The 926,658-nt window shown below is 41.7% G+C and overlaps 2 protein-coding genes and 2 long non-coding RNA genes across 18 annotated transcripts; 2 read left to right on the top strand and 2 right to left on the bottom strand.

Moving 5' to 3' along the window:
* The first annotated feature begins 36,042 nt into the window (after nucleotides 1–36,042).
* On the top strand, nucleotides 36,043–68,219 carry PACRGL (parkin coregulated like). 3 transcript variants are annotated; one of them, XM_039540965.1, is made up of 11 exons: nucleotides 36,043–36,198; nucleotides 38,613–38,758; nucleotides 42,169–42,329; nucleotides 47,125–47,192; nucleotides 51,737–51,827; nucleotides 56,172–56,306; nucleotides 60,180–60,287; nucleotides 65,154–65,234; nucleotides 66,724–66,867; nucleotides 67,243–67,293; nucleotides 68,104–68,217. In XM_039540965.1, the coding sequence occupies exons 3-9, from the start codon at nucleotides 42,186–42,188 to the stop codon at nucleotides 66,778–66,780; spliced, it is 684 nt and encodes a 227-aa protein (XP_039396899.1). In that variant the 5' UTR covers nucleotides 36,043–36,198; nucleotides 38,613–38,758; nucleotides 42,169–42,185; the 3' UTR covers nucleotides 66,781–66,867; nucleotides 67,243–67,293; nucleotides 68,104–68,217. The 3 variants fall into 3 exon arrangements, with proteins under 3 accessions (XP_039396899.1, XP_039396901.1, XP_039396902.1); XM_039540967.1 differs by lacking the exon at nucleotides 67,243–67,293 and having other exon boundaries at nucleotides 68,104–68,219; XM_039540968.1 differs by lacking the exon at nucleotides 38,613–38,758.
* Nucleotides 68,201–887,964, bottom strand: KCNIP4 (potassium voltage-gated channel interacting protein 4). Of its 13 annotated transcripts, none has more exons than XM_039540956.1 (8): nucleotides 461,244–461,403; nucleotides 163,531–163,655; nucleotides 102,643–102,712; nucleotides 92,089–92,159; nucleotides 75,684–75,791; nucleotides 74,445–74,549; nucleotides 74,120–74,182; nucleotides 68,201–69,089 (listed from the first exon to the last, which is right to left on the bottom strand). In XM_039540956.1, exons 1-8 carry the CDS (start codon nucleotides 461,341–461,343, stop codon nucleotides 69,042–69,044), a joined length of 690 nt encoding a protein of 229 aa, XP_039396890.1. In that variant the 5' UTR covers nucleotides 461,344–461,403; the 3' UTR covers nucleotides 68,201–69,041. The 13 variants fall into 13 exon arrangements, with proteins under 13 accessions (XP_039396890.1, XP_039396889.1, XP_039396898.1 ...); XM_039540955.1 differs by lacking the exon at nucleotides 461,244–461,403 and adding an exon at nucleotides 254,739–255,151; XM_039540964.1 differs by lacking the exons at nucleotides 74,445–74,549; nucleotides 461,244–461,403 and adding an exon at nucleotides 254,739–255,151.
* LOC120406315 lies at nucleotides 155,640–181,103 on the top strand. The gene is made up of 3 exons (XR_005599219.1): nucleotides 155,640–155,725; nucleotides 171,149–171,282; nucleotides 180,969–181,103. It is a non-coding gene; the product is annotated as an uncharacterized LOC120406315 (long non-coding RNA).
* On the bottom strand, nucleotides 470,531–475,455 carry LOC120406316. Its single transcript, XR_005599220.1, has 3 exons — nucleotides 475,280–475,455; nucleotides 472,231–472,376; nucleotides 470,531–470,654 (listed from the first exon to the last, which is right to left on the bottom strand). It is a non-coding gene; the product is annotated as an uncharacterized LOC120406316 (long non-coding RNA).
* Nucleotides 887,965–926,658: the final 38,694 nt, after the last annotated feature.

The raw sequence follows: 926,658 nt of genomic DNA, 5'->3' as shown, positions 1-926,658 counted from the left end.
AGGAAGAAATTGGAGCAGAGATGTACATAGATTGAAGTTTGTCCTCAGCTACAAGGCTCCACGCAAAACGCTTGAAAATGATGTACAGGAAGGAAGCCAGAGAAAGGATTTGAGAGAGGAGGCATTATTCTGAGCAACAAGAGAATTAAAAGGTATTGGTTTTATAACTTACTAGGAAAATATCATAGGTTCATCGATTCCAAGGCCAGAAGGGACCACTGTGATTTTCTAGTCTGACCTCTTAAAAAAAGGACATAAAACTTCCCCAAAGTAATTTCTAGAGAAAATAATTTATTTAAAGAAAATCAAATCTTGATTTAAAAATTAAATGATGGAGAAATTGCTCCAATAATTAATTGCTCTCTCTATTAAAAATGCATGCCTTATTTCTGATCTGAATTTGTCTAAGTTCAACTTCCAGTCATTGAATCATGTTATACCTTTCTCTGCCAGATCGAAGTGCCCATTTTAAAATATTTGTGCTCTCTGTGGATACTTAGAGACTGTAATCAAGTCACCCCTTAACCTTTTCTTTGTTAAGCTAAATAGATTGAGCTCTTTAAGTCTATCACTTAGGCATGTTTTCTAAGTCTTTTAATCATTCTCATGGCTCTTCTCTGAACCTTCTTAAATTTATCAACATCCTTCTTCAATTGTGGGCAACAGAAATGGACACAATTCCAGCAGCGGTCACTGTAGTGCAAAGTATAGAGGTAAAATAACCCCTCTATTCCTATATGAGATTCCCCTGTTTATGCATTCCAGGATTGCATTAGCCCTTTTTTGCCACTGTGTCACACTCAGAGTTCGTGGTCAGCTGATTATCCACCATGACCCCCAAATCTTTTTCAGAGTCACTGTTTCCCAGGATAGAGTTATCCATCCTGAAAGTATGGCCTACATTCTTTGTTTCCTAGATTATATGGGGGTTTTAGCCATATTAAAATGCATGTTGTTTTCTGGGTCCCAGTTTACCAAGAGATTCAGATCACGCTGAATCAGTGACCTGCCTTCTTCCTTATTTACTACTCCCTCCATTTCTGTCATCTGCAAACTTTATCAGTGATGATTTTGTTTTCTTCTGAGTCATTAATAAAAATGTTAAACAGCACGGGGCCAAGAACTGATCCCTGAGGAACCCCCCCCCAAAACATACCCACTTGATAATTCCCCATTTACAATTATATTTTGAGACCTATCTGTTAGCCAACTTTTAATCCATTTAATGTGTTCCATCTTACTTTTATATTGTTCTAGTTCAGGGGTCGGCAAGCTGTGGCACATGTGCCAAAGACGGCATGCAAGCCAATTTTTAATGGCACGCTGCTGCCTGCTGGGGTCCTGGCCCCACTCAACCCCCCTGCCCACTGCTCTCTCCTGCGGGGGCAGGAGGAAGAAGCTTGGTCCTGCCAGCAGCCAAGCTCCCCCCTCCCCTACTTCTTCCCCCAGCGTGCTCCTTTCCTGCCCCTTCTCCTCTCCTTCCCTGCACCGATCAGCTGATCGCCCTTGCCAGGGGGAGGGGGAACAGAACCGCGGCGTGCTCACTGCTCCGGGGAGGAGGCAAAGAAGAGGTGGGGACGGGGCCCTGGGGAAAGGGGTGGAATCGGGGCATATCCCCTCCACCCCCTGTCATAAGCACCCCCATGAGCCGAGCACCCCAGCCCTCTGCCCTGACCCCTGCACCCCCTCACACACCCCCAGCCCCCATTCTGACTCCTGCACCCCCACACATACCTAGGCCCCCCAACACCCCATGCCCTAACTCTTGCACCCCCCCCCCCACACATCCCCACCCTCACCCTGAGCACCAAACAGGAGTTCCTGCACCCCCCCACACACATTCCCACCTGCACCCCTGGTCTGGGGTTCCAGCCCTGCTCAGCCCGCTGCCAGCCTTTTGCCAGCCAGGGTCCCACAGGCACCACTCAGCCTGCTGCCGAACTAGGTGAAGGGAACCCCAGGCTGGCAGCGGGCTGAGTGGGCTGGTGGCGTAAAATCAGCATTTTAATTTAATTTTAAATGACGCTTCTTAAACATTTTGAAAACCTTATTTACTTTACATACAACAATAGTTAAATTATATAATATAGATTTATAGAGAGAGACCTTCTAAAAAATGTTAAAATGTATTACCGGCATGCGAAACCTAAAGTTAAAGTGAATAAGTGAAGATTCTGCACACCACTTCTGAAAGCTTGCCGACCCCTGTTCTAGTTTTTAGACAGTGTCATGCTGTACCAAGTCAAATACTTTACAGAATTCTAAGTATATTACATCAGCACTACTCCCGTTATCAGCCAAACTTGTAATCTGATTAAAAAAAAATAAACAGATATTAAGTTAGTTTGACAGGCTCTGTTGCCCATAAACCTGTGTTGATTTGCATTAATTACATTATCCCTCTTTAATTCTTTATTAATCAAGTCCCATATCAACTGCTCTATTATCTTACCTGAGATTAATGTCAGGCTGACAGTCCTAGAATTACCTGGGTCATCCCATTTACCCTTTTAAAAAATTGGCACGAGATTAGCTTTCTTCCAGTCTTCTAGATCTTCTCTGATACTCCAAGACTTATTGAAAATCAACATCAACAGTCTAGCGAGCTCCTTAGCCAGCTCTGTTAAAACTCTTGAATGCAAGTTACTTGGACCTGCTGATTTACAAATATCATAAGAACAAAAGAACTGCCCTACTGAGTCAGAGCAATGGTCCATCTAACCCAGTACCCCTGCTCTGGCAGTGGCCAGTAACAAAGCTTCCAGGGGAATGTACAGAACAGGGCAATTTTGGAGAGATCCATTCATCTTCCCCTCCTGGCTTCTGGCAGTCAAAGATTAGGGTAGCCCTGAGCATAGGGTTATATCCCTGATCATCTTGGCTAATAGGCATTGATGTACCTATCCTCCATGAACTTACCTAGTTCTTTTTTTGAATCCAGTTATACTTCTGGTCATCGCAACATTCCATGACAATGAGTTTCTCAGGTGAATTGTGCATTGTATGAAAAAGAATTTCCTCTTGTATGTATTTACTTTGGATGTACTTTCCTACTAATTTCATCATATGTCATCTGTCTTTTGTATTGTGGGAAAGGGTAAATAACACTTCTCTATTTACTTTTTCCACACTATTCATGGTTTTATAGATCTCCCTGTGTATATCCCCACTTGATCATCTCTTTCCTAAGATGAACTGCCCTAAACTTTTTAGTGTCTCCTCATATGGAAGCCATTCCATATCCATGATCATCTTTATTGCTGTTTTCTGAACCTTATCCAGTTCCACTATATCTTTTTTAGAGATGGGGTGACCAGAACTGGACACAGTATTCAAGGTGTGGGTGCACCATGGATTTATATAGTGACTTCGATATTTTCTCTTATTTTCTAGCCCTTTCTAATAGTACCTAACATTGTTAGCCTTTTTGACTGCGGCTGTGCATTGAGCTGAAGTTTTCAGAGAACTATTCATGACTCCAAGATCTCTTTCTTGAGTGGTAACAACTAGTTTAGAACCCATCATTATATACATATGTACTTGGGATTATTTTTTCCAATGTGCATTACTTTGCATTTGTCCAGGTTGAATTTAATCTGCCTTTTGTTGCTCTGTCACCCAGTTTTGTGAGATCCCTCTGAAACTTCATAGTCAGCTTTGGACTTAACTGTTTTGAATAATTACAAAAAGTAATTTTCCCTCTGCTGATACTCCCACCTTCTTGTCAACTGTTGGAAATGGGGCACCTTCATTGTGTTGGCCTCATTAGCACTACAAAAGTAATTTTCCTTCCCTTGGTATTCACTCCTTCTTGTCAACTGTTGAGAATAGGCCACTTCCACCTTAATTGAATTTGCTCGTTAGCACTGACCCCCCACTTGGTAAGGCAATTCCCATCTTTTCATGTGCTATAATACATATTCTGCTTACTGTATTTTTCACTCTCTGCATCTGATGAAGTGTGTTTTAGCCCACGAAAGCTTATGCCAAATAAATTTATTAGTCTCTAAGGTGCCACAAGGACTCCTCGTTTTTTTTTTAATAGTTTTGTATCATCTGCAAACTTTGCCACTTCACTGTTCACTCCCTTTTCCAGATCAGTAATGAATATATTGAACAGGACAGGTCCAAGTACATCCTTGGGGGATCCTGTTTTTTTTCTGCTCTCCATTTTGAAAACAGACCATTTATTCCTACCCTTTGTTTCCGATCTCTTAACCAGCTACTGATCCATGAGAGGATCTTCTCTATTATCCCATGACTACTTTGTTTGGAGCTTTTCATTAGGGACCTTGGCAAAGATTTTTCTAAAAATTCAAGTACACTATATTGACTGGATCACCCTAATCCACATTTTTGTTGACACTTCAAAGAATTCTAATAGATTGGTGTGAGCCACGACTTCCCTTTACCAAAGTGCTAAAAGGAAAGCTATTCTAACCAGTGTCAACAGCCAAACATTCTCAGAGATGAACAACCCAAGCATACTTACAAATCCTGGGAGGATCTTGGAGGAGGATTGGCTGCTGAAAAGGTAATAATTTATAGTTGATTTCATAGCCTTCTTATCATGGAAGAACTGATTATGTGAAGTGTTCAGTATTTTGCAGGATCAGTCCTTCAGACTTTTGTCTTCTGAGATGCCAAGGCAAAGACAGATGTTCCAGGCTCCAAAAAAGCACAATAATTATTCACAAAAGAATAACTTTCCCAAACTGCAAAATGAGAGAGTCTTTTATACAGAATGTCTTCATCTGGGATACTTCCATATGCTTGATAGAATCATAGAAATGTAGAACTGGAAGAGACCTCGAGACATCATTAAGTCTAGCCCCCTGAGTTGAGGCAGAACCAAGTAAACCTGGACCATCCCTTTGAGGCGTATGTGCAACCTGTTCTTAAAAGCCTCCAATGATGGTGATTCCACAACCTCCCTTGGAAGCCTATTCCAGAGCTTAATTACCCTTAAAGTTAGATTTTCCTAATATCTAACCTAAAACTGCAAACATGGAGAGTAATTGATCACCAACCTCCTTATAACAGCCGTTAACATATTTGAAGACTGGTATCAGGTCATCCCTCGGTCTTCAATACATAAGAAATTATTGGTTTCTTGAAATAAAATATGATATACTGCAAGATACATTTCAGAAAGTTAATCTTTAAAAACACAGAGCTTTACTGGTTAGTTTATTTGCATGATTTATTTTAAAGTTTCATTTAGCATTATGCTGCTAAAAAAGTGTTGAAGAATGACATAGCATAATGCAGAAGAAGTCATTTCCTGTGGTGGGGTGTGTTGTTTAATATAACAAGTTACTTTTCTTCTTACTGCTCTGTGTAAGTGCACAGGTGTTGCTACCTATCTTTCAGCAATGGTGCTTAGTTGCAGCCAATCTTATTGGAGACATTTCCTCTGTACAATATTTCCTCTATATTATTAACTGTATGATCAGGAGTTAGAAATCCAGTAGCAAGGTCCATTTCAATCTGGTATAGTTATCATGGAGATTAAACAATTAGCAATTTCATCAAGCACTTACATTTCTGTCCACAAGCATGGATTAACACAAGATTAACACACACATTTTCTGATTCTTTTCATTAGGATGCCAGAAAAAATGAAATTTTAAATGAATGTTAATTAAAGGGTTTTTTGTAATTTCTTCTTAAAAGTTGTAAAAGAAAAAACAAATAGATACCACTTAATTGGTTTTAATTTGTATTGGCCTATGCACACCAGCTGGCTTTATCTCACATGTGATGGCAAGGTCAGTGTGCATCGAACAAGGGATCATTGTCATTATTAAACGTTTTATTGACATGACAGAAGTAATCTTGAATTCTCTATTAAAAGCCTATTCTAGACATTGCCTATCATATGTTTAGTAGCTTGTGGAAAGGGTAAGTTAAATACATATAACTACTTGCCAATGGTGGGAGTTCAACCAGCCATGAAGGAATTGAGTTCCTGTTCCCACTACGCCTTTCTAATCTCTGCTAAAGGAACAATGCTGCCTTGCCTTCAAAGCTACTCCTCATGGCCTTCTAGGAGTGCTGCCATTACCATAATCATCCCATTTGTAGTGGCCTGATCCTGTGTCCTCCAAGTACTTTCTGCGGAATGTTCTATAGGTCCTACAATTAATATGAGGGTCCTTAATGTACAGCCCTGTATCGTGGTGGTGGTTTTATGCAACAGCTTCATGGAAAAGTCATGATACCATGAAGGCTGTTTATTTTTCTGGAAAGACCCAGAACACACAGGGTTTTTTACACAGCAGCAGAGACAACCTGAAACTCTACAATGGACCTGACAGGATATCAGCAAAGGTAAGAAGTCAGAGAAGCATTAAAGGGAAAGATTGGAAATCACCATATCAGTCTCGAGGAATCATTTAAAGAAAGGAGCAGGATTTGGGATCAGGTCAAATGACTAGCAGAGGAAGTGGAGTGTTTGGGGAAGGAACTGGTTGTGGAGAAAGAGCTAAAAAGTTTTGTATAAGTATGTGTTAATGGCTTTTCATACTGCACTTTCATCCATCATTAATAGAAATAGATGTATTTGTAAAAAGTCTCTCTGGCTACAAGGGTTCACACTTGACTTTCCTATCTCGTGTTAACATAATTGTTTAAAGAAAAGCTTTTTCTTTTAAGAGCCATTCACAGCCACATAATTTGTTGCCTTTACTTCTTTCTTTTCCTCTCTTTGGGTACTCTTATTCCTCTAACTGGTACTCATATTCTTTCTGTAGTCATTAGGAATGTGAGAGTCAATGCCTGAACATGACCTTCTTATAAGGAAGAGCCTGGAATGTGTTTGCAGTTCTCATAAAATAAAATTCCTCAGTTGATCCAGGCCAAGACTCTTGGCTCTTAAAAGAAATTTATTTGCCAAGTTTGTACCTCCAATCTGTTTAAGACTCCTGGAGTGGGAATAAGAAATGTCCTTGGTAGTTGTGACTGTGCAGAGGCTGTCAGGAGTAAAGTAAAATTGAAAGCCCACTCCTTTACTATAGACAAAATTACTATCAGGTGGGTGCACGACTGGTTGAAAAGCTGTACTAAAGAACAGTTACCAATGGTTCGCTGTCATTGGGTTCGGTCCTGGAGTGGTCAGTCCTGGGTCCAGTACTATTCAATGTTTTTATTAATTACATGGATAATGCAGTGGAGATTATGTTTTTAAAGTTTGCAGATGACACCAAGCTAGCACTTTGGAAGACAAAATTAGAATTCAAAGTCAGCTTGACAAATTTGAGAACTAGACTGAAATCAGCAAGATGAAATTCAGTAAGAACAAGTGCAAAGTACTGTACTCCACTTAGGAAGAAAAAGTTAAATGCTCAACTACAAAGTGGGGAATAACTGGATAGGTAGTAGTAATGCTGAAAAAGGACCTGGGGATTATAGTGGTTCACAAATTGAATGAGTCAGTAATGAGATGCAGCTGTGAAAAAGACTAATATCATTCTGGGGCACATTAACAGGAGTGTCATCTGTAAGACAAAGGAGATAATTGTCCTGCTGTAGTCGTCACTGATGAGGCCTTAGCAGGAGTAGTGTGTCAACATGTGGCACCGAGAATTGAAGAAACGTGGACAAATTGCTGAAGAGTCTTAAACTTCACTGTCAAAGCCAGCATAGCAATCTATTGGTTGCTACCAACACTAGGGTAGGGACTATTAACTGGCAGAGGAAAAAAATCTAGAGCAGAAGCTGCCAAGGAAGCCTAAATAAATTTTCTTCCCAACCAACAACATCCTCAGCATGACAAAGACAAAAAGAGCATGTGTGTGCCTGGGAGGTCACAATTCTTGTGCAAGACTCTTCCTTCTTATCCACCCTCTCCACCCAGAGCCTTAAGTAGCTGATGGTAGTCACAGCATGAGGTAGGCTGTCCATTGTGCACCTATATCCTTGCATAGACAACATGCCAATAAGTATGCTGTCCATAGAAACATACCCATTCAGAAATGAACAGCTGCTGGAAAGCATTCATAGCCACCAGTTCTTCAACATTAAAAGCTTTTGATCCTAGTGCAGAAAATGGCTCTCCAGGGGTTAAGAAAGTCATTGCTCTGTCTGTAATTTTACCATAATGGTAAAGACTTGCAAAAATCAAAAACTTCATTGCATCAATCATTTCCTGAGGGATCATGAGTAGCCAATTATTTTCAATAGCTAGATTTGGTGGTGCTATGCATCAGCTTCATCCCTGGAGTGTCAGGGACCAGGATGCAGGTGGCTGGCCTAGTGGTCGGAGTAGCCATTGGGAGCAGGGAAACAGACCTGAGGTCAGAATAATGGAAAAACAATGGAATCAGAGTCAGAGGCCAGATGACAAAACCAAGAGTTAATCCAGAGTCAGATCCAGGAATTTGAGCTAAGGGTCAGAATTGGATTATCTGGAGCCAGAGAAGGCAGGAACAGGGCTGGATCCGAGGCAGGAGTGAGGCTGGGACAGGGCTGTGTAGCCTATAGGTATAGGTATTTGCTAGGTAAGGTATAGGAATAAGTTAAGGCAGTAAAGCAATGAGCCTACAGACCTGTATATTGTAATTTATTGTCTTAAGCAGTTAGCATAAGGTCTTGAGGCCTGTGAACCATGGCATAGTTAAATGGCCTGATAGCCACCTTGAGTTTTGGGGAATTGGGAAAGGTATGTTTAAGGGGAAGTTTATACTAGGCAACCACAAGAACATTGAACTAATACCAGCTTATGGATAGAAACATCCGCAGATGTCTGACTACAAGTAAACCATGTCAACAAATTGATGTACATGATAATAAAGTCAGATCGTTACTACAGTAACATATAGGATGCAGGCACCCCACCATTAGTAGGGTGAGAAAATACAAATAAAGTAGAGGGGAGAAACCCTAAATATGCATTAGACATAATGGCACCAGCGTAACCCATTATAAAAGTTGTATCCCAGCCTGTGTTTTTGGGGCAGGGAGAGATGTAGCCCTTGGGAGGCGCCAGGATGGCGGCCACTGATGATGGTGATGAGGAAGATAATGGCTAACATTTCAATTGTTCTGCAAAGGATGGTATGAATATATGAATGTTCAAATGTACTTCTGTATTATCTCTATCTACCTTGCTGGGTTACAGTGTTGGTGACTTTGCTAACTGTACTAATAAACTATTACAAATACAGAAGGATTTTCCTAAGTGTGAGTTGTTGCAATCGTGCACATCAGGGTTCCCAACTGAACAGTAATTTTAATAATACTGGGCCTAATCTTGGGACAAGAACCTATCAAACCTCAGAGTGTTAACTGGGAATTCATAAGTAATATAATTAATACATAATCCATAGATCAGACAATAGCTGGACCAAGGCAGGAATGGGACTGGAACAAGGCATGAGCAGAAGCTAACACAGCTGTGGACAAATGCTTTGAGCAGCCAGCACACTACTACTACTACTTGTTGTATTTAATGGCGTAACAGACTCCGTTCTGAGTCCATGACCACCAGGTGCTGGATTTCATGATATACAGTTACATTATCTCTCTCCCCACTATTTTTAAAAAAATGTAATATTACTCTTAATGGTGCCCCATTCTCCTAATGCTCTTACCAGGTATTTTAGTGTAAACTTTGTTGCTTTTAAGTGTCGGAGTTTCTCATACAAAATCCCCCTATCAGTTTCACATCTTTCCACTTCCAAAGGATGTGATCAACCATTTATTTTATTTTGTATGGCTCACACAGACCATCTTTGTGTTTGTTAATTAAGACAAAGTTACTATTTAAGCCACAGAGTCTGGTAAGTAGTCAGAGTAGAGCTCAGCTACCTCACTCTTTGATTCTAGGACATTCATCATGAAATCTTTTCCCCCTTGTTTTGTTTATCCATATGTCCTGCCACTCCTTTCTTAGCTTATTTTTAATTAGAGTTTTAAATTCCTGTTTACTTAGAGGGATCTGTAAGTCTGTTTTCATTTTGTAACAGCATTTTTCCTACTTTGTCAGCCACCTCATTTCCTGCTACCCCAACATGCACTGGGAGCCATGCTATTTCAATGTTTACTCCCATCTGTGCCAGTTCTGTAGTTAGTAACCATATATCACTAATTATATCATTTCTGCTCTCTGAATTCCCATTTTTGATAACCAGTATTCCTGATAGTGAATCCGACAAGATGACACTGGAGGTAGGTCACATATCCAGTATAACACCAATGTTATTCCTGTTAGTTTGGCCATCATAATGGCTAAAACATTGATAAGTTTATGGATTTCTTTATTCCAAGTGTTGGGATGCAGAATGCTGTCTCCACTCTCCTGGGTTGTTTTTTTCCCCCCACCTTTAGACCCATCTGTAAATATTTGGCAATGTTTTCCCCATTTATCACACATAGATCAATTTGCTAAATAATACATTTAGCTCTCCTTTTCCCCTTTTAATTTCATTATATAGCAGTGGTGGCCAAACCATGGCTCGTGAGCTGCATGAGGCTCTTTTACCGTTAAAGAGCAGCTCATGGAGCCCACCCCTGCCATTCTCCACTTAGCAGATTGGGATGTGGGAGAGCTTGGGACCTCTGTCTTGCAGCAGGGTGGTGAGGTAGGGTCTTCTGCCCAGCAGGGATGGGGTCTCAGGACTTCAGCCCTGTGGGGTGCATCTGCCAGGTTCCAGCAGGAGTGGGGCTGAAGCCACGAGCCCTGGCAGGTGTGCCCTGGTTCTTGAACTTCTGAAAATTGTTGTATGCAGCTCGGCGGGTCTGTAAGTTTGGCCACCCCGGTTATATAGTTCCACATTTACATGAGGGGGTGTGATTTTTTCCACCCATAATGCAATTTCCCACGGTGATATATGCTCATTTCTTTTAGGTCTTTCTTTTCTCTTAGCTCCTTTGTCCACAGTTTAATCCTATTGATATGAAGCATTTTGGGGGGTTTTCTCCACAAGTTGTCCACTGAATTCCCAGCATTCTTTGTATATTTGTTTAATGTTTCCACCTTCCCTGTTTCCTATAACTTTTGCCCAACACGTTAAGTCCAATAACTTCATTCTTAACACTACAGGCATTTCACCAGCAGCTATCTGCATTGCACAGGTGTTGTGGTGCAGGTACCACATACACTGTGTAATGCCAGGGCTTGGGTTGAGTCTTCCTTAGGTTTATTTTTGATGCTGAACTAAACTCTTGGCATCCATACTCAATATTGGGTATTATTAATGCTCTATAAAGCATTACCATTGCTTTCTTTTTCATGGCCCAGGTAGTTCTGGAAATACTTTTAAGTAGATTTAGTTTACCATTACATTTATCTCCAATATTTTCAATGTGATCCTTACATGTTAGTTGCTATCAGATGCCACACCCAGGAATTTGTAGATTTTAACTATACCTCTTTGCTCTATTTTTTCCTCTGTTTGTCCATAGAGAGACAGTTTACAATATTTTTTTAATTTTCCTTTTAGTGAATATCATTCCTTTAGTTTTGAGAATTGAAAAGTCCCACATGTTTCCCCATTCTGCACTTTTCTAAGTGCTTAATTAATTTGCTTCTCAGCTGTTTCTGGTTTTAGCCCATAAGGCACAATCATCTGCAAAATAAGGATGCACCTATTCCAGCACTCATCCATTTTGGAAGATCATTGAATAAAATAGGGAGTGCCATTTGTGATTGTATATATGCTGGAGTAGACTTTCCCTTCTCTTATCTGCATAGTTCTTTTACTTAAGAAACCCTTTATCCATCTATACATTTATCCTTTTATGCCCAGGGAAGCTATTTTATGCAATAATCCCACTCTCCATAACTTGTCATATGCTTTTTCAATATCAAGGAAAGCTATCATCATATATTTTTTATTCCTCATACTTCTCTGTGCCTTGGTTTCTAGTCTTACTATATGATCAACTGTACTCCTTTCCCTCCTGAATCGACTTTGCCCATTTTGTCTATAAGTCCCTTTCTCTCTAGATATGTTGTTAATCTTTCAGTCACCATTCTTTCCATGGCTTTACTCATGATGTAAGGGTAATTGGCCTGTATGCCTCAGGGCTTGTTCAGAGGTTCCCTGGTTTCCATACTGGGACTACAACCACATGTCTCCACACCATTGGTAGCTCACCGAGTCCCCATAGACTGTTTCATTGCATATGCCATCCTTGACAGTGCAGCATTTTTCTTTTTATCTGTTGCTTTTGGAAGTTCCCTCATCCAGAAGTTTTTGTTTAATATTGTAGCCTCATCTTCCTCCCACCTCTTCCAGGTCTCATGATTCTCTTTAATATTTTTTCACCTAAGATGGATTTCTATATTCTCACTTTCATCATTAATAATGTGGTGGGATATTTCTGCTAGGCCTTCCACTTTTCCTTCATTTCAGCTTTTTTAATCTCTTGACCTTCTGTAATGAAGCCTGGTATAGAACTGCTCTTACTTGGTATTCCATTCATTTTCAGAATCTGCAATTTCCCTTGATGTTTTAGTAGGTTTTTTTTCCACAGTACTTTCTCCAGTTTTCTTTCCTTCTTTTCTTTTTTTTTTTTTAATACCCTTTGCACAATTGCCTTGTTTCTTTTATATTTCATTAAGTCCTGACTATTGAGGACTCATCCCATATGCCTTCCTTTACTTCATTTTCATTCCTTTTGTGTGGCACCCCATATACAGCTTGTCTTGTCGCCATAAACTACTTAAGCAGTTGGCAGCTTAATTTCAGTTTTCCTAACAACTTAATCTTTGAGTTTCCCCATTTGTTCTTTGCTTTTACATTTGATTAAATGATCTCCTTCATATAGCTTTCTAGATCTTTCTGTTTATCCAGCACTTTTTTTAACCCTCTGCCACTTTCAGACGGTTTATATCCCCTCTAGTCACATCCTTGATGAGTGCTTTTATTATTATTACAGTTAGATTTTTCTCTACTCTTTCCTGTCTTTCTGCCTATTGTTTCTTTGTTTAGCTTTGGAATGTCCACCCTTTGCTTTTTCCTAACCTGTGACCAGTCTTCTCCTCTGCTGTCTCTTCCATCATTTTCTAGACTGGTTTCAGTATTTTTCATTATATCTTCCATCTCATCCAGCCTGAGCCAAGCCCAGCCAGCACACTGATGCTGCTGTTGGTTTTAAGAGCAGGTCTGCTGATCCCCTCAGCCAGTGAGGTGTGTTGGCTAATCAGGCAGCTCAACTGAGGCCTCGCTGAACTCATAAGACTGCCTGGGGGGGGTTAAGTTAGCAGGTAAGCATGCTAGCTGAAAGTCCTTACTTCTAACATTTGAGTTGGATTTTCAAAATGCACTTGCTGAAAGTCCTTTTGAGGACCTAGAACTATGCACTTGGTGCAATGCAAAATTAGGCATCATTCTCATATAACACATAAATGCTTTTTTGTGGGCTAGTAAGTTTAAACAACATGGTGGAAGCCAACCAAATTTCCACTCTAGAGCCATGCATACTCTCTATGGAAGCAAGCATACTTGGAAAACTAATATCCAAAATTTCACAATACACATCCTTTCATTTCATGTCAACACACCTCTATCAGGGCATGTCTTAAGAAAAACAAAACCCTGCAAACATGCACATAAGGTATCAGACTAATTGGCCATCTAGTCCAGTATCCTGTCTATGACAGTGACCACTACCAGTAAAAGGTGCATGACACCAAGTAGTGGGCAATTATGTTGTTTTCAGATAATTTTCCTTCTGCTTCCCATTAGGGGTTGGCTAATCATTGAGGCCTGAGTGTTTATATTTCTTCCAAAGCCTGGGAGTAACCAGAGGTCAAACCTTCGTCATGGCAATGGAAATAATGTCCTCGGTAGAAAAGAATCTGCTGCCTTTTAAGACAGTTCATATATAGCACCCATGGCCAAAACGCAGCTTGTGAGCCACATTCGGCTCTTTAAGGGATCAACTGCGGCTTGCAGAGCTTGGGGGTTTGTCCTGTGGAGGAGGCGGGGAGATGAGCTGGCACTCGCGCCTCCAGCTCCAGTGTGGTGGGGGGTGAGGCTTGGGGCTTCCCCCTGCAGCGGGGCAAGCCACTGCTCGTGGCTTCAGCCCCTAAGTGGGCTGGCAAGATTTGGGGCTTCACCCCTGTAACGGGGCACCGAGACTAGTGTGTGATTCATTTCAATTGTTGGTACAACATACTGCTGTGAATTGCTGTACTCCGTGATGAAGTTCGTAAAATCGAAACATTGTGCAGTCCTTACAAATCAACATCTGACTGAGCACCTCCATAACACCTTGATAACATATCAACCAGATTTCCAAAGATTTTCGACCAGGATGGAGACCCACAAGGCCTCTAGCTCTAGCAGTAATTAGCCGGGATACAGTAAGTAGGATGTTAATATTTTTTAAAATGCATGTGTAAAGGTTGTTCATGTCTTGCAGCTCTCAAACTTCTGGAGATTATCATATGAGGCTCAGAGGGTTGATAAATTTGGCTACCCCTGATATATAGGATACAGAAAAGAGGAAAAGGGAGAGTTGTAGTCCTCTTTTTAGTCCTTCACTGGTCCAGAAGGCACTTTGGACTTGCTAGACAGCCAAGGATCCCAGATTATATCTGAAGAGAACACCATACCTCTTGAAGAAGGGACTCTGTCATCCAGACTGGGAAAACCTACAATTAACAGCCTGGGCATTGGAATAGAAGTGTAGTTCAGCATGGAGTCTCCATTAGCCTGTAATATAGTTTGGTATCCAGGCAGAACTCAAACAGGATTTCATTCATTGATCTGGTAAAATTTACATTTCAGGTGTGAAAAGAAACAAAAAACTCATTGCAGTGCCCAGTAAAATGGGGGCCTGATCATGTTTAATCACAACGACAAATTAGACAATAAGATGTGGCTGGCCTTTCTGGTTGTCATTACCTCCAAAAGGCAAATTTTGGAATTAGTTCCCATATTCATACAAGAATCTCACTGCCTTTGTATACAGAAAAGGTTATTCATATAGCTTCAGAAACCTTTCTGTTCAAGATAAATTCCTCCTTCCACAGTTCCTGGAAAACAGTTCTCCATCATTTTGGTCTAACTCTTGGAAGGTTGTGGTATAAGTGGACATTCTTAGAGCTCTAAAGACGCATCTCAAGCATATGGAATACATATGCCAGTTGTATCCTATTCATCTCATTCTATTCAAAATTCCAAGGCCTTATAGCAAGATGTAAAAATCATGCACCAGTTGGCATGCTAGGCATCTGAGAAACTATTCACAGCAGTCCCTAGAGGCACTGGGAGAAAAAGTATATGAGCCTCATCAGACAAAATTTTGTAAAGTTACCATTGTTCTGCAAAGGCATCATTTGATAGGAAGGTTCTTCCAGGTTGGTTCCCACATAACTCCTTAATTTACAAAGTTCTTGCTTTATTGGGGAAGGAGGAGGAGGACTTCCATTCCTGCCTATTATTGTAGTATAATAATTAAACTCTGATTGTCCTTTCCCTCCCTACTTCCAGGATTCACTGCTTGCTTCTTCCCATGGGTAATGAAAGAGGAGTAAAACTGCAACAGAATGAGAAATATCTTGCTTGATTATTTTTTTCCTGTTAGCACTTCTCTCTGAATTCAACCCACCCTGGTAGTCTAGTAAATGACCAGAATGGAAAATTTCTTGAAAGGGAGAATTATATCAAGTTGTTGCATAGTGTTTCTTCAGCTATAATAGAGCTCTTCTGGTAGCCTGAGCTGAAGGGAGGAGCTTAGTACACTCCTGGAGCCTCCAGTAACAATGGACTGCCTCCGAATTCCACAGTTGGGGGCTTTAGTCCATGAGTAATGAATTCGGGAAGAAGCTGCTAACAAAGAAAATTATTAGGTAAAAATTCCTCATTCTAGTGTAATAAAACACAGATGGGAAAAAGCAACCCAAATAGAGAGTTAATAGCTATATTCACTATTCTCATGAGATTAACTCAGGGTTGAAGGGTACGTTCCTGCTGCTTCTGTTCTGGCCAGTGTCCATGGGGTGATAGCCAGCAAAAGAACATGTCCTGAGGAAACGTATTTGGTCAGTGCTGAAAGCCATTTGTCAGTCTGAGAAAAAACAGTCATCCCTTTAACGGCACCCCGACCTTTGGCTTTCTAGCATTCCCACAAAATTGCTCCAGGTCTGCAGAGTGATACCCATGCTGCAGGAATTCTCACCCCTGGGAACAGGCTTCAGAATTGCTTCCCAGGCCCATTGCTTCATTTCAGCATGCTGATCTTTTCAGTGTTTTCTGCCCTCTAAATTTTGCAATGTCTTTACATTTCATTTTGCCTCAGAGGTAAATCAGCCTGTACTTAAAAGAGCCTGCTGTATTGAGCCTCCCTGTTTAATCTCATTAGCTGGCTTACACTAAATGCAGGACGTCCAGCAAAAGCAGTAGAGACTTTTCTTTATGCTCTTTTTCCAGGATGCACTACCGTTTAAGGAACAGAGGACTTACCTTGGGACGGAGGCAAGAGAAGGAGTGCATAGCTCGGTTGACCCTCAGTTCCATCTATGCACAGTAGCAGATAACATGTATAATACACTAGAATTCTTTTTCTCCTTACAACTAGGAAAGCATTATATTAACTCTTTCCCGAGCATTTTATTTGTGTCTATCAGTGCATATTCATATATTTTAAAAAGCAAAAAAAACAAAATATAAAGTCCTACAGCTCACCAAGATGCTACCTCTCATTATTTTTTCTCACGATTCATGAGGTCTCTCCCTCAGAGTCTCTCCTTCAAAGTGCTTACTAAGTCTACTATTCTTTTCCTGAATTTTATTAAGAAGGCAAAGCACTGATCTAGATTCCCCAAAAGATTTTTTCCATTATGCAGCACATGTAGTTTAGCAGTGGAAAAATAAGGAGACTTCCAGAACTACTACTCAAAATTGCCTTTTTTTGCAGCATCTAGTTTGTATCTCCTGCCTGTGGACTTGGATCAGTGAAAATTTTGTTTTGTCCCAAAATATTAAATCTCTTTTTTGTTTTTAGCTTTGTTAGGTGTTTTCCATATCTCATAAGTCAGGTAAAGATATAATTAATGTGCCATGATTCCTTACTCTCTCATTAAGGTCAAACACAGTCAAAGGAATTCTTTATATATGGGCATAAGGAATAAAAACAAAAAGTGAAACAAATTATGGGTACCCACTACAGATCACCAGGAGAAAAGGAAAACAAGAATGGGGGAAAGAGGTACACGCTCTAAAGATACTTCAGGCTACAGCATACTGTACTCATGAGGGAATTAACCACCAGGCTAGCCGTTGGGTAAAAAATACAGCCAAAGACTTCCAAGTTATGCAGAAGGCAATTTTGTTATGTTTCAGAAAATAGTGACACCACCCTGAGGAGAAGCCATCCCAGATCAACTTTATATTGATTGATCAAGAATAGAGAAATTAAAGGACCACAAGTTATTTGAATTCCACAAGGTAATTAATAGGCTCATTAAATACAGAAGAACTAGGGTATTAAGAACAAAGAAATAAGAAATCTAGGGTCAGATTCACTAGCCATACTCAAGCTGCTTTGAGCTGCTCCAGTGATGCAAAGCAGCTATGAACCCAACCTAACTTGCCAGATGCCACTGTGTGATAGAAATTGAGTTAAAGTAAAGATTTCAGTGTCTGCAACTGTGTGCTGCTCCCCCTGTTAGAGTTGCCAACCCTCCAGGATAGTCCTGGAGTCTCCAGACATTAAAGATTTAATCTTTAAAGATTATGTCATGTGATGAAACCTCCAGGAATATGTCCAACCCAAACTGGCAACCCTACCCCCTGGGGATCCTCAACTGAAGATCTTTTTATTGCTCCACTTTCAGGAGACTAAAGAGGAGGGTCATGCTGTCCCCCGGTTCTGGGGTTGCCTAAGATCCCAAGAAATGAAAAAGAGAACATGCTTCAACTTTGTTGGTCCTTTCTAAAGGAGTGAAGAGGTTTTTTTTGGTGTTCCCCTCCAGGAACAGGGGTCAAAACTACAGTAAATACTAGAGCAACTTTAAGGGGAAGTGAGGGAGGGTAAGCAGACTCTACTACAGTGAAATAGCTTATAGTGAGGTCATTTTTTGAAAATTAAATGAAAAACGGACTCCACTGTGATTCAGTAATAAATGGTTATAGAAAACAGATTGTCCTTGTAATATCATAACTCTCTCTAGTTATATTCATATCAGGATGGAACATGCACATTTATTTTTCCGGAAGTGAACTTTCATGCTTTTAGATTTCCCTGAGTAGCTCTGAACAACAGCAAGTCTGATTAGAGATTCAAGATAACTAGGAGTCTGGAAGTTTAACCTAATCCATCTTGACTGTGCAACATTTCTGTGTAGAACACACTGTAGTTCACACTGGGTGACAGCATATCTATTTTAGTTATACACACTGAAATGGCTGTACACATATGGAAATCACTATTTTTTGTTTTTAGCCACTTTAAGGGATCTAAACTGTGTAAAATCTTCTGTAATGAAACCTGAAGACTTGTGTAATGAAACTTGAAACTAATCTAAATTCTTTCCTGATTTCAGGCTTTGCTATAAATCTGAAACTTGTGTCAAGTTTGTCTAGATTTGCAAACCATTTGATGAACCTGAGATGATTTATGTTTTCTGGTGAAAAACAAAAAACAAAACAAGAAAGGTTTTGTATGGTTTAGACTCAAAAGCAGGTATAACTGTTATTTCGATTTAGTTTCACTTTGGCTTTTTAAGTTTGTTCAAATCCAAAACTCTAACCAAACTTCAGCACACATGAATTAAAACAAAATATGTCTAGCACCAGTAACTCTACAATGTAAAATAGTCTTGCAGAAAACTTCCCCATCTTACATTTTCTGGAGAAATTTGAATTTAAATTACAGAAATATGAGGCATTTGAAGAGAGGGGAAATGAAGAATAAATATAGTAAAATTTTAAATTAATCGAACTGTACCATAAAATCCCTATGGATAAAAGTTCCATGCTTCAATAATAAGAGTATAGAAGTAGGAATATACTACCAGCCACCAGGATGGTGACAATGACTGTGAAATGATCAGGGAAATTATATAGGCTGAAAAAACAGTAATGGGGGATTTCAGCTACCCCCCTATTGACAGGGTACATGTCACCGCAGGACAGGATGCAGAGATTAAAATGTCTAGATACTATCAAAAATATGTTTTGTAGCAGCTAGTCCGTAAACCCATAAGGGAGAGGCAAGTCTTAGTTTAGTCCTAAGTGGAGCACGGGATCTGGTCCAAGAGGTAAAAATAGCTGAACTGCTCAGTAATAGCTACCATAATGTAATTAAATTTAACATCCTTTGAGGTGGAGGGGAAATACCAAAGAAACCCACCACAGTAGCATTTAACTTCAAAAAGAGGAACTACACAAAAATGAGGAAGCTAGTTAAATGGAAATTAAAAGGAAGAGTCACAAGAGTGAAATGCCTGCAAAGTGCATGGACATTATTTTAAAATACTATAATAGAGGCTCAGACGAAATATGTATACCCCTGATTTTAAAAAAAAAGTAATAAGACCAAAAAAAAAGTCATAATGTCTAAACAGCAAAGTAAAAGAGGTGGCTATAGGCAAAAAAGGCACCCTTTAAAAGTTGGAAATCAAATCCTGCTAAGGAAAATAGAAAGGATCATAAACTCTGGCAAGTCAACAGTAAAAGTATAATTCAGCAGGTCAAAAAAGAATGTGAAGAGCAACTAGCAAAAGACACAAAAACTAACTGCAAAAAATGGTTTAAGTGCATCAGAAGCATGAAGCCTGCCAAACAGTCAGTTGGGCTAGTGGACTATCAGGGATTAAAGGAGAACTCTGGGAAGATAAGGCCATTGCAGGGAAGGTAAATGAATTCTTTGCATCAGTCTTCACTGCAGAGGATGTGAGGGAGATTTCCACACCCGAGCCATTATTTTTTGATGGCAAACTGAGGAACTAGCCTGGATTGAGGTGTCAATAGAGGAAGTTTTGGAACAAATTGATAACAGTCCCAAGGATAACAGTCAACAGGACCAAGGTTATTCTGAAGAACCCAAATATGAAATTGCAGAACTACTAACTGTAGAATGTAACCTATCGCTTAAATCAGACTTTATAGCAGATGACTGGAAGGTAGCTAACATAATGCCAATTTTTAAATAAGGCTCCAGAGGTGATCTCGGCAATTACAGGCCAGTAAGCCTAACTTCAGTACCAGGCAAATTGGTTGAAACTATAGTAAAGACAGAATTATCAGACACATAGATGAACACAGTATGTTGGTGAAGAGTCAATATGGCTTTTGTAAAGGGAAATCATGCCTCACCAATCTCTTTGAATACTTTGAGGATGTCAACAAGCATGTGGACAAGGATGATCCAGTTGATGTAGTATACTTGGACTTTTGGAATACCTTTGACAAGGTCCCACATCAAAGGCTCTTAAGCAAAATAAGCAGTCATGGAATAAGAGGAAAGGTCCTCTCGTGGACAGGTAACTGGTTAAAAGATAGGAAACAAAGGGTAGGAATAAATGGTCAGTTTTCACAATGGAAAATGGTAAATAGCAGCGTTTCCAAAAGATCTGTACTGGGACCTATGCTGTTCAACATATTCTTAAATGACCTGGAAGTGGAGGTAAACAGTGAGGTAGCGAAGTTTGTAGCCAATAATAAATAATTCAAGATATTTAAGTACAAAGCAGACTGTGAAGAGTTGCAAAGAGATCTCACAAAACTGGGTGGCCTGGCAACAAAATAGCAGATAAAATTCAATGCTGATAAGTGCAAAACAATGCATATTAGAAAATGTAATATTAACTATACACACAAAGTGATGGGTTCTAAATTAGCTGTTACCACTCAAGAAAGAGATCCTGGCATCATTGTGGATAGGTCTCTGAAAACATCTGCTCAAGGTACAGTGGCAGTCAAAAAAGCTATAGAATGTTAGGAAAGGGATAGGTTATAAGAAAATATCATAATGTCACTATCTATATCCATGGTATGTGCACACCTTGAATACTGCATGCAGCTCTGGTTGCCCCATCTGAAAAGAAGAGAAGGATAATAAAAATGATTAGGGGTATGGAACAGCTCCTGTATGAGGAGAGATCAAAAAGACGGGGACTGTTTATCTTAGAAAAGAGATGACTAAGGGGGGATATGATAGAGTTCTATAAAATCATGAATGGTGTGGAGAAAGTGAATGAGGAAGTGTTATTTACACCTTCATGTAACACAAGAACCAGGGATCACCCAATGAAGTTAATAGGCAGCAGAATTTAAACCAAACATAAGGAAGTACTTCAATGTGCAGTGAACCTGTGGAACTCATTGTCAGGGGATGCTGAGAAGCCTAAAAATATAGCTGTGTTCAAAAAAGAATTAGATACGTTTATGAAGGGTAGATCCATCAATGGATATTAGCCAAGATGGTCAGAGATGCAACCCAATTGTCTGGGTGTCACTAAACCTCTGACTGCCAGAAGCTGGGACAGGATGACAGGGGATGGATCACTCAATGACTTGACCTCTTCTGTTCGTTCTCTCTGAAGCCTCTGGCAATGGGCACAATTGGAAGACAGGATTCTTGGCTGGATAGACTATTCATCTGACCCAGTATGGCCATTCTTATGTACTTATTAACAACATTCTCCCCCATGTTCTGAGAACTGAGAACATTGTTCTTTGTTAAGAAGATAGAGAAATAAAATCTATCACCTAGCATTTTATTATTCACAAACCTGTTAAATCTCATTTATCAATTCTTAAAATGGTGATGACAAGCATTAGTAGACAGCCAGTTTTGTCAAAGGAGGAGTAATGTTCAGAGAAATCAATATAGAGTTGTAACTGAAGATAAGCGAGAGTGGCTGAAAGTACTGCATGAAAATGTCAGCTATTGATTACAGTAGCAAGGTTTCCTACCTTCCCATTTTCCAGCCACATTTTTTGGAATCAGTTTTAAAATCTGGAGATCATGGACATTGGGTGTCATCTCCCACAGAGTAATAGTGATTGCAAAGAGCTCTCTACATCATGATTCTGTACACTTGGCTGTTTCAAGGAATGCCTTTTGATTAGTTATAAGAAAACGCAGGGCCAGGTTTTCCCCCCACCTCACTCCCTCAGACTTCTTGATAGTTCTAGATGTAAAGACCATATTCTAATGCAGATGCACAAGGGAGCAAAAATACTGTTGTGTCAGCAACCTTAATTTTGCACCTCAGCAGGCAGGAAGATGGGGGTGCAGGACAGAAGTGGGGGCAGGGCTGATGAATCTATAGTTACACTGGTCCATTCACCATTCCCCAATCCCACAAGAAAGAGTAGAGTAGTGGCTGTTGAGCAGCTTCAAATGTGAGGAGGGTTCCCCCACAGAGACCTTTGGTGAGCGGCTCGGACAGTCCACTGATTCCAGGACTTGGCCATAAAGAATGATGTAAACATTCTAAACCAGATTATTTTTAATGTAGGATTTGGTTTTTTACTCTCCAGTCTGTGAGAATATACACTGAGACTGCAGTAATTCTTCTGTAGATGAAAGTCTTCCGTATACACAAGTGTGGCCTTCGAAATTTCAGCCTAAAAGCCTGAAAACAAAGTCACGTGATTACTTTATCAAATTGTAATTAATGGACTAATGCAGGGGTTCTCAAACAGGGGGTTGTGAGGTTATTACAGGGGGGTTGTGAGCTGTTAGCCTCAACCCTAAACCCCACTTTGCCTCCAGCATTTATAATGGTGTTAAATATATTAAAAAAAATTGTAATTTATAAGGGGGAGTTGCACTCAGAGGCTTGCTATGTGAAAGGGGTCATCAGTACAAAAGTTTGAGAACCACTGGACTAATGGGACTATCAGTACATGATTATTCAAACACTGTTTCTTGTATAGGGGTATCTTAAACAAGATATAGGTGCTCATATGCACTAGGAAATGTTTTCTATTTTTATCCACTATATATATTGTCAGTGTTTAAAATAGATTGTGTTCAGGCTAAGCTAGCTAGTCCTGAACCCCAACCACAGCCAATAACAGCTAGATCATGCATAAATCAGTTTGGGCTACCTATTTAAATACTCATGAAGCTTTTCATTTCACTCTAGATCAAAATGCTGTTCTCCTCCATCCCTAGGATAAAAGTGTATCTAAGAGGTTCTGAAAAGTGGCTCATAATTATCCTGGTTGGATGTAGAGTTTCTTACTATCTTTGATCTATAATGTAGTAACGTGTCAGCCCAGACCAAAGTAGTTTTATGTGTAGTAAATAAGACAAGCTGAGTAGCTTTATGGTTAATTGATTAAAATGTTCTAAAGAAGGTGCGAGATCAAAGAGCAACTTAATGGTTTTATGTTACTCTAGAGAACTGTCAGTCCACTCGTCTGACAAGGGTGACCTTGTGCAATGAGGTAAACAGGCAATTTTTTAAAAAGCCCCAAACCTTATATTGTGCTTATTTAGCTTTGGCACCCTTATTTCCTTTAGAGGAATATGTGTGTTTTGTTGTATTGCACCAATGCTGTGTGACAGGTTACATTTTGTTATCATCTTAGGTGATGCAGTACAAAAATACAATGAACAAAACTGGCCACTTTCCATATGCTTTCCCTGATGAACTCAGATTCACAAGCTGCCACATCATTAGTGGAAAACAGTTTTAAAAAACACAACTGAGGGGCAATTCATCCTACGGGGCCTGATCCTGTGAGTTGTTGAGCCTTCTCAACCAACCCCATTAGAATCAGGCCCATAATGAAGAGTACTTTGGGGAGAGAGAGATGCCCAAGGTCATTTACTTGCTGAGCATTAAAATTCAACATACTTTAATGGCATCATTCTTTGGCTCACAGATCTGAATATTTTAGGAAAGAAATTGTTAAAATCACTCAAAAAAAAAAAAGAAAGAAAGAAAAGACCTACAAATGTGTCTGCTTAGGTACTTATATGACTCCCATCATTATAGAACATGAGCACTTCACAATCATTATTGGATGTTGTCCTCAACACTGTGTGGTAGGGAAGTACTATCCCCATTATACAGATGGGAAACTGAAGCACAGGATAGCTTAAGTGACTTGCCCATGGTCACAAAGGAAGTCTGGGGGTGAGACAGGAATATAATATATGATCCCAGACCAGTTCCCATCCATTTGACTATCCTACCCTCTGCCAGTTCATACTTTACCATCAACATTAAGGTAAGTAGATGTATTGTTAAGGCGTAAGATGGCTTTAGATACCAAAACAATATAGGACCCCACTCCTACTTAGTGTTTCCCATGCTTGGGTTTCTCAAAAACTGCACTTCCCTGCTTTCAAGTCAAACACACATACCCTTCTTAGCATCTGTGTTACTACAATAACACACTTCAAGTATCAACTTAAATGAGAAAATGTCTTGTTCTGACTCTACAGTTTCTCCAGCCCCTTGTTGTGGTCAGACTTTCTTTTCCAAAATCCAGGTCCTGCTGCTAGGCATTTCCTCAAGCCTCTTTCTCTTAAGGCTCCTGCCCCTCACTGCAGGTTCTCCAGCTAGGCCTTTCCCTTTTGCTGGTGTGGAGAGAGTTTCCCAGTCCTCTCTAACCCTGGATTCCCATCAGGTCTCTCTCCTCCTCAGTGATGAAATAGACTCTTCACAGGAAATCCAGCCACCATGGCTCTTATCAGGAGATTATGGTCACCTGAAAGCCTAAATTCATCAGTTGGGGCTGGAAAATGAGGCACAGGTGAGACTGATCCCAATTCCTTAAAAGGGTGAGTCCTCATTGGTACAGGCACCTGCGAACCTCTCCAGCACTCAGATCCATAGTAATTAGAGAGATCTCCCAACTCAGGGAAAATTGTGCAGTCTTCCTAATCACACATATAGTCTCAGAATCATACTTTGACTAGACTCTTCTATTTATGTGAAGATATCCATCTCAGTTCAACAACTAGCCAGATCTTCCCGTCACTCCACACTTAAAAAAAATGGCTAACTAACATTCATTGCTGCTCCTCCCACTGAGACCTTCATGCTGTAGCACAGTGGTTCTCAAACTTTTGTGCTGGTGACCCCTTTCACATAGCAAGCCTCTGAGTGCAACCCCCTTATAAATTAAAAACACTTTTAAATATATTTAACACCATTATAAATGCTGAAGGCAAAGCCAGGTTTGGGGTGGAGGCTGACAGCTTGTGACCCCCTATGTAATAACCTGGCGACACCCTGAGGGGTACCGACACCCAGTTTGACAACCCCTGCTGTAGCATGAATAAGGGCCTAATGCTTTCCAAGGTAAGAGAAAAAAGCCTATTTGAGCTGACCCACTGGAAGCTTTCCTATGTAACTGATCATCTCTCTTTCCTGGGGTCACTATGAACTAAGAACCTTTGAGCAAGGGGAACTGCTATGTTCGAGGATTATGCCTTCTAAGACACTGCCAGGTGGGCCTTTGTTTGGAAAGGAAGAGTTTTATTCATAGTCCCAAGTCAAATAAAAACTCTTGCAAAGTCAAATCAGAAAAAAAATACTTTCCCTTGATTTTGTCAAGTCACTTGGGATTTGTCTTACTAGAAAGGGTTATTGTACAGTGACTGAGAAGTTGATTCTTCTGGAGGGAATGTGATTTACACTACATGCAGAAAAATGGAGCTAAAATCTTTGCTATTCAAATAAGGACTTTGTCTTAGAAAATCTCTTTACAGAGCAAAATGAGGACTTGACACCTCCAAAAGACATATTTATGATTTGTATGAAGTAGTTAGACTTTGGGACTTCATATTAGTGATTTTATGGTTTTGTAAATACAAATAGCAAAGAATTATGGTGATTTAATATTCACTGCACACACTCACTTTATTCAAGTACAAATGGTGCCTAAAGGGTCCATAAAATCACTGAATTAGGCCCCATAGAATCTGTTTTATTGCATTCTACCTTGAAGATACAATTACTTGCTTTAATATAAAATGGTCATACTCCATTCTTCAAGGTGATCAAGTGTAGTTTTGTGGACTGCAGGTTCCTTTGTTGCTAAGAATTGTATCAAAGCCTCTGGGTATATCACCTTCCACTTTTTCTTTAATCACATTTTTTTTTTTACTGAATGCTTTTCTCCAACCACTCTCCCCTATATAGATACCTCAATCGCAATCCCATTCTGAGTGTTGGGTCCAATTCTCCTACTGCTTGAAATGGACTTATATTTGGCTCATTATGTGTAGTTCTCATATTCTAAAGTATTTTTAAAATAACCCACTAGACTTTGTATTTAATTGTTTATCTTTCCAAGTTAGGAGTAGTTCCCAGTGTATGTCCCATGTTCACCTATCAGAATGCACTTACTAATTATTTGATCTCCATCTATATTAATTGGCATTGAGTCTTTCTACATTTTGTAATGAATCTATGGCTCTATATTTATCACCAAGCTGCAGATACTGCATCTAACCCTGGCAAATAGAACTGAGGCCTTTATCACGTTAGTTACAGGAGATTGCAGTGTCTCTCTATTTACATTTTTCTATAGATCACTTTCCAAATTATGCCTATCACCTTAGCAACAAGGTGCCTCATTACATAAACAAACAAAAAATAGGTCTAACAAAAAGGTCTATGTAACAATGTTCCCTTAAAATGATCAGGTGAACTAGAACTTTCCTGAACACAGGTACCTTATGTTGTGTCCTGAAACTCTCCAAACAAGGGCTCTGGTGGACAGCCATTGAAAGCAGATTGAAAGAGCAAATAGCTAAAGATATGAAAGCAAACTTCAAGAATTTCTTAGGTATAATCACAAAACAAACAAATCAAGAAGCTTGCACAAGAATTGGTCCACTAAATCACCAGGAACTAAAAGGAAAAGTTAAGGACATTGGTGGGAAGACCAAATGATTTCTTTGCATCATTTGCACCATCGAGGATGCTGGGGAGATACCTGTTCTTTCCTGGTAATAAAGATGAGGTACTATTAGAAAATGATGGTTTGTAAGAAGAGGTGCTAGAGTAAACTGATAAATTAAAAAAAACAGTAAATCACCAAACATAGATGAGATTATAGTAAAGAGTCCGCAGAAGTTTAAGTATGAATTAGCTGAACTGCTAGCTAAAATGAGCAATCTCATTAAAAACAGTTACTATACTGGTGGATTGATGAGTAATACAAGTTTCACCTATGTTTTAAAAATGCTCCAGGGGTAATCCAGGGAATTAAAGACTAGTAAACCTTACATATGTACCTGGTAAATTGGTTGAAACAATAATGTAAAGAGAATAATAAAACATCTGGAAGATCATAATATGATAGGGTTTAACCAGCAGTTCCTTCAAAAGAAAATTCAATCGGACTAATCTGTTAGAACTCTTTGAATGTGTCAAGGTAATGGACAATGGGGAACCATTCCCACTTATTTAGACTTTCAAAAGGCCTTTGACAATGTGCCTCACAACAGGCTGCTAAAGAAACAGAGTAGAAAGACACAGTATTGTTGTGCATCAAAAACTGAGTAAGAGATAGAAAACAAAGAATAAAAAAAATAGTCATTGCCTTTTTAACTTAAATCAATTATTACATAGATTTCTAACTGGTAATGTGATGTCTCCTCTAACAGTTGCAAGCCATCATACAATCAATTACATAAAAACTTTCATTCTGTTTGACAGTGATGCTGTAAATTACTTTCCTATTCATTTATTTAGATTTGAATAATAAAAAGACACCTATACGAGTCCATGGATGTTCTAATATATAAATCAGTAGTAAACAAAATCACACCAGTCTTAAAATAATCATTCAACAGGAATTCAGCCATGCATCTACAAAAAAAAACTGCTTTCTACTCCTTTACCGTTCTTGGAAGTATACTCTTATCCCTATTAAACAGGTATCTTGTGCAGAGTGCCTGGAAAATCACCTATGTGTTTCACATTTCATATTTCATATTTAATTTACTACTTAGTTCAATAGTCATCAATTGCATCACTTTACATATTTTAATTATTAATTATTTGCTGAATTCCAACTATTTAGGGTACAGGACAGTATACCATTTGCAAGAATGATTTTACCTGATGGCTTACATGATGAGTTCAGAATTACATCCATTATTTTAAAATTGCTCCAGAATACTAAAAATTGTGTTTCTGTGTTTTATCTGCTAAGCACCTACTTCATTGTAATTAATGTTAAATTAAATGGAGAAGTATTCGAAGGATCACTCCGTATTGCTTCCGAAACAATATGCTGTTAGTAGTACACATTGCTTAACTAACTGCACTTGTAATTACTATACTATTCTCATTTATAGGAGTAGGGGATTGGGATGCAGTAGATGGTATCAGTGTAGGCTCAGGGCAGGAGTTTGGGTGCAGCAGTGGGCTCAGGGCTGCGGGTTGGGGTGTGGGAGGGTGTGAGGGGTGCGGGCTCTGGTCAGGAGATGCTTACCTTGTGCGGCTTCTGCTTGGCAGCACAGCCCAGAAGCGGACAGCATGTCCCTGTGGGAGGTGGAACAGGGGGCCCTGCGTGCTGCCCCCACCCGCAAGCACTTCCCCCGCAGCTCCCATTGGCTGCAGTTCCTGGCCAATGGGAACTGCAGAGTTGGCGCTCGGGCTTGGGGCAGTGCACAGAGACCCCCTTGTCCCTGCCCAGGGTTCTGCAGGGATATGCTGGCTGCTTACTGGAGAGGCATGGGGCCAGGGCAGGTACGAAGCCTGCCTTAGCCCTGCTGTGCCACCAGACTTTTAGCACCTAAAATCTCCCAGTCTGGTTTTAGTAGTCTCCGGGAGATAGGGCCTGATTCCGGGAGACTCCCAGCAAAACTGGGAGACTTGGCAACCCTAGTTAGGTGGGGAAGCATGCCACACAAAGCAACAACTTCCCTGCCCTGCTCACTTCCTGCCCCCAACATGTTGTCTTCAGAGCCAAGAGCCCTGGCTACATGGATTACTCCTAGCACTGGGGAGGGGATGGGCTTTCATGGTCTCCTATGCATGGACAAAGTATTTATTTCCCTGTTTATTATTACTTGCATGCAGGGGCCATAAAGTTCAATGAACTGCCCTTAATCAGCATTTTATATGGCATATATGCTCTGTTTCCTGGTCTGGGATAAAATTAGAAAAAGATTTCTCAGTAAATAAAACAGTTTCTCTGGCAATTGAGCTAAGAAATGTGTCTCCTTCCTATTCAGCAATCTCTTCTATTTTGGCACCTTTAATATGTGAATTAATAGAAGATTTTATTTTTTTCCATGTTCAATTCCCCAAACTGACAGCAGCAGCAATAGAACAATGAGCAATGGGTAATATTGCACACAGCTAGCACAAGCAAAGTAATGAACAAAAGACAGGGAATCATCACCACCAAGTGGACAAAACACAAAACTGAAAAAGAAGTATCTCTGTGGATTACTTCTTTTTCTGGCGCTCTGTTAGAGAAACTGTATCAGACAAACTGTACTCACACTATCAGTCTAATTATCAACTGTAAAGAGATTTCTATATCAGTTTGCCTAAGTAGTGTATAAACTACATTCTCTCTGACTTCAGCTTATCCAGTTTAGAAGAATATAAGGGTGAATATGACAACTAAAACAACCAGTCTGCAGTAATTTGCTAGTTAGAGCAGACCAGCTCAATCTTCAGTAACTGTAGGAAAGTAATTTTACCCAACTAATAAGTATATCAGATGTGAATACCTGCCTCTAAAGCATACAGCCAGCATCAAAATCTGTTTGTGCTGCGAATACCAAATTTTGTACTATAGAAATCTGTGGGAGCAGGATCAAGGGTAAAGTAAATAGGTTTTTCCCCCATAGTATATTAAGGTATGTTATAAAGTAACAAACCTCAAATATGAAATAGCAATCAAGCATTTCTGAATGATCCAATTAGAAAAATGTGTGAGAAAATCCAAGCATCTCTGAATGTGCTGACAATATCTCAGATAGTTTGATAAAACTAGAGAATTTGGAGTTGAGAACACTGGTTTCCTGTTCTTAGAGCTGTCACTAATTTGTACGACTGGGTGCCACAAACCTTTCTGTATCTGATTTACTATGATCAGAGGCATACTCTAATCCCCCTGTTTACAAGGATTCTAATACTATTTGTGAACCTTCACAGATTTGGTATAAGGATGAATTAATGAATGTTTATGAAGTGCCTTGCGGTCTCTGGCTAAAAGACACTATAAAAGTTAAAATATCATTAAAGTATTACTATGGGTTTCTAACTTATTTGTCATCAGGTAGCCACTATGTTACATGGGACGATACTAACACCTAAAATGGTAGGGTATTAGGAGTGCTTGATAATAGCATACCTAAGGCTCACACATCTAAAGTACGCCACATGAAATGAATACATCTTGAGGGGGGAAGGTCCCAGAGCCCAGGCTCCAAACTGACCCTCGATGCCTACGCTGCAGCTGAAGCCCCTTGAGCCTGAGTTTGCTGCAGTGTAGCCATAGGAATTGTACGGTGTTTTTGGTACATGATTATATTTTGTTTAGAATGTTGCTGCAATTCAAAATGGAGATTAGAAATTCAAGATGGCACATATGTTAGGGAGGGTTTGAACTCCATCTTGGTGCCCTTCTTCGTGGCATTTTCCCGCCAAAACTCTGTTTCCAGGCAGAACTTGAGGGACTGAGAACTGGCTGGAACCGGTTGGGGGCAGGGCCTGTCAGTGTGTGTCTCAGAAAGGCGCACCACAGAGAGCATATAAGGGAGAGTCAGCAGTGACACAGGGGCTGTCCACCATCGAGGCAGCCATGTCCAGGTTCTTTGCGTGGCATCGGATCAAGACTTTGGCTACTAACATCTGTCAAGGACTCTGATACTTACCTGATTCCTGTAATCCACCAAAGGATCCAGTGAAGGCTTGCCGGCAGCTCAGATCTGTTGATCTCCTGCTTCGACAGTAAGAGAGACAGATCTGCTGATGTTCCAGAGATCCTAAGATGGACCATCCATTGCCGGTGTCCTCCATCTGCAATTAGAAGAGAGACAGTAATTATTTTGGGGCATTTATTAGTTTAGCCAAGGGAGAGTTTAAGGCCTGGTCTACACTATGACTTTAGGTCGAATTTAGCAGTGTTACCTTGATTTAAGCCTGGCCCCGTCCACCCAACGAAGCCCTTTTTTTCGACTTAAAGGGCTCTTTCAATCGATTTCTTTACGCCACTTCCGACGAGGGGATTAGTGCTGAAATCGGCCTTGCCGGGTCGAATTTGGGATAGTGTGGACACAATTCAACGGTATTGCAAACACGCTGGCCAAACAGGAAATGAAATTCAAAAGTTCACAGGCCTTTTCCTGTCTACCTGGCCAGTGCATCTGAGTTGAGAGCGCTGTCCAGAGCGGTCACAATGGAGCACTCATAATAGACAATCAGGTCATACCAGCGATATTATTGAATGTTTTAGACAATCTATTAATACCCAGGGACTTTAGTCATCTAGCATTGCTCAGCTAGAATGGCACTTTTTCCACACCAATTTTCCTTGAAAATTTATATTCATATTCACAGCTCCACCAATTTTGAACAGGTGCTGAACTGCCTGATACTCTGTTTGAAGATGAATGTGTCTTGCGCATCTAAACCTTTGCACAATTATATGCCTATATTCTATTTTTTTTTTAGTCTCAAACTACTCTGTGTGGTTAGTCCAGGATAACCATGCTGAGATGAAATTTGAATGTTACCTAAATAAAAGTAGTGTTATATTTAAATCAGTGCATGTCTCCTGAAGCTAGAGAAAATTTCTAACTAGTTAAAAATTAGTTTTCTCCATAAGAACTGGGGAAAAGGAGAATCAGGGAATGATGGAGAGTGGGGGGAGTTGGCAAAACATATTTGGCTCTGTTGTACCAGTGCCTTGAGAGCCCAATTAGGGACTAAGGCCAAATTATGCTAGGTGCTGTCCAAGCAGTCTCTCCTCCCCCGATGAAAAAAAAAAGTTAACAAAATTAAATTCATATAAAAATGTTGTAAGCATATTTTAATTGGTGAGAAAATTATAAATTGTTATAATTGGAGATATACCTATGTCCTAGCCTTGAAAGGTCATTGAGTCCAGCCCCCTGCCTTCACTAGCAGAACCAAGTACTGATTTTTGCCCTAGATCCCTAAGTGGCCTCCTCAAGGATTGAACTCACAACCTTGGATTCAGCAGGTCAATGCTCAAACCACTGAGCTATCTCTTCCTCTCCCCCCCCACCCCAATGCCTTCATTCTTGATTGTAAATGGCAGATGGGCTGATAAATTTTCATGACAGTTTTCCAAGGCTGTACTGAAATTGTATTGTATTACTTTTTCCCATTGTGTATGTGTGTTGGGGAGGAGAAGCTTGCAGGATATGTAACCAATAATTTTTGGAAGAAAAGTTGTTTAAAGCTCTTTAAAATAATGTGTAAAAATATAGTTTTAAATGGAGTACTACAAAATACTGTAAGGCTTGACTCTTGCTAGTGAAATGCACGCTGTGCTGTGCCTCCATCCCCACTAGTGGTGAAATGGCCAAGCTTCCTGTACTCTCTTCTCCGATGAGTGAACTGAAGCTGAGCCAGCTTGGAAAGGAACATGGCCAGCGCACCACAAGGATGCACTGATTCAGTACATCTATCGGGTAATCTCCATTAGTAGGACTTTTATGGGTCCCTGGCTGTAAATTAATGGTGTTTTTCCTTTGCAGAAGGTAGTTGTGGTAGTGCTTTCCCCAGTTGAAGGCAGTGTAATGAATCCCCATGCCAGTGCAGTTGCCCTCATGGGTATACAGGTTAAATGAAGACCACATTTATTATTGATATTTGCAAGTTGTGTCCTTATTGACACAGTTTATTTCTACTAAAGTGAATGTCTACAATTGTACTGTATAGGCAGTTATCAGTCACTTTAAGTCTGTCCAGATATCTTACTCATTATGAGACAGCAAGTAAAGCATTAGCCTGCACAAAGTAAAGAGTTGTGTACATAAGAAGTGGCTCCAATGCTGGGTTGCATTTGCATGACTTTCTGTGTGCATGCATACACATAAACATACACATTCCCCCGCCCCTCCCCTCCAGGAGAAGATTACTTGCAATTAGTCATATTCTCATCTTTTTTCCCCCTAACTCTTTCTCTTCGACTTTGCAGAGATATCTACAAACCTCAGTTAAATGTAATATTACCCACAGTGCATTCACTTATCCAAATTAGAGGTTTTTTTAGTTTGTATACTTTTCAATCAGAGAGACAAATTGCAGTTCCTGTGTCAATTGCCATATTTTGTAAGCTCTCCAAGAGAAAGATATTGTCTTTGGAGGCCATCCTGCCATTTCCCCCACAGCTGCACTCTTAAAGCAATGGCTTACAGTTCCAACACAGTCCTCAATATACCACAGTAAAGATCATATGCGAAGAAACAAAATTGTCTGAAGGCATCCATGTGTGTTCTCCAAACATTTTTCTGATTCATGAAAAATAAAATAGATTAGAAAAATATCCATAAAATATAATGGCTTTGAAATGCAAACGTTAAAGAATGCAGGCAATTTTATAAATGATTATAACCTATACTAAAATGATTGCAATAAGAATTCCGACATGACCAGAAAATAGTCATAGCACAATAGTTATCTCATCTCTAGCATTGTTGATGAGGAAAGCTATATTGTGCTTTAGGCTCAGTGATGCTTTGGTTTTCCTAAACAGGATGTTTAATTGAAGTTTCCCTTACCTTGTAATAAGCAATTTTCCCTTTGCAAGAGAGATTGTATACCTATAGATGGTGGTGTCACCCCACGCAGCTGTTACAGAAATAATGCTGTTCAGTACAAAAATATATCACCAACACCAAGCAAAAAAGGATCATGGCTCAGAAAGGCAGCACTGGTGACTCTTAATGAGGATAAACACTTAAGCCTACATTTTCTAGTAGTGATTCCGGGTGTTCAAGTTGAGGCATTTAAAAGAAATCTAGTTTTCAGAGGGCAGTTACTTACTATTTTTGAAAATTTAGGTCTCAACTTAAAATTTCCCTAAATAATGTGGAACCATGAAGTAGTTACCTGAAGTTACTAGACTTTCTGATTAGTTTCAGCTAAAAATTTAGGAAATGGAACTTTGGGGTGGACCATTTTCTTTTTATTTAGAATTTTTATCGTCTTCCTCTTCTGTATAAAAACCTCTTCTCAGCCAGTGTGTTTCAAATGAGTTCAAATGTGTCACTATGTTTTTCTCTCCAGCTTTCAGTCATTGGAAGATATAAATCATTTTTGCTGGATAAAGCTTATTCCAAAATGCCAGCGCTGACCAAAATCTGGTCAGACAGACCATAACTATGTTTCAGCATTGCTATTGCCTTTTCCCATCTATTACTGAAGAAAACCAAATGACTAGGTTGTCTAATCCAATTTCTTTTTAAGTCTTATAAAGTCTCTCATTGTGTATTACTGAGTTTCAAGGAATAACACACACCTTTCACAATTTAAGCAATAACAAAAGAAAAGTGTCCTGCTTGGGGAATTCACTGGCATATGTTCAAGATCAAATGTATCTCTTAAAGAGCAGTGAACATGCCATATCTAATTCGGTCTGTTGGGAAAGAAAAACTGTAGTCTTCACTGGAAAGGTTACTCACTACACAGGCTTACCAGCAAATATTGTAAGAAACTTATAACTGTCAAATGTTGATACACTGAGAACTGTTAGCTGGAAGATAAAACTGGTGGCTCAGATAATATCTTTCTTGGAATGTTTTTATCCAAAAGTACTTGCAAATAGAATTTATATCCTGGTCTGCAAATTGCTACTCTGTAGCTAAAAAATAAAATTAAACTAAAAATACTTCCCAGCCACTGGTGTTATCTTGTCTTCCTACTGGAGAAAAATGGGAGCTTGGCTTCACCAGCCTAATTCAAGTCACAACTACATAGCACAGCATATGTTGAAAGTCTTCCTTTTTCTTTCCTTTAACCTTTCTTCCCATAGATGTGCATCTACAAGCTGGAAACCAAGTATTTAAGTTTTGATTTGTTCAAGATGCATCCTCTGTTTCTTGATACTTTATTTTTCTTTATGAACAGTTAAAGTAGCTTGACAGACAACACAAAGTTTCTAGCACTGCAGGATGACTTCTAAGGAGTCATTCAGCTTTGGACACGGAACCAATGCACACAGCAATGGCTAGTTGGTTCAACTAGCACCCTATCTTCGTCCCATTTAAAATTGTCATCTGGTCTGGTGGAACAAATTTGTGGGAATAAAATGAGAAACCCAGGCCCTGCGTTCATCCATTTTGACTTCCCCGTGGTTCTTGTTAGCGGCAGCCTGGGCATGTGTGGGGGTAACATGGGCACAGGGGCTCTTGCCCAGATCCTTGCAAGGTTAGGACTTCGGGGAGAATATCCTACAGCCAGTGATTACACCTAGGAGCCCAAAAGGGAGCTGCCAGGCTGGTGGGGACAGGCCTGAGCAAGTGCCATTAGCTGCCCAGAGCAATAACTCTTTAGCGGGGATCAGGACCAACTCTACAGTTTCACTGCCCCAAGCAGCGCGCCAAAGTGCCTCTGCAGATGGCCGGGGAAGTCCCTGTGCCCTTAGGGAGGCAGGCGCGTTACCGCGGCTTCGGCAATTCGGCGGCAGCTTCTATGTTTAGCTGAAGCCGCCGCGGACAAGTCTGTCCCCAGAAGCTGCCCCCGAATTGCCGCCACCGTGGAAACGCGCCTGCCTCCCTAAGGGCACACGGACTGCCCTGCCCTCCGTGGCGGCAATTCGGCACGCTGCTTGGGGGCAAAAGAACAGGGACTGCCGCCCCTTGCAGATTGCCGCCCCAAGCACCAGCTTGGAATGCTGGTGCCAGGAGCCGGCCCTGGCGGGCACAATGATTGCAATGCAACAGTCAGAGCTGAGGAAAGGACACGGGCGCCCTAGTCCCAGAACCTGGCTAACGCTTTGCTGAGCTGGTGGGGAACCTGCCCCGTGTAGAGGGCAGCCAGGCTGAGGCACGGAGAGCTCCCCGCCCCGGCAGGGTGAATGTGGGCGACCAGCCCAACCCCGCCCCGCGGCTAGGACGGACGGGACTATAACACATAACTGTAGGGGGGAGATTCGTGACTGAACATCCCCCACCCCGCCCACATCCACGCACGCTCCCCAGCCCCGCCTGCAGTAGCTTCGCAGGAAGTTTGGCCTTTCCGCAGCCCGTAGACATAGCAGAGCTTCCTTAGCAACCGGCGGGACGGGAGGTGTCGCTGCGCAACCCCGGCGTCTGGCGAAGCTGGTGAGGGTGGCGGCGCGCAGCCGGGAGCGGGCTTGGCAGGGCGCTACTGTGGCGGGCTGGGGGCTTCGTCCGAGAGTTCCTCCCCCGACAGACTGTAACCGCCGGAGTTACGGACCGAGCCTCGCTCCTCCACGGACCTGGGGCCCCGCAAACGCCCCCGTAGACTGGAGCAGGGGCCGCAAGCTCTGGCACGCGGCTCGCTAGGGAAAGCCCCCGGCGGGCCGGGCCGGTTTGTTTATCTGCCCCCAATGGGGGCTGCTGGAAGCCGCGTCCAGCACATCCCTGGGCCCGCACCGCTTTCCGCGGCACCCATTGGCCTGGGACGGCGAACCGCGGCCGGTGGGAGCCGCGATCTGCCGACGCGGCAGGTAAACGCACCAGCCCGGCCTGCCGGGGGCTTTCCCTGGCGAGCCTGCCAGAGGTTGCCGACCACTGGACTAAAGCCCCAGCAACACCTCAGAGCCCTGCCGACACCCCCAGGGACTTCAACCCTGCATCCCCCAAGCCCTGTAAACACCCCCATAGACGGGAATCCCGCCACTACCCCAGAGCCCTGCAGACACCCCCCTCGCGGCCTGGAATCTGCATCCCACCCGGAGCTCTGCAGACACCCCCATGGACCCACATCCTGCAGAGCTCCTTAAAATCTCCTAGAAACCCGAACCCTGCGTCCTCCCCACCCTGAGCCCTGCAAACACCCTCCATGGACTTGACCCACACACTCCCTGCAGAACCCTGCAAACACCCGGCCACATAGACCCACATCTAGCATGATCCTATTTCCCAAAGGGAAAATGGGACACCACGTGAGGCTAGGCCTCCTCCCCCCACCCAGCATGGGCCCAGCCCAAGTGTCCTCCCTCTCCCCCCCCGTGAGCCTGTCCCAAGCTGTTTGCCTGAGCCCCTACTGCACGGGTCTGGCCTTGCTGCTCACCCAAGCCCTGCCTGGTCTCCTCCCAAGCCCTGACTCCCTCCCTGCATGGAGCTGGTATCGCAACTTGTCCCCCAGCACATTCGTCCACACCCCACTTTTTTGACAAAAATGGGCATTTGTTTTGTTTGCTCAGTTGGCAGGAGCAAATGGGACAAATACCCATTTTTGCCGAAAAAGTCGGGATGTCTGGGACAGGGCTTAAAAAAAGGGACTGTCCTGGCCAAAACAGGACTTTTGGTCACCTTACTCACATCCTACAGAGCCCTGAAAACATCCTCACAATCCCAAATCCTGAGTCCTGCATACACCCCCATTGGTCTATATCCCACAGAGCCCTGAAAATGCTCCCTATAGTTCTGTAACCCTGCATACCCCTCCAGATCCCCACACATAGCCTATAGACTCATACCACACATTCTCCCCTGTACCGTGCATACCCCCTCAGCTGCCTACATTTCCTATGCAACCCTGTACATACATAGAACCATGCAAAAATTTCATAGATCTATATGACATATACGCCCCCAAAGTTCTGCTTACATTCCCGTAGATGCCCTTGCTGATTTCGTCATATAACCCTGCATATACCTCCCATAAATCTAACACTCAAATATGCTGTATAGAGAATGTGTACTCATTACATAATCCCCTGCACTCCATAGACCTTAACTTCCTCATATGTTCCATATACCAATAGTCCCCTCTCTATGTCTCCATAGAATTATAATTCTCCACCTGACCTTATAGTTTCACTCCTCTGCATATACCACTCCTAGACATAAAACCCCATCTGAAACATCCCCTTTCCATCTGATGAATCTTCTGTGGCCAATCAGATGGGAGTCCTGCTTTGCGAACCACAGAAGATTCTTCAGGTAGAGAAGGGCAGAAAGCAATATTGCTTCCCCCTCTGCCTCCACCTTATTTCCCCAAACTCCTGAAATGCTCCTTAACTTTTCCCACTTCCCAGATTATTAGGTTATTATTTATGAATGGGGATGAGGGTGCTGTGTGACATGTTAGATAGCCCCTATGCTAATGTTCCTCCTTCATATTTCCACAGTGTCCAGAGTGTGCCTGAGAGTAGATTCCAACAATTTTGTGGTAGCTCACTAGAGCCTCACTACTACAATTCTGCTCAATATTTCCTTTGGGTGTTTTAAAGAAGCCAGTGTTGCTTGGGCCACTCTGCTCCTTTCTTTCTATAGCCTGGCCAATGGCTTCCTGTTCCCACTCTGCAGGGAGAATTCCTACTTGCCCTAGGTAAAGGTGCAAGTTAGTATTTGAAGCACCAGATACTGTGATTCTACCTTTCCTGAATGACTCACTTAAGTCTGTGACTCTAAGGCCTGGTCTACACTGGGGGGTGGGGGGGGGAGGGGAAAGAATCGATCTAAGTTACACAACTTCAGCTATGTGAATAACATAGCTGAAGTCAACATACTCAGATCTACTTACTGCGATGTTTTCACTGCGGTAGGTCGACTGCTGACGCTCCCGTCAACTCCACCTATGCTTCTCGCTCTGGTGGAGTACCGGAGTCGACGGGAGAGCGCTCGGCGGTCGATTTATTGCGTCTTCACTAGACGCGATAAATTGACCTCCACTGGATTGATCGCTCTGGAGGTATGTATAGTTGTGCCTTAACTCTCTCCTCTTCTGCTTTGAAACTTTTCCTCATGCTTGCTTGTTTTATTTCTGTTTAAGGATTTTTAACTTAGGCCTGTTATCTACCATTGGGATGCTTTTATTTCTAGTTTAATCTTGGACATCACTTCCATGCATCTCACTGTACCTCTCCTCTCTGATCTTTCCTAAATGTGCGTCATTTATACATTTCTGTTGTGCAGTCAACTCCTAACTTCAAATTCAAAAGTCTTCTTGGGTAAAGTATTATTTTCCTCCCGCCCTTCTTGTAATTCTAACTCTGTTACTATCTTCCTTAACTCCAACCTTGATTTGTCCCCAGGTGCTGAAATTTTTCTGTTACCCATAGCCACATATTTTATTTTAATTCTTATTCTTCTTTGCTGGTAAGGTCACTACATCTGGAATATTAGAATTTGCTGTTGCCTACTTTCTTCTCTGCTGAAATCTTTATCATGTGGCTTAACTAATTCTCAGAAGAGAAACTGATTTAGAGTGTCTTACTATGGATGACCATGCTAGTTATTACATTATAATATTTTTCTTCTAAAATGTGCTCTTCCAACAATCTGCAAGCATGTTCAAATGTTAAGCTAATTAACAATATTAAACTAAATGATTGGTGCACTATATTAAAATAGATTGCAAATACTGTATTTTCCCTATGCTTGCTACCTGGTGGAACATGCTTCTAATTATGTGAACTTCCTGAATGCTTTGCTGAGGTAAATAAATTCCACATTTCTCGTATTAAATATGGTTTCTTGTTTTATTGCTAATGTTACTTTTTAGCAAGACCATCATTATGGCTGAATGTAGATTTTGAAGTTTGGCACCAAGAGCAATATTGAATTGGTTGCCTGACATATTAACATAATGTTAATCTTAAATTTTGTTGTTTTACTATTTGGAGCTTTTATAATATGGAAACCATTCAGAGAACAATTATTCTGGCATTTGGAGAAATACATTAAGTATGATGTGGTAATAAGAAGTTTGGTGGTAATAAATTTGCACTAGCAAGTTACAGTAGAATCTCAGAGATACGAACATCTCTGGAATGGAGGTTGTTCATAACTCTGAAATGTTCGTAACTCTGAAGAAAACATTATGGTTATTCTTTCAAAAGTTTACAACTGAATATTGACTTAATACAGCTTTGGAACTTTACTATGCAGAAAAAAAATGCTGCTTTTAACCGTCATAAGTTAAATGAAACAGGCACAGAAACAGTTTCCATACCTTGCCAAATATTTTTTTAAACTTTCCCTTTATTATTTTAGTAGTTTACGTTTAACACAGTACTGTACAGTATTTGCTTTTTGTGGGGGAGGGGGGCAGGGATGTCTCTGCTGCCTGATTGTGTACTTCGGCTCCAAATGAGGTGTGTGGTTGACCGGTCAATTTATAACTCTAATTTTTTGTAACTCTGAGTATGTACAAAATCAAATAATTCTGTTACATGGGAATGTCACTTTTATCTGTGGAATCATTGCTAGCTTTAATACAGTGGATGCATTCATATTTTTTAAAGTCATGGACAGGTCACAGGCAGTAAACAAAAATTAACGGGCCCGTGACCTGTCCATGACTTTTACTAAAAATACCCCTGACTAAAACTAGAGCGGGGGGGAGATGCTCGAGGGGGCCCTCATGGGGGCTGGGGAGGGGGCATGGCCCAGAGGGGTGCTGGGGAGGAGGACATGGGTGCTCGGGGGGTGAGTCGTGGCCTGGGGGGGCGCTGCGGGTGCTGAGGAGGGGCACAGGTGCTGGGGGCGGAGTGGTGGTGTTGGTGGGGCTGGGGCAGGCTCCCTACTCAGCTCCTGGGAAGCAGTGGCCCTAGCTCCCTAGTTCCATGTGCTGCCTCCGCTCCGCCCCAAGCCCCGGTTCTGCAGCTCCCATTGGCTGGGAACTGCAGCCAATGGGAGCTGTGGGGGCAGTGCCTGGCTGCCAGCAGAGGCAGTACATGGAGCTAGGGGAGTTGAGAGAGGGGACCCCCTCCTCCAGGTAAGCACTGGCCTGCACCCCAAGCCCTGAGCTTCCCACACCCAAACTCATGCTGCTGGAGTGCAGGGGGGGCCCTTGACTGCCCAAACAGCAGCCAGTGCAACTGGCCCAGGGGCTGCCTGAGCTGCTCAGGCGGCTCCCAGGCCAGCTGCATGGGTCTGCTGCAGAAGTCACAGAAAGTCATGGAATTCGTAACTTCCGTGACCTCTGTGACAAACACGGAGCCTTAGTCATGGAATGCCAGAATTCTGAGGGGAAAAAAAAAAGAAAAACCGTGAAGGAGAATCCAAGGTGTAAATCAAAACTAGAATTGATTTGGTAAATGTTTTCTCAGTAGACAGTGACTCAATTATTGAGTCGTTTAACAATGTATACTATGAGCAAGGGAACTTGGACTATCCCAGCAGGACCAACACAATTAATTTTGAATTAAATCATTGTATACGTCACCAAATCACTTTAAATGTTTTTGTAAAAAAACAAAACAAAACCCTGTATCTCTGAAGAACTTATAACTCTGAAAATGTTAATTCTTGTATCTTTCTTTAAGTATGAAGTGATATCAGAGACTGTATATCTTTCCTCAGTAGTAATCTGGGTTCTTCATTAAAGTTTCACACTGAAGATTTGATATGTTAAATTACAAATACAATTTCCCCTGTTAAAAAGATACTAGAGTAGTGTTTTCTGCATTATAACTAATTTTTGAAACTTTGAGTATTTTGTTTATTTAATACACTATATGTACATGTTTTCTAATTGTTAGTTTTTAAAGTGTTCTATATTCTGAAAGTTACTTTTTGAAATCTCTTTTGAAATCTTGTCTTCATTTTCTGTTCTTTTCCCATTTTGTCTATCTTCTCTTCTTCATGTCTATCTTTCTCCCTATTTATTGTTCTCTGATTTTGCTCTATTTCAGAATATTTTTTAATCACTCCTTGCACTTAAATTCTCTTTTTTTCCCCATCTTTCCCATCCCTTCCAATATTTTTGCTTCCTCTTCTGTTGTATTTGTACCTGCCCTCCCTTCCTCCCTCCAGAGAACAGCTTTGTGCTTTAAGTGGGGCACTGGCAGCAGAGTGAAACTTACTAAACTTTGCTACAGGTGTCACTCTAGCAGAGTGGTTAAGGACAACAATGCAGGAAACAAAGAGATGTGGAGGTGTTTGTTTGAAAAATGGAGTGATTGGTATGCACCCTGCACTGTTTTGGGTGTTCAGCAATACATGATTTATATGCATTGGTTCATATTTCCTGCATTCCTTGCACACCCAAGAATGTGAGATTTGGACACAACAAAAATCAGGATTGAAGTTCTTAATTTGCTGTCAAGTGTGAATGAGAACTCTGTTTTTTAGGTTTGTTTCCTTTTTTCATTCTAGGAATTTATGATAAAAGAATGTCATCAGGTTTCCAAATAAAACCAAAAACTGCAATACAGAAAAGCAAGACATCTTCGTCTCCTTCATCTAGTTCTCCAGACCTTGCGGTTAAGCCACAACCAAGGCCTAGTGATAAACTTAACCCCAAAACTATTGATCCGGTATGTAGAGATGGTATTTCTAAACAAATTAATTTTTCCTGGAAACAGCCAACCTTCTGTACCAGCATAAATGAGTAGGGCCAAACAGAGAGTGAGAGAGTCACAAAAAATATAGCATTCAGTTGGGACAGCAGAAATCTTTGAGCACAGAAGGTCTATTGTTTTCTAGGGCTTAGATCTTCTTTTATATTGTCCTATATTTTCCAGAATGTAAACTGTTTCAAAAATAAGTTACAAGCCCTTTCAATTGCAGAAACGACAGTGGATCTATTTATGATATGAAGGTTACCATGTCTTGTTCACCCAGCCTGAAAAACTTAACAATAGCACCAAGATATGTTATAAATTCCACTATTTTTTACTGGGGCGTTGATTTTGAACATCACTACCAACATTGAGTACTAGTTTGGTGCTGACCTACTGCAAATGTCTACTAAATGTGTTTGTCAAAACTTGTTGGACATAATTATCAAATTTTGACACTGCATTATTTCCAGTTATTGTTCCTGAAGAAAGAGGATGCCAATTCTGAACTTACAAATAGTTGAAGTAATTGAATTTTAATACAGCTAAATATAAATGTGTACATCTAGACACAAAGACCACAGGCCATACTTGCAGGTTAGGGGACTCTAACCTGGGAATCAGTGACTCCAAGAAAGATTTGGGGGTCGTGGTAGATAATCAACTGAACATGAACTCCCATAGCTGTGGCCAAAGTATGCAATCTTTGGATGCATACAAACAGGAATCTCAAGTAGGAGTAGAGAGGTTATTTTGGCTCTGTATTAGGAACTGATATGACCACTGCAGGAATACTTTGTCCATGATTCAGTAAGAAGGTTGATAAATTGGAGAGGGGCAGGAAGAGCCATAAGAATGATTAAAGGCTTAGAAAACATGTTTTACACTGATAGACTAAAGGAGCTCAATCTGTTCAGCTTAACCAAGAGAAGGTTAAGAGGTGACTTGATCACAGTCTATAAGTACCTTCATGGGGAACAAATATTTAATAATGGGCTCTTCAGTCTAGTAGAGAAAGGTATAACACAGTTCAATATCTGAAAGTTGAAGCTAGACAAATACATACTGGAAATAAGTGGACATTAATAGTTAGATTAATTAACCATTGGACAGTTTGCCAAGATTCATGGTGAATTCTCCATCGCTGGCATTTTTTTAAATCAAGATTGGACTTTTTTCTGAAAAATATGCTGTAGGAATTACTTTGGGGAAGTTCTATTTTTCTTGAAGGTAGATTAGAGATTACTTTTTCGTTTTAAGGCAGAAAAAATGTAGTGCCAATATACTTAAGATTCTTGTCTTCACTGAACTGTCAGCATTAGACTGACAGAATAAGTGGATAGGATACCTATGATTGTTTCTGTTAAAACCTTCATCCCTGACTGTTCTGAGGTAACATGATCTAGAAAGAGTGGGCAAAGCTATTGTGAGTATCAGCATCATTTTCAAGACTATCTTCTTCCTTACTTGAGAATTGCTGTAGAAAGCACTTTTTTCCATAATAGGAATATGTTTTCTATGCTTGGAGACACTTCATCTGATTTGTGAGTTTAGATTCTTAACGTTTGTTATTAATCATTCACTCTCTGAGGTCTGCAAGCCCTAATGCCTGAGGTAAACAGTATCTGATTCCTTATCCTTTTCACAAGGGTATTTGACAGCAAACTCTACATTTCTAGGATTGGTTTTTCTGTATAGAAATACTTCAGTTTTTTCTCTTATGTTTTTTCCTTTTAAAAAATAAGCGCGCACACACACGCACACACACACAGAAAAAAGTCTAAAGGGTTTTCAGTACAAGGTAGTTGTCACTCTTTTTAAGAGGAGATGGGTCTAGCCTCACCTGTGACTGATCAGCTGCCTCCCAGCTGAGGTAGACATTGGGTGATAGCTGGAAGATCATCTAGTATTCATAAAAGCCAGCAAATAGATCAGTTGCTGGTGACAGTTGTCAGGAGTAGGAAGGAGCAGGAGTCCCTGGCTCAAGGGGGAGAGTCTAGTTCATGTGAAATTTCCAGGTAATAGTCCTGTAGAGAGTAATCCTGCAAGGAGCAGCCTATAAATTAGATGGGAGAGGCTTGCTATGACTTGGTCATGGAGTAGTTAGTCCCCTGCAGAAGACTCTGGGTTAGTGAAGAGGGAAGTATTCAATATACTGAACTTGTGTTGTTTTGAAGAAATAAAGCCGAAACCCTGAGGAAAAGGAGACTGAAATCTTATGGCTGGAGACTGTTCTGTGGTGCACGCGCTGATGAGTTAGCTTACCAGTTTACAGTAGGTAACACCATAGGCTGAATGGAAAGCCAGTGAGAGACTACAAGCGTAATGCTTATGAAAGGTGCCAACTTGCCAGTACCAAAAATTGAAAGCTTATGTCTAGAAGGAACAATTTTATTAAAATAGCATCTCTTTTTGTGAAAAATATCGTGGTTTCATCAATTCACTGTTATCCAAGCCAACATACAATGAAATTAAACACAAAATTATGTTAAAATTGAGTTAACATTGCAAAATCAAGCACTCAAGAGGTAGGAAATGGCAGACTGCAACCTTAATCAGACTCCTCATGGGTGTGCTTTATGATACAATCTTTAATTACATGATTGCATACTATTTTTTTTCCACAAGGCTCCTGGTTCATTCAGTGCACAGAATTTACAGCGTCACTGAGTGAGCAGGTATTTGTTGTTACTTTTTAGTCTTGTTGTTAAACATGTGACACTAGACTTTCCTCACTATTCAAAACCCTGCTCTGAAGTAAAATTTATTAACTTTCTCAGATACTTTTCTGTGGTGCTCATCACTATAATATCTGAGAGATTCACAAGCAATAATTTATTTCACAACACTCTGTGAGGTGAGGTGGTATTCTCCCCATTTTGCAGGTGGTGAATTAAGGCACAAAGAACTTAAAGTAAAAAGTATCTACTAATTTTGTATGTCCAATATGAGACACCTAGGATTGGATTTTTCAGAGCACTTAGCTTATATAGCACTCTATATCAGAGGTTCTCAACCTTTCCAGACTACTGAACCCCTTTCAGGAGTCTGATTTGTCTTGTGTACCCCCAGATTTCACCCTACTTAAATACTACTTGCTTACAAAATCAGACATAAAATACAAAAGTGTCACACCACATTATTACTGAAAAATTGCTTACTTTCTCATTTTTACCATATAATTATAAAATAAATCAATTGGAATATAAATATTGTACTTACATTTCCGTGAATAATATATAGAGTAATATAAACAAGTCATTGTCTGTATGAAATTTTAGTTTGTACTGACTTCACTAGTGCTTTTTACGTAGCCTGTTGTAAAATGAGACAAATATCTAGATGAGTTGATGTACCCCGTGGAAGATCTCTGAGTACTCCCAGGGAGAGCCACTGCTCTATATGATCAAAAACACAGCTCCCATTGACTTTAGTTCCAGCTGTGAGTGTATAGTATTCCAGAGTCTCAGGTTGTGCACACACAATCAGTGAACACACTGTCAGTGAACATCTAGGAAAAGTTTTGGCTTAAGTGATCAGTTAGCATCCTCATATAGGAGCTCTCAGGAAGAGGCAGGGATAGAATCCAGTTCTCCATGTTAGCATTCAACTGCCTTAATTATGAGACAATCTTTTATCTTCTTCCAATCTTCTGTATCCTTCATTACATTTCTGAAAAAATTAGGCAGGTGTCCTACCTCCAGCCTCCTTCATTGCACAATACTGCTTCATCTCCACTGCAGGTCCATCGTGTGCACTGAATGAGGCAGGGGGTCATGTAGGGAAGAATTGTATCATAGTATATATCAGGGGTCAGCAACCTCTGGCACGCAGCTCACCAGGCGGGCTGGGCCAGTTTGTTTATCCGCCACGTTGGCAGGTTCGGCAGACTGCAGCTCCCACTGGCTGTGGTTCGCTGTCCCGGGCCAATGGGGGCTGCGGGAAGCGCCGTGGCCAGCACATCCCTCGCCCATGGCACTTCCCGCCGCCCCCATTGGCCTGGGACAGCGAACTGCAGCCAGTGAGAGCCGCGGTCTGCCGAACCTGCCAACGCAGCAGGTAAACAAACTGGCCTGGTCCGCCAGGGTGCTTACCCTAGCGAGCCGCGTGCCAGAGGTTGCTGACCCCTGGCATATATGCACAAGGAGGCCAAATTATGGTTGCACAGCAACTCCTCCTCAATGGCGCCAAGGTCTCCTTGCCCAGCCAGTCCCAGTCTCTTCCCTGGCTCCTCATCCAGTCTCTCTTCCCACCCTCACTGGCTCACAGTCTCCTTGTCCCAATATCCTCCTCCTCCTCCACTTCTCCCCACCCAGTCCAACTCATATCCCCTCTTCGGTCAAGTCAGGCTTTGTGATGTCTGTGTGCCATCTGGGGGAGCATGGAGAGCCCAGAAGCCATGCTCCGTCCCCACTTATGTGAAGAGACCCCTCCGCCTCTATGGGGCCATTATTGACTTTAGTGGGACTGCTTGCATGAGAAAGTAGAAAAATGGGATGGGAAATGAAAAGTTCAAGGATGAGCATATTTATTATTTTTTCTTAACAAAACAGTAGTAACATACTGCTGTGAGGCTACTTTTTTATTTAGTTAAATGTTAGAATTATTTTTCCATCTAGTCTCTGCAATATCCTTTACAATTGTTTTCTGATCACAAGGTGGTTTGTCACATTTCTCTCTAAACTGCAATACTGAAGTACATTTATAATGGTTATAACTGAAATATTATGCTAGTGAGTAAATAATGTATTTTACTTTTTTGTCCACCCAGTTTGGGGATCATTCAAAAGCTCCTTCTGCGTTTTCTGCCATTTATTCTAAAGGTGGTATACCTTGCAGGTAATGAATTTTTAAAACCAATTGAACTGAATCTGTTCTGACAGTAGTCTTAGGTGCAGTTAAATAGATCAAGACTCATTTAGTGTAGGATGAAAACTATACACTGACGTGTATGTTCTCTGGCTACTTGATTTTACTGATCTCTGAAGGTGCCTCTGATATTTAATTCTTCTCAAAAGGAAGCAAAAACAATGAGGAGTCCGGTGGCATCTTAAAAACTAACAGATTTACTTGGGCATAAGCTTTCATGGGAAAAACCCCACTTCTTCAGATGTAGAAGTGGGTTTTTTACCCACAAAAGCTTATGCCCAAATAAATCTGTTAGTCTATAAGGTGCCACCAGATTCTTCATAGTCTGTATCCACAAAAACAAACTACCCCTCTGATAAAAGGAAGTAATCACTCAACATTTGTTTAGTTATTTATTATCATACATAGATGTAGAGGCTGTACCACTCCAAAAATGGTGAAGTACTTACAGAATTAATTTGAGTCTACTTTGTGAAAGCTGTTGATTTCTTCATACAGAGATGTTTTCTTCCTCACAGTAGCAGAACAGAATTACATTTGGTGTCATTTTAGTGAGTAGGCAATTGCCAGTCCTTTTGCCTGCAGTAAAGGTGCAGGGAATGGAACATTTCTTACATGATCAGTTTCTTTACTGCTAGCAGCATCTTCCACAACTCTGTTATGTTTGGGCTGCTCTCTTCCACTTTGCAGTTTCCAGAGGCAGTTTAGGTTGCAGCGCTACTCATGCTGGCCACGCCCCCTTTTCCTGCTTGCCTCCAGATAAGTCATTCCAAAACTTGTAGAAAGAAACTAGTAACAATAACCTCAATGCCAACTCAATAACTATGTACTTCAATGCTCTTCTGACATCTAAGATGTGCAACAGCTTCTCAGTAGGATGCTGTGGCCTTGGACAGAATGAGGGAAGAATAATCTCCTGTGAAGCGTGGAAAGGAGAGTTTGCTTTGGTGAAAAATGATTCTGGAGTTCTCAGCACCACCTTTGTCATTGTGGAACATGCAGTAAGGTTTCTGTACAGATAATGCTGCCAACTCAGACTTATCTAGCAGATGCAATAGTGACCAGAAAACAGGTTTTGATAGAGTCTAGAATGCTGATTATTAAAACCAAAAGTTCAGATCGGTGAATTGTTATGGCTTTTATTACCAGAGGTAGTCCCATTTTGAGAACATTGGTCTGACAACTAGTCCAGCCAGTCTGACTGCTCTGAGAAACCTGGATACCTGAGAGTTGCCTGTCATGGATCCTGAGGATCCTGTGAATAGAATGCTATTAACGGCTGATACTTGGCATGCTATAATATTGAGTCAAAGACCTCTATCCATGCCCTTGGTCCAGATGGAGGAGTGGGCCTTTAATGGAGAGACTCTCCTAGATGAGAGCCAGGTCTTAATGATTTTGAGGACAGACCAAGGGTTGCTAATGCTTCTCTTGCAATAGGCAGGCTGTTAGTTGAAGCCAGTCTCAGTCTTGATGGGGAAAAGGCCTGGAAAATGATATCTGGTCTTCTCAGTAGCTCTAATGATGGTTCCAGTTTCAGCTGTATCAGAACGGAAAACTATGGCCTCCTAGGCTAGTAGGGAGTTGGCATTATTATCTTGGTTTGTTCCCTCTTTATCTTTTGGATCACTTTCCCCAGGAGTGGAAATATTTATGGCAGGCCTTGCAGCCATCTGTATGACAGGGCATCTGTTTCGATGGAGTTGGGGTGTACTTCACTGGTAAAATATTTGTCATTTTGCAGTGTTGCGGTTTGCGACCCAATCAGCTGAGCGGAGATTGGCTGCTGGTTCACAATCCACATTTGCAGGGAAGTCCGTCCTTTTAAAGATCTTGTCCTTAGGAGTGAACTTAAATCTGCCCAGCCAGGCTCTGTTGTTCACCGCAGTTACAACCAGGGAATTTGGGGCTGGATGGGAAAAAAAGCCCTTAGCTCCCTGCACTGGGAAAAAGTAGTGTTTCTCCAAGCGCTTTGTGGTAGGTAGTATTGAAGTTGGCGTGCTCCAAAGAACCTTTGCAGGCTGTAAGAGTGCATCATTAATAGGGAGGGCCACTTTCCTGTGGCAGATGGCTGCAGGATATTGAACAACTTATGGATATTTTAGGAACTCTGCCTGAATGCCCAGGGAAGCCACCACGAGCTGCAAAAGGTCCTGGTATGTCTTGAAGTCCCCAGGCACTGAAGGAAAGAACGAGCCAGGTACTGCCAAATCATCCAGGGACGAAGAGGAGCCAAGAAGAGCCAAGGCCAGGTCCTTCCCCTTGTGGACCCAGATGGGATGATTCCAGAGGCTCCACAATGGGAAGGTTCACTGGTGCCTGAATCTGTGGTGGATGGCGATCCCCGCCACCGACCTGCCCAGTGATCTCATCTTAGAACAAGATTGAGGTGTGCAACCCTTGGGACCGAGGAGCATCCCACGGATTCCATGGAGGCCACTGGGCATAAGGATAGGACATTGGTGACCAACAGGTGCAGGGCCAACTGTGAGACAAGTGCCAATCCTGGTACTTCTGGTGCTCCATGAACAGCCCCCCTGTGAGCCAGGCAATAGAGAGCGGGAGGAAAAAGATCCCGACCTTGATGCTTAGGAGTCTCAGTTTTCTGGGGACTGGTACCAACAGTGGAAACAGTACCACCAGCACTGAGTATGCCTCTGTTGTGCCCAGTGCCAGGAGCACTGTTGAACCCGAAGTCAGCATTGGTACCGAAGTAGCTGATGGTGCAGAAGTGGAAGGTGCTGAGACCACCACTGTAAAATGGGTGGCGCAGGATGCAGTGGTGCCGAGGAGGTCCCTTGCCCCGAGCCCAGCACCGACCCCACTTCCACAGAGTGCGGAAGGGAAACATTGGGGTGTGGTGCCAACACAAAGGTTCAGCAGTCTGCCCAGCCAATGGGGCTATAAACGATGTAGCCCTGGTAAAGTCTTAGACCAAGGGAGATGTCGGAACGGAAAGGCAGAGGTGGTCCTTTGGCAAAATATCAGGAACCAATGTGGAAACAGTCCATGCTGGCATTACTCTCATCGGTGCCAGACTCAACAGTTACGCTGGGGCGAGAACTGGTGTTGACAGTACAGGGTCTCTAATCTTCCTGTGCAGTCCTGGGGAGTGGTTAGAGGCACCTGTGCCATCCTGCATGCCAGTGCATGCTCTTTCTGTAGGCGGCAGAAGAATCTCCACAAGACCTGAAGTGGTCTCAGTTGGTCTTATGTGACCTTTTCCTCTGTGCACTTGATGGGGAATGGCTCCTCCATCTCTTTAGAGAGGCTCTGGCTCCAGAGCACAAATAGCAGCACTCTGAGAACCTAAGGATGACCTCTGATCCAGCATAGGCCACATAGCCTGTTTGAGCAGATGCTGCTTTGGGCAAAGGTTTCTAGCCACCGGAGTCCATTTTGTGAATGATTTACAAATAACACCACTCCTTGACATGGGCATCGCCCAAGCACAGGTATGGGGATCATTCTTGGAGATCACTCCCATGCACAACAGACAATGTTTAAACCGTGGTGAGGCCATCACCAGGAAAATAATTAGCTAAATTAACTAACATTAAATTTAACTAATACTAAGGTTACTAACTATATACAACTAGAAAAAAGTCTGAGAGAGAGAGATTGTGAAGTTAAGAACCACTTAGAGGGCTCCAACTCTAGCCACAGGCAGCCTCATAGCCCCTCCTCTGGTGCTGTCTCATGTAGCCAGAGGAGGGGCTATGAGCAAGAGCTATCAGCGCCGCCTCCTGTGGGTATTGCTAGGCAAAATTCTCTACTTAAAGAAGAACCAATTAGCTCTAGCATAAATACAGATAAACTTAGTTAAAAAAAAAGTTTGATCTTGTAACTATCCATATAAATACAAAATCTTTGTTTTGATAAATATCAGCACATTAAGTATCAGAGGGGTAGCCATGTTAGTATGTATCCACAAAAACAATGAGGAGTCTGGTGGCACCTTAAAGACTAACAGATTTATTTGGGCATAAACTTTCGTGGGTAAAAAACCCCACTTCTTCAGAGGCATGGAGTGAAAATTACAGATACAGGCATAAATATACTGGCACATGAAGAGAAGGGAGTTACCTATACAGGTCTGTCACATCTTACGCACATTTAACATGTGCAAATTCAGCTTTACGCGGTTGGCAAAAAAAACCACAACAAAAAACAAAACAAAAAGAAAAATAACAATGTAAATACTGTTCCTGTAGTGTGGGCAATTCCGCCCGCCATTACTCAATGTAATTTTGACTATACGTGGTTTTCACTTTATGCGCTGACTGCGGAACGTAACCCCAGCATAAGATGAGACAGACCTGTAGTGTTCTGCCCAAATAGGGCTGTGCATTTCACTGGGAAGGCAGTGCCTATTAGAAGTGTCTATATACCTTTACAGTGATTTTTGCAAAACAATTGCAGATCTTTTGGTATGAATAGCATGTTAAAGAAATTTACTGTTATATGCTGTTTATTTTTCTCTACCATTTACTAACTTTTGTTTTACCTGATAGGTTGGTTCATGGCTCAGTAAAACACAAATTACAGTGGGAATGTCTTCCTGAAACTCTTCCATTTGATCCTCTTCTTATTACTTTAGCTGAGGTAAACTTGCTTTTCTTGAATAATAGAATAATACAATGCTTTTTTGCCATGCAAATCTCAAAAATGAAATTGGCATGCATTATTCAAAGAGGTGGGTAATTGAATGTTGATAACTACTATAACTAAAACAGTTGTTTACGTATTACTTCACGTCAAGTGCCAACTCACTCTGATATCTAGATACTGTTGTGATTGGTGGTTTTCTGGAGACCCAAACTAAAATCTTACACAAATTACAAGAATAAATAATATTCAGATGTTGAGCATTTAGAGGCAAATCCAGTTCCCAGTGTCCAGACCAGCTATTTCAGTTGGATAGTGGGAACCTTCACGGGAAGGAACATGGGGAGGAACAGTGGACCTGCATAGAAGCAGATACTTTGTACTCCTCCAAACATCTCCAAGGAACTCGAACACATATTTTACCCCTCTTAGTTTTATTCCTAACTGTTACACCTCATTTTTATCTCAGTGTGGAATCCAAAAAGTTATATTCCTTAGGGGTTGTAACTAGTGGATCTTTCTGGATTACTGGATGAGCTGTGTCTGGTGGACACTCACTAGTCTCCTTTATCTGGATCCAACCATTGGATCCCATGTGCTCTTAGGCTGGCAGAGACTGGAGAGAGTCTGGGTGTTGTCTTTAGGCCTCTATGCGCACTCTCAAGATGTACTTCCTCTCTCTGGTATTTCTTCCTGAGAGAGAGCATTCTACAGTCCTATTGGCTAGGCCCTGAATCTAGTGCCAGCTCTTCCAAGCCTCCCCCATAGCTCTTGCATGCTTCTAGAGTTGTACTGAAGTTATGGATCCACTGGATTACTGTTCCCCTCTTCAGGGAATAGAGAACAGTGAAAGCAAGAGGCACACAAACTTTGCAACAGAATTACTAAATCAGTTGTACTTTACTTACAAACAAAGCACGAGATATACCTCTATAGAAAATAACAAAAACCTTTATGCAAAACTCTCCTTCCAGTGCCCTCACCACTCCAGGAGTGCTTTGGTCAGTCCTTTCAGGATCCCAAGACTCTCCTTGCCACCACCATTATTGTCTTCTCCTCCTCCCTCCTTCCCCACCCCCAAAAATTAGTGAGAGCCTTCGCATTATAAGGTTGCTGTCCCCCCTTTCAAGTGACTTTCCTCAGTGGCTTTGAGTTCCTCATCAGGTGATTTGATGGTTGGGTACATACTCACCTAGGAGAACTAGTTCCACTGGGTAGCAGCTAGCTTATTGTTTTAGGATGTTTCCATTTGAATGGGAGACCATCCAGATTAATGACTCTTGCTTTGTCTGCATTATTAGCCCTTTGCTAACACTTCTGGGATCCTCACTCTGAGGTGGAGTTTTGATATAGATATGTACAGACATACCCTAATCCATCACACCTTCCCTAGTGAAGGCCTAAGGGATAGGTTTTAGTGGCATCAGGAGATGCCTTTTTCTCTCTGTCCTTGGGCTTTGGATCAGCTCTCTCCTTTTGCATACTCTTTGCTACACTAACTAGAAAAGGCAGAGGGGAAGGAAGATGAAGCACCTAATGGCTGCTGATTAGCAATTGCAACCAAAAATGCTAGTGGCTAGAAGGAAAACTTCAAGTAAAACCATCTTCCTAATCCAATATGAAAAGAGAAGTGAAGAGGAACAGCTGTTCATTCTTTCTTCCTTTCTACCCTTTGCAAACATCACATGAGTAGGATTCAGTCAGAGGGTGAATCGGGAACAGAAAGGACTGTTAGATTACAGTGTTTTTTCTTGCCTATAGAGTTGTAGCTTTCCTTCCCATCAATCTAAGAACAAAAAATAAGCATGTTAGCTAAATGTTTCAGTGAAAAAGAACAGTAGTTAATAATAGTGGGGTTCAATTGTCTTTATGCTTCAGAGGCAACTTCCCCTTGAATCCATTTGTCTTTGTTTTATCTGTATACAAACTTGGGAAGACAGGGATTTACAAGTCCTTATTTGGAAGATTTTGTTCACAATTATAAGAGCTAGAAATCTTAAATTGTGTACAATCTTAATCTATCATGGGAGTTAAATGAATACATAAAATAGGCCAGATGTGGCCTATATGCTGGGAGTTTGAGTATGATTTAGAGATTAGATTCTGTATTTTATGCATTGTACATCAACTGACAATAATGCTGTTCTGTAATCCTTTTAAAATCTCCTTTTGACCTTATATAGGCCCAATAAATACTTGTCCTAATAATGCTTTCTGAAGAACTGGAACATTTCAGTATAGCTCTTTATGTAGCTTGTGATAACGTATTGCTCTATTTTAATAGTTTTGTGTCTTAATATTATTTTAAATTGTTCTTGGAGACATTTCTCCCAGGAAATGAGAACTCTGTGATGGATTTCCAGCAATATTTTAAGAGAATTAATATTTTGAAAGCGAGTAAGCTTTTAATAAACCCATAGAGATATTGTAAAATGTCATTGTCAAAAGATACTATATCTCTAGTGTTAAACAGACTTTCAACTGAGGGGTAATGTTCAACCAAAACAGTTATTTTATTACGATTAGTCACTGTCAGTTTCTATAGATATAGTTTCTATAGACCTGTTAGCTGCAATATATTTGTTTTTGAGCCTTCAGTAAGATGTAGCTCTCAAATTGGAGCAAGAGGGTGGGTGGGAATTACAGCTCCCAAGAAGCTAATCTAACCAAGTTACATCCCACAGTGATTAACCATCTTCAAATATTATCTTTGTTTTTAGTATGTTTATCAGTTTGAGCAGTAAGATTATTTTTAAAAAATATTCTTCTCCATAATTTGGGTTATGGAAGAGTAATGGAAAGTTGCAGAACAAACAAGAACCCAAAAGATCTGTGGATTTTGCTGTTCTTTATAATAATACTTATTTTATTGGGAGTGACCACTATAATTAAAGTTGTATAAGGATTTCCATTCAAATCCTGTTTTCAATTCCTTTACAATCTTACAGCACTTTCATTCTAAGGCCTGAAATATTTCACACTAGGGCTCTGCCTAGTGGTAAATTTTCTAAAATCCTGAGCAAAACCATCCTGAAATTTCAGATGTTTACATCTGAAACCATGAAATTGACTATTTTTTAAAATCCTATGACACTGAAATTAAGCAAAATGGACTGTGAATTTGGTAGGGCCCTAGATAGATCATTGTGGTGTGAAAAGGAAGGCCTTTGGCAGAGCTGAGTTTGGATCTCAAAGCTTCAGCTCCTGTAGGGAATCCTTTGATTCTTTTGTGGTTTCAGAGATTCTCCTGTCAGTCACCAGTTTCCTGGGTGTAAATAAATTTAGGTCCAACCCAACTGTGCAAAGAGAACCTTCTCTTCAGTGAGTTAATCTTGCTCAGTGGAAGTGGGGCCTTGTAAACCAAAATGAATCAGTAAGCAGCCAGGAAACCTAGTAGAAAATATGCTCAAATTTATCCTTACCTTCTGCTCTTTGTACTGCTCACTACAAATTACTTTGTATCCAGTATTATTTCCTGTTTTTCCAACATTTGGCAGAGAGTTTGCCTTAAAAGACATTCTAGGAATCTCAACAAACTTAAATTTAGGGCGTGTCCACATTTGAAATTCTACAGCAGCACAGCTCCAGTGCTTCAGTGCAAGCACTACCTATGCTGACAGGAGGGGACCTCCCATCAGTGTAGGTAATCCACCTCCCCAAGATGCAGTAGCTGGGTCAACGGACGAATCAGGTCAATCAGTGGTGTGGATTTTTCACACCCTTGAGTGATGAACTTTTTAGTGTAGATCAGGCCTTAGAATCCTGTATCAGACATGCGAGGCTGAACCTGAACTATGTTTAGATGCTTTTGAAAGAAAAACAATCTCTTAATATTTGAAGTGGCTGAGGGACCTTCTCTCACAGAACAAATCAAGGATTTCTGCCATATCGATTGTGAGTTCCTGTAACTCCTGTGATTCAGGATATCACAAGCCTGCACATTTGTACTGCTTTAAAGTGTCAGCCTTGTACCATTTTCTGTTTTCATTAAGGGTAGAGAAATCCCTTAGAAAGATCATCTATTTTCTATTCATGGGGCTGTGGATAAATTAGTTTGGGAAGATGGAATGAAAATAAGGAAGTACATCTGTTGATGAAAATGACCATATTAAAAGGGTAAAAGTATTCTTTCACATACCAAGGAAAAAACCTGAATATTTAGTGAGCAGAGATATACTCAATAAATCCACATGGTGGAGTAAGTGTATTTTATGTTTTTGAATGGCTGCAATAAAACATAAGCAATATATTGCTGCTAGAGGGAACCTTTTGATGTTTTAATGTAATGTTGTGTTAAAAGTTACATATTAAGAAAAGATATTTTCTATATATATATAACAGGGTCTAAGAGAGACAAAACACCCATATACATTTGTATCAAAGGAGGGCTTTAAGGAATTACTCTTGGTTGAAGATGCTACTGAAAAAGCAATTCCCTTGTTGCCTCGTCTGATTCCAGTGTTAAAGGCTGCTCTGGTATGTTTCTCTTATTTTTCATTTATTGTACTCTTGGATTTTTTTTTCTTACAGAGATGAAGTCTAAAGAAAAAGGTCAGTTTGATACAAGTGTTGCAGATGGGAAACTGTCTGAATCCTGGGATGACAGTAGCAACCCGTGAGAAGTGGGGCAGCTCTCAAATGACTCTTTAAGCTCAGAGAGTATGTCTACACTGCAGTGTAAGCCTGTGCTTGAGCCTGGGCTCAAGGCTACACCCCCCAGCCCATCTACACTGCAGTTGTGTTAGCCCAGGGCTCGGTCCCAGGACCTTGCAGGGCTGGAGGGTCTGAGCTCAAGTCAAGCAGGGTCTGAGCCCTATTACTGTGCAGTGTAGTTGCAACCCCACTTGACTCAGGTCCCGGGAGTCATCTGGAAGTATCCCACATCTTCCTTAATCCTCTCTATCCCAAGAATCTGCACTCTATTGAAAACAGAAGTCCCTTCCCTCCTTCCCCATTTGCAAACAGAGGCAGCTCAGGTGAGTGTTAACCCATTCTATTCTGAGCACCAATCTGCAAGCACGTTATCAGAGAGCCTCCTGGGTGTGCAATGGAGAGCAAACCAATCAAGCCTTTTGCAAAGCAGGGTGCTTCCTGGTAATGTGCAGGGTGGGCAGTAAAGTTTTCCCACAGTATATCATGTTCCTAAGGCTAGAGTGACCACACTTCAGGGGGAGGGGAAGGAGGACTGCTCTAGGGACTCTGAGATATAATTATTTTGATATGGCTCTGCACACTGCAGTGTGGACACCAGAGCACTAGGTTCGAGCACAGGTCAGAAAATTCTTAACTACGGTTAAAATATAATGTAGATGCTCAAGCCTATGGTTCCCTAACACAGGTCAGCTAACTGAATTCCCATTAACCTTGGTCTTACGTTGCAGTGTAGACATACTCAGAGTGTGGGAAATAGGCACCAATAGAACTTCAACATCATTGTGCTTTATGTATAATATGCATATAATCAGAGGTAAAATGAACAGACCCCAAAGCAAATAGATAAGAGTGTTTTATGTAAAGATTGAAATAAAATTAAAGGAGTTCAAAGGATGAAATGGAATAGATCAATGGGGAAAGAGGAATAACATTAGAAAATGGGATTAAGCATGCTTTTTAAAAATATGTATTACAGTAATGCGTCTGAAGGAATTGAAAGGTTATGGCAAGCCAAAAGTCTTAGGTTGGAATGGACCTGTATGAGGACTCTTAATACAATGGCCCAGATCTGCAAAGATACTTAGGTGCCTAAACCCCAAATTTAGGCTCCTTTGCAATCCCGAAAACCCCATACTTGGCTGCCATCCAGCCCTGTAGGAACTTGAACTCAGTGTTAAATTTCCACTAAAAGTTCCCTAGTCATGTAAGTATCTGCCTCTGAGCATGCACACTGCTGCCTCATTCTAGGCATCTGGATTTGTCTCTCCCACCTAAGCCTTATTGTTGTCCATAGCCGGGAGAGATAGGCGGAGAAGAGCTGTTTTGTCTGTGGGGCCCGATCTGATCGGCATGCTCAGAGGATCAGCATTGCAACGCCTAGCTCCCTTTGTGGATCTGGGCCCAAGTCTCTTTTCAGGGTTATACTCCTAGTTTTCCCACTGACTTGCTGTGTGAATTGAACCAAGTCATTTAATTTTGCTGTGCTTCCGTTTGTTCACCTATAGAAGTATCGTAATTGTTATTTACCCCATGGGTTTTACTGGGATGGATTAATATTTGGAAATTCTTTGATTCTTATGTTACGGGCACTACAGCTGAATCAAGTAATATTCATGGGCACCGACTGTGGGTGCTGCAGGGCTGGAGCACCCACAGGGAAAAATTATTGGTTGCTCTGTACCCACTGGCAGCCAAGATCCCCTCATCCCCCACCCCACCTCCTCCTCTCCTGAGTGCACCTCATCCCCGCTCCTCTGCCTGCCTCCCAGCGCTTCCCGCCTGGCCACTGTCGAACAGCTGTTTGGTGGCGTTAGCACGCTCTGGGAGGGAGGAGGAGGAGTGGGAATGTGGCATGCTCAGGGGAGGAGGTGGGGAAGAGGCAGGGTGGGAATTTGGGGAAGGAGTTGGAATATGGACAGGGAGGGGGTGGAGTTGCGGTGGGGACTTTGGGGAAGGAGTTGGAATGGGGGTGGGGCGGGGCCTCATAGAAGGAGCGGAGTGGGGGGCGGGGCTGGGGGCAGAGGGGGGTTGAGCACCCACCAGCAGGAGCCAAAGTCGGTGCCTATGGTAATATTTATATTCTTTATCAGTCCCCTAGGCCTATTCTGGCAGTTCTAGTTATTCAAACTTTTTCAGTGTTTATCCTTTTTCTTTGAACTTTTTCCCAGTTGTTTTCTTACAATGTAATGCTGAAAATAAATGCATTTCTCTAACTGAGGCCTAAGAAGTACTTTATGTACATCTAATCCTTCCATTACCACTGCAGTTCAGTATAACACATAGTTGATCATTACACAAAACAGTCATTAGTGTTCTGTAATGTTAATGATCCACAATAGATCCTTCCAGGAACCTCATTCAATATCTTTTTCCAACCTAACACTACAATAGTTACTCTGGGTTTACTGATTTATTAGCTAAAATATTACTTACTATACTATAATTCCAGCTAATCCACATTTCTTGAATGCTTTTTAAAAATGCTAAGGGGTAATGTAGCAAAAACCTGACTAAAACTGAGATTCTGTAGATGGACTTGTCACAGTTTCAGAGTAACTGCCCCTGTATTCTATCCTTCATATTTCACTTCAGGCGTGTCCAGTCAAGTCTCAGGTCTGCAGCCATCACCAGTCTTTGTGTGGGGACCCTTGCCCCACTCCTATCTGACATCGGGTTTTAATCCTGCACCTAGCCCTGCCTTACACTGGGATAACCCCAGAAAGCCAGTCTGCCTAATGGCCAGCACCTGTAACATTGATTTATCTCTCCAAGGGCTATGAGCAGTGTATTGCCAGCAGTTACAAGTTACCACACAGCTCTTTCTAAGCAAGCACCTTTAGTTTTAAGGTGAAAGCATTACAGAGAAGACATAATAAAAGCAATAAACTGATTTAAACACACACTAGACATACCAGGAGCCACCCATCAGTCTTATGGGGCCCTAGTAGGCCAAAGTAGTTCGCATGGTTGGGGCTCCTCTGTAGGGAAGTTCCTGTCCTTTTGCAGGGTCAAAAAGAAGACCCTGAGTCAGTTCACACACGGCCTTTTAAAGCCAAAAATGCTTTATTATCCTAGTCCCAGGAACCCAGTTTGAATCAGTATATGTGAACCTCCCCAAGGAGGTGATTTCTCTCTGGAGATCTTCAGTGAGTAATTCACCTTAATCACCCCCACATACACAGTTTTAATTCCTGAAGGAGCTCTGGTAACCCTCCCCCAGGGAGTAGAACATAATCACATTCCCTGTCCCACAGTGTTACATAAACGTAATAAAATATGTTCCCCCAAAGATACTGCATGCTGTTTAACTACCTAGCTGGCTCTCCTATCAAATAAATAAATGATTAGTTGTCACACTACAGAATAAATGAAAAAGTCTGTTTCATTCTGAAACTTGCCATCAGCATCCAATATTGGATGCTGTAGTGTGTTTTGTGTGTGTGTGTGTGTGTTTCCTTTTTTCCCCCTGAAAATACATTGGCATTTAAATGTTACATGCTTGATATTAACATATTCAATAATGCTGTACTTGTGTTTCTAAACCTCTTCAAACATTAGTGTCAGTGCTTTGAAAAAATAAAGCACCGTGTAAGTGCTAATTATTGTACTCCAGAGATTGCTGTTTTAGTGAGCTTGCACATTTGATTGTGGATTACTGTTTAATAGCAGTTTATTAATTTTTCTCCCCCTTGCAAGGCCCATTCAAATGGTGAAGTATTTGAAAGAGGATTGAATGCTTTGATACAGCTGAGTGCCATTGTTGGTCCTGCTCTTAATGATCATCTGAAACACTTACTCACAAGTGTAAGTACAAAAAATAGACCCAGTAACTGTACCTCTTCATTTCTTATGTTACTTTTGTTTAGAGACTTCCTGTCATTTCACACAAAGATGATGGAACTTTCAGCTATTCCATGAAAGGCATTTCTTGATAAGCTTTAGCAGAGATTCATAGTTTTATTTTATTATATGGTGAATTATAGCACTGTAACATTCAGTATAGCTACTAGACCAAAAGAACAATTTCTACAATAAACCTCCCTAAAGACTGAGACAAATTAGTTACTGTGTTTTGACGGGACATTGTTTATTATAAAATTACCTCTGAATTTTAAATATTAATATTTAGTAACAAAACCCATTAAAGTTGCTGTGATGGGGAGGACTAGGTCCTGAGGCCCCCTGCTGAAGGCCTTATGGCCCTGCCACACCCCACCCGAGAAAAGGGCCGTAGAGAGGTCCTCCGAGCTGCCTAGAGCGGCTGTGTGGGAAGCAGCCAATCAGGGCCCAGCAGGCTAGTATAAAAAGAGCTGCAGGGCCAGACTGAGCGCAGTTCCTTGCAAGAGCTGGAGGAGAGTGGATGGTGCTCCAGGCTGGTTGCTGGGACTCCATGAAGTCAAGACCCTGAGATCAGGGTGTAGAATGTGCAGGAGCCACAGGGAAGTGGCCCAAGGAATTACAGCAGCAATACAGTTTATTTAAAGGGACATTGCGGAAGGCTGCTATCTATAGGGTCCCTGGGCTGTCACCCGGAGTAGAGGGCAGGCCCGGATCCCCCCCAACAGCTACTGGGAAAGTGGCCTGGACTTTGAGGCACCACAGAAGGGGAACTGAACTGTAATGGGTCAGCTGAAGAGCTGGGACCAGAAAGGCCTGAGAGGATGAAGACATTGCCTCCAGGGAAAGAGACCTGGGGCACTGCTGTATTCCAGAACAGGGACAAACAAAGAGAGATGTTATGGAGGGCACTGAGAGAGTACCCCAAAAGGGATTTGTGTTGCTTTTATCTCACAGACATACTGTGTTTGACTTGGCTGGAGGGCTGAGTCAGCGAAGACCCACCACAAACAGAAAGAGAGTGCAAGCACACACAGTTGGCCAGGGGGCACTCGCGAGAGGTGAGTGCAACCCCATTACACTGGTAACAGAAGTGGGATTGTTTGGACCAGCCCCTGCAAACAAGAGGACCATGGAAGAGCTGATAAGAGCTCTAGGCCAGCAGCAGCAGGCTGTGGCAGCTTCAAAGCCTCAGCAAGCCACCCAGCAACAGCACGGCAAAACCCTTCAGGGGCTTCAACAGCAGCAATTCCAGGATCACCAGTCTCAGGCTTGGCAGGGAGCCTGGCGGCTAAAACAGCATCTACCCTCGCCCGGCCGCTGCAGGTGCCACAGAGGAAAGACTCAGAAGACCACCACCGCGGAGCTGTAGGTACTATGGGCAAGGAGGTGAGGTGAGATGGATTCACCTTGATACAAGCCATGGTTGTAAGTCCAGCCTGGTTGCCATGAGGGTTGCTGGGACCAGTAAAGGCCAGGTGAATAAAGACACCTAGCCATGAATGGCTGGGGCCCAGGTTATAGATAAGGCAGAACAGAGGACCATTGGGACTCCATTTAGGGCTTGGAAGGCTGCCCTGGGGACAGTTGTTTTGTTTTTTTTTCCATTGTGGGGAAATGGGCCACATAAAAAGCTATTTCCCCCCCCCCCCAAAAAAAAACAAAAAAACAAAAAAACTCTTAACTCAGGAAGGCAGTACTGGTACTATCATAGTCCCAGGACTCCCTGTAATTGGCAAACCTTGTAGACAAGGAAGAAGGACTGAGGCCCATGTGATAGAAATGGGAAAGCAGTTTAAACAACCCTTTTGCTGATGGGAAGACCCAGCCTCCAGTGTCTGTCCTGAGGGAAGAGAACATGGGGAATGTACCTAATGTCGCAGGAACTGAAGCAGGGCCGGGGCCCTGAAATGACTCCTGTGGAGAAGAGCCCAATAAGAAGCTCTGAGGGACAGCAGAGTTCCCTGACAGGTGGTGTTGGAGATAGAGGGAAACCTGTTTCACAGAGCCTGGGAGCTCAGAGAATGACTGAAAGTCAGGACTCTTTGTTGGGCAACAGGCACCCCTACCTGCAGAACAAGATGAATGCTTTCTGATATGAACTAAATAACAGGTTAAAGGCTTATGAGACCGAGACTCAGGTCCCGGGAATAGAACAGACACATTTTCAAATAGTGAAAGAGCTGGCCAAGCATCTGGGACAGACGAAGCAGGAGACAGCCAACCTTGAGAAGGTGAAGCTGGCGCTGGCGGCCAAATGTAAAGAGGTATCAAAGGAAACCAAAACGTGTCTGCCTAGTGAGCGAGACACTGTGTACACAAAAGATGATAGGCAGGTGAAGGAGGTGAGCTGAACTAAAACCTGGAGGAGGAGGTCTCCAATCTAAAAGATAGACAGAAGGAGTTGGAGCATCTGCTTGTTTTGGAGAGGGAATGCTCTGCCTATTATAGAAACCAGTGGGCCCATACAGAAATAGAGGTACAGGAGAGAGAAACTCTCTCCTTGAGCAGAATTCTGAAAGAGCCAGCAACAGAAGCTGAATCTAGACAGGACCCAGCAAGCCTTAGAGCAGCAGCTTACCATACTGGGAAAAGAGCCAGAGACTAAGACCAGAGAGTACCACGAGGCTTGTGTGGATACCAGTGTGTTGGTTGATGGGCTAGGCATCCAGAAAGGCCTCCCGAAAGGAGTGGGTAGCAGTCTATTAAAGAAGCAGGTGTCCTGTGGCACAAACACTAAGTTCCCATGTACAGCAATGCTGCAATAATGGCAGTAGCCCCCTCAGCCACACAGCAGGCCTCTACTGTAAAGGACTGAGGTAAGTTAGAAGAGAAGGCTGCTACGGCTGATTGGAATCAGGCTGAAATCCTGGACTATGGATACAGGTAGCTCAATACTGGCAGGAGCTGGAAGAGATCTCCTCTTCATGGGAAAGGACTGTAGGGCAAGCAGTAAAACAGGAGCAAGAGCTGACTCATCTCAAAGTTGAAAAGGAGACAGCGGACCAACAGTGCTTAGTGCTGCAAAAGGAGCTGACCAAGCTCCAAAACCTGATCAAGGTCCAGCCAGGGTCAAAGTCCAACTCGGCTAAGGAGAAAGCTGGGTTTTTTTGGACTGAAGCCAGTACAGAAGGAAGATGGCTTGGATAGGGACATACTCACCTGCTGAAGCAGAGAGCTGCCTGACCATGGGTCTAAAAACCCAAGATCATGATATAGTGGCAAAGCAGGGCAACAACTGGACCTCTGCTAAACAGAAGAGCTCTTCTCAGAGGGAAAAAGGAAGCTAAAAATGGTCCTAACCTGTTGAATGTCATCCACACAATAGTGGGGGTACAGAAAGAACAAAAGTAGGTGTTGCTAAGCCAGGTATTGAAAGCAGTGGGAAAAACAGTACAGAACCTGGTCTTTGGAAGTCCTGGAAGGGATCTTAACCTGGATAGAGAGCTCCTTAACTCTGAAGACTATACGTGCAGATGAATCCAGAAGGACTCCTCTCCAGATCAGGAGGCCACAGTAAAAGAGTTTATTTCTGGGGAAATCCCAGCTCTGTTAACCAGCCTACAGGCAGTAAAAGGCTTTTACTATCTGAACGCGCCACATGTGGTAAATTATGACATGCCACTGACTATGGAGGGCTACGTGCACTGTATGGGCTACCTACAAAAAGGGGAACCCCGGGCTGTGGTCATTTCATATTTCTCTGAGGAAGGTAAGAGTATTGCCAAGGACCTGGTGGACTTCCTAGTGTAAGCCAAACGGGAAGTCGTCCCCCCCGCCCCCTCCCGCGCCTTTGCTGAGAAACATGGCTAAAGGGTACCTTTGGTCAAGCCCACCTTTGAGATAGGTTTACACTGAATAGAAGGAGCTCCTAGAGAGCCTGAACAATGAAAACCTCTCCAGACAAAGAATTCTGAGAGGAACCCTGATTAACTGGGGCAGTGAGATGTTAAAAGCTCGCCAGGTAGAAAGGCCTGAGAGGGAACCCTGCTAAAAAGGGGACAAGGATTATAAAAACTCTCCAGGTAGAAAGGCCTGGGAGAAAAGTATTCTGAGGAAGCAGGGCAAAATTAATAGGTGTGTTGCAGAGCTACTTAAGGAAGGAGTCTGAATTGGAAAATTTCTCCAGGTAAGAGAGGCCTGGGAGGGAACCCTGACCAAAAGAGGCAAAGATTATAAAAGCTCTCCAGGTAGATAGGCCTGGGGGAGAAGATCTTGAGCAATCAGGGCAGAAAGTGAATTTCTCTCCAGGTAGAAAGGCCTGAGAGAGAAGACACAGCTCCATTGGGGTGAGAAACTGCCAAATCTCTCCAGGCAGAGAGGCCTGACAGGGAAACCCTGAGAAACCTAAGCAAGGACTACTAAATTTCCCTGTTTTTCCCACTGTGTAAGAGGCCAGGGAGGGAGAGACCTAACAAGCAGGGGCACAGACAAGCACAGACAAAGGAACTCCCCAGACTATTCCCAGCAACAGTTTCGTATTTCTTTGGTACCCTTGTTTTGCATCAAAAATAGTTGCAAACAGATATAAAAGCTGACTGTATATGGATTTTATACTGCTACCCATCATTGCAATAACTGAGCATTTTCTGCGAAGCTGTTTTTCATGACAAAAAACTTTGTTTTCCCCTTTTGCTTTTGACCATGTGTCTTACTTTGGAATTACTTACTATGCGTAAAGTAAAATCCTTTTACTGCCTGTAGGCTGCTTTCATTTTCCTGAACTAAGGTGAAGCAATAATCTAAAGCAAAGTAAATGTGGTTGGTTTTCATGCATTGTACTTCAATCGTTTTCTTTCCAAGTTATATTTATATTTTTATTTTTTCCAATAGATTTCAAAGAGGTTAATGGACAAGAAATTCAAAGAGCAGATCACTGTTGCGTTACAAAAGCTAGAGCAGTATGGTGGAAAGGTGAGTTGAACAGATTATTCTCTGCATTTTACATTTTGTTAAAAAATATAAAAACATACTTGAATTTAAGTCATGTCAAGAAAACGTCTGATTTCAAGTCTCTGAATCCTTCAAATTAGAGCTTTGATCCTGCCAACACTTATACACCTCTACCCTGATATAACACGAATTCAGATATAACATGGTAAAGCAGCGCTCGGGGGCGGGGGGGAGGGAGGACTGCGCACTCCAGCAGATCAAAGCAAGTTCAATATTACACGGTTTCACCTACAACGCGGTAAGATTTTTGGCTCCTGAGGACAGCGTTATATCAGGGTAGAGGTGTATATGTGCTTAACTCTACAAACTGTGACTACTCTATGTGTAAAATTAAGCATATGTGTAGGTTTTGCAGGTTTGGGGCCTAGTGGTGTTGTGTACTGATTCATAATGTGCAAATAGTTTTATTTTCCTGTATATGAATGGTGACCTAGAAAATAAATAGACTCTACTTCATGTAATACATAGTCACTTGTAGCCTTTTATTTTACATTTCTATAGAGAATACTTTCTGATTTTAAATGATTGTCATACATCGCCACACTAATTTCTTGTGCTCCTTCATAAGAAACACAGGTGCACACCTTAACATGACATTCCAAGGATCCACACCTACATAGGGATCCACACAGCAGGCCTCTTACTGCCACACTGAATTCCATTCTATGGGACTCCATTGGGAAGTAGGTGCCTGTCCACACAGATGCCCTTTGCAAGTTAAGTGTCTCAAACATTAAACTTTCTGCTAGGAGGTGTGTGCATACTTACTGGTGAGATGGAACATTTGCTATTTTTTCCTCCCTAGACACCAGAAGAGCTCTATAGTTCTACTTCCAGGGCTTGAAATTTGTGAGGAAAAAAGTTTATCTACTGCAGTGACATTTAATGTTTTTAAAATACTGGCTTTGTTAGTTAATCTAAAGTATTTAAATGTCCAACAGTAAGCATCAGTTTGATCCAAGTTCCATTTGTATTAACATTTTGTCTTCCCAAACAAACAGGATTTTTTCTAAAGCAACAATAAAACAATTACTAAGAAATACTAAAATTTTGTATATAAAACATAAGAGATATTGCATATATCTGATACATTTTTGTACTCTACTTTCCGATTTCCACTTCTTCTTTTGTCCTGTTTTCTACCCTCTCTTCCTGTCCCCTTTTCTTAAGAGAAATTCTCTTACCAACCATTATTACACCCTTCTTTAAGTTCTCTCACTCCTCCCTTGTTGTCTTTAAATTATCTCCTAACTCTTATTGAGGATTAATTCTGCCTTTGTCAAACACACAGCTTCTATTGATTTAATTGAGAATTCTTTTGATAGTTTAGTTTGTATGATGGGTGTTTAGATATGTATAATTTTAAGGAAATGTTATAACTCAGATACTTCCCTTAGTTGCCTTCAGAACTAAGTTCTTCATACTGTGTAAACTTCATTTTTATCAACAGGAGAGTGTAGCTATCATCAAATCTAAAATTCCAACCTATTGTTCCATCTCCTCTTGAATGAGAGACCCAGCTAGTCATTTACACTGCATGGTGTGGTTGTGGGCGTCAGAAGCTGACTGTGGATGCTGTTGGAATTTCCTTATGGTACAATTTATTCTAATAAAACTAACCACAAACATTCTGTAATCTGGTTTGGGAGAAAAATGAAGGTTAAGTGAATTGTGTCCATAATATCTTGTAATTATGGCAAACAGTTATATCATTTTTATTATATAAATCTGTTTGTGTATCCAGTCTTATGTTACAGTCAACAATTGGTTATCTACCATTAATTGTTTCAGCTGTAAACAAAGTTAAATATTAATTCATTTTTGCTGTACATTCCTATTTCCTTAAATAATTCTGTCACACTTATTGTGTTTATCAGATGTTACATAAAAGGTAGAATTTGATTGTAATTATTAATTAAGCAGTAACTAACTCCCTGCTAAAGTGCATATACATATTTATTTTACATAGGTAAAACTTGCAATGATTTCTTTCCATGATGAGTGTTACAGAGATGAAAATGTGAGTTTTCTGTTACAAAAGAACTGATTTAAAACTAGTTGTACGGTGTTGCTCCAGTAGTGTAAATAGTGTAAAATAATCAGGTGTTGATATTGGAATACTGTTTTTCATATTCCATCCCAGTAACCCTTTATTTTGAAAACTGTCACATTGGGAACTTAAATCTTAGCACAGTACTGAATTAACAGTTTAATACTTAATTCAGATGCGTGTATTGAAACAGTAAATCCATTTGGTTGAAGAAATGCCTGTAGTCTAGTATTTTTTCAAAAAACAAAAACATTCTGCTTGTTTTTCTTTCTTGTATTTTATTTTTATATATAGAATTTTTTTATTTTTTTTTTGTACAAAATGTGCACATTTAGTTTACGCAAACACACTACAGCAAATTTCAGGTGTACATGTATTGTACTACTCTTATTCCTACACTGGTGATAGCAGAGCAGCCTTCAGCATTCCATCTCTACACCAGAATAGATACCTGATTTATTTTTGCAAAATAATGGTTGCAGCATTCTTTCTACTCCAGTAGCCTCTTCACATCTTTTGTGCAGAAATGTCACAATAAAGATTGGCATATCTTCAGTAGCATTTCAAAATATTGGCCTGGAATCACTGAAAACAATAGTATAGTAATTTTTATTTCTTAATTGTAATGGCGGAAAGATAATCCATTTTAATCTTTCAGAATTAAAGCTGTTCCTACTTTGGTAGAATGAATGTTCCTCAAAAATGTAATAGTAGTACTGCTTATAAACAACACTGGTGAATAGCTAAAGTTTCTGCTTCTTTTTCACTCCCTTTTCATAGTAAACAGACCACTGAAACAGATATTAGACTGTCTAGATATTACTGCATTCTGAGCACTGAAGTGAGATGGAAGCTTCAAAAGACCATTATCTCCTTTTTTCCTCATTAAAACCGGTAAGACACGTACTTCTGGAAATGATGGTAAACTTAGATTTTCTTCACAAAGAAATTTGAACTCAAAATCTTTTCAGGTCCTTAATTTTGAGCAGAAAACTTTACTGACAGTCCAACTCGAATTGCACATACAATATATAGGACTTCAGGTACTCATTTCATGAAAAATTCATAAATGCAGATTTATTAGGTAAGGATGATCTGTTTAATACCTATCAGTGGTACATGTCATTACATTTTTTATTATAAAAAATATTTCTTCCTCTTATGTAAATTAGGTGGGCTTCAGTAAAAGAGGAAAGAAAGCCAAATAAAATTTCGATGTTGTTGCAGGAGATATGTATTGCTCATCAACTGTACCGATCTTTACTCAAAGTATTATGTAAAAATGAGTATTACACAATACAGGGTGATTTCTCTGTAAAACAGAGGTTGACACTTAAAATCCTGGGGCTGAATCCAATACAAACAAGTATCAAAAACAGCTATTTCTGACCTCTTTGTGTTAAAGCCTCTTTTATCTAGGGGTTGGAATGGTAATAAAGCTGTATAATGGCAGATGCTATGCTATTTTTGGGAGTTGTGGGGTAAAACCTAATATTTTTAGAATATCCCATTGGATAAAGGACAAATTATTACATCCTAACCTTTGGGAAATCATTTTTGAGAGGAATGCTTTATAATAAAACAAAACTTATTAGCAGAATACGTGTCTCAGTGTAAAGCTGAGCAATCCTACATATGATAAATGTGGCAAATCCAGCTTTAAGTCATGTTGCAGAATAGTTCACATTTGTCCATTAATTGCAGAGTAAACCACATTGTTAAATCACATTTTCAAAGAGCTGCATGGAACGCATTATGTTTTCATCCTGTAAAGAAGAAAAAAAAATACATGTCAGATTATCTTAAGAGTATAAAGGGAAAAAGTGGGTAGAAGTCACTAATGTTAGTTACTGACAGCAGCAACTTGTTCGGAAAAGTGATGATAAAACTTAACACTGAGACTGGTACTGATTTTAGAAAAAAATATCAAAACTATTAATAGTTACTGTAAATTAAATAAAACTGAAAAGAGCATATTAATTTCATTTGTGTTTTTGTTAATCATTCTATAAAATAGTCTACACTGTTTTGGAGGTAATCAATTAATCTTTTGACACTCTCTCTAAAAATGTCGTAACTTCATATGTGCAGTTTGAGTACAGACAATAACTTCCATATACAGTCGAACCCATTTATCTCGACCCTCTCTTAAAACTGCCAATCCTATTAAGTGTTTTAGTTTTAGAAGTGGAACTCCCTCTCTTCTTTTTTGGTGGGTTTTTCATCCCCGTTATGTCTTCTTAATCTCGCCGAACCCTAATATCTCGAGCCCGGCCCCCCTCCCCCGACCCCCCGTGTCCCCCCCCGCGCCCGGCTCCCCCCCCCCACCGCCCCCCCCCCCCCCGCCCGCCGCCCCCCCCCCCCCCCGGCTCCCGTCCCGACCCACCCCACCCACACACCCCCCGCTCCCCGCTCCCCCCAGCCCCGTTCGCGCCCGCCAGCCGCCCGCATCATCAAATCAAAAAACAAAAATCGCTAAAAAAAAAAAAAAAAAACATGCATGTCTCATATAATTTATTATCATGTTCATATAAAGAAATTAATTATTGTATTTAATGTTAATGTATTGTTATTGTATTTTTTTTTATTTATCTCTCGTTTATCTCGATCTCGATCTTTTTTGCCAGCGCACCCACAACAGATATTTGAAATTGTTGCCTGGCACAGTATATTCTCCCCCAAAAACCCTTTGGCATTATAGGGGACTATTTTGTAGATTGAAGAACAATTTAAAACTGAGTCAGCACGTGCATGCATCACTGTGTGAGCTAAACATCTTGATAATTTTCTCAAATGTATTGTTAAAATTGTTGGCTCCTCAGCTCAGATTTTTCCCCATTGGCAGTATGACATAGCAAGTGTTCTCTGATTCTACTTCTGTTTGTCGATATATTAAATAGGGAACTAATTTAATACATTTTTATTTAAACTTTTAGAGGTGTCCTTACACAGTTATCTTGCTCAGAATCATCAAAATGTACTTGTCATCCTCCACTAAATAAATATACATAATAATGGTGAAGACTCTCAGCAGTCACACTAAAACTACCCCTTATTGTCCACCTCTCAATACCTAAGAAAATAATTTGGTCTTGCATTTGCCTAAGTTTTGGACCAAAGGAAGAGTGAATTTAAGAGTAGAGAGTATTTTATGAAGAGTGCTATCTCCTAGATTGAGGTAGCTCCAGCTCCTTTTCAACTGTGATCTCTCACGTAATTAAGGCCTAAATTATTCTGGGCTTTCTTAATGGGTTAAAATCCTTGCCTTGAATTCCACCCAGAAGCTTATTGACAATAAACTCTCAGCACGAAACTCCACTTAATAAACTAGCCTATGTTCTTCTCTAGCTCTAGTTTCCAAGTGGTCTCGTCATGTAGCTAATTACCATAAACTAATCTCAAGGTGAGGGTAACTGTAGCAAGGGACATATTGGAGTGAAAATGGTGAACTTGTCTCAGCAAATGCAGCTAGAAGAAAGTGTACTTGTCCATGTCCATAACTTGGGCATCTAGGCGCAATCAAGTATCTTCCTAAAACCGCATGGATTCTGCAGCTGTATTTAACAAATGGCATTTGTACTCTCTCACTGAAGTATATTATATCTGCATAATCATATGGCTCCTTCCCCCAACCAACCAACATTATCTGTCTTATATGGATTGAATTGCAGCCAATAGATCCTCCCTCCACTCGATTATTCATTCTACTCAATGAGATCAGATGTGATAAACAGTAGTAAAATACTTCATAACAAATCCAACAACAAAACCTGTCTTCATATGATGTTCTAAACAGAATCAATAAATACCAATTATCTACCAGCAAAAAATGTCTCTACTACTAGAGTTGTGATGTTGTGTGGAAAGCTGTCCAAATTTCCTCTTTAATAATAGGATAGAACACCAGTCTTCATAATGGTAGCAAGCCCACTTTTTACCCACTGCACTGTACAGCTGTCCTACTTCTTATGGTCTTTTCTGGAAAACTTTGGGCCTGACAGCTAAATGTAGGTCTAGCCTGTGTTTTAAAAGCTTCTTTCAACACTCTTTCTCAGTTCCGAAATAGGAAATGAACAAGTGAATCTGTTCTTAGTCTTCCTATTCCATCAACATTGTGATGTTGCTTTGTACTTCAACTATAAATCAGTGGCTGTTCGAAATAATTTATTCATTCTAAGCTAACAACAATCAGATATCTTGTTAGACAACTGACGATAGTGCTAGTATAGGGTTTTAGGCCAATGCCATTAAATCTAGTGGTACTCTTGGGATCTCTTTATTATCCGTTATGCAAGACCGCTGATATATTGAAATTGTAATCAGTGCTATTGGCTTGAGAAGTTACAGGGTTTTTTAAAGTTAATAACTAGTGTAGAAGACTACTAACTACATTAGTTTCATCTATGTACAATTATCCAACTATGGCTAGTTGGCAAGTGTAGCAAACACAATTACAGTATCAACTCCTAAATTATAGAAAAGTATCAGAAAAACTGCATTTCACACTGTATGCATATTAACTAACACATTAATCTTGGTGATATGGGCTAATACACACACAAAAAACCATTTTTAAATAAAACAAGGACCTGGCACTGGCATTGGCAGTTGAAGGCTGATTTTGATCCTGCTATTCTGAAATAATTGTATTTCAGAAACACACTGTGGAAATGCAGTTACACAGAATAATTTTGCAGAAGAGAATTTCTCTCAGTTTTTGGTTCATATATGTATTGTTTTATCTCTAAAATTGATGAATAAAAGATAACAGAGTGAACCTATTATAAGAAGTAGAATGAGCAGTGAGAAATTCCATTGTTTAATAATAAAAATAGAATCTATGAAATTAAGTCTGGCTACAATACCGAAGCTAGATGTTGTACACAGTTGGAAATAAAAAAAAAAGATTGTTTGGCCAAGAGTGGTTAGATGCTTGACGTGTCATCTTCCATGTCGCCACTTGTAATTTTTAGTGTTAGCCTAAACAAAGTGTCCATATCTAACCCAAACATGCTTATCATTAAGCTCTCTTTTGAGTGATCTGAAGCTCATCAAATGTGGGTTTTAAGGAGTATGGGGAAGAACAAAACACTGAGAATATCTGCTGATAGTCTTGAAAAGCTAAATTCCAGGCATTGATGCCCAACACCCTAACAGCCGTGGCAAGATGTAGGAGATGAGTTCCCAAATTACTGGGTCCCAAAGTATGTAGGGATTTAAAGGTGGTCACTCATGCTATGAATCAGAGATGGACTATAGCTGCCCAGTGCCAACATATCTGATTACTCAGAAACAGCAATGGCTATAACAGCCTGCTTAAGCCATGAATCATTCTGGAAAAGAACCACATTGTAGTCCTTACTGCACAATCCTCCTCTATTCCTATAGATGAATTTTCCTACCTATCCACATCATTCCATCTTGTCCAGACTCCATCTGTAATTTTATACCCAGCCTTATCCAAATCTGTTAGGCACTGAGGAAATAGCAGAATTGGCATTTAATGAGAGGGAGACCATATGCCATCTGCCTACTGGTGATCAGTCTGCCTGAGCAGCCTTCCAGACATACTGAACAAGAGAAGTGACAAGATAAAACCCTACAGCACCCTATATCAGATCTCTCCAGGAAATAAAACTTACTCAGCAACACTGCAATCTTAGAAAGGAGTAGATCCACTGCAAAGAACACCATCGACACTATGGTCAGTGGTATCCAAAGCTTATCAGCCACCATGAGAAGTGCTATTAAGAATAGTACATCATTGACTAGGTCTCTATACCCTTTCACTATCTCCTTGTCTTTGATCCAACAGGAATTTCCCGTGGAATACCTAGAGATGCAAGTAAAAAAAAACAAACTGACAAAAGTCCATACCATCTTTTATATTTCCTGTGCAGCTTTTGAGATATAAGGTGTTGCTCATGGATAGACATGCTTTTCCTAGTCTTGTTTACCCATTCTATATTGCTGGCCCCCTTCTCTCATATACCAAGAGGGCAATACATTGACTCTTGTTGTTGTTTTTCCTAATCTCCTTTCCCGTATCCAAGAAAACCCAAATAGAGCTGGTATGTCCACTGAAATATACTGTACTTTACTGTATTTATTGTTAGACAGAATTGATGGTTTTAGTTTGTTATAGCCATTGACCGTTCTTTTCTCAAGAAAATCAATCTGTGAGATCTAATCAATTGTTGCTAGCCCTTTTCCCAGTTTGGATCTCAACACTTGATCTAATGTAGTTTATGACACCCTCTGTACGTACCATGCTCCTCTAATAGCTTGTAACCTTGTACCATGTACAAATAACAAGTAGCTTTGGTGTTTTCTGCAATTTTATTATGAAAAAAATAATACTTATTTTTATAAGGCTGTCTTGTCTAACTGTAGATAAATTCTTAAATAATAGCACATTCAGTTATCCTACAGTGAATAAATGTGAGTTCTGGCAGATATTTACCCATCACAAGACTCAGATAAATATTCACATAACAAACAGTTTATTGTCTACTACATGGTAGCTTTGCACAGGAAGAGAGGATGCAAACACACTAGTAGAATAGGTGAACATTAGCTTTTAAAAAACTATCACCTCTATGAATACAAATATTGTATATGTTTGCATATGTAACTGATTGTTTTGTAGAACAGTTTGCCAGACCCATTTTTTTGTAAAGGTGCCTAGAAGTGTAAGCTATATCTTTACACTCAAATCCTAATTGGTAGTACCATGTGACAACCATTTAGCCAGCTGATAGAAGTAACTAAATAGCTCACATTTATCATTACTTACTTTTTGGCAGCTTTCAATGAATTCATCTATGGTAACTACCCCATCTTTATTCTTGTCCATTTTCTGTCCAGAAAGAATAAGAACATTTGCTTAAATCATGGAAAAAATCCTACGTAAAAACACTTACTTTATTTATTACTTATTTCAGAGTTATACTGCAGGCTGGTGGCCACCCAGGTCAGGATATCATTTTGCTAGACACTACAAGTACATTCCAGTCCCTGCACAGGGAAGATAGAGTAACAAAAATAATGCGCAAAATTGTTTGCCAATCAAAACATGGGATTTTTCTTGTAGAACATCCTTTTTTGTTGTCTTGCCCTACCTGGAAAAATGTTTCCACATGTTGTCTAGGGGCGTCCTCTTTGAGAACAGGATAAGTGCATTTTCCCATCATATCATATATAGCTTTCATAATATCAAGCATTTCCTGAAGAGAAAAACATGTTTATGTAAATGTTTCTTTTGAGCATTTATACTTTAGAAGAAATATTTAAGACTGTGCCACAGTCAAATTGTGATTGAACAACTTCAGGAATGTAATGCACATGGATCACTTTGAAATTTAAATTAGCTACTGCAGCTTCCATATGTTCTACAATAGAGAGAAACAGATAAAACATCTTAAGTTACTGAAAACCCTTAAGTAGATGCAGATTTATGCTTCTGAATTTAAATGCTTTATGATATCTAAAAGTCCAATGATATTGTGGAAAGAAAGCTCCTGTGGACCAATAAGTGGAAACAAACCAAAAAAATATATATATAGCAGATGGCAATTGGGCAAAAATCACATCGCCTCCCTGTGTGTTTCCCTAGCTTTTGTAAGGTGCTTTGAGATATGTCGCTGGAAAGTGTTCTATAAGAATGATTACAAACATGTAATTCATCTGCCAGTATGCTGAATAAAATACTATATTTAAAAAAAAAAAGTTGTAATCTTTATGCAGTGTCTTGCTGAAACTGTTAGTACCAGTATAATTTACAGTAAACAGATTAGGAGCCTGATCTTGCAAAAACTTATGTTCGTGCTCACTTCACATGTGCGTTGTCCCATTGACTTTGATGAGTAAAGTTCAGCATGTACCTAGGCTTTGCAGAATAAGGCCCTTATAATAAGGAAATAATAGCATTTTAATACATTCTGTGTTAACAAAAAATTATCAGGGATAGATTTTTTTTTTAAAGTGTTCACTTGCATTTCTGGATACACATTTTTATGTACAAATACCCTACCTAGTTCTTGCAATTCTGTGGGCAAATGTAGGTACTCAAAGGCATACGCATTGTGCCTCTTCCTTAAGAAATTTGGCCAGCTATGTCATCTATGACTACTAATAAAATCTAAATTTGTGCTAGTTCTTAACTATCTTTTTTTAAAAAGTTTCTATAAAATGCATTTATTTTAACCATTTTCAGTTGGAAAGAAAATAAGTTATCTAGTTTGCTACCAAACTCAGTTTTGACAACAGTTTCTCTAAAGCTGCGTTCCTTTCAAACCAAACTCTAAGGGATACATACATGCTCTGGTTTCAGTTATTGTGGCTACAAAATGAATTCTTACCTCTTTAGTTATGTATCCATCCTTATTTATATCATACAAATTAAAAGCCCAGTTGAGTTTTTCTTCTACTGTCCCTCGGAGTAAAATTGAGAGACCCATAATGAAGTCCTAGAAAGAAAACAAAAAAAATCTAGGTAGTTTGAAGCTGAGCTGTATCTTTCTAAATATGCAACTTTTAAATCTTATACTCCAATGTGATAAATTCTCCAGTGTAATACCAGGCTGGAAAGAAGGACTGTTGCTTCGTCTTGTTTTGGGAACTAGTAGTAAAGACTGGTTTTAAAAAAAGTCCTTCCAGACTTTTTATGTAGTACTGCTAATTCATGGTGGATTGCTCTATTAATATAATACAAGCAATAATCAGTTTTGTAGCCTCCTTCTGTTAATGCATTGAATATACTCTTGTGTATGACTTAACCTTATAAAATGCTGCATGCAAGCAACTCCTTTTGACGTCAATGTGGGGAAAAAACACATCACTGTTGTGCACAGGTCCAGAACAAAATCTATGTACGTCTTAAACCCTCAATTTAGGGCTTAACTGGGACTTAAATGGCATATATGACTTACTGTGGAATGTTACATGGGTGTAACTTTCACACACAATAATAAAGATAATATTCTTAGCTCTTACACCTCTGCAGAGGTTTTCGTCAGAGGCTGGCTGCTCTATATATTGGAGCGCAAACAAAAAAAGGCAATTTTGAGAAAACTGTTCATTAGAGAAACTTAACTTTATTTGTACCCCCTCTATACAGAGATAATTGTACATTAAAATATTGTAGCGCGAGTCTACAGAAGTAAAACAACAAAATCTGACTCCATGTCTTTGATATTTGGTGGTAGATAACTCTGAGATTAACGTAGTCAGCTTTCAAAGAATAAAATTAGTCATGCTACGTTACTTCCCTAGAGGCCAAGAAGTCTAATGATTAATAGACTCGTGTTACACCAGTGCTAGAACTAGATTTGTGTTTCATAATTAATACGGTTTTATAGTAGCATGTCAACAGAGACTGGACAAAGAAGTCAAACAAACTTATTAATTGGTTGTATTTCTTTCATATTTTTATTTAATTTTCAAAGAGACTTGGTGAAACCAGGGCTTTATCTTTCCCAGGCCCTTGTCTCCTAGTTACTCCTGACCTGATTTTGTGACATCATAGTCATTGCCATAGAAATTATAACCAAACATTGTAAAGGCTCAAATTGAAATGGGAATATATCCAACAGCAGTAAAGTCCTAGAGTAGCACCAAGCCCATTGACTACAAAGGTTAAATAATTCTGTACTGACACTCGTCAGGTTTACATGTTTGTTCAAGAAAGCAGAGTTGGAAAAAAGCCAACATTTTGAGGGACACAGCCAATGGCCTTACAAAGAGGGGCTGATGCATCATGTTTTAGTGTTTTGTTTTTTTCTTCTGTATGGCCAGCACAGTTACCCTTCCAAGTACATATTGAGGACAAGATCATCTAAGGCCGCAAAGCTTTATTGAAGTCCTGTTTTTCCTGACTAGTTGGTATAGTGTGCCCTGGGGCTTGCTGATTTCCTCATCATTTCCAGTATTAGTACACTCGCCTCATGATGCATTTTAAAGTTATGAATCCTGAAAAACATTTTACTGAACTTACTTATAGCTTCAGTGACTCAGGGCTAAATCTCTGCATGGCTCTTTGAAGGCATACTGCCAACTATTAAACCATTATGCTTCAGGAAATTCAGAACAGATTTGCTCAGATAATGTTAACAATCATCATTCCCATTTCTCTGTGTGCTAAATCTTGATGGATCTTTTCCTGAACTCTGCTACGCCTAATGCTGTATTGTCAGCTTTCATGCTAGCATTTAATTCATTGCTCTGCTCCACTGAGCTTTCTCTCCTGTTTACTCCCATTTCTGGTGCTCCACCATTCCCTTGTTTGCTCCCCTTCACCGTATTCTGTCTGTACTCAAGGTACACTTCCTCGGAGGCCAAGCAGAAGCATGGATGATGACCAAATTAGCTAGCCATTTTGGGAGAGGCAGAAAAATGTTCCTCTTGCTTTATCTTCCCATCTTAAAAGTTGAGCATTCAAGGCTTAAGGGCATATTTTGGAGCACCTCCTGCATGGAGCTGAGTGCACATTGAGCCTCACGGGTGTTGAAAAGACTCAGCTCTCAGGATGTGTGTACATCTTGCAAGATCAGCCCCTGGCTTGGCCTCATATTTTCAGATCTAATACCAATGGGAATAGTAGACACTATTGTGAAAGTAAACTGGTTTTTTGGTTGGGATGTTCGCCTTTCCCTAAGGTCTAAGTCCATCTCTGAAGTGCTAATACAAACTAACCCTGATAGAAAGTTGTGACGTGTTGAATAAGAACCCCTATGCTGCGTTCTTTGCTATGTATATGCTTTCATTTCAGACAGACACAACACAGCAATCAAAGGCTAGAGGGATGAAAAAGCTGATTAATCTTTTCCATTAAAAAAAAGTACAACTTATGTTTAATATTGTACATTTTTTAGCCTGCTCTTGCCAATCTTCACTGTATATATTATTTGTTTATGTAGATTTCAGTCTAAAAACTTACAAATGTGAGGATGCCTATCCAAACTCTGGGTGCCCCTGACATTCATAATATATGTGTTCAAAATATGTCACCCAAAACGCAGCATTTCTTCTGCTTGACCTTTCATCCATCATTTGTTCATGGGAACCAATCCAGTTTAAAATTTCTTATTATTTTTATTTAAATTCTGTGTGTGCAATTTAGTGCTTTGGGAAGCAACCACGTTATGAGTGCTGGAACCTGAAATCCGTTATTTATCCACATAAGGCGGAATACAGGCACCCTGTGCCCTTGAGAAACTATTTTGGTAAGAAGAAAATATCTCTCTCTGCCTTCTTGGGTTTTCAATTAATGCCCACCCCATTTGCAGATAGTTTTAGCATGGTGACAGAGCCAAAGTGCCAGCTGCCACTGTGGGCTTTGTGAGGTGAACCACTGGGAAATGGATGAATACAATCTATAGGCCACCAAACAAGTTCCTTTTGTGTATGATCCACAGACAGACCCTTGGAGCCAATTCTGAAGCCATTCCATGCACTTACTTTTTTGAATACAATGGCTTTTTATTAGTAATATTAAGTGCCAGTGTTGCATTTGGCCCTGAACAAGACACAGAGAACACATGATTAGGCGCTTTACTTTTCAGTTCCCTAATTTTGAGTTTTATGTTAGTACTCTATTAAGGTTGTTAATTAATTAGTTCTCCTCAAGGACTAACTGAGACAAAAGCAATCAGAAAGTCATTGACAACTTTGTTAAGAGATACTTAATCATCCTTGAACAAACAAATAAAAGTCACGTTACTCACAGATCACAACCAAAGGCTTTAAACAGCTCTTTTGCAGAAGTTAGATGTATGCAGGTAGGGTTAGCTCCACAAAGGAACTAACTTTTAAGTACCCTATACAGTATATGGGGAGCGATAGGTTCATAAGCATGGGAGCCATAAAAGCCAGCATGCTGCGCTACCTAAGTTTTGACAAGAGAGGTGTGGTCTAAGCCCGCCACTCTCAGGGTGATAGGCCCCTAACTCCAGAGCTTCTCATCCATAATCACTCTCCTGGAGTTTGGCCTGTTACCAGTGTTTAATTTATGCCAGGGCTTCGGGGCTGAGCCCCGGCACCTCTAAGCTTGGCAGTTCATAGCCCCGGCACCTCTGGGCTTATCGCAGCAGTTATGGAAGTTTAAAAAAAATTGCTTTACCCTGGCACCTAATTGCTTGAGCCCAGCACCTCTTGCCATACAAATAGAGCACTGCGCATGAGCTGTTTTTTTGTTTGATTGATTTGGGGGGGGGGGGTTTGCAAGAAATGGAGGCGGCAGCAGCTCCCATACAGATTTTAACCCAGTGGTTAGGGCATTCACTCAGGATGTGGGAAATTCAGGTTCAAGACCTCCCACCCCGCCCCACAATGTAGAGAAGGGATTTGAATTTGGGTGTCTCATCTCTTAGATAAGCGCCCTAACCCATGGGTTATGAGGTATGCTGGGATAGCACACACTCAGTCTCACTTAATTTCTGGTGTGGGGGTGTCTTCTGTTGACACAGTTCCATGGTAATTAACTATGCAAGAAGCCAAAGAGAGAGTCAGAATCATTCTATAGGCCAATGGTTTGTGCATTTGCCTCAGAGATGAGAAACCCAAATTCAGAGCCTTTTTCTACAGCTGGCAAAGATAGGATTAGAATCTGGCTCTCCCACATTCTGGGTAAGTGTCCCAAGTACTAGGCTAAGGTTCTGTGAGGGCTGCCTCTTTCTTCCCATCACCTCCAGCAATTTTGTGAGCATTTAGCCCTGCTCTGAGCACACATAACAGATCAGCCCCTGCATATGAGATAGGCAATGGAAGCCTACTTTGAGGAGCCCACTGGGGCTAAAATGTGAGGGAGGCACCTAGATTGAGGCAGCAGTGCCCATGCTCTCCGGCAAAAATGTATGCACCTACAGGATTAGGCAGCAGATGAGTGGATGCTTGGAGAATCTCACTTAAGGCTATGTCTGCACTTAGAGTACAAACACTGCACACACACCCTAGCATGGGTATAAATAGCAATGTAAATGGTGACACACTGCTTAGAGGAGCAGAGTAAAGATACACCAGCACCTACAGGTATGTACCCTACACAGCTCTCTACTCATCCAAGCTGTGCCTCCAATGTCTACGCTGCTATTTTTAGCAGTGTAATGCCCCACTGCCTCCTCAGTGCCAGAGCTTTTTCTGCTGCCTCCCCCTGCCCTGCCTCACCAGAGCCTTTCACTGCAGTGTCCAGCTACACATACCCTACCAACCGCCACCAGTGTAGACCAGGCCTCTGGGCATCCAAAATTACCTAACCTAAATCTTTTTGTTTTTTTGGCTTTTCGATACTTACCGGCAGTGAGCCAGTGATGAGTATTTTGAGGAGTCTGAGTAGTCACCACAGTTCACTGGCCCAGAGCCTGCTCAGCAGCAGCAACATCAATTGCCCATGAGGATGCTAGACATCAGTCTAGATCAGGACCACTGACTTCAATAAGCATTGACGGCAGGTCCAGATATTTGTGAGTTACAAGGGCTAAGGCACAGATTCTCCCATTGTCACATGGAATTTCTGGAATTATGGAATTAGAATTAGAAAGCCCATTTTTCAAGACCATTAGGGCAATTAGAGGCAAAACAGTCCAGAATAGAACAATCCAAACAATCAGGGCTCTTTAGGCACAGATTCACACAGAGTACTTAGGCACCTAAGTACAACATTTAGACATCACTGCTCAGAACAAACCACACAAACACTTCCACTCACCTAATCCCATAGGGTCACTAGGTGGGTAGGTGCCAAGCTTTCTTGCTGTGGGCATGGTGCACTGCTGGTGCACCACAGCTGTTGAGAGCGGCTCAAGCCAGGGTCTGTGGCCCTCTGTGCCAGGCAAACCAGTGGTGTGTCAAGTTCAGGATTCTCATGTGTCTATCCCCATCATCATCAGGCATGGGCATCATCAAAGCAAACTCAAAAAGCACACTAAAACTCAGGCGCTGCACAAAAAAACAAATGGAGGAGGTGTACCCAGTAGTTAAGACTCTATAGCCCAGTAGTTAAGTCTCTCTACTCTAAGCTGCTCCAGAGCAGGAACTTCTTGACAACTTGTCTTCAGGTCTACTTCTCAGGCTGATCCCAGGCCAGTGACTGTCCTAACCATCAGGCTCTCTGCTGATGGCTGTATTCTGCTTTGTAAAAAATTGTTAAATCATCTTTGTATAAATAAAGAAGCTGATAAGCATAGATAAAAGATTCCAGGTTCCAGTACTGCTCCAATAAATACTTTATTATTTATACAAAGTGGAACAGCTTCAACGAGAACATTAAAAGATACCCCCCCCCGCAGTTATGTGGGAAGTAGTAGACCTGGATTCAAGTCTTGCACTATAGGAGGCAAAGTAGGGATTGGAACCTAGCTGTCCCACATCCTGAGTAAGTGCTCTAACCACTAGGATACTGGAGCAGGAGGAGCACTTCCTCCAGCTGTGTTTTCTGCAGGGCCCAATCTGGTAAGTGGCCTCTGAGCACTCCTACCAGATTGGGGTCTATGGGCAAGATAGGTGGGAGCAATGCATAGTTAGTGAATCCCACCTAGGCTTAGGTATGAGGCACTGAGATGCTCAGAGGTATCAGGACTTAGATGGCTGTGCACAATCCCAGCAGCAGAAATTCAGATGCCTAGGGGAATTTTAGGTGACTAGGGCCTGAATGCCAGTGAAGCCTAAATGTTGGACTCAGACATCTAAAGGTTAATTAGGCATCTAAGTAACCCTTGTGAATCTAGTCCAAAGAGACTAATCTCAAGGAAACAGAAAGGTTAGTAAGAGGTGGTTACTTACCTGTAACTGGAGGTTCTTTGTGATGTGTGGGCCCTATTTGTATGCCAAATGTGGGTTCGCATGCATGCCATGCGCCAGAGAAGGAAGTTTTTCAGCAGCAGTGTCCTTTGACTCTTGTGGCTGCCTTATGTCACCACATGCTCCCTGCGAGGTTATAAAAGGCCATGCAGGGCGACATGCCTTTAGTCTCCCTCTTACCACATGTCATAAACAGTTAGTTAAGGTTTTTTCCTACCTGTAAAGGGTTAACAAGCAGTACCTGTGAACACCTGACCAGAGGACCAAGCAGGGACAAGAGATTTTCAAATCTCTGTGGAGGGAAGTTTTTTTTTTCCTGTTCTTTGTGTTAGAGAGTCTCTCTTGGGAGTTAAGGGAGTCCAGACATCTTAATCAAGGCCTCCCAGGTTTCTGCAATAAATTCTTCTATTCAAGCTAGTGAGTATTAGCAAGGAACAAGTATTCTTATACTTTTATTTCTGTATTTGCAATTCTGTGTTTTGCTATAGAATTTCTTTAATTCTGTACTGTTATTGCTTTTACTGAGAAAGAAGGGAGGGGGAATTCTCTCCAGAGATTAATAAGTTTAGACCCTGTGTATTGTTCCATCTTGGTATTACAGAGATAATTTATTTTTTTATATTTTATTCTTTAATAAATCTTTTCTGTTAAGGACTTGGTTGATCTTTCCTTGGGTGAATTCTCAGGGAAAGGGGAGGAGGAAGGAGGAAGGCGTCCCTCTGTAGTTGGATCCCGGTATCTCTCCTAGGAAAAGGGAGGGGGGAGGAAGCAGGGGAGAATGGTTTATTTCTCCTGGGACTAAGAACTCCATGGATTTGGGGTTCTTGGGATCCCCAAGGATTTTGGGGAAGGACTGTGTCCCAATACACGTACATTATTGGGTGGTGGCAGCTTTTACCAGATCTAAACTAGGATTTTAGTTTAAGGGAGTCCATGCAGGTCCCCATATTGGAACCCAACAGCTCTAAGTGGGGGTAAGACCTATGACACCACAGCATAGAGCATCCACAGCAGAGTGGAAGGTAGGCGGGCATTGAAATACAAATAGGGACCACACATTTTGAAGAACCTGCAGTTAGTGTCGCAATGGAGTGTGCATAGCATTCTGTAATGCAGTTAGAGATCCAACTGATGTGTGCTGCAAGGAGAGGGCCTGCCTGCTTGATCATTCTGTGATGGCAAATGACGCATAGGGAGGCATGAAAGGCACAAGTTCTGTCCATATAGAAGGCCAGTGCCCTGCAGATGTCCAGGGAGTGCACTGTGCAGTCCATGGGAGTGGCGTGGGGTTTAGGATGGAAGACCAGGAGATGGATGAACTGGTTGAGATGAAACTCAAGACCCCCTTTGGGAAGAACTTAGGGTGAAGGTGCAGGGAGACCTTGTTTCTATGGGAAATGGGGTCAGCCATCATGGCCGTCAGTTCACTGACCCACCAGGCAGAGGACCTTCATGGATAAGTGGGCCAGGGAGCATGCGGCCAGGGGTTTGAATGGAGACCGGGTGAGGGTAGACAGCACGAGGTTGAGGTCCTGGGGCAGGGGCCTGTTAGCACTGGCAGGAAGAAGTTCATCAGGCCCCTCAGAAACTGGGTAGTGGTAAGGTAAGGTAAGGCTGTCCATGGGAGGGAGGAAGGTGCTGAGTGTCACAAGATGGACATGGATCAAGCCGAATGCAAGGCCTGAGTTTTTGAGCGCCAGGAGGTAGTCTAGGATGATGGGCACAGAGACAGCATGGAGGGGGAGGTGTCATCATTGTGCCCAGGAGGTGAAATGCTTCCATTTTTTGGCATAGCATGCCCTCATAGCCTCCCATCTACTCTGTGTAAGAATACAGTGGATGGTGCTGAACAGGCATTGCCTACGGCCAAGCCCCATCCAAAAACAAGCCGTCCACTGGAGCAATCCCAGGTTGGGGTGGCAAACCCTGCCATGGTCTTGGGTGAGATGGTCTGGCCAGTTGAGGAGGTTGATCGGTGGGCAGGCCAACAGTCTGAGTAGGTCAGGAAACCAGATCTGTCGGGGCCAGCACAGGGCTAGCAAGATGACTGTGGCCCAATCTCGGTGGATCTTGCAGAGGACCTGATGGAAGAGTGAGACGGGGGAAAGCATACCAAAGACCGCCATTCACCTCTGGGGTCCTGACCCCTGGCTGCCCGGAGAAGCAGAGGGGGAACTTGTGGTTTGCATGGGTGGCAAAGAGGTCCCAGAGGTGGGGTGCCGGAGGTCCAACAGATGGCGTGGAGCATGGGGCCATGGAGTTCCCACTCATAGTTGATGTACCAGGTTCTGCTGTGTTCGTCAGAGAGTTCTGCGTCCCTGGGAGGTATGCTGTGTGGGGCATGATGTTGTGGCAGAGACACCAGTTCCAGAGGTGGATAGCCTCTGTGCAAAGTGACCGGGATCTGGTGACACCCTGTCTATGTACGCCGTAGTGATGGTGTTGTCTAAGAGGATCTGAATGTGCTGGCCATGGAGAAGAAGCAAGCATATGTGGCAGGCCCGTTGGACCGCATGCAGCTCCAGTGCATTGATGTGCATGTGAACTTCCCTGGGAGTCCACCTTCCCTGCGTGGTGTGGCCTGCCAAGTATGCACCCTACCCTACCAGGCGTCTCTGGTGAGGGTGGTCATGGGGATGGAGGTGGCGAATGGGGTGCTTTGGAGCACTTTGGTAGGATTGGTCTACTAGTTGAGCGATGCGCGGCCTCAGCTAGGAATAGTCAAGGCTGAGCCCAAGTGAGTGATATGGGGCCTGCAGACCAAGAAAAGCCACAGCTGTGGGCAGCACATATGGAGGCACGCGCATGGCGTGTGACCGAGGAGGCAGAGACAACAGTACACCGTTATGCGTGGGTTTTGGTGAAGTGGTCTGCTGGGCAAAAGGCTCGTGCTGCGATTGAGTCTATGTGCACTCTGATAAAAGTACTGAGTAAGTGGAGATCGAGGCTAAGGCAGAGGCCCCTATCCTCCTTCTAGATACAAAAGTACAGGGAGTTAAAGCCCCTGCCGACGAAGCGGGTGAGCAGAGCTCCCTGGGGTGGTGGTGTTGGTGAGGTGGGAAGGTAAGGAATTCTATCGAGTAGCCATCTCATAGTATCTCCAGTGCCCATCGATTAGTGGTGATCTTCCACCATTAGTGGGCAAATAGAGCAAGATGGCCCCCAAAGATGGCACAGGGGGCTGCAGGCAGTGACGGGGGGTTCGCAGCTCTTGACGCATAAAAATTGGGCCTTCTGCTGCTGTCAAGGTGTGGCAGCGGAAGCCAATGGCCATGAGTGCTGGGAGTGAGGGCACTAGCAGGCTGGCTCTTGGTACCTAGTGTATGTGGGTTGGTACGGCAGGTGTGTGGGGGGAACTATAGCTTAGATTGTTGGTGGCAGGGCTGGGGGGGGTGTAGATCCCAAAGGACTGGAAGGTCACCCACGAGTCCTTTAGTGAATGCAGGGCCCTGTCTGTTTTTGTGGAGAACAGCTAGTCCTTGTCGAAAGGGAGGTCCTTGGTGGTGGATTGGTCCTCCCTGGGAAAACCAGACCACTGGAGCCACGCGTCACATCTCTTTGCCACCCCTGTGGCCAAGGACTGGGAAGATGTTTTTGCCGCATCCACTGTGGCCTAGAGGCTGACTTTGGCCATCACATGGCACTAGTCCAGCAGGGCCTGGAACCGCTGGTGCTTGTCTTGCGGGATGTCCTCTAAGAACTCTGCCAGCTTGGTATAATTGTTAAAAATATACTTCACCAGCAGAGCTTGATAGTTAGAATTGAAGGGCCTCAGAAGCATAGTCTTTGTGACCCAGGAGCTCCAGCCGTTTCGCTGCCTCATACATGGGTGTGAAAGTGGTAGAGTGCTGACTCAATGACCACGTGTGTGACCAGTGAGGCTGGAGGAGGGTGGGAAAGCAGAAAGTCAGCCCCCTTAGCTGGCACAAAGTACCTGCATTCTTACCTCTTGAGTGTCGGAGCACAAGATGCCAGTGTGTGCCACACAACTCGGGTGGGTTGTAGCTTGGCACTGTGAATGGGCACAGCTACACTCATCAGACCCCGGAGCTGGAGAATGTCCAATAAATGGTCTGGTTGGTCCTGGACCTCCTCCAAGGGGATGCCCAAATCGAGGGTTATCCTCTGTAGCAGCTCCTGTTACTGATGGTGATTGTCAAGAGGGAGGGATAGTTCAGTGGTTTGAGCATTGGCCTGCTAAACCCAGTGTTGTGAGGTCAATCCTTGAAGGGGCCACTTAGGGATCTGAAACAAAATCAGTACTTGGTCCTGCTAGTGAAGGCAGGGGGCTGGACTCAGTGACCCTTCCGTTCTAGGAGATAGGTATATCTCCATTATTATTTATTTTATCAGGAGGTGAGAGGATCGATGGGATCAAGGCCTCATCTGGAGAGGAGGGTGCTGCAGTTGGGACCGGTGGTGCCAGATCGAGCTCCGGATCCTCCTTTGGGTCTGAGATGATCAGAATCAGCAGAGGAGCTAGGGTGGGGATCTGCTGTGGGGTTTGTAAGCGCACTCGCAACTGTCCTTGTGCACCTTCTCACGTCTTGGTGGTGCCGATGGATCCGGGAGTGAAACCAAGGGCAAAGCACTCATTGCCGGTGATGGGCAGTGCATCACTGGCACCAGCGGTCTGGGATCAGACTCCACACAAGCCTGGAGTGACTCTGCCATGAGGAACTTGCAGAGGCACAAAAGTTTAGTGTCACAGATCCTTGATGGGAAGGACTTGCGGATATCTCAGTGGGTGACATGGTGTGTCTCGCCTGGGCAGTAGAGGAAACGTGTGTGCTCATCACTTATGTAGAATGAGTGAGGGCATAATGTTCAGTTCTTGCACCCTGGAATGCGAGGCATAATCCTCCAAAGGGGTTGGGAGAGACCCCAGAAGGGGCTACTATATACACTAACTAATGTATTACAGAAGTACGAATTAAAAAGGAAACAGAACTATCTACCGTCGTACTTGTAGAGTGTACGAGTGCGAAGGGAGGATTCCAACTCCAACCATGCGGTAAAAAGGAACTGATGGTGCATCGTCCTTCATGGCCTTTTATAACCTCGCACGGAGTATATGGTGACATAAGGCGGCCACGCAGGTCAATGGACACAGCTGCTGAAAAGCTTCCAGCTCCGGTGCATGGTGCACATATGCACCCACCTTTGGAATTCATATAGGGACCATCACTCGAAGAAGAACCAATGTTTTAGATTCTCGGTTTTGACTCCCGCACTTTTTATAAGCCCTACACTCATTTAAAGCTTTGTGGGGGGAGGGGTCCAAATAAACTCGACTTGAACCTTGGGCAGAGCTGCAGAAATCCAAATTGAAAGAATTCTAAAGGTTTACCACATGCACATTTTTTCTGGACACTTCAGACTTGTGTACAGATGCATTGTTCAGGAGATGAAGGCAGGCGCACACTTCTTTTGCCAGATTGGGTTTGAGGCTTTGGGAAAGGAAGGCTATAGTTTGGTGCCTTGCCTTTGGGAGATAAGCTATGAGGAAAACCCAAAGTCAGATCAGGGCTGCCCACTCAGCTGTGACTCAGACAAAATGGGCCCTAATGCCGCACAAAATTATGCATGTATTTAATTTCAAGCATACAGGTAGTCCCACTGAGTTCAAAGTGACAACTCAAGGGCTTAAAATTTAAGTATCTACATAAACCTTTGCAAGCCTGGGGCTCAAATGGGGTGTAATACATAGGTCTGCCATATCCTCACTCCTCACTACAGCTGCTGGTTGAAAAATTGAGTGAAAATGCCTAGAAAAAGTTGGAGCATAGGATTGCTTTCTCCCTTCTCCACAATTCCAGCAAATCCATGTTTTTTTAATTATATTCCTACAAATTAGGTTGGTACAGGAAGGGCCGGCTCCAGGCACCAGCCTACCAAGCACGTGCTTGGGGCGGCACCTTGGGAGGGGGCGGCGATCGAGGTTTGTTTTTGTTGTTTTTGGTTTTGGGTGGGGACTTGGGCGGCACGACGCGGTGCTAGGAGGCGGGGACTTGGGTGGTGTGACGGGGAGCTGGGGGGGGACTTGGGTGGCGAGGCGCAACGCGATGCTCGGGGGGGCAGGGACTTGGGTGGTGTGACGCAATGCTCAGGGAGCTGTCAGGCGGCGCTCACGGGGGCAGGGCAGCGCTCTTTTTTTTTTTTTTTTTTTTTTTTGCTCAGGACGGCAAAAATGTTAGAGCCGGCCCTGGGTACAGGAGAACATAGCGGAAAGGAAATTACACTTCTTCTGACTCTTCCTGTACCAATCCAGACAGCCTATTTACATAAAAGCCCATGTGATTTGTTCTTGATATAATGAGGTTATAGATAGAGAGCATTTTAGCAGTAAATAAAATTTACCACAACTACTACGGAAACAGCTGGTGACAAACCAGTATTTATGCCCCAGCTTTCTAGAGCTTTTCCTCTCTGTTTTCTTTTACTGGCTGGAGGACAGAAATACCTACAATATGGTATAGAAAAAAACTTTATGAGTAAGAAAAATTATTCCTTCTAGAATAATTTCTTCACATTGCCTAATGAATCTACATGCTGTCTATAATATATATATATTATATAATATATATATATATATAGTTAACTACTGGGTAATATGTTTAGAAATTTTTACACTACCTTAAAGAATAAAAAGAAGTACTTAGGTATTCATATTCTGCAGTTAGTTTGTAGGTATTATGCTGCTATATATTAAAAGAATGTTGGGCCAGTTTCCATTAACCACAATAAAGCTACTCTGGATTTAACACCAGGATAAATGAGATCTGGATCACTCTACCTAGGTTAATACTGTACAAAATTGAACCTGAAAACCTATGCTTGAAATGAACAAACCAGAACATCATTTTTGTTTTTCTGTTTTCTTTTTTCAAAGCTCTTAGTATACATAGGGCTTCCCTTAGGTGTGTTCAAATCCCCTAGAACAGAGGTTTTCAAACTTTGGTCTGGTCCGCAAGCTCCATTCAGGTGGTCTGCAGCTAGCTTCCTCTAAGGTGCGCACCTGGGCAGCTGCACACAAGAAAATGAAGGGCCACCCACCTAATTATTGGAGCCGTGCAGGCATGGCTCCCGAAGGCCAGCACCTCACCTTACACGTGCGTCTTCTCCAGGGTCCAGGCACCTAATTAATTTGGGACGTGCAGGGCTGCAGCAGCCAGAGAAACAGGCAACTTTCCCCAGGTCCAAGGCTGCGGCAGCTGGGGAGAGATGGCCCTTCTTCCCAGCCTCAGCTCTGTGGCTGCTGTGGCAGGGGAGAGACCACCCTCCTTTCCAGCCTCAGCTCAGGGGCTGCTGCAGCAGGGGAGAGATAGTACATCCATCACATTAGAAAGGTCAGACTACTGATATTAAAATATGAGTTGTGTGCTTTTATTTGTAGAACAAAAAAATGTTAATTATTATAATTTTTTTTATATAGCACTTTTATCCAATGTAATTTACAATAGTTAGCTAACGGTACAAACAACATTTGGAAAGATCATTAAGTGGTCTGCCGCGACACTCAGCAATTTTCAAGTGGTCCGCGAAAAAAAAAGGTTTGAGAACCACTGCCCTAGAAACTATAACAGAATAAGGCCAAACATGCCCTCCCTTTTTTAGGGCTTATTTCACACATGATGAAAAAACAACACAATAACATGGGAAAGATGCAGGAGGTCCTTTTACTGTGACTTTTTTCAGTAACAGACAATAACAGCAGAAATGTGGCTAGAAAATTGATGCAAACAATTCTTTGCCAGGGTTGCCTCTGTTGAATAATATATGCTAATATTATATGTATTATCCACACCATATTAGTATACATTAAGCACAAATAGCATTAAGCACAAATATTATAGCAGTTATATTGCCTAAATTGGCTATGTTTTCTTTAACCCTGCTCACTTATGATAAGTTTTGCGTAACCCAACACATAGTCAACCTGTGGAACTCATTGCCAGGGGATGTTGTGAAGACCAAAAATACAGCTGGTTTCAAAAGTGAATTAGGTAAGTTCCTGGGGGATAGGTCGATCAATGGCTATTGGCCAAGATGGTCAGGGACAAAATCTCTTTCTCTGGGTGTCCCTAGACCTCTGATTGCCAGAAACCGGGAGTGGATGACAGGAGACAGATCACTCGATAACAGCCCTGTTCTGTTCATTCCTTCTGAAGCATATGGCATTAGCTACTGTTGGGAGACAAGTTACTGGGCTAGACAGACCATTGGTCGGACCCAGCATAGCCATTTTTATATTCTTCCCTTGCATTCACTGAAGTAAGTTTTGTTTTCAGCAATAGGTAAACTGTCAAGATCAGGACAGATGAGTGCTTTACCATAGCAACAGAAAGGGAGTTGCTCTCACAAGTCTGTACAGGAATGTCCCAAAGGAAGAGGACAAGACATCTGATTGTTCTACCCTAGTACAAACCTAGGAGGTGCCTTCACGTCCTTTGGTACCTAAAATACATGTGTTCAGAACAAAGATAAGTGGTACACCATTGTACCAGAAAAACAAGTTAGAAAGCTGATCAGTTCAATCTAGTTTCATATGATGTACATAGTACTTTTTACTTGTGAACAGGTAGGGTATAAAAAGATGGCTGGGGTGTAACTTGGGGAATTTGCCTTTTGTGATGTAAATGTAACAATGCAGCATGAGAAAGCTTCCCAGAGACTGGTATCATATAGAACTTGTGTCCTGTACTATATTATTATTATTGGCTTATAGCAATAATAGGATGACTGACATGGGTTATTTGGTCTCGAGTATATTTCGTAACGAACCAAAGTGTGATCAAGCAAATGACTATGCTCTATCAAAAATCTCTTCTGTTGTCAGTTTGAGGAGAAAGGAGGAGCAACCCATCAGTCCATCGATCGAAGATATGGATTAGGGCCCTCATTCTGCTATTGGCACCGCACAGAGCCTCCTTGACTTCAGTTTGCAGAGGTCCAGCTCATGGATCCAGATGCAGAATAAGGGCCCAGGTGTTTTCAAATAAACCTAAAGCCTAAACAAAATCTTGTTGCTGTTTTCTTTTTAAATATAGCAAAACCCCAATGAATTTGGTTTTTTACACACAGTAGTCACAGAACTTGTGCTTGGCAAAGGCACCTGCTTCCATGTTGTTCAGATTACAAGTACGCATCAATAATAAAAGAGTGAAAATACTTGTGAAATTGTCCTGTGTAATCACACATCATTGCCAGACTCTGAAAGAAATTATTCTCTTACAAACTACACATGTGAGAAATTTCAGACAAATTTAAAATTGGGATTATTTTAGCTAGTCATGACCTTAACGGTAAAGAGAATAGCAGCTCTCCATGATGGACATGACATAAAATAAACATATTCTTTAGAGGTGAATTGAAAGGCTTTTTGAATTCTATGACCTAAGATCATGGTTCTCGTTCAATATTTGATGACACACATCACTACTGCAAAAAACACACCAGGGAGTTGTGCTCTTTACCATGCTATTGATGATGTCATCTGCTGGGGCAGGCAAAGTGCAAGAACCCTGAAATCATGTCTCGGCATTCAAATGGAGAAAGAGCTTATTTTAAATGCTTATGTCATACAGTACATTTGCCATGAAGCCACATTTTCTAAATGTAAAGCTTGCTCCTGGAAACTACTTGTGCATGTGACTAATCCTTATTTATTTGAGTAGTCCCATTAACTTCAATTGGAGTTGAGAGCACTTGTCATCTCACAGGAGGCACTCAGCAAGATCATATGTTCTTATATGTCATTTGCATCTAATTCAGGTTGCCTTTTAAACGAACATTACATCAGCAGCACAGTTTGAGTTACAATGCTGAGAGATGCAGCTCTAAAATAATAATGGCTATTGCCAATGCATTGGAAAAACTTGAAATCTGGACCACAGCTAAAAAAGCTAAGTTGGTGAGCAACAGAGGCACATACATTCAGTCCTACAGTTAAAAACTGATAAAAGCACTTACCTCAAAACTCACAGATCCATTGTGATCAGTGTCAAATGCATTAAAGAGAAAATGTGCATAGGTTGTAGAATCTAAAATTTAAAAACAGAAAGTTTGTTCCTTAGTAAGTGCATTTTAAAAAATTACCTGGTACCCTAACACATATTTTCTTTAATTTTCTTCAATGAAAATTTTTAGCCAGGGCTAAATTTGAACTCCAACTTTAATCAGGTTTCTCTTTTTGCAGGAACAAAATTGTAATTAATTACACAAATAATTACATCCTCAAAAATAGCCTCAAAAATAGAGGCTATGTTCTAAAAAAATCTATCCTTATGTGTGCTCACCATCATTACTACATGGAAGGGATCATTCACTGTCGTATGACTTTATTGTGACTATTATAATACGCTCAGTATTTACAAAATGGTCTGAATTTTCTCAGGACCCTGCTCATCAGATAAGGGACCATAACTGGAGTTCTGTATCCTGAGCTGCAGAAGATGATGTTAATTTGTTCACTTTTAAGGTAGAAACGAAGCACAACTATCAATGCATTTGGTGGATTATTTTTATTTTGAAGGGAACCATGTTACCCAATTTGTAAATGAACTTGCCAGCAGGCTTCTACATGAACGAGCACTGGAGATGGCCACTGATTGTCTGGTGTGATCAGTAAGTTAAAAATATGACTGAACATTCAAACAAGTGATCCATTTATTAAACAACTATTTTATTCTCCCTGAGTATAGTGGATACTGCTATATTGACGTACTTTGAAAAATAAATGTAGAACATAATAAAAAGGTGCCAAACCTCTAAATCAGGGATCTCAAATCACCACGAGGGCCACATGAGGACTAGTACATTGGCCCAAGGGCCGCATCACTGACAACTTTTCATATAAAGGTACAAAGCTCCCCCCCATGCCCCTGGTCTCACCCCCACCCCCTCCTTCCATGAGGCCCCACCCCTTCCCCAAATCCCCGCCCTTGCCCTGCCTCCTCCGCCTCCTCCCCTGAGCGCATGGCTCCCTGCTCCTCCCCCCTCTCTCCTGCACTTGTTTGAACATATGTTACTAAGCGCTGCCAAACAGCTGTTTGGCAGTGGGAAGCACTTGGAGGTCGACAGAGGAGCTGGGACGCGGTGTGCTGGGGGGAAAGAGGGAGCGGCAGGTGAGGGGAGCTTGGCGGCCGCAGCAAATAACTCTGAGGGCCACTGTGTGTTTGAGACCCCTGCTCTAAATATCTACATATGGCTGTCTCCCGTTAGGGACTGCATAAGCTAAAAAGTGGAGATTGGTTTTTTTGGAGGATTTTCTGTGGTATTTGTCATCATAGCACCTGAGCACAAACACTAAGGAATTTGTCCTGACAACTCCCTTGTAACATAGGGTAATATCTTCTTCTTTTTATCAATGCAGAACTGAGGCACAAAGAGCTATGGGTATGTCTACACTATGAAATTAGGTCAAATTTATAGAAATCAAGTTTTTTAGAAATCGTTTTTATACAGTCAATTGTGTGTGTCCCCACACAATATGCTCTAAGTGCATTAAGTTGGCAGACTGCGTCCACAGTACCAACGCTAGCATTGACTTCCAGAGTGTTGCACTGTAGCTATCCCACAGTTCCCGCAGTCTCCGCTACCCTTTGGAATTCTAGGTTGAGATCCCAATGCCTGATGGGGCAAAAATAGTGTCGCGGGTGGTTCTGGGTACATGTCGTCAGGCCCCCCTCTCCCTCCCTCCCTCCCTCCCTGCCTCCGTGAAAGCAACGGCAGACAATCGTTTCGCACCTTTTTTCCTCGGTTACCTGAGCAGACTCTATACCATGGCAAGCATGGAGCCCGTACAGCTCACTGTACATCTCCTGGGTGCTGGCAGACGTGGGACTGCATTGCTACACAGCAGCAGCTCATTGCCTTTTGGCAGCAGATGGTGCATTACAATTGGTAGCCATTATCGTACTCCTGAGTGCTCTTTTAGCCAACCTCGGTGAGGTCGGTCAGGGGCACCTGGGCAGACATGGGAGTGACTCAGCCAGGTCATTCCCATCTTCTGCCAAGCACCCAGGAGATGACGATGGTTAGCAGTCGTACTGCACCGTCTGCTACCAGCCTAAGATGTAAAAGATAGATGGAGTGGATCAAAACAAGAAATTGACCCGATTTGTTTTGTGAAATCAACGGCCTGCTAAACCCAGGGTTTTGAGTTCAATCCTTGAGGGGGCCATTCTGTGTGACAGTTGTTTGTGTTTCTCCTTGATCCAAAGCCACCTCTTTTGTTGATTTTAATTCCCTGTAAGCCATGTCATCAGTCACCCCTCCCTCCATCAGAGCAACGGTAGACAATTGTGTCGCTCCTTTTTTCAGTGCAGATGCCATAGCACTAGGATCATGGAGCCCACTCAGATCACCGCGGCAATTATGAGCACTGTAAACACCACACGCATTATCCTGGAGTATATGCAGAACTAGAAGCTGCAAAAGCAAAACCAGGTGAGGATGTGACGGCAGTGCGGTGACGAGAGTGATTAGGACATTGACACGGACACTTCTCACAAAGTACAGGCCGGGCAATGTGCCCTGGCAATGTGCACATCATGCTGATGAGTTCTGCATGAGCCCTGCATGGTCACCTGTGCTGATCAGCTGGCCAAACAGGAAATGAAATTAAAAAGTTCGCGGGCCTTTTCCTGTATACCTGGCAAGTGCATCTGAGTTGAGAGCGCTGTCCAGAGCAGTCACAATAGAGCACCCTGGGATAGCTCCCGGAGCCCAATACCATCGAATTGTGTCCACACTACCCTAAATTTGACCCAGCAAGGCCGATTTCAGCGCTAATCCCCTTGTCGGAGGTGGAGTAAAGAAATCGATTTAAAGAGCCCTTTAAGTCGAAAAAAAGGGCTTTGTAGTGTGGACAGGTCCAGGGTTAAATTGAGGTAACACTGCTAAATTTGACCTATAATTGTAGTGTACATCAGGCTTAAGAAGTCTCATTTTAAGAAGTGAGAGCTCCTGCAGCAAAAAAACCCCAAAAAACAGATGACGTGACCCGGCTTATCAGACTCCTAGTCTAATGCCTTAACCACAACACCAGCCTTCCTCTCTCTGAGCTCCCAAGAGTTCTCCTCTGGATTTCCGTTCCCACCCTAACACACCCAAAACCTGTGGTAGAACACCATGCAACTTAATACTGCCTGAGGTATTATTTACTTGTCCTACTTTCCTCTCCACACTTTATGTATGTAATCCCTCCCTGCTTTATGTATTTGTATTGGCTTGTCTATAGTGCTCATTACCTTAATAACTAACTACCTCACAAACTTGAATTAATTTTAGTCTCAGAAGATCCTTGTGAGGCAAGAAAATGTTATTTTATAGATGAGGAACTGAGGCAAAGAGAGATTCAAGCTAATTGCCCAAGGTCATGCAGGGAAAACCAAAGATGAACTTAGCCTAGGTGTTCCTCTGGGAGAAGGGATGATCCTACCTGAAGGTGATAAATTTCTGCAGCCTCATTGTGGCAGGTGCAGCTCATTAACTCTAGCCTGGATGAGCTAATACTTAGTCCTGCCTTACGTGCAGGGTCATGGATTAGAAGACCTCTTGAGGTCCCTTCCAGTCCTCCAGTTCTATGAAAGTTACCCTCTACACTGTTCTGTTACCCTCCTGTTTCATCACCTTCCACATCGTATCACATTAGAATTTGTACTCCATGTCACATCTTCTGGCATTAGTGGCAGCGCTCCTGAGTGGCATGCTTACAGAACAACACAAGGTCTTATCGGGGAGTAACCTTGTTACTGCCTGAGAAGTCCTTTTCTGTCTAGCAGGATCTACAGGGGACTAAACCATTGGCTCCTGTGTACCCTATTTGCATTTCTGTTTTATCAAAATCATATTAACCTTGAAAAACTGGTCACACTGTGCAGGGCCAAAACAATCTTCTTGCATTGGCTCTATCAAAGGCATTTTCTCTAGGCCAGGGGTTCTCACACTTCATTGTACCACGACCCCCTTCTGACAACAAAAATTACTTCACGACCCCAGGAAGTCTGAGCTCGCCTGAGCCCCACTACCCTGAGTGGGGGGTGGGACAAAGCCCAAGCCTCACCGCTCTGGGCAGGGGGGGCCAAAGCTGAAGCACAAGGGCTTCAGCCCCAGGCAGGGGGCCTGCAACCTGAGCCCTGCCACCCAGGGCTGAAGCCCTTGGGCTTTGGCTTCAGCCCTGGGCAATGGGGCTCGGGTTTCAGCCCTGGGCCACAACAAGTCTAAGCCAGCCCTAGTGACCTGATTCAAAGGAGGTCATGACCCACTTTGGCATCCCGACCCACAGTTTCAGAACCGCTGCTCTAGGCTGTATCATGCACTCCTAGTGGAGGCAAAATTCCCATTTTGAACTTAAAAAAACCCAAACCAAAACTCATGACTTTTATCTGAATAAGGACTGCAAATAGTCTTAGTCCTTATTATAGTATGTTAATTAGATATTATATAAATTAATTATTGTAGGAACAAACCCTGCACTGTTTGAACATATGTTACTAATGCATCTTCATTGAATTCAAAAAGAAAATACTGTTGAGACATAGACAATCACAACACTGGATGGATGGCTAAGTACCAACCACCAGTCAAATCCCCATTTTAATTTATTATTTCTTTATTATTTCTGGTATTGGAAGTTTGAAGACTCCAATATAGATCTGAAATTTTAATACACAAAATTTCTGGATTGTACTGAGAGAAGATTTGTTGTGTTGTGGAGGGTGGTATGGGAACTGTCTACAGTAACTTATGTTTATTACAAAATTATAATTCAATGAACACTGATTATTTAATACATTTTCTCACTATCATGGTAAAGTGTTCCTGTTTATTTACTGTCTGTTGAGAGTGAATATAAATGTGTTAAGACACAATTTTCTATTGTTTACTGCCTTGTCCAGCCCATGCATAGCTGAAGGGATACAATTCAATTTTTAATTCTCATTTGTATCATGATGTATGAATAAAAATAATCCATGTTTTCACAATCTTTTCTTTAGAGTGATCTGTTTGTATATTTAAAAATATTCTTTAGGTCACTGTTCCTGCAGTCTTTGTGCAGGTAAAACACCCATTGAGGATGACTGTAATTTTGCCTGAAAAAAAGACTGCAGAGTGAGGTACTTTAGTGTTTTAAGTAGAGCTACTTAATGTGATCTCTTTCCCACTAAATCGTGAATGTTATTCACTGCAGACAGAGCTTGACTTTTTAATGAAATACAGTTTCTCTTCAATGCCCAGGAATCATAACTAGTAGGATACATTAACATTTTGGCAGGCTGCAGCAGGGACAGATATAAAGTCATAATTTGTTTGAGATTCATATCATGTACCTTAAAGCATCTTAAATATATGTTTTATTGAAGAAAAACAGAAGTGGTAGCTACTATGCACCCACCAGCATCCCACTGAACATCAAGGGTAAACAATTTAATAATGGTCCAGTGAGTCCACTGTTATCTGTGACCTGAAAGGTTAGCGATCAAGTCCTAAATTATATTTTTGGTGGTATGTAAACACATCAGTTGAATTGAACATTGAATGCTGGGAGGCAGTGTGCCCCTTCCTTCACAGATACTGCAATGGTTTTCCTATATGCTAGAGAATTTAATGCAGCTACCTTAATTGGGTGCTTTTATAATGTAAAAAGCTTTTCTGAAAGCTATTTTTGCCTTATAAAACATGTTCATTTTACTGTAGTTCTTCATCATCCCTTTGTTATTTGGAACCCAAATCACTCTCTTGTCCCCTTTCTACCCCTCCTTCCCACTTCTCCTGTACTTTAATGAAATGACTTGCCTGGGAACATGTGAAACTAATGTCCTGAGGGCTGGTGGAAGTCGCTTGATTACCATACAGAGGAAATGTTACACCACAGTTGGCTTCCTCAAATGGAATGGGCAGATCCAACAAGAAGTTGTCTCATTTTTTGTATTGTTTACACTATATGAGCTGCTGATGCACATAGCTACATACAGTACAGGAATGATGATTCTAGGTGTATACCACACCTGTTTCTTTCTAGTTAGCTAATCTACAGTAACTCCTCACCTAAAGTCATCCCAGTTAATCTTGTTTCCTTGTTACGCTGCTGATCAATTAGGGAACATGCTCATTTAAAGTTGTGCATTGCTCCCTTCTAACGTCATTTGGCAGCTGCCTGTTTGTCACTGATTGCAGGAAGAGCAGCCCGCTGCAGCTAGCTGGTGGGGTCTTGTAACGAGGGTGGACCGGCAGCCCCACTATCAGATCCTCACTCCCCTAAGTTCCCTGTGCTGCAGCCGCCCAGCAGGCTATCAATTGCAGGCTATCAATTGCCAGCAGTTCAGCTGTCCCTCCCCACACTGCCATGTGTTGCTCCTGCCCTCTGCCTTGGAGCAGCTCCCAGAGATTCTTGCTTGCTGTGCAGGAGGGTGGGGGGGGGCTAATGTCAAGGTGTCCCCCTCCCCACTGCTCCTGCACCCCGCTTACCCCTTCTCCATATAGAGCAAGGAGGTGACATGAAAGGAGAGAGACATAGAGAGCTTGAAGCAGCAGCTGCTGTCTCAACTTCCTGATCCATTTAAAAAGGCAATGCACTTAAGAGTGGGTGTGGGTCAGCTTACTTAAAGGGGCAGCGTGCATCTCTCTCTCTCTCCCACACCCAAGGTGTGTGTCTGTCTCTGTCTGCTATACTGTCTCCTCTCCCTCGTGTTCATGCTGCCTTGTGTGAGAGGCTACATTAACAACAATGTGTTAACCCTTGAGGGCTCAGCCGAGTGCTAGTTCATCATTTAGCAGCAAGGTATTTCCTGGAAAATATCCCTCCCTCTTTCACCCTCTAACTTCACCACCTCAACCAAGCTTCACAATCATCATAGCTGTGAACAGTATTAAATTGTTTGTTTAAAATGTATACTGTGTGTATATCTATATAATATATAGACATGAATACTGTGTGTATATCTATATAATATATAGTTTTTTGTCTGGTGAAAAAAAAAATTCCTGGAACCTAACCCCCCCTCTGCAGCGTGGGATGCAGGTCACTTGCTGGGATCATCGAGGTATAGCTCACTCAATCAATTCCCTGCCACTGCAGGGACCTCTGGTGTTGATGCACCTCAGTCCCTCCCATGCTCTGCCTGTGGCACATAACAGTTTAGTCTCCTGTGAGCCTTAACACTTGGTCTAATTTTGGTTGTTAGGTTTAGTGTGCTGGTGCTGGGTGGTGTTGGTGGCCTGTGATATGCAGGAAGTCAGACTAGATAACCTGGTGGCCTCTTCTTGCCTTAACCTCTCTGACTCTAAATACATAGACTGTTTTGGCAAGACTTTCAAAAGAGCTCAGCACCCAATCTCGTCCTTTGTTTAGGAGTTTACATCTGATAATCTGGATCGGTTTAAATGTATGCATGGTGTCTGTAAATTATTGCACTAACAAGGCATCTTGAATACCCGAGGAGCAAAGAACTGACTTTAGTGTCAGACCCACACAGAGAACTGCACAGGTCAACCCGTGCACCTGCACAGAGTCCAATGAAGCTCCATGCAGCCGTCTGCCCTTGTGGCTCTCTGTGTAGGATCAAAGTCTTTATTCTAAACTACTGGAAATTCCTAACACAGATGAATATTATAATCCTTACCCAAGCAAATCTCTGTGTGGTTTTCTGCCTGAGTAAGGATTACACTATCAACTCACTATTTTTTCCTTTGTATATTGATATAATTTAAATAGAATGAAAATATCCTTTCACAACAAAAACTGAAAGGGAGACATGAATTTGTGTTGTACTTGCACTTCCGACAGTGCATAAATATTTTATCTCTGACTAGAAGAATAAAGTTTCAGTAGACAGTCACAGACGAATAGTTCACTTTTTTAATACCAAACTACTTTTTAAAATAATAATTAGGACATTGAGTCTTCTGAATATGCAAAATGTGAGTGTAAAGGAAAGCAAAATGACATTCTTTAGTATGTGCTTCTTGCAATGAAAATTTGGCTACGTAACTGGCCTGACTTTTGTAAATGAGTGAAGTTTCTGTATGGGATTTTAAAAAGCAGCTCTGTATTGGGCTAACTTGGCTCCCATTGAAATCAATGCCGGTTTTATCACTGGCTTTAATTGGAACAGAGTTAGGTCAATGCTGGACACTTTTAAAAATTCTACCTGCCATGCACTGAAATAGGAACCTATATCCCCAAATATGACTGACATATCAATCACTATCCTTCCTATATACTTCATAAGGATTTCTTGAATTTTACACATGTTAACAATATGGTAGCTCTAATGAAGAATACAATCAAGCATATTAGAACTGGGAACAGTGAGTTTAAGGAAACTGTGGGTGTGGATGTGGTTTATAGCTGAGCCACTATTAACATGTCCTCAAAGAATCTTGTGGTCTCATTCATACATTTGTACCTCTGTTCAATGTTAAGTACTCTAAGAAAACAGAAACATTAAGGGACAGATTCTGAGCTTATTGACATTAGTAAAAATCATAAATAATTCCATAGGAGTCAATAGAGTTACACTGATGTAAAACTGGTCTAACCAAAAGAAAAAGCAGGCCTTATACGCTATCTTCTCTCACAATCCCAACAGACCATATACTAAATTTATGGTGATAGCTGTTTACATGTTTGAATTTTTTTTAAATTAATGTAATTTATATTCCTCCTGGTTCAAGGAGAATTATGAGCAGAGATATGAGAGGTGGAAAGTGGAGTTACAATCATAACATTCTGAATAACTTTTATAAAAACCTCTGCAAGCATCTTTTTCAGAAGGATAAACACATTATTAGCTCTCCATAACACCTCCTATTATTGATGAATGAATTCCCTGGATTTGATACCTCTTAATGTGGACAAATATCAAGATGATATTAGTATGTGTGGAGCCCCTTTGAGAAATATGTAGAAAATAAGTTTCTCAATTCAGGAAAGCCTACATGCCATGGGTGAGAGCTTTGCCACTGACTTCAGTGGGGTCAGGACAGGGGCGGCTCCAGGCCCCAGCACGCCAAGCGTGTGCTTGGGGCAGCATGCCGTGGGGGGCGCTCTGCCGGTCACCGGGAGGGCGGCAGGCAGCTCTGGTGGACCTCCCGCAGGCGTGCCTGCGGAGGGTCCGCTGGTCCCGCGGCTTCAGTGGAGCATCCGCAGGCAAGCCTGCGGGAGGTCCACTGGAGCCGCGGGACCAGCGGACCCTCCGCAGGCACGTCTGTGGGAGGTTCACCGGAGCCGCGGGACCAGCGACCAGCAGAGCGCCCCCCGCTGCGTGCCACCGCGCTTGAGGCGGCGAAATGGCTAGAGCTGCCCCTGGGTCACGATTTCACTCTCTGTTCTTAAAATCATTTGGAACTGAGAATGCACAGTGCTTTGCAGTAACAAGCTCTATATAGCTGTGACATTTGTTTCATGTATTTTACCAACATTATATGAAGCAGGAGTAAAAAAGAGTGAGTTCTGTTATACTGGTCTATATTGGAGAATGCCTATTGGTGAAAATGTGGAAGATTGGAAGTTCATAGTTTCTTTCTTCTTTCTTCTGTTGCTTTAACTTGCTGAAGCATGGTGGATTACAGTGGGAAAAGTTGCTTTTTACAAACCAGGGTAACTTATAAATGATACTACAGTTTTATACTGATTGGTATAAAAAACTAGACAGATAGATAGCAGTTCTACCCTTCCCTTTTGAATGTTCCTGGTTGTTGTGGGTTTCAACAGTGGTAACCCACAATGATTACTACCCCTTTACCTTCTAGTTTTTTATTTAAAATAAAACTAATGAGTTTTTGTTGCTACTAATTAAGGTTTTACATAAAAATGAAAAGCAACAGCCATTGCCAGTTAGCTCCATGGAAACCTTCCACTCTCAGTGTTATAGGAAGAGATGAACAGGGACAACTGAATAGAAAAGAAGTGGGGAGGGAACAGTAGAAGGGAAAAGGGGTGTGTGGAGAATAAACACTGAAGGAAAATCTGAGGTTCAAGAAGGAAACTTTAGTCATAAGTGATTATGTACTTTCATTTCACTGAAATATGAAGAAGATTGAGAAATTACTGAACATCACAGGAAACCACATAAAAAGGATGAAAAAAGACCTGGAGTAGGGAAAGAAATCCCACTGAAGTTACTGGGATTTCACCCACTTACACTAGATTTGAATTTGGCCCATTTAAACTACCTCCAACACAAATTCCTACTGGGGGGAAGAGAGGCGAAGAGTAGCAAAGACATAGCTATATTAAAGTTTACAAGGAGATGAGCTGCTGAGAGAATCTTGATTTTCAAAAAGACTCAGATTGTGTATTCATAACTATATCCTGACACCTTGTAAATACCTCCTCTTTTTTATTAGTCATACATGCCTATAAACACGTCTATCCATTAAGATACTTACAATTTTCTACAGAACTTTATACAACCAGTTTATTGATATGAACAATGGGCTGATAATCCAATTTAGAAATTCACAAGCGCAGTTCTCTGTAAATGCTAGCAATGCTAATTATGTCTGCAGAGTACTCACCTCCCTGTGGAAAGAACTGAGAATAAATCTCTTTGAAGGTCTCTTCATTAACAATCCCACTGGGACACTCCTAAGGAAAGTCACAGACAAGACATATGAGTAAACTATCCATTTACTGCAGTGCAAACAAATCAGTTGTTCATGAGATCATACAACCAAGTGATAAAGCTGATATAGGTAAATCTGAGATATTAAAATACCGAAAAAACAAAATCTGATTCTTGCATTTTAAAACAAATATTAATAATTTATCACTTTAAAGCCACTTTTTAATGAACTTCCTCTTCTATGCCACACCTAAACGTCAGTATCTTCACAGAGCTGGGTGACTGACACAAGCAGCACTAAGCTCTGTTGCAGTCCTTCCTCTATGGAAATGTCAATGTAGCCTTTGGCCATAGGCTACCTCACAGCTGTAGACAGCACTCATGCTGAATGGAAGCCAGCTACACAGCACTGAGGTAGTATTCCCTTCAGACTTCACCTCAAGGGTAAAGGATGTGGACATTGAACTATGAAGAACCCAGCACAGAAGAAGAAAATCAAGCCCTGAAGATCCTCCTGTCCCATTATTCCTTGTGTGCGGACCAAGTTAGTTAGAGAGGGAAACAAGATGACTGGAAGGTAGGCTAAAGGGCAGGCAGATTAGGAGGAAGGCAAAGTGAAAAGGATATCAAGAGAGAAAAAGAAAAATAGAATGGTGATTTTATAAAAATGATCTTTGGAGACAGAAGAAATAGAAGAGAGATGGTGTTATCTACTGGCTAGTGCAGGCAACTTGGATCTGAGAGATCTGTGTTCAATTTCTCATTTTGCCAGTGACTCAGTGATTGACCTTGGCAATTCACTTAACTTCTCAGTGCCTTAGTTTCCTCATCTATAAAATGGGGATAAGAAAACTGACCCACATTGCTAAGATCTTTAAGATCCTTGGATGGAAAGCACTATACAAAGTATTTTTATTAAACAGAAAGGAAAGGAAAGAAAAACTTTGACATTAGTACATTTAATTTTTATTTATTCGTGTGCTTACAATTTGGAGTGATGGGAAATTAGGAATTCATGGACCTAGCTTCAGGAAAGGGGACATGTGAGGTATTGGAGGATGAGATGAAGGTCATAAACAATGTGATTTTTCATGTGGGCTCATAAAAATCAAAACTGGGAACACTGAATGCATTCATAGTTCTAACAATCTATTCTAGATAGCAAATAGGAGTCTGTACGCTGATTTCTCTCCCTTTTCTTTAGTTTATAGAGAAAGACATCCAGAGTAAGCTCTTTTCATTCAGTGTGCAATCTGCTCTCTTTTTGGTAGGTCACAAGAGGCATAGTAAATATTAGCAACTCCAATTACATCAGTCCTTAGGTTAGGCTAGACAGTAGTGTCAGGAAGAAAATTGCCATTTCCTGACAGCATACAACTGTACATGTTAACTGTTACAAATAATGCTGTCACAGAGGAGATGATTTAAATGTACCCTGGAACAACTTGCCTGAATTATATTTTATGTTAGCTCAGTTATAAGTTAGCAACTGCCATGCAGCTTGGTTTTTCTAATGACTGTAACGGGAGCTGGATAAAATCTTTAATCTGATACTTATAGGATGAGAGTTTAACAACAAACTTTCTTCTAATATCACAGTTCAGGCAAAACTGGATCTGTCATTCCAGATAAAGGGTTAGTGGTCAGCTTTCCAGCACACATTAGCCCAGAGATACTCGCTGAAGCTCAATCTAGGACCTTATAAGCCACATATGGCTCTTAGAGACTTGTAGAGTGCACAGATCTGAATGTGGCTCCTCTCAGGTGGAACACACTCTCTGTGTTGCACTGAAATAGATGGGGAACGCTGATCAAATTCACCAGAGGCACCATTTCCCCTCCCATTCACCTAAGCAGCTGGATGGAAAATGTGCAATTGAAAGTAGTAAAGTGAGGAGGAAAAAATCCTTCCTTCTCAGAAGGCAGCAGAAGTGAGGAACAGGAGAAGAGAGAGGAGGAACAGTCCCTCTCGCTCATCAACCAGGTAGGTGTGAGAGGAAAGGAAGAGTGGGAGAGGGTGATGGTGTTAAATGGAGTATATGAGAGTCACAGATAGACACATGCTGACATTCTGACATTGGTTTGTGCGATTTGTGAGCAAGCATCGTCATGTACTGATGCAGAGCTGCAGTGTCATGACTGAAACATTGCAGCACCATATGGACACTGCACGTCAATTATTTTCCAGTTCTCTTTGTATCTGTTGGGCTTTATAAATTCTGTAGGTGTTGGTATAAGTTATGAGGAGGAGAAGAGATGAGAATAGGGGGGGAAAACTAGTGCAAAAATGATGATTAAGCTGCTTTTCAGCCAAGTGAAAGAAATTGATTTAGTTGATTAATTCAGAACTATGTGGAAGAGTGCCACTAGAACTAATCTCCATAAAGTACTGAAAGAGCCCAAACGAAACTTAAATTGAAAGGGCAAACTATTTTTAACAAAAGTTCACATTGCTCTGTGAATTATACTCTGTGGATCTTTGTTCGGATTATCCTTGTAAGAAAGTCCATTCAACACACTATCTGACACTTTACAGCAATGATGGAGGAATGGAACTTTACCATTTGCAAAAGCTGTTCCTTTCACATCAGCTTTCTTATTCATACTTGTCCTGTGTGGGGTATAAATCTCAAACAGTTGAAATAAAATAAAAGGAACTATGAAAGGATGTGGCAAAAGAAAAAAAAATTCCAATATTTTATTACTTCATCAAAATATTTTATGTCGATTAGAAAATGTCTCACTGAATAGTCAGCTGAGAATCCAGGATGAGAAGAAAGGAGAATGTTGTTATAAAGGACATGAGAGGCTATAAGAAAGAACCAAAAGATAGAAATAAAACCTGTACCTTTTGCGAGAGTTTTTTCCACAATTCAAGAGTGAAAACCATCTCTAGAATATAGTATTTAGAGCCTGATCCTGATCCCATTGAAATGAATCAGAGCATTACCACTTACTTCAGTGCAAGCAGGACTGGACTCTAAGCAGGTTACCAAAGAATGCTTAACTCTTGTGTCTTAACACAGAGCAAAAAGCCAAACATGTCTGTCTCTATTTCTTTATTAGTCTTTCTCCCGTCACCTGCTACCCATCCCTGAACTGCAATGCCTCCCTTCTTTTGTATCGACTTGAAAGTCTGCTCCAATTCCCCCATACCTTATGTGCATTACTTTTTGGAACCGCATAGTTCCCTCCAGCTCCCTGAAAACTGCTCACACAGTACTTGCCCACTACTTCCTTTCCATGCTATCATTCATCCGCAGGCTGAAGAAAATTAAAGAAAAACTTTGTACTTTTAAAGACCTTTCCATTTGAGGACTTCAATGTGCTTTACAAATTAAATCCCACAGCACCCCAGTACAGTAGATATATTGAACATGGTTTATCAGTGAGGCAACAGAAGTTAGCATCTCACCCTTAGGTGACACAGGAAGTCTGAGACTGCACTGTGAACAGAACACACATTCCCTGGCCTTAACATAAAACTATCCTTCCAGCTGTGTGAGTTGAAAGAAACTGAAAATAACTGGGTATTGTCACAAAGAATAGTAATGTTGAGTGTAGGAGAAAAGGGAAAATCTTTATGATCTTAGGACCACTGCCTTTAACTATATCACTGGTTCATCTATAGGAGTAAGGTTTGTAGAACTGGCCCCTTAATTAACTGACTTCTGTTAATTGGGTTCAGTGGGACTACTCACATGCATAAGTCGTCATAATATCTGATCCTTACTTTGTTCAATATTTTGAAACAGTTTGTAGGAATGATGCTATATGTAATAAAATAGGATTAGATATAATTTATATTCAAGATAAAATATAATCTCAAATAGTAAATTTTGTAAATTGCAATTTAAAAATTATCAAGAATTTGGGTCCTGATCCTGACTGATGCAGCACATCTATCATTTAGCTCCCATTGTAGTCACTTATTAAGATCAGGCACTTAAGAGTTTTCTACAAAGATGTGATACCCTCTGATTGTATAGATACAACCAGATGAAAGCATGCGAGCATGATTTAATTAGAGACAGAATTAGATGGATATTTTTGCATACTCAAACTTCATTTGTGGACAGATGTGTTCATGTAACACTTTGTCCGTCTTGTCTATTTAGCTTAGAACAGGGGTAGGCAACCTATGGCACGTGTGCCAAAGGTGGCGTGCGAGCTGATTTTCAGTGGCACTCACACTGCCTGGGTCCCGGCCACCAGTCCGGGAGGCTCTGCATTTTAATTTAATTTTAAATGAAGCTTCTTAAACATTTTAAAAACCTTATTTACTTTACATACAACAATAGTTTAGTTATGTATTATAGACTTATAGAAAGAGACCTTCTAAAAATGTTAAAATGTATTACTGGCACGCGAAACCTTAAATTAGAGTGAATAAATGAAGACTCGGCACCCCACTTCTGAAAGGTTGCCAATCCCTGGCTTAGAAGCTCTTTGGGGCAAGGTACTATATAACACTTAGCCCTGATATTAGTTGGAGTCTCTGGTTCTTACTCTAATAACAATACACAGCATCTTTCATTTAAGAGTGAGGGATTTTTTGTTTGCTTGTTTGAAACTCTAATCTCCTCTGGTACGCAATGTCACAAAACTAACAGCTTTTTTAACATCTTTAGTAATGTTAATTGCATATAATTATTCAGAACTAGATTTTATTAGTTTATATTTCTGTCTGATGTGTATTGCTATTACCTGGGGAGCCTGCATTTAGCTGAAACTGATACTGAAAATATATCACCATCAAGGTTAAAGATCCAGTGGTTTACATGAAAAGATAATTAGCGTCAACTTGATTATTATATTGTACACTCTGAGTGGTGATGAAGTGTGAGGTCTGCAATATCCCCAGACAGCATTTTTGCTGTACCTTTAATGGTTTTATTGTACACACATCCTTCTAGGAGCTGGCATTAACATAAAACATTACGTTCTATAACTGTGTGCAAATACCATAATGGAGTCCAAAATGCTGTTTGAATACAAACTTCAGATTTGAGAATAGTGAGCTGGGGTTTAGTTGCAGTACAAGTGAAGTTACAGTCACACAGGCTGAAGTGATCAAGATGACTAAAGGAATAGCATTATAATTTATCACTGTGACAGACTGGATTCAAACACCTTGTTCAACTAATTGTATATGGAATATCATTCTATCTCATATTGGCAGGGAAATCTCATTCTAGCATCCACTTAAATGAGAAGGCAGGGTAACACCTTTTAAATGTGCTCTATATGAAACATTGATGAAGACGAATCAGAAATGGCATTGCTAAAGGTTGCCTCTTGCTGGAATGCTCTTTTTCTATAATAGTGACAAGTGACAATCAAAAATGTGCAAGTGACAATACTCAAGCAGTCAATGGGACTATGCAATCCATCCGCCATGTAAAGGCCAGTTTCTGTCCTTGTGCATGCAGGCATATCATATAAGTCAACTGGAACCCTGTGGGAGCATACTCAAGGGCAGAATTTGGCCTTCTTTTGTTGTATACTTGGATATCCAAGGTACTTTAACTTATTCTTAAATAGATCTGATACAAGTCTAATTCTTCAACTCTCCTAAAACTTGGTTCACATGGATAGAATCTGTTTTAGAAACTTGCACTAGATAAGCAATACAGATTTACTGTAGGTAAGTACAAATAATGGTGGGGCAGATCCTACCTCTGTTTTCTCCTCAGTGTAATCTTTAAATAATAATTCTGAGAGACAAGACAGAAGTAATGTGTTCAATAATGGACTTTTTTCAAGAGTGTCTGGTTCTAATTTCCATTAGTGTAACAATTTATTACTGCCACATATACTCTGTAAGGCAATCATGACCTAGCAACCCCATCTTAGGACAAGTAGTTCCAATATGAACTTTTGTACACTAACTACTCATGATAAGATACTATCTCACTTAAATAACTATTTTCTACTCCCTCCTTATCCCTTGGCAGTGTAACTTTAAAACTCTCAATTCTAAATGCTAATGAAAAGCTACAGGAAGGACTGGTCCTGCAAAGTGCTGAGTGCCACTTTTAATATGCTGAATACCATTACATTCTTGTAGGAGGTATTCAGTGCACCATAGAATCACAGAAATGTAGGGCTGGAAAGGATCTTGGGAGGTCATCTTGTCCAGTCCCCTGCACTGAGGGATCACCAAGTACACCTAGACCATCCCTGACAGATGTTTATATAACCTGTTCTTAAAAACCTCCAGTGATGGGGATTCCACAACCTCCCTTGGAAGCTTGTTGCAGTGCTTAACTATCCTTATAGTTAGAAATTTTTTCCTAATATCTAACCTAAATTTCTCCTGTTGCAGAGCAAGCTGATTACTTCTTGTCCTACCTTCAGTAGACGTGGAGAAGAATTTATAACAGCACCTAATACATTGGAAGACTATAATCAGCCCCCACAATCTTCTCTTCTCAAGAAATGCCCTTTTTTAACCTTTTAATATCACATGATAAGGCTCTTAGGGCCAGATTTTTAAAAGTATTTAGGCTCCTCCCATTAAAATCAATGGGAGTTAGGTGCCTAAAATACCTCAAAAATGTGGCTCTCAGTGTTCAGCAGTAAGGAATGACAGATTCATCAACACCACAGGCACACAGATACTACAGTGATGGGATATTATTTTTTCCCCCAACAAATAACTAGGGACAATAGCATGGTCTCCACAGAAGTCTGCAGACTACATTCTACAAGCTGAACTCTGGACATTCTCTTGTCTCTGGTGACTGGCCCTTTACTCTGGCCTCATCCCACCCCCTTCTTTCTCTCATGGCTCTCCACTGACAGCTTCATTCTCCTTGCCCTACATGATCCTTTCCAGCTTCCTTCCTTCCTTCCCTCCCTCCTCTCCTCCTTTTTCCTTCTGTCCCCTTTCCTCCTTTTCACTTAATTTCTTCCTTCCCATTTCCTCCCTTTTTTCCTACTCCCATGCTGTTCTCACCTGATTATGTAAACATATCACATTACTGCTATGTTTGCCCTCCCTTTCCCCTTCCTTCCTTCCTAACATTTGTCACACTTATTGCTGTGTAGTTTCTTCAATTAGGTTGTAAGCTCTTTGGGATAGGGATAGTGAATACCTATGTGATTGAATAGCGCCTAGCAGTACGAGACCCCAATTTCGATTGTGGCCTTTGGTTGCAATTGAAATATAAATAATAATAGCTATAAAGCTAAACTTTAGCTAGCTTTACTGCTGTGGATTTTGATGACTATAAGTACTTGGTCTTCAAGATCAAGTCCTTATTAGAACCTGCCCTTCAATGCTGATATTCTATACCAATGGCTAATAAGTTAATATAGGGAACCAATTTAATTTTCAGTGACCATAGGAGCATAAGTATTGCTATATCAGAATGGATTAATGATCTGTCAAGTCCAATATCTCAGTTCATCTGGACAATATGGCAAATGGCACAGGAAATTATAACCCTCATCCCAGTTGTTCAAATGACTCAGAAATACTTTTGTCAAAAAATTTCAACCAAAACATTGAAAAATAAACTTTCTTTGGAAACTAATTTCTGTGGTAAAATATTTTTTACTAAAATTTTAAATGGGAGATTTCTGAATAAAAAAAATTATTTTGAGTTAAAATCTTTTTGTTTCTTTTTTAAATAAACCTTTTTTGAAACATGGTTATTTCAAAACTTTAGATTTTTGTTTTTTTAAACTTTTCCTAACTGGACAAAAAAATGACATCTATGGAATACTTTTTTCTTCTTTTTTTCTCTTTTATTTTAATTTTTCCTGTTTCTATTCTGTAAGATTTAAATTTTTTTCCATCTTTGGAGTTACAAAAGGGCAAAAGGAAAAATTAAAAACGCTGTAACTTTGCCACTTTAACTTTTCAAAAGTTAAGAAAATTAAGAAGAGTTTGATAATCTCTAATTATATTATTATACTTGCAGTGAAATTTTTGTCTTCGCTTCTCCCAAGGACTGGTTTATCTCATAAGAACATAAAAATGGCCATACGGGGTCAGACCAAATGTCCATTTAGCCCAGTATCCTGTCTTCCAACAGTGGCCAATGCCAGGTGTCCCAGAGGGAATGAACAGAAGAGGTAATCATCAAGTGATCCAGCCCCTGTCACCCATTCCCAGCTTCTGGCAAACAGAGGCTAGAGACACCATCCCTGCCCATCCTGGCTAATAGCCATTGATGGATCTATCCTACATGAATTTGTCTAGTTCTTTTTGGAACCCTGTTATAGTCTTGGCCTTCACAACATTCTCTGGCAAGGAGTTCCACAGATTGACTGTGTGTTATGTGAAAAAATACTTCCATTTGTAAGGGTAGAGGTCAGGGTAGAGATCAACTAAACAGTCCACTAAGTAAAGACTCTAACTCAGTTGGGAAAGGTGATCATCTTGTCCCTTGAATTAATAATGTTGATTTTGTTATAACTGGTGCACGTAAAGGCTATAAAGAAACAGTGGGTCTGAGGCTTGAGACAGAGGAAGCTGTGGTCTGTTACTGAGAGGGATCTTGTTCTTGGTTATAGTCTTTTAACCTTTTTCATGTTAACTGGACTCAGCTTTGAATCATGTGTTTCTATACTTCCAAATCTGCACGGTTCAAGTACTTGCTATATCTGCAATGCTGCAAGACATTAGAGTAATGATAATTCATATAATTTACCTTCCACCTCTGACTAATGTGAATGAAATACAGATGTCCTCATGATTTTTACATTTGCAATATACTGAGCCAAGTGATAATGTTTCTACTCACAGAGCTTTCTTACACCACCAAATTCATCGCCCTAGCTAAGAGTTACACTATGAATTTTTATTTTCTGATTAAGCATCCAACTCTAATTTTGCTCAGAAATAGAGTGTTCTGAGTTTAACTGGAGTACATTTGCATCATAGTAAATTTGTGTTCAGATTCCATGGTGAAGAATCAGTGGCTGTTTAGGAGAATAACTATCCTCAGCGAACCACTGGTCAAAAGTTTCTCAAACTTTTCTCCCTCTGCCAATATCTGATTCTGGTAGCCAAACTATTGTCAAACTACATCACTTCAGAGATTTAAAAAAACAGAACTGTGTGAAAATGGGAGCAAACCAAAGCCAAACTAGCACATTTTATCTTTTAACTGATTTAATGAAAAGGCAAAAAATTTGTCTTTTTGCTGGGAAGAATTTTTTGTCAATTCACTTCAGATAATAATGTCCCTTCTTCCCACTGTCTCTAATAGAGGTCATGGCTTTGCAGAACCAGTCATGTTTCAATTTTGGAAATATAGAAAGATGAGATCCTGACAGCAGAAGGCAAGTAGTGAGAGAGGAAGAAGAAGGATGGGGAAGAGGGAGGAATTAACCTGATATCAGATTTAAAAATAAAGTGGGGTTTGCTTTGAGTTTTAGCCATCATTTTATTAGATCTAAATATTATTATTGAGGGATGGGTGTAAGATGACTCTGAGTCTTCTTGTTTCTAAGGCAGTCTGACCTTCAAAACTGTGCATTCTCTGTATCCAGATGAAACGGTTAACTACCTGACCTAGTGAGTGAAGTTATAATGCATGAAGTTAAAGTTTAAGTAGGAAAAATGGATACTGAAAAGTTCAAATACACAGAACTAGAGCACACATTAAAAGATTGTTTGTGACTGCAGCAATTTGTCAAGGTTTCTGGAGTGTTCAGTTCTCCTTCTTTCATCATGGACATAGCAGAGTCTTGACTCACCTGGCGTCAGATTCTGCAGCAGCCTCAATTTCCTTCCTTCCTTCCTTCCTTCATCAAACAAAATTACTCTCCCTTCTAGGGCCTGGTTTATTAACATAAAACAACAGTGCCACTCAAAGCTAGACTATCCCAGCCTTCTTTTTCCATGCACACTATTCCATTATGCCCCTCTTGGGCTCCTAATTCCCTCTGAAGCATTTTGCTCTTGACCCTGGCTACAGGCAGCTCCAGCCACATCTTTCCTTCTGCCTGGGAAGGAGAGCTTCACTCTTGGTCCTCTCTGACCCTCATTCCCCTCTGGATGCCTTCTTGCTCCCTGAAGGTCTCTCTCCTTTGTACATTTGTATCAGAACCCCAGATCTCAGTTCCCCAGGTCCCTTTGAGCAGGGGTACTCTGCCTGGACCACTCTAGGTGTCTCCAGAGAGGCCTCTCCCTGGGCTTTCCTAGAAACAAATCTCCCCCTTGCTGACAGAGCAGGCTTCTTCTTTTAGGACTCCCCATCCACAGGCTACCATCACATGATGAGAGGTCACCTGAACCAATCACAAGCCCATGCCAAAACCCATGCCATCATATGATGCCAGATCACTTGACCCAATCACAGGCCCATGCCAAAACCCATCACCTAGGAGGCAGATAACTAGGAATAAGAGGGGTTGAACCCATCTGCCCCTAAAGGGCCAGCCCACCCTGTAGCATTGTAAGAATCCTCTTTTGTATCCTCATTTGAGTCAGATCCTGCTGCCTGGGTGTAGAAAGCAGGAGGAACGTTGCATAGAGAGCCTCTTCCCTATCCACAGTAGCAGAGCAGGATGCAGCATGTAAGGGAGCGTTAGTGATACAGACTCACACTAGTGATGCTCCACAGTCCCACAGTGGGCAGCAGGTCAGTCTGTACAGCAGGGCCGGCTCTACCTTTTTTGCCTCCCCAAGCAGCGAAGCAAAGAAAGAAAAAAAAATGGGTGCAGCAGTGCCGCCGAAGAAGGAAAAATGAAAGAGCTGCCACTGAACTGCTGCCAAAGAAGAAGAAATGAAAAAGCTGCCGCCGAACTGCCGCTGAAGAAGGGGGGGAGGGGAAAGTCGGAGTGCCGCCCCTTCAGATTTGCTGCCCCAGACTTTAACTATGACCACTTAGTTATACTAGCTTCTCTTTGTCCCTCCCAAAGAAGCATCACGTGCATTCCATCTTTTGTCGGCTTATTCATCAACAATTTTTTTCTCATGTATTTTCTTCAAAAGCACTAAAACATATAATCTGTGAAAATTAATTCTCCATTGTGAAAGGGATGAACACAAAATCACAAATCCAAACTTATATACCCTGACTTACTGAGTTTGTGTGATGGAAAGGGCGGCGGGTGAGATTTGGGGACCTGGAGAATGCTGAACTCTGGTTATAGTCTAAGGGCATGTCTACACTTACTGGGGATTGATGCTGCGGCAACCGATGCACTGGGGATCAATTTAGCGGGTCTAGTGAAGTTCACTCTCCCGTCGACTCCAGTACTCCACCGGAACGAGAAGTGTAAGGTAAGTCGATGGGAGAGTGTCTCCTGACAACCCAGCATGGTGTAGACACCGCAGTAAGTCAACCTAAGCTACGTTATTCATGTTGCTGGAGTTGTGTAACTTAGGTCGACTTACCCCCATAGTGTAGACAAGGCCTAACACAAGGCACATTGAGGTATTACAAGAAGCTCATACTTTTCTTAGACTCCCATTTTTTGGCCAAGCTCCAAGACCCTAGAGGGTCAGATCCTTAATTACTGTAAATCAGCATTGCTCCATTGACTTCATAAGGCTATGTAAATTTACACCAGTTGGGGATATAGCACAAACACTTCTTTATCTCCCAGAGAAATAGGATAGGTAAAATATGTAATGTCATATGGTTTTTTTTGTATCTGAAAACAGACAGAAGGCTTGCAGTATAAATATGTATGTTAGTCGCTTCTCCAAGATTGCTCAGCAATGTTTATGTACAGAAAATACATGCTGTAGGAACAAGGATAATTATACATAACAAAAAAAAAGATTGAATGTACAATTACCATACTTAGATTTCCATTTCCATTCCCTGCTCTAATTCTAGAAAATATATTAAGAGAAGACAACATGGTTTTACTGTTATAAACATATAGCTCCACTGAAATCTGTGGAGTTGCACCTGTGTAACTGTGAGAAATTAATAAAGTTAATAAAACTTAAAGAAGTTATTTCTCATCAGCATCAGAAGTATCTACCCTTTTTCTTCCCTACAGACAGGATTTTCTCTGAACTCTCTTTTTAAACACACCTTTCCATGTAGCTGAACTGCTAACAATTGGTCCTTGATTTTTCACATCTCTTTTTGAAGTTAAATGCACAATAGAAATATTTAATTTTTTTCTTGACAAATCTTTCAACTCTTCCATGTCAAATGGGAGTATTGAGGATGATCTGGGAAAACTGGTACATGTGTGCGGTGGTTGCAATGACTGTAAAAGAGATTTCTGCTTTTGCTTGTCTCATAAGACAATTATATATTATTTCCCCATTCCGCTGTTTTTATTGAACTTTTCTAATTGCACACTATGGGCCTGATTCCTAGTGGTTCCCAAACTGCACTAAGTGTGTAAGTAATGTCGTTATGCCATCTTTACATCTCCCTAGAGCAGCCTCAGGTCTTCCCTTATGTGCATCTATCTACCTGTGACTATAAGGAGCCATTGAGGCAACTGGAGATGACTGGTGCAGAGAAGTACCCACTCCTTACTCCAGTCATGTCCATACACTAGAGCAGAGGCCATGGCGCCCGCTGTGGCATCTATGTGTGCCTGACTACTGGCCGCCGGAAAAGCAGCTGCCAAAATGCCGCTGAGAAGTGGCAAAGTCAAGAAGCACAGCTGCTGAAATGCCGCTGATTTTCGGCGGCGACACCTCTTGATGATGCTACTTCTTGGCGGCATTTCGGCAGCTGCTTGTCTGGTGGCCACGCTCCTCAGTGGATAGTCGTCAGGCGCCCGCCACACTGAAAAGGTTGGGGGCCACTGCACTAGAGATTGGAGGCAGCTGAGACACAGAATAACTATGCTAGAGGAATTCCCTAATAGATATTTCTGCTTGATTTATGGCCCCCTTGCACTGGAAAATATAGTGTACAGAGGCAGAAATGTAATGGTGAATCAGACCCGAGTCTTGCCCCAAGTCTGTGAAAATAAACTCTGTAGAGGAAACAAAATAATTACACTATACATTATATTTTAATATAACACTAATAGGCTATACTAATATTTTATGAAAACCCTACAAATCCCAAATGCCTGTTCATTCAAAGCTAACAACAACTATTAGAGTTAATTAATGATTCCAGGCCTGGAGATTTTGGTCACTGTGCATCTCTTCAATGTAATTTTGATAAAAATGTTTAATATTTGTTTAACATAAGAGATAATTGCTTTCGCTAGACCAAACACAACTGTATATAACAGAGCAAGTATAAGTCACATGACTAGCTAAGAATTTGCACATCTTACTGTATTTATTTGTTACCCCATCTCCCCATCTTATCCTGGCTCATTTGTTCCATCCACTTGCATTTTGCCTCCTGGACTGTAAGCTATTCGGGATAGGGACTATCGTTTATTATATGTCTGTACAGTGCCAATCACAATGGGGCCCAACCTAGTTGTGGCTTTTAGGTGTTATCATCATACACATTTAATGATGATGGTAACTTCTCCAATAGAGCTTTCCTCTGTGTAACTCGGGCCACATTTGGGAAGAAAGACCTTTAGTAAATGTCCTAACTTACAATTTTTATAGAGCCAGAGGCAAGAGGCAGGGCTAAGAACAGGACTACACAGGACACACATTGCCCTACACTCCCCCAAGTCTCTGATAGCCTCAGAGCTCTAGAGGTCCCAGAAATTTGTTGACTGGGCAGGGGAAGATGAGGAACAGCCTGTAATAGAGGAAAGAGAAGCTCTCTTATTCTTCAGTATGATGGCTGAAAGTACAGTTTCATACGGGAAGCCCCTGCACCTCCTGGCTGACATTTCAGATATTCAGGGGACCCTGCTGGGAAGAAATCATCATGACTGTTGAGAAGTCACATCTACCAGCATATAAGATTAATGCAAAATTAAAGAATTGGAGTTAGGACTTGCCTACACTGGCAATTTACAGCACGGCAACTTTCATGCTCAGAAGTATGAAAAAACACCCCCCTGAGCACAGCAAGTTTCAGCGCTGTAAAGCACCAGTGTAAACAGTGCACCCAGTGCTGGTAGCTATGCCTCTCATTGAGGTGGTTTTTTAGAGCACTGGGAGATCTCTCTCCCAGCGCTGCACTGCAACCACACAAGGCACGTTAAAGCACTGCCACGCTTTAGCATTGCCAGTATAAACTAGCTCTCAGTTTAAGTTTGGTTAAGAAAATATATATGTGTTATAAAGGAAGGCCCTGACTAGCAAGTAAAAGGAAGCCCTTTGAAGATAATGAATTATATGGCCAGAAGGAATGAAGTAGGGAGGATGTCTGGTTCAAAGAATGAGATATGGGAAAGTTTCTAAAGGAACACTTCTGACTGATGGGGTGACTGCAGATGATTTTAAATAAAACAAAGAGAATCTGTCTTAAAATGAGACAACATGGCCCTTCCCAACCCACATACCCATGTTAAAGCCTATGTGAACCCAGGTGCAATGAAACAACTGTTGGTCAGCAAAGAGGAGGGGAAGCAAGGCCTTAGGCAGAGAGGAGGTTGTAAATCTTATCTGGAGTAAGACTGGAAATAAGGAAGAACTGTCTCAAATTGGTTTTTAGCTGAAGTCAGTAACTGGCAATGACATCACTTGTTTGTTGAAGGGTATAAAAATAATCTCTGAAAGGGTTCATTGCTAATACCTGCCTGACCACTTTGGAGCTGACCAATATGGGTCTGAGAAGCTCTGGGTTTAGCTCGTTTGTAATCATCTTGATCAAATGCTTATAAATGGTTTTTTTTACTGTATTGGATGTAGTGACTGCTTATTTGTAGGCTGTTAGACACATTTATAGCAATTGTAGAAATACTATTTAGCATTTGGATTTAATAAAGGAATTTATGGTTAAATTAATATTGTGGTAATACCCTGCATAAATATTAATAATTCTAACTCACCAGGACTGCTCAGACACCATTATCTGCTACCCAGATCCTCTCCTTCCTCAGCCCACTTCTCCCTCCCTTTCCTGACCTGCTTTCAACTTTGTGTTCCACCAGAAATGCCCTTCTCCACCCCAGGAGCTAATTATGGGGTTTCCTGCAGAGGTGGCAGGTAACTATATTGCTGAGGGTGTTGTGGGTAGGATAAGTAGCAATGCCATGGGGCACTTAAGATTTATTACTGAAGGGTAGGCAGTTTGAAATTGTGCTTTGGGCCAATACACGAATCAATAAATCATCTCAAGGTATGCAGCTGCACAGGGACCTCATCTTCCAGGCATTCCACATAGCCCGAATCTACCAGCCAGAGCACCTCACCCAGTGCCTTATCTGCAGTCCTATCGAACTCTGGAGAAAGCTTGCCCCACCTTCCCTTCTCAGCTCCCTATTTGTAAAATTATGCTTTGCATCCACTTCTGGCTTTCCATATGGGTCACCAGACATCACAGAGCTTCAAACAGTTCTGGGGTGGCAATATTGAACAGGTAACAGAATGAGAATTGTAGGTGCACAGGAGGTGGTATTGGTATATAGGAGAGGTGGAGAAGCACTCAATCAAAGGTGGGGAGAGAGCTAGATGTACCCAGCACAACATGCATCACTAACGGCTGCCATATCTCCTCCCACTTGCTGGACTCACCTACATCTAAACTGATCCTAACTCACTGTTGTCAAGCCCAATCACAAATGTCCAACGTCCAAAAATACTTTCCCCAACAGTGCCAGTCCCAACACTCAGCTGTTGAACTCACTCACAACCCACCTGCTTTTACATTTCACGGGTGATGCTGAAAAATGCAGTCCTATTGTCTATATGGTTTATGCCAGGGGTAGGCAGCCTATGGCACGCGTGCCGAAGGCAGCACGCAAGCTGATTTTCAATGGCACTCACACTGCCTGGGTCCTGGCCACCAGTCCAGGGGGCTCTGCATTTTAATTTAATTTTAAATGAAGCTTCTTAAACATTTTAAAAACCTTATTTACTTTACATACAGCCATAGTTTAGTTATATATTATAGACTTAGAGAAAGAGACCATCTAAAAACGTTAAAATGTATTACCGGCACATGAAACCTTAAATTAGAGTGAATAAATGAAGACTCAGCACACCACTTCTGAAAGGTTGCCGACCCCTGGTTTATAAACTTTTGCTGAATTTCAGCTTTGTACAAAACCACTCTCACCTCTTTCCTCCAACCCACCCAGAATCTCTCTCATTCCCCCTCCTCTTCCCAGTTGGAACTATGAAAGGTCTCAAGCCTCATTATGTCCCATTCTTGGAAAAGGTAGACATTGCAGTAACGCCTCACTTAAAGTTGTCCCGGTTAAAGTTGTTTCATTGTTATGATGCTGATCAATTACAAAACATGCTCGTTTAAAGTTATGCAATGCTCCCTTATAATGTTATTTGGCAGCCACCTGCTTTGTCCACTGCTTGCAGGAACAGCAGCCCGTTGGAGCTAGCTGGTGGAATCAGGGTGGATGGGCAGTCCCCCTATCAGCTCCCCGCTCCCCTAAGTTTCCTGTGCAGTAGCCGCCCAGCAGGCTATCAATTGCCAGCAGTTCAGCTGTCCCTCCCCCCACTGCCATTTGCTGCTCCTGCCCTCTGCCTTGGAGCTGCTCCCGGGAGCCTCTTGCTTGCTGTGCAGGGGTGGGGGGAGGAACTGGGGGGCTGTCAGGGTGTCCCCCTCCCCCCTGCTCCTGCCCCCTGCTTACCCCATCTCCATAGATTGGGGGGGGACACAACAGGGCTCAGGATGGAGGGAGCTTGCTCACAGCAGCTGCTGTCTCAACTTGCTGATCTGCTTAAAAAGACAGTGTACTTAGAGTGGAGTCAGTGTACTTAAAGGGCCAATGAGCACACACGCACAAGCTGTGCATCTCTGTCTCTCTCTGCCATGCTGTCTCCCCTCCCTCCATTTGTGCTGCCTTGTAGAGTGTGAAGCTACATTAACAACAATTTGTTGACCCTTGAAGGCTCAGCCGAGTGCTAGTTCATTATTTAGCAGTAAGGCATTCCCTGGGAAATATCCCACCCTCTTCCACCCTCTGACTTCACCACCTCAACCAAGCTTCACAATCATTATTGCTGTGTACAGTATTAAATTGTTTAAAACTTATACTGTGTGTGTGTGTATATATTATATATATATATATATAATATATACACACACAGTCTTTTTTCTGGTGAAAAAAATTTCCCTGGAACCTAACCCCCCTGTTTACATTAATTCTTATGGAGAAACTGGATTCGCTCTAACAGCGTTTCACTTAAAGTTGCATTTTTCAGGAACATAACTACAGCATTGAGCAAAGAGTTACTATACCATGACTGGCACTGATTTATTTGGAATGGCTGACCTATAATGTTCTTTCATATTTTATGCTGGTGTCCGATTGCCTATCATTGACCTCCTGAGAGCAGATACGAAATGAGACACTTTAAGGGGTATTGAATGCTCAGTGAATATTCACAGTAGATCAACGCAAAGCTCCTTGGCACAGATGCCTAATCATATCAAATACAGTCCTCTAATTGTGATTTATTTGAAAAATCCACTGTTCAATGGCCCTCCAACACTTAATTCCACCTCCTGCTATAGATTTATATGACGAATTATGAAGTTTTCAACTAGTAGAATTCTCACCGTAAGTGTTTTATGGTAAAATGCTCTTTCAAAGAAGTGAAAGTAGATCAAGATAGGAGAGGGAGTTTTTGTGTCAGTCATCACAGGTTTTGACATTATAATGTTATGCAGCATTGAAGAAAGTTACGGAGGTGGGATTCAGCAAAAGGGAAATACGGGGCTAAAAGGTAAAAAAAGTCAAGCACAAATCAGGTAAAAGTAGATGTATGTGCAGAAAAATCCCTGGTGATTCCCATCCCACTCCCCATTTCTACTAGGACTGAGAATTTGATGAGGATAAGGAATCTGTACTGATGCAAAAATAAATAAAATTGTGAGGTCTGTCTTTCCCCCTTCTCAAAGTTTTGAAATACCCCATAAAAAGTTATGCACATTAGAAGATTTTAAGCCAATACAAAAGAAATATTTCATAATTTAGCTTCTCATCCTCACATTTCGAAGAGAGAAGTGGGATACTGGGAAGAAGGGGTTGCTATTCTTCCCCTCTCCCCCCAGTGGGGATGGATTCCAATGTTAAAGGAAGATCTGACCTCATCCTCCAAAGAGAAGGTGAATAGGTTATTATCACCTGGGACACTCCTCCCATTAGATTCTGATGTGTTCCATCTACAAGTTGTCTGTTCCTGCTGCTGCGATTTATGATTCCCTTCTTATGGAGTCCTCATTGCACCAACTATAGATGAGTGGGAATTCTGGGGAACTGAGTTCTTCCAAGCGAAAATAGAGAGGGAGAGCAGCGCATTCTTTGCTTTTAGAAGAGAAGCAGTTGTGCTCCCCCATACGCCTCATTATTTTAACCTTTGCTCTTTTGAAAGTAGGGCCAGATTTACCCCCAACTGATACATCCCTAGGAGAGGGCAGGTGATTTTTCTATTACAGCTTTCCTTTAGAGTTTCATGCCAGGAGAACAGGTTTAGTTTCTCTCCACAGCCAGCACCACCAAGTTTTGAACCCTAGCAAGTAGGGAGATGTGGACACTAACATACTGCAGTCTCTCCTTTGGTGGACTCTCCACTTATTGGGCTCTGTACTGCATTTACACCTATAGAAGCAGACAATCTGGAGTGAATCTGGCCCATTGTCTTCAGACATATCTGACCTAACTTTTCAAATGTGAGCAGTGATTCTGGGAGCCTAAGTTTTTGGGTGCATAATGTGAGACACCTTAAAGGAGGCCTGATTTTCAGAGGACAGGTACTCAGCAATTTATGAAGATCAGGCCCCTTTCAGATATCTCCATGTGGGTACCCAAAAATCACCTGAAAATTCAGACCACTTATTCAGAGAGGAATGCTATATTTCCTAACTGATACAGAGATTAGTAAGCTACTATTCTGTGCTTCTAATTAAATATAAGAAGTACTATATTCAGGTAATAATTAATTTGGCAAGGGTGAGAAATTCCTACTAGTGCATACAACATTCCAATTTACCAACACAACTGTTAGAACAAAGCTTTCCAAAAACCTTTTCACTTGGTTGCAAGTTTGTGAAATTGGTTATTTCATCTACTGCTCAAGTAAATAAGCTTTCTTGATTATTTAAGATTTCTCTAAACTTGGTAAGGGTGTCTTGGGTGGTGGACTGTAAGTATATTAATTTAAGCCATCATGAAAACAATCCTACACCTTACTGCTTATCATCAGTGTAGAAAGTGCTCCTTTACAAAGATATGAGAGAGCACTGTAATATAAGTGGTATCTTCTTCACAAGAAAAATATAATCATCCACACAGTGGAATCCATCCTTGTAAAATGACTAAAAGTTCTGGAACTGCTGAACTGAGTACAGGGAATGCGTCAGTATTTTCTTTAAGAGGATTTAAAGTGCATGATTAAAATCACAATAGGACTTTTAACTCAAAATTGATGGGTTTTTGGGGAGAGGATGATAGAGAAGGGACTGCTGTAGCTTTTTCTTTTGGCAAATAGAAAAATATTACTTACCCTTACAGTAACCATGGTTTTTTGAGATGTCTTGTCTGTGCATGCAAGTTCAGAACTTTTTAGAAAGCCGCTTTCCTGCACATCCTCACCCTCCCTGTGACAAGGGCGTAAAGGACTCAGCCAATTTTCAATTCCCTTGCTAATTTGGAATCCCAAAATAAGGACTCCAAAGGAATAGGACTGGTGATGGAGGATGAGATGTTGGATCTATATGGACAAGATAGCTAGAAGAATCTCACTGTAAGATAAGTAATCATCCTTTCTACTTTGAGTCTTCATCTATGTTGATCCCACTATTGTATTACTGCGTGCTAGTCACCAAACTGGAGGGAGAACTGAGGAGTCTTATCTAAGACCGAAGACTAACTAGTCAACGGGAGAGTTGAAGAAAGCCCTTCTAAACTTGGCATCAGTTCTGGCAGCCAAGTCAAAGGCAGTGTTTAAAGGAAATGTATGTGGAGAGCACCACATAGCTACTTTACAAATCTCTGACATGGGAATGTTTCTTGAGAAAGCTAAGAATGGTTTCCTGAGCCCTAGTTGGACGAGCCCTAATTCCCAGAAGAGGAGGCATATCTGTCAGTTTGTAATAAACAGATATGCAGTGAGTAACCCACTTGGAGAGGAACTGAGTGCAGAGAGCCTGACATTAACTGCTTACTATCTCCCTCTCGGCCCTTTTTGAGGTTGTAGATTTAGGCCTGTGTCTACTATAAATTATTCCCTGGTTTTAAGAAGACTATATAGACTGGCAAGACCAGTCTTGTCTGGCATCTGGAAGTGGAGAATGTTGAAGAGCTTATGGGTCTTTTCTTGGAATGCTGAAATCTGTGTCTTGAGTGCCTCAGGTATTCTCCCAACCAGGTCCTGCAAAGTCCTACAAACACCTGAAGGTCCAAGTAGAATTGGCGAGACTATCTTATCAGGAGATGATGAAAAATGAACCACTGCTTGCTCTGTCACTTCATCTCCAGGATGGCTGGTAGAAGCCTCTTCTTCATATTCAGGCTCTCACTACAAGTCTTTCTGTGCTTGGGCGAGGCTGATCTTTGCAATGAAGGGGATCTTGATCTCTCTCTAATTGAAGGTGCAGGAAAATGAGACCTAGATGTGCACTTGGTAGGACCCTAGCATGCCCAGTAAGGCCAGGTAGGGTAGAAAAACTGAGAGGGTGGTGGAGGGACCAGGGGCGAGTGTTCCAAGCCTATCAACCCTATAAGTGGGGAGGGAAATACCTTTCCCTAGAGTAGGCTGGGGTGATAACCTTAGCTGAGCTTTTAAGGGCAGGGGAATGCTCTCTACTGGAAGCTGAGGAGAAGGAAGGGACTCAGGAGGGGGTGCTGATGAGATCAGTTCTGGGGAGATTGGTACCAAGGAGGAAGGGGGTCAGCACCAGGGTCCCACATGTGAGCTGTAAGCAGCACTGGGATGTTGTCCCCAAGACAGTGTCAATCTTGAAGAATTTTATTAGTACAGCAAATCAGAGCTCAAGGAGTGGAGTGGACTCTCCACTGATAGGAACACTGGGGTACGTTGGCTTGGGAACACTGTTTGGAATCCAAGGAAGGTCTCTTGGACTCTGAGATACCCCTCATGGACGGTTCTAACAGGAGCAGCTTTAGGTGAGATTCCCTTGACTTTCTGGGCCAAGTAGAAAAGGACCTGCAGATTGAACCATGATTGGAGATATGAGATTCCTTCAAGCAGAAAAAGCATCTTTTATGGCCATCAATTAAAGAGATCAGCCTGTCACAGCAAGGCAGGGCTTAAAGTCTACCTTAGGGGGGGTGAGATGCAAATACCTGAGGAGATTCTCCTGCAAAAAATTCCCCAGTGACAGGACAAGCTGCCAAAGGGGCAGAAAAACTGCTAGCTCACTATAAAAACTACTAATCTAAAGCTATGTATAATCACTTATTTAAAAAAAACACCTGTGTGACTAGTCACAAGGGAGAAGCAGAGAGGACACTGCAGTTCCAACTCACTGCTGTGGGAGTGAAGAGGGAACTGAGGGTCGGTCAGGTCTGTGTCTCCCTCTTTGTCCTCAGCTGGGTGTGCAGGGCATGGGCATAGCCTGATTGGGCACAGCTGTTCATAAAAATGGGCTATACCTGGAACCAGCTAGAGCAAATGGCCCAGGATAGAGGACTCTGGAGATCTGTGGTTGGCGGCCCATACCCCGACTGGGGTGACGGGCATTAGTAGTAGTAGTAGTAGTATTAGAAAATGATGAAATTGGGGGTATTCACACAAAACGTGAGATCCTCATAGACAAGAACTCAAAGAACATTTGAGGCTACATTCTTGAGACCCAGGAGCTACTGTAAATTTTATGAAATCTCATTTTTAATGTCCGATATTTTGCAAAGCTTCCCCGCCCCCTTCATTAGAAAGACACAAAGCACACAGTGTAAATGGGGGTGAACCCAGCCTCCTCTCCTCTGCTAGAAGAAACAGAGAGCTCCCTGTCTCTACTCTGTCTTCAATATGCACTACAACTTCATCTCCTTCTTTACTATTGCAGTGAATGCTTCCCCTCCCATTTCAATCTACTTTAAACAATGGACACAGCTCTGTGTTTGCCACCACTGATCCATCCATAGAATGTGCCAGTTGGTTTTCTTAGAAAGGGAAGGAAGGGCAGAGAGAAACTCCACAGCCAATTTTAGAAACATGTTTTCTCTGTACTACCCATTTATCAGATTTCCGTATATAATTTTCTGTGCTTTTTCTAACTTCCCTAATCTATATATAAATTATTTTCAACATTTAATTATACACACTCTAAACTCATGAGGTTGGTAAACGGTCTTAAAAAATGCTCAGTGAGATTATTCTCCAGTGGGCTGATGCACACACAGAATTCTCTTTAAAGCTAATAGCTGGTAGTTTTTGGTGTGCAAGTTATGCAGTTTTGGACCCCAAGGGGACTTTTGCTCAGATGCAACAGTGCTAATTTCACAGTTCAGAATCCTCCTAAAGACCCTGAGCAGATCCCCACCTGATCTACACCATCTCATCTAATTTACAGCATCTTATGATTTGGCCCTTTATAGCCATGTATATTTTTATCCTGTAATATATATAAACTAGTCTTGCTTATTATGATACCATAATTCATGCCCCCTAATTATATTAATGAGTCTATTTAAAGGAAAATTTATCCACAGACTAGCAATTAAAATGTAGTTACAGCTGAAGGGATTTCATTGAATTTTGTATCGGTAGAGCAGCTTCATACTGTAAATATGAAGATTACCTAGAATATTAGCAAAGTACTTCCCTGCTTCACAGGAGTTTTATGAAGCCCAGTTCATTAATGTGTGTAAAATACACTGAGGTCCTGAGAAGGAAGCAATTGTATAAGTGCAAAATAACAATTTTTATTATGTTGCTTTAAATAACTCTCCTGAAGTTTGTAATTATAAGACCAGCATTCATATTCGTTCCATCAGTGTGATATTATCCCTGCTATGTATAAGCATGTACATTATATATGAGAGTGTGTTATAATGATCTAGCTCTATGCTGATGGATTTTCCCTAATTCTCTCTATTGAATAATCTGTGTTTGATTCAATTATGTTGCAAACCACTGGTGTTTTTTATTTCAATTATCAATTCTACTCAGAGTGTTATCAGGAGCGACAGAGCTATTAATTTAATCTCCTGTTTAAACTGAATTATTTCTTGTTTTCTTCTTTCATGTTATCTTTGCCAAGACTAGGATCTAAGGAAAGCTTTAACAGTACCTTTGCTTTGCCGAACAGTTCTTAATTCTTATTTTAATAAACTCTGTGCAATCATTTGGAAAGATGCTTTATTGCTAACCTATAAAGCAATGAAATCACAGAAACATGTTTGGTTGGTCAGAGATACACATGGTTTGAACCAACATCACTGTAGAGTATGGGCGAAATGCTAGCCCCACTGAAGCTAATGGCCAAATGCCCCTTGACTTCAATAGGCCAGGATTTCATTCTAAAAGAGCTTTGCCATTGTCTTCAGGAGATACAGGATCAAGACCGTAATTTAGAGAGTGCTTTTACATATTTTCCAACAGTCTAATTTCCATTTTAAAGTATTATGTGCTCATTACACTTTTTTCCCAGAGATGTCCCATATTTATTCAGAACCCAAAACCTCTGCTATCTCCCTAATGCCTAAACAATCATTTTTATCTGATACCAATGCTTATTTCCCATAATACTGTTGCTTGAATACATAGAAGCAAAGAATTTGCAAGTGAGGTGGCTTGAAACAACCTGAAATTAATGCAAGTCTATACCTTCTCATAACCTCACTGTCTGCTTAATCCTCAGAGGATGTAATCTGTTCTTCTTAAGTACATTGCCATCAAAAAGGGCCTCCAGCAGACCATCACTGAGCTGTCTGAGGACCACGAGCTCCACCATCCAGCAATGCCCCTCCCCCTGCAGGGCAGTATCTCTTTCAGGCCACCTTTTAAAAGTCCTCATTCTCCTTGAAGAGTTGTGAAGAGCCTGATCAACCTGGGGCCTGCTCTATTTACTTGGACTCACTCTCAATTAATCACCTATTTGGACTAATGAGCGCCCCCTGTCCCACCTCCACTGGTGTTTCCATTCTCCTTATTGCCCTTCTCTCTCCACTTCCCATGTCTGTACCCACCCAGCCATGCCTCACCTTCATCCCAGCTCTTGTACCCGCCATCCTCAATCCCTCCCCTCCTGCTCTCATATTCCTCCTTCCCCACAGAAGCCCCCCGCAAAGAACTCCCCACCCTATTTAACTAGAAAATACATAAATGTATTTAAAAACTTAAAGATAAAAAAGTGGAACCAACAATATGTCTATTCTAAAACCTAAGCATAGACATTTCACTGTTTTCACCTTAATCCTCTCTTCCTCTACCTCCTTATTTATGGCTTTCTCCTTTCATGTTATATACAATGTCTGAACTGATGCACGAACCCTGAAATTGGATCAGCTATTGTGCCTCTGCAGAGCTCTGCTGAAAGTCACAGGGGATATGTCCCAATATGTCTGCACGGATGTACTAGTGGACCCACCTGCAGGATTGGGGCCTTACACTATAAACTCTTCAGGACAGGGAATTAAATATATATCTTTGGACACTAAATTACTACTAATAAATAATAACGAGAGATGTCAGTCATGTATGTAAAGAGATAATAGGATGCTTTGATTTCTGTTTCACCCCATCTCTCGCTTCAGAGAATTGGTAGTATTCTTTTGTGAGGGCTCTTATGTTACTGTAATTGAACCTTTCTGCAACAGACTACTAGACTCTTCTTAAAGAGAAGCTTATTCTGTTGATTTATCAAAACAGGAATGTACAGAGAAACCAGAGGTGAAAGTAAACTGGTATGGTCCAGTACGGTGTACCGGCAAGAGCCGGTACGCTGTGCCAGACTGGACTGGCTTCTCCGGTGGTGATTTAAAGGGCCCAGGGATCCAGCTGCTGCGGGGAGACCCGGGCCGTTTAAATCACCACCGGAGCTCTGGCAGTCGGGCTTGGGCAGGAAATTAAAGAGCCTGACTGCCCAAGCCCGACTGCCTCTTCTGGTTGAGGTCATGCCCCCACTCAGGACTCTGGTGTACCGGTAGGTCCTTTAAGTTACTTTCACCCCTGAGAGAGAGACAGAAAAAAAATGACCAACAAAAGAAATATAAATCCAAAGGGAAAGTAGTAAAATGTCTACTTAGTCCAGGGATTAGTTGAACGGGGTCGGGGGTCTCCATTGATTTGCAGCTTTTACATATTCATTTTCATCAGTGGAAAATGAGTATTAAACATTACAAAATGTAAATAGTAGCATTTTATATACACTTTGCACTGCTGTAAGCGATCGTTCCAGGTGCAGGTCAATAGGGAAACAGGGCTGTTGAGTTCACAGCTCTACCACTTATAAATTGTATGATTCTGAGCTCACACAATTATACTACTCTGACAGCAGTATAAATCAGCAGTAACTTAACTGAAGTTAATGGAGTTACACTGGTGTAAATGAACCATGCTTTTAAAGAATTTTATTCAGGCCCTGTGTCTACCTGGCTAAGCCTCAAAACTTCTCTGTGCCTCATTTTATCCCTCTGTGTAACAGATATAATAATACATCCTGGAATATGGTAAAGATGCATTTAATATTAGGACAGGGTTTTGAACCTTCCTGTGCAAGGCATTATTATATATACAAACTTGTTCCCACCCGCTACTAATGACCACAACAGCCTTCTACAGTCTCAAACCAAAATAAATAGTAACAAAGGAACTGGTTCACATCCATCCTGTGTGACTTGATGAACTAAATAACAATTAACAAATTGGCTACTGGTGCCAGCAATGTTTTAAATCTGTGTTTCTCTTTATGTAGCAGTGCCAGCCAACTAATGTAATTTTAGTTACCTATTATTAGCGATGGCACTGACACAACTGTAATCAATTTGGCTTGCAATTTGAAATTATCCTGCACATAGTGAAGGGACTATTCACGTTAAATGGCCCATCAAGGAACACTTAACTCACAATGGACCATGGAAGATGACCATCTACACCTGATGGACTTTCCTGTGATGTTCTAACTAGAGTAGGGGTAATAGCCTCTGCTATGAAGCATGCATGGACACGTGACTTGCCCATGTGACTCCAAAAGCCATGTTCTTACCTGTAATTTTCCACAAACTAGAATAATGAGTGTCCCTTAACTTGGCAGAAGCTATAAATGGCCCTGGAAACATCTCCATTTTGCCTCTTTCCTGCTCAAACCTCTGGATTATGGCCTTATACTAATGGGAGCATTCTAACCAAAAGACTGAAGACCTTCCAATGATTTGGAAGCAAACAGAGACTTAACAAGCCAGCAGTTTATTCCATCACTGCTACAAGCCTGATCCAAGAACCATGCATCTATTGTACGTATTTGATTCCTTTAACCAATTTTACTCTCACCTTTCTTTCTTATAAATAAACCTTTATATATTAGATACCAAAGATTGACAACAGCATGATTATTGGATAAGATCTGAGTTATATATTGACCTGGGTATGTGGCCGGTCCTTTGGGGTCAGAAGAACCCTTTGATGAAATAGGTTTTAAATAACCATTCAGCATTAAGTCTATTGTCTGGGTGTTGAATCCAGCGGTACGTCTACACTACGGGACTATTCCGAATTTGCATAAACCGGTTTTGTAAAACAGATTTTATAAAATCGAGTGCGCGCGGCCACACTAAACACATTAAATCGGTGGTGTGCGTCCATGGTCCGTGGCTAGCGTCGATTTCTGGAGCGTTGCACTGTGGGTAGCTATTCCCTAGCTATCCCATAGTTCCCGCAGCCTCCCCCGCCCCTTGGAACTTCCGGGTTGAGATCCCAGTGCCTGATGGGGCAAAAATCATTGTCGCGGGTGGTTCTGGGTAAATGTCGTCAGTCACTCCTTCGTCTGGGAAAGCAACGGCAGACAAGCATTTCGCGACTTTTTCCCCTGGATTGCCCTGGCAGATGCCATAGCATGGCAATCATGGAGCTTGTTTTGCCGTTTGTGACTCTCACCGTATGTGTACTAGATGCCGCTCACAGAGGCGATTCAGCAGCGCTACACAGAAGCATGCTTTTGCTTTTGCATGACAGCAGAGATGGTTACTAGCCATATTGCACCATCCAAACCCTTCCATAAATTGGAACTGAGGATGATCATGGCTACCAGTCCTTTTGTACCATTTGCTGCTAGTGCCCTGGCCAATCAGCCAGGGCGCAAAAGCCAAGATTGGTTACTAGCCATATTGCACCTTCCATCGTTTTGTACCATTAGCTGCTGTCATAAGTGCCCCTGGCCGATCAGCCAGGGGCGCAAAAGCAAAAATTGGGAATGACTCCCTGAGTCAATCCCTCCTTTTTGGTATCTAAAAATAGAATCAGTGCTGCCTAATATAGGCAAGTGTGCTAGAGAACCACTGTATCATAGAACCAGAGAGCACAGCTGCTCTGTGTCAGAGCCTGCAGAAATTATTATCTGTATGCTATTCACAGGGGGTGCTCCTGTAACAACCCCATCTGTTGATTCCGTTCTTCCCCCAGCCTTTCTTGGCTACCGTAGCATTGTCCCCCCACTTGTGTGATGAATTAATAAAGAATGCAGGAATAAGACACACTGACTTGTTAGTGAGAAATGAGTGGAAGGCAGCCTCCAGCTGCTATGATAGTCCAGACAGGACATAAAGCAGTGTGTAGGAGAGAAGCCCAGCATCCCATTGCTAGTCCAGGGGCAACTGAATCTTTTCTTTACACATGAAGGGTGGGGGCTGATGGAGCTCAGCCCCCTGTTGCTATGATGAGGATGGTTACCAGCCATATTGCACCATCCATCCACCAGAAAAAATTAGGGCCAATAGGCTGATGACAAGGACGGTTACCAGTCCTTTTGTACCATCAGCTGAGGCTGATGATGAGGATGGATTTCCATCTTTTTGTACAATCAGCTGATGCTGATGACGAGGATGGATTGCCATCGTATTGTACCATCAGCCGCCCATGGCGGGGGGGGAGCAAGGATGTTGGTGTTGACGGCTGCAACATCGTGTCTATCTGCAGCATTCAGTAAAGATAGGGTGACATGTAAAAAAGTCAGAGGATTGTTTTACCTTTCGCTTCTGGGGGTGGGTGGGGGGTGGGTGAGTAAATTGCCAAGCTATGCCCTGACCCGCGGACACTGTGTTTGACCCTAGAAGCATTTGGAGCTCAGCCAAGAATGCAAATACTTTTCGGAGGCTGCAGGAACTGTGGGATAGCTTCAGTCCTCCAGTCCATGAGCGTCCATTTGATTCTTTGGCTTTCCGTTACGCTTGTCACGCTGCAGTGCGCTGAGTCCCTGCTATGGCGTCTGTCTGGAGATTTTAAAAAAAGGATTCTGAATTTCATCTTCTGTAACGGAGCGCTGATAGAACGGATTTGCCAGCCCTTACAGCGATCACATCCGCATGGTCCATGCGGGAGCTCTTTTTTTATTTTGATTTCGGACTGCATCGCCACCCGTGCTGATCGGAGCTCCACGCTGGGCAAACAGGAAATATTCAAAAGTTCGCGGGGCTTTTCCTGTTTACCTGACCACTGCAGCCGAGTTCAGATTGCGGTCCAGAGCGGTCACTGGTGCACTGTGGGATAGCTCCCGGAGGCCAATACCGTCGATCAGCGTCCACACTAACCCTAATCCGATATGTTAATACCGATACTAGCGTTACTCCTCTCGTTAGGGAGGAGTACAGAAACCGGTTTAAAGAGCCATTAAAATCGATATAAGGTGCCTCCTAGTGTGGACGGTTTTGGCGTTAAATCGGTTTTACGCTCCTAAAACCGATTTAAACGCCTAGTGTAGACCAGGCCCAGGACTGGAATACTTGAAGAGGCTACAATTCTGATTTCTTGTTAGCCAGTGTGGTGAGACAGAAGTTGACTTTTGTTGCTGGTTTGGTATATCTTATGTCAGAAATGGTCTAGATAATACTTAGTCCTGCAGTGAGTGCAGGGGACTGGACTAGATGACCTCTCAAGGTCCCTTCCACTCTTATGATTCTATGTTTCTGTGGCATTCTGTTCAAACATAGCCCTTAGCCTGAATGCTTCCCGTTGCTCTTTTATTAGAAAAGTGAGTTGCAGGTTGGGAGCTTAGTTGGTGTTTTTATTTTAGTTTGACTAGCTCTATCTCTTGCACAATTTAAAATGGGAGTGGACAATTCACTGGAGAAAATACTGTAGGAAACAACCCTGCATGGAACAGGTAGAGAAATTGTGGAGATACGGCTTCATTTTCTAGAGCTGTCAAACAGGCACTTTTCATTATGAACACAAATTCATACCCACCTTTTGAAAAGAGCTTCCCAGTTCAGCACAATGTATTTCCTAGAATGCCAACAATGATCCACTTAGTATCAATCACAATGGTGGCTTTTCTGATATAGACATCTGTGGACTGGGAACTAGACAGATGCAGATATTTTGTTTGTTTTTTAGGATTTAAAATGGAAATAAACTGAAAATGTTGTATACTGTCTAAAATGTCATTTAGGGCTTTTTGTATCTGGCAGACAAACATATGCTAGTAGCTGGCTTTGCAACACTGAATTCAAATTTTATCGTTTCAATCCTGAAATACAAAATACAATGAATTGGCAATTCAGGTTTAATGAACACATCTATATTTACAAAATGTTTGTTTTGAAATTGTGCCAATGACTGAGTCTGGTTGTTATCCTCCTCATGTTATTTCAGAACTTTTCAAAGAGCACTCATTCTTTGTTTCTCAAAGAAGTTCATTGGTAGAGGAGGAATAGTAAATATTTAGTTAAATACTAAACATGAACAAATACAATTAGGAAGTCCAGCTGTTAGAGAATATAGTCAACTTGCAGAAATGAAAAGAATAAAAACCAATCCCTTTGGGAGGAAAAGAGAAACAGAGTTAAAACTATGCCACAGGGCTTGCAGTTTCAATATTGTACCAATTATTTATGTCTGATATGCTATTTAAACCCATATAAATGTGCATGACTTTAAACATGTGAGTTATAGAACTGAGCTTGGAGTTAGCACTTATAGGTGTAAATGAGAAGTAACTGAAAAATATTGACGTGAGTGACATTACACTGGTATAAAACTTATGAGATGAATCAGGCCCACAGAAGCAAAACCCTTCTCTCTGTGCAACATGTAAGAGAAAAATTTTTTGTCCCTAGGTTGCTTGGCTGCAATAGACTCCTCTCTATTCACGAATCCATTGGCCATGCCCACACAGACCACATCCAAGCTTCCTCTGTTCTAACGCCCAGAGCATGCAAGTGCTGTGTAATTCTGCAACCTGGTTTCACCATCCACAATAGAACTACACTGATTCTGCTACCATTTTGACGCTATGCTATGTGCTCAAAGAAGGGTCATAGTGGACGTTAAGAACTAACGTGTTAGGTCATAAAATTCATCTCCTTTGGAAAGGAAGAATGACTTTAGAAGATTATGGAAGATCTGAAGATACATCCACTCACCCATAAGTATCAGGCATTGTTTCCAGGATTAAATGAAAGACATTAAAAAAAATCAGAATTAATTTTTAAGCTATGTCAAGGGTGTTTAGAGCAAAGAGATAGCATTAAAACATTTCTATACATCTAAATAAATATATCACATAAAACCAATCTTCCATATCCTATACATAGATACTTGGTGTATTAATTTTTGGAGTGCTTTTATACCTTATCACATCAGTAATAGTTATTGGACCTGAATAGTAAAACAGAACTAAGTATCTGGTGATACTGACTTTCATATATATATGTGGAAACATGAAGAGTGAAAGAGAAAAAAAACACACTGAAGGCTCTTTGTGAATAGAACAGATGACTAAGTGCATTAAAAAAATCCTGACACAAGGGAACTCTCACACATCCAAGGAAGAATCGCACCAAACCGGGTGGCACTGAAGTAAGCAGATTATTTCATTTCTCAGAACTGTGCCAGCCCTCGGGAGGTTCCTTATTCTTCAATCATCAGTAAATGTGCAATGAGATCAAAACTTAGCAAAAACTACAGAGCTTCTGTTCCTCAAGGCTTTTCATTGACCCACAAATAACTGCAGCTTAAAAAAGACTGATATTTGCTTAGACTTTTAAGATAGGATATTATCACATCACTCTGCTAAGTAGATGGTGGTGTTTGCAGTATGGGCTTTTCTTTTTGTTTATGGAGAAAAAGGAGGGGTTGCCCTACTAACTAGAGGTAAAATGAACTATTCCAGACCAACTTGAGTCTGGTTTATTTAATTGTGTCTCATTGGTGAGGCTGATAAATCTAGAGAATCTTGCCATTTAGGGGTAAGAAATAGAAAAAAATAATTAGTAGCTGAGCAAAACCTCCAAGCCCACTACTGGAGTGACCTTTAGTAGAGTGGGAATGCATACTTGAGACATGTAAATAAATTGCCTAACAAATTCAGAAAAAAGAGTTTTGTTTACATTTAGGACATAGGATTGGAAGGGATCTCTGGGGTCATTAAGCCAGTCCCCTGCTTTCACAAGCAGTACGTTTTTAAATGCCTCAAGCTCCACCTTGAACCCAATTAGTTTGTTTGCCCATCATTCCTATCTGGAAGGCTGTTGCAGAACCTCACTCTTCTTATGGTTAGAAACTTTGTTTTAATTTCCAGATTAATTTATTCATGGCTAGTTTATACCCCTTGATTTTTGTGACTTTAGCTTTAATAGCTCTTCACCCTCCCTAGTGTTTGTCATGTAGTTTGCTACTAGCAGATCCAGTTTCTGTACCAGATATGGACTGACTGCAGAGATTCCTTCTGAGAGAGCTACATCAGATGTGTTCACTAGAAGATCCTTTAATGCTCTCCCAGGTATGACTGAGATTATCTTAAATAAGGTATGTTCACAGAGCACCACCTAGTGGTTGCAGAGTATAATACAGTTTAGCATTCCATTCCATTCCATTCCTCCCTTTACATTCCTACCATTTACAAAGTTTGCACTTTCATATTAGCATTGAAGTTCAGTACAGATCAGTCTGTTAAGTGTCTCTGAATTGTACTGGTTTTCTAATTACACAATACAAATGCATTACATCTTAGTCATCTTGCTGTCCATTAGTTACAACTACTAGCTGTGGTCAGTTTGGAGTCCCTGAGTCATCGTTGTCTTGTTCTGCATCCACGTCTGTAGAGTTTCCTTTGTTGATTGTTTTTCTGGGGAACAAACTAGATGTCAACAGTTTCTGTTGGTCTTGATCATATATGATCTGGGTGATGAATTATTTTTCTTTATGACAGCTGGAGTTGTCCATTCTTTTTCTCCATCCAATTTAACACATACACGGTAATGAGGTTCTAAACACAGCAGTTCTCTGAACTTCATCTCTTGTAAGTGTTCATGAGCTTTTTTTGCCTTTTCATATGATTTGGATACACAAGGGGTGGATGTGGCCCGCGGGACCGTCCTGTCTGGCCCCCAAGCTCTTGGCTCACAGTCCCAGCCCATCCCCCGCTGTTCCCCCTCGCCTGCAGCCTCAGCTCTGGGCGGTGGGGCTGTGAGCTCCTGGGGCAGCGCAGCCACAGAGCCTGGCCTGGCCCGATGCTCTGTGCTGCATGGTGGCGGTGGCGACAGCAGCGTGGCCAGGGTCCAGTCGGGCAGCAAGGCTTTAGCGCCGCCAGCCACTGGTGCTCCAGGCAGCACAGTAAAGGGGCAGGGAGTGGGGGTGTTGGATAGAGGGCAGGGGAGTTCGGGGTGGTGATCAGGGGGTGGGGATGTGGATGGTGGGGGAAAAAGGGGGTTGAATGGGGGCAGGGGTCCCAGGGGGCAGTCAGGAAGGGGGGTTGGATGGGGCGGCAGGGGACAGTCAGGGGCAGTGGTTCCGAGGGCAGTCAGGGGACAGGGAGAAAGGGTGGTTGGATGGGGTAGGGATCCCAGGGGGGTCCGTCAGGAATGAGAGGAGGGGTTGGATGGTGCGGCAAGGGTCCAGGGGCAGTCAGGGGACCGGGGTATGTGGCTGGGGCAGGGGTCCCTGAGGAGCCATCAGGGAACGGGGGGGGGGGGGTTTGGATGGGGCAGGAGTCTGGGGGGGGGCAGATAGGAGGTAGGGCCAGGCCACGACCCCATCCCCTAACTGGCCCTCCATACAATTTACGAAACCCGATGCAGCCCTCAGGCCAAAAAGTTTGCCCACCCCCGGGCTACACTCTCTTCATTTGGCCACTTTGGAAATAGATCTACTGTTCTGAGTCTGAATCTGAATCTGAGTTTCCTTGCCATCAGGAGTTGTGCTGGACTAGTTGTGCTATTTGTGAGAAAAGCAAGGAATGGATCTTTCTGCTGTAGAATTTTCTTTGCTGTCTGTACACTCTCCATTTGCCTGCAGATCATTTGGGCTGCTAATAACCTGATCCAACTCATATTTTGTCCAGAATGATTTAAATTCTACTGCAGTGAATCGTGATCTGTTGTCCAACACTAGTTTCTCTGGACTACTTATGTGAGCAAAATCTTACCCTCAGTTTCTTGAGAACACTGCAACATGTTATGTCTTCAAGTACATTATTTCTATATACCTGGAAAAATAGTCTATGATGACCAGGTAATTGTGTCCTTTGAAATCACATACAATTGCAGCTAGTTTCTTCCAAGGTCTGTCTGGTAAAGGTGTTCGTATACTCTATGGTTCAGCACTGTCTCAAGTTTATTTGTACCGGATCTCCAGTACATCTTCCATGCACTATGAAAGCTTTTGTCTTCAACTTTGTAAGTTGATTCTTACCCACATTCTGGGCCATGCAGTTCAGAATACCTCCAGGACTAGTCAGAGCCATGTCAAATGACTTCAGCTCCTGGAGGGGCTGAAGGTTATTGTAAGTCCCTTCTGAGATGATTACGATGCCTGCTCCTGAGTCAATTTTCAAGTCTATCCATGAATGTTCAGTTTCATTCTCCAGGCAGACTCTCTGCCATCATATGCAACGGATCCCAGAAACAATGGCTCTTGATTGTCTGTAATATTTGTCAACTCCCTGACTGCTTTGGTGAGGCAAACATCTGCAAAATGTCCATATTTTGTGCATTTATTACATGTTGCAACTTTGGCAAAACATACATCTGTTGAGCTGTGAATTTTTCCACATCTTGTCAATTTAGACCGTAAGGCTTTGGTGTTTGACTGGAATTTGTCCCTCTTTGTCTGGGCGTTCTCTCTCATTGCTTCAGGGGTCTTATGGTAAAGCTAGTTTCTTATTTTTAAAGTTTGGCAAGTTGCTCTTGGTTTTGCTGTTTCACCAGCTCAGACTATTTGAATAGCTGTGTGTTAGGTTAAGTCTGTTTTTAATTGCAGCTGCTGTGAAATATTTTTATCTGTTAACCCAATAACCAGCCAGTCTGATATTTTCATGTTTTGCAGTTCCAAAAAAATCACAGAGCTCTTATAAAACTTTCAGCATTTTCCACCAGTTCTTGAATTCTCTGGTGGCAACTTGCTCTTTCATAAACAACATTTCTTTGAGATATAAAGCAAACATGGCCAGAACTCTTTTGTAGACATTTTTGTGACTGTCTTCAGTAAAGTTAAAGTCAACTTTGGCTGGTGTTGGGTACAAATGACCTTAGTACTGAATGCAGGGGTAGTGAAATATGGTTACCAATGTTGTAATTATTGTAGGAATACAGGAAAACGGGACTGTCAAAGGTCTCACCCCCACTTGGAACTGTTGGGCTCCAATGTGGGGACCTGACTTGGTTTCCCTCTAAACTAAAATTCTAGTTTAGATCTAGTAAGCTGCCACCACTCAATCATTAAATGTGGATTGAGACACAGTCCTTCCCCAAAATCCTAGGGGATTCCAAGAGCCCCAAATCCATGGAGTTCTTACACCCAGGAGAAACAAACCATTCCCCCTGCTTCCTCCCCTCCCTTTCCTAGGAGGGGCACGGGATCTAACTACAGAGGGATACCTCCCCCTTCTCTTTCCCTGAGAATCCACCCAAGGAAAGACCAACAAGTCCTTAATAGAAAAGAAAAGAATTTATTAAAGACTAAAAAGAAAATACAGAATCTCTATGAGCCCAAGCTGGACACTCATAGGGAATAACCTTATCAATCTCTGGAGAGAATCCCCCCTCCCCCTTTCTCAGTAAAAAGCAATATCAGCAAACAGGAATAAAGCATTTCCTTTAGCAAACACACAATTGCAAATGTAGAAAACAAATCATAAGACTAATTCACCTTTCTAATTAATACTCACTATTAATTAGTAGAAACTACTCCAGGAGAGCTTGGAGACATGACTGTCTCTCTTAGATTCAAAAAGAGTTCTAACAAAGAACACAGACAAAGGCTTCCCTCCACAGAGATTTGAAATTATCTCATCTCTGATTGGTCCTTTGGTCAGGTGGTCACCAGGTACTGCATGTTAACCCTTTACAGGTAAAACAGACTTTAACCCTTAGCTATCTGTTTATGACACGCCCCCCAAATCGCCAACAGTGGGAACTACTGGTGGTGATTTCCTCCTAGAACTGTAAAATAAACAGATAAACAAAACACATGCACTATTACATATACTACTAAGTATGTAAACAACAAAATATTTGACATTGAAGAACACTTTGCATGCATTTGACCGGACATACTTGGCAACGTCCTTGCCCATTCCCTCCCAGTGGAAGGAATGTTTTTAACCTGTTTTTGCTTTGTTGACCCCAGAATGCCCACTGGGATGTCAGGGCCCAAGCTTAAGAGCTTGTCCCAGTACTTAGTTGGAACTACCAACTGTCTTTGAGGATGCTGGCCTTCCTGGTGTCCACCAGAAAGAATGTCCTTATATAAAAGTCCTTGTTTTACAACAACCTGGAATTGGGTAGAAGAGCTGAGAGGCGGTGGGTTCCTGCGTGCCGCCGCCCAAGCTGTATTAAGGCTGTCATTGGCTTCCTGCTCAGTCTGGAACTGTTCCCTTGAGGCGGGAGACACCAGTTCCTCTGGAAGCGATGTAGGTGATGAGGTTGTTTCCATTGACTGTGGACCGCTCTCCGCTGGTGCACAAGGTGATATTTCAGGCTCTGGCTGAGCCTCTTGGGTAGAGTTGTCTGCTGCTTCTGCCAGTTTAGGCCCGTTGGCGCCCCCTGGCGGTGGAGTTGCAAGCACTGGCGTCAGTGCTGGCGCTGGTTCTGCCACTGGTTGCTTTTCCAGTTCCGGTCCTGGGACTGGATGTACTATGGCTGCTGTAATTGTTGGCATGAGATCCGGTTCCACCACCTCTGTCTGGGTCTTTGGTAACACAGACCGGGTTCTGGTGGATGGCTCAGGAACAGGGATGGGAGTGCCTGCTTGTTTGGCCTGGCTGCGGGTGACCACTCCCCCCCTCTTGGCCAGCTGCACATGGTTGGCCAAGTCTTCCCCCAGTAGCATGGGGATGGAATAATTGTTATAGACAGCAAAAGTCCTCTTTCCTGACCAGTCCTTGTACTGGTCTTCAGGGATGCTGTACCCATGGCAGGTCCTTTTAACCTTTTTGAAGAAGGCCTCAGTGTCCTCACCTGCCATGTAGGTGGGAAATTTCTTGGGATGGGGAACAGTGCCTTCTGGTGCTGGCCACACCCCTCTGCAGTCAGTGAATTTTATGTGTGGCTTGCTGGTGTTGCTTTTTGGTGCTGGCCACACCCCTCTGCAGTCAGTGAACTGGTTTCCCAATTCCTAACCCTTTCTATTCCCGAAGAGACTGAATAGAAAAGAAACAAAAACTTTGTATTTGCATTTGTGTAGCTGCTGTTTGCTGATATACTGAGAAGACCAAAAAAAAACTGGTTTGTCCTGTTTCTAGCACTTGGTAAGTACCTCACAGTGGGGGTCCTTTCTAACAAGCCTCCTAGAAAAACTTGCACCTCTTTCCTTAGCTGGTTTTTCAAGCAGACAGAAAGAAAAAAGAAAAGAAGAAGAAAAAAAATCCTTTTCTAACACAGCCTGTTAGAAAACCTTATTTTCCTCAGCTAAACCCAGCTGAAAATCTGTTTTAAAAAAAAAACAAAAAACAATCTTCCTCTCCTTCTGAGCTGTGGTACTAATAAGCCCAGCTGACCGGCTGGTCCTACTTAGTACCTGTGAGAAAAGTGTAGTAACTCCTTTCAGGGTTTTGTATTCCCTGGCTCCAGAGGATTTCAAAAGACACAGGGAAAAAAATTCTGGCTGGAGGGTTTCTGTCTCCCCCCCCTGCAAACCTGTTTTTCCCACTGGATGGGAATGTACTTTGTGGAGTACTTCCCCCCACCTAACCTGTTTTCCCTGCTGGATGGGGTGAGCTCCCAGGAGCACCTCCCCCCACCCAAGGAATCCTGATCACACAAAGGAGGGACACACCTCCTTGCAACCAGAGCTAAAAACCTCTGGCTTGAGAATCCTTATCTGCCCAGCAAACCTGTGAGGGCACTTCCCCCCACCTAAGGAATGCACACACTTTCTTTTCCTCCAAGGTGCTTTTCTATGCCACCCGAAAGAAAACTGCTTTTTCCTCAAGCTGCCTGTCCAAGCAACCCAAAAGAAAAACTGCTTCCAACAAAGCCTGCTGGAAACTCAATTCCCTCCAGCCAACCTGGCTGAAGATTTCTTCTAACAATGGGTTCGAAACTCCGCTGCCACCATGTCAAAGGTCTCACCCCCACTTGGAACTGTTGGGCTCCAATGTGGGGACCTGACTTGGTTTCCCTCTAAACTAAAATTCTAGTTTAGATCTAGTAAGCTGCCACCACTCAATCATTAAATGTGGATTGAGACACAGTCCTTCCCCAAAATCCTAGGGGATTCCAAGAGCCCCAAATCCATGGAGTTCTTACACCCAGGAGAAACAAACCATTCCCCCTGCTTCCTCCCCCCTCCCTTTTCCTAGGAGAGACACGGGATCTAACTACAGAGGGATACCTCCCCCTTCTCTTTCCCTGAGAATCCACCCAAGGAAAGACCAACAAGTCCTTAATAGAAAAGAAAAGAATTTATTAAAGACTAAAAAGAAAATACAGAATCTCTATGAGCCCAAGCTGGACACTCATAGGGAATAACCTTATCAATCTCTGGAGAGAATCCCCCCTCCCCCTTTCTCAGTAAAAAGCAATATCAGCAAACAGGAATAAAGCATTTCCTTTAGCAAACACACAATTGCAAATGTAGAAAACAAATCATAAGACTAATTCACCTTTCTAATTAATACTCACTATTAATTAGTAGAAACTACTCCAGGAGAGCTTGGAGACATGACTGTCTCTCTTAGATTCAAAAAGAGTTCTAACAAAGAACACAGACAAAGGCTTCCCTCCACAGAGATTTGAAATTATCTCATCTCTGATTGGTCCTTTGGTCAGGTGGTCACCAGGTACTGCATGTTAACCCTTTACAGGTAAAACAGACTTTAACCCTTAGCTATCTGTTTATGACAGGGACTGTGTTTAACCTGTCCCAAATGAGGGGGGCCATCCTCAGTTGCAAGAATCTCGTTAAGCAGGGACTCAAATGTCAGATCCCTGTGAAAGTAAGAGGGGTGTGGACAGGTATGCCCAGCCAGGAGGCTGCACACCCTAAAGGGTCCTCCCTAGACTGGTTTAACCTGTTCCTACCCACTGTTCAAAGAATAGAGCTAAATAGGCTTCATTAGGAGCCTCTTTGTTATGTTAAATGCCCAATCAGAGCTGAAATCACTTGAGATGGGGCAGTGTTTCTGCCCAGCATGCAAAGAGCTGAAAATTACTAAGAGACTGGTGTGCAAAGGTCACAGCAGAGGAGCAAGTGGCAGCAGAAGGCTACTGACAGTCAGCTGATGAATGAGTGGCTGGTGCAGCGGACAGGCGTGATGAGCAGCCAGCAGGGCAGCTGTTGGAGAGGTGCAGCAAGAGTGGTGAGCAGGTGGCCAGCAGGGCAGCTGGTAGAGAGGTGTGGTGAGAACGGTGAGCAGGCGGCCGCCAGAAGCAACAAGCAGGCGGTTGGTGAGTGGCCAGCAGGGTGGCTGGCAGAAAGGGGCAAGTGAGTTCCTGAGCAATGGAGCGAGTAAGGTACCTCTTTACCCCACTCGGGGAGGGAGGTGAACTCTGCAGATGAACCTCTGAACTCTGGGTCTGCACTGACCAAGGATAGCAACTGTGAGTGGGGTGCAGAGAAGGGTCAGGCATGTGAAATGGACTTTGGCGTTGCTGGACTTAAGAACCCGAGGGGAAAAGGATACTTCCCAACCTGCTTGGGGGTGGGTCTTTTACTCATGGTTTGTGTTTATAAACCCTGTTTGCAGTGTTTTCCCAAATTAATGTCGAGTTACGTCCATCTCTAAAATTAAATGTTCCTTTTCTACCTTTAAACTCTGTGCTTGCGAGTGGGGAAGTATTGCCTCTCAGAGGTGCCCAGGATGTGTGTGTAAATTTCCCAGGTTACTGTGTTGTATCAGTGGAAAGGAACCCCTAGATATTGAACCCGGCCCTGGTTGCTGCTGGCTCCACCTGGCAGACGAGTTACACTTGAATTACAGTGACACTTATTGAGACCCCAGTGGGCTTGGGACTGTAGCAATACTTACTAAGAGATAGTCCCTACCCTAAAAACTTTACAATCTAAATAGACAAGACAAGGTGTCGGGGGAGGGGAGGAGAGAGAGAGAGGCACAGAGCAATGAAATGGCTTGCGCCAGGTCACCCAGCAGGTCAGTGGCAGAGCCAATAATAGAACCCAGTTCTTCTGATGCCAAATCCACTGTCCCATGCACTACAGACCACACTTCCTGGTCAACTAGAGCTAATGCTTTCCTCTTCGCAGCAGCACTCCTCCCACCAAAATCTAACTGCCTAATCTTAGGCAAATCTAATGCACTCATCAACTTGGTATCTACATGCAATCAATAACAAATAAAATGCCAAATGCAGACACTGCTATAGCCAGTTGTTGGTGAAAATTATTCTTGATCACTTGTAGAAATGTTTACCTATACCTATTGGTATAATTTGCATAATAACACATAAGGGGATATGATTACAAAGAAAGACATCTTTTTCTCCTATTTGACAGATATGGAAACTGAGGTAAAGAAAGGTTAAATATCTTTCTTAAGGTCATACAGTCTGTTCATACTGGTACGTGTGGTACATACTCGTCACTATAGACTCTCCCAAATAGTTAAAGACAGAAATCATAATAATGAACCCTTTCTTCTTTCCCAGCCTGTATGAAAGTAGCTGAATTAGTTTATTGTTAATTTTTATTTTAGAAAAGATATAAAATTTAATATATATAGTGTGTGCATGTGTGTGAGAGACAAATTTATTGAGGGAAAACAAAGACAAATGCCTGAACTTTTATTTAGTTCCTAGCACAATGAAGTTACTGTTCATTCTTTTCTCTTGTATGTGTGAACTTACTGGCATAGCTCCTGCTGCAGAGAAAGTTCTGTTTCCCACACTCACAAGCTTCTCTCTGTTGCTCAACAGAGGAATGTAACCATCATGGGAGATTGGATCTCAGTTAGCTCAGGCCAATGTCAGGGAGGACTTTCAATATCAGGACAGAAACATTAAATTAGTCTCTGTTGTCAATGGAGAGTCAGTGCAGAAAGCAGAGAACCCGAGTAATGTGTTCATGGCCACTTGTGTTGCTAGACAGATGGTAGGCTTTGTTTTGCACCAGCTGGATCTTTTAAGGTGTGTGGCAGGCCATAAGTCAGTGGCAGAGTAAGTAACAGAACCCACGTCTTCTGACTCCTAGTCCTATGCTCTATTTACTTGATCATACTGTCTCCTGAGTTTATTTGTTACATTATTATAATCATCATGTTCAGATGTCTATACATTTATAGACATTAGTTTTGGATAAATGTGTTAACCTTAAAATTAGTCACATGCAAAGCAATGGAACACTGTGAGAATTCGAATGTAATAGAAGTTGAGCAAGGGAATGATGAATACTGGATCTGTGGGGTTTTCGATTTGCACTCAAGTGAATCCAAGTTGGCTCAATGCTCTTGAGTGATACAAGTGTAGATCCTGGGGCTTTGGAACGTATGGCTTTCCTGTTTATTTCACTATTTGTGTTTTTCAGTATTTATTTTTAACAGAAATGCAGAACAACAGACAGATCCTACCTGACATTGTTTCTGTGGAATTCAAGAAAAGATTCTGTGAGGAAGGCTTAAATGATTTATGAAAAAAATGGAGAGGTATTTGGCTTTGATTAAATGAGATCAGGCTTTGACAAAGACTCCAACGTTTCTTAGAATTTCCAGTAATACACAGGTGCTGATCCTTGGGTCTGGTGGAGCTGTGCTTAGTCCATAATCTCAGGAGGGGGAGAAGGTGGTGCTAAGCCACTTTTGCATTTTTCAATTGTTAGGGACAACTTAGGCCACATGCTCTAAGTTACACCAGCCAGGGATCACCACAATAGAGGCAGTGCCTTAGTGATGAGCAGACTAGTATCAAGATAAACCCTTTATTCTGAACAGAAACTATACACAGAATGAGGTAACAAAACTTTCTACAACTCTGTGTAGCTGCAGCCTCTGCCTGTCCTATCCTAGGCTTTCTTGTTCTGCCCCAGCAAACCAAAGACCTGCCTCTATGATATACAGGAAGTGTGTCATCTCTGCATTTCCTGGAGGACTTACTCTATAGCACACACAGTACACACCTGCCTAGGCTGTATTATCTTTCCCAAGTACCTTCTGTAAGTCTGGTGGGGGAAAATACACGTGTGCCCTAGCAGTATCATATCAGCCTATACTTCTCCACCTGCACAGATCACAGAACCACAGAGTACATTTTGCAGGGTTCTGAATATGGTGATGGTATCACAAAAGGAACTGACCACTTCTTTCCTGTGTGAGACTGGGGAGGCTCATGAATCTGAATGCAAGAATCTGGGAGGACTAATGCAAGTCAAGGTGTGTTTGCTCTGTTTTAGTGTATATAGTTGATCATCCCCTCCTTCTTTCTATGGATATAGCCCAAGGAGTAGACTAGTGGTTTTCAACCTGTGGTCTGTGGACCCCCAGGGATCTGCAGACTATGTCTAAGATTTTCAGAGGGGTCCACATCTCCATTCAAAAAATATTTAGGGGTCTGCTAATGAAAAAAGTTTGAAAACAACTAATGTAGACTAAACAATGTACTTGTGTGTGTGTAGATGGTGAGAGAACTCCTTCCCCTTCCTCCTCCTCCCTCCGCTACTCTGCACAAACCTGATTGATTGACAGCCTCCCCCAGTCAAACACATAGAATTAACTCTAACCTTGGGAGGGTTTGAGCAAATGAGCAGATAGGGTGGAGGTGGGAGTGAGACTGGGATTCCTGTTGGGCTATCTGGAGGGAGCCACCCTAGTGGAGGTGCAGACCTGGCCAGATGACCAGAATACTACCAAAAATATTTTTAAGTGGCTACTGAGATTTATGGACTCCTGCCCCACCCCCCACAGATGCAAGAATTCTTTGCTTGAACCCAAAAACCTACTGAGAGACTCAGAGACTTTGCCAATAGCCTTCAAATGATCATCTGCTCCATCAAAAGAAGAGACCTTTCCTGGTTAAGGACCTGGCACAACAATTGGCAGAAGGGGCCTGTGATCATGTTGCTCAGATGGCTTTGCACTCCCTGCAGGTCCAATACCCCAATATGGGCGTTGAGAACTTTAAAGAGAAGGCTGTGGATTCAGTTGGGTCACAAACACCTGAGAGCCAGGGCTGGAATGCCACCCACAGGCTGGGCTTGGGTTACCTGCACCTGACCCTTGGGGTCTGATTGGGGGTGGACTGAAGTTTCCCAGCCCGCATAGAGACCACATCACCATCTCACAAGACACAGAGGCAGCAGTGGTGCAGCTTTCCAGACTGGGACCAGATGCTCTCCCCTCCACCAAGGGACACATTGGCCAAGTTGTCTAGACACAAGAGGAGCTGAGCACACAGACAGACAGTTTCAGAGAATGTCCAGTGCCCTGAGACAAATTCAGTGGCAAGGGGGAAGGCCATGGTGGAGGGTCAATGAATAGCTCCATCAGGATGGCCATCCTGTCTGCTGGGAATGTGGGGAAGTCAGACACATTCTGAGGAGATGCTCCCAAGAGATGGTGGCTTTTAACCTGGGGTCCTCGGGGCATGGGACCAAACCCCAAAGGGACAACCAATAGGTCTAACACCTGACTGGAAATTATCCAGATTCAGCAGCCAGTGCCCGTTTGTTCCCATCATCCTCCAAGATGTGTAGATAGATGATTTGCTGGACACTGGTTCCCAAGTGACTACTATCCAGAAAAAGACATTTCTCTGGTAGCCACAGGACTTATCAAACCCTTCCAACAACTGAATCCAGCTAGATGCTGGGTACATGCTTGCTGACATACGGTTGGGCTCCAGGATGCTTTGACAACAAAGGATGCAAGCAACACTGAAAACTATGTTCTGCTCCCTGTTGTTCTAGGCATGAATCTGCTACAGCAGTGCTAAGATGAACTTCTAGAGGCACAGTGGGCACAAGCCTCAGCTACATCCTGGGGGGAGGACGGTATGCAGACCACCATTAGAGAAATATGCTGCCAGTGAAAGTCCTGAACCACACCCATCAGCCCATAAGGCTGTACTGCAATCAAGTCATTGCATGGCTCCTCTACTTTGAGTGGGAAGGTGTGGTGATCCCCACAGGGAGACCAGACACCGGGAGTGCCCCCCCATTGCCTTGCAGAGCAGCATTAGTGAAGGCTTGGGAGAGGCCTAGCTTCAGGAAATAGACATGGATACTGTGCAGATTACTACAGAACAGAGGGATCATCTGACCCAGCTGATTTGAAAACATTCTGCCACCTTCTTCCAGCACTGGGCTGTCTTCAAGTGTGCAACCCCCATCCAGCATCGGATTGCCACCAATCATGCCCCGATCCAAGAGAGGTTCTGGCTAGTCCCACCTGCCTTATCCCAACCAATGAAGATATGCTCAATGAAATGAAGGAAGCAGGTGTTATCAGAGAAAGCTAGAGTCCATGGGTAGCCCCCATTGCCCTGGTAAAGAAAAGAAAAGACGGGAAACTCCACTTCTTCGTGAACTATCAGAAACTCAACCAAGTTATGCATAAGGATTCATACCCACTCCCTTGCATGGAGGAGGCATTGACTGCCCTTAAATATGCCTCCTTATTTTCCGCCACTGACCTGGCTAGTGAGTATTAGCAGATACCAATGGGGCTGGAGGACCAGGAAAAAAGGGCTTCATCATATCCATGTATTTGCCTTTTGGCCTCTGCCATGCTCCAGTGAGAACTCTGAGATGGTTCTCCTGTATCTGGATGACATCACTGTATATCTGAAGACACATGAGGAACACTTGAAACACCTGGACTTGGTGTTCGCCCAACTAACTGAATAAGGTCTGAAGATCAAACCTTCCAGGTGCCCCTTGCTGAAAGAGAAAGTGGTTTATCTGGGTCAGAGAAGGTGCAGGTTGTTGAGACGTGTCTGATGCCAACCACAATACAAGATGTCAAAAACAACCTGGGGTTTGTTGGATATTGTAGATGTTTCATAAAATACTTGGCCAAGCTAGTTGCATCCCTACATGCCTTGTTATGAGGACTCTCCAAGGAAGGGGCTATACAGAAGGGTATTCTGAACTAGGATGAAGGCTGTCAGAGGGCCTTTGAATGCTTGAAATCTGCCTGGTAAAGGCACCAACAATGGCCTACCCAGACCACACCCTCCCTTTCAAACTATACAGAGGCCAGTAACCAGGGGTTGAGGGCTGCACTCTCTGAGGACCAGGACAGATGGAAGAGGATGATTGCGTATGCCTGCTGGGGACTGATAGAGTCAGAATGGAATGACGAGCATTACAGATCCTTCAGACTGGAATTCCTGGCCCCGGTCTGGGTGATCACCTAGAAGTTAAAGGCTACTTGGCAGCCATTTCCTTCATAGTGTCCATGGACAACCACCCCAGGAGCACACCAGCTCTGCCAAATGGAGAACACTAGAACAATGCTGGGCATCAAGACTGGCCAGCTACAACTTCTCAGTGGAATTCCAGTATGGCCAGAGCAACACCAAGCTGATGCCCTGTCCAGGCTGCCAACAACAACAGAACCAGGGAGATCACGGCCAGAGCAACCACAGAAGCAAAGTGTGCTCTCTCTATGGCAGCCACTAGCTAACTATGACAGCCTACAACCCAGCAGGCAATGGTCTCTGTGAGCGAGACAAATAGCTGCTGCTGGAGGAATGGAAGACTTCCTACCTGCTGGAGCTGACCTACATATATAAAACACAGTGTACGCCACCATGAAGTACATTCCCCTACTTTCTGATGTTCTGCAGGTATGGCCAGCTGCCAATAGACAAGACCCTGGTCATCTGACAGGGGACCTCAAGGAACCAGGGTCCTGGGACCCCAGAATGGCATAAGCATCACCAACGTTTTCATGAGGCAGGCCAGACTGTAGCCTCTAACATGGGCCAAGCCTGAGACAGACATAAATGGCGCTATGACAGACATGCTGGTGCCAAACCATTAGCACGGGGGAGGTTGGGAAATCAGGTCCTACTCAAGCAGCAGAAGAACTCTAAACTGGACACAACCTGGAACCCTGAACTGTACATCATCTTGGGCTCCTGTATGCCGAATAGCTGGTATATAAGATCCGAGCAGGGGTGCCATTTCACATTTGGTGGGGAGTGGGCAACTTTAACCATGATTCCAGGGGCTACATAAGCATCTGAAAACTGTAGGGTTTTTTTTTTTTCTTCAGATAATAATTTAGAAATTAGCTGATGGAGCACTGTATCTAATTACTATATATAAAAAAGAGAATTAAATAAATATTAGACCCACTCAGCTCTAATACTAACATGTTCTCACATCTTGTGTCAACTCACTTAAGGGATACTGGTTAGGTTTAAAATTTTAATGTATATTTTTAGTTTGTTACTAATTCTTGAACACAACAATTGAAACAATTGTAGAAAAATCTAGATTACATTCTATCACATTTTTGCAGTTCACCAAGCTTGGAATAGATCATTTAACTTTGAAAACATCCCACTAGGGTAAGGGCCCATGAGTTTATACTGCACATGCCTGGGCTTCTAGGGGTGTTACCTCACTACAAATAACAGACTAGAAACTAACTTTAAATAGGAGTGAAACTGATATTTTCAAGTCACTTTCACAGTATTGCCAATCCTAATGTTCAAAAATCATGAATCAGGCACACTAAAAATCATGAGATTGGCTTTAAAATCACGAGAGTATGTAAAAATAAGAGATTTGGTGTTCTTTTTATTTGCCGTCTGCTTTTTGAGCAGTGAGGTGCCCTGGAGTCACATGTTGAAGCTTCCTCCACAGCCACAAGGACTAGAAACGTCATTTTTCTTTAAGAATGAAGGCTGAAATTATCAGATATCCACTTGACTCCACGAGCTGAGGCTTTAAGGAAAACAATATTTATCATGCCAACTCTCATGATTTGTCATGAGTCTCAACACTGCTTTCACTTCTATTTAAAGGCTAGTTACTTTCCTGAAGGCTCTTAAACACCACACTACAGTGATTGAGTTGCGGTTCTCACAGCAGAATATTTAAAAGCAAACACTAAGAAAATTCCACATTTTAAAGTTGAGAAAAAAATTGAGACTTCTGTGGTATATCAGGGCCACTGCAGGCAGGAAAGGAAAATAAATAGGCACAGGAACTTTGGGCAGCTCTTCCACTTGAAAGAAAGTTGGAGGGTCAAATCTTCGAGTCCTTAATCCAGCAAAACCTCTATTGTTTAATAACTATACATTTCATACTTAAATATCTGAGCCATCTTATCCAGGGCTACGCATTCTAAACACATTGGCTCAAGGATGACATTTTCTGGCATATTCTGAACAGTGCTGAGCACACAGATGGTGCCCAGTGAATAATACAAATCATGACAATAATCATCGACTCTATGGACTCCGTGGATGCAATTTCTGTTCTTTTTTCTGGAATTGTCCTGGATACAGCTGAAACCCTAAGAATTTGAGGTATAAACACACCTGATACTTAAATGATACTTTCTGATTCCTTCCTTTTCACCAACTCAGAACAAAAAAAGACAAAACAAAATGGTTTTCAGTTAAAACATAAAATTGCACAGCAGCCATTGCTCTACACCCCAGCATGGGGCAGAACCTGCCACCTCTTGGGTGTTAAGTGATCCCTCCCATCTGACTCTCATTCTCCATCGTTCCTGACCTCTGTGCTGCTTTTCATGCTGTCAACTAAAACATCCATCCCAACCTCCTGAGACCATTTGCTGGAGTCTCAGAGAACTGGCCACCTTGATTTTGCTCCCATCTATCAGAGTTCTCTTTTTTTGAAGCATGCAGCAGAGAAATGGGCTGGTCTGCTGGATAGGGAACTAACCCTGAAAGATCTGGGTTCTACTCCCACCATGGACTTCCTGTATGACCACAAGCCAGTGCCTTAGTTTCAAAACATTTTAGGCCCCCAAAGATGCAGCTAGACATCTAGTGGGGTTTACAAAGTACCTAACATTCTAGGCACTTTTGAAAATTCCAATAGGTGCCCAAATACCTTTGAAAATCTGGCCTTTAGTCTGTGTGTGCCTTAGTGCCCCATCTGTACACACATGGATAACAGCACTGCTCTACCTCACTGAGGGGCTGTGAGGAGAAATAGGTTAATACCTTGTGAGGTGCTCAGATACTATGGTGAGGGGGCCACAAAAGTACCACAGATAAAATGGGACCTTATCTATACCACTGCTATCCCTTCCCTTGGTTTTGGCCCCTTCTTTTCACCAGTGCCCCACAAATCGCCCCCTTTTCTGAATGTAACCTTGGCTCAGAGGGCTTGCCTGTATCTTTTGAGTCTCCTGTGTTCTCACTAAAACAACCCCTCTTCCCTCCCCCACTCCACAGAGGGATTCCTGTTTTACAGAATAAACTTCCAGATCCTTAATTAAATCACAAGCCCTTTCTTATCTTGCCATTTTGAGCCTGAGCCACAAAACAGCATGTTTGTGTGTTGGGAGTCAGGGGGAGGGAGGAGATTCTAGTTCTAGTAGCAGGAGGCAGGGCTGGAAGGAGTCACTGGGCTCCCACTAGTGGGGTGGATCACACAGGGGGGAATCCCCACTGCAGGCACCCTACACTGGTCTTGTCCTCAAGGCAGGGGAAAAGCAGAGTGAGGGGCTCAGGGGACACATGGAGGAGGTACCCAAGTCTGGCCCTGAGGTGGGGGAGGAGCAGAGTAGGGAGGAGGCACACAAACCTGACCCTGGCGGGCAGAGGCAGACAACAAAGAGGCAGGAGCACCCCAATGTTCTCAAAGGCTGAAGGGGGAGTCCCCCCTATTGGACTGATACAGCAATGCTGACAGTGGCCAAGCCATGAGGTATGCCCGCTATCTAGGAACAGGTGTGTTTACATGATGGTGGACGTGGAGCTGGTGACGGAGCTCCTTCTCCTTCTCCCTTCATTATTTCTCCTTCTCCTCCTCCCTGTTATTCTGCACAATCCGGATTGGCTGGGTGGGACTGCCAGTCAAACACAGAGTTAACGCTGACCCTTGAGAGGGTATGAGCGAATGAGCAGATGGGTACTGGATAGAGGACCAGCCCAGGAAATTTGGAAACAAAAACACAAGAAAGAGCCCTGAGCAAGGAGAGAGGGGAAGCTGTTTGGAGGAGAGGGACTCTTGTAAACTCTCAACCTGGAGGTGACAGGACAGCTGAGACCACATAACTGACACACCGTTTTGAGCTCAGACCAGAACATACAGATAAGCTGGACTGACCCAAAGGATGGAGGGGATTGCACTGGTGTGGGGCAGAGTCTGCGTGTGCCTGGCCAGGCATGGAACAGGGAAGAGCTGTTTTGTTGTATGCCATCCCAAGAGTGAGAAAGTTTGTGTACCCCCTGCTAGAGATCTCGGCCTGGGTCAGCTCCTGGCTTTTCCTGGGTTAGATACAAGTGTTGCTCTATTATTAAGTGTGGTGCTTATTCCAGGGGTAAACTCTGACCCCACTAAGAGAGAGGGTTGGTATTTGTGCTGAGGTATGTGGCTGAGATCTAGGACTTCTTCCCCAACTATGGGAACCCCCACCTGACCATTGTCTTTTTCTTCTGATTTTGTGTAAGGTTTGTTGCTGTTTTTATAAATGTAACAAATATAATTTTTTTTATAACTGTAACAAATACTAATTTAAGAAGGCAGGATAGCAGACTCCTAAAAACCTGCACCTAGAACATCACAGAAGAATTCAATCTCTCTAGCATCATTCATTTTTATTTTTCCTTTAAGAGTCAAAAGCCATTTTCCCTTGTTATGATCAGCTTTTAGCATTTGACAAATATAATGCAAAGGGACACATTCTTTATTCGTACTACAATACATAAATTCTACTCAAGAAACGGATTGTCTTGGAGACCACATTTGAAAGGGAGAATGAAAATTATTGCCTATTAATCACTGGTCAGAGTGGTTATACAAACTGAAAATTGCTTTAAGGGTGAAAGTCACCTCTGTGCAGAGAAGAAGCATGAAACCTATGTAACACTGAAATCTCACTTATGTCATCAAAATGACACTCTGCCTTGGGGAGAATTTCACTCTAGAGATGTAGAAGAAGAATTAGTTGTTCCTAAAATGTAATGGACACAGATGAGATTTACCTTTTACCTAAAAAAAGTATGAAAGATAAGACAAACAAATGTGAAACTTAAACCTTAAAACTTCTGTAGGGAGGTTGAAGTATTTTTCTCCACAAAAAAGACACTGTATAGACTGCCACCCAGAAATCAAAAAGTTCACGCAAGATTCCAAATATTAGGCACACACCTCCACCCCCAAACCTCAAAAACCAAAACAACCCCCTCCCCCCCACACACACAAAGAAAAAGAGGCAGAACAGGAGAAAGACTTTATACCTGTTAAATCACAATAGACCAGTGGTCTAAGGATAAGGCACCAAAAAAAGACTTACACCAACATCGGCTATAAAAGGCAATAAGAAGAGGTTTTATAAATACATTAGAAGTGAGAGAAAGGCAAAGGAATGTGTAAGTCCACTATGTAGTGGGGAAGGATTGCTAACAACAGATGACATTAAGATTGCTGAGGTGTTTGATGCCTATTTTGCTTCCGTCTTCATTAAAAAGATTAATGGTGATCAGATAGTTAATAGTATCTTTATAGTAGCAAAAAAGGGAAAGAACACAAGCCAAATGGGGAAATAACAGTTTAATCAATATTTAGATAAGTTGACAGAGCCTGATGAAATTCATCTTAGGGTACTTGAGGAATTAGCTGAAGCAAACTCAGAACCATTAGCAATTATTTTTGAGGACTGGTGAAGTTCCAGAAGATTGGAGAAGGGCAGACATAGTACCCATCTTTTAAAAAGGGAATGAACAAGACCTTGGGAATTACATACTAGTCAGTCTAACTTTTGTTCCAGTACCTTTCCAGGTATCAATGATTAAACAATCTTTATTTTTTGGGGCAGAACTCACTTGTCCTTGTCTGCTCCTCTCGTTGGCGGCAAATACAACCAGTGACCCTGGGAGTGGGTGGGTATAAGGTATTTAAACCCTTTAGCAGGGATGAAATACTTCTTTTTGGACCTCTTGGAGGTGGGTGGGATGGAGGATGGGGTTTGCCAGAGGGCCTTAGCTATCTTTAGAATCCTGTCATGCACAGGCAATGCGACCCCTGAGGAGGCTGCCACCAACAGCATGTTGAATAAAGTATCAGACTGCTCTGCCATTTCTTCCACCTCCAGGCCCAATTTCAAAGCCACTCTTTTGAGCAAGGCTTGGTGCTCCTTAGAGTCATCAGGTGGACGGACATGTGGGGGCTGCCACTACTGCATCACCTAGTGACGAGGATGAGGACTGGACCTCCAGGAGAGTGCCTGGGACATTGTGCCCCATTGGGGAAGGATCTTTTGGAGTGGACACCTGCTCCTTTACTCCAGTATCTGATCCCGCTCCACGTCAATGCTGGGGATTGCTTCTTCGAGGCAGCAAAGGAGGAGTGGTGTGAAAAGAGCACTGGCATAAACAGCATGCCCTACATGTTCCAATATGGCTACTAAGCCAGCTACTGGCTCTACTGCCAGGTCGGCACCATGGAATCTGAGGCGGTCTTGGGCACTCACAAGGACCACTGCTGTCATAGTAAGGGGATGAAGTCCCACTCCAATCTGGACAAGTCCCCTTCCAGTGATTAGGGTGGGGCCGTAGATGTTTGTGTCTGGCGACTGACCGTAGATGTGGGAGAGCGATGCCTCAAATAGGAGGACTGGTGCCTCTCCAAAGACTGGTGCCGGAGTCTGGGAGATGGGTGCCATGCCGGTGACCAGTCCCATATTTGAGGGGAACGATGAACTGACGGAGATCTATGACAAGGGGTTGGCTGGAGGGAAGATGACTGGTGCCGGACGTATGGGGACCGACGTCTCACCATAGGCAATCTGTGCCACATCAATGATGACCACGAGCATGGTGCTGGAGACCTGGGCCATCTGACAGGAAATCTAGATTGTGGAATTGGGGATCTCGACTGTGGAGATGGTGAATACTGCCTCTGCTCTGGGGACTGACGGCATTCGGTTGCCCTCTAAGGAGATCTCATAGCTGGCTTTCCCCCATGGGAAGCCTTAGCCGGATCCAAAGCCATGCGTGGCACCGGCAGTGCCGGGAGAGGTCTCTGCTCCAGAGCCTCCAGGAGGGCCTCAGATGTCGATGGCCCTGCCAAGTGCCTGGGTTCCCTACTGCTCCAGGGAGTTGGATCTCTAGGAGAGCTGCGGGGGTCCAGCTGGAGAGGTACCCCCTTGTGGCTCCAGAGTGGGTGGGCAGCCTGAACAGGTCCTTTGCCCAATGCCCCTTAACTCTTCTTGCTCGGTGCCGGGGAGCCTTGTTTCTTTAGACACTTCTTGGGCACCGGCGAAGAGGAGCAGTGCCGGCAGTACACTCTGCACTGATACTGAGGTGCTGGGCATAGAGTTGGAGTGGGAAGGCTCCGATGCCAGGCAAAGTGCAGCCTGCATGAGGAGGGTCCTTATATGAGTGCCGCACTCCTTTTGAGTTCTATGACAAAAGTCCTTGCAAATGAGACACTTTTCCTTCACATGTGACTTTCCCAAGCACTTTAGACAGCTGCTATGAGGGTCAATAATGGGCATAGGCCTATTGCAGGCAGAACAAGGCTTAAAACCCAGGATGGGGCATGCCCCAGCCCAGGGCTAAGTCCTGCTAACTTACACTACTTAACACCTACTTACTGACTAACTACTGTAAACAAACTATATACAACACTAACAAGGAGCGTTAGAGAGAACTGCTGTCCACTTGCGAGGCGAGGGGAAAAGGTGCTCCAACCAACCATCATGGGCAGTAAGAGGGAACTGAGAGGGCATAGGGCAGGTGCTGCACTCCAGAGGGTACCACTGCTGACCTGATGGATACAGCTAAGGCAAAATCTCAGATGGCTGTGCACAGGGGCGCGCACACACATACAATAGAATTGACATGAGCAAACACTCGAAGAGGAACCTAATATACATTAAAATGAAGCACTAAACACTATCTAACTAATCAAACAAACATGGTTTGAGTAAGTAAGGCACCTTGTTCAACGCTATGGATCCATGAGATCTGTCTGACTGCTACGGTTGGAACGAACTGAGGTGGCAACACGACCCATTTTATAGCCACACCTTCAGCACATGCTCGAATACTGAGGGGAGGAATTGGTATTTATTATTTAGCATGTGCACAGTCGTTTAGTCAAGTGATGGCATCTTCAGTGGCGTGATGCAGTTCTTCTAGGCCACTGCTGAACCTAGTCAGCAGGCATTCATTGACAATGTGCATCATCATCTGTATTACACCGCAGGTGCACAAAGGGCTGTCACAAAGGCCCCAGCAATACTGGTTGGCTGCACAGAGACCTTGCCAGGTCTGGAACCTGTTCAGCAGACACAACTGGTGCCAGGGCAGGTCAAAACCAGGTGGGCAAATTGTGGGGTCAGCAACAAGGGACTGGTTGGGGATTATAACAGATCCATTCCTCTCGCCAGAGTGTTTCCGCCCTAACATCCTGGTGTGGCAAATGAGACCATAATGGGCGACATGACAGCAAATGTGCAACTCGTGGTTTAAAAAGGTCATTGTGCAGTGGCAGGCTTGGGTTGGTGTGTACTTTCTCCACTAACTTGCTACTGGCAACCTCTTGTCTGATATGAGGAGGAGCAATATTGCTCAGAACTGGAAGCCATGGGAATGGAGTCGGATGCAGGGTGCCGGAGATAATACGCATAGAGGCATATAACTGCCTATCCACCAGTTTGATGTGTGATTATCGACTCCAAACAGGTGCGCAGTACTCCGCCACAGAATATGAGGTGGCAAGAGCGGACGTCCGTAAAGTTGGAGCATGAACACCCCATGACAAACCTGCCAGTTTGCTTAGAAGATTGTTGCACATCTTAACTTTAGCTGCTGTCTTCTTCAGCATAGTAACTCAGTGTGCAGTCTAAGGTCACACCTAGATAGGTCGGTTCTACTTCATGCTTCACCTTCTGACCATTCAGATAAACATTCAGCTCTCGAGTTATGCTGGTGTGATGAAGATGGAACAAACTGGAGACTGTTTTTATAACACTTGGCTGGAGGCCCCAAGTCTTACAGTAGAGTTGTTGAGGAGAGGACTTACAGAGGAGTTGGTGGGGCGCAGGAGCACTCTAATGGGCACTGCTATCAGCAAGGCTGCACCAAGACAGGGGGCGCATCTACATGCTTTTGAATTTTTTGGGGGGGCGGGGGGGAAGTGTACAAGTTAAATATCTTTATCACAATAGAATTTACACTATGTTGAATTTCAACATATTGTCTGTATGTGCCTGATTTATATACTTATTAACAGCAATATGAGCACTTTGAATGAAAGGTGTCTTAGAAAAAAAAGTCTCAGAAAATATAAATACACAAGGTAACTATTTAAATGTCCCTCATTCATAAAAGTGTCTCTATTCAGTTTCAGAGACTAAGGAATCAATTCACATTTTCCATGGTACAAGGATGGGGTGGTGGTGGGGGGGTGTATGGGCCCCTAACCTGCATATGTTTCAATAGTCACACACATCTAAAATCTATCCACATTTCCCTGAACGCCTGTTAGTCTTCTGAGATATTTATTAGTACAATAGAATTTGTGATGAGAACAATAGACCAAATTAAAGGGTCATTAATGTTTAAGTTTTGCACAGGAACATCCTTTGTGTGACAAAGGCATCATCTAAGATTATATCTACACTTAAACTGCTACAGCAGCACAGCTGCAGCTGTACCACTGTAGTGCTTTGGTGTAGACATTCACTACAGCAATGGGAGGGGTAATCCGACCTCCCCAAGAGGCAGTAGCTAGGTTGATGGAAAAATTCTTCCATCAACGTAGCACTGTCTACACCAGGTTTGGTTGGTGTAGCTATCTCTCTCAGAGGTGTGGATTTGTCACACTGCTGAGACACATAGTTATGCAGATGCAAGTTTCCAGCGTAGTCCAGCTCTAAGTATTTTTAAAAGAGAAATGTGCAGTGGCTTAAAGCTGTGAGAGACTTATTAATAGACAAAAGAAAAAGCAAGTCCACATGCTGAGTGCATGCTTGATAGTCTAGGCAATTTACTGTGAAGTGCCATTTGTACTAGGCATGCCACAGAGCCATTGGTTTGAAAGGTTAATGATTGCAGCAATCACAATTTCAATTTACAACAAATGGGATGACAAGAAGCCAAATAGAAAATGGAGGAGCCCCACTGTGATGGTAGCTGACCAACAATCCATCAACAACACTCCAGGAAGATTGTGAAGCCAGAATGCTGGGAAAATCTTTGGAGCCTGGAGAAGTCTGAGACTTCCATTAAGCCCATTTTTTCAAATAACGTAAAAGCTTTAAAATTTCTAAATTACTGAACACAAGCCTACGCCCTCCCATAGTGCTTATCCTTTTCATAGCTCTTATCACATCGAAAGGATCATCTCCCACCCCTTCGCATCACATTTCCTTTCATCTCTCGCCTCTTGTCCTTTAAGTGTTGCCCTAGTGGCCATGGCCATGACCCAAACAACCCTTCCCCAGAAAGCTAAATGAGTGCTTCTGGCTGCTTTTCTACAATTGTCCTCTACTGCTCTCTCCTGAACATTGCAGCAGATGTGATGTTCTACCAGGGTAACCCTCTCTAAAGCATCCAAGCAGCCACATAAACTGAAAGACTCATTCCTTGACTTTCTGCTTCTACTGCATGAACTATTCTATGATAGGTGCTGTGATGGAGAGAATGTCAATTCGGCTGATCATTATATAGTTCAATGTAATTTGCTTGCATAAGGAAATCCAATTGATTAAAATGTCCTTGAAGGCTTACTTAGTTTTTAATTAAACAACAACAACAAAGTAATTGCCCAAACCTCTTAAATGTCATGCACATTACAAAAACACTTGATTCAGATATCATCTTTCTCGTCTACACTGAAGCAGAACTGTGCAGGCATACACTGCATACACTGGACATAATTATACAGAATATCACTTTTTATTTCTGTCATGACTGGGACCCAATGACTTATTCCCTCCTGGAGCATTTGGATAAACAGACATACAAAGAGAGAACTGTACTGTATAAAGTAAAAATGCAGTTGAAAATTCAGACAATTATACTTTTCATATGCAGTACATGATTTTTGATGCACAAAAGGCATTTAATATTATTACAAGTTCTAGTCAAATATGGATTTCAATAGGATTTAATTAAAACTTTTCATGTTATATTTATCATCATATTAGTCATAAATATATGGTGGCTGTTCGGAGTCTCATCCCCTTCTATTCCTTCCCAGCTTTGTTGTTATTATTACTATATTATCATCAGTTGTATTATGGTAGTGCCTAGAAGCCAACTGATGATGGGATCTGGTCATGTGAGGCACTGTACAAAGACTGAGGAAGGGACTATCTAGTACTCTAAGTGCTTACAATGCAAGGGCTTGTTTACACAGGAAACTTTCACCATTTATACTGGTTTAGTTAAATAGTTATAGTTCTACCAGTATAAACCTCAGCAGGAACACTTTTATTCTGGTATAAGAGTGGTTATTTTGGGTTTACCTTAAAATCGTTCCCAAATGTAATCCCTTTTTCTTTTTATTTCCTGAATTTCAGCCAAAAACACATATTGCTATAATTACAGCTGCTGCTTCTACTTGCTCTGAGTTGATATGGAAACATTCCCAGGAACCAAGTATAAAGCCTTGAGTGACTGCAAAGAAGTAGCTGCTAGGCTATTTCAGCACTCTAAAGGGAGTGCAGAAAGCTGTTAACCGTACCCAGCAGCTGTCTGGAAGCTAATGTGGAAGGCTGCACTAAGGGCCGACATTCCGCACGTACACACATACCCCTTAGTTAGAAGCTAGAAGGTCCTGGTCAATCAGTAGTGAGTTCTGGCAGGGTTACAAAATTAGCAAACACCAGTCAGATCCAGCCCAGCTGTGCATGCAGGGAGAAGACAGAGCTTCCCAGGGTAACCTAGACTGTTCCATTTTGGCCAGGACAGTCCCTTTATTAAGCCCTATCCTGGCCATCCCAACTTTTTTGACCATTGTTCTTGCCAACTGATTAAGTTGGCAGAAGAAAATGGAACAAATTCCCAAGTTTGTCAAAAGAGTGAGGTGCGGAAGAACGTGCAGGAGGGCCAGTGGTGATGCCAGCCATGTGTGGGGGGCAGGGGAGAGAGACAGGGCTTGGGCAGGGGAAGGTAGGACTCGAGTGAGCAGCAATGCCAGCCCCAGCCTTGCATGGGGCGGGGGAGACAGAGCTCGAGCAAGCAGCGATGCCAGCCTTGCGGGGGGGGGGGCAGGGGAAGGAGGAGGAGGACAGTCAGAGCTTGGGAGAGCAGCGACAGCAGCCCCGCATGGGGAAAGAGGGTGGGGGGGGGGAGGGCTCAGGCAAGCAGCTTAGGCCCTTTGGGAAATATGGTCATCCTAGGGTTGGATCTCAATACAGCGTCCTGTAATTTTTCAGAAGTCAGTGCGATTGAGACTGGAAAAACAGTATAAAGGAGGAACTGCAGATCGGAGGCCAAATGTCTTTGTGAGGTGTATTATTACATCATTGAAATAGAGAGAGTGTGTGAGCACACAGCTACAGTTATCACCAAGGTTTTTTCTTTCTTATTTGATGTTGTTTATGTGGATGCTGAAACAACTGGCTATGTGGTACAACTAAATGTTTTATTTAACTGTCACTATAATACCTAGGGTGGGCCGAGGTGGAAGCAGAAGATCTCAGATTGTCAGACGTCCCTATCCCTGTATTTATTTTGTAAGGGACTAGGCACTGTGGTATATTCTTCATGTTAAAGGAAAACAAGAAATCTCTAGTTAGTGATGTTAGTCTCACCAGGGTACATTGTAACTGCTGTGCTGTAATGGTTTATCTTTGGAATGTTACTCATAAAAAGGAATTTGAAATTATTAATTGTATGTGTGCATAACTGTCTTATGGCAAAGGCTGGTACTGGATTCCTAAGAAGAAAAAGAAAGTGAATCCTATTACAATTTCAACTTTTAGTATTTAGAGGGTTCCTATAGTAAATCAAGCTCTTGCAAGGATAAGAATTCATGGTCTCTGCAAATACTTTAAGTCAGGAAGAGGGATTCTATAGCATAGAATTGGTAAGTAAATTGACTTACCTTCTCTCTACGTAGGTTCCACAAGCAACATAAATTAAACTGAAAAAGGCACCATCTCCTTTTTATAAGAATAAGAGTCTCCACTGGGGTGGAGGGGTTTACATTGGTATAATTATGTTGATTTAAATTCACAGCTTAGCTTATACCAATATAACTTTCCCACTCAGGCAAACCCTGAGTATACACGACAGACAAGGGGTGGGGAAATGAAAAGAACCAGACTTATGGTTTGCAAATGTCATGCTGGTGCCACATTTTTGTTTGTGTGTATGGTTTTGTTAGGAGGAGATCTGGTAAAGGGGAAGAAAGGAAGGGAGTAGGGTCACTGAAGGGAGTTAGGTAAGGGGGATGGGGCAGGAGGGAAGAGGCAGACAAGGAAGAAGGAGAACATGGAGGGCAGGTGGAGTGAGACAAAGACTGTGTAGGATGTGGTTGGAACAAACAGCCAATCAGCACAAGGGCTAAAACATCCTGAGTCAAATTTGCAAAAGCATTCTGACGACAACATTGGTGTCCAGTACCTGCTAAGGCTGCTTGAACTCCACTTGATAAAATATGTAAGGATGATAGAATAGACAAATATTTGTGGCTCAGTACATGCAAGATATCTGTGTAGTAGAGGTGCACTTGATCCACTCATGCTATGAGGAAGTTGGGGATCTTTGGCCCCAACACCAAACTTTGCAGCTAGAATTTATTACTACAATGTATAAAAACGAAACCCCAGATTCAACTGTGAACTTTGGAAAGAATCCAGTTCTGAATTCTGTGGCTTGGCTAGCTTCTGTTGCTGTGGCAGATGTTACTTTCCTAACAGTCTGTAAGACCGAAATATCCATTGCAGCAGTTTTGGAGACAACTGATAAGTTCTTTATTCAGTTTATAAACTGAATAAAGAAAAACTGCAGCTCATGCTCATTAACTCCAGATATTCAAAACTTGCATCTCTTGGATTATCATGGACGATAATGGAATGAAATATCTGAGGAAGGATGTATTACCATGATAAAACCTAGCTGATGCATCTTGGAATGTAAAAGGGGAAAACAAGTAAGGGATGGAACGCCTGTTTTAGGCTTTATTGAAAATCCTCATAATATTTCCTTATAACCAACACTTTCTACATACATGTTTCTACATTCAAGAAAATATTCAGATACAAAAAGACTCAAAAAGCTAGAAACTGCTCTTTTGGAAACATATAGGGAGCCTCAATTTGCCTACCTTACAGCTCTTAAAACCTTTCCAATTATGCCTTAGATAATTAGAGAACATTACCTCAGGATTTGCAATAGCTAGAGAATACTATGAAGAACAAGGGAATGTTCTGTAGTTATCTAAAGAAGTTGGAAAGCTAACAGCAATCACTCTTAATCACTACAATACCAATGTCAGATACCCATTGGTGTCAGGAATGATATTCAGTCAGGATGCCCTAAGGGTCTGACTGTATTTTATTTGCATTTGGATTTTTCAGTGAAAACCTTTTGTTTAAGAAGAAATTTCAGCTAGACTTCTTTCATTATAGATTATCCGAAAGCTGAAATCTGTAAGGTTTACTGTTTCTTCCAAGTGCCTGCCATTAAAAAAATATTATTCTACTTCATTTTGTCATTGTGCTATCAGTATGCTATTAGTGGTACTGCATCTAACTTCTTATATTTCATTTTTATAGTAAATGTCAAGTGAAGGTCAAAAGAAAAACTAGATCAAAAGGGCCATAAAAGAAGGCTGCATATATTTTTGCATTCATCTGAACACAGGACTTGACTGGAAATTGCTCACTGATTACTGGTGTACAACTCCAGTTCATATTATTCAAGCTAATTTAAAATCAAGGATCTTGGCTCAATGTTAATTACATATAATGTCATATAAAAACATTCATAAAATAATCTAAAACAAAAAACAAAAACAAAAAACACACCTCTTGATACTTTCTGGTAAACACTCAAGGGTTTAGACTCAGAAATAACTTCATTCAGCTCTGTGGGCCAATAACTGCTTTCAGATGCACATGTAATTCCCTCTGATTCAGTTTGTGCAAAATACTACCATTTTGATCTGATGTTGTTTTATAACCACTTTGCACAGGTTTAAATGATAAAATAAGGTGCAAGACGACAGTGGAGAAACAAGCCTCATGTCTTTGGTTAAAAATGACTAATTTGTGCATGTTCAAATAGCTAGTAGTAGGACAGTTTATGTAATCCAGTGAATGTAAAAGAAACCTATTTGAAATTCACAAAGAAACACAAAAAATTGTACATCAGGGCTACAGCCACTACCTGTTTCATACTAAGGTTTACAACAATTGACCACTTAGGAACATTAATAAAAGTTTGAACTTACATAGTGACTCATGTAAGAATCTCAAAACGATTCATATACATTAATTAATTAAACCTCACATTACTTCTGTGAGGTAGATAGTATCATCCTGCTGAGTAAACCGATGCAAACAGAGGTTAAATAACTTGCTAAAAATAACACTGCAAATCAATGGGATAGTTAGGAGAACAAGAATATGAGTCTACGGTCTAACCACTCTTCTTTACATTTCTCCATTTCTGTCTCTAAAACTCTACATCTATTAAACTTTGAGATGGGCTTAAGCTGCACAGTTTACCTCCAAACCCATTTCCAAACTTTCACACAGTTTGAAGATGTTCAGATTTAGGTTTGTGATTTAGTCTATTGTAGAGATAAGGACCATAACTTGGTGCCTGAGCCAAATTTCTGATGTTTTTCTATCCAGAGTTTGACATGGACTTATTTCTCATTAAGCAAACTTTTGCATATCTAGAGAACATCTATCAGTACTTAACCACCAACAATAAAAACCTCCTACAAATTGAACAGTCAAGCTTATGCATACCTTGAACATCTTATCTTGTTTATGGCAAACACGGTATTTTTTGATTTTGCTAAATTGACCAGATACATAGTATCCTGTTATTTAAACCCACAAACACTTTTATTATGCATTCCATTCATATACCATTTCTGATTTTGTTGTGGGTTGCACGCTGCTTAAGGTGACAATAAAGTCAGAAAGAAAGTGCTTACATTCTTGAATCCTCTATACAGAATCTGAAGTTCCTTCTTTGTGAATTTGCTCTGTGCTTCCAGCAGTTCAAGAGCCTCAGGCCGATGCCGCACGGTGGCTATTTCCATTTCATCTTCTACACTGTCTACAGAACAGAAATAAAGCTCAACAAGAATATACGTGACACAGAAATACCTGCTCATTGCATAAACAGAAATATTAAATTAGAGTCTTTAGGAAAAAGGCATTTACAACATTGAAGAAAGAGGACATAGTGAATTCACTAGGGCAGGGATTGTGTCTACTTCTATGGTTGAACAGCACCTCATACAGTGAGGACCCAATCCTGATGAGCATGCCTGGACAGTGCCATAATATAAACATTAAATAATAATAATGCACAGCAAGGGAGAATCCTGAAGGTTATGCATGACCTCCCGGATAGGTCCTTTTCTGTCTCTAATGCTTATGATTTTATGATAGCAAAAATAACTCAAGTTTCACAAAGTAGCATTGTCACCAGGATCTAGCTACAGGAATCTTCTGTCTAACCCATTGATTAGTTAATGAATGGGGGTTTGCAGCTTTGGGCTGGAGCATGTATGTGTTGGCTTATTGTCCTAAAGACCAAGGTGGTATTTGGGGAATTCTGTAAGACATCACTGGGTTGGTGTTTCATAACTGAGGTAGACCTTACTGATGTATACAGGTACAAGGTAGCCTCCTGGATAGTCCTGTCTTTACATGGGTGGGAAGCTAGTTGGGGGATTTGCCAACTTGAGCACTTGTAGACCTTCAAGGCTTCCAGCAGAGCATCAGATTACAAGGAGTGAGAACTGGCAGATAACCATTTGATTCACTTGTTTGAGTTAAAGTTTTACAGTAAAAAGTTTAATAAAATTGCGGCAAAGGCCTTTACACGACAAATACTGTGCTGAGACTTGTATTGTTGCTTCATGCCGCTGATCCCAGCAAAAGACATGTTTAAAAAAAAAAAAAGTTTCACGGTATTTTGAAATCACAGCACAGTGCAATTTCTGTAGTGTTCTAGGGACAAATTTATTAAACTCACTACCTTGTTCTAGTGTAACAGTTGATCCCTCTATATATATGTAATCTGAGCCAAAAAACAAAAAACAAACATACATAACAATTCTTAGCTCATACAAAACACAAAATGCAGAGACATCGTTGGTTCAGAAGGCCCAATGCCCATACAGTATTATTGGGAAATGTTATTAAATCTATTTTTCCATGATCAAACATTCTTAAAACATATTACTTAAGTACAGTGGTGAGCTGCAGCCGGTTCGCACCGGTTCGCGAGAACCGGTTGTTAAATTTAGAAGCCCGTTTAGAACTGGTTGTTCCTGGAGGGACAACTAGTTCCAAAAGGGCTTTTAAATTTAACAAAAGCTCTAGCAGCTCCCTACCCTTCCTCCGGCCCCAGCTCACCTCACCTCACTCCGCCTCTGCCTCCTCTTCTGAAGCTCCTCCGGCTTCTCCTCCCCCTTCCCAGCTTCCCGCGAATCAGCTGTTCCCGTGGGAAGCCTGGGAGGGCTGAGAAGAAAGCAGAGGCTTCCTGCAGGTGAGCTTGACCTGGGGCCAGGGCTGGAGGGCGGGGGTGCCAGCGGGAGGAGGGCTCCAGGCGCCACGCCGCCCGGTGAGGTCGCGGCCAGACCCTGGGGCGGGGCAGCATGGCTCCTGCCTGGCCCCCAGCCTGGCCCGGCGGCATGGCTCCTGCCCGGCCCCCGGATCCGGCCCCGACCTCGGCCGGGTGGCGCAGCTCCTGCCCGGCCCCGACCTCGGCCGAGCAGTGCGGCTCCTGCCCGGCCCCCAGGTCCGGCCCCGGCGTCAGCTGGGTGGCTCCGGTCCCAGCCCCAGCCCAGCTGGGCCCCCACCTCCAGGCAGCATGGTAAGGGAGCAGGGAGGGTGTGTTGGATAGAGGGCAGGGGAATTGGGGGGGTGGATTAGTGTCGGAGCAGTCAGAGGGCAGGGAACAGGGGCATTGAACAGGGGCAAGGGTCCCGAGGGGGCAGTCAGAAAGGAGCAGGGGTTGGATGGGGCGGTGGGGGGCACTTAGGGGTAGGGATTCCAGGGACAGTCAGGGGACAGAGAGAAGGGGTGGTTGGATGGGGTAGGGGTCCCGGGGTGCCATCGGGAATGAGAGAAGGGGTTGGATGGGGTGGCAAGGGGCAGTCAGGGGACAGGGAAGGGGGGTGGATAGGGCACGGCTCCCGGGGGGGGCTGTCAAGGAACACGGGGGGGGTTGGATGGGGCAGGAGTCCCGGGGGGGGGCATGACCCCCTCATGGGTTGAGGAGGAGGGAACCGGTTGTTAGTATTTTGGCAGCTCATCACTGCTTAAGTAGTGTTACACTTTAGGAAGCTCTCACTGCCAGGCCATTTTTTGTTCTGACATTTGCTATAACAGTGACTTCCAGCTGCCAGGCTGAAATCTGGCATCAGGACGTTGATTTCAACCAAACAATAAAAATGAAACCCCAGTTTAAAAAACAGCACATCCCCTGTAATATATAAACACACACAAGACTACTATAAACTCAGCTGTACCACTTAATGTAATTGCATTGTTTTGCCAAGTCTTCTAGTGCTGCTGGCACTAGAACAGAAGATCTAACTTTTAAAGAAGAATTTGGGAGGAGGAAAGGAAGAAAAACATGCTTTAAAAATGCGAATAGCTTTGGAAATGTTTGGTGTCCACCAGATGGTCCAATGTGTAAGGCACTAGCTGAGATCTTGGGAGATGAGGGTTCAATTCTCTGCTTCACTGCAGACCTTTCTATGTGACCTCAGGCAAGTCCCTTTGTCTTCCTGTGCTTCAGAAACCCATATGCAAAATGTGAATACTTCACAGGGCTATTATACATTTAAGATTATGAGGTGCTCAGCTGCTATGGTAACCTTAGATAGAGCTGTAATAACAGTGTTCACAAACATTAGTTCACATTTCAAACAGCTGATCATTTCAGCTATGCTCATGCCCTCTTTTCGCCACTGTTCTGGAACATTTGCATGGAAAAAATTGCATTCACTGTACTTAGGGGAATGGCAGCTCTTTATATAAACACCAGCATTATCACGGAAATAAGGGTATTTGTGTGCAAACAAGAGTATTCATTATTCACTGTTCATAATTATTCCTCTGCTCAAACATTTCAGTCATCCAGTCGTGAAGTAAAAATAATATTATGTGATTTAGGTGCCAATGTCTGAAGTCTTTAGCGACTACCTATAGATAAAGAATTAATTCACAGAAATAAAAATCCTTTCAAGAATGACAATCCTGTTCAGAATGATTCACAACGGCGACCTTCATTAGATAATTTATTTGCAAGCAATTGTTTATCCAGCTCTAGTGCCCAAGATTCCTCTTTTTTTCCATCTGGTTTGTGCTGCCAGGCTTTTGGTGTCATTTCCAGAATCGCTGCCTCAAAGAGATATTTTAAAAAAAATATTTTGTAACATCAGACACAACTCATTTGGTGATGCCTTGGAGGTAAGACTTATGGCAAGGGTAGCTGAAAGGCAGGTTCCAAGCCCCAATCCAGCCAAAAGATACCATGTACTATGTGGCCACCAACATCTGAAATATTGAAATGAGGTACACACAGACTAAGGCTTTCAGGATACAATGATGCATCTCATTCTGAGCAGCCTCTGTTCAGACCAGAGATGGATTACTGTATGCCGGAATCTGTAGTGTCTCTGCAAGCCTCATCTCCCTATCAAAGATGAGGATGAGTGCAATTTGTTCTATTATAAGCAAATTAGTTGTTATGCTCAGACTCTTTGCAAGTTGTTGGGTATAGTTTGGATGCCAAATCAAGCTCTGCAGTTTCTGAGGACTACCTGCTCAGTAGCAGCTGGGCCTAGGATTTGGCTGATTGGTTCTGTTCCTTTACAGTCATTGGGCTTGCATAGAAATAAATGAAGGATGATTTTGGCCTTTTAAATTGTGTGATGCTAGGAGTACACACTTGTGCAAGATATCTAAGGTCCTAATACACCTAGAATAAAAAGTTACTACCTCAGTAGATTTTTTAGGAAAGGAATTGTATTCCAAAATATAACTCCAGTATTTTAGGATCCATTATCATCATGATGGTGACAAAGGCTTGTTCTAGAAATTGTGATTTGATTCAAATAGGATGTCAGTGATGCAGGACAGAAACAGTATGGGACATCAAAAGTTGATTCTCATCAGGCGTTTATATCTTCACTGTAGCCTGCTCCTTTGTCTAGATGTTCTGTCTGTATTCTCTACATATATTGACTTTATATATTGAAGATGCTCGTGTCAAAACTTTTCAGCTCTCATTGTATACAGAAAGATTTTTCTTGCTAAGAAGCAAAAAACTGTTCTACTTAGATCACTTATTTATAGATGCCATTATATCCAATTAGTGCAGTAACATGCTACCCTGGTTTATGACAATGATTATGCACGGCACACTGAAGATTAGAATATTTTCAATTAAAAATTAAAGGCTTTTTTTCTCCCCAATGCAATTCAAATCTTCCAATTTGCATTTGAAAATTAAATCTTGCATTCTTACAATACAAGAACCAGTAAGCTCCGCCATTCAGTATTCAGGAGTTTGTAAGCACTTGCATTACAAACCCTAATTTTCCTGATAAATGGCCTGTGAAAATTTGCTGGAACTTGTCATGCAAGGTCTAAGTCTAAGTGATACATTTTTACAAAAATCAAATTTTATTTACACTCGTTTGCAGTATAAAGATTGTGCACAGGAATTAATTCAGTAGAAGGACTTCTACAGCCTCATGCTGCTTACATGGAAATAAATGTCAGTTTGATCATTAAAGGTCTGACTGTCAAAGGTGCTGAGCAATCACTGACTTCAGTGGAAGTTAAGGGTGCAGAATATGGCTAAGGATCACATGATAAGTTCCTCAGAAGCAGGACTTTTGTATTCTTCCAGTGGCATAACAACACTTTACAGTATCAAACAGCAGATCCAGTCTTTTCCTTAAAAACTCCCACATTTTATAACAGGACCCTGAGAAGCATGTGTTTGGGTTTCAGGAATCTGCATTTTTGGTTTCTCCAAGCCATTACTTATCTGTGTCAGCACCATTACACAAGAGTGTCTATAAAGAGGAATGAACAGTGACATAGTCATTCAAACCTATAGAAGTAATTTTGTTACACAACAGATAAAAACATCGCCCTGTTTAAAATTTAGCCAACATACTCAGTAGAATACCACTAGTACCAAGGAATCTTCAGTGAACACAAGGGTATGCCTCAATTTTACTCTTCATCTGGAAGATGAAATTTTCAACAACATGGTTCCCAATAGTCCCATTCTGGGGCATTTTACTCACAGGGAAGACAAAAAAATTCTTCTTGCAGCACCCAAGGATTTCCTTAGAGGTTTATGCTGTTACTTATTACTCTTTTTTTTTTACTGTTTATAAAGTTCTTTAAGAAATTCCACTTTTCAGCCTATCATCGGTGTAGCTAACTCATAATTTTATCATAAATCTGATGATATGTGGTCATTTTCTTAAAGCCCAATTCTTGGAATCACGGGATTGAAAGAGAACTTCAGCTTCCTTTTTCAAACAAAGTAAGTTTCTAGTCCTCATGGTAGCACAGAAAAGCTTGACAAATGAACCCTAAAAGATGGGGCTGGCACATAGCTGGCCAAGAAATGGAGAACATAAAGGCTACTTTTGTGCCTCCCTACCCCCAAACTACAAGGACTTATTTTTGAACAAATATTATAATTTTGCATAAAAACAAATCTTTCCCTTATATGTAAAAATTAATCTATACTATACAGGAATGTTATATTTACTAATTATCTCAATGGAAGAAAAGGCCAGGCCTTAAAGGTCACCTGCATTCACACTATTGAAATCTTCCACTAATTACATGTCAAATTTAGTGTTTAGATTAAATGGAATAAGGAATCAACCTGAGAACAAGCGACTGTTGAAAAGTTACCAGTACTTTATGTCCTGATGACTATTTACACATTTAAATAGGCCATACCTTAGGCACTTACAGACTTTTGCCAGAAATGCACACTCTAAGCAGCCATTCGTGAACAATTTGACAGCCTAAAGAGACTTTACTAGCTTTAATACAAGATCAATTCATCTATACAGTAAATGGTAAGGCAAGAGGCAAACACAGACACTGAAATGTTGAACACTGTCTGGGTTTTTCTTTAACACTAAAAATGTATATTGCATTTTAATGATTCATCAAATTATATTAGACAATAGTGTGGTGATGATGGTTCCATATTAATAAGAAATTTAGTCTAATACACTTGTCACATTGTATTTCTGTATTCTTTTATACTAATAACTTCTCAGTAAACAAGACCATAGTGAGACTTCTTTACAAAGAACAAATTACACTGATTGAAAATGCTGTATTTCAGAAATATTATTTATCTGGCGTTACATTTAGTATACCGTACCTTTTTAATTTTTTTTCCAGATGTTGGCTACAGAATCACACAAATTGGTGTCTGAAGGCACTCAAACATTTAAAACGCTGCAGCGGTGCAGCAGCACTGGTGCACCCATGCTGCTTTAGCGCTTCAGTGAAGATGCTACTTAGCCCTCCTGTTGACAGAGTGCTGTCTACACTGGGCGTGAGGTCGATATAACTGCATCGCTCAAGGGTGTGGATTTTTTGCATCCCAAGCAATGTAGTTCTACTGATGTAAGTTTAGAATGTAGACCTGGCCTGAGGCAGAAAACCTACATTCTTAAATATGCAGTGAAACTGTGTGAAAGTACATGTATTTATATACAAAGGGCTCATAATTATAGCGGCATTAATGAAAAGTTAAAACCGCCCATATCAATTCTCTAGATTCTAGAGTGTAAGGACTTAAAGTATTTAATTGGTTTTTCTACAGGAAATGTCAGGATAGATATTAAATGACCTAAGAAAGAGAAACTGGCACACATTTACCCCTTAAAGTTTTATGTGAAGTATTCTTACAGTTGTAATGCTTTTCTATTTTTAAGTGGTTTTTTTACACTGGTTTCAGAAACTATTTGCCAGATGAGCTACGTTTTGAAAATTTTTCAGTTCACCAAATGAGGGAAAAGGTTAACAGCAATATAAAACACACAAACTTACTCTTTAAACAGTGGCATTTAGAGAAGTATTTCCAAAAGCTGGGCACTAAGTTGTGCGCCCCAAATTACGTATGCACACATTTGCGTACATAAAATCCAAATGTATATATTGCTATCAAGCATCTGCATGCACAAAAACTATTCATTTTTGGTACATTTTTGGCCCCAATTCAGTAAAGCATTCAAGCGCAGGTGTGATGCTGGCAGACCAGATGCCAGCTCATGCCAAGGCTCTGGGCCTCCCTGAACATTGACAAATACATAGCTGGAGACCAATCTGGCTCACCTGTATGTTAGTATAATTAAAACAGATATTATGTATGTATGTAATGTTTAGTTATTATGTAGGTATCTAATGTTTAGACTTTATGGAATGCTTGTAGGATGCTGCATGTATAAATCCTACTTATAATATCTGTATCCCATGGTATAGGGGAATATTGAAATATTTGCTCTGTAACTATATAAATATTTGCCCCCACAGTCACAGAAGAAGAATTACCAAGTGTGAAATACCAGTTCACCACAAGTGGTATTATCTTTGAGGTCTACAGACATCAGAGAGGCCATTGTGGACAAAAGACTTTGTTGACTGCTTCCTCCACAGCCCTGAAAAAGGTACCATCACAGCTTGAATGCTGGGGGAAGGAAATAAAAATGTTGTTTGAGGAAAGCTTATTATTCCTATACTGCTTGAATTCATAAGCATAAACAAGGATTCCCCAACTGTTTAGCTTGGGTTAGCCCTAAAAGACATATAAAGTTTGCTTATTATAGAAGTTCTATCATCATTTAGAATTTAAGACGTGTGTGTGTGTGTGTGTCCTGCTTTAACCTTGTAAATAACTCATTTATTTTTCCCTGTTAATAAACCTTTAGTTAGTTTGTTACAGGACTGGCTAAAGCACTATCTTTGGTGTGTGATCAAAGGTACCAATTGATCTTGGGTAAGTGACTGGTCCCTTGGGACTCAGAGTAACCTCAGAGTATTTTGTGATCTCTTGTGTCAAGTGACCATCTAAATCAGCTTCTGCACCAAATGACTGGAGGATAGCTAATGTGATGACAATTTTTAAAAATGACTCCAGAGGTGACCCTGGCAATTGCAGGCCGGTAAGCCTGACTTCAGTACTGGGCAAACTGGTTGAAATTATAGTAAAGAACTAAACTGTCAGACACATAGATGAACGTAATTTGTTGGGGAATAGTCAACATGGTTTTTGTAAAGGGAAATCATGCCTCACCAATCTGCTAGAATTCTTTGAGGGGGTCAACAAGCATGTGGACAAGGGAGATCCAGTGAATATAGTGTATTTAGATTTTCAGAAAGTCTTTGACAAGGTCCCTCACCAAAGGCTTTTAAGCAAAGTAAGCAGTCATGGGATAAGAGGGAAGGTTCTCTCAAGGATTGGCAACTGGTTAAAAGATAGGAAACAAAGACTAGGAATAAATGGTCAGTTTTCAGAATGGAGAGCAGTAAATAGTGGTGTCCCCCAGGGGTCTGTACTGGGCCCAGTCCCATTCAACATATTCATAAATTATCTGGAAAAAGGGATAAACAGTGAAGTGGCAAAATTTGCAGATGATACAAAACTACTCAAGATAGTTAAGTCCCAGTCAGACTGCAACGAGCTACAAAAGGATCTCTCAAAACCGGTTGACTAGGCAACAAAATGGCAGATGAAATTCAATGTTGATAAATGCAAAGTAATGCACATTGGAAAATATAATCCCAATTGTACATATAAAATGATGGTGTCTAAATTAGCTGTTACCACTCAAGAATGAGATCTTGGAGCCATTGTGGATAGTTCTCTGTAAATATGCACTCAATGTGCAGTGGCAGTCAAAAAAGTGAATAGAATGTTGGGAATCATTAAGAAAGGGATAGATAATAAGACAGAAAATATCATATTGCATGTATGTAAATCCATGATATGCCCACATCTTGAATACCGCATGCAGATGTGGTCGCCCCATCTCAAAAAAGGTATATTGGACTTGGAAAAGTTTCAGAAAAGGGCAACAAAAATTATTAGGGGTATGGAACGACTGCCATATGAGGAGAGATTAATAAGACTGGGACTTTTCATCTTGGAAAAGAAACAACTAAGGGGGGATATGATAGAGGTCTATAAAATCATAACTGGTGTGGAGAAAGTAAATAAGGAAGTGTTATATACTCCTTCTCATACCACAAGAACTAGGGGCCACAAAATGAAATTAATAGGCAGCAGGTTAAAACAAATACAAGGAAGTTTTTTTTCACACAACGCACAGTCAACCTGTGGAACTCCTTGCCAGAAGATATTGTGAAGGCCAAGACTATAGCAGGGTTCAAAAAGAGAACTAGATACATTCATGGAGGATAGGTCCATTAATGGCTATTAGCTAGGGTGGGCAGGGATAGTGTCCCTATCCTCTGTTTGCCAGAAGCTGGGAATGGGCGACAGGAGATGGATCACTTGATTATTACCTCTTCTGTTCATTCCCTCCGTGGCCCCTGGCATTGGACACTGTCAGAAGACAGGATACTGGGCTAGATGGACCTTTGTTCTGACCAGTATGGCTGTTCTTATGTTCTATCACAAAGTCAACCTTGCCTGAGTGGCAAGATAGCCCGAAATGCCAATGGGGACTGTCTGTGACTCCATGTATATTACCTGAGGAGTTTACACTTGTTACTTGGTTGATCAAATCGAAGTATAGAACTCATAACCAGTTTGGGGTTTGTGGCCTGCTTCTTCACAGACTGTCTGAGGTTGATATTCTTGCTTGTGAGCCTCTCCAGACAGCATGCACAATAACTACCTATTTTCTGTACATCATCCCTCAATTTTGTCCCAATTCAGCAACGCATTTAAGCACGTACTTAAGTCCAACTTCATTCAGCAAAGCATTTAAGTATTGCCAACCATGACCCCAAAAATTCGTAAGATTTTTTTAAAGAAAGACTATCTTGTGTTGGTTTTTTGGGGGAGTGGGAGTGAGGGAACAAAATCTGTCTTGATTTTGAACTTCCCTACCTATTCTCACTGTGTGACAATTCATGTGGCCCTCTCCCCCAAATGTACTGGGTCAGGTGATTTTGGCCCCTGCTGCACAAGCAATCACTCCCACATTTACTCGTCTCCTATCCGGCCTTCAGCCCATTACTTCGGCCCACCCATATTAGTTCTACTCCCAGCATCAATTCAACTTCCCCAGCCTCACTTCTGGTCCTCTCCCATGCCCAGGAGGGCAGTGCAGTGGGATCTCTTCTCCCTCTTCCAGGCTGTGGGGGCAGCTCCCCCAGCTCTTCACTTTACTCTACCCCTTCCCAGGCTGGGTGCTGCAGAGAAGGGTAGGGAGAGGGAGAGTGACAGAGTAGAAGGACCGGTTGGTCAAAGGAGGAAGGAGAGTCACCCTGAGCTGGCTGGGCTTTTTCTGCTCCCTCCCTGCTCATGTGAGAATACTTTGGGTGGGAGAGAGCTCTGTCTGCAGCATTTCTGACTTGTTACTCTGCCCTAAGAGGCCAACAACCCATCAGAGGGCTGGAGCTTCTTGGGTCATTGCAAGAATGGCTCCAGCTGCATCCAAAAGCATGTCACTAGTGTAAAAATTCAGAGACTTGGCAAGGATGTGTACTTAACTTTAAACCTGAGTTTAAGTTGCATTAAAGGTAATGGGAATTAAGCACATAGCTAAAATAAAGCAGATGTTTAAATGTTTTGCTGAACAGGGATAGAATGCTGAACTGGGGCCTTTATGCATGCAAGTATCTATCTATTTTCCATGCAATATTATCTGAGTTGATCAAAGAAATTAAGATTTCACGCACATAATTGTGTGCATGCCTGTGTTTATGGTAATCAAGTACTTGTTTTGAAATTATATCCCTTACAGTCACTTAAGAGTTCACAATGCACAAAACAAATTATGTTTTGGTAATGCTCACTTTCTTTCTAGTATTCTGGAATGCTGTCTGGCCAAACCAAATAGCAGTTATGTCAAAAGGTGATAATAAATAGTGATGATGGGTGTCTTCAGTTGCCTTGACACTTAAAATTAGTGCTATATTACTAACTAAAGTACAAAGCGATATACTGACTCCATGTTCCCTTTTTAATATTCCGTTCCCAAATACAGTGAACTTCTATGTAAGTTTTACTTCAACTTGCCTTACTTGGTGGACAACACCATTTATTAGCAAGCAAGTGCAAGTCTCATGCTAAAAAACTTGTTTGTAAATACTTTTTATTGTTTGTGCAACAATCTATTTTATTGCGGGGAGGGCAGATTACTATTACTTGCATGTAGGGCTTATAATTTTAGGTTTTAACTGATAAACATTGAAAGACATCCTGATACAAAAACTCCCACCAAAATCAATATTTATCCAATAAACACTGGAAATCATTACTTGTATCTAAGGGCTGGTCTCCATGGAGCAGTAATGTGAACTAGGGGAGTGTGATTTCTAAAGCACAGTAATATATTACTCATTAATTGGTCTATGTAGACCCTGCTAGACACTAAAGGTTCCCCAGTGCACTTTAACATACTGCTGTTTGAAATAGTACATGCTAAACCACACTAGGGAACATTACAAAGAGATTACTCATTACCATACATACAGAGAAAGCCCCCAAACTCCCTGATTTTTGGACATTTACAAAAAACCTCAAAAATTGCTAAAAATGACCCCTGAAAAATGAAATTAATAAACCCTGAAAAACAGAAGCTTTATTTATATAGCAGCAAAAAGCGTGCTAGGCTCTTCACAGGTATACAGAAAGGTTGCTTTCTAAACAACTTAAATTGCAAACCTATAGTCATGACTAATACCAATGTTCAGGTCTTTTCAGCTTTAGGTCGCAAAGCTTTTTGTAAAGATGGGCAAGTATCACAGTCTCCCACAGGCTTTTGTATGTTACCACATCAATCTCCCTGGACATTCAATAACAGATTTAAAACTAGCCATGTTTCAACAAAAAAAACTTACTTCAAAAAGAAACTGCAGAGATACAATTAATTTGCAAATTTAACACCATTAATTTGGGCTTGAATAGGGACTGGGAGTGGCTGGCTCACTACAAAAGCAATTTCCCCTCTCTTGGTATTGACACCTCATCAGTTATTGGAAGTGGACAACATCCACCCTGACTGAATTGGCCTTGTCATCACTGGTTCTCCATTTGTGAGGTGACTCCCTTCTCTTCATGTGCCATTATATATATGCCTGTATCTGTAATTTTCACTCCATGCATCTGAAGAAGTGGGTTTTTTACCCACAAAAGCTTATGCCCAAATAAATCTGTTAGTCTTCAGGGTGCCACCGGACTCGTCATTGTTTTTGAGCCAAGAATGAAACCCAAGTCTCCTGATACTCATATTAGGGCCCTATCCATTGGACCATATTATCTCCTGTTGACTTAAATGGGACTACTCAAGTGAGTAATACACTTCAGGATCAGTCTGTAGTGAGACAACTTATGAATGAATACAATGTAAAAGGTTTTCTATCAACTCCAAACCTAACTTCCACTTTTAATTGTTCTTAACCTCCACCTATTTCTCCTCCTCTTTGCATTAAACCTCTAACTATTTTCTCCTATCTTTTTGGGTTTTTTGACTGCCACTTTTTATTTATTTATTTTTTATCCCTAATCTGTTTTCCCTTTTTTCTTTCTTTTTTATGGTTTTTAATCTTTGCTTATTTTCACTTGATTTTATTTCTCTCTTTTCTGTTGTCTCTTGTCTGTTTCCTCCAGTTTGTTTATAAACTTTCTATCCTCTCCCATTATACTATGTAACCTCCAACTGAGTATCACACCATCTGCAATTGTTGGTTTTAACCTTTCCTTTCCATGCTGACCGTTAGATTTCTTACCCAAGCTCCATACAACAGTCACAGCCTCTGATTCTGTGCTGCATTCTGGAAACTTTGTTCTACAGGCAAGTCTTATCCTACGTGGGGGTTCCGTTCTGCGGTTATCGCGTAAAGCGAAAACCGTGTATACTGAAAATTATATCCCCAAGCCCTTTAAATCCCGCCCGCAGCTCCGGCGGCAGGGCCGGGGCGGCATTTAAAGGGCCCAGAGCTCCACGGTGGCTGGAGCCTCGGGCCCTTTAGTTCGCCCCAGGGGCTACCAGCCACCTCTGCAGCTGGGAGCCCCCTTGGTGGTTTAAAGGCCCTGGGACTCCCAGCCACAGCTGGTGCCCCAGAACCTTTAAATCTTGAGACCACGCCTCTTCCACTTGAGGCATGCCTCCCGGACTCCGGCCCTTCAGTGTAAAGCTGAAATTGCACATGTTAAATGCGCGTAAGTTGCAACAGACCTGTATTCCTATGACAAAGGGGCAAGAAAGCATTCCAGCACTCTCCAGCTGGGAATTCCACCCATCAGAAAGGGTTTTCCTAAGTGGCACAGGACTAGCATAATGGCCTTACAGCATGGGTGGGCAAACTATGGCCCAGGCGCCACATCTGGCCCTTCAGATGTTTTAATTCAGCCCTTAAGCTGCTGCTGAGGAGTGGGGTCCAGGGCTTGGCCCGCTCTGGCACTCCAGCCAGGGGATGGCTCAGCGCAGCTCCTGGAAGCAGTGGCATGTTCCCCTCTGGGTCCTATATGTAGGGGCAGCCAGGGGGCTCTGCACATTGCCTCCTCCCCCAGCACTGCCCCCGCAGCTCCCATTGGCCAATGAGAGCTGCAGGGGCGGTGCCTGCGGACAGGGCAGTGCGCCAAGCCTTCTGGCTGCACCTCCACGTAGGAGCCAGAGAGGGGACATGCCACTACTTCCAGGAGCTGCTTGAGGTAAGTGCCACCTGAAGCCTGCACCCCTGACCCCCTCCCACTCCCCAACCCTTTGCCCCAGCCCTGATCCCCCTTCCACCTCCAAACCCCTTGGTCCCAGCCCCGAGCACCCTTCTGCACCCCTAGCCCCTCATCTCCAGCCCCAACCCAGAGCCTGTACGCCCAGCCAGAGCCTTCACCGCTCCCCAGAACTCCTCATTTCTGGCCCCAACTCAGAGCCCACACCCGCAGCCAGAGCCTTCACCCCTTCCCACACCCCAACTCCCAATTTTGTGAGCATTCATGGCCCACCATACAATTTCCATACCCAGATGTGGCCCTCAGGTTAAAAAGTTTGCCCACCCCTGCCTTACAGTATCACTTCCTTCCCCAGTGTAGGGGCAAGCTCTCTGTGTGGGAGGAAGCACAGAGAGAGTGCTCAGTGCTCCAGCAATTTTGGGCTGCCAGAATAGCCCATTGGTAGGTGTGGAAATCTATTATAAATTGGAATAGCCCCTGAGGCTGCTTAAAGTTACACCAGGGCCAGCGTAGGTGCTCTGCAACTCTCAAATTATGGGCTTGGCAAAGGGGACTCCCAGGTCTACATTTCCTGACCAGCTCACAATTGGGCCAAAAAGTTACTCTTAAACCCATTATTATGTTAACCAATTTATAGAGGAAGATCCTATTGTTGTTAAAGTGGATTTACCTCTATTCAATTTAGCCCATATACAATACCAGGATGAGGTGGGGCTGAGCAATTATTCTTTCACAGAATTATTATTTCACAGATAATTCTTTCATTATCTCTTTCTCTCACACATACACTGTAAAGTGTTACCTCCAAAGCAGTTCACTGTTAAGTAGTTACAATTGCTTCCCCCCAGAACCAGTTATACTGGTATTGTTCTATGGGCTGGCCATAAATGGCAGTTTAAAAACCATTAACACCTTTGTCCCACACACAGACCAAGCATTTCCTTTATCCAGTGAATTAATTCTTAATTGTTTACAGGGTTAATGTAGCTATGTTAGTCCCAGGATATTAGAAAGACAAGGTGAGTGAGGTAATATCATCTATTGGACCAACTTATATTGGTGAAAGGATGATTTCAAACTTATAAGCGCAAAAGTTTGTCTTTCACCAACAGAAGTTGGTCCAATAAAAAGTTCTCACCCATCTTGTCTCCCTAATTCTTAATTAGCTTTCAGAGGAAAAATACACAGCAGCTGTTCATGGCAATGACACCTTGACATCAATTTGAGCAAGGATAAAAATGCTGAGAGTCGACATACTCGTCCAGAATTACCTCTGAAACATCAGTAGATCATTTGAGTCATTAGCAGATATCTTGTCTCCCAAATGAGCAGTTAATAACATAATTTTAAAATGTACAACTTGTGACACATGCAAACCTAAAAACAAAATCAAGTGAAAAATAAAACTTGCTTTGAATATCAGGAGATGGCGTTTTGGCAGCCGAGCAGGGCAAGAGCTTCATAAGCCGCTCTTTAATGCTGCGTTTGGTACTGTTCTGAGTGAAGAGGAAACCTAGAAGATACATTATCAGGACTGTTAACATAGCCTTAAGTACAGCTTATGTGCATGCTGCAAAACTCATCATGCCAAAATTCTGATAGCTAAAAGGGACAGGCAGCAGTGAGACAATTCCAGCTTGCAAAAGGCAATCAGAAATATTGAGGAGGACAACAAAATTGTTTGTCTTTGCATATTTTCTATCGGGGCATTTTCCTGTGTGCGCCCCTCTTTAAAAGTGCTTGTCTAGCATAATAAGGTGCAAAATGTAGACACTAACTCGTGTCTTTAAAAGAGAACAAGAACTGTGGGTGTTTTTAAAGACTTAAGTTACAAAATATTTACCAGCACTTCACTTTATTGTAATTATTTTAATTGCCATGTGATTCAAATATGAAAATAAAACTGTTTTGTTGTCCCACATGAAGGTTCTCCAGCTCCATAAATGAGCTTGCATCAAATGTTTGGACCATATCATTCATTTAGCAACTGTGATCACCAGCTGGCACTTTTGCCTTTCCTGAAAATTACAATGCTACTCGATACTAGCCATTCCTCCGTTCTCTGTCCTTTGACATATAAACAATTATAACTACCCATTATACATTGTTTATATATAAATGGCAAGAAATGAGGATATGGCTATTTAGTCAAAGTAAGTGTTAAGAAATGAGGAAGATTATTACTGGCACGAATGTTAGCCTGCATTAGTGGAAAAGGAGTGGCCATAGTAGATGCCTGTGACTTCAAACCCCTTGGGTACATGTTAAACAAAATATACAACACACACAGACAATCTCCTAGACTGATGTTTAAGGCAAGAGACAGAGTTAATCCCTGTAAAGCAGATAACTGATTTATCTTCCTGAGCAAGGTAGTGCTCAATCTGGGTATTATGCAATTCCCACACTTCTCATCTCTACCACATACAGCCCTACACAGTGCAGCACTTTTCCTGAGAGTTCCTGCTCTGGTAGCAGGGGTGAAGAATGAGTGGGGAAGGAATGAGGTGTGGTGGAGCCCACTGATGGTTCTGGCAGGACAGCTGCTACACCCTAGTGACCTGGATAATTTTGGGGTGTGCCAGCTGGGGTTCTGTGCTTGTGCTGAACGTTTGAGTGGAAAGTGTTATGAAGAAAAGCCATGCAACTTCCTCTCATCTCCTGAATGACTAGAACCCAGACTGTCCAGCCTACCACTGCCAGCAAGCAGAAACAGTCTGTGGAGCCTGCAGTGCTATCTGGGAAAATGAAAGTATTTTTAAAGGTTGATCTTTTAAAAAGTTTTTAAAAATTAAAAACAAAGAAAAAAGTTGCGAAAATGTTTTTAAAGTATTGAAAGAAGTGAGGAAAGAAGGAAAGGCTTTGGCGAGGGGGGGGGGAAGGAGGAGGAGGAAGGGAGGGAGAAGGCAGAAGATGCAAGAGTCAGTCCTGAAGGGAAAGCAGATAGAGGAAAAAATCTGAGGCAATGTCAGCTTTTGTGAGTGGCTGGGCGAGCCCAGTTTCAGCACAGGACCAAGGAAGTCAGAATTAACTCTTGGGGAATCTATTTTGAAAAACTGTTTAACAACAATAATGAATGCATTATTATTTGTATTACTGTAGTGCCCAGTGGCCCCACTTAGGATAGAGACCCCACTATGCTAGGCACTGCACAAACCCATCATAACAGACAGTCCCTGCCTCAAGGAATAGCTCAAACTTCAAAGACTACTTTGAATATAAAACTGATCCATGAAACTAGGTTGTCTTTTGACTGGCAGAGTAGCTAGGCTGTCTAACAACTGCGTTGTGAGCTAGATATAGATCTAGCTTGCTGAAGAGTCTTGTTTTATCTTTTTTATTTTGTTTTATGTTACTAATTCTTGAAACAACGCATACCAGTGAAACTTAATCCTAACTCATCAACTTTACTATTTACTACCTATATAGTTCTGCAGAGGTGCATTGTATTTTAAAAAACCAATAAAAGATGTATTCCTTCTCCTAAAGGGCTTGCAATCCAAGACCCTGGATTTGCTAACCTTGTGCCCATAGAATTCAATGGAGTCCATGTGGGCTTAAATGTAGCTCATCTACTTGCATCATCGAAGCCAAAAGTAAGCTGAGAAAAACGAAGCGATGACAACACAAGAAGGGGTAAACAAGAGGTAGGACAGCATAATTTTGTTCTCATGTTGAAGTCTACTGCATATATCTTGAAGGGTTTTGTTTATAAAGATTTTACACTACAAATGGGTATAAGGTAAAGGGGTTGGCCAATCTTCTCATAGCACAGTGAATCAGCAAGCAAGCTTATGCCTTCTGGTGGCTGCAATGAGTTCATCCTGGGACCATACAGGCATCTGTGATGTTACAGCCACCCAGTACAACCCTCACAACTTCCAAGGAGTCTCAGCTCACATTTTGTGACTGCTTAACCTGAAGGATTACTTCCCTGAAGCACTGAGATGACATATGGAACAGTTTTCATGAAGAAGCACAAGTCCATACCCTCAGAGTGGGGGATGGGGACTGTACATACAGGAAAATTTAGGTGTCAAGCTCCATAACTAGAGGTCAGTGAGGACGATGAATAAAAATGGGGATGAGGTGAGAAGTTATTTGTGACAGTAAAAGTTGTATATGTGTGAGCACTTACTCCTGCATATAATGATTGTAGAGTATATTATACCATCATAATCACAGCATTTGCATTATTATAATTAAATACTGCATCAGCACATTATAAATCTTATTTTCAACGAAAATGTTCAGCCATGTTAAATTTAAATGATTATTAAAAAACTAACTGCATTTATGCACTCAAATTCTGAAATTGCATCAATTTTATGATGAAGTTCAATACATCATTATAATGGACAACATGGTAACCATGTTTAGTATTGTAAAGGAAAATGTAAAGTGTCTAAGCTAGTACATTTTTAGAAGTAAATTTAGTGCTGATAAAAGTTGACAGAGTGGCAATTATTCATCCACAGAATACAGTACAAATTCCTCATACTACCCAGCCAATATGTCTCAAACATAACCTGTGGGGATCTAGAAGAGGACAGAGCAGGGTTGTTCACTGCCCGACCATGTGCCCTTTGAAAAGCACAGAAGAATCACTGTGGGTCGGCTTATAAAACTCACTCATTCACCTTACTTGATGAGTAGCTCCATTGATTTCAAAGGATCTGTTCATAGCGTAAAGTACTATTCAAACCAAAAAAGAATGTGACAATCTGGCCATATGTATGCTCAGTTGTTGTTGTTTTTCAATCTCTGCTGAAACTGTGGGGGGGAAAACAGTTAAGGCCAAATGTTGTATTTTGTTGCAAAATAGGCTCGGAAAACTGAAATGCTAGTAGATAACAACATTTGGTTATTACCAACATGAGACAGATTAAAACTGGAAATGGTGAAAGGCTCCATATCTCATTACAAGCTCTCATAGCCAATTCTCAAACTATTGTTTGTAGCATGCTGATAGTCCAGGAAGCACTATTAAGTAGATAAAGAAGCTGCTTCCCTCACAGTGCTAGAGCATAATAATAGTAATACTTAGCATATCTGTAATGATTTATAGGCCTGATTTTCTCAACTCTTCTTGGTTTGGTTTATTTAAGGGCTAATCTTCAATGCAAAGTTAACTTGGGTCTTACTCAGGTGTTGCCCCAACCTGGCTCCCATCTATACACAAACCCTCTGGCCTGACTGTGGTGCACATTTATACCCAGGCTAGTTAGCCTTTCCTAGGGCTAGGCTAAAGCTCAAGTGCTGCTTACACATGGGCTGGTAATTCACCCACTTTGCAATGAGGATGCAAGCTAAACCACTGGAGCGCTGATAGTCCTCCAATGCCTCTCCACAATTCCTTCCATGTGCCCAGGACAATTTCTTCCACAATTCACTGTGAAAGAATCAGCCTCCTGCAGCACTAGAGAACCATATGACTCCAGAAGTCCTAATACCTGACAGCAGTAAGTACAATACCAGTGTGGACTGATTAACTCAAATGGCTTTGCAGTGTGGCTGGTCAGACCCGAGCAAGGCTAACCTAGGTGCTGATCACCCAGCTTAATTTTACTATAAAGACATATCCTAAGAGTGGCTTTTGTTATTTACTATAAATCATATTCTGTTACAATGGCATAACTCCAGAGGTCAATGAGTTATTCCAGATTTACACTGTGTAAGAGCAGAATTTGGCCCTATGATTATAAGTAGGGCTGTCGATTAATCGCAGTTAACTCACGTGATTAACTCAAAAAAATTAATCACAATTAAAAAATTAATCGCAATTAATCACAGTTTTTAGCACACTGTTAAACAGTAGAAATTTATTAAATATTTTTGGAAGTTTTTCTAAATTTTCAAATATATTGATTTAAATTACAACAGTATACAAAGTAGACAGTTCTTACTTTATATATTTTTTTTATTACAAATATTTGCACTGTAAAAATGGCAAACAAAAGAAATAGTATTTTTTCAATTCACCTCATACAAGTACCATAGTGCAATCTCTTTATGGTGAAAGTGCAACCTACAAATGTAGATTTTTTGTTACAATAACTGCATTCAAAACAAAACAATGTAAAACTTAAGAGCCTACAAGTCCACTCAGTCTTACTTCTTGTTCAGCCAATCGCTAAGACAAACAAGATAATGCTGCCCGCTTATTTACAACGTCACTTGAAAGTGAGAATAGGCTTTCGCATGGCACTTTTGTAGCTGGCATTGCAAGGTATTTATGTGCCAGATATGCTAAACATTCATATGCTCCTTCATGCTTCAGCCACCATTCCAGACGATATGCTTCCAAGCTGATGATGCTCAGTAAAAAATAATCATTAATTAAATTTGTGGCTGAACTCCTTGGGGGGAGAACTGTATGTCTCTTATTCTGTTTTACCCGTATTCTGCCATATGTTTCATGTTATAGCAGCGTTGGATGATGATCCAGAACATGTTTGATTTCTAAAGATAGCTACAGCACTCGACCCAAGGTTTAAGAATCTGAAGTGCCTTCCAAAATCTGAGAGGGACAAGGTGTAGAGCATGCTTTCAGAAGTCTTAAAAGAGCAACACTCCAATGCAGAAACTACAGAACCTGAACCACCAAAAAATAAAATCAACCATCTGCTGGTGGCATCCAACTCAGATGATGAAAATGAACATGCATCAGTTCGCATTGCTTTGGATGGTTATTGAGCAGAACCCGTTATCAGCATGGACATATGTCCTCTGGAATGGTGGATGAAGCATGAAGGGACATATGAAACTTTAGTGCATCTGGCACATAAATATCTTGTGACGCCAGCTACAACAGTACCATGCGAATGCCTGTTCACACTTTCAGGTGATATTGTAAACAAGAAGCAGGCAGAATTATCTCCTGCAAATTTAAACAAACTTATTCGTCTGAGCGATTGGCTGAACAAGAAGTAGGACTGAGTGGACTTGTAGGCGCTAAAGTTTTACATTGATTTATTTTTGAATACAGAGTTCTTTGTACATAATTATACATTTGTAAGTTCAACTTTCACGATAAAGAGATTGCACTACTGTACGTACTTGTATTAGGTGAACTGAAAAAATACTATTTTTTGGTTTTTACAGTGCAAATATTTGTAATAAAAGTAATATACAGTGCTCACTTTATACTTTGTATTCTGTGTTATAAGTGAAATCAATATATTTGAAAATGTAGAAAATATCTAAAACAGTTTAAATAAGTGGTATCCTATTATTGTTTAACAGTGCAATGAGTCATGATTAATTATTTTAATTGTGCCATTAATCACGATTTTTTTTTAAATCGCTTGAGAACCCTATTTATAATCCATCTCAAAAACAACTCACCAGATGACATCAAGGCCGTAATGGAAGGAACAAAACCAAAAAACCTCAGGAGGTTCTCCCTTTAGTGGTTGTGGTACATTAATTACAGTACCTTGAAAATATACTCACATGGTTAGCCAATATCATATAAGGTAGAACCCCACTTATCTGACCCACCATGTTAACCACAACCAGTAGCACACTGGTCTAGAAGAGGGCAAACTCTCTTGCGGCCACTACATGGTGATGCAACATTGCACTTTTCCATTCTCCAGTTTATCTAGATTTTTATTTTCTGATCCGGTCCCAGTCCCAGTCAGATCGGATAAATGGAGTTCTGCTATACTTCTAAAAATTATACTATACTTATGCTGACTACATGCATACTCCCAAGTATACTTTGCAAATCATGCTAAGTATATAGTGGAAATATATTTGTAGTAAACTGTGCATGATCTCTGTTCCTTGTACACGTAGAAACTGGCAAAAACAAGATGTATGTTCTTTTAAGATTTGTAAATATGAGCAGTGCCAGTTAGGTATTTTAGGGATAACAGGTATAAGATGCCTTTGTGATGTGCAAAATAATTGGAAACTAGATAAGAACAGGTGTGTAAGGTCTTTAATTAATCAAGTAGAATTTTCTATCTGTTGTAAACAGCTGAGGTATAAAAAACGGATCGTAGTTGTAATAAATTTGGAATAATGAAGACTGGGTAAATTATTAATTCCTTTTGTATTGTGCTGATTTATATAATCTGATTGAACCAAGCTATCTGACAATTTATCAATAAAGAACTGAACCCATTGGTATCAGCATTTTCTACATTCTTTTTCCTTAAATTTCCTCACCTTTCCTCTCTTTTTGTAGGCTTCATTTACCATCTTAACATTGGCAAAGGCTGTAGATGAGCAGCTCCCAATTACACTCCTGTTCCATTTTTCACTTGGCAGTAGTTGCTGTCACCAGCTGGTGAGGGCAATGTTCTCAACTTTCTGTGACCAAATGCATAGCTAAGTTGCCCTCTATTTCTGTCCACGTCACAGGTTTCAAGTCATCTAACCAGCAAACAAGTTGCCATTGCCAATGCATTGCCAGCCTAGCTTAAAATATTAATTACAGGTTAGGTACATAAAGGAAAACAAATACAAAAGCAAATAATGAGAAAACTGTCACACAAAATAAGATGAAAGACAATAGTGGAAAGGCAGAAAGAAAACACATTGTTTCAAAGTATCAAGAATACATTTCATCTTTAAAAACCTTGAAATCAACCTTGAAACCTGAAAATAAATCATAGATTCCTACATCTGTGCTGCTCCATTTTAGACCCTCCAGAAGAGAACAGTGTTACAAGCATGTGGTCATTTTTCTCTTGTGACACACACTCTCTCATACACCAAGGATGCTATTACATATAAATGTCAGATAGCAACAGCAGAAGATTAGACATGAATTATGGGTGAAGTGAGTATTGATGGCGATAAATGTTTTTTTCACAGGAAAAATATTATCTAAATGATAATTATGGTCCCTTCCTGCCTTTGTTTCTCAGTTTCAGTCTGGAAAAGCTGTTTACAGAGTAATCTTTCTGACTGGTTTTCCGGGGCAGAGAAATGAAGCAGAGTACTGTTTCATAATTTACAGCCCTGTTTAGCTCACAAGTCACGCTTTTGAACTATAGTTACTGTTTTTCCTCCTGGCATGTAAATCTACAGATGGCAAGTGAATAAAATAGCAAATAATATTTTCCCTTAGACATTATGTCTCCTCCGTATCAATAAATATCACAAAGTCATGATGGATAGGGAGACAATGAGGCTCAGGGTATATCCCCTTTTGTACCAATGATTGGGTCATTTATCTTTGTAAGGAGGAGGAAAAGCCCCATGCTCTAATGCTCCCAAATGTGATTTTTTTGGAGGATGGTTAGTACAAGTCCCAAGCAGTTAATGGACCATGCCTAGTTGCATAGGTCACATTTCCAAATTAATATTTTACAAGCATGTGACAGTCTTGTACAATAATTAGATGAGTGGTGTCTCAGATAGGCATCTTATGGTGGGCTCATTTTCAGGTGTACAACTCATTTTTTCCCCCGAAGTCAAAACAGCTGGCAGCCTGGTGGTCAGGGGTTAGCTCAGATGGAGAGGAGATGGGGACAACAGAAAGTTTAGTTTCATGTTCACAGTTCATGACTTGTGCAGGTGTAGGGATATTAAAGAAGGTACTAACAGTGATTCCCTCAAGTGACAGTGACCCCCTCAGGTTCACCAAGTACAAAAATCCCCCCAGGTTCACCAAGTACAAAAATCTTTTAAGTTCTTATGTTAAAACTTGTAAGCTCCTGTCTGCAGAAAAAACTGATTGTATCTGTCCTGTGAAAGATACTCTATTACTATGTTCAACTTACAAACAAGTTAAGACTTTGTTCTTGAAGTAAACACTATGCTAGCCTTAAGCTGTAATTGATACAATGTAAACAAACAGACTCCCACCCTCTGTGATTACAGGGCCGGGAATCTCATCGGAATTAACACACACCCCAAAACTGGTGGAGACAGTAAATTAAAATATGGTTAAGATATGGAATGTATGTTGATGAATGTTTGATGTACGTGAATGGTTAGGGGGGTGCCAGCCTGGAAAGGATCCATCGGCCAAAGAATGTGTCAAGTGGACCACCAGACAACCCCCGGAGGGTAAACTGGGATCCACCCCAAACACCTGGAAGGAATGTGCCACTTTAGACAGTGTGGAGCCACCAGGAATGTGCCATCTGCCAATTGAGCCAACAACAGCAGGATGAAACGTTTCCCATAGACTAACATAGGAATTAATTCCTATAAAAATGGACTCTAAAAACGGAGGATTTTGAGTCTCTGGTTCTGCTGCCAGCCTCCAGGAGCATCAGGTGCATCTGACACAGACTCGGCTCCATCCTCATGGCCAAGATACCTGGCCAGTAACTTGGCATGAGCAACTTCTAGGCTGGTAACTATAACATCTATACAGAACCTGAATGAATGATTGTGTGAATGAATGTGTGTGTGTGTGTGTGTGTGTGTGTGTGTGTATAAGGAATAAGTAGTAATATGAATAAGTGGTCAAACAACGTTGTTTATTTTTATCTTTTGCCTTATTATTATATTTACAATAAATGTGGCATCTTTGCCTTATCCCTCTTAATAAGATCCTGCTGGTTTTTATTATATTGGTATAACACAGACAGCCAAGACATAATCCTCACAGGGACTACTTACGTAACCAAACTGGACACACAATATAATAGTTTACAACGTAATTGTCATGCCTGCCCAGCCAACTCTCTATGGTAGAGCCAAGAACAGAGCTCCTAGAGCTGTCAGCTGGCTGTTCTTTACAACTATGGCCAGCCTAAGCATTTTTTGCCAGGCCTGCAAGTTACCACCAGTTATATATCCCCTGTATTTTTTTTTAAATAATTCCTGTCCTCTCCTCCCCTGCCAAAAAACTAATCTAACTCCTGTTCACATGGTCACACACCAGTATGTCCCCATCAGCTTCATAGAATGCAGAGTTGTGTAAACCCCAGCAAATCTGTCACCTGAAGGAGCCACTAAGAAGCTGAATTGATTAAACTAATGGCAAGATGGGCAAACATAAGTATTTTAAGGACCATTGCAGAGACTGGTCATACTACAATCTTGTTGCTCTCCCATCCATGAAACCCATCTGTGTGCACCCACTTCAAATCAGCCCTCTATAAGAGAGACAGTCATGTGCAGTCTAAGACTCTGGGCATTGAAAGGCAAACCTACAGGCAGCACAGCTGTACAATGCTGCTACTAATCTAGATGAGGGACAGGCGTCCACTTTTCTGCTCACCTCCACTGAACTACAGGTGAGAATGAGATGGGGTAGTGGGGAGGTCTTGGAAACAAAGATTATGTGTGGGCTGAGAGAAAGGCCTGAGAATTACTAAATGTGCCAAACAGAGGAAGTGGGAGATATGAGAGTGGGAACTAGGGAGGCAAGAGGAAAAGGGACATGGTGGAAGGAGAGAGGATGAAGGAAGGCAGGATAAAGATGAAGAAATGGAAAAAAGACAAAGCACAAGAAGTTACTCACCTTCTGCAATAACGATGGTTCCTCAAGATGTGTCCCCCTATGGGTGCTCTACTGTAGGGGTGTCTGCATCCCTGCACTGCTGATTGGAGAATTTTGGTAACAGTGTCTGTTCGGCACCTCACTGGAGGTTGGGGCTTTGGAGTCAAGTCTGTTATGGATGATGGTACCGTGGTGCCAAATTTGGCATCTGAGTCCCCCAGGATGGCATAGTGCTCTGCAAAGGTATGTGCCAATGTCCAGGTAGCTGCTCTGCAGATTTCTGATATAGGGATACCTGACGGATGAGGAAACCGGTCTCGTAGAATGTGTGTGGACTGTAGATGGAGATGCTAAGTTGGAATCTGGTAACAGAGTATGATACAGTTCAAGAGCCATTTAGAGAGTCTTTGAGTTGAAATCACTGTGCCTTTGGGCCCATCTGGAATGGAGAGGAAGAGTCTCAATGCTCTCCTTACATCTAGCATATGGAGAGTGGCTTCCCTATTATCCTGGTTAGGCTTAGGATAAAAGGTTGGAATGTGAATGTGTTGGTTCACGTGAAATCCTTGGGGGTGAACTTTGGATGTGGTCTAAGCGTGACTTTGTCTGGAAAGAATTCTGTGAAGGGAGGATGTGCCATCAGGGCCACTATCTCCCCTACCCTTCTTGCCGAGGTAATGGCAATCAGGAATGCCATCTTCACGGAAAGGTGAGTTAAAGAACAAGGGGACATGGGTTCAAAGGTCGGTCTAGTCAGTCATTTTAATACTAGATTGAAGTCCCATTGTGGGGTAGGAAGCTTGGGTTGGGGAAAGAGGTCCAACTATGCCTTTGAGAAACCTCTTTGTAATCAGGTGGGAAAAAATTGAGCACCCTTATGGGTCCCAATTTCTTGAGATCCAACATATAGTCTAGGACTATGGGTAGAGTGGCCATATCCAGTGCGACCCTTTTGGACTGGCATCAGATCCGGAACCTAGTCCACTTGTGTAGATAAGTACGAGAGGTAGTCATTTTCCTACTGTGTAATAACACTTCCTGTACCTCTTCAGAATATGATGTCTCTATGAGCTAGAACCATGAAGGCTTTGAGGCTGTATTATCCGCAGGTTGGGATGGAGAGTGCATCTCTTGTTCTGCAAGAGGAGGTAAGGAATAATTGGAAGAGTCATTGGTGGACACAGCGCCATTTGTGACAGGTAAGGGTACCATGTCTGTCTGGACCAGGTAACAGAGATCAGTAGGATGTTTGCTTTTTCTCTTTTTTTATTTTCAACAAGACTTTCAGCAATAGAGGACATGAGGGAAAGGCATAAAGGAGGCCCTTGTCCCATGAGAAGAGGAGAGCATCTCTCATGGAATGCTGGACAAATGACCACTCTGGAGCAGGACCATGAGCTTTCTTGTTCCAGTAAGAAGCGAACAAGTCTATTATTGGTGGCCCCCATCACTGGAATATGTTGTGGAGTATCACTGAGTCTATCCCCCACTCATGGTCATGTAGGAATTTGTGTCTGAGACTGTTCACTATCATGTGATGTACTCCTGGTAAGTAAGCCACTGATATTGTAACGTTGTGGGAAATGCACCAACTCCATAGCTTTAGCGCTTCCATACAAAAGGAGGGTGATCTGGCACCTCCTTGATGGTTTATGTAGCATAGGCTATATTGTCTGTCATGACCTTTGTGTGTGTACCTCTGATCATTGGCAGGAAGTAAACACAGGTAAAATGTGCACTAGTTTGTAGTATGACTGCTCATCTCCTGCAGTGCCTCTGCCACTCACTGGGCCAGCTCCTGAAACAGCTTAAAGTCATCTGCCAAAGATGGTGGAGGTGGCATGACCATCTCACCTGGTGATGACAATGAGTAATTAGTCAGGAGAGTAATTAGTGAAGAGGACTTCAGCCTCTTGTTCCTCTCAATTGTTCAGGGGGTTTGCATGCCCTTGATGCAGCAGCCAAAGGAGGATGTCTCCATGGCTCTTTATAAGCCACGCTAGAGTCACGGGAGGCACGATGTGTGTATGCCTGCCAATGGTCTCAGTACGGCCACTGAGAGGGTGGGAAGGGGCCCAGTGCTTGGTACCATGTGATGTGATGGTACAGTTGAGGTCCATACAGGAATTGGAAGAGAAGAGGCAAGAGATCACGTCTTCTTACTCACTATCTGACTCAGTGGATAAAAAAGGGGGTATACAGCATGATGTTGCCAGCAAGTCTGGAGTTCTGGGTAGACTCGATATCGGGGCCCCGGTAAATCCGGTGCATCAGACACCAAAGATTTGTCACATACTGGAAGTCCAGCGGTGTCAAAGGTGTCGGTACTGATGGTGGCTGCCAGTGCAGAGATGTCTACATCAAAGGAGTCAGTCATTTGGACCTGATAGTGCAGTCCCCTGGTACCTGGCAAGCCAAAGACAGTACTGACATCAATGTCTGTACCGAAGGAACCTTCCCCAGGGTGGATTCTCTGGATTTCTCAAATCCAGTCACTATTGATGATTCCTTGCCCGTGCCCACTGGGTACTTTGGCAGGACTTAGACGGCTTCAGTGCTGTAGGTACCAATGAGACTGAGTGAGGCAGAGATCATTTTCAGCTCAGTCAGGGCTTGCTGGGGGATTCACGGCCCTTTTCTTGGAGGCCTTACGTGAGTGGCTCGTGGGCATCTTCTTGGGCTCACCTCCCTTAGAAGTAGAGGGTTGGGCAAGGCTTCCTGCCATCTGGGGTCTTGGCGTGGCTCAGAGGGTGATTCAAAGGCTGCCTCCATTAGGAGACGCTTGAGTCTCAGTTCTCTGTCCTTTCTGGATCTGGGCTTCAGTTGTTGGCACAAACCACACTTCTGCAGAATGTGGTTCTCTCTCAGGCAGCAGACACACTGAGAATATCCGTCAGTCACCAAGACAGAGGTCATTGCTTCTGAGACAGTCCTTGGAACCCAGTGAACAGGGCATACACTATCCAGAGGGGTCCCGCAGATGGGGTGTGTTTGTGTGTGTGTGTGCCAAAGAAAAACAAAGTCTAAAATAAAGGGAGATTCTTTTGGTAATAAAGATAAAAGAGTAAAGAAAAGAAAGGGAAGCTCCAAAAAGGTAGCTAAAATTAACAATTCTGAAGAAGTTAATGATCTGCACTAATGGACAGCTAATGCTCCAACTCTAGCCAGGAGCAGTTGAGAAGGAACTGAGGAGGGTTCGACTGCGCACCCTTGGTTAGCCTCATGGTAGAGCACAGGAGAGGGGGAGGGCAATGCATGCGTAAACAGACACTGCTACCAAAATTCTCTGATCAGCAGGGCAGGGACACAGAGACACACCTACAGGGGAACAGGGATACTACTCAAAGAAGAAGAGGGAGAAATGGCCATCCTTTTTGCCTTCCCTTCCCCTGTGCCAAACTCCCTAACCCCCCTCTAACTATACCACATAATCCCCTCCTAACATGGACAAACATCCAGTTTTTAAACAGGAAAATCTAGTCATCCTATAAACAAAGTATTAATATTTCTGAACATAAACCCCATCTCAAACTATTAGAGATGTTTCCAGTCACTTGAACTTAGGCAGCTAAGAGTTTAAGAGTGATCACTAAGCAAACAGTTGAGAAATGTACCAATGCCCTGATAATATGGGATTCATTTTATCTCACACACAGAGCATGTGCATAAAATTAGCTGGCTTATTATAGCAATGGCTACATTTAATCTAGTTCGCCAGCTTAACCTTGGAAGTCTAGTTTGAATTAAATGTAAAGTGGGTTAGCAGGTGGCGAGGTTCACATTGGACCAGACTGCATCCAGTTGTAGTTGTAGTAGCATCCAGTTTCATCACCTTCTGCTCCTGGTAGGTATTGGATGAATATAAAACAAGCTATTTAACCAATTGCAACAGATACAAATCATGACAGTCCTATAAAAAAACATCAAGAAAGTTCTCTTGGGGGAGCGGGGGAGAAATAGACTTAGGAAGAAAAAGAAGGCTCCATAGTAGAGGTGAAATTGCAATATGAGACAAAAGTAATCAGGAGAGCAAGGGGGTAGGCATGCAATTTTAAAAATTGTAAAAGTAACTTATGCCCCTATAATAGTTTCAGGGCAGGTTCCTTTTCTGAAGCTTCTCCTAAGCAAAGTAATCTCCACTTTTCATTTTCAGGCTGGGATGCTCAAAGGCATTCTGGGGAAAAAAACCTCAAGTACTGAACTAGAGAACTTAATAGCCAACAACCCTCTGAATATAATGCTCTTTCTCAATCGCTTGAGACAACTACATAGCCTACTTTTCAATTTCTGCTTTGACTGGGACATAATTGTACTCTATCTCTGAAAAGAAAATATTTACAAGTAGACGTCTTTTGAATGACAAACTAGTGAATACAAATGTCTGGTAGAAGCAGGACTCCCTTATACCAACAATATAGGATAGTTTTATTTCATATTCAAGAATGCCTGCCTTCCCAGAAGAGGACTGTGATAGCTTTATTCCACCACTCCAACAATTTACAGAAAGGATGCATAATACAGGTATAGATAAATATAGAGGGATAAGATGGGTCATTTTCCAAATCACATTCTGACTCATTAAAGATAACCAGAATATTGTAGTTCAATATACAGTATAACAGCTTTAAAAGCATTTTCATTGCTAGCCTCTAGCTAGAGAGTTCCTAAGCAACCAGTGGAGGTTATATTGTTAAGCATCAGTCCTTGTTTTTCAGAATGGGTAAGGATTACTTATGACCTCTTGGTTTTTAAACTTGCCATTAACTTTGTCCACCTTACTTCACAGAAATTCTTTCTATTTTATTCTCCACTTCTGATACTCACCTCCATCCCTTCCCACAATCTCATCACCAGTAGTGTGATACCTTTCTCCTATATAATGATGCTATCTGTAACAGCCTTTCTATGTTTTTCCTTATCATCAGCTTTCCATCTAATTTCTAAGATGATCTCAAAATAGCTTTTCTTCCTTGCTTTTGATTGTGCTCCCCCGTGTTATTATTTAACTCCTGAAAACATTTGGGGGATATTATATCACATCATCCCAGTACTTGAATTGAGGTAACTTTTTTGGGGGGGAAGAGGATATATTCACATAATGTGTAATTGTTTCTTTTTTAAAAAGCCCTAAAGAATTCAGCTTCAATGTGAATTTTGCTAAAACAGTGAGAACTGCAAATGGCCTAAATGATGACGCTAAAATTTAAAGCATTGTTAAAATTGACCATAAAAATGCAAACTACTCCTATTGGCAAAAAAGATTCCCAAATGGAAGCATAGAATATAATCAAAAAATTGGGAGTAGAGAAGAATTTACTGCTGAGAAAACTATTTCTTATACAGAGTATAGTAAAGACTTGAAATAGCTAATCTAGATGGAATAATAAAAGAAAAACAAACAGGCATAGAGAAGTATGTTCTGCAGAGAATTTGAAACATTTCTTCTGGTGGATGGTAAAGAAGTAGAGGCAAGAAAAATAAAATAAATAAAACAAAACAGGCACAATGATCCCTTTGGCTGTTTCACCTTGACTTGGTTTCTGATGTTATTTATTCTTTCATGCAAAAATACTTGGTCTGCTTTAATGAACTGATTCAATAAAAATGACCACTCCTTATTTTATTTAATTAGATAGTGAAGGCCTGATTTTTCAGAGACTTATACTGTCAGCTATACCTGTGCAAAGTGGATGCTGCACCATATCAGTGCAGAATTGGGCCCTTCAGGTATAGTCCAATTAAAAAAATACTTTAGCGGCTTCTGAATTGTATGGGATCCTCAGCCATAGACAAGGGCCAGATCTGCCACCATTTACACTGGCACAAAATGAATTAAGACTATTGAATCCATGAAGTAACTCTGGATTTACACCACTGTAAGTGATGACAGAATTTAGCCCTAAGTCTGATTGCTGAATTAGGCATTCTGGGCCCAATTCTGCAGTGATGAACAGTGCTTTAAGTTTAACAGCAGGAGTGAGTTGGTCTGAAAACAGAGGTATAAATTGCATACATTTTGCATTCAATGTGCAAACCATGAGTAATCGCATGCTGAAGGAGTTTAGCAGAAGAAGCAATTGGGCAGGAGAGTGAAAGATAGGGTATGGAAAAAGCACACATTCATAATGATTTATCAATATGATGATTGGTTATAATGATACTGGGGATGTCATGATTTTAGGAAAATTAGGTGTCACCATAGAAGAACTTCACTGAGTGAGGGTCTAGAAATCCCTCAATATCCTATCATAGGTTAACCCCTTTCCAAGTTGATGTAAACAATGCATGATGGTTATTTATGTCCACTGGGAAAATTTCAATATGAAAAAATAAAGTCTTAACAAAAGTAGGGAACTCCCAACTCTGCCAACAATTTTAAATAGTGTTGAAAATGTGTAAGCCAGAACTCAAAGCTAGTCTCCTACCTCCTGTCTTCCACTCCATAAAGGAGCCAGTCACCACAACTGACATCAACCTGAGGAGGAAAGTAAAAGGAACACAGCAGCAGGAGCAGACTGATCAGTTGGTTGCTCCCACCCCAAAGAGTGTTCAATAAATATTTCTGTTCTGCATCTGCGGGATATTATATAGTCTCATCATATGGTGATAACATTCTTTCCCTCCCACTAGTATTTCTGGAAAGTTAGACATTTTAAAATCTGAAGATCCAGCTAACTTGTATCCAAGAGTTTTAAGAGAGCTGGCTGAAAGCTGGACCATTATTGTTGATTTTCAGTAAGTCTGGGAGCACTGAGGAAGTTCCAGAAGACTGTAAAAAAAAATATCTAATGTTGTGCCAAATTTTTAAAAAGAGTAAACGAGATAACCTGGTTAATTTTAGGCTTATCAGCCTGATGTCAATCCAAGATAATGGAACAGTTTATACAGGGACAAGATTAACAAAGAACTAAAGGAGGATAATGTAATTAATGCAAATCAACATGGGTTTATGGAAAACAGATCATGTGAGACTATTTTAAGATTTTTTTGATGAGATTACAAGTTTGGCTGATAAAGATAATAATGTTGTTGTAACATCCTTAGACTTCTGTAAGGAATTTGACCTGGTACTGCACAATATTTTGATTAAAAAACTAGAATTATCTAAAAGTAACATCGCACACACTAAATCAATTAAATACTGGCTGAGTGATCAGTCTCAAAATGTAACTGTATATGTATATTTAACATTATTATTAAAGACCCTGAAGAAAACAAAATAATCACTGAAAGTTTTCAGATGACCAAAAAATCATGGGAAAGGTAATAATGAAGAGGACAGATTACTAATTCAGAGTAATCTGGATTTCTTGGTAAACTGGGCACAAGCAAACAATATGTATTTTAATACAGCTAAATGTAAACGTATACAGCTTGGAACAAATAATGTAGTCCAGGATGGGTGGGGGGGTAGGTCCTGGGAAGCAATGACTCTGAGAAAGATTGGAGGTCATAGTGGATAATCAACTAAACATGAACACACAGTGTGTGACACTGCGGCCAAAAGAGCTAGTGAGATCCTAGGATGCATGAACAGAGGAATCTCAAGTAGGAGTAGAGGGGTTATTTGACCTCTATCTAGCACTCTAGCACTGTGCAATCCACTGGAATATTGCTTCGAGTTCTGGTGCCCACAATTCAAGAAGGATGTTGTTAAATTGGAGAGGGTTCAGAGGAGAGCAACAAGAATAATTAAAGGGTTAGAAAACATGCCTTAGAGCAGGGGTCTCAACAAAATTTTGGTGGCCTCAGAGTGTGGCCACCAACTCTTGCTGGTGGCCGCTCTGACAATTTTTCCTAAAATACTTAATTAGCATTAGGAAAAACAAATAAACATGCAAATATACAGGTCCAAATCAATGTAATTTATTTATGTAGGGTTTTTGGCAGGCATAATAATAAACAATTTACAAACAGAATAAAAACGCTAATAAGTTGCTTTGCATGTTCTTGTCTTTTGTTGGTTTTTTGTGTGTGCACTTTTTTGGATTTTTTTTTATGACTTGCTAGCTAGTAAGTCTGCTTCTGTGAAAAGTGATGTTGAGTGGTCTCTGACTCACAGCTGGGAGGGAGAGGACCAGGGATGTTCATTATGGCTCGCTTCCCAGCATGGGAAGAGGGAGAAAGAGAAGCTGAGGATGGCGTAGCAGGCAGCTACCTCTACAAATCAGAGTTTAAGGAAAACCTGCAAGAATATGGGAATGACTAGATGTTAACCAATTTGATTTGGGGTCAAAAGAAGTGACTTGAGCTTATTTGAATTGGAAATACTGAATTTATTTATATATATTTTATGATGGGGACTAACTGATTAATGTCTTAATTGGAATGAAGGGCCAGTGATAATTAGAAGAATGAATTTGTGATGGAGAAAGTGTGTTAGGGGATAGGAAAAGAGGAGAAAAGAAAGCATTGTTGTAGAAAGACAAGAAAGAGTGGCTGAAAGGAAAAGTAGCACCAGAGTGAGTGGTGGTGACGGCACAAATGCGTCTGCACCTGGAGAGTGAGTGAAAGAGATGGAATGAAGTGAGACAAGTAAGACTAAATGGAGTGAGTGAATGAGAAGAGTGGGATAAAGAAAAGGTAGTGATTGATAAAAGAGAGGTTGGAGAAAAGGGGAGTAAGGTTAGAGAGGAGGAACAAATTAAGGTGAAAGAGTGAATATGGAGAATGGAAGTAGGAGTGAAGTGTGACCATATTTATTTCCTCCGCAGATAGCGTTTATTTCATCATATGTGTGGGGGCTGGGAGCAGATCCATTTCTGGACATGGAGATGTCCACTACTGGTTTTGCTCTTTGGCAAGAAAGCAGTGTCTCCTCAAGAATTTATCTTGCTTCCTCTGAAAACTGATAGCACTGTTTTTGATCTTAATGTCAAGTCTTAACAATTCTATTTGTGGGTACTAAGGTATTGTCTGATTAATCAAATGCAAAAGTTGTTAGGTGGAGGAGAGTTCATCCCAATGACCTTCCTTTGAGAATCAATGCACCTGTTTGTTGATCTCTCAGCTGCATGAGTCAGCCAGTCATGGAGTTAGGAGACTTGACCTTCCTAGGCTTTGGCAGTCATGTGTGACACAGACGGCTATGTATCATTTTTGTTGACCTGAGACAATGGTGAGTATTAATCAGCCATTTGACTAGTGAGGCTATCTACAGTACTCTTTTTAACTGAAAAACAGTATATACATTTAAAATAATCTAGCAGGTTAACTCCCATCATCATTATTGTACTTTAAAAATATATATCTTCATGATCATTAGAAAATTGAGATAAAACACAGAGTTCATGAATAATCTGTGGAGTTTTTCTCACGAGCTTTCAAATTATTATTCCATGACTTTAGATGGAAATAATTAAGCTGCAGTGCTCTAGGCTATTATTTAAAAATAACTGTGCGAATTTAGCTCTCATGAAAGAGCCTTAAGTGAGAGCCCTGAAGATTTTCACAGAAGAGATACAATGAAGGCAATGCCAGTGCACACTTGTCCACGTGGGATGTAAGTTGGGTACTGTGACTCAGCCCCACCTAAGAGTATCCATCGATGCTTACTTAGAGCCTGATCTTGCACTCAGTGAAGTCAATAGCAAACCTCACGCTAACTTGAGGGTGTGGGGTTAGAATAATAAAACCATGGAGTTAGAAGGGTCTTGTAGTCTAATCCCCTGCCAAGATGTAGGATTTGTGGTGTCTAAACCATCCAAGACAGATGGCTATCCAGCCTCTAATGGTCTTACTCTTCACCCTCCTGCTAGGGCAGCCAACAAGTTTATTTTTTTCCTGTGAATCTTGGTGATGATTTGTGTAATACTGACACTCGTCCTCGAGGTGGGAGAACGGCACTGATGGTAGTGGCTGCTCAGCGAGCAGTCTTGACTAGTGGACCCATGACAGCAAGGAGCCGGCGATCGATGCCCAGAGCTACGGTGCCTTGGTGGAGACTCTGAGTGGGATTCCGAGCAGGAACAGCATAGATGGTCATGCCGTGACCGACTGCGGTACCACCTTCGAGACGAGGACCATTGGCAACATCTGCCACAGTCCTGTCTGTGCTCACTCCGTGAAGACCAGCAGTGCCAGGAGTCCTGATCAGATGGCACCCATCCAGACAGTCTAGCCGGCATCAAGGGCAATCCACATGGACTGAGCCCTGAATGGTCACTGGGAGGTGAGCGGTGTTGGGAATGTTCCCTTGACCGAGATTGGTACCGGGCGGGCGGCGACTGCGGCGATCCCAGTGGTGGCTTCACTCTGGAATGTGGGGCCAACATCGGCAGCGCTCCTGGCACCGGCATGGACACGAAGTCCTTAGCCACCTGGAGGGCTTTGGGTGTAAATGGCATCCGGACATCCAGAGAGGCCTGCTCCGAAGGGGCCGGGCTACTTCGCTCTGCGTCAGTTGAAGGCCTAGGGCCTGATGGGGATTGAGGACTACCCGACATGGGCCTAGTCTCTGTCCCAGACTTCCCTTGGTGCCATTGCGAAGAGGGAGTCTTTCCGATCCTCTTGACATGCCCCGTGGAAGAGGAGCGGTGCCGACTAGTCGAAGGTACCGGAGGGTCTCCGCGTACTGACACCACAGTGCTAGGTACCGGATCGGAGCGGCGTGCCAGAGTCTAATGTCCCTTTCTTTTTTAGTCCGGGGCTTGAACGACTTGCAGATCTTGCACCTTTCGCTGATATGGGTTTCTCCCAAGCAGCGCAGACAGTCTGCGTGAGGGTCACTCCTTGGCACAGAATGCCGACAGGAGCCGCAGGACTTAAATCCAGGGCATGCCTGGCTCACTAACTAAACTTTACTGAAAACTAAACTGACTACAGGTACTACTGAACGAACAGTTCTGGGGACAAGCTGCAGCAAGGCTGGAGCTGAGCAGTTCCAACACACCTTCACTAGTGGCAAGAAGGGACTGAGGGTAGGGGAGCGCGCAGCTCCCCTTATACCGCGCCAGGCAGGTGTCACTCCAGGGGTCGCGGGGGGTGCTCCCCACTACGGGTACTGCTAGGGGAAAAACTTCCAGCACCGGTGTACATGGTGAGCATGCACACCTACTGTGGAATACACATGAGCAATCACTCGAAGAAAAAAGGTGGGTTTTTTTTTTTAACATTTAAAAAAATGAATAAAAAGATTTCCTGGTAATATAAAGCCAAGGAAAGAAGTTTAATTTATTCAAACCATTTCCTTGGACTTGGAAATTGCTTTTAAAGTTGGTATTGTTCACAAATGTTTTGAAAACCATCTAATTTATTTCAGCTGGTTGGTTGTGAATGCTTCACAGAAACATGAAAATATTCATTAATGATAATATACAACTGATCAAAAGAGCTCTGGAAAGCCTAAGAGTGCCCTGGATTGAGCTTCACTGCCTAGGATATGACAGAACTTCACCACTGTGACTGAAAGGACTCAGCACAAAACTTGGGAATCATTGACCCAACAGTTCTTTCCCTGCACTTATTTCTACAGGCCAAATCCTGAAGCTTTGGGACAGTCTTTACTCAGACAAATTCCTGATGATGGCAACAAGCCTGTTTCTCCTCTCATTTATGCACTGTAAATTTACATTAAGTTAATGGAGTTATATAGGTATAAAATAGATGTAAATGAATAGCAAACTAGCTCACAGGGAATACATATTTCTTTTTCATTCTTTTTTACATTAATTACTGAATTTTTAATATTTTTTTCATAGCACTTTTAAGGCCAAACCCCCCAAACCAAAATCAATCACCATCAACGAACAGGAGGGATAGCTCAGTGGTTTGAGCATTAGCCTGCTAAACCCAGGGTTATGAGTTCAATCCTTGAGGGAGCCACTTCAGGATCTAGGGCAAAATCAGTACTTGGTCCTGCTAGTGAAAGCAGGGGGCTGGACTTAATGACCTTTCAGGGTCCCTTCCAGCTCCATGAGATAGGTGTATCTCCCCATTCATTAACAATGTTTTCGCTACAAGATGTACAGTTCTAATATTTTCTTTTTAAACCATACCTGCTTGTTTAAAAAGGAGACACCAAAGGCCCAGCCAATTTAAAAGGATGTGTGGTTTGGGTTTTTTAGGGGGAAGTGAGGCATATTGAATACTGCTATCCTAAAATGTTAGCAGATAGACAGCAGCAACAAGAGCCTAAAAAATGAATAAATATTTTAATTACCTTACAGCCAAGTTCTATGCTGATTGATTTACATCCTGTGAAAATCTACTGACTTCAGTGACGTTTCTCAAGGAGTACGTCAGAACAGAATTTGGCCTTTTCACAGCACAGTATTGTGCCTTAGTGGTCATAGTTATACCAGCACACCAAAAACCATGCTAATCTGTTAGTTCCTTCATTTTCCAGAAGAATCATGTAGCTATCTCCTTTTTTTTTCCAAAGAGCTTGGACTTCATCATCATCTATCATTTTATCAAATGTACTTTTATGCATTTCCTATGCTGCTTGAGTGGTCTTCTGATAGCCCAATCACTCAGGAATACAAATGCTTTTAACCACATTTGGAACCCGTTCCCAAGTTAATTTTTTATTTACCCATGACTCTTTTTGAATCCTTTATTTTTAAATCAAATACAAAGAGACCATGCAATGAAGAAAGCAGTAACTTCACTTTGTTTCTTTAGAGTTCTGTGCAGCAGTCTTAACAGTGTTTCTGGTGTAAGAATAGTGAAATATCCAGACTTGGCAGTAACTCCAAGACAAGGGGAAGAAGGCAGCCACACTAAAAGTGAGAGTAGTTATCTGTCCATTACTGGTCCCTGGGTCTTACATAAAAAACACAGAGCAGATCTTACTACTCTTCAGATAGGGTACCTTACTATAAGTGCTGTATACAAACCTAAGTATCTTATGATCTCAAGTTGAGCAATCAGGTGAACAGATAGACATATAAAGAACAAAAACAGTCCTAAAAATATCTAGCTCATAATAAGGAATCTGTGTAAAGCTTCATCTTTTTTAATATTTTCAAACAATGCACTCAAGGTTTATATCAACATAAAATACTAACCAATAAATGTCAAAAAACTACAGGGTTTTTTTTTGGACTGTTATAGACTTCAGTAAATACAATCCCTGACTATTGGTGCCACTGAACTTCTCAAGCTTTTTTGGCCTATTGAAAAGTCAGACCAAAAAAAAAAAAAAAGTCTTTGCTTGTTAAATATGGAGATATACCTATCTCATAGAACTGGAAGGGACACCCCGAAAGGTCATCAAGTCCAGCCCCCTGGCTTCACTAGCAGGACAAAGCAGGGGCCTTGGGGGAAGGAGTGAAGTGGGGGCAGGGCCTCGGGCTGAGCCAGGAGGTTTGGGGGTCTGTGGAAAAAATGTAAATCAAAATGGAGGTCCTTGGGTTGCTAAAGTTTGATAACTGCTGAAATAGTGGGTTTCAGAGTAAATGTTGTAATATTCTCTTATAGATGTGTAGAAGTACTGCATGTTACATTATAGCCAATATAGTATTATACTGTGACAGTGTATTAAAGCTTCATACATATGTATGAAGGGTGTCTGCATACCCTAGATCAGTGTTTCTCAAATGTGGCCACAGTGGCTGCATGCAGCTACCAGGGCCTTTTCTTACAGCCACAGCCTCCTGGACTGCGATGGGACGGGGAGGGCAAAGTAGCTCTCCCTCCTCCTCCCTGTTGCTCCTGGATGCCACCAGCAGGGATTGGGCCCTGCCCCCTTCTGGAGTCACCTGGGGCACAACACAGTAGGAGCAGGCAGCCAGCGAGTTCCCCACTTTCCCTGGAGCAGCGGGGCTCAGGCTTTGGACTTCAGCCCTGGGGTGGCGGGGCAGCAGGCTCTGGCCACAGGGTTTCAGGTTCCGTCCCTGGCTCCTGTCCTCCAGCCACGAGGCTTTGGGCTCTGGCAGCAGGGCTTCAAGTTCCAACCCCCTGCTGCCGCCCCCAGCCTTCCACCCCCATCTCCCCAGACCACCACAGCCTCCTCTACCCTCCCTCCAGGGCTTAATTTGTCCCCAAGCTTGCCAGGGCTGAGTAAGTCTGCTGTGAAAAGTGATACTTGTATGTTTGTATATATCACTTTTCACAACAGACTTACTAGCTAGCAATAAAGAAATGACAATGATCTGGACATGCATATGTGCATATTTATTTGGTTTTCCTAAAGCTAATTAAGTATTTTAGGGAAAAGTGTGAGAGCAGCCACCAGCAAGAATTTGTGGCCACATTCTGAGGCCACCAAAAAATTTGTCCTGAGAACCCCTGCCCTAGATATTATAACTGTTATATGGTTCATGTATGCTGTGTGTTCTGTGTAGTCTGTCTTATTTTACTGTGCCACTTTAATTTATAATTTCTAAATAAGTGTTTTACTATGTTTTATGTATTGTACTGTATTCCTTGTTGCTTTATTGAATGTACTGTAACTCATTTTCTTTAAAACAAATGATCCTTTGTTTTCGAAGAATTACTGCTTGAATATCAATCCTTTGAGCGGAGGGCTGTATCCGTGTCCTTCCACGGGTTAGCAGAATTAATCTGCTCTAGGGAGTACCCTGTGGGTCAGAGATAAACCCCCTGGCAGTTCCTCTAGGGCAAGCCACTCCTTGTTATCCGTTTGGGTAGAGTAAATTGACAATCAATTTATGGTTATAGGCAAGCTAGTATTGTGGGTGCCTTGGGTCCAGATTTTTGGATTAACACATGGACAGAATGTATCTTTTCATTGGCCTAAAGTCACAGGAATGACATATAGGTAGTGGCAGAATTTCCCATTTCCAGTCTTTTCCTACATATAACTATTGACATTAAAAATGACCCATATATAATTAATAGTTCTCTGCATATCTTGTTTTACACATTATGATGCTAATTCAACTTAGTGAAGCAGTTGTTTAATTTTATGAAACAAAATAATCCACATTCTAGGTGATTTCTAATTTATAGCAAAATTACAGAACATTTTGCTATGGCGTGCTGTACTGATACATCATCAATCATCATCATCATCATTCATAGTCAACTCACTATCATAATTTCAGAGCACAGAATACATTAAAACCAGTCCCTGCCTGAAGCATCTTAGACAGTAAGATCTGACACCTGCAATTGGATACACGTGGGCAAATACTCGTATCTGTGCAACTGAAGTTTATTTGTAAAAGTGAAGATGTGGAGCCTACTCTAAATTAAACCATGCATTATCCAGCTCACCAACTAATCCAGACATCCTCAAGCTTTTCCATGTTGTGGACCAATGAAGAAAGTGAAGAGACAAGAAGAACATTAGCTCATCTGGTGTGGGCACAATGGGAAAAGGTGAGTTTTCAGAAGTGAATTAAAAAGAAGGAAATGGCTTGGCAAACCAGAGTAGGAAGGCTTTTTTAATGTGAAAAAGGCATCTTGCCCACTGGGACAAGTTTCAACAAAATAAAGACAACTCTAATGGATGATGAACCACCCATGAAGAAAAGGAAAGAACTGTTTAACTTCACTGTCCTTCCAGCAATGATATACGGAGAAGAAAGCTAGTCAACGACAAAAGCAGCAGAAGAAAAATTTGCTGTCACTCAGAGAGCAATGGAAAGGCAAATGTATAAGATATTGCTCTGTGATCACATACCGAATGAGGAGATCAGAAGGCGTACAGAGGTGACCGATGTAGTGCAGGAAATGTACGATGCAAAGCAAAGACGGGCGGGTCATGTAGTCCGCAGGTGGACAACCCGCATCAGTGACTGGATCCCAAAAGACCACAAGCGACTGCTGGGCAGATCGAAAACATGCTGGGCCAATCCCATGACAAAACTCTTTGAACAGAAATGGAAAGAACGTGCTCGCAACAAAATAGAATGGTGTAGAGTTGACTTGTGTTTGTGAAGGGATGGACGAGGACAAGCTGAACAAAAGTGAAAAAGGCATTGAGATGCTTGTGGAGGAAACTGATATGAGGTGCACAAATGCTCATGTCATTGACAGAGCAGAGAAGTGGGGGTAACATAAGAGATCAGATTGGCAAATTCCTTGCAGGTCAAAGAGCCTCTCATTTCCAGGCTGGCACAAGATCTGCCCCAATTACTGTTGCATATCTCACTACCAAGACACTTAGAAATGTCAATAATGCTCCCTTTATCTACTGGGAAGTGTGAAGGTATAAGGGATAGCATTCCTCTGGAGTCAGAGGCCTGCAGCTGCTGACTAGCTGATTAGTCCCCCTCTGCACCAAGAAAGACCCAGAACTTAATTCGCTGACCCTTACGAAACAGGGCAGCAGGCAGAGGAGGAGGGAATTGTAACACTCTTCAGAAAGCTGAGGGGCCAGGGCAGTGTTCTCAATCATAGAATCATAGAATATCAAGGTTGGAAGGGACCTCAGGAGGTCATCTAGTCCAACCCCCTGCTCAAAGCAGGACCAATCCCCAACTAAATCATCCCAGCCAGGGCTTCGTCAAGCCTGACCTTAAAAACCTCTAAGGAAGGAGATTCCACCACCTCCCTAGGTAACCCATTCCAGTGCTTCACCACCCTCCTAGTGAAAAAGTTTTTCCTAATATCCAACCTAACCCTCCCCCACTGCAACTTGAGACCATTAGTCTTTGTTCTGTTATCTGGTACCACTGAGGACAATGTAGATGGACTGCTACTGGAGCTACTGCAGAGAGGCATTGCTCCAGAAGCCAAATGGACAGAAGGAAGATTGTGTGGATCTTTTGTTGCTGAGGATCTGAGGTAAGAGTCAGGAAATTTTGGTTACTGGAGTTACTGGCATAAAGGATAGACTTGGGGAAGGGACTACTCAGCCAGCATGTACTTCGAAGAAAAAATCTGCAAGGTTTTGTTTGTTAAGAAGGCTTAAATAAAACAAGTAACCCTGCTGGAAACTGCTTCCCTGGATTCCTTGAGAAAGGTCAGACAGAATTAGCCCAGGGAGTGAGCTGACTCAGTAAGATCAAAGCCAGATCTGATGGGAGGAGGTTGCTATAAGATAAGCCCTTATCCTTTTGCAGGAAGTAAAAAAGAATAGGTGTGAAGGATGTACATGGAGACGCTGCAGCCAGGCAAGGGTCTGATTTCAAATCCATATTTTACTTGCAGCTCATCAAGTATTATTCACAGACAATACAAACTTGAAAGAGAAATACAGAATTAATTAGAATTTATCATCAGTAATATGGAGGAAAGTTCTTGACCTAATACTTAAATAATCTGCTTCTTATCCATGTCATTTATTGCAGCAGCGACAGATATCTATGACAGGTATTTGTAGCAGGTTACAAGAAAATGGGCTTCAATTTCAGGTGACTATTGTGACAGGTTTATAGTTTTCTATTCGCTGGATTATCAATTTTAATAAAAAGAACACTACTAGGAGGCTTTTTTAAAATTAAAAAATTCTTATTTAAACCAGACATAAAAGACTTCTGATTTTTCTATAGAATACTTAATTAAATAGGATTCAAAGGTCTACTACCAAATTCTTAATGAATATGCTGATGGTACATTAAAGGGACATCATTGTAATTATCATAGAGACTTTGGATTAGGAATCAAAATTACTCATGGTGGTGTAAAGAGGGAATCATTATGTAATAAGCCTCATCAGCAAAAGCACATTGATAGCACTTGGGGAGCCAGGCATGCAAGCCAGCAGCACCTGTCCGTACAATTCTTAGCAACAAGTGTTTACAGTTACTTTAAAAGCAGAGGTGAAAGTAAGCCAGTACGGAGGACCAGTAAGAAAAGGAGACTGGCTGAGGGAGGGAGAAGCCTGCCCCCTGCATAAGAATAGTTTAAACTCAGCTGTTCCCTGAGTGGGTCAGCCCCCAGGGTTAGAAGCCATTTCTGGCATCCTTGTTAATTTCACTCACAGTAGCTGGGGGGAGTGGGGAGAGTGTGTTTGACCATGGCAGGGGCAGTCCTTGTCTGCCCCCGGGATGAGGGGATCTTGTCTCCAATACTAATATACACAACAAATACAAGCACTTGGCTGCACAGCTTAAATCCAGAGCTAATAAAAGCAGATGGAAGGGGAAAATTCACTGTCACATTGGTTTCTTGTCTCCTCCCTCCCCCTCTTCCAGCCAGGCTGCAGACAAGGCTCTGCATTCCTCCCTCCTCCCCAGCAGGGGTTCTCCTCTTGGCTCTAGCTTGAAGTAGGGACACTGGCTGAGATGCCTGCTGCCGCAGCCTGCAAAAGAACAGTTTAAACTCAGCTGTTCCCTGCGCAGTTCAGCCCCCAGGGTTAGAAGCCGTTTCTGGCATCCTTGTTAATTTCACTCCCAGTTGTTGGGGGGGCGGGGAGGTGTGTGTGACCATGGCAGGGGCAGTTCTTTTCTGCCCCCGGGATGAGGGGATCTCCTATACACAAAAAACACAATAAAAAAATCAGAAACCATTTCCAAGTTCAAATCTATCCCATTCCCTCCCCAGTAGAGGATCATGGGGGGAGGGATAGCTCAGTGGTTTGAGCATTGGCCTGCTAAACCCAGGGTTGAGAGTTCAATCCTTGAGGGGGCCACTTAGGGATCTGTGGCAAAATCAGTACTTGGTCCTGCTAGTGAAGGCAGGGGGCTGGACTCAATGACCTTTCAGGGTCCCTTCCAGTTCTAGGAGATAAGATATCTCCATTATAAAAAAAAAAAATGGTTGTGATATCCAAACTGCTTGCAGATCCTCTTTGAAATGTTACTGAACCACACAGGGAACAGCTGAGTTTAAACCGATCTTATGCAGGAGGCAGGCTTCTCCCTCCCTCAGCCAGTCTCCCTGCTGCAAGCTAGAGGGAAGCCCCTGCAGCTGCTGCTCAGTGCCAAGTAGGGAGAAACCATAGAGCCTAGTGTCCACAGCCTGGCTGGAGAAGCAGGGAAGACACAGACTAAAATATGACAGTGAGGTTTTCACTTTTTCAGGCTTATTCCAATAGTAAAGTTTTATTACAGACAGTACTGGTAGTAGTAATAGTAGCTTTATTTTCTCTATCTATGTCATGCAATGGGAGGGATCCATGAAGTATGTAGGAGAGGTGGGTTGCTTGCAATTGGACTATATGGGTAAGAAAGGTAAATTACTTTCACTCCTGCCCAAACCCCAGGGCTCCCAGCCGCCTCTGCAGCGGGTAGCTCCGGGGGTGATTTAAAGGGCCCAGCTCTTAGCTTCAGCTGAATCCCCAAGCCCTTTAAATCCTGATTTAAAAGCCCCAGGATTTAAAGGCCCCACCTCTTCTGATAGAGGCTATGCCTCTTCCAGTTGAGGCTCCTCCCCCTCCACAGGACTCTGGAGTACCAGCAAGTCCTTTAAGTCACTTTCACTCCTGTTTAAAAGTCTCCGGTATTTTTTCATATGATGTAATAGCTGGTTGGCAACAGCTGTTGCGTGGTGTCAGAACAAAACTTGAAGAAAGAAAAGATGAGAATGAAGCAGGAAAAAATGGACCAACTCAAGCCTCCAGGAAAATTATTGTTTGAAGAACAAATGGAGAAAGTGGAAGCAAGGATTTTAGCTATATAGCAATGCATGTGGTGCAGGAAAAAAAAAAAAAAAGATGAACGGCTGCAAACAGCATTATTTCTTCATGTGGCTGGTGAACAAACAAGAGGTATTTAATACTTTTCAATTTGATGATGCACCAGATAAAGAAAAAAATACAGGTCTTAAAGAATAAGTTTGAGGCACACTGTCTACCATGAAGAAATATCATATATAAGAAGCACAAATTTTTCACCAGAATTCAAACAGATAGGGAGAGTACAAATCAATATGTAACTGATTTAAAACTGACAGCACAATTTTATGAATATGGAGAACTGTGTGAATCCCTCTTAAAAGGCCTCTTGTATGTGGTATTGTGTCAGACTCAGCGTAATCTAGGTTACTGAAGAAGACTAACCCTTGAACATGCTGTGGACATGTCAGGCAGATGAAATGACTGCAAAACAATGGAAAGTGCTGGTGTGACGTTATCTAATTAAAAAGTGACCATAATGTTCATTGTTGCACCCTCTGTTATATATTTGCAACAAGTATTGTAAAAAATGTGGCATGTAAGATATCTATGGCAAGGTTATAATTTGCTCAATATGATTATGTTCCTTGTTTGCATGTATCATTTTTGTAGTTAAAGTTATAAGTATTGGCTCTATACCTGTATTTCAAAATGTTTGCTCCGGGATAACGCCCATAAGGTAATTAGCCAGCACATCTTGAAGGGACTATTCAAATTAAGTGGCTCAAAGAACATTTAACCGACAACGTAAGATACCCACCTACCCTGCAGGGACTTTCCTGTAAATGTGCTGTTTGATAATGGCTTCCTACTATGTCTGAGTGGAATCATGCATGGACATGTGACTCACCCATGCGACTCCAAACACTATCTTGTCACCTGTAATTTTCCACTAGTTGTGTTGAGGGATTTGTTTCCCTCTACATGGCAGAAGATATAAAAGGCCCTGGAAACCCCTACATTTTGCCTCTTTCCTGCTCAAACCTCTGGACTATGGACTTATACTAATGGGAGCATTCTAACCAAGGGATTGACGTCCTTCCAATGATTTGGAAGCAGCTAGAGATTTGACTTAAGCCAGCAGTTTATTCCATCACTGCTACAAGTCTGAACCAAGAACTTTGTAATTACTGTATGTATTTGATTCCTTTAACCAATTTTAACTCTCACCTTTCTTTCTTTCTCTTCCTTTCTCTTTTTATAAATAAACCTTTAGATTTTAGATACTAAAGGATTGGCATCAGCATGATTTTTGGGTAAGAGCTGAGTTATAAATTCAATAATAAAAAAATAAATTAATGGAGATATCTTATCTCCTAGAACTGGAAGGGACCTTGAAAGGTGATTGAGTCCAGCCCCCTGCCTTCACTAGCAGGACCAAGTACTGATTTTTGCCCCAGATCTCTAAGTGGCCCCCTCAAGGACTGAACTCAACTCTGAGTTTAGCAGGCCACTGCTCAAACCACTGAGCTATCCCTCTCCTTGGTAAAGTTATATATTGACCTAGGTGAGTGGCTCGTCCTTTGGGATCAGAAGAACCTTTTATTTGATGAAACTGGTTGTAAAGAACCACTCATCTTTAAACCCAGTGTTTTTGGGGGTGATACAAGGACTAGAATACCTAAGGAAACTGCTTTTATGACTTTTTGTTAACTTCCGTTTCACCACATTGGTTTTCTTTTGTTGCTGGTTTGGTATATCTTATGGAAGAATAACCATTAGTTTTGGGGTTTGTTTGCCCTATTTCTCAGCAGTTTGTCCTGAATTTGGTATTCTCAGTTGTGACCCACAAAGGCACAGTTACAGCTGGGTGAACCAGAAAACCTCATGAACACATTGCAATAAAAGTCTGCCTTTAGTAAGCACCCAGACATGAAGTCATGGACTAGGGGGTGTCCTACTACTAATAAAAACCTGTGAGCAAAAGAAGTGAACAAGAGCAGTGTCAGAGGCAACTAAGGGTTGTTATAAACGTGGCCAAGAGCCATGCCGTAAGGAATTATCCTGAGCATGGGCAAGAATACCAACGATGTGGCAAACAATCACTTTGCCAAAATGTGGAACTTTGGAAAGGAAAAGTCCCAGGGCAAACGGATGTTTACCCTCACAGAAGGAGATGAGCACTTGCAAGATCTGTTCCTCAGTATGCTGAGTACGAAACCTCCTAAGGAAAAGCGTTATGTGGATTTGCTCATTAACCATGAGTTTTCAAATTGATAATGGAGCACAGGCCAATGTGATGCCTTTAAAGTTATACAACACTATAAAGGACCAAACCACTTCACAGCTCAAATATCCTGGTGATAACTTATTCAGGGGAAAGTTTGCAAGTGTGTGGTGAATGCAACTTGGACTGAGAATATCGGGGTCAGAAACCATTGCTGGGATTTTAGGTGGGCTTACAAGACTGTGACAAGCTTACACTTGGTGCAAAGTGTCAATATGTTAAAAGGAAGAACCAGAAGGTGACTGGGATATATTTAAAGAATACAACGATGGTTTAGGGTACTTGCTAGGTAAGCACACAATAAAAATGAACTCACAAGTACCACCTGTAATTCAAGCACCTCATAAATCTTCTGTGGTATTAAGGGACAAAGTTGAAAAAGAATTGTACTGAATGGAACAGTTTCAAGTAATGCGAGAACCTACAAAATGGGTCAATTCTATAGTAACTGTTGACAAACCAGGTCAAAATCTAAGAAGAATATAGTTCCAAGAGATATTAAGGAAGTCATACAAAGGGAACATTTTCAATTGCTTACAATATAAGAAATCACTAGCAAGTTAGTGAAAATTGTAGCCTTTGCTGTCTTTGCCAAAATCCATACTGGCAGCTAAGCTGGATGACAAAAATTCTAGATATTATATTCAACACACCATTTGGCAGGCGCAGGTTCATCTTTTGGCATCTGTTCAGCTCCGGAAGTGTACCAAAGAGTATTCCAACAAACTTTTGAAGATCTGAAAGGTGTTGAATGTTAACTAGATGACATACTGATGCGGGGGAATACCAGATGAGAACATGATGAAAGATTCAAGAGAGTTCTAGATTTGTTTCATGAAAGGAACCTTGAACAAGAGCAAATGTAAATTGTCTCTGACAGAGATAAAATATTTGGGGCCTCACTTGACAAAAAAAGGTCTAAAACCTGACCACTAAATAAACTGCTGCAATGGCACACACAAACCTGAAAGGCTTAATTGCAAAGATTTCTTGGAATGACTACTTAACTTGGGAAATTTATCCTGCACAGGTCAACATATCGACTCTATGAAGACACCTCATGGATGCCAATACATAAGGTAGCATAAGAACACCTGATAGAATTGCTTACTAGGGTACCCATGCTGAAGTACTTTAGTGTACTAAACTAAGCAGTTACTGTGTCAGTGGATTCAAGTTCTACCGGATTTAGGGCTGTATTGCTGCAAAAGTGAGTACTTGCTGTTCATGTCTCTAAAGCTGTGAAAATTACACAACAGAACTATGCCCAAATAGAAGAAATGTTGAGAATAGTATTTGGCTGTACTTGATTTCATCACTTTATCTACAGGAAAAGAGTAGCTGTAAAACAGACCAAAAGCCTTGAGGTCATTTTCAGAAAATCTGTGTACTGTGCTCCACCAAAGATTCAAAGATAGTTGCTAACACTGTAGAAATATCAACTGGAATTTGGGTACAGATATGGGAAAGAGTTGGCAATTGCTGATGCTTTATCCAGAGTATGCATGTTGCATGGTGAAGGAGTATGTTCAGAAGAAGCTGATGTTGCAATATATCTCAATGTCATATTTGCCTTTTTCAGAACAGATATTGAAGAAATTTCAAACAGCTTCAGAAAACAATGTTGTCCTGCAAACCTTAAGACAAACTATTTGGCAAACATGGCTAGACAAGAGACCTGAGGTATCAAAGGATATCCGTACTTATTGGTCATATAGAGAGGAACTGAATGTGTAAATTGGACTTGTTTTTAAAAGTGACAGAATCATAATACGGGAAAGTCTCAGAAAAAGAGATCTTGTCTGTTGTCCTCAACAACAATCCCTCGCTTTCACAGGCCTTGGGAGGCAGGCCAGTCCTTGTCCACAGACAACCTGCCAACCTTAAGCATATTCTCACCAGCAATCACACATGTACATAGCAGAGGGGCATTGCTGGCACATGATGGCATATGTTACATTGGTGGACGTGCAGATGAATGAACTGGTGATGATGTGGCTGATCTGGTTAGGTCCTGTGATGGTGTCGCTGGTGTAGATATGTGGGCAGAGTTGGCATCAAGGTTTGTTGCATGGATTGGTTCCTGAGTTAGAGTTACTATGGTGCAGTGTGTGATTGCAAATTATGAATGTTCACATTGTGTGTGAATCATGGCAGACTTTGACCGATAATTATTCAACCATTTGTGTGTCTTCCAGGTCCTACACATTTCTGCTTGGCCAACATATGTGATTTTGTCTCTTATGTCCATATCCCTGTTCTTCTCTGCTCCCACAATGATGCTACTTGACATGATCATCCTTCTTTCTCTTAGTCCTATTTACATGCCTTTTTTTATTCTTCTCCAGGCAGAGAATGACCTTCCAAATCATGTTTGCAAAGTCACCCACCTCATTATTCTCCTAAAATGTCACGTATTCAACAATGCCCTGAAATTCTGAGATCATAACAACCCATACATTATTCTCTCTTCAAGATTGTCTAGAGTCTGCCTTTTTTTTTTTAACTGTAAACTCTTTGCATCAGTGCCTTTCTTTAACTTTGTGTCTTGTAAGTGTGGAACACATTGCCACTAAGCAAATAAAATCCTAACAGTGATTTTGAGTTAAAATCGCCTTTGCTGGAAATTGTATGCAATAGTATAAAAGGTGTAATTGTTATCAGGGGACATGTTTCCTTGCAAAACTCCCCCCAAATGACCATACTCTGACTCTTAAAAAATGTAAGATTATTAAACAGTTCACTTTCCAGGCAGTAATATAAATGAGAGCATTCTAGCCTAGGGAACTGTGCATGGCCTCTGCCAGGAGCACATACTAATCTTGTGTGAAGTAACAAAAGAACTGAAATCTTCCTTGATATCCTCTTGCAAAGCTGTATGATGTTTTAGAAATCTCAAATAGTTACAGAGTTTGCAAGACAGTTCCTAGACATTAATGGCTGCAAGATTTCCTGAAGAGAGGACAACAAACATAGGCAAGCGTAAACCTTTGCCTGCACACACAAAGTTACTCGTTCTTTGATTTCCTTTCAGAGAACACTTGTAAAAAGACAAGAGTAATATAAAACAAACAACAACAACAACAAGCTAGCACTTCCCACTAACTGAGGGAATCAGAAAAATATAGAGTGCTAGGCTACTGCCTTTCAGAGTCTGAGACACAGACATAGAGGAGTTAATGTTTTTTTCTGACTTTTCTTTATAACTAAAATCTTAGACAGCAATCCAAATAGTTGGAAATTTTGGGTCCTGATATTGCTCTCACTTACACAAGGGTAAATCAGGAGTAACTCGACTAAGTTAAAAGACTTAAGACTCTATAAAACCCTGTAAGATCAGAATGAGGCCCATGATGTTCAATTTGGACAACAACTGCGCCAAAACAAGAACTTTTCTAATGACACCCTCACATGGAAGCAACTTGAGGTCATTTTGAAGGGCTTTTCATTTTTGGGTTGAAAATTTCACACAATGCTACCCACAATATAAATTGCTCCATAGAGTGGAGTGACTTACACAAGCAAGTCTGCAGCAGAGTGCATGAAATTAACAATCTAGAGATTTAAAATAGATGGAAATAATGAAGCCATGTAGGTCAAGAGCAATGTGGTATTATCAGGCTGATATTTCACATGCAACTTGCAAAAATGATTTACACTTGCAGAATGAGAGAACCAGGATCATACTTTCTCCGTTGGGTAAGTAAATAAGCCATTGCATTTGGTAAATTCAAGACTGCACACAGCAGAAGCAGAATCTAGAGTCATACAGTACTGCTCACATTCCATAACTGCTAACAGAAAGAAATAGCACCAGAGGCCCATCCCTGTATATGGGTTTCCTCCCAAACACATTAGCGGCAGCCACTAATAATACTCTGCTGTTTTTCTATATCAAATAATACATGGTATAATGTTCTTCCTTATTTGTTCAAAAATATTTCTTATATATCTATGCAACAGTTGTGATAACAGAGTTTGGTTCCAACCCATCTCTGTCCTTGTCTAGCACTCACCCTAAATATGCAGAACTTTGTTAAATGTGTGATATTTATTTTATTTTTTCTCCTTCCTCACATAATGGGCTGCTGTCATAACTGCCTGTTTCCGGCTGCGAGTATAACCAAGGGGATATGTTCAAAGCAGCTAACTGCAATGCAGCTTTTAGAGCTGTAAAGACTGTAGACTCCTCTGTGACATGCTTATCCCTCCATTGGCCAATTGCCTAAGAACTTGCTAATCTGCCTTACACTTTGTTTCCTATAGGTAGCAGCACTGATACCTTGGAAAAAGAATAAATCACCTCTGCAGTGATAAAGCCTTCATTGCAGACTGGGAAAAATATGATGCAATCAAATAATGATCTGAAACAGTGGTTTTCAACCTGTGGTCTGTGAACCTTTGAGGGTCCGCAGACTATGTCTAAGATTTCCCAGGGGGTCCACATCTCCATTTGAAAATTGTTAGGGGTCCACAAATGAAAAAGGTTGAAAACCACTGATCTAAAATATCAGATGCATATGATGCATTAAAAAGATGATTTCATCAAAAGAGAATGTATCACCACTTGGGATTCGATTTTGCCAGATACTGAGCACTCTGGCCTCAATCCACCAAAGAATTAAAGCGTGTGCTTAACTGAAGTCAATGGGGTTATTCATCTACTAAAACCTTTACAAGATCAAGTCCTTGAGCACAAATGCAATTTGATATGCCGGTTGCAGAATCAGGCCTTTAAACTTTTCTCCATTTATAATATTTGTCCCCCATCTGTAAAATGTGGATTATAATAATTCTCTCCATCACAGGGGTGTAAGGAAGCTTAAAGTTTAAGTGCTTTAAGACCAGAGAGGAAAGATGCTATGTGCATAGTGGCAATGTTACTAGAGGTATAATCTGGAAAACAATCTGGAGTTGGCAAATCAATGGACTTTCCATTTCTAGTTCCTATTATTCATGTTTAGATAAATTGCCATGCCAAGTAAATTTTTAACTTTTATCTTCCACAAACTGAACAGGGTTCTGGAATAATTTCGAGATACAGGGAGCACAGGCACTGACTTCTTTTTCCCAGGGGGTGCTCTACCCCCACTCCGCCCCGAGGACCCACTGCACTCCGCCCCTTCCCTGAGGCCACGCCCCTGTCCTACCTCTTCACCCCTCCCCCACCCCACTCCACCTCTTTCTGACCCCTCCCCCGAGTACCTTCTGCCAGCCGCTGAACAACTGATTGGCAGCCTGCCCGAAGGCCACCAAACAGCTGTGGCTGGTGGGTGCTGAGCACCCCCTATTTTTCTCCATGGGTGCTTGAGCCCTGGAGCACCCATGGAGTCAGCACCTATGATGGGGAGCATTTTGCCTAATTAATTTTATAACCCCTATTTAGAGCCCTGTACAGCTATGTAATGGGGTGCACTCACCTCTTGTGAGCACCCTCTTGGCTGAGTGTGTGCACCTGCTCTTGCTCTCTCTCTCTGGGGTGTCTTAGGTGACTCAGCCCTCTGGCTGAATCAAACACAGTCTCTGTGATGAAAGCAAAGGAAAACCTCTTCTGGGGTACAAGTCCAACAGGGGTCTTTTTCAGTGCCTCCTGTAATGTCTCACATCAGTGTCCTGGGGCTCCCTCCCTGGTGACAAAGTCTTTGCCCTCTTAGCATCTTTCTGGCCACAACTCTGCAGCTGGGCTGCTGCAGTTCAGTTCCCTTCCTCTGGGAGTGCCTCAAAGTCCAGCTTCCTTTCCCAGTGGCTGGTGGGCGGAGGGGAGGATCTGGACCCACCCAATACTCTGGGTCCCAGCCAAGGGACCCTATAGCTAGCAGCCATCCGCAATGTCCCTTTAAATAAACTGTGTTGCTGCTATAATTCCTTGAGCCACTTCCCCCGTGGCTCCCGCACATTCTTCATCCTGATCTCAGGGCCTTGTCCTCGTGGAGTCCCAGCAGCCAGCCTGGAGCACCATCCACCCTCCTCCAGCTCTTGCAAGAAACTGTTCTCAGTCTGGTCCTGCAGCTCTTCTTATACTAGCCTGCTGGGCCCTGATTGGCTGTTTCTCACACAGCCACTCTAGGCAGCTCGGAGGACCTCTCTACTTCCCTTTTCTGGGGTGGGGTGTGGCAGAGCCACAAGGCCTCCAGCAGGGGTCCTCAGGATCTATTCCACCCCATCACAGGACACAATATTTATATCCCTGGATGCAGATAGCTACTTTATATCAGTGGATATCTGCAGAACTGTAGGGCTCTACCAGGAACTGCAGTGGTGAAAGCAGGAGCATGTCAGACCACTGCTTGCAGGAGCCAGTGGCCAGCCGTGGCAGCTCCTCGGGTGGGGCTGTACTGCCCCCAGCCCTGCCCACTGGAGCAGGCACCAAGCTCACTGGCAGGACTCACTTCCATGCAGCGAGCCTGGTGCCCACGCCAGTGGGCAGGGCTGGGACCAGTACAGCCATGCCAAAGGAGCTGCCCAGGCTGGGCACTGGCTCCTGCGAGCGGTGGCCCAACATGCTGCTGCTTTTGCCACTTCGGTTCCTTGGAGAGCCCTGCAGCTCTGTGGATATAAATTTTGTATCCGCATAGGGCTCTACCCATATTTTACTAAAGCTCATCATTATTTCCAGAAAATTTACCATTAGAGATACGGGGACTTCAACAACAAAGAGAATGTCCTCTGCGCAAACAGGTTTTATGGGAATTTTCACCAGTTAATAAATCTGAATTCCAAAAGCTGTTCCCGAGCAATTTCAATACCAGTTGCAAGGATAAGCAAACAAAACATCCTTGCCTGTATACAAGTTTATAGACAAAGACTTCAAACCATTATTAAAGATTCTAGTTGTGGTTTATGTATTATACAATTTAAAGCAAAAAGCAATGGAGTGGATGTATAGTAAAAAAATCCCATTCTGTTCTATCAAAGGCACTGGAAACAGAAAATATTATAGTGGCTACTAGAATTATTGCATCTTTCAGTTCCAAACACATATGTAAAACCCTTCTTAAAAACTGTCTATATCTTTGGTCTTTAGAACAAAACCTACCTGGCCAAGGCAAATCACTAACTTTACTTAAACTGGTAGTGATCAATTTCGTAAATTCGTTATAAGCAATAACGAGTGATGAAATAAGCTTATAATTAATTGATTTTTGTAGGATTGTCTCTAGAGATCAGAAGTGCCCTATTACTTAATATCATTCCTTTGGACAGAAAGCATTTAACACCAGCAGAATTTTTTTTTTAAACTTTAGTTAAGTAAGAGAGTAATATGCTTTTGTACCGTCTCTGAAAGCTTCCCAGTTCACATCATTCACTGGGTTTTTTTTGCACAATTACCTCATCCTTTTTTGTATTTGGTACTTTAATAAGCATAACAGCATAATGTCTGGAATGAAAATGTGCCACTAGGAACATTTCATTAAAATGTTCTAATATTGGGAGAAATAACTTAGGAGTGGTGGTAAATTTACAATACTGATAAAAGCTGAAACCATCTCCATCATTATCCACCTAGTGAAATCATGACTCAGAACAGGTGAATTTTTATAAGCATATCAAACACTAAATCATACAGACAGAAACTACTGGGAGAGGCATAGGGAGCTGAGCGTTGAATCTTGATGATCTCATGAAAAAAGATTTTTAGTTTGCCAAGTTTTAAAAAATATAGATTCAAGTTCTTATACAGGAAGATACAGGCCCTGATTCCAGTTGCATTTGTATTGGTATATATCAGTAGTTATGTCCGTTTTATGCTGTTGTAGCTACACTGTCAGTAAAGTTGCTCATGATTAAGGCTATTTTTTAGTCACGGGTATTTTTAGTAAAAGTTGTAGGCAGTAAACAAAAATTCATAGCCCGTGACCTGTCCATAACTTTTACTAGAGACCTGGGTGCTGGGAGGGCGGGTGGAGTCATGTGGCCTGTGACCCCCTCTGGTTCTTGAGGGGGTGGTGGCAGGCGGTTGGCATGCAACCCAGAAACCCCACTGGTGCGGGGGGGGGGGGAGGTAGGGCCCCAGCAGGCTCCCTACCTGGCTCTGTGCCTCCTCCTCAACAACAGCAGAGTTTGGGTGTAGGAGGGGGTAGGAGGTTGGGATACGGGACAGGGTGAGGTGGGCTCTGGGTGGTGCTTACCTGGGGGGCTCCCCGGAAGCAGTGACATCCCCCTTGCTCAGCTGCTAGGCGGAGGCGTAGCCAGGCAGCTCTGTGCGTTGCCTCTGCCCAGAGCACCAGCTTTGCATCTCCCATTGGCCAGGAACTGTGGCCAATGAGAACTGTGGGGGCGGTGCCTGCAGGTGGGGGCAGTGCGCAAAACTGCCTGGAAACGCCTCCAACTAGCAGCTGAGCAAGGGGGATGTCGCCGCTTCCAGGGAGCTCCCAGGTAAGTGACACCCAGAGCCTCACCACATCCTGTGCCCCAAACCCCTGCCCCCTCCCACACCCAAACCCTGCTGCTGCTGGCAGGGAGTGTGGTGGCCCAAGACTGCTCCAGCAGCAGCCGGTGCGACTGGCGCAGGGGCTGCCTGAGCTGCCTCTGAGCCAGGTGCACTGGCCACTGCAAAAGTCACAGAGGTCACGGAAAGTCATAGAATCCATGACCTCTGTGACAAACTTGCAGCCTTACTCGTGATGTATACCTGTGTATGACAGACCAGGATCACAAACAATTTATATTTACATAAAAACAAAGGGTGAGGTCCTCAGGTGATATAAACCAATATAGTACCACTGAAATCAAACTATTCTGATTTATACCAGTTTAGGATCTGGTTCAAATTGTATTTTCCAAAGTTCAAAGCTTTGAAAAGTTAGACATTGTGCCACAGAGAGGTAAATGTCACATTGCAAGAGGATTTAACAATGTTATCTTTGTGCCCACTTCCCTTTAGCAACAGCAAGTTTTATATTTACTAAACAAACTGTTTTATAACATTTAATGTAACCTGAAAGATAACAAATTTTAAAATATAAGTAAATGATACAAGGCATTTTCCTGGGATTAATGGACCAGCTGAATGGAGTAGTTGATGGCCTAAAGAATCCAATTTAACCACTCAACCACTCAATAGCCAGGTGTCAACAGAAGCAGCTATTAAACACCTGTGATCTGACCTTGTACCCTTCTGCTTAGCTCTTTAGGGCTTGTTTACACCATGCGGCATAAGCACCAGAGGAGTGTAAACTGCAGAATGTCCTAAAGGGTTGCACTCTAACTGCCCCGTATAGACCCAGCTGACACACACTAAAAGGTTCCTAGCATGCATTAACATTGTACTGTTTGAAATGGCAGTACACCAGTGCATACCAGGTACCTTTTAGAGTGCATCAGCTAGATCTACAGATGTTGAATAGCTTCTTCTGACACCTGACTATTGAGTGGTTAAACTGGATTATTTAGAGTATTCAGTATTCCAATAAGTAAGACACTAAGACATTCAATGAGACAGCATTTTTTCAAGTTCAGGCATGAGTACCAAGTGATAGTCCTGAAGAGAGATGTTCCTAGGTAGCTTGACTTTCTCCACTGATGCATGTTTGACAGTAACATAAATATCCACAAGAAGATACATTTGGGCAGATTTGAAACTAATAAACAAACAAGGACACCCACTAACACCCACCACAATTCCCCTTAATATGTATTTCTGATAATAGAGAAAAATAGTGAAAACTTAGAATTCCCAACTATCTTCCAGACTAATTAAATCATAGCACATATACTTGTGTAAGACTGAGTGTATGATGTCAGTTATTAAAATGACATTCCTTTGTGACTGAGAAAAAATAAATGTTGGCTTCCTTCGGAGTAAAGGATGGAGAAAGCAGTTATTTACTATTGTGTCTGAGTTTAATGTTTCTCTTTAGCACTCTGAAAATCTAATTTCCTCTAAACAGGATCTGTGTTATCATCCATCACATCCCTTTTGTGCTGGCTCCTTAGTGATATTGCTCATAACAGCTTGGCCTGATAGGATAACTTTGGTGTGAGGCTACAGTATCTAACAGATGCTTGCACCCTAATCAGATACACACTAATCAAATAGTATGTGTTAAGATAGACGAGTAACATACAGCTCGTTTTCTTCTGAATCCTCATCTCTTACTTTCATGAAAGGCCTTCTTTATGTAACACTAAAAAAATCTTGGGGTGCAGCTCCAGCACAGCCACTGTATTATTCTCAGTGTGGGGCCAAATAGTTAAAGGGACTGTCACCAGATGTGTAAATCTGCACCATCAGTTCTGTATGCAGAGTCAGTGGAAGACAGACAAATATCAGCATTTCAATCTCTCATTACTCTATATGGAGTTGCAAGACCAAGTCAGCTGGTTAAACATTGAAATTCAAATATTTATGCCATCAAATCATTTTAATTGTACAAACAACATTTAGACATTTGAAAGCTGTAAAAGCACAAAATGCATGTGATCCAAACCAATTCAAGTTAGCATCAACAGGCTTGCAAGTTCCACAGCAAACTAAATCTATGAAAAGGATTTCCAGAAGAAGGAATTTATAATATCACTCTAAAAATGTATGGCACAAACTTGTGGTACAATACATTACACCAGTTTGCTTCCCACTAGCAATACATACTATTCAATGCTTTCTCGTTCTCATAGTAACCTTCTCCAAGAAGCTGCAAAAGCAATACAAAATGGTGTAGGGCTGACCTGCTGCAAATTCAAACTGGTATTTTTAAACGGTTTATTGGTATGAGCTGTGGGGTCCTTGTTAGTGCAGACACTGTCTGGAACCTAGGAGCAAACTCCAGTTTTCCCTCCTGAGTGAGCTTTTAACAGAACCACATGAAAAATATCACCCTGCTGCTGAATCCAGAGAAAAATGTGCATTTTTAAACAAACATGAATTTTAGTAGTTAAATAAAAGCTTGTGGAAACCAAAAGGTAGCCCTGGTAGCTATTGGGAACCATGCCCTCAGTCAGCCACTAGTCAGACAGACGCTATAGGATATTCCAGTAGCTTGCCAGCGGAGATAAGGGTCGTTGTGGATGGCACCCAGCTCTACATGTTCACTGCATTAACATTTCCCAGCAATCCCAGTGCCTCATTTACATCTGTGCAACCCTGATGGGCTGCACAAGTATTCAAAATATGACAATCAACAAAAGAGTTCAAGAATAGCACTGTGAAGTTTTAGGGGCACATTCTCAAAGTAGTGGAAGGAAAGCTATGGGGAAAGGAATGTGCTTTTGTATTAAATATTGTATAGATACATATTCTAAAAAGGAGCATTAAAATTGAAAAAGTGTTAAATATGAGTTAAAAATACCTAAGAAATATTCAAGATTTACTCTGTCTGGGTGAACCACTCTGACCTTAGAGCATAGAAACCACCCTTCTTTTCAGGGAGGGAAACTGGTGTTTCTCTCATCATCGTCTTGAGTACCTGGACTCTTCTGGCCGGGACCAAAATGCCTAGCATGTAACCATTTCACGGCTTCTTCTTTCCCATCACTAAACTTCATCCTTGAGGCATCCTAGCTACCCATCAGCCTGACCTCACCCATGGCATTCATCTATCGTAATGAGAGACACTGGTTAAGGACAAACAATCATCTTGCAAGAAGCTACATGGATCCCAGCAAATCTCCAAACTTGTACCATGGCTCCTCGAACCGAGCATCGAAGCTTTCCTTCAGAGGGTCTTTCATATCTCACTTTCTGTGGCTATTCTTGGCAAGTATCTAAGTTAGCTATCAGAGCAGCCTTGGATCCCCTTCTCCAGTCCTGCAAGCTTCCTTTTCTCTCCTCCTCTACAATGCCAGAATGGGTCTGGCTTTCGGGAGGGGATGAAGAAGAGATGTGTACTGGTGACACTTTGAAGGGAAAGTGTAGTGTGTTACATGCTGGGAATGTGGGGATGTGATTAGTCAAGGTTGTGAGGAAGAAGAGGAGAGAAAAGCATTTCCTATTGAAGAAAACGGCAGCTTTACCAATTTTGGGTTAACCAGTATTACTGTGAAGATGAAATCCAAGTCCATTGTTTTCATACTAGCAGAGATGACAAATTAAAAAAAAATTCTTCCTTTGATTTCAGAAGTAGCATTAAAAATGTCCAATTTAAAGCCAACAAAAAGATCAATTTTATCTCAGATGTGAAAGAGAAAAATAGTTTTCTTCCCATACCGCATATTTTTAGCTCAAATGGATGCAACTAAAAAGTCACCATTAAAAGTGCCTCAGTTCAATACTTCTGTAGTTTAGTCTTCTTTTTTACTCTATTAGAAAAATACACCAAGTTTGAGATTTTTATACATTTTTACCTACACCTCCTCCCACCCACCTGCACATACCTGTCCCTCCACACTCCCAGCTTAAAAATCACCAATATAATTGTTTATATGTATGATAACATTGGTGGGGTTTTATATTTTATAAAAATATAAATAAACCACCAATATCATTGTTTATGTATACCCCCCCTTCCCCACCCCCAATTATATTGGTACCCTTTAACCTAGACAGGCATTTGCTCTAGCAGTCACTGCCACAGTAAAACATAACGTGTAATATCACCCTAGATGAATGAATATTCTAGCACACAGCTGACATTAGAGAACACCCTAGTTATTTTCTTGTTACTGTTCAGTCCTCATCCTGCCCGCTGATCTATGTGGGTAGATTAGATCCTTACACTCATGCAACATCCCATTGAAGCCAATGGGATGCTGGGTAGGTATAAACTCCCATCTCACGGATCACTTTGCAAGATTATGTCCTTAATTAGCTGTTTTCTAAATGTCTTCTCTCCTTATAGCATATTTTAAAGAATCAATGTCCATTGAAATCTGCAAGCCATCTGATCAATAGCCACAGGAAATCAAGATTAGGAGGGGCAAGGTTCAGAATTTATGAAATCTGAATCAATAAAAATAATTAGCCTATATTCCACTAAAGAATCAAATAATTATCTGAGAACACTTTCAAAACCCTTAATTTATCATCACACCCAAAAGGCAAATAATTGCTTGCTGATACAGTAAATGAGAACTCTCAATTTCAAAACAAAATAAACATTTAATGAATACTAGAATACACTGGAATCTACTAGACTATTAATAAACTGTCAAAATCCACAACAATTTCCTAGCAAACAATTTGGGGAGAGGGGGTTGTGCCTTACTCACACCCCCTACTAGATTTAACTAACACCAATCATGAATTTCTGGCTTTTGTAAAAAAAAGTGCATTAAGAAATGTAGGGGGAGATTTTTAAAAGCACCTCAGGGATTTAGGAGCATAAATCATTGCAATTCAATAGCATTTGTGCTCTTAAAGCACTTCTGAAAATCTTTCCCCTATCCCTCACCACCTAGTAATTTGACAGATTCTTCTAGGGGTTCATGTGCTTTTCCTGAGGGTTTGAAGTGCAGATAGCTAAAGATACTTTTTCATTCCTGAACTAAATCCAAAATGTGAGTTAAGGTGGAGAATGGTGAGTGGGAATTAGGGAACAAAATTCTAGAACATTTCCAGGACATTAGACATAAAAAACCCTATATTACAACAACATTAAGGTTACAAAGTCAAGCACTCAAAAGTTAGAAAATGTCATAATTAAAGTTGCCTTGGCAATCTTAATTCTGCCTCTTTTGTGTATGCATTATGACCCAGTCTTTAATTACATTATCACATACTAATTTGCACAGTGTCCTGTCTCATCAGTGCTTAGGCTAGACCTACTCTGGCAGTAAAGATTTTGAGCAATGACAATAAGATTGCATTTCCCGATTACTTTAGCAGGAGCTATATTTGTTCAACAACTCTGAAGATCAGTCTCTTAGCATCTCTCTCAAATGGCTCACCCAAAATTAAAAGACACTGGAAATGTTTACTGTATCCTCATAGCCTCAGTTTACCTATATGTAAAATGGGGGAATTATATTTTCCAGATTAAATCTGAAAATACATAGTATTTAAGATTTCTTCAGGCAGAGGTACTTAGATAAATATTGTCATCTCTATTTTACAGATTTATAAACTGAGGCTCAGAAACCATTAATCTAGCTTGAAAAAACAGGCAAATTTAACTGAAAAGAAGACGACAAATAACAAATGTTTCACTTGGCTTGTGTGGTCTCAAAGAGTGAAATAACTAATAAACACATTGTTTGGGCATAATAGGCAGACTGACGTTCAGGCATGGGCAGTATCCAATTTATTTGCCTAAAATATCTGAACATCAACTGTCCATTTTCCCCCTTGGAACTTGGAAAATAGAAATTATTTAAATATAAATGAAACAGCTACAGGAGGCTGGGTTTGGTCAGCCCTGGGAAAGTTCTGTAGCAAGGACGCCTGCTGTAACATAGCTAGTGAGTGTAACTATGGAAACAAGAAAAAGGAACGAGAAAGGGAAACAAAACTTGGTGATAAAAAGATGAAAGCAGACCATGAAAACAGTACCTCAAGAGAGCTATCCCCTTGGTAGTTTGCAGTCAAAATCTAAGTAAAATAGCAGAACTTCCTGACAAATCTTTCTGTGATCTGTGCATGGAAGGGACCTTCTCCACCCAATCTGGTCCTTCCCATGCTGAAGGTTTGCATTTCAGGACAGCTGCCTTTCCATCATTATCCCCCCTTTCCAAAAAGAGCCCTCCAAGGGGAGAACAAAACTGCATGTGGAGTGGGGGGGTTGTATGGAGCTTTGAGGAATGCACATTATCCAGTGGGGCTGGGGGCCCTAATGCTGGCACAGAGGTATTAGGTCTCTCCACAGATGACCCAGGGACTTGCCAGGTTTGAGGGTAAAACCACATCCTGTTCCATTCTGAGGCAGTCATTTAGATGACCTCCTGCAAAGGAAACCTCCCCACAAGAGCTCATCCTTTGGTTATTTTTATGGGCTAATGCATGTTGTATTAAGGTGGTTTACCCATCTCCTGCCAGTACGCCATTTTTCCTCCACAGCATATTTATGAATATTTGTCCAATGTAGCTTTAATTTACAAAACTGATGTGGCTTCAACAACTTCCCCCCCTTGCAAGGCTACAACACAGGCCTTTTCTACACTACAGGGGAAATTCGATCTAAGCTATGCAATTTGATTTACATGAATAGTGTAACTCAAATAGAGATAGCTTAGATCTACTTATCACGGGGTCCACACTATGTGATGTTGATGGAAGATGCTCTCCCATTGACTCCCCCTACTCCTCTCAATCCAGTGGAGAACAGGAGTCAACAAGAGAGCAACCTGTGGTCGATTTAGCGGGTCTTCACTAGACCCACGAAATTGACTGCTGATGCATCGATGGCTGCTCATCAATCCCCCCGGGAAGCACAGATGAGCCCAGCAGTTTAATAGTCCATCCTGTTTACTAGCAACATTTATTGATGTTCAGAGTGTGTCTATTCATGAAAATTAATCCAAAATGGGGGTGAATGTGAATTTAAAGTGGATTAACTCCATGTGTGGATGCTCTTATTACAAAAAAAAACAAACAAAAAAACAAAAAAAAGTTGTGCTAGTTCTCCTTTCCTTATTTCCACACCACTACCTTTATTTATAAAAATCCTCCTCCCGTCATTCTTGTAGCACCCTAAATAATCCCCTTTATAGCCATTTACACCTTTCATATACTTGCACATGATTATGCAGCTGCCATTTAGCCAAACTGTATATTTTTAGTTCTCATATTCTTTCCTCATATGTCACTGCCCCTTTTCATCTCTGAATTGCATTCAGTTTGTCAACAAAATACCTTTTTTCTCCATTTCTTCTCTCCCAGATGTTATCATGAATACCATTAAAATTCTCTGGCAATTTACAGAATGAAACAGTTTCTGAAAGTGGAAGGAAGAAATGCCATGGAAAAATGGATTGATATCATGATATTCTGTCAGAGGACAACAGGGACTGTGGAATGAGAGAGGCATAGTCTCCACCTCTGCAGCTGAATATGCAACAAGAGGTGCTCAGACTTTATCATCAGACAAAGATTTAGGAACTGTCTTCTATTCTTCAAAGTCTTGCCTCCAGAATGGAAGTAAAAATTATTGCTGTTGTATTAGCTCATTGGCTCTTAGCACAACTTATTAAGGCTGCCCTGATTGAAGATAAAAGCCTCTGGCTGGCACCTAATCTTATAGTAATTGTTGTGAATATGGGAAAAGCACCCTGAAGGTTAGTTGTTTTCTAAAGCAGCCTTCCCAGGAGACTGCACTGGGAAGGGTTAGTTTCTTTGGTGACTATTAACATTATAAACATATTCCAAAACTCAACTTGATTTCATATTTCATTTTGTTGCTGTTTATATTTGATAATTATTGCAACCTAGAAAAAATATTTAAAATTAATTCAATTGTGAATGCTAATGAACAGTTCTACATTGTGTTCTAGTGGGAAATTGGAGCAAATACTCACCATATGCTTAGAATATAACTAACATTGGGTTTTCTGTCAAAAAGAGGCTCAGGAAGACATTGCAGATGCTGTCAAGAACATACCTTTTGATAGGACATTCTTTATGAGGGGTCTTTGTCTCTGAAATATTCCTTTCTTAGTCCATCAGGGTTTAGTAATCACCCAGACACTGCAACTCCCATCATTTCATGAGTAATGGTTCATAAGCAGAGGGGCTGGAGTTTGAAAGAGGGTTTATGATACAGCTGAGTAAAACGGTGTTAGCTTTTGTAAGAGGACTTACTAATCTGAAAAAAAATGTAACTAGGAACTTGATGGATCAAAATACTGTACTGAAATATTTAAATTTGCTAACGGTGTTTTAAATTTGATGAAGTACCTGGAACTCTGTAAAGATATGACAGAAATAAAAAACAACACACACAAATAAACTCAGAACTAGACAAGTTTTGTGACTTGTATGTGTGTAGCCTATGGTGTGAACATATATATTATATATAAAGCTACAGATGGCTTGAGGAAAGCTAACTATCATCATATATATAAACTTTCCTAAAGCCATCTAAATCTGGTTAGGAATCAGCTGAAGTGAGCCACATTCATGCCCGGTACAACTGCATTGATTTCACTGACTGATAGGGACAGTATCCTCATGTGCACACCATGGCTACTTTGTGCCCAACTGCACATGCATTATCTACAGAATCTTGAATCATATTCACTTGTACCTGGATTTGTGCTTTATGCTGAAAAACAAGAGAATTATCTGGCTATTTTGTACAGGGAAACTGCTTTGGAGCTTTAGGATACCAGCTATTGATACAGGGTTATCCAACCTCTGTTTCTCAGTGTCCACTTATCTATCACTTGCTGTTCTTAATAGCTAAGACTAGCACCTATAACAATAACCCTGTTGCAAACAGCAACAAGGAAGGATTCTAACTATTTCACACTATATTTAATGGCATCACAGTTTTTATTTTTTTCAGTTGTATTCAGTGCTGAAAAAATGACCGTCTCTTAAACAGCACACCAGATAAGTGAATTTACTTTTGGCCATTCAGAATGAGAACACTTTTGATTTACTCTGTAAACATATTGTTTTGCATATTGATAGGCGAATCTCTTAGAGAATGAGGCCCTCAAATTATTTTGAATTTGTAAGCGTTAAAAAAATATAATTTAAGTCCACAAACCTTTTTACCTTCAGTTCAAATCCATATTTTTGCAGGAACTGTACAAATAAAATTAAACAAACCAAAGGGAACCTGATTCTATGAGGGATACAAGAACTCCTTTACTCTACCCATCCCCACAAAGCTACGTTGATGCAGGTAAAGGCCTATACCAAATATGCTCTGTCTTAGGGCACGGCTACATTTGCGAGTTAGAGCGCATTAAAGCTGCCCCGGGCACCCTAACTCACGACTCGTCCACACTGGCAAGGCACCTAGAGTGCCTGGACTCTGCAGCTGGAGTGCTCCTGGTAATCCACCTCCACGAGAAGATTAATGCTTGGTGTGCCTTGGCTGAAACGCCTGAGCATCAGTGTGAACGAGGTGTTGCATTACTGTGCTCTGATCAGCTTCCGGAAACGTCCATAATCCCCTTAAGTCAAATGGCCAGGAATGCAGATATGCCCTTTCAAAGCTCCGTTTCTGACAGCTGGCATGCTTACCTGCTCCAAGACGAAGCAAGCCATTACTGTGGAATGCTGTGTGAGAGAGGGGGTCTGAACTTACAAGACAGCATGCTGACATGCTCTCAGACCCCCCAAAAACCCACTCTCTCTCCCCCCACATACACACAACACACTCCCTGTCACACTATACCCCATCCCCCCATTTGAAAAGCATGTTGCAGCCACTTGCATGCTGAGATAGCTACCACAATGCACTGCTCTCTGTGGTCATTGCAAGAGCTGCTAATGTGGTCATGCCAGTGCGCTTGCAGCTGTCAGTGTGGACAGACTGCAGCGCTTTCCCTACTGCGCTCTACAAAGGCAGGTTTAACTCAAAGCGCTCTACATCTGCAAGTGTAGCCATGCCCTTACACTCAAAGCACCACTATATATGTGGCAAATTACGCTTACATAATTACACCTATATAATGCATCAAATTATGCCTACATAATGATTACACATCAGTGACCCAAGAAATATGCAATCCTTCTCCCCAAATGCATTCCCCCTCATTGTTCCCTCCCAGTCTGATCAGTATAGTACTGCCAATGTCAGGGGCTAGATAGCGTAGGAGAATGATTTAAAGGGACTTAGGGACTGGAGTGCGCCTTTTGTTAATCTGCAAGGCAATGTTCAGGCTGACATAGGCCATAGTAGAATGCATGAGTGACTGAAAGGCTGGTAGTATCAGGGAGCTCACACCTTGCTGCCACAAGAAACCCAATGCCTGCAGCCCAGGGGAGTCTAACAGGGTGATCCACAGTCCTGGATGCTCTGAGTACTATTACACAAGGTGGGTAACTGGAACCTTGTCAGAAGGCAGAAGGCAGGATTGCTCTGCCCAGGGAGGCATCTGAGGCACCTACTTGCATCACAGCACAGTGTTTTGTGAAGATGCGAACTGAGTTCCTTTTGCTAACATCAGTGATTGGTACATCCCAAAGGCTGCCTGAGCGCTTGTCGAGTGCACTCTCACAGTGCCCTCAAGTGGGATCTTGTTCAGCTCATAGGAAAGTACTATTAAGCCCGAGACCCATTTTGACAGCATCTGAGCAGAAATGGCCTCCCCTTTCATCTGCTCCATAAATGACCCATACAGTTTTGGTGACTTCCAGAAAGGCTTTGTCCTTTGCAGGTTAAAAAAAGACAAGGGCCCTACATACATCCAATATCTGCAACCTTGCCTCCCCCAAGCCAGCGTGTGGCTTAGGGCAGAACACAGGTAAATGGATGCTTTAGTTGATGTGGGAGGCCAACGCCACCTTAGGGATGTAGCCTAGTGGAAACTTTGTCCTCGTAGAAGATTGTGTAGGGAGGGGTCTGTCATGAGCTCTCCAACCCTCCTGATTGCCACCAGAAACCCTACCTGCCTGGACAGATGCAGGAGAAAGCTCAATGCCAACAGTTCAAACAGTGCTCCCATCAGAGACAATAAGACCAAGATCAAGTCCCACGCGAGAGCTGGCCTCGCCATTGGTGGGAATGTCCTTCAGAAAGTTCACCGTAACTGAGCACCTTGTTAGCATTCACAAGGTTTGACGACAAATGCAGTTCAGGATTAAGTTTGTGTGCGATTTGCAACAAGTGTGTGTGTGTGTGTGTGTGTGTGTGTGTGTGTGTGTGTGTGTGTGTGTGAGAGAGAGAGAGTTATTGCATGTGTGGACCCCCATGCATGAATCTGATGGGAAGGGAGTAGTCAATAACTAAAATAAACAGAATATATCATTGCAACTCTTCATGGCAGTAGCTTCTTTATCAGATGATATCTGTATTTTTAAATGCATTTATAAACAAGAGATCATTACAATAGATACTGAGCTGAACTGAGATACACCCTCATCAGGTCTGTATATGACCCACTGTTTTAAAATTATGGGCCTTATCCTCTTTCTATATTGGGGAATTCACTGCTGCTATATGACCTCTTTGTGTTGGCTATACCTGCAGAAAGGGACTATTAAAACATGCACAAATCCACCCCCGCCCCTCAACCCACCGCTCCCACAGAATACTCTAGCACAAGAGGCGCACTTGTGGGGGCCATAGAGCTTGACCTAAGATCTAACCTCCTACCCTGGCAGGCCAGGGTAGCACTTCATATAGGTTCCCCAGCTGCCACAAGGCTTCTTTGTAGTGACTCCTCTTACACCTGAGAGCCGATAACATAAGGAAAACTGCTTTAAGGGAACAAGGTGTCATCCTGTCTCAGTAATACAAACACAATGAAAACAGAGTTGATTAACTGAAAAATTGCAGGTTTCCAGTACTACTGAAGTCTAAATAACAAGGAATTCTCATGTATCTATCCAGAGGGATGGATCCAAATACTGACAGTTATGGCTCAGCCCACTTACCTTTGATCAAAAAAGTTTAAGTAAATTAGGTTTTGGCCTTAGACACCTGGCAAGCTGTACCATTTGAGTGACCCTGAATGAGGGTAACTCATTTCTCTTTTGATGGATGAGTGTTCCCTGGCTCACTGACAACTACAACTGATAGAATCTTCTTTTTATATAGATGTGTACTTGACAGTCAAGATAGTTCTACTTTTGCAATCCTAACTAGGATCATCTCCAAGCCTGAAAAACATAGTTGTGGACTGCTACAGAAGAAGATTTAATGTGCTCTATGCACTTCTGTGAAGCTTAAGTAGCATTTTTAAAAAAACAAAGCAGGAATAGGTTCCATGAGAAAGTTGATTTCTTGCTGAATCAACCAAAAATTTGAATAGCCAGTTTTCTATGGGCTTCCTCACTATGAAGCTGGGAAATATTTGGAGAGTGTAGAGCATTACTTTGGAATGAGCTGCCCTATATCTTCAGTTAGTAAGCGGCTGCTCATCAGTTTGTAGCTCTTATGTAATTAATGAAAAGTATCACATATACTTCTGAAAATTATTACATTTACACCACATATTATAATCACATTAATTATTTTACAACCTTATTAGATCATATAGGCACATATTTGGTTTTCTTTCTGCAATGAACATTTGTAAAGGAATTATAGCATCTTAAAAATCAATCTGAAGAATTTAAAGATTCCTGCATAGTTCCTCTTGTCACACCACCAGTTGTTGCTATAACAGAAATTGGCTACTTGTGCTATGGACGGCAATTTTCCATATTCATGTTTCAAATGAGTAGAAAAACAACATGAACATAAAATACAAAATTTAGCAATTCTGAAAAACAAGTAAAATCTTATAATGAAAAAGGTTTCAGTTCATCAAACATCTACAGCTGGACACAGTATCTCCCTAAATGATAAATGATTCAATATGCCCTTGAAAAGCATATTCACAGAATTCTTCCACACAATCCACATACTTAACAGTCTTTGTGAGACATGAAGCACCACTCTGATATGTGACAGCTATTGCTTATCCACTTACTTTGGGATACACTGCAATCAATTCTGGGTGTCTGGAGCTGGTATTATAGCAAGCATTTTAAAATTCTCCATACATTATATAATATCTCTGTCACTACGTCAGATAAGAGGGGGGAAATGGAAAGTGCACTTTTTTCTGATATTGTCCTTGGGCCTTTATTTTAATTGCTGTGTTATATATAAAAATAGAACTTTTAGTAACATTTTCTTTTTTTAAGGTAGCTCTGGTAGCGTATTATTGATGTTGCCAGACACTTCTCAGTATAAGACCCTATTTTCAGTTGCTTATAACTTTGCCAAAGTTTAACCCTTTGAGCTTGATTTTTACATGCAGCCAAAATAGTTCAACTGTTTCAGAAAACAAGTTTAGGGAAAAACATTTTGCCCAGATTAAAAAATTCTGGGGAACATTAAAACCAAAATCAATTTGTTTAGAGACATATGGTTGTAAGGACTTTACCAGAAATTCATATAGTTCACCAATTTGAGAGGAATTCTCAGACTTAACAATTATGTCTCTGAGAAATCTAACATCAGAGTCCTCCAATCACCTGGATAATTTGTCATGAATGGCTGAGGTCTATTGTAGTCTTTTACAACCATGTTGTTCCAAAGGGGTAAATAAGGTGTTCTCATCCATTGGAAATGCCCGAAGAAGCCTGAAAAATGTAACGCCAATATTTAAAAAGGGTGATCCCAGTAATTACAGACCGATAAGTCTAACGTCAGTACTGGGCAAATTAGTTGAAACAATAGTAAAGAATAAAATTGTCACACACAGAAGAACATAACTTGTTGGGTAAAAGTCAACATGGTTTCTGTAAATGGAAATCACGTTTTACTAATCTATTAGAGTTCTCTGAAAGGGTTAATAAACATGTGGACAAGGGGGATCTAGTGGACCTAGTGTACTTGGATTTCCAGAAAGCCTTTGACAAGGACCCTCACCAAAGGCTCTTACGTAAATTAAGTTGCCATTGGATAAGAGGGAAGATCCTTTCATGGATTGAGAACTGGTTAAAAGACAGGGAACAAAGGGTAGGAATAAATGGTAAATTTTCAGAATGGAGAAGGGTAACTAGTGGTGTTCCCCAAGGGTCAGTCTTAGGACCAATCCAATTCAACTTATTCATAAATGATCTGGAGAAAAGGGTAAACAGTGAGGTGGCAAAGTTTGCAGATGATACTAAGCCGCTCAAGATAGTGAAGACCAAAACAGACTGTGAAGAACTTCAAAAAGATCTCACAAAACTAAGTGATTGGGCAACAAAATGGCAAATGAAATTTAATGTGGATAAATGTAAAGTAATGCACATTGGGAAAAATAACCCCAACTAACATACAATATGATGGGGGCTAATTTAGCTACAACTAAAGAGATCTTGGTGTCATCATGGATAGGTCTCTGAAGATGTCCACACAGTGTGCAGCGCAGTCAAAAAAGCCAACAGGATTTTAGGAATCATTAAAAAAGGGATAGAGAATAAGACGGAGAACAACTTATTGCCCTTATATAAATCCATGGTACGCCCACATCTTGAATACTACGTACAGATGTGGTCTCCTCATCTCAAAAAAGATATTCCGGCATTAGAAAAAGTTCACATAAGGGCAACTAAAATGATTAGGGGTTTGGAATGAGTCCCATATGAGGAGAGATTAAAGAGGCTAGGACTTTTCAGCTGGGAAAAGAGGAGACTAAGGGAGGATATGATAGAGGTATATAAAATCATAAGTGGTATGGAGAAAGTGAATAAGGAAAAGTTATTTACTTGTTCCCATAATATAAGAACTAGGGGCCACCAAATGAAATTAATGGGCAGCAGGTTTAAAACAACTAAAAGGAAGTTCTTCTTCACACAGTGCACAGTGAACCTGTGGAACTCCTTGCCTGAGGAGGCTGTAAAGGCTAGGATTATAACAGGGTTTGAAAGAGAACTAGATAAATTCATGGAGGTTAAGCCATTCATGGCTATTAGCCAGGATGGGTAAGGAATGGTGTCCCTAGCCTCTGTTTGTCAGAGGGTGGAGATGGATGGCAGGAGAGAGATCACTTGATCATTGCCTGTTAGGTTCACTCCCTCTGGGGCACCTGGCATTGGCCACTGTCGGTAGACAGGATACTGGGCTGATGAACCTTTGGTCTGACCCAATATGGCCGTTCTTATGTTCTAAGTCCTAAACAGCTGCCTCCTGGAAAATGTTTTGATAGGCTTTGATATAGCAAACATTTCCATAAACATTTCTGTAGTTGTGATACAGATCAGAAGTCCAGTTCTGTGAAATGGCATGTGCTATATTGTTTTGCCATGCTGCATTCAAGCAATTATGTCCCATCTTTAATCTTGATTTTTTAAAAAAGTTTAAGATAATGGTGAAAATGTTAATGCAAATTCAGTTGCATTTTCATAAGATGAGAAACAGAGGGCTGTTAAAACACAATCCTGCCAGTTTTATTCAAGATGACTGGCAGGCAATCAGGAAATGATTATAAGACATTAACAGGTCAATGGGGAGTAAAATCAATTGAACAGTTTAAATGTGTCGCAAAGTCTGATGGAAAAATGAGTTGTGTCTTCCACGGAACAGCAGAGACTAAAATTAGATTACTTATTATTTCTTGTTAGATTAACCTTCTGCTTTCAGGGAATGCATGAGCCAAATCCTGCCTCCTTCCATCTACTGGCCTAGAGGACCCAGGATGTAGAAGAACTATAGTTCCAGTTCAATTCCACTGTGGAAGGAAATAAACAAGTAAATAAGGAAGTCAAGGTAGGTGCACAACCCTTGTATGGCCCAATCCTGAAGAGGATCCCAATGTACTGAAGTGAAGAGGGTGGAACTGGTCTGGGGAAGAAACTATGTTGATCCAATGGCATTGCCCTTCGCAAAATGTGTGCTGTAAGTGCTGTAAGCCAAGCTGTGCTTTAGACCCCTTTTAGCCCCTCGAGTGTACTCTTTGAGAGAGGTCAAGTGTCACCCGAAGGGTGGAATCTTGTGGCCCAATCAATTTTGGCCTGGATCTCGGAGTGGCAGCCCCCTTAGTTCCCCAACAATGTTAATATGACAGGCCTAACTATATTTGGCACCTCTAAGCCCTTTTCCTCCAGGACTAGTGAGCTGCTTAAAGTGACTCAAATATAGCTTCTTAATAAAAAAAAAAGAGCAATACTTATTTTATACCCAATGTATATAACAATTAGAGACAAGTTCCTATGAGACTATTTTCCCTTATCTAAACTTTACCCAAGCTCTCAAAGAAAGTTCTCTTCAGTTAAGTTCCATTCAACCCAGTTACCTGCATCTCTAGGCTGGAAGAAGCAAACTGCACTGCTGCAGCATGCTCTGTGTGCCGTTCTGTCAGAGAATCACCTCTAATTGTTGCTGCTGACCACTCAATCCCCACTTCCTACCTCAGCTAGGATCCTTCAGTTTTGGTACGCCCTCTAATCCTACATTTGGCCTGGGATAAATAAACCTTGCCAGCCTAGCTGAAGCCAGAGCAGAAGCCCAATGAATAGCTTCCCAATGGTTCCCCAAGGCCCCTCGGTATTAGATATACCTTATCTTTTCATTGCTCTGTTTCCTCTTGGTTTCTCCCTTACAGCCTCATTTGATTTATGCAGGATAATATCAAATAGGTAAACTGAGGTGCACATGATAGTAATAAAAATAATATTGGTATTTCTCTCATTCTCTGCTGGTGCTTAAGAACCACAGGAACTATTGAAGTCTTTATCCAAAGGCAAGGTAGAGCTGCCCATCTATAGCTTAAAAGGGTATATTTTCTCTCCAACCATCACTCGACCTCCCTCCCACACTGGTCAGCCACAGCAGTTTAGTTGGAGAAAAATTTCCTCAAAATAACTATGATTTCATATTATTAGGTCTACTGGAAAAACAAGCCATTAATGTTTTACCATGATAAAAAATCTCATTTCCAAAACTTAATTTTGACAACTGGGAATTTTTCATGTCACTGGACACAACAAGAAAAATAAAATTGCCACTGACATTTCAGTGTCTCTCCCTCCTCCTAAGTTGTCTCATCAGAGATGGATCTTGGACCATTAAACTAATTCTTAGCAATAAGAGAGCGATTTTACCCTGAAAAAAAGGGCAGATAAAAGCGGACCTCTGCAAATGGGTAAAACTGCAATTTGTTCATATATATGAACCATATTATCTTTTTATCTTATATTGATATTAGATATAATCTGAAGGTCATTGTTTTGCCAACAATAACAAACTGATCTGATTCTTAATTTCTTGCACACCCAAAACTCTCACTGACTTTAAAAATGAAAAAGTTATTGTCAACAGTACTTCAGGGGAGCAATGTATAGAAGAGGAATACAGGTTGGGCCCCAAATAGCCCTACATAACGAATGTATATCACAACTATCCCAATTACTTTCCAGTTAAAAATAGCTTTCAAATGAAATAGCTATTCAGAAAAAATGGCATAAGGTTCACTGCACTCATTTAAATATGACAGGTAAAATGCCTCACTGTGTATTAACCTAATTTAAAATAATATTGCGGCAGAAATTGTATGAGGTAGATTTTTTAACCTAACATTCCTTCAGTTATAATGTAAATAGTATTCTTAACAGTATGTTGTCTGAAGTGTTTACGGGTGATGTTTGCCCCAGGGCTCAGGCTGATGCACAGCCCTATGCATCACAAAAGCTCTGCATCAGGACTGAATGGAGGCGAAGGTCCCATCTCAGGAGTAGTGCATCCTGTGCACACCATGGTCACTATGCCAAACCCACATAGACCATTGCAGATCACCACACTAGTTAGTGGCAGGCCAGGGGAGGGCGCCACCTGTAAATTTTTACATAGATTCAGTAGCCCCGTTATCATATGAAACCAATGAGAAGAGACTGTGGCCACTACTCAAATCCACCAGCTGGAAGAGTAGCCCTAGACAGCCTCACATCCTAACCCTGAGCTAGATGGTGGTGGAGTTCATCTCTTCAACAACCCTCAACTACAGGAGGGCTCAAATACTGGAGCTCTAGGTAGTTGGAATGAATTTCACCATAAGTAAGCTAAGATAGACAAAAAAAAGGAAAAAAAGAAAAGAGAGAGTAGACCAGACCTAAAACCTCTGGTTGTATGGATACTGTGTGATAAAATACTCTTATCTTTGGTTCTTAAATGAGTACAATGGCACCTTGTAGACAAACTAATGAGGAAGTGTAAGAAGTCAGTGCAACACTGTGCAATATATGAATCCTGAAGAACACAGACAAGTGTAATTCAATAAATATCGACAGAAGTTGTTCCTTTTCAATCAGCTTTGACAATGACCTTTATTCTTCATTTAAGTGAGTTTAGCCCTAGAGATAAATAATTAGTCATAGGTTTTGGCATCTTTGTTACACGATGCTTCTTAATTAAAGTCCCCAGTGGGGCTGTAAGAATTTATAAGCAAGTACTGTGCTTATGATGTTTCTTCCTTCAGGCAAACATTTTAAATATTTACAGCATACATGATCCGAAAGGCTTTTCAATTTTTTTCCCCCTTGTGTTATAGTGTGTTATAGTGTACAACAACAATCAGCATAGCTCACTCTGGAAAGCTAATAGGAATAATTCTGAATCAACCTACTGTCAATAAATGGTTAACCAGTGCAATTAACATACCTCTAAAATCATAGGTAATACCCAAGTTTTCTCTTGCTAATAGATTATGCTGCAGTCAGTGCTATGTAGTTGCACAGTGACTTTGATAGACATGCATTTGCTGAGTTTTTACTTCCTATATTGGTTGATTATACATCTCACCTACTGTTAATGTCTCTCTAAATGTTTCAGAGTGATTTAAATATATTCACCACCATTGGTTCAGGGAATTGGAAGGGTCCACCCTTCACTTGGATGCTTTCCTGGCATTTCACTGAGGGAGCACAGCTTTAAACTCCTGCAGGATCGCCACAGTGACCTTGCTGGCAGAGGTTGCAGTGGAGCTGAGCTCAATCAGAGTATTCCCTGTGGCTTCCCTTTTTGGAAAATCAGAAAGAAATACTTCAGAAAGTGGAAGCATGGGCAAATTGCTAAGGATGAGAACAGAAGAACAGCACAAGCATTTAGAGGAAAAAAATCAGAAAGGCTAAGACACAAAATGAGTTCTACCTAGCAAGGGACAAAAAAGGCAATCAGGAGTGAGCAGGCTGGACAAAGGAGCTCCTGCCAGCAAGCTAATGAAGAGCTGCCAGAGACAACAGTCCAGGAGGGGACGAACTGACCGATAGGCTAGAGAGCCTGCAGAGATCCAGGGGAAGGTAGGAAGCTCAGGGCACTGTCAGAGTCAAAGAACACTGATCTTGCCTATCCTGCTTGAGGATCCTGAACTGGAACCCAGTGGAGTAGTTTTTTGCCTGGGTTCCCCTACTAACTGCCCGATGGACTTGGGAATGAAGAAAGGGTTTTCAGATTCCCAGGCACCAGGAATAGATTGACAGCCCCGCTAGGCTATATGAGCCCAGGTGCTGCATGACACTTGGGCAGAGGGGGTGCCACTACCTCACAGTACCAATGTAGAACATAAACATTGAATTCATCTACAGCTTTTGCAGTGTTTTATTCTGTAATATCCTAATAATTTAGGAATGGAAGGAAACTGATCTCAGAATGTATTTGTGCATCAAAGCTGCTATTTTAATTTGTTAAACATAAAATCCTACCTGCTTCATGCCACCAAGAATCAGAGCTGACAAAAAAGGAACTTTTTTTAGTAATAGCTTGGCCTTAAACTTAATATGCTAATTTAAACAGTAGAGAACACTAATAAAAGCTAGTGCAATGGTGCTCCCCTCCCCATCTCTCGTGAGTCACAGATATTGCTTTTCTGAGAACTGTAAAAGAGTGGTTTTCACCCGTTGGTCCACAGACCTCTGAGGGTCCACAGACTATGTCTAAGATTTCCAATGTGAAATTTAAGGGTCCGCAAATTAAAAAAGTTTGAAAAGTATTGCTGCAGAATATTTGTGATTTTAAACCAGCAAGGATTATAACCTTTGAAACAGATTCCATAGTTATGAATTCAGTTATGTACTTTCTCTCCATGAATCTCACTGTTAAACAACACACAGTTGATCAGCACCAAACACATGCAGAATTGACAGACATGAGATGGAATAGTTATTGAGCATTTAGTAGTTATTTCCTCCCACAAAGTAATCCATAGCACCTCACTACTAGCTAAAATGGTTAAAGAATCTTGGAACCTTTTGAAGTTAAATAAATTTTACAAATAAAACAACTTTAAAATTGCCTGCACAAATAACTGTTTCACATTTTCCTCACAGATCCAAAGAGCATAATCATAGAATCACATAAATTCTTCACCACAGTATAAATATGTTCTCTCTAGTCTCTCAAAAATATAAAGTTGCATCATTCATATTATATACCTGATGGGAATTAATATTTAGAGACTTGCTGATAAGAGGAAGGTTAATGATTTCTCTAAATTGTACCCACCAGGAACTGTTTTTAATTGTCTTGAAACTACTTAACATGCAGTTATACAAATTATTGAAGTTGCTCTCTGCTGTCACCACATAATGATGTTTCAGGAGTGGAAGAACTTTCTTTTAAGGGTAGAAACAACTTTACAATGGAAGGAGTTGTGGGCACACCCTGCATTACGCAAGATCTAATTGGATGAAATTCAACTCTGCAAGGAAGGCCAGCACAAGGCCTATGCACCACTTAAGCCCTGTTATAAGGTCATAAGTGGGATTTAAATTGTGCATAAGTCATTTGCAGGGCTTCTGTAGAGAGGGCTGAATTTCACCCATTGTAAATTTAGAGGTCATGTTTTCAAAAGAGCTCATCACCCAGCAGCTTCCATTTAGGCAGCTAAATAAGTGGAAATTGTTTCAAAAGAGTGCCAGGTAGTAAATTCTTTTGAAAAAATCTAGTCCCACTTGGGAATGCTGAACACTTGAAAATCAAGTCAGACATGATAGGAGGTTCATAAGGATATAATTCAACTACCTTTCCCAATCTACTTAAGGCAAATGCTAATCATTTATGTGGGCTAACAACATTCATTTATGTTATAACAGTGAGACATACTAGGAGAAATGAATTTAATTCCCTCAGCTGCCCCATTTCTATATGAAAATACTATACTTAGCCACCTTTCATTGAGCTTTGAAATTCTCAGCTGGAAAGCACTATATACGTGCAAAGTATTTATTAATGAACAATTTAAAGATAGATGAAGTTTGTCCGTATATCTGAAACTCACCATTTTAGTTCTACAGATTGCTGAGTTCCATTATTCTGAAATATTTTCCCCCTATCATTTTGGAGTTTTTATATTTTATATATAATTATATATTCTGTGTTTTACACACACACTCCCCTAGCTACCTCTTCTGGCAAAAATGATGTTCACACTATATAAAGCACAAAAAGGTACAATATAGCCTATTTCACCCCACTGCAAAATGGATGTGACTTAAAAAAGAGCAGTAAATATTATTGCTATTACTTTTTGTTTAACCCTCCCCCCCCAAATTCTAAAAGGCAGAGACAGCACTTCATTTCTCATTCACTTGTAGAATTAGACTCTCTTAATCACCTTGAAATCATTTTTAAGCAGAAAGTGATGCCCTATTTTATGAATTTAATTATAATGGGAAGAAAGTAATAAAGCCATTATTGGGTTCATTTTTCCTCAGAAATGTACAACTTTCTAATCTAGTAATAGTACAGTATGAATCGTTTTGTGTCAAATACAGCCTCTAAGTACCTGCGGGGTAAAGCTTTGGTTTTATTGGAATCCGAGTGAGAAATTATTCAAGAGGCAAGACTATAAAAAGTTGTTCTCTCTGTATGTAGTGGCTTAAAACAGGGCCCTGGATACTTAAGTCCACTTTTCTACCTCTGAATATCATGGCAGCTGGGCTTATTTGAAGAGCTAGAGGCAACAGCTTCCTATGCTTTACCTGGAGGACCTAGTGGCTGGGCATTCTGTGATGAATGGTCTTTGGCTGTGGAGTTTACTTCCCCAACAGGTTTGCCAGTGCCTAGACCATAAAACTTTCAGAGCATGCTGAAAGGACTCACCTGCTATTCCTAGCTTTTTCTGCAATGGATGTCAAGGAGGGGATAGATTGATTTGTAATATTTTTTTAGGGCCTGGTAAAGTTTTGGGAGGTCTCTCTCTGTCTCTCTCTTTTTGTGTGTATAAAAGATGTTATGTATTTTATTAATTCTCACAATATGCCTAGAAAACATGACCAGCATAACCGGAATGAAATCTAAACAAACAACATTTAACAAATAGTGAAAGTTTCAATAAAAACGTTTTAAACTAATCAGAAGGATGATGAAGTTTGTTTTCTGGACAACAGTACATAGGATAGTGAATTTTGACAATTAGGAACAATGCTTGGTAGATATATGAACTGAATAACTAAAGAGAGGTCAAAAATATTTACCCCACTTGAGCTACATATTTTGAAATGGCAAGGCAAAGAGAAGGAACAAAGTTCTGTTGAGAACAGACATTGCACTCAGAACCATCACTATTTACACCAGTTTTAAACTAGGGTACCTAAATTTGGACATCTAAATCCATATTTAGTTACCTAAATCAAAGTGGCCTCATTTTCAGAAATTCTCCCTGTGAAAATCAGGCCACTTACTGTGTTCCTGTGTGATGCCAACTTCAACTACCCATTTGATCATTTTTCCTCACAAGCACCGCTTTACCTTCTTCCATGCACCATGGAACACCCTCCCCAAATTCATCCATCCTCTCAGTCAAATCTCTATTCAAGACACTCTCAAATAAACTGCAACAAACATAAGTGAATTAAACTGACTTTTATAGCATAAATAAAACAAAACCCACTGTTTAACAGTATTGACTCACATAAATGTTTATTTTGGAGTGTCACTGTCCACCATCTCTCACTGGAGTTGCATGTCTGCTACTGTGAATTCACAATGCAGTGACACAGTCACTGTTTGATTACAAACTTGTCCAGTATTCCCTAGATCATTACACGATCCACAACATTGTCAACCTCCTTTTCAAGGTGATATAGGAGGTTAAGATCATTGAAGCCCCTGTACTTTACATCACATCCTTTATTTGGGTCGAGGATGGGACAATTACTTCAGCATTAGAGTTCGTCTCCATCATTTTCGAGTTTCACTTCAAAGTGGTCTCTGATATCAGTCACAGTGTCCTCATCAGAGAGAAGTTTCCACAGCAGTAGCATTGTTGTTCTTATCAATGTGGTGCAACACCATGTAAGCCATTTGCTTGCGAAAGTACACCTTGACAGTGCTGATAATTCCCTGATCACATGACTGAAGGACAGAAGTTATGTTCTTTGGGAGGAATTCAAGTCAGATATTCCTCAGTGCTACATCTTTTGTCACGTGGGCTTTCCAATTGTCCACAAGTTGCAAAATCTTTCTCCTTTTCTGGCCCAACTTTCGATCCACATCCTTCAGCCATTAATCAAATAGATACCCGCTCATCTAGGCAGCTGCATTGGCAGTGTAGCAGACTAGAAGATGTCTCACATTTTAAAAACAATGTGGGTTTTGACTTTTCCTGATGATGAAAAGGTTCTTTTTCTTACCAGTTGTGGAACAGAGAAACAGACCAGTAATCCTTTCTTTGTACTTTTTTCCTCCTTTTTTATTGTGTGATTTGAAGGTGAGAGTGCCATCAGGTAGGACTTGAAAGTAAATTCCACTTTTATCTGTATTCCAAATGTCTTCTTCAGCGAAGTCATGTCTAATTTTGATCCACTCATTTTCTAGCCATTCTTCATCTGACCTAACATCCACATCTTGGGCTTCTCCATGCATTTTCTTAAAAAAAAATCCCCCCTTATTTTTTAAAGCACTCAAACCAGCCAGTGCTGGCCTTGAAGTCACTAACATCCAGGTAGTTCTTCCACTTTCTGCATCACCAATGGTCCTCTTAGGGCGGCATTTCTCTTTCTGGCATTTCTGATTCAGTTTATAAATACCACCTCGAACCTAGCTGCCTTTCCTGACCACATTCTTTTTCTTTATCCTTCATTTTTCATGTTGCTCTCCCTGTCTTTGAGAATATTATATACTGAAGGTTGTGGGATACCCAATTTCTGAGCTGCATTTCTTGGGCTGGTCTTGGAAAGACTATTGTAGGATTCCAGAAGGTGGCGTATTTCATCTGCAGAAAGTGTCTTTCTTTTCCTGATACATCGACTCACACATAAACAGCATAAATTGTTTTTTCTACACAGGGATTATAGTTTATACATGCTATATGCCTAATAACATGAGATATTATCAAATTCAAAACAGCTTTATTGGCTTATTACATGTCATTGCATTTGATTGAGTGTTGTATTATATGTAGTCGGTTTGCCCTGAAATGATTCTTATAAGCAGATTGCTTGATTCTTACAAGCAGAATATTTTAGCATGGTTAGTATAGGAATTATTTTGATCACTATAGACGGTCCCCATATCTTTTCTAGCGACACCATCGGATGATCCAACCACATGAGCCACACCATCAGGGGCTCATTTACCTGCATATGTACTAATGTGATATATGCCATCATGTGCCAGCAATGCCCCTCTGCCATGTACACTGGTCAAACCGGATAGTCTCTACATAAAAGAATAAATGGACACAAATCAGACATCAGGAATGGTAACATACAAAAACCAGTAGGATAACACTTCGATCTCCCTGAACGTTCAACAACAGATTTAAAAGTAGCCATCTTTCAACAAAAAAATCTTCAAAAACAGACTTCAAAGAGAAACTGCAGAGCTACAATTCATTTGCAAATTTAACACCATTAATTTGGGCTTGAATAGGGACTGGGAGTCACTGGCTCTCTACAAAAGCAATTTTCCCTCTCTTGGTATTGACACCGCCTCATCACAGAATTATAGAATATTAGGGATTGGAAGAGACCTCAGGAGGTCATCTAGTCCAATCCCCTGCTCAAAGCAGGACCAACACCAACGAAATCATCCCAGCCAGGGCTTTGTCAAGCCGGGCCTTAAAAACCTCTAAGGATGGAGACTCCTCCACTTCCCTAGGTAACCCATTCCAGTGCTTCACCAGCCTCCTACTGAAATAGTGTTTCCTAATATCCAACCTAGACCTCCCCCAATGCAACTTGAGTCCATTGCTTCTTGTTCTGTCATCTGCCAAAACTGAGAAGAGCCTAGCTCCATCCTCTTTGGAACTCCCCTTCAGGTAGTTGAAGGCTATCAAATTCCCCCCACCCCCCCACACTCTTCTCTTCTGCAGACTAAATAACCCCAGTTCCCCCAGCCTTTCCTGGTAAGTGATGTGTCCCAGCCCCCTAATCATTTTTGTTGCCTTCCATTGGACTCTCTCCAATTTATCTACATCCTTTCTGTAGTGGGGGGACCAAAACTGGATGCAATACTCCAGATGTGGTCTCACCAGTGCTGAATAGAGGGGAATAATCACTTCCCTCGATCTGCTGGTAATGCTCCTACTCATACAGCCCAATATGCCATTGGCCTTCTTGGCAACAAGGGCACACTGTTGACTCATATCCAGCTTCTTGTCCACTGTAATTCCCAGGTCCTTTTCTGCGGAACTCCTGCTTAGCCAGTTGGTCCCCAGCCTGTAGCGGTGCATGGGATTCTGCCTTCCTAAGTGCAGGACTCTGCACTTGTCCTTGTTGAACCTCATCAGTTTTCTTTTGGCCCAATCCTCCAATTTGTCTAGGTCACTCTGGACCCTATCCCTACCCTCCAATATATCTAACTCTTCCCCAGCTTTGTGTCATCTGCGAACTTGCTTCATCCCATCATCCAGATCATTAATAAAGATATTGAACAAAACTGGCCCCAAGACCAACCCTGTGGGCACTCTGCTTGATACCGGCTGCCAACTAGACATCGAGCTGTTGATCAATAGCTGTTCAGCCCAACAATTTAGCCAGCTTTCTATCCACCTTATAGTCTATTCATCCAATCCATACTTCTTTATCAATTATTGGGAGTGGACCATATCCATCCTGACTGAATTGGCCTTGTCAACACTAGTTCTCCACTTGTAAGGTAACTCCCTTCTCCCCACGTCAGTATATTTATGCCTGCATCTGTAATTTTCACTCCATGCATCTGAAGATGTGGGTTGTTTTTTTTTGCCCAGAAAGCTTATGTCCTAATAAATCTGTTAGTCTTTAAGGTGCCACCAGACTCCTCGTTGTTTTTGTATATTACGATTGTTCCCCTGCCCCTCCTTCATGGGGCCCATCCTGCACATAAGGTGCCCCCATGCTCCCCTGTGCTGGTATGCCACCTACTTCTTCCTAGGTGTAGGGGAAAGCCGGCTTTGTAGAACCTCTATACCCCTCTCCTCTTGCAGTTTAGTTTGCGCCCCTCACTCCAATGCTCCCAATTATGTAGTTATGCAGACATTGTCAAAGATCATATGCTGCTACCGATATTGTCCTGTTGCTGTTTACCCCTCCACAGCCACTAGGAGACCAAGAGGGCGATTGTGACTCTCTGAATAATAAACTCCATCATGGGCTGACCCTGGAGCAGTGCAACAACGCATTTAGTATTAACTAAAGGTAGTGTTTGGACTATACATTTTTTGAATCTGTCTTTCTGTATGTTTCTAAACCACCTAGTATATTGGGCCTGATTAGAAATTCTGGGTGCTACCGTTATATAAATATTACAAAGCAACAACAGTGGCACATAGGGTAATAACCTTGAAAGACCTAATTGTATCAAATGTATGTATTATTATGGGCTGGAATTATATGCAACTCTCTATGGGGGGAAATGTAACATAAGTGAGGCCTGGAAATTCAAAAGACTACACTGAAAATATGCCAGACAAGTATCAACTTTTGAGACAATAAGTGTTAAGTGGATTTCCTAGGGAATCCCTAGGGAGATGTTAATGCAAATTCCCTAGCTCCTATTATACAAAAAAATCAACCTTTTGAAGCAATGCCCTGAGGAGGGGGTATTGTTTGCAGATTACCTGTTACAGAAGGCCAAGATCAAAGGCCTGAGCTGTATAAAGAAACTGCTGATCAGCCCAGTCTTTTTTCTAGTTCTAAGAGGGATGAATTTATAACCCTGGGAAAACCCAATTCTGTTTTTTTAAGGACTGAAACCTGCCAGAGCTGGGAATGACCTCTGGTAAGCTTTATAGTATGTATGCAGGCTTTTATTGATTTAAATGTTATCTCTGTAATGCTTTTGCCTTAAGAATAAATGTGCTTGATTAGAAGGATGTAAGTGGTAATGTACAACTGTGGGCAATACACTGGTCTTAGCCTTCAGAGCGAAAGCAAAGCACAGGCATTGGTCTACTCAGGCAGTCTGGCTTGCTCAGGCTATCACAGTGTAAATTCAGGGAGCTGTGCTACATTAAAACCCCTGGTCAGGAGAGAGTGAGATGCAGTTCTCTGCCAAAGAGAGATAACAGCTGAGAGTAGGAATCCTTTAAGTGGGGACTCTTGAGGGACCATGGAGGAATACAGGTAAAGTTACCCTGAAACTGTGACAACAGCAATTGCATAAAGGCCATAAAAGCAAGGATTTTGGGCTATGGATTTGACTTGATCATGATTTTTCAGCCACTTTTATTTAAACATTTTTCCATAAGATATAAGTTTAACCAGGTGAAAACAATCTAACTGAAAGTCTTAGAATAGTATTTTTAATAATTTCACCCCCATTCAAACTTTAAACAGGATACATCTAAATGCAAAAAAGCTAGTAGCCTAACAGTATGAAATGATAATATAAGTGTATATGTAGAAATATCCATTTATCGTTAGTACTCTGGGGTGCTGCTGCTTTGATAGAAATAAATCTATACTTCTGTGTGGGTTGATTACTTTACTATGAATACTGCCATCTTGTACACAATATCCTGCTAAGGGATTAAAATGGTCAACACATATAACCTCTGAAGAAATTAGCTTTGCTTTTGTACAGTGTAGCTCATTGATCTTACTCATCTGAGAAGTTGAAATTCTATCACTGTACAATATGTGAGAATCAGGGTGGAACCCAAATCCCAAAATGATTACTGTGAATTAATTGGGTGCACTCCATTTAATGTCTTTAGTAAAGAGGATGAAAGATTGCCCAAGAAAGGGAGGAAAGGCTGGGAACAAAAAACTTCTGCTGCAACTTAAGTCAGATGACTATTATTCAAAGGACACACACACAAGTGTGCATAGGTAATCAACATACTGTATACAATATTTTCTTTTGAAATTATTTTTTGAAAATATTTACCAAATTAAAGGAAAAGTAGTGATTTTTTTCAAAATTTTGGAATCATATATTGTGTCTAAAATACACATATTTTGCAAATTTAGGCAAGTCCAGCCATTGCACTCTCATTTGAAAAATTGTTCTTAGTCTGTGTATATGTAAACTAGGTTTGTATATTAGCAAAAAAAGAAAATGAAAACAAAAACCCACACAAACAAGGAAAAAAACACCCAAGAACACACTCCATAGCCATGAAAAGGGCTAAGGCATACCAAACAATGAAAGAAACAAGGTTACCTTTGACACCAAAGCCCCAGTTCTATAGTTCCAATCAATTCAAGAGCATTACAAGCTGTTGGATTGCTCCCTTTGTGCCTTACATTGCAGTTATACGTATTTACAAGGGGAACAAGTATTTGATAATGGACTCTTCAATCTGGCCAAGAAAGGTAAAACACAACCAATGCCCCGGAAGTTGAAACTCCACAAATTCAGACTGGATATAAGACATACATTTTTAACCATGAGGGTAATTAATCATTGGAACAACTTATCAAGGTTTGTGGTAGATTCTCCATCACTTACATCTTTTCACTCTAAATTGGATCTTTTTCTAAAAGATATGTTCTAGGAAAAATGTTGGGAAAGATCTATGGCTTGTGTTATACAGAAGGCCAGACTAGATGATCACAAGAGTCCCTTTTGGCATTGCAATCTATGAATTCAACAACAAGAAAAAATTGTATAGTGGTTATCATTTTAAAGTCAGCTTTTTCCAATATCTGGGATATCACTAGCTTTCCCTATTCTTAAGGGAGGATATTTTTATGGTAACTGTGGAAAGAAATGGCAAATATTTATTTTTTAATGGCTTCTTCAGTATTCTTAAATACTGAGCAAGCAATAAAACACTCAAGGAAGAGCATGGCAATGGTGAACTTGTCCATATAATACAGGGTCAAACTGAGAGCAGAACCCATGTATGTATGCATGCAACAGAAAAAGAGCTCCTTTTCCAACTTGTACCTGCAGAAGGGCAAAGTATAATTAACAAGTCAAGTTACAGGAGTGTTTAAAAGGGTTGTGTTTTTCAGAGAAATTAATGCCCAAGGTTTTACAAATATGTACATGAATAACTTTATCTGCATGACAGACCCACTGAAATCAGTATGACTACTCACATGCAAAAAAGGTTTACAGGATTAGGGTCTAGGCTTTGAGGTGTTTAAAAAGGGAATACAGATTGCTTGTGAACTGGTATCTGCATTTGCAACATCTGTCTATGTGCTAAACACATTGTTCAGAAAGAAGAGAATGCTCTGTTCCACTATCACATTATTAAAAAAAATAGGAATGATAGGCAGATTGGTCATATCAGCCATGCAATGAAGAAAGTAGTGCATAGATCCAAGTCTAATGAAGGCTTAATGCAATGGTTAAATAGAGGGCATCTATGGCTGCAGGAAGTACAATGGAAAATGAAGGTTAGGTTAGAGAGACGACAAAACTATTAGTATATGATCTACTTCACAGCAGCTTTTTGTAACAACCTAAAATAAGGCCACACACATTTTCTCTGCAGCAGCAGAAATACTGCAGGTAAAAATTAAAAACCCTCTGAAGGTGATAATGGTAGTAGGTATAGTCCATGATACACCAACCATGAAAGATATGCAGAATCATAAATAAATTTTACTATTATCAGCTTTTGTTTTTGTATAGGTCACTACACCTGAACACACACACACCACAAGATACAATACTTTGGTATTATAACATACTTGTTATATGAATTTTTGAAGCGTGGTTAGAAGAACAGCTGACAGTATGTTATCCCCAATGCCAATTTATTTCTGGGTGAAATTTAAAGTGGTGTATATGTTTGTTTATCTGTAAAGCTCAAAGCAGGTCCTGGCTACAGGAGATACATCTTTCCCCCTGTTGAGATCAGCTGAAATTCTTGAGCTGGTAATCTCCTGGTTTTTGTGAAAGTTTAAATGGAACTCCATTTATCTTAGGTACTTATATGTGAGGTACTCAGGTAATAGTGCTTATATAAGGTGTTTATCCTTACAACACCTCTCTGAAGTGGAGAAATATTATCATTCCCATTGTACATATGAATGATTGAGACAAACAAAGACTTGCACAAGGTCACACCGGAAGGGAATCAAACCCAGGTCTCCCACCCCAAATACTGGACCATTTTGGTCATTCTTCCTCCTGCTAAATGGAGTTATTCCTAACTTATACTTGTGAAACTGAGGGCTTGTCTACACTTATCAGAGGATCGACACTGCGGCAATCAATGCATTGGTGATCCACTTAGCGGGTCTAGTGAAGACCCGCTAAATGGACCGCTGATCAGTCTCCTGTGAACTCCTGTACTCCCCCTGATCAAGAAGAGTAAAGGGAGTCGATGGGAGAGCATCTCCTGTCAATCTTACGTAGTGTGGATCCTGCGGTAAGTAGATCTAAGCTACATTGATTTGAGTTATGCTATTCACATAACTCAAATTGTGTAGCTTAGATCGACTTTTCACTTTAGTGTAGACAAGGCCTGAGAGGAGAATAAGGCCCACTATATCTAGGGCCATGCAAATCTTTGGATATCCGCTTCATATCCATGAATGAGTTTTGTAGATAGTGGATTGGATGCCAATACAACCACAGAGGGATTTAGTCACTGGCAGCGCCTGGCCTGCCGTGTCCGGCCTGGTGGGCACATGCACTTTGGGCTGGCAGCCAGTGGCTGGGACTGGGCAGCAGGCCAGAGTGAGGTCTTGCACGGGTTGGTCGGGGATCGGGTTCTGTTCAACATCTTCATTAATGATTTTTTCCACAGTTTGCACTCGGCCAGATTGTGACCATTCTTCAGAGGTACACCTTGCTACTGTGAGCTTTGTCCCCTCAACAATCGATTACTTAACATGGAGCTACACACTCAGAGCATCCTGAAACTGAAGCTGGTGCAGAATGCAGAAGCGCACTTGGCATGTGGAGTATTTTACCTGCAGCGCTTGACACCAATACTCTGGGATCTATACTGGCTGGATGTGGGTTTCCAGGTGGGACTTAAGATGCTTGTTTTGACTTAGGAAGTTCTCAATGGCTTGAGACCTGCCTTCTTGAAAGACTATTCTCTCCCAGTTCCAAGCTTCCACAATTGGAAGGCACTAGCTGGACAGTGTGTCATAATCTGAGAGATTTTCAAGAACCTGTTTAAGGGCTTTTTTCTGCAATAATAGATAGAGGGAAAGGCAGTGGAGAGGAATAGCTCCTAATTGATTGCAGAACTGGTAGACTTGATGTACACAGTGAGAAAACATTCAAAACCACACTCTATACTTCAAAAAAAAGACAGTTACCTTTTCATAACTGTTGTTCATGTCCATTCTATTCTAGGTGTGTGTGCTCGCCACATGCACGTGCACTTTCCCTTAGTAGTATCTGTAGGGGACTGGCTCCGGTGCCCTCTGGAGTGACGCACATATGCACCGGTATAAGGGGTACGACTGGCTCCCCCATCCCTCAGTTCCTTACTGCTGGAAACTCCGACAGTGGAGGAGGAGGGTAGGTCATGGAAGGGACATGAGCAACACATCTAGAAGAACAACAGTTATGAAAAGGTAACTGTCTTTTCTTCTTTCAGTACTTTTCTTCTTTCAGTACTTGCTCCATTCCATGTCCATTCCATGTGACTCACAAGCACTACCACTGTAGGTGAGTAGGAGTTTATGGACATATTGATTACAACACAGGTGTGATGACTCAATCATAGAATATCAGGGTTGGAAGGGACCTCAGGAGGTCATCTAGTCCAACCCCCTGCTCAAAGCAGGACCAATCCCCAGACAGATTTTTTACCCCAGTTCCCTGAATGGCCCCCTCAAGGGCTGAACTCACAACCCTGGGTTTAGCAGGCCAATGATCAAACCACTGAGCTATCCCTCCACCCCCCATCATTTCTGGCCTACTGAGTGACAGTGTAATGCATTGTGAACGTGGGTACCGAAGACCATGTCACGGTTCTACATATATCATGGATACCAGGGACATGCGCCAGGAAGGCAGATGAAGACACCTGCGCCCTAGTCGAATGGGCCTTCACTATTGGTAGAAGCACAACCTGCACCAACTCATAACAAGTACAGATGCGGGCGGTGATCCAATTTGAAATTCTTTGAGAGGACATCTGAAGGGTTCATCCTGTCAGCTATCGCGATAAAGAGCTGGGTCAATCTGCAGAAGGGCTTGATGTGCTCCAGGTAGAACCCCAGAGCGTGTCTGACATCCAGATTGTGCAGCCACCTCTCCTCATTGGTGGAGCAAGGCTTTGGACAGAACACAGAGAGGGAAATATCCTGTTGACATGGAAGTGTGACACCACCTTATGCAGAAAAGCCGGATGGGGCCGCAGCTGGACCTTGTCATTGTAGAATACCGTGAATGCGGGCTCCAAAGTGAGCAAGCAGTTGCCAGGGGATATTGTGAAAGGCAAAAGTATAACTGGGTTAAAAAAATAGATAAGTTCATGGAGTTCACTGTACAACAGTGGCTATTAGCAAAGATGGTCAGGGTACAATCCCAAGGTCTGGCTGTCTCTAAGCCTGTGACAGCCAGAAGGTGGGACTGGATAACAGGGGATGGATCACTCGATAATTGCCCTGTTCTGTTTATTCCTTCTGAAGCATCTGGAATTGGCCACAGGTCAGAAGACAGGATACTGGCCTAGATGAATCATTGGTCTGACCCATATGGTCAGTCTCATGTTTCTTCTTAGTGGAGTAGTTTTAGGGGTATACCGTGGCTTTGTTTTTGTTGTACAGTTACTTTAAATAATGTTCAATGTGCTTGGAATAGTAGAGGAGGGCCTTTTTATCTTATTATAAATGATAGTAATTAAATAATCAATAAAGTGCTACAGTTTCACAGTGTGGATAGATTAAGAAGCAGTGAGGCAGGTAAAGGGACAGCAAAGCCCTTTTCAGCAACATGCAGACAGGGGAAAGGAGAGCAAGCTTGGGGAATTGGCAAGAGTATGACTGACTGATCCAGGAACTGTGCAAATTCACTGATCTCAAACAGAAAGGAAGGATAATTTTGTGGGTAAACCACTGGGCTGAGACTCAGGAAATCTGATTTCTGTTCCCACCCTGCCACAGACTTCCTGAGTGAGCATAGCCATGTCTCTCTGGGGCAGATCATCAGCTGGTGTAAACTGTCATGCATCACTGCCATAATTTCATTGAGTTCAGTGGAGTTATGACAATTTACACCCGCTAAAGTTCTACCCTTTCACCCGTGTTTCAGGTTTCACAACTGTAAAATAGGGAAGCATTTTTATCCCTATCTTCCAGTGGTGTTGTCAAGACAAATTCATTAATGTAGGTGGGATGCTTATATCTTACATTGATGAATACCACCAGAAAGCCTATAAATATAATCAAACACAGGGCTGCTGCACTGGCCGGCTTGTGCAGGTGCCTCGTGCAGGATCTGGGGAGTAATCCTCTATCTTCCATTTTGAGCTAAATACACAATCCTTCTTTTGTGCAATGGATCAGTATTTGGCTATTAGGACCTGATCCTTGTCCCACTGAAGTCAGTGACAAAGCTGCAGTGAATGCTGTAAGTTATGAATGTCGTGCAAAGCACTCCTTATTAATTTCTTACATGGGCAAAATTCCTATTAACTTTAGGGGGAGTTTTGTCAGAGTAAGTGATAAGTGAAAGAGCATGAAACAGGCCGCACTGGGGTAAGAAATCCTGCTAACTACTGCTGCTAGTCAAACTAGTAATATTATAATGTTTTTGTTGTGTTTTATAATATTTTTTCTCCTGTACAGATCTGTCAGTTACATGTTACTGGGTGATTTTAAATACGATTATTATATTATGCGAGGAAACATCATGATACTATTGGCTGGAATTAATTACATAATTCTAGTCCTAACCCTGAATAGTTATGCTTCCTATTGTATATCACAGTGCACTTTTTATTTCTTACAAGGTTGGTTTGTTACTAGCAGATTTTTTTAGGGGCATGATTTACTGCATTTGCTGTAACATATAGAACACTTTCTCAGACTTAATCACAATATGATTTTGTGAAGAATTTAGAAAAGGGACAAATTCATAATTGCTAAACAGATGAATTCTGTATTTTATCCTTTTTCTATAAATACTTTATTGCCATCAATTATAAAGCTGGAGTTGTCATGCAATGAAGCAAGATGAAAGTTTAAAAACACTGAATGTTTATGTGCAAATCTACACAGCCAGAGTTTAAAAGAAAAAAATGTGAGTATTATGAGGGACAGATTAACCTGTAGTTTAGAACTTTGAAAAAGAATTTCACACTTCCATAACAAAAAGTATTTAGTAGAAAGTTTTGCTGTTGCCAGATGTTGTAAATTCTCACATGCGGTTTTAAGGATGAATTATTTAAATAGTTCAGTAACTGTAAAAATGCTAAGTTAAATATTTCACATTTCATCAGTACGTCGAACAGTTTTATGAGGTGATTTTTCAAATCTCCATCAGTCAAAGATCTTTTCCCACTATGAAGAAAAAAATTATGCTTCAGAAAATTAGTGTGTTCTCCTTAGCTATCTGACTATGACCAGAAAGTGCCGAAGTTACAGTGAATATCTGGTATTTACAGAACAAAATCAAGCTTTAGGATATAAATGTTTTTTGTTTACTACAGCATTCAGACATAAATTAGAGTAGATGACAGTATAATTTGATTTTTAGAACTAAATTTAATTAGCAAATGTGAAGTTAACATATTCAGTATCATGAAACAATGCTTAGTATCTGTATCAAGGTCTACACTGTGCCACTGAGTTTTAAACAGAATCAAGTATTGAAATTAATGGGAAGTTCTGTTTATTAACAGATGGCATGTTATGTCCCTATATACATAGAGAACAGACAGTCTAAGCAAATAAACAGGTTATACACACACACACCCCTCCCCCAGAATAATTATTTTTAGAACATATATCAAAGCAGAAGAGCACTCAGTTTTATAAAACAAACTATGACACATCTCGATGTATTAAGTTTTCTACTAGTGAGCAGCTTTCAAAGGTTATTGTAACTCATAGGTACATGTGTTTTCAACCTTTCCAACATACTTCAATGCAGACACACTGTAAAATGTAACACGCTGTATATAATAAACCCTATGTTAGATTCTACTTCTGTTTTAAAATATCAGATAAAGGAAACAAACCAAAACAAGATTTCACAGTCCACAGGTTATTCTCACTTTTTCAAGCATTTTCACGTTACAGGTTTTATATCAGACTAGCAGTCTGTTTTGCATAGACAGCTTTTAAGCAGACTAGATACTACAAACAGCACAAACAGTGATTGACCACTTTACCTTCTGAAAAATCAATCAGTCCCAGCAAATGAAGCAGCTTCAGAGACGCAAATATAATCACAACAATACCCACTGTTTGCAGTCCCTCCGACTCCCACTCTAACGTCAACATTCTTCAAACAAACAAATCATTCCAGTCTTCAAGCCAGTTCGTAATCAGAGGGAAATTAGAGGATTTTACCAATATTTTGTTTTGAAAAAAAGTTGCAATGGTGAAAAGCAACCTGGTGCTGTACTGTGGAAATTAACTGACCACCCTAGTTGAGGCAAAATACTAGCTAAAGCCCTGCATCTCATGCTTCTCTAAGCATTTGATTTCATTAGCAGTGAGTCCTCTTAGAACGGTGAGGTGGACCACTAACCCCTTGATATGACATTGTATCCAGCAAGTAACGTTACTTCAGAGCTGCTGGAAGAACATCTGTTTCAGAACTGGAGACTTTGCTGTGTCAGTTCAAAAAAAAAAGAAACACTCCCAGGAAACTTGCACTAGGGAGCACACTGCTACCAGTACTGTGCATTCTAATGCTCCTAGACTCATGCTTTAGGATTCTACCCAAGAGCCTATTTTTACAGTTTTTGTTTTTTGTGGATTTGGGTTTTTTTTTGGGGGGGGGGGAGGGAAGGGGGGTTAAATCTGACAAATGCCAGTTTACTGAAGACATTTGTTTTCACATGTCAAACTCTGCATATCAGAAAAATACTGTCTTTTGCATCTTACTGCATGATATTTACAAATGCTGTGTCTCTTCTTCCTGAGCACCACCAGAGCCTAGTTAGAATCTCTAATGAAAATGACAATGAAATTAAAGGATAACATTTTTAACATGATGATCTCGTGTCCCTGTTTAACAAAATGTAAAGTTGTAAAAGGGCCACGCCTTCCCAACCCCCAATTTTTGCAACATAGGTACAGTATGTCTTTTAGACATCAGAAGTGCTTCTTTTTTGACTAAGGGCTTGAGCCTGCACATTCATAGTTTTTAATTGAATTTAATGATGCTCAACTACCACGAGGAACACAGCAACTGCCAGAATTAAGCCCAAACTACACATCAAGAAAAAGGCTCTTCTTTACCATTGCTGATATATCAGTAGGCTTTTATAAAATTAATCTATTCTCTGTGTTCAAATGAATAGAAATAAGGTATATAATGTACAGTGCTTACTGTAAGAATTATTTATGAAGAACGAGCCTTCACGTTTAACTATAGAATCCAGTGTATTCAGCGATATTCAGGTAAATAAAATAACCATTCTTTCCATTCCCCCCCCCAACTTAGATATAGGATATCTGCAGAAGCAGCACAATAAAATAGTGGATCATAAATAAACTAAATTCACTAATATTTTGTGTGCATCTTCTTGCTTATTCTAATCTTCCTGGTATTTATCCCCTTTAGTTCTCATTGTCCATAAATGACCCATTTGATCCATCTCCATATTCATTTTCTATTCGCTCTCATTTCTGTGCACTGGTTTTATTCACAAGCTCTTTTTTCTTTGAAGAGTAGCATCTCATTCCCTCTCTCTCATTTTTCTATTCACCCCCCTTTGCTTTCTCCCATTTCACACAGTTTCCCTTTCTTTTGTCTCCATCACCTTTTTCACCTTATTTTCATCTCTCTGGCTCCTTTGCTCTCTCTTCTATCCCACTGTCTCTTTGGGCTTCTCCCCCTCTTCTTCTCTCTTTCAAATAATGTTAACATTTAGTTATGGTCAGATTTTCAAAACTGCTCAGCAACTAACATACTGAGAGTCCCAATGAAAGTTGAGCTTGTTTGAAAATATGACCCATAGTGTTCTAAAGACATTGACAAACTAATCCTAACATTCTGCAGCCCAAGAGATAAACATTATTTTCCACACTAACTAGTGTTAGACACACTATTAGAATAAAAGATTCTCCCACTCTAAGTTCTGGCTTAGTCTCCTAGATCAGGCCCTAAATGGGACCAGAAGCCCCACCAGTTGCTCAGCAGATGTGCCAGAAGAGGAAGTGCAGTTACCAGAAGCCCAGGGTTCCCACGTCATCAAACTGATCTGGGTTCCCATGTCATCAAACTGATCTGGAGTCCCTCTAAAAATTTGAGGGACCAAAAGCCATGTATTTCATGGGTCCCACTGATCAGCCCTGGCAGCCATGTGTCAGTGAAAGGAGACTCTAAGAAAACAATCACTAATACCTTGTCACAAAATCATCATGATTCTACAGAATGATAGACAGGAAACAGCAGAATAAAGACAATGGATTTCAAGAAGGCAGACTTCAGCAAACTCAGGGAGTTGGTAGGTAAGATCCCATGAGAAGCAAGTCCAAGGGGAAAAAAGCAGTTCAAGGGAGTTGGCAGTTTTTCAAAGAGACATTATTAAGGACACATCCCACTGCATAGGAAATATAGGAAGTATGGCAAGAAACCACCCCGACTTAACCAAAAGATCTTTAAATATCTGAAACTCTGAAAGAGTCCTACAAAAAGTGGAAAGTAGGTCAAATTAGGATGAATATAAACACACACCACAAACATTCAGGGACAAAATTAGAAAGGCCTAGGCTCAAAATGAACTTCATCTACTAGAGACAAAAAGGGTAACAACAAACATTCTACAAATACATTAGAAACAAGAGGAAGACCAAGCATAGGTTAGGCTCATTACTCAGTGAGGGGGGAAGACAACAACAGAAAATGTGGAAATGGTTGTTTCAGTTTTCACCAAAAAGGTTAGTTCCGATCAGACATCTAACATAGTGAATGCCAGTGAAAATGAGGTAGGATCTGAGGCTAAAATAGAGATAAAACAAATTAAGAATTAGACAAATCAGAGGTCTTCAAGTTGGCAGGGCCTGATGAAATACATCCTAGAATACTCAAGATGCTGACTGAGGACATATCTGAGCCATTAGCGATTATCTTCAAAAACTCATCGAAGACAGGAGAGATTCCAGAGGACTGGAAGAGAGCAAACGTAAGTGTCAATCTATAAAATGGGGAATAAGGACAATCTAGGCAATTACAGACAAGCCATCTTATTAACTTCAGTATCCAGAAAAATAATAGAGCAAATAATCAAGCAATCGATTTGCAAACACCTAGAAGATAATAAGGTAATAAGTAACAGTCAGCATGGATTTGACAAGAACAAATTGCATCAAGCCAATCTAACAGCTTTCTTTGACAGGATAACAAACCTTGTGGATAGAGGAGAAGCGGTAGATGTGGTCTATTTTGACTTTAGTAGGCTTTTGATGCTATCTCGCATGACCTTCTCAGAAACAAACTAGGGAAATACAACCTAGATGGAGTTCTATAAAGTGGGTGCACAACTGGTTGGAAAACCATTCCCAGAAAGTAATCATCAATGGTTCAAACTTAAACTGGAAGGGAATATTGAGTGAGGTCTTGCACAGGTCAGTCCTGGATCGGGTTCTGTTCAATATCTTCATTAATGCTTTAGATAATGGCATAGAAAGTATGCCTATAAAACTTGTGGATGACCAAAGCCTGAACCCCACTGCCCTGCGGTGGGGGCAAAGTCGGTGTCTCACCCCTCTGGGAAGGGAGGCCAAAGCTGAAGCTGAAGGGCTTCAGCCCCTAGTCAGGGGGCCTGCAACCTGAGCCTGGACGCTCAGGGCTGAAGACCTCGGGCTTTGGCTTCAGCCCTGAGGAGTGAGGCTCAGGCTTCAGACCTCAGCCCCAGCAAGTCTAAGCCAGCGCTGGCGACCCCATTCAAAGAGGGTCATGACCCACTTTGGGGTCCCAATCCACAGTTTGAGAACCACGGATGTAGACAAACTGGAGAATGTCCAGAGGAGAGCAATACAAATGATTAAATGTCTAGAAAACATGACCTATGAGGGAAGATTGAAAAAATTGGATGTGTTTAGTCTGGAGAAGAGAAGACTAGGGCGGGAAGGACATGATAGCAATTTTCAAAAGGTTGTTACAAGGAGGATGGTGAATAATTGTCCTTGTTAACCTCTGAGGATAGGACAAGAAGTAATGGGCTTAAATTGCAGTAACTGAGGGTTAAGTTGGACATTAGGAAAAACTTCCTAACTGTCAGGGTAATTAAGCACTGGAATAAATTGCCCAGGGAAATTGCAGAATCTCAATCATTGGAGGTTTTTAAGAACAGGTTAGACAAACACCTGTCAGGAATGGTCTAGTTATTGCTGGACAAGATGACCTGTGAGGTCCCTTCCAGTCCTACACTGATTTTTAGAACTGAATCATAGAAGTTTACATTCCCAAGGCAATCTCCATGGTAAAAAGGGCTAGACACATACTTTTTTGGTTATTTTTAAAGAAAGTTACACTTAGCATTGATATTCTCAAAGTCAGGGGGCACATAGCCATGGACTTGGTGAGCCCCAAAGTCTCTGCTCTGCAAATTAATGCAATATGGACATGACACAAAAGTGCATGCAGGTGAAAAGAACGCAGCATTATATTTAATGCACCATGCACCACTTTCAACAGTGGCATTAAAATATGCTGAATTCCTCCTGTAAACAATTCATTAAAAACAAATAAGAAGTGAAAATTTCCTGCTTCATAGCATTTGAAAGTAAAGTAGAATTTGGGCAAGGTTATCAATCAAGTACATCCACTGTTTGTATTTTGGGCACTCTTAGAATCCACAACCGAGTGTGATTTCTCTCTCTTATTTTACATCCTAAGAACCACTAAAGAAACATTACTATATGTCTTTATGGGAGTGTCTGTGCAAGCACTCTAAGACTTTTAAAATTTTGCTTATTTTCAAGAAAAGCAGACTTGTGGGCACCACCACAAAAACACTCAGTAAAATATCCAGTTAAAAAAAACCAGACATTTCTCTGCTAACACTTCTCTGCTGCCACTTCCAGAAGCTCTCATTGGCTGGGAATAGTCAACCACGGCCACTGGGAGCTGTGGGGGGGCCATGCCTGCGGATGGTCAACGTCAGCAAAATGTCTTGCAGTCCACAATCAGATTTACCCTGGTGGGCCGCATGAAGCCTGTGGGCCGCAGGTTGCCCACCACTAATCTAGTCTGACCTTCTGCCTAACACCTTAATAGAATTTCCCCCAAGTAATTCCTGTTTGAACTGGAGCACATCATTTAAAAAAACCTCCCCTCATGATTTAAAAAAATGTCAGTGATGGGGAATCCACCACAACATGTGGTTAAATTGTTCCAATAGTTAATTATTCTCTCCGTTAAACTTTATGCTTTATTTCCAGTCTGAATAGGACTAGCTTCAACCACTGGATTGTGTTATATACCTTTCTTTGCTAGATTGACTATAGGTACTTAAAAACTGTGATCAAGTTACTTCTTAACCTTCTCTTTGAAAAGCTAAATAGATTAAGCTCCTTGAGTATCACTGAAAGCCATGTCTTCTAATCCTTTAATCATTCTCATGGCTCTTCGCTGAATCCTCTCTCTGATTTATCAGCATCCTTCTTGAATTGTGGGCATCAGAACTGAGCATAGTATTCCAGCAGTGGTCGCACCAGTGCTGAACACAGAGGTAAAATAAGCACTTTACTCCTACATGAGAGTCTCCTGCTTATAAATTCAAGGATCGCTGTTTAAGCAATTAAAATTACTACTAAGCACTGCATATGCTGGTACCTAATACCAGCCTCATCTGGGTTTCACAAACTGGTGTGGGAGTCTTTAAAAGTCTACTCCGCCTGGAGAAACTCCTTTTAATATCCTTCCAGATTACTCTTAAAATAACTCATGTACATTAAAAAAAGCACAGGGCTAAATTGTTCTTTCCCCTCACAGGTGTGCAAGGAGGGAGGGTAGGAAGGCTGTATGTAATTGCCAAGCCCCAGGGCTCTGTGAACCTAGCATTACTAGCAGAGCCAGAAACCCCCAAGAGGAGGTGATTGAGGTCTTGGCCCTGCCCAACCCTCCTCCTTCCCTGTAGGCCAGAGCAGTTGGTTGGTCACACAGGAAACACAAGCTTTTCCCTCTTAATAGTACCATGGAGGCACCTAAGTGCCACAATACTAGATGCCTCAGCATCTCTCCTGAGGCACGGTGCCTCCTGGAGCTCCCATGTAGTGCTATGGATCTGTATTTTCCTCAGTAGAGACAGTGTCTGTTGGACCAATCCAACCCCCAAACTCCTACATGCAATTTTTTCCACAGGAAAAAAAAAGATTATTCTTTTTAAATGTCCTACTTATTCCTATACATATTAGAAGTAACATCATTTATGTCATGTGTAAAAAGGGTGTATTAAATATTAGACTGGACTGTGTAGAGTGCAAGCACTTAAATCTTTGTTGTGTGGACGCATGTATGATACCTATTGCAATGGAGCCCATACCCTTATCCGGTCTTCTAGGGTATGTTTACATGAAAAAAAAAAAACCTGGCAGCAAGTCTCTGAGCTTGTGGTATGGGGCTAAAGTCCCCTTTCTGGTTTCAGAGACCGGGCTCCAGTTCGAGCATCATCATCTACACTACTGATTTTAGCTCCATAGTATGAGCCCAAGACAGACTCTGAGACTCACTGCTGTGGATTTTGGTTTGATATGGGTTTTTTCCTTGCTTTGTAGAGGTGTCTCTAGTTTGTACTGCAGTAACATCAACAAATGTCAACACATTAATCAGGGTATTTTGCTCCCCAAGTGCATTGTCTGTACAGTTTGGAAGTAGAAAACTAATACTGAAAATGGTTTCAATAATTTCATACAACTGAAGTGGAGCAAGAAGACAGGAATTGCCATATTGGATCACAATAGTTCTCCAGGTAGTCTAACATCCCATCTGTAACTGGTACCAAATGCTCCAGAGGAAGGTATAAGGAACCCTGAAGCAGACAATTACCGAATAAACATCTGATAGGAAGTAACTTCTCCTGAGCCCAATCAGTTAGTGGATGATTTATTCCCTGAAGGTTTATAAGATCTTTGAAAATTGTATCTGATGCAACTGTGGACATTCTCATTACCCATATAAACATCTACATCTGTTTTTTAATCCTACTAAACTCGACTTCAATTTCAGCTTGCAGTAGTGAGTTACACACTAATTATATAATGTGTACATACATTTTCTTCAATCAGTTTTAAAATTTATTATTAGTTATTATAATTACCACCACCACAGCACTCAGGAACCGTAGGTAGACCAGGATCCCATTATGCTAGGCAGTGCTAGGCAACATAGGACAAAACAAAAGATGGTGTTTCCCCCAAAAACCTTATAATCCAAGTTATACAATTTTCGGCCTTTTAGTTACCCCTTGTTCTTGTGTAATAACTTATGAGAAAGGGTAAATAGGAATGCTCAACTGTTTTTCTCTATATCATTAAATATATCATATCTCTCTATCATATCTGCTTTTATCAATCTCTTTTCTAAACTGAACAGTTACAGTCTTTTCAATCTTTCCTAAAATATAAGTTTGCCTGTAATCATTTTCATTGTTCTTCGCTGGATACCTCCTATTTTTGCTATATCTTTTTTGAGATGGGGTGACCAAAACTGAATACATTTTTCAAGGTGAGAGCATCTATCAATTTACAGAAAGGCATTATAATTTTTCCTAAGTGATGGCATCTGCTTAGTGTTATAACTAATTTAAGGAAGAGACATAATTGACTAGTAAGGAACAGTACTTCATTAGAAACTGGCTATTTGATTTTTTTTCCCCAAACGTAGTTAAAAAAGGAAATTGCTGATGAGTTAGAAAGAGAGACAAAGTTTGGAGGGATTTAATTAGCTGCCCTTCTTTCTGCACTCCACTTTTCCACAGGGAAATGTCAGTCAGCCAGAAAAGAGTGAAGTTTTTAAGTAAATACAGAAAAAACCTAAGTATAATGCATACTGAACTGAACGGCTTCTTGTATTTGTTTTGAGTGCCAGATCAGAATTTATTACAGAAATTCTGGAGCTGGTAATGACCTTAGCCTTCCTGTTAAATATCTGGTAAAGATTCCATTCATCAGTAATAATCCACAGTTTTATGCACATGGAAAACTGACGAGAGATCTTAGATCTGCAGCAGAAAACTTGTTCAGTAGACAGTATGGCTGAAACCCAGGGAAGTAATTTTCTTAATTTATGCAGGTCCAGACAAGGATTATCCACAGAGGAAATGAATTCATGTTTCTGAATACTACATCCCCTGTGTACTCTGCTACTGATAATCGTATAATATCACACATTCATCCCAAAGTGATTAAAAAAAAAGAGACTGATACATAGGATCCTTTGTTCATCTCAGCAATATGGCAATGATTTTACAGCAGAATACCACGTTAGAAGAATAATTTTTTCAGTCAAAATTGCTGGCAGTCTTTAACTAGGTAAAAAGCGACAAAGAGTCCTGTGGCACCTTATACACTAACAGACGTATTGGAGCATAAGCTTTCGTGGGTGAATACCCACTTCGTCAGATGCATGCGAAAGCTTATGCTCCAATAATTCTGTTAGTCTATAAGGTGCCACAGGATTCTGTCGCTTTTTACAGATCCAGACTAACACGGCTACCCCTCTGATATTTAACTAGGTAGAATTCAATTACCTGAGCTGGAAACAAGAAAACATGGTTTGCTCCAATTTTCAAGTTGTGGTCTTGGGTTGTTTTTTGTTTGTTTGTTTGTTTTAAGTAAATTACATTGAAATATTGCTGTAGCTTTGACTGCCTAAAGATTTTTCTCTGCATTCTGCTTGTTCTGAGTTATTGTACCAGAGTTCTTATTTTTATTCTGTTTCTGATGTGTCTGACACTTACTTGGTCTTAAACATTTACTTTTGACCTTCCTTGAACATACATTAAAATGCCACAGCCACCACCGAACTGAGATGATTTAGAACTCTGACTGTATAATAATCTACTTCAAGTTCATGTAAAAATTCTAATGCATAAAAATATAAAGGGTAATCATTCATCTGGTTTGCAGTCTAGAACTGATCAATACACAGGCTGCCTGATATTGTTGAATGCTCATTGTGACTATGTCTCTGAATACATTTTGTGCATGGTCTCCCTTCAGGTCAGGCAAGAATAGCTTGATGGGGAAGAAACCACGTACTCTGGAGCCATTCACGTGCATTTGGATCCAGTATCTTTGGGGTATCAATTGTAAATGAGAGAGCGCGACATTTAGAAGGGAACTGCCTTCATAGAAAAGCTTCTCAAGGTTTCTGCAAGTTACAGAAACATTTCATTTTTTCTAAAATAAAACCGCTGGATAGTTGCACACTTTACAAAATTCTAGGAAAGGTATGTCCAAATTTCTCATATTCCTCAGCATATATGTATGTACTTTAACTTTCACTTGGCCCAAATCCTGATGTATTAGTCTGCCAATTAAGGCAGATTCAGGTTTTTTTTTTTTTTATTTATTTTTTTTTTTTTAAAACAACCACCCCCAAATGCTCCCTATGGGATAGTTTGAGGTCTTGCAGCCAATTTTTTTTTAAACAAACATAAATGTATAAAAACAATATACAAATTAACTTAGTGGATAAAACACAAAGTGGTTTGCAAATTAAACTGACTCACTCAGGAAGCAATAGTGAAGTTTGCACTTTATAAGGATAATACAAAGTATTAGAAAAAGGCCAGTTCCTTCCTAAAATCATATTAAATTATATTTTGCAGCAGCAGCAGCTAATAATCAAACTGTAGTTTATTTTACTATAAAACCCACTTGGTTGGCAAATTGTACTGCCACTTCTGGCAAAAATACTATGTTTCAACTATATGGCAGTAGGTTATAGCACACAAACCTTATCCTCCCTTTTGAAATCAAATAAAACTGGGTCTTGCAATAGCAAAAGCTGCTGTTGCTAAACTTGCAAGAGTAAAACTTGCCACACAACCTACTCTGGATTGGCTAGAAAATAAAACTGTTCTTTGCCTTTCTGGCAAAGGTATTGCCTTTCAACTACGTGAATGCAGAACAAAAAAATCCAGGCTCAATTTCTCCCTCTGAAGAGGTCTATTTAGAGCACTAAAAAAAACAACATAATCCTCCACCCGATTCTTCTGACTCTCTCCCCCACCGCAAAGTCCATTTAGCTGGTTTGCTTTGCCAACCCCTAGCCCTGATTCACCCACAATATCTGCTTCCTCCATTTCTACTCTTGTGCTGAGGAGAAAGACTGGCAGAAATCAGCTGCGAGCAGCGGCACAGGAGGCAGCAAACAGGGCTGCCAACAGGGGAGTTAGCGTGGGAGTTGCCATTGGAGGAGCAGGTGAGTGTCTTTGCGTCTGTTTGTGTAGTGTTTGTATCTCGCTGTAGAGGCCCAGAGGGGCAGGCTGCTGAAGGGGCAGCTGAGCCAGGATTGGCTGAGCCCTGAGTAGGGGGAGGAGCCAGGCTAGGAGGGGCCTATAAAAGCGGCCGCCCAGCCAGGCAGCGGCACAGCTGCGAGCAGCGGCACAGGGGAGTTAGCGTGGGAGTTAGGTGGAAGGGGAGGCCCTGCGCCCACCAGGGAAGAACACCAAGCGGAGCCAAGACAGCAGCAGCCATGAGCCCAGCAGCAGAGGACACACCGAGGATGAGAGCATGCAGCAGCTGTGGTATGTACCTGGTCCTAGCGGGGGACCCAGAACAGTACTATATATGCATGAAGTGTCGCCTAATAGAGCTGCTGGAGGAAAAGATCCAGGGCCTAGAGCTGCAGGTGGAAACCCTGATAGAGAATAGAAGGGGGTTTGAGAGGCTGATGGAGCAATGGCAAGCAGTAACTGAGGGGGAACGCCCAGGGGCCCAGGGGGGAGCAGGGGCTGGGGCCAAGGAAGGGGGACCACCAGAGGAGGAAGATGGGCGGTGGAAGCATGTGACCGTGAGAAGCAGGCCAAGGAAAAGGAGAGCCAGTGAGGGGGAAATTGAGCTAAGGAACAGGTTTGAAGGTTTGGAGAATGAGGAAGGGGTACAGCAAGTGGTAGCTGACGGTGAGAGGCCAAAGAAAAAGAGGCGAGCAGCCAGTCCCATAGAAAAAGGGGAGGAGTCGATGGAAGTAGCACCAAGTTTGGGCCCAGGGAGGATACAGGATGGCTTAAGGGGAACCACAAGGGATGATAGGAATGGAAGGAGCTTGCAACCAGGGGGAATGGGGGATAGGTTAGAGGACCGTGCTGTCCCCAGGCGAAGGCAGGTCTACGTGATTGGGGATTCCATACTGCGAAGGTTGGACAGGCCTGTGACCAGGGCCGATCCGGAGAACAGAAGGGTGTGCTGTCTACCGGGTGCTAAAATACGGGATGTGGACCTGAGGTTGAAAAGGATCCTAAGAGGAGCGGGTAAGAACCCTTTGATCATCCTTCATGTGGAACGAATGACACGGCTAGATTCTCGCTAGAGAGGATCAAGGAGACTATGCCAGGTTGGGTAAGACGCTCAAGGAAATTGAGGCTCAGGTGATCTTCAGTGGGATTCTACCTGTCCCTAGGAAGGGCGCCAAAGGGGTGAGAGGATCGTGATGATTAATAGTTGGCTGAGGGAGTGGTGTTACAAGGAGGGCTTTGGGATGTATGGGCACTGGGAGGCTTTTGGGGACAGACAACTGTTCTCAAGGGATGGGCTCCACCTAAGTAGGGAAGGAAGTAGACTTCTAGGAGGGAGGCTGGCTCATCTGATTAAAAGAGCTTTAAACTAGACACTGGGGGGAGACGGTCGGGAGAGGTCCTAGTGCTCTCCACGCCAAATTTTCACATTGGTAGAGAGGACAACAAGATAACAACAGATATAGCCAGAGGGGGGCGGTTACATGTAAGGAAGAGGGGGGGGACAGATTCTAGATCTACAAGTCATACTGGAAGTACTGTGTCCCTACCGAGTTGGGTGAAAAGAGTGAGAGGAGCCCAACAGGAAAAATTAGGATGTTTGTTCACCAATGCGAGAAGCTTAGGTAACAAAATGGAGGAACTGGAGCTCCTGGTCCGGGAATTGAACCCGGATATCATAGGAATAACAGAAACATGGTGGAACGGTAGCCATGACTGGAGTACAGGTATGGAAGGGTATGTGCTGTTTAGGAAAGACCGATGCAAAGGTAAAGGTGGGGGAGTAGCACTGTATATCAATAATGAGGTAAAATGTAATGAGATAACTAGCGCTGCAATGGACAATACAGAGTCTGTTTGGGCAATGGTCACATTGGGGAAGAAAACTACCAGAGCCTCATCCAGGATAGTGATTGGGGTGTGCTATAGACCGCCAGGATCTAGCTTAGAGATGGATAGAGAGCTCTTTAATGTTTTTAAGGAGGTAAACACTAATAGGAACTGCTTGATCATGGGGGACTTTAACTTCCCAGATATAGATTGGGAAACAAATGCTAGTAATAATAATAGGGCTCAGCTTTTCCTAGACGTGATAGCTAATGAATTCCTTCATCAAGTGGTTGCTGAATCGACGAGGGGAGATGCCATTTTAGATTTGATTTTGGTGAGTAACGAGGACCTTGTTGAGGACATTGTTGTAGGGGACAACCTTGGCTCGAGTGATCATGAGCTAATTCGTTTCCAAATAAATGGGAGGATAATCAATAGTGCATCTGAGACTAGGGTGTATGATTTCAAAAGGGCTAATTTTACTAAATTAAGGCGACTAGTTAGGGAAGTGGACTGGGCTAACATATTTAGGGATCTAAGGGCAGATGACGCCTGGGGTTACTTCAAGCTGAAGTTGCAGGAGTTGTCAGAGGCATGTATCCCGAGAAGGGGGAAATGGCTCGTAGGTAGCAGTTTTAGACCGAGCTGGATGACCAAGCGTCTTAGAGGGGTCATTAAGAAAAAGCAGAAAGCGTACCAGGAGTGGAAAATGGGAGGGATCAGCAAGGAAACCTACCTTATTGAGGTCAGAGGGTGCAGGGAAGCTGTGAGAAAGGCAAAGCGACGAGTGGAGATGGACCTAGCGAAGGGGATTAAAACCAATAGCAAATGGTTTTTTAGCCATATAAATAGGAAGAAAACCAAGAAAGAAGAAGTGGGACCGCTTAAAACTTTAAATGGAGTGGAGATTAGGGATAATCTTGGAATGGCACAATATCTGAACGAATATTTTGCCTCGGTCTTTAATGAGGCTAATGAAGGGCTAAGGAATAGTGATAGAGGGACCGATGGGAATGAAGATATGGGGGTAGACATTACGGTATCTGAGGTAGAAGCCAAACTTGAACAGCTTAACGGAAGTAAATCGGGGGGCCCGGATAATCTTCATCCTAGAATATTAAGGGAATTGGCGAGGGATATTGCTAGCCCGTTAGCGATAATCTTTAATAAATCCCTAAATTCGGGGATTGTACCGACTGACTGGAGATTAGCTAATGTAGTTCCTATATTCAAGAAGGGGAAAAAAAGTGACCCGGGGAATTATTGGCCTGTTAGTCTGACATCTGTAGTATGCAAAGTCATGGAAAAAATCTTAAGAGAGAGAATGGTTCCGGAGCATGCGGCCGATGGCAACTGGGATAGATTACAGCATGGATTTACGAAAGGTAGATCGTGCCAAACCAACTTGATCTCCTTCTTTGAGAGAGTAACAGATTTTTTAGACAAGGGAAATGCGGTGGATCTCATATCTGGATTTCAGTAAGGCGTTTGATACGGTACCGCATGAAGAATTACTGGTTAAATTGGAAAAGATGGGGATCGAAATGAAAATCCAGAGGTGGATAAGGAGCTGGTTAAAGGGGAGACTGCAGAGGGTAGTATTGAAGGGGGAACTGTCCGGTTGGAGGGGGGTTACCAGTGGAGTTCCTCAAGGCTCGGTTTTGGGTCCGATTTTATTCAATCTATTTATTGCTGACCTGGGAACCAAGAGTAGGAGTGGGCTGATAAAGTTTGCGGATGACACCAAGTTGGGGGGTATTGTCAATTCGGAAGAGGATCGGGATATTCTCCAGGGAGATTTAGATGACCTTGTAAACTGGAGTATTAGTAACAAGATGAAATTCAATAGTGAGAAGTGTAAGGTTATGCATTTAGGGATGTCTAACAAGAACTTTAGTTATAAGCTGGGGACGCACCAGTTGGAAATAACGGAGGAGGAGAAGGACCTAGGAGTCCTGGTTGATCGCAAGATGACTATGAGTAGGCAATGTGATGTGGCCGTTAAAAGCTAATGCGGTCTTGGGTTGCATTAGGCGAGGTATTTCTAGTAGGGATAAGGAGGTGCTAGTCCCGTTATATAAGGCGTTGGTGAGACCTCATTTGGAGTATTGTGTGCAGTTTTGGTCTCCCATGTTTAAGAAGGATGAATTCAAACTAGAACAGGTACAAAGAAGGGCCACTAGAATGATCCGAGGAATGGAAGGCCTTTCGTATGAAAGGAGACTTGAGGAGCTCGGTTTGTTTTCCTTAACCAAAAGAAGGATAAGAGGAGATATGATTACACTCTTTAAATATATCAGAGGGATAAATACCAGGGAAGGAGAAGAATTATTTCAGCTCAGTGCTAATGTGGACACGAGGACGAACGGATATAAACTGTCAGTCAGGAAATTCAGGCTTGAAATTAGACGAAGGTTTCTAACCATCAGGGGAGTGCAATACTGGAACAGTCTACCGAGGGAAACAGTGGGGGCAAAGGACCTCCATGACTTTAAGATTAAGCTAGATAAGTTTATGGAGGGGATGGTATGATAGGATAACGGGCTTAGTCAATAGGTCAATTATGTGCCTGGTATGATATAACCTTTTCCAGAGGGTTTGGCTGGAGAGTCTTGCCCGCATGCTCGGGGTTCAGCTGACCGCCATATTTGGGGTCGGGAAGGAATTTTCCTCCAGGGAAGATTGGCAATGGCCCTGGAGGTTTTTCGCCTTCCTCCGAAGCATGGGGCAGGGGTCACTTGCTAAGGAGTGGGTGGATCGGCTTATGTGGCCTGCATCTTGCAGGAGGTCAGACTAGATGATCATAATGGTCCCTTCTGATCTTGAATTCTATGATTCTATGATTCTATGGAAATCCTGTGATCAGGCTGACTTCCTCCACTACAAATTATTCTCTCCTCCTTCAGTTCTTTCTTGCTTAAACTACGCTACTTCTCCAACACATTTGAATCCCATGCCCACAATCTCAGCTGCCTTTTTACCACCACTGACGCACTCAAACTTTCCACTCTTTCTGCCTCCATTTCTTTTTCAGACCAGGATCTCACCAAATTCTTCCTACAGAAAATTGACAAAATATTACATAACCTTCCCTCTCCTCTCAGCTTTCCTTCCCTTCTCCCTTACCCCCAACAACTCTTGACTCCTACCCTGTCGCAGACCCTTCAATTGCTGCAGTGACCCCCCCATCCCATCTCCTGATTTCCCTTGCAATCATGCTCATAGCTTCCTTAGTCTTCTCTTCAACCTCTCCCACAGCTTTCCCCCCTCAAAATACAAAAAAATTTCATCCCAGACCCACTCCTATCCTGTTTGCATTTCTTGCACTCGATTGAAACTGCTCTTGCCGAAGTCTTGAATTACCTCTTCCTAGCTAATGTGCAGAAACCCAGTACTCTATTCTCATTTTCCTTGACCTCTCAAGCTGCTTTGCCACTATGGACCATGCTCCTCTTCTTGAAATCTTGACCTCCCTTGGATTCTGTCACTATATCCTCTCCTGGTTCTCCTTATACTTCTCTAATCACTCCTTCAGCATGTCCTCCAGAGGATCGTCCTCTTTTGCCCTCCAATTTTCTGTGGCAGGTTTCCACAGGTCTCTGTCCTTGGTCCCCTTCTCTTCTCCTCTACACCTTATCTCATATGCAAACATAATTTCAACTACTATTTCTATGCTGATGACTCTTAGATCTACTCCTCTGCGACAGAACGGTCTCCTTTTATCCAAACCAAGTTCTTAGCATGTCTCTCTGGCATTCCCTCATGGATGTATAGATGTTAGCTCAAGCTCAAGATGGCTAAACCAGATAGGGTGACCAGATGTCCCGATTTTATAGGGACAGTCCCGATTTTTGGGTCTTTTTCTTATATAGGCTCCTATTATCCCACACCCCCGTCCCGATTTTTCACACTTGCTGTCTGGTCACCCTAAAACTAGAGCTCCCAATGTTCCCTCACAAGCCCTCCCTGTTACTTTCTTTCTTCATCACTGTAGACAATATCACCATCCTGCTGGTCACTAAGGCCATAACCTGTGCATCATCTGCAACCTGAACCCCTCTCTAGGTCCTCAGATCCAGGCTATGTCTAAATCTTGCCAATTTTTTTTTGCATAATATCTCAAAGATGTGGTCTTTTCCATCTATCCACAAAGCTAACACTCATCTAGCATCTCGATTACTACAACATCCTTCTAGCCTTGACAAATGCAGATTTGCCCCACACAGGATGCTGTCATAAATAGAAGTCTCATAGCCCATCACTTTATCCATGTCACTTCTCTCTTTTTATCCCTCCATTGACTCCTCTTATCACCACATGAGCTGTTTGTATTCACATTCAAAGTCCTTGATGGTCAGTCCCCTCTCTACTTATCTCTCATTTGCTACTGAGCTGATGACACTTGCCTCCAGTCAGACCATGTCAGCTTCCCTTGCCCACTGGTTAAATATATGAACAAGTACCTTCATTCCTTTTCCCATGCTGCCCCTCATGCTTGGGAGGAACACCCCATAAACATCTGCAAAGCTACCTCATTATCATCCTCCTAATCCCTCCTCAAACACTCTCCTTTGTCTAGATCCCTACCAAAAAAAAACCTCACAAAACCAACAAAAACCAAACACCCACTGAAATACTCGGTGCTATTTTTGTTAATATCCTTTTGAGTTAGCTGACATTTATCATCAATTACATTCCTTACATATACAGGAGTTCAAGAGAGATCTACAGGAACAAGTTGGCAGAAGAGGTAGAACACAGAAGCAGAATATTTAACTCCACGTTCAACTGCAAAGCAGAATTAGGAATACATTAATAGATTCTCTACCACTCATCTTAATAGCTACCTTTTTGTGGACTGTGCAGGTGTCAAGGACCCCAAATGAGTTCCCAAAGGAAAAAAGACATGTACCTGAGCCCAAATTCTTTTGCTTAGGGAAATACAATCATTACTTTGAATATATTTAACAGTCATATTGATTTGACAACAGAATTGCATTATGCAGTAATAATACATAAGAACGTAATATTCAGAACTGCTCTGTAGCATCTCCTGTATGGGCTAATATTTATTTGATTTATTAACAGCTGCTAAAGCATACATCACTGTATTTCTCACCCTACAGTGACCAAACATCATTTATAATCTTTTTCAGTGAAACAGCATCTTCCAAACCTTCTTTCCTAAGTAGGACATTTTAAGGAATTCTAACTTACATGTTGTATAATCTGAAAACACGCTGCGGAAATGTTTATTTCTTTAGGACAATAATTTTAGATTTAAACCAGATTTCAGCCCTCCTTAATGTAAAAAAAAAAAATTACCTACCTTTTGTAACTGTAGTTCTTTTGAGAGGTGTTGCTCATATCCATTCCATTCTAGGTGTGTGCGGGCCCACGTACACAGTTGTCAGAGACCTTTGCCTTACCGGTATCTGTCGGGTCGGCTGTGGTGCCCCCTTGAGTGCCTTGCTCATGCATCAGTATATTAGATGCCGCTGACCCTATGCCCCCTCAGTTCCTTCTTGCTGGCAACTTCGACAGAGGGGTAGGAGGGGAGGTAATGGAGTGGACATGAGCAACACATCTCGAAGAACAACAGTTACAAAAGGTAGGTAACCCTTTTTTCTTGGGCCGCTTGCTCATGTCGATTTCATTCTAGGTGACCCATAAGCAGTATCCTCAGAAGTGGGCTCGGAGTTCACAGTTTAGCAGCTTGTAGTACAGCCCCATCGAAGCTAGCATCATCCCAGGCCTGCTGGGTAAGTATATAGTGGGACGTGAGCTTATGGACAGAAGATCAGGTGGCTACCCTACAGATATCTTGGATAAGCATTTGAGCCAGAAAAGCTGCGAAAGAGGCCTGCGCCTTGGTCTATTGGGGAGTTACAATCGTCAGGGGTGGCACCTTCGCCTGATCATAGCAGTAGCGAATGTAAACAGTGATCCAAGAAGAAATTCTCTGAGCAGACATTGGGTGACCTTTCATCCTGTCAGTCACCTTGATGAATAACTGTGTTGACTCGTGGAATGTCTTGGTCCTTTCAATGTCGAAGGCTAACACCCTCCTGATGTTTAAGGAATGCAGCCTATGCTCCTCCTCCAACTCATGCAGCTTTGGAAAAAAGACATGTAAGAAAAATGTCCTAGCTCTTATGAAACTGAGGGACTGCTTTGGGCAGGAAAGCTGGGTGTGGCCTCATCTTGCCCTTACATGTCATGGTTTTAGCAATCTGCCGCCTGGTGCAGCACCTGCAGTGCAGGTCAGCCTACTTGTTCTTTAGCCACTGGGGCTGCTTCAGGCAATGAGGGCCCTGAGAGAGAGCAGGGTCCCTTGCTACTCCCCAGAGGCGGATCCCTGGTTGGGCTCGGGGGGGAGGGGAGGGTCCAACCTCCATTGTACCCCCGTGAAGCCCCAAGGTGGGCATGTGGCCTGACATTGGTCCTTTGCCCAAAGCCCCTTTTCCTTCCAGTGCCAGGGAGCTCCTCTTCTTTTGCCGCTCCTTAGTCACCGGTGAGGGGGAACCGTGCCGGGTAGAGCCTGGTGCTGGCAGTGTGCTTTATGCCAAGCACTCAGCATGGGTCCAAGTGGGAGGGCTCCGATGCAGGAAAAAGAGCAGCCTCCACCAGGAGGACCCTCAAGTAGATAGCCCACTCCTTTGGGGCTCTACGTCAAAAGTTTTTACAGATTTGACACTTGTCCTTTCTATGGGATTCCCCCAAACACGTCGAGCATGGTTTGAAGCTGGGAGAGTGGGGCAGGTCCCACTCTGGGATGAAGTTCCAGCCAGGACTCTAACTACCAACTAACCTAACACTTAAGTTAATGGCTACAAAGAGGATAACAAAGACTGCAAAGAACCACTAATGCTTTTGTGATCTGCAAGAGAAGGTGCTCCAACCCTCATGGGCAGTAAGAAGGAACTGAGAGGCTGTAGGGTCGGTGGTGCCTAATATACTGACGCATGAGCGTGACACTCGAGGGGGTATCACAATTGACCCTAAGGATACCACTAAGGCAAAAGTCTCTTGACAACTGTGTATGTGGGCATGCACACACCTAGAATGGAACTGACATGAGCAAGCACTCAAAAAAGAACTTGTAGAGCCAGATCATGCTCTTAGCCTGCAGAGAAGACACTCTGCATTAAGGACTTTCTGTGGATCCATGGATTCATGAGTGGGGTGGGCACCAGGAGATTGTTGTAGGGACCAAATGGAGGCCAGGGAAGTAGCCAGAGGGATGTACATCTTCCACTTCACACACAACATCAAAGGGAACAGAGGCTGTATCCATTTTCATGTAGAGGTTCTTGTGCATTAGTCATCTCAGGGACTTCTTAAAGGGGATCTCAGGGAAAGTCACTGCTTGAAGATTCCCTGGCAATGTAGATGAGGCAGAGGAGAGAGGGTCCAGAGCTAATGCAGAGCTTAGGAACTCCATATGGATCTCAGGAGATTCACAGGTTTGTGGGTGGATGTTGTACTTGCCACCAGTTGTGTGTGAGGACTGTTTGCTGTAAGGACATCCCACTAGGGTGACCAGATGTCCTGATTTTATAAGGACAGTCCCAATTTTTGGGTCTTTTTCTTATAGGCTCCTATTATCCCCCACCCCCATCCCGATTTTTCACACTTGCTGTCTGGTCATCCTAAATCCCACCCTCCAAAAAAATATTTAATAATGAGCTCTTAAATCTAGCAGTGAAAGATGTAACACGATCCAATGGGTGGAAGTTAAAGATAAACAAATTCAAACTGGAAATAAAGTGTCAAATTTTAACAGTGAGAATAATTAACCATTGGAACAATTTAACAAGGGTTGTAGTGGATTCTCCGTCACTGAAAACTTTTAAATCAATATTGGAAACATAGGAATGAATAGTACAGAATTGTTCCTGACAGTCCATTTTCTTGTGCTTTGTCCAGTCAAGTAAAGTAAGCCAAATGATGGGTCTTTTGACACTTCCCATGGGAAATTACTGTAGAGTCTAATAGGCCAAATTCATCAGTATGTTCTCTTCTGATATACTGCCTGGGCTCAAGATACTTCATGGGAGATGTAGCCAGAACAGGCAAGTAAAACTTCCTGACAAGTCTCCAAAAAGGTACCAGATTTGCTTGGAATAGATACTATTTCAATAACCAGCCCCTCTTCCTCTTTCTCACCATATCTCTGAAGAAATTACTACAGCTCTAAGGCTATAGTTTCTGTGGATATAGTGGGCTGCTTATGTGGATGTGCAGCTCATTTTGATGTGCTCCTTTACATGCAAAAGACTCTGCACCCAACACTGGTTTAAGTGTCAGTAAAGGGATTACACAGCTATTTTACCATTTAATCAGGGTCCAGGATTTGGTCCTTTGTGCTTAATTTCAAATTCTCGGACAGTTATTTCCCCCATCTATCTCTTATCCAGACTGTGCATTTTAACTCCTCTAACCTTCTCATAAGTCATTCCCCCAGATTCCTAATCATTTTACTCTTCTCTGAACTCTTTCCAATTAGGCAATATATTATACAAAAATAAATCCCCCCCAAAATAATTCTATATAAATTTCACCTTAATATTATTAGTCAGTCTGATATTTTGAACAAATAAAAGCAAAAAACCACTGTATTTTTCTGATTTCTTTGCAGCATTAGAAACACTATACCAGGGGTCGGCAACTTTTCAAAAGTGCTGTGCCGAGTCTTCATTTATTCATTCTAATTTAAGGTTTCGCGTGCCAGTCATACATTTAAAATTTTTTAGAATATCTCTTTCTATAAGTCTATAATATATAACTAAACTATTGTTGTATGTAAAGTAAATAAGGTTTTTAAAATGTTTAAGATGCTTTATTTAAAATTAAATTAAAATGCAGAGCCCCCTGGACCGGTGGCCAGGACCCCGGCAGTGTGAGTGCCACTGAAAATCAGCTTGTGTGCCGCCTTCGGCACACATGCCATAGGTTGCCTACCCCTGCACTATATAGTAAGCTGAACGTCCACGGAGTTGGTGGACTATCTGAGCTTCACTCTTTTGAAAGTGCACTCCCCATCATCTGAACTGAGGAAAAACTTTGTTTAATCCGGTGATGTTTATTTGCAATCCTATTCTTCTCAGCCTCTCTTTGTTGATGACAGCAGCAAGGCCAGATTGCGATACTCTTAGACCAAGTAGTGCATATTCCTTGTGCCTGTATCAGGTCCTGTTTAGCTGACTGAGCTCTAACCCACCCTGCGAGTTAGATTATAAATACATTATCTTTTTTGTTGTTATACTAACAACGTTTAATACAACAACAACAAAAAAGATGGAGATGATACCTGTCATAACTATAAAGGGAAAGGTAACAGCCCTCCTGTGTACAATACTATAAAATCTCTCCTGGCCAGAAACACCAAAATCCTTTTACCTGTAAAGGGTTAAGAAGCTCAGGTAACCTGGCTGACACCTAACCCAAAGGACCAATAAGGGGACAAAGATATTTTCAAATCTTGTTGGGGGGAAGGCTTTGTTTGTGTGCTCTTTGTTTTGGGGGTTGTTCGCTCTTGGGACTAAGACGGACCAGACATCAATCCATGCTCTCCAAATCTTTCTGAACCAGTCTCTCATATTTCAAACTTGTAAGTAACAGCCAGGCAAGAAGTATTAGTTTTATCTTTGTTTTCTCAACTTGTAAATGTTCTTTTTGCTAAAGAGTTTACCTCTGTTTGCCATAACTTTGAACCTAAGGCTAGAGGGGGTCCCTCTGGGCTCTATGAATATGATTACCCTGTAAAGTTATTTTCCATCCTGATTTTACAGAGACGATTTTTACCTTTCTTTCTTTAATTAAAAGCCTTCTTTTTAAGAACCTGATTGATTTTTCCTTGTTTTAAGATCCAAGGGGGTTGGATCTGGACTCACAAGAAATTGGTGGAGGAGTCTCTCAAGGCTACCCAGGGAAGGGTTATAGTATTTGGGAGGGAGATATTCTGGGGTGAAGGTAGACAGAGTTTCCCAAATGACTCATTAACAATTTGAGTGGTGGCAGCAACCAGATCTAAGCTGGTAATTAAGCTTAGAGGTTCTCATGCAGGTCCCCACATCTGTACCTAGAGTTCAGAGTGGGGAAGGAACTTTGACAATACCTATTCTGAGTCTCAAGCTAACTAAGGAGATCTCTCTTCACCACCAGGACAGGGTTGTTTTATTTACTTTTAATTGTTTGGGGAAGGGGAGTGCCATTACAGTATAAACCAAGCTACACTTGCCATCTTCTTTATTCTTGTCAGCTGCATCAAGCCTCCCATTTAGCTGTATGTGGGAAATCTCAAAATTTCCAAAGAAGGCTGTTCAACGGTTTTCACAAATTACTTCTTTGTCTCCCTCTGTCTGCAGAGGAAAAACCAGTGCCCAATAGTTTTCTCCTCACTCCAAGCCTCCACACATAATATAGTATCTGGAAAGGTCTTCTGACTTATAGTTCAGTCATTCCTCATAACAAGTATCTATTTAGCTTGAGCTTTGGGGTCTTTGACATATTTCCTTTAAAAATATTCAAGACTTTCCGCTTTGCATGTAGCAGGTTTTATAGCCTCTCTATGAAGTGGGTTAGAAACAGATAAACATACTCTACTCTGGGAACCTCAGAAGAGTTGGTTTACTGGACAAATGAAAATGAGGCAGAGGCATTACACTGTTTAATGTTGGACTGAATTTGAGGATGATTCCATATAATCTTGGTGGGGTGTATGTGTAAGTGGGGTGGTATGATGGCTGCCATTAAAAAGCCAGCATTTGCTGGAGAGTTTCAACAGTTTCCACAGGCTCATTTAACTAGAGAGGGAAACTGTGCTGTCACATACTTTGTGTAACAATTGTTGCCAAATGCTGACTTTTTAACAGAGGCCACTGTAACCAATGCACCTCCACTACCAAGAAGAACATAGCAGAGTTGAAAAAGAAAAAGGTAAGCACTACCAAACCAACTATATTAACTGTCCTTCTTGATTGTACTGGTACAGACAGTGGGTTATGTCCTTCTGCTGCCAGCTAACTGTTATGTGGTTCAAGTGGTAGCAGTCTGTACTATAATGCCAAAGGTTCAGGCTTCAAAACACTGCTGATGAGGCATTATTGGAGACTTGTTACAGTTATATTGACTATAATTTGGTTTAGGTTTAATCACACTCCCCTCATTTGGAAATAATTCTTAGGTTGAAACGTGAAACACTCTAAAAGTTTAGAAATAATAAAATGTTTTTGCAACCTTAATTCTGCACCATGGTGTGTGTGTATTAAGATACAATTTTTGACTACACTTGAGATACTAAGGTAAGGTAAGAAAAGGTAATAATTGGAGATATTCCAATCTCCTAGAACTGGAAGGGACCTCAAAAGGTCATTGAGTCCAGCCCCCTGCCTTCTCGAGCAGGACCAATTTTTGCCCCAGATCCCTAAGTGGCCTCCTCAAGGATTGAACTCACAATCCTGGGTTTGGCAGGCCAATGCTCAAACCACTGAGCTATCCCTCCCCTGGCAAACCAGGTTCCAGATTATGCTGACATGCATTACTTGGATACTAACAAATACATAATTGGAATTAGTCTGACTCATCTGTGTGTTAGTATTGTTAAAATAGGTTTTAGAGTTATAAAATGTGCCTTTAAAAGTCTTTATTGAATGCTTGTAAGTTGCTGCCTTAATTGCTACATTAATTGCTACATTAATCTCACTTATAACATCTATATAAAGTAATATTTGAGCATTTGCAATTCCTGTCTGGTGATTTACACAGTTATAGAGAAGGAAACATGAATTCATGTGAAATGCTTGCTTCCAACAGAAGGTGTTTGCGCCTTTTCTGTTAGGCAGGACCTTCAACAGAAGAACAACTATTGTGGAACATCAGAGAACAAAAAGACTTTGTTGACTGCTCTCGGTTGCCTCTTCCGCCGCCGAAGAGGAAACATGCAAGTGAATTTCCCCCCATCAGCCTAGCTGGCAGCTCAGAGAAGGGCAGGGGAATGAATTAAAAAAGTCCAAAGAGGAACTGTATCTTTCTGCTGCTTGGACTCTCAAGAACAAGATTTTCTAGGCATAAGCAAGAGATTCACCTGGGTTAGCCTTCTGGAACATGTAGAGCTTGCTTGTTATATTACCTTTTAAAACTTAAGACTTTATTTCATTTGTGTGTGTATGTATACTTGCCTTAACCTTATAAATAACTCTCTAATTTCCTTTTACCAATAATAAATCTTTAGACTGTTTATTATAAGATTGGCTACAAACATGGTCTTTGATGTGATGTAAGATGCAATTGACTTGGGGCAACTGACTGGTCCTTTGGGACTGAGAGTAACCTGAATATTATTAGAGGGGGAGCCGTGTTAGTCTGGATCTGTAAAAGCAGCAAAGAGTCCTGTGGCACCTTATAGACTAACAGACATATTGGAGCATGAGCTTTCGTGGGTGAATATCCATTTCATCGGATGCAAGTGGGTATTCACCCACGAAAGCTCATGCTCCAATATGTCTGTTAGACTACAAGGTGCCACAGGACTCTTTGCTGCTTTTACTGAATATTATTGTGATTTTTTGATGTAAGGGATCATCTATCAAAAAGGCAAGCTTACCTGGGTAGCAAGATAGACCAGAGTGTCCAAGGGACTGTCTGTGACTCCACATTAAGGCTGTTAGAGTGCTGAAGAGTTTACACTTGATAATTGGTTGGTGAAATCTAAGTATAGAACTCACAGCTGATTTGGGGTTTGTGCCATGCTTTGTGTCAGTCTGCCTTGAGGTTGATACTCATAGCCTTCAGCCACTACAGGACAGCTTGGCATTATCACATACTTTTTCTCCCCGCAAACACCCCACCCTCATTCCGGATAGAAGCACAAGAGGACAGAATTCAGATGAGACAAGGAACCTTAGAATTGGCATTTCCTAACTTACAAGTGCTTGATTTTGTAATCTAACATTGTTCTAGATGCAATACTACATAAGACAAGCAAAATCAACTTCGATATTTATAATCAAGAGCTTACTCCATTTCAGGTATGATATGGTTCAGTGAGAGTATATAGTTCAACTGTCTTTGTCGAAAGTAGTTTCTTTTAACCCTGTGAAGATGTGACAAAGATATTGTCGAATATGTCATTCAGATTGCTGCAACCCTGGTAATAAATAATGCTCAAACATTTTTCTCCTACATAGTATTTATGGCATACATAAAAGTGGGCAATGTGAATCATGAATTAGAAATGACAAAAACATCTGTTATTAATATACAATACTCCAGGGAAATGACGTGTAAGTAGCACAGAAAACCTTTAGCCCGCTTGTGTATGCCTTGTGTGGTACACAAGGTGCTACACAGTTGAATCATTACTTCATTGGGAATTGCATGTACTCTGCAGCTCTGAAACTCAGGATATAGGGTCTCAAATGTTGGGCACTTAAAAACACGAGGCACACAAAATTAGTGATATGACCTGAGTCATTACTTCTTTTCTCTTTTTCCTCTTGTACGGTTGACACGCAATAACTTCATCATTTCTATAGGAACTATCATGTGATCTCAACAATAGTGTCACAGCAGAATATTTAATAGTTAAGATATTAAATCAAGATTACAACATAGATTACTACATCTTTAAGAATACTAAAGATTGCATGTTGAGTGCTGTTAAATATAGCTGGGCAAACAAAGGAAAAGTTTTCTACTGTATGATCATCCTTAATGAAGCAAAAAAATTAACTCTTACATTTACTGACAAACACCAGTGATCTAGTTTACAACAGAAAAATAATCCATATTAACCTATGCCTTTTTTTATCTGAGATGTAATCAAAGCATCTGTTAAACATCACTAAAGATCTGTTCGCATAGATTATAATGGACCGAACTGAATACATTTTCTAATTTCTGGAATATTGCCCAATTGGAGAACAAAAAGCCAAACAAGATTTATATTTAAATTATATTGAAACTGCTTAGGAATCTAGATACATAAGCAATTGGCAATACATAACCCTTTCATCAGTCTGTCATCTTTTATCTGACGTTTACATTTTCTTTTAGAAATAATAGCAAACTATCATCCAAGCTATAGTAGCTTTTACTGTGCCTGCAGATGCACTGTGTAACATCTTAAGTTTGCTATGTCTCTATAATGCCTTTTTGCCAATTTTCAAATCCACATATAATGAATACCACGTATGGCTCTTAACTTGTAAAGTCAGATGAAAAAACCTCCATTATATTGGCTGATCAGAAATTTTTCCCTCCATATTTCTGTTTGTTAGCCAGTTGTCATCAATCCAATTAAACCTTTCCAGCTAACTGATAAGAGCACACTTGTTTTCCATTCTGCACTGTTGCAGTATCACCAGACATGCCAGCTGCTGATGCAGTCAGCAGTTCCATTTATTCCTCACCATGTTTAATTCTATCATTTGCTTGTTCACCATAGTGAAGACAAACTGGTTGTACTGTCTCATGCTGACCATGAAGGGTCGGGGGGAGACTCATCTCCAGATAGTTCAGGTGTGCAAGATCTCTGACAGATTAACCCAAACCTACAAGCTATGACAAATGTGTCACATAATTTCTAATCATCTTTATCAGCTAGTAAGATTTCGATAGTGTTCATCACCTCCATATCTGAGCACCTTACAAACACTAGTGAATTAAGTTTCAGAAGAGTGTCTTTCTAAGAGCTGAGAATAAAATCCAAATCTCTTGACTCCAAAACCTGTGCCCGTACTCATTCCTCACCCCCCCAAAAGATATTGGTTTCCAAATGACAAGTAAATGTGCTACAAACATTCAGATTCATAGGAAAAAACAAAAACTAGAACTGCATTTTAAAAACATTTATATTGTTATATTAAGGATACCAAGGTTTTCAGTGAAAGAGTTAAAGATGTCATGCAATAACTGTCCAGAGAGTGTGTTAAGGGTCACATGAGACATTGCAAACCACCTACATCATATGCTGCAATTCCCACTGTCTCTCGCAGACAAAAGGATGCCAACAATCTAATGCATAACTGAACAGTGAGAACGCCTAAATGGCTACAAGCCCATGATTATGCTTTATTCAGATAATTTTTTTTTTATTTTTTCTAGGTAAAAGACTTGCTCTAAAAGTGTGAAATCAAAGAAAATTTCAAAATAAAGACAAGTGAAAACCTGCAAATGGCATGGAAGAAAGGCCTTGTCTACATGAACACAGTTTTTGGCAAGCTGGGATGTAAATCTACCTTGCATAGCCTGCTGCATGCTAAGGTTATGTCTATACTGCAATTAAACACCCACGGCCGAAGCATGAAGGGGCATACGAATATTTGGCATGTAAATATCTGGCACGTAAATACCTTGCAACACCAGCTACACAAGTGCCATGCAAATATGCCTGTTCTCACTTTCAGGTAACATTGTAAATAAGAAGCAAGCAGCATCATTTCCTGTAAATGTAAACAAACTTGTTTGTCTTAGTGATTCGCTAAACAAGAAGTAGGACTGAGTGGACTTGCAGGCTCTAAAGTTTTACATTGCTTTGTTTTTGAGTGCAGTTATGTAACAAAAAAAGCTACATTTGTAAGTTGCACTTTCCCAATAAAGAGATTTCACCCAGTACCTGTATGAGGTGAATTGAAAAATACTATTTCTTTCATCTTTTTTACAGTGCAAACATTTGTAATAAAAATATAAAATTAGCACTGTACACTTTGTATTCTATGTTGTAATGGAAAGCAACATTTGAAAATGTAGAAAAAAATGTATAATATATTTAAATTGGTATTCTATTATTGTTTAGCAGCACTTTTAAAACTGATTAATTGTGATTAATTTTTTAATTGAGTTAATTTTTTTTTGAGATACTCACTTGAGTTAACTGCAATTAATTGTGTAGTGCTTATACTGATACAGGTTATTTTGATTTGCTGAAAATATATGGGCATAATGCATCCTATACACGTATAACTGTATCTACACTAGGACTTTTATCAGCTTAATTATATCAGGATAAAAATCACACCTATAAATTTCAAAGATATGCCATTAAAACATTAAGCATAGACCAGGCCTCATCAGGATAGCTGCCCCTAATCAAGAAAAGTTACTTTTGTATACAGCAGACATTAGCACTGAATACTATACTGAGGTGTTTCTGCTCTAAAATCATCAATTTTTGTCAACCAGTTGGGAGAAACTTCACCCTCTTCTTTTTTCCCCTCCTTTATTCTTGTCTGAGAAGATCCTAAGGAAATTCTATCCAAAAATCTCAGCCGAAGAAATATTATTTACACAATTAAATCACACAGAAATTAGAAAATGCAAAGTTACAGTTTCACATTGTATCTTGTAATTTTCAGGGAGTAGTAAAAGAGATGAGCATCTGGTGGGCCAAGGAAAAAATGTTAAGAATAAGAGAGGAAGAACAGCAGTGCCAAGAGGAAGAAGCTGGAGTTGTGAGGGAGGCATGAATGGGAGAAGAGAAATAGTGGAGAGTATAGGAAGTAAGAGGAAAGTACCAGGAGAGGGAGATAGCCTGGAAGATACTATGATCAGACCACTGCAACCCTTTGTACATTATACATACTCCATGTATCCTCCATCATGACAACAGAACCATGTTCACTCTAGCTGGTACTTCTAGAACTCAGGATAATGACATTGAATATGAATGAACTGAACACAGTATAAAATTGGCAATTGTCCACTGTTAGTATCTGTAGAACACGCAAACAGAGGTAAAAGGCTATGCTTGTTGTGTGGGTGAATGAAAAGGACATCAATTAATGGACTAGTGGAATCACAATCATTCAGACTTATAAAAAACTAACCACCACCCCACCTGCCACTCTCGTTTATAGATGTACAGAGGAAACTGAAAACACCACATCTGTCCTTTAGAGACCTGGACCATCTATAGCCTGAAAATGTCTCTCTGGCAGCTTGATGAAGAATAATCTTCCAAGACACTTATTTACAGGAACATAGTTGTGCATTTGTGTTTTGGCTATCTGGGAGCAGCTGTCTTCTCTTAGCTGGCAGCAGCATGCATTGATTTAAATCAAAATGATTAAAATCACCAATTTTAATCATGATTTAAATCAGTAAGCAGAAAACCTTAATTTAAATAAATTTTAATCATGCTTTGCATTCATACTTTTTAGTTATTTTTCCTAAAGACAGATTGCTTGATTGATTTTCAATTAAATAGAGTCTTTACACCAAACTTAATACTTTATGCCTTGTTAGGTGTTTTTTTTTTAAGTGTATCTACACATAGTTATTCAGATTCCTAATTTTTACACTTCTATTAGGATAGAAAATGGTGAATAATGCATATCTTAATTACTACGATGAAGAGTTTTACTTGGGATTTCTGCCAAACTATTTGGATGAAAATTTGAATTCAATTAATGCACAAAAACATTTTAAAGTTGTTTTTATTAATTAATACTACCGTAAATACATTGGATATATAAAGGAAAAGGTTTATCAAAACATGTTTTGCACTTAAAATGGATTTACAAAACGAAGGAAGTACTATCTGGAGTAAGTGAATGGATCCGATTGTTTCTCACTAGCAGGTCCTTCAGGATTTTAGAACTAATAGCTCTCATCCTCATACTTAGTTTTTATTCATAGACTGGAAGAGGAAAACAAACTTTCCTAATCATTCAACTCCCAATGGTCTCTTGATTTTTTCTGTGTCTGCACTATCAAGACTATACCCGCATAGCTACACCAGCATAACCCCATAGCATACATGCAGCCTACACCAATGGAAGAGGTTTCTCCATCAGGAGAACACTATCTCCCTGAATCAAGTTAGCTACATGGACAAAAGCATTCTTCCATTGACATAACTGCATCTAGAATAGTGATTAGGTTGGCACAGTTATGTCAGTCAAGGGTGTGTTTTTTCACACCCCTTACTAATGTAGTTATGTCAGTCTAACACTTAAGTTTAGACCAAGCATTTGAATGAAGAGATGGTTATTCACCTTGTGCAGTAACTGAGGTTCTTTGAGATGCGAGTCCCTGTGGGTGCTCCACTTTCAGTATCTGTGCGCTCTGCACCTCTAGTTGGAGAATTTCAACAGCAGTACCTGGCTGGGCTGCACATGCGCTCTCCCTGTCCGGCACCTGCAGCAGCAGTTAATTAGTGGAAATGGTCCTGTTCCAGTACAAACCGAAGAAATTTCCTGTGCCTAGGGCATACAGAAATATGAAAAGATGAGTCTTGCAGATCGAGGGCTGCAAACCAATCCCCTCGTTCCAGTGCTGGAATGATTGTAGCTAATGCAACCATCCTGAATCGTTGTGTTCTGACAAATTTGTTTAGCTTCCTAAAATCAAGGATGGGTCTCCATCCTCCAAACTTCTTCCAGGTTAAAAAATAATGGGAATAGAAGCCCTTCCCTCTGTGATGTACTGGGACTGTTCTACAGCAGCCAGTTGTAGGAGATGTTCCACTCCACTGTCAGGAAGGGCTCGTGAGAGGGGTTCCTGAAGAGGGACAGAGAGGGATGGTGGGTAGGAGGAATGGGGAGTAACTGTATAGCATAGCCGGTCTTGATGATTTCCAGCACCCATCTGTTGGAAGTGATGGTCCGGCAGTTTGGATAGAATGGTATTAGATGATTGGTAAAGGGATGGCTGTTAGGAGGAAATGTTGGCAGCAAAAGTTGGGGGAGGTCCGGTAAGCCCTCGACCAAACCTTCAAATCTGCTGTTTACAGGTTGATTGTTGAGATATGGTGGGTTGGGATAATCTTGGTCTGCATCTAGGCGGTCTCTGTGTACGCCTCTGGTTATCATATTTTCTTGGCTGCTGCATGTACGGGGCCTGTCTGGGATGCTGAAATGTATAATACCTGCCTTGTTTTTATTTTGTTGCAGGTGTATAGATGCCAAGAGACCTGAGCATGGCCCTCAAATTTTTCAACGAATGGAGCAACTCGTCAGTCTTGGCGGCGAAGGATTTTGGACCTTTGAATGGAAGGTCCTCTACTGTGGCTTGTACCTCCCTAGGGAAGCCCGACAGGTGAAGCCAGAAGGCCCAGCACATAACTATGGCGATGGTGATGGTACTTGTTGCCATGTCAGCAGAGTCAAAAGAGGCTTGAAGGGCAGTTCTAGCCAAGAGGTGGCCCTCGGAAATGAGCAATGTAAACTGCTCTCTTTTGTCCTCTGATATATAGTCAATAAAATCAGGGGACAGAATATTTTTTGTCCACTCTTTCACACATGGGCGGGATGATTGCAGGGATCTGCCAGATGTTGTGGTGGGTTCCATGATTGCTGAGTTAATCGGAAGGGCAATCTTGGAGGAGGTGGATGTGTGACGTATGTCCAAGAGCTCGTGACATGACTCACAGACCTCCTCTACAGTTATCTAGAGCGTCTCTGCTATTCTTTTGAAGAGCTCCTGGAAATTCCTGAAATCATCTCCAGCAGTAGGCATAAGGGGCACAATAGTCATCTGGAGAAAATGAAGTGAAGGAGGCAGGAGCCATCTCCTGCTCTGTTCAGGAGGGGCAGCTGGTGGCACTGTGGGTCATGGTGAAGAGTGCTTATGTACCTCCATGGTGCCACTCGGGGGCCCTAGGATAAAACTATCTATCAGTTTCCCATGGGTCCCAGAATGCCCATTGAGGTGGGAAGAGCATAGTGGGGCGGGGGGCCCAGCAGTGACCATGACATCCTTGAAATCCGGAAGGAGGCTTAGAGCACTCCTGATGTGCTGACTGAACACTGCCTTGCATAGGTGAAGTGTTGGGAGAAGAATCCACCCCCCCTTCATCATCTTCATCCTCCTTGGTAGAGAAAGGAGGAGTGGCTGTAGTTGGTGGAGTGAGCAGTAGCAAAAGTACCGAGAAGAGGTGATTCTGCTTCCAGGGCAATTTTCAGGTCCTTCACAGCAAGAAACTGTTGAGGCTGTATCATCGATGGAAGTACCTGTGTGAAAGGCAGTATGGAAAATTGTGGCAGTAAGAGAGGACCTTGTGGTACCAGTAGGAAAGGAGCCGACAGAGAATATGCCAAGGACGATGTGGCAATCAGTGCTGCAGTGTCCATGCTATTCAGTATAGGGCCAAGCAGCTGGCACTGTTTCCTTTTGTACCACAGAGTCGCTCTGCTCAAAGCACTTTGTCTGTGTTGCCAGTGCAAAGGTGAAGGTGGTGGTCTTCTGCCTGCCTGCCTGGGGTCTTCGGCTGTGACAGTACCGCTGGTACCGGAGGTCCCTGCTGACTCAAAAGTACTAAGATGTGGCACCGTTGGTACTGAGGTGGTGAACGGAGTCCAGGAATGTTTCCTCTGACACAATCTTGGTAGGGGGGGAGTGTTAGCTCTCCTCTTGCCACGTCCTTTAGGAGACAGGTCCCTTTCTTTCAGGGTGAAGGTCTTGGTCATGAGGGGGATATTAAAGAAGGTTTATATTGAGCATGGTTTATATGAAAAATGAACATGGTTTATATGAAAAATGATTTATTGTTAGAAATAATTTATTGTTAATTGATACTTTATAACTTAAGATTTATGTTAGAAGTAAATTTGTGATTCCCAGCATTTAGCCTCTAACCTGCAAGCCACCAGCTGTGTCTGTGTAAAGCCTGCTCAAAGAGATACTTGGTATAAAACTTGTTAAGCTCAAAGAAATACTTTGTATAAAAAACTTGTTAAACATTAATTATCTCTAAGTAAGCCAAAACAGTAGCTGTTATAGTGTATAGATAGAGACCCCCACCCTCTGTAAGTTTTCATCTCACTTTATCTTTGCTTGTTAAAAGACAGGGAGTCTCACATAAATTGGTAACACCCCAAAAAGTAAAGAGACAGTGAAATAGATGTGATTAAGATAGAGAATGTATGTGACTGAATGGTTAGGGAGTCACCAGCCTGAAGAATTCAGTGTCGGCTGAAGAAGGTGTCAAGTGAGATCAACCAGATGACCCCCTCCATCCTCATGACCAAGATACCTGGCCAGTAACTTGGCATGAGCAACATCTAGGCTGGTAACTATAACATCTATACAGAACCTGAATGAATGATTGTGTGAATGAATGTGTGTGTGTGTATAAGGAATAAGTAGTAATAGAAACAAGTAGAAAAACATTGTTTTTTGTTTTGTTATGGTATTTACAATAAATGTGGAATCTTTGCCTTATCCCTCTTAATAAGATCCTGCTGGTTTTTATTATATTGGTATAACAAAGGAACGGGGTCTGTCGGAAGCCTCCTGCGGTGATACGGTGGCAGGAGAAATTTGCGAGCCTGGGTCTGAAGGAGGACAGAGGGACTTCTCCATTAGGATAAGTTTCAGTTGAAGGTCCCTTGCTTTTCTTGTGCAGGTCTTAAAATTGTGGCAATGGGTGCACTTTTGGGGCATGAGTTTCCCCCAGGCACCAGACTCATTGTGAGTGTCCATCAGAATGTGAAATCACCTTGTGACAGGAGAGGCAGCATATAAAGCCAGGCAAACCTTGCAATCTGAGGAAAAGTAATGTCCCTTAAGGGGATGAAAGGCAAAAAAATAAAAACCAAAACCTTTGTTTTTTTAAACGGGGAGAAAAAGAAATAAAGAGTTCTTAAATAATTAAGCTAAGTACACTAAATTACTTGACTATTCTAACTAAACTAAATCTGAGGTAAAGCGAGCAAGCATACTGCTAGAGCTCTGACTTGGACCAAGGGCAGTTGAGAAGGAACTGGGAGATAAGGGCGGGGCCACACAGCACTAGTTAATTGCCGCTGCAGGTGCAAGACAAGGAGAGCGCATGTGTGGCCCAGCTAAGTACTGCTGTATAAATACTCCAACTAGAGGTGCAGGGTGCACAATCACCTAAAGTGGAGCACTCACAGAGACCCGACTAGAAGAACTAGTCACTGAACTAAACTAGTTGAATAAATTTAAATAAAGAAAATGCTCTCTCTGTACCTGCAAAAGAGACTACTGCTATCAAAACCTGGTTTAGCACTTCAGCAAACTCCTGGAGCTCAGCCAATGACTTCCACTAGTTCAATGATTTGACTTTAACACTTCAGTAACAAGTACTGCATCTTTAATTTAAATTTAAAGTGATTTTAATACATTATAGTGAGTTTAGGCCTTAACATAGGTTGTCAAAATTTAATTTTAAATACAGGTCTGTTTTTAAAGTAAATCTATATTTAATTTAAACAAAAATCCAATTCAAATTTAAAAATCCATTTTATTATAATTAATTATAGATTTTTAATCCACCCTTGCTGGCAGCCAGAGGAACATCAGCCATTGACAGCACATCCTACTCTTATAATCACACTGCTGCAGAGAAGCGTGTGGATCGGACACAGACTTCTCTTAGGGGAGAGTCTGATGATAGAGAATCTCCAGGTTATAGTCAGGAGCAGAGGAATGAGAAATATAATGTCAGATGATGAACAGTCACATAAAAAAGAATCTGGCACATCAGAAAAAGGCAGGCTAATAAACAGGGACAAGTTTTTAAAGTGCTTGTACACAAATGCCAGAAGTCTAAATAATAAGATGGGTGAACTAGAGTGCCTTGTGATAAAGGAGGATATTGATATAATAGGCATCACAGAAACCTGGTGGACTGAGAGCAATCAATGGGACACAATCATTGTACAAAATATATCGGAAGGACAGAACAGGTGTAGATTCAAATGAAGTAAAAATCTTATCCACAGGTGCCATCTAGTCTCTATGGATAGAAATTTCATGCTCTAGTAAAAATATAACATTAGGGATCTATTATCGACCACCTGACCAGGACAGTAATAGTGATGATGAAATGCTAAGGGAAATTAGAGAGGCTATCAAAATTAAGAACCCAATAATAGTGGGGATTTCAATTATCCCCATATTGACTGGGAACACTTCACTTCAGGACGAAATGCAGAGATAAAATTAATGACTGCTTCATGGAGCAGTAGATTTAATCCTGAGTGGAAATAGTGACCATAATACAATAGCATTCAAAATCCCTGTGGTGGGAAGAACATCCCAACTGCCCACCACTGTGGCCTTTAATTTCAAAAGGGGAACTATACAAAAATGAGGGGTTAGTTAGACAAAAGTTAAAAGGTACATTGACTAAAGTGAAATTTTAAAGACACCATAATAGAGGCCCAACTTCAATGTATACCCCAAATTAAGAAAAACTGTAAAAGAACTAAAAGAGCCAAAAGAAGCAGTGAAAGATAAAAGACTTCCTTTAAAGTGGAAGTCAAATCCTAGTGACAACTTAAGTGCAAGAGTGTAATAAGAAAAGCCAAAGAGGAGTTTGAAACTCCAAAGGTAATAACAAAATGTTTTTAAGTACATCAGAAGCAGGAAGCCTGCTAAACAACCAGTAAAATACAAAAGGAGCACTTAAAGATGATAAAGTCATTGCGGAGAAACTAAATGGATTCTTTGCCTCAGTCTTCACGGCTGAGGATGTTAGGAGATTCCCAAACCTGAGCTGGCTTTTGTAGGTGACAAATCTGAGGAACTGTCACAGATAGAAGTATCAGTAGAGGAGGTTTTGGAATTAATTGATAAACTCAACATTAACAAGTCACGGGACCAGATGGCATTCACCCAAGAGTTCTGAAAGAACTCAAATGTGGAACTATTAACTAAGGTTTGTAACCTGTCCTTTAAATTAATGACTGGAAGTTAGCTAATGTAACGCCAATATTTAAATTAGTTGAAACAATAGTAAAGAATAAAATTGTCAGACACATAGAAAAACATAAACTCTTGAGCAATAGTCAACCTGGTTTCTGTAAAGGGAAATCGTGTCTTACTAATCTATTAGAGTTCTTTGAAGGGTCAACAAACATGTGGACAAGGGGATCCGGTGGACATAGTGTACTTAGATTTCCAGAAAGCCTTTGACAAGGTCCTCACCAAAGGCTCTTACGTAAATTAAGCTGTCATGGGATAAAAGGAAAGGTCCTTTCATGGATTGAGAACTGGTTAAAGGACAGGGAACAAAGGGTAGGAATTAATGGTAGATTTTCAGAATGGAGAGGGGTAACTAGTGGTGTTCCCTCCTAGGACCAATCTTATTCAATTTATTCATAAATGATCTGGAGAAAAGTTTGCAGATGATACTAAACTACTCAAGATAGTTAAGACTAAAGCAGATTGTGAAGAACTTCAAAAGATCTCACAAAACTAAGTGATTGGGCAACAAAATGGCAAATGAAATTTAATGTGGATAAATGTAAAGTAATGCACATTGGTCAGGAAAAAGATCTTGGAGTTATCGTGGATAGTTCTCTGAAGATGTAAAAGCAAACAGGATGTTAGGAATCATTAAAAGGGGATAGAGAATAAGACTGAGAATATATTATTGCCCTTATATAAATCCATGGTACGCCCACATCTCGAATACTGTGTACAGATGTGGTCTCCTCACCTCAAAAAGATATTCTAGCACTAGAAAAGGTTCAGAAAAGAGCAACTAAAATGATTAGGGGTTTAGAGAAGGTCCCATATGAGGAAAGATTAAAGAGGCTAGGACTCTTCAGTTTGGAAAAGAGAAGACTAAGGGGACATGATAGAGGTATATAAAATCATGAGTGATGTTGAGAAAGTGGATAAGGAAAAGTTATTTACTTATTCACATAATACAAATGAAATTAATAGGCAGCAGGTTTAAAACAAATGACTATAACAATGTTTAAAAGGGGACTGGATAAATTCATGGTGGCTAAGTCCATAAATGGCTATTAGCCAGGATGGGTAAGAATGGTGTCCCTAGCCTCTGAGGATGGAGATGGATGGCAGGAGAGAGATCATTTGATCATTGCCTGTTAGGTTCACTCCCTCAGGGGCACCTGGCATTGGCCACTGTCGGTAGACAGATACTGGGCTAGATGGACCTTTGGTTTGACCCGGTACGGCCTTTCTTATGTTCTTATGTTCTTATGTTATGTATAAGCAATTTTGGTATTCTCCACCAGGAAAAGTATGAGCACGCAAAGAACTCTAGCATGTGATTCACAAAATAAATGAGATGAAAGAAGAGTGATGTAGTTGTTAGTACACAAAGAAACACTACATCTATGACCATTTAACTTGTGGAGAGAAGCTTGAGAATCTAAGAAACACTCTTGGTTTTATTGTGAGCATTAATAAAAATTAACAGTGCATTACTGTTGGCCTTTCAGGTATACTGGAATGAATACTTTCTCATAGCCAGTTCAACACAGGCTCCCAGCAGTGGTTTAGTGAAAATAATGTAAAACTGGAGAAGACTGAATATAGGACAAGCTGTTCAAAAAGAATCTTCTTCCGGGGTAAATTTTATTTCTTAACAAGTAACTTCTCAGGACCCAAGAAATAAAAAATAGATTTAACAAATGTTAAAAAGAACGCCTACCCATAAGCTCTCACTTCCCTTGACATAACTTAAAATACAACTCAAATGATATAAGTGCAGCAGTACTTAGCTATTGTCCTGAATAGGTTAAAAGGGAATCAATTTTGTGTGCTCATAACTTACTCTTTGTAAGCAATTGGTGACACAGGAGTTAGGGAATAGGAATTAATGGGCATTGGTAGCTCTACTTGTGTATTGCAGACTGTCACATTCATTTCTACTTCTCTGGAACTAAATTTTGCATAGCAGGGCTATGCAGTTCAAAAGCAGAAATAATATCTACCCTCTTCATGTTACAAATGACCTTTTGAATATTTTTTAATCAAACTGGGTTTTAGAGAAAAATTAGAAGTGGAGGAGTTCCATTCCTACCAGCAAAAAAGTAATAAAGAATAATACCTAGTTCTCATATAGCACTTTTGATCTACAGATCTCAAAGCCCTTTACAAAAGAAGTCAGTGTTCTTATCCCAAATTTACAAAAAGAAAACTCAGGCACTGAGACATAAAATGACTTGCCCAAGGTCAGATAGCTGGCCAGTGGCAGAGCCAGGAAAAGAATATGTCTTCTGAGTCCCAATCCAGTGTTCTATCCAATAGGCCACCGTGCCTATCAAATAAGAAAAATTCTCACCAACCTTGGCAGAATCTCTCTGGCTCTATTTTGAATGTGCAACATCCATGTTGACATATCATAGGGTTTTTTCCTTTGTACGTAACCAGCCAGATATTGATCACACATATGCATAAAAGTTAGGTTTACAAATACTCATGCAGTTAAAAAAGATAGACCCTAGATATATTCCATAAAGTGTTTGTTTAAACTATATAATCTTTTCCTAATTTTTCAACTGCACATGATGAGATGTGAGGAGTATTGTTATGGTATTCCGAGGTCTACCAAAGACTTCCTGACCTTGGGGAAGTTGCCTGTTGTACTTTCCTCAGAGCACAAAGTGGAGGAAAATAATATTCACATATTTGACGAAGAATTGAAAGGCTTAATTCATTAATATTTGTAAAGTGATTTCAAATCCTTTGATGGAAGCTGCTGAAATATAAACTATTGCTATCTTGTCATCTATATCACCACTTACTAATGTTTATAAATTCCAATTCCAATGTGGTCTGAACAACAAACTTTTCTTTTTCTAAGCAAATGTTATGATGAGTTGTACTTGGGCTCTTTTCTTTTTTAACCTCATCCTGAATTTTCTCATTCTTTATTAAGTCTTACCTTATGCCTGTCTAAAGTGATTAATCAAAAGAGGGGAAGTCATGCTGATTTTAATACAAATGGTTTGGTTCTATAGGTTCTCTCATATTAAACACATGATCTAATTAACAACTGATTGAATTAAGTGGAAGGCAACTGTATATTACAGTGATTTTGTTCTTTTATGATGAAGTGTTTATTCATAGCATATTTTAGATCATTTTCTGTTAATTTTATAACTGATCTGTTCTAGTCTTCAAAAGAAATTTCTATTTTTCATTTGTATATTCATATTACAGTGGATGGATAAAAGTAATGTTTTTGTGAAACATTAAAGTACTATTGAATTTTTTAAACAATTAAAATGAGTTCCAAATTTAAATAAACTACATGAAATTAACAATCCTTTATCAGAATCCTGAATTTATTGCAACACATTTATCATATTCATGAATTCAACAGTGTTCTAGTGGATTCATTAAATTAGCAGCAAAAAGACTAATCAAAGATTAAGTAGACATCAGCTAGCACAAGGCACAAAATTAACATTAATTTACTGGATTAATTATTTTTCCCCCACGCCACGGTTTCATGAATCAAATAGGAGGCTGGTGATTTTAATGATAAGTGTTTGATATACAGTATTCATGACTCCCATATGATTTTCAATTTCATGCAGGCATGTAAATTGAAGTACTCTTGAAACAGTTTTTAAAAGATCAATAGGAATTCACTTATGTAATGAAGCCTTCATTTTTGCAAATTCTAGAAAGAGCAGTTTAAAAAAAATTCAGTTTAATTAACCTATTCAACCAAATCAAATCAGTGGACCATATCTATTATATATTCTAATATCCTGGTCCCATTCAAGTCAATGGCAAAACTCCTATTATAGTATTTCACCTATAATGTGTAGCATTTAGAATCCTGTAGATATTCCCTAGCAAAACTTTAATGAATTCAAGTGTTGATACACACAGTGCATCATAACAGTAGTATTCCTTTAGCGTTGAAAAAATTATGCTTTACGACAGTAAAGATTGTTAATACAAGAAATGTCTTGCACCTTCAATTATAATCACCGGGCCTTTATTTATTGTTTGTGGAAAATCTCAATGCTATCTTATCAGGTGGCAGGTACTGGATGTCAAGTTGCCAAATACGGCACTTGGTACCATGATTCCACCTATTGTATTCAGTACAATAGGGTTCTGTATTTAGACAAAGAGCCATTCACTGTTGTCTTCTTTTCATGACTTTTTTTAAACCCATAATAAATGATAAACTTAGAAACAATTGTATATAAAGTAAGGAAACTACTGAACTATTAAAATCTGTGGGTAGCCTTTTCACTTGACACTGATTAAATTATTTATTGTTTATAGTATTAATGGTTTAAGTTTTCTAAACAGTAGGATGTATCATCAGTACTCAATGCTTTTTTTGCCTTGGTCTTCACAGACAAGGTCAGCTCCCAGACTGCTGCATTAGGCAGTACAGTATGGGGAGGAAGTGAGCAGCCCACAGTGATGAAAGAATAGGTTAAGGACTATTTAGAAAAGCTTGACATGCACAAGTCCATGGGGCCACATGCAATGCATCAGAGGGTGCTGAGGAAGTTGGCTGATGTGATTGCAGAGCCATTGGCCATTATCTTTGAAAACTCGTGGTGATCAGAGGGAGGTCCCGGATGACTGGAAAAAGGCAAATATAGTGCCCATCTTTAAAAAGGGAAGGACAATCCAGGGAACTACAGACAGCCTCACCTCTGTCCCTGGAAAAATCATGAAGCAGGTCCTCAAGGAATCCATTTGGAAGCACTTGGAGAAGAGGAAGGTGATCAGGAACAGTCAACCTGGTTTCACCAAGGGCAAGTCATGACTGACTAACCTAATTGCCTTCTATGACGAGATAACTGGCTCTGTAATTATGGGGAAAGCAGTGGACATGATGTATCTTGACTTTAGCAAAGCTTTTGATACACTCTCCCACAGTATTCTTGCTAGCAAGCTAAAGTCGTATGGATTGGATGAATGGACTATAAAGGATGATAGAAATCTGGCTAGATAGTTGGTCTCAATGGGTAGCGATCACCGGCTCGATGTCTAGTTGGCAGCCAGTCTCAAGCGGAGTGCCCCAGGGGTCAGGCCTGGGGCCGATTTGGTTCTACATCTTCTTTAATGATCTGGATGATGGGATAGATTGCACTCTGAGCAAGTTTGTGGATGACACTAAGATGGAGGGGAGAGCTGGATATGCTGGAGGGTAGGGATAGGGTCCAGAGTGACCTAGACAAATTGGAGGCCAAAAGAAATCTGTACTTAGGACAGAATAATCCCATGCACTCCTACAGGCTGGGGATCAACTGGCTATACAGCACTTCTGCAAAAAAGGACCTGGGGATTACAGTGGATGAGAAGCTGGATATGAGTCAACAGTGTGCCCTTGTTGCCAAGAAGGCTAACAGCATATTGGGCTGCATTAGTAGTATTGCCAGCAGATCAAGGGACGTGATTATTCCCCTCTATTCAGAACTAGTGAGGCCACATCTGGAGTATTGAGTCAAGTTTTGGGCCCCCCCATGCAGAAAGGATGTGGACCAATTGGAGAGGGGCAACATTACCAAAAATCCTATGTCTTTTACCTCTGGGAATCATTCAATGAATTCTCTTAACTGCACTGGAACCTGGCCACCAGTTGTGATGAGTAAGCAACACCACCCCAGTATCTTGGTTAGGTACATGCACAGTCCTACTTAATCCACTGTGGCTTGCAGATGCTGCAAAGAAGGCAAAAAACTGACCCATCGGAAAAAATTTCCTTCCTGACCCCCTAGACAGCCAATCAGGTAGACCCCACAGCATGCATCAGGCTGGGTTCCATTCCCAATTTGGGTGAGCAGGATGAGCTGCTGGAACAGAGTAGAAAGAGCTCCACATGGCCCCTATGATGGGCTAAATCCTAGGATGCAATCAGCACTCCTCCCACTCCCTAGCTAATGGTTGCCAGAGACTCCCATGGGAAGAACTACCTATTGTCCCTTGGCAAGTGCGTCCTTCCCTTGCTACTAGGGCTGTCCCCCTTTCACCACTGGTCCCATCCATTTCCCTCAAATGTTGAGGTTGGTCAGTTGCATTTTGTTTTTGTCTATTATTGTGCATTCTAAAAAGGAAATCATATTCACAGTGCTCTTACTTTAGAGGGAAAAAATCAATCTTAATATGATCCATGAAGAAAGGATAGTTTCTCCCCACAGTACATTAAATACAGAAATGCATTTAGCATTCTGGCTAAACCATTGCAGTGCCAATAAACAAAAGAAAAAAAGTGGAGAAAGACTATGGTTGTATGAGGAATGTTTCCTTCTGGTGTATGTGTACATTGAGGTCTGGCATTTTAGGGTGTGAAGCAATTCCTGATCTCTGCAAACTTAACCAACTGTCCACATTACCAAGCCATTATGCAGAAAACCTATGATAGAATTTTGGAATAAACAACCAATGAGATGATTCTGTGCCCTCTACCCCACAACTTAAATTTATAATGATGGATAAATATATCCACGCACCACCCTCTGTTTCAGATTCACAGAAGTCCTGTAACAAGCTGTAACAAAATCCCCCCACACACACACATCCACTAGAGGATTTTGTGTACATCCGAGTGCATTTTATTCAGATATTATTCCTGTCTCTTCTCCGGTTATTTAGCATTGAATCCAGAGTGACCAATACAACAGAGCAGAACAGACTTAGAATGTACCACAGTATCTGTGAAGCTACAAGAATGCATTACTTGAATAAATGCTGTATTGAGGCATCTGGGGCAGGAATCCCATCCGAAACTTTATAGTGCAGTGAACAGAATTCTAACTGTACTGTTTCAAGTGCCCTACTCTGTATCCATATTGCTATTAATGTACACTAATCACCAATATCTAATGTAACAATCTGGTTATATAAAAGTCCAAATGCAGACCCCCTGCTGCAGCAATATGTTTAGGATTCTAATCAATAATACACTTTTCCAACAGTTTTCACCATTTCACCCTCAGAATCAAGACAAATCCAGTAAAATGTATAGACACATTTGTTAAAATACATTTGTCCTGAACATTCACACTGTATCTTATGTATCAAAGCCCATGTTTGCTAATAAATTGAACATGATTGACAATATTACATTCTTATTGACAGAAAAATCACATGAACTAAGAAATTTACTTTTTTGAGCCCTTCTGCAGTCCATTTGGCTACCATATATTACGAGTAGGTTTCAGAGTAGCAGCCATGTTAGTCTGTACCCGCAAAAAGAACAGGAGTACTTGTGGCACCTTAGAGACTAACAAATTTATTTCAGCATATGCATCCGAAGAAGTGAGCTGTAGCCCACGAAAGCTTATGCTGAAATACATTTGTTAGTCTCTAAGGTGCCACAAGTACTCCTGTTCTTTTTATGTATTACTAAATTCAGCAGTGCCAGGAGTGTTGATTTGTATCTCACAATTCACTGACATGTACACATTAATAAACTAAATAATTTCCAGCCCTATCTCACACACATCATATCTCTGTGGATCATGCTTGACAAGAGAAGTCCCATGCTGAGCTGTGGCATTGAAGAAGAAAAATCACTGTTGGCAGAGACGTTTTGAAAGCAAGTAGAACAAATAAATATTGCATGTCCGATGCACTGTTCTTTAGAACAATCAAACTTCCAAACATGGCTTTTTGCTAAAGGGCTAGTGGCAATTTCATGATAAACCCCCAATTTAGAGTTTTATGACTCGTCCATTTAGCTTCCTCTAGTCTGAAGAATGGAATACAAGATATAACCCGGGAGCAAAAACTTTCAGTGGAGAAAATTTAGTAAAAAAAAGTTTAAAAGGCTATTTTAACTTATAGGAGTACAAAATAAAACAGAAGTCATTTGCTCTGGACATTTCTATGCCTACAGGAAGCAAAAATATATATACATCTTTGATTTACAGAACAAAAAATATAAATACAATTTGATAAGTTATTAGTCTGTGATAGGATCTGTTCATTTGAGAGATTCTGAAAAAAATAATCTAAGAAAAATCTCTGGAGCTATTGGGTGAAATTCTGGACTCATTGAAATCAATGCATTGACTTTTAAATAGGACCAGGATTTTATCCATTGTAGTTTTGGATCTGACATACCAACCATTAAAAAAAAAAATCTAAAAACGTGTTCTTAATATTGCACCCATACACCCACTTCCCACTGTACTTCCCCTCTCCCCACTTCATTTCTTGGGTAGTCTTGTCATAGAACGTAGAATTTTGGAGCCCAATCCTGCAAATATTAACCAGTGGGTGTAGTGCTTACTACAGACCATAGCTGCATTTTCTCCAATGAGTGTACACACCGTTATACAATTTTGAAAGATTAAGCCTTTAGATTGTGAACTCTTCAAAGTAGAAAACATAACTTTTCAAATAGTTCTCTAAAATGCTAGCACACGTTGAGGTGCTGTGAAAGAAAATGCTAAGGGTAGGATTTTCAGATGTGCCTACATGAGTAGGTGTCTAATTCCCATTGACTTTCAATAGGAGTTGGGCTCATGAATCACTTAAATGGCATTCATTTGTTTCCTCAACCCCCAAATCTAACGTGTTCCATGAAGTTTTAAATCCAGGTTGAGGAACAGTACTAGAATAAGTTCTTTGCTTGGTTATTGTATGACTATATTGACTGAAGGCTAGATTTTACTGTATTCTGCTACATATCTGATGCACAGCTGCAATGCTATTTCATATCTTTGAAATTATCTTTTAATTATTACAATGCTGATCACTTGTTAATGGTTAAGTTAAAAATGTACCAACTATATAGTTTGTTAAAAAATCATCTGCAGTATATATGCAGTACTATTTCCCAATTAAAATATTTTTCATAAAGGTATATGCTGTACAAACTGTATCATGCATCCTAAATATGTAATTATATGAATGAACAGAATGCTTCCTTCTGGTCTGTTGTGTAATTTATATACTTTGACAATATTTGTAAATAGAAATTTAACTGCTTGACCAGAGGCTCTGAAGCAGATGGTATGATATACTAGCTATAGAAAATACAAGATTTAGTAAACACAAGGCTGAGGCTGTACTGGCAGCCCTATGAAGAAATGAAAGAAGCATTGCTTCCTCAAGAAGGAGAGGAAAATTCTAACAACACATCTTTACTTGGCCTTTGCTCCTGTCTAATGGAGATGCATTACATTTAAATTATATTCTGAGACAGTATCTTCAGTCAATATTTTTGTATAGATGCAGTGAGGATTGTAAAGTATACTGCTTTATTCACACAGAAATTTTGCCTTGGACAAAGGGTGGATTAAACCCTTAAATATAATGATATATTTATGATATAACCTCAAGATCATGCAACCTGTTAACATTTTTCTAATTCAGATAAGATGGAGATAATACTAACTCACTTCCCAGCGAATCCTTATTCCAGCTAACCATTGAGAAAACAAAGTATCACGTCATTTGTGTGATGATAGTAGGATAGTTATCCATATGTCATCTGGGCATAATTGTGTATTCTCTGCTAATTTTGTGAATTTATATACAAGTTGAACTTCTGTATTGTTTTGTATGTTTATTTGCATGGTCTCTGTCTGGTTCTGTGATTGTTTCTGTCTGCTGTATAATTAATTTTGCTGGGTGTAAACTAATTCAGGTGGTGAGATATAATTGGTTAGCTAATCATGTTACAATACGTTAGGATTGGTTAGGTAAATTTTTGTAGAATGATTGGTTAAGGTATAGCTGAGAATATTACTATATAAATTAGGGGCAAACAGGAAATAAGTTGGGATTCAAAAATAAGGAAAAGGAACTTGAATTTAAGCTTGCTGGAAGTTCACCCCAATAAACATACAAAACAATACAGAAGTGAGAATTTCACAACTATATCTATACAGACATAAGGGTTTTACAACTACATCTATAGAGACATAAGGGTTCTCCAGCTGTCTCTATTGATAAGTGAGTTCTTACCAGACAGAAAACTATCAAACTAAATTTCCTTTTACATCTTCTAGGCTCTTCCCTTTCTCTGGAGGTGATAGATCGAATTACCTTCCTAACAGCCCCAGATTGCCTTATTTTAATATGACTAGTTTGGAATGTGAGGATGTGACCATACATTTCCCAGTTTATGGCTGCTTAGCTGAAGAACCAGGCCTCAGACCATCACAGTAAGAGAAGGCCATTACACAGACAGTGATTTTTGATTCTCTCTTTTATCTCTCTATAACTAGCTAAGTGATAAGAATACACCTAAATTCTTAAAGTATAGGCCTTTGCAGACAGGCCTGAATATCTATATCCTAACTTACTTCACCTCTATTTCACCTTCCAATCCCATGCATGTCTTGTATATTGTAGTCAGTGGGAAAACTGCCTTGACTTTAAGGTCTGAGTTAAGCAATTTAGGACAGGTCCTGTCCCTTACCATGTGTTTGTACAGGGCCTAGCACAATGGGGCTTTGATCTTGGTGCTACTGGAACACAAATAAAAATACTACTAACAACAATGGCAAAACAAGAGAGTTTTAACTTTTTTTCTTAAGCCATCCAAAACACAGCATCCCCTAAGGTTTTGCTGGAAAAAAACATTTCAGATATCTCTGGCAGAAGCTGAATGATAGCAATAAGAGTGGAAATATTCTTGGAATGAAAATATCTAGAAAGGGAAGTAAATTACTAAAGATTTTATTTTCCCTTGTTTGTGCAACAATTTCTCAAGTATAACAGATAATACCTACAGCAGCTACAAGTAAAACTAATCTTGAATAGTGCTACATGGGCTGTTTCATGCTAGCTTTTTAAATAAAATGCTTGAACAGTAAGATGCAGAGTTCACTATGATACAGTATCCTGTAGATACAGACCTTTGGAAAAAGTAAATCAATAGAATTTTGTTTTACTGGATGTCATAGAAGTTAAAGGCTGGACTGGAAGTGATAAAAGTATAGTACAGAACATGTTCTACTAAGCCTTTGTGAAAGTATCCATTAACTCAAATTAATGAGCTACAAAACTAACAACTGGTGCAGTGTTTTAGATTTCAGTTGTCACAATCTCAATGATTAAGGAAGTTTGCTGTGTTTCTGTCACATTTTCCTTGAGACAAACCCAAAGAAAAACACCAATACTTTCTATAACTATAAAGTATTCTTTTAACAGAGGTCTGATTCAGTAATCCAAGCAGTTGATACACACCTGAAAATTTCGGGCCCTATTCTTCCTTTGCAGGAAATGAGTAACTTCTACTGAAACCAACAAGTGTTACTTGGCCTTGTGGTGGGAGAATCAGACTAATTTATTGGAGTATCTACAGAACTCATCCCTATGGTATTCAAGCACAACACAGGCATTAAGAGCCAATACTGTCTAAGCCTTACACATGCTGAGTATCATGCATTCACATGAGTATTCCCAATTAAATCAAAGATATTATTCAAGAGGAATGTGCTAGTCAGTGTATGGGGTGCAGAATCTGGTCCTAATGAATTAAGGACTGTCATAAAATCCCCTGAAGTTTATGGAACTGCACCCACTAAAAGAAGAGGATAAGTAAGAGGTCACATAGTAAGTTTGCAGAAAGTAGAAGCCAGATTTCCTGCCACCCAGGTATGTGCCTTAATCATAAGATAATATCTTTCTTTCCATATTAACCCTATTGGACTACTATAGTGAGCCCTCTCACTGTTCCCCGGGGCTCGGGGCTCCCACAAGGAGATATCAGCAGCCCCTCTGCTGCTGCTCCTTCCTTCAGCCCTCTCTGGAGCTCTAGCTCTCTGGCTCAGAGCCAGCATGCAACTCCCTCTGCTCCCTCCCATTAGTCCTGGCTCCGTAACACACCTCTTGCTGCTCTTCTGCCTTCAGCCCTCCTAGGAACCAGCTTTTGTCTCTAGCAGCTCTCATCTCCTGTCCTTCTCTTGACTAACTCAGTCTGCTCCGATTCCTGACTGACTTTTTATAACCCACCAGGTGCTGCCGAGCCCTCTTAATTGACCCAGCTGGGAGCAACAGGACTGGAACAGGAAAGCTGAGCCCAGTTTCATTTAATGGGCCCATCACTCTGTTACAGCCACATTCAAACACTCCCATTACCTTTAGTGGGTGTTCCACGTGCAAAATAATTACAGGACTTACCTAGAAAAGTAGTAACCATAAAACTAATGAAAAAATGTTGTTTTCATTTGAGAAAATATCGACTGAAACCCCAAATAATACACTTGTATTCTGACAGAGAAAAAGAGGCCATCTATTTGGGAATATGGGAAATAATGCTTTTAATAACATTAACTCATTAGTATTTTATAGGTTGGAATTTTGCATGTGCTAATGTGGGATCTCTTATGGACATCAAAAACACAGGCCTTGCACACTAGAGTCTGACCCATTTGCTATGGCCCAACAAACCTCTAACTTTTTCTCAGACCTCTAAAATAACAGAGATGTGACTCCAACTAACAGTAACAATTATTAGCTGAGCTTGTAGAGGCCTTACACTCAACCTTTCTGTCTGTAAATGCCATATTCAATAAATTCCAAAATTTCAGGGAATTTTCTAGGCATTAATGGCCAGAATCATGTTGATTTTAAGGGAAAACAGAAAACTGAAACAGGGAAAATGAAGGACGCACGGACCCACTACCAGCTGCTGTCAGCCTCAAGCGCCTCTGCAATTGTCTATAGATCAAACAACTGGTTGATGGCACCTATTAAGATAAATACATACATACATCCTAACGCCTAGCTATTATATGGCTGTTTTTCCTGAATAAATTTAAAAGCACAGGTCAGTATCTTTTATCCCTGTTTTACAGATGGGGGAAACTGAGGCAAAGTAGTAAAGTGATTTGCCCAAGGTCACCCAGCAAGGCTGTGTCATAGCCAGAAAGAGAAAAGATTGTTATCTTTCTGTAACTGATGTTCTTCGAGATGTGTTGCTCATGTCTATTCTACAATAGGTGTGCGTGCTCGCCACGTGCACCGGTGCCTGAAGTTTTTCCCCTAGCAGTACCCGTAGGGGAGCACCCCAGCAACGCCTGGAGTGGCACCTCCATGGCACGGTATAAGGGGTGCTGCGCACTCTCCTCACCCTCAGTTCCTTCTTGCCAGACACACTGACAAAGGGGAAGGAGGGCGGGATGTGGAATGGACATGAGCAACACATCTCGAAGAACACCAATTACGGAAAAGGTAACTGCCTTTTCTTCTTCAAGTGATTGCTCATGTGTATTCCACAGTAGATGATTCCAAGCTGTATCTGCTGGAGATGGGTAGGAGTTCACAAGTTCTTGGGATGGAGTACAGCCCTGCCAAACCCAGCGTACTCCCTGGTTTGGGAGATGACCGCATAATGCAAGGTGAAAGTGTGAACTGAAGACCACACAGCAGCCCTACAAATGTTCTGGATGGGGACATGGGCGAAAAAGGCAGCCGAGTCCTGCGCCCTAGTTGAGTGTGCCCTCACAATTGGTGGCGGAGGGATTCCCGCCAGGCCATAACAGGTACGGATGCACAAGGTGATCCAGTAGGAGAGCCGCTGAGTGTAGACTGGCCGACCTTTCATGCGCTCGGATGAAGCAAATGGTTGTGAGGATTTTCTGAACGGCTTAGTCAGCTCCAGGTAGAAAGCCAGAGCCCATCACATCCAGCGTGTAGAGGCAGCGCTCTTCACTGGACACATGGGGCTTGGGGCAAAGGACCGGAAAAATGTCCTGACCCATGTGATAGGTAGAGACCACCTTCGTGAGGAACGAAGGGCGTGGGCAGAGCTGGACCTTATCTTTTGAAACACCATGTATGGGGGCCTGGAGGTCAGGACCTTGAGTTCCAAGACCCGCCTAGCTGACGTGATCGCAACCAGGAAGGCCACCTTCCACAAGAGCTGTGGCCAGGAGCACGTGGCTAGCGGCTCAAACGGGGGCCCCATGAGACGGGCCAACAGCAGGTTTAGGTCCCACTGTGGCACAGGGGGCCTAACATATGGGAAGAGACGATTCAAACCCTTAAGGAATTGGCCAGTCATAGCATGGGAGAATACCGTATGGCCCTGCACCAGTGGATGGAAGGCCGATAGGGCCATCAGGTGCACCTTGACTCACGAGGGCACCAGGCCCTGGGCTCTAAGGGGAAAGGGGTAGTCCAGAATGAGCTGGATCGGGGCGGCTACTGGGGAAATGCCCCGCTCGTCTGCCCATCTGGAAAACTGAGACCACTTTGCCAAGTATGCTCGGCATGTGGAGGGCTGCCTGCTTTCTAGGAGGACGTGCTAACCCCCTTCCGAGCATGTCCTTTCCTCCCTACCTAACGATTTAACAGCCACGCAGCAAGGTGGAGTGCTGCTAGGTTGGGGTGGAGGCGGCAGCCCTGGTCCTGGGAGAGCAGGTCCGGCGGGATGGCAACAGCCATGGTGGGGCGACTGCCAGGCCCATGAATGCCCGTACCAATGCTGCCTGGGCCATGCCGGGGCAATCAGAAGGACCCGGGCCTTGTCCGACTTTATCTTTTCCAGGACCTTGCTGATCAGTGGGAACGGGGGAAAGGCACAGAGAAACTGGCTTAACCAGGACAGGAGGAAGGCATTGGCGATAACGCCCCATCCCAGCCCCCCTCGGAGCAGAACTGGGGACACCCGGGGAGTTCCCCACACTTGGAAAAGTCTGTGCACCACCTCTGGGTGGAGAGACCACTCATGCTGAGAGAAGTCCCTGCTCAAGTGTTCTGGGCGCCCGACAGGTGGAAGGCCTGTAGGCAGATGATGTGGGCTATACAAAAGTCCCACAGCCTGAGGGCTTTACGGCAGAGGATCAGGCCCCACCTTGCCTGCTGATATAGAACTTCAAAGCCATTTTATCTGTGAGAACCCTGACCACCCGGCCCTCCAGGTGCAAGCGGAAGGCCATGCATGCCACCCATACCTCCCTGAGCTCCTTGACGTTTATGTGGAGGGTCAAATCCTGAGCCGACCGCAAATCATGGGTCTGAACATTCCCCACATGGGCCCCCCATCCCAGGTCCGACACATCAGACAAGAGTTCCAGCGACGGGTCCCTGCCCCTGAATGGGACCCCTTGGAACATGTTCCTAGGGGAGGACCATCACCGTAGAGAGGTGATCATTGGCTCGGGCACCGTAAGGACTTTGTCCATACTGTCCCTGGCCTGGGAGAACTCTGAGGCCAACCAGAGCTGGAGGGCCTCATCCTGAGTCTGGCATGACGGACCACACATGTGCACGCCAACATGTGACCCAAGAACTGGAGGCACGCTCTGGCTGTTGTCACCGGAAACCTTGTGATTGTGTTGATGAGCCCCTTCAGAGTCTCAAACCTGTCCGGTGGCAGGGAGGCTTTGGCTGACAAGGCGTCCAGGACCACCCCGATAAACTCTATGCATTGTACTGGGACTAATGTAGACTTGGTGTTGTTTACCAACAGGCCCAAAGTGGTGTACGTGGACAGAAGGAGCACCACATGATCCCCCACCCGCGACCAGGAGCTGCCCTTGACCAACCAGTCGTTCAGATAGGGGAAGATCTGGACTCCCCGGCGGCTGAGGTAAGCCGCCCCCACCAACATACATTTTGTGAATACCCTGAGGGCAGTGGACAGGCCAGACAGGAGGACAATAAACTGGTAGTGTTCCTGCCCTACCGTGAAACGGAGGAAGCGTCTGTGCCCCTCAAATATATGAATGTGGAAGTATGTGTCCTGCAGATCAAGGGTGGCGTACCGGTCCCTGAGATCCAGGGAGGGGATGATGGAGGCCAGGGAGACCATGCGGAACTTGAGCTTCACCATGTACTGGTTCAGGCCTCGCAGGTCCAAGATGGGCCTGAGCCCCCATTGGCCTTTGGGATAAGGAAATGGCGGGAGTAGTACCCGTTGCCTTTAAACTCCCCTGGTACCGCTTCCACCGCTCCTAGACCCAGGAGCTGCCCCACCTCCTGCTCGAGCAGAGCCTCATGTGAGGGGTCCCCCTAGAGGAATGGAGGCTGGGGGTGATGGGGTGGGGAGGAAGTAAACTGGAGGATGTATCCCCAGGAGATGGTGTTGAGGACTCATTGGTCCGAGGTCAGCCGTGACCACTCCGGGAGGAAAGCACACAACCGATTGGAGAAGGTAAGCTTTATTGAGCATGGATCCTGGATGAGAACTGGGAGGGTGCCCCAGGCGTCCTGTCATAACCACCTTTTCCCCGCTTGCTTGCCTTTGGAGGACCCAGGCTGGGGGGCACACCAAGATTACCTCTGTGGGTGCCTCTTATAGTCCCACAACTTCTTATAAGCGGTCTCGTATTTTGACTGGGTGGCCTGATCGGGAGCCTGCTGCAGCTTGAACTTAGGTTTAGCTGGAGCTGGAACATAGAGAGACAGTCTGGAGAGTTGTGCGTGAGTCTTTCAGGCCATGCAGCTTTATATCCCTTTGTTCTGCAAATAGAGCTTTGCCGTCTAACGGGAGGTTCTGCAGGGAGGTCTGTGCCTCACTGGATAACCCAGAGAGCAGGAGCCATGACACCCTTCTCATGGACACCGCAGAGGCCATGGACCATGCGGCTGTGTCCGCTGCATCCGAAGCTGCCTTCGGGGTTGCCCTGGCAGCCACTGTGCCCTCTTCCACCAGCGCTTTGAACACCTTCCTGTTGCGCTCCTGGAGGGAGTCCTCGAACTTGGGCAGGGAGCCCCACAGATTGAACTCATATCGGCCCAGGAGAACCTTGTGGTTTCAAATGAGTCCAGACTCCTTGAATCTTTATTTTTCATGGTAGGCTCTAGTTGTCCCTGCCGTTCCCTGTGGCTGACCGACTCGACTACCAGGGAGTTAGGAGCAGGGTGGGTGTATAAGTATTCATGGCCCTTGGTGGGTACAAAATACTTGTGCTCTGCTCTCTTAGAGATGGGGGCCAGTGAGGCCATGGTTTGCCACAGGGTATTTGAAATTTTTGCCACTCCTTCGTGGAGAGGCAAGGCCACCCTGCCCGGTGCCAAGGAGGACAATACATTAAACAGGGAGTCTGAGGGCTCCTCCATCTCCTCTGCTTGGAGATGGAGCTTGATGCCACCCTTTTTAAGAGTTCTTGGTGAGCCCTAAAATCCTCCTGCGGGACGGAGGGAGAAGGGGCTGTAATTGCCTCATCCAGGGAGGGTGAGGACGTCAGCACAGTACTTTGGGTGTCCACCGGCACCAGAGGGTCCACCCCCTGGTCGGTCTCCTGGCATGGTGCCGAGGATGTGCGTCCCACCACCTCCTTCCTCGGAGGTCTGGAGAGGGAGGCCAATGGTCCTTCTGAGGCTCCGGCCACCGAGGGAGCCCCCACCGGGGGCTGCGTCAGGGGCCACGTTGCCCACTGGTAACTTTGGGCCAGCCAAGGGGCCCGGTGCCACTGTACCTGCTGTAGCACCGGCAGAGCCAGCTGTTCAGCCTGGCAGGCCTGGCCCATCAATGGACGACTAAGAAGGGAGGCCGGGCTGACATATGACCTGCTGTCCCTGGACCAGGAGGAGCAGTGGCGCTGGGAGCAATGCCGACCACAGGACCGCGATCCCGACGTGGAGGACCGGTACGGTCAGTAACAGCTGCTCCGCAATCAGCTCCGGAGGGCAGACCAGCGACAGCGAGATGCCAGCGACTGACACCTGGAGCTGCAGAGGCGGGACGTCAAACGGGAACGACATCGATGTTCGTGCTGTGATCGGATGCAATAGCCCCTCCGAGATAAGGACCTTTGGCGTCGTCTGCCTTGGTCCCATTGGTGTTTGCTCCTCAAGGCGTAGCAGTGCCAAGAGTCTCGGTCAGATGGAACCCAACCAGACAGCCTGGGGGGGGGGTCGAGGGCGATCCACGTGGACTTTGCCCTGAACAGTTGCAGGGCGGAAAACAGCATCAGGAATGTTCCCTCGACTGAGACTGGTACCAAGCTGGGGGTGACTGTGGAGATTCCCGCGGCGGCTTGACTCTGGAACGTGGGACCGACATCGGCAGTGCTCCTGGTACCGGTATGGACATAACATCCTGGGCCGCCTGCAGGGCCTCCGGTGTGGAGGACATCCAGACATCTGGGGAGGCCTGTTCCAAGTGGGCCGGGCTACTCCGCTCAACTTGAGTTGGAGGCCTAGATGCCGGTGGGGATCTAGGACTGCCCGACATGGGTAGTTTACTACAGGTTTACTACAGTGCCACGGCAAAGAAGGCCTCTTTCTAGCCTTCTTGGTGTGTCCCAAGGACGGGGAGCGGTGCTGACTAGTCGATGGCTCCGAAGGGTCACCGTGCACTGACACCGTAGTGTCAGCGCTGACTATCAGAACAGCCCGGAGCCTAATGTCCCTTTCTCTCTTTGACCAAGGCTTAAACGACTTGCAAATCTTGCAGCGATCGCTGAAACGGGTTTCCCCCAAACAGCGCAGACAGTCCGTGTGCAGATCACTCAGTGGCATACATCACCTACACGTGTCGCACGACTTACAACCTGGGGCACATGGCATGCCCCGGCCTGGATGCTCTAGCTAAACTAAAACCAAAACTAAACTAAACTAACTAAAGGTACCATGCACTGAACGAACAAGCAGTTTTGGGGACGAGCTACAGCAAAGCTGGAGCAGAGCAGTTCCGAAGCACCTTCACTGGCGGCAAGAAGGAACTGAGGGTGGGGGGAGCACCCAGTGCCCCTTATACCACACCATGGAGGCGCCACTCCAGGGTACTGCTAGGGGAAAAACTTCCGGTGCACGTGGCGAGCATACACACCTACTGTGGAATATACATGAGCAATCACTCAAAGAAGAACCTAGGTTTCCTGATGTACAGCTCAGTACTTTAGCCACAAAACCACACTTACACTTTCCAGCATAACTCTGACCTCAGCTCTGGCTACCTTCCCAATAGAATTTAACATGTTGGCACCTTGAATGCGTAATTTCCCAGACACAAAGAATAATGTGGGAAAGATTGCTCATATGCACAGCCCCTGGCATGGAGTGACACTGGTATGGAGAATGGGAGACACTAGTATGGGGGGGGGAGGAAATAGGGCAAAAAGGGAGAAATACAGGCACATGTAGAGCCCCTGCCAAGGAGAGGGGATTGAAGGGAATGGGGCACACACAGCTCCTGGCACTGGTGGTGGGGGGAAGGAGGAGACTGGGGTACACAGAGCCTCTGACATGCAGGTGAGGAAGAGGTACCTGGGAATCGGAGTACACAGAACCCTTGGGGCAGAGGGCAGAGGATTGGGGGACCCTGCTATAAGGAAAGGGGCTCACATAGATATGCCCCTGCCATGGAGACAGTGTGGACTGATTTAACTCAAACTGATTTAACTCACTGATTTTAATCATGAGTTAAACTGACAAGCAGGAAAACCTGACTTAAATCACCAATCTTGTTTTGCATTTGTACTTTTTAGGTGTTTTCCTTAAAAAAAACCTGTATTTGTGTACAGTTCTATTTGGATTGAAATTAAAATTCAATTAAAATGCACAAAATCAGCATTTAAAAATGTGCTGGACACACAAGCAAAAAGGTTAATCAGAAAGTTTATCAAAACACATTTTGCATTTAAAACTAATTGATTTATTAAACTAAAAAAACTATTATCTGTAGTTAGTGAACTGAACTGATTGTTTCAAGTTAACATGTCCTTCAAGATTTTAGAACTAGTAAATCGCATCCTCTAACAACTAGGCTTTTTTTCATCGATTGGAAGACAAAAACATGCTTTCCTTCTTTTTCTGAATGAAAAAGTCATTTAACTTCCTGAATAAACTAAAATGAAGATAATATTCTCTCTGCACATGTAGAAAAGGTTACTGCTGTCAGGTGCTTAGCCAGTGACTTCCATCAATTCAGTGGTTTGGCTTTCTTTAAAACTTGTCAAACATATACTACTTATTATTTTAAATTAATGTAAATGATTAATAGATTGCAGTAAATTTAGACTTTAAAAATAAATTTGAAATTTTGACAACCTATGTTAAACAGGTTTATTTTTAAAGAAATAAACCTTTAGCTGATTTAATTTTTAAAAATCACATTTAAGTAAAAAAATCTGATTTTTCTATTTTTGTAAAATATCATTGATTTTTAGCCATCCTGCATGGAGGGCTTGTGGGAGGGGAAATGTGGTGCACATAGAGCCAGTGGCATGGGAGGAGAGGGAATGGAGGACACACACAACCCTGGGAAGGAGAAGATTGCAGGGATTTGCAGGGAATCCCTGACAAAGCAGAGGAGAGGAGGGTCGTATATAGGGAGCTTGATGCGGGAGGAGTAATGGAAGGCTGCAAAAAACCTCTGGTGAGTGCTCTGAGCTTGGCCTACACACGCTACAAAGTGTGTGATGCCATATTAAGTTAAGAGGAGCACTTTCTTGAATCCATAGTACAGCTTAGGTGAAATTCTGCCCTTACTTACTTTCTATTCAGTCCCACTGACCGAGTGCAAGTCAGGGAAGATTGACCCAGTGGAATGATAGCTGAAATCAGACAAATATCATTTGTGTGAGAGAATGCAGAGAATTACAGCATAGTACATTAATTCTCTTTTAGCCTTTTCCCTCCAAATTAATACATTTTAGAGATCTGGTCATTGATAGTGTGGGTTGGGGGGGAAGTTGGGAAATTGAGTCACAAATCCCCCCAAGTTAGGCTTAATCAATTTTCACCTTTATTTGTACTATTTCAGACAGAATTATTGTCACTTATAGTGTATGGACATACATTTATGTCTGACAGATAATAACTGTCAAGACAGAATTGGTAAATGGGCTCAAATTACAATTCTAGGGCACTAGGAAGCTCTTCCACCTTCCATGATCCCTTGGTCTGTTCCTTCAGTCCCTTTCTTCAATTTCTGGCCTGATGTTTCTCCAATTTGGGCCTATGTTCACTTAGGTCTTGTATATATTATAGATTATTTAATCTTTATCCAATTGGCTTTTAGCACATCAACCCTAGAGATTTAAGGTAACTCATACATAATGCCTACACAAGCTTCAATTACCCAAGTTTGGTATTTTTTCCTGTGGTTTGAGTTTCTGGGTCATTTTGTTTTGTGTAACCTGTCTTGGGTCTTTCCAGAAAAAAGGTTGTGTTTTCTTAATCTATCATTACATGTTTGCGTATCTCTAATTTACATCTTCCAGCACAAAATGTTACCTTTGTTCTGTCAGCAACAAATTTTAAGCAGATTAGAAAGTCTATATAAAAGAAGAATCGGCAAAAAAACACTTATACCAGCAAAGACTTGGCTTAAGCGTTACCTCATCTGTATTCATTCACTATATAAATTACAAATTATTAAAATATAGCTAACAAAGCTCCTAATCTGACCATTAACAATTCTTCATTTTACATTTCAATGCTATAAATCAGTGTATGTTATTCCGTACTATCTTAATCTATTAGAAAAGGGGACGGATGTTATAAAAAAATGATTCTTTAATGGCCACATTTCTTATCTTCTTTAAACATAGCTTTTTCATTCAAAGTTCAGTTTTGCTTGTGATTCATTACAAAGAAACGTCATTAGAAAATTTCCTGTAAATGCATTTTGAGGGTGTGGGGGCTCGGCCCTCTCAGGTGCGGCTGGGAGCCAGGCCGCCTCACTACACGGCCTAAATCAGTCATTCAGTCTCCGAAGGTCCAAGCCCTAGGTCAGGGCGGGCAACAAACAATAGTCTAAGGGCTCAGACCCTCAGGTAGGGGCTGAGCAAAATACACAGTCAGTGAAGCCCAAGCCCTCAGTCAGGGCGGGGCAACCAACAGTAGTTCAGCCCCTGCCTGAGGGTCTGAGCTCCTTGAGCAAAATAAACAGTGATTTAAGCCCAAGCCCTCAGTCAGGGCGGGGCAACAAACAGTAGTTCAAGGGGCTCAGGTCCTGGAAGCAGGAGCTGAGCAGCAACAATAGTTCAGGGGCTCAGGTCCTGGAAGCAGGAGCTGAGCAGCAACAATAGGTGAGTCCAGACTTCTGGGTCTGAGCTCTGGTGTGAGGGGGAGACTGCCACCCGTGACGGGGGTGGCAGGGGGGACACAGGCCCACCCACTCCACTGTGTCCCAGCCCGGGGCCCTAACAGCAGCAGTTAGTCTGCTGCTGTGTCGGTGGGGTCCTGACCACAACACACCGACATCGGCTCGAAATCTGCAGTAGCCAGACTGGGGTCAGCTACCCCCGGGCTACTTCCCATCTCCCCCTCCATGGGTACCTGCTCATCGCTGGTGTTCGGTGCTGGGTCCCACACCATGGGTTCCTCGGCGTGCTGAGGGCTGGCTAGGTCGGGCTGCTCCTCAGGACACGGGTCGGGGGGACGCTCGGGCAGCTCCTCGGGGTACCGAGCTCGGGGAAGGCTCAGCCAGTCCACCTCAGGGTACCGGGCTCGGGGAAGGCTCGGCCAGTCATCCTCAGGGTACTGGGCTCGGGGAAGGCTCGGTCCAGCAGGAGCTCGGTCAGGAGCGTCTGTCCTTTCCGGCCGCCAGGATGCAACTGAGCGCTGGGGCCGGGCCTTTATACTTCCTGTCCCGCCCCTTGACTTCTGGGGGGCGGGGACAAGCGGCGGTGGCTCCGCCCACTGGGGCAGTTGTTCTGGCTCCTCCCTCTCCGGTGCGGCCGGGAGCCAGGCCGCCTCACTACAGAGGGGTATCTCAATTTCAGGGCCTTGATATTCGGTAGCTTTTAATGGTACCCCAACAGAGTTCTTAAACATGGGAACACCTTACTAATGGTTACTCATTGAATAATGTTTCTGTATATTAACAAAGATCACATTATATAGTGGTCACCATTAAAAGGTCAACATTTGCCAATACAGGGACCCATGTTGCGAGAATAGTTAGGTAAATTGGCAGGATGGGGGGAAAGCTCCTTCACTGGCCTGAGGAAATACTGTCCTCCTTCCTCTTTACCCCTCTGAAAATTAATTCTGCCCTAAACTGAACAATTTTTCCTTAGTTCCCACCATTGCATATAGGAACCCTGGGGACAGCCACTAGATGTTGCAGTCATCCTGCTAGGGAATAATGAGGATGCTGAGTTTTCATGGAGCCTTTGATACAACAATTGGGTACAAATCTCTAGATTATTTAGGTTTGTACACCATGACCATAACCATGGTATCTCCCCCTTAACCATTTCACAAGCAGTTGGGAGATAGTCAGTCAATCCAAGTTATTCTTTTTCTAGTTAAGCATTCAGTGCTTTCCAGACTGACATAATGCCAATATGGATACGAGAGTTTAATCCAAAGCATTCTTTACAGAGTTGTTGTGTCCTGTGCTATGAACTGAAAATATTCTAAGAATATTAATTCACCCTGAGAAAGTGTCCCAATAATCCAGGGAGTCACTGGATGGAAAGCACTACTGTCACTGAAAAAAATCATGGAAAGTTTTAAACTATTCTGTCTGATTTTAAAAGATTTTAATTTGTTTAAATCTAATAAGTAGAACTGGTCAAAACACTCTGAATTAGTCTTCCACAGCTTATTAATCGAATCAAAGACAACTCCACAGAATTCTGAAGAAGCATTACACTATAGCAAAACAATTATTTAAGCAACCTGAGCCAAAAGATAATAATGTAAGAGGTAAAATTCCATTGATTCGGAATGCACATGACTAAAATAAAATGGATTGACATTCTTTACTAAACATATATGCAGCTATTTCTGGAATCACAACTGCATCTTCTTCCACTACAACTGGAGTAAAGTATCTGTAACACATTTGTCATCTATTGGATAACATGAAGAATGCAATTCAGGAACCTATAATGTACTTTGTTACCTAAAAAGCAGGTAAGGATGGACAGCCCAATTAGAGAGATGTTTCCCACCTTTCTCCAAAACCCCTCAAAGTCTGAAAGAGCCCACCAGAGAGCAAGTGGATCTGGGAACCAACCAGAACTTTTCCCACCTCTTCTCCAGTTCAGACATCTATATTGTATTGTGGACCAGTAACCAGGGCCCAAAGATCAGAGTTGTGAACCAGAATTGCTGAAATTTTGTTTGTGTTTTATAACAGCTACATATAGAGCACTTTTAACATAAGGATCTTAAAGAACTTCCCAAATGTTTATTAAGACTTACTACCTGCTGTAAAGTAAGATATTCATCTTAAGGAGGAGTAGACAAAGATACCCAGATGTTAAGTGACTTGTCCAAGATCATATAAGAAATCACTGGCTGAGTAAAATATAGAAACCAGGCATGCTGACTCCTACTTTCATGTTCTAACCAATCGAAAACACCCCCACTTAACTAAGACGACGGTAGTATTTTACAGCAAATACTCTTACGTAATCTTTTATAGGAAGTGGCACTTGAATAACTGATTTCAGACAATCTCTCAAATTAGAGCAATTTATTATGAAGTTGCCTATTATGTTTAATCTGTACCTGGCCTCATTATCATATAGTTTCATATATAAGTATCAAACCTGTCAGTTAATTATTTCCTCACGGGACAGATTTATTTTTAAGTAACGTAACTAAACAGGCATATTTATCAAAGATGACTTGTAAAATGAACTTTTATGGAATGCCAAGTAATATTTCAGTCAGTACTTCTCACAGTGTTAAGATTTACTGAGCCCAGAATTTTCAGAAAATTCTTTTGACTAAACTTGGCAAACTAGTGTTTTGACTGCAGCAAGCAGTTCTGAGAATATAGTTTCAAAGAGATTAGAATGTAAGCCTCATTACCACAGCCTATGACCACTGACCAATTATTTAACGTCACATCACAATGTATATAAAATTAGACTATTTTGTAAGCTGGATAAAGTTCAATAAAATGTTTATATATAAATGGAATGAATTGGATTCTCCAAATTTCATGTCTGTCTAAAATAGACAGAGTAAGTGAAAAATAGTTATAAATATTGTACGTCTGTTTCTCTGACAACTCATACAACAGTAAAGGATTATTCCTAAAAGAAGAAAAAAACAGGTCCTGCATAGGCAAGTGATCATGCATTTTATTCATAGGTTCTGTATGCCTACAACTAACCAAAAGTTAATTGTAGCCAAATACAGAGGAGTAAGTCAGGATGCCCAGATCACATTTATTGAACAAAAAAAATGCAAGCCTACTGAATCACATGATCCTAAGTCCCTTTGAGCAGGGGATTGGACTAGATGACCTCCTGAAGTCTCTTCCACCCCAAGCTCTAAGGGACTAAACAGATCACATTCTATAAATATTTCTCAGATGACTACTATTTATCTTAATAAAGCATATTTCTGATTTGGCAACCAATAGATCATCTGACATCACTTTACCAAGGGTTCAACAAAATTTGACCCGGGGGGCAGAGGGAGGGAAAGAGTCCTCGAGCAGCCACCAGCTTTTGAAATCATAGAACAATTAACAATACCATACTCACATCAGCTTCGAAGGGAAATGCTTTTTATGGATTATCACTGCAATAAAAAATGCTGCCAGTGACCTTTTGCATAAAAATAGGATTATTTTGCATTTAAGATTCAACTCTAAATTCACCTACTGCTATCAGACAATCATATCACTTTAATATCTGGCATGTGTTTAAAGTAGATTAGATTATCTGGACAATATTCAATTTGTTTTAGCATTTTGATAACAATGTTGTTTTGTGGGAAGCCAGTTATTAAATTCACTGCTCCTACTCAGTGCTGGATTATGGTTGTGAATTATCAGAAAATATGGGTAATATATACTGCCCATAGCTATAATGTAATGGGAAAAAGGATCCTTATCAAATTCCTTTCTATACTCACAGTTCACTCAAATTTGCCATCTCCAAGAGTCCCTTGAATAACTTTCCACATTAGGACAGAATAAAATCTCCCAACATATATTCCATGGCATTTTATTTGCTAACTTTTTAAAGGACATTTTGTACCATCAGTCTGAAATTCAAAGCAAGAGAGATCAAAAAGCAACTCTATGCAGCTCTAAATAAAATGAGCAAAATACAGCTCGGTGACCCAGTGTTCACCCTACACTCAAGTGGAAGGGGTTAATGGAGGCCTACCTCACCCCGCCCCAGAAAGAAGCAGGGGAGGTGAGTCCTCCTAGCAGCCTATGGAGCAGGTGGAGGAAGCAGCCAATAGGAGGGAGGCTGCACGGAGCAGCCAATCAAGGCTCAGTGGGCTAGTACAGAAGGAACTAAAGAGCAGAGCAGGGTGAGTTGCTGCAGGTACATAAGAATATAAGAATGGCCATACTGAGTCAGACCAATGGTCCATCTAGCCAAGTATCCTGTTTTCTGACAGTGGCCAATGCCAGGTGCTTCACAGGGAATGAACACAACAGGTAACAGAATAATAGAATATTAGGGTTGGAAGAGACTTCAGGAGGTCATCTAGTCCAATCCCCTGCTCAAAGCAGGACCAACACCAACTAAATTATTCCAGCCAGGGCTTTGTCAATAACCTCTAAGGATGGAGATTCCAACATCTCCCTCAGTAACCCATTCCAGTGCTTCACCATCCTCCTGTGATCTGGAAGCATCAGTTAGTTGTCTACCTTATTCATCTGATCTGGTGGTCTATTGCACACACCCACCACATCATCACCCTTGTTGCTCTCGCCTCTAAACTTAACCCAAAGGCTCTCAACAGGCTTTGCTCCAGTTTCATACTGGAGCTCTGAGAAAGCATACCACTCTCTTACATACAATGCAACTCCTCTACCTTTCCTCCTGTACCTGTCCTTCCTGAACAGTTTATACCCATCCATGACAGTGCTCCAGTCATGTGAACTGCCCCACCAAGTTTCTGTTATTCCAATCACATCATAGTTCCTTGATTGTGCCAGGACTTCCAATTCTTCCTGCTTGTTTCCCAGGCTTCTTGCATTCGTGTACATGCACTTAAGATAACTAGCCAATTGCCTTAATTTCTCGGTATGAACCAGGAGGCTTCCCGTCTTGTACCCTCCTCCTTGTGTTTCCTCTCAGTATCCCAATTCCCCACTTACCTCTCGGCTTAGGTCACTATCCCCCAGCAAACCTAGTTTAAAGCCCTCCTCACTAGGTTAGCAAGCCTACCTGTGAAGATGCTCTTCCCTCTCTTCATTAGGTGGATCCCATCTCTTCCTAGCAATCCTTCTTCTTGGAACAACATCCCATGGTCGAAGAATCAAAAGCCCTCTCTCCAACACCACCTGCGTAACCATGCATTCACCTCCACAATCATCAAATGATCCATCCCCTGTTGCCCAGTCCTAGCTTTTGGCAAACAGAGGCTAGGGACACTTCAGAGCCCGGTTTTGCATCCCTGCCCATCCTGGCTAATAGCTAGTAGCCCAAGGATTGAGGACTGTTCTCCTAGCAGGCTGCAGCACGGGTAGCACCTTGGACAGGGCAGTTGCTGGCAGGGATGGTGGAGCAAGAGGGAGCTCCTAGCTGACTGCTGGGACTTGCTGGCTGAATGCCCTGAGAAGAGGGTGAAGAAGGTGTTGGGGCCATGGGGAAATGGCCCAGAGAACTGAAGCCACATGGAAGGAAGTTAAAGAGACATAGTAGAAGGCTGCTATCTATAGGGTCCCTGAGTCGGGACCTGGAGTAGTGGGGCAGGCCAGGTTTCCCTCCCATTCACCACGAAGGAAGTGGGTCGACCAGTAGACATTGATACCTAAGCCTGGAAGGGAGAAACGGGTGGCGACAGGGCTGGAGGGTCATGAAGAGGATGCTGTCTGCAGGCAGAAAAGACGACAGGAGAGGCGCCACCTGGAGAGGGCACAACGTCTGGCAGAGCCAATCCCCATGATGGCCAGCAGGAGGCACTGCTGTGGTGAGTGGACCCATCAAACAAATAATAAATCCTAGTATGAAAAATAAAATGGTTACTTACTGTAATTGTTTTTTGAGATGTGATGCAGATGTGTATTCCACTTAGATGAGTGCACGCCAGAGACTTTTGCTAGGCAGTAGGGGCTGGTGGCTAATTCATGGTGGCTAAGTCCATAAATGGTTATTAGCCAGGATGGGTAAGAATGGTGTCCCTAGCCTCTGTTCGTCAGAGGATGGAGATGGATGGCAGGAGAGAGATCACTTGATCATTGCCTGTTAGGTTCACTCCCTCAGGGGCACCTGGTATTGGCCACTGTCGGTAGACAGATACTGGGCTAGATGGACCTTTGGTCTGACCCGGTACGGCCTCTCTTATGTTCTTATGTTCTGGCTCTCTCCATGACTGTGGCCTCTCCTAGCTATATAAGGTGGCACAGCCCTGACCCCCCTCAGTTCCTTTGCATCACAAGCCCATGAGAAGAATACAGTGTAGAGGGAATGGAGGATGGGTTACAGAATACACGTCTGCATCACATCTCGAAGAACCACAATAACAGTAAGTAACCATTTCTTCTTAGAGTTGATGCAGATGTGTACTCCACTTAGATGACTCATGAGCAGTATCCCAGTCTGGAGGTGGGTCAGAGTCTACTGAAATAGGAATCACAGGACTGCTCTTCTGAGGCACTGCATCTACTCTGGAAGATGCAGTAATAGCATAATGGTCCGTAAATGGAACATGGATGACCACATGGCCACTCTGCAAATATCCAGTAAGGAAATATCACTCAGGAATACTATCAATGTCGTTCTCATGGAGTGAGCCCATATCTGCTGAGGCAGTGTAGCCGAAGCTATCTCATATGTAGGCTTGACACAGTATGTTATCCATCTAGAGATGGTCTGGCAGAGACTGTTTGTCCCTTCATGAGGTCTGCAAATGCCACTAAAAGGCGAGGCGAAAAATGAAACTGCTTAGTCCTTGGTAGATAAAAGGCTAGAGTGTGGCTTAAGGAAAAAACACAGGTAAGTACACTGCCCAATTCAGATGAAACTGACAATCCATCTTCGCTAAAAACTTTGGGTGTGGTCACAGTGTTATCTTGTTCTTGGACAACTCGGGAAGGTGGCTCAGCCATAAGGGCCTGTAACTTGCAGATAGGAATGCAGTTTTCTCAGACAGGAGGGGCAGCTCATGGATGCAAGGGGCTCAAATACTGCCAGAACCGGGGAAAGGCCAGAGGAGCGGGTGTTTGGGGCAGAGACAGTGCGCGTAGCACCATGCGCCCCCCGACGCCCCCGCCTAGGAGCCGGACCTGCTGCTGGCCGCTTCTGGGGCGCAGCACAGTGTTGGAACAGGTAGGAACTAGCTAGCCTTAGCCAGGCAGCACCGCTGACAGGACTTCTAACGGCCCAGCTGGTGGTGCTGACCAGAGCCATCGCAACCCAGTGCCTTCCATTCTGCGACCCAGTACTGGGTTGCGACCCACAGTTTGAAAACAACTGCTCTAGAGTTATACCAGTGTGCAAGTGAAATCAGAATGTAGCTGACAACATGTAGCAGGAGATAGAGAAGGAGCAGCTGAAAAAAAAAGTCCAATGCCAGTCCCATGTGAAATAAAACTGCAGTATTGGGGAAAAACAGGTTGCTTAAAAGTGCATGAGAGAAAGAGAGAGAGAAGTTCAGGAAACACTATGAAGTCCTGTGGGGCAGAAACCAGAGGGGGTGTTTCTCTGTCTGATGTGCACCTAGCTGTGAGAATTTTTTTTTTATTAAGCCTGCCCCTCCCCCACAGCACAAATCTCTCTGAAGCAGCTGAAAAAGTGACTCAGTGAAAACATCAGACCTGACCAAGTGGGAACCTCTGGGACAAGGGAACAACAATAACAGCAGAAGAACTGAGCCAACTTATTCTTCTCTATTTGTAAATGCTATCTTATCTATGCTTCCAGAACCAAGATTCAGTCACTGAAGAAAACAGTGGTTAAGCAAAAACAACTCTGCTTACTCAGAAAAACTAGGTGTGAACATTGACCAACATCTAGGAGGAGAATATATCTGAAGTATCAAAAGATTCATATGGACGTACATATGGGTGTAAAACACACAATAAATATCACTTTGCCATTCTATACAATGTCTTTTATCTAAGAATCTCAATGCAAATATGAATTAATTAAGGTCGAGAAAATCCCTGTGAAGTAGATTGTTATCCTCATTTTACAGATGAGGAAACTGAGGTGCAGAGAATAAAGATGAAATTCAGCCATGGTGTGAAAGGCCAGCACAAGGCCCCCTGCACTGAGGCAGTGGGGGGACTGTGAGAGGAACAGTTCCACATCTCCCATGCACTGTCAAAAGGAGGTCTCTGCAGCAGTTTTGTGAAGATCAGCAGAGAAAGAAGCGTGCTTATGGATGAGCCAGGATAGAGACCACAGAATCTTTATTTTAATGGAATCATTGGTCCTGATACAATAAGCAAGTGGTTAAGAGGTGCAGTAGCTACTACTCCATCCTATGCTAATGAAGTAGCCCTGCAAGAACTATGCTGCTGCCCTGGGCCTCGGCGCAAGGTGGATTTCATCTCCGCACTTTAAATTCCCACCTTAGGGCTTAGACATTAGTTAGAACGCATTAAACCCTGTGCAGGTGCACTCATTCAGACATAAAGCAAAGCTCACCCCACAGTTTAGCTTAATTCACTGAGCTAAGGCCACTTTACTTCTGAATGAAAGTGCTCACACAGCAGTTTAATGCACTTTAACTAATACATTTGAAAATTCACACATTTAGTTAATTCGGCTTAACTTTCTTGAGTGTATAGACAAGCTTTATGTGCTGGAGGGCAGTGACTACTTTACTATATGTCTGCACAGTGGGGCCCAACACTACTCTATTAATATTTACTGTTTGAGTTAGGACAACTAAAGTTTGCATTTCTCCTTGACAGGATCCTGAAGACATACCTACTGTGCAGGCCAATGTTACAGTGTTCTGGGGCTGAATACCACAGTAGCAATTTTCCATAGTTCATTTTATTTAATCATGCCCATGGCAGTAAATCAATTGAACAAGAATGCAAAGTGGTGATGAGTTATTTGTTTTATTAAAAGCTCACTTTCTCCCTTTAGGAATTACAGACCAAAGCCCTAGGAGTTTTAAGCCTGCATTGCATTTGACGAGCTCGGAATGCTTCCCCAGAACAACAAAAGTCTATCGTTGATCAGTTAAAAGTGGATTCAGTCAAAGGATAATATGAACTGAAGTATTACAAGACAAGTCATTTTCCCAGGAGCAGCAGGCAGGGCTAATCAGCCAGCCAGCTATAGGCTGACCTCAGAGGAATGGTATTCCTTACACCTTCACAGACCCTTGTAGTGCTAGGTGCTGCACAAGCACAGTAAGAGAAAGTCCTGCCGCAAAGAACTTACAGTCCAAGACAACAAAACAGACAACAGCAGACAAGGTACAATCTAAATATTTAAGGTGATATTAGGAACATGTCTTAACTTCTCTTTCCTCCCCCACCTCCAAAACTATCTCTTCTGCCTCTCCCACCATTAACTCTATCACAAGTTATCTGGGGCACTGGGCCATTGCTGCCCCAATGTGCCCTCCTTATCCCACTGCAAGGGGGAAAAATCCCCACAGTCACTTGAAGTGTTTGTCTCTCTAATGGCAGACATCTGGTGAGCGCTTGGGGTCAGGGAAGATCCCTGGGGTTTCAAGGATCCCCGAGTCTGTAGCAACTCCCTTAAGTATAAATGTAAGTACCTGATGGATTCAAAAAGGAATCCAGCTTTTCCTAAATAAAACCAGAAATAGAAGTACAGTAATGACATGAGTTACACAAGCTGCAAAGTCTGCAAAGCAGAACAGGATAATGATGAATGGATCAGATTTGGTAACAGTTACAGTGGTGTAAACCTGGAATAATTTCACTGAAGTTACACCACATTTACTCACCGAAGCAACTGAGATGAAAATCTAATTCAAATAAGTGGGTAGAAAAATGGAAAGAAAACTTCAGAAGGAAGTTAAATACATAGAGTACTCTTTTCTAACCATAGTAAATACTTATTTGGTCCTTTTGAAAAAAAATTGATAACGGAACTCACTGATGCAGAAGTTCAACCAAATTTAAAAGCAAAAATCAGACAGTGCTATTTTTCTACAAAATAAAAGCAGGCCTACATTCTGAATGTAAAGCATTGAAGTAAGGCAAAATTATTACTTTCATAATGATCTTTGCTATAATAGTTAAGGTTGTCAAAGGAATAGATGAGTGCACATTCCAGAATACTTTGTTCTGCCATGGCAAATTTATTTTTCTGTGACTGTTAGTGGGATGGGGATTTCATTATTTTGCACCTGATTCACTTGGTGGTAAGAAAGTCTATGCTAGCCACAGAACTCTCACAATGATAAAGCGTGTCTATAAAACACATTCTGACTTCTGTGGGGTTTTTTTTGAATAAGAGGTTCAAAAATAGCCTGCCTGATTAACTAATGATAGTAAAATTGAGGAGGTGTAGCTCATCTGCTTGTTACATTTCTTTCTTCATTACATTTTGCTCTGCCTTGACGATGGCTTGAGAAGACTAATGAAACAGCACTCTTTTCAGAGTACAGTATAAAATACACCACATTCAGCCGAAGCTTTGCCAGCATCTCAAAATAATATTTGCCTATGAAAAACAAGCATCAGTCCATGGGCTGCTTCTTCCCACTTATAATTTAAACCCAAGTATGGTTCAGATAAAAGCTACTGGGAAGGTTGACATGTGGATGCAGGGGTATAAGTGCTGCAACTACTGTCAAATCTTGCCATGCCCCATGCTGCTTTGTGACCAGCCTGTTAGGGCTGTGCTAAGCAGATGCAGAGCGCCAATAGCTCAACTGATGACTCCTGTTGCTGTCCTTTCTCCTTCCACTGCTGTCTCCTGCTAGATCAAGGCTTGCTCTCTCTGTGCTCTCAGTAAGCCATTGTCCAACAGCATCTATCCTGATGCTCTATCTTCTACATGCCCACACTTAGTAGCTGGAAGTTCACAGCGTAGAAAGACTGGCTCTGCAGCAGCAACATCCATCAGCCTTCTGCTTGGCTTACTATGCACACAGGAGCACAAGAATTCATATACTTCTTCAGGTGAGAGTATATGCATACAACTGCATGTGGAAACATATGAAAAAGCATGGATAGAAAAAGAAGCAGATGCAGCCTGAGCTGAGAAAGGGAGCAGAGGAAGCCCCCAAGAATTCCTAGGGAGCAGTATGTGTGTGTGTTTGGAGGCGGGGCGGGGGGAGGGGTAGGGAGAAATGGGGTTCTTTTTGGTTGGTGCTAATTCTTTTTTTCTTTTGCATTTATAAAAAAAATACGCCTAGAGTTGGTTAGTAAGCAAGGCCATGGAATAGGGTATAAGCTTTTGTACCCCTGACTCATGCCATATGACTTGGATCTAAAAATAAATGACTAATCCCATATTAGTAACCTCCCTAGGCAATTTATTCCAGTGCTTAACCACCCTGACAGTTAATGCAACCTAAACCTTCCTTGCTGCAATTTAAGCCCATTGCTTCTTGTCCTATTCTCAGAGGTTAAGAAGAACAATTTTTCTCCCGCCTCCTTGTAACAACCTTTTATGTACTCGACAACTGTTATGTCCCCTCTCAGCCTTCTCTCCTCCAGACTAAACAAATCCAATTTTTTCAATCTTCCCTCATAGGTCATTTTTTCTAGACCTTTAATAATTTCTGTTGCTCTTCTCTGGACTTTCTCCAATTTGTCCACATCTTTCCTGAAATGTGGCACCCAGAACAGGACAATACTCCAGTTGAGGCTTGTCCAGAGTAGTGCGAAAGAATTACTTCTCGTGTCTTGCTTACAATATCCTGCCAATATATCACAGAATGATGTTTGCTTTTTTTGCAACAGCATTACACTGTTGACTCATAGTTACTTTGTGATCCACTATGACCCCCTGATCCCTTTCCGCAGTACTCCTTCCTAGGCAGTCATTTCCCATTTTGTATGTGTGCAACTGATTGTTCCTTCCTAAGTGGACTACTTTGCATTTGTCCTTATTGAATTTCATCCTATTTACTTCAGACCATTTCTCCAGTTTGTCCAGATTATTTTGAATTTTAATCCTAACCTCCAAAGGACTTGCAACCCCTCCCAGCTTGGTATCGTCCGCATACCTTTCTGAGTGTACTCTCTATGCCATTATCTAAATCATTGATGAAGATATTGGACAGAACCGGACCCAGAACCAATCCCTGTGGGACTCCACTCATTATGCCCTTCCAGCATGACTGAACCACTGATAACTACTCTCTGGGAACAATTTTCCAACCAGCTGTGCACCCACCTTATAGTAGCTCCATCTAAGTTGCATTTCCCTAGTTTGTTTATGAGAAAATCATGTGAGACAGTATCAAAAGCCTTACTAAAGTCAAGATATACTACATCTACCACGTTCCCCCATCCACAAGGCTTGTTACCCTGTAATGAAAGCTACTAGGTTGGGTTGACACGATTTGTTCTTGACAAATCCATGCTGACTATTATTTATCACCTTATTATCTTCTAGGTGTTTGCAAATTGATTGCTTAATTATTTGCTCCATTATCTTTCCGGGTACAGAAGTTAAGCTGACTGGTCTATAATTCCCTGGGTTGTCCTTATTTCCCTTTTTATAGATGGGCACTATATTTTCCTTTTCCAGTCTTCTGGAATGTCTCCCATCTTCCATGACTTTTCAAAGATAATTGCTAATGGCTCAGATATCTCCCTCAGTCAGCTCCTTGAGTATTCTAGGATGCATTTCATCAGGCCCTGGTGATTTGAGGACATCTAACTTGTCTACGTAATTTTTGACTTGTTCTTTCCCTATTTTAGACTCTGATCCTACCTCTTTTTCACTGGCATTCACTATGTTAGACAATTGCCACCAACCTTCTTGGTGAAAACTGCAACAAAGAAGTCATTAAGCACCTCTGCCATTTCCACATTTTCTGTTATTGTCTCCCTCTCCTCATTGAGTAATGGGCCTACTCTGTTCTTGGCCTGCCTCTTGCTTCTAATGTACTTTTAGAAAGTTTTCTTGTTTCCTTTTACCTCCCTAGCTAGTTTGATCTCTGTGTAATTTGTTTATATTCATCCTTTGTAATTTGACCGAGTTTCTACTTTTTGTAGAACTCTTTTTGGAGTTTTAGATCATTGAAGATCTCCTGGTTAAGCCAGGGTGGTCTCTTCCCATGCTTCCTATCTTTCCTACGCAATGAGATAGTTTGCTCGTGCCCTTAATAATGTCTCTTTGAAAAACTGCTAACCATCTTCAATTGTTTTTCTCCTTAGAGACTTGCTTCCCATGGGATTTTACCTACCAACTCCCTGAGTTTGCTAAAGTCTGCCTTCTTGAAATCCATTGTCTTTATTGTCCTGTTCCCCCTCCTACCATTTCTTAGAATCATATCCATATTATTTACAATACAGTAACTTCTCACTTAACATTGTAGTTATGTTCCTGAAAAAAGCTACATTAAGTGAAACGATGTTAAGCAAATCCAATTTCCCAATAAGAATTAATGTAAATGGGGGGTTAGGTTCCAGAGAAAATTTTTGTTGCCAAAAGACTATATATATACATATATAAATACACATACACACACATGCGCACACATACAGTGTAAGTTTTAAACAATTTAATACTGTACACAGCAATTATAATTGTAAAGCTTGGTTGAGATGGTGGAGTCAGAGAGTGGAAGAGGGTGGGCTATTTCTCAGGGAATGCCTTACTGCTAAATGATGAACTAACACTCGGCTGAGCCTTCAAGGGTTAACACACTGTTGTTAATATAGCCTCACACTCTACAAGGCAGCACAAATAGAGGGAGGAGATACAGCATGCAAGAGAGAGAGACACGTACGTACGTACGTACGTGTGTGTGAGAGAGAGAGAGGTGCATTGCCCCTTTAAGTACGCTGACCCCACTCTAAGTACACTGCCTTTTTAAGTAAATCAGCAAGTTGCTCTGTGGAGATGGGGTACAGGAGCAAGGGGGGAGGAGCGGGGGAGGGGGTGGACACCCTGACATTAGCACCCTTCTTCCCCACCCCAAACCACAAATAGGAGGCTCCCAGGAGCAGCTCCAATGCAGAGGGCAGGAGTAGCACATGGCAGTGGGGGGAGGGACAACTGAACTGCCCAGCAATTGATAACCTGCTAGGCAGCAGCAGTACAGGGAACTTAGGGGAGCTGATAGGGGGCTACCGATCCACCCTGGTTTCATGCCCCCACCAGCTGGCTCCAACGGGCTGCTCTTTCTGCAAGCAGTGGACAAAGCAGGCGGCTGCCAAACAACGTTATAAGGGAGCATTGTGCAACTTTAAACGAGCATGTTCTCTAATTGATCAGCAACATAACAATGAAACAACGTTAACCAGTATGATGTTAAGTGAGGAGTTACTATACTGTACAGTAGAACCTCAGAGTTACAAACACCTAAGGAATGGTAACTCTGAACAAAATGTTATGGTTGTTCTTTCAAAATTTACAACTGAATATTGACTTAGAGTTTTGAAACTTTACTATGAACAAGAAAAATGCCGCTTTCAACCATCTTAATTCAAATAAAACAAGCAAAGAACCAGTTTGCTTACCTTGTCAATTTTTTTTTAATTTCCTTCATTTTTTAGTAGTTTCTGTTTAACACAGTAACGTACTGTTCAGTATTTGCTTTTTTGGATGGTGGTGGTGGGGGGCAACGTGTCTGCTGCCTGATTGCGTACTTCCGATTCCAAATGAGGTATATGGTTGAATGGTCAGTTCATAACTCTGGTGTTCATAACTCTGAGGTTCTACTATAGTAATAGTGAAGAAAATGGTGGTATGTGCACAGTTATATACCTGATCCTGTCTTTATATGGCCAGATCACTAGCTATTGCTTAAAATCCAGCAGGGCTCCTTTGGGGGCCAAAATCTGCCTGAGGTGACTCCATTGCAAGATTAGGAGCATAGTTTAATAATTAAACAGCATTCCTCAAAACACAGTGTGGTCTGGTAAAGTGTCTAACCTTTGCCTCAGCTTGCTTTATCCAAGTTTTTGTTACAGAAGTCTTGCTATCAATTTGGGTAATGAGTTTTGATCTGCATTTTTTTTTCATTTCATAGTTCATAAGACGCACTGTCCTTTAAAATAGTATCGTCTTTCAGTACCCAGAGAAGTTTCAAGGACACAGAGTCCTTATGCTATTTGTTGTTCCTATTACAATTCTAGTTCTTTTTCTCTTGCACATATGCAATCATCTGAAGTTAGCCAGAGTGCATTTCTAAATTATGGTATAGCTGTAGAAGGACTGCAGGATCAGGCCTGTGATTATATTACAGATACTTGTGTGCCACCATAGGAAAAAAAACATAATAAAATATAGGACTGATCTTCAGTTGGTATTAATTAGTGTAGATCCCTTACAATGAATGGTCTTACGAACATTGGTAACAGCTGAGGATCTAGCCCAGTGTTTTAAATTCAATTTAATCATAAATTGCCGTTTTCTAACTTGAATGTAACTCATTTAGAATGACGTATATTGTACTGTAAAGACGTACTCGAATGTTTTAAGATTTGTTTAATAAAATCTTAGGTACCTTAATATAATCTACCCAAAATATACTTGAGAAAAATAGGTTTTCCTTCGGTGTCTTCCTCTCTACATGACACTTATTTACTCTTTAAAACCTATGTTCATATTAAAATGGCAGAGTATTTAACAGACCATGTTTAGTTTTAGTTTTAAAAACTGCACTATAAAAATGTTTAATTTGAAAAATATCAGCAAATGTATGAAAAATAAGATGACAGTTTTTGACTAGTCTTTTTCCTTTTTATAGTGGCATCTTGAAGCAGATGGGCGCGCACACAATTTTTATTCCAGTAAATGGCAAATAATTTCCTACTTAATAAATTACGTCAGTGGCTGCTCAAGTATATGACAGAAGAAATGTGAGTTCCTTCTTCTCAAAGGCACCAAAAATCAGCAGAGATATCCCATGGGGTTCTATAAATGTAAATCGACATGGGGTACTGACCAGAAACAGATTGCAATCACAGGGAAATATCATGAAGCACAGCAATTGTATATTTTCATCAAGCTTTGAAGGGTACCACCAACTAGTCACATCCTAAAAAGGTGGCTCAAAAATGAAATACAGAAGGATGGAAGTTACTTTTCAGTCCATCTGGAGATGCAAGTACAAATAATTCCTACAGCAAGCATGTGTTAAGATAGTGATTTGTTTTTATCCAATCACAAGAGAACAAGCATTAGAAAACATCTATTCAAAATACTGCAAGTGTACCATTAATTGGGTATGAAACTTTTTTTTTCCTGTTGCTTGCCTTTTTTAAAAGTTAATTTCCTGTTCATATATGCTGATCTTCTCTGAGGTCTTTACACCAAATACTGCAATCATCTATATTATTTCTCACACACTATAAATGGACAACAACCAAAAATCTGATGCAAGAAATCGAATTGATATTAGTAGCATTAAACTAGGAATAAATCTGGGCCAAAGAGAAATAAGCCTTATTAAAAACTCATACAGAACTTAATAATCTTTCTGCAGAATTTTTAAACCAAGCTTTAGCAGGGTTAGAATTTGCTAAAAAAACTTCATAACTCATTATTTAGTTGTACAGTATTTTAGAGTAATTTATAAAGAACCTGATTTAATTTCTTCTAGTTTCAACTAAATTAAAATCTCTATACAATTTTTTCATAAGGGGGAAAAAGTTGATCTGATTGATCCATTTCAGTCACTTTGTTTGACCAAACTTAATTCTTCCTACTCCCCTCCCAGGAGCTATTAAACCCTACTATTAGTTTTGGTGATTTCCACTCACACATTTGGATCATTTTCTTCTCCCCTCAGAATCCTCAATACCATAATGCCTAATCAGTCATCACCTGGGTTAGATAGCTTTCTGTTCCACATATTCACTTATGTATAGTCTATATTTAACATGTTGCTTATATCGCTATCAAATATAATTTCAGTAATCGAAGATATGCACCGCATGCAATCCCTGACCACAATGACGCAAAAGTACTTGCTCCTGTCACTTCCAACAATGCCTTCTCTTGAAACAGTGAAAGTGCAGTTCTTGACAATTTACAAAGAACTAGATGCAGTCATTAGCTGCAAGGATGAAATTGGAAAACAAAATCTGTGTTCTTATAAATACTGTTGTCAGGGCCGGCTCCAGCTTTTCTGCTGCCCCAAGCGGTGAAGGAAAAAGAAAAACCCAATTGAGCTGCCGCCGAAGTGGAAGAGACGGAGTGAAGGACCCGGCGCCAAATTGCCGCCAAAGACTAAAGCGGAACACTTGAGCTGCTGCCGAAGTGCCGTGGAAGACCCGGACATGCTGCCCCAATAACGGACAGAGTGCCACCCCTTTCTATTGGCTGCCCCAGGCACCTGCTTCCTTCACTGGTGCCTGGAGCCGGCCCTGACTGCTGATATAGGAAACTGAGTTAAGTGCCTGGTCTACACAAATAATTCAGGAGAAGTTTATCTAAACAAGCCACATAAAACTTCTGTGGGGATGGAAGGCCACAAAAAATACTGACATCCCTTCTTTTTCAGAACAAATTGTGAACTTGACCATTTCTTCTTGTAAATTAGAAATAAAATCTAGAGACTATGTTTATTCACATGAATGTTGCGGTTCTTACTGATAACTGAGCAACTTCAATTTTCCTTTTCATTTGCAAACTGGAAGATCTCTCCAGCAACAGGATTATCCTCATCCTTTAAAAATCTATTCAAACATGACAAAAAGCTGTCATAAGTTTGTTAAAAACCTACTGGAAAAAATGTGTGCATATTTTCATAGTTTTATTTCAAGTAATTTTTAACTCAATATTTCTTTGTGAATTTTGGCAAAATGAAGTTTAATATTGATAGGTAGAAAAATTAAAGTATGTGTGTTTTGACAAAAAAATTAATCTTGTCTAAATAAAATTTCCAGTTTGGAAGTTTTTACTAAGAAATAGCTCCATTTTTTATTGAAAACAGGCCCATATTTCACATCTACAGTTCTTTCCTGTTTCAGTCTTTCCAGTGAGTCACTTCTCTTCCTCCGCTGCATGAAGTTCAAAATTCTGGTCCTTGCTTTCAAGGCCAGCAAACTTCTGATCCTCTCTACATCTCCGTCATTGTCTCTTTACATGTTGTTCCCCATCCCCTCCATTTCAACAACAATGCAAGCCTTGTCCTAGTATTTGTCTGCTTCTTCATCAAACATCTCCATATCTTCTTCAATATTATCCCCTTATGAATAGAGAGCTCTTTTTCCTCATTCAAATCTCTCCTAAAGAGCCATATTTATTCTCATATCTACAGGTAACTACTATAGTATGGTTGAAGGCTAATTTAGGATAGTTTATGCATTCACACATTATATATCTGTATCTTTTTATCAAATAATAATTGCATATTCAAATTTTGTTTGAGCAAGATATTGCCAATCACCTCTTGTCCATCTTGCTTGTTTGTTGCTCATTTTCCCTGATCCTTTGTGTTTTGTTTCCATTTTTTGTTGTTTTTTGCACGGTCTCAATGGGCCACGCTCTCCTTGCGAGGTCTATGTTCCCTTGAGGCGGAGCGGTGCCTGAAACCCCTGCCAGTCAGTACCCAGCTAGACAACCTGGTGTGGGTCAGCAGGGACCAGCACGAACTGACACGGGGTGGTCACAGAGTGGGGAACGGCATTGGGAACCTCCCTCAACCGTGAGCGGTACCATCCAGGTGGTGACTGCGGGGGGGTCCGAGCGGCGGCTTGCCTCTGGACCGGGGAACGGGATGGCGGTTCTATTGGTACCAGTAGAGACATAACATCTTGAGCCACCTGCAGGGCCTCCAGCATGGAGGGCACCTGAATGTGGCCACTGGCATCCAGAGAGGCTGGCTCGGAGTGGGACGGGCTACTCCACTCAACTTGAGTCAGAGGCCGCTAGGCCAATGGGGACCGAGAGCTGCCCAACGCGGGTCTACTGTCTCCCCCAGTCTTGCTCCGGTTTCTTGGCAAAGACCTCTTCTTCGCCTTTTTGGACAGGGACCGGTACCAAGAGGTGCCAACTGGTGAAGGGCACCATTGGGTCACCACGCACTGATGCCGCGGTGCTCGGTGCCGACTTGGAGCGGTGCACCGGTGTTGGGGTCAGGGCTGCCTCCATCAAAATGGCTCAGAGTCAAATGTCCTGCTCCTTCTTGGTCTGAGGTTTGAAGAATCTGCAAATCTTGCAGCGGTCACTGAGATGGGCCATTTGCAAGTGCAGCACGACTTAAAATCCGCGGCACGCTCCTACCCAGGTGCACTTAACTAATTGTAAATAAAACTACTATAACTACAAGGACTACTAACTATGAATTAAGAGTCCAAGAGGAAAAGCTACAGCAGAGCACCTTCACTGGCATCAAGAAGGAACTGAGGGTGAGGGGAGTGTGTAGCGCCCCTTATACCACACCATGGCAGCACCACTCCATGGGTTGCTGGGGCACTCCCCTATGGGTACTTCTAAGGAAAAAATTTCCGGCACTGGTGCACATGGCGAGCATGCACACCTATTGTGGAATGCACATGAGCAGCACACTTCAAAGAAGAATGATCATTAAACACCTAAGGTTTCTTGATGTCATCAATTATTAACTCTCCTTCACCATGGTATAGAGGGCCTACATTTTCTTTAGTCTTTTTCTTGCTTTTAGTGTATTTATGGACCCACTTCTAATTGTTTTTGATTGCCTTTGCTAGGTATAACTCATTTTGTGCTTTAGCCTTTCTGAATTTGTTCCTACATGCTTGTATGATTCTACTGTACTCATCCTTAGCAATTTTGTCCATATTTCCAATTTTTCTAAGATTCATTTTTGATATTTAGGTCATTGGAGAGATTCTGATGGAGCCATATTGATCTCTTACTCTTCTTCCCATCTTTAATTCACATGGGGATAGGCTGCCTTTTTTTTGGGGGGGAGGGGGGGGGGGAGTAAAAACTGCAAATTTTCATAGGCTTTTTATTCAAATTGGATTATTTTTGCATTTTTTGTGAAAATGGAAGAGAACCTCAAATTTCCCCCTTAGGGGCACAGGAAAGAAACAGGCCAAGAGTAACGCGAGCACAGAGCTGACAGTTGTGCTGTGCCAGAAGGGGTGACATGATGGCTCCTTTCTTTCTCCAAATCATCGCACACCCATGTAAGAGCAGCCTCTCCCCCGCCACACACCATGTTAACCAAGAGGTGTGACAGCTTGAATTGTCCATGAAATATTTTTTCTTCCAATGTCTACATACAATCCCACTCATTGTGAGAAGTATTGTCTCTAGTGTTTGTTTATGGAATGTTCATGACCATATGAGTTATATGTTGCAAATCCAAACAGGAGTTTGGCAGCATGCCTCTAGGTCGTTAGGAAATATAGAATTTTCACTTCACTATCATAGCTTGATATAAGAACTATTTCTAAAGCAGTAATTTTTGCTTATGGCTACGCATCAACCGTGTCAGACCCTGCTGCCAGCATCTCATTCGATAGGGCTTATAATTGCATTACCACTTCATAGATTTTTTGTTATGATGACAAAATTTAATTTCCAACACAAATGTTTTTTATGTTTTAAATTAAAACAAGTAAACACATAATGTACTAATTGTAATGTTACCTTTGCTACAATAACTTTTATTCTAATCTCTATAAAGATTATTATTGCAAGAATTCTTTAGAAAACTACATTTCAGTATCCCAATTTGGAGGATGTGCAAGATGATCTTCCTTTAGAATCTTAAGACTTTAAACTGAAATTCTGAAGTTATTCTCTGCTATTTTAAGGCCCAAATCTACATCATTCATTCATACATAACTTTAATTTCATTCACTGATGTGCACCAACACAGGATTGGATTTGCGATTGCAGTTTTGTCTAATATTTTTTGTTTAGGTTGCAAGTAACTTTCCATATGGTGACAATTGAAGGGAACCTTTCTCCTGTGTTACTTTTATTACCAACTTATGGTAGTAATCTAAGCTACAGCAATACATATCAGCAGGGCTGGCTCCAGGCACCAGCGAAGGAAGCAGGTGCTTGGGGTGGCCAATGGAAAGGGTGGCACATCTGGGTCTTCAGCGGCGGGTCCCTCAGTCCCTCTCTTCTTCTTTGAGCTGCCGCAGAAGTGCCGCCAAAGAGGAAGAGAAGGAGCTAAGGACCTGCTGCCGAATTGCCACCGAAGAATGAAGTGGCACGATTGAGCTGCCGCCAAAGTGCCACCGATTCGCTTTATCTTCCCCTCCCCGTTCGCCACTTGGGGCAGCAAAAAAGCTGGAGCTGGCCCTGCATATCAGTAACTAGAGTAGGTACTATGGCTAAAATTCATCAAGGTTCTTAAGCACAAGTCTAACTTTAAGCACTTTAAGTAGTCACATTTACTTCACTGAGAGTACATATATGCTTAATATTAAAATGATCTTAAGTACTTTGCTGAATCAGGACCTATATTACTAGTATCATGCAACTCAATTCATTGGGGGAGGGGATCAGTTTTCACACCCAGGTGAAAGGTTTAAGTAGGGCATTTATAGTGCATAGAGTTGTGTGTGGATCCTCTTTATTGGGAAGGAATTTCATATTGGATGAAAATAATTAATATTATAATTCAGCTTGGCAACATCTCCAGTCCCATGTCATTTTTATAATATTTGTTAAAATAAATTGTAAAATAAAAAGTTACAAACTCTTACTTGGATTATTCTTTTTTAATGTTTTGGGTCTAATCCAATAGCCCTACGAGTAAAACTAATTGAATTAATGAAATTTTGGGATTCAGGACAGGTCCTAAAATGCATAAATAATTAAAGATAAACGGGCCTCTTTTACAGATGCTAGTCTAATATTAGGCTCTCTCTAGATATCCAGATATCAACATATTAACAAATGACATCCCAAGTCAATGTAGAGATCACAAATCAAATCTGAAAGCTAACCTGCTTGCCACTAATATTTACTTAGATAGATAAAATCCATCTATCTATATATTATATACACACAAATGTACTTTTCCAAAATCTCAAACACACTTCTGACACCCACTTAAAACTATCTAAATAAAATCAAATGCAACAATTCTCTCAAACAGAGAGAGGAAAAAAGTCCTGACTCCAACCTCTAACCCCAGCCACACAAAGCACCCCCAAAGACACCTCCTCCCTGCTCTCTCCTGTGGGAAGAGAGATGAGCTGTGGAATATTCCCTAAAGGTCAATCTATTCAAGCTATTTCACACCAAAGAGTGAATTCACAAGCCTTTGTTCTTTAGTTCTCTGTGTAACCCCTATTAAGCTGTAGCACAATGCCATACAAGTAGAAAGAAGTGTTCATTGAGAATTAGAAAAGTTTGATGTGACATGAATTAGCCACATTCACATAGCCTATAACCAAGATGAAACAAAAATGGACTCAGTTTTTAAACCAAAACCAAGTACAGTGGGCCAAATTCCTTGCAGGTGTAGCTTTAGTGACTTAAAATTACCCAAAGAGGCTTTTAACCCAAAACATGTTCTCTATATACCAGCAGTTCTCAAACTGTGGGTCAGGACTCCAAAGTGGGTCGTGCCCCCATTTTAATGGGGTCACCAGGGCTGACAGACTTGCTGGGGCCCAGCGCTAAAGCCCAAGCCTGACTGCCCTGGGCTGAAGCAGAAGCCCAAGGGCTTAATCCCTGGGTGGTGGGGCTCAGGTTACAGGCCCCCTGTCTGGGACCGAAGCCCTTAGGCTTTGTCCCCCGACCCAGGGTGGAGAGGCTAGTGTGGACTCAGGCTTTGGTCCCCCGTCTCAGGTTGTGTAGTAATTTTTGTTGCCAGAAGGGGTTGTGGTACAATAAAGTTTGAGAATTTACTATGTGTATAAATGCACTTAATAAATACACTGAGTACATAGCCAAAGAAATTGCAAGTGGTGATTTGTCGTGTCCAGAGGCCTGATGGATCAATTATGTCGTTTACAGGCTGAAGCCAAAACTCAATTCCTCTCTTAAAAGAGATACATAGATCAAATCAATAAGGCGGCTGTTACTTACATGTGAGCACTGCTCATATGAAGAAACATTGTGACCTCAGCCTTATTTTCTGTCTGCAAGATATGATCTTACTGATGTGAAAGGTTATGATAAAGCTCCTCAAGAAATGCAGTCAATCTCTGTATACATACACTGTAACAATTCTGTTTGTAACAATGACTGATCCAAATTTTGATAGAATTAAAAAACCCTTTTAGAATTACTATAATACTTACAACAGTCAAAATGTTACCTGTGTAAACCCTGTAAATGAAAAAAAAAATTGTTTGCAGTGACCAAAATGTTAAAATAAAAACTACTAAGATTTGAGGTTTTGTTTACCTCCCCCCCCACCACCACCTTAGATTTGTTTTAGTCTCTCTCTTTGTGCTCTCATTTTTACAGATTTTTCAAAAGAATCTAATTTTCTCATGCAGAAAGTCAATGGAAGACAGATGACTAGTAATGAATAGAAATCAATGTTTTAGAACAGGGGTAGGCAACCTATGGCACGGGTGCCGAAGGCGACACGCGAGCTGATTTTCAGTGGCACTCACAGTGCCTGGGTCCTGGCCCCTGGTCCAGGGGGCTCTGCATTTTATTTAATTTTAAATGAAGCTTCTTAAACATTTAAAAAACCTTATTTACTTTACATACAACAATAGTTTAGTTATATATTATAGACTTATAGAAAGAGACCTTCTAAAAACATTAAAATGTATTACTGGCACACGAAACCTTAAATTAGAGTGAATGAATGAAGACTCGGCACACCACTTCTGAAAGGTTGCCGACCCCTGTTTTAGAACATATTGCAGCATATTTTATTGTGATCCACATGGGATTATCTATAGTACCTCCATTAGGAATTTGTAAAATGACAGTTCCCTATCACTCTAATATCAAAAAGTGTGAAATTCACCCCGATGCAAGAGCCATACTCTGCTTATGTTTCACATATTAGCCAAAACAGAACTTAAGTGGTGCACAGGCTTTCCCCTGGCCCCTCTGCCCATGGCTGCATTTCTCTCTCAGTGCTGAATTCACTTTGCATCTGTCAGAAGGCATTTAATAATAAGTAGGGTCCTATCAAAATCACGGTCCATTTTGGGCAATTTCATGGTCATAGGATTTTAAAAATCATACATTTTATGATTTCAGATATTTAAATATGAAATTCCATGGTCTTGTAACTGTAGGAGTCCTGACCCAAAAGGTGGTCGGGGTCGGGGTGTGTGCGTGCGCAATATTATTGTAGGGGGAGGATCATGGTATTGCCACCGTTACTTCTGCACTACTACTGGAGGTGATGCTGCCTTCAGAGCTGGGTAGCTGTTGGTTGGGAGCCCAGTTCTGAAGGCAGAGCCGCCTCCAGCAGCAGTGCAGAAAGAAGGATAGCATGGTATGGTATTGCCACCCTTACTTCTGCACTGCTGTCTTGAGGGCTGGGCCCTCTTTGGCCCAACAGCCACCACTCTCTGGTCACCTCACTCTGAAGGCAGCCGTGCAGAAGGGTGGAATGGTATAGTAGTGCTGCCCTTACTTCTGCATTGCTGCTGGCACGGCACTGCATCCAGAGCTGGATACCTGGCCAGCAACCACCACTTTCCAGCCACCAAGCTCTGAAAGAAGCACAGAAGTAAGGATGGCAATACTGTGACCCCCTTACAATAATCTTACTCCCCTCCCATGGCCCCCTCTTGTGTGGGGACCCCCAGTTTGAAAAACACTAGTGAAATCTGTATATGTAGGGTAAAAGTACACAAAAGACCAGATTTCACGAGTGAGACCAGGTTTCATGGTCCATGACATTTTTCACAGCCATGAATTTGGTACGGCCCTAATAAGAGATGTACATTAACCCATTATGTTAATAAAAAGTTGGTCCCAATTTGGCCTGCAAGATGCTAAGCACTCTGACCCTGATCCAGAAAAAAAAGAGGACATGCTTCCATGCTGATGAGGCTCGTTAAAAAAATGCATTAATTACATTTATGACTGAACTCCTTGTGGTAGAATTGTATGCCCCCTGCTCTGTTTTACCTGCATTCTTCTATATGTTTCATGTTCATAGCAATCTTGGATGATGACCCAGCACATGTCATTCCTTTTAAGAATACTTTCATTGCAGATTTCACAACACACAAAGAAAGTACCAATGTGAGATTTTTAAAGACAGCTACAGCACTCAACTCAAGGTTTATGAATCTGAAGTGCCTTCCAAAATCTGAGAGGAACAAGACGTGGAGCATGCTTTCAGAAGTCTTAAAAGAGCAACACTCCAATGCGGAAACTACAGAACCCAATCCACCAAAAAAGAAAATCAACCTTCTGCTGGTGGCATCTGACTCAGATAATGAAAATGAACATGTGTTGGTCCACACTGCTTTGGATTCTTATCGAGCAGAACCAGTCATTAGCATGGATGCACGAAGGGACATATGAATCTTTAGTGCATCTGGCATGTAAATATCTTGTGATGCCGGCTACAACAGTGCCATGAAAACACCTGTTCTCACATTCAGGTGACCTTGTAAACAAGAAGCAGGAAGCATTATCTCCTGCAAAACCGTAACCAAACTTGTTTGTCTGAGCGATTTGCTGAACAAGAAGTAGGACTGAGTGGACTTGTAGACTCTTAAATTGTTTTATTTTAATGCAGTTTTATTGTACATAATTCAACATTTGTAAATTCAACTTTCATGATAAAGAGATTGCACTACAGTACTTGTATTAGGTGAATTGAAAAATACTCTCTCTTTTGTGCAAATACGTATAATCAAAAATAAATATAAAGTGAGTACTGTACACTTTGTATTCTATGCTGTAATTGAAGTCAGTGCATTTGAAAATGTAGAAAACAAAAAATATTTAAATAAATGGTATTCTATTATTGTTTAACAGTGCAATTAATTGCACGATTAATTTTATCGCTTGACAGCCCTAGTAATTTTTTTAACTGTTAGTACAATTATCACATGAATATACTTTATGTTTATACTCAGTTTTGTCATTACAGAAAAAATGTTGCAAGGCTTATTTTAAACAGTAGGATTTAGGTTTTGAAGTCTTAGGAAATTTTGACACCTCTTCCATTTAAAATGGATGGAACATGTTCTTAAGTCCCTGTGGTGCAAGTAAAATTTATTTCTTACTGGTACGCTGCACATAGGTGACTCATGGGAGGGACACAAGGGGGGGCACCAGCTAAAGGGGGGGCACATGATCCCCCACGTGACTCCGCCCCACTCCCATCCCACCTTACCTGGGCGGGGGGCTCTGTCTTCCTGCTGAGCCGGATACAGACTTCTGAACCGCAGGGCTCTCTGGAACCACAGTGGCAAAAGGAGCAGAACGTGGGACTGTTGGACGGCCCCATGCCGGCAGCTCCTCTGGCACAGCTTTACTGCCCCCAGCCCTTCCACGCAGCTGCATTTCCTGTCTAGGGTCCATACAGCCCTGCCAGAGGGGGCAGTGGGCAGCCCTACATTCTGCTCCGGTCTCTTACCAGTACGGCATACCGGCAATAAATATCTTAATGGTACTGCGTATTGGACCAAACCACCCTGCTTGAACTACGGCTAAGTCTCCAGGACTGCTTTCAAAATATCAAACTAATTTGGGAGGAAACTGAAGAAAGAATGAATAGTCCAATTGCCAGCCACCTCCAAATTTATTTATTTGCCCATGTCCGGTCTCAAAGGAATTAATAATTGCACTTGTTCTAACTAACATTAAAGACAACCGCTGGTCACATAATCAGTCTGTATGATTTGGCAAACAAATCAGTATTATCAATTCACTGTTGAAGAACAGAAAATTTCCTTCAGTGCAAGTGTTAGTAGCCTGTTTTGGAGATGGAGACAATTATGTAAATCAGACATAACTATGAAAGTCAAAGTTTTTCCCTCTCTTTTCTTAATGTACCTTGATTTTTTATTGGATCATTTGTCTTACAGTATTTCGAGGGTCTGCCTTTCCTTAAAAGCTGTACTTCAGACCTCTTGGGAGAAGCAGACAAAAAAAAAGTACCTATCTTGGAGCACCTAGCTGAGGCAACCCTTCAGGTTACATTTACAAATGGAGAATGAGTCATTGCTCACTTAAGAAGAAAAAGAGGGTGTAACACAAATCATAGTTAAGCTTAGTGGTATGGCCTTAATAATAATACTTCACACTTGTGATGCTGGTGGACCACGCCACCTTTGCCAAAACTATAGTCATCATCTGAGCACTGACAAATTCAGAACTGGAAACCAGACCAGTTCACCTGCATGTTAGTGCTGTTCAAAATAGGTATTAGACTTATATGCATTCCATAGAGAGTAAACACATTTTTGTAAGTTGCTGCATGCTTAAATTTCACTTGTAATATCTTATAGCATGGGATAAAGCTGATATAAGTTTTGCTTTATAACTGTAAAAATGCTTGCTCTGAACATGTGAACACGGTCAGGAGGCATAGTCCACTGCCCATCAAGGAGAATTATCAAAACTAAATGGGCAATTGTGGAATATCCCAATACAAAGACTACATTAACCATAAAGGCCCTCTCAAATCCATGAAGGTGCTACGCGGAAGAAAGCTCATCCCATCAGCTTGAATTCTGAAAGAAGACAGATAGGTCTGCTCTGTGAGCTCACAGGGCTGAAGCTGGGAAATAGAAACAGAGATACCTATAGATTGTACCCATAGATTGTCACTCATTTGTGTATATATGTTGCCTGCTTTAACCTATAAATAACATTTTTCCAAGTCAATACATCCTTAGTTTAGTACAGGATTGGCTACAACAGTCTTTGGTGTGAGATTTGAGGTACAAATTGACCTGGGGTAAGTGACTGATCTCATGGGACTGGAAGGAACCTGAATCTTTTGTGATCTTTGATGTATGGCCACCAACTATCACTAAGTCCAACTTGTCTGGGTGGCAAGATAGACTGGAAGGCTGAAGGGATCTGTCTGTGACTCCACTGTAAGAATGTTATAGTGGCTTCAGGCATTCACATTTGTTACTGGACTGGTGAAATCTAATTACAGAACACACAACCAGTTCGGACTGTCTGCCCTGTTTTTTGACAGTCTTCCCTGAGGCAGGCACTCACAGTCATGAACCACTCTAGACAATGCAACAGCACTTACATAGCATCTTTCATCCTAGGAGCTAAAGAGACTTTAAATTCATATCCAAGTAAGGTTCTTCACCCCTCACTTATAGATAAGGAAGCTGAGGTACAAATTATGAGGCTTCTTTATTGTCAAATAGCATGGAAGTGCCAGAGATTGGGTGTAGAACCCACACCTGCTAACTCCCAGTCCTATATTCTAAACAAAAGACAGTGTTGTCTCTGATGGAAATACAATCTGCAATTAGATATTATCTGGTCTTTGTTCTTTAAAAACAATTTTTGAATTAAAGATTACAAACAAACCAAGGAATCCATTCCTCTACATGGCAATAGCTATGACCTGAATTTAAAAATTATAAAGCTAGCATGAAAGTCAAAACTCCAATTAAGATTTAGTTACTACTACCAAATCACTGGGCTATTTGTTAATATTAAAACATAAGGTTGCAGCGCCTTCCAGCATCATTCCTTTATTATATGAGCATTTTGAGAGGAACAAGCTTGCAGTATACAGCCTAGGTGGCATTGCATGTCTTTTGGGCAGTAGAGAGGATATTTATACACAATAAGAGATTTTAGTATCATTATCATCAGCATGCTCTGTGAACTCCCTCCCTCCTTTTGGCCTCAAGGAAGTAGCATGTGGCACCATTATAGTTATGGTTACAAATTCTTCCTGTAGTGTTATACTTTCTTTTCATCATCTTTGTTAGTTAATTCTGCAGAGAAAATTCATCTGTGAAGTCGTGTGTGAACACAGTATGACACTTACAAAGAAATAAAATTGGTTTCTAGCTGGTAATGTATGAGGGTTTTTTTCCCTTTAATTAGCACTTTTGGTACAGGCAAAGTTGTAATATTTTAAAGGGTGAAAAATGTCTAAGTAAAATGTAAAGTGTTGGGTTATCATCATCAAGTGTCCTCTGAAGCTTGGAAGAGCAGAGACAAGGAGATGAGAAATATCCCTCCCTGTATATTGTCTCTTCTGCCTTCCAGAGCTCAGCGGGTAGCTTGGAGAATTTCAGGCTATTTAGCAGAAGCATTTTCTGCATGTAGAAAAGTAAAATTAAAAAGAAAATGAAAAATTAACAAAAGAAAGTGTGTCCTGGATCCTCCATGAGTGGGAATGGCTCAGTAATCTAAATATCAGATTTTAAATTTATTCTCCCCAGAGCAACAGATAAAAATCTATGTACAGCTTGAAAGGCAGAACCAACCTCTAGGCTGAAAAACTGAGTCCCATGCCATTTACTGGGAGGATTTTTCAGAGCTCACCTTGGTAACTGAAGCCTAGGTCTGTTATTTGTGGACGTTAGAGTGATGATATGTTTTATAGAAGTAGAGCCTGAGCACAGGACCAGAGACCAGGACTGCTAGCTCACAGAATTTAAGGCCAAAAAGTCATCATAGTAATTTAGTCAGACAGCCTGCATAAAGTAGGCCACAGCACTTCACTGAGTAAATCCTGTGTTGACTCCAATAACTTTCATCCATTTGATCTTCCTATGCTTTTATTTGATAGGTTTAAGAATTATCTTGCGCCATACCTACTGTTTATAAAATTGTGATTCAAGTCAGCTATTAATCTTTCTTTGGTCAGCTAAGTAGACTAAGCTTGTTCATTTCTTATTTTAAGTATGTTTTCCAGTACTTGAATATTCTTGTAGCTCTTCTCTAAACCTTCGCCAATTTATTCAACATCCCTTTTCAAGTGTGGATGCCAGAAGTCAATACAGTGTGCCAGTAATGGTGTCAGCATTACAGAAGTAAAACCATCCTGCTTACCCTGGCGAGCTGAGAGCCAGAGGTTGCCGACCCCTGCTCTAGATTCATAGATGCTAAGGCCTGAAGCAACCAGTGCGATCATCTATGTGGACCTCCTGAATCGCACAGGCCATAGAACTTCCCCAAAATAATTCTTAGAGCATCTCTTTAAGATAAACATCCAATTTTGATTTAAAAATGGTCACTGGTGGACAATACACCATAACCCTTAGTAAATTGTTCCAACGGTTAATTACACTCTGTTAAGACGATAGACCTTATTTCCAGTCTGAATTCATCTAGTTTCAACTTCCAGCCATTGGATCATGTTATACCTTTCTCTGCTACATTGAAGAGTCCATTATTAAATATTTGTTCCCTATTAGATACTTATAGACTATAATCAAATCACCCATTAATCTTTTCTTTGTTAAGCTAAATATATTGAGCTCCTTGAGTCTATCACTCTAACGCATGTTTTCTAATCCTTTAATAATTCCTGTAGCTCTCAACCCTCCCAATATATCCACATCCTTCTTGAACTGTGGTCATCAGAACTGGACACAGTATTCCAGCAGCGGGCTCATCACTGCCAAATACAGAAGTAAAATAACCTCTCTACTCCTATTCAAGATTCCCCCATTTATGCATCCCAGGATTGCATTAACTCCTTTGGCCACAGTGTCACACTGGGAGCTCATGTTCAGCTGATTATCCACCATAACCCCCAAATCTTTTCAGATAATTTCTTCCAAAGATAGAGTCACCCTCCCCGCCCCCCCACCCCCACTATGTAAACATGGCCTACATTCTTTGTGTGTGTGTGTGTATATATATATATGTGTGTGTGTGTGTGTATATTATATATATAATATATATAATATATACACACACACACACACACACACAGAGCATATTAAAAGGCTTATTATTTGCATGCACCCGCTTTACTAAGGGAGCCAAATTGCTCTGTATCAGTGACCAGCCCTCTTCATGACTTGTGCGCTCCCCCAATTTTTGTCATCTGCAAATTTTATCAGTGTTTATTTTTTGTTTTCTTTCAGGGCATTGATAAAAAGTGTTAAATACCATAGGGCCAAGAACCGATCCCTGAGGGATCCCATTGGAGATGCAACCACTCTGTTTACAGTTAAATTTAGAGGCCTATCAGTTAGTCAGTTTTTAATTAATTTAATGTGTGTCATTTTAATTTTACATCATTCTAGTTTTTTAATCAAAATGTTGTGCAGCACCAAGTCAAAGCCTTACACAAGTCTATTATGCCAACAAAACCACCTTTATCAACCAAACTTGTCATCTCATTTAAAAAAAAAAAAAAAGATGTCAAGTTAGTGACAGGATTTATTTTCCATAAACCCATGTTGATTTGTATTAATTACATTACCCTCTCCCTTAGTTCATTATTAGTCGAGACCTGTAACAGCTGCTCCATCATCTTGCCCAGGATTGATATCAGGCTGACAGGCCTATAATTACCTGGTTCATTCTGATTACCCTTTTAAAAAAGCGTTGGCTTTCTTCCAGTCATCTGGAACTTCTCCAATTCCCCAAAACTTACTGAAAATCAACATTAATGGTCCAGCAAGCTCCTCAGATAGTTCTTTTAAAACTCGTGCATGCAGGTTATCTGGCCCTGCTGATTTAAAAATGCCTAATTTTAGTAGCTTTTCTTCAACAGCTTCCAGAGATACTAGTGGAATGGAGTGTTATTCTCTGTTCACTCTTATTCACTATTCCTATGCTCAGACATCCAGGGACGTTAGCCTTCTGATCTTGGGAGCTCATGTTTAAATGGTTATTTACCATGGCCCCAAGTTCTGTCAGAGTCACTGCTGCCAGGATATAGTCCCACATCCTGTAAGTGTGTTCATAGATGTGCAATTTTGCATTTGGCTGTTAGCATTTTGTTTGATTATGCTCAGCTTGCCAAGCAATAAAGATCCTTCTGTGTAAGTGTCCTGTCCTCTTCATTATTCACCGTTTGACCAATATTCATGTCATCTACAAACTAGATTTTACATTTTCTTCCAGATAAAAATACTGAATGTTATTGGGCTCAGAACTAACTTTTTGAGCATTCCTCTAGAACTAGATCCACTCTTGGAAGATTGCCCATTACCAATTAAATTTTGTGGTCTATCAGTTAGCCAGTTTTTTATGTATTTATTAGGTGCATTTTGATTTTTCATAGTTCTCATTTTTTAATGAGAATGTCACAAGGTCAAATGGCTTACAGAAGTCTAAGTCTGTTATGTCAGAGTTATATTGACCAACCAAATTTGTTATTTCAAAGGAAAGTATTTCTTCTAATGCAAACTCTGTCACAGATTCTTTGTGTGGCCTTGGGGAATTCATCAGAGGTGATTGGAGAATAAGTTTTCCATTTTGCAACAACTGTCAAGGTTTAAAGATCTGGTTTTGTTCCACAATGGAAAGAAAAGTTTTTATGGTTTTCAAAAAATTGAATTCTGTTAAAAAGGCTACTTTTTTTATCCAGCTTCCCTACACCCCCATATCCACCTGGACCTCAGAAACCCTCTCACCAAAACTTCATTGATATGGATAGATCTATGCAAAATGTTTTGACTTTATCAAAGTAAAAAGTTTCACTGAAAATGTTCCTAGCAGCTCCAGAAGTCACTTCACCTTTGCATCTTAGTGTGCCAATCTGTAAAATGCAGATAATATATATAAATGCCTACTTCACAGGGACATTGTGAGGATGAATTAATGTTTGTATAGTCCTTTGAGTAAAACCAGTGTAACAGACTGTCAATTTCCTACAATATCCTGAATGAAACTTATGTTAAAACTAATTAAATGAGGTTTAACTTCCTTAGCGTTTATTGTATTAAAAATGCTGTTGTGTGTTATTCTATGTATTTTCATGGAAAATACAAATAGGAGAATAGCAGGGGGTGATTAGGCAAATAGTTGTAACATGTCCAGAGAAGCCATCCTCCAGGAGCAGTACATATAGACTAGCTCATACTGGATTCTCCAGGGACCAACGGACAAAGAAAGGGGTTTTGGATAAATAAACTGGTTTCAAACTGGCTCATGGCCTTCATCCTGATTCAACAATCGGACAGGACCCCTGGTCCACAGAAGGACCCAATCCTTAGACTATGGCAGAAGGACGGGGCCTGCCAGAATCCATGTTACTGTTGGGGTTAATTCTAATAAGTTTATTAGCACGTGTGTAGGTTTTAATTGTTTTTAATGTGATTTCTCTGTAATGTTTTTTTACTTTGAGAATAAAATAGGCTTGCATTGGAAGAACTATGTGGTACACAGGGTAGATGCACCTCATCACAGGGTACTGGGTGATAAAGAGAAAGGCTGTACCTACAGCTAGTTAGGTGCTATGCTAGTGACCCTTACTATAAAATGTGGTAGTACGGCCTCGTAGCTGGAGTCAATAGAATGGCTCTTCCACCCAGGGCTCAGTGGCCCAATGGCCGGAATCCATACAACAGCCCTTTCATGCCGGGCTGTGTGTTCAAACGGCCAGGGTCAATAGAACAGCCCGTCTGGTCAGGACAGCGTGGCTCAACAGCCGGAGTCAATAAAGTTGCCCATCTCTGTGGGGGTTGTGAGGCCTATTGGCCAGAGTCAATAAAGCTGTGCACCTCTTAGTGGCTGTGTTGGCCTATTGGGCCATTGGGGAAATGGGGCACCAACTAGGGGTATGTGGCACCTGGGGTACGGAGACTCGGGCGCTGCCTGCTTCTCAGAGTCCCAGCCCAAAGCCCTGGCAGTGGCGAGGGTTTTAGCCACTGAGTCAGAATGGATCTTCCTGAAACAGGCTGACCTGTTCCTTGATTCCCTAACTGGAGCAATGTCTAAGGCCCCTAGGCTGCTTCCTACCCTGTCTCCCTGTCTTGCAGTTGGGGATTGATCCTGCTTTGAGCAGGAGGTTGGACTAGATGACCTCCTGAGGTCCCTTCCAACCCTGATATTCTATAATTCTATGATTCCTCAGTGATGGACCATGGTTCCCTGGGTCTCTGGGGCCCTCAGGTGCTGCAGCTCATGACGACTCAGTCCCTTCTCTGGATTCTGCAGGCAGCCTGCAATCGGTCTGGGGCTCAGCATGCCTTGGGTCTGCAGTCAGAGCCTACATCATCTCCTGGGAGAGAGCCTGCACTCTGCATCCTTCCCCTTCAGCAGCCTACCCATACTGAGCTGGGCTGCTTCCTTTTATATTTTTCCTCCAGGCTAAGCATGCACAGCTGAGGCAGAGGAGCATGGCTTCCTCAGCCTGCAATGCGCAGTTAACCCCACGTGACCAGTACATCCCATCACAGATACTTATAACTGGAGCAATTACAACTGTTAACCGTTTCTGAAGAGAAAGCAAGCAGATATCCTTAGGCAACCTTCTCTGTGCTGGGAATAACAGTGAATTGTACATCTTGGAAATACCCCAGTTGAGAATGAGAGACACACCTGTCTCTACCCAGAAAACCAACAACAAGGGAGCTGGAACCACTTGCTGAACAACTGAGTGGAACCACAGATGCAATTACCCTGAAATGACACTTGGCACTTACTGCGTCTCCTTTGCAAATTATGTGGCAAAACATTCATTTGAGGTCCCGTTTACCATGCTACAGAAACAGCGCTAGAACCCAGGTTATTGCTATAGTTTCCACCATGGTTTCCCTGATTAATGTAGGCAAGGCATAAGTCACACTAGCAAACAGCACGCCTATAAAGACCCATTAATTCTGAAATCTGCTATAAAGAAACGCAGTTTACCCAAGATTTTTTTTTTAAAGCCAACATTTCTAGAAATAAGAGGTGCCGCTTTCCCATTTTTCCTGGTTCTACTTGTTTCACAGTTATACACTATGGGGTTTCTTGCACCTCCTTCCGAAGCATCTGATACAGGTCACAATCAGCGACACGACACTGGACTAGCTGAACTACGGCAGTTCCTATAACAACTCTTTAGCCTACTGTTAAGCCAGTGGAAGGTAATTTGGAGATGCCTTCAGAAAGATTTTGATCCCTCAGACAAGCGTAAGCTATGCCTGCTTGTTGTGGAAGTCTGCCCCTCTCTAGTGGTGGCTAGAACAATTAGCGATTGAGGGATCTGCAACAGAACTTTGCTAACAGAGCTGGGTTTTTTCAGGCAGTAGAGGTTCCTCAGTTAACATCCAGAGATCCCGGTTTGATCCTCACTGCTCACGACCCACCCAGGAGTGTTAGCAAGTTATACAAGTACACAGAGCCCGGCAAACATAGGATGAAAAAGGCACTATTCATGACTAGAACAATGTTTTGCCTTTATCATCCAATTTGTCTTTACTTTTGAATGTGATTATAATACATGTATGCAGTGTGATATGTTTGCAGACTTGCATCTCCAGCATTTTCTATCTACAGTGATAACAGATGGAGCCTCTCAAGAGTCCAATAAGATGTGTTGAGGATTATGTCTCGTAAGAACCAAAAACGGACAACATTTCAGTGACAGAAAAATTTCAGTTATTGAGAGAAACAACAGGAGAAGCTATGACAAGATTTGGTCCTTCTCTGATAAGTTAATTGGCATTAGAAGAGCTTGTTCCTTATTTATTTGTAATGTTGCCTTTGGACTTGCAAATCGCTGATGACTAAAACTAAAACAGCTCTTTTAAAAATTGCTCACTCCTCACTCACATGAGGATGGAGCAGAGAATGGCAATTTAGGCAGCACAAAAGAGAAGGGAATAGGTGCTTCTGCCCCCAAGTCCTGTGTGTGGAAATCAGTTACAATATGACCCAGTGAAAGGGATGGATTTCCCAAGCAATAGAACCCCACCATCTGCAGTATGGTATGTAAACACAAAACTTAAGTAAATACATTAGCTTTCTGACAGGACATAATATCAAAACATCATGCTGGGCTTATTGACCATGTCTGATTACACATTCCTAAGTGCCTTGTTACAGTCAATAAAATGCATGTGAAGAGAGATGACAATTAAGACAACACCACCACTTATTTCCAGAGAGACAAATACGTAAACTGTAGGCAATGAAATTTCAACCTAACACTCAAGCTAATCTTTGAGTAATCAAGGACATAATTTTCCTATATATTCACTCAGTTACTGCTTTCTTTTTAGTATAAAGTATTTAAACAAATCCTGCTCATTTTACTTAATTTTACAAAAATGAAAGATTTTAAAAGGTAAGAGAAATTAAAAAAACGGAAAGTAAGAATGGTTTCAAGTTGCTTTTCTGGACCTCCTTCTGAAGACATCATTATAGTGTAACTGACAGACTTGGTATACCTATGGAAAAGAGGTCATTAAAGTGGCTATCACCTTATGAACTATGCACTACAACATTGATCCTGGAGAAGAGACATCATTGTTAGCTAGAGTAGCATCAGAGAGGAATTCTATTTGGTATATTGGACTGATTGGTATGTTCCAAGACTGTCCGAGCCTGTGTTCTTTTGAGTTCAGAATTGGAAGTTCAGAAAGGGCTGCCACAACAGCCTGGAGACTTTTCCTTGAACTGAAAAAACTAAATATGCAGAGACATTGAAGGAAGTTCTGTTTATTGGTTTTGTTCCCCCCTGCCCCACTGTCTTTCCTTTTCTTTATTTCCACTCCAAGTCTAATGATTTAAAGTCTACTGAGCATATGGACATGTTTCTTGAATCTAACAACATATCATACATGGTCCTTGTCTATTCACCTGACACTTGTAAAGAGAAATACTACATATCATCTGAGAATCAGGCCTTCTCTCATCATCCAGCCATCTAAAATTTAGGGGAAATCCAAAGGAGACATACTGCTTACTCAGGAAAGGAATTCTGTCTCTTTTTACCTGGAGGTAATAACAATAATCACCACGCAAGAACCATTAGACTATAAACAAACATTATTTTCTCCTAACGTCTCCTCCTAACATCTCCTTCGACTCTCCTATCTGTTCCTTTGTTTAACTGTGTTTGTTTGGTTTTTCAGAAACTGATTTGATAAAACAGGCAGTAGTTAAGTGTAGGATTTTTTGGTTATAACCCAATTAATACTTTTTATCACAGTATGAAAAGGGTTAAAACAGCTTTTCTCATTTGCAATTTTTCCTGCCTGTTTAAATAAATGTAAAGAGAAGTTTTTAGCACTAGCCGTGGGGTGCACTAAATAACATCTCATTAACCCATAAACCACGACAGTTCCCTGAAGACTTTGAACATTAACACAGTTTTTCTTCTGGGTGTTAAAGCAGCAGTAAAGTAGGATTGAAATTAGCTTATAGAAGAGAGATGCCTGAGCTTTAAAATTTGGTTTTGAGTTTAGATCCAAATCCAAACTTCCCAAGTTCACAGGTTACTTGATTTGGTGTTCCAATTTAACCCATTTTAGAGAAAGTGTGAGGAACAAAGTTTGGATCTGGATCTAAACTACCTCAAAGTTGAAGAAGGTTCAGAATTTGGCATCCAAAGTCAGGGCCATTTCAGTTTTTGGTCTGTAACACTGGGCTCTCCAAAGTAACACAAATGCAAAGTAACAGGCACAGAAATATCAGTTATAATTAAAATAGTATTTTCAAATATATTTAAATACATAAAAAAGTAATATTTGCTCCTACTACATGGATTTTGAAATAGCTTGGCTGGTCTAATAGAGTTAATCTTTATCAACAATTCTTATCACAACAGATCACTAAACAATACTAAAATTCAAAAAAAAATGTTTCTGTAGCAAGAACTTTTAGAAGTCTTAATCCAAATTTATGCTGATAAAACCACATGGCATTTTATTTTGCAGAGTACAAGCTTGTTTGATTGTAATAGGGTACCTGATATGTAATTTTGTGTTAACTTCAATATAACCCTAAGGTAACTAAAAACTGATTTCAATTTGCCATCATCATAATGCTATGACTGCAAATTTTAATATTCTATGGTAGTTAGCCCAGTTTGAGTAGTGATCAAAAATTATTACTGTCTGATGGCTGTTCAATGATTTATGTGAAGTTAATTGCAGATCTCAATCCAGATTCTAATGGACAGGCGTCTACATTCATAAGAAACACTTCAATTGACGATTCTTACTAGCAATCACAGAGGTCAAAGGGAATGGATATGAACACCAAACTACCTTCTCACTCTGGACCTGATCCAAGACCTAAGAATATCTTTCTAATGATCTCAATGGGCTTTGGATCAGGCAGTCTGAGTTATTCCTTCAAATCGGAGCCGTTCCTTCAAAATAAGCGCTGAAGAACCTTGGAGGGTTAGGGAAGGGAAGGAAAATGTCCCCCCTGTCTTTAACCATTCAGAAGATAGAGGATTTCATCTTCAAGGGTGCCTTTCTGGACCTTTTAGAGATATGAATTAATTTTCTTTAAAAAAAATTATACTGCAAAATTTGTGGAACCTCAGGGTATAAATTCAGTAAATCTGTTTAGAATATAGTTACTACATATATATTTCCCATGTAGCTCCAAATAGTTAAAAGTATTCTTCCTCGCTTGCCATCTACAGCAGTGTAAATGTTGCCGTGCACTGTTACACAGATGTCAAGTTTCACTTTTGGATAAAAAAATGCTACATAAATGTAAAATCATCACCATCATTATCACGTTAAAACTTTTACTGTTTAAATGCATAAATCTAACTTTAATACTGAAGTCTTCATGAGGAAAACAGAGGCGGGTGGAAATTAAGTTCCTCTAAAATATGAAACATTTGATATGCTATAAAAAAGTGAACCCTTTTCCTGCAATCCTCACCCACACCTCTCATACTTCCTTCATCTATTAATATTTGTTCAAAATCAATGGATATTAAGGTACACGAAACGATAATGGTGCTTTCTACCTTGATGCAATGGGTATATCCCACATTCAAGTGTTTAATGGGAGAAAGTTTACCAGGGTGCCAATTAAAAAAAAAACCAAACAATTAAAACAAAGCCTGTCATTCCCCCATTATACCAAACAGCACAGATCTGTGCATAATTACAGTTTTAAACACAGTTAGGCCAATACCCTGAACTTACATTCCTAAGACTAAATTTGTATAAGTGACCAATGAAACCACGGGCTTCCATTTTTTGGCTGCTCAAATTGAGGTACCTCAAAAGTACTGACACCCACTATGGATAGTCAGGCCCCCTTTAAAAGGTGTCTCAAGTTGAGTAGCCAAAAACTGATGCACCAAAAATCACTAGTCATTTTTAAAACTTTAGACTAAGTCCTGATTTTCAAATGCAAAGAGTACCCAGAAACTCTCACTGAAATTAAAGTTGGTCAAACTGATAGGTGCTAAGCACTTTTGAAAATCATGCCAATTATTCAGATGACTAAATATAGATTTAGGGCTGAGATTTTCCAATCCACTATGATATTTAGACATACAATCATCATCAATTTCAATGGGAGCCATATACTTTATCTGCCTTCAAATCCTTCCTCAAAGTTTTCTTTTGCCATGATGCCTACAAAAAAACGTTACCATGGTTTGCCTGTTGACATGTAAAGACCACATCTATCATACTGACCAGTATTGTCTCATTGTTTCCTTTCACTCCCCTGTATCCATCAGTTGTCTCATGTCCTATACATAGATCGTAAACTCCTTGGAGCAGGGATCATCTTTTTGTTGTGTTTGTATAGCACCTAGTACGATGGGTTCCTGGTCCATGACTAGGGCACCTAAGCACTATGGTAATATACATAATTAATAATAATAATGGCTATACCTCCCATCTCCTCTAAAAACATCTGACCCTAGCAGAGTTACTTTAGGTAACCATTTTTTAAATTTTGGCCTCAGCTAATTAGAGCTTTGATTTGTTTTGGACAAAGTATATATTCAAAAATAGTGTTGATAATTTTTTTTTGCAAAATATCTCATTTAACCAATAATTCAATTTTCCAAAAGTTTCAAAATTAAACATTCCTAGAAAAAAACCCACTAATTTCTAAAAAAATATTTTGAAATGAGGGAAATGCATATGTTTGCTCACTTTATTTTTTTCCCTTAGAGAAGCAGAAAAATAAGTTTTGTAAAAATGCTAACAAGTAACACTTCAATTTTAAAAAGTAACACTTAGTCTCACATTTTAAATGCTCTAAGTAGAAAAAACAACCTGGAGTTATTTTCCAGTTGGAAAGTGTGAGTAAGTGGGTGTGGAAAGCACTTCTCAAACTTTCTTATAATTTTCTAACTGTCAAAGTTTGGAAAACAGTAAGAAAGTAGAAAACTAGATTTTTTTTAAACACTTCCCTTGTGCTGGAAAATAGTTATTTCTTAACAGAAAAATGTGAACTGGGATTTTTCATATGAAAGTTCCTGCAGAAAGCAGTTCCCATTTGCTGGCCAGCTCTAGTGCTGACTACAATAGTCAGCAATTGATGAGTGAAATGAATGATAACCAGCAATATGCAGTTTCAAACACAAACACAGAAAAAGGCTTCTGCCAATCTTTCTATGTACACAATGAATAGGACTCATTCGGTGTTCCCTAATCAAACTGACATGGGATCAACTTTTTAATAAATTGCAATTAATATCCTCCTTGGAATGAACTTCTTATTACACTAATCTAAAATTTATTTGTAGACATCAGACATCTGTGATTGTTCCAAGTGTATATTATCTCCTTACTACTATAGAATGAATAAAACGCAATTAATCTTCATTGTTATAGTCAAATGCCATTAACCTAGACTAGAAGGCTGTGAAATTAGTGTTCAAAGCTGTCATGAATTTCAGTAGGATTGTTGGGGGATCAAGACAAGATTTTAGCAGCAGAACACAGGTTAATTGCTGAGAGAGTTAAGGATTTCATTTTTTCCAGATTAGTTAACTTTTTAATTTATTGGCTTTAAATAAGGGTGTTATTTAATCCAGTTATTCAACTTTTGCCAGCACTTCTACATTTTAGCATAACATTTGCAATTTAATTAAATGCTAATATGAAGTATCACTCATATCACCTTCAGACCAGAATGTGGGTGGCTCATTTACTTCAGAATTTTTCAGCTCACTGGACTAGTGAAGGGCAAATGGAAACTTTTCCACATTTCTAAATAGCAATTAACACAGAATTAACATCACAGGAAAATATGGAGCATTCTGTTTTACTCTGAAAACAGTGCATTTCATTAACTAAAGCAACAAAATTCCATTTGATGGAAAAACCAAAAACTGACTGCTGAATAGGGATTATCTTTTCAAAACTATGTATCACAGCAATTTATTACGGTTAAGAAAATGCACACAAAAAAAGTACAATTGATTTTTGTCACAATATTCCTCAGTCGGTATCTTAAAAGATCTTCTGCTCTGTTCTGATTTTTTCAGATTCATATTTTGAGCCACATTTCTTAGAGGGTATGTTAGAACGAGGAACTGTAATTATATTTTTCCTGGTGCTGATTAAGTATCTATATTAAACAAAAAAACCAACAAACGGGATAGCTCAAGCAATTGAAATGTGTACAGATCCCCTACATGTTTTCAGCTGAATTATGAGTAGGCATAAACAAAGTACTTCTAGTTTTATCATGAGAGCTTCATTATGGCACTTAAGCCAAGGAAGAAAGTAGGAAGGAAAAGGCCCCAAGGGAAGTTTTACATTTCTTTATTTCACTTTTCCTATCCCATTTTCAGACAGAGAATCTGTCATACAGTGTGATTACCTGTCAGAATTACACAAAAGGCTTCTAACCCAGTTTCTAATGAATTATGACCTACAGTGGTGACAGCCACCAACAAAGATTTTATGAAGCAACGATGCTGTATTACTAGTCATTTGTATTGTGGAAGTGCCCTGGTGTTTAAACCTGTAAACCAGATCTCGACTGTCATGGTGGTAAATACAGAGAAAGACAGTCTTTCATATAGCAGGACCCAAGCCAAATAGGGCTTGATGCCACAGCCAAACATATCCCTCTCCACTATTTTTGATCTAAGCTCTATTTTGCTAATTGACATACAGAGCCTTGCCAGAACAAACTAACATGAAAGGCAACACAACAGAATAGAGCTAGCACTATCTGTGCTCTCCACATTGCTGTTAGTAACAGCAGCCGACAGGACAGCTCACAGCCAATTGCAAAGCGTCCCCCATGTACATTTTATTAAAAACTACAATAAGCTTATTTCTTGTGAGTTGCCAAGGATCCCTCTAACACAGGTCAGCCCTGGAAATTATTTGCCATACCTTCCTCTCCTGTAGTCCTGCATTTTACCATAAGTCATTCTTTCTGTTATATACCAATAACCAGGATCATTGACCACTGACAGCTGGATTTGAGAATGCCCTGCTAAAGCAGAAAATCTATGAACTGATCCATAAGTCCACTTCCATGCTCTCTTACAAATCCCTCCTCAAGATCCATTCCTTCTGTTGTGCCTGAGGAAATATTTGTAAGAGAAGAGGGTAATGGCCTTAACAGATGAAACTGGCCAACTGGAATTGTCAGAGATGCATAACTCCAGAGAGGAGTCAAGTTATCACTATAGAGCTCAAACAACGTGAAGTAGTGCATATTCATGCAATGTGGCCGCAGAACATGCGCAGCAAATGTCACACTGGAATTTTGGTTTGTTTCTAATGCGGTGGTGCTGAGATATGGCAGCTCCGACTATGAAACCCTAAGCCACAAAAATGAAATGGTACAAGACACAGAACAGAACAATCACAACTCCTACACACACACACAGAAAATAACTGTTGGACTAGATGTCCTGATGTCTCTTCCAACTCTAATCTTCTATGATGCTATGATTCTAAACTGTAATCAATTCACCCCTTACACTTCTCTTTGTTAAACTAAATAGATTGAGCTCCTTGAGTCTAATCACCTTAAGGTAGCAGTTCTCAAACTATGGGAGGCACAGGAATGTGTAAAAGGAGGCAGGGGTTGTGTGCTCTTTGTAAGAGCTCCAGCTGTCGGCTGCATGGCTGGGCTGGGGCTCCTACAGAAGAGCCATGCACACCTGAGGGGATGAGGTAAAGGAAACAGCTGGAGCTGCAGCCCACCCCACTCTGCCAGGGAGCTGCAGGGCTCTTCACTAGTCCCAGGCAGGACTCTTTCAGAAACTGTGACCTCCCTCCTCCCCTCTACTTTAGAGTTTCCACTGGTTGATTCTGAGGTAGAGAAGGAACTGAGGGAGAAATGCCTGCACACACTGTCTGGAAGACGGGGGGCAGTGTGGGCAGACAGACTGCTATTGAAATTCTCCCATCCACAGCACAGGATGCACACACCTACAGTGGAGCAGCCATAGGGACACTACTCAAAGAAGAATCAGTTACCCGGCAGTCAGTGAGGATTCCCCCCTTTTGAGATCTGCCAGTTTTTAATTAATTTAATGTGTGCCATGTTAATTTTATATTGTTCCAGGTTTTTTAATCAAAATATCATGCTGTACCAAGCTAAATGCCTTATAGAAGTCTGATATATTATGTCAACACTCTTACCCTTATCAACCAAATTTATAATTTCATTTAAAAAAAGGAAGGTATCAAGTTAGTTTGACAGAACCCATTTTCCATAAACCCATGTTGATTTGTATTAATTACCTTCTCCTTTAGTTCATTACTAGTAAGGCCTGTCTCAGCTCACTGTTATCTTGCCCAGGATCCATATCAGGCTGACAGGCCTGGTTACCTGGTCCATCCTGTTTACCCTTATTAGAAATCGGCATTAGCTTTCTTCCAGTTTTCTGGAACTTCCTTAGTGCACCAACACTTACTGAAAATCAACATCAATGGTCCACCAAACTGTTCATCCAGCTCTTTTAAAACTCTTCTATGAAAGTCATCTACACCTTTTGATTTATGCACGTTATTTGGTGGCTTGTATCAGACAAAGCAACTAGTTAGGACACCGATCCATCAGCATTCAAGATATTTTCTGCTGAGTTATCAGTGACCCAAACAGATATTGTCATTTTTGACAGAGTGCCGTTCCCCCTCTCCTTTTGCTTACTTGATCTTTCCTAAATAAGTTATAACCATGGATTTTGACATGCCAGTTGTATGAATCATCCCATCAGTTTTCAGTAATACCAAACAGATCAAATGTATATGCTCATAAATGAGCAATTCCAATTCCTCATTTGTTACCCCAGCTCCTAAAATTGGTGTACAGGAAATTCAAGATTTTTTTCTGTGTTCTTTAGTTCCTTGTTTAATGTTGTTCTCAACATCTTGATTTTGTACTGAGTGCTAATATCTTTCATCTTCTTACCCTCCCCTTTTGCTACTAGTTTAACCCCCTCCTGACTATTCCAGCCAGCTTGTCACCAAAAAGATTGGCCCCCCTTCTAGTGAGGCGGAGGCCATCCAAACTATATAACTCTCTCTCCCCACAGAAAGTGGGTAAGCGATCCACAAAACCAAAGCCCTCCACCCCTACATCACATATGTAGACGGCGATTCACTTCCAAAATCTTATGCCTTCTGTCTTCCTTTGCTCATGAAACTGTAAGGATGTCAAATAAGATTGCCTGGATATTCTTCATCAGCACATTTTCAAGTTTTCTGAGGTCATCTATCATCTGCAAGATACTCTGTGACACAGCATCATTAGTAGTAATATGAACCATCATCAATGGATTCTTGCCCAGAGACTTCAGAAGCCCATCCAATCTTAGAGGGATGTCTTGTGTCTTGGATTTGGGAAGGCAGCACACTGTACTGTTGTCTACCTGTCCCTTGCAGAATGTTATTTTGATTCTTCTGAGTATTGAACCTCCAACAAGATCAGAACTCCCCTTCACCAGGTTTCAGAGCCCAAGCAGTAATGTCTACACTATTGTTTTTAGTCCCATAGTGTGAGCCCAAGTCAGCTGACCCCACCTCTAAGGCTAACTACCATGGTTGGTTTTTTTTCCCAGTGTAGATGTACTCTATGAGGCCCCATTGAGAGGCTGTTAATAAGGTCAAGGTGAGTTGGACCAGCTCCCTCCCAAAGGGCCCAGTCCAAAGGGTAAAAAGAGAACACAATGTGGCATTTGTACAGGGACAAAGAGGAAGGACAGAATCTATGTAATTTTCTGCATTTGCTCTGTGAGATGCTTACTGTGCTGACTCTGATCCTACCTAAAATATCTGCTCTTCACTTGCTTAGCCATTTTCTTCCTTGTTCCTTTTATTCACATGCGCACACACACAGACACACACCACAATTCTTTTCCACTTCTGTTAAAATTCAATCTTTCCTCCTTCCTCTGATCTTCCCCAATTCCAAATGAATTCTTCAGTGTCTCCTCACTCTCCTTCCCTGCTCCTTTCTTTCCCTCACATTCTCCCATTTCACTTCTCATTTTGACCAATCAACAGTGATTGGATTAGCAGAGAAATCAGATTAGTGTGGTTGATGATGAGTTGTAATTTGTGCTGCTACATCCACACTGTATCACTAGCTTCAGCACCGGCAGCACTTGAGTTTCAACCCAACCCCCCAACGAGTTAGTGAGTTTGAGTTTAAAGTACTATGTAATTGGAACTGAAGATTCATGGGAATGCATGGGATTTGGGTTAATGGCAAAACTCAAGTAACAGCTTGAGCTAACAATACTGTGAAGACAAGCCCTTACACACTGCCTTCTGACTCCTGTGTATTAACTTCACTAGAGTCAAATGTCCACACTTTAAAGGATTTTAGTTTGGCTCAAAGAGCGTCTTGAACTTTGCCATTTAGCTTTATTGATTTAATACTTGTCCTGCTGGTTCTCTTTTTGGGTACATCTACACTGCAGATGGCAGATGTAATTCCCAGTATGAGTTGAGGAACATGAGCTAGCTGTGACCGAGCTAAGCATACTAAAAATAGCAGTGTGGTCATAAAGGGTCAAAAAGGATTTTAAGGAGCAAAAAGCTGAAGCTGTAAAAAATAAAAAAAGATTCTTCAAATATATCAGAAGCAGGATGCCTGACAAAGAATCAGGGGTTAAAGAGGAGCAATTAAGGAAGATAAGGACTGCTAAATGATTTATTTGCATCAGTCTTCACTGCAGAGGATGTGGAAATGATATCTGCACTGGACCTGTTCATTTCTGGTAACAAAGATGAAGTATTATTAGAGACTGAGGTATAAGAAGAAGTGGTGTTACAACAAACTGATAATTTATAAAGCCCCCAGATGAGATAGATACAAGAGTTCTGAAGGCGCTTAAGTATAAAGTGACTGAGCTGCTTACAAAAATATGCCATCTCATTTTAAAAAGCTATTGTTCCAGAGCCATCAGGCTCTAGGGATGGTGTGGGGAATTACCGAGCAGTAAGCCTTATACCTGTACGCAGGAAATTAAGGAGAGGGCTGAAGCCAACGCCCGAGCCCCTCTGCTCATGGCTGAAGCATACACCAGAGGGCTTCAGTCCTGGACAAAGGGGCTCAGGTTCCAGACCACCAACCCCCCGCACTTCTCCTGCCTGGGACAGCGGAGCTCAGGTGGGCTCAGGCTTTGGTCCCCCATTCTGAGGTTGTGTAGTAATTTTTGTTGTCAGCAGGTGGCCGCAGTGCAATGAAGTTTGAGAACTGCTGAAGTAGTAGACAAAAAAGTGAACCAGTTGACATAATTTATTTAGACTTCCAAAAAGCCTTTGAGAAAGTCCTTCACAAGTGGTTACCAAAGAAGCTAAAAAATCCTGGGTGACAGAAAATATTGTCATGGACCAAAAAATGGCTAAAAGACAAAAAATGAATCTGATTAAAAAGTGTTAATTTTTCTGGCATAAGGGAAACAGTGGGGTGCCTCAAGATTCTGTACTATGTTCTGTGGTGTTTAATATATTTATAAATTGCCTTGTGTTGGTAGGGAGCTGTGAAAAGCATGATTTTCAGACCGGAGATCACTGTTTAGAACTCGAGAGAGAGCTCTAAAAAGGCTAGGTGAATGGGCAACGTGACGGCAAATGAAGTTCAGTGTTGATAAATGCAAAGTAATGCACATTAAAGAGAAAAGTGTGACCTTCGCACACCTTACAAGGTTTAAATTAATTGAACCAGCTCAGGGCAGGGACCCGGGAATCATTTTAATTTAGACAGTTCAGTGAAGACCTGTGCTCAATGTGCAGCTATGGTCAAATAATGCAAACAAAAAAATGTTCAGATGCGCAGAGAAGGGATGGAGAATAATATGGAGCATATTACAATGTTGTTCTATAAATCATGGTGCAGCCACTTCTGGAACACAGTGTGCAGTTCTAGTCACCCCATTTCAAAAAAGATACTGCAGAACTAGAGGGGGCTTAGAGAAGGGTAATGGGAATGAACAGGATAGAGAAAAAACTCAAAAATTGGGATTATCTTAGAAAGGAGATAAATAAGAGGAATATGGTAAAAGTATGTAAAGTAGTGAATAGTACATAAAAGGTAGATCAGGAGCTTCTGTATTCCCTCTCTCATAGCACATGAAGGGGGGTTCCAAAGAGGATGGAGCTAGGCTGTCCTCGGTGTCAGATGACAGAACAAGAAGCAATGTCTCAAGTTGCAGTGGGGGAGGCCTAGGTTGGATATTAGGAAACGTTATTTCACTAGCAGGGTGGTGAAGCACTGGAATGGGTTACCTAGGAAGATGGTAGAATCTCCATCCATAGAGGTTTTTAAGGCCCGGCTTGACAAAGCCCTGGCTGGGATGATTTAGTTGGGGTTGGTCCTGCTTTGAGCAGGGGATTGGACTAGATGACATCCTGAGGTCTCTTCCAACCCTAATATTCTTTGATTCTAAGAATCAAACAACATTAAGTTAAATTCAAAACTGACAATAGGAAATACATTTTCGGACAATGCATACTGAGACTGTGGAACTCACTGCCACAGGAAATCATTGAGGCCAATAACACATCAATATTCAAAAAAGATTGGACATTGATAGGGATAAAAACATGCTAAGTTATAACTGATGACAAATTTTGGAAGGTATATTAAATCTCAGACTTCGGAGCTTAAACCAGTTTCTTACTATTAGAGATCAGTGTGAGACAATGTGCCTTCTGCCAGATTTCTTCTGTCTTCTGCCACAGCTGCCTTCTGCCGGATTCTTGCACCTTCCTCTGAAGTACCTAGGACTAACCACTGTCTGAGATAACATACTGGTCTAGATGGACCTGAGTTCTTGTATGGCAATTCCTAATACTATTTAAACTAAAATTCCCTCTCTAGAAATACAGCTGGGCAAATAATTCGTATAAAAATGTATACAACAGATATAATCTCTGTTATTAAGCATCTTGGAATACATAACCTTCTACTATTTATTTTTATTTTAAATTATTCACTATTGTCTAGAAATAATTCTTTATTTGTGAGCATTTTGTTATTACATTCAACATTTGAGCAACGTTGACTGGATACAAAATATCTATTACCTAATTGGATTAATATAACTGTTACAATAAGGTTTCCATAAGATCACACATGGTTAAAAATCTATAACTCATCTTCTGCAAGTACTCTGCAATACACCTCTACCCCGATATAATGCGACCCAATATAACACGAATTTGGATATAATGCAGTAAAGCAGTGCTCGGGGGGGGGGGGGGGCGGGGCGGTGCACACCGGCGGATCAAACCAAGTTCGGTATAACGCAGTTTCACCTATAATGTGGTAAGATTTTTTGGCTCCCAAGGACAGCGTTATATCGGTGCAGAGGTATACATTTAAAGTTCATTATTCCATAAATATCCATAACAGTAAACTTATTTTCCATATTTGTTGAAAGTCACGAGCCATAAAAAAGCCATGAAAAAGATAGTAAAACCAGATTTTGAAACATCTTTGCAACCATATTTGTGGAAAGTTATTTGCAGTCTTTGTCCAAGATCTGTAACTTGTATATGGACCTGCTTGTACTAGCTACACAGAAAGATAAGTGCAGGTCAAGCAATAAAAGCTTTTGATCCCAGTATTACAGGTCTTATGCCAAGCATACTGCAAATAGGGGTTTGATGTTGAAAGATTCTGTATAAAAGAATCTTTACACCAGCTGTGCTTGATTTCTAAGCCCTGGGTTAACGTAAAAAAATTCAATTGTTCTTTCACCACTGCAACCATCTTTCCAGCGTTACTCAAATCTTTTCTCTGGTAGCAGGTCCCAGGGCACCTCTCTACAGATATCTGAATTTTGGCCCCTGTGAGACATGAAACTTTGCAAACTCAGCCTTGAGCATTAAGCCTCAGTCCATAATACTATGTACCAAATATGGGTTGATGCCAGTGATGATATCAATTCTATTATTTCACTCTTCTCCCTTACTCTATATCTGACCTCTTGAGTCCTCTTCCCCAAAGGAATCCTGCACAATACCTTCAAAAGACAAGCCTGGGAGCTTAAATTCGTATCTTTGCTAGATGCTAAAAGTCATGGACTTAGAGACAGTGGATTTATGACTTATAACAATCTATAACCCACTTACCAACCCCTCAGATTCTACCCTCCATCTAACCTACCACCCACATGGCTGGAGAGATGTTAACTGGCCACTTCACGTTGAATGATCCCTCGAAATGTATGTTAACTTACAGGGTGGATAAAAAAAAAAATCAAATTTTTTTGATAAAATGCTTTTTGAGAAAAAACCTAACTAAAAGATAGTTTTAATTAAGATACATTATAGCTCAAAGATCTCTCATCATGGAATAGGAATTATAAATTCTAATTCTATAGTATGACACAATATATTCATGTAATGGTTAAGAAAAGTTTTGTAAATGAGTTCCAATAGTTCATGGATTAGGGACCCAATCTTATGGGGTTCCACAGGCTCCTAAATAGGTCTTTTTAGGTTAATCTTTCTATCTACCCAACGAGACTCGGTGCTCAGTCTAGAAGATACCATCAGAGATGTTTAGTTTTGCAGTTCTCAAACTGTGGATTTCTCTCTCCAGAGGTAATATGTTTGTTAACAGCAAAAATGTTTTAAAATAATTAAATAATATATAGAGGTGAGAAATAACAGACCTCAACTCTATTGTCCCTCTTCAAATTTGTGTACACATTATCAATCCCTTAACTCTCTCTAAAAGTGCCAAGTTTCAAAAAGTTCAATGAATAGAAGACTGTTGGGGGCAGAATAGATCTGGAGAAGGAGAAGTAGTCCAGAAATAAATATGAGAAGCGAGGGACATTTTTTTGTTAAAATATTATATGTTTGCTGTTGAAGAAAAAAATCCAGAATACTTAACGTTGTTGTTTTAGTTAAATAAAACAATTTAAATGTCTGTCTGGTGTTCTCCTAATACAACATGGCAAGAAAATCCTCCAAATATTAATGATTAACCTGTTGAACTGGAGATAGTTCACCTCCCAATGACTTCATAAATATCTGCTTCAATTACCTTTGGTAAATGAAATAACCAATCATTCATTTTATGATATAGCTGTAAAACTAATCTGAAAAGTTTTCAAAATAAATCACTAAAATGTATAGTGTGTACCTTCTAAAAATGAAACCTACACCTATCTCTGAGTTGTGAAAAATATGTTTTAAGGTTATAACAACCAACAAGAATGCACTTTTATGTAGAAAACCATGATTAAATCGAGTTTTCCTGACTAGTGATTTAAATCGTGATTTCATCAATTTGATTTAAATCAAATCCATCCTGATTACTTGTGTTCAACAATCTGTTCCAACTTTTATTTAACTGTGACACTTGGAGTACATTTCCTAAATCTGAAGAAGAGCTGTGTGTAAGATCAAAAGCTTATCTCACTCACCAATAGAAGTTGGTCCAATAAAGATATTACTTCACCCATTTTGTCCCTTAATACCCTGGGACCAACATGGCTACAACAACAATCCATACATGTTTTATTTCATCTCTCTATGCTTCCAGCAGATGGTCTGAGATAATAGAGAATACTCTAACATTTATAAAAAAATAGTTTCCATCCCAAAGGATCCCCATAGCCGTTCATAAACTACAGCATAGTTACAGGACTAAGAGAAAGCAGCCAGTCATTAAATTACTGGACACAAGCAAGACACAGCTGAAATAAGCTAAGGATGGACTATCTACCTGGATTTCAACCTCTACGGGAAATCTCTTCTCTTTGCAATTTTAACTAATCCCTTGATCTTAAGGGCTGGTCTACACTGAGGGGGTATCGATATAAGATACGCAACTTCAGCTATGTGAACAGCGTAGCTGAAGTCGAAGTATCTTAGATCGATTTATCTCGGGTCCTCACGGCGCAGGATCGACGCTCGCGGCTCCCCGTGTCAACTCCGCTACCACCACTCGCTCCAGTGGAGTTCCGGAGTCGACCGGAATGCATTCTGGGATCGATATATCACGTCTAGATGAGACACGATATATCGATCCCCGAAAAAATCGATCGCTTAGTTGTAATTTTTGTGGTTTCCTTTATCTTTAGAGCAACATTTAAAAATAATGAATAGAAATACATCAATTCTGAAGCTAATAATGAGCACCATCTGTATTTAGCAATATCCTTGGGTGGGGCCCAACTGAAATCAGAGCCCCTATTAAAACATATAGTAAGAGAGTCTTTGCCAAGAAGAACTTATAGACTAAATAGGCAAGACAAAGGGTCAGGAAAACAGAATATAACAGAAGAGGAGAAATAGGATCCAACTGCTCTGAACAATATCAGATAGACTGTACATTTCTCAGGATAGAGATGTTGTGTCTGGCACAAAACAAAGCATGTCAGTGGCTTCTCATAAATAATAATCATGTAAATGTACCTGACTATAGGGGAATTATGTATTTGGCATGATTTTCCTCATCAAAATCATCATTTGTAAAGTAACAATGTCCAGAGAATCCCATTGCATCAGGCACTGTATTTACACAAAATGAAGAAATGATGGCTGGCCCAATAGCTTAAAAGCTAAGACAAGAGACAATGGTGGGAATGAAGTGGCTTTGAGAATTTGTGTGGAATTCCTGTCATGAATGAAATGTAGAATGCAAGAAAGTGTCAAGGTGCACAGAGTGAAGGAAAAGAGGGGAAAGACAGAAAATAGAAAAACATCAGCATTTCACACCCAGGGCAAATTTCTTTTAAAAAATTCATATTGCTTTGAAAGCACAAAAAGTATAAAGTAAGTAATTACAAATTAATCTGCTACTGTACAGTATACCTGTGTGTTTTGCAATACACAGTAGGTTGGCTGCATTTGCTAACAAGCAGAAAGAGAAGGCCCAGATGTGAATGTATTTTCATAGACAAAATAATGTGCTTTGGGTTGAGGTTCAGTTTGAAGTGCTAACACCAGAAACCAGAGTCTAAGAATTACAGTCATCCAACCACTAAGCAGCAACAATACCATGTAACCTCCATGTCCAATCAAAACTCACATTTAAATTCTGAATGCTCACAATTAACTGTTTGTGACCAAGCCACAGACCAAGAGGTTTTTTTATTGAAACCACTGGACAAACATGTTTGAAAATATCATAAGCTGCTCACAGACAATTCACAAAAAAAGAAAAGAGGACAGTTACCTGTTCCGTAACTGGCGTTCTTCAAGATGTGTTGCTCAGGTGCATTCCACATTAGGTGTGCATGCTCACCATGCGCACCGGTGCCGGAAGTTTTTCCCTTAGCAGTACCAATAGTGGGGGAGCCCCGCTGCGACCCCTGGAGTGGCGCCTCTATATTGTGCCATAAAGAGGGCTGAGCGCTCCCCCCCACCCTCGGTTCCTTCTTTCCAGACAACTCCGACAGAGGGGAAGGAGGGCGGGATGTGGAATACACCTGAGCAACACATCTCGAAGAACACCAGTTACGGAACAGGTAACTGTCCTTTCTTCGAGTGATTGCTCATGTATATGCCATAGTAGGTGACTGCAAGCTATACCTGATGGAGGCAGGTAGGAGTTTAAGGCTTACCAGGGCGGAGCACCACCCTACCAAACCTGTCGTCATCCTGCGTTTGGGAGACGATCACACAGTGCGATGAAAAGGTATGGACAGAGGACCATGTAGCAGCCCTGCAGATATCCTGAATAGGGACATGCGCCAGCTGGTGAGGGCTGGTGAGCGCCGGCCGGTGAGGGCTGGTGAGCGCCCAGCGGCGGCTTCCCTTGGGGCCCCAATTCGGGTGGCCTGCTCGGTACCAGCAGGACCAGGATGGCATGCACTGCCTGAGCTACCTCTGGCGTCGACAGAATCCTCACACGCTGATGGGGCTGGACTACTCCGCTCCACGCGAGTCAGAGGTCTGGGTTCCAAGGGGGATCGCGGGCTGCCCAGCTTGGGGCCAGCCTCACCCCTGTCCTTATCTCAGTGCCGCTGGGTCTTGGCTTGCTTCTTGGCCGGGGAGAGGTGCCAGCTGGTGGATGGGGCTTTGTTCCGCACCAAAGACGCGGTGCCCGGTGGGGTCAGCGTGGCGGTGCCGGGGCCAGAGCCAACTCCATAAGCAGAGCCCAGAGTCAGATCTCACGTTCGCGTTTAGTACGGGGCTTGAAGGACTTACAGATTTTGCAGCGCTCACTTATGTGAGTCTCGCACAGACAGCGAAGACACTCAGTGTGGATCGCTTCTGGGCATGAAATTGTGACAGGAGTCACATGACTTGAAGCCTGGGGTTCGGGGCATGCCCCGAGCCTGGCTACTAACTGGAGAAAACTAGTAACGGATGAAGATCGTACTACTAAGGAAGATACTCCAGTAAAGCTGGAGCACAAGTTCCGACTACCTTCACTGGCGGCAAGAAGGAACTGAGGGTGGAGGGGGAGCACGCAGCCCCCTTTATGGCACCAAATAGAGGCGCCACTCCAGGGGTCTCAGTGGGGCTCCCCCAATACGGGTACTGCTAAGGGAAAAACTTGCAGCACCAGTGCACGTGGCGAGCACGCGCACCTACTGTGAAATATACATGAGCAATCACTCGAAGAAAAACTAAATTTGTCAAGTTACTTGCTACAAGTTATTTTCTCAGCTCTACACAGTTATTACCTGCAATAAGTATATGGAAATCAGGAACTCATGGAAATACTATACTAAACCTATATAGTAATGGTGGGTAACTCAAGTGTTTTTATGGCAACCACTGTATTAAGTAAGCATCACCTACTACAGAAGGAACTGAACGTTTATTCATAGTATCCTTAGAACAAAAATTAAAGCCACAAGAAATATATTTTTTTAAAAATCCCTGGAGTCTGCCTCTTTCTTCTCAGGTATTATTACAAAAATGTCAGTGATACTTTAAAGCCTATTTTTGCAGAGTGAGAAAAAAATCATAGAATCACAGAATATTAGGGTTGGAAGAGACCTCAGGAGGTCATCAAGTCCAATCCCCTGCTCAAAGCAGGACCAACCCCAAGTAAATCATCCCAGACAGGACTTTGTCGAGCAGGCCTTAAAAACCTCTAAGGATGGAGATTCCACCACCTTCCTAGGTAACCCATTCTAGTGCTTTACCACCCTCCTAGTGAAATAGTGTTTCTTAATATCGAACCTAGACCTCCCCCACTGCAACTTGAGACCATAGCTTCTTGTTCTGTCATCTGCCACCACTGAGAATAGCCGAGCTCCATCCTCTTTGGAACCACCTTGCAGGTAGTTGAAGGCTACTATCAAATCCCCCCTCACTCTTCTCTTCTGCAGACTAAGTAACTCCAGTTCCCTCAGCCTCGCCTCGTAAGTCATGTGCCCCAGCCCCCTAATAATTTTCATTGCCCTCCACTAGACTCTCTCCAATTTGTTCACATTCCTTCTGTAGTGGAGGGACGCAATACTACAGGTGTGGCCTCACCAGTGCAGAATAGAGGGAATAATCACTTCCTTCAATCTGCTGGCAATGCTCCTACTAATACAGCCCAATATACATCAGGGGTGCACATAAGTCTCTTGGCAAAGTTGATATTCAGTTAAATAAAAATGAAAAATGCCAGAGAAAGATGTATAATATTCAGAGAAAGAGACTTTCATTAGATTACTAAAAAGATTTCTTGCACTTTTTATTTTTGTTTTCAACCACCTTGCCCATAATTACATGATCCTCTTTTCATGTCCTTCCAAACATCATAAGACGAAGCCTACTTTCACTGGTTGCTTTGCTGTATGTATTTTTGTTTTTCTCAACACATGATCTGAATGAATTTGTTTTTAGATATAGGATTCCCGATAGTGAAGTAATTAGCAAAGCAGTAATACCTCTGAGTTTATACTCTGAAGATCACCTACCTGAAATAAAATGAGATTAAGGGAGAGATGACAATTTACATCATCTGTGGATCTGACCCTTTATATAAAACAGAAATATAAATATACAACACACACAAACCTCAGACTTTTTTTTATAAAACTAAGAGGACTTATCTAACACTCAGCATCAACAGTCAAGAGAACATCTCAAATCTACAATATGAATAGAATTTATATAAAATGTCAGAATTGTGAGATTTTGCAGACTTTTATTGCTTGAATTCATACAGGAGGGCTCATGGGGATACGTGGCTCTCAGAGAGGAGAGTTTTGGTACATACAGTGAAAAACAAAATTCAATACAGATAATGAAAAATACAAGTAACACTAAGAAATTAAGTGCAACAATCCTCATACATAATGTATACTGTCTGTTGTCATAATATGTATAAACAGATACCAAGTTCTCTGCCTGCTTTCCATGCAAAACCATATCAGAATCACTACAAAAGCAAATGAGAATGAAACTTATCTATTTATCTCCGTAACCTAATACTCCTGGTGCTGCTGTTTATGGAGAAATGACAGTGAGCTCCTGAATAAATCATGGCAGAGATGTTTTTCAAGATATTTGATTATAGGGAAATGGTGATAGTTCTTTATTTTCTGATCTGTTTTACAGGTCTGATTTTTATGGTCTTTTCCTTATTTTGTCTGTTGACCCCCTAAGCCACAACATACTGAAACATTTCTGCAAAAGGTCTCTAAACACAATTAACTCTTTGGATGTGAAGCATTAGAGTAACCTTACCAAAGAAGGGCAGTGTATGGAATAGAACAGTTCTGTATAGCAATGGCCAGAGACACTGACAGAGTCGTAATTTTTTTTTCAGTACCTACAAGAACTGAGAAAGAAAGAAAAATGCTGCATTCATGCACACCAGCACATTGGTAGAGAGGAAAAGACAAAGTTGGTCTCTAGCAGGGCAATCCAAAGAGAAAGAATATAGAACAGACACTTTGAATTTTATATGAAGAGCATAGGCCTTTAGAGAAATAGTTATTTGTACAGAATACACATCTTCCAAAAACCAAACATCCAGCATAGCTATCCTTAACTCTAGTAACCTACTGCTCTTCAAAGGACTGCTGTTCTTCTCTTAATCAATAAAAATAGCTGAATCACTCATGCAAACTGTTTTCTCTATCTCACATTCTTCTATGTGTATATTTATTTATAATGATCATGTGCATTACTGTGTGTGTCAAAAGGAGACATTTCAGCTATGGACTCAGAGCACAATACAAAAAAACCAATTGCAATAATGAATAGAAATAACTCTAGATATGCACAATTTCTTATCCCTGCTGTGCAAAAGAATGAGGTTGTCCACCACGGTGGCACCATATCCACATGCTAAAGTCGCTAAAAAATATCCTCCATAAGTATGGGGCTTTGCACAATGAGGTGGTGGGAAGATGCACACTGTCCCATCAGCACCTAGTAGAAACTCCATGAAAGGTAATATGGCCATAAGTTATAGGTAAGAGTTAGAGCAGGGGTAGGCAACCTATGGCACGCGTGCCAAAGGCGGCATGCGAGCTGATTTTCAGTGGCACTCACACTGCCTGGGTCCTGGCCACCGGTCCGGGGGCTCTGCATTTTAATTTAAATTTAAATGAAGCTTCTTAAACATTTTAAAACCCTTATTTACTTTACATACAACAATAATTTAGTTATATATTATAGACTATAGAAAGAGACCTTCTAAAAACTTTAAAATGTATTACTGGCACACGAAACTTTAAATTAGAGTGAATAAAGTAAGACTCGGCACACCACTTCTGAAAGGTTGCCGACCCCTGAGTTAGAGGACACTAGAGCCAGCATAAAAGGCTCTTATCCCCCAGTGGCTCCAAGATCTGCAGAGTTTGGAGCACAACATCATCTGCCTTCTTCTTCTGAGGTGCTCACATATGGGGAACAAAATCTCATCTTCTCATGCCACCTCCTCTAATGGAACAATTTGGAAGAAACTTGGTGACAAAACAAAATTTTCTTGTCCACGGATCTGTCTTCATATAATTAAGTGCTGATCCTTTTGGTAAAATTCAAAAGAGTCAAAGTCTGAAGTCAGCTAATAATCCCACTAAAGTAAGTGGGGTTGCAGCAGCATAAGTGAAAGTGAAATTTGAAAGAAGAGATAGGAGTTTGAACTGTATGAGTGTCTAGAGGAAAGTATGACATTAACCTCCTTTGAACAAGGCAGCTGATGATACAGCACTTGAACAAACTATGGGAAAAAACCTAAGAATTCAACAGAAAATTGATGCTCTTTTATGATTTTAACCCTCCTATGAAATTGAATAGAGAATTATATCCTTGTCATAGAATACATGTAAGATGGTTCATAAACATAAGATCACAATTTAATTCTACAGATTTTTACAGTATTGTCGGAAGAACATTCTGAAATTTCTACCAAACTCAATTAGTTTTCCCCATATTAAATTCTATGACACTTTTCCATAACTTTTGTAGTAAAAGATTCAAGAAGTCGATCAAAATCTCTGCAACTATTATAAAATTATTCTCCCCTTCAACTATTTTCCAGTTGTTAAGTTTAAAGTATAGCATTGCTTGTGTAGACAGTTTTAATGAATCAAGAATGTATGTGTATAACCAGAATTTATATCCGAAGAGCAAGATTGTACTCGGACCTGTGTGGATGTTCACGAAGAATAAGCGGATACAGCTGCGGCTCCAGGCACCAGCGCACAAAGCACGTACTTGGGGCGGCAAGCAGCGGGGGGCACCCTGCCGATCCCTGAGAGGGCAGCAGTCAGGCAGCCTTCGGCGGCGTGCCTGCGGGAGGTTTGCTGGTCCCGCGGATTCGGCGGCGGGTATGCTGAAGCCGCGGGACCGGCAGACCTCCCGCAGGCAAGCCGCCGAATCCGCGGGACCGGGGACCTCCCGCAGGCAAGCCGCCGAAGGCAGCCTCCCTGCCGTGCTTGGGGTGGCAAAAAAGCTAGAGCCGCCCCTGAGAGGACACAAGGAGCAGTCTTGCTCCCATGCCTACCTTTGTTCACAGGCCAGGCAATTGCAGTTCTTGCACTTCCTGGAGCATGGAAAAGAGAGGGAGCAGGAGACTTAACGTAGCCCTTCCCCAATCTGCAAGGTGGCTCTGCTTATGGGGAGTGCAATACTGCATGCTGTATCCTGTCAAACTGGGGCACAGTTTCTGTGTTCCCAAAAGCATTATATTATTGAAACTGTTGTCTGAAGCTCAACTTCCAACAGAAGCTCCCATTGGGGTTCTGCCTTAAAGGCACAATTTACCCGAAACCTAATGAAAAATAAATTGCAATATTACAACACATTATTTACCTCACTGCCCATCTTTGAGAATTTTATTTCTCTTCCTGCCTTCTGTGAATGTCAAAAATAAATCATGAGCTCAGGAAGACAACTTGAGGAAGGGGAACACATCTAGGGGTATTTTTTAAAAAAGGACCGAGTGGGAATTTATATGCACAACATCTTTTCATGGCAATGGGAATTGTGCATTTAAATCTCCATATATTTCCAAAAATTCACCAGCTGAGAAAAATATCCAACTATTTAAACCTATGTTGATCAGAAATCCTAGCAACTGGTTCTTTATACTGGCATTTAAGGACAACAACAACAAAACAAAAGCAGCTATCAGTGTGAAAACAGAGTGACAAATTATATTGTGTCTGTGTTATCTGAAGCTGATTTTTATAGTACTTGTCACACTTCCAAGACCAGGGCACAACTGATGGGGTTGTATATATTACTGTCTTTTTTGTGTACTTGAAATGACAAAGCATTATTTAAAAAGGATACAAGTGATTTTAAATTAAAGGAAGAAAGCATATTTTAGACTTTTATTATGTGAAATAAAAGTCAATGAAATTCACTCATGATAGACAATGAAGTGGAACAAATTAATACCATGCACTACCAGCCCTTTGATATACTATCCATTCAAAGTAGATATCATCCTTATCTGGGTAGACCGTGAAGACAAATTAAACAAGTTTCCATAAAGCTTTCAACAATTTCTATTCAGCCCTCAGAATCAAAATGGAAAATGTAAGAGAAAAGATCGTTTTCTCAATCCTACAATTACTGTGAACTTGGGAAAATTAATATATCCATCTATGGACAGCCTGCATAGGTTATACTATTCACACTGCATAGGTTATACTAAAATGGGTTGCTATCTTCAGACAAAATCACAGATGTTAGCATGACTATTCAAAAATAGGAAACTAATATACCTGGATAACTGACAGAATGCATTACCCATCCAAGTCCCGGGAGACTTCACCAAGCAGTTTAGCCAGCATCACTCAGATGGAACCAAAAGGCCAATATTTTATAAAGTTAGGAATGATTTTGGGTGCCCAATCTGACAACTCTTGCAGAACCTGGATTCTGAAAATAAGGACCCTTTAAGATGTCTCAAATTGGGAACCCAAAATCTGATGCACCCAAAAATCACTAGCCAGTTTTAAAGATCTTGGCAAAGGTGCACACATCCATTTTCCTTGGCAGGTGTGCAGGGAGTATGGAACCATAACAGAGAGGTTAAGTGGCTGCAAGGCAAAATTAATAAAAGCTTGCTAAAATTACTGAGCCTACAGACACCAAATGGAGCAAGAGGAAAGAAAGCCAGACCTCAATCAGCAGCATCCATCTATCCATAAGCTACTTAAAAATCTATGCTCCACAGGGCATGAATCAGACCCTAGGGTGGAGAAGGCAGTCTCAACAGGAAGGCCATGGCATTAGAGCAGAACACACTCACCTCACCATAAGTGATTGTTCTGCTCTAAATGCAAGACTTAACTTCTTCATTTAAGCTTCTTTTGTAACAGCATCTCCACCATTACTATGGTTACCAACTTTCTAATTGCAGAAAACCCAGCACCTTTGCTCTGTCCGGAGGCTGCGCCCCTTCTCCCAGGCCCCCCTCCTGCTCACTCCATCCCCCCTCCCTCCCTTGTTCGCTCTCCCCAACTCGCTCATTTTCACCAAGCTGGGGCAGGGGGTTAGAGTGCAGGAGGGGGTGAGGGCTCTAGTTGAGGATGTGGGCTCCGGCCTGGAGGGTAGGGCTGAGGGCTTTGGAGTGTGGGAGGGAGCTCTGGGCTGGGACAGGGGGTTGGAGTGCAGTCTCCGGCTGGGGGTATGGGCTCCGAGATGGAGCCGGGGATGAGGGGTTTGGGATGCATGAGGGGGCTCCGGGCTGGAGTGTGGGAGGGGGCACACAGTGCAGGCTCTGGGAGGGACTTTGGGTGTGGGCCGCACTGACCTCAGATGGCTCCCAGGAAGTGGTGACATGTCCCTCCAGCTCCTAGGTGGAGGCACAGCCAGGACGCTGTGAGCGCCGCCCCCAGGTGCTGGAACAGAGTCAATGGATGTTGTGGGGGTGGCACCTGTGGGTAGGCCAATGAGAGCTGCAGAGCTGGCACTCCAGGCGTGGGCAGCACGCAAAGACCCTATGGCCACTCCTATGCCTAGGAGCCAGAGAGACATGCTGGCTGCTTCCCAGGAGCCACACAGAGACAGGCAGGGAGCCTGCCAGCCTTGTACCAACCAGACTTTTAATGGTCCAGTCAGCAGTGTCGACCAGGGCCACCAGGTCCCTTTTAGACTGGGTGTTCTGGTTGAAAACCGGACACTTGGCAACCCTAACCATGACCAGTAAACAATTTGTGGGGAGGAAGAGGGAACACAAGTAGAAAAGAAGAGAGATAAGAGAAAGGGAAAATACACTGAGAATTGAGAGACATTGAGGGAACAGAAGACCTTTTTAGGATGCATAATGATGTATTTAATTTTGTCTTGTGCTTAGAGACCACAGTAATAACAACATAAGAATTCCCATACTGGGTCACGCCAATGGTCCATCTAGCCCAGCATCCTGTCTTCCAACAGTGGCCAGTGGCAGATGCTTCAGAGGTAATGAACAGATCAGGGCAATGTTGTTATATAAATAAAAAAGATAAAACATTATATATATATATAGTAGTGGACACTTCAGAAGTGGGGAGGCTCGTACCATTACATAACCCAATAAACTATAACAATCCCTCCTCCATCTTAGAAAGTCCAGTATAAATTCTAACATCTTCCTCAGCCAGTGAGACAACTTTTCTTCAGGTCTAATTAATTGTCCCAGTCCTTTAAATATTAAAATGCAGTTCTTTCTATGATCCCTGAAGGCTTCAACCCTTTTGTCAGTCCTGGGAAGACAGCCAAGCAAACAAAAAGTTGTATCTTTCCTTGTAACATGTAATTTTGTAAAATACGAAACTGCTGCTTACATAAAGGGGTTTGACATGCTAATTTTCGAGAAATCAAGTTTTCATATATCTATGTAAATGTGTTTTATTGGTAGGAAAGATAAGTATGAAAGACGACAAACACCAAAACACATACAAACCACTATAAATACATTTGATTAATCTTAGGAATACACAACTGCTTCTGATATGAGGCCAAAAACACAGAAGCTTCAATTAAAAGTAAATATAAAAACGAATCAGTAAATGTTAGCCAGTAACCATGCCAGAATAGGATAGTACTCATACTTGGAATGATTAATCTAGGTCTGTGCAGGAAGCCACATGAAAGTGGCCTCCTCCATCACAGTATGACAAAGTATATTACTTGAAATCAGATTCACAGTCACATATATTGTAATTCAGTTGAGGAAAACCACAGGACAACTCATTTTCTTGGTAAATTCAACCAATTTAGTTGGGGGGGTTTCTTAGGGTTTTTTTTTTGTTTTTGTTTTATAATTTCCATGGGATACAAGAGAGGTTGTGGGCCTGTGGAATAGATGAAGGAATGCATGGAACATAATTATCAGAAGATCATTTTTTATTGCATTGGAATATTATGAAAACTAAAGAAATGCTATGTCCCAATTTTCTATACCTATATTTGGAAGATTTCTGGATCTATTAATTTGTCCTTGTAATTGGATTTATAATAATCCAAACTACTGACAGGTACTAGAAAATAATCTGGGAGTCAGTTCATGTGGTTTAATTTCAGTAAACAACTGGGAGATGAAAATAAATCACAGAATCATACAAGATTAGGGTTGGAAGAGGCCTCAGAAGGTCATCTAGTACAACCCCCTCCTCAAAGCAGGACTAACCCCAATTAAATCATACCAGCCAGGGCTTTGTCAAGACAAGTTGTAAAATATTAAAGATTTTAAGTGAGAAAAAGTACTTAAAATCAATGCAAAATTTCACTGATAACCAATGAAGGGATTTCAGGACCACAATAATACAGTCTGACCACATAACTGGCATACAGTGAGAACTGCAGCTGCATCATTTTGCATCAGCTGACGTTTTTTAAAAAAAACATGCACTATCATAAAAATCTATAGGAACAGAAGAGATATTCAGTAGCTAATGTTGAGATCCTGTCAAAAGTCATTTACACATCCCAACACTAACTGACAAGTTATCAGACATCAGTCATTTATATCCCAAAGATTTCTGGCATAAATCTTAAAATAAGATTATCACTCCTAAATTAGCAGAGAGGTGGAAGCCTACTTGATGCAAATAAGTTACTGTACATTCACTGTATAAAGCATTATCAAGCATTCACTGTATAAACCAAAGTGATACTAGCTTAAAACAGGAACTGTGGGAGGTTATGGAGTTTGGGAATATCATTGCTAGCACAGGACAAACATAAAAACCATGATTAACAAATGTAGTACAGGGCTTGTCTAAAATAAGATTTTAACAAAAGTGAAATGGTATTCCTAACACAGGATAAAAGGTAAGTCAATTAAACACGCTGATCAAAGGCAACCAAAATATTCAGAAGGATCCAGGCAAATTCAACTTTATTTGTTGGTTATAGCTAAACTTCAAATAGTTCAAAGATTCAGTATGGATCAGCTAAGTGTTCTGTAATGTATATAAAGTTTTTCACAATCTTCTGAGGTCTCCTCCTGTCTCCCAAGTCAGTCAGACCCTTCAACTCCATTATTCCAATTTTCTTGACCCATCTATCTCTGATTCCAGAATTCCCTCTCTTTGTCTTCTTATAGATAAACTAAACACAATAATCCCCTATCCATAACTATCAGATACACCTGATATCGCCTGGAAGGAAGGTCTCTTCAGTTCCTGCACACTTTAGTGTGTCCCATAAGCCACTGCCCTCCTCTTTTACCATACATGTACTAGATCTCATGAGATCTACAGACAACTGCTGGCCCATTAGAACATGCTAGATCTGCTAACAATCTATAGATATATACAAGTAACCTACCAATATCCAAATTATTTCCATCCTAAATAAGGTTCAGTCTGGTTTAAGATTTGGGTTGTTTTTATTTCTTTGGAAGAAGGTTAAGTCATCCCTTCCTATTAGCAAACATCTTTGTAAAATATGGTTTAGACTGCCTAGCTGATCTAAAGAAATTGGGCCTTCATAGGTCTAGGGAGTGGTAAGCTCTACACTAGAATTGTGTAATCTGTTTCATCGGTTTTTTAAGATATATTTGTACTGAAGTACTTTTGTTCCATATAAAAGCACTTTGCTTTCAGCAGGCTTTAGTCGCTGATTACCACTATTATTTCCTCATATGAAACAGAATTGGGCCTGAAGTCAGATCTTCTGAGGCAAACAAAGTTAGTTCCAGGGGACTGCAACCTAGGTGGGGATCTAAGAATGGGAGAACCTCTTGATTCCTTCCTGAGTGACATGATGGCTCAAGGCCTGGGAAAGAGTCATCTTCACTAAAGACTTTGTATAAGTAAGTTACTGATGTGTCCAAGAGAAGCATCATAATATCAAACTATTTCAGGAACAAACCCTGTCACTGTGAATATGGAGCATAAAGACAATGTGAGCAGTCTGGGTATTCTGAATTTATGGAGTGAAATGGGAGCTTTGCCATTGACTTCAATAGGATCAGATATTCACCCCATACAGGATTTACCATGCCCACAAAGTTAGCTGTAAGAAGTAACCAAACATGACACGTTTTCCACTAGGCTTGTCAATTAATCACAGTTAACTCAAGCAATTAACTCAATAAAAATATTAATTGCAATTAATCACGTTAACCACACTGTTAAACAATAATGGCATACCAATTTAAATTTATTATAAATATTTTGGATGTTTTTCTACATTTTCAATCCATTTCTGGTTACCACTGTGGAGTCATGGACAGGTCACGTGTTTCAGCTGACCGGCATCGCTGGAGGTCAGCACTGTGAACAGAAGGTGCCAGGACCAGGGGGACTGTACCACAATGGAGATCGTTCCCATGGAGTGGGTGACAGGGATCTGCACTAAGACAAGACAACCAGCGAGAGGGTGAACGGTGCTGGTAATACAGAGCCTGGCACCTCCCCGTAGGCAAACCACATTGAGAGGGCAGAGACCACAACTGCAGTTCCGGTGATCTAAGGTGAGCCCCTGAGGATCTGGGTTGTGAAGCCAGAGATCTGCGGTCCGCAGTCAGAGAGCACTGCCTCAGCTCAGGAGATCGGCACTGCTCAACTGCCCTCTGGGGGGGCCTTGGTAGCTGGTTTGCCCTCATAGGGAGCCTTTGCCGCTTCCTGCGGCACACACGGTGCTAGCTGCGCTGGTAGAGTCCTCTGCCCTCTAGGCACCAGGAGAGACTATGAAGGCGTCGATCCCACCACAAGTCTGGCTCCCCTACTGCTTCAGGGAGTCGGCAGTGGATCATTTGGAGAGCTAAGGGCTCCAGTGTGGACGGGCGGCCCAAACTGGGTCCTTTGTCTGATACCTCATGGCCTTTCTTCCCTGGTGCTGGGGAGCTGTGTTTCTTGATCATCTTTTTGGGCGCCAGCAACAGAGAGTGGTTTTGGGCGGAGCCCAGTGCCGGGGTGAGCTACGCACCGAGGCTGAAGAACTAGGGATAGAGTCCAGCTGGGATGGCTCGGAAGCTGGTCAGAGGGCAGCCTCCATGAGGAGAGCCCTCAAACGGATATCACGCTCTTCCTGGGTCCTGGGGCAAACATTTTTACAGATACACTTGTCCTTCACATGCGATTCCCCCAAGCACTTGAGGCACTAACATGTATAGGCTTGTTGCAGTCTGAGCGGGGCTTAAATCCTGGAAACCAGGGCATGCCCCACCTGTGACAAACTCCCCTATGGGGCTCTAACTTCTAACTACTATAAACAAACAAACTATTTACAAGGCCCTAAGGCTGAAACTCAGAAGAGACAAAACTGCTAGCCCTTGCTATTTTTTTAGAATAAAAATATATTTTTTTAATAATTGGAGATATACCTATCTCCTAGAACTGGAAGGGACCTTGAAAGGTCATGCTATGCAAGGAAAGGTGTTCTGACTAACCACCGCAGGCGGTTAGAAGGAACAGAGGTTGTAGGGTCGGCAGTGCCTGATATACCGATACATGAGCATGGCACTCAAGGGGGCAGCACAGCCGATCCTATGGATACTGCTAAGGCAAAAATCTCCGATGACCATGCACGTGAGCACGCACACACACAGAATGGAACTGACATGAGCAAGCACTTGAAAAAGAATGGAAAGTTTTACTTCACAATTTTCACTTTTCATTTTTATAATTTAATTATTATTTTAGGTCTTTTAAATTTTTAAATCCTCTTGGGATTTTCTTTTCAAAAGTGCTTAGTGTTGAAGTCAATGGGATTTTACCATCAATTTAATTCGAGCAAGGTTAGATCATTTTTTAAATCCCGTCTATTATGTATTAAGGACCTTAACTTCACTAAACCGAAGTTTCCTCTTTGAGAATGTGTTCCAAACTATGTATCTAGTTTAGCAATTCCGATTCACATCACTTCCAAATAACTTCTTCCATCTTACTAAGTTACCTTCTTAAGTATCTTGCATCTCATATCTTTTCTATAATAGCTAGCTATACATTTTAGTAAATATATATATATGGTTAAACTGCATTTGCCTTTTCTTTTCATCATAATTTCTTTATCTTTTTCATAGATTTTAAGACCATTATCATCATGTAGTCTGACCTCCCACATAACATAGTCCATATAATTTCACCCAGTAATTCTTAAACCCATAATTACTGGTTGAACTAGAGAACATCTTTTAAACCTTGCTAAGTTGTCCCAATAATTAATGACCCTCACTGTTAAAAAACTGCATTGCTTTTGGACTTTTCTTATGGATAGGAGCAAGAAGTCCTTTTCTATTTGTCCTTACACTGAAAGCTTCTCCGCACCACCTATAATTTCATTTAAGTTTCTCTGAAGTTTTTCCATTTCTACTATGAACTCATGGTTTACTATTTTTACCAGGTATAATCTCATAACATTCCAGCAAAGCAATATGAAAACTATGCCCCTACTCAAGGGGACAAGTAACTTTAGATTCTCATTATCCTCCTTCAACCAATATTTACCAGAAGAACAAGAAATATCCTAAAATGAAATTCTGTTGCCATTCAGTATCAATCACACTTTATTTGAAGAACCAAAGTTTACTAAAAGTGGCATAGATTTGCCTCTGCTTAAATTTGACCTTCAAGTGCAAGGTTTAATAGGCTGGGGATTAAAGTTAATCACTGTGGCTTGTTCATTCATCTAGGTTAGAAGGAACTACAAGGAGGAACTAAAACAATATAAAATAAAGCCGGAAGGCAAAAATAGTCTATAAAAGAGACAAAGTGAAGTGTGTGTGTGTGAGAAAGAGAAAAGGTTAAAACTAGGTAAAAGAAAAATGTTCCAAAACATTTTAAGATTTCATTGCTTTTTCTGTGATGCATATCAGATGATTAAGGCTACATTTTTAATCACAGGTATTTTTAGTAAAAGTCATGGACAGGTCACGGGCAGTAAACAAAAAATTCATGGCTTGTGACCTGTCCATGACTTGTACTATATACCTCAACAATTTTTTTATTTTTTTAGGAGGGGGTGCTGTGGATGCTGAGGGGGCATTGCTGCGTGGCCTGGGACTCCACTGGTGCTGGGGGGGCAGTTGGTGGGGCTGGCAGGCTCCCCAACTTCCCGGAAGCGGCAACATCCCCCTCCCTCTGCTCCTAGGCACAGGTTTGGCCAGGCAGCTCGCTGCCTCTGCCCCAAGCGCCATCTCCGCAGCTCTCATTGGCTGGGAACTGCAGCCAATGGGAGCCGCAGGGATGGTGCCTGCAGGCCAGGGCAGCGCACAGAGCCACCTAGCTGCACCTTCCCCTAGGAGCCTAGGGATGTCACTGCTTCTGGGAAGCTCCCTGAGGTAAGAGCCACCCAGAGTCCTCACCCCCTCCCACACCCCAACCCTCAGCCCTGAGCATTCTCCCACATCCAAACTCCTGCTGCTACTGGCGGCAGGGGGGACCAAGACTGCCCCAGCAGCACCCGGGCCAGGCGTACTGGCCGCTGCAGAAGTCACAGAAAGTCACGGAATCCATGACCTCCGTGACAAACTCGCAGCCTTACAGATGATACATAACTGTTGTCTAAGGGAATTAGGCTATACTTGCATACAATGCAAACAAATGACACCTCTAAAACTGTACAAGTTGCAATCTCTGCTGATTTTAAGCAACTTGTTTCAATGAGAAGATCCAGCCTAACCGATAGAGAATGTTTTATATCACAGTATATGTTAGAGTGCCTCTCAGCCCAGAATACACTGACAGCTGTGACCAGTGGAAGTCTCATGCTAGATTGCCCTTGATATAACAGAGAGGGGGCAGCTTGCAAACACATTCTCTGTAAGGGCCTAGGACTCCAGCATGCCCTCCCAAGCCTGGTCCGAAATAGCCCAGATTTGCTGACTTTCAAGGTACACTCTTCAAAGACCAGCTGAAACAAGCAGCGAGAGAGGGGTACAGGCTGATGAATGGGAGTGTTAGTATTATGTTACATTCTACTGCCTGCGGAAAGGGTGATCTGAGTCAACTGGATTTAGTTTTTGTAATTTTAAATAATCTACAAGGGTCTCAGATCCTGCACATGGGCACTTTTTATATCTTCTAAATCAAAAGAAAAAACAGTTTTCTCTGCTGAATTTATGTAATGAGGACAATCACATTTCCCAAAAATGGACACTAATATATATAGTTTCCAATTTAGATTGCGTCAGCTCAGGTATTTTGTTCAAAAATTTATTCTTACTATAAACACACTTTGAACAATATCAGTTTTTAAAATTACAGTTAGTATCTCTGAATTTAGGATGCCAACCATCTAGCTGTAAAGTGACAATTTTTATAGGAAGTGGATCTGGCGCTGCTCATATTGAAATCAATAGCAAAACACAAGATATAGTAAAATTTGAACCAGGCCTTAGGGCTGGGAGCCTTTTGTAGAAGGCTAACCACCTCAGTATGTGCTCTCATAGGATAATTATTTTGATTATGCAGCTACTTCTGCCAGTCTATCACCTCTGATCAGGGCCAGTGCAACCATTTAGGTGACCTAGGCGGTCGCCAAGGGCGCTAAGATTTGGGGGGCGTCATTTTCTTCGGCAGCGACCGTGGCAGCTGGATCTTTGGCCGCCCCAGTTGCCACCGGCATTTAGGCAGAGGGAGCTAGGGCAGGGGAGCGCGGGGAGAGCTGCCTGCAGCAAGTAAGGGGGGGCGGCCCGCAGGGGAACTCCCTACCCCAGCTCACCCCTACCCCGCCTTCTCCCCGAGCACGCCGTGGCTGCTTCACTTCTCCCGCCTCCCAGGCTTGCAGTGGCTAAGCTGATTGGCGCCGCAAGCCTGGGAGGCAGGAGAAGTGAAGCAGCGACGGCGTGCTTGGGGTGGAGGCGGAGCAGGGGTGAACTGGGGTGGGGGTGCCTCAGGATGGAGGGTGGGGAGCTGCCGCAGGGGGGGCGCCTCAGGGCAGAAAGGGGGAGCTGCTTTGGGGGGCGGGTGTGCCTCAGGGCAGGGGCTCGGGGACGGGGGAGGGCGCAAGGTGGAAGTTTCGCCTAGGGCGCGAAACATCCCTGCACTGGCCCTGCCTCATAAAGTCTATCTGCTGCTGGCTCTTATTAATTCCTTGCCATACAATTTGTGTGAGTATAGGCAACCTAGACACACAAGGTGGGGAGGTAACATTTTATTGGACCAACATCTATTGTTGAAAGAGACAAGATTTCAAGCTTGAAGAACACTTCTGTGTAATTCAAAAACATGTCTCTTTCACCAGCAGAAATTGGTCCAATAAAAAAGGTTTCCTTCCCACCTGGTCTCTCTAATATCCTGGGACCAACACAGCTACAAGAACTCTGCAGGCATCCTAGTTAGACTCACTTCTTTATGAAGGAGATGTGATGGGCATTGCAACCACATTCAGCATCTCTGGGGATCAAACGGTGTATAATGTTTAAACCACAAAAACCTCAAAAAGCCATTGGGCCAAATAGCATGATCAGTAGAATATTCAAATCCTTTATCAATACAGGTAATGTGTATTTCTGCCTCACTGTGGGGGTGTTAACTGCAAAAACTGGAATCACTAGGGGGTGATTAACGCAAACGAGGCCAGCTTTGTAACTTGCCTTCCAGGACAAAAAACACAGGGCTTCTTTCTGATCCAGTAAATGGACATGAACTTTTGTCCTAGGGCCCCCAATCCTCCTTAAGGGTTTGAAAGACTTTGGTCTACCAGGGCCCCATAATACTGATGCATGATTTCCGGTACATTTGGTAAGCATGCAGGATCCCTTATTTAGGTTATGGGTTTTGGGGGGTACGTTTTCTATATGATGCTTTTACCCTAAGAATAAATGTACTCTTCTGAGAAAGAGCTGTGTGGTAACTGGTAAAAAGACAGTCATTGTACTCAGAAAGAAAGCACAATATAGGTGCTGGCTGTAGGCAGCCTGGGGATATCACAATGTATAGCAAGGGGCTGTGTAGCCTTATAACCCACAGTCAGAAGGGAATGGGACATGGGTCCCTGCCCAGACACAGGTGACTGCTGAAGGTCTGAGACCTGACTGGTCACTCTTGGATTGGACCACGGAGATGAGATATAGGTGGAGTTACCTGAAACTGTGACAATAGCTTTTTATTAATTCCTTCCCATATGACCTGTGAGAGTCTATTATGCATGCATGCACACACAAGAGTGTGCACGATGTTATACAGCTAAATAAATGTTTAAATAAGAGACAAGGTAGGTGAGCTAATATCTTATTGATCTAATACATATCAAATAAGAGGTATTACCTCACCTACCCTGTCTTTTATATCCTGGGACTACATGGCTACAATACCACTTCCAACAAACAGATGTTTAATTAGCAGGAGCTTAAGATGGCCACATTACTGTTCATGTTTGAGTATACATGTAAATATAGAAGATGATATTACAACCAACAGCAATAACTGCAGACCTAACTAGAATCTGCAATACTACCTCCATCTTTGCTATTTTGAAAAATTAAGCAAAAACATATTAAATGATACAAAATTGTAGGACTCAAGAAAGTTAAACTTTCTTGTAGTTTCACTAACTCACTCATCAACCAAAATCATGCAAAATTGCCTAGAAAGGTAACTGTCAAGCTTTTATTTTTAGTAAAATTCTCAGTCACCTTAGAGAAATACAAATAGCTATTCTTCAAATGCTTGAGAACCGTCACAAATATTTTCATAAAGTTTGTTATGAAGAACATTTTATATATGCTTATGGTTCTGTAATTATTTGTTTTCCATGTGGTTTCCTTTTGCTCATTTCAAGGTCAATAGTATATCAGAAACTTATGAAAAGCATGAGCATCTAGTGAATGGCTTACAGTTTCAATACTCAGTTGGGAATGGGCCACATCCACCATGACTGAATTGGCTTCGTTAGCACTGATCCCCCACTTGGTAAGGCAACTCCCATCTTTTCATGTGCTGTATATTTATACCTGCCTACTTTTTTTCACTCCATGCATCTGATGAAGTGGGTTATAGCCCACAAAAGATTATGCCCAAATAAATTTGTTAGTCTCTAAGGTGCCACAGGGACTCCTCGTTGTTTTTGCTGATACAAACTAACATGGCTACCCCTCTGAAATACTCAGTATGATTCTTCTTCAGTGAAAAACAGGGTGTTTAATTTGACAGTAGATTACTTGGGACTGTTTTTAACTGATTATCATATTAAAAAACATGTTATTTCCAGGTTAAAAGAAAAACTAAACCTTGTACTGTAAAACTGGAATAACTAGATGGATGACTGAGGCCAGTCCAGTTCAAACACTATTATTAGAACTTCTGTTGAGGGTTTGCTACATGACAGCATAAAAAAAGACTAGAACAAAAATCCAACATAAGACCACGTTATATACATTCTTTGCTATTATCCAGCAAAGAGCATTTGGCAGATGTATCATGAGATTCTGTACCTTTGAAAACCTTAAGCTTCTCTTACTGTGTATTTTTTAATGTTTTTTATAATTTAGTTTGACTCTGTCTTCTTGCTTACTAGGGTTTACCTCATACTGTACCTTAAAATGTTGAGTTTCATGTTCTGAAATTATCAAAACTATTAAACCAACTTTAATAAAGTCTTTTATAATAAACTTAATAAGCAGAGAAAAATGTTAGTATAAATTTGGTTGCTTTCATCAGTTTACAATAATGCCAAAAAAAGACTTAAGACGTATATGCTACAGAAGGGCTTCAATGCACAAGTTTTTACCTTCATTGTGTTATGCAGTGCCATTAGGAAAAATACAAGTTGGCACCTTGGGTGAATAAAAAATAAAACCAGAAACATTATATTAGTCTTTTTATTTGATATGGTATCACTAAACACTTAGTGATGTCATATCAAATATAATGATCAATACCAAATGGCCAAAACTCACCTTAACAGACTTGGACAAGTGGTGGGTATTGACTGACTAGAATACCACAGTGGATTCTGAAGTCAAATTATATCTAGTTCTGAAACTCTGTAATTAGGCATTAATAATTGATAACAGTTCCTCTTCAAAAGAAGTTACAAACTAATGAGCAGTGATGGGTAAACTGTCCAAGTGTTAGAGTTGTGATTTGGCTCCAGTGTGCACGATAGTGATAATTTTACCCACTCTAAAATCTCAGATACTTATCCAGAATACAAGGACCTCTTGGGTCAGAAAAACTGGCTTGGAAATCTCATGAGAAAAATCTTTGAGATTTTTCAGTTCTCCCAGAGTATTGCCAAAGCAGCAGGAAGCAAGAAAATCCCGTTTTTTGTAATTTGACATCTCCTTTTCTCGTTACACCTCAAAAGTGTGCAGCTGTTAGCAAAACAAAGCAAATAAAAAGTAAACCAAAAGGGGGAAAAGTTAATTTGGTTCAGTTCAACATGATTCTTATTTTATCCAAACTGCTTAACCCATGGCTTGTCCTACATTTGTAGAAGTCCTCTGTGAAGTAATGTGACAGAGCCGTATTTAGTTCCTGCCTGAGCCCTTTTTGCTAATTCCTGTTTACGGTCTCTCCACAGTTTGGGCTTTGACACTTCATACCTAAATTTAAAATGGACCCATTTACTCAACCTAATGAGTTGCAGAGGTCCACAGAAGCTGTGTGGTCTCCAGCAAGTGCAACTGCAAACGTTGGTGAGGTCTCCACAAAGTGCAAGACCTTTCAAAGCATCAAGTTTAGGGGCTGTCAACCCTATTGTTCCTCCTCGAGATCAGTCTGGATGCATTCATTGTACTAATGGATTTTTAAAATGTCAGCAATTACTCAGTCTCAAAAGCCTTTAAACAAAGACAGAACCTAAAGTCCAGCAGGCTACAATAAAACTGCCTTATGGGTCTAAATGAATCTTCAAAAAGCAAGAAAATTCAGAAATAAGGCTAAAAATCTGGGCTGACGGTCCATGAAGTAATCATACTGATATTTAGATCTGCACTGCATCATATACAACATATACACAGTACACAGACTGCTTCAAAATGTGGATACGTTACCCTGATTAAAGTATTATCAGCTAACATTTTTATACTCAACTCTAAAATTATTAATGAGATTTTACATAACAACATTGACCACCAGCTCCAGAAATAAAGAAACCTCTGGGAAGAGCCACAGAAACTCAAACCAGCAGGCGATACAGAGGAACAAGCCAACAGGGACCTTAAGACATATGTCCTACTGGTTTCTCCAGCTTTTGCTCTCCCCCGCACTGTGTGCTTGCCTCTCCCCAACCCCTTCCCTATGCCAAAACTTTACTTTGCATTACTTTACCTGCCCCTCCATGCTGCTCTTCTTCCATCCCATTACTCCCCTTACATATGCTCTACCCTGCCTCCCTTCCCTTCTTTTGTCTGTTTTGATAATCTCCTCTGAACAAAACCTCACTTTAAAAATAAATTTTAAAAGGCCCCAAAATATCCTGGAACATAGGTGCTGGAACCAGGGGTCCTTGAAGTGCTGTCGCACCACCGGGCTTGAAGTGGTTTCCATTATATACAGGGCTTACAGTTTGGTTCAATGGCTCTCAGCACCCCTACTATACAAATTGTTCCAGAACCACTGTCCTGGAATCAATGTGACATTTTCAGACTATCACACTGTTCTGTCTGCTTGCAAGTTATATCTCCGCTTCCCCACTCTTCATTTATGTTGTCTATTTGGAATGTAATCTTTTCAGGCCAGTGACTGTTTCCTACCTGATGATTTTATACAGCAAAGTCCTGATCTTGATTGGAGCTCTTAGATGTCACACTAATACAAATCAGTGAATAATGACATAATTCTGTACCTACATTACACATAGAATAACTGTTAAACACATTAAGGTTGCATGTCAAGCACTCAAAAGTTTGACATTTCCTAACAGTTCTGGCTGAAATTTAAAAAAAATTAAATTAAATAAATCAGCATTACACCCAGCATGGAAAATTTCAGCCGAAATGGCTGAAGTCTGGAAGAGTTATAAGGGAGTGAAAACAGGTCTTATAAAGGGAAATGTTGAGTAATCTTAATAATAAAGCAGTACTACCAATCTCATTTATAATTCTATATTATACACCAAAGTTGAAATCCTGGCCCTCGTTAAAGTCAATGACAAAGCTGCCAACTGGGTCAAGATTTTACCCTAAGCATCTATGCTGCCAAACAAAAAGCAGGAAGCCTCCATAGGAATGCTTTTGTTTAATGTGACTACTACCATCCGTAAGAAATGAGGATGACATAAGAAGCACTTTATTTAAAATAGCTAACTCATCTTTAGCACTTTCACATAGTCAAATATACTAAACAGAGAGAGCATTAAAATTATTTTCAAATGAAGGAGAAGTACAAATGACTTTACCAGTACCCAGGATTTGGCAGCTAGTGATTAAATTATAATACAAAGTGTTTTCAGTAAATACATATTCATGGTAATCATACAAGATATTTACACCCAGTTTAGAAGCTGGAATAGGGCCAGATTCCTGAAAAATTTTGCAAGGGCAGGCTCAGTATTAGGTTATTATAAAGTATATCATTGGTGCTCTCTGCTGGTCAAAAGGGGGAAAAGTACAGTATATGCATCTCTCGTGTGAATAGGAACAGGAAATATTTTAGCAGTTATACCCCAGTCTCAATCATAAAATGTTTTATGTAATGTGATTTTTTCCCCATGATATCAGTATCCTTCAGACCAACAAAATTAATAATAAATGCAATCAATCAGTGACCTATGGATACATACAGCCACTATATAGCTTACTGGCTGCCACATTTGCACAATTTATCATCAAATAGTAAGTGGTGTCAACTCAGGTTCCAAATCTACCTGTCCCAAAATTCAGATTCATGCATAAAAGCAGCATTAGATCTCTCAAATCAGGTCATTAGGTGTATGATTCCCTGATTTTTACACAATTCAAAGTTTTGGAGGGTGTAAAAACATGCTACACAAAATTAGATAATTTTGATTGCCTACATTTAGACATGATTACTTGAAGGTAGAGTAGAATATTGGAACAGAGGCTCAATCTGGAGATTAAAGGGCAAAATTTTGTCTATTTTAGGTTCTTAATGTTCACTGAAATTAACAGTGTTGTAATAAAAAACCTGGTCCCTCCTTTGCACACCATGTCCTACCATAGAAAACATAGGCCCTAATCCTACACTGAGATTCTCTAGCACAGACTCTTGCACCTGTATAGTATTGCACCAAAGTCAAATAAGTTTGGTTTTGTTTCCTTATAACATTTTATTGTTTTTATTTGTATGGGATTTTAAATTATTTGGCTTTATATTTTATTTATATTCAGATAGCTGATTTGTTTCATATGGTTATGTGAAAGAAAAATGCTTTTGTTTTCAATATTTTTATGCTGACTTAATCTTTTAAAGAACACAAACAAGTAATCAAGAGTGCATTTATAGAAATAAACATGAACTGACAAGGGGACTGAAAAGAGAACTGTTCAGAAGCCAAATCAGAGTAACCAGCTGAGAATTCCTAATTTGCGTAAATAGCATATAAAGTATCCAGAGTTTGAGACTGAAAATCATTGCAGATCTATAGAATTCAGGAACTGAAGGGGACCAAACATGCTTCCACTGAAGCAAGACTGGCTTCATGGATTCTCAGACTGCAAAGAGCAGGAAATGGAGAATTAAAAGATTTAAGACACAAATATGACAGACTGTAAAGTGTATGGAAGAAACTTTTGAGGAGCTTGGATTTGGAAGAACCTGTGTTGTTTCTAGATTTGACATCAGGGAATGAAGAGCTGATTGTTTCCTAAACCTTAAAAGATTGGTATTGTTGGAAATATGGGAGACAATTATAGATTTACCAGACCAGACAGAAGAACATAAGAATGGCCGTCCTGGTCAGACCAAAGGTCCATCCAGCCCAATATCCTGTCTGCCGACAGTGGCCAATGCCAGGTGCCCCACAGTTAATGATCAAGTGATCTCTCTTCTGACATCCATCTCCACCCTCTGACAAACAGAGGCTAGGGACACCATTCCTTAGCCATCCTGTCTAATAGCCATAAATTCATGGAGGTTAATTCCATTAATCTAATTCTCTTTTAAACCCTGTTATAGTTCTAGCCTTTATAACCTCCTCAGGCAAGAAGTTCCACAGGTTGACTGTGTGCTGTGTGAAGAACTTCCTTTTATTTGTTTTAAACCTGCTGCCCATTAATTTCATTTGGTGGCCCCTAGATCTTATATTATGGGAACAAGTAAAAAACTTTTCCTTATTCACTTTCTCCACACCACTTATGATTACCTTTATCCCAAAGTAAAGTATCTTGGCTTGAAAGTCTGTGATTTTAACTGATTATTTTTACTTACAACTCTCTACCAGTTATTAAAGTTCAAGATGCAGCATTCCTAGTGGACATTTACTTCTATTAATAAATGACACATGCGAGTAACTAGAAAATCCCAAATTTAGAGAAAGTAGGTTCCAGATTTAAGGAAGTAAAATATTAAAATAGGCTGAATTAAAGTTTCTCTGTTGAGAAGTATTCTTCTCCGTCATAGCTTGACCTCTGACCCTTCTTTACATCAGAAGACTCCCTTGCCTGGGGTTGATGAATGAAGATGAAAGATTTCAAGGCTACTGTTTTGGGAGAAATATAAATGTTTTGAGTTTCTCATTTCTGAGCCAACAATCATTTGGCTTTTACTTTCAAGTGCTTCCTTGAGACCAACATGATCTTTGACTCCCACAAGAAACTTCCCACCTAAGTACGGTGAAGTACAGAGACATTTCGAGATAGCTGCTGCCTTTTTAAAAAAGTTATATCTGTACTGATTATTTTTCCATCCCTCCCTCCCTTTGTATGTTGCTTTTCTTGTTATTTCGTAAGCTCTTCAATACCAAGACTGTATACGTTTGGACAATGCCTATCACCTTGTGGTACTACCATAAATACATTATTAGTAATAGCTAGTTTCTGACAGCACCAGCAGCATAATAGGCACTGTACAAACACAAAACAAGGCACACAGTTCCTGCCTCAAAGAGCTTGCAAACTAGAAGACAAAATAGAGCTACGTTAGGAGATGGAGGTGCAAAATGCAAATAAAGTAGTCAAGTTGGTCACTGTATATGTTTTGAAGATGTATGAGAAAATCATTTTCTGTGTTTGTTAAGACGTATAGGATATTTCCAATTATGCCTCAAGCTTATCATCATTAATCCATAGTTTTGTGTTTTGTTTTTTGTCATCAGAGTTGAACTGGATCTTCAGGTGGTATTTTAATGTGGCTTTGTGGACCAATTGAGGAAAGGGTATTCTACTTTCAAGGAGTGGTGCAGAAGTATATGTGGAGGAAAATGTGGGTGAAGCTGACAAATAGCCTGAACCTGAAACAAGAAGCTTGATCTGTGTGTAGTGAAATGGGCAGCCAGTGGAGGGACTTCAGGGACTGAAGGTGGGTTTAGCATAGTTGAAGTGACAAACTATAAAGAGAAGGGAGGAATTTTTTTAAGGAACTAGGACTTGAAACAGCATGGCCTGCATTATGTCCTCATTTGACTTCAGGGAATTAAGAGTTGATCTTTTGCTAAGGCTCAAAGATTGGTATTGTTAGAAATATGAAAGATTATCTTAGTAGCAGCATTTTGTATAGGTTGAAATGGGCAATCTAAGTATTAAGGAGCATGTAGAGGAAGCAACATAACAGGATTTCTGAGCCCTTACTCTGTCACTGGCTCACCTGTTTAGGATCAGCCAAAACCTAGTCCAATTTATATTGTTGTACACTAGAAAGCTCTCTGGTGTCAAAAATGACACATTTAAAATATTATTTCTAATATACTTTGTTAATATCTGGTCATTCAAAAGCACAAATAAGGCCAAAAACCAATTCAATTCTAATTTTGGCCAAATTACTCTTTGTGACAGAACAGTAATTCTGTCTCTTGTAGGAAGTAATACCCATTTCACCTCAGTCCCCATCCTTTGGCTATTGAACACCCTACCCACTTCATGTCCAGCATGAACCTAACATACATATCCAAGCATCTGTACTACGACTTTCATTACTTCAAATCAGAAAGCATCTCATCAGCTAATACTGGTCAGAAAACTTTGTACATATACAGCATCTTGATAATTTCCAAATTCAAACATCTTTAAAACCCTGGTGTATTGTTTGCCTTTAATTTTAATTATCTTTTATAAAAAAAGACTAAGTTATGGTAGTCCTTAATAGAGTAGTCCTAATGGGCAAGTATTACTTAGAATGAGTTCAAGTTGCAAAGTCAGGCTCAAAACAAGGCAATCAAATTACCACATGGTGAAAACTGCGTCTCTTTCACCAAAGCATTTACCTGCAAAATGGGGCAATTTTACATTCTGATATCTGCCCCAATACAGAAATATGAATTATTTATGCCTTGATCCAAACCTCACATTTTTCCTCAATGGAAAATCTCAGCACTTATAAAATGACACATCTAGATAGAGTCTGGGAGTACATACATTAAACTGGCTTTGAGCATGTAGCATTAAAAGAATTGTCAGCTAAAGAATAAATTCCCAAATGGCTTAAGGAGCTTTAACTTGAGGTCACAGCAATCCATTTTATGATAATCAAACAGGATGCAAAAAACCATTTTGTGATTTCTGTGCCTCTATTTTCTTAAACTCCATGTGAGATTAAGGAGATTATGAAGAGATACTGGAATATCTGAGCTAATGGCTGATGCATTGTTGCAATGGAAAATGTCCATTTTTATATTACAAAGATAACTCGGTTTCACTTGGCTGTACAGATCATTAATGATTATTAAAACATGCTTGTCTAGAGTGAATAAAGATGAACATTTTCTTCTTGCAATAAAATGTTTTGGTGTAGTCTCAAGACATGGAAGCCTGTATTTCAAAACCAGTTTCCTGAAAACTGCCCATTAGTTATTTTTAAATTTAATATGAGCATCAAAACCCAGATCCAAACACTTCTGAACTTTGAGGTGTGAAGGATTCAAAGTCTAAACAGGATCAGGATCCAAATTTTGTGCCCAGCTCCCAGCTTTGCAATGTGAAGCACTACGATTCTGGATCTGAACACGACAGAAGTTTAAAGACTTCATAGTCTGGATTAAAGAGTTACAGCTCAAACCTCTCTTTTAAATAACAAAAGTACTTGAGGTGACTTCCAGTTTCCCATAAAGGAGCTCTGAATAGATTTTACTAGCACATACTAGTTGCCATATCATTTAAGCAAGTTAATTTCAAACTAAGTCAGCAAAGAAGCTTATTATTGTCATTCTTGTCTTTTCATCATGGTGGTTTGCTCTCATATCTAAAATTAATTGGAAGCTCTTTGGGACACGGACCATAGGTAGAAACACCTAGCACATTTTAGGGTGCTGAAAAATTAAAAATAAGAATAGTTGCAGTTCTACAATATCTTTCATTCAAATATCTGAAAGTACTTTTCTGCTCAACATCTCTGTAAGAAAGGAAAGTATCATTATATCAATCTGAATGACAATTAAATGGAGACAGAAATTAAAATCAAAATGTCCAGAAATGACCATTGATTTTGAGTGCCTAACTTGAGACAACCTGGCCTTGATTTTCAGTGACAATGAACTCACCACTTCTCCCATTCTCATCGACTTTAATTGGGATCTGTGGGTGTTCAAAGCTGAAAATCAGGCCCAAGGTATATCTATCTGGGCACCTAAAAACCTGAAATGACCCAAAAATCAATGGTCCCTTTTGAAAATATCAGCCAAAGTGACAGTGTGTCAGTGCCAAAGCTGGAATGGAAATTAACAATCCTTTTAACTCCAAGTCCAGTATTGTAACAATTAAATAAGCTCTCCTCTAAAAACAAAGTACACTGCAAATGGAACTCAAACATCTGAATGCACCATATGGTAAATAGGACATACAAAAATAAAATAGGTATGTAGCGGGGTGGTCACCCCGCTCTGGTCCTGAAGGGGTTAAAGCAGCCCTGGAGAGGGCTGTGGCAGAGAAGCTGGGCTGATGGGGAAAGCAGCCACAGCCGTAGCCAGTGCAACCAGGGCCCAGCTGGCCCTTATAAGAGGGCAGTGGGCCAGAAAGAGAGAGACTCTCTCTAGCCCTTTGAAGGCTGCCTGGGAAGCTGAGGAGGGTACCTAGGGTGGAGCAGTGCTGGAGAAGGGGAGAGGGAGCTGGGATGCTCCAGCCTAGCAAAGCCGCAGGCTGAGTTAAAGGGCCCACAAAAGGGTACTAGGGCTGCAGGGGGGCAGCCCAGATATAGGCAGAGGCAGCTGGTCCAAACCCCCGTGCCAATGATGAGTGGTTTATAGACAGTCTGCCCCAGTACACGGGGGTTATATGATGACTGGCAGTAGCCACTGAGGCAAGGGGGGTTAGGGGGTTGGGGGCTCCCCTGGGTTGGAGAGCCAAATTGTGGGTTACTGGTGGGGGCAGGACCAGGGAAGCAGCCCTGACATAGAGGGCCACTGGGGTCCGGGAGGGACACGGGGGACCAGCTGCAGAGGGCGCTCCGGGCTGGGAGGAGCTAATTCCCTGGATGACCAGCAGGAGGCGCTGTGCCGGTGAGTCATCGCCCCACCACAAGGTGGTACAAAAATATAAATGGCCAAGTTTAGCCTTTACTGATGGGTTTGTGACTGACAATTGTGATCTGCACAGTTCTTACAACCACTTGCTGCAGAAACTAGTGCAACTCCCTTTGTGGTTCAGATCCAGTCTCAGTGCCTTTAATTTAAAAACAAACAAAATAAAAAGATGCCACAAAAATAATTTTGATTACAGTGGCGTTGTAGACAACACACCTTATTCCCCTAATGTTTCTTTTTGCTTTCCCAGTGTGTAACTGAGATAGAAGACTCAGGCTCAATCCAGGTAAAATGGAGGGTATGCAATTTAAGGAACTGGCCAGGGATCTGACCTTAAACTCAACTGCGGGTATCTGTCCTCTGTTTGTCAAGGTGGTTTGCAATCTGCTCCTGGCTTCTCAAATAGCAGTAATTTCCAGAAATGCTTGCCCCTCCCCATTCTTTAGCTGGTCAAAGTGATTGCACCCCTTCTTCTCAATGTACTCCTTACCTTGATCATCTATTCCTTTGTCACTTTCGGAATATTTCAGCATACTACATTTGGTATTATCCTGAAGTCCCATCAGGAAGCTGCAGCTACTGCATAAAGTAGTGGCCCACCTTCTAGATTTACAAGACCACTGAAGGGATAGCATACTACTACTCTAACTTCACTGGCTGCCAGTTCACTTCTGGGTGCAAGCCAGGGTCTCTCTCATTATCTCTAAAGCCCTAAATAATCTGGGACCCAGGTATCTCAGAGGCAACATCCCTCCTTATGACTTGATACCTTGATAGGGCTGGTGGTAAGCGCTTATCTGGAATTTACTCCTGAGATGGATTAATCCAAGCTGCCTGTTTCATCATCTGTATGTACATGACAACTTAATCCCCATTTGGTTAAACAAATAAGAAAGGGTTCTATCTACCATACTGATAATTAATCCTCACTTGCTTACCTATCCACCTCTAACCTCATGCTAGATAAGCCATCTATTGTGGAATTACAATGGGAGGCTGAAGCTTGGTACATAAGGAGGAGGCTGCGTGAAAAGCATTGTACTCTGGGTTACATTCAGTATAGGGAGTCCTTGGACTTACGACGCCCCATTTACGTCAGACACCACTTATGATGCTTTTCAATTGACTGCCCATTTTGCCCCTATGACACTTGTTTCACCCCTACGACGAAAGCTGGCAAGGAAAACAACACACATCACATGCTGAGCCTCAGCCAATCACTGATTTCACTGTTCACGCTTTCTGACTTGGTTGAGCCTGGGGCCAGGAGCCGGGAGCCAATCAAAAACAAGTGGCAAGGCTACCCAGCAAAAAGCTACCCTGGCCATGGAAGCCAATCAGACAAGTGACTGCAAGGGACCCCCTTCCAGCTCCATTCATTATAATTCGACCACAAAGTTATTTACAAGCAACTCTGTAAAAAGCAAGCCCAGTTCTGCATAGTATCTTGATGGCATTCTGAGCATCCGCCTGCTTTGCTGCCTGTCTCCCTGGCATTCTGCCCAGCCTGACTTAAGATGCCCAGTTGCTGTTCTTTGTAGTTCTAACATAATAATAAAAAATTTAAATGGCAGAAAAGCGTAAATCCAGTGCAGGTGATGTTTCTTCTTCTAAGAAACTCAGAACAATTACTATGGAAACAAAAATGGACATCATTAAGAAATCCGGAAAAGTAGAGACAGCAGAGCTTTGGAAATCCCCCAAGACTATCGTGATCATCCTGAAAGACATAATCAGAATTCAGGAACATGTCAAGGGCTCAGCTCCTATGCAGTCAACTGTGATAACTAAGCAGCGTGTTGGACTCATTGCTCAGGTTGAGAAACTGTTAATTGTTTGGCTGGAGGATCAAAATCAAAGCAACACTCCTGTGAGCTTAGGCATAATTCAGGAAAAGGCTAGGAGTCCTTATGAAGAGCTAAAGAAACAACAGGGGGGAGTTTTACTCATGAGCCCTTTAATACAAGCAGGGGCTGATTTATGCATTTTAAAGCCAGGGCCAATTTGCACAACATCAGGGTCTCAGGTGAAGCTGCCAGTGCTGATGAGGCAGCAGCAGCTCATGCTTTTCCTGACACATTGGCTAAAAATCATGACCGACTCAACCACAAGGGAGTTAAGGGCAGAGTGGGTGTATAAGTATTCATGCCCCTTGGCAGGCACAAAATACTTATGTTCCACTCTCTTAGAGATGGGGGCCAATGAGGCTGGGGTTTGCCACAGGGCATTTGAAATTTTTGCCACCCCTTCGTGGAGAGGCAAGGCCACCCTGCTCGGTACGGAGGCGGACAGTACGTTAAACAGGAAGTCCAAGGGCTCCTCCACCTCCTCTGCCTGGAGGTTGAGGCTCGATGCCTCCCTTTTTAATAGTTCTTGGTGGGCCTTAGAGTCCTCCTGCTGGACAGAGGGAGAAGAGACAGTAATCACCTCATCAGGAGAAGGTGAGGAGGCCGGCGCCATACTTTGCGTGTCCAGTGGCACCGGGGATCCACCACCTAGTCGGTCTCTGGGAACAGTGCCGAGGATGTACATCCCATCGACTCCTTCCTTGGAGGTCAGGAGAGGGAGGCCAATTGCCCTTCTGAGGCTCCGGACACCAAGCGAACGCCCACCGGGGGTTGCATCGGGGACCACAGTGCCCACTGGTACCATTGTGCGAGACATGAGGCCCCGTGCCACTGCATCTGCTGTGGCACTGGGGGAGAGGGCTGTTCAGCCTGGCTGGCCTGACCCATCGATGGACAGCTACGAAGGGAGGCTGGGCTGATGTACAATCTGCCACTGTTCCTGGATCGGAAGGAGCGGCGGCGACCCTGAGACCACGACATGGAGGTCTGGTACCGTCGGTAACAGCTGCTCAGTGATCGGCTCCAACAGGCAGATCCGCGACAGCGACTTGCCAACGATAGATACGTGGGGCTGCAGGAACGGTGCCGGGGCAGGGTCCTGGAGCGAGACGACAAACGGAAACAGCGTAGACATTCGTGTCCCAACCAGCTACGATAGCCCCTCCGATATGAGGACCTTCGGCGCCATCTGCCTCAGTCCCCATCAGTGTTCAGTCCTTGAGGCAGAGTGGTGCCTGGAGTTTCAGTCAGACAGAATCCAGACAGACAACCTGGACAACGTGGACTGCGAACGGCGTCGGGAAAGTTCCCTCAACCAAGACCAAGTTGCGGGGTGACTGCGGAGATCCCACTGGCAGCTTGCCTCTGGAGCATGGGGCCAACATTGGCAGTGCTCCTGGTACCAGCATGGACATGATGTCCCAGGTCGCCTGCAGGGCCTCCAGCATGGAGGGCATCTGGACATCTGGGGAAGCCTGCTCCAAATGTGCTGGGCTACTCCGCTCAACTTGAGTCAAAGGCCTGGAGGCTGATGGGGATTGAGGACTGCCCAACATGGGTCTAGTCTCTGCCCCAGATTTACTGAGGTGCCATGGTGTAGAAGGCCTCTTCTTAGCCTTCTTGGCATGCCCCGTGGACAGGGAGTGCTGCCGACTAGTAGAATGTGCCGGGGGGTCGCTGCGCACTGACATCGCGGTGCCCGGTGGCTACTCAGAGCAGCACACCAGAGTCGGGGTCAATGCCGACTCCATGAGGATAGCCCAGAGCCTAATGTCTCTCTCTCGGTCTGAGGCTTAAATGACTTGCAAATCTTACAGCGATTGCTGAGATGAGTTTCACCCAAACAGCATAAGCAGTCCGCGTGCAGATCGCTCACTGGCATCGGGTGCCTACAAGTGTTGCATGACTTAAAACCTGGGGCACAGGGCATGGCCCAGCCCAGGTGCACTAGCTAAACTAAACTAAAACTAATCGAGTACTAACTACAGGTCACATATACTGAATGAACAAGAGTTCTGGGGACAAGCTACAGCAAAGCTGGAGCACAGCAGTTCCAAAGCACCTTCACTGGCGTCAAGAAGAAACTGAGGGTGGGGGGAGCATGCAGTGCCCCTTATACCATGCCATGGAGGCGCCACTCCAGGGGTTGCTAGGGGCGCTCCCCTATGGGTACTGCTAGGGGAAAAACTTCCGACACTGGTGCACGATGAGCACGCACACCTACTGTGGAGTACACATGAGCAATCACTCAAAAGAAGAAAACTGGGTTATTGTGGTGAAAATAGTGTATCAAGCCTTGGTTCAGGAACAAATCCTCCTCTATATACCATTGATTCCTATGGGAAAAGTGATTTCGACTTACAACACAATTTGTTCCTCAGAATTGCATTGTAAGTCAGAGGACTCACTGTAGTTTTACATGAATAACCCAGGAGACATAATGAAAGAACACAAATGAGCATGTTTTACATTATCATTCTCTAGACTTATTAGTTCCATCTTATTAGAGATGTGCTAACTCTCTCAAGGCCTTATGTGAAGAGAAATAAACGTATGCAAACAGACAAACGTGGCAAAGGGACATGGAAGAAAGGGAAAGAGTGAATGCTATGTAGCATGATTCACTCCTTTTCAAAATTGACAGCAGCCCATCCATGGCTTCTCCACATCTATGTGCCTCCATGGAATTTTGAGGGAGCAGCTAAATGGTGGAGGACAGTAAGGGAGAGGGGTATCTGAGAACAAGTGGCAATTTCCTCAAATGTATCTATTATTCAATTACTTGTGATTTTTATGCATTGATTGTGATTATTTCTCTGTAAGTCAGAAATATTCCCAACTAGGGCTTTTGGGCACTATCATACTGGTAACACTAATAATGAAGTTGTGAGGGTTGCTTATAATGGATCAAATGAGACTCATGGTACTGGTTAGATGAGCACACAAACACTTCTAGCATAAATACTCATTAATGCAAATTAAAGGAGAAAAACACACCTTTGTTTCCACAAATACACGTGCATGCAATCTTGAAACTCAGATTCTGTGAACATTCATGCCAGTAAAACTTTAATAGTACTTTGGATACTGAACACAAGAGACAAACACGACCACAGAACTTTCTTCTAAGACAATGTGAATGAATAGTCAAAGGTTTTTTTTTGCAGAATTCTCTTACTTATAGTCCTTAGCATTTGCAAATCTCTTTGAAGAGGTAAAGAGCCAAGTTGTATAATTATCCCCTGCTAACCCTTACACTTGCAATATTGACTGAACTACACTCTTAAATTCTTAGGAACTCCAAGTTAAATGTTAAATTATTCTTCAAAAAAGCACAAAATCTCACAATCCACGGTGCGAGACCATTTCTAATGATGTGGGAGCTAAAAAACAAAGTCTAAGATGAGTGGTCAGAAAGTACAGCACACTATCAGCTCAAGTACTGGCAACCGCAAATGACAGTTTAGTGAATCAGAAACAAATGCAGACATGAATAGTTCAGGGATCAGCAAATTTTGGCATGTGGCTCGCCAGGGTAAGCCCCCTGGCGGGCCGGGCCGGTTTGTTTACATTCCACGTCCGCAGGTTCGGCCAATCGCAGCTCCCACTGGCCGTGGTTCGCCGCTCCAGGCCAATGGGGGCGGCGGGAAATGGCGGCCAGCACATCCCTCAGCCCACGTAGCTTCCCACAGCCCCCATTGGCCTGGGACAGCAAACCGCGTCCAGTGGGAGCCGTGTTCGGCCGAACCTGCAGGTAAACAAACTGGCCCAGCCCGCCAGAGGGCTTACCCTGGCAAGCCACATGCCAAAGGTTGCCGATCCCTGCACTAGTTAATAAACAGAGCTGTGCAAACTCTGCAGTTTGGTTTTGAAGGGAACTAACTGCCCAGTGATTCAGGATAGATTAACTAACTCTCCATCAGGCTTTACTTAAAGCAATTTATCGAGAGCTGTGATGGCATGACACATATTCACACATTTGCTTCCCACCCTTGCTTCCCAATAGTACAATGCTAGCACAAAAACTCTTCCCAAATCATCTCCTCTCCCAACTCTCAGTGCTATCTGGCTTTGTTGAACAGAGGATGACAATAGCGCCATAAAATTGGTAACTAAGAAACCCCCAGTCTAGGATAGAAACCTTAACCCTGGTATGCGGTTGATGGGAAACCAAAATGGTTCCTTATCTAGCATGCTAAGGATCATGGGACTCCTTTTAAACGCAGCTCAGAAAAGCCAGTTGGCAGAAGTGTTTTTCCTACTCCCATTGCACTATTAGGGGTAAGAAGGAAACCTACGTATCTTCATAAACTCCTTGACCCCAGAGAAAACCTTTAGGACTGGGGAGGCCACAGGCCCACAGCTGGCAATTCTCCAAAGGTCTTCTTGGCGTGAGAAGAGCCACCGAAGAATCCTAGAGCCAGCTAGACCCAGGAGGAGTAAGCAAGGAGGGGGCAGGCCACTGTCATTCCCCCCTCCCTCCCACAACTGACCAGAAGGTATTAATGTAAGAAGGGATAGTCTTGAGGATTACTGGAAAGTGAGATGCTGTTGGAGGACAAAAAAAAGGGAGGTTCATGCATTTCCTATGTGCACACCACCTCAGCTCGTAGTTACTTGCCAACTGCCAACAAAAGCATTATCAAATCCAAGGCTCAGGCAGATTGAAGTTAAATAGGAGTATTTCACACTGCTCCAATAATAAAGCCTGAAACTTCAAAAATATCAAAACACACCTAAGTATAAGAATTGTGTATAGACAAACAACATTAAAATGAGTAATTTTATCTTGAAAACAAATTTGATCCTGAATTATTCATTCGTTTACACTCTAAGCAGAGGTTGAATCTAATTTGTCATTGAACTCCTTATTTATTGCTTATTTACTTAATATCCACTGTTTATTCACAGCACTATTTAGGATACAGTGAAAGCAAATTAAACTTTTTTCTTTCAACTGCTTTCTGGTATCCTAGACATACTGCAGAGAATGAGGTTATCTGTATTATTTGTATGACTGTCTCATTTACCTGCTTGATGGTATCCTGCTTGTCTGCATGGAGCTAAATCAAAGGAAGCTTTTAGTAGGGAAACAAACGGGGAATGAAAAAATGGTAGAGATAAAACACATGGGGTAAACAACTTAAGGGAGTTAAAATAAAAATGGCTAGGCCATTAATGTTGAAGAGGCTATTTTTCAGGCACCAGAGTTATGTGAAAGCCTATATATCAAAATAAATAAATAAATAAATACCACAGATAGACCCCCCTAGGGAAAAGAGAAGGGTGAGTGAGTTTTCAGTAGAGCTGGTTAGAAATTTTACAACAAAAAAAAAATCAGAATTTCATCAGAAGAATGCCAGTTCACGGGAACTGAAATATACCATAAAAGTGAGTTGTGTTCAACTCAATGTTGTCAAATCACAAGAATGCAAACCTGCCTGGTCCTCTACCAGCTCTCCTGAAGCGCTGCTGGGGAGCCTGGACTCTGAGTAAGAAGATTTAGAGTTAAAGATTAAAATTTGCCTTTAATGTATTCCATGGTTGCCATGCTTTGTGTCAACATTGATTTTTCATACCAATCTATTTAAAAAATGTCTAGGCCCACTGAGGCAGAGGAAAGAAAGTCCTGGCCTTAGTGATGATTTTAAGTGATTTACCATAGCTTTTGAATACCAAATTCCATGATATAACAATTAAAACCAACTGCTTATTGAAATATATTGTTGCCAACTAAATCCTACAGATTTAATTCACTCCAAACAACTAGGCTTTCAATATTGACAGCTCAAAAACAGCTACTGAATTAAAGCTACTTTTTCTAATTTTCTAGGCAGAAATCCTTTCTGGTACAGAACAGGCTCCCAGGGTCTGTGGCTGGCTCCACAGTAGTTCCCAAGCCACAGATCCTATGGAGACCTGGCAGCTGCTGAGTGAAATTGATATTCTTATCAGTCATACTCAGCAACTGCTGGTCATCTTTGTTTGGAAACACCATGAATTGGTATTTCTGAAAACTAAACTTTGAGAATTTTTGGTTTGCAAGAAATTTCAGAAAAAATTGTTTTCAGTCTACATTGAACCAAAACTAAAATTTAAAATTCTCAAAATTTCTTGTGAACCAGAAATCCTGACTTTCAGTCAGCTCTAGTCATCAGTAGCTGCAGGAGGGAACACTGACAGAGAGAGACTGAGGCTTCAGAGACAGTCTGTCTCTTGCAGGCAGTGATTGAGATAACTTGGCTGACTAGAATCTACCAAAGCTTTCGAAGGAAAATTAATGTTTACGTAAGAGGAAGTCTGCATTTAGGCATTTATTATTACAACCCTTTTCTCTGTTTGATATGTACCTTTAGGTAAATAAATAGTATTTTGTTTTAAATAAGCTATTTTTGAGCCACTTTAAAAGTCAGCCATTCCCCAGAGGAAGATATCAAACACAACTGGGCTTTTTGTGTTAACATAGTTGGGAAACAGAAGGGCTGCCACCCAGAGATCCAGTCCAAGAGTGACAGAGCCTCAGGGTTCCACCGATGAGAGAGGTGAAGGAAGCTAAGCTTATCACCTGAAGGACGTATATGAAAGTGACTAAAACAGGTCTAAAAATACAGCTTGCCCTGTAACCATTACATATGCAGCAGCTAAGCAGTCATTTGCCTGAGGAAAAAGTTAACTTTTTTGTTTCTTTACATGTTGCTCTTATGACAAGAAATCATTAACTGGCACTCTTGTAATCAAGACATTAAGCACTTTAGGAAAAAAAATCATGGCCAGACTAACAGTGAAATATTTACTGTTAACAGAGTCAGCTTTCATTAATGTCACAGTCCTATAATTAAAGATCCATCAGGCTTTCCATTACAAACTCTGATTTAACAGGTATTAATATCTTTGCGACTAAATTAGACAAGGCTGTAAAAAGGTGTTAAGGCTAAATGCAAGTGACTTCCCATACCTCCTTAAATATGTACCAAACAGTAACATCATCATTTACAGCTACAGCTTCTAATGAGCTAGGGCTCAGCCGCAACGTTTTCCTAATGTGAACAGCCTCCTTCTGAAGGAAATGAGATTACTCATAAATAAGGATTGCTCACATGAGCAACGGTGTGTATCTATTACCTTTAAGTTGATTTAAATATGTTCAACCTAAAAACATATCTTTAAAGTAAACTGTACAGGCATGTTCCCATTCGTTTTGCTTGGATTTGTAATGAAAATATTTAATAAAGTCACAATTCTTAATTTAAAAAACAGTATTGGATATGAAGAGATTTAAGTATATATTTTATTGACTGTTAATACCGTTTTAATATCAAGAAACATTATGGATCCTAAGCTGGCCCAGTCCTGGAAGCTGCTCCATGCCAATGAACCCTTGCTTGGAGTGTTATTGAATTCAAGAGGATTCTGCAGAGACCCTTGCAGAATCAGGACCTACATCTTTATTTAGGCAGCTACATTGATCTTCACGTGCCTAACTTTAGGCATCCAAGTTCAATTATTGGGCCTATGATATTGAAGCCATTAGAAAGCTCCAAGATTGATGTTCTCTTAGGCTGCTCATAGTGAATTCAAATTTTAGGTTATTGATATCTTGGGCATCTTATTTTGTTTTTACTCTAATAAGTGAATTCTAATACTGCAATAGAGATTTGGAGTCTTTCCCAATCTTGGGACACCGCTTGTATAGGGAAAGCCCCAGTGGGCCAGGCTGGTTTGTTTACCTGCCGCATCTGCGGGTCTGGCCGATTGTGGCTCCCACTGGCCACAGTTCACCACTCCAGGCCAATGGGAGCTGCTGGAAGCGGCGCGGGCTGAGGGACATACTGGCTGCTGCTTCCAGTGGCTCTCATTGGCTTGGAGCAGCAAACTGCGGCCAGTGGGAGCCGTGATCCGCCAAACCTGCGGACGGGACAGGTAAACAAACTAGCCCGGCCCGCCAGGGGCTTTCCCCACACAAGCGGTATCCCAAATTTGGGAAACACTGCTCTATTGGAATCGAGGGGAGTGGCCACAGAAACCAGGTGGCAACACATTATAGGAGACAAATGAAAAAAAGCAGGGACAGGAGTGAGGGTCATATGTTCAAAATAAGGATACTGGATGGGGACCCTGAGCAGAGTGCCCTGGATGTCACACACTTTTCCACAAAGTGGTCAGTGATGCCACCCAGGGGAGCTATGTCAAGATTCATGAGACAATAAAGGAACAGAACTAGCTCTCCCCCCCCTCCCGTCTCAGAGAACACCATCCCTGCCCCACCTCCACTCCCCATCGAACTTCTTCATGCTGGAAGCATGGACTGCCATCTTGGTCAGTGCCAGGATAAAGCTGACAAGCAGGTCTTGGACTTTTGGGGGCCACCGATGGCCATGCATAAATAAGGAAATATGCACATAAGTACAGCCAGAACCTCTGCACTGGGTTCCGGATGATCTGAAAGAGAGGATACAACCTGTGCACACTTGACAGAGACCAGGGTTTCCTTCTACACACCTGGAAAGATACTAGGAATGTTTGCCCTTGAGAATGAAGTCCTGAATTTATTCCCAGAACAGATTCAGCATAAGTTGTAATCTCAGAAAGGTGAAGTCTAATGATAAGAGGGTGGTTTGGTCTCCATATTCATTCATGCCTTGGCTTCTCTGCAGACACCAGCAACAAGATTTCTCATTATTGCCAACTATGATATGGGCACTTACCCATTAGAAACTGAATTGACACTACTAATGTTGTTGTAGCCTTGTTGATCCCAGGATATTAGAGAGAAGGAGGGAAGGGTGAGGAAATATCTTTTATTGGACCAATTTCTGTGGGTGAGAGAGAGAGACACTTTCAAGCTTACCCAGAGCTCTTCTTCAGGTCTGGGAATTTTACTCAGTGTCACAGCTAAATACAAAGGTGAAACAGACTGTTTAGCATAAGTCAGTCACTCTCAACCCAGAATAATGTTTACCTCTGGGGGTACACAGAGGGGTACATGAACTCATCTAGAATAGTGTTTATCAACCCTGAGGTCACACATCCAAGGGGGGCATCACAGGACAGGTTTAGGGAGGCTGCAGTGCAACTGCCCAGGGCCCCATGAAACTAAGTTACATGCTTCAGCCGCGGGGCTCAGGCTTCAGATTCCTGAAAGGGGTACAGTAGTCTGGAAAGGTTGCAAATTACTGGCATAAATAGTTAACACATTGTAACAGGCCACTTCACTTTCAGTGGTCTCTTAGCATCCTGCCAGCCACAGGGTGGGGGTGGGAGGGTTGTTAATAGGTTACAGATTGTTGTAATGACATTTAATAGGAAAATAGGGTTATCTATTTCTAATAGTTCAAACTCCTTATTTATTTTCATAGGCTCCCATGTAATGTGATTATAGTGCTGCATAACTGCTATTTTTGAAACTTACTATGCAACGGTCTTCCAGCAACAGTCTTCTCTCACTTACACTGAAGAGATTCCATTGAATTCAGAATTACAGTAGTGTAAAACAGGTATAAGGAAGGGGCGAATAAGACCCAATTTTTTTAAATAAAGTCTGCTCATTGTGTGATTGTGAAGAAAGCCTTCCAAATGTAAAAAGAACAGGAGTACATGTGGCATCTTAGAGACTAACATTTATTTGAGCATAAGCTTTCGTGGGCTACAGCCCACTTCATCAGATGCATAGAATGGAACATATAGTAAGTATATATATACATACGGAGAACATGAAAAGGTGGAAATTGCCATACCAACTCTAAGAGGCTAATTAATTAAGATGAGCTATTATCAGCAGGGGAAAAAAAACTTTTGTAGTGATACAAAAAATAATAAAAATCCAACTACACAGTATTTCTGTGTAGTTGGGGGGAAGGGAGGGGAAATACAGGACATTTTTAAGGAAAAGTCGGGACACCTGCTGGAGAGCTTAAACACGGGACTGTCACTTTAAAACAGAACATCTAGTCACCCTACCAAGAACTCAACAAGACTCCTAGGCTGAGAGTACTTGGGTGTTGGGGCAGCTGGTGTAAGGAAGCGTGGCTCAGAGCTGTGCTTTATGCTGGAAGAACAAACCTTCCCCATCTCTCAACCTCTCTGGTTTTGAAGTGATTTCCATCATATACAGGATTTACAGTTTGGTTCAATGGCTCTCAGCACCCCACTATACAAATTGTTCCGGCACCCCTGAAACAAAAAAGGTACCAGGGGGCTAGTTCTTCTCCCACCAATGCTGGTTTTACATGTATCCTTTGAACTTCTCTAACTTGAGTGGCGTTACTCCTGATTTATACCAGTGTGAGAAAGATCAGAATCAGGCCCACTGTGTCCTGTTACATAACAGCCAGTATAGGGACAAGTGCTTCTATCTCTGGAGTTCTGACAAAGACTCAAATAGCATTCAAATCTCCATCACACTGCTCAGGATTGCCCTTAAACTGTGAAGGGCAGTAGGAAAGTTGTACCTTACATAATCAAACACCAAGTTTTGGAAATAAGAATCCAAACATACTGTACGGTAGTTCACTTCAATTTTTGTCCAAAGCTCCATGTTTGGCTTTTGGCACTACGGACATTTTCTTATGTTTCAGCTTCCTCTGGCAAACAGTAACTTATTTATTTAGTTGAAGCTCCAAGGGACAGACATGCCAAAGCCAATAAAACTCATACTTGCAGTTTGTTTCTATTATATCTATATATTTCACTCACATCCATAGTATTCACAGGGCCATATATTAGCAATTCTGCCTTAAAAAACACTACTGTACCTGGCCTGCCTTTACACAAGTGGAATGGCAAATCAAAGACAATTTTTTAAAACCCTGAAAATACAGACTCAACGCATAGCTGCGTAGCAGAAAGCAGAGAGCTGACAATATTGGCTAAAATAACCTGCACACTCCTTAAAAATAATTGAAATAAAATGTTATGGATTTGCTGTGGTTACAAAGTCAGTAATTGAAGAGGTGGGAATCAATATCTAGTATGCTAAATAAAGATCGGTGGGCCAAATATATCTCTGGTGTAACTTCATAGAAATCAGTCACCTTTGTCTTTGAAAAATACCTTATACCACAATATAAAAGGAGATGTAAGTGCAACATTAAGTGCAAAAATGTGATTTTTTTCCAAGCATGTTTTTATTGGGGTCATGAGACTTTGGGAAAATAACTATTGAGTTGGTGTCATTAAGTGATTTTAAAAAGTTCAGATCAGAATAATCAAGAAAATGTACCATGAAAAAAAATCTACAGAGTCAGCATTGGGACTGAAGTATAAAGGCATAAAGGACTAAAAGTCTGAATGCAGATCACTAATCACCATGGGCCAAACCTAGCTGTCCATTGAAATGAAGATGAGTTTTGCCTGAATATTAACTGCAAAATTTTATTCCTGTCTTGAGAATGATTGATGTCCTGTTGCATTTTTTTAAAAAAGTGAAATGTCTGAGTTATCATTTTCTCACCATGTACTTGCTTTCTGTACTTCTGCAAAAATGATAGACTAATTCAAATTAGTTATATGAATATTTAACATTTATTATTCTAGTGTTTAGTAGCAGAGCTGAATGTCAGGAAGACAGTCCCCAGCGATAATGGATGCAATCTGGAAGTGCACATTCCATTGTAATACAAAAGAGAAAAATGTTGCCTTTAGAAGAGATAGCCAAATTAATTACTGGTCTATCTTCAGTGAAATTAAAAAGAGGCGTTTGGCCCAAAGTATTTCATATAAGAAAACAAGTATAATTTTCAGCATTCACTGGTCTCCTATATATATAAATAAATTTGGTTCCATATGTGAAGTTACCATTACAGAAGCTAAAAAAGTAACAAGATTTTGTGTGTGTAAATCATGTGGAGTACTATTAAGAAACTGAACACCCAATGGCCTTTAATACAGGAGGCATTTGTTTACACTTTTCTCCACTCACTCTAATCCTAAAGAAATTAAAAAATGTAATTATATTTAGAAGAGACAGCTGCTTTTCCACTGTTCTCTGCTTTGTTTAAAATGTTTTATATAGGATCTATGATTAAGATTGTTATGAATTGTTTACTAATTGAGAGAGATCCGTCCAGGACAAGGGGCAACCCAGTTCCTGACACTCTCTCCCTCTTGTGTTCACTAGAGTATTATAATAAAGTATTTGTTTTTGCTGCACCTAAACATAAAAGTGAGAACTGAGTTTTTCTTCGACAATAGGTAGTGATAAACAGTTCGATGTCTAGTTGGCAGCTGGTATCAAGCGGAGTGCCCCACGGGTCAGTCCTGGGGCCAGTGTTGTTCAACATCTTCATTAATGATCTGGATGATGGGATGGACTGCACCCTCAGCAAGTTCATGGATGACACTAAGATGGGGAGAAGAGGTAGATATGCTAGAGGGGTAGGTATAGGGTCCAGAGTGACCTAGACAAATTGGAGAATTGGGCCAAAGGAAATCTGATGAGGTTCAACAAGGAAAAGTGCAGAGTCCTGCACTTAGGAAAGAAGAATCCCATACACTGCTACAGGCTGGGGACCGACTGGCTAAGCAGCTGTTCTGCAGAAAAGGACCTGGGGATTACAGTGGACAAGAAGCTGGATTTAGGTCAGCAGTGTGCCCTTGTTGCCAAGAAGGCTAATGGCATTTTGGGTTGTATAAGTAGGGGCATTTCCAGCAGATCGAGGGATGTGATCATTCCCCTCTACTCAGCACTGGTGAGGCCTCATTTGGAGTACTGTGTCCAGTTTTGGGCCCCACATTACAAGAAGGATGTGGATAAATTGGAGAGAGTCCAGCAGAGGGCAACAAAAATGATTAGGGGGCTGGAGCACATGACTTATGAGGAGAGGCTGAGGGAACTGGGATTGTTTAGTCTGCAGAAGAGAATAATGAGGGGGGATTTGATAGCTGCTTTCAACTACCTGAAAGGGGGTTCCAAAGAGGATGGATCTAGACTGTTCTCAGTGGTAGAAGATGACAGAACAAGGAGTAATGGTCTCAAGTTGCAGTGGGGGTGGTCTCGGTTGGATATTAGGAAAAACTATTTCACTAGGAGGGTGGTGAAGCACTGGAATGGGTTACCTAGAAAGGCGGTGGAATCTCCATCCTTAGAGGTTTCTAAGGCCTGGCTTGACAAAGCCCTGGCTGGAATGATTTAGTTGGGGTTCGTCCTGCTTTGAGCAGGGGGTTGGACTGGATGACCTCCTGAGGTCTCTTCCAATCCTATTCTATGAATTCCTGACTACTTTATACAGTCTTCACTCAGGCACAACTTTCCTTGACTCTGGAAAGAACAGCTTTAGGGCTGAGCCCTATGGAAAAAAAACCCCAAACATTAACTCTGCAATTTGCTGCAGACCGAAGGGGCTAGGATTAATTATTTAAAAAGTAAAATTAGGAAAACTATACACATCTGTGTAAACATACTGCCAACACACTGCTCTATCAGCTACTTGAACAGACTCAGTCGGGTTGTTTGGCTTGTTAGCAATTTTATCATCATCAGATGTCAATCAAGAAACTGCAGCTCATTGATTTAAATCAAATGTTGAGTTCTTGAGTACATATGTGGATGAGCGTCAGAACAACAGTTCAGTGTTGAACTATACGATTTCACTGTCATGGAATCAAGTCAAATAAAAAACTGATTCAAAAGAAAGAATGGAGAGTTGTAGTATCAATGTGTGACTGACCCTTAAGAGGATGTAGAAATGTAATAAAAGTATCTACATGCAATATGGAAAATAATATTGTTTTTTGCCTATATATGAGCAGATGGTATGTTCACAAATTGAGTTTAATTTACATATGTTCATGCTCATGAAGAACCCAATCAAGAAAGGTATTGAGTACAGGTGAGCAAAGGTTTTTGGCTAAAATCATTTTTCCACTGAAAAATGAAGATTCAGGTTAACTGAAATGCTTTGCGAATTCACATCAGTTTGGCAACTTGTTTCAGTTCAAGAAAAGGAATTCAGACGTCAAAACGATTCATTTGGCATTTCTGAAACAAAAGGTTTTGATTTTTTTTGGCTAGATTCACAAGGGGACTTAAGCGGTTGTCATAAAATGGTGGTGATGCCTTCCATATACCCATACCCCGATGATTTGTGCTCTCACCTGGGGATGTGGGGCACCTAACTTTGGTGCAGGGAGTTGAACACAAGTCTCCTACATCCCAAGTGAGTGCCCAGACCCTATTAGCTCTTCTGGCATAGGGTTCTCACTCTCCCCTGTTGAAGCTATTTCACTTTGCATAAGTAATTGAATATTCATTGGGCCAGAGAGCAAGAATGACTTTCTAGAGAAGTGGGAGACTGGGGTTCAAATCCCTACACCACAGTGAGAATTCAAACCTGGGTCTCCAATGTCCCAGGTGAGTGTCCTCACCATTGAGCTATACAGGTGACAGAAATTGCTTCTCTTTTGTGAATGGTGCCCATTTCTTTTGCTTGTATTAATCAGCTGGGCAAAGATGCCCAAAATCAAAAGGAAGTGTTTTGCACAAACCAAACAGAATGTCTTCCAACTTCTCGATCTGCTGAACATTTTAAAAAATGGTTTCAGGTTGACCTGAAATTATTATTTTTTCAATTTTTTAAAAGATACAGTGAACATAAAAAGCCATTGTTCACTCCATCCTAGTACTGAGCATGTCCTTTTAAGTGTAGAATTCCTTCACCTCTTAATAGACGTTAGCTGACTGGGCCCTCAAGTAGCTACCACTTTGTCTTTTCTTGTACCATTGTATTTGTGTTTTAAAAGAGGAGTAATCAGCTGACAAAACACAATATCACTGACAAACACTTCACTCTGATTTCATCTCCTTATCTAATGTACCCACTTACAGTATTTTAACTGAAAAAATAGATTTTCCACATAACTGTTGGCTATAGTCTGCAATTGGTATCCATTATAATCTTGTGTTAATACATTTTCAGTAAACTTTTACTGCATACTGTCTAGTAGATAAATAGAATCTCCCTATGAAGAATAGATGAGGGAGTAGAGTTATTACATGTATTACAATAACCTACTGGCACCAATTGGGGGCACCACTGTACTATGCACTGACATATGGTAAATCATAGTCCCTGTCCGAAATAATTGACAAGTCTTGTTTTAAAATTAGATTAACAAGAGGGCATGTTTAGACTAGCTTAAACTATTTTTTCTAGAGTGTTATAAAGTGGGTGCTACTCTAGGTCCCTAACAGAGATCCCACATCTGCCCAAGCACTGTAGCAACATTTCCACTTTGTGAAACAAGCATTATAATAATGTTGTATTTCACATACAGCTTAAGTTGACACAACTAGACAGAGAATGAATCTCAATATTAGATCAGAAACATGATGAAATAACATGTACAAATGATTCACAAAATATTATTTTTGAGTCAGTGGATACAGAGGACAAATACAAATCAATGAACAGCCATAACTCACATCAATGGCAAAGAGTATACATCGGTTGCTGCTAAGATACTTACTGAGAGGTTGACAGGGTATCTGAGTTTTACACTGTATACCAGCATCCATATGAACATGGAATACTCTATGGCTTATAAACCCATGAAGAATTTATTTTGTATTCTAAAAAGTTATCTAATTTGAAAATCTAATTATAGAACATACCCCAAAGTGAGGGTATCTGTCTTGAAGTAGGCACTCACGGTCGTGAGCCACTCTGAACAGTGTGACAAGGCACAGGATGAGGGAAGGGGTGACACTAGGATCAAGTGAGTCCAGGAGTTGGGAAGAGTGAGTAAATGGGAAGTGGAGAGATAAGAGGAGGTGGTGAAGAAATTTCATTGTGGATAGCAAGCAATAAAGAGATTGATGTGGGAGAGGAAAGAGGTGGTTATGTCATATTTCGTTAACATTCTGTTCTTACAATTATGACTGTGTGACAAAGCTTATGGAATTAAGTTAACCTTACTGAAGTGGGGTTAGGTGCTTCAGAACTCACTGTATTAAAAATACAGAGGTTTACATGTTATTGTGGAATCGCACATATGAGCTTCAAAGGACTCTTAAAACCAAGGGCTAAAACAAGAATAAACTATTGGGTTAGTTTCACAGGAAATACTTGGTCAGGAGAAAACAAATGACCCACTTCCAAATCCAGACTTTTGAAGCTACACCTTGAACAGTGGATTAACTATTCATGGTCTCTTCAAAAGGACCAAACTAGTGACTCTCAGACTCATCGGGCTTCTTGTTTTGAGAAACCATCAAAACCCCGTGTGGAGGTTTGAAAGGACTGCTCCCCTGCCACAGTCCAAATTATGAGTTGGGGTGATCTCTGGTAATCTTATTAGCATTGTACATGCTCTTTAATTGTTTTTAATAGGTTTCCCTCTGTAATGCTTTATATCTTAAAAGCAAATGTGCTTGCTTAGAAAGAACTGTGTGATAACTTGTAACAGTAGAAATTACACTGTTAGCAAAAGAAGCTGGCATAGGCAGCCTGTCTCTCGCTGGTGATGTCACAGATAGTCAGGGGACCGTGCACCCTGGAAATACCCTGGTCAGAAGGGAGAGAAAAATACACGCATCTCCACCCAAGTGAGGCAACTGCTGGGGAGCTCAAACCATACAGTGGGTGCCCTTGCTGGACCACACAAGGGAATTACAAGTGCAGTTGCCCTGAACAGGCTGTATCTGGGTTTTTATATCATGTCCATCACATTAATCAAATACCTTGGTCCTGACCCAAAATTTGTTAATATGAACAGGAGTCTTTCCTTTAACTTCAACAGGATTTAGATAAAGCCCATAGCTCTAGAAATTTGCAATTATTAAATAAATATGCTGCTAATATTACAAGGACACCCAATGTATGTGCCAACCTGCTGTACCCTAATGTTATATCTAAAAATGCTGCCTTAACAGTGCTCTGAGAATTGCTTCAAGCTATAGCATGGCTAGGAGTAGGTATTGCAAATGCAGAGTAGCGATAGCCTAGGTTAGCCTTCCTGTTCAGTAATAAGTATCCTATTTGAATTTACTGTGTCCCGGCTATCTACTGTCCCAACCTCAGCTATATTAAAAACAGATTTATGTTTTTTGAGCAGGTTCTAGCTAATTAAATTCTTGTGAATCATTCCTCTTCCACATTCCCCCTAGCGAATCACCATTTGTTTAATGCACTAAATTTGCTATGCTGCCACATACTACATTTTGGAGATCAAACCACTACATGATTCCCTTCAATTGATGTAATGAGAGATCATCATCGAATGTGTATATTTCTAGTGGGGTACCATAAGTATCAGTTCTTAGCCCTATGCTATTTAACATTTATAGGAATTACCTGGAAGGAAACAAAATCATCATTAATAAAGTTTGCAGATGACACAGATTGGGGGAGTGGTAAATAAATAATGAAGAGGACAGGTAAGATAGGCGCAAGCAAAAATAGGCATTTTAATATAGCTAAATGTAGAATCATAGAATATCAAAGTTGGAAGGGACCTCAGGAGGTCATCTAGTCCAACCCCCTCCTCAGTGCAGGACCAATCCCCAACTAAATCATCCCAGCCAGGGCTTTATCAAGCCGGGCCTTAAAAACCTCTAAGGAAGGAGATTCCCCTACCTCCCTACGTAACCCATTCCAGTGCTTCACCACCCTCCCAGTGAAAAGGTTTTTCCTAATGTCCAACCTAAACCTCCCCCTCTGCAACTTGAGACCATTACTCCTTGTTCTGTCATCTGGTACCACTGAGAGCCACCAAGTTCCATGCTCTTTGGAATCCCCATTCAGGTAGTTGAAGGCTGCTATCAAATCCCCCCTCGTTCTTCTCTTCTGCAGACTAAATATTCCCAGTTCCCTCAGCCTCTCGTAAGTCATGTGCTCCAGACCCCCTAAATCATTTTGTTGCCCTCCGTTGGACTCTTTCCAATTTTTCCACATCCTTCTTGTAGTGTGGGGCCCATAACTGGACACAGTACTCCAGATGAGGCCTTACCAATGTAGAATAGAGTGGAATGATCACATCCCTCGATCTGCTGAAATGCTCCTACATATACAGCCCAAAAAGCCATTAGCTTTCTTGGCAACAAGGGCACACTTAAGTCATATCCAGCTCCTCGTCCACTGTAACCCCTAGGTCCTTTTCTGCAGAACTGCTGCCTAGCCACTCGGTCCCTAATATGTAGCAGCGCATGGGATTCTTCCGTCCCACGTGCACGACTCTGCACTTGTCCTTGTTGAATCTCATCACGTTTCTTTTGTCCTAATCCTCTAATTTGTCTAGGTCCCTCTGTATCCCATCCCTACCCTCCAGCATATCTACCACTCCTCCCAGTTTAGTGTCATCTGCAAACTTGCTGCGGGTGCAATCCACGCCATACTCCAGATCACTACTGAAGATATTGAACAAAACCGGACCCAGGACCGACCATTGGGGCACTCCTCTCGATATCGGCTGCCAACTAGATATGGAGCCATTGATCACTACACATTGAGCCCAATGATCTAGTCAGCTTTCTATCCACCTTATAGTCCATTCATCAAGCCCATACTTCTTTAACTTGCTGGCAAGGATACTGTGGGAGACAGTATCAAAAGCTTTGCTAAAGTCGAGGAATAACACGTCCACTGCTTTATCCTCATCCACAGAGCCAGTTACCTCATCATAGAAGGCAATTAGGTTAGTCAGGCATCACTTGCCTTGGTGAATCCAGGCTGCCTGTTCCTGATCACTGTCCTCTCCTCTAAGTGCTTCAAAATGGATTCCTTGAAGACCTGCTCCATGATTTTCCCAGGGACTGAGGTGAGGCTGACTGGCTGTAGTTCCCCGGATCCTCCTCCTTCCCTCTTTTAAAGATAGGCACTACGTTAGCTTTTTTTCCAGTCATCCAGGACCTCCTCCGATTGCCAGGAGTTTTCAACAATAATGGCAATCACATCTGTCAACTCCTTTAGCAAATGTATACATCTGGGAACAAAGAATGCAGGCCATACTTGCAGGATCGCAGAACCCTATTCTGGGAAGTAGTGACTCTGAAAAAGATTTGGGAGTCATGTTAGATAATTAGCTGAACATGAGCTCACAGTGTGATGCTGTGGCCTAAGGGCTAATGCGATCCTTAGATGTGTAAACTAGAGGATTTCGAATAGGAGCGGAGAGGTTATTTTATTTCTGAATTTGGCACTGATGGGACCACTGCTAGAATGATGTGTCCAGTTATGGTGCCCACAATTCAAGAAGGATGTGGATATTTTTGAAAGGATTCAGAGAAGAGCCACAAGAATGATTAAAGGATTACAAAACATAGCTTCAAGTGATTGAGCTTGGGTCTATCTATTAGCTAAACAAAAAAGTTAAGAGGTGACTGGATTACATTTTATGAATACCTTCATGGGGAACAAATATTTAATGGGCTCTTCAATCTAGCAGAGGAAGGTATATCATCATCCAATGGCTGGAACTTGAAGCTAGATCAATTCAGACTGGAAATAAGGTGTAAAATTTTTAACCATGCGTAATTAACGATTGGAACAACTTATCACGGGTTGTGGTGACTTCTCCATCATTGACCATTTTTAAATCAAGATTAAATGTTTTTCTACAAAGATATGCTCTAGGAATTATTTTGGGAAAGTCCTATGGCCTGTGCTATAGAAGAAATCAGAATGGATTATCGCAATGGTCCCTCCTATGCTTGGAATCCATAAAACTAGATAGTTTAATGAAGTGTTAAGTATTGATAGGAGAGTTTATTGCAGGGGAAGAGGCTTAAAAACTCCCTTTACCCCCACATATTCATGGGTCTCTACAATTTTTGATTCTGGCTGGATTCAGAAGTAGATTTGCCAAAATACAAGATAGGCTATACTTAGGGTACACTACTGCCGGCCTGCCAAACATCAAGAAAGCAGAAAAACTAATCACAATGTCTCTCTTTGCATGGTTCCAGCCCAATATTGCAGATTTGAGAGTCAGGCACCAAGCACCAAGACTTTTGACTGAGCCTCGAGCCTTCTGAAGTTTCCCTTAGTGCTTCTTAAAAGAGATCAAGTCTTTCTGGGGTTTGAAGCATCCCAGTGGAGTTGTGGGTACTCTCTTGAGTAACTGCTGCTATAACTAGTTGTGATGCTGGATGTCACTAGTTTACTCAGTCAGTCAACTGCTTAAATGGCAGTGCAAAAGGAGTGGTATTGTACAATGGAAGCAGCATGCAGACAGAACTGAGTAGCAGTCAGAGAGCTGGTGATGAGAAATATAAACATCAAAGGTGACTGGCAATAGGTGGAGTTCCCTGCAATATCCTGAACAAACCTTAAGTTAAACGTAATTCAAAAAAGGCTAAGTATTTTAGAAGCTCACTCATGGGTGGTGCATAATGGAAGCTGAGGAAGCCTAAGCCTCCCCAGAACTCGTGCCACCTTGGAGGGCAGTGGCAGATTTGGGTCCACAGAAAAATCTCCCACACCACAGCCCCAGGGCTGGACGACCTCTTGCTCCCCACCACAGGCCCAAGGCTGTGGCAGGGGCACAGAGCATTTCTGGCCTTGGGGCTGCAGTGGAGGGGGGAGCAAGAAGGGGGACAGGGCCTTGGGGAAATAGGCTGAGTGGGGGCAGAATGGAGGCGGGGCTGCAGGGTAAAGGGTGGGGTCATGAGTGGAAGGGGCTGAATGCGAGGGCTCCAGACTCAAAGCTCCAGCCAGGGCAGAGAGCTCCACTGCGGCCGCAGCCAAGGCGGAGAGCTCAACCCCAGCCAGGTCCAAGCTCTCAGCCTCTCCCCCAGCCGTGGCCCCGACCAAGCTTTCAGTCCCCCTGCCAGCTGAGAGCAGTGGGCAGGGACGTGGCCTCAGCCAGAAGAGCCGGGCATGGGGCTAGCCGCCCCAGTAGAAGCTTCACCTGCTGCACATGAGCTCACTATATTAAAAATGCACACGTTTTTACGGGTTATTGTGGGATTGTATGTAACTTCTCTAGGAGATGTGACTAACATAAACCTTGGGCTTCAACAGATTCTTTGAAACAAAGATAGAAGAGTGACTCTCAGACTCATGGGTGTGCTGGTTCTGAGCCAATAGCTGTTATGAATTTGAGACCACAGAAAACTCCAAGTGAGGTTTGAAGAACTCTTCACCTGCCAGAGCCCTTGACTGAGTCAGTAGTCAGAATGCATGTAGGTTCCTTTATTGTTTTTAGTATATTTGCTCTGTAACCTCTTTATCTTAAGAACGAAGGTGCTTGATTAGAAGGGTCTGTATGATAATTTAACTCAACTGTGTGATAGTTACGCTGTTTACATGGCATTTGAGAACTGGCAGGTGGAGTCAGTGTGTATTGCTCCAAGGATTCACAGTATAGTCAGAGAACTGCGCAGCCTGGAAAAACCCCATGAAGCAGTGAGCGAGACACATGGGTCTCTGCCCACAAGAGGGGACAGTTGGGGAGCTGGAAGTCTGGGACTGGGTGCCCTTCCTGGACCACAGAAAGGGAATACAGGTTCAGTTGCCCTCAACTGGGACAATAGCCACTGGAAGCAGCCTGTGTGAACTGTGAGGTTCAAAGTAACTGATGGATCAGCCCTGGAGCAGAATGTGGGCAGATACACACCTTGGCAAGGAAAAAGCCTGGAAGATGATCCAGAGCAGAGCAGGCAAGGAGATCTTTAGAAGAACCTACCCACCTGCAAGGAAGAATTAGGCATCCTAAAGCCAAGCAACAGGACAAGTTGAACAGTTAAGGGAAATCTTATGCAGATTTCATTTATAAATTTCCTGCCACAGCCTCTAATATCATCTGAAAGTCGTGTTCCATTTCAAAGTAGGACCACATTTTCACTAGTACCTACAGAACCTGCATTTTAATCACTTTATGTGCAGAAATTGCATACCTCTACAACAGTACCGGATTTGCACATGCAAAGGGCTGTTTTTATGCACAGATCGTAGAATCAATCATAGAAGATTAGGGTTGGAAGAGACCTCAGGAGGTCATCTAGTCCAACCCTCTGCTCAAAGCAGGACCAACCCCAACTAAATCATCCCAGCCAGGGCTTTGTCAAGCCAAGCCTTAAAAACCTCTAAGGATGGAGATTCCACACCACCACCATTACCCTTGCAAGTAACCCATTCCAGTGCTTCACCACCCTCCTAGTGAAATCGTTTTTCGCAATATCCAACTAAGACCTCCCCCACTGCAACTTGAGACCATTGCTCCTTATTCTGTCATCTGCCACCACTGAGAACAGCCTAGATCCACCCCTCACTTTCAGGTAGTTGAAGGCTGCTATCAAATCCCCCCTCACTCTTCTCTTCTGCAGACTAAAAAAGCCCAGTTTCCTCAGCCTCTCCTCATAAGTCATGTGCCCCAGCCCCTTAATCATTTTTGTTGCCCTCCGCTGGACTCTTTCCAATTTGTCCACATCCTTTCTGTAGGGCGGGGTGTGGGGGGGAACTGTACGTAATACTCCTGATGTGGCCTCACCAGCGCCGAACAGATGGGAATAATCACTTCCCTCAATCTGCTGGCAATGCTCCTACTAATGCAGCCCAATATGCCATTAGCCTTCTTGGCAACAAGGGCACACTGTTGACTCATATCCAGCTTCTCGTCCACTGTAATCCCCAGGTCCTTTTCTGCAGAACTGCTGCTTAGCCAGTCGGTCCCCAGCCTGTGGCGGTGCATGGGATTCTTCTGTCCTAAGTGCAGGACTCTGCACTTGTCCTTGTTGAACCTCATCAGATTTCTTTGGCCCAGTCCTCTAACTTGTCTAGGCCCCTGTGGACCCTATCTGCCCCCCCCACCAGCTTAATGTAATCCACAAACAGATGAGGTCTGCAGCTTTATAAATGCAGAAATGTGAGATTTTGCAGTGTCTGCTGCAGTTTTGCAGACCAATTGAATATTTTGTAGATTACACAGCAGATAAGTCTCTGGGGGTAACTTAGGCACATTTTAGGTTGTTTTGTACAACAATTAAAACATTTTGGGAGAAAAATGGGAACTGAAGATGCACTTATTTTTAATCAAAGATGCAAAAAGAAATTTAAGAATTTAACTTTAAAAAGGCTTGTGTTCCTTTCCCATTTTCTTGGTTTATTATTATTTCCATTTTTACAGTAGGTGCTTGTTGAATGAACTTTTTGGAACCCTATCAACTGGTAACCAGCCACTGTCACTTTGTCTTGCTATGCCTCTGGAAAGATGGAAGTGTTAAAAGTGCCAAGTCTTAGCAACTGTGTGTCCCTGAGCCCCACAGTTGATACATATTAAAAACACTCCAGCAACAAAAAGACAATAGGTGCCAGACAGTAGCAGAATGGGAAACAAATGCTAGAGGATTAAAATGTTATTATATGCAGGAAGACTATTCAGACTTTCCCAACGACAGCAGTAGCTGCTGAAACTTTGTATAATTCATGAAAATTCCAATTTCAGGGCAGGGTGAAACTAGACAAGATTAGCTCAAGCATTTGCATCAATTGCTACAATATGTCCCTTCTATTCTGAAAGCATTTTTACTATTTCAGGGGGCCAGGTCCTCAGCTGATATAAATTAGTGTAGGTCCACGTACCTCAACGAAACTAAGAAAATGTATGCCAGTTGAGGATCTGATCCCAGGACTCAGAATAAAGTGTTTTCAGGAATGCAGGCATGTTGAAAAATTTGAATACTAGATCTGATGCTAAAAGTAGGAATTAAGAGAGGAAAAAAAACCCTGACATGCTGCATACACACCTGAGCTAGAAAGCATAGCACTGAAGGTGTATGATACATAATGAAGACGTAAACACAGCAGAATAGGATGGATCAGACACTTTGAGCTTTTTTCCATATTTCTGTTACAATTCCTGTAGGCCAAAATTTTCAGTTGAAGCAGAGCAACTAAAATTAGGGCAAAAATTCCCTCTGCAGCACACATTCTAGATCTCATTTTGTGTTCATCCTACTTGCGCAGCTCAAGGACACCAAGAACTTCCCCTACTTTGTACTTTTCTTCCTGATGCATTACCCTGTGTTTACCATATATTATTTTACTTCCTCTTTGTTAAAGCTACTCTGTTACTCAAGGCTATGACATTGAAACACAAGAGGGTAATTTTATTATACATTAACTTCTACATATCAGGTTTCATGGAAATGGATTAAAGTACTGACCCCACTAAACTCAGTTTATCTGATCAGGAGTAAGACTGGGTGTAAAATGAGATGTCTGACTCCTTAAATACAATCAATATCATAATTGATCAAAGTCTACAAAGTAAATAGAGATCAGTTTCAGACATGAGATAAATGCAAAGTATTACCAATATCATGCACCTCTGGAAATACCTATCCTATCTGGTGAAGGGAAGGGAGAAACGTATGGGTCTTAATCTGCCATCACTAACATTGGCTTCTGATGACGTAACCCAGAGCATGGAGCCGCTGCAACTGAACTGTACACCAAAAGAGATGTTACAGTATCATCTTCTCCTATCCCTACTGCACTTAAGGGCCTAAAGCCAGCCAGTGCCTCCTCAATCAATGGGTGTTACTGGCCATAGTGGGATCATAACCAGACCACCTGGAAGATCTGCTAATTCAATGGAGCTTCCAGGCAGAAGAAGCTTCTAGGAGAACTGCTAGGGGAATCCCAGCCACAGTTTAAAGCTGCCTTCCTGGTGAAACACTTCCAAACCATCACCACCATCTCCAGGCTGCATCTGCTCTGTTAGCCCGGGACTTTACAGTTTGTGAAAGTGCAGATGAATAAAATCCTAAGTCTGCATTGCTTACAACAGCTAGAAAATGCAAAACAAATCAACACACTTCAAGTTTTTGAAAATCCTTTACTTTTTCCTACTCTGAACTTCAGGGTCTGCACAATATTTTGCCTTGCTTGAGGTGGTAGGACAGACGGTCCAGGCTCCAATCACCATTATATGAGAGTTGAATGGAAACAACTTTCTGCAAATATCAGACCCATTTCAACTCTTGCACAAATTCAGAGTTACCATAAAAGTTGGGGTGGCTCTGAGATGTGGAAAGACAGGAAAGCCACACCACCTTGGTCTCCCAAAGAGACAACAAATTTCCTCATTCCTACCTGCTAATCCCCATATCATCACAGGGCAGGGACCATCAACATTATCTACCTTTCCTCATTCCTCCTTGCTCTCTTACTTCTCCCTTACTCACCCCAGAAGCAGGAGCCCTCAAGTTAAAATCCTGCTATGGGCAGCTGCATGGCACAGGGTACAAAATATCAGCCTGCCTACAACCCCAGTTCTTCAGGACCAAAGAGTATTATTTTTCCATGATATACCAGCATATCTGAATAGCACTTGTGACTTCTGATGTATATTGCACTAGAACTTCTCATATGTGTAACATTTCCAGCTAGCAAAGCTCTTCACCCATATGGGGGAAAAAAAAATCTCGGTTCTGAAACTGAAGATCAAGGATCCTGTTCCTGAGACATCATGGGTGGACACCAATTTGAAAGGTTGGTTTTGGAATTCATACGGCCTTCTTAGAGAATGTGTTTGTATAAACAAACAGTCAGCTGACAACTGGTAGGTGAAAGGAAAAGATCTGATGAAAACAAGAAATAGTCAATAGAAAAAGAAATTTGAAAAAAGGGGAAGAGCTGTTTCAATGGTCTCATTTATAATAGATAAAGGAAAGGAAAAAAAATCTGGTCTCCGGAGAGCATAACTGATGATAGCCTTGAATTGTTCAGATTGGCAACTGAAATGGGCCTTGAAATCCTAGATATCCACATACTCTGCAACTATCTTAAATTTGAATTTGTAGTTGATGTACTGGCTAGTGGGTTTGGATACTGCTTCCCTTCAGATGATATCATGCTCACTCACTTGCACATGTCTATTGGACAGGTCATGCTAGCTTAGCAAACACCTGCATTTTAGCAGAGGATGGTCCTAAGTTTTATTTCCTAAAATCTGTGCTAATTCAAACATTGTTCCTGACATTACAGTTCTATTGCCATAAGAGATACAACATGAATAGATGGGTGTGGCCCAGGGTCATACTGTAAAGGTACCTGCAAGAGGGGAAATACCACATCTGGCTCATTTAAAGGTTACATCTTTTTAAGTAGAGGATTTCTTCACCCTGGCCACATATGAAGATTCACGCTTTAATCAGTCTGGTCCAACAAAGGATAGCTTGATTCAACCAAGAGAAAACTGAAAAGAGAATTATACTGCCCTTAGCTTAGGGGCTTCGGTGAGCAGCAGCATTGCCCTTCTGGGTAAGTAAGTCAGTCACTTTCCCAACAACTGCTTGGTCTGGAAGCTTGCTGGCTGGTTTCTTCCCTGGACCAAGAGGAAAGAGTAAGCCCTTCCTCAGGGCCCCATTTGTAGGGCAGAGATGCAAAGAAGATGGTGTTAAAGGACTCAGGTGGAAGATTCTTCATTTCCAGGGAACAGTATGGTGCAGGCCTCTGCATGGTTTTCTTTTAGACAGTTAACCCTTCCTTGTCGAACTTAGTATGGGGTATGTGCAAGCTCATCACAGAAAGGTCCTATATATCCCTCCCCAGCCTCCCCCAGGTAGTAATGTGAATGCCAAGATCAGTGTCACACTGTATTTCAAAGTGACAGGGATAGGCTTGATCAAAATAAGAAGGCAGCATTGTAAGCGCGACTTTAAGAAAGGGGGAAAAATTCTTACACATGGAAGTGAACTGATTTATGCTGCAATAACGTCTCTAAAGAGCATGAAAATAATATAAGCTAGAAGCCCAAGAGCCAATAAACTGCAATTGCATGATTGGCAAATGTGTGATAACAAACCTAAATGTACCCACAATGGGGTTTAGAGAAAATTTAAGTCCTAGTCTTCCAAAATTATTAATTACACCAGCTATGAGGAGGAGACAGGAGGACACATTCAGTACTATTTAAGAGTCGTTGGCTCAGTTTTCTTTGGCAAAGTTAACAGTAACTGGGACCAATTTCATCTAGAACATTTTAACTACAATGTTCTGATTAGGATATTGTACTGACACATAGGCTAATAAAAATGCTAAAAAATACATAGTAGCAGTATTATCATTATATTCATTTTGTGCCTTTCCTCTCAGGATTTCTCCCTTTTTTTTTAATTAAAGAAATCTTTTCATAAGAATCATACTGACAATCTACTTCTAAACCACTACTAGCCAACCAAAAAAAGGAAAATAGAGGAATTTAGTAATATATAACAAAACAAATAAAAATTCTAGAGCTTGACAGATAATTAATTTTTTGGTTGATCGGTGGTTCTGGAAAAAAATAAATCAGTTCAAGTTGAATCAGATCAGAAAATTCCAAAAAATTTCAACAAACTAAAAAAAGTCAGTATTGGATAAATGTTTTCACTCCAGCCAATACGTTTTAGTTTGGGATGTTTTTTCAAAGTGCTAGAGTCATACAAAGCCCAGAGTAGGTGGTAGCAATAGTGTCAGTAAAGTTCCCTTATAAGCTTTAGGCGAGTTGTTAGATCACTCATCTGGGATGTCGGAAACCCAGGTTCAATTCCACCTTCTCCCTAATGTGAAAGGATTTTAAATGCCCTCACATTGCAGGGGAACAGCCTAACTAAATCTTATAAAGGGACCCGTCCCTACTCCATTCTATTCTGGCTATTTTGCAAATCTAGCCCTCGGAAAACCCACAGAAACAAAACATTTAAAGCACAATAAAATATTTAGTTCCATCCGCCTTAAATGGACTGTTTTGATTTGCTGTAATTTTTTTGAATTTTTAAACATTAAGCTATGGATAGTTCAGAGTGGGTTCTCTCTCAATCTCACCTGTTGAAGCTGTTCCACTGTATTTAAATAACCAGTCATTGGCGCACATATGTAAACTTGGGCCTCAGCTCCCAGGTGGGTGCCCGACTGGGCTATAGTGTCATTCTCTCTTTGGCCAAATGACTATTTATATAAAGGAAAAGAGCTTCAACAGGAAAGACTGAGCAAGACCCACTCCAGACTACAAATTCTTCTGCAATATGGGAGATGTAAGTTCACGTGTATTCTCCACATCAAAGGGAGGAACTGACCCCAGGTCTGTCCCCCTGCATCTGACTGCCCCATTGAGCTATGGCTTTAAGGGAGACAGCATCTCCTCCTCCACTAGCCCCTTTGTAAATGGTGCCTCAGTATAAAAAATGGTTTTGGCTGCATCTGTTCAGCAAATTGGTGTCAAATTCACAGTTTCAGTTTGCTGAAAAATGCATTTTAGATGACCTTTTTATTCACCAAAAATATTGTCCCAGCTCTAATTTGGACCCGAAAAAGGGAAAGTGCCAGAGACTCCATGAAGTCCACTAGGGACTTTACATTTGGATTTATGTGCAATGGTGATGAGCGGGGGGTGAGGGAATAGAGGCCTCAAAGCATTCAAATATTATTATTTTCAGACCAATGATTAATCAAAGGTCTTGTCTTTTCCCTACATCACAGCAACACGTACACATTTGGTACCTCTCATGGGATGAATGGGGACATTTTATTTCAGCTTCACAGGAATCAAATGTTTACTTTATCACAAAAGAGCAAATGAATGTTAACGTGTAATTAAAACAAATGAAAAAAAAATCAGACAAAGCACAGATCAATGTCAGAACAGAGTAGTAGTATCCTTGACTTGAGAATCACACAGAGACTCATTACTGAAGAGAGCCACTGTGATAAACAGTATTAATTAACAAGCCTTCAGAGGTCAGCCATCTATCTAGTTCATTTTTTTAATCAGAAAGTTAATGTAGTTGTAATATCGAGAATGCTTTGAGCAAAAAAGTTCATGCATAGCAACTGCACTGATCTGGCCAGATAAAAAACCCATTTATACAGATACACTGCTTTCCCTGCTTACACAGCAGTTTAAGCACTAAGATTGTACAAGGCACTGTGCAAATGCTGAACTATGCAAAATCCAAAATAGTTTCCAGCAGTAAAAAGCAGATAGACCTCCTAGAGGCACAGGTGTGAGTACAAAACGATACAGCCTCAGTAAAGAGCAAAGACCAATGACATATGGTCATTATGATTGGAATGAGTCATGGTTCAGGTGAGTTTTTACTTTTGGAATAAGGAGAGGAAGATGGTTGGCATTTATGAACTGGGAGGGTAATCCAAGTGTAAGGCCTGATTTGAAAGAAGGTGCTAAGATTAGAGTGGCAGAAGACAAGGGGAGCAAAGAGGAGAGAGGCATTGGGTGGAATGTACCGAGCAGAATGAGCACAGGAGAAGTATAGGTAGGGAGAGGGCTAAGTGGTGAAATCCTGACCCCCCTGGAATTCAGTGGGATTTTGGCTATTGACTTTCACAGAGTCAGGATTTCACTCATGGGGTAGATTTGAAAGTGAAGAGGAGAAGCTTGAATTTGAAGCTTCTTGCTTCATAGAGCAGCAAGAAGCCAAGATGATCTTCTTACTGGAGTTTCAGTGGAAGAGGATGTTGGAAAGAAGGCCCTTTCTGTACTCTTTCCCCTTCAACTCTTGTCACCACTGCAGAGTGCTGAGGTTTTCCCCCCTATTTTTTAAGTTTGGGATAAAGTGGGAAAATGTAACCATCCATGATGTCTTTACAATCACCAGGAAGCCATGAGAAGGTAGGAGTCAAGAAAGCTGGTTCTCTGCCTTCTCAGGTTTTTCCAAGGTATGTACACATAAAAAGGATGGATGCCAGACTGTTCCTGAGAGAGGAGCAAACCCAATTCCCTCCGCCCGCTACTCCCCTCCCCAATAGAACAATTCAGAAGAAACTATGCAGAAACTTAAGGTACGTACTCATGCTATCCACATACAGATATGTGAAACTAGCATTAAAATAAAGAGGGCTTGACTTTCTACTGCCTTGCACTTTACATAGCTAATCATATTTCAGCAAAAACTAGAGCAAACTGAAATTTTTCTGACAGAACATTTTTTGTCATCAGAAAATGCCAATTTCTAGACATCAAAGCTTTCTGTGAGAACGTCAATTTTTTTTAAGGAAAAAAATTGAAAATCCTTTTTAAAAAGGTCCTAATGCTCCATTTTGACATTGAAATGGAATGTTCTGATTTTTTTTGTTTTGAAGTTATTATAATATATAAAACTTTAAAAAGTCAAAATTGGAAGAAAATGTATCAGTTGAGTTGAAATGACATTGTCAAAATTTTTGTTTTGCAAGAAATTTAGAACATTTTGTTTCAATTTAGAATGGAAAATGTTGGAATTTTCCATACAACAGAAATTCCAAGTTTTGCCCAGACCTAGCAAAATACTATCAGATCAGAATGGTTGCATTTTCCATTCACCATACACATGTGAAAAACAAACAGCACAAGGTGGTCTCTGTGGAGTGTGAGGAAGTAGCATGTCTAGCAGGTATTTGTCTTTTTGTACATGCTACGTCATCCAGTGTCAAATCCATTTAAGTCAATAGCAAAAACTCCTATTGACTTCAACACCACCAAGATTTCACTCCGAGTACTTATGAGCAAAGATGGATTGAACCTGAAGAGACATTATATACTCAGACAAACATTTTAACAAAATTTATCATTCAGATCTAAAAATCATCTACAGTGCAACCTCGTTCTGAGGCGGATTCTAAAAGACATGACACCAGCATTTTGTAAGAAAATAAGACCAAAAAATAGCTACATACACTGAAGCTTTGGTAAATTTTAATGTTGCTGCCTTATAAGAGACATATCTTTAGCAAGGTCACCTGCATGTCACACATTACATTGATGGGCTTTCTAATTAAAGGTATAGGTGAAGTTGGTGATCTGGATTCTATTTTCAGCTGTGCCACAAACTTCCTGTGTGACATTGGACAACCACATAGAATCATAGATTATTAGTGTTGGAAGGGACCTCAGGAGATCATCTAGTCCAACCCCCTGCTAAAGCAGGACCAATCCCCAAATGGCCCCCTCAAGGACTAAACTCACAACCCTGGGTTTAGCAGGCCAATGCTCAAACCACTGAGCTATCCCTTTGTCTGTGTCTCAGTTGCCCTGTCTGTAAAATGGAATAATAATGTTGGGAATAACTCGTTAAATGCTCATGAGCTGGTCAGGAGGATCACAGGAATGTCTATAATTGAACACACAATATTAATGCAAGTAATACACACACACACGCGCTAAATTTTCAGTCAAGTGAAGGATTTAGAACCACAACTCTCATTAATATTAATTAAATTTGAGGGGAGTTTGAGTCTTAGCTTTGAAAATACCAACTCATAGACTTTAAGGTCAGAAGGGACCATCATGATCTAGTCTGACCTCCTGCACTTTATTGGTCACAGAACCTCACCCACCCACTCCTTTAATAGACCCTTAACATCTGGCTGAGCTATTGAAATCCATAAATCATGGTTTGAAGATTTCAAATTACAGAGAATTCACCATTTACACTAGTTTAAACCTACAAGTGATCCGTGCCCCATGCTGCAGAGGAAGGAGAAAAACCTCTAGGGTTTCAGCCAATCTGACTCAGGGAAAAATTCCTTCCCGACCCCACATATGGCAATCAGTTAGACCCTGACCATGTGCACAAGACCCACCAGGCAGATACTTGGGAAAGAATTCTCTATAGTAACTCAGAGCCCTCCCCAGCTAGTATCCTATCTCCGACCATTGGGGATTTTTGCTATTGGCCATTACCGATGGGCAGGGCTTAAATTCAGCTGGAGCCCACCACAGCAGATCTCCGGTAAATATTTTCAAACCTGTGGGGCTGATGCCCCAAGTCCCTGCACCCCACAGCTGAAGCCCGGAGCTTCAGGTGTGGGGTGGGGTGGGAGCACTCCAGAAAATAATCTCTCAATTTAAATCCTGCCAATGGGCCACATGCCATTGTAGGCAGTCCCATTGTACCATCTCCATAAAGTTATCAAGTATGGCTGATTTGATTTCTTAATTATCAGGTCAGTCCTGTAACTGTAATTAATAAACAGAAAGACTAAAAAGACTTTAGATTGATCTTTTAGAAATCAGGATTTTGTTTTATAACTCCAGTGCCATCCAGAAGATGCAAATGTGCTTTAATAATTACCAGAGGGGTAGCCATGTTAATCTATATCCACAAAAACAACAAGGAGTCTGGTGGCACCTTAAAAACTAAAATTTATTTGGGCATAAGCTTTTGTGGGTAAAAAAACCTCTCTCCTTCAGATGCATGGAGTGAAAATTACAGCTCAGTATAATAATGCCTGCATCTGTAATTTTCACTCCATGCATCTGAAGGAGAGAGTTTTTTACCCACGAAAGCTTATGCCCAAATAAATGTGTTCGTTTTTAAAGGTGCCACAAGACTCAGATTTCAAGTTACAGAGAATTCACCATTTACACGCCTCGTTGTTTTAATAATTACATCTGTCATATACTGATTTGGGAATAAATCTGATTTTCAGAAGTTAAGCATATCATTTACGTGAAACAGATATTTACCACACCACAGGTGTTGACTTAATAGGAGAACTACAATAAATGTACCTACTCTGGGTGATGAATATTCATGGTTTAAATGGCACCCAGTGTACATACTGTAAATGATACCCAAAAAGTACATCTATTTCCTAATCAATATGACAGTGGCAGCCATGAATGTCTAATCATTCTGTTCTGTCTGGCTTTCACTGACTATATTGTAGTGCAATGAACACCCAATATCTGATTTCAGTTGTTCATACAGGATTTTGCATTTCTCTTCTCTGTCCTCTTATTCATATGAGCTTTTTCAGCTGTTGCCTATGGAAACAGAGTGGAAATCTGACCATTAGTTTCAGTGTATCAGATCAAAAATTGAAGAGAACCTTATTTATTTCCTTATCCTCCAGAATCAAGTTATTCCAAGTATCAACTGGCTTCTGGCTCAAATAAAAAAAAGTTGCTCGATTGGTACTAGTGAGAGGACATAGGATATTTGTTTGTATGGCAGGCTTTATATGCTTAGTACAACTTCACAACATTCAATAAATAAGCAACAATGTACTTAGAGATGGTCCTGACTCAAGAGCAACCAGAAGAAAACCTCCTTGAGCTTTGGAAAAGTTTGAAGCCAGATCACGACTGAGTGTCATAACTTGGGCTTATTTCTACATGGGCTGGAATTTAAAACACATAATTCATAGGGCTACTTGGAAAATAAATGCAAAGACAACTCTCCCCTTGCTGAATATTACAAAAGAGATTTTCAAAAGGAAGCTAATGATCTGGTCACTCCCAGTTGTCTATTTTGGCCTATCCCCAGCATAAAATTGGTTAATACGCTGAAGTGTAATTTTGTGAAAAATCAGGGGTGGTACAAATAACTTTGATATTTAAAAAAAACACACACACACACACCAGTATTTGCCAGTCAGTTTTCCTTTCTAAACCAGCTTTTACTGGTAAATATTGATTAGACTTCAAGTTAGTAACCCAACCAGCTCTCAGTTGTAATGTTAAAGACTCTAGGTGGGGCAGACAGAAACAAATATATCCTGATTATCCAAATATCCTAGGGCCTGATCCTCTACTCTGCAAATACCTTTCTTTGGTGCCAGCTGTGGGGAACCTACTGAACGTTACTTCTGTGGGTTCTGAGGAGCCCAAAGCAATACTCATCGATTCTACTGTCTCTTTTCCCACATATGGGCAAGACATACTGGATTTAATTTTGGTGTGAATGTTATCGTCAAAGAAGCCTCCTGAAGTGAATTGGCAAAGTATTCACATACTTCAATTAACATGAACAAACAGGTCAGTGTGTCCAAGCAGAATAAAGACCACTTCAAGTGTCCATTTGGGAGCACAAATAAGCAGAGCGCCCTGCATGGATACAAAAATTTGGATCTGCATCCAAGATAATTAACTTGTATCAGACCCACAATCCGCATTCCACCTTTTATATGTATCTGCATCCACACCCATACTAGCACCCAGGCTCATTGTTAGAGCCCTGTGTGGATACAAAAATTTGGATCCACACCCGATCTGCAATCTGCAAAGATGGTAAACATTACAGCTGCATCCTTGTCCACACATACGAAGTGGATATCCACGGATTTGCTTGGCTCTACAAATAAGCATTTGCATGCACAAATATTGGGGTTTGTACACATGAACTGCTAGCTCACAAATGATGCAGACAAAGTTTAGGTGGCTCTGGAGTGTTTGGCTCAGACATACTAGAAGGTTTTAATACACATTTCTACAGTCTCTATGATCATTTTAGTGTGTATGGTTTTTTTAAGAGGTAAACTCTTGTTAATAACTTTGCCTAATTAGCCACAGTCGAATATTCAATGTATCCACGACACAGTTTTAAATATTTCCTGTGTCAGAAACATATGGTTTCAGCAATTCAGCCATTAGTTACTGACCATTAGTTACTAATGCAATGTTTTTAATAACAGATTTAAAGATTATCCATGAAGCAACTATAACAACAGGTTTTATGAATTCTTTAGACAGATGGTTAATAGTGAACTGCTGATCACCACTTGCAATGACTTGACAGCTGACAGATTGCTTGCATGTTACCAAATTGGCAACATCACCTGGACCAGTGCAGAAAAGCATTTACAGCTTTCAAGATATGTTCCTCAGATGGAAACTAAAAACAAACTGAAATTCTTTATGCAGATCAAAACGCATCAGCACAACCATGAATAGAGAGACATAGTAAAACCCCAATGCAGAACCACTACATTGTCAACAGCACTGAGCACCTTCCAATGAATTAAGTAATCCCTAGACTGCTTTACAGAAAATAAAGTTATGGGGGAAAGCCCTGGGGGTCAAAGATGCAGCCTGTTAAAGTTTGGATGGAGTCAAGAATATTAGCCTTTTGTAAGTAAACATAATCCTGATATACTGGGATAGAAAAACTGTTACAAATACTGTTTAACCCAGTCATCAATGCCAACATAGCAGCAGGAAACATGTTCCAATAAAACCCTTTAGTGAGAGTATTTTCTTACACAAGATTCAATTTCAATTTCCTACTCAGCATGGACAAATCTAGCCAGCATTTTTGGTGTGCTGTACAAGAGAGGGCTTTTCAGGTAAAGTGAGATTTGGGTTTTATTAATGAAAAGCATCCACACTGATAATTATTGTCAAAAGTCAGGTAAAGTTATTTCAGTCTATCAACTTCAAAGGAAATAGGTACAGATTCAGCTTACAAAAAAAGCAATTCATCCATCCTATTCATCCATCCAATTTGTACCTCAATACACTTCACTATGAATATTATGTTTAATTTTGTCAGACACTGTATCTCACAGTAAATACCATCATGAATTCTAACATCAGTGAATGCTGAAGGAAGGATAAATACAAACATTTGTTACTATGAATTGATTCTATTTACAATATTCAACAAAATAATAATAAAATAATAATAATCCCACATAGAGGAAAATGTGTCTCCAGTTCAGTTTTCTAGCAGATGAGCTACAGAATTTTAATTCCACCTCGACGTTGACTGACTCAGTCTAAAAATAGCCTTTTTGATGTGTCACAAGACATTCAAGTTCTGGTTTATTTGAACTGATTAACATATAATCAACCTTTGGCACAAATGCTTGATTAAAACTCACATTCAAAGCTGGATGTGCAGAGCTGGATGCTCACTTTTAAGTTGTTAAAATCCTGAAACACACACTACATTTTATAAATAATGAATACATTTTTCCCATGTTGTTTTTGTAAAATAATCTCACTTGAGACCGCCTGGTCTGAATGTTGAATAGCTTTTACTGAAAATTAAGCACATCTCAAAAGCAAACAACTTTAACTATTTCAGCTTCACTACTTCTGATTAAATAGAATCAAATACAAGAAGATTTTAGAACACATTTATATCTTCTGTTAGGATTAAATTAAAATTACTTGCAGTATCCATTAAAGCCTATCACATCAACTGATTATTTTTCCCCCTCTCTCACACATGGCATCCCCACCCCCGGGCAAAGGGAAAAAAGGCCAACTATTGATTCTAAAACAGTTCTAACTTCACAAATGCTTCTGAATAACTATCTACTTTTTAATGCCCTTTCTGGTTTTCAAGTTATTGAATGGGTTACTTAGAGCCATAGCTTGCTCAAAATCAAACTAAGTTTGTGCACTAAAAATAAATTGCTTATGTTCCTCTTTCATATTCGATCAAATCAATATGGCAATAAAGTGTTGCACTGAAGCAGATCATTCCATACCGTCAAAAAATGATGACTGAAGGTGACAACTCTGAACTTGCATATTGTACTTTACTACCCCCACCCCTCCAAAAAACCACCCAAATTTCCTCATGTTTTAAATCAACAAGAACAGGAACCTGACAGAAAACACTGTTCAACATACAAAAGCACTACACTAAAAATACCCAGTTTCCAGTGAATCTGAACAAAAACAATAGATCCAAACATCCCCCAACTTTGGTATAATTCAGATCCAGAGCTGGACTTTGTGGCTGCCCCCCTTGTCTGGGTTGAAATAAAACCCAAACATACTCAAACTTTGAAAAAAAATGAAACTATCAAGCTCTGCAGTTTAGTCCATCTGTAAATAGCTATTACCCTGGTCTCTTTAAGAACAATTCTTAATCAAGAACAAATCTTTATCAAGATACCCCATCCCAAAAAAGGAAGAGTGGTCCAGTGGTTAAGGTACTAACCTTAGACTCAGAAGATCGGGTTGCATTCCTTCTGCTGCCCCAGACTTCCTGTGACATGTTGGGCAAATCGCTTAGGGTGTCTGCACAGCAGCTAGATGTAATTTCCAGCTGAGGTAGACATACATGCATTAGCTCTGTTTGAGTTAGCACAAAAAAGTGGCAGTGGCAGCTCGGGCTAGCCACCCAAATATGTGCCAAAGCACAACTGAATGGGTGCAGTTGTAGTTGAGTGACTAGCTTGTGGCCATGGTGGCACACTATTTTTTTATGCACTAGCTCGAGCTGAGCTAGGGCCTGTATGTCTACTAAACCGGGAATTACACTTCCCAATTGACGGCTGCTACTCTGAAACCTTAGTCTCTGTGTACCTCAGCTTCCCATCTGTGAAGTGGGAGTGTACAGTATTTCACTACCTCATAGGGGTGTTGTGAGGTTAAAGCATTAAAGATTGTGAGGCTTTCAGAAATTATAGGAATGGCGCCAAATAAGTACTTTAGCAGCTAGTTATTATTGCTAATCTGCCTAATAACGGATAGGCAGGTGGCTTGTAAAGGATTCATTAACACACTTTAAAAAAACTGCAGATAGTATATTCAGCCTTGTGTTCTGTTCCTATTACTGCCACTCATGTCTTTCCCCTACTTGGTTGTTGCATAAAACAAGGGAGAATCTGTCTCAATCCAGCAGAATCTTTCACAATGGGAAAAAAATAAACTTCAGTCAGTGTATGTCTAGCAAGTTTGCAAAGATCCGTTTCCTGCAGCTTTAGTCAAACATTCTATGTGTGGCAAGTCCACTGAATTGAGCCCTAAGCTGCTATTTGTTTTTCCACATTTAGGGCAGTCTTCAAACTTGGGCCCATCCCAGGATATTTAACTACTTTTTTTTTTTTTAATTATTCCAGGAGTATGTTCTACATACCACATAAAAAGGCCTACAGCAAAGTTATAATGGCTGTGACAGATATAGCAACCCCTTGCAGGATCTTTAAGGTCCATTGTTTTAAGTGAACGGTTTATGTATCATTATGTTCTACTTCATGGGGGAGAATTATCACAGCTCCTCCAGGAAATAAAAACAGCGGGTGGTGATTAAAGCAAATCAATCAGGTTGTAACTCTCCCAGGGAGATATCCTTCATGGGAAGGCTCACATAAATTACTTCTGACTAAATTCTCCAGAGACCAGAGACAAGGAAAGGACTTTTGGATAAACAGCTTGAGTTTAAGCTGAATGAGCACCTTCTTTCTGAACCAGCAAATAGATGGGAACTTCTGTCCAAGTGAGAACCCCAATCCTTGTGAAAGGGTTGGAAGGACTGGGCCTACTAACACCCGAAGATTTGTGTGACCTCTGTTAAGCTTTTTAAGCATGTATATAGGAACTTTTATTAGTGGGCATGTTTGTTCTCTATAACGCTTTTACCTAAGAATAAAAGTGCTTGCTCGGAAAGAGCTGTGGGGTCACTTGTAACTACCAGCAACACACTGGTCACGGCCCTTGGAGAGAAAGCAAAGCAAAGCACAAGCACTTGCCTTTCAGGGATATCACAGTGCAGATCAGGGAGCAATGCAGCCTTTAGAACCCTGGTCAGGAAGCAGTGAGACAAGTCTCCACCCAGTAAAGGTAACAGCTAGGAGCCAGAAACCTGTAAGTGATTTGAGCACGGAGGGGGTGCAGTTGCCCTGAAACTGTGACAATGGCATTTTAAAACCAATTTTAATCATATTAAAAAAAAATCAAAAAGCAACCATTTAGAGCAGGGGTCGGCAACCTTTCAGAAGTGGTGTGCCGAGTCTTCATTTATTCACTTTAAGTTAAGGTTTTGCGTGCCGGTAATACATTTTAATGTTTTTAGAAGTTCTCTTTCTATAAGTCTATAATATATAACTAAACTATTGTTGTATGTAAAGTAAATAAGGTTTTTAAAATGTTTAAGAATCTTCGCTTAAAATTAAATTAAAATGAAGAGCGCCTGGACCGGTGGCCAGGACCCGGGCAGTGTGAGTGCCGCTGAAAATCAGCTTGCGTGCCGCCTTCGGCACACGTTCCATAGGTTGCCTACCCCTGATTTAGAGTTAAAATTTTCTAGTGCTTTGCTAAAGGAGTTTCTGCTACACCGTGTTTTTTGAAAATGGTAGTTTGCATACTCTGAAAAGAAACAAATTTCAAGCTGTATGGAAACTAGGAATATATGTTATATTCACTTTAAAAGTGTAATAAATTTCATGTAAGAATCTCAATTTTAAATGCATTTCCTCTATATTAATATACCTATTGCTGTATATGAGTATCATATCTTTATGTGCTTTGTTGTACTAACTCAAATTGTCAGCAAGGTTTTTCTCTGAGTAACTGTTAGATGTCTATAAATCTTTCAGACATGCTGGTTTCCTAATGTGAATGGTAGAAAAAATTATAAACAAGTTGTTCTTTGCAGAAGTTATACAAGATGCCGAGTATACTCTGTACTAGTTTTTACTCTGAAAAGGTATGCTACTCCCTAATTCTATATAGAAAGTAATATGGACAGGAATTGAATTCAGTCTATAAAGATGGAACAATGTGATCCACATATCCCAAGATAGAACAGACTAAATCAGTCTCATTTGTGTCTTCATGCATCCATCCCTTTTCCAGAGAGTGTCTGTTTTACCAAGGCCAGTACTGAAGTGGGGAGGAGAGCAATCCTCAGCAAAGGTCATATTGCAAAGATGGGCACTTCCTTTGTTGACAGCAAGCAGTAGTCATCAGCCACCCATAAGAGGGACAGAGGGGCAGCTGCATGAATATATATGGGGAAGGCACCAAAGTATCTACTATATCCATCCTACATCCCAGCCACCCTGACTATCCAGGCAGATATTCTAAGTATTTAGAGCAATCATTGAATGGGCTAACCCTGTTTATCATAGCTGAGAGAGCTGCAGTCACTTCAGCGTCCTGTCCTTCCCTGTCATTATTTCCCCATTGTTTGTAATACAAAAAAAAAAGGTATACTTTTGTTTTCCTTTTTCTGTTGGTCACATCTTATTCTTGTTTATCTAATGGAACAGAAATTGTCAATTGTCTTTTTGATGACATCATTGTTTGTGCACTACTGCAAATCAAGGTTGACACCGTGTCTAGAAATAAGGCTTAACTAAAAAGATGGTTAATGTAACTCCATTATCAAGTATTTGAGTTTTAAAACTACACTAAGTGAAAAATAATTTAAAAGCAATAGAAAATAATTTCATTTTAAAGAATACGGTTTTTTTGAAAGTTAGTATTCACCTAATCAATGAGCCTTTTATTTTAGTTTCACTTTAGCATTAACTCAGGCATTGATAGATTCCTTAGATTAAATTTAAGATAAATGCATGCCAGTGTGTCTCTAATACTGTAACTTACCACAACCTTGCCTTGTCAGCTCCTGGCTGATAATGTATGGGTTGAAGTCTTACGCAGAGACAACAATGGTATGGAGTATGCCAATGGTGAATGTCTTGGATGAGATATTCTGTCTATTGTAGCTCTTTGCTTCAGGATACCTTAAGTATATGAGTGTGCAGATTGCTGTCTATTGTTAATTCAAAATTGTTAGTTTGCTATTTCAATATTTTACATTTCAGGATAAAACTATGTATGGTAGCCACAGCTTCTTTTCAATATGTGGTAATAGTCTTATAGTTCATGCCTACATAGGTCCATATTTGTAAATTTCCTGAGGATGTTCTACATTGTTTACATCGTGTTGTTCTATCACAAAGTACTAATGCTTAAATTAGCTAAGGCAGCGCTATGGCTAGTGTGCGTTTTGTCATCAATATGTGATACCTTGATTTATCATGTCAGTATTTTCACCTTTCACATACAAAGTGGAAATGGGTGGCTATATTAGGAGTATCAGTTTAAAAGCAACTGAGACTCCTGCTTTAAATAGGAAAAGGGTTGACATCAATATGGTACATTGTGACCACAACTTTTAAGCAGTTCCTAACTTTAGAATATATAGATTTATTCACAGCAAATTTAAAATAGGACATATGCTGTACTTCCCTCCACTGCCTTTAAATATGCAGAGTAAATCCAGGGAGAATTTCCAAAACTCGTAACATTGATTCTGCTTCTATTGAGAAAACATTGAGTTCTTCTGCCACAGCTGAGGCCTTAATCAGAACACCACTTAATTATATATTATGCATAATAAATCCAAAATGCATATTTTACCAGAAAGCTCTAATGCACATGTTATTTATTCACAACACAGGGCCAGCTTTTGTAAATAGCAACAAATGCCATTTATATATAATACATGTGAGTGGAAAAACTAAATAGAAGACCAGACATGACATTCTCATAATTACACCGAGCATGAAAACAGAAGACAAATTAGAACTTGGCTCTACTGTGTAAACTTGCAGAATCTTCACAGAACAGAATACAGGGAGAAACCTAATCTGTTGATTATAATTTTATAACAATTTAGTGCTATAATGTATCCATGGTCAGCGGCGGCTCTAGGATTTCCGCCGCCCCAAGCAGGGCGGCACGCCGCGGGGGGCACTCTGCTGGTCGCCGGTCCCGCGGCTCCGGTGGACCTCCCGCAGGCACGTCTGTGGGAAGTCCACCGGCACTGCAGGACCAGCCTGCTGCCCTCCCGCTGGGGTCTGGAGCCGTACACAGTGTGATAATGCTAAAGAAAGAACAGAAAAAAAATTAAGAGTTAAAAACCCAAGTATGGTTGTTTAGTAACAGTACAGCTAGAACAGTCTGGAGAGTGCTTTTTTGTGATTATTTATTCACCTACTCTAGGAAGACATTCCATTATGAAGTAATTCCTTTAACATTCATCACACATTAAATACTGGGGGGGGGAACCTCCTCTTTTTCACATCGATACCACCACCATACTGAGCAGCCACCAAAATACTGTCACACAGAAATTAATGCAAATAAACTGTTGGCTTACAATATTACAACTGTTATTTGCTACTTGCAATAAATTGAAGTTATCAGGGAATATGGTGTTGGCTGGATTTTAATGGAAACCACTTAATTATGGAGCCAAAAATAGTGTCTCCATAGGAAAGCTAGTTGCAGCTTTAACATATTAAGAACCCCTTCTTTTACATCAAAATATATCCTTTCTTCCTGAGATTTGTTATATGCAGTCACCTGCCAGAGAATTTCTTTTTGTTTGTCAGACAAGCCATATTGACCAGAGATATGAGATGTTGGAGGGGGTTGTTTCTCTGTATGTTTTTATTAAATGAGAGGTTTTACAGCTTTTGAAAAATTATTCCCTTGGAACACTGCACCTCAAACATTCAGTCTAGTAGCTCCAATTGTGTTTTATCCATTTATTCTTCCCGTGAGGTCATATTTTGAAGTACACTTAAAAAAAGATGGGTGGTTAATTGAAGGGTTTCAACAAGATGGAGACCAGAGAGAGGGTATAAATGCTACTATTGTTGACAGCTGAGGGAGACTATGCTTTAGCTCAGTTACCTTATGCACTGCATCTACTGCTTTTGGATTATTCAAATGGTGCCTGAGAAGGATTCCTTACACTAGCATAGAGAAATGGAAAAAAAGCCTTTGGGGGAGGGAGTATGTATAGTCTCCATAATGCTCCCAGCTCCAGATGACCTTCTACAGATCATGAGACCAGAAATCACAACCCAGGCTTCTTGCATGGCATTAGGAAGCCACTGGACAAACATCCCTCACTCTAAACTGCTGGATTTTGTTCTGGAAAATACTTTCCCCAGCTGTTAAAGAGCTGTGTCCTATCCCAATCAAAACTAGACTTTCCTGCTGGTTAATCTCTACAACAAAATAACCCTGTTACTTGTCTTGCTCAACATCATAGTATACCTAAATCACAGCTTGCTGGTTAATGTTACTCCCCAAACCACCTGCAGTACACTTTCTAAAATATTGTGTATTCCTTTGAGAAGGGAGAGAAAAGAAAAAAAAAGTCTGTTTACCAATATTCAATATTGCCATAAGAGAAGATTCTCTGAAATTTTTTTTGAGAATCCAGTCACAAATAGGAGAGTATTTTAAAGCAGCTCTTCTAATTCAATGCTTTATTTCACCTTTCATCGTATGATATTAAACAGGTTAATTTAAAATCCTTTAAAACAGATAAAAAGCAGAGGAGGCTGAACACTTGTACTAATATCAGACTTCATTGCAGAAGGTCACACACCTAACACTGTAATTTCAATGGAAAAATTCAATTACCAAAGATTTCCTAATTGGTTCTGCTAAAGAAACAGTAGAATTTGGACTTATCTACAGCTCTGCATAGAAACAATACATGTAGACATATTTTACATGAAAGTGTAAAGGCGGCTGACAATCCTTGGATGCATTAACACAGAACTGAGTAGTAGCAGGGTGGTGATATTATCTCTGCGTATTCGTACTGATGAGACTAGTTTTAGGACACCAGTGCAGTTTTGGTGTCAAGTTTTTCAACATTCTGTTTAAAGTGTTAAGGAGAGTTCAGAAGAGAGAGTTAAAAAGGATGTTGAGGCCTAGAAAACATGATTTAAAATAAGAGACTACTAGAGCTCAAATTATTTAGTTTATGGACGAGAAGATTAAAAGATGGCTTGATCCTGGTCTAGAACAAATTTACATAGGGAAGATATGATGCTACAGAGTATTTTAATTTTGCAAAGACATAGTAAAATCCCATGGTTAGAAAATTAAGCTAAAATTTTAACTGAAATATGGCTCACGTGTTTAACAGCAAAGGTAATTAACCATTAGATCAATTTATCAAGTAATATGACAGATTATCCATCACTCAAGTTTTTAAATCCAGGCTGGATCTCTTTTAAAAAGAAATGCCCCAGTTTTATTAATTATTATCTTGAACTAAGAATTACTAGCACCCAGAAACCATTGTGTTGTACTTGTTTAGATTGGTTAAATCTATTCTCAAAAAGATAAGGTAGGCAAAGAAGCAGAAGGAACAGTAATACTTCAATAAGGTTTAGCAGTAGAATGATATTTAAGAGTGATATAAAAATGGCACCCTCTCATGAACAGATTCACTTCCCAGTTGCAGAAGAGACTCTGAATACAAGTTTTAGTGATGTATATTTAAGACTCGTTTTAGCACTACAGAGCTGTGGCAGAATGAGCTGGATTCTGTTTCTTCTAAATCAGCACTGTTAAGTAAGCTTCACTTGCAGAGCTATAATTTGCCCTAGGTTACACGTGGCACCCCACTGGAGACAAGAGAATCCAGCTTCACCTTCACATTCTAGCTGGACTTTACAAATGTGGCACTTCATTTATGGAGCTGTGCTAGGGATGGAAAATTGAGAAAACTGGACATGGAAATCATTGACAAGCACAAAAGCCCACTGTCATTTTTACAGTCATTTGCCAGAGCTGAATCATACCTTTGGCAAAACTCCTATTGACTTCCATAGTGCACAATCAGGTCCTTGGGCTGTAAAATGACATAAAATGGAGGAAACCAGGCCTCTCTGAGCCTAAAAAAGCAGACTGAGAAGTTGGGAGGTAATACAACTTTGTGGATACAGCACTGACCTGAGACTCAAAAAGACCAAGGTTCTATTCCTAGCTCTGCCACTGATCTGCTAGGTGACCTCAGGCAAGTCACTACACTTCTCTGTGGCTCCTTAGGCTGGATCTTGAAGCTAGACAAATTCAGATTGGAAACAGGGCACAATTTATATAAAAATGAGGGCAATCAATCTCTAAAGCAACTTCCAAAGGCTCATGGTGGACTTTCCATAACTGGCATTTAAGTCAACGTGAGGTTTTTCTAAAGGATTCCTATTTGCACGACAGCATATTAGTTCAATGAAGTCATATTATACAGGAGGTCAGATTAGATAATCATAATAGTTCCTTCTGGATTTAAGAGCTATGATGTTGGCAGGCAAACTTCTGAGCTTAGATGAACAGGAGCAACAGAGAAATTTAGGAAGCAGTTTGGAAAGGGACTGTAGTTCCTTTTGTTTTAGGTGTGACGTTGCACCAGGTGTGAATATCTGTGACTTGCCTTAGATATGCTATGTTTTCCTTTCTGCCAGGAGAGCTTTCTAGTGCACGAAGTGCAAGATGCGGGCTATAGTGGAGGGGAAGATACATGGCCTGGAAGCAGTGTTTTCAATACTGAACAACATCAAGAAAATAAAAAAAAATTTAATCGACAACCACATTCAAAAGACTTTACCTTGGACACCATAAGAGGAAAGATCAGTGATAATGGCATATGAGAGAGAGAGAGGGAGAGAGAGAATATATATGAATAGAAATCACACTGGTGATCTGGAACTAAGGCCTGGTCTACATTAGGACTTTAATTCGAATTTAGCAGCGTTAATTCGAATTAACCGTGCACCCGTCCACACCAGGAAGCCATTTAATTCGACCTAGAGGGCTCTTTAGTTCAAATTCGGTACTCCACCCCGACGAGGGGAGTAGCGCTAAATTCGACATGGCTATGTCGAATTAGGCTAGATGTGGATGCAAATCGAACTTACTAGCTCCGGGAGCTATCCCACACTGCACCACTCTGTTGACGCTCTGGACAGCAGTCCGAACTCAGATGTTCTGATCAGCCATACAGGAAAAGCACTGGGAAAATTTGAATTCCTTTTCCTGTCTGGCCAGTTTGAATCTCATTTCCTGCGTGGACGTCATGGCGAGCTCAGCAGCACTGGCAGCGATGCAGAGCTCTCCAGCAGAGGAGTCCATGCAATCTCAGAGTAGAAAGAGGGCCCCAGCATGGACTGACCGGGAAGTCTTGGATCTGATCGCTGTGTGGGGCGATGAGTCTGTGCTTTCGGAGCTGCGCTCCAAAAAACGGAATGCAAAGACCTACGAGAAGGTCTCCAAAGCCATGGCACTCAGAGGATACAGCCGGGATGCAGTGCAGCGTGAAAATCAAGGACCCGAGACAAGGCTACCAAAAATCAAAGCGCAAACGGACGCCCGGAGCCCAGCCCCAGACATGCCGCTTCTACGAGGCACTGCATGCCATTCTCGGTGGGTCTGCCACCACTGCCCCACCAGTGACCGTGGACTCTGAGGATGGGATAGTGTCGACGGGCAGTTTCTCGCCGATGTTCGCCGATGGGGAAGATGAGGAAGGGTTTGTGGAGGACGAGGCAGGCGACAGCGGTTACAATACTGCTTTCCCCGACAGCCAGGATCTCTTCATCACCCTCACAGAGATCCCCTACCAACCCTCCCCGGCCGTTAACCCGGACTCCGAATCAGGGGAAGAATCAGTCGGTAAGTGCTATAAACATGTAAACATTTATTTTTTAACAAAACAGGAATAAAAACTATATGAAAAGAAGGTCAATGCATATAGGGATCGAACAGAAATCCTCTTGGGACAGTTCTACGAAGCTCTCTGAGAGGTACTCGAAAAGCCTCCGCAGGAGGTTCCTGGGGAGAGGTGCCTTGTTGGGTGCTCCGTGGAAGCACACTCTTCCGCGCCAGGCCATCCTGAGGTATAATGGGAGCATCGCCTCGACCAGCATGGCAGCATAGGGCCCTGGTCTGTGCAGGGATTCACGCAGCATTCGCTCTCTGTTTCTCCTGGAGACCCGCCTCAGGGTGATCTCGCTCGGCGACTGCTGCATCTAATTAGGGGAATTACTTTAATGTTACTATTGTGAATGCTTGACTTTTCCTTTGCATAACAATGACCGTCGTTTAACAGCCACGTGTTGTAGGCTGCAGAGGAAAAGCATACAGGGATCTTTCCCGGGGACAGCCGCGAGGGGCTGGAACAGGGTCAGACTTTATGCTTTCCAGATTGCCTGCAGCAGGAGGGCACTGCTATCCATTAACTGTTAAGCAGCCTAAAGTTTACGGCTTACCAGGCCTGGCTGCTACACGGATTCTGCTGTCCTGCCCCGCTTGTCCGATCTCCAGTGCAAGACCCCAGGCAATGAAAGCGAATGCCGAAAATTCGAACTTGTCCTGAGAGCACATGAGATTAGGTGCCCTGTATGGTATTGTTCACAAAAACTGAGTAGACTGTGTTCACTGTTCGCAAACATGCATCTTTGCAAGGAAATCACTTCCTTTTTCCCATCACACAGCTGCGGCTCTTTCCCGAACTGCCCCGGCATCCCCCTCACAGAGGTTGGCGCACATTAGGCGGCGAAAGAAAAAGACTCGGGACGAGATGTTAGCTGAACTGATGGCCTGCTCCAGAGCCGAGGCGGCCCAGCAGAGCCAGTGGAGGGAGACCCTCTCTCAGCAGCAGCACTCACACAGCGAACGGGAGGACAGGTGGCGGCAGGAAGACCAGCAGGCGACTCAAACGCTGCTTGAACTAATGAGGGAGCAAACGGACACGCTCCGGCGCCTTGTGGATGTTCTGCAGGACCGCAGGCAGGAGGAGAGAGCCCCCCTGCACTGTATCTGCAACCGCCCTCCCCCACCACAAAGTCCTGTCCCCCCTTCACCCAAAATCACAAGAAGGAGGGGCGCTAGGTGCCGTGAAAACTGTCACTCCACCCCACAGAGCGCTCATGTACCAAACAGCTCTCATTCCCTAAAGTATGAGAATTGCTTCCCTTCCTGGCTCACCCGATCCCAAATCCCAGTTTCATCCCCCAACTGCGTAGTTGAGTATTAAAAATAGTTTGCTGTTCATTACTGTTTCCGTCATGTTTCTTTGCAGAAGACTTTGTGTGAAGGGGGGAAGGGGTTTGTTAATTGCATAGGACAGCCACCATTAACAGGGTACAGACATGGGGGCAGGATCAACAGCAGGTCACACACAGAGTGCAGTCACTAGGCACCCGGGTCACTCTGCGAGGTGTCTGCTGCCCCAGGTCAGTCTGGGAGGTGTATGTTGCCCCAGGGTCCGAGCGCCTGGCATCCACAAATGGCAAGGCAGGCTGCCCTTACCATGCCCTTCCACCCTAGCCATGAACCTCTCCAATGCCCTGAGCCCCAGCCAGAGCCATCATCCCCCCACACCTACTCACCCTTCCCACACACTCCTCACCCCTTCCTGCAAACCCACCCCTTCCTGCACACCCTCCGGTAACCGTCCTCCCCCCAGAGACCACTGTAGGAGCAGGAGCCTGTCACTCCTCGAGTGTAGAAGCGGTCTGTACATCACTGCACACCGTACCCACCACAGTCTGCGTCCCTGTTGGAACCCTGGAACGAGAATTCGTTAGTAAAGAAAATTTTTTGAATTAAAAATGTTCCAATAACTTTATTTTTAAATGTCTGTTGGAAGGGGGGAAACCTGGTGAACGGGGTATGTAACCGCTGAAAAAAGTCAATAGTAACTGAAACAGGGGCAGGTTCAGCTTCTCTGTAAAGAGACTGGACAGTCATAGGTTACCCTGCTCTCTGAGGAACCTAGCTTTCAAAGCCTCCCGGATGCACAGCGCTTCCCGCTGGGCTCTTCTAATCGCACGGGTGTCTGGCTGAGCGTAATCAGCAGCCATGCGATTTGCCTCAACCTCCCATCCCGCCATAAAGGTCTCCCCCTTGCTCTCACAGAGATTGTGGAGCACACAGCAAGCTGCAATAACAATGGGTATATTGGTTTCGCTGAGATCCGAGCGAATCAGTAAGCTCCTCCATCTCCCCTTGAGACGTCCGAAAGCACACTCCACCACCATTCTGCACTTGCTCAGCCGGTAGTTGAAGAGCTCCTTGTCACTGTCCAGGGCGCCTGTATAGGGCTTCATGAGCCAGGGCATTAGCGGGTAGGCTGGGTCCCCGAGGATCACTGAAGGCATCTCCACATCCCCAACACTTACTTTGTGATCCGGGAAGAAACTACCTTCCTGCAGGCGTCTAAACAGACCAGAGTTCCTGAACACACGCACGTCATGAACCTTGCCCGGCCACCCGACGTAGATGTTGGTAAAACGTCCCCTATGGTCCACCAGTGCTTGCAGCACCATTGAAAAGTAGCCCTTTCGGTTAATATACTGGCTGGCCTGGTGGGCCGGTCCCAGGATAGGGATGTGAGTGCCATCTATAGCCCCACCGCAGTTTGGGAATCCCATCGCGGCGAAGCCATCTATGACGACCTGGACGTTTCCCAGGGTCACCACCTTTGAGAGCAGTAGGTCAACGATTGCGTGGGCTACTTGCATCACAGCAACCTCCACGGTAGATTTGCCCACGCCAAAGTGGTTCGCTACTGACCGGTAGCTGTCTGGCATTGCAAGTTTCCAGAGGGGTATGGCCACTCGCTTCTGCACACTCAGGGCTGCTCGCATCCAGGTGTTCTGGCGCTTCAGGGCAGGGGCCAGCAAGTCACACAGTTCAAGGAAAGTGCCCTTACGCATCCTGAAGTTTCGCAGCCACTGTGATTCATCCCAGACCTGCAGCACTATGCAGTCCCACCAGTCCGTGCTTGTTTCCCGGGCCCAGAATTGCCGCCCCATAGCATGAACGCGACCCATTGCCACCATGATCTCCGCGGCGCGGGATCCCGTGCTTTGTGAGAGGTCTGTGCTACTCTCACACTTCATGTCCTCACCGCGCTGCCGGAGCCTCCTCGCCCGATTTCTCAGCCGCTGATTGTGGAAGAGGTGTTCGATAAGGTGCGAGGAGTTGACAACGGTCATAAGTGCAGCGATGATCGCAGCGGGCTCCATGCTTGCAGTGCTGTGGCGTCCGCGCTGTCACTGACCAGAAAAGTGCGGTAACAGATTTCCCACCGGCGCTTTCAGGGAGAGAGGGCGGGAGTGACGGTTGAATGACGACAGTTACCCAAAACCACCCTCGACACATTTTTCCCCCAGCAGGCATTGGGGGCTCTGCCCAGCATTCCAATGGGAAGCGAGGACTGCGGGAACTGTGGGATAGCTGCCCAGAATGCACCGCTTCCAATGTCAACGCTTGCCCCGTTAGTGTGGACTCACAAAGTCGAATTAGTGTCCTTAGTGTGGATACACAAATTCAAATTCATCGGGTCCAATCCACAAATTCGACCTAACTTAAATCGAACTACTCTTGTAGTGTAGACATACCCTAAGAGGGGTAAAGAGAGCAAGGAGGAATTCAATCCAGCTAGGAGAACTGAATCATTATCAGGTACCCAGCAAGACACCTACTGAGGAGACTGTCCCCAAAAGAACGGAGCAGAAAGCTACTGGGGACACATCTGATAGATTGTCCTTGCTGTATGAAGGAAGCAGCTATAGAGAAACTGTTCTACCATCTTAACAAGGCAGCCAGTGGTCACTCCATATTAAGAAGAGTTGACAGATAATTCAGTAAGGGCCACAAGGACAAGAGACGTAAGCCACAAGTTTTGACAGGTTTATGAAGTTGTCTGGTAAGTCTCCACTGAGGATGATCTATTGGAGCCAATAATTCAGCATCACTTGAAAATACAAAGATTATAGAAGACTTCAGGGAGCTTGGAAGAGAGCTGAAGAAGAGGGAAGTCCAAGTGGTAGTCTTGGAGATCCTCTGGACCCATAAGCAAGAGAAGGGAGAAAACACTGGGAGCTGAATTGTTGGCTCTGACTGGTGTGAAGCTGAAGGTTTTTGTTTTGTGGGTCAAGGGTCACATTCCATACAGCCTGCATCTCACAGGTTGGGGTGCTAAGTCTCGGAGCTGGAGACTAGCTAGAGCAGCCAGAAGTGCACCACATAAACAGAGGAAAAGGAGGGCACTAAGAAAGTAAATTCAGTACAAACTCAAACTCAGCATGTCATGAGCAACTTAAACCAGTATGACAAAGAATGTGAAAAGATTTTTCAGTTGCTTATACAGGGGGTGGGATAGCTCAGTGGTTTGAGCATTGGCCTGCTAAATCCAGGGTTGTGAGTTCAATCCTTGAGGGGGCCACTTAGAGATCTGGGGCAAAAATCAGTACTTGGTCCTGCTAGTGAAGGCAGGGGGCTGGACTTGACGACCTTTCAACGTCCCTTCCAGTTCTACAAGATGAATTAAATAATTGGAGATATACTTATTTATTTTTACAGCAATGCTAAGAGTCAGGGTAACAAGCAAGTGTGATTGGAGATTATGAAAAAAGAAATGTGATATAATTGGCATAACTGAAACCTGGTGGGATGGCTCACATGATTGAAGTGTGAAAATCCCCAGTTATAACCTAGTCAGGAAGCCCAGAGTGAGTAAAAGAAAAGTGTGGGAGTGCCACTCTATCTTAAAGACACCATTATCTGTTCTAGAATTATGGATTTCATAAGCATGGGAGGAAACACTGCTCAGGGTCTGTATAACAGACCCCCACCAATATGTTCTTCTGTAATAATTAAAAAAGCTCATTAATCCATATGCATTCAAAATTACAGATAATTTTCTAAAACAAGCGGTACTGCACCCAACATGAGGTAGATATTTTGGACTTAATTACGATACAGATGGTAAGCATCATCTTACAGTCTAGTGATTAATTCAAGGGAACATGACCTGATTACATTCACTATGAGCAAAGAGAGGGCAGTTGCAACCAGCAATAGATATACCTGGTGCTCCAAATGGGCTAATTGCAGAAACATGAGGAAAATTCTGAGGAAAGTTGATTAGTAGAACTCTGCAAATCCGTGGGTATCCACCTTATAGCCGTAAACCATTTCTGCGGATACCTGCACGGATAGGCATACAAATTTTGTATCCGTGCAGGGCTTGGACGGTAAGGGGGGGGGCAGCTATGAGGAACTGCAGAATGGATCATCTACCTGCCCTGGGCCGAAGGGATGGGCTGGGGGCTACTCAGGTTCCATGCCTAGGACAGGTAGAGGGTCTGCCGCAGCTCCCCACAGCTGCCAGTGCATCTCTGAAGGAGGGGGTGTACCTTGGCACCTCAGTCCAGCCCCCCGTATAGAGCCTTGCAAATCTGTGGATATCCACAGATAATTTTTGCAGATCAGATGTGGATTCACAAGTGTGTATCCATGTACGACTATTGATTAGGAGAGAAAGAAATTAGACAAAAAAGTGAATGAAAATTGGGAGTTCTTTAAGAAGAGTTTATTAAATACCAAAATCCACAATCAAGAAAGGACAAATTTGGCCAAAAGCCCATTCTGGTTCAGTGGTGAAGTGAAGATTGATTAGAAATATGGGGAAATATATAGCAATCAATATAAATTTGAAGTTATAAAGTGCAGAAATTTGATAAGGGAAGCTAGAAGCAGAGAAAAATCCATAGCAGGCAGGGTTAAGGACAAGATGACATTTAAATATATTAGGAACAAAAGAAAACATAGCAATGATCTATGCTTCCTACTAAATGGAAATAATATTAATTATGCAGAAAAAGCAGAAATGTTCAATAAATATTTCCAACTTTAAAATGGAAATAAGTAGGATGATTTATCCATACGCTGAGAATGTTAAAGTACTTTCCAGTCCATTAGTAACTAAGAAGGATGTCAGACAAGATATAGAAGGGTTAACCATTTTTAAATAGCACTTCTGGGAGGAGATGGAGGAGAAGGAGAAGAGTTGGCTGAAGAGATATTTGGCCTGCTGATGTTTATTTTTAGTAAGTCTTGGAATATCGGGGAAATTCCAAAAGACTGGAAGAGTGCTAATGTTGTACCAATATTCAAAAAGGGCAAGTGGGATGACCTTGGTAACCAACATCAGTCTCAGCCAAAATAACAGAAAACTGGTGGGGAATTTAATTATATTTCTATTCTTTTTAATTCTTGATTGATGCAAATCAACATATGTTTATGGAAAACAGGCCTTCTAAAACAAACCTGATTTCATTCTTTGAGATTACAAGTTTGGTGTATCAAAGTAACTACATAAATGTAATATACTTACAGTTTTGTATTGTATTTGACTTAGTATCACATGACAGTCTCATTTTAAAATTAGCATTACGCAATATTAAATATGTTAAAGGATTAAAAAAACTGGTTGACAGGTCTCAAAAAGTAGCTGTCAATACGGAATCGTCACTGAATGGTGGTGTTTCTTGGAGGTTTCCACAGGATTGCTAGTAAGCCCAATGCCATTCAACATTTTCAGTCATCTGGAAGTAAATATAAAAGCACTGCTGATAAAATTTATGGATGAGACAAAGTTTGCCAGAATAGTAAATGAGGAGGACAGCGCTGTCATTCAGAGCAATTTGGATAACCTGATAAGCTAAGAGAATTCAAACAAAATGCATTTTAATACAGACAAATGCAGTTATATACATATGCAAACAAGGATTTCAGATCATACCTACAAAATGGGGGACTGTATCCTAAACAGCAAGCACTCTGAAGAGCATATGGACCTATAAACAGGTGAATAGTGAGTTGTGACCATAACAGCATCCTAATGTAAGAGGTTCACTGGTATCTGGCAGTGAGTTTCAGCTAGCCTGACCAGTTCAGTGTACCCCCAATCATTAATGTCAAACGATGTTGTGTTATGTAGGGTGGCACTGGAAAATGAACACACTAATCACTAACCGTTTTGCATGGAATATGTACAGTAATCACCCAAGCATTCAAATATGAAGGAAGTGTAGAACAGATTTCTCCCAGATAAGGACAGCCCAATGCCTCCAGCCACATATCAGTTAGCCATCCATTTGCATCGCAGAGAGCAGGAACAGATCAATTTTCATATTACCAAACACCGGGGGGCGGGGGTGGGGGGGCACAGTATGAACTTCCTTTAATCAGATTCCATGTCTCCTTCACAGCTTGAATTAACTTTATTTGGGGGCATGATCTTGACAAGAACCCAATGTAAAAGGTTTACTGTATGTGACGGGGCGGGACAGCCCCGCACTGGTACAGCAGGGGTTAACCCTTCCTTGCTAGCAGAGGAAGCCACGCCCAGGAAGTTCTGCTGGGCATGCTCTAACTGGCAGACAGGTATAAAAGCCTGCAGGTCTGCTCAGTCTGGGCTGACCACCGGGGGAGAAGGACGCAGACCGTCAGCTCCTGCGGGAGGAGAGCCAGGGAGCCTGGACCGGGACGTCAGCCGGGCAGAGGCCGTACCGGAGACCCCGGAGAGGGACGCCGGCCGGAGGGGACCTACGGGGGAACCGCTCCCACAACGCCAACGTCCGACTAGACGGGGTAGGAAGAGACCCAGGGGACTTTAGAAACTGACAGCCTTAAAGCTGCGGCACCGCTCGGCGTGTTGCGGGCGGATCCCCGCCGAGCGGGTGGCAAGGAGAGCTTGCCACGATCAGGGCCCGGGGTCGGGACTCGGAGGAGAGGGCGGGCCCGAGTCCCCTACCCCACCCGTGATACCCCACCCCGAGGGGATTTATGGACTCTGGCCTCTGGCCGCGCTACCCCGCCCGAAGGCGCTTATGGACTCCGGCCGCCAGGCCACACTACCCGCCCCAGAGAGGGTTTATGGACCCCGGCCGTTAGGCGCTACCCCACCCCGAAGGGGTGTTTATGGACTCCGGCCGCTAGGCCGCGCTACCCCGCCCCGAAGGGGGCGCTTATGGACTCCGGCCGCTAGGCCGCGCTACCCCGCCCCGAAGGGGGCGCTTATGGACTCCGGCCGCTAGGCCGCGCTACCCCGCCCCGAAGGGGGCGCTTATGGACTCCGGCCGCTAGGCCGCGCTACCCTGCCCCGAAGGGGGCGCTTATGGACTCCGGCCGCTAGGCCGCGCTACCCCCACCCCGTAGGGGTGTGTATGGACTCCGGCCGCTAGGCCGTGCTACCTCGCCCCGAAGGGGGCGCTTGCGGACTCCGGCCGCTAGGCCGCGCTACCCCGCCCCGAGAGGGGGCGGTTACGGACTCCGGCCGCTAGGCCGTGCTACTCTACCCCGGAGGGGGTGTCCATAGACTCTGGCCGCTAGGCCGTAATACGCCGGCTACCAGAGACGGACCGAAAGACAAGCGAGTGGTGCAGTGCAAGGCCCCACCCCGCCCTGCCGCGAGGGGGCGCTGGGGCACCTGGTCCATCACAATGTACTAGAAAAGAGAGGGGCACAGAACTAAGTTCTCTCTCACCTAGGAAGACAAGGAGACCCAGCACCCTGCATTTCTGTGGAAGGTCCTGACAGTAAATTATGCTGGACAAAGTGATTGGGGACATAAACCATCTTAATCAGAGATGCTAGATTAAAATTTAGACGTTTAGTTGCATGTCCTTCACTTTTGCTTGTAACCATTTTTACTGTTTTGGTTACTTGGCATCATATAGGATAGATTATTAATAACTTGTTTTGCTTTAATTTAGACCAACCCAGTACTGTATTGTAGTATTTGAAGTGATTGTTAACTCCAATTAATGAGGCAAGCTGCTGGGTATTGACTCTTTAGAGCAGCAAGTGAACCTTATTCTTCTGAATAGTCCAGAGAAGGGCTGGACATTGCAGAGCACATGGTTTTGGGAAAATTCACAACAGGGAGTGTGGCAGAGTCACTTGACTAGCAATCAAAACTGGCGGATATCAGCATGTAGCTGGTCTGTAACAAGCAGGCTGCTGGAATTAAGCTGCTGAGCCTGAGCCACTTAGCACACACTCAGGCCTGGTCAACACGGGGGGGGGGAGATGTGGGGGGCGAGGGGGGAGAATGGGAAGGAGAATTGATCTAAGTTACGCAACTTCAGCTACATGAATAAGTCAACAGCTGACGCTCCCCCATTGACTCCGCCTGCGCTTCTCGCTCTGGTAGAGTACCGGAGTCGACGGAGAGCAGTCAGTGGACGATTTATCGCATCTTCACTAGACGTGATAAATCAACCCCTGCTGAATTGATCGCTTTGGAGGTAAGTCCAGACATGCCCTCAGTGCATGCTTGTCTGCTAGCTGTAGGTGTACAGGTTGCAAGCCACAGCAGCAGAGCATTTAAGGCACCTAGGTTTACAGGGCAGGCAGTAATAACCCCTCATGGGCCTGAATTGTACCCCAGAATGTGACAGCAGTGCTTACACATCAGATGTCTGTATTTTAAGAACAGATGGTGTTAAGTTAGATGGTGCAGAACAGAGCCACAAAAATTATTCAAGTGCTGGAGAAAATGCTTTACCGTGAGTGACTTAGAGAGCTCAATTTATTTAGCTTAACCAAGAAGAGTCAGAAGTGGCTTGATTACAATGTATCAATACCATCACTGGGAGAAAATACTGGGTTCTAAAAAAGCTCTCATCTGGCAGAGAAAGTCATAACTTGGCTGGAAGCTGAAGTCAGAATTTCAAGTGAGAAATTAGGCAGAGGTTTTTAATAATGACTATCATTGGGTCAAGTTACCAGGGTAAGTGGTGAATTCTCCATTTCTTAAAGTCTCCAAAATCAAGACTCAATGCATTTCTTGAAGATGTGAGTTAGTCAAACAAGTTACTGGGCTCAATACAGGGATAACTGGTGACAGTTAATGATCTGTGATATACAAGGTCTAATGAGATGATCTAGTGTTCCTTCTGCTCTTAAAGTCTTTGAATGAATCAATGAAAGCTACTTAGGCTAACTGAAATGCAGGACTGACAGGGTTTATCCAACCTGTTCTTAAAAAGCCTCCAACGACAGGGCTTCCATAACCTCCTGGGAAGTGCATTTGAGTGCTTAATTCCCCTTACAGTTAGAAAGGTTTTCCTAATAGCTAATGTAAATCTCCCTTGCTGCAGATTAAGCCCATTACTTCTTGTCCTGCCTTCAGTGGCCAGAGAAAAATATCTGTTCTTTTCAAAAACAGCCCTTAACATATTTGAAGACCTGCAGATACTCCCTCAGTCTTTTTTCTTAAGAAAAAACACACCCAGTTCCCCCCGCCCATGCATCATGTTTTTTAAACCTTTTATCATTTGTTGTTCTCCTCTGGACACTCTCCAGTTTATCCACATTTTTCCTACAGCATGGCACCAAAACTCCAGCTATGGCCTCACCATTGCTGAGTCAAGTGGGACAGTTGACTCCTGTGTCTTACATACAATACTCCTGTTAATACTCCCCAAAATATTAGCCTCTCTCACAACTGCACCACATTGCTGGCTCATATTTGATTGTGATTCACTGTAATCCCCAGATCATTTTCAGCAGTATTACTGCCTAGCCAATTATTCTGCCAGGGCTTACTAGATAGGAGAGAAGCTGCAGATTTGATATAGCATTTTGTAGTTTTGCATTTGATTTTTCCTTTTTAATTGAAGTACTTTGCACTTATCTTTACTGAATTTCATCTTGCTGATATCAGTCTAATTCTCCAATTTGGCAAGGTCATTTCGAATTCTAATCTTGTCCTACAAAGTGGTTGCAACCCCTCCTCAAGTTTTAAGGATATTCTCCAGTTCATTAACAGAGTTATTCATGAAAATATTGGCTAGTACCAGACCCAGGTCCTACCCCTGCAGGACCCCACTAGATATGCCCTCCTATTTTGACAGCAAACCACTGATAACTACTGTTTCTGATCTTTGAGCCAACTGTGCACTGGTACGCTAACTTCATCTAGACTACTTTTTGAATGTCATATGGGATTGTGTCAAAAATCTTACTGAAAACCAAGATATTTTATGTCTATTTCTCCCCTCCCCCATCCACTAGGTCAGTAACACTGTCAAGAAAAAACATTATGTTGGTTTGGCATAATTTGTTCTTGACAAATACATGCTGGCTATTCCTTGTAACCCTATTCCCTGGGTCCTCTTTGCCCCCCCCTTCCCCTTTAAAGAGGTACTATGTTTGCTCTTCTCTAGTCCTCTGGGATACATCCTGTATAGAAGTAATCACTAACAGTTCTGAGAATGCTTCAGCTAGTTCCTTAAAAGTACCCTAGAATGAATTTCATTAGGCCTTACCAACTTGAATGCAGCTAATTTATCTAAGTATTTTTAACCTGTTTTTTCCCTATTTTGACTTGCATTCATTCCCCCTTGTTAATTGTTTGCCACCATTAACCTTTTTAAATGAAAAAAGTAAAATAGGCATTAAATACCTCGGGCTTCTCAATGTTATCAGTTATTGTCTCTCCTTCACTAAGTAGAGGGCCTACGCTTGCCTTCATCTTTCTCTTATTCCAACAGTATTTAAAGAATCTCTTCTTACTGACTCGTCTCTCTTCCTAGATGTAAATCATTTCGTGCCTTAATAATCCTGATTTTGTCCCTACATGCTTGTGGATTTTTTATTTTTTTGGTATGCTGGGTTTCAGTTTCCTCACCTGTAAAATGGGAATGATATTTGCCTCCCTTTGTTAAGCACTATGAGATCTATAGATGAAGAGCACAGGAAGAACCAGTAGTAGTAATAAATACTCAGTACTAGTTAGAAATATGAATGGATTTTAATACTCAGATTAATTTTAATCTATTAACTCAAGGTGAATTACAAGATAATTTCTCTTCCACCACACCTATACTCTTACAATATGAAAAGGTTACTGAGCTATTTTACCCACTATACTGTAAACTGAAGAATGACTTATTAAAAACTGGATTAAAAAATCTTCAACAACCCATTACTCTTATTGCCTCTAACTAACAAGACATTTATATTGTGTCCGTTTAGACAGATACTACTGGAAGATAAATATGCCTTCCCAAAAATTGGTACAATTCCAACCCACCATAGCCTGTGCTATCCACATCCATTGACAAAATAAGCATCCACTGGCTATAGTCCAAAACTAAGAAAAAATAGTCAGTCAAATGCATTTCACAAGGTGTAATGAAGATTTTAATCAGACTGGAACTCAATGTGGCGAATAGGAAGCCGAAGTAAAACTGACATACAAAGAGTGTGTTCACATGACATCCTCTGCCTACAGTGCCCTTTGGCAGCAAAACATCTGGGACTGGAAGTAATAGCTTTGTCGTTTGGATTACAAAATGTAAGTGCTATATTAAGTAGCACAATAGGAAATTAATGGTCAAGAGTATAAGCAGCAGCAGCAGCCTCTGTGCTGAGACGGTAAGAATTCTGCAGGAAGTTCTGCACCTTTCCCTTTAACCAAGATATTCTCATACTTGCTCTAAAAGAGATCAGACTGACACTGAGCAACATAAAATGATGTGGTCTAAATCAGCTGTTACCACTCAAGAAAGATCTTGGAGTCATTGTGGAATCATCAACTCAATGTGCAGCAGCAGTAAAAAAAACAAAAAAAACCAAACAGAACGTTGGAAATCATTAGAAAAGGGATAGATAATAAGACAGAAAATATATTGCCTCTATACAAGTCAATTGTACCCTCACATCTTAAATACTGCATGCAACTCTCATGGTCCTATTTCAAAAAAATATATACTGGAATCAGAAAAGAGCAACAAAAATGATTAGGGATAAGGAACAGCTTCCATATGAGAGAGATTAATAAAACTGGGACTTTTCAGCTTGGAAAAGATGACTAAGGGGGATATGATAGAGGTCTATAAAATCATGCCTGGCGGGGAGAAAGTAAATAAGGAAATATTATTTACTCCTTCTCATAACACAAGAACTAGGGATCACAAAAATGAAATTAATCGGCAACAGATTTAAAACAAATAAAAGGAAGTATTTCTTTACACAACGCACAGTCAACTTGCGGAACTCTTTGCCAAAGAATGTTGTGAAGCCAGCACTATAACAGAGTTAAAAAAGAGAACTAGGTAAGTTCATGGAGGATACGTCTATTGATGGCTATTAGCCAGGATGGGCAGGGATGAAAAACCATGCTCTGAAGTGTCCCTACCCTCTGTTTGCCAGAAGCTGGGAATAGGCAACAGGGGATGGATTACTTCATGATTACCTGTTCTGTTCATTCACTCTGAAGCACCTGGCATTGGCCACTGTTGGAAGACAGGATACTGAGCTAGATGGACCATTGGTCTGACACAGTATGGCCGTTCTTATGTCCTTAATAGAATCCTAGTATGAACAGGAGAAGAGGCCTATCCCCAGACTGACAGGCTCCAGGCTATTCAGAGCTTTTCAGAAAATAACCAACCCATTCAATTACACCAGGATGCAGATTGCAACTCGGATGTTTTATGTTCATGTAGACTTCCTTTGCCTAAAAGGTGGATAGAGACATTCTTCACTAGCTGAAGCTTTCCACTGTATCCCAAAGTAGAGCACCTTTCAACAGTTCAGCTGTAATGTCGTCTGTTTTGGGACATCCTAAGAACACATGGAATTGTGGCAACGGCTGTATCAGAGGAAAGGTTGCACTCTCCAGACCTACTGGATATGTTAAAAGGAACTTTGAATGTCATCAGCATACAAGTGCTCCTACATACTAATGTACAACTCTCCCCAAGCACATTCCTGTAGAACCCTGTAGCCCCCCATCACAGGAGATCACTCAAAGAATGTATTATTTCAATAAAAACTGGAGAAAGAGGATCAGGCATCAGAACTGACCAGAAGCTGGGGAGTGGCAGGTGGGAGACATATAGAAGAGTCTTAGCTTGTAACACCACCCTCTCAACATATTCAGTAAAGCTCTATTTCTTTCAATTGTACCTGCTTGCTACATCATTTACTGTTAATGAAACAAGGAGGATAGCAATGGTCATTCACAACTGAATTCTCCCTGAAAAGAGCCACTACCTTTCTTTGGAACAAAACAATAATTTTGACTCTCCCCAATGGGTTTAATTTTCATCTAATTTATTATAAACAGTATAAGGTTGTGCTCTGTCCCATATATTGTAAGTCAACCTTGCAAAATTCCACTTAAGGCAAATACATTTTTGAAGGATGAGTAAAATATATATATATTGAGAAGAGGTGACTCAAAGACTTTGGGGTCATGGTGGATAATCAGCTGGATTTGAGCTCCCACTGTGACTTAAAGGGCCAGTAATATCTTTAGATGGATGAACAGGGGATAAGGAGAAAGAGTATGAAGGTTATTTTACCTCTGTTGGGCACCAGTGCCACTGGAATACTGTGTACAGCTCTAGTTTCCGTAATTCAACAAGGACGTTGATAAACTGGAGAGGGTTCAGAGGAAAATTCAGAGCCATGAAAGTTATTAAAGGATTGGAAAATATGTCATAGTGAAAGAGAGGGACTTCAATCTTCTCTTTGTTAAGGTAACTAGATTGAAGGGTGACTGGACAGTTTATAAGTACCTACATGGGAGGGGGAAAAACTGATGAGCTGTTTAATCTAGCAGACAAAGGTATAAGATGATCCAATGACTGGAATTGAAGCTAGAAAATAAGGCACACATTTTTAACAGTGAAGATAATTAACCACTGGAATAGTTTACCACGGCTTATGGTGGATTTTCCATCAATTAGAAGATGGGATGGGTTTTAAAGGATATCCTGTAGTTAAAACAAAATTAATTCAGGGAAGCTCAATGGCCTGTGTAATACAGGAGGTCTGACTAGTGGATCACAATGGTTCCTTCTGGCCTGAGAATTTATGAATAATTAGTGTCAAGCAATTGGTATTACTCAATCAGTGGTGCTAGAACAATTTGTATAGTGAGGGTGCTGAGAGCCATTGAACTGAAAACCCTGTATATGATGGAAACCACTTCAAGCCATGGGGTGCAGCACCACCCACAGCACCCCTCATTCCAGCACCTATGGACACTATTATGTTATTCCAAAATACTTTTCGAAACTATAATTCTGTGCCAGAAAAAAAAGTCTCCTAGTATTCACATGCCTACGTGAAAGATAAGCTGTTAGCAACAGCTACATATCAGCTTGCGATTAAGTGTTTTTAATGCCTTCCCATTATTTTTGGGAGATTAATTTTAAATATTTAGCTTTGTGAAAAGCATCAGGCAGACAGCACTGGAGCTTAACTTACTTTATTTACGGTCAATTACATGGCAATGGCTGTGTAAGTATCCTGATGTTATTCTATCAGTGTACATCATTTCTAATTGGCCAGCCCAGTCAATGATGGGTGACAGGGTGGTGCAGTCTCCATACCTATTACACCCTTGCAGTATTTGCTGAAGCCATCAACAATATATTTACCCATATTTGAGATCTAGGGATGTAGCGCACTAAAGAAATGCAGAGTATCATCTTCCAAAGTAGCAATTAGTCCCAGGAGGGAAGTTCTTCACTGGGCATTGAACTGAGGCCACTAACACATTTCACAAAGGCAATTGAACAGCTGTCAGAAGGTAATGACTCTCAGCCATTATGTTAGTCATAACAATGAGCTACAAGTTAAAGGAACCTATTATTAATTTCCTGAGTTTACCTAGCCCCTCTTTTTAGACTTGCCCATTTCTAGTTTTCAGACATTGTACTCAGAACTTTATACCTCCACTGTGATAAATATCTGAAATGTACATATGACCTATTCTTATTATGTATGGAACAAAGACAGTACAACTCTCCTTGATTGAATATATTAGATTTCCATCTACTGCTTGCATTGTAGCTATTGAGTATTGTTTAGGGGTTTGCTTTAACAGCTGTTGTTCAATTTCTCTTGAAAAATCTGAAGATATAATGTAGCAACTATTTCTAAGCGAGTGACCAAAAACACCTATTTTAAAATGTCCAAGATTTCCCCCCAATTCCCTAATGACACATTCAGCTAGGTCTACTCACATGCTAATTTAGGACCATATTTTAAAATATCCATGCATGCAACACCCTCGGACATCAAGGCGGAGTGTACAGTATCATTCTTAAGAAATGCAGAATGGTGCACAACCCTGTGCGATTGTTACGGGCTAGTGCTCATCAGTATAAATTCTTTGATGTGACAATTCTCACACACACACACACACACACACACCCCTCCCTTTCATGGACATCACAATGAAGAGTGATTACTCTGAAGTTCCCAGCAGACTGCAGTTTGGGTCACAAAACAGATTCAATAGCTGCTGTTTTCAGAGCAGAACAAAAAGAGCAGCCACAAGTAACTCAAGAGAGACTGTCATTACCAGTCATACCTAGTGCTTGTTAAAAAGAAAGCACTAGGAATTCACTCAGCAACTCCCTGTATATCCACGGTCATGCACTGTTTTCCAACTGAAAGCAATTTATCAAAATACCCAGCATTAAGATTGGGTTAGAAACTTTGGCATTTTACAGCAATCCACTGATCCAGTGGATTTATCTCCATTATAATGATTTCAGCTGTAAAGTTCTGTGCAATCTACTGCTGCCACTCTCAGGGCTCACAAGGAAGTTTTTGAAATTATTATTGATATCATGAAATTAACATTTTATAGCCAGGGAAATTATAAGAAACAAACCATGTTTCAGCGTAACATTAAGAAATAAAAGCTGACATAAAGGGTAGTTAGTGAATTTTATTAGTGTCAATTTATTGCTTTGAACAGTATCTGTTGCTATTTGTGTGTGTTCTCTCACTCCACACAAGTGAAGTATGTTCTATTATTTATCTGATTGAACAGGGCCATTTCACAACTTATTATACATTTAATATTAGAAATGAGATTCAAATTCTGACAATATACTATTAACAGAAAACCATTTTAATTTTTGTAACTGAGAAGGGGCTGACCTCTTTATAAGGCACTTCGACTCTATTCTTAGATTTTTGTTTTAAAAAGCTAGATTAGACCACCTGAACTTTAATAATTGTCTTAGATGCAGAGGGGAAAAATATATTATTTAAAACTCTCTGTATCTGGTTAATCTGATTAACTTGTACACAGATTACCACCTTTCATAAGAAACTACAAACATTATGAAATATAAACTGATATCCTGACTACTGTTATACCTTAAGATTTTAGCATATTTTAATTTACTTGTTCTTATATCTAACAAGCCTGCACCCCCCTATCCCTCCAAAGAGTCATGTACAGTTTTTCAAGAACATTTCAAACTTCAATTTGTACTGTAGTAAAACATTACTGTATTGATACTCTAATAATGGAAACATTTTAAATACTCACCTTTGAAAAAACACCAATAAGATACACTTAAGCAGGCTCGTAGGCACCTGTTCAATTCACAAGCAATTGAAGAGTCCTTACAAGTATCAAGTTCTGTGATCTGTATAATTATACTGTTGTTTCTCCCTTTAATATCTGTCATACATTTTAAAAAACATCTTTCCTTTTAGTTTGGAAATACTCCTACTATAATCACAGCACAATCTTTCAGCAACTGAGGATGATTGGATATTTTGAATGGGCCTTTCCAATTACTTAGGTGAGTGCAGCAGATTGGGAAATAAATATTCTGATTCTGCCATTATACTACATTTTTGCATACGAAAAAGTACCTTTGTATTGAATTACTTTCAATGTATAATGACATGTATTCAAACACTGCATAGTAAATACACACCACAATACTGAGAAAGATATTGAATAATGTATATATTTATGTAGTTAAAACTAAATCAGAATCCCAACTGAGTAAATGGAATTTTGCTGTAGATTTAAATAGGGTAAGTATTTGATCCTTCTAGATTAAGTAGCTGATTGAATCACAAAATTCAGATCCAGATCCAAGCTTCCCCAAATTTGAGGGTGTTCTGATCCAAGGTTTGGTTTTGTTCCGTTCCATCTGGAGGAGAGAACTCTGAAGTTCAAATATGGTTCTGAACATCAGAGTTAAAGGAGCATTTGATTTGGTGTCCTAGTTTGGATCCATAATTATTGAATTTAAAAGTAACTTCCAGACAGATCAACAAATATCTGAGGCGACAGAACAACACTCAGTGTTGTGAAAAGAAAGCCAACAAATGTCAGTCAAGGCGAGCTATTGGTGAGCAAGGAGATCTTACTAGGAAAGTTGAATCCTGGAGCACAGAAAAGGGATGTCACCTAATGAAAGCTGCATCAATGCAATATAAAACAAAGAATAATATTTTAAGGACACTATCAAAATTTTTAGAAAACCATATAAGCATCATGAATTGGCTTGTAATTGTGTATGATTTAATTTTTTTAAATGTTCTAAGAACTTTTCAGCACTTACACATGTAATACATGTATCACAAAGTAACATATGTGCGAGAGTGTAGTTAAATAGAGTTTATCTAAAACACCTCAGACAATTGTTTAAATCCCCTAAGTAAAACTGCCAAAAATAAAAAAAAAAGACCACAAACACAACCACCACTAATTTCCCTCTTCCTTCATTCAAAACCTTCATTTTCCAGGTCTGAGAAACATGCAGGGAGTAAAGCTGCACGGCATGAATAAACCCATGACATCCATTCATCCTTTCTGTGAAGCCCTATTTTTGTGTATTTAATCATTTATAAATCTAATGAGCAATTTCCACAAAATATGCATTTATTCCATACATATTGTTGCCTATAACACTTTGAATACCACAAGCAATGAGTTTTATACTTTTTCTTATGGTTTATTTCAGCTAACATTCTGGAAAGCTGTGTTATAAAGGGTAAAAACCAAACAGTTCTCCTTGAACTCCAGAATTTTTGTAACACAGTAGTCAGCGGTTCTACAAACCTGTATACATCTTACAGGAATTTTACAGACACTGGGAAGCAAGTCTACCCCCATAGTCTGACTTTACCATCATTATATATAAAATAAAAATAAATAAATAAAATAAAAACACCAATAGTGGATTTTACCATAGAAACTCACTGGGATACAACAGTCATACCTAAACAGAATATATAGAAATATACCAACTAAACACAGATTGTATTTTGTAAGAGGCTATCATTGTAGGTAACTTTTACCATTACACTGAAGTATAGATATTTCAGTTTTGTAATTAACAAGTTTAAGACAAAATCAGCTTCTAATAATCTATTCAAAAGCATAAGGTCTCAGTTATGTATACCAATAATAATGAACTCTCATGGACCCTAATGCACTCACACACCATCCTAAAACAAGCTTTAACAAAAATGCATCTGATAATATGTCTGTGGAAGACACCATTTTCAGGAGCTGTAATTATGTCTACATATACATAGCATGAGAGAAGAGACAGTTTTCAGTGAACACTCTTAAAAATCACTTGAAGAAAAGAATGAGTTTCTCTAAAGGGTTACACACACAGACACACACACACACAGGAGGATTACTTTAAGCCTAGCAAATATATGTTGCAGAGATTTTTCGTTGTTTTTTTGTTTTTGTTTTTACTTGTTAGCCTATAAAACCATAATCTGCTCATAGACAGAGATCCCAAATGTACGTGTATAAATACATGTATAGTCTAAAATGCAGGTTTACAGGAATATTTAAGAAATTGGCTGAAATAATCTACGAGCTTGTAAAATTCTGGGAAACAATATCTGTGCATTTGTGTACTACACTGCACCCAGTTTCCTGGGTAGAATAACTACTTAAATGAAAAGAATAACTATGCCCTAAGAAGAATATCACAATAATCAAATGTTTTACTATGGAGCACTCAGAAAAGCCATACTTAAGAAATGCAAACACCTGATTTCTTATGTTTACTGTTTTATATACAAACTTTGTTGTTAATAAGGGTAAGAGACAATTGTCTACGATAAACAGCATCAAGCAATACAAACTTGCAATTCACTTGGCTGCCCTCAGTGAATGTTAGAGTTGTTCATTTGAATCCAAGGACTGCAGTTATTTCCCCCAAACACATTGTTTTGCTTTGATAATGAAGGATACTTTAATAAGCTTGGGAATTATAATAAAATATGTATAGCTGGTTACAACACTCCCAGCCCAGATGATGTTCTTATAGATATAGATCATTTTATAAAATCTATTTGCATGTTAACTATTTTGAAATCTGATTTGTGATCTATTAATATTGCTACAACTATAGATTATAAACATGAATAAGGAGTTAAGAATTCTTAAAATCTTTGCTAAACATCTAGTTTTATATTTGTACAGTACTTGAAAGTATTTTAATAACATTTTTGCTGTAAAAAGAAAAAACATCACTACAACTTGTAATGTTTAAACCACAAAGCTCCTGTTCTGCATTTCTGGGTGACTCAGTCAGTATCTTACATCTAGTTTACAGGTGCTCCTTGCATTGTTACAAGAGATCATAACAAAAATATTTTAGAAGTCACTGAAATAAACTCCCTTACCTTCTACACCTGCTTCAATCAGCCCAAATTGTTCCAACACTTTAACAAAAAGCACAATCACGATCAAAACTGCTATCATTTCAAGCCCTTCCAAGTTCATGGTGAGAGGTCATGGTCCAACCACAGCCACTGAGGAAAGTGCTCTTCTGCCTGGCTTTGTAAAGCCATTAAACTACATTAAGAAGGCTACTGCAAGGGGGGGGGGGGGAAGAGAGAGAGACGGGGAGAGAATGAGAGAACGAGAGAGAGAGAATTCATCCTGTCTACACTAACAGAGGCCAGAAGTGGCAGACGGATAAACTCAGGCCTGTCAGGATTATCTGTTTGCTCGTTATCACTCTTACACAGAAAGACAGCCATGCATGAAGTAAAGTGCCGATCACCCAAGGACCCAGGAGGTCACTGAGTAAATGTCCCCTGTAAAAATGACATGCCTAGAGTGATAGCTAGGCATCTGGGAATATGCTGCTTCTTGTGCCAGTGCTTCTGGTACTGTAGCATTGTTGTGGATATTCAGTTGCCTAGGTAACAGAAGCTAACTAATATGTGGACTCACATTGGACACTAAGGGACAAAAAGGCCTCATATCAAAAGAAGAATGGGAACATGAAAATAATCAGGATAGCTGAATTAAATCTGAATGGCTTGAAATGTGTTTTTCTAGAAAACTAGTACTATATAGTCTCCTGTAAATTAATCAAATTGTATAGAGATATTGTAGCTTAAGACTGGAGTTTTCAATTACTTTCTCTTGTCAAAAAGAGAGCCTGAGGATTATGAATTCGCTGCTGTGCCTACCAAGTATATTTATATTTTATTCCTGGAGCATAGAGAGAATTATTTTTGCACTTTATTTTTTTTTTAAAGTACAAGCCTGTTCCATTTCATCCTTTTATCTTTTTTATGTTTAGAGCCAACTTTGTGAGATTAAAGAAATTAAAAAGGAAAAAGATAAGGGAGTGTGAAGAGGGGTGGGGGGGAAGAGTTCACTAGCAAAGCTTTTAGTGTATTTTTTTTTGGGGGGGGGGGAGAGAATTAACTATACAAAGTATTTTCCACAAGGTCAGCAGCAACATAATACCAGTGTGTTAATCATGGGACAAAATTACAGTGATTCCACAGCAAAAGATATGCTAATTTTCCCTAATGCAGACAAAGCCTAATGGCTTGATGAGCACATATCACCCTATGTTACCACCTGACAAGTATTATCTGCTGGGGAAGATCTCCTCTCCAGCCCCAGAATGGTAAGGAGAGAAAAAAACATCGGTGGAGAATCCCAAGGTACAGAGCTACCTCTCAACAGGGATTCAAGTGAGTGCCTCACTGGTTGTCTTTCAAAAATGCTGCAAGGCTTAATGATTTTGCATACCTTATCTTTGCCTTTCTTTAAGCCACCTTTCCTTGAGTTGTTTGTACATCCTTTCCCCACCCACTCTTTCTCTCAGGGCAGGTGCTTTTCTAAAGATGTTTCACTTATGCTAAACTTTTCTTCTTCCAGGGCACCCAGTAATGGACAAACAGGTCACAGATCAAACACTTGCTGAATTTGGGCTTTTAATTTGCCAGTCCACCAGTTTAAATAACAACTTTTGTTGCTTTGTGTGCTGTGCATAAAAAAAAGATAGGTACAAAGTTATTTAGGATGCATGTGAGAGACAAGGTGGGTGAGATAATCTGATATTCCCACATATGAATTAGTCTATCCATTCCCATGGATTATGTAATTAAATGTGGCTGCTGAAAATGTTAAAAATGTATTGAAAAAACAAGAATGTTATTTTTAATGGATTATCTTATTATGGGTAGCACCTGAAAGCCCCAACCAAAATTGAGTCCATGCTGTGCTACCCATTGTACACATGCAGTAAGAGCGTCTTTGGCCCCTGAGTTTTGTCAGTCTTGTCTAAACAGATTGTAAAGATGGAAGAGATAAAGGAAGAATTATTATCCCCCGTTTTACAGATGGGGATCTGAGGCACAAAGACATTAAGTGACTTGCCCAAGGTCACCCAGGAAGTCTGTAGGAGAGCTGGAAACTGAACCCAGATCTTCCAAGCTCAACTCCAGCAAATTAATTGCAACACCATCCTTGCTTATTTGTCCTTCACTCTTATGATGAATCAAAGTATCACCTATAACAAAATATATTGTACTAGGTTTTTTTTAATTAAAACCTCCAGTCCCCACTTCAGTGTTTACACAGCATAAGGAGTGGTAGAGGGGCAAACAAAGAACACACGCTAGGCTGTTCACTTTTGAGACACTTGCTAATCAAGCTACATCTGTTACTTAAACTTACCTATTTGCATAAAAAATAGAGCACACACACACACAAACATAGGATGCAGTTTTTTAAAATATAAAAATCTGAAATCCAGTAGTAGTTCTGCTTAAAAATAAGCAAAAACAAAACCATTACAAATAAACATTTGTATCTGTGTATCTCTAATCCTTTGTATTTAATCTTTTAAGTAAATAGTTAAGAATTGCAAATAAAATATTAAATCCTCTGATGCAGTCAATCATTATGAGATTTAAGACTAACTATGGGACAAACCTTACTGTTTTTACTCTCAGCCACCTGCTGCCAGCCTACATTTTAGGAGCTGCTATGATGGTGCTACATCACCCAGATATTTCCCCATCCTGGGAGATCTTCCACTAGCCCTTTCAGCCAGATTTAAAAAGCAACTTTCCATTGCAGCCTGTTGAGAGAACAGCTTGATCATTTGCCAAACCACAAGCTCATTCTAGTCATATATTGCTTTAAATGGTTTATTAACTATCCTTTGGAAAAGCCTGTGCACCTGTAGTGATGAAGAGTTTATACAGCATGCTATCATTTGAAAATGACAATTGTGGGTGTACAGAAAGTGGACTGTGCCAGGGATGGTGTTAAAATACTTTTGGGGAAGAGGAATCTGTTTTACAGCATGCTTTGGTTTTGTCTAAGTGATAGATAACGTCAAGTTTTGAGTTGTTAGTACTTTGCATAGTTGTGGGAGGCTAGGTATCCTCATGTGCTCTCAAGCCAATTAGTTCACCATGTCCAGCTGGGCCTGTTAGTGCACCGTGATTCATATTAACTGGAACCTCTTCCTAGTAAGGAAGAGCGCAACCTACACTGCTATTGCATGGGTGCTCTATGGAAAGCAGCTGAATTTGCCCCATACTCACAGATAAAAGCAAAAAAATATGAATTGCAGTCTCTACAACAGACATAATAGGATAGCGACGAAGAGCTGTTTGAAGGCCAAATTTCAAAGTGACTGAGAATAAAGGATCTAGCTTTAACTGAGCTAAATAAGGTATTTAAGAGTTCTGCAGCTGCCTTTGCTGCGGTGTTAAAACATTTGCAAATAATCTATCTGCTATTCTTAATCTTCAATAGTGCTATAGTCCACACACAGAGCTCTTTAATAGCCTTTTAATAATTACACAATACTACCCATACATTCACAGACTCCTGAGCAAGTCATTTACACTTACCATTACAAAGACACAAATGAATAGATCCATACAGATATGATGAAGTTACACATCTAAAATATTTAGAAATAAGCATAGTGCTTCTGTGAAATATTTCTTCGACAGAGGCAATCTAAAGCAGTAGGAAATGGAGCTTTTATTTCTGCTTATTATACATACACACCTTAAGTTTAAAGCAGCAAACAGCTATCATATTATGCACTAATCTGACAAGCTTGGGGCATGATCCTGCAAAGGTTTAAACATAGGAGTAACTCAAGTCACATGATTAGTCCCATTGAAGGCTGGGTGGACAGCCTTCCCTGTCCACCCAGCCCTGTATTCTGGGTGTCATCTTTGATCTGGCCCTCTCTAGACCCACACGTCTAGATCATGGCTAAATTTTGATGGCACAACACCTAAGATTCACCCTTCTCTCACAGTCCACACAACTAATTATCTTCATTTCATACCCCACTCATTTTATCGCATCCAGACTACGGTAACCTCCTGCTTTCTGGCGTTAAATAAATGCCATTTTATTCCCCTCTTATAGCCATTCAAAACGGTGCCGTGAAAATCATCATTCTGATTGTCATTCCAGCCATGTCACCCCTCCCCTCACATTTCTCTATATCAAACACCAAATACTGGTCTTCACTGTCAACACTGGTCATGACTTAGACCTGATGCCAGCCTTCTTTGCCCATTAATCAAGCCTTGCCTACAAACATCTTTGCTCTCTCATGAAGCTCCTTATGCATGGGTAAAAAAAATCGGCAAAACTGCCACCACTGTCCTCTTTCAAATCTCTCCTCTAAACTCTCCTCTGTTGGGGAGTCTATAAACTTCATGTCAACACGCTGGCAGTTGGGTGCTACAACTGCTTGTTACACTAATTGTAATCACATCACATCTGTTTTCTCTTACAATCCAAGTATAAAAACTCTTTGGGGCAGGGTCTCTCTTTTCATTATACAAGTGTACAGTGCCAAGAACAATAGAGCCCTGATCCATGATGGGGTGGGTGATTCTAGATGCTACTGGAGCAGGGGTCCCCGCCATGGTGCCTGCCGGAGCATCTGTGTGCGTCTGCAAACTGGTTGGCAGACAAGCATCTGCCAAAATGCCACCGAAAAGTGGCATCAAGAGGCGTCGCTGCCGAAATGCCGCTGATTTTCAGCGGGATTTTTGGGGGCAATGCCTCTTGACGTTGCTGCTTCGCGGCGGATGCTTGTCCGCCAGCCACAGTCCTTGGTGGCTCGTCATCCAGCGCCCGCCACCTGGAAAAGGTTGGGGACCACTGTACTGAGTATAAATAGGATTGACCCTTAGAATTTTTCTATATTTTAGCTTGATGGTTTATGAAGAACTGATTGTAGATAACATGAAACTTAATTCAGTCATTCAGTCCTAAAGTGAGAAGTATTTTCACGTTTTTTCTCCACCAAGTTTATTCCAGCCTTAGGGTGCTATTATACAATTAATCATGCACTATGAGACTCAAAGTGCTGAACTTAGTAGAAATACATACTATAGTATTCTTAGTTTGGTTATGCATTATTAGCATTTCTGATATAACAAAGGATGAGCATCTCTGAAACATTCTTCGTTATGTAGAACAAGGCTGGAGGAACACAAGGTGGAATTTTTAAAAGCACTTAAGGGAGTTAGGAACACAAGGACTTGGACTCCCAGCTCCCTTAGGTGCTTTTGAAAATCCTGCTCATTGACAGTAAGTCTACCAACCATATTTTATTGGATTAATTGTACAGTTTTACATGCTGTTATAGCAATACAGAGCCATTCTGGAGATGTTATGGTGTGAAGTCTCACAGAAAGTTGCTTCACGTCTGAATGGAGACCACAGTACAGGATGTGTCTAAAATGCTGAATGTTACCCAGGGTCACCTTAAAAAGCATGGAACCAATAAATCAAGGGCAATTGGCATGAACTCATCCTTAACCCCTTTCCTCCCAAGAAGTTACTTTGTTTCTGGTTAGTTGTGACTGACTCTGTCTCCCTCTCTCCAGCATTCCCAGAGTAATTCTTGAAGCATTCATTGATACACCCACTCACTCTAAACATCACTGACTCACACTAACACCATCTGCTGTATATTTTCACCTAAACAAAGTTTGTAGCAAAGTAATATTTAATGTCCTGTGGTGGTAAATAAAACAAAGCAAAACAAAGCCTCCCTCCCCTCAAATCAAAATTTTAGGTTATATTAAAGGAATAAACAATAAAAATGAAAATATAATGCCAGTCTACAGATCATTAAGTATGCCCTCGCCTTGAATACTGTGTCCATTTCTGGCCAGCCCATCTTAAAAAGATAGAGTATCAAAAGAAGTGCAATGAAAATGATTAGAGATACTAAACGCAAATATTAAAAGGGTTAGGTCTCTCAAGTCCTGGCAGGAGAGGATTACCTGGGGACAGGACAGAAGAATATTAGATAATGAACAGAGCTGAGAAGGTTAATTAGGTGCTCCTAGTTAACCTTTTTCCAGAATACCAGAAAGAGATCCAACAGAATTAAGTGGAAACAAAATTTAGGATAAAATGAAATATTCTATTTTGCACACACAATGCAGAGTCTTTGGAAGTCACCAGTCACAAGATAGTCAGTGCAAAATTTAGAGCGGATTAAATAAAGTAGACATGTATTTAGTCAATATATCTACAGTCACCTTACTAGAATAAGAATATATAAGCAATATAAATCCTCAAGGCTCACATGGCTAGGAAAACCCTAACTGACAGAAGTTAGAGAGAAACTTGTCTTAATAGGCAGGTTATTACACAATTATGCCTTTTGATGGTTGTTGCCCCTTCTTCTGAAACACCTGGCCCTGGCTACTGGACTAGCTAGATCACTGGTCTGACTCAGCAGACCAGTGATCTAGCTAGTTTCTGTCTCTCTTTCTGACCTGCAGCAAGCCAGCACTGACTTTGTGGCACTTGCCAGCTTAGCCAAAAGAGAGTTAATACCTATGAAGGGTGAGTGAAACCTACACAGGCAGGGATCTTATGGAATCCTGATTACAAGTGAAATCTGCTCTTCAACAGCAGGATCCCCAGGGAGGGTGATGGCCCAAAGGTTATGCAGACTTGCTCCAACTAGAATTTACTTGGCCATCCCTCTTCCTAGTGCTTAAACACAACTCCTACAGCAGGGGTCGCCAAACTTACAAGCCGCATACAGCCATCTTCAGAAGTTTGAGAGCAACAGCGCACCTGCCGTGGCTCCGGGCTTCAGCCCTGCAGGGATTGGGGGGTCTTGAGGCTGAACCTCCAAGCCCCAGCAAGCGTGCCCTATGCGGCTGAAGCCCCAAGCCACTTCCCCACTGGGCAGAAGCCAGAGGCAATGCATGGGGGGCATGCCATGTGCCCCTGCAGATTTTTGCCAGGGTTTGCTGACCCCACTCAGTCAGATGATGCCGCAAGGCCCCTCCCTCCACAGCAACTACTGGAGCTGGCAAGCTGGGAGTTGTGGTTGTGGGGAGAGGCAGTGGCAAATAGCTGGGAGCTCCAGGAAGAGACACTGCTTTTGCTGCTGCCTCTCCCTGTGGAGCTAACACCTGGGAGCTGCAGGGAAGGGCCCCTCAGGGTAAAAGGGGGAACATGCCTTGGGGGGGGGCCCACAAACCTTTAAATTGTATTGTCGCACTCCAAGCAGGCACCAGTAGTCTCTGGGAGAAGCCCCTAGCCCAGGGGCGAGCAAACTTTTTGGCTTGAGAGCCGCATCAGGTTTCCAAAATTGCATGGCTGGCCGGCTAGGGGAGGCTGTACCTCCACAAACAGCCAGGTGTGGCCTGGCTCCCGACCCCTATCCGACCCCCCCTGCTTCCCCCCCGGGACCCCTTCCCCAGCCACCCCCCCCGCTCCCTGTCCCCTGACCACCACCAGAACCCCCCACCCCTGACTGCCCCCTGCCGTGCCATCCAACCCCTCCTCTCATTCCTACCTCCCGCCCCTGGACTCCTGCCCCATGCAGCCACCCCTTCTCCCTGGCCCCTGACTGCCCCTAGAACTCCTGCCCCTGACTGCCCACTGCTGCCCCATCCAACCCCCCTCCTTCCTGACTTCCCCCCAAGACCACTGCCCTCTATCCAACCCCCCTGTTCCCTGCCCCTTACCACGCTGCCTGGAGCACCAGTAGCTGGCAGCACTACAGTTGCGCCACGGCGCAGCACAGAGCACCGGGTCAGGCCACAGTTCTGCAGCTGCGGTGCCCCAGGAGCTCAGAGCCCCGCAGCCCAGTATTGCAGCGGCAGCACAGTGAGCTGAGGCTGAGGGGGAAGAGCAGTGGTGGGGCCAGGGGCTAGCCTCCTGGGCCGGGAGTTCAGCGGCCAGGCAGGAGGGTCCTGCAGGCCGGATGTGGCCAGCTGGACATAGTTTGCCCACCTCTGCCCTAGCCCCACCACAGGGCAGAAGCCCTGAGCTCCTCCCTCCCAGTCTGGTAGGCAGAGAATGGGGGAGGGGAGCTCTCTGAGCCACACGCTAACTGTAAAAGAGCCACATATGGCTTACAAGCCATGGTTTGAACACCCATGTCCTACAGAAAAGCATATGGAGACCCAGAATTCAGTCACTGGGGATTTTGAGCAAGGATTGCATAGTGTCAACCTCCCCACAAGTCAAAAAAAAATAAAAAAGTAATGAACTTAAGAATTAAGTACCAATTCTATAAAAATCTTATGGCAAAATAAATAGCAGCAGCTTAATTTCTACTACGTAACAAGGATACTTCATAATCCATATACATAATCTTCACACAGTTATACATAAATATAAAGCAACAAAAAATTCAAATCTAAACAGGTTAGTCCCCACAAACACAGTGAAAAGTAATGCAACGTTTCAAAAGCTTAGCTGGAGTTCTCTGTCTGAAACCCAGGCAGACTCTTTCTATTCCTCTGCTGGACTATGGAGTCAGCTAACTAATTAACCAACCAATCCCTACTAAGTATATGAGAAAAAAACAAAACTGAAAATAGCACAATCTAAGTGACTTTCCCCACCATCACATTTAAATAAGAGAAGAATTGGTGAACCATACCACTTAAAACCATTTAATTAAAACAGTTTGGCTAAAAACGTTCATGGCATATGAATTAACATGAAAAGTTAAAAAAAAGGAAATGGGGGAAAGGACTATAACTAAAACTGCCAGTGCCTCCCTGTGTTGGAAAGTTAATAGGACTAACCTGCTGCAAATTGCTTCAGAGTTAGGGAAAACCACCTGCTTTCTGCTCCTCTGGCTGAACTTCTCCCAACCCATGTCAGTCACATGGCCTTTTGTAAAGCAGCAGCCCTGACTGCTGGTCCTCAATGGAATCTATGAGCCCAGCAACACAGAACCTATTGAGCATGCCCAGAGAACTACCCCACTCAATTCCAGAAACTTCTGGGGATGGAATGCTAATTGTGCACCTGCCCAGCTGCCAGGACTCAGACAACTCCCTTCTCTCTAGGGCTCTTAAAAAGATATCTCCTCATTAAGCGTATGGGTTACATTTGCAGCCCCCATCCCAGAAGGGGTAACTAAGTCTCATAGAATTTACTAGAAGTTGTTCAATAAGTACTTTGTGCTCAGCTATAAAGCACGTGAAAAATAGTATTGAATTATAAATATCACTGGTTAAAATTATACACAGTGCCATTTAGACAGTAAGAAAAGTGAAAGAAAAACACTTTCATTTTTAAATGTTAATATTGAAAATGTTCAGTGTTTTTTGCACTCCCAAAATTCACTTGGCTCCTTAAAAAAAAAGGGCCCAGGTTTGATCAGCTTCACTTCTTTACCCTTTTGTCTCTCCTTAGATGTTGCAGAGGTTTTTTCCTCCCTCCAGGAACATCTGTAAAATTAGCCCTACATCAGTAATCTTAACAAAAAGAAGAAGAGTATCCAAAGCCAGAGAGAAAATGATCTGAAAAGAAAAATGGATCTTAACATATCTAGATACCACAAAACAGAATTTTCTGCTCAATTATAGAGAAAAAGAAAAGTGAATAGCATACATCTCATGAGTGCAAGTCTCTCCTCTTATCACTCTTTGGTCAATCTGCCTGCAACTCTTGCTGTCCAGAAACCAACTTCTTGCTACGTCCAGATATCTGCCTTGATCTAGGTCAGTCTCCCTTATTGATACCCACAATGGATGTTTGAACTCACTGACTTTTCTAAGATATGGCCCACTGAAGATACAAATGTCCTGAATGATGATGATTATTAGTCAACTTTCAAAGGCTTAGGGACTAGGCTAACAGATCGCATTTTGCAGACCACTCTGACAAGGCAATAGATTGTGCAGAAACATGCAAACAGATTGGTACCGGAGAAAATGCCAATCCCAACATGCTCATTTTCCAAGTTATCAGAGACAGAGGTCCAGATCATTTGTCACAATAAAATTGGCATTTGAATGTGAACATTTATTCTCAGTTTATACCCAACTCTGGTTATCAAAAGGGAGAAGATACCTCAAAGATAGGAAAATATTTGTCTTTTTGCTGTATTTTTATCCCTACAGACTGAAAGATTGTAAAGCTCCCTGTTGGCTTTATTAAGGTTTATATCAACTGTAAACTTTTGGCAAAAAAAGTCTACATACAAATAAGATTGATAGAACAGTTCCTTTAGTTCAGCTGATGCAGCATGTTGATGATAGGCATTTTCCTTCTAATCCCTTATTAGCTCATTAATAGCTCACCACGGATAACAAGGGACTTTCATGCTAATCAACAGTAAGAGTCCCAAAACATTTTAGCTCATACTTCCATGGGAACCAACAGGGAAGACTGAAACCAGATAGCATTCTGTAAAGCCCAGCTTAAAAAACAACAAGGAAGTCTGGAGTATCAGTATCAGTTGAACACATGGCCGGCTCCAGGGTTTTTGCCACCCCAAGCAGCAAAAAAAAAAAACAACCGATCACGATCTGCAGCTCTACCGCCGCCGCTTCAGTCTTCGGCGGCAATTCGGCGGCTGGTCCTTCACTCCGAGAGGGACCGAGGGACCTGCTGCTGAATTGTCGCCGAAGACCCGGATGTGCTGCCCCTCACCGTTGGCCGCCCTAAGCAGCTGCTTGCTGGGCTGGTGACTGGAGCCGGCCCTAGTTGAACCACCTGATACTTTGAGTCAAATATCAGCATGTGGTCAGGGTTCAGTTCCACTTCCCCAGAACACCACGGGCACCTATGCTTAAAAGAAATAATCTTCTTTTTCATGGGGACTTTAACTATTAGGATCTCAACAGAACCAGATCAAATGTCTTTCCCAGTTCCTATGGGCTGGCTACACAAAAATAGCTTGAATATAAAACAAAACCTAGATTGTAGGATTTAATTCCCATGTTTTCCCCTACAGATTTCCCAAACCTGCCAGAGAACTATGAAGCCCCTTCCACTAGTAAGGCTGCACAGCTGTCTTTGTTCTGGTATGTCAGACTCCCAAAGGCATTTCAGGTTTCCCTCTCTGATCCCTCAGTCATACAAAGAACTCACCTGGGCCTCAATGTTGCAGTACCTCTGTGCAGGCAGACCTCTTTGCCTATGAGGACCTCATTGCAGTAAAAAGACCCAGAGTTCTAGTTTTCCTGGAGTTGTCCTCTCAATATCTAGTCTGATGCTGCTTCACTTTATTATGGAAGCTGAAACATGGGTACAATAGAGGACTTAGCACCCCAAAGGGTCTGTGCCAACCTTCACATAGTAAAATTTATCAGATATTGCATATGGAGTTGATGTAAGTAATAATAATATGGCCTTGCACTATCTGATGGCTGTTTGACAATTACAAGATCAGATGGCCACTTTGCATGCACCTCCCTCACACACACAGAGACACCTTTGTTAGCAGTCTCAGCAGAGGCACCCAAGGATAGGCAGGAAGATTACACTAACTTCCCAGCTCTGGAAGTGGTCTTTTCAGATTAGCATTGAGGTACACTGGTGGGGCAGTATGGAGAAGCCTGAACTGTTGGAATCTATTATGTGACTGAAGAGAAAACTTCATCCTACAAAACAGTGAGTCCTGCACCATTCAACAGTACTAAATTCACCAAAGCAAAACTTAAATTAATAGTAAAATCTGTCTTCATACACGTGTTTCTCCTCTTTTCTGAGAGACATGTTTCTATTTTATCATCTGATTCTTACACTATTACACTTGTTGGGATTTTGTCAAAATTAATTCCTTCCCTTTAATAACCAGTTCATTTGCATTCCAAAAATGTAAATCTGAATCAGATTATTCATTCTAATTGGTTCTTTAGTTCTGATCATTCTAAGCCTTTTGAAAGCAGCCTTTATTTAAAATTCAGATTTGTTGCACTTGAAAGATTAGGGCTTGATTTATATCTTCTCTGGTTGGTTCTGGATGTATGGAACAGAATATGTACGTCTGGATGAGACAGAAATCTCTCTCAAAATCGTTTGTAATTCTCACATGTTGAGAAATACAATAGTGCTGCCTTTGAGTTTTATTTACCTATACATCTTAAAATAGCCTCAAAAGTGATTACATGCTTCAGAAAACTGTTTATAACCGGCATGCAGTGTGCTGACACCTGGCAAGAATACTAGCACCTATTTTGAAGCCATTTTTCTGGCATTATATAAAAGCACCAGTGATGCTTCCTAAAACAAAAAAAAAACCCACCACATCTTGCCTTTAGTTCAAAGTCTGATGGAAATTTTGGTAGTTTTGGTTCAGACACTTTCTAAATCTAGCAAGCAGACTTATCTGGATGAGGAAGAGTGGGCAATAATTGAAAAAGCCTAGACAAAAAAATTCATTACGGAGCTGGATGTAAGAAAATGAAAATACACAGATATTTTTACTGCAAAATACTAAAGTGGCTCTGCCCCTCTTGAGGATTTCTCTATGCAGAGGAGAACATTTTGCTAGCTGCGTAAGTCAGCTTTAGGGCCACTTTGCCAGGCAAAGCTTCTGCAGCATGGCTGAGAACCTAGCCCCAAATTCAGTGATTCTTTAACATTGTGAGCTAATGAATTTCATTGGCTACTCATTCACCCCTTTCTTCACCCTAACTCCTGCAAGTGTATTGCTTTCCTCAATAGCCCATTAACAGATGTGGTAATCAACACCACATTCAGGCTCCATTTCTCAGTTGTATTATGGACCTGGTACGCTGCAGAAACTAGTTTGCCACCGTTGCTGCTGCCCCCTCTCTTCCCCTCCCATTTTACTTACCATTGCCATTATCAAAATAGTCAAGCTAGAAATAAGCTTTTAATTTTTTCCTTAATTTCCATGTTTCTACTACCTTGGAAGAGTGCAAAAATAAGGGTCATGCTTACCTTCATCTATATCATTTAACAGTAAAATTATTCTACTTGCACACCAGAGCAAGATCCTTCCCTATAACAGCTTCACTTATATTCAAAAGCAGATAAACTATTACGATGAAACACTACCTTTCTCTGGCAGGATAACAGATCCATTGATCCACAGTAAAAGTTCTCATTACTATCAAAGGAAGTTCTGTGCATGGAAGATGGCAATATTTGACCCCTGGTTTGAAGGGCATACACTGCTGTTAACAAAAAGCTAAAGGGTAAATTGTTTTTATATTGCAGCATATTTCATTTGCTCTGTACTAATCTGGGGTCACATTCACTGCAGGCAAAAGTGATCACAACTCTACATGTTAAAATCTTCTATTGTCAGTGTTGTTCCCTCTTTTACACCTGTTACCTCTTATAAATTATGAATGCTGTATCCACATACCACATCACTAGTGGAGATCTACAAAGGGGGGTCCTGGCCGTAGCATACCTGTGATCCCCAACTGATCCTTGGAGCTATAGGTAGCCAACATAAGCTACAGCAGCTTTCAGCCTGCTTTAGTATTAGAAGACCAGCCCAAACAGAGTGGCCTCATGCTTACAAGAATACAAAGGTGGTTTATAAAGTCATCTCCGCAACCCTCTTCCTTCATGAGCTGAGCAGAAGGCTATTGAGAAAGAAAGACAATTGGAGCCATAGACTTTTCCTTCTCATATACAAGAATTCTCAGTCTAATATTTTGGATACTAGGTTTGATGGAGAAGTATACTAGAAATTAAAGAACAAGACCTAGAGCAAAGCGATTTGAGCTCTATTTCTGGCCCAGACACAGATTTAGGCCATGATCCTACAAACATTTATGTGCTTAATTTTAGGTATGAATTTTTAACCTTAATCAATTTATTCCCTCCTTAGACTTAGCAAGGGGAACTTAAAGGATCTGTGCCTCCATTGAAGGTCCCTAAAAGTCAGGGGGTGGGAGGTCACCCCCCCCCCAATCATTCACCCTCAATGCTTCTGTATCTTGGGAAATTTCCCAAAACCTGGGAATTTGTGAGCAAAATGTTTCAACTTGGGAAATTGTGAGCAAATGTTTTGAATGAAAATTCCCAAATTCTCAAATTTTGAGAAATGTCCAAGGATATAGAAGCACTGCTTACAGTTGGTGAAGAAAAAAAAAGGGGGGGGAGCTTGGCTTCCCCTGTTCCAGCACCCCTGGTGCTCTCACCCTGAAAGTCTTACCAACAGAGCTTGCTCCACTTTCCATGACTGGTTCATCTCTCACCAGGCCTTCTGCCAGACTTTTCTAATTCAGAGAGGATCTCAGGGCTTATTCTCCCCCTAGATTTCCTCCTCAAGTCTTCTGGTTTCCTTGTTACCTAATTTCAGAGTGACTACAACTGCCTCACTCCTTCTCTGCAGCCTATTGTCTGCTCTGAAGTGCCTTACCTTATAGTCAGCACCCAGCTCTCGTCCCAGCTGATCTTCATACTTAAGCCTGGCTTTCCCTCCAGCTGCAACCTGGTGCATTAATTGGCCTCTGAAGACGATAACTACCTTTTTGGGGCCTGTGGGGGGTGCATACCCCATCACACTCGTATGCTTAAGTCCCCCATAACACTACAATGTTTCCTTCCACACGTTACAGACAAATGGCTAAGGACTTACAATACAATTTGAGATCTTCTAATAGGCAGTGATTTAGAAGTACAAAGCATTATTAGCATAAGAATTTTGCCTGTTCTTATGAAAAAAGTAAACAGACAACGTGTCCTTTCCTTTCACCTTTCAAAGGTCTGTCAGATGGTCTCCTGTCATTTTTGGTAATGCAGAGTGTGAAAAATGTTTAACACTGAAAAGATTTATGTTACTCTTTCATTTTAATGACAAATACAAGGGTTTGAATGAAAGCAAAAACATATTTGCTGTTATCTTTACAGGCAGTGTGTAACAAACGGGGCTCAGAATGCTTCAGAGACGTTAGAAAAACATAAGAGGATAAGAAATGTAATATTTGAAATGCTGTACCTCAATTGGCAAAATGTACTAAAACAAGTAAGACCTCTTTACTAGATATCTTCCTCACCTAGTGTTTCCTACTGTTTCTCCTAACTGCCTCATCAGCTTTTTGACTGATGAAATAGTTACATTCAAGCTATATATGCTGATCTACATTCAAAATGTCACCATGATCTATAGGATTCTTTGAATTTTAATATGGAGAATTTGCACTCATAAGCAACTACAACTATATTTTCTGTAATTTACATAAGAAGAAGAGAAACCAATGATCTGGGTAGGATGAGTGTTAGAATGTGGCAAACTGCTCAGGAATGAAAAGGAAGAAACTGGGGGAAAACATAACTGGAATTAAGAATACTTACCAAAGTACAAGAGGGATTGCAATCAGAGGAGCACCAGTGAGAGGCAAAATGGTCATATTAGGGCTGCACCTACTGAGCATCTGGGAATGGGAAGTCACGAGCCCGCTCACATCTAAAATGCCCCATTGTAGGGTTGCAGCTGCCTGCCTCTGCCAAATTTAAAGGCCCAGGCCCCATAAAGGCATGCTGAGAAAATAATTCTTATAATAGGGCAATTCAACAGTGGGGAGAATAAATACTGACCAAGCAATAACAAAGGGAAGTGCTCCAAGGTAAGGGGGTACTTTTGTGTATCATCACTATATCACGAGTCATTCTTTCAACCCAGCTGAACTTTTAGCAGTGAACATTTACATCTAGCACTAGCTTATCTAGTGTGGAGGAATAAAGAGAGACAATGATCTGAGAATACACTTTGTTACTAAAAGGGTATTTTACACTAACTTTGTCCTAAAATTTCATTTACTTAAAAATATCTAGTATTTGGAGAAATTTAATTGTCTACTATTTCTATTGTCTAAATATTTTACTGTAAAATGGTAAACCCTCATTCTCTATGCATTACTCTAGCACTATTTGTGCCCTGCTACTAAAAGGCTAGATTGCCAGGAAGCAAAGGGAGTACAACTGACAAACCCTCTTCCACAGAAATGCTGCTTACATTGCCATCAGCATCACTGATATCAGGCTTGCCTCATGCACAGGTAGAGAAATGGGTTAGTTTCCCTATGTTGAGAGCATATTAAACACTTCACAGTGTAGAACAGAAAAGGTACTTGCCAGTGGTTCTTCACAAGGAAGGTTCCTCTATTTGAGGACCATAAAGTACACTTGTGGGGGACATAATAGGGTCAACTACTTGGGGACATAAAATATACTCATAGCAGGTGCCATCCATGCCTTCTGTGAGAAGGGCACTAAATCGAATTCTCAAGATGAGAAGCATATATCAACAGAAAGACTCTTTTAAATTGATCTCTCTGACACAGATCAATTACACATCAAACAGTAAGGGGTAAGGCTTGACACTGCTGAGGGAACTGTAGGTGTGGGGAGGAAAGTTTTGAGGTTGGTGGCTCTAAGCCACTCTTCCATTCCCCAATCAGGCACCTGGCAGGTGCTGAAAAGGTCCCCAGAATAATTTAAAACAGCCTAAGGGCTACAGTAAATTAGTCCCATAGGGACTGGTACACCAGCTGGTGATCCTCACCCCAGATATATCCTATACTCATAGTGGGAAGCAGTGGGCGGCCCAGAGCCAGCTATGCAGATGTTATGGCATTCAAGGATGCTCAGGGGAATCCCGGATGCCCCTCTAGGGCAACATCTCTCATTAAGACAAAGCAGCTAGGCAGGGGTGAAGATCTGGCCATAACTCCTGAAAAATATTTAAGAAACAATTAACATAAAAAAAGAAAAGGCAGCTTTATGTGATTAAGATTAATACATATGGAGAATTTTGAATGTCATCTCTGCCTAATAGCCAAAGCTTACAGGGCACTATATTAAATTGAAAAGTAAATACAGCAAGCAGTGAAAACCAACTTGAAAAGAGCCAGTTATGAGCTAGCCACCAATTGTGATCCAGTCCCACAAAGTTTTTAGTTATGTTTTTTATTCTTTTGCCCTAATTGTTTTGGTTTAAGTTACAGTAGAGATATTTTACTTCAATATGTATATTGTTTCTAATTCTTCCAGGAAAATTCTTTAGCTTGCCACCTGCCCCCACCCCCAAATAAAAACAGCTAACAAGGTCTGAATCTCAGATGTGATAGCACTTGACTTTTACTGTAAGATACATTAATAGTTGTAAAAGGTCCTGGAGTGATAGCACTGGAAAGTGACCAACTCTTGAGGCAAAGCAGCCTTTGCATAGGTGCCAGCAGTGCTGTATCTGTCCCTACATTGTTCCACTACTGTGCTTCAACTTCAGTCATTTGAGGCACTCTCAAGGAATCAGTGTGTGAGTGGGTTTGCCAATTACAGGGTGGTTCTCCAGTCATGTGGATACCTCTTCATAGGGCACTTGTCTGAAGTCACTAACATTTCACACATATCTAATCACCCAGTTGGTAACTACCTAGGGCTCATTACCAACCCGAGCAGAATTGAACCTAGAAAATCCTTGGACATTTAAATTTTAAGAACCATGAACACTCTCCAAAGTATACATGAGAATTTGAGAAATTTCTAGACTTTTAGATTTTAAGCACAAAGGGAGCCATTGTAATCATTTTATCTGGCAATCTGCATAATCCAGACCATAGAACTTCACCTATTAATTCCTGCATCAACACTAAGTGGTGGAGAATCCACCACAACCTTAGGTAAATTGTTCCACTGGTTAATTAACCTCGCTGTTAAAAATGTGTGCCTCATTTCTAGTCTGAATTTGTTTATGTTTAGTTTCCACCTATACAAGTCAGACTGGTATCAGATCTATGAGAAAATGCAGAGAAGACAGGTAAATAATACACTGATTTAAATAATATTTTACTAATCTATGATCTGACAACAGCTAAAAATGAAACAAGTGTGCAAAATTGAATCTGTGATGCAAAGAGACAGGTTTGATGACACATGTTTACAGCAGTTCTATATCATTTAGCAGAAAATTATGTAGATTTGGAAGTATGTGATGGAATAGATAGTGACAAAACAGTCATAGGACTAAAGGCTTCAAATGGAGCTTGATCTTTAAGAAATGCTAAACATCTGCTGCTCCTAGTGATGAGCCCTGGCAAAGGCAGGTGCTCAGCACCTTTCAGGATTTGGTGAACAATGAAGGAGAAAGATGAGAACTTTGCTTGCCAAACAGAGGAAGTTGCAAACCAGTAAGTGATTAGCATTATAGGCTTGGAAGGCAGAGCTAATAGAAAAACACAAAAGAGCAGGAGAAGATAAAGAAAGATAATGTTGAAATGAAAAGTGCAGGAGGCAAAGATAGGGAAAAGGGCTCCAAAATAAATAAATAAAAATACCACAGAAGGCTGGGCATGTGTGTAAATAGTCATAGAGTTTAAGACCAGATCATCTAGTCTAACCTCCGGTATATCACAGGCCACCAACACAACACAGCACCTGCAGCTAAACCCAACAACCAAAATTAGACTCAAGTATTACAGCCCATAGAAGACCAGACTTATGTGCCACAGGCAGAGAATAGAAGTGACTGAGGTGCATTGGTACCCGTGGCACACACAGTGGCAAGGAAACGATTGAGTGAGATATACCCAGATAATCGACCTGCATCTATATTCTGCAGAAAAGCAGGGGGGCGGGACCCAAGATCACTGCCAATGTGACCTGGAAAAAAATTCCTTCCTGACCCCACACATGGCGATCAGTTAGACTCTGAGCATGTGAGAAAGAACTAGCCAGCCAAGCACCTGAGAGAATGATCAGTGCCATCTCAGAGACCTGACTTACCCCAGACTATTACCGTTTACCTCCATCTCCAGCTGTGACCATCCCTGATGCTTCAGAGTAAGGAGATATAAAAAAAAAAAAAAAAAAAAAAACCATGGGTTGGGGGAATATCCTTCCTGACCTCTGACAGTAGACAGCTGAAACCCTGAAGCATGAGCTTTTAGGAACATAAGACAAAAACTGGAAGTGAGTCCTAGGGCAGCCGATCCCTGTCCCTCACAAGCAACCCCATCATACAATTAAGCAAATAAATTTGTCCATTTCTCTCTTAAAACTAATTAAGGTATTTGCTCCACAACTCCTATTGGAAGGCTGTTCCAGAACCTCACTCCTCTGACGTTAGAAATCTTCTTCTAATTTCCTACCCAAATTTGTTCATAGCCACTTTATATCCATTTATTCTTGTGCAAACATTGTCCTTTAAATTAAATAGCTTTTTGCCTTCTCTAATGTATTAATAGAGAGCAATCATATCCCCTCTGAGTCTTCTTTTTGCTAGGCTAAACAAGTCAACCTCTTTCGGTCTTCTCTCATAAGATAGGCCCTTCATGCCCCTGCTCATCTGAGTAGCTATTTTTTGGCATTTGTTCCAGTTCAATTTTTTTTTTTTTTAAACATGGGTCACTAGAATTGTACAATGGCATTAATACTACTTCAGCTCTACTGGAAAGTCCTTGCCTGATACATCCTAGGATTGCATTTGCCTTTTTGCACAGCTGCATCACATTCATAGCTCATAGTCATCCTGGAATCTACTCGCATACCCAAGTCTCCCTCCTCCTCATTTGCTTCCAACTGATGAGTCTCTAGCTTGTAGGAGAAATTCTTATTATTAGACCCTAAGTGCATGACATTGCACTTCATACTATTGAATTTCATACCATTTCTGTCACTCGTTTCTTCAAGGTCATCCTGTATAATCTGATCTTCCTCTCTATTGACAATGCCTCCCACCTTTGTATCATCAGTAAATATCATTAGCACACACCTACATTTTGTGCCCAGGTCATTAATAAAAATATTGAATAAGATTGGTTCCAAAGACAGATCCTTGAAACTCCACTGCACCTCTACCCCGATATAACACGACCCAGTAGAACACAAATTTGGATATAACATGGTAAAGCAGTGCTCCAGCAGGGGGGGGGGGGAGGGGAGGGGCGCGAGGCTGCGCACCTCAGCAGATCAAAGCAAGTTCAATATAACGCAGTTTCACCTATAACGTGGTAAGATTTTTTTGGCTCCCAAGGACAGTGTTATATCAGGGTAGTAGTGTAGTAACCTACCTCCAATCCAAAAATTCACCTTTCAGCACAACCTGTTATCTTCTCCCCTTTAGTCTGTCAGGTTTTTTTATCTACATTACAATTCTTACATTGCTGCCCATCTTCCCTAATTTAACTAATAATATTCCATTGGGTATTATGTCAGATGCTTTACTGAAGTCCAAGTATGTTACATATACTGCACTTTCCTTATAAAAAAAAATCAGTTATTTTCTGAAAGAAGGAAATCAGGTTAGTCTAGCATGATCTATGTTTGGTAAACCGATGTTGCATTACATTCTGTTTACCGTTTACCTCCATGAATTTAATTATTTCCTGTACAATTTGTGCTAAAGCCTTGCATACTATTGGGGTCAAAACTAACAGGTTTGTATTATTTCCTTTTCTTAAATATAAGAGCTATGTTAGCTATTCTCTAGTCACGTGGTACAACCCCCAAATAGATATATTAAAAATCTTTGCTACCAGACTAGCAATCTCATGTGCCAGTTCTTTCAGTATTCTGAGACGGAAATTATCCAGTCCCCCTGATTTGAATGCATTAAGCTCTTAAGGTCTTTCTTCCACCTCAGATGTGGTAATTTCCATATCTAAAACACTCATTTCCATCAGCTGTACTACTTTCATGTACATGTTCCATATTATCATCCTTATTGAAAACTAAGGGAAAGCATTTGTTTCATTTTGGGGACATACCTGGATTTTTAAAAGGCAAATTGCAAAACCACATGCATAAACAAACCACTTTATTTTGGTTTGTAAGACTATTAAAAGTGTACATCAAGATCCTGCCCATGCTTCTGTAACTGTAGAGGTTGCACTGATAGTAAAACTAGCATGGTTCTGCTATGAGAAATGAGGTTGGTCAAAAGGGTTTTGACTGGTCATGCATGGATCCAGGGAGGGGATCCAGGCCCACAGACAAGACCATGCAAGTTACCACTTCTGACTGCTTTTATATACAGTTTTCCAGCTGTCTTCTACCTTAAATTCTTAGCTATAGAATTATTCTAGTCTTTTGTTTCTTGGTCTTTGTTTTTCATTTTTTTAATCTAATACCCAGATATTCCATCACTGTCATATGTCAGACAGCCATAGTAACGATGAATGGAACATTTGTCTAAAACACCGTCTGAATACAAATTACCTAGGTGATCAGAGTCGCTGTCTGGATTGTTGGAAAAGGTGTGTGGCCCTCTAAGGACCAGAGAGCCAGAGAGTGAAATTCTGCTGCAGCTGCAGACCAGGTCAGCCTGGGGACTCAGACTATTACCCCACCCCCAGCTGGCTGGAAGAGAGGGGGGACTGAATAGATCCATGCCGGTGCAGGAAAAGCCCTCTTTTACCGGGACCAGGCAGAGCAACACCCACCCTCGCACCCCTGGAAGTGGGGAAACCAGGTTTTGTCAGGATCTGCTAGGGGCATAGCGCTAATTGCTTCCATCTCAGGTGGGCTGGGAAGGAATTTTTCCCTCCACGCCATATTGGCAAAGTGGATTTTTTTTCACCTTGCCCACAGCAGGTTCAGTGGGGCTTAGTTGGGGTGAAGATTAAACAGGAGTTAGGCTATGTTGTCGTAACTCATTATGTAAATATGGGGTGGCTATCCAGTGCAGGTACTCCATAGGGTTCCGGGCTCCTATGACTGGTACAACAGGGAACCAATCCCTTCTCTCTTTTATAGCCCCCCCCCCAAACCCTTATTTGAGGGGTGGGAATGGTGAGGTCCCAGCAGTGGGTTGGCTGAGGACCAAGATGTGTAAGGGGGAGGACTGATGGAAGCCCCCCAGGCATATATTAAAATGATTATGGAATTACCTGAACTGTACAATTCTATCTGTTGAATATTCCCAGACACTTAAAACTAAAGTGGTGTTTTAATGAAACAGCATCAAGAGTCTGCTGTCCTTCTTCCAGCATAGCTAGACAAAGTCCGATGAGCAATGGTGCAACTGAAAATGTTCTGAATTTCTTATTTTCTTATTTGAACTCCTAGGTGCCTGCACACCATTTACAGCAGATAATTTTATGCTGGGAAATGTTAGCTGCTGGTGTGAAAAGGTTAACTTCCAATTGTTGATAGAAAAATGCACAAATTTCTTCTTGTTGACCTCTGTGACATACTTCACAGTACGTTGATAATTGTTCAAGTGCAAGCATATGATCAGACTTTTGCAGAAGAATAGGTTGACGAACCACTCAGAAACACATCAATCCATAATACAAGTAGCAGCCAGCAGTGGGTATTTGATCACCCACATTGCTCTAAAGGCATTTCTAAAAAAGTAGTCTATAACATGGTTAAATCTAGGACTGGGTGAATAGTCTGACTGGAAATCCCAATCTACTTGCATTGACAGTCTCCACACTTTTGGGGTGAACTTGCAATACAGATTTTGAGACCCTTCCCCTCATCCCCACCTACAACAAAACATAACTGATTCTTGTCTGCAGCAATCAGACCAGCACATGACTCATTTTATATTCCAACTAAAAAGTTAAAAAAATAGCTTCAGTAGAATAAGGGCAAAGTTCAGCCTCAGAAATCATTAAAAATAAGGAAATGACCAGTGAAGCCTGTCCATCTTATTTACCATGCCTTTATAATTCACACACTGTATTTTCATTAACAGACTCCTTAACTTCACAAAGAATTTCCTTCCGGCTTCAATTGACATGCACACACTACACAGAACATGTTAGTTTCACTCACACTGCAACCTTGACTCCAGTCTCTCATTTACACCTGTCATAAACATAGAGCTAAGGGTAGCATAAAATCCCTCCTTTACCTTTAAGGGTTTAAGGAGCTCAAATAACTTGGTTGGCACCCGCCCAAAAGGACCAATAAGGAAAGAAGATACTTTCAAATCTGGGGTGGGGGGAAGGCTTTCTTTGTGCTCTTTTGTGTGTGTTCCCTCTTGAGACAAAAAGAGACCCCAAGCTGGTAATCCAGCTCCTACTAAAATGATACATCTAAAATTCCAGAAATTGTAAGTAATAGCAAGGAAATGCATTAGATTATCTTTTGGTTTAGCTTGTGAGTTTTCCCTATGCTAAGAGGGAGGTTTATTCCTGTTTTGTAACTTTAAAAAAAGCCTAGAGGGGAATCCTCTGTGTTTTAAGTCTTTTTTATTACCCTGTAAAATTACCTTCCATCCTGATTTTACAGAGATGCTTCTTTTACTTTTTTTTTTTTTTTAAACAACAAAGTTCTTTTAAGAACCTAATTGGTTTTTAGTATCCTGGTCTGTGCTCACTTTGTTAACCTATTTGGTTGGTATATTATTCTCAAGTCTCCCAGGAAAGGGGGTGAAGGGGCTTGGGGGGGATGTTTTGTGGGGGATAGGGCTCCAAGTGGCCCCTCCCTGAATGTTTAAATCACTTGGTGGTGTCAGTAATAGCTCCCAAGGACAAGGAAAGGAATTTGTGCCTTGGGGAAGTTTTTAACCTAAGCTGGTGGAATATAAGCTTAGGGGGTCTTTCATGCGGGTCCCCACATCTGTATCCCAGAGTTCAGAGTGGGGAGGGAACCCTGACAACACCACAAACACAGACACTTATGGTGCATCTTCACTAGGAAATAAAAGGGTGTTCATTTCTTACCTCATGTAAACTAACATGGTGTCACTGACATGAGGTAAAATCCTCGTAAAGACAAGGCAGTTTGTAATTTTCAGAGGTCTGAGCAAGTCAAGGTAAACCTGCTAACACATGTGGAAACTACAAACTGCCCTGTTTGTGTAGCATTTTACCTCATTAGTTCCCATGTGTTAGCTGACATTAAGTAACACCAAACCTTTTTTCCTAGTGAATACAAGACTTTGGAGTTGCTAAAGAACAAATGTTTGTAGCCTGGATCAAACATGTAAGGAGTATCCATGCAGGACTTTATAAATGTGTTAAATTTCTTGAGTAAAATTAACTCAAAGTCCAAAAGTCTAGTGAAGACAAGTCTTTAACCAATACATGTGTCAAAATAAAATGTGTTATTGTTGCTGAGGTCAGAGTTAAGGTTAATCCACTACTACTTTAAACACAGGGCTTGGACAAAGCCAGTACACAGTTGCACATCACCTCTAGGGCCATTTTTATTCTCCATAATCTCAGGGCAGGTCTACACTACAGCCTAAATCAATATAATTTACGTCACTCAGGGATGTGAAAAAGCCCCCCCTCCCCCAAGGGATGCAAGTTTTACGCTGTCCACACTGGTGCTATGTTGGCGGGAAATGCTCTTTCACTGACATAGGTCCGCTTCTCACCGAGGTGGAGTAATTATGCTGACAGAAGAGCACTCTCTCATCGGCATAGCACGTCTTCACTAGACATGCTACATTGGTGCAGCTGCTGTAGTGCTGTAGTCTAGACTTGCCCTTTATATTTTTAAAAATAAGTCTCTAGCAGTATGGTTGTGAAGAAAACCTCAGAAATGTGAATCAGGTATAACTTATGCAGAGATGTCTACATGGGTCTGCAGAGATGCTGGCTGCTCATTCTTCTCAAAGAGGTGTCATTATTACTGAGCATCTGACTTATTTTAAGTGTCAGTGTTAGTTATTTCATTCTACATTGTAAGAAGAGAGGGAGTATCACAGAGCTGTACAATTTACTATGAGTGATGTCTCATTTTGATGCCACAAATGGGTGGGATTTGGGAGATACCACCACTTCTTCCCTCAAATCAAGAAGGTGTCATGCCGAAGGAGGTTAGCAGAGCCCATGGATTATAGCAGCCCCACCAAGGGGGAACCGTGCTCTAAAATCCCAGTGGATTTTAGAGACCATGACTAGTTAGCTGTTCAAAATATGATCAATCTACTGCAAGCAGTTTCTCATTCTGACGATTCACGTGGGCAGAGCTTATTTTGTGGATTGAGCTTGGAAGAATACCTCAATTTTTCCTCCTCTAATTTAAAATATTTTATATAGCTATTTTTAATGTGACAAAAATGGTAAAGGGATTAAGCTAATAATTTACTTGAAATAATTATCTGTGATGGGAAGATGTTAATGAGATATGCAGCTCAGTATAGAATTAATTACATGCAGTACTGGTACTTCAGGTTTACAGAGTAGGTCCACTGAACTTGAGTGATGAATTTAGAAAACAAAGCACTGAGAATAAAACAAGAATGATGCTATGGGGAAGGAGTGCTTAAAGTGAAAATATTTTGCAAGATCCTGTTGGAATAGTTATGAGAGACACATCATGGAGAAAATATTTTCCAAAGAACTCTGTACTAATGAGGATAAGTCAGAAATGATGGTGGAACTTAGACTCCTGAACATTCAGAATACTTTACACTAGGGCTTGATCTACACTTACAAGTTAGGTCAACATAGCCACATCAGTCTGGGATGCGAGAAAACCTCACCCTGACCAATATAGCTATGCTGATCAAACTTCTAGTGTAGGTGCAGCTATGGTGACAAAAGAATGCTTCTGTTAGCATAGCCACCATCGTTCAGATACGTTGTATTCCTACATAAATGGAAAAATAACCCTCTATTGGTGTAGGCTGTGTCTACACTAAGGAGTTATGCGATCATATCTAGGCTGACATGACTATGCTAGTAGCATCCACATAGTGTAGACATACCCTAAGTTAAACTCTTCTCCTAGACTTACTTATACACATTGGTGAATGTGTAAGAAACTGTAAGTGAATCAAAGTTACAAGTATTAATTGCATTATTCCACAAACCAAAAACAGAACACATAATACACTTGTTAAAATGTCCACATGAAATAAGATTAACATTAACATTATGTTGTGGGGTCATAGTAAATCAGGGGCCCCTTGAGTTGCTTGGGACCCTAAGCAATTGTTTAGTCTGCATATGCCTAGTGCCACCCTTGAAGGCACCCACCTGGGGAGGCGTTACAACAAGTTCAAATCCCTGATCCATATCAGGTAGAAGCAGAAACTGAACCTGAGTCTCCCACCTTCATGGGTGAGTGCTCAAACCACTGGCCAAAAGGTCATAGAGGGGGGAAGTGACACCACCTGAATTTTTCTTAAATGACTGATCTAGGTTAAGCACCTAACCCCAAGAGAATATTCACAATCCCGAGTGGAGATAGGCACCTCCCTCTGGCCTGGAGCTAGGTGCTTAGGTCCCTTTGGAGGCAAGGCTTAGACCACACTCCTCTCTTCAGCATTTCCTATTGGCTAGTTTAGACAGCTCCCGACTCAGCGTGCTTTTGTTAATCCCACTTTTAGATGCCTAACTCTCCCTACGCGTTGTATTGGGTGCCTGGGTAACTAACTCATGCTTGCAAATTCCACTTGGTGGCAGGATGCCTAAAAGTTGGGTACCACGAAGCTGAGCATTGCAGTGCCTAAGTCTCTCTTGTGAATTCCACCCACAGCTCCCCACTCACTATGACTGAGGGGTTCACATGTGCATAAGTTTTTCAAACAAAAGCCAGGAGTTAGTCACATTAAAGAAATTTGTTTTTAAAATACTAGCTTCAGGTGAACAGACATGAGTTCATGGTTTAGCATATCCTGCTTCTGGTTAAATCAGACCCCATTTTAGGGAATTTTGAGCATAGGAACATTAAGTACAGGTATCTAATCTGTTTTTTTCTGAAGGATGACCGTATCTCAGCAGAACAAACAGTTCTGTGCTGAGGCCACTGCTGCCAAATACTCAACACAAATTATTCCACTCTTGGATGTTCAGATCTGAGTCCACAACTGAGTCCTAAATGAGTATCCCATTGCACACTAGTAGCTGATGTGGATGAATTTCAATGTCATGTAATTTACTGTCCACTGGAGATATATATTACACATTTCAGGATAAATTACATGAAAATCAAACATAAATGAGTATAAGTCATTCATGAGCAGAGACATCAAAAAAATACCATAGAGCAGCGAAACATCTGTTATAGCATCTTAAGGGAGAGATGGGCACCAGTTCCTATATTATGAGAGAATGACACAGCTTGGGTAGAGCTGGGTCTAGCCCTGGTAATGAGGTGAATGAGACCAAAACTCTTTTTGAAATACCTGAGGCCAGCCACAATCTCATTACTGCATGCTCATGTCCAAACTACTGGGGAAGTCTAGCCTGAAACTTGGTATTGGATTCCACAGAGGGAACAGGGAGTGATGGGTGAAGTCCTGCTCTCTCCTGAGCCAATTTGTGGAGCTCAGTCAGCATAGTGAATAATGCATGCTGCAAAAATGGTTGTAAATAGCAATGGCTGGTCAGGCCCATGCTCCTAGAGGCAATGGGCTTGATTTGCCATTGCCCTGCACCATGTGTAATCATTTACACCAGTGTAAAGTGAGAGTAATATGATTTGGTGGAAATGGCTACACAAAGAGCAGAAAAACAATGAATTGTCTGCCACAGAAGCAGTCACCAGTTTGTGACCCATGTCCTCCCAACCTGGGCAGTAGCTTTTAGTCACAAACTTGTGATTTATGTTATAATTCAACCAGCTGCTGAGGAAAATGAAAAGACGACAGCAGATACATAAAACAGTGAAAATGAGAGATATAGTTTTGAGAATGAAAACAGCTCTCTCTGGGCTTATTGTGACTGTGATGTGCATGCAGGAGTGGCTGCTGAGAGAAAAAGGTCATAAGGAGCTTCTTTCACTGGACCACTTCTGTGTTTCTGGAGTATACAGGTTAGGACCTGATCAGTGTTGCCACGTCTACTACACATTCCACAGGGTGGGTGTATGGGAAATCATCAGTGCAGGGGGAAGCCAGAATCCTAGACCTTGAAATCCCTAACAAAGACTGAAGTCGTCAACCACAGTGCCAGTAGCATTAGCAGAATCTTAAAATGAGTGTGACTGGATGCAAGCTGGGCAATTTCCTTTCCCTACTCCTCACCACAGCCCAGAAGTGTAAATAAAAATCTTCAGGATGCTCCCCCATTGCCAGAGGGGACATTGTGTCTGCCTGTTTGAGCTACAGACAAGATACCAATGCTGGTGTTGGGAACCTCTGCTCCCACCTCCATCATGGCTGTGGCCTATAGAAACACAGAAGAGTCCCTTGGGCCTAATTGTCCACTGCTTGGCACCCTATGTAGTCCTTTACACTTCTACAAAGTAGACGTAAAACTGCTAACCAGAATGCTCTACTCATATTGGCAGTAACTTTCCACCCATTTTTGCCTCTTGGTAAATTACTAGGGTGCAAGAAAGAGAGAATCAGCCCTTTCATGTTTAGTAACACTGAAAACATGCACCTTATATTTTGAACTATTACTACTACATGTAACCAATTATATACAATACTTCATGTGTTGAGAAGGGCTAGAAGTCTGATTCAATTCTTCAGAGAGCTTGTGGCTGACAGCCAGTGCTACAACTGGAGTGGGATATTTTAATAGGACAGATAATATTAACATAATTAAGAATTCGCAACAAGAATTCAACTTTGTATTTCCTTGCTTCAAAGAGATCTGATGGAATGGCTCAAAAGGATCTTTAAATTTTCAAAAATAGAAGCAAATGAATGGATACTTACCTCAGATTTCATGAGAAATAAGTCATGGCTCCGCAGTCATAATTCTTTTCATCTTTCTCTTTTTTTTAAAATAAAAATAATCGCCCTTGTTTGTCAAAGTGGAACAGAATTAATTTTGCTTCAGCTGAATTGTACACTTACAGCTCTGTGGAATATAATGGGCTACTTTGTGAAATGGGGTTCATTAGTACAGATGAGAAGGTATATTACTCATTGACAAGGATATTCACAACTATCACTCATCGGGGTAAATACTCTTTTCTGTTCATTAGATATTATCTAAAGAAAAATGCAATTTTGGAAGTAAATTTAACTTCACCAGCATATGCTTAATGTGTTTGGGAAATTACTTTACTTCAATCCGTAGATACAATCTATTTTTATAACAACAATGCCCTTAATACTTTCATCCAGAAATATCTAAGTGCTTTGAAAAATAGAGATGGTGGGGTTTTTTTTTTCACATTTTTATGTAGGAAAAATGAGGCACAGTGACGCTATGCAAGTTGACCAACATCACACAATGGCAGAGTGAAGGATATACTCCACGTCTTCTCCCATCCAGCCCCACATTCAATTCACTAGATCAAAGCTAAGAGGTAGATCTATAAAGAGGATGCCAACATTGTTACTTTATAATTTGGAGAATTCTACAGTGCGTCTTAGAGTGCATAAGGACAAATTAGGTACAGTACTATTCACCAAACTTTTTGGAAGAAAATTGTAAGACAGAAGAGAAAACTTGAAGAAGGATCTCCTACCTTTTAATCTCAGCATAAAATATTTTTATAAATGTAGAGAATCTGTAAGAACAGCATGAAGGTTTCCAAGGAATATAAAGAATGAAGAGTTAATTCATGAGGAATTTCCATCAGATATTATCCATCAAATGATGAGGTCCACAAGCTCCTTAAAGCCAAGGCAGTGTCAATGAACTGATTAGGCAGTTTGACAGAAGGGGTATTATTTCCACCTGGCTGTAACCTTTAGTATACTATTTCTTATACAATTAGTTTAATAGCATTTTTTCTCTACAAAAGACGGTGCAATTCTGATAAAGGAATTTCTCCACCAGACACTATAGCTCAAAACCACAGCAATACTGTGTCTCACCAAGTCTATGCTGCTACTCACCCCGAACCTGAGAGGAGATCTTCACCCCTGCTCTAACGCTTTTATGCCAAGTAAAAGATGAGAACAGTGTAAAAGAGCCTTAAAGGCCCCAGTTCTAGCTGAGGGAGGATTGCCTGGTATAGGGGATGTGACAAGGGCAGGGACTCAGCACACAGCACTACAGAGATTCATAAGAACATTGGGAATCATCAAGAAAGGGGTAGATAATAAGACAGAAAATATCATATTGCCTCTATATAAATTCATGGTACGCCCACACCTTGAATACTGCCTGCAGATGTGGTCACCCCATCTCAAAAAAGATATATTGGAAAAGGTTCAGAAAAGGGTAACAAAAATGATTGGGGTACAGAACGGCTTCCATATGAGGAGAGATTAATAAGACTGGGACTTTTCAGCTTGGAAAAGAGGCAACTAAGGGGGGATATGATAGAGGTCTATAAAATCATGAGTGATGTGGAGAAAGTAAATAAGGAAGTATTATTTACTCTCATATAACACAAGAACAAGGGGCTACCAAATGGAATTAATAGGCAGCAGGTTTAAAACAAACACAAGAAAGTATTTTTTCACGCAATGCACTGTCAACCTCTGGAACTCCTTGCCAGAGGGTGTTGTGAAGGCTAATATTATAACAGGGTTCAAAAGGGAGCTAGATAGATTCATGGAAGATAAGTCCATCAATGGCTATTAGCCAGGATGGACAGGAATGGTGTCCCTAGCCTCTGTTGCCAGAAGCTGAGACTGGGTGACGGGATGGATCACTTGATGATAATCTGTCTGTTCATTCCCTTTGGGGCACCTGCCATTGGCCACTGTCAGAGGACAGGACACTGGGCTTGATGGACCTTTGGTCTGACCCAGTATTACTGTTCTTATGATTCCAGGCAGTTCTGCCGCCAACAGAACAACTAGGACTCTAAGTTATGCTGGGGACCTCTACAGCCCCCAGAGCAGTTCAGGAGCAGGAGGACAGAAAAGCCATGTTAGCCCACACCCTAAAAGATGCAGCACAGAATCTCTCCCCGGCCCCTCCCCAACTATCATGAGACATATAAACCACCTGTGACATGACATGAAGAGAGAGGAGTGGAGATTAGCTAAGATACTACAAAGGCTCAAGATTTATAGGTCTGGGGAATGGCAAATACATCAGGGCTCAATGCGATCAATTGAAAATGCCTATCCCGCCTTGGCGCATCAGAACCCTTATATTTGATTACCTTCAGGGCAAATAAATGGCTGTCTATTTTGACAGACTTTTCAGTGCGGAAAGGTAGAAAGAGGATAGTCTTAGAGTTTGGAGGCTGATGAGTTATTTAGTTGATGTTATGACACTGTGTGAGATCTATTTAGAAGATATGTTTTTATTTTAAATTGAACATGTTTCTAGGACATTTGTTGACAGCTCCATTATAAAATAAAACAATAACAATACATACATAATAAAAACCATGGATTACTGTTTCCTGAAACTGAACATGGTGAATCAATGAATTATGCTTTAAACTGAAGATGGTCCAAGATTTGTAAAATGCTATCCACAATACCAAAGGTAAGGACAACCTTCCAGGTGAAGGGAGCAGTACATATGCCAACATTGTGTTCATCCAACAGTAGGACAGGGTATGTAAAAGGTAGATCTGGTAGGGACACCTATGGTTAAGATTGCCTAACACTTTCCATGAGTGGCTTATAAACGTTATCCATTCAGGCTGAATTTTTCCATGTTTGCTCTCTGCCTCTGATTGAAGTTTCCTTTTCAAGTTTAAGTGAAAATGATGCAGTTGTTTGAGACTGAAGCTAGTGAAAATTAGGTAGTTTTGCCTATGCTACATTTTCCCCTAAAAACTTTCCTTGAAGAGCTACATGCTTTGGAGCAGAAACTTTAAATCTGGCAGGAGAAAAATCTTGGGGTCAGAGAGGGCTCCCTTTCTGTTCCCTGCAAGGTCTCTCTGTACACCCGCAGACAGGTGTAATGACAACTTAGCTCAATGGAGTTCTGGCTCCAGTTTGTGGGTTAAGGATAGTTGAAAGTAAGGCAGAAGGGGATGAGTTTACTGGATTTGGGTAGAGGAAAAAGAAGGAGAGCCACTGTATGGCATTAGAAGTGACACGTTAATGCTACAATTTAACAATATCCTGATTTCCTGTGAACTACTGAGCGACTGTTCTTTAAGTAGGGCCAAGTACAGTTAGAAGCTAAAAAGTGATATTTTCCCTACCAAATGAAACTTGCTGCAAAGAATAGATATGTTTGGAAAAAAATTAATTGCAAAAACACACATTTGCAGACTTGCCAATGCCCTGGGTTATCCCTGGAAGACTGCAGATTTCCTGACCCATCTGAATTTCTGGGAGAAATCACCTAGTTTATGGTGAAATTCTCTCTGGTGGGCTGCTCTCTCTCAATTCCCCAAATTCCTAGGAAACAGCAGCCAATCAATGCTACCACATACACAGAACAGCCCAGTCCCTCAGCATGTGTAGCAGGCAGAGCTTCTGGTTGCAGCCACCCTCTCCCCAGTGTAAACAAAGGGCTGAGAGTGCTGCTAAGTGTGCAGTCCTGACCTGAGAGCTGGGGTGAAGGGAAGAGTGTCAGGAGATGGAGGGTCCTGGGTAGCACAGTACTGGAGAAGGGGAGTCGGGGGAGGAAAGGCATTGGGTAGCAAGGTGGGTAGCCCAGAGGCCTCATAATGTGGTACCAGGCTTTCAGGAGAGGGCAAGTCCAACATCTTCACTCCCTCCCTTGCCAGTAGGCAAAAGGTTGGGAGGAAGGAAGCCCCATAAAGGGCTGGGGAACTTGCACAGCGATGATCCTGCCAGCTCTGCAGCTTGTGCTCTCGCTCTCCCACCACTGTGACCATCACTTCCCAGTGTCCAGCTTTCTAAAACTGAGGGAGGGATTCAAATGAAATGCTTTGAGGGGGTGTGGGGTTTAAAACAGAGTGTTGTGTATGTGTGTGTGTGTGGAAGGGAGGAGTTAAAATGAAATGATGGGCAGGGAAGAGTTCAAAATGCCACGTCTAGGGTGGGAGTATGTGAAGGGTAGTTTACATAAGATGTTGTGGGGTGATGCCTCGGGGGTGGGGCTTGTGGTTGTGGGGCATAGTTAAAACAAAACACTTGGGAGCAGTTGTATGAAATGATGCATTGTAGGGGGGAGTTAAATTGAAATGACAGAGGAAGAAAAGGTGTAAATATAACATGTTTTAGAGAGGGGTTAAAATAAAATTCCAGGGAGGAGAAAGAAGTGAAATGCTGATGGTAGGCAGGGAAGGAAGGGGAAAAGAATTAAATGCTGAGGTCTCACTGTTTCCCATTTTCTCTCTCTCCTCTTTTCCTTCTCTATTTTCATTTCTCTCTGTGCATCTCATTCTCAGGTTCTAAGCAAACCTATGTACATATATTCAAATTTACACACAGGCTGAACATTTATTTACATTTTGCATATCTACTACTTTTTGCTTTGAAAACCTCAGCAGATGTATGTGCATTCTCATTAGATGTTATGAATATATATAGCAATTTAAATCATGTCTGACACTTTCACTTAACATGGGCAAATAGGTTTTACAGTACGAAATACACTTCATCCATAACAATTAAAGTGTGCTGAGCAAATTAGGTAGACAAGGGAGGCAAAGGTGTTATGAAGTGCTAAAGCTTCCATGGTAACCCTGGCAGTGAGGATGCAATTGGCTCATACGGCTCCTTCTGTCATGTCTTGATTCCATGCCAACAAACCATGAACTGTCCATCATTTCACACATCTATTTATAGATCATCCTCAGCTGCTACCAATAAAATGGTAAATGATACACATTCAGGGAGGGCTATTACCAGCGATCAAGAAAGGGGGCTGTTTCCATATGAAATGTAATCTGCAGCTTACAGTGAAACAATGTTACTAAGCAGCAGACCTGATATGTGAGGTGACAGATATGTGGTTAGGGTGACCAGATGTCCTGATTTTATAGGGACAGTCCCTATTTTGGGGGCTTTTTCTTATATAGGCACCTATTACCCCCCACCTCCATCCCAATCTTTTACACTTGCTATCTGGTCACCCTATATGTGGTGTGTTGTCAAAGTGCCTGCATTTTTATTAACAACAATTTGACCCACAGGCAGGAAGCCTATACCAAACTGGACCAAGAGTACTGTAGCCCTTGGGGGAACAGCAGGGGTAGGTGCCACTGCTGAATCCTACCCATGGATTGGATAGCCAGGTAACAGGTATGTTGGCCTCTGTCTACAAGAGCTCCACCTTCTATGTGATATACATGGTAAGAGCTGCTAAATATGTTTAAGCGCCCCACACCATGCAAGCACTGCAAGGGCAGGACACTTGATACAGCTGCCTGGATCATGTGTTATTGGCACAGAGTGCCCAATGGGCACACACAAACAAGTAAAATCAAATCAGGTAAGCTGCACCACAAACATATTGCTGCACCAAACTCCAACATCCCCCAAGGAAGGCAAAGAGACACCCCTAGAGATTCATGTGTGGATGGAAAAAAAGTTAGGAGATTCCGTCCTGTGGCAGTCAGATCCAAAGCCAGAAATAATAGGGGAAGCCCTACTGACTAACCAAGGAGACAGTGCAACAAGGCACAAAGCCCTCACCAGTGTGCCAGTAGTGCCACAAGTGGACACATGACACAAACAGATAGGAGGCATCAACTCATTCCCCAAGCCATTCATAGCCTTATTCCTTTCTACTTATTTGATCTTTTCTCTTATCACTCTCAACGCCCCTCATCCCACATCCTGTTCCAACAAGGATGCCAGCCTCATCTCCCAGAATGTTATAAAACATCTCTGCATCTTACAGACTGCCTTTTATATATGAAACATGTATGCAACTTGGTGTTGGTCCTGCTTTGAGCAGGGGGTTGGACTAGATGACCTCGTGAGGTCTCTTCCAACCCCAATCTTCTATGATTCTAGACTGACCCATAAAGCCACTACCCTCTCCTCCTTCAAATCTCCTCTGAAGACCCACCTTGGCCATCATTCCTGTAAGAAATCAGCCAATTAATCAAATTATTATGTAAAGTTATTATACTGATTATTTTTCTTGAATTAGCACTTTCTGACTACAAATATTGTCACAATTTTTTTTTCACATTTTACATCAGATTGTAAACTTTTTGGAGCGGGGACTGTTTCTTGCTATATTCATACAGCGCCTAGCACAATGAGGCCTGATCCAGAGTAGAGCCTTTAGCAGCTACCACAATAAATAATAAATAATTTAATTAATTAACAGTAATTTTACTTCTGGAGCTAATATGTTTTAAAGACATACATACTTGTTCACTTCATACTACACTATGCATAGTAAACTATAGCCTTTGGTGTGGTTGTCCTCATATAGACAGTTTTCTTTGAAAATAAACCCTACGACATTATTTAGTTGCTATATTTTACCTGTTGAGCAGCCTGTACATGTCACAGCACAGAGCTCTTTAACAAGATAACGTGAATTCTTCCACAGTTTAATGCTTGATGCTGACAACTCTAGAGGGAAAACAAAGCTGTTTGTCATGGAGTTGTCATTTTTAACATGTCTGTGCATATAAATGATCCAAAAGTGAACATTTGGTGAGAACTTTCTACGTATTATTTATTTTTCAAAGATTTAGGAATTTAAAACCAAATAGCTGGAAGTTTGGAGGACTGCACATTTCCCATCTATTAGAGAGAAGCTTAAAATGTCACTTCAGTCAATTACCCATGCTCCCAGTACTTATAGAACTGCCTATCCAACCATTCCCTTAACTCTTCAACACAACCCATTTTAGCATTTAAGAAAAGGTCTCTTTTCAAATCCATCCTTCAGGCAAGCACCGGGGCTAGAAAAGTACATGCCCCAAACTAAACAGGCTGGTAGGAAGTAGTCCAGGGCAGGGCAGTGAATTGATTAATTCTATTAATCTCTGCCAGGAGATCTGTCCCTGTTCAGGAGTTGACAGCACAGGGCCCTGGGCTGGGATCCCATGGGAAGGAAGGGCCTGGTCCCCCCTGCCTCCCCTGGCCTTAAAGACTGAGGCTATGTCTACACTATGAAGCTTTTAGCGACATGGCTGTGTCACTACAGCCGTGCTGCTAAAAGGCGCACAGTGTAGCCGCTGTTTGTTGGCTCTCCTGCCGACAAAAAGCTTCCACCCCCAATAAGCAGCATTAGCTTTGTCAGCAGAAGAGCACTCCTGCCGACAAAGTGCTGTTCACACTGGCGCTTGTATCTTTTGGGTGTGTGTCTTTTTTTAAACACCTCTGAAAGACAAAAGTTTTGCTGTTCAGTTGCCATTGTAGATATAGCCTGAGGCTCCACAACCAAGCTGGAGACTGGAGTCCACAGGCTCTAGCCAAAAGGCCGTTCTGCCCTCCAGGCTGCCTGATACAAGGATGCTGCATACACTTAGTCATTTGGGTAATCCTAAGCTGGGTGATTAAGAGTTTGTAGGATCAAAAACAATTTCCTAACAGGAATGATGAACGCATCTTTTAAAATATTGACTATATTTTATAGGGCCAGCTTTGTTTCAAAGCTAACTGTAATTATGATTATCCTCCTGTGTTATGCAGGGGGACAGACTAGATGAACACAATGGTCTCTTCTGACCTTAAAATCTATGAAGTCCATGCCATCCTAGAAACTATACATTACCTTATAAAAGGATACAGTTACTATATCAAATTACTTTTCTCCCACCCCATCCACATTAAGATTTCTACGGTACTACCATGTTACAATTCTTATGACATAAAAAATACCCTAACCTTGGATCCAGCCAAGCCACATTATGCACAGGGCCTTAAGGTGGGCACAAGTAGGACTTCTCCCATAAAAGTCTGTTGCTTCTTCGTTGCAAATACCTCCACAAACAATTGGAATATAAGAAATGAGCACATTCAGGACATAACAGGTGATGCTAGCAGGGCCAGCTCCAGACCCCAGCACGCCAAGCGTGTGCTTGGGGCGGCATGCTGTGGGGGGGCGCTCTGCCTGTCGCCAGAAGGGCAGCAGGTGGCTCCGGTGGACCTCTTGCAGGCGTGCCTGCAGAGGGTCCGCTGGTCCCGTGGCTCCAGTGGACCTCCCGCAGGCATGCCTGCAAGAAGTCCACTGGAGCCGTGGGACCGGCGACCGCCAGAGCACCCCCTGCGGCGTGCCGCCGTGCTTGGGGCGGCGAAATTGCTAGAGCCGCCCCTGGACGCTAGACTCAATTCTGCTGCCAGACCTCTGAAGCATTAACTTACCCCTTGCTGCAATGGCCTTCAAGGGGCTGTTACACCATCTGGGATTGCCAGAGAACAAAAGCACACCCCTGACCTATGCTAACCAGTTTCACACTAGGTAGGGAAGGGAACCCTTGAACTGAGGAATTCTCAGGAACCCAGCTTTGTTGCCTCTGTGTGTAGCCAAAGCAGCACAAAGGGGCCCTTCTCTGGGGGCATGATCTGGCTCGTTAAACAGAAACAATGTGCAGAGCTGTGTCCAGCCCTTACTCTCTCTTAGATTTGCATGAGCACACTCTGAATGCACAACTGGTTTCATGTTTGAAATTTCAGTCATTACTCTGTCCTCTTGAGGCATCTTGGCAAACCTGATAAAATTACGAAGTATAAAAAGCGAAAGAACTAATCCAAACAAGCCACTTACATATCGATTCTCTTTTTATTCATTTCCACCCCTACTCTCCCAAACTTGGAGCTCATGCTGGCCCCCAACAGCTTTCCTTCTGTGAGCAACACTCAGGGCTGGTCTACACTAAGGGGAAAAATCGATATAAGATACGCAACTTCAGCTACGTGAATAACGTAGCTGAAGTCGAAGTATCTTATATCGATAACTTACCCGTCCTCACGGCACGGGATCGATGTCCGGGGCTCTCCATGTCGACGCCGCCACCGCCGTTCGGGGCGGTGGAGTTACGGAATCGATAGAAGCGCGTTCGGGGATCGATATATCGCGTCTAGATGAGACGCGATATATCGATCCCTGAAAAATCGATCGCTACCCGCCGATACAGCGGGTAGTGTAGACGTAGCCTCACTCAGCAGATCACAGCTGAGGTCTCTGACCCTGGCAGCATAATACTTCTCCAAAGTATTAGGCACGAACATGCCTTGCATAGATATCAAACATCCATACTAGTTCTTTCCTTTTTTTTTTTAAACTTAAACTTACTTTATTGTCCTTTGCTTCCATGGAGCAGGATCAGGCCTTAAATATGCAGGACAGAGAACCCTGGGGACCAAAGCCCCCTATTCATCCACAGCACATCTACAGCAAAGAGAATGACCCTGCTGGCTTCAGTACGCTGTCCCACTTATATTTTCTCCAGATGGAACCCAACTCTAAGGAACTCAGCCACAATTTGGTCCCTGCTTTTCCCTTGCTCCTGGAAGAAATAAGCTACACTAGCCCGTTACTTGGTGCAGCTTACTACCCAATCTGTGTCAGCCCAACGCGATTGGGAGGTGGCAGAGCCAAAGCTCTGTCCACTTCTTGCCCAGAAGGGGGATTGCAGGCCATACAGCAGCAGTTCTCCCTTCCCCACATAGCCATTATCTGCAACATAGGTAGCAAACACAGGGGAGTGAGAGGGATTCCTTATTCCTCAGTACTACCCATATACATGCATCCAGTGAGGATCATATCTGGTCCAGACTACCCAATTAGATGGAAAATTTAGATGGCATGTACCTCTCTGAGTTGGTAAATTATTTTAATTAAACATATGAATGCAGCATGGGAGAAGTGGCTGATAATGAAATAGAACTGGAAGTTAGTGAATATATATTTAAAAACGGCAGTGGAAATCAAGAGTAACATTACCTCCTTTTTAATGAAATACTGTGTTTCAAGTGGGGATGACTAGAACAGGAGAAAAGTAAAGTTCAGTGTGGTAATTTCTCTCAAAATGGTAGAAACTTTTTAATTGTGACCCACAGCAGTTACAATAATTGGCCCTGGTGTAGATCCCAAGGCTAGAGACATCTGAATCCTATATGAGACATCAGAAGCACTTGGATTAATCCCTAAACACATTAATAAATACACATACTAGATAACTGAAAAAATAGGAGTAAAAAACAAACATTCAGCTTTTAACAGAACACAAGCTCTGTTGCAGTCTCATAACTAAGTACTTTCTGCATATAACCTGGTCCTCATGAGAAGGAAACGGCATAATTTACCAAAATATAACCTAACACTGTTCTTCCCCATCTAATCTAGGCATCTATATTTGGTGGATGGCTATAAGTAATTCCATTAGGCACAAGATTGAGAGAGAGAGAGAGACAGACCGACCGACCTTCTCCCCTCCCCCTTCTACTTACAATGCAGTAGAGTGGGAGAGGAGGAGGAGGAGGAAGTTAAAATAAGTCTTCAAAATAGGGTTGCACCTGTCCAGGTATTCTCAGAACCATCTCTTTTTTTGAGATAGCTGCCCTAAGGAAATATGTAAGGTTACTTACTACACACTGCCAGATGTCTAGTTTTATGGGCTCAAGGTCATTCTGAATGTCCCTTTTTGCCACCTTTTTTACAACCTACTTCAAAATGTTTTAATTGATTCTCTTAGCAAAACATTTTCAAGATGGTATGATCTTTACATACTGCCTAATTTCAAATTTTTACATATATCTAAAGAACAGTAGAGAAACCTGTAGATGGAAATGAACACTTGCCAAGATTTAAAGTTAGGCTCATAAATCCATATTTGGGCATCTACTTAACTTGACAGTTTTTTAAAAGTGCTGAGAACCCAGGAGCTCTCAAAGGTCACCTGAAATGCAGGCTCAGAATTAAAAAATAATAATAATCAGGCTTACTTATATGCCCAAATATGGATCTAGGAGCCTCACTTTAGGATCCTGTTTTTGAAAACCTAGGCCACTAAAATAGCATTGTAAGCACAGTTTCACATGGTTGTATCACAGCAACTATTAATATACTAGAGCACACTGTACATAAATTCAAGAAAATGGCAGTATTTATCAAGTAATTTATCAGTGTTATAATGGTTACTTAAACTTCCAATGTAAAGGTGATCTGAGCGCTTCACTTTTGAATGTTATGTTAAATATCACATCTAGTACGTATCACTGAATAGTAGTTATCAGATAATTGTTTTAGTCCTGGAGTCTTAGGCCTGGTCTACACTAGGACTTTAATTCGAATTTAGCAGCATTAATTCGAATTAAATGTGCACCCGTCCACACCACGAAGCCATTTAATTCGACCTAGAGGGCTCTTTAGTTCGAATTCTGTACTCCTCCCCGACGAGGGGAGTAGCGCTAAATTCGACATGGCTATGTCGAATTACGCTAGGTGTGGATGCAAATCGAACTTAGTAGCTCCGGGAGCTATCCCACAGTGCACCACTCTGTTGACGCTCTGGACAGCAGTCCGAGCTTCGATGTTCTGACCAGCCACACAGGAAAAGCCCCGGGAAAATTTGAATTCCTTTTCCTGTCTGGACAGTTTGAATCTCATTTCGTGGTTGGACATCGGGGCGAGCTCAGCAACACCGGCAGCAATGCAGAGCTCTCCTGCAGAGGAGTTCATGTAATCTCTGAATAGAAAGAGGGACCCAGCATAGACTGACCAGGAAGTCTTGGATCTGATCGGTGTGTGGGGCAAGGAGTCTGTGCTTTCGGAGCTGTGCTCCAAAAAACGGAATGCAAAGACCTACGAGAAGGTCTCCAAAGCCATGAGAGACAGAGGATACAGGTGGGATGCAACGCAGCACCGCGTGAAAATCAAGGACCCCAGACAAGGCTACCAAAAAATCAAAGCGGCAAACAGACGCTACGGAGCCTGCCACCACTGCCCCACCAGTGACGATGGACTCTGACGATGGGACAGTGTCGACGGCCAGTTCCTCGGCAATGTTCACGGACGGGGAAGATGAGGAAGGGTTTGTGGAGGACGAGGCAGGCGACAGCGCTTACAACACTGGTTTTCCCAACAGCCAGGATCTCTTCATCACCGTCACAGAGATCCCCTACGAACCCTCCCCGGCCGTTAACCCGGACCCTGAATCAGGGGAAGGAGCAGTCGGTAAGTGCTTTAAACATGTAAACTTTTATTCTTAAAAAAACAGGAATCTGAAGTATGTGAAAAGGAGGTCTCTATATATATGGGGATAGAACAGAAATCCTCCTGGGAGATCTCCACGAAGCTCTCCTGGAGGTAATCAAAGAGCCTCTGCAGGAGGTTCCTGGGGAGAGCTGCCTTATTGGGTGCTCCGTGGTAGCACACTTTTCCGCGCCAGGCTTTCATGAGGTACTCAGGGAGCATTGCCTCCCCAAGTACAGCTGCATAGGGCCCTGGTTTGTGCTGGCTTTCACGCAGCATGCGCTCTATCTCCTTCATTGACCGTCCTCAGGGTGATCTCGCTCAGAGACTCCTGCATCTAATTAGGGGAATTACAGTAATGTTACGCCTGGTCCAAAGTATTTTAAAAAAATCTCCGGACAGACGGCGTAGCAGAGACTCAGCACGCTGCTGTGTGACAAGCGTAACGGAAAGCCAAAGAATCAAGTGGACGCTCATGGAGGGAGGGGGGGACTGAGGACGCAAGGTATCCCACAGTTCCTGCTGTCTCTGAAAAGCATTTGCATTCTTGGCTGAGCTCCAAATGCTTCTAGGGTCAAACACAGTGTCCGCGGTGGGTCAGGGCATAGCTCGGCAATTTACGCACCCCCCCCACCCCCAGAAGTGAAAGGGAAAACAATCCTCTCGACTCTTTTACATGTCACCCTATCTTTACTGAATGCTGCAGATAGATGCGATGCTGCAGCACTCAACACCAATATCCTTGCTCCCCCCCCCCACCATGGGTGGCTGACGGTACAATATGACTGATATCCATCGTCATCATCAGCCTATTGGCACATGGGGCAGTGCAAAAGGACTGGTAACCATGCCGACTAGCATCCGTTAGGTCGATCAAGGGCGCCTGCTCCTAATTTTTCCTGATAGATGGTGCAGTATGGCTGGTAACCGTCCTCATCATAGCAACAGGGGGCTGAGCTCCATCAGCCCCCACCCTTCATGTGTAAAGAAAAGATTCAATTGCCCCTGGACTAGCAGCGGGATGCTGGGCTCCTCTCTTCCACACTGCTTAATGTCCTGTCTGGACTATCATAGCAGCTGGAGGCTGCCTTCCACTCATTTCTCACTAACAAGTCACTGTGTCTTATTCCTGCATTCTTTATTACTTCATCACACAAGTGGGGGGACAATGCTATGGTAGCCCAGGAAGGCTGGGGGAAGAACGGAATGAACAGGTGGGGTTGTTGCAGGAGCACCCCCTGTGAATAGCATACAGCTCATAATTTATGCAGGATCTGACACAGAGCAGCTGTGCTCTCTGGTTCTCTGATACAGTGGTTCTCTAGTACACTTGCCCATATTCTAGACAGGACTGATTCTATTTTTAGATACCAAAAAGGAGGGATTGACTCAGGGAGTCATTCCCAATTTTAACTGCGCCCCTGGCTGATCTCAGCCAGGGGCACTTATGACAGCAGCAAATGGTGCAGTGCAAAAGGACTGGTAACCATGATCATCTTATTACCAATTTATGGTATGGTAGATGGTACAGTATGGCTGGTAACCATCTCTGCTGTCATGCAAAAGCAAAAGCATGCTGCTGTGTAGCGCTGCTGGACCGCCTCTGTCAGCGGCATCTAGTACACATACGGTGACAGGCACAAAAGGCAAAACAGGCTCCATGGTTGCCATGTTGTGGCGTCTGCCAGGGCAATCCAGGGAAAACAGGCTCAAAATGATTGTCTGCCGTTGCTTTCCCTGAGGAAGGGATGACTGACAACATTTACCCAGAACCACCCGCGAAAATGGTTTTTGGCCCATCAGGTACTGGGATCTCAACCCAGAATTCACAGAGACAGACTAGACTGTGTTCATTGTTCGCAAAAATGTATCTTTGCAAGGAATTCACTCCCTTTTTCCCCATCACACAGCTTCGACTGTCTCCAGACCTGCCACAGCATCCCCCTCACAGAGGCTGGCAAAGATTAGGCGGCAAAAGAAAAAGACACGGGACGAGATGTTCGCTGAACTTATGGGGTGCTCCCAAGACGAGGCGGACCAGCAGAGCCAGTGGAGGGAGACCCTCTCTCTGTACCAGCGCTCACAGCGCGAACGGGAGGAGAGGTGGCGTGAGGAAGACAAGCAGGCGACTCAAAATGCTGCTTGGACTAATGAGGGAGCAAACGGACACGCTCCGGCGCCTTGTGCATGTTCTGCAGGACCGCAGGCAGGAGGACCGAGCCCCCCTGCAGTGTATCTGCAACTGCCCTCCCCCGCCACAAAGTCCCATACCCCCCTCACCCAAAATAACCAGAAGGACGGGCTCCAGGGGCCGTGAAAACTGTCACTGCACCCCAGCAGAGTGCTCAAGTACCCAAAAGCTCTCATACCCTAAATTTTGAGAAGTCCTTTCCTTCCCGCCTCACCCAAGCCCCCGTCCCAGTTTCATCCCCTAACTGTCTAGTTGATAATAAAAAATACTTTTCTGTTAATTACTGTTTCCGTCATGTTCTTTTAGAGGAGACTGTGTTTGAAGGGGGGGAAGGGGGTTGGTAATTGGACAGGACAGTCACCTTTACCAGGGTACAGACACGGGGGCAGGATCAGCAGCAGGTCACACACACACACTGCAGTCAGTAGGCACCCTGGTCGGTATGGGAGGTGGTTTGCAGGTTCTGTGTGGGTGGGGGGGGTACGTGACTTTGTAGCGGGGGAGGGGGGTTACAGATCTCATGCAACGGTCCCTGTCCTGGACCACAGAGCCACGCAGCAGAGGAATCTGTATCCGTCCTCCCCCGCTGCGAGGCCACATAGCCCCCGCACACAGAGTCCCAAAAAGGAGGGATGGCAGGCTCCGTTGAAACAACCAGTCCGGCACTGCAGACTGCTCTGGGAGCAGGAGCCTGTCATTCCTCGAGTTTAGAGGCGGTCTTTACATCACCGCACACCCTACCCAGCACAGTCCGCGTCCCAGTTTCAACCCTTTAACGCAAAGTCATCAATAAAGAAACCTTTGTACAGTTACAGTGGAACATGTATTTTATTTTTAAACGTGTGTTGGAAGTGGGGGAAGCGGGGTGGACGGGGTATGTAACTGCAGATGCTAGTCAACAGTAACTTGGTAAAGAAACAGGGGCAGGTTCAGCTTCTCTGTAAAGAAACTGAACAGTCACAGGTCACGCTGCTCGCTGGTACTTGAAGAGTTCCTTGTCGCTGTGCAAGGCGCCTGCTTAGGGCTTCACGAGCCAGGGCATTAGCGGGTAGGCTGGGTCCCCAACGATCACTATAGGCATCTGCACATCCCCAAGAGTTATTTTGTGGTCCGGGAAGAAACTACCTTCCTGCAGGCGTCTAAACAGAGCAGAGTTCCTGAAAACACGCGCGTCATGAACTTTGCCTGGCCACCCGACGTTGATATTGGTAAAACGTCCCCCATGGTCCACCAGTGCTCGCAGCACCATTGAAAAGTAGCCCTATTTCTCAGCAGCTGACTGTGGAAGAGGTGGACGATAAAGTGAAAGGAGTTGACAATGGCCATAACTGCAGCGGGCTCTGTGCTCGCAGTGCTGTGGTGCCCGTGCTGTCACTGAGAAGAAAAGTGCACGGACAGCTTGCCCGCAGGCGCTTTCGGGGAGGGAGGGAGTGATTGACGGTTCAATGATGACAGTTACCCAAAACCACCCTCGACACATTTTTCCCCCAGCATGCATTGGGGGGAAATCCCAGAATTCCAATGGGCAGCGGGGAGTGCGGGAACTGTGGGATAGCTTCCCACAGTGCACCGCTTCCAAAGTCAACGCTGGCCCCGTTACTGTGGACTCACACAGTCGAATTAGTGTATTTAGTGTGGATACACAAATTCGACTTCATAAGGTCGATTCCACAAATTTGACTTAAGTTGATTCGAAATAGTCTTGTAGTGTAGACATACCCTTAGAATTCCACCTGTAAATCTAGAATATTTCCGTGTCAAGATTTAAATCTGATCATTCTTGTCAGTGGACCCACTAACTCTGTACTGTTCGGAATGTCTTCTCTTTTTGTGTGATTTTTCAGCTCTGTTATTCAAACTTTGGCCATTTTCTGGTTGGCCAATGACATTTAGTCTGCAATTTTGAAAGAATTATAAATAAAAAGTTGTAAAAAAAAAAAAGTAATCTTCCAGTTCTGCAGGAAGAGAGAATCTTCTCATAGTAATGCAATGTTTTTCAATAGCACTCACCTTCCAGTGAAGAAAATTCCCTGCCAAACTAGAAAACTTTTATGGCTCCAGAACTACAGATTAGCTTTATTAATGGTCTGAAATTACATGGTGTAAAAGCAGAATTTGGCCAATTCTGATTTAGGGCTAGATTGTAACTCCTTCCTACATGGTTGTTGTACAAGAGTGAAGAAATAATGCCCTCTCACTCTCTTGTACAGCTTCAGAAAACGTATATAGCTTTTGAGTCTGGCCATGGGCAGGAAGGGTAGGGTTTCCCTCCCACAAAGAGCAAGTTGGTGAGGTTGATGTGAAGCAGGTTGTGGAGTAGGTGGGGTCATGCCAGAGCTGGCTGGACATGAATGAGGAAACATACTGCATTTGATAATGGGCCAATACAACATTCTACTCCTTTCCCTCACCTAAGCAAATCAGCATCGCCAGTGGAATTGTGACTCATGGTATGTCTTCACTGCTGAGTTAGGCTGGGTGATTGGGACCTGGGTTAGCCTAGCCTGGGTTTGAGTGGCCACACTGCAAAGCCATACCTGAGATACTGTGTCCCCACTGGTACAACACTCCCCATGTGTCTCCTCTGGGGGCATATCCCATGGTTCTTTTGCTGCAGTAAGCTGAGATTCTCTATGTGTCTTTCCAAGCAAATTATGGGAGAACTTGTCCCTCTTTCTGGGCAGATGGGGAATTATTTGAAGGCAGTAGAGGCCTATGAGCACTCAAGTGATGTAGCTTGCATCCTCTCTGCAAAGTGGGCAGGTTACCAATCTGAGTGAAGCAGAACATGGGCTCTAACCCACATGCCCAGCAGTGATACTTGCAAAGCTTGAAAGCACACTTGTTATAGTTAAGAGCAACTGCAAACAGAAGTGACAGGGAGAGGGGTTATGTGGAGTCAACCCCTCACCCAGATTTCTGCTTGGCCTACGGGGGGGGGGGAGGGCGGGAGAGAGGGTCTCTGTCTTTCTCCTGCTGTGACTGCCTTCCAGCATGCTCAGCCCCTCTCCCTGGCAGCTGGGCCCAGGCAGGGAGTGGAAGGGGCAGAAGCAGTTGCTTCTCACACCAGCCACTCCAGGCCACTGCTTTGTGCAATGTGGCGGCTGCCTGCAAGAGCCAGGCTGAGGAGGCACGGAGCCGGAAACAGGCCGGGGGGTGGGGAGATTCTGGTTTGCTCAGTCCCTATTCCTGGCAGCCCAGCCCAGCGCGGGGTGGCCTGCCACCGCTGCTGCCACCTCACCAAGCCAGGCTCTCTCAGGCTGCTGCTGCACTGCACAGGGCAGTGACCAGGAGTGGCCAGCTTCAGCCATGTGAGAAGCAGCTCTGTTCCCTGCCCGGACTCTGCTGCCAGAGAGAGTGGCTGAAGGTGCTGGGGGTGGGGTGCAGCAGGAAACAGAGACCCACCCACAGGTAGCATGGGGTGGGGAGAACGCAGTGGCTGCAGGCTGGGTGTGTGTGCAGGTCGCTGGGCAGAGGAGATGTGGAGCAGTCACATGTCCTCCCCTTTAGATCATTTCCCCCTCTCCCCCAGTATGGGGAGGAATGAGTCTTCTATGACTGCAAATGTATTTTCCCCTCACAGTCCAACAAAGGCACCCATTTGAGGCTCCTGGCTCCTCAGCCATCACCTCTCTTGGGCGGAGACCTGTGTCTCCCTCCCTCCTGACTGGGGTTTTCCCAGCCAGCATAGTTCCCTTCCTACACGGAGTTCCCTAGCAAGTGAGACTACCAAGCAGGCTTGCTTTTTCCCCTCCAGAGACTATAAACAGCACAATTGCTTACAGTTAAGTTACCACACAGCCCTCTCTAAGCAAGCACATTTATTCTTAAGGTGAAAGCGTTACAGAGAAAGTATGTTGAAAACAATATAAGAACCTATATGCATGCTATTAAGCTTACCAGAGATCACCCCCAAACTCCAACAAGGGATCTGTCTGGTGATCAATCCTTCAAACCCCACCAAGGGATTTTCTATTGTTATAAGTTCATAACATCTGTTAGCGGAGAACAAGCACACCTATGAGTCTGTGAATCCCTTCTTTACACGGCCTGGTCTTTGATCATCACAGACTGTGAATAGGCAATCAACCAGACAACTGTGCTCTCCTCAGGGTATAGCTTCATAAGGTTAGGTGTGGAGGTGGGAATTTGATTCTCCTCCCCCTGGTATTTCCTCGGAAACCCACTTAACTTTGTTCATCCCAAAAGTGCCTCCTTGTCTAGCATATTATTTTAAAATAGTCCTTTGAAGCTCATGACACTTCTCAGAGTTTACACTGGCCACATCCCCCCTCCTCCCAAAGTTATATACAATCCCATAGTATATACATTTTGCATTTATAATAAAATGGACTCCAATGCTATTTAAAACTTAATGCAATAAGATCTCCCAAGATATTACAGGAAATTGCCATATCTGTCATAACACTAAAATCAGGTGAGAAGCTTGTGTGTGGGGGTGGGAAGAAGATTAGAGGCAACACCAAGGTAAGAACCCAGGCTAACTCTGCAGGGAAGATATGTCCTCAGAGATGTGTCTCAGAGTCCTTTCCGGAAATCCCTGTAGTCCAACACAATTATGAGCCACTCCTTAATACAGAGCCGAGAAAGGATTCTTAATCAATCCCTTCGCAAATAGATTTGTTAAATATTTATAGTGTGTTTTGATTTCCTTTGGTATTAACTCTAATAAAGTATTTATAATAGAAGCAAAGTTTTATTTACCTCTAGCCACCTGGCTGTAGACTTGCTATTTTGTTTTCTGCATTTTGTGTCATTGAGAAATGATCCGAGTATTCTGAAGAATTATGTGGCTGGAGAGTTCATTTACATATCTTTAGTATAACACATTTTATTTAAAGTCCCGCTGAGCACAAATCTGTCCTGCTTACTCAAACAAAGTAGTGCCTCTCTCTTCAATACCAGTGCAGTTATCCACAGATTAAGGTTTTACTCCATGTGAGTAAAGGTGACAGAATCAGGCCTTACAAAACATTTCTTGATAACAGCTGATAAATGTGACTCTTCTGAAACTATAGTTAATAATCTGCAATACTTGCATAAATGTATACTAAGATGGATGACTTCAAACAATTGTCACTAATTAAGAGATTGAAAAAACCAAAAGACTAATAACACTTTATAAACCAAGATAGGCATATTAGCATATTTTACCCCATATCATTGTTGCAGTGTCACAAAGACAAATATTCCTGATTACACCTGAAGCAATACTATAACTAATGCAATCAATCATAGCAAGTGACTTTAGGTTGTTGTGGTGGTTTTTATATTCACACTCATTTTTATATTAGCTCTGTTGCTGAAATAGAAATATGAAACAATCAAATTTGTTGTAATATGTTGCTTGAAGGATTTCCTCTCAACTGAATTGTTAGCAGCCATTTCCTAAAAGTATCTAATCAATAGGCAGACATTCAACCTAAGCTATATTCATTAGAGGAGAATGTATTTTTCAGAAACCCAACTTGAATAACTGTTTATCTTGTGTGTGGCACTGGCATGCAACACAATCTTCTTTGCCTACCTGAAGATTTGAGAGATTTTTTTTTCAATTAACCTAGGACTGAAAAGTCACTCACAAAGAAGAGATAAAAAAGTCATTTCATTCCAGTTAACACAGCTCATTATTAATTAAGACCACACAGCTCATTTTGAGTTATATGCTTTGGGGTATGCAGAGAATTAAGGGCCAGACTTTTAAAGGGGTTAGACACCTAAATACCTTTAATTATTTGGCCCTAAGCCATGTAAACACATAGGACAATATGATAATATAATCAGTCCAGGTAATGTTTAGATACTGTAATCAAATTATTTTTTGTTGCTTGTTCTTTTTTTCAAATGAGATCCAAAAAACTATGAGCCTGATCAACTGGTCAAGAGCTTCCCCTAACTGAAACGCTGCATATTTGCATTTGGCAGAGTAGCTTGTCCCATAAGCAAACTTTGTTTGAACTTACAAAGCTATTCCTGAGTATTCCCTTCCCCACTAACCTAACCCGACCCTGAACTTAGTTGACAGCACCATTTGCTGTCTCCTCATTCCAGGTACTTAAAATAGAGGACAAGGGATAAGTACAGGTATTATTCCCATTCTACAGACTGAGAAGCTGAGGAACGAATTGCTTATGGCAAAAATTTTCAGAAGTAACTATTTGTTTTGGGTTTCTCAGTTTTTTGGTACCTAACTCCAGACAATTTAAGAAGCACTTTGGGATTATTATTTTTTTTTGTCAGTTTCAGCTCCCACCCATCATGTAAGCAGAAAAAAGTATGCAGCCCTGGGAATCTGACTAAGTGTAATAATTACCGTGACTTAGGTCATGGGCTGCATCTGAAGAGCATTAGACAACTTGGAGGGAGTAGGTGCAAAGGTGGTGTGAATGCCACTTTGTGACCCTTGATCCCAGGGTTGGCAAATGCTTGGCCAGTTTCAAACACAACTTAGAGCAGCCAATTGCACCATTTACCACTGGCCCTGAGGAGTTGTCTTTGCAGCTGGGGACTGGCACCCAGAGCATCCTTACATCACATGTCCCCTTTTCCATAGGATACGGGACATGACTGGGGCCAGGGGAAGAGGTCACTAAGGCAGCTTTACATCAGGCTATGATTCACCTCATATGAAAGTGGAATGCTCAAGTAGCTAGATGCACTGGGTGTACTTTGCATAGGGAGAATGGACAAGAAGACTTAATGCACTGAAGAATCCATGCCCATAGCTTTACCTACAATCAAGATCTCTTCTCTAGTAGAACAAACATGTAAATTCTGTTTTATATTTTATGCTTGCTTTCTTATAAACAGATACACAATACTACATGCATGCTATTTCTTTGTGTTTGTGCCATTCTGTTACATCTCATTAGATAGCTGACCAATGCAGTTGTCCACAACGGCTTCCTATGCTTTGTTAAATATAGTGTCCTCTTGTTGGCTTCTCTTTGTCCTATGGCACTGCTATCTGACCTACCTATAAAATGCATGATAAAAGGTGGTAAATTCTCTGCTAGGGTAAGTTTCTCAGTAACTGATTTTAAGAAAACAGTGGAAAATCCTGTTCAGATCTTCAACCAATTTCATAACCCTATTCATGCCCATTCGTGTAAGCATGTGTTTGCACAAATGTTTAAGGAATGCCTGCTGTTCATAAAAGATATCCATAAGGGTTTAGAAAAGATCTGCAAGAATTGCTCTAGGTCTGGAAAACATGCCTTATAGGAGAGACTAAAGAAGTTCAATCTATTTAGTGACTCCAAGAGAAGGTTAATGGGTAACTTGATCACAATCTGCATGGAGAAGAGATTGCCAATAATGGACTGCTCTTTAATCTAGTGGAAAAAGGCAGAATAAGATCCAATGGACAGAAGCAGAAGCTACACAAATTCAGACTAGAAATAAAGCACGATTCTTAAGAGTGAGGATAATTAACCACTGGAACAACTTACGTAGTAGGAATGTAGTGGATTCTCCATCACTGGAAGTCTTTAATATAAGACTAAAAGATATCCTCTGGCTCAAACAGAAGTTGTAGGCTTGATGCAAAAATTATTGGATGAGATTCTCTAGCCTAAATTTTGCAGGAGTTTGGGCAAGATCACAGTGGTTCCTTCTGGTCTTAAAAATCTATGGATCTATATTTGTGTGTGAGCAAGGATATTTGTATGCAAAATCCAATTCATTATTCTTAGAAAGTTTCCAGCATAGAGCAGAAACAATATGAGGTGGCTATAGTCTGAAATTTGTTTGCATAAACTGTTTGTGGGACAATTTAATTTGCACAAATAAAATCTGTTGGTGAATAATTCACAAACAGGAAAAAAAGGTAGAATTCATCATATTGGTTATTCACCATGAATTCAGTCAGCTGCACTGACAAGGGTGGTAGGCCTAAAGATTAGAGCTGGAGTACTGGCTTTGTCTTAGATCATGGGAACAAGTGTATAGCATACCACTCCATAATTGTGCTCTGTTGTTCTGAAAGCACAAATTATTAGCTAAGCAGTACAAAATGATCTCTCTCTGACTACTTAGGGAGTTGCCACTATTGTGTTATCCTTAAAACCTGCAAGAAAGCTTTGATTTTAGTAAACTATTGATGGCTGGTAATCACAAGGGAATTGGTTCTTGAATGCCCTACAGAAGGGATATGTGGCAATGTTCCCTCATCACTGCATAAGCACCAAAAGCTCCACTGCATCAAAAACTCATTAACACAGCAGTGTGTGAGGGGTGGAGGAGGGACTCTAGCAAAAGCTGGTCTATGTGATGTTTCCTTCTCCAAGCATGACAATAGAAAACATCCACGTGTGTTCTATGCACCCTGTCAGAGGGGTCACAGGTATGCATGAGTTGGGGGATGTGAAGAGGAGTATGGCATGGGAGACAGGGCTCTCTCTTATCACTGATGATATGGCTATGTCATGCAAAGACAACAGAAGTTTCCTACCTATGGTTGGAGGTTCTCGTGTCATGTGCCAAGGCTTTTCAGCATATGTAATTATTTTGACCATGCCCCCTATTAGTATGCTGTCAAAGGCCCTGTTTTTCCATGGTGAAGGTATAGCACAATGCTGGGTCTACAGAAACTGCAGATCTTGGCAGATAACTTCTTCTCTTCTGTTATTTAGATGTGGAAAATATGCCCCTTTCAGTGGATTTCTTTAGGCAAATAATGAAGTTTACCAGGGCAGTAAACAATTAATGACATTGCTTAGTGTATGTCACACTATCTGAATATTGAAATTTACAGCCATCTGGATTGCCCCCTGCTTCTTTGGAGCTTTTGGTAAAAGCTCACTTTGGACTGCAGCACATTTTAAAGATAGCAACTTAAATGCCAGCATCAGAAGAAACCTACTACCATGGATTTGCACTATTTATTCTGCAGCCCTAATTTGGGGCAGCTAAGAGATGCTTTCTGGTCAGTGAGATATTTTTATAAAGGAGTTTTTCAGGTAGGTTAAAATTCATGTTTGTCAACGGTCTCCTCAAGGGATCCCAGTGGCAAAAAAATTGTTTCTTTTCCTAAGTCACAATTACTTTATTTTAGATAGTGCTATATGAAGAAAAGTATTACATGATCCTCCAAGGATCAAGTTGTTAGAGAGAGATTCCTGTTTCAGGCCTGTCTCATTGTATAAGCCTCCTAGAATCAAACTCAATGAGAACCCCTCAAAGGCCCTCTAACATGGTGTAATTTACCTTTTTGGAGGCTGACCTATTAAAGCTTGCATTTTGGGGAAGTTCAGTAACAAATGAGCTTTCAGATTGATGCTGCTGGCTCAATGACCTTGACATGAACACAAATCCACACTGGTGTGTTCTACCAAGAACAAACTGTAATACAATGTATTTGTTTCTATTCTATGTTTTTTGCCATAGACACAGTAGGACAGAAAAGTTTCAGAGAACTGGTGGGAGGTTAAAACGCTACAAGCCAGACGACCCAGATATGGGCTGCTTACATGTCACACCAGTCATTGTATGACTGCTACATTGTAGAGCAGAGTTAATTTGTCCTGGACATTTATATCAGCATACAATTGTTTTCATTCACTGATTGGTCAGAAGAAGGGAAATGGAAATGACAATGACCAACAAATATTTTACAACATGTGCAAACAGTAACATCTTCTGGCATATCTGCCACTGCCCCAAGTCAAGTCAGCTCTGACTGAACACTGCTGTGCTGCAACTAATCAACCCCAATTTGGTGTTTTTAAATCAGAGGATTTCTTGGTCAGTCTGCTGTATAGGTCACATGTAAAAGTCAGCCATAACCAGGGATAAGCATCACCCCTGAATCGGATGGTATCACAATATCCAGACAAAGGTTGAATATCACCCAAATGCTAGGAAATCCCTTCCATCTGCCCTTCAGTTCAAACACTGGATTTTAGAAGAAAAGCTAACACTTGTGTGTGCTGTTAGTGCTTTCTTGGTGTCAGCTTTAGCTCTTGTTAGAGGTGCAGGGATTTGAGTTTAATGCTGACCTCCCCCAACTCCCAGAGCAAAGAGCAGAGCAAAGGTGGTACTGAGGGTCCTGCTTTCTATCCCCTTTTCCCTACAGATCAGGTTGCTACAGTCTGCGGCAGGAGACAGGATCTGAAGCCACATCCCTCTGCTCCATCCTGTTAGTGGTTGGAACTAAACAGGGACAAGAGGTGAGACTCTGCTCAGTTTCTTCCTACTGCTTCCCGTGGAAATGGGTGCTCAGGGGCTGCTGCGGAGCTGAGATGAGACAAATGGTAAAGCTCTACTCTCCCCTACTGCTCCCTGTGATTGGCTAAAGAAATGAGTGGGGGTGGAGACAAAGCTCCCAGCTGCAGGTCTGGACTTGGGGAACAGCTTTCCAGAGGTGTCTTTGAAGCTGCTGTGTGATCCTTCTGATCATGCAGCAAAGTAAAAATCCTCCCACCTGGAACCAACATCTTGAAAGTCACACACACAGCATGTCTGCTCTGCAGTCACAGATTGTTGCTGACCTACATTTAATCCAGCTAGTTCAGGCCCTGGAATAGTGAAGTTGCCGCAGTATCGGCTAGCTGCCTGAGTAACTAATCCAGGGCTCTAGGTGGACTCATACAACCCACATTGAAGCCCGTGCTGTCTTGAATCTAGATAGCTATATTAAAGATAGCTTGGGTATGTCTCCATGAGTTGGAATCACCTCCCTCATTGCAATGTAAATAGAGCCACACACAGAGAAAAATCATTATAGAAGTATAAGAGTTAACTTTATACAAGTTCAATAATGAGCCTTCCTGTCTGCCTGTGTGGGGGATTAAGGGAGTGTAAGGAGCCTCCTTTTTTCCTGCATGGGTTACCTGCATCACCAGAGTCTGTGGGTGGAGAATGAGCTGGCTGGATGGGAGAGCTTAGCTTTGCTCACTCAATACTGAACCCACCACAGGGAGCAACGAACTAGTCTGCACCAGCCCTTTTGCTGGCCCAGGTGATTTTCCCTTGGGAGCATGGAGGAAGCAGGAACCAGATTGTTACTCTCAATGTTGCAACCGGACTCTTACTCTTCTCCTCTGGTAGCTCAAGAATGCTCTGCTCATCATTTGGGCTTGACTTCAGGATTACAGTCCAGCACTTGATGAGCAGGGGGAGAGACATAGGAGGAAGGCAGAAGAGCAAGACTAGGGTACTTTCAGAAGACTTATGTTTGGTCACTCAGTAAAACCCCTATATGCCTTCTACTGCCATTGGTGTTACCTTCCCCATCCTCCCACTCCCATATTACTCCATCCCCCTTAGTGGATAGCTTGTTAGACAAGGGTAACTATGTGTTTTAAGTCTACCTCTGATTTCCACATGCAGAGAAATATCGTTGCTTGAGCAATATCACCACCATACACAGTGCCTGAACAATTCCATGCATCTCAACCGTAGAATATTTGTTGCATAAATGTTGACTGAAGTGCTTTCATCGAGAGCAATTTTATTCCAGAACGGTTGTGCAGCATATTTTGGAAAGGGTCCCATTTTTTAAACTGTGCTGTACTCCTCCATTTGGACTTCTTGCAAGCTATGATTTAGATAATTATGTTTTTCTCAACTATGCTGATGTCCATAATGTATGTACAAACAGCAAAGAGGAAATGATAGCTATTAATAATCAAAGTACTACTGCATCATAGCCTTCCTTTCTTCTGCTGCTATCTGTCTTTCACCAGTCCTCATCCATAAAATATCTAACTAGCCAGCAGGTGTCCTCTTTCTTTATGGCTAACTTGGAATTTCAAGCATGATTTACATTTCTTTGATGTGTACTGGTCTCTGAATCATTACCTATTTTACGCTCCTACCACAACACCAGATTTTTTTCCCCCAAGACAGGAAATTCAGAACAAGAATGCTGAAAGGAAAAGAGTAAGCTGTACAGCAAAGACCACTGGGAAATGAGAAAGGATGAAATGATGACACAATGCATAAAACTTGACGCTTTTCTTGACAGTATTAGCTGCACAGTCAAGGACAAAAAAAAAGTACACTATTCTTCCCTTTCAAAAGTAATGCTAAAATGTAGAATTTGGTTAGATTGTCAAAAAAAAAATGTAAACTTCTCGCTAATCTTGCTATGGCCATTACAACATGTTCAATTGGGCGTTAGAAAGATAAAAGCAACATGTAGTTTCTTGGTGATCTACTCTTAACTGTGTCCATGAATCTAGGGCTTTATCCCACTTTCACTGAAGTCAATGGAAAGACTTCCACAGACTTCACCTGAGTTGGAACAGGTCCAGAAAGTCACTAGGAGATGCTTTCTGCTGGAGTCTAAAAAATATGTTCAGCTAACACTTGAGGTAGTAGAGATACTATACTGTTCTTGCAGATGTGCTCAAATTCATTAGTGTTGCAAGTTGTGCTAGGACTTAAGGGTGCGGAAGCATTAAATCATGCACCAAGATTGTCTGGGTAGCACTTAGCAGCTCTTCTAGATGTCTTGACTGAAAACCATCAAGTTGATAATGGTATTTCTATTACCTGAACCAGTAATGAACCTGTGCTACATAAAAGATGTGACTTCTTGGTCATTTAGTTTTAAGATTAGCATCCATAAAAAATTACTTCTCCAGAAAAATCTTTTTAATCTACATAATGAGGAACCTACAAGGTCCATAAAATGTAAGAAGTTCAATCAGTATTTTCCCTCATTGAATTATTCAGAGAAAATATTTAACACTAGGATCTTAGCATATGGCATAAGTATATATGCAAAGCATTACAAGGTTCAAATGATGCAGGATTCCTGTCATGATGCAGAATATCAGAGGGGTAGCCGTGTTAGTCTGGTTCTGTAGAAGCAGCAAAGAATCCTGTGGCACCTTATAGACTAACAGAAGTTTTGCAGCATGAGCTTTCGTGGGTGAATACCCACTTCTTCGGATGCAAGCAGTGGAGAATGTTTAATTCCTCTAGAGGCAGTCTTTGTACGTTCCCACATGTGGCTTCAATGTTTGATCGTCCTTTCACATACTCCCAAGAGGCAAAGTTATCTTGAGCCTATATCCCAATCAATACCAAAAGGTGGTGTCTGAGTTTTACCGGAATTGGACCATTAGTGCTCTTCCTAAAACTTCATTCTTGGTTGTAGTGTATTGTGCTTAATTTCCTCTATGTCAAAAGGCTGTGTGTGTGTATTTGATTAGGGCATTTAGAAAGCCAGCTAGACTTCTTTTTAGCTTTTGGAAATCATAGTGAAGGGATAGCCATTTCCATATATCACCTTTCTAAGTGGATCAGGCTGCGAATTGAGACCTAAAATAGCTATAGTTCTTTAGGGTGTTAAAGCCACTCTACAAGCGCCAAGGTGGTATCAATACCATGCCTCTAATATTTCCATCATAAAAATCTGCAGAACTGCTTATTATGTGATGGTATTCACAGAATTCTGTCACTTCTCTCTCATATCAGATCTCTCTCTAGATCTGATTCTTGCTTTGGGATGGCAGTTCTTCAGTCTTGTTAACTGGAACGTCTCAGTCCACATTCCTGGAGATTGGACTGCTCAATAAACTTCCAAAACCTCTAAATACCCACCCTGAAGAAGAAAAACAACTATTGCTTATCATAGTAACTGGGGTTGATGCATTTCCTGCTCATATTAACCTGGCCACTTTCACCTCTTCCTTGGAGTTTTACTTTCATGAACACTTGGTTTGGCTGAAGGGACTGAGGAGTTTGAGGCTATACACTCTTTTCACAATCTTGGCTATGAATGTTCAGTACCATGAAAGGGCACTCACAACATCCTGACAAGCACTATTTTCCAGGAAAGTCCTGAAAGCCTAGCAGGACTGAGGGAGGAGGGTGGCACACATTCTACAAGTTTGAATCTGCAGAGGCAACATTCCCAAAGAATGAGTTACTATGGTAAGTAACTTTTTTCTTTTCTTTGCTAGATCTGAGTAATAGCATTACTGTCTTTCTGGCTGGCTTTGATTGATAGCTATTAAATTAGGTTTTACCTCCTCAGTTCTGTCCAGATTAAATACATTTATAGCACAGCATGACACAATGAGGCAAAGGAACAAGTGGCAATTACTTCGTCTATTTTAGCCTCCTTCATAGTTAATCATTTAAAGAGTACGGGGGGTAGGGGACGGACACCTGTGTGAGTTTGAGGAAAAGAAAATGGAATGATCGGGCATCAGCCATGTTTAATCTACACAGTTTGCAAACAACACTTGTCAGAAAATGTGATTTGTAAAATTGAGAATGATTTTTAGAAAGTGAACCAAAGAAAGAGGCATTAAATATGCAAGACCGTGTCAGCTTAAAATTGCTGAAGTCAACAGAAATACAAAGATGATGAATTTGGCCAATTGTGTGCGACTTAAAATAAATTAATTTTAGTTTTAGGGTTTGGGTTATTTTTAACATTAGAATGAGGAAGGTGACTTCTCATGGTATCAGAATAGGAAATTCACTGGATGACTGGTGCTTCAGATAGTGTTTCAAATTTCATATGCGCACCAAGCATAAAAACCATGGCTCTCATGCCTGTGAATAACTGCATCTCATGCTGGCATTTGCCCATCTGGCCATATATATAAATGGCCCATGGTCATATATAGAAGTGGTTTCCTAAGGCAGATGTCCTGTGGCAAGACAGGAACATCCCATTCAGTGGCTCCTGACAGGGAGGAGGAACATACATTTAAATTCATGTACTTGGCACATATATGAAGTAGGTATGGTAGTATGTATTAATGGAAGAATACCCAGCAGCTTCTCCCTCAAACCTCTGACCAAAATCCTAGTCCTCAAGTCAGAAAAGGCTATATTGCACACTTTGCAAACAGGACTATACACATTCAATTCTTTGCTGTTGGCGAGACAAGAAAAATGTGAATGTAAAGCCTGCTATATAGCCAATAAATCTGGTTTCTGTTTCAATCAGGAAGAGATCCAACTATTTTCTGAGGGCCTAGATCAGGGATCGGCAACCTTTGGCATGCAGCTCACCAAGGTAAGCACCATCGCAGGCCGGGCCAGTTTGTTTACCTGTTGCATCCGCAGGTTCGGCTGATCGTGGCTCCCACTGGCCGTTGTTCACCATTTCAGGCCAATGGGGGCTGTGGGAAGTGGCATGGGCTGAGGGATATGCTAGCCGCCGCTTCCCACCACCCGCATGGGTCTGGAGCGACGAACCGCGGCCAGTGGGAACCATGATCGGCCGAACCTGCGGACGCGGCAGGTAAACGAACCAGCCTGGCCCGCCAGGGGGCTTAACCTGGCGAGCTGTGAGCCAAAGGTTGCCAATCCCTGGTCTAGATGTACAGCCAACTAGCCAGAAACGTCCAGTGTCTTGCTATCTCATCCATTCACTCTCTCTCCTCCAGAGATTCAAAGCCCCATTTGTTTGGTTATGTCTGATCATCAAATAGCTAAAGATAGCTGTTCTTAATAGAACTGGATGAATTTTTTTTCCAGTAATTTGATTTTTTCAAAATGTCATTTCAATTTTTAATCTGGCCAATTTTAAAAAATATCACACACACACACACACCCCGAAACAAAAAACTAAAAGAAGGTTTTTGTTGACTCTAAACAAATTGCAAAAACACCAAAAAGCAAAAACAAAACAAAAATTTATTTCAGGTGTATTCAAAACATTTCAATCAATTTTAAATGATTTTTCCCCAAGTTTTCAGATTCAACAAAAATATTGATAAACTTTGTTTTGATTCAAATTGAAGTTCATTTTTTTCTTATTTTTCAGTGTAGCCTCATACAAAAAAAAATCCATTATTCACTCAGCTGTAGCTCTTAATACTGTCATCCATACAACACTTACTGGTGACTTGCCTGAGCAGCCACCTGTGACACCTCAGCCACACTGCCATTTTTAGTGCACTAACTCAAGCAGAGCTACATAAGAACAGTCCTACTGGGTCAGACCAAAGGTCCATCTAGCCCAGTATCCTGTCTTCCAACAGTGGCCAATGCCAGGTGTCCCAGAGGGAATGAACAGAACAGGTAACATCAAGTGCTCCATTTCCCATTGCCCATTCCCAGCTTCTGGCACAGAGGCTAGGAATACCATCCCTGGCCATCCTGGCTAATAGCCATTGAATAGCTAGCATGTGTGGATCTACCTGCTCTGGGAAGCATTTTCTAAATTCAGCAGAGATGTGACAGTTCTATTATTGAGCATCTTTCTATAGCCTGATCATCCTTGGGTGTTGGATTATTTCTGCAGGAGATCAAACTGAACCCAAATCTCATCTTTAGGAGGGCTACAAGATAGCCCTGCATAAACAGCTTTTCCCCAACAACCAAGTAATGACACCACTCCATGTGGAAGGAATTCACCATCAGATAGCAATTCCTGAAAGAAACCAGATAAAAAGGAGTAAGGCAGAGAGCTCTTCCCACTGGAGATAATGTAATACATCTTTAATGTTATGAGGGACTCAAATTCCACATCGACGAGCACCATGGAAATGTCTATAAATAAAAGTGTATTAAGAAGTGTGCTATTGCCAGATACAAGAAGTCAGGTAAGCCATAACCAACTTCACAGTCCAACTGACATGTGCACCAAGGAGTTTGGAGTCCACTTAAAAATGAAAAAAGGACTTTTTCAGCCTGATCTTAAAAACAAAAATTGATGGATCTGCAAAGCAGGGGACTACAACTCCCACCAGCCTCCCCCCTCAACTGTATCCCCTTCCCCAGGCCAGGTAAGGTCCTTAAACAGGAAGTGGCTGGGCCCTGTTTGGAAGGGGAGCTGTAAGACAGCAGGGAGCTGGAGAGAAGCCCCAGGAATAATGGACAGAACTGCATATGGAAGAGGCTGTGACTGCTGGATAGCACAGCTGTGTGCAGGTCTGTGTGGCACTTATGGGGGAGCAGCAGTGGCTGGGCAGGGAGCCACTGCAGAGGGGCCCCAGTGAAAGACACTAACTGAACCTGGCTTGGAAACTCACTAGTTCTTATCTATTTAAACAGAGACTGGGTTGGAGAAACATCTGAGGCACTAAGCCTGAAGAACCCTGACTCTCAACTGGACTGTCCAGGGACCCAAACAAGAACCACTATTGCTCACTTTGAACTGTACCTGTTTAAACCTCCATATCTAGGGTATTTGGAATGGTCCCCTTTCCTGCCAGCCCTTGTAAAAAACTTTTCCTTGAGCCACGTGTCTGAGTAGTGATTGGGACCCCCACTAGGACTAGTGCCTATAAGCTGTAGCTGCTGACATACCCACAGTGTTGCCTCCGAGACATAGTACACTCGGCAGTCTACTGGCATCCCAATAATTACAAAACCTTTCTACAGCCATGGCTTAAAGATTCTATAAAGGCTCAGTATAGACAAGGTTTGTGTTTGGTAAAAGAAGAACTTGCCCCACTCTACACTTTCATCTTCCCTATTAATGATATCCTCCTATAAAGACAATGCAACCTCTAAGTTCCAAGGTACCTGTCATTTAGGTCAAATTTGCCGACAGTTATGTTATTTTCCAGTGGTGTTTGGCTGTATAATAGCAGCTTTCACCTCTTAGGAGATTTCTCCCAATCTCCTGAAATTAACTATTAAACAAAAACTCTTCCATTTCATAACATCTTTCTTTGTGCAGCTGCATCATCAATGCTGCTGGCAGGAATGTGCTCCACTCCATGGATGGCACTTATTAGTTGGCTATTTCACACAGGCCATCAAGGGAGCACTCATATTGGGCCTTTCCTGTGTCACACCAAAACATTGGTGGTTTAAATTTTCATTGACAAGGTGGAATTAACAATATTTTTGATGTAGAGGTGTGACGAAGATGTGAAGGATAGAAACTATGAACTATTCAAGCAAGCTTTACTGCTCACATTTGAATTGACCCCTGAGACACATAGTCAAAGGTCTTGGGGTATACAAAAGACCCTGGGTGTCACCTACATGGAAGTCATCACCCTGATGGGAGAATAGCTCAGCAAATGGGGTAAGGGTGCAGGGGTCACTACCCTGCAGGATTTGTACAACCTAGTTGGGTTGGAGCAGCTTCTATAAGGTCTGTCCTCAGGATCTTAAAATGTGGCTAGTGGACAGGAAGCCTAAAGACCTGCAGACTGCAAGCAGGCTGGCAGATGAGTTTCTTGACAGCAGGTCGGGGTATGAGAAGAGACTCAAAGGGGACTGGCCTAAGCCTGGGTCTGGGGAAAGGGAACCCATGGAGGCATCCCAGGAGTGAGACTCAGGCAAACCCAGAGTTGACAAGGTAACCAAGGGGGGCAGACCTCCCAGGGACATCAGAGACCTGAGATGTAATTACCATAGCAGAAAGGGCATAAGGTTGTGCAATGCCTAAAGATCAGGGAATTGGTGGCTCAACCAAACCCTCGAAAGGATAACTAGGGAAATGCTCAGGACAGAGGGGCTAAATCAACCTCTGTCTGCCCAGGAAGGCAGCCTGTAACCAGTCTCAGAGAGAGTTAATGAGGTGAGTGACCTTTTGTAGGAAAGCAGTCACACAGCCAGCACCTCAGGAGTACAGGGGGTGTGTTGGCAGACAGGGTCCCACTCCAGTGTCCCATGTACATGTCATCGTGTACTTTCTGGGGCTCAGGCACATCTGATCCCCAAATGGGAGAGGAAAGTGGTTGTCAATGACATTCATGGGATAGAGATTGTGGGCCAGAGAGAACTCATCAGACCCTGTGTAGTGCAACAGTGCAACCCCATCAAATGCTGAAGGGATGTGTAACTTGGGTAAAGGTCCCAAATATGAAGCCATTCATGCTGCCTCTGGTGCAGATCCCCATGCAAATACAGGAGGGATCAGGGTGGCTGGTAGCAGTGGTCCTCCAAAATAACAGTTTTGATGTGCTTTTGGGAAATGACGGTGTCTCTTTGTCTCTGTAATGACAGAGGATTTGAACCCAGGGAGCTCACAGGCTGAGAATTCAGGTAATGTCAGAAAACATGCAAATAGCCAGGCAGGCTGGTGGGAGGAGTAGGAATGTGGGCTCATTGCCCTACCCACTCCTAGGTAGATAAGAGAGACGAGACAGTGGCAGGACTCTATCCCAGTTTGAAACCCAAAGGTTTTGGGGTGGCAATAAAGCACGGGGCTGCATAAAAGCTCTTTGTGTGCACCCTGCGAGTGTCATCGAGCAGACCAGATCTATTTGAGGATGTGAAGCTGCTCTGAACTGTGTATTGTAAACCGTAAATCTGATGGATTAGCAGGCATGCTAAGAAAATCTTGAAGATGCCTGGTATAACAACTGCCAAGGAAATGGGAAAGATGTAGTGGCATTTATGGATAGCATTGGTGGGTTTGAACTTCTTCACTGAAGTGACCCCACTCATTTCGTCTCAAAAAGGGGGAGAGATGTGACAAAGTAGGATTTTTTTTCCAGAATATTTTGTATTAATGTTGCGTGCCTCAGTTTCCCCTATGTGCTGCATGATTAATGGGGGGGGGTAGATGTTTTCTTTGCAGAAGAATCCAGAGATCCAGGTGGGCGTGACAATGGCCTGGTGATTTGTTACCTAGCAACTGCCAATCGTGGCCCTATTTGGGAAGCCAGCGGTTTGACCAGCTGGAGAACAATGAGTGAGTCAGGGGAAGACCAAGGGACCCTGTTTGCCCCCGAAGAGGTACAGAAGACTCAAGACTGAGGAGAGGCCCTCCTGAGGGTGGCAACGTGGGCCATGGTCTGCTGGACACACACTTCAGGACTGGGGGAAAAGAGAGGGATCAGAGAGGTCTGAGCCCAACTGAGCTCTGGGAATACCCAGATGGACTATGCTGTAATTTTTCCATTCTCTATGCTAACCAAATACTTTCTATGCTGTGTTCCAGATATCTAATAAACCCTCCTGTTTTTACAACACTGCCTGAAAGTCACTTCAGTCTAAAATGGTCAGGGGTGCATTGCTCCCTTTGGGCATGCAAGCCTTCCCCAGGTGTTCAGTTCAAGTGAACTCACTGAGGGGAGCTCACAGAGGAAGCAGGGGTGCTGAAGGCTCCAGTGTTCAATCTCAGAAGGCGTGAAGCCAAACAGCTTACCTCAGTGAGAGAGTGTGACCCTAAATGGTTAACATTCCAAAGGGGTTCTCTCAGGTACTGTTCCAGAACCATGGGAGAGCAGTGGATCTGTGAATCCGTGACAAGAGGCTATTGCTTCTTTTAAACAACAATTACAAGGCAAGCCAAATTTTGAACTGTTGTAGATGGCCCTTGAAGAGTGTTGCAGCCATCTCGTTGTTCTATAATTTATAAGCCACAAATTAAAGTGTTTGTTATTCCAGCACTAGCATCTAAACAATCACTGTTACCTGTAGGTGATGGCTGTCACACGTTACTGCTGTTAATTGCTAAGGCAAGCTGCTGCATAATGGGGATCTTATGTGATTCATTATATACCTCCTATAACAGTTACAACATGGTATTCAGAAAGACAAACTGGGTTGTGGAAGGGGGAAATCATCCCCTTAAAGTTTAAATGAGACAGATTTTAAGAGAGTCTTATAAATATATGTAGTGCCTACATTACTGGGCTGAATTAATCAAAAGAATCCTGGATATGCTTATTTAGTTGTGAATTTTGGCACTTATTCATTCTGGCCCAATCCCAGCCCCACTGCATAGCCCAACTACTGAGACACTGCTCCAGGACAGAGACTCTTACTCTTTTCAGACTACTGTACCCCTTCCAGGAGTCTCATTTGTCTTGCATATCTCCAAGTTTCATCTCACTTAAAAATACTTGCTTACAAAAGTGGCACAGCACACTTTTAATGAAAAAATGTACTTATATTTCAGTGTATAGTATAAACGAGCCATTGTCTGTATGAAATTTTAATTTTTGCTGACTTCACTAGTGCTTTTTATGTAGCCTGTTGTAAGACTAGGCAAATATCTGGATGAGTTAATGTACTCCCTGGAAGACCTCTGGTTGCGGTTCCCCCGGTTGAGAACCACAGTGTTAGATAGTTTTGCCAAAGGGAAAGAAGGAAGAAATCTTCTACTCTTCCCCAGACCACAGAGTGGACTGGAGGCACTGAGGACTAGATGCACAAAAGGTCTAAGACACCTAACTACCACTTAGGCACTTAAGTCCCACATTTAGGCACCACAGATCCTCCTTGACTGCCCCCCAAAATCTGTAGCACCTAGATTTCCATGATTAGAGTCCCCTAGACACTTAAGTTTCTGCATGTGAGCATGAATATGGCTGCCTCAGCCTAGGTACCTGGGAGCTGAAGCACCTAATGCAGGGCTGTGGATTCTACTGGGTATTAAGGTACCTAAAAGTTAGGTGCTGCAATGCTGAGCATTGTAAGACCTTAAGTCCCTTTGCAGATCTAGCCCTGTGTGCCTACCATCCCCAATACTTGTTAGCTCTATGTGATCTCAGATCCAATGATCCTTTCCTTATGCCATCTCCTAGCTGAGCACTGATGAAAAGGGAGCCCTACAGAGCTGGGTTCTGTGGCATACTGGTAACGTGCATCCTCTGCATGAGCTCTTCAAATCCTACTTCTGTCATGCCCCAGATACTTGCAGCCCTGCCCCTGTCACTAGAAAAGGGACCTCTGTGTCTGTGGTGCAAAGTGCATGATTTACCCCCAAAATTTGAAAGCCAATTTTTAAGGAGTTAATTCCCAAACTTCTCTATTACAGAAAGCTGTCACCTGTGTTTTGGTAGCAACCAGCCCATGACCACCATCACCTGCTCATTCAGTTTACCTTTAATCCTGAATGAGTACATCTCTTGTATTCCAGTCTTAAATCTTGCAAGGAGTCTTTGGTGTTGAGCACAGATTAATCAGTTATGCCAATGCATAATGCTTTTGTGTTGTGTACAAATATAGGTGCCAGGACAAGACCATCAAGTCTGTTTAGACTGCCTTGAATTTGAACTCTGACCAATAGAAACACAAGGCTGGACATTTATTGAGTCATCAGTTATTATACACCCTCAAAGCATCACTTTCAGTAACAGTATTTCTGGTACTTACATGCAGGGAAACTTATAATCAGTACCTATCTCATAGAACTGGAAGGGACCCTGACAGGCCATTGAGTCCAGCCCCCTGCCTTCACTAACAGGACCAAGTACTGATTTTGCCCCAGATCCCTGGGTGGCCCCTTCAAGGATTAAACTCACAACCCTGGGTTTAGCAGGCCAATGCGCAAGCCAGTGAGCTATCCCTCCCCACCTGATAGTAGGTTGGGTCTCTGTGGGATATCGACAAGCAGTCCAGTAGGTCAAGTACAGTAGTAAATAAAACGGTCACTTTTTACTGCATACACCCCTTACATGGCATTCTGGTTTAATACTTATGCTTTAGCCCTTTTTTCCCAGGTAATCTTCACAACAGATGTATGAATACCTAATGCTGAAGCCATTTCAGTATATCAGAAATGGATAATTGATAATTAATTCCAAGCTTATTTTTCTTGTGAAAGTGCTATACACTACTCATTGTTGAAATAACTAATCATTGTCTTTGTGCCAGTCTCTTGAGGAATTTTAAACAAAGCCACAATAATTGCTTAGTTATTTCAGGTCTGCCTTGTAGTTTTCCACTATATTAAAAAGTTATTCAGTGCTGACAGTGATGGGGAAAAATGTACATGTTTGCTTGATGGAGCTTTTACTTATTTTCAGTCAACATAATTACCCTTTATGAACACATCTGTAATCTAAAAATAGCCTACATTTTATTTATTCCACTAATAATTTGACAGATTCATAATTGCCTAATGTTTGTACCATTACAATAGCAACGAACAAACAAGATGGATTATGTGGGAAAGAACATGATATGGTGATTTTTTTTCCCAAAATATTTAATCCCAAGTCACACACAACAATATCAACTGTATGATGTTCCACAAAAGAATAAAGACCACACCTGAATTTTAAGCAACATGTTTAAGAGTAAAACCACTACTGATGGAGTGAATTCATAAATTGGTCTTAGGTGTTGTAACACCTAAGTCCTAGCCACACTGCACATTATATGGGGAGCATTAAGTGCCTAGGAAAGAAATTCACAGAAGCCAGCAAACTGGGCAAGGGCCACTTAAGCCAGCCAGTAGTGAAATGCAGAGGAAAAAGTTGGGACTTAGAGCTCAGATCCACAAAGGGACTCAGGTGCCTGACTCACAGGCCAAAAGGAGGCATCTGTCGCCACTTGGGATTCACAGCTCTGAACCCTCTCAGAGAGTTAGCAGAAGGTCAGCCCTTTTTTTGTGAAAAAGCAGAGCTACCCCACCCCAATATTCCAGTGATCAGGGCACTTAACTGGGATGTAGGAGACCCAGGCTGGAACTGCTGCTCTGCTTCGTTGGTGCTAGGAGTTGAACCCAGGTCATGCACTGACTACCAGGCTATTAGCTGTTTTGTAGCCTGTTGAAAAAGCTCCACTTTGTAGAAATAATTAAATATTTATTGGATCACAGCATGCCTCAGAGTAACTCTATAGTCCAGTGGTTCAGTCACTCCCCTGCGATGTGAGAGCATTATGGTCTAGTCCCTGCTCTAATTAATATTTAGTTATACAAAGGGGAACAGCTTCAACAGGAGAGATGAAGGGACACTCACCCCAGAATATCCAGTAGCCTGGTGGTCAAGACATTCTCCAGGGAGATGAGAGACTTGCATTCAAGTCCCTGTTCTAAGTCTCCTACTTGGTGGTGTCAGGACTTGAGCCTTGTCTACACTACAAAGATAGAACAGCAGAATGTGTCTTCTGTCGACCTAGGTGTGCACGTGTCTACACTAAAATTTGTTTCCTGCTGATGTAAGCACCCCATTATGGCAGTAACATTACCTCCTTGAATAGTGATGAGCCATGGTCAATGCAATGTGAGTATAGACACCACATACATCCTCTAGCAGCTGTCCCCACATTGAACCCTCTGGTCACAACTGGACTTCTCAGCCCAGGGATCTTCCCCTCTCCAGTGTATTTTAGAAATGCGTTTTCCTGATTGACCAGCTTGGGGAGCACACCTAGCAGCTCTCTTGCTGTGTTCAACAGCCCAACCAACCATGCCATAATCTTGAGAAACTGGAGAAATGATCTGAAATAAATAGGATGAAATTCAATAACGCCAGTGCAAAGCACTACTCTTGGGAAGGAATGATCAATTGTACAAATATAAAAAGGGAAAAGACTGCTTAGGTAGGAGTACTAAATAAAAGAATCTGGGAGTTATAATGGATCAAACTAAATATGAGTCAACAATGCAATACTGTTGCCAAAAAAAAAAAAGCATCATTCTGGGATGTATTAGCAGGAGAGTTGTAAGTAAGACAAGTAATTTGTCCATTCTACTCAACACTGGTAAGGTCTGACCTGGAGTACTGTATCTAGTTCTGGGCACCATATGTCAGGAAAGATGCGGACAAGCTGGAGAAAGTACAGAGGAGAACAACAAAAATAATTAAATGTTTAGAAAACACGATCTGCGTGGAAAGATTGAAAAAGTTGGGTTTGTTTAGTCTGGAGAAGAGAAGACTGAAGGGGGCCATGATAAATCTTCAAATATGTAAAAGATTGTTATAAATAGGAGGGTGATAACTATTGAAGACAGGACAAGTAGTAATGGGCTTAAATTGAAGCAAGGGAAATTTAGGTCAGACATTTTAGAAAAAACTTCCTAGCTGTTACAATTGTGTGTTTTATCTGTAGAGGCTGCCATTACAGCCTTGAGGGGATCCACCCTCCACATTTGCAGAACATCTGCCCACGATAAGGAGGATAAAGATGAGGACACAGGAGGATATATTCAGAGAGGTCCTACAGGCCAGTGCTGCATTGGACTGTATCAGAGGGCCAGGGAGTGACTATTTCAGACTGTCTAGACAAGGAAAGAGCAGACAGAAGAAAGACCCAGGAATCCCAGCAGGAAAGGAAGAGGGAAATGCACCAGGATGTAATAGGGATTCTCCAGCAGCAAAAACAGATGCTGCAGATTCTTTTTGAGCTGCAGGTTCAACAAACACAGGCTCACCTCCCTTTGCAGTCAATGGAAAACTCCATTTTAGCATCTCCCTACGCCCCCCCCAATATTTCACGTAGCATCAGGGTCACATCCTAACCTCTATCATTTCACACCAGGACAGTAAGGACAACCACAGCTTCACATACACAAGTGGATGTGAATGTTTTTTCACCTTGTTATACTTATAAATGTAAAGTAATCACTGAAAAATTAACAAACAGTATTACATTGATAATTTTATGCTATTAGCCAGGGTTCTCAGAGCTCAAAACAGTGCTAACTTAACTGTTTCTCTCCAGGCGGTGTCAGGAATAAATCTGTGGGAACACAGTACTTCCGTCTGGTAAATGATTGATACAAGCAAGCATGCTCTTATCTAAAACTACTGTTTATTAGATGTTAAGCACACACATGGTTTAGGCAGGGGCGGCTCTAGCAATTTCGCCGCCCCAAGCACAGCGGCACACTGCGGGGGGCACTCTGGCAGTCGCCGGTCCCGCGGCTCCGGTGGACCTCCTGCAGACGTGCCTGCAGAGGGTCTGCTGGTCCCGTGGCTCCGGTGGAGCATCCGCAGGCATGCCTGTGGGAGGTTCACCCGAGCTACCTGCCGCCCTCCCGGCGACAGGCAGAGCGCCCCCCGCGGCATGCCGCCCCAAGCGCGTGCTTGGCACGCTGGGGTCTGGAGCTGGCCCTGGGTTTAGGACATCCCAGATATAGTTACTCTCAGTCTGAGATGGTTTCGAGTCATCACAAGCCAGGCTTCCAGGGGCCCTCTTTCCATCCAGCAGATGGAGAGTTTAGATGTTGGCTTCTTGCCTTAAGAGAAGCTCCCTCGAATTGCTCTGAGGTATTTACTTTTACCTAATCTTTTATAGCTAATTCTAACAAAGCACATAACCCATAGTGAATTCTAGTGGGTCAGCATAATAACCAATTCTCCTAATTTCAATGAACTACTCATCTCAAAACATTTCTAGTATTTCTAGCCAGAACAACAATATGTCAGAGGCACCCAAAACCAAGGTCGCTATTCATTCACTCTCTTCCATAACCTTCTGTCCCATCCTCCCATTCTAATTAACAATCTGCAAGTATGCAGCTGTCTGACCTTGTCTCACAAAGGCCTAAGATTATTCCCAGCTATGTGATGTTTGGTTTTCAGCTGGCAGTGGCTGAACATACAAAATGGCTGACTGCAGAAGAGTTAAGTTCTGGGGTACACGTGGGAATGTCAAATTCTGAGATAACATAAGCCAAGCACCACACAATTCCTAACAGCTCCCCAAACTACAACCCCAAGTAGACCACAGTTACGACACAACATTACAGTGGCTCTTTCAAGGCCTCCCTCCACCTCATAGGTCCCTGTTAAGCTCTACTAGTAGTCCTGGTGTCAGGCTGTTCAAACTCAGTAAACAGCCAGGCCCCTCGACCCCAGTGGCAATGTTTGCTTTACAGGTATTATGTAGGACACAGCAGGCACCTATAACCCTTGCGATATTTTTCTCACTGAGATCCAATCTTGTGACTAAACGTCAGTGACCCTTTAATCTACCGAAAGCACATTCAACTAAGTTCTTCTGTGAACCTAGCCATTTGTGACTAGAAAATGGAATCTTTTTCATCGCTTATGTATTGTAGTTGGTACTCTTGTGATTTAGTAAAGTACACTTTATTATTAACAACATGTCCTACACAGATATTTGAATACTGTTATATTAAACAGTAGGATATAATCTAGCCAAAGTTCATCTACATCAGTAAATATTATGCAGTATGATTAATTCCCTATGTCAAACTCATCCTACATTACCAAGTCCAATAATACAAGGAAAGCTAATGGCACTTCATTACTAATACCATGAGTAAACTTCATCCAGTGTTTGAATTATGCTAATGCTGAGCCCCAGAAGTTCAAGAAGCAACCCTGGTGCCTCTGATGGGAGGTCTGATTAAAATGAAGGTGGACTCCTCTACTTCTGGCAGCTAAATTCTATCATTAGCATTATAAAAAAGTACTGTGGTTTGTTCTGAAGCTTGATACATGGAGCTTTAGTCACACAATTCAGATTACCATTTAACATTAGCTGGGTGGCTTTAAGGCCTTTGTATACGTTTACATTGAATGTGGGAATTTCCAAAAGAACTACATTTCTGGTGTTTTGGGGGCTTTTAACAAAGTTTTTATTTTTTATTTTTCACACACACATCTGTGTCCTACTGTACCTCTACTTCTTATCTGCTTCCATACACTGTGCAGAGCCTCATTTACAAAGGGCTCAAGTGAGGCTCTTGCCCATACTGGGGGCAATGTGCACCAACGCTGCTCACAGCATGCGACTCCCAGAGGGCCTGGATGCAGGGGAAGCAGTAGCCAGGGCAATACAGAGATAAAAACTCCATTTAATCATCCTTCAGTATTTATAGAACAGCATACCTCCACTTCCTTGACATATTACTTATTCACGAATAGTACAGTTTGTCATTTAAAAACATGCTGTAACATCAAAGTACAAACACAGAAACTGGACTCAAATTATGTCATGCTATTCCCATTCCTTGGTAATTTAACTGAACAAGACTACTGATACCTTAATTTTGCTTCTTATACTAAAATATTGATCATTTTCTTCGTGAATTTCAAATTATGAATAACTATGCTGGTTCACAGAAGAGATATTTATAACTCACGCTATTTTCATCGAATAATATTATTTTCTGTGGGCTACTTTATTATTAGATATGCATGAATCCGGTGGGATTTATGGTTCACTATCCCCATTTGTTGTTTTAGAAGGGGTCCAAAACGAGTTTGAATTTAAATATATCCTTCATATCCCTCATCATTTATTTCTTTATTTTTGTGCCCAGAAAGTGATTTTCAGTTTCAGAAGTGCCATGTATTTCTACTATAAAAATGCAGAGAAGTGTGAACTAAATATTAGGGATTAAGAAAAAATCTGAAGATCTATTTTTCATCAGAATGTTCTTCCCTTCTGTACATTTTTCTTAGTCTCTCTTTAATACTATTTAATATTTATATTACGAGCAGTGTCCAGAGGCCCCAAGCAAGATCAGGACCCCAGTGTGCTCAGTACTGGACAAACATCTTCATTGACACAGTCCCAGTATTGCCAATCCCACATGTTCAAAAGTCATGAGTGAGCTCACCAAAAATCATGAGACTGTCTTTAAAGTCATGCGACTACGTAAAAATAATAGTTTTGGTGTTTATTTACTTTCTGTTTTTTGAGACTTTAGGGTGCATTGGGGTCCCATTTTGAAGCTTTCTCCGCAGCCATGAGGGCTAGAAACTTACTTTTCCTTTCAGAATGAGGGCTGAAATCATCACATATCCACTTGACTACAGGAACTGGGGCTTTAAGGACAATAATCATCATGAGACTCATGACAAAATCATGAGTGTTGGCAACACTGATAACTAGCGTGTAATGGGTGAGTGAAGGGGATTACAAATATATACAAGCATTACCTACATATTTGCATTTTCACTTCTAATAAAAAAATAAAGTGGCAAATATCCACATCTGTCCCTCAGTCTAGCCATAACTAATTGGCTGATTTCTTACAGGCCTTACAGCAGGGGTAGGTCTTGAGGAGAGTTTTGAAGGAGGAAAAGCTAGAGGCTTGTGGATGAGTTCAAGGAGGTTTTCCACACTTAAAGAGTAGCATGGAAGAAGACATGGAGACATTTAAGTGAGAAGCTGACCCATGGATGGATGGGGGATGCTGGTATAGTTCGCAAACTGGAAGTGGTGTGGTGCAACACAAGTGAGAGAAAACCAGATAAGTATGAAAGTTGCAAAGGGCCTTGAAGAAAAAGAAAGCAGCTTCAGTCTGGTAGTCAACTCTCACTCAGAGGTGGGTACATATTTGTGGCACTGTACATAGCTTGCATTGGGATCCTTCAGGCTGAAAGGTGCTTTTGTTTTAAAATATTAATTTATCTTTGCAAATGTGAATATTGTGAATGTACTTGAATGACAACCATGGTGACCACAGTGTTTGATTTCTGCACACTACATATATGGCATGGGCAGCAACTTAACAAGCCTCTTTATGCTGCCATCTACAGCTAGTTCAGTCTTCATAGCGGAAGGATGGTCCAGTAGCTAGAGGCTGAGGGAGACCCAAGTTTAAATCCTGTTCAGCAGCCACAAATATCTCCAGTGACCCCGGGCAAGTCACTTAGTCACTCTGTGCCTCAGTTCCGCATCTGTAAAATGGGGCCATATAAAATGTATAAGGTCTTGATTGCCAAATACAGTGCTACATTTTGTGATGCTGACAGCTGTCCACTAGGAACCAGACTGAGACTGCTGCGGCAGAGTGGGATATGTCTGTATTAAATGATAAACTCCATTTTGTATTGTGTGTTGTACGGGTGTCTAAACTTGCCCAAGGCAAGCGCATTGAATTGTTGTTCCCTTGCTCAGGAAGGTGCTTGACACCTCCTCAAAGGATTAGCACTGAGAGGCCATCATGATTATAATCTGGAGCCACTGACTGCTAGCTCACTCTTATGGAACAGTGTCCTTTCACCCCTACCTCCCACAGGGACCCATAGACAGGAGCCTGGAGTTTTCCAGTGGAGTACATGGGTCATGGCAAGGAGACAAAGATTCTATTTAAAGGCAAGGCTCTCTGCTTTCAGATTTGTAACTCCTGAGTGTTTTTAAGAAAAAAAAATCTATTAAGAAATTCCTTGGCAAAGCCTGTGTTCCTTTTTTTCCCTGACACATTGTCCCTATAGGGGTTAAACTAGAATCCTAGGGAGCCCACAGACTAGGGAAAGTTCTGGGGGCATTTATGACTGAGGAAGCTCCGAGGTTTGAAACTGATTTGGGGGTTCAGGACAGCACGGCAGCAGCACCACACATGCCAAGGAAATCAGATGAGCTCTGAGCCCAACAGCATGTCCTATAGACCTAGAGTTAGAAACAGTGACTACTCAGACCCAATTAACTTGGAAGCACATGGAACCCAGCAACTGAGTCCACTTGCAACATACTGGGGACTTTTCAGAGTAACACTGGGAATGGTTCTAACAACCATGTCATTTCACATAAGTTACTGAACAATTTTCATACGATAATGATGAGTGGCTTCTATAGTCCTGGGTTGGATCTGACCTACTGACCAAGCGATGAAAGGTTCTGATAGTAGAATCTCAGAGTGACGAAAACCTCAGGAATGGAAGTTGGTTGTAACTCTGAAATGTTCTATTACTCTGAACAAAACATTATGATGGTTCTTTCAAAAGTTTACTACTGAACATTGACTTAATACAGCTTTGAAACTTTACTATGCAGAAGAAAAATGCTGCTTTCCCTTTATTTCTTTAACAGTTTAAGTTGAACACAGTACTGTACTGTATTTACTACTTTTTTTGCCGGGACGGGGTGGGGGAAGAGCAGTGAGCAGATAGTAAATGTGAAAAATCGGGATGGGGTGGTGTGGGGGTAATAGGCACCTATAAGACAAAGCAACAAATATCAGGACTGTCCCTATAAAATTGGGACATCTTGTCACCCTGGGGGGAGGAGAAGGGCAGTGTCTCTGCTGCTGCCTGATTGTGTACTTCTGGTTCCAACTGAGGTGTGTAGTTGACTGGTCAGTTTGTAACTCTGGTAATATAATACAGTAGAACCTCAGTTACGAACATCAAACACCTGAACTGTGCAATCCCCCAGCTACCTTATTTTTCAGTGCGTAGGAGTATAAGGTGACCATTATTACTTGGCCATATAGTAATCATACTATATAGCAGTTACACAATTGATTAACTGAAAGGAGGACACTTACTGAAGAAAAACACATTAAGGAGTACTGAATTTTTCATTATTCCTCAGTCACTTTCCAACTTGAAGCCTTTTACTGAAAGATTTTAGTTAAGTTTTTCACTGTAACAAATGATTTTTTCCTCCTGGCAGCTTCTTTGCTGCCCTCTAAAGCTCTTTACTAGAACAGCAAAACTGAATGCAAAACTGAGTTACAAAGATTATAAACATCAGCAACAAGGTGGCTGGAGAAAGAAAAATCTATGGTCTAACAATAATCGTTGTTGATAAAGAAAAGTAACTTGTTCTGTTTTGCAAAAATGCAGTCCTGTCCATAATTTCATCTGACTGGCACTACTGTTAATCATTTAATGAGCTTAGCACAGTACATATTTCTAAGCTACTATATAACCCGATCCAGGGACATGCTCTTAGAAAATAACAGATTAAATAAAGGAAAATAGGCTGAAGAAGTTTCATGCAAATACTAGTATTTGTAGTATTCTATTAGAGATGTTTTGTGAACATACATTGTTTATTCTTTTTCTTCTGTTCTCGTTCCCTGAAATGTATCCCTGCAGTAAATCAAATTCCTATCACATTTCTTTGTGTCCTGTTTTAAGTGAAAGAAAAAAAAGAGTTGACACAAAAAGAATATATAGATAGATAATTTATCTATTGGTTAATAAAAAGTAGTGTGTTATTTTTTGGTTACCTGTCCCATGAATCTGTATTCATTGTTATATCATGAGTATTTTATTTAATAATTTTTTTAAGTGTAAAAGTTTTTCCTGTCCTCCCCAGTTTGAAATTTTTTCCCAATGGTTTGGTATTTTCTGATTTCTCTCAAATACATACTATCACCACCTTGTTAAATGTTAACGTTTTAGAAACATAATATTGTGGGCAGGAGTAGATCTGTCTATTTCAATCTCCTGTTCCTCATTTGCCTTCCCAATTTAGACAAATACCCCATCTCAGCTGGTAGCCTAAAGGTGGAATCTAAGGAGGAGCAGGAGAGGAGGATGAAAGGGATGTGTGTAAAATAAAACAATTCTATCAGTAAGTTTTATCTGGTCTCATGATCACCTGAAAGGACGCATTAGCTTTGGTAAAATCTTTCACAACTCTAGACTCTGCTGATAGGAGTACATTGAAAGGTGGAGTTGGTTCTGTTCCAGGGTGAGACCTCTGAAGTTCAGACCACCAACAGTGCTCTTCAGTGTAGACTCAAATGCTCCCAGAAATATAAATTTTCAAGATTTAACAAGACTGAAAAGACTTAACTGATTTAAATAAATGCTATTTTCTGATGATCCACATATTACTTTATATAAAGGGCAGCAACTAACTCATTGCAAGCTGATTGTCCAGAGTGCTTGACTCTGGCTCTCTTCCACACCCTAATTGTTACTCAATACAGGAGGTAGTTGTAGTTTAATAAGGACATCCTGAAATTAAAACTTCTGGGATATAATGAAAGACAGTTATGTTTTTTTCTTCGATACTGTGAAGGGAAAAACTTCTGGCACTAGTGCTTGTGGCAAGCAGACACACCCAAGTTGAATGGACATGAGGAATCACTCAAAGAAGAATACTTAGCTTTTATATGGCTCTTTCAATTTGTAGATCAACGCATTTGACAAAGTATGTATTATTACCTCATTTTGCAAGTAGGGACACAGACACCGAGAAGTGAAGTAATGTGCCCAAGATCACAGAGCGGGCCATTCATAGAGCCAGAAATAGATTCCAAGTTTCTACTCTAGGCAAGTGCCAAATCCTAAGAACCATGCTATCAGAGAGGAGAGACTTATCTTTCTCCAGTCCAATCCACAATTTTCTGATCATACACTGGCCAATTATATGTAATCATGTGTCTCGCTAGTGACTGGTCCCTGAAATTATACAGCCTAATATCCTATCACTAAAGGATAGAAGTAATAGAAGCCTGTGTTTTTTGGTATTGAAGTCATGGATTTGTTCTCTGCTGAAGACCATTGTGCCTGTGTAAGATGGCTATGATTTGGTACACAATTACAGCAATGTTCTCAAGGCTGAGGGAAGGATGGATCCTTTCAGGCAGCCATGCTACTAGATAAAATGTAGGGATATGAAAAAACCCACAATTTCTCTCTTCCTCCTCCTTACATTGCACCCTTAAGCTGCCATCTCAGATGGAATATTTTTCTAAAATGAGGTGAGGAACAGCTGATTGAAATAGGCATTGAAAAATGGATGCCATGAAGTAGTGATGTTTCTGGCTGTGAAAGATCTCAAAATACTGGAATGTCTCCATTACAATCTCGATTCATTAGTAATTTGCTTAGGAGGATGTTTCAACATCCTTTCTTCAGACATCAACCAGGTATCTCAGGGGTTGGCACATTAATTGATGCTGTGGACAAACCTGAATTGGCTCTGGCCTTCAGTATCAGATCACCATCCATGTGACATCCAGGAGATCTGAGAATTGGATCCTGGCCCTTCATATGTTGTGGCCCATCATTAACAGTGAATGCTCTCAGCCTTCCACAGAAAAGATCCCCTTGCTGGCAGTAGCCTCACTAATAACAGATCTCTTTTTGAAGATGGTGGCTGACAACGTGGTAACTGTTCAGTTGCTGGCCCATCTCAAGGTCTGCAGCATCATGGACCACTTCAAATTTGACTTCACGCCAACTCACAGCATGAAGACTACAATGGCGGGGGGGGGTCAATGTTTCTCTTATAAGGAACATACTCCAATACCAATTAGTGGTTATTTACTTAATTTTTTCTGAGGCTTAGGTACTTTGATGAACATGTACACCGTGTCTTAGAAACTCCACCAAAGCCACCTGTATATGAAGCTTAAGAAGTGTGAATTTGACCTGGATAGGGCTGAATTTGCCTACAGTAATGCAACCCATGCCTCCACCCAACAAAGCCTGTTCTTTGCTAACTACGGTGTTCAACCTCGTTTTCTTCTAGATACGCCTGGTACTTGCTGTCACAGACTTGGCTATCCACCTGTGCGAAGTACACCAAGAACTCAAGGAACAATTGGGAACTGCTAAAGAAGCTTACAAGTGCCATGCTGACGACAGCTACCAGGCCTGTCTTGACATTGTCCTATAGACAATGCTTTAAGGTTCTAGGAGGATAATCAATCAGCCCTCCCATCAGCCAAGCAAGATCAGTACCTGGGCCCATTCAAGACCTTAAAACAGGTCAACACAGGTCGCTGCAGCTTGAATATTACTGAGTCCCTAAAGACCCATCCCATATTTCCTTTCTAAAGCCTGATAAAGAATCTATTCCCAAACCATGCCAACCCACTGTCAAAGCCCATAACCATCTGAGGATAGGAGGAATACTTGGTCTGATGAATTCTTGATTCCCAGCGAGTTGGGGGAAACTCCAGAACCTGGTGAGCTAGAAGGGCTATGGCCCAGATGAATGGTCCTGGGAGCTGGTGGAAAACATCCACACCCCAGATCTGCTAAAGAACTTCCACTGAATGTATCCCAAGAAGCCAGGCCCTAGGACTCCTTAGATGGTGCCCTTGAAGGGGGAATTACTGTCAGGAATCAGGGCGTGCAGCTGGACCTGAGATCAGCTCGCTGTCGTGCAACTGAAGGCCCTGATTGACCAAATCAGCCAATTGGCTGAGATGCATCAAAAGTTCTCCTCTTAAACCCAGCAGTAGCACTAGGCCAGTGGCTAGTCAATGCTTATACTGGCAGTTGCAGTAATTTCAGAGCGAGCCTTGTTCCCAGCCTCACTCCTGCCCTGCTTAAGTCCCCTCTTTTGCTCAGTTCCCGACTGTCTCTGACCACCCACACCCCAGTCCATGACACAGTTACATAGACTTGCTAGAGACCTCTATATGGGTTAGAGTCATTCAGTTTTGACTGAATGAGATATACATATCTATAATCCTTATATACATATGAACAGGGCCTAAAGCCTGCCACTTAGCCAGGAAATATTGGAAGTCAAGGATGGCCTGGTGATCTCAGTGGTACCTGTTGGCAGTCAACATGGTTTACAGCGGCATTCAGGCTGCTCTAATCTGTACTATAGTGGTGCTGTTGAAGAGGAAGAGGTGTGGCAGCTCTGAATCTGACCCCTTGTTTTGTTGTTGGGTTTATTTGTTTTAAACCAAAGGCTTAGGTGTTAATTGGGCATGAATGTTTGTGAGCTTTGTTCCACATACAAAAAACATCAGGAATTGGACAGTGGGAAGAGTGAAAAATGAAAACTAAGTAATTTACAACAGTGGATGATATCCTGTACTTAGCAATTTAACTCTAAATTTAATGAGCTCTGAATATACACTGGGATTTTTCGAAATAAAAAACTTACAAGTTTTCTAAACCATTTTTCCTTACACAAGTTTCTATAGACCCAAGACTCAGATAGGTTGCTCAAAGTGAGGTTTGCAAATCGTCACAAAATAATTTTTAACTCAGTGCAATCATAAATTTAGCTAGACCTTTTAATCTATTTCCAGAGCTTGGAAACATTGCATTTTTTTATATACTCTGTATTACTGAAGTACTATGGCTTTTAAACTGGAATCAAGTTTACCTTGACCAAATATGTGACAATGAACACACATTTCACCTGTTAGGGCTTGTTCTTGAAGAATGCAGCCCTTGTTCAATACTAAAGTCAGGGAGGATTGAGAGCACTTAGCATTAAAGGTCGCTGAAACTCACGGATTTTGGTTCACCAAAAGTTTTGGTATTTTTTAATTTGTTTTCATTCTGATTCAGAATGAAAGCACGCTGACTGAAGTTGCACGTTTCATAGACTAGGAGAGATGTAGGACTGAAAGGGAACTCAAAGTCATCAAGTCCAGCCCTCTGAGATGGGCAGGACCAAGTAAACCTAGAGCGCCCCTAAAAAAGGTGTTTGTCCGATCTATTTTTTAAAACCTCCTGTGATGGGGATTCTACAACCTCCCTTGGAATCCTATTCCAGAGCTTAACTACCCTTACAGTGAGAATGTTTGTCTTAATATCTAACCTAAGCCTTCCTTGCTGCAGATTAAACCCATTCCTTCTTGTTCTATCTTCAGTGGACATGGAGAACAATTGATCAGTCCTCCATGATAGCCCTTAACATATCTGAAGTTGGTTTTCAGGTCCCTCCTCAGTCTTCTAGTCTCAACACTAAACATGCCCCCCCCCTTTTTTTTTTTAAACCTTTCCTCATAGCACAGCTTATCTAAATCTTGTATAATTTTTGTTCCTCTCCTCTGGATTCTCTCCAATTCTTTCCCAAAGTGTGGCACCCACAATTGGCCGCAGTACTCCCGCTGAGGCCTTGTGAGTGCTGAGCAGAGTAGGGCAATTACCTCCCATGTCTCATATATTACCCTTTTAATATATTTGTTAATATAGGCCAGAATATTAGCCTTGTTCACAGCTGCATCATATAGTTGGCGCATATTCAATTTGTCATCCACTCTAACTCCCAGATCCTTATCAACAGTACTAGGCAGTTATTCCCCATTTTGTACTTGTGCATTTGATTTTTCCTTCCTAAGTGAATTATTCTGCATTTGTCTTTGAATTTCATCTTGTTCTATTCAGATCAATTCTCCAATCTGTTAAGGTTTTTAATCCTAATCCTGCCCTTCAAAGTACTTGCAACCCGCATTGGCTTCAGTGGGGCCAGAATTTCTCACAGTATGTGTATTTTCCAATTTAAGCATAAAAGTTTTCAAGCAAATGCAGCAAATATTGAAAAGTCTTGTATTCCCCAAATTACATAATCTGATTCTACCATGAGATCAATTGACTATATTGTAAGTATTTGTTTAAAAACAGAAAATGGCTCCAACAGTACATAGTTAAGAGGTATTAAAACAATGTTCAGTTAAAGTGTAAATAGACATTACATCAACACTAAGATAGTTGTAGTTGCTGGGGGAGGGATTAAAAATATAAATATTTGCTTTTCAATAATAGTACAATGTAACTTTCTCTCTTGGGTTTCCCAGGAATCCCTTTCTCTCTCCTTTGTTTGCAGAAGGATGCCTTGTTAGAGGAAAGATTTCTTGTGGCTAAAGCACCAACTAGGATTCAGGAGATCTGGGTTCAATCCTCAGCTGTCCCACATATTTCCTGTGAGGCCTTGGACACATCATTTCTCTCTGTGCCTCAGCCCCCCCCCCCCCATCTGTAACCCAGAGCTAAGAAATACGTCCCTACCCCACAAGTGCATTGAGAGGAGAAATCCATAATTACTTGGAAGTTGCCCAGATACTACAATGATATGCATCATGCAAGTACATAAGAACGGCCATACTGGATCAGACCAAAGTTCCTAGTATCCTGTCTTCCAACACTGGCCAATGCCAGGTGCCCCAGAGGGAATGAACAGAACAGGTAATCCTCAAGTGATCCATCCCCTGTCACCCATTTCCAGCTTCTGGCAAACAAATGCTTGGGACAACATCCCTGCCCATCCTGGTTAATAGCCATTGATGGATCCATCTTCCATGAAGATATCTAGTTCTTTTTGAACCCTGTAATAGTCTTGGACATCATAACATCCTCTGGCAAAGAGTTCCACAGGTTGACTGTGCGTTTTGTGAAGAAATACTTCCTTTTGTTTGTTTTAAACCTGATGCCTATTAATTTCATTTGGTGACCCCTAGGTCTTGTGTTATGAGAAGGAGTAAACACTTCCTTGTTTACTTTCTCCATACCAGTCATGATTGTATAGACCTGTCATATCCCCCCTTAGTCATCTCTTTTTCAAGCTGAAAAGGCCCAGTCTTATTAATCTCTCCTCATACAAAAGCTGTTCCATACCCCTAATCTTTTTTGTAGCCTTTTTCTGATTCCAATATCTCTTTTTTGAAATGGGGCGACCACATCTGCAAGCAATATTCAAGATATGGGTATACCATGGATTTATATAGAGGCAAGATATTTTCTGCCTTATTATTTTTCTTAACGATTCACACAAATCATACACTCACAGTGGTATTATCATAGAATCATAGAAAATTAGGGTTGGAAGAGACCTCAGATGATCATCTAGTCCAACCCCCTGCTCAAAGCAGGACCAACACCAACTAAATCATCCCAGCCAAGGCTTTTTCAAGCCAGGCCTTAAAAACCCCTAAGGGTAGAGATTCCACCACCTCCCTAGGTAACCCATTCCAGTGCTTCACCACACTCCTAGTGAAATAGCATTTCCTAATATCCACCTAGATCTTCCCCACTGCAACTTGAGACCATTTCTCCTTGTTCTGTCATCTGCCACCACTGAACAGCCAAGCTCCATCCTCTTTGGAACCCCTCTTCAGGTAGTTGAAAGCTGCTATCAAATCTGTCCTCACTCTTCTCTTTTGCAGACTAAACAAGCCTGGTTCCCAGCCTCTCCTCATAAGTCACGTGCCCCAGCCCCCTGTCATTTTCATTACCCTCTGCTGGACTCTCTCTAATTTGTCCATATCCTTTCTGTATTGGGGGGGCCCCCCCAAAACTGGATGTAATATTGTCTAGGATTGCTCCGCTGAAATCATTGAAGAGACTTTCACTGACATCACTGATGGAGGATCAGGCCTCCAGTCAGCTTTTTTTTGTTTGCTTGTTATAGTGCTCTATGGGAAGGAAGGAAAGATAAGAATATTGATTTAATAGCTATTCTAAAATGTAAGGGATTTTCAGTAGTCATTGTGACTTTAATCTCACAGCAGGGACACAAGCAGGCTTCCTAAATTGAGTTACTAACCTGTGCCTGCAAAATTGAAAAATATCCTGGCTACTCACTTGACTAGAACAAGAGGAACCTTTGTCAATACAAGTGAAGGCTGACTGTCTCAATGGTTGGTTACATGAAGGACAGATTTAGACCATATGACAGTTGACAGCAAGTTGGAAAACTGTTCTAAGTGACCTGCCCAAGATCTCACACAGTAAGTTAGTGGCAGAGGTGAGCACAGAAATCATTCCCATGCTCACATTATTACCCAGAAACAGTGCTCGTCATTTGAATATGCCACATGGTTCCTGTGACTTGGATCCAGCTCTCTTATATTTACCTTCTTAGGCTGCCTGCCAAGGAATCACCAAGCTAACCCAATGATTAGTTACCATGGAGACAACAACACTGCATAGATCAGCTGACACAGACACTCTTATTCATTGAACAATTCAAATCCATTGATTTTCCAGTGCTGCACGCCAGCCACATTGAGCTCCTGCCTCAGTAATGAGGCACACTCTTTTTAACTTGAAAATGCAAGTGATTCATGTATCTGGGTGTGATATCTGAGCTGCTGTCAGGAGGTCCTGTGTGATGCTATAGTAGTAGCTGCTAACGGTATACGTATGTTCATTCTCTTGTATTTACTTTCTCTAGGGTTTGTTTTTCATAAAAATAGTAGTAAATTTTGGCTGGTCCCTGCACAGATGCACAGAGAAAGGGCTTCAGATGAACCTTCCTCCCCACCCACCACAATTTGTGCCCAGGCACTGGCCTGAATCACCCTGGAGTAGGATGGTCTTTGTTACTTCCTCCATCTCTCCAAAAGGGACCAGGGTCTGCTAGCTGCAGAGCAGGGAACACAAGGACACCTGGACACAGAGCAGGGATGCAGCTAGAGTTCATGCTGAATGTTCCAGCTCAACACAGATGCTTCACTCCCCTCCAGCAGGCCTGTTAGTGCAAGAACAGAATCTACCCATTAATGTTATCTTCACTTCTCTGAACTGGGAGCTCTCAACTGCATGTCTGGGTCCTTGATGCTCAGATCACCTCATTTTCCCCCTTCATCATCTTGGGGATGAATTTATTTAAAAAAAAAAGTCATTTATTTTGTGGACATTGGGTTTCTGTGTGGTTAGGTCATCAGTGCTTCTCATTTTCTATATCCCATCACCTCTCTCCCACCCTCTGTTACCTGTACATCACTTTGGGGTAGATGTTGTGGACTGTTTAGATACCACTACTTATTTCACCCATTTTCTCCTCTGTGCCTTTCTTCAGTTTCCACTCCGTGTTCTGTGCATGTGTCTGAAGTGGACATCAGGATGACTACTGAACATTGGGCTGCTGCTGATAGAGTTGCACTACTGAGGGGAGCAGTGGGGGGGGAACCCTAACCTAATTGGTTCAAGATTGAGCTTGATAAGTTCATGGAGAGGATGGTATGATGAGACTGCTTACAATGGCGAGTGGCTCATTGGTGACTGCCTGTAGCAAAAAATCCCCAATGGCTGGAAATGGGACACTAGATGGGGAGGGTTCCGAGTTATTACAGAGAATTCTTTCCCTGGTATCTGCCTGGTGGGTCTTGCCCACATGCTCAGGGTCTGGCTGATCATCATATTTGGGGTCAGAAAGAAATTTTTCCCCAAGGTCAGATTGGTGGAGACCCTGGGGGGTTTTCACCTTCTTCTGCATGAGGTCATTTGCAGGTTTAAAACTAGCATAAATAGTGAATTTTGTGTAACTTGAAGTCTTTAAAACATGATTTGAGGACTTCAGTAACTAAGCCTGAGGTTAGGGGTCTATTACAGTAGTGAGTGGGTGAGATTCTGTGGCGTGCAAGGTGCAGGAAGTCAGACTAGATGATCACGATGGTCCCTTCGGACTTTAGGGTTTGTCTACACAGGCACTTCATCAGCAACATTTGTTGTTGTTCAGTGGTGTTAAAGACACACACACACACACACACACACACACACACACACAGTTTTACTGATGGAAAGCACAGCGCCTCTAGTCTAGCATGTCCCCAACTTACTGGCAGCACAGGTCCATTGGAACTGCATTACAAAGGACTCTTTGCCTGTGGTTACTCATGCTGGAATGGACTACTTCTCCTGCTTAATGGGGATGGAGATGTTGATGGGAAGAGCAAAGACCCTTGACCCATGGAGTAGCGTAACTTAGGTCAACTTACTGTGGTGGTTTAGACAAGGCCTTAGATTTTGAGATTTGCCCAAAATTTTCAGCCAGTACCTGGCAGTCTGCAAATTTAAGTCATGAAGGATCTACTTTTGATCATCTATTCTCTGTTTTCCTTAACATTGTAATCACACTATGGATGACATGTGCAAACATAATAAAGCTGAAGTATCAGTTAATATGCTTGCCATATACATAAGTTAAAGTTTCTCTATTTACATGAATTGGTCCTTAAAACAGGATATCTATTTCTAGAGTGTTAAGAGCTACATTAGTGGCTACTTAACTCTGTAAATACAGCACAGCGTATATACAGTGTTATTGTTTTTTCTCACCATCCTGTAAAACAGGGGTAACAATAGGCAGACGGTGGGCCAAATCTGGATTGCCAGATGCTTTTGGACGGACCCTGAAATCTTTTTATTTACTTATTGTCATTTTAAAAATTATTTACCTTGGAGTCTGGACTTTGACTATACCTTGACACAAAATAACTGATCCTTGCTTTAAATTGAGAATTTACAGCAGAAGTGGAGTGGAACATTGTGAACTTTGTACATTTTGGGACATATTAAACAAGGAAAAATAGAAATATATTTACAGTTATTTTCTTTCAAAAATAAACTATTATACAAGATTTATCTAGTAGGGCAAATAATCTTATGTTGCTTTTAAAAAGAAAACCTTGAAAGAAGCACACACACTTGGTAAAAATTTTACAAGCAAGGAATTAATCAATATACAGTTATTATAAAAGCCAGGAAGACTGCAGAAAAGGAGCATAATATATACAATATTTCCCAGAAGACACTTCCCCCACCCAAAGATGTCTGTTACGTCCTATTTGAATTCATACAGTACAGCTGGTGAATATTCACATAATACATTAAAGCAAATTCATTTTCACAAGTACATCTGTGTATTCTTATTACACACTACAATAATTACTTCATAAATCTAATTGTGTAGTGTTATATTTTACATTTTCCTCATCTTAAGACTAAAAATAGATAAAAGCACACATTTCTTTATTCATACTCTTACAAGTAGGTTATATAGATCAATATGGGAGACAACATGATTGCCTACAAATTCCACTGCATTATTAATAAATCAAGTAAAAATGTTAGACACTTAAAATGGCATGACATAAAAAGACTAAAATTACTTGGCTGTCCTCTATATTGAGAGAGCATTAGAAAAATGGATAGTATCTCATTCCATACTTAACATTGTTTTAGAGATCAGCTAAGACAGTAAATAATTACAAGAAAGTTCAACTTGTATTTCAACCCTGATATCTTCTTAGAATTATTTATCACTATGAACTCAAAGGGACAGACCTTTTCTCAAGTAATGAGAAGAAATTAGCAACTGGACAGCTGTTCTAATTTTAAATGGACAGATAAATTACTGTGCAGGTTTCCTTATATAATTTAATTTGAAGGAGGGATACCCTGAGGTGAACCATTCGGGCCTGAAGCTTTAGTTGAGTGCACTCCATCTGAATTCATATAAATCTGAAATCCAGATGAATGTATGGTGCTTATAATTAAAGTATCATTATTGTATTACAAGCTACCGCAACACAATTTTCATATTATCTAAGGCCTGGTCTACACTAAGAATGGGGGTCGAACTAGGGTACGCAAATTCAGCTACGTGAATAGCGTAGCTGATGGAACTTACCCCCTAGTTCGACTACGACCGTCCCCAGACGCGCGGAAAACGAACTCCTCCGCTCTCCAAGGTGCTAACTCCAGCCGCCCAGTGGAGGTGGAGAGAGGACCGGACTTCGGAGTTCGGAGTTCGCCGTCTAGCTCATCAGATCACGATTGTTCGAACTCGAAAAACTCCGAGCACACGCTCCGACCGGCGCGGTGAACCTAGACATATTATGTTACTCCTGATCTCTAAGTTCAGGACAGCACACACTGATAGATTCACATTTTTTCCTTAGGCTTGCCTTATTTACCTGTGACTTTATAAATGGTTCATTCAATATGACGGTAGCTTTATTATCCAAAATACTTTTCTTGAAATATTTTGACACGGAAAATAGATAGTCCAGGCCCAATGTTCCTAAATTTCTAATACACTTTTCAAAAAACAAAAACAATCAAGCTCACTACCTCAGAAGGTGTAAACTGTCAATGAAAGCCCATGGAGATCTGAGAGATAATTTAAATGTGTTGAGGATCTAGCCCCATAAGTCTAAGTGTTTGGCATTTTTAATTTGCCTATGGTCTGTTTGGTAGTAGATCAATTTAGATGTTCAAATAAATTATTTTCTATCCTATGAAGTCAAGATACTCTAGCTACTCAAAAGTAGTGATCTCATTAGGAAGAAAACGGTCTTCAGTAAATGGCAGTATATATATATTCCACAATATTTTAAAGCTTAAATCAATATAAAAAAAAAATCACACATTTATATATTAGCAACCTTTAATACAAACATCCTATCATTTTTGCAGAAGTTGCATGCAAGGCAAGTTACATATACTTGGAAGTGTATCAAGAGTTATCCCCCTACCTCCATTGTGTCTCCTCTGTTTTGTAAATATGCAAAAGGTTACCATCATAGCTCCCATCTTCAAACTTCTGTTCCAGACCTTCTGTTTCCCTTTTGCTAGCCTGATGTATTCAGGACTTTTGTCACACAGTGCATAGAAAATAAACTGACACTATGGCAAAGTAAACATAGAAGGCTTCTACACTTATTGGTCTTCATTCCTCTCAAGTACTTGCATCATATCTGTTTGCAATATAGGTATTTAGGTGCTATGCTCTCTAGATTTCAGCTTGTGATATATGCATGTTAGAGTTCAGAGAAGTACTTCAGTGGGAGAGCCTAAATACAATATAATGTAGCCCTAATGAGCTTTCTGCTGCTTTACGCACTGCTACAGTATTTACAGAGCAATTCGCATACTTCTAAATATTAGATTCAAATTTTCTTTGGCTATAAATAGAACAAGCTGGTTATATTGCAATAGTTGGAGTGCAAAATTAAGTAAGCAGAATTAGGTAGTAATAAAGTATATACTGAATCCCTTCCTACTGTATGTTTATAAAAAATATAGGGTCAAATCCTAAATGTAGGAGGGGGAGGGGGACATACTGCTGCTTTCGGGAGCCTTGGTACGCATGCGTGGAGTGGTCTCCGACCCCACTCTCCAGCTGGAGTGCGGAAGCAAGGGAAAACCCAGACCCTGATCCCTAGTGGGAGCTTGAGGGCCTGATTAAACCGGCTGGAGGGCTGGATGTGGCCCCCGGGCCATAGTTTGCTCACTCCTGCTCTAAATGTACTATTGGCTAATAGTGATTTATATTTAACTGAATATGACCATCTCAGCCTACTCCTTTCAAGCCTCTAAACCTCTAAACAAAATAGAACAAACCAGCAACTAAGATTCCTTCATTAATCTGGTTCAATGCTGAGAAAAAAAAACAAACATTTTCATCTGTCCAGTAATCTTCAAATGAATGTCCACTCAAAATACTAACAGCATCTGAAATATTATTGTTACTAAAATTGGTCCTGATCTAAGTGATGCTAAGTACTCCTTACGCCCATTCAAACCAACCTGAATAGTGAGTTTTCAGCATCTCTAAGCATTAAACCCAGTAGGAATTATTCTAAAATGTTTGGTATAATTCTTAATGAATAAAGGAGACATGAAATAAAACCATCAGTAATGTCACTGTACTGGAGACAAATACTGTTTAGACAATGATAATTAGCTGAATAATTATCAGTGACCTACACAATCTCAAAAACACAATTTCATTCGTTTCTGTTAGTTTCAGATTCAACTAGAGAAAACATCAGCATAGGAACGAACAACCACCAAATTACCAAGAAATTCTAAATTACTCCCTCATGCCCCTCTTTCAAATACCATAGAGAATGGCTATTTTTTAAGCATTTAGTGTTTATTATATAGCTCTAACATTTAGCCCTCTAAATATAATCCATGTGATAAGAATAGAAGGGTTATGACTTTTTTGCAGAAAGATATTCCCCCCTCAAGTTATAAACTGAATGAAAGGTTTAGTGAATTCTAACTGTTTTGGAGTAGAACTGCAGCACAAAAGCTCTGTTCAATTAAAAATTAATCACATTCCACAACTTTCATTCTTCACCTTTACTATGCAGTAATTTCAGTGTTCCTAGTTCAAAAGCAGTATGTATGCATTGGGTGCTTGCTCTACCAAATTTAGATGGACATGCAGGACTATACGTCGCATAACTCCCATTTTTGTTAATGGGACCTTGTGTGTGACTCTCCACGCATTACAATGATATGAAATGCAAACAGGGGTATGAAAAAACATCTGGCTTCCCAACAGCAGCAACAATCCTATAGAAAAACTTAAGTTGAAGGAGGCAGTGGAAGCATCGGCAGCTACCCACATACATCGATAATTATTGCAAAGCAAAAGGATATCTTCATGAAACACAAATAAAGGACACATCAGAACTGACAAGAAAAAAGAAAAATAATAATGACTAAGGCCAAGTGCTGTGAACAACTATCCTATTTTGATGACAAAAATCACATTCAGTCCAAGAACTGTGAATGTGACTCCCACTCTTCCTGAGTGTCAAAAGAGAAGCCAAGCGACTAGCGCTTCTGTTAACCAAAACAGCCAAAGCCTCATGCAGGCAGGTATCTTCCCTTTTTCCTTCAAAGATGTAATAGTGTGAGCAACAATGAAGAAACCCACCCCGATGCATCAGATTTTGTTAATTACTACCCATTGTCCATTCCTGGGCAAGCTCATAGAGATGCTAATCTGAGGCTGCCCAGAAGATCATTGACCAAGGCCTATATCTCATATCTGGCACAATCTGGATTCAGGCCAGTATGTGGGATGGAAACAGTAAAGTCACTCTGTTGGATTAGCTCCTTCTGTTAGTGAATGGAGTACATACATCCATTCTCATCCTCCTGGATCTTATTCCACAGAATTGATCATGAGATGCTACTAACCTGCCTGAAGGAAACTGCAGGAATCCAATACACCAAAATGATGTGAATTTTTCCTGGAGGGAGGCTCCCAAATAGTAGTGATGGAAAACTGTACCTCTGCCACCAGATCTTCACTGGCGACGTCCCACAAGGATTAATTCTTTCACTGATCCTATTCAATATCTATGTGCAGCCACTAGGAGAGCTGGTAAGACAGTGCAGACTCAAGTGACAGCAATATAGAGATGACACAGCTCTATCTATCGTTCACATATGATACTGCCACCAAACTGACACAATATGTGGCTAAGTTCAGCTCATGGTGGGCAGCATGCTGGCTGAATCTGGACCAAGCAAGATGGAGGTTGTGCTGGTGGGCAGACGGAAATACTTTGACTTTTCAGCCACAATGCAGTCTCCTTTGGTTGATGGTACACAACCACAAAGGGCTAAGTCAGTCTCCTGTTAGTAATGCTCCTGGATTCCTTGCTGACACTACATGCTCTCCACCAACAGCATTTTAGATCATTTTCACTTTGATAGGAGGCTGCCTCCCATCCTGGTGGACAATGACTTGGCCTCAGATATACATGCCAGCTGGACTACAGCAATGCAACACCACACTTGGTTATGAACCTGTCAGTTTATGAAACTAACCAAAACATAATGCAGCAGCATTTTTTCCTCAGGAGCACAGGCTCCTCTGAGTAGATAACTTCCCTCCGCTCTCTACACTGGCTTCCCATACAATACTGAATCATATTCAAGATCTGTCCTTATCTTCCAGATGCTTAATGGACTGGCCAGGACACCCAAAAGAACCAAAAACTCCAAAATGAGTACAGTGGTCAACAGCTCAATTTCTCAGGCAGAATGCAGCTGTTCACCACAATGGCAAAGTTAATCTATGCAGAAGACAGAGCTTTCCTGTGTGCTAGTACAAGGCAATGGAACAAACTCCCACAGGACTGAAGAATCACTTCAGACCTCACCACTTTCCAATCCAAGTGCAAAACACTTTTCTTAAACTTTGCCTTCAGTAACACCACACACACAGCATGGCAGATATCAAATGATGCATTAGAAAAAAAAAGTCAATTTTTATCTGGCAGCGAAAACAGATAGTACTGTGATAAGCATGACACAAGAACCTGAATAAAATAGAATTAAAATAGAATATTACCCACCCACGTCTTGCAAAAATGCCCCACATCCAAACACACAAACAAACCAAGAGGAGGGTGGACTCCTCAAATACAGAAGATGTTAATATTTTATTATATCCCCCACCCCCCCCACCCCCCAACAGCTGGCAGAGCCCATCTGAATGTACAGTACTCCGGAGGCCCAGAGACAAGTGAAAGCTCTCAATAATTAAGGCCAAATCATAAAGGTATTTTAACTGGTTAATGGTCCAGATAAATAAGATGCATGCATTTTAGGATGTAATACTAATTGCTGCAGGGCTACAGGGAGACTGTACATCCCTTGCCCTTGTCTCACCTCTTCCTCTTGATCTACCTGGTTTGCAGAAGAGTCTTCAGGCTGTGTGGATTTGATAGAGTATGAAAGGACAGTGGCATGGAGGCAGCTGTGTCTATTTACATCCAGAAAGGGTAGATCCACTTGTATAAGGTCTGTTTACGGAGGTCGAAAATGCACTAGAAATAGGCTCATGCTGCATAGTCCAGATCCAGAGCCATACTTTGTTTGGTTCTGGGAGTCTGAATTCTAGAGATTGGTCTGAACTACATTCTTTCAGTCTTGATGGAAACCTGCCCATTCTGGCAGCAATAAAATCAGATCTGTTAGAGTTATGTAACATGATCACCACCAATGTTTGGAGGGGCACTTTGGGATGCAGCCAAGAGTCTGGATGCTTGTCTAAAGGACACTGATTCAGTTCTTCCTCTAGCATTTGCCGTGCTTGCCAAGCCACCCAACAGCACCTTCCTCAGCACAATGAAGGGCCCTAAGGCCACCATAAAATCTAGTCAGCTGACACTTGTTGACAACATATGCCATTGACTGAGGGAGGCCACACCGACAAAGTGGGTCACCACCAGACCTCAGGTGCAGAGGTTGGCTGCACACATTCCTTGGCAACACATTCCTTGGCCAGTTTGGAACCAGTAAAGCAGACTCCAAAGGCGACATGGCAGGTCAACTCCAAACAGTCAAAACAGTTGGATCAGTGACAACCATTCCAAACATTTTAGCAACCACTCATCACACCATAGGGTTGCTGCTGACAGATTCTGATCTGGCAGTTGAGACCACAATGGATGCCTCTATGCAACTCATGCTCTGGGGTGACTGAAAATGTCTGTGGACAGTGGGAGACCTGGATTGGCAAGTAGCTTTTCCATCAGTCTAGCTGTAGACTCTTTGCAATGAATGTGTGGAGGGGCTATGTTGCTCAGAACTGGTATGCATGGAATAGGAGTGGGGGGTGGGTAGGGTGCCTGTGATAATATGCATGATTGAGTTCAATTTGATGTCCACCAATTTAGTCTGTAGCAAACGACACCACACAGGTATTCTGCTGAGGAATACCACAGTGCCAGAGCCAACGTGCAAAGTGTCTGTGTGCCTGCGCCCCATATCAAACAGGCTAATGTGCTGATTAGATTATACCTCGTCCTGTTTTTGGCAGCAGTGTTTAATAGATGGTCATGGAAAGTCGTAGAGTGATCCATATGACACCAAGATGGCCTTACGTTTCAGTAGTTTTCCATTGAGGAAGACATTTAACTCGTGTTTAGCACTTGCATTGTGGAGCTGGAAGATGCTCAAAAAACTGTCTTAGTCACACTTGGTTGTAAGCAACAATTGCTATAGTAGACTGCCATCTTGGCCAGGTCAGTGTTCAAGATGTTCTCTAAAGAGCACGACTGGGTTCTATATATGCCATCTGCATTGATGAACTTGAGTGATTGAGCCAGTGGCAGATCATTTGTGTACAGATTGAACAGGATGGGCACAAGCATGAAGCCTTGGGTTAAGCTGTTGGATTGTATTCTCCATGCACTTGTTATATCTCCCATATGTATCCAAAAATGCCTGTCATGAAGTAGAAGAAGTTCAACTATATTCACTACCCATGCTGGGAGAGCTCATGACAGTTTTACGAGAAGTCTGGTGTACCATACTGTATTGTAGAACACTGTTAGGTCCAAGAAAACAGCGCCTGTCTTCAAGTTATGTTAAAACCCATTTTCTGTATATTTAGCAAGGGATAGACTTGGCTGCATGTCCTTCGACCCTTGTGGAAGCCAGCTTGGTTGGTGCTGAGAGTTGTCTCCACCTCTGGAGATATACTCTGGAAGATAAGCTGCTCCAGGACTTTCAAGACAGAGAGATTGGTCAGTAGCTTGCTGCATTATGTTTAGGGCAATCACTTTTGACCTCCTACAGAGCCATGGCAGATTACCCTTATTAAACAAACTGCATTAGGAATTTGGATAGCCATTGAAGGGCATTGGTTCAAAGGAACTCTAGAAAAATATTGTTGTATCCTGCTGCAGATCTGGGTTTGATGTTGCTTAGTGCAGTGTCTAATTCAGTAACTGAACTGAATATTTCAAAATACCCTGTTTTGTAACATATCTTGCAGTTCCTGATTCTGGTTTGGTAGATAATTATTTTTGGAATTGTTTTCAAACAGTAAAAATGAACAAGAGTACTTGTGGCACCTTAGAGACTAACAAATTTATTTGAGCATAAGCTTTCGTGGGCTACAGCCCATTTCATCAGATGCATAGAATGGAACATATAGTAAGGAGATATATATACACATACAGAGAACGTGAAAAGGTGGGAGTTGTCCTACCAACTCTAAAAGGCTAATTAAGAGGAAAAAAACTTTTGTAGTGATCATCAATATAGCCCATTACAGACAGTTTGACAAGAGATGTGAGAATACTTAACATGGGGAAATAGATTCAAAGTGTGGAATGGCTGAGCCATTCCCAGTCTCTATTCAAGCCTACCTTGATGTCTAATTTTCATATTAATTCCAGTTCAGCAGTTTCTCATTAGAGTCTGTTTTTGAAGCTTTTCTGTTGCAAAATTGCCACCTTTAAGTCTATTACTGAGTGGCCAGAGAGGTTGAAGTGTTCTCCTACTGGTTTTTGAATGTTATGATTCCTGATGTCAGACTTGTGTCAATTTATTCTTTTGCGTAGAGACTGTCCGGTTTGGCCAATGTACATGGCAGAGGGGCATTGCTGGCACATGATGGCATATAGCACATTGGTAGATGTGAAGGTGAATGAGCCCCTGATGGCGTGGCTGATGTGATTAGGTCATATGATGATGTCACTTGAATAGATGTGGACAGAGTTGGCATTGGACTTTGTTGCAAAGATAGGTTCCTGGGTTAGTGTTTTTGTTGTGTGGTGTGTGATTGCTGGTGAGTATTTGCTTCAGGTTGAGGGGCTGTCTGTAAGTGAGGACAGGTCTGTTTGCCAAGATCTGTGAGATCTTTCAGGATAGGTTGCAGATCTTTGATGATGCGCTGGAGAGGTTTTAGTTGGGGGCTGAAGGTGACGGCTAGTGGCATTCTGTTATTTTCTTTTATAGGGCCTGTCTTGTAGTGAGTGACTTCTGGGTACTCTTCTGGCTCTGTCAATCTGTTTTTTCACTTCAGCAGGTGGGTACTGAGTTTTAAGAATGCTTGATAGAGATCTTGTAGGTGCTTGTCTCTGTCTGAGGGATAGGAGCAAACGCGGTTGTATCTTAGAGCTTGGCTGTAGACAATGGTTTGTGTGGTATGTAGGTAAGTATAGCAGTCAGTAGGTTTCCAGTATAGGGTGGTATTTATGTGACCATTGCTTATTAGCACAGTGGTGTCCAGGAAATGGACCACTTGTGTGGATTGGGTCTAGGCTGAGGTTGATGGTAGGATAGAAATCGTTGAAATCATGGTGGAATTCCTCAAAAGGCTTCTTTTCCATGGATCCAGGTGATGAAGATGTCATCAATGTAGGGCAAGTAGAGTAGGGGAGTTAGAACAACGCTTTCTTAGCTCTCATCCCATAAGTCGGCCATAAAAATGTTGGCATACTGAGGGGCCATGCGGGTACCCATAGCAGTGCTGTTGACTTGAAGGTATATATTGTCCTCAAATGTGAAATAGTTGTGGGTGAGGACAAAAATCAAAGTTCAGCCACCAGGTTTGCCGTGACATTATCGGGGATACTGTTCCTGATGGCTTATAGTCCATCTTTGTGTGGAATGTTGGTGTAGAGGGCTTCTACATCCATAGTGACCAGGATGGTGTTTTCTGGAAGATCACAGATGGATTGTAGTTTCCTCAGGAAGTCAGTGGTGTCTCGAAGATAGCTGGGAGTGCTGGTAGCCTAGGGCCTGAGGAGAGAGAGTCCACATAGCCAGACAATCTTGCTGTTAGGGTGCCAATGCCTGAGATGATGTGGTGTCCAGGATTTCCAGGTTTATGGATCTTGGGTTCTAGGCATGTGTCTGTACAGATCTGTTCCTGTGCTTTCAGGGAGCAGACGTTGTAGTTTCTTTTGGCAATCCTCAGTGGGATCAGAGGATAATGGCCTATAGAATGTGTTAGAGAGCTGTCTAGCAGCCTCTTGTTCATACTCCAACTTATTCATGATGACAACAGCACCTCCTTTGTCAGCCTTTTTGATTATGATGTCAGAGTTGTTACTGAGGCTGTTGATGGCATTGTGTTCAGCACGGCTGAGGTTATGGGGCAAGTGATGTTGCTTTTCCACAATTTCAGACTGTGCACATTGACAGAAGCAATCTATGTAGAAGTCCAGTCTGTTTTGACCTTCAGGAGGAGTCCACACAGAATCCATTTTTTTGTAGTGTTGGTAGGGAGGATTCTGTGGGTTAGTATGTTGTTTAGAGGTGTGTTGGAAATATTCTGAGTCGGAGACGTTGAAAGGAGGATTCTAGGTCACCGCAGAACTGGATCATGTTCATGGGTCTGGAAGGGATACAGACTAACACGGCCGCTACTCTGAAACTTAACAGTATTACTCCTGACCCAGGATTCATTTTTATAACCCTATTTTTCCTCTTTTCTTTAAAATTACTTTGCATCATAAAATTTAAAAAAAAATAGAAATTAAACATGAAACCAAACATTTCTTGCAGTAGTTATTATGGTTTGGAATAAATGTTTGGAGGGAATTTTAGGGACAGATTAAGATCATGGTTTATTTTATCAGAGAGAACTGCCCATCCTTAATTACTACTAGTGGAATATGGAAGCGAGTAGTTTAAATTAAAAATCTATACTGTTGACAGCTATTGCCTAAACCACACATGCTCCAAATTTTACTATGAACGTGTGATGATAGTAAGAACAAACATTTTTTTACTCCAATTAGTAATAGGTATCATTATGCAGTATATTACACCCTGCTATTTTTACAAATGCTTTTTACTCCAATTAGTGTTTGTTGTTACTGACCGTAACATTTCCCAGGATTAACTATCTGCCATTTTTTCTTAGACTGCTTAGAGGATAATGCATACATATAACTATGGGATTAAATTCAGTTGCAAGAAGTAGTGAGGATGGAGTTCAGGTGATTTAGGGCCAATTCCATGAGTTCCTGGGAACTCCTGTTACAACTAGAAATTTCTGTATTTTACTTGCTGTAGGCCAGAGGTAGAAAGGAAATTTGCAGAAGAGTTAACAGTTCTGTATTAACTTTAAGGCAGGGGTATTCCACACTGTGGATCCATCTCCAGCACTGCAATTTTAGATAGCCATTGGATGACATATCATGAGAAGAAGTCTCCTTGTGACTTCTTTCTTCTTAAAAATCCATACAGGGGGCAGAGACAACCAAGTCCTCAGTGCTCTAATTAGTATATCAGTTTGCTGTGTTTGTACATAACCAGGCTTTAAAATGCTTCCAACTCAGTTGATTTTATTCTTTCCCACCCCCCCAGAGACTAATCCTCACTGAACCCTTGTCAGCCTGAACACTGCACTACAGAGTTCAGCCAAACCTGATTACTGATTGCGTGAGAAAATGTTTCTTAAATCCCCCTCCACCGCCACACACACACACACACACACACACACACACTAACAAACCTGTGGGACTAACTTGATTTTTGCCACCATCACACTCATTCTGCTTATGTTATATACTCCTTTCCCCACACCTTGCATCTGTCTTGTCTTTTGGGGCTGTGTCTGTGCAGTGCCTAGCATGATGGAACCTTGATCTTGGTTGGTCCTTAGGCACCACTATAACAAACAGTAATAACTACAGCTTCAGCTATTCTGTAGATAAAAAATGCTCTCCAGGCTTCAAGATGAAGTGGGATTCTCAAGCCTATGGTAGTTTCAGTCATAATACCTATGTCTTCTCCCAAAGCTCTGCAGATTTTACTTGCACACTACTTACATGAATGGGTCTGAATCTGCAGTCCTTACTCAAACCAAACTCCCTCCAGTCAGTGGGAATTTTGCCTGAATCTGAAGAGCAGGATTGGATCCCCTGAGCTGGTGAACAGTAAATCCTTACACAAAACACACAAGCCTTAGTGTAATTTTTTTATTTATTTATTTTAAAAAGCCAAGCTTAAAAAACTTTTCAAAAGACTTCTGATGTGAATCAGATTCTACTTTCATGTACAGGCCTACTACTTTTGGAGCCACAACAACTTCAGACAGGCAATATCACCCCCACACCTTTGCTTGAAATTATCAGTATAATGTTGCTTGAGGGCTTCACTACCTACCTGCAAGGTCCTTTTTTCTGTAATAGCAGCAAAGAATCCTGTGGCACCCATGAAGTGGGTATTCACCCACGAAAGCTCATGCTGCAAAACGTCTGTTAGTCTATAAGGTGCCACAGGATTCTTTGCTGCTATTACAGATCCAGACTAACACGGCTACCCCTCTGATACTTTCTCTGTAATGTGTGTGTACTTCCAAACGTAATGGACGTACTAGGCAATATCTTTAAACCTTGGACTATTTTTGCAAATGACATGATGAAAAATATTAACTGTCATTTTATAAGAGGGAAAGTCAAATTCCAAGCAAGGTGATAACATGGATGCTGATGTTAAATACTTATAAAAAGTAGAGAGACAAGGTGAGGGAGGTAATATCTTTTACTGGACCAACTTCTGTTGGTGAGAGTAAAGCTTTTTGCGCTTGTCTCTCTCACCAACAGAAATCGGTCCAATAAAAGATATTACATCACCTTGTCGCTCTAATATGCTGGCGCTGTCACAGCTACAGCTATGCTGCATTTAAAAAGCAGAACGAGTTATTTACACCTGGCATATATATTTTTTTTCTCTTTTCTCCAAAAAGGACAGTTACCACCAACTTTAGATAACAACATCTAAGAGACTGGCAACGGAAGAGTTTTGGAAGAAAATGTCACAGCTAAAGGGAAATGGAACAAGGGATATGGTTAAAGTGAAAGCCTTACTTAATAATTTACATGTAATGTGCTGCAGCCACCCTCACACCCCCTTTTCTTTAACTTTAATAAAATGTTTAAAAGATTTTAATGGTGGTTTTGCCATGGTTTCTGTAGGCTGAGGTCTCTGTATAGCAAACCTCAAACCTTGTTTAAAACTGTTTAATGTTGGACAGTGACAGGGGTGTAACAACACCTTTGACTCTTTCAGCCCATATAGTCCATCTAAATCAACACAACAGTGATCCAATCAAGCTAAGGAAATGGCAGCTGAAGGGAATGTCAAATGGGACCACATGAATGGAGAGTGGGCCAGTGAGAGTCTTCAGCAACAGGAAGGCAGATGAGGGTTGGGACTCTCCAGGGAAAAGTCCTAATCTATTCTGCTTCCGACTTGCTACTGCCAAATACTGTCCCCTGACCCTCACATTAGAAATCTCATTTGTTCTCAGGTACCCAGGCAGGATCTGAATCAAACACAACTGACAAAGAATACATCTTTTGCAATGCCCCTCTGCAGAAAAATTGCTAAATCAGATCAAGAAATCTGTCTGGGATCAATATAGAATCAAAGAGCTATAACAAGAACTCCCACACCTGCGAAATTGTTCTACAGCATGTTGACTGAATAAATATTGTGATTTGACAAGCCGCTTTCAGTGTTGATGGATTGAGTAAGGAAATTGCAAATCTATGATTAAAATAATATTAACGCTAAACCTTTAAGGGAAATGACACGTTTGGACTGCAGGGGAAGCTTATATTTTACGTTTTAAAAATTCTTACTCATCAGATATTAATTACAGAGCCTCAGGGAGTCACGAACCTCTATATTATATAAACTATTATTTGTCTCTTTAAATTGGATTAATCACAAGGCTGAATGTTGAGTAATCTTCTCACCACTCTATCCCTAATTGGACAATCATTAAAACTGTTGACTTCAGATAGTTGTGCAGGTATAAAAGTAAGTTAAAGGGAAAAAAAAGTCTTCTCTATGCTTGTGGTTACCAAATAACAAATGAATGGCAAGAAAGGAGATCTATAACTTGGGGGGGGGATTGCTTCTGAGATTATACACTATTTTAAAAGGAAAAACTAAATTAAAACCATTAAAAAGATGGAGATATCCTATCTCCTAGAACAGACCTTGAAAGGTTATTGAGTCCAGAACCCCTGCCTTCACTAGAAGGACCAAGTACTGATTTTTGCCCTAGTTTCCTAAGTGGCCCCCTCAAGGATTGAACTCACAACCCTGGGTTTAGCAGGCCAATGCTCAAACTACTGAGCTATCCCTCCCTCTGCTATCCTTCCCCCCACTATCCAGTCCACTTACAAAAGAAAGATATTAATTTTTTAAATCTGAAAGTCAAGACCTGAAGAACTGGAGTAGATGCTCCAATAGGTTGCTTGGGTGTCTGAAGGCTAGGAAGGGCATGGACAAGACCACCTTTTCTCCTTCTCTTCTGTTTTCCCTTAAAGTGCAAGGACCCTGTCCCAGACTCGGGTTGAACAAAAGCAGGACCATGAGGTACAGATTGAAGCCCATTGAGAAGCTACACTCAGTAATAATGAAATTCCTGTGATTCACTCATGAAGGGAAATTCTCCATGAGGCTAGGAATCAGACAAACAGTGACATGTGGTAATCAGATCTTTTTCTATCTACCGGTAACTATTGAAATAATGCCCAAAAGAGAATGGTGGAATATCTCTGAAAGCAACTGAATAAATATGGGTTCCTGCAAACATACTACCCTCAGACAGAAAGATCAACATTGTTTTGGTAGAAAATGCAGTTTCTTCATTGAATATGTGAAGTATGTAGCTTTTCCACCACTATTTGTGTGGTTCTGGAAACTGTTTTACTTCCTGTATGCTTAGATCTCACCAGGGAGTTATCAGGTAAGGACACATAAATCCCCATTTAAAAGCTTTTTACCTGCAGCGCCCCCTGCAGGAATCCCCTTATCTTCAATTTCTTCCTCCCTCTACCATGATTCAAACCTCCCAGGTACAAGGACAAAGTTCAAGTTGCACATTGTATAATCTCATGGCATTTCCAGTTTTGAAGTACTCACCAGTGTAATCATACCATGTAGAGTGCACTCTGTCTCATATTGAAGCTGTACCATTTTGTATATTAACTATTCATTGGGCCAAAGAGAAAGACTGTGTAGATTGGTGATATCAGCATTCATGTGAGAGGTAGAGATGTGGATTCAAATCTTCTCTCTGCCTGATTCAGAGAAGGGAATCACTAGGCTATAGAGTCAGTCTCTCTCTTTGGCTCAATGAATATAAGTAGTTATACAACGTGCAACAGCTGCAATAGGAGACAATGAGAGTGCCCCAGCCCAGGATAGGCTACAGCCTGGTAATTAGGATGCTCATCTATGAGAGGAGAAACCTGAGTTCAAGTTCCTGCTCTGGAGTGGAGAGTCACACCTGAGATTTCCTACATCCCACGCAGGTGCCCTAGTCAGTGTGCTAAAGGTTATAAAGGAATACACACAGTTGAGGAAAAACATCTGTCCCAGCCAAAAGTAATCAGGTCAAATTTGCCAATAGTTTTGAGTTGGCCAAAAAAGCATTTTTATTAGCTTGAAAGATTTCACCCAGGTCTAATTGTATATGCCTAAACAGGTAACAAATTGTTTGTTTATCTTCCTATATGCTTCTCCTTCCAGTTTTGGAAATTTGACCTCTGGTTGAATTTACATCTTCCTCTAGAGATAGTGAAATTATACAGTATGGGACCTATATTGGCTTTTATCTTATCTCTTGTAAGCCCTTCCTCTTCCAACTTCCCAGTATTCCCTAATGTATAACTATTTAAACCAGGGGTCAGCAACCTCTGGGGTAAGCACCCTGGCGGGTCAGGCCAGTTTGTTTACCTACTGCATCCACAGGTTCAGTGGATCGCGGCTCCCACTGGCCGCGGTTTGCTGCTCCAGGCCAATGGAGGTGGTGGGAAGCCGCGGCCAGCACATCCCTCGACTGGCACTGCTTCCTGCAGCCCCCATTGGCCTGGAGCGGCAAACCATGGCCAGTGGGAGCCGTGATCCACCGAACCTGTGGATGCAGTAGGTAAACAAACTGGCCTGACCCGCCAGGGTGCTTACCCTGGTGAGCCGTGCGCCAGAAGTTGCCGACCCCTGATTTAAACATTACAAAGGAAAGATTTCCAAAGTACAATATTTATTTTTTTTCCCAAGAAAGTAATAGACTGCATCAAATTGACAGCATTATATATAGAATTTATATTTTTTTCCACAGTGTGGCAGCAGAGTCTTTAAAAAAAGAAAAAAACAGTGCCACTTCAAGAAATCATTGCTAGAATGGATAAGAAATGGGGGGTGATAAGTTAAAAAAAAAGCCCAAAACAAATTTGTTTCCATAAGGATGAAATTCTTTAGCATTCTGGATAACTATAGGTCCTCCCATTTACAAATAAACCACTTTGTGGGTCATTCTTTGCTTTTTTTCTGGTAATAAGTCTCATGGAGAATGTTTTGTTTTTTACATTTGATATGATGGTTCAATGACTTGAGTTACATGAGCATACTTGCATCCGAAGAAGTGGGTATTCACCCACGAAAGCTCATGCTGCAAAACGTCTGTTAGTCTATAAGGTGCCACAGGATTCTTTGTTACTTTTACAGATCCAGACTAACACGGCTACCCCTCTGATACATGAGCATACTAATTATGCCCCTCACATGGGGGTGGGGACACACTAGAGGAACCTTGTTCTATAAAGCTAGATGGAAACATTAAAGGGGAAGGGGACACTCTTTAGCCTCCAGCTGGGTAAGCGCTATGGCGGAGTGGAATATGGTCCTTTCAAGCAATGAATAGAAAGCAATGTAATTCTTCTCACTCCCAAAGAATGTCTTTAATTCTACTATTGAGACAATTAAACAAGGGATAGAGCTTAACCAGAATTAAGAAGATTGGAATCTAATCTATTTGCCTCATTCCAGAAGTAGCTAGACAGATAACCTTACAATTAGGCTTGGAAGGATTAGATTGCTATTGGTAAATGTCAATAAACATTGATTTTACCATACTCACACAAACCAACAAAAAATTCATCACTAACTGAAATTTATACATAGGTAAAATCAGAAAAATACTGCTTGAGAACTTATTCAATATCTTTAAATCAAACTCTAAGGATGTTTTCATTTGTGATGTTTACAATTTGTGTTTTAATAGTTCTAAAGATTTAACCTTTTGAAATCAATGTCTACAGTCATTAAAATAATTGTCTGACAACCCCCATAAGTTTCCCACAACAGTGACAATTTAAATAGATAAAAATGCTTACCTAAGATTGATATTTGTTGAAATTAGAAAAAAAATTGAATTCTGCCAAGTCTGCTTACAGTGCCACACTAAGACCTTCATATTCTGCATCACTGACTCAGAGATAGCAAAAGTTCTAGCGGCACTTCCTTGGTCATTGAGCAAGGGACATCTTATTACCCTTGAATATTCCAATTTCCAACACATGCTTTGCCTCCAACTTTTCATCTCTAGTCTGTCATGTCTGGAGTCAGAGGATGAATTTCATCCCTATGCAAGGGGCCAAGACAAGTCTCTAAGGGCTTAATTGTTTGAGCAATGTGCTGCAAACCAGTCATGTTGGCCGCCTAAACAGTGGTAAGTTTCACCCAGAAGGAGCAGATGGAAACAGCCTAAGCAACAAAGCGTGAACGCAGATCCAAATATCTGGGTTTTGATTCACTCTGTTATAGGTACCACAGGCAACTATGAACTTGCTCAAGTATTTAGATGTCGGTTTTGGCTCAGGATTATTTTTATTATTTAAATAATGGTGCACTCAACTCTCATGAGCGCCCCCTGGGCCAAGTGAGCATGCCTGCACACACTGCTCTATCCCAGAGCAGGGAAAATGTCTTCGCTCTCTTGGGGCTTCCTGGCTATAGCTCTCCAGCTTGGCCACTATAGTTCAGTTCCCCCTCTGGGGTGCCTCAATATCCAGGCCACTTCCCCCAGTGGCTAATGGGAGAGGAGGGGGACCCAGGCCCACCCACTACTCTGGGCCCAGCTCAGGGACCCTGTAGATCACAGCTGTCTGGTGTGTCCCTTTAACTATGTTGCATGGCTTCTCTAATTCCCTGGGCCACTTCCCTGTGGCCCCATGCCATCGTCACCCTTACCTCAGGGCCTTGTCCTAATGGAGTCCCAGCAACCAACTCAGGGCTCCTTCTCACTCTTCCTGGCTTCTGGCAGCACTGCCCTATTCAAGGTTCTGTAGCTCCATCAGCCAGCCACACACCATCCACTCTCCTACAGCTCCAGCAAGGAACTGAACTCACTCTTGTGCTAAAGCCCTTCTTATACTGGGCTGCTGGGCCCTGACTGGCTGTGTGGGACACAGTCACTCTAGACAGATTGGAGGACCCTCTCCACTGCCCTTTTTGGGGAAGGGTGTGTCAGGGCCATGAGGCCTCCAGAAGGGGCCCTCAGAGGGTCTGGTATACCCCATCACAGAGACAATAGACCAGTTGTAGTTAATCCTCCCAAGAGGAAGTATTTCCATTTCTACTACTGAATGAATACCTCAAGGCAATCTACTCATTTACGTTAAATATGTTTCAAAATAATGAACATGAGAAAAGGTTTGATATATTTATAAAAAAAGTCATCAACATGTCATTTATATGAACACAGATTAAGAAAACCATTCAAAGCATGGCTTATGTATTTCCATTATCTCTTGGGGAACAAGTGTCTAGTATCAACACAAAACTTATGAACTATTGGCTTCCCCTTTAAAATCATTAAAAGCAGTGTATATATGCATATCAACATGAGTGACACAATGTATGTATCATTTATATATTGGAATGATCTGAACATGGACCACAATCTGAAACTGACTCATTAGTGGAACATTTTTTCATGACAGTTGGTGGGCTGCATTAAACAGCAAAGCCATAATGTATAGATTACCCATGTTCTCCTTCTCTACATATAATCTTGGATTTATACTTACCCATTCTAGTTTGTCAGTGTATCATAGAAGTTATAGGTATCTAGGAATAATAGGTTGTCTAGTCCAGTCCCCTGAACTAAGGCAGGACTAAGTATTACCTAGTATCTAGTATTATCCATTCCTGACAGGTGTGTGTCTAACCTGTTCTTAAAAATCTCCAAAGGATGGAGATTCCACAACTTCCTTAGTTAAGTTTTTCCAGTGCTTAACTACCCTTAGTTAGGAAGTTTTTTCTAATGTCTAACCTAAAACTACCTTGCTGCAATTTGAGTCTATTACTTCTTGCCCTGTCCTCAGTGGTTAAAAACAATTTGTCACCCTCCTCTTTATAACAGCCTTTTACGTACTCAGACTTACCACAAACCCAATTTTTTTTCAAGCTTTACTCATAGATCATATTTTCTAGACCTTTAATCATTTTTGTTGTTCTCCTCTAGGCTCTCTCCAATTTGTCCACATATTTCCTGAAGTGTGGTGCCAAGAACTGGACACAATACTCCAGTTGAGGCCTTATCAGTTTTGACTAGAATGGAAGAATTACTTCTCCTGTCTTGCTTACAACACTCCTGCTAATGTATCCCAGAATGACTTTTGGCAAGAGTATTACATTTATAAGCAGAGTCTGAATGGGCTCTCCCCTGACATTTAGTGAGCTGTGGAAGAGGACTTCAGGAGCTGATCTTGTTTGCATGGACACACCCTCCCTGCCTAGGTGCTCAGCACAATAGGATTGCTTGCCCAAATGATCACTTATGGCTGGTGTTGGATCCCCAGTCTCCTTGTTATTGGGGGAAGGAGTAATAAAGGGTAGTTATCCTTGTTGTGTGAACCGAGGGCAGAAGAACTGTACCTGGCATACCCCAATAGAGGGACTCACCCTCAACTGAACAGCACTTGCTAGGCAGGAGACATGGGTTCCAAAGCCCAATGAGTTGAGAGATGGTGGGGACAGGTACTTGTACCTGGCCCTGCTTAAGGGTCCTAGACACCATTTGACCTTTCCTCTCTCCACAGTACAATAAAAGCTAATTTAGACTCAATTGAGAGTCTTGTTATACGCTGTAGAGCTGAAGTCACTGATGCCTAGGTCTAAGTATTAGACCTACTTTGGGACAGTGTCTCTATTGCAAGAGACTGCCCAGTGTGCACCAGCAGTGAGGCTCCCCCACTAACATCTGAAATCACTGAGAGCTGTGTTAAATGGTGGACCCTGAAGACATCTTGGCGAGTGGCCAGCTGGCAGAGCGGGCCAGAGCAAAGCCCCACAGAGAAGTGTGGCAATCGGCTGGTGGGGTGTGCAAGATGCCTCCTTACTCCCCCTTGCACCCAGAGTGGGAGGTGAACTGTGCGGATGAACCTCTCTGGAGCTTTGCTGGCCAAAGATAGTAACTGTAAGTGGGGTGCAGAGGAGGGATGGGCATGTTTTCTTCAACAGCAAACATACAATATTTTAACAAAAAAGCATGTCCCTCCCTTCTCATATTTATCTCCAGATTTCTCCTCCTTGTCCAGACCTATTCCTTCCCCAACAATCTTCTATTCATTGAACTTTTTGAAAATTGGCACTTTTACAGAGGTAAAGGATTGACTCTGTACACAAATTTGCAGAGAGACAATAGAGTTGAGGCCTGTTATTTTCACCTCTATATATTTATTTAAAAACATTTTTGCTGTTAACTAGATGTTACCTCTGGAGAGAGAAATCCACAGTTTGAGAACTACAAAACTAAACAACTCTGATGGTATCTTCTAGACTGAGCACTGAGTCCCATTGGGTAGATAAAAAGATTAACCTAAAAAAAATATCTAAACAGAAGCCTGTGGAACCCTGTAAGATTGGGTCCCTAATCCATGAACTAATGGAACTCATTTACAAAAAACTTTTCTTAAACATTACATGAATATATTGTGTCATACTATAGAATTAGAATTTATAATCCCTATTCCATGAGGAGATATCTGAGCTATAATGTATCTTAATTAAAACTATATTTTGATAAAATGCTTTGAGGAAAAAACCAATCACAAAAATCTGATTTAAAAAAAAGCATTGATTTTATCCTCCCTGCTCACAACCAACCGTTTAAAAAAAAAGTACAAAAATTCCCCTTTTGTCTGAAAATATTTACCCATGATGGCTACTAGTAATATCTACTACAGTAACTAAAAAAGAGTGGAGGGGAAAAAAAAATCTATTTTTCCAGTTTACTTTCTTTGACAGTACTTTGTGTAAAGTCATTTTCACTATTTCCTCCTTATACTCAGTTAGGTCCTGATCCTGCAAAACCTTTAAGCATGTGCTGCACATTAAGCACACATGTAGTACCACTGACTTCAATAGAACTATTCAGATGGGTAAAATTAAGCACATGTATCGTGTGCATGTTCTGGGCCTTAGCTGGGGAGTTTCCCTTGCTATGTGAAATACCCAACAAACAGTAACAGGAGACAAAAAAATTAGAACAATGCAATCCTAACATCAGTAGGAGCGGACAGAGAACTTATTGGCAGCAACTGAAACTACTGGTAACAAAAAATTAACAAGATTTCATGTTGACGTCATCCTTTTAATGGTAGTGACCTATAGGACTTTAAAAAACTGAAAAATGTGAATTTTCTATATTATACTCACAGACTTACAAGTTAGTTCTAAATTAAGAAGGTTAGACACACTAAATCTAATACACTGAAAGGTTTTACCTAGAACAATTCAACGCCCCAGTCTTGCAAGGCAGTCTATGTGGATGCACCTCAGCAACCATGATCAAAGGGCCTGCCTTGCAGCCACAGGTATTTGACTGAGGAGCTTCTCACAGAATAAGGGTCACCAATACTGACTTATTTTCCTTGGCCTGGTGGATTACTGGGTATCACCAACTCACTATCAAATGGAACAGGCAAACACCTTCTTCCACAGATTACTTCAATACAATATCATACTAATAACTGAACTATGGATTTGTATCTCCTGAAACCCAGATACTTCAGGCCAAGTTCTATATTTTAAGTCTCTGACTGAAGGTTGGATTACTGACTCTGTTCCACAAGCCAATTTATATGGAGTAGCTCACAGCACTAACATCTCACATAGAATATCAGGGTTGGAACGGGGACCTCAGGAGATCTAGTCCAACCCCCTGCTCAAAGCAGGACAAATCCCCAGGTTTTTTTTTTTAAACCCCAGTTCCCTAAATGGCCCCCTAAAGGATTGAGGTTTAGCAGGCCAATGCTCAAACCACTGAGCTATGTAGCCATTTTTAAGTATTACTTTTGTAATTTTCTGGTAAAACACTACTGACTTCTTATCTCATTACCCTTCTTGATCTTCAGTAATGTGCCCAGGCCATTTTTCTAATCTAAATCAGATTTATTCATAGTTTTGGCCAAACCCTGCTGTGAAATCTACCTTAGGTAGGGTCCATTCGGTATAAAACTACCACCATGAGAACATACCTAATCATCACTTATGTTTAATACATTATAAAGTGATACAACTAATTTCATAAATGTTTAATGAAAGCATTTAAATGAATTGAGAACGTCTGCTGCCTCAAGCTATTACATGTCACTGTTCCTGCTGATTGTGGATGTTATGTTAAAAGGCTGATTTGAACTATGAGAATGTAACAGTTATCTCAGAACACAGAAAGTGTATTTGTTAACCAAATATTTGTGTTTAGTGTAGGTCAAATGCTATGTCTTGTACACCGTTTTAGAATTCTGGACTTCTAATGCAAGTATAAGAAGGAATAATGTATATGCAATTGGATATAAAACAAGGGAGTAACCACTGGCAGGTTTCATCTATACTGTAAACAGAGTTTTGAATAATTCACATCTCACTAGAGCCTCCCTATGAAATTAGACTTACAGGTGCACAAGAGATGGTCTTTGGTATATGTTGTATGTTAAAAAAAATAAAAACATTGGATAGATTATTCTTTTGTAAAAATAAATGTGGCTAACAAGTTACATCTACTACCTTTACCTTTAGTAACAAATGTCATTTAAGATTGTCAGCCCTGATTTCTGTTAAAAATACACTGACAAAATACGCTGTATCTGGAGTTATTAGACCTGAATCAAACCTGCCATTAAAGTACATGATTGTGTACCAAATCCCATGTCTTATGTTTCAGAACAGAATATATTGTAACTTCAGATTTTTTTATTATTATTATTCATAGAAATGTCTGGCTAGTTTGAGACTACTCAACTCTGACTCAATATCTTTGACAGGTTAGTTATATGTTGAGAGGGGAGCATATGAAATGGTTACTTATGTAACTGTGGTTCTTCAAGATGTGATGCAGATGAATATTTCACTTTGTGTTTGTGCCCAGTGCGCTGGAGCCACAGACTTTTGCCTAGCAGTACCCATAGATGGGCAGCACTTGCGCCTTGTGGCTATGGCCCCTCCCTAGGCTCTATGAGGTGACACCACCCCAACCGCCCTCAGTTCCCTCACACCAAAAACTCATAAGAGGAAATTCCAATGCAGAGGAGATTTTTATGTTGTGAAAACACCTGGAGAATCCTCTCTGAACCACAGCACTATATTCTTATTGTACATGTTTGTGGAATTGGCACCAGCTGCTAAAAGAAAATGGCAACACTTCATTAAACATCCATGCTCTCTTGCCTGCAGTTTTCTTCCTCTTTGGAGGAATTATGAGGTCTGGTATTCTAATTGTTACTCTGAAGCAAACAACCTCTATTTTAGTTTCTCTCTTTCACACACACACACAGTTTGAGCCCCAGTTTTCTTTAAGATTACATTAATATTTATGAATTAAAGTAATCTGCTTTAATCACCACCTTCTTATCCTAGGAGATTATTTCAGGGGCCTTTTGGATCACCACTATCACCCTTGTCATAGTGGTCGTTTGCTTCAGAGTAACAATTAGAATACCAGACCTCGTAATTCCTCCAGAGAGGAAGAAAACTTCAGGCAAGAGATCATGAAGGTTTAATGAAGTGTTGCCATTTTCTTTTAGCAGCTGGTGCCAATTCCACAAACATGTACAATAAGAATATAGTGCTGTGGTACACACACAAAATTATTTTTTTAGAGAAGAAATAGCAAATAGTAAATAGTATAATTTACTTTATAGTTAGCTACAGTGCCCATTAGGTAGCATTAAATATATATTCAGTATTACTCAATCTTATTGTCACATAGTGTATGTAATGTTGCAAAGTCAAGCACTTGAGGGTCAGGAAGTGCCAGAAGTTTTCCCTTTATGCATTATGACAGTCTAATTATAGGATCATACTATTGGTTTTCCACAGGACCCCTGCCTCATTCAATGCACAGGGATGGACAGTGCTCAAGGAAGGAGGCAGCTATTCAGTATTTTTAATATTCAGTTAGTGGCAGCTTTCTTATTTGCTGTACACCCCACCACCTTAAGCATGCAGTCAGTACAGAATCATTTGTTTTCTCAGTCTTTGCTAGGATACTCAGCACCTTAGCATCTGAGTGCCTCACAAACATCATTGAATTTATTTCCACATTTCCACAGAGAGAATGTTGTTTTTCCCATTTTACAGTTGGAAAGGCAAAGAAACCTGACTGAGTCAACACAGTCAATCAGTGGCAGAACTAGGATTAGAATTCAAGACTTCTTGACTCCTAAAACTGTCCTCATTCATCCACATCACACGTCCTTACATGCCAGAACTGCTGAGAACAGCTACAGTTTTGAGTGCCCTATTTGAGAGGCCTAGGACAGAATAATTTTTCAGAATAATTATATAGCACTTTATATGTTCCAAGTACAGTTCAGTATTTCTGAAAATCAAGTTGTTCGTGCAGAAAATGAGGAACACATGATTAGTAGCCATTTGCCAAAATGCTGCTTAGTGACTTGCCCAATGTCACATATGAGGACTGAGAGGCAGGGTGAGAGACTAGCCTGTACCTCAACCAGCAATATGTTAAAACGACAACTTGCCTTGTCCATGCTAGTATTTTAAATTGGTGTTAGCGAACATGCATTAAAAATACACCTTTTAAAAGTACTGGGAATCCTGGGAGCTGACAGCCCCTCCAGTAGTTGGGGTGGGGGGCTAGGCCAGAGTCTCCCTAGCCCCTCCATCTCCAAGACCAAGCTAACATTTGTTACAGAACCATTGTCCTAGTGAAGACAAAGACGGGAGAAAAAGCACTGGCCTCAGCACTTTCACCCTGCTAAATTTCAATGGCCCGCTGCAAACAATGGTGGTTTAAGAGCTACAAATAAAAATATCAAAACTTTTTTTTATATAATGGAAAGCGTTAAGAAAGCTAATGACAGAGGTCACTACTAGTTTCCCCCATAATCATCACCTTAGTAAGGATACAGGTAAAGATAGTATTAACAAAAATATGTTAAACAAGCATACAATTTTCTGTTTTATTAAATTTTGTTGCTTCTAGCATGCCTTTTTAAAGCTTCATATACAATCTAATTTACCTGGACAATTTTTTATATCTAATGAGTCAAAAGCAAATTAACAATATTAACTCACTGCAAGAATTGATGTTATTTTGCCTTTAATTTCAAAGACGTGTAGTGAGAAATGTTACGGCACAATGGTTTTTGTCGATTAAACATTTTCTGAACTATATAAACATACAGAAAACTAAGTGCATGGATGTTTCTCACCATGGAATTTGCTATAAATGACATTTGATCAAGATTTTAGATCAACTTTCTTGTAATCTAAAAGGGCGTAGCTCAAAGCTCACTGGTAAAGGGGAGTCTATTGACTTTAGTGGGGTTTATAGCAGGTCCTAAATTTCAGCTCAATATTGTTAGCTACTATCTGATAAGTAGAAGATTTTGAAAGATTGAAATATCCACTGTTTTGGAACACCAATTAAATGTTAACACATTTAGCAGTTTTCATTGGAGTATCTTGAACTTTTTTATAAAGTTATTCAACTTCACAATATCCTTGTCAGGTAGGAGATGATCATATTCCTTTTAAATGTGTAAACAAAAGGCACAAAAATTTAAGTCTAAATTTTCAGAGGTGATCACTAGTTTTGGGCTTTAAAAAAAAACAAAAAACAAACTCAGATTCCCAATCTGGGAGACTCTCGGCTTAATTATCAGAGGAGCAGTGTGTGCCAGTGGGCCTGTAGTCTGTCAATCAATATTTCATGGCAAAGCAAAATTGAGAAGAGAAATTTAAATAGTGGCAAATCCGTGCTACTTTTGTATTAGCTAAGATAGGAGCTGCATGTATCCAGCATGATGGCATGATCCAAAACCCATAGCCAAGAACAATGGACACAAATCAAAAGGACTATTGCCAGCTCCAAAAGTTCGTCACAAGACAGACTTCAGAAAATAATGAGATTAAAAAATAAATCATAAGTTTTGGGTCAAAGTGTTTTTTGGTCTGTCTTCATTTATGAACTCCTCCTGAGTCTTCATACGAGTTTGTGAGAGAATTAGTGTTGCCAACTCTCCCAAATGTATTGGGTAAGGAGATGTTGGTCCCTGCTGCAGTAGCTCTCACTAGCTGCCCTGGTGCAGAGCTTCCAGTTTCTCCCTAACCCCCAAATTCTAATTAGTGGCCCCCATATTCCTGTATTGGACCAGCCCCCAGCCCAAAAATTTATTATGCACCTCCCTAGCCCTGAGCAGTGAGTATACACCTACTCCCCATTTCACATCTGTTCCTCATGCAGCTCCAGGGGTTCTTCACATGTGCACCCTTCCCAAGCCTGGTGTTAGAGTCAGAGAGGTGGGAGAAACAGAGAACAAACTGACCCACTGTTCCTGGGGGGAGGAGAGTTACAGCAAGGCTGCCCTGAGCTGCTGGGCTCTTTCCACTCCCTCCTGCCCCAGAAAACACGGCTGCTTCCTCTCCCTCCTCAAAGAGTCCTCTTGGCACCTGAGAAAGCACTGCCTGCCTTCTGAAGAGTCCTGATTGGCTGCTGTTCCCCAGATGGTCGACAAGTTTGGCTGGCAGCCAATCAAAGGGAGGGTTGCCCCAACGCATGCAAGGCTGAAATTTACCTGTTGGCTGGAGTGTGTCTTATGGCAGGACCAGCCCCAGCTAAACTCCCATAGCTCAGGAAGAAATCCTGAGAACTGGCAACAATGAAAAAACTCAGTCATCTTGACTGATGAGTAGTGCACACAGAAGTGGAAATCAAAGGGCCTTAAAATGCTGGATCTCTATATTTACTCTTTGTGGGAAAAAAGAGTGTGCAACTTCTTGCTGACATGATAATGAACTCTAATATCAAACTTGATGCGTAGGCCAGGTGAGAGATGAGCAAGGATTTTTCTTGACATAGCCAAGAGAAATGTCAGCACTGATCAGAGAGAATGTATTTAAGAGCTGTAAGATTTTCTTTCCATCTCTCTAATTAGGATAAGTGTTTAGAATTTTTCACTCTAATAATTTTTTTTTTTATCTCTAGGTATTGGGTGAAATATCAGACTGATATTTTCACAAAAGAGAAGAGAAACCCTAAAACTCTAAATAGAGGCACAGAAGAGAAAAGCAGTTTCTGGAGCCTAACTCACCACTCATGATCTTCGTTAGATGGGGCTTGATCAGAATTTTCTTAAGGTGTGTAACACAGGTGGTGAACTGAGGGGAAATGTCTAAAAACCAAAAAGATGATGTGAGTTGGCAGGGGCATGAGTTACACTGAGCACATTTAACTCCAGTTGAATGAGAATTACAGGTGCTCATAACTCTGGAAAAGTCAGGCCTAAAGTGTCCCAAGTTGAGCATTAGAACTGTCCAGAAAAAAAAATTCAATATTGTGGCAAATTTCCCCGCCCCCATTTTTCATTAAAATTTCATTTTTTTCTGAACAGGTTTCCAAAAGAGGGAGTCATCCAAAATTAGTGGACACTTCTGAAAATTTAAGCTGACGAGATTTGCCCAAGGTTATACAGCAAGAGTTCAGTGACTGTCTTCCACTCTCTTGTTCTAACCAAAACTTGTCTTGTAGTCCTTCCTTTGCTTATAACAAAATGTAGGGCTCAGTTTTTAAAGATATAGGCACATGCTTTATTTTTAATAAATTGAATTCATGGGTTGTACTTTTGTGGTAAAAGTTAGGCATGTGCATAAGTCTTTACAGGATCAAGATTCAGGGGGAAAAAAAAACTACCAATGGCACATAGTGAGAAAAATAGCTTGTATTCCAAACACCATTGCCAGTAACACCACATAGCAAACAAAATATAGGAAAAAAAATGACCTTGCATATCACCCCTGCTTCAGAGACGTAATGGATTCAGGAAAGCTATTCATTTTGTTAGTATTCATTTCACTGCTGTAGCCCCTAGGGAAGTGCTCTTCACTATTTTTGAAGTGGGGGCCACTTTGGCAAAAAACCTTCAATGTGAGAGCCACATCAACCCAACACAGACAGTTGAACACATACCTGACACAGACTGTTGAACACTCCAAGTTCTTTGTTGGTGGATTTGGTAATATTACCCTTATTGGTAATATTGCTTGAGGTGCAGGAGAGGGTATGGGGGGCTGGCTTTGGAAGGGGGCTCAGGGCTGGGGCAGGGTTTGGGGTGCAGGAGGTGGTATGGGGGCTGGCTCCAGGAGCCTGCAGGTTGGGTGATGGAAGAGCTACACTCAGAACCTTCCCATTGAAGACGGCAGCACTTTGGGTGGCCACGGCCCTGGCCCCATGCCCCTCCTGGATGAGGCCAATGCACCCCTGTGGAGACACATGGCTCTGCGTGCTGCCCCTCTCTATAGGCACTGTCTCCGTAATTCCCATTGGCCGGGAATGGGGAACTGTGGCCAATGGGAGCTGTGGGGGCAGTGCCCTCCGGCAGGAGTAGCGCACTGAGACCTCTGCTCCCACCCTTACCTCCCCAGGGCCACAGGAGCATGCTGGCCACTTCCGGGAGTGGCATGTGGCTGGGGCAGGCAGGGATCCTGCCTCAGCTGCAGCCTCACTGTGCTGCTGGAAAGTGCAATTGACAGGGAGCCTCACTAAGGGTCCATGGGAGCTGCCACTGGTGCACAGGCCTTGCAGTGAAGAACACTGCCCCAGGGGTATATCTACACTCTGGCTGGAGACAGCTTTCCGGTGCAGGAAGAGAGATTCATACTGGCTGAAGTTGAGTTAGTGCTCTAAAAATAGCAGTGCGGACATTGTGGCTCCAACTGAGACTTGGATTAACTACCTGAGCTCAGACCCAGCTGCTGCCTGAGCAGCTTGAGGGCCTGAGCACCCACATCTACACTGCGTGAGTCTGTCTACCTGTTCTGGGAGGTTTGCTCCTAGCTGCAATGTAGGCTCCAGGAGGCTAGTCATGGACTACAAACCCATGGTGTTAGGCTAAGCTGTAGAAACAGAACAAAAAGACTGCTTCTGCCCCAAAAAGCTTACAATCTAAGGGCTTGTCTTCACTACGGAGCTGAATCTGCACTGCTGCAATCAATACAGTGGCATCAATTTAGCGGGTCTAGTGAAGACATGCTCAATCAATGGGAGACTCCTCTCCCATCGATTTCTGTACTCAACCTCAATGAGAGGCAGAAGCAATGTTGGCGGGATCCCATGGTAAGTAGATCTAAGCTACATTGATTTGAGTTACGCTACTAACGTAACTCAAATTGCATAGCTTAGATCAATCAGCAGTGGTACTGTAGATCTGCCCCAGGTGTAAGACAAGAGATAACAGATGGGTGAGTATGAGGAAGTAGTGAGATAGCACTGGTCAACATGATAGGCAGTAGCACAGCACTCCAGCAGCCTAACCATGGTCAAGTTTTTTGTAGGCATCATGGCAGAGGAGAGTTTTAAGGAGGAATTCAAAGGAGAACAATCAGGTGGCTTAACAGATGTTTATGAGGAGCTCTTCCCAAGTGTGAGGGGCAGAGGATTAAAGGACTGCAGTTTCACTTTTGTCAGATGCAAACTTTGTCATCTTTCCATTTAATCTTTTGAAGCTTTGTAAATTTCTGCAGCACAAGTACCAATGAGCATGAGGACCCCTTTGGAAGTGAAAGGTGAACTCCATGGGCCAAGATCTTCATAGCCACTGTATTGAAGGGTGACTATTCATTCTAGCTGTGTCTATCATAGATTGAAGACATCTGGCTGAACTGGCAAAAGTGTCCAACTGCATTGCTATAGATACAGGCTTCTATTTTCATGGGAGAATTAGGTATCATGAAAGTCATAACTGAAAGCTACTCATAAGATGAGCAAGCAACATGAGGATAGTACAATGTCTCATAAGACCAAAGGTTGAAATTGATCTCTAGATGGGGCAGGTCTGTCTGGTTTCAAACATAGTAAATAGGCAGCTATCTATTGTGTGTGTGTTAAAAAGGATATCAGCAGAATTTGTGGAGATTTTACAAGGAGATTAAATACAAAGTTATTTGCAGAACTTTGTATGTACACGTATTGAAGATCTTTCAGAAGCGGGGATTAAGAAATAAAGGGCTTCCACTACTGTCAGAAGGAACATTTGGAATATTTCTACGTGTGCGTGCGCAGGTGTAGAAATTCATAGTTGAAATATTCATGAGGGGGCGAGGGAAAAAGCCACATTTGGCTACTTATTTTTTGTTATATTTTTAACCTGGCTCAGCTCTATTACAAATTGATTCCATTAAAAACAAAAATTACAGTGCCATATACTTAGACCAGCTCTATTCACAAAACTGAATTCTTTTGCTTTCCTGTGAAAATGTCATAACTGTGGGATATCCCACACTTTCCCACTGTTTCCCACATTTACCATTTGGGAAATAGTCCCAAATTTTGGGACAGTGGAGAAAAATCACTTTTCACATTTAAACTTTTCACATTAACATTTAAAACTGAACGTGAAAATGTTACTTTCAGAGAGAAAAAGTTACAAACACTTTGAACCGTGTTCCAATTGGCAAAAGTTGGAAAACAGTAAGAAAGGGGAGAAAACCACAATTTCAAAGCAAAAAGTTTCAAAAGGGCTCCAAAATTTCAGGTTCTCACAAAATGTTTGTTTAAAAACCAGGTTCAGAAAAAGAAATTCCCATAAAAGTTGCATTTTCAATGAAACCCTATTTTTGATGATGAAACTACTTTTGAAATTTTTTGATCAACTCCACTTGTTAAAATTCACCATCTCAAATAACAGCCTTTCTAGACAGGCTAAAGTTTGAACTAATCTGTAGACACTTTACCCGGGTTGGAGACACAATGATGAGATGTCACAGAGAAACTTGCATTGCCACTGCCCAGGAGGCAGTTGTTCTGTGGAGAGAGGACATCAGTTTCTAGTGCTCTGATTCAGATACTCCCCCCCACCCCTCTTTAACATACACAAAAGTGGAATTAGCTATATTGCCACTCTTTCTAGGCACAGCATAGAGCATTGTAATGTTTTATAGCATTATGTAATACTACTGATTGTAGCATTGTCAAAGTGCTTTATTTATAGCACTCTGCTGAGATCCTGAGGCTGACTGAAATTTGTATCTTGCAAAATTATGCACAGTAAATGTCTGGTTTTGTTATGAGAAAACATGTCTAAATAATTGCTGAATATAGAAAGGCCCTATTTTTTTTGTCAAACACATCTTGTCAAATGCAGCAAAGAATGCTAATTCCTTTATTAGGAAAATAATCAGACAAATTGCAAAAAATTTTGAATCAATTTTGCTTTCCTTTTTATATATTAAAAACTGAGAATAATCTACAATATTCACTGGACTTCCCTGGAAAGGTTCAGAAATTAGCTTTATGATCTGTGCTATGTTAAGATGCAGGTTAGTCAAAGGATTTATTCAGTATAAAACAAATAAAGAGTGCTAGGAAATATGATTCTATACAACAGACCATGAGAGATTAAAATGCTTCAAAACAAAAAAACATTTACAGCAAGGGTCAAATGCACATTAAATATTGCCGTTTTCAAACACTTAGAATTTTTCACATGGGAATTTTTTCTCTCTGTACTAGGATATATCCAGTCACTTATCTTTTTACTGCTGAGATACTTGGAAACTTCCTTTCTGAATTATTAAACACTTTTGGGATTTTGCTATAGTTCACAGAAATATGACAGTCTGATGAATCTCAGCACTATGATGTGTTACCAAAACACTAAATGTGCTTGACAGCCTGAAAAATGAATTGCTCTTCCTTCCGTGTGGTAGGATATAATCCGACCAAAAAAAAAAACAAAACCAAAAAAAGTCACCCCAACACAATAAAGTGCATCTTTTAAAGGTTAGTAGACTTCTTCCTTTTTACAAAAGGCGCTTTACCAAATGGCAACAATTAGCCTTTAAAAAACAAAAAAACCAGCAGAATGTGTCATCTGTTTATTTTGATTTATAATTTTAAAAAATCACCTGTTTGAGCACTAGGCAATTACAATTTCACAAAATAAAATAAAAACCATAAGAAAAACATTTGAGCAACTGATAAAACTACCCTGTAATCAGAATTTTCTCCAAGCTACCACTATTGTCTCATCACTCTATAGAGAAGCATGCTGCTTCAGTTAGAGCTGGCCAGAAACTTTTCAATTAAACTTTGATTTGGGGTTGAGAAATGCCAATTTGTCAAACTGAAACTATTGTGGAAATGTATCCTTTTGATAGTCCAGTCTGGATTTTCTGGTCAAAAGCACAGGGGGGAGAGAAAAAAAGCCAATAACGCTGTGGTGAGGGCATGATCTGGGATGTGGGAGATCCAGGTTCCAATGCCTGAGTCAGTCAAGAGACTTGAACCTCAGTTCTTCCAGGTGATTGCCCTAACCACCAGGCTATGGACTATTCTGGGGTGAGTCTCTGGCTTTCATCTTCAACTGAAATGCAGATGGACAGATTTGACTACTCCTGCATGAAATGTCTGCTGAGCATTTCCAACCAAACTGCCCTTATACCTATTAACCCCAAACCTGCTTAAATCTAACAATCAAATTGACCTTGAGGTATGCACAGTGTTTTTCTTCAATAGATCTCAAGCTTCTACTATTTGATTTTAAGGAGAATCTGTGTTTTAAAGTACAAGGCCTATGACAAAGCTGAACAGTTCTGATTTCATCCTCAAGACTGCACTAGTACATATACTAATTACAATTAGAGCTAGTCAGGACATTTCTGTTTAAATACCTTTTCAATGGAAAAAATGCAGTTTATGAAAAAATGATTTTTTTCTGCCGGAAAATTCCAATGTTGCTGAAATTTTTCAATTTTCCATAAAAATATTGTGTTGGATCAAGTTGACCTGAATCAAAATATTGTGATGTATTGTACTGAATCTAAAGTCTCATTTTGAGTCAGTTCAACATTAATCTGTTTGCCTGAGATGCCATGGTGCCACATGTCCCCATTCTCTTGAAGGGGTGGGGCTCCCTGGCTGGATTAGATTTCCCATTATATATGATGGTACATCCATTGGTCGAACCATCGTGGTGCACCATGGGAGATCTAATTTGGCTCATAGCCCATTATGGGATCCTGGCTCAGAGGAGAGGAAAGTGATCAGGAACAGTCAGTATGGATTCACCAAGGGAAAGTCATACCTGACTAACCTAATTGCCTTCTATGAAGAGATAATTGGGTCTGTGGATGAGGGGAAAGCAGTGGCTATGTTATTCCTTGATTTTAGCAAAGATTTAGATATGGTCTGCCACTATTCTTGCCATCAAGCTAAAGAATAGGCTGGATTAATGGACTATAAGGTGGATAGAAAGCTGGCTAGATCGTCAGGCTCAACAGGTAGTGATCAATGGCTCCATGTTTAGTTGGTACTCCAGTTTCAAGCAGAGTGCCCCAAGGGTTGGTCCTGGGGCCGGGTTTGTTCAATATCTCCATTAATGATTGAGAGGATGGCGTGGACTGCACTTTTAGCAAGTTTGCAGATGACACTAAACTGGGAGGAGCGGTAGATACACTGGAGGGTAGGGATAGGATACAGAGGGACCTAGACAAATCAGAGGATTGGGCCAACAGAAACCTGATGAGGTTCAACAAGGACAAGTGCAGAAATCTGCACTAAGGACGGAAGAATCCCATGCACTGTTACAGACTAGGGACTGAATAGCTAGGAAGCAGTTCTGCAGAAAAGAACCTAGGGATTACAGTGGACAAGAAGCTGGATATGAGTCAGCAGTGTGCCCTTGTTGCCAAGAAGGCTAACAGCATTTTGGGCTGTATAAGTAGGAGGGATGTGATCATTCCCCTCTAGTCAGCATTGGTGAGGCCTCAACTGGAGTTCTGTGTCCAGTTCCACTATAAGAAGGATGTAGAAAAATTGGAAAAAGTCCAGCGGAGGGCAACAAAAATGATTGGGGGCTGGAGCACATGACTTATGGGGAGAGGCTGAGGGAACTGTGATTGTTTAGTCTGCAGACGTGAAGAATGAGGGGAGATTTGATAGCTGCTTTCAAACTACCTGAAAGGGGGTTCCAAAGAGGATGGATCTAGACTGTTCTCAGTGGTACCAGGTGACAAAACAAGGAGTAATGATCTCAAGTTGCAGTGGGGGAGGTTTAGGTTGGAGATTAGGAAACACTTTTTCCACTAGGAGGGTGAAGCACTGGAATGGGTTACCTAGGGAGGTGGTGGAATCTCCTTCCTTAGGGGTTTTTAAGGTCAGGCTTGACAAAGCCCTGGCTGGGATGATTTAGTTGGGAATTGGTCCTGCTTTGATCAGGGGGTTGGACTAGATGACCTTCTGAGGTCCCTTCCCATGAGTCAGCGTTGCAGTTCAGACATTCATAGATTTGTTAAACTGATATGAAATGAAATATTTCCAAAGTTTCAGAACTCTGTTCTGTGAAAAAAATTGATATTTTCACTTTTCATTCTGATTTGTAACAGTTCATTTTTGCCACTTCCTTTTTGCCCAAGAATCCCTAGGGTTCACCATGACCAACAATCATGTTTTTAAAGGTGTTAAAGCCTATCTAGTGTTAAACGTGTTTATAAACAAACACTTATTTTCCTAATCTAGACTGGGCCTTACTGAGACCATGGAGACTGTCAGGTCAGCTTCCAATTCTGTTATTCTCTATTTCAAGAGTATAAATGGTTTAAAGAAAAACCCTTCTTGTTTACTGCCTCAAGTTACTCTCACACAAAACAATGTGGAAAGCATCTAGCAAATTCATAGGTCATTGGAAGGAAATCAAGCAGTAAACATCAGTTACACCTGCAAAGTACAGTACCTTCCTACATTATGCCTGCCAAGAGTATGTGAATAACTCCTCAGTTGCAAGGAGGACTAAACTCAAATATCGCCCACAGGGATAAATGGCGGCGGGGTTAAAGCTCACTATGTATGATTAAAGGGAAAATCAACCACTCGCTATTTATAGAATTCTTGTCCCATGAGCCATCCTTTGATCTATATTTTAATCTTTCATTTTGCTCTGGAATGCTCGATTTTGGCAAGGAAACACAGGCTGGAGTTCTGAAAAATCTTTGTGAACATAGTCATAAGCAGCATGTGCATGTTCATACAGCATGGCTGATACAAGTAATAGTGCACCAGGCATGGATCACTGCCACCTTCAAGGCTTCCACAGGAGGACAAGATCAGTCCTTGAGATGCCCTGGGAATAAGGATTCTTGAGGTCTAAAGCACCTCACCTGGGGCCCTAAGGGGAAGAGGAGCTCCCTTCACTTTGGGGTGTTAGTAAGCTGTGGGACACCTAAAAAGAAACAACTGTGCATGGTGAGGAAACTCCTACTACAATGCTATTTAACTGGCATAGGGAAATCTAATCCTTCACTTTCATTCACTAGCACATGGATTGCAGGAGTCTTTCACGCAACCCCCTCATCCAATTCATGAATTCAATGCCAAAACCCCACAGGTATCTCAACAAGCCTGGGACTTGATCCATACAAAATTCAAGCACAGCAATTGCTACCCAGAAGCTCTACAGGTCCCTTGGGCTCCACAGAGAAGAGGCTCCCCTGCAGCTGCTGAATTAGGCAGCCTTAGTCACTCCCTTTCAGAGGCAGAGCCCTCAACTATATCTAGCCTGTGTGCTTGTTGACAATGGTGTCTGGGGACCCTATGGAGATGGGATTTTCTCCAGCTCATTGATAATCTGCTAAGGAAGAGGCTGACAGCTTTAATCCAAGAGTAAGCCACAGACAGCAAGAAAGAATCCAATTGCTCAAAAGGAAGATGTTAATTCACATGGTTTAAAGCCATGTACAAGGAGGCCCTTGGAACACACCTGCAGTCAGAGAGAGGCTCAGTTAGCAGTTTCTGATAAGCAAATGATGAGCCTCTCCCACTGCTGACTCCAAGATAATTAAGATTAATAGTTGAGAGGACAGCTACCTTTCATACATTCCACCAGCAGTTCTAGTTTAGAGCTGAACTAACTAGTTAGCTTCAGTGAATGGAGAGTTCAAAGTAAGATTTGTGCTAGATTTTGTAGCCCCCCCTACCCCTACTGCTTTCCTGACACAACCAGGTTCTTTAACTTCCACAGAGCCATCACATACCTTCAGGTTGCCAAGCAAACAGACTTTGGAAGAGTATCCAAGCTAGTCCTCACACAAGGAGCACAAAAGAGTGAAGTGAGGATAGGAACTAGTAGTCAACATTTAGAAAGGGTTTTGAGAGGGAAAATTATCTAAATAAGCTAGGGTTTGGGCAGCCACTGGATGCATTGAGAGTTTTAGGACTTACATAGCACTTCACAAAAATTATTAAGTACTTAATTGTCACAACAGATATGTAGTACAGATGTGACCAATTTTTGCAGATGTAGAAACTGAACAATGAAATGAAGGCCAATTTTTTCAAACTTGAGTATATGGATTAAGGAAGTCCTCATTTATAAACCTAAATAAAAGTGGCTTGATTTTCAGAGATAATTGGAACTAATGGGCATGGAGAATTTACATCACTTCTGGATTTAGGAACCTGATCCTGCAAACACTTGTGCCCTTAACTTTAATAATTCAAAATTACTGTTTGAAAATCACTGCTATAAATTAACTTGTCCCTAATTTTTTTTTAATTGTATGGCAGACCCCTTTGGAAATCTTAGACATAGTCTGTGGACCACCATTGGTATGAGACCACAGGTTGAAAAACAATTTATAGTAAAAAGTAAATAAGAAAAAATCAAAGCCAAATGCTTTGATTGACCTGAACCAATTTGGGGGGGGTTTCAATTTGTGAAAATATGAAATTTCAACTTTGCATCTTATTTTGGAGGGAAAACTTGGAAATTTTGAAGTTCTTGCAGACTTTTTTCCCCACTCAGCTCTAGCTCTAACTACTACACCATCCTTCTGCTATTTTTTCAAACTCGGTTCTTTGTTTTTTGGTTATGACATTGCAATAAAGAAACAGCACAGGTGTGAGGGAGGGGTAATAGAATTCCACCTGTTTTGTTATTTAAACAAGGATTTCTCTTTTGGAATTATAGGGCAAGTGCAAGTACATAAGTTATTGCACACTGGGCTTTCAGTTGCATTTGCAGTGTAAAAACATGGGTTCACTTTCACCACATTGTAAAGCATCTTTGAATCACTATGACCAGACTAAAGGGTATGGCTGACACATTTTCCACTGAGGTTATATATAGAGAGAGACACATGACAGACAGACAAATGCAGTCATTAAAGCCTATCACGTTAGTGCACACTTCGGGAGTCCTTACTCCACAACTCATTGACAATACATTGTAACACTTTAATAAGCTTTAAAACCTTGGAGCCATATGTCTGAAATTACTTTGGATAATTTTTAGGGAGAATACTCTACTTACATGCATTATATTGATTTTGAAAGAGAAAACTGCTCATCCAAATTTATTACTTGTATACTCTACCTTAATACATATTCTAAAAACAGAAATCTGCACTTATTTCACTTCAACAGTTAAGCCCATTTTAAAGTAACATGAGCATAAATTTAGTCTGCAGAACAGAAGAGTATGGGGGGGGGGTGGATTTCAACTACCTGAAAACTACCAGACTAAACTGTGATTGTTTAGTCTGCAGACGTGAAGAATGAGGGGAGATTTGATAGCTGCTTTCAAACTACCTGAAAGGGGGTTCCAAAGGGGATGTAGCTTGGCTGTTCTCAATGGTGGCAGATGACAGAACAAGAAGCAATGGTCTCAAGTTGCAGTGGGAGAGGTCTAGGTTGGATATTAGGAAACACTATTTCCCTAGGAGGGTGGTGAAGCACTGGAATGGGTTACCTAGGGAGGTGGTGGAATCTCCTCCTTTAGAGGTTTTTAAGGAACAGCTTGACAAAGCCCTGGCTGGGATGATTTAGTTGGGATTGGTCCTGCTTTGATCAGGGGGTTGGACTATATGACCTCCTGAGGTCTCTTCCAACCCTAATAGTCTATGATTCTATGAAGCCAGAAAGCCTTTTTCCCCCTCTAATTTTGACCCTGGGCCAGATAAAATAGAGCTATGCTTATTTACACTAGTTGATTATCTAGCCCACTGATTCCCACCACCTAGCAGTGAAAAAAACTGAATATCCCTCAAGTTGAAACATTATGACAAGTGTCAGTATGCAGTATTTTACTAGGATCAAGTTAGAAGCACAGGATCCTCCCTCCCCCTACCCCCAAGCCCCAACTGCTGGTACTACTCTCTTGTTAAAGGGCAACATAACTTCCATTGTTTCAGATACCCTTTGATTGTTGTTACTTCTGTCAGCAGATGCATCTTCTTGGACCTGCCACGTCTTACAGTGTAGGTTCTCCCTCGGCAGTAACCCTCTATTTCATCCCTGATGGCTTTATTTCCCCAACATTCCAGCTGGCATTGTCTCTGGCTCATTCTCCAGGCCTGCCCCAACTCTAGTAGTGACCTGATCCATCCTCTTGATCCTTCCCAGTCCCCGGTTCCTCCTCTCCACTGGATCCTTCTCTTGCCTCCCAACTGTGACTACACCTGATTCTTCCTCTTCTTCCTGCCATCACTCTACTGGACCCATTTTTGCCCCACTTCTAGGCTATTGCCAATTGACTCCAACAAGCACTCCCCATGCAATTCTAGTCAGCACCAAGAGTTAAGGGCAGCTGACATTCGACCCTGTACAAATTAATGCAGGAATGAAAGGACTGAAAATACTCATACCATGTTAGCTCAATAAAAAGAGATTTTTAAACTATCTTTAACCTCATGTAGACATCAGATACCTGTAATACTAATTCTAAGGCAGCCAGGCCACAGACTGAATAAAGCATTACAATTTAATTTATGGAGATAATAAATCTTCAGTGGTTGATATTAAAAAGACCTGTATAATGCAAATGTACGCTTCTGAATAGTCCATCAAAACATGTCTGAACTTGGTTTAAGAAATAGTTTTATATAACATGGGCTAATCTTGCATTAAAAAAATCAAATGGTTTGAATACTCAGAAGGGATTGAACATGTAGTATTCTAACAAACTAAAGATTCAATTATGCTTTGTAACTTGATCATTGTTTTACAAAGTAGGATTTATTCCGCTCGCATGATAATGAATGAGCAGAGTTGAAAAGCAGGAAGAGTTTCATGAAGATCTCTGCTCTGCAACCAAACTTTCGTGTCCCATGTTTAACTAAATCTACAACAGACAAAATAAAAGTGTTCATTTAAAAAGTGCCAATTTCATACTGTAGCAAAACCAGTCTAATCAGTAGCTACACCTTCAGTTGATAGCATGTTGAATGTGAAAATATGCTACAGTTCAAAAATAATTGTTCCAAGTTACAGATCTCAGAATAAAAATAAAAGTAAATTTATATTCCACCTCTTTGCACTTGCTCAAATATATAGTACCCAAAATATCTTTTGCAATTTTAATTATTTTTACCTTTGATTTATTAAACAATTTCAGATTACTCTTGTAATTTCTCATTAATGTCAACTAGGTTTTGACAGTGTTTAAATGTCCCCTCTATACTGGTTTGCAACGTATTTTATAGCTGTTTTGAGTCCTTTAAAATTTATAATGACAATTCATTTATATTTATGCATCTTTTACTGAAGAGATAGATCACCAAAATAAATTGTTTTATGTTGCAGTATGATGACAAGTAAGTGGAGCACATTGTGGATGAAAAACCAACTATTCAAACTCATTTACATTAAATTCAAAGTTCACTTGTGACCTGATCAGCCCTGGAAAGTAACATGCATCCATTAGGGCTCACTCCAGTCAAAAGGAGCCACTGCAGCTGCTGATCCAAAACTCAATGACTTCCCATTCTCCTTTCAGCAATTAACTGAAGTGACAATTAAAAAATGGAGGAGTAGTTAATATGCCTAACAAGATACTTTTAGCATAATCAGAGGCATTCACAGCTTGATAAAGTGATAAAAAGGCTGCATAGGGTTTGTTGTACTTAATTTGCAGTCTCAGACTAAGGGCTTGTCTACATGGGAAATCAGTAGCACGTAGAGGCCTGAACCAAGCTGAGACCCCATTGTGCTAAGCATTGTGCAGACATATTGCTCAAACTCCAATGAAAGTAGTTTTCAAAATAATTATTTCATTTGTATAATTAACCTTTAATTCCAGCCTCAGCTTCACAGGCAAAGATGTATCAAACGCTACGTAGGTTCTTCTATGGCCCCCAATCACAATATATGAGCAACTCACAAACATTAGCATATCCTCATGACACTGCTGTAAGGCAGCAAGACACAGTCATCATCACCCCCCCTTTTATAGTTGGGAATCTGAATTACAGAAAGATGAAATGGCTTGTGTGAGGACACAGAGGAAGCCTGTTTAACAATCGGAATCTGAAGTCAGGTCTTTAGAGTCCTACTCCAGTTTCTAAGCTACAAGGCCAATCATCTCACATGGATGTATTCTATTCACAGCTCAACAGAATAAAAATACCTTATCTGTTCATAAGTGGTTATCTATCTTCAGTTCCATGTCATGATATTGCTTGCCTTGTAGCCAAATATGAGCGAAATACAGAGGTCCTATTTTTAACCTGGCCCGTATGGACCTATTTTTAAACCGGGCCATAACAGGTGGCCGGCTTGACATCTAGAGCACCTCTAAATCAGGCCCAACATGAACAACTCTAGCTGAAGTCAATGGAAACACCAAGTGTTGAGTACACTGAAAACTCAAGTTCTACATATAACAAGTTAGGACACTCAAAAACTGAGGTATGAGTCAAGTCAAGCATAGAGTCAATATTCTATTGTACTGTATTTAATTATTTCAGAATTGTTTGAAATCTCTTTTAATGAATTGTTTCTAGTAATTTTAGAGGTTATGTTCCATAACTCAACTATCCCCTTTTCCATCAATAAGACTGGTATTTCCAATAAATTCAAGATATGGAAAAGCATTTGGAATGTACCATTGTCTTGAAGAAAATAATAAAGTAGCTGAGTAGGAAAGTGCTTGTTATTTATTGGTTAACTATGGGAGTGTGGTAAACTAATTAAACAACATGTTACATATAAAGGATATTAACTTCATAGTATCATACCATCCTTTATGTTCTCAGCATATACAAATATCAACACCCCCTCATAAAACTCCATAAGATTAGGTTGTGGTATTATTTCCATTTTACAGAAGAATCTGATAGTCAAGTCTCACTTTGTGTAATTCCAAAGAGGAAGTCAATGGAAAAAGTGGAGTGCAAATCAGTAGCTTTGACACTGCCCTGTGCTTTATCCCATAGTCAGCAATGCCTGTACTTGTCATTAACACCTCTGACAAATGGTCTATACTTCCAAATGAGTAAGCCCTAAAATTTTAGGTGACATGATCAGTTGTCCTGAGTTTGTGGGTTTGGCAGGTTAACACTCTTCAAAAATTGTCCTGAATTGAGACAAAGAAATTAGTTGTTTGGATTATAGTAGCATTGTATTATTTTTAGAAACATGATTGCTGCATTACCATTTAATGATTTTCATTTTACAGTTAACACTTTAAAAAACACACATCACTAATGCAGCTCCTACTGACTTAGAACTGCATATCTAACTGGCTATCATGGAACAGTAACAAAAAAAATAAAGTCTGTCATTTTTAGATGGTAAGCAGCATATTTTTAGATTACCGGTAAGCAATGAAAACCTACAGTGTAATAGTCCATAAGGATCAAGGAAAAGAATTACTGTATCAGAACCTACAGAAAGGAAAATTTATTGCATTAGAAAGTAGTTATAAATTGTTTATGTACATAGTAATTATCTGATAATATCTTATACATACTTGCTTATCAATGTGGTAGTAGAAAGAACCCTGCAGCCTATTAGAAGGGGACATCCTTTTGTCCATTTGTAACATTTTGATCATAGCTTTTTCTGTGGCTTTTTGGGGAAGTTCAGGATAATTTTAAGTCTTTTAGATACATGTTTATTATTGCCTATTGTTTTCAACCATAAAGCCCTGTATCCAAAAGGTGCTATGTATTATTAAAACTTCAGTAATGAAACACATTCACATAGCCCTTTTCATTTTTTGTTCTTTATATTCATTAATCTATTCTCATAACTAGTATATTTCCCATAATCAAGGGATAATTACTCACTCTCTCTGGTTATATTTTCCAGACTATTGCTTAGTAAAAAACTTAATAAATCAAGTAAAACAAGTTATCCCTCTCCCCTCCATTCTGAGGTGATGAGAGTTCCAAATGGCAAATAATCTGCCTGCATAAGCAGTCTGAAAATAAGAGATTTCCTTCAGTTTATAAGACTATGAAGAATGCAGGTGCTTCTTTTAAATGGGCATGTGTTCTTGTGCCTGCCCAGGATGCACTTGTATACATATGGAGGTAATGCATATCACTGAAAAAAAATAGGAAGCTAAAAGGCAAGCCCTCCACCCCATCCTCCCACCACCCCAATACATCTACCTGGCAAGATAGAAAAGATTATTTAAGCCAAATTGGTTCTTTTTTTTCCCAAAAAAGAAAATCCAGCCCAGCTAAAGCCAATAAAAAGGACCAAGTTATGATAGGAAATAGGTACGTTAACAAGTCTAAGAGGGATTTAGAAGAGCAATTATCCAATGAGACAAAACCAAACATTTAAAAAACCCCTTCAATTGCTCACTTTACTCCCTATTGCTTTAACAGACCTATTCTCTCTCTCAGGCTTCCTGCTTCCAATACATTTAAAGAGGATAAGCTATCTTGCGGTCTTAAAAATCATCTCCTTGTCCTCTTTCAAATTTCTCCTTGAAACTCTCCTCTGCCATGATGCCAACAGAAACAAACAACTATGGATAGACTGTTGGCGTGCTGTGATATTTGTGTTTATTATTTTAATGTTAAAATAATTTCCTGAATTATGTATTGTGTGACTACATAATTACTAACATGCCTCTGTGAATCCAGAGGCGAGAAATTAGTCAGTGACATGAACTCTAGATTTCTCTAATCTGCATTCAGTTAAGTCTAATCACACTCAGAAATGCCTCTACTCTAAACTCTGAATGAAGGGGTAGAACCACAGAAAGGCTCATGTCAAAGACTATAGGAAAGGGTATGAATACAATTTTCAAAGTGCCAAGGGTCCTAAGGGACTTAATTCCCATTGATTTTCAGTGAGTCTTAGAGTATGTCTGCACTACAAGTGCTACAGCAGCACAGTTATGCCACTGTAGCGTAAAACACTTAGAGTGACTGAAGAGACTTTTCTATCATTGTAATAAACCCCACTCCTCAAGAAGCAATAACTAGGTTGACAGCAGAATCTTTTTTGTTGACCTATTTGTGTCTACAGTGGGAGTGATGTTAATTTAACTATGTCCCACAGGGTGTGGGATTTCACATACGTGAATGATGTAGCTAGGTCAACCTAATCATAGGTCATCTAGTCCAACCCCCTGCTCAAAGCAGGGACACCACCAACTAAATCATCCCTGTCAAGCCTGACCTTAAAAACCTCTAAGGAAGGAGACTCCCCTACCTCCCTAGATAACCTATTCCAGTGCTTCACCACCCTCCTAGTGAAAAAAGTTTTTCCTAATATCCAACCTAAACTTCCCCCACTGCAACTTGAGACCATTATTCCTAGTTCTATCATCTGGTACCACTGAGAACAGTCTAGATCCATCCTCTTTGGAACCCCCTTTCAGGTAGTTGAAAGCAGCTATCAAATTCCCCCTAATTCTTCTCTTCTGCAGACTAAGTAATCCCAGTTCCTTCAGCCTCTCCTCATAAATCATGTGTGCCAGCCCCCAAATAATATTTGTTGCCCTCCACTGGATTCTTTCCAATTTTTCCCCACAACCTTCTTGTAGTGTGGGGCCCAAAACTGGATACAGAAATCCAGATGAGGTCTCACCAATGCTGAATAGAGGGGAATGATCACGTCCCGCAATCTGCTAGCAATGCTCCTACTTATACAGCCCAAGATGCTGTTAGCCTTCTTGGCAACAAGGGCACACTGATTCATATCCAGCTTCTCAGCCACTGTAACCCAAAGGTCCTTTTCTGCAGAACTGCTGCCTAGCCACTCAGTCTCTAGTCTGTAGCAGTGCATGGGATTCTTCCGTCCTAAGTGCAGGACTCTGCACTTATCCTTTTTGAACCTTAGATTTCTTTTGGCCCAATCCTCTAATTAGTCTAGGTCCCTCTGTATCCCGTCTCTTCCCTCCAGCATATCTACCATGCCTCCCAGTTTAGTGTCATCTGCAAACTTCCTGAGGGTGCACTCCACACCATACTCCAGATCATTAATGAAGATATTGAACAAAACCAGCCCCAGGACTAACTGAGGCACTCCGCTTGATACCAGCTGCCCACTAGACATGGAGCCATTGATCACTACTCACTGAGCCTGATCTAGCCACCTTTCTATCCACCTTATAGTCCATTCATCCAGCCCATACTACTTTAACTTGATGGCAAGAGTACTATGGGAGACCGTATCAAAAGCTTTGCTAAAGTCAAGGAACAACATGTCCACTGCTTTCCCCTCATTCACAGAGCCAGTTTTCATCATAGAAGGCAATTAGGTTTGTCAGGCATGACTTGTCCTTGGTGAATACCTGCTGACTGTTCCTGATCACTTTCCTCTCCTCTAAGTGCTTCAGATTTGGCACTGCTGATGTGGTCAGTGCACCCCACTTCCACAACTGCCTGAGTGGTGTAGGAGGAACACAGTTAGGTGCTCAGATACCATGAGGAGAAACATAACAGACATCTAGACAGACAACTCTATTCTGTGGCTCCCTGAAGGTGTTCAATGCAATAGTGCTCTATAAGTCTCCAATTGCTGCTTGGTTGTGAGGGAAGAGAGATGGGGTGTGTGCATATTTAATTTCATTCAGTCTGAGGCCTCTTTTCCTTGTATGAGTGCCGGAACACTGCTGTCAGCCAATGATTGGCTTTAGGCATCTAGCTGCTCTTTAACGTCTAGGGGGAAACAGCCAGAGAAGAACCCACTCCTCACATCCAGGCATCTGACCATTCTCATCTTGGAAATCCATGAGTGCCTGCATTGGCACTACAAATCCATTACCAAAGAGGTATCCCTGTAGAACAAAGTCCCATGAGCTGATGTGGGCCAGCACTTGCTTTCTGCTGGATAGGTCTTATGGAGTTGGAGCACTGCAGCAATTTCAGTATGCCAGCATGTACTTTCACTACCAGAAGTAATATTCTGTGCTAGAATCATCTGCCTGAATGACTGTGACTGAGCAAGTAGTACAATACAGTATTGGAAGGAATTATACTTTGATTTTTAGACTCCACATTCTGCAGACTTCTTGAGTAATCAAGAATGGCCAACAAATCTGAACTTTGAACCTCTAACCGAAGTAGTAACTTTTCCTTCATATGTACAGTCAGAGCAGGTTGTTCTATTAGTTAAAAACAACTTGTCTGAAGATGTGCATCAATACATTCAATTCATAAACACCAAAACCCCTTCAGCTTCATTCTTGCACATGAAATATTCATCTACTATATAGTCTTGATGCAAATAATCAAACTGCAGAATCCTAATGACAATATAATCACATCGTTTAAACAAATGCAAAGAACAAATCAATAAAACATAATGCCAGCATTGAGAAATAGCATAAACATTTGTTAAAAAAATGAATGTCATGCTATTTTAATGCTTTGCAAAGAACACACCGTTCAAAATATTAAAAATTATAAAATTAGTGGGTAAGCTAAAATAGTTTGAATTCTGCAGAATAGAATATTTGGGGGAATGGAATCTTGCAGCTTCAGTAGACTGCATTATGAATATTCCAACACCTCAATATAGACAAGATTTTGTAGTGTTTCAGCAGAACTATTCACACAAATGTTTTGCTGATGTTTTGCTTTTCGGTGGAGGGAATATAAAGTGTGTTTGTACAAAAGTGACAGCACTTTTCAGGTGGTGCCATATAAAACCATTTCATGGATATATCACAGCTCCTGCCACTGACACCAACACCAAATGCTTCCTCCCCTCCCCCAAAATTGTTCCACAGATCTCTGGTTTTCTAATAACCTGTGATAGAAGCAGAAAAATGGAAGACAACTCAAACTTCAATGGTGAAAAGCAAGCAGATATTTAGATTCAGGCACAACGATTTTTTAGAACTGTGCACACTGGTCACAGCCAGGAGATCCAGCTGCTTTACTGCCATAGTAGCTGCTAACTCTGATCCCACTGAGCTCTTCCAAATGTTGGACCACTTTGTAAGCCATTAAAACCATGCGTTCTACTCCATACCCATTGGGCTCACCCACATCAGAGATGCCCCCTTAGGGCATCAAGAACTAAACACTACTCTCAGGCATAAACCCTGAGGTGTTTTTCCCCTCCTTCTTTGAACAAGCACTGTAAACAAGCTGGAAGCTTGAGCTTCACATATTTCCCCAGAGTAAGTGGCCAGGTTCCACATTTTCTATAAAACAGTACAGTCTTAATCATGAAGGATAAATGAGATCATTCTAAATTAAAGGAAGTAGTGTCCAGCAACTTGTTGAATGCAATGAATTTACAGCAGTGATAAAATAGCCCATTGGCTTATAATTCTTATCAAGGAGAAAAACCAAATTCTTCATAGCAAATAAATGATTTAGGAGTACTAATTACGTACACAGTTGACAACTAAAGTGTAACAGCAGACAGCTATTTACGTGACTGACAAATATGAAAGATAAAATATTGAAGGAAGGATTTACTACACTAGTCTAAGTTGTTAGCTTTCAATTCAGTATGACAAGAAAAAGTATCTTAAGAGTCAAGCTAAGTATAGCTTAAGATGGCTCATTTAACCACTCCATAATTAGCAAGAGTTCCATAATTAGCAATGATGATCCATTTACACAATGATTTGATGGAAACCTTTCATTATAATTTTAAATGAAACTTCCCATTTGAATTTTAAAAACGTATTTTAGGTAGTTGATTAGGGCACAATGAGATATTTACACGTTTTCCAATTTATCATGCTTCATTTATTACTGAATTAAGTTATTTAAATGATGTCCTCTCTACCCCTTAATAAAGAGACAGTATTTATTTCATGCTTTACATTTTCCAAATGCTATATAAACATTAATGAAAACAACCCTACTGCCCTCTACGGAAGCCCCATTTTAGAGAGGGGAAACAGACGGAGAAAGATTCAAGGACTTGCTGAAGATCATATACATTGAAAGAAATGAAGAGTTCCTAGTCCCATGCTAATGCTACTAAAAGTGTTGCTTCTTTCTACTTAATAAAGTACTATAATTTAGGGTACTGAATATGTGAACAAAATGTGCACCTACACTGAGGGACATAATGCCTTCCAAACTCTGGAAGCACAGAACTCCCTCATCCATACCAACGGAGGGCTCAGCTGACTGTGGCCTGGTATACACTTAGGGTACGTCTACACTGCACACTCCTTTTGGCAGCATGTAGATTATAACTGTGGGTGTGCAAAGTATGTAGATAGCCGTGTAGATAGAGAGGCACTGCTTACGTGAATAAAGAGATACTCCTGAACCCTGCTGGAGCCTTTTCCCACTGTAGAGAAAGACTGGCGGTGGAAAGAGGTTCTGGCAGGGGCGGGGAAGCAGTAGAGAATGGCTCTGGCAGCTCCCCACTGCCAAGCCTTTCCCTATTGCAGCCCCTGTGACAGAGCTTTTAACTGAGATGTGTAGTTACCACAGCATGGACACAGCCCGCTTTTCACTGCAGCATGTACCTACACAACCTACATACTGCTGCAAGAAGTATGCAGTGTAGATAGTTTTAGAAGTTTTTCCAGCATAGCTATGTTGCTTAGAGCTATGATTTTTTGCTGACACAGTATGCTGGCAAAAGTCCTAGCGTAGATGCTAAAACCTCCTTTTGCTGGCATAGTTTATTTTGCTTGGAGACCTGATAACCTTTTAAGAGTAGACAAGGCTCATGTCACTGTTTCTCCATCCCTTCTTCCCCAACAGATGTCTCTTCCCGGGTCTCGGGATCCATGTGGGGAAGAGGTCAGGGTTGAAAGGGAGTAGGTAGGCCAATGAGCAGGGGGCAAGCCTCCCCAATGTGCTCAGACAAGCTTACAAAGGAAAAATATAACATGTCCTGGGGCTTTTATTACTTTTCCTGTGGAGCCTCCTCCAATGTAGGGATTCACCCTTTAGTGGGGGAGGAAATCTCCAAACAGCGACGGCAAGGAGATGGGCCAGAATCATTGGGGGACAGAGTATGGATGCACAAGTCCCCTATGAAGCCTCTCACTCATCTCCAGGGATTCGTAGGTTTGGGGATAAATCCTACAGCATTCTGTTTCCTGGGCTTGAGAAAACCCCATTCTCTCCAACCAAATGAGCAGGGACAACTCCACAAAGGACACAAGCAGACTTTACCTCTCCCTGTGGGAAAGGTGCTCCCAGTGATAAAGATGAAAAGCTAAATTCAGATAGGGCACAGACAGGTGCAATTCCATTGATGTCACCTACTCTGATCCTGGCTCAAAAGCCTTTTAAAGGTTGGAACAGCAGCTTACTATAGCTTCTGCAGTAGCAACTACAAGAGTAAATCTTTAGCTTCATGGATTTATTTGCGCTTTTTTTTGGGGGGGGGGGACAATTTAGAAGGATGCTGGTATTGTTACTGCAACCTCTATAGTGATTTGCAACCCCATGTCCCACCAATCTGAGGGAACTCATTTCCCCTGAAAGAAAGGCAGTGTTGTCACTCTACCAACCCTCCTGGGGGTATTGCACAGGGAAGAAATCTTTGAACTGTGATCATTTTTACATGGCAGTTCCAACAGACACTGCCCAGGGAATAAATTCAATCAGCACATCTCCTGGATGCGCTGGCCATGTCTCATAGCCAGAACCCCGCATTTTTGTGGCAATGCCGGCTACTTCCATGGTGGATTTGGGGTGTGGACAACCTGCCTTTTTATGACACCATTCCCCCAGAGCATATTCTACCATAGCAGGTCCTCTGTTTCTTCATTCTAGGGTGTGCAGTGGCAGAAACTGTATAGACTTCCATGGAAGTCTATCTTCCAATAAGGACTGCAGGATCAGATTCACACACACATTTTAAAACCCATTAAAGCCAGGAATTTAGTTGTATGGCAACTTTAACTAGTGCCTGGAGCATATACATTACAATAAGTGCTGTTATTTCAAGATCACAAAGGATGACTACATTAAGGGCTCAATTTTTTCCCCTCTGATTATTAACCAGTACATATCAAGTTTTGTTATGTCTTTGTATCTGCAGTATTCTTTATGTAAAATTATCTAGTTATCTCAAGCACAAACTGGGGGTTGTGAAGTTATTATGTGGGGGGTTGTGAGCTGTCAGCCTCCACCCCAAACCCTGCTTTGCCTCCAGCGTTTATAATGGTGTTAAATATATATAAGAGTTTTTAATTTATAAGGAGGGTGGGGTGCTGCACTCAGAGACTTGCTGCGAGAAAGGGGTCACCAGTACAAAAGTTTGAAAATCACTGCACTAGAGGTTAACAGATCCCAGTGCTGAGCAGACTGTGCATGCACCATCCCCACAGAGTTAGGGGGCAAAGCTGGATTCCCCTGTAAAGGTTACTCCCAGCTGCTCTAAACTTGGGGGTCACAGGGAGCCAATGCGTTACAGGAACAACTGAGAATGGATGAGGAGCTGGGCGGAGAAGCTGGGACTGACAGGACAAGGGGAATGGATCTGGGAACCAGTGGGGCAGAGGGAAGGAGGTGGTGGGAGGAGACACAGTTGGGACAAGGAGCTGGAGCATTGGGAGGTCAGGGGTGGTGACTTATATAGACCCGTGGTGCCTGGCTCCAGCAATACTGAGGGCCCGGGGGCCCAGCTCCACCAAAGTTTGGGGACAAGTCTCTCCCCCAGCCCCACCTGCCACCCCTGTGTGCCTCCCCCAGGCTCCAGAGCATCCCTGCCTTAAGTGGGTAGCTGCTCTGCACTGTGTGAGGTGAGTGTGCTGCCCGGGGAGGGTGGAAGAGGGGGTCTCTCCCAGAGCTCACTGCTGCTGGTGGAGAGAGGGCTGGGGGGAGTCCTCCTTTCTGGCCCCAGCTCTGGGGCAACCTGCCTGCACCCTGAACGCCTCAGCCCCAGCCCCACCCCCACCCCACAGCCCACACCCCCAGCCAGAGCCCTCACCCACCCTACACTCCAACCCTCTGCCTGAGCCCTGAGCCCCTTCTGGCAGCCTGAACCCCTCATCCCTGGCCCCACCCCACAGTCCTCACCCCTGCACTCCAACCCTTTGCCCTAACCCTGAGCCCCTCTACATCCCAAACCTCTCATCCCCAGTCAGAGCCCTCATTCCCCCCACACCCTAACCCTTTGCCTCAGCCCTAAGCCACCCCCTGCAAAGTGAACCCCTCATCCCCAATCCCATCCCACAGCCCTTACCCCTGTACTCCAAAACTCTGCCTGAGCCCCTCCCACATCCAAATCCCTCATCACCAGCCCCACCCCAGAGCCCTCACATTTATACATTATTTAGAGAGAGAGAGAGAGTCTTACAAGGCAGGTGGCAAGACTTGGACCTGTTCTGGGCACCACCAAAAATTTTACAAATCTGCTGCCTCTGTTGGGGGTGGGAATTAGGACTGGCTGGACAAAGAAACCGGGACAAGGAGCGGACACATATTGAATGAGGAGCCTGAAGAAGCAGACTGGGAGCCAGTGGGGATGGGCACATGAGTGGAGGTGATTGGGGGGGGGTGGCGGGAAGAGATCAGAAAGTGGTCCTATGTGGTCACTAATTGAATGTTTCTCATTTTCTGCATGCTGACTTGAGATGCAGAGATCTGATATGTAGAAGCGCTGAGAACTCACAGCTGCAACTGAAGTCAATGTGAGCCATGCTCTGAACATATATACAGCTATAAGATGCTGAAAAAAATCAAGTCCTAGGTACCTCAGATTGGGCACCCACAATTAATGGATATTTTTGACTTTCTATGCCTTAGTTCTCAATCTGTAAAATGGGGATAACACCACCCATGTGAGATGAGTGGGTATGAAGACAAATTCGCTAATGCTAATGCACTCAGGTACTGTAGCGATGAGCACCACCAAAAAGCCTGCTGGAAAATTACTAATTTGGTCTTTAAAGCATGGTTTGAATAGTGTGCAGTAAATAGGCCTAAGCTCACACACTGAAACAAAGAAGAGTAAAAAAAATAGTGAATAGCTGCTCATTAAATGAGCGCTGCCCATTTTGTTCCACTGAATGGAACAAGGGTCCTGATGAAAAAAATAGTATGTGATCAAGTAATTAGAGGGTGTATTAATGCATGGTGTCAAGTGCATCAGACGAAGCAGGTATTCAACCACGAAAACTTATGCTCCAATACGTCTGTTAGTCTATAAGGTGCCACAGGACTGTCGCTTATTAATGCGTATTACTCCTGGAGGAATTTTGCGCCCTGTGAGGGCACAGAATTCATACCTTCTGCAGCTTTCTTGGCTACCCTGCAGAAAAATGGGGGAACAAAGAAATCTGTGGGGAACACCCTTCTGCAGCAGCCCGGGCATGTCTGCTGGGAGCAGCCGGCAGCAGAGAGCGGATCATGGTAGGGGGAGGAGGGAGGCTGGGCATGCATGTGTGGAGAGACATTAAAGGTGGTGGGACTGGGCACCTATCTGCAGAGAAATGAGTGAGAGAGAAACTCATCCTGTCCCTCTCGCTCCCTGTTGCTGCATCCTGGGCAGGAGGTGTAGGGGTGTGTGTCAAGCAGGCTCTGTCCCTGACGCAGAGCAGAAATGTAACAACTAAGCAGGCAGGCTGCTAATATTCCCATTGTTAGTTAATTGTTCCCATTCTTAGTCAATAAAGGCTCCTTTACCTTGCCAGAGTGATATAAAGGAGCCTTATTGTAAATGCCAGTATTAGACCTTCCTAGCTGAGGATTCCATGTGCTTTCTCACTTGTTTTCCTGTGCCAGAGAGGCACAATGGGGTTACAGCTCAGGATCTATTTTACTTATTCATTAAAAAATGCAGGACAATGATTAGCAAAACTGTAAGACTTTCATGTGGGATTTTATCTGCATGGAATGTGGAAGCTGGGAGAGACATTTCATGAGCTTACCAAGTTTTAAGGGAGCAATGAAGTTGGGGATTGGTCCTGCTTTGAGCAGGGGGTTGGACTAGATGACCTCCTGAGGTCCCTTCCAATCCTGATATTCTATGAGTGAAAGTCTGAGCAATTTAAAACGACAGTCTACTTTACAGAACACAAAAATAAAAGCCCTGTAATTTAAATGAAAATCCAGGATTATAACTGGAACGCAGGGTCTTGGTTACCAAGTATTTGTAACTTAACTTTCATGTGTTTAGGAAATGCTGAACAGTTATTGTGGGTTTTTCCCCTGTATGGCAGTTTAAAAAAAAAAAGTGAAATTGGCATGCTTACATTGCATTATTATGACAAATAAAAATCGGCAGAATGAGATTTTTTGGTGCAGAATTCCCCCATGAGTAGTATATTCTTAAGGGGGCTGATTCTGGTTTTACAAGGAGCCTTAATTTGGTTATTTCCTAGTTTAAGTGCTTCATTTTGCAAACTAATTTCCTTTTAAATGTTTTTTATATAATCTTAATTGAAATTACATGGGCGAATCAGAGAGTGAGTATTCCATTTTTAATAGGATTCTACAAGAACACCCCAAGCTGGGTATCAAGTTACAAAAATGACATTAGAACAAACTAATTGGTGGACTGTGCCCTGAGACTAGGACACTCTTGCTACTTGTTTTGAGAATAAGCAAATATTAAGACATCTAACAGAGAATGATATATGAAAAGTCATTGGAATTGCACCTGATTAAACTAAGTCTGAATTTGACACACAGTTCACTATGGATCCAAACCTGTGAGTTCATTCTATGTGGAACAGACATTGAAATCAATGGGGATTCTGTGCATTGAATCACTCAGATTGAAACTTGTAAGTGGAATCCACAGTATAAAGATCAATTGACAGTATATCCTTTATGATTAGCATTTAGCATTCTAACAAGGAGTTTGGTGGCACCTTAAAGGCTAGCAGATTTATTTGAGCATAAGCTTTCGTGCGTAAAAAACCTCACTTCTTCAGAGGCATGGAGTGAAAATTACAGATGCAGGCATTATATAATTACACATGAAGAGAAGGGAATTACCTCACAAGTGGAAAACCAGTGTTGACAGGGCCAATTCCATCCTGGTGGATGTAGTCCACTCCCAATAATAGATGAGGTGTCAATTCCAGGAGAGGCAAAGCTGCTTTTGTAATGAGCCAGCCACTCCCAGTCTCTATTCAAGCCCAAATTAATGGTGTTAAATTTGCAAATGAATTTTAGTTCTGCTGTTTCTCTTTGAAGTCTGTTTCTGAAGGTTTTTTCTTCAAGTGTAGCTACTTTTAAATCTGTTATAGAACGTCCAGGGAGATCAAAGTGTTCTCCTACTGGCTTTTGTATGTTACCATTCCTGATGTCCGATTTGTGTCCATTTATTCTTTTACGTAGGGACTGTCCTGTTTGGCCAATGTACATGGCAGAGAGGTATTGCTGGCATATATCACATTAGTAGACGTGCGGGTGAATGAGCCCTTGATGGCATGGCTGATGTGGTGGTGTCGCTAGAGTAGATATGGGGACATGGCCAAATAAATCTGTTTGTCTTTTATGTGCCACCGGAATCCTTGTTGTACTGTTTTTGTATACAAACCAACATGGCTACCCCCTGATATTTAACATTCTATAATCTCATGCAGACCTTCCATCTGTGTATGAATTGTAGGGCTTGATCCTGGGTTAAGTCAAAGGGAGTTTTCCCTTCAGTGGTATCAAAATCAGACCCAGACAAAACAATTTAAAAAGTATAAAAGGGGTGCGTGTGGGGTGTGTGTTGAGGGGAGGGTGCATAAATTGTGTGCGTGTACTACTAAATCAAAAACTCTGCATCAATAATTTTAAGCTGAGGACAAGACGAGATACTGAGGAAATTTGACAGCCATGACAATATTACTTCAGACTGTAGTAACAATGCCAGTTTAGACTTGCTTAGATAATCATCAGAAAAGCAGTGGGCAGCATATGACAATGGTGAAGCCCATTTGTAAGTTGTCTACATATTAATGTATTCCACCACTCTATTCTGCTAGGAGTACTGTTTGCTTTCAATCTTTAATGTAATCATTCACACATCAAGGAAAGAAATTATTTGTGATATTGCTGTGCACTTTAATATATTACAGAAAGCTTGTCATGCTGCAACGAAAAATCTAAGTGCTCCATTGCTATTATTTTAGTCTTACACCGGTTCACAAAAATAAGCCTTCCTTGTTCTGGGACATATCAGGTCTTCCCTCACCATAAAGTATATATTGATTTTTTCTTTTCTTACATATTTTCAGTATAAAATATATACTATGAGAATAGAATATATTGTACTGCTCCAGAGCCAGATTTACACTTTAATATGCCTTAGAAGACATGTTTGTGCTGTTGGCCCTCATCCGCTTTCCTAATTATAATTCTAATATTGATGCTAGTAACATTTTAGACCTCAGGATTGAGGTTGCTTCCAAGCAGAGAGCACAAACAGCAATCTCTCACAAATGAACGAATTTGCATCTTCCTCTGGAAACCTCATTGTTCTAATGTTCCAAAGAGATATTTAACACATAACATTTAGCATATCAGATACTTGCTAAATTTCTAGTCTTATTTTTCTAGTTTTGCTGGCTTAAATGGTGTAAAGATGCTTTACAAAGCTACCATTTTAGGCTCAATTATTTCTCTTCAGATAAATGGCCAACAATGGGTTTACATTAGCTGAATCCCAAATAAATTTACTGAAGAGTAAATCATGTGGCATAACAAATACATATTTTAATGGTTTAGTTCATTTTAACATACCATCTAGGAATCAAACCTTTGCCTTAAAGATATACATACAAACCTTTTTTACGAAACCTGAAACAATTATGGCTCACACAATAGTAATTATATACCAATGATGATTCATTCCCATGTCCACACAGATTTTTCCATACAGCAAAATGCACTTTAAATTAAATTAACTTTTTCTATTAAACTGGGACACTGTCCTTTTAAATCAACAGCTCCCTGTTTAGGAATTTCTATACATTTTAGGAGATCACCTAGAAGCCTAACAATATTTCAGACCAGCCTAATCATCCATGAGATGAAATTTAAGAAGAAAGGAGAAGGACTTGGAGAAGTCAAAATGAATCACCATAATGCTAGTCAATAACCTGTAACTAAATCAACCCTATCTGAACACTATTTATTGCTTATATTATACCTTGCTAGATGTGACTTCTAGGGATGAAGATCAGCATCTTTAAACTAGTGATGGACGGACAACTGCATAGCCAATAATAGTTGTGCTTTATAGCTCACGACACAGCAGCAATCACCCTTTTCCTGACAGTGGTTTTCAACCCAACACTAGATATTAGTAATATTTACTCTTGAGAATATTAACAGAAGTCAGTCACGGCAAAACAGCTAGTAAGATATTTTCCTTAAGAAATTGCTTCTTCGGCGAGTCTGAAACTAGACCCCTAATTAAAACAGTCTAAAAATATAGAAGTAACACACAACTTCCAAGTTTTAGAATGATGGAATCCAAGTGACCCTGTCCATTTGACAAATGGTTTACACAATATTAAAGACTATATAGTTGTTGCTACTGCCCCACCTAGTTAGCACTGCTTAAGTATTTCTATGCCATGCCACTATGTCGAGTAGCTTATAGTTTTGCTGAACTCAACTTTTCAAGATGTGGCCTTTATCCATCCCAAATGGTGATTTTTTTGTTTTAATAGATTTGAGCAAAAATCCCTCAGCTACTGCTTTCACTATTTATAATAAAGAATTGTGCCTTTCTTGAACAAGTTTAGCTGCAGCAGTTACATTGAACAGGATATTGAAATTTTGCAGGAAAATAGCCCCAAATGGTAAGTGCTTTTGAGAAGTCTGGAGAAAGTTGGTTTTCATGTCAACACGTGTACAACTAACTTAGCTGCATACCAAATACGTAACTTTTGAGGAGCTCTGATAATTCAAATGCTAAGGGAGCTCAGCAGGAACTTCATGGGAAAGCAGCTACAAAGTCCCCTGTCTTTTACAGAGCTCAGGAACTCCACAGGAGGCTGGGATCTCTGCAGCTGTTCTCCTGAACTCTGCAGGAAAGGGGAGTAACAAGAGTGAGCTCTGAGTTGGGGAATTGGAGAAGAACGCAGAAATCTCAAAATTCAACACACTGATTCTAAAGATGTGCATTGAATAGAAACCTGCCTCATTTATTGCACAAGAGAACACAGTCAACGAGGCTCTATACACATTTACTCATACAATATAAGTAGAGAATACCCAAACTTGAAAAAAAAGCTGAAAAATGATTACAAACTTTATTCTTTCGCTGTGCTCCATGCTGAGTGCAGAAGCTGTATAGTTGTGTGTAACTACATCCTCCCTGTAGCTGGAATGAACTCCAAGTCATCACAAACCTCACCACCTTCCACTCCAAGTACAAGGTGCATCTCTTTGACCTGGTCTTCTCTAACATACATAGCAACCTATGTATATTAAAAAAATCCTATAAAAAGACATTCCACTGGACACACTCCTCTCTCTGGGAAGAGATGAGAGAACAAATAAGTGACTGATATTATTCACATCACTTAATGCAGTACTGAGAGGCGCTCACATATTACCGTGATGTGTGGTATAAGAACTTACATAGAATAGAAAGCTTAATACCTGTGCAGTATGACGGTCCATATAGTGCCACAAATGGTGTCTGATTACTACTATGGCCATGTCTATATGTACAGCACTGCAGTTGTACAGCTGCGCTACCGTGTGGTGAAGTTGGTCTGTGCTCTTCCATCAGAGCTCTCCCATCACCATAAAAAAACCACCTCCCTGAGCGGCATAGGCTATGTTGGTGGGAGAAGTTCTCCTGCCAACATAGCGCTCTGCATATGAACACTTATGTTGGTGTAACTTATGTTGCTCAGAGGGGTGAAATATTCATACCCAAGTGACGTAAGTTTTGCTGACATACGCTGTAGTGTAGACATAGACTACGTAAGCATGCATGGCATGAGTATCTCCCAGTTTTAAATGACAGAATGCAATAGAGCCTGTTTTGCTACTTTATGGTTTAAAGGATCATTTTAAAATGATGGCACTGTAAAGGAAAATCTGGAAAGGAGAACATAAGGGGTGAAAGTCAGAATAAAGTTCACTGATGACACATTGCAGTGAATGTTTGCTATTGCACAAGATTCTCAATATGCAACTACGTTTAGCAGGTTAATATAACCATTTCTCACACTGCATTAGTGACAGAATAGCAATGGCCAATACTGTGCATAGAGAAATAGCTCTAAAGACCAAATTTATTTTATTTAGGATGATGTAAAAAGACAAAAAATGGATGTTATTTTGACTAAGTCAACCAAACTCTTAAGATGACTTGAGACAAAAAGCAATGGGCCCAATTTGGAGCAATGATGAGCATCTCATTAACTCAACTACAAGCCCAATAAAAGGAGTAGTGTAGTGAGGTTAGGGATATTTCATTTATGTACTCGTATTCTAAAAAACTGAAACAGTCTAGGTCAGCATTTTTTAAAAGTGCGAGTCGCGACCCAGTGCTGGGTCGTGCCATGTAAGGGACTTGATCGTTCTGGTCAGCACTGCTGACTGGGACCTTAAAAGTTCCATCGGTGGTGCTGCCCAGCTACCTGGTCTGACAGTGCTGTGCTCCAGAAGTGGCCAGCAGCGGGTCCGGCTTCTAGGCGGGGGGAGAAATGGGGGTCCGTGTGCTGCCCCCACCCCAAGCACTGGCTCCACATGGCCAATGGGAGCTGGGTGGCAGTGCCTGTGGGCGAGAGCCTCACGGAGCCGCTTGTGCACTTCTGCCTAGGAGCTGGACTTGCTGCTGGCCACTTCAGGTGCAGTGTGGTCTGCAGTGCCAGGACAGCCCAGCCCTGAGCCCCCCCAAACCCCCTCCTTCACCCCAAAACCCTCATTCCTGGCCTCACCCCAGAGCCTGCACCCCCAGCCCAGAGCCCTGACCCCCTTCTGCACCCCGACCCCCTGCCCTAGCCCTGTACCCCCTCCCACACCCTGAACCCCTCATTCTCAGCCCCACGTTGTAGCCCTCACCCCCGAGCCCCTCCTACCCAAACCCCTCATCCCCAGCTCCATTGGGTCATGGGCATCACCACTTCTCTTTAACTGGGTCCCCAGAAAAAAGTGAAAACCACTGGTCTAGGTGACTGATCGTAAGACTGACTTTGAGGTAACAAAACTTTACATTGGTGAGCTATAGTAATTGAATGCCACCCAATAGTCTATTTTTAACAGTGTCCTTATGCCCTATTGCAGGTTTCTTTATTTTAGCCATTAATCTCGACATAGGACTGTGTCAGATGTTTTGGAAAATAGATGTACATTACACCCACTGAATTTCTTTTCTGTTATGGCAATAATACCTGCAAAGAATTACAGCAGGTTGGTTAAGCATGACCTCCTCTGACTGAATCCATATAGGTTATCCTTAATCAACCTCTGCTTTTCCTGCGGTGCTAGATGACTCAGGACTGGCAGTACAATACAATATGCAATACAATACGTATTTCCAGTGTGGGTTTCTAGCTCAAATACAGCTCAATTCCATAGTAATTGATAATTAACAATTTGGCAGCTTTTTGGTGGCCTATCTGAATTTTGTTTTGCGGTTTCATTGTAGTTCCTAAAGAACAAGTATTCAGAGCACAAAATCCAGCACTATAGTTGGCACCATGAAACCCTGCCCCCCACATAAGTTTCACTGACAAAAGCGGACAGCGCTGCGTTGGCAGGAGAGCATCTCCTGATGACATAGCTACTACTGCTCGCTTGGATGGTTTAATTATGCTGGTGGAAGAGCTCTCTCCCGTCGGCATAGACCACTTACACAGGAAACCTTACACCAAGCAGCTGCAGCTGCGCCACTGTAAGGTCTGTAGCGTAGACATAGCCTAAAATACACTTAGATTCTGTTTAATTTGACAGAAGGGATGCGCTTTGCCCATCGGGTCACTGGGTCTGACTGTTCAATTTGTAGTGTATAGGGGATCTAGGAGTTCTACATGGTGTAATAGAGTAACTAAAGGAAACCTCATTTCAAAAACACTATTGAAGATTTATTTCAACTTTTTAGTATAATTCTGGGAAATTTTAGAAGCACTAACTTTTCATTAACTTGGTGTATGCAGTGTTGAAACCATGTTGGTCCCAAGCTATTAGAGAGGCAAGGCAGGTGAGGTAGTAGCTTTTATTGGACCAACTTCTGTTGTTGAGAGACCACCACCTCACCTGCCTTGCCTCCTTGAATTTGGTGGACTTATTTAAAATGTCAGTTTCATTCTTTAAAATTATCTTTGAATATTTCTGAAACTGGTGCAATCTTACTTACATCTAAGCATTTTACTTGAGATGCACACAATTAGGCTTTGTTTATGACTCTTATTGACCTGAGTTGAGCTGGGAAGGGGAGGTTGTCTAGTGACCAGGTAATGGAGTCTGGAGGCACTATGCCTTTGAGATGCACACTCTATTTCCCAAAATGGTCTGGGGAGAGAGTGGGACACAGTCCTAGCAACACATGCTCTGCAGGTATATTTAGAGCTTCACATAGTGCGGCTGTCCTAGCACTCCTTGTAGTTGAGAAGAAGTGTGTGCACCCTGGTGAACTCCCAGCACCAAAGTCAGATGAGTCCTGGCCCTGGCATGAACATGTTGAAAGCAGCCATTTTCCCTGTTAAGCATACCTATATTCTGCCTTTTGCATATCCATATGGCATAAAGCATAAATTATGCCTGTAAGCTTTGGAGTTTTGAAAATATTTTAGCATAGAAAAACAATTTTAAATTGTGAAAACAGTGTTAGAGAAATACTATAATTTTGAACCTAAATTATAAAATCTTTGGGGAGCCAGACAATGTGAATATTTCTGCCAGGCTGAGAATAGTGAACAAAACATTTTGCCACTTTTTCACAGTTATGAAATAGTTTTTTTCTATCCTAAAATATTTTTATCCTAAAATATATCTATTCCTCACAGAAGAGGAGAGCAGGGTGCCTTAAATGGATAAAGTTGCATTGGGAAGCTTGCTTAGCATCTGCCATAGTCTGTGTAGCTGTTGCCAGTTTAATTAGCCTTTCAGTTCCATAAACATAACAAAATGGATTTGCAGCTTTTAAGAATTAATGAGGCATGAGCTGTGTTTCATATTGGAATATTTACTATAGAAACTGTGCCTTAAACATGGTAATTTCACAAAGTAGCCTGAACTACCTATCAGCAGATGAAAGAGTGCTTATTACTCTTACAGACATCTGAACACCCGAAGGATCACAGATAGCTGAAGGTCATCACATCAGTTTGACTCACCTCTGCTTAGCATTTTCACTGATGTATATTTCCATAGAAACAAAAGCTTGCAGACCCATTAGCACACCTGTCATGTACATTTTCATTGAATGCACAGAGTCTCTAACCTAATAAGACATAGCCGACATCTGTCTTACTAATGGTTCACAACCTTAGACAAATAGAAAATTGATGTCCTTGAAAGAGAATAAATTAATTTCTTAGTGCATCAGAATCAGACCTTAAAAGGAGTATCTGTTTAAGTATAGTGGGACTAGTGTTTGTATCCCCAGAACTCCTGAGAGAGAGAGAGAAAGCTTGAACTTAAACTTTCCTCTTCAACATATCTGGTTTCTGCCTGCCCCCCCCTTCCTGCTTCTTCAGAAAAGTGCAGGGTGGCTGCTCCCTAATTTTGCCTTGGGAGGGAGGGAGATCTGCCTGGGGGCAGAAGTCACCCCGTCCTCACTTTCCTATTGGCAGAGATGACCCCTATCTGCAGAGGGTAAGGGAGTAGAGTGAGGGCAGCCAGATTCAGCAGCATTACCGAGCATGCTCAGTACAAGCCAAGCAGGAAATGGGGGGGTGCATGTGACCATGCATGCCCCCTCCCCCACGTGCATCTCCTCTGCCTACTGGACAGCAGCTGGGTTGGAAACAAACTGCTGCTCCCAGGGCTGATGCCTGTTATGTGAGCAATGCAAGCCCAAGATGCTCTGGAAAAAAAAACTTGCCAGATTTACCAATAGGTTCCTATGAGTTTTTCTCTTTAGCAATTTCCCTGGAGTAATATACAATAGTTTCTGTGCCACAGTTCATTCTGCATACATGAGCAGCAGGAGCAGAGAGTTTTCTCCACACTGAGAAAAACAGACAGGTTCCAGCTCCCTAGAATATCCTCTTGAGAACTAGAGGGAAGCTGCTTCTTGAAAACAAAAGAATAAGAGTGTCTGATGGTGGTGATTGAAGGACAAAGCTATTTTGATGTAATACTTTTTGGGGGGCAAAGACAGGCTAAATCTTTGAGTTCACCCCCATTTAGAGTAGAAAGTCCTTGTGATAATGAAACAGCCTCTCTCTCTCAAAATACATTTGTTTATTCCATGAAAAAAACAATGGAAATGGCAACTGTTAACACCATGCACTGTTAACACAGACTGAAGGATAAGAGTTTGATCTTGCGCATGTCTAAGCACTGATGGCCTATTCATGGAGACCCTGGAATGTTATATTTCTACATATCCTTCCTCAATAAAAGTACTGGAAAGTTTCTAGTAGAAAAAGTGAAAGTATCAGGGAAAGGATTATAAACTGTGTGTAGATATGGTGACAGTGATCTATTAATACCTACTGCAAGATATGTAGGGGCAGCGCTCACCCTACTGATCTGAATGTTATTTTTTCCTAAAACTTTTTCTTCAAAGTTCTACTCACTTTCTATAGATGAGTGCCAAACTCTGGGCCTAAACCAAAGTCCAGTGAAATTGATGAAGCTACCCAAGTACTTTGGTTTTTACAATAGAAGACAAGCTTAAAGGAGCGGATTATCCACAAACTGCTGCTGAAAGGACAGGTTGGCACTTCGCGGAGACCAAACAATTTAAAATGGCAACTTAAAACTCAGTCTCCAATGAAGGGATGGTTTTCATGCCCAATGAAGAATTTTTATTTATTTACACACACACTATCACTTGTGTTTTGTTTTCCAGTGATGCCAAGATCCAGGCTATGCACTGTTCAGACTTGGAGCATCGGTGTAACATCAAGAAGGCCCAATCAGAATATGATTTCAACAATTAGGCCTCAGACAAGGATCCTTGGGTGAACATGATGGTGCACAACAGCCTCAATCCTGATTCAAATGTTTTTTTTCTATTTGTAAGGAGAATACCCAGCTGGCATACAGCTGGCCTAGTGGTTCTTTTAGACCACCCTCCGCAGCCCCTTGCCATGGAAGGCATTCCTGGAAGAAGAGGGTGCCTGGCTAGAGTGTCTGAGTGTACTGGTGATCTCTGGAAACTGGAATGGCTGTGGGGTGCCATGGGCAGCTGGATATGCCAGCCAAAGGCTAAGGCACAGGCCTAGGAATCAGAGGACCAGAGTTCTGTTCCCACCTCTGCCACTGACTTGCTATACAACCTTATCCAATGCATAAACCCTGTGTCTCAAATTCCTCATCTGAAAAATGAAATGGAGATTATAGAGTTTATCCATCTTTGTGAAGTCCTTTAAGAACGAACATACTAAGTGGTAAGCATTATTTTCATTATCCATTTATCTTTTCCACCATGGATTTCTGGTAGCTTCTGCTGTGAATTTAGTAAAGGTTCACTACAACTATTATCTCAAGTGTCTATCAAGTCATAAGGAGTTGGTGTAGTTTACACATCTGACCACTTGTAATACACCCTTACTTGCCAGAAAAGTGGTATGCCTGTAATTTTAACCAGGCTGAATTGCTCTACTAATGTTTTTTGGGGAAAAATCCCATTCTTTGACATGGATTTGGGAATCACATTCTTGAAATTTATTATATTTCCTGAAGTCATGAAATGGAGCCCACCAAGTGCGCTTTGCTTGGATTGATTTTGCCAGTCTTATAATTTCAAATTATTCACACATTTGACATTTTTGAAAATTAGTATAATGAAAACTGAAAGACTTGAGAACTGAATGGACTGTCTGGTTTGTACAAGGATGCTACAATGCAAACCAGAGTGGGAATAAACACGATTTAGGCCTTGGTTCTTCAGATAATGGTCCTGTCCTGGATGCAATGCATTTATCGCGCAAGAAGATTGCCAGATGGATAAGTACTTAGCCACAGCAGTGCAAGTGGAGGGACTGGCTAGTCACCCTCAGTACTTTCGTATCTAAGCTCATAGGAATGTACTTGGGGCAACTAGCTTATCCCACCACTTGTGCTACCAGAGCTACACTCTATTTTTAGCAGATGGGCTTACTGAGAGCTAGCACAAGTATGTCTCCAGCTCCAAGTGTAGACACCCTTAGACAGATACATGCATAGCTTCAGTACACTAACATAAAACAGTGTTTGTAAAGAAGTGGATCTAAGCTTCTTTTTCACAAATATTTTACTGCTATATTAAACACAAATGAGTTATTTATTAAAAATAAGCTACGCCAAGTGATTGCTTTCCATTTCTCTCAGATTCTGTAGCTGTGCATTTTCTTTTCTATTCTCCTCTCCTTATGAGTGCTATTATGCTATCAATTTCTGACTCACTTTGATTTCCTCCTCTCTTCAGCAGTTTCTTTTTATGCTAGGAAGTCATTCTGCAACACTATACAGTAAGAAACAGATAAACTAGTTGCTATGATTGACCTTCACTAAGAACATTGCCAAAAAAGGAACAAAACACACTTCATTCTATATACTCCACACCAGTGCTAGTAAAATACAATAAAAAATAACTAACAATCCCAACCAGTCCCCTATGTACTGATCACTGAGTTAGGCTCCAAGGCTCAAAGTAGGGTCAGTATAGCTGGGCATTCCACAGCTTGAGTGCCCATATGCTATTCAGAGCTGACAACTTCCTCTAAAGAGGAGTTGAATACAGTAGTAATCCTAGGCAATACACCTTTTCCAACAGCGCCCATGCTACAAAACCCCATTCATGCACTATGGAGCATATAAAATACAGTATTCTTTAATGGCTCTCTCAACTGGCCTCAGAGAAGACTCAAAAGAACCCTTAGAGGAGTTCTCACACTTATTTCTTCCTGTCAAAAGCTCAATTCTTCTGGGCATGGAAACTTTACTGAAGGGTCTGCAAAAGCTTAGTGGACGGAAAGTGAGTCTGGGAGTTTCCATGGACCTCTGACTCACTGTGTAAGATAGGACAGTTCATCTGTGCCACACCATGGCTGTTTACAAAATCTGAAGGTAACAGATCTCCCTGCAGGCTGTCTAGAGGTATCTTTGCCCAAGGAAAACTTTAATTTTGAAAAGAGGAACATTTGAGACCATATTTATGTGCCTGCAGCAATAGAAGTTGGCTTGAGCTCACCTGAAAAAAAATCAGATAGCTAGATCCCCTTGCTTTTATTCTTCCCTTTTCTTTAACTTTCTCCTTTCATTTTTCCTCATCATTTTCATTATCTGTTGTCTCCTCTTTCCCCAACATTACTTTTCTTGTGTTGTTTCATCTCTTTCCCTGCTCCTTCCCATCTCCTTTTAATCTCATGCCTCCACATTCATTCTAATTCTCTTTTCTTACCTATTTTCAGGTACCTCAACCTTCTCTTTCCATCCTGGGGATGGGAAGCAGACACTCAGTTCAGCTCCATATCGCTGCCATGTAGCACTGCCCGATACCAGGAGTCATGTAGACAGATGAGAAATGTGCATAGATGGAAGAGTTTTTCCCCAGCCCCTTAGGGGAACAGGAGAGGCTTGGGCCAGCAAGCTCTTCTCTCTGTCCCTGCAGAGAGGTTATAGATTCCTCTCTCATGCTCCCTACCAGTGGTTAATATGGATCAAAATAAGAGCAATAGATTTTGTGGCTACCATCCCAGGTCTCAATCTTACATGTCATTGTATTATCTTGTAGTGACAGGCTGCAGCAAGAGGAAGAAAGTATAGCTTTTTTTTTTTAATATTGTGCCAATCAGTATAGTGTCTGATCTCCAGATCAGAGAGAAGAAATATGTCTGCAAGTTCTGCCTGGTAAGCCCTCACCTCACCAGCTAAATAGGGAAGGAGTTCCAGGGGAAGGATAGCAGAAGGCGCTGTCTCTTTTATTCAAAGAAGGAGAACTGCAATCCCATATACTCTCCCTTACTTTAACTACACAGGTCAGGGGAGGGCATCATCTGAGCTACTGAGATCTTTTCTCCGTCCCTGAAACAAAGTTCTGGAAATGAATGTCCCCTCTCTCTCCCTCTCCTTTTGACGCGTTAGGAATGGGGAGCCAGTGAAGCAGGGAATTGTCCCAGACCCATGTGAAGACAGACAAGATGCAAGGGGTGTTAGGCTGCAACTTCATTAACTCATCTGAGAACTAGCTGGCAGTAACTCACAGTGCAGATCATGATTCCTTCTTTAATGGTTTCTACCTGGTGGAGAGCTGCCATCAGCCCCGCCATCTCTCCAGAGATGGTGTCCCACCTGTTGCTGGGACCCTATTAACCTCCCCACATATGAGGTGTTTTTGGAATTGTTATAAGGGTCATTTCTAATAAAATAAGTTTGGACAGACCAAAATGTGTTACTTGGCTGGCTTTTGCCTAGTTTTGATGAGTGTTGCCTTAGTGACCTTGTTATTAAAGTAAACTTGCTTACAGGTACTGCATAGGACAAAGGTGATTTGACCATAGGATGTGCTTAAATTGGAAAACAATGGATACAGAAAATGTGCTACCAAAAGCCAATTAGAGAAAAAACAAGTTCCTGGTGACCTAGTCAAGCACGCATCAATGATTGATCTGTGGTAACAAACCAATTAAAAAGAAAAAAGAGAAACAAACATGAAAATAGCCTGGACAGCAAAAGTCATGCCAACTGAAGTTTATACGTGAATGAGCAGCACAAGATAATACTTAATGGTGATAGGAAAAGAACTAATGGATATACAATTTGGATGTGTCTAGTATATAGGAAATTGTAAGGGGCAGCCAGAGCTTTGTAGAAGTCCATTATGACCCACCTATGTATCAGGAGAAAGTAACTCACTTTTTTTTCCTGTATATCTGTTTTTCTTTAATAGTAATTGTAATCACAAGACATGCTTTTGATTCAAATAAAGGTTTGAATTCATAAACCTGAGTGTCTCAAACCCAAGTGTGTGGCACTCTCACCCAGAGTTATGGGGTGCGGAAAGGAGGTTGTCTGCTTGTTGTGGCAGACATTTAGAGCCTCAACCCCATGCCCTACCTCCAGATGCCTCCCCTAAGTCCACTTCCAACTCCACCTTTCGTCAGTGAATGGACCATATATGAAACAATTACCTCTCCTTTACACCTACCACAAGGAGGCGCCAGCAATTAGCTTGGCTGCCTCCCCATCACTCCCCTCCAAGTTCTCAGATATTAGACAGGGAATGGTTAACTATCAGCAAAAGTTTATATCCCCTCTCTGGTCAGAGAGATTGTTCCTGAATAAATCTGGTACCAAACAGTATTTTTGATGGGTGACAACTGAATCTCTCTGTTCCTGATAATTTGGATATCTTCAGCCCCTATCACCTATGGCAATGTGGTGGCTTCCCACCATACCTTCTGCTGCAGCATTTTAGATCAGTTCTCAGTCACCCCCTGGCCTATGTAGAAAAGGTCCTGGATCTGCCCTGAATTTCTCATTGCCTCCATTACAAAATCCCAAGTTGTTTTCACCCGGGAGTACAATAATAATTTCAGAAGACTGCCAAAGAGCATAAAGGGGCATTGGCTGGTCCCCACCTGTCAGTTTAATGCACAATAGTTTGCCTGCAAAGGTGAATACTAGCATTTGTTACCCGTTCCCTTGCTTTGGGACACTGAACAAAAATTAGCACATTTACTGTGTTGGACACTCTCAGCCAAGGGACTCATACATCCTGTAAGCATTTGAAGGCCAGTGACTGATCACTTGAGCCATTTGCAACTTGATGATAAAAATCACCATCCTTTCCCACTCATGATATGTAATGTAGCCACCCCTGATGAACCCATCTTCTGGCCTTTGCAAGTGGACAAGGCTTTGTGGCTCCACTGGACCTAACTTCCTGCCTAATTTTTGTCCCAAATCTTTACTAAATCTTCAGTTTGGTACCCCAGGTACACAGCGATTCACTCATGAAGCCCCTTCCCTGGGGAATGGATGTAAAAGAGGTATCCTCCAATATGCTCCTCCATTCACGCCAGTTCATCGCTGCCTCACCGCTGAGAGCCAGTAACCAATGTCCGGGGGAACTAGCCACGTGGCACAATATTATGCCCAAACACCCTGTCACCAACTCTGGTGACCTGTTCACATGATGGCAAGAGAGGCAACTCAGACTGGAGGCTGAAGGCTTATATATGGACCTTCTCCCAGCTATGTGTGGACCAGTGTTCAGATATCTAAAAGGGTGTCATAAAGAGGAGGGAGAAAACTTGTTCACCTTAGCCTCTAAGGATGGAACAAGAAGCAATGGGCTTAAACTGCAGCCAGGGAGGTTTAGGTTGGACATTAGGAAAAAGTTCCTAACTGCCAGGATGGTTACACACTGAAATAAATTGCCTAGGGAGATTGTGGAATCTCCATCTCTGGAGATATTTAAGAGTAGGTTAGATAAATGTCTGTCAGGGATGGTCTAGACAGTATTTGGTCCTGCCATGAGGGCAGGGGACTGGACTTGACCTCTCGAGGTCCCTTCCAGTCCTAGAATCTATGGACCTGAGCCCCACTAGCCTGCCCACACCAGGGCAGGCGATCCCTTCCTCTCCCACCTCACCAACCACTCCCCTCCAAAGTCTTGAGGGAGGGGAACCCTTAAAGGAGTCACTCCCTTCCCCCCCTCCCCACCAGTCCAGACAAAGCCCTCGCCCCTACTCCCACCTTTGAGATTGCGAGGGGTGCTCTCTCCTCCTTCCCTCTGTAGGAAGGAGAGGGTGGGAAATCAACAGGTCTTGAGGGCTAGCCTGGCATTTAAAACACTGTTGTGTCCTCATAGAGCAAATGGAAGCACTGATTTGTGCACTGCTGAGTCTAGTCTAGGTGAATGCGCAAGTTTAGGAGGACCAGCCCTGAAACCCATAGTAAAGAGCAGATCAGCAGTGGCCAAATTGAAGCCTCTTGCAGGATGCATACATATCAAAGAACAATCGGCTTCATTTAGACATGTGCCTATTTCACTCTGGTGTAACTCTATTAAGTTCAGTGAATTTACATCAGGGACTTACGTCCTAAGGACCATAATTCAGAGGGAACTATAATTAAGGCTACAATTATGTCATGGAGGTAACAGAATCCATGACCTCCTCCACTTCAGCCCTGGGGCAGCGGGGGCGGAGCTCCCAGCCACTGCAGGAAGCTGGGAGACGCCGGAGATCCCAGCCATAGCAGGGGAAGGTGCAGGACCCTCCATGGCACCCCTCCTGCGGCAGCACTGGGGCTTAGTCCCATTTTGTCAGTTATTTCTAGTAAGAGTTAGGGTCAGGTCAGGGGCTTCTGTGAATTTTTGTTTATTACCCATGACCTCTGACTTTTACTAAAAACATGACAAAATAGTAATCTTCATTATGATGGTCGCAATCAGAAAACAAATGCTGATTGACCTACTTGTGGAAAACAACTCATGGACATTTCTAAATTGTGTGGAGGCACCACAGATGAAATCCTAGCCCCAATGAAGTCAATGGGAGTTCTCTGGAATGTTGAATGCTCTATGAAAGGACTTAAATCCACAGAGAAAGATCATCTGAAATTATTAATGCTGTCCATGTCCTGCTTAGGCTGTGGGAATTCCTCAGTGACACTTGTGTCTTCTAAAAACAAAAAACCCATAAGTTCCTTCATGCAAGACTCCTCAGTATTTCTCAATCAAGATTGGCTGAAGGGGATATTGTAGTTTTCTCCTTCTGCAAGGATTTGTCTAGCAGCTGCCATAATTTTCACTCTCATGAAGTGATTCTTATTCTAACTTGGACATTGTTACATTGTTTCCATCCCTCTTAACAGATTGTTAAGGAGCAGAAATATTTAACAGCTGGTTTAGTAAAGATGCTGTTTTATAAGGGAAATTTAAAAAAAAATCATTTAACAGAATGTTTATAAAACTAGAATAGACTTCACTGCCCTACCAGCTGATTTTACATCTATTTCATTGCAGGATGGCTCAAAGGAGTCAGAAACAGTACAAGTGGATAAATAAGGAAGATTTTTAATTCAGCCAGGGATAATATGTTATCAGAAGCTGTTTGAGCTGACTACAGAGTCTGCTTAATAGAGCTGGTCTTATAATTTGTCAGAGGACTTGCAACAATTACACTAAGAGGTGCAACAGTGGGTGGACTGGCTAGGATAGTCTTGCCAAAAAGGACTGACTTAGTTTTTTAAAATAAAAACTTTCAAGTCAAGGAATTTTGTAGTTTTTCCTATTCAAGTAGAATCTTGAATTATATGACTTCTGCTCCTGAGACTACACCAGTTTTTTCCCCTCATGGTTCTCTTGTTCCCTGGCTCTGTAAGAAGGGGGCTCTGATGCCTATTGCGGTTCTCTTTTTCTAACCTACTGTACACAGGTAAGGTACGTATATGTTGCCTCAGTTTTTGTTAAATTGTCCTTGAGATTCTTTAAGTTAGATCTGGGCAAGCCCAGCTGAGGCTATGACAGCATTTGTCAGGGAGTGACTGGTGGGGAAAGGGTCTTCCTCTCTGAAGCAGTTTAAAGCATTTAACAGGTGGAAAAGCAGATCCTCTCTGATCCTTGGGAAGGGCTAGAAGGACAGATGCTGCAGAGAGTTAAAGGGAAATGAAAAGATAGAATGTGAACTATACTAAACTATTGTTATCACAAGTATATGCTAAAAAAAATCCCTGGCACAAGAAAGACTATTAAGTTGGAACATTCCAGGGTCTTGGGTGGTGGAGTAAAGGGGAGAACAGAATTCCCAGCTTCCTTCTTCAGGATCTTCACTTAAAGATTGATAAAAAAAATCAGGATGATGATGGAGAAAACATTTTTTGCCATGCATATTCCTTAAGAACCCTTCCCCTGAATTATAGGGGATAAAAGAGAGGGAAAAGCACACACAAATGACTGAAACAGGACTCGAGTTTGTCAGAAGTTCAAGACAATCAACGTATGACAAAAATAGAAAGAAGTCCCCCTCACTTGGATGTCTGGCAGAGTAAAGCAAAAAGGAAAAATCACTCCCCAAACACAGCTCAGGAAACACTTGCTGAAATTCTTTATGCCTTGTCCTCAAAAATAAGAAGTTTGTATATTGCTTCATTTATTAGTGATTTCTATACAAAGAAGTTTTGAATGGAAGCCACAGTATCCTACGTCCACTTGGCATTCTGGGTCAACACCAAAAATGACATTCAACCCACATAACTCCTGTGTTCATAGCTGCATGACGAATGGCATCTGAGGCATGCTAAAACTAAGTGGTCCTTGCTGTATCAACTCCAATCAGATTAATCCAGGAAAACTAAGTTAACAAGATCCCTGGTTCTGTAGCAATTATTTGTCTGACTGCAGCATTATAGAAACATACCACATTCATCTGTTGGGGCTCAGAGCAGTTTGCACTAGAAATAAAATCCCTACCTCTAACGGAAGAGGTCAAATGTCTTCAGAGGAAGTGGCTGAATTCTATATTTATGGTCCATAGCCCAGGGGTATAAATTCAGGACTATGTAAGAACATAAGGACCATTGGTTTGATCCGATATGATCAATCTAGCCCAGTGTCCTGTCTGACAACAGCCTATGCCAGATGCTTCAGAGGACATTAACAGAACAGGGCTATTTATCGTGTGATCAGTCTCAGCTTCTGGCAGTTGGAGGTTGAGGGACACCCAGAGACTGGAGGTGTATCCCTGACTATCTTGGCTAATAGCAATTGATGGACCTATCCTCCATGAACTTATCACATCCTTTTTTTTTTTTTAAACCAAATCATACTTTTGGCCTTCACAACATCCCATAGCAACAGGTGAGATTTGTGTGAAGTACTTCCTTTTGTTTGTTTTATATCTGCTGCCTATTCCATTTCATCAGATTCCAATGTGTGTTATGTGAAGGGGTAAACACTTTCCTATTCACTTCCCACTCCATTCATGGATTTTACAGACCCCTATCATATCCTTCCCCACTCCCAATCTCTTTTAAACTGAACAGTCCCAGTCTTTTTTAATATCTCCTTATAAGGAAGCTGTTCCATATCCCTAATTATTTTTGTTGACCTTCAGCACCTTTTCCAACGTTAATATAATTTTTTTTTGAGATGAGCAACCAGAACAGCATGAAGTATTCCAGGTTTGAGTGTACCATGGATTTATAAAGTGGTATTTAATATTTTCCATCTCATCTATCCATTTTGTAGTGGTTCCTAACGTTGTTAGCTTTTTTTACTGCTGCTGCACCTTGAGCAGATGTTTAAGAACTATCCAGAAAGCCCCAATCTCTCTTTGATAGGTAAGAGCTAATTTAGTGGGGAAACTTGTCAAAGGCTCTCAGAATACTTTACACACGTGCACACACACCACACAATGCATAGCAGAACGCCCACTGACTTAGGGAAGAGGTTGGCACAGAGATCCAGGGGAGACTATGACCATGATATAGTAAGAAAATGCTTAATCATTTGTTCCATGCCTTGTTGCATTCACTCAGTGAGACAGTAGGTTCCCCTTTTCCCCCACAGGTATTTCTACCCTTTGTTTTTCTTCCTCCTCCATCCTCTCCACTGTTTGTCTCTGCATTTCCTTCTGTGCAGCAACTCCTAGTTCAGTGTGTTTCATTCTCACCCCCATTCCACCCACTAAAAAGATTAAATAGTTAATATTGACACTGAAGAGTCATTATAGTTGATACTCTGCTCACATTAAATATGGGACAAAGGAGTTCATATACCTGAACCATTGTTTCAGACTGTCTCTAAAGAGAGCTGTCTCTAAACTGGTTAGACTCGTCATATTTGAAGTTCTCTCTGCTGTAATGAGGATTAGAATGTTACTTTTTTTAAAATGAAAAAAGTTTTAAATTGGAGAAAAGGCATTATGCAATAAAGTCCTCAAACGTTTAATACAGACCAAATCTGGTCTGTATGTTTGACACCTCAGCTCTGCAGCAATAAATATATTACCAAAATGTAGTAACTGCCAGCAAAATGCTTTGTTATTATAACATTCACTAGACAGATGTATTGTCAGCCATTAAAGTGAACAATGTGCAGGTTTGCTAAGTCATAAACAAAGAGGCTGACCAAGAAATTGCAGATTCACTGACCCCTGTCCTGCACATCAATACCTCTGAAAAGCAGAATTACATGTATATATGAAGGGCTAACAGTTGCTTCAGCGTTAAAATGTGGTTGTGCTAGAGTACTGATGGCTGGCAAATGGCTTTTTAAGTCAGATATATACTAACTGCTGCAGCTTTACGGCAACATAACTTGTATCAACCAGAGTCTGTAGGGTAGACATGGCCTTGGTGCCTAATACGCTAACTTGTGGAGTCATTTACCACTGATGCAAGTGCAAAGCTGGTGCAAAACATTTCCATTCTGATCTGGTAGCAGTGTTTTACATAAGGGTAAATGATTTTTCAAGGTCCAAGACAATGGAGAATCAGGCCCCTACTCTCTGGCATTAATCCATTTTACTGGTAGCAATGAGAATAGAGCCCTTAAAATTAAGCTATTCAGCCATACAGAATTGTTCAATGAACAGTCACAGCATACATGCTGCAGCTACCCAAAGATGGTTACCCCAAGCAGGGATTAACTAGGTCTGACTGAATTATAGCCATTTCTATGAAGCCTTTTTACAGAGCTTTGCATATCTATTCCTTTAATAGCAGCTCCCCCTCCCCAATAGATATCTTTCAGCTGCTTGAACAGGCTTATCTACATGATACTCTATCCTGCTGCCCTATTTTGCACATTACAGAGAGAGTAGAGAAGAATTACATTAGTTTAAATTCTATTAGCCAGCATTACTGATTCATTAACATGCTGTACTTATTACAAATTTAAAAAACATTCTGCAGAGAACCACAATGCAGGCAAAAGAATGGGAAATTAAGTTTACTTCTTAAAGATCAGTTAGGAGATAAAGAGAAAACTCATGAGGTAAAAAATTTAAAAATGAGTAACTTCTTTGTAGCTACAGTAAAAAAAAAAAAAAAAAACCACCACACTGTCTCCAGGCTAGACTGGTCCCTCCAATGGAGAAATCTGAAAGTAGCGAGTAGGCAAGTTTCCCTAAGCAAGGGAAGTGGGGGGTGAGTTTATTTGCTCACCCCCTGTGGAATAGGCAGAGTTTTCAAGAGAGACCATAGATCTCAGAGGATCCAGTACAGACCAGGCCAATCCCAGTTGAAGCCCCATGCCTTCACATTAACTCCTTTCTATATGTTCTACATAGTTCTGGATGGGTGAGATACTGTGGCAGATTAGTTCCTTCAGAACAGTGTGGTAGGTTCCACCCTACCTACCTCTGCCCCTGGATCTTAGGAGAGAGAATATACGCTCAAGCATAGCACACTTAATCTCCCCCCCTTCCCCCGCATAGAGTTGCCCCCCCACCAAGAGAAATCATAAGCCTGTGGTGAGTCCTTTACAGGGTCTAGGGCAGGGGAGTGCAAACTGCAGCCCGCAGGGTGGATCCAGCCCATCAGGGCTTTCAACCCAGCCCACAGGATTGCCAGCTCTGTAGCACAGCGGAGCTAAGGCATGCTCCCTGCCTGCCCTCACCCGTGCCACTCCCAGAAGTGGCCAGCACCACGTCCCTGTGGCTCCTGGGGAGGAGGTGGGGTGGGGGGAAACAGGGCTCTGTGTGCTGCCTTCGCCTGAAGGAACCTCCCCTCCCCCAGCTCCCATTGACTGGGAATGGAGAACTGCGGCCAATGGGAGTTTTGGGGTGGTACCCGCAGGCAAGGGTAGTGCATAGTGGAGCTGCCTGCCCCACCCCACTCCCAGGAGCCACTGCCAGACATGCTGGCCACTTCTGGGAGCAGTTCAGAGCCAGGGCAGGCAGGGAGCCTGCCTTAGGTCTGCTCCATGCCACTGCCACCCTGGAGTTGCTTGAGGTAACTGACACTGGGCTGGAGCAGCACCCTAACCCTCTTCCCTGAGCACCACCAACCCCCTGCCTTGAGCTCCCTGCCCTGAGCCACCCCACACTCTGCACCCCCTCCTGCACCCCAAGCCCATGCCCTGATCCCCCTGCTGCACCCCATACCCCTCCTGCACCCCAACCCCCACCCTGAGCCCCCTGCTGTACCCCACACTCCTGCACCCCAACCCTACATTTAATTTCCTCACCCAGATGTGGCCCTTGGGCCAAAAGGTTTGCGTATCCCTGGTCTAGGGATACTGTAGGCAGGGAGAATCTGGATTCATAGTGTCTCTGACATGGAGGTCCAGGACTGACAACTGGGACCATACAAAATAGATACAATAGTTTTGTGCTAATGTATAAAACTGAGAGCTATTGCAGGAAATCTGGGTTCTGTTATTAGTTCTACACACTCTATGAAACCCATCTAGTGCCTCAGTTTTGTGTTCTGTAAATTAGGGACAATAAAACACTTACCTGTGTTATATGGGGTGTTATGAAGATTAGTTCAAATAGGAGAGGTTAGAGTAATGCACTACTTTAGAAGCATGATGCTTGCTATTTGAAAGATTCAAGGAGAGATTTTTGTCGTGAAGAATTATAAAAATGTAACATTAGGCTTAGTTTGATAGAAGTAAAAACAAAGTATGGCTAATAGGATACACCAAATAAACTGGGCAGCCAGCTGACTGGACAGCAATCAGGAACCACTGCACTGGAATATTAGAAGTTTTTAGACAAGAAGCAATTCCAGAAAGGGGGATGTTTCTCAAAAGATTAAAGTGGAGTCAAGGGTTAATTATATGGCAAGTATATGGCAGAGTCTGGAGACCTTCCTCCCATGCTAGATTCTTAAAAACCTGTCCATATAGTTCCAGAATTATATACTCAATAGAGGGTGACCCAAAGAGAGCATATTGCATTGCTATTTAAAAGGTGAATGAGCATCACTACTACTAATAATCTGAGCTAGATCTCTGAGTCACAGTCCAGTGCTGCCATTGGGCCATGTTGCCTCTGAACTAGAACTTAATGATTATCAACCAGCTATCAGTGCCTCCAGAATATATTAGTGTTAAATTCTTGGCTCCCAGTCTATTGTATAAATCTTGGCTATATACTTCCTGAATTCAGTCTTGGGAGGATACTTTTCTGCAGATCACACCCAACCTCTTAAATTGCTTTTGGGTACATCTAATTTTCTGTAGAAGCAGCAAAGAATCCTGTGGCACCTTATAGACTAACAGACGTTTTGCAGCATGAGCTTTCGTGGGTGAATACCCACTTCTTCGGATGCAAGACATGATGAGGTTAAGGAAGGCAGAAAATTAATTCCTTCTTCTCCCATAAATTCCTCCTATCCAATCCATCCAAAATGTACTGGCACAGGTCCCCACTCAAACCTGGAGCACATATCCATCTTATATAGCCTCTCATTTCCTGTGGAATGTCTATGCTATTCTTTGAGATTTCACTCTAGATTACCCCAACCTGACCTAATGCTCTCTTTATTTGATCCTATTCTTATGTTCCCTATGTATCTTGAGCTTTGGATTTCTTCTGGTCTTTCCTCTCTCCCTCCAAAGCAAGCAATAGATCCTTCTGGTCACCTTTCCCCTGGCAACCCTAATGTTTTTCAGTCTTGTCTGAAGTGCCATCTGTTCTCCTTGGCATATTATTCCTAATCTTCCTGTTAAAAAGAATTATATTACATCATACAGCCTGAGCCTCCCAACCACCTCAATATTAAGTTCTCCATAAACATGACATATTTCCTGTTCATTCCCCTTCCTTGCCAGATCTATAACACGTCATAAGATAAAATCTGTAACTTAGTCATTGCATGAAAATACAAGTAACATCTCTAACAAGTCGTGAAGTGTTTAATGATACAGTGGACTCATACTGGAAATGGATTGACCAGACAACTCAAAAAAATCCCTGACTTCTGCAACCTCAGATTTTTTTCCTCATTGGAGGTCAAGTGAGGAACCAGCAACAGGACCAAGTGAACTACTAAAGAAAAAACCCTACAGAATGTGACAATAGACTAGACTAGACAATTTTTTTTTTTAAAAGGCTCTTGCAACATTTATTCACTATAGTAGGGAAGGATTACCTGGGGAAGTCAAGGAAGTCAGTACCAAATAGCATAAGGTCTATAAGAAAGAGGGGAAATTGATAATGAGGGAAGGCTATTCTTTTTCCTTTTATTGAGTGCAGTTGAGAACTGTAAGATTAGTTGCAGCTTCATATTATTTGAATTCCATCTCCATTTTCTGTGATATTTCCTTCTATTAAATTGTGCTTTGATAGCCAGCACAGACGGCTCTGGTGAATTCTGTGCTGTCTTCTGCAATTCTCTAGAGTGCTTTGCTGCAGTGCCAGGCATAGATTTTATAGCAGCGACAGTCACAGTTGTTTGGCTGCTTCCTAAATTGCATCGTACAATCAGAGGGACTGGTAAATCATTTGCCATCACTGTCAGATGTAATGAAGTGTCCTTGCAGCAGGGCTGACTCATGCAGAGGGAAGTTATCTGGGGAGATTAAGTAGGCTAGTAGCACAAGCCCTTAAGGAAACAATGCAATTTTTTTTTTTTAGCCTTAAGCCAAAATGTTAGCTAGTAATAGCAATCCCAGTGTGTGATGATTGTACTAGATTAGGTTATGTCTTGGCCGTGACTGATTGCTAGCACTTTTGGAATGAGCATGCTGCAGACTGTAGAAAAATAACTAATCTACCCAATTAGCTAAAAACTTCAGGAGATTATTTTAGCCATGGGATTCTGTGTGGATATGGAGAAATATTTTTTTTGACAAACAAGGTGGTCATTTAAGGACAGATACTTAGGTGAAAGCAAGACATGGAATATAATAGCATGTATATGAAGGGTTTTTTAGTAGCTGAGGATTAAAGAAATATCAAAAGGTGCTTCTACTTAGTTTTCCTCTGTGTCAAGCTGGGTTTTCCTTTATGTTTATTAGGATGTTGCCATAATTAAAAACTTCCATACAAATGCTCTGAGCACCATAATAATAATTAAACTTTCAGCCACCTGCAACATCTTTAAATTATATACAACCAAATTAATTATGCTAGCCAGCAGCAGCAAATAATGAATTGACAAGCTCCAGAAAAACCTACCCATCCCAACCTTATAAAATTGTTAAACCCTGTATCTTTCCCAGCAAGGCTCTGCATGGTAAAAACACAAAATAAAGCCATTGAAAGAGTTGATATTAGAAAACATTCTCAAAATTTTTAGTCACATCAAAAAAAATCAAGCCTGTAATTATATTTTTCATGAAACTTAGAGTGGTGACAAAAATCATTTTATATTTCTCACGAGAATTATCAAGATCTCAAAATGTTTTATGTATTCTGACACAATACCACAGTATTTTGTTTTATTGCATAGAGTTGCTAAGAAATACTACCATATGGTCATGAATTTTTTTTTAAAACAATGTAATCATAATACAATTTCTAAGTCCCATTTGAAAGTGGATCTCAGATTTTTGTCTGGACACATATGTGGGTTAATAAGTTGTGCAAGAAAATTACTTTCCAATAAAATTATGTTAAACACTGAGGTCTCAGCAGCAACCAAGTAGAGAGATTTGTATCTAGTCAACTAGAAATTACCATCTCCTGCCATATAAAGAACTAGAAATAGTTGGTTGCATTTTATCACATACAGAACACAATCCAACACCTTCTCCTAAAATGTGAGTAATTTAATAGGATTTCATTATACCCAGGAGCCTGTGAAGTCATCCAGCCCCTACAAACCATTACAATACGTGTACTATTTTTCTAGAACAGAACCATGCTTTGGAAGCTAACTTCTTACTTATTTGTGTTGGGAAACTCCTATATAAAAGAAAGGGAAGAGAGTCACTGATTTTAGTGGGGACAAGAAGAGGAACTACTATATTAAGCTCTTGTTACTGTTAGGCCCTGTCTACACTGGCAAGTTTCTGCACAGTAAAGTAGCTTTGTGCTGTAACTCCTCAGGTGTACACACTGCCAAGCCACTTAGTGCGCAGAAATTGTGCAGTTGCAATGCTTTAAAAAAAATCACCGCAATGAGACATGTACAGCTTTCTGCGCCGGGGCTACAGCGCTGCGGTGCCAGTGTAGACACCATAGTCGATTACAGTGCTGTGATTGGCCTCCAGGAGGTGTCCCACAATGCCTGTTCTCCAGGGGCAGTTCTAGCCATTTCGCCGCCCCAAGCACGGCGGCACGCCACGGGGGGCGCTCTGCCTGTCACCGGTCCGTGGCTCCGGTGGACCTCCCGCAGACACGCCTGCGGAGGGTCCACCGGTCCCGCGGGTTCGGTGGACCTCCTGCAGACACGCCTGCGGATGCTCCACCGGTCCCGCGGGACCAGCGGACCCTCTGCAGGCATGCCTGCGGGAGGTCCGCCGGAGCCGCCTGCTGCCCTCCCGGCGACCGGCAGATTGTCCCCCGCGGTATGCCGCCCCAAGCATGCGCTTGGCGTGCTGGGGCCTGGAGCCGCCCCTGCTGTTCTCACTTCCCTGGTTATTGCTTTGAACTCTACTGCCCTGCCCTCAGGGGACCAACTGTCGTCCCCACCCTGTAAATTCCTTTGGAATTTTGAAAGTCCCCTTCCTGTTTGCTCGGTGAGGCGTGCAGTGGTCTCAATGCATCTTCCCAGGTGGCTATGCCTGCTCCATGCACCAGGTGATCCCCCGCTTGGAGCAATGCCAAGCTGCTGGACCTCATCAGCATTTGGGGAGAGGAGACTGTCCAATCCCAGCTGCACTCCAGCCGTAGGAATTATGATACCTACGGACAGATTTCACGATGCATGAGAGAAAGGGGCCAGGACCGGGACACACTACAGTGCAGGGTCGAAGTGAAGGAGCTGCGGAATGCCTGCCACAAGGCACAGGAAGCAAACTGCTGCTCCGGTGTTGTGCCCATGAGCTGCCAGTTCTATAAAGAGCTGGACGCGATACTCGGTGGCGACCCCACCTCCACTGTGGATACTTCGGTGGCTCAAGAGTGGACTGAGCCAGGAGGAAATCGTGGATTGCAGGGGAGGGGTCCCCCAGAGGCAGAGGATGGTTTGGAGGTCAGAGATGCATGCAGCCAGGAGCTTCTCTCTATCCTGGAAGAGGCTAGAGAGTCACAGCTGTTGGATGTTGGCGAAGCATAAAGAGGAGGCGGCAGCCCCTGGTAAGTGGATTGGATTTTGGGAATCACTGAAGCAAGTTGCTGGGGGCAGGAGGGTTGAAGAAAGCAGGCTTGTCTCCCACTGTATGCCTAGTCTGAGTGGTGGGACAGGCTGTTGATTGCCGTGAAGTGAGGGGGTCAATCTCCCTCAGATCTCCAGGAAACTCTTGTGGAGATAATGGGCAATCTGCTGCCGCAGGTTCTTTGGCAGAGCTGCTTTGTTTCTTGCCCCATTAATGGTAACTTTCTCACGCCACTCTGCTGTCATGTGGGGGTGGGGAGGAAGAGGGGTTTGACTACCATTGCTGCACACAGGTGAGCTGCATAGGGGCCAGGGCAGAAGCTGCAGTCTTGGAGAAGACTCTCCCTTGATTCACTGCTCACCCTCAGCAGTGAAATATCTTCATAATGATCACATCCTGTGGAAAGTGTGGGTATAGGAATGATTATCAGACTCCCCTACAGTGCTGGCTCTCCCCAAAAACCATATGCTCAGTATACAGCAGGGTCCAGTAAGAGCGATTTACCCTGTCCCTGCGGCTACTCAGCATTTTGGGGGTCTTGTGGCTCATGTGTGCTTGCCTAGGGTCAGCCAGATAGTGACAGGTGTGAGAGTACTGGCTGCGTTTTAAATCACTGAATTAGTGTTCCTTGTGTTGCAAACAATACTGCTTCTGTAAAATGTTGCATTTAAACTTCACAGATGATCTTGGGAACTCAGCCTCCTGCTTTTATCAGCAACTGAATGGCTGCACAGAATTAGAAAGCAGTCAAGAAGAACTAAGGAGAACTTTCTGCATGATGTTACTATGCACTCCGCCACTGAGAAACAGGAATTGAAGGAGTGGCAGGACAGCGAGAAGGAGAATGCGGCACACCAGAATGAAGCCAGGGGGCAGCTCTTTAAGGTTATGGAGCACCAAGCAGACACACTCCAGGTGATACTAGCTCTGCAAACCGAACAGCTCCATGCCTGCCCTCCCCTGCAGCCCCAGTTGGCAAACTTTCCCCAAGCTCCCCCCAGACACTGCCAACACACGGTTATCAACCTTCTGGCTTCAGTCTATACCCGTGGCATGCCACTCCTCCCCCTCTCAGTCCAGCACTGCAGACTCCCACTACCCACTGCACCCATCCCTCTGCAGTTTGGCCCTGCTGAAGTACAGTACCCACTGTACTGTACTCCAAAGTTTGGATATGATCCCTGGACATACACAAGTCTTTAGCCCAGGGGCGGCTCTAGGAATTCTGCCGCCCCAAGCACAGCTGCCCTCTGCAGCTTGCCTGCGGACGGATCCGAAGCCGCAGGACCAGCGGACCCTCCACAGGCAAGCCGCCAAGGGTCCTGCCTGCCGCCCTCGCAGTGCCCGCAGAGCGCCCCCCCCCCCCCCGCCCGCGGCTTGCCGACCCAAGCATGTGCTTGGAGTGCTGGGGCCTGGAGCCGCCCCTGCTTTAGCCAACCCAGGACCCCAGCCTATTCCTGGGACCTTCCCTTCCCCCTCACTGCTCTTTTTTTTATTTGACTCTTCTCTGCTTTTTTTAATAAAAAAATTGTGTTGGCTTGAATGCAATCTTTATTCTATTAATTGAAAGCAAAAAACCCTGCAAAGCAATATACAATTATGTTAAACCCACATGGTGCATCGACTGCACCAATCACCTCCTAGCATTACAAGCATTGCACTCCCAAGCATAGCAACAAATATTAGTGGCTTTCAGCTTCAAAGTGCTGCCTCAAGGCATCCCTAATCCTTATGGCCCTGTGCTGCACCCCTCTAATAGCCCTGGTCTCTGGCTGTTCAAACAGCCTCCAGCTGCTGAGCCTCTGCAGTCCAGCCCTGAGTGAAGCTTTCACCCTTCCCTTCAGATATTATGGAGTGTACAGCATACAGCTATAAGCATAGGAATGTCATCTGCCAGGTGCAGCTTTTCATAGAAGCAGCGCCAATGGGCTTTTAAATGAACAAAAGCACACTCGGTCATTTTGCACTTGCTCAGCCTGTTGAATCGCTCCTTGCTGCTGTCAAGTTGCCCTGTATATGGCTTCATAAGCCATGGCATTAAGGGGTAGGCAGGGTCTCCCAAGATCACAATGGGCATTTTGACTTCCCCTATGCTGATCTTCTGGTCTGGGAAAAAAGGCCCTGCTTGCAGCTTCCTGAACAGGCCAGTGTTCTGAAAGATTTATATGTCATGCACCTTTCTGGACCAGCCTGTGTTAATGTCTGTGACACACCCATGGTGATCCACAAGCACCTGGAGAACCATTGAGAAATACCCCTTGCGATTAATGTACTCAGTGGCTAGTGGCCTGGTGCCAGAATTGGAATATGCATGCCATCCATCACCCCTTGGCAGTTAGGAAAGCCTGTTTGTGCAAAGCCATCTACAATGTCACGCATATTGCCCAATGTCATGATCTTTCAGAGCAGGATGCAATTAATGGCCCTGCAGACTTCTGTCTGCATGAGTCTAACGGTAGACTTTCCCACTCCAAACAGGTTAGCGACTGATTGGTAGCAGTCTAGAGTAGTCAACTGGCACAGTACATTCACCACACACTTCTCCAATGGCAGGGCAGCTCTCATTCTCGTGTCCTTGGGCTGCAGGGCTGGGGCGAGCACATCACATTGTCCCATGAATGTGGCTTTCCTCATCCAAAAGTTCTGCAGCCACTGCCTGTCATCCCACCACACAGTGCTTGGTTCCCAAGCCCAAAAACAGCATACCACTGGTCAGCAACTCAATGCCACAAGCAAGCTTGTGTCAGAGCTATTATGTGTGGCAAGATCAATGTCGCACTCCTCTTGCCTTTGTAGTTTAAGGAATAACTCCACTGCTACTTGTGACGTGTTGGTCAGAGCGAGCAGCATACTGATCAACAGTTCAGGCTGCAGGAATGGATCCTGAAGGAGGCAGGGTGTGCAGTACACAAACCATTGAAAGATGGCACCAAATGCCGATGGAAGCACCGGGCTTGCTGGGATGCGAAGCAATGCATCACAGGGCACTGGGACAGCACCCAGGATGCCCCACAATCCGCTCTGCCTTCCCACAATTCTTAGTGGCAGAAGAAGTGCTCTATGCAATAGCATCCCAGAGTGCATGGCTCTGAATATCACTGCAAGTGTGAACATGCTATTGTGCAGGCAGCTGACAGTGTGAACACACAACAGCTGTTTCCCTTCAGTGCTCTCTGAGCAACTCTAACTCCTGGCACTGTAACTCTACCAGTGTAGATATGCCCTTAGTGTACAGAGTCCCTGCAGTTATCAGTACTTACTTTGAAAAACTATATTGCCTTCCTAGTACTCATACAGACTTATCTGCAGATCTGTGCTTTGGCAGTCACCATCCTGCTATGTTACTGAACTTTCTGCTTTAAAAGCTGCTAGAAATACCAATGTCGTCTCTTTGCAGCCAGAGATCTCCCTTCTCATCAATGAGGAGCAAATTCCTCTATTTAAATCTTCAAGGATGAATTGCTGCAATGAGGGTCTGTAGAAAAGCTCAATTCTATTGACTTTCATGGCATGTTGGAAGGCCTGTGTATTTGCTCAGGCTTTGGAGAAAGTGGTTAGTTAAGGAAAGCATGCAGGTGAAGAGGGAGAAGCAGCAAAGTTATTAGTTTTTTGGGGCTGGATGGGTGGAGGAGTTCATTACTGATAATTTGATCGCTTTGGACAAGATTTCAGCCTAGCCTAATGTGACCATGTAGGGCAAGGAATAGGTAGAGCAAAGGCCCTGCCCTTCTTCCCCCCATATGCTTCCCAGTAAAGCTGAGCTGGCACAAAGAGGACAATAAGCTGCAGTCTGAGGGATCAGTAAGTTCCTGGGACAAGGGAGAGCAGGGAAATATTTGTGACTGAGTGGTAGATCCTTCCCAGAGCTCCTCCAGGGGTGGCACAGATCTCTGCCACCCTTTACACAAGGCATGCAGCAAAATCTTGGTTTAACCCTTTCTAAATGCTGTGTGCATAGGCACATTTTATAAATAGAAACTAAATTAAAGATGGTGCTGCTGATTCTTCCTTATCGGAAGGAGAGGAGAATGGCACACAAGACACATTGACAGAGCTTTCACAGCAACACATTAAGTTAATCTCAGAAGATATTTGCTGTAATTTCTCTCGTGTTTTTCTTGGCTGCACTCTGTTCAGACTCCCTGGATTTACCCAATATTTGGTCCCGTTAGTGTCAGGGGAGAAAACTCTGCAAGAGGAGTTGAACTTGATAAGTTGGGAAAGACTCTAAGGACCAATGTCTCTGCCATTAAACTCTTTTCCATTATGGAATTGAGATGTGCCTCTGGGAACATATCCTTGTGCATAATAGGAGCCATCACATAGGAAATGACCACAAGTTCTGACAGCTTACATATCTTTTGCTACAGTAACTGACATCCATTTTTGGGTCTATTCTTTGGTTTTTGGAAACATTTCTCTGACTTGCTGTACATTAATTAGGCATTTGATAAATGAAAGAAATCTGTCATCTTAATGCCACTGCATGGCTTCATGTGGAAAAAACTACAACAGTAATTAGAGACAGGAACATCTGTTCCTGAGAAGGCAAGGAAACAAGAAATGTATTGTCTTGGCTAGGGGGAGAGAGGGGAAAAATCACCCTGGAACTGTCTTTTTTGCTGCAGTATTTATATTAGTGCATCAGTAGAAAGGAAAATGTCAGGATGCTGGTCTTAAGTGAGGTCCCATATATGCCAGACTTCCCCCATCTCCACCAGATAAAAGCATATTTCCCTAGTCTCAATGTGCATTACAACAGCAGCTATTGGAACATGAAGGACATTTGTGGCAGAATAAAAATCAAAAGAGCATTCATCAGCTCTTAATGTCAGAGGTAAAAGAAGCAGTAGATGCTCAATATTTTCCAGCATTTACCTCCTCCCCCCCAAAAAAGTCAGCAACACCTTAAAATTTGTTTTATAACTCAGTTAACAGTTTGTCAGCTAAATTCATATGGCAAGAGCAGAAGTCTGGGGGTTGATGTAATTATTTTTTATTTTCCAACTCTAGAATAAAACAGAATGCTATATGAAATACATTGAATAAAACAAATGACACCAAATTGAAAGGTTTCTAAAAGCAAATGACCTGGATGTGGATTAAAATAAATAAAAAAACCAACCATGTTCTATTAGACACATTCTACAGAACCTTTTATCTCATTCAAAGCTCCTCCTATATTTTTCTTGATGCATATCACACACACACACACACCTTAGTTCTTTTACAGATAAATAAAGTGCAGCAAACATCCATGTGGGAATTCACATTGAACAATCACATTAGCACAGACAGTTAAAAAAGGTTAGTACTCTTACTTCAGGTGTTGGTATATTGTCTGACTGGCCAATCTGTCATATTTCGCCATGCAGTTAACCATTCAGAATATCAAAAAGCAGTTATCAGCAATGAAGGAAAGAAAAATGGAAAACTGAAACAAACTATGTGCAGTGGTTCCTAAGCAGTGTTATAAAAAATTTTTAAAAGTTTTTTATAGCTAGGAAGCAAGGCATTGTGCAATAGGTTTAATTTATTTTTACAGAATAAAAGATTGATAAGGCAACCAGCACACATGACATTGATCCATTTTGAAATATTTATGCAAAAAAAAGTTGTATGTGAAAGACCACCATTCTGAGGCTAGCCCTATACTAGTTTACCTTTAGTATATGAATCTGTAATAGATTTAAGTTTACTTAAACCAAATACCAATTCCCAACCTTTTAGGTAGTGATATGCCCCCCCATTACTGTACTAATATCCAAGTGCCTCACAATCCCCAGTGTATTTATCCTCACATCATGTCTGTGAGGTAAAAGGAAGTATTTTATACATGGGGAACTGAGAGAGACGGTAGAGGCCAGATTTTTCAGAGGTATTTAAGTGCCTAACTGCCACTGAAATCAAAGATAATTAGTTGTCCAAATACCACACCAGTCGTCTGTGGTAGAGCAGGGAACTTTTGGCTACACTTGCATTTCAAAGCGCTGCCGTGGCAGCGCTTTGAAGCGCTAAGTGTAGTCAAAGCGCCAGCGCTGGGAGAAAACTCTCCCAGCGCTGTCCGTACTCCACCTCCCTTAAGAAATTTTAGTTCTCTATTAGTGCCTTGAAATATGAATGGAATGTGAAGGTGCTGTTCTGAGAAGACTTTGGATTACTTGAGTGACAAATTTCAGATTGTAGAGCATGTTATGTAGCCACAGGGCATCAAATCAGTTAAGAACATTTTCAGTTTAGATGTTTTCTCCCCCAATAACTCAATTTAGCATTTCTATCTTCATTATGCCACTACTTTGCCCATTTTAATAATCTTCTCTTTAAATTAAAAAAAAATAGAAGAAAACCACAGCAAATCAACCTGTAGAAAAAAATCTTGTCAATATAATTTCATTAACTACAACTCTTTTCATAAGCATTTTATACAGATTGCAGCCTATAGACTTTGCCCCTTTTCTATTATTTACTCTAGTATCCCCTTCCTTGTCAATATACTGCAGTATTGGTTTCTTTCTACTCAATAAAATGATACTTTTAATGATGCAGCACATTAAAAAGTGGTTGTTTAGTGTATCTGACATGCTCTAGAATTTCACTGCTGTATTTCCAAAGGCTGAACATTCTTATCCTCTTAGAAAAGACCTTGAAAATGCATTAAGGAGGAAAATGGTACTGGTCAAAGTACCTTGTATGTTTAAACTATGGAAAACTGCCTTCCACTATGTGAAGTGTTTATTATAAGGAATAAGTAGTCATAATCCAAAACCTTCATTGCTATCAAGACTGTGATGCTATGTTTATTGGGAAATTGGGGTGGGGTTTAAAATCAGTCACTGGTAGAGAAGGTCAAATCCAATTGCAATAACACTTATTTAATAACAAAGTGGGACTGATTTCAGGGTAGGGGAACAAGTTCTGCGCTAAGACCAAATCTAGCAATGTACAGTCATCTGCCAACTTCTGAAGTAATGGTGGAAACCCTAAACAGCAGATAAGGTGTGAGTTAATATACTAGTCAATATCAAGTTCAAGAAGTAAGCCTCAAAAAGTGGCCAGAGCCAAACACTATTAAGAGCCATAAAAGTTTTTCTTGGCATCCACCTGCATGTTTCATACTGCAGTATTGCCAACCCTTGGTATTCAAAAAATCACGAGTCAGCCTCTTCCCCCAAATAATCGGGAACTGGTTTCAAAATCACAAGATAAAAAAAAATGTTGGGCAATTGACATTTGCTTTCTGGCTTATGGAGGCTTTATGGTTCTTATTTGTGAGCTGTGCTTGACTACCATCAGAAACCTTTTCAATGAAATGTGAACTTCTGAAATAATCACGATTCCATGAGTGGGAAAGCAACACATTAGATACCGCAATACTCATGATAAAAATTTCAAGAGTTGGCAAGACGCTGCTTATCTATGAAATAATATTCAAACAGGTTTACTACAGGGCAATTTCTCTGATGTCATCCCTGACATTATTAGAACACTTTCAAAAATTGTGTTCCATTATTACTATCAAGCCCTCTTTAGGCATCATCTCCTTTCCTCCTCCCAGCTCAGGTATGATGGGAATGTCTGCAAAAAAACTGTTCTGACAAATTTCCGATTGTAATCTTTTTTTAAAGATGCTCTAGCTGTAGCCAGTTTGATGAGAAAGATTTTCTAAAAAAATTTAGACAAATATCCTGGATTTGTTAGTTTTTTCTTCTTAGTGTTTTTGAGATTGAAGAAATGCAACCACTCTCTCATTCTCTCTTCTCACTAATTTAATACACAAATCTCATTCACAATTCCCAAAGAACTCCCCCTCCTTTTTCAAAGATATTTCTACACTACCACTTATGGTGGTATAACTTGTGAAACTCAGGGATCTGAATAAGCTATCCCTGAGCGACAAATTACACTGACCTAAGCGCCAGTGTAGATAAGCTCTCCTGCCAACATAGCACTCTCTCCCATTGGCTTAAAGCATTTGCACTAAAGAGCTTGCAGCTGCACCACTAAAAGCTCTCTAGTGCAGCCATAGCCTTTGCCTCTCCTCCATTATCAATTCTTCCCTCCCCCTTGGATCATATATTTACCTCTTGAAGTGAGGAGAGGGAAGCCAAACCCCACAGAAGAAAATTGTGGGCCAGATGTCAGCAGAAGCCCACAGCAGTCTCCTACACCTATCTTCCAGCTATCCTAGAGAAGTTGCTCACACCTACATCACAAGTTGAGTCTCTGCATTCAGGAAGCAGAGCACTTCTCAGAACAGTGCAAACCTCTAATTAAATCCCTGTAAAAGCAAAGCAGGCATACGCAACGTTATTTCTCCCTCTGTGCCACCATATACACCAAGGGTGGTTTTTTTTTTAATAGTATGGAGTCCATGGCAGCAAGACAGATATTGTGAAGAGGGAGCTGTGCTGCTGGGACAGAAGGATGAGGTGCAGTACAGAAGCCCTGGATAGAGCAGGGTGAATAATTTGTAATAAAGAAATAATCTAATGAATTATGATTACTTCTATTACTAAACTGACTATGATCAATTTTCTCAAATGTGCCTTTTTTCAAGTTATTTGCTGAATAGTTTCTGTAAATAATTCTTAGACTAACTCAAGGGCAGATCATTGTAAGTATTTGATATTAGATATCAATTTCCTCTGGACACAAAAGTACGTTGTTTCTATTCATTGATCAAATTAGCATGATTCCCAGATCAGATTCTTGCAGTTATGTATTAAAAGTTTTTCTACAAATATTATGCAATATTTAGTTAGGATTTGGTTTCATGAACGTTCCTGCTAGTAAATTCAGTTGCTAGGCTATTTGCACAAGAGAGGCATGAACACAAATTTGTTTAAAATTGGAATGAATCTCTAAGAAAATTTGTTTAAATATTCCCCCTGGGGCCTGAATATTGGGACTCCTGCATATTTATCAACTTTCTCCTCAGTTCTTTAAAGATATTCAGAGTAGTAAGTCTTGCCTCTGTGCAAAGCTAACACCTCCACCTCACCTCAACTCCTACAACAAAAATTATCTGAATGTTCTGTGAGTTGATATGGTATTTCTTAGAAATGAACATTTTGAACTCTTATTGACATCAACTTTAGTGCTAGTTGATCTAATTCTTCTATGATGTTGTAAAACAAAATCCTTGACTTACTTTATATATTACTGACATGATCAATAACTGTGCTAAATGTTGATTAATACCTCACATTACATTGTTGTCACATCACAGTAACCTTGGTCTTGTATGGAGACTTCCCCCCCCCCCCTCCCCAATGGTCTAGCTCTAAGCAAGTGAGTCTTGTATAGAGAGAATGTTTGGTTTACTATGCATTTTCAAAACAGAAATACAATTATTATAAATATAAAGCTGGAGACCTTAGCTTTGTCATAAATCAGTATGATTTATACCACCAGAAAAACAGTATATTCATGATATCTGACTATGAAATAAACACAATTGGCTAGATTCTCCATGAAGATTCAGCCCCTTGCACTGCTCAGGTTGGAAGGTGTTGCAGAATGAAGCTCAATTTTGCCTTTTGTCTCCTATTAGAGACCCTGTGCCGTTGGTATAAGTTAGAGAAGCCTCTTGGCTACTGTAATTCTCAGCAGGACCAGGATTAACAGACCCCTACTGCCACATGCAACTCTGAGGAACTGAGCTATAGGCATTTCCAAGGAATTCTTATTTAACAAAAGTACATGAAACACAGGCTTTAAACTTAAAAATCTAAGGGCAAAATTTTGAAAAGTACCTTGTGACTAAGGTGACCTGGTCACATAAAAGCCTAAGTTCCATTGGCTTTTGAAAATGTTATCCATTTGAGTTGTGGGTATGATTCGGTCACTCATTTTACGGACTATCTGCCTGAGAATATGCCAAATTGCCTGCACACCATAACTGTTAAATGGCATTTGCTTTTATTAGCATGCCTCATAAAAAATGGGTTGCAGTACTACAGACTGCCAGTAAAAAGATGGGGAATGGGCACATAGAATTTACTTCCTCATGCTGTCTTTATTAATGTCCTAAATCACAGAGCTGCTGATGAAGCCACTCTTTCACAACCACATTTAAGTCATATTTAAATGCATTTATACCATTAAAATGGGAATGTATACAAAGAGAATCCTATCTCAAGGAGATTGAAACCAAGTTAGTTATTTTCAGGGTACAAAGCTATAGATCTCCTTGGCTCTCTTTCAAGCATACTTATTGTCTGATGCTGCTAAATGTTGGAAATATAGAGCAATGACTAAGTTCCATTCATAAAATAAAGTTGTCACTGCTATGATATTGCTGTGTGATAACTGCACTATCAGAGAGATTACTTGGAATACAGTACTGAAATTTAGAACAGGGAAGTAACGTAGTATGTGAGATTAACACCATAATAGTCACAGGTAGACACTGGTTTCCTAACAACAATCACTGGAGCTCTAAAAAGATATTTTGATTTTGCAACAATTAAATATATTTATTTGTTTCAGTTGGTGGAGTAACCCCTATACAAAAGGGTCCAATTCTGCATCTCTTACTACCTTACTGACTTCAGTAAAGCTACAAGACACCTAAATTAACACATTCAGGATTAAAATGGATGCCTAAAATTGGGCTCCTTAATCCATGTTTGGACAGTCACATAAGTGGCCTCATTATCAGAAGTACTGAATGCTCAGTAGCTCCCATTAACATATGGGATTTTAGGCACTTATTTTTTAGAATATTGGCCAGTGTTTTTAAAAAAAAAAAATATCTGAATGAGGAAAATATAATAATACATATTAAGCATAACAATTGGAGTCCTTACAGATTTTCAATTAGAATTTGAGAGCAAGGGATGAAAGAGAGGGTTCCATTTGATATAATCCAATATACCATTATACTCAGTCAAATATCAGTTTCTAAAAAAATACAATATATAATAGTCTATGGGTAACATTCTAAATAGCTATTATATGGATTCACAGATTCCAAGGTCAGAAGGGACCATTGTAATCATGTAGTCTGACCTCCTGTATAACACAGACTATAAAACGTCCCCAAAATAATTCCTAGAGCTCATCTTTCAGAAAAACATCCAGTTTTGATTTAAAAATTGCCAATGATGGAGAATCCCACAAGACCCTTTGCAAGTTGTTCAGATGATTATTCACATCATTAAAATTTGAGACATATCTGATGATAACCTCCACACACACAGTGCCTGAAAAAAAATCAATATTTTACACTACCCCAGGTAATACTGTAACAGGATTCACTCACCGCAAGAGCACCTTCCCCCACTCAGATGCCCCCTGCCAATGGTCACTCCATCGCTGCAGTGGTTTCTCTTCCTGCAATTCACAAGTCAGCCCTCTGACTGGCTCACTGTATGATCCCCCTTTTGGGGTATCAACATCTTGCCAGGCCAGCTGTCTGGATGGTGCCTCCAACAGTCCTGCACCACTTCCCAGTGGCTGATGGGGGAGCCCTAGCTCACCTTCCATACTGGGTTCCAGCCCAGGGATGCTATAATCTGCAGCCAAAATGTATAGTCTGCCTCCCTGCTGCTGTTTCCATGTGCTTCCTCCTACAGTGCCTTCTCAGGCTTGCTTTCTTCACATTTCCTGTGAGGTTGACCCTTGTTCCAGGGCTAGGATCCCAGTGTTTACTCTCCCCCTCAGATTTCCTCCTCTGCCCCTCATTACTCCTAGAGAGTGAGAGCAGACTTTCCCTGCAGACTCCTGCTGCTATAAACTTCCTCTTTTTATAATCCTGGCCCAGCTTCTCTGTCAGCTGGGCTTCATCTCCAATTATAGTGTTTATAACTCCCTGGGCCTCCCTTCAGGTGCAACTGTGAAGGTTAATTGACCCATTTTAGGCCACCTTAACCCAATCAGGGCTGCTGTGGGGTAAACATCCCATCACAAATATAGTTAGTGCTGAGGCATGTAATGGTAATGTGTGCTGAACTATATTACTGTGCTGTTGCAAATAAACAGCCAATTATCAACTGTAACATGGAATAACAAGCTGACTCTCTTCATGCACATAAAGCACTATCTCATTTTACCTGTTCTGTCATTTCTGCTTGACTGCATCTTATTCAATAATATTGAATTACCAGTTAAAGTTTAAAATGTTAACACACAGTTCATTGCCCACATATTTTCAGGGCAACATGTTATTGCTTTTTTCCAAAGTGTCTCTGTATCTTTATTGTATCTGCAATTCTATAACAGGCTGGTAAAAAAATATTTCTGGTCACAAATTTGCTTGACTGAGTCTTCTTGAGAATGCCTCTTACTTTGTCTAAACAATTCCTGACTCAGTTTGTGCAATAATGGGTATTCTAAGTGAATGAAACCAAATATATATATTTTAAAAGTTATCATTTCTTTTAGTCCTCTGGCCTCACTAGCAACTCAATGTAACTCCAAAATACCTCGAAGACATCATCAGCAAGAGCCTGAAGTTGCTCTTTTAGATGAAGCTTACAAACGGGCTTTCCCCTCTCCTCTGACTGATAGCTCACTTCCATTATTCTGCTCAGCCCCTCCTGCTAGACTCCACCATCATTGTCCTTGTCCAGTGAACAGGAAACCAGACAGACACTTTTACTTCCCTAGAGAGCACCTACATGTTCCAGGCTTTGGGAAGTAGGATTTTTTCCCCCTAGCCAATTATTATAGTCAGCACTGTTATCAGCTCATAAAGTTAAGGTTTGCGGAGTTTTCAAATATAAAAGCCTATTTTCAGGACAGACTCTCTGGTCAAAATGACATGCAATATCCCAGCACACTCAATATCCCAGTAGTTGGAGCACTCACCCAGGATGTAGCAGGACCTGAGTTTAAAACCTGAATCAGGAAGATGAGGGACTTCAACTCAGGTCTTCCTCACTCCAAGGGCAGGCCCTAACCACTGGGCATTCATGTGTGTTTGTGTGCATGTCCCCTCTGACAAAATTGTAATAGAAACTGACACAGTTCCATGAAAACTTTCTGTTTTGATTAATCAACAATTTATGATGTAAAAATGTTTTGCTGAAAAATTCCTGACCAGCTCTAATTTTTAATCAGTGAACTGGAACTAAATATAAGGTCATTGCTGATTAAATCTGGGATAACAAAGACTAGCAGGTAAATAATGATGTGGACAGGGTAGTTATACAGAGTGATCTGGATTGCTTAGTAATCTGGGCCCATTCAGACTGGAATGTTATGTATATAGGAGCAAAGAATACAGTCCCACACTGTAGATAGGGCCTGCATCCTTGAAAGCAGTGATTCTGAAAAGGATTTAGGGGTCATAGTAAGCAAGCAACTCAACATGAATTTCCAATGCAAATCTGTTAAAAGGGCTAATGTGAGCCTTAGATATATAAAACAGGGGAATAGGAAAGTAATTTAGTTTATTCTCTCTGTATACAGCATTGCTGAAACAATACTGGAATACTGTGTACCGTTCTGGTGTCCACACTTTAAAAGGGATGTTGAAAAACTGGGGCGGGAACAAAAAAGACCCACAAAAATTATTTGACTGGCTGAAGAAAATGCCTTGCAATTAGAGATTTAAACTTCTCAATCTGTTTAGCTGTTCAGAAAGAAGGCAGAAGTGAATTGATTATGGTATCTAAGCATCTTCACAGAGAAAATACTGGGTAGTCTAGGGCTTTTCAATCTAGCAGAGAAAGGCATAACAAGAACCAACAGCTAGAAGTTATAGCAAGACAAACTCAAATTAGAAACAAGGCATGATTTTTTAATAGTGAGGGTAATTAACCATTGGAACTAGGTGTCTCAAAACCAAGACTGAATGCCTTTCTGGATGACAGTCAAACATGAGTTATTAGGCTCAATTTTTAATTTAAGATATACTAATCTCCTAGAACTGGAAGGGACCTTGAAAGACAATCAAGTCCAGCCCCCTGCCTTCACTAGCAGGACCAATTTTTTTGCCCCAGATCCCTAAGTGGCCCCCCTCAAGAATTGAACTCATAACCCTGGGTTTAATAGGCCAATACTCAAACCACTGAGCTATCCCTCCCCTCAATGCTAGATGAAATTCTATGGTCTCTGTTATACAGGTCAGACTGGATGATCTAATGATCCCTTCTGGCCTGGGAATCTATGATTATAAAGACTACAAAAAACTGGTGTCAGTGAGAGCTGTGCTCTAAACATACAAAGTGTGTAATAAAATGTCAAGTATTCTGAACATCAATTGACATTTGAGGCTTTAATCTGTCCCCCGTGTGTAAACGGGGGATAAGAATACCATCTCACCTCACTGGGGTATTGTGAAGATAAATTCATTGATTTTGATAAAATACTAAGATATTAAATGAAAGCACCATATTCACCCTCTATTCAAGGAGGGATTTGACTGCATGTTGAAGGCAAGACTGGAGTCAAACATTGAATGATGAGGATTAAAATAAATATTGAACAAGAATTCATTCACTGAATGAGGCAGTTGTCTTGTGGAAAAAATAGTATGTGATTGCACAAGGGGGCTGAATTAAAGTTTCACAGTCAACCTTAATTCTGCCATTTCCTAACTTTTGATTGCTTGACTTTGCACTTAATGTTCTTTTCACTTAGTATTTTATGTGATACAGACTGCTATGTCCTACGTATGGATGCAGTTTTAATGTCCTTATAAAACACTCCAATAATAGAAATTTTTACAAAAGTGCTGTAGATCACAGAATAATAAGCATGCTTGTAGGGAGAGGTCATTGGGATAGGTATTGAGTGTGTTTTGCTACATCTCTTGTAAGAGAAGCTGAACCGTATCTTCTATCAAAGATCCAAACTGTAAGGGGAGAATAAAAAACTCCAACAACTTTTCAATAAGAAGCATTACTCAGGGTCATAACTTTATTTGTGGCTGACATTTCTTGTGCTAAATTAAAGTTAAAAAAGGAAGTCTTTAGATAGGGACTAAGGCTTTTGTGGGAGCATCTTGAAGGCTTTCCAAGTTAGATGAAATTAGAGAGGTTTTTGCCAAATTCTTTAAGGAAATCAGGCCTACAGAGTAGAGGAGCCTAGGAGCAACCTTCATTTTCAAGATTTCAGTTCTACCTACAAAGAGTATATGCTGTTTCCCCCATTGCTTCAGGGATATTTCAAGTTAATCCTCTATATTAAGTGGTAGTTTTGTTTTTATTTTGGTCTGTGAATCATGCCCCTCCCCAAACCCACATTTCATACTTGGTCATGCCATACATAAGTGCTTTGCATGGCAGTCAACTCCTCATCCCTCACTATGCACTGAAACCCACTACAATCAAGGAGCCTCATCACCACCTCCCACAAGCATATTTTTAAAGGTACTATTGCCCCTCTTCCATTGAGTCACGGAAGGCCACATTGTTGGAGCACAAAGTATCCCTGACTTCTGTTGCCCAGGTGCATCCATTTCCAGCTGTGATATGTGCACTTTCTCGCTGAGTGTACTTATTCAGTGGCCCCTGGCCGTCACAGGTCCATTCAGGGGGAAATGGCTCACCTGTGACTTCACAAAGATTATGAAGAGGACGGCAAGTCACAATAACATGGACAGCATTGATAACTTCTGGACTGGCAAGGGCATTCTCACACACGTGTTCTTATGCTGGAGGGTTGGGGCAAGCTGCTCACAAACCTCCAGAAGTGTAGCTTTCTTCATGCAAAAGTTCTGGACCCACTGTTAGCCATCCCAGGTCTGCATGATGATGTGACGCCACCAGTCTGCATTTTTGGCCTTGCCCCAGAAGCGCTGGTCTACATGGGGGACATCAGTGGCTATATCGAGCGTAATAAGCAGCATCAGCCAGTTTAAGTCTGCTATGCCTGGGTACTCTTTCTCCTCCTCTGCTTCCTCCATCATAAGCTCTGTCAGGTGCCTTTGGTAGATCAGAAAATGATTGTAGAAGTCCACCAGTGTCTCACAGAAGCTCTGCCCATTCCCTGACACAGGAGTGAAGAAAGTGCAAGCAAGCAAAGTTCTTCAAAAGGTGCTTCCCTCCATGTTGCCAGCTCCGGTAGCTGGAAGCACACAGACCAAAATGACTGTTTGACAGGATGTGTTGACAGGCTGTTCAAACTTCTTGTAATGTGCAGGATGGATAGTCAAGTTTTCCCACAGTGCATCATGGTCAAAAGGCTAGAGTGGCCACATTTCATCAGGGTAATAGGGAGTCTGAAATATGGCTGGTTTGACTTGGGTCTGCATACTGCAGTGTGAACGCCAGAGCCTCAGGTTCAAGCCCAAGTTAGAAAATTCTTAAATTAGGGTTAACAATCAGTGTAGATGGTCAAGCCCTGGGTTCTCTAATCAGGGTCAGTTGACTTAAGTCCCACTAACCCTCAGCTTACATTGCAGTGTAAACATACCCTTATGGAATCTTTGGTAAGATCCATATCCTTCTCCAGTCTTAGCATATAAATCAGATTTTTACATCTATCTTTATAATTGAAAAATATGACCCTCTTTGGGAGAGACAATGTGGACTTGTTCTCCCAGGCCTGGGACATGCTGCAGAACATTTTCAGGCTCAAAAAGCCCTTTAGTGATCATATTTTATGATGTCCTCTCTTATTCCATCTTCTCTCCTGCATTGTTTCTTCTTTCCCTCTCCTTCTTCCTTTTTATATTTCATTTCATAGAGCTTCAATAAGGCATTGACTGTTAACTTGCACCCCGCACCAATATAATTAATTTCTCCTCTTTATTAAAGGTTTCCTCCCCACTACCGGTAACAAATCAGCTAGGAGCAAACTGATACTTGAAGAGTTTCCTTCTAAAGTTTTGCCCCCATTGTTTTTATCTTAGTGAATGAAGTTATATTATTCTGCATAGATTTTGTCTGATCTGATCTTTCTGAAGCTGATACTGCATTACAAATTGGGGCTGAAGATTCCAATCCTCAGTCCTCCATCTTGCTGAGCAAAGTCCTTTTATTAGGATTTTGCTCTATGTCCAGGATTTCACCCTAGGGGAGTAAAGTAGAGAAATAAAGAAGATGTTGGAGATTTTGTGGCTATGTAAGAGGTCACAAAGAATGTTTTAAACTTCAATGTGGGCCAATATTGGTCTCAGGGGATTGGTTTCATCAGAGTTTAATGTTCATTGTGTGCCTGTTTTATTTCACACTGTAGAGCAATTAGACAATACTGAATGTTTTGTGCTATCTAGAGTAAACAATACTGCACATTTTCTTCTCTCCAGAGACCTCGCTATTTATGGTTTCATTACTTTTTTGACTCTATCTGTCTGCCACAAGAAAAATAACATTTTATTTTTACAATGAGCTTTCATGATATTGCTTGTATTAAATCATCTGCTGATTTCTCCACGTCTGGGGATCTTTTGATAGTGTGATGACCAGTTAATGTTTGTGAAGCACTTCAGAGATGAAAAGAGCTATGTAAGTGCTAAGTATTATTATATTGCAACATATGTTCTACTATGACTTACTTAGCAGATACAGGAGAGAATCAGTACTGCTGGAAGGCACCTATCTTCTTAAACAGGACAACCCAGAACCAGAGCTCCCTTTTCTCTGCCAAATGACAGTTTAAGATGCTTTAAAAAACCAAGAGATTATACATCTGTCTTCCTGTAGAATACTCCTCTTTCAAACAATTATAGATATATTCACAGCAGCAGAACTACGGTTGCCCAGTTGCTTCCATTACACTAAAAATCATTCTTCTATGCAGTGCTATGAACTCTTAGCAAGATGTCAGTCTGGTGCAGAGAATAGCATATGACTAACAGGCAAACACTCCAAGAATACAATTAAAATTTCTTATTAGGCCCAGATTCATATTTGGTGGAATTCACCCCATACATTCCAGTTCACAGAGAACCTTGATTTGGCAGCATTAAAACCTCATGATGAGGATATACAGAGTGGGTTGAAAATAAATGGATTGCAGAGGGGTTCTTGCACACCGCCTGTGTACAGAAAGGGGACATATGCCAGATCCAAATAGACCAGTATAGGAGAAGGTTTGGAGTGGACTGGCAAAGGGGGTATGAGATCCATGGCTGCAGATCTTGTGGCACTATATGCCCACATAGAGATGTGGAAAAGCAGCAACTACCATTAGTCCATTGGCAGGAATATCAGTCACAAAGTGCTTGAGAGAGGTGCATGTGAGTATGTGAGTTTTGTTGTCTCCTCACCTCTCCGATACCTCTAGAGTTCCCTTGCAAAAGTTAGATTACGGTATTCTTTCTCTCAGTGCATGTGTGTTGGAGGTTAAGGGGCAGTGGATTTAATTTAAGGAACGCTTTCTTTAACCCATTTTGCAAATGGGTCTCAGACAGAGCTGAGGTGCACAGTTTATTCATGTGGCCTTTGTAGCTACTGTTTGAGTAGCTTTTATAGGTGCTTGTGGTTTTTGTGGACTGCCATTGCCAGCACCCTCCAAAAACAAATACCCCCTCAAAAATATTGACCAATAAGGAGCACAGAATCCAGTACTAAAAAGAATGAAACCACCAACATTCCTTTGTAAAGCTTAATCACTATTACTGAGTAGAGATCATACAATCCACACTTCTAGATTGCATTTAAAGCACTTTACCAACAACCAACATTTATTGGCCTTGATTCAGCAAAGTACTAAAGCATGTGCTTGGGTGCTTACATGAGACAGGGTCACATTGCTCAATTTATGTCCTTTAACTGAGTCCATTTGCTTGCATAAAATAAAGAAACTGTGACTGAATCCCAGTTACCTACTATGTAGCACTGTGCATGATGTAGTGATTTACTTTTTCAAATGTGTTGCTTTAGCAGAATTGGTGGCAGTTATTTGTATTGTTCCATGTGTCTCACTGAATGCCTATAATTCTTTATACTTGCTCATTTCTAGTCTCTGCCTCAGAAAATGCTTGGGTAGAACATACCCATCTCATGAAAATGGCCTCAATCTGGAGGTATTGCCTCAATCTAGGGATCTGATTCTCCTCTCACTTATATCAGTGTAAACCTGAGTTAAACTGATATACTGTAAGTGAATAGAGAACCAGGTCAGTGTTTATATAGTACAATCATCATCAACAGAACAACAAATCAAGTGCTGAACCATAGTTTTAACTCAAATAATTTATAAATAAAAAAAATCAATAAATAACTTATTTCCTTTCCTTCTGTCAAAGCTGTAAGTTGGAGCTAAATCCATTTACCGAATGCTTTTCAGTTCCCTATTTACTTTGGTTTGCTTTTGATTTAACACTCAGTCACTTACTATGTAGCTGTGGTAGATTCCTTGAACTCTATAGAGGAGAAATGTTCCAACACTTTTCTTTTACAGGAATTGCAGTAAAACAGGTTTTTTTTTAAGTCATCTTCATGCCATTTTCCCTTATAACAACTTTAGAAAAGAAATTTTCCTCTCCAAACCTTACCCTCCTAGCAAAACTGTCCTTAACAGAAAGGAAAAAATATCAAAACAACACATTCTACCTCTGCTTATAGTTTCCCACTCCTCAGTCCCTAAGAAAGAAAACATCCCTTTCCCCAGAGTTTGAGGCAGCATTTGCACTGGAAACCTCACATTTGGACCCTTTTTTACATTAGTCTGCTAATCAACCAATGCAATCTGCACCAGTGCTTGCAACGTGAGGGGCCTAGTGTAGCTAAGGCTCCAGCGGCTATAACCATATTTAACACTTTCTCATTTAGACTTGCCCTGAGCAGGTTTAAGTGGTCCAACATTAAAATTGGCTGCAGCTGTAGAGCCTGTCCATTGCTACATCAGCATTGGCAATACTGGAAACTTTTTAGAAAATTCCTTTATTGTAGGCTAGGGTTAAGAAGTGCATCTATCCAGTCAGGGAAAAGTAGCACACCATGTGACCAATCAGGCAGGAAAAAAAAGCTTTGAATATTCACAGTGAACTGCCCGTCAACAAGCTGCAAGCCCTGAATCAGTCACAGAAATTATTTGGTGAATGATTTCAGAAAATCCAACCTCATTTGTGGAAAAAGTCACTATTAAAAAAGCAAAATTAATTGGAGAGTTAGGTGAATAATTAATCAAAATCCCCCTCTTGCCATTAGACTCACATTTTAAGACCAGAAAGGACTGTTAGATAATCCAGACATAATAATAATCTAAGGCTTTGTCTACATTAGCTCTATTGTCAGCAAAATTTTTGTCGGCCAGGGGTGTGAAAAAACACCTCCCGACTGATATACATTTCACTGACAAAAGTGCCAGTGTGGACAGCACTGTCTGTGGGAGAGCATCTCCTGACGACATAGCTACTGCTGCTCATTGGGGGTGGTTTAATTATGCTGGTGGGAGACCTCGATAGCGTAGACCAGGGGTCGGCAACCTATGGCATGCGTGCCAAAGACGGCACACGAGCTGATTTTTAATGGCACTCTGCTGCCTGCCGGAGTCCCAGCAGGCAGCAGCGTGCCATTAAAAATCCTGCCCAGCCTGGCCCGGCCCACTCTTCTCCGCCCTCTGCTCCCCCCACAGGGGCAGGGGGCAGAAGCTTGGTCCTGCTGGCTCCCCTGCCTCTTCCCGTAGTGTGCTGGGTTCCTGCCTCTCCTCCGCCTCTCCGTCCCTCCCTCCCTGCTGGCCGATCAGCTGATGGCCCTTGCGAGGGAGGGGGTCAGGAAGGAGCAGAGTCAGCATGAGTTGGCGGAGGCAGAGAAGAAGCAGGGGCAGGGCTTTGGGGAAGGTGGGAGTGGAATAGGGGCATATCCCCTCCATCCCCCTCTCCTGACCACCCCCCTCACACACACCCAGCCCTTTGCCCGCCCTGACCCCCGCCCACATCCAGCCGTCTGCTCTGAGCCCTGCACCCCCCCAGGCCCATGCCCTGAGCCCTGTGCCCCACACACACCCGAGGCCCCTGCCCTGAGCCCTGTACCCCCCTCATACGCACCCAGCCCTCTGCTTGACTCCTTCACCCCGCCCATGACCCCAGCCCTGACTCTGGCACCCCCACACATACCCAGCCCCCCCACCCACTGCCCTGACACCTGCACCCCTCTCACATGCCCCCAGCCCTCTGCCCTGACTCTTGCACCTCCCCACATACCCAGCCCCCCACACCCCATGCATCCCCCACATTTTGACTCTAGCATCCCCCACATCCCCACCCTGAGCACCCTTGAGTGGCAGTGGGCTGAGCCACTCAGTCCACTGCCAGTCTGGGGTCCTGGCCACTGGCCCCGCACAGGCCACTGCCGGTCTGGGGTTCTGGCTGCCGGACCCTTGCCAGCCGGAGTCCCGGCTGCAGGCCCCGCTCAGCCCGCTGCTGGCCTAGGTGAACAGAACCCCAGCCCAGCAGCGGGCTGAGCGGGCTGGCAGCGTAAGATCAACATTTTAATTTAATTTTAAATGAAGCTTCTTAAACATTTTGAAAACCTTGTTTATTTTACAATACAACAATAGTTTAGTTATATAATATATATACTTAATATATATAGACTTATAGAGAGAGACCTTCTGAAAAACATTAAAATGTAATACCAGCACGCGAAATCTTAAATTAAAGTGAATAAATGAAGACTCGGCACACCACTTCTGAAAGGTTGCCGACCCCTGGTGTAGACATAACCTAAGCCTACTTCGAACATTAAATTTATCAGTTCACCTCAGAGATACTGCATCACTCATTTATAACTTTAATAAGGGAAATGTCTTCCTAGTCAAAGGTATGTTCAGACAAATTTAAAAGGCACTATATTTATTTGACCAGAAACTTCTCAGCTTTTGCACAAAACAAGCAGGCAAAATATTTGCTTGTACCAAGTATCCCTTGAATAAGAGGGCTCTAACCATTTGCTGGAATTATTTCATTAGATGTACTTAAATCTACCATTCAGTAATTAACTGCAAAATGTTCTCCAAGTTTTGTTCGTTAAATTCTGCGTTAAAATACAAGAGGGAAAAAGACTGTATAATTAAATGTAAAAATTAGAGTTAATTAGTCCCAGCATTCTTTTTTACATAACTTCTGTGCTGTGAAGAAAGTTATTCTGGAATATTTAACTACTGTCACTAACAAGATTGTTACACCCATATTATGATTATGTAAAAGGTTTTATTTTAATATCATTGTAACCACTTTTTGGAGCTGTATTTTGAAAAAAAACCTTGATACTAAAGACAACACAGAAGCATGCCAGCGAGGCTGTGGGTTGTACATCTAAAACCCCAGACCAATCCACCCTGTGTCAAAGCCGGTGGGGCAAGGGTCACTGCAGGAGTGAAACCTCTCTGAGGTATCCCTCAGAGTTTCCTCGGAATCACTCCACACACACATAAAGCAGAGGGTTTACTTGAAGCATTTTTATTGATATCACCAAGGGATCCATTGTAGGTTCAAGGACATGGTTCAGAAGCCTTTAATTGTACACTGGTAACCTGGTCCCCACTGCTTTCCCTTTCCAAGGGGGCTTCATAGAATAGAGAGGGATCCTGGGGGAGAAGGGATTGTAGTCCCTGTAGGGTGGGGATGGCACATGTCCCCCAGCTCCACTTAGGTCCCTTTGCCCTATGCATGAATCCTAGGCCTAAGAAAATATTCCAGGGGTTTCTGAGAGAAGACAGTGCCAGAGGTGCAGCTTCTTCCCCACTGCTGCAAGGATCGGGGAGACTCAGAAGAAGGTCTCCTCCTTACTGCCAATGCATGAGAAGCTGCAATGCATTCTAATATACAAGTAGGTTGTGAGTGGTCTGTTGACTATAGTTCAGTTTACAACAGAAATATACATGCCTTCATAGAGTATAACTATCAAATTCTTCTCTTACTAAACCTATCAAGAAACACACACAAGATCAACATTGTTCTCAGCAAGAACCATCTTAAATCCACAAACACTGTCTTTGATATTGACACAGCTAACCCTGGAGCCAGATAAAAGTGCCTGAAAGCATAAGATTTCTAGATTTAAAATTTATAAATTAACTGGAAGACTACATAGAAAGCACTCAAAAATTAGGAAAAGCCAGTATTAAGGTTGCCTCTGCAATCTTAATTTGGTCCCCTTGTATATATGCATTATGATATATTATATGATCACATACTATTTTTCCCTATTTTTTAAATTCTGCTTCATTCAGTGCATAGGTTAGATGATGCTCAATTAATGAGCAGCTATTAATTTTTTTGTGTCATTTTCATTATTCACTGTGACCGTAGGCCTTATCTACTGCACTCTATTCAAAACCTTCATCACTGTTGTACCCTACTGCTTCACAAACATTAATTTATCTTTACAAACACCCCTGTGAATTGAGGGCATGTTATTATCCCCACTTTACAGATAGGGACCTGAGGCACATAGAGACTAAGGTAAAAAGTATCCATTAATTTTGGGTGCCCAGCTTGAGATGCATAGGACTTGATTTTTCAGAGTATTACATACTTTATACATTCAAACATAGCTCCCATTGATTGCAGCTGTGAGTGCTCAGCACTTCTGTGAATCAGATCTCAGCATCTCAAATCAGACAACCAGAACAGAGGAACACACAGTTAATGATCAACCGTTGAAAGTTTAGTGTAAGTGACTTGCACAGCATCACATACGAACTCCAGAGCAGAACAGAGATAGAATCCAGTTCTCAGCAAAAACATTCAACTATCTTAACTATGAGACCTTTCTTTCTCTTCCTAAAATCCCCTGCCCCATTCATTACACACCTTCCAACTTCTGCAACAACTGAGTCAGGGTCCTATAGACATCTTCCTTCTTTATACAACCCTGATTCTTCCCAGAACAGGTCTATGCTGGGTTCTGAATGAAGCAGAAGTCCTGTGGGGGGGGGGGGGAATAATGTGTGTTCATGTAAGCAAACACTCTCATAATGCATATACACAAGGGGATCAAACCAGGCAACCTTAATTTCAGCATTTGATAACTTTGGAGTGCTTGACTTTGCAACCCTTATAATGTTCATTTCCATCATATGGCATCACCTAGGTCACATCAGCAGAGTGGGAACCTTTAGATCCACTGCACAGACCTCTGCCACTTGAGTTAATGGAGTAACTGATAGCGGTAATAGGCTGTTATTCTCTATGTGGACCAGCACTAGAGGGGGATGAGACACTTAACCAGTGGGTTTCATAGATATTTGCTGACAGCAGAGGAATGGTGCGATTCAAGGATCTTGAGTTCCATTCCAGTCTTTAGAGGGAAACGTGCTTCAGTGGGCACAGACCCTTGTCCCAAGGTTGACCCCTTCTGCCCTATACCTTCCAACCTGTCTCTTGTTGAGTCCTGTCTCTTCCCCACCCTTAGAAGTGGAACAAAAAGCCATTTTTCTTGTCTACCTACTCCCAGTCTCCACTCCTCTGGCTTCTGAACCCAGTCTTAATCTCCTTGCCCAGACACTCTTATCTCCCCTGCAGGCTTGCTGTCCACCTGTCCAATCTTCCACCCAGCTTCCAGTCTCTTCCTCTCCCCACACCCAGCCCCAGTCTGGTTGCCCAACCAGTACCAGATTGCTCCCAGTCCCAATCCCCTTTCTCAACAGTCCCAGTCATCCTCCAACTCCAAGTTTCTCAATATGTTTCTTCACTTCAGCAGGTGACAGAGCCAGCAGATTACCCAGAAGTCACCTACTCCAGAACAGGCCCAACAAAGAGAGTAACAGAACACCACTAACCATCACCTTCAGCCCCCAATTAAAACTCTTCAGCACATCCTCAAGGATCTACAACCTATCCTGAAGGACGATCACTCACTCTCACAGATCTCACAGGCCAGTCCTCTCTTACAGACAGCCCCCCAATCTGAAGCAAATACTCACCAGCAACCGCACACCACACAACAAAAACACTAACCCAGGAACCTATCCTTGCAACAAAGCCCATTGCCAACTCTGTCCACATATCTATTCAAGGGACACCATCATAGGATCTAATCACATCAGCCACACCATCAAAGGCTTGTTCACCTGCACATCTACCAATGTGATATATGCCATCATGTGCCAGCAATGCCCCTCTGCCATGTACATTGGCCAAACCGGACAGTCTCTATGCAAAAGAATAAATGGACACAAATCAGACATCAAGAATTATAACATTCAAAAACCAGTCGGAGAACACTTCAACCTCCCTGGTCACTCAATTACAGACCTAAAAGTCACAATTCTCCAACAAAAAAAACTTCAAAAACAGACTCCAATGAGAAACTGCAGAACTGGAATTAATTTGTAAATTGGACACCATTAAATTAGGCTTGAATAAAGAGTGGGAGTGGATGGGTCATTACAGAAAGTAAAAACTATTTCCCCATGCTAATTTCCCCCCTTCTGTTACTCACACCTTGTCAACTGTTTGAAATGGGCCATCCTAATTATCACTACAAAAGTTTTTTTTTCTCCTGCTGATAATAGCCCACCTTACTTGATTAGTCTCATTAGAGTTGGTATGGCAACACCCATTTTTTCATGTTCTCTGTGTATATATATCTTCCTACTATATTTCCACTGCATGCATCCGATGAAGTGGGTTTTAGCCCACCAAAGCTTATGCCTAAATAAATTTGTTAGTCTCTAAGGTGCCACAAGTACTCCTCGTTCTTTTTCCTGATACATACTAACACGGCTTCCACTCTTAAGCAGCAATGTGTGTCGTGGAATTGTAACTAATGAGGGTGCTGATTGGCAGTGACATCATAACTATTCCTACAGGAACACAGCGGGCCTTATTCCTTTCTCTCTCTGTTATGACACTATTGTTACTTCACTGCCTTCAGCAGACTTTATACCAATTTACAATTGGTTACTTATATATTTTTATACCATAATCTAAACATGACAGGATACAAGAGAGAAACCTTGCAACTGCAGAAGCTATCCAAGGGCACTAGCTACTGTGCTGGTTAGTGGACATTTAAAGATTCAAAACAGTCAATAAAGTAACAAGAACAAAAACACGTGGGTTGTAAGCACAAAGGTTCATCTTCCAAAAGCATGAGAACTATTTTGTTTCTGATAATCAGTTGTGTATTTTCTGATTGTTTTGGGATAGAAATAGCACATTTCTTAAGTATCTCCAAAAGGTATAAGTTTCTACCTCTTTCCATTAAGCTTCCCATGTCTTCATTAGTTATCAGCTAAGGGACTTAAGAGCTGCCTGATGAATTACACATTAGATACCAAAATGTGAACAGTGGCTATTATTGCAACAGTTGTAGTAAATGTATAGACTAGCTTTATCAGAACTTAAAAGGAGCCCTATAAATCTTAAGGTATATTTCACACTGCACTGTACACTTCATATCTATTTTGTCACACTTTTGAACACCATGGGGAATATTATTGTAATAGTATCTGTAGTAAATATGATCAGTGAACTTTTCAAATACTTGTTTCTCTCAGCATTGAAGAGGTTTGTAAACATATGTGAAAACCAATTTTTTCAGAACTAAGAACATAGAGAGTTTTTTTTAAAAATAAAGTAGACACATTTCATATTCTCTCTCGCTTTTCCAGCAATTTATCACTGTCAACTAAGCGAGCCTCTTCTAGGGCAGTGGTTCTCAACCAAGGGTACATGTACTCCTTGGGGTATGGAGAGATCTTCAGGGGGTACATCAACTCATCTAGATATATGCCTAGTTTTACAACAGGCTACATGAAATGCACTAGTGAAGTCAATACAAACTAAAATTTCATACAATAACTTGTTCATACTTCTCTATATACTATATAATGAAATGTAAATACAATATTTATATTCCAAGTGATTTATTTTATAATTATATGGTAAAAATAAAAAGTAAGCAATTTTCCAGTAATAGTATGTTGTGACACTTTTATTTCTGATTTTCAAAGCAAGTAGTTTTTAAGTTAAATGAAACTTGGGGGTATGCAAGGCACATCATACTCCTGAAAGGAGTACAGTGGTCTGAAAAAGTTGAAAGCCACTGTTCTAGAGTGCTAATTGTAACTGTAAGAACTTCAGTAGATAATGTAATGTAAGATTCATTATCATAATTACCCAACCCATAATAACTCATTATACTTTTATCTAGAAAATGGTTTCAAAGTTATGAATTTAAGAAGCTTGTAGGCAGAGACATAAAACTGAAAACAGAGTAAAATAATGGAAAATCCATTTAATCTGGCATGGAGCAGAGGAATAGGTTAGACTACTTTAGGAAGATTGCAGGCCTTCATTTCCAAAAAAGCTTTCTTCTTACATAGTATATTACTTAATTTCCATCACATCCCAGAGTAACATGAAACCAGCATTTCAAAAACATCTGATAATTGATACAACACACAAAGGCAAACCATGCTAGATTAAGAAAGTCCTGGAACAGGAAATGGTATTTATTCTAAATACAAAGATAGGGAGGCTTTAGACAATACACCTCTACCTCGATACAATGTGACCCGATACCACATGAATTCGGATATAATGCAGTAAAGCAGCACTCCGGGGGAGTGGGGCTGTATACTCTGGTGGATCAAAGCAAGTTCGATATAACATGGTTTCACCTATAACACTGTAAGATTTTTTGGCTCCCGAGGACAGAGGTGTAATTATATATTTAGTTGCTATTAATGAACTTTGTACAGTACTCAAAGTTACCAAAAGGCCATAACAGAGGTTCAAAGCTAGAACACCCCTATTTAAACACTAGTTGTCAATGTTTATACCATAATGGCTACTAACTACACATTGACATTTGCCACTCCTTCTATTTAACAATATTACAATTATTTATTACATTTAAACTTTGCAATTTTGTTTCAACTCTCCTAGCACTGACTTTTAAGTAAATATATTCAAGATCAACATCAGTAACTTTTGAAAATTGATTCAGAAACGTGTTACTTATGCTGATTTGAATGGCATTTATTTTTCAATAATAGTTTTTAGTATATTTAATTATTACATCTTAATACTGTACTCACAGTTCTGATTTATTTTTTGAGCAAGGAAGTAAATTAAAAGTTATATTTAGCTTCCCAAAAAAGCAGTTATATTTTAGTGTTCCAGAATGACATGCTATTATACAAGCCAGCCTATATATCTCTGTCATCTGGCACGACTATGAAGAATGCTTATTACAGTGGAAAAAGTATATTTTCCAAAGTGTTATTTAAGAGTACACCTGCATTGCCTGCTGAGCCTTGTATTTTAAAAGCAAAATCAACTACTTGTCCAAACTTAGCATTTGGTCCAAATTAAAAAAAAAGCAACAATATAAGTGTATGAATTTTTATTTTAGTTACTGTAATGTCAGAACAAACATATCACAGGTATTTCACAGATTTCAAATGCTCTCAAGGTCTATGTTTTGTATAAATATTTTGTAACGGGATTTTAAATGTTATTTTAACACTTAGCTGAGTTACAGTTCAAGATCAGCATAAACCCTAGTAACCTGTAAGAGAATATTAATGTCAGTTTTCTATACAATAATCTGATTGCCCAGGTAAAACAACATAAGCAAGAGGAGAGAAAAAAACCTAACAATTCCCTGCATCTAGTGTGTGTGTACTTTTCATTACATCTCTCTCTCTCTCTCTCTCACACACACACACACACACACTTCTAATTCAAATGTGAATGTAATTATACAGTCAATATATACTGTAGCAAAACCAGAAGTGTATATAATAATTCATTATACTTAGCCATAAAATCCTTAAATTATTATACTTTGCCATATACTTCTTTAAATTCATTATACTGTATATTTTTACAAGATGAACAGTATCACAGCACAAAGCAATATACTATTTTAAACTTGGCTACAATGTTACCACACTGCACATCTTGACTATACAGAAAAAGAATCATTACCTGTATGAAGAGAACCTGTGATTAGCCTGAGAAGGTACTGGGCAAATTTCAATATTTCACGTTTACAGCACTTTCTACAGCCACTCATCTTAAGCAATAAGGTATTCCTCTGAGAAGAGCCAATAAAGAGAATAGTTTCTGATAGAAAACTTCCGTCCCAGTGTATATCACAGTCTGTCTTAGAACTTGCCTTGTTAAAGCCAACAAGCTCCTTTGGATTTACCTCTGGTGTCTGAAAAGGAGATTCCTTAAATAGCTAGTGGAGTTGAATACAGATGAAAGTACAATAATGAACTGACAATAGGATGCTGATCAGTATGGTCACTTAGTTCCTTGTCTGACAATATAGACAGGCTATCTGAAAATGAACACTTGTAGTAAACTGGATATAGTATAGCAGAGATTCTCTTACACAGCAATCTCCTCAGTAGATACTGCAACCTCACAGACCATTCAGTCAGAGGCGGGGCCTGCATGCCCACTCTACACACAGATTTGTCCTCATCAATGAATCAGCATGTAAGCAGGTGGGGAGTGAGAGATGGCAGGACCCTATTTGATTTCCATTTTACTGGGAAAAATTACCCTGCTAATCAGCAACAGAGTTTTTAGAAAATATCCAAGTGCTGGATATTATGAACAGGGAAAATCTTAAAGCATGCTGTTCAAGGTCAGATACATAGTAAGTCACAGTAAAATTATGTACAATGTTCCTTCTATAATACTTCACCTACTGGAATGAAAACAAAATTTTAAGCTGAAAGTTATTTGCCAGTATGTTAATTTCTTGCATGGGCAGCCCAGTTAACACAAATGTTAATGTACAAATCCTTCAACCCAACTAAGGGCAGTGGAAATCTCTGATTGCTACAAAACTAGTGAGTTACACTGTACAGAGAAGGTACAGTATGGAACCACCGCTTCCGCTACCATCTAGAGCAGCCGGGGGCCCTTCCCCACCTTGACCAGGAAGCACGGCGTCCGTTGCCTCCTGGTGCCCGCCTCACCCCACGTGGAGACCTACTGCTTAGAACTGTGGAGTTGTGTCCTGCAGGCAGGGGCAGCTCTATGTATTTTGCACCCCCAAGCACGGCAGTCAGGTAGCCTTCGGCGGCATGCCTGCGGGAGGTCCGCTGGTAACATGGATTTGGCAGAGGTGTGCCAGTCCCGTGCCTTTGGTGTACCAGCCACCGAATTGCCGCCAAAACCGCAGGACCGGCAGACCTCCCGCAGGCAAGCCGCCGAAGGCTGCCTGACTGCTGCCCTCACGGCAACTGGCAGGCCACCCCCCGCAGCTTGCCGCCCCAGGCATGCGCTTGGTGCGCTGGTGCCTGGACCCGCCCCTGCCTGCAGGTGTGCATCTGCCCTGCAACCTCCAGACACAAAGGAATGGCTTGAAGGTAAACTGTGGCATGGTTAGTGGGTTTGTGGGTGTGTAGCTCTAACAGCTAAAACTCCCATCAGGTGTGTTTGTGTGTAAAGCTGAAGTAGCATCTGTGAAATGACTGCTGGCACTGCATGATCTAAAAAAGACCATCCCACAACTGCTGAAAAACCTGCCCTTTCCCACCAGATAAAATTCTTTATTCTTTAGCTTGCATAAGGGAGAAGAATTCTCTTTTATGAAGTTTAATTTTCAGAGTAATTGCTAAGCATTTCATACATGAAAAAGAAAACACCAAACAGACTGCTTTTTTCTAGTGTATCAAACTAGATAACTCCCAATACTATGCAAACAAACAGAAAACTAAATTCTCTGGATAGTGCATTACATAGTAGTGTAATATGTAATGTCTAATAAAGTTAAAAGACAGGAAACCCATTAGGGAAAAGCTTAACAGAGGAAAAATCAGAGCCTGATCTAATTTTAATGACAGCATTGACCAAGTGAAATATTTTTGTGAATTTCTCTTTAAAAAAAATTATAACATCTGTGTGAGCACATCTGTAAGCATTTTTTTACTATTAAACTCTGAGTAGGGATAGTGTTTCATATCATGTTTCATAGATTTCATAGAGTTTCCGGTCAGAAGGGACCATTAGATCACCCAGTATGACTTCCTGTATATCTCAGAAAATTTAATTTTACACAGTTACCCCTATGTTGAGCCCAATAGCTTGGGTTAGCCTAAAGGATTTTAGCCCTCAGGAGTCTAAACTGTTGTGTCATAGGCAGAGAATAGGAAACACTGAAGTGCCTGACTTGTGCCCAAGTCCCTGGAATGGTAGGAAATTGATTAAGTGGGATATGCCCAGGTCATCATAGGAGGTGATCCATGCTCTGTGCTGCTAACCTAGAGGTAAAATGCCTTCCCAACCCCAGATCTGGTGATCAGTTGGACCGTGTGTGAGGAAGACACCAACTAGTCATCTAAAAGAATTATTTGTACAACTTCAGAGCATTGGTCTGCCCTGTCTAGTATCCCATCTCCAGCTGTGGTCATCCATCCTGCTTTAGAAGAAGGCAAAAACCCCAATCCATAATACTTCTGACCAGTTATGCATTGGAGTGGGGGGAGGGACCCTTCCTGAACATTGCAGGCAACTGGCTGAAGCCCTGAAGTATGAGATTACAGTCATTATCTTAATGCAGAGCTGCAAGTGTTATAAGCATGTAGAGGGCCCATGAAGGAAGGGAATGAACAGAGAAATTCATATATTCATAGACCAAGTCCAGAATGGACCACCATGACCACCCTGCCTGACACCCACCTACCCAGGCCATAGAATTATTCCCAGAAGCTGGGTTAAAGGATATCATCTTGAAAAATATCTAATCTAATGTTAACAATTCCAACTGACGAGGAGTCCACTATTTCAGTGTTTTAAACAAAGTTGAACAGTTTCAACAGGAGCGAGAACTGCCCCAGGAATATCCCACAGTCCAGTGATCAGGGCACACGTGTGAGAGGTGGGAGACTCAAATTCTCATCCTGCTTCACATAAGGCAGAAGGTAGAACTGAACCCAGGTTCCCCACATCCTGGGTGAATCCCCTAACCGCTGGGCTAAAAGTTATACGGAGAACTACTTCTTTCTTCTCCAGCCTGCTGCAAATGGCACCAAAGTCTGAAAACAAGCTTTTTGGTTAAAATTATCATGGAATCATAGGGTTAGAAGAGCCCACAAGGGGCATCTAGTCTAACCCCTTGCCATCATGCAGTATTTAAATTTGGTGAATTTGTGTCAAATTTGCTAATAGTTTTGGGTGATCCAAAACTGCATTTTCTGGTGAATAAACAATTAGTCGGAAATTTTTTCCCCATCTCTACTCAGCATCTCTTGAGACTAGTTCAACACCGGGCAAAAATCAGGCCTTTACACCATACTCCAAAAGTATCCCTATCTAACAAAGTGTGCTGAACGAAGTCTTTGGAACCACTCTCTTATCACTAACTAGTAACACCAGGGAGATAAATTAATTAACATTATGTCAGTAGCATTACTGGGGGGCATGGATCAGCATTCATGTCGCACTCCCCATCTGTATCCAGCCAGGGATGAATTCAGTGATGAATCCTGGGCATGTGCTACCTGAGGCATGTTGCGCGTACACTAAGTAGCAGCAGCATTACTACTTTCTATCCCAGTACATAATACTGAAAAAACAAAGACTTTATGTTAACACTTGTTCCATGTTCCAGTATCCCATATGACAGGAATTAAGACGGTCCCTTTTAATTATATGTAAAGGTGCAGTACTACAAAATGAAGGGTGAGATCCTGGCCACAGGGAAGTCAATGTAAGTTTTGCCTTTGATATCAGTGAGGCAAGGATTTCATCTTTATGCCTACATTACAGAAGGTTATTCTAATGATTCACTGCAATGCTGCAATGTAATGTTTCATTTGTGCCTAGCACAATGGAGCTGAGGCCTTTAGGTGATACCATAATACAAACAGTAATCATAGTAGTCCCATTTGATACCAACAGAACTACTTGAGTGTTTAAATTTAACTATGTGCATAAAAGTTTTCAGAATTGGGATATAAATGTGTACTATTCAGTTTTATAAAACTGGACACAGAGGCCAAATGTAAAGATATGAATTTGCAATGCAATATGGCAGCAAAAAAAGAGAGTGTGCGTTTAGGCTACATATGCAGAGTTAATGCATAAGAAAATGATAGTCTCTGATGAGACAATACTTCTGTTTACCCTGTAATAAACAGATAATAAGATAAAAAGATAATACAATGAAATTTTTAATCTTCCTCCCTGCTTTTCAGAGAATCCCCCTTCTGAAGATCATAGTGATTTCAGTAGTTACAATGTAAAAATATGACAAGAGATAACAGGTGGATACAACAAACAGATGAGGAAGGACAAGGTAACCATGAGATGATTATCATAATAGTCAACTGTCACACCTTTCCCATACAGTTGACCACTTATCCTTTTGGTTGTTGCTTAGTCAGGTTTAGTGGCATGCCATCTACATGTGCAAGGCGTGCATTGCATGACCGACCATGTGTTGTCCAACTGGTGGCCCACAGGTCAGATCCAACCCATGACCACAGGCAGGGCTGGATTTACACCTCACACACCCTTAGGCACAGCACCTTCAGTGCTCCCCTCACCTCCCCTCCCCATGTGGCCCTACCTGGAGCTTGCCCCTCCCCATGTGGCCCTGTGACCCCCAACAGCCCTGTGTGGCCCGCTCTGCCTCCTAACCTGGCTCCAAGAAGGCTGCTGTGACTTTTCACTTGAGGAAAAAATGCATCCCTCACCTGCATGCCAGCTGTTTGCCACCGCCCTCCAGACCAGTCAGCCTCAGCCAGCTCAGTCTGTTCTGGTGCCACAGCAGCCTCTGGTGGGAAAAAGGCAGGACCGCAGCACATTTTCTGCAGAAAAAAAATCTGCCTCCCTCGGACAAGAATTCTGTGCATGCTACAAATATCACCTAAGGGGAGGGGGCACAATGTGAGACAAGTGGTGTGTGGGACCTCTCGGAGGTGGCGGGGCAGGTCAGGAGGCTCCTTCCCTCCCAAGATCTCCAGAGCAGTGTGGCAAGCAGCAGCAGGGCAGCAAAATAGCCCAAAATACCGTAATTCGCAACTGTTAAAAAACCCGGGCAACTGACAGCTAAAAATAGCCCAATTGGGCTAGAAACACTGGCCTCAGGTATGCAAATGAGTTGCTGCATTCCTTATTAAAACTGTTGTGGCACACCACTGGTCAGGCTATACATATTTGACTCTCATTCCATACTTCTAAATCAATCCCTCCAATTTTTGTGTCTCTTCTCTTAATTCCCTTCCACTTTCTTTCTGGTTACTGAGGTACCCAAAACGGATTACAATATTCCAAGGTGGCTGCAACAGGAGCCCAGACTTCCCCTTTGACGTTGTGCTGTTAGCTTCAAATGGATCTATGACCTCTCCATCCCATAATATGATGCCTCTAAGAATGTAGCCCCAAATACTAATGGATCTGTTTGTTGACTTAGCCCAATGAGAATTAATATTTATTTTGCTGCCTACTCTTTGTCTATGTTTTTTTATATTCCACTAAATATCTGTGTTGAGAATAATATGTCCACAAACCAAACAGCTCTACTGAAAACACAGTTAGAAAAACTTCTGTCATAACAGACTCTTAGCATAATGCCAACAAATTATATGTGTTCCATTCCAATAGCTAGTACCTGCATTCAAGAAATTCCTTTCACCACTGCTACATTTCCAGCATGTACAGTATATTACCTTCACATAATATTATTCATAAATATAGCAGCTAGCCTGCTAGAAGCATAAAACCTGACTTATTAAAAATTAATTATTCTGAAAACATTAGACTTTGTGATTTTTTTAGTTCCTCTGCAACTAGCTGAATAACCAGAATGCTTGTTTTGGTCTATTCAGAGTCCTTGAGCTTACTCCAAGGATTCATCTTCACACAGCAAATTATATTGCAGACAGTCAACTAGAAACTGTTGCCTTAACCTGCCATACCGTACTCACTAGCCTAATTAAATACTCACATCCCCAGCATAATATGACGTCAACACAAGCAACTTCATGGTCTGACCTTCCATAGGAGGCAGATAGAGAAAGATGTTGGGAAATGAACAAGATCTGTGTGTATCTGCTGTACCATATAATAGTGTAATGCAGTTTTCATGTCACATGCTTAAGTACCGTGCATTCACTGCAGAAGCTAGAGTACTCAGAGCCTTTTAGTGTGTGACATAAATTGAACCTCTGTATGCCAATTTAACAATAAAAGCTAACTGTACAGAAAGATGTATCAATATTACTTGTGCAGATTACTAAAATGTTTACTATTTGGAGAATCATGGTTTTGTGTATTCTGTCAAATGAATTTTATGTTTTAAAATGATCAAAACTCTGAATCTTTTAAAAACAAGCAGAGACTCCAGGAGAACAAAACATAACTCTAGTATTGTCAGCAAGTGGACTTTTTGAAGCTTTGGACTTTCAACTTAAAAATTCCCCATGCCTGATTAATAGAAATTATGTAGCGTGCCCTCACCACACAAATATTACATGTCATGAATTCAAACGCACCATTTCTAACTGAAAGGCTATCTGGAGTTATGATAACTCCATCATACTAGACTGAACTTCTATTAAATGGAATTGTTGACTATGAGAGAGAAAGCAGAGCTCCCTGTGAAAAATCAAAAAGGAATTAGTTTCCCTATCACTGATTGCCATATACTCAGTGATCTTTGGAGCTTGAGGTATACCAATATTAGAAATTGACACCGTATAGATAAATTTAATAACAGCATCAAGGGAGAGATTTAAATTCAGCCCTGACCAACATCATAAATCAATTTAAAGGAAGCCAGCAAAACATTGACATACCACCTGAATTCCAACTACTGACAAATGCCCGCACTGTCCCTGCAAAGGCCCAGTGTACTAAATCACCTATTGTGCTTGCAACCAGGACTGAAATATGGTTCTGCAAGTGCAATAGATACATATGTACATTTTAGACCAAATAATGCAAAGCTTCTGTAGGAAGTATACCCTAGCAATTGTTAAGTAGTATGTGGTGGAAGGCCAAGGGACATCAATCACCTTGAAGGTGTAATAATCCTTTTAAATCTATTTCGAGGCTTTATACTGCTGCTTGTCACCATAGTATCTGAAAGCCTTCTATGTAAAATCATTTGCAAGAGTCAAGACTCTAAGGGATTGCATGGAGTCTCTGGCACATCTCCCTAGTACAGAGAAAAACTCTGCTTGCAATTGTGTTTTTTGTATCTAATTTTTTTACATTTTATTAATCTCTTTTTGATTGGTTTGTTGGTTGGTAGGGCGGTCAGTAGAGGTTAATTGGGTAGGAGAGATGTCAGTATTGCAAGTCCCAGTCTTGCAGTGGAAAGACTTTTTCAAAGAGGAAGGTTTTGCAATGTTTCCTACAGGTGGTCAGACTCTGGATTCCACTGATGATCTCTGAAAGATTGTTCAGTAGCCAGATCCACTCAGCTGAGAGTGCTTTATCCCAGCTCTCATGCACTTGTCCTCAGGGCCGGTGCAAGGATGTTTCGCGCCATAGGCAAAACTTCCACCTTGCACCCTCCCCCGTCCCCGAGCCCCCACCCTGAGGCGCCCCCCCCCCAGCGGCAACTCCCCATCCCCCACCCTCTGCCCTGAGGCACCCCCCCGCCCCAGCTCACCCCTGCTCCATGCACGAGGCCCCCAAGCACGCCGTGGCTGCTTCATTTCTCCCGCCTCCCAGGCTTGCGGCGCCTAAGCTGACTGGCGCCGCAAGCCTGGAAGGCGGGATAAGTGAAGCAGCGACGTTGTGCTCGGGGAGGAGGTGGGGCAGGGGTGAGCTGGGGCGAGGAGTTCCCCTGCATGCCGCCACCCCCCCTTGCTGCAGGCGGCCCTCCCTGCGCTCCCCTGCCCCAGCTCCCTCCACCTAAATGCCAGAGGCGACCAGGGCGGCCAAAGATTCAGCCTCCGTGGTCGCTACCGAAGAAAATGCCGCCCCCCAAATCCTAGCGCCCTAGGCAACGCCTAGGTCACCTAAATGGTTGCACCGGCCCTGCTTGTCCTGGGACTTGTTATTGCATTGTCCCAAAGTAGCACAGCTGGTGCAATGGTTCATAGATCTATATTTGGTCTTCATTGTTTCACCCTTTAATTGGCCCTGAAGCTGACTGTGTACCAGTGGAGGGATGAACACAGACCTGATGTGCTCGTGGCAATCTACACCATGGAGAATGTGGACAGCTGTATTCTGTGCCAGCTGGAGCCTATGCATCATCTTCACATATAGCTTGATGTACACTGAATTATGGTAATCCAGCCTGGAGTTTATGACTGCATGGATTACTGTCACTAGGTCCTTTGCTTGGAAAAAGGAACAAAGTTTCCTAGCAAGCTGGAGGTTGAAGAAGGCATTTTTAGATACTGATGCTATCTGGGCATCCAAGCATAATGATGAGTTGGACAGGACCCAGATGCTTCACACCACATTCATAAATGGGAGCTATATGATTTCAACATCTTGGACAGTTCTTCAAAGCATTTCCCCTTTCCAACCAGCATGACTTGAGTCTTGCCTGGATTCAGCTTGAGCCATCTGCTCTTCATCCAAGAGCTGATTTTTCATAGACATTTGAGAAGTTTACAAGTGGTGGTGGTTGCATCATTTGAGAATGAGACATATAGCTGAGTGTCATCTGCACAATGCTGGCTGTTAACTCCACAGCATTACACCATCTTTCCCAATGGTCTCATGTAGATATTGAGGTGAGCTGGGGATAGTATAGAACCTTGTGGGACCTTGCCAGTGAGGACTTTTGGAAAGTAGTAGTAGTTACCCATACCACTCTGAGTTCTGCTGGAGAGCAACAACTGGATCCACTATACTGCTGGGCCACCTACTCCTGCTATGGCACAAAGGTGGGTTATCCGTACTTTAAATAATTTTCTTGGAAGGTGTCCCCTCCTTTCTACTATGAAAGGCAATTTATACATAAATGTAAGGGAATTGAACTATGTAGTTACAGGACCTGATAAACATCACTGGACACCGTTGACAGCTAATAAGAAAGCTTTACATGTTTCCAGAATTCTGAGGGTCTTTGAGTATTTGTCTCCATATTAAGTTTTACCTCCTTCTTTTGGCTTCTCCCCCATTTTAAGTTTCTGTCTGTTTAAATATGGCAGTGGAGGTTACAGCTTGTTACCTACTTACAGCCTTATCCAATGCCCATTGATGTCAGTGAAAAGATTCCCATTGACTTCAATGGGCAAAGGGTCAGGACCTTATACAGTAACAACACTGTGTGTTCTTGATGTATGTATGAGAACATAGAAAGCAGTGATATTATAGGTACCTATTAATATAAAATGAAAGGACCTATTGAGAAGAAACATTTAATTTACAAGGGTTTCCTTTAAAAGATAGACGCAGTGATGCACATCAACTCAGTTATAGTGCATGAAAACATAGTAATGGATGATAGTTCTAAACCCCATATAACCAACAACTTTTCTTGCAGGAGCTACAAATTCACTACACTTTTAAAATGATGGGACTGAACATAGGACAAAGTGACATCTTTGTGGCCTTAGGGACATATATACACATCACTATGTTTATTTAATTCTGGTGGAGCATAGTAAACAAGACCCCTGAAAGTGCATCATGTGTAGATACTTAAGAGGTTCCTGAAGACAGAAACATATCTATATGGATGGGGATGACTGCAGGTCTTTTGGGCCCTATGTAACATCTGTAGGGCAAAACCATGTCACCTCTCTACTTGTAACTGTGTCCTTCTACCACCACATACAACCTCCAGACATGTCCCACCTGCAGTAGTCAACGATATATGATATGCGATATATGGTAGTCAACATGTTTTCATTACACACACCATTTTTATAATGTTAGAATTATCAATGGATTGAAAGAAGATGGTCTGAATAGGCAGATTTGGGTATCTCCCTGTAGGGGCAAGGTTGCGGAAGATTGGCAAGGAGCTAAGTGGCAGACCGAGTATGTGATTGCATGTGGGCAGAAGATGCAGGCTGTTCAGTGAACTTTGCCTGATAGACCTTGCTAAGATATGGTTTGTCTGTAAACAAGTCAGGTTATATAATATGTACAATTTATGAATGTAATGAATGTAGCCAGCTGTTGACTCCATATAACCCTGAGATAAGCGCAGGGGATATAACATTGCCAAGAACTCCTTTGGTGGAGTTCAACCTGGCCAGCTGTCCTGGACGGTCAGAATTCCCCGCAGCCCCTCCGGGACTCCCCGCGCAGCTTGGAGTGTAAGTTCTTCCCTCAGTAAAGCCTTGCTTATTATTCTCTGGCTGAGTGTCATTCTTTTGCTGGTATCTCAGCCCCCCTTGTGGGCACACTGCCCAAATAACACTAGCCAGCCAAAATCCAGCTATTGTCTAAAAGGTAGTTTATGTATCTAGCATTGCAGATATAATCTGGTAGCTCCAACCCACAAGGGGAAAGTTACCAAACTGACTGGAAACTGTGCATTTTCCTTCTCCCATCTCTTATAGATCGCCACATTGAGCTGTTTTAAGAGATGAGGGAGGTCCTTGTGCATCTGTGCTAGTAAAGGACATGGTGACAGGACCAGTGCAGATCCACTACTTGCTGTCTTCTGCACGGGAGGGCAAGGAGGCCCAACAAGTTCCCATATGCTGGAATAGGATCCACAGTGTATTATGGGACCTCTCCGCAGCCTGGGGCTGAGGATTCCTTCCCATTCAGTCCTGCATAATATCCCCACTGCACATTCCAGCTGCTCAGGCTGTATGCTCAGGAAGGATTTTTGGACAGGATTTGGGACTTAATGCAGTTTTTGTTGGATGAATTTATTCCCTTAAATGTCACAGAAGTTATGTCCTCAAACTCTTCCCATCAAAATAGGAAAGCTTCATCAAGAAACTATATTGAAAAAGGCAAAGATAGGATGCTTCAGTCAAAAAAATCTATTAGAACAAAGTTATCTTATCCCCAACATATGTGCCTGAAAAAACACCTACAATTTCCACGCTGTAGCTTCCTGCTTTTCAGTTACGATGCTTAAAGCTGACATGACCCCTGAACAAATGTGGATATTTAAAATTTGACAGTATTTCTCAGTTAGCCCTTGTGTCCTGGTCCTTTTCTAATCTCAATATATCTTTTTTGAGATGGGGCGACCAGATCTGAATGCAGTATTCAAGATGTGGGGCACCATGGATTTATAGAGAGGCAATATGATATTTTCTGTCTTATTATCTATCCCTTTTCTAATGATTCCCAACATTCTGTTAGCTTTTTTGGCTGCTGCTGTACATTGAGTGGATGTTTTTAGAGAACTATCCATGACTCCAAGATCTCTTTTTTTGAGTGGTAACAAGTAATTTAGACCCCATCATTTTATATGTATTGTTGGGATTATGTTTTCCAATGTGCATTACTTTGCATTTATCAACATTGAATTTCATCTGCCATTTTGTTGCCCAGTCACTCAGTGAGATCCCTTTAATGCTTCACAGTCTGCCTGGGAATTAACTATATTGAGTAGTTTTGTATCATCTGCAAATTTTGCCACCTCACTGTTTATCCCTTTTTCTAGAATATTTATGAATATGTTGAACACTACTGGTCCGATTACAGACCCCTGGGGAACACCACTATTTACCTCTCTCCATTATGAAAACTGATCATTTATTCAATTATTATTAGCTAGGATGGGCAGAGATGGTGTCCCTAGCCTCTGTTTGACAGAAGCTGGGAATAGGTGACAGGGGATGGATCACTTGATAATTATCTGATCTGTTCATTCCGTCTGAGGCACCTGGCATTGGCCAGTTTTGGAAGACAAGATATTGGGCTGGATAGACCTTTGGTCTGACTGACTACGGCCGTTCTTGTTCCTACTCTTTGTTTCCGATCTTTGAACCAGTTGTGGATACATGAGACAACCTTCCTTCTTATCCCATGAAAGCTTACTTTGCTTAAGTGCCTTTGGTGAGGGACCTTGTCAAAGGCTTTCTGAAAATTTAAGTACACTATATCCACTGGATTACCCTTGTCCATGTACTTGTTGACTCCCTCAAAGCATTCTAGTAGATTGGTGAGGCATGATTTCCCTTTACAAAAACCATGTTGATGCCTTCCCCAACAAACTATGGTCATCTATGTGTCTGACAATTTTGTTCTTTACTATAGTTTCAACCAGTTTGCCAAGTACTGAAGTCAGGCTTACTGGCCTGTAATTGCCAAGATCAACTGTGGAGCACTTTTTAAAAATTGGTGTCACGTTAGCTATCCTCCAGTCATTTGGCACACAAATTTATTTAAATGATAGGTTACATACCACAGTTAGTAGTGCTGCAATTTCACATTTGAGTTCCTTCAGAAGTCTTGGGTGAAGACCATCTGGTCCTGGTAACTTATTGCCATTTATTTTCTCAATTTGTTCCAAAACCTCCCCTCATGACACCTCAATCTTGGACAGTTTCTCAGATTTGTCACCTAAAAAGAATGGCTCAGGTTTCGGAATCATCCTCACATCCTCAGCCATGAAGACCGATGCAAAGAATTTATTTAGTTTCTCCGCAATAGCCTTATCATTCTTTAGTGCTCCTTTAGAATCTTCATCATCCAATGGCCCCACTAATTGTTTAGCAGGCTTACTACTTCTGATGTACTTAAACAATTTTTTCTGATTACTTTTTAAGTCTTTGCCTCGCTGTTCTTTATAGGCTTTCCTAATTATATTTTTACTCTTCATTTGCCAGAGAGTTTATGCTCCTTTCTATTTTCCTCAGTAGGATTTAACTTCCACTTTTTAAAGGATGCCTTTTTGCCTTGAACCACTTCTTTTACTTTGTTGTTTAGCCACGACAGCACTTTTTTGGTCCTCTATGTTTTTTTTTTGTTTTGTAACTTGGGATATACATTTAAATTGAACCTCTATCATGGTGTCTTTAAAAAGCTTTCATTTTGGCACTGTACCTTTTAATTTCTGTTTAACTTTCTCATTTTTTGTAGTTCACCTTTCTGAAATTAAATGCTACTGTGGTGGGCTGCTTTGGTCTCCCTGCCCCCCCTACCCTCCCAGGGACGTTACATTTTATTATGCTATGGTCAGTATTACCAAGTGGATCTGCTATATTCACTTCTTGGACCAGATCCTGTGCTCCACTTAGCATTAAATGAAGAATTGCCTCTCCTCTTGTGGATTCCAGAAATGACTGCTTCTTGGAGCAGCTAGTCAAGGTGTCAAGAAATTTTTATCTCTGGATCCCGTCCTGCGGTGACACGTATGGGGATAGTTGGGGATATGGGGATAGTTGAAATCCCCCATTATTATTGAGTTGAGTCATGAACCATAGCTGGCAATACCAATCATCACAGTCAGTATCCAGATTCAAGAAACACTAGTTCTGCCATCAAATGATTGTGTGTTTGTTTTAACCATTTGTCACCCCCAAAACAAGCACTGCCAGGGTGGATCAGACAGTAATGTAATTCAGTATTCCATCTCCAACAGGGGCTACAACTAGATGTTTTGGAAGCAGGAAAAAGATATCCCTCAGTGGGATCATGGAATAGCTTGCACATAGACATTTCCTTCTAGCCTGCAAGTTAGGGCTTTGAAGCATAAGGGTTTATACACCTTCTAAAAGTCCAGTTCATCTATGGATTATCTTACTTGGAGAAGTTTAATCCTTTTTCTTAATTATGCTAAACTCTTGATCACTGCTAAACTCAGTGATCTCTTGTGGCAATGAGTTCTACATATTAAATACATGTTGGGTAAAAATGTATTTCCTTTTATCAATATTCATCATCATCATTCTTTTAATCCTGTCATCAGTTTCACTGAATGTCCCCTTGTTTTTGTATATGAGAGCATAAAAAAGTTTTTATGAGAGCATAAAAAAGTTATAATTTCTTTCTCTTTCATTAATGTGCATACCTCTTTTGTGTCCCCCAATTCATCTCCTCTCTACACTAGGCAACTTCAATTTTTTATCAGTGTCTCCTGATTAAGTGTCTAATCGTTTCCAACTGCCTGTCTCTGAACCCCTGCTATGTCTACCATAACATAATTTTTTCACTCTAGAGATGAATTTCTTTTCAGTTTAAAAAAAACCAACCCCCCACCACCACTTAAATCTTCCCTCCTTTCCCTGTGCATTTATTAACATGACCACTGATAGCACCAATGTTCCCTCCACTTATTCCTGCATCTGAACCCAGATCTCTCCTCCCTCATCAAATCAACTAGGTTTTCTAAAAAATTAACTAAGATTTAAAAAAACCCAAACACTCTTTAATACAATACATATGTTTATAATTAAATTTAGACTTGCACTTTTAGGCCCCAACACTAAGTGCTTATTTGAACAAGCAGACCTCTTGTACACTTGTGAAGAGTCCCACTGAAATCAGCAAGATACCACACTCGTGTTGGTAGGAGCTATATATTCACACAGCCATTTGAAAAACAACTTTATTGATCCCACACATTTAAGTACAACATTCTTATGTGGCAATAGATATCACTTTATAGTAAGTGACTCATAGACTTTAAGGGCAGAAGGGACCATTATGATCTTCTAGTCTGACCTCTTGCACAATGCAGGCCACAGAATCTCACCCACCCACTCCTGTAACAAACCCTGACCTATGTCTGAGCTACTGAAGTCCTCAACTTGTGGTTTAAAGACTTCAAGATGCAGACTCCTCCAGCAAGTGACCCATGCCCTACGCTGCAGAGGAAGGCAAAAAACTCCCAGGGCCTCTGCCAATCTGCCCTGGAGGAAAACTCCTTCCAGACCCCAAATATGGCGATTAGTTAAACTCTGAGTATGTGGGCAAGACTTACCAGCCAGCATCCAGGAAAGAATTCTATGTAGTAACTCAGATCCCACCCTATCTAGTGTCCCATCACAGGCCATTGGGCATATTTACTGCTAATAGTCAAATAGTCAAAGATCAATTAATTGCCAAAATTAGGCTATCCCATCATACCATCCCTTCCATAAATTTATCAAGCTTAGTCTTGAAGCCAGTTATGTCTTTTGCCTCCACTGCTCCCCTTGGAAGGCTATTCCAGAACTTCATTCCTCTGATGGTTAGAAACCTTCATCTAATTTCAAGTCTAAACTTCCTGATGGCTAGTTTATATCCATTTGTTCTTGTGTCCACATTGGTACTTAGCTTAAATAATTCCTCTCCCTCCCTGGTATTTGTCCCTCTGATATATTTATAGAAAGCAATCATGTCTCCCCTCAGCCTTCTTTTGGTTAGGCTAAACAAGCCAAGCTCTTTGATAAGAGCTTTCATAAGACGGGTTTTCTTATCTTACTAAGATCATCCTACTAGCCCTTCTCTGTACCTGTTCCAGTTTGAATTCATCCTTCTTAAACATGGGAGACCAGAACTGCACACAATATTCCAGATGAGGTCTCACCAGTGCCTTGTATAATGGTACTAACACCTCCTTATCTCTACTGGAAATACCTCGCCTGATGCATCCCAAGACCGCATTCGCTTTTTTCACAGCCATATCACATTGGCGGCTCATAGTCATCCAGTGATCAACCAATACTCAGAATTCTCCTCCTCGGTTACTTCCAAGTGATGCGTCCCCAGTTTATAACAAAAATTCTTGTTATTAATCTATAAATGCATGGCCTTGCACTTTTCATTATTAAATTTCATCCTATTACTATTACTCCTGTTTACAAGGTCATCCAGATCTTCCTGTAGGATGTCCCATTCCCTCTCTGTATTGGCAATACCTCTCAGCTTCGTGTCATCCGCAAACTTTATCAGCACATTCCCACTTTTTGTGCCAAGGTCAGTAATAAAAAGATTAAATAAGATTGGTGCCAAAACTGATCCCTGATGAACTCCACTAGTTACCTCCTTCCAGTCTGACAGTTCATCTTTCACTATGACCCGTTGTAGTCTCCCCTTTAACCAGTCCCTTATCCACTTTTCAATTTTCATATTGATCCCCATTTTTCCAATTTAGCTAATAATTCCCCGTGTGGAACCGTATCAAATGCCTTACTAAAAATCGAGGTAAATTAGACCCACTACATTTCCTTTGTCTAAAAAATCTGTTACTTTTTCAAAGAAGGAGATCAGGTTGGTTTGGCATGATCTACTTTTTGTAAAACCATGTTGTATTTTGTCCCAATTACCATTTACCTCAATGTCCTTAACTACTTTCTCCTTCAATTTTTTTTCCAAGACCTTGCATACTACAGATGTCAAACAAACGGGCCTGTAGTTACCCAGATCACTTCCCTTTCTTAAAAATAGCAACTATGTTAGCAATTCTCCAGTCTTACGGTACAACCCCTGAGTTTACAGATTCATTAAAAATTCTTGCTAATGGGTTTCAAATTCCATGTGCCAGTTCCTTTAATATTCTTGGCTGAAGATTATCTGGAGCCCTCGATTTAGTCCCATTAAGCTGTTCGAGTTTGGCTTCTACCTCAGATGTGATAATATCTACCTCCATATCTTCATTCCCATTTGTCATCCTACCATTATCCCTAAGCTCCTCATTAGCCTCATTAAAGACTGAGGCAAAATATATACAATTATATCTCCTCCTAGCAGGCAAAGGGGTCCCTCCACGTGGGTCAAATTCAAAGACCTGGGCATTCAAGTAGTTCCACTGGTATCTATCTGCTGGATACCAATACTTTTTAACAAAATATATAATGAGAATGTAAAAACCCATTAATAAGCAGAGAAAACAGTGAGGCTTCGCAGGTACCTGTACATTGTGTATTATCTTTAGCTGATAAAAGTTACCTGATATGTCAGTACAATTCCCCACTCAGCCCAGCCATGAACAGTGTATCCCATGATTTGATAAACCAAATATTAATTGGAATGGGGCAAAATCAGTACTTGGTCCTGCTACTGAAGGCAGGGGGCTGCACTCGATGACCTTTCAAGGTCCCTTCCAGTTCTAGGAGATTGGAATATCTCCAATTATTACTATTACTATTACATTACTAATATTAGCCTCTGTGGCAGAGGAACTAGGACCTGCCAATAATTTACTTTTTATGCTTATTTATTGATTTTATTATAAAAGGGTCACATCCAAACTGCCTCGGTGTTCAGCAGAGATGGAGACAGTGTATAAAGCTCCTATAGAAAGGAACAATGGTACAGCACAAAAATTGATTACCATACTAAAGAAACGGAAGTTACCAGAGGCTTTTCTTCTACCAGCCTTGAGGATAGGAAGGCTGGGGGAGACAACCAGGAGCGATTCAAAGACAATATATCTGATATGGAAATTAACACCTGAGAAATTAATGGACACCCAGGAAAGAGGTGTTTGCACATATAAACAACTCAGATGCAGGGACTTGAAAAGCAGATCCCAGGGACAGAAAAATTTATTGGGAGCATCCCTCGCCGTCCAGAAATCAGTTAGAACAGAGAAGTCAGAGGGATGGGGTATGTTTTAAAGCAGTGATACTCAATTAGATCTAATCACGGGCTGCTTTGAGAACTTTATGACAAGCAGCAGGCCATTTGTGCAAACACCAAAACAAAAAAACTTTATAAAATATAAAATATTAGGGTTCGAAGAGATCTCAGGAGGTCATCTAATCCAATCACCTGCTCAACGCAGGCCCAACACCAACGAAATCAAGCCAGGCCTTAAAAACCTCTAAGGATAGAGATTCCATCACCTCTCTAGATAACCCATTCCAGTGCTTCACCACCCTCCTAGTGAAAACATTTTTCCTAATATCCAACCTAAACCTCCCCCATTATTCCTAGTTCTGTCATCTGGTACCACTGAGAACAGTCTAGCTCCATCCTCTTTGGAACTCCCCTTTCAGGTAGTTGAAAGCTGCTATCAAATCCCCCCTCACTCTTCTCTTCTGCAGACTAAATAATCCCAGTTCCCTCAGCCTCTCCTAGTAAGTCATGTGCTCCAGCCTCCTAATAATTTTTGTTGCCCTCCGCTGGACTCTCTCCAATTTGTCCACATCCCTTCTGTAGTGGGTGGGTGGGGGGACCAAAACTGGATGCAATACTCCAGGTGTGACCTCACCAGTGTCAAATAGAGGGGAATAATTACTTCCCTCGATCTGCTGGCAATGCTCCTACTAATACAGCCCAATATGCCATTAGCCTTCTTAGACACTACTGACTCATACCTAGCTTCTCATCCAATGCAATACCCAGGTCCTTTTCTGCAGAACTGCTGCTTAGGCAGTCAGTCGCCAGCCTGTAGCAGTGCATGGGATTCTTCCTTCCTAAGTGCAGGACTCTGCACTTGTCCGTGTTGAACCTCATCAGATTTCTTTTGGCCCAATCCTCCAATTTGTCTAGGTCACTCTGGACCCTATCCCTACCTTCTAGAGTATCAACCTCTTCCCCCAGTTTAGTTTCATCTGCAAACTTGCTGAGGGTGCAATTAATCCAATCATCCAGATCATTAAAAAAGATGTTGAACCAAACTGGCCCCAGGATCTACCTCTGGGGCACTCCACTTGATACCAGCTGCCAACTAGACACTGAGCCATTGATCACTACCCATTGAGCCTGACAATCTAGCCAGCTTTCTATTCATCTTATAGTCCATTCATCCAATCCATACTTTTTTAACTTGCTGGCAAGAATACTGTGGAAGACCATATCAAAAGCTTTGCTAAAGTCAAGATATATCACATCCACTGCTTTTCCCATATCCACAGAGCCAGTTATCTCATCAGGCAATCAGGTTGGTCAGGCATGACTTGCCCTTGGTGAATGCATGTTGACAGTTCCTGATCACCTTCCTTTCCTCCAAGTGCTTCAAAATGGATTCCTTGAGTACCTGCTCAATGATTTTGCTGGGGACTGAAGTGAGGCTGACCAGCCTGTAGTTCCCTGGGTTCTCTTCCCCTTTTTAAATATGCTGCCAATAAAGACCTTGATTGAAACTTAAGTATTAGTGTTTCTATCTTTTAATAAAGTTTATAAATCAACATTACCACCTGTGTTTGTGACAATCTCTAATGGGAGAGGGGACATCAACAATCTCTGAGAAGCTTTGTGAAGAGTGATTTGTAGGAGGTCAGGGCAAGACACATGCACTGGTGAAGATGCTCATCTGTCAGGCGATTACAGTGCTGGTTTTTTATAATGTTGATGGTAGAAAAACCATCATTAAAAGATAGATGGCTAGATTCTGGCTATTCTGAAACTGGTCAGCATATTGAGTTCAGAAATCACAAAGTCCCACTTCTCTGAATTTTGCCTTCAAGACATCTGAGCTCTGGAGCCTTATAAGTGCTAATTGAAAGGCACTTCATCAATTGAATCAAGAAGGTTCTTTGCTTCAGAAGGACAAGGTCTATTGGCAGAGACAGCAAATGGATCACAAACAAATAAAAGCAAATCCTTTGGAATTTTAAAATTCTCAAATCGCATTTTAAAATTTTTGATCAGATTCTTTAGGAATTCTTTCATCGTTTTCATCCAACTTTCATCAGTAGCAACAATACACAATATGGGGAAGTGCAACATCTTTCCTGTTAAATCTGTTTGAAAGATTTCAAGATTCTTGTGCAAGGCACACACTTTTTCAAACCAATGTCCGACACTGCTTGCAGGGTCTTGAGCTGCAGGCTGAGGGAATTCAAGTGACCAGTAATATCATACAGAAAAGCCACCTGTGACATAGATTCACAAGTCTTGTTGGTCTTTTGGATTGAACAAAATATTTCTTTTTGAAATGCACAAAACCTCTCCAACATGCGCCCCCTACTTAACCAGCTAATGTTGTGCTGCAACAGGTCACTGTATTTGGCTGAATCGTCTTGTAAAAGAGCTTTATAAAGATGCTTTTGCAAGCTAGAAGTTGAGAGTATGTAGTTCACTGATACTCATCACAATACCCATTGCTTTTTTTCAAGTCGCCAGACAACCTACTGCACAGGACAGTCTGATGAATGATGCAGTGAAGTGTATTTAATGAAGGATGCATCACTGCCAAATGTGAAGCAAAGCCTTTCTTTCTCCCTGTCATGGAGGGACCTCCCTCTGTAACAAGCAAGTTTACTTTCTACAGATCTAAACCATTTTTAAAAAAAACAACATTTTACCATTTCAAAAATGATCTCTCCTGTGGTGTAGATTTCTAATGGCATTAAACACAAAAATTCTTCCTTGATAATTTCACCATCGTAAAATCTAACAAACAGCGATAGCTAGCAGTGTCACTTAAATTGCTTGATTTGCCCACTGCAAGAAACACCCCGGCCTTCTGCCCTGATCCCTGAACTCCCTCACACACCCCAGCCCTCTGCCCTGACCCCTGAAACTCCCCCCCCTCAGGTCTGGGGTTCCGGCCACAGGCCCTGCTCAGCCTGCTTCCGGCCTAGGTGAACAGAACCCCAGGCAGGCAGCGAGCTGAGCAGGCTGGCGGCGTAAGATCAGCATTTTAATTTAATTTTAAATGACGCTTCTTAAACATTTTGAAAACGTTGTTTACTTTACATACACTAGTTTAGTTATATAATATAGACTTATAGAAAGAGACCTTCTAAAAACATTAAAATGTATTACCGGCACGCGAAACCTTAAATTAGAGTGAATAAATGAAGACTCAGCACACCGCTTCTGAAAGGTTGCCGACCTCTGGTCTAGTTATAGGCTGCTGTACTGAATTCACTTTGGGCCAATGGTGCACCAGCTCTGGGGTTCCCCTACTACAAGCTGAAATCACTAAGAGCTGAAATCACCAAAGAGCTAAATTTCTAAGAGCTGAGATCACTGAGTGCTGTGTTAACTAGTGGGGGAGCCTGAAGATATATTGCTAAGTGGCTGGCAGAGCGGAGCAGTTTGTGGGATGGTTGGAGCGGCACACAGGACAGTGAGAGGAGCAGAGCGGAGCTGAGCAGTTTGTGGGACTGTTGGGGCGGCCCATGGGACGGCGAGTGGAGTGAAGCAGGGCGGAGCAGAGCTGAGCGGAGCAGTTCGTGGGACTGCTGGAGTGGCTCATGGGATGGCTGGTGAAGTCGAGCATCTCGTGGTGAAAGCTGTAGCAGAACCCCATGGAGAGACGGGGCAGTAGGCCTCGGACCACGTAAGGTGCTCCTTAACACCCCGTGCGCCCCTTCCCCCCTAGGCTGGGGGGGCTAAAACTCTGCAGATAAACTTTTGAACTCTGGGGCTACACTGACCAGGGACTCGAGACTTTTGAGGTGTTGGACTTTTCGGTCTTTGGGGTGATCTTTTGGGTTGTTGGACTTAAGACCCTGAGGGGAAAAGGACACTGCCAAACTTACTTGGGAGTGGGTCTTTTGCTCATGGTTTGTGTTATGAAGCCTGTTTGTGGTGTTTCCCCAACATAATGCCGCATTGTTTCCCTCCTTTATTAAAAAGATTTTGCTACACTCAGGCCTGGTCTACACTAGGCGTTTCAATCGGTTTTAGGAGCGTAAAACCGATTTAACGCCAAAACCGTCCACACTAGGAGGCACCTTATATCGATTTTAATGGCTCTTTAAATCGGTTTCTGTACTCCTGCCCGACGAGAGGAGTAGCGCTAATATCGGTATTAACATATCGGAATAGGGATAGTGTGGCTGCAATCGACGGTATTGGCCTCCGGGAGCTATGCCACAGTGCACCACTGACCGCTCTGGACAGCATTCTCAACTCGGATGCACTGGCCAGGTAGACAGGAAAAGCCCCGCGAACTTTTGAAATTCATTTCCTGTTTGGCCAGCGTGGAGAGCTCATCATCACAGGTGACCACGCACAGCTCATCAGCACAGTTAACAATGCAGTCTCCTGAGAATCGAAAAAGAGCCCCAGCATGGACCGCTCGGGAGGTACTGGATCTGATCGCTATATGGGGAGAGGATTCAGTGCTAACAGAACTGCGTTCCAAAAGACGAAATGAAAAAGTATTTGAAAGAATTTCTAAGACTATGACGGCTAAAGGCCACAGCAGGGACTCCGTGCAGTGCAGAGTGAAAGTTAAGGAGCTCAGACAAGCCTACCAGAAAACCAAAGAAGCAAACGGAAGGTCCGGGGCAGGTCGAAAAACATGCCGCTTCTATGCTGAGCTGCAAGCAATGTTAGGGGGCTGCGCCACAAGTACCCCGCCCTTGACCGTGGATTCCGAGGTGGGGGTTGTAATCTCTGCCATGTCTGAGGATTATGCAGACGGGGAAGATGAAGAGGAAGAAGAAGAGGAAGACCTAGCAGAGAGCATACAGCACTCCGTGACCCCCAGCAGCCAGGAGCTTTTTATCACCCTGACGGAATTACCCTGCTCCCAGCCCTCACAAGCAACTATTCCAGAGAATGACGCCATGGAAGGGAGCTCTGGTGAGTGTACCTTTGCAAATAGCAAACACTGTTTTTTAAGCAAGCCTTTTTTAATGATTGATTTGCCCTGAGGACTTGGGATGCATTCGCAGACAGTGTAGTTACTTAGAAAAGTTTGTTAACATGTCCGGGGATTGAGAGGAAATCCTCCAGGGACATCTCGATGAAGCGCTCCTGTAGGTACTCCAGAAGCCTTTGCAGAAGGTTTCTGGGCAAGGCATCCTTGTTCCGCCCACCATGGTAGGACACTTTACCATGCCATGCATGTAGCAAGTAATCAGGTATCATTGCGTGGCAAAGCATAGCGGCGTATGGTCCCGTAGACAGCTGGCATTCAACAAGCATCCGCTCTTTATCTTGTTCTGTTATCCTCAGCAAAGTGATATCGTTCAGGATAACCTGGTTAAAAATCAGGAATTTAAGTAAGGGGGGTGGCCATTTTTCTACTGGGTTCGTGGAATGCAGCAGCTTAAAAAAAACACTTTCCTGCACGTAGCGGCGGGAGGGAGGAGTGAAATGCCGATGATCTTTTCTGTTTGGTCACCGGCGGCGATCTTCCCCAAGCTACCGGACAAGCAGTGGGTGGGGGGGAGGGGGAAGGTTGTTGATTAGCAGGGAGCTAGCGTGGTATTAGCCATGCGTTGGGGGGGAGGGGTAAATCACTGAGACAGTGGCTTACCATGGCCGCATGCAAGCTGAATTCTGATGCCTGGACCTGATGTGTCTGTGAGATCTGTAAACCCAGCGCTGCAAGCGGTCACTATTAAGATGAAAAATGCGACCTTGTAGGGAAATCACATGTGCTAGGTGAATAGTGATGTTCACTGTGAAACAGTATAACCATTGTTCTGTAAAATGTATCTTTCTAAATATTTATCTCCCTCATGCAGCTGCAAATTTTTCAACCATCCCTCCTCCATCCCAAAGGCTAGCACAGATAAGGCGGAGGAAAAGGAAGACGCGAGATGAGATGTTCTCGGATATTATGGAAGTTACACGCAATGAAAGAGCTCATCTGAATGAGTGGAAGGACGTGGTTTCAAATTACAGGAAAGAGGCCAGTGAACGTGAGGACAGGAGGGACAACCGAGATGAGAGGTGGCGGCAGGAAGACCGGCAGGAAAATCAGCGGTGGCGGCAGGAAGATCAGCGGTGGCGGGATGCAACTCTGGGGCTGCTGCGTGATCAAACTGACATGCTCCGGCGTCTTGTGGAGCTTCAGGAACGGCAGCAGGATCACAGAGTGCCTCTGCAGCCCCTGTATAACCACCCTCCCCCCTCACCATGTTCCTTAGCCTCCTCACCCAGACGTGTAAGAACGCGTGGGGGGAGGCTCCGTGCACCCGCCCACTCCACCCCCGTGGACAGCCCAACCAAAAGGCTGCCGTTACTCAGAATTTTTTTTTAATGGCCTTCTCCATCCCTCCTATCCTCCTCCCAAAGCACACCCTTACTTCTCTCCCTCTTTTTATAATGAATCAATAAAGAATTCATGCTTTTTAAATGAGTGTCTTTATTTGCATAAGTAAGCTGTACTCGAAGGGGGAGGGGGAGTTGCTTACAGGGACTGAGTCAATCAAGGGGGGGTGGGTGTTCATCAACAAACACAGCAGTCACACTGTACCCTGGCCATTGATGAAGCTCATTTTCAAAGCTTCTCTGATGCGCACCGCTTCCTGGTGTGCTCTTCTAATCTCCCTGGTGTCTGGCTGCGCGTAATCAGCGGCCAGGTGATTTGCCTCAGCCTCCCACCCCGCCATAAAGGTCTCACCCTTACTCTCACAGAGATTGTGGAGAATACAGCAAGCAGCAATAACATAGGGGACATTGGTTTGGCTGAGGTCTGAGCGAGTCAGTAATGTGCGCCAGCGAGCCTTTAAACGGCCAAATGCACATTCCACCACCATTCTGCACTTGCTCAGCCTGTAATTGAACAGATCCTGACCACTGTCCAGGCTGCCTGTGTATGGCTTCATGAGCCATGGCATCAAGGGGTAGGCTGGGTCCCCCAGGATAACGACAGGCATTTCAACATCCCCAACGGTTATTTTCTGGTCTGGGAAGTAATTCCCTTGCTGCAGCCGTTTAAACAGAGTAGTGCTTCTGAATACGCGAGCGTCATGAACCCTCCCTGGCCATCCCACGTGGATGTTTGTGAAACGTCCCTTGTGATCCACCAGTGCTTGCAGCACCATTGAAAAGTACCCCTTCCGGTTTACGTACTGGGTGCCCTGGTGCTGCGGTGCCAAGATAGGGATATGGGTGCCATCTATCGCCCCCCCGCAGTTAGGGAATCCCATTGCAGCAAAGCCATCCACTATGGCCTGCACATTTCCCAGAGTCACAACCTTTAGTAGCAGCAGCTTAGTGATTGCTTTGGCTACTTGCATCACAGCAGCCCCCACAGTAGATTTTCCAACTCCAAATTGATTCCCGACTGACCGGTAGCTGTCTGGCGTTGCAAGCTTCCACAGGGCTATCGCCACTCGCTTCTCTACTGTGAGGGCTGCTCTCATCTTGGTATTATGGCGTTTCAGGGCAGGGGCAAGCAAGTCACAAAGTTCCATGAAAGTGCCCTTACGCATGCGAAAGTTTCGCAGCCACTGGGAATCGTCCCACACCTGCAACACAATGCGGTCCCACCAGTCAGTGCTTGTTTCCCGGGCCCAAAATCGGCGTTCAATGGATAGAATCTGCCCCATTACCATCAGGATCTCCAAAGCGCCGGGGCCCGCGGTTTGAGAGAATTCTGTGTCTACGTCCTCATCACTGTCATCGCCACGCTGCTGTATCCGCCTCTTACTCGCCTCGGTTCGAAGGTCCTGGTTCAGCATATACTGCACGAGAGTGCGCGAGGTGTTTAAAACATCCACGATTGCGGTATTGAGCTGAGCACAGTCCATGCTTGCTGTGCTATGGCGTCTGCACAGTACTCCAAGCAAAAAAGGCGCGAAACGGTTGTCTGCCGCTTTCAGGGAGGAAGGGAGGGAGGGGTGAGGCTGTACCCAGAACCACCCGCGAAAATGATTTTTGCCCCATCAGGCACTGGGATCTCAACCCGGAAATGCCAAGGGGCGGGGGAGGCTGCGGGAACTATGGGATAGCTACGGGATAGCTACCCACAGTGCAACGCTCCAGAAATCGACACTAGCCTCGGACCATGGACGCACACCACCGATTTAATGTGTTTAGTGTGGCCGCGCGCACTCGATTTTATAAAATCTGTTTTACAAAACCGGTTTATGCAAATTCGGAATAGTCCCGTAGTGTAGACGTACCCTCAGACTCCGTGCTTGTGAGAGGGGAAGTACTGCCTCTTAGAGGTGCCCAGGGGGTGCTATGTAATTGTCCCAGGTCAATGGATGGGGACTCAAGCTGGTTTTGCATTGCGTTATTGAAACGGAACCCCTAGATACTGAACCTGGCCCTTGTTGCTGCCAACTCAGACGGGTTACATTTTAATTTAGTGGGTGGGGGAAGGAGAGGGATAGGCCCCAATCCTGCTCTGAGCTACATATGGGTCAATCCCTGTGATCCTGCACAACTCAGTGCAGTGCAACTCAGATCCATAGAGCAGGGCTCTGGGGGAAAAAAATCATGGAAAATTAGGGTTTAATTTTTCCTTCCTCCAAACATATGAATGAATGCTGAAAACAGAGACGATAATTCAAACTAACTGATGTTACCAAAATATATAAAAAACCTGTGTAGCCTATAACCCTTCATGTAGTGAGACCAACTAACTGATACTAAAGATTAGTTGTATTTTACTACAGCACTGTTAATCTTTGCATTACCAGTACATCTGCCAGGCTTCCTTCTCTCAGGGGAATCTTAAGTGGAAATAAGCAAGGCTGGGAGAATTTTTCATTTTCTCCCTTTGAACACTCCTATGATTCTTTAGGAATGTGTTAGATTAACCAGTAATACTTCAAAACAAAAAATACAATTGATTTTTCACCTGTTCAAGAATATTTATGACTATTAATTAGAAGAAACACTTAATTAGAAGGCAAAGCTAAAATGAAGGGCACAATTTTGCCCTGGTAATTAACTGTTGATCAGTTGTGATGAAGGCAAAAAAAAGAAGCAACAAAAATGTAAGAGAAAAATCTACAGTATGAAGACAACACTTTTTTTTAAACCAACAACTATAAATTACTGTACCAATTAAACCTTTCAAATCTAGATATTATATTATAGTACTCTTTAAAATAATCTATAAATACAAATTATTACAATTCAAAGGAGGAAAAAACAGTTATAAATCAATTGTCATTAAAATGGAAAGAAATAAAAAGCTTTTCTGGGTTGTACTAGTAGTCTTTCTATAAGGCTTGATTCCCAGTGATTATCCACATTAGATGGCCACATTTTCTTATCTGTCTTATTTTCATAGAAGTCTGAGCAGTGGATGTTAGGGGGATTGTGAATGACTCCATGTGGTGTGTATCCCAGGCCAAATGCCTGCAAAATAAAACTGCCATTTAAGAAACTGGATTCAATAACATTTTCACAACTTGGAAGTCAGCATAGGAACTAAAATATTAATTTTGTGGGTCTTGTGCAGATATGTGCAGCTTTTACAGAAGCACAGAAGACAGATGGAGTGTTTGCTATTCAGTTTCAAAAGTTCCACTTCATTCACTTTGATGCTTGTTACCAAAGTCTTAATATATTGACATCTGTGTGTGCTGGTGTCAATATACTAATGGCCTTAAGGCGTTTGCTTCAGCTGTCAGTTTCTCTGTGAATGGGCACTGAGCTCTAAAGCAATAACTTATGTTTCTGGGAAAGGATGAAGAGCCAGAGACCCTTATCTAAACAATTCTGTCATCCTTAGTTGCACTGTGTAGTACATTATTCTGCAATTATTCTTGATGTCAGTGGGACTACTTGCAGAGTAAGATGCTACTTGATGTAAATAAGACTGGCAGAAACAGGCGCTCAATCTGTGTGTGTATGTGCACATTTTGAGGTCAATGGGAGCTACTGGATGCCCACGCTTTTAAAAGTCGGGCGGGTGCATATCTGTATGTGTGTTTTAGATATGGTATAGGAGCCTAAATTGAGGCACCTATTCTTGAAGATCTTGTCCTAGAGTGTCATCTAGACTAAAAAAAAAGAAAATGTCTTTGACAAAGTTTTAAAAAAGTTAACCAGCCAGTATAGATGGAATGAATTTGGAAATTATGAGTTTCTGAATATGGAAATGATTGCATCATGAAATTCACAAGGTTTCTGAATTGTACATCGTACACTGATTTTGTAATGCCATTCATGGAAATTTCTACAGCCTCATAAACACTGATTGGCAGGCACAAAATTATTCTTCAAGGATCCCTTTCAGAAGGTAAGAATAACTTTCTAGAATGAGGAAATCAGTACACCAGATTTTTTTAAACCAAAGGGCAAATATACTATTGTAGTAAATGCTTTATTTAAAATACCGGTATAAATGCTACTTAGAAGGCTGGCATCATAAGAATGCAATTAACACTATGACTTTCAGATGATCTACAATTTAAATATTGAGTATGTCATTATCATAACCCTTAGTAACCATGTTTTTGCACTGTAACAGTATCAAAATTGTACTGCATCTGGGAGAAAGGAAGCTAGTTCAGCATGCTGTTTATTATTCTAGTCCATTGATGACATTTGAATTCAAGAAATTACTAGAGTATTGCTAGGGCTTATAGTATATTCAATGTCCTCCTTTTGACAACCTTGATGAAAATGCCTGCTTATGTGATAAATGTCTAAATGATCTTAATGCTTTCATCCCAATAAGGAAGTTTTGATTTTTTTCTACTCTAGTATAATTATTTTCTTTACAGCAATCAGAAATATACTAAGTACTTTGGAAGTATAAAGGTTCTTTATAAATCCCACCCTCACCAAACAAAAGCAGTGACAGAGAAAATGCATGAAAAGACTATAGTATAGATTGTGGTAAGATGAGGCCCTGAAACACAAACCCTTGTATCAGAGGCCCGGTATGAGACCTAAAGCCTGAACTAAAGTAATGGTCAAAACTCTGATAACATAAAGCAAAGTTAAGCTGTGAGCCAGAGGCAGGCCCTGTTCACAGAAGTTGGCAAGAAGGTGGCTGATGTTGCAATTATATACATACCTAAAAGGTACTAAGCACTAGTAATATAAACATGTGCCAGGATGGTACCAGAACAGTCCAGAACAAGCACATCCCACATAGATAACAAGGAACAGGCTGACCCCTCCTAAAGACAGAGGAAGGAGGGTAATATGATAGATAGAGTTGTTTTGTTCGAACCAGCATGTACAAAGTGAGAGGCAGCACTCTAACACGTAGAGGGGTTGCACCTCTTTATGTCAGGAGTGATGTGTAACTTGTTTGTACCTGTATATAAGAATGCACCCCTGAAGAGTTGTCTTTGTCTGGCCTAGGGGGCAGTGGTAAATCCCACCACTGACTGAGCCGGTCCATTGTCAGGGAGCACATATGTAGTAGCAGAACTGTAGACATCTGATCTGGGGAGCTAGAGACTGTGTTTCATTTGGCAATAAACCTGGCCAGGTGCCTTTGTACCTTTGTACCTTTTTAGAGTCTGTGGTCTTTGGGGGTTCTCTCGGGTCTGCTGTGTCAGCTATCTGCACAGAGCCGGGGCAGCACGCAGAGGGAACACAAGCATACAGCCAACTGTTATCAGCATTGAACAGAGCAACGCACCGGTGGTGTCTGATGACACTGGTGACCCCGACTGCTGATCTGGTGAGTAAGCGAGCTGTCCACTGTAGGAATCGTGATCTAACACGAGAGAAAACCATGAGTTAGGGAACCCCCTTATCCCTTCCCTTCAAATCCGCACAGAGTTTGATAATTCGTGGACTTGCTGGGTTGCTAGCAAAAGAGATCTATATGAATTTTAAAAATATAGTGGGGAAGAAACCTGGAATGAAATTTTTAAGGCAGAAACTGACGCCTTGAAATGTAGAATATTGCAAACTATAACCAGGGCTGTTAAATGATTAAGACAATATGACAGAAAATTGGCGGGGCAAGTAACAGAAACAAAGGAAATATTAAAAGAATCACAAGATGTTACAAAGCCCTGGACTGCTCTCACTCTCCTTGCAGGACGGCAAGCAGTCCACAGACAGCAAGCACAGGAACAGAATAAAACACTGAAAACAGCTGTAAGAAACCTACAAAAAAAGAGATGTGCTGTCCCCTATTACAAATATTTGTGGTCAACAGCAGGCTATGGGTAGCTACCCTATGCCTGAAGAATGGGGACAGAAATGGAAAAAGGTGACTCTAGCTAAATTAAAAGATGAAACAGGGTCCACTCATTGCAACCACCACCATATAATAAAAGCTAGGTTCCGGTTAACCGTAAACTGAGACCTAGACTGGTGCCTGTCAGAACAGGAGAAGTAAGTGCACAGAAGGAAAGAATAGCAAACAATACTTTCACTGAATTGGTAAACCAGATGAAGGAAAAAATGGAACAGTTCACAAAGCACATTAGGAAACAGGAGCTGTGACTCGATCACAGGAGACTGAATAAAAAAAAATTTCAAAGTAAAAAAATGAAATTAAGTGGGATAACACCTAGAATGGATACATTAACACATGGAGTTGCCCCAAAATAGTTAACTGCAGCAGGGAAGGGCATTTCCGCCATTCATTTGGCATGCACACAAAAGCAGCATATATTGGGGGAACAAATTCAGGTTTTACAAGAGCATGTAACTACCCCCACTCTCCTCTCAGAGCCAGGATAAAACTCGGGGGTGGGGCTTCCCAACTGCTTTAACCAACTGAACCATACTCCTTGGTCAGAGCTAAACATTTAACCTTCTTACTCAAATATTTTTACATACCAGTTAAGTTTTCCTTTATATCCTTTCTCAGTTTGCTAAACTTGCTGCTGCCTGTACTTTAAGATACCTTCTTGACTCAGGTCTCCCTACCTTCCTAGGTTGCTCTTCACCCCCCTTCCCCCACCTCGCCTCATTCTGCTTTCACTCTCTCTGTTTTAAAAGTAAAAAGTTATAGTTTTTTCAGAAACTTCCAAAAGATAAAGCAATTGAAAACAGAACAAAACAACAAACGAAGAGAAAATAAGGTAAAAACTTTAAGTAAATCCAGTAAATTAATTTTAACCCTTCAAGAATGCAATAGCTGGAATTACTCCTAACTTTCTTGAAGATATGGTTGCCATGCAACGGAATGCAGACTCTGCTTCTAAGCCTAACCACTAACTAATATTTGAAACATGGGCTATCCTTATTTCCATATAGCAGAGTTTTAAAATAAAGTTAACATAAAGTAATGGAAAATGCCTTATGTTATTAAATTAATACAACAAATTTTGCAAATATGATTTTTATTAAAAGTTTTAAATAACAAGGTAATAACTTGCTTATTTAAATGTTTAACATTTTTGTTTATTTTGTATTTTTGTTTGCCTTATTTTGTATAGTTATAAATAGAATTCTGGTGCTATTTGTTTTTAATTGCAAGTTAGTCCAGTATGTCATCTATGTTGTCCTGTTTTATGGTTGGGATATAACCATCATAATATTATTAATACCATTTTTTTCAAAGTTCAACACAGTCTCAGTTATAAATATATATACATATATTTCTGACTCAACAAATAATGCAATCGCAAACAAAAAGAATTATCTTTCATTAATCACAGTTTTGTTTTTTTATTTTGATTCAAAGAAATAAAAAGGTGGGGAAACCTCAACCTTAAGATTAATGTAATATTAACAAAATGGGCCTTTTATAAAATTGTTTGCACTTTTGAATATAGTTATAAGAATGTCATAACAAAAATGTTTTAACACAATTTATGCAAAAACCTAACCAAACAATTTCAACAGGTTTCCACAGTTGTCTCCCAAACACAACCAAGCATCATAAAAGTATAATACCCTCAAAGTATTTGCATAGACCTGTACTTAAAATTCATTTTGGTTTAATTTTTATTTTCTTTTATATTGTGTTAAAGGGAAGTATTGGTTATTAAAGTTTGTGCTTCTAAACAGTTAACAAAAGTGGAATTGCTATCACAAGCAAATTAAATCTAAAAAGCTTGGTAAAAATTCTGTTATTAACTTTGCTAATACAGAGTACTCAGCAAGGGAAATCAATACCCCTTCTCACAGAAGACTATGAGCATCTATTTTAGGGGCTAAGCATTTTATTTAGTATAAAATATTAGTAATGCACCTCAAGTGAAAATGAATGTCTATACAACAATTGCAAAAGTATAGCTTGAGTTATAAAAGATTTGGTCCCCATCATATTGTAAATGAACTACGTTCATCAGTGTATTAAATTTGGATTATTGAAAACAAGAAGAGATGTAAAAAAAATAAACAAAACAAAACAAAAAAACTTTATTATGTTAACTAGCTGTTTAAGGTTGCATCCCACAGACCAAAGACACCAGAAGATATCACACCACAAAAACACCAGATGAAATCAGTATACAGTGAAGAAACCCCCAAGCATCAAGAAAGGAAAACGAAGTGCTTTATAAATAAGAGACTGGTCAAATGCACTTCCATCTACCATATATGAATAATTAAGTTGGCAATCAGCTAGAAATCACTGTCAGTTAATTTGAATTTGGCTACTGTGTAAAAGCAACTATTGTTGTAGTGTTGTATTATTGTTATATTATTGCTCTTTATAATCTATATATCACACTGGTGTGTCTGCCACTAATCATGGGAGTAACTGTTCATTGGGAGTAAGGGTTTCACAATTTAGCCTTAAAATTACAACTCACCGTATAATCGTATAACTGTGTATTGTCGGCCAAATCTTCAGGTTCTTAGGCCTGCAAGACTTCCAGTGTTTTCAGTTGCAGTTTTGACCAAAAAAAGAACTGCAGGATCAAGCACTATAAAAAATAGGCAGTGTACACACATCTATGGTGGATTTGATTCTGCACCATTCAGTATTTCACCAGTATAAAATAGGTGTGAGATTAATACATAAAACTCAGAGTTTGGAGAATGAGCTTCTCAAAACATCCTTATAATTTATAAGAAAAAGGTAGTGGTATAGCATGAAGAGCCTACAAGATAATATTTCAGTAGTTATGGGGAAAAAAGAAGCCATTTCAAACTTCAGTTTATTTCATTTAAACAATTCCCTTAAAAGAGATTGTATCTCTCTGGACAGAAGCTTGGTAATGCCACTGCTTTTAGAGAAATATGACTTGAGTAGTAAGTGTCAGACACTATCAGAGCCAGAGACTGTGACAAGCTCCAGCAAAGGGCACAGCTGAATGCCTTTATTACTTTTTATGTACCATCGCCTAAATGTTGTTAAGGAAATGTGATTTCCAATTGAAAGCTCATTCATCCAAATTATTCAGTGCTACAAAGGAAACCTGACATGTAAACAATTTAGATAAGGATCCTAATCATCTAGTAGCACAAAGTATCTGCATTTTTTCACTCAGAGTGCTAACACTGTTAAAAGTAAAATACTATTGTCCTTGAAAAACTGGTTCAGCTAACTGCACAGTAACAACCAGAGAGGTTGCAGTTAAAACTTTCAAACCAGTAGAAACATTTTAATCATATCTTTGGTATTCTCCATAATGAGACAAGGAACCTCTCTCAAACTAGTAAATACTTTCATAAAAGGTAGAAACATTTTAAAGGTTGATTGCTTAACTTTGCACTAGTATTGCAGATTGGATTTTTCGTTTTAGTATTGATGGCAACCAAAGGTGCAGAGATACAGATTTCAAGCCACAAGATAAAAATGATGTTGCCAGAACTTGGGGTATGGATGAACCGCACAGGGCAAAGGTCACGTGCATCACGTAGGTATACAAGTTGCTTTAAGTTTATCTTTTCATGCCTGGTCCCCTGAAGCCAGGTCAACAAAGCTACAGGGTTACCTTAATTTACACCATCTACAATGGCCCTGTGCAACTGAAAACAACGGCTGAGGATCAGCTTAGCTTAGAGGCATCATGGTCACTCCTCCTTTTCTTCTGACCACATCTGCTTTTCTAGGTGGGAAAAATGTATGACAAAAGCCCATACACAGTGCGTGTGCACCACCTTGGGATCACCCTTTCACTGAGCTAGTTAAACCAGCTTTTAGGGCCAGATTGTTGCAGTCTCAGTGCCACAACATTGGGCCCATGATTTCTTACTATTAGTTTTTCTTTTTGCTATTCATGTAAACAGAGGATTGCTCTCCACTATGCTATTCATAAAGAGACCATTTATCTGTCCCATTTATTTTTAACAGAGAAAAAAAATATTTGTTATTTGTGCCATGCTCATATATGTGCCAAATACCTCACACGAAAGAGAGCTTACAATCTTCACAGTGTGATTGTTACATATTGGCAGTTTTATCAGACATGAGTTGAATTTCTAGAAGTATTCAAGTTCAGTTTCCAAGAAGATTAATGTTTTAAATAAAATAGTTTTTATAGTTCTTAAATTCTCTTCTGGTGAACAAATCAATATGGTAACAACATTAAATAAAGAGAAATTTAAAATGCAATGGTTTAACTCATGTAACTAAGACAACCTGGAATCAAACTGCAGTAGACCTGCAATCTTCATCCAAGAACAAATGGAGGGAAAGGTATGAATAAAACTTTAAAGTAATCACCACAGCAAGTCCTTTCCAATGGCAATTTTGGCCTCAAGTTGCCAGGTTGATGTATCTAGAATACTACAAAGAGTTAAAAATATGGTTCTCCAACACCAGAAATTGGCAGATATAAATAAACCAGACAAATGTGACTATAAATAACAATCCTGTTTTATGTATACAGTGCTCTTGGTCCAAGAGTCATATTTTACAAGCAATAATAAATTTAAGCTTTACAACATCCCTTTCAGATACTGGTAATACTTATCTTTATTTTATAGTTAGGGAAACAGACAAGCAGTAATTATGGGGCAGAGCTGAGAATAGAACTCAGATCTCCCAACTCTCAATCCCACAGTTAAAATATCACAAAAGCATCCTTTGCCCTACTTATAAGCTTGACCATAACTGGCCCAAGGTAACGGCCATTGAGGCCAGTGGAAAGATGGCAACGGAAGTTAAATCGGGCCCTATAAGAGGTAGAGAGTCAGTAACCAATATCTTTGTTTGCCACACTGAAAATTTCCTCTTAGGTCATTAAAAAGAAAATTCTATTTGAATAAAGTAATAGGTATATCACCTATTATGTCTGGTTAAAAAAAAAACGATTAGAACAATTTATGATGGTAATTCTGTTTATTAGTCAAAGGCACTCAAATTCACAGCTGTAATGACAGCACACAGACACTATAGAGCAGGGGTCGGCAATCTCTCAGAAGCGCTGTGCCGAGTCTTCATTTATTCACTCTGATTTAAGGTTTTGTGTGCCAGTAATACATTTTAACGTTTTTAGAAGGTCTCTTTCTAGAAGTCTATAATATATAACTAAACTATTGTTGTATGTAAAGTAAATAAGGTTTTTAAAATGTTTAAGAAGCTTCATTTAAAATTAAATTAAAATGCAGAGCCCCCAGACCGGTGGCCAGGACCCGGGCAGTGTGAGTACCGCTGAAAATCAGCTTGTGTGCAGCCTTTGGCGGGCATGCCATAGGTTGCCTACCCCTGCTATAGAGAAATCTCATCAAGTAAAAATTAGCTAAATTGTAGCATACAGAAGAAAAGTTAACTATAAAGAAGGCTTTTAAAATCTTGTGTCAGGTACCATTCAGTTCACTCGTGAATAATCTCACTAAAGAAAAGGGAGAGAAATCTGACATGTTACTTTTGGGGATGGCCCAATGGCCACTGCTCCATGCTGACATGCAAGAAACCCAAGGTCACAAGTCAGCAGTAGCTAGGAGTGCTCCATCCACTGTTAAGAACAAGAGTGTAGAGGAGCGCACTCACCACTGGAGCACCATCACCAGCAGTGTGGGGGTGTAGCAGGATCTCTTCATTCTAGTTCCTCCCTGCAGAGTGTAGTTCCAGACCTGTGGTGATCAGCTTCTTCTTATGACTCAGCTCTTCAGGCCAGGACACATTTAGACTCACCTGCTTCAGGGTATCAAAGTCCAGCAGAAACAAGTGTCTGATCCCTCTGTCCGGTCTGCCACCCTCAGTTCTAGGCCCAGTGGTTTGAGAGCTCTTAGAAAAGAATGCAAAAAAGTCCTTCTCCCCTGATGTCAGGGTCTGCACACACCCCCTAACCCCCGCCCCCCTGCCAGTGACTGGTAGGGGGACTAGACACTTCCTCTCCAATGGATTCCATCCAGGAACCCTATGACAGTCAGTCAAGGTTCACTCCACCAGACTCATTGCTGCCACCTCCCTGGACTTACTCTTACCAAAGATTTCCCTGGCCTTTCTCCTCATCCTCCAAGAGCCTTATTCCTTACAGATCTCTTCGCTCTCTACTAGCAGGAGAGTCACTGCAGAGTTCTTCCCTGAAACCCCCTTCTGCTCTCAACTTCCTTTGTTAATAGCACCACCTACCCTCTCCCTAGCTGGTTTTCCTCATTAGTTAGGCCTGGCCCACCTGCTAGTTAGTTAGGCCTGGCTCGGGTGGTTTAATTGGCTCTCCGGCCCACATTAACCCTTTCATCACCTGTGTGGGATAGGCACCCCATCACACTATTTTTCCAAAAATGCATTTGCCTGTAACTGAAATGCATATTATATGCCAATTATATCAAGGGAAAACTAATATAAAACCTGGTGTGAAATAAGAATCACCACATTAGTTTGAACCAATAGTAAATATATTAACATTACAAAACAAGAGCAACCAAATGTGTATTTAAAAAATCAATTTCAAGAAGACTTAGAAGAACCTCGTTTTGGTTCTTGAGACTGAGGTTATGAAGGGGATTTGATTTGGTCACTTCAGGTACAAGTACACTGCAGCGGGGAGCAAGTCGAGTGGCCAGATTCATGCTAGCTGGGCTAAAAATAGCATTCTGAATGTTGTAGTTTGGGTTCAAGCTCGGTCTCTCAAGCCTACCTGATCCTCTGGCCCTGCTAGCACAAGTTTCTCCACCTCGGCTAGGAAGCTGCAGTGTAGACATACCCTTCTTGATCACAAAATAGAGAAACAATTAGTAGTCTTCTTACCAAGGAGATATTGGAGTGGAAGAAATTCACCATGATGTCTAAAATAAACAGAACTATCTGATCATAAATTCAGGGTAAGCGGTTTATGTCTTAGCAGGAATATGTATGTGTTTACATATGGGAAACAACACTACTACTTATAAGGAAAGACAGCAGATTTAACAATTTTTTTTGCCAGGGAAAATGTGTTTGTAATGTGTGAAAAGCCAGGGAGTTACCTGAAAGAACGTTAGACACAGATGACTAGAAAAGGCTGAAAATGAAGTCTATACTTGCTTTCAGATGAACATATGTAAACTAGAAAATGAAATTTGCAATGCTAAAGGGGTCTAACAGTCATACATATTCCAAGCCCATTTTTATACAACAACAGAAATTTACCGCAGGGCAAGTTTCTAAAGAAACTCCTATGAAGATTTCTGGGGAGAGAAAGGATGAGAATAGCAGGAGAGTTTTAGATTAGAAGAAGATCTGGGAGGGTCTTAGTTCTGAACACAAGTTCTAAAGTTAGCGCTCAGTTTTTATAAAGATCTACATGGGCAGAGAGGACTGGATGGCCACTTTTTAATAAAGTGAAATAGATTTGACTTGTAAAATGCCATACCAGACTGTTTAAATAGCTCCTGCTTTTCCGACAATGGACCATGTCCTGCAGACCTTCATATTGGAGACTCTGAAGGAATGTATTAGTTTTGCCTGAGTGAGGATGGTAGCATTTGACGCACATTCAAGATTTATCCATTTTACTTGTACCAAGATGGCAAAATCAATGTGAGGTTGTGCAAGATATCAGATTTGCACATTGTGCATTTTTATAGTATAAACTGGAGATTTTAATCAACTGTGGGAAAAAAGTTATTAATTTTATCATTGCAAAAAGCATGCAGTTTCAAGCATCTCTAGCTATGTGATAAATAAACTACCCCTGGGGCATAAACTTATTAACGCTACTTCTGAGAAATCAGGAATTTCTAAAACCCACAGTGCACTCGAGACATGAGACTCCAGACTGCATTTTCAGTCCTTAAGAGGCCAGAGCAGCAGGAGTCTCTAGAGACACTTCTAAATCCTAATGCCACAACATGAAGAAAGAGACTAGCCAATTCCCTCAAAAGATTCCAATTGGAGTGGCAGGGAGGGGAGTGGACCACACAACCCATGCCCAAAAGAAACTCGAGGGAGGAACAAGTCTGCCTGCCACCCCTGAAATCCTCAGAGGATGGCCACGTCCTACCCAGCTGTAGCCCCTGAACGTTACATGGCACTTTTTGCCTGTGGTAGCTCTTATGTCCTGGCCAGACTCAAATTACATTCTGCTTACCTAGAATTTCCTGAGTGGGTCCAAAACAACACAGTATTCCTCACTTCCTGCCCCACTTGTCATGTAGCGATGCTGATTACTGTTAAACAGCTGCCACATGGAAGCCCAGAATCCTACTGCAAAGGAGCATCCTCAACTTCCACTGATCATCCTTGCAGGATGTGTCTCCAACTTTTTTCTGTACAATATCCTGATTGCTGCTTTTACCCTGCATATGTTCTGTGCAATGTCATTGTTATGCCAAAGCATACACATCCGCTATAATGGCTTTGGTAAAACTACTACAATCTACTGTGACAAAAAGTCCACATTCAGAAACGTTCAAATATAGATAATTACACGGAAGACTAAAGCCTCCATCTGATTCATTATGAGCTATTAAGAAAATGATTTATTTTTTCAAAATAGTCCAAATTTGTGTTTCTGACAGACGTTAATGCCTTACTTGAAGCTGCTCTTTTATTCCAGCTTTTGTACATGTCCATCACTATTTTTTTCAGTTTTTCATTACACTACAGTGACATTTAAAGAGGAAATGAAAACAAATAATGCTAAAATAGTTTATAAGTCCACTGTAGTCATAAATCTGTGACAACCTAGGACTTAACAGCTGTCACTTCACATGCTGAACACCATGGCCACTCCAAACCTAATGGTGACAGCAGAGATAGAACTCCTATCTTTATGCTCCAAAGTCACTGGGTTCTAATATTTGAGCTAAAGGAAAATCTCATTTGCCTGTTAGTTGAACAGTGCTCATTACACACCACTGAACAGTTCTGATTCCATGCAATGTCCAACCATTGCCTTCTGATGTCTCAGATTGTAAACTCTCTAGAGTATGTGATTATATTTAATTCCGTAAAATATCATGTGTAATTACAATACTATGGTTAGATTGTGATAATCTTACTCACACTACTACCTAACTCCACAAATAGTTTCATTTACTTCCATGGGACTCTTAGGGTGCAAGGTAACATTCAGCTTGAATAAGGGTATCACATTGCAAGCCCATAGTAAATAATTAGGATCAATTTGCTTAAGGAAGGGAGTATAAACATGCACAGAGGAACAAATTAACAGAAAAACTGGAGCCAAACAGACCACATATTTTTTTCAAGGCCCTCACTTTACCCAGGCTTCAGGAACTGAGCAAATATTTGGCAGATGGAAAAGTAGCTTTGTGGAGCAGACCAGCATCCCAAATAGCTACTTTCACCCTCTGCAGTTTGCACGGTGGATTTGCTCTCTTTGGCTGTCCACAGTAGGAAGAATTTAAATCACCTTTGAGTCTCTGTTTACCCACCTGTACAATGGATATAAAATAAGTCTGGCCTCACAGGGTGTTGTGAGGCTTAGCGTATTCATATTTCTACAGTGTCCTGAGGTCCTTGCACAAGAAACACTGATATAATGTTTTCAATGTATATTACACTGTATAATTGCATACATTAGCAACACAAAAGTCATAATTAGAGCTAGTTGCAAATTTTTAAACAGAATGTTTTTCCATCTGAAAATGCCCATTTGTTGAAACCAAAACTTTTCACAGAAACTTATTGGTTTAGTTGGGAAGGCTTCTCAGGCCTAGAAATATCTGGTCAAAATAAAAGAGACACCCACACCAAAATAGCCTGGTGGCAAGGGCACAATTGGCTATTCTCAGATAGGTGGATGTCTTTCTCTTTCTCTGCAAAAAGCTTTGTAAGGTCTCAGTTTCGTTAAGATGTGGAATTGAAACGAGTGTTGAAAGACTGAAATTTTTCTGGCCAGCCTTACTTGTAATGTGTGGTTATTCACAGTCTACTTAAGCCTTTTTATATACAAAGCTGCAAACTTGTGTCTTTTTTTAAAAAAGGAGGGGGGGAGAAATGATCTTGCTATGTTTAATTACCGGTAATTTACAAACTATTCTTTCATTGTAGCCTAATATATTTGAAATGATTCTTTTTAGTGTATCAGATTCAAAGTCAGAAAGAATCGGGCTTATACAAATCATAGTAAGTACATGCTCATAGCTATTTCCTATCCATGCTTTTGACAATGTAATGCATTCAGAATTTGCTCAGTCTACAGACATCTATATCAATTAAACTTACAATATGTTATTCTAATGATGATAAAAGCTGGAAAAGCATATACTTTTTTTCATTTGCTTTACTTTTCCAAATAGACCGCATAACTGGCCATTTATTCAAACTTTCCAAGGACAATGTAACCTTTCCTTCAGTATATAAAATTCACTTCGTTTTCACCTCAATTTATTATCACAAATTAATATTCTTACAGCAACCTCATCATCCTTTCCTTCTATTGTAGGGTGGATTTGATGTAAACCAAATTGATTTAAATCATTATATAAATCACTAGTCAGAAAGACTCGATTTAATCATGATTTTCTACATAAAAGTGCATTCTTGTTGGTTGTTATAACCTTAATACACATTCTTTACAACTCAGAGATAGATGTAGGTTTCATTTTTAGAAGGTACACACTATACATTTTTAAAAAGTGATTTATTTTGAAAACTTTTCAGATTAGTTTTATAGCTATATCAGAAAATGAATGAATGATTGGTTACTTTATTTACCAAAGGTAATTGAAGCAGATATTTATGAAGTCATTGGGAGGTAAAATATCTCCAGTTCAACAGGTTAATCATTAATATTTGGAGGATTTTCTTGCCATGCTGTATTAGGAAGAGAAGATCACCAGACTGACATTTAAATTGTTTTATTTAACTAAAACAACAATGTTAAGTATTCTGGATTTTTTCTTCAACAGCAAACATATAGTATTTTTACAAAAGAGCATATGTCCCTCCCTTCTCACATTTATCTCCAGATTTCTTCTCCTTGTCCAGATCTATTCCGCCCACAATAATCTTCTATTCATTGAACTTTTTGAAACGTTGCACTTTTAAAGAGAGGTAAAGGATTGACTCTGTGTACACAAATTTGCAGAGGGACAATATAGTTGAAGTCTGTTATTTCTAACCTCTATATATTTATTTATAAACATTTTTGCTGTTAACAAACATGTTACCTCTGGAGACACAAATCCACAGTTTGAGAACTGCAAAACTAAGCATCTCTGATGGTATCTTCTAGACTGAGCACTGACTCCCATTGGGTAGATAGAAAGATTAACCTTAAAGATCTATACAGAAGCCTGTGGAACTCCATAAGATTGGGTCCCTAATCCATGAACTATTGGAACCCATTTACAAAACTTTCCTTAAACATTGCATGAATATATTGTCTCATACTATAGAATTAGAATTTATAATTCCTATTCCATGATGAGATATCTTTGAGCTATAATGTATCTTAATTAAAATTATCTTTTGATAAAATGCTTTGAGGGAAAAAACCTATCCAAAAATCCGATTTAAATAAAAGAAATCCAATTTTTTTTATTTAAAAAAATATTGATTTTTTCCACCCTCTTCTCTTGCTTCTCTCTACTCGCATCTCATTTCAAATTGAACCCCAATCCTGTATCTGACTCTGTCTGGGCAGACCTGATTGACTTCTATGGGACTTCCATGCAGATGCAATAGTAAAACTACCCACTATCAACAGCAGGATGGAAGCTTTAGATTATAAATTCTTCTGAGTAAAGACTGTCTTCCTGTGTGTTTTTCTAGCCTCTAGCACAATGATGCCACAATCCTGATTTCAGTTTTTGAGCAGTACCATAATACAAATAATTTAAAAAATAAATAAATAATCACTATAGGCTCATTTGCATAATTATGGCCAGTGGTAGGCTTAATTTCTCCTGTAATTTTAACAAAAATTAAATGCTTGAGCACCTGTATTACTATTAATTATTAACAGTAGTATTGTGGCAGCACCTAGGGACCCCAGTTTTCAGAGGAGCTGAAAAACTTGTGAACGTAACAGCTTGGGAGCGAGGCTCCAAAGGCAACCAGGAGCTTGACTTCCTATCGGCTTGTCTGTGGGCTGACAAAGAGCCTGGAAGCGCTGGGAGCACCACCTTCCAAGCTTGCAGATCCTCAGCTGCCTGGGCTTTCAGGGTCTGTGAATCAAGGGCAGCCAGCCAGGTGGACTGCCAACATGCTGGGGACTCCAAAGCTTTCTGTTCATGGAGAATTTCTAAATGTTAGGATTTCATTTCAAACCAAAACTAGATTTTGAAATAGCAAAACCCTAAACAAAACAGAATTAACTTTTCTCCACACAGCTCTAACTATAAGTTCTTTGAGACAGGAACTGTCTTTTTGTGATGTATTTTTATAGTGCTTAACCCAATGATGGGGGTCCATAGGTGCTGCTAGAATACTACTGACAAGGACCTGAGCAAGTCAGCTGGCAGGTAATTAGAGAGGTTTGCAATGGAAACCTGCCTGGTTAATAATTCTAATAATTCTTCCGGAACGAGAGGTGTGCTGTGCCCAGCTCCACCCATGGAAGGAGCTAGGGTTTTCACCTGCTTAATCCGTTATCCAGAATTCACAGGAGACAAAGGATACTGTCATGTAGGTGCACCCTGACTCCACTGTAATGCTTAATGCTTGGCTGCAGGACAATGTTGCTTTCTGCAGGAGCTCTGTCTATTGCAGCTCTCCCTGAAACTTATCCTTCCAATTCCTTGAAGAGTTGTTCCACAGTAAGTAGGAAAAAACAGCATTAAAGCTGCACTAACTTGTGCTTCCACTAGAGATCCTGGGTGGGCCAAGAATCCAAAGGAGTCCAGCTGCCTCCACAATCCCATCCAACTAGGCAGAGCTAGAATCCCATGAAGCCCATAAAGGCTTCTGCGGGGACTAGGGAAAGACACACGTTTCCTTCTCTCTGTATGGACACACTTGGAGTATTGGGCCATAGAACAGGTCACACGATTGTACTATTAGTTTGCACAATGAAGTATGATTTTTTTGGCACAGCTATAGTAATTACTGTAATTATGTTACTGCAGATTTACACTACACAAGTAGGAACACAGACACATTCACAAACAACAGATGGAAATTAAACAAATGTACAATACTATATTTAACAGTCCTATAGACCAGGACTTCAGAAAATAGTTGTCATTTGTCTCTATATTGAATATATCTAATGGGGTAGAGTGCAACCTTCTATAAGTGTTCAAATCTAATTATATCTTTAAAACAAAAAAACCCCAACATCTCTACCACTTAAATGCAATGACTGTCTGAAAGTCTCAACTAATTGGAACTGAATTTTTGGAGATTAGTCCAATAAACCCAAGTATCTCTGGAACTTAATATAAGTTCTTTGATTAAACTATTAATATTGATTTGATGTAAATTCCACTATCAGTTTAAAAACTGCAGTCGCCATTTTAGAAATTTATTTTAAATCTCACACACTCTCTCTCTTTATTTTAAACAATGGAAAGGCTGATAACTGCGGTGTTACTTTCTGGTTGGTTTGTTAAAATCAGCTGCATTTTTGCCAGACTTTCACAATTCACTTAGAGTTGTAAATGAATACTTGATACCTTTAAAGAGAGTGTATGAAAAAGATGGGTAGATTAGACTGTTGAGACAACAGTATTGAGTCTCAGTGGCCATCTATGGACTTTGTTATCCTTTTGTTTTTGTAATTTATTATTTTGCACGTTTTCTGCAATGTATTGACATTTGTCCTTAATAAACAAAATACAATGTATCACATCTGACTTGGTTTTGATGGCTCAGACAAAGTCCATAAAATGTCTTCTTAGACACTGCTGGTAATTGTTTTTTCTTAAGAATTGTAGGTCTCTTTAACAATAACACTTTTTTGTTAGCTAGGTCATATTTTTTCAGATTATTAAACACTTGTATTTAAAATTGTCTGCTCTACCTCATTAATTAGTGATATGCAATTTGTTTAGAATCAGCACACAGGTATGTTTTATACTGATCAATATGCAAGTGTGAAGCTGCTCGTATGAAATGACCTACTACTTCTTTTAACCGATTGTGCTCTCAATGGACATTTCAAATTCCAGTCTTTATTGATTACATATCAAGTAGTTTGAAAAGCACTGTGTTAGTCTGCTACCTTGACCACTTGAAAAACTCACTAAACTTGATGAGCATTTCTGAATGTTTTCTGGGATAGAAGCCAACATTTTTTTTCCCTTTAAGAGACAGCCAATGTCAAATTCGTGAATCTGGTCAACAACAGCCAGCAGTATACTTTAACCTACAAATAAAGTACAGTTAATTGAAACATATTTACTTAGCTGGAAAATGTTTGATGGGTGATACTATTTATTCTTGACTTATAAAATGCAAAACTAATAGGAATGCTCCTGAAAGTCAAGTCTGCATATATTATCTATCCTTTGGAACAACTCAGCTCTGGAGTGGCTGAAACATTCCAGGCCACAGGCAAGTTACAGGCTTAGTGAGCTGCACAAGTGATCCATACAGTCTCTAGAGAAGAAGTACAGATTTCTCCAGACTTATACTTCCCAGTACTCACACACTTTAACTGGTCTATGGAAAGGTTTTACTAAGGATACTTCACTTTCCTCAACACCCACTTTGCCCTAGCTATTTAATCCTACATATAAAGAGAGGTTTTTGTACCCCAGGCAGCTTTCACAGCATAAAGCAAAAGCTGTTTACATTTCAGGAGCAGGCAGAGGAGGAAGGACCATGTTCTGAGAAAATACTGGCAACTGACTAACAGTACTATAAGTGTTCTAAACCCTAGTGTTTGACATTGAGGCACCATATCAGAAATATCCAATATCAAAAATATCAGAAAGCACTGGTTGTAATGGGGAACTTTAACTACCCAGACAACTGTTGGAAAAGTAATACAGCAAAACACAAAATTTCCAGTAAGTTCTTGCAATGAATTGGGAACAACTTTTTTTTTTCCCAGAAGATGGAGGAAGTAACAAGCAGGACGGTCATGTTAGACTTGATTCTGACCAACAGGGAGGAATTGGTAGCATATCTGAGGGTGGAAGAGAATTTGGATGAAAGTGATCATAAAATTATGATTTCATGATCCTATGGAAAGGAACAAGTGACAGCAGGAGAATAAGAATAATGTACTTCAAAAAGCAGACTTTAACAAACTCAGAAAACTGGTAAGTAAGGTCCATGGGAAGAAAATATAAGGGAAACAGGAGTTCAGGAGAGCTGGCAGTTTCTGAAGGAGACAATATTAAAGGCTCAACTGCAAATATCCCAATGCAAAAGAAAAGATAGGAAGAACAGTAAGAGGCCAATATGGCTCCATCAGGACATCTTCAATGACCTGAAAATCAACACATAATCCTACAAAAAGTGGAAACAAGGACAAATTGCAAAGGATTAATAGAAAAGAATAACCCAAGCATGTAGGAACAGAATCAGAAAGGCTAAGGCACAAAATGAGTTACACCTAGCAAAGGACATAAAAGGCAATAAGAAGAGGTTCTTTAAAGACATTAGGAGTAAGAGAAAGATGAAAGAAAGTTTAGGTCCTCAACTTAATGGAGAAGGAGAGCTAATAAGAAACATTTACATACTGTAACTGTGGTTCTTCAGGATATGATGCAGATGTGTATGCCACTTAAGTGTGTGCACGCCTAGCGCACTGGAGCCGGAAAAAATTGCCTAGCAGTACCTGTGGGAGAGGGGGTGCTCATGCCTCGGGGCCATATATAGCCAGGGGAGAGGCTAAGGTGGAGCTGCCTCGACCCTCCCTTAGTTCTTTCACACTGAACGCCCGGACACGAGACTCCAATGCAAAGGGAACAGAGGGAGGGTCATGGAATCACATTTTGAAGAACCACAGTTACAGTAAGTAACTATCTTCTTCTTTGAGTAGATGCAGCCATATATTTCAGTTAGGTGACTCACAAACAATACCCCCTCCGGGAGGCAGAGCTTGGAGTCTATCTTAACAGGGACTGCAGGACTGCTCTACCAAAGCTTGCAGAAAGATGCAGTTATGACATAATGGCTCATCAATGTATGCATTGATAACCATGTGGCAGCCCTGCAAATGTGCAATATGGAAATGTCACTGAGGAATGCTATGGACATTGCTTACCTACATGTAGAATGAGCTTGCACCCACTGAGTGGGGACTGCCAAGGCTACTTCATGCGCCATCTTGGTGCAGGATGTTATCCATTTGGAGATCTCTGCAAAGAGACTGCTTAACCCTTCATGACACAAATAAACAAGGCAAACCATGGAATGGTTTAGTCCTGTCTATATATAGGCTAGTCATTGCCTGACATCTAAGGTAGAGAGACACTGCTCCGGCAGAGATGAATATGGCTTAGGAAAAAACTCAGGTAAATATATTGCCTGGTTTAAATGAAACAGAGACCAGTTTAGACAAAAAATTTGGGTGTGATAGTAAAGTCACCTTGTCTTTGGAGAATTGTGTATAAGGAGGCTCTGCCATCAGACCCTGCATCTCACACACCCTCCTTGAGGATGTTATTGCACCAGGAAAGCAGTTTTCTGACACAAGAATGGAAAGGAACAAGAAACTAGGGACTCAAATGGAGGACACATCAGAGCCCCCAGGACTGTGTTTAGGTCCCACAGGGCTCTTGTTCTGGAAACTGGATACAAAGAAGCCCTCTTAAGCGTTTCATTACCATGTCATTGGAGAAGACTGATCAGTGAACTAAGCACAAGCCCGAACATCTGAAGGTATGGCAGGTACTCCAAGAAGCCAGTGTCTGTTGTATTCTGCAGGCTAATCACCACACCAAAAACTGCTTTCCAGTAAGCAGGTCTTTCTGGTAGAGGCCTTTTTACTGTTGAGCAGGACTTGTTGGACAGCCACAGAACAGTGCTCTTCCTCCTCCTTCAGCCATGCAGCAGTTATGCCGTGAGATGCAGGGAGTTGAGCATGGGATGCAAGGTGTAGCCATAATTCTGAGTGAGCAGGTTGGGATGGAGAGGAAGAGGAACGGAGGTTGAAGAGACAGCGTGAGAAGGTCAGAGAACCAGAATTGTCCCGGCTGGGGCAATGAGAATGAGCTTGGCTCAATCCACCTTGAGCTTGGGGATAACCTGAGGGATGATCAGGGTCAGTAGAAAGGCATACAGGAGAGTCAACCACTAACTGTGGTGGAAAGCATCAGGCAAGGAGCATGGACTGAGGACCCGTGGAGAGCAGCACAGGCCATATTTCCTGTTGACCTTGTATCAAACAGGTCAATAATCAGGATGCTCCAAGCTGTTAAGATGATCCAGAGGGCACTTGTTTTTAGGAACCATGTGTGATTTAGGGAAAAATACTTGCTGAGATTGTCTGAAAGATGACTTTGAACCCCGGGCAAATGAATGACTATCTGTGTAATGTTCTCCTCGATGCAGAACTGCTGCCGCCTGATTGCCTCTAACCTGGAATGCGCTCTCCCTTGTTTGTTCATGTAATAGATCATGGTGGTGTTGTCGTTAAGTATGTGACTCACTGAGTCTTTGATAGTGGAGAAAACCATAACATGCATTGTAGATGGCCCAAAGCTTCAGCTCCAGCAAGTTGATATGGAGTCAGGCCTCCTGCTCTGACCACAGTTCCTGTATTTTCAGTGACCCCAGGTGCGCCCTCCCAACCCAGCAGGGAGACGTTAGTAACAACCAACTTGGATGGTGAGGGCTGGACAAAGCAAATGCTTTGGCAAGTGTTCTGTTGGCACATCCTCCACTGCAAGGAATCTAGGACCAGTGGAGGGAGAACCAGTCTGTCTAGAGAATGAAGAGTAGGACTCTAGATTCCTGAGCCAGATCTGAAGGGAGTGAAGGTGGAACCTTGCAAACTGGACAACCTGAGTGCAAGCAGACATGTGGTCCAAGAGTTTCAGACACATCCAAACTGTTGCAGAAGGCCAAGACTGCAGATTCAGGCAAAGATGTCTAATTGTCCAAAAATGGTCAGTTGGCAGAAATGCTCTCGACATCATAGAACCTAACAAGGCCCCAGTGAACTCAATTTTCTGAAAGGGAGCCAAGGTTGACTTTCCAGTGGTTAAGATGAGACCAAGACGGTCAAGCAAGCGCAGGTTGTGCTAATGTGAGCAAGAACTTCCCCTCTGGATCGGCTTCTCAGTAACCAATCATCGAAATATGGGAAGATGTGAATTCCCTTCTTCCTGAGATATGCCATAACAATGACAATCTATTTTGTAGAAACCTGGGGAGTTCCACCATGACGAACTGAAGGAACCCTTTGTGACTCATTAAAATTGACATGTGAAAGTAGTTGTCCTGAAGGTCCAGAGTATCAAACAAGTAGTTCTGAGACAATGCAGGGAAGACAGTTGATAGAGTGACCATTCAGAACCTCATGTACCTGATACACATCTTGAGGACGCAAAGGTTAAGGATAGATCTGACCCCTCCCTTGGATTTGGGTACCAGGAAGTACCGGGAGTAGAAACTGTGACCTCAGTGTTCCGGCGGAAACTCCTCCACTGCTCCCCGAGCCAGCAGAGAGTGGAACTGCTCAAGGAGCATTATCTTGTGAGGGGGGTCTCTGAAGAGGGAGAGAATGGGGAAGACGTGTGGAGAGGAACGGGATAGCATAACTTTATGTGATGGTGCTTAGTACCCAGCTGTCAATAGTGATCAAGCCCCAAGCACTGTGAAAGGGGGCCAGCCTGTCCCCAAAGTAAGGAGATGAAGAAGGAGGAGCAATGACTGCAAGAGTGCTCTGGACCAAAGAGTCAAAACTAATGTTTTGAGGGCAACGGGGGAGGGAACCTTTAGCCCGACTGCTTTCTCTTGTGGAACCTTCTCTTTCTGGGGTAGTTCTATTGCCTTGAAGGAGGAAAGGCTGGCCAAACATGCGCTGTGGGCAATATTGCTGCTGCTGCTGCTGCCATTGTATTCAATAGTGGCGCCTCTGCACCAGCAGCATGTATACCCCCAAGGATCACAGAGTAGCCCTGATGTCCTTGACGGAGTGCGGCATCTCATCAGTTTTGTCTGAGAACAGCATTTGGATGTCAAAGGGCAAATCCTCAATGGCTTGCTGGACATCAGGGGCAATATCCGAATTCTGCAGTCAGGAAGCCCTCCTTATGGTGACCACAGAGGCCATCATCCTGGCTGAGGTGTCTGTGATGTCTAGCGCAGACTGCAAAGACACCTTAGCCACCAACCAGCCCTCAGTGATAAATGCCTGAAATTCCTCCCACAAAGCCTTAGGCAGCTGGTCTGCAAACTTTGACATAGCTGTTCAGATTATAAAATCATATTTGGCCAGCAAGGCTTTCTGGTTAGCAATCTGCATCTGTAAGGAAGAGGAAGTTTAAATCTTCCTGGCTGAGAGGTCCAATCATTTAGAGTTTCTGTTCTTCCCTGCCAGGTTCTGTTGTTCACCACAGCTATGACCACTGAATTTGGGGCTGGATGGAAATAAAACCCCTCAAATCCCTGCGTGGGAACAAAATAGTGCTTTTCCATACATCTAGCTACTGTCAGGGACCATGGACCTTGAAAGCTAGTCAACAGGGCTCTTTGGAGTTAGCTGGTTCCAACCTGCCACCCAAGACTCTGCCAACTGTTGTCAGAATAGGTGCTGAACTCTGACAGACGACTCCAGTCCTGGGAGCTGATTGGCTGAAAGCTGGGGGTCCTGACTGGTCCACAGCCCCTATTTAAACCCAGCACAGCACAGAAAGCTGTCCATGTCACTGGGATCCACCTTGCCCTGGACTGTGTGCCTTGTGCTTCCCCTGCTTCTGCTCCTGGTATCTCAACCTAGCCTGATTCTGGTTATCAACCTGTGGTTCTGCTCTCAAGTTGTCTCCTACTTCTGGTCTCCTGGACCTGAATGCCTACTGACTCTTGATTCTTGGTTTGCCCTCTGGCCTGTTTCAGATTCTGACCTCCTGGTATCTGACCCAGCCTGACTCCTGCTTTGACCACTAAGTCAGACAGCTCACATCCTGGTCACGACAGTCACAGACGGTACAGAAGCCGATGTACTCCGGAGGGCCTTAGCTGGTTCAGGGAATATATGATTGATAGGCAGGGCAACTATAAAATGTCCACCAAATTATGGGTGTTTTCTCTGCTTGGCTACCGAGGCAAGCAGCTACACACTGCAAAAGTATCAAAGGGGAGGATGAGCCAGGCAGCACAGCATTGTCCAGATATGAAGATCAGGCCCTTAACTGAGCCAAAGCCGGATTCTGTTCCAGGGCTGATGGATCCAGACATGACCACTCTGGAGGCTCTATAGAGAGGACTACCAGTGCCTGGGCCTGTGGCAGATCAATGGTCACCACAAACCTGGCTGGCAATCTCATCTTTGAGCAAAACAAAGAGTGCCACCTCTGCAACTGAGGAGTGTCCCACGGACTCCATGGAGGTCATTGACATGGATAAGGCACTGATGGCCAGTAGGCATGAGCCAGGGACCTCCATCCTGACCACAAGATGCACACCAATCCTGGTTCAGCAACAGTCCATCAGTGGCCCTCGGTGCTGGGTGGGCAATTGAGAGTGGGAGGATGATGCAGAGGAGCTTTGGGATCCCAGAGATAAGGGCAGAGATCAGAGGGAGCGAGTAGGAGGTCTGGGCAATCCGTGGTCCAGAACGAGGCAGGAAGTGGTGCTGCCAATGGAAACAGTCCGAGCAGTGAACAGGGAAAGACTCTTCCAAGTGCCTGCTCTGGAACATGAAGCAGGCAGCACTCTCGGAGCCCAAGGGTGATCTCCAACCTTATGCGGGCCTCAACATGGGCCTCACCAAGACAGAGCAAGCACCATGAGTGGGGATCACTGTTGGGGATCGCTACCCCACATGAAGGATAAAGTTTGAACCCCGGTAAGGCATCACCTAGGGAGAGAAACTACTACAATTAATAACTACTCTAACACTAAGATTAGTGCTAATTATGTACCACAAGAGAAAAAATTAAACCAGTTGGAAGGCAGTGAGGATGAGACCACACAGAGCCACAGACGGTAAGAAGGAACTGAGGGAGGGTCATCGGGCAGTGCCACTTCACGTAGCCAGGGGAGGGGCTATGACTTCTCTGGGTACTGCTAAGCAAATTTCTTCAGCTTTGGTGCACTGGGCACACACACACCTAAGTGGAATATACAGCTCTATCTACTTGAAGAACTGGTGACATCAAAAAAGCTGAGGTGTTTAATGCCTATTTTGCTTCAGTCTTCACTAAAAAGATTAATGGTGACCAGATACTACAGAAAATTAATATTAACAATATGGGGGAAGGAATACAAGACAAAATAGGGAAAGAACTGGTTAAAGAATATTTAGATAAGTTAGATGTACTCAAGTTGGCCGGCCTAATGGAATTCATCCCTGGATACTTAAAGAACTAACTGAAGCAATCTCAAAACCATTAGCAATTATCTTGGAGAACTCCTGGAGGTTCGGTGAGGTCCCAAAAGTTGGGAGAAGGGCAAATATAATACCTATCTTGAAAAAGGGGAACAAAGATGACCTGGGGAATTATAGACAAGTCAGACTAATTTTGATACCTGGAAAGGTACTGGGACAAATTATTAAACAGTTTGTAAGCATCTGGAGGATAACAGGGTTATCATAAACAAATCACACCAAATCAACTTAACTTACTTCTTTGATAAGGTTACTGATCTAGTAGATGGGGGAAACAGTAGATATATCTTGATTTTAGGATTGTTTTTGACATAATCCCATAGTATGAGGAGGAGGTGACCAGCTCTCTGTGGAGAAAGAAGTGGCTCAGGACTATTTAGAAAAGCTGGATGAGCACAAGTCCATGGGGCCAGATGCACTGCATCTGAGGGTGCTAAAGGAGCTGGCCAATGTGATTGCAGAGCCATTGGCCATTATCTTTGAAAACTCATGGAGATCGGGTGAGGTCCCGGATGACTGGAAAAAGGCTAATGTACTGTCAATCTTTAAAAAAAGAAAGAAGGATCCGGGGAACTACAGGCCAGTCAGCTTCATCTCAGTCCCTGGAAAAAATCATAGAGCAGGTCCTCAAGAAATCAATTCTGAAGCACTTAGAGGAGAGGAAAGTGATCAGGAACAGTCAGCATGGATTCACCAAGGGCAAGTCATGTCTGACTAACCTAAATGCCTTCTATGATGAGATAACTGGCTCTGTGGATGAGGGGAAAGCAGTGGATATGTTATTCCTTGACTTCAGCAAAGCATTTGATACGGTCTCCCACAGTATTCTTCCCAGCAAGTTAAAGAAGTATGGGCTGGATGAATGGACTATAAGGTGGATAGAAAGCTGGCTAGATCGGGCTCAAAGAGTAGTGATCAATGTCTCCATGTCTAGTTGGCAGCCGGTATCAAGTGGAGTACCCCAAGGGTGATTCCTGGGGCAGGTTTTGTTCAATATCTTCATTAATGATCTGGAGGATGGCGTGGATTGCATCCTCAGCAAGTTTGCAGATAACACTAAACTGGGAGGAGTGGTATATACCCTGGAGGGTAGGGATAGGATACAGAGGGACCTAGACAAATTAGAGGATTAGGCCAAAAGAAATCTGATGAGGTTCAACAAGGACAAGTGCTGAGTACTGCACTTAGGAAGGAAGAATTTGATGCATTGCTACAGACGAGGCACCGAGTGGCTAGGCAGCAGTTCTGCAGAAAAGGACTTCTGGGTTACAGTGGATGAGAAGCTGGATATCAGTCAGTGTGCCCTTGTTGCCAAGAAGGCTAACAGCATTTTGGGCTGTATAAGTAGGAGCACTGCCAGCAGATCGAGGGATGTGATCAGTCCCCTCTATTCAGCATTGGTGAGGCCTCATCTGGAGTAGTGTGTCCAGTTTTTGGCCTCACACTACAAGAAGGATGTGGTCAAATTGGAAAGAGTCCAGCGAAGGGCAACAAAAATGATTAGGGGACTGGAGCACATGACTTATGAGGAGAGGCTGAATGAACAGGGGTTATTTAGTCTGCAGAAGAGAAGAATGAGGGGCGATTTGATAGCTGCTTTCAACTACCTGAAAGGGGGTTCCAGAGAGGATGGATCTAGACTGTTCTTAGTGGTACCAGATGACAGACCAAGGAGTAATGGTCTCAAGTTGCAGTGGGGGAGGTTTAGGTTGGATACTAGGAAAAACTTTTTCACTAGGAGGATGGTGAAGCACTAGAATGGGTTACCTAGGGAGGTGGTGGAATCTCCTTCCTTAGGGGTTTTTAAGGTCAGGCTTGACAAAGCCCTGGCTGGGATGATTTAGTTGGGGATTAGATCCTGCTTTAGCAGGGGGTTGGAGTAGATGACCTCCTAAGGTCCCTTCCAACCTTGATATTCTACGAGTCTATGATTCTATGATTACATTATCATAAGCAAATTAGGGAAATGTGGTCTAGAATGATGAAATTACTATAAGATGAGTGCACAACTGGTTAAAAGACCATTGTTAAACAGTAGCTATCAATGGATCACTGCCAAACTGGAAGGGCATATCTATTGGGATCAGCAAGGGGTGTGTGTCAGTTTTAGACCCAGTGCTGTTCAATATTTTAATTGACTTAGATAATGGAGTGGAGAGTATGCTTATAAAATTTGTAAATGACACCAAGCTGAGAGGGGTTGGAAGCACTTTGGAGGACAGGATTAGAATTAAAAATTGGAGAATTGGTCTGAATTCAACAAGATGAAATTCAATAAACAACTGCAAAATACTTCACATAGGAAGGGGAAAAAATCAAACACACAACTACAAAATGGGGAATAACTGGGTAGACAGTAGTCCTTCTGAAGAGAAACTGGTGGTCAGAATGGATCACAAAACAGATGAGTTCACACTGTGATGCAGCTGCAAAAAAATAGGATTCACGTAATCTGTTCCTGGCTCCAAGAGGGGAGTGTTGTCTAGCAGTTAGAGCTGTGATTGGTTAGAGACAGGATAGCCTAGCACACAGATTTGGCTCATTCCATCTGCAAGTCAGTGTGGAGAAGGATTCAGGTCTGCTAACTTAAATTAGACTAGGATTCTGTTTCCAGTTCTGATATTAGTGTGCAATCTTTCAATTAACTTATTTATAACATGGGAGACTTATACTTGTTTCCTTTCTACAGTAGTGTAAGAGACACTTTGATCAATACTAAGGGCAATCAAGGGCACAGATATATAAATAGCAGTTGGTAGAAGTGAGAGCAGAACTTAGCCTCCTTACTCCCATCTCAACTACTGCACTTTCCTCTAGACACCAGGAAAGTCAAATATTTGGATAGGCAAATCCCTCACTCTTTTTCATGTCTGCAGAACATTACCTGACTAGACAGTGCATTGGAACAGGGATCCAGATTCAGTTAAAATGTGAGAGGTTCCTCAAAATTGAGTGCATTTGGGAACTCTATGTGATGCTTAGTTTTAAAGAAGAAAGGTGGCATCTCTAACCAATCTCAAAATATAGGATACCCTTGGAAAATATGACATTCAGAAGTTCAAATCATTTGCCTGTTCCTCTCCAAATGCCCTCCCCTGCAGGGTCCCATAGGCCTCCATACTATCCACTCTTTTTTTCAATATCTACATTAGACCATTGGGAGAAATAGTGAGATACCATGGGCTTAGCTGCCACTGGTATGCTGATGACACTCACCCATCTCTCATTCTCTACTGATATAACCATTGCCACTACTAAAATATCTTAATGCCTACTGGAAAGTACTTCTTGGATGAAGAGAAGCTGGCTCAGACTGAACCCAGGCAAGTCTGAAGTGACGCTGTTGGAAAGGGAAAACCATTTGAAGAGCTGGCCAAGACGTCATCTCCACCTTCTAGCTAAAGACATATAGCCCTCGTTCAAAGTGATGCAAAGCCTTTTAAATTGTGCGGTTGGTTCATAGACAGTTACACAGGATTGGTAAGAACAGCTGTTTAATGTTCTTTATTTTGATCTATGGTCTCTGTATGTCTGGTGCTCATACTGGAATTTCTTTTTCCTATTAATAATATCCAAATAATCTCAGCTTGAGTTGTTTTGTATAGTTGTCTTAATTGTATATAGCCACTTGTATTAATTTTCATTTGTTCATTGAAAAGAAAAGATCTTCATAAACAGCCTCAGAAAACAGTGGTTTTATACAAAATTCAGCATGTAATATTAGTTAGGGGATGCCTGCTGTGTTCCTTATTTACATGAGTATATATGTAAGAAACTCGCTCCTTGATGAACTGTGCAAACGCTGCCATGAGACTTCTAAGGTACCAAAGATTTTATTACTATATATCTCTTCTCCAATCCTATGAGCAGACACTGAAGGACAGACCATATTATATCTCAGCCCACCAGAGAGCAAAGAGACAAAGGACGTCAGTTAAAGCATGTGTATGAGCTCCTAGTCCACCTCTTCCTTTTATTTCTTATGCCGCTTTGTTCTTCAGCATCAGTTCTTCTGCCCTTCTACCTCTCTTTCTTACTCTGCTTCTTTCACTATTCCAGGTTTAGAGTAGGGGGGAAAGAAAGAGAAGAAAGGACCCATGAAAGGAAATCAATCTAAGATAGAATATAGAAGGCGTAAAATAGATCAGCAGAGTGAGAGATTACTTGGCAAGACTACAGTTTTGTTCTGAGTCTCCTTCTACTGACATGGGCTCCAGCAGCACCAACTCCACACATTAAAAAGCATGAGTCAAAACTCAAAGAATTATAAGATTGGCTTGGAAATCATGAAATTTTTAAAAACAGTACATTTTTATTTCTCTTTTGATATTTGAGGCTTTGGGTTCAGTATTAAAGGTGCAACAGCAAACTATCGCTATGTGAAGAAAAGAGAGAAATAATAGTAAGAGGCCAATATGGCTCCATCAGGATTTCTTCAACAAAGAATGCTACAAAAAGTGGAAACATGGACAAATTGCTAAGAAGGAATACAACATAAATAGCAGAAGCATGTAGGGACAAAATCAAAAAGGCTAAGGCACAAAACAAGTTACAGCTAGCAAGAGATATAAAAGATATTAAGAGGATGTTTATCAATACATTGGGAGCAATCAAAAGATGAGGGACAGTGTAGGTCTATTACTTAGCAGGGAAGGAGACCTAATGATGGGATAACAAGAAGGCTGAAGTGTCTAATGCCTATTTTGCTTCAGTCTTCACTACAAAGCTTATGACCAGCTACTTAACACAATTAATATTAACAAGGGGGAAGGAATGCAAGTCAAAATGGGGAAAGAATAAGTTAAAGCGTATTCAGATAAGATAGATGAATTCAAGTCGGTAGGGCCTGATGAAATTCACCTTGTTAGTGATTATCTTCAATAACTCCTAGAGGACGAGTGAGGTCCCAGAGGACTGGAGATGGGTAAAACATAGTACCGCTATCTTTGAAAAGGGGAACAAAGAGGACCTGCGGAATTATAGACCAGTCAAACTAACTTCAATATCTGGAAAAATACTTGAACAAATCATTAAATAATCAGTTTGTAAGCACCTGGAGGTTAATGAGGTAATAAGGAATAGCCAACATGGATTTGTCAACAATAAATCATGCCAAACCAACCTATTTTCCTTCATTGACAGGGCTACTGACCTAGTGAACAGGGGGAAAGCTGCATATGTGATATATCTTGATTTTAATATAGCTTTTGATACAGTCCCACATGACATTCTCATAACCAACCAGGGAAAATGTGGTCTAGATGAAATTACTATGAGATGGGTGCATAAGTGGTACTCAACAAGTAGTTATCAATGGTTTGATGTGAAACTGAGGGGGTGGGCGGATGTGATGGGTTATACAAACCCCACACCGGAGGAGTTAAGGAGCAGCTCTCAGTCCAAGTGGCCTGGCCCAGCCACACCTGTAAAGCCTGAAAAAGTTGAAGGTGAAGCTTAAAAAGGAAGCGGAGCAGCTCAGCTGGCAGCAGGTTGTGGAAGGGAGCAGACTTGTGCTCTTGGGAAAGAGTACCTCAGGAGCTCTTGTTGCTTGAGGCTTGGAGATACTGATATGACCAAGCCAACAACAGAGGGACTGGTGACTTTTGAAGATTAAAAACTTTAATTTTGTGTTAGGTTCTTTATTTTTCCCTGTGGGAAGAGGGGACACTGATTGGAAGTGATCCATGGAGACAGCTACATCGCACCCCAAGGACTACTCTTAGACCTGGATTGAAGCCTGGTGGAGATCATGAGCCCAGGCTCCCCTACCAACACCGGAAGGTGCAAGGGTCCAGAGCCCAAACCAAAGGGGAAGGCCCAAAGCCCTTGCTGACTTCTGAAGATTTTCATATCATTAGACTCTTTGTGTGCCCCGAAAGGGGTAGACTCAAGCATGTGACCTGGGGTAGACTCAAACATGTGACCTGACTGTATGGCTGAGTCACAAAAAGGACTCAACGAATAGTGATCAATGTCTCCATGTGGTGAATGTATAGTGAGAAAGGGGAATGCCTAGGAGCAAGACAACATGCCATACCCCAGCCTGACCATTAAGTGGCACTGCTGGTGAGTGTTCTCCTTCACAGGGATGTATCTAAAGCAATCCTGCTGGGGTCTGTTCTGGGTCTGATACTAGTCAATATTTTCATTAATGACTTTGATAATGGAGTGGAGAGTATATTTTTACAATTTGCAGATGACACAAAGCTGGGACATGTTGCAAGCACTTTGGAGAACAGGATTTGAATTCAAAACAACTTTGACAAATTTGAGACTTGGTTTGAAATCAACAAGATGAAATTCAATGAAGACAAGTGCAAAGTGCTACGCTTAGGAAGTAAAAATCAAATGCACAACCACAAAATTCTGAATAACTGGCCAGGCAGTAGTATTGCTGAAAAGGATATGGGGCTTGGAGTGGATCACAATTTGAATATGAGGTAACAATGCGGTTGAGAAAGAGGCTAATATCATTGTGGGGTATATTAATTGGAGTGGCTTAAGTAAGAGACGGAAGGTCATTATCTTGCTCTACTGTCTACTGTCAAGGCCTCAGCTGGAGTACTATGTCCACTTCTGGGCATCTCACTTTAAGAAAGACGAGAACAAATTGGAGAGAGTCCAAAAGAGAGCAACAAAAAAAGATAAAAGGTTTAGAAAACCTGACCTATGAGGAAAGATTTAAAAAAATCAGGTAAGTTTACTTTTAGGAAAAGACGAATGGGGGTGGGAGGAAGGACCTTATAACAGTCTTTAGATAAGTTAAAGGCTATTATAAAGAAGATGATCAATTGTTCTCCATGTCCACTGAAGGTAAGACATGATGTAATGGGCTTAATTTGCAGAAAGGGAGATTTAGGTTAGATATTAGGGGAAAACTTTCTACCTGGAAGAATAGTTAAGTACTGAAACAGGAAGATTGTGGAATTCCGATCATTGGAGATTTTTAAGAACAGGCTAAACACCTATCAGAGATGGTCTAGGTTTACTTGTTTCTTCATCAGAGTAGGAGATGGGACTAGATAACCTCTCACAGTCCTTTCTAGCCCTATGTTTCTATTATTCTATTTTTATGCTTCCTTCTTCCCCCTCGGTCCCACAACCATAAGGACTAGAGACTTATTTTTTAAAATTGAAAGCTGAGATGGGCTTTAAGCAAAACATCAAAAAGCACAAGTTTTATGATAAAAATCACAAGAGTTGGCAGAACTGAGACTCCAACAGAAAATCACCAGAATGCCTGTTAAATCTCCTTTTTCCAATGGCTCCATGGGGGAGAGGAGAGGAGAAGGCAGGAATCTGCCACTCCTTAGGCTCTGTCCCAGACCAGGAAGGGAGCCCTCTCACCTAGCCCAGGACACCCTACTTTGCAACCCTGAAGAGTCTGCCTCACCGCTCTGTCCCATCTGCTAGGCATCTGGAACTCTGCAAGCCTCTCAATCACTCCCATTTCCTGCCTTGCTTGTCAACATTCCAGGCCAGTGTGTAGGTGTGGAGATAGCATGTCTGAGTGATATGTGGTGTACAAAGAGCCCTGGGGACAGGGCTGGGATGGGCTTCTACATCATATCTCAAACTCCAAAATATATTGTATTGGTCAGTGCAATCTCCTCAGAATAACATGAAGTGCTAATTACCCTCAGACTCAGAGACTGTGTTGTCACCAAAAATAGTCCTACTAGATGAAGCTAACACAAATTAACGCTAGTGAAGATGAGGTAGTTTGTAGTTTTAACAGCGTAAACTAAACCATTTAAGTGTTAGCCAGTCTCAATAAAAACTTTGGGGGAATCCTAAGGCTTACTGTGTTAAAATTGCAAATTTCTTGCCTTCACTAGAATTTTACCTTGTGTTATCCTTGTAAAGACTAGGTCCTTGACCACAGATGATCAAATCCAGAGCAGTAGGCATAGGACCAGCATAGCTTCCTAGTTTATTTTTCTATTTTCTGTTTTCTGACAGGCTATTTTTACCAGGACATTTAGGAGATAATGAGAGTTATAAGTGGCTTGAGTAGAAAACCATATGAAAGCTCGCAAAAATAAATGAGAGAGAAGTTATTGTCTTGTGTGTGTACGGTTCCCCACTGCTCCCTTGGATTGATCTCATTTTTCTCTTGAAATAGCTTTCCCACGCACTCACAATTTAATATAAAATGAACGATGTGGCTAGTCAGCAGTTTTCTCCATGGCACTTTAAGGTATGGGTTGGTTATATTTTTCTGGTGTGTAACAACTGCATAATAGTTTACAGAGAGCTTTAGTTTGAACATATCTGGTATATTTAATGTCACTTCCTGTATTACAATTAAATTTCAGTTCTGGGTAGCTTCTTCAACCCCTTTTAAGGATTTTGAAGAACTTTCTCAATGAGTTTTAGCTTTCTCCAAAGTTTGCTTGGCTCTTAAATTCCCTGCATCTGTTTCCCCACAGTAATATGGGAAAATTACTTATCTGCCTTAAAGGAAATTGTGAGGATTAGCTAGCTAACTTTTAAGTGCTTTGAGGATGAAACGTGTTAAACAAGATAATTTGCCTCCCAATTGACATCTGCTCAGGGAAAAAGCTAAACTGAAAGTTACTCTTTTGTTTTTCTTTAAGGGGAATTACAGGACTACATAATACATCATTGGAAAGTGCTCTGATACCAGGGGAAAGGCATGGTGTAAAAAACCGAGGACTTGTCTACATATATGGTGCAGCTGCACCAGCCACTGTACTGCTTTACTGAAGACACCAATATGCTGATGGGAGACCTTTTCTCATCAGTGTAATTAATGCACCTCTGCGAGAGGCAGTAGTTATGCCGATGGGAGAAGCTCTCCTGTTCACATAGCACTGCCTACACTGGGGGTTAGGTCTACTACATCAATCAGAGGTTTGGATTTTTCACACATCTGAACAATGTAGTTATACCAATCTAAGTTTGTAGTGTAGACTTGGCCCCAATAAATATACCCCCTAATGTTAAAGGAATGTAGAAGTGTGATTTTTTTTTGTTGAAATAAGCTTTCCTTATGTCCATGGACTACTACTCCAAAATCTCAAAGTGAAAATAACTTTTCTGAATTTTATTTGTATCAAATTTGAAAACATGTTTTCCACCTAACCATAACTTGGCAGAACAATAGAACACATCCCTTTGGCCTTTTCTCAGAGACAAAATAAAAATGGCATCAGATATGCAGTGTTGCTGGACCTCACCCAACTTCTCTCACCCATTAATATTACGATGCTTGATATTTTCCCTCTTAAATCCATTATTTCACTCTTCCGTTAAGGTCTGCTCTCTGCAAATGAGGAGAAAATCCTGAGAAAGCAAAAAAAAATATTTGCAAAATCATTTTAAATACTCCAAGGGTGAAATCCTGGCCCCACTGAAGTCAATGGCAAAACTCCCATTGATTTCAAAGTAGGTCAAGATTTTCATCCCAAACATTAACACTGCACTGATGGGTTTGTCTTCTCATAAGAAAGTGCTTTACATCTGAAAGGATCTTGTAATGGGTGTGCTAGCAAAGAGTTTGCATTCCAGGAACACCACTTCAGATTGCTTTCATGCAATCAGATAATTATATACTAATTTTATATGTTGGGAATGGATGGGATTTATTTTTTAGCCATAGGAAAAACAAAGTCAACATTATCAGATCAAGCTTTATAGACTGGAGGAGAGAAAGCATTTTAAATACCTGCAACTAATTCCTTGATCCCTAAATCCCCAGAAAGTGTGTTGGAGAGTCAAGGTGCTCCAGCCACTGGGAGGTAGTGTTCGTTCGCAATGAACAGACAGGAAAATGTCAATGGAGTAGGATGTATAGGTCAGGGTATGTCACATAACATTTAAGGGATGAGGAAAGAAAGTGACAGAAGTTGGGCAGAACAGGTCAAGAGGTGGGCCTGGGATATCTTCTAGTGTTGGGAGGCAGAGTATATGATATGTTGGACATGATCAGCCCAAAACCTGACCATGGACCCTAAAAGTTTGGGAATTACATTTTTATTCTTAATCCCAATATTATCACTCAGATCAAAAGACTGTAGAATTCTGGTGCATTGAAATACTTTTTTGTCGGCCAGCTTTGCTACTCCTCTCTGCATGGCCTCCTTCACTCTTGTCCCTGAGAGTATGTCTACAGGTGTGTGGAGTTAGTGTTTCCAAGTCTGCACTTGAGTGTCTAGACTGCATTGCAAACCTGGGTTTACAGTTGCTAGACCTGGGCCTCACAGGCCATCCATACTGCACTATGCAGACATTCTGACTCAGGTCTGTGGCTGCAGCTGCATCCACATTGCAAAAAGACAGGGGTTGGACCCAAGTCAGAGTGGAATTTGGGCTCTGAACCCCCCGCCCCCACAGAGTCCTTGGGCCTGGGTCCTGAGTGCTTTCTGACCCAAGTCAGATTGGTGCATGTGTGCACACACAAGTGTGCATATGAACGGAAGGGGAACTTGGGCTCAAACTGAGTCAGAGGCTGGACTCTGTGTGCAGTGTTGATATACCCTGAATGAGCAAGTCCCACTTTTACTTTGCACAGCTGACCTACAAAGGCAGTCCCTGCCTTTGGAGGGCCAGCCAGCCAGCATCTGCCTCAACAAATCTAGCTGTCAGTCATGACTCAGCCAACGCCTCTTGCTACTGCTTGATACTTCTCTGCAAAAGCCTTGCAATCCTTCAATAAAAAGAGCACTCTGGAAATGATGATGTGTAAGTTTCAGGAAGTGGTGCGGCCAAGGCAGATATGGCACACATAGGTGATTCTACTCATGCTATGAGCCATAGGAGCTTTCTCACAGGGGCACAGATTAAAGAAGTCCTCAAGGTTCCTTAGCCTGCACTAGAGACTGCACCAGCCTCACACTCCATGAGTAAGGGAGGCACAAGCTGGCTTCCCTCCAAGCCTGTGCTGGCACTGTGATATGGTGACTCTGTCCCTTCTCACTATCTTCCACTCTATGCCTAATATAGGAGACACCTTCCCCAAGGTAGTTAATATACCCACCATCCTCTTTTCCTTCAAATCTCACCTGTAGGCCCACTACTGCCATGATGCCTACAAAAATCCCCCAACTGTGGCTCAAAAGGCTGGAGGATAGTTGGAGGTAGCTGATATTTTAATCAGAAACAAAACTTAACGTTTTCCAAGAACTTGGAGCCATCGAGTTGTGCAATATCCAATGTATGTAACAGTGGTCTTATTACCAGAACTAGGGTGGCCAACTTTCTGATTGCAGAAAACCGAACATCTTTGCCCTGCCTCCTGCTCCGAGGCCCTGCCTCTTCTCTAAGGCCCTGCGCCCCGCTCACTCCATCTCTCCATTGCTTGCTCTCCCCCACCCTTGCTCACTTGCTCATGTTCACTGGACTGGGACAGGGGTTTGGGGCACAGGAGGGGGCTGAGTCAGGGGGTTGGGATGTGGGAGGGGGCTCTGGGCTGTGGCAAGAAATGAGGGTTTCAGAGTACGAGAGGGGGCTCAGGGCTGGGGCAGAGGGTTAGAGAGTGGGAGGGGGTTTGAGGTGTGGTTCCTGGCCAATGGGAGCTGCGGAGCCAGTGCTTGGGGCAGAGCACGGAGCTTTCCTGGCCATCCCTGAGCCTAGGGGCAACAGGGACATGCTGGCAACTTCTGGGAGTTGCACAGGGCCAGGACAGGCAGGGAGCCTACCTTAGCCCTGCTGCGCCACCAACCAGACTTAACAGCTCGGGCAGTGGTGCAGAATCCCTTTTCGACTGGGCGTTGTGGTCATAAACCGGACACCCAGCAACCTTAACCAAAACTAGAATTGAGAACAAATACTGGAACCACCCAACATCCACCGCCTTTGAACAAACAAACAACTATGTCTCAGTACTTCTGCTTCTACCATATCCTTTCTAAATCCAGTACAATACTTTCACCTCACTTGTTTTATTTTGTTTCAAACTAAATTGTAAGTCCTTTGCCTTTCTACAAGTTTATACTGTGCCTAACAGAGTGGAGTCACAATCCTTAGAGGGGAGGTTGAGTGTCACTGCACTATAAATAATCACAAATCAAGGAGAGGCAGTAGCAGGAGGGTTTCTGATCATGTCCCGTTTTTGATGCATTGGGTTCAATGGGTTAATCCAAATTAAATTTAATAAGGTGAGATGCAGCCAATGTTATAACAACGAATAAAGCACACTGAGATGGAATGCACAGCACTGCGAACAAATACTCAAACCACCCAATATCCACTGCCTTTGAACAAACAACTGTCTCAATACTTCTGCTTCTACTGTATCCATTCTAAATCCAGTACAATACTTTCACTTTTAACAAGGAAAAGAACATTTTTTGTAAGTCAGACAAATTCGTAAAGAGTAGCTGATGCTATTCAATACCTGTCCTTGATAGAAACTGTCATATCTCATCAGGTTCTGAATGTGTCCACCTAAGAAAATTATGGCCCAAGACATCTCTTATTTTGTTATAACAGCTGATGCAAACACTAAAGCAAATTGATTAACAGTAATAATCGGTTATGGTAAATAAGGGAAAGAAAACAGGAAAATGGCAGTTTTAAAAATAACATTAGTGAACAAATAGTGGGATCTGACAAATGACGTCTAAACACAGGCTCATTGCCAAAATGACTTTGGAAGAAGTGGGAACAATTCTCCACTAACTTGTATCTTGTGTAATCAATGAAATTTGAGCAAAGTGGATTTAGAAAGCTACCACGATCTGAGTCCAAGTGTAGTGACTACAAACTTGTTTTAAACTTTGTGAAAGTGGAGTTACATTGGCTTGGTGAAAACTGAGAAATAGTTGCTTAGTGTCTACTTGCTTAGTGTCTTGGTGCTATCCAGGGCCAGCTCTACTGTTTTTGCCGTCCCAAGCAGCGTGCTGAATTGCCGCCGCTGACGACGAGGGCAGTCCGTGTGCCATTAGGGCGGCCCGCGCGTTTCTGCGGCGGCGGCGATTCGGTGGCAGCTTCTGCCTTCAGCCGGAAGACAGAAGCTGCGTCGCCACAGACAGCTAACATAGAAGCAAAAAATACCCCAAGGTCACTGCTAGTCTGACTGGGGAAATTCCCGCCCAACTCCACATATGGTGATCAGTTAAATGCTAAGCATCTGAGCAAGTACCAGCTAGCCAAGCACTTGAGAGAGAACGTTCGATGCTACCTCCGAGCCCTAGCCCACCCTGTCTGATATTCCATCTGCAGCCAGGGTCATCTCTGATGCTTCAGAGGAAGGAAAGAAATAAACAAGAAAACATGGGCATAGAGGGGGAATCTCTTCCTGACCTCTGCAGGTGACTGGCTAAAGCCCTGAAGTGTGAGATTTTAGGACTATTGGACATGAACCAGAAGGGACCCCAAAGATGGGGGAATGAAACTCAAATCTTCATAATAAATTTATAGAGAAGCAAACCTATATTATTTTTTCTTGTGCTTAAATAATACTTGTTGATAATGCCATCTGCTGGCCACTAGCAAGATATCTAGGTACAGTATTGATTTTTTTTTAAATGCAATTTCAATAATTCAGTTTGATGCCTTTATTGCCATAGTATTTAGAGATGTATGAATTTACAGTCCTTTTGATTTCCATTTCTTTTACTAATATGTAAAATTATCCATAATTAATACTTTTCATGACTTAACTTGAAGTGGGATATCTGACCAATCGTTCTCTGAAATGAAGTTCAGACGCTTCTGAAGGAAATGGAACTCAAACCTGAGAAACAGCAAGGGAGCATGGACGCCAAGTATCTGAGGGAGTACCAGGCAATTATTACATCTTCCAGCCAGTATGCCATAAAAACAGTATTAACTTAAACCAGTGTCAGCAGGAAAATCCAGAGATACAATTTTAGGCCCTAATCCTGCAAGCTGCTCTGCCTGGGTAGATGTGGGGGCTCTATAGGGGACAGGTATCCTCCTGTATGGAGCAGCTTGAAGGTTTACATTAGCCTTTTAAATTTAAAATTTCCACTATGTGCCTGCTCCTGTGCCCCACACTTCCCATGTCGGCAAAGCTTCCAGCGAAGTACATGATCACTCCGATAGTGAAGTGCATTTAGGTATTATAGCTTATTGTATAGTCATCTCTCATTCTTGGGTTTGCAGACCCCTGCAGTGCCTGTGTGTACACCATAAGGACAAGTTAAGGGAACACTGTTGGACTTTAAATCTAACTGATTTTAAAAAAAATCCTTATTTCTGTCACAAACAATACTGGACGAATTGTGAAGTTTAATGTTCCAATAATATAATTTATTTCTCTATTTAAGACATATTTTTTAACCTTTCATTTACCTTGGAAAACAAAACTAGACACAGTAATTTTCACAAACTGGTTTCTAGTTAGTTTCACCTTTGTTTATTCTGTACTAAAACACTGAAATGTTTGGTTGTGCTACAAACCCTCTAGCAAAATGTAAAACAAAACAAAACAAAATACCCACCCAATTTTTTCATTTTTACAATTTTATGAAAATATTTCAGTTGGATTAGGTTTGTTAAACTTAAAGGTTACTCCAAAACTGCCTACCTGTTTTCCTTGCCCATACATTTAATTTTAATATTTCTGGTTTCATTTCTTTTTTTAATTTATGGCTGAGTTTCACCTTACATTTTTAAAAATGTATGATCCCAGATGATATAAAAGAGGTGTTCTATGTGAATTTTTTTCCTACTGAAGATTATGATACCTGTCAGTGAATACTTAGGGAATTCATAATACATGGATCATTAATGCATTATGACATGTAAATTTCTACCAGTTGAATCTGTTATGGATATTAACAAGATAACCTAAACTACTATGTCTATAGTGGTGCATGTAGCCAGAGACTCTTTAATTTGAAGATCCTTGACTAAATGAGCAGATGGATAACTTAAGACAAACAAAGCAACAGTTATAAACCAATATTTTTTTTAACTAAAGCATCTTAAAGCTCTAGTTCAATTCCACTTAAAAAGTCTCTCTCCTTCAGTGATCATTTTCAGTGAGGAGAGCAAAAATGAGATTAAAAACTACACTATTTTTAACTCACTTCTGTAACCTAAATTTGCAAAGCTTTGTTAATGAGAGTTAAGGTTGTAAGTCTCTTATCTGATTCCTGCTAACACCCAAAGTATGACATTACACTTTCTTCATAAAAATTCTGCAAGTTTTAATCAACTCCAAAATTAAAATGTCTGGAAATGAATAGCTAAGGGACCCAACCCATTCTCCACTGCCATATAATACTTCATCACAAACTATCACCTCACTCATCTTCAACTTAGGAAGAAAATAGCTTTAGGAACACTTCTTACTCCTTAGTCTTGTTCTACTTTAGAAGAAAGTGACTCTTTCTGTGATTATTTACCTTTGTCACATATTAACGCAGACTCCCTCTCCCATTCCCCAGATCTCTCTCATCCCACTCCCAAAACCTCCTGACAGCCTGGTATCCATCTATTTTCAGGGCCTGAAATTCACTCAGGGCAGAGGTCTTCTTTACCGTCCCCAGGTAACAGCATTGTAAAGGGCTCCTTCTTTGCCTGAACTACTGGGACAGGAAGCAGCAGTTTCAGTGATGGCCAGGGGAGTAGGGTTGCCAGGTGTCCAGTTTTCAACCAGAAAGTCTAGTCAAAAAGGGGACCTGGTACACCTGACCAAACACCAAGTCCAGTTACCATGGGCAGGGAGTGGGGAGTCACTGGGTCATCAACCCGCTCAGCTGAGGCCACATCCTATCTGCATCTCGTGGGTGGGCAGCAGGCTCTGTGTCAGGCTGCAGCTCCTGTCCCAGCCCTGGGACAGAGGGAGCCCAACTGCGGAGGAGGGAGGTGGAGAGGATCAAGTATTGAGGAAGGGGTAGGGGAAATGAGTGAGCCGGGGCAGGGCCTTGAGGGAAGAGGTGGAATGGGGCGGGGCCTTGGGGAAAGAGGCAGAGCATGGGTGTCCGGTTTTCAAAAATTAGGAAGTTGGCAACCCTACAGAGGAGGGAAGTTGCAGGCAAGGAAGGGGGAGCAGCTCAATAAAAAGGATCCTGAGGGAACAGGCCAGTGTACAACCCAGCACACAAGGAATCCAGGGAGCATCACAGCATCCTCCCCAACAAGGAAACTGTCCCAGAATGCACCAAACTACCAGCAAACAACAGAGTGAGTGTCCCTCTACATCACTAGGAATGGCTGAGAGGAGTCACCGTAGTCAGCTCTGTATGTATTAGTGGGATGTAAATCTGCTGTTCACTTAAGACCCCTGAATCCCTCCAAAGCCTCATTCACCTCCACCTTCAACACAGCCCACTGCTTCCACTTTAATCCCCTCTCACCTCATTCTTCCTCTTCAGCCCCACCTTCACCCCTTTGCTTTTCCTCCCTGCCTACTCCCATTAACTGTGCCTTATCTCCTGTATTCTTAATAAATTAAACATTGAACCACTGTTTTATTTGAGCTTTTCCATTTAGAAAGAGACAAAGGGGACAGACAAAAGTATCTATCATGTAGAAAGAAGAAAAATAATACTCTAATGGTTAGTGGTCAATGGAATTCAACAAATTAGAAAGAACGGAAAGACTTATGCAATAGCCTCAATTAACTTACTGTAATGGAGCCAGCTTGTATTGAAAATATTTCTATTATTTCTTCTAGTAAAAGAGGTGTAAGCTGTTAGGAAAACTATTCCATATAGATTAGATATACAGAGCTGTTGCAGTTTCTTAAGAACATGTCCTGGGCAATGTTTAAGGCAATATATAGCCATCTAGAGGGAAATGAGGTGGGATGTAAATTATAACCCATGATGCCAAGAATACAAGTTTTATACTCAAAAGAAGGATATTAAGTTCTAGAGATTTTTGTAAATGTCATTTCAGTATTTCTTCAGCTTTGGGGAAAAGAACAGAATGTGTTTTATATCTGCAGCCTTCTTTTGGGAATGACATCTCAAACATTTAGCGTATAGAAAGGTCAGCCTTGGACAAGTTTTCATAGGCTCAGTAACACTAGTCAAGCATTGTGAGGAAGGAAACTGAGTAAAGATTTACATATTTTTTTTTAAACATAAAACCATATTTTTCATTCAACCTCAGAGAAAGTCATTTGTAGGTCATTCTGCAATTTGAATTTAATTTTGGTAACTGAACGATAGACTAGACTGTTTAGTCATCTGTACATTTCCATTACAGATACAATTTTGATGGCACGCTATCCAAGAAATCTTCCAGAGGCAACATCTCTATCTTATTCCCATCCAGGTCAAAATAGCTTTTTAATAATGTCTGTAACTGATCACATAATACACAGTTGAGAAGAAATTTGAAAAGCCAGACTTTTTTTTTTAATATGGGTTCCCTAAACTTATTTTTGATTGTCCATTAATGAGATCTCAAACAAAGAATATGCTTGCTTTTCTAATGTATGTTAAATTTCCTTTCAAAAGGATATTTTAAGCAATAATTTTACCCTATACATTATTTCACATAGCATTTTTAGGAATCTCTATACTTTGGATCCTAAAATGGCAAGAACTTTATTCCCAAAACACACCAATCTATGTTAAATATTGGATTCCTCAATAACATAGACAACAATTGTTTTGACTGTAGTAAGATTTTCAACTGAACCAGAGGGGAATGCTGCATCATATATTATTATAGGCCTTGGGTGACATATTCCCCCCACAACAATAAAGTCCTATAGTCTTGCACCCTAAAATTGGACATGGCAATCTGGCTGACAATTACATAAGAACGGCCATACTGGTTCAGACCAATGGTCTATCTACCTCAGTATGTTGTCTTTTTACCATCCCCAGTGCCAGACACTTCAGAGGAAATGTACAAAACAAAGCAACTTTAAGTGATCCATCCCCTGTAGTCCAGTCCCAGCTCCCGGCACTTGGAGGTTTAGGGACACCTGAAGTATGGAGTTGTATCCTCTAGTCATCTGGTACAGAGGCTGATTTAAATGATAAGTTACATGCCCCAGTTAGCAGGACTGCAATTTCATATCTGAGTTGTTTCAGAACTCTTTGGTAAATGCCATCTGATTGTTTAATTTAGAGACACAAGGTGGGTGAGGTAATATCTTTTATTGGACAAACTTCTGTTGGTGAGCAAGAGAAACTTTCAAGCTTACACACAGCTTTTCTTCAGGTCTGGGAAACATACTCAAAGGCCTGGTCTACACTGGGGTGGGGGGGGGATCGATCTAAGATATGCAACTTCAGCTACAAGAATAGCGTAGCTGAAGTCGACATATCTTAGATCGACTTACCTCCCGTCCTCACGGTGCGGGATTGATGGTCACGGCTCCCCTGTCGACTCCGCTTCCACCTCTCGCCCTGGTGGAGTTCCGGAGTCAATGGGAGCACGTTCAGCAGGTAGTGTGGACATACCCAGAGTGTTACAGCTAAATACAAAGTGGAACAGATTGTTTAGCATAAGTAGTTCACATATTTCAAGGGACCATTAAAGGTGAAGTGGTCCCTTAACACTCCTGCAATCATGGGGTAAGAGAAGGGAAGGGTTGTTAGTAGGTTATAGTTTGTTGTAATAAGCCATAAACCCAGTGTCTCTGCTCAGTCCGTGATTTTTAGTGTCTATCAAAGTTATGAATTTAAGCTCCTACGTTCATCTTTTGAAGGTATTGTGCAGATTTCCTTTGAGAATGAGGACTGAGAGGTCAGATATAGAGTGCTTGTTTTGTGAAAAGTGTTCATGCACAGGTGATCTGATGTTTCTGTCTTTTATCATTTTCCTGTGTGAGTTCATTCGAGAGTGTAGGTACCTCATCCAGTGCACTAAACGCCTCAATAACAACTATGGAGGTAACCAGGCCACTCTTGAATGAACTCATGCAGGAAAATGACAAAAGATGAAAGCACCAGATCACCTGTGGGTGAACACTTCACAAAACAAGCACTTTATATCTGACCTCTCCGTCCTCATTCTCAAAGGAAACTTGCACACCTTCAAAAGATGAGCCTGGGAGCTTAAATTCATAACTTTTCTAAACACTAAAAATAATGGACTGAATAGAGATACTGGATTTATGGCCTATTCCAACAATCTGTAACCCACTAACAACCCCCCAGCCCCAAGCTGTTTCCTCCCCCTTCCATTCCTCTCCCCTCCTCACCATGATTGGAGGGGTGTTAATGGGCCACTTCACCTTGAATGGGCCCTTGAAATATATGTTAACGACTTATGCTAAACAATCTGTTCCACCTTGTATTTAGCTGTAACACTTTAAGTAGATTTCCCAGACCTGAGGAAGACCTCTGTTTAAGCTTCGCTCTCTCTCTCCAAGAGAAGTCGGCCCAATCAAAGATATTACCTTACTCACCTTGTGTCTCTAATATCCTACGCTCAACACAGTTACAATACTGCATACTGATTAATTTATCAATTTGTTCCAAAACCTCTACTGCCACCTCAGTCTGGGACAGTTCCTCAGATTTGTCACTTAAAAAGAATGGCTCGGGTATGGGGCTCTCCGCCATATCCTCTGCAGTGAAAACCAGTATAAAGAAATCATTTAGCTTCCCTGAAACGGCCTTGTCCTCCTTGAGTACTCCTTTAGCACTTAGATTGTCCAGTTGTCCCACTGACTGTTTGGCAGGTTTCCTGCTTCTTCTGCACTTAAAACAAGTTTTGTTAATTTTTATGTCTTTAGCTCATTCTTCAATTCTTTTTTGGCTTGCCTCATTATACTTTTATACTTGACTTGCCAGAGTTCACACTTTTTTTTTATTTTCCTCACTAGGATTTGACTTCCAATTTTTAAATGATGCCTTTTTGTCTCCAACTACCTTTTTTTTTACTATGCTGTTTTACCATGGTAGTATTTTGTTGGTCCTCTTACTTTTTCTTTAAAAAAATTGGGATATACATTTAGTCTGAGCCTCTTTATGGTGTTTTGAAATAGTCTCCATGCAGTTTGCAGACATTTCACCCTTGTAACTGTTCCATTTAACTAGCTCTCTCATTTTTGTGTAGCTCCCCTTTTTGAAACTAAGTGCTACTTTGTTGCATTTCTTTAGCATTTTTCCCCCTACAAGGATGTTAAATTTAATTACATTAGGGCTGCTATTACCAAGCATTTCCCGGGACTTACATAAAATACTCCTGTCCATGCATCCCAAAATAATATTAGCCTTTTTTTGCAACTGCATCACACTGACTCATATTCAATTTAAGATCTATCATCACCCCCAAATCTTTTTCAACAATACAACCACTTAGCCAGTTATTACCCATTTTGTAGTTATACAATTGATTTTTTCCTCCCTAAGCGTTGTTCTTTGCACTTGTCTTCATTGAGTTTGTGAGTATTTCAGGCTGGCACAGCCCATCCTGCCCTCTCTGTCCTGCAATAACTTGTTATACATGGCAATGGTTGCTCCCCGTTGCTCAGAGCAGCATTGTGGTTTTAAGTTGAGTCTGTCTCTTTGCCATGTGTTCCACTGGGTTACTCCAGCCTCCTCCACTAGTCATGCTTGCCCCATCTACAGAGCCCCATGTAGAAAAAACATTGTTCCAGGCTGTGGGCCTGCATTTGAGAAGCTTTCAAAGTTAATGGCCCTAGATTACAATATTGAAGGCTTCTCAGTGATAATCCTTCAGGAGGTGTCAAGCACTTTCCCTGGGAAGAGCACTCTCTGGCATGTAATACAATAAACTGCCCTCAGGAAAGCTGAGACTTGGGTTCAGCACAAAATGGAGTTCACAATTTGATACTGACATAGCACCAGGCCCCCATATTATGCAAATACTATTAGAATACATGGTCTTGGGGAAACTAAGGCATCGCTCCTGTAAGCCACTCTGTGTGGGTGAACCTCTGGGCTCACACAGAATCAATACACAGGCTTAAATTTATTTAATCCATAGCTGAAAAAACCTTTGCTACCTTAGAGTGCCAAGACAACTGAGTTGTTCTATCATAAAACTTCAATGACACTAAAAAGCAATGACTCTGGAGAAAACCAAGCCTTTTTAGCCATGCAGTCAGTAGCTTTGTCCTAACTAACTTGATAGATTGACGTCTGACCTGCTAGAATATTTATCACGCAACAGCAGTCTTGTGTAGACAGACCTTGCAGAAACTGCATAGGTCAATGTGTCTGGGGAAAGTCACATAATAACTAGAAGTAATAAATGTCAGAAATAGAAGCAGTAGGCCAGACAATTATCCCTACAGACAAATTTTCACTTGAGACATCAGATGAAATTATAACAGCTTCAGATAGAAATATATAATTTACCAGATGGTACACAGTGCTACTGGCGGCCACCTGAAGGGCTTTCATTTGTCATATGCTGACCTACATTTGCGTTCTGTTTCCAAAGCTAAATGCAGCTATTGGTCACATCTGCTTCCAGAAAGTGTTTGGCTACTAATAAATTTAAGGTTCCAAAACTACAGATTAAATTTATTAAAATAATGAATTTACTAATTAAGCATCAGGATGTTGTTATAGTCATACATTACGAGATGAGTGTCCTATAAACTCAAGTCCTTTCAATGCATACTTCGGGCCTCCCCAAGAAGTATATAATTGGCACAAAAGATGGTAGACTCCGTGTTGGGAGCTATAATCTCTGTAGGTGAGACCTCCCTTGTTGTGATAGGAATAGTGATCTGCTCCATTTTATGCAAACTAGGAGCAAGTTCCAAGCTTCTGGAAAATTGCCAGTGCAACCCTCTGTTGGATTAGGCATCCACACATTACTACCTGATTAGTGCCTTGCAGCTTGCCTGTAGCTGAACCCAAGTCACATTACTACAGGGAAGTGCTGGGATGCCATGCTTCCCTAATCACCTTCACCATCCCCACAGGTGGGAAACCTATTGTAGCTGGTGTGTCCTAGACAAGTCCAGCTGTTTCTAGTGTAGTAACAGCACCAGCATAGTATTTCTCTCCTCCTTGGCAATAGCTCAGTCATAGAACTTCCTCTTTCTGCCAACGTTCTACACAGAAAATCTTTTAACTATCTGCCCTTATATAATTGGTGATCTGTGAGCATATATGAACAGTCCAGTCCCTACCCAAAAGGGTTTACCACAAAAACAGATGAATGGTGGGAGAAGAGGATATAAATACGAATCACTAAACTTGTGACAAGACACAAGCAGTGAGTGTAATAGACAGCAGGAAGGTGACAGGGAGGATGAAGATAGAGAGAGATCACATAGTTATACATGTTTGCTTTACACACAACTTGATGATTTTAAAGCAGCAGAAAGTTGGTTTTCTTTTTTAGTGGTTTGGGTTCTGTTGTTTCCACATCAGAGTCTTGCTCTTTTAAGATTTCTGAAAGCATGCTCCACGCCTTGTCCCTCTCAGATTTTGGAAGGCACTTCAGATTCTTAAATCTTGGGTTGAGTGCTGTAGCTATCTTAAAAATGTCATATTGGTGTCTTCTTTGCATCTTGTCAAATTTGCAGTGAAAGTGTTCTTAAAATGAATAACATGTGCTGGGTCATCATCCAAGACTGCTATAACATGAAATATATGGCAGAATGTGAGTAAAACATCAGGGGATATACAATCCTCCCCCAAGGAGTTCACTCAGTCACAAATTTAATTTTAACGAGTGTCATCAGCATGGAAGTATGTCCTCTGGAACAATGGCCGAAGCATGAAGAGGCATATGAATCTTTAGCGCATCTGGCAATAAATATCTTGCAACGCCAGCTACAACAGTGCCATGCCAACGCCTGTTCTCACTTTCAGGTGACATTGTAATTAAGAAGCGGGAAGCATTATCTCCCGTAAAAACTTGTTTGTCTTAGCAATTAACGATTAGCTGAACAAGAAGTAGGATTGAGTGGACTTGTAGGCGCTAAAGTTTTACATTGGCTTATTTTTGAATGCAGTTATGTAACAAAAAACCCTACATTTGTAACTTGCACTTTCATAATAAAGAGATTGCACTACAGTACTTGTATGAGGTGAATTGAAAAATGCTATTTCTTTTACCATTTTTACAGTGCAAATATTTGTAATAAAAATAATATTAAGTGAGCACTGTACACTTTCTATTCTGTGTTGAAATTGAAATTGATATATTTGAAAATGTAGAAAAACATCCAAAATATTTAATAAATTTCAATTGATATTCTATTGCTTAACAGTGCAATTAATCACAATTAATTTTTTAAATTGCAATTAATTTTTTTGAGTTTATCGAGTGAGTTAACTGCATTTAATTGACAGCCCTACTGTAATATGTTAGGGTTTGAGGTGTTGTCTAGCATGTGGCTCAGTGGAGGCAGAGGCAACATGTAACTATTGATAATGGGCAGACACAATTTAAAGGTTCTGAAGGGCACATGACTGCCCCCCCCATGTTGCCTCTGGGTGCAGGAACCTTTCAGCTGCAGTTCCCTAGGCCAGGGCAGCCAATGCCACGGGCTCCTGGGGTCTGGGGCCGCAGGAGTGAGGAGTACATGCCACTGGGCCAGCCCCCGCCCCGGGCAAGGAACTCGTAGCAACAAAGTTTCTCCCCGGAGCTCCCATGCCCTTGTGGACCTTCAGCAGGGGAGGGACACAGGTCATGCCCCTAACTTGGGCTGAGCACAGGGAACCTTCTCCCAGCGACTTCATCAGTGACCCCCCCCCCCCCCGCACCCTGCAGCCAGTCGAGCTCTCCCTACCCCGCCAGGGTTACCTGCCCCGTAGGCCATTGCTGCCTCCCCAGCCAGGATCTTGCAGGTGACCTGGAGCAGTTACCCTCATCTGGCAGGAGAAGCAGCTTTGTTCCTCCTCGCCTCCACTCCTGTCCAGGGCCCAGGGCCAGAGAGAGGGGCCAAGTGCTGCGAGGGAGGCAGCATGAGCAGGACAGAGCCTCCTCCCTCCCCTGGCCGGCAAAGCAGAGCAAGCCCACTAGTGGCCCACTGAGCTGCATGAAGGGCCAGGAACCAGAGGGGGAGCAGCATTGGGCACATGAGGCCATACAATACCCAGCCATTGCAGCCAGGGTTTCGATTTGGCCACTCCGGTATTTTTGAATTTAATATGCCATGTGTGTTCTGAAGGATGCCAATTAATTGGCTTTGGAATTGTTTCTACTGAGGGCTTTTCTACACAGTGCCACCAAAGTGCACTAGAGGGAGTTGATTTGCAAAGAGCTGGAATGTGTTGTGCTCTAATTGCCCCATATAGACCTTGCTGGCATGCTCTAAAAGGTACCTAGTTCCCCTTAATGACTATGTTAACATGAATTGGGTACCTTTTAGAGCATGCCAGCAGGGTTTGTTTCCTTTTGTGATTCCCTGGTAAAGCAGCTCTGACACTACCATCTTTGTATGGCAGGCTTCCCTTCTAAATATGAACTCTTACCTTCCACTGCTTTCTTTGGGCCCATTCTGACAACAGCAATGTGGCTTCTGTACTACTTATTCTTTAAAATTTAATGTCATCCCAGATATACTATTAATTTTACCATATTTAAAAAACTACAACTAAGAAATGTTCACTCCCCTCTCCGTGCCCCCTCGCCCCCCGGAAACATTTTTTCCACTATATGCAGCATCTTTTTGTTAGACAGAACCAATAATCTAATTTTATTTTCATGGGGAAAGTTCCATTAACTCTGTGAACCATAATAATTGGATAGCCTTATTCAAAAGCACAGTTAACAGCAATAACAAGCTTTTTGAAGACAACATTGATTGAATTGATCTGCCTATGCCATTAAATAAAGTGTACGCTACCAGTCCAGAAAAAAACAACTTTTTCTTCAGAGTGTCACTCGGTACTTTTCCCAGACCTGAAGAGGAGCTCTGTGAAGCTCAAAAGCTAGTCTCTTCCACTGACATAAGTTGGTCCAGTAAAAGCTATTAGCTCATCCAGAAAATTGAAAGAAAAACAGTAGTTTCTTTATCATACTCATTTTCTAGAAGTTACACCACTAGATGGTGATAGCTCAACACAGATTAGCTTCTTGACTTCCAAACTAAATGTGAACTGTAAAATTGGCACTATAGCTTAAAATAATCATACACTCTGAGTATTAGAAAAATACTTTGCTCTTTTGGCTGAATAACTCCCTGTAGCAGGGGAAACCAGGCTCAGTTTGTCTCCTTCCCCATCGATCAAGCTGCCACCACAGGTTCTTTCACATTAACTCTCCCCTTCCTAAATTAACATTAAAAAAAAAAAGTTTCTCTAAGCAAGTCTTCCCCCTGTTGGGTCACCACCCTGGGTGCAGGATACTCTGCAGCCCCACTTTAAGTGTTGCATTTGAAAGTCTTTTAGCCCTACCTTTGGGCTTAAAGCACTCTTCTGTAACCCACACACCTTCTGCGTGTGGTGTTCTGGCCTATCTAGAAGGGACGAGAGAGAGAGAGACAAAGAGAGGGAGAGAGACAGAGACTGAGGCCTGGTCTACACTACGCGTTTATACCGAATTTAGCAGCGTTAAACCGATTTTACGCTGCACCCGTCCACACAACAAAGCCCTTTATATCGATACAAAGGGCTCTTAAAACCGATATCTGTACTCCTCCTCGACGAGAGGAGTAGCGCTCAAATCGGTATTGCCATGTCGGATTAGGGTTAGTGTGGCCGCAATTTGACGGTATTGGCCTCTGGGAGCTATCTCACAGTGCACCATTGTGACCACTCTGGAAAGCCATCTGAACTCGGATGCACTGGCCAGGTAGACAGGAAAAGCCGCGTGAACTTTTGAATTTCATTTCCTGTTTGGCCGGTGTGGAGAGCTCATCAGCACAGGTAACAATGCAGTCTCCTGAGAATCGAAAAAGAGCTCCAGCATGGACTGCACGGGAGGTACTGGATCTGATCGCTGTATGGGGAGAGGATTCCGTGCTAACAGAACTCCATTCCAAAAGACGAAATGAAAAAACATTTGAAAAAATTTCCAAGGCCATGATGCAGAGAGGCCACACCCGGGACTCAGTACAGTGCCATGTGAAAGTTAAGGAGCTCAGACAAACCTACCAGAAAACCAAAGAAGCAAACGGAAAGTCCGGGGCAGGGCCAAAAACATGCCACTTCTATGCTGAGCTGCATGCAATTCTAGGGGGGTCCACCACCACTACCCCACCCCTGTCCGTGGATTCCAAGGTGGGGGTGGTAATCTCAGCCAGGGCTGAGGATTCTGCAGACAGGGAAGATGAGGAGGAGGAAGAGGAGGACGAGCTTGCAGAGAGCACACAGCACTCCGTTCTCCCCAACAGCCAGGAGCTTTTTCTCACCCTGACGGAATTACCCTCCCAGCCCTCCCAAGCAACTATCCCAGACAATGAAGCCATGGAAGGGACCTCTGGTGAGTGTACCTTGTAAATATAAGACATGGTTTAAAAGCAAGCGTTTTTTAATGATTAATTTGCCCTGAGGACTTGGGATGCATTCGCGGACAGTACAGTTACTGGAAAAGTCTGTTAACATGTCTGGGGATGGAGCGGAAATCCTCCAGGGACATCTCCGTGAAGCTCTCCTGGAGGTACTCCAAAAGTCTTTGCAGAAGGTTTCTGGCCAGCGCTGCTTTATTCCGTCCTCCATGGTAGGACACTTGACCACGCCATGCATGTATCAAGTAATCTGGTATCATTGCATGACAAATTCTAGCTGCGTATAGTCCCAGTGATTGCTGGCATTCAAGCAACATCCGTTCTTTATCTCACTGTGTTATCCTCAGGAGAGTGATATCATTCTTGGTAACCTGGTTGAAATTCAGAAATTTAAGTAAAGGGACAGAGATGGCCATTCCTACTGGGCTGTTTGCCTGTGGCCTAAAAGAAATCCTTCCCTGCAGGTAGCCAAGCAGGGGGAAGGGGGGGGGCGTGATTGGCGCTGAGCTTTTCCGCATTTGGCTAGCAGGGATCTTTCCTGCTACCAGCCACGCAGTTGGAGGGGGGGGAAAGGGAGGTGTTTAGCAGTGATCTTCCATGATTCCAGCCATGGGGTGGTTTCTGCTGCTGCATGTTAACAGGAAAGAAGCAGCACTCAACGGAACACCAAAGCCGCAGGCACACAATATTAAGATGCAAAATGCGACCTTGTAGTGAAGACACATGTGCTATGTAAGGTGAATAGTGTTGTTCACCGTGAAAGATGCCAGTGACCGTGAGGACAGGAGGGACGAACGTGAGGACAGGAGGGATGAACGTGAGGACAGGAGAGACGCTCGAGATGAGAGGTGGCAGCAGGAAGATCAGCGGTGGCGGGATGCAACTCTGGGGCTGCTGCGTGATCAAACTGACATGCTCCGGCATATGGTGGAGCTTCAGGAATGGCAGCAGGATCACAGAGTGCCACTGCAGCCCCTGTATAACCACCCTCCTCCCTCACCATGTTCCTTAGCCTCCTCACCTGCCAGACGAGTAAGAACTCGTGGGGGTAGGCTCCGTGCACCCGCCCACTCCACCCCAGTGGACAGCCCAACCAAAAGGCTCTCATTATTATGAAATTTTTTTAGTGGCCTTTTCCTTCCCTACTATTCTCCTCCCAAACCCCACCCGGGCTATCTTGTCAGTTCTCTCCCTCTTTTTATAATTAAGTAATAAAGAATACATTATTTTTAAATGAGAGTGACTTTATTTCCTTAGAAAGCAAGCTGTGATGAAAGGGGGGTGGGTGGGTGGCTTACAGGGAATGAGTCAATCGGGGGGGGGGCGGTTTCATCAAGGAGAAACAAACACAACAGTCACACTGTACCCTGGCAAGTAATGAAACTGGTTTTCAAAACTTCTCTAATGTGCACCGCTTCCTGGTGTGCTCTTCTAATCGCCCTGGTGTCTAGCTATGCGTAATCAGCGGCCAGGTGATTTGCCTCAGCCTCCCACCCCACCATAAAGGTGTCCCCCTTACTCTCACAGAGATTGTGGAGCACACAGCAAGCAGCAATAACAATGGGGACATTGGTTTGGCTGAGGTCTGAGCGAGTCAGTAATGTGCACCAGCGAGCCTTTAAACGGCCAAATGCACATTCTACCACCATTCTGCACTTGCTCAGCCTGTAGTTGAACAGCTCCTGACTACTGTCCAGGCTGCCTGTGTATGGCTTCGTGAGCCATGGCATCAAGGGGTAGGCTGGGTCCCCCTGGATAACGACAAGCATTTCAACATCCCCAACTGTTATTTTCTGGTCTGGGAAGTAATTCCCTTGCTTCAGCCATTTAAACAGACTAGTGTTCCTGAAGACGCGAGCGTCATGAACCCTTCCCGTCCATCCCACGTGGATGTTGGTGAAACGTCCCTTGTGATCCATCAGTGCTTGCAGCACCATGGAAAAGTACCCCTTGCAGTTTATGTAGTGGGTGCCCTGGTGCTCCGGTGCCAAGATAGGGATATGGGTTCCATCTATTGCCCCACCACAGTTAGGGAATCCCATTGCAGCAAAGCCATCCACTATGACTTGCACATTTCCCAGAGTCACAACCTTTCGTAGCAGCAGCTTAGTGATTGCTTTGGCTACTTGCATCACAGCAGCCCCCACAGTAGATTTGCCCACTCCAAATTGATTCCCGACTGACCGGTAGCTGTCTGGCGTTGCAAGCTTCCACAGGGCTATCGCCACTCACTTCTCAACTGTGAGGGCTGCTTTCATCTTTGTATTCTGGCGTTTCAGGGCAGGGGAAAGCAAGTCACAAAGTTCCATGAAAGTGCCCTTACACATGCAAAACTTTCGCAGCCACTGGGAATCGTGCCACACCTGCAACACTATGTGGTCCCACCAGTCTGTGCTTGTTTCCCGGGCCCAAACTCGGCATTCAATGGCTAGAACCTGCCCCATTACCAGCAGGATCTCCAAAGCGCAGGGGCCCGCAGTTCGACAGAATTCTGTGTCCATGTCCTCATCACTCTCATCGCCGCGCTGCCATAGCCGCCACCTCCTCGCCTGGCTTTGCAGGTCCCGGTTCAGCATTGACTACACGAGAATGCGCGAGGTGTTTAAAACGTCCATGATTGCTGTCTTGAGCTTAGCAGGGTCCATGCTTGCCATGGAATGGCGTCTGCACAGTTCACCCAGGAAAAAAAGGCGCAAAACGGTTGGCTGCTGCTGCTTTCATGGAGGGAGGGGTGAGGCTGTACCCAGAAGCACCAGCGGCAATGTTTTTTGCCCCATCAGGCACTGGGATCTCAACCCAGCATTCCAATGGGTGGTGGAGACTGCGGGAACTATGGGATAGCTACCCACAGTGCAACGCTCAGGAAATCGACGCTAGCCTCGGTACATGGACGCACACCACCGAATTAATGTGCTTAGTGTGGCTGCGTGCACTCGACTTTATACAATCTGTTTTAAAAAACCGGTTTCTGTAAAATCGGAATAATCCCGTAGTGTAGATGTACCCTGAGTCTGCTCTACAGCCTTAGCTAACAGCCAGTTTGCTTTTAGCTCATGCGGTAGAGACTCATGCACTAAGCTCCAGCGGCCCCAGATGCAATCCCACCCTTTGACCACCGGCGTCTGTTGGTGTTACACTTCCACCACTGGTGCAGGGTTTCCCCACAGCCCTTCTTCTAGGGCTATACTAACAGTTGTTACAGACCTTTAAATTGAGGTTTCTCCTGACAACTTGGGGCCCAGATGTTCACATTTTGCATAGTACAACAGCCAAAACCAAACTCTTCATTAAGGAAGCAAGGTCTGATGGGATATCTGATTCAGATTTCAAGTATGCACTTTCTGAACCATTTCAAATGGAATGGAGGGGCTAGTTTAAAAAAAACTGGCCCCTTGTAAAGTCATTCAGCTAGGCCTCTCTCCAGAGGGTGCGCAGTTCAGAGAGCAGCTTTATCATACCCTTTCCCTATCCCAAACCAGGGGAGGATGGGGGGAATATGTCCAGAAGTGGTTTGTGTGTTTTTCACTAATAAGACACTCAAGTTATCTCCACAGAGCTGTCAGTCAGAACTAAGCCGCTTGCGTTCCTCAGCAGATGACAATGGAGCCAACAACAACAAAAAATCTTACTAACATCACAACCTGTCTACAGTGAGCTGGGGTCCATCTGAACCGGAGGCCCTTTGTGGCTGTAGGTTCGGCAGCATCACCTGGACAGGCCCTGATAATTAGTGCAGACCAAGATGTACTGACAGCATTGTTAATGCCACATAAAAGTGCATTTTTATTAGGTATTTATTGTGATGTTTTTGTCTCCATGAATACAAGTCTCAGTTTTTTGTTAAGCGTACAACTGGGTCAGAATTTTTTTCTTTCCAGCCACGTAAGTTAAAAATAAGTGCTTGAGCTAATGGGAGTGTCTTATTTTTCACAACAAGAAAAGTTGAGATCCTATGAGTCTAACACTTGAGCCATGTAGCCCAACATTGAGTTACACCTGGAGCATATAAATATTAAGAACAAAAGGATTTTTTAAAATGTATTTGACATTTGGAAAAGTAAATGGGAACAGTTATACAACGGAGTGCAATTGAAGAATACTGATTTTTAGAATCTGCAAATTTGTGCTGGCTAAGAGAATGGAGGGTGAAATCCTGGTCCCATTGGCTCTGACTTCACTGGAACCAGGATTTCATCCCAAAAGTTTCTCCTAACAGACTTATTGTGAGTCTGAGTAAGTAAATCTCCACTGTGCTTTCTTGCTAATTAGTATTTATCTTTGTCTAAAGCAGCTTTCTGTAAGAACTGTATATATTTTTATTTATTGTTTTTGTAGCACCTTTAATATGTGTGCTACATGCTATAAATGAAGATAGACAAAGATAAGTTATTAATCATGGGACTGTTTCCATTTATTTATTTCCAAAGCTTCCTGACCTCTCACAAACCATGAAAATACTTTGCTGGAAGTGATAAATGAAGGATAGTTCAGGAAAAAAAGAAATGTGGAGAAAGCAAAGTGTATATTACCCATTTAGGGTCAAATTTTCAGGCTTGGTACAGGGGGTTTTGTAGAGGAGAAGCTCAAATGTTCCCCAGGGCTACATTGCAGCTGCTGTTGCAGACTCAGGGCTGTACTGGTTTCCACAACTTTTGCACCACCCCCACATAGAACCATGAGACCCATGTAGTTGGGTATCTAATGGCATCACTTCCGAGATCTGCCTCTTTGAAGCTGGGGCACTCAGTGGTACAGAGGGATTATGGACCCTGTTTGCAGGTCCCCCTCCATCCAATCCCAGAGGGAAGGAAGGATTTGTCTACAGAGAATGCAGTAATACATATAATCAAATCTTTGAGTAGGAAGCTGACCTGCTCTGAACATCTGCCGCTGACCTCCCCATTAATGGTGTAATCTATCTTAAACTGTTAAGACACCTTTGCTTAAAACCAACTTGCATCCTGTGATACTTAGCACCCCTGTATTCAGACCCTACATCAGGGGTAGGCAACCTATGGCACACGTGCAAAGTGGGTAGAAAATGCTATCCTGTTTTGGACTATCTTGGCTTTGCACAAGTGAAAATGACTACACAAGGCTCAAGGCAGTGGAGAATTAGTCCCAGAGATTGTCTCTGTCCCTACTGTGGGAGCATGAGAGATAAGAAGAAAGTGTTGCACACCCCACTTCCCACATAAGAGCTAGCTGGAACATCTGCAGTAGCTTCACTTGAAGTGGAAGCAGGGACTACTGACCTTACACCTTCCCAAGGGCACAATCTACTGAAAGGAGACAGGAATGAGTGAGGAAGAGCCATGGCCCCACCTTCCTTAGGCACAATCTCTCCCTGGGTTCCGTCCCAGGGAGTGAGCTCTACCTAATTGATGTCAAACTGAAAGCTATGCTAATAACAGTTTTCAGTTTGTTGGCTGGTTCAAATTTTTTTAATTCATTTTGGCTCAACTCAAAAGAAATGTTTTGAATTTTTCAGCAACCAAAAAGTAAAATAAAAAAAATTGTTTCAAGTCAAACAAGAACATGGCTTCTTTTTCATTCCTTGCAGGGTTTTTTTAAACTTTAAAAAAAAATTACGTGAAGGAAATTCTGAAGCAATCATTTTGAATAAATAAAATCAAATCATTTCATTCAGAAAGCGTTAAATGTTTTGATTTTTCAGGGGAAGGGAACTGACTGAAACAATTTAGTGAATTCAACATGAATTTGTAAAATGTGTCAGTCAATCCAAATCTACATTTTTTGGTGAAAGAAGTTTGACAAAGTAATGTCACCCAGCTCTATCTATATTCTGGCCAATATACTAATGCTGAATCACTCCACCTGCTATTGAAATGCAGGTCACGTCTACACTACAAAACTTTGGTCAACACAAGGTCCGTTGGTATAAAGCTGCTGCAGTTAACATATTGCTTGCGTGCATGCATGCTTGTCTCCTTGAGCTGATGCTGCGTGTGCTCACCAGGAGTGCTTATTCTAATGCACTATGAGTTGCACCATGGGTAGGTATCCCAGTGTGTAACTTGCCACTGTCAAGCAAATGGTCTTTTTGGAAGTTTAGGCAATGCATCGGGGGTGTGGGGGTTAGAACAGAAACAAGTCACACAGAGGTGACTTGTCAACTTTCTCCACATCACTCATGATTTTATATACCTCTATCATATCCCCCCTTAGTCTCCTCTTTTCCAAGCTGAAACTAAGTGATTGGGCAATAAAATGGCAAATTAAATTTAATGTGGATAAATGTAAAATAATGCACATTGGAAAAAATAACCCCAACTATACATACAATATGATGGGGGCTAATTTAGCTACTACGAGTCAGGAAAAAGATCTTGGAGTCATTGTGGACAGTTCTCTGAAGATTTCCACGCAGTGTGCAGAGGCGGTCAAAAAAGCAAACAGGATGTTAGGAATCATTAAAAAGGGAATAGAGAATAAGACTGAGAATATATTATTGCCCTTATATAAATCCATGGTATGCCCACATCTCGAATACTGTGTACAGATGTGGTCTCCTCACCTCAAAAAAGATATACTGGCACTAGAAAAGGTTCAGAAAAGGGCAACTAAAATGATTAGGGGTTTGGAGAGGGTCCCATATGAGGAAAGATTAAAGAGGCTAGGACTCTTCAGCTTGGAAAAGAGAAGACTAACAGGGGATATGATAGAGGTATATAAAATCATGAGTGATGTGGAGAAAGTGGATAAGGAAAAGTTATTTACTTATTCCCATAATACAAGAACTAGGGGTCACCAAATGAAATTAATAGGCAGCAGGTTTAAAACAAATAAAAGGAAGTTCTTCTTCACGCAGCGCACAGTCAACTTGTGGAACTCCTTACCTGAGGAGGTTGTGAAGGCTAGAACTATAACAGCGTTTAGAAGAGAACTAGATAAATTCATGGTGGTTAAGTCCATAAATGGCTATTAGCCAGGATGAGTAAGGAATGGTGTCCCTAGTCTCTGTTTGTCAGAGGATGGAGATGGATGGCAGGAGAGAGATCACTTGATCATTGCCTATTAGGTTCACTCCCTCTGGGGCACCTGGCATTGGCCACTGTCGGTAGACAGATACTGGACTAGATGGACCTTTGGTCTGACCCGGTACGGCCGTTCTTATGTTTTTATGTTTTTAGGGGTCAAGTTCTCCTCATGCAGCTTTCTCCATACCATAATGCCATACTTAGCTCATAATTTTAATGCCTTTTTTTTTTAAATCTCACAACTGTGAGGGACTGTGTCTGCTATCTCTGACGGAACCATGGAGCCTACACAACTCTGGACTACTATCATGATCATTGCAAACACAGGACACATGATCCTCTGGTATTTGCAGAGCTGTAAAAACAGAGCTGCACTGATGGTCAAGAAGCGAGAGGTGATCCCATTGTGGAAGCTTGCAGTGCCAGATTGCTGCCAGTCAGTGCGAAATTATTTGGGAGTTGGAAAATCCACAGTGAGGGCCATTGTCATACAAGTGTGCAGGGTCATTGATAGTCTCCTGCTACGCATGACTGCGACTCTTGGCAATGTGCAGGGCAGAGTGGATGGATTTGTAGCAATGGGGTTCCTAACCTCCAGTGAGGTGATAGATGGCACACACATCCCTATTTTGGCACAAGCCCACCTGGCCCTTTCAGTTGATGTACTCTGAGGCTATTTTTCTATGGCCACTGGAGATGTTTCACTGTCATCAGTGTTACTGCTCAGGGAAGATGCATGATGACTGCATCTTTCAGTACACAAGACTGCTCCGAAAGCTGCAAGCAGGGACATTTTCCCAACCGGCAGATTACCACTGAAATGCCAGGGATGATCCTGGAGGACCCAGCCCACCTCTTACTTCAATGGCTCATGAAGCTGTACACCAGTCGCCTCAACAGCATCAAGGAAAGATTCAATTACTGGCTCAGCAGATACAGAATGACAGCTGAATGCACTTTTGGTAGACTGAAGGGACACAGGCATTGTTTACTTACAAGATTGGATCGCAGTATAAAAAATAAGCCAATAGCTATGCAGGATACAACAGGCAGCTATAATAGCTATGAGGCAAAGAGGGAAAAGTTGCTGCCAGGGTGGAGGTGGAACAACTCTCTGCTGAGTTTGAACAGCCAGGCACAGGGGCTCAACATGGAGCTAAGCAACTCAGGGAGGCTTTGAAAGAGCCAGCCACAGTAATGTGGTGTGATGGACCATCTGGCCCTGAAGTTTTGGGGGTTTTAGGAATTTTGTGGTGCTTGGTGTACATTTATGATACTAACTCTGTTAGTGCACTTATTAATTTTGCAGTGCATATTGTATCATTATAATTATCACACTGTTTGTGTCACTGTGTTTGTCCCATGAGTTCTGTTGCCCTGTACAGTAACAAGTTGAGGGAGCTTTCAGAAGCACAATGCATTCTGCAGCATATGTTGTGAAGTAATAAAGATAAATTATTTCCCAACAAATAATTTGATTGCATCCCAAAACAAGTGCACAGGAACTATGTACAATTAAAAACCAAATACAATACAAACTTCTGAAATAAATTAAAGGACCAGAACTTAAGGAGAAAGAACATTCATGTCCATTTTGGCTACACATACAGCAACCGTGGCTCTCACAGGTCAGTGTATGTGAAGCTTTGGTTGTCCTGGTTTGGAGTAGTAGTGGTTGGTATACGGCCCCTTATGCCATGTGGGCTGTTGGGTGTGAGGTGTAGAGAGGTGCTAAAATGGAGCTCTCCACTGAAAGCGAAGGGAGGCTCATCTGGGCTTGAACCTGTAGGTACACAGGAGTCTGCCACGGCTGTATTTGCTGCCAGAGAAGCCCTACTATGTTCTGTTGCATCTCTCTTTTCTGCTGGGATTTTCGCCATACAGTCTGAAATATTTACCCTCCAGGCCCTCTGTTCGCAGTCTGAAGCAGCACTGGTTCAGTGAGATCCTGCAAACACGTCATCCCGAGTCCTCCTCTTTCTTCTCCTTATCTAGCTCAGGCATTCTGCAAATGTGGAGAAGGGACCACTCAAGGCTGCAAGGGTAGCAGCTACAGATGAAACACAGAGGTATCTGTGTCATTATAGTCACAATGGAAAGTATTAGTTAAGTTTCAGAACTCCCTTCCCTTTCTCTCTCCTACAGTTTTAAACAAGACATGCTTATTGATACTTATACACAGGGGCTCCAAAGCTCAACACGGCTCTCCAGTCCCAGCCATAGCGGGTATGGCTTAGTAGGAGTATTGGGGGGAAATGGAGGGAAATGTTTGGTTTGGTTGCATGAACCAATACGAGTACAGGACAATGGCACTGAGTAGACTGTTATCATAGGTGGTGGTGATTTTAGTTGATATCTCAGTCCTGAGGGTGACCGAGGCTCTGAGAGTACAGTCTTGCGATCGTCCTGAAGCAGCCCAGACCTTATGCGGCTAGCCTGTTACTCCTCCAACAATGCATTGCCAGACCACACCATGCTGGTGTATGGACTAATTGCTGGCACACGATGACATATATCACATGGGTAGATGTGCCAGCAACGCCCCTCTGCCATGTACATTGGCCAAACCAGACAGTTTCTACGCAAAACAATAAATGGACACAAATCAGATGTCAAGAATTGTAACATTCAAAATCCAGTAGGAGAGCACTTCAATCTCCCTGGACACACAATAACAGACTTAAAAGTGGCCATTCTTCAACACAAAAACCTTCAAAAACAGACTTCAATGAGAAACTGCAGAACTGGAATTAATTTGCAAACTTGACACCATCAAATTAGGCATGAATAAAGACTGGGAGTGGCTGGGTCACTTAAAAAAATAATTTTCCCTCTGTTGATACTCACACCTTCTTGTCAACTATTGGGAATGGGCCACATCCACCCTAATTGAATTGGCCTCATTAGCACTAACCCCCCACTTGGTAAGGCAACTCCCATCTTTTCATGTGCTGTATATTTATACCTGCTTACTGTATTTTCTACTCCACGCATCTGATGAAGTGGGTTATAGCCCACGAAAGCTTATGCCCAAATACATTTGTTAGTCTCGAAGGTGTTACAGGGACTCCTCGTTGTTTTTACGGCTAGAGGGGTATGGCTGCAGGCTATTATGCAGCTATTAAAGCCATAGCTGTTAAGCTGAGAAGCTGCAAGTCATTTACAATCATTTGAAAAAGCCTCACTGTTATTTGAGAATAAACTTTTGAATGTATTTCAGTTCCTCTGACGAGTCAGGAATGGACTTACTTGTTCAATTCACTTGTATTACTAGCCTTACAAAAAAAGAGAAAGTTAACAGCTGCTTGTTCTCACTCATTTAATAAAATAAAAACTAGACTGTTATTATATAGATGTTTGGAATGTAGAACTGACACATCAAAGCTAGAAAAAACACACTGTGAAAGGTGGATCAAGGAGCTTTTAGAATACTGAAGAGAGAACAAGTTCTATAAGAGGAAATTGAAACATTTAGTTAACCGAGTAGGGATAAAGAATGTACTAAAGGAAGTGGGAAATAAAGAGCAAGGGAGATGTAAGGGCTCAGGCTAATCTCTCATTTCCCATGGACAAAATGCAGACATCCTACCTGTTTTTACTCTGCAGAATCCTATTATTAAGGTATTATAAGAGGTAAGGGGAGGAAAAGCAAAGACAGAATAATAGCACATTTGCCTATTCAATATTACTCAAGAATGTCCTAGAGATTATTCTTTCCCCTCTTTCCCCCCTTTTTTCAGACAATACAGTCATGACTTGTTTTCTCTTGCATTAAACAGAACTTTTTTTTTTTAACTGCAAGTGGGAGTAACTGGAAATTCATGCTGACCAGTGATACCTACAATTCATTGCCTAAAAACTGTATAAGCCATTTGTCTTGTGTTTTCACAGGAGCAGCACGTGGTTTGGACAGAGACATCCCTTAGAGGAGGATCTATTAATGGAGATTCTCTATATCCTAGTAAGTAGAGGATGGAAGATGATAAAATATGGGTAGGATCTGATGAGAAACAGAAATGAAAGCGACTCCTATTCAATTAGATCACATAATGGCAGACAGCTAAAAAGTGACATTTTTAAGTGCTTATATACAAGTGCTAGAAGTCTAAATACTAAGATGGGTGAACTTGAGTGCCTTGTATTAAATGAGGATATTAATACAATAGGCATCATGGAAGCTTGGTACAATGATGATAATCCATGGGACACAATAATAACAGGGTACTAAATATATCAAAAGGACAGAATAGGTTATGCTGGTGGGGGAGTGGCACTACATGTGAAAGAAAGCGTAGAGTCAAATGAAGTACAAATCTTAAATGTACTAGAGAATCTCTAGGGATAGTAATTCCATGCTTCAATAATAAGAATATAGCAGAGGGATGTACTACTGACCACCTGACCAGGATGGTGATAGTGATTGTGAAATGCTCAGGGAGATGAGAGAGACTATAAAAATAAAAATCTCAATAATAATGGGGAATTTTAACTATCCCCATATTGACCGGGTACCTGTAACTTCAGGACAGAATGCAGAGATAAAAGTTTCTTGACACCTTAAATGACTGCTTTTTGGGAAGCTGGTCCTGGAACCCACAAGACGACAGGTGATTCTTGTTTTAGTGCAAAGTGGAACACAGGATCTAGTCCAAGAGGTGAATATAGCTGAACTTCTTGGTAATAGTGACCATAATATAATAAAATTCAACAAAATTCAATAAAAATCCCTGGGGCAGACACACCAAAGCAGCCCACCACCAGGGCTTTGGAGCGGAGCCCGGAGCTGGAGCGCAGAGCAGCTCCGGAGCAGTGGAGCTGCAGGTTTTTGCCTGGTGCTGGAGTGGAGCCGGAGCACAGCTCCAAAGCCCTGCCCACCACGGTAGCATTTAATTTCAGAAAGGGGAACTACACAAAAATGAGGAAGTTAGTTAAATAGAAATTAAAAGGTATAGTGCCAAAAGTGAAATTTCTGCAAGCTGCATTGAAACTTTTGTTTAAAGACACTATAATAGAGGTTCAATTTAAATGTATACCCCAAATTAAAAAACATAGCAAGAGGACCAAAAAAAGTGCCACTGTGGCTAAACAAAGTAAAAGAAGCAGTTAGAGGCAAAAAGGCATCCTTTAAAAAGTAGAAGTTAAATCCTATCGAGGAAAATAGAAAGGAGCATAAACTCTGGCACATGAAGAGTAAAAATATAATTAGGAAGGACAAAAAGGAATTTGAAGAACAGCTAGCCAAAGACTGAAAAAAGTTACAGCAATTTTTTTTAAAATACCTCAGAAGTAGGAAACCGACTAGACAACCAGTGGGGCTGCTGGATGATCGAGATGCTAAAGGAGCCCTCAAGGAAGATAAAGCCATTGCAGAGAAACTAAATGAATTCTTGAATCGGTCTTCATGGCTGAGGATGTGAGGTGGATTCCCAAACCTGAGCCATCCTTTTTAGGTGACAAATCTGAGGAACTGTCCCAGATTGAGATGTCAGAGGAGGTTTTGGAACAAATTGATAAATTCAACAGTGATAAGTCACCAGGTTTTCACCCAGGAGTTCTGAAGGAACTCAGATATGAAATGGCAGAAATACTAACTGTGGTATGGAACCTATCATTTAAATCAGCTTCTGTACCAGATGATTGGAGGATAGCTAATGTGACACCATGTTTTTTTTTAAAAAGGTTCCAGAGGCAATCCCAGCAGTTACAGGCCAGTAAGCTTAACTTCAGTACCTGAAACTACAATAAAGAACAGAATTATCAGACACATAGATGAACATGTATGTTGGGGAAGAGTTAACATGGTTTTGTAACGGGAAATCATCCTCACGAATCTACTAGAATTCTTTGAGGGTGTCAGCAAGCATGTTGCCAAGGGTGATCCACTGGATATAGTGTACTTAGATTTTCTGAAAGCCTTTGACAAGGTCCTTCACCCAAGGCTCTTAAGCAAAGTAAGCTGTCACGGGATGAGAGGGAAGGTTCTCTCATGGATCAGTAACTGGTTAAAGAGATAGGAGACAAAAGGTAGTAATAAATGGTCAGTTTTCAGAATGGAGAGAGGCAAATAGGGTGTCCTCCAGGGGTCTGTATTGAGACCAATACTGTTCAACATCATAAATGATCTGGAAAAAGGGGTCAACAGTGAGGTGGCAAATTTGCAGATATTACAAAATTACTCAAGATAGTTAAGTCCAAAGGGGATTGCAAAGAGTTACAAAGGACTCTCTCAAAACTGGGTGACTGGGCAACAAAATGGCAGATGAAATTCAATGTTAATAAATGAAAAGTAATGCACATTGGAAAACATAATCCCAACTATACACATAAAATGATGAAGTCTAAATCAGCTGTTACCATTCAAGAAACAGCTCTTGGAGTCATTGTGGATAGTTCTCTGAAAACATCCCCTCAATGTGCAGTGGCAGTCAAAAAAGTGAACAGAATGTTGGGAATGTTGGGAATCATTAAGAAAGGGATAGATAATAAGACAGACAAGATCATATTGCCTCTATATAAATCCATGGTATGCCCACATCTTGAATACTGCCTGCAGATCTGGTTGCCCTATCTCAAAAAGCTATACTTGAATTGGAAACGGTACAGAAAATGGCAAAAAAAATTGATTAGGGGTATGGAACAGCTTCCATATGAGGAGAGACTAATAAGACTCGGACCTGTGGTCTTAGAAAAGAGATGACTGAGGGGGGATATGATAGAGGTCTATAAAATCATGACTGGTGTGGAGAAAGTTAATAAGGAAGTGTTATTTACTCCTCATAACACAAGAACTTAGGAGTCACCAAATGAAATTAATGGGCAGCAGGTTTAAAAACAAAAGGAAGTATTTCTTTGCACAACGCACAGTCAACATGTGGAACTGTGTCAGAGGATGTTGTGAAAGTTAGACTATAATAAGATTCAAAAAGCATCTTGCATTGGCCACTGTTGGAAGATGGGATACTGGGCTAGATGGACCATTAGTCTGACCCACTATGGCTGTTCTTATGTCAATAACCTCACTAAACGTGCAATTTAGAGTCAGACTACTGCTGCCTCAGATTAAGAAGCTGAACACTGTGTTCCCATTGACAAGAGGGAAGAGGGTGCTCAGCACCTCTTAAGACTGGGCATGATGATCACTGAATCCTGTGAGTCAGAGAGAGGAATCACGGCCTCCATCATCACCTATCAAGCAGGGATGAAAGCAAGAGAAATAGTGGCTTGAATGGCAATAGTTAGAGATCCTCTTTCTTTGCCTTCTCCCAGCTTTCATATCAAGAAGATAAAGTGAAAACTAGCCAGGTAAATCCTTCAGGCAGCAATTTTATCTGCAGTTTATGATTATTAGATTGAGATTGAATAGATTTGGCACAAAAGGCCCTAAGAGGCTATTATTTTCCCTAGTACGTGTTTAGGGCTGCAAAGATGGAATAGATATGATTACTTCAAGTGGCGAGATTTTGTTTATAAATGGAAATGCACAAGTGTAAACCTGAGGCCTGAAATTCAGAAGAGGAAATTGAAGTCAAAGGTAAAGTAAATGCATTACTTGCTTTGAGACTGAGACCCAACCCCAAAATGTCCACATTAGCTATTTGATACCAACAATTTTAGCTTTATCATTTTTAAACTCATAACCTCCAAATAAATCAGTAAGCTAGATTGTAAAGAGGTGATATAACACAATACTTTATATTGTACAGTATTATGGGATCAACTTGTAGGAAAGATGCTTAGTGGGATTGTATAATATAGGACAATGGGCAGTTTTGGGTATAACTTACATAAACCAGTGGTGCAAAGACATTGTAATGTAAATACATCACATTAGACCATCCAGTCACTAACTCAGATAAAATTTTTAATAAACTTATACCAGTCTAACAAGGAGCTTCAAAGCCTATTTTAATGAATAAACAGAGACTTCAACTTGTGCAATATGTGGCACCCTATCTCCAAAGTGAGACAGCTGTTGAGAGCACCATTAAGTAAGAGCCAATTTCCAAAGTGTTCCACCACCCAGCAGTTTGCACTGTGACACTCCTGACCAGATTTTCCAAAGAACTCAGTGTCATAGTTCAGGGCAACTGCACCTGTATTTCCTCTCAGAGGTCTAGCAAGGGCACCCACTCTCAGGCTTCCAGCTACCCAGCTGTTGCCTCGCTTGGGTGGAGACCTGCACCTCTCCCCCTTCTGACTGGGGTATGTCCAAGCTCCATTGTTCCCTGCCTTCATGGTGTTATTCCCAGCACAAAGAAGTTGCCCAAGGACACCTGCTTGCTTTCTCTTCAGAGGTGGTCAATAGATGAAATTGCTACAGTTGTAAGGTACCACATGACACTTCCTATGCAAGCCTACTTTATTCTTAAGGTAAAAAGCATTACAGAGAATATTTACATAAAGTGGTAAGAGAAACTACGCACATGCTAATAAGCTCATCCTAACAGGCATTCCAACAGGAGCAGTCCTTCAACCCACCACACCGCCACCCAAGGGAAATTCCTTGTGGTTACAAGTTCATCACAAGCACCTAGTCTTATGGGACCTCAGTAGGCTCAGTCCTACCCTAAGGATTGGGACCCTCCATTGACCAGGAGTCTTGTCCATTTTCTAGATCAGGAAGAAAATCCTGAGCCTGTTTAAAACCAGGCTATTTATCCAAAAGCCTTTTGTTTGTATGTCGGTCTGGAGAATCCAGTTTGAACTAGTCTATGTGAACCTCACTGGGGGTGGTTTCAAAGGCTCATGTAGGAACTACATTAGCATCCACCTCCCTACTAGAGAAGGTACATACAATGCCACAACATCACATACAGAATTGCATTTTCAATGCTATGTACTTGAAAAGAATTAATAACCCTAATTCAATAAAGTTTATCTTAATTCTATAAGGTTTGTTCAGGATATTGTCAGTCTGTCACTCAGGCACCACTTGGGTACCTTGTGACAACGGTGAGAGTAGAACACTTCTTAAAGACTGACTGCTCTATTCAGAAGCACTTCATCTCCTTATGCACTCCACACTTTTAGTCTCCCTGGTCAGCCCAGGACTAGGACAGTGTCCTTTAATTGTCCACCACAGCTCTGATCACTGGAAAACTCACATCATTCTGTGTTTTCACCAATGTTCTGATAGCTATGGAGACAATTATACTCAAGATAATAGTTAGGCTGGAAAGTGTAAGGATTTTGTGACTTGAATGTGAGCTAACCTGTACACTAATTGTACCTCCAGAGAACTTAATCACTAAGATGTAGAGAAATTTGCAGGGAAACTGAATGCTAGAGTGTGGAAATGCTTGCAAAGTTCTTTGACACTGCAGTGAAGAGATCTGGTGGAACTTGCATTGTATTTGAATCCTATAGAGGGATGGTGCTGTGAAGCCTGATCTATAGGTTATAGATTAATTATATTGAATACTTAAGAATTCCCAGTTATTACTTTGAGGGCTGATAGGGTTCTTGTCCCAAGATCAGGCTCAGTATTACTAAAATTACTATATTGTTGGGAACCCCACTGTGCACGAATACAACACTCACACTATTGGAACTCTTCTATATTTACAACAATTTATTAATACATTTAGCAAAGTCACAAACACTAACTCAGTAAGGTAGACAGAGATAATACCGAAAGTACGTCTGAAAATCCATACTTGTAGCATCCCTTTCAGAACAACCTGAAATGTTAGACATTATCTTCCTCATCACCATCACCTTCCCTCTCATCTCCAGTGGCCATCATTCTGGCACCTCTGAAGGGCTACATCTTTCTCTACCACTGCCCACAGGCTGGGATGCATCTTTTATAATATGTTACACCGAAACCACTATGGCCATGCATATTCAGTAGAGATTTCTCCCCTCTTCCTTATTTGTATTTCCTGACCCTATTAATGTTGAAGTCTTCTTCTTCTATAGGTTAGTATATTAATTATCTCAACTTATCATTATATATGTCAATGCATTGCCATGGCACTCTTGTGTTGGAAAAAACATTGAACAAGCTGGTGTTAGCGCATGTCATTATGGACAAAATTCCCCCTTACACTCTATTTCCAGTTCCCCTATAGTTAGGCGTGACTGTTAGGTCATTTATCTGTGCCAAAGCTCATAGGCCTGAAGCCTTATGCTAAGTGCTGAAGCCAATGTTTTACAGGATACAGGCCTGTAGGTTCCTTGCATTACTGCGGAATAAAATAAAGGCAAAATATAATAAAGGCAAGGCAGTGAATATAATAAAGGCAAGCTAGCCCTACAGGTTACAGTTGCATGCTCTATGAGGCTCCATTCCTAACTGGGCACTTCAATATTGTGAGCTTGATATAGCCATTTTTTCTAGGGCTGTCAATTAATCGCAGTTAACTCATGTGATTAACTCAAAAAAAAATTAATCACGATTAATCACACTGTTAAACAATAGAATACCAATTGAAATTTATTAAATATTTTGGATGTTTTCTACATTTTCAAATATATTGATTTCTATTTGACACAGAATACGAAGTGTACAGTGCTTATTTTATATTATTATTTTTATTACAAATATTTGCACTGTAAAAATGATAAACAAAAGAAATAGTATTTTTCAATTCACCTCAGACAAGTACTGTAATGCAATCTCTTTATCGTGAAAGTCTAACTTACAAACGTAGATTTTATTTTGTTACAAAACCTCTCAAAAACAAAACTATGTAAAACTTTAGAGCCTACAAGTCCACTCAGTCCTGCTTCTTGTTCAGCCAATCACTAAGACAAACAAGTTTGTTTACATTTATGCACGATACTTCTGCCTGCTTCTTATTTACAATGTCACCTGAAAGTGAGAATAGGTGTTCACGTGGCACTTTTGTAGCCAGCGTTGCAAGGTATTTACGTGCCAGATATGCTAAACATTCATATGCCTCTTCATGCTTTGGTCACCATTCCAGAGGACATGCTTCCATGCTGATGATGCTAGTAAAAAAAAAAAGAATGCGTTAATTAGACTTGTGACTGAACTCCTTGGGGGAAAATTGTACGTCTCCTGTTCTGTTTTACTCACATTCTGCCATATATTCATGTTATAGCAGTCTGAGATGATGATCCAGCACATATTTGTTTTAAGAACACTTTCACAGCAGATTTGACAAAACGCAAATAAGGTACCAATGTGAGATTTCTAAAAATAGCTACAGCACTCGACCCAAGGTTTAGAATCTGAAGTGCTGTCCAAAATCTGAGAGGGACAAGGTGTTGAGCATGCTTTCAGAAGTCTTAAAACAACAACACTCAGATGTGGAAACTACAGAACCCAAACCACCAACTATGAAAATCAACCTTCCACTGGTGGCATCTGACTCAGATGATGAAAATGAACATGCATCAGTCCACACTGATTTGAATTGTTATCAAGCAGAACCCATCATCAGCCTGGATGCGTGTCCTATGGAATAGTGGTTGAAGATGAAGGGACATATGAATCTTTAACACATCTAGTATGTAAATATCTTGCAACGCCAGATACAACAGTGCCATGCGAACATCTGTTCTCACTTTCAGGTGACATTGTAAACAAGAAGCAGGCAGCATTATCTCCGGCAAAATTGTAACCAAACTTGTTTGTCTGAGCGATTGGCTAACGTAGGACTAAGTGGACTTGTACACGCTAAAGTTTTACATTGTTTTATTTTTGAATGCAGTTTTTTTGTACATAATTCTACATTTGTAAGTTCAACTTTCATGATAAAGAGATTGCACTACAGTACTTGTATGAGGTGAATTGAAAAATACTATTTCTTTTGGTTTTTACAGTGCAAATATTTGTAATCATAAATAAATATGAAGTGAGCACTCCACACTTTATATTCTGTGTTATAATTGAAATCAATATATTTGCAAATGTAGAAAACATCCACAAATATTTAAATAAATGGTATTCTATTATTGTTTAATCGCACAATTAATAGAGATTAATTTTTTTAATTGCTTGACAGCCCTCATTTTTTCCCTTAGATAGATGTTTACATATTATTTTAATACTTTGTTACGTACATGAATGAAATAACTGAGAAAGAATCAAACACAGTGAAATCCAGTTAATCAAATCATCTGGTAAAAAAGCAAACCTGCTGAAACCATATTTGCTGTGCCTAACCAAAATGTATACAAAAAATAAAATACCTGACATTTTGCTATGTATTCTTAGACATACATACAAAAGAATACTATGCAATTTAAATAAGCTACAATCAAGAGTTTACTTTGCATTCGTGTAAAACAAAACTGTAGCAGGCTGTCAAACTATAGTACACAAATATGAAAGCTCCACAAAAGAGCTAATGGTTTAACAGCCAGTAGAGAAAAATTATGTTTAAATAAGATGATCTGGAGCCATGTTTCTGTTTTCACTTTTCAGGGGCAGGAAAAATAGACTATCCCAGTGCTATCTAGTTCTTTCTGATATAGATGGCAGTAATGGTTCAGCCTAGGTCAAAGCACTTGAATTTCTGTACAAACAGCATTCTCAGTAGCTACATTATAGTTTTTAAATGACAATCTTGTAGATATGTGGTCTCTGCGGGGGAATGCAAGCAAAACATTTATATCAAACATCTCTTAATTTGAACCTTGACTGAATCAAGATTAGAATGCCAAGGTCCTCACAATTATGAGGGGAAATAAAATATCCTTCTGTTAGCAAAATTCAAACCAAAATTCATCTCACAGTTCAAATTATAGCTAACCAGATTACTTCCATTATGTATGAAAGATGTAACCTTCCCACCTCCTCAATTTCCCCCCACCCCCAACAAAACCCCTATCAGTAATGCAACGTTAAGGTTGTGAGATCAGTTACTCAAGTCAGGCTATTCATTCAGAAAACTTAATTTTCCCATGCTGCACATCCTGTATATAGATTCATAGAAACATAGCGCTGGAAGGGACCTTGAAAGGCCATTGAGACCAGTCTGGTGTGCTGAGGCAAGACCAAGCATAACTAGACCATCCCTGACAGGCGTTTGTTCTTAAACCTGCCTTTCCTTGAACAAGCTATACCTCTCTATACCAATATTCCAGTCATCAGTTGTATCCCACCAAGTCTCAGTGAGGCCAGTCATAATTTATCTTGTGTACTAATGTTTCCAGTTCTTCCTATTTATTCCCCACACTTCTTGCATTTGTATATGGACATTTAAGATACTGAACAGATTCTGCCAGTGTTTTCCCTCATGCTCCTATTCCCACCAGCCCTCTGCTGCCAACTTTTAGCTCTCTGTTAAAGTCACCTTTTTCTGTACCTTCCTATGGCCCTTTTGGCACCAGACCCCTTTAAACCTAGTTTAAACCCTCCTCACTAACTTTGCTAGTCAATATCCAAATATGCTCTCCATCTTCTTGGTCACGTGAACCGCATTTCTTCCAAGAGGCAGTTTGCAGAGCGGAGGCCCCTGGGTGCCCCTATGCAGTGGAGCTGGAGTGGGGGCCATGCCGCTGCTTCTGGGAGCAATGTGGCATGGCCCCCAACTCTGCTCCCTGGCTGGAGCGCCAGAGGGTGCCGTGCCGCTCCTTCTGGGAGCTGTGTGGAGTGGCCCACGACCCTGCTCCCCCGCTGGAGTGGGGCAAGCCCCAGACCCCGCTCCTCAGTGGGAGCTCGAGGGCTGGATTAAAAAGTCTGGTGGGCCGGATCCGGCCTGCAGGCCATATTTTGCTCACCCATGCTTTAGCACATGACCTTTTTCCAGAGTGAATTACTGCTACATTATTCTTTTTTCATTAAATCTGATTGCACACTATTACTGTTAATATATATCTAGATATGTGATTTACAAATTTGTTGATTATATATCAATTAGGGTAAAACTGATTGGATAGTTTGAAACAGAAAGAAATTCATATCTTCATACACTTAAATCTCTTTGTGTCAACACATTATCTTTATCTCATTAGAATGTCTTACGCCATCTGAACCATCTGTGCCGCCAGCTGGTCTAATGCTCCAAAAATACCCCTTCAATTATAGTATACTGATTAGTTTTTAGTACAAAATCAATTGTAACTTAACTGAATTATAAAAATAAAAACATATTTTGCTATTTGAGAGTTGATTTTTATAATGAAAACCACCCCCCAACCCCTTCCATTATTTAGAAGCTTCATGCTTTGCTTTGTATAAAAGCAATGGGATCTCCACTTACTTCACAAGTATTCCCACTGAAAGCATTAGGACTGCTTACAGATTAAGGTAGTACTTGGTGTTAGCAAATATTGGCAGATCCCTGTATAACAGTAGAAGCAGAACCTATTTATGTTTCCATTCAAATCTGAAGCTTCATTAGAGAAAGTTAAACTTAACAGAACAGTGATCTTTTATTTACAGTATAACATCTAAGGTTAACTTTACTTTGCCCTACTACTTTTAAAAGGCAAATTATGGGTGAAATCCTGGCCCACTAAAGTTAATGGCAAAAAACACCGTGCTGATGCATCTTCACTGCTATCCTTAGCCATGGTAGCTAGATTAAAGCTTGCACTTGTACGTCTAACCAAGCTGCAGTTACACCTCTGATTGCAATGAAGACATAGCCTAAGTGAGTGTAGTGAGTCAGATGGATTGATATTACTTATGTGCAAAGATGAAAAATAACGTAGCAGGTGGCCCATTTTATCCTACACATTCTTCTATCCTGATATTAGTTGCGTTTGTTGTTCCACTTGGTCCCATGGGGTGTGTTGCCAATGGTGCTGGAACAGCTTTTATAGTGGGGGGTGCTGAAGGCAGAAACCATGTATTTGGGTGATTGCTCCTTCAAACCAGAGGGTGTGGAAGCACCCCCAGCACCCCAGTTCCAGCACTTATGAGTGTTGCCAGCTGGCATATGTTAAAGCAGCTACCATGCTACTCTACCCTGCACCCAGGTGATGGCTAGCACAGAGCCAGGCAAGGAATCAGGGAGCTATAACCAGCTCACTGGTATCACCCTCACTCTGCTGCCCCAAGTGAATCCATATGTTGAGAACCTTGACTGATGGCAAGAAGAGTTTGCTATGTACTGGAGGTCCCAGCTTTCCCGTGGGATGTACAGAACTTGTTTCTAGCCTTGATAGTTTCCATGATGAGATCTTAAAATCACAATGTTTATGCATGAAAAAAGCAATTTTTGGTATTATCAGGGATCCCACATATGCATTATTTTTAATTTTCCTCTGCACAGCCTGTACATTTGGACCGGTAGTAAAAAGACTATCTTGGATTCACAGGTGGAAGGATATGGAGAACAGTACTGAAAACTATTGAAACCACCTAAAATATTTCTAGGGTCATTTGCTACGACATATGGGGCAAACACAGGATATCTGCTGATTTGCTGTGAAATAAAGGTTTTAATTGGCATTTGGCTGGATTCACATGCATAATTAAATTGAAGCTTTTCTACTTATGAGTAAGGCTAAAATTTTGTCATGGTTATTTTTAGTAAAAGTCACGGATTGTCAGGGGCAATAAACAAAAATTAATGGAAGCCATGTCCTGTCTGTGACTTGCTGCTGCAGCTCCATGGTTTCCCCTGCCACTGTGGTGGGTGGGAGCTGTGGCGTTTCCCCTCTGTTCATGGCAGCTGTAAGCTGCAGGGTGACCACATTTTCCAAAGAGAAAACAAACACCCCCCAGCTGCTGACCCAAGGTGCCCCCCACCATGCACAAGGTCGCCTGTCACTGGAACCCTGCGGAGGGCCCTCTCAGGAGTCTATCACCTGTCACGGGAACCTTACAGGGGGCCCTCTGTCAGTGCTGTTGCGGTTGATAGAACCCTGTCAGGGCCCCACTGGCTGCCAGCTCCAGAGTCCTGCAGTCCCTGGGGCTGAAGCAGAGAATGTCACAGAGGTCTCTGGAAGTCATGGATTCTGGATTCCGTGACAGCATGACCTCTCTGATAAATGAGAGGGGGGATAGCTCCCTTTTGTGGACATCGAGCCAGCCAGTTAGCTATAGAATCCCTCTTAGTCGCTGTTTTCTACTTGCTTTACCTGTAAAGGGCTAAGAAGTCTGACTGCAGCCTTGGTAAAGAGAAGTGAGTGGGCACCTGACCAAAAGAGCCAATGGGAGGGTCAGAACTTTTTAAGATTGGGGAAAAAACTTCCCTTTGATGTCTGTTGTGGTTCTCCGGGGAAGAGGGGAACAGGATAGCAGTTATGCTGTGAGAAGCTGAAGGCCAGGTATGAAAATCATCAGAATCATAGTTAGAATTGCTTATTTGGAACCTAGGTATGTAAGTAGAACAAAAAATGTGTATGAAGTCGTGATTAGGTTTATTTTGTTTATTTTTTATGGTTGTGGATTCCTCTGTGCTAACCCCAGATGCTTTTGTTGCTTGTAATCTTTAAGCTGAACCCCCAGAAAAGTATTTTGGGTGCTTAATTTTTGAAATAGCTCTTTTAAAAATCTAGCAATAGCCTGAGTTTTCAGACGTATTTTCTTTCTTTTTGTTTTTAATAAAATTGACCTTTTTTTAAGAACAGGATTTGGGTTTGTGTGTCTTAAGAGGTTTGTGCACATGTTTTTAGTTAGCTGGTGGCAACAGCTGATTTATTTGTTTTCCTTTCTCAGCTCTTCCCCGGATGGGAGGTGAAAGGGCTTGAGGGTACCCACAGGAAGGAATTCCCAAGTGCGCCTTCCTGGGTTCAAAGGTTGGTTTTTTTGCATTTGGGTGGTGTCAGTATCTACCCATCCAAGGTCAGAGAGAAGCGGTAACCTTGGGCATTTAATACCAGCCTGAAGTGGCCAGTATTAATTTTTAGAATCCTTGTGGGCCCCCACCTTCTGCACTCAAAGTGCCAGAGTGGGGAATCAGCTTTGACAACCTCCGTGACGTAAACGTAGTCTTTCTTATGAGTAATACAGCCATCCTGAACGCATGCCAAAAAAACCTTTATACCACACAATGAATGGTTCCATTTTCACATAGATTTCCCTACACACACACAGGACTAGTGAGGGAAATCAGAACAAGTGGGAATACACAGAACAGATTTTCTTGCCAAAAAGAAAATACTACTCACAGGCACAGCAGGGAGGTCCCAGCAAAACAACATTGCCAAAGCTTTCTATGCTTGCATGGAACAAAGAGTGCTGACTATCACAGTTTCCCAGTTTCTGACTGAGTAGCTGTGCAAGAGGATTCTACCCAGAGATGCTTCAAGACCCATTAGGCCTAGGATGCAGACAGATGGAAGAGAATTATTGAAGGAAGGCTAAAAGAAAAGCAAATTCAGTTAGAAAGAAAGGAGACCTAACCTAGAGAAAGCAAAACAGACAGCAATTCATTATTTGAATCAAGGGTTGGCAACCTCTGGCACGTGGGAGCCGTGATCGGCCAAAACAAACTGGTAAACAAACTGGCCCGGCCCGCCAGGGTGCTTACCCTGGCAAGCTGTGTGCCTGAGGTTGCCGACCCCTGATTTGAATGGTACTGCTTTCGCTGCTCCTTATCCCCTTGCTTCTACTTTTTATTTTTTTTTAAAGCAACTTAAAAGTCTCCCACTCACTCTGCCTCACCTTGTAACAAGTAAAAAAAAAACTGGATAGCCTTTGCCTTTCTTATATCCACTGTTTTTGTCGGGTTCTCTAGATCTGATATAGAACTGGTTCTACTATCCCTAGTCAACTTCTCTGGCACAATGCACTTGAAAATACAATTTTATTATAATGCACTAATAGTCTGTATTCTGCATACTTCAGTAAAGAAAATGCAAGTACAGTATCATTAACAACAACATCAGTTCTTTATGTGCTGTACCATTTACAAACAGACATTCAGAAATAGCATTTAATTTTGAATACTCTCAATATATTTAGCAGTTTAAATTGCTGGAGTAATGCCCAGACAGAAAGTGGCAAGATATGTAAAGACTAATTCAGTTTGCTAAGTGTCCCATAAATAAAAGAGTTCCTCCACTTAATACAATATATTAAGTTGTATTATTACTTTTTGATTGAGATCTTTTTTAAAAAGCAGCACTTAGACTAGAAGTGAAAGATACTGTGAGTACAGAGATAGGATAGGTATCTATTTTGGTTTCACCTCCTCCCCAGTTTCCTAAAAGCAGAGATCCTCTGTACTCTCTGTACCAAGGATGTTTTCATGTCCTTGCACAAACTTATACAGGAGGGTGATGTGGCAAACTAGTTCCAGCCAGAGAATGATGCTACATTAATTTCGTAAGTGCTTGCAGCTGCTCAGACTCTTGGCAGCTACATACATTGCTCACTTTGCCCAGTCCATTTTATAATCACACATTAAAAGCCCCTTTTAAAACAAATCTCTCAAATAATTCTAAATTGTGGGAATCCATGTTTTTCCAATTGCACTCTTAATGATCTGGTAGACACAGTTGTACATAATACCTTTTCTTGCTAAGTTGTGTCATTAACTATTCACTGCTGTCCTGAAGGGAGAGCATTAGTGTCTCATTGAGATGACAGCACTTATAAGTGGAAAAGCAACATCTTATTTAATACTGCAGATCTAACACCGAATAACATTCCCCATAGCAGTGCTCTGTTGTGGAATTTACTTCCCTGCTTTGTCTGACAGAGCCAAGATTTGGCGGGCACATTGCAAGACTCACCTGTTTTTCCAGTCATTTGCTAGAAGAGCAATTGACTAGGGTTATGGGGTGGATGAAAGGCTACACTTTATTCCGGTATTAAGATTAAGGGCTTGTCTGCAGATGACAGTTAATCTGGAATAAAGTAAGGTGTGAATTTAAAGTGGATTAACTATTCCTGATTTACTTCAAGTGTGCACTATGTTATTTTAGTGTGGATTAAGCTATTATAGCAGAAGGCTGTCACTAGACTGGGTTGTAGGTAGTCATGCCTAGTAGTCAGACGCTCTGCGCCAAGGGTCGAGACAGAGTCATAAGAACATAAGAACATAAGAAAGGCTGTACCGGGTCAGACCAAAGGTCCATCTAGCCCAGTATCTGTCTACCGACAGTGGCCAATGCCAGGTGCCCCAGAGGGAGTGAACCTAACAGGCAATGATCAAGTGATCTCTCTCCTGCCATCCATCTCCATCCTCTGACGAACAGAGGCTAGGGACACCATTCTTACCCATCCTGGCTAATAGCCATTTATGGACTTAGCCACCATGAATTTATCCAGTCCCCTTTTAAACATTGTTATAGTCCTAGCCTTCACAACCTCCTCAGGTAAGGAGTTCCACAAGTTGACTGTGCGCTGCATGAAGAAGAACTTCCTTTTATTTGTTTTAAACCTGCTGCCTATTAATTTCATTTGGTGACCCCTAGTTCTTGTATTATGGGAATAAGTAAATAACTTTTCCTTATCCACTTTCTCAACATCACTCATGATTTTATATACCTCTATCATGTCCCCCCTTAGTCTTCTCTTTTCCAAGCTGAAGAGTCCTAGCCTCTTTAATCTTTCCTCGTATGGGACCCTCTCTAAACCCCTAATCATTTTAGCCTAGGGGTGCAAATCATTTTAGTTGCCCTTTTCTGAACCTTTTCTAGGAATCAGAGCCGAGGATTGGAACCAGATTATCTGGAGTCAGGGAAGGCTGAAGCTGGGCGGGTTTTGAGGCAGGACCAAGGCTGGAGCAGGATGGGAACAAGGCTGGGTTCAGGGCAAGATCTGGGCTGGAGCAGTGAAGGAGCAAAGCAGGAACAGGGCTTGGAGAGATAAGCACAAGAAGGCAGAGAGTCCATCAGCATGTGCACTGAGCAGCCAGTGAGCTACTGCTGCAGATAGGTTTAACCAGCCTGCTGGCTTCCTCAACCAGTCAGGCAGGGCACTGCATCAGCCAGCTTAGTTGACTCATTAGGGCATCAGAAGTACTGAGCAGGTACAGCTAAAGGCCATACTCCTGACAAAGCCACTCATATGTATAAGAGCATCCACACACAGAATTAATCAGGAACAACTATTCTGGAATAACTCCCCGTGTAGACAAGCCCTTAATCTCTTCAGGGAAGATTTTTGTATTGTCTTTTCATCACATTTGATTGTTGTTGTGTTTTTAAATTGTGTATTTGATAGGCACAATTAATAAATTCAAGGAAACAAAACATTTTAATATTGAAAAATTATTGGCCAAGAATGGAGTCCTAAACTTACTTTGAAAATAAAATCTAAAACAAATAAAGCAAAGCAGACATTTAATAGCATCATCCTTCCTTGTGAATAAATTCAATTCATCAGAATTTTCACCTGACACACAACCTCAGCTGGATAAAATATGGTCTGTCCAACAAAATGCATAAATATTTTCTCTTGGTTTCAATCTTTCATAACAAAATGGAACATTTTATAGTGTTTTGATACTGTACAGCTTCTTGCTTTATTAGCTGGAGCTTGATAAATGAAACAGCTGCAGTTCACAAAATACACTCACAATAGTCTCATGAAGCACTGAATGACTCCAGAGAGGGAATCTCAAGCAAGAACTCACATTTCTCCAAGGTTTTATTAAAACCATATTCAAGCAAACAAGTTTGTAGAACCACAAGAGCCAAAGACCCAGACCCACTGTTCATTTTCTCCTGAGACACCTATTAAGAGATATAGTGCAGTTACTTAGAATATAAGAATCTCTGATTGCACTTAATATAACTGTTTTCCAAGTACTTAGTGTTTTATGCTGGCTTAAAGCCTACATGTATCCAAAACACATTAGTAAAAAGCCCAACGTCAGTCACATTCACAAATATCTTAACTTAGACACAAAGGGTGACATCTTGACCCCATTGAGTTCAATAGGAATTTTGTCATTGACTTCATTAGGGACCAGGATTTCACCCAAAGAGTAGAATAATAATAAAAAATGGCTGACTCGTGACTGCTTCCTTTCCTTACTCTGGAGTTCATGCACTCTTTCATGATACCTGTTTTTGACTAAAACGTTCTCAGACTCCCCATAGATAAGCTCCTCCTCTCTTATCCTCGAAAAAAACCTGATAAAGGCTCACCTATTGCCTGGAGACATAACATACGCACCACATTCTCTATTTGTTTAAAATTGTACCTATTTTGCTGTTACATTATATAACCTCTCTGGGGAATTCTATAGCTCTGTTATGTTTGGCTCAAGAACTATAAAGACTTTAGTGGCTGGAGGTTTATGTGGGACACAAAGAGTGACACAGTGTAAGTGTGGATTACACCAAGATCAACGCCACGGCAGCTCAGTGAAAAATCTCCCGTTTCCTGGTGTCCTACCAATTCATATTTTAAATGGATCATTACAAATTGTGCATTTTCACCTGTTTGAATGGGGCTGGGATTTTATGTATCTTTCCCTGCAAGTATTTATCCATAAGGAAGGAGTGTAATTAATGTCTAGAATTAATGTATGAAGAGTAATTCAGCACAAGTTTATAGATTTGTATGACCAGACTCTGATTTAAAGGAGCCACAGACAGATCTCTACAGATTTACTCCTATTTACACCAGAGCAGATTCAGTCCAAAGGGGTTGCAGGATTAAATAATGAGTATCAATACATATAATAAGTGAAATAAAACTGACAAGAGCACCAGAGGTTATACACCTAAGTGCTTAATTTTATGTGCCATGTGCTTTCTGAGCTATTGATCAGCACTATATAACTTGTAATGGGTATGTAAATTCTCAGCCCTATTAAACTACTATTGTTTCAGTTAAGGTTTGGAACCACATTCCTGTCATTGTGAAGGTGTACAAGTATTGTGTTAGGCACTGGATAAACAAAAAACAGCCTAGGGGTGCACACGTTAATATTTAGTGAATTATCTGTGGGTTACCAAAATGCCTTCAATTCAATCCTGATTTCAATCTGGAGTGGTATTCTCTTTTCTGTGATCCTGAATACTGCCAAAGAAGAAAGCATCGCTGGAGGACGACACTGCAGTCAATGGAGTGGGTCCAGGACAACAGACCTGGTCACTCTATAAAATGGTGATCTCCCATACAAGTAAATGTGCTCAAGATAGATTTGCTCCTGAAAATGGGTGCATTCAGCCTGGCATAGTCATAGCCCCCAAACAATGTCTGCTGGAAAGGGGTTCAGGGCAAATCAGAGCTCAATGTCAAACCTACTCTGGAGACTGTTCTCCAGCCCCAAAGGGTTACCTCCTGGGAGACAGACAGCTGGAATTTTTAACAGTTTATCTTATAGGCCATGAGCATCTATTACTAAAAGACGCTATCCCAGGACTGGACAAGAGCACAAGCATGGGGACCAGGATAAAGAGATTATCCAAATATTCTGGTGCCAGTGGCCTATGAGAACAATGAGTGTCCTAGCAAAGACACAAATACACAGAGGGGAAGAACCCAAAGATGATGGTGAAGATTTGGCAATGAAGATTACCCAAAGTGAAATGCGGGTAATAGGGACAAGATAAGTGAATGTGGTGTGAAGGGAAGAATTCAGGTCTACCATCAGATGGCTTGCAGGGTGGGCCTGGGAGTTTCCATAGTTCTTAATATCAGGAACAGAATCCCCATTTTTTCTGGTTGGGGAAGAGGAAGAAATGGACGCAAATAACTGGCTTGGGAAGGTCTTCCATTTCCTATCACAGGCAGCAAGATCCTGCAAGGGATCAATGGGCATAATCAGCATATGCTATCACCAATCCCCCAAGCATCTGAAGAAGTGGTTCCTGAGCCATCTCAAAGAACCAAAGGTGGACCCAACTGGAACCTGACAGAGGGGCCCTGGACCAGTCACCTTATAACAGGGGAACAAATCCTCCCAGCATGAGATTTACCCTGGCAAGAGCTGCTCCCACAACACAAGGACAAGGAGGATGAGGATGCAGAGTACTAGTGAAACACCGCCTGTGCAATCTGCAGAAAGACAAGTAGAAAGAGCCCATAGAAGATGGCAAGACCTGTCAGGACACCTAAAGTGGTCTAAATCCTCCCCAAAGAGTTTCAGTCTTTTGAAGGGAAGGATGGAAAATTTAGTCTTAACTCCAACTTCAGCATTCCTGTACATGCTGGGATCCCACCACAGAGAGAGACCAAGGGGTCTTACAGCTATTCTAGCAGGGGGAAGTCTCTCTTCAAAACCTTCTGAATAGACTTCAAACTGGCGGTAGCCAGGGCTGTGCAGATGAGGCTCTAGTTCTGCACAGGGCAAACCTTCCTTCGTAGGAGAACCTAGTCAGTGCCCATGTGAACTCCATCATGTTGGAGAGGATCTAATTTGCTCTCTCAAGTGCAAATCATAAATTACTTCCTACTCCTCTAAGGTGGAGGAAGTTGTGGCTGGGAGTACAAGGAGCTCACCATTTCTGTTAGGAGAAGGAAGAGCTGGAAATCAGAATGAGAGCAGAGACTACAAAGACTACTCCGATTGGGCCTGGGAACCATAAAGATATGTGAGGAGAAGAATAAACCTATGCCTGATGTAGAACAGGGACTTGAACTTGGGTCTCCTAACTCCCATGTGATGTGAGTGCCCTGACTGCCAGGCTATTGGCTATTCTGATCTAGGCTTTTTTCCATTCTCTTTGATGGAGCTTTTCCACTTTTTATAAATAAGTATTCATTGGTCCAGAGAGATTTCATAGCCCAGTCTTGAGGCCACTCATCTGCAATGGGGAGACTTAGGTTGAAGATACTGCTCCAAATCTTGATCCTGGGTCTCCAACCTCTCAGGGAGTGTCCTAACCTCTGGACTACTGGCTATTCTGGGGGCCGACTGTGTTTGTTTTCCCATGCAAAATCTCAAAAGGCCCCCGTTTCACCCAGATGTAGAGCATGAAAAGTTTTTGAAATCTAAAAAACCCATATGCAAATTACAGTAAAGTCAGTGGGATCATGTTCAAAGCTGATGTCACTAGGTGCCACTCCAAGAACTCTGGGCATATAATTTCAATATATATGGTAACAGATTTGTGACTCTTTCAGTGTCTCTGTCACTTGAAGCTTGTTAAGTATGCAGCAGAATGTTTATTCAGTGGTTTGAGCAACCCGAATAGTATTCAGGCTGTAACACTCTTTTCCAATTCCAATGCTGGAAATGTTTAATGGAATGAATTAAATCTTAGGGTCAGGACATTGTAAAGTTTTATCAGAAAGGTTAAAGATTCTGTATTCTGAACCTGTGGTTAAATCATCTAAACACTACAACAGTACAAAATTTTGACCATTCTGAATCAGTAGCATTTTATACCCACTTTGCACAGATGCAAATGACTAGACAAGTTGAAGCTATGAAGAATCAGGCCAATTAACGGCAGTAGAGTTGCTCTAAACATGGGATGGGCAACTGGTAGTCTGGGGGCCATATCCATAATTTTTGTTTGGCCTGCCACAGTCCAGTCTGAGGCAGGTAGTCTGGTGGGGCCAGGCTCAAAAGGGGGGCAGAAGGGACATCTGGGGGGATGTGCATGTGTGCATGTGACAAGATGCTGTGCTGAGAGCCAATGGGCCAGAGTGGGAAGTCAGGTCCAGCCCTGCAGGCTAGGAACTGCCACTGTGATGTGAGTGAGAGCAGGATCACTCTCCAAACTAAAACTGCCCCCCTCTGCCTGCCCTCATCTCATACACCAAGGCCCATCGAAGGCTTTCAGTGGATTGTGTGGCCCTCCAGGACCTAAAATTGCCCATCGCTGCTCCAGTTTTATATTCTGACTTACTAAACCTATAAAGATTGTTGTTAGTTAGGCATATTCATGCCACAAGTGGAGGGAAAAAATCTAAAATTCCTTTCAACAAAAGGATGAGAGTATTGAAAGTGTTACAGCAAATCTGTTTTTTGCTTCATTAACTCTAGTAATAAGCAAGAAAATAAATGAAAGTGCATGCTTTACAACCTGAAGATAGCTATAGGTTCAAATTGATATAGTAATCACAAATCAAACATTAAATCTTTAGCAGAGCACATTGTGTGGTGATTAAAGGAGCCATTCATGGGAGATATTCCCCTGAAGCATTAAAAATGAGTTGGTCAAGGAAAATTAAACAATTCAGCTTAACTTAAAAAGCATATTTGCTTACCAATGTTTAGATAAATAGATAGTACAGTGAAGAGGACTATTTACACAGAGAGGTAGATGGTGTCTGTCTCATTTTTCAGAATTCTGAAGCTAAGCCACTAGAGCAGGGGTGGGCAAACTTTTTGGCCTAAGGGCCACATCTAGGTATGGACATTGTATGACGGGCCATGAATGTTCATGGAATTGAGGATTGGGGGGCGGGAGTGGGTGAGGGCTTCGGCTGGGGCTGAGACCGAGGGATTGGAGGGTGGAAGGGGGATCAGGGCTGGGGCAGGGGATTGGGGCATGGGAGGGGGGGGTCAGGGATGCAGGCACTTACCTCAAGCAGCTCCCGAAAGTAGCGGCATGTCCCCCCTCTGGCTCCTACATGGAGGCGCAGCCAGGCAGCTATAAGCAGCACCAGGGAGGCTACTGTAAATTAGAGCACTTTTGTGCCCTCCCTCTCCTCACTCAGAATCTGACTCTAGGTGAATAATCACAAATGACTTTTCAAAAATATTGAGGATCAAAGGTATGAGAAGGCAATCTTTGGAATGTATGTTTTTCATTGTGAATGCCTGTGATTTTGGGGAGGGGGAGGATGGTATTTTAAATGTAAGCTTAATTACCCTCCACAAAAAGAAAAGTAAGACAGAAGGCATAAAAGGAGTGTACATTTTTCTTTTAGGGTCAAAATCTGGGAATATTTTCACATCTTTCTACATAAAAAAATTGACCAATTTATTGTGCACAGTTTCTAAATACTCAATTTTAACAGATCAACTTGCAAAAATTATCTTATCTCAAAATTACATGATTTTGCAAAATGTTATGATTTGAAATTTCATGCAAACCATGGCCACTGTCTTGCGATTTTGGCTTGTGGAGAAAAATCATACATACATCGTCATGCACAAATACCATATATAAATACATGTGGTCATACACACATGCAGCAGGTTAGGCTAAGGTGAAAGTTTCCACATTCAACTTCTAGAAATAGAACTGGATTCCACACCCACCAGCAAAGAGGTGTGTGAATTGAAACCAGAATTTTGTGTAGCCAGAGTAAAGGAAGCACTCATATTCAAGTTCACATCTGGGGTTGTATTTTAGGCTCTCTTCTATTTAAAGCTGACTAAAACTTGAACATAATGTATTTCAACAGCACTTGATGACAGTGATGCGTCATTGTCAAATGGGCTAAATTTTAAACTGACTCTTAGAGCTTCCACAATTTTAACATATACACTGCAGAACATTTCTCCAGCTTAAGAAAATTATGACATTCTTTTTATGCAACACCAATATCTTTGAAATGAATAGTTCAAAGCACCATTAAATTTTAAGTTGCAATTTCTGTGCTATGGAATTTTATAAAGACTTTTCTCACTGTAGGTTTCAAGCCTTGCTGAAATGACTAATTCTATATTCTCTTTACGTGAAATATGAAATGGAAGTTACAGATTGCAAGAAGATGACATATGATAATTAGATCCTGTGTGGACACAACAGCTAGTTTTTGAAAATACACATCTTGGCTATTTCTACATTTTTTTAGAATTAAAAATAAATTGGTACACTCTAGAACTAACTAACTAAGCCTTTCCAAATTTGAGATTTTTTAAAGGGCTTTATATCTGCCTGGGACATTCACAGACAGGTTACTATGGGCCTTTGATGAAAGACCTGTACACCAGGGCCTGATGAAATGCATCCTAGAATACTCAAGGAGCTGACTGAGGAGATATCTGAGCCATTAGCAACTATCTTTGAAAAGTCATGGAAGACGGGAGACATTCCAGAAGACTGGAAAAGGGCAATTATAATTATAGTGTCCATCTTTAAAAAGGAAAATAAGGACAACCCGGGGAATTACAGACCAATCATCTTAACTTCTGTACTCGGAAAGATAATGGAGCAAATAATTAAGCAATTAATTTGCAAATACCTAGAAGATAATAAGGTGATAAACAACAGTCAGCATGGTTTTGTCAAAAACAAATCATGTCAAATCAACCTGATAGCTTTTTTTGTAAGGGTAACAAGTCTTGTGGATAGGTGGGAAGCGGTAGATGTGGTGTATCTTGACTTCAGTAAGGCTTTTGATACTGTCTCACATGACCTTCTCATAAACAAACTAGGGAAATACAACCTAGATGGAGCTACCTAGATGGAGGTAGGTGCATAACTGGTTGGAAAATCATTCCCAGAGAGCAGCTGTCAGTGGTTCACAGTCATGCTGGAAGGGCATAATGAGTGGGGTCCCATAGGGATAGGGTCTGGGTCCAGTTCTGTTCAATATCTTCATCAATGATTTAGATAATGGCATACAGAGTACACTTATAAAGTTTGTGGACAATACCAAGCTGGGAGGGATTGCAAGTGCTTTGGAGAATAGGATTAAAATTCAAAATTATCTGGACAAACTGAAGAAGTGGGCTGCAGTAAATAGGATGAAATTCAATAAGGACAAAGGCAAAGTACTCCACTTACGAAGGAACAATCAGTTGCACACATACAAAATGGGAAATGACTGCCTAGGAAGGAATACTGCGGAAAGGGATCTAGGGGTCATAGTGGATCACAAGCTAAATATGAGTCAACAGTGTAACGCTGTTGCAAAAAAAGCAAACATCATTCTGGGTTGTATTAGCAGGAGTATTGTAAGCAAGATACGAGAAGTAATTCTTCTACTCTGCTCCACGCTGATTAGGCCTCAACAGGAGTATTGTGTCCAGTTCTGGGTGCCACATTTCAGGAAAGATGTGGTCAAATTGGAGAGAGCCCAGAGAAGAGCAACAAAAATAATTAAATGTCTAGAAAACATGACCTATAAAGGAAGATTGAAAAAAAAAAGGGTTTGTTTAGTCTGGAGAAGAGAAGACTGAGAGGAGACATGATAATAGTTTTCAAGTACATAAAAGGTTGTTACAAGGAAGGGGGAGAAAATTGTTCTTCTTAACTTCTGAGGCTAGGACAAGAAGCAACGGGCTTAACTTGCAGCAAGGGCAGTTTAGGTTGGACGTTAGGAAAAACTTCCTAACTGTGAGAGTGGTTAAGCACTGGAATAAATTTCCTAGGGAGGTTATGGAATCTCCATCATTGGGGATTTTTAAGAGCAGGTTAGACAAACACCTGTCAGGGATGGTATAGATAATACTTAGTCCTGCCTTGAGTTCAGGGGACTGGACTAGATGACCTCTCGAGGTCCCTTCCAATTTTATGATTCTATGATTGTGCTGGACACATAGGAAGAAAGTCAGGATGCAAGGGATGTGAATTAATTCGACCAGAACTTGATCAACTTAACTCATCACGGAGTTCATCACTCTCCTTGCGTAAGGGTAAAGAGGCTGGTGAAAGGGCGTTGTCTTCTCACTGTACCAAACATTAGAAGCCCCAACCCAGTTTCCCAGGGGCCCTTCAAAGCATAGATCCCCCTATGTCCATTTCCAGCTGTAGTTTATCAGGGAACAAGTACCTGCACTGGATACATGCCACCTCTGATGTTGTAACAGCTTGAAATTTACCTTCTAACCTTCCCAATGACTCCCTACGCTGCCATGGGATAGATGAAAAAAACTACCCCACCCAATCTGATGGAAATGGAAAATTCTTTCCTAGTCCCCAAAAAAGGTGACTAGTGCCATGCCCACTGAAGACCAAAAAACTTGAACCTATGTTAACCCCACAGATGGAAGAGGGAAGATGCTAATTCAGGTGCGGGCTCAGGCTAGAGGGACAGGGTTCATATACCCTTCCCCAGGTGACAAGGGACTGATGGGTTACCTGAGCTCCACCAGCCCAGGTGAGATCTTTCCATCCTGGCAGGCTCCCCACTTCTACCATTCCCAAAGGAAGGGGGGATCCTTTGAAGAAGCTACTACCCTATTTTACTTCAAGTCTAGAATAAGACCCACTGCTCCCCTGCACAGACCTGTCAAATCCAGGGCTCTGAAATGAGGGACAGCGACTCTCAAAGTGAGGGACACCTTGAAATGAGAGACATCAAATTGAACAAGCACACTGTTTTAATAAAAGATATCTGAACAAGTATGCATGATATCCCAATTCCAGTCAACTATTCAGAGGATTATTCTTAGCCTGCACAGAAACCCAAAAATGCCACCTGAAATGCTCAAAGCAGGCCCCAGGAGAAGAACGTCCAGTCTCTCCCTCCTCCTCCTGTCCTGTTTCTATCTCCCTTCCCCATTTTTCTCCCATCCTCTTTCTGTTCCATTCCCCCATCTCTCTTCCCTCACATTGTCCTGTTTGCTTTCTGTCCCCCATTCCTTTCTCTTTCCCTGTCTGTCTTCCCATCTTTATCCAATCTGTCCCTCACTCCTGACCCCCTCCCCCAACACTCCCCATCTTCTCTCCCACTCTGTCCATTTCTACCCTCTCTTCAAGTGACACTTGGATCTGCCACCTACTCCAAAGATTCTGCCCAGCAACTAGTGACTGGAGCTGAGTCTGTGTCTCCTGATTGGCTGCCCTGCCTGAGAGGGGAGGGGCCTCACAGTCTTTCCACTGCTTCCCATGGAAATGACATCGTGATGGCAATGTGGGACAGCCTTAATCAGGGCCACATGCAGGAGGTTGCAGGAGAACAGACAAGATGCAGGGGATGTGGTTTAATTAAGCTACAACTTTATTAATTTAACTTATCTGGGGTCTATCCAGCAATAACTCATACAGTAGAGGTCATGCCACTTTCCTTAACCGTTTCCATTTGGTGGAGGGTTGCCATCAGCCCCCTAATTCCTCCAAAGCTGGAAAATTAAAATGCCTTAAAAAATGTCTCTGCTACACTTTCACTTCTTCCCCTTTACCGAAATCTGTGGGACTACTGATGTTTCAAGATGCTGCTCAACATACATTGGAATGTGAGAATCTGGGCCTAAATGAACTGTAAGATTTTGGTACTTGCGTAGAGCTGAACAATAAAATGGTTGAAAGAAACAGTTTAATATATGGCATTTCAAAGATCTGGCACTTCCACAGATTCATTTGAAGCAACAGTGAATCTGATTAGTCTTGTGGGGAAAAAAAGAAGTAGAGGAAACAAACACACAACTGGCTTTTCTGATTAACTGCTGTAAACTTATGGACCTGTCAGCAACTTCTAAAGAAAACATTCAAGTATAATTTAGTGTTGTGAATTGTTTTCTCCTTCACTAAGTCATCACAAGAATTCTAGAGAGACATAAATTTTACTTATTTTTGCAGCAAGAATTTAAGTATTCAAATTCTGAATTCTCATTATGGTGTGCAGGGAGTCACACAGTTCGAGATAATAGGGGAACTGTGCATATCTCAACACTCCATCAGGAGGAATATTCACTTTTGAAAGCTCTCAAATCATGAGGTCTGCGTTCGTTAATGAAAACATACATCTAGGGATTGATCCTAAACCCATTTAAGTCAATGGGAATCTTTCCATTGCTTTATATCAGGCTCTTAACTAGGACAATATCCCGTTTGCTGGGGACTTATGATTTGTATGTAATTTAAACAAAAGAATCGTGGAACCAGTTATCTGTTCTAACAGGAAACTAGTATTTTCCCATCTGTAGTTCCCAGCATGCATCAAGATTACACTTGGTTAGCACATTTTTTTATTATATGATTTTTTCCTTTTGCTGCATATTGGTGGATCTGGTGAAGGCAAAGAAAATTAAGCATTGCATAGAGAAAATGAGCTCAAGTTTGATATCTCATATGGTGTAAAAAAAGGAGCAAATCTACTGAAGTCATGGGCTTAGTGCAGTGCAACTGAGATAAGAATCAAGCCCAAGGTTCATCCCAGGTGATTATCAACATCTAATTAACCAACCACAGGGTGAAGTCTAACACAAAATCAGGTTGACAAAACAAAACCAATAACCTTCCCGGTACTTCTACAATTTTTTTCTTGCCTGTTGCCGTTCCCAGTCCAGGCTTTAGCCACAAAGAAAAATGGTAAACAGTAATGTTACAGGAAGGGGGGGACCTATAGCTCCCCGCAATGGATTGTGTGCCAGTGAGCACACACTAGAAAGTGCTGAAAAGTGGTGCTACTTTACAAGTAGAAGTCATTGAAAAATGCATTGAAAATTTCATCCCCTTTCTTTTTACCAGCTATATTGTATCAGCAATTTGCTACCACTTGTTAAATTGAAAAACAAAAAACTCTGTTCAATGTTAAGGTTGCTCTCATCGATAAACTAAACCATAAAAAAAATAAGAAATTCGGAGTTAAGGATTTTAAAGGATTAAAAGGCTGCAAAGTCAAGCACTCAAGTTAGGAAATGCAAGAATGAACATTGCCTGTGCAGCCTTAATTCAGGCCCCTTGTGCATATGAATTACAATAGTCTAGAATTATATGATCCCCATACTATTTTAGACACAGAACCCACTTGGTTCATTCAGTGCACAGGATGGCTTGACTCTAAGAATGAATCAGGGATGTCAATGGAGGGGGACCCAATGTTGTCTTTAGGACCCCTGACTTATTTGTTGCAGAAATTAGAAGTTTTGTAATAAATGAGGCAGGGGATTTCTGGAAGAGAAGGGATGTTGTCATAGTTAGGGCAGTTGAATGCTACTCTAGAGACTTGGATTCTATTTCTGCTTATGCCACTAAAGTTCCTGTGTGATACTGGGAAAGTTGCATCAAACTTTTCAGAGACCAATGCATGCTGTTAGAGGCTGCATCATAATGCATACGCACAAGGGGCCCAAAACAAGGGTGCATAGTCAACGTTCATTCTGGCATTTCCTAACTTGAGAGTGCTTGATTTTTCAACCTTTTAAGAGTGTCATGAAATTTTATCAAAATGACTTCTCTTAGATACAAACACCTAAAGATTAAAAAATGATTGGGGGAATATAAAAAACAGCAAGGTATTGTGTTTGGAGGAGGTATCTGGAGCCCAATCCTATGAACTGCTGAGTACCTACAATTTCCACAGAAGACAGTGCTCAGAGAGTAGGGTTGTCTAATGGCACAAAACCAAACACCTTTGCCCCGCCCCCTTCTCCAAGGCCTCGCCCCTTCTCAGAGGACCTGCCCCTCATTCACTCCAGCCCCACTCCCTCTGTTGCTCACTCTCCCCCACCCTCACTCACTTTCACTGGGCTGGGGATAGGGGGTTGAGATGCGGGATCATGGAATCACAGACTATTAGGGTTGGAAGAGACCCCTCAGGAGGTCATCTAGTCCAATCCCCTACTCAAAGCAGGACCAATACCAACTAAATCATCACAGCCAGGGCTTTGTCAACCCAGGCCTTAAAAACCTCTAAGGATGGAGATTCCACCACCTCCCTGTGCTTCCACCATTCCAGTCCTTCACCACCCTCCTAGTGAAATAGAGTTTCTAAATATCCAACCTAGACCTCCCCCACTGCAACTTGAGATCATTGCTTCTTGTTCTGTCATCTGCCAAAGCTGAGTTCCATCCCCTTTGGAACCCCGCTTCAGGTAGTTGAAGGCTGCTATCAAATCCCCCCTCATTCTTCTCTTGTGCAGACTAAATAATCCCAGTTTCCTCAGCCTCTCCTTGTACGTCATGTGCCCCAGCCCCCTAATCATTTTCGTTGCCCTCCACTAGCCTTTCTCCAATTTGTCCACATCCTTTCTGTAGTGGGAGAACCAAAACTGGACGCAATACTCCAGGTGTGGCCTCACCAGTGCCGAATAGAGTGGAATAATCACTTCCCTCGATCTGATGGCAATGCTCCTACTAATACCGCTCAATATGCCATTGGGCTTCTTGGCAACAAGGACACACTGCTGACTCATCTCAAGCTTTTCGTCTACTGTAATCCCCAAGTCCTTTTCTGCAGAATTGCTGCTTAGCCAGTCAGTCCCCAGCCTGTAGTGGTGCATGGGATTCTTTCTTCCTAAGTGCAGGACTCTGAACTTGTCCTTGTTGAACCTCATCAGATTTCTTTTGGCCCAATCCTCCAATTTGTCTATGTCACTCTGGACCCTATCCCTACTCTCCAGCGTATCTTCTCCCTCCCCCCACCCAGCTTAGTGTCATCTGCAAACTTGCTGAGGGTGCAATTCATCCCATCATCCAGATCATTAATAAAGATGTTGAACAAAATCAGCCCCAGGACCGACCGCTGGGGCACTCTGCTTGATACTGGCTGCCAACTAGACATCAAGCTATAGATCACTACCCACTGAGCCCAATAATCTAGCCAGCTTTCTATCCACCTTATAGTCCATTCATCCAATCCATACTTCTTTAACGTGCTGGCAAGAATACTGTGGGAGACTGTATCAAAAATTCAAGATATATCACATCCATTGCTTTCCCCATATCCACAGAGCCAGTTATCTCATTATAGAAGGCAATCAGGTTACTCAAGCATGACTTGCCCTTGGTGAATCCATGTTGACTGTTCCTGATCACCTTCCTCTCCTCCAAGTGCTTCAAAATGGATTCCTTGAGGACCCACTCCATGATTTTGCCGAGGACTGAAGTGAGGCTGATCGGTCTGTAGTTCCCCGGATTCTCTTTGTTCCCTTTTTAACATATGGACACTGTATTTGCCTTTTTCCAGTCGTCCGGGACTTCCTCCGATCACCACGAATTTTCAAAGATAATGGCCAATGGCTCTGCAATCACATCAGACAACTCCCTCAGCACCCTTGAATGCATTAGATCTGGACCCATGGACTTGTGCATGTACAGCTTTTCTACATAGTCCTTAACCTGTTCTTTCACCACTGAGGGCTGCTCACCTCCTCCCCATACTGTGTTGCCCAGTGCAGCAGTCTGGGAGCTGACCTTGTCTGTGAAGACCGAGGCAAAAAAAGCATTAAGTACTTCAGCTTTTTCCACATCACGTTTCACTAGGGAATAAAAAAGGGGGGTAGTTCTTGCACCTTCTCCATCACCTGAAAAGTGCTGTCTGACCCTTAGCTTTTATAATGAAAAATTAGAGTTGAAAGTCCCCAGTGGGCCATAAAAGGCACCTGGGCTCTGGCAGGAATGGGAGGGGTAGCATAAAGCTTTCTCACTCTGATCCATCAGTAGGCAAGAGTCTAATTTGCAGGCAGTTACTTATCTAATTTAAAAAGCTGAACTGGGACCCATAAACCAGTCTCACAATTCAGTGAGTTCATGGAGAGAAAAAAAAACAGGTTGTTTCTCAGATGCTTAAGGGCAGGAATCATGCTTTTAAGTTTTTTGCTTCCAACCAGACAGGCAATATCGGTGCGCTGAGGGGACAGATAGTCAGGTTGGGGCAGGGGAGGGAGAGGCAGAGGGAAGGTTATAATGCTTTGGCTACCTTCCTAGCTGGAGCAGTTAAAAAAGATTTTCTCACTCATTAAACATAATTGTTGATTTCAATGGAGTTCAATGCAGCCGCCTACTCTGGGGGATGGGTTTGACTCAATGGGGATAAACTTTTTATTTTTTCTTTGCTAAGGAGGTTCCAACTGTGAACTGAGGCACAGTTGTGATATCAAAGTGACACATTCTAGCCAATCAGAACATGGATTTGTACAAGCCATACTCTAAGATTATTTTTACTTAATTATTTTCTTCAGTGAAGTGAAATTGAAGTTAGATTGTAATAATATGGGCTAGGAAATGAGAAAGTGGACGCAAGTAGTATGTAGTTTTTATGTCCTTGTGATGGATATGGCAGAGCCCCCTGACTATTTATCCTTGCATAATGGTAAAGTTCAGATTTGCAAGGTGGGTAGGGAACAATTAGGACATTTGGCATCAGAGGTTGTTTGGGAGGCAGTTTTGAATTGTATGTTCTATCTGACCTCTGGGTACTTATGGTCCCCATCACTGTAGTATCAAAGCATTTAAGATAAGCACATTAGCTAGATATTTTTGATAGCATCATAATCTAAAATGTCAATGTAGCTAACTAATTCTGTGTTCATTGATATCATTCAGAGTTAACATTACATATAGATGAGTAGCACAGTTCACACCTTACAGAGAAACAGTTGTCAGCTGTTTGCAGTCTACATTGTTTCTCTCCATTTGTGTTTTCAGTGTTATGTTCACAATCGTTAAGACTAGAAACAATTTTTAAAAGTGAATTCTGGAGCACAATTCTGCAGGAAAAGCTGGTGTGAATTCCATAGGAAATTCCAGAATACATGAGTTTCTAACTACATTGACAGTATAACATTTCTCAATTTTTAAGAACTAATTCTGGAGAAGTTCATTTTCAGCTCTCAGTTACTTGTTTGCATTTCTACAATCTCCTTCAGCAAATGATATGGAGTCAGGATTCACACCATATTTTAATCTGATCAAAAGACCATCATCTATCACTATATTAAATGCTCAGTATGATTTAAATGCCTGAATAATTGAAGTGATTCTTAATGGAATAATCAATGACAGAACTGTTCGGTTAGCATATGCCTATTTTTCATGGCTTTGGGCAATATCTGAGTTTAAATTAACAAACTGTCTCATATATCAGATGGTATTCAAGCAACTGCAGTTCAGTTCTTAAAGCTAGTGGCTAGAAAGATAATCATAAACACTACAAATAATGAGTTTTTGGACCTTCCAGTGTCATGCAGATTGATGAGTGGCTGACACAGGCAGAATTTGCTGCTAAACTCATAAAGCAGTCAGGTTTGTCATCATCTAACTCTTGTAATTAGGTATGAGGAGTAAAAAGGAGATTGAAGAAGGAGAGTGAAGCCAGGCAAAATAGAGTAAAACATTTTGATATTCCTTTTCAGAAAAAATATTTTTCTCCCGTTCTTGCAATCACTGATCGTGATTTCTCTGTTCAATGTTTTATATGAAACAGTACATAATGCACACTGAAAAATATCAGCATGTGTTGCAAAATAGCTGCATTTTCACTAATGTTAATTCTCTAATGTGCTTGGTGTCTTCCTATATGGAGCAGAGTTCTGGAAAAATAAGTCCGACCAATGCAAATCGAACAGCTTTCAGTGCAAGTGTCTGCACAGAGTGGTCAAAGTAAAATAGACTGCTAGAATAAGTAAGGAAGAGGGCCTAGACTGGGCACAACTACCTTCAACAATACAAGGAGCATGGAAGAAGAAACAGACAAATTTGGGACATGTTTTAAGAGTGCCTGATAGGCTGATATAGAGGCACACTCCATAGCACAATAGTTGCTGAAGCAGCATTACTACATTGGAATATAAAAGACTAGGAACAAGAGCCCAGGAAAGGGTGATTGGCTGTATGTGCTTGATGGTGCAGGAAGAAGGATGATAATGATTCTCTAATATACGGCATTTTAGATTTAAGACAAAATCCAATTATAAAGTATTAATTCATACCGTTTGCCTGGCATTATCTCATGCTTTGCTCATGAGAAATATTTTCTCTCTTTCTGTCTGAAGTAAGCATAGTTCCTAATTCTCTGCAGCTGAAGACAGAATGTCCAAGTCCACTGATTGAAAGAGAAATGCTCTCTCCCTGCGATTACCTTCTGGTACAGAACATATGTTCTATGAAGTAATGCAATCATGAATCCCAATTGTTCCTTTTGTAATAATATGCAGCACAATCAACAATAGATTTCAATGTGCTTTACAAAGGTAAGTACTATTAATCCCATTTTAAAGATGAGGAAATGGAGATATAAAGTTAAGTGACCTGCCTGAAGTCACACACTATGTCAATGGCAGACTTAGAAAAATAAATAAGGTCTCCTGACTCTCAGTCCAGTGATCATTTGACTACATTCCACCCTCATAGAAAGGCACCTGTGCAATACTGTGTGTGGTGAGATTATATATCCCAAAGATTTAAATCATTCCTGTCATACCTTAACTGAAAAAAGTAGGGAAAAATATTGAGGAATAAGTAAAGAAAATCGATACCATCCCTTTCCCTCTCCAATCTAAGCAAATTGGTGGGTCACAAAAATCTGAAACTAACATCTTCTCACAATTCTTCGACATAATATATTGATAGAGTCATAGATTTTAAGGCCAGAAGAGACGACTGGGATCATCTAGTCTGATCTCCTGCTTAACAGACCATTGGACTACACTGAATTAATTCCTGACTCAAGTCCAATAACTGTAGTTAAATTGCAGCATCTCTCTTTGAAAAACATCCAGTCTTGATTTTAAAAGACCCCTTGATGGAGAATCCACCACAACCCTTGTTAAGTTAGTCCAATAATTAATTACCCTCATTGCTAAAAATATGCACCTTATTCCTATTCTGAATTTATTTAATTTAAACTTCCAGACACTGGATCTTGTCACACCTTTGTATGATGGATTGATTCAAATTCCTGTTCCCCGTGAAGGTCTTTACAGATTATGATCAAGTCACCCTTAACATTCTCTTTAATAAGATAAATACATTGACCACATTGAATCTTTCATCATAAAACAGATTTTCTAATCTTTTAACCACTCTTCTCTGATCCCTCTTAAAGTTCTGACATCTGGCAGATTTCTTTATTTTCCAACTGTCATGACTTTCAGATTTAGGCTCTGTGAATTTGAACTTCAGCTGAGATACCAGCTGCGGATAACTGGAAATATATTCACTGTTAAAGATCTTTATTGTTATTTAAATGTTTTTATTGTATGAAAGGACTATGGAGATTCCTGCTCAAATGGTCCATATGTTTGTTTCTGAATAGAGGACTCATGCTACTGGCATATAGTGATCCAGAGGGATGTTGTCTTACTTTTGCTGTCTCATCCTTGGCTCAGCTAGAAGTGGCTGATTCTGGCAAACTGTCATTTGATTTATGATGTCTTTACTTGGTTTTAAGTTTGTCTTGTTTTCACTGTTCCTGTGACAGATCATTCCTTGTCTTAACTCTGACAGTAACAGAAGACTGGAATCTTTCAGTTAATTCCAAGCTTAGCTGCAGTCCTGTGAAGAAAACTGCACTCTTCCACCATTAAAAATATAACTGACAATGAGAAACAGTAACAGTAATATGAATGGAGATGAGACCTAGAAGAGAGCACATTGAGGACATGTGGTATTAGCAATCTATTGTTTATTTTACATGTTATACTGTGGAAGAGAGCACTAAAATCTATGCTTTCTTTCAATTAATAGGCCAGTTGTGTAGCCACACCAGTCTGTGCTGTTATCCTGTCAGACTTAAGACAAGTAGAGTTATGTCAAACAGTCCTTGAATGGGAGATCTTTGAGAAACACACATCGGTTACAGGAAGTGGTGTGAGTGATTCATTTAATAGAATCATAGAATATCAGGGTTGGAAGGGACCTCAAGAGGTCATCTAGTCCAATCCCCTGTTCAAAGCAGGGCCAATCTCCAACTAAATCAATGGACACCTTTGAGTTAGTACTGAGCCAATTCTCTTCTTAAGTGTCAGTGGGCAGTATACAGATGAAGGTGCATGGTGATATCTTGATAAATTATGGTAGTTAAAATAGCCCTGGGATTTTTCATAAAAGTAGAGGCATTGAGTCTGGACAGATTCCAACTCTGGTATCTACATTTTGCCTATAGAATTCCCCTTGCACTTCAAGAGGTGACTATGTTAAGTGGTGGGTGAAATAATCTTTATACACCCAAAACGTACAACCTAGGGCAGTGGTGGGCAAAATGCAGCCCGCGCGCCGCACATGGCCCGTCAGGGTAATCCACTAGCAGACCAAGAGACAGTTTTTTTGCATTGACAGTCTGCAGGCCTGGCCACCCGCAGTGCCCAGTGGCTAATGGAAGCTGCAGGCGGCTGGACCTGTGGACTGTCAATGTAAACAAAGTGTCTTGCAGCCCGCCAGCAGATTACCCTGACGAGCCACGAGTGGCCAGCGGACCGCAGGTTGCCCACCACTGACCTAGGGGCATGAGAATCTTAATTACTGAAGATCTATACAGTGTGCTGAGACGAATGGTGCTACCGAAGTGATTTTTTTATTATAAGAAAAAAGATAATTTAATTAGCCCTTATCTGATACTCCTATTTGGGTTTGCTCCCAATTTATCCTCCACTTCCTATTAAGAAGTATCCATGACTTTTCTGTTACGTAAAAGATTAAGAAATATACTCATCCCAATTCAAGTTAAACAGCTAGAGTACCACTGTCTGAAATCCTCTCTCACTACTTTCTCTCACTAATTTTCATTTTAAGTGGCACAGTAGTGTGGGTATTTATTGATGTCAACACCTTGACAAATCACTCCTTCCACATAACAGAAACAGTATCAATATCATTTTAGGGACCATTTCAGAAGGAGTTTCAATGAGAAATCAATGAGACATGAAACGCCATAATGTTTATAATGCAAGTCCTATTCTCGAACTCATATGCATCTATTCAAAGATAGTTCTGCCTTTCAACATGATAGTGATTAGAGTTTCATGAGTTGGGTAATACATTTCTCAATCAATAGGGTCAAAGATCTAGTATGTGAATTTCCTAACTGCTCATTTCAATTTCTATCAAGTATTAAAATGCTATGAGATCCTCAGAAGGAAGCAAGGGGTATGGGGGTGTCACAAAAGCACAAGGTATTATTACCAGTGCCGTAGAAGCCATTAAAAACACCAACCACCAACAGCAGCTATGCAGTAACCACAGATAGCCTCCCATTGTAAATATGTAGGGATGGGGGTGGAAGAAGGGGCCGCAAACTGGTAATCTCAGGCTATGTCTGCGCTTGGAGCTGGGGCGTGGGATTCCCAGCTCAAGCAGATGTACTTGCACTAGCTCTCATCAAGCTAGCATGCTAAAAAACAGTAATATAGCCACAGTAGCACAGGCAGCACTGAGAGGCAGCATGGGCTAGCTGCCTCAAGTACAAACTCACTCGGGCCCTGTGGGTACCTACTTGGTGCAGCTAGCCCCTCCTGCCGACCACCACTGCCCATGCTACAGCAACTATGCTACTATTTTCAGCATGCTAGCTCGATGAGAGCTTGCGCACATACATCTGCTAGAGCTGGAAATCACACCCCCAATTCCAAGGGTAGACAGAGCTTGAGACACCTCAGTGCGGTAGTTGTTGGCAAAGTTAATTTTTAATGACTGGCTCCATATAGTAGCCAAATAAGTTTAGCTTTGACTTTTATACTATATTAAAGTTGATTTCCAATGCATTTCACAGAATACACATAGTAAGAAATGCTTCTCCTTCTGGATTATTGATTTGTATTACTGTAGCGCCTAGAGGCCTCCAATCAAGACTGGGGCCTCATTGGGCTAGATACTATACAAACACAGAAAGAAGCACTCTGTGCTCCAAAGAGCTTACAATTTAAGTAAACAAGACAAATGGTAGGAGAAAGGAAGCATTGATAACCCCATTTTACAGATGAGGAACTATAGGACAGAGAGATTAAATGACTTGCCTAAGACAGTCTGTGGAAGAACCAGGAATTTAGCTCAGATAACTTGAGTCCCAGTCCAGTGCCTTAAGCATACAAGCATCCTGCCTCTCACTGCCTTGTGTACTTTTACAATGCTATGCTATGCTATGCAACACAACGCAAAATAGGTGCCACTTTCTTTTAAAAATTGTATCTGTTACCATAGCTTTCTGCAGGGCTTCACAGGGTAACATTCTTTATAAAAGACCATTTAAGAAACAGCTATATTACAAATGTTAGGAAATATTGATTTTAGCATCTCCCCTTAGCTACTAGCTTATATAAACCATCTCAAATAAATCACATTTGATTTCAATCTTTGGGAGAAATTCCTCTGAGGGCATGTAGCAGTATATTTCAGTTAAACCACTAATATAATTTTTCATCAAGCATTAAAGACTTAAAGAATAAACATGTAGTATGAGTAATGCTTTTGAAATCAGTTCAAAATATGTGCATCTGTGCAATTCTACAATTAGACCAGAGATTTTAAGTGATTTTGTGTCACAATACTGTGATTGATGAGGTGCTGTGTATCATACAGTGTTCTGAAGTGTTAGAGAAATGAAAACAACGGTAAATATGAACAAAACAAAAATACAGTTGCAGACAAAATGGCTGCAGAGATAACTGGCCCAATAGCAGAGGGTTTTTTAATTGCTCTTCTGGGGCAAAAGAAGCCAAAATAACTAGCAATGGACAAACTTTAAAAGGCTTAGAGTTCTGGGTAAGAATCCATAACATCTGAATGCTTATTTATTAATTTATGCAATGAACCCAATTGCACATCTTAGGGTACAGATCCATTTAAAAAAAAAAGTCAATGCACCAGCTCATCAGCTCGTGTAAATTAGCATAATGAATTTATACAAAAGAAAAAGCCCCCAACACATCAATTCACCCATCATACCTTCACACAAAACTCTATAACAAATCCTACAACCATCTGTGCTTTCTTCACACAATGCTTTATGCAAGGAACACCCTCCATGAATTAGTCTGCAAAGTCACAACTCTCTGCCAAATCCCTCCTCGAGATCCATTCTACCATAATGTCTACAAGAAACTGCCAGCAAGTAATCAGTAAGGAGGAGGACAATAGGGATATTTAATGTTTATTTTAGATGTTTCTTTTCCCCTCTTGCCCATCCTATTCATGTAACTTGTCTGGAGAATTCTGAGCAACACAGTGCACTCTGTGTGTATGTCTACACAGAAAAAAAAACCCTCAAGCCCATTGAAGCAAGTCTCAGAGCTCAAGTAACTCAGGTTCAGGTGACAGGTCTAAAAATACCGGCTCTGAAACCCGAGGGAGGTCTCAGAACCCAGGTTTATGCCTGACCCCGAACGCCCATACTGCTGTTTTTAGCCCCACAGCCCAACACCAGGATCCCAAGTCACTTGACCCAGGTTCTGAGGCTTGCTGCTAGTGTTCCTTCATTGCAGTGTAGACATATTCTGAGGTTCCACTACTGTTGAGGCTGCAGAGTAGCCTCATAATTGGAAAGGAGTAATAGTGAGGCAGCCCAGAAAGAGAGGTTATGAAATCTACTAGGCTCCAAGCTATTTTCAAAAGCAAGTCCTAGAAAGGACACCCTATTTACTACATGTTCGTTGTTTGCACTGCTCAGGCTTAAAGAAAGGCAACTCGCTATCACTGCAAAAGTGTTGAGCTCCTTTTCAAAGTTACAAGTAGTGCTGGCTCTGCATATAGACTGCATATTACAGGCAAATTTATGCTGGAAATAAGAAATGTTAGGGAAATATCCTGAATAGGAAAACCCAAAGTAGGAGGGGGAAAAATAACCCTCAGATACCTTCTGTTTATAACACAGCCAAAAGAAGCCTTGTGGCAAAAGTGTCAATTTCAAATCTTGTGTTGTTACTCTAGCACCTTTTATGAGAGCTAAGAAAGGGATTGGGCCATGCAATAGTGCGGGGCAGCTGGGTAAAGACTGGATCAGGAGTGGAGCTGGGCCAATCATTTGCTGCAACTAATATGCATTGCCATTTTTGGCCAACTTTCAGGGAATACATTCATGAATAAATTTTCCCACTATTTAGCCAGTTCTATAGATGGGCATAGAATTTTAAATTAAAGATTATTAAAAGATATTTGTCTGCCAATCAGTGAACAATTTTTCAGTCTCTAGTCAGCAGAATATCATTGTAGGAAGACAAGAATCATCTTGGAAATACTATACATCCTTTCAGGGAAGAGGTACGTAAATATCAGTGGAGAGGAAGGCAGATGAAAAAGGTTCAGGATTCCAAAGAGACAAGCCCTGCAAGGCCCAATGCTGCTGCTGTGCTCTTCCCCTTCCCTTTGGGCCACAGCAATTCCTGGCCTGCTCCAATAGTGAGGGTCAGGAGAAGTGCCTCCCTTCACAGCCCTTCTTGGCTAACTGGGTGGCTGGAGGTCAGAGAGGCAAGTGTCTAACTACAAAACTTCAAGGGATACACGTGGATGTTGCAATGAATAGAAGGATCAATTATTTAAAATTTTAAATGCAAGGAGCTTATCAGGATCATCCCTAATGAAGGACACTTGCATGTTCCATGCATGATCCTTGCAAAAGTAGCCCTTGCTACCTTCAGAAAATGCACATACTTCTCTGTGCAAAAAAAGGTGGCAGAGCTCATTCTAGCTTTCACTAGACTGCCACATTAAGTACATTTGCAGGCTATCATTGTTAAAAACCTAGGGTTCCATTCTGTAAGGTGCTGAGCACTCAACCCAGCAAAGCACCTGAGCAAATGCTTAACTTAAACTGATGAGTTGCATCACTGAAGTCAATGGGACCTTGCTGTATCTTGCAGGACCTTGCCTGCTGCACATAGGCAAAGTATAAGTTTCAGGGGCCCATAATTCAATCAAACTAAAACCAATTTCACCAGAACATTTAAATGCACTTAATGCCCGTGAGAATTATTTCCTAGACTGTAACCAGATTGTGAGGGCAGTAACTCTCTCCTGATCTCAGTTGGTTTGTTTCTGTCTCTCAGGGTATGTCTACATGGCAATTAGACACCCAGGGCTGGCTCATGCCAGCTGACTCAGGTTCATGCAGCTTGGGCTAAGGGACTGTTTAACTGTAGTGTAGATGTTCCAGCTCAGGCTATAGCCCGAGCTCTGGGACCCTCCCACCTTGCAGGGTCCTAGAGCCTGGGCTCCAGTCTGAGCCTTGAAGTCTACACCACAATTAAACAGCTCCTTAGCCCGAGCCCTGCAATCCCGAGTCAGTGGGCACAGGGTAGCCACTGTTTTTTATTTGCAGTGGAGATATGCCCTTGGAGGTCAAGGCAGTGATGCTTTCACCTCCAGTGCTACCCCATGCATGGCACTGAAGTTCAAAGGTAATCAAGAACAAAAAAACCCCAAACAACTGAAATCCAGGGCCAATCACACAAACCATTAGCAGGGCCCCACCCTTCTATTCGGGGTTTGTTTCCAAAATAGTCTGTACTTCCACAATTCCCTTCTCAGGGCCTGGTCATCCATTCCAGAAGGGTAGAGCCAGCTGGCAAGCAAGCTCACTCAGAGCTTCAACCAGGCTTCTCTCCAATCAGGAAGAGCAGAACCCTGTCCTCCTTTCTGGTCAGACCCTCTTTTTGTCTGCGCTCTCCACGCCTGACATTGGCTGCAGGGTCAACAGACTTTTCTTAACCTTTTCATTGCCAGTGAGGAGCCTGTCAGCCTCAATCCAGTCATTGCTAGTACGGGGCCTCTCTGCCCCATCAAACAGAAAAAAATTCAACTTTCTCCCCATCCCACTTTGGCACTAGACCTAGTCAAAAAAGCACACTGCAAGAATATTTAATTAATGAGAGAATGTTAATGGCTGGACTCTTTTTTCACCATACTTTCCAAAAGAATCATCACTGTGCAGCAACCAGGCCTGTAAAATTTCTTCCTGGTAGATGCATGTTTTAGGAAGTTATGAGTAGAATGGAAGATTTCCATTTCAATTTATTAGCCTCAGCAACATCAGCAGAGATGCATTTGATTACTGGAAGTTGAAAATAGAAGAGTCATGGCAAGCTTTTAGATTAGAGTAATTACACTGGAGTAATTATATGGGTCTGAGTTTCATTATACTAAAATAGTAGTTTTAATATCTGAGCCACTGAAGAATGTATACACTGACACTCAAGTTAAAAATCTCTTCTATAATATGGAAAGTGTATTAAACTAATATGCTTAAATTATCTGTGAACAAACAATGCCTGTCTTTACAGTCTGAGGAAAATCAATTGGGTAGGACATGAGAAAAAAAAGATTTATTTTCATGCTCTGCAGAGACACAGGGACACTTAGAATGACCAATGTTTGGCAGTAAATAAACCTACCACAAGAGAGTTGTATCATCATCATCTGCTAAACTTTAGATTGTCATCATGAAAAAGTATTGCTGCTGCAATCACTATTTTAAAGCGTTCCAGACTTTTCTAATTGGATGAGCTCTGATGACATCTCATATTTATTACTAATATGAGATTTTTTTTTTAGATACTTTCTAAAGTTTTCTCTTTAGGACTTTTGATTTTTCCATTTTATTCACATAGGCCCCAACGCAACAAAACATTTAAGCACACACTCAGTTTTAGGCACATGCGTAAGTCCCATTAACTTTTGAAGTGTCACAGAATTTAAGCTCCTTCCAATGTAGCTTGAGATCTTCTGCAATGAGACCCTCTTCTGGAAGCCTCAGAAGGATTTAGGGCTTTGTGCAGGGAAGAGGATGAAGTTTTTCCACCCACACACACGTTAAGGAGATTCCACATTAGCCAAGCTACACATGCAAGCATGGGCCACCTTCCTGAGCTCACATTTTACAGTCGTAGGCCCTGATTCAGGAAAGCATTACTATTCACTTAAGTACATGCTTAATTTTAATTATGTGCTTAAATCCCATAGAAGCCACATGCAAAACACATGTGTAAGTGCTTTCCTGAATAAGGGCTTCCAGGAAGAAAGTATGTCTGCTCAATGCATAATTTTCCAGAAGCTAAAAAAAACAAAAACAAAAACACCGAGGCTCAGTTTCCTCTGTTCTTCAATGAAATCTATTTCCATGCAAATATTATGTTTCAGCTATTGAAAGAGTTATGTAAATGAAGTCAATTCAAACATTTCAAACTATGAATAAAGAGATTTTTAAACAAAGTAATTAATATTAACATAAGTTCATGAAAAGTTCATGTACATACATTGAAAGTGCTGCACCACACATTTTGGATTCTTTCTACCTTTTGCCTCTTATTCACACATAGACTGGTTAGGATGCTTTGATTTCTGTCACAAAGTAAAGAAGAATATAGTAAGAATTAGAGCATTAGACACTACCGTATTTTCCGGCGTACAAGGCGACTGGGCGTATAAGACAACCCTCTAATTTTACAGTTAAAACATAGGTTTTGGCCTATACTCGCCGTATAAGACTACCCCCCCATTCCGAGGGGGGGAGCCCAGAGCCTTTTAAATCCCAGCCGCGGCGGGGAGTCAGAGGGCTCTGGGCTGCCCGCTGCGGCGGGGAGCCCAGAGCCTTTTAAATCCCAGCTGCGGCCGGGAATCAGAGGGCTCTGGGCTGCCCGCTGCGGCGGGGAGCACAGAGCCTTTTAAATCCCAGCCGCGGCCGGGAATCACAGGGCTCTGGGCTGCCCGCTGTTTATACCCGGCGTATAAGACGACCCCTGATTTTTGGGGGTTGTTTTTTAGTATAAAAAGTCATCTTATACGCCAGAAAATACGGTAGTTCAGGAGTCCATCCATGTTCAGCACAGAAAAGCAGGTGACTATGTGCTTAACAAAGTTACATAAGGTAAGTGGGGTGTAAGCATGTTTCTGAAGTTAAGTATATACTTAAATACTTTGATGAATTGGGGCCTTATTACAATGTAGTGCCTAAAAAAATCTAGAAGGATGGAAAATAAGTAGGAGGAGCTTTTTCACCTTTTGGCAATATGCATAATGGATCTGAGCTCAGAGTTAGTTCTTTATTATTTAGCACTCATTTAACTTTGTGCCATCTACCTGATGCTGGGACATAGCTTTCCTGTTAAGTGCCTTACAAAGGGACAATGATGTTTTTTAATGCTTCAATACATTTAAGATAGTCATAAAAATAAGTGGAGTTCAAAGAAAAATCATCTTGTACTAGCTCACATCATGTACATTATTAAAACCTATTCACATTGTGTCCATTAGATGGCTTTTGGATGCCTTTTGTTAACTGGCACTCAGATACTTCTGTGATGAGTGCCCATTTAAGAACCTAGACAACTTGGGATCTCAGGAACCCCTTGTGAAAATTCTGCTACCTGATTTAAATAGGGTTGGTGAAATGAACTGCATCTGGGGAAATTCACCCTGCTTTAGAAAAATCTAAATTCGTTCTTTTCAGAGCTGATTTATAAACAAATAATTCTTCTTGCCTTGGGATAACTGGGCTCCACAAAACAGATATTTTAAAGACATTCCCAGAAGAGAGCCTATTGCTCTTTTACAAGGGCTTCATCCCAACAGTCCTCTTCACATTCAGCAAGATGATCACTGCCATGTTGTAGGAATATTACTCAGTATATATTGCAGAAACAAAGAATAAACATATCACTGCATGAGAACTCCATAGAGTTGTTAAGATGTTCTGTGTTAAAAAAGTTTTCCCCACCACAAAAATCACTGAAACACATATCTGTCTACTGAACAGTACCTTTTTAAGTAGGACTTCAGATTTGCTATGGTTAGATTTAATATATCATGTTACGTCCCTTAAGACACTGGAGACTTGCATAGAAATGCCAACATTTTTTCAGCTTCTTCTGAAGAAATCTCCTCTGCTTTGTTTAAAAGCAACTTTGCTGCCTTCTTTTGATGACACTTTTTCAGAATAAAGTAACATTAACAAAATGTGTGCAGTAACTGTATTTTACTTTAAATTAATAATTTTATTACAAGTCATTAAAAAAATTCTTAAGAAATGATTGTTTCAAGTTAGTGAAATTTTAAGATAGTGAAAATTCTCAAAATACACTTCTAGTTTAAGTGAAAAATATATAATTGACAGTGTATTTTTCTTTATCATCAAATTTGCCTTAAACGTTGTTAGCCTTAACTTACAATATAGCCCCAGAATACATTAGCGCTATCGTTTTCACATCTGGAAAAGCTGTATTCAAAAAATATTTTCATTCCTCCAAATTGATAATAAGCTCTTGCCATCTCCTACACAATACAGCATGTTGGCATAATTATCAGAAGTGTGAAATACAGGTTCAAGGGCTGATCAGAAGCTCACTGAAGTCAATAGAAACACTCATTGACATCAATGGGCTTTAGATCAAGTCCCATGGGGAACAGACTTTCATACTGTTTGGAAGAGAGGAAAGTCAGTCCTTTCTAGTGCATTTCATCAATCACCAATAAGATCCATTGTCATTAAAGAGACATTTTCAGGGTTATTGAATCTTACTTAGTAATTAATGTGTCTTAAAAGTCTGGATACTTTCCAACCACTTGTGTATCAAAAACAGGGTTGACAATTTGAAGAACAGACTCAGGGTTTGTCTTCACGTACAGTGCAGCTGCACTGCTGTAGCGCTTTAGTGCAGATATTACTCCGCCAGTGGGAGAGCTGCTCCCATCTGCGTAGGTAATCCACCTCTCTGAGAGGCGGTAGCTATGTCAACACTTGTAGTGTATCCATACCCTTACACAGGGCTAAATTATGCCAAGGCCCTCTCAAGCCTTCACAGCAGCCAGGATTGGGAGTGCTCAAAGGTGGCTTGCCCACCTTGACCCCTCTACCCCCTGGGCTGGAAGTTCTGTTTTACACTTCTTCAGGTTTGTCTAGATTGCAATCACAGAGTGTGATTGCACCTTGAGCCAACATACCCAAGCCAGATTTAATTTAGATAGCTCAGGTCCTGGAGCACTGATGTCGTGCTTCACCACAGGCTAGCCCCACGAGTAATTACCCAGGATTCCAACCTCACTTGTACAGCCTGCACTGAAGTTTCATTATTCCAGGATCCAAGCTAGAGAGATTTAGCAGTAGCTCAGGCATGCCTACTCAAACTGTAACCACACCTAGTGGTAGACATACCTTTAGGATACAAATATAACCTGAATACAACCCTGCTCAGGACGCTGTGTATGTACTCAAGGAGCTAGCCTATTCCACTGCCCTGTGATGACTGGGACATGGGCAGTCTGTCCTAGTGGTCAGAGCAGGAGTCAGAATCCAGGCTGGGTCAGATACCAAGACAGGTCCAAGAGCAAACTGAGAGCACAGTGTCTGAGTCAGGCAAGGTCAGGTACCAGGAGATCAGTCAGGCAGGTAGTACAAGAGAGGCAGTCCTAAGCAGGAGGAACCCAACTGCTTGGACAACTTCCTGTTCCTTGTTTAAATATGACTTGGAAACCAATCAGGACTACCAGTGTTCCACCAATCAGATCCCAGGAGTGGAGTCTTCTGTCAGTGTTCTCCAGAGCAGGCAGCAGTTAGGTCAGAATTGCCTAGCTCCTAAAAGCCCTGGGGACCAGGCTTCAAGACCTGCAGTCCCTGACATGCCTGAAGCGCTGAGGCTACCCTGCTGTTGTAGCCTGAGCTAGATCACAATTAACATGGGTATGCTAGCTACACGAGCTGTCATTACATCTCATTACAGCATACATATACCTTAAATAGCACAGCACAGACTCTCACCCCTCAACTTGGGTGAATTGCAAAAGGTCATTTCTAGTGGAAAAGAGTACAGGTTGGTCTTTATTTTATTCAACTCATATCTTTTTCCTACTTCTAATTCATATACTAACCATCTTTGGTGTTTCAGAAACTCCAAAATGTTCAGGGTTTTGTTCATAAACTTGTTGGCTGCCTTCTCAAATTGCAATATTTCCCATCAGGGAAATAGGCAAAATGGAAACAGCATATATTTCACTGTTTTTTATGTCCATGAGGTATCTGAAACATTAGAACAGCTGGCTGTTGTGATGAGCTTTAGTTTTAATATTTAAGACAAAATGCAAACTATAGGTTAACTACAAGACTAATGTATTTTCTGTTCTTCATTTGATTTTGTATATTTTCAGTGGTGGCAGTGTCTCTTTAGATTTTAAAATACAATTTTAAGATTCTTCTCCTGATACTTTAAAAGGGGCAGGTTATACAGCAAAGGTAGTACAGTCAGGAGAGCAGCAGATACTGCTTGCAGTTCTCCAGTCCAAAGCAAGCTAAGACATGCACCACCAGGAGAACATGGGTTACCATAAGTGTAGAATTTGTGTTGTGCCTAGTCAGGACAAGACCTGTTTGCTGTGAACTGACTGATTTTCAGGGGGCTATAGAAGCTCTCTGACAAGAATGGGAAGTCTGGTGAAGGGGACACATGATACAGATTTTTCATACATTTAATGGTCCTTTTGGGGATATACTTCAAAGAACTTCACCACAGTAACAAAGCTGTCATCTGCCCTGTTAAAACATTGATTCTTTTCATAATTGAATCATGCTAAGACCTTGGTCAGTCTGACAAATATTTTACACTCATGGCAAAGAACAGATATTTTCCAGTTTACCTCAGGTTGCAAAATCTGATATACTAGTCACAGATATTGCTGAAGTTCCTTAACAAGCAGAGAGTACAAATCTCTCCTTTGCGCATGCCAGCAGGTTTCTTTGTTTTAAAAAGTTCCTCTTGTAAAAAATATTGAAAAATCCCAGAATTTACTTTTCAATTTTTAAAAAAATAGAAAATTCATTAGAGACTGTAGGAGCTCATTGGATCCTAGAGACTGTAAGTGCTTTTAAGAAAAGCAGTATTTCACTTTCAGGCACTCTGCTACCCTGTGCAAAACCTTTGAAATGTTTCAGCTCTGCTGCCTGCTGAAAAAGTCATTATCCTTGCAGAGTTCTGTAGGGAGAAGCAAGGGGCTTGAAATGTCACTTTCTCTAGCAGTATCTACAGTTTTTTGGATACAATATGTTTCTAATAATGGTAGTAGGCTAATATTAAAACAGACAAAAAATAGGAATAAAGGCTTCTCTAAAAATAAAATTAATCATCAAGAGCAGTTAGGCACCCAACTCCCACTGAGAGTCATCATCTTTACACATATAAGTAGTCCCATGAGAAGCTGCAGGATTGTGCCCTAATGAATTAAGGGTCCTATTAGCTCCTACAGGAATCCTGTGAATGGAGAATTTGAAAGATAAGGATCTCACTTTAATAAAGATTAGTTCTGAACCCATGTGAAGAATACAATTGAATTTTCCCCATCTTGGCCTTTAAATCATAATGTACTTTAAGACCTGATGAAATATGCATTAACATCAACAAATTTTCATTTTAATTATCTGAAATTTCAAACAAAAATGTACCTGAAGCAGGTGTGTAGAGCACTTATTACAGCCTCTCTGTAGTCCTCAACATGGAAATGCAAGAAAGCAATTACAAAATAATCCCAAACAAAAAGTAACTTTGGGTAAAGTGGTACTTTTCCAAAACAACAGAGAACATAACTGTTTCCATTACTACCAATTAGCTGATTATTTCCTATGGCAACTGCACTGCAAATAGATCACAACATTATATTCAAACCTGTAAGTGGTCTGAACAGCTCCATTACAACCCATATTAAATTGATCACTGGTTTATCACTTCCTTGATTTGGCATTTCAGAAGCTATGATTACATTTTTAAACACCCAAACTATCAAAATGTAATTAAAACCATGTTCCTGTAACAACTTGTAAAGCTAAATTTGGCTCCAACGTTGCAGAAATATTATAAGCATATCAAAGGGCTTCAGTTGTTCTGATCTTAAAATCATTATCAATTTCATTATATCTGCACCTAAGCATTTTCATTATTTAAAAGTAATGTCCATCTACAACAGTTACCTGCTTAAGATTTGGTGATGTAACCCCAAAGTACCCCAAGCTAATGTAACCCCACCTTTCCTCCCTGGGTTACTCAGGAGCAGGCAACACTCACCCGTGTGCCTACGCGCCTGATGTTGTTGACATTAAAGGAGATCCTGAGTATCCCAGTGGTGATGTTGGATAGGTGGGAATCCTCTCTGCACCCCTCTGCTGCAGGCCCTTTACTCCTAAAGGAATTTAAAATTGGTGTTGCCTGCACCTGGCTGGCCCCTATACGCACTCAATGGTGTGCCTTGGGAACCTCCAGGAATAAACCTATTCTAATAATAATAAAATAATAATAATCTGTGGCATGGGTCTAACTCAAAAATGCCAATTATAAATAATATACATCCAATATACTTAAATTAGAGTTGACACACCTTTACTTAACAATTTAAGAAACAGGGTATAATAGACTAAGATTAAATGTTACTACCAATTTAAATCCACAGGGGGCAGTTGGATAAAATCAAATAACAAATATAGTATACAGTAATAAATGAAACTTATTTAACTGGCATTTACACTGCCACCATTTACCCCACCCCAGAGTGTAAACTCCTCTGGATTTCTGAGTCCTAGACACTTGCGTGGGCACGCTTGAAGATCTGAAGCTGGAGAGAGCACACTGTTGTTCTATGGATCAGTCCAGCTAAGGAAACAAGCTGTACAACCCCTCTGACGATTGGAGCTGGCCCCTCCAAATGTCAGCAGCTCTGGGTCCTGGAATGCTATGTGTCTAACCCTTCCAGTCTCTCTCTCCCTAGTCCACTGAAAGAATGATTGTCAGGACTTCATATGGAGGGGCCTTCTCAGGACTGCAGGAACATTCTACAGATCCTAGTTTTACATCCAGACCATGTTTTTGCTTTCCTTAAAAAAGGCAAGTATATTAATATTAGTGTAGGCCCCCTTTACTAGAGGGGCCTCTGAACTTTATTGGGAGTGTTCCAGTTGGGAAGATCCTGTGTGCTGCAATCTAGCCTTAGAGACTAGAACTCCTATGATGTCTTGGGTAAAAGTCAGAGACTTTCTCTTCCAGGCAGGGTAGGCAGAGAGGCGGTGGACTCCATTTTGGGAAGAGGAGTGAGACTGCTGGTGTGGAGCTCTGTCCATACCAGGAGCTGCTGCTAGGAAGCCAGAAGCTGCTGCTGAGAGCCTGCAGGGGCTTTGATCTCGCAGGGAGCCTCAGAGACTATCTGCGGCTCCACTGGAGCCAGGGCAGAGACTATTGCTGTGCCTAGAGCTGACTGAGGTGGGCTGCAGTGAAGGAACTATGCGTAACCCCTACTGTTGTTTGGGAAAGTACTTCCAATGGATACACCCCCTGCTTATAGCAAAAATTCTTGTTGTTAGTCCCTAAATGCATGATTTTGCACTATTACATTTCAGCCCATTTCTATTACTCCAGTTTCAAGATCATCCAGATCTTGTATGATATTCCGGTCCTCCTCCAAATTGGCAATACCTCCCAACTTTGTGTCATCTGCAAATTTCATTAGCACACTCCCACTTTTTGTGCCAAGGTCATGAATGAAAATGGTAAATAAGATTGGTCCCAAGACTGATCCCTGAGGAACTCCACTACTAACCTCCCTCCAGCTTGACAGATCACCTTTCAATATCACCCATTGTAGTCCCCCCTTTAACCAGTTCCTTATCTACCTTTCAATTCTCATATTAATCCCCAACTTCTCCAATGTAACTAATAATTTCCCATGTGGAACTGTATCAAATGTCTTACTGAAATCCAGATAGATTAGATCTACTGCATTTCCTTTGTCTAAAAAAATCAGTTATCTTCTCAGATCAAGTTGGTCTGGGACAATATATCTTATGTAAAACCATGTTGTATTTTATCCCCAATTACCATTTACCTCTATGTCCTTAATTACTTTCTTTTTCTAAATTTGTTCCAAGACCTTGCATACAACTGAGGTCAAAGTAATAGGCCTGTAGTTTCCCAGACCACTTCTCCTATCCCCTCTTATAAACAGGTATTATATTACCAATTCTGCAGTTGTAGGGTATGACCCCAAGTTTAGATTAATTCAAAATCCCTGCTATTTTGCTTGCAATTTCATGTGCTAGTTCCTTTAATATTCTGTGTCTTATCCCTACCCATGAAGCACAGTACACCTTTGAGCAGAGTAGCCAATGGCTACCTCCAAAGGAAGCTATGTTGCTACATTTTAAAGTATAACTCTCTGGGGCAGTTACTATAAGTCTGTACAGTGCAAAGCATGGTGAGGCCCTGGTTGTGGCCTCTAGTATCAATGATAAATAATAAAGTGGCTGCAGAGGCACCATGAAGCAGCATAAAGGGGAAAGTCATCCTTGCGGACAGTGCAGTATCTATTAACTTTTGTAGATGATATTCCCCTTCATCTGCACAACATGCCCTTGATGGGATCGCAGCTCCACAAGCTAAATCTTAGAATTTTGTAATGGTTTTACTGTCTTCACAGAGAGTACCGTAGGATGGGAGCATCAACCTCAGTCAGTTCTAGGCACAGACAAAAACATCCCATGGTCTCCCAAAGCTTTCATAATCAAAAGAGCAAATTGTATTGAAAAATACTGAAACATTCTGAAAACACCAGAAATCTACTAGATTGTAGATAGTTATGAGTTTACTCAATGACGGTTTACTCAATGTATTACTCTTTACAGCAGGAAATGCAATATTCCCATTAGCACAATTCTGCCTATAATATATAAAAGGCCATAGTAGAGAAAATGATAACACATTTGAAATAGATTACTTCTACATTCTCCGCATCCCCCATTTCATGTTACCAAGCTTAGTGATTTTAACACAAGTCTCACCATATCTGTTGTTTTACTTAAAGTCCCAGCTGCTGGAGCCATGTGATTATTTAAAATTAAAAGTATGTTTCTATCCCTCATGTTTGCAGAGGGAAGTTTGAAAACATGAACATTAAATGCTTAAAAATTAAAGGACAAAAAAAATCCCCCAGAGTTTACTGGATGAGATCCTCATCCCTGCTCCCATCCTTTTATCCTGGTAAAAAAAGAGCTGGCATGGTGTAAAGGGGCTCTAAAAACCCTGGATGAGGCCCAACGAGGATTCCCTTACTAAGCCATCTTCCAAGGACCCCCTTGTAGGCTCTGGCATAAGGAGAGTGCCAGAGGAGTAATTGAGGGCAGGCCCACAGCACTTGGTGCTGCAAAGATTTTAGATAATGCTGCAGCCCATTGGCAGCCAGGAGACAAGATGCACTAATTTAAGCCACCTTCTGACCTATTAGGCTGGAGTATGTTCCATCCCTGGAAGAGACCCAGAACTGGGAGGATGCAAAAGTAACTTTAAAGCTACCAAAATCCCCACTTTTCCTAGGCTGTAAGTTCTATGAGGTGCAGCACAGAATTCCATTCATTTCTTTTAAAATCTCATGATTTTGTGGGGCCTCACTAATGATTTTTTGAATGTTGGGGGGATGGTAAAACTCTCCACTTAAAGATACATCTAAAACTGTGTTAACCCTGTGGGTGGATTTTTCATAACTGACTATGCAGTAACATGTGGAAACAAGTTGTGCCAATTACTCTGTTTTAGAAAAGAACATCACTCTTGAAGGTATATTACTGTGACGTGTCCTTTCTGCATCTAAGAGAAGATTTTTAGTGAATAACACAAACATGCTCAAATCATGTTTCACCCTTTCTCAATTTAAGTAACAGTACCCTTAAGCCACTTTAAAATCTTTTTGGGTAACAGTTACTTCTAAGAAAGATTCTTACATCTCCCTTTTTCATACCATGAATTAAGTCTGCAAGAAACGGAAGCAAAAACACATTTAAGAAGATGCAAGTATGTAACCTAGCATAAAAATCAAGTTCCAAAACACACAAGGACTTAGATTTTGATGTAAGTAGTCCATATTTCTGTAGTTCAAAATGCAGATTCAGAGAAGAGAATACTTCAACTCTAAAGACAATGTTCTAGTTTATAGTACGATGCAGGTATCGAGCATTCTTCTTAACATCTTCCCATCCCCCCTCCCCAAAATTCATATACAAAGTCTGTTCTTGCTTTTGTCTATTACTATGCAAAGCTCATAGTGGAGATTTGACTGGAGGTATTTTATTCACTTAAGTTAATTATGAATCTTTATAGCATCTGTTTTTCAATACATTTCTTAAATAGGTTACATTCAATAGCTGCACTAAACCTCCCTCTGCTATCTCAAGTGGACAAACAAATCTTCAATAAATATAAGAAAAATATTCTATTTATACCTGCTTTACGCAATTACTGTTCCACTGGAATGGGAACAATTTCTATAACAACTGACAAACTGGTAAAGAAAACCAGTAAATTTACCAGTTATAGCCCTGATCCTGCAATCAGCTCTGTGCAGTTGAAACCTTACATCCACATGAAGTCCCACCAAAGTAGATCATATGGATGCAAAAGTCTGCCCAGACAGACCCATTTGCAATGCTGGGGCCTATGTTACCACTTTCATAAAGAGATGACATAAGACAACTCTTCAGGACAAGTTCCCTGGTGCTGTAAATGTCACAGCTCCATTGACTCAAACGGAGTTTTGCAAGTCTACTTCAGTAGAGAGTTTGACCTAAGATCTTCAATAGACCAGAAACAGAAAAGTAACTTTAGATTCTAATTACTAATAATAAATGGAACACTCATCCCAGGTGATAAACATGTGGGTGCATGTCTGTGTGATGGAAGACCACTTAAGAGCAGAGACTTTAAAACAAAAACAAAGAAATATGTTAAAGGAAATTATTAGTCACAGCAGTTTTCGTCTTTTTAAATACTGAGTAAATTACAGTTACTTTACCACATTGGCAGAGATAATGGCCAATAATAAAATATGTACCTATTTGTAAAATTAGCAATCATCTATTAAGTCATAAATGGCATAGCTATTAGAAAATTATGTAAACGTTTCCCATTTAAGTGATAGTGCAGTATAGAATTTATATCTTCTATGCACCAGCAGGTTTATTCATTACCATAAATTTAAGAATCCTCATTCTTTCACATTCAGTTTCACACAAAACCACTTTATGGTACTTTCCAGTTTAATAGTTAAACATTCTTGTAGGGACTAAAAGTTATTACCACAGCTCCTGACAGGTGGCCATCAACTATCTCCATGCTTGCAACATGGGGAAAATAACTCATGACAATTGGCTCCAAAACTGCAAACCTTTACCAAAAAATGATCCGGGTAACTACAGGCCTCTTCGTTTGACGTCTGTAGTTTGCAAGCTCTTGGGAAAAAAACTGAAGGTAAAAGTAGTTAAGGACATTGAGGTCAATGGTAATTGGGACAAAATACAACATGGTTTTACAAAAGGTAGATCATGCCAAACCAACCTGATCTCCTTCTATGAGCAAGTAACAGATTTTTTAGATAAAGGAAACACAGGCTGTCAGGCTGGAGGGAGATTACTAGTGGAGTTCCTTAAGGATCGGTTTTGGGACCAATCTTATTTAATCTTTTTATTACTGACCTTGGCACAAAAAGTGGGAGTGTGCTAATAAAGTCTGCAGATGACACAAAGCTGGGAGGTATTGCCAATACAGAGAAGGACTGGGATATCCTACAGAAAGATCTGGATGACCTCGTAAACTGGAGTAATAGTAAAAGGATGAAATTTAATAGTGAAAAGTGCAAGGTCACGCATTTAGGGATTAATAAGAATTTTTGTTATAAACTAGGGACTCATCAGTTGGAAGTAACCAAAGAGAAGGACCTCTGAGTATTGGTTGATCACAGGATGACTATGAGCCGCCAATGTGATATGGTTGTGAAAAAAGCTAATGCAGTCTTGGGATGCATCAAGCGAGGTATTTCCAGTACAGATAAGGAGGTGTTAGTACCGTTATACAAGGCACTGGTGAGACGTCATCTGGAATACTGTGTGCAGTTCTGGTTTCCCATGTTTACGAAGGATGAATTCAAACTGGAACAGGTACAGAGAAGGGCTACTAGGATGATCTGAGGAATGGAAAACCTGTCTTATGAAAGGAGACTCAAAGAACTTGGCTTGTTTAGCCTAACCAAAAGAAGGCTGAGGGGAGATATGATTGCTCTCTATAAATATATCAGAGAGATAAATACCAGGGAGGGAGAGGAATTATTTAAGCTCAGTACCAATGTGGACACAAGAACAAATGGATATAAACTGACCATCAGGAAGTTTAGATTTAAAATTAGACTAAGGTTTCTAGCCATCAGAGAAGTGAAGTTCGGGAACAGCAGGGAATAGTGAAGTTCTGGAACAGAAGTTCTGGAACATTGGGGGCAAAAGACATAACTGGCTTCAAGACTAAGCTTGATAAGTTTATGGAGGGAATGGTATGATGGGATAGCCTAATTTTGGCAATTAATTGATCTTTGACTATTAGCAGTAAATACGCCCAATGACCTGTGATGGGATGTTAGATGGGGTGGGATCTGAGTTGCTACAGAGAATTATTTCCTGGGTGTCTGGCTAGTGAGTCTTGCCCACATGCTCAGGGTTTAACTGATCGCCATATTTGGGGTCAGGAAGGAATTTTCCTCCAGGGCAGATTGGCAGAGGCCCTGGGAGTTTTTCACCTTCCTCTGCAGTGTGGGGCACTGGTCACTTGCTGGAGGATTCTGTGCACCTTGAAGTCTTTAAACCATGATTTGAGGACTTCAGTAGCTCAGACATAGTGTGTGGGTGAGATTCTGTGGCCTGTGTTGTGCAGGAGGTCAGACTAGACGATCATCATGGTCCCTTCTGACCTTAAAGTCTATGAATCTAAATGAGATGTGAAGTAATTTCACTATATTAGAAGGGTCAGATATTTTTGAGTAACTTTAACATACTGAACAGTCAATAGAAATACCTACAGGCCAGCACATTACACAGTGACCTAGATGTGAAAAGTTCTCATAGTCCTGCTGGGTAGAAAAACTCAATATTGATCCAAAAAAGGTTAACAAAATTAAAATTATTATAAATATAGGTTATTACTATCTTGCCCCTATCTTTACTGTATTTTAAGAGACACAGTTATTTTCAAACACGCTATATGGAGATTATGATCGCTCATACCCCTAAATTGGCAATGAGAGAAAGGGATTAAGATTTGACCTACCATGTCATGCTTCTCTAGCCTATACATTTTAGTAATCTGGGGGATAAAATTATATCACTCCACACCCCTCTTTCCTCCACAGCTCCATGTGCTGTGTAACAGATTTTGATACAAGTGATGTAGGCACCAGGTTCAAGTCTCTACATCTCCCTCATTAGTGTTTTAACCACAAGGCTATAGAGTCAGCCTCTCTCTCTCCAATGAAAATTGAATTATTTATACCAAGTGGATCAAGCTTCAACAGGAGACACTGAGAAAGCAGCATCCCAGGACAACCAACAGCCCACTGATTGGGGTCCTTACCTGGGAGGCTGGAAAACCAGGTTCAGCTTCCTACACTTCCTCAGTCACAGGCTGAGAGAGACCCATCCCAGAATAGCCTCATTCAGAGCAGGGATTTGAACCTTAGTCTTCCACATTCCAAGTGAATGCCCTAACCACTAGCTATTCTGGGGACTGTCTTGGCCAAACATTTCATCCTGGCCCTGAGAAACCTTTCCTGATGAAAGTTTGTCTAAACCAGCACATTCCTGTGAAGAGATTGGTTTTTACAAATCAATATTTTCTGAGGGAAAAAACTTTAATCAGAAATTACTGCCCAGCTGCAATCCAAATATCTAATTCCACTACAGGCAACAACAATGAAGTACACTAATTGGATGTTTCCACTAAACTAGTCAGTGGTGACAAACTTAATCACTTTGACTTTTATAATGCCCTCATTAGGTCGAACAGTTAAGCAAGACTGAGAACGGGAGGAGTTCATAGTTCTCTCAGAGCTATTGTTTTAAGTTCTCTATAGACTCATGCACATACACTGCATCAGTTTACATTTTGGAGGTTGCCTTTGCAGCCATAAGGGAAAGTCTTAACTTTCTTTTAAAAATAAAATTAACATTCGGGAACAAAACTGCATGTCACATTTTAAAAAGAAGCAAACATATGCAGCAATTTATATAGTCACAAAACAAAATCACATTATACACAGGAGCCTGGCTATAATTAAAGATGGCACTTTCAACGAAAGCTTTGTTTTCTCTCACTTTCTAACCTTCCCAGAAATTATTTTGTGACTAAAGTTCTCCATGATTGGCTTCCACTTGGGAGTAATTTTTTCCCTACAAAGATCTTCACAGTGTTTTATAAAGTTCTCAGCATGGGAGAAGAGAGACTTGCATCTATTAACAGGGTTTAAATACTTTTTTGTGCTAGGATGATATTTTTAAAAGTTAAAATTCAGCATTTCCATGAGCCCTAAAGAGAGACAAATAGTTTTGTCATGTCTGAAAGAACTTGGTTTTGAAATAACAAAAGTTATGGATGTTAAAAATAGCATATTTAGCAAGAACATTAAATTTGCTTCTTTAACTTCAGAAAGACACCCCCGGGTGTCATCTTTGGAACATCTGCAAGTAAGAATATTACGAAGACCGTGCTTGTGTGCGTTTGATTTTGTGATCATTCCTACAACTACAAGGGATTCTATTAGGCTTTACAATCAGACTGTGGAGATCGTGCCCCCATTGCAGCATTTGTACACTATGTGTATATGCTAGTATCCTTAAAATAGCAGAGATCTATTCAGGTGGACCACAGGTCACCAGCACAATGGTTTACATAATTTTAATGCAATTGGCATAACAAACTCAAGTAATTGTGGAAAAGGGCCAATATCTGCATTGGATTTACACTCTTTGTAATGACATTGATTTATTTCTCTCTGGATTTTTAGTGCAATTGCAGTGGCAGTAAGTTAGTACAGAATTTCACCTTGATTAAAAGGGGGAAAACAAAAAATTATAGAAGTGTTACACTTATGGATGGTGATTGGTTGTTTAAAAGTAGGTGACCTAACTTGTTTGAATATGCTTGATCTCATCTGATTTTAATTGCTAAGCCGACCTAGTCTTACTTAGAAAATAGCCCCTTTAGAATAGCAAGGGGCAATTTCTGGTGTGAAACCCAGTGCATTATCAGTGAAGGAGAATTTGACTTCTAATCTGAATATGGTTCTAGTAACAGTATCTATTCTTAATAATTTTGCATGTTTTTAAATAAAGATCTTAAATGCATAGGTCCAACATTTCCTTTGGTGGTAAATACCCATCAAGGGTCAGGACATTCCCTGAGTTTCTTCTCACATTTCTTGCAGTACATTCTGCTGGGGTGGACAGGATTCAAACCCTGCAAAGCAGTCAGGATTAAAAGCCACCCAACTTCCTGAAGTCCATGAGGAAATTCCCTGGATCTCGGGGCGGTATCTAAGGGTATGTCTAGACACCAGTCACTGGGTGTGGCTACAGCTCAAGGTAATATATCCAAGCTAGCTTCACTCTAGATAGCTCAGGTCCCAGAACAGTGAAACTGTGGCAGCATGAACTTCAGCACAGGTTAGCCCCACAAGTAATCTCCCAGGGTTCTGGACATATTTGTATAGCTAACACTGAAACTCATGTTGCCGCAGCTTCACTGCTATGGGACCCATGCTAGCGATATTAAAACTAGCTCAGGTATGTCAGCTCAAGCAATAATCACACCCAGTGATGACAGTTAGACATATCCTGAGTGATTGAACTGAATGGTCTCTCTACCAGGGCTTTTCCACTCAGTTTCCCCATCTCTCCCCTACATATATTCCTAGGTTATTCTTCTAATGACTCCAGAAAATGCCCAGTGGTTTTATCTGGCCAGGTAATAAGCCTTGATTAAGAGAACTACAGTGTTAGATCCTAAGACCAGAGTGGTTTTGTGTTTCCTAGTTTTAAATAGTACTTCCAGGTGTATGTAATTTGCTCATTAGCTCAGTAGGTATGACATACCTGAAGAGGCACTATAAACAGAAACAGAGCATGCATTGAAGTACCCAGATATGGCCACAATTCCAACAAACACTCCCTGTCTGACAGTAGACTCCTATATATTATATACCTTATGTGACAGCTATATACTTATTAGGACACTAAAATGAAATTGCAAAGGAGTTACAAATATAAAGGTATAGATATGAAACCTACATATCATTGTATGAATGTTATTATAAAGTAATTGTCCAGATGTTTAAGTCTATTCTGTCAAATTGCAGAAGCACATTCACACTAGAAAGAAAAATAATTTGTATATTAATGTGCCTCAAATACATATTTCCATACTGCAAAATTATGCACTATTTGTTTCCATATTTGATCCCAATCCTATGAAGAAAAATTTAAAAATCCATCAAACAAGAGTATAAAGCATTTTCTGGACTTAGCACAAAGTCGGGCTGGTGTGATGGGGCACTTGCCCCCACACTGTCTTGTTAGGGGTTAATAGAGCCCTAGAGCAGTGGTACGAAAAGCGGCCAATAGGAAAGGAGCTGCGAGGAGCAGCCAATCAGGCCCATATAAGAAGAGCTGCAGGGCAGAGCAAGTTCAGTACTTGCCTGGATTTAGAGGAGGGAAGATCAGGCTCCTAGCAGGAGGAAGGAGCACCAGCACCCTGGACAGATCAGTGCTGCTAGCAGTGATCTGGGGGGCTAAAGACGGCTCCTGGTTGGCTGTAGGGATTCACAGGCTGGGGCCCTGATGCAAGGGAAAAGAGGGTGCTGGGGCCATGGGGAAATGACCCAGGGAAATGAACTGAGGAGTTGGAGGGGATGCAGTAAGTGGTGGCCATCTACAGGGTCCCTGGGCTGGGACCCAGAATAGTGGGCAGGCCTTGGTCTCCACCTACCCCTTGCCACTGAGGAAGTGATCAGACATTTGGTTGCAGTTGCCACTGAGGGAAGTGTCTGGACAGTGTACTGCGGTTCCCCTAGAAGGCAGGGAGAACAGAGCGGGACACTGCCAGATGACTGTGTCCTGAAGAGGATGCCGTGGTCCTTAGAATAACACAGGTCCAGGAGCAGAAGCGATGGTGGCAAGACACCTCCAGAAGAGGGTGCTTTGGCTAGCAAAGCTAATTCCCAGGACAGCCAGCAGGAGGCGCCACAGTGATGAGTGAACGCCATCACAGCTGGCTACTGAGAAGCGCTGAAAAAACACCCACCTAAAGACAGTGGTACTTAGTGCTCAGCAACAGGCCATAAGTTCTGGAAAAGCTGAATTTCAGCAAAACATTTTGCAGCTAAGTTGCTATACACAGATATTAAGGCAGAAGTGATTACTAAGGGATAGCATCCAATCATTTAATCTGTACAGGAATGAGATCAAGTAAGGAAAAGAGTGGGTATTCTGATGCTATGGTCACTAATAGAGCACTACAGCTAAAGGTTCAGAGTACGTGAATTAAAAAAACCACTAAAGTCAAACACAATGGGCCAGATCCACAGGTGCAGCCAAAATGCACAGTGTACGTAAATGGAGGTGCAAAAGCACTTTGCACTGCCCTGATCCTGGTGCTGCTCTGTATAGGCATTTTCCCTGTGATGTTAAAGCATCATAAGGGCTACCCTAATTTATGTGAGAGTGTTACAGCCACAAGGGGCAAAAATGCAGCCCAGGATTGATGTGACTCCAGAATCCCTACTGTATCACTATAGGGTCACTCACAATGGGACCCTGGCTTGGGCCAGTTAAAATGGGTTTAATGGACAAATCACTTCAGTGCTACACACCACACATGTAGATCCAACCCAGTGAATTTAACCAGATGACTTATTACAGATGCAGATAATGGCCTTTCTGGAACTGTTACCCTAAATGACAATGTTACTGAACTACCAAGAGCTAGGCATTAATAATAATAATCTTCTTCTTCTCAAATAAGTTGGGTGTGGGAGAAATCTGTAAGTCTATTGTCTCTTGCATGCTGTAGAGCTCATTCTTCTAACTATAATTTTCCTTGGGCATAAAAATAAAATTGTATTATGTATACAAAGAAAAGCTAAAATAAATACTCAGTAAGTTATAGTATATAACACATTTGCCTGGTAAATACTTTCTAAATACATCAGCCTGGTAAGAAAAGAAAAAAGCTCTACAAGATTTATACACTTTATGATATTTAATAAAGTAATAGTAAAGAAATGTTGTAGAGACATAAGCAGCATCTTTTGAAGTGCATACATTTGCTGCAACACTTTACACAAAATGATAATCTGAAATTGAATCAGCATTTGAAAATTCCAACAGATCCACTACTGCCTATGACATTAGTTTTTCATGTTCTGTTCTAAAATATGTTTAAAGTAATGGCTTCTTTATTTTTAGAAGCAAGACCAATCACTAAAATACTCCATACTCCATACTGGATATTCTAGAACAAAGGTATATGAATAAACACGAAAGCCAACAAACAGGATCACTGGTAAGATATTCATCATGAGAAGTGATCCTTTTTTTTTCTGATATCTAAAATGAGTTAACTACTTTGTAAAGGGAAAGTTCATATACTCTGAAAAACGAGAGCCATCAGCCCCTGATGCATATAACCATCTTCTCTGTATTACAGTTGTTTAGAATCTCTACTGATATCACCAAAAGAGGCAAGGTTTGCAAGAAACGTTGTAGAGTTGGAATTTTTCTTTCAATCTCAAAAGGCCCAGTTCCAGCTGTACCTCCAGATCTGTATGTAGCGTAACATGAAGGGCTTAAATGCACTACCCTTACTCACACTAAATAGCACCCTACATCATGAATATACCCCCCTGAGACCTCTTCTAGGCCTATCTCATGGTTTAAGATAGTCCTCAATGTGAATAAATAGCACAAATCTAGTTCTAACATAGTCTGTTATCCTGGAGAAAAGTGCCCACATTATCAAAGTTGAGAATTGTGCCTTTTCACTACCTTGATCTGAAAAAAAAAATTAAATGCAACTTGTGCTCTCAAAACATTTTGGGCTAGATTGTGCATCAGCGATCTGCCCTGCGTAGGCAGTTGTGAGTAAGCAGCTCTGTGAGTCAGTCTACCCACTGCTCAGGGGAGGTAGTGAACTGCACTGGGTCTATAACCAGCACAATGTATGTCTGCAAATTTTATTGTGAGTCTCACAAATGCTTGGGGCTCTTCTTAAAGCCGCTGCTCCTAGAATGATGGGATGAAATGAGAATCTAGCCCTTGTGGTTGCAAGCAAAGAAAGGCTTGAAGATGTGAACCCTAAAGGCTCAAGAATCAGAAGGCAGATGAGTCGCCCACACATTTTATTTTTAAAAAAATCTCATGATTTTAGAATGCTTGGGGTTGGCACAACTGTTGAGTGTATTGGGCGTGAGTGGAGCCTTGACTCCGCCCCCTTTTGCCCTCCCCCATCCACCCACACAGGGAGGGATGCAGAAGATCTGAGGAGACTGTTTCTTCTGCACTGTGAGTAGCAATACAGATAGTCTGCACAAGGTAGTACTACTAATAAATAATATCTAGTTCTTATATAGCACTTTCCATCAATAGATCTTATGGCACTTCGTAATCTTTAGTACGGTAAGTGGCTCCCAGCCACAATCTGATCCTTTGTTATAAGAAAATATGCATCTTGTTCTACTGCCATTTGTTCCTTTTATGTCAGATTTCAGAACCTGAGGTGCTAGGGTAAACCTGTAAACATTTATTAATTAGTATATTTTTAAGGTTAATGGAACTATTCATAGTAGTAAGTATTACTCTAAGTAGAAGGTGTTGCAGGATCAGGCCTTTCATTTGCATTTAAACAGGAACTGGGAAAATCAAGAAGATTCATAGTAATTGCTTAAACTTCTTAATCAATGTGTGTTCCCTCGGAACACAATGTACTATCTTAGTGTTACACCAACAAGCTGATATTAGTTCATCTAATTAACTGTAAGCTTCTTGTGTTCTAATTTGTTCTAATATTGTATTTGTAAAATGAGTTATACATCATCTATATAATCAGCACTTTAAACTGAAACTTGCCAGATAGCTACTTGATAATACTATCTTCATTTAGGTGAGGAATCAGGCTGTTTAAATTGGCAGTTGCTACTGCACATGCTGTTTATGATCAGGTGTTCCTGCAAGTAATACTGTCTCCAGAGCTAGGGATGAAAGAATGGGAAATAAACAGCTAATTTCTTCAATTACTGGAAAAAGGAATCATGAAGAGATTGACAATCTAGTGACAAGTGCATTTGAATAATAACTTAGAAACTCACTATTCTCTTTTTGATCACTTTAAATTTTGTTCTATGGGAGTTTCAGAACTTGCTTGATATTAGCTTTTGAACCATTTCAACACTTTCCGAATATGTATAATAGTACTTTCACTGTGCTAGAGTGAAATGTGTGTATGGCTATTTTTTTTTTACATTATGGTTGAGATTTTTAATTATTTTTAAATAGAGAATTTAGCCACACAACAGCTATTAATTGCAACTCTGGAAAAGTGTGTTGGATAATTCCAAAGCTTTTAGGAGCAAAAACAATTCTGATAAATATACTGCAGCTGATGCAATACTTTCTAGGAACTCTGTGCTCCTAAATCAGCTATGTGAGCTTTGCAAGCTATGCATTTGGCTACCAATATAGCAAGGTTTTTAAGTAACTTTGTCCCACTGACTAATAGGACTAATCATGTGCTTAAAGTTATACACATGCTTAAGTACTAGAGGTGAACTGGGTGGCAGCAGTAGCAAGAAGCTCTACTGTGCTCAGATTATTTGTTGTTTTTCTGTACTTTGTTTTTGTCTCTAGTCTTTTGTCTCTAGTTTTACTGAAGGTGCTGGAGGCATAGCAGGTCCTTCCCTTGCTGACTGACAATAAACTAGCTAGGAAAGAATTGTATGGCCTTAAATTGATGTCTTTTTGAGCTCCAGAATGTAATTTGTCTAGGGTGACCAGATGTCCCGATTTTATAGGGACAGTCCTGATTTTGGGGGCTTTTTCTTGTATAGGCTCCTATTACCCCCCACCCCCTGTCCCAATTTTTCACATTTGCTGTCTGGTCACCCTAAATTTGTCAGGCAGAAGAGTTGGGATCTCTAGTTAAAGATTTTCACCCAAGGAGAAGGAAAAGCAGGGAGCTACCACTGCTGGAAGTGGTGAAGCCTCCAACCTGACAGAAGTCAGACTGGGCAGGACACTGCCCTCAGCTGCAGGCAACAGAGATCAGAGTATGAAAGCCCAACAGTCGGGAAAGTACTAGTGATGTCTAGGAAGTGGAACGCTCCTACCAATGGAGTTGGTTCTTTCTCTCAGCCTTTCAGAGAACATTTGGTTTGAGTAGACTTAAAATCATAGGCCTGCATCATTCTCTTCCTCCTCTATCGCCTCCATGTCCAAGCCCTGCCAAGGGAGCACTGATCATCCACAGCAGCACCCTCTGCTCCAGCACCGCAACCGTAATCGTGGCCTAGTGAAGATGGTAGGCTCCAGGAGCAGGAGGGTGGGGTGGAGAGGGAGCCAACCCCCACAGACGCCCTGCAGTCAGGCCAAACCTGAGTGGTGCTGCAACCTGCATGCCAAGTCACAATGCCCAGCATAAGGAGCCAGGCTCAGTCCTGAGAGAAAGGAGCTGATGCTGCAGGGTGCATGCAAAGTGGGCTCACTCACCCAGGCCCTACCCCAGGTCCTCCACTCTGCACTGAGCCTGTGACCCATCTACAATTTTCCTGCAACCCACTGTATGAGAACCATTAGACTACTGCACTCTGTTTTAAAAGCTGTCACTGGCTTTTGCACTCAGTTGTATGTGTGTGTTCAATTACAGCATTTCTTTCTCAAAAGACAACATGAACTTTGAGTACAAGTTTCAGTTGCAGGCAGGCAGGTGAATGCTGCAAGCAAGCAGTATTTCAGGAAAACCATTTATATTTATCTTTCCCTATCGGCAACACTGGAACATACAATTCCTTTTACAGCATTACATCTCATAACGGAGAAAAACAATATCAATAAGCCCACAAATCAACAGGAAGAGTCAAAACAAAAAAGGAAAATAAACACAAAGATGTATCGTCGCACACATAGGATGTCACTCAGTCGCTTTGAGTAGCACATATTTATTCAGTCCTTACTCTAGCAAAACTCCACCAATGTCAATTAAAGTTTTGACTGACCAAAAAATGATTAAGGACATCAGGATCTGGCCTATTTTATTTTAAAGTCAGCTAAACAGTCAAAGCCCAAGAGTTGTATTGATCTTAGGAAACAAACAACAATCCATATTGGTACCAGCATTCAATAAAAGGAAACACTACAGCTGTAGATGAGCATTTTTTAGGTTGCTGTTGATGGATATTTATCCCTGATTAAAATGAATTAGACCATCTCTGTATACTCAGTCTCTGCTGGAAAAATATTGTTCTTCAAAGCATGAGCAATGATGTTCATGTCTGATTAGTACACAAATACCTGCAGTGGGTCATAGTAATATCAAACGGAACAGCCCAAGCAGAACGAGTGAGTATTAAAATAGTACCAGTCCTGCTGTGTTGAAGATTTAACCATATATATTGCTAATTTCTGTACTTCATGGACATAACACCATAGATACAGGAAAAATCCAGTTCTCAACATTATTTCAAAGGAACATTGATTGTATTTGACAGATATTATAGACATGCTGAGAACCATCTTACATTTTCATTTCTTCCCAGAAGAAAAATAAGATTTATTTATATATTCCCAAATTAGATTACATCATTGTCAAACAAAGTGTGTGTTTGAGTACCCCATTGTGCATTTTTTTCTTGATTCCCTCTGACTCATTTTGGAACAGTTACATCATTATCTAAAGCTGATTGCAAACTCAGTACAAATCTATTAATCATATTACATTTTTGCACTGTGGGGCCCCGTGCGTTCTTATGATGTGTTTTTCATTAAACATTCCATGATATTTTAAGCTTCGGTGATATTTAAATATTTACTCTGAAAAAAAAATAAAAAAATTAAACTTTGTGTAGCTTTAGTCTTCTTCTGGACTTTTGGTATATTGAACAACCCGAACTGAAATGCTATTAGCAATATACCGAATTTCATAACTGCCAATGTGTTGAAGCAATAAAAAGTGATTTATTTGTTTTAGACAAATACACTCTGGAATCCAAAGTCTCACTCAAGGAGGGTGCAGTCTAGTGATAAAAACAAAGGAATGGAAGATTTTGTTACATAGGTGCACTTTTAAGTTATTACTTTTGAAGCTATTTTTTGGCAGAAGCCAAAAGCAATTTCATCACCTTCTGTACATACCCAGGATTGTTTGTCATACACTCTGTCCATGTTCACAGTGACTCAACGCCTTTGGTTAAATCACAGCCTTTCCTTTCTGTTTTTCAAAACTGTTCAAAGACTTCAGAACCTTTCGGGCCAGATGATCAGACCCATTTTGCCACTGAGCAGCACAAAGGTTGCAGAAACCTCTGGCAAGTTTCTTGCTGGGGATATGCCCCTGGAAGAAGGAGTTTCCAGAGGAAAGAGTCAACAGAACTGGCCCTTATGCATTCCTCGTTATTGCCACTGGGGCAGTGATGTGCCAGGGCAGGCAGAGGAGTGTCCAGAATACAATGTACTACAGCAATACCCAGATGGTATGTAGTCCCTTGGGCCAAGATTCACAAAGAGACTTAGGTGTCAACCCCAGATTTAGGCACCTATGTCCCAATTTTAGGCAACACAATACCCTCACTTGGCTGCTGCCTAAATCTGTAGGCACTTAAACTCAGCATATAAATTATGAGTGTAAAAGTTCTCTAGGTGCCCACATTTGTGCCTCTAGGCCACGGGCGGCTCTATGTATTTTGCCGCCCCAAGCACGGCAGTCAGGCGGCTTTTGGCAGCGCATCTGCAAGAGGTCCGCTGGTAATGCAGATATGGCAGCGCGCCTGCGCCTTCGGTGTACCCGCCGCCGAATTGCTGCTGAAACCGTGGGACCGGCAGACCTCCCGCAGGCATGCCACTGAAGGCAGCCTATCGCCCTCACGGCGACCAGCAGGCTGCCCCCTGCAGCTTGCCGCCCCAGGCACGCGCTTGGTGCGCTGGTGCCTGGAGCCGCCCCTGCTCTAGGCATGGCACTGCAGCCTCACTCTAGGCGTCCACACACCTATCTCCCACCTAAGCCCCAGCACAACCCACAACCCAGGGGAAGGTAGAAAAAGGAGAGCCTATCTCACCCGCAGACCCCTGTCTGCGAGGTGTGCTCAGAGGTTGCCTACTGCATCACGTCCCATTCAAAATCTGGCTGGGAGATGTGGTGAGCCCACCTTATAACTTTTAACCCAGTAGTTACTGTACTCACCTGGGATGTAGGAGACTCAGGTTCAATCCCCCCTTTGATGGAGAAGAAAGGATTTGAAACCTCTCAAGGGTTTGGGCTCTCATCACTAAACCATAGGACAGTCTGGTGGGTGAGAGCATGGGATGCCTTCATCTCTCCTGCTGAAGCTGTTCTCCTTTGGATAACTACTTATGGAGTCTTTGGGCCAGACTGACAAAACTATAGCCTAGTGGTTAGGGTACCCACCTGTGTGGTGGCAGACCTAAAGTCCAGTCCCCCTATTCCAGTAACTCAATTATTGAAAGTGGAACAGTTTCAACAGGAGAGTGAGGGAGCCCCACCTCAATATATTCAGTAGCTCTGTGGTTAGAGCACTCTCCTGAGAGATGGGAGGCCCCCATTCAAATTCTCTCCCCACAAGGCAGAGGGGGCAATTGCACCCAGGTGTTCCACATCCCAGACAAGTGTTCTAATCACTAGGCTAAAGGTTACAAGGTGGGCATCAGCACCATATACTCCTACTCCATCTGTTTTGTGTGGAATGAGGTAGGCGCCTAACTCATTTTCACAAGAGCCGACTTAGACATCTAAACCACCTGACTCCAAAAAAGGGGTTTCCCATTGGAGATGCGAACAAAAGGGGTGCATGCTGGCTTTTCATAGAATCATAGAATATCAGGGTTGGAAGGGACCTCAGGTGGTCATCTAGGCCTCAAAGCAGGACCAATCCCCAACTAAATCATTGCAGCCAGGGCTTTGTCAAACCTGACTGTCAGGGTTCCTTCCCCACTCTGAAGTCTGGGGTACAGATGTGGGGACCCGCATGAAAAGCCCCTAAGCTTATTTCTACCAGCTTAGGTTAAAACCTGGTATGCTGCCACCACCAAGTGATTTAACAAGAAACAGGGAAAGGACCACTTGGCGTTCCTCTTCCCCCAAAATATCCCCCCAAGCCCTTACACTCCCTTTCCTGAGGAGGCTTGAGAATAATATCCTAACCAACTGGTTACAGTGTGATCAAAGACCCAACCCCTGGGTCTTTGGACAACGGAAAAATCAGTCAAGTTCTGAAAAGAAGTATTTTATTAAAAATAAAATGTAAAAATCATCTCTGTAAAATCAGGATGGAAAATAACTTTACAGGGTAATCAGATTCAAAGAGCCCACAGGAACCTTAGTTTCAAAGTTACAACAAAACAGGGATAAACTTCCCTCTAGCAATGGTAAAATTCACAAGTTGAGAAAACAAAGGTAAACTAATACGCCTGCCTGGCTGTTACTTACAAGTTTGAAATATGAGAGACTTGCTCAGAAAGATTTGGAGAACATGGGTTGATGTCCGGTCACTCTTATTCCCAAGAGAGAACACCACCAAAACAAAGAGCACACACAAAACTCTTCCTCCCAAAGATTTGAAAGTATCTTGTCCCCTTATTGGTCCTTTGGGTCAGGTGTCAGCCAGGTTACCTGAGCTTCTTAACCCTTTACAGGTAAAAGGATTTTGGTATCTCTGGCCAGGAGGGATTTATAGTATTGTCTACAGGAGGGTTGTTACCCTTCCCTTTATAGTTATGACACTGACCTTAAAAACCTTTAAGGTTTTCCTTCCCAATCTGAGCCTGTCTCCCCATTCATTGTATAGGAAACCCAAGCACTTAACTTGGGCTTTCTTGATCCCACTATTCCAGTGATTTCCTAGGCACCTAAAAATTAGGTGTTGCAACACTCAGCACTGCTGGGTCATGATTGTGGAAAGCATCTCTAAAGAAACTCTAGATTGCAGGTGAAATATGAGTATAAAACAGCAAAAATAAATTCACTTCAGAATTCTATAACAGTGTTGGGGATTATATCCCTTAAACATGCATAAAACATACAGGGAAAATATGGAGACCCATAAAAATCCTATGGGAAAATATTTAGGGAGTCCTAAATACAAAATAGTGATTATTGTAAAAAAATATATACGGTCTGCATCTACATTCTTTTGATTTAATGGACACTTTTCTTATGGGCTATTATGGACTTTCCCAGGCTTAATTGAAAAATAAAAAACAATAGTATGAATTAAAAATAATTGCAATACAGTACATTTAAAATTAATACCCATTACAATTACGCATAGGGGCTCATTTAAATTAGCTGGTATAGACACCAAGAAAAAAATGAAATTAAAAAGATTGTTTGTCAAAAAACACAAACTGTCAACTGATCCAACTGAACTCTTAACTCTAAATGTCACTCTTTCAAGTCCTCAACCTTATGCTTTTGTTTCAATCCCTCATTTCTCCCTCGTTATTAATTCTAGCCTCTTTTAAACCTGGATTTTCCTGACTTTTATACCTTGTGCCGATGTATTATAAAACACATCTCCTGTGAAAGGTTACTAAATATCCACATGCTGGACCATAATTCTAACAATCTGAGCAATAGGCAACCAAGCCACGAAACACTTAGTCCTGGTCTACACTACAGAGTTAAATCGATGTTAAGGTCCACTTCCCCGAGAGGCATAGTGCATAGGTCAATGTAGTTAGAGTGATGCAGTGTCTGTAGACACTGTTACTTACATCACCTGTTGGCTGTCAGCCCCATGTGAGGCTCAAGGCAGGAGCTCCCCACCCCAAGGCCCACCAGCCTGGAGGTCCATTTCATAGCAGGGAGCCTACCAGTTTTACAACTGTTATTATTTCACATTTCCACTCCAGCTGTCAGCCCCAGGGCTGGGGGCTCCAGCTGTGAGCCCTGTGTGGCCATCAGTGGCCCACAATTTCCCACATCAGTCGGTGCAAGCAGAAGGAGGGCAGTGTGGACACCAATGGCTAATTTAATTGCTGTTGATGTGTAGCCAAGCCTTTAGTCACACAAGTAGTCTCACTGAAGTCAAATGACTCCAGTACTACAGAGACAAGGTGTAGGAGGTAATATGTTTTATTGGACCAACTTCTGTTGGTGAGAGACAAGCTTTTGAGCCACACACAGCTCTTCAGGTCTGGGAAAGATACTGCATGTGTCGCAGCTACATGCAAGGTGGGGTAGATTTTTTAGCATAAGTAGCTAGCATATGTTTTAAGAGACCATGTGAGGTAGAGCAGACCATTAATATCTCTGCAGTTTTAGGACACAGAGGGGGTTAGTGGGTTATAGATTGCTGTAATAAGGCATAAATCCAGTATCTCTATTCAGTCCATGATTTTTACTGTCAAGGAGAGTTTTGAATTTAAGCTCCCAGGCTTGTCTTTTGAAAGTGTTGTGCAGGTTTCTTTTGAGGATGAGGACAGAGGTCAGACATAGAGTGATCACTTTGTGAAAAGGGTAGATGTGGTGTTTTTGTCTTTAATCATTTTCTTGTGTGAGTTCATTTGAGTGCATAGTGATTGTCTAGTTTCACCCACATAATTGTTATTGGGGCATTTAGTGCACCGGTTGAGGTACACCACATGTTGTGATAGGCATGTGTAGGATCTGGAAAGATGTATTGTGGGTGGTGTTGATCATTGTAGCAGAGGACATATATCTGCAGATTTTGCATCCTTTCTTCTGGCAAGGTCTGGTGCCACTTTGAGTTGATGTGGCCTGGTCTGTGGGGACCTTACTTCTGATGATGAGCTTGGAGTGTTTAGGGAATTATTTGAAGTCCAGATATGGGGGTTCAGGAAAGATTTCTGTCAGGATGGGGTCCCCATTGATTATGGGTTATAGTTGTTTGATGATATCCTGCACTGGTTCCAGTGTGGGGTGATAGGTGACAATTAGGGGTGTGCAGTCAGAAGGGGGTTTAGTTCTATATTGAAACAGGTTCTCTTGAGGTATTTGGGCAGCCGATTTCATGACGCAATCTACTTCTCCGGTGAGTCCTTGTTTGGTGAAGGCAGTTTTAAGTAAATTAAGGTGTATATCCTACAAACATTTAAGGAAATGATTAACTGTTCACTTCAATAGTTCTACCAGCATGTGCATAAGCATTTGCAGGATCAGGGCCAATGGGTTTACTTGTGTAAGTCAGGATTACTCATGTGAGCATGAGTTTGCAGGCACAGTCTCCTAGTACAACATCTAGGGCCTGATCCTGTGCAGGACTGGCTGTTTCCCAAGAGCCCTCAATTCTCATTAAAATAAAGTGGGAGATATGGGTGCCAATTTCAGGACTGTGCCCCTTGAAAGCAAGAACCTTCTCTCCTCTTTGTTCTGTAGAGCACCCAGCACACCATCAGTGGTCAAACAATAAAATAAAGAATATAAATTCATTATGTGGGATCTTGTGGGCAAAGAAATATTTCTCTTTAGAAGATAGAAGCAATATGATGTTAACTGAACAGTTCTCAAGTGCCTTAGATTGCTTGATATCTAAGAATATTTTCCCCAACCCCCAGAACAACCTGCCAACCCTCTATTTATAGCTAGTGACCACAAGCTGGGGTTCTCCCTCCCAGGGGAATCCAGCTATTAAAGGTGTTATTAGAAACTCCCATGTTGCTGTTATTACTGCTGTCCCTTTCTCTGGGTTCCCATATCTCTGACTCTGGAGAGGTGGAGACAGAACTGCTTTGAAAATAGCATTCAGCTCTCTTCCTGGATGCCATAAAGCATGATATATATGCTAATAGAGAACTTTTATTCTGCATTTTGGTTTATTCCCCTTGGTAAGAGCGCTCTGTATCATTGGGACCTGGCCACATATTTTAATTGGTTCCAATCATGCAACTTCATACAGACCTTTTGAATTCTTATCAGTCAGTCAGTCTTGGGCCAAATCATGCCCACTGCCTCCACAGATGTAGGAGACAGAAGCACAGTGGATCTCATCAGGAGGGCATAAGGAATAGGGGAGTGGCATACCTGAATCTTAATTTTCCTTTCCCGCTGACCCCATAGGTTTGAAGATCTATGCTACAGGAGGAAGTATATAATAGGATTATAAAATAATTATTAAGAGGAGAACAGTAGAAAAAATAATTAATCATTTGCCAAATCTCCATAGGATCTCTCTAGATAAGAGATAATTTGTTACACAGTCTCCAACTTTTCTGGAAGGCTCTCCTATTTGTTATGTCTACCCAACTCTATAGACTATGGCCAAATTTGGCCCTAGTGAGCACAGCAGTGGTAAGCAGAGATCCTGCTAGTTAGGGTAGGATTCTGCAGGGATGGCTAGAACAAAAACGAAACATATGCAGACCACCAGACCTCCTGATAGCACCATACAGAGTAGCCAGATAAATCACAGGTCAAACTCTGTGGAGACTTGGTGCCTATACAAGCTTGTAGCTAGCCCCACCTCTTACTGCACAGTTTTGAAACAGAGACAGATCCTGCCCCACTGAAAAGGATGAGATGCCTCACAGATGTTCTCCTTGCCCCCCCCAGAATGAGCCCCATATCTATCAATCAGAATGCATGCCAATAAATAAGCATGCTGTTTTGTCCAGAATATATAGACTGTACTTGTTATTAAAACATAGTTGGCCTTTAGCCCACTTCACAACCTTGTGCGCCATTTTTCATTCATCTCAAGTAATAGAAGAAGCCACTACTAATACAAAATATTCAATGAACAGTGCTGCTTATGAAAACTATTCGTAAAACTTCAGACAAGCAGACAGTTATGCACCCACCTTTTTGTCGACTGTTTCCTCATGAGCAATTTAGCCATTTTTGAAGGGGCAGGGGAAACATCATTCTGTAAGGAAACCCACCAACAATAAAACCAAGGAGTAGAGTTTTGCTGCAGTTGTGGTGTAAAAAACATACAGTGGATTACCACTAAAAATATTTACTATTGTTACTGCAGGGTCCATTATTATGTGGTAACAACTCTAGATCCAGGCCACAGCATCCACATAATCTACCTGCCTGCCAACATCAATTTGCTATTTGGGGAGATCCCCGCTGCAACAGGGGAGTGTTTAGTGGTGAAAAGAAGAAGTTAGGGCTTCCCTTTTCAGTGCTATTTCTGGAGGTGGGTTAAGAAGGTATAGCAATAAGCAGTTCCTCCCACTTGAGTCCAATTCATAGAAAGGGACCCAGGATGAGCCTGGGAGTTGCAGAGCTTGCATTTGTTGCAGATCCCAAAGCAGACACATGCTGTCCCTACTGCCTGTTCCATTCTGTATGAAGTTAGAATGGTGAAACAGAGGAAAACATCACTCTGAATGATTTGGAGAGCAAGATCTTTATAGAATGTATTTCAATACACTTTGTGCTCACAAGAAAGAGGTGACAAGCAGGAAGTGGGGGACAGCATGACAAGAATGTGCACAACCATGAAATAAAACTAAATCACCAGCCTTCACGGTATTTTTAGTGGCTCTCTTTGTCATGCACCAAACACCAAGCATAAATCATAATGGTAAAGAGAATGGCTGAGACTTGATAAAATACAGCTAAATGTTGCACATATCAAATATTCAGCTCTAACCAGAAGACAATCTTAAATGTACATCTGATTCAAATATAAAAGCTTTCCATGACACGTGTGATTTTGTCTTTTTATAGCTGCATTAACTGATAGACACTATCTGCCTCAATATATTTTACAACAGTTGAATAAACGCTGGGAAAGGCGTATGTGCATCAAACCCTATATATATTTGGAGAAACTTTGAGTGTATTTGCTTATTCATCAATACCCTTAGCTTGCATAGTAACTGCTCAACAATGCAAAATAGATAGGACACAAACCCTGTAAAATTGCTCTTCAGAGGGAAGCCGAGGTATTTTAACTGTGAAGTTATTGTTTATAATGTGAAGTGAGGATCTCTACCAGAATATTGCATATAATTAATCCAAAAATAGTTACTTAACTAGACTTGAGATTATGACCTATGATGACAAAGGGATATTCAAACTAAAGATTAAACATCTTCTCTTCAGTGTATGGTTGTGGAATATCTAGTTACTGCAGTGTTCTTGGAGCCTGATTTTTTGGGTGTACAAGGAATGCCAAATCTCCATTTAGTCAACTGGAGTTTGGGGTGTTTACTGAACACAGGATGGTGTACACTTTTGAAATATCAGCTATACAGAGGCAAAAGGAGACACGTTCAGTATTATATATTAATTTACATTGTTTGCCATTCTCCCTTAAATGTTATGTCACTTTCCCTTGCAGACTGCATACTATTCCATTTAAAATACTGATTTTCCTCCCTCACGTTTCATAAGTCCATTTCATTTGTTCCTTTGCTTGTGTATTCATAACGTCTGCAGGAATGTGCACAGCTTGGAAATAGCATATTTAAGTCAATTCAGTGCCTATAAAGGGAATATAAAACCCACTACACAAATGGCTAGATTTTCTCCAGCCCTCATGTTAACGTGGCAGAAGACCCCAAAGGTGAAAAGTCCACTGGAACAAGACTGCAGCAGCACAAAATGGCCACAATCTTCCTTATCCTGGAAGGAGGTCTTGCACAGCCAAAAAAGTGGGAGCATTCGAGCAGAAAGAGACTGACCAAGGTATCCTAGGAGAAATTGATTCATTTCCTTCCTACTGCAGAATTCCTTGACCCCAGAACAAATTCTAGCTGCCACCATGTTGGGAAGATCAAAGGGGAATGGACTGGCATCTGCAGGTGTAATTTACACTCCCTGCTCCAGCACTACCAAAACTGGGTTCCTATCTTTTTCCAATAGATCTTGTACTTATGGTATTAGTTGAAGTGCTTTGTGAAGGCCTCCTTTAGCTTCTTTTTTTCCTTTCTCGGCAACTGTCTTTCCTGTGTATTTTCTCTTTCCTTCTCCTTTCCTACCAAGTCTCTTTTCATCTTTCTCCCTGTGTAGCTTCTCCTTCCCCTTTCTCTGCCTGTCTCTCATTTAATTTCTTCTAGCGTCTTTCTCCCAGAGATGCCTTCAGCTGCTGAAATCAGGTCTTGATGGAAGAGTGTTAATACTACTTACTTAGCACTAATTCACAAGAATCTCTCACAGCGTGGAGGGGAGCAAAAAAGAGACAAGATAACTATGATCCCCAACCAAATTTTAAAGTTTTGTAAATACATCTTCATAATATTGCTTGTGGAGTCTACTATATATTTAATGTGCATAATAGCTGCTTTCTTGAATTGTAAAACAGATTTTGGGGTGGAGAGAAGAGAACTGCAAAACAAACCATAGTCCTCTCCATTTAGCTTTTTTAAAAAAATCTTTTATATAAGAGAGACACATGGATTTTGTAAAAGTTTTGTTTGTGAAAACACAAGAATCCCAACACTACAACCAGTGTAACCTGTTCATCCGTAGAACATCTGTAACACAGGAATGGACACTGCCCTACCAATACGGCTCAGCCTTAATCTGCATCAATCTCTAGGAGTGGGGGCATTCCTGACTGCATCAGAAGTCAGTGTTGCTCCCATTGTAGGCAATTTGTTGTAAAGTTCTGCCTTTAAGATTCAATATGGTAACTTCCCACCAAATAAAACATGGAAAGGCACTGTCACTTTGAAAAACATAAAATAGATGTCCTTCTCTCTGTTGTTAACAACACTAAAACAACAGTTTAAAACCTAACAGACTTATCACTAATGCAGTTTGTTTACTTTTCACATTATATTCAGCTTAGAAAGTGATGCAGAGGAACAGTAGTACTTTTGTTGACTGTTTTAGTTTCTGATTCTCATGCACTAGTAGTGAAATGCTGAAGTGTTCATGGTACAGACACTGCAGTGCAAATATACTTACATTTGAAAAGTTGTTTTCATTGGGACTTGAAAAAAGAAATCATGGAAACAACTTTCTTGAAAACAGTAAGCACAAAGTTTTACAAAAAGGGCCTAAATTGATTGGACACTGCCCCTTTAAATGGTCAAGTTGTAAGACCCTTAGCAATGCCGAATGACATTTATCCAAAATAGTTTTAAAGATTCTATTCTAAACAACATTAAAGCCTAATATTGTAAGTGCAAATATCACACTATGCTTTATCCTTGGTAACTAAGATATTTTGAGTTTTAAAGGTAAAGACCTCTTTAAGATTTCCTGCCACAATAGTGTACACTGAGTGCTTTATATTTTTGTAAAAATTCACACTTTGCTTTTTGTAATTAAGTAGTGAAAATTAAATTTACTAATTTTATCAATATCAACCATGTATATTAAAGAGGTACCAAAGAGGTACCAAAGATACACATGCACTACTTTACTCATAAATAGTCCCAGTGAAGTCCAGCTGAGTACAGTAATGAACATGTGTAATATTGCATGATCAGGGACAAGAAAAATCAGGCTAATTATTATGAGTGGTGAGCCCAGGTACAAGAGTCTTATATAAGGAGCCATGTATTTTGAGACTTGTAATTACAATAAAGTAGATGTGGTCAACAACTTTTTTCCTCTTTAAGATTTCCTGCCACAATAGTGTACACTGAGTGCTTTATATTTTTGTAAAAATTCACACTTTGCTTTTTGTAATTAAGTAGTGAAAATTAAGTTTACTAATTTTATCAATATCAACCATGTATATTAAAGAGGTACCTATTAAAAATTCTATGAGCAAGCAGGATGCATGTCAAGAGAACCAAAAGAGTAATTCTGCTGAACATACATGTTAAAATTTTAAAGTGCAGGTTCATCTAAAAGAAGTATTTCTGTAAAAACTGCATCTAGTCATTTCATGTTTATTATGTCCCAGTGTTTCATATTTTATTTCCTCAGTTTACATGCAAACATTTCCCCCTTACTGCTAACTCTGAAAATTCTACCTGTGAAGAGAAAAATCATGCTGCATTCACCCTTTCTTATACATCACTTCTAGTAACAATCCATTGGCCAAATTATGCCTCAGTAATAGCTGTGCAACCCCACTGTCTCCAAATTATGACCTTAGTTCCACCTGTTTAACCCTATGAGCCTTGAATGGGGATTTCACAGGTGTAACTGAGGGAATAATTTGGCATGTAGAATATTTACTACAGGAGATAATATGAGAAAGAAAGAAACCAGCTTGATTTTTAGTTCCCAAGTAGAGCCTAATGCTGACAGGAAAAAGTCTTAGTGGTTTCCAGGCCAAGTTTCCACAGTTTACAAGAAATATGGAGAATCACAGCATCACTTCTACAGAGTTACTTCTCAGACTAAAAAGACACTTTGTTTTTAAAGCACAGCTTATTTTTTCTGTCATCTGATACAAATATACAGTTTAATAATAGAGCCTAAAAAACACAATTACACACACAATGATCAAGATTCCTTTATGACATTCAAGTGTCCTAATATCCTGTCTGTAAAACTGCAAGCCCTAATTTTTGAAAGGGAGAAAAGTAGCTGAAAGCAGAACATTGCCTGGGGTCATTAGGCCAGGCAGTGAGTGGACAATGGGTACAATCCTACAGAGTTCACGTGGATCACAGACTTTTGCTTAGAAGACTACTTTGAAGCAGTAGGAAGCAGGCAGTGGCTAGGACTCTGCTGCCTCTCTTTATGTAACCTCACTTCAAGGCCGATGCTATTCTCTGCTTGGCATCAAGCAGTTTGCAAGCAGGAGTCTAAGAATACAGCAGGAAATATTAACACATTTGCATCTTTCCTTGACAAATACATGTCAAAAGGACCAGGTAATGTTATTTTGCAAGAGTTCTGCATGAATTCTCACCTCTCTCATACCCAGCAGGCTGTTAAGAATTGGGCATCATCCATAATACCAGCAATTTAAATAAAAAATACATTATCTCCATCCAAACAGTTTTATATCTAAATAAATCAGTTTCCTGTGCACGCTGGATGTAAACTGTAACCCCTGCTCCCTGGTTTCCTTTCTAAAATGCAAGTTACTCCATGCGTAATACGTTGAACTGCAAAACACAAGAAAAACAAAAAGAGACCGGCCAGACAGTGTTTCTGTTTTACAGAGTGTCACTGTCTTCAACTAGATAGTTCTGTTTTTTACTTAGACATTACACATGCAGGGAGTACAAAATGTGATCAATGCAGGAAAGTACAAGTGTGACTGATCAAAATAACCTCATGTGAGAGTTAGCAATTGGAAAGAACACGTGCAGCTTGCATTTGGCAGTTTCATATCTAGCCTCCGTTAATTTCAGAAAGGCAAAAGTACCAGCAAGGTTCACAGTGGACACCTTAGGACAGGCTTTCCTAGGCATTTAACATTTCCCTGACCTGGATCTCATGCATGAATCGCCTCCCTCTCTCAAGCCAGCACAGATTTATTTCTCTCATGCAAAGCGGGTCGCTCTGACAAGTTGCAAGGTTTCTGCTTAACAAGAATCAAAGCCCCGCATGCTCCCCCAGTCCTACCGCCTGTAGAGCTGGCCTCCTCCAGCTGCGCCGAGATGCTCTCCACTCTCCTCGCGTTCATGCTGAGAGGGGTGGGCTCGCCTAAGTCTCGTCGGGGCTGGGGAAGAAAAGGGCGGCACGATGTTCCCCTGCCGAGGGCAGCGAGCGAGCGAGCGGTAGCGCTGTCTAGGGTCCGCCGCGAGCCTGTGTGCCCGAGCCGAGCAGCCGCGGCTCTCGCAGCGCCGGAGCCAGCCCGCTCACCTTGGGGGGAGGCGCGAGGGCGGGCGCGGCAGCCAGCCCCCGAGCGGGACCGTGGCACCCCCAGCCTAGCCTGCGCGGGCACCTCCCCCTGCAACCCGCTGCTGAGTCCCTGACCGGGGGGGGGGAGGGCAAGCACCGGATCCCACTGGAGCCCTTGGATGGTTCTGCGAGCCCCGGGTTGGGCTGCCTGGAGCTCCCTGAGGGCCCCATTCACGGCTGCCCGGGGCCTAATGCTGCTGCACAAAGTGTTAGCAAAGCACCTACACCTCTCCGCGCCCAGCCCAGGACATGGAGCCCTTGGCTGCACCCCAGTGCGGGGACCCGGGCTAGAATACCTAGGGAGTAGGCAGCAGCTGTGTGTGGCTGCCCTGCCCCTGTACCTTGGCTCTGGGGAGGGGACACCTCTAGGAGGGGAAAGGCTAGTTTAGATTCCGTGTCCAGCCGCTCCCTGCCTTCCCAGAGGCTGCCAAGACGACAGCTAGTTACTTACCAAGGCCAGCGAGGCAGGTGTAGACACCTGGCTCCTAGGAACTGGCCTGAGACCATCTGCTCCTCTCCCACAGACCAGCCAACAGCATACAATTGAATTTAGCACACGACCCACCCAGGGACTGCAGGAGTCCACAGAAATCTAGTGCAGGTATCCACAGAGCTAAAAAGAAACACCCCTTTGCCATTCTTTCTTCAAGTCAGTGTGGTCTGATACACTGGGCCCTTGACTAGGATCTAGGAAACCTGTGCTCTCTTCCCAGCTCTGAGCTGCTGGGTGACCTTAGGCAAGTTGTTTCTCTCCCACCATTTGTCTTGTATATTTAGGCAGAAAACTGTTTGGAACTGGGGCGGTCTTATTGTGTGTACCTGGGGCCTCCATGTCAGTCAGGATCTCTGTGGGTATGTCTACACAAGGCTAAAAGCCCTGAAGCGTGGCTGTGGCTGCCCTGGGTCAACTGACTCAGACTTGGGCTGCTGGGCCTACAAAGATCACTGGGTAAACATTCAAGCTCAACCCCTTCACTCTTGCAGGGTCCCAGAGCCTGGGCTCCAGTCCAAGTTCAAATGTCTGCACAGCAATTTTTCAGTCCCGGAGCCCATGCCCTGCAAGCCTGAGTCAGCTGACCCAAGCCAGCAATATGGTTTTTATCCCTGTGTAGACATAACCTGTAGCTAGCCTGTGTCAGCTGACTCTGGCTTTGGGGCTATCAAATTGCAGATGATTGGGCCCAGGCTCGGGTCTGGGACTCACTGCTCTCAGGGTCCTGGAGCCTGGCCCGAGTCCTGTGAGCAGTGAGTCCCAGACCAGAGCACAGACTCTACACCAAGCCCAGACTTCTATACTACAATTTGATAACCCCGTAGACCAATCTGGCTGACACAGGCCAGCTGCAGGAGTGTTATTGCATACCCTAAGTCCTACTGCAAAACAAATATGTAGTTTGGAGATCAGACTGTGTACACAACTCTGTGCAATCCAAAAGAACAATCGTACCTTGCAAAAGTAAGGCATTAACCCAGTTCTTGACCTGGAAGATCAAACTCATCACACATGAATCCCATTTTGTTTCAAAATCCCTGAGTTTGATCAAAATATGGCAAGCTCCACCACAGCATATGAAGTCCTATGTCACCTCAGAAGGACAGCAATAATATATCACCACACAAAAGAAATCTCGTAGACACTTTGAATAACTTGTCCTGACTGGTCATGTTGACAATTTGAGCCATATTGAACCCTGGAGCAAGCTGATTGGAATGCCACTGATTAATGAAGTTGTTCCCAGTTACACAAAGGGTGGATGTAGCCTTTCCTTTTTGCTTTTAAATGCAAAGGGGCGACTTAAGGTATCCTCTAATTTAAAAAACAGCCTGCAGTAACACATCACTGGAAGATTTTTCCAGTATGGCAAATTTCCCAGTAGGATTTTCTGCTGATTATTTCTTTTTGTTCTTTAAATTAATATGAGTTTTTTTAGGGTCCACAGTGACTTTTTCTCCCTATGCATTGTCTTTCTCTTCTTATCCCAACCATTTTTATATTCTTTTTTTGTTAAGGTGCAGAAAGGACTTAGGCATAGATTCAGTCACCTAAAACATTAAATATGTTGTCTTCTTCATTGGATTTCCTAACTGGAACTTTTGAACAATTCTTCCGCCCTCGTCACCGCTGAGAGAGAAAGGGACAGTACTTCCCTCCTTCTTGCTAAGTCCTTTAAGGAAAATCCTCCCTTTTTCTTTGAGTACATGGAGATAGAGATAAAATGAATATTGGCCTAAGATGATAGAATGGTTGAGGGCTTTCCCCAATACTGCATAGTCAGGGCAGGAAGAGATTCTACAGTCTACTAAAGCACTGGCAGTCAGAGATAGTGTGCAGAGGCACGCCTGCTAACTGACCATTTCTCTAGAAATGCCCTCTGTACTTTAGACTTGAGGGGAGGTGATATGCTGGCTTGATGCCAGCTAGAGATTCACCTATGTAATGAGAATTCTCAGGTAGATGGAAACAGGCTTTCCAGGTGCTTTACGCCACTAGACTAGTACAGACAGGGCAGGCACCACTCTGGCCCTATAATCAGGATTTGAACTCAGATACTACTAGCATTGCCAGGAAACTTGCCCAACTGTTGACTATTGTATACCAAAATTATTCAATAAAGCTAGTCATCTTACATGAGCCAAAAACAAGGAAATATTGATCTACAGCTGCCACTTTACTTTGCTCACATTGCAGTACTTCAGTGTTGTCTCAGAACTGTGAGAGTTATGAAAACACTATTATGACTAGCTGTTGCAGCATATACAGAGTGAGCTAAAGAAAGTATGGCAATGAAATCAAAATGCCTTTCCATTTGTCAGTTTAAGCCAGAGACTTTTAATTAAGAAAAGTTACAAATATAGCATAGTATACAGTATAACTTTTAAAAAGTGAACAAAACTTGTTCAGATAAGATAGCATGAATCAGAGAAAAGAACAAAACTATAATCAATTGGGTCTGAGGCAATCTAAAACACGAATGACCCAGATAAAGTAAATTGTGTCTGTAAATCTACAACTTTTTACCTTCTCCCTCCAACCATCTCTTCTGCTACTTGCTCTGTCTCCTTTCACCCACTACTCTCCCTTTGTCTGCTGTTTTTGATGGAACTTGAAGTCACTTGATCGATTCCCTCTGCAAAAGTCTTCCTTTGAACTACATCTTGCAGATAAGTTTTAAATCAAGATTGAAAGAGTTTAAGACTATCCTCAATCACTGCTATGACCATCTATTTAAAAGCTCATTGCCTCCAACTATTGACACCTAATTCCTTATACTAATGGCCAGTGTATAATCAATTTCCTTCTTTGAATCTACAATATGATCTCTAATCTGTGACTACTTCAAACACTAGTCCCCAAAATTGTGACTGGTCACAGTGCTCAGTACGTAAGCAAATTCCATACCTATCTGCTTCATACTACTGTGTTCTCCAATTTGCTTTCCTAATCTGTAGCTACAGTTATGTGTAAGTAAATGGGAGCCAAATACTTTGCAATATTATATTATATCCGCAGGTACCTGTAGCTCAGGAGCTATAAGGTATGAGGAATCACTTTATGCCCACAAGAAACTCAATCTACATGTATGGCAGTTCTTTGGGACTGCAACCTCTTCCAAGCTTTATTGGATTTTATATCTCTCTGGATTATTTAATCCTACTTGTTTTCTCTTCTGATATGAAGATTTTCTTGTCTCACCATCATTAGCAATTGTCGCAATCCAATGCACAGTTATGGCTCTGTATGGCCAATTGTCGGTCCACGGCCATCTTGTCCTGCTAAAAGGACAAGGCAGCCTCCATTTTGGACCAGATTCTTGTTGTGTATGAGAGGCATGTACCAAAGCTGTAATTAACAGAGCTGTGTCAGCACTTCCTATCCAGACTGTGCACTATACTGCCTTCACGTCAGCTGACGACCAGTCAGACTCTGAGCTTTCCGCTTGAATTCGGTTTTCCCTTATGTTCCCTAGGTTCGTTCCCTCCTAGGTGTAAGCTGACCCTCCCGTGATGGACCGCCAATCGGCCACGGGGGCATGTCGCAATCCGATGCACAGTTATGGCTCTGTATGGCCAATTGTCGGTCCACGGCCATCTTGTCCTGCTAAAAGGACAAGGCAGCCTCCATTTTGGACCAGATTCTTGTTGTGTATGAGAGGGCAAAAAAACTCTGGTAAAAACTGCTGTAGTAGGTGGAATCCACAACCAAGTCAGTTGTGCTCTCCTGTGTTTTTTGTTTTTTTTTGTTCTGTTGCTGGGCCATCTAAAGGTCAGGCTAGTTCTATGTATGAAGGCCTGATTTTGCCCAGCAACCTGTTTTTTTTTGGGTCGGTCGTCTGGAGGTCAGGCTAGTTCTGCCTAGTAACTCCAGAGTACTGTATACAGAGCCTTAGTTCTGCCCAGAGACTCACTTTCCCACTCTTTTTGGACCCAGTTATCTAAGGGTCAGGTTTGTTTACTCGTCAACTCCAGTGTGCCATGTGCAAAGCCTTCCGACGTGGGGTGGCAACAGCTCGAAACCTGAAGGGAGGAGGGACCAGGGAGCCAATCAGATGTTGACACAGGGAGTGAGACCCTTCTATAAAACTAGGTCCCCCCCCAAAATTTGTGTGGAGCATCCGTGTGTTAGCTGAAGGACCTGATCACTCGTTCGGCCAGAGTCTCCTCCCGGTAAAGTGCACTCGTGTCGTATCGTTTGGATTCGTTGTCGTTTGGACCCGATCCCTGTCTGCTCGTCATGCTTCTGGTGTCTGTTCTGCTGGTCAGCTGCGCCTGGAGTGCGGTATTTGCTTTTTGATATCTGACAGTTAGCTTATCTAGCCTCTTATTTTTTCCCCTCTCTAGCTTGGTACCAAATATCTACTCAGGATTGTATTAGTGAGCTCAGAATTGCACAATTGCTTAGCTAGCTTGTATTATTGTTCTATTAGTTATTGAATTGTTAATTGCAAACTGGTTTATGTGTTTGAATCACTGCTCTGTCTGTGCCCAGTGTGTGTGTTTAACTGGGGAGCTGCCTCTACTTAGAGGGTAGCTGACCAAGGGGGTCCAGTCCCCGCGGTCTGAGTGAGTGGAATCTGCCCAGCTGCAGCCGCACCACACTCTGGGTTTACCCTCTGTGTGAAAGCAAGGGTGGCTGAGGCAGTGGCCTGTGGGTCTCTTTTCTGTGTTTGCACCGGGCATCGCTCTGACGAACCCGATTCCTATCTGTGTGATTGGTGTGTCTGCCTATTTGGTGTGGTGTGGTGAGCAGCATAAAGTGGATTATTACTGTGTTTTGGGGTGTGTTTGTACTTTTGATACCATCCCAGCCAAAGTTGCCTACCCTCCCAGCCCAAGTTGTAATCATTCCCTAAATAAACGCAGCCACTTGGCTTTTCAGTGTTACCCTGGTCCTGCCTGTTTTTCCTCACTCAATACCAAGCTTTAACGAACCGCAATCTAATTCGGACAGCAATCAGATCCAAAATACTGTTCACTTAAAAACATTGGGACAAAGTGTACATAAATATAAATAGAAAAAGCATTGAAACATAATGGGACAAACTCTCAGCTGGTGTAAATGGATGTAGCTTCATTGATTTCATTAGAGATACACAGATAGTAGAGCTCTGAAGATTTACACCTGTTGAGCATCTGATCCAATCTTATCTAGCCTGAGACTATAGAAAGCCTTAACACCAATATGGGATGTGAGACAGTTACAATGGTTAAGTGTTAATAACTGAACCTGTCTGTCAAAAGTTTATACCTTAAAGTTTGGTGTGTTTACAGTTGCTCTTAAAGACTAAATTATCTACCATTTCCCAAATAACAGCCATTTTTTTCCAGTGTCCATTGGCTTTCTGCTAGCTTTCCAAGTCTCTGTATCCCTGCTGTAAGACGTGTTTAGTGAAACTTTACACAGAAGGTACTTGGTTATTCTTGGCAGAGTCTGGTGATATAGAATTCTATTCAGTATTAAGAGGCAGAACTTCATGTTTTTGACATAATTACATCTTTACCAATACAAAAGTGCATTGTGTTTTCAGTTTCTAAAACATCTGAGGACCATTTCTCTTCTAGTTTCATTATGCCTACTTTATCATTTCAAATAGTTCTTTTTTTGGACTTGTGTACTAATAACACTGTGCTATCATTTAGAAAGATACATGTATTCTTGGGATTTCTTCCCTTTTAATTATTTGTTACTACATTTGGTCATTCTGGTTCCTGGCTGATTTCTTCTCCTAGATGTTGAATTAATGTATTTCCCCTAGCCTTAAGGTTAAACCAGCTACCATGATTTTGCCACACCTGTTTAAAATGCTACGTAAAATAAATTGTATCATAAACTTACGGCTGAGAAGACATTTTTATTCTAAGAACAAATTCAGGACCAAATCATCCTTTCCATGAGTAAAAAATTGTGGAAAAAATAAGAGTGAGTTACAACTTGTGGAGTTTCAGTGGTGTCATCCTATCAAAGAGGGCATGGTTTCTACTCCTACTTACGGAATCAGAAGGGTTTAGCCTTCTAAATGCAATGATCCATAGGGATGTACAAAACTCTAGGGGAAAATCCCTGTTGATCTTGGAATATCTGCAAAGTGCTGAGGCTTTAGGGCAGAGACTCAAGCAGTATCTACACTAGAGAACTGAATCATTTGTAATTTAACAGGTTAGATAGAACCAGTTTAAGCACAAATGGTTCAGTGTGTTTACATCAGCCATCATGAGCCAATTTAAGAATCATTGCATTTTTGCCTCACTTCTGCAAGGCTTTGTTCTAAGCCATATGAGTACCTATCCCAAAGACAGTGGATTCTGGGAAATAATGGTTTAGAATGAAATGTTTCTTAGAACTGCTGAAAGCAAGTCTGATTGAAATGGATCTTGGGAGTGTTTCTAAATTAGTATGTTAGTCTGCCCACTGGTTTTACAAGTGTTCTAGGGGCTGGAACAGTTCTGAGAATAGCATATTTCTCTAGTTTAAGTAAGGCCCCAGTGCCTTCTCAGGAGCCATTCTTCCAATGTTTCTGTACTAGATTTCCCCCACAGGGAGAGGGAGTTCATAATGCACAGAACAATGTGTCATTAAGCTCCTATTTACAGTCACCTCTGATATTTTCCCCTAAAGAATTAGTTTATTATTTGTTCTCAAGGCAAATATCCCCCCCCCTTTAAAAAATTCATTAAAATTCCCTTTTGTCATTTTAAAGTGATTCCAGCATGAGCAAAAAGCTGTTGTTTATGCTATAAACATTAGGATTTGGGGGAGGGGCTGCACTCAAAGTCAAAAATAGCTTTATTTTAAGAAGTCAAATTGTGCATGTACATATTCATATCTTCCTTATGTATTTACCTAGCCCTCATTACCATAGTATCTGAGCACCTCACAGTCTTACTGTATTTATCCTCAACACACCTGTGAGTTAGGGAAGTGCTATTATCCTCATTGTACAGATGAGCATGGAGAAACAAAATTGACTTGGTCATGGTCACATGGGAAATCTATGGCAGAACAGGAATTGAACCTGGATCTTTCAAGTCCTAGGCAAAAGCCCTAACCATGCTCAGTGAGGAATTTTCTGAATTCTTGCCTTGCTACATTACAAAAAAAAACAATTGGATGAGAAATATAAAACAAGTTATAATAGAATGGAAATATACTGATTTAAGTGTGAATAGAGGGCCCAATCCACTGCTCTTCCTCAGGCAAAACTCCTAAGGAGTATGGACAACAGACGCAGGCCCAGAGTGCTGTTTTCTATATATAGGAACACAGAAACATGTGTCTAGATATCTGAATATTGAAATCAACATTATGATGCTGCACCTACATTTGATTTAAATGATTCCATAGTCTAATGAAGTAATTTGAAGATGAATCTTGTTACATTAAATGTACTGCATTCATGTTTATGGATAACAGTTTATACACAATAGAGTCGGGAAGTTTCTTAGTCATAATTTGGCCTAATTCATATATATTAAGACCTCAGTCCTGCAATCTGATCCAAACAGGTGAACACCTACACCCATCTGGAGCCCTGTTTATTTTAATAGGATTTAGTGTGGGTATGGGTGGAATGATCCCGATTAGTTTGCAGGACTGGGGCTAAAACAGAAAAGTTATCATACATGGCCTGATTCAAGAAGTTTCCCTACTCAAGACAGAATATATTAGAATATTTTAAGAGTGTTGGTGGTTTTAGGGAAAAAAAACTTTGAATGTTCTGCCTGTTAAATATCAAACAAAACATTATATATAAATGTAATATTTTGCATTTAATTGTTCATCAGTACTCTTGTACAGAAAGATTTGGTGATAAACAATATGGGTTACAACCTGAACTGGTGTAAGCAGAGGACCTAACCCTATATTGTTGAATAGCATTTATACCTTGTTACTTATTGGGAGAAGGATTTTAGTATAAGTCTATCTATATGTAATTCATTGCATGTCTAAAATTAACATCTTTGATCATTTCTGTTGGGGTCAGGAGAGTTCCCACACTTAGCATAAATGGGTATGCAAATCAGAATTTAAAGGTGGTGACCAGCAAATGATTTTATTAAAACTTCAGCTTTACAATTATGTACCAGATGCTCCAAATAACTCAGCTAGGGGAGAGATTTACCTCTTATTCTTTAAAGCTGGGATTTTTAAAGGATCCTAGGCAGTTAGGCACCCAGCCCTCACTGAATTTCAGTGGAATTTGAGTGCTTAATTCCCACAGGTTCTCAAACACCCAGCCTCAGTTTCCTCCCCCAAATTCAGGTTAGTTGACTGTTTCTCACCAAGGAAATTCTCCTGCTGAGTGGAGTTGACCCCTACAGCTTAACTATTTTGTTTTTGGTGTGGTGGTGATTTGTGTTTGTTTTTCAGTGTGTGCAGAGTTTTTATGTGTTTTTAATGTCTTTTGTCAGTGCTGCAAACTTTAATATCCAAAGTTCAGATACATTTTTTAAAAAGTCATTTCAAAACCATGCATGCTTTTTAATACAACATTGCATGTGACCAAGCACCAAACTGCAATGCTGCTTGAAGGGATAATGAGGTAATCTGTATCACTTAATATAAACTGTTATTTAATCATTTGCCGTCATTATTAGGCTGTCACTACAGTTATTTCATGAGTAAATCTTATTCAATATAATGTTTCATATTTACAGATACAATACTATCATTTCACATAAAGTATTTATTAAACATTTCATCCTCATCTGGATGGATCACAAAACACTTTAAAAATAAATAAATACAGGCAACTGCTTCATCTGCTACTGAAATGCAGCCAACTTTGGAGAACAGACAACTGGATCAGAGCACCATGTACAGTTGTGGATGTAAGGAAAATTTTGGCTAGTGATCCTGTAGCAGACCCCTGGTCTTGAGAAAATATGAATGGGGTTTTTAAATGTTGCTCCAGAACAGACAGGACCTTGAGTTTTAAAGACTCATCTCAAATACCCATACACAGTAGTACACATGGAGCTCAGTTTATAAACCTCTGAAGGAAAAAGTGCTGAACTGACCCTGCTGGTATTTGGACAGCGTTCAAACGGAGACACTCTGTGACAGCATGGCATCTCAGCACTTCTTCTGGTGGCTTGCCATTCAGCCATATGTTGGCTCTCCACTGCTTTCTGCTCTCCCTCTCTCATCAGTGCTTCAGTCTAGTATTGTAGTCCAGTATACTCCAGCCTGACATGTCCACCCATTTCCCTGTCCTATCTGCCTCCACCCATTAGTACTATGGAGTGGGAGTGGGCGCAGGCGCAATGACTGGCAGATAATTGAGCTTATCAGAAATAAAAGAGCCATTTGCACCCAGTCTTCTACAGAAACAACGGTTACTGCATAATAACTAGAAAGCAATACTTTTTTTTCATTTCTAGTGCTGATCTGAAGAGCTGAAGACCAGAGCTCGAGTTTGAGGAGCAAAAGTCCAGGGAGTTCAAGGTATTTCAAACTCACTTCTTAGGCTCCCAACCCATCTCTTTCATGCAAAATCTGGCTATATATATATTGCATATGACATGCATATATACAGGACTGTAACAGGATACCCACTCACTGCTAGTGTGCCTCCTTGTGTTTATATCTGGGAAAATAGCTCTCCTGGCATTATGTATCCTCTTCTACTCTCTGTGATAGTCTCTTTTGGTAACTTGGGCCTCTGACCAAGTCTCCATTTGTTCTTCCGAGGTTAAAAAGTTAAACAGGGCCACTGTCCAAATGCCTTCTCCAGATACTATTCAGCCCCAGCTTGAGGCTCTGTGCCACTATACCAGTGGCTGGCAGGGGAACCCTGGCCCTAGCACACACCAGGTTCTGGCCCAGGGACCCTATAATCAGCAATCCAGGTCTGCTCAGTCCCCCTCCCTGTTACTGTTTCCCTAGGTTCCTTCCTATCCAGTTGCTCTTCTCTTACCTGTTTCTGGGCTTATCACAAGAACCCACTGTACTCCCCATGGCTACTTCACCCTCTTCTAGCCTCTTGCTAGACTCCTTACTCCAGGACAGGATCTCAGGGCATAGTCTCTCTCTGGACTTCCTCCTTATCTCTCACGCCAGGGAGTGATTGCAGCCTCCTTCCTCTACAATCCCCTTTTGCTTTCAGCCTCCTGGCTTTATAGTACTGTCTAGCTCTTCCCGGCTGGACTTCACTCTTAGCCTGGGCCTCCCTCTCGGAGGTGATGCCAGGTAACCTAGTCAGTTTCTCAAGCTCTCATTAACCCTATCAGGGCTGTTGTGGGGTGCACACTTCATCACAAGGACATAGAGCTGTATATGTGGCTATGTAAACAAACATGCCCATAATTCACACATATATGTAGATTAATTTAATAACATCCTATTTCAGAATGTTTACAAAGCATTTTAAGATCCTGCAGATAAAGATGCTGTAATCATGCCAAGTATTGTGCTTATGATTCAGCTATGGAAATCTTAGGAACTTGAGTCACATGTTTGTTAATGCTTGTATATACAAAGACATGAGGCCAAAAGTCTTCTCTCAGTGAGAACAGTCCAACCTCTTTGAAGTGAATAGAATGGCATTGGTATGAAAAGAGTCTCAAGTCAAGATAGAAATTTTCCTCATTCCCACAATCAATGCTTTCAGATTGGCTGAATTTATTCTATGAATTTTAGTCATATTTCCTGATTTTTTAAAGATACTTTTTTCTCTCTCAATTTGAATCGCTAAGTACTCTGTTGTCATGGAAATCTTCACCTCCATAAAATCCTTGAAGACCAGTTCTGACTTAATCAGTGTTTCCAAACACTGCATCTACTAATTTCACTTCTTTCTTCAGGTTTCCCCATATATCTTCCCACCACATCTAGGGGAGATAGCCCTAACTTGTGCCAGATCCCTACACAGTTTGATCCTTAGAAGATAAACACTACAGAAAAACCCAGTCACACCAATTTTCAGAAGGGATTTCTTCTGAAAAATTGAACCTCCTATGGATCATCTGCAACTACCTACATTAATAAGAGTATAGCAGTAGGATAATATGTAGGCCAATAAGAGTTTAGCAGTAGGAACATAATATTGACTACCTGTCCAGAATGGTTGCGGTGAGTGTGAAATGCTTAGGGAGATTAGAGAGGCTATTATTGTGTGTTCTGTTTTTCATAATGGGGATTTTAACTATCCCCATATTGACTGGATACACGTCACCTCAGGACAGTAAGCGGTGATAAAATTTCTAGCCATTATTAATCATTGCTTCTTGAACTCAGCTAGCCCTGGAACTCACAAGGGGAGTGGGAATTCTTGATTTAATCCTAAGTGACACACAGGATCTGGTCCAAGAGCTGAATATAGCTGAACCGCTTGGTAATAGCAACCATAATATAATTAAATTTAACATCCTTGTAGGAGGGGGGAAATACCAAAGAAACCCAACATAATTAACTTAAAAAATGGGAGCTACAAAAAAGAAAATGAGGAAGCTAATTAAACAGAAGTTAAAAGGAAGTCATAAGCATGAAATGCCATAAAAAACCCCCATCACCATGGCTAAACAGAGTAAAAGAGGCAGTCAGAGACAAAAAGACATTTAAAAATTGGAAGTCAAATCCTATAAGAAAAATAGAAAGGAGCACACAAATTCTGGCAAATCAAGTGTAAAAGTAATTAGGCAGGCCAAAAAAGAATTTGAAGAGCAACTAGGAAGAGACACAAACAGCAAAAAAAAATTAAAAAAAAATTAAAGCCAGAAGCCTGTCAATCGATCAGTGGGGCCACTGGATGATTGAGATGCTAAAGGAGCATCCAAGGGAGATGAGGCCATTGCAGAGAAGCTAAATGAATTCTTTGCAGTGGTCTTTATTGCAGAGGATGTGAGGGAGATTCCCACACTTGAGCCATTCCTTATAGGTGACGAATTTGAGGAACTGTCCCAGATTGAGGTGTCAGTAGAGGATGTTTTGTAAAGAACTGATAAATTAAGTAATAAATCACCTGAACCAGATGGTATTCACCCAAATGTTCTGAAGGAAAAAAAATATGAAATTGCAGAACTATTAACTGTGGCATGTAACCTATTGCTTAAATCAGCTACTATACCAGATGACTAGAGGATAGCTAATGAAATGCCAATTTTTAAAAAAGGCGCCAGAGATGATCCTGGCAATTACAGGCCAGTAAGCCTAACTTCAGTACTAGGCAAATTGGTTGAAAACACATAAATAACAAAAATATCTGACATATAAATGGACATAATATGTTAGAGAAGAGTCAACGTGGCTTTTGTAAAGGGAAACCACACCCCACCAATTAGAATTTTTGAGAGGGGGGTCAAACAAACATGGATAAGGGTGATGCAGCAGATATAGTGTACTTGAACTTTCAGAGAGCCTTTAACAAGGCTCTTGTGCAAACTAAGCAGTCATGGAATAAGAGAAGGTCCTCATGGGTCAGTAACTGGTTAAGATAGGAAACAAAGAGTAGGAATAAATGGTCAGTTTTCACAGTGGAGAGAGAAATAGTGGGTCCTACAAAATCTGTGTTGGGACCAGTGCTGTTGAACATATTCATAAATGATCTGGAGAAAGGGGTAAACAGTAAGGTGGTGAACTTTGTAGATGTGTTACGGGTTGGGACTCACCCCAGCAGCGCCTCCTCCTGTCTCTCTCTGAATTCTAGCTTCAGTCAGTGGGCCGCTCTCTGTCGGTGTCTCCGTCCTCCTCTCTCTCTCTGTCGCTCCTGACCTGCCGCGTTGCGGCGTCGGTGGCGGCCTTTTCCACTGCCTCCCCTGCCCTGTCCCGGCCCCCCCTCTCCATCTCCCCCCCAGTCAGTCAGTCCAGTGTCCACCCCAGTCTCTCTCCCATCCCGCCTCCTGTTCTAATCCCTCTGGCGCAGGATCTGCGGCGTATAGCTGCCCATTCTGGCACCAATGGCTGGGTGCACTGGGTGAAGGGGGGGGGGGGCCCCAGGCTCCCCCCTCTCAGACCAGGCCCCCAGGGACTCTCTGGTCTCCTCCTCCACTGTCTGCTCTCCCTTCCTGTTCTCCCCTTCCCTGCCCTCCCCCTGCCCTTCCCCCCCTGCCAGGCCCCTTCTGCCCTTCAGCTGCAGCCTGCTGCAGCCTGCCCTAGCCTCCCTAGCCCTCCTAGCCTGCCCCCTCTCTCTGCTCTGTCCTCCTCCCCTCCTCTCTCTCCTACTGACCTCTCTGTGACACTGTGGCTTTGGCTTGCTCTGTGCTGCCTTGGCTCTCTCTGAGCCTGGCTCTGATGGGCTGGCTCCTAAACTGGCCCCTCTTGGCTGCTCATTGGCTTCTCTTCTCTCTCTTCTCCTGCTCTCACCTTCTGCTGGCCCTGGCCTGCGCCTCCCTGCCAGGCAGCCCTTTCTTAGCCCACCGGGCAGTCAAGATGATACAAAATTACTCAAGGTAGCTAAGTCCAAAGCTGATTGCAAAGAGTTACAAAGGGGCCTCAGATAACTGAGTGACTGGGCAACGAATTATCAGAGGAAATTCATTGTTGATAACTGCAAAGTAATGCACATTGGAAAACAATCCCAGCTGTCCATACAAAATGATGGGGTTTATTTAAACTGTTACCACTCAAGAAAAAGATCTTGGCGTCATGGTGGATAGTTCTCTGAAAACATCCACTCAATGTGCAGCAGCAGTTAAAAAAGCTAATCAAATATTAGGAAGCATCAGTGAAGGCCAAAAGTATAACTGGGTTCAAAAGAGCTTTTAATGAATTCATGAAGGATAGGTCCATAAATGGCTATTAGTCAAGTTGGTCAGGAATGCAACCCCATGCTCTGAGTATCAAGGGACAGATCACTCGTTAACTGCCTGTTCTGTTCATTCCCTCTGAAGCATCTGGCACCAGAAACTGTCACCAGAAGATAGGATCCAGGGCTGGATGGACCATTGGTCTGACCTGATATCGCCATTCTTATGTTCTTATTTACCTAATATAGATGCTCTATATGTATCATTTACCTCCTTTTGAAATTCTAATGTATATAATGATCACCTAACGGGCATAGAAGTAAATGGAATATTTAGGTCTGGTCTACACTTAAAACTTAGACTGACAGTTACAGTACTCAGGGGTGTGAAAAATCTACACTCCTGAGTGTTGTAGCAATACTGGCCTAATCCCTGGTGTAGACACAGCTAGGTTGACAGAGGAATGTTTCTTCCAACCTAGCCACTGTCACTCAGAGGTGGAATTCCTACAACAATGGAAAAAAAATCTCTCTTCTGTTGCTGCAGTCTGCAGTAGCATAGCTATGGTACAATACTTATAGCAAAAGCACCTGCAGTGTAGACATGGTCTTAAAGAATGAAGGGGGCACTGTTTGTGAACAGGAAGTCCTGTGTCTCTTGAGCCATTAATATTTTGAACTCCTGTGATAGTCTCATTTTTTGAAAGCTCCTGCTGAAGGACCTTTCAATAGCACCCCAAATTATTATTAAATATTTATATTGTGATAGCACTTAGAAACCAACAAGGGTGGGGCCCCATTGCACAAACATAGAAAATGACAGTCCATGCCCCAAACCGCTTACTAGGCAAAATACAAGACCTACCAGGTGGACGAGGCAAACAAGTGGTCCAGTGTGATGGGTGGAAAAGACAGAGTAACAAAAACAGGTGTAGGCAATTCTTAGCCAAACAGGAGCAGTAACCTCAACTTGACACCTGCTTAGTCCCTACCACGTTAATATTTGGCAAATATTTCAATGAACCAATTGATTTACATTGTTTCATTACCATTATCTCAAAACACTTTAAAATGTAGCAGAAAATATACACATGAAATATAGATAAATAAATCAGACAGTGACTGGGACACAAGCTAGGGTGACCAGATGTCCCAATTTTATAGGGACAGCCCTGATATTTGGGGCTTTTTCTTATATAGGTGCCAATTACCCCCCACCCCCTGTCCTGATTTTTCACACTTACTATCTGGCACCCTAGACACAAGAAGTCTAGAACAGTAAATCTAGAATTATGATGTTTGTTCTCTACAATTCATTCAGGTTTCAACCACTCTTCATTAAAAGCATGTCCATCCAACCAATACCTTGGACAATCTTTTAAAAATACACCAAAACAACTAGACCCATCAATTACTCCAAGATCAAGAAGCCTGGCAACAACATAGATACAACAAAATTCGAACAGAATCCACACTATAGTCCCACCCCATTACTACCTAGCCCTTAAATCCTCACCCATCTTCTTACGGGTGGAGTGAGGGAGAAAAGATGGGTCTTGCAGCATGCCCTGAAAGCTAATAAACTTGGGTTATTATGAGCCAAGGGGGGGAATCTCTAAAGGCCAGGGCCTCTAATGAAGAACCCTCTGCCAGCGCCCCCCTTCTCTCATAGTGATGTGGACCAGTTCAGATGCCTCCACTAACTACAAGCATGGTAGCATGTCATGGGAAGAGAGAAATCTCTTTCTATCTAAGAGTAAGCTTTACAGGTGACTTAGTTTTTACCTATAGAGGCCTTATAGATTAAAACTAACAACTTAAAATCATCTTGGAAACCAATAGGCAGCTCATGTAGAGAACAGAAGCATAGGATTAATATACTTACAGAAAGAAACACCATTTAACAAGCAAGACACCAAATTCTGCACCAGCTATAGTTTCTGAGTGCATTTAGGAAGTAGCTCCATGTAGAGAACATTGCAGTAGCTTAATGACAAGGTGAGAAAGGCAAGGACGATGAAAAGTCTAGCTCAAAAAGAAATAGTCACAACTTCCTGGCCATATGTAGATGGAATAAAAGTTGATCTAGCGGTAGGTGCTACCTGACCTTTGTGAAGCTGCTAGAGTGAATATCAGCCAGTTTGCTTTTATCCAGGCTCTCAAACTGCTCCAGACAGCAAGTAAAGCAATTGGATTTCTTTCATAACATCAGTAGAGATGAAGATATAAAGCTGTCATCTGAAAACTTCCAACCAATGTCAATTCACGAACCTTCTCAATAGCCTCATGTGCATCTTGATTAATTAAATAGTGAGGATATAATAAAAGTATAATAAATCAGTGAATCTGACCCCACTTTCATTTATGATTTTATAGATGAGGAAGCACTCTTTTTCCCAGTTGCTACCCTCAATTTATTCCCCCATGTGATCTCCTAGGCTATATTCCAGAATTATATCTCATAATTAATTAGTTCCCTTACAGTAAAATTCCAATTGGTGCAAATCAAGTAAGGTTCAGTGGTACACAAATATTTAATTTCCATTATAAAAAGTAAGAGTATATCAACAACCGAGTTTCACTTAGGATTGGTGACTATTTTGTGTCGGAATTAAGGTAGCTGATGCGACAGGGCAATGAAGATGATTAACCAACCACTCTATCTAATTTTTGTAGCTCTTCTCCTTCCTCCTTCAAACCTAAGCATCTCACTGTTGCATGGTACACTGTATACATTACAGACTCTCGTCAGTTTGTTTATTATTTTTTAGGAGGTCAGACTAGATCAGGGTTTCTCAAACAGGGGTCGCTGCTTGTGTAGGAAGGAGGAAGGAAAGGGATAATGTAAATAAGATAACTGGTCTAATTCTCTGCTCCTCTGGCTGAACAGAGTAGCCCTAAAACAGGTTTACCCAGCCCCTGGAGGATTCCCCATGCTACTGCACCACAACCTTCTCAAGATAGGCAAAGATGACATGGTCAGGGCCATCCTTACACTGTGGTGATCTCCAGCAGCTACAAAGGCTCCTAAAGGCTAGAGGCAGCTGCCAAACCTTTGAGAAGCTTTCAGATGCTGTAAGTTACGCCAGGGGCTGGCCCAGCATCCAAATGTCCCAGGAGATGCTGAATGGCAAAGGAATACCTTTGCAGCTCCCTCCCAACTTGCCAAGTATTTCTTGGCTGGATCCACGTGGTTTACATCATCACTCAGTAAGGGCTTCTGTACAGCATGGTGGAGTAAAACAATTTTTAAGGGAATAAGCTAAATATATCTCCTGGTTATATATATGTTATCCCTTTTGCTACTGAGCCTGAAGGCACATGGTTAGTCACCACACTGCCCTGTCACATCAGTCACCTCAGTTTTGACACAAAAGTAACAACCGGTGTCAAGCAAAAGGCAATTATTTCTCCATGAAAGCTGACTCTTGGGCTTCTTCTGAGTACAAATTGACAAGGTTTGTTTTCATTGTATGAGTGACAGGTGTGTGATGAAGGAGACAGCCACCCATTAGGGCTGAACTGACCTAAAACTACCTAGTACATTTGATATTAATAGCATGAGGATGCACTTGAACCATTGATTCAGAGATAAAATTACCATTCCGTGTTTTTTAAAAATCCATTATCAATTATCTCATCTTTCCAATCCTGTTTTAATAAGGGGAAAATGGTTACTGCAACATGATTTTTAAAAAGTGGTATAGGTACATGTTTAACATGTCAACAAACAGGGGAAGTAGAAGACGAAGTAGAGATAAGAAGCTTGGGTTAACTATGTTACATGGCACCTTTTGCAATTCAAAGGAATGCTGTGCAAATTTATGACCACTGAAGCCAGCCATTGGGGAGATTTACTTCCCTATCTATTATTATTTGCAATCTGAGAGGTTTCACAGTTTCCCAATAGGGCTTTCTTCTTTTAAACTGTTGTCTGGGATACAGCAGCATGGTATTCTGGACCTACTAGAGACAGGGTGAGAGCAAGGTGCCTAAGGAGTGAATATGATCTTGTGTGATCTCAGTTTACGAGAACATGGGATGTGTTATGGGCTTTTGCCTATGAATACATGTACTCAGCACAAGAATCCCTAGAGCAGAACTTTATTAAAAAAAGCATTACCCCAGAAATTGACTGCTGTTGCTATTACAGCACACGGAAAACAAACTACTGGAAAAGTGGTAGGGCCCCTTTAAAGTAGTATGCCTGTTATGGTATATGAATGAGGCACATTGTTAACACCAATGCAGCTTCACCAATGACAGTAGCCTTTGTGTAGATAAAATGTTGTTTGAGGCCCTCCCCCCCTTTTTTTTTAACCACTGCGTTAATGTAGACCTGCTGTCAGCAAGTTTATATTATATGGTTTTTAAAACACTAGAGGCAACCTGGAGCCTTGTCTGCACTAGTACTCCCATCATGGCTACCACTGCTGGGGCTGCACCAGTATTAACAAAAATGGGGAAATATGCCTAGGGTAGACCTTGCCAGTAATGTAGACAAAATGCAGTATTGGCTATTGCTGCTACATGAGCATCCAAGAAAAGCAAAGGATGGAATACATCCTACAAAGCATAAACATGAATAGCTAGAAACGGGTGCAATCTCATTCAGGAAATCGCTACTATTCCTTACATGCATCCGACGAAGTGGATATTCACCCATAAAAGCTTATGCTCCAATACGTCTGTTAGTCTATAAGGTGCCAAAGGACTCTTTGCTGCTATTCCTTTCAGTTGCTTCATCCCAGTCTATCAATATTATCTCAGAATATGCTGAGTTGAGCCTAATCAATCAGCTTTGCTCCAAGCTGCAATTTCAGTGAGCACTGGGTAAATTGCTCAACTATACCAGATGTGTCAGATGCCATGGAGACATATTGCTAGATTTCGTCAACATACTAAAGCTTTTCACCATCCCTTCTAGTGGCACCACACATGTTGATCAGGAGGAGTGACAAAATAGAAGCATGTCATACACCACATAAAGGAACCTTCTGAACAGATGGTCCACTACATTTGTAAATTTCTTTACAAAAATCAGAGTCACTCAAAGGAACTCCATCTACCTGTGTAATGGACCACAGAAGTTTCAACAGTCCCTCTTGATCAATGGTATCAAAGGCAGCTGACAGACTTAAAGAAATAGCATGGGCATTTGATACTCTGCCATCCCACAAAAGAGACTATTATCTAATGCAACTAGCACTGTTTTCGTATTCTATGCAGGCCTTCTCAAAAAAGGAAATTTCGAATAAACGAGAAGAGATTGATAGTTGGCAAGATACTCACACATAACAGTAGAAGCTTCATAACGTTTTCTTAAGAACAAATGGCACACTGAAGAAAGGAGTTCATTATCTCTATCAACAGCACGGCCAGTGATTCTCCTCTGCCTTTCACCAGTCAAGGAGGCCATAGGTCCAACTCACAAGTGGCGGCCTGCAGTTACCCAAACACAACAGTGAGTGACCATGGCTGAAACTCAGGAAAAGAAGACTTGGCATTTGTCCACTCAAGACATTTCTCAAAACAGCTGAGTCCAGATCATAACAATTTTACCTGTAAACATGAAAATTTCAGAGAGAAAAACTCAATTCTATAACTGAGTGGAAACATCCTAGATTAACCAGCCTCTCTGTTGTGCAGAACAGGGTTGCTGTTGGGAACTCTGAAAACCCTTCTTCCACTCCTTCACAGTCATGGGGAAAGGCATCAGCAAATCTTTCTAAAGCATTTGGGTAGACTTTGCATAAGAATTCTGCTGATGATTCAAACAGAGACACTAGCTATCTTCCTTCTCACTTCATCTGTTGCAAGTCATCTATAAACCAGGGTAACCTGTGTGCTTGAAGCTGGGAAAGAGGATGTTTAGGGGCCACTTTTTCAATACAGGCTATTGATTGGCTGACAAACCACTAAGAGCATCCACCCGTAGAGCCCTTGTACACATCCAAATAAACTGGATGAAGAAATTGTTGGGTGTAATCTCCATCCCACCAACCAAATCCAGCCAAACCTCAAGATCGAGGATGGCTAGCTGTATGAAGTAACAAAACAAAAAATAAACAAACCAACTTTCCTAACATTTTCTATTTAGAAAAATGGATCAACTGAAGATGCCAAAATACAAGTCCTAACTCTATGAACATTTCTAAATATTTATCTTCTCCTCATTACCATGAGGTAACAATTACAAAATAAATTCTCTTTTTCTTCCTTGCCTGTAGGAGTAAAAACTGGAGTAGGTTTTCTCTAATTTTCTACATCATCTAGGTGCCCTGGAAATAGATTATGTATCAATCAATACAATAAACAAGAGTACAGGTGCTGTTCCTCTGTATTTCTCAAAAAAAGGAGTTAGAGTGAAAATGTATGTTGCATTTCTAGTTGTTATTTATGCTTATTAACTTCAAAAACTTGGCCCAAGGATTAAGAGGCTAAATGTATCTTGTGTTTTTGCTTATTTGTTTTGGGTTTATTTTTAAAATTCTATTGATGATAGACTTTTACAAAAGCAACTGTAGTTCCAGCTTGTATATTTTCATCTAGGGCTGTCTCTTTGAGAAATGAGTTAAAAAAACATTGGTTTCAGTGTACATAATGCTCCTTAGGCATTCTACATAGTAACTGGAAAGAAGCATCATAGGAGTGCAGCTTCCCTGACAGGCAATGCAATGTGATAACTACCTGCAACATGCTGATTCAAATGGAGAAGTCATTATAATTGTGCATCTTCTTGTATTTTTTGAAGAAAATGAATTCTGGAATAGATGTAGAAGTTTGACAAGCTAAGGACGCAACATGTACATCACTACATAAAGGATGCTGTAAAATCTCAATTTTTGTCAGATGAATCAGTAATAGCTGCAGTAGTGACAAATAATGTTCAGGTTTAAATGCATTAGAAAGTTACATCTTTGAAACAGTAATATCCAAATTGCCTTATTTTTTATTTCAACTTTGTCTTTTTATTTGAATCTATTCTCCCATCCCTTAAAAAACTCTATCTTGCAATAAACGAAACTCTACTAAACTCAATGGAGCTATATTGGTATAAATCAGAGCAGAATCAGAATCCAATAATTCTTAACATGATTACCCCAGTGGGAGTTATAAACTTTGAACATGCCAAGAGCTATATATAAGAACAAGGGATTGTGGCTAAGGTTTTAAAATGCAGTACAGTGGGTACCATAAGAAAATGTATAGCTACAAATAAATAAAAACACTGACTTACAGGTATAAAATGAAGAACTTTAAAATACACTCCATTTAGTTAGTCCAATCCTGCAGTCCATACTTGCCCTTATGAAAGGAAAACTTCTATTGACTTCAGTGGGTATTTTGTCCACATGACAACTGCAAGATTTGGCTCAGTGTTTTAAAAAGTTAAATAAAAATGAAATCACTTTTAGTGCATTAACTCAAGCAAAGCAAAGAAAATGAATGAAGACAACTTGTCATACTGAAATCACATCTTCACTAGAAAAATGTGACCCTACTCCTTTATTCCAGTGCAGAAAGATTCAGGGCATATTTTAGGAACCTGAATGCTTTTGTGGGTGAGCAGAGCATGTATGAAACCCAATATCCGCCTTGTGTTTGCTGAAAATATTGCCATATTCCCCAATCAGACACTGGGGGGGGGGGAAGTCCTTATCCACAGAGGACTTTAGGACATGTCTATATGTAGCATTAGTTTGCAGCAAGCTGGTGTAAATCTACAACACTCTAGTGCGTCATGTGCTAACTGGCCATGTGGAGCCTGCTACTGTGCAATAAAACTCCATAGTGCATTTTAACCTACTGCTTAATCTATTATTAAAACAACCATGCACATGCACACTCTGTCTTAGGCCTGTAAACCCATAGATATATGCATAACTTCACTCACGCATAGTCCCATTGGCTTCACTTTGTGGTTAGATAACCTTGAATATATTCAATAGTACAGGCAATTGTAAAGTAAGAAGTACTAGAGAGAGGACTTCAGTAGGACTGCTCACATGAGTAAATTATGCATGTGCCTTCATGATCAGGGTCTTTCAGGTTGTTCAGAATAGAAGTAGCATTCATTTGACAAAGGGATGGAGTCAGTGCAACAATAGGGGTAATCTTGCATTTGGTGTTCCTGATTTGCAGCCAAGCGAATGTGTGAGATTATTAGAAATGAGTAGTGTTTCAAGAAAAGTATTTGACAGTTTTTAAAAATAGGCTCTGCTCTTTGTGAATGTACTTCTGGTCTGCATTTTACAGCCATGTGGTCAGGCTAGTCAATGGGTAGAGTTATTCCAGTCATTCTAAAAAAGTTAACAGTTATTTCCCATTCTTCACTTTTACCTATCATTTCTATCCAGCCACCTCCTTAAAAATTGCCTGTTTAAACCATTATGAATAAATATGACTACCTTGCTTTCTGCTGCAGTCCCTTGTGCTTTAATACACTTTTTGCAAATAACCTTTCCATCTGCAGTAATCCAGGTACCTAACTGTAAATACTTATTTAGTTTGAGGCAAATGCAATTTTTAAGCTTATTTCACAGCACAATTGTGTTGGAATTAAACCCAGGATCTCAGAGAGAACATGGTATTCCATTTAATAAAATACTCCATTTTTGGATATTAATATTGGACATTATCCTTCTGTGTGTATTTTTATGCTGCTTTATAACTTATGTGCTGCCAATCCTGCAGTCCTAAACCAGATAAAACTATTGACTTCAATTGGTCTTTTGCCTGAATCAGGACTGCAGGATCAGGATATATAATTGTCGCACAATTTTTTCTAGAGTGTTTTCATAAAAACTCTTCAGTGCTGAACATAATCAATTGACACTGTGGTTTTGTTAGCTTTATGATGTTTAAAGATAATTTATGTGTCCCTCAGGCTGCTATTTTGATTATCACAGTATACTCAAAATAGTACCACTTTATTAGAGTGATCAATAAAGCAGAACAATACTTCTTTTAGCCAGATATCATACAAGAATGAAATAAATTCTTACTGAAAACAGATGGCCTGTTGCAATGGTCTCCTTAGAAACTTGTCAGTTTGGCCTTAAATAAATAGTGGTATCTCAGGATTTGAGGTAATTTATTTAATTATCTAAAGCAATTGTCAATCTCTTCAGGGTGACCACTGGAGTTGTACATTGAATAACTATAAAGAATTATCGGCTATTGGATCTTTTGTAATGTCCTGATACAGAGATAAGGAAAAAACTGTATTTCATTGTATGGCTTATTTTCAACAGCACTTTTCTCTTCACACCAGCATTTCACTGTGCTTCTGTTTTATGTGCATACTTCAAAAGCTGGCATATGGTAAATTCAACAAGGTTTTTGCAGGAGTTAGAAGGGACAGCAACAGTATCTCACGAGCATCAGACAAACGCAGTCATACATCAAGTTCCCCATTCCAGTATGGGATTTCCATAGCTAATTGAGGACATGATATGGCTTCAGAATTCAAAGCCTTTTCCTCCACTATGACCAGTCTAAAGGAAGAATAAATATTAGGACAGTGCCACATAAGAGGTAGCTGAATGTACTGTAATTGCTAAAGTAGCAGTTGTTAATGTTATACTGATATATTACAATTAGCACTTGGAGTTTTCCTTTCATTTTTAGGCACATGGTAATAGTATACTACATTTATTATTCCCAGAAGCTAAGTTTATTGATATGTTAGAGACATACTGAGGCAAATTCTGGCCTGAGCTCCATGATAATTCCTCCAAAAACAGAGTATTGGGCAGATTGGACATCCCTATTCTGCCTCTCCCCAAATCCAGGCAGCCTTCTTTACAGACTTTTTGTGACATGTGCTGCAGAGGGGTTCTCTGGGGTGGTACTTAACAGAAAGGCGGCCTTAGGTGCCTATTTATACCATTATGCCTCCATTTTGCTCAGACCTCTGCACAAACTATATATGCTTCTGGCAGGAATTTGGTCCACCCAGTGGAAGTTAAATTTCCTGTGATGAGTTTATTCATTTGATCTGTAGAAGCTCCATGATAATAGTGAATAACTAAGCGCTGTATTGGTTCTCAATTTTCAAACAACGTGCAGACTGTTATATAAATCTTAGACATCTACATATGCTGAGTGTACCATGTGTTGCCATCAAAGTTCAGGCGTGACATTAGATTTAAGGTCCGAGTAGGGGGAGAAAGACCTGAAAGAACATTCTTTCCTCAGTACAGCCCAAGCTCTTAATAAAGTAAAATAGGAGAGAGAGCATCTGAAGTCAATATAAAAGGAACTTAGAATTGTGCTATCCATCATCAAACCCTGACTCAAATGGCTCTGTTCAACAACATAGTTTCATCCCTCCCACAAATGCATACAGAACGAGATTTAAAAATTGGAACAATAAGACTTAAAATTAATAAGTAGTTCAAAGTTAACTCCCAGTCAAAGGAAGGCTGAGAACCACAGACTGCTAGGATGGCACTTTCTCGTAGGCGCTCTGGGGATTAGCTTGCCAGGTCAACACCCCTTCCCAGGGTTGCACACCATCACTCTCTGCCAATCTGCAGCCCCTTTCTGGCTCCACGAGCTGGTGCTGCCTCTTTGTGACTTGGCCCTCCAGCAAGATCACCAAATGGTTTCCACTTATGGGGTTGGAAAGTCTCTTACCACAAACAGGCTCAGGCAGTCTTTCTATTCCCTGCCTCATAGTGCCACTCCCTCAGTGGCTGGCAGGGGAACCCAGGCCAGCCCTCTACTCTGGGTTCCATCTCAGGAACCCTCTAACCAGCACGCAAGGTCTGTTCCCTATTAGACCTTACTACCTTTCCCTGAGTCCTTTCCTACCTTCCTGACTCCCACCCCACCTCAGGGTTTGCTCACCCAAATACACCACCTTTCTCCAAGGTGACCCTTCTGCTTCCAATTTCCTATCTTTTTAGTCCCAGCCCAGCTCGTTCCTTCTCAGCTAGCCTGCCTCACTCAGTCAGGGGATTACCTGGCCACCTAATTCCCCTCAGCTGTGCCCCATTGGATTGATTAGCCCCCTGTTCACTCTGTATTAACCCTTTCTGGGCAAAGCTGACATTGCATAATATTTATACATTTTAAGCTAACACCTTATCAGTCCAAGCATCTTGAAATATATTTACAAGAATAATAAACATTATTATGGTTAAAGAAGCAGAGTCTTGTAATATTTTGTCTAGGCTTTAGGAGATGAAAAGAACTGACTTTGACAGCAGCCCCATAAATATTACCAATTGAGGGCTATGGTAAATTAAAGGATGTGGCAGTATCTGCTGTGCCTTCATGTTTTGGACTTTTGATTTACATTGTCATCATCATCACTTATGATGATTTGTAAGAAATACAGTACATATATTTGTCATAGAAAACTTTAACTTCTACAAACAACACTTTTTTGCTGAAAATCTAAGAATTATAGGTTTGCAGTGAATTGTTACAGCTACAGAGAACTACAGCGATAAAGAACTGTAACTAAGGTTGCCGAGAAGTTTCATTAATAACCTCCTGTTTTTACAGGTTGTTAACTTTCTGAAACATTCACCTTTGGGCTTAAATTGTCCATGGTCAAATGTTTATTTATTTATATTTAAATTTGAGCAGAATTCCACCAATCTTCCAAGATTGTCATGAAATTTAACCAGACCAGGTATAAAATCTGCTCTCCTTCCTTATTATCAATAATCACAGTAATGAAATAATAAGACTAATGATATTTTACTTGACTATCCGAAATAATTCATCCTGGGCAAATAGAATTTTACAAGGCTACTTCTGAGTTCTCTGATGGGGTTAAAGACACCGAGGGCCAGACTGCTTCCTTCTGGGAGAAAATCTGCAATTAGGGCAGAGGAATCTTACTCCTTTCTCTCCACATGGAGATCACTCTACAATTGTTCCATTTTGAGGAGGAAAAAATTTGCTCTTCCCCCAAGAAATGGTCCAGGGGTGAAGGTCCACTGATTCACTGGGATCTGGGAGATCAGTGGGAGGTCTTCTGGAACTCTATGCCTCCACACCTGCTTTGGTTTCCTGTGGATTGGCTCCATTCCTTGGAAGCATGGCTTTAATGGATTCTTCAGGCCATGGCTTCCCTACTGCCCCCTTTTTAAAAGAGGATCCCTATGATGGTATAGGAGTTGTGGAAAAGTAACATAGCCCCAGCTTTTTTAATCTTCTGCCCCGAGTTCTGCAGGGCTAGGGGAGGTCGAAGCCAACTTTAAAATGTCCCTGAAGTGTCTGCATTTAATTATAAAGAAAGATAGTGGAGACTGCCAAAAGACCATTGTATCTAATTTTGGAATCTTCATTATATTATTGCTACTATTTATTATCCATACAAAGAAAATGTGGACAAAATGATAATGTTTACAGTAGGCCACAGCTGTTTGTATCCATGAAATCCTTGCCATTTAAATCAAGTAATTGAATCATTTGAAAAAAGTATTTGTAATACAGTCACTGGCCCTTGTCTTGAGGTTGGGATCACCAAACCTGTAAGCAAGGATGGAAGGGAAACATGAAAACAAGCTCACCTCTCAGACATGTTCCCTCCTGCTTTTCTTATAGGGCCTAATCCAGGCCTATATTTCTTTTTGGTCGTAGTGGCCTAACTACAAACAATAAAGATTCTCCTGCTGGTTTAGTGGCTAAACAGCCCTATTCTACTCTTGTGTATGGGGAGAGGCGAATGAGAGAGAGAGGAGACCTTCTTCTTTTCTCAAGCACCACCCTCTCCTCTCATTTTGAGTGGAAATTGTCCAGTGACGAGGTTTAACCCTTCCATGCCTCAGCCAAGGATGGGTTCATACACTCCATCTCAGTATTGTTCTTCTATCAAAAGTGTGTAGCAAAAGCTTTCTTTTCTGTGTTCTTGCTTTAAGCCATGTAAAAGAAGGCAAGCTAGTAGAGGACTGACAAGAAGATTATAACTTTGATCTGCCAAACAGTTTCACAGCTACGCCCACATTATTAATTGTTGTTATTTCTGCTACATTATGGCTGTATCTTCAAAAGTGTTATTCCACAAAAAGAGGGGCGGGATGAGAGGAATAAGATTTATAGAAACACTTTTCTGTTTTTAAGGTATTCTACCACAAAAGCTAGTTTCCAAACATGGACATCTAAAATATATAACCTAAAAAGAGCTAAAGCCTGAGAAAAAAAGAAAACATTATTTTCATAGAAATTAGATTATTCTCATCCAATAAAATGTTCACAGTTTGAAATATGTACTGACGTAATGCAGTACAATGGTGACAATGGTAGTAGCATTATTTACTGCAATGCTTACTCCTATTTCAATAAACAATGCCTTCTTAGCAGAGCTAATAATATACTGGAACACTGTAGAAACATACAAGTGGAAACACTGTAAATGCTGCAGAATTTTCAAATAAACAGTTATTTTATAAATTAATCCTAATTTTTTTCAAATTACTTCCTGCCTCTCTGAATGTCTGCAAGCATGGATCACTAAATGTCAGTGAAGTAAATGGACTGATGGACTCTTAATTTAAAAAAAAAATCAATCACGAGAAAGTATTTGTAGAGGAGAGAACAGGATTCGTTTTTAAAGGGATTGCTTTAAGTGTAAGGCCCTGATTCTGCTGTAGTTAATCCACCTCCCTGAGATGTGGTAGGTAGATTAGTGAAAGAATTCTTCCGGCAATCTAGTGCTGTATACACGAGCACTTAGGTCATCTTAATTACTCACTCAGGTATCTGCATTTTTCACACCCCTGAGTGACAAAGCTGGTAAATCAAATTTTTGAGTGTAGATCAGCCCTGAGGATTGAGAACCAACAAACAAGGCAACATGATATATGGTGCTTCAATTAAATGTGCCCAGAAAGATTAAAACGTGATAAAATTAATGTAATGTAAATTTAACTGTTAGCCCTAGTTTTAATTTTTTTGATCATTACAAAGTTGGATTGTTCCCTGAATACATGTGAAAGCATGTGTTGAATGATGGTAGATCTCTAGGGAGACTAGTAATGGTGGGAGGTCTACAATTAGACTTACCAACCATGTTTAGATGGAATGGGGAGAAGGTTGCAGAGTGAATGATGAGACTATGTGGGATGGAGAAAAATACTGAGGAGGGAAGAACTACCTTGAAATTGATGGGATGGGGAAAAGGAAGAGAGAATACAACACAAAAGAAGGGGAAGTAATGGGATTGAGGAAAAGAGAGAACAATTCAGTTGAATTGAACACTTTCATTGTTTAATAGGTTAATGACAACCCTGTTAAGTTAAATGATACAATAAAGAGTAGGAATATGGGATGAGAGATCAATGGATGGGGATCATATGCTGAAGTTTGTTTAGGGCAGCAAAATGCTCAGGGCAAGTCCAGACTCCACTTTTGTGAAGAAACTATGCATTTTCAATGTCTCATCATAGATATTCTGATACGGTGAACAGAGAATCTGCACAGAGAAGTGGAAGATATGAAAAAAGATAATCTTATATAGAAAGATTGAGTGAATCTGATCTACAACAAAGAGAATCATTTGACATAGGTCACATGCATCACTGACACAGAGGAAGGCTTATTAAGAAGTCAGACCAAGTCCAAGATCTTCAGACATAGAAAATCCTAAAACAGAACAGTGAACTATTATGAGGGCAATTATCAGACAATTAGGAACCACTTAGCAATACAAGCAATGTAACTGAATGGAGAGAGAAGTTGATTGCCTGATATTAATAATGATACATACAATAATGAAGACAATAACAATAGTGACGATAATCAGGAATCTAATGTGAAGAAAAAGGAAAATAATGAAGAAAATCCAATAACCATGTAAATACATTCATTTGATGCACCATTGGGAGACAGGATTCTGCATAATGGTGCTGATGCACACAGAAAATAACTGATGGTTTGAATTCAAGTTCATTAACTAACATAATTTTACAATCAGCAATAGAATTGCAAAAGGAAATACAAACCCTTTAATACACGTAACTAATTAATGGGCTAATGCTGATTGAGTAGAATAGTTAGCAGGGTATCACAGATATTAAGACAAGAAAAGGCCGCTTGGCTCATCTAGATTAGAACCAGCCTAAACTTGAAATTTCCAGTTCATGAGAAATTTCAACATTTTGAAATGTTTTGTTTATGGTGTTTCTAAAACAAAAAAATGCTTCCCAGATCCCTGGCAGCTGCAGAGTGATGACATGATTCTTGCCAGTTTTACTGCTGCTGAAGAGCAGTAGTAGGCAGAAGTAAAACTGACAAGAATCATGCAGCTGCTTGGACTCTTAGGGCAGCCTGCGGCAGGTCCGCTGTCGGGGGGCTCGGTGGACCTGCCCGCGAGCCTCGAACCCGGAGGAAAGGAAGAGGGGGACGGGACACCGAGAGGAAGGGCGGCACCGCACTGCGCTGCTGCCTGGGCCTTCTTTCCTTCCCTGCTTAGGGTCTCTGGCTATGGGGCAGCCCTGCCACGCTGGCTGTCCCGGGGGATCTTGGGCCTTCCAGACTCCTAGACCAGCCAGTTCCCTGGCCTGCCCAACTCTCAGGACAGCTGGCTCAGCAGGCTGAGAGAGTTGAGCAGCCTGGAGAGCCCGCTGGTCCAGGATGCTGGAAGCTCAGGGGTCCCCAGCCTGGGGCAGTCTGCACTGGAGGGTTGCCCCAGAGCTGCAGACTTTGGAAACCTATCCCAAGTCTTCCACATTCCAGCCCCCACAGCAGGGAACCTAGAAGCCCTGAGATCCTCCCGCTCCTGCTGTGGAGCCTGAAAACCCTGTGGGTTCTCAGGGCTTCCAGGCCCCCCAACACTGAGCCCAGAACCAAGCCCCAGTAGATTCCAGGGCTTCAAGTTCCATGCAAGGAGCATGGAAGCCCTGAGGCACCAAAGGGTTTCTAGGTTCCTGGCTTCACAGACAGGACCTGAATGCCTTGAGAGCTCTGGCTGCATCTGGGGTTCTCAGCGGTTCCAGGCTCCTGGCCGCAGAGCTGGGAGCTGATCCCCAATCAGAGCCAGGACTCACAGGGCTCCCAGGCTCTCAGCTCTGTGACAAGGAGCCTGGGAGCTCGGGGTCTCTGGCCCTGGATGTCATCTGCATGGTGGAGCCATGGACCCTGGCAACCCACTAGAAACCAGGCTTGTGATTCAACAAAAGTTAATCAAACCCCAGATGCTCTGTGAAACATTTCAGGTTCAATGAATCATCATTAGCCAACACAACTGTTTTGTTGGAAAATTTCCAACTAGTTCTAATCTAGATCTTCAGAGTACTCTGCACAGGTCATCTATTTGCTAGGGCTTCTGAGCACAACCTCCTCTAACTGTGTTTGTTCCCAGAATGTTTTGAAAATACTGAGAAGAGGCTGAGAATGATCTTGGGGGTATTTTAGGGTGACCAGACAGCAAGCGTGAAAAATTGAGACGGGGGTAATAGGAGCCTATATAAGAAAAAGACCCAAAAATCGGGACTGTACCTATAAAATCAGGACATCTGGTCACCCTAGGGTATTTCCTATAAAATACTGTCTGGTATCTGACCAGTGATGTTTTGAATTCATGTTAAGAATGAAACAAAACAAACAAACAAGCTTGTCCCCATCTGTAGGAGTCCTAATAATTAGTTAGCATATAAAGAGGGTGGCCATCCAGCAGCAGAAGCAGCCCATAGGCCACAAAACTGAGAGGGGGAAAAAAATCAGCCATAATTTAAACAGTCATAGAATTAATTCAACTCCCAGTGGAACCCCTCTGTGGCTGCAACTGCAGTATGAGAGTATCACAGACCCTGCTGTGTCTGTGCAGCTTGCTCGGTAAGAGGCAATGGCTGGGGATCCATCAACCCTATCAGCCAAGCCATCCTCTGTGCTTAAATCCTGCTGCTCAGCTAGGATCTGTAGAGCACAGGTTGTGTAGACTCCACTGGGGACTTGACAAAGCCTGAGGCTCCTACATAACAGAATCACACTGGTTCCACTGCATGCAAAGCCCTCCACACCCACAGAGGGGACAGCAGGACTTTTCCTTTAAAAAAAAAAAGCCAGGCATCGTACCTGTGTCAGACTCCCTGCTTTTCATATAATTGTCCCCCTTTGTAGGCATGTTGGTTTTTTCCTGTCGAGGTGTATGACTTTATATACATTTGCTTTGACTCTGTATTCACTCTATTCAGCCCACTGTTCTTCTCTAATTAATTATGTTTAATTATTACAGAAAAGCTAGAGGCTCCAAAGGACACATGGGCCTCATTGTGCTAGACACGGTGCAAACATTTAGTAAAAGAGAGTCTCTGCACTGAAGAGCTTACAAGCTAAATACCGATGACTGACAAAATGTGGGAGGAAAAACAGCTGCACAGAGATCAATGACAGAGCAGGGAATAGAACCCTGTAGTGACCAGGAGGGAATACAAATGAAAAAAAAATCAAACATCTTTAAAATTCAGTTTCACCTAAGCTAGGTATAAACACTATTATGCATGAATCATAATTGTATGCTTATTGCATGGCATCACTACAGGGTGGAGTTCAGCTTGTCCAGGTACCTTAACTGTGGATTGCCAAAAATAATATTTTAATTATTTCTTTTAATTTTCATCGGAAATCTGAATTTACCAAGTTTTTAACACTTGTTTGAGGGATAATTGCAACATTCCTCTCATGTTTCTACCCATAAATTATTACAGATACAGTCTCTCCACCTTAACTCCATTAACAATTTTTATTAGAAATTATGTATTATGTGTACTGTGGTAGAACCCAGAGCCTCCAATGAAGATCAAGATCCTATTGCTCTAGATACTGAGGGACACAATAAAAATCAGTCCCTTCCCTTGGAAATGAAAAGGTTAAAGATCTATGTAATCCCAGGGCCGGCTCTACCATTCTTGCCGCCCCAAGCAAAAAACACGCTCGGACTACCACCCGAACTGCCGAAGCAAAAAAAAAAAAAAAAAAAAAGCTGCCCAGACTGTGCCATCCCAAGAATGGACAGAATGCCGCCCCTTAGCATGTGCTGCCCCAGGCACGTGATTCCTCCGCTGATGCCTGGAGCTGGCGTTGTGTAATCCCTATCAGTCACTATCATGCCCCCTGAAGTACACTGCCCACCTAAACTTAACATTGACTCCTGAGATATGGTCTGGTTTTGACATTCTCTTTATTCCTGACCTACCTGTGGCCAGTTTCTCCATCAGAAACAGGAATAAATTAAAATTGTAGTAGCTCACTGCTCATTTTCCTTCATTACTTTTAAAGGCTGGGTATAAGTAGGGAGACACAGATCCCCAGAAAAGACCCTGATCAGAATGGGGTCAAGAAGAAGGAAGTCCTATTTCTCTGGCTAGGCAGAGAAGAAAATCCTAGCTTGGCCTGGGAGCTGTCAGTTACAGAGATAGAAAAGATACCTTGTGCATTCTGGTGGAACCTTGAGGTGATCACTCTCATTATTCAAATTAATCTGAATTGATTTTACTTGTGGTGAACTGTTCACTTTACTGACGGGCGATGAGATCTTAGGTTTCAGTCTTTTCAGAGTTTGGGCTAGGGGGTTAGAAGAGAGGAAGAGCTACAGAAAGAAATTTACAGATGAGAAGAAACAGAGTAACAAGAGAGAAAGAAAGAGGAGAACAATATAAGAAAAAGTAACTGAATTAGAGTAGTTGACAACGTGTCAGAGTAAAGACATTTAAGTGTCAGTGCAGCAGAGAGAGGGAATTTTGAAAACTTGATTTGATTAAACTGGAAATAAGAAGAGACACGTTGACTAAATCCAGTAAATCAAAATTAAAAGCAGAAAAATGTATTTTTCATTAATAGGAAAATCGTAATTGCCAAAGATGGAAATTTCAAAGCAAACAAAAGATTGAAAGAAGTCTTCAGCAATAACCTTCTGGGCACAACAACACAACTGCAGCCTGCAGCAGCTGCTATCACAGCACTTCAACAATTATGTATAGATGAGCATCTTCTAAACCAGCAGTGCTCACATTTTCTCCACATGAAACTCAAAAGCCACCAGTGAAGTCTTGGCACAAACTAATACTGTATACAAACCAGTGTGTGTGCAAACTTTACCAGGATTTCCCCCCGCCCCAGAGCTATTCTACAACATACAATATTGATTTAAGCGCTTTTGTTACTTGTCTCAAATTGTAACTATCCCAGTTGATATACAAATGAGAGTGTGATGGGGCAGAGAGACCCTACATTGGCAATGATGGGTAGAGCAGTAATTAGGCATTTTAGCCTAGAGGCAACACTGGAGGGGGGGTAAGAGACATGCGGGGTCATGTGCTCCACCCCAGTTTTCTGCCTCCCATTTAGCACGGAGGTTTTAAAACTGTGGGATGTGCCTCCCTAGGGGGATGGGCTGGCTTAATGGGGTAGCCCCAGATGCTGTTGCCACTGAGGGGATGCTGCATAAGGGGCTTCCACTTCTCCCCCCCCCCATTCCCCATCCCTTTCTCTTCCCCATCCCATCCTTCTTCCCCACTGTCAACTGCCCCATCTGTCCCCCCCACTCCCACATCCCCCCTCTCCTAACCCATCCCCCTTCCTGCCCCACTGCCTCTTCCCCCCACCTCCCTCTCATTCGCACTCACCCTACTACAGAAAACAGGATACTGGCTATGTAGGGTGCCCAACACAAGTAGAAGGGGAAGACAAGCAGCACTAGGATCCAGGAGGCGGCATCCAGCTTCAGAGGCACAGCTGACAGGACAAACAGCTCCATACAGAGCCCAGGCCTCTGTTTGGGGGTGCAGTACCCCCCCAGCCCAAACTACACCCATGGACTCTGGTCAAGGCTGGTAGGCCCAATCCTGCAGGAAGGGGCTGACGCCACTGGGCCTGATCCTACCCTGTCCCATTTTTGTGCCCCCACTGGCTCTGGATGGCTGCCCCTCTCACTCCACCCTAGGTATGGCTCTGATGATGGGGTAAAGGAGGCTAACAGGCTCTCCACTAGCAAAGAAAAGGTGAAGGAAAGCCTGTGGACCCCGTTGGCCCCACCCCGCTACACCTGTACCCAATGTCAGGAGGAGAACTAAAAAGGAGGAGTAAATGATCTCTTCCAGTTCCCTAATTAACTGGAACTTTTGCTAAAGAATCTGAAGGAAAAACCTTCAAGCCTTACTGTCTGTCATGTATTTGGTAGACTCATCAGAGCCCTTTATGTCCTTATAATACTGCTGATGAAGAAAATGCCAGGTATGAGCTGAATTATGCCACCCAGATTACAAAATTGAAGCTGTTCTTTACACAGATGCCAACAGCACTTCACTCTAGAAAATTAATGGCTATGTCTACACTACCACTTATGTTGCTTAGGGGTGTGAATAAGCCCCCATGAGCAACAGATGTTCCACCAACTTCTGTGCCAATGTGAACAGTGCTATGTTGGTTGGAGAGCTTTCCCACCAACAGAGCTGTTGCCCAGTCGCTGGAGCGGGGTTAATTAAGTTGACGGGAGAGCTCTCGCCCGTTGGCTTGGAGCGGCTACACTAGAGAGCTTACAGTGGCAGAGTTCTCTAGTTTAGCCATAAACTAGAGAACTGTGTCATAAATAAACAGATCAGGGTTAAGGTCTCTTTTACCTGGAAAGGGTTAACAAGCTCAGTAACCTGAGAAACACCTGACCAGAGGACCAATCAAGGGACAGGATAATTTCAAATCTCTGTGGAGGGAAGCCTTTGTCTGTGTTCCTTGTTGGCTCTGTGTTCTCTTTTTGGATCTAAGAGAGACCAGACATGTCTCCAAGTTCTCCTGGAGTAGTTCCTACTATCCAATAGTGAGTATTAATTAGAAAGGCGGATTAGTCTTATAATTTGATTTCTACATTTGCAATTGTGTGTTTGCTATAGAATTTCTTTAATTCTGTACTGTTATTGCTTTTACTGAGAAAGAAAGGAGCGGGGATTCTCTCCAGAGATTGATAAGTTTAGACTCTGTGTATTGTTCCATCTGGGTATTACAGAGACAGTTACTTTCTTTTTATTCTTTAATAAATCTTTTCTGTTAAGGACTTGGTTGATCTTTCCTTGGGTGAATTCTCAGGGAAAGGGGAGGAGGGAGGCATCCCTCTGTAGTTGGATCCCGGTATCTCTCCAAGGAAAAGGGAGGGGGGAGAGAAGAAGGGGGGAATGGTTTATTTCTCCTAGGTGTAAGAACTCCATGGATTTGGGGCTCTTGGGATCCCCAAGGATTTTGGGGAAGGACTGTGTCCCAATACACGTACATTATTGGGTGGTGGCAGCTTTTACCAGATCTAAACTAGGATTTAAGTTTAGAAGGATCCATGCAGGTCCCCATTTTGTGAACCCAACAGCTCCAAGTGGGGGTGAGACCTATGACAGCCTGAGTATAGAATTAGATTAGACTGAATTAGTTTCTATCCTGTATCTCTTGCTCATGAGTGATCCTTACTCACAATAGTCATAGTGGTCAGTTGGTAAACCATTTGCAAAAGGATTACTCGTGTAAAATGATTTGCAGGATTGCGATCTTTGATCTGAAAGGTGCTAGATCTACAGCTCTAGAACATGATCCAGCACCTTGAAATTAGTGGGAGTTATGTCACTGACTTTATGGAAGTAGAATCAGGCCACTCTTTATTTACTAAGCTTGTCCTTTTTAGACAAGTAGTATTGTCGTATGCATACAATTTTTTTCTTCCCAAGTCCATGGAGAGGAATCCAATAATTTGGTGATTCTGAGTTGACACCAAAAATAGAAGAGATTAAAATAAGACAAGCGTGTATTTTTCTGCTATGTGCAATACAATAAAATATTAAACTGACAGCCCTGTGAGCAATATGAAGTTGATTTTGTCAATATAACAGGTTTGTGCTAAAGCAACTAAACTCCTCATATATTGCATTTGCAGGAGTGGGGGCTGTACGTATGGTAGCACTGGCATAGATAGTCATAATTTTATTCAATTAAGTCAATAATTATTTATTTCCCTAATATTAAACAAGGGGGAGGGCATGATAAGTGCATCAACTCTGAAAACACCATTAGAGAGAATTGTTGTGAAGAGAAATCTCACAAAGGTAGAAGATCTTCCTCACAGATGCTAACTTTGTTACAACAGTGAAAAAAATGAACGAGTGCATGTGAGCTTGCAGATATTTTACTGAACAGAAATGCTGGTAATTTAAACTCAAGAAAAAGTGGTGGTAATAATAGGTCCCTTCCATACACTTTTCTCTGGTATGATTTATAGCTGATGTACTGTAACAAAGACTGGAAAAATCTAATTAGTGTTTGGATTGTTATAATTCTGATGCTGTTTTTTTCTTTTACTCTAACATAACTCCTAAAATTTAGACAATTTCTAAGCTCCAACCTTGGTGTTTGGGATGTGGTGTGCTTCCTACACCGATCCTGAGAGAGTTGAATTAGGCCAGGTGCAGTTTAATTTGTGCCAGGGCTGAGTGCTGGCACCTCTAGACTTGGCAGTTTCTAGCCCTGGCACCTCTGGGCTTGCTGTGTCAGTTATGACAGTAAAAAATTGCTTGACCTCAGCACCTCTTTCATTACAAATTAAGCACTGGCCAGGTGGGCCCAATCAGCCAAGTAAACGGCAAACAAGGGAGATGTAGGCAGAGCCGAGGATGCTAATTAGAAGGAAGGTCACCTGTGAGGGAACAGTCAGGACTTGTATAAAGTCTGGAGGCTGGCAACAGCATGGGACGTGGCAGGGAGGAAGCCTGATGTCTCTCTCCCTGTGGTGAAGAGGTGATAGGAATGCCTGACAAAGTTTCCCTAGTAGACCTAAGAGAGAGGAGTCGGACTAGGAAGGCTGGAGAAGGAAAAGCTTGGAGAAGGATGGTAGGAAGTAGTCCTGGGGACAGCAGTAAGGCTGGTGTAGCTGCAGACCTTAATTGCTCACTATAGGGCCCTGGAGTGGACTCCAGAGAAGAGGATGGGCCTGGGCTCCTCTACCATCCACTAGAGAGTGTTATGGCATGGGGCAGTGAATGGGAAGACTGCCTGAGTCATTGCAGGAATGACAGTCAGGGCAGCAGGCATAAGGACTGTCTGACACTGCTGGTACAGAGAGACTTTAAAAGACTACCCCAGATGGGGAAAACACAGAGTGACCTAGCTGGAGAGCCAAGTCATGAAGCGGCTGTACTGTGACTCCATGAGCTGGAGGAGCAATGGCGGCAGAGAAGAAAGCGGGTGCTGAACTGGCTGGAGCTAGTTGCCAGGAGGAGATGCTGCCCAGGGGCGAGTGTCCGTATTACACTGTTCAGATGTAGATCTTTGCAGATTGTAACCATGCATTGTTTTGTTATAGAGGTTGCTCTTGCTTTGTCAGTAATCCAGAATATCACTCATTTGGGCACCCGCTAGGAAAATTAAAATTTGAGACAAGTTACAAAATCTATTAAATCAATATTTTGTGTTGAATTGCTGTGAAAAGAAATCTTTGTACACAGCACCAGTTTCCACCTAAGGTTGGGTTTCATCACTTACCATTGAAAAGGCTGTCTTTTCTCTGTTTGTTTTCTCCTGCTCTTCATTGTATTGCTTTTGTGAGCTGTGCTCTGGCTTGAACTAATCTATAAATATAGCTGAAAAGAGAAAAATTAAGGTGGGAGACAAGGCAAAAATGGTCTGATGAAGAGGTTGAATTGAAATGCCAGAATATCCCTTTCCACCTCTGGGAACAGGGGAATATAAACTCATTTGGTGTAAGATGTTTCTGTGTGGACCTCCAACTCCGCTGTTTCTAAGGGGAGAAAGTAGAAATCTAATTCTGGGGGCAAATTGGTGAAGACAGTTCATCATCCTTGTCACCACCTGGGGACTGAACAAGACCCTTCAGAGCTCTACAGCTTGATCTAAAGGTGGAAATTCCCCAAGCTGGGAATGCATAATACACGCTGAACAGTGAGTTACATACTGCCAGCATCCAAGCATTCATGGAGTCATAGCAAACAGATACCTACTATTTCATAATGGGTTACAGTATGTTAGAATCATCGAGTTTAAAGCCAGAAGGGACCACCATCCTTCTGACCTCCTGTATATCACAGGCCTCTAACATCACCCAGCTGTCTGCACACTAGATTACAATTAAAATAGAATAACTTTGAATGACTCAAATGCATCTTATTGTGTACATCACTAGTCTATAACTAAGGGTATGATTCTGTTATGGAGGTTCCTGGTTACATAACTTTCCAGGACCCCCATGACTTCTGCAGCTGGCTGGCCCCCGGGCAGCACTGGGTCAGCGCTCAGACTGTTAGCTCCCTCCCCCCACCCCAGGGTGCGTTTAGTAAAAGTCAGGGACAGGTTGCAGGCTTCCGTGAATTTTTGTTTGTCCACAACCTGTCTCAGTACTAAAGATACACTGGTGACAGAATCTTAACCTTATCTATAAACGTGTTCCTTTCACTATTATTCTCATCCTCTTTCCCCCCCATTCCCTCCATTTCTTTGTTACACCCATTTGTCTTAAATCAGGCCCTGGTCCTGCAATTATATCTGCACAGGCAGACCCTTGTACTGAACCCCCTGTTCATTTCAATGGGACTCCATCCAACTACAAAGGTGTACAGTTTATGTAGACAGTATTGACTTTTTAAAAATGTTGTCCTTTTAGATGCTAATGCTTATTTACTAAATGATTCATAATTCCATTTTGTTCATATCCTTAAAGATGTTTTTATGCTAAAATACATTGACCCATTCTGCCGTCCATGAAATGATTGTGCATTCCACTGGCGTCAGTGGAGATGTGTCCCTGGAAAGAAGGGCAGAAATGGATGCAATATATGTAAAGAATGTGACCAGATCCAGTGAAGAGACATGGTGGGTGAGGTAATGTCTTTTATTGGACCAATTTCTGTGGGTGAGAGAGACAAGCTGTTGAGCTGCACAACTCTTTAGGTCAGAGTGTCACAACTAAATACAAGATCAAACAGTTTAGCATAACTACGCTGCATACAGAAGTCAGTTTGGCTACTCCAATTTACACCAGTTGAGGAGCTGACCCTGTGTGTCTTATTCTGTGATACTAACACACCTTAGGTTATCAAAACAAGGATTTTTTAAAAACCAATATACTTTGCAGCATTTGTGATATTTACTTTTGGAACTTCATTTAGCTTAACCGGATCACTTCCTTGTCAGTTTCACTTCTGTTTCTCTTGCATCAGTACAATGCTGCAGTGTTCTGGGTTGCAAGCACTGCAGGGAAATTCTTAAATAAAGTTGTGATTAAAACACTACACTGGCGATTAGATTCTATAACAATTACCCTTTCACAGTTATTAATTTCCAGAATCTAAAGTGAGCGTTTAAACTACTTCAATGTCCCTCAGTATATAATAAAGCAGTATGAACACCTTATCTCAAACATTAATAGTTTCTAGGCAGATTTTCCATGAGGATTTTCTGTGGTGCTTTTACTTTTTTCTTTTGCAGCAAAAGAAAAGAATAAATCAGGTCTTCCTTTTTTTCAAGTTATTTGTGATCAGAACCCTCCCTCCCCGCACCACCACACTCTGCCACCCCGCAGCTCATTCATGCCCTGTCCAGAGTTACATTGTGAATGTAAAGCTACCGTTTCATGACAGGAAAATGTGGAGGTTCTACATTACCGCTAGAGTTCCTAGAGTCTCACAGGTCAGTCCTATGGACTTTGAAAGACTCCTGCCTGTGCTGAGCCCATTTTCTTCAGCCCCCTTTGGGGAGGCTAGAGAAGCTGGCCCAGAGCAGTACTGGTGCTCAGGAACCAGATGGAGAGAGAGAGAGAGAGAGAGAGAGTGTGTGTGTGTGTTTCTTGCACCCTCTCCCTTCACTGGCACTGGTCAGAAATTAGCCCATGTCCTGTCAGAGTGCTCTCTGCTCTGATTCTGCTCTGTGACGTTACCAAATTGATTTTACCAATAAAAGCTACTTTTACATGTTCTGATCCCATATAACCTCTAAATTTATGATTCAGTTTGACTTGATTTGGCTCCTGTTCTTAAAGGGATCATAAATTTGCTGTTAATCTTTGATTGTATTCCATTTGCTCTAAAGTGACTTATATTACCTCACTACTCGCTATAGTACTACCCAGGGGCGGCTCTACAAATCACGCTGCCCCAAGCAGCGCGGAGCGCTGCGCCGCCCTTCCCCGGTCCCACGGCGGGTCCCCTCTTCCCGCGGCTCCGGTTGAGCTCCTGCCGGCATGTCTGCGGCAGGTCCACTGGAGCCCGGGACCAGCGGACCTGCCGCAGTCATGCCTGCGGGAGCTCAACCGGAGCCGCGGGAAGACGGGACCCGCCGCAGTCATGCCTGCGGCAGGTCCGCTCGTTCCGGGCTCCGGTGGACCTGCCGCAGGCATGCCGGCGGGAGCTCAACCGGAGCCAAATGCCGCCCCCCCGGGAAACGGCCGCCCCAAGCGCCTGCTTGGTGCGCTGGGGTCTAGAGCCGCCCCTGGTACTACCTGCCAAACAATCTTCTTGCTGTAAGAATCTGCATTTCCCTATTAAGTATCAGAGCATTCAGTCTTTATTCATTAAACTGATTGTGAACTACACCATTTCAATGCTCACTTCATTTAAACTGTAGTTATCCTGTTTTTTTCAGATCACCTGAGACTGTTTAGTTGTCTCAGATTGACTTAGTCCAATACTACAAGTTGCTGTCATTGAAGTTGACGGAATTACTCACATACTTAAATCAAGGCACATGCTTAAGTATATCTTGCTGCATCTGTCTATAATCATTCTGTACATCACTGATGTGGCATGCTTGTATCTTAGTCACTTTATGCAGCTCTACATGGAAGAAATCTTGGATTGGTGGCTATGAAGGTTATCTTCTATCCTAGTGGAGAAATCCATGTTGCTGTAGTGAATGGTTCAATTTTTTTTCCTAAGCAAAGTGCAATACAGAGACTAAAAATGCTCCATCTGTGTTATAACAAGCAAGAATACTGTGACTTGTGTTTTTATAGCATCTTTCATCCATGCATCTCAATGGGCTACACATTAATTCCTTAAGCCTTGCAACACCCCTTGTATTCTCATTTTGCAGAGAAGAAAACTGAGGCTTAGAGAAGCTAATGCTCAAATTTTCAAAATCATCCACTAGTTTTGGGTGTTCCACTCGCATCAACTAGTGCCTGACTGCCAGAGCTGCTGGGCATCTGCAACTACATTTGAAGTAAACACGAGCTGCCGGCAGTCCACCTCATTGAAAATTAGGCCCTGGGTACCAAGTTGCACACCGTGATATAGAGCTAAATTTTCCAAACTGTTCACAATCTTTGGGGGTTGTCAAGTGTCTTGATCAAGATCATCAAGAGTGAGTGAGACAGGCTGGTAATAAGTGCTTTGGTATTTTTAAGGTGCCTAATAGCATAGTAACTCTGTACTATCCTGGTTTGCAGGCCCCAGATCTAACCAGTAAAACTGTCACTTCAGTTTATTTGATGGGAATGATGACAGCTTAGTTCACAAGTGTAAACCTACACCTTTAGAATTGTCAGGTGAGGGACGGAGATGCCTAGTGCACAAAGCTTGAAGCTCTTTCTCTGTACAGAGGGGCCTTAACTGTGCAACCACTAACTATGAACAAGAGAAGTCACTGGTTCCGCTGCCCCCCCCCCCCCCCGTGAGCCCTGCTGCTGAGCTATAGGGGCAGTTTGGCAGCTTTGAAGATTAAAGTTAGTTTAGTGATCTGAACTAGTAACTAGTTTAAAGCTCCCAGTTCAGTTTCTTAACAATTTAGGGGAGGAAGAGAGGAAGAAAAGTATCTGGCAGAAGAGGAAGCCTAGAGGAGGGACACTTCAGCCTGGGAGCTTTAAATGGGAAGGGAAATAGAGTGGAGTGTAGGAAAGCATTTCTCCCTCCCCAACTTCACTTTTGTTTTACCCATTACATAATGATCAGGCAGCTTCCCCTCGCTTCTTTCATGATGAGGTCACAGATGTGTACTTCTACCCAGTAGTGTACAGCTGTAACACCAACCAGCCAATCACAACATGCTGTCTACATTTATTAGAGACACCAAAGTTATTAACCAGTGAACTGTGGCTGTGGCATGCAGCTTTAGGAGCTCTTTTGATGTTGCTTCTTCAGCGGTCATATCTTCCAAACCCTCTAATTCTGGGCATTCATAGATATCTTTCCATAAAGCTGTGAAGGCAGCTTTGTCTACATTTATCTGCAAAAGGCTGTGAGTGAAACAGAATTTGAGCCCCTCAGCCACCCACTCTCCTCCAAATATAGGAGGATTAAAATGCTCCCACATCAGGACAAAGACCACCAGTTTGTTCCACTGCTGAGAGTCAGAATAGGTAGTTGGAGATTTAGTGCTTCTAAAGATGGCTGGAGAGGGACTGCTTCATCTAAGCCAGGGATTGGCAACCTTTGGCATGCAGCCCATCAGGGAAATCTGTTGGCGGGCCGGGACGGTTTGTTTACCTACAGCAGCTGCAGGTTTGGCTGATTGCAGCTCCCACTGGCCGGGTTCACAGCTCCCATTGGCCGGGTTTGCCAGCACATCCTTCGGCCCACACCGCTTCCTGCAGCCCTCATTGGCCTGGAACAGTGAACCGCGGCCAGTGGGAGCTGCGATTGGCTGAACCTGCAGATGCTGCAGGTAAACAAACTGTCCTGGCCCACCAGCAGATTTCCCTGATGGGCCATGTGACAAAGATTGCCAATCCCTGATGTAAGCAATGTCTCAATGCAAACACACTACACGTCTAGTCTTTAAAACTAGTGAAAGTGCAATACTTCCAAAATTAGACACAAATCATTGCTAGTCTGACCACTGAGTTTCTGAGCACTGGAGAAGCTTTGTCTCCAGCAATGTAAAGAGGTGATATAAATAAGGATCAATTATTCTCAATCAATGAGGACAAAGCAATGGCTCAAGGGTTAAAAAAATGTCTACAAGAGGCCTATTTTAGTTATCCCTTTTTGAGGGGATGAGTTACATTACTCTGTATGAACGTTATATTAGACTATACTGATCTGTATATCTATGTACTCACTGAGTGCTACTAGAATGATTTGGACAGGCTACAAACTGGAAGAGTCACAGTGGAACCAGACATCTCAAAAGTAAGATTAATAAGAGTATATGTTAGCTAGCTCATTAGCTCGGCACTTAGGGCTTGAGCCTGGATTCATTGAAGCCAATGGAAAAACATGCTGAGCCACATGTTATGTGGGGAAGTACTTACTATTCTCCCCATTTTACACTAGGGATCTGAGGCATAGAGAGAGACTAAATGATTTGCCTAAGATCACACAGGAAGTCTGAGGCAGAGCTAGTTTCCCAAGGCCCAGGCTAGTGGTCTGACCACAGGACCACCCTTCATCTCCCAGAACAGTCACCGTCACTGTGCCTGAAGGTGGTACACAGACTGCAAATTATCCCAGAGAGGTTGGGGAGTTTTCCATTGACCAAAGTTAAACACACAACATAAAATATTACTGAAATGGTCGCTGAAAGAGGTGTGAGATTTCCTGCATCAACACACACAAATCCCCTCCCTAAAGAGAGTAAATGCTCAAAAGAGTGAAGTTAATTTACAATAGCACCAAAAGGAAGGAGGTTTCAGTGGCCTAGAACCTGGGAGAGCTGGGTTCAAGGCCCTCTTTTTGTGACATTGGGGAAGCCACTTAGCCTTCCTGGGCCTCACTTCCCCACCTGTAAAATGGGGATAAAAGCACTGCCACACCTCACAGGTGTGTTGAGAGGATAAAACACATTAAAGAATGTGAGATGCTCAGATACTGTGGTAATAGGAGCCAGATAAGTACTTAACCTAGATAGATGAAGTGATGTGTGGTATCTGAAGGTAGATTCTGTTTTACCACCATGGTATCTAATCCTTGCTATAGCATCTGAAATGAAAACATCCACATGTTCCCTTCTTCTGAGCCTATTCCAAATGATGCTATACAGCAGGGGTTCTCAGACTGGGGGTCAGAACCCCTCAGGGAGTCGTGAGGTTATTACATCGGGGGTTGTGAGCTGTCAGCCTCCATCCCAAGCCCCGCTTTGCATCCAGCATTTATAATGGTGTTAAATATATAAAAGTGTTTTTAATTTATAAGGGGGGGGCGCGCACTCAGAGGCTTGCTATGTGAAAGGAGTCACCAGTACAAAAGCTCGAGAACCACTGCTATACAGAGAAGCTCAGTTATAAGTGTATTGCAACCTATGCTTGCTTGGTTTTGCACTTTGTCCCCCTGTAGTGGCAGACAGATTAGCTGGAGATTGATGAGTTTGCTACAGCCTTGTCTCGGGGCTTGGCTACACTTACAAATTTGCAGCGCTGCAGCAGGGTGTGAAAACACACCCTCTCCAGCGCTGCAAATTGCGGCGCTGCAAAGCGCCAGTGTGGTCAAAGCCACAGCGCTGGGAGCCGCGCTCCCAGCGCTGTCCGTTATTCCCCACAGGGAGGTGGAGTACGGACAGCGCTGGGAGAGCTTTCTCCCAGCGCTGGCGCTTTGACTACACTTAGCGCTTCAAAGCGCTGCCGCGGCAGCACTTTGAAGTGTAAGTGTAGCCAAAGCCTAAGAGACGTGTGTCTTTTAGCTCAAGAGGCTCATGCATTAAGCTCCAGAGGCCGCTGGTTTAATACTGGCCACCAATGACTGGGATCGGTCAGCACCACATAAGCACTACTGAAAAATTAGAAAATCCCACATTTTATATATTTTCTGACTTTAAATGAACAAGAAAGATTAGCTGGGGAGCAGAAGATGGGGATGAAGGATGAGGGAGATATCTGAGTATAAGTTACATATGAGGGAGTTCATATTACATACTGTATATGCCAGCTTGTCTAGGGGTTGGACATAAATAAGCACAGTCGTTGTGGTTGAAGGATATCATAGATTTTTAAGGCCAGAAGGAACCATTAGATCATCTAGTCTGATCTCCTATATAACACAGGCCATGCAATTTCACCTAGTTACCACTGCATTGAGCCAATACTGTGTTTAAAGCATATCTTCTAGAAAGGCCTTGAATCATTTTTGTGTCTCTTTTCTGCACTCTCTCCAGTTTTTCCAACATCCTTTTCAAGCACCAGCATAGGTGAGAGTATTCTAGTATTGGTCTCACCAATGCCATATCTAGAGGTAAAATCACCTTCCTACTCCTATTTGCAAATCCTGTGTTTGTACGTCCAAGGATCACATTCGCCCTTTTTTGCCACAGCATCCTACTTGAAGCTCATGTTGAGTGCTTGTCCAATATGACCACTAAAGGGACCAAATAACTTGAGTTTAACACCAGCCACATATCACGTAATTAGAAGAGCAGCTGCATTTGGTTCATGAGAGTTCTGTTCTAAGTACAGACTGCACGCAGTTAGGAGACCACCAGAAGGTGAACTGTACTATTGGATTGCCATCAGATCAGCAGTTAGGTTACAAACACCACTTTAACCCTATTTTTAGAATTGCAAACTGTTTAATTGTAATAAAAATGATCTTATATTGAGTTAGCATCTTTATCCAAATGGTACATCCAAGCATTTTTCAAACTTTTACTAATTGATTGCACAGAATATCTATACTCACTAATCACTTTGCTCACCACATAAATGCAGCCACCTCTAGGATGAACAGCTGCTGCGATTCAAGAGTCTGATCCAAAGTTAATCTTAGTCAGTGGAAAGGCTCACAGGACTTCAATGGACTTTGGATCAGGCCCTCACAGTACAGAGACATTCTATACAACAGTTTAGAACACAAAGTGAAGAAGACCATTAGAAGGATTTTAGACAGACTGTAATTAATCAGGATTGAAATTTATCCAGGACCCCAGAGTTAATCTTACAAAGAGGGCCAAGGAATCAAATGTTAAGGACCTTGGTTTTATCTCTCCTCCAAAATATGATTTCTCTAGCAATACAGTGCTCTGTAATACTTAACTGGACAATTGGTTTAACAAAGACTCAAATGGAAAAGTGCCAACTATTAGATCACCTACACCACTTCTAACATCCCTGAGGCATCCCACCCAAACACTGAACCAGCCTGACCCTGCTTAATTTATGAAAGATGAAAGTATAGCTTGAGTCACACTCTCAAATGCAAGAAAATATTAACTATCCATATAACCTCCTGAAAAGTCACAAGAATGTATGTTGAGTTAAAAATAATTAAAGAGATTAATACAAATAAGAGATATTTTCCTATTGAGATTTGTCAGTTTCCTTCTTTCCAAGTGAAAACATGATAATTAGACATTTGTCTTTTGTTTTCTTTTTGTAGATTGAGTCAACACTACAGTCACAGAAATAATGCAAGTGGTTCCTTAGCAACCACCAGACTCTGCAGGAAAACATAAATCAATATTCCTAAATAACAGTAACTCAGAAAGCCATTTAATTCCAGAATACTAGGTTCCCAGACCCCAAATCATTAACAACTATTTCACAGTAGATTAGAACATACACTACAGGGTAATAATGTGTATAAATTTTATTAAGATAGAAAATGAAACGGCAAAGTATTTGCATACAAATGGTAAATTGTTTACCACAAGCCTTAGTCTGCCCACTGTAGCATGATAAATTTTGGTCAATTTTCTAAACGGCATTAAAACCTATTAATTTCCAACCAAATCATTTGTGTATTCCTAAAACAGCACTTAATAGGGTGGTTTAGATTACTCTAGAAAAATCAGGGACTCAGAGAACAGGACATAAGATGGATAGAAGACTGGCTAGATTGTTGGGCTCAACGGCTAGTGATCAACGGCTCAATGTCTAGTTGGCAGCCAGAATCAAGTGAAGTACCCCAGGAGTCAGTCCTGGGGCTGGTTTTGTTCAACATCTTTATTAATGATCTGGATGATGGGATGAATTGCACCCTCAGCAAATTCGCAGATGACACTAAACTCGGGGGAGAGGTAGATACTCTGGAGGGTAGGGATAGGGTCCAGAGTGACATAGACAAATTGAAGGATTGGGCCAAAAGAAATCTGATGAGGTTCAACAAGGACAAGTGCAGAGTCCTGCACTTAGGATGGAAGAATCCCATGCACCGCTACAGGCTGGGAACCAACTGGCTAAGCAGCAGTTCTGCAGAAAAGGACCTGGGGATTACAGTGGATGAGAAGATGGATATGAGTCAGCAGTGTGCCCTTGTTGCCAAGAAGGCTAATGGCATATTGGGCTGCTTTAGTAAGAGCATTGCCAGCAGACTGAGGGAAGTGATTATTCCCCTGTATTCAGCACTGGTGAGGCCACATCTGGAGTATTGCATCCAGTTTTGCCCAACCCCCACTACAGAAAGGATGTGGACAAATTGGAGAGAGTCCAGCAGAGAGCAACAAAAATGATCAGGGGGCTGGGGTACATGACTTACAAGGAGAGGCTGAGGGAACTGGACTGGTTTAGTCTGCAGAAGAAAAGAGTGAGGGCGGATTTGATAGCAGCCTTCAACTACCTGAAGGGGGGTTCCAAAGAGGATGGAGTTCGGCTGTTCTCAATGGTGGCACTTGACAGAACAAGGAGCAATGGTCTCAAGTTACAGTGGGGGAGGTCTAGGTTGGATATTAGGAAACGTTATTTCACTAGGAGGGTTGTGAAGCGCTGGAATGGGTTACCTAGGGAGGTGGTGGAATCTCTATCCTTATAGGTTTTTAAGGTCAGGCTTGACAAAGCCCTGGCTGGGACGATTTAGTTGGTGTTGGTCCTGCTTTGAGCAGGGGGTAGGACTAGATGACTTCCTGAGGTCTCTTCCAACCCTAATTTTCTATGATTCTATGACAGTTTATCATTCCAGCATTCCTCAACTGGCTCCATCACTTTCTGCAGATTACGTTTTTTTTTTTTTAGTAAGTTTCTAGCCCTCATGAAGATAAGCATCCAAGCGGGTACTGAACATGCACAAATTGAATGATGTCTTCTGGATTCTGCATACAGACAGTGTGAAACAATTCTAGGAGAGCTGTGAACTTCTTCCAGTCCACCTCAGAGGATTGCTGTCTCTGAAGCCTAGGGATGATCATATAAATAGAAACCCTGTTAACTCTTTAATTGTGCCTGAGGTTAGCTGAAACATACAGCTAATCCATTTATCCAATCCCAGTATATGTAATGGAAATTAGAGGGATTTTGTCTATTCACTATGGCCACTGCAGGATTGTTTATTACTGTATGCTCTTTGACATTTTGTATAGTCTAGTTTAAATATCCCATGGCCTGGATCTGCCACCATCATACTCAGGAGATTATCCTCACCAGGAGGAAAGATTTTGCTGATTTTTCTATCCTAATTTTACCCTCCCTCTTCACCCAATTTCTCCTGACTGGTCTGACAGACTTTCTTCTTCCCCTTTCACTGGATTCTTCTGTTCATTCATCCAAATGTTCCTATTTCATTTTGCAGAACACAGATGAGTCACCAGCTCAGAGAATACCCATGACCTCTGGCTCCAGAAACATAGATTTCAACATTCAACAGCTATCTGAGTTTCCAGGAGTCTTATTTTCTGAGGGCCAACCACTGTAGGGCAACCTACACACTTAAGGATTGATCTTTATTCATCACTGATAAAGTCTCTGATGTCACAACAATTGCGGGAGTGGTAAATAATGAAGAGGACAGGTCATTGATTCAGAGAGTAACTTGGATAGTTTGGTAAGAGAGGTGAAAGCAAATAATATGTGTTTTAATATGACTGATCGATCTTTCAACTAGCTGTGCACCCTCCTTATAGTAAATTCATCTAGACCACATTTCCCTAGTTTGTTTATAAGAATGTCATATGGAACTATCAGAAGCCTTGCTAAAATCAAGATATATCATGTCTAATGCTATCCACTATCCACTAGGCCAGTAACCCAGTCAAAGAAGGAAATAAGGTTGTATGGTATGATTTGTTCTTGACAAAACCATGCTGGCTATTCCTTATAATCCTATTATCCTCTGGGTGCTTACAAATCGATTATTTAATAATTTCTTCCAGTGTCTTTCCAGGTATAGAAGTTGGACTGACTGGTTTATAATTCCGAAGATCCTCTTTGTTCCCCCACATCCCCTCATTCCCTATACATTGGGGTGGCTGGTATAGTTGGCACTAAAGCAGCTTCCACCAGACTTATGTCAGTGGAGTTTCTCTGCACAAGCATTTTTCAGTGGCCTTCTCTGGCTGTTTTAAGGCTACTCTGCACCACTTATGGCAAGCCAGCCCTAACACTGCACTCCCACATTCTCAAGGAAAGGAATAGAGCCTGGACATATGTTGTCTTTCTGTATGAGTTCTTTTGTTGGAAAATTTCCATTCATACCCTCATTAGGAGCAGATGCTGTAGTTATGGAATGCTGGAAGCACCAATGATTAAGGGAGATACAATTTTTGCAAGTGTAGCTTTGAATAGATTTTTTTCAGTGTAAATGCTGAAGAAGTTACACAACAGGGTAGGGATTTATAACAAAAATGACCAATTCCTTCAAAGTTAACAAAAGTTTTTTTTTTCCTGTCAATCACAAAAGTACATCCTGGGAAAATATGTAATGTAAGTTAATACAATAACTCATGATTTTTAGTCTGTGTTACAGAAAGATGATACCAGAAAGAAGACAGAACTAGGTCATTCTTCACAATAGTACTACAAAAAGTGACAATGTGTTATGAGCTCACCAGTTCAGAAATAGGCAAAAAAAAAAAAAATTAAAAAGCAGCTATTTTTACTGCATCTGGTTACATATTCATCTCCTTTATTTATAGCAGAAAAATAATGTTGGTGACATTTCTGGCATTAATAAGGTCTTATAGCATTTTGTAATTTTTTTTCTGTGAAACAACAAACTAAATGATTATTCATAATCACAAGCAATGTATTTCAGCAGATTTATACAAGACCAGACTTATACTAGAGAACTAATACAGCAACTGCAATTAACTTTCCTTTGTTTAAAGCTGAATAATTGTACTTAATCAGTGGAAACCAGGCTCTATGACAGATCTGGCCTTTGAGGAGTATTGAAATTATACTATGAAATTACATATGACTGGGCCAAATTCATCTTTTGTATATCCCCAATAGAGTCCATTGACTTCCACCATAGCTGAAAATAAATTAGCTCAGTTATTAATTCTAGCCCCAGCACAAGTTCTTGACAGGGCCTGGTGAATAAGTTTGGGTAAAATGAGAATTAAACCAAACTTCTGTCCATGCTATAAGCTGAAAAAAAAAACTTAATTATTTTAAATATTCTCTCTCCCTGACTAGAGCTGGAGATCTTTCTTCACTGAAAAGGTCCATGAAAAAGATCATTTTCACTGAAATTAAAATTTCAACTTTTCAGTGACAGCTCTAAAACTTTCTGTGTTTGGTATCCAGTTTTTGATGAAAACTTGACATTTTCCATGGAAAGCAGATACTTCTTGCAAAAAATATTTAGTCAAAAACCCAATTTCCCATTGAAAAAGTTTTGACAGAAAATTTGTAACCACCCCTTATCCTTGACTTCCCTTGGGAACAGGCACAAATAGTGGTTTTGTAGTAGGGTGTTGTCAATGCCACTTCTCCCCTCTATCCTTAATAAACTACAAGATTCTTCTCTCCTACTGTATTACCTGATAACCTGCTTTCTGTGCTAAGTAGCTCTGAAAGTTTCTGTACTGGGCTGCAACATTAATTTTTTCATACTTTGGGGGGAACTCCTTGCACTCTGGGGAGTACAGAACCAACCCATTTTTCCAGTTAAAGTGAGGCCCAGCAAGTTAGTTTCTCATGTAGAACCAAATAATACATGACAAATGAGAACCACAAATGCATGTCTTGAGGGAAATGCAAAGAATGAGTTTACTAGTTATCAGAAACAAGGTAGGATAGAATTCATTTTTCAGTTCCAATGAAAAGATCAGGAGATGCTTATGTTGCATACACATCTTGTTAGTTCATTTCATTAATAAAATATGGGCAATATTACCTTCAGTAATATCAATTATTATATCAGAGTAATAAGTAACATCCGTATTAATAAAATCCCTGCATCAGACAGGGATACAGAGATCCAGCAATATTAAGTAACTTGCCCAAATCAAGTTCACAGCAGAGCCAATATTAGAACACAAGTGGTCCTATCTCCCAGTCAAGAGCCTTTCTTCAAGTCACACCATCTTAATTTATAAATTAGTAGAATGGCATGCTTACTGTGAAAGATAGAACAGATATCGGCTGTAGTCCACAATGCTCTGTTACTTCAGTTACAGCAATTCAAGAAATCTCTCGGACACTCTGGTGATAGACAGTCAGCAGCTCTCCCTCTAACATAACAACATTCAAGAACTGAAACGGTGTATGAACGTTCCTGCTATCACTTGCCATCATTTCATTATACTTTTTAAAACTTTTTAATTTTTTCTTTTGATTAGTGACAGACTGGAGCACAAGAAAGTGCAAGGTTTTCTACCTTCGCTTTCCAAATGCGTCTCAGTCCTGATGAAGAGAGAGACCATCTCTGTGCTGTGACTATTGACTATGGTGCTAGTTTTGATGCGGGTAGATGCCCATACAGAGTAGGAGCAATACCACAACTTTTTTCCCACCTAGACCACTGAACTGCCATCAGAAAAATTTCAGTACCATTATTATTAGTAATTTGTAGCCTGAAAGGACTCACAATCTCTACACACAGAGAGGAAGGCAAAGTCAGTACCTCATAGAGCTTACATTCCAAGACCCTTCAATAAGATTCCCATGAACCAACCCCTGTGAACATGAGGAACTCCACCGACATCAGTGTGCAGTTAGTTTTGTGGAGTCACACCATACATAAACCCAATGGCTGTGGTCCCAGCATGCCCACTTCCTTGCCTCCCAACTTCTACCTCACTGTGCCATATTAAGAGTTACTAGGGTTTTATTCCATAGCAAATAGTGGAGTGTAGAGTGTGAACAGGCTCCCTGCTGTCTTGCCCACCACTACTGTGGACTTGCAGTATTTCAGCTGAATTTGGACTGAGCATAATGTCAAGGTCTCTTCAGGATAATGCTCCACTTCTATTGCTGGCATTCTATAGTGCAATTATATAGCAGACATTAGTAATCATCTCTAGAACTACTGAATGACTGGGTAAAGAATGAATAGGAGAGATGTATTTAACATTAAAAAATGGAAGATCTATTTCTTATTATTAATCATTTTTATTATGGTAATGCCTAGGGTCCTATTGTGATAGGCAGAGTATCCCTTTGCTTACCTGGGTAACATTTTCCTATAGTGCTTTCTGTGCTACATGCCCCTATAGATACTCAAGGAGCAGTGAGCACCAGTGCTTTGTTTTCTCTTCCAAAAGAAAGCTTTAGACATTTATAATTTTTTTATCATACATATTACGCATAACTTTTCTTTATAAATATCAATCCGGTACCACTAAAGTCAATGAGACTTTTGCCTTTGACTACAATAGAAGCATAAGCGGAGTCAAAAGTAGAAATTATTGTAGGTGAGCTGAATGCATTTTAATATTGGTTCTTCCCTGTATTTTAAAACAAGTCTGCTCAGAGACATCAAAACACAATAGGGCTAGGGTGCTGCCAGGAGGATCCCACTCTTGCCCACACTCATGCTCTGTGTTGACTAAGTTGGACTATGCTCCCTATTCTCAGCTGGACCCAATATCTCCCTCGGCCCACAGAGGTCTTCCAATCTATTCGGTGATGCTCCTGCATCACAACTGTCTTTTTAGCTGGATGGAACAAGACCTATATAATTACTCAAGATGGAACATGAACAAGCTATGAGAGCTGTGTCAAAATATCTCCTATAAGGTATAATTAGTCTTCTGAAACACGACTATTCTACCCTACTCCACAATACATGGTGTAAAATTATTCTGTAATCAAATGTGAAATGTAAGATACTTTCTTTTATTTCCAAGCATTCTTGAGTAAGATGTGATACAATTAATTTTTAGGAAGTAAAACAGTATAGACCAATTCCACAGCTGAATACTTGCTTTAAAAGCTGCTTTGTATATTCTGGTTTGTAGACCAGAATACATACAATGCCTTGGGATGCCAGTGCCAAAGATTTTTAAACTATGGGCTAGACTGTGACTTGGACTACATGCCAGTCCAGGAGATAAGGGGAAGTAAGACCCCCCCCCCCCTTAAAGCACTACACTGCCTATCCAGACCTGCATCCACATGCTCTTGGAGCAGGGAGTAGGCAGAGAAGGGTGGGGAATGGGTGAAGCCTTGACTCCATCTCTCCTGTTTGCTGGCCAGCGCAGGGGCTGTTGCATAGGCCAGCAGCAAACTCCTACTCCCTGAAGCAAGGAAGAAGCAGTGGTGGCTGTCTGAGTCACAGCACCTCCTAGTGCTGCTTCTAGAGCAGTTAAGCTTATACCTTGCTCAAGAGTGTGTCTAAAGTAAAAATTTAGCCCCATGACACTGACAAAAGTTTAGATATAGGGCTCGTCTGGATGTCTTTCTGGAAGATGTAATTTAATCAAACACAAGTCATAACACAAGGGTAATTGGGGGAAATTCTAGGGCCCATTATATATGGAGGTCAGACTAGATGATCCAATTGTCCCTTCTGGCTGTAGAAATGTATTACTCATTACCAAAAAGTAGACAGACTAGTCAACGCTTATTCTACCTAGGTAAATAACTATATAGCTGGAATTTTTCTAACCTGCTTTCTGTGAAGATGTTTTACTGTCCTCTTTGCAGTGCCCTTTACAGATTGTTCTACTGAAAAAAAAATCATCCAAGATGTCCCTTTTGCAGTAACCTTACCAAGCCTATTTTTAATTCTATTAAAACACTTGGCTACAATTGCAGTATAAAATATCAATATTATTGATTCAGTTTTTTCCTTTCTTCAGTGTATGGCTTTAATTCAAGACAATTTGTATAATGAAAATAGGAGAATCTGCCAGATATAAGAGATGAAAGAGAAAGCATTTTTTTTCAAATAATCAAATGAAATGCATAATCAGCATCATATACAGTCTATATCTCTGCACCGGTGAAGGAAGTTATATTGCTCCATATGGAATTGATGATTGCTTTGACCTAGCTGATCTGATTCTTCATTTCAGTTCTATGCTGATGTAACTTCATTGATTTCTTGGGGCTACAGCAACATAAAACTAGTGGAATGGAGTTGAGGATTAGGCTCACTGTATCTATTCTTTAACAAAAAAAAAAACCCTAATCAGCAACAAATGGTTTCTTATCTCCTATTCCTATCCTATACTATTAAGTATTCAATTTTGGTTCATCAACATAAAAAATCCTAAATATATAGTGTGATCTCTACCTCCAGTAAGGATAATGAAATCCACAGGCAAATGTGTGCATTTTAGATGCTCAAGTGGTCTCTGTTCATTGTGGTAGCCAATTCCCTGTCAAAATTAAATCCTGGCCTTATTGAAATCAATGGGATTTTTGCCATTGACTTCATGGGGCTAGGATTTCACCTGATGAAGTATACGCATAAAAATATATTTCTCTTTCTCTGTTCCTTCAAGTCTGCACAGGCTTGACTTTATGTATTCATTGGTAATGGTGCGTTTGTGAGAGGGTGAGCCTGAAAAAAGGGAGGTATTGTAGTTTACAATCAAGATGTTGACATTTGGGGCCTGATATTCAGAAATGCTGAGCTAAAGTCAATAGGAGCTGCTGTGCTTCTGAAAACCAGGTCCTGGTTATCTTCTGACAGAGAATTCCAATAATAGGCCAATTGCTAAGACAGCTCTATCTTCTGCACATACAAGTTTCACAATTGGGTTCCACTGTCCAAGCAGCATGTAGCTTGACATTGTGATTATGAAGATGAAGCATCTTTCAGGTAACTTGGGCCAATCCTGAGGTCCACTTTAATACTGAATACTAAAACTTTTCATTTTCCCAAATATTTACTTAGGAGCCAATGAAGAGCCTGAAACATTGGGGTCACATGCTTTGTCTTCAGGCTTTGTCACCAAAAATATAGGTGGCTGTTTTCTGAGAGAAAAGGGAAGCTATTTAATGTCAATTTAAGTCAGTCTATTAGCTGTGGACTGTGGTACAAAGTTGAAGCTAGGAATGAGAGCACAGATGGTGAATAGGAATTTTCAATATAATTGAAATATGCTAATTTCTCTCTCAAATCCTTATGTAATGTTGCAATGTCACCATGTTTTACCCTAATGGTGATTAAAATTCATTGGGGTATAAATTGATTCCTACGTATAGAAGATAAATCAACTAGTAAAGTGCTTTTTGATGCTTCTGGATGAAAGGTGCTATATAAATGTAAAATCATCATCATCAACATACTTAAGAATAATATGCCACTTCGTTTGATCAGCAAGTGAAGCCTTTTCAGACTTACAAACCCAGTGAATCTCGTGAATTTTCTTTTCTTTCAGAAGGTGATTGTTCAAAGGTTCTCTCAGCTCTACAAATGGTAACACATTTATATTTGAGGATCTGGGCCCTAGTGAGATTTTCAAAAGCACCTAAACGGGTTAGGCATCTAACTCTTTGAGAATCCTACTAGGTGCTACCTATATCATTAGGTGCTTAAATACCTTTGAAAATCTGGCTCTTAGTGTCTATCTGCATAGGATGTAAATCTAGTGGACCATCAGCTGATGCACTGAAAGCATGCTTGACTTTTTTGCATAACCAGGCTCCATCCATTTCCCTAGGTGATACAGAAAAACTGACAAGGGCCAGCTTTAAAAGACTCAGTGACATTGTTGAGTACAGAAACACTCTGACCAGTGCTATTGACCTGCTACCCTAATACGGAGTTTGCATGATTGATTGATTTTGGAATGGGTCTAACTTATTCAAATTGACCTAAATAAATATATTTAAAAAGGGCTAAGGTTTGGGTTTCTTCATTTTAAATTATGAGTGAGTTTGTCCATTCCTAATCCTGGGTGACATGTTTTGAAATAGGATATGGACAGTGATAAATTGCATTTAGGGATCTTAAAAATGGGCTATAAAGACACACAAGTGGGAGCAAAAAGATAGTTTGGAAGAAAAAAAGAAGAGCTAAATTAGTTTGCTCTTTATAAAAGAATATTATCTTGATTCTTTGATCATGGATGTTTGTTACCTACCTTTCTGTTGTGTTTCTATAATCAGATCAGAGAATTCTATTAATACACCTCTACCCCGATATAACGCTGTCCTCAGGAGCCAAAAAAATCTTACCGCGTTATAGGTGAAACAGCATTATATCAAACGTGCTTTGATCCGCCGGAGTGTGCAGCCCCGCCCCCGCGGAGCGCTGCTTTACCGCGTTATATCCGAATTCATGTTATATTGGGTCGCGTTACATCGGGGTAGAGGTGTATCTGTATTTAGGATATTTGAACTAATAACTCAGGATTGAGAGATCTATTTTGATCTGTCTGCATCTCTGAAGCCTGGCAGTCAATTAGAGAGTCAGTGTGTTTATATCTATTTTCTGTCATACCTGTGCACAGAGTTAGAATCACTTAGGTAATAATTTAATGCATCTGATCTATCTTTGACAGGACAACTCAAATGAGTTAACTGAGCTATTTTTTGGGCCAAGCCATGACAATCCTTATAAATCCCTATTTATCAAAAAGGCCTATAAAGCCACTTTGCTTTTATTCACGCTTCACATTCTCTGAGCAGAACACCCCATGCTAGAGAACAATATATTTACCATATATGGCACATGCTGTATACTGCATCTTAAAAAAGAAAAATCCTAAACTCACAGATGTTATAGTAAGAAAGTACCTCTTGGTTCCATCTAATCTTGCTTTCAATGCCTTCAGTGATAGCAATGCTACAGCCAGGACCCACATTGTGCTGGCTTCAGTAAGTGGGATTCACAAGAGCGGTTTATGTGCCCAAGTCCAACTTCAGGCACCACTGATCTTCACAAACTGAACCTCCCCAGCTGTTGTTTAACCCTGTAAGCACTTAAAGTCCCTAGGCACCTAAGTTTTGAGCATAAAAGTCCACAAGGTATCTACATTTCCACAGGTGCAGCTGTGCATAGCTACCTCAGTCCTGACACTGCCCAGCATCTTGGTGCTTAACTCATGCCCAAGCCCCAGTAGGATTCACAAATTAGGTGTTTCCTCACCACTCTTCCCTTCAGTGCTCAATCTGGGAGACAGACTCTGAACACACTTAAACTCACAAAGGGGAAGGTGGTGATGCCACCCTCCCTCCTTGTCACCTTAGACCCAGTGATTGACACACTCACCCATGATGGGGGAAACCTAGGTTCAAATCCCCCCTCCACCTCATGACTTGAGTTTGGATTTCCCATCCCTCAGGAGTGTGCCCTAATCACTGGGGTGGGTCTCTCTCAAACTCTCCTGCTGGAACTGTTCCACTGTGTATAAATAAATAAATAAATATTTACTGGAGCAGGGAGACCAGAACCTGTGTCTTCCATCTCGCAGGCGGGTGCCCTGGCCACTGGGCAATAGAGTTATTTTCATTCTCTCTTTCTGGCTTAATAAATATTTATTTTTATACACAGTGGAACAGCTCCAACAGGACGCTGTGAGAGAGACCCAAGTTCAGGACCCTACCCCACATCAGGCAGAGGGGGATTTGAAATCAGGTCTCCTACATGCTGGAGGAGTGCCCTAACCACTGGGCTAAAGATCTGGGGAGACATCATCTGCATCATGACCTCTGCTTCTCTTGAAAACGAACTCCAGAAGAGGGTTCTTGGCTTTGGCCACATCTCTCTTCTCTTTATTCCCTAGTGCCTAGCCTAGAGAATCAGGGTTTTTTTAATCCCTTTCTTAGATGCATAATTCTCCCCATGCATTGTATGGGGAGCCTGGGCACCTAACTCGGGGCTGCAAATTCCGCTAAAAGTGGCGGGCACCTAAAAGTTAGGCATTGCAACACTGACTGCTGCAGTGCTGAAGTTCCTCTTGTGAATCCCACCTTGTGTTCTGACATGAGGACTCCAAGCAGATGGCCACACTGGCTAACAGTTGCCTACTTCAAAGAGCAGAAAATATTGACACAATATGAAGAACCTGTGATATTTGCATTATAAGTGTTTGAGATACTGGAGTCACTATGCAGCACAGCACTTTAAACATGCGAATAGTTCCATTTCTTCAAAACAGGGCCCAAACCATATGAAAGTTAAGTATATGCTTAAGTGCTTTGTTGGCTTGGGGCCTAATCTTCCTCACAATTTCTGAGAAATGATTGATAAACAGGAATTCTTTGATGAGGGCAGCCTTATTTTACTTCATTTGATGATTTATAACTACTCCATGAACTGATCATTCTATTACTTCAAATTAAAATCAAGGTAGCTGTAACACAATTGAAAAGATGATGATTTAAAATCAGAATGTTCACTTGTCACCCTACTAAAAGTATTCTTAAAAATCAGAGTTTATTGTAAGATTATGGGAAGGAAGTGGAAATGTTTTTCACTGCCAAATTATGATGTATTATTGTTTGAAAGAAGCATGTTGCCATCAATTAGATGAATCAAAATGCTATTTGAATGTAAGGGCTCAGTCACCCAGGGATCAAGATGATGTGTTGTGGAAATAATGGATATAATAGCTCCCCACCTCAAAAACAAACAAACAAAAGTATTTCCTTGACTTTAGTTAATCTTCACTGAACCTTTGACAACAGTTGGATTATAGCATATGATTTATTTGAGGATTTGTTATATACACACACACACACATAATGTATAATTTTATTTATTGTCATAAGCTCAATAAGACTAGCTGCATGCATGAAGTTACAGAAGGGTCTGATCCAATACTCAGTTAAGTCAATGGGAGTCTCTCAGTGGGCTTTGGATCAGGCCACAAACATCAAGTGTTTCAGGATTGGGGCTTTAGATTGCCAACTCTTGATGGCACTGACTATGCTTTCCTACATGTCAGAATTATCATACTACAAATAATCAGTAATAATCATAGACCTGAAAGGGACCTCGAGAGTTCATCTAGTCCAGTCCCCTGCATTTGTGGCAGGAGTAATTACCTAGACCATTCCTGACAGGTGTTTGTCTAACCTGCTCTTAAAAATCTCCAATGATGGAGATTCCACAACCTCCCTGGGCAATTTATTCCAGTGCTTAACCATCCTGACAGTTAGGAAGTTTTTCCTAACGTACTACCTAAACCTCCCTTGCTGCAATTTAAGCCCATTGCTTCTTGTCCTATCCTCAGAGGTTAAGAAATTTTTTTTTCTTCCTCCTTCTTGTAACAACATTTTACATACTTGAAAACTGTTATGTCCCCCCTCAGTCTTCTCTTTTCCAGACTAAACAAACACAATTTTTTCAATCTTCCCTCATAGGTCACGTTTTCTAGACCTTTAATCATTTTTGTTGTTCTTCTCTGGACTCTCTCCAGTCAGTACACATCCTTCCTGAAATGTGGCGCCCAGAACTGGACACAATACTCCAGTTGAGGCTTAATCAGAGTGGAGTACAGTGGAAGAATTACTACTCGTGTCTTGCTTAAAACACTCCTAATACATCCCAGAAGGATGTTTGCTTTTTCCGCAACAGCGTTACACTGTTAACTCATATTTAGCTTGTGATCCACTATGACCCCCAGATCCCTTTCCGCAGAACTTCTTCCTAGGCAGTCATTTCCCATTTTGTATGTGTGCAACTGATTGTTCCTTTGTAAGTGGAGTACTTTGCCTTTGTCCTTATTGAATTTCATCCTATTTACTGCAGCGCACTTCTCCAGTTTGTCCAGATAAATTTGAATTTTAATCCTATTCTCCAAAGCACTTGCAATCCCTCCCAGCTTGGTATCATCCACAAACTTTATAAGTGTACTCTGTATGCCATTATCTAAATCATTGATGAAGATATTGAACAGAACTGGACCCAGACCCTATCCCTATGGGACCCCACTCATTATGCCCTTCCAGCATGACTGTTAACCACTGATAACTGCTGTCTGGGAATGATTTTCCAACCAGTTTTGCCTTATAGTACCTTACTGGTCTTATAAGGATTTGCCTTATAGTATAGTGCCTTGCAACCTTATAGTAGCTCCATCCAGGTTGTATTTTCCTAGTTTATTTATAAGGAGGTTATGTGAGACAGTATCAAAAGCTTTACTAAAGTCAAGATATACCACATCTACTGCTTCCCTCCCCCCCCCCCCATCTGCAAGGCTTGTTACCCTGTCAAAGAAAGCTATCAGGTTGGTTTGACACAATTTGTTTTTGATAAATCCATGCTGACTGTTACTGATCATCTTATTATCTTCTAGATGTTTGTGAATTGATTGATTAATTATTTGCTCCATTATCTTTCTGGGTACAGAAGTTAAGCTGATTTATCGGTAATTCCCTGTTTCATAATTAGTACTAGTTCTACTATATTAAATACCTGACAACTGTCTTTAGGTGTCTAACAAAATACCCGTTGGCCCACATCCTCAGCTGGAGTAAATTGGCTTAGCTTGGATTTTATGCTTTTCTTGCTAATTTCTCATTTATATAATTCATACTGCAGAGTGAAACCAGCAATTACTAGTGCCCTTGTTGAATATGCGTAATTGAATCATATGATATTTGTAGATATTTGCATATGGACATCAAAACAACACAAATACTGGCTGTTTTCTTCTGCATTAGAGTACAGCGCGTCCTTGGCAACACTGATTTATTTTGGAGAAAAATATGTAGGATGTGATATTTACAAAATTATTTTAGGAAAGTGATGAGGTAGTTATTAGGGGTGAAATCCTAGCCTGACTGAAGTCAGTGGCAAAATTTCCATTGACTCTACAGGGCCAGATTTCACCCTAGGAGGACAGGCTTTTTGTAATATTTTGTTATGTACAAAGCTCTACTTCTTGCATATGTGCAGAATTTCACTCGCTTGATCTGCAGTGCAGCTTTATAAAACAACCCCAGTCAGTTGATTAGCAACAGCCATAAAGAAATTCCTAACCTTGCATTCACTTTATAACTTTGCTATTTATTGTTAAGTTTGCTTCATTGGTTTTATGGTGCAACCATTTCAACTTTCAAATATGGTGGTTTTTTTTTTTCCAATTTAATCTTCGTTTCAAAGGAAAATTCTGTGCTTTGCAAGTCTTCTAAATAAATAAATAAATATGTGTTCATAGTAAAGGAATGCTAATGTCCTCCAATATGAGCTTATTGTATTTAAAAGCTGCTTCCTTTTCTTGGTAAAAAATTATGCTTACCTCTGCTCAGGTGAACTATTCTTTGGGAAAGACTGTGAAGTCACAAGCAACAGGCAGCCAAAGGATTATATATATTATATATACACACACAAACATACATATACACACACCAGAGGTGAAAGTGGGCCAGTACAGCATATTGGTAAGAAGTGGCCGCCAGTACTGGCTCATACACAGCCAATGTTAAAGCGTTGCCATGGTAGCGCTTTAATGTCACTGCCTTTTTTGCCTCCCCCCCCAGGGGGGGCCACTGACGCGGGGGCAAAAGGGGCAGCTGCCCTGGAGCCTAGTGATTTAAAAAGGCCCGGGGCTCCTGGCTGCCGCTACCACAGCAGCGACCAGAGACCCTGGCCCTTTAAATCACCGCCTGAGCCCCAGGCAGCATGGACCAGGCAGTGTGAAATGGCTGGTTGGGAGAGGCTGACCCCCAACCCAACCCCTTCCATCCAAGGCCCTGGAGCCAGGCCCCCGTACCGGTAAGTCTTTTATATTACATTCACCCCGAGATAGATATAGATATAGAGATATATATATACACACACACACACACTTCAGCAAAACAACCAACAAATGTGCTGTTCTAATCAAAATTAATCAAATTACCACAGCTTCCAAGAGAGTCATTATATTTCTAAAACAAAAATACATAGCTTCAATGTTATTTGCCTGCTAATGTTTCTGGCAATTGCTAAACATACTGAGTCAGATCTTCAATTGATGTAAATGAGCCAATCTTCATTTAATTCAATAGACCGATGTTGATTCACACCAGCTGAGGATCTTGCCCACTGACTAGGATCATCTTACTGCCAAGTTTCTTTGGTATGTAGGAGTATTTCTGTGTGCATTGCAAGGGACCCAATACACAGTGCTAATGCAAATCTGTAACTGGGGGAGGGATGGCTTTTGTACAAGCTACTAAAAAAGAGCTGTAGTTTATTTTACTTTCCCGGTCTCATGTCAGACATAAGATATTAGTCAAATATGGATTAGTCAGTATCAGAGGATCCTGACTAAGCAGAGGTAGAATTATGTTTTTACTGTAATGATGATTGACTAGAAATATCAAGATATTGAGACTAATGTCCCAGATGGACAGGGCCTCTATCTACAGAAAGTATCAGAGGGGTAGCCGTGTTAGTCTGGTTCTGTAAAAGCAGCAAAGAATCCTGTGGCACCTTATAGACTAACAGACGTTTTGCAGCATGAGCTTTCGTGGGTGAATACCCACTTCTTCGGATGCAAGTAGTGGAAATTTCCAGGGGCAGGTATATATAAGCAAGCAGGAAGCAAGCTAGAGATAACAGTCTGTCCCAGTTTCTCCTCCCTTGGTTTTCACACCAACTGCTAGAACAGGGCCTCATCCCTCCTGATTTGATCTACCGTTACTTGGAGCTGTTGGGTTCACAAGATGGGACCCTGCATGGATCTTCTAAAACTTAAATCTAGTTAGATCTTGTAATACTAAGATGGAACAATACACAGGGTCTAAACTTATCAATCTCTGGAGAGAAATCCCCCTTTCTTTCTCTCAGTAAAAAATATAATACAGAATTAAAGAAATTCTCTATAAAAAACAGAATTTGCAAATAATAAAATAAAAAGTAGTAATATAATACTAGTTCCTTGCTATACTTCACTGAGAAAAATAGAAGAATTTATTGCAAACCTGGGAGATAAGATGTCTAAGACTCTCTTACTCTCCAAGAGAGAAGAGAGAAAAAAAAAAACAGAAGAAAAAAAAAAACTAACTGTTTATGACAACTTGCATCAGGAGGATGAGGCCCTATTCTAGCAGTTGAGGTGTGAAAGCTCATGCTGCAAAACGTCTGTTAGTCTATAAGGTGCCACAGGATTCTTTGCTGTATCTACAGAAAGTTAAGGCTCTGTTGATACATACCAATGGACAGGTCAGTCAGATACCTGGCAGAACACAATGTGAACAGTTCATTCTGGCTGCTGTATGGCAGATTCCCAGCATGTGGTGATTGTGCTGAGGGCAGGACAGGAATATGCCCATTTTGCCCATCTCTATGCTGCTGAGAGCAGAAGGGACCTCTGAAATAGGAGGTTTCCATCACAGCATGAACATCCCAACTATCGCAGCTCATGCTGCCTTTTTGTCTCTGGCTTAATTAAAGTAATGACCAACAGGTTCCTGAGCTGAATAAAACCTGCAGGTTGTTGGCATGGAAAGTACACTGCTCTAGGTATTAGCATGTGTGGAAGTGTGGCTGTGGGAGGAATATATCCACTTCCTACCCAACTGTAAGCTGTTTTCCTCTTGACCCATGGAAATCACGTAGACCTGATATTCCGGAGTAGAGTGCTGTAGCTTTTTGACTGAAACTTTATTTCAACAACAACAAAATGCTGGCTCAGGTTGATGAACATTTTGTGAATTTGTCTCACACAAACTGAATGTTTAGTTTGAAAAGAAATATTAAGAAAAAGTATTTCATCTCAACATTTTTAAAACAAAATGTTTCAATTTTTTTATTCAAAATGACTTTGCTTAAAAAGCCCCAAAATCAAAACAAACCATTTCATCCAACCCAAAACAATTCCCTCCCACCCCTCCAACTTGTTAGTTTGCCAAAATGTTTTTGAAAACCTTTTGTTTCAGGTTGACCGAATTTTTTTTTTCCTGACACTGCCAGAGAACTGAAAAATGAGTTATTCACCCTTCTCTGTTCCAGAGATATTCCTGTCCCCCAAGACTCAGCCAGAGAAACATAAGAATACACTCCCAGATACACACCACTCTTTAGGTTACAGTGGTCATCAGTAAAACAAACAAAAAAAGTCAGCATTTACAGAAGTACAAAAGGTTGCTCCAAATACCATCATTTCTCCTTATACTTAGGAGATACACGTGGTACCAGTTGTAATAGCTGTCTTCCTAATGACTACTACTGTATATTAGGCACATCTTCCAGGTACAAAAATATACAGAATTTACCCAAAATATAATTAAAATAACCTGCACCTGGAGAATAAAGTAGACATGATTGGAAATAGTCAGTTTTTCATGGTGGATCCCTAGGGCAGGCTCTCACTCCCACCACATCCCCTATGCACTGCTGTAGCGGAGTATAGGGCAGTACTGGTGATGCAACAAGCCCGAGTGCTGGAGCAACAGCCAGCATAGGGGGACATGCAGAGGTGAGACTGGGAGGGCTCCTTTAACAAGATAACAAAAAGTACGGAAAAGATGGTTAATGTGGTACAGACAGCAGGGATAGTTCTGGTGTCCTACTACTCAAGTTCTGCATTTTAAAAAACGTGACATAAGCATAAGTGACTGTGCTATTTTTATTTGTTTATCTGTCTGGTGCTGGTGAAGCTTTGAAACTATTTATAAATGTGTTCATATTTGCTGTATTAAGAACATCAAGTTCAATATAAAAACCACCTGAGCCCTCTAAATTATTGTCAGTTGTTTATATCATTTCATTACCCATCCTTTTGGATTATTTCACCTCATTCTTGATTTCTTCATGGGAAAATGCAATCTTTCCCCTGATGATTTGAATTCATGTCTAACTGGATCTCATGTATTTCTGTATCAGAGACATTCTAGTCCTGTGACTTCTCCTTTCAACTCTTTTGAATATACTACTAAAAAAAAATCACACCCCATTGTTGATATTTCCGTAATAGAAAAATTTAAGCTGTATATATGGGCCAGAACTGGAACACTGGGTCCCAACCCCACTGCATTTTAAAGACATTGGAATCCAGATCCAAATTTGGATCACAACTTCCTGATTTAAGCTGATCTCTATAACAAAGTTGTCTCTCTACTCCTGCCCTTTTACTCACTTAAGTTTCTCAAGAGGAAATATACACTGTAACCACACACCCGAGATTAAAATCATGTAAGCCTCAGGAAGGTTATCACTGTGCCTGTACATTTGTTGAACTTAGGGATAATTTTGAGTCTGTGCAAGAACGACCCCAAAAGCTTAGTAACTGTGTGATGGGCCGGCTGCCCCACCCCCATGTGAGAGGGGGCTAGAGTAGGCCAGAGCAGCTGTGCAGGCCAGCAGCCAATTAGAAAAGGGCTTACTGAGAGCCAATAAGGGCCAACATTAGAGCCAGCCAACTCATGACATTCTTCTGTTTCCACTCCCTTACTCAGCCTCCTGCTGTGCATGCAACTCTTCTCTGCAATCTGTTTCCATGCTTTGCTCCCAACATGTCATACAGCCAAGACTGTGCTGTTCCCAACTTGCCAGGCAGCTACTCTGGCATCTCTCCAGCTTCCCTGTTATACTCTGCTCTCAGCTCACCATGTAGCTTTTCCAGTTTCCCTGGTCAGTTGTCAGTTTGCCATGACGTTCCTAGATTATACACCATAACAACAAGCTCTTCCTACCATACATAATATAGAAGTGTCCATCAGAAAATCGGTCATCATTAAGTCTGCTTTATGTACCCAGCTTTCCAGCCATTCTGAACAAACCAAAAATCTATTATCTTGAGTTTAGAGTAAGGTTACAAGGTTCTGTAACTCTCATTGAATTACTCACATTTAGGCTTGTCAAGTCTTTTATTTTCTCTCACACATGTCAGATATAATAAAAACCAACCAATAAAAAACAAAACAAAAAACCCCCTAAGCTGGCTATTTTGAGTCCTGTGGTTAGACTCATAAAACTTTTCCTGGTCCTCCTGATTCCTAGAAAATCCACGCTGCATTTCTTTTCAGACAAAAACTTCTTTGTAAGTGAATCCATTTGTCTTCTGAACACTTAACTACTTAGGGTGGGATTTTCAAAAGCCCTGGGCTTTGGCCTAACTCTGCAACCATTGTAGCAGTAGATCAGTGCTGAGAGCCTTTGAAAATCCCACCTTAACTTCTAGTAGTAGTGTCAGAGAGCAAGTAAATGGTTGATTATGTCTGTGAATAAAGTTAAATTAGACACACCAGGGGTGTATACGGTAAGAGGAGTTAGTATTCATTGCCAGTAGGTGGAGAAAATGGACACAAATTAGAAACCCAACTAAAATTGTCAAGATGCATTTATGAAAACTGGAAGATTTTTCAAACTATGCTTCTGTATTTTTCATAGTGATTGGATGTGACAAAGAAAGCAACTGGCAGAAAATGAAATTGCTGCTAATTGTGGGTGGCTGGGAAGTCCAACAAATTAATACTTGTGAACTGTTCACTGATCAGGAAGAAATACAGAATCTCTCATGAGGGGAAAGTGAAGTCTGACTGCACATGCACACCACAAAATTTAAAATATGAAGCACTATCCAAAAAACTAGAGTAGGGGGAAGTTCAGGTAAATGTTACCAGAACATTGTGAGAGCAAGTAATTAATAGTATAGATGTCTGAGCTCTTGTACTACAGCCATTTAAAAAACATTTCATATTTACTGATTATTTTCTAAACAACTTCTACACTAGAGCTAAAGTAACACCCCATCATTATCTAAGTACAGATCTTAGAACCAAATCTTCAGTCCAAGTATACCTGGCTGGCACAGGGAGATTCCCTGGGGAAAGAAAGGACCTAGTCTTTCCCTTCCCACCCGCCCCCAAATCAATAGCACTGCCAGTGTTATAGCTATACTAGCATCCACTTCACCTGCAGCCGCTGCAGCAAGGGTTTGACCAGGAACTCCATGTATGCCTGGATCCACCAACCCAGTCCTCAGTGCCTCTTAACGGGCATTCAGGGAGCTTCCAGGAGGATGGGTGCCATCACAAACAGGAGTTGCAGACTTCCAGCATGAATCCCTACATCCTGCACATCCTCTGCATAGGGGATTTGTATTGGTTGCAGGGCAGCCAGGACTTTCCGCCTACGGAGAACAGAGCTAGGGTTTGCCCTCTAGTAACTGTAAGCCTCTCTAGTATAGCGTTTTTGTTCTATAGTGAATTGAACCCATTTGTGCCTTTATTTTTTTAGATTTTAAACTCTGTAAGGCAGGAACTTGATACCTAACCTTCCAAACCATATGTACTTACAGCACTGTATAAATAACTGCATCTCTTAGGATTTGGCGCCAAGATAATAAAGGAATTTGTACAGGTGCTTGGAAATACTTTTCCCACTGGGCCAAGCAATACAAATACTTTCACCCTCATGCTTCAGGCATAAGCCAACCTATAACTTACACAGGTTAAGACAAAAGTTTCCCTGTGGATAGCTTATTTCATAATTGCCTACTGCAAAGTTTCTTATACCATCCTCTGAAACAGCTGGTTGGTGCTGCCCAGTAGAGCCTGTGTGGGACTTTTTAAAATCCCACTCCCGCTATTAAGGCAGCAGGTCCTGCATAGGGCTCTACTGGACACTTTTGGAGGCAGGATATTAGACCAGGTGGGCCACTGGCCCTAGGTGGACTTAGCCTAATCATTTCTTATTTTAGTTATTCCCATGGCTGTAATTACTGGACTGTCTCAGAGGCAAAATGACAGTGGAACCAGGTAGGTAGATTAAAATTGCTTGTGGGAAATTTACATAAAACTAATAGAGTGTGTGCACTCCAAGGAATAGGAGCCAAAATTGCAGAAACAGGACTGAATAGGGCTTCTGGTGAGATCACCAAGAAAGAAAGCAGCATAACTCCAGATCTCCTGACTGCCCCAATGGTAGAATCAGACAAATTACACAAGCTAATATTAAGGCTCCACTAGAGTCTCTGGCCCCATTTAGAGGCTTTCTTGTGGCCCACGTATGCTGACTGTGTGTGTATATAAGGGCCACAAAGCAAGCAAATCTGGACCTTAGAAAATACTCATGGCAAAGGATCAGAAGTATTGCTCCTTTTAGAGTCAGATAGCGATCCAAATAGAAGACCTGTAAACAGAGAGAGCCCACAGAGCGTGGACACAAAAACTTCAGGACTCAAACTTTGCTAAAGGATCTCTTGTAGTTCAGTGCTTGGACTTTGAAATTTGGCAGGAAATGTTATCAAAAGCATGGCATAAAGGGACTACTGAGATAAATAGAGATGAGTATGCTTTGATCTTGACTACTGAAGCACAAAGAATAAGATGAATCTTCAATTAAATAAATAAATAAAGCAAAAACCTACCTGCTTCCTTCTCTTCTCATTGGCACAGCTGTGATTGATACTGGTCTGTATTCCTGCTCACATGGATAGGCAGTCCATCAGCCAGTTCAGTTGCTGAGATTTGCAGATTATTTTCCTGTGAGTAAAACAAAAGGCTTTGCTCTAAAAAATGACAGGTTAGGGAATGGATGGTGGGAACACAGCAACCTGCCAGATGAATGCCATTTACAGGAAACAAAGAGCAGCTATAAATCCCATGGATTTGGAACATATGATAGGAACTATAGTGGTGCAACTAATAACTACTGAGACTGTGACTTCAGAACATATGACTGTGGTAGTTGAATGTCTGTGAAAATATAGTATCTTAGATGTCTATATTCCTGTCTTTATTCCCCATTAGTCTGCTCTCATTTTGTGTTGAGAGTCTTATCTAGCTATCTTAAGCCTTGATCTTGCAAACACTTCCTACTGGGCATAGTACCTATTACTAATTGGGATACACCTAAAGGGAGGTGTTTGCATGATCAGTCTAATAGATTGTAAGTTCTAGAGGAAAGGAAAAGTATCTTTCTCTATGTTTGTAAAGGGCTTTGTAATTTATAGCACTATATGAAGTATTTGTATTAACAACCATAAATTATAATATGGATTGAATGTCATGGAATTAACTTTTCTCTTCTGGGACTTTATTTTTTAAGGAGGTTTTATTTTTAAAAGGCAAATCTAAAAACAGTTTATAAAACCTGCTCTCAGTCCCAGCCCTGGCTACTTTGTTCTGCTTTCAAAGCAAAGCTGCCCTAAAAGGGTAGCTGCAGCTCCCCAACAAAGGGGAATCCGTGGATAGCACACAGCTGCAATGGCCAGCTCCATAGCCCTCCACATTTGGGGCACATCAGGATCAGGGCTTCAGAAGGCAGGAGGGGGTCACACAGAACGTATGCTACTTCTCCTGGTTCTCAGCTGGCACAGCTGTCCCTGCAGGAATGCTGCAACTGATGTAACCCAGAGCAGCTGCTAGAGTCAGCCCCATTCTCCTCAGCTGTGCTGAATGCTTAGCTCAGTTGAGCATCAGACCACTTAATGATGCTTTACAATACCTCTGTGAGAGGCAATAGGTATTATTACACGTGTTTTACAGATTGGAAAATTGAGAGACATAGATTAAGGCCCAGATCCACATGGGTATTTAGGCTCTCAAACCCTGGTTTAGGCTCCACTATGATCCACAAAACTCCTGCTTGGGTACTGCCTAATCCTGTAGGTGCCTAAGCTAAATTTTCAGGATACACGTTCTCTAAGAGCATCAGTTTCTGTCTCTGGGCACATGCAGCACTGCTGCCTCACTCTAGGCATCTGGACATCATCTCCCACCTAAGCGTTAATGCAATCCCTGAACCAGGGGAAGATAGAAATTCACCCACCATTCTTCTATGCAGGGCACATCTTATAAACATTTAGGCCAGTGGTTAGAGCACTCATCCAGGATATGGGAGACCTGGGTTCCAGATCTCTGCCTGAGGGAGAGAGAGGATTTTAACAGGGCTCTCCTATGCCTCTTGGAGAATGGATATTCTGATGTGGGTCTCTCTCACTCTCTCCTGGTGAAGCTATTCAACTTTGGTAAAAAATTAAATAGTCATTGGAGTAGGGAGATTGGACCCTGGGTCTCCCACCTCCCAGTTGGATGCCCTAGCTACTACTAACTGTGGTATGTAACCTGTCATTTAAAATCAGCCTTTCTACCAGTTTGACTCATTTGAATCAGTTTCTGTACCAAATAACTGGAGGATAGCTAACATGATGCCAATTTTTAAAAAGGCCTCAAGAGGTGATCCCAGCAGTTATAGGCCAGTAAGCCTGAATTCAGTACCAGGCAAACTGGCTGAAAGAACAGAATTGTTAGACATATAGAGGAACATAATTTGTTGGGGAAGAGTCAACATGTTTTTTGTAAAGGGAAATCATGCCTCACCAATATACTAGAATTCTTTGAGAGGGTCAACAAGCATGTGGAGAAGGGGGATCCAGTGGATACAGCCTTTGACAAGTTCCCTCACCAAAGGCTCTTAAGCAAAGCAAGCTGTCATGGGATAAGAGGGAAGGTCTTCACATGGATCAGTACCTGGATAAAAGATAGAAATCAAAAAGTAAGAATAAATGGTCAGTTTTTAGAATGGAGAGAGATAAATAGTGGTGTCCCCCAGGGGTCTGTACTGGTACCAGTCTGTACTCATAAATGATCTGGAAACAGTGAGGTGGCAAAATTTGCAGATGATACAAAACTACTCAAGGTAGTTAAGTCCCAAGCAGACTGCAAAGAGCTACAAAAGGATCTCTCAAAACTGGGTGACTGGGCAACACAATGGCAGATGAAATTCAGTGTTGATAAATGCAAAGTAATGCACATTGGAAAACATAATCCCAACTATACATATCATAGAATATCAGGTTTGGAAGGGACCTCAGGAGTTCATCTAATCCAACCCCCTGCTCAAAGCAGGACTAATCCCCAGACAGATTTTTGCCCCAGATCCCTAAATGGCCCCCTCAAGGATTGAACTCACAACCCTTGATTTAGCAGGCCAAGGCTCAAACCTTGGCCTGAGCTATCCCTCCCCCCAATTTTGGTGTCTAAATTAGTTGTTTCCACTCAAGAAAGAGATCATGGAGTCATCATGGATAGTTCTCTGAAAACATCCACTCAATATGCAGCGGCAGTCAGAAAAGCTAACAATGTTGGGAATCATTAAGAAAGGGATAGAAATTAAAAGAGAATATCTTGCCTCTATATAAACCCATGGTACGCCCACATCTTGAATACTGCATGCAGATGTGGTTGCCCCATCTCAAAAAAGATATATTGGAATTGGAAAAGTTTCAGAAAAGGCAGGGGTCGGCAACCTTTCAGAAGTGGTGTGCCGAGTCTTCATTTATTCACTCTAATTTAAGGTTTCATGTGCCACAAATACATTTTAACATGTTTAGAAGATCTCTTTCTATAAGTCTATAATATATAACTAACCATGTTGTATGTAAAGTAAATAAGGTTTTTAAAATGTTTAAGAAGCTTCATTTAAAATTACATTAAAATGCAGAGCCCCCCCAGACCAGTGGCCAGGACCCAGGTACTGAGAGTGCCACTGAAAATCAGCTCGCGTGCCGCCTTCGGCACGTGTGCCATAGTTGCCTACCCCTGGAAAAGGGCAACAAAAATGATTAGGGGTAAAAATCATCCCTACCAGTAGCACAAGCTATATGTAGCTCTTCAGGAACCCATACTGTGATGTATTCAGAGTTAGAAGAGCTCCGTTGTCCAACAGCTACATTTTGTATTTGTCAGGCACTAGATAACAAAGCAAAGTGATAACCCGACTGCTTGTGGTGCTTTCTGACTCATGCTGACAAAGTGGCTCTTCAGGGTGGAGAATGGTTGAGTTCTATAAATCTATCCTGACTCTTAAGGAATCTTTACCTGCAGAATTATTCCCCTCTAAATCAGAGACTGGAATCTTTGCCAATTCAAAGATTAGACTGTTCAGGAAGGATAGGCAGGGCAGAAAAGGTGGGGGAGTTGCGTTGTATGTAAGAGAGCAGTATGACTGCTCAGAGCTCCAGTATGAAACTGCAGAAAAACCTGAGAGTCTCTGGATTAAATTTAGAAGTATGAACAACAAGGGTGATGTCGTGGTGGGAGTCTGCTACAGACCACCGGACCAGGGGGATGAGGTGGACGAGGCTTTCTTCCAGCAACTAACAGAAGTTGCTAGATCACAGGCCCTAGTTCTCATGGGTGACTTTAATCACCCCGATGTCTGCTGGGAGAGCAATACAGCGGTGCACAGACAATCCAGGAAGTTTCTGGAAAGTGTAGGGGACAATTTCCTGGTGCAAGTGCTGGAGGAACCAACTAGGGGAAAAGCTCTTCTTGACCTGCTGCTCACAAACAGGGAAGAAATAGTAGAGGAAGCAATAGTGGATGGGAACCTGGGAGGCAGTGACCATGAGATGGTCGAGTTCAGGATCCTGACACAAGGAAGAAAGGAGAGCAGTAGAACAGAGACCCTGGACTTCAGAAAAGCAGACTTTGACTCCCTCAGGGAACTGATGGGCAAGGTCCCCTGGGAGAATAACATGAGGTGGAAAGGAGTCGAGGAAAGCTGGCTGTATTTTAAAGAAACCTTATTGAGATTGCAGGAACAAACCATCCCGATGTGTAGGAAGAAAAGTAAATATGGCAGGCGACCAGCTTGGCTCAACAGTGAAATCGTTGCTCGTCTTAAACACAAAAAACCAGCTTATAAGAAGTGGAAGATTGGACAAATAACCAGGGAGGAGTATAAAAGTATTGCTCAGGCATGCAGGAGTGAAATTAGGAAGGCCAAATCACAGAGTTGCAGCTAGCCGGAGATGTTAGGAGTAACAAGAAGGGTTTCTTCAGGTATGTTAGCAACAAGAAGAAAGTCAAGGAAAGTGTGGGCCCCTTGCTGAATGAGGGAGGGAACCTAGTGACAGAGGATGTGGAGAAAGCTAGTGTTCTCAATGCTTTTTTTGCCTCTGTCTTCACAGACAAGGTCAGCTCCCAGACAGCTGCACTCTGCAGCACGGTATGGGGAGGAGGTGACCAGCTCTCTGTGGGGAAAAAATTAGTTCGGGACTATTTAGAAAAGCTGGACGAGCACAAGTCCATGGGGCCGGATGCGCTGCATCCGAGGGTGCTAAAGGAGTTGGCCGATGAGATTGCAGAGCCATTGGCCATTATCTTTGAAAAATCATGGCGATCGGGGGAGGTCCCGGATGACTGGAAAAAGGCTAATGTAGTACCCATCTTTAAAAAAGGGAAGAAGGAAGATCCAGGGAACTACAGCCCAGTCAGTCTCACCTCAGTCCCTGGAAAAATCATGGAACAGGTCCTCAAGGAATCAATTCTGAACCACTTAAAGGAGGGGAAAGTGATCAGGAACAGTCAGCATGGATTCACCAAGGGCAAGTCATGCCTGACTAACCTAATTGCCTTCTATGATGAGATAACCGGCTCTGTGGATGAGGGGAAAGCAGTGGATGTGCTATTTCTGGACTTTAGCAAAGCTTTTGATACAGTTTCCCACAGTATTCTTGCCAACAAGTTAAAGAAGTATGGGCTGGATGAATGGACGGTAAGGTGAATAGAAAACTGGCTAGATGGTCGGACTCAACGGGTAGTGATCAATGGCTCCATGTCTGGTTGGCAGCCGGTATCAAGTGGAGTGCCCCAAGGGTCGGTGCTGGGGCCGGTTTTGTTCAATATCTTCATTAACGATCTGGAGGATGGTGTGGACTGCACCCTTAGCAAGTTTGCAGATGACACTAAACTGGGAGGAGTGGTTGATACGCTGGAGGGTAGGGATAGGATACAGAGGGACCTAGACAACCTTAGAGGATTGGGCCAAAAGAAATATGATGAGGTTCAACAAGGACAAGTGCAGAGTCCTGCACTTAGAACGGAAGAATCCCATGCACTGCTACAGACTAGGGACTGAATGGCTGGGCAGCAGTTCTGCAGAAAAGGACCTAGGGGTTACGGTGGACGAAAAGCTGAATATGAGTCAACAGTGTGCCCTTGTTGCCAAGAAGGCTAATGGCATTTTGGGTTGTATAAGTAGGGGCATTTCCAGCAGATCGAGGGATGTGATCATTCCCCTCTACTCAGCACTGGTGAGGCCTCATTTGGAGTACTGTGTCCAGTTTTGGGCCCCACACTACAAGAAGGATGTGGATAAATTGGAGAGAGTCCAGCGGAGGGCAACAAAAATGATTAGGGGGCTAGAGCACATGACTTATGAGGAGAGGCTGAGGGAACTGGGATTGTTTAGTCTGCAGAAGAGAAGAATGAGGGGGGATTTGATAGCTGCTTTCAACTTTCTGAAAGGGGGTTCCAAAGAGGATGGATCTAGACTGTTCTCAGTGGTAGAAGATGACACAACAAGGAGTAATGGTCTCAAGTTGCAGAGGGGGAGGTTTAGGCTGGATATTAGGAAAAACTTTTTCACTAGTAGGGTGGTGAAGAACTGGAATGGGTTACCTAGGGAGGTGGTGGAATCTCCTTCCTTAGAGGTTTTTAAGGTCATTCTTGACAAAGCCCTGGCTGGGATGATTTAGTTGGGTTTGGTCCTGCTTTGAGCAGGGGTTTGGACTAGATGACCTCCTGAGGTTCCTTCCAACCCTGAGATTCTATGATTCTATGACTTACAAATCTGTCCTTTCTTCTTTTGTCCTTTGGTTCCTTCCTCATTATGGGAGTCACGTTACCTACATCTCTGGTTGGCAGTGAGGAATTAAAGTGGTCTCATCCTTTTAATTTGTCTCATCATGTTTAGAATTTTAAATGGTAGGACTTACAATCCTGGAACTTTCTCTGTTTTCAGTTGCTTCAATTATCAAAATGCTGAACAAGTCTCATGATTTCCTAAAAAGTGTGTGTTTTTGTAAAACAAGACACAAAAGAATCAGAATCAAAATTTTAATTTCATTAAGCAATGACATTATTTACTTGTTCTTATACTAAGTTCTAAACTAGTTTCTTTACTTCTTACTGAAACATGTTGTTGTATAGAGGATTTCAACCAAAGCAAAACCAGGGAATATTTATTTCCAACTCTACTAAACTCCTCTGATCAACCTGCATTGGTATTTTCATGTGAATGTTTTCTTTTACATTTGTTAATTCATCAAGTGCTTTACCTCTCCTAACATGCATGATGAATGGAAGCTGGTGGCTGTGCAGTGCATTTTGGAACAACTGCAACTGACAGACTGTAGCTTGAAAATGTTGCTGTTCTGTCCACATTTGAAAGATACTGAAGGACAGTGTGTAAGATAATTTTGCTATAATTTTTTCTGAAAAATCAAACTAAATATATTTAGTACAAGTAGAGAATAAAATATTTAGGGCTAGTTCATCAGCTGATATAAATTGATAGTCAATAATGGGGCTACTTTGATTATACCAGCTGTGGATCTGTCCCCTACGGTACATGAATGTGCCTAGGAGACATGGAAAGATTTAAAGAAAAAATACTGGGATTTTAAAATATTTACTGTTTATCTGTCTTGCCTATTTAGAATGTAAGCGCTTTGGGGCAGGGACCATCTGGTATTGAGTTTGTACAGTGCCTAGAACAAGGCAGCCCTAATCAAAGACTGGGGCCTCAAAGTGCTACTGTAATAAACTAAAAAATAATAATTTGGTGTTAGCTTTGTACAATTTGACTCTCCTCTAAGGGGCAGATTCTGATCCCCTCACTCCACAAGCAGTGCTATTGAACTCATCTGAGTAAGGGCAGTAACACTACACCTCTACCCCGATATAACGTTGACCCGATATAACACAAATTCGGATATAACACGGTAAAGCTGCGCTCCAGAGGGGCGGGGCTGTGTGCTCCAGCGGATCAAAGCAAGTTCGATATAACACAGTTTCACCTATAACCCAGTAAGATTTTTTGGCTCCCAAGGATAGCGTTATATCAGGTTAGAGGTGTATATCTGTCTGTACAGAGGGAGGGAGGGAGAGAAGACATGAAGAAAAACAGTGATGATTAATTTCTCCTCAATCTGCTTTTGTACCCTATGGATAAAGCCAACTTATGCTCTTTTTTTAAAATACTAAAACTTGGAACTGCTCTTATGTTGGCTAGAAATTGTAGAAAATTTGATTCAATATAATAAAATCCTTCAGACATTTATAGTGGGAAGTCACATCTCATTTTTCTAGAGTCATTACAAATCACAGAACAGAACTTAGATTGGCCCTAAGCACATAACGTTTTAAGAAAAGTTTACTTAGATAGTAAAAATAAAAAGAAGCCTGAGGATTCATACAATATGTGGCTGTGCACAAGTTTAAGGGCAAGGGGTCTCCAAATAGCTGTTTAGACAATTCTGATTGTCAAACAGAACTCTGCAAACATAAAAAATCTCTGCAAGAAAATCATTAGCTCATCCGCAGCCACTATAGAACTGGTATTTAGATCTCTACTTGAAGATCACTGGAAACCTTCAGCAAGAGCACATAATCTGTGCACTGTGCTCCACAAAGACTCCCAGTGTATTTGCATTTCCACGTGTAGGTCATTGTTTTTAAAGCCCTTGAATGGCCTGGAGCTTGGTATCTTAGAGACTGCTTCTTGCGCTGTAATAGAATATTTATTTTCTCTGTACACAGGGAGTACTCCTAAAGACAAACTACTGAGCACTTGCAAGAGTTGGCATCCCTCCACTCTTGGATTAGCTCCAGAGGTGAAAGTAAACTGGTACGGGCCGGTACAGAGGACCGGTAAGAAAAGGAGACTGACTGAGGGAGGGAGAGAGAAGCCTGTTCCCTGCATAAGAATAGTTTAAACTCAGCTGTTCCCTGATGGTTCAGCCCCCAGGGCTAGGTTTCTGGCATCCTTGTTAATTTCACTCACAGTAGCTGGGGGGAGGGGGTCGGAGGAGGGTGTGTTTGACCATGGCAGGGGCAGTCCCTTTCTGCCCCCGAGATGAGGGGATCTCGCCAATACTAATATACACAACAAATACAAGCATTTGGCTGCACAGCTTAAATCCAGAGCTAATAAAAGCAGGTGGAAGGGGAAAACTCACTGTCACGTTGGTCTTCTCCCTCCCCCTCCTCCAGCCAGGCTGCAGACAAGGCTCTGCATTACCCCCCACCCCAGCAGGGGTTCTCCTCTAGGCTCTAGCTTGCAGTAGGGAGACTGGCTGAGATGCCTGCTGCTGCTGCCTGCAAAAGAACAGTTTAAACTCAGCTGTTCCCTGTGCAGTTCAGTGCCCAGAGTTAGGAGCCATTTCTGGCATCCTTGTTAATTTCACTCCCAGTTGCTGGGTGTGTGTGACCATGGCAGGGGCAGTTCTTTTCTGTCCCCAGGATGAGGGGATCTCTTAAACACAATCAAAATCAGGAACCATTTCCAAGTTCAAATCTATCCCATTCCTCCCCAGCAGAGGATCATGGTTGTGATGTCCAAACTGCTTGCAGATCCTCTTTGAAATGTTACTGTTTAAAAAAAACAACACAAAAAACATGGAGAACGTGGTGGAAAGATGTGTCATGATGATTAGGGTTTATTTTGGGCAAAGCAATTTTGCTAAAGCAACTAAAGATTCACAGGGAAAGCAAATAGCCCCCATAGACAAAACTACAAAGGGATTGGAGGGTAAAACTGAATATTCAGGGAAATTATTGTGCCTCCTTTGAAAGAAATAGTAGTTTTCATTCCAATCCACCCTCTTTATATATTTATTTAAACACCTGAAATGTCTTTAGGACATCGGATGCAATCTCAGATCTCTTTTTGTTTTGTCCTGCCTGCAGAGTGCAGAGGCTGAAATTCACAAAACTTTCTCTCAATATCTTGTATATTTCATGAAGGCTATTCTAGTTGTCCTTCATTCACTCCTGACTTCCCCCCCACCCCCTCCGGCTCCCTCCCTGGCTGGCTGGCTGTGGTTTTTGCCTTGGTTACTTACTCCTTGGCAGACCCAGCCCAGCGGCACCTGCTGGCTCTCTGCAGGCAGCAGTCCACAGGGGCCGGTTGCTGGGGTCACTGCTGGTCGGTGGCAGGCTGCAGCTGCATTGTTTGAGACACATTCATACACATACACATACATACAATATGTATTACTATCCCGTGGGGAGGGCGCCGGTGCCCTTTTGAGGGGTGGGGGGACAGGGGAGATAGTATTTATGCTGCTCCAGAGGTGAAAGTAAGCCGGTCCAGTCCGGCATACTGGCAAGAGCCAGTATGCCATGCTGGACTGCATTGACTTCTACGGCAGGGATTTAAAGGTCTCCGGGCTTCCCTCAGTGGCAGGAGCTCTGGGCCCTTTAAATCCCTGCCCCAGCCCCGCAAAGCTCGGGGTTCCCCCTGGTGGCCAGAGCCCCGGGCCCTTTAATTTGCCCCTGAGCCCCGGGGGGGGTCCCAGCCACCTCTGCAGCTGAGAGCCCCTGGTTGATTCAAAGGCTCTGGGTCTCCCAGCCACAGCTGGTTCCCCAAGGCCTTTAAATCTTGAGAGGCCACGCCTCTTCCGGAGGACACCACACACCCCTCAGGACTCTGGCAGTACTGGTAAGTCCTGTAAGTTACTTTCACCCCTGGTTAGCTCCCTCTTGCAGTACCTCAAAGTATGAATTTGGCACCCATACGAGGCAGGGTGAGGCGTATCTAGATGCATAGCAAATCAACAAGTGTTGCCAAGATGTAAGAAAAAAAACAGACACCAGAGATGGGTATGGTCCACCGAGGGTAGGGCTATGCACTGTTCATGGGGTTTAATCCTGTGTCCAATTGTCATTACTCTCCATTCCTGATCCACTAGCAGGTTGCTGTGTAGCACTATGCCATCTTTACTGTCTCTTTCCTTTCTCCCAAGTCCAGGTACATATTTTCCTCATTTTCTCTAACAGATGCATTTTATAATTCCTAAGAGTTTGTGGAAATACATTTTTGGTGCTGTCTTGTAATTTAGACAGAGTATAAAGTATCTCTGTGTCTTCTTCCTCACCTTGGTTGCAAGTTCTCTCCACATGAAGCTTAGACTGTTTTGCACATGTCAGTTTCTGCTTCTAATATGCGGTCATCGATTCTGTATACATGAGAATCTGCTTTAGTTCTGTGCATTTCTCTGTAGTGAGGTAGCTGTTAGTGTGATGTTTAATGCAAGGATCTGTAGTAGCCCAGCTGTTACTGTTTTTGATTTGTTCCTCCTTGTGACTTGGCTGTTAGTGTTTCATGTGTTGGTCTACAATCAATATGACTTTTTGCTTTTAGGATGAGCAGTTCGGAGGGTAATAGCAGGGATGGGCTTGTTTAAATGTGGTGAACTGGGCTGTATGGATTCCTGTAAATGCACCAATGGATGACAAGTGATATAAATAAAGAAAATAGGGTGACAACCTCAGCCTTCATGTGCATTGTACATTATTTAAAGTCTTCCCAAAGAGATAAAAAACAGGACATAGAAAAAAGGCATATCAGAAGGTTAGATCTTTAGGCATATCAGAAGGTTAGAACCTCATTTACAAATGATTTGATGGTAATTCTTAGCATTTACAATATGGCCTTGGAAGAACGTAAGGCTATTCAGTGGAAACACCCCAACTTGAATTACTGGATCAAAAAGGAGCATTACAAGCCACAACCTTCACCTGAAAACCTGCAACTGGCCTGCGTCATCTGACTCGGGCTCCAGGGGCTCAGGCTAAGGGTCTGTTTAATTGTGGTGTAGACTTTTGGGCTCCAAATAAATCAGTTTCCAAGCAGATTTAATTTAATTGGGCTAAATCTTGAATGCTCTGTGGGTTTACATGCATGTCAGTGGAGACATGCTCCTAATAGAGGAAGGAATACCAGTGATTGTCCCCTAGTGAGTCTTCCCTCCATAAACACATATAGGTGGTTGGGATTAGGGGCACAAAGGGCTTATGAGCCTTCCCCAAATAGTATTGCTCCAAGAGATAAACTGGAAGCCTCACAACAAGGGTAGCCATGTTTTTAATATTTTTGGATTCTCTTCCCCTTCTCAGTGTTGATGAGCTTTTCCTTAAATATAGTGGCGCTCAAGTCCAAGTGAAGTGCTAACATATTGAACCAAAAGCTTTAATCTCTATTGGAGGGTCCATAGGAGCCCTGCTGCTGAGGGATGTACTAGATCAGCTCAATCCTAGCTATCCTTGCTGTATCCCTTCCTCCAACCAGTGCTGTCTGCTTGTGGTGCTCTGCTAGCTGCTCAAGCCCTCTCCCCTTCATCAATCTCACATGTGTAACAAATGACTAGAGTACCTTTTTAAATGTACATATTGTACTGGCCTCATAGAAAAATAATTTATTTACTGGAGTTTCCTGATGGCCTACGCCTTAGGTAATAGTGAGCAATACTATGACAGAAGGATAAATTATAATGCACATACATATAAGTAGGCTTCTGAAGAATACACAGCTCAATAATAAAACTTACAGCCCAGACAAATGGACTGGTAATGGACTGTAGTTCTGCTTGGTTGCATTTTCTCTCTTTGTTGTAACACATAAATACAAAGGTTTGGAATTCTTTCCCTGTGTGTATGTCTAGAAAGTACAGCACAAGCTGTGCTGCACGTGATGATTTGCGGTGGGGATTGGTTCAGATAAGCATGCAGAATCAGTATGATAATTCAAAGTCTAGTCAAATATTTGTGTGTGTACAATTGTGCAGTAAACTTTGCCAGAATAGATTATCTGGTGAGCAGCAGAAGTGAAAACACACTTATCCAAACATCTGAAGAGAAGGTTGGTTTGAGTTTGGTACAAAGTTTGGCACAGTTTTAGGGCATAGGGAATTACAGGTGAGCCTCATCTTATGCGCATTTAACATGCATGAATTCAGCTTTGCACGGTCGGCAAAAAAAAAGAAGAGAAAAATAACAATTTAAATACTGTACCTGTAGTGCGGGCGATTCCGCCTGCCATTACACTCAATGCAATTTTGACTATACGCGATTTTTGCTTTACGTGCTGCCAGCGGAACGTAACCCCAGCGTAAGATGAGACTCGCCTGTATGTTTTATCTAAACAAGTTTCCCTAGTTACAAGCGCCAGATGCTGCCATCCCTGGATGTATCAACCCCTGCTAAAACATGTTCCTATTACAGTAGGACCTGCTATAGGACTGCCTAACTGGGCACACCATATATGTTCCCAATCTAGAGGCTACTGCCAGTGCACACTGGAATCTAGAACTTCCTCAGCTATACAAAAATATTCTTAAAGATATGCCTGTAGAAATTAATACACTGAGTGAAGAATGCCAAAGTGCATGGCATATTTTTAGCTCTTTGGGGTGGAGAATGTCTCTATGTCTTTGTACAGTACCTAGCACAATGAGACATGCAGTAAATATTGGCAGCACTATCCGCCATAGCAAAGATTAATGTTAACATTTTATCATTCACGTTCAATAATGCATTTCAGATAAAACTGTTATGTATGAGCCACTTGTCCTATGGCACACATCTCCCGAGGCTATCACATAATTGGTATAGTTCATCAGGTTCATTGCTTACATCAAATGAATTGGCACAATTCCCCCACTCCTTCCTGTCAAATACAAAATGTGTCCAAGAAATATATGACTGAGAGTAATTATATTAATGGCAAAATATGCATTAAAATTATTTCTGAAACCTTGGTAGTTTTGAAGGCAGTACAGCATCAGCAAAACTCTACTCCTGTATAAGATTTTAATGATGAAAGCATTCTTCAATAACTTTTGTCCATGATAAATATATTTAATTTTTATGACCTGTACTTTGACTTTCCTTGGTCGAATTCAAGGACTCTGGAGTTGAGGGATCCCTCATGATCCTGAAGAAGGATCTCCACATGCCAACATTAAATTCTCTCTCTCTCTCTCTCTCTCTCTCTCTCATTTATGCTAAAGGCAAATTTTGCTCCAAAAAGTTGCTGCTGGGAAGAGGAATATACGGAAAGTGATTATATTAACTAGTGGTGCTTCTGTAGGTGTCAGCACAGCTAGAATCGGGAGAGAGAATCAGAAGGGATGTCAGGTCTTTGCTGACCCAAATTTAAGTATCAATAGTGATGGAAAACTGCTGTCAAAGGGAGCTGCTTATGAGCCTGGGGAGAAGAGATGGGAGCTGAAACCAAAGGGAAGAGGCCCTAGGAGATATAAGGCTCTCAGATACTACATATTAGGATCTGAGGCACAGGTTACAATCAGTGGAACTGGGGAGCAGGAAGGAGGGCTGGTGCCCCATCCACAGACATATTGTGGGGCTGATCTATGTTTCAGCCCCTGTGCATTGTTCTTAAGCAAGTTGTTCAGCTCACTCATGCCAGGTTGGGCTCTGCAGGTGCTGGGGGTGAAGCTGGAGGTGAGAGTGGGACCTGGAGGGGCAGGAGCAGGCACCGCAGCACCAAGGATTGTGCCAGGGAGCAGCTAGGAGAAGAGGTGATCAGGCCAGGGCCTGGAGGAGCTAACCCCAAGCAAGTGAGACACGAACCACCAGGACCCACATTCCCTGCCTGGATCCTGCTACCCCCCCTGCTGAGTCTTAGTAGCTTCCTCTCATCCACATTCACACCACCCATGCTGCTCCCCTTCCTACCCCTCACATCCCAACTATACCCTACTCCCCAGGCCTTGCTCCCCATACAAAGCATTCTGACTTTCCCCTGCTTCCCATGCTTTGTACAGTGCTTAGTACATTTAGGTTTGAGTGTACATCTCGGCACCCCACTCAAAGCCAGCTTCCATCACCCCGGCATAGAGTATGGCCTTGTTCCAAAGGCCATAGATGCCAGTGGTAAGGCTTCATTACCTTCAGTGGGCCTTGGATGAGGCCCCAAATGTCTTGCCTAAGGATAAAAATGAGCAATCTTTGACAGTCCCACAAATTTAAACCAGATCTCCTTGTCTTAAACTACAAGACCTCCTTCCGCTCTGGATGATGTAAACCCATTGCCACCAGAAATATAATTGACTTTCTGCCCCAGGACATATAATTGACAACTTTATAAAAAAATTCTCACTTAATCAAAGCCTACATGTCACTTGAGTCCTTGTTAATAAAGGTCAAAACCTTTTCAAGTCCTCTCCATCACTGTTACATGCCCTCATGGTGAATGAATTATTGAATGGATGTAGCTTGGTACACATATTTCATGCTGTACAAGTGATATTTGACTTTTTAAATCTGAGGAATATTTTTGAACTAAGAGGTGGACTCTACATCGGCAATTGGAGAAGTACAAAGGAACTCTGCAAGCTGCATAGACCTAAAAATAAGAAAAGCCCCAAAGAGAGACAAGTGACCTGAAAATTTGACTCCAACTCCCTTATTAAAATGTTTGCATGTAATTACTGAATTGGGTAATTCATGAGAAGTCATGTCACTGTACATACATTTTTAACACTCACCAGCCAAAGTGGGTAGCCGGTACTTAACATTTCTCCACATCCTAGATTTTAGGCCACTGCATCCCCTCTCTTAATTTGCTTGAGTATGAGTTAAGTATGATTTGTTTTGTATGAGGTCTAAATTACAGCCTCCTCTTACTGAAGGCCTAATGTAAAGCATTGTGCTAGTTTATAAGTTGCTATGTGCAATGACTCAATTCATGACTGTTCTGCCTAGTCACTTTTCTGCCTATTTTCCTTATTTATTTGTATCTGTTATCATTAGAAGTAGCTGTTACTATTTTGCATATGCATTTTACCATAAACCAGAAGTTTAGCTGCACATTAGCAGAGGAAATGATAGAGATGGGCTATAAATTAGAGGGCTGTACACCTTCTTGCTTCCTTATTGCGCATACCAAGGGCTGTGTGTGTAATGCACAAATATGCACGGCAGCAATTCATGGTATAAACAAGGAAAGAAACAGTGGGGAGGTTACATAGTTACTCGTTCATTGTTTGTGTGCTGTCAAGCTGTCTGGAATGACTCATGAGCATGAGTGCCAACCTCAAGGCAACTGTCATGAAGCAGGCCACAAGCCCCAAATATCAAATGTGAACTCCCCAAGCACTAGAACAGCCTTATCATGGAGTCACAGAGAGTCCGTTGGGCACTCTGGTCTATCTTGGCACCGAGGCAAGCCTGCTGGTGTAATAGATAGTCCCTTATACCAAAAATCACAATAATATTCAGGTTACTTCCAGTCCCAAAGGACAAGTCACTTACCTCAGGTCAACGGTACTTTATCTCTTACTAAAGACAATGCTTGTAGCCAATCCTATAATAAACTAACTAAAGATTTATTAGCTAAGGAAAAGAAACAAGAGTTATTGACAAGGTTAAAGCAGGTAAACATACATACACAAATGAGTTACAATCTTAGGTTTCAAAAAGTAGTAGAATCTGCTGTAATGTGCAAGTTGTATATGACCTTTAGGGCTAACCCATACTGCAGCTTAGGTATCCCTTGCTTATGCTTCGAAATATTGCCCTCTCCAAATTCCAAGCAGCATAATGATACAGTTGCTTCTGGGCAGGGATTTTTATTCCCTTCCCCCAGAGTTCAAACTGTGATGGGACGAGGGTGTGGGGGGAGCAAACAAAGTCTTTTGTCCACTGACATTCCCCAGTGGTTTGTCTGGTGTCTATAGGCATTCATTTATTGGGCACGAGATGACACCTCTGGTGATAAACTAGCATCTCACATTTGGTAATGCTTCTCTCCTGACTGTAGGGTTTACAGTCTTAGCAAACATTTTTATAGTTACAGAGCAAACACCACTTAAATATTACCTTGTACCATGGGATACAGATATTATATGTAAGATTAATACATGCAGCCTCCTAGAAAGCATTTCTAAACACATCCTTATAACTCTACTATCTATTTTAACAATACTAACACACAGGTGAGCCACACTGGTTTCCAGCTATGTATCTGTCAGTGTTCATTGAGGCCTAGGGACCTTGGCATGAGCTGGCACCTAGTCTGCCAGCAACATGTGCCCACTAACTTGCTAGAGCCTAGTGCGGTGACTCCATGGGTAGAACAAGAAACATCCAGACTCTGGAGTGTGGCAGTTACTGAGCATACTCAGTAGCTATTTTGATGCTATGTAGAAACAAACCACTTCACCATCCGATGGCTGAGCCAATTGGAGCTCAGTGAGGAGAAAGCAATAAATAGGAGACAGCCTGGGGGGAACTCAGCAACTGAATCATGCAGGGATCATGTGAGGGCTGTGTCACAAATGCTGTGCCAATCCCTTATCCTATTGGGAGCCAGAGAAGGAGACTGGAAGTTACTGCTGATTGTGAGAGTTTAAGACTTGTTGTTAGAGATGCGGAGAAGGTGGGAGGAGACTGTAGAACTGCCAACCCACTCTAGCTGTAAGAAGCTCAAGGGACATCTTTATACACACAAACACACACACACTTTGAATTGCATACATTGCATACATTTCAAGATAGGCTGAGGAATGACCCCATGAGAAAATAGGAGAGAAGTTTATGTATGCACATGTACACAAGCTTTACATGTCCTAAATATTTTGTAATAGCAATAAGTGTGGAAGTTTGAGTGAGAAACACCAGAGAGCTATCACAGAATAGTTGTTTGAGAAACATTCACAACCAATTCAAATATTGCTTGTGGATGGGTTGTACTTATTAAATGTTGTTTAAGAAATTTTGTGTCACTCTTTTTCTCTCAGAAGTGTAACTTTGTATAATGTTACATCTGTGTCCTGAAAACAGTGAGCTCTGGCCGGTGCTTCAGCAGAAGAGTAGGCTGAAGTGAAGGAAAGAGGAAGTAATCACACAGAATGTTCTATTAGCCTCTTTCCTGTTACAGTCCCCTAATGAGCTCTCTGTGCACCACCCTCATATCCCCCTCTATTTCAGGGACATAATGGAATCCCTTCTCACGTTCTCTCTAAGGCCAGAGTCTCTCTGTGCTCCTCCATTTCCCTCACACACCACACCAGGGTCCTTCATTCTCTCACCTGCTGTGGGGGTGTCTCTATGACCCCCATTACCACCCCTGGAAGGAGGTCTTGTGTGCCTCCAGTCCTCTCATTCTTTCTCTCTTTCAAGGGGTCAACATTCTAAACTCAGTTGGGATATGAGGAGAGATGAGATGGGGTGTGTTATGCTGGAATGTGCTAATTTCTACCATCAAGCAGTTCTTGGATCTATCAAAGCTTTTGGCTGTGCTAATCAGAGACAGGGATACCATATGTCCCCCATTTGTCCCTTTTGGTTTTTGCAATTTACACCAAAAATCTGCCCTGCCCACTGATATCAAGAGCATTCCCTGACATTTTGGAGGGTTATTGGTTTACATCCAAACAGCACAATGCCATCAAACTGACTAACAGCCTCACAAGCCTAGTAAACTGTGTCAGCTTAATAGCAGAGCATATTTTTTTACAAGTCAGTAGGTCACAGTACAGGGTTGCATTCACTGATGCCGATTTTGAAATAGACAATTAAATACAATAATTGGCTAGTTGAATGCTGAAGAACAAGCTATAGAATGTGGCATGCAAGTGATTAATGGGACCCAGCATTTAGCTATAGCTGAGACGGGCATTGTAGAAGCACTTTAGATATAGCTAGACAGTAAGTGTGACACTTAGCTCATTGTTTTCATGTCCTTATGAAATGTGAGCCATAGCATGGTTAAATGTGGAGGCCACAACTTTCAAAAACCCTTAACCAATGGGAAACCACTCTCCAAACTACCCACTTCCAGGGTGGATTTTAACTGGGCACCAATGGCCCAGGTTCTACAAGCCTAAGGATGGGTATGAGGGTAATGCTTCCTCTATGTCCTCAGGGGACCCTGGCTGTGTGACACTCCCCTGGAGTGCCCAGAATGGTAAGCCACTGTGTTACCCCTGTGCCTCAGCAAGAGAGAGCTTTGCTGGACCTTCACTTGTGAGAGTCAGTTTCCTTCCACACCAGGTTGTCCGCCTCACCAGCCAACTCCTTGAGACTCTGCCAGTCTTAATCTTTCTTTGCAAGAAACATTCAGTGAATCCCAGTTCCTGAGTTTCCCAGAGACTGCCTCCACAAAGTATTTTAAAACATATTACCAGCACACACACACACACAACCCTTTAAACACAACCTATACATACCTCACACAATGACATTCATGACCAGCATAGCAACAGTTTTTATATGATACTTTACAAGAGTCTGACGCAAGTGCGTTGGGTGAACCCTTTGCCAATTGGCATAAAAAACCTCTTAGGGTCACAGGCTGGCAGGCAGAGTCCCAAAGTGCACCCCCTCCATCATGTTGGAATAAAGAGAGCGAAGATGCGGGACACCCCAAACTGCATGAGGCATGGAGACATAGTCTCTCTGCATGTAGTGCCATGCTCCCCAGGACCCAGCAGCCCATTGGGTTACAGGGACCTCACCTCAGCTCTTCTTTAACCCACCAAAGTTGTGACAGTGTAATGTAACCCCCCGCCCCCAAAACCAGACCTCAAGCAATGCCAGTTGGAAACTGAAATAGCATAATAGCTAATAAAAGCGTAACAGCAAACAGAGCCCAAATAATAAATAAATAGCAAACAGAGCCCAAAATGGCTACTCACCATCAGCAACAGCAAGCAGAAGCTACTCCCCGTCTCCATACCCCTTGGCAGGTGACAGCCAGTCAGTTGGTCCTTTATTGTCCCACTGTCCAGTGGCCGCAGGAGTGAGCGGGCCAAGCTCTGTTACTTGACTGCCATGTCAGAGAGCCCACCCCACCATTAGAGGGAGGGAATGAGACAAACAGCACCCTCCCCCATACACACACACTGCAGGGAGGGTGAGCCAGGGTGTGTGTGTTTAGTACTGCCCCAGCCACTCTCCCTTGGCATCTCCTCGTTCTATCCAGAAAGGGGGGGGGTGTTGGCAGTGCCTCTGACCCAGCAAAAACACCCTGTTCTAGCGAAGCGAGTAATTGCGCTTGCCTGAGAAACTAATATGAGTGTTACCTTGAGGCAGGCCTGTTGCTACAGAGAGGCATTAAAGGGTGCCCCCAGATCAGTCCCACAGCCTCCCCCATACCTAGCCGACAGCTCGGAGGATTTAAAATGGAATCCTGCTGGCTTCCAGGCAACAGAGGCTGCTATAGCTCTGTTCACAGCAGCAGGTAGCAGCCTCTGCTACAGCCTCACTGTAAATCAGAGAAGAGACACAAGAGGAACACCCCCTCAGTTATGGAAGGGACCTCCTAGCGAGGAGAGGGAGACAGTCCCAGATGTGCTGGGTGAGGTGGGAGACCCTGGAGGAAGTTGAAGTTCCAGATCAGCTGAAGGACTCTGAGTATGCTAGGTGTGGGCTGATGGGCAGCTGGACTACATAAGGGCAGATGGAGAAAGGTGTGGATGGAGGAAGAAGCCGAGAGTTGTGGGGTGGAAGAGGGAGGAGCCAGACCAAAAGAGACAACGGTTTTTTTTTCTTTTATTGGTTTTATAAGAATCTAGATTCTAAAACATTACAAAAATAGGCCATCTGGTCTAGCTGGTTGAGATTTACTGTCTCAAAAGATGAGATTCTGTCAGACGTGGGTAGGAGGTTGCTAATGGGAACCCAGCATCCCTTTGTAAGGGGAGGAGGCAGCATCTGCTTTGCTTTTATGTTGTTCTACAACATTGATTTTGGCTGTTTTTATGTTCCGTGTTTCCACAGCCATCTGATGGGAGCTACATGAAGGTGCATTTGGGCATATTTTTGCTCCAGCAGAACATCCTGGCAAGTTCTCTGACTGCAGGAGTGCAGATGAACACCAGCTGGGCACTTACATTTTTTGGCATAAATCTTTTGTTTTGAAATGGTTTAAAATTTTCTAACAATGCACGTAGTGCAACACTTTCCTGGGAGGACTTAAGTGCCACCCCAAAATTTCTCACAGCCTTATATTGGCTTGGTGGGGTGCAAGCCTGGTTCAAGATAGCTACATTAGCCCACCGTAACTTGCTGTTTTTGTAAATCACCAATTATTCTCTGTTATGATTGCACATGCTTGAAGAGATTTTTCACGGTGTGTGTCTGAATTTACAGGAGAGGATAGACATGTTTCCTGCAGGGTGTTCCAGTGGCCAGTATGTCAGTCTGCGATTCGGTGTCTTAACAGTAATCAAGGTCTGGCTGCTGAAATGTCACTATGCAGCAGATTATTAAAAAGATTCAGTGTTTTGTTTCTTTTAACTTTCCTCGCACATCACAATCAGAGTGCCTGCAATATGTGCATGTACTGTCATAATGTGGAGAGCTGATACATATGGGACTATTGTTTAAAACTAAAAACATCCCCTGTTAACATATTCAGTGAATAACTCATTGGGATGCTACTAAAGGAACATTTAAATTAAGCTTCCTACCACTTCAACAGCACTGCCATAAATTGCATAGCAATTCACAGTTGCTGCTGTGGCTTTTCTACGGCATGTTGGATCAGAAGCAAACACCATGCACATACTTTATTTGGCAGCTGCTTCACTTGTGCCATCTTCTGATTGCTCAAGACTTAAATAAGGAAAACATTACAGAGAAGATCAGCAGATTCCTTTTTTGCTCTCCGAGATCAGTGCAACCAAATTTAGCAATAACATAGGCTAGGTACAGTATACTGCATGCAGCTTTAAGACAAGCTAAGGATAAAATGAAATCCATGAGGAAACAGACTGACAGTGCAAAGACTATTAACTGTCCACTTTGACAGCTGTGGTAATCAAATAGGTGTTGTTATGGGACAGTTCTTGTCTTGTCTACGCTTAACTAATCTAAAACAAACAATGTAAAGAAGGGGAATCAGGGGCTCAGATGGTTGGATTTTCCTCTGTAAATAAGTGAAAATAACCCCATAAATTATGGAATAAAAGCAGAATGTTTCCTTTGTAACAAAAGAGCTAAAATAAAGAATTCTCTTTATTTTTGCAGCCTGTAGGTATTCAACTAACGTTCCCATCATTTCTTTTGCCATCCACTTTGATCTCAATTCCAATTTTTGCCCACGCTCTCCTTGACTTCTTTTTGTTTCATTACAGCAGAGGCCCTTTTGACTTGTATTTGCATATCTATTTTGAGGTTTCCATTTGCAGATCTAATGGCCTTCTTAGCCTGTTTTAGCAAATCCACTAATGCCGCTTTCTTCTTTTGAAAAGCACTGGGGGGGGGCAACTTATTTCATGTCTAGTTCTTTTAAATGCATCTGATGAGTTTATTTAGGCCTTCTTTGTATATACAGTATTAAACACTGCTTTTGAATACAGTGTTTTTATAAAAGGATTTTTCATTTGCACTGTAATCGCTTTTGTTTCCATCATGTACTTTGTTGTAGAAACTGACTGATGTGAAAATAATAAATTACACTTTGATAAGCCATCAGTTGTGCTTTTATGAGTAAATCAATTTTAATTAAAACAAATGCATGGGGGCCTTGTGCCTCTCTCATTTTCTAGTCTAACTCAGCAATTTTGTCAATAGTGAAGATTAGATCTTTGAATGCAGCCCTCGTGTTGAGGATTGTGATTATTAAATATGAACTATATTGCAGGAGTGCCCAAAGCCCCAAGTCAGGATCTGGGCCCTGTTGTTCTGGATGATGTCTAAACATATTGAAAGACAACGTTCCTGTCTCAAAGAGCTTGCAGGCTAAAAAAGACAAGACAAACCAGAATGGACAGGTGACACCTAAGCCAGCAGGCAAAGTCTTTATAGTTACTTTAAAAAAAATCTATTGCAAGGATTTCCCATTAGACATGTAAAAGCAGCAAAGAATCCTGTGGCACCTTATAGACTAACAGACGTTTTGCAGCATGAGCTTTCGTGGGTGAATGCCCACTTCGTCGGATGCCATTAGACATGGTGTTTATATCACTCCTAGTTGTACTTATTGCTCTGTAGCTCCAGTCACATTTCTTGCAGTTACAGGTAGGGTTTGTTTTTCTAACACAGACCATAGGAATTGCCATACTGGATCAGACTAGTGGCCCATCTAGTCCAGTATCTTCTGTGACCAGATGCTTAAGAGAAAGGTACAAAACACCCCCTAGTGGATAATTATGGAATAACCTGCCTTTATGTACAAGTTTTTTCCTACTCCCTTAATCATGAGGGTCAATGTATGTTTTTTGTTTAACCAGCTTAATTAATGTAACTGGCTGTTTTCATTATCTATTTAAATAGCTAATCCTTTTTTGACTTTTACTAAGCCTTGATATCTAGCAGCAAAGAGTGACTCAGGTGAATTATGGATTGCATTAAAAAAGATTTTCTTTTATCAATTTTAAATTTCTTGTATGTCTCCTTGTTATTATTGGCACACTCATTTTGCCTTCTCCATACCATACATTCTTTTGTATTCCTCTATCATGTCCTCTTTCTTTAAACTTTGTCTGTACAATTTTTTTTTCCTGTTGGGTCAATTTATAAAAACTTTTATCTTTTCCAAAATAATTCTGACACTTACAAATAATAATAATGTGTAAGAGAGAAAAGTAGAATTATTATTAAATAAACAGGGACTAAGCCAAATACATATTTAGATCAAATACAGTACAGAGTAAGGGCTTATTCCTGCAATATACAATCCACAGACAGACTCCTGCATGGAACCCTATTGATTTCAGCCCAAACATTGTCAATTGCAGGACTGAGGCCAAAGTAAATTGCAAAAGCATTAATAAAGGTCTGATATAGTGATTTAGTCAAATAAGTCCCTAAGTATCTGATCCTATTCACATTGTCCTGTCTGGGATTTTGCCATTGACTCAATGGAAGGAGGATTAAGACCTATTTGATCTCACTATATATAAACTATTTCTAGCAAAGTTCCCATTCCTTCTCTCCAATCTATCTGTTCCCTAGCTTTAAATGGTCAATCATATCCCAACTAAGACATGCATGTTTCTGCTTATCTCTGTTTTTTAGTTTTGCATTGTCATTTATTAAATAAATTATGACACACTATTTACCTCAACCCAGAGCTTTGAGTCTTGTCTCTGGTTTCTTCTCTATCTAAGAACTTCATAAATAAATTATTGTTCCAAAAAAGATGAATAGATGAGTGAAGCTATAGTAGTTTGTCGCCACTAGTCCCTCCTGAGATGTCAGCTACTTCCCTTTTATCTTTTTATACATGGATGTTACTTCAGTCAAATAATAATAAAACTTCCCTGTAAAACTTCTAGCAGAAGTCTGCTGCTGTAGTTCTGTCTCCTCATGCCCTGCTTGTCTGCCTGAAGCTTACCAGTCTCATGTTTGAGTAGTGGAGCCTACTACCACTGGGATGGATGGATGGATGGCTACAACTTTGTCTACACTGACTTGTTCCTTTATAATTTCCTATCCTTGCTACCACTGGTTCAGCTCCACCACTGGTGGCAGACAAGGTGCCAAAAAGTAAACTAGGTGCAAGTGGCTGGCAGCATTTTAACCTCCATGTTGTCCAGACCTGGTCTGAGCAGGATTAAATGACCTAGTAGTTAAACACTGGCTGCAGGTCTACTACTGGTTCATCTCCATGCCTGGTGGGAAATTTTAGAGGGGCGGGGGGAATTAGACATCTTTTATGAGCCAGAGGGATGGCTGTAGCTCTGCCCTTTTGATTAGTTCCTATAACCAAAGCTGCTTTTTCAAAGGTTTACTGCTCCTCCAAGATGATTCCCCCTTATTTGATTTATAGTTCTTTCATATGTAGTTCACCTCATTCATGTCTGATTTTAAAACTATTCTTTGGGATACTTACTCACTCTCAGCTGCTCTGCTTCCTCCTTGACTTTGACTTCTTGTTTGACTTTGAGATTTGCTTGAGCCATCCTGACAACATGCCCTTGGAACTCTGGAAGTCTCTCAGTGTCTTCCCCAAAGTGAGCAGAGCAGAAAGTAGCATTCTGAGAGGTCATTCAGTGGGAACTGGCAGAGTAGCTAATGTTATAAAGAAGGAGTCAGATAAACCAAATCAAGCAACATACAGTCCAGATCATGGCCTCTGATCAATACGTAACAGCTAAAGAGTCACAATGGTAGCTGCTCAGGAATATTGCCTCCTCTATACCAATGAGCTTAAAATATGACGTGCTGCTGCCCTTCCTCATTTGATCTTCTGAAGAAGTCAAAAAGACAGCCAACAAGAGAGGTGCACAACAAAGCATCTCACATGATCTTTGATTGATGAGACTTTTCCCATCCCTTGACTAATCTCTATCCAGGCTGTGTTTAAACTACCATCTACCACCAATGATTTCCAGGGGAACAGTGGGCCCTTAAGTTGAGAGCTTCTTGAGGGACATGTTTTCTAGTTGTCTATAAAGTACCTTGTGTTCCTTTAGATATAAATTATGGAATAAATAATAAACCTTGCTCCTGTCTCCTTCCCTTCCTCTCCCTCCACAACAGTAGTTCTATCTCCTTCTTTGTCTTGCTCCCTCCCTTCTCCTTAACCTGCCTAGCTAGTGAAACCTTCCCTCTTTGCTGTGTACTAGAAGAGAGGTTCCATCCCTTGCAGAGGGACCTGCCTTTTCTCTAGGACCAACCTACCTCTTAGCCTATTGCTGCTCTAAGCTGTATTGAAGATTCTCTTGGCCTCTGCCGTGCACATGCATAAATCTCTCCTCTGTGCTGGTTTTTGGCCTGAGAGAAGGGCTAGGAGCAGACTGGTACTTGCTCCCCCAAAACCTCCCTCTGTCCTTGCAGCAGTCAAAGGTTATTGGTGGGCTGTAGTGTGTTGGTGGCCGCCAGCAAGCAAGCCTTTGATTTATGGGTAATTGCAGATGCTGATGGACATGCTAGCCACCTTTCACAGGCTAAATGGAAGAAACAATTAAGCACTTATGAAGTAAAATAGCAGAAACAACTGAAGCCACCGCCTGAGGCACTGGATCACATAGGAAGGTCTGAGCAAGAACTAACTCAGGGAGAATAAGGGGTTTCCCTGAGACTGATTGCAAATGCTGGAGCATGAAGTTGTGTGTGCGTCAGAGGCAGAAAGCCAAGAGAAAAATCACAGAATCAGCTAGTAGCATAATCCTGAGAAAGAGTCTTTGAGGCACAGGACTTGCTGGAATGCAGGCTGAGATTTCCTACCGTGTTCAGGGAAATAAGGCTTTGTGTACATTCTATGTAAATAAACAGGATTGCACCAAAGACATACCTTATTCCGTCATCAATTTCTCCTCTTAATGGAAACAACCAGGAAGGCCCCAAATATTGGCTAACTGCTCAGACCAAGGGACTCTTTTCCCCTGGACAATGATTACCTGCTAAGGAAAGTGACTAGGCTGTGAAGTATAAAATACCTTATGATTAACCAGGATTAATCAACCTGCTGATGTAACTGATTCAGACTGAGTTAACATCAAAAACTGGATAACATCTATATAAAATGTCTGTGGCAAAGGTCACAATTTTGGAAAGGGCTGAGCACCCTCACCTCCCACTGTTGTCATTTGGAACTGAGGCCGCTCTGCCCCTGTCAGGAGGTGCTCAGCCGCTCACAGGATCAACCTGAGCTCTGCAAGCAGAGAACTCACCTGAAAACCTAGGTACCCTGGTTGTACTGGTGACATTGAACTCTCTCTGTTCAGTCATTTAATACAAGTGACATTTAGGCCATGTCTACACTACAGAGTTAAGTCTACCTAAGTTACATCGACGCTCATAAACTGCTCTAATTGCATCACTTGTGCATGTTCGCACAATGCTCCTTTGTCAGTGGAGCGTGTCCACAGCTGGTACTCTAGTACTGACAGAGAGAGCAGTGCACCATGGGAAGCTATCCCACTGTGCAAATCACCACCTTCTCCCGCTAGGAGTTCTGGAAATGGATTGCACTGCATCATGAGGTGGGATCACCACCCCCATGATGCATTTTTCTTCATACCATAATTCCAATGGCTTCCAACTGCATTTTGCACTATTTTTCAACTGCCCCCGTAAACTTTGCACCTGCCATCTCTGCCTGAAAGCATGGATCCTGCACTGCTCACCAGTCTTCTGATATGTGTTATGAATACAACATGGCTGATCCTGAAGTATTTCATGAGCTGCAAATCTGAACAGGAATCCATGCTGCCTGCCCTGCTGTGCACCATGGAAAGAAACAATTCAAGATTGATGTTATCATTCACGGAGCAGCTGCACATGATAGAGAGTTGCTATTGAGCTCAGGAATCAAGCACTGAGTGGTGGAATCGGACTGTGATGTAGGTATGGGATGATGAGCAGCAGCTGCAGAACTTTCATATTCGCAAAGCCAGCTTCCTTGAACTGTGTGTAGAGCTTGCCCCTGCCATGTGGCACAAGGACATCAAAATGAGAGCTGCCCTAATGGTGGAAAAGTGAGTGATGATCACTGTAACTCCAGACATACTGGTCAGTCACAAATCAGTTTGGACTTAGGATGTCCACCATGGTGGTTGCAGTGATGCACGTGTGCAGGGCCATTAATTGCATCCTGCTACAAAGGACTGTGACACTGGGTAATGTGTGGGAAATACTGGATGGCTTTGCAGCAATGGGATTCCTAACTGCAACGGGGCTATAGATGGCACGTATATCTCAATCTTGGCTCCAGACTATCTTGCGATAGAGTACATCAACAGAAAGGTCTCCTTTCTCTATGCTATTAAGGATCACCAGGGTCATTTCACTGACATCAACACAGGCTGGGGTCAGGGAAGGTGCATGACATGCATTTTAAGGAACATTGACTATATAGAAATCTGCATGCAGGGACTTTCTTTCCAGACCAGAAGATTGCAATAGGGAATATAAAAATGCCCATAGCAATCCTGGGGGTACCCAGCCTACCCCTTACTCCCGTGGCTCATGAAGCTCTATGCTGTAAACCTTGACAGCAGCAAGGAGCACTTCAACAACAGGCTCAGCAGGTGCAGAACGACCATAGAATGTGCATTTGGCAGATTAACTGGTCTCTCGTGCTACCTTTTTGGCAGGTCAGACCTCACTGAGGAATATTTCCATGGGCATAGCACTCTGCTGTGCTCTGCATAACATTTGTGAAACCAAGGGAGGAAAATTTCCTGGGGTGGAGTGTTGAGGTGGATTGCCTGGCTGCTGATTTTGAGCACAAATAAAGAATCACTATTGTAAGACTCAGTTGTAAGACTCAACTTTTATTAAACAGCAATACACAACTTACCATTTCTTACAAGGGACATGACAGTGAACGGCACTCTCTGAAGGGAGGCTCTCATAGCTGCATGTAAGTCCAGCTGTCACTATAGAAAATGTCCCTAGGGGTGGAATGCAAGGGGTACTGCGACAGGCTGGAAACGTGAGAGGAATGTGTGTGGGGAGTTTGGGGAGGTCAAGGAATGCACTTAATTCTCTGCTTCTGGCCCTGTCTTCTCTCCTGGCTATCCATTTGTAGTTTTTCATTTATTGTGTCTCTTCATACTCTGTGCTCACTATCAACCTGATCTGACAATTGCAGCAATTCCAGAAACATGTCATCCTTACTCCTCCCTCCTCATTCGCCTCCTTATCTAACAGAAGTGCTCCACTGATGTGTAGGAGCTGACTCTCAAGATCACTGCAGAAGCAAAAGAAACAATACACAGAGTCAGTGCTGTGTGTGCACTCACAGTCTTGAGTCATAAAAGTTATGTACACCTCTTTCTCACTTTCCCTTGGCAAGCATGCAGCCCAGTCACAGCACTAAACGTGGTGAGTTCAGCCTGGGGGGGGATGGTGCTGCAAAAAAGACAAAGGGTCTGGGTGGTTTCAGAAGGGGATCAGTACATGTGCCTGGGGACACTATTCTGAGCACTGGTGCCGTTTTCCTCAGTGAAGATGACTGAAGCTGAAATCACACGACTGAGGGTAACCAAAGATGCCAGGCTGCATCTCCTCCATGTGTGCGGCTTCAGATCGGGTCTATATGCTGCTCACCTGTGTGCTGCTTTGGTTTCTCTGGAAGTAGTTGCTAACTGGCATAGCAAATTTTCCTACAACAGGGGAAGAAACAAAGCAGCTCTGTCAAGGAACCTTCGGCAGAGGATTGCAGAGTACCTGCAGGAGAGTTTCCTAGAGATCTCTATGCAGGATTCCTTGGAGATCTCAATGTGCATTAACAAACTTTTCTGCAGGGCCTCCACTACGTAGCTGCACAGGGGAATGCGAAACAGATGCAAATAGTACCTACTGTTGTTAAGTTCAATGCCTTCTCCCACGTGCACCATGTAACAAAATAAAAGACACCTTTTCCTCATGTACTATCAAAGAAAAATAAAGTCCTTACCGGAGCTCTCCTCTCCTGCTTCAAGCATGCAAGACCTGGACTGCTGGGACTGGCTACAACCCTCTGGAGTCAAAAATAGGTCCTGGCTCACCATGCCACCAGATGAGCTGGTTGCCTGTCCCACATCCTCCTCCAATTCGACCTCCTCGTCCACCACTTCATCCTCAGGGTTGACTCCTCTGGCTGCTGCCTCCAGTCCCCCTGAAATATCCAGGGAACCTTGGCAGTAAGTGGGGTCACCACTGAGTATGGCATGCAGCTCCTTACAGAAGGAGCATGTTTTCGGCACAACACCAGAGTGATGATTGGTTTCCCTTGCCTTTTGATATGCCTGCCTCAGCTCCTTTCTCCTAGCTCAGCACTGCTGCATATCCCTTTCATGCCCCTTCTCATCCATGCCATGAGCAATCTGCTAATAGGAGTCAAAGTTCCTATGGCTGGATCAGAGCTGCGACTGAACAGCCTCTTTTCCCTACAGACCCAGTAAATCCAGCAATTCCAGCGTACTCCATGCAGGAACCCGTTAGCTGCAGAAAACTGGCATGGTCAGCTGTGACATGAGCTGTCTATGCCAAGAAAACAGGATGTGGAGTTTCAAAAATTCCTAGGGCTTTCAAGGAGGAGGGGTGCACACCTGTGTACCTGTCTGCAGAGCAGTGGAGTAGAAACTGATTACCAGAAAGGTCACGATGGGCATTGTGGGACACCTACTTGAGGCGACTTAGGGCAACATAAGCAAGCGCAGTGTCTACACTGACTCTGCATTGCTTTAACTTTGTTGCAAAAAGCTCTATGCCACTCATCGAGGTGGGTTTGTTATGTCGGCATAGCAGGAGAGTTAAAAGGGCAGGAGGAGCATAGTTATGTATACACTGCCACTATTTTGTTGACAAAACCTGATTTTTGTCGACAAAGTGTGTAGTGCTAGATTCATAGATTATAAAGCAAGAAGGAACCACAGTGTTAATCTGGTCCAGTGGTGGGCAACCTGCAGCCCATCAGAGTAATCTGATTGCGGGCAGAGAGACATTTTGCTGCAGTTAACCATACGCAGGCACTGCCCCGCGCAGCTCCCAGGGCCTGCGGTTTGTTGTTTCCAGCCCATAGGAGCTGTGGGAAGCGGCGGGCCACAGGGACATGCTGGCCGCCGCTTTCTGCAGCTCCCATTGGCCAGGAACAGTGAACCACAGCCACTGGGAGCTCCAGGGGGCCGTGCCTGCGGATGGTCAACATCAGCAAAATGTCTCATGACCCGCAATCAGATTACCCTGATGGGCCGCATGTGATCCGCTGGATGCAGGTTGCCCACCACTGATCTGGTCTGACTTTCTATGTAACATAAGCCATAGATCTTTCCCAAAATAATTCCTGTTTGAACTAGAGCATTTGTTTTAGAAAAAATCCAATTGTGATTTAAAAGTTGCCAGTGACTGAGAATCCACCATGACCCTTAGTAAAAGGTTCCAGTAATTAATAACCCTGACTGTTAAAACATTGTCTTATTTCCAGTCTGAATGTTTCTAGTTTTAATTTCCAGCCTTTTGATTTTATTATACCTTCGTCTGCTACAGTGAAGAGCCTATTATTAAATATTTGTTCTCCAAGTAGCTACTTACAGACTGTGATCAAGTCACCCCTTAACCTTCTCTTTGTTAAGCTAAATAGATTGAGCTTCTTAAGTCTCTCTCTATAAAGCATGTTTTCCAATCCTCTAATTATTCTTGTGGCTTTTCTCTGAACTCTCTCCAATTTATCAACATCCTTCTTAAATTGTGGAAACCAGAACTGGATATAGCATCCCAGCAACGATAGAGATGTAAAATAACCTCTCTACTTTTACCTGAAAACCCCTGTTTATGCATCCAAGGATTGCCACACTGTGACATCATGTTAAGCTGATTGAAAAAATTTGTAGGTCATGATGGATTGAGTCACTGCTTCCCAGGATAGAATACCATATCCTGTTAAATATGGCCTACATTTTTGTTCCTGGATGCATACATTTACATTTAGCCATATTAAAATGCGTCTCTTCCAGCTGTAACATATTCTAGTAGTTCTTCTACTATAAAGTGCAAATATAGGAACAGCCTAACTCTTATGCTTCATTTAATAACTAACAAATGCTAATATTATACTATTCAATCATTTCCCATTCAAACATACTTTCCTATCCACAATACCAAATATTATTTAGAATCCAAAAAGACAATTTATATATAACTTTTAATCAGCTTCCAGTAGAGAAATATCTTTTGACTCTCTCCAGAGACTTACAAAAACTGCTGACCGCTCTCTGTCAAGAACTGACAGGGCTGCCCTCCTTTGGCAATTTAATTCCATATCCACATCATTTATGCAGAAAGTGAAAGTGCATACTGAACATGCTGTTCTAATAATACTATGACACTGGCAGGCTAGGTGCCAGCTCATGTAAGGTCCCCATGTCTCAACTGGATACTACGGCTGCTGATTAATAGCAGTTAACTCACATGATTAACTCAAAAAAATTAATCGCTCTTAAAAAAATCAATTGTGATTAATCACAGTTTTAATCGCATTGCTAAACAATAGAATACCAATTGAAATTTATTAAGTATTTGGGATGCTTTTCTACATTTTCAAATATATTGATTTCAATTACAACACAGAATACAAAGTGTACACTGCTCAATTTATGACAGGTTTCAGAGTAGCAGTCGTGTTAGTGTGTATACGCAAAAAGAACAGGAGTACTTGTGGCACTTTAGAGACTAAGAAATTTATTTGCCCACGAAAGCTTATGCTCAGATAAATTTGTTAGTCTCTAAGGTGCCACAATGAAAAGGGAATTGTTTGCATGAGTAAGGACTATGTGTGCATAAACATTTGTAGGATGAGGCCCTCATGATAGCAATGTGTGACATTTCACATCCTTTCTGATAGCTGCTCAGCAAAAGCTGCAATTTGAATGTTTTTCCCCTATTGAAATTGTGATGGATTGGTAGCTGCTCTGTAATAATTTATGACTACTGTATATTGGCCTAGTTATTGGGATGTTTGCTGCACTAATATATTGGGTTAACTCAATAGCAGCCTGTTTGGAAAAGCAGGCAGGAAGGAAAAGAATGGCTCAAGGTAAGCCCCAACACTTAAGGATTGTTAAGAGACAATGGCAGCACTATTAGCCATGATGATTTTACCTCCTCTCCAGCCAACCTACAAAAGGGGCCATAAAGAGAGAAGAGCAAAAGAACTCTGGCAAAATCTAGAACATTCATACATACATGTGTGTAAGTAGAGGTCACCTAACTGGGTGCTTTAGGACTTAAGCTGGTTGCCATAGTATTCAAAAGGGACTCTCTCTCCCACCCCACAACATACTACATTCTACAGCTCCAAGAAAGTTTACCTTCCTCTGAAATGTGTAGGCAAGATTCTGTCCTTTGTAGATCAGTTGTCTGATCCATTGTGGCTAATCCTGTCATAGGGAAAGGGATGGAAGAAAAAAAAATTCTTCTGTGGTCTGTGGCTTCTTTGTCTTCTCTATGAACTGATGTACAGTTAGTACGTACACATACAGCTCCACCCATCTGGCCTAAATGTGTCTAGGCTACATGGACTACTTGGTTTTATTGTGTTTTACCACTAAAGATGGTATTGTCCATATATGTTGGCACTCGCTGCTTGAATTCCATTTACTTCTCCCACCGCCTGCTGTGAGTGCTGGGATTCTGAAGTAATCATTCAAACCTAGGGGGTTTAAGAACTAATAAGAGCTCTGTACTGGTGTTTAGCAAGGCATGTGCTTGACAGCATTCTGTTGGCATTGCACATTGTCATCAGTTTTTTCAATGGACATACTGGAAAAACACCCAAGACAAAAGCCAGGGAGATGAGAGAGGACCTTGAATTGTGCCACAGGGACATAGTGATTGATGTCAGTTTCACTAAGTCTGCTGAATCACTTTAAAAGTCCACAGAGAAGAGCTTTTACCTTTACTTATTTATTTTTAAGAGCAATATGCTGCATTTCAGCAAGCACAGACTTATGGTATTTGTTGCCTAATCATTACAGACCACACTAAAAGCATATTCCAGAAAAATCACATGTATTATCAAGGGAGATATATTAGAGCTGTGCAAAATGTTCAGAATGAAATTCAAACCCACCAGAAACTCTTGAGGTTTTATTTCATTGCACAGTTAAAATTCAGTCCAGGTTTGTTGAAAAGGTTTGCAACTCCTTTCAAGTAAGCCTGGCATGGATTTGGAACAAATGACTTTATTTTGTAGAAATCTTGCAAAACATGTTGGGTTTAAGCTTTAGTTGGTATAAATTTGGCACATCTCCATTGATTTCAACAGTTTCTGCATGCGTATGGAAGTCACTGGCAATATGCTATTCAATCCAGCTCAGGATCTGGCCAATTTGTTTTTTCAAGATCTTGATTCAAGATCAAGCGAAACTGAAATTTCCAGTCAGTTCTGCTTTCAATAAAACCCCTGGGGGGTGGGACATGCTAATGAAAACTAGAAGAATGTCTGCTCGAACCCCAGCAAACCAACCCCCCCAAGTTTTGCCTAGCTCTAATATAGCTGAAGGGCTAGAGAAGGATGGTCCGGGGGTTAGGGCACTAGCCTGGAACTTGAGAGCCTAGGTTTCAGTTCCCTGCTCTAGCTCAGACTTATAAAAAGGAGAATCATTTAATCTGTGCCTCAGCCCCTCATTTGTAAAATGGGGATAACAGCACTTCTTTATGTATGCAGTGTTGTGAGGATAAATACATGAAAGCTTGTGAGGCACTCAGATACTATAGTAACAGGGGCCAGAGAAGTATCTAAGGTGGGCATTTACCCCACTCTTTCGCAATGCCCACTGATGTGAAAAATAAAGGAAATTCTTTTGGAAGTCTTCTGATGTCACTTCCTCATGTCCTTGACTCTGAGCACCTCAGTATTAGAATGTCTCTCTTATTTAGAAGCCTGTCCTTCTGGTGTCTTCCTAAGTAGCTTTCTATTGCACACCTCTCCTGAAGTCAACTTAGTTGATCTCAAAGACCTGTCATTATGATGTACCACTAAGTAGTGGATAAATCTGCAATCTCCCACTCTTTGATAATTTCAGGGAAAATGCAGAAAATCTGATGCCAAAAATATTGAAAAAGGTCTGGAATGAGTACTTGTTCTGTTCATTCGTTTTTCACAAGACTCCTACGCAATGAAAGTCTTTGTGTGAAGAAGTCATCTTTAGCATATGTCAGTCTTTCAGAGCTGTCTCACATTTTTATAATTGTATGATAGAAAGAGTGGAAGTTAATGTCCAGGATTTTACCAAAGAAGCGCTCTCTATCCAATTAGGGTATGAATTATAAGAATGCTAACAAGAAACAGAAACTTTATTTCCTGACCCATTCATATGACCTGTATCAGGGTTCCCGTGACAGGGTGTACCAGGTCCTTTGAGGCCCACTTCTGGAAGCCTCAGGGTCCTATCACAACCCATTCCAGAAAGGAACAGCAGAAATGAGTCCTCCACGTGGCCTAGAGAGGCTGCATGGGATGCAGCCAATCAGAGAGGGGCTGCAGGGAGCAACCAATCCAGGCCCATGTAAAAGGAGCTGCAATACAGAACAGAGAGCAGTTGCTGCCTGGAGTCAGAGGAGTGAACGTGGTACTCCTGGCTGGCAGAAGGACTTCCAGGACCTCGGACAAAGAAGTTGCTGGCAGGGACTGGGTGAGAATAAGGTTCTCCTGGCTGGCTGCTGGAAATCAACCAGGACAAGGCCCTGAGGTAAGGGTGAAGTATGTGCTGGGGCCATGGGGAAGTGGCCCAGGGAATTGTTGCAGCGATGCAGTTTAGTTAAAGAGATGTGGTGGACAACTGCTATCTATAGCAGAGGGGGGCAAACTACGGCCCGTGGGCCACATCAGGCCCACAGGACCCTTCCTTTTGCCCCCTGAGCTCCTGCCAGGGAGCGGGGTCAGGACAGGCTTGCGGAGGAGCCAGCCCAACTCCCTAGCAGCCCCTGGCCCCTCCCCTTCTGCTCCCCTCTCTCCCTGTCACAATTCCCCCAGTGCCTGGGCAGCGTGGCTGCGGCTCTGGCTGGGCGGCACGGCTATAGCGCCGCCAGACCTGGTGCTCCAGGGCAGTGTGGTCAGTGAGCAGGGGGAGTTCCGGGGGCAAGGAGCTGGAGGGTTGCAGGGGTGGTGGTCAAGAGGCCTGGGCCTTGCTGCCAGGGACAGAGGCAGAGTAAGCAAGGGCCCCCATCCACCCCCAGCATGCTTGGCCCCTGTCCCCAAGCCCAGACAGGGAGTCAGCCCTGCCCAACTGCCAGGGAGAGCAGCCAAACAAGCAGGGGAAACACACCGGGAAAGCACAGGTAATGTAGGGTGGAGAGAGCAGGAAAGGTTAGATAGGGGGGTACCAGGGGGATGGTCAGGGGGTGAGGAGGAGGGGAGACTGGATAGGATGCAGGAGTCAAGGGAGCAGTCTGGGGTGTTGGATGGGGTGGAGGTTCTGGGGGGATGGATAGGGGGTGGGGGCCAGGCCACGCCTCACTGTTTGGGGAGGCATAGCCTCCCCGAGCCTTCCCTACCCAGTCCTCCATACAATTTCTGTACCCAATGTGGCCCTAGGGCCAAAAAGTTTGCCCATCCCTGATCTACAGGGTCCCTGGGCTGGCACCTGGAGTAGTGGGTGGGCCCAGATTCCCTCCTACAATGGGAACGGAACTGTTTAGTGGCCCAGCTGGAGAACTGGGGCCAGAAAGGCCCAGCGGGGTGAAGAGTCTCTGAGGAGGGAGCCCTGGGTGCATGGACCTAGACCACAATGGTAGGGACTATTTGAAGGCTAGCCCAAAAGGGACTGCAGGAACATTTAAAGACTGAGACTGGGGAGGGCTGCAGGAAGACACTGACCAACTGAGGAGGTAGGTCCCCTGTTGGCCTTGTACCCCGGAAGGGGTTTATGTATTTGTTGTTTCACATACAGACTCTGTGTGAGTTGGCCGGAAGGCTACGTTGCTGAAGACTCACCAGAAGGCAGAGAGAAAGTGCAGGCAAGTGCACATGTGAAGGGGGCACTTGTGATAGGTGAGGGGCACCCAGTTACAGTTACAAAAGCTAACGCGCCTTTCACACAGCAGGGTTCAATATCTAATGATGCCGGTGGCCATTGTTTTACTTCATTTTATGTAGACCAAATCAAAAGTCTTTTTTAGCATCAGATTCTGCAACCCCTGATCACAATGAATGGGATTAACTCATGTCAGCAATTCCATGAAAGTACATGGAGCTACACCTCTACCCTGATATAACGCTGTCCTTGGGAGCCAAAAAATGTTACTGCATTATAGGTGAAACCGTGTTATATTGAACTTGCTTTGATCCACTGGAGTGCGCAGCCCTGCCCCCCCTGGAGCACTGCTTTACCGTGTTATATCCGAATTCGTGTTATATCGGGGTAGAGGTGTATTTGCATAAAGTGCCACTCCCCACGAAAAAGGGCTACAGAAAGAGAAAATTCCTACCTCAAGATACTGCCAAACAAAAGAACAACTGGCAGACTCTTGACCTCTTGGGAAGTTTAATAATGTGACCAATTTCTGCTCTGGTAGTTGCAGCTAGTGTGGATGACTTTATTCTAGAAAATGCCAATTCCCCATGTAAAAAGTATTGCAGTATTCTATAGCAATGGTTCAAAACATTACATCTCAGAATAACCCAATGGCACCAGTTCGGGAGAATATTCCAGAATACTGTTGGAGTTATTTATATAGGGCTATTGCCATCCCCAAAGACCAGACAGAATCATAGGGAGCAGTGTCCCTGACTAGCAGCTTACTGAAGGCACCATAGCAGAGAATGGTCCATCCATCACTGAAAGCAGAGTGTGTACAGAATACGATCAGTCTTGTGAGAGAGAGTCCAGAATATAGAATGGCTGCTTGCATGGAATCAAACAAAATGAAACATGAAGACTTGTGAGTAGGAGTGATGAGAGATTCTGATGAGCACTCTAACTCCTGTTGACTTTTGTGAGAGTTGGTGGTGCTCAATAACTCCCATGAGGCATTGGACACCTTATAGGATTGGGCCGTTGGTTTGGACAGAGACTGAATTGAGTTGGCTGAGTAATATTTTTGAATGAAAATAATACGCCCATGTGTTGTTTATTACATGGATACAACTCTATGGACCCAACTGTGGAAGCCAGTAAATAATTAACAAGGTTTTGAAGAGATCTTAATGAATGTTAGTTAGCATGAGTTAGGTTAACTGTGACCCTGGTGACGTGAGGAAGCAAGATAATGTAAGACAGAGTGAATTGTGTACCTTGCAATGTGCAGTCTTGCAGTCTTGTTTTTCTAGTGAGATAGCAGGAAAACTTATGTATAAACAAAATGTATTTGTTGTTTTTTACTGTCTGTATTATTGCTAGAAATTGTCTGTAAAAGGTATAAAGGCTTGCTGTGATTGTTTTACCAGTGGAGAGACCTGTCCAGGACCCTGTGTCCTATGGCACTCTCTCCTCCATGGTAATTACTGGAGAAATAATAAAGTATTTGATTTTGCTGCATCCAAACAAAAGTGAGAACTGAGGATCATTGACTTTCCGTGCATCTGAACTTATTGACTGTGCAGCAAGATCAGATGTATTGCAGTACTGGGAACTGCTGAGTTGGCCAAAAATGCATAAAAGTAAATGCAAGGTAATGCATAGGTAAATGCATTAGAATGCACCCATGGTATTGGTCCGACCAGGTAAAGATGCATCATGGTTTGTGTGTGTGTGTACACCAGTGTGAGTTACTGGATCTTTAGGAGATCCGACCCACGGTGGTCTGACTCAGCCTGGCAGCTGCCTGTCTCTCCTGTGTGAGTGGAAAATGGGTAAGGGACTGTCTAAATATTCCACCCATTATGGTCCTAAAACCTGCAGGTATTTAAATGATTGGAATCTGAAATTCATTTAAACAATGCCCATTAGAAGGTACCTTCAATCTAGATAAGATCGTATATCTCAGTGGAGCTTTAATCACAAAGAAAACCTCTGTTACAGTGTGAGCAATTTGTCTCTGAGATAAGGGAGAAGTTGTTTTGTCTTCAAGGGTGAGAACTGAGTTTTTCTTCGACACAACTAAACTGGCTGTAATGGAGGAATTGTAAAACATGAGTTTATATGTTTGGGTAACTTAATACCAGAGTCATTTAATTTTACATCTGTATAGAAATGTTTCATGCTTTTATATTTAGGGATTCCAGGGAAAAGAACAAAGACACACAATCAGACAACGTGTGTTCAAATACAGACAATAAATCTCTAATGATTAGTTAGGCAATGACCTTCTTCTGTATTGACTCTTGATAATATCTGCGTAGATTAAAAAAAATACAATATTTAATTTCTGCCATGATTACTGGGCTAGCTGTACCTCTTCCCCCATTCTAGTCTCTCTGAGAGCCCTGTGCCTTTTATAATCCTGGAGTAGAATTCTGCTATTCTCACACCCTTGGATCCAGCCCTGGGCTACCGTATCCTGTGTATCAGCTATTCTTAACCTGCACGTCAGACTGAATCCAGGCACCCGTGTTCTCTTTGGGAATCTGTGACCAGGGGGATTCAGTGACAAAACAGCCCTCTTAAAACACACACAAAAAGTTAACAGTAGGAACAAAGCCTTTAGAGAAAAATGACTTTAAAACAGCAAACAATCTACACACCTCTATCTTACCATCTTACTAGGTGAGATGGGGTCTAGTGGTGAAGGAAGTTCCATGTTCTTTTTTCTCATCTGTGTTTGCTAAAATGCAAATTTCTTTTGCCTCCTGCTATCTCCAGGACCCTGTTTACTACTGTGACAAAGTTCCTCCTCTACCTTGGTGGGTCCTGCACTTATTGGTGGATTTGCTCACCTCAGTGATCTTCCCCTCTAGTGGAACCCACAGTCCAGGTGAACTCCTCCTGTGTCTGATCAGGAGTGGGGAGGTTTGGGGGGAACCCAGGCCTGCCCTCTACTCCGGGTTCCAGCCCAGGGCCCTGTGGATTGCAGCTGTCTATAGTGCCTCCTGTAACCGCTGCATGACAGCTACAATTCCCTGGGCTACTTCCCCATGGCCTCGTCCAAACACCTTCTTTATCCTCACCACAGGACCTTCCTCCTGGTGTCTGATAACACTTGTACTCCTCAGTCCTCCAGCAGCACA

This window comes from Mauremys reevesii, linkage group 5, assembly GCF_016161935.1.
Source record: "Mauremys reevesii isolate NIE-2019 linkage group 5, ASM1616193v1, whole genome shotgun sequence".
Classification (NCBI taxonomy): Eukaryota; Metazoa; Chordata; order Testudines; family Geoemydidae; genus Mauremys; species Mauremys reevesii.
Note: the sequence above shows the minus strand (reverse complement) of the source record. Positions and strands in the feature narration are given on the sequence as shown.

Coding starts and splice junctions, on each gene's coding strand:
- PACRGL (XM_039540967.1), top strand. CDS start 42,186: ATGTCATCAGGTTTCCAAATAAAACCAAAAACTGCAATACAGAAAAGC. Junction 47,193..51,736: donor AAAGGTGGTATACCTTGCAG/GTAATGAATTTT, acceptor TTTACCTGATAG/GTTGGTTCATGGCTCAGTAA. Junction 51,828..56,171: donor TTCTTATTACTTTAGCTGAG/GTAAACTTGCTT, acceptor TATATATAACAG/GGTCTAAGAGAGACAAAACA.
- KCNIP4 (XM_039540952.1), bottom strand. CDS start 254,850: ATGTTGACGTTAGAGTGGGAGTCGGAGGGACTGCAAACAGTGGGTATT. Junction 75,792..92,088: donor ATGGATCTGTGAGTTTTGAG/GTAAGTGCTTTT, acceptor TTTTCTTTCTAG/GACTTCATTATGGGTCTCTC. Junction 74,550..75,683: donor ATGGATACATAACTAAAGAG/GTAAGAATTCAT, acceptor TTTTCTCTTCAG/GAAATGCTTGATATTATGAA.